Source organism: Stenella coeruleoalba, assembly GCF_951394435.1.
Source record: "Stenella coeruleoalba genome assembly, chromosome: 5".
Taxonomy (NCBI): Eukaryota; Metazoa; Chordata; class Mammalia; order Artiodactyla; family Delphinidae; genus Stenella; species Stenella coeruleoalba.
The window spans coordinates 29,798,378-30,774,872 of NC_137150.1; the positions used below are offsets into that span (position 1 = coordinate 29,798,378).

At 38.8% G+C, this 976,495-nt stretch overlaps 5 protein-coding genes across 15 annotated transcripts; 1 reads left to right on the forward strand and 4 right to left on the reverse strand.

Moving 5' to 3' along the window:
- Window positions 1-189,160: 189,160 nt before the first annotated feature.
- IL20RB (interleukin 20 receptor subunit beta) lies at window positions 189,161-219,469 on the reverse strand. The gene is made up of 7 exons (XM_079922617.1): window positions 219,341-219,469; window positions 207,053-207,179; window positions 205,280-205,470; window positions 200,840-200,964; window positions 198,602-198,752; window positions 194,947-195,089; window positions 189,161-189,476 (listed from the first exon to the last, which is right to left on the reverse strand). The coding sequence occupies exons 1-7, from the start codon at window positions 219,411-219,413 to the stop codon at window positions 189,369-189,371; spliced, it is 918 nt and encodes a 305-aa protein (XP_079778743.1). The 5' UTR covers window positions 219,414-219,469; the 3' UTR covers window positions 189,161-189,368.
- Window positions 219,470-220,106: 637 nt separating this feature from the next.
- NCK1 (NCK adaptor protein 1) lies at window positions 220,107-312,676 on the reverse strand. Of its 3 annotated transcripts, XR_013828309.1 has the most exons (5): window positions 312,584-312,676; window positions 250,026-250,269; window positions 232,230-232,942; window positions 228,948-230,200; window positions 220,107-226,376 (listed from the first exon to the last, which is right to left on the reverse strand). XR_013828309.1 is itself a non-coding variant. In XM_079921272.1 (4 exons), the coding sequence occupies exons 2-4, from the start codon at window positions 250,249-250,251 to the stop codon at window positions 230,006-230,008; spliced, it is 1,134 nt and encodes a 377-aa protein (XP_079777398.1). In that variant the 5' UTR covers window positions 250,252-250,269; window positions 312,584-312,676; the 3' UTR covers window positions 228,041-230,005. The 3 variants fall into 3 exon arrangements, 2 of the variants coding, with proteins under 2 accessions (XP_079777398.1, XP_079777399.1); XM_079921272.1 differs by lacking the exon at window positions 220,107-226,376 and having other exon boundaries at window positions 228,041-230,200; XM_079921273.1 differs by lacking the exons at window positions 220,107-226,376; window positions 312,584-312,676 and having other exon boundaries at window positions 228,041-230,200; window positions 250,026-250,499.
- Window positions 312,677-318,273: 5,597 nt separating this feature from the next.
- SLC35G2 (solute carrier family 35 member G2) lies at window positions 318,274-350,680 on the reverse strand. 3 transcript variants are annotated; one of them, XM_079922859.1, is made up of 2 exons: window positions 350,476-350,680; window positions 318,274-319,645 (listed from the first exon to the last, which is right to left on the reverse strand). In XM_079922859.1, exon 2 carries the CDS (start codon window positions 319,625-319,627, stop codon window positions 318,389-318,391), a length of 1,239 nt encoding a protein of 412 aa, XP_079778985.1. In that variant the 5' UTR covers window positions 319,628-319,645; window positions 350,476-350,680; the 3' UTR covers window positions 318,274-318,388. The 3 variants fall into 3 exon arrangements, with proteins under 3 accessions (XP_079778985.1, XP_079778984.1, XP_079778986.1); XM_079922858.1 differs by having other exon boundaries at window positions 350,187-350,680; XM_079922860.1 differs by lacking the exon at window positions 350,476-350,680 and adding an exon at window positions 346,324-346,374.
- Window positions 350,681-426,120: 75,440 nt separating this feature from the next.
- On the forward strand, window positions 426,121-853,006 carry STAG1 (STAG1 cohesin complex component; the record flags this gene model as incomplete). 6 transcript variants are annotated; one of them, XM_079922185.1, is made up of 35 exons in its annotated part: window positions 556,959-557,059; window positions 571,142-571,341; window positions 572,370-572,534; window positions 588,413-588,591; window positions 590,950-591,132; window positions 601,700-601,796; window positions 654,923-654,999; window positions 687,947-688,151; window positions 703,586-703,737; window positions 705,945-706,018; window positions 728,337-728,460; window positions 752,180-752,278; window positions 752,792-752,871; window positions 758,273-758,380; window positions 761,342-761,456; window positions 776,105-776,222; window positions 785,399-785,502; window positions 801,311-801,403; window positions 801,505-801,594; window positions 801,755-801,958; window positions 802,940-803,010; window positions 804,447-804,534; window positions 813,196-813,276; window positions 827,290-827,382; window positions 829,387-829,561; window positions 831,278-831,417; window positions 834,502-834,603; window positions 837,274-837,422; window positions 838,185-838,313; window positions 842,215-842,420; window positions 846,172-846,346; window positions 848,521-848,631; window positions 849,185-849,299; window positions 850,793-850,873; window positions 850,961-853,006. In XM_079922185.1, exons 7-35 carry the CDS (start codon window positions 654,940-654,942, stop codon window positions 850,982-850,984), a joined length of 3,366 nt encoding a protein of 1,121 aa, XP_079778311.1. In that variant the 5' UTR covers window positions 556,959-557,059; window positions 571,142-571,341; window positions 572,370-572,534; window positions 588,413-588,591; window positions 590,950-591,132; window positions 601,700-601,796; window positions 654,923-654,939. The 6 variants fall into 6 exon arrangements, with proteins under 6 accessions (XP_079778309.1, XP_079778307.1, XP_079778308.1 ...); XM_079922183.1 differs by lacking the exons at window positions 571,142-571,341; window positions 588,413-588,591; window positions 590,950-591,132 and adding exons at window positions 426,121-426,377; window positions 550,246-550,363 and having other exon boundaries at window positions 556,957-557,059; XM_079922181.1 differs by lacking the exons at window positions 571,142-571,341; window positions 588,413-588,591; window positions 590,950-591,132; window positions 850,961-853,006 and adding exons at window positions 426,121-426,377; window positions 550,246-550,363 and having other exon boundaries at window positions 556,957-557,059; window positions 850,793-850,960.
- A 3,770-nt stretch (window positions 853,007-856,776) lies between these two features.
- Window positions 856,777-947,472, reverse strand: PCCB (propionyl-CoA carboxylase subunit beta). Of its 2 annotated transcripts, none has more exons than XM_079922193.1 (15): window positions 947,254-947,472; window positions 944,437-944,556; window positions 943,376-943,444; window positions 940,582-940,638; window positions 938,402-938,515; window positions 923,766-923,876; window positions 908,895-909,003; window positions 907,511-907,631; window positions 905,785-905,866; window positions 885,886-886,009; window positions 859,864-859,971; window positions 859,523-859,623; window positions 859,012-859,110; window positions 858,082-858,181; window positions 856,777-857,061 (listed from the first exon to the last, which is right to left on the reverse strand). In XM_079922193.1, the coding sequence occupies exons 1-15, from the start codon at window positions 947,440-947,442 to the stop codon at window positions 856,940-856,942; spliced, it is 1,626 nt and encodes a 541-aa protein (XP_079778319.1). In that variant the 5' UTR covers window positions 947,443-947,472; the 3' UTR covers window positions 856,777-856,939. The 2 variants fall into 2 exon arrangements, with proteins under 2 accessions (XP_079778319.1, XP_079778320.1); XM_079922194.1 differs by lacking the exon at window positions 947,254-947,472 and adding an exon at window positions 946,928-947,025.
- Between the last annotated feature and the right edge of the window lie 29,023 nt (window positions 947,473-976,495).

Sequence of the window (976,495 nt, forward strand, 5' to 3'; positions counted from 1 at the left end):
CAGTTTGTGCATAAAGTGAAATTGGAGTCTCTATGTTGCACTGTTTCAAATCTGTCACTCAGATGCCCATGAAATGTGTGTGCCCGGAATCACATTGGTCTGATGTAGATGGTGGGAGGCACTGAGGTCACACTCCAGTGATCCGCTCCCCGCGTGGGCAACTCCATCCTCCATTCCTGCAGCTCCTCTTTACCTTCTAGGTGTGCCCTCATCAGACAAGCACCCTTCCTGCCAAAATACAGTAAGTTCCCTACATACGAACCTTCAAGTTGCAAACTTTCAAAGATGCGAACGTGTGTTCTCACGTGCAATCGTGTAAGTTAGTTCATGTGTCTGGCGTACACTGTCATGTGCATGCATCTTCTACAGGTGACTGTGCTTTTGTGTACTTTACTGTACAGTACTGTATAGGGTACAGCAGTACAGTATCTTTATTTCAAGCCCAGGATGTCTGGAAGCAAGTGTAAAAACAGCAGTGATGTAGCTGGTACTGGTATGATAAGAAAAAAAGAGCTACTACCCAGACATCACTGGATCGTTTTTTTCAAGAGGGTAGATGGAATTGAATCCGGCAAGGAACCAGAACCTGTGCCATCCACATCAGGCATGAGTGAAACTGCATCTCGCCCTCCGTCTCCTATTGCTGAGGATCCTTCAGCTCTACCATCTCCCACCTCCTCTCCCTCCTCCAGTCAGTAACTCTTCTTGCCTGTTCACTCGATGCCAGTCCCTGTATGCCAGCTGTTGTATTGTACAATTGTACTTTTCAAGGTACTGTACCGTAAGATTAAAAATGTTTTCTTTATTTTTGTGTTTGTTTGCTGTTTATGTATTACTTGTGTGAAAAGTATTATAAACCTATTACAGTACAGTACTATATAGCCGATTGTGTTAGTTGGGTACCTAGGCTAACTTTGTTGGACTTATGAACAAATTGGGCTTATGAACATGTTCTTGGAATGGAACTCATTCGTATGTAGAGAACTTACTGTAAAAGCAATGATGCCAGGGGATACATTTTGTCATGGGCTTATAGTCTGGGGCCAACATCTAGCTTCTGTGGTTGAGACAGTCCATCCCACAGGAATTCATGGAAATTAAAGAAAAATATGTATCCTTCCAAACACTTCACTGTAATAAAAGTATTGCAAGTAGTTAATCCTTTTCTGGTTTAAATATAGCCAGCTTGACACTTTTAAAAGGAATAGAATCTCTGTGTATGTTTTGAATGTAAATTTAGGATTATGATCCAGAATACTGTCAATTATTTAGTAACTAAAATTAGAATAAATCAGGTAAGACTCTAAAAGTTACATTTTAGGGAAGTTAGCATCTGCCTTCCCACTGATGTTTCATATTTTTCTTTAGTAATGGTATTTCAAATAGAAGGGAAATGCTTTCTAACATTATTTAGTCCCTGCATATTTAAGATGTGGTAAAAAAAAAAAAAATAGAAAGAAAGAAAATTACTTACTAAGAGTCCTGATTGTGAAAATGTACAGTATGGAGCTAACACTGAGTGATTCCTGATGTCCTAGACTTTGGGGGAATATCTGATGTTCAATTAGGGATATTCAACAAGAGTGTGTGGCAGGAAAATTATTGAGCTTTTCATCTGTGATTTGTTCTCATTGTATCTTTCCTCCTCATTCCACAAGAAAAGGCTGTTTCTGTGTTCTCTCGTCTCATGAGTGTTTGTGTTACAGTGCAGAAAGCTGAAGCCAGCTGAAAAGGCCCTGCTCCTGGCTTTTGTTCTGAAAGCTGAAACTCTGAAGAGATTAGGCTCATCTCTCCAGGGGACAAGGGTAAAGAAGCTGCTGCCCCTGGGGGTGGCAAGAACGAACAGTCAGAGCACCCACTAGTGGCAGGGGCAGGGACTGCATGGTGCCAGAACACATTCCCCCAAAGTCACATCTTTCTGAGTATTCTGAGTAATATGTTAACATGATTGTTGTAAGAAAATGATGAAAAGATACTTCACTAAGCGTGTGAAATATGCGATGAAAGTGTTAATGGTCTGATATCACAGCCAGAGAGAAAGCAGTCTCAGGGAAGAGCCTTTCCGGTTTGTAGGATCACCCTCCCCCGCTCACCCGGCTGCAGAGGCCTCCACTGGGCGCTCAGTGCTGCTGAGAGCCTCAGCCCAACGCCTGCCCTCGTGTTAGAACCTGGCCTGGCCGCCAGGCAGAGCTAAAAGAGGTTGGCCAGGGCTGAGGTGTTTCTGTGGAGAGCACCGGCCTGGGAAGCAGCTGAGACTCCTGCCTGTAAGGAGGCACGAGGGCCTGGGCACTAAGCATCTCGTAACAATCAGAGCACAGATGATAAAGTCCCTCCTTGTACATTCTGGACCAGGCAAGATCCCTCGCACTTTTGAACCCTGAGGGCCTGGCAAAAATGCCTACACATTTAACAACTATCTCCTTATGAGGCATCACGTATGACTAACCCTGGCTGTCTTTCTTAGGAGGGATTGCAGTTCTGATTACACAGTCTTAATGCAAATAGAGATTATCATACTAAGTGAAGTAAGTCAGAAAGAGAAAGACATATACCATATGATATCACTTATATGTGGAAGAGAAAACATGACACAAATGAACCTATCTATGAAACAGAAACAGAATCATGGACATAGAGAACAGACTGGTGGTTGCCAAGGGGGAGGAGAAGGGGGGAGGAATAGAGTGAGAGGTTGGGGTTAGCAGATGTAAGCTGTTATATATAGAATGGATAAACAACAGAGTCCTACTTTAAAGCACAGAGAACTATATTCAATATCTCAATATCCTATGATAAACTATAATGGAAAAGAATATAAAAAAGAATGTATATATATGTATGACTGAATCACTTGGCTGTACAGCAGTAACTAACACAACATTGTAAATCAACTATATTTCAATAAAGAAATACTTTGGTTAAAAAAACCTAAGGTTAAATAAAGACATTCTCAGAAAAAAATGGAATCTTAATACATCCAAAGTGGTGAGACTAATTAACCCTAGACAAAAGGCCAAAAGCAAGCACAGTTTATAACTGTGATACATCAGGTACTGGTGATAAACTGTATCCTTAGGAGGATCTAAATTATATTGTTAACTGATTAATCTGAGAACATTTGATGGTTACTCACTCCTCAACAATTTACAGGAACTCACTATGTGCCAAGTACCATGCAAAATGTTACTCCTAAAAGTATGGAAAAAATTTTTGTTCCTGCCCTCAAAAAATTCCCAATCTAGTCCAGGAGTCAGATGAAAATTCAACAGAACCTAGAAAATGCTTTAGAGAGGTATGCATATATTTCCATGGGGAACTTATTAGGAGCCGAAGGGCCAAAGATGGACCAATTCATTGAGTTTGAGGAACTAAAAGTGAATTCCTCGGTTTTATTCTAACCATAATGGAAGCAGTATACTTTTACTTCTTGCTTTAGTTTCACCCTATTTGGAATTTTCTCAGCAAAACTGGTCTTTCTCTAGATTAAGAGTTCATGGGTCTTTGAATGGATTTTAAAGAATTAGTGAAACGGAGAAGAGATTTGTCATATTTGAGCTCCTTCTGAATAGTTTGAAAATTGTCTCTATGGAAAAAACTAATTGTTGTCAAATTTTGTTCTGAAGAAATTGTTTCATACCGCACAAGTATAGAGTGGCATGGATATTACTATACTTCATCAGGTTACAAATAGTCATCTTCATTGAAGTTCCTTCCTGTTGATATATATTTTAGATGTAAGCTTCTATTATGATTATGAGCATCAATCCTTAGTACATGGCCTGGCTTAGGTAGGAAGACATCAAAGAAAATAAAGTGGAAGAAAATGTGTTTCCTTGGGTTTCATCCTAAATGTAATGGACACCAAAACATGGTCCCTCTTGTACAGCGAGTTTCTCGCTCAGTGGAAGCATAAAAACTAGCAAAATCAAAGGAACAATTGGCATCTGTCTATTGTGGGAATGCCTGGTTCAGAATGGATCGCTTTCATGAGAAGGTAGGTCAACTCAAAAAAACTAGAGAAACTTACACCAACTCAATAGCCCAGACTTAGAGCATCCTACAACAATGCTTATCTCATGATAAGCTTTGCAACTGGGCAGACCTTGGGGTGATTTACCCTAAAGCAGTCAAATGGATCTGCAGTCTGAGAAGAGAAAAAACACTGAAGCAGTGCCTTTGTCAAGAAGTGTTGCCCTTACCTAGAGTCACCAGATTTTCTTCTGTTTGAGAAGGTCTCAGGGGACACTGAGCCAGCCAAGTTCCCTTCATCATGCAATTGAATGAATGCATGAACTGTTATCAGTGGAGCCAGTTCCTTGTTTTCCTATTACATACATGCAGATGTTCATTCGGAGAGTCCCTCTTGGAAGCATCAGATGCTTAGGGCAACTTTGAAATAATGAAAAATTTCTTTGCCGAGAAAAATGTTGGGAGAAAATTTTGGTGCCATGGGTAAAGATGGACACATTGCTGTTTCACAAAGCCTCCAGGTTTCCCATGTTGCTGAAAAAGAAACTCCGCACATCAGACTAACCTCTTGTTTTCTACATCCACGTCATGTAGACAATAATTCTAAAATAAGTCATGTCCGCTTCAACTTAAGAGTCAGAACCTTGAATCATGCCTTAACAATAGGATTTGTCAAGAAATTAAATGCTGAAGTTCACTTGCTTTCTAAAGTACAAGTTTTGAAGCAATTGATTAACTTCAGGCAGAAACCTTTACCTTTCTTAAGTGACTAGCAAAGCCCATTGTCAGACTGATTTGACACCGAAGAGCTCATTCATGACTTGAGTGACTTGACTGACATCTGTGGCCATCTGAATGAGCCATAACTCTTGACTCAACATCCAGCAGACACCACTATAAATGCTACTGAAAAAAATTTCAAGTCTCCTGACCAGGCTACCATTGTGGAAGAGGTGTTTGGAGAAAGACAGCTATGTGTTCCTTGCATTGTTGGGGAAAGGACAGCAGGAGGTCAGAGCCAAGAGTGAAAAGGCTTTGCTGACTCTTGTGCAGGTGCAAATGGGCAGACAAAGAAACCCTTGAAGAATATTTCTGTTGGATGACCTTAAAATTGAAATATATCATCCTGATTCTTTTCCTTAATGACAAAGACAAAATTTATGATTCAGACGTTGACAAAGTTGACCTCATTGAATTGAAGGCAAAAAAAATAATCTTGCAAGAATTCAACTCAAAGTGTTTCAGAGAATTCTGTGTTCCTTGACACAAGCCTACCATAATAACCTGTGAAAACTCTCTTTTGCTAGCAAATACCGTTGCAAGTTAGAATTTGCTATCCTTGTTACCACAAAAATGAAAAGTCTAAACTGATGGTTTGTGAAAGATATTTGCATTATCACATAAAGAAAACCCACACTCTAATTTCAATCTCATTCTAACCAAACTTCAGCAATCTTCTTATGAAACTCACTTCGGAACTAAATTACATTTTACTTATATTTGCACATTTTAGCTTACTAAGATTTTTTAGGAAGTGGCTATTAATTTTTGCATGCAAAATGAGATTAAGAGGATCATGTCTTTTTAAAGTATTGTTTTAACATTATAACTATGTGAAAGATATGCTTGCAATGCAGCAAACTAGATTGTAGGAAGAAAATGGATGTAATGTGTTTACATGCATTTTTCTGAAGGAGGCATCTCTAGCTTTCATCAGATTCTTAAAGACTACCCACCCATTCACACATACCCCTTAAAAGGATTAAGAATTACTGACCTAATTAAATGTGTATTTTCTGACGGGCTCTGAGTCAGTAGAAGGAGCAGACCCAAATTCATATTTGGTATCTTGTTTTAATAAAGTTGACATTTTTAAAACCAATGGTCCATGGACCTGGGTTAAAATGAAGTTCTTTTTTTTTTTTAAGTTTAAATAGATTGAATTTTTAAAATGTGGTTCTTATTTGTTTATTTTCCCTCATGGTCCTCAAAGTCCATGTCTGTATCTTTGAGGTACAAGGCAAAACCAGCAGTCCTAATGCTAAAATATTTGGAATATTTATTAGGGATCTTATCACAGCAAAACATACTTAAAATAATTAGCCCTGGAAACAAACATTAAAGCATCATAATATATTGCCCTTCAGTTCTTCAGAATGCTCATAGCTGAATAAGGAAAAAAAAAAGACTTGAAGGAAATAGAGACAATAAAGTCAAACACAGAAAAGACGTCACTCAGGACTTTCCCAAGGGACGAAGTACATGTACACACAGATGAGGGGCATGCCGTGTAGCAGTGTGCGTGTGTGTGTGCGTGTGTGTGTGTGTGTGTGTGTGTGCACGCACACGCGTGTGCGTGTACTTGTATGAGCACGTGAAATGAGCAAACAGCAGTGATTTCTTCCAGCTAAATGCATATCTTTGAAAGTGGAGAGTCAGCCCTGGTGATGCTAATGAAGTGGAACATAAATACTGGCAAGCTGGTTGTCAAATAGAAGCTTTTAAAGGTTGGGATTTTTCAAGGAAAATGTTAACTGCAGTTAAAGGGCCAAAGTGGTCTTAACCTGATCTCAGAATCTAGAATTTCACTTGAAGTTCTAATACGCAGGACACTTATGCTAACGTTAGCTTTCCCAGCTCTGCGACTGGCATTTTGGAACGTTTGGTCCGCAACGATAAATTATCACACTTGCTGAATACAGGGTTAGAAGGGGACTAGCAGACACAACCAATTAATATATCAGCCTCCCAAGCAGCCCAGGAGCAGAGGGGAGTGTGCGGGCTGATAATGAACTCTTTTGCCACGTTTCAAATAACAAGTGTACTCACCCCTGGACAGACCTCCCACCCTCCCCCCGAAACCCACACACACAGCAAGTTTTTACTTCTCACTACTTTTCCAGGTTACACCCATCCCAAGAACCAGCTTAATTTCTACCTTCTTAAGGCTTTCTTTCTCAACTCCCCATAACTACATCAACCTCGACCTTCTCTAAATTCTTCTATATCCTTCACTCTCAATCTCACTCATTTGCTAACCCAGGTTGCTATCTTTTTTATAACAGCTAACATGCACCTGAATTTTTACTATGTACCAGGCACTATGCTAAATGCTTTACAGGAATGACCTCATTTAATCCTCCCAGCAGCCCTATGAGGTAGTTTTTATTATTCAAGAAATGTTTATATGAGGAAACTAAGTCTTTAGGGAGGTAAAGCAACTTTCCCAGGGTCCACAACTAATAAATAGTGGGCCAGGCAATCAACCAGCTTGTCCTGCTCAAATGCCCACCCTCTTAGTGGCAAAATGTACAGCGCTGGGGCTTCCCTGTTGGCGCAGTGGTTCAGAATCCGCCTGCCGATGCAGAAGACACGGGTTCGATCCCTAGTCCTGGGAAGATCCCACATACCATGGAGCAACTAAGCCTGTGTGCCACAACTACTGAGCCTGTGCTCTAGAGCCCACAAGCCACAACTACTGAGCCCACATGCCACAACTTCTGAAGCCCGCGCGCCTAGAGCCTGTGCTCCCCAACAAGCCACCACAATGAGAAGCCTGCACACTGCAACGAAGAGTAGCCCCACTCGCCACAACTAGAGAAAGCCCACGCACAACAGCAGACCCAACGCAGCCAAAAATAAAATAAATTCCAAAGAGTAGATTTTAAAAAAAGAATAAAAAGAAATGTACAGCACTGATGTCTGATGTACATATACCATCTACCCAGCTAGATTTTAAGCTCTTCAGAGCACCTGTATAACCTTTCCTTCATGTGACCCTCAGACACCCATAATCAATCAATACTTATTGAGGGAGTAAATGAATTAATAAGTGAATAAAAATCAATGCACCAGCTGAAAAACCCAAGAAAAATTAATTGATTTGGACCTCCAAATAGCGTGCAGAATCAGGAAAAATGTTCCTGTTACTACATTTGTCAGTAGAAAGCAGATAAATTGCTGACTCGCTGCCCTTGTGCTCAGCACAGAGTTAGAGCTGGGGAATAGGTCTCTGTTAACAACCATGATGGCCCTCAGCTTTGTCCCTGGAAGCCCTCCAACCCCCCAAGTCTATCCTAATCCTCAGAATCCACAAGATTCACTGGGAGAGAGGGGAGCAGCACAGGAGTTTACCAGGGCCAAGGCCAATTCTCCCCTAGACCCAATGCCACACACACACACACACACACACGAAGATGATTCCAGTTAGTTCACTGCAATAAATTGTTTTGAGTATCTAGCCCAGAGATTCACAAACTTGGCTGCACATCACAATCATCTGTGGGATTTAAAAAATTTCCAACATCTGGGCCCAACCCCAAACCAGCTGACTCAGAGCCCAGGCTCTGGGACACATTAACCATTACTCATGGGAATCAAATGTGCACTGGGGGTAAAGAACCACTAAGATCCATGCCAAGCACTGTGTACCAGGAGCTGAGTCACAGAAATGTCGGTATGAAAAGGGAAGTTTGCAGAATAGTAGGAGGGTCACAAAAGTAAATGTAATAAAAGCATCATGAAAAAGTAACTGTAGTTAAAGTGCTCAGACAACAATAACCACAGGGTACCATTGGAGCTTGGAGGAGGGGTACCTACTCTCACTGAAAAATGTTGGGAGGCAGGAGTGAAGGATGTAAATGAATGAGGGAGGTGTGTTTTATATAATGAGGTACAGGATCAGGCAGAGGGGTTGAAACTTTCTGCTTTCCTGGAGGAGAAGGTTAGATCTCCTTAACCTCTGATGACCTCCCTGTGAACATTTGCAAATGCTCCCAATCCGTGGTGGCAGCTGTGACTGCCTCTTAGAGGTCCCTGAATCCCTCCAGACCCCTTTGAGTCTTAAAAACACAATGGAAATAGCAATTATTAAATATTGGTCCGTGGGATTTAACATCAGATTTTAAACTTTTTAGAACTTTTAAACAACAGTCAATGGAGATTGAGAGATTTTGCCCTAAATTTGTTCATCTGTAAAGTAAATACAATAATCTGTACTCTGCCAGTGATTGTGAGGATTAGTGTATTCATTCAAGAAATATTTACTGAGCCCCTACTGTATTCCCGGCATGGTGCTGGGTAGAGAGATACAATGATGAACAATCACAGACCCAGACCCTGTTCTTGTGGACTTCATAGTCTAGTAAGGGAGATGGACATAGAGGAAATAATCACACAATTAGTGTAATTACTTTCAGAGATGAGCCCTCTGAGGGAACCATGTAAACCTAAATGCCATGAGAGCATCTAATAAGGGAACATGGCCTAGTCTACGGGGTCAGGGAAGGTATCCCTGATAAGAAACTCTTAGGCTGAGATCTGAAAGATGTCTAACAGTAAACGAAATAAAGAAAGAAGCAAGAGAATCCAGCAGGGAGAATCCTGGGCAAAAGCCCTGTGACAGAAGCAAACCCCAGGAAGAGATTAACCAAAAGCAAGCCAGTGTGGATAGAGCACAGAGAACAAGGGGGAGAGTGAGCAACACAAACTGCAAAGGGAGTCGGGGTCCTGCCAGCCACATCCTCATCCCAGAAGCAGGGTGAGGCTCCTGGAAAGCTCTCAGCCTGTGACATGATCAGGATGAATTTTAAGAAGCCCCTCTGGCTGCTGTGTAGAGAATGCATTGGAGGAATATGAGTGGATATGTATGGACCAGCTAGTTTGTTATTGTAGTCCAGACCAGAGGTGACCAAGTTTGGTTTTGAACATACAGAATTCAAGATGCCAAGTGTAAAAGAGAATTGAATTTGAGATAGCCTATGGCACATAAATGGTTACTATTTAATCAATGTTACATAGATATTCAGGTATATAGAAACATGGCTACTGTTTGGAAAGGGAAGACTAAATAGATCTCTTTTGACACATAACCTACATCAGCGAGCCAATTCCACTTTCTTCAGACCATCATTTTGAGTGAGGCCATCCATTAGGACAAGAAGGTTGAGCCAAGAGCTCCAGAGGGCCCTTCAAAGTATCCTTCGTAAACAGCAGGTTGACCCTTGAGAAGAAGACAAGGAACTAAGCCACATTTCTCACCCTGGGACAGATGCAGAGATGCTGCCCTCGGGCCCAAGAGGAAGGAATTTGCCTCCATGTAACTGGACTTATAGTTCCAAACCTACTAAGGTATAACAAATTCCAAACCAAAAAGCATTGGTCCTGGCTGAAGGAGATGAGGAAGTTAGAGGCCACCATTTCTGGTCCAGGGGGATTTGGGTTGGAAAGCTAACCAATAATGGTTCCTGAAATCATAATCTAGGTAAACTGCATGTGACCAGAGAGCCATGTCTCAGAAGGGGTAACCAGGAATGCATTTCCTTTACAAACTGGCCCATTTTTCATAACAAACTTTACCTTCTTGAGAAGGTGATTGCATAAGTTTGTGGATGGAGACACCCACATACCACAGGGGGTTCATTGCACAAGAGCTGTCAGCAGAGAAAGATAGAGAGCCCAGAGGCTCCTGATACAGTCACCATGGCAACCAACCCAAATCTGGTCCATTTTATTCAGACAAAAAACCCAGTTCAGTGAACACTGTAGGGAGGTAGGAGCAGCTTAGATTAACCAGGCTATCTTCTGGCCCCAAGCAATCCACAGGATAAGACCTTGCATTAGGCAAAGGTCTTCACTGTGACAAAGCAGAGGATTTGTTAAGTTCTTTGGATCTCACTGGGCCCATTTAACTTCTAGTGTGGGATTAAAAATTACTCTTCTCCAGGCAGGAGGCCTGAAGTTTCACATGAACTCAGTTTGAAGTGGTAATGGTCACACCACAATAAACAATCATCCAGAGCCATTCTCCTCATCATCATCTGAGAGGTCAGGAGACTGTACAATCAGGACATCTCTGGCTTACCAGGTAAGCAAATAGACCATGTTTTATAAATGGAAATATGTCCTGAAATTGCCTTGAGTGTCAACATGTAATTTACATGTATGGTTTTCCCTTTTTTCCCTGGAAATGAGAGCAAACAGTTCCCTGAGAACTGAACTAGGAGAAACAGCAAAAGTCTTTTCAAGGAAACATCATTCACTCATTCATTCATTTAAGTTATGTTTCTTGAAAGCCTACTCTATGTCGTAGGTGACAGAGATGACTAAGCAAGGACTCTGCTTACAGTTCAATGAGGGAGAAGAACTTGATTTAAAATAAAGATTTAAATGTGCTAGAACTGTGTAAAGTAAACTGCAATGGCTCAAACAAAATAGAAGGTAAATCTTGCTCATGAAATAGTCCATGACAGATGGTCCTCCACTATATTGACAAGAGAGTTCACCATCTCCAATTCATGGCCGCCATGACACTCTGGTTGCCATCATGAGAGGGTTTGTGGGCCAGAACCGGAAGTGGCACACATCACTTCCACTCACATCCACTGGAGAGAATTTAATCACATGTCCATACCTACCCACAAAGAATCCGGGAAATGCAGGGCACTGTGCTGTGCTACAGTCCTATTGCCAGGGAAGAGGGAGAAAGCAGAATCTGGAAAAAAGTAGCCATCTCTGACAATAACAAAGACATCTACCAAGCTTTCTAGAAACAGAAAAGAGAAACTAGGAAATACCTACTATACTCAAAACCCTCAAATATCTATGAAAGAAATATTGAACTTTACTCGTAATTCAATAAATGCTAATTATAAAACAATGACGTGTCATTTTCCCCTGTTAAATTGCCAAAAATAAAGAAAAAATAATAATAGTGATTATCGTTGGCAAGGGTCCAAAAGAAACAGGTACTTATAACTCCAGAAAGCACCAATTAGTACAATCTTTCTGGAGGGCAGTTTGGAAGTGTTCATGTAGCAGATATTGTAAAAGTCAAAACAATGAGGGAAGTCAGGTGTGTAATACTGTAACATTCTTCACTTATCTATATTTTAACCTAGCTTCTGAGCCCTCACTCCCCCTTGGTAGGGGGACATTACACCTGTCAACTCAAGGTACCAGTGACCTCCAATTTAAAACTCAACTTTTGGGGGAAAAGTTAATCAAATTCAGGGTTACCTCTACAGGTGACCTCCATAAAGTGGAAATCGATTCTCCTCTAAAGCCTCTAGAAAGAGCACAGCACTACCAATTCCTTGATTTTAGACTTCTGACTTCCAAAATTCTAAGAGAATCAATTTGTGTTATTTTAAACCACCAAGGTATTTGTTACAAAAGCATTAAGAAACTAATGACGCTTTCCTTTGCTCCACACCCAGCACAGCCCTCTCACCCAGTACAATGATCTTATGGGACAGACTGATCTGCTATGGGAATTTGGAGCCAGGAATAGGCAGTGTGGCCCAAGCTGGTTCAGGAGACACTCCCAGGCAGAGCCTGAACCAGACATGTCAGATCTAAATTTGCTGAGCTGGGGACAGACATTCAGACCAGAAAGGTAATTGCATAACCAAGGCAAGAAGGCAGGAGTGAAGAGATTTATGGGTTATGGTAGACCAGAGCAGTGGCTCAGAGGGGTTCAATAAATCTGATGAAAAAACGCTGATGAAGAAAGCTGGCACCTTCAGGGTATTAACCATGCTTTGAGATTAATGTCTGGACAAACAGGACCCTTGCTGCCTTCTGATGGCCAGTGCCAAAGGCAGAATCCTGGGTGGGAAATCCACAGCCTCCTGAGTAACTATGAACACGTGATGTGTGAGCATATCTTCCTTTGGAGAGGACCTTTGGTCCTCCCACGCTTTGCTCTCTCAACCACTCAAGCCACTCAACCTCCTGGATTTCAATCACCTCTGTTTAAAAAAAAAAATTTGGAACCCATAGTTGCCTAAGGACAAACAGCAGGGCCCGGGGAAATCCTGAGGTTCCTTGAAGCTCTTGGAGGCTGGGTTTCTACATCAGAAATAGATGTAATTGGTTTGTACACATACAAGGCCTGACCACAGACTGGAAAGCCCAGCTCCATCTCTTAGGCTGCAAAGTCTGCATAAGCTGAGGTTGATAAGGAGTAATGGTGGTGAGGGTTGATATTTTAGGAAATCTGATCTGTGAGTAAACAAAAGAGGAGAGATTGAAGACATGTAAAACAGGGAGAAAAGCATAGGCTGTGGGGAATGTGGAGTAAGTGGATTGGACAAGAGGTGGAAGCGATGTCAACCATATCCCCAAACATTGGTTGTGTAAGGAATTATTCAAAAGCCTGGATTTGGGGCTCTTAACACCTGCCAGTAGGGTGCCTTGATCACAAGGCTTACTGAGGTGGAGACCTGGACTACAAATTTTCCATCCTTCTCTTTAATTACACATATTAAACAGCTAAATGTAGCACAAATTAATGGCATAATCATTGATTAAGGTATTTAATAAATCAATTCCAATGTCTTCCAATGCATTTCTGGGCCATCTTTGCTACTGACTACAGCAGAGCCTGACCTTTGGCACTGTGATGAGAAGGACTGAAGGTCAGAGCAGGCAGAGATCCAGATGTGCCTGGAAGAGACTGAGGAACAAGCAGGACCCAGAGATCAGAATAGGCAACAAGTCAGAACCGTGGGTGGTCAGACAGATGCAATATAAAGCACAGGCCAACAAGGTCATAAGGAGAATTTCTAACCTAACCTGAGGATTCTTACATACTTCCTATTGAGGGTGGACCAAGTCTAGGGTTTGAGCAGCTCAGGGTCCTCAGGTTAAACCAGGTAAGTGGCCACAGCTGAGGAAGAGGTAGTGAGGCCACAACTGCAAAGGAGATGTTGTCACAGTCCCTTTCTAATCACCTTATATTTTATCATGAAATTAAGTCCCATCAAGACCTGGGAAACATGCCTGAGGATTCAGAACAGCATGACATCAAAAGCCTCTCTGAGCCAGGTCCTACAGCTGCTGTGACTTCTCTGCGTTCCAGGCTTCTTTCTCAGCCATGAGATTGAAACTTCAGAAAGATGGAGAAGTGTTCCCTCTCTAGTTCCCTTCTTCTCTATCTTTCATTTGGCAGAAGCAGAGAAAGAAGAAAAATCATGCCACTTAAGTGTGAAAATTCCATGACCCATACTATTCTTCAATGAAAGTTGCTTTCTTCTTAACTCCTAGAGACATCTGCCCTCCAGTCACGTGTTTCCAGCACTAGCTGCTGGCTAGGTATTATTTGAAATTTACATCCTTTGTCACCCATGCACCCTGCACATTTTAAGCTGTTTCTGACATAAACTGTTCCAGAAGTCTTTTATAAAGCATTTGTATCTCTTGCCATGGAGTATTTTATCCCAACATTTAAACATGGATTTTGCAGCATAAATGAAAAGTGACTTCCTCATGGGGACACATCCTTGGAGTTTGCAAGAAAGAGCGAAGGGCTGCCCCAGGGACTAGAAGGCACAGATCTGGGAGTGTGCATGACAGGGCTCCATCTCTCCCTGAAGGCAGATAGAGAGGTTTTGAAGAAGTTTGGACATGGCTTGAGAAGGGAGCCCTGGAGGAAGCAAATGATGTGGGCGAGACAGCAGCTGCTCTTAGACTCAACCTGGTGAAGCCACCACTTACAGGGCATTGAGGATCTGGAAAAAGGCAAAGCACGGGACCCTGGGCGGGGGGGACTGCAGCACATGAATGTTGACCAGGCCAGACGTTCTCTGCATCTGGACTCACTAAGGGAGCAAAGGAAGATGTGGGCTTGGACAGGTAGGCTTAAGAGGTGGGAAGGGGCTCTCACAGGCTATAAAAGAGGGCCAGCAGCCTTGAAGGAAAATGTCCAGAATCCTCCAAGGAAACCTAGATTAGCCAGAGTGAGGGTCATAGTTTGGGTGAAGACAGGAGGTGAGAAAAAAGGACAAAACTTAGAAGAGAGACAAACCTGGGTCTAAGACCCAAAGCCACCACCAAGTTGCTAACATTGAACGGGTAGCAGCCACAATTACACAGGTTCAAGGCGCTAACCCAGCTAGGGGTAAGAGAAGGCATCCTGGATGATGGGACAGCTGAGAGGCATTTTGAAGAATAAGCAGAGGGAAGAGGAATTTGGGGAAAACACCAGCAGCACGTTAAGAACTTGGCTTGTTCCTGGAGATTAAGGGCTTCACTCAGTACTTCCGGTGTGTAGGACGCAAGAGTCAGGGCAGAGCAGGGTAAACCGGAACTCCTGGGCCAGGCTAAATTTGGTCTTAAGGGAGGAGAAGAAGAAAACCACCAAAGCATTTTGTTCCATTTTCTTAAACCTGATCTGATTTGCAATGCACAGAAACGCACCCCCCCTCCCCCTACCACGGGTTGGGGGATGGGGGAAGCTGAGGAGGCGGGAAAGGAATGGCTCTGGAGCTCTGGTTTCTAAGTTCGCTATTGTTTGCTACCAGCATGGAGGGGATTTGAGGCAGCCTGCAAGGGGTAGGAAGAGGAACGGAGGAACAGAGCTAGGTGTTTACATGCGATTATTAGGACAATTTGCTCAGCTAGGTTGATGTGACCATCACCTCCACTCCCCGTGAAACCTTCTGTGAAAGTTCTGTTATTCCTCAAAGGCTTTCAGAGTAAGATTGTGTTTGGGGAGTGGATGTGATAATGAGCAAAGTTTCACCGCACAGGCAGGGCTTGATCAAGAGTGATTCAGAGGAGTTCAGTTACTTTCAGGTTATAGAAAGCTCTCTCAGGTGAGAGCCTGGACAATGGAGTGGAGTTGAAGGGGATCTGCCTTTGGAAGTGAGAAAACCAGAAAGGAGACTCCTGCAATTGTGCTGTGAAAAGACCCAAGGCAGTGGGCACAGGAGTAGGAAGAAGGCACAGAATGGAATGATATCCAGGAAGTGGTATCAATAGAGGATCATGTCGCTAACTGGATGTGAGGAAGAGGGAGGAACCAAGGAGGCATCCAAGCTGAGGGAGCCCAGAAGACAGAGCTTCACCCACTAAGACAGGGGACATAAAATGGGGCAGTTGGGGGACTGTCTCGCTTGAGATTGGGTGATTTTGAGTTATCTGTGGGACATTCAAGTAAGTATGTACAGGAGGCAGTTGGATGTATGGATGGGACTAGAGATATCCATCTCTCACCTGGATTATTGCTCTAGCCTCCTGATGGATCCGCTGTTTTTGCCTCTGATCTCTTCCTGCCACCTTCATTCTTAGTAGAGCAGCCAGTGTGACCTGGTAAACCACAAGCCAGAAAATGGTACTTCTCTGCTCGAAACCTCCCAACGGCTCCCATCACCCTGAGCTGTGGCCACAGTCCTGCCTGTGACCTATGAGGCCCCGGCCTCCTGACCTCTCCCTTCTCTGCACCATTCCAGCCACTCTGCCACTCTCACTGCTCCTCTCGGGGCCTTTGCAGACCCACGGGAATGAGGGACTTCCCTCCTGGAGGCCCCTGTTTCCCTGAGAGGCAGGAGGCGGGGTCATCTTCTGAGAGTATTTTGGAAGACAGGGGGATTATGGTCACGAGAAAAATGGTGAGGGTCGGGGTGTGGGAGATCTGGGAAGGGTGGGGCTGCTATGGGATCAATCTCAGCTTCTACTGAAAGGTAAACACCGAGAACACAGCAAATAGTCTCCCTTTAGAGAAAATCATGAAGGCGCATAGCATGGGCTGCCTTTAGAGTCTATAAATCAAATTACCCCACAGTGTGAGAAATGACCCATTGCCCACAAGTACTGAGGCCAAAGCCAAGAAAAAGGGCATAAATTTTAGCATCAGAAATTCAAGTTGACTTCAAAATCTTTTGATACACATATTACACATATTCTAGGTAGCGTAAGACTCAAGAAATCAAATTTTGATCCAGGATTAGGCCCACTCCTGCCTTGAAATAATAATAATAATTTACATTTATATCAGTAAATATTACAAATGTTTTATAACATAAAGATTAGAAGTGAGAAAACCAGAATGGAGACTCCTGTGATTGTCCTGTGAAAAAGACAATTAACATTGCCTTTTTATATTAAAATGTATTAATATTACATTTTTCTATTTATATAGTAATTTTACAATTTTAAAGTTTAATTTTTATAACAGCCCTGAAAGAACACTGGAACAGGTATTAATACCCCTCTCTTGGGAGATGGGGAAACTCAGGCCTAAAGCAGTTGAGTTGCCCAAGGTCACCGAGAGGAGGCCAGAACCCAGGCTCCAGCCTGTTCCGCCACCACTTTCCACCGCACCATTGACTGCTCTTTCAGCCTGATCTTGAAGTTGTTCTTTTGTAAATGAGGGGGTGTTCTTTTGCCCAAGAGGATGAGGCCAACTGGCATCAGGAAGGAATTGACTTGGGGCAATACTCTGACACGTGAGACAGGGATGTCCTTGAGGTGATGGTAACTCGGGAGACCATGGCATCTCTGCCCAGCAGGCAGCACAGGGGTGGGGGTGGGGGAGGAGACATGAGAGGTGCCCAGTGACTGCAGTCCAGAGCCCCCTGAAGGTGTCTGATCCCCAACTCAGGCCTGAGGCTTTGCCACACAGGGACTTTCCTAATGTATCTCCGACTTCTCACAAGCCCTTCCAGATGTAGCACTGATGAAATCTCACACATTTGTTCCCCAGCACTGAAATGTGTTTATGCTCTCAAAGTGAAGGTTTGTAATGGGTTTTGCTCACGGGAATGATTATTTTAGTGCTGACTTTTAAAAAGGCAATTGATAACAAGTTTACCCAGCCAAAAGAGCTCTGGCAACTATCTGCAAATTCAGACTCCACGAAGAGCCAAACCAGATCATTTAAGACCCCCTGAATCCATTCTGGGACCAAGATTATCCGAATTGACAAGCTAAAAATGGGATAATTTATGCTAAAATGGTGCTTATGAAATCAAGATGCTACTCTGGACGGCTGCTTCTGGGAGCTGCCACAAGCCCTTCTCTTATTTTTCTCCTTCCTGGGCTTCTTCCCTCCCCTCTTCACTTTCCCAGTTGGGGTGGTAAAGAAGCAGGCGGTGGGGGGCTGTGGTGTTCGGAAGGTTTTAGCCTGAGAACTTCCTGGGATGGTTTTTAAGCTTTTCATGCAAAGCCTTGAACAATTTGTAGAGAATACAAAGGTCTCCAATGTCAGGGTTTGTTGACGTTATTTGTTTGTTTTTAATCACAGCTCTGGGCAGGGCCTGGGTTGTGGAGAAATCCCACCAGTGGAATGGAAGACAAGTCCTGAGATTGCTCATCTCTGCCGAGCTCTTCAGCTCACCTACAAATATTCCGCCAGGTGGTCTTGGCCTTAGACCTAAGCACTGAGGCTCCACAAGTGGGAGAAGATGCTGGTTCACCAGGGGAGCCTGACCTGCTCCAAGGATCTCCTCCTGATGCTCTCAGAGCCCAGAGCATTGGAAGAGTCGCTGAAACGAGACCCACCTAATTCTAACTACCAGGGTCCTCACCCACCAGCCTAGTCAAAAACAAACAGCAGAGATCTAGGAGAGAATGAGCTGACTCTGCTCTGGTCAAACGTGGTAGTAACCACACATCAATCTCCTCCCCTCCCCACACTCTCTAAATGAAAGAAAAGGAATCAAAAAGTACCAACCAACAAAGGCCAGAAGAATGGCAAAGTAGGAGAGAGTGGAAGATCAGTTTCAATAGGTTTGGAAGCCAGATGGATGGGTGGTGACAGCCCTAAAGGAATAGAGGAAGTAAAATCTTTGTGCCTGCAGAGGAGCTACACAGATAGAAAGCAAGCCGCTTTGTCCTGCCCTCGGGTGAAGAGACTTAGGCCTCACTCAGAAGCACCAAGTACTCTGGAAGCCAGGGTGAGATGTGCAGCTGGAAACGATGAAGTTTTTGACAATCTATATAAAGAGCAGTTGGATCTTCCAAACTCCCGCTCCCAACCCACACCCAGGCATCCCAGGCAACTGGCACCATCCGGATCTCTCACCTCTGCAGGAGATGGGAGGTTTATTCCCTGAAGAAGATAAAACAGAGGTTTCAGCTCAGAGGTCAGGCATTAGGTATGAAGCTGAAGACAAGGGATTAGTTGGAGTCCTATATACTGAGCTGTGAGGCCCCTGGACCCTACCTCCCTCTCAAGAGCAGGCAACCAGGAATACATGTGTCCTGGCATGAAATAGAAAGATTATTCTTTAGAGGAGATTAACAAAACTCCCTAAGAGGAGATCCAGTTATTGCTGTTTGGGGGCTCCCCTAAAATGTGGCTGGCTCACCCTCTGATCGCATCACAGTAAAGACAACAAGTGAAGAAGCCCTGCTCCCACCCATACAAGGGTTTCTAATTAGTCTTAATTCTTTGCTCCATTCCTAAACAGAGACACCAAAACGAGGACAGGAAAAAAGAAGAAAAGGAAAAACACTCCTCAAGAACAAAAGCAATGAGATCTGGCCCAAAAGGAAACTTGAAAAGAGTAATTTCAGAGTTAAAAAGTTATAAAGGGACAAAGAACTAGCAAGGTGTTTGGGGGTTTGGGTTTTTTTTTAGAAAAACAAAAGAAAAAAATGACAACCAAAGTTTAAAAATCAGCAGAAGGAATAAATACAAAATTGATAAATTCTCCAAGAAAGTGAATAGAAAACTTAAAATATGAGAGAATTACTGAGAAAACTAGAGAATTAACCCAGGATATGCAGACAGAACAAAATAAAAAGACTAGAAGATATTCCCAGAGAAAGTATATAAGAACTGAAGGGGCTTCCCTGGTGGCGCAGTGGTTGGGGGTCCGCCTGCCGATGCAGGGGACAGGGGTTCATGCCCCGGTCCGGGAAGATCCCACGTGCCGCGGAGCGGCTGGGCCCGTGAGCCATGGCCGCTGAGCCTGCGCGTCCGGAGCCCGCAACGGGAGAGGCCACAACAGTGAGAGGCCCGCGTACCAAAAAAAAAAAAAAAACTAAAGGACTTGAGTTTCCAGATTTAAAAGTCTACTGAGTACTCAGCACAAAGAGAGAATAAAAAGTACACCTGATCATAACATTTTAGAATATTGTGTTAAACAGAACATCCTAAAAACAAACCAAAACAAAACATAGCACATTCAAAGGAATAAAGCTCCGAAGGTCATCCTACTTCCCAAAAACAAAACTGGATGCTAGAGAAGAGAGGGCAGTCCTTTAAAAATTCTAAGAGGAAGAGGTTTTCAATCTAGAGTCTATAAATAACTACCAATGAATCATAAGGTAAAATAAAAACATCAGACACAGAGCTCAAATGTTTTTCATTTAAGTACTCTCTCTTAGGAAGCTACTAAAGGACATGTTTTGGCTAGTTGCAGGTGTAAACCAAAAATGAAGACATGGAGATCCAGAGAAAAGAAGAGCCAGCCCAGAAGTAAGAGGAAAGAAAATCCCAGAACCATCTCCCTCGGCAGCCTTGTGAGCGGTGAGCCCTGATAGAGCTCGAAAGAGGACTGAGAAGTGGAAAGCAACAGTGTCCTACTCTGCTCAGCTGTGAGCTATATCTACATATTTGTCATAATATAAACACTGACTGTTAGAACTATTCTGGAAGAGTGAGGGGTGGTGATATAGCGAGCAAGGGGGCTGAGTCTTCAACTATCAAAACAGGAGTGAGTAGATCTGTGCAAAATGGATCAATGAAGAAAGAGGACAGTGATCACAGATATAGGTTTATGGAGGAAAACATCAGAAGAAGCATCTTCAAGAGTGGGGGAGGGGACTGGGGGATGTGTAGGAGACTTCTGTTTTTCTTAGTTTAGTAATGTGTAAGTACGTGACATAGATCAAAATAAAATTTAAATTAATTTTTTAAAAGTAAATTCAAACGTTAGTCCATTTCCCATATGCATAAGCATGATTAAAAGTCTCCATATAATTCCATTATGATCCCTGAACATCACAAAGCAGGTGGTATCTCTCCTTCTTTTCCCAAATTTACTGATCAGCTGCTCCATAGGAGTCCTTGTCAGTTCCTAGGAAGAATTTTTCTTTTCTTTTTCCTCAGTGGCAAGAGGAAAAGGAATATTAGTTGAAAATATGTGAGGCCTAAGTAAGGCAAAACTGAGATTCCTGGCCCCCTGCACCATCTTCCTACCTGATTGTATAGGACAAAATCAATAGGAACCCAGTCTCCAACTCCATTTCAAGAGGTGCCTAGGCTGCTGGCTGAACAATGTGTCATTGTCTGTGTGTATGAGACTGAACTGGACCCTGGGAGCATCGGAAGAAAGAAGCCACGGAATCAAACTCCTCCCTCTTATCTTTCCCCTCATCAGGAATGGCAACAGGAACATGGCCCTGGAAGACCCATCCTGTCCTGTCTCTGGCGGTGCCCAGGGTTGCTGAGCCCTTGCATTCACAGAGGAAAGTCATTGGACTGAAACTTCTTTGGGTTCCAGAGGACCAGATAGACATGCTGTCACCCAAGAAATCTAGAAAGAAGAACACAAAAGGACCTCTACAATGAATTTTGATGATAAACCCATATAGGGGGCAAAATGACAGCAAATTATGTTGAGGGAAGGATAGGCAGAAGAACATTCTACAGAGCCAGCAAGCAATGCACCTACTAATCTTATCCCCAACAGCCCTGAGTAGACATGAACCACTTAGGGGAACAAAACACCTTCAGAACAAGCAATGAAGTTGGGCTACAAGGGTAGTAAGGAGGCCAGCCAAGGGCTGTGCCCAATCCTGTAGTCACAGAGACAGGGCAGAAGCTCCAGCTCTCTCAGCACTATTCCCTATTAATGAGGCATTAAATTCTGTTTCCTTTTTCTCTTTTCCTCAATCGTGGAACTCCTGACCTCAAGCCTCTGTCCTCTGCTTTCGTGGGAATGGTGGAAATAAATTGGTTCACATAACTAAAGAAACAAACCTAAAGGAAGAAAAACTAAAGGAAATTAAAATAAATTATAAGGAAACTCCAATTAAAGGCCCTTCAAAACGATAAAATGATTTCAATTTTACTCTGTCTCACTCACTTCTCCCCACTTCCTCCCCAGATATACCTGCATATCTACATATTTATACAGATATTTTTTATTATTTAGTTAATATGAATTACAGGCCTCATACTTCCTCCCTTCTAAATCCACAATGAGGAAGCTTTCTCTTTTCTCTCGCTCCCTTTTTTCCTCCTCTCCCCCTCACCAACACGATTTACATTCTCAATGTAATGTATTAAAAAGTTGACAGGGACGAAAGGATTCACACGATGTCTGCTAAGAAACCCAATTTCCATGATGAATTGCCCGAAGCCCCTGAATCACAAACCATTTTTTCCGCTGCTCAGAAGTTGGTTTTTTTTTTTTTTAAATCTTCTTAAAGCCTCCTTCCTAATCTTTGGCTAGAAGAGATGGGTGAAAGGATTTTTTTTTTTTTCTAAACTAAGGAAAGTATTAGCATCTTGGTTGTTGTGCATCAAATTTGAAAATGCAAGGTTAGTAATATTTCAAATCGGCCATGGTCCAAACCTCTTGATAAGTGAGTGTGCTCTTTTGCGTTCTCTCTCTCTCTCTCACCTCCTTCCCCACCCCACCCCCTGGTCTTATAGCCAGTAATAAGAAGGAGCTAAAGGAGAAAAGGAAAATTTAGATTGATTCATCAAATATCTACCCCTTTTTTCGAAGGTTATAGAATTCCAAATAAGAGATATCCACTTTCCTAGAAGTGAATGGATCATCCATATTTAGGTGAAGGTTTCAGCAGCAAAACCCTAACCCAACTCATGCAACACACCCGTCAGCTCAGGAGCAGAGACTGTGATCAGAGCTGAGTGTACATCGCGCTGAATATGTTCTCTTAAGACACTGCATTTGCCCGGAAGAGTTCACCCCGGGCTGCCCATTACCCGAGCAGCGAAGAGGGACACAGAGTCCATCTAAGCTCTTGCTAAGGTTTTTGCACTTTGAAAAAAAAACCCACTTTTTCCCAAATATTCTGAAAATTTGGACCTCTCCTGACTATCTGATTTCAACTTCACATTTTTTCTGTGTTTTAACCAATGTATACAGATCAGTGGTTGCTGAAGAAGAGGAGGTAGGGATGAAGAGGCAGAGCACAGAGGATTTTTAGGACAGTGAAGCTATTCTGTATGATACTATAAATGATACATGACATTATACATTGGTTAAAACCCACAGAGTGTACAACACTAAGACTGTGTCCTAATGTAAACTATGGACCTTGGGTGAAAATGATGTATCAATGTAGATCCATCAAGTGTAACAAGTATACTACTGGTTCAGAATGTTATCAACAATCTGTGGGGGAAACAGTGGGGGCAGAGAGTATATGAGAACTCTCTGTACTTTCTGCTCAATATTGCTGTGAACCTAAAACAGCTCTAAACAATAAAGTCCATTTAAAAGGGAAAAATTAATAAAATAAATGAGTTGTATAAGGCAAGTGGTACTTTCTAATGGCAAAGCCTGTGGAACTGTGAATTGTGTTAAGACCACATAGCAAAGACCTAAAAAAAGGATAAAATTCAGAGGTCACATAATCACCTAGTGACAGGCATAGGAAAAAAGTAAACGGGAGTACAGTTGACATGGATTCATCCTGAGTGAAATAAAATGGAGGAAACAGTCTGACTAGTTTGAAATTATCCTTCCTGCATAATTTAAAAGTAGCTAAAATTGAAAAAGGAAAAAGGTATGAGATAGAAGTAAATAACCGTATTAGAAAAGAGAAAAGGAAGATCTCACCTTATTGGCTGGTAAGTCTGTTCACTGTTCATGGACTAATAAGAAAGAAGATTCCACCATGGCAAAGAAATGGCCACATAGATGGAAGTTCCATGAGAAGAGGAACTGTTTTTCATTCACTGTTATATCACTAGTGCCTAGAATAGTAGCTAGCACCCAATAAATATTTGTTAAATAAATGATTTAATAAATCAAAAGGCTAGAATTGAGTAGATTATTGTGAGATAAAAACAAAGTGGTACAAAGATAATCACCAGTGACCCACAAAAAAGCAGATATATGATTCATGGTTCAATAACTGTTGTAAAAAAAATCCCAAATTTTCAGTAATTTAACCAATGAAGTTTTCTTATTCCCATCATAATCTGATAACAAAGATTGTAGAGACAGTTCTGCTCCACATAGCCATTTGAGGAATCAATATTTTTTCATCTATTGACTCATCACTTTGAGAGCCTCAGAGTCCTCCATTAAGTGCTCTGTATCCAGCTGTCGACAGCAGAAAAGCAAATACATGGAAGATCACATGTAGGTTTTTTAAGGGGTCAGGTTTGGAAGAGACATCTGTCACTTCTACCCACGTTCCATTGACCAGAACTCAGTCAGAGTTCCCACTTAACTGCAAGAGATTCTGGAAAATGTACTCTAGCTGGGAACAACCAGGTAAGTAGCATGCCAGAGCATCAAAGAGGCAATTGCAGATACCTGAAATACTTGTTTTCTTGGTCAATGTCTGTGCCTGTCAAGAAAGAGAGAGAGAGAAGCCAAAGTCGAGCATTCACCCAGAGTAGAGAATCTTGTTTAAGATCTTCCTTGCATTAATTTAGGATCCCAAAGAGATATACCTTCAGGGAAATAAAATCAGATCTAGTTAGACCTGCCTGCTGGGAATGGTGGAAAGAGCTACCTAGATAATCAGATCAGGAGGGGATCAAAGAAGGGGATCTCTGGTAAGTCTTAGCTGTAGACAGGACTTATCTGCATTCAGTTCTTCAAGAAGCAGACCCTGAGCCAAGGATTCAGTGAAGCTGATTTGTTAAGAAAGTACTCTCAGGAAAAACTGGTGACTAAGAGAAGCAGGATAGAGAAAAGAAAAAAGCCAACCTAGGGTGAGAAAATTCAGGTGGGTCCCAGCTTCAGCCTGATCCTCAGGGAGCTCTGAAGTATAAATTACACATCACAGATTTTCTCACCTCCAGGCAAGGGATCTGGGCTTTTGTGCTCCTGCACCAACTTTTCATTGGCTATAAGGCCTTCTTGAGGGGATGTAAACTCCAAGGTATTTCTGTATCAATCAGTTATTGGTCACAGGCAACCCTGAGGACATAAAGTCCCAGAAAATTCTTGCTATCTCAATGGGCAAGGTGATTCCAATAGTCCAAGGGCAGTTTCTGAAGAATGTTTCAGGTACTAGTTATTAGCAGCAAAGCATAACAATTCTGGGGGATTAAACACACAGAACCAGCGATAAGGATTGGGGGGAATTTAAGTGAGGCACCTACAGTGTCCACTATAGGTCCCTATGCACAATTAAACCCCAACTCTTCCATTTTCTGGGTGAGCCAAAAACCCTCAGTCCTTGAACTTATTTTGTGGTGGTCCCAAAGGGCAGAACACATAGGTCCCTGGAAGGAGCTAGCATAAGTTCTCTCTGGAGGAGAGCACATCTATTCTACATACTGGGGAAACCTCACAAATTATGTTTGAAAAGCAATGACCAGCAAGCAATCAGAAATTACCAAGCATATAAGAATACAAGATAATATAAATATATACAAGAACTAAGAAAAAACACAGAGAGCAGAAACACACACAGACTTCAAATATTACAACTAATAGACACAATTTGGTAAGATGCTTACCATAGTTATTTATCATGTTTAAAAATATAAATGGCAAACTTGAAAATATCTGCAGGAAACAGAAGACTATAAAAAGTATCATAGCAGATTTAGAAAAAAATGAAATAGAGCTTCTAGAAATAAAAATATAATAACCAAAATTGTAAACTCAGAAGAGAAGAAGAGAAAGGGACAGAGGTAATTTGTAAAGAGAAAATAGCTAAGAATTTTCAAAACTGATTGAAGAGTTTAATCCATAGATTCAAGAATCTCAAGAAGGTTAAATAAAAAGAAATTCACCACTTAGAAAAATCATAGAAAAATTGAAGAAAACAAAAAAAATCAAAAATCTTAAATGTGGCAGGTGAAAATGAAAAGATTACCTTCAAAGAAGAAGCATTTAGACCAACAACTGACTTCCAAATGCAACAGTGAAAGCTAAAAGATAACTGAATGTCTTTTCAAATTCTTGAAGGAAAAAAAAACTGCAACCTGGAATTCCCTATCCAACAAAAATATCTTTTAAGAGAGAAGATAAAATATATTTCAGAAAATACAGAAAAATTTTATCAGCAGTAGACCCTCATAATCTAAAGGACATGCTGTGAGCAGTAATCCTAGATTAAAGGTCTGAAACACAAGGAGATATGAAATGAAATTGAGTGGAACTATATGGGAATTGTAAGTAAATATTGATGGCATAAAGCAGTAATAATGCCTATAGGGTTAAAAATTAAAAAGGCATTATTACCAGATAGTAATAATGTATAAGGCAAAGGTATGGTCTAGTGGTTAAGATTTGGTGCTTTCACTGCAGAGGCCCAGGTTCAATCCCTGGTCAGGGAACCGAGATCCCACAAGCTGCACAACACAGACAATTAAGTAAAAACAAAAGTATGATAAATGGAATTATAGTGTTCTAAGGTGTCATTTGGAAGATGGAGAAAAGTTATTAACTCTTTTAAAATTTAAATATGCATTTTATAATTTCCAGAAAACCTTCTAAAAGAATGTAAATGGAGTTTAAAATACCCTCCCCCCCAAAAAATTAGGAGGAATGGAATAAAAAACAGTTAAAATTTAGAAAGGAGAAACAAACATGAAATTGATATAGAAAATATATAGCATAAAAATTCCAAATATATCAGTAATTATGATGAATATAAATCAACAATACTTCAATTAAAGAAAAAATGATTAGAAAAGTACAAGATCCAACTATATACTTTTTACAAAAACATAAAATAAAATGATATAGAAAACTTAAAAGTTAGCATGAAAATATTAATAAAGAGAAAGGTGGTATAGCTGTATTAATATCAGACAAAATAGAACTTGAGGCAAAAATCATTCCTAGAGATAAGGACAATCACTTCATAATAATAAAAAGGTTCAATTCATGAAAGAAAAACACAACAATTTTAAGTTTATATGCATTTGTAAAGTGGCCTGCAGTACAGAATGTAAAACTTAGCAGATAGAAAAGTCAATATCCACAAATTGTGAAGATTTCAACACTCCTCTTTCAGTGTTTGGTAGAACATGCTGATAAAAATCAGTGAAGATATTTTAAAATCCTGTTTGAAAAACAGAATTAACAACCTTGACCGAATGGACATACAGAGAAAATTATACCCAACAGAATATACTGTTTTTACAAATTTACACATATATTTACAAAAATAGACCATATAATAGACCAGAAAGCAAGTCTCAACAAATTTCTGAAGACTGAGATCAGTATATCTCAGTGTTATATTCTCTAACCACAATGCAATTAAACCAGAAATAATATTAAAACATTCTGAAATATTTAGAAATTTAAGTATATTGATAACCACAGATAATGGAAGAAATAATAATGGAAATTTGAAAACAGTGCTAAATGACAATGAAAATACTATATACTGAGACCTATAGCAAGTATTAGCCTTAAAATGCATTTATTAGTTAAGAAAAAAATGAATCAGTTAAGCACCATCTCAAAAAGTTAACAAAAGAAGGGGTAACCTAGAAAAGAGAGAACAGCAGAAATCAATGAAACCTAAAGAAAACATAGAAAAGAGAAAGGGAAAACAAAGTCAAAATTGATCCCCTAGAATAAGAGATGACAAAGATAACTAACAGCAGGAATGAAAAAGAAATCAGTTCAGTTGCTGAAGATGTCAAACAATAAGAGAAATTTATGAACAACTTAATGCCTATAAATTTGAAAATGTAAATGAAATGGACATGGTGGCAACCTGGCATGTTTGATACCCAGAGCAAATCCTTTTTAACACCCCCAACTTCTATACAACAAAATTGTTTTTAGGGATAATCATGTAATCAAACAAATAATAATAATGACCAGAAAAAAGAAAAAAAAACACAGACAGTGAAAATTTCTTTTATTGAACTTCGTATGCCAGTAAACACACAGAGATACATACCCCAAAAATTGTTTTAATAAAATAAATATTACAAGAAAAAAGATGAAGAAAGCAATGGAATAATACTTTTGAATTGCCTTAATGTGTTTTTAAAGGGAAAATACTTACACTTACATATTGATCTGTCACAGTAATAAACACAAACATAATAATTTCTATTTTTGAGCCTAACTTCTGAAAGTTTGTCAATGACTTCATCAAAATTGATCTTGTTCACATATTCATGTCTATAGGCAGTCTAGCCAGATTTGTCAATCTCTCTTTACTCAGAATTGAGCAAAAAATACTTTTTATTAATTTTAATTTTGAAACCTATCTTTCATATGAAGAAATAGATACACATGTAGTTAGGAAAAGTCTTAAACACAAAAAGTCTGGCCAAAATTCATTATAATATCACTTCATAATAAAGTCTAGAAATGGCAATACTGTCTATGCCTTTGTCCTTGGGATCCATTCTAGCTGCTTTCAAACATCTCTATGGATGTTTTTAAAATCCAAGTGGTCACATAGAATGACAGAATTTATGTAACTTCAGTTCTGTTTCTTTGACTTTCCAGTTACTGCACTATTGTTGATTTCTAATCTACAATTTAGACAAAGGAACATGTAGTATACCACAGGAGTTGGAGAAAAAACCTGCACTCAAAGCAGGCACACTCTAATAATTCCTAACTGTTACAACCTGATTCTCGAAACAAACATGTGTAGCTGGGTGCAACTGTGTCAAGAGCCAACCCCATAAATGAGAATCCTCCAAATTAACTTTCACATCGAATATAGTGATTTTTAAAGAAAAGGTTTTTTAAAGTGTCAGTTTGAAACTCACATATATATTATTAAAATGCAACAGAAATCTCAGCTTTTTTAAAAAATAACAACCAACAAAAGATTGGAAGGGGGTTTGGAACTGCTGACAGTTTCACTGATTTTATTATGGTTTTAAAATTCTCTACAGAGAATTATAGAGAATGTATGCAATTCTCCCTATTGCATACATCTAGGGTGCCTGCTCCCAACGCCCTGATCTTGGTACTAAATGGACAAATTCCTAGAAAATTGCAACTTATCAAAACTCTCTGTTATCAGAGTACACATATAAGAATATTCATAGCAGCATTTTTCATAATCGCCCAGCGTATGGTTATAATTATACGATAGAATACTATACAGCCAATTCCTCCTCTAACAGTGCCCTGTTTCTTTTCTTTATAGCACCTAACACAATTTGTTACAATATCTGTGTTCATTGCTTACTCTTGTTTATTGCCCATTTCCCCCACTGGTTGGTAAGCTCCTCAAAGGCAAGAATCAAGTCCCAATTTTCATGTAATGCCCAGGCTGGTGCCTGAAACTTGGTCGGCACTCAGAAGTTATTTCATGCATGAATGAATAATGAATAGTTACAGTTGAGCTCTGCTTGCCTAGACACCATTCTGTCACTTTGAGTTGACTTTGTTGTAATCTAGTATGTATTTATCTTTTTGTTTCATCCTCAAAAGCAACCATTTTCCTCAATTCCAAAATCCTAGAGGACCCTCAATGTATGCCCAGATACTGATAACATAGGCAATGGTGGATGTGGAATTGATTAACTCTGAGGACATCAGACATCTAACATAGGTCAGAATATAACAAAAATTATTAACATTTATTGAGTGCTTACTATTTTCAGGCACAACCCTGAGAGTCTCAATATTCACAGCCATCAATATAAAGTAGGTGCTAGTATTATTACCATTCCACAGATGGAGAAACTGAGGCACAAAGTAGCTTTTCAAAACTCATACAGCTGGTTAAGGGGTGGGTCTGGATTCAAACCCAACAGACCACACTGGGCTATGCTATATCAAACACTCAGGGTTGAAACTAAGAGTATTTATTGCAACTCACACCACAAATTGGTTGGCAGGTTGAACTGCATGGCCTGGGTTGTGTGGTGAAGAGAAGACTGAGCTGATGGGCTCCGCATGGAGCCTGTGAAGCCGGGCTTCAGAAAGCCAGTGCCCATATGGGCTTCCAATAAAGAACCTTTCAGATCCCACCTTTTTCCTGTGCTGGGTAATCGCAGGATTTACCTGGAGGAGCCAGGATTGCATCTCTTGTGATCCTGGCTGGGGGTTCAGAGTGCCTGTTGCTACTGGAGTCATCTACAATTAGAGAATTAAACCTGCTCACACTTGGGCTGACTGCAGGCGTCCTTGACAAGCATCAGTCTTGCTGATGGGCACGACTGTCTGTGTGGTCTGTGGCTCCATGGACAGATGGCTAGAACTTCAGAAAAAGAAACTGCAGAAATCTTTCAAGTTTTCATTTCTCCCTGTTCAGATTTTTATTCCCTTTTCTGAACATTTTATGCACCAAAGGTATATGGCCATCCTTCCTTCCTCTGCCGTCCTGCAGACTAGCTGCAGAGCAACATCTGTACAGCTCAACTGCACTGCACTGGGTGACATGCCATCTAGGGACATTGTCATCCACACGCCAAGTTTGTTTGGCACAAGAAAACAATCAGGGATCTCTTCCAAAGCTGCCCTCCCTTTCACTGGCTCCTGAGCTAAGGCTGGCGGTCTGCATTCTGCCCTCAGGCTGTAAGCCACTCTGTTAGGTCCCTGGAAGTACTGCTTCTCAGCTCCCAGTCTCTCTGACCTCCCTGCTGCTAAGCGACTGCAATATTATCAAATTATAACATGTTTATCACCAAAACATCAGACAACATTAAAGTACATTAAGGAGAAAGTAAAAGTCCCCAGTGATTCTACCCACACCCAAGAGATGACCACTGTCATTAGCTTGGTGCCTATATTCACAAAACCCTTCAAAGTGTCTAAAATTGATAGATAGATGATAGATAGATAGATAGATAGATAGATAGATAGATAGATAGATGATAGATGTCAACAAATTATAAGAAATTGTTTCTACTATTTTATAATCTAATTTGCTTAATAACATGTTATGGACATTTGTCTATGTCTGGAAATTTTGAAAGACTGATTTACCTTATCCCTATTAATGGCTGCATAGTAGTTCATAGTCCAAAAGCAAACTCATTTCAGTGAAGAGAATCACCATCCATCTGGATAAAAACTAGCTGTCTTCCCTGACATCTCCCCAGATCCAATCATTTACCAACTCTGGTGAATTTGCTTCTTAAATCCACTCAAATGCAGCCCTCTTCTCATCTCTGTCACCACCACTTGAGTCCAAGTTACCATTTTCTCTCCCCTAAACTTCTGCAGTTGTCTCTCAATAGGTACTTTTGCAAATTATAAATCTGGTCATGTCATCAATCCCAACTTCCAGTCCCGCTTGCTTTAAAAGCATTGTAATAGCTTCCTTTGCTCTTGAGATATGGACAAGATGCCTTAGCATAGCCCACAGGCCCTCATGAGGAGAACCATGCTGAGGCAAAAGTTCATGCACATTTAAAATTTTGATAGTCATCATCAATCTGTACTCCAAAAAGGTAAGGGAGGTTACATCACCACCAATGGTATTTGGAAGTATGAGAAAGGGAAATGTTTTTTTAACACCCCCCCCCCCACCCCACCAGCACCATTCTATACAAAAAAAATACCTCCCTGGGCCTAAATGTTGATTTAGCCAGCATTATGTCTTTACATCCATAAAATAATATGACTTGAGGCAATGTCAAATTACTAGAGAAAATGCTGCAGTAGCTTCAGATCTGCCAGCAATGTTACCACACAAAGGCTCAGTTGGGAGGTAATTACAAACCATGGAATCCCGGGCCTCCTGCAGACGTGAAGGAAGGAAGGTCTACTTGGCTACCGAGCACTTCCAATTTCAGTATCTCTCAGGCAGCCAGCTGGAGGCTGCCATCTGGTTTGTGAAGGGAGGTCCCTAGATGGTTCTTCAATCTGGAAAAATGTTTGCTGTTCATTTCCTCCTTTTAACTGTTCTCTGGATCAGTTTGAGGCCACACCTTCCCCACACATTTTCTCCAGGGTTAATTTTTAACTAATGCTCAGCAAATTGTGAGGTCTCTAACCTAAGAGTAGAGTCACACTTTGAATCCATGTTTATACTGGATTCTGGTTTAACCCCAACGTGGTACTGCGTAATTATTCAGATATTTTTTATGCAAGCCACAGAAAAAAGCAATAGCTTAAAATTTCCCTCCCATATTTCATTCATTCATTCACTCACTCACTCACTTGATAAAGAACTGTGGGATGCATATCATGTACCAGACACTGAGTAAAGTGCCAGGAAAATAGCAATGAAAGAAGACAGAAACAAACTCTTTCTGCTGAGCATTGCAGCCTAGAAAAATAGTGTATGGGGTGAATAGGATTCCAAGACAATGTATTGTCAAACCCAAGTTCATGTGCCTGACACACAGGTAAGGCCAAACAAATGGAAACATCGAAGTCTGGAACAGAGAAAGGTTTATTGCACGGCCAAGCAAGGAGAACAGGTACCTTGGGTTCAAAAACCCTGACTCCCTAATGGTTTTCGGGGAAGAGTTTTTAGAAGCAAAATTTGGGGGGAGGGCTGCAGGTTGTGTGACCTTCCCCTGATTGGTCAATGGTGAGGTAACAGGGTGGTGTTTCAAGCATCTCAATCATCAGCCTTCTGGTTCCAACCAGTCTGGGGTCCAAGGGCTTGTCCTCAGCCTGAAGTTACCATCCTCCACCTGGATGGGGACCTTACTTCCTGTAGAAGGACTCAGAGATATGTATCAGATGGTTATGTATATCCCTTGAGGAGGAACCAGGATCCTGCCCTATAACTGCACTATTGTTTCTTGACTGACTTTCCTTTGTTTCTATGTTCCCTCATTCATCTAGTCAGCAAGTGTTTGAATCTGCCCTTTGGAACTCAAGAAAGGTCTAGGAGGCTGAAACCTTTTTCCTACAAACAAGAAATGGGGGACACGGTAAGTCTTTTTTACCTGTTTTGTACAAACGGGTCATTTCTGACTTTTATTCAAAACCCCATTTCTGTCCTCATCATTTAACTTCAGATCTCACTCTGAGTTACCCCCAGAGCCTGAACTGTGCTTTCCCAGAAATAACCTTCTCAAACAAGGTAGAATCTTCTCAATTTAATACCTTTTGTTTTCAGGGCCTTCAGACTGTTTTTCTTGTCTGCTTTTAAAAAGATATCTTCCTAGTCCCTGTGGTAGATTAAATTATTGACCCAATTCTTCACCCCTCCTTGCATTCATCCCCTTTATCCAGGGGCTTTGTGGTTCCTCCCACTGGAGGACCTTGACCTTGAGCTCAGCCATGTGATTTGCTTTGGCCAATGGATGTTAGTAAACATGACACAAGCAAAAACACATGCACACGTTTGCATGTATGTGCTCTATTGCACTTCTACCATTACCATGAAAAGAACATGATCTAGCCAGCCCACTGATGTGAGGAAAATGAAAGACACCTGGAGGAAACCTGGACCCAACCTGAAACCTGGAGTCAGGCCCAGGAGAGCTCAGCCTAGAATAGCTGAACGTCAGCCTACTCTTAGGTGCATGAGTGAGAATAAATGATTGTTGTTTGAAGACATTGAGCTTGGGGTGGTTTGTTACACAACAACCAGTGATCAATAAAGTCTCCTGCAACTGATGTAAACATCCCTAAGTCCCTCTCCCCTATAACTCTGCTAGGCCTCCTTCTTGAAACCCAAACTAAAAGATGACCATGCTTTAAATTTTTGAGAGAAGTCTGTTTCTTGGGGAACTATCACAAATGGGATATTTTTACCAACAAATTCACCTGTTCCTCTGTCCTCTCTTTGTCTGGTGAAGATGCTGTCTGAGTTCCTTTCTCCACTCCATCCAACCAAATAGCACAGGATTCTTCTAGGGTCATTTTGGAGGAGTACTGGAAGGGAACTTTGGGTTAAGAACATCACAGGCCTGCATTTAAAGCATGGCTCTTCTGTTTATTAGCTGTGTGACCTTGAGCTTTAAGGTGATTTAAAGTCTCCAAATCTCATTGTACTCAACTGAAAAACGAAACTATTTTCTCATCTCAAACTAGATAATATCATCTGTGAAAATCTTGACTTTGCTTTCAATTGTGCAGTTCACTGAAAGGTTGTAGGGTGTTTTTTGCTTTGTTTAATATTGTTTTATAGCTGTAGTTAATTTGTGTTTTTTGTTTTCTATTCTTAGCTTATCACCATTCTTTACTGTATCTGAGGAATTGTCAGAACTAAAGAAGTAAAAAGAGGACTTCCTATACTTTCTAGAACAGAAAAGTACATTGGAAAAATATGCTTTATATTTATAAATCTCAAAGTAAGCAACCAACATATATGACTATATAAAAATAAAGTATGTCATGGCTTCAGGGTAAACATGGCAAAAAGAAGACAAACATTTATCTCATATCTTATGAAATTAGTAAATAATGATAACACAGGCAAAAAAAATCATCAACAATAATCCAAACATCTATAGACTTCAAAAAGGGGTGGCCAAGAAGTGAGTCAAGTTTGCAGTGTGGCTCTGCAAGTTCCTAACATTGGCCTCAGCTCCCAGAAACCAAACTGGGGGTGGGGAGGGGAGATGAATCAACAAAATCTTGAGACTTCCTCCAACAGCCTTGAGTCTGGAGAGAAGACTAGGGTCTGATCCAAGGAAATATCATGGTTAAAACCCTGGAGATAAAAGCCCCCTACTACATACAGTGGAATCTTGGGCTATCAGTAAAATGGCCTTCCAGGGTGCCATGCTGAATTGTGAGGATGATCTGAAACCTGTGGGTATCCTCCCTAGGAAGCAGAGACACCCTAACAAGGAGGTATAAATTCAGAATGGGTCATTTAACAAAATCCCAGAAGATAGCCCAGAGCCCAGGTCATGCAGCAAAGCCAGCTTAAAGCTCCAGAAGACTTCTCCTCCACCACCTCCCCAGCTCCTGCCCTGTGACCTTGAGTAAACTGAAAAGTGAATAAAACTGCAATATCTCAGGCTTTAAGCAGTAGCTGAGGAGAAAAACAGATCTCAGCTACAGAGAGAAGGGAGCCAAGAAGCTTCATCCATGCTCAATCAGAGAAACAGAAAGGCTACCTACATTAACAAGACAAAAAGAAAAGGTATGGCAATTATCAAATTTACCACATCTAAAGGAATATAGCATGCTAATGACAAAATATCCATTTTAGAAGAGCATTTTCTACAACTGGTTTGGAGTATAGGGAAATTTAATAAAAACATGAAATCAATAATCAAGAGTATGAAGGCAAAATTACAAAATTACAGAATGAGACCAAAACAACAGAATGAGACTAACAGAATAGCTAATGAAATAGCTTGAAGACCAAAATCACATCATCAAAGAACTAATAATCAAATTAGAAATGTCAGTGAACAATCTAGGTTTCACTGATTGAGGAATACTATGAGATAATCAAAAATAAATTTGGGGGAAAAAAGATAAGGAGTTTTAAAGCACTTAGAAAATAATAGATATGAAAGACAAAGGCCATCTAACATAGGAACTGTTCCTGAAGAAGAGCCAAAAACCAGAATAGAAATGTAGTTAGAGATATAACACAAGAAAATTCCCTGCTATAAAGGAAGAACTAATACCATGTGTCGGAAAATTCCAGTATGGAATCATCAACAAGGCATCACCTTCTTGCATTATTGAAATTCAAAGACTGTGAAAGAATTATTTAGGCATTCGGAACCCTCCAAAAACACATAGAATCACTTATAAGGAGGCAAATATCAGACACATAAAGGTAACAGACAAGTATTCTTGACATGAAAGAACTTGGAGAATAAAACATCTAAGAATCCTCCCTCAGAAAACTAATAATGAATCCTGCCAATCAAGAATGAATTGAAGAGCAGTGATAAAGGGAACAGTGCAAAATTCAGTACCCAAAGGCAGTGGAACAATGCCTACAGGCTTATGGGAAAGAGATTGGGACATCAAACTTTTATACCCAGCCAGGTCAGTGTGGAGGAAACCAACAGAAATTTTCAAGTATGCAAGAATTCAGAGAGCAAGTACTATGAGCTCATGTTGAAAAACGTTTGATAAGGAAATCCAGCAAACTAAAATTGAATCAGAATTTTTAAAAATAAATAATTCAGGAAAGCAGAAACTGCAGTACAAGGACAGGTAGTGAGCAGCAAATTCATTTAATTATAAATGTAAGAACTAAACCATGATAATTATGGAATTATGGAATTATAAATGTAGAATATAAATGCATTATACTCCAACATTTTTAAAAAATAATGTTGCTAAAAAAACTCGTAAGATGAGGGGAGTGGGAAATGAGGTGAGAGGAAGATTAAAAGTTTTAATTTCCTTATCTTTCATAGCAGAGAGTCAATCAATATGTCTAAAATTAAACATGGACCTTATTTTTAAAAAAAATCTAACTTTCTTAATTTTTTAAATAATCTTTCTTTATAACCTTAGGGAGCACTTTTAGGATCTAATATCTCTGTGGTTTAAAAAAAAATTATCTGAAGTTCCATAATTCCTTTGGTTTTTCTTTGGTTTCTTTTTCATCTGTTAAATTCAAGAAAAATTCAATTTAATGCTTTTTTATTTTTCTGAAAATACATAGTAAGACTCAATTTTTACAAAATTATTCTGCATTTTCATTCCATTTACAAACTTAAAGAGCTACCTGGAATGATATTCACCTGAAGTTATTAGGTTACTTCTTGACAGAATTTGAGGCAATATTTTTATTCTCCTCTTTTACTTTTTGCTTATTTTATATTCAACATATATCACCTACATAAGAACAATAAAGTCATCTGGTATTCAGTACATAAATACCAGATTGCAGAAACTGATCACAAAATCCTCCCATCTCTGTATGGGAGTATCCTCCTTTGCAGTATGACTTTGCAGCTGCACCATCAAAGACTGGATTCAGTTTCCCCATCCCTTGAATCTGAACTGGCCTATGACTTGACTTGTTCTTTCAAGTAGAATGTGGCAGAAATAACACATGGCTTCTGAACATAGGCTTTAAAATGTTTTGCAGCAGCTTCTCTCACCTTATTGAAATATTTCCCTGAAACTGCAATGTGATAAAATCCCGGATGACTTTCTGAAGGAGGTGAGGCCACATAGCAGAGTTGAGCAGTCAAAGCCCCACAGAGTCACCATCTGACAACCAGCACCAACTACCACATGTGTGAATGAGGATGCCTTAGACCATGTAGCTTCAGTAGAGCTGCCAAATGACCAAGGCCACTAAGTGACTGCAGATGAGGCTAGCAGAAAAGCTGCCCAGCTGAGCCCAACTCAAATCACTGCCGCACCGAATTGTGAGCAAATAAAACAGCCGTTGTTTCAAGCTGCTAATTTTGACATGGCTTGTTACATGGCGATAGATATCAGATACACATTAACATAGGCTCCGTGTGTTAAAACATAATCAGGCATTTAAGTTAAATGGAAAACTGAGTACATGGATTTGTCTCCCCAAGTCCACTGAGTTGACATTACAGAAATACAAAAAGAATAAAGTCATAAGAACAAATATCAAAGGCCAAAACTGAGTCATATGTTCATGTCTAAACCACTCCCTGACATTTCATCTAGAGAATGAGACTACAGTGACCAGCTTCATCCCCTGGGTCTGGAAAGGGACAACTTCGCTAAGCAAATGCTAGGGGGTCTCCCAGAAGGGAAAAATGAGGGTCACTCACATCTACCAACCAATATTATAAAAAACATATTCCAGCAAACCTTTTTTTTTTTGAATCCCTCTTATTTTTTTTTTACGTCTTTATTGGAGTATAATTGCTTTACAATGTTGTGTTAGTTTCTGCTTTATAACAAAGTGAATCAGTTATACATATACATATGTTCCCATATCTCTTCCCTCTTGCCCCTCCCACCCTCCCACCCTCCTTATCCCACCCCTCTAGGTGGTCACAAAGCACCGAGCTGACCTCCCTGTGCTATGTGGCTGATTTCCACTAGCTATCTATTTTACATTTGGTAGTGTATATATGTCCATGCCACTCTCTCACTTTGTCACAGCTTACCCTTCCCCCTCCCCATATCCTCAAGTCCATTCTCTAGTAGGTCTGTGTCTTTATTCCTGTCTTACCCCTAGGTTCTTCATGACATTTTTTTTTCTTAAATTCCTTACATATGTGTTAGCATACGGTATTTGTCTTTCTCTTTCTGACTTACTTCACTCTGTATAACAAACTCTAGGCCCATCCACCTCATTACAAATAGCTCAATTTCGTTTCTTTTTATGGCTGAGTAATATTCCATTGTATATATGTGCCACATATTCTTTATCCATTCATCCGATGATGGACACTTAGGTTGTTTCCATCTCTTGGCTATTGTAAACAGAGCTGCAATGAACATTTTGGTACATGACTTTTTTGAATTATGGTTTTCTCAGGGTATATGGCCAGTAGTGGGATTGCGGGGTCATATGGTAGTTCTATTTGTAGTTTTTTAAGGAACTTCCATACTGTTCTCCATAGTGGCTGTACCAATTCACATTTGCACCAGCAGTGCAAGAGTGTTCCCTTTTCTCCACACCCTCTCCAGCATTTATTGTTTCTAGATTTTTTGATGATGGCCGTTCTGACTGGTGTGAGATGACATCTCATTGTAGTTTTGATTTGCATTTCTCTAATGATTAATTATGTTGAGCATTCTTTCATGTGTTTGTTAGCAGTCTGTATATCTTCTTTGGAGAAATGTCTATTTAGACCTTCTGCCCATTTTTGGATTCGGTTGTTCCTTTTTTTGTTATTGAGCTGCATGAGCTGCTTGTATATTTTGGAGATTAATCCTTTCTCAGTTGCTTCATTTGCAAATATCTTCTCCCATTCTGAGGGTTGTCTTTTCATCTTGTTTATGGTTTCATTTCCTGTGCAAAAGCTTTGAAGTTTCATTAGGTCCCATTTGTTTATTTTTGTTTTTATTTCCATTTCTTTAGGAGGTGGGTCAAAAGGGATCTTGCTGTGATTTATGTCATAGTGTTCTGCCTATGTTTTCCTCTAAGAGTTTGATAGTGTCTGGCCTTACATTTAGGTCTTTAATCCATTTTGAGCTTATTTTTGTGTATGGTGTTAGGGAGTGATCTAATCTCATACTTTTACATGTACCTGTCCAGTTTTCCCAGTACCACTTATTGAAGAGGGTGTCCTTTCTCCACTGTACATTCCTGCCTCCTTTATCAAAGATAAGGTGACTGTATGTGCGTGGGTTTATCTCTGGCCTTTCTATCCTGTTCCATTGATCTATATTTCTGTTTTTGTGCCAGTACCATACTGCCTTGATTACTGTAGCTTTCTAGTATAGTCTGAAGTCAGAGAGCTTGATTCCTCCAGCTCCATTTTTCGTTCTCAAGATAGCTTTGGCTTTGGCTATTTTGTGTTTCCATACAAATTGTGAATTTTTTGGTTCTAGTTCTGTGAAAAATGCTAGTGGTGGTTTGAAAGGGATTGCATTGAATCTGTAGATTGCTTTAGGTAGTAGAGTCATTTTCACAATGTTGATTCTTCCAACCCAAGAACATGGTATATCCCTCCATCTATTTGTATCTTCTTTAATTTCTTTCATCAGTGTCTTATAATTTTCTGCATACAGGTCTTTTGTCTCCTTAGGTAGGTTTATTCCTAGATATTTTATTCTTTTTGTTGCAATGGTAAATGGGAGTGTTTTCTTGATTTCACTTTCAGATTTTTCATTATTAGTGTGTAGGAATGCCAGAGATTTCTGTGCATTACTTTTGTATCCTGCTACTTTACCAAATTCATTGATTAGCTCTAGTAGTTTTCTGGTAGCATCTTTAGGGTTTTCTGTGTATAGTGTCATGTCATCTGCAAACACTGACAGCTTTACTTTTTCTTTTCTGATTTGGATTCCTTTTATTTCCTTTTCTTCTCTGATTGCTGTGGCTAAAACTTCCAAAACTATGTTGAATAAGAGTTGTAAGAGTGGGCAACGTTGTCTTGTTCCTGATCTTAGCCTTATGTATTGAGGTGCTTCTATGTTGGGTGCATAAGTATTTACAATTGTTATATCTTCTTCTTGGATTGATCCCTTGATCATTATGTAGTGTCCTTCTTTGTCTCTTCTAATAGTCTTTATTTTAAAGTCTACTTTGTCTGATATGAGAATTGCTACTCCAGCTTTCTTTTGGTTTCCATTTGCATGGAATATCTTTTTCCATCCCCTTACTTTCAGTCTGTATGTGTCCCTAGATCTGAAGTGAGTCTCTTGTAGACAGCCTGTATATGGGTCTTGTTTTTGTATCCATTCAGCCAGTCTGTGTGTTTTGGTGGGAGCATTTAATCCATTTACATTTAAGGTAATTATCGATATGTATGTTCCTATTCCCATTTTCTTAATTGTTTTTGGTTTGTTATTATAGGTCTTTTCCTTCTCTTGTGTTTCTTGCCTAGAGAAGATCCTTTAGCATTTGTTGTAAAGCTGGTTTGGTGGTGCTGAACTCTCAGCTTTTCTTGTCTGTAAAGGTTTTAATTTCTCCATCAAATCTGAATGAGATCCTTGCTGGGTAGAGTAATCTTGGTTGTAAATTTTTCTCCTTCATCACTTTAAATATGTTCTGCCAGTCTCTTCTGGCTTGCAGAGTTTCTGCTGAAAGATCAGCTGTTAACCTTATGGGGATTTCCTTGTGTGTTATTTGTTGTTTTTCCCTTGCTGCTTTTAATATGTTGTCTTTGTATTTAATTTTTGACAGTTTGATTAATATGTGTCTTGGCAAGTTTCTCCTTGGATTTATCCTGTATGGGATTCTCTGTGCTTCCTGGACTTGATTAACTATTTCCTTTCCCATATTAGGGAAGTTTTCAACTATAATTTCTTCAAATATTTTCTCAGGTCCTTTCTTTTTCTCTTCTTCTTCTGGAACCCCTATAATTCGAATGTTGGTGCATTTAATGTCCCAGAGGTCTCTGAGACTGTCCTCAGTTCTTTTCATTCTTTTTTTCTTTATTCTACTCTGCAGTAGTTATTTCCACTGCTTTATTTTCCAGGTCACTTATCCATTCTTCGCCTCAGTTATTCTGCTATTGATCCCTTCTAGAGTATTTTTAATTTCATTTATTGTGTTGTTCATCATTGCTTGTTTCATCTTTAGTTCTCTAGGTCCTTGTTAAATGTTTCTTGCTTTTTCTCTATTCTATTTCCAAGATTTTGGATCATCTTTACTATCATTATTCTGAATTCTTTTTCAGGTAGACTGCCTATTTCCTCTTCATTTGTTAGGTCTGGTGTGTTTTTATATTGCTCCTTCTTCTGCTGTGTGTTTTTCTGTCTTCTCATTTTGCTTATCTTCCTGTGTTTGGGGTCTCCTTTTTGCAGGTTGCAGGTTCGTAGTTCCCATTGTTTTTGGTGTCTGTCCCCAGTGGCTAAAGTTTGTTCAGTGGGTTGTGTAGGCTTCCTGGTGGAGGGGACTAGTGCCTGTGTTCTGGTGGATGAGGCTGGATCTTGTCTTTCTGGTGGGCAGGTCCACGTCTGGTGGTGTGTTTTGGGGTGTCTGTGGACTTATTATGATTTTAGGCAGCCTCTCTGCTAATGGGTGGGGTTGTGTTCCTGTCTTGCTAGTTGTTTGACATAGGGTGTCCAGCACTGTAGCTTGCTGGTCATTGAGTGAAGCTGGGTGTTGGTGTTGAGATGGAGATCCCTGGGAGATTTTCTCCATTTGATATTACATGGAGCTGGGAGGTCTCTTGTGGACCAGTGTCCTGTGTTGGCTCTCCCACCTCAGAGGCACAGCAGTGACTCGTGGCTGCAGCACCAAGAGGCTTTCATCCACTCAGCTCAGAATAAATGGGAGAAAAAATAGAAAGAAAGAGGATAAAAGAAAATAAAATAAAGTAAGGTAAAATAAAATAAAGTTATTAAAATAAAATAATTATTAAGAAAAAGAAATTTTTTAAGTAAAAAAAAAAAAAAAGGATGGATAGAACTCTAGGACAAATGGTGAAAGCAAAGCTATAAAGACAAAATCTCACACAGAAGCATATACATACACACTCACAAAAAGAGGAAAAGGGGAAAAAATAATAAATCTTGCTCTCAAAGTCCACCTCCTCTATTTGGGATGATTCATTGTCTATTCAGGTATTCCACAGATGCAGGGTATCTGTGGGGAGGAAGGTGATCTCTGCATCTTACTCTTCCACCATCTTCCCCCTCTCTCTCCAGCAAACCTTTTTGTAAGAAATAGAGGAACCCTCTAAGTGAGATAAATACCTCACATAGAATCAAATATCAAATCGGTATTTATAGGAGAAAGATGTAGAAATGGAGCCAAGATAAGAGACAGATATGGAATAATCCTGGAAACAGAAGATACTAGCAGTGTATTCATTCCACCACAAATATTTATTGAGTGCCTACTATGTGCTGTACAGTATACCTACACCAGAAACCAAAGGAAAGCACTACAAGAAAGGGGGTAGGAGGTGTCAAGTGCTGTAAAGAAGTCAAAGGGAATGAGTCTGACAAAGGGCCAGTGGCTGCAATGAAGGAAGGGAGTCCTTGACTGCCCTGGAGAGTGCAGTTTTAGTAGAGAGCTAGAGGTAGATGCAGATAGTGAAATTTATAGATGGAACAATGGGGAGAAAGTGAGTACAGGGGTTAGAAGACCACTTATTTAGAAACTTTGGGGGTCATAAGTAGGAAAGGAATAGGACAGCAATCACAGGGAGCAGTTGAATCAAGTAAAGGCTTTATTAAGGTAGCAGGTTTGTTGAAGAGAGTGAACTTGAGTTTGAATAGCAGGAAGACAAGCAGATGTATATAAAGATTTTGATATCCTGAGGTGAAATGGAGAGAAAACAGAGCCATCCCATCAGATGGTCCAGAGGAGGAATGAGCTTATTTCAGAAAATAGATTCCTCTATGTGACCAATTCAGAGAATTTAAAACCTAGAGGGTGGCTCTAGGGTGGTATTCAACCTTCCTCATCCCAGGAGATGGAAATTCTGGCCCAGGCTAACAAGGTTGTGGCCACCTATGTGTTGTGTAGTCAGAAGTACCACTTACCCCACAATCCCAGAGTAGGAGACAACACCTAAATTGTTCCAGTGATCTCCACCTTCTGGTATGCATGTCCTTGCCTAATGTCCTCCTCTTGAGTGCAGTCTGCTAACCTACAGACTCACTTCTTATGAACGAAATATGACAAAAGTGATGGGTTGTCACTTCCAAGATTAGATCACAAAAAGATTTTGGCTTCCTGTTAAGTTTGTCCTCTTGCTTGCTCTGATGAAGCCAGATGTCATATTGTGACCTGCCCTACAGGGAGGTCCACATGGCAAGAAACTAAGGGAAGTTTCCAGCCAACAGCAAGCAAGGAACTGGGGTCCCTCAGTCCAACAACCCATGAGGAACTTAATCCTCCCAAAAGCCTCATGTGTGAGTTTAGAAAGTGAATCCTTCCCCAGTAGAGTCTTGAGATTACTACAGTCCTAGTCAGTGCTTTAATTGCAGCCTTGTAAGAGACACTGAAACTAGGAAAACCACACCTGGATGACCCACATAAACTGTGAGAAAATAAATGTTTGTTGTTTTAAGTTGCTACATTTTGAGGTCATTTGTAACACAGCTATAGACAGCAATTACACCTGGAATCACAGTTCTGACAGGATCTAGCAAAGCATCTGGACAAAGGGTTTCACTGTAGTCCCTGATGACAGCCTCTACTACTAGAGATAATCTCCAGAATACCATTTGTTCCCTCTTAAGAACACGTAATAGAGATAATTACCAAGAATAGAAATATATTTTGTTTTGGCTCTGTCTCTATCATTCTCTATGCTTCTGAAATCTCAGAACCATCTTTTCTTATCCTCCAAAGATGAGCTCCTTCCACAAGGAAACTGCCTCTCATATGAGGACTCCTTCTTTTCTCATGTCCATCGTCCTGCCCCACTGGAATACTGATCACGCTAGTCCCCAAATCCCCCTTTTATCTTTAGTATTCTTCAGTATTAGTCACCTATTGCTGTGTAACAAACAGTCCCAGAGCTTAATGGCTAAAAACATCATGAGTATATTATTTTTCATAATTTTGGGGGTTGGCTGAGCAGTTCTTTGTTGGTCTCACGTGGACTAATTCAGGGGTCTGCAGGGAAAGTTGATGTAGCTGGGACAGTGAGGACAGCCGGGATTTCTGGACCTCTCTCTTCATATATTCTTTCATTCTCAAGGGGACCATACCAAGCTGGGCTTGCACACAAGATGGAAGCTGCATTCCAAGAGGGCAAACCCTAATGCACGAGCACTTATCAAACTTCTGCTTGCTTTATGGATGTTGATGTCCCATTGGCCAAAGCAAGTCACATGACCAAGCCCAGCATGAATGTGGGTGGGAACTACACAAGAGGGTGGGTAGTGGGAGGCTTATTCACTAGGAGTGAATCAGGAGGAGCAATCTACCACACCTCCTCATTCAGTCCTAACCACTATTCCTAGATTAATCTTCCCCAAACACCTGTTCCATTATCCCAGATCCTTGCTCACTCATCTCTTGGATTCAGTGAGATACAGTGAGGCATTTGACAATTTCTCTCATGTCCACTTTTTGGATGAAATGTGGGATAAATATTACATTTAGGGAGGAAGCAATCCTGCTATGCTACATGCTACTGATTGATCACATCTGGGAATTATAACCAACCAGGCAAACAGAGAACAGTTAAGACAGGGAGGGATCTTGAAACCATCTCTCTTGTCTGAGTGCACAAACTGTCTTTCATGCCTTTACCCCTACAATGTGTCTTTATCCCTTTATCCCAGTCTACAATGTTTTAAGTCTATAAATATTTGATGGACGAATGAATGGATGGATGAATGAGTGAATTAAAATGGGAGAGTTGAATGAACAAAGCATTCTTAGCCTTGAGCAGTGGTTCTCAAATTTGAGCCTTCATCAGAATCACTTGGAGGACTGTTGAACCTCAGATTACTGGGACCCATGCCCTACTGTGGGGGAAGAGGAGCTGAGAATTTGCATTTCTAACAAGTTCCCCAGAGATGCTCATGCTCCAGATTGAGGACCACACTTTAAGAACCCCTGGCCCAAAGAAGAGAAGATCAAGGAAAGAAATGCTATCATTCAAATATCTAAAGAACTGAAGTAGCTAGAGAAAGCTGATTTGTTCTGCAGTAGAGGATTTGGAAAGTTACCTGGTGATAGACTCTGATTCAACATTAAAACACGTTTTCTAATAACTAGAGGTGTGTAAAAATGGAATAGGCTCGTCCTCCCCCACCTTCTCCTGCCTCTTTTCCTGCTTTTCTTTAACTTCCCTCCTACCCCCATGCTCCTGTTCCAATAACAAGTTTACAGCCCTGGCTGAGAGTATAGATGTCACATTCCCACAATCAGAAATGTCCCCCTCCTAGGAACCAAATGTCAGCAATTTTCTGAATACAGACTTGGAAGAGAAAGAATCAGGCTCTCAAATGTCCATTTGTCTCATTTTTGTGCTGTAATATTATGATGACTTTTGGCTCAGGTAAGCAAAGCAATCTACATTTGGCCTTTTCTGTATGTTTATCCCAGACCACTAATTTCTAATAAAAAATCAAATCCCATTTTAACATGACACCATCTTGTTTCCCTGTGGAATTATACGAACATTTGTAACAATTTTGCTTTTGAACGTGGTGCCACACAGGAAATGCTGATAACACAATTTCTTAACATACACCAAGTACACAGGTTACACAAAAGCAGATTCTATTTTAGCTTTTTAGAGAGGCTATTTAAAAGTTAAGTTCCCCTTAATGAAATAGCAAGAAAAAGGGATTTGCTTTTCTTCTCTCAGCATCCCAGCTTTCCACTCTTTGTGGGCTTATGATGTTTTCCTTCTTCCTTGTGTTATCTGCATTTCTTGCTCATCTCAACTTGATGGCATGTTGCTGAGACAACTAAGACGCTAACCTTCTTAACTTGGCTTTTGTTGTGTGCTCGCGTGTGCTTAGGCGGGATATTTTTATTTCTATTAGAATGCTCTGTGTCTGCTGTGGGGAGGGCTATTAGACCTGAAGGTGGAGAACAAGGGAGTCTTTTTAAGTGCTTGCCATTCAAATCGTTTTTTTACTTCCTTTAAGCCCATCGTTTGTAATGTGGGAGGGAGCTGATGGAAGCTTCCCCCATCGCCTATGGTCAGGATTAATTTACTTGGTGATGTCGTGGGTGTTCTAGCCCAGACTCCTCTAGCGGAAGGGAAGGTCCAAGCAAAGAAGCACACAAATTCCCCATCACCTCCGTTCCTTTATTTTCTCTTTCATCCCCTTTCCAAAAGTGGGGAGCCAGCTTGACAAAAAAACAATTACTCTGCGCAATCCCTTTATCTGTTTGGTTATCCAATAAAATAAGATTCAAACATAAAACCCACATTGGCCTCGTTCCACACTGAGCTGTCCAGGTACTGAAACAATTCTTTGTCTGTCTGCCTGTGCTCCTCCCTCCCCGCCACCCTGTGTTGAGCTCCCCTTGGACTCTAGCCTCTGTCCTTCTATCTTTGCCCACCTCACAGAGTGACAGCAACAGAGTTCCTCTTGCTGCAGGAGTAATGGATACGAATGCAGATCCTAGAAAGTCACTTCTTAAGGCACAATTAATTAAAAGTAGCTTCCAAAGCTAAATTATACTCTGTCAATAGATACAAACTCACCTAACTAATTGAGATGGAGAAAGAATATTAAATTTAGAAGCAATTTTTAACCCATCTTTGGGTTACACGGCTAAATTTTTAATATCTTTCATGTCTAAATTTTCCACTTTTCAAGGAGATCGTTACTTTGGTTATTCATTTGTTTATTTTACAATTACAACGCAGGTGTCATCTCCATAGGTGTCCCCAGATTTCCAACCTTCTGGGGTTGCCTTTCCCAAATCAGGAGGATGTCCAGCAGTGTCATCTAGATTCCCAGTAATTCCTAAAGACCTTATTCTCATGGCCACCTCTGACTCCAATTTCCTCCCCCGGCCTTCTCTCAATGTCTCCCTCTATCATCTCCTGTGGTGTATCTCTTATCTAAGCTTCCAGTTGATTTAAAGGTGGAACACAGACCCTTTATCTTTACCTCCCCAAGTCAAGCACTAACCAAAACTGACATATACAAGAGACTTATGGGAGTTTGGGCTTGTGGTCTGTTATGTCACAACATGTACAACAAATATTTTTCACTCCTTTGCTTCCCAGGAACAAATACCTGCCCCACAACTGAGCACTGAGGCAGTTCCAGCCCTCCGTGGACACCCAGGGAAGGGCTGAAGAGACAGACAGTTTGTCTTTTGAGCAACTAAAGAAGATCTTGAAGTTCCTAGAAAGAGCTGAACTTTCTGAGAAGGAAAAAGAATTGTGATTTCCGAGATCCAGAGCCTAGAGTGCTTGAACACTATTTGTGAAATAAATTCACATGGGGTAGAATGTAATCATCACATAAGCATTTTCCTGCCTGACAATGAGATTTTTTTTTTTAAATAAAAATAAAAACCTTCCTGGCCCTGGAGAAAAGAGCCTAGAGAAAGAAGGAACCCAGAAAGAAAAAAGAACCAGTACCTCACTTTCCAGAGCAGAGCCTGGGAGAGAATGCCAGACTCAGAGAGAGATCCTGCATCTTAAAGGCCTTTGCACAACCAGGGGAGCCAAGTTAGAAGGTGGAAACATGGCCACAGTGACCCCCTTAAAAGGAGGAGTTCTATATATATATATATATATATATATATATATATATATATATATATATATATATATATATATATATATATATATATATATATATATATATATATATATATATATATTTGATCCTCCTATGGTCCCAGAGAAATTGCGATCTTGGAGACTGGGCATGAAAACACTGAGAGTAATTTTTACTTATCAATACCCACTTGCTCTACTGAAAGCTAATGTACTTTTCAAACACCCCTCTGCAAATATCCAGGATGATAAAGCTTTAGCTTCTCCAATGTCAACATCACACCAGAATACACATCTCTGGCCTGACTAGTCAACCACCCTTCTATTCACTATATCAGTCAGCTTTGCTATATAGTGCTGTGGTAACAAACATCCCCTAAATGCAGCAGTTCCCAACAACAAAGTTTTCTTTTAGCATGTAAGAAATTTCAGTTGATGGTGGTGATAACTGGAACTTAATCAGAAAATATGTGAAAAATGTACTACTATCTACCTGGTCCCTTTATTCTTCCATGTAGGTGAATCTAGATTTCAATACTAGATTTTAAGTTCTTTGAAGGCAGGGAATCAAATGTACCTAATACTCATGTTTCTCTCACTTCACCTGGTGTGTGATTAATTAAATATTTGTTGAATGAACCACTGAATAAATGCATCTATTGAAGAACTGTGAACAGGTATGCGAGTTAATGGCATGAGACTTTACATTAAGCTTTCTTGTTAAATGGCAATTAAATGCACTGACATTCATTATAGGCTGCATATATTGAGAATCTAATTGCTTACACGTTGCTCATGCAATCTCCAGCTATTTCAGTGACAACTTGATGTCTTTCTGACATACTTATTGTACCTGGATCAATGGCTATTTAACTGCTAATTGATCTTTTATTAACATATAATAACTCATTAAATCTAAATTATAGTCTTAATTGAGACACTTTATCTGCAGTGTTTCAACATACAATCCTCATAACATAATGGATAATCGACAGAAAAGCTGGTAACATATTATCTGTCACCTTTCTCATTGACCTGAGAACAGATTTTCAGCAAGATTTTTTTCCCTTCATTAAGAAACCTGAGCATAAACTACACTCAGAAATGCATCCGCACAATTCAGTTTCTCTGTTTTCACACAGAAAACTAGTTCCCCAGCCTCTGCTTTCTTCCTCACACCTCAACTGAGGCCACATGACCACCAACAGCAACCGATGAGCGCTATTACTTTAAACACAAATGTGGCAGCACAGCTACCAAAGAGGCTGTAGTAACTACACCCTCTCCTGCCCCCAGCGATTCTGTCTTGGCTCCCCATCCTCTAGCACTTAACTTTCCTTTCCTTCATCCCAACAACCCCTCCTCATCTGGCCTACTCTTCTTACTGTGTGACTCTGCCCCAGTCAAGGGGATGGTCCTGCCCTGCCTTGCTCTGCCATTTGGGTAACAGCTCCCCTTGCTGGATCAGCCGAATTTCCTCCTCTTATTTCCTTTTTTCTAATCCATGCACTGATGCTCCCAAACTCTACTGGCCCACTCATGCCAGTCCTGTCCTCAGCCAACAATTCACACTTGTGTTGAGCTGGACCCAACCTTGAGTCCCGGTTCTCCTTTCTGGGTTTCTCGCTGATCACCCTGTCCATGGACCATAGTTTAGTATCTTGCCTCATTCCTGTTCCCTCAATAATGCCAGTCGTCATCTGGTGTCTAGGACTTTACTAACTGCTCTCAATCTTCCTCGATGCTCACAATATATCTAAATTTCTGAGGGTCACCTGTTTCTGGATTCCCCATTGTTGTGGATACCAGATAGCCTATGCTGCATCCATTCCCCGCCTCATCCCCTACAAAATACCCTCTCCCACAGAGGCCACCTGCCTCAGGGGAAGCTGACAGCTACCCCAACTCCAATAATAGGCCCAATGAATCCAAAGGAAATCTCTTCTTCCTTGCTGGGTTTGAGAATGAGCCAATGAGGATTATAGGGGCTTCTGGAAGGGACACTCTCACTCTTCTTCTGGACATGATCATATCCAAACACAGTGCGTGAGAATGGCTAGTTGCCCCATCACCCATCTCAGGATGATGCAAGAGTAACAAAATGAAAAAAAAAATACAGAAATTCAGCCAAACCCATTGGATAAAAATCAACCCTGAAGCCAGTCCTGCCTCTGGAGTTCCAGTTATATGACCAAATGAATTTCCTTTTTGTTTACACCTATTGTGTTGGTGTTTTCTACTATTACAGCTGGAAGCATCCTGGCTGATACACATGCCTCTCAGAACTTGGAATCCTTTAGGTGGTCACTTAACCTTCCACTGCTTGACACTGGCCGTATTCTAATCAAGCTAGCATCCCACCACATCTGATATTCTCTGCTGTTCTCTTAGCCAGTGCAGGTGGGCCTACACTCAGCATATGCTCTCCCTTGGGAGGCAGGTCTCACTCTAAGTTCCAGCCCTTCCCAGTTCTCTGAGCCTGGTACAGAATGTTCACATTTCAAGACAGAAGAAAATGAAGAAAACTCATGTAAAAGTACATATTCCAACTGCTGGAAATTCCAAATCAATATGAGGAACTGGGCAAATACTTTTAGAACATAAGGAGTTACAAAAGGTGGAAATTTCTTAAAAACCAAAGTCTTACAAATATAATACTTAAAGTCAGAATAGTGAGCATAACATCAAAACGTAAATGACCGATCTCTCTAACAAGTATGTCATTAAATACATATCTGATGAGATGGCCTCAGATATTACCAAAGAAAATGTCTTCCTTGAAAACAGCTATCAGAACGTAATATCACTGAGATTGTGTATATTTACTTGGTCCTTTTGTAAGTATTTGATTTAATAATATTCATTGACCATTTTTCTCAGAATGATCAAAATGCACCTTACATTTTTGAAACACTATCTATATTGAAAAAGCTATTTTTACTGACATTTTCCAGTTTTCATAAATGGGGTTAAGGGTCTCAAAGAATACTTAACCAGTAAGCAAATGTTTGTGACTCATTGGCTGAGGGCTCTGGCAGAAGCTCTTCCCACTCCCCCTGCCTTTCTGTCTACAGAGGTGTCCAGCTCTGATGAGTACGCATGGATCATCCTTGCCTGGGTCAGCCATGAACTACTTCCAGAAGTGGAATGGGTTTTCACAGTAAAATGAAGTTTGTTTTACAAATTAAAAATAAGCAGCAGTTTTCTGGGGGAAAATTTTTTTATTGTATCCAAAATTCAGGTAATTATAGAGATAAGCTCTATAATTATCTTACTTTGAACACAACTAGCTCATAAGCTCTTTGATGTGAAATAGTGATTTTAAAAACCCAGTCTTTCAAATCCTGACTCCATATTTACCAGGTGAATGACCCCAGGTCAGTGACTTAAGCTCCTAATCTCAGCATCATTATAACCATGAGTGGTACTTTCTCTATGCCAAGCAATCTCCCATCTACTTTGAACAAGTTCTAGTTCACAAGCTCTTTGACAAATCTTTCCCCAGTTTAACCACTCTAGGCTGGGTTGGGTGGCTAGCTCTGGCTCCCACAGTGCCCTGTGTTTACCTACATCACAACCCCTACCACACTAAGTTGTTATTTTCATTTTCATGTCCATCTCTTCTCACTCAACTATGAGCTCCTCAAGAACAGGGGCCATGGGTTGCTTGTTCTGTATGCCCAGAGCCCACCACAGTATCTAGCATGTAAGAGCTCTTAATAAATCTGTATTGAATGAAAGGATGGGTAGTTGGACTTCTATAGAAAAGTAGAATGGTTGGAGTGAAAGCACATGTTTCCTAATTCACTAATTACTATCTTTGTTTGACAAATATGACCCAGATATAGAAGAAAAAAGATTTTTTTTATCATTACATCATTTGTGGTTGAGGTGTAATTTGCACAAATTATAATGCACAGATTTTAAGTTAACAGCCAATGAATATTGACAAATAAATCAATGGAACAGAATACAACATCCAGAAATAGGTCTCGTATGTATGGTCAATTAATTTTTGATGAAGATGCCAAAGTAATTCAACAGGAAATGAAAATCTTTTCAACAAATGATACTGGAAAAATTGAATGTATAGGGGAAAAAAAGAACAATTTCTACTTCACACCAAACATAAAAATTATAGCAGAGACCTTCAAGATGGCTGAGGAGTAAGACGTGGAGATCACCTTCCTCCCCACAAATACATCAGAAATACATCTACATGTGGAACAACTCCTACAGAACACCTACTGAACACTGGCAGAAGACCTCAGACTTCCTAAAAGGCAAGAAATTCCCCACATACCTGGGTAGGGCAAAAGACAAAAGAAAAAACAGAGACAAAAGAATAGGGATGGACCTGCCTCTCTGGGAGGGAGCTGTGAAGAAAGAAAAGTTTCTACACACTAGGAAGTGCCTTCACTGGCAGAGATGGGGGGTGGGCAGGGGGGAAGCTTCGGAGCCACAGAGGAGAGCACAGCAACAGGGGTGCAGAGGGCAAAGAAGAGAGATTCCCACACAGAGGATCGGTGCCAACCAACACTCACCAGCCCAAGAGGTTTGTCTGCTCACCCGCCAGCTGGGATGGGTAGGGGCTGGGACCTGAGGCTCAGGCTTCTTTGGAGGTCAGATCTCAGGGAAAGGACTGGAGTTGGCTGTGTGAACACAGTCTGAAGGGGGCTAGTGTGCCACACCTAGCCAGGAGGGAGTCCGGGAAAGTCTGAACCTGCCTAAGAGGCAAGATACCATTGTTTTGGGGTGCATGAGGAGAGGGGATTCCTTCTCCGTGTGCCCACAGAAGGCAGAACACCATCTAAATAGCTCCAGAGATGGGCACAAGCCATGGCTATCAGCGTGGACAGGAGAGACAGGCATGAAATGCTAAGGCTGATGCTGCAGGCACCAAGAAGCCTGTGTGCAAGCACAGGTCACTCTCCACACCTCCCCTCCTGGGACCCTGTGCAGCCCGCCAATTCCAGGGTCGCTTGATCCATGGACAACTTCCCCGAGAGAACACACTGCACGCCTCAGGCTGTTGCAACATCATGCCGGCCTCTGCCACTGCAGGCTTGCCCTGCATTCCAATTATAACTACCGTACCCCTCCCTACCCGCCCCCCCACCCCCCTTCCCCCACCCCCTGGCATGAGTGATCCAGAGCTCCCTAACCAGCCACTGCTTTAACCCCTTCCTGTCTGGCTGGGAACAGAAGCCTGAGGGAATCTACCTGCAGAGGTGAGGCCAAAACCAAAGCTGAACCCCAGGAGCTGTTCGAACAAAGGAGAGAAAGGGTAATTTCTCTGTGCAGCCTCAGGAACAGCAGATTAAATCCCTACAATCAACTTGATGTACCCTGCATCTGTGGAATACCTGAATAGACAATGAATCATCCCAAAATTGAGGTGGTGGACTTTGGGAGCAACTGTAGACTTGGAGTTTGCTGCCTGCTACTGACTTGTTTCTGATTTTTATGTTTATCTCAGTATAGTTTTTAGTACTTGTTATCATTGGTGGATTTATTGGTTTGGTTGCTCTTTTCTTTTTTAATTACTTTTTAATTTTTTGTATTTCAATAATTTTTTTTAATATTTTTATTTTAATTATTTTTTTCTTCCTTTTTTTCCTCCCTTTTCTTCTGAGATGTGTGACTGACAGGGTCTTGGTGTTCTGGCCTGGTGTCAGGCCTGAGCCTCTGAGGTGGGAGAGCTGAGTACAGGACATTGGACCACCAGAGAACTCCAAGCCCCATGGTAATATCAATTGGCAAGAGCTCCTCCAGAGATCACTGTCTCAACACTAAGACCCATCTCCACCCAACGGCCAGCAAGCTCCAGTGCTGGACACCCAATGCCAAACAACCAGCAAGACAGGAACGCAACCCCACCCATTAGCAGAGAGACTGCCTAAAATCATACTAAGGTCACAGACAACCCAAAACACACCACCGGACACGGCCCTGCCACCTAAAAGACAAGATCCAGCTCCACCCACCAGAACACAGGCACAAGTCCCCTCCACCAGGAAGACTACACAAGCCATTGAACAAACCTTATCCACTGGGGACAGAAAACAAAAACAATGGGAACTACAAATGTGCAGACTGCAAAAAGGAGACCCCAAACACAGTAAGGTAAGTAAACTGGGAAGACAGAGAGACACACAGCAGATGAAGGAGCAAGGTAAAAACCCACCAGACCAAACAAATGAAGAGGAAATAGGCAGTCTACCTGAAAAAGAATTCAGATTAATGATAGTAGAGATAATCCAAAATCTTGGAAATAGAATGGAGAAAATACAAGAAACATTTAACAAGGACCTAGAAGAACTAATGAGCAAACAAACAATGATGAACAACATAATAAATGAAATTAAAATTTCTCTAGAAGGAATCAATAGCAGAATAACTGAGGCAGAAGAACGGATAAATGACCTGGAAGATAAAATAGTGGAAATAACTACTGCAGAGCAGAATAAAGAAAAAAGAATGAAAAGAACTGAGGACAGTCTCAGAGACCTCTGGGACAATGTTAAATACATCAACATTCAAATTATAGGGGTCCCAGAAGAAGAAGAGCAAAAGGGAAAAGGAAACACACTGAGAAAATGTTTGGAGAGATTATAGTTGAAAACTTCCCTAACATGGGAAAGGAAATAGTCAATCAAGTCCAGGAACTGCAGAGAGTCCAATACAGGATAAATCCAAGGAGAAACACACAAAGACACATATTAATCAAACTATAAAAAATTAAATACAAAGAAAAAAGTTTAAAGACAGCCAGGGAAAAGAAACAAATAACATACAAGGGAATCCCCATAAGGTTAATAGCTGATCTTTCAGCAGAAACTGCAAGCCAAGAGGGACTGGCAGAACATATTTAAAGTGATTAAAGGGAAACACCTACAACCAAGATTACTCTACCCAGTAAGGAACACATTCAGATTTGATGGAAAAATAAAAACATTTACAGACAAGCAAAAGCTAAGAGAATTCAACACCAGCAAACCAGCTTTACAACAAATGCTAAAGGAACCTCTCTAGGCAGGAAACACAAGAGAAGGAAAAGACCTACAATAACAAACCCAAAACATTTAAGAAAATGGTAATAGGAACATACATATTGATAATTACCTTAAATGTAAATGGATTAACTGTTCCAACCATAAGACATAGACTGGCTAAGTGAATACAAAAACAAGACCCGTATATATGCTGTCTACAAGAGACCCACTTGAGACTTAAGGACACATACAGACTGAAAGGGAGGGGATGGAAAAACATTCCATGCAAATGGAAATCAAAAGAAAGCTGGAGCAGCAATTCTCATATCTGACAAAATAGACTTTAAAATAAAGACTATTAGAAGAGACAAAGAAGGACACTACATAATGATAAAGGGATCAATCCAAGAAGAAGATATAACAATTATAAATAGTTTGCACCCAACATAGGAACACCTCAATACATAAGGCAAATGCTAACAGCCATAAAGAGGGAAATCGACAGTAATACAATCATAGTAGGGGTAACACCCCACTTTTACCAATGGACAGATCATTCAAAATGAAAATAAATAAGGAAACACAAGCTTTAAATGGTACATTAAACAAGATGAACTTAATTGATATTTATAGGACATTCCATCCAAAAACAACAGAATACACATTCTTCTCAAGTGTTCATGGAACATTCTCCTGGATAGATCATATCTTCGGTCACAAATCAAGCCTTGGTAAATTTATGAAAATTGAAATTGTATCAAATATTTTGTCCAAACACAACACTATGAGACTAGATATCAATTACAGGAAAAAAAAAACTGCAAGAGAAACAAACACATGGAGGCTAAATTATGTGCCACTAAGAAACCAAGAGATCACTGAAAAAATCAAAGAGGAAATCAAAAAAATACCTAGAAACAAATGACAATGAAAACACGATGACCCAAAACCTATGGGATGCAGCAAAAGCAGTTCTAAGAGGGAAGTTTATAGCAATACAATCCTACCTCAAGAAACAAGAAAAATCTCAAATAGACAACCTAACCTTACACCTAAAGCAATTAGAGAAAGAAGAAAAAAAAAAACCCAAAGTTAGGAGAAGGAAAGAAATCATAATGATCAGATCAGAAATAAATGAAAAAGAAATGAAGGAAACAATAGCAAAGATCAAAAAAACTAAAAGCTGTTTCTTTGAGAAGATAAACAAAATTGGTAAATCATTAGCCAGACTCATCAAGAAAAAAAAGGAGGTGCTTCCCTGGTAGCACAGTGGTTGAGAGTCCGCCTGCCAATGCAGGGGACACGGGTTCGTGCCCCGGTCCAGGAAGATCCCACATGCCACGGAGCAGCTAGGCCCGTGAGCCATGGTCCCTGAGCCTGCATGTCCGGAGCCTGTGCTCCACAACAGGAGAGGCCACAAGAGTGAGAGGCACGTGTACCACAAAAAAAAAAAGAAAAAAAGAAAAAAGGGAGAAGACTGAAATCCACAGAATTAAAAATGAAAAAGGAGAAGTAACAACTGATGTTGCAGAAATACAAAGGATCATGAGAGATTACTAAAAGCAACTATATGCCAATAAAATGAACAACCTGGAAGAAATGGACACATTCTTAGAAAAGCACAACCTTCTGAGACTGAACCAGGAAGAAATAGAAAATATAAACAGACCCATCACAAACACTGAAATTGAAACTGTGATTAAAAGTCTTCCAAGAAACAAAAGCCCAGGACCAGATGGCTTCACACGCAAATTCTATCAAACATTTAGAGAAGAGCTAACACCTATCCTTCTCAAACTCTTCCAAATATAGCAGAGGGAGGAACACTCCCAAACTCATTCTATGAGGCCACCATCACTCTGATACCAAATCCAGAAAAAGATATCACAAAAAAAGAAAACTACACACCAAAATCACTGATGAACAGAGATGCAAAAATCCTCAACAAACTACTAGCAAACAGAATCCAACAGCACATTGAAAGGATCATACACCATGACCTAGTGGGGTTTATCCCAGGAATGCAAGGATTCTTCAATATATGCAAATCAATCGATGTGATACACCATATTAACAAATTGAAAGAGAAAAACCATATGATCATCTCAACAGTTTCAGAAAAAGCTTTGACAAAATTCAACACCAATTTATGATAAAACCTCTCCAGAAAGTAGGCATAGAGGGAACTTACCTCAACATAATAAAAGCCATATATGACAAACCCACAGCAAACATCATTCTCAATGGTGAAAAACTGAAACCATTTCATCTAAAATCAGGAAGAAGACAAGGATGCCCACTTTCACCACTGTTATTCAACATAGTTTTGGAAGTTTTAGCCACAGCAATCAGAGAAGAAAAAGAAATAAAAGGAATCCAAATTGCAAAAGAAGAAGTAAAAATGTCACTGTTTGCAGATGACATGGTACTATATATAGAGAACCCTAAAGATGCTACCAGAAAAGTCCTAGAGCTAATCAATAAATCCGGTACAGTAGCAGGATACAAAATTAATACAGAGAAATCTCTTGCATCCCTATACACTAATGATGAAAAATCTGAAAGAGAAATTAAGGAAACACTCCCATTTACCACTGCAACAAAAAGAATAAAATACTGAGGAATAAACCCACCTAAGGAGACAAAAGACCTGTATGCAGAAAACTATAAGACACTGATGAAAAAAATTAAAGATGATACAAACAGAGACAGAGAGATATACCATGTTCTTGGGTTGGAAGAATCTACATTGTGAAAATGACTATACTACCCAAAGCAATCTATAGATTCAATACAATCCCTATTAAACTACCAATTTCATTTTTCGCACAACTAGAACAAAAAAATTCACAACTTGTATGGAAACACAAAAGGTCCCGAATAGCCAAAGCAATCTTGAGAAAGAAAAATGGAGCTGGAGGAGTCAGGCTCCCTGACTTCAGACTATACTACAAAGCTACAGTAATCAAGACAGTATGGTACTGGCACAGAAACAGAAATATAGGTCAGTGGAACAGGATAGAAACCCCAGAGATAAACCCACACACATATGGTCACCTTATCTTTGATAAAGGAGGCAAGAATATACAATGCAGAAAAGACAGCCTCTTCAATAAGTGGTGCTGGGAAAACTGGACAGCTACATGTAAAAGAATGAAATTAGAACACTTCCTAACACCACAGACAAAAATAAACTCAAAATGGATTAAAGACCTGAATATAAGGCCAGACACTATAAAACTCTTAGAGGAATACATAGGCAGAACACTCTATGACATAAATCACAGCAAGATCCTTTTTGACCCACCTCCTAGAGAAATGGAAATAAAAACAAAAATAAACAAGTGGACCTAATGAAACTTAAAAGCTTTTGCACCTCAAAGGAAACTATAAACAAGACAAAAAGATAATCCTCAGAATGGGAGAAAATATTTGCAAATGAAGCAACAGACAAAGGATTAATCTCCAAAATATACAGGCAGCTCAATATCAAAGAAACAAACAACCCAATCCAAAAATGGGCAGAAGACCTAAATAGACATTTCTCCAAAGAAGATATACAGATTGCCAACAAACACAGGAAAGGATGCTCAACATCACTAATCATTAGAGAAATGTCAATCAAAACTACAATGAGGTATCATCTCACACCCATCAGAATGGGCATCATCAAAAAATCTACAAACAATAAATGCTGGAGAGGGTGTGGAGAAGAGGGAACATTCTTGCACTGTTGGTGGGAATGTAAATTGATGCAGCCACTGTGGAGAACAGTATGGAGGTTCCTTAAGAAACTAAAAATAGAACTACCATATGACCCCGCAATCCCACTACTGGGCATATTCCCTGAGAAAACCATAATTCAAAAAGAGTCATGTACCACAATATTCATTGCACCACTACTTACAATATCGAGGACATGGAAGCAACCTAACTGTCCATCAACAGATGAATGGATAAAGAAGATGTGGCACATATATACGATGGAATATTACTCAGCCATAAAAAGAAATGAAATTGAGTTGTTTGTAGTGAGGTGGATGGACCTAGAGACTGTCATACAGAGTGAAGTAAGTCAGAAAGAGAAAAACAAATACCGTATGCTAACACATATATATGGAATCTAAAAAAAAAAGAAAAGAAAAAAAAATGGTTCTGAAGAACCCAGGGGCAGGACAGGAATAAAGACACAGACGTAGAGAACGGACTTGAGGACATGGGGAGGGGGAAGGGTAAGCTGGGATGAAGTGAGAGAGTGGCATGGACATATATACACTACCAAATGTAAAATATATAGCTAGTGAGAAGGAGCTGTGTAGCACAGGGAGAGCAGCTCGGTGCTTTGTGAACACCTAGAGGGTAGGAGGGAGATGCAAGAGGGAGGGGATATGGGGATATATGTATACGTATAGCTGATTCACTTTGTTATAGAGCAGAAACTAACACACCATTGTAAAGTAATTATACTCCAATAAAGATGTTAAAAAAAATTTTGAGATGGATAACAGCTCTAAAAGTAAAATTTTAAACTATAGAAGTTTTAAAAGAAAATGTAGGAAAAAATCTTCACTACCTTGTACAAGATAGAAAAAGCCTTAATCATAAAATAAGAAAAGTTATAAATTACACCTCATAAAAACTTTTTAATTTACTAATCAAATACACTATTAAGAAAATCAAAAGGAGAGATTATTTTTAAAACTTGACAAATGAAGTTTATTTCACAGGTACTTTTCCTCAGTGAATTTCAACTTTCACTCTCAGACCCAATAACTATCACTCTAATTCCCTCTGCAAGTCAGAAATCCAAGCCCCATGTCTCTGGGCTCAACTAAAGACCCTTTTGGTTAAAGAACAACCATTTTTTCCCCTTATTTTGACTTCGGAGAGTTGAAAATGAGAGCAGAGCAAAAAGATAATCTCTGCCATTCTCTCTGACTTCTTAAAACCTATGTTTGTCTCTGTTCCAACCAAGTAACACTTGGCAACTATATTTTCATACTACTGCTTCCTCTAACTCATTTGACTGTTTCACATCCTTTGAAGATTCTGTATGAAAACAAAACGTATGAAAACATAAACAGCTCAAAATCATTTTTAATTAACTGTGCTCCACAAAATCTCTACATCTTAAGGAATGTGCGTACTTCCTTTTGAACACTTAGGTAAAAACATTTTGAGCAGGCTTCCCTGGTGGCACAGTGGTTAAGAGTCCGCCTGTCAATGCAGGAGACGCGGGTACAAGCCCTGGCCCAGGAGGATCCCACATGCCGTGGAGCAACTAAGCCCATGCGCCACAACTACTGAGCCTGCCCTCTAGAACCCGCAAGCCACAACTAGTGAAGCCCTCGCGCCCAGAGCCTGTGCTCCACAACAAGAGAAACCACGACAATGAGAAGCCCGCGCACTGCAACAAAGAGTAGCCCCGCTTGCCACAACTAGAGAAAGCCCACGCACAGCAACAAAGACCCAACACAGCCAAAAATAAATAAATAAATAAACATTTTGAGCATGAAAAAATTGTTTTTACAACCAGAATTTTCCCACACATATCTTTAAATTGAGTTAAAGATATGGACGAAATTGAGTATTTTTATTTTAAAAGTTGTGAGGATCAAAATAGATATTGTATGGGAAAATTCATTGTAAACTGCAAGGCATGAGAGATACATAAGGTTTTTCAGTTTTCAACTTCCAGAAATATGGCAGAATAGATATTCAGATGGGCTCTTATTCTAAAATACAACTCGATCCTGGATAAACTTTAGCAAATACAATTTTAGTTAGTTGCTAGACTCTGCAGAAACTTAGGAAAATCTCCAAGAGTGGGGGAAAAAAAGAGAGCAAGTTGAATCTAGTGTTGGGAACTTGGGCAATAAGTAAATACAAAAGGTTTTCCCTGATCAAAAATGAAGACATTACTAACATCAAATCTGCTACTAGAAAACTGATCCTTGGTCCTCATTGAAGTGTTGAACCTGAAATTTCAGAATTATTCCAGGACATTTGAAGGGAGTTAAAGTGTTGCCAGTTCAGTAATTCTCCCTGGCTCCAAGCAGACACAAAGAAAATTTCTCTATGGGAAAACACTTTCCATACATTGGGCCCTCAGAAATCCCACAGACTAAAGACAATATTTGAGCTCAGACACAAAGAATTACAAGACCCACACAAGGAAACAAGTAAGTCTGAATAAGAATCAGCATAAACACAAAAACCTAGTTAACACACAAGCATCTTAAATATTCTCAAAAGCAGAATTTAAAATAGTTAATATGAATTGTTTAAAGAAAAAAAAAGAATTTTAACAGTGAACAAGCAACTAGAAGGTATTAAAAATACCTAATAGGTTTTTAAAGGGCCAAAAGAGCTTTTAGAAATAGAAATATAATAGTTGAAATTAAAATTTAACAGATGGGTTGAACAAGCAGGTTAGTCACAGCTGAAAAAACAACTACGAACTGAAACATGGAGATGAAGAAATTACCTCAGTTACAGCACAGAAACACGAAAAGACCAAAACATAAAAGGTTAAGAGACGTAGGCAAGAGAGCGACATGCATCCAATCAGAATACCAGAGGAAAGACCAGGGAGAATGGAGGACACATTATGGTAAAATGTGGACCACCAAAGACAATAAGAAGATCTTAAAGGCATTCAAAGAGCAGAAAAACAGATCACCCACAAAGGAACAGCAAATAAACAAAGCTGATTTTCCAACAGCAACCATGGAACCCTGAAGTTAGTGAAAGGATATCTTCAAAATACTGAGAGAAAATGACTACCAACCTGGAAATGTACTCAGCAAAATTTCTTTCTCATCTAAACAAAATTTGACAGTGTTCCACCAGGAGAACTACGGTAAAGAACTTTTAAAAAATGAACTTCAGGTCTCAAATGGTCTTTTATTTTTTTTAATTTAATTTTATTTTTTCTGTGTTGGGTCTTCATTGCTTCACGCGGGCATTCTCTAGCTGCAGCTAGCAGGGGCTACTCGTCGTTGCAGTGTGTGGTCTTCTCATTGTGGTGGCTTCTCTTGTTGAGGAGCACAGGCTCTAGGTGCACAGGCTTCAGTAGTTGCGGCATGCGGGGTCAGTAGTTGTGGCTCACAGGCTCTAGAGGGCAGGCTCAGTAGTTGTGGCACACAGACTTAGCTGCTCAGCGGCATGTGGGACCTTCCCAGTCCAGTCCCAGGGCTCGAACCCGTGTCCCCTGCATTGGCAGGCAGATTCTTAACCAGAAGCCCCTCAAATGGTCTTTCATCTGAGACACGCATCCTTAGTGAGATGACATCTCCCCCTAAGGAGAGAAAATTCATTCTTCATAGGCAAAAAGCTAAAAACAAAAACCTTACTATTTTTGTGTATCTTTTTAAGAAAGCTCCAAATCTTAACAGTCAATTATCTCCAAAATGATCTATGAATTCACTGAAAATTCTAATCAGGATTTTCAAAGGAACCTGGCCAGCCAATTCCAAAATTTATATGTAAAAGCAAAGTGACCCAAGATACTCCTAAACACTGAATTTAAGGAACTTGTCCAATCAAATATCGTGACATTTCATAAACTATAGTACGGAAGACAAAGTAGTATTGGCACAGGGATCAACAAACTGATTGATGGAATAGAGTAAAGAGCTCAGAAACAGCCCTTGCATATGTGTGGGTAGAGAATGCTCTGCCCCAGCATTGCCAGCAAGAGTGCCATTGCTTCTCTTCGGTTCTCCTGAACCAATCACTGGCCTGCAGTATTTGGGGATATGATGGCTTAAGTATCATGGCACCACCCCTAGAGCCAGAAAAGGGACAGCCCTTATTAAACCACAAGGACAGACAATGGGGAAGGAGAGATACCCCCAAAGGAAATAGAGGCACCAAAAAACAAAAAAGGGAAACGGATGCCAAAAGGGAAAAAAATATCCACCGCAGGTGCTGTAGGCCATTTCTCATAAAAGTGATGTCTTTAGTGGTGAGAGGAATGTGGATGTTGGTACAAAGTATTCACAAACATGGCCATGCAGGCACACAGACACACATATGAGTAAGGGGGCTGTTCATTTCACTCTTGCCCTTACTTGATCACCATGTCTTCTGTTTTCAGGTGAGTTCTTTAGTCCCATTCTGGGTCCCTAAGTCAGCATTTTTGAAAGCATCTATTTTCTTCAACCCAGGCTTCTGTCTCATTGACTCCGAACATTTTTCTCAAAACATGTTTTCTTCATACTGTTCTACTGAAACATTTCCCAAAGTACATTCTACAGAATCCAAATGCTTGGGATGTTGCTGGATAATTATATATATTTTTAATCCATTATGAAATAAGTCAGAACAGTTCACTTAAGCACCATGTCTTATGCGCCATACTACTCGACCCTGGAGCCTTTAACATGACAATGGGCATTAGGAATCTTCCAGAATGGAATCCAATGCCTGAACTGCTGCCACTCATACTCCTTACACCCGTGACCCAGGGCACCCTCTCTTCTCCAGGCAGTGACAACCATCAAAAACAGACCTTCTTTAAAGACTCTGTGGATGTTTCCCCTCGGACTGCTCCCCCATGCTGGAGGCGCTCCCAAACATGGGCGCATGAGAATGCAGTCAGCAGCAGGTCACAGATTCTGTCCCGTCCCCTTTTCTGCCCATCCTGCTATTGCTCAAGCCTTGTCTCACCTGCCTAGAGCAACAGACCTGCTGAAGTACAACCAAAGAGCTAGCTTTTCTTCTTCTACTTCTCAATTTTCTCTGATGAGGTTATATTAGTTTTATGATAAAATTTTTTAAGCAATTTTTAAACTTGATCTTAACTTAGTACTGAGTTAAGGGCTGTCACCCACGTAGACCCACATGTAAAATTTCACTAGTAGCCCCCTTAAGGAGTGTTAGTTTAGAATAGAAAGAACACAGGATTAAATTGAAAGATCTGGGTTTCGGTCCTGGCTTCTCCACTCCTATCAGTGTGAGCTTGAGAAGGTTCATTAATTGCCAAACCTCAGTTTTCTCAGCTATAAATGGGGAGAGTGTGATGTGCCTCAGACACTGTTGTAATTATGTTATCTCTATAAACACAGTCAATCCTCACACCAACCCTAGGAAGTTGATATCATCTCCAGGTAATTATTATGACCTTTTTATGGAAGAGCAGCCTGAGGCAAAGAGAGGGTACATAACTTGCCCAAGGACACATACCTAAGTAGGTGACGCAGCCTGGATTTGAACATAGCTACCTGGAGCCTAAATAAGACAACGTATGTCAAGGGTTTGGATTTCCCTGCCCAACTCTCAGACTATAGGTGTCAGGTTGAAAGGGAATCTATGTCACCATCCTGTGTCCTCTTTACCGGGCTTGGTCTCTGACAATACCCAGTTAAAATATGACACTTCTGAAATCCTTCCACATGGTTGGTAACAAGCCACTGCCTCAAGCCTCTTCCCCCAAATTTCCCCTAATCTCCTCATATCCAGCAACTGAAGAGTTAACCCCTGGCACAGCAGGGTGCCCTCCAGGGACACGGGGAAGTAAAAGTAAACATTTGGTGAGTGAGTAAGCACTCAGGAAACCAAACCCAAAGGCATGTCCTCGGTAAATAGTAGAAATGGAATTTGGACCCAAGTCTGCCTGACTCCAAAGCCCATGGTCTGGGCTCCAGAGGACAGAGCACACATGAGCATCAGTGTCTGAGGCACTTAAGGCCTGAAATTCAGAACAGAGCTAGCTGTTTACCACAGACTCTAGAACCTAGATGAAAATCTCTACTGCTTACCTGGTTTGCAATGTCCCCCCCATCATCCTGTCTCCCTGACCTCATGGCTACTTCTCTCCCACACTCCAGCTGCAATGGCTTCTATCTGCTCCTTGGCTGCACTTGGTATCTATGGCTTGGAAAGCTCTTCCAGCAGATTTGCACCTTCAGGTTCCTAATCATTCAGGTCACATCTGAAATGTACCCCCCGCCCTCAGAGAAGACTTCGCAGACCACTAGACGTAAGGCCGCTCTTCTCCCAAACACCACACACTTGTCACAATCATCTAAAGTATTGTCTTTTGCTTTATGTTCTTTGTTTATGCTTCACTCTCACTAGCATGTAAATACCATGAAGCCAGTCTCTCTGTTTCACTCCTGTATCCACAGCTCTTAGTGCATTTCTGAATAAAAGAATGAGGAGCAAGTGTACATACTCAGGAAGTGATACCCAAGCAGGCCAAGGCCTGACAGCATGAAATACAGCCGAAAACACCCAAGGAAACCTGATTCTGGCAGAGATTCATCCTCCTGCCAACAATAAGTGAGCATCTGCTCTATGCCAGGCACCATCCTAGGTACTGGGGGTATACAGGAGAATGTACAAAAATCTCTGCCTTCATGAGGCTTTTCTAGTAGGAGAATTCAGGCAATGCATATATACATGAGTAAAACATATCACATGGCAGATGGTGATAGTGCTAAGGACAAAAATGAAATATGAAACAGCGTTAGGAGGTATAGGGGAAGGGGGAGTGTGCAGGTCTAAGGAGTCATTTAAAGACCTGGTGGCTGGGAGGCAGGGAGCCACATAGAAGGACCTGGAAGCACAAAGGCCCTCGTGCAAACATGCCTAGGAAAAGGCATCTTTCGAGGAAAAGCAAGGATGCTCCAGTGGGAGTGTAGTAGAAGATAAGGACACAAGGGACCCCTGAGCGAGATGGGAGCCGCTGGAGGGATTTGAGGAGAGGACAGACATGCTCTGCTATTGGAGCACAGGCTGGAGGGTACAGCCGAGGGGAAGAAGGCAGACAGTAGCTCAGAGGCTGTCGCATGGCAATCATACAAGCAAGAGATACTGGTGGCATGGACCAAAGTGACAAGGGTGGAGAAGGAGAGAAGCGGTAGAATGCTGTGCTTCTGAAGTCAGAGCAACAGATGTGCAGAGAGAGAAGGAATAAATAATTGGCAGAGACACCTTGGACCGTTGTGCCAATTATGATGCAGCCTGGGAGCAAGGAGAGGTGGGGGAAAGGAGCAGGTAAGCAGGGAGCTGACCTGGAGTTTGGGGCAGGAATGGCAGAGTTCACGGGGGAGACATGGCATCACCAGGCAAGAGAAGAAAAGATAAAGGAGGCGTGGAGAAAGTCTTTCTGGCTGCGGCTGCCTCTGCCTCAGAGAAGCTGTGTCTCTAAAGAAAGCAAACTTTCGAGAAGACAAACCCCCTGACGGTCAAGGCCGGCTTCATGGGCAGGTCAGTGATCTGTGCAGTCGCTCAGAAGGGGTCCTGCACTTGGTTTAATGCTCTGCTGTCACTGTCTTAAAATCCCAGTTTTAACAAGGGTCCTCACGCTTCCATTTTGCACCGGGCCATACATATCATGCAGCCAATGTGGCTGACGGTGCTCTCCACTCACCTGCTACCACATTTATAAAGAAAGTCTCCAGGTGGGACGTTTTGTGGGGAAGGCTGAGACGATGACATTGGAAGAGCCCTTGCACTCTCCTGGGGAAGGAGATGCTGTGTTTATCTGTGCTCTGAACAGCACAGTGGTGACTCTGGGAACATTTAACACACAGCCCTGCAGCAAAGGGACTCGTTGTCCTCTTTTTTTTTTTTTTTAGTCGTTGGCCTCTTTAAAAGAGAAAAGGACAAGAACAACACAAACAATGTCTCTGGTGGAAAAATACAGCATTCCATCTTTCCATAGTTTATCTCTGCCCTCCAAAAACAAATGCATCAAGGAATGGTCCCAGCAACCAAGGTTGTCATTTTGATTGGTGCCAAAAATTGGGACCCAGCCACAGTCTTATGATTGATTCTAAGGCCCAGAACGGAAAACATTAATATTGATTTATCTGTTCATTCTCTTTATTCACTGTTCATCCATTTACCCAGACTAGGCGTAGCAACTAGACACTAGAAAATTAAATTTAAAACAACTCCTCTATCCTAGGTAGACTCATTCTCCTTCTCCTGCTCCTAGGGCTGTGGTTCCAGCAAGCTAAAGCATCCATTATTTTATTTTTTAAATATCATGCAATTCGCTGAGGGGGGAAGGGGAGAGCTCACAGAAATAATGTCGGAATGATGTAAACCAAAAACTGCCAGATTGACAGAATATGTTCCTTTATGACTGTTTTGGTGCCATTGTGGAGCATCTCTGAAAATCAGAAAAAGGGGCAATAGCAGCTTATTAAGCAGGCATTCACATATAGCATCAGAATAATAAGCACCCTTTCGTCCTCACACAGCACAGACACTGCAGCCCAGACACTCCACAGCACAAAAACGTGAGCAGAACCTCTGCCAGCGACCTATACTAAGATACAGAACACTAGAGTGCTTACATTTCTATTGGGCATATTTAATATGGAGCCAATCAACTAATAACCAAATACATCTTGATCATCTACTTCGTACAAGCACTATAATCGTATTATTGAAAAAGGAAAATTACAGCTTGTTCTCAAAGTGTTGAATTGAATTTTGTAGAATTGTTCTGGTTTTACAGCTTCCATGATGGACAAGCCATAGCATGGTCTTCAGCAAACACTGTCTTGCTTAGCTCAGTGCCCCAGCTACCCAGGTCCAAAGCTCCAAATATGAGATCCTTCATCACATCACATCACATCTCTAAACCCTTCCATAAAATAACGCTATGTCCTCCTCTCTCTCCCTCCCTCTCTCTCTCTCTCTCTCTCTCTGTCTCTGTCTCTCTCTCTCTCTCTCTCACACACACACACACACACACACACAATTGAGAAGTAGAAAAGTGAAAAAAAAAAAAAGCCAGACACTGAAAAGAGACTTAAGTAACTGGCAGATTATCAAGACAACTGAGTACTAAACAGTCATCTCTAATGGAAAGGATGCAGAATTATGTGCCTACAGCAGAACATGAAAGCACATGGACACAGACTCCACCAACATGAGCTGGAAAAGCTAACCCTGTCCAAAGGCGGACACGGGAAGCTCTTGCAATGAACTGCAAATATCTCCTTGCTCTCCTTCACTCTGCATGAGATTCGTAGTTACCTCTGAATGAGTCCATCAGGATGGAAATAGCCATTTATCTGAACAGAAGGACATGCATATCATTCTGGAAAAAAGTGCTTTGGTTTGAGGCCACTTAGGCCTACCTAGTATACACTAATGTAGTTCCCCCACTAGACTAGCCTCATGTCCTGGGAATCCATTTTGGGGTTTGGACAAAGCCCAACTAATAGCAAAGTTTCCTTTTTCCTGCTTTGCTGCTGTGCTGAGAATCTCACACAAGGTCAGATTCTTCCATTACTCCTGAAATAAGAGCCAAGAAACACAATCACATCATTTTAAGATTTTTTTAAAAAACTGAGAATTAATTTATTTGCTTGTAAGAATTAGTTCTCTGTGGGTTAAAATGACAAACTAAGCAAAATCCAGCTTTAGTTGGCAATTAACTAATGGGACTTAAAAAGGTGCCCTTCCTCCAGCAGGTGTTTTTGGCATACTGAATTAACAACAGGAGATAAAGTTTGTGTTTTTCTGACCCAATTTTCAGGGCATACCCTTGTTTTGAGATAAGACAATAGATATACTCAAAAAGACTTTCCTTCAGTCAGATCTATACCTATGTTTTTAAAATAAGAGGTTATATTAAAGGAAATTTATTTCCCATTGCCATTCCTTTATAATAAATACATTAAGCACTTTGAAAGTCATTACTTGTTTCTCTTCAAAAGAGAATTGAATTTAAGAAGGAAGCTTATCTAAGTTCCTTAAGATTTGGAAAGTAATTCCCTAGATAGGCCTGTATTCATTTCAAGTGAAAATTTTACTTAAACAGAGGAAGCCACATGATTGAAAATGAAGGTTCTTTAAAATGTTTTCAATTTTACTTTGAAAAAAAAAGATGATCTCAGAAAAATGTGGCTTCTCCTGAGATTATTTCCAAAAGCAACCCTCTTCCCAATACTGCCTTACATAATTGCAGCTCTGAGATCAACTCTGTTTGCAGGACAACAGAGTAATCTTCTCCCAAGATTACAAAGGACATTGGAGAGTGTTCCATTTTTCTTACCTTAAAAGCTGTGAAACTATAGTTATCCAGATCATATACAGTGTTACTTTTTAAAATAATGCACATTTAAGTTAGAGAGCAAACCTAGCATCATTTGGGGTCCATTGTAAGTCATTGATATTTATTAGTATCTTTTTCCTTCCCTTTTTTTACAGTAATACCTATTTTTTAGCATACTTGAAAAAGAAGGTGTACATGACAACCTCCAGGACTGCCCGGGGAAGAGCATCTTCCCTTTGGTACCTGAAGACAGACCTGTTTCTAGTTAGTTTACGCAACTCAGATGGTAAACCAACTTCGGTAAATCACAAAGCAATCCTTTCAGAGTCTTGCCAGAAACTGGAAACGTGAAATGGAATCAGGGGTCAAATTTTTGGCCTACCAGAGCCATCAGGATCCATTTTGTGTTATAAATTATTTTTAACAAAACATCAAGGAAGGAATACTCTTCATCCTACAGAAAATATTTCAAGGAGGAAAGAAAGGAAAGCCACCAACTAATTTTACTAAGTTAGTAACAAATTTAATAACAAAACTAGAGAAGTACAGAGACAGACAATTATAGACCAATCTTAATTATTAACAGATGGAAGAGTCCTAAAATATTAACAAATCAAGCCCAGTAGTATATTTTTTAAACTACATCATAATCTTTTGCGGTTCAGTCCGAGGTGCAAAGAAAATTCAACATCAGGATCTATTAAAGTATAATTCATGTTAATGAAATAAAGTGGGAAAACCTCAGTAGGTGCTGACAAGTCATTTGTTAAAATTAAACACTCATGTGTAGCTTTTAAAATGCTTTTAGTGAGCTCTGAGTAGGAGGGAATTTTCCTAATATGATAAAAAAAATACTATTCATCAAAAACCTACAGCAAACATAACACATAAGGATGAAAATTTAGAAACATCACCATTAAAGTCAGAAATAAAGACAGCTGCTTTCCCTGCATGAACATTGTTGTAGAAGTGCTAGACAACAGTAAGAAAAGGGGGAGAAAAGCAAGAAGTTTGCAAAGAAATACATTAAATTGCTACTATTTGCAATTATTATTTTCCACTTATAAATGCAAGATAATCTACAGACCAACTATTTGAAGCAACAAAAGAGTTTTTGCTAGTTACAAAATCAACATACTAAAGTCAGTAACATTCCTGTAGCAATAACTATTTTAAAATACATTAGCGTATGTATGCACATGTAATTCACAGTAGCAGCAAAACTGTTTTTAAAAACTAGAAATAAATCTAACAAAAAGTTTTAAGAGAGAATTCTAAAATATTATGAAAGGACATAAAAGAAGTTTTGGGAAAATAAGATATACCTTGTTCATGGATGGGAAACTGGATGAAGATATAATTTTTTTTCCAATAAGATCAATGTGATTCTAATCTCAGTTGACAAAGTGGAATTTAGCAGATTGATGCTGCAGCTCATATGAAAGAGTGCAGTTCCAAGAAGAGTCAACATAATTCTGAAAAAGAACAAGGGATAGTAGCTTTGGTACATATTAAGATGTCATAAACTTTATAGTAATTAAAACAGTATGGTATTAGTGAAAAGATGAAGAGATTAATGAAACAGAATAGAAAGGCTGGAAATATGGCATATGATAGAGATTGGCTTACATGGTAGAAGGGAAAGGATAAAGTATTGAATTAATAAAGTTGGAAAATTCGGCTTTCTACCTAGAAAATAAACAATAAGCTTATACTACATATAAAAATACATTCCAAATTAATTAAAGGTGTAAGTGTGAAAATCAAAACTTTAAATTATGGGAAAAAATAAAGCAAAATTCGCTTTCATTTAAAGACAGAAATTCAAAAGCACGTGTTAGTCTTCACTTTCTCTTTAAGTCCCAATAAAATAACAATCAATGGATTTCTAAGACATTAAAATCACAGAAACAAAAGGAATGGAAAAACAAACAGCAGCAGCAAAATTTGCAATCTGACAGGCAGATGGATGAGCAGTAACTTAATTAGCAGACCCCAGAAAGCCAAATTCTAAATTGGCAGTGAAAAAATCAAGAAGCAACCTGAGGCACTTCCCTGGGCGTCCATTGGTAAAGAATCCGTCTTCCAATGCAGGGGACACGGGTTCGATCCCTGGTCAGGTAACTAAGATTCCACATGCCACGGAGCAACTAAACCCGCGCGCCACAACTACTGAGTCCACATGCCGCAAACTAGAGAGCCCATGCGCTCTGGAGCCCTTGCGCCACAACTAGAGAGAGAAAACCAGGATGCCACAACTAGAGAGAAGTCTGCGCACCGCAAGGAAGAGCCCGCGCCACAACAAAAGATTCCCGTGTGCCGTAACTAAGACCTGACGCAGCCAAAAAAAAAACAAACCTGATATACAGAACAGAATCACCAAAAGATTTATCAATTGGCTTTACCAGTACCACTGGACATGAGGGTAAAGGTGAGCTATAAACAAGAAAATTGGTTAAAATATATTTAATAAGCATTTAGACCCCCAAATCCCCATCCTTATTTTGTCCACTAGGGAAGCTACCCCTCCCTGACCCCGTAGTTTATTCTCTGTAGAGGGTAAAATAGAAGGTCTATGGGTTGGGGGACACCAGCCTAGTTGAGGGCAAGGGTACCTTAGGAAAATAGGAAGATTAGAGTAAAAGTTTTAATTCTGGTTGACACTCCCATCTTTTTCTCTCCATTTGGTTCCCAAAATTCTGACAGGCAGGCTTATGTATATTCCAATCAAGGGCATAAAAAGCCTTTTCTGAGGGAAAATCCCAAGAAAAAGATCTAAAGAAAATTACATGGGGAGTTTCTAAACTAAATGGCACAGTCGGATCTACCTACATGAAGCCTCCAGTTAGCTTCATGTCCCAAATAGGTTTAGTTAGCTTCATGTCCCAATTGGGTTTAGTGCCCCGCTCAAATACAACAGGACAACCAAGGATCCCCAGGCATTTGAAGAAATCCTCTGTTTGAAAGATAGGAGCTGTCAAGGCAACTTGAAGGAACAGACTCCATGTGAGATGAACGAAAACTTTAAAAATATTAGTAGTATCATTACAGACATAAGAGAAGATATTATATTTCCATGAACTAATAACAAGAGACCATTTTAAAAAGAAAGAAAGGAAGATTTTTTTAAGACACTTAGAAGTTAAAAAGATAGCAAAAATGAAAAACTGCATTTTGGGGTTAAAAGATAAAGTTGAAAGACTATCCCTTAAAGAAGGACAAAAAACTAAAGAGATGGAAAACTTTTAAAAGAGGAACAATAAAAGTTTAGGATGAAATTATTAGAGAAATAATTCAAGAAATTTCCCAGAACTGAAGAGCATGTGTTTTCAGACTGAATGGGTCCAGTTACTGCCCAGAACATGGGGGGCAATTAATCCCCATCAGGACGTGCCATCTTGAAATTTCAGAACATCAGAAGACCCTTTAAACTTCCAAAGAGGAAAAACAATAGCCAGAGGTGTCAAACAAAGAACAATTACAAGAGTAACCTTCCAGCCCTAAATAATACTATTCTGATGGTAGAAGACAGTGGAGAAATGCCTCTAAAATTTTTCTGAAGGACAGTTATTTTCAACCTAAAATTACACATCCAACAGAAGTATTATAAGTGTGTGGGCAAAATAAGGCATTTTTAGACATTCAAGTTCTCAAAAAGTGTATCTCCTACACATTAGTTTTCAGGAGACTACTGTAACATGTCTTTGCCAAAACAAAGGAGTAAATCAAGAAAGAGGAAAATAGGGAATAGAGGAGAAAGGAAATCCAATACTGGAAATGCAAAAGGAAAAGTCTCAGGATAACAGATGCACTGCCCGTGTAAGAGGCAACAGTTCTTACTGGGGAAGGATAGAGGGTCCCAAGGGACATTTCTTCAAGGGGATGACTGACAGCATATCTGACGTGTTTGACCATATCAAGAGGAAAGTTTTATATATTTATTCAATTAAATACTATACAGAAATTTAATGAGTCAACACACACACACACACACACACGCACATCTCTCAACATGGAAAGATTTGGAAGATAAAATATTGAGTGAAAAAGCAATGAGAGTACTAACATTACAATACCATTAGAATTTTTTTAATTAATGGTACTAGCAATACTGCAGACTTTTCATGGGGAGTTGGGGCAACTAAGGTCATAAAGTTCCCTTTTCTGAGGAAAGAGGAACATGAATGGTACTGGGGAGGGGAAATCAAGGGGACTTCAATTTTATCTGTAAAGTTTCTTTTAAATGATTTTAGAAAACCTAAAGTAAAAATGACTAAGTATAAATATTGGTTAATTCTGGGTGAGTATACAAGTATTAATCTTTCATTGATCTTTCTATTTTTCTGTATTTTTCTTTTCCAGGAAGGAAAGAAGGAAGGGAGAAAAAAAGAAAGACAAAGGCAGCAATCACAGGCTTTCCCAGGGCCCAGGCAGCAGAGCCAGGAAAGCAGGGGCCAGGACAAGGGGGGCCCACTCCAGCTATCCCCTCCTGAACTAAGGCTTCTCTCCATCTTGTTCAGTCCATTGCTCACAATAAAACACAACCATTTCGCAAGGTGCATGTTTCATTTTTCAAATAAAATCGCTTTTGAAATCTCAGTTTTTTGCTCTCTCAACACAGTCCACAGAATTTGTGCTTCAAGAGTCCAAAGTCTCAGAAAACTGAGACTCTGAAACGATGGTTTGGGAGAGGGCTTAGTAATTAAAATATTGTTAACCATTTGTATTATTGCTCAGTATAGCTATTACTTTAATAGAAAACATATAAGCAACAATTGACTCTCTCTCACTCACTCTCATTTACATCTGGCAAAGTGCCGCCAAGCCTAAAGACCTCACCTGGTAGCAGCTACACCAAAGGCAGGTGAGTGCCTAGAATGAAATCAACAGGACTTGGGGCTGCTCTGTCAATATCACCTAAGAAGTGATAGTAAACCTCATAATGATGGAGGGGCTTGGAAGTGGATGATGCTGAGAAGGCATATGTTCTGTTTAACATAGAGATTTGCCCTTGGCCATCAAAGGGCCTGCTAAATACTCAGCTTCAAGTGCACGGTCACAACTTCTACAGAAAAGCCAAAAAGCTGAGCCTACAGATACCAAGGCCTATGGTCTCAGATAGACTCGAAATAGTTCATCATCAGACGCTTTCATTTGATTTGGAACTGGAAGAATTGCAAAAAAGACAAAATGAAAGGTACTGGACAGTTATCCTTTCTCTATTCAAAAAAAATAACTCTGAAGTTTGGTGAGAATGTTGTGTGCTTGGGTTCAGGTCAGTGCTTATATTCTCTGACGCTTGATGGATTTCTGGCTTCAAATGTTTTATCAAGACAATCCACCTTGTAGCCATCTCCAAAGAAGACTGTGTGGCTCTATTAAGTCCACAATTTGCTTTTTAAAAGTGACTAAATACGCTTTTTCACAACAACGACAAGTCATCTCCCTCCTGGAGCCAACAGAGTTTGTCACCCAGCTTCCCCGGCTTTTCAAAGCCAGCCATCAAAAAGCAAAGGAAATGTCATGACTTTGGAGCGGTCAGAAAGCTCTTAAGTCGCAGTGCAGGCTATTTCTCCTTTTGTGGCACAGAAAAGAGTGGACAGACAATGAATAAATAATCCCATTGTACTTACAAATGCGTAACAATCCTTCAAAATGAGGTGAGGAACAAAGATAGGAGATAGCAAAGCAGCCCCGGTCTTAACAGAAAAGCTTGCAATTCCAGGGCCTAAACTGCTTTTGCAAACAAACACACACGCAGCGACCCTGAGAAAATAAAAATTAAAAATGGCATGCGATTCAGAATGGCAAGAGGCTCAGCCTAAATGGCTTTCTGCGTAATTCACTTTGGACACCTTCAGCCTCTGTGGCTAAAAGGCAGCTGGTCTGGGCCAAGGTTAACACCTTAAACCATTCAAAATAACTGACTTTGAAATAATCATCAGGGTCACCAGTTGTTGCTAAAAGCACCTCTTCATCATTTTTACTTCGCCACGGCCCTTCCTTTCCCTTTAAAAAAGCTCGTGGCTTCCGTTTTTCATCTCCGGCGCCTGCAGCCGCCCCTTCCCCACCTTGAACTGCAGAATCCAGGGGCAAACAGCAAACGTGTGATCCCTGGAAGGCCCAGCAGAGAAGGTCTGATGCTGGACAAAGCAACGGGGGCCCAAGACACGAATTTGTAAAGCTCAAGCTAGAGATTCAAGGGTTCACAGAAACACAGAGAACTCCAGGAACTCAGAACTTCAAATGGCCTTAGAGAATTAACAACTAAAAACTTCTGGTTATATTTTTAAAGAAAGTGGGTGAGGGGATGCTGCTTGGCATATCAAAAAAAAAAAAAAAAGCCTCTTCATCAAGACAGAGAGTAGATTTTGCACATATAAAAAAGAGTTTTACTTTCTCTTTACAAGACCAGTGTTTTCTTACTCTGTAGGCAAAGGAAAAGTAGGATTTGAAAACTAGAATTGTTAGGTGTGGGACCATGATTGCAAGTATTCATGTCCATGACAGATGGGGACATTGGACGGCCTCATTACCTCCCTGCACAGCTTAGCGTTCTTCTTCTTTTTTTATTTATTTTTTTTATTTTTTAACATTCTTCTTAAACCATACCTGGGTACCAGATTTGATACCCACATTGATGTAAATGAGTATCTGCCCTAAGAAAACATAACACTACGTTTAACACTTTTCTTCAGTAAAGGAAGTTCAAAAAATTGTATTTTGGACTGGATATGATATATTTTTCTTTCTTCCATTGATTTTTAGATCAATAAATAAGTCCAGGCGCTGTGTTGGGCATAATATAAAACAATACTTAATTTTCGGTGTCATATATTATTGTGAAGAAGACATGGTCTTTGCTTTCTCAGAGTTTACATCTCAGACTGCAGTAGGAGAGAGAGAGAGAGAATAAGAGGCCTCTCAAAATTAGATACACAAATGGCTATTTGTCCCAGTGAAACTCTCTCACTCAGTCCAGGGTTCCTCCTTGGACTATTTTTGGCCTCTTCTTTGTCCAGTTTCATGAAGTTTTCATCCTGAGCTGATGCCAGAGTCCTAATCACTTCAGGGAAAACAGAGAGCCTGAGCTTCATTAAGTCAGTAGGGAAGATCATAAATACATCCTATAGTTGTGTTTCCCAAACTGTGTGCTGGGGCACTCAGGGTGCTACAGTAAACACACATGGATATTTTAAATTTTAAAGGGAAACACAGGGACATATGTCAGACACTGTGAAAACTACTATTACTACGGTGTGTGTATATACAGAGAGAGAGAGAGAGAATTTTTTTTCTATACCCATACAGTTGTGCGTTAACATTTTTCTTCTGAGCTACATTATCATTACAGTTATTATTACACAGTTATTTGAAGCAACATAAATATATTACACATTTTGATATATAATCATTAAACATACTGTATTTCTCTGAATATAATACGTTATTGATTATAAGACACATTCTTCTACTTACCTAGAGGGGGAAAATGTCCTGCCAATTAAACCATGATGCCAGACTTCCTTATCACATTAGGTTTTTTTAGATTTATTAGAAGATCTTTTTTAGACTTTAGACATAGATTGTAATTATACACCATGCTTGAGCATTCATCAAAAGGCTAATATAAGTGAAATAAATTGGCTATGGTACTCCTACATCTTCACATTTTGAGTCCAGCTCTTCTGAATCACTTTTCAACTGAGACATTAACGACCACAGTTTTCTACCCAGTATCCTCCTCTGTGCCTTCGAGAACACTGGAGAAGCAACATTTCTTATGATGTTCCACTGTTGTCTCTGGGATTTCCTTCCAAGCTGTGGACACCATCCTGTAAGTCTTCATTCTGAAGCTTTCTTACTTGAAATTATCAGGCAATAAAACCACTTCATGACTGAGACCTAACTGAAGGAATTATAAGATGCCACTGACTATGAGACACACCTTGACTTCAGACACCATTAATGCTCTCACAGACACAGTAATTATGTCTTTAACGCTATCCTGGTGAAAAGGGAGGCACAAGTCAGGGACAAGGGACACACATCAATTTTGATGAAAGTGAAGAGTCAGAAACCAACCAAGTGACGAGAGGATTTTCGACCGCATCATCAGAGCCAGTTACTTCCTCAAGGCTGCGCCTTTTGTTTGTTGCACCAGGGCGTTTATCTATCATGAGGCAAAGGACCACGGTCAGGAGGGAGGGATCAGAAGGGAGGTATGCCGATGTTTTCTAAAGTGAGAGCAGGAGTGGAGATGAGATAGGAGAATGTGCAGACCTCAGGCATGTTCCCAGGCAGACAAATAGGAAAGAAGACATGTGGAGTGTGGGCATCTAAACTATCCGCGTGCCCTCGGGCCACGTGGAGAGTCTCTGGACATCCTCAGGGCTACGCATTCACCAGGCTGAAGACTACAACACCAGACTAACTTGATGTGGCACATACAGGGCGGTGAAATACTGTAGAGGTCTGGCCCAGAATGGACAGACTGCCTCGCTGCTCCTACACACCCACAACTCCCTCGTGGATGCCGCCATGTCTTAAGAGAGGCCTCAATCCCCATAGATACCATGATCCGCCAAGCTGGATTGATGCCAGCTTCTTCCTCCATCCCATGGGCCAGGCAACCAAAACTGAGACAAGAGGAGAGCTCCTCCTGGTTCGTTAGCAAGACAAATATTGATGTGTTTCCCCCCATGTAGAGCCCCCTTGCTTCTGTCACAGGTTCTGTTCCAAAGACCCGTCACATAAACATCTAGCCAGAGAGCGTGCCTAGATGCTTATGAAAATGCATGATGTTTTAAAAATGTTCTTCTGTGCTTTAATCCCCCTTTAAAATTAATGTTCCTAATTCCTGGGGCTGCTGCGATAGGATCTCAGCCATCTGCCCCTGCTAATTCCTCCCACATCTTCTGATTAAACAAAGGGAGGCAGCTGAAGGCACACGGGTTTTCTTTCAGAGGGGTCCATATATTCTTTATAGATCGTAACTAGGAATATGATTTTCTTCTCAAATTGTTTTCTTTTTTAACTAAATGAACAAATTGTCTTCCTCATCTCTTCTTAATTAGAGAACGGGGAAAGAGTTCTATTATTTCCCCTCCTCACAATTTCAGACTCTACTTCTCCCCAGCAACCCCCTGCCGCTATCAGAATGGTACTTCTGTGTTTGCACAATCCTCTGTCTACTTCCTCATCATTTTTCTGATACATTCTATACACACAGTGCTGACCCTGACCTTTCCACTTCTCTGAGAATTGAAACAATGGCACTGAAAACATGAAATAAATGAGAGCATCCTGTTGAATTCAGAAAGTGAATACTCTATTCCACGGGACACCTCTGATCTAACTACTTGAACAGATTCAATTTTTCACAAACCACAAGTTTACCAAAAGAAATGTAACTTCTTTTTCTATATCTCCACTCAATCTGAGCCCTCATTTCCATTTGACACAGCAGCAAATAATTTAGTCACATTACTGATCACTCAGACATTTTAAGTTTAGCTCAGTCAAATGGTGTTTGTCCCTCGTCCTCCACCCCACCCCCCCATTCTATATCCCCTATTCATTCAGGGTAGCAGCTGAGTTCCAGAGATAGCGCCAGAGTCCAGGATGTGGGAGTGGGCATGGAGGGGGCCTCTGGGTCATAGTCATCCTCACCCCATGAGCTCTTCTCCCTTTATCAGCCATTTATGTACTTCTAGGGACATGGAGACTTTCTGACGCTCTTCCAATGGAAAGCTATTCCCATGCCTTTGTGGCCTGGGGAATGTCAGCAAGGGTTCCACTTCCAAAGTCCCAGAGGATAACAGGTTACAATTCATTACTATTCTTGGAAGCCTACAATACATTTAAAGAGGTTTCTGGGTACCCCCTGGACCCACCCCAAGACAGTTCACGGGGAAGAACCCCACTCCCATTTCTAATCTTCTTGCTTCTTCCCCAGCTCAATCTCCATAACGCTGGATCTTTCACTTAGGACACTAGTTCTCAATAGGAGTGGCACTGCCCCCACGGCAATTCTAAAAATTTGTGAGGGCAGCTCCCCCAAGACATCTTCTTTTCAAAATTTTCAAATCTCTGGAAGAGTTGCAAGGATAGAACAATAATTTTCCAGATGAGCAAGAAATTTAGCATTAATACTATTATCTATTATACAATCTGTTAGTCAAATGTCCCTTAAGTATCCCAATAATGTTCTTTATAGCTGGTTTTTAGTTCCATCCAGGATTCAATTAAGGATCATACATTGAATTTTTTTTTGTATTGAAGTATAGTTGATTTAGAATGTTGTGTTAATTTCTGCTGCACAGCAAATTGACTCAGTTATACATGTATATATTCTTTTTTGTATTCTTTGCCATTATGGTTTGTCACAGGATATTGAATAATATAGTTCCCTGTGCTATAGAGTAGAACCTTGTTGTTTATCCATCCTGTATATAATAGTTTGCCTCTGCTAATCCCAGAATTGAGTTGCCTTTAATCTCCTTTAATCTAAATAGTTGTGGCACTTAGAGGGCAGGAGGCAAGAATAATAGTCATCTCACAATGCATGGGATGGTCCCACCAATAAAGAATTGTTCTATGCCCCATGTGACTCTTGAATATTTCTCTAGACAACCATATCAGTTTAAAAAATTGTTTATATGATGGAAAGAAGCTTTTGGGGGTGGTAGATATGTTTATGGCATAAATTGTGGTGATGGTTTTAGGGGTATCTACTTATCTCCAAACTCATATGTTGTAGACATTAGATATATTCAGCTTTTCATATGTCAATCATACCTCAATAATGTGTTTTTAAAGCAAATGATAATAATAATATATACATTTAAATTTTTTAATAAATAAAATGAAAAATAGTCTATAATTATCCGCACAGAGAGCCTAACTCCATTTTACAACTAAAGTAATTTTTGCACACTTTGAATATACATTGAATTTTCAGGAACAGCAACAATGCTGTAAATTAAGGGACAGTTGTACCCTGTTTTGTCAGAAGTTTTTTCAAGGGTTTATTTCAAAAAGTATGTCACTAATGACAATGCCATTTACAGTCATTGTCCACACATGACACCCCAATATCAGTCTGTGTTCAAAGCTGTCGCTTTCACAGTGATTCAAGTTCAAGCATAGACCTACTTCATTATATCCTCTAGTGCAGGGGTCCCCAACCCCCAGGCCCGCGGACCACGACCAGTCCACAGCCTGCAGCAGAAGGTGAGCGGTGGGCGAGCAAGAGAAGCATCATCTGCCACTCCCCATTGCTCCCCATGGTTCAAATCACTGCCTGAACCATCCCCGCAAACCTCCCAACCCCCCAACCCAGGTCCGTGGAAAAACTGTCTTCCATGAAACCGGTCCCTGGTGCCAAAAATGTTGGGAACCACTGCTCTAGTGTAGTAGTGTCCCAAGTACTTTAACGTTGAAATATATGTTTTATCTTAAGTTTCTTTCATTTTATTTCTCCTTTATATTCAGAGAAAGAATTATATTGGGGGGGTTGTTGGTTTTTGTTTTTATGTAGGTTGGTTGTATGTATTTTTTTTTTAGTAGATCTTTATTGGAGTGTAATTGCTTCACAATACTGTGTTAGTTTCTGTTGTACAACAAAGTGAATCAGCCATATGCATACATATATCCCCATATCCCCTCCCTCTTGAGCCTCCCTCCCACCCTCTCTAGGTCATTGCAAAGCACCGAGCTGATCTCCCTGTGTTATGCTGCTGCTTCCCACTAGCTATCTATTTTACATTCGGTAGTATAATATGTCGATGCTACTCTCACTGGGACCCAGCTTCGCCCTCCCCATGTACTCAAGTCCATTCTCTATGTCTGCATCTTTATTTCTGTCCTGCCACTAGGCTCATCAGTACAATTTTTCTTTCAGATTCCATATATATGCATTAGCATACGGTATTTGTTTTTCTCTGACTTACTTCACTCTGTATGACAGACTCTAAGTCCATCTACCTCACTACAAATAACTCAATTTCGTTTCTTTTTGCGGCTGAGTAATATTCCATTGCATATATGTGCCACATCTTCTGTAGCTTCTTTAATTTCAGGATAATAAGGGGGACTTTGCAAGGTAGCAGTTATAAAGAGGGGTTTCAAACAAGTTGTTAGAAATGTATAAGTTAATCAGGGAAATGTGAACACAGTGATGAGGGAATTATCATTAATAATCTTTAGATGTAATATCGTATTGGGGTTATGTTTTCTAACAAGAGTCTTTTATTTTAAAAGATTGCATGCAGATAAAATGCTATGATTTGCTTTGAAATAATCAGGGTAGTGGAGTGAGTCAGGTAGAGATGAAACAAGACGCTCCATGGATCAATAATTGTTGAGGTTGAGTGATGGGTACATCAGGCTTATTTTAGTATTCTCTCAACTGCTGTAAATGTTTGAAATTTTTGGTAATAGAAAGGTTGAGTAAAGGAAAAGGGAACCTACTGGGTCCAATGAGGTTGAACACCACTGGTTTATACTGAATTGTATATTCAGTTTTCTTTAGGGCTTAGCCTTTTGAAGTTTAAAAAAAAAAAGAATTAACTCTTTTGTCTATGTTCTTTTGTATCTTCCTTCAACGAAAGTGGAAAACTGTGCAGGAAGGGGGAGAAAGGTTACTTGGAGAAGGGTGGGGACAGTGGGGATAGGGGAGACTGGGAAGAGTTTTGGGGGTGGGGAAGGAAACCTTGAAATTTATCCATTGTCCCACTATACCACCTCTCAGCATCTTAAACGCCCTCTCCTGTTGACTGCAGCAACCTCACTGAGTATGAAGTATTTCAGACCAGCAGTTCTGTGGACAGGTGCAGAGGATTGGTCTCTGCCCCACTCCCAGCCAGAACTCCTTCTGGCCCCCAGATTTCTCTTCCTCTCCACTTGTTTCTAATTCTGATTCTCAAAGACGGAACCTACTCTGGGTGCGGGATTCATTAAGGAGCATGTCCTAGGTTCTAGGCTGCAAGCTGGAGGGGACAGGGAACAAGCCAGATGACACCTGCGAACCCCAGGCTGGTAGAGGCCATGTGTGCGCTAAGAAGCTGCTCATGATGGTACAAAAAGAAGAAACACTGTCTCCTCAGGTTCTGAGGCTCCGTAAAATTGTGAATATGATGCAAAATTTTTGTACAGAACAACCCTTGCAAGGAGCTCCTCCAGGTGCCCCACTTCCTCCAGAGCCAAAACTGAATTCAATTTAATTCAGTGACTATTTACCGAATACCTACCCTGTAGGTAAGGCACTTTCTGGCACTGCCTTTTGGAAATATTCTTCCCAAGACCCACCTGTTTTAATTTCCTCCTAGCTCTCATTGCTCTGATCCTTCTCATTTGTGTTATTTGTGTTTCAACATCTCCTATCCCAGTCAGATCAACATTTAGAGCTGTCTCCAGCCTAACAGAGCTGCCTGACTTCCAGACAATGTCTGGTTCATTTCAAAGTAACATATTATAAAATAGATAGCTAGTGGGAAGCAGCTGCATAGCACAGGGAGATCAGCTCGGTGCTTTGTGACCACTTAGAAGGGTGGGCGAGGGAGGGTGGGAGGGAGACGCAAGAAGGAGGGGATATGGGGACATATGTATATGTATAGCTGATTCACTTTGTTATAAAGCAGAAACTAACACACCATTGTAAAGCAATTATACTGCCACAAAGATGTTAAAAAAGTAAAATAAAATCAGTCAAAAAAACAAAAAGTAACATTATGAAAACACTTTCATTAAAACCAGATTTGAGAAACAAACAAACAAAAAAACCAGAGCAATGTACACAGCAGGGAGGAGAGGGTACGTCCCTCACACCCTCTCTGCCCCCTTCTTTGCCCAGAGACTCATCCTCCCGAGGGCTCCGCAATGGCTCCAGAATCTCCATGCCTGGAGGGAAATGTCCTAGCGGACGTCATGATACTGGGGCTTCTTCAGTTGCCCCTCTCAGGATATTTGCATTTCGGAAGAGACCGACAGTACCTTGATCCCTCCGGCTTCTCCAGCTTATAACCCTCTCCTGGCCCCACTTTCTTCCTTCCCCAGGACAGAGTTCAGGGACGGTTATAAGAACCATCTCCTCCTTTGTTTCCTGCCCTTCCATCTCACCTGCCCAGCAAAACCCAGCCCCTAATCAGCCCCACTGTTTGCCTAAAGCCTGACCCGCTCCAAGTCAAGGTCTCCCCATCCTGGTCTGCCCTCCTTCCCCTGCTGCATCAGCAGCTTCCCTCAGCCGCTCCTCTCAGCCAAAAGCCTCACCTTCCTAGTGGAGAAGATGGAGCGAACCAGAAGCCAACGGGCTCAAAGCCTGGCCTCCCCACCGGCACAGCCAGCCAGACGTGAGGTTCCCTTCCTCCTGCACAAGGCCAGCCCCCTCCCAAACCTGGGTCTGAAGCCCTCGCCTCCAGGACCCTTCCCTGGATTCATCCTTCCCATCACCAACTTGCACTGAAGGTTCCAGGCCCTCCGTGCCCTTCCCCGAGCTCCTCTCGTGTCCTCTCTCCTCAGCCTGACCTCCCATTGGCTTTCACTTCTTTGCTTCCATTTACGCTTAAACCTGCCTTCTGCCCCATCACCTCGCAGAACTGCTTGCACAAAGCATGCCGTGGCCTCGACTGCCTCATCCCACAGGCGCCGTCCAGGCCTGATGGATAACAGAGCAGAACTTTTTCCACGTTTCCTGTTGCCCTTCCTGCAGGGCCCCCTCACATCTCCTTACCTGGCCACCTCTGACGCATCCTCCCACACTCGACTAACATTGCCCTCTGGAAGCTTTCCCTGAACCGCAGGTTCGCCTGTGTGCCCCTCCTCTGGCCCTCACAGGACTGGCACTCACCCCCATCTTGACACTTATTATATGTTAAACGTATTTCCTGGAGGGCAAGGACCAGGTCTCCTTCACCTGCCTTCCTCCAGGGCCCAGCCCAGGGTCTGGCACAAGGGGAGCCAGGCATCTGCTGCGCTGAGCCGAATGTCTGAAGGTGACATACCCCCAAATGCCCTGGCTTGTTCTGGACACTTAATGGTGACACAGTCTCAAGTGTCTCAAAGCTGGATATTCACGCTTTGGAACAGGCACATGTGAGGGGTCACCACAGGCTTCAGGAACCACCTCAAATCTGCACTCAGGTGACGTTCCAGACAGCTTGAGTCCCCACCTCCACATACATCTTCACCAAGGGTGTGCATGTGTGTTGAGGCAAGCTCGCTTAGACCTCATTTGAGAGAGCAGCAAAGACCTATCAATTCCCTCTGCTTGTACCTGAACAGTGCGATCGAGAGTTGACAATCGCATGTTCTATTTCCTCTGCCACCGTCAGGGGTCAAGGGGAGTGGGTAGAACCCATTCATGGACGGAAGAGCCTTCTCCTCTTCCTCTCTGAACGCTCTTAGCACCTTGCTTATTAGCCTCTTGCTCAGAAGAGGCATTCAGTAATTAAAATGAAATTTTAAACCAACACTATGAACATTCACACCTCATTTTTTTTCTAGCAGCTGGAATTTTCAGGGAATAAAATCATACATATCTTCTAATTAGTGATTAATGAGAGACAGTTCATGATTCTTTCCTGCATTAAAATTGTACTTTAAAATGCAAAATTAGTCAACTCTCTCACTTGGGGAGCAGAGGGGCTTTCTGGAATCCGATCAAGTCCGCCTTCCTCAGTACATTTCCCTGCTAGCAATGCTCTTAGGAATCAAATGTGGTTTATTTCATTTTAAGTCGCTTCTTTTTTCAATTCAGGAAAATGAATGTTGGAGCCAGATAAGAAACTATAGTCTGCTTTCAAGAAGGTTACAAGAAAACTGCATCTTGCATTACTAATCCTTTATCTTCATGTTAACAAAAAGATTACTGACACATTTTTGAATGAAAGAAAATAAAATAGCAAATGCATCTCAGGAAATGTGTAACTTTCATGCGACACACAAATCAGTTGTTAAATATTTTTTAAATGAGGGAAAATGCATAATAAAATTTTCTTTTAGAAGTAAAGAAACCAACTTTTGAGGATAGGAGAAAAAAAGGAAAGAAAACTAGTATTGGGAATCGTCCTTTCACAGAATGCAGAATATGAATTGAATGATTGGACCTATAACTTCTTAATAGATAACATGTTTCCTAAAAATGATGTCATTGGCCCAAGTAAGTGTTGTTTTGCGAGGGGAAACATTTCAAAGGCTGTCTCTGTGCTTCTCTCCTGCAAAGCCAGACTCCATTTCCCAGAGTCCCTGAAGAAGATTCTGGAAGACTGAAGCCAGCCAGACATATTTACCCAAGACCCTCAAAAATAATATACGAGGGCTTCCCTGGTGGCGCAGTGGTTGAGAGTCCGCCTGCCGATTCAGGGGACGCGGGTTCGTGCCCCGGTCCGGGAAGATCCCACATGCCGCGGAGCGGCTGGGACCGTGAGCCATGGCCACTGAGCCTGCACGTCCGGAGCCTGTGCTCCACAACGGGAGAGGCCGCAGCAGTGGGAGGCCCGCGTACCGCAAAAAAAATTTAAAAAATAAAATAAAAAATAATATACGAGACAGAGAGGCAACTCAAACCAATCAGCAGTGCTGACCGAACTCACCGCACAGCATGGGGTCAGGAGAGGACCACCGTTCTTGGCAGCACGGAGACCTGTCCGCACTCTCAGCCACAGACTGGGAGCCTTCAGCAAGTTTCCTAACCTCTCTGTGCTCCTCATTTGGGTGGGGGGGTGGGGTGGGGCAGCAGGGAAGCCATGCTGCACGGCAAGAGGGATCTTAGTTCCCCGACCAGGGATGGAACCCATGCCCCCTGCATCGGAAGCACAGAGTCTTAACCACTGGACCACCAGGGAAGTCCCATCCTCCTCCTTTATAAAATGGAGATAACAATATACCTACCTCAGAGAATTAAATGGTATTTGATAGATTAAATAAATAAATAAATATTGAAGAAACATAACTGCACATGACAAAAGATCGTTGCTATTTTTGAGCAAGGAAAAGAGAGCCTGAGAGGCACAGGTTACAAGATGGAGGGAGGATGGAGGAGATGATGACACAAAACATGACACATGCCACTGAAAGAATTCAGAAGATCTGGAGGGACATCTGGTTGAGTGTTTTTGTTTTTCTTTGAAAGGGATAAAAGATGCTTAGTTCCACTTTAAATGTCAGTTTTTCAGCAATGGCATGATAATAACCTGGTAATAAGAAGAAACACTCATTGATATCAGAGTTGTTCTAAGTACTTTATACATCATCTCACTGGATCCCATAACAGCTCTAGGAGCTAGGTATTAATATTATCCCCAACCAGGATCTTCCCTGGCTGTCCAGTAGCTAAGACTCCATGTTTCCACTGCAGGAGGCGTGGGTTTGATCCCTGATCGGGGAACTAAGATCCCACATGCCGCAGGGCAAAACAAACAAATATTATCCCCAACCAGAGGGTAGTAAGAATTCCTAAGTTTTGATTCTTATTAGAGATGGGAGAACTTACTTAGGTCTCAACCCCATGCAATATACCCATCCTTTTCCAGAAAACTCTGCATGGAAATATCAACTGTTTGTGCTGTTCTGAGGGATAGAAGGGGGAGGGTTGGTGGGGGGGAGGGGGGCAGTGGAAGTAACTACTCAAGGTCCTCCAGAGAAACAGAACCATCAGGATAACTCAAGCAGGTATGAAGAAAGCAAAAAAAGGGGTGGGGGGGGGTGACTAATCCTTCTTTCCTCTGCCCTTTTGTTCTATTTAGGCCCTCCACGGATTAGATGATGCCCATCCACATTGGGGAGGGCCATCTGCTTTACTGAATCTACTGATTCAAACACTAATCCAAAAATACCCTCACATACACACCCAGAAGTAATGTTTAATCTGGGCACCTTTTGCCCCAGTCAAATTGACACACCAAATTAACCATCACAGCAGGTGACTGACAGAGCAGGATTGGACATATCTAGGTCTCTAGTCATGCTATCAACATATAGCACAAAATCTGAGCCATACCACAAATACGACCAGAGCCTCACTAGGTTTACATTATAGAACAGGATATATATATTATTAGTCCTCTTGCTAGGTTACCAAAGCACAAGCCCATGTTCTTAAAGTCATGGCACTTGTCACAAGCTCCCCAGGAGCAGCAATGCTTATCTCCCTCACTACCTGCGTAAACGCTGAAGCTTTACCCAAAATACTTTTTCAACTCCGGAGAAAATGCTTAGGAAATGAGCAACTAATCATCCTAATACTTCAGATGATGTTATCGTCTTCAATTATTTCCTTACAAAGACGTTCCCAAGGAAACCCCTGAGTGTTCATCATTTGAACTTACATATTGGAGAAAGGTTAAGAGGCCCTTTAATTCTAATTAAATAATTAGTAAACTCCAAGTAGAAAACAACAGTGGAAGAAAATGTATTATGTGTGAGGGAGACACTTAATGAAAGGAGTCCTCTGGAGAAAAAAAATAATAAAACAGGGCAAAGACTTGGGAAACTGAGAAGTTCTGCTTAATAAATCACCTTATTTATTGGTCTTGCCAACCTCTTCCTCCGGAGACAATCCTTCCCTCGTTTAAGTGGACCTGGGGGTGGGAGGAGGGTCTGTCAATCACAAGACACTCCTTCCTCGTCCCCAATCACGTAAGCATGGACTTGAAATCCAGTCTGATCACTCAGACTTTCCACCCATCCCCCAACCCACAACAATGATTGGGCATGCAACACAGATCAGACAATTAGATTCTTGACCAGGACTTTTCTGGTAGAGTCAGTAAGAAAGAATGTTTCTTGCCTTGGTGGTCGTAGTGATAGGAGGAAGTCAGATTGGGGCCTCCAGCACCCATCTCCCTTGCCTGAAAAGAGTAATGGGAAAAACATGTCTATGAAAGAAAAGAAGAAAGCCCAGAGATAAACTTACGCACCTATGGTCACCTAATCTATGACAAAGGAGATCAGAATATACAAGGAGAAAAGACAGCCTCTTCAATAAGCGGTGCTGGGAAAACTGGACAGCCACATGTAAAAGAATGAAATTAGAACACTCCCTAACACCATACACAAAAATAAACTCAAAATGGGTTAAAGACCTAAATGTAAGGCCAGACACTATAAAACTCTTAGAGGAAGACAAAGGCAGAACACTCTTTGACATAAATCACAGCAAGATCTTTTTTGACCCACCTCCTAGAGTAATGAGAATAAAAACAGAAATAAACAAATGGGACCTAATTAAACTTAAAAGCTTTTGCAGAGCAAAGGAAACCATAAACAAGACCAAAAGACAACCCTCAGAATGGGAGAAAATATTTCCAAATGAAGCAACTGACAAAGGATTAATCTCCAAAATATACAAGCAGCTCATGCAGCTCAATAACAAAAAAACAAACAACCCAATCCAAAAATGGGCAGAAGACCTAAATAGACATTTCTTCAAAGAAGATACACAGACTGCCAACAAACACATGAAAGGGTAATCACTAATCATTAGAGAAATGCAAATCAAAACTACAATGAGGTATCACCTCACACTGGTCAGAATGGCCATCATCAAAAAACCTACAAACAATAAATGCTGGAGAGGGTGTGGAGAAAAGGGAACCCTCCTGCACTGTTGGTGGGAAAGTAAATTGATACAGCCACTATGGAGAACAGTATGGAGGTTCCTTAAAAAACTACAAATAGAACTACCATATGACCCAGCAATCCCACTACTGGGCATATACCCTGAGAAAACAATAATTCAAAAAGACACATGCACCCCAATGTTCACTGCAACACTATTTACAATAGCCAGGACATGGAAGCAACCTAAATGTTCATCAACAGAGGAATGGATAAAAAAGATGAGGTACATATGTACAATGGAATATTACTCAGCCATAAAAAGGAACTAAATTGGGTCATTTGTAGAGACATGGATGGACCTAGAGTCTGTCATACAGAGTGAAGTAAGTCAGAAAGAGAAAAACAAATATTGCATATTAATGCATATATGTGGAATCTGAAAAAATTGGTATAGACGATCTTATTTACAAAGCAGAAATAGAGACACAGACGTAGAGATCAAATGAATGGATACCAAGGGGGAAGATAGGGCTAGGATGAATTAGGAGATTGGGATTGACAAATATACCCTATTGATACTATGTATAAAATAGATAACTAATGAGAACATACTGTACAGCACAGGGAACAATACTTAGTGCTCTGTGGTGACCTAAGTGAGAAGGAAATCCAAAAAAGAGAGGACATATGTACACATATAGCTGATTCACTTTGCTATACAGTATATTTGTAAAGCAAATATACTCCAGTAAAAAAATTTTTAATAAAAAAATAAAGAAAAGAATGAGGTCAAGAGAAAAAAGAAGCAAAGCTAAGAAATTGCATCAGAGAAAGTTCTGTTGACAGCTATTCGTCACCTGGATCCAACTGAGCCTGGCTAGATCTATCTCTAGACTTCCCAGTTAAATGGACCAATAACTTCCCCAGTCCCTTAAGCCAATTTGATTACAGTTTCCCTTGCTTATAACTGAAAGACTGCTAACTAATCAAGGATCTTTCTGCTACCATGCAAAGATGAACTTATCAGGACAAGAAAGAACCTACACCCAGGAATTTTCTGAATGTAATGTCCTATTGAAATAGCAATAAACCACCTTTTACAGATCTCCAGTGCTATCCATCTAAGTATCTTTTTTTAAGAGATATAACTGATAGGTAACATTGTATTAGTTTTAGGCATACAACATACTGATTTGATATATATATACTTTGTGATCACCACAGTAAGTTAATATTCATCACCACCATAGTTAGAATTTTTTTTCTTGTGATGAGAACTTTTAAGATCTACTCTCTTACCAACTTTCAAATAAACATACAGTATTGTTAACTATAGTTGCCATGCAGTACATTACATCACCAGGACTTATTTATTTTATAACTGGAAATTTGTACCTTTACCCCAGACTTGCTATTTCTTGTCCTTTGATAATAGTCATGCCTCACAATTGTAAGGTGATAACTCACGCGTTATGGTTTTGACTTGCATTTCCCTGATCATGAGTGATGTTGAGTACCTTTTCATGTACCTATTGGCCATCTGTATGTCTTACATGGAAAATGTCTATTCAGTTCCTCTGCCCATATTTTAATCAGATTCCACCAAAATATCTTATAGTCATATATTACTCCTCACTAATGGGCTCAAGTGTGAGGTTTATGGCTGCTTAAATTTAGAGAAAAAATGAAAAAAAAGATTCTATAGGATCCCAAATATCCTTCTAGAGGGAAATTGCAAGAGCCAGGTGTTCTAGAATGTCTCCTTCACAACCTGTCAGAGACTTTCACTCAACGTCCAATCCTGCTTTCCCAAGTGAATGAGTTAAAGAAGAAAAGGAGCTGGCCCTAACTGGCACCTGTACTGTGCCAGACACTGCTGGGTGTTTGACACGTGTCATCTAATCTCATAGCAAGCCTGTAAACATAATAATGACCCCCATTTTACAAATGAAGAAACCAAGACTCAGAAAGGTTTAGTAACCTTGAAAGATTTAGTAAGCTTGAAAGTGACCCCTATCACTCACACCTCTTTGTCCAGTACTAATCCAAAGCCCCATCCCATCACACGTGGCCCAAGAAATGCAGTTCTAACAGGTTCCCAGAAAGCAGGGAGCCAGTGATATTTATGAACAGCAGCAATGACTACCATACTTGGTATAGATACTTGTGCATGACGGGTCCATGTGAGGCAAAGACGTGAGGAGAAGATAGATATGGAGAGAAAACAGAGTCTAGAAATCAGACCAGCAAACATGCAAACATTGATTGCATGTTAAGCTTTGTGCTAAGCCCTGGGGCTTCAGAAATGAATAATATAGTGTCTCTGGCTTCAAGAAGTTCATGGTCTGATGGCAGTAAATGATGCAAGTTATAAATTTGTATGTTGAAGCCCTAACCCCCAGTGTGGCTGTTTTGGGAGATAGGACCTTTAAGGAAGTAATTAAAGTTAAGTTTAGGTCATAAGGGTGGGGCACCAATTCAAATACCTGGTGTCTTTATAAGAGGAAGAAGAGCTACCTGAGCTCCCTTGCTCTCGGTGCATGCACACAGAGGAAAGGCCATGTGAGGACGCAGCAAGTTGGCAGCCATCTGCAGACCAAGGAGAGACATCTTACCAGAAACTAACCTTGGAACCTTGAACTTGGGCATCCAGCCTCCAGAACTGTGAGAAAATTCATTTCCTTTGTTTAAGCCACCCAGTCTCTGGTATCCTGTTATGGCAGCCAAGCAGGCAATACAGTGCATAAGCAGATAATTATAATGTGATATAATAAGTACAATGATAGATATCTACACATGGGCACACAGGAGAAGAGGCTCCTTCAGTGATTAGAACATAATAGTGTTTTACCATAGCCACAGGTCACCCCCAACTCTGTGTTCTAGTGCATAACCCAGGGGCAGGGCCCTGCCTCTACTTGGAGGAGAAGATTCAGGAGCATTGGGTAGCTTCAAGAATCAGTCATGGTCTAGTAGCTCCTCTCCCATGGCCCAAGGCAGGCCCCATGCAAGAAGGTTCTTAGAAAGATGCTCAAAAGTCTACCTCCTTAAGGATGATTGTGAAAGAGAATGTGCTAAGGCTGATACTACTATCTACTGCCCCACTATCCTCTTTGGTCATCAGCCTCCTCTCACCAAAGCCTTAGGAAGCAATGATTTTCTGAAATACCCAAGAATTCCACTTTATATTGGATAAAAGCTATACACTGAATAATCACAATTCATAGAATGCGATCAAAAAGCATTTCTATTTTGTCTTTCTATATCCCTTTAACATTTATGCAGCAGAGTAAGTATTTCTATTCCTGTATAAAACTCACTGTTCCCATGAATTTTCTAATGACTTATAGGAAAAATCCTACAGACACAGTTTCAAAAAGGCAGTTAGATTGTCCAGTCCCACGTAATAGTCAAATCTTCTAACTTCATTCAAAGTTCAGCTGGTCTTTCTCTCCCCAGCAATGACTTGCTACCTGGGAAGAGGAGGTTGTTGACTTCCATCTTTCTTACTCACCTTCTCTCTCATTCCTTAGCTGCCGTTTCTGACACTGCAAGATTGGGGGCTCATGGAGGGAAGAGTGAGGGGAGCAGGAAAGCTGTTACTTGACTGGCTCTGTCCTGAGCTCCATAGTTACTGCTTGATGGTGCTTGATTCTCTGATCCTACCCTGAATCTCTTGTGAAGCAGTTTCACAAATTATTCAGAGATCCCCACTGATTTCTCACCTAAAGTTTCCTTGACCCAGGCAAACCCATTTTATAGTACAATTGGTCATTTCCTGTGTCCACAGCCCCTGGGAAGTCCACCTCCAGTTTTTGTCAGGTGGGTCCCATTGACCCTCCAGAAGTCCCTACTGGATGGGACTCAGCTCTTTCACACACATGCAGTCATCTAGCCCTTAGGAACACTCATGCCCCTTTGCCCTGACACAGCGTGATCCCCTGGAATCATCCACCAGCAGTTAGCCAGCCCATTTTTCATCCATTCAAGATTTACTCTGTGGGAGTCATAACCAAGCCACTATGTCCTCCATTCTGTGGAGGTCATGGAAACCCTCTGGGTAGTCCCATTAAGTGCCCCTCTCTAGGCTTGAGGCAAAGTCAGGTATGACTCAGCCCTCCCATCGTGAGGAGAAGAGCTAGCTACTCACAAAGCTCTCTCCAAAGAACTTCTCTTCACAAATTCTCTCTAATCTCCAAAAACCCAACTGTTTCCACTCCTGATGTGAATGTATATTTAAGAGAGAGAAAACTAGTATTTTAATATTTTTCTCTGCAAATTAGCATCATGAACTGGCTCCCTGCTATGGTATCTGTCACCCGTTGTCTTTGAGTGTCAGCTAAAATTTCCATTTTAATATTCAGTTAGACTGTGATGGGCAGAATTGCCTGTGTTCCTAAAGAGTCCCACCCAGGTAGCTGGGGATTTTAAACAAGACCCCCCATGGGACCCAAACCCATGCTCACTACTGAATTAACATCACAGAAAGATCCCTCTTCCTCTGTTAGGTTTCATTCAAGGAGTTCATTCTGTCTGTTCTCTTCATTCTCTTTGATCTCATTCTTCCTAATTTCAAAGTGTTTGGATCCAAGAAACAAAGGCTGATGCCTGTGTCATTCAAACCAGCCAACTCAGAGCATGTGTTCTGGCCACAATGTGATAAGATTGGAACTCATAAGAAAAGTATGACCTCACCCAAAAAGACCCATGACTTGGAAATTTATAAAAGACATTTCTAAATAACTCATGAAGCAAAGAAGTCACAACAAAGTATGGAACATTTAACAATAAAATTGAATGATGGAAAAGCTACATATCAAAATTTGTGGGATATACCTAAAGAGGTACTTAAATGAAAGTTTGTAGTCTTGAATGCATATTTTTAAAAAGAAAAAAATTGAAAGGTGACAAAGTGAGCATCCATCACAAGAAGTTGGGAAAAGAAACAAGTAAAATCAAAGAATAGAGGGACAGAAATAATAAATAAAATTAATAGTAATAAATAAAAGAAACATTATAAACAGCAATAAAATAAAGAAATCTCTGGCAAGACTGATCAAGGAAAAAAGAAAAAGAGAAAGCCCCCCACCAAAAAAGTAAAAATTAAAAAAAATTTTAAAGGACCCAACTACAGATTCAATAGATATGTAGACAGCAAAAGGAAATGTTACAGAAAATGTTATGCCAGTCAATTTGAAATTTGAGATGAAATGGAACAGACAAATTGCCAAAATTGTCTAAAGAAGAAACAGAATGCTGGATTAGAACCATAATTAGTAACAGCATCAGACTCTTGACAGTTCTATCATTGTTTTATCAAACTTTCAAGAAGTAGATAACTCCTACCTTATCAAAGATGTCCTAAAAAGTAAAGAAAGAGTAAAGGTGCCCCAACTTATTTTACAAAGTTTGTATAACCTTGATACCAAAACAGGACAAGATTATGAGAAGGAAAAATTGTAGGTCAATCTCATTTACGAGCAAAGATGAAAAATATTAAATAATATATTAGCAAAATGAATAAAGAAAAGTATGAAAAAAATTGGCCATGACTGAGTGGAGTTTATTCCAGTTCAAAAGGTTGTTCTAACAGTTAAAAATCTATTAACTGCTTCACAAAATAAGTTATCCAAATGGCCAATAAGCATATAAAAAAGTGCTTAATATCATTAGTCATCAGAGAAACAAAATGCAAATTAAAACCACAATGAGATATCACTTCATACACATCAGGAAGGCTAAAATTAAAGACTAACAATACCAAGTGTTGACACGGATGTGGAGCAACTGGAATTCTCATACATTGCTGATAAAAATTGATAAAACTACTTTGGAAGGCTGTCTGGCAATTTCTTATAAAATTAAATATAAACCTATATTTTATTGACCAGAATTATGTCCCACGTCACAATTACATAATGAATATAATGAACTATTATTATAAAATAATTAATCTTAATATTAATTTTTTACTCATACTGTATATGAATGTTTGAAGTATATATAACCAACCAATGAGTATTATCAGAATATGTAAAGAAAAATACAAGAATAGTCCAATAGAAATAGATAATCAATTCTCTAGGGAGGAAACTCAAATGACCAATAAACATATGAAATGAAGCCCATGGTCATGATTAGGAAAGTGTAAATTAAAACAACAAAACTCACCAATTCATCAAACTGTCCGTCAAACAAGTGGGGATAAGGCCATTCCAGGTAGAAGGAACAGCATGTGCAAACACATCTAACTCTATGAGAACATATATACCCCCATTTGTGTTTCTGTCTGAAGAGAGCAGCAAAAATTTTCCATGCAAATAAACATCAAATCTGGACACTGAAACACTTTTCTCTGCATCCCCTGGCACAAACCCACATGAAAGTCCAGTGGCTCAGCAAATAAAGGCTCTCCAATCCCAGGTATTCTTAGGATTCTGGTGGCTCTTTCTCCTGGGGTGTGGTTACCTCTTCCTACATTAACAAGTGAGTTCCAAGCCACTCATCCATTTGTCCTGTGGGGTGAAAGCACTCCTTTAGATGTTCCTGAATCAGACAAAACCAGCAGTTGGGATTACTTCCTGCCTTCCTCTTGCAAAGGTCCACCTTCCTACACTAGCTCCAGGAGCATCTGACCTTTGGAGGATCCTTGCACCATGTCCTGCCTGCTGACCTTTTCTGGCATAATAGCATATTGTAGCTGAGGCTATACTACCTCAGAAATCCAAAGCACTGACAAAAATAACTTGTAAAAAAGTAGAAATCATCAAGGGGGAAGTAAAATCATTACACGGCTCAATGTGTGCCCAAACAGCAAAAAAATTCTTCCATTGTCTACTTTTTATATTATTGTCCCTGTTTATTTGATAAATGCAGGTTTTCTACACTTCAGTGAAATTTTCCTAGTTAAAAAAAAGAAGTGCAGGTAAGCATGGAAATGAAAATGTTTGCCTCAAGAAATGGAGACGGGGGGACGATGTGTGATTTGGGGAACCACTTAACGTATAGTGAGATAAGAACAAAAACATTAGAGGCCTAAATAAAATCCTGAGGTGGAAGGAAGGACAGCAGGATTGGTTCTGCCTGGCTGGGGGGAGGGGAAGAACAGACTGCATCACCCCCCAGAGAAGATGACGGACTCCTTTGCCTGCAGAGCCCAGTCCCATGTGGGTTAGGGGCAGAACTAAGATATATGCATCAGTGAGACGCGCTCTCTCTCTCTCTCTCTCTCTCTCTCTCTCTCTCTCTCTCTCTCTCTCTCTCTCTCTCGCTTACTCGCTTGCTCGCTCTTCTTTTAGAAGTAAATAGCAACAGCAGGAAAAATACAAAAGGGATAGGTTTTGAAGGCCAAGTTGAAGAGCAGAAGGAAAATGAGGTAAGGTAGCTATTGTAAGCAAGCGCATTAAGGTAATGTGTGTCAGGAGTATGAAAGCTGCTGGAGGGTTTTCACTTCATGCCCCTCTAAGTAGAAGGTCTGGCTGGGGGGGCGGGGAGGGAGGTGAGCACATTCTAGGGGAATGTACCCCGGGGAAAGCTGAGAGTGACCGTTCAGGCCTCACCAGTCCATCACTTCTCCCAAAATCAGAATTAGTGCAGATGAAGCAAGGCAGTGTTTCTCAGCCTCTTTCCATTACCATCCCCCTACGGAATCATTTTAGGTATTTTTCCCTAATTGTCCCCCATTAGATTTCAATGCCAAAGATATGCTGCATGTAATGCATGCATCTCTGTGCTGTATACGTAAAAAGAGTCAGCCTTTTTTTGCCTCCCAAGAACATTTTTCAACCCCTTGGGGGTGATGTGTTCTTCAAGGAGGCACAGCCAAGGCCCATTAACCCTCTGCCTCCAGCTTGCCTCGGATGGCTTCTTATAACCACAATCAACAGATTAAATTAAATTCTATTTCTATAGAACAAGTAGAACAGGCAAATTTGCCAGGAATAGATTTATTATCCTGAGCTAATGACTGCAGTCCACAATGGCACTGACATACATCCAGTGGCAAGTAACAGAATTGCAGGAATACAGGTGAAGTGGAGAACCAGCCCTAAAGTGGTTTTGTGTGTGTCACAAAAATCTCACACATGCAGGTCTCTCCCCTCCTTGAAAATCACTCCTAGAATCTATATTCCACATAGCCTTACCAGCCAAGACGATTGTGTCATACTTTCTGAGTCACGATTAGTGGTGTGCAATAAAAATACACTTTACTTTTATAAAATTTTCCAAATTCAAACCATCACATAAAATTTAATGTATTTTTTTTCGGGCCGTATTGTCTCAAAATCCTGATATAGCATCCTAGAGGTGGGGGCAAAGTATCCGTTTGAAGATCACTCTTCTGGAAAAAAAATTGACTTAATGATTGTGAGGCAAACCTCTCAGAGTTAGCTTGAAAACACTGGGTAAAGTCACCACACAGCCCATTGGTTCCCAAAGCATCCATCCACTTGCTTGATTCAATGAAATCTTTCCAAATCGGTTTAGAGTATAATAATAGTTGCCATCATAGTTACCATCATTCCAGTAACCTAGAGGTAAGCGTTGCTGTTGTTCCCATTTTCCAGCTGTGCAAAATGAGGTCCATACCTGATCCAAGCCCACAAGGCTAACGAAAGAGGTGGAGTTGCAATTCAAATGCAGCTCTGTCTGACCCCAAAGCCCGCATTTAACCACAGCAGAGTCCCTCCCTTTGTGTAGGCAAAACCTTGGTAGAGAAGATTGTTAAATGTCCAGCAGAAATAATTCTGCTAAAATAGGAGCTGTGTCACTCAACTTGTGGGCTTTTGAAAAATTTAGACCACAACGCCATCCTTCTAAAACCAAGCAGATTGGAAAAGCCACTGTGAAGATTTGTTTTCGAATTTGAGACCCACTCCAAGAGGGTGTGCTCAGAGCTCAGCAGACAATGAAAAATCATCCCTCGCTCTACCCTTTGACAATCGGTGCGCGCAACTCCTGCTCTCTATCAACTTCCCGGCTCCAGCCGGCTCACGGGGCTCTCTACTTTGCATGCGACTGCACAGAGGCAATTTATTTTCTCATTGGAAATGGTGATGCCGAGAGAGCAGAACCGTGTCACACATGGGGGAGCCACCACTGTAGGGAACAGAAGCTCCTTCCAGCTTGGCTTAGCTGCCATCTTTTAGTGCCTTGATAGCAGCGAGAATGGTGCATACCCAATCCCTGTCTCAAGCAGGATTGAGAGTGTCTCAAATCCCTGCCTTCTTAGAGAGAATAATGGCCAGGGTTCGTGGGGGAGAAAGGGAGGGGAACCTCTCTCTTGAAACTCTGACTATTGGGCTCCTTAAAGATGGATTAGCATTTCAGAGATTTATTCAGTTTCTTGGGTAGAGAAGCTGACTCACAGATACTATAAGTTTGGGTGTGATAGCTTAGAGCTAAATCTGTGTCCTTAAGCAGAATCTCAAACCAGTAATTTTGAGAAGGCATAATGGAGTGCTGTGATAACCCAAAACTCCATAAGTAATGAAGTCACACACACCCCTTATCCAACAGTCAAGCATCCAACACCCTCAGCCGTCCAGAGCATCTGAAAACACACAAGTATCCCCTGCAGTTACCCCACACAGGCAGAAATTAAAAAGCCAGGGAGAGCCTAAGAGGGAAGATTACAGGAAGAATTACATGATTGGTGGGTTTGCAATGAAAGGAGCTCCTTCATAGGTAAACACTGGCTCTAAAACTCAAGTGCCATTAAGCGCAAAAGGAAGGAATGGGGAGAAAATGAGAACACACAAAACCCAAATCCTAGAGAATCATACTAATAGTAGCACTGTCCAGTAGAAACACGTGAGCCTCAAATGCAAGCCACATGTGCAATTTTAAATTTCCTAATACCCACACTACAAATAAAAAGGAACAGGTAAAATTAATTTCAATGATTCATTTTACTTAAGCTAATAGATCCAAGATATCCTTTCAACCTATAACCTAGATTTTTTAATTATTGAGATTTTTACATTCTATTTTTTTATACTAAGTCTTCAAAATCCAATGTGTATTTTACACTTACAACACAGCCCAGTTTGGACTAGCCACACTTCAAGTGCTCAACGGCCAAATGTGGTCCCACCCTGCCGTACAGGCCTCTACACACACACACACACACACACACACACACACACACACACACACACACCACACACACACACACACACACCACACACACACACACACACACTACACTTGATTCTCCCTCTTCTCCTCTTTTCTAAGCATGTTTGACTCTCAGCCCAGGGACCATTTGTGCATTTGGTGTCCTACACAAATCTGAAGACTTTTTGCCCTTCGTCCTTTCTGGTCATTTATTACAGATGCATCAAAACACTGAACCCAAGAGGTCCCCACTTTTAGCACTTCTCTATCCACGCGGCGCCCATTTATCCCTAACCTTGTTGATTGTCTCTGTGCCCGGTTCTTCTCTTGGATAAAAACGGCTTCCTCAGTTCCATGGAAACAGCTTTCAATGTTAAACGCTATCAGAGATCTATTGTTTCGTGGGGTTTTTTTTTAAGCTTAAGCGGTTACCTGCATCACATCCACACAACTTTTTTTGACACCCTCACCAAAAAGGAGCAAAAAAGAGAAAAAAAAATATATATATATATATATTTATACGATTAGTGAGACACAAGCTCTCATTCTAGAAACCAGTCTCCCTGTCTGACAAATTATTTTACACTCTCTGGTGAATCTATTTCAAGTTTTCTAGGTGTCCAAGGAACACAGATCAGCCTAAGGTTTTCAGCGTCTTTTGGACTTTCTGATGGACGATTATTTAGAAGCTGAATTCCTCTGCTTTCACTGGGAAATTTTGCACCGCAGACAAAGAGCTCCATTTCCTTAGAGGAACAATTTCCTTAAAGGAACAATTCTTCTGGGTTAAAAAAATTTTCAAGATAAATTCCTGTGTTATTTAATAAAAATTCCAAATAGTCTGTCATGGATCACAGAATTCTTCGAAATTCGTTTATTTTAATGGAGGTTAGCATTTTAGCTGTTCATAAACTATTGGGGAGGGAGAGGCAGAAAGATTGAATTTTTCACCATCCAAACAAGCATTTTTAAATAATTCAAAAGAGTCTTAAAATCACATGACTCTATTAAAGCTCTTTCAACTCATGGATATTATTTATACACGCAGATATGTTAGCATTGCAGAAATAAAAGCAAAGAAGCTCTAGACATGCTTCAGTCGTTTGAAAAACAAAAACCAACTATTATCGTTTAAATGGCTCTTGGACAATTTAAATATATTGAATAGAATTTCATCTTTTCCCTAGAAGCAACCCAGGATGAGACCACAGGAAGAAATGTTCTATTTCAGCCCTTCCTGACATGCGCTCTGAAGAGTAGAAACTGAAGGGATTATCTTCACTTAAAGCCTGGAGAAAGACAAACATTGTCTTCAAAGAGAGGGGCCTCTTCACCCACAAAGCTTTAGGGGTCTGGAGGCAAAACACAACCTGTACTTCAGAGGAAAAATTTTAAGTCCCTTTCTAAAATCTTTTAAAACGGGTCTAGTTCAACAGCGGGTAGATTTTGTTTTGTTCTGTAATTTTCATACTTTGCTACCAAGACTATAAATGAATCTGTAACCCTCTGTCGGTGAGTTCATCCTTTCTTCTTTTCCTCCTTACCCTCTTTAGATCTCCCTCCTTCCCTTTTATGCCCTATTTTCCGGTAGTATTCTGTTGAATTCATGCCTTGGGAAAGTAGCAGCATACTTTTGTCTTTGGCGCCCTCTTATGGTCACTTCATTTTTTTTTTTTTTTTTTTTTTTTGCGGTACGCGGGCCTCTCACTGTTGTGGCCTCTCACTTTGCAGAGCACAGGCTCCGGACGCCCAGGCTCAGCGGCCATGGCTCACGGGCCCAGCCGCTCCACGGCATGTGGGATCTTCCCGGACCGGGGCACGAACCCGCGTCCCCTGCATCGGAAGGCAGACTCTCAACCACTGTGCCACCAGGGAAGCCCGGTCACTTCATTTTTATAACAGCATCTTAGAGCGTTTTGGTGAGGAGTAAAAGAACTTTGCAATTTTAAAACTGAAAAGCCATGAATACATTCCCTTTAATATTTTTCCATGGAATGCCAATAAACCACTCATCCAACCAGTCAAGGACAACACCCCAAACCCAAACAGGCCTAAGGGATACCCCTTCTACCTTAGGTGATGCTCCTGCTGTGCACAGGATGTGAAATTTCCGTGTTGTTAGCTGTTATCCGAGTCCCATAGACTAATCCTAGCTTCTTCACCCTTCCATATTTCTCACTCAGCCCTGTCTCAGAAATTTTCTTCCACAGGGGCCCAAAGCCTTTGCATTCACAGCAGTGATTCTCTTCCTGGTGAAACACACAAATCCTAGGTAATGAGCAAGTGTGCTGGTCCCACTGTGTCCAACACCATCCCTGGAGCACACTTATCCCCGTCTCACACTAATCCACCAGCAGACCGCACACCCCCTTCAAGCTGCAGCTGAAATCCTATCTCCTCTCACCTCCCAAGATGGGCATGGCCGCACCTTATCTCACAGTCCCTCCATCATTCGTACACATCTCCATAATGGTAATTAGCGAGTTACACACTTTCCAAAGTGAGTTCTGGAGAATTCACTTCCCATTCCATGAGCTGCTCCGTGGAAAATAGGGTTCTGTGAAAAAATACATCTGAGCAATGGAGCATACTATATTCCCTTCTTGAATAGTATGCACAGAACTATACTTGGGAAAACATTGCTTTTCTGTCACATTGGCAGAACTGAGTCACCTGTGAGGAGCCATATCTCTGCATCCCAAGGGCAGAACTGGCAGAACTTAGGGGAGTCTTCACTTACCTGCTGTCACCTTTCCTCTCTGGGAGGCCAGCCCTCTGTGGGACATTCCTAGCCTCAACGAGAGCTCAGAGGACCCCGTTGTCAGACTCCTCAAGGCCACCTCATGTCTAGGTGGCCAGGAGCTGACTCTCTTGCCAATTATCTGGCTTCCTGATGCTCTGTCCCCACCCCCTTGCTGTCTATGCAGACATCAGAAACTTGCTGGACCCTGGGTCTTTGCCACAGGATTTCCTGATTCCTCTGTTGGCCGGGGTGGACCCACCCATGGGCCTCAGCTTCCAGGCTTCTGCCTGGTCACTGCCCCACCATCCCTGTCCTACCCTTATCCACGTGCCATAGCCACTCAGCCCCCTGGCAGAAAACACCTCTCTCTTTGGGGAGAACAAAATAGCCTCTTAGTCAGTGTTATCTTCCAGTACCTCCAGAATCTCCCCACTACTTTCTGACCCCACATCACAAGTTTAGGCCACCTCATCTCTCCCCTGGGTGATGAGAGCTTCTCCCTTGCTTCCATCCTTTCCCCCATCCATTCAAAGCATTCTTTTTAAAAGGCAAATCTGATCATGTCACTCCCCTTACAAAAACTTGCAGTGCCTTCTTGCTGTTGTGTGGATAAAGACCAAACCCCTCCACAGCTGATGCTCTGACGAATCCTCCAGCTTTGTCTTCCCAACTCTCGTCCAAACATGGTACAGCCACATGGAAGTTCTTCAGGTTCTTAAAATACCACTTTTCTCCCTGCCCAGAAGACTCTATTCTCCCTGTCTGGAGCTCTCTTCCCTCTGTCCTTCACATAGCTCACCCCATCCATTCTTTCCTCTCATATAAACCTCCCCTCCCCTCGAGGCCTGACTCACATGACCCCTTGGATTAGGGTCTGTACCCCCAGAGGCTCTCATTACCCCTGCACACCGTCTGCTGTAAAACTCATCTCACTTTAAGTAAGTAACTGCTTCATGTATTCTAATTTGTTAACGTCCATCTCCCCCACTCAGGGCAGACATTAGGGCCACAGAGGCCAGGTCTATCTGGCTCACCTCTCCATCCCCAGTACCTAGCACTGGCCCTGGCACATGGCAGTGTTCAATGAACATTTGTTGAATGATGGGAATTCCGTGGCTGTCCAGTGTTTAGACTCCATGCTTCCACTCTAGGGGCCATGGGTTTGATCCCTGGTCAGGGAACTAAGATCCCGCAAGCTGCACAGCGTGACCAAGAAAAGATAATTAAATAAAACTTCAATTAAAACAATTTGTTGAATGAATTTTGGATCATGCAATTTCCATATACTCACAGATTATGCACTTTTCCCCCAACAATAATTTTATGGCCATTTCAGCATGAAGCCTCCTTAGATATCACACCAAATCAGCCATTTCTCTGTGCTTCCTGAAGGTAACTGACTCCTCTGTCCCAAATTTGAATCAAGCCTGAAATGAACTGAATTGTACATCACTGGAAGGATCTTTCTCTTCCACATTATCAAATACCCCTCCAACAGGGGGTAAAATTGTGGTAAGAATCTTTTTCATGTCTAACACTCCAGGGTTTCCTAAGTGCTCTTACATGTATCATTGCACAATGTAAAATCACATTATTCTTGCATTATTTTATATATATATATATATATATAATTGCAAAGTACTGTTTTTAAGTGTAGTTTCCTTGGGATCTCAAAATTACTCCTCACTTGTACCAATACAGGTAATCAGACCATTAAAAAGCTCCTGGGGGGCTTCCCTGGTGGCACAGTGGTTGAGAGCCTGCCTGCCGATGCAGGGGACACGGGTTCGTGCCCCGGTCCGGGAAGATCCTACATGCCGCGGAGCGGCTGGGCCCGTGAGCCATGGCCGCTGAGCCTGGGCGTCCGGAGCCTGTGCTCCGCAAAGTGAGAGGCCCCAACAGTGAGAGGCCCGCATACCGCAAATAAACAAACAAACAAAAAAGCCCCTGGGGACCTGGCACTTTTCCCCCCTCCCGACTTCTCCCTTGTGCACCAGCTATCACTTTTAATAAGAAGCTTTGCTTGCCTAAGGAAAAAAAAGAGAGATAAAGAAACACCCTGGGACTTTCAATACTGGGTGACAGAATATGGCAGACCAATAACTTCAGAGTTCTGAGGGAAGATTTTTTCTCAATCTCGAATTATTTATACTTGACCAAACTATTGATCAGGTGTGAGGGTAAAATAAAGATATTTTCAGATATTTAAGGATTTAAGATTTGACTTCCCATATATTGTTTTTAGAAAATCACTGGGAAGTTTGCTTTGGCAAAAGGAGGGAGTAAACCAAAAAGAGGATAACACAGGATTCAGGAAACAAGTGAAGCAGACAAAGAGAGTGGTGAAAACAAGTCCAAGGATGTCGCCGACGGCCTGGAGAACAAGTCATGCAGATGACAGCAGGAGAACAGCAGGTGGGGCGTTAAGTGTGGTCGTCCAGGCTGTGTCCTGCCCATGGACACGCCACCCAGAAAGTCCATGGGGCTGAAATCCAGCCCATGCGTGGCTTACCAAGTCAGGTATTCTGATGGAGGGCTGAGTGCCCCAAGGTTCCATATTAGTTTGTAGCATCCCTGAAAGAAGGCTGTGGGACGGGAAGGTGGGAGGAGTGGACAGAATGTTTAGAACTCTTGACAGTTTGGGAAATTATCGATAAGACTGTTGGATCATTTGGGAAAAAAAAATTAGTCGATTGTATTAGTTTGCTAGGGCTGTCATAACAAATACCACCGACTAGGTGGTTTAAACAACAGAAATGTATTTTCTCACAGTTCTGGAGGCTAGAAGTCTAAGACCCAGGTGTCAGCAGGGTTGGTTTCTTCTGAGACTTTTCTCTTTGGTTTGCAGACAGCCACCTTCCCACTGTGCCTTCATGTGGTCTTTCCTCTATGTGTCTGTGTCCTCATTTCCTAACTTCCCTTTATATGGGCACCAGTCATACTGGATTAGGGCCCACCATAATGGCCTCATTTAAACTTAATCACCTCTTTAAAGGCCCTGTCTCCAAATACAGTCACATTCTGAGGTACTGAGGGCTAGGACTTAACATACAAATTTGGAGAGGACATAATTTAGCCCATGATGGTCACATAGTAAAGTATACAAAGAAAGAAAGAAAGAGAGAAAGAGAGAAGGAAGGAAGGAAGGAAGGAAGGAAGGAAGGAAGGAAGGAAGGAAGGAAGGAAGGGGAAAAATGGAGGGAAGAAGGAAAGAAAGAAAGAAAAATTATTAACGAAAGGAAAAGTAAAAGTTGTAGCAGAAATGATCACAGTAAACCATCTGGTCAAGGACTTCCCTGGTAGCTCAGTGGTTAAGAATCAGCCTGCCAATGCAGGGGACACAGGTTCGATCCTTGCTCGGGTAAGATCCCACATGCTGCAAAGCAGCTAAGTCCGTGTGCCACAACTACTGAGCCTGTGCTCCAGAGCCCTTGAGGCACAACTACTGAGCCTGCAGGCCACAGCTTGAAGCCGGCATGCCTAGAGCCCGTGCTCCTCAACAAGAGTAGCCACTGCAATGAGAAGCCCGAGTACCGCAATGAAGAGTAGCCCGTGCTCGCCACAAGTAGAGAAAGCCCACGCACAACAACGAAGACCCGACACAACCAAAAGTATAAATAAATAAATTTATTTTTTATAAAAAGCTATTATTTTTTTAAAAAAGCTATCTGGTCAGCAGCAAACAATATTTACATTGTTATTATAATGTAACACTAAGTTTTAACCAAGCTTCGTACTATTGAGAGAGTGAGGGTAGCAATAATGTAGATGAGAGAGAGTGAGGACTAACAGGGTAAAATCCTCAGCCACCATAAAGGAAAGATACGTAATAGACATATTTGAAACATGTTACTCAAGAAACAGCAGAACAAGATTATTTAGAGCTACAGAGGTAAACACTCAGAAAAACAGCCTAAAGTGGTTGAAAGTAGGTGTATTTGGTGAGAAGGAATTGGCGTGGGGAGGGCTGGAGAAAGGAACTACTAAACTTTATTATAAGCTTTCTGTAATTTACTGTTTTAACTGTGAAGATATTACTGTGGTTAAAAAATATTTTTTTAACTTTTAAATAACTCAAATTCTAACATCTAGGAGGCCACTGACTCGCAGACTCATGCTACTGTATTATTTTCTTTGTGTGCAAAATTCAGAATAATCTCCTCTCACCTCCATTTAATTGAGACACATTCCAACTTGCAAAAACTGCTATTTAAAGCTTTTTACCGTTTGCAACTTCTTATTCATGTGGATTGGAATTTTCTCAATATTTGCAGCCCCAACAAAATTCAGAAATGAACTGGATTCTGAGACTGTAAAACCACAGTGGGCATTGGAACCCGATCTCAAATGTATGTGTTCATGAAAACCAACTCATTGTTCTCAATAACTTTATATTAAGTAAATGTTTTATGTTTTCCCTAATAAAAATGTATTCTAATAAAACGCTGCTTTTTCGCTTCCATTAATTTTTTTTTTTCAGATAATGGGAAGGAAGATGTTTGTGAAGGTGGGTCTTACCTGGGAGCCCCCTTGCCCTTTGTCCACTTTGGATTCTCATCACGGATTGAAACTTCCAAGACTTTCATCACTACAACAGGAACACCAGTAAATAGGGGTGGAGGGTAAGGACAGCCCCTGGAGTCCACAGCCTAAGCCTAGGGCATCCTGTAATTGTCCATCTCTCTTCCCAGTTTTGGTAAGTCATACAGCTTTGGAATTACAAGGTTTGGTGTTGATTTTCACATAAGTGATACAATGCATGATCTTTCCATCTCCTTTATGATACATCCAAATGTAAAGATTCTGACCCAGGGTCAGCTGGATAAAAATTCTTGTTCTTTATAGAACTATGCTCAAACAGTTCTTAAAGTCACAGGAGCAAAACCAGGTAATAACTTTATGCTGATGTGAAGAAAAGCATCTCTGAAGAGTTCCTAATCAAAACTCCTGTCCAACTGCAAGTTAATTTTTGAGGTTTCTTAGAGTTCAGGATGGTCACCAAGCTATTTGCTAAGTGTTTCTATAGTCACTTGCTTACGGAGAAAATAGGGTAGAGGATTACACGTATCTTTGATCCCTCTCTTCCCTATAAGATGTGCAGGGACCTCAGCATTAAGTACCTGGAGGGGAGAATTTAATGTTAGACCCAATTTTTTAGAAACAAACAGAGGCTCCACTAATGTGACATTTTGTTTACATTAAAGAGCTAAGTTGGGCTTCCCTGGTGGTGCAGTGGTTGAGAGTCCGCCTGCCTATGCAGGGGACACGGGTTCGTGCCCGGGTCCGGGAAGATCCCACATGCCATGGAGCGGCTGGGTCCGTGAGCCATGGCTGCTGAGCCTGCGCGTCCGGAGCCTGTGCTCCGCAACGGGAGAGGCCACAACAGTGAGAGGCCCGCGTACTGCAAAAAAAAAAAAAAAAAAAGAGCTAAGTTTTCAAGGCTAGAGAGGATTTGTAATATCTTCCAAGAGATCAATATTCACCTCTGGATGTTTCCACCTGATGATTAGGAGTGCCTTCTTCACCATCATCATCATCATCATCATCATCGTCATCAATATTCCTTCTCGCTATGGCACACAAACAGTAGTAAATTGCTTCGGGCACAGATAAACCTCTTTTCTCACATTTTTTATAAACTAAGAAACCTAAAACTTTATAAACTTGTAAACAAAAAATGTAATGGTATATTAAGACTGGCAATGGCAAACTCAAATGCCCACAGAGACCAGGCACATAATATATACAAAGAACATACTGTCTATCTAAATGGGGCAGCCACTATCCTCTTCCAGCTGACTGTTGGACTGAGATTCCAATTTTGCTAAATATTCTGACTTTTCAAGAGAAGCTGGAATCCTTGATTTTTATGTGAAATGCCATAATTTGCACTCAGCAACCAATTTAAAATTTTTTTTATGTGTAAGTTTTGCAAAATAAGGCTGTGGTCTTGACTCATCCCAGGGGCTGCTAGTTTCAACCTCTATTATCAGACAATGATAATAGATTCTTTTTTCATTCATTAAGTCATAAACCATATCATGCAGTGTTGACCAACACTTGTAAGTGAAATGGACATAATTCTTACCAACCTAAACTCTTATCAATCCCTGCTTTGGACTATGACTTGTTTTTTTCTCCCATCTACAGATGGCCTCAGGTCATGGCCCCGATCTGGCTGTAAACTTCGCTGATTATTTGCCTGTTGGCTCTCAGCTGCATGCCCGCCATCTATGTTCTGCTCTGTAATTATCACAGTGGGCTGGACACCTGCTAACTACAATTCCCACACTCATTTCCCGAGTAGATTCCAGTCATGTTCAGCCAATGAGAATCAGTAGAAGAGATTCAGAGCAGGTAGAGGGCAGAAGCTATTGTCCATTCTCTCTCTCTCTCTCTCTGACTCAGGTCTCTTTCTATCTCTGTCCCTTTCTCTCTCTCCCACCCAACCCCTTTCAGCAGTCCACCCCAACCATGGCTAAGCCTCATTCACCTCCTGGTTCCAGATCACTCTATTTCCCCTTTAGTCCCTCCAGTCCTGGGGGGCTAGTGGTTTCCTGAAGTTACTACTCTTTGGACAACCTTGCCTTCCCCTGTTTTGTTTTCCAACCCTTCCAATATCCTTATTACCAATTCCTGGATAAATTTTCTCTCTTGAACTGCCTACGTGTCAAACCTGACTATTTGAACTCATACATGTCTGTGTATGTTCAGCTGTATAAATAACATTTGGTCATGAAAGTTGCTTGCATCTGCAAGGTGTACCTTGCACCCTGCCATTCTTACTAAAACTCCAGAGACCTTCCTTTTCAAACTCAAGTGAGCTGCCACTCCATTGAAAGCTCTTGAAGTAGAGAGTAAGGCAGTGTTTCCCAATTTTGTCTTATGATACAAACTGCTTGGGACACTTGTTTGAAGACAGTTTCCCAACCCCTCCCTAAACCTGATGACTCAAATCTCCTGGGGAGTGGCTTAGAAATCTGTACTTTTGACAAATACCTCAGGTGATTCTAACTCTCAAGCAAGCTTGAGAAACACTTGTGAGCACCACCCGTTCTACAGGCAACTCCTATGCCCATTAATAGCTGAGGTCCAATGTTAACTAAACTTACTGATGTAATCATTTCACAATATATATAAGTCATTATGCTGTGCATCTTAAACTTATACAGTGCTTTATGACAACTATATCTCAAAACTGGAAAAAAAAAGAGAGGCAATAGTTACATTGACTGTTAGAGTGAATGGTGGATAAATAAAATAATTAGCAGAAAGAAAAAAATTTAATAAATGAATAAATAAAAATTAATAGTTGAGATCCTCTGCCCCAGATAGTCATCTTGGCTTAAGTGGGCAATCCAAGCAATCATCTCCCCACTGACACTTTTGTATAGATAAAAAGCTAACGGTCACTGACAGCTTTACTTTTCTAAGACAAAATTAATCTACCAAAGTGGTATAAATAGCAAAATCTGGGACTATTTCATTGAGATGAATGGGTTTGGGAATTGGAAAGACTTGGATTTAAATACCAATGATATCACTTAGTAACTATACGACATGCAACAAGCTGTTTAATCTCTTAGAGATTCAGCCTTCTATAAAATGAGAATAATACCATCTACTTCACAGAGGTGTTCTGAGGATTAAGTGAGAATATGTGTAAATCACCTAGCATGGTCCCTGGCCAAGGTATCCAATAAATATCTGTTCCTTTCTTAATCCATAAGAAGAATGCTGGATTTGTGGTAGATTTGTATTGCATCAACCTAATCGAGCTAGAACTACATTTCCCAAAACTCCCTTCCCTGCATAATCCTGAGTTAGCACAAGACATTTTGCTGGAGATTTGGAAGATGGGAGGGAAGGAGCAGCTATATTGCCTATACACAGTAAACAAGTAAATATAAATAAACAGGCTGTAGTAAGTGAAATGGGGTGATCTGATAGAAAATAAATGGAGAGGAGGGAGCATGAAATTACCATCTTACACAGGATAGTCTAAGAAAGCCCCTCTGAGGAAGTAACATTTGACCCTTCATCCTGATGCCTCAAAGATAAGCTGACAGCCCAGCTAAGAGCTGGGAACAGACAGCCCAGGCAGATACAATAGCAAATGTAAAGGGTGCAAGACAGGTCAGAGCTTGGCTGGCTTGAGAAACAAAAAAGGACCCAGCATGTCCCTGGTATTTGAAGTAAAACAGAAGATGAATGGCACAAGGGGATAGTAAATCTGGGCAGAAGTCAGACCATGTAGGGCTTTACTAGGCCACATTTTTTTATAAATGTGGATTTTATTCTAAATGTAAGGACCCCACTGAAGTGTTGGGCTTAGGGGATGACATGATGTGACAACTCCTTTTCATGTTTTTCTAAAGATCACTTGTTTTATAACTTTTAGATTGCCAAATATTTTTAAAGTCAGCATCAAATGTTGAAGAATAGAGGGAAACAAAAACATTCAGAGTGCTGGTGGCAATGTACTGCCATGTTGAAGAGCAATTTGACAGTTTCAGGTAAAATTGAAAATATATTACCATAGGATCCAGCACTTCCATTTATTCCTGGTATCTGCCAGAGAAATTTTGGAATGTTACATAAGAAGATATGTCCAAGACTGCACAGAGCAACACTCTTGGCAATAATAAGACAGTGAAGTATTGGTGGATGAATAAATAAAATGAGGTCTATCCATCTAATGCAATTCTATTCAGTGAGTAAAATAAATGAGCTTGATCTATATCAACATATAAATATATATATAAATTTTCAAAAATTGCAAAATAATACTAGACAACAATGCTAGACATCAAATATAAATATGGGGAATAAAAGTATAAAATGTATAACAGATTCACTCTGCTGTATACCTGAGACTAACACAACATTGTTAATCAACAATACTCCAAAAAACATTTTTTTAACTATAAAATGTGGACAAGAAAGACATACACCAAGCTCATCATAGTGGTTTCATCAAGGAAAGACAGAAAGGGAGGATGAGTGACATTAGCAAGATGGCCAAATAAGATAACCCTCACTTGTATCCCCTCTTAACAACAATAACTTAACTTGGAAACCATCCACAGACAAAATGCCTTTGTGGGAGACAAAATCAGATAAGAACAAACTTGTCTCTGTTTGCAGATGACATGATATTATATATAGAAGACCCTAAAGACTCTACCAAAAGAATGGTTAGAACTAATCAACAAATTGAGTAAAATTGTCAGATACAAAATTAACATACAGAAATCAGTTACATTGCTATACATGAACAACAAAATATTTGAAAGAGAAATAAAGAAAACAATCCTGTTTCCAATAGCATTTCTGTACACAGAAAACTATAAGACTTTGATGAAATACATTGAAGAAGACACAAATAAATGGAAGATATACTGTTTGTGGATTGATAGACTTAATACTGTTAGAATATCCATACTACCCAAAGCCATCCATAGATTCAGTGTAATCCCTATCAAAATTCCAATGGCATTTTCCACAGAAATAGAAAAAAACAATCCTAAAATTTGTATGCAGCCACAAAAGACCCCAAATAGCCAAAAACAATCTTGAGAGAGAATAAAACTGGAGGTATATGTTCTGATTTTAAACTATACTACAAAGCTATATCAATGAAAACAGTATGTTACTTGCATTAAAAAAGACACATAGACCAATGGAACAATATCAAGAACCCAGAAATGAACCCATGCCTATTTGGTCAATAATATTTGACAAGGGAGCCAAGAATACTCAATGGGGAAAGAATAATCTCTTCCATAAATGAAATTGGGAAAACTGGATAATCACATGCAGAAGAAAGAAGCAGGACCCTTATCTTATATCACTCACAAAAATTTCCTTGAAATGGATTAAATACTTGAAAGAAGACTTGATTGGAAGACTTGAAATCATAAAACCTGTAGAAGAAAACATAGGGGGAAAGCTCCTTGACATTGGTTTTAGCAATGATTTTTTTATATGACACTAAAAAAGTGAAAGCAACAAAAGCAAAAATAATAAGTGGGACTATATCAAATTAAAAAGGTTTTGTAAAGAAAAAGAAACAATCAACAATATAAAAAGGCAATTTATGGAATGGGAGAAAATATTTGCAAACTATATACCAGATAATGGTATTATTTCCAAAATATATAAGGAAGTCACACAACACTATAACAAAAAACTAAATAAATAATATGATTTCGTAAATGGACAGAGGACCTGAATAAATATTTTTCCAAAGAAGACATGCAAATGGCCCATAGGTGATGCCCAACATCACTTATCACCAGGGAAATGGAAATCAAAACCACTTGAGATATCACTTCACACTTGTTGAAATGGTTATTGTCAAAAAGGCAAGAGATAACAAGTGTTGACAAGGATGTGGACAAAAGGGAACACTTGTGTGCTGTTGGTGAGAATGCAGATTGGTGCAGTCACTATGGAAAACAGCACACAGGAAGGAAATCCAAAAAAGAGGGGATATGTGTATATGTATAGCTGATTCACTTTGCTGTACAGTAGAAACTAACACAACATTGTAAAGCACCATACCCCAATAAAAATTAAATAAATAAATAAAATGAAAAATGAAAAGAAAACAGCATGGAATTTCCTCAAAATATTAGCAATAGAACTAACATTTGATCCAGAAATCCCACTCCTGGGTATATATCCAAGGGAAATAAAATGACTTATCTCAAAGAGATATCTGCACTCCCGTGTTTATTATAGCATTATTCACAGTAGCTAAGATATGGAAATAAACTAAGTGGCCATCAATGGATGAATAGATAAAGAAAATATATAAATATATACAATGGAATATTTTTCAGCCATAAGAAAGAAAAAATCTCGCCACTTGTGACATGGATGGACCTTGAGGGCATTATGCTAAATGAAGTCAGATAGAGAATGATAGAGAATAATGTTTAAGCATGTGCTTGTCGACCTTCAGGAATAATCCAGTTGTAAAGGAGAGACTGAAGAGACAGCAGGAGGAAAAGAGTGATTGCAGGAACAGAGTCCTTAGGAAGGTTAGAGGAGGAAGAGATTCTAGTACACATTGAAGGATGCTTCTTCCACTGTAACAAAAGACAAAGAATGTCAGTATAGGGGCAGATAGTCTTGAACATTTGACTGTGGAGAAACAAGAGTGTTCCTGAAGGATGCAATAAGGTCACTAACCAAGAGAGGAGGAAGGAAGATGTTACAGGAGATTTGATAAGAAAAGAAAAGTCATCTTTCTTCTCCTCTGGAATTTTCTAAATTATGATTGATGATTGAAGCAAAAATTATAGAATCACATGGTTTAAATATATGTAGAGGAAATATTTAAGACAATATATTATAAATGGGAGAGAGTAAAGGGAAAAAGGTATGTTTTCTATACTCCACTCAAATTGATAAAATAACAACACCAATAGACTGATAAGTTATGTATATATAACGTAATACCTAGAGCAACCACTAAAAAGGAAACTATACAAAAAGGTACTCTCAAACACACTATACTAAAGTCAAAATGGATTCTAAAAACTGTTCAAGCAACCCACAGGAAAAAGAAAACAGAGGGAACTAAGAGAAGACACAAAATAAAATGGCAGACATAAGCACTAACATATCAATGATTAGGAGTAAATTATTTAAATACACCAACTAAAGACCAAATTGGCAGAGTGGATTTAAAAACTTGACCCAAGTATATGCCATCTAAAAGAAATTGTTTTAAATGTAAAGATATAGACATGTAAAATAATATAAACTTATGTATCATGCAAACAGTAATCAAGGAAAGCAGGAGTAGACTTCAGAGAAAAGAAAATTACCAGAGATGGGGAAGGACATTATATAATGATAAAAGGGCCAATTCACCAAGAAGACATAGCAATCCTAAATGTGTATGCACCAAAAAACAGAGCTGAATAATATGTGAAACAAAAACTGAAAGGAGAAATATACAAATCCACAGTTATGATTGGAGACTATAACACCCCTTGCTCAACAAGTTATAGATAACTAGACAGAAAATAAGCTGTACAAAGAACTCAACCACACATTCAACTAACAAGATCTAATCAATATTTATAGAACATTCCACCCAGTAACAGCAGAATACACATGATTTTCAAGTGCTCATGGAACATATACCAAGATAGACTATGTCTTGGGCTATAAAATAAATTTCAACAAACTTAAAAGAATTGATATCTTAAGAGGGTGTTCTACAACCACAATGGAATCAAACTAAAGTTCAGTAACAGAAAGATAATGTGGAAATCTTCAAACACTTGGAAACTAAACAACACACTTCCAAATAATCCATGGGTCAAATTAGAAGTCTCAAGGGAAATCAACATATAAATTGACCTGAATGGAAATGAGAGCACAACCTATCAAAATGTGTGGGACACAGCTAGAGCAGTGCTTAGAGGAAATTTTATAGCACTAAATGCATACAATGGAAAAGAACAGCCTAAGATCAATAATCTAAGCTCTCCACCGAAGGACCAAAAAAAGAAAAGAAACCCAAAGCTAGCAGAAGGAAAGACTTAATAGAGAACAGAAAACAATGACATTGAAAACAGAAGAACAATAGAGAAAAGTCAATGACACCAACAGCTCATCTTTATAAAAGATCAATAACACTGACAAACTTCTAGCAAGGCTGAGAAGGATAAAAAAGGGAATACACAAGTTACCACTATCAGGAGTTAAATAGGGAATATCACTAAAAATCCTAAGATATCAAAAGAAAAATAAAGGAATACCATGAACAACTCTACACACATACATATGACAACAGATAAAATGGCCCGCTTTCTCAAGAGACAAAAACTACTACAATTCATTCAATATGAAACAAGTAATTTGAATAGCCTTATAGCTATTAAGACAATTGAATTCACAATTTTAAAACTACCAAAAAGAAAACTGCAGGCCCAGATAGTATCACTGGAGAATTTTACCAAATGTTTAATGAAGAATTAACACCAATTGTGCACAATCTCTTCTAGAAAATAGAAGTGGAGGGAACAGATCCCAATTCATTTTATTGATATGAAGCTAATATTACCCTGATGCTAAATCCAGACAAAAAGATACAAAAAAGAAAATTACCAACCTATATCTCTCATGAGTATGTAAAAGCCCTTAACATAATATTAGCAAACAGAACTCAACAGTATATAAAAAAGAATTATACACCATGATTAAGAGAGATTTTTTTCCTAGTGATGCAAGGCTGATCCAATATTCAAAAATCAATCAGTTAACCACCACATTAGCAAGTTAAAGAGGAAAAAGCATATGATTACTCAATGCAGAAAAAGCATTGGACAAAATCCAATACTCATTCATTATTGTTTTTAACTCTCAGAAAAATAGGAATAGAGGAAACCTTCCTCAACTTGATAAAGATTATATACCAAAAAACCTACAGCTAACATCATCATACTTAATAGTGAGAAGCTGAATGATTTTCCTCTAAGATCGGTAACAAGGCAAGGATGTCTGCTCTCACCACTCTTATTCAACATAATGCTGTACATTCTATCCAGTGCAATAAGGCAAGAAAAGGCATACAGAGCAAAAAGGAAGAAATAAAACTGTCCCTATTTGCGGATGACATGATTACCTACATAGAAAATCCCAAGAAATCTAAAAACAGAAAAAAACAAAAAGAAACCTCCAAGAACTAATAAGAAATACAACAAAGTCACAGGATACAAGATAAACATAAAATTTTCTCTTGTATTTCTATACACTAGCCATGAACACATGGACTTTGAATTTAAAAATACAATACCATTTGCAGTCTCTCAAAAAATGAAATACTTAGGTATAAATCTTATAAACATGTACAGGACTTGCTTACTGAAAACTACACAATGCAAAGAAAAACCACACAATGAAAGAAATCAAAGAAGATCTAAATAAATGGAGAGACATACCATATTCATGGATTGGAAGACTTGGCATGACAAACATGTCATGATTAAGATTGCCAATCTCCCCAAACTGATATACAATTAAACACAATTCCTACCAAAATCTCAGAAGATTTTTTGCAGATATAGACAAGAATATTCTAAAACTTATATCAAAAGGCAAGGGAATTAAAATAAATAAAACTATTTTGCAAAAAAGAAGAAATTAGGAAAAATCAGTCTACCCAATTTCAAGACATATAACTACAACAATCAAACTGTATGCTTTTATACAGAGAGAGTAAAAGTGACGTTGTCCTAGATAGGGTGGACCAAAAAAGAAAGATCATACATATAATATTCTACTTGACCTAGGCCAAAAGTTTGAAATGCTCTAAATGCAGAATCCCTGGAAATGTTTCAACAGTGTGGTGTACATTGCACGTCTATATAACATAATACACCTGAATAAAAATCAAAACATCAAGTCTCTCATTTGTCTTCAAATCTGAAAGACAACTGTTTGGAGTTTTCGTTTTACTCTTACTAAAATTGTTCATTAAGTTTGTTTTAAGAAAAAAATAGAAAGAATTATATTCCATAGAAAGGGAAAACCTAGTTGTTCTGCAAAAATCCAGATGGATGAGTGTGCTGATAGAGAAGACAAATACAAATATATGTTGTGGAGAATTAGAAATTTTGATTAGATTTAGTGGATGTAAATTAAATTTCTACCTCTAATAAGATGATAAGGCACATATTAAGGGAGGAACTGAGAAGAAATTATACTATTTATATTTTACAGGGTTTTATTTCCCTGACCGTACTGACAAAGATTTGCAGCCGAAGAAAATGCAAAGGTGTGTTCATGTGAACATCACTGCAAGTCTGAAGGTGAAAAAAAACTGATAGAATGTGTCTTCAAAAATAGCCATCGTCTTCCTAAAAATCAAGTGAGGGTTGAAAAAAGCTGGTGATAGACAGCTCTGGCCTCCCTATTCCAGTGTTATACAAAGACCATAGGCATGGGGAGGGCCAATAAATAGGTCACCTGCATTTGCAGATTGCTGAGGGCACGCTAAACAAGGAAGGCAGTTATCAAGGTAGTCAGTAGCACCTGGCCCCTCTTTAAACACCTAAGCATGACATTTGAATCAGTGGTTCTTAAATTTCAGCATCCATCAGAAACACTTATTGGGCAAGTTAAAGCTCAGACTGCTGGGCCCCAACCCCCAGAGTATCTGATCTGTAGGTCTGAGGTGGAGCCTGAGAATCTGGATTTCTAACAAGTTCCATGATGATGGCCCAGGGACTGCACTCGGAGAGCCACTAATTTAGAGGAACTTAACACACTTTTTCACTTTACTTACACACTTTTTTGGCACTTACTTAGGGAAATTATCACAAGAAAAAGGTTTTCTCCAGATGTGCGTGTATACCTCCCTTTATCAGATACAATGTGTTTCCCTTTCTTCTAGGAAGCTCAAAACTCTTATTTTTATCAATTATATTAAAATGTCAACTGAGGTTTGAGGTGCTTCTATATTCCTGTTCCTCAGCAGCTTCTCCTTTTATTGAAAAATGTTTTGTTTCTTTCAAGAGGAAGACAGGGTGAAATGAACAAATGAATAAATGAATAACTAAACTTTCATTGCACTTTATTTCTTGCCTAAAGCTAGCAGCACTCACTAAGTATAAGCCCTAAAATTTGATATTTTTAACTTTGTAAAATACTAGCTTCCAAATGACTGCCCCACGTGTTACACCATTCCCCTCTGATAAGCTAGAGAAAGGGTCATTGAAAGATGGTGTCCATGTGGGCTTTGATTTGGAGCCGGTTCACCGTGTTGATCCCACACCTGACTGGCAAGGACGAGGCAGGAAGGTGCACTGCTGCACAGATGGCGCAGTGGTAGAGCTCTGGCCCAGCACTTAACTCATGAGCCACAGAGCCAGCTTCCCACTGTCTCTTATGACACTGGCTGCAGCAAGTTTCTATTCAAAACCAGCTTCTGAATTCTCCATTTAGACATTTTCTCTGGGCCTACTCTGCCCTGCAGACAGCCCTAGCAAGAGCAGCCTCAAGTGGGACCCCAGCCCCTCAGTCATTCTCAGGTTCCAGTCATGGGTTTGGCAAGGATCCTATCATCTGCTAGGGCCCTCATCAGTCTCTGTTCCCAAATTCTTGGCCCCTTCAGCAACACCACTGTTCCTCTTGCTCACACAAAACACATGTGCGCACAAATCCCTACACACAATGTGCATGAACACCCTTTTAGGGACTGCTTTACAAACCCCTGGGTATAAGATTTGAGGATACCATTTATAACAGGAGTCTTTCCCAAACAGACCAGCTTGGGAAATAGAGAGATTGAATTCTACCTGACATATGTTTTCTCTCATCATTATCAGGCTATTTTGGACCTGGCTAGTTATTAACTTGCTATCAGCTGAATTCCACTTATAGTTTTCAAAGTGCTCACTGTCAAATGATTTCAACCAGGGTTTTTCTTTACTGGAGATCAGCTGAGTATAGGGTCAGGCAGAGCAGCCCGACAGGATGTCTGAAATGATGCTGTGTGTGTTGCCTGAAGGCGGAAGGATCTTGCAGGGCTGATCTATGTAGCCATGAAACAGGCTCCTGATAACAATAGCTGCCATTAGTCAGCACCTCCCATGTGCCAGACGTCTTATCTTACATTTAACCCTCACCGGCAGCACAAGATGTCTATCACCATCTCCAATTACAGATTCTGACTCAAGCCAGTAGGTGACAGGACCAGATTGCACCCTTTCAACTCAGGACACAGCTTTCTGCTACACAGTGTTGGTTTGCTTCTAGGTTCATAGAGAACCTCATTTTCTCATGATCCTATGGCCCTCTAATCATGGTTTGCCACCATCTATATAAAACTCCAATGTTATCTGGGTAGATGAAAAAAAGTAATGAAAACAGATTAAATGTGTATTGGCTTCTGAACTAATTTAGATTTAAATTAAAGGGTGCATTCATATCCGGACAATGGCTATGTATTTTTTTCTTCCATCTTGTCTAAGCTCCTCACTTCCTGGTGGCTAGAAATAATGAATGCATTTCAAGGCACATGCACACACAAACATGTGAGCACACACTGGTAGACGGCTAAATGTGTTTGTCTAGCATTTTCCCTTAATTTAATTCATGAAGTTGAGCAGGACTGGTCCCACCAATCCACCAAGTTCTAACAGCATGGGGATTTGTTCGGGGACAGGTCTGTAATTCAAGTTGGTCCATCCTCATTCCCAGGATTTTTGCCAGAGCTGCCAGAAGACACTCCATGTCCATAGGATGTAAACCTAGAGAGAGCCTGCCTGAAGACAACACAGAGAAAAGTGGAGCAGAGACATGGGGGAGAAGTCCTGAGGACAGTGTCTGAGGCCCCCAATCCAGCATGCTTGAAGCTAACTACTGGGCTTTTCAGTTTGTGAGGCAATACAATGCTATTTGGTCTTAAACAAAATTGAGTTGGGTTTTCTGTCATTTTCAATAGAACAAGCTCTGATGGGGATCTATAAACTCCAGGTCTTAGCAAGCACCTGGGTCTAGTCCCTGCTTCCCTCAACTAGAGTTCTTTTAGTTGCGAATAACTCAAATAAATTTGAATGGGGGGAGGGGCATTTTTAAGGATATATGTGGAGCAGTGAGGAAGAAGAAAGGACCTGAATTCCAGAACAGGGGACTTTCTGGTCACATCAGTCCCCACCTGCAGAAAAAGAAGACCCTCAGGATGAGTGGATTTCTACTTTTGCCACCCCACACTTGATAGGATTCAGCTGTCCTCAGGTATCCTCTCCCTGGGGCTTTTCTGTTGCAGCCTCCTCACGGTTTATTCTTTCAACCTGCCATTTCTCCTCCTTGAGTCCCTGCTCCGTCATAACTTGGACTCTCCATCACGCCTCTCAGCTCCCACTCTTCCTCGAAGCTCCTCTTCACACAGCCCTTAAGCTCCAGCTCTAGCCCCTCACAGCCTCCTCCTCTTGGCATCTTCTATTTCACGTACCTGAAAGAGAAAGACCTGATTGGCCCACCTCTTCTTTGTGTGCAGGGCAACTTCCTAGGTTGTTGACCAGCCTGCAAGGTGGCTGCCCCTTGTGTCAGTAAGCACTTGTGATCCCATCAGCTGTGGACAGGGGTGGAATCTTTTGCTTTTACTTAGAAGGGACTGTGGGCAAGGCAGGTGGCATGACTGCACACTCTAAGTACACGCCCACTCTCCCCCAGCTCCGCCAATGAGGGCTTTTTCTTCTGCCTACAGTACCGTTTCTTCTTTCTCCCTCAAAAGGCATCTCCAAGGTCTCCTTTCCCAGAAAGAGGCTGTGTTAGATTTCCCCCTTCATAGCATCAACCATCTGCCATTGTGCAGATAATAGAATAATGTTTTACTATTTTAACTGATGTCATTTTCTCCAAGATTTTCTGATGTCTGGGAGTTCTCCTCTCTTTGAGGAGCTAGACTTTGGGAACCTAGGAAAACATAAGTGATGTATTCTTGTTTTTTTGTGCTTTGAAAACCATTTAGGGGACATAAATCTGGAGTTTATTCTGAGAAAGAATAGTGTCAGTCTGGCCTCGGTTTTGGAACTGGTCTGGCACACACAGATAGGCCTGGGTGTTTTGTTAACCATAAATAACTTCACAGAACATCAATATCAGACAAGGCTACTATGAAACCATAATGCATCAAGACAAAAACAAGAGCACTCCGCAATCATGTCTGAACAGGGTCAAAACATGGAAATTCTTCAAGCCACAAAAATACCCAAGATCCCCCTCCCCCAGCTAATATGAATGACTGCTACTTCTTTATGTACTAGAGCTTTAGCCTCTGTCTTCTTTAGTCTTTAATCTTCTCTCCTTCTAGATAAAATGTATTAGATCCCCAGTTGTAGAATTACCCTACTTCCTGGCAGCATCCAATCTAGAGCAAAATCCCATTTCCCTATAAAGTGTTTCAAATCTCTTAACACAAGCCCAATTCTATAATAAGTTCTTTCTAACACCCTCTTACTGACAACACCTCAGTTCTTTATGGCTTGTGCTTTCCCTCACCACACGGAGTAATAAACCAAATATTTTCTACTAAGGTGTGTTCTTGCTGGTCTTGGCTGGAGGGCATTGACATTTTGAACCTTGAAGAAGCCAAGGGGCATAGCTTATACCATAAATTAAAAGATTTGAAAGAATGTGTGTGGTCATTCAAAGTTTTTTCCAATCCACACCCATAGCAGACTGCGTAATATTCCATAATCTGGGTAGCTAAGGCAAAGGGGAGAGAAGATCAAAGGAAACATACTGACATCTGCTGCTGAAAACTAGGGACACTCTATGGGAATATTGGGACAGCAAAAACCAGTATTGCAGTCACTACACGGAAAGGAAGAAACCTGGACCCAGGTGAGTCCCTGAGAGGGGTACCCATGCCATTTACTCTCCCACCTCTCCCCATCTACCCCCACCAACCCACACTCACCAAGCCAAGTCTTTTGGAGACAGTGTGCATAACAGAATTCCCAGATAGATTTGGGGGTCCAAGAGTAAGGAGGATCTGTGCTCAGTTCCCAGGTGGAGCTCAGTACTTGCTAAAAGTCATGGAACTTCCTAAAGCCCAGCATCAGGACTCTCTGAACCCAGCCATTTCGGAATTTTTATGGAGGTTTAATTACGTAGGTATGACTGGCTAAATCATTAGACTTGATGATTGAAATCAATCTCTAGGCTGGAGGTCGGGGTAATAGGTGGGCCTAAAAATTCCAAGCTTCTAATCAAGACTTGGTCTTTCTGGTGACCAGCCCCATCCTAAAACTATCTATGGGCCCACCAAGAGTCACTTCATTAGCTTAAACTCAGGTATGGTTGAGGGGGCTTCTTATGATTAACAAAAGATGCTCCTATCACCTTTATCACTCAGGAAATCCCATAGGTCTTCGGAGCTCTGTGCCAGGGATCAGGGACAAAGACCAAATATGTATTTCTTATTATATCACAGCTGCACAGTGCATGGAACAGCCATCTGTGTGGGGAACCGAGAGGGCTGTGGGAGCAGCTAAGACCCAGACCTGAAGAAGCCTTGTGGTTGGGATAAAGAGACACAACTGTAATCTACATGGACCAGCCCTTATGAACCAGATGGAAATGAGATGCTCAGAAGATGCCAGCGTGGAAGATGACACTAGCATCCCCCCATCTCCCAATGTCTTGGCATTCTAATGCCCCCAGAACTCATTTCAACCCCATGGAAGGGGAGGGGGCAGGAAATCCTGAACAGACCAAGATACTTACATCGGTGGAAATTAAGTGTCCATTTGTTGTCAGAATAAAAGCTCAAAATAGAAATTAAGTTCTGTTCCGAAAAAGTTAAAACAGTTTCATATTGGGAGCACCTGACTTTGTTTAATGAGATCAGTCCACTACTTTTGTTGTCACCTGATCTAGGCTGCAGGTGTTTGGAGTCTGTGGAGGTCATGTTCACAAGCCCTGTCTGTCCCCCTCACTAAGTTCTAAGTTTCTGAAACACTGGAACCCTGTGTTATTTGTCATTGACCCCCCAGTGCCTATCACAGTGCAGGTTTTTCATTTGCCCTGGATCAGCTATTAACCAGCTATAAATCCTTAGGAAAGTTACTTAATTCCTTTGAGATTCCATTTGTCACCTTAAAATTATGTAATCTACTGGCAAAAATAAAGTATGTGTTTTCACCGATTGTAGCAAAGACTAGTATTACATTGGTAATGAGTATGATTGCAGAATATATTAAGGAAATGTGTTTTTCTATTTTATAGCTATATACTAATCAGAACTAGGTTAACTAGATTCAACCACTCCTTTAATCCAAGGGATTCAGAGTAGTCCTTAGGGAACCTAATTTAATGACTAGATAAGACAAATTTGTAATTAGCGTATCAACTGCTTATATGGAATTAAGTCTTTCCAAAGTGCTTGAAGGTACTTGAAACAGTTTATCTTAAGTAGACCAACTGTTCCCAAACCTGGCTCATCATCAGAATCATATGTGGAACTTTTTAATCACAGAGATTCCTCGGCCTGCCACGGAGATTCTGATTCCGTGGGTCCTAGTGGGCTGTGAAAGCCACATGTTTAAAAAGCGTCCCAGAAAATTTCAGTGATCAGCCAGGTATGAGAATCACTGCTTTAGAAAAAATTAACTAGACAATGGAAACTCCAACCGTATCTGAATTATCATAGATTCCAAATTAATTTCTCTTTTACACTTTATATTAGGACATGCTTTTTTCTTTTATGAATCAATACATTACTAGTGAATGCTGTGCTGTCTGGGAGTCGCTTCAAAATAAGCTGGGGAGTTGAGGAATGGGCTGGGGGAATGAGATAAAATGAAACAAGATTGGCCATGACTTGATCATTGTTGAACCTGGGGCAGAGTACAAGTATTCTATTTTGTTTCTATTATTTTATTCTCTCTACTTTCGTATATATTTGAAACTTTCCATGACAAAAAGTGTTTAAAAACAAAACTGAGGTACGTGAATAATGAGTAAAGCCTCCTGCTTCTCCCTTCTCATAATCTCATTCCCCACTATTAACAGTTATTAGAAGTTGGTTGTACATGCTTTCAGATGTTTTTCTGTGTATTCTAAATGAATGTCCACTTTTTTATTCCACTTATGTGCCAACTTTGTGCCAGATCCTGTAATGAAATTGGCTTAGGAGATATGCCTGGAAAATTTTCACAGAGAAATCATTGCAATCCCCTCACCAACCTTCTTCCTGCTTCCTCACTCCCACCATCTCGTGTGTCACTCCCTTAGCAAACAGAAGAGGGCGCCTTAAATGCCAGTCAATCTGCCTGGGAGCCATTACTGCATTTTCCTCACAGCCCAGTTCTCCCCTCCTTGGGACCTTCAAAGGCTTTGAAAGCAGCCTTCAAAGTCAACTCTGAGTTCAAATCCCAGCTCCATCACTTTCTGGTTAATACTTAATCTCCCTGTGCCTCAATATTCCCATCTGTTCAGACACTAACAATAAAACTAACTCTTGAGGGTTATTAGGATGAGTAACACCTGTAAAGTTTAATTTTTTTTAATTTTTAAAAATTTTTCTCCCCCCACCCTAAATCCTCTAATTAATCTGTGCTCTTGTGTCACTGTGAGTTTTTTCCAAATTCATGTCCAAACCCAACTCTAACCTTATACACACACACACATACACACACACACCACAAATATGTTAATATTTCAGGTTTTGTTGCACTGAAATGTAAGATAGTCAAACAAATCAAAAAGTTAATTATTTTCTTCAGCCTCCTTTCAATAAAAAGATGTCTTTCCACTAGGGGGATAAAAGAGGTTGACACACGTTCATATAGATATGTATGTGTCCCAAACATGATCTCTAAAACCCCAAGTACCTAGCTGGCCACCTCTCAGGTTTTGTCTTGGTTTGTTTTTAAATCTCATTTCAGCCCTTTCTTTTCCAACGCAGTGTACAATGGTACAATGATGCAGTATCTCCAACCATAGGTTTCCAAGATGGTCTTATCCCATCAAAACCCTTGCAACACATTTCCCAAAACCTGTTTAGGTTGGTGTTCCTTGACACTAAATTCCATTTTATCTATAGATGTATCTGTACAGAAGAGAGAGAGAGAGTGAGAAAAGGGGGGGGGGGTGAGAAAGAGAGAGACAGAAAAGGATAGAGAGAGAGGGAATGCTTCCAAATACCTGGGTCATCTCCTGAATTTCTTATTTATAATCCAAATATATTTGGGTCCATGTATTCACAGGCGGAAGAACATACACTTCTTGTTCACATCCTACATGAGTGCACACACAAACACATGTATAAATCTTTTCTGACCCTATCATGTACATACTTTGAAAAGTTTGTTAGAAGACCAGACTGGTAATAATTCACTGCACCTCATGTATAATAAGCAGAAATGCACTGGCCTTTATGATGAATTGCTGGGGTAACACAGGGACATCTTGTTTGCATTTCAATGCACCAAGTGTCAGATTCTTATTTCATTACTTGCCGGCACATTAGTGGACAGTTTTTAATTTCTTTTTTTTTTTTTTTTTTCCCTTTAGCAAAGCTCCACAGAGACCTCTTGCTTTTACCACTTGCATCTAGAGCGAGGTTGCATTATTTTTAAATGTTATAGTGTCTGGGTCTCACTCGAAATGTTGCTGAATTCACAAAATAAATGATAGCATACTACCGGCAGTTCTATTTGGCTTTTAAAAAAAAAAAACACACAAAATTTCTCTTGCTTTTATTGAACTCAGTCTCTGAACGGGAGTTTGGAGGATTTGTGTTATCTTCTTCGTATTTTATATTGGAAGGTGCTCTTTGTTTTTAGTTATGTTTTGGAGGTTTTTTAATCCAGATTCATATTGTTCCTTACACACAATGATATGAGAAGCTACAAGAAGCTGTCCTCAAGGAAAATGTAGTTCTGAATTACCTTGTAATCTGCTGGGAGCTGTTGGATGCTCGGACCTACCGTGAAGCTCCCTGGCCTGCCCCACACTTGAGGGATGCAATGTGTATGCCACATGGACTGAGAAGATTTTTTTTTTTTTCAAAATTCTCCAAAATAAAATTTGAAGTAGACTTTCTTCCTAACATTTTCCCAGGTGCATAATCAGATATAATGAAACATTCTTTAGAGCAGTGATTCTCAAACTTAACAGGCATCACTATCACCCAGAAAGCTTGTTAAAGCACAGATGGCTGGCTCCCACCTACCCCCAGAGATTCTGATTTAGTAGGTCTGGGAATTTGCATTTCTAACAAGATCGCAGGTGTTGCTGATGCTACAGATCGAAGAATACACTCTGAGAACCACTCCAGGGTGGATTAGAAGCCCGGCTCTGCCATTTACCTTCCAAGTGGCCTTGGGAAAGCTGTCTCACATCTCTGAGGTTTAGAGTCCTCATCAATAAAATGGAGATAGTAATAGCACTTTCCCCCTAAAGTGATTGTTAGGAAGAATGAACCAATAAATATAAAGCATCAACCATAATGCAGGATACATAGTCAGTGTTCAACAAATATTAGTCCTTTTCCCTTTCTCTTCTTCTCATAGAAGGGAGATGGGAGGTCCAATAGTCCAATACTCCACACAGGGCAGGAATCCCTCATGCATCCTCCTGCTATCGTCCTTCGGCTCCTGTCCAGTCACCTCCAGATGTGGGAAGCTCACTACTTCAGGGAACCCACTGCTTTGTGGCCAGCAATCACTGGTAGAAAATCATGTTGGGCTGAAACCTATCTCCCTGAAATTACATGCCACTGCCCTCCTGAGTCACGAAGACTAAACCTTGCCTCTGAGCCTGAATGTGAGCAGGCTCAGGAAGTCCAGACTAAAAGGTCTAGGCTTTATTCCTGGTTTGTGGGAAGCTTTTGACTAGTTTGGTTTGGTTTGGTTTGGTTTGGTTTGGTTTGAACATCTTTATGGGGGTATAGTTGCTTTACAATGTTGTTTTAGTTTCTGCTGTGTAACAAAGTGAATCAGCTATATGTATACACATATCCCCTCCCTCCTGCATCTCCCTCCCACTCTCCCTATCCCACCCCTCTAGGTGGTCACAGAGCACTGAGCTGATCTCCCTGTGCTATGCGGCTGCTTCCCACTAACTATCTATTTTATATCGGGTCATGTATATATGTGAATGCTACTCTCTCACTTCATCCCAGCTTACCTTTCACCCTCCCCGTGTCCTGAGGTCCATTCTCTACATCTGTGTCTTTATTCCTGTCCTTTTCTTATGTTCATCAGAACTTCATTTTTTTTTTGGATTCCATATATATGTGTTAGCATACAGTATTTGTTTTTCTCTTTCTGACTTACTTCACTCTGTATGACAGACTCTAGGTCCATCCACCTCACTACAAATAACTCAATTTCGTTTCTTTTTATGGCTAATATTCCACTGTATATACGTGCCACATCTTCTTTATCCATTCATCTTTCTATGGACATGTAGGTTGCTTCCATGTCCTAGCAGTTGTAAATAGTGCTGCAATGAACATTGTGATACATGACTCTTTTTGAATTATGGTTTTCTCTGGGTATATGCCCAGTAGTGGGATTGCTGGGTCATATGGTAGTTCTATTTTTAGTTTTTTAAGGACCTCCATACTGTTTTCCATAGTGGCTGTATCAATTTAAATTCCCACCAACAGTGCAAGATGGTTCCCTTTCTTCCACACCCTTTCCAGCATTTATTATTTGTAGATTTTTTGATGATGGTCATTCTGACCAGTGTGAGGTGATACCTCATTGTAGTTTTGATTTGCATCTCTCTAATGGTTAATGATGTTGAGCATCCTTTCATGGGTTTGTTGGCAACCTTTATATCTTCTTTGGAGAAATATCTATTTAGGTCTTCTGCCCATTTTTGGATTGGGTTGTTTGTTTTTTTGATACTGAGCTGCATGAGCTGCTTGTATATTTTGGAGATTAAGCCTTTGTCAGTTGCTTCATTTGCAAATACTTTCTCCCGTTCTGAGGGTTCCGTTTCATCTTGTTTATGGTTTCCTTTGCTGTGCAAAGCTTTTCAGTTTCATTAGGTCCCATTTGTTTATTTTTGTTTTTATTTCCATTTCTCTAGGAGGTGGGTCAAACAGGATCTTGTTGTGATTTTTGTCATAGAGTGTTCTGCATATGTTTTCCTCTAAGAGTTTTATACTGTCTGGTCTTACATTTAGGTCTTTCATCCATTTTGAGTTTATTTTTGTGTATGGTGTTAGGGAGTGTTCTAATTTCATTCTTTTATGTGTAGCTGTACAGTTTTCCTAGCACCACTTATTGAAGAGGCTGTCTTTTCTTCATTGTATATTCTTGCCTCCGTCGTCAAAGATAAGGTGACCATATGTGTGTGGGTTTATCTCTGGGCTTTCTATCCTGTTCCATTGATCTATATTTCTGTTTTTGTGCCAGTACCATACTGTCTGATTACTGTAACTTTGTAGTATAGTCTGAAGCCAGGGAACGTGATTCCTCCAGCTCCGTTTTTCTTTCTCAAGATTGCTTTGGCTATTCAGGGTCTTTTGTGTTTCCATACAAATTGTGAAATTTTTTGTTCTAGTTTTGTGAAAAATGCCAGTGGTAGTTTGAAAGGGATTGCACTGAATCTGTAGATTACTTTGGGTAGCATAGCCATTTTCACAATGTTGATTCTTCCAATCCAAGAACATGGTATATCTCTCCATCTGTTTGTATCATCTTTAGTTTCTTTCATCAGTGTCTTATAGTTTTCTGCATACAGGTCTTTTGTCTCCCTAGGTAGGTTTATTCCTAGGTATTTTTGTTGTTGTTGTTTCATTGGTAAATGTGAGTGTTTCCTTAATTTCTCTTTCAGAATTTTCGTCGTTAGTGTATAGGAATGCAAGAGATTTCTGTGCATTAATTTTGTATCCAGCTACTTTACCAAACTCATTGATTAGCTCTAGTAGATTTCTGGTAGCATCTTTAGGATTCTCTATGTATAGTATCATGTCATCTGCAAACAGTGACAGCTTTACTTCTTCTTTTCCAATTTGGATTCCTTTTATTTCTTTCTCTTCTCTGACTGCTGTGGCTAATACTTCCAAAACTGTGTTGAATAATAGTAGTGGGAGTGGGCAACCTTGTCTTGTTCCTGATCTTAGTGCAAATAGTTTAGTTTCAGTTTTTCACCATTGAGGACGATGTTGACTATGGGTTTGTCATATATGGCCTTTATTATGTTGAGGTAGGTTCCCTCTATGCACACTTTCTGGAACATTTTTATCAAAAATGGGTTTTGAATTTTGTCAAAAGATTTTTCTGCATCTATTGAGATGATCATATGGTTTTTATTCTTCAGTTTGTTAATATGGTGTATCACATTGATTGATTTGCATATATTGAAGAATCCTTGCGTTCCTGGGATAAACCCCACTTGATCATGGTGTATGATCCTTTCAATGTGCTGTTGGATTCTGTTTGCTAGTATTTTGTTGAGGATTTTTGCATTTATGTTCATCAGTGATATTGGCCTATAGTTTTTTATTTTGTGACATCTTTGTCTGGTTTTGGTATCAGGGTGATGGTGGCCTCGTAGAATGAGTTTGGGAGTGTTCCTCCCTCTGCTATATTTTGGAAGAGTATGAGAAGGATAGGTGTTAGCTCTTCTCTAAATGTTTGATAGAATTTGCCTGTGAAGCCATCTGGTCCTGGGCTTTTGTTTATTGGAAGATTTTTAATCACAATCTCAATTTCAGTGCTTGTGATTGGTCTGTTCATATTTTCTATTTCTTCCTGGTTCAGTCTTGAAAGGTTGTACTTTTCTAATAATTTGTCCATTTCTTCCAGGTTGTTCATTTTATTGGCATAGAGTTGCTTGTAATAATCTCTCATGATCCTTTGAATTTCCGCAGTGTCAGTTGTTACCTCTCCTTTTTCATTTCTAATTCTACTGATTTGAGTCTTCTCCCTTTTTTTCTTGATGAGTCTGGCTAATGATTTATCAATTTTATTTATCTCCTCAAAGAACCAGATCTTAGTTTTATTGATCTTTGCTATCATTTCCTTCATTTCTTTTTCATTTATTTCTGCTCAGATCTTTATGATTTCTTTCCTTCTGCTAACTTTGGGCTCTTTGTTCTTCTTTCTCTAATTGCTTTAGGTGTAAGGTTAGGTTGTTTATTTGAGCTTTTTCTTATATCTTGAGGTAGGATTGTATTGTTATAAAGTTCCCTGTTAGATCTGCTTTTGCTGCATCCCATAGGTTTTGGGTTGTCGTGTTTTCATTGTCATTTGTTTCTAGGTATTTTTTCATTTCCTCCTTGTTTTCTTGAGTGATATCTTGGTTATTTAGTAGCATATTGTTTAGCCTCCATTTGTTTATATTTTTTACAGTTTTTTTTTCCTGTAATTGATTTCTAGTCTCATAGCATTGTGGTCAGAAAAGATACTTGATATGATTTCAGTTTTCTTAAATTTACCAAGGCTTGATTTCTGACCCAAAATATGGTTTATCCTGGAGAAAGTTCCATGATCATTTGAGAAGAAAGTGTATTCTGTTGTTTTTGGATGGAAAGTCCTATAAATATCAATTAAGTCCATCTTGTTTAATGTGTCATTTAAAGCTTCTGTTTCTTTATTTATTTTCATTCTGGATAATCTGTCCATTGGTGAATGTGGGGTGTTAAAGTCCCCTACTATTATTGTGTTACTGTCAATTTCTCCTATTATGGCTGTTAGCATTTGCCTTATGTATTGAGGTGTTCCTATGTTGGGTGCATAAATATTTACAATTGTTATATCTTCTTCTTGGATTATTCTCTTGACCATTACGTAGTGTCCTTCTTTGCCTCTTCTAATAGGCTTTATTTTAAAGTCTATTTTGTCTGATATGAGAATTGCTACTCCAGCTTTCTTTTGATTTCCATTTGCATGGAATAACTTTTTCCATCCCCTCACTTTCAGTCTGCATGTGTCCCTAGGTCTGAAGTGGGTCTCTTGTAGACAGCATATATACAGGTCTTGTTTTTGTATCCATTCAGCCAGTCTGTGTCTTTTTGTTGGAGCATTTATTCCAATTACATTTAAAGTTGTTTTTGATATTTATGTTCCTATTGCCATTTTCTTAATTGTTTGGGGTTTGTTATTGTAGGTCTTTTCCTTCTCTTGTGTTTCCTGCCTAGAGAATTTCCTTTAGCACTTGTTGTAAAGCTGGTGTGGTGGTGTTGAATTCTCTTACCTTTTGCTTGTGTGGAAAGGTTTTAATTTCTCCATTGAATCTGAATGAGCTCCTTACTGGGTAGAGTAATCTTGGTTGTACGTTTTTCCCTTTCATCACTTTAAATATGTCCTGCCACTCCCTTCTGGCTTGCAGAGTTTTTGCTGAAAGATATGCTGTTAACCTTATGGGGATTCCCTTCTATGTTATTTGTTGCTTTTCCCTTGCTGCTTTTAATATTTTTTCTTTGTATTTAACTTTTGATAGTTTGATTAATATGTGTCTTGGCATGTTTCTCCTTGGATATATCCTGTATGGGACTCTCTACACTTCCTGGACTTGATTGACTATTTCCTTTCCCATGTTAGGGAAGTTTTCAACTATAATCACTTCAAATATTTTCTCAGACCCTTTCTATTAATCTTCTTCTTCTGGGACCCCTATAATTCGAATGTTGGTAAATTTAATGTTGCCCCAGAGGTCACTGAGACTGTCTTCAATTCTTTTCATTCCTTTATCTTTATTGTACTCTGCAGTAGTTACTTCCACTCTTTTATCTTTCAGGTCTTATCTATTCTTCTGCCTCAGTTATTCTGCTATTGATTTCTTCTAGAGAATTTTTAATTTCATTTATTGTGTTGTTCATCATTTTTTGTTTGTTCTTTAGTTCTTCTAGGTCTTTGTTATATGTTTCTTGTATTTTCTCCATTCTATTTCCAAAATTTTTGATATCTTTACTATCATTACTCTGAATTCTTTGTCAGGTAGACTGCCTATTTCCTCTTCATTTGTTTGGTCCGGTGGGTTTTTACCTTGCTCCTTTATCTGCTGCATATTTGTCTGTCTTCTCATTTTGTTTAACTTATTGCCTTTGGAGTCTCCTTTTCACAGGCTGCAGGTTCGTAGTTCCTGTTGTTTTTGGTGTCTGCCCCCAGTGGGTAAGGTTTGTTCAGTGGGTTGTGTAGGCTTCCTGGTGGAGGGTCTTGTGCCTGTGTTCTGGTGGGTGGGGCTGGATCTTGTCTTTCTGGTGGGCAGGGCCACATCCAGTGGTGTGTTTTGGGGTGTCTGTAAACTTAGTATGATTTTAGGCAGTCTCTCTGCTAATGGAGTGGGCAGGGGGTTTGTGTTCCTGTCTTGCTAGTTGTTTGGAAAAGGTTGTCCAGCACTGGAGCTTGCTGGCCATTGGGTGGAGATGGGTCTTAGCATTGAGACAGAGATCTCTGTGAGAGCTCTCCCCAGTTTATATTACATGGGGCTGGGAGGTCTCTGGTGATCCAATGTCCTGAACTCAGTTCTCCCACCTCAGAGGCTCAGGCCTGACACCAGGCCAAAGCACCAAGACCCTATCAGCCACATGGCTCAGAAGAAAAGGGGGAAAAAAAAAGAAAGAAAAATAAATAAAAATTAAAAAATAATAAATAAAACAATTTTTTTAAATTATTAACATAAAAAAATAATAATTAAAAAAAGAACAACCAAACCAATAAACAAATCCACCAATGATAAGAAGTTCTAAAACTAAAGTAATATAAACATAAATATCAGAAACAAATCAGTTGCAGACAGCAAATTCCAAGTCTACAGTTGCTCCTAAAGTCCACCACCTCAAATTTGGGACGATTCGTTGTCTGTTCAGTTATTCTACACATGCAGGGTATCTCAAGTTGATTGTGGGGATTTAATCTGCTACTCCTGAGGCTGCTGGGAGAGATTTCCCTTTCTCTTCTTTGTTTGCACAGCTCCTGGGGTTCAGCTTTGGATTTGGCCCCATCTCTGCATGTAGGTTGCCCTCAGGAGTCTCTTCCTGACCAGACAGGACGGGGTTAAAGCAGCAGCTGATTAGGGGGCTCTGGCTCCCTCATGCCAGGGGGAGGGAAGGGTATGGTAGTTATAATTGGAATGTGGGGCGAGCCTGCGGTGGCAGTGGCCAGCATGACATTGCAACAGCCTGAGGCACTCTGTGTTCTCCCAGGGAAGTTGTCCCTGGATCACGGGACCCTGGCAGTGGCCGGCTGCACAGGTTCCCAGGAAGGGAGGTGTGGATAGTGATCTGTACTTGCACACAGGATTCTTGGTGGCAGTGGCAACAGCCTTAGCGTTTCATGCCCATCTCTGGGGTGCGAGCTGATAGTCGTGGCTCGTGCCCATCCTTGGAGCTTGCTTAGGCGGTGCTCTGCCTCCTGTGGGCACATGGGGAAGGAATCCCCTCTCCTCACGCACCCCAAAACAATGGTCTCTTGCCTCTTAGGCAGATCCAGACTTTTTCCCGGATGCCCTCCCAACTAGCTGTGGCACACTAGCCCCCTTCAGGCTGTGTTCATGCAGCCAACCCCAGTCCTCTCCCTGGCGTCTGACCTCCAAAGCCCAAGCCTCAGCTCCCAGCCCCCACCCACCCCAGAGGGTGAGCAGACAAGCCTCTCAGGCTGGTGAGTGCTGGTGAGCACCAATCCCCTGAGCAGGAATCTCTCTGCTTTGCCCTCTGCATCCCTGTTGCTGCACTCTCCTCCATGGCTCCAAAGCTTCCCCCCATCCACCCCCCAACCCCGCCAGTGAAGGGGTTTCCTTGTGTGTGGAAATTTTTCCTCCTTCACAGTTCCCTCCCAGCGAGGCAGGTCCCATCTCTATTCTTTTGTCTCTGTTTTTTCTTTTTTCTTTTGCCCTACCCATGTACGTGGGGGGTTTCTTGCCTTTTGTGAAGTCTGAGGTCTTCTGCCAGTGTTCACTAGGTGTTCTGTAAGAGTTGTTCCACTTGGAGAAGTATTTGATGTATCTGTGGGGAGAAAGTTGATCTCCACATCTTACTCCTCTGCCATCTTGAAGGTCCCCCCTGCCTTTGACTAGTTTTAAGCCAGAGAGTGAAATGGTCAGATTTGTATTTCATAAAGATCACAAGGATAAGAGTTTGAAGAATACATTGTATATGGTGAGACTGGAGCCAAGGAGACTAATTAGAAGATTACAGAGAAGAGGAAGTGAATACGAGTGTATCAAGGGGGTAGAAAGAATAGGACTTGGTCATCAGTTGTGTGTGAGGTATGAAGGAGAGGGTATGTCTAGGATGATGTCCAAAGCCCTGGCAGCTGAATAAGTCCTAACATTTACTGATAAAGGTACTACTTGAAGAGTATCAGGTTTTCTAGGAAATAATCAGTCCAACTTGGGGCACGTTAAGTTTGAAGTACTTGTGAGATATCTTGTGGGCAGTTGAATACATAGATCTGAGATCTCAGAGTAAGATCTGAACTGCAGATGTAGATATGGGAGTCAATGACTTACATATTGTAGTTGTTATAGGAGTGATTTATAGGAATTATAATTATAGGATAATAATTCCATAACTATAGGAAGGAAAAGTACAGAGAGAGGAAAGAGGGGGACCAGGACACAACTTGGTGGAAGAGCAACATCTGAGGGGCATAGGAACCAAAAAAGGATGGACCCAGGACAGCCAGAGGGATGGGAGAAGACAATGGAGAAAGCAATAACACAGAAGCCCAAGGAGAACACCAATGTTCACTGCAGCACTGTTTACAATTGCCAAGATGTGGAAGCAACCGAAGTGTCCATCAACAGATGAATGGATAAAGAAGATGTGGTATATATATATATATATATATATATATATATATATATATATATATATATACACACACACACACACACAATGGAATACTACTCAGCCACGAAAAAGAATGAAATTTTGCCATGTGCAGCAACAGGGGTGGATTTGGAGGGCATGACTCTGAGAGTGAGGGTCTCCTTAAATTTTATACCATAGGAGTCTCAGTTACCTCACCCCAGTCCTGGACATAGATTCTCTCAAGGATCTTCTTTGATATCCTAAAACAATACTATTTGAAGACATATAAAATTATCTCATTTCTGGGGTGATGTCACCAACATGACTAAGACATCCCTTGTTCCTCCCCCTATAGACACCTCAACAATGACAATTTGGCATCCATCCACAGATATGGGAGCTGTGGGATCCAACACCATACACCAAGGGACCCAGGAGGGGTCATGCCCACCCATGTGGCAGATAATAGGCATATAGACCTCTGTCCCAGCTCTGGATCCTGCAGTGGTGGCCCATGAACCTGCTCCAGCCCCTCTCAGCCATAGTCTGGGAGCCCCTGGAAAACACTGTCTTAGACAATAACTCATGGACCAGAGAGCCTTTGCAGAAGTTCAGGTTTCCAGTGGAGAACTTCCAGCACACCACTGGAAGAAAAAAATGCAAGTTTGAATGCATTGGAGAGGGTAAGAGGAACAATTTGGTTTTCCCACATTACCCCTTCCCAAACCAGCACAGCTCAGGGCCAAGTGACATCTTCTCTTCTTGGCCTGTGATTACTCACACAGGGGAAAGGGAGTGTTTGAGTGAGCACCTGATTTACCTACTTGTGCCGGATGCTGCCAAGGAGGCCCATTTCTGTCTCACTCCACCCAGAGTACTGAGTCATGAGCTGCATGACTGGGGGGCAGGAAGGAGATGGGAGAGCAGCACATAGGAATCTTGGAGAACATTAAAGGGATGTGAACCCACCAACTGTACCAAGGACCCTATCAAGCCCACCCACACCTGCTAGGGACATGTAGCCCACAGATCCCCCCAACTGGCCCACAGGCAACTGCAGTGTTCCATGTGCTTCAACCACACACACCCCGACCCAGCAGCCCGTTCTCAAGGTGTACTACCAATGGCAGCGAGAGCAAGGTTTGGCAGATGGCTGGTGAGCAAGCACAGAAAGCCAGTCCAAATCTGCAGGCCAGAAAAGACCACAACCTTGAGCTTCAGTACCTCCTCCAGAAAAACAAAAAGGAGGCTGTCAGCACATGATCTGGTGTGTTGCAGGATCAAGAGAAAGCATACAAGCTTAAGAATTCTGCCACAAGAGGAAGAAGTATGGAACCGGTGTGTCCGTAGCGGGTCTGAGAAAGACTCAGAATCCCTAGCTGGGCTAATGGAAGATATTCCTCTCCTGAAGTCAGTAAAGACAGGAGGACGTGACTACTTCAAATGCAAAGATAGCAACTCAAGGTTTCAAGAATGTGAAAAATCAAGGAAAATGACACCACCAAAGAGATACAATAACCTTTCAGTAATTGACCCCAAAGACATGGAGATCTGCAATTTATCCAATTAAAAATTCAAAATAACTGGTTTAAGGAAGTTCAATAAGCTATAAGAAAACACAGAAAGACAATTCAATGAAATCAGGAAGAAAATACTCAGTGGGGAAAGAATAGTAGCTTCCATAAATGGAGTTGGGAAAACTGGATAATCACATGCAGAAGAATGAAATTGGACCTCTGTCTTACACCACAAAAATTAACTCAAAATGAATTCAGAGTTAAACATAAAACCTGAAACCATAAAACTCCTAGAAGAAAATGTAAGGAAAAGGCTCTTTCACATTGGTCTTGGAAACAATTTTTTTAGATATGACACCAAAAACATAAGAAACAAAAGCAAAAGTAAATAAGTGGGACTACCTCTAACTAAAACAATTCTACACAGCAAAGGAGCAGTCAACAAGATAAAAAGGCAACCCAGATATATTTGTAAATCATATATCTGATAAGGGGTTAAGATCAAAAATACATAAGGAATTAATGTAACTCAACAGCAAAATTGATTAATTAATCCACGTAAAATGGGCAGAGGATTTGAAGAGACGTTTTTCCAAGGAAGATGACAAACAGCCAACAGGTACATTAAAAGGTGCTCTACATCACTAATTATCAGGGAAACAGTAATTAAAACCACAGTGAAACATCAACTCACACCTGTTAGAATGGCTGTCATCAAAAAGACAAGAGATATACAAGAGATAAAAAGTGTAGCGAGGATGTGGAGAAAAGGGAACTTTTGTGCACTGTTGGTGAGAACGTAAATTGGTACAGCCACCACAGAAACAGTATGGAGCTTCCTTACAAAATTAAAAATAGAACTAACATATGATCGAGAAATCCAACTTCTGGGTATATATCCAAAAGAAACGATCAATATCACAAAGAGATATCTGCACCCCCATGTTCATTGCAGCATTGTTTCCAATAAGCAAGATATGGAAACAACCTAACTCTACATCTACAGATGAATGGATAAGGAGTTGGTATGTATATATAAATGTGTATGTATATATTAATATATATGAATATTATTTGGCCATGAGAAAGAAGGATATTCTGCCATTTGTTACAAAATGGATGGACCTTGAGGGCACTATGCTAAGGGAAATAAGTCAGAGAGAGAATGACAAATACCACATGATATCACTTATATGTGAAATCTAAAACTGCCAAACTCACAGAAACAGAATAGAATGGTGGTGGCCAGGAACTGGAGGCTGGGGGAAATGGTGAGATTGGTCAATGGCACAAATTTCCAGTTGTAAGATAAATAAGTTCTGGGGATCTAGTGTACAGCATGGTGGCTATAGTTAACAGTACTGTATTACATACATGAAATTTGCTAAGAGAGTAGATCTGAAATATTCTCACCACAAAAAAGAAATAGTGGGCTTCCCTGGTGGCGCAGTGGTTGAGAGTCCGCCTGCCGATGCAGGGGACGCGGGTTCGTGCCCCGGTCCGGGAAGATCCCACATGCCACGGAGTGGCTGGACCCATGAGCCACGGCCACTGAGCCTGCGTGTCCGGAGCCTGTGCTTCGCAACGGGAGAGGCCACAACAGTGAGAGGCCCGCGTACCGGTAAAAAAAAAAAAAATAGTAATTATGGAGGTAGGGGAGGTATTAACTAACACTACTTTGGTAATCATTTCACAGTACACATGCTTATCAAATCATCATGTCATACATCTTAAACTTACACGATGTTATATGTCAACTATACCTCAGTAAAGCTGGAAAAAATTACCTTATTTCTATAAACTTATTTCTTCCTTCTGCTAGTCTTGTGTACGTGCAGAGATATTCTGGAATGGATTTGTATTTAGAATGACTATGTTAGGATTGACTGTTTGAAGGTGTATCTTAGCCTAAGTTCCCAGAGACAAGGGTTGGTACCACCAACCTCTAGTAGCTAAAAGCCAGAGATCTGGGAGTCAGTCCTGAAATGCCTCTTGCTCCCTCCCACATCTAACCTATAACCAAGTCCTCTGCGTCAGTCTACAAAATACATCTCAATCTGTCAGTTTCTCTCTACCTCCATGGCCACCATCTGGCTCAAGCCACCGTAGCTATTGACAGGAACCATATCAACAGCCTGATGACTAGGCTTGGTTCTGATCAGTCACCTCCAGCACTGAAAATGGACTCTGGTGGAAACTTGTAATCACCTAAAACTAGCTCAACAGGGTAGGGGTGGGCAAGAGGTAAGGGTCACGACTCCTGAACCGTCTGGTGCCAACAGTTGAGTGGGCCTCCAGCTTCTGCAGGAGGCCTATTCTCATCTATTTAGGCTTATTCTGACCTCACAGTACAGACTTCAGATCCAGGGCCCTCAAGGCCAGTGAACGCATCAGTTCTTCCTCGCCCATCTACCCACCTGGCTGTCCGCTACTGTCCTACTCCTGCTCAGACCCTCAGCACTTGAAGGTGTCCCACACCCCTGCTGCCAGCCCTTCAGTTCTCCCTCTACCCCCAGATTTTTCCCAGGGCTTCTGGGCCTGAGCTTCATTCCTCGGGCTGCCCCTCAGGCTCAGCCCCTCCATCTATGAAAGTTATGCCCTTATTTTGACAGTTTCCCAACACCTACAGGACAAGGGCCAGTCCCCTTCTTGGCAACATGGTACACAACTGCCCAGGCCCTGCTTACCTCTCCAGCCCTGTTTTATACATTCCCCCTCCTCTCTTGAACACTCTAGCAATCTACTTGTCTCCCAGATAGGCCTCTCGGTTTCACACTTCCACATTTTGTTCATGCTGTTCCCTCTGCCTCAAAGGCTTTTCCCTCACTTTTACTACTGACTACTCCTGTTCATTCTTTGAGACTCAGATGAGATGACCAGCTCCCCCCATAGTCCATCCCTCGTCCTTCCACACCTACCAGTTCTATGTGCCCCTTCTTCCTGCTCCTGAATTTCCTTCTCACTCTGCACTTTACCTATTACATGTTAATTATTTATTTTTCCATCTCTATCACTGAACTATGAGCTCTTTGAAGTCAGAGACCACCTCTTATTGACCTCTGTCCCCTAGGCCTTGCATAATCGCTCACACACAGTAGGTGTCAAATAAGTGCTTGTTGAGCTAGGCTGGCCTGACTCCCAGACCCCCTGCGCCCTGTGTCCCATGTGCCAGCCCCCAGCAGGGTGACACACTTCTCCCTCTCCACAGCAGGGACTCTGACTGCTGCCTTTCCTGAACTGAGTCACATGGCGGCCGCTCTAAATGAAGTGCACAGGTAGTGAGGCCTGGATGGCTTTTTAAAGTTTCTCAAGGAAAAGGAAATTGTGAAATGCCCCACTGGGGCTGCAAAGCAATCTCTCCTAGTCCAGTCTTGCGCCCAAAGCCAGCTGCTTGGGCCCGGAGATAACGGGGCCCCATGCTGAGCTGCCACCAGCAGACTCAGAAAAGTAACAAATTGACAACATTCAGGAAGAAGATTCCTCATTTCCAATAGTATCATCTATACCCTGTGGCATAAAGCACCTCCTGCCTTATTAGCGTCTTTTACATTTTTTAGTGCTGAAGCCAAGGTGAAAGGGAGGAGGGGGAGAGGGTATGTCTGTACCAGAGTCCTTTAGGAACCAGGAAAATGCCGTGGCAGAGATGAATTGTAGACCCAGAAATAGCATTTGGGGGATGAAATGTATAATGTTCACTCTTTTTCAAAAAAAAATGTTTAATACAGCCCAAATGACATCATATCAGGTCAGACAGAGCAGAAGGAAGGAAGAAAAATATTGAGCATTAAAAGAAATTAATCCAGACAGGCGCTTTCTAAAATGGATTCCACACTGCACACACTGAAGACCAGGGAGGAAAATCTTCATCAAAAAAGGTGTCTCCCCTCACTTGCCACGGTTAAATACCAGCTGGACTTACTTAGGTTTTAAACTATCCACTGCACTTCAAAGACCAACACCAAAACTTGAAGGAAAATAATATTTAGCTACTCTAGTCGGGCTCTCTCCAAGGTATGCCTGTGAAGTAGGGGAGTTCCTTATCATATTCACTAAGCCCAGTAAATTTCACTTACACAGAACCCCTGCCAGCCCCCGCCCTGGCTTCCCCACTGCCCAGGACCCACATCCCCATGCTCCCCAACCTTGAAAACATAAGCTGTCCTGTGTATTGCTGAATTATAGAGTTCTAGAAATTAACATGTCGCCACTAGTATTCTCGTGGTGGCAGGTCACTGAAGCCCACTCAATCTAGTTTCAACAAAGAAAGGGGGAGAATTTTGTTTAAGGCCACCAAGCTGTCTTACAGAAAGCAAGAGGAAGAATGCAGCCTTTCTCAGGAAAGAACTAGAACTCGGAATCATTATGATTTCAAGTCCCTCTCTCATTTCTGATTCTCTCTGCACATGTGCTTCACTGCCCTGGCTCTGCAGCCTGGCATTTCCTGATCCTCAGCTCACGGGACAGATTGCATAACCCCACAGCCCCTGAGAAACCCATGGCTCCTGCCATTCCACAAAGAAACAAAATAACTGGCTGTCTGTCCAACTCAAGTCCAAATTCCTGGAGAAGGGAATCTGATTGGATAAAGTATCGTCTCTGACCCAATCAGCCCTGACAAAGTGGATACATCCTATAGTGCATATGGCTGCCTTGGGCTCACCCAGAGCATCTGGGAGCAGTTCCCAAGGTAGATGTGTTTGTGCTCTCTCCAGGGTCCAGAACCAGCACTGGAGAGTGGGCCACTGTGTCTCCCCTGACCCTAGCACAGTCTGAGTCCTGTCCAATATCTCTCAGGAAATCTGGACCAAGTGAGGAAAGGGAAAGCTTTTGGAGAAAGGGATTAGAGAGAGAGATACTAAGTATAGGCATCAAGAGAAGCCAAGGGATGAACAAGCTGTACAAGTGTTTTGCCATGGTTTTCAAATAATCATTTATCAAGAAAGAAACCAGGGAGATGCAACACTGTCATGAAAACACAATTCATACACAGAAATGAAGAATACTAAAAGGGCAGAGACGATATAATTGAAGAGTTATCTCATCCACTGTGTTATACCAAAGTGCTCATAATTTGTTTTCCTTTTTCTATCTTGATGAAAAATTCTTTTTATAGTGCTATAGAATTAATAAATCTTGATACGTATAGCACTGTTTTAATGATTCTTTCACACTTATGTTATAATTTAATTTTTACTAAGTATGACCAGGTGAAACTGCCATTTTCATAGGTCAAAAATGACAAATATCATCAATTTCAAAATAATATATATGCATCCTTTTAAGTAAAACTACAGACTTAAATGAAAACGTCAGTCCTTGGGATGACTCCCACTATGTCCCTGATTCCTGCTGCCCAGAGGTAACCATTTTTAGCTTTTTAGACTATTTTTTCTGATTGCTTATTTCTAAATAATATATTCTTATCTCTTTCTTATCTTTATATTTTATACTTTATATGTCAACTTCCTCCTGTGGAAGATATGCACCATCTCAATGCCATCAAACCTATCGGGTAACTTACAAGCTCCAGGGGATTTCTTGAGAACATTCCTCCTGAGGACTTCCATCCTTGTCCTCAAATCTCAGCTGGTGCTCTCTGGACCTACTAGACTAGCTACAATACTGGAACTTCTCCTCCCATCATCCTGGGAATTCCCTTTGCCTTTGCCACTCTCCTGTGTTGCTTTTCCCCACATTAATTTGATGTTCTCCTCTTTCTTGGTTTGCAGTCTCATTCTGTGGAGCACACACCCAGTAGCTTTCTGAACATCTGAACAAAGGAGATACATTTGTAAGAACTTACATGTCTGCAAATATCATTCTGCCTTCAATCTTGATTGATGGTTTGGCAGAATATGGAATTCTAGATTGAAATGTGTATCTTTCCTAGAATTTTGAAAGCATGACTCATTATCTTCCATCTTCCAAGTTTCCATGATAAATCCTATGCCATTCTGATTCCTGATATGTATGCATAGCCTGCTTATTCTCCTTAGAAGATTTTAGACCTGTGTCTACGTCCCAGGTATTCTGAAATTACATGAAGATGTATTTTGTAGTCAAACTCTGTTCATTCATTTTGATGGGCCTTTAAATCCAGAAGTTCCTGCCCTGGAAATCATCTTGTATTATTTCTATAAATTTCTCCCGCATCATTTCTTGGATAGTTTCCTCTCCTCCACGTTCTCTCTTCTCTCTTTGGGGCTCCTTTTCATCAAATATTGACAGCTTGGCCTAATTCTCCAGCTTTATCTTTTCTTTCCTATTTTCCAGCTCTTTTATTTTGTTATTCTATTTCTGAGGGATTATCTTTCACACTATCTTACTCAATGTTATCTTCCAACTTATTTATTAAATATATCACTTTTATCACATTTTAAATTCCCATGAGCTCTTCCATATTACATCATCTCATTTCTCTAAGGACACTTCATATAATATTATCTCTTATCTCTCTGAGGATATTCAATTATAGGGAGCTTTTTTAAAGATTTTCTTCCTTTCTTATTTGTGGTTCTTCAGAGTTACTTTTTCCTGTTTGCTTGTTTTGGTCACTATCTTTTCTACACGAGACTTGTCACAAATGTCTGATGATCTTTGGTTGCCCGTCTAAAAGTGAAGTCCTGGGACTTCCCTGGCAGTCCGGTGGTTGGGACGTCACCTTCCAGTGCAGGGGTGGTGCCAGCTCGATCCCTGGTCAGGGAGCTGGGATCCCACATGCCTCGCGGCCAAAAAACCAAAACAGAAAACAGAAGCAATATTGTAACAAATTCAATAAAAATTTTTAAAATGGTCCACATCAAAAAAAAAATCTTTAAAAAAAAGAAAAGTGAAAGTGAAGTCCTAAAAAAGCTGACCAGAAGCTCTTTGTGCTTGGGTGCAACAGGAGATCAGGTGGTGACCCAGCCATTTGTGTGGGGATTTCCAAATATTAATGTCTGGAGATTTGTTCTCTCTTGTGTTCTTTGTTCTTGTGGGTTTATTCCTTTTTTATTCCTTCTGTCTTTTCAATGAGATTTGAGCAGGGAAAAGAAGTGATTGTATGGATTCAACCCACCACCTTGAGTTGAGAGTGCTCTATTACATTTCTGACAATTAACGTTTCTTTCTGGGGAACTGGGAGTTCACATGTCTCCTGTGTGTCCCCAACACTGTGTTTCTGTCTGCTGGTGAATCAGCTGTCAGAAGTCAAGAATGTGCCCTTATCTTTTGCTCCTTTGTTTCTGCAGTCCTCTCACAGGATAGAACCCACTCGGAGGTTCTCATTGGTTTCTCTGATCCCTTGAATGCAGAGAACAGTCAGAATACTTGGGGATTTACTTACCCCCTCTTCCTTTTTCCTGCTTTAGCTGAAGCAACAGGGACCTGTTTGTTAGAATCTGCCTATTGCTTGTGCACTTAACGTGGTTCTTACCACCCCACCTAACACAGCCCATCTTCCAGTGATGACTCTTATCTCTGTTGCACCTTAAGACCAACAATTCCTTCTTTCTAAGGCCTTTCTTTGCACCCACTCAGAAACTGGCAAAGAACATGGGCTTCCTCTGGGAAGTAATATGATTGGCACAGTGCGGGGGAGCATCTGCTTTAAGACAGCTCTGGGTTTTGTACCAGCTTGGTCAAATACTGAACCTCTTTGAGACAATTTCCTCATTGTGAAATGGAGATAACATTAGTATAGTGAAATAACGTTTCAAAGAATTAGTTATAATACTGTATAGCCACTGTCCCACTCACACTCTGCAATTAAAGGGAAGGAAGGACATCCACTGAGGTAGCAACAGTTACTTTTGGGAACAAATGTGCTGCATTCTTTATCTTTTATGGTCAAAGGACACTTTTGGGGTATGAAACATGAAGGTTTTTAAATGGAGATGCGAATAGAGAAAGCAGATTTGTGCTGTACTCCACAGCAAATGGAAGAGCTCCAAGATGGAGGAGAAGGAAGAGAGTTCTGAGAGAAAGAAGAAGGAGACACCTTGTAGGAACCCAGCTCCCTGCCTCTCATGCCCGGGGCAGGTTCAGACTGGGCAGAGAGCATCTGAGAGTGGAGAGGGCTGTACCCTGCCCACCAGAGAGCTCTGAGAGTCAGCCAGCAAGCAGCCTTGCAGAGCTGACGTTGGGAGGTGATGGGCCGGCGGCAGAAGCCCCAGGAGTGTCCATGGGCATGAATGGAAAGCAGAAATTCACTGAGAATGAGCACTGTGAGCCGGCCTGGAAGTAAGCACAGCACAAGGCAAGTGGACCCCGTCGCTGAGTCTGGGGAGGACAGCCCAGACAGATCAGAGGAATCTCTCTGCAACTGAGCTCAGGGTGACAGCAGCAATGCAAGGGCAGAAGTGGGGACAAATCAACAGAGGAAGATACCCCTGCTCCTGGCCTAAGCACAAACTGAGGTGGAAAAAGAGACAAAGAGGGGCACCTGCAGCAGATACCTCATCAGTGAGGCAACCACAGGCCATCAGCCCACCAACCCAATGCCACTGGGTCCTGAAGCCTCCCTTGAACAAGATATATGAGTATGGGGGTGCAGGGGCAGGGGAGAGCCACAGACCTTAAAACGGTTACATTTTAAACAGAAGGGACAAAGAAATTAGTACCTTGTGTCGAAAGGGCTTGAAACATTGCTAGGTTACATATCTTCTAGCAGTAGGAATAGGAATTTGCCTCTGAGTTCAATATTAGCGAAATTTTTAAAGTTTCATTTCTTCTCATCTGAGTCTTTGAGGCTATTGTGACTATAAAAGCCATGGTCATTATACTTACTTCATAGAATTTTTATTGTGATTAAATAAAGCTCTATCCATAAAGTCTCTAACACCGGGTAAGAACTCAAAAATGCTAACAACATCCATCTGCCTGTGGGTCTAGAAAAGTAACACAGGGAGCAAACACTCATTGCCTTGGAGCAGTGCTTAACCCTGCTCGCTGTATCCCCCAGGCAGGGAATGTCTCCCCGACACTGGTTCCCCATCCCTGTATCTCTTTTCTGCAGAGCAGGTTAAGCTGGGCTTCTGGCTCTGAGCCCGATGGACTAATGCTTTCCCTTTGCCAATCACACTCTGAGTTCTCACTTTGCCCAAAATACCACCATTTAGGATTACTGAATCATCCTCTCCTTTTCCCCATGTCAACGTGAAGCTGGAGGTACACTCACAGTCACCCTGCTAAGAATGTTAGACAAATAATGCAGTTTGCCCAGACACTGCATGTTCAATTCAGCTGGCTTTAAAGACAGATGATGTGGAAAGCCCCAACCAGGAGATAGAGATCTTTAGATCAACTACAGAAGGACAAATTTAAAACATCCGTGGACTGAATGAGACAGTCCCATGGGGAAGATCCTTCCACCATCAGGAGGGTCCAAATTTCATACCCAGGTAACAGGTTGCTTTTCTCATTTTATAGACCTCCTGCTGGATCTGCAATTTGATGTATCAATTTCTTTCTTCTAGTAAAAGTTGAGCTATGAGGCAGCAGAAGATGAGATGTTCGGGAGAAAGTTAGAGGAATTTTATAGCCTATGTTGTCCATACCATCCAATGGCAGTCGGCCTCTATAGATACTTATTAAAATTAATATTGTTTGAACAAGTCCAGAAAGAAGAAAGCACTTCTGCAAGTCTCTGCATGACATAACTCTCCCTCACAGAGCCTGGGACCACAGCAACTACATGACACGGTAGGTCATAACGCCGTTGTGATGGAAAAAAGAACATTGTGCAGGGAATGAATAAACTCTGCCCAAACGGCATTTTGGAATCACACTCCCAGCTTAGGAATAGCACTGTTGATTCACTCCACCTCTGTCATTTACCAGGAGCATCCACACACCTAATACTACCCTCTGGTTATGGTGACACTGATTAGGTAAAACCTCAAGACAAAGCAGGCCTTGCCCAAGCAAGTCACAGCTACGAGCCTGCGGTCAACATCTGCTCTTACACATCTGCTCTTACACATTAAAGGCTATGGCCCTGTCTCCAGAACGACAAAGAAGTCATGTCAAAATTGAGCATTGCCTACAATCAGAGTGGCCTCTTGTGCAACGATCATGGGAACGTACACGTATATGGTACTTTATAGTTTACAGAGGAGTTTTTACCAACTTTATTCCAATTAACCCTCAGAACATGATAAGAATAGGTATCATTATCCTTATTTTATAGGGGAGGAAACTGAGGTTCATAGAAAATAAGTGACTTGCCCAAGGCCACAAATCGAGTAAGCAGTAGAGCCAGGGTTTGCATCCAGGTCCCTGACGTTGTGTTGCTTTCATTCCTGCAACTCGTGCATGTGGTAGCAGGGCACAGGGATGGGATTCCCCACCATTCACTCTTGCCCATCATTTTTCTGCACTTTTGGGGCAGCAGTTAGGGTACTTTGGGTTTATTACATTGAAAAGGAAAGGCATAAAAAGCAAAGAACAAAGAAGTGAGTTTTCAGCTTTTGAGTTTAAAATAGAATTTTGGAACTTCTGACAGCAAACTGCTTGAGATCTCAAAATCCTGGCTTCTGAGTACACAAAGGCAATATTCTGTAAAAGTAGAATTCCAAAGACACACCTGAGTTGGGTCAGCTCCCCCACCCAAGTCTCCACAGGGCAGAAAGAGACAGAGAGGTAGAAGGGGAGTCAGAGATTAATTCAGGAGTAGGGGGTCCTGCACCCCCCAGGTGGGTGCTCTAGACCCAGGAGCTGGACCCTGCAGGGGGCAGACTCTGAGCTGGGCCCCATGATCCATCTATCTCTACCTCTTGGTACTCGTGCCCTTGCAAATCCCCTCCCCTTGAGTGTGGGCAGAACCTGTGACTTGCTTCCGACCAACAGATATGGCAAAGGTGACAGGATGTCCGCAATCATGGGTACATGATTATACTACATACAGTTTTAGTGCCTGCCTTGCAAGGAGACACCCTCCCTTGCTGACTGTGAGAAGCCAGCTGCCGTACTGGGAGCATCCCCGTGGCAAGGACCACATGCCAAGGAGCTGAGAGCATCCTCCAACCAACAGCAGCGAGAAACTGAGGTCTTCAGCCCATGGCTGAGGAATGAATGCTGCCGACCGCCATGCAAGCCTGGAACACATCTTTCTCCAACTGGGCTTCAGGGAAGAACTCAGCCCTGGCAGCACCTTGACTGTGGCCTTGCAAGGAACCCAGCTAGGCCACGGCCAGACTCCCAACCCACAGAAACCATGAGATAATACACGTGTCTTATTTTAAGTCTCTACACGTGTGGTAATACTATTTTGCAGCAAGAGAAAACTAGTACAGATAAGTTCAGGGATCTGTGGGAGAAGGGATGCGTGTCACTCCCAGGCAAGACCCAGCAGGGTAAGTGAGGTCCTTGAGAGTTTCACAGCCCCAGTACGGTAAAGACACAACATGGTAACAGGGAACTCTACCCAATATTCTGTAATAACCTAAATGGGAAAAGAATTTGAAGAAGAATAGATATATGTATATGTATAACTGAATCACTGTACTGACACCTGAAACTAATACAACATTGTAAATCAACTATACTCCAATATAAAATTAAAATTTAAAAAAAAAAGAAGACACAATGGGGTAAAATGCTGGCAAGGCACATCTGAGCAAATAGGACCTGGCAGAGCCTCTCCTGAGTCTTCCTTATACTGTAGAAGCTCAGGAGTTTCATCCAAGGGGCTCAAGGATATGGCTGAGGAGGGACAGCAGACAAGGAGGGGCCTTGTGGGCAAGACCAGGAAGACACAGACCAATGACACAGACACCTCAGGAGGTGTCAGTGGCTCAGGATGCCAAAAACAAAACCAGAGGGGTAAGTGACACATCCCAGATGCCAGCATGGCCTCTTGCCATGACCAGAGACCAGGAGCTGTCCATGATGCTGAGGTGTCTCCAGCTCCCTGGACTGGGTATCACTCCAGGCAGAAGGTGGGAGCTGGGGCAGGAATCCTGGACAATTGTGTTCAAAGTAGAAATGACCGAGTTTACCTGTAAATGATTAAGAATCCATGTTCTGCCATCAGTGTAGGAGGGCAGCAAGTAAACAACCTGATTCTACAGGCTGATGAGTGCTGGGGTAGCAGGAAAGGCAGAGATCTTGGGGCTGTGGGAAAAGTATCACTCAGTAAAGGGTTCCTGGAGGAGGTGAGAGCTGAGCTGAGTTTTAGAGGATGAACGAAAATGAGATTCTATGAATATAAGATTCCAAAATTTCATGGTTCCATGCATTTAAGTTTCCAAGGTTCTAAGATGCTTTTTTTCCCAAGTCTACAGATCAAAGTCTCCCTGCTGGCACTGTTATCTGTTGAGGCCCTGCTTGGGAATGGGGAGGACACAAACTATCTGAAATGTATCTGAATCAGACTCCTATTTCTCATCATTTCCCACATCTCTGTCATCTCTGCCTGTAGGGATTTACTCCTTTTTTAATTTACTCTTTTATTTTTAAGAAAAGTTTCACATGCACACAGTTTCAAGAATCAAATCATTGTGCAAGACTTGTATGAAAAAATAGCAATTGCACACACTGCCCCATTCCACCCCCACTTCTCGTCACACATTCAACTTTTAGAAGATTGTTCTAGTTGTTTTCCTCCCTCTCTCTAAGTAACTTGCTGATCCTGCTACTTCTTGATTTTTCAGTTGCACTATCCACTGGCTTCCCAGTATGGAAGATGAGACTTTTTTGCCACTGTCTCTAACCCTACCACACACACCTTCTTCTTGTCCCCATTCTCCCAATGGAGTTGATTTATAATTCTAGTTAAATTCAATACATTCAGCGTTTATATTATTATGATCATGTAAATGCTATTCACAACTAAGTCATGAGGCTTATGAACTCTTAATCATTTCTAATAGATTTTGTTTTCCCTGGATTTTATGATTGTTTTGGTATTCCATTTGCTAAGTTTTCTATATTCTTATCATTAATCTAGGTGTGAACTCTTCCTCATATATGTAAATGTCTTCTCAATATGTTCAGACTTATTAAGCATTTTATCACTTGTATCTTTGGGGGGTTTTTTGGGTTTTTTTGTTTTTTTGGCGGTACGCAGGCCTCTCACTGTTGTGGCCTCTCCCGTTGCGGAGCACAGGCTCCGGACGCGCAGGCTCAGCAGCCATGGCTCACGGGCCCAGCCACTCCGTGACATGTGGGATCTTCCCGGACCAGGGCACAAACCCGTGTCCCCTGCATCGGCAGGCGGACTCCCAACCACTGCGCTACCAGGGAAGCCCTTCACTTGTATCTTTTGGAATACTCTCTCCCGGGCTTTGGATCCACTCCAGCAATCTGAATGGCTTACATGTCTGCCATCTTGGGATTTCCCTTGACCATTATCCTGGAGATTCCTTTGTTTCTCTGCTAAGTTGGAGTATGTGTTTCTCATGTCCCTGTTTCACCATTTTTCATGTACAAACACACACACACACACACACACACACACACACACACACACACACACACACATGCTTCCTGGCTTCAGTGTGTTTTTGTTTCCAACAGCTAGTGCTTGCAGCTCTTCTTAGGAGGACAGTCCTTGGGCAACTGAAGGCTATTTGCCCGAAGCTGAAGATCCAAGGGCCTTGGAATTTTCATCCCCCACCTGCCACCCCCCAGAGCAACTCTTAACTAATGGACTACTGTGGGAGCATGCAAGCCAGTTCCTTTGTCTCAGGTTGGGACAACTCTAAAGTAACTTACCCTCCAGCATTTTCCTGGAGGATCAGACTGAACTCTGCCTGGAATCACCCCTTGTTTGGCTTTCTCTATTTCCTTGTCCTGCTTCCTCTACTTCCTTAGAGGTCTCCTTAATAAATCACTTGCACAAGAATCCATGTCTCAGAGTCTTCAAGGGAGCCCAACGTAAGACACATGTCTTCCTTTTGCTTGGTTTAATCCCTTGGTTTGTTGGAGCATATCCTTCAGTAGCTTCATGAGAAAGAATGTATGGAATAATTTTTATAACTTTAAAAAGGTGACTGGAAGTCCCAAGTGTGTGGGAGAGTTCATGAACCATCATCTTCACAAATGAGTGATCTGGCTGAGGACCCTGGTGTCAGTGTCTTTAAGTCTTTCCTCTTAGCCTGCCAAGCTTACGTTCTGAGGTTTGTGTGTCCCTAACACACGCTGTTTTGTAGATACCTTATTTGAGACAGCCCTAATTGAATGCAGAGATTAATGACCTGTGATGCTCTCTCCCTCATATGTTTCTGTAAGAATGCGTTATCCAATCAATGGCAAATCCCGAAGAGGTGACAATGGACGTAGAGGTTCATCTCATCTTTTAAGTCATACCACATGGCAGCATGAGACTAGAGAAAGGGAAGATAGAACCTCCAAGGCAGCTGTGATGAGGAATCAAGCCTGATTTGAGCTCTCGTGCACGCAAGTTCCCCTCCAGAGGCAGAGTGGTGTAGTGGAGAAAATATGGGCTTTGGCCCCACAGACCAAAGATGATTCCTATTTCTAATGCTTCCCAGGTATATTAGGAAGCTAGGAGAAATTACTTAGCTTCTACAAGCATTAACTTTTCCTTTGGAAATCCAGATCAGGAGTCAATCCAATTGTCCCCCAGAACTCTAGATTTCCTCCACCATTAACCTAACCCACACTATGACTGTCTGCTTGCTTGCCTCTCATCTCCTCCCAACCATCAGCTCCTGGATAAGAGGGGTTGGGTCGTTTATCACTGAGCTACATAGGCAACCTGGGGACCTGGAATTCAGTGAATGTTGGATCAATATTCATTCTCTTTCTCCTCATTTCCCCTATGAACTAGGGACCAGAATCTTTTTGGCAGAATGGCTATTTTCAGTTTGCTTATAGATACAGAAGGTCCACAGAGCACAGGGAGAGAAACAAGAAGAAAGAGGGAGAGTTGGTGGTGGATTGAGAGGAAGAAGCAACCAACTGAAAGAAACTTGAGAAGAGAGGGAAAAAAATTATAGAACATATCCAAAACAGGATTATTTTGTAATGAAGGAGGATTGGGGGAAAGGAAGGCCAGAGGATACAGGTAAATTTGGATTCTGGAGAAGAAAAATAGAACTTAATAGAACCATGTGATTAAAAGGCTATAATATCTTAGCCTGGGTGAGAATGAAGCTCCCTTTTATGCTGACTGTTGTATTGGTTTTGACCAAAACCCTTCCCTTCAAGTAACTGCTGCTACCACCCCACCTTCATCCGTGCATTTTCCTCAGTTGCCATCACTTTCTTCCATGAATCTTCCTTCCAACCCCTGCCACACCTGACTGAGCTAGTGGTGGGCATCCAATACTGTCTGGACCAATCAGAGACATTCTTCAGAACTTTCTTCATTTGTGTAGACTTAAAGGAAAAAACACAGGTGCTCTCAGAAGCTGTTTCTCACCATGTGGAGAAAGTCCATCTGCAGAGAGCAGCAGACAAGGAGCACTGACCATGCTCAAGACCATGGATCAGATTGCTGCTGAAGCCCCGCTGTCACCCCTCCCTTTTCACAGCATGATAGTTCATTCTTCATTGATGTCCATTAACCAGTAATTTCCTTCTTTTGCCCAAGTCTGCTCAAGATAAGTTCCTGTTACTTGCAGCCAAAATGGTCCTAGCTAATATGATATATGTGAAGAAAGTCTGTGATAAAAGAATATACTGTTCACATGCTTAGAAACATTTATATATGTGCACATTATCTTTAACCTTGCCAAATCATTAAAGCAGGCCTAGGAAGAGGATCTTACCTGCATTTGTTACCAGTGGCTCTTGAGACATTTAACATAGCAAAATCCTTTCTCTACAAGTCCATGGCTCCAATTTTAGACCACCCTTCCTTCCCATGAATTCCCTCTTTGGTCTCCTGTACTATTAATGCAAACTTTAGAGAGATATTGTTTCTTGCCTCTTCTTTGACATCATGTCCAAAATATCATCATCACTTCTACACTCTATAAATTTTGAAAGACTCTTCCTTCTCATAAACTGGTAACTTCCAAATATTGGAAATTGAAAAAAGATAAATTTCCAATTGCAGTCAAGATAGAGTAAGCACCCTCCAACTTCTCTCTCCCATTGAACACAATTTAAAATCCTGGACAGAATGCATGGAGCAATCCTCTGAGGACTCTGAAAAGTAAATGTTGACAAGTAGATTGGGAAAGGAAACCAGAATTCAAAGAACCACCGAAAGAAATGGTGAGTTTCCAGATTTTATTCTTCAGTATCTCTGAGCCTAGATTCGAAGGCAGTCTGAAGCCTGGAATTGTGCACCAAATGAGGACAGAAAGAACTCCAAGAAAAACCATCTCTCTCTGCTCTGAGGCATTGGAAAGAAAGTCCCTACAGGTCTGAGAGACTGAAAGAATTCCTCTGGGTGGCTTGGTTGGTTGTTTTTCCCATTCTCTCACTGCCCCCAGGCAAGTTCTTGGCAATTCCTGCAGTACCTGGGTAGACTCCTAAAACTCCAAGAGAGGGGAACCCTTCTCTGACCAGAGAAACTGAGGTTTCCATAACGTGGAGATAATCCACGTTGCTATATTTTCTCTGCATTCTCAGTCAACCCATCATGGCTCTGGATGCAGACACAGTTGAAGAAAGTGGATGGCAGAGTGGAGAAACTAAAGACCCAGCTTCCTAGCCAGAGGACCAGGAGGGGAGGACCTTGGAAGCCAGGAAGTGTCAGAGGAAATGAAACCCAATCCCCAGTTAAAGGGACAAGTCCTGCTAGGTCTAACCTTAGCAGATCATTGTGGTTTCATTCCTCTTGACAGCAACTGGTTTAAGCATGACATGGAATGCAATTCTGGCCAACAAGAAATGAAAGAAGTGCTGGAGATGAGAGGGGTGGGGGTAGGGGGCAGATTTTGGTAAAGGTTTCAGAAAGAAAAAGACAGTGCTGATATTAGGTGTTATATTTGTGGACTAGGGCCACTGCAACTGTGCTGGAACCACAAGCAGAGGTGGCAGAGGACAAAGCTGACATTCTGCAACTGGCAAAATGGAAAGATCCTGGAGCTGGGCAATTAACCAGTCTGGAGCTGCCCTACCCCTGGGCTTCTTGTTATAAGGGATACTTTTTTTTCATGTTTTTTGAGTGAACTGAGGCAGGATTTTCTAGAATTTGCAGTCAAGTTACCTAAGAGTCATACCTGATAAGGTACATACAATGCAAAAAGATTGCTAGACCATGGGCGAAGGGTCAGATCCTCACCCACCCAATGCTGCTCTCACTCTATGCTTTAGGTCCTTTCTTTGAACCCTGGAGCAGAGCATTACTTAAATCTTCCTCAAGGTTCAGAGAATGTATTAACTTCAGGGAAAAGTAAGAAGACTGTATCTGGAACAGGGAGGGAAGAGGGACTCCCCTTCCTCCAGGCCGTCCACAGAGACTTGCAGCATCCTCGTAATGGCTTCCTGGGCAGGCAGCAGGCCCCAGGTGATCACCCAACCACAGCAATAGTCATAGTACAGAAATAGAGGTCAGCTCTCCAAAGGAAGCTAGAAACACCCTACATGTGAGAAAAGAACTGACTGCATGGATTACCCATATAATGAAGTTTTAACTACCATCTCATTGTTTTGTCAAATAGTAGATATTTGACAAATATTTAAATAAATAATTTTATAGGAAAAATACCCCAGGAATTGAAAACTTCCAGCTATTTACATCTACCTACATTTTTCCCCAGACTCACCAGAACATAGACACCATTTACGTGAAGCTATAAGAGTGGTTATTCTATTTTGCATTCTGCTTTGCTTGCACTTAGCTTTGTGATGTGTGCACATTTCCACAGCTCACATACTTTTCAGTTTCAGTGGTCACAGGGAATTCTGATACACCGTTAACCACTCACTTAACCATTCCCACTCACTGGGCATTTGGGTCACTTTCTATTTTCCCCTATTATGAACATGCTGCCATAAATATCTTTGTAAAAATGGCTTTTTTCCATTTGGATTATTACCTTAGGGTATTTTCCCAAAAGTGGGATTACCAAGTCAAAGGATATAAATGCTTCATAGTTCTTATTATAAATTGCCAACTTGCACTTGAGAAAAATAGGAACAAATTACAGAGTAGCCAACTGTGTGTGGGTTTTCCATGCAGAACCTAACTTAACAGGTTTTCTCGATCTTATTTATTTTTATTACTTTAATGTTGGCATTCCTTAGCTGTTCAAATCTGTATTTCTTTAGTTATTACTCAGGCTGAACATTTTTTCATGTCAGTTTACTATCTGTAAGAAACAAAAACAAGACATTTTTGTTAGAGAAAATCTATTCCTTATGATGATGTGGCAACATTATAAATTGTAAGGGTGATATTAATTAAAGATGTTACCTGTCATTCTTTATTTGTAAACAATATCTTCATATCTTTTGATAAATCCTCGAGTAGACTGCAGGTCTTAGCCATAAATTTGCATAATTCTGTATCTATTTTGGCCCTTAAGATTTATTCATGATAATTAAAATAATTTTCTAATTTTTTCATTTCATTTAGTATTTTTTCCCTACGAAAAAGTTGAAATTATTTTATAATTGATTCGATTCACCTTGTTTCTGATGATATCTTCTATTGCTTTAAATATCACAAATATTTTTCTCTTCCATTGTAGAAATAAATATTCTATTTCATCCTCTTTTGATTTTTTTATGGTTTGTTTCATGGTCATTTGCAAGGTGCACACCTGAGGTAAATTTCATTACTGCCTGGACTTCTGACATACGTGGCTAAATTCTTCCCTTATAACACTAACAGAGGATAAGAACACACAGTCTTTTAGTTCTGTGTGTGGTGGGTTGGTACAGGCCAACTCAGAGTTCAGGATGCTACTCTACCATACGCCTCACCCTCCTGCAGGATTCCTTACTAACCAGACAGAGCAAGTAGAAGGGTGTTCATAAGCATCACGAGCGGAAGAAAATGCACACACACACAAACAATTTTTTTTTTTTTACGGTACGCGGGCCTCTCACTGTTGTGGCCCCTCCCATTGCGGAGCACAGGCTCCGAACCCGCAGGCTCAGCGGCCATGGTTCACGGGCCCAACCACTCCGCGGCATGTGGGATCTTCCTGGACCGGGGCACGAACCCGTGTCCCCTGCATCGGCAGGCGGACTCTCAACCACTGAGCCACCAGGGAAGCCCGCACAAACACAAATTTTAATGCATGTCTCTGTATTATTTCTTACACCTTCATGTGCATCTATAATAAAATAAAATGTCTAATTATAAAAAAACTTTTAAAATGTATGGAAATTTAATAAGATATTTTCTTTGAAGTATTCACACCCTGACTCTCAGCAGAAGTCCAAAAGCTTAGCACATGGTATCCTTCATCGTCAACTCTGGTACTCAGGGCAGGGGCCGCCGAGAGGTGGAGTCTTCATCCTCAATCTCCCATTTTGAGGAATCAGCTTTCAAACACTGCCATATTAAGGCCAAAGGCAGGTTTAGAAGTCCTGGTTTTTAACCAGATTGCCAAATATTTATTAAGGGCCATAAGCAATCTTGCTTGAAAGTGGGGCACCAGCTGTCAAGTAAACAACTTGTAGCGGAGAAAATATTTTAAAGCTGCCAACAGCCTCTTCCCATTGCTACAGGTGAGGTTTAATTTTTGAAGTTGGAAAACTGTCATTTTGGTACCTGATTGAATTTTGCATTCTAGAATCTAAGCGGGAATTGGTCCTCAGGCTGGCCTTCCTTTTCCTTTGGAAGGGCCTCTAAGGGGACCCTTTTAGTCATGCAGACAGAGATAAACCAATTTCTTACCCCTTTTTCTTCAGACAGCCCGCAACCAGTCAGGGCTTTGGATGTTAAGTATTCTATTCACTAATGAAAATTTGGTTTGTATTTTAGCAGGACTGCACCTTTGCAAATAAATTATTTTAAAATGTGAATTTAAACTGTTCAGTCCCTGAAAAATATTTCTTGTTTATGAGAGATATTTCTATTTTCTCTACCTCCAGTGTTTATTCCCAGGAGATTGCCAGACCAGCTCATGCCAGGAGCAACATCAGGCCTGGTGATCTCCTTTTATACAAGGGACTTGAGCATTCAGCAGATTTTGGTACCTGTGAGGGGGTCCTGGACACAGAACAATGTACCACAGTTTGGGTAGTTTAAACAACAGAAACCTATCTTAGAGTTCTGGAGGCTGGAAGTCTGAAATCAAGGTGTTGGTAAGGCTGGTTCCTTCTGCGGCTTCTCTCCTTGCTTGTAGATGGTCATCTTCTCCCTGTGTGCTCCCTGTTTGTGTATCTGTATGTCCAAATTTTCCCTTTTCATCAAGACACCAGTCATACTGGATTAGTGCCCACCCTACTGATCTCAATTAACTTGATTATCTCCATAAAGACCCTATCTCCTAATAAGGGCACATTCTGAGGTATTGGGGTAGAATTGAAGACACATCCGACCCCTAACACCTTATAGGGTTGTCATGAGAATTCAAATGAGTTAGGTTTTGTAAAGTGCTTAGATCAGTGTCTCACAGACAGTAAGCCCTATACACAGTTTGCAATGATGATGATGATGATTATGATAAAGAAGAAGAAAAATTATATCAGCTTAAGAACTTTTGTACTGTGTAATAGTAAGATGTAAAAGTGGTTGCAAAATGATTTAACACGAAATATAATATGTTTTATAACACACAAAATGGAAGGAAAAGACAAAACCTGTCCAAAAGTGTTTACTCCCTGGTTGCTGTAAGATCAATTTCTAGCAGCATGTGGAGTGTTTGAGCCTAGCTTGTGTGCCACAAAACTGAGTCCACCAGGTGGGCAAAATGAACCCACTGTTAGACAACTCTTAGTTACACTTTCCCACTGCCGCTCACGATAAACAAGCAAAACTCACCTCAGACTGAAAATCAACAGTAAAGGGACAGAAAAAGAGGCCTTGCCTCAAGGAAACTTCTTTTTCTTTTTTTCATTAACTCACCACCCTGAGATCACAGAACCCAGGAAAAAGGTGAGAAAATCTTTGAGTGCATTGTTGAGTTCCAGGCTCAGGGTAGCTTCCAGGATAAATACTATAAATATACATTTATATTGAGTGGGCCAATCAGGAAGCCCTGCATCTTTGCTTGCCCTAAGAAATGGAAATTACTTCCTCCAGGACCCCTGGCAAGTGCGCAGAGGCTGAGCTCCTTGAATGAACCACACAATAGTGGCGACTGGTGGGAGACCCTGGAACTGAATCCCAGTGTTCTTCACCCACAGCTCTGCTTCCATCACTGACTGGCACCTCCAATTTGCCCCTGTGGGCCTGGAGAGGCAACTGCACCCACAGGCCAGGCCTGGAGGTCACTGTGGCCTCAACCAGGCAGCTATTGCTTCAAAGGGCTCATTGAATATAAATGCAGTTATTGCATTTAATGTAATGCAATTATTAACATAGATTATTTTGAATTGGATGAATATTACATCAGATGTATTCAGCTATGAGTAATAGAAAATCTAACAGATTCAAACAAATACAGGCATTCATTACTTGCTAACAAGAAAATGAGAAGAGGGTGATCCTAGGGTTGGTTTGACAGCATAATGTGGCCATCAAGGAACCAAGAGTGTCTATCTTTCCATGCTCCCATCTTTGGCTTGTTGGCTTTTGCTGCCCTGGTACCACTACCTTCTTGCTTCATCTCTCCCATGCAGGGAGGGAGCAGCCCCCTGCTACTGCTGATTTCTGGGTTGTTTTATCCATCCACTGTTTGTCTTCTCAGCAACTCTACCACCTGCTGAAACAATTTCCTACATTAAAATCCTTCTGTCACAATAACTAAAATGACTTTGTTTTCTCAATTAAAACCTGACTGGCCACACAGCTAACACAGTAACGACTCAAATCCTCAGGGAGCAACACTTCAAGAGTGCATACAGGGCTTCCCTGGTGGTGCGGTGGTTGAGAGTCCGCCTGCCGATGCAGAGGACACGGGTTCGTGCCCCGGTCCGGGAAGATCCCACATGCCACAGAGCAGCTAGGCCCGTGAGCCATGGCCGCTGAGCCTGCGCGTCCGGAGCCTCTGCTCCGCAATGGGAGAGGCCACAACAGTGAGAGGCCCGCGTACCGCAAAAAAAAAAAAAAAAAAAAAAAAGAGTGCATACACGCTTAAGGAGAACACGAAGATATTTTTTGGTAGAAATCAACAAAACTCAAAGTAGGCAATAAGAAAACGATACTAAAAATGAAGCATGTGATCACATGATGATGGTAGCACCCTTGACAAGTGAGAAGGTGAAAGAGGCCAGCCCCCTTTCTAGTATGTTCTGTACAGGGCACCTGGACAAGGAGGTGAGTAGGGGCTCAAATTCAGCCTGTGATTCGGTCAGCGCACTATGCACCCTGCGTGGGGCTAGTCTCCCAAGGAAAGGGCACTATTTTATCATTTGCACAAAGGTTTCCCTAATTCTCATTGGCCTTGGCCCTGTCCAGAGTTGCCAAAACTCATGGCAGGCAGAAGAATGAAGAGGAACAGGAAGAAATATCAACAGAGCATAAAATGAAGCCCACCTGAACCCTCAAGAGCTTCGTGTAAGGTTTTTAATGTTCCGAGAACACAAGGGGAAGGGAGTTTTAAGAAGGAGGCTCCCTGTCCAGAGGCAAGGCTGGCGTATAAAATGGAGACAGTCCATCCTCCAGAGGAGCAAAGAGAGGCAGTGCCCACAGCAGCCCTGCTGGAAGATGCCTCGTTAGAAGGAAACCCATACTTGCAGCTATTGGGGCCTGCTCCCAATAGCTGCAGCCTTTTCTTTCCTTTTCTTTTCTTTTCTTTTTTCTTTTCTTTTCTCTTTCATTTGGGAAGGTGGCCCAAATTAGAAATTTAGAACCTAGAAAGTCAACTTTGACCTCGGGTGTGGGCTTAATAGTCCCTCTTACAAAATAGCAGGACTCCCAGACAGACCGTTATTTCTGGAAGTCCTCAAAGGGGAGCCTGCCACGTACTCACAGCTGATCTATGCAGCTGACACCAGACATAGCCCTTCCTTCCTCTGGACCCCACATCTTATTTGTCCATATCCCCCACCCTTAAAGCTGCTTGCAGGAGCCTCAGCTCCACCAGCCCATGGGGGGAATGCCTCCATCTGTGCCACATGTGCTGTGACGGATGCTCCCAAAGCCACCATCCTCAGGTGACCTCACGGTGCTAGACCCTCTGCAGAAGTGGGGAAGTGGTCTCCCCAGCTCTGTGCTTCACCTCATCACCTGGATCCCAAAGCAGCTCTGCCAGCACCCAGAGTCTCACCAAGTGGCCCTATCAACTCCTAGAACACCCCACTTCCGGGCCTGGGCAACCTGAGAAACCTGGGTGCTAGCAGGGACCTCTGTGTCCTCCAGGGACTCAGCCCACAAAGCTGAACCTCCAGCAGACACCATACCACCCACCTCACTTCCTCCTCTTCCTTTTTCCCCTCTCTGGCCACCAAAAAATCCTCTGTGAAGCAAACACTCACACATACTGATGTGTCTGAGAGAAACACAGAGTACCACCTGCATCAGCAGCCAATAAAGGACCCTCTGGTACACTTGGCAGAAGGGATGGAGGTCTCTCCTCGCCGGGGGAAGGCATTAGGTAGGGGCTGTGCAGAGTTCAAAGAAATATGGGCGGAGACATTTTCTGCCTCTGTTTGACCGCCAGGCCTGTAGGTGGCGCAGCAGCAATGCCCTGGAACCGTGGAAGCTCCCTGACAGAATGGGGTTTGGGCGGTGGCCCTCCAGCTCCCTCCCCTCTGCTCCCATCTCTGGACTTCTTCTCCCTCTTCCATTCCTTTCTCTTCATGCTCACCTCCCTCCCTCCCTCCAGTTCCTTAGCCTCCCGTCATTGTTCTTCCTCTACCTCCCTCCTCTACCTCCCTCTGTCCTCCACTTGTGGACAGAACACTTTTCTATAGGCTGTTGGAGGTAAAAAAAGGATTGGGAGACACTGGCCCACCCTTAGGGGTTAGCAAGATATATATATATATATATATATATATATATATATATATATAATATATATATATATATAAAATATATATATATATTATATATATATATATATTATATATATATATATATATATGTATTTGCTTGCAGAGCCAAGCAAAAGGGTAGGGCTGAGTCAAAGATGGTTTGACCCTCTAACCCTTGTGCATTCACCTGTTAAGTCAGCCTTGGGGGAAGACATGGCCGGAAAAGATAACCCAATGGGACCCTACTGTATCAGTTCAGGAGACAAAGGAAGGGTTTGAGAACGCTTGCTGATGTCTGCTCAGTGACACAACTGAATTTTTCTAATGAAAAATGAGAAAGCAAAAATTTTTCTAAGAGAGACTCAACTATTTCTTTTTTAAAAATATAATGTTTTGCTTGAATATGTTTTTACAGTCTTTTTAAAAGCCTCACACACATTGTCAGAAGTCCTGTTAGATATAAGACCCCCAAACAGTAAGGAGAACCATAAATACTGTAAATAGGAGTTTAAAAATTCACTCAACAAACTTGATAAACTCAAGTTTTGTATTCAGATAGGAGGAGCTAGACAGATGAAAATTCCTCCTTTCAAGTTGGGAAAGGTTCATCCTAAGGATTTCTGGGCTTGACATACAGGAATTCTTCCCTTTTGTGCCAGGAAAGACAGACTCAGGCCTACAGAGCATAAAGGCGGGGAACCAGCCTCTTAGGGGAAGCTAACTGCTGGCTGAGAGCGTGAAACTTCCCTAGTTGTCTAAATGCATGTCCCAGACAAGACAAGCAAGAGTCAATATCATCTATTCCAATCTGGGAGGAGAAACCAGGGATGGGTAAACAGCAGCTGATTCTTCCTATGTTTTTACATTTCTTTAAGTCTTACCCCAAACATAGTAGTCTATCTAACAAACATATATTGTATTAATAAGAGTTAATTCTGTAGGTTTTGGTTTTTATAGAGCTTTAGAAAAGGAAGCTATATGGTCTTTCAGTCTCCCAGGGCTATGGGAAGCCCAGATATGGACCCTGATGACCCATAGCAGGTACCCGGACTGAAATCACCCTGATTAGGAGGTTGCCTAGAATCACCCAGCTAACCCAAGAGGTAACAACAAATAGCACAACTCCTACCTAATCGAGGCACGGGGTGAGGGTCCAGAAAACAGCTACCTAATCACACCAGTAACTTAGACAAAGCAAAGGGGAAACAGATAAGAGCACACGTTTTCCTGTTGACGTCCCACAGCTGCTTCCACCCACACCTTTGGATTAAGAATGATGGACAGGAAAACTACCTTCTGCCAATTAATTCCAGAGTGTAATTTGTAGCCTGGGCCCATCCTGGAAGATCCTGGGCTGCTAACAAACCATGACACTGCTTTAATTTCTCCTTTGCCCCCGCACTTTATTAAAACCTGGAGTGGGTTCCATCAAATATCCCTTCAAGGGAAAAACAGAGAGAGGGAGAGAAATGGAGCAACATTTGTCTCAATGCAATATGAAAGATTAGAGTTTGCTGGATAAAGAGGGAGAGGGGAGGGGGTAGAAATTCTTGTGAAACACACGCACGAACAGGGACACACACACAGACACAATTTCTCTTTTGCAATGACCTCCTTATGCCCCATCCATCAGCCTGGGGTTGGCTTATTCTAACTAGCAGATTCCTTTATTCAGTATAACAGGCCCATCAGACACAATCTGCATGCCAATTACTGGCACAGACCCCTTGATACCAAAAAATGTAAATTAGCTGTCAAGGAAAAGCTTCAGCTGGCCAGGTCTCTTTCTTGCTCTCCATTTCCAGCTCATATACACACTCACTCTGCTCAGCACCTAGCTCTCACCAGTGAGTCCCCAGTGGAAAAAGTCATCTAAGAAATACAAACATATTTTATTATTATTAGTATTAGTTGCTGACTTTCTCAGTACAATGTGAAATTCACCAGTGGGCGAAAGCTGCTTAGGGCAGAAATGGGTGAGAGAGGTTGATTTCTGATAATTGCATTTCTCTGGGAGCAGATCAAGGCGTCCCATGAAAGGACATTCAAAGAAATGTGAGGATAAGGGCAAAGAAAACAGACAAGGAATGGGATTCTGTAACCAAGATAACAATGAGAACTGTCACACTTAGGAATGGGCCTAGGCAGAGTTGAGGGGACAGAGGTGAGACAGCCCCAGGAACAAGCCTGCAAGACTGCTTTGCATTCTAATCAGCTATCACAAAGCCAGGCTGCAGCCAACCTAGAGGGCTTCTTATGGACACAGAAACACTCCAGTGTGTTTTCAACCCAACCTAAGCATGCTACCCACAAGGTTTCTGTCCTGCCGCTCCCAGAATCTCCAAAAGAGCGCATTTGATTATACAGTTCCTCTTTTCTTTTTCCCAAAATGAGTCACAGAGGTAGGAGTTTATTTTCTACTGCCAAGGGTCCATGTTGAATTTCATTTGATGGGACAAAGGACACCACGTGGATCACTGTGACTTCAGAGTGATACACTGGGAGATTTAGGGCATCCCCTTCACTCAGGGGCATGTCCAGCCCAATGTCGGGGAGGCCCTTATCCTTAAAATTTTCAGTAAGGAGTATCTCTGTATTAACAATTTTAGTTGCATGGATCAATCCATGCAAACAACAAATTTTTTTTCATTAAATATTTTCAATATCACACAATTCAATACTTACTCAAAATCTGGATTCCTTCCATGGCAAGTGGAAAATATCTTTACTTCTAAACAAACTGTGTTTTCTTCCCATGCATTCTGGCGGCTAAAATTGTCAGCTAGGAAAGTCTGGAGTTTTTTAGATGCACAATTTTCAGAACATGATGTAAAAAGAGCTTAATTTGTCCAACTGAATGCCTACTATGTTCCTGAGACCTAAATGTGTGACAAAGATTGTAGCAAGAATGAACGAATGCCAGGAGCTAAGCCAGGTACTGCAAATAGGTTGGAGGAGCTCCTTGAGGAGTTTGAGGAGCTCAAGGTCAGATCTAGTTGAAATCCTCATCACTCACTTCTTGTCCCTGTATGTATTTTGCAGCTGGCATTAATAAACAACTTGCCCATTTCACGCTTAGGAACTCTTGTATGCATTGCCGGGAAGAAGGCCACTGCATGCAGTACCCTATGAGCAAGTGAAACTAGACTAAGCACAAAGGAAAAAAGTGCCAGGCATGTGTGCTCTCTATTGATTAATTTTAAAAGATAAAAGTGAATACACACATCTTGAGTTGAGTGTCCTGTGAGGAGGTTCAGCGCACATCCCAAGCTGAGGTGTCGGCTCAGCCATTTCACGATGAACTTTGGTCTGAAGGGCCGGGGGCAAGGTCTCTGCACACGGCCCAGTATGAGCAAGTGAAACAGACTAAGCACAAAAGGAAAAAAGGTGGATGAGCTAGGCCTGAAGTGAGATTGCCAGATTTAGGTCCTTTCCAGATGAAATGTTGATCCTCTAGCAACAGGAGTAATGGAAGATTTCCCTAAATCTGCCCTCAAGCATTTCCTTGATTGATCTGTGAGTATGGAACACTTCAAAACTGAATAGTGTGAAGAGAGAGCACCTTCAAGATGGCAGAGGAATAAGACGTGATCACTTCCTCCCCCAAAATACATCAAAAATACATCTACATGCGGAACAACTCCTACACAACAACTGCTGAACACTGGCAGAAGACCTCAGATTTCCAAAAAGCCATGTGGCTGACAGGGTCTTGGTGCTTCAGCCGGCTGTCAGGCCTGAGCCTCTCAGGTGGGAGAGCCGAGTTCAGAACATTGGTCCACCAGAGACCTCTTGGCCCCATGTACTATCAATCAGCAAGAGCTCTGCCAGAGATCTCCATCTCAACACCAAAACCCAGCTCCACTCAACGACCAGCAAGTTCCAGTGCTGGACACCCCATACCAAAAAACTAGCAAGACAAGAATACAACCCCACCCATTAACAGAGAGGCTGCCTAAAATCATACTAAGTTCACAGACACCCCAAAACACAGTAACAGATGTGGTACTGCCCACCAGAAAGACAAGATCCAGCCTCATCCACCAGAACACAGGCACCAGTCCCTTCCACCAGGAAGCCTACACAACCCACTGAAAAATCCTTACCCACTGGGGGCAGACACCAAGAACAACAGGAACTATGAACCTGCAGCCTGTGAAAAGGAGACCCGAAAAACAGTAAGTTAAGCAAAATGGGAAGACAGAGAAATACGCAGCAGATAAAGGAGCAAGGTAAAAACCCACCAGACCAAACAAATGAAGAGGAAATAGGCAGTCTACCTGAAAAGGAATTCAGAGTAATGATAGTAAAGATAATCCAAAATCTTGGAAATAGAATGGAGAAAATACAAGAAAGGATTAATAAGGACCTAGAATAACTAAAGAGCAAACAAAAAATGAATAACACAGTAAATGAAATTAAAACTTCTCTAGAAGGAATCAATAGAAGAATAACTGAGGCAGAAGAACGGATAAGTTACCTGGAAGATAAAAGAGTAGAAATAACTACTGCATATCAGAATAAAGAAAAAAGAATGAAGAGAATTGAGACAGTCTCCCAGACCTCTGGGGCAACAGTAAATGCACCAACATTCGAACTATGTGGGTCTCAGAAGAAGAAGAGAAAAAGAAAGGGACTAAGAAAATATTTGAAGAGACTATAGATGAGAACTTCCCTAATATGGGAAAGGAAATAGTCAATCAAGTCTAGGAAGGGCAGAGAGTCCCATACAGGATAAAGCCAAAGAGAAACACACCAAGACACATATTAATCAAACTATCAAAAATTAAATACAAAGAAAAAATATTGAAAGCAACAATGGAAAAGCAAAAAATAACATACAAGGGAATCCCCATAAGGTTAACAGCTGATCTTTCAGCAGAAACTCTGCAAGCCAGAAGGGTGTGGCAGGACATATTTAAAGTGATGAAAGGGAAACACCTACAACCAAGATTACTCTACCCAGCAAGTATCTCATTCATATTTGATGGAGAAATTAAAACCTTTCCAGACAAGCAAAAGGTAAGAGAATTCAGCACCACCACACCAGCTTTACAACAAATGTTAAAGGAACTTTTCTAAACTGGAAACACAAGAGAAGGAAAATACCTACAATTACAAACCCAAAACAATTAAGAAAATGGCAATAGAAACATACATATCAATAATTACCTTAAGTGTAAATGGATTAAATGTTCCAACCAAAAGACACAGAGTGGCTGAATGGATACAAAAACAAGACCCATATATATGCTGTTTATAAGAGACCCACTTCAGACCTAGGGACACATACAGACTGAAAGTGAGAGGATGGAAAAAGATATTCCATGCAAATGGAAATCAAAAGAAAGCCAGAGCAGCAATTCTCATATCAGACAAAATGGACTTTAAAATAAAGACAATTACAAGAGACAAAGAAGGACACTACATAACGATCAAGGGATCAATCCAAGAAGGATATATAACAATTGTAAATATATATGCACCCAGCATAAGAACACCTCAATACATAAGGCAAATGCTAACAGTCATAAAAGGGGAAATTGACAGTAACACAATAATGGTAGGGGATTTTAACACCCCACTTTCACCAATGGACAGATCATCCAAAATGAAAATAAATACGTAAACACAAGCTTTAAATGACACATTAAACAAGATGGATTTAATTGATATTTATAGGATATTCCATCCAAAAACAACAGAATCCTCTCTCTTCTCAAGTGCTCATGGAACATTCTCCAGGATACATCAAATCTTGGTTCACAAACCAAGCCTTGGTAAATTTAAGAAAATTGAAATCATATCAAGTATCTTTTCCAACAGCAACGCTATGAGACTAGATATCAATTACAGGGAAAAAAACTGTAAAACATACAAAGACATGGAGGCTAAACAATATGTTACTACATAACCAAGAGATCACTGAGGAAATAAAAGAAGAAATCAAAAATGACCTACAAACAAAAGACAATGAAAACACAACAACCCAAAACCTATGGGATGCAGAAAAAACAGATCTAAGAGGGAAGTCTACAGTAATACAATCCTACCTCCAGAAACAAGAAACATCTCAAATAAACAACCTAACCTTATACCTAAAACAATTACAGAAAGAAGAACAAAATAACCCTAAAGTTAGCAGAGGAAAGAAATCATAAAAATCAGATCAGAAATAAATGAAAAAGAAATGAAGGAAATGATAGCAAAGATCAATAAAACTAAGATCTGGTTCTTTGAGAAGATAAACAAAATTGATAAACCATTAGACAGACTCATCAAGAAAAAAAGAGAGAAGACTCAAATCAACAGAATTAGAAATGAAAAAGGAGAAGTAACAACTGACACTGCAGAAATATAAAGGATCATGAGAGATTACTACAAGCAACTCTATGCCAATAAAATGGACAACCTGGAAGAAATGGACAAATTCTTAGAAAAGGACAACCTTCCAAGTCTGAACCAGGAAGAAATAGAAAATATGAACAGACCAATCCAAGCACTGAAATTGAGACTGTGATTAAAAACCTTCCAACAAACAAAAGCCCAGGACCAAATGGCTTCACAGGCAAATTCTATCAAATATTTACAGAAGAGCTAACACTTACCCTTCTCAAATTCTTCCAAAATATAGCAGAGGGAGGAACACTCCCAAACTCATTCTACAAGCCCACCATCACCCTGATACCAAAACCAGACAAAGATGGCACGAGAAAAGAAAACTACACACCAATATCACTGATGAACAGAGATGAAAAATCCTCAACCAAACACTAGTAAACATACTCCAACAGCACATTAAAAGGATCATACACCATGATCAAGTGGGGTTTATCCCAGGGATGCAAGGATTCTTCAATATACGCAAATCAATCAATGTGATACACCATATTAACAAACTGAAGAATAAAAACCATATGATCATCTCAATAGATGCAGAAAAATCTTTTGACAAAATTCAACACCGATTTATGATAAAAACCCTGCAGAAAGTAGGCATAGACTGAAGTGTCCTCAACATAATAAAGGCCATATATGACAAACCCACAGCCAACATCGTCCTCAATAGTGAAAAACTGAAACCATTTCCACTAAGATCTGGAAGAAGACAAGGTTGCCCACTCTCACCATCATTATTCAACATTGTTTTGGAAGTTTTAGCCACAACAATCAGAGACGAAAAAGAAATAAAAGGAATCCAAATCAGAAAAGAAAAAGTAAAACTGTCACTGTTTGCAGATGACATGATACTATACATAGAGAATCCTAAAGATGCTACCAGAAAACTACTAGAGCTAATCAATGAATTCGGTAAAGTAGCAGGATACAATTAATGCACAGAAATTTCTTGCATTCCTATACACTAATGATGAAAAATCTGAAAGTGAAATTAAGGAAACACTTCCATTTACCACTGCAACAAAAAGAATAAAATACCAAGGAATAAACCTACCTCTGGAGACAAAAGACCTGTATGCAGAAAACTATAAGACACTGATGAAAGAAATTAAAGATGATAACAACAGATGGAGAGATATACCATGTTCTTGGATTGGAAGAATCAACACTGTGAAAATGACTTTACTACCCAAAGCAATCTACAGATTCAGTGCAATCCCTATCAAACTACCACTGGCATTTTTCACAGAACTAGAACAAAAAATTTCACAATTTATATGGAAACACAAAAGACCCCGAATAGCAAAAACAATCTTGAGAAAGAAAAATGGAGCTGGAGGAATCAGGTTCCCTGGCTTCAGACTATACTACAAAGCTATAGTAATCAAGACAGTATGGTACTGGCACAAAAACAGAAATATAGCTCAATGGAACAGGATAGAAAGCCCAGAGATAAACCCACGCACATGTGGTCACCTTATCTTTGACGAAGAAGGCAAGAATATACAATGGAGACAAGACAGCCTCTTCAATAACTCATGCTGGGAAAACTGGACAGCTACATGTAAAAGAATGAATTAGAACACTCCCTAACACCATATACAAAAATAAACTCAAAATGGATTAAAGACCTAAATGTAAGGCCAGACACTATAAAACTCTTAGATGGAGCTTCCCTGGTGGCGCAGTGGTTGAGAGTCCACCTGCCGATGCAGGGGACACGGGTTTGTGCCCCGGTCTGGGAAGATCCCACATGCCACGGAGCAGCCAGGCCTGAGCTGCTAAGGCTGCGCATCTGGAGCCGGTCCTCTGCAATGGGAGAGGCCACAACAGTGAGAGGCCAGTATATCAAAAAAAAAAAAAAAACACCAAGTCAGAACACTCTATGACATAAATCACAGCAAGATCCTTTTTGACCCACCTCCTAGAGAAATGGAAATAAAAACAAAAATAAATAAATGGGACCAAATGCACAGCAAAGGAAACCATAAACAAGAGGAAAAGACAACCCTCAGAATGGGAGAAAATATTTGCAAATGAAGTAACTGACAAAGGATTAATCTCCACACTTTACAAGCAGGTCATGCAGCTCAATATCAAAAAAACAAACAACCCAATCCAAAAATGGGCAGAAGACCTAAATAGACATTTCTCCAAAGAAGATATACAGATTGCCAACAAACACATGAAAGAATGCTCAACATCATTAATCATTAGAGAAATGCAAATCAAAACTACAATGAGATATCACCTCACACCAGTCAGAATGGACTTCATCAAAAAATCTACAAACAGGAAATACTGGAGAGGGTGTGGAAAAAAGGGAACCCTCTTGCACTGTTGTTGGGAATGTAAATTGATACAGCCACTATGGAGAACAGTATGGAGGTTCCTTAAAAAACTAAAAATAGAACTACTGTATGACCCAGCAATCCCACTACTGGGCATATACCCTGAGAAAACCATAACTCAGAAATAGTCATGTACCACAATGTTCATTGCAGCACTATTTACAATAGCCAGGACATGGAAGCAACCTAAGTGTCCATCAGCAGATGAATGGATAAAGAAGATGTGGTACATATATACAATGGAATATTACTCATCTGTAAAAAGAAATGAAACTGAGTTATTTGTAGTGAGGTGGATGGACCTAGAGTCTGTCATATAGAGTGAAGTAAGTCAGAAAGAGCAAAAACAAACACTGTATGCTAACACATATATATGGAATCTTAAAAAAAAAATGGTTATGAAGAACCTAGGGACCGGACAGGAATAAAGACGCAGACGTAGAGAATGGACTTGAGGACACAGGGAGGGGGAAGGGTAAGCTGGGACGAAGTGAGAGAGTGGCATGGACATATATACACTACCAAACGTAAAATAGATAGCTAGCGGGAAGCAGCCGCATAGCATAGGGAGATCAGCTCGGTGCTTTGTGACCACTTAGGGGGGTGGGATAGGGAGGGTGGGAGGGCGACTCAAGAGGGAGGGGATATGGGGATATATGTATACATATAGTTGATTCACTTTGCTATACAGCAGCAACGAACACAACAATGTAAAGAAATTATACTCCAATAAAGATGTTAAAAATGATAATAATAAAAAATAAAATTTAAAAATAAATAAACGACTTGCCTTGGCTTCCACTGGAGGATGGCTTATGTGTTCCCTCACCCAAATGCTCTTCCCCCAAATCCCAGTTTTAAGATACTGTATTTCAAAAAAGTTGTTTACTTTTTATCACCCATCAAAACAAAAACAAGTTGATTTAGGATCTGATGACATTTAGTGCTTGTAACCACTCCCTCCATTCACTTCTGGATGTTTCAGGAGGCATTCCTAGTTTTCCTTCCATTTCTCTGACTGTTCCTTCTCCTCCTCCATTGAAGATTCTTCTTTCACTCCTTAAATGTTGGTATTTCTCAGGGTCTGTCCCAGGTTCTCCTCCTTTTCATATATTCAGGCTCCAGGACAACAAAGAAGACAAGGAGAGTCCAAGGTGACCCCCAGGTTTCCTGACTTGAGCAACTGGACAATCATAGATCATTCTAATCAGAGAATCTTTTATTGTAAGGAACAGAGATCCAAACTAGCTCAAGTCAAAAAGGAGTCCTAGCACTTCCCTGGTGGTGCAGTGGCTAAGAATCCACCTGCCAATGCAGGGGACACGGGTTTGAGCCCTCGTCCGGGAAGATCCCACATTCCACGGAGCAGCTAAGACCACACACCACAACTACTGAGCCTGCGTGCCACAACTACTGAAGCCCGCATGCCACGAAGTCTGCTCGCCTAGAGACCGAGCTCCACAGAAAAAGAAGCCACCACGATTAGAAGACAGCGCACCGTAACGAAGAGTAAACCCCCACTCGCCACGACTAGAGACAGCCTGCGTGCAGCAACGAAGACCCAACGCAGCCAAAAATAAATAAATAAATAAATTTACTTTAAAAACTGGAAAAAGATGTATTAAAGCTACTTGAATGTACTCTTCAAAAAAAAAAAAGAATCCTGTGAGGACACAAAGTGTCTCAGAGAAATACGAAAAACTCCCAGGCCATTGGAAAGGCAAAACCAAAGCCACTTCGAGACAGAGACACTCTCTCCTCCCCGTGGAGTGGCTCCTCAGCTTCCCTGACTACCTCCACCCGCTTCCCATCCTCCAATCAGCCACCTCTGAGTTTCCTCCCTTCCTAAACTTCATCTAGCCCTTTATTGCCACCCCAGACACAAATCAGCCAGTCTTTGCGCTCTAGTGCCTACCGTGAACTGAAACTTGGTATCACTTAGATTCCCCAGAGAGGGCATCTGATCAGCCCATCTCTCCTTTTCTGCATCAGGTCAGCTGGCCAGTGAGCTCCCCTTAGATGAGGTGCACACTCTTGTGCCAATCAGCTATAACTGGGGGTTGGTCAGGGGCCTGCTCTCCACCCAGCAGGGGCTGTGGGTGGAGGAAGGTTCTCTAAGAAGGGAGGTATCCCCAGATGTGCCGAATACAGTGGTATTATTAAACAGACTAATTCTACAAATACTCATTGTGAAAATGCTAAATGCACAGCAAGAGAAGAGGACTGAGGCTTAAAACGCTCCCATTTTGGAGAAAACAGGTTGAAAAGCACCAGCAGAAGAAGCAGAAGTTTCCATCACTTTAGATGTGACAATCTAGGGAGAAGAGAATTTTGAGAAGTGTATTCATTTCTTATTGCTGCTGTAACAAATTACCACAAACTTAGTGGCTTAAAGCAATACAAATTTATTCTCTTAAAGTCCTAGAGGGAAGGAAAATGAAATGGACTTTATGAGGCTAAAATTAAGTATTGGCGGAGCTGTGTTACTTTTGAAGGCTCTAAGGGATAATACATTCCTTGCCTTTTCTAGCTACTAGAGGCTGCCAGCATTACTTGGCTCGTGGCCCGGCATCACCCTGCTTCCATCATTACAGCTCCTCCCAGAATTAGACTCTCCTGTCTCCTCCCTCTTTTCCTTATAAAGACCCTTGTGATGACATTGGGTCCACCCAGATAATCCAGAATAATCTCCCCATCTCAAGATCCTTAACTTGGTCACATCAAAGTCCCTTTTGCCATATAAGGTAACATATTCACAGGTTCCAGGAGTTAGAACATGGATATCCTTGGAGGGTCATTATTCTGTCTCCCACAAGAAGGATATGTTGGTCACACCAGACAAACCCCGCCACTAGCCTGAGGAACAGCCACTGAATCTCACGCAGCCTCATCTGAGTCCTTCAAAAATATCATTTTCACAAAATGGAAGAAATGGAAAGCAAATGTCAAAAGATAAGAGGCATGCGGGTGGTGAAAATGAGGAGGGAGAAATGCTGATCATTCCTAGGAAAAGTCCAGCAAAGGAAGACGAGAACTATAATCTGAGAGGAAACTAAGCGACAGAGTCATTGAGATATGAACGTTGGCGGCGGGGGGTGGGGGGGAGATCCCTCGAGACATGGGGAGGCAGAAATAGACCAAGCCTTGAGGGTCCAGGCTTGAAGGCACCTTTGGGGAAATGCCATGGAGGGGCCCCAAGAGGAAGAGAAGTTCAGCACAACTCAGAGTCTCCAGCTGAGGTTGGATGTGGACTCCACCTCCGTGACTTTCCCGAGCAGCCCCAGGGCCTGGATAAAGAACAAAAGACAAACAGAGGAGACAGTTGGATGGGATGGTTTCATGGAGGCTCTGAGAAGTGAGCGATGCTGTGCTGCTGGAGAGAGAGCAACGGTAGAACAGCTGAGAAGGCAGAGAAGCCAGGGAAGGCTGGGGAGTGGAGAACTGAAATGGGAGGGAGAGTCAGACAGCAGCCTAGGGAAGGGCTCTATCAGTACCTGCGGAGTGACAGCACACACGGAAGAATAAACAGCCAATCCCTAGCCACGGTGCTGCTGGTCAGGGGGTGTGATGTAGGATCTGGGGCCGCAGAGGAGGGGCTGCGATTGGATGGGGGGCGGGGCTGCAGATGAACAGCATCACATCCCTAACCAGGCCACACTCAAGGCTAACAGAGCTACACAGATGAGGGTGCCCGGCTTTCTTCCAGTATCCATTTGGTCACCACAGTCGAAGGAGCCCCTGGCCACCCAGAAGGAAGGAATCAAGGTTACCTCACCAGCTTCCACCAAGTGGTCTATCATTATTTAGCCCTATATCTTTTTTGCTGGGGTCGGGCTGGGGGGACAGTTTTATACACTCTTTCCACCTGCCATGAAAATGTTTATCCAGGTTTGTCAGATGGACACTGGCAGAAAGCACATTTCTCCTCCCTGGGAAAAGAAAGATGTCACTGAAATTATCTTGGGTTCCATAGGTGACATTAGTACAGCCAGACTGCAAAACATCAAGTGACAATTTTCATGTTAGTTTCTGTTGCGCTAAATGGAAATCCTACCCTTGTGTCGATTATATTGGTGAGAAAATTCCCCCAGCCGCTGGCCCGGCGCGGGGCTGCACCTGGGCCCAGGGGCCACTTATCTGCCGTGCAGGTGAATTCTGCGCAGCTTGGCTCTAGAGGAAAATGCATCTTACATAATGTTCTGCTCCACAGATAAGTCTGTTGTTAATATGCCTCAGACTGCCTTGGCTTCGGCTATTATCACAGATACATGCAACGTACATCGTTTTTATCAGTGTGCATTGTACTTGGGGTTGACTAAAAATAAAAAAGGAAGAGAGACCACAGGATGTCATTTGTTATTTTTTAAAAAAGAAAAAAAAAATGTTTGCTACAGATTCCACTCATACCACATATTATTCCCAATGAATAAATTGGAACATCGTGCTCGCTTTGGCAGCACATATACCAAAACTGGAGCGACACAGAGAAGATTAGCATGGCCCCTGTGCAAGAATGACATGCAAATTCATGAAGCGTTCCATATCTTTTTAAAAAAAAAAACTGGAGCATCAAACACGCATTAGTCAAATGTGTGGGTTTTTCAGAATGGACTTTTCCATAGTTCCGCGTGATTGAGTAGTACGTGTAGGGCATCATGCCTGAGCAACATGCTGCCTGCCACGACTCTGCCCCATCTTTTAAATGTATGGGGTATTTTTTCCCAAAAATGAAAGAAGAGGATTTGGTAATGAATTCTTTTAGCTGAGGGAATGGAGGAAAAGTGGGGGCCTAGTGTGAATCTGGGCCATTTCTGCTTTCATATCCAGGAATTGATCAATCTGGGGAAACTGAGGTAGCTGAATCAGATGTTTGTTCCAACAGAAGTCAGCTTTGCTGCACAGTGAGTCCCAGCTGCACTGTTGGCAGAACTCCTGTCCCTCCTTGGAAGACCCTCCCCTGCGTGGGGCATTCAAACAGTGTGATGCTGTTTGGGGGGGTTTGGGTAGTGATCGGACAGTAATATATTTCCTCGTTTTCTGGACCCAGGAAGGCAGAAACTTGAATGATGACCAGTGATGAAACCACCAGCACAGCCAGGCCAGGCCCAGGAGCCCATAGGCTGAAGAAGCCCCAGTGAGTTGATTGCATCCATGTCACTAGGTCTCGTGTTCCCATGTGTGAGACGCCCTGGGGGGACTAAATGACCAATGACGTCCTCCGCATCAACCATGTGCACAATGCCTAATGGACAGATTTCACCCTCACTCTAGTCTGGCCTCTCCACATGTTTCTGGGCTTCCTGCTCGTCAGGGGGCAGCTGAGGTGCTGGCTGAGGATCCCACCCGAGCTCTGGCTGAACCCCATCCCCAAGAAAAGCCCAGATCCCAGACTAGAGTTGGTACTGAGAGGAAGGGATCCCAAAAATGTGGATCTGAGCACATGGATGGAGACTGGAGAGTCCAGCTCCCACAAGGAACGAGAATCTTCTGACAAGGCTGACCAAGAGCTTCGCGCATCACCTGCCCCAAGAGGGCACGCTGACAGCTCCAATCACAAACAAGGTGCACAAGGGCTGATGGGGGACGTGTGGAAGGGACCCTCTCAATGCTCCATCCAGATCCTCTTGGGTCCCTTCCACCATTTCTGTGCATCTCCCTCCTGGCTTCACTATGCTTTTCCCTAATGGCCACCATTCCACTTCTGGGATTCAGACCCTTCAAACAGAGATCAGTTTATGAGTCCTGGACAGGACTGAATGCTAGGCCAGAGTCTTAGATGTTTTCCAGAGTTGATCCAGACCACCAGAATTCTCTCCAGCCCATAACTCATGTATTCCCAGCATGCTCTAATCCCCCTCACCTCTTTGCTCATCCCATGTCCCAACTGCCTGCCTGCCAACCACTGGACCATATTTACGGTTGTCTTCTACGTGACTCGGAGCATAACATGGTTAAATCAGGAACCCCAGTACTCCTCTGTCTTACCCTCAGCTGCAGGAGCCTGGAGGCATGTTTAACAGTCACACAGAAAGTGCCACGGTGCCTGTGCTTTGTCCCAAATCCAAGAGGAAGGCTCTTCTGTCCAATGTGGTTTAAAACGCCCCTCCCACTGTAGATCGTAGCAGCGAAGAATGCTGAGCAGGGCAGAAAACACAACATCCAGGCCCCAGAAACAGGCTGAATGCCCAGGTTTAGGGAGGAGAGAGCAAGAGAGTGTGAGAGCCGCCCAGCACTCACAGCGCCCCCATATCCCCATCCTGGCAGTCTGGCAACCAGTCACTCCTCACAGGCCTGAAGCCAGAGCCCAGAGCTTACTCATTCAATAATAGACAGTAATTGCATATGTGCCTGGCCATAGAAATCAGCGAATAAAGAGTCAGTATTTACTGATTTACTTTTCACATCTGTTGGTACAAAGATGAAGAACTTTCTGTCAACAGTAAAAGTAACTCAGCCCAAAGTGAGTCCAGAACTTAACAAATTACACCCTCTGCCTCTTAGTCCATTGGGTAAGGATAGCAAGTCACCGTGGGGCCATTGGGGGTGCCTTCTTAGTTATGCACATTAAGGCCTTACCTGTATTTGGGGAGAGGATGCTAAGGCCCCATGGGGATGTAGGTATATAACTCCCTATTGCTGATGCCCTGGAGGAGTGTAACAGGATTATATGGTGCTGTGAAGCCACGCCCCTGCCTGACATCCCACGATCTGCAGGGCTCAGGAGAAAGGTGGACAGTCTGTAGTAGGATCTGGAATCTTCTGGGAATAAAGCGTCTAAGATCCAGACTTGCGGCTAAGAAAACTGTCGGGGTGGACAGGTCTATGGGAAATCTGGAACGGGGACCCAGGCCCTAACCAGAGGCCTGAGGCCTGGGGTCAGGGCTTGTGAGGCAAAACTAGAGCTGGCAAGGCACCTGGCTGGGGCCTGTGCTGGGCCCTGGGGGTAACAGCCGAGCAGGTGAGCAAAACCTGAGTAAGTAACTTGGAGGCCAAGGTGAGAGTTCACTCTGCAGAAGACAAACATCCATCCATCTAGGACCAGACTTTGGCAGGGATGCCCTGTGGCAGTGACCACAGTTCGGATCCAGGGGTTAAACCATCTGGAGTTCTGGAACAGCATGGAGGTGAGATATGGAGGCCTTGAGAGGTGGTTCTCATCACCCCTAGTTAGAGTCTGTGGGGACTCCCCAGGGTAGGTAGAAACAGTAAAGCAAGAGGATAGAATTTTTGTTTCGAGCTGGTGATGTGGCTCAAACATAAAAATCTTAAAACAGAACAAAACACACACAACACTCCAGTTAAACAGGTGGGCCGTGGAAGAGGCTTGCACAAGCTGGAGGAAGAGAATAGAGACTCTTTTACTGGCAACCCTGTCTAGGGGTCTACCAGCCCTGCTGCCATTCTCACTGGAGGTCAGCTGGGGAAGGACCTCTACTGAGACCTCATTCCAGAGTGCCAGCTCACTCCTCCCTTTACTCCTGTCACCTTCATAAAGGCCTGGATTGAAGAGCTCCCCTGCATAAATTTAATATTGATTGGGTCGACATTCTAGAGTCCAGAGTAGCAACCACTTGGTAGCCTCTCTGGCCATCTCCCCAAGGCAATGCTCTCTGCCTTCCACCACTGGCCCGGGGAGAGATGCTCACCACATCTGGCCTCCCTCGCACCCCAGGGAAGACGCCCAGTCTGTTGCAGCTGAGAACAAACTGAGAGAGTAGTGCCTGGCCCTCCACGGCAGTCCCCATTGCACCCCTCTCCCCCCACCCTGTGAAGCGACCATCTCGGCTGCGCCAGGCCTCACAATTCACAAAGGGGTCCACATGCACAGCCCACCGAACAGCATCACTTGGCCTGCATTACCTCTCCATAATAATCTCATACATCAAAGCGGGGAGAGACCTGGCTCTGCCTGTAAGCGACTCCGTCAGACATTGAATATCATTATCAGAAGCCCCTCGCTCCCTCGGCTTCGTATGCAAACTCCTGAGCTCCCTGGAGTCCTTCCTGAAGAAAGTGCCCTGCACGACGGACATTTGTTATTTTGCAGGAGAGGACGCTGAGGCTCCACGGGGACCGAACCAAATTAACTGCAGCCAAGAATTGGTGCCAATCAAGACCTACATTGACACCTAGTGGCATCTCTCGGAACTGCAGCTGGCTCCGGCAGCTTCCTCTGGAAGCCACTCTCAGAAAAGCAAGAAACAAAGCCACTGATCCAAATATTTACAAATATGCGAGAGGAAGACAGAGTGGGAAACAAATTCACTTTTCAGCACCTCTTTGGTGATAGACAAACCCACACTTCATGTTTAAATATCTTAACTTGGCATGAGAGGGAGAAATTGAAACCATTACTCTTTCATCTCATCTCGGGATAAAATTCATTGAGAAAGAGAAAGGGAGGAATAGAGTCAAAAGCCTAAGTGGAATCCAACTTTACATTGCACATCCCTCTGATCTACGAATCCGACCTACATACAGTCACACAAGTGTGCAAAGATAGTCATTGCAGCAGTGTTGGGAATTTTTTTTAAGTGGACATAACCTTAAAAAAGCCAACTATTATATATAATATTATACATTATTGTATATATTATATATAAATATGTTATATTTATATATTATATATATAAATATAGATATCTAATAAAAGTCATATATGGTGATATATAGATAGATCACCTGGTGTATGTGTCATGACTTTTGTTATTGTTACATAATGCGATTTTACCTTTATTTGGAGTCTCCATTCTTCCTGATGCAGAAAAAGTAGCCATGGTCAATCCTGGCTAAAGTCAGGCATTTTATTTTATTTTTTTTAACATCTTTATTGGAGTAGAATTGCTTTACAATGGTGTATTAGTTTCTGCTTTATAACAAAGTGAATCAGTTGTACATACACATATGTTCCCATATCTCCTCCCTCTTGCGTCTCCCTCCCACCCTCCCTATCCCACCCCCTAGGTGGTCACAAAGCACCGAGCTGACCTCCCTGTGCTATGTGGCTGATTCCCACTAGCTATCTATTTTACGTTTGGTAGTGTATATATGTCCATGCCACTCTCTCACTTTGTCACAGCTTACCCTTCCCCCTTCCCATATCCTCAAGTCCATGCTCTAGTAGGTCTGTGTCTTTATTCCCGTCTTACCCCTAGGTTCTTCATGATGAAGGCATTTGATATTTAAACTTAGTCAATGCAGAAGTTTTCTTTCCTTACCTTGGCCTATAGATTTAGGGGCTTACTTCATATCACATCTTCAGAGGGGGGGTGTCTGCTCCCCAAAGCTCCAAATGGAGGTTTATCACTGACCCCTCAGCTCCTGAGTCCCCAAACTCTATCCTGAGCGTTCTATAACACCCTCATATGTTATGTCTAACCCCCAGGGGAGGGCACAGGAGACGCCCTTTTGACATCCTGACTGTTTTTTCTTACTTCCTCATCGTCCCCCTCCCTCAGCCACAGCTTGATCTAACCTGAGTTTGGGAAGAGGGGGAAAAACTGCCAAAACATAACCTTTTCTGCTCAACCTTTTCTACTTCATAGTTGGGTTGAACATTTTAGCCTAAAATCCAAGAACTGGCATATTTCATCTCTGATTCCACTGTGACAGCTTCCTTGAAGAGATGAGTATCTCCCACTACCTTCCCAAATCGGGAGTGGAGGAGGGCTCCAGAGAAGAGGGAGTGTGGGATGGGAGAACCAGATCTGCTGACACTTCACATATTATCCCATCTCTGAGAAAGAAGGATCTGGAAGGAGGCACAGCAAACAGTCACAGAGCTCACACCTAGGATGAAGGAGAAAGGAAGGAAAGGAGGGGCTTTTTGATTTACGTCCTTCTATGTTGCTCGAACTTTTTACAGTAAGCAGGTATTCCTTTTGGAGATAAATTTAGTTGGCCTAAAGATTAAAAATCAAGAGGCTAGCCAGATCTTAAGTTTGTTCCTTCCTCTTCTTTCCATCCGTTGAAAGCAGCGCCTGTGACAGCTCTACAATAGGACAGCAATTAGAATATGTCACAGGAGACAGGCGCTGCTGTTTCCTCGCTTGCCTGTCCTGTCCCCATCACTGAACCAGCCAGGCCCCAATCACAGAGCCGAGTGTCAACACTGAGGAAAACCCCTGGAATAAGCTCCTACTGTGTGTGTGGTACTCTGTGTCTGAGCCCTAAACGACGAGTGCCTTGAGCTCCTCATAAACTACATGTGGACCAGAAGTAACAGAAAAGTCTTTTTTTTTTTTTAATGGAAAAAAAGCCTGTTAGTCTATGGAGAGAGAAGGGAGTAGTAGAAAGTTGTGGAGACGACAGTCGCACGCCCCCTGTTCTCCCTCCCTGGGCAAAAGAAGGCAGGACACACTTTTGACCCAGATGTTTCCTGTGATGGAAATGTGATCGCACTGATGCCGGCTCTCCTTGCTCTGTTCCCAGTGAGGCATGCCGGTGGTGGTGCTCGGGAGGGATTGTTTGGGTTTTTTAATTACTTTGCCCTCACAATAATCAGTGCACTATTCTGAACTGGAATTTTTTTCAATTACAGAAATTTTTCAGCCATTCCCTCTCCTGTGATCTCACCAGTTTTCTCACTCAGAACGCCTCTTGGATTAGAATTTCTCAGTCTATCTTCCATGACTCTCAACTTCATAGTTTTCATTTCTCCATCTTTTGGTTCTGTATTATATGTAATTTCTTTCTCTCCTTTGATTGACTCGTCTCTCATCAGTTATTCTAGCCTCTTATTTATCCTACTTGTTGGAGTCTTTTTATTTCCAAGAGCAATATTTTTCATAACTGCCTGTTCACATTTAATCATCTCCTGGTCTCCTTGCAAGGATGCTATTCCCTCCTTACCTCTTCAATATGTAACATGATATTAAACTTTAAGGGAATATCCAAATATTGTACCTAACACCCATAGAGAGGACATAAAAAGGATTGAGTTTTTGGACATTTCAAAGGATTTGTGAAGAGGATGTCTTTGGAGAGAGTGTTGGAGTGCTCTGAGTTTCACTGACCCCAGGCTAAGGATGGAATGAGGGGCAGTTTATCTCTTAACCTCAACCTTAGGGTTCCATGCAGAGCCTGATGTGTGTTCCCTGCTGTTAGGGAAAAAGGAGCCTGGGTGCCTGGCTCAGTTGGAGGAGGCCAAAAGGCCTATGAATACAGAGCAGGTGGTAGTGTCTGAGGAAACCAGAGGAAAGCTGCAGCTGTGGACTAGTCTGTGTTCTCCAGGGAAACCCTAAAGGCCTGACTTGTGATCCACTGACAAGGGCCACCGAAGGCTGCAAGCAGCATCCCTACCTGCCATGACAGTCTAAGCCCCATCGGATCTGCTGGATCCTGTGGCCTGAATGGCAGAGCAGCTTGCACCGCAGCCTGGACCGATGCAGAGCCTTCTCTTGTTCTGGGCCCCACTCAAAACTAGCGTCTTGGGCTTCCCTGGTGGCGCAGTGGTTGAGAGTCCGCCTGCCGATGCAGGGGACACGGGTTCATGCCCCGGTCCAGGAAGATCCCACGTACTGCAGAGCGGTTAGGCCCGTGAGCCATGGCCGCTGGGCCTGCGCATCTGGGGCCTGTGCTCCACAACGGGAGAGGCCACAACAGTGAGAGGCCCGCGTACTGCAAAAAAAACAAAAAAAACAAAAAAAAACTAGCGTCTTGGGGCTTCCCTGGTGGTGCAGTGGTTGAGAGTCCGCCTGCCGTTGCAGGGGACACGGGTTCGTGCCCCGGTCTGGGAGGATCCCACATGCCGTGGAGCGGCTGGCCCCGTGAGCCATGGCCGCTGAGCCTGCGCATCCGGAGCCGGTGCTCTGCAACGGGATAAGCCACAACAGTGAGAGGCCCGCGTACTGAAAAAAAAAAAAAAAAGCTAGCGTCTTTTGGGACTTCCCTGGTGGTCCAGTGGTTAAGACTCCGAGCTCCCAACGCAGGAGACCCAGGTTCGATCCCTGGTCAGGGAACTAGATCTCACATGCCACAACTAAGAGCCCACAAGCCCCAACTAAAGATCCCGCACGAGGCAACAAAGATCCTGCATGCCGCAACTAAGACCTGGCGCAGCCAAATAAATAAATATTTAAAAAAAAAAAAAATCTAGTGTCCTTTCAGATCACTCAGTAAATGGGCTGGAGGAACACATCACATGAGGAGTTTGTTGTATCCAAAGTCCAAAGAGGTACAGTGGGTGCTGTGCCACATTTTGGCTGTAGGAGGGTCCAAGCAACAACTTATCCTTTACCTTAGAAGGGCTATCTAAACAGAAGTAAAGGGCTGAGTAAGAAAGAATTCTCTCTCCTTCCCTCTCTCTCTGCCTGTCTTCAAGCTGGGACATCAGTCTTCTCCCCCCTTGAGACTGGGACTCAGACTAGAACTTACACCATTGTCTTTCCTGGGTCTCAAGTTTGCCAACTGCAGATCTTGGGACTTCTTAGTCTCTATAGCCATGTAAACCATAAAGCTTAGAAGGGAGATCTTGACATGCCCCACACCACGGTGCCCCTAGAAGTTTCACTGAGGTAGAAGGCCCCTGAATTTTAGTCAGGTTTACTTCCCATCCTCTAACATGAAAGTGTCTTACCGACAAGTCTAGAGTAGTTGCTACTTCTTGCTCAGTAGAGCCAATCAGCATAATGTCATTAATGTAATGGACCAGTGTGGTATCTTGTAGGAGAGAAAGGTGATCAAGATACCTGTGAACTAAATGATGACATAGAGCTACACAGCTGATATACCCCTGAGGTAGAGCAGGGGTCGTGTATTGCTGGCCTTGCCAACGAAAAGAAAACTGTTTCTGGTGGCCTTTACTAACAGGTAATGAGAAAAAAAGCAATAGCTAGGTCAATAGCTACATACCAGGTACCAGGGGATGTGTTGATTTGCTCAAGCAATGAAACCATATCTGGTGCAGCAGCTGCAATTAAAAACACCACCTGGGGCTTCCCTGGTGGCGAAGTGGTTGAGAGTCCGCCTGCCGATGCAGGGGACACAGGTTCGTGCCCCGGTCCGGGAAGATCCCACATGCCGCGGAGCGGCTGGGTCCGTGAGCCACGGCCGCTGAGCCTGCGCGTCCGGAGCCTGTGCTCTGCGACGGGAGAGGCCACAACAGTGAGAGGCCCGCGTACCGCAAAATAAATAAATAAATAATAAATTAATTTTAAAAAACCCACCACCTGGTTAAGCTTATAATATTCCATGATGCACTGTCATTCTCCAGGATCCATCCTTCTCCTGCAGAGGTCAAATAGGTGAGGTGAATGGGGGTGGGGTGGGAGTCACCACCCCTGCATCTTTCAAGTCCTTGATGGTGGCACTAATCTCTGCAATCCCCCCAGGAATGTAGTATTGCCTTTGAGTTACTAGTTTCCTAGGTAGAGGCAACCTTAGTGGCTTCCACCTGGCCTTTCCCACCTCACTCCACAGGTCAGAGAAGCAGTGTAGGAATTCTGCCACCTAATGAGTATATCTATTCCAATTATGCATTCCAGAACCAGGGAAATAGCCACAGAGTGTGTTCAGGGACCCACTGGGCCCACTCTGACAGGACCTGAATTAAACCCCGTTGATCACCTGACTTCTGTAAGTCACTGCTCTGACTGGTGGACCACAGTGACATGTTGGGTCTCCCAAAATCACTGTCAGTTCAGAATCAGTGTCCAGTAGTCCCCAAAAGGCCTGATTATTTCCTTTTCCCCAATGCAGTTACCCTGATAAAAGGCTATAAGTCCCTTTGGGGAAACCTGGGAGGAAGAATAAATGTTTGGCAATGTTCCAGTGTCCTTTCTAAAGGGCATTAGCACCCCCTTCATTCAAGGGCCTCTGGGTCTATAAACTGGCTCAGGTCTGGGAATTGATTGTGAGGCCACAGTTCTCTGTTTTTTTAAAAAATTTTATTGGCGTATAGCTGATTTACAATGTTGTGTTAGTTTCAGGTGTATAGCATAGTGATTCAGTTATACATATACATATATTCTTTCTTTTTCAGATTATTTTCCCATATAGGTTACTACAGAATATTGAGTAGAGTTTCCTGTGCTACACAGTAGGTCCTTGTTTGTTATCTATTTTATATGATTCAGGTTAGACTTTTGCTCCCTTGACCTAGAACTTTTCTGTTCCTACAGATCAAGTAGGAATGTAGTAGGCTTCCCATCAATTTCACTTCTAGGAACACCATGATGAAGTAGCCAATGCCCTAAGCCTGTATGAGTCACACTTTCCCAATGGCTGCCTTGACTTTGCTGTCTATTACACTAACCGTGTCCACCTTGCCTTTGGCGGTTGATTGCCACCACTTGGCTCCTGCCACCCCGGATCTAATTACTCCCATTGCATTTAGGCCTTGATGACTGCAGCTGCCACTGTGAGACCTGACCTGCAGAGAAAGGTGATCAGAGCTCTCCAAGGATGTCAGGGCTCCCCTCACAAACTTATTTCTCACAGTGATGGTGAAAGGTCTTCTGCAGAGAAAGACAAATACTGCATGTTTTCACTTGTATGTGAAATCTAAAAACTAAAACAAACAAATGAATATAACAAAACAGAAGCAGACTCACAGATACAGAGAACAAACTAGTGGTTCCCAGTGGGGAGAGGGGTGGGAGGAGGGGCAAGACAGGACAGGGGAAGGAGGTTAAGAGGCACAAACTAGTAGGTATAAAATAAATAACATACAAGGATGCAATGTGCAGCACAGGGAATATAGCTAATATTTTATAACAACTTTAAATGGAGTATAACCTATAAAAAATATTGAATTACCATGTTGTACACCTAAAACTAATATATTATAAATCAACTATAATTCAATTTTTAGAATAAAATAAGATAAAAGAAAGGTATGTCTTCTGGACCCTCCCAGTGGGGGAGAGAGAAAGAGAGAGATTTATTATAAGGAATTGGCTCACATGATTTGGGGGCTGACAAGTCCCAAGATCTGCAGTTGGCAAACTGGAGACCCAGGGGAGCCAATGGTATAGTTGCTGTCTGAGTCTGAAGGCCTGAGAACAAAGAAAGCCAATGGTGTAAATTCCAGTCCAAGCTTGAGTCTGAAGACAGAAGTCTGATGTCCCAGCTTGAAAACAGTTGGGCAGAGAGAGAGAATTCTCTCTTACTCAACCTTGTTATTCTACTCAGGCCTTCAAGTGACTTGATGAGACCCAGCCACCATGAGCAGGGCACTCTGCTTTACCCAGTCCACCATTTCAAATGTTACTCTCCTCCAGAAACACCCTCACAGACACACCCAGAATCGTGTTCATCCAAATATCTGGGCACCCCATGGCCCAGCCCAGTTGACACATAAAGTTACCCATCACAAGCTGGAAAAACAAAATTCATTACCTACATGAGAGTTACAGTCTGAGAGTTTCAGCAGGAAAGCTTACGAAGAACTCACAAAAGTATTCATAGGAGAAAGAAGCAGCTTTAAACCTCAGTGGGTCCCAGGAAGCCCAAACCCAGCTTTCCACTGTTCCAATCAAGTAAGACCTTTCCTGATCCCCCTTTTCCCTCTTCCCTTCTTGAACTCCAATCTCAGAGGGGTCCACAATGGCTGCAGGTGAAGGAGGAGGATGTAAAAAAAGAGAGATAGAAGCTGACCACACCCTTCCCTGAAGTCAGGAAGCCACCTGCTAAAGACAAAAGAAACTTTATATCTCATGAGAGTTCAAAGCTTTTATTATTATCTGGGAATAGGCAATTTTAATTATGAATGCAAACTCCTAGTGAAAGTGGCTCTAGAGCTTTCTATTACCCAGAAGTAACCAAAATACTCTCAATTGGTAGGGAAAAAAAGCTGCCACCACTACATTTTAAGGAAGGGTGGGAGACATTCCATGAGTTTTCAGATTTTCAAATTATCTATTATTTCCATCTCTTCTGTTATGAATTCTTCTGTCTGTTGAGCCTGTAAAATGAGCCTCAAGATGAATTTCGTAATGTCCTTTGTCATTTTTGTTCCAAAGCTCATTCTGCCTGGGACTGTTTTCCATGAACAAGTCCTTGCATGGTAAGAACTTTTGCAGCTAACTTAGCCCATTCTTCCTGGTTTGCACACCCAGGGTGGACTCTTAAATTATGGACTTTCAGGTGCTGGCTCTCAGGCAACAAAATTCCTGGTGCTGCACCCCTGGTGCAGGACCAGCCCAGTTCCCATCTTTAGCAAAGATGCCCCTTTTCCTTCCTGCACCATGGGCAAGCAGCACGTTTCTGGAGTGTTTTCAGCCCCCATTTGCTGGATAGGCAAGACAACCAGCCCCAACCCCAGCTTCATGCAGCAAGCACGGGTCCACTCTCCTGCCAAGCACAGGGTACACTCATCTCCATTCCCACATGAGCTTTGAAGCTCAATCTATGTATACCCATTTCCTTCTACCCTTGGGCTACATTTCACCAGCCTACTCTGTAGGTTTATTCTTCATTATTGGTCCACAAAGATTGATTGATTTTTTGATTCATTCATTGGCTCGTGTGTGTGTGTGTGTGTGTGTGTGTGTGTGTGTGTGTGTGTGTGCATGCACATTTCATCAATCACTCCTCTGTGGCTGGAGGAGGTTACAGAGAGGGCTTGATGTGTGCTCACTCCACCATCTTGATCAATGTCTTCCAGGCATGTCTCAGATACTACTGAGCTACACAAGCAAGAAGCATGTCCAGACCCGGTCATCTCAGTCTTCACAGAGTGGACAGGCCCATTTCCAAAGTGGCAACACTCTCCCTTGGTGATGGGAGGAGTTTGCTTATTAGTAGCTAAAGCAGAAATCCTTTCCTCTCCTGTCCTATCCTACCCAGAAGAGTGGTCATGAGAGCTGACACAGGGCAGGCTGGTTGAATATCCTGGAGAGGCACAATTCCAGAGGTTCAGTGATACCAAGTTTCAGTTCACAGTAGGCACTGGAGCGCAAAGACTGGCTGATTTGTGTCTGGGGTGGCAATAAAGGGCTAGATGAAGTTTAGGAAGGGAGGAAACTCAGAGGTGGCTGATTGGAGGATGGGAAGGGGGTGGAAGTAGTCCACCCCCTTGGTTCAGACACAAGCTTCTTATCAGTTCTTCAGCCTGAGGCTTGCCTTTGCCAAGGCCAAATTAAATTTCTCCTTCAGAGTTTAAAACTTTGTTAGAAAAGAAAAGAAAGATAAAAGGAAGGAAGGAAGGGGGAGGGAGGGAGGAAGGAAGGGAGGGAGGGAGGGAGGGAGGAAGCCCTTCAGCGAGGTTAATGTAGGCGGGATGGCATCAGAGGGCCCTAGTTCTGGGGTGTGATCTCCTAACCCCAAATAACATCTGTAGGCTGACACCAAGGCAGTTTGATAGAAGACTTCCTGGCATCTCCAGGAAATTTGGAGATGTGTGGCCACCTCGTAGATGAGTCATTTTAAAGCACAGGAGCAAACGTAGAAGTTACTGAGGTTTACACAGGCACTTATTTTTCCAACAGCCAGGTTTTTTAAAGTCGTTTTTTTTTTAATTTCCCCAGTGGGGTGCAGTAGAGGGACCAGGGACATGTACCTCCTCCCACAGGAGAGTTTGTGCTTTTGCATTGGGGGCTTTTTTGCAGGTACCTGAGAAGGCTCGTCAAATTTTCCTCCAAGGTCCTTAATGGGGTTTTACAACCTCTCCTGGGCTGGCAGCCCACTCCAGTGAAGGAGGCAGAAGGGGCTGTGTCTTCCCTTTGTGAACCTCCTGCTCCCACCTGTGTGGGTTTTCCAGGCTTTTTTGTTAGATGCTTGAGGACCTGAGAATCCCTTGAGCCAGAAAGAGAAAACTGTAATTTGGGGTCAACTCTTGTGTGCCACTTCCAAACGTCACAGTCTGGGCGCCAAAATGGTTTAACATGACTCTCCCGTCGTGGGAACAAGAAAGTCAGTCAAATCCAGGGATAGGCTAGAAATAGAACACATGGGGAAAAATACCAAAAACTCCTTTTTTAAGACGTAGGGAAGGGCAGCACAGAGGAAAGACCGACAGACAGGGGAAGAGGGAGACCCACGTGGGCACAGAGTGGAGCCCTTAATCATGTGCTGGGGACAGACAGAACACGAGCGAGGAGATGGTGGCCTTTGCTAAACTCTAAATCTACTGACGACAGTGGAGGTTTGCTAGGGACCAAGCCCGTGGAAGTTTGCTGTTGAGTTCTCATTCTAGGAAACTTGCCTGAGTTTTCCTTTTCTCTATCCCGGAAGCCCAGGGCGCTTCGAGGCGAGTGGGAACAAAAGAAGGAATTTCCCGTACTCAACACTAGGTGGCGCCAGACAGCTGTGGACGTAATGAGGTTCCCCCCTCCAGGTGGGCTCAAAAGCTGGCGGAAGTTCCCTGAAGGGACCGAGTCAGGCCAGATTACAAGGAAACTGAGAATCCTAAGCACTCACAGGAAGTTAGCCAAAGCATAAAATGGGCACACAGAAAAATAAGTAGAAAAAAAAATCTAAGAGTTGGGGAAATGTAGCACAGAGGCTAGACAGAGTCTACAGTCTGTAAAAGGAACTTAAAAGAACTTTGCCGCGGAAGCCTTGGCAGGAAAGATGTGCAAGTGCAAAAAGATTGGAAGGGGAGGCTTCGCAGGCGTTCATGGTGGGCAGGGTCATGGCCTGGACCAGGTAATGCTGGTGGTGACCACCTTCTGACTGCTGTACCTACATTTACTAGTATGATTCTTTGATACAGCGAGTCAATAAGCCCAACAGGATTCAATAAAAAGAATCAGTAGAAATACATTCTATTCATCTTCTCTGAGCATTTGCTTTTTGTGTGTACAGTTATGGACCCATCACTTTTCAAATTTATTGTGTCCATTGATGTAAGCCAGAACTCTCCCTTTGATGCTCACATTGTCCCAACTTTGGCTTGGGCAAATTTACCCCTTTTAGATTGATTCTTGCATAATTTTGAATGACCCAACTACTGAAAGCTTTGCTTCTGGTCTAACAAAGTGTAGGTGTCCTGGGATTGCCTTGCACCCTTCCACCCCAGACCAGGCATGGAATCAGACATTGTTCCAAGATACCATGGCTCCTTTGGGGAGAAAAATAGCATTAGAAACCAAAATCTGGGGTACATTGCAACTGGGCCATTTCAGTGGCAAAAAGCCATAAAGGAAATATATTTTTCATTTAATGTTTTATAAAGACATGACTTCATATTGCTATATTCAGTTCAGTTCCAGCAGTACACTGCTCCTCCTCAAATGTTTGAGTCTACCATTGGTCTTCCCTTCCACTAATCTTGAAATCTAGGTTCCCGTCAAAATAAACACAATTATTGGGCTTCCCTGGTGGCGCAGTGGTTGAGAGTCCGCCTGCCGATGCAGGGGACGCGGGTTTGTGTCCCGATCCGGGAGGATCCCACGTGCCGCGGAGCGGCTGGGCCGGTACACCATGGCCCCTGAGCCTGCGTGTCCGGAGCATGTGCTCCACAACGGGAGAGGCCACAGCAGTGAGAGGCCCGTGTACTGCAAATAAATAAATAAATAAAAATAAACACAATTATTTACTTGCTCTGACAACTTAAGGGAACAGCTTAAAAAAAAATACACTGTCAATACAAACAGTATAAATACTGAATATAGTTTTTGTTTTAGACCGCACACTCCTGAGGCTTTGTTGCCAAACCATTTTGTTCTAGAGTCATGCTTAATCGCCCACACTGTGTGACTTATTTGACAGTTGTGGTTCTGCTGTTTCCATTTATTTTCATTCAGAGGAGGCTGCAACCTGCCCTTACCCCACCCCTCCATTTTCTGCTCCGCCTTGTCATTTTCCCATAGGACTTACAAACTCCCAATATACTAGATAATTCACTTAATAATGATCATTGCTAGTATTATTTTATTATTATTTCTCCTTTCCCCCCACATTCGAATGTAAGCGTCATGGAGCAGGGGTTTTATTCCTTGGACTCTGGCAGCATCTGAAGGCAGGACTAAGAAAGTTGGGCTTGATTCTGGGGTCATGGGTGTCAACTCAGTTGAGCAGCATGAAGGACTGTGAGAGATCGTCAGTCTCCCTGCCATCCTGTTGTAGTTATTAATCACACCCATTTTCATTCATTAAAGTGTCCCAGCTTAGAGGGCCGGGTGATTGGAGGGGAGGAGGGGAGGCTGGGGAGTTAGAACACAAGTACTCCGGGCCAGAGGGAATGGCCAGCTACAGGGGAGGCAGCCCCCCTACTTTCAGGAACTAGCTCAATGTCTGATGCATGGCTGGGCTTCGATAAGTGATTCTGGGGACATGGGACGACACTAGAATAACTGAGAGAAATTCCTGTATACCTGTAAATGCCTGCAAGGTGGATGGGCAGTGAGACTACCTGTGAGAGGGACGCAAGCAGAGGGAAAGTCAGGGGTCATTTCTGGGTTCTGGGCCTAGACAGGTGACGGGGGAGAGGGAGGAGGGGGTTGGTGACTGGTGAACTAGTATCGTCTTTATTTCTGCAAACTAAAAATATGTTTCCAGGTTAGGCCAAAGGTAAAACGAACACATACTCTTCGTACAAGAGTCAGACAACACAGAGGCATACAAAATGGTACAGATGAAATGATCTTCAGTGATCTCATCTTAAAGAGAGCCCATCCTCTGGCTCCTCGAAACCCCACCAGATGGAGAGAGGGCTGTGGGCCTCTATCCTGTAGGGGAAACACCTGGCTGAAGCAGTTAGACTGTCTCCACCTCTGGGCTGGCTGGAAGGGGCCCAGGAAGTGGGGGTGGAGACAAACCAGTTCAGAGGCTCCAGAACTGGGAGGGCTGGGGTCTAAAAGGGAGGCACAGGCCTTGCCCAGCAATCGTTTCAGCCTTCAAGAAACTTCCCCCTCCATCCCTTCTCTGACCCTGACTCTTCCTCACCTGGTGGGGGAGAGGGTCGGGAAGAGGCTTCAGTCGCGTGCCCCAGATGAACATGCTAGGAGAGTTAAGGACACCCGAGGAGCTGTCTTAAGGAAAAGAGGTCCCCAAGGGATTTCCTGTATCACGAGGCCTCCAGGAAGATGCAGGAGCATCCTGGCCGGATGAGGCTTTGGCCAGCTGCTTCAGTCACATTTCCCATGCAGCCAGACGCTGCCCCTCGCTGGTTCCCTGCCCCATCCCCTACCTGGGGCTACTCCCACATCTCCTGACCAAAGGTGGTCTTCAGGTGACCTGCACTCAAGGTTGATGATATAACTGGAACCCTAAAGACAACTTTTTTGGAAGAAACCACAATGATTACCCAATGTGACACCTTTTTATTTTTCATTCAGTACTATAACAACAGTACAGGAAAAAGGAACACAGCAAACATCGCACTTATGATCAACATCCTTCTGCGGTCTCATCTCATCATGCACATGCATTTTAGCTGCTGTCCTCAGTGTGCACATGCTATCTACCCTGTACAGCATTTCACGTGTCTGCAGCATCTGTGCGCGGCTCATTTTCAGGGGGCTGTGGCCTCCCTCCGGGTCATGGTTTGGAGAGCTGGCTGAGCCATTCAGTCACCTCTGAGCAGGCATTTGGCTTGAAGTGAAATCAACCCCATTGCACCCACTCTTCCTTTCCTCTTCAAGGTTCCTCTAGCAAAGCAGGATCTCCAAGCCAGCAGGTGTATAGAGCTTGGGATTATTCCTGTTACACGTGTATCTACTGCTCTTCAGCAAAGCAGAACCAATCCCAATGCACAGTGTTGTCAATTTCCCTACAGCTCTGCAAGTGGTGGAGAGATGATATGGATATATATACATATGGTTTAATGGTTGGGTACTTAATCCCCTCATTGTATAGTTGAGAAAACTGAGAGACAAAGCACCTTCCACAAGGTCATCCCTCTAGAGGACAGCAGAGAGATCCAGTGCTGGAGGTCGCATCCCCTGACCCCCTCTCAGTGCTCCATAGGCCACACCACTCTACCTCTGACAGTTGCTTCTAACACAGACACAGCAGGCTCTTCTTCTCTTGTCCTTTGTCCTTGGAGGAAAGCCGAAGCACGGCCCTTCCCCTCACCGTCCCGTGTCCTGCAGACCAGGTTTCTAGACTTCATCTGCTAGATCCAGGCCCTGAGGAGCTCCTCAGAAGACAGCCCGGCCACCACACAGGCTTCTACCTCTTCCCTTCTGCAGCTGATTAGCTTCTGGGGTGAACTGGTTATTTTCTGAAAAACAATTTTCATTCATATTCATTAGGTGAAGAGTCATAGTAATAGTAATCGTGGAGAATATCACCAAAAACCTCAACTATCTGATTCATTAACTTTCCAGCAGCAGAAAAGCCCAAAGACAATTCTAACCCCTAGAGCAAGGGCTTCCCACCTTCACTGAGATCGTCTCCCAGGTCACCGACCAGCAGATGTCTTGGGGTCCTGCCTCCTCGGCACTCCTCCCTAGGGGACCCTGCCCCACAGAAGCCCAGAATGTAGTTCTGGTCCAAAAAATCTAACCTTCTTCTGCCAGAGAGCTCTGAAAAGAGTGACCTGGTCTGAGGTGCTCCACGTACAGCACTAGCAGGGTGTCTGGTCCAGGGATGGTGCTCCATAAACAGGAGTCCCTTCCTACTCATACTTCACATCCCTGCTATCTTCTCCCAGCAACCCCAATACATCATCATAACTGGTTGTAAAAATGCAGGTATCAACCTTTCAGGGCGACTTTCCCCAGTGTCGCCCCTAGACCATTCGCCTCCAACAAACTCACTTGGGTCTTGCACAGCGTCTCCCACAGCCCTTCCCATCATCACTTTTCTTTTTTCTTTTTCTTTTTTTTTGGCTACACCATAGGGCATGTGGTATCTTAGTTCCCCGACCAGGGATCAAACCCGTGTCCTCTGCAGTGGAAGCGCAGAGTCTTAACCACTGGACCGCCAGGGAAGTCCCTCCCTGTCATCACTTTAAAGAGTGGCATGTGGGCACAGACAGGTGGGCACAATGGTTTCCTCCACCCCCATCCCCAGAGACATTAGCTTCATCTAGTCGGTTGCCCTTGATCTTGTTTGTAAAGAGGTGGCTACTCCTGGTGTAGGGCTCACTCCTGGTGTCCACAGGCAAATAATGGGAAAGCAAGGCTCACTGAATGGGATGTCAGTGTGGAGCCCACCACCAATTCCCTGATGCTGGTCTGGTCAGATTCCCAGGGCACTGGCTACCTACATCTGCAGTGCTTATACCTGATTGCTTTTTAAACTCTAGCGGAGTGCCTTGCAATGGAAATGTAATGTGAGCTACATAAGCCATTAAAAATTCTCCAGTAGCACATTTTATAAAGTAAAAAGAAATAGGTAAAGTTAATTTTAAAAATATATTTTATTTTAAAAATAAATATTATTTCAACATCTAATCCGCATAAAAATATTAATAAACTATTTTATACTCTTCTTGTACCATCTTCAAAATCTGTCATGTATTTCATAGTTACAGCACATCTCAATTTGGACTAGTCACATTTCAAGTGCTTAATCATCACATATGGCTAGCAGCTACCATACTGGATGGTGTCGTTCTAGAACATTAAAGTGAAACAGCGTAATCTCAGAATTTCAGAAGGTACAAAACTGTTGTCCCATAGTTTAGAACAAACTTCCAAGCAAGGTTCAGCTGATATATTTTTTTTTAATTTGAATTTGTTCTTAACATTTGAAAATCAGGAGATTTATTATAAAGTCTGGATTTCTGGATTCTCATTTCAAATTTAGGAAGCACTGGCTCACATCCCCTCTTGGCAGCAAACTGCATGAACTGAGAAGAAGCTGGTTTCTTTAGCTGGGCCATGTTTGCCATGGTCCTCCTATCTATCTCTCCCTATTAAATCACATTTATTGCACTGTTCACTCTTTTTTTTTTTTTTTAATCTGTCTGGGCCCCAGAGGCATCTGGGCTCACAAACTCCACTTTCTATGAAGCACACAAAGTCAGACTTGGGATGGCCCATTGGAGCACATCTCAATTTAGAGATGACTAACTTGAGGCCATCTTGATGTTTGCTACCCACATTACAGTGGAATGTGACAGCAAGAAGAGAAAGAATAAAGTGAGTCACAGAAAGGAAACAAAGAACCTTTAGCACCAAAGCCTCCATCCCCATGAAGCAATTATGGATAAAAGACAAGGAAAATACATTATATTTTAAAATAGGGAACACACACCGAGCAGTCTTAGTATAATTTTCCTTGCATATATATTTTTGCCATAGACTGTTACTTGGTGATAAAAACTTGAATGGAAAGACATTCTTAATGGTATATTTCAGAGTGCAACCATCACCAACTGTAAAATTATGGATGAAGACATGAAATGTTTAATCCAAACAGACAAATTAAACATTTACAAACTCAACAGGACTTTTTGAAGCCTTGTCGAGGATTTCCACTTGGTAATTTTCCATGGTTTAATTGGAAAGATGCATGGTCTTTGCAAGGTTGGCTGGAAGTTGCTTTTTAATAGTTTGGAGGATTATCTATGACCAGTGCAAATGTTGAAGCGCAGCTAGGCTGTGCTAAAGTAAAGGCTGAGAGGGGGGAGATGGTGGTGGTGATGTGCAGCTCCAGAACTTATTTGGGATTTGATGCACACTAGCTATCTATTTCTCACAAAACACCGTGGGAAATGCATACACTCAGAGAAACTGTCCATGTTAAAATCTGGAGAGAAACAGAATACAAATTAAAAGCCTTATGGAAAAGAATGCATGTAGGAACAGACACTAGAACAAAGTAGGAAGGATGGTAAGGGAAACAGAGAAGAAAAAGGTGGTCAAGGGTCACGGCATTTACCTTCCACGGACAAAAGTGGTCATTCTCTCATAGAATTTCCTTGTCTCGGGACTTCCCTGGTGGTCCAGTGGGTAAGACTCTGTACTCCCAATGCAGGGGGCCCAGGTTTGATCCCTGATCAGGGAACTAGATCCTGCATGCATGCCGCAGCTAAGAGTCCCATGCCGCAACTAAGAAGCCCACATGTCACAACTAAGACCTAGTGCAGCCTAAATAAATGAATAAAAAAAAAAAAAAAAGAATGTCCTTGTCTCTGGTCTCATCTCAGTTGCTTGGTTTTCTCCAAAAGCTATTTTTAGGGTATGGCTCATAATGCATTAGGATTCCTAGGAGCTCTTGCCATTGGAGGGCTTTCCTTGTGCACCTGAAATTCTCCAGGGAACGGACCCTTTACATTGTTCTTTCCCTGGCCCTTTACTCTGTGGCTCCCTAACAACACACTGGGTCCTGGGAGGGAACTCTGCTAGGTCATTGAATGTAGGACCAGAAGAGGGAAATTGAAGGAGGGTATTAGGAATGCAAGAGCTCGTGAGTAGAGGGTAAGCATGGGAACAGAGTTGAGAGGAAAGCCGTAAAGGGTAACTACTCAGTGGAGTCCAGCCGAGGAGGCTGAGCTTTTTACGTGTGTGGAAAAGAAGAGCTAGTGACCTGCTGAGCCAGGAATGCTCCCCTCCCATCATCATCGTTTTGGGTTCATTCAGGGGTTCTTCCTTTACTCCAGGGCTCCGCTTCTACTAACGGCAGAGGAGCACCAAACAGACCAATCTTCCTGCAGATAGCAACTTCAAAAACGGATCAAAATATGAAACCAACTTCCTTAAGTCACAGGAGAGCAACCAAAAGTTGACACTTGGAAGAAGGGAATGTCTCTGGGTGAGTTTCCCATTTTTTACAGTTCCCTGAGGAGCTGAGGGTCTCTCTTGGTGCCATGAACAGAAGAACCAGAAAACAGATATGGGTGCAAACAGAAAAGTTAGGAAGTGAGAGGACTAGAATTAAGTGTTAATGGATTAAACATTGCAATTAAATGGCAGAGATTGTTGGAACAGATTCACTTAAAAAACAAAACAAAACAAAGCAAAAAACCTCTGTGCCGCTTCAAGAGACACCATTTAAATTTGAGAACACTCGTAAGTTTAAGATAAAAATATGGAAGAAGATACACCCTACAAACAGTAAACAAAAAAGGGCTATATTGATATCAGGATAAGAATACTGCCAGAGACAAAGAGGGACATTTCATGATGATAAAACACTCAATTATTCAGGAAGACCTATCAATCATAAATATGTATGCACCTAAAACAGGTTCAAAACACATGAAGGAAAAATTGACATGAAAGGAGAAACAGACACATCTACACTCATAGTTAGAGATTTTGTTGTCTCTCTCTCAATAACTAATAGAACTATTCCAACAAAATCAGTGAGGACAAAGATGATCTGAACAGTATTAAACATTTTGGTCCAATTGATATTTATAAAACACCACCCAACAACAGCAGAATACACATCCTTTTGTGCTTCAGGGAACTCTGAGCCCCTCAAGTTCTTGCTGAAGGGGATGCAGGCCAGCCCTGTCCCCTATGTTTGATACATCCCACTGCCTTTATGTTTAGCAGTAAACCCTTTAGTCATCCAGAGGGGCTGGAGGGGGAACCGATGTAAAGAACACTGGTTGGTAAACATTATGAAAAGGGGCAAATGAAATGAGCAAATATCCGTAAAGCCTTAGAATGGTGCCTGGTGCTTAATTCTGGACCAGTGTCCCCTGGAGTCATGACTCCCTAAACTCCTGGAAAGAAAGAGAGCTGACACTAGGATCATATGGTGGGGCGTGCAGGGTGTCCTGAGGACTGGACTGCAGGGAGGGTTAGTCCTCCTGTGAAGGGGGAGCATGGCCTGTGCTCTCAGGGCCCTGTGATGTCACAAGAGGGACCCTTCCAGGGTAACTCCTGGCTGACAAGGAACTACAGGAATGTATAGCTTGCAGGCAGTTCTGGCTCTAGCTGCTTCTGAGAAGCTGACCGCTAACCCCATCCTCCCAGGACAGAAGGGTGAGATATCCCTGAGGCACAGGGATGGGTTTGCTTTTGTTTGTTATTATTTTGTTGTGTTCTGTTGCACTGCTTGGTGGGTTGAGGTCTGGGGCGGAGGTGGGGGGCTAGGGTGCACAGGAAGCAGACAGATGCAACGTGTGAGGATCTCTGGAGACCTGCTTTTGCTTTTCCCCGACCCTGGCACAGCACACAGGGCCTGTCCCCACTGGAGACACTCAGATCTATGGCCCAGTGACCTCAGGAGTAAGATAAGAACCCTGGCTTGTGAGGAGTTGGGATCCCTCACCTTCGGTAGTCACAGGTCCAGCTAGTCCCCCTGCCCCCAGCCAAAGGCAAAGCAGACTCCACGCGCCCTAATTTCACACACGTGCACTTCACCCTGAGGACCCATGACGCTCTTGGCGTATGAACTGACTATGTTGTGTTGGAACATATTTCTGGATGCAGCTGCTGTTACAATGATGGGAGGGAGGTAAGAAGGCTCGGTAGGCCGGTCCTCAGGGTAAGACTATGCATGACTCCTGGAATGCAGAGCCTCCTGGGCTGGGCTACACACCTGCTGCCTTGGCCGTGCCAGGACCTGGGGGCAAGGAGCAGAGGCCTGATGGGAGCCTGGGGAAGGCCACCACCCCCTGGTGATGGGACGTCTCCCAGCCCCTCTGACTAGGAGGGAATTCCTATAAGTACTCTTCTCCCCTCTTTGTGCAAATGCTTGTAAACCCACGATATGTGTGTCCCTGCCCCACTAAGACCCAGACTACATCGGGTCAGCATCATGCTGAAAGGAAAAAGAACAGTTACCAAGGTGTCGGGGAGCATCACCACGGGGCAACAGGAGTGCTGGAGCAGCCGGCCCATTTTCCAGATGGAGAGCGGCACAACCACGAGGATCAGCATGAAGCCCACAAATGAGAACAGAGCCAGTGCCAGCGGCAGGGTCTCTCCTGGAAACGGAAAGACAGGAACCGGCTTAGGAGACAATCCTGGGCCTCCCTCGCTTTCCTGGATCTGGCTCTGCACACTGGCCAAGAGAGCAGATGCCAACACCCTGACATCTGATGTGTGCCCTAGTGACCGAAATGACCACCATTAAAACCATTTTTCTAGAATCCAGATTGGTTTCCAGAAAGCCAAGGAAGATTACGATCTTTTTCTTGGGAAGGGAAAGGGAGGAGCATCATCTGTTAAGCCACTAGCTGTATTTGCACGTACCTCTGAGCCACTGCCAGGAAGAAGGCAGAGGGCCAGGCCCCGGGCAGGATGAGGGGGAAGCACCAAAAGAGAACAGCCCAGAAGGGAGCTGGGCAGTAACTGAAAACAAAGTGTATTTCACAACTTACTCTTGGCATTGATTCGTGTGATGGAGGAAAATGCTGAATTCAGAACACAGTCACATAATAACTCATATATCAAGCCCCTGCGAGGGTTAAGTGACTTACCCCAGGTCACACAGGTAGGGCTGGCTCCAAATCTACTAAATAATTTATCAGAAAGTGCCAAGTCTGAACGTCTGGAGATGCGGAAGGGGGGGACAGGTTACCTTCCCATCTCTCTGTCCTATTCGTTTAGCCCCTCTGGGCTGGACTGCTCACCCAGGATGTGAAGGGTGCCACAGCCAATGCAGCTGCAGAGAAGCTGGTGGGCTCTTCCAGATGGCTGGGGTCCCCACAGTTTGTATCAATGATTTTGGAAAATATGTTGGCAGTACATATCAAGAGATACACAGATGTTCATACTCTTTCATCCACTCCTGTGAGTGGATTCCAAAGAATAATTCCAAGGAAGGAAGCATATGCAGAAAGCAGTTCACAGCAACATCTTTATTAGAGCAACAGCCTCGCATAACCAGCCCCCCTCTCTGCCCAAAGCAGCACCTCTGCACCTTCCGCCACCCCAGCACACTCTGGTGTGCTTTCTCATAGCACGTACCACCAAGGGACACCATCTCATTTGTTTACTGCCTTGTAGCCTGTCTCCCCAACTAGAAGGTAAGCTCGGTGAGGGCAGGGACTTCCCTGCTGTATCCCAGTGACAGGCCCAGCAGGTGGCACATAGTCAGTGCTCAATAATTATTCACTGAATGAATGAATGAATCAGTGAATGAACATCATCTTCAAAAGCAGATGGCAATGATCTAAATACCCCCAATGGAGGATGATTTAATACATCATGGGATATCATCATGGCAGGTCAGGAGTTCAGCTATTAAAATGAGAATTAGGATATATACAGACTTGTTCGCTGCATCACGGGTTGTAGTGGCAAAAGACTGGAAAGCACAGAATATACCTATTTATGGGGGATGGTTACATATACTTTGGCACACCCATATACTGGCTTGTTATGCATGTTCTTAAACAATGAGGTAGATCTATATGTACTGACATTAACAGGTGCTCACAATAGCAATACCCAGTGAAGGTGAGCGAGGTACAAAGCAGTAAGCACAGTACAGTCCCAGTTGTGCCTCTGAGTACTGGCATCACATGATGACTGGAGGATTAAATGCCAGACTTGCCAAAGGAAACCTCCTGAGTGGTGTGCGGAGAATGGAGAACGTGTACCTCTTACTTTATATACTTCTGTGTTGTTCGAATTTTTTAACAAGCTTGACTTACATGGTTTTAAAACGTAGTATAAAATGAGGGTCTGGGGGACGGATAAATTAGGAGTTTGGGATTAACATATACACACTACTATATATAAAACAGAGAGCTTCCCTTGTGGCACAGCGGTTGAGAGTCTGCCTGCCGATGCAGGGGACACGGGTTCGTGCCCCAGTCCAGGAAGATCCCACATGCCACGGAGCGGCTGGGCCGTGAGCCATGGCCGCTGAGCCTGCGCGTCCGGAGCCTGTGCTCCGCAACAGGAGAGGCCACAACAGTGAGACGCCCGCGTACCGCAAAAAAAAGAAAACAGATAACCAACAAGGACCTACTGTATAGCACAGGGAACTATATTCAGTATCTTGTAATAACCTATAATGGAAAAGAATCTGAAAAAGAATAGATTTATATACATATATATATATGTATAACAATCATTTTGCTGAACACCTGAAACTAACACAACATTGAAAAGCAACTATACTTCAATTAAAAGATAAAGACCCAAAAAAAGTAGTATAAAATGGTAATCAGAAAATCTACATGGAAAATGTTATGGATGTGATATTTGTGAAAAAGCAGACTCAAAGTGTATATATAATTCAACGACAACATGTGTCTACACAAAGGCTAACAGCCCTTTGACCCAGCAACTCTACTTCTAGGAATTTATCCTTCAAATATACCAGCAAATGATCTATGCCCAAGGTAATTAATGAAAGCATTGGCTGTAATAGCAAAATATTGGGAGAAAAAAACTAAATACCCATCAATAGGGAGCTAGTTGAATTAGTTATATATACATACAGTGGAATACTATGTAGCTACAAAGAAGGATGAAAAAGTTCTTTTCAGATACAGAAAAATCTACAAGATATGTAAAATGAAAAAGACAAGATCCAGAACAGTGCATGGAGTGTGCTAACATTTGTGCTAAAAGGAGGGGAAATATATAAAAGTATATTCCCATTTACTTGTAAATGTATTGAGAAGTCTTTAGAAGGATATACAAAAAGCTAATACCTCTGGGGGAGGGATGGGAATTACATGGATGAGGAAGGCAGTTCCACACGTACCTTATCATTTTTTTTTTTTTTTTTTTTTTGCGGTACTCGGGCCTCTCACTGTTGTGGCCTCTCCCGTTGCGGAGCACAGACTCCGGACGCGCATGCTCAGCGGCCATGGCTCACGGGCCCAGCCGCTCCGCGGCATGTGGGATCTTCCCGGACCGGGACACGAACCCGTGTCCCCTGCATCGGCAGGCGGACTCTCATCCACTGCGCCACCAGGGAAGCCCTCAAAATGATAATTTTTAAAAAACTAAAAAGTTAAACACAAATGTCACTCGTGGTGTTTGTGTGGCAAAATCATGGGATATGGGGTTTTGTTTTATTTCTTTTCACTGCAGGCTTTTAAACCATAAAAAATTCAAGGGAAAAAATTAAGTCAAACAAGAGGATTCTACAAACTTTCTATCAGGCCCCTCCCAGCTGGGCGCAGCCATGCTACACAGTGGGCTACGTCCAAACGAGGTCCGACGCTCAGGCCCCGGCTGCCTCACTAGCACCCCCCTCTGATACCCAGGCAGCTGCCACCGGGTCAACCGGCCTTGCAACATCTGGCCTCAGGCCTCGGGAGCTTTCAGGGAAAAGTGTTCTAGACAGCTGCCAAGTGACCCCTGCCCAGCCCCAGGGTGGACTCTCTTCTGGGGGGATTAGAACGCAGAACAATTTCACCACAGGATCTACCCAGCCTGGGGGAGCAGGTCAGGGAAACCGAGGGGATACTCAGAACCAGAGGAAGCAGCAAGCAACAAGCATCGCCCAGGAGGGGCAGACAGGTGGCCTTACCTTGCACCTTGACACATTCTGTCTTGCTGAAGGCACTGTGCCTCCCAATGGCCTTCACGAACGTCCGGACCTTCACGCAGTGTGCAGCCCCTGGCTCCATGGTTTCCAGGTGCACCGGAATGCCCCCGCGCCTCACCATCTTGACGTGTTCCTTTAGGAAAACAGAAAACAGTTACACTCTGGGGGAAGCAGGACACAAAAGAGGGAGAAGGAGGGAAGGGAAGCTGTAAATATTTCCTTTCCAAGATGCATACAGAATGTTCCTCTCATTCATTCATTTATTCATTCATTCATTCTTAAATATTTATTTATTTATTTAGCACCTACGGTGTGCCAGGCACTGGTGTAAGCAGTGAACAAAACAGGGACACAGCATTGAACAAAACAAAGTTCCTGCTCTCGTGGAGCTTATGTGGGGTAAGACAGACCATATATAACACACATCAGGTGGTGATGAGGGTTATGAAGAAAAATGAAGCAGGGCAAAGAGGTAGAGAGTGATGAGGAGGCACCAGAATAGGGATTAGGAAAGACCTCTCTGATAGGGTAATATTTGGACAGACACCTGAAGGTCAGAAATCTGACTGGGGGCTTGGCCGGGCCACTGCTGCCAGGGGGATCAGTGCACAGGAACACTGGAGCCTGTGGGCAGTGCCTCCTCACACTTGCATCCATCCACTGTCTGTCCATCCATCTGCATGCCCCTCCACCCCCACTCACCCCCTGAGGGCTGTGCTCTGCGTCTGAACCTGTGGAGACTCGTCTGGGCCAGGCCCAGGTGGCTCAGGACACGGGCTCCTCTCCCAGCACCGGCTCTGCACCTCCCGAAGAATCCTAGGGATCTGCATGCTCCCAGCCAGCCCAGGCCCTGATCAGTCCCGCACTCGACTCCCTCCGCCTGGCAATGCCACCTCCTACCACTGGGCCCTGACCCAGCAGGAATAAATGCTGGAAACCATGGCTGTTGCCTGTTCCACCTACACATACCACCTTCCAGGGGAAGCTACCCAGCCCACGGTCCCCATTGAGTGGGTGGTAGGGCACATGACCTGTCCCTCAGACACTGGCATTAGGTCAGGGGTACCCTTGGCCTGGAAAGGGTCTATCAGAGGCCAGCCAGCAACCGGCGACCCCTAAGCTTGGCCTGATAAGACAAGCAGTACCAGTCAGATTTCCTCTGCTAGGAACTGATCTTGGGGAACTGATACCTGCAGCTAGAAGCAGGGACCAAGGGGAGAGGACATGGCGAGGAGGAGTCAGGCCTGGTAAGGCACAGCCATAGGCATGTGCAGGAAGGAGTGGTGAGGGATCAGGGCCTGCGAGCAAGCTGGGGAGAGTGCCACGGAAAGAGTGCAATAGAGAGGACCCACTGGAGGGAATCAGAGACTCCACAGACGGGGGCCCCTGGGCAAGTGAGGCTGTGCTGCAGCCTGGCTCTGGGCCTGCTCTGATCATGGAGTCTATGAGAGCCCCTTATAGCACCATATTAATCCCTGTGACAGAGCCTATTTTTCCTTGTGCTGACTCGAGTGGGCCTTGTCACCATTTCAGCTTGGACAGGGCCTCCACAGGTCTGCCCAAGCTCCATCCTTTCTGCTGCTGTGGCTGCAGGATGCTTGGCCACTCCCTCTGGGAGAGCTGACCTCCCACCCAGCCTAGCCCGCAGCATCCATTCCACAGGGTAGGGCAGCGCCCCATCTAGGCATTCCGGGTGCCCATTGGCTCAGAATTAGGGTTGTTTATCAGCCAGCTCCTGACTCTCTGCCCCGACTTCTGCACGCTGCCCAGATACACACCCTCGAGAGCCTTGTGCCAGCCTCATATGCTTTTGAAATCATCCAGTTGATCTGGAACACCCTGGTCTGCCGCCTGTAAACAGCAGGGAGAATGGCTGAGAAGACATGCTGATAAGGGAGAAGAAATGCATTGAAAAGGTATCATGGATCCAACTATGGTAGAGTTTAGGGCAAGGAGGCAGCCCTCATACTTTAGCAAACGTGGCCTGAGACAGCTCCCAGCCACAGTCTGGGTTGGACCAAGGCAGTCCTTTGAGGAAGAGGCTGCCGGGATTGTCAACCTACGCCCATCTCTCCTTTCTCACACTTCACCCAGGCCCGCTCATCCTCAGGCCACCCCAGACAGCAAGCACTGCAGGGGCTGGCTTTCCTCATCCAGCTCTCGGAGGTCTGTGACTGCTTCTCCAAAGTCTAACTCAAAGGCCAAGGGTGGAAGTCTCACCTTGGCACCAGGCTCCCTCTTCCAGTAGGCCACGAAGAACTCAAACTGTGGCCCCAGGTCTTCCAGCTTAATAACCAGGTGGAAGCCATCCTTGGTGATCTCCATCCCAGGTGGGGTGAGGATGGCTGTTGGCAAGACAAGGAAAGAATCAAAGCCAGACCCAGACAAGACTGAGTTCTGTCCAGGGAGACCATGACCAAGCCATCAGTAGAAACATGTCAGGCTCATGGGAGGGGAGGGGTTTGGATATGGCTTCACAGTGTGCAGAGGCGTGTACACTGATCCTCTCCTGTACTCAGCAGGTGCTCAGTAGACACTTTTTGAATGATGAGCAAATGAAAAAAACAAATGACAGGCTTCCCTGGTGGCGCAGTGGTTGAGTGTCCGCCTGCCAATGCAGGGGACACAGGTTCGTGCCCCGGTCCGGGAAGATCCCACATGCCGCGGAGTGGCTGGGCCCGTGAGCCATGGCCACTGAGCCTGTGCGTCTGGAGCCTGTGCTCCGCAACGGGAGAGGCCACAACAGTGAGAGACCAGTGTACCGCAAAACAAACAAACAAACAAAAAAAACAAATGACAACAACTTACTACAATTCGCATAGACCAGTTATATATACCGGCTGCTGCTAACTCTCAAACATCAGCAAATCAGCAGCCTGTGGATGGGTTGGCCTCTCTATTCTCAGTCCAAGGATTCTTCAATCTCATATCCTTAATGGAAGATGTTAGAAAATCAGAGGGTTTTACAAATTCCAATAATCAGCTCTAGAAATTTACAGCATAAGCACAAGCACCATCCTTCATATTACTGGATCCCAAACACAGAGGCCAGCAGCCCCCATGGATACTTTCCTACCAGGAGACCAAGAACAGAAGGGCCCACACAGACAGTCTTTAGTCCCTGGTTACTGATGATGGATCCAGACTTGCCTCTCAGATCCAGATGCTGCAGGACCAGAGGGGCCACCGCAATTGCTGGCCTTGGCTTGGCAAGTTTAGCAGAGTGTGTTCTGGGCTACATCCTCCTGCACTGGGGTCAGTGGACACTCAAAAGAAAGGCAGTTCCTGCAGGGAGTTTTCAGAGAACAAAGTATTTCCTGGCATTTGAAGAGCTGCCTGGAAAAGGAACATGAGGACTTGGAAAGTCAGGGACCAACTGTACAAAACATACCCAGTTCAGAGGCTTCATATGAGCATACAGCACCACTAGAACTGCGTCTGAAACACCTCCAGTAGGGAGAGAGATGTTTTGACTCCTCCAGTTTTAAGTCAAACATGATTAGAATTGGATTCCCTGGTCTCCATCTATGTTGAGATTAGAATTAGACAAAATGACCTAATGTCATTTCAGTTCAGAGAATTTTTTGACAAAGTTGGGACAAGAACTTCTGTCCTATGTACTCTACAAACTTATCTCATTTAATCCATCCAGCAAGCTTAAGAAGGTAAATACTGTTCTTATCGTACAGATAATGTAACAGCCTCAGAGAGGTTGAATGACTTTCCCAGAATCACACAGTTAATGGCCAGAATTTGAGTCCATGTCTTTCCACATTTCTAGACTCTGCTGTGGGGTGTTTTTTAACTCCCAATGAACAGGATGCACATAGATCGCTTAAATCAGACTCTAGGCTTGGGCCCTGGAGATAAGTGGTTCTAAAGCTCCCCTGTGACATGAATTCATATAATTGAGGTTAAGAACCTCTGCTCTCAACAGGCTTCCCTTTAAGAGTAGGAGATCCTTTTCAAGAGAGCCTTAAAATAAGATTTTTCATATGTCTTGGGAGAAGTCAGCGTGGCCTTTTTCAAAGGCCAAAGAACAGACGTAATGCCCTTGAGAGTCTCGATTCCATCCCAGCTCTGCAGCTAACTTCACCTGCATGGGGACCACACAGGAGCAGCTTCTGGGGCAGGTACAGAGACTCCCTTCCTCAGCTCCTTCTGCAGTGGCCCTTTTCCTGTTTATATTGGCCTTCTCAAGCACAAGTTGCTACTGCACACACCCGCCCCCATAGCTTTGTAGGCACTCCCTCAATCTCCAAATGCCCCGTGCCTTCCTTTCCAACAGCTGCCAGCCACCAGCAATGACCTTGGCTGGAGCCCGTGCTTCTAGGAGCCAAAGGGAGGTGGTGCTGGGTGCTGCCCAGGCACAGCAGGCAGAGGCAAAGCTGCACTACCCTCCAGCACCTCTCAGGCTTCCCCAGGGCCTGCAATGGGATCCCACTGCCTCCACCATATCCTCCCAGTGCCTAGAGAAAGAGACTGGGAAGAGGAGCCCACATTCGGCACCAAAATTTCTATTGGTATCCATTCCAATGGTCCCACTGCTGCCCCCAGCTCTTCCCTCCTTCCTCTGCTCTCTGGCTCTCAACTCTGGGCATCCCTTGGGTAATTAATATTAATATTTACCAATAGCTGAGTGCTATGATAAGACAGCACCGCCCTGAGCCTTTGCACTTTTCATCTTGTCCACAACTACCCAGTGAGGCAAACTGTTGCCCTTCTTACAGATGAGGACTCAAGGGGCTGATCTGGGATTTCAACCCCACCTGCCTGACTCTAGAGGGCCAACTTCCCCTTCAAATTCACCTTCCTCAGCCCCTTCTAGCGTGGACTCCCTCACCTTCTAACCGTCCTAATTTCTACCCAATCTCATATAGTCCTCAGTAACCTTTGACTCATTCCATTACTGCCCCAAACCTTCCTTTGTCCTCACTCCCAGCAGAGGGTCACCTGCCACACCAAGAAAACAGGTCACCACAGGCCTTTCCCTTGCCTTTCCTGCATGTCCCAACTGGTCACGTTATCATCCACACCTGCCCTGCCCCTTCCACCTCCATTCAACCCTCCAGCTGGCAGCCTGTCCACCATCACCACGGCTCCATGAAGCCACTTTCTCAAGGACCCATTTAGGGGCCTCCTTCAGGCCCAGCAGCAGCTCATCCGCTCTCCCCTCCATGACCCTCTCCCCACCCAGCACCTACCAGTGACTTTCCCTCTACCCTCTTTTTAAACCTAAGGTTTCCCAGGAGCCTATCCTGGGTTCTTTGTCCTTATGTCTTGTCCCTGGACATCTCACCTGCTCTCAAGCCACTAGCTATTAATTTTGTGTTGTGTGTCTAACCTTGACCTGTCTGAGCCCGAGGGCCTGATTTCCAACTGCCAATCAGACATCCATGGCATGATATCCTATAGGCATCTCAATCTCAAAGAGCCCAAAGCCAGCAGCAACTCTTATTCCTCAGACCAGTTGCTCCTCCTGGGTTCTCTTCCTTGGGTGACACTCCCACTAACACCATCTGGAAGATGGATGCCATCATTATCTCTCCCCATTCTGTCTCCCAGTAACTAGTCCCCAAGCGCTGTCCTTTCTAACTCAGCAATGTCTCTAGAATTTGTCCTCTTCTTCCCATCCCTTCCCCACTTCTGGGATCAGGACCCACCTTGGCTCAGCTGGAGTGTTACAACCCCGTCCTCACCGTTCACCTGCCCTGAAGGCTTGTCCTACTCCAGTTCACTTTTCACACCACAGCCAGAGTGATTGTTCTGTAAGACAGACCTGGCCTAGACCTTCTCTTCTTCTGTGGCCCTCCTCTTCCGACTTGATCAAGCTTTATGTCAAAGCCCTTCACCATGTGACAAGCTGCTTCCTCGCCCCCGGCATCCAGACCCTGCTACTGCGGTTCCCCACACACACCCTTCTACACACTGGCCATTATTTGCACTCTGCCGTATTTGGTCACCAATCTGGATTCTTCCCTTACTTTTTTTTTTTTTTTTTTTCGCGGTACACGGGCCTCTCACTGTTGTCGCATCTCCTGTTGCAGAGCACAGGCTCCAGACGCGCAGGCTCAGCGGCCATGGCTCACGGGCCCAGCTGCTCTGTGGCATGTGGGATCTTCCCGGACCGGGGCACGAACCCACGTCTCCTGCATCAGCAGGCGGACTCTCAACCACTGCGCCACCAGGGAAGCCCTCTTCCCTTACTTCTTTCTCAATTATTTTCCAGGTTCTATTGCTATAGAAAAGTTACTTATTTCCAAAGGACTGTTCCTAATCATGTATAGACCCTATTGCACGAAGAAGATGCTCACAGAGCAACAAAGATGGAGTTAGCGAGGCCCCAGATGGGAGGCAGTGTAAGATTTATGAGGCACTACTAGGGTAGGGAGAGGCCATCCTAGCCCCATCTCCCCACTTCCAGAGCAGTTTTCCTTCCAGAGACAGGACTGACTTCCAAAGTCTCTTTCAAAATGAGAGGGAGGGCCTGTGGGAAGCAGCTGACTTTTTAAAATGGAGCAGTTAGGGCTGTTGATGTTCACAGTACTCTGGCTTTGCAAGACTAATTTGATGCTGAAAAGAATCCCAACAGTCTCAGTGAGCATGGTTCCTGAAGGGGAGGCTGCTGGGGGCGGGGGAGTGAGGAGAGAAGAGCCTTACTTGAGTTTCGATTAAAGGGGTGCTTCAGGGTGCTCCAGGCTGAGGTCAGTGAACCCAGGGTGGCCCTGACCCGGAGGCTGTATGGTACAGTGGCGGTGATGTCATCAGTGATGTCACACTCGGGCTCTTGGGTGGGCGAGCACCAGCTGCTGGGGATCCAGATGTGGCTCATGTACAGGCTCTCATACTCTCTGGCCAAAGAGAGGAGGGGACAGCATCACACCAGCCCCTTCTACCCAGGCTCAATGATGGTTTCAAGTAACTGTTGCATCCACTGACATTTTATGGGTCAGGAAAACAAGCATTTGCTCCATACCCATTTCTCCCCTCTCCTCCCTCACCGACCACCCTTTCTTCCTTACTCCTTCTCACCAGACAAGGGAGACCCAAGCATAAACCCCACTCTGTCCCAGTCTCTCCATCTGCATGCTCACCACCCCAGTCTCAGCCACTGTCATCCCTTGCCTTGCTGTGTGTCTCCTGATTTTCCTGCTTCCTTTCCTGCCAGTCTTCAAACCATGCATCACTCAGCAGAGCATCATATTTGTCTCCTTAGTGGCTTCCAAAGAGTCTAGAATGGAATCCAAACTCTCTCCCATGGCCTACAAGACTCTCTGGCCTTCTCATTACACCCCTAAACGTGATGCTCCCTCCACACAGGCCTCCTTGCCCTCCCTCCGACAGGCTGTCACGTTCGCTGTGTCTCAGATGCTCTGCCCCTGCATTCCCATTGGCTGCCTGCTCCTGTCCTTCAGATATTGGCTTAAATATCACATCCTCAGACAGACCTTCCCCGACCATCTGATAAAAAGCTACCACAGAAGAAACTCTCTGTTGCATCAGCCTTTTAGCTTCCTCCTAGAGCTGATTTCTATCTGAACTTACCTACAGCAATGCTGCCTGATAGAACTTTCTGTGTTGGTGGAAATGTTCTGTATCCCTGTTGTTCTATATGGTAGCTACTAGTCGCATGTGGCTATTAAGAACTTGAAATGTGGCTCATACGACTGGGAAACAGACATTTTAATTTAATTTAATTTAACTTTGATTAATTTTGATTAATTTAAATTTAAATAGCTGTCTGTGTCTAGTGGCTACCACACTGGACAGTGCAGACCTCGTGTACTTATTTCTTTACCTTTTTACTGTCTCCTCTAAATGTAAGCTCCCTCTGTCCAGAAGCTTTGTCAACTGTACCCGTGAGCCTAAGAGAATGTCTGCACGTGTAGTTGTTCAGTTTGTATAAACTGTTAATGAAATATATTGAGCACCTTCTGTGCCCCTGTCACTCCTTGACAGCTCCGAGGGCCTGGACACCTGGAGAAGGGCCAGCTGACCTATACGATCACAATTTGTTTTGGCTTCTAGGGGCAAGCACACAGTCAGGAAAAACTGAGGTCTCCCCCACCCCCAAAGGATCTGAGTCCCCAGTGATTTCTCCACCTCAAGTCAGAGACAAACTTGTTTCTTCTTAAAATTTTCTTCAGCATTAGACAATTGACTCATTGTTGGAAAGAAGCTTCACCAAAAAGTCTTTATACATGTTTGTGCTCCCAGGGAGTTCACTGTCAAATCCATGGGACAATTTCCCTTGTTGCTTCAACTCTCTCAGTGCCCATGCAGACAGAGGATGCAGATCATGGGAAATAACCTCTCCCTGGGCTCACAAAGCCTCCTTGAGCTCTGGAATGAAGGTTGTGATTCCTGGAGAGGAATCAACTAATGTCTAAAAGAGAAAAACGAAAAAAAAAAAACACAAAAAACAAAACTCACCCTTGGTACTCGACAGAATAGTGTACTATTTCTTCAGGCACAATCACTGGGCTCCATGTCAAGACATGCTTCATGTTGGTTGATTGTACAGAGAGGTTCTGAGGGGCAGGCAGAACAGTCGCTCCATCTGAGACCAAGGCAGATAGACAGGCTGACAGGTGAGCTCAGGGGGCTGGCATCAGGGGAAATGCCACAGCTTCAAGTTAGTTTCTAATGAAAAGCCAAACATGCTTAGGAACTAGAAACAACTCTAAAGTCACCATACTTGTGTTCATGCTAAATTTTTGCTATCATCATTGTAATTCTGCCTTTGGTGATTGAATGGCATGTTAATATTAATAATAATAATGGCTAATATTATTGAGCACTTACCATGCTCTATCTAGGCCGTGTGCTTGGTTGTCACATGATTATCTCATTTAATCCTCATGACCATACTGGGAGGTAAGGACCATTAGTTTCTCTGTTGTACAAATGAGGAAACTGAAGCACATTATGTACAACCCTTATGTCACGATCTAGATGCAGGCCTTGACTCTGCCACTTACTATGTGACCTAAAGCAAGCTGCGTAAACCTGAGCCCCCCACCCCTACATGGCAAACCCATACCGGCTCCTGCCAGCTTCTCATCACCACCTTCTCCTGCTACTGCCATCCCCAGGTACCAAAGCAATTCGTTTGTGTCCCCAAGAAGGCCAAACAGGGCGCAGCTGCCATCTGGGAAGTGCAGGCTCAGGTCTGCCGTGGAAGGAGTCCAGTGCAGAAAGGCACCAAGCCAGCTCGGAGACTCCGCCCCAGGCACCCTGCAGCCCTCTGAGCCAGCCGGGATTCAAGCACCTGCTCACATAGCTGTGTGCTCAGAGTGTGCACACAGTGGGTCTACAGTTTGCACACAGAATCAAAGAGGCCTGTGAAGCTGAACCTGCCCTCATAAGGACCTTGCAGCCTCAGGGCTCATCCTTGCGTGTAACCCAGGGTGCAGTCTGGATCTTCCGATATGGTCTTCCCCTCCGACTTTCACACGCTCTTCTTTTAATGCCCAACACCTGCCTCCCTTTGCTGTTACAGTTGCAGTGATAATATCGACAGCATGGTGTGTATGAGGCTGGGACCCTCGCCTGGGACTTTTCATCTGTGTGCCTGTCTCCAGATTGGCACCTGCTGTTCGTTATCCAGCGCTGTAACCACGAGAGGATGGGTGCTGCTGGGGACACCCCACCTGGTGCCCTTGCTTCTTCCCTAATGTAGGACCCTTGTGATGCATCCTGATCTCACTCTCAGCATCCACGGCCTGCCCTGTGAGGAAACACCTAGGGTACCCACAAGGGAGGCATCCTGCCCTCCCCACCTTTAAACCTGTAATCACCCAAGGGATGAAAAGGAAAAGTGCCAGCTGCAGTGAGGTCACCCGGGAGGGTGGAGCCTGGTCCTCTCTGACATCCTTCCTCTGGTAAAGTAGACAAAACATTTCCCTAGTCAGATATGCGAAGATTTTAAAGCTATGTAAATATAAAGCTCTAATTCATAATTCTAAAACTCTCAAAAATGAAATCTCCTGGCCCAGATGGTTACACTGGAGAATACTATGAAATAGTTAAAGAGAAATTAACACCAATTTTATACAATCTCTTCAAAAAAATAGAAGAGGAAAAAGCACTTTCCAACTAATTTATGAGGCCAGTATTACCCTGATACCAAAATCAGGTAAAGGTAGTGTGTATTTAAAAACACAAAAGCCTGCACATCAACATATCTTATGCACTTAAATGCCAAAATCTTCAACAAAATACTAGCAATCCAAATTCAATAATGTATAAAAATGATTATGCACCATGATCAAGTGGAATTTATTCCAGGTATGCAAGGCTGGTTCAATATTTGAAAATCAATTAATGTAATCCACTGCATCAACAAACTAAAGAAGAAAAATCATACAATTAGATCAGTTGACACTGAAAAAGCATTTACAAAATTCAACATCCATTCATGATTTAAAAGCAGAAAACAACAAAAAACCTCTCTTCAAGTCAAGAACATTAGGGAGTTATCTCAATTTGATAATGACCATCTCTAAAAAACCTACAGTTAACATCTTATTCAATGGTGAAAGACTGAATTCTTTCCCCCTAAAATCAAGAAAAAGGCAAGGGTGCTCACCCTCATCACTTTTACTCTACATTGTACTAGAAGTTCTAGCAGCTGTAATAAGGCAAACAAAGGAAGTAAAAGGCATTACAGATTGGAAAAGAAGTAATTAATCTCCCCCTATTTGCACGCTATGTAGGAAATCCCACAGAATCTACAAAAAAAACCTCCTAAAACTAATAGTGAGTTCAGCAAGTTCATAGGATACAAGATAAACATTAAAAATTAGTTGTACTTTTAAATACTAGCAATGAACACTTATACACAGAAATTTAAAATATTATTTACAATCATTCTCTCCCCCTAAAGTTCAGGTGTAAATCTAATGAAACATATCTAGGATTTGTATGGGGAAAACTCCACAATGCTGGTGAAAGATTTCAAAGAAAACATAAATAGATGGAGAGACATACTGTGCTCATGAATCGAACAATCTGACATAGTTAAAATGGTAATTCTCCCCAAATTGATATACAGGTTTAACGTGATTCCTATCAAAATCCCAGCAAGGTTTTTTGTAGATATATACCAGCTTTTTCTAAAATTTATAAGCAAAGGCAAAGGAAGGAGAATAACTGAAACAACTCTGAAAAAGAATAAAGTGAGAGAAATCAATCTACCCAATTATAAGACTTACAGTAATGACGATTGTGTGGTATTGACAAAGAAATAGACATATAGATTGATGAAACTGTATAGACATCCCAGAAATAGACCCACACAAATATGCTCGACTGACTTTTGGCAAAGGTACAAAAGCAATTCAATGAAGGAAGGATAGCCTTTTCAACAAATAATATTAGAGCAATTGGATATTTGCAGGCAAATAAAAAACTTCAACCTAAATCTCATACCTTATGCAAAAAATAACTCAAAGTGGACCATAGACTTAATGCAAAATATGAAACTCTAAACTTTTAGGAAAAAACATAGAAAATCTTCAGACCTAGACAAAGATTTCTTAGACTTGACACCAAAAGCAAGATCCATAAAAGGAAACATTTATAAATGGGCATCATCAAACTTAAAATATCTTGCTCTGCAAAAGACCCTGTTAAGAGGATGAAAATACAAGATACAGACTGGGAGGAAGTATTTGCAAACTATATATCGCACAAAGGATTCATATCTAGAATATATATACAAAGAATACTCAAAACCCTACAGTAGAAAAGCAAACAATTCAATTAGAAAATGGGCAAAAGACATGAAGAGTCATTTCACCAAAAAGTACATACAGATGGCAAATGAGCACATGAAAAGATGTTCAACATCATTAGCTATTAGGGCATTGCAAATTAAAACGTCCCTGAGATAGCACCACACAGCCATCAGAATGACTAAAAATTTTTAAAGTAACAATACCAGACCCTGGTGAGGATGCAGGTAAAGTCACTCATACATCGCTGGTGGGAATATAAAGTGGTACAGCCACTCTGAAAGATAGTTCAGCAGTTTCTTGTGAAACTAAACTGGTAATTACTATACAACCCATCAATTGCACTCTTGGGCATTTATCCCAAAGTAGTAAAAATTTATGTCACACAAGATCTGCACAACAATGTCTATAAACAAACTGGAATCAGCCCAGATGCCCACAGGTGAATGGTCAAACAAATTATGGTACATCCAATAAAAAGGAACAAACTGGGGCTTCCCTGGTGGTGCAGTGGCCAATGCAGGGGACACGGGTTCGTGCCCCGGTCCGGGAAGATCCCACATGCCACGGAGTGGCTGGGCCCGTGAGCCATGGCCGCTGAGCCTGTGCGTCCGGAGCCTGTGCTCCGCAACGGGAGAGGCCACAACAGTGAGAAGCCCGCGTACCCCGCCAAAAAAAAGGAACAAACTATCACTACGTAAAACAATCTGGATGAATCTCTAGGAAATTATGCCAAGTGAAAAAACCCAACCCCCCAAGAGTTACATGCTGTATGATTCTATTTTTATAACATTTTGAAATGGCAAAATTTTAGAAATGGAGAACAGATTAATGGTTGCCAGGGGTTAGGAACAGTGGGGAAAGGCACAGTAGGGGGAGGTTCTAAAAAGGCAACAGGAGTATCATTGTGGTACTGGAACTGTTCAGTATCTTGACTGTGGTGATAAATACACAAACCTATTACACACACACACACAAGCACACGCTCGAACGAATGCAAGTAAAGCTGGGGAAGTCTGAATAAGACGGGTGGATTGTATCAATGATGTCAATATCCTGGTTGTGATATTATACTACTGTTTTGCGAAATACCATTGGGGAAACTGGGCTTTCTGTATTATTTCTTATAATAAATCTAGAATTACCTCAACAAAATTTCAGTTAAAAAATACAAACATAGTGTCATCACACCTAAAAATTTAGCATTAATTCTGATTATCTGCATGACAGGATACATTTTAAAAGACCATGATAGGATAAATTCAAACAGGATGAAATGCACCTAGGAGAAAAGTAAAGTTGTAGAATTAGGTGCAGTCAATTAAATCAGTGAGGGACACCTGTTTAGGGTGGGAGACCTAACAATTAGGTGTCCTAATGACCAGGGCACTCATCAAGGATTTAAGCAACTACTCTGAGGTTGAGTTTCTGGGTATATCTTTCTTCATGAGGGTCACACAGGCAGGACAACAGCAAGAGATGTCCCAAAATTTAGGTGCCTCCATTATGTTATGCAGCAGTTTGCACTTGTGTAACTGTCTTCTCCTACCTGTGAAGTTCCAAATCTAACTCCACTATGGGCAAAATACTCAGTCTCATTCCTGTCTTAAAATGAAAACTACTGCTTCTTTCTGAGCCCTGTAGGCAACATCTTCAATATCTTTATGCCATTTGTACCATATATTCCAAATTCCATCTTTGTTTCGCTGTTGTTTATGTAGCACACATACACATTGGGAATGAGATGGAAAATCAGTAATGCCCATGAACTACTGTGCCAGGGGATGTTTAATTGGGTTACATAGAAAGCATGGTGGCCCTATATGAGGAAAAATCCATTTTATGCTAGGACACTAAATAGGGAAGTCTATTTTCAGCTCAGACTCCAAGCTGAAAGTGACTCCTTTCACCTATGAAGGGTTTCATAGGTGAATCCCCTCCAGTTGTTAGACAAGGCTCACTGTGGTCCTGAGAACACAATTCAGTGGAGAAAAAAAAAACTTTGGGGCTTCCCTGGTGGTGCAGTGGTTGAGAGTCCGCCTGCTGATGCAGGGGACATGGGTTCGTGTCCTGGTCTGGGAAGATCCCACATGCCGCAGAGCAGCTGGGCCCATGAGCCATGGCCGCTGAGCCTGCATGTCCAGAGACTGTGCTCTGCAACGGGAGAGGCCACAACAGTGAGAGGTCCGCATACCGCAAAAATAAATAAATAAATAAATAAAAGAAAAAGAAAACTTTGTTATCCACCCACCATTCTCATTAACAAGAAATGTCATCTACCAGTCAGGAGTAATGTGTATTGAAGTCAAGTAGAAGAAACCAGTTAATAGAGACTCTTCCTGATGTGCATGAGTAAATGCAAAAACAAAGAATGCACTCAAGGCAGGAGGGGAGAGTAAGCTTACAGTGTGAACAAGAAAGACTACTGGCCACAGAGAGAAGGGTGCAAAATTGGGAATAATTATTTCCTCAGCCACACTGGATGAGAACTGTCAATGGAGCTAGACCAAGATATTGGAATATCTTCTGTATAATCGTTTGGTTCCTTGTGAATAGTTATGCTCCTGTCACTGTAGAAAATTGTTCTTGTTCTAGCAGTCTGACTCAGTATCTCAAGAAGGCCCACTGGGTGGAGCCTCTTGGGTGTTTCCGATAGAAACTTGAGCCAGGTGACTGTGACTATTTAAGATTCTGGTGCTCAGTGTGGCAGAAAGTAGCTAAGCAACACTTTTTGCATAGAGCTGCATTCACAAAGCTGATCCCTCTTTCTTGCGGCCTATTAGTATTCTATTGCTGCTGTAACAAATTCCCGCAAATGTAGTATCTGAAAACAACACAGATTTATTATTTTCCAGTTCCATAGATCAGAAATCTTACACAGGTCTAACTGGGCTAAAATCAAGGTGCTGGCAGGACTGCAGGCTCCAGGGGAGACTGTTTTCTTGCCATTCCCAGCTGCTGGTGGCCACCCACCTTCTTGCGCATGGCTCCTCCTTCCTCCATCTTTAAAGCCAACAATGGCTGGTTGAGTCCCTTTCATGCTTCAAATTTCTCCTGCCTCTTTTTCTGTCCTCCCATCTCTCTCTCACTGCATCCAGGAAAGGTTCTCAGCTTTGAAGGACTCATGTGATTAGATTGGGCCCACCCTGATAATCCAGGATAATCTCCTAATCTCAAAATCCCATAACATTAATCACATCTTTAAAATACCTTTTTCCATAAGAGGTAATGTATCCACAGGTTCCAGGAATTAGAACGTGGATGTCTTTGGCGGACCATCATTCTGACTACTCCATGGGGCTTGCACTTCAGGGGATATTGATACCATGAACTGACACGATACCCTAAAATGTCTCCCTCGAATACAGTAAATTATTTCAAGAGAATCCCCTTGTATGTGACCAGAAGAAGAAAAGAGCAAGGCTGAGCTAGGACATGGCTGCTAAGCAGGTTGCTGGCATCACTCGCTGCCTAAGTAACTAGTGCCCCACCCCAGCTTCAGAAGGTATGCAAACCAATTCATGCCTCAGGAAAGTGATCTACTGCTTCAGGATCTTAAAGTATGGTCTTTGGATCAGCAGCATCACAATACCCAGGAGCTTATTAGAAATGCAGACTCTCAGGCTGCAAGCTGTGCCCTACAGAACCAGAAAGTGCATTTTAACAAGATCCCCCAGGTAATTCATAAGCATATTAAAGTTTGAGAAGCACTGGTATATAGAGTTCTAAATGGTTCTCAACCTTGGCTGCCCATGAGAATTACTGGGGAGGTGGCTTTTTGTGGGTGTTTTTTTTAAGTTTTATTTTGAAATAATTTCAGACTTACAGAAGAGCTGCAAAAATAGTACAGAGAGCTCCCATATACCCTTCATTCAGCCTTCCAGATGTACATGACCACAGTACAAATATGAAAAGGAAGATATTAACATTGGCCCAATATCAATAATGAAGCCTCAGTATTTATTCGAATTTCACCAATTTTTTTCCCCTAAAGTCTTCCTTCCTTCCTGCCTGCCTTCCTTCCTTTCTTTCCTTCCTTTTTTTCAGGAACCAATCCAGAATCCCACATTTAGTTGTCATATCTATACTTAGTCTTCTTCAATCTGTCCTCAATCCTTCCTTGACATTTTTGACGGGTACTGGTCAGTTGTTTTCTAGACCATTTCTCAGTTTGGGTTTGTCTGATGTTTTTTCATGATTTGATTAAGGTTGTGCATTTTTGGCACATACAGGGAATACATGATGTTACTATGTCTTATTACCGGTGGTGTTTACCTTGACTACTTGGTTAAGGTGGTGTCTTCACTATAAAATGACCATTTTCCCCTTTATAATTAATAAATAACTTAGGGGAGATACTGTGACACTATGCAAATATTCTTTCTCCCCCAACTTCCATCCATTAAATTTTGTGTTTATTGGTGGATATTACTTGCAACAATCATTGCTGCGATGTGTTGTGATTTTCTATGTGTTAACTGGAATTCTGTAAGAAATAGCTCTTCCTTCTCCACCATTTGTAATAGAAATTTATTTTATTCTATCATTTTTTTTTGTTTTTTGTTTTTTTTTCAGTACACGGGCCTCTCACTGTTGTGGCCTCTCCTGTTGCGGAGCACAGACTCCGGACGCGCAGGCTCAGCGGCCATGGCTCACGGGCCCAGCCGCTCCGCAGCATGTGGGATCTTCCCGGACCGGGGCACGAACCCGTGTCCCCTGCACCGGCAGGCGGACTCTCAACCACTGCGCCACCAGGGAAGCCCTATCGTTATTTGTTACTCAAATCGTTCCAGCTTTGGCCATTGGGAGCTTTTTTGGGTTTTGTGTCCTTTTGAGTTACTCCCATCTCTCACTCTCTTTTTTCATGTTATTTTTATTAATAGACTTTTAATTTTTAGAACAATTTTAGATTTATAGGGAAAAAACACAGACAGTAAGTACACAGAGTTCCTGTACACCCTTCACTCAGCTTCCCCTAATGCTAACATCTTATATAGTCACAATATATTTGTCAAAACTAAGAAACTAACATTGTACATTACTATTAACTAAACTCCAAACTTTATTTGGATTTTGCCAAATCTTCCACTAATGTCCTTTTCTCATTCCAGGATCTAATCCAGGATCCTTGTTGCATTTTGGGCCCCATCCTTTTTTGAGCACTTCCTTCCTTACCACAAGATGTTCCAAACTTCTATTTTCTCTTCCCAGTTATGGAATAAACCACTTCTCTAAGGAGCCCCACCCAGGAAGTTTTGAAAAATCCCAAAGACCAGGCAGCACCCTAGATTAGTTAAATCAGACCTCTGGCTGTGAAATCCTGGCATTTGTACTTTTAAAAGCTCTCCAGTTAATTCCAACATGCACTTGAGATTGAGAACCACTGATCTAGACCTTACTTCAGGTACCTGAAAGACAGTTAAAACTATGAACGATATATGATATCACTTATATGTGGAATCTAAAATATGACACAAATGAACCAATCTATGAAACAGAAATGGAATCATGCACATAGAGAACAGACTGATGGTTGCCAAGGGGGAGGGGGTTGGGAGAAGGGATGGAGTGGGAGGCTGGGGTTAGCAGATGTAAGCTTTTATATATAGAATGGATAAACAGGTCCTACTGTGTAGCACAGAGAACTATATCCAATATCCTGGGATAAACCATAATGGAAAAGAATATAAAAAAGAATATGTATATATATATATATATATATATATATATATGTATGTATAACTGAATCACTCTGCCATACAGCAGTAATTAACACATTATAAATCAACTATACCTCAATAATAATAATAATAATAAACTATGAATGATAAACCCCTAAAGAATTAGGTGTATTTCCCAGCAGGTTCTTATGTTCCCTGCAGACAGAAAACACTGTTTTGTTCATATCTAACCACCCAGAACGTGGCACACAGCAGGCGCTCACAAATACAGAATGAATGAAAACGAAACAGGTGAACCAAGTCTTGGCTCCTTAGTGAAATTAGCCTCAGCCTGATTTTTCCCCCCGAATTCCTATCTCACATTAGACCTTTGTGTCATTCTGAGGTTTATGCCCACCACAAAGCCCCTGGGCACATTTCCCAGGCAGAACCCCTTGCATCTCCTCCCTGGAATCACCATGCTGGCTTCCCCTCACTGTGTCTGCTGTCAGTTCCCCTCGTTTGGGCTCTGTTCTGCCACCTTTACTTCCAACAGCCCTTATGGCAAATGTGTCAGAAAACACAGCAACATCTTCTTTATTCCTTTTGCTTTGTCCTTCCAAACTTTCTCTGGCCTGCTTCAATGTCTCAGCTTCTTCTGCAGAGAAGTACAAAGGGCACAGGCTCTGTAGCCAACAGAACCAGAGTCAAATCCCAGTTCTCCCACTTATTAGATGCATACGCTTGGGCAAATAGCTGAACCTCTCTGAGCCTCTCTTTCCTAGTGTATAAAATGGGGGTTATATCACCTACCTTGCAGGATTGATGTGAGATGTCAAGAGAATATTTTTGCTAATCCAGAGCACAGTGTGCGGTCATAAATGGCAGTTGCGATGGTCACTGTCGCTGTTATTATTGCTGTTATTATTACTATTATTATTATTATTGGTAGTGGGAATCAGTTTCCTGAATTACACACTATTATTTGAAAGGGACAGGGCAAGGCAAATAAATTCTGTAAAAGAGAGCAAGACCTCTACCCATCTGTCCCAAGGATCTAGAGTAAGTAGTAGAAGTTCATTTAGACATTGCAGAAATCATTGCAGGCTCCTACACAGTCCAGAGTAAATGGTCAAAATTGCATAAAGGCAACCTCAGCTAAAGCAAATAACTGCTGACACCACCATCGGTTTGCATAACCAACAGATGAAAAGTAACATCTTCAGAGTGCCTTTGTTTTCATAATCTCGTTTGACACCTCCCAACTGAAAGGTAGCTATTTTGACCAATTTGCAGATAAGGAAACTGAAGTGATAAGAAATATATTCACTGAGCGAGCAAGTGATAAAAGTCAAAACTCACACACAGGTCTTTCTCGCTCTGACATCCTTGTGGCTTCTACCACTGGTGGGTTTTTTTTGGTTGCTTTTTTTTTTTTTTTTTGGGTGGGTGGTGGAGGGGGACAGGGATGGTTGTTGTAGTTTTTTGTTTGTTGTTTTTATTTCTGTGTAAGTTTACAGGTGTCAGAAGAGTACTCACCTCCAGGTCTACTTGAAATAGGAGTCTTCAGGAAAAGGCTTAAAAGACTGGACTACCTCATTGAAGAAAATGTCAAATTAAAAAATGGGTGAAGGGGATCAAAAAGTGTAAATTTCCAGTTATAAAATAAATAAATCATGGGGATGTAATGTATAGCATGGTGACTATAGTTACTATACTGCATATTTGAAAATTGCTAAGAAAGTGGATCTTAAAAGTCTTCATCACAAGAAGAAAAAATTTGTATGGTGACAGCTGTTAACTAGACTTATTACAGTGACCACTTCACAGTACATACAAATATCAAATCATTATGTTGTACACCTGAAACTAATATAATGTCATATGTCAGTTATACCTCAATTAAAAAAAAAAATCAGGAAAAATATGCTGGCCTTTCCCCTTCTCATTTGGCCACCCCGTCTTCTCCCTTTAGCTTAGTGGAGGAGCGTTTTCCTAGCAACTTGTTTGTGCCACCAACTAATCAATGAATCAAGTAACTAACCAATCAGCTAACATGCTGAGCCTATGCTAGGGGCTGTGGGGACGCCAGGAAAGATGCCTAGGCCCTGCCTTCAGGCCAGTGCAGGAAACAGAAACAACCCACTGAAACAGAGTACATGGGGTCAAGGATCAAAGGAGAGAGGTCTGGGAAGGGTCTGCAGGAGCAGGGACCCATCTGGAATGATGATGGGAGGACGGGTTTGGGATGGGGTAAGGACTGGCGAGGGAGCTTCTGAGGGAAAGAACTACAATAAAGACCAGGAGGAGGAAATGGGGGGGGTGGGTGATGCGCCAGCTGTGAAGACAGCAGCCACCTGTGGCCCATACTTGTTTTCAAGGAGTAGTGAGAAATAGGATTGGGGTCTAAATATGATGTGTCATGAAACAAACAGCAAATTTGCTCATCATGTGCTGAGACATACAGTTGTGAAGGGTTTTGAGCTACACAGGCATATATTTGATGTTTAAGTCAGCTCTAAACATTTGCTAATCACCTCGGCACCGATTTGTTACCTGATTTAAACTAAGTAGAATAATTAGTTCTCAGTGTTAAAAAAAAGAAAGTACTCAAGACACCCACAGACACTGCAAAGTGCCTAGGACCTTGGTGTATTCAAATTAGAAATTTCTTTTAAATGTTAGTTGACAGGAAGAAACATCAAAAGTGAAAGCTGCGATTTCAGAACAATAACATGTAGGTGCAAGCAGCCAGAATGGAGCAGAGATAATTATGTAATCTTACTGGCAGGCAAAATGCCCCAAACCAAATACTTTTTAAGATGGTATGGAGTACCTGACTGCTACCTTTTCTGAAGTGACCAGGAGAGAATTCCAATTTTCATAAATCTTGTACCCAATATTAAGGTTGCAAATTATGTCTTTCTATTCACATGTATTTTGTTAGAATCTTTACTTAAACCTGTCCTTACAGTGAACATCTCTGAGGCACACACAGAAAGACTGAGATAATAACTATGTTTTGGCTTTTAAAACTAAATAATAAGATAAATAACAAAATACATGGATCTCTGCTAACCTTTAAACGATTTTTCTGATGCTTTATCTTCCTAGATTGTTCTGTGGACACTGAGAGATTTCTAAACAGAATGCAGGTCTTTTCTCTGTGGGGATGGAGGATTAGGAGGTGAGAAACCTTTTCAAAAACAGACATAAGATGTTCTATGCATATACTGCAACCTCAAACCCTGGGAAAGTATTTTTCACCTTCCTAACCTATATTTGAGTCCCAGACTGTAAGCGGTATTCTGATTCATACTTACCCACGAGCAAACAAGGAATCAAGGCGTAGGAAAACCACATGATAAGACTTGTCTCGATTTCTTCTAGAACCATTGTGAGGGTCTCTGTTTGGCAGGCTCAGTTTGACCTGGAACATTGTTTCCTTCCAGAATGAAGCACTCTTTCCGTATCAGCCATCCTTGCTTCGGAACGCAGAAGTTGGAGCTGAGTCTGAGTCGCTGTAAAGCCTGAATTGTTCTGGAAAGAGGAGCCAGCCCAGACACCTCAGAAGAGGCGGGCTGGGCAGCACCCTCCTTTCTGCCCAAACCCAGATGTTGCATCAGGGGGTGTGGCCTAGGAGAGTTCCAGAGAAAAGATAACTGGGAAGCTTAAGAATCTGCATGGGGGAGATACCTGGATCATAGGCTCTGCTCTGGGGGACCCTGGTGGTCTCCAGAGGCACCCCTGGCAGTAGCAGGCAAGATTATCTGAACTTCTTATCAAATAGCTGTTCTCTTCCAACTCTCTCTCCGGTGAGTTCATGCAAGCTAGGTACTGATTAGCTGTTTTTCTACATCTCCACTTCAAAAAAAGTAGAGAAGTTTAAAAAATTTTTTCTAAATATCTTTTATAGAGTCAGGAGGTGAAGAATATATAGCTTCATATGTGCTTGCATCTGCAAAAAGAAAACCCGGAAGGAGATAGAGAAAACTACCAAGATTGTTTACCTTGGGGCAAAGGGAGTGGGAATCAGGAAGACAGAGGACAAAAATGGGAACGAGACTCTTTCCACTACCTTTTGTTTGTTTGGGGATTTTAAAAAATTGTTTTTATTGTGGTAAAATACACATAAATTTACCATCTTAACCATTTTTAAGTATACAGTTCAGTGGTATCAAATACATCCAAATTGTTGTACAACCATTACCACCATCGGTCCATGTAACTCTTTTCATTTTGTAAAACTGAAACTCTATATCCATTAAACAATAACTCCGCCTTCTCCCCTCTCCTGGAAACCACCATTATACTTCTCTTTATGATTTTGACTACTCTAAGTACCTCATATAAGTAGAATCATGCAGTACTTGTCTTTCTGTGACTTACTTATTTCACTTAGCATAATGTCCTCAAGTTTTGCCCATTTTGTAGTATATGGCAGAATTCCCTTCCTTTTTAAGGCTGAAAAATAGTCCATATACATTTTGCTTATCCATTCATCCATTGATGGACACTTGATTTGCTTCCACGTTTTAGCTATTGTGAGTATAATGCTGCACTGAACACAGATGTACTAATATCTCAAGACCCTGCTTTCAATTATTGTGGGTGCTGTTATCTTTTTATATTGTTTGATTACTGAACCATGTGAAATTATTATTGAAAACTTTATTTAAATTTTTTAAATTGGAAGGAAAATCTTATGGTAGGGTTTGGCCCCTTAAAATGTCAGTTTTTTAGACTCTAAACACTCCACGTGTGCAAACGCCTCAGTGGAAAGAACATGAATTTTAGAGTGCAACACATTTGGTTCCAGTGTCAGAATTTATTTGCAATATAACCTTGGGAAAGTTACTTATTTATTCATTCAACAGACATTCACTAAGGGCTTTTATTATGTACTAGATCCTGGGAATTCGATAGTTCCTGCCCTCAACCAAAACCTAGTGGAGAAAATGGACATGAGAATAGTCACAAATCAATACTGAAAATGAAGTGACAGAAATATTCACAAGGGAATAAAGGAGCATTAAAGAGAAACACCTAACCCAGCCTGGGGGTTCAGAGAAGACTTCTTGGAGGTGACTTTGGGCTGAGTATTAAATGCTGAAAAAAATCAGTCAGCCAGCCATAGCGTGTTTGGGAAACCACGATAAGTTTGATGCAACTGGAGAGCAAGGTTGGAGTGGCAAGAAATGGGGCTCGAAGGTAGACAAAAACAGGATTCAAGAGAGAGCTTTGAATGCCTTGTTGAGGAGCTCAGAGTTTATCCTGAGGCAATGATGGTTAAAAGCTCAAATCTAATCTGTCATTCCCTGTATTTGAGCTTTAAAAAATTTATGACTAGGGTAGAGAAAATCGTGGAAGCGGCCAGACTGGAGGCAGGTGGGCCAGAAGGGAGGGATGTGGGTCAGCCAGTTGAGAGATGCTGGCTTCCACTAGGTTTTCCCATGTCTGTAGAGAGAAGTGACTAAATTCAAATGATGGAGGTAGAATTGACAGCTCCTAGATGTTGAGTGGATTGGCGGAGGAGGAGGCAAACATGATTTTCACGTTCGTTTGAATAACTAGGTGGATGACAGCATCCCAACCTAAATAATGTTAAGGAGGTGGGGTGGGAGCAGGGCAGGCAGGGTTGGGAATGGTACAGAAAAAGGCTGCATGTGTTCAGTTTGATACACTCGACTTTGAGGTGCTCATATGGGCAGGGGCAGTCTCCAATATTCAAATGATCTTTGTCTCAGTTTATGAGTGTCAGGGTATGGCACCACTTCCCCTACATTCAGCATTTCATTGGTAGCTGAGACCAGCAAGTGGGTGAGAACATTCAGGGAGAGTATGTAGATTAAAGAGACGTGTGGATACGCTCCAGGAGAAGACCTGCATTTAAAGGACCAGCACAAGCAAAATGACATAGGAAGATATAGGGGGAATAAATAGGTCAGAGAGGTCGTCCTGGAACAAACTATGGTCCTGGAAATGATGAAGGATGGAGTGATCACCAGGGGGGGTGCAGAAAAGAGTCACTGAGTAAATTATCAAAAAATGTCTCCTGGATTTACATCACCTAGAAGGTCATTTGTAATCTCAGTAAGAGGAGTTTCAGCGGAGAACTTGGATCAGAAGCTAGATAGTTGTAGGCTGAGGATTGGATGGGAAAAGTAGTGCTCTTTTGATGTGAAGGGGAAGAAAGCAACTCTATGAGCGTCATTTTTATAAAACAATGTCTTGCATAATATTTGTGGGAATTAAAGAATGTAGACAAAGCACATTAGCACAGTGCCAAGGACACAGTAGGTCTTCACAAATGCTGTATTAACCATTTGTTATATTAATAATATTAACAATAAATACATTAGGGTTTATTTGCTCTGACTGGCTGGCCCTTTGTGGGCTGCCCATCTTTCACTTTGGCCCCTGGATCAGCAAAAAAAGCTTCCAGTTGGTGACACCTATTAGAGGGTGGTCATTAAAAGCATGGACTCTGGAGCCAGACTGTCTGGGTTGGTATTGGTGCTCTGCCACTTACTGTGTTTTTTTCGCCAAGTCTTTTAAACAATGTTTTAATGTCCTCCTCTGTAAATTGGAGACAACTGTAATAGTACCTAATTCGTAGGGTTGTTGTGAGGATTATATGAAATGGTACACTTAGAACAGAATCTGGCAAAGTAAATATACAATAAGTATTCGCTGTATATCTTTTAACTACATCAAGGTCAAGGACACTTGCTGCATCCTCTCCTTGATCCCTGCACTCTATACACATTTCCATATATTATACGACAGACTTGCAAGGTATTGATAAAATTTGATTCCCAACTTTTCAGATGAGGACACATCTGAAGTTTATTTACTGTAGATCCCAGAGCCAGTCAGGGATGGAGACAGGAATTCCAACAGAGATCTGCCTAACTCCAAGTTCTTTTCACTCACCTTACTACCTCCCAATTAGTATCGAAGGAGGGCTCACAATGTGTCTGAGGGACGTAAGAGTTAGTGATCTAGGAGATCAGCAAAGGCTTTAGAGAACGGACAATCCTCAATATGGAATTCCAAGGATGTACCCGTTTAGATTTGGATAGGAAAGATGTGCTTGCAGTTAAGCATTCCAACTGGGAGAATGGCATGGTAAGGCCCAAGGATGGAAAAGTTGAGGGGAAAACAGACTGAGGATGAAAAGGAAAAGGAAAGTAAACAGAAAATGGGAGAAAGAACAAGACTCATTTAGTTATGTGATGGGGGAGGAAGGAGAGTTGTTCACCAAACCTTGAGGTGTTAAGATAGCTCAACCTGGGCATGGGTCTCTGTCAAGATGCCCCCGCCCAGCACTTGACAAGTGACAAGCCATGTTGTCACTTGTCATGACATGTTGACATGACATGTTGCCATGTTGACAAGGCAGTACTGCCTGCCAATCCTTCACAAGCCACTGCAGAAAGTCTCTGACCTGGGCTCAGCACACCTCTAGGGGCACTGAGGGGTAATGCTACCTGCCTGCCACAAGCTTTTGAATGGCAGTTCCTCTCAGGACTGGTCCATGAATCAACAAGGAACTCAGACGATCCACCTCTGCATGGGCCATGCCACTGGGTGAGAACCTCTGAAGGGCTGTGCCTCACTTGCTAGCCCCTACCCTTGCCTGGATCCCCGACTCTGATCTTGCCTTTCTCTTCTGGCTTTGAGGAACTTCTCTTTCTACACTTTCTCATCAGCTGGTTGTGATATTTTGTCAATGCAACATGCCAAAACCAAACTGTCCTCTAACCTGTTGCTGCACTTCTCAGATTAATTTCCGCTGCACTTCTCAGATTAATTTCCATGGCCTTCCAGAGTTGAAGATGATCAGTCACCTATGCCTGAAGATGAACCGCTGGAAGAACAAAGCTATTTCCTATCATAAAGAAGTACAGTCTAGAAATAGGAATTTTTTTTCCTATTACACTATTTGCAGCTTGAATATTTAATTACAGAAAGAAAAGCAAGGAGTTAAAGGTTTTTGTGGAAAAGTAAAGAGTGGGGAAGGAAAAGGAGATTGATGGTCAAGGAAGGGAATCCCGAGCCCTCTGAGCCCCATAGGGCTGGGACTAGAATGAAGCAAGGGAGGCACCAAGGGTGCAATATTTCAGGCACTCACTCTTAGGGTTGTGCAAATGCAGGGTAGGTCCTGGTGCCCTGGCACAGACCACGTGGTCAGTTAATTGCAATAACCCTTCCTTCCTCTACTTAACACAAAATAGTTCTCTTCCCTTTACCAAGATTCCTAAATATCTGTCCTGTGTTTTAGCACATCTGACATTTAATTGTAACCCACTGTCTAAATTATTACTATTATATTTTTTTTCTGGAAGTAACACAGTGTATTTAAACAGTGGAATTCTCCTTGTCATAGATTTTTCTAACTCCCGCTTCCACTGAGTCTGCTCCAGATGTAACTTTCACACACTTTCAAGCTCTGGTTTTCAGGGTTCTTACAGCCCTTTTTCAACCTCCTCTGAACATTATTTTCTTCTTCAATTTCCTGCCTCGTTTATTGTCTGGCACCAGTGCAGAACATCAGGAATTTAACCTCCCTTAACCTCAATTCTTTCCTTAGGGGGTGATGAATTAAAACCCTTAAGTCTGTCAAACTGCCCTCCTTCCTGTAGTTATAACTGATTCTTTTCTGTGACATTTCCCAACAACTTCTCTTAAGATGTAGAATCAAGCCTTATTCAGAATAGTCCTTTGTAGTTAAAAGTTCCGTGTTTAAATAAAACAAATACCATTTTATTCAATTCTAAAATTTGAAAACCAGAAACAATGCTCTGTAATAGTGAAGATCTTAATAATTTTCAAATGATTTTGATTGCTGTATTTTCAGTCATTCACTGGTTTAATCCTAGTCATCACTGATTCTATTAAGTGAAGCACACAATATGCTCAGTCTGTTTTATGAGGCCTCCAACCATCCTATATAAATTAACACCCCACTCTCACTCTCCGACCTCCTCATCTTGCTCTGTTTTTTCTTCATAGCACTTCTCCATTAGGCATTACATCACTAGAAATGAAAGTTTTAGGACAGTTTTTGGACAAATTTGTCCATTTTCTTCACTATCATTTTGCTACGTTAGAACAGTCTGGCACCTACGCAATCAAACATTTGACATGAGGTGGTTGGATGGTTGGTTGAAGGACAAGTATCTCCAAAAGCAAAACAAAGACACAAAACCATATACATAGATATAACCATTCAAAAAGTATTTTTCTCATCTTGACGCCAAGTGATTAGCATATGCGCTGATGAAATCAGTACTTGTTTTCTTCTACAACATCCCCCTTATCTACAGTCTAGAAACCATATCAAAACAAGTAAATGTTTGGCATTACTTGTTCCAAGAAAAGACATGCTTATTCAGGGATCACTAATTTCTTCTACAAATGCTCAAAAAAAAAAACAAATTTAATAACCATTCCGGTATTTAACCTAAAACAGACAACACTTTAGTCTCATTCTGGACTCCACCTGTCTCCATAATTTCCTGAAAGCTATCTCCAAATGTTCTACATAGCTTCTGAGCCTAGAGATTTAAAGCAACTAAATACCTTAACTACCTTAGATGTCTATTCTTAATTGTCTATTTATGCTTGTCTTCCTGTTCGAGAGTCATTATCATTCCACCGAGGTACAAGAAAACATGGAGAGGAAATTGAGTACTCTTTGTCTTCTTTGTAGTTATAACTACAAATAAAATTTGCAACATTATTTCAAAATACTGAGACCAGCTTTCCCTGAAGCTTTAAAAACAGCTTAAAAAAGTAATTTGAGTGGAAACATTTAGAAAATCAGCCAGTCCGATTGGTAAACTAAAAGTTTGTGTGAATCCTTTGTAGGCATCAGGCCAATTCTGAAGTATTTGAGATAATGAAAGTGCTCCAGCCAAGAAACATACCCTCAAAAAGACACTGTGGTTTAAAACATTTACCTTCGTGAACACCGCCAATAATAACAAAAACTCCTCCTCCTGCTCTTCAAAACCTCACCAAGCCCAGTTTATGTTCTACTCATTAAACAAACAAGTCTCAGCAAACTGTATACTTTCAAATCACAAGAACCCCTCATTAGTAAACAAGAAAAATATATTTCTTTGGTCATTTGGTTTTAGGTCAACAGCAAAAAACTAGGGTGTGGAGTATGCACAGCATGCTTGGTCTGTAAGAGTTTAGAAGATGACAGAGTTGAGTCATATAAACTTGCTAAACCAATAGAACCAGTTTATCAGAAGAGAGGAGCTTCCTACCTTGCCTTGCAGTAGAATAAAATACAGGTTTTCCCCAGAAGCAGTAATATGGCATTTTCAAAAAGTTCACTGGATGCTGTTCAAAACATAAAATGAGGATGTCATCTATCCTGTATCAAATGTACTTTAAGTTAGAAGCAACCTCAGTTGTGAAGCCATTCGAAAACAGTTAAAGGATGTATATAAATACAGGATTACAAAGGATTTCCTTTTCTTCTAGCAAAATATTAAAGTGGAAAAGTTAAAGCATGCTGAAATGCTACATTCCTAATTTATTGATTTGGACATTGCACCTGAAGCATTTCTGCAAAATGGTAAGTTTCCAGATAACTCCAAGTTATAGGAAAAACAGGGAGTAACAGTAACTACATTTGGAGACTTGAACTAAGGGGGAATAAAGGCTGGGAAAGAGCCTTTTTTACACTTTTAATTTTGTTTTTAACCATATGCATTGGTAAAAATAAGGGAAGCATCCATACCATCTGATGCCTTCTGGGAATTCAAATTTAGTATTATCAGCTTCTCATTTTTCAGGGGAAAGCAGAACTCTGGATTTTATGTGAAATCTCCCAATTTTAAAATGTTAACCATTACTTTTTTAAGCATTGTGGGTTGAACTGTATTAGCTGTATCCTGAACAGGGCACCTTGCAAGATGGGAGAAGGGTAGTGGTGGTGAATTTTGGACTTCTCAACAGCAAAAAAAGTGGCCGGGCTTGCCCAGAGAAGAAGGTGCCTTTTCCTAATTCTCACAATGTACCTACACAGACAGTAGTGGCCCTGCTTCTCGCAATCTCTGGATTAGATGATAGAATTAAAGCATTAACACTGGAGATAACTTATGTGCCACTGATCTATCCACATATCTATGAGGATAACATCATTCTAACAATCCAAGTTGCTCATCTGCTAGGCTTTTTATTCTTCCAGCAATGGCAGTTGATTGCACTTAGGCCTTCTGATTTTAAGTGATATGTCTGTGACACACCATCTTTAATAGTGCCAGGTGCCTGTGTTACTGTGTATAGTCAAAGACGTGTAATATATGTTTGTGAATATGTATTCAGCTGAACTTAAGGACTTATGACCAAATAACAGATACAGCAGCAATAGCTTTTTGTTACTGAGTTTATATAAAGTTCTGAAAAACCTTCTTCCAAGATTTTGGAGAAGTTATTTGTAGAAGTGGGTTGGGCAGGGTTATGTGTGTTATGAATATTTAAATTGATAGTTAAGCATCTCCTCACAGGTGGAAGAAAACTACTGTAATACTGCTCTTCCCAGGACTTTCCTCCTTGTCTAAAAACAAGCACAGAGAAGCCAATGTGTCACAATATAGAGTGTATCAGGCTGGGAATAAGGTTTCTAATACAAGTCCTGCTACTAGCTAGCTATGTAGATGTTTTCTAAGATGGTTCTAGTTCTTAAGAAAATTAATTCATGCTTTTAAAAAACAGTCATTGATGTAAAGATTGGTTTTAAGACTTTTAAAAAATTGATAAAATGTTGAAGTAGAAAATTAAGTAGTTCCCAGTGAGGTTTCATCACATAATAGGAGGAGCACACAATAGCTATTATTGGCACACAAGGACTATCTAGGAATTCCCTAGTTATTATAAATCTAATTATGGCACAGAAATATGCATTCTGCTTCCAGTGATACTCCATTCCTAGCTACTTTCTCAAAATCCTTAACATCAGCTCTGCAGGGTTTGCTATAAATAGCTCATGTCTGTGATACAAAGTAGTAATTGAGTTGCTCCTCTCCTTTTTTTTAAACAAATAATCCATTTTTTAAATAAGGAAGACTGGGGGGTGGGGACCACAAAGAGGTGGAAAATAAAAAGAAAGCATCATCAAATGTTTGTTTAAGATTAAGAAGATGTTTGCTACCTAGTCATTTTACAACTACTTTAAAACTATTTTCCTCAATTTATATTCAAGTGATTTTACAGCAAAAAAGGTAAGAATACATGACTTTTGTTTCCATTAAACTTGCCTACTAATAATCATCTTAATAAACAAAGGGGGCTGAGAAAGATAATGAAATATGAACTAAAAGGATTTAAAAGCAGATGTAATGAAGACAGAAAATTGTACAATGTCTATATTTGCTAACTCCTATTGCTTAGTGAGAGAAGTCAGGGCTGCCACCCAGTGGCAATGTAAGTCTTTAAATGATCTGAAGATTTAGAGAATTTAAAAAACATTTAAAATAAAACAAATTTAAAAAAACCAAAGTCAAAAACCTCATGAATTAGACAACTTCAATTTTAGAATCAGTAATTCTGGTGTCTTAAATGTCTGTTCATAACATATTAAAGAATGGAAACATTCATTTGCGTAGGCAGCATTGGGGAAATTTTTTAAAATCTCATGACTTTCTACTATTTACTAAGTTATGTGGTTTTAGTAAGTATTTTCTATTAAAATATTGAAAGTACTTTGCTTAAATTAAATCTCCAGAATTTATAGTGGGGGGAAAAGCTGTGACCATAAAGTATAACTGGTTTTCTTCTGTGATGTATAGAAATAGATTAAATACGCTACAGTAGCCTCTCATCCATACACCCAAACTTCTGCTTGATAAACAAAAACTTAATAGAAGCATCTGAAAATATAAGATTCTAAAAATAATTTTCCCTTACCATTAGCACATCACATCTTTTCCTCAGGTATACATCAATTTTAGTGTCCCAGTCAATAAAATTCAAAGCTGAAAGAAGAAAATGAGAATAGTAGAAATACTATGCCTGATAATTATTGATTTTTTTTTTTGGTGGGGTTGGGGAGAACCAAGTATCTCATTGCCTCTTACTTCTTCAAACTTTGGCCATAGCTTTTTTCATATTGACACAGATATAACATATTCAAAAATAAGATGCTTTGGTAAAATAACACTAGGGGAAAAAAATAACACTAGAGCATCCATTTACAGTTTGAAAAGCTAAATATCTCAGAGACTGTTTTGTTCTCTTGAATAACCAGATGAGAGAGAAGCACCAAAAAAAAACAAAAAAAAACTTAGGAATTTACAGATTTTTGTTTCCAACAGTTGTAAATTTAAATTGTACAAGATATGTTTTCTAACCTATGTCCCGTATGTTTTGCTTTACACTGAAAACAAACGAATTTTGGAAAATAATGACAGACACAACATACTTGATATTTACAATGGCTTGTGACAAATATAATACCTGAAAATAATTTCTAATTTTCCATTTATTATTGCTATTTAGTCACAGAAAAGATTAACAACTCTCCAAGAAATTTATTTTAGCATATGCCATATATTGATATAATTGATATAATAATTTTATATGAAGAGAACCATTGCAGAAGTAACTAAGGTGGTGCCCTTACAAGGAAATAAAGGAAAGGCAATAAAGAAATTCTTCCATATAAAGACTTTCGATTTGCATCATTTTTTCAAAATATAAAACCTTAATATTAGAAGTGAAGAGAAAAAGAGCAAAAAAAAAAAATAAAACAGAAGACCAAGGATAAGGAATTGCTCTATGCAGATGTTTGGCATATGTAGTATATATGTATGAACTGAGTTATAATAAAAATACTTATGTATTATAGTCAATTTTCATATAGAGTTAGAAACAGCAATTTCCAATCAAGCATGACTGGACTGATATTTTCTCAGTCTTCACATGACGAATTACAACTGTATAGCAGTCACTTCTGGTCAGCAGTATCATGATAAATGCTTGATAAGATACAATTTTTCTCCTTGTTCACTTGTAAAAATTGGTGCCTTTTTGTAATGTTCTACAAGTTCTTCCATGGTGCTGAATTTACGCTGCCCAATGCAGTAGACAGTCTCTTTTAGTTGGACTTTAAAATGCTTGTTTTTCCCTTGTGCTTTTAGTGATACTGAAAAATCATTTGGCTAAAAGAGAAAAAAATTTTGAAAGACATCTATTAGCATTTTTATATTAAACTAGTAACAGCTAAAATGTGAGCACTTTAAGTACTAGGCACAATACTAAATTATTTACATGAATTATCTCCTTTATGCCTCAAAACAAACCCATTTTACAGATGAAAAAAAAATCAAGGCTGAAGAGAAGCTGAGTTGCCTAAGATCATCCATCTAGTTAACAAAAGAGCCAGGATTCAAATCGAAGCAGCCAGACTCTTAAGTCTCTTAACTATTATGCTCTACCTAACACCAGGGCAAATCCTTTAGTTTAACATCTGAAGCATAAAAACTATCTTCTCTCCATTCAAACTACTGGAGAAACATAGGAGAAAATCCAAGACATCCACCCCTTTTCAATTAGTAGCTAACAGTAGCTGTCTTACAGAGTAAATACTCTGAAATCTCAAAGATGAAGGACACAAAAATGAGAACTAATTTAAACTCTAATAAGAGATCATAAACTCAAATGCCTATAAGGGGCAAAAAAGAAATGTAAACAATGGCCAGGGTGGCTATATAGGGGGAAACAACAGTACATGGCCAATCTAAAGGAGGTAGCCACTTAACTGCCAATTGTTGCCTTGTAGGAATACGGCTCAACATTGATAGGCCTTCCAATTTTAAAAGGGAAATCTGATGTCTAAATTCTTATACTAAATCTCCCAATATTTAAAAACTGACAATGAATTCAAATGTTTAAAAACACTGTGCAGGTCAAATGAAATATGCCTATTTGAGACCTCTACTTTAAAAATTCGACTACTAAAAGTAATGGTATATTTTGGATAATATCTATGCTTAATTACCCACAAGAAAATACACAGTATTTTGCAATCAAGTTTTAGGTTTTTTTTTTTTAACCTTACACTCTTCTGAATAGTCTATATCAACCTCTTATACAGTTACTGCCAAAGTTTCAAACAGTGGGTTTCTTGGAAACATCTTATGGTTATTTACCACCCACTCCAGGGTCACTCCCTTCTAATCCTTCTGCCCACTGCTTGTCCTAGAAAGTAGGGCCAGGTCAGGCACCTAACAGAAAACAAATCCCACCACTCTTCCCTATCATAAATCACCTTCTCCTTCTGAGGGGTTATGTACAGGCCCCCATTTCCTGAACTTCACATCAGGCAGTTCAATTAATTTCAATCTCGCCCTCTCATCTTTCCCACCCCTCACCCCTTAAACACACACACACACCACTCAAACAGATAGGTCTTCTTTCTTTCTTTCAACCTTCTATACAATCATACATTAACTTTTGTACAAATACATATACACAAAAAAAGCCAATACTACTCATGGAAAAGTAGTGATATCCTTTATCAAGGAAAAATAAAGGCCATTTTTAAGGGAAATGAGTATTGTCAAATTCTAAAATCCTAGATAGTACCCAAAAGAGCCCACAAAACTATTTTCTTATTCAATTTTTATGGTTTTACAGTTTTATTGTTTTACTAGTATTGGAACAGAATTTATCTTTTATTGCAAATGCACTTCAAATACAGAGTGCATGTTCAAATGGGGTTTCTGAGGTATGTAATAGTGTATTCCAACGTCCAAACAAGCAATTTATAAAAAAACCAAATATCAATTTTTTAAATTCAGGGATTTCCTTTATTGTAAGGATGACAGTGTATCCATTATGCAATTTAAGAAATGTTTTCCCAGTTTAGTCTACTGCATTGTTTTACTCTCAGTGAAGAAACCAGTGTTCAATTTTCTCCATTTTTCAGTTTAATGCAAAAGAAAATATTTCAGGAAGGCAAAACCAACAGTACTAGGACAAGGCTTTTAAATAATCCAGGGTAGGGCTATATATTACTAAAATTAAATACACTTGGAAAGAACACTGACTTTCACTAAGAAACTTTACATATTTTAACAAATATACTACCTGGTTAATTTTAGGGAAGCCACTTAACTTCTCTAATCTTCTATTTATTTTTTTAATACTCAGAGTTCTATTTCCATTTACCTTTGAAAACCAACTTACCGAAGATTCACTATCACGAATGAGGAAATCACCTTCATGCCCTCTTTCATTTAATGCCATTTCTGCTTGGTGCCTGGTGACTTTCCCATAATACCATGGATTGCCAGCAAACTTTCCAGTGAGTGAAGGCCTAATGTAATCACACTGTGGAGGCGATGGTTCCAAACCTGAGGTTAATGGATTATTCTGCATAATGGTAACATAGTTTTTCGGCACCAGACCAACCATTCCATTGATCTTCCTGCATTTCCACCACTCAGGGTCATTTTCAGGTTTTTCAATAACATCCATTACATCGCCTTTCTCAAAATTAAGTTCTTCATCATTGGACGAGCTGAATGGGTAAAGAGCCTGTACCACATGTAACACTTGCCCAGTATTTAGGTTACTGACGACTGCTGCTAATTTCTCTGACAAAGAACCCACATGGTCACCCAAAGGACTGTCGCCTTCCTCAGTCACATAGTTTGAAGGGAACCATCCAACATGTCCATTGTAGCTACCCCGCCACCACCCATCACTGCATTTCTCCATGACGATCACCTTTGTCCCTTTTATCAATGACAATTCATCCTCTCTCTCTGCCATGTAGTTAAATTTTACATAAGCAGGCATGTTGAGGTCATACAGACGTTCCCCTGGGTCAACAAAGCTATCATCAGCAGGAGATGCAGAATCTGGCACACTGGGTTTTCTTTTCACTTTTCCAATGCCTGTTTAAATAAAAAAGGGTAATGAGAATATAAAATAATGATAATCAGAAACACCAATTTATTCATTATTAAGAAAGTATCTTCAATTCTGTAATTCCTTCAAGCCTTTTAACTAAGATAACAAATTCCGTCCTTCCTTCCTTTTTCCCTCCCTCTCACTCTTTCTCTTTCTTTCTTTACATCCTCACGACTTATAAAGGCTCCAGCAAACCCATATTCTTCTTGTCTTACTTTATTAACTGAGATTCTATTAACTTGCTGTATAGAAATAAAATAGTAACTTAAATCACAATTTTACATGCAATATAAAATTGTAGTTAAGTCTAGGTAATCCTCCCATTTGCTTTCTTAGTTCCCAAGACCCAGGTTGCTCTATTTATTTTACCTCATGTTTATTTTAAAATAATATATCCACAGCAGCAGAGACTTTTGCTGACTTTGTTCATGGATATAATCCCAAGGATCCCATACAGTGCTTAGTACACAGGAGATGCTTAATATATATTTGTTAAAAGAATGAAAAAAATAACCAAATGGTACTATCATCACAAATGTATGCTACAGCAACTTTAGTCAGGCATTTTCACCGCTGCTCACTTGAAAACTAAGGCATTCCTAGGTAAAATTTCTCAAATACTTTCTCACTATCTCAAAATTCTTTCTCATTACCCTTACTCTTTTTCTTCTCCCAAGTTCCCAACCTCTGATCCTTCTGGGTTCTTAATACCTACCATCTTTCCTGCCTCTTTTTGGGACTCTTGACCATCCTTGTTCCCCTCCCACTCACTCCCTTCTATTGTCTAAAAACACATTTAGATCACTTTTATTCCAAAATAAAGTTACTTCAACTCTGCTATTGTTCTTTAACTACATCATTCTTTATAAAACTGTCTTCCCTTTTTCCTTCAACTTTTTCACCACTCACTCACTCCTAACGCCTTATAATCTGGTTCTCTATCTCCACCAAAACTACTCAATTTGTCATCTCTTCACTGCCAAATTAGTCCCTTTTAGAGCCCTCGGTCTTTTCAAACTCTCTATACAGCAACCAAGATCACAGATAACTCTGTACAACATTTTCTCCTTCTTTAATTTCCCCGAGAGTCTCCTGTTTTCCCTACTGACCTGTTTAAATATTCTTGTGTTCCTCTGTCTGGGTTCCTCTAAACCTTGTTATAAAATTGGATTGTACTTGCTTACTTGTCCATCTAATAAGAGTGAGTTTCCTGGGGGCAGTAAGCTGGATCTTATTACCTTGTATCTCCAGCACTTAGCAGTAACTATACTAGTAGCAGGAACAAAGTGAATGTTTGCTGAAAGAACAAGTGAATGATTCCTTTGTTGAAAGTGTTTCCCAAGATGCCATGCTTGGACTTAGCCTCTGCTTCAAGGAAATCATACACTTTCACTTTCTATAACTTCTGTATAGAAGGTTCCAAGGTCTCTTTGTAGCTCTAAGCTAGAATTCAAGCATTACAATTCCAAATGTCACTAGACATCTACAGAATGAATGTACCATCAGCACCTCAAATACAACCTCCATGTCCAAATAAAAATAACCTCTCCAAGATCCATAAATCAACTAACTCCCTCCCTCCCAATTTCCTTCCTTCTGGTTAATGATGTATCATCATCATGAAAAATTCATACATCAGGGATTTCTGGCACAGCAGGGAACTCTAGGGTTCCATCCCTCCAAAAGAGTAATCAATGAGCTGGCGAATACCGTCAAAATCAACTTTTGCGGAACTCCAGAATCTAGTAAAAAACTTATAAAAACTAGCTAAGCTTAGGGAATAAAGAAGCTGCTGCTTTGTAGTAAGAGAGCACTGTAGCATTTTAAGCTGCCTGCCTAATATCTCTTAAATCCCAAATCAGTGGTGGCTGTGAGGATAGCAAACTGAACTCCTAATGCCAGACAGAACAATACAGATCTTATTCACAAAGAATTGTAATTGTGCGTTTCAACCTATCTGGAAGCTACCTGAAGGACCGGCACAATGACTTGCCTTGGTTTCACCTGACTTGGAGCATTCCCAGGGCTAGGATGTTTTCTGCTGAAATCATTTAATTGATGCAGCAGACTGGTAGAAGAAACAACAACTAGGATAAGAAACAGATAAAAAATCCTAGGAAGGAAAAGTTTGAGTAAGGACACAAATGGGGTAATAAGGGCTTTGAAAAGCCCCTGTGTATACCAGAAAATCAAGAAAGCCATACACATAGCCAGAACCGGCACTTGTTCAGCAAAGGCCTGAGAAGACCCTGAGCTTTCACCTATTGCTGACCTTCAAGCTCTGAAGAAGCAGTAAGTAAAGGCTAAGGAAGAGTTGCAATGGCCTGGCTAAGTGTTGAAAGAGGTTTTTTTTTTCCTTTTCTTTTGGTTTCACGTGTTTAAGAAAACTCTTTCAAAACACTGGCTAACAACTAAGCAAAAGAACACAGATGTGTGTGATCACACAATGACACAGACTTTATAAAAAGAGTTTAGAAAAGTCACTAAACAAGCAAACAAAACAACCACAATAAGGAGCAACAACAAACCCTAAGGACAAGGTAGAATCTGATGCTGAAAGAAAAACGTATCCATCAAGAATTCCATGTCCATATATACACTATCAAACGTAAAATAGACAGCTAGTGGGAAGCAGCCACATAGCAGAGGGAGATCAGTTCGGTGCTTTGTGACCACCTAGAGGGGTGGGATAGGGAGGGTGGGAGGGATGGAGACGCAAGAGGGACGAGATATGGGGACATATGTATATGTATAACTGATTCACTTTGTTATAAAGCAGAAACCAACACACCATTGTAAAGCAATTATACTCTAATAAAGTTAAAAAAAAAAAAGAATTCCATGTCCAGCAAAAGTGTCCTTTAAAACTGAAGAAGTTAAGATACTCCCAAGGTAAACAAAAACTGAAGGAGTTTGTCACACTACACCTGTGCTACAAAAAACGCTAAAGAGAGTCCTCCAGGCTGAGATGAAAGGTCACTAAAGTCATATGAAGAACAGTGGTAAAGGTGGCTACACTGTAAATATAAAAACCAGTTACATTTTTAGCTTGTAAGTCCTCTTTTATTCTTATATGATTTAAGATGCAAATATATAAAACGGTAATTTCAAATCTAGGTTAATGGGCACACAATGTATAAAGACAGAACTATAAAAGAGCAGACTTTTGTATACTATTGAAGCTAAATTTGCATTACTTCAACCTTGATTGTTAAAAAGTTAAGATGCTAATTGTAATCCACAGGGTAATCACTAAGAAAAAAACTAAACACACTGAAAAAGAAATGAGAACAAAACAAAATGTGCATCATAAAAAAATCAATTATATGCAAACAAAGCAACTGAGAAAGGATTAATCCCCAAAATATACAAGCAGCTCATGCAGCTCAATATCAAAAAAACAACCCAATCCAAAAATGGGCAGAAGACCTAAATGGACATTTCTCCGAAGACGACATACAGATGGCCAACAAACACACAAAAAGATGCTCAACATCACTAATCACTAGAGAAATGCAAATCAAAACCACAATGAGGTATCACCTCACACCGGTCAGAACGGCCATCATCAAAAAAATCTGCAAACAATAAATGCTGAAGAGGGTGTGGAGAAAAGGGAATCCTCCTGCACTGTTGGTAGGAGTGTAAATTGATACAGCCACTATGGAAAACAGTATGGAGGTTCCTTAAAAAACTAAAAATAGAACTACCATATGACCCAGCCAGACCACTACTGGGCATATACCCTGAGAAAACCATAACTCAAAAAGATACATGCACCACAATGTTCATTGCAGCACTATTTACCATAGCTAGGACATGGAAGCAACCTAAATGTCCATCAACAGATGAATGGATAAAGATGATATCACTCATATATACAAATGGAATATTACTCAGCCATAAAAAGGAACGAAATTGAGTTATTTGTAATGAGGTGGATGGACTCTGTCATACAGAGTGAAGTAAGTCAGAAAGAGAAAAACAAATACCGTATGCTAATGCACTTACATGGAATCTAAAAAAAGTGGTACTGATGAACCTAGTGGCAGGCAGGGCAGGAATAAAGACGCAGATGTAGAGAATGGACTTGAGGACACAGCAGGGGAAGTGGAAGCTGGGATAAAGTTAGAAAGTAGCACTGACATATATACACGACCAAATGTAAAATGGATGGCTAGTGGGAAGCTGCTGCATAGCAGAGGGAGATCAGCTTGATGCTTTGTGATGACCTAAGGGGTGGGATAGGGAGGGTGGGAGGGAGGCTCAAGACAGAGGGGATATGAGGATATATGTATACATACAGCTGATTCACTTTGTTGTACAGCAGAAACTAACACAACATTGTAAAGCAGTTATACTTCAATTAAGATATGAAAAAAAATCAATTATAAAAGGTAGTAATAAAAGAATTGAGGGGAAAAAAGGTATAAGACATATAGAAAAAACAAACAGCAAAGTATCAGAGGGCCTTTCCTACCAGTAATTTCTTGAAATGTTGGACTAAAAGGTAAAGATTGGCAGAATGAATTAAAAAAATATGATCCAACACTATGCTATCTATAAGACACTAACTTCAGATCCAAAGATGCAAACAGGTTTGAAAGTGAAAGGATCCAAAAAGACATTCCATGAAAATGGTAACAAAAGACTTTAAGACAAAAATCGTTACAGGAGACAAAGGACATTATATGTTGATAACAAGTCAATCCATGAAGAAGATTTAACAATTATAGATATATACACACCTAACAACAGAGCGGCAAGACATATAATAAAGCAAAAACTAACAGAATTAAAGGGATAAATTGACAGTTCTACGATATAGTTGGAGATTTCAATACCTCACTTTCAATAATGGATAGAACAAAAGACCACGAAACTGAAATCATATAAAATATCTTCTCTGACCACAGTGGAATGAAATTCAGAATCAATAACAGAAAGGAAAATGGGAAAATTTACAAATATGTGGAAATTAATCAACACACCCAAACCACTAGTAGGTCAAAGAAAAAATTACAGGTGAGATTAGAAAATACATTGAGATAAATGAAAATGAAAACACAACATACTAAAACCTATAGGCTATGGCAAAAGCAGTGCTCACAGGGAAATTTATAGCTGTACCAGCTTACATTAAAAAAGAAAATCAATCTCAAATCAATAACCTAACTTTACTCCTTAAAGAACTAAAAAAAGATCAAGCAGAAGCTAGCAGAAGGAAGGAAATAATAAAGATTAGAGCAGAGGTAAATACAAAGAGTACAGAAAAACAACAAAGAGGCAATGAAACCTTTGAAAATATCAAAACTGACAAATCTTTAGCGAGACTGACCAAGAAAAAAAAGAGAAAAGACTTAAATTACTAAAATCAGAACTGAAGTGGGGACATTACTAGAAACCTTACAGAAATAAAAGAATACTACAAACTATATGCCAATAAATTAGAAAACCTACATGAAAAGAAAAAATTGCTAGAAACACACAAACTACCAAAAATGACTCAAGAAGAAACAGAAAATGTGGATAGACTGAAGTAAAAGACTGAATCAGTAATCAACACTTCTCAACAAATAAAAGCCCAGAACCAGATAACTTGACTTCTGAATTCTACCAAACATTTTTCTCTCAAACTTCTACCAAAAGAGAAGGAAACATTTCATAACTCATTCCATGAGGCCAGCATTACCTAGATACCAAAGACATAAAGATATCACAAGAAAACTACTGACCAATATCCTTTCCTGTATGAATATAGATATAAATATACTCAACAGTTAATTTTTGTTATTCATGGTGGTTCTGTTCTATAAGGTGACCATGAATACTTAATTAGCATACTGAACCACTGCTCTAGGGGATACTCTGTTCACAACATTTTTGTTATGTGTGTTTCTCTTTAAAGACACTTTATTTAATATAAATTGTTGACTCACTGACACTGAACTCATGGCCAACAACGCTATAAACTCATGCCTGAATGAAGCTTACCTAGCACACATATTTTTTCCATAAAGCAAATCAAAGCTTTCTTACACTTAGGAACACTAGACAATACTTTAGCACTATGCTTGGGCACCATTTTAAACAGTAAAATCACACACACACACACACACACACACACACACACACACACACACACACACACGGCATTAAACTGCAAAAAGGACACTGATTTTCAGTATGAGAGCTGAAATGAGAGGTCACCTTGTTTGACCTCTGCTAGCAACTCAAATTTTTTGCCCTTGGCAAATGTCCACAAAAGTACTGCAAGTAGCAATTTGGGATTTTCATGATAAAAGTGATAAAACACCCTTTCATGATAAAAATGGTCAGCAAACTAGGAACAGAAGGGAATTTCCTCAACAAAATAAAGGGCATTTATGAAAAAACCATGGTTACCATCACACTCAGTAGTGAAAGACGGAAAGCTTTTCCCCTAAGATCAAGAACAAGCCATAAATGCCCTGTTTCACCACTTCTATTCAACACTGTACGAGAGGTGCTAGCCAGAGCAATTAGGCAAGATAAAGAAATAAGAGATAGCCAAACTGGAAAGGAAGAAGTAAAATAATCTTTATTCACAGATGACATGATCTTATATAGAAAATCCTAAAGAATTCACACACAAAAAAGCTAGAACCAATAACTTAGCAAAGTTGAAAGATACAAAAACACAAAAAAATCAGTGTATTTCTATATACTAGCAATGAATAATCTGAAAAGGAAATTTTTTTTTCCTGTGCTCTTAACCCCCCAAACCTTATTGGGCTCCTTCCTCCCTTCCTTCCTTCCATTCATTCATTCATTCAGGCTGGCTGCGTTGGGTCTTCATTGCTGCGCACAGGCTTTCTCTAGTTGTGGCAAGCAGGGCTACTCTTCATTGTGCATGGGCTTCTCATTGTGGTGGCTTCTCTTTGTTGCAGAACACAGGCTCTAGGCACACAGGCTTCAGTAGTCGTGGCTCGTAGGCTCAGGAGTTGTGGCTCGCAGGCTCTTGAGCGTAGGTTCAGTAGCCATGACACACAGGCTTAGTTGCTCCGCAGCATGTGGGATCTTCCCAGACCAGGGCTCGAATTCGTGTCCCCTGCACTGGCAGGTGGATTCTTAACCACTGTGCCACCAGGGAAGTCACAGGAAATTTTTAAAATTCAATTTTTAATAGCATTAAGAATAAAATACACAGAAATAAATTTAATCAAGGAGGTACAAGACTTATACAATAAACACTACAAAATATTGTTGACCTACAAAATATTGTTGCAAGAAATTAAAGAAGACCTAAATAAATGGAAAGACATTGTGGTTTTTTTTTTTTTTTTTTTTTGTGGTACATGGGCCTCTCACTGCTGTGGTCTCTCCCGTTGCGGAGCACAGGCTCTGGAAGCGCAGGCTCAACGGCCATGGCTCACGGGCCCAGCCACTCCACAGCATGTGGGATCCCTCCCAGACCGGGGCACGAACCCGTGTCCCCTGCATCGGCAGGCAGATCTCAACCACTGTGCCACCAGGGAAGCCCCCATTCTGTGTTTATGCATTTGAAAACTTAGTATTTTTAGATGGCAATACAGTTGGCCCTCGGTATCCATGGGTTCCGTATCTGTGGATTCAAGCAACCTCAGATCAAAAATATTTGGGGAAAAAAAACTCCAGAAAATTCCCAAAAGGAAAATGTGAATGTACCATGCACCAGAAACTATTTACATAGAATTTACATTGCATTAGTATTACAAGTAATTGAGAGATGATTTAAAGTATATAGGAGGATGTGTGTAGGTTAATGCAAATACTATGCCATTTTATACAAGAAACTTGAGCAACCTTGAGTTTTGGTTATTTGCAGGGGGTACTGGAACCAAACCCCTGCAGATACCAAGGGATGCCTATACTATCCAAAGTGATCCACAGATTCAATGTAATCCTTATCAAAGTACCAACACCCTATTTTTTGCAGAAATGGAAAAAGCTGATCCTAAAATTCATATGGAATTGCAAGTTATCCCAAATAGCCAAAACAAACTTGAAAATGGAAAACAAAGTTGACGGACTCACACTTCCCAATTTCAAAACTTACTACAAAGCCACAGTACTCAAAACAGTGTAGTACTGGCATAAAAGGAATGAGGAATAGACCAATGGAAAATAATTGAGAGTTCTGAAATAACTCTCAATTCTATTCCAGTTGCTCCATATATTTTGACTTTGACCTTGAGAAGGGTGCCAAAACCATTTAATGGAAGAAAGAATAGTTTCTTCAACAAATGATGCTGGGACAACTGCATATCCACAGGCAAAAGAACGAAGTTGGATTCCTACTTCATACCACATACAAATATTAACTCAAAATGGATAGATGACCCAAATATAAGAGTTAAAACTTTAAAACACTCAGAAGATAACACAGGGAAAAGTCTCATGACCTTGGATATAGCAACAGATTCTTAGATTTGACACCAAAAAAAAAAAAGATAAACTGTACTTCATTAAAATAAAAAACACTTGTGCAAAGGACACTACCAAGAAAGTGAAAAGACAACCTACAGAATTAGAAAAGAATATTTGCAAATCATAATGCTGATAAGGGTCTCTATCCAGAACATATATAAAGAACTCTTAGAACCTAAGAACAAAACGGAAAACAATCTATCTCAAAAATGGACAAAGGACTTGAATAAATAATTCTTCAAGGAAGATGTACAAATAACCAAAAGCACATGAAAAGATGCTCAACATCATGAGTCATTAGGGAAATGCAAGTCAAAACCGTATGAACTTTTTTTTTTTTTTTAAAGAATCAATTTTATTTATTTTTGGTTGCACTGGGTCTTCGTTGCTGCGTGAGGGCTTTCTCTAGTTGCGGCAAGCAGGGGCTACTCTTCATTGTGGTGCGTAGGCTTCTCATGCTGTGGCTTCTCTTGTTGTGGAGCACGGGCTCTAGGTGCGCGGGCTTCAGTAGTTGTGGCACAAAGGCTTAGTTGCTCCGTGGCATGTGGGATCTTCCCGGACCAGAGCTCGAACCCATGTCCCCTGCATTGGCAGGCAGATTCTTAACCACTGCGGCACCAGGGAACTCCGACAATGAAATACTGATACCATTTCACATCCTACTAGGATGGCTATAATAAAACCAAATTAAACCAAACGAAAAAAAAAGGAAAATAAGTGTTGATGAGGAGAACCCCTCTGGTCAAAATGTAAAATGGTGCTACTGCTGTGGGAAACAGCTGATGGTTCCTCAAAATGTTGAACACAGAACTACCATAATTCCATCCCTAGGTATATACGCAAAAGAACTGAAAACAGGTATTCAAATAAATACTTGTAAACAAGTGTTCATAGCTTCACTATTCACAATAACCAAAAGATGTAAATGACCCAAATGTCCATCCACAGATGAATGGATAAACAAAATGTGGTATACCCATATAATTCAATATTATTCAGCCATAAAAGGGATGAAGTGGTGATACATGCTACAACATGAATGAACCTCAAAAACAGTATGCTGAGTGAAAGAAACTAGACATAAAAGGTTACATATTGTATGATTCCATTTATATGACATAGCCAGAATAGGTAAATCCATATGGACAGAAAGCAGATTAGTGGTTGCCAGGAACTAAAGGGAAGGAGTAATGGGAACAACTGTTTAATGGGAATGGGGTTTCCTTTTGGGTGATGAAAATAGTTTGGAATTAGACAGATGTAGTAGTTGCACAACATTGTTAATGTACTAAATACCACTGAACTGTACACTTTAAAACAGTTAACTTCATGAATTTTACATCATAAAAATTATTTTCTTAAAAGATTCAAACATCAAATCCTTAAAGTCACCATATGTCCTTTATGCCAACACTTTTCCATTTCCACTATTCATGTGCTAGTTCAGGCTCATGTTGTTGTGCTTGAGCCTTCACTACCCACTAACTAGTTTTTTTTTTTACTAATCCAATCTATCTCACTTCAACCCATCATCCACATCATCCAGTCTAATCTTATATTACAGCTACAATCACATGACCCTATTGCTCAAAAGCCAACAGTGGCTCTCCTGCCTAACAAATTAAGAGAAATACTCTGCCTGGAATCTACAGCCCTGTCTAGAATGTCCTCAAGCCTTCCTTTCCAGGCTTATGGTATAGACCAGCGGCCCCCAACTTTTTTGGCACCAGGGACCAGTTTCGTGGAAGACAATTTTATTTTTCCAAGGACGGGGCGGTGGTGTGGATGGGATGATGATGGTTCAGGCAACGGGGAGCAGCAGACGAAGCTTCGCTCACTGGCCTGCCACTCATCTCCTGCTGTGCTGCCCAGTTCCTAACAGGCCACGGACAGGTATCAGTCCGCAGCCCAGGGGTTGGGCACCCCTGGTATAGACTATAGAAAACAGTGTAGACCTTTAAACAGCCTTTGAGTTCAAATCCCAGGTATGCTTCTTACTAACTGTCGAAACTTGAGCAAGCTATTTCACTTTTCTGAGCTCAGAAATGGAGGAAACAGCACTTACCATGAGTGTTGTGAGAACTGAATAAAATAAAGTAATAGTACAGTACACAGAGTAAATGTTAAACAAAAGCATCTTTCTATAACGCCCTGCACTAAAACTACCCTAAATTTTAGTAAGAATGGGCCACTTAAATCCCCTGAATTAGATGTTTCTACCTTCATGACTTAGTTTACCTTGTTAGTTTCTTAGCAAAACCTCATTAAAACTTCTGCCTTTCAAAAATGTACCCATTCAAGAAGTGCCATTTCAAATAACAACTTTATTATTTTATTTATCTTTCTGCTTCATGTTTTTCAACATCCTTCATTCCCCATCGTCACCCTCAATGATATTATAAGCTCTCCTTTTTGAAGTACCCCAGCACCTTGTACTTCTGAGGTACTTGTATGCTAGCATTTCCTGTGTCTTTTAAGCCCATCTACTAGAGCATAAGCTTCCAGAGAGAAGCATTTTTAATGTCTCACTGATCTTTTGTACTTCCTATACTACTTAGAACTGTATATATACAGCAGATGATCAATGTGTTTATTAAACTGATTAAACTGAATACTGACATAAGCAAATATAAAATTCTAAACCTGAAAATAAAGGCTAGTTCAAAAATATTTTTCTTTTGATTCTGAAAAAGATAATGTCTAAGACTAATTAACCTTGTCCAAAAAAACTGTGAAGAATTTTTGGACAGACCCAACAATTAAAGCCCTAAGTGGGAAAACACCAGAACAACCTATTTTAATCTTAGAGGCCAGAAATAGTTCAGAGAAAGAATATAAGCTTAGAATATTTGTTTTCTGTACAAAACAAAGTCCTGTTTATCATGTGAATGACTGACAAATGCATGCGTAATCAATAGCTTGCTTTTTCCCCTGCTTACAAATCTTCCAGAAGGGCCTGTTTATTGCCCTTTGTTTCTGCTTAAAAATAGTCCTTCCAATCTCATGCTATCAATGAGAGAGTAGATGCAAAAGTACTTTACAAAATTATACAAATGTAAAGTATCAGTATCTCTTAATTTCTCAAGTACGTTATAATCAGCAACAATTAGATCATTCCACAACAAGCAGGCTCCCTCAGATCAATGTATTATCTTTTCTAAATTTTTCCCAGCTTCACAGTTAGTTCACCACAATCCTCCTAATTTTAATCAGTCCCTTTTGCATCAAATCTTTTCAATCCATTACTTATCTGACTCTAATCTTTTCTCTACTCTATAGTTATAATGTGTGCACTAGGGAAACTCTTAACAAAAGAGACCCTAAATTTAAACTTTAGTGCTGTTACTTACTGGTTAATCTGATCTTGGTCAAGTTATTTAATCTTCTTTAACCTCCAGTTTCCTTGTTTGTGAAATGGTGGTGTGTAGTAAGTACCTATCTCAGAAAAGTTTTGTAAAGAATTTTTTAAAGTTTATATGTAAAGCACTCAGCACAGTGCATAGCACCTAGCAGGCACTCAATCAATGGTGGTTATTACTTTCCTACCTCCTAGTGCTTCTGGCATTTACTTTTTCAGAGTTGGGAGGGAAATAATACTCAGGTATATGCACTGAGGATGTGCATAACTCTGAGGCAGTCATTTTTATCATTAGCTTTGTTTAAAAAACCAAAAGCATTAGTATAGTTTTCCCCTCACTCCAATCCACTAGTTTTACTTCTTTCTTCCTATAGCACTGTTTCTTGACCAAAACAATGTACTATTAACTCCTCAAAAGTTTTTAAGAATCTGGTTAAGCACTGTAAATATTCCATCTTCACACGATAGTTGTCCTCTCCCTAAGGCAAATCTTTGTACCCATAACTATTCTTTATGTAACCTGGTTTCCAAATCCTTTGATATACTTGATGCTAGTATTTGGAAGCATCTGAGTTTCTCAATATCACTGTTAAAGTATATTTATCCAAAGTGAATAGATGATGTCATGTTTTATTTGGCCAGCACACACACTAGGGAACTACTGCATCCCTTCACCTGAGTGCCTCGTAGATTTGAATCAATGCCATCATACAGAGTGTTGAGATATTTTTTTTAGCACCTACATTATCACAGCAGCTCCTACTAAGTCTTTCACTCATGTAAATTGCAGCCAAGACAAATTCTCAGCAACTTTTTCAATTCCTTTTAAAAACTTAATGTAGAATTTTACATTTATGTCTGTTTCTATTCATCTTGTTTCTCAGTTTTTAGCTTTCAAATAAATTTCTGAACTCAATGTACTAGTTATACTTCCATCATTAGGTCTTTACCTTAAGCATGTCATTTCCCTTCCATCTAAATCAGAGTAAACAAGTGTTCAATAGAATGAGGCCTAAGAAAGTATTACTGATTCTTGCGAATTCTTTAGGGAACTATAATTCTGTTATGTTCCTCCTTCTTCAAAACCAGTTTCTCCCTTATGGACTTTCCCCTGATTTCTATACCACATGTAAGACTGATCAGTTGTTTACCAGGACTAAAGACTTTCAGAGTCAGAAGGGACTTTTTCCAGGATCATCTGGTCTTGCCCAACTCTCGCCTTTACACATAAGGAACAGAAGATTAGGAAAGTTATATACCCTTGGCCACATGGCCTATAAGTGATATATCTGGGAGCAGAACAAAGGAATTCTAAATACATATAAATGATGTTCTTTCCAGTACAGGTTTTTATTTAATTTTTTTGTATTTTTATCTGTTCACTTGATTTATATGAAGATAAATTACTGCTTTTTATTATTCTCTGCTTTCTCTAAAACAATGTGCCCTTTTTGTTCTCAAGGGTATTCTGGCTACCACACAAGGAGCACATATATTGTTTCCTCTTACTTTTCAAGGCCATTCAGGGAAAAGGTTGGTGAACAGCTACAGAGCTAAATAAATATAAATTCTGCCTTACTGCAGGCAGTGAGGAAAGGAATATTTTGATTATAAATCTCAAATCCTGACTCTCAGTCTACACATGTATTTAAAAATAACTATCAACTTTCTAAGACTCTATAGATTTTATACTGTATTGATGGTATATATTAAATCACTGTATCAATGATATAACATATTCTTTTTATACCACTTCTAGTTGATTTATGGTCAACATCACTTAGATATCAAACTCAGATACGAAATATTAATAATAAATAACAACCACCAGCTACCTCCTCACCAGAATGTAAGTTCTGTGACAGTTAGTGTAACAACCACCACCTACCTCCTCATCAGAATGTAACTTCTGTGACAGTTAGTGTTAGTTTTTCATTCTATAATTTTTGTGTGGCTTGCAGTGGGTAGGCTCTCAATAAAAATGCTGATAAACGAATGAATAAGTAAGCTCTTTAAAAGGAAAACTAACCCCCCAAAATGGGTCTAAAATTTTAACAACTCCCCAAAAAGTAAACAAAAGAGATATATTCTAAAAGGATTTACTTGGCCACCAAAGTTAATTAAAGAAATGAATGAGTCTTAATATTACAACTTTTTTTTCAACAAAGTGCTTTTACTCCCTTTCCATTTTGCTCTTTGCCCCGAAATCTTTTGACAGGTTACTTTTTGTTTCCTTAGACTCCTTACACATAAGAGACTTCTACAACAATCCTTCTGTTCATTTTCCTAGAACCACCGAGCAATTGTTCAAAGAGACCAAATCAAGTTCACTATCATAAGAGTATAAAAAGGCTATCAGCAGATACACAGATGAGGTTCTTGTTAGTATTAGAATTACTTTATGACCTGAACTCAAAAACAATCTAAGAATTCACTATTTTCTGTCAATGTTTTCATATTCTTTGTATGCAGCTGCTCTCACAATTCATTTCAAAATATCAAGTCTCAAATTAACCAAAATAGCAATTTCTAGCAATCCGACATTAAGTCAAAACATTCTCTTTACTGATGCTTTTATTAAACATTATCTTCTACATCAGTCCTCTGAAATCTAAGCAAAAAGCACCAGAACAATATCATGTTACTTCAAATGTTGAGGATGAAGGAACTTGCTCACTTAAAGCCTTTTTCTCCTCCTGTTTTTAATATGTTTACAATTTATGTAATTCACTTCAAATGTCTATGCTAAGTTCAAAGAACTAACTGCATCAAACTCAAATCATTTATATCCTTTTCCTGTCTGTTATTTAAACATTGATATTAAAAATTTTTTAATTACTTATCAAGTCAAAGCTATTGATATTTGATGTATCACCAATCACTTAGCTTATGTTTCATAAACAATATAAAGCACCAGCCTATATAAACCCACCATGTTCTATCCATAGTTTTCCTTTAAATTCACAAAGTGAAAACTCTATTTCAAAAACTGCAAGAAACTACAGATTTAATAAACAGATTAACTTACTGAAAAAATCTTTAAAGACCTTTAACCAATCCATTCTGAAAAAAAAATCCCGTGTTCTCTTTCGTCAGTTTGTTAACACAGCTCAGGATAATTCTCGGTGAACTTCCTGGTTCTGCAACATTGAAACTCCCCACACCCAATCCATGTGACTTGGCCCACACCCAGGCAATAGAAAGGTTTGCTGAGGCTTCTCTCTTTCCAAAACACTTTTCCCCTGAACTCCAACAGAACCTATAAAACAAGTATATCATGATGGCCACAAATATGACCTTACTATTCATATTTATTTTGGAAGAAGCTTTAAAGCGTGTATTTTTTTTTCAACAGTTGAAAATATATTCATGTATTCATTCTTTCCTTTGTTCTCTCCTTTTCTTTCTTAACCTTCAAACAGTGTCTCCATCAGCACAATCAATCATTGTGAAAAAAATCCATTAGTTATATGGGACATTTAAGTTACCTACCAAAAAGGGATTCAGAAATTCTGAGAAAAGAAAGAAAGCTGTCCGATGCAAAAGCTGGATTTACATCATTATACAGTCTAACTATAGACCACTAGTCCTCTGGAATAGACAGCAATAACTGTAATATACTAATAAAATTTACAGTGATAGCCTAGAACTTAAATAGATATAGTCTTGCTGAAACTGTCTCAATAATATCAGAAAATAATATGGAAGGTTTCCCAGGAATATTAATAATAAAAACTGTATCTAATAAGGCTTTTAAAATTCATATGCAGTCATATCTAAAACTGGGGTGTTTTTCCTCTTTGCTCTATATTAGTTTTTTCACTATCTTTTGTTAATTACTGTCACATCTGCTATACCTCTCAGGATACCACTATCCTTTTTAAAAGGAACATAAAAGTTTATCTAGGTGTGGCCCTAGTCCTTTCTGTGCCTTCATCACTATGAGGCATACTTTCTTGATAGAAGTTACCTTAACTTTCCCTAATACACCTAATCAACATGCTTTAAATAAATGTCCAGTATTTACAAAATCACAAGTATTCCTGGTTGTAACTTTGGTCTCTTCAGCTATTCAAGGACAATCTCTTTCCAAATGTCTTTCATTCATATGAGAATTGTCTTCTATTTAAAAACTACTATTAAAAACTAATAATAATGGCCTTATTTGCAAAACCTTAAAATCTCAAAAAAAGGCAAACCTAGTTAAAGCAGTTAAGTATCATGGTGAAAATTCAGATTAGTAACTCCATTTATTAAATGACCTTTCTAATAGAATAATAGAATAACAATAATGCTGAATAAGAAATAAAAACTAATATAAAGCAGTTAGTCAATAATATTCCATATTCATCAATCATGCCACATTACTCTCAAACTATCTTTTTTCAAGGAGAAATTTTACTTCTTCTCCTACATATATACCAAAAACTATTAAGTAACAGCATGCTTGCCTGAATACCTGAGGGAAATTCTGTCCCTCCCAATTCCTTCCTGTCAGCCAAGGAGAATTAAGAGAGAGAGAGAGAGAGAGAGACAGCCTAGGCCTCATTTGCACGTATTTCCTTCCTATCACAGCTTGGCCAAGCCCAATGTGAAGTAGGTTCCCCTATCCCTGGCCCTAACGGAAGGCCAGTAAAAACAAACAAACTTTACAGTTAGGGGAAGAAAGAAGAGGAAAAAAAAGAAACAAAATAAGAAAGAGATAAGCTTTGTAGATGCTAATATACAGTAATGCACAATTTAAAACTCTTTTATCAAATATAAGAATAAAATGATAGTTTGTTTTTAAAAGCACAGTTCAAAATATAAGCCATTAGATGTAAAATGAAGCAATGAAGCAATCCTGTAAAATATGTTGCCTTGATGACAAGGAGGATATTCTGCATCTCACTCATTTTATCCCTATCTCAATTAGATGTAGAATCTGTCTAAATTCCAACAGGCACTCATGGTTCAAGGAGCCCCTGATAGAAGATCAGAGTTAAGTTCCACTGTCAGCATCACTCTGGCTTGACTCGTGAACTCTGGCCAGATCCACCAGCTAGATTTACAGAAACTGACCTTCACCGGTCTCCTTGAACACACCTGACTTGAATATCCCTGCTATGAGCCAAATTTACCTTGCCTAGCTGAAATCCCAGCCCTGGGATATTCTAGTTGATTCTGCCCACTGCTGCCAAAATTCAGTACAAACAGCCAAGCTCCAGCATTCATTTAAAAGAAAGTACTGTCATTCTTGTTTTAATACAAAAATAACTTACCTAACGTATCCTTTAGGTTTTTTACAATCGATGCTTTCCGAGCACTGTTTTTCCTTTCCACGTAGTTAGAAGGCACAAAACCCGTTTTATTCATGGAATTTCGAACTCGCCACCAGGACTTAGAATCATCCAGAAGCCACAATCTCTCATTCTTCTTGATGTCCAGCTCTTGTTCTTGTTGGGCCACATAATCAAATTTGGCTACTACCACCACTTCTTCTGCCATTTTTCAGCAGCTTCTGCACTGTAACCACACAGAAAATATTTTACATAAGGTTTAACTAGTAGTAGTCTACATGCTTTTCCAAAGAAACACACCTAAGAACCAAAGAGCACTGAATGATTGAAAATAAAAATATGAAAAAAATTAAAATACCAGGCATATGCTAATCAATACAAAACTGATGTAGCTATATTAATAACTTAAGGCAAAACTATTACTAGTGATAAGGAAATTAACTACATCATGATAAAAGGGTTTTTTTTTTTTTTGGCTGTACGTGGCCCTCTCACTGTTGTGGGCTCTCCCGTTGCGGAGTGCAGGCTCAGCCGCCATGGCTCACAGGCCTAGCCACTCCGTGGCATGTGGGATCTTCCAGGACCAGGGCACGAACCTGTGTCCCCTGCATCAGCAGGCGGACTCTCAACCACTGCGCCATCAGGGAAGCCCATGATAAAAGGTTTTATTCAATATATATAACAGCTAAACTTATATGTACCTATTAATATAGCTCCAAAATAGAACCACAGGGAAAAATTGACAAAATCATCATCATAGAGAACTTTTAACATGTTTATCTCAGTAATAAATTAAGGAGACAAAATATTAGTAAGGCTAAAGAAGAACTGACATCATAACCGCTAAGTTTGATGTAATAAACATATACAAATATAACTTCCAAACAGAAGAATATAAACAGAACATATACAAAAATCAATCAAATGCTAGGCCATAAAAAAGTCTCTACATTTTTCATGTACTTGGCACCCTACAACCATATTCTGACAATTATAATAAAAAGACAGCTTTTCAAAAACCTTATATATTAATATTTAGAAACTTCTAAAAACTCATGAGTCAATGAAGAAATCATAATAGAATTTGGAAAATACTTAAAAGTAAAATTAAAGACTATATAGCTAACTTTGTGGGATGCACCAAAAGGAGTATATAAAAAGGAGATTTGTAAATAGTTACATCAGAAAAATAAAAGTTAAAAATAAATTAATGAACTGATCATCTGTCTTCAATTAGAAAAGAAGAACATAAAGAAAAGTAGATAAAAGGAAATAATACAAATAAAAGCAGAATTTAATGAAACAGAAAACAAAATATAGAAGAAAGGCTCAGCAAAACAAAAGGTAGTTCTTTGTCATGACTAAAAAATGGACAGAGTCTGGCAAGACTAATCAATGAAAAAAGGAAAAGAGCGCCCAGAAATAAACCCACATACCTATGGTCAATTAATCTTCAACAAAAGAGCAAGAAAATACAATGGAGAAAAGACAGTCTCTTCAGCAAGTGGTGTTGGGAAAGCTGGACAGCCACATGTAAATCAATGAAGTTAGAACACACCCTCACACCATACACAAAAATAAACTTAAAATGGCTTAAAGACTTAAATATAAGACATGACACCATAAAACTCTGAGAAGAGAATATACGCAAGACATTCTCTGACATAAATCGTACCAAGGCAACAGAAATAAAAGCAAATATAAACAAATAGGACCTAAACAAACTTAAAAGCTTTTGTACAGCAAAGGAAACCACAAACAAAATGAAAAGACAAACTATGGACTGGGAGAAAATATTTGCAAATGATGTGACCGACAAGGGCTTAATTTCCAAAATATACAACCAGCTCAAACAACTCAATAACAAAAAAACAAACAACCCAATCAAAAAATGGGCAGAAGACCTAAATAGACATTTCTCCGAAGAAGACATATAGATGGCCAACAGGCACATGAAAAAATGCTCAACACTGCTAACTATTAAAGGTATGCAAATCAAAGCTACAATGAGGTACCACCTCACACTGGTCAGAATGGCAATCATTAAAAAGTCTACAAATAACAAATGCTGGAAAGCATATGGGGAAAAGGAAACCCTCTTATACTGTTGGTGGGGATGTAAACTGGTGCAGCCACTATGAAAACCAGTATGGAGGTCCCTCAAAAAACTAAAAATAGAGTTGCCATATGATCCTGCAATTCCACTCCTGGGCATATATCCAGACAAAACTATAATTTGAAAAGATACATGTACCCCCACTCTTCATTGAAGCACTATTTACAATTGCCAAGACATGGAACAATCTAAATGTCCATCAACAGAGGAATGGATAAAGAAGATGTGGTATATATATACAATGGAGTACTACTCAGCCATAAAAAAATGAAATAATGCCATTTGCAGCAACATGGATGGACCTAGAGATTATCACAGTAAGTGAATTAAGTCAGAAAGAGAAAGACAAATACAATATATATGACACAAATGAACTTATCTACAAAACAAACTCACAGACACAGAGAACAGACTTTTGGTTGCCAAGGGCAGGGGCTGTGGGAGGGATGGACTGGAGTTTGGCATTAGCAGATGCAAACTATTATATATACCATGGATAAACAAGGTCTTACTGTATAGCACAGGGAACTGTATTCAATATCCTGTGATAAACCATAATGGACAAGAATATGAAAAAGAACATATATATATGTGTAACTGAATTACTTTGCTGTACAGCAGAAATTAACACATTGTAAATCAACTATACTTCAATAAATTTTTTTAAAAATGAAAAAAAGCACACCAAATTACCAGGAATAAAAGGGGAGTCATAATTATAGATGCTACAGACATTCAAAAGACATGGCAATATTAAAAGCTTCATCAATAAATCTGAGAAAAAGTAAAATGTACAAATTTACAGAAAAATTAAAATAACAAAAGTAATAAAATTGAATTAGTCATTAAGAAATCTTTCCATAATGAAAACACCAGGTCCAGATGGTTTCACAGGCAAGTTCTATTAAAATTCAAAGAACAAATAAATCCAACTTATGCAAACTCTTTTAGAACAAAGAAAGGAAATGTTACAAACCTAAGTCACTTCTGAACCTAGAATAGCTCTCTGCTTTCTTCAGAGAGACTATTTTACATAAAGAGCCATCCTGGTTTAGCAAGCAAAAAAAATCAGCTTCTGATTTTGGATATTGACTATCCAAAATACTGATTCTGTTTTCTCAATGATGAAGCAAGTTCTTCAATGTACTCAGGGAAATGCATTTTAATCTAGAATTCAACAAGCCCTCGCATTCAAGTGCAGATACTTTTACATCTACAAGGTAGATACTTTTGGGGGGTTATTGCAAGGTCTCAAAACCTACCATACAGACTTCTAAAATAATGACTCAAGTATATACAGCAGCAAAATTAATAATGTTAAAAAAAAAGAGGACGATGTGGTATTCAAGAAATGACGAACAGGGAGAAACCAGAAAAATTAATTTGTATTCTTGCAATTTTTCTGTTTGAAATTACTTGCAAATAAAAACTTACAACCAGAACTTCCCTGGTGGTCCAGTGGCTAAGACTGCACTCCCAATGCAGGGGGCCCAGGTTCCATGCCTGGTCAGGGAACTAGATTCCACATGCCTCAACTAAAAGTTCACATGCCACAACTAAAGATCACGCATGCCGCAACAAAAAACCGGCGTGCTACATTCAACTAAGACCAGGCGCAGCCAAATTGGAAAAAAAAAAAAAAAAAAGGTACAACCAAGTCTAAATAATAACTGGTGCATGATGTAAAAAATCACAAGTGATAGACTTTTTGAGACACTGAAAAGCAGAGAGATTTTGTCAGGGATACTTGGGCACCAACTGTGATTCCTTCCTGTGGGAACCTGTCTCCCCACCCCCTTACTAATCTAAAAAATTAATCTACAAAATTAATCTTAAAAAAAGAGTATAATGATAAGAGTTGGTTAAAAAAAAAACAACAATAAGAGTTGGTATAATAGTTGGTAGGTTGTATATCCAGCATTCATTTTCTCTTTTCCTAACAATATCCCAATTATCCTTATAGTTGCCACCTCATTATTATTATTTTAGCCATGCAACTTGGGGGAATGACTCTAGCTTCAAAGGTGTATTTGGGTTAATGAAAGCTTTCCCTCCATTTAGAATCACCTATGGAGCTTTTTAAAAAATACAGGAGCTTGGGGCCCCTACTTCAGAGATTCTAATCAGTGTGGATTGTCACTCAGGCATTACTATTTTTAAAAGCCATCCAAGTGATTCTAATGTACATGCAGGACTGAGAACTCATCTAAGCCAATCATGACAATCTCTTCCTTGCTAGTTTTGTCCATATTAACCCACTTAAGGCCAATGGGATGCAAGGAAAACTATGCTAGCAACTTCAGGGTAATGATGACTGGCTCTTGAGAAACGTAGTAAAAGACTGTCTTTGTATTTTGTCATGGACAGATGTGAGGCCTGCAGCCATCTTGTCACCAGCTGGAGAATGAAGCTGACAAACAAATGAAAGGAGAGCTTCTGGGAAATAGAGCCAGATCTGCTAAAGTAAGTACTAAAAACTGCCCCCTAAACCTCCAGTTCCTTGAACTAATGTGTTTCTTTATTACGTTAAGACAGTTTTAGTTGGGTTTTGTTCTTTTCAGCTGAAATTCCCACTATAGGCAAACATACCCTATCAGATATCAAAATGCACTAAAATATTAAAGCAATTTAAAAGAATACGATATTGGTATAGAATATCAAATAGACCAGTAGAATATAGATTAAGGTCCAGAAACAGATACACCTACATACAGGTGGCTTTAGAAGCCCTCTTCTCTAATATACTAGCTATGAGTTCTTCTAATTTAGGTCTTTTTGCAATAGATGGAGTACTTCAAACCACTTAACACAAAATGAATTTTTGTATATATTTTCCCCCTAAACATTTACAGTGGTCTCACCCAGGCCTAATTCACAAGTAAGTAATTTTTTTAAGTGACTTCTTTGTAAGTCTTTCCAAAGCAATCAACTTCGTTTTCACAAAAGCAATTTTCTTTCAGCACTATTTTTGTTAATTTATATAATATACAAGATTATAGTAAGAAGCACACCTGAAAGATACAATACCTCTAATTCTTGGTAAGCAGATTCAACTCAATTGGTGAGAGTAGAAATATGTCAAGGGTATCAGGTTATATGTTTCATAATGGAAATAAAGGGGTTTAGTCAGTTAATTAGGCAAGTCAGCGAACTTCTACTATGTGTCTTTAAATATGCAAAAATATGAGAATTTCATATCTAGCAGGGGTGACATTTCAAATCACTGGAGAAGAATGAGTTATTCAATAACTGATACTAGGACTACTAACTATCTATTTGGGAAAAAAGTGTCCTACCTCACACTATATACAAAAGTAAATTAGACAGACAACCTTGACTTCCAGGAAGACAGAGTAGTTGTACTTTTCTCTATTTCTCCAGCTAAGTAGAACTAAAAACCCTGGATATTACATACGAATCAAACAAAAGAAAACTCTGAAAGGTAAAGAGAAGGAAAATCAGCTGGGAAACTCTGGACCCAAGTAACAACATAGTGGTGAATCCCCTAGGTTTTCTTTTTGCCTGGTATATCCTAGACTTGAAGATTGGCAAGCTAAACACACCAACAGGCAGAGAAAAAAACAACAAAAACAACAAAACCCAGTGCTCTCCAGACAATGGATCAAAAAAGGGACAGCTTAGCAATACAGAAAACTTTTTAGACAATAAAAACTCTACTCCAGTCAAACACTGCAGAAAAAACGGGCCCCACCCATGCCAGCAAAGACCAAGAAGGAAACCTAGATTTTCTACCCTTGAGAGGCTATAATGGGGCACCACAACATCTCTGCCTGGTGGTGTAAGTAAAGACCAACTAAGGTGCCAGGACTTTTATTACCCATCAGCCAGACAATCGGCAAAGATGTAAAAGAAATCAAGGGCTTCCCTGGTGGCGTAGTGGTTGAGAGTCCGCCTGCCGATGCAGGGGACACGGGTTCGTGCCCCGGTCTGGGAAGATCCCACATGCCGCGGAGCGGCTGGGCCCGTGAGCCATGGCCGCTGAGCCTGCGCGTCCGGAGCCTGTGCTCCGCAACGGGAGAGGCCACAACAGTGAGAGGCCCGCGTACCGCAAAAAAAAAAAAAAAAAAAATCAGTAACACATTCAACCAACAGGATCTAACCAACATTTATATAATATTCCAATGAGCGACAGCAAAATATACATGCTTTTCAAGTGCCCCTGAACAAATAACAAGATAGACCATATCCTGGGCCATAAAATAAACCTTGACAAATTTAAAATAACTGAAATTATAAAATGTATTCTCTGACTACAACAGGATCAAACTAGAAATCAACAATAGAAAGATAACAGAAAAACCTCCAAATATTTGGAACATACTTCTAAATAATCCATGGGTCAAAGAAGTCTCAAGGAAAGTTCATTTACACTGAAATGAAAATGAAAATAAAATCCATCCAAATTTGTGACATAAGATCAACCTGCAAAAAGCAACTGTATTTCTATATACTAGAAATGAACACATGGACACCAAAATTAAAAGTAATACCATTTATAATAAAAGGAAAAAAATGAAAGAAGTGCTAATCTAACAAAACATCAAGAGGACTATATGTTGAAAACTACAAATGCAGATGAAAGAAATCAAAGAAGATCTAAATAATAGTGTTTATGGAATGGAAGATTCAACACAGTAAAGGTGTCAATTTTTTCCAAACTGATATACAGGTGATGTAATTCTTATTAAAATCCCAGCAAAAACTTTTGTATATATAGAATTATTATTCTATAATTTTTATGGAAAGGCAAAATAACTAGAATAGCAAAAACAATTTTTAAAAGTTAGAATAAAGTGGGGAAATACTTACTATGTAGCTACAGTAAGCCAAGACTTACTGTATTTGCAAAGGGATACACACATATATCAATGGAACAGAACAGAAAACCCAGAAATAGAGCCACACAAATATGCCCAACTGAATTTTGACAAAGGTGCAAAAAATAATTCAATGGAGGAAAACAGCTTTGTCAACAAATGTTGCAAGAGCTAATGGAGACCAAAATTGGCAAACAAAAAAAATATACATTAACCTAAACTCACACCTTATACAAATACTAACTCAAATTGGATGACAATCTTAAATATAAAACTTGAAACTTTTAGAATAATATATGGAATAAAACCTTCAGACCACAGAGCTAGGCAGAGTTCTTAAACTTGACACTGAAAGTAAGATCCATAAAAGGAAAAACTCAACAGTAGAAAAACAACTCCAATTAGAAAACAAGCAAAAGACATAAAGAGACATTAACTGAAGAAGATGTATAGATGGCAAACATGCACATGAAAAGATGCTCATCATCATTAGCTACTGAGAAAATGCAAATTAAAACCACACTGAGACATCACTACACACCTATCAGAATGGCTAAAACAGAAGAGTAACAATACCAAATATTGACAAGGATATGTTGAAACTGAATCACCCGTACTTTGCTGATGAGAATTTTAAATGGTACAGACCCCTGGAAAACAGTTTGGCAGTTTCTTGTAAAACTAAACATGCAACCACCATACAAGTGAGCAGTTGTATTCTTGGGCTTTTATCCCAGAGACATGAAGATTTATATTCATGCAAAAACTTTTACATGAATGTTTACAGCAACTTCATTTGTGAAGTCAAAAAATGTAAACCACCCAGATGTCCTTCAACAGGCAAATGGTTAAACAAACTGTGGTATACCCATACCATGGAACACTACTTAGCAATAAAAAGAAAAAAATTATCGATACATGCAATAACCTGGATGTATCTCCAGGGAATTATGCTGAATTGGGTGGGGGGAGCCAATCCCAAAGGTTACACACTATATAATTCCATTTATCTGACATTCTTGAAATGATAAAATTATAGAAATGGTGAGCAGATTTAATGCCTTCCTGGGGTTATGGACAGGGTGGGAGTGGGAAGGAAATGCGTGGTTATAAAAGGGCAGCAAGAGGGATTCTTGTGGTAATGGAAATGTTCTGTATCTTGACTATCAATATTAATACCCTGTTATACTGTACTAGACTTCTGCCCTATGTTACCATAGTACTTCATCATTATACAAGTATCACACTTTCCTCAACTATACCTTACTGATGGACAGTGGGTTGTTTCCTGTCTTCTGGTATTAAATAGTGCTGCAATAGTGCTCATATACATGTCACTTTGTTTTCCTGTTTTCTGTGCCTCTGGGTTCAAGTCATAGAAGAATGCTGAGATGAAGCTTAAGGTTTATATAATTTTGTGAATACTGCCAAATTTCCTATCTATTGGCTCTTTATCTTTTTGTATTCTCAACAATATATGAGAGTGATTATTTCCTCACAGCCTTGCCAAGAAACTATGTAGTCAATATTTTGGATTTTTGCCAATTAGATAAATACTACTTCAGAGCAGTTTTTATTTGTGTTTCTCTATTACAGTGAGATTGAGCACCTTTCCCAAAATTTAAAGGACATTTGCATTTGTTTTTCTGTGTGGACTACTTGTTTCTATCTTTTGACCATTTTCCTATGGTGTGGCTTCTTTCAGTTTTTAGAAGCTCTCTGTATAGTAGGAATATATGCCCTTTGTCTTTGGTATAAATTTTTCCATTTTGTCATTATCTTTTTAATTTGGTTATCGTACTTTTTGAGAAGAAAATTTTTGAAGAACAGCTCAAAATTGTAAATGCACATTTCTTTGAACCAGCAATCTACATACTATGGGCAAAAATGATTCAAGTACCCAAAGTCATTTATGTAAAAATGTTTGCTGCAGCACTGCTTATGTGAAAAATCAGGAGTGAAATGTACACCAAGAGTGCCTAATTATAAATACTGGTATGGTAAAATGTCCAAGAAATATTAAGCAAAAAATACAAATTCAAAACAATATGCTTATTATGATTGTATTTTGAAAACATCCTACTACATATGCTTATATATGCATTAAAAAGTTCAGGGAGGATACACATCAAATTGCACGGTGGTAGCCTCACTGAGTGGTAAGACTGGTAAGACTTTCATTCCCTACTCCATAGATATGTGTGGTTTGAATATTTTTCAATAGGTACGTATTACTTGATTTTTTTAAATGTACTATAAAAAGAGAAAAACAACTGAAAGCTAGCTAATAGGAACTGGTATCCAGAACACAAAGTATGGGTGAGGAAACATGGGGCATGTAAGAGAAAAAAAGAAATGTAAGAGTAGTAAGTTGTCATAGAACTAAAAAAGCTTTACAGTAGAATTACACAGAATTTAAACAATTGGAATCTAAAACGAAAACAAAAAACAAACAAAAGAAAACCCACTTATAATTCAGCTTTCCTTTGATGACCATTTTCCTCAGTTAAGTACCAGATAAAAGAGCTAACCTTAGAGTTCAGATAGTAGGGAAAACTATGCATCTTTAAAAACAAGTAACAAAGTAAACTAACATGTTAACACTACAAGAGGGACAACAATTGAGGCCAACTGAGAAAACAAAGTAAATGCTTCCCATCTCATGCTTACCCTGAAACAGATGCTCAGAGTAGAATTACAGGTAGTAACATTTGCACTATTGTAATAGCCATTTCTCTCTTGCTCTCTTTTGGTTAGAGACTAAAAGTTTAGTTCAAAAAACAGAAATTAAATATGAAGTGACTCCATTGCACTTTGATTCAGCCCAGAGGCCTGGCTGTAAAGGTTGTCAATTAATATTCCACATTCTCCTACAAAAGCTTCAGCTCCATGTTTGCAACTACACTAACAATATTTGCACTGGGATGACCTTGGCCCCACTCTTCTTCCAGGAACTGGATTCTTTTCCTTTTGTCTCTCTGTCCTTGTACCTAGCACCTGAACCCAGGAGCCTCATCAACCAGTGTCCATTTCCTCCCTGACATCAAGTGTTGGATTTCCTTTATAAAATCTGAACTACCTATTTTGATCCTCACTGACTACCTGCCCTCCTCTGATACTATGAACATCATGGACCTCGGATTTGACATCAGTCCCACTTTATAGTACTCACATCCTGCTTGCCTTTTTCTCCTGGGCTTATTTCATGATCTCAGTTTGTTTTTCAAATTCACTTCCAATCTCATTCCCAAACTGGACCTAGACACTATCGCTGATCATACTTCTGGCCTTTTCTGATCTGGTTACCACAAGAACAGAACCAAGTTGGAATTAAAGAACTCAATCATTTCAACATGTCACTAAAGACAGACAACATGAAATTTACTGTTCTTGGGATCTTCATAAATTACACCATTCTTTCTTATTGGAAAGGGATCAACAGACTAAGTTGGAGAACACCTACTGGCTTAAGATGAGAGGTTTTTACACCGTCACAAAGGCTGAGAGTTGCTAAAAATATGTAACTCTATACCAAGGAACATTTACTAAATGTCTGTAATTCAGGTATATCCTAGCATTTCCCTCACAACAATCATTTAAAGTATTATCCTCACTTTACAAGTATAATACAGATACTAAGAAGTTAAATGGCTCTTCAACCTTGGAAAATAAGTGGTTGAAGCTGGGAGTCAAATGCATGTTCTTTTCACTCCCCCCAGAGTTCATGTATTTTTGATTACTGCTGACTATTAAGGAACAGAAGAGGAATACACAAGTTATAAATACATGGAAACCAATTACCTAGTAAATCAGCAATTCTCAAAACTATTTGGTTTCAAAACCCCTTTACATACTTAAAAACTGAAGAGCTTTTTTGTTTAGGTTGGGTCTATCTATCAATATTTACCATATTAGGAATTAAAAGTGAGAAAATGTTAGGATATTTTCAATTCAATTAAATATAATCACATTTAATCCAATACACTTTAACATATTTTTATGAAAATTATATTTTCTAAAACAAAACATTAATGAAAAGAATAGAATTATTTTACATTTTTGCAAATCTTTCTAATGTCTGACTTAATAGAAGACAGGTGGATTCGCATATCTGTTTCTGCATTTAATGTATTACAACATCATTTTGGCTGAAAAGAAAACCTGGTCTCACACAAATGTATGGTTGGAAAAGGGGAAGAGTATTTTAAGAGTCTTTTCAGATAACTGTGGATTCTTTTTTGGTACTACACCAAAACTTGACAAGCAGTAGAGTTTCTTAAATACTAGTTTCTAATGTGGAATCTAAAACTTTATCAATGAACTTTTCCATACTGTTTTAAATATTAAAACTCACTGGTCTAAGTATTTTTTTTGTTTATCCACTCACCTTTTGTTTTTATTTTTTATAAATTTATTTATTTACTTATTTATTTTTGGCTACGTTGGGTCTTCGTTGTTGCATGCAGGCTTTCTCTAGTTGCAGTGCGCAGGCTCCTCATTGCAGTGGCCTCTCGTTGCAGAGCACAGGCTCTAGGCAAGCAGGCTTCAGTAGTTGTGGCACGCAGGCTCAGCAGTTGTGGCTCGTGGGCTCTAGCGCGCAGGCTCAGTAATTGTGGCGCACAGGCTAAGTTGCTCCATGGCATGTGGGATCTTCCCAGACCAAGGCTCAAACCCGTATCCCCTGCATTGGCAGGTGGATTCTTAACCACTGCACCACCAGGGAAGTCCTGGCCTAAGTATTTTAAATTTCAGGAATGATGAGTGTAAGCCTGCTGCAAACTTTCTCTCCAACTGTTTACAACTAAAATCTCCAGAAAAAAAATGCAAAGCATCAGCTACCTAAGGACCCTGAAAAGTATACAATAGGTAGATTGGAGAGGGAAATCAGCTTGAAAACAGACGAATACATAAATATCCTGTTGAATACACAAATTTCCTTTGAAATTTGACCAAACAATAAATTTCCTTTTGGTCACCCTACCACACACACACTTTATTTCCTAGCTATGACCCAAAGCCAAGAAGAATGGGAAATTGTGCGGAAGGTGCAGTAAGGAAGAACCTCATTTGGAAGAGAAGTTCATTTGGCCAAAAAACAGGGGGAAAAGCCTCTTGAAAGCCAGAGTGGGTGGGTTAAGTTCCTGAGGTTTTTTCCTTCTTTTTCCCCTCTCCCAGTCTGGTCCCAAGGCCAGCCTCAGTGCAGATCTGCACTGCTGACACAATGATGGAGACAGCATATACATTAAGACCCCAAGAGGGGACTTCCCTGATGGTCCAAGGGTTAAGACTCCATGCTTCCAATGCAGGGGACACGGGTTTGATCCCTGGATGGGGAACTAGGATCCCACATGACGCGCGGTGCGGCCAAAAAATTTTTAAAAATAATTTTAAAAAAAGACCCCAAGAGGACACCTATGCTTTCTCTATAGCCTCTTCACCCTGAAGTCAGGCACAGTCAGGCCCAGAACTGAGCAACAACATGCGAGACTGAAACTCTAATAAGAAAAGCCAATTTTTCTGGCCAAAGGAAGCAAGGGGTCACTGGGAGCTGGAGAATACTGGAGAACTCCCATGAAAGAAGAGCAGAAGAACGTAATCTATGACAAAGACTCTCTCTTTGACCAAACTCTAGCCAGGCTCCTCTGAACCCTCTTCTTAACTAGGCCTCAATCCTGACCTATAAAAACTGCAGACTTGGGGTTTCCCTGGTGGTGCAGTGGTTGAGAGTCTGCCTGCCGATGAAGGGGACACAGGTTTGTGCCCCGGTCCAGGAAGATCCCACATGCCGCAGAGCAGCTGGGCCCGTGAGCCATGGCCCCTGAGCCTGTGCGTCCGGAGCCTGCGCTCCGCAACAGGAGAGGCCACAACAGTGAGAGGCCCGCGTACTGCAAAAACAAACAAACAACAACAAAAAACTGCAGACTCTCAGCATAAATGACTTGTTATAAATGATTACTCACACTAACAGACTTGAACACACTAGGATAGTTTCTAATAGCTTAAGGCTCTATCCCTAAGATGACCCCTCCAGCCCCCTTAAGTTCCTGCCTGAGAAAGCTCAGTGCTGCCAGAATTTACTGTTTGTTCCAGCTAAATCTTGGTGATAGACAGGCCCCTGAACTCCCTCTTAGAGCAGTTACTTTAGAAAGCTTGCAATTATAAATACTTCCTCTGCTCCCTTGAGATATAAATTGTCTACCACCTAAAACTGTCTTCTCAAGGACCCAAGAGCCATCTGTTTAAAATGCAAACATTCAAGGAGATAACTCTCACTCTTGTTCCCAGACCCTGTAGGAAGATAAGGGCCCAACTTTTGGTGGGTGCCTTGCTCTAACTTGCACCACTGCCTCTGTTATAAAGAGAAGTTTATTTCTCCTCTGGATAAGTACCAATTACAAACCTTGTTGCCCTAGCCATATGGATCAATCCCCTTCAACACCGCTCTGTGCCTTTCCCTTAGCACATTCCAACTTCTTAAAAGTCTGCTGCCTTTTGTTTTGGCAAAGTTGAATTCAGTTCATGCTGGACTCTCTTCCCTGTCGTAGTATTTATTGAATAAAATCTATCCTTACCACTTCAATTAGTATCGAGCTTGTGAATCTTTTATATCTATAATTCTAGTTATGAACCAACTTAAGTACTAAACTCCCCTCCCCCAAGTTGGACATGCATGGAATTTCCAAAGAAGCATGACAAAGGCACTGAGAACGGAAATACAAAATAAACACCGCCCAAGCCCAGACCATCCCTGACTGGTGCACATAGCAAACAGACTCAAATACTACAGCAAAGGTTTAGAAAATGAAACTGATATTGGAACTACTGCCCATAAAACCAAGTAAAAACTGGTTTGAATCTAATCAGATTGATGCCTACTAAAACAACAGTAAATTCTCCAAAGGATTTTAACAGGATCCCAATTCTCACAACTTAATACTAGAAATGTCCAGTATATAACTCAAACTTACCCAACATATCAAGAAGTAGGAAAATTTGGGCAAGAATTGGAAGAAAAAACAACCAACAGATAGATGCGAACCAAAAATAACCCAGATATTGGAATTATCAAAAATCTTAAAGTGGCTAATATAACCATGCTCCATGAGGTAAAGGCGAACACTCAAACAAATGGAAAGATAAATCTCATCTGAGAAGGAGAAGCTATTAAATAGGACCAAATGGAAATTTTAGAGCTGAAAATCATAATATTTGAAATAAAAACTTCACTGGAGAGGCTGAATAGCAGAATCAAGACGGCAGATGTATTAATTTTCTATGGCTGCTATAACGAATTACCACAAACTGGGTGGTTTAAAATAACAGAAATTTATTCTGTCAGAGATCTGAAGGTCTCAATCAAGGATACAATCAAAAAGTCTGAAATCAAGGTGTTGACAGGGCTGTACTACCTCTGAAGGCTCTAGGGAACAACCTGTACTTTGCCCCTTCCAGCTTTTGGTAGCTGTCAGCATTCCTTGTGACTGCATCACTCTAACTCTGCCCCTGTGTTTACACTGCCTCCCCCTCTTCTGTCTAGCAAATCTCCCTCTGCCTCACTCTTATAAGGATACTTGGCATTGGAATTAGAGCTTACCAGATAATCTAGGAATTTATCCTCCTCTCAAAATCCTCAAATTAATTAATCACACCTTTTGTCACATAAGGTAATATTCACAAATTGCAGGGATTAGGAAATGGACATATCTTTTTAAAGTGTGCCATTCAACAAACAACAGAGGAAACACTGTATAAACCTGAAGACAGATCAATAAAAATTATCCAATCTGAAGAACAGAGAGGGGAAAATATTTTTGAAAAAGAAAGAACAGGGCTTCAGGGACCAGTGGGACAATATCAAAAGAGCTACTATTCATGTCTTCGGACTCCCTAAAGAAAAGATACCGGTACAAAAAAATACTTGGAAGAAACAGTGGTTGAAACTTTCCGAAAGTTTGCAAAAGGCATAAATGTACAGATTCAAGAAACTAAGCAAACCCCAAATAGGATAAATTCAAATCATGTCCAAGCACATCATAATCTAACCGCTAAAAACCATAAGTAAAAGAAAAATCTTGAAAGCAGCCAGAGAAAAACAACATATTACATACAGGCCAGTGGTTCTCAACTGGGGGTTATTTCACATCCACGGGTATATGTGACAATGTCTGGAGTCATTTTTTGTCACTGCTGGGGAGGAGGGAGGTGCTATTGGGGATACTGCTAAACATCCTATAATGAATAGGATAGGCCTCCACAACAAAAAATTATCCAGTCCAAAGTGCTAAGGTTGAAAAATCCTGATATAGGGGGCAATCTGAACTACAGGACTTTTCATCAGAAACCATGAACCATATCTTTAAAATGTTGGAAGAAAACAACTGACAACCCAGAATTCTATATTCAGTGAAAATATCCTTCAGGAATGAAATGAAATAAAGATATTCTCAGATGAATCAAAACTAAGTCACTATGCTGCCAACAGGCTGGCTCTAATAGAAATGTAAAGGAAGCTTTAAGGCTAAATGAAAAATGGTATCAGAGGGAAACTTGAAACTTCAGGAATGAAGGAGGAGCAACAAAAATGGGAAATATCTAGGTAAGTATAAGATTAATTTTCATCTCTTAAGCTCTTTAAAACACAGCTCTTGAAACGGAATATTATAATATTTTCATGGGGGGGCTTTCAACCCATATGTATAATTCATATGACAATTATCATATAAGTGGGGAGGGCAATGGGACCTATATACAGTTGTTAGGCTTTATGTTCTATTTGAGGTGGTAAAATACAAACTCTAGATATACTAGGAAAATTAAGTATATATAGTATATAGTATATTATAATCTTTAGAGCAATTACTAAAAAGAAGGACAAAGAGATAACAGCCATGAAAACCAATATATACATTAAAATGGATAATAAAAACACACTCAATTGAAAAGAAGGAAAAGGGAAAACAGGAACAAAACCCAAAAGAAACAAAGAGTGGGCTTCTCTGGTGGCGCAGTGGTTAAGAGTGCGCCTGCCGATGCAGGGAACACGGATTCGTGCCCCAGTCCAGGAAGATGCCACGGAGCAGCTAGGCCCGTGAGCCATGGCTGCTGAGCCTGTGCTCCGCAACAGGAGAGGCCACAACAGTGAGAGGCCCACGTAAAAAAAAAAAAGAAACAAAGAGTAACAAATAATAAAACTCAAACATATCAATAATTACACAAAATAAATGACCTAAACATACTAATTAAAAGATATACTATCAAGGGACTTCCCTGGCAGTGCAATGGTTAAGAATTCGCCTGCCAATGCAGGGGACACGGGTTCGGGCCCTGGTCTGAGAAGTTCCCACATGGCGCGGAGCAACTAAGCCTGTGCACCGCAACTACTGAGCCTGCGCTCTAGAGCCCACAAGCCACAACTACTGAGCCCGCATACCGACTACTGAAGCCCGCGCCTAGAGCCCATGCTCCGCAACAAGAGAAGCCACCAAAATGAGAACCCAACGCACAGCAACAAAGAGTAGCCCCTGCTCACCACTAGAGAAAGCGCACGTGTAGTGAAGACCCAACACAGCCTAAAATAAACGAATAAATAATTTTTTAAAAGATAAGACTATCAGAGGGCTCCCCTGGTGGCGCAGTGGTTGAGAGTCCACCTGCCAATGCAGGGGACATGGGTTCGTGCCCCGGTCCGGAAGGATCCCACATGCCGCGGAGCGGCTGGGCCCGTGAGCCATGGCTGCTGAGCCTGTGCGTGCGGAGCCTGTGCTCCGCGACGGGAGAGGCCACAGCAGTGAGAGGCCCGCATACCGCAAAAAAAAAAAAAAAAGATAAGACTATCAGATTAAATTAACAAATAAGACCCAACTGTTATCAAAAACCCATTTTAAGGGCTTCCCTGGTGGCGCAGTGGTCGGGAGTCCACCTGCCAATGCAGGGGACACGGGTTCACGCCCCGGTCCAGGAAGATCCCACATGCCGCAGAGCGGCTGGGCCCGTGAGCCATGGCCGCTGAGCCTGCGCGTCCGGAGCCTGTGCTCCGCAACGGGAGAGGCCACAACAGTGAGAGGCCCGCGTACCGGGAAAAAAAAAAAGAAAAACCCTTTTAAATATAATGCTATATAGATTAAAAGTAAAAGGATCATGCACACAGTGGTCAAAAGAAAGCTGGAATGGCTATATTAGTATCTGAGAAAGTATATTTCAGAACAAGGAAAATTATCAGGTATAAAGACCTGAGTTAATGAGAAAAAGGTAAATTCATCAAGACAACCCAACAATCCTAAATATGTACATAATTAACAATTAAAGTTCCAAAATACATGAAGCAAAAACTACTAGAACTGAAAGAAGTAAAGAAATCCACAATTATTCTGAACTGTAACCACTCTCAGTAATACACAGACCAAGTAGACAGAAAAGCAGGAAAGATACAGAAGATCTAAACATCAGCCAACTGAATCTAACTGAACATTATACTCAACAACAGCAACAAATGTATACATCTTTGCTAGTACACACAGAATATTCACCAAGATAGACCATATTCTGGACCATAAAACCAACCTTAATAAATGTAAAAGAACTGAAATTACACAGCATATGTTCTCTGACCATGAAGAATTAAACTAGATGCCAATAACAGAAAAAAAAACTGGAAAATCTCTAAATATGTGGAAATTAAATAACACACTTCTAAATAATTCATGTGCCAAAGAGTCTTCTCAAGGGAAATTTGAAAATATTTTGAACTGAATGAAAACACAACATATGAAAATTTGCTGGATGAAGCTAAAGCACTGCTTAGAAGGAAATCTGTAGCATTAAAATGCTACTAACAAAATGTTAGAAAAGAAAAAAGATCTCAAATCAATAATGTAAGCATCCACCTTAAGAAACTAGAAAAGGAAGAGCACATTAAACCCAAAGGAAAAAGAAGGACTTAATAAAGATCAGGAATCAATGAGATTGAAACAGAACATAAAAGAAAAATTACTGAAACCAAAAGGATTTTTTTTTCCTAAATATACATATATTTAATATTTATTTACTTATTGGGCTGTGCGGGGCTTAGTTGCAGCATGCCAGATCTTTTAGTTGTGACATGCAGAAACTTCAGCTGCAGCGTGCGAACTCTTAGTTGTGGTATGTGGGATCTAGTTTCCTGACCAGGGATCGAACCCAGGCCCCCCTGCATTGGGAGCATGGAGCCTTAGCCACTGGACCACCAGGGAAGTCCCCAAAAGGATGTTCTTTGAAAAGATCAAGAAAATTGATAACTCTCTAGTAAGAATGACCAAGAAGACAAATTGTTCCTGTCTTAGTGTTCAGTGGAAGGTAAAACTTTTGAGGATGAAATTGGACTATTTGCTTCAAGCTATTTCTAAACAAACTGCAGAAGGTGAAGTTTAGCTTCTCTTGAATGCTTATACTAAAACACAAGTAGAGAAATAAAGATGGAATTGTTAATCAAGAGGGAAGCAGAAATTTAAATATTAAGTTGAAAAATTCTCTGCCTACCCATATTTTTAAAAATGAGAGGAGCTTTAAGATGGCAGAAGAGTAAGACGTGGAGATCACCTTCCTCCCCACAAATACATAAGAAATACATCTACATGTGGAACAACTCCTACAGAACACCTACTGAATGCTGGCAGAAGACCTCAGACCTCCCAAAACGCAAGAAACTCCCCACGTACCTGGGTAGGGTAAAAGAAAAAAAAAAAAACAGACAAAGAATAGGGACGGGACCTGCACCAGTGGGAGGGAGCTGTGAAGGAGGAAAGGTTTCCACACACTAGGAAGCCCCTTCGTGGGCGGAGACTGCGGGGGGCAGAGGTGGGGTAGATTCGGAGCCACGGAGGAGAGCACAGCAACAGGGCAAAGCGTAGAGATTCCTGCACAGAGGATCGGTGCCGACCAGCCCTCACCAGCCTGAGAGGCTTGCCTGCTTACCCGCCAGGACGGGCGGGGGCTGGGAGCTGAGGCTCGGGTTTCGGTCGGATCCCAGACAGAAGACTGGGGTTGGCTACGTGAACACAGCCTGAAGGGGCTAGTGCACCACGGCTAGCCAGGAGGGAGTCCAAGAAAAAGTCTGGAGCTGCTGAAGAGGCAAGAGACTTTTTCTTGCCTCTTTGTTGCCTGGTGCGCGAGGAGAGAGGATTAAGAGTTCCGCTTAAAGGAGCTCCAGAGACAGGCGCAAGCCACGGCTATCAGCGTGGACTCCAGGGACGGGCATGAGACGCTAAGGCTGCTGCTGCCACCACCAATAAGCCTGTGTGCAAGCACAGGTCACTATCCACACACCCCTTCCGGGGAGCCTGTGCAGCCCGCCACTGCCAGGGTCCCGGGATCCAGGGACAACTTCCCCGGGTGAACACACGGCGCGCCTCAGGCTGGTGCAACATCCCGCCGGCCTCTGCCTCCCAGCCTTGCCCCGCATCCGTACCCCTCCCTCCCCCCGGCCTGAGTGAGCCAGAGCCCCCGAATCAGCGGCTCCTTTAACCTCGTCCTGTCTGAGCGAAAAACAGACGCCCTCAGGCGACCTACACGCAGAGGTGGGTCCAAATCCAAAGCTGAACCCCGGGAGCTCTGCGAACAAAGAAGAGAAAGGGAAATCTCTCCCAGCAGCCTCAGGAGCATCAGATTAAATCTCCACAATCAACTTGATGTACCCTACATCTGTGGAATACCTGAAGAGACAACGAATCATCCCAAATTGAGGAGGTGGACTTTGGGAGCAATGATATATATTTTTTTCTCCCTTTTTCTCTTTGTGAGTGTGTATGTGTATGCTTCATGTGCGATATTGTCTGTATAGTTTTGCTTTTACCATTTGTCGTAGGGTTCTGTCTGTCCATTTTTTTTATTACTTAAAAAAACTTTTTTCTTAATAATTATATTTTATTTTAATAACTTTATTTTACTTTATTTATTTAATCTTCTTTTTTTTCTCCCTTTTATTCTGAGCCGTGTGGAGGACAGGTTCTTAGTGCTCCAGCCAGGCATCAGGGCTGTGCCACTGAGGTGGGAGAGCCAAGTGCAGGACACTGGTCCACGAGAGACCTCCCAGCTCCACGTAATATCAAACAGTGAACATCTCGCAGACATCTCCATCTCAACGCCAAGACCCAGCTCCACTCAATGACCACCAGGCTGGAGTGCAGGACACCCTATGCCAAACAACTAGCAAGACAAGAACACAACCCCACCCATTAGCAGATAGGCCGCCTAAAATCAAAATAAGGCCACAGACACCCCAAAACACACCACCAGACGTGGACCTGCCCACCAGAAAGACAGGATCCAGCCTCATCCACCAGAACACAGGTATTAGGCCCCTCCACCAGGAAGCCTACATAACCCACTGAACCAACCTAAGCCACTGGGGACAGACACCAAAAACAACAGAAACTACAAACCTGCAGCCTGCGAAAAGGAGACCCCAAACATAGTAAGCAAAATGAGAAGACAGAAAAACACACAGCACATGTCGAAGCAAGGGAAAAACCCACCAGACCTAACAAATGGAGAGGAAATAGGCAGTCTTTCTGAAAAAGAATTCAGAATAATGATAGTAAAGATGATCTAAAATCTTGGAAATAGAATGGAGAAAATACAAGAAACGTTTTAACAGGGACCTAGAAGAACTAAAGAGCAAACAAACAGAGATGAACACAATAAATGAAATTAAAAATTCTCTAGAAGGGATCAATAGCAGAATAACTGAGGCAGAAGAATGGATAAGTGACCTGGAAGATAAAATAGTGGAAATAACTACTGCAGAGCAGAATAAAGAAAACAGAATGAAAAGAATTGAGGACAGTCTCAGAAACCTCTGGGACAACATTAAATGCACCAACATTCGAATTATAGGGGTCCGAGAAAAAGAAAGTGATTGAGAAAATATCTGAAAAGATTGTAGTTGAAAACGTCCCTAATATGGGAAAGGAAACAGTTAATCAAGTCCAGGAAGCACACGGACTCCCATACAGGATAAATCCAAGGAGAAACACACCAAGAAACATATTAATCAAACTATCAAAAATTAAATCCAAAGAAGAAATATTAAAAGCAGCAAGGGAAAAGCAACAAGTATCACATAAGGGAATCCACATAAGGTTAACAGCTGATCTCTAAGCAGAAACTCTGCAAGCCAGAAGGGAGTGCTGGGACATATTTAAAGTGATGAAAGAGAAAAACCTACAACCAAGATTACTCTACCCAGCGAGGATCTCATTCAGATGTGACGGAGAAATTAAAAGCTTTACAGACAAGCAAAAGGTAAGAGAATTCAGCACCACCAAACCAGGTTTACAACAAATGCTAAAAGAACTTCTCTAGGCAGGAAACACAAGAGAAGAGAAAGAACTACAATAATAAACCCAAAACAATTAAGAAAATGATAATAGTAACACACATATTGATAATTACCTTAAATGGATTAAATGCTCCCACCAAAAGACATAGATTGGCTGAATGGATACAAAAACAAGACCCGTATATATGCTGTCTACAAGACACCCACTTCAGACCTAGGGACACATACAGACTGAAAGTGAGGGGATGGAAAAAGATATTCTATGCAAATGGAAATCAAAAGAAAGCTGGAGTAGCAAAATAGACTTTAAAACAAACACTATTACAAGAGACAAAGAAGGACACTACATAATGGTCAAGGGATCAATCCAAGAAGAAGATGTAACCATTGTAAATATTTATGGACCCAACATAGGAGCACCTCAATACATAAGGCAAATACTAACAGCCATAAAAGGGGAAATGGACAGTAACACAATCATAGTAGGGGACTTTAACACCCCACGTTCACCAATGGACAAATCATCCAAAATTAAAATAAATAAGGAAACAGAAGCTTTAAATGGCCCATTAAACAAGATGGACTAAATTGATATTTATAGGACTTTCCATGCAAAAACAACAGAATACACCTTCTTCTCAAGTGCTCATGGAACATTCTCAAGGATAGATCATATCTTGTGTCACAAATCAAGCCTTGGTAAATTTAAGAAAACTGAAATCGTATCACGTATTGTTTCTGACCACAACGCTATGAGGCTATATATCAATTACAGGAAAAAATCTGTAAGAAATACAAATACATGGAGGCTAAACAACACACTACTTAATAACCAAGAGATCACTGAAGAAATTAAAGAGGAAATCAAAAAATACCTAGAAACAAATAAGAATGAAAACACAACGACCCAAAACCTATGGGATGAGCAAAAGCAGTTCTAAGAGGGAAGTTTATAGCTATACAATCCTACCTTAAAAAACAAGAAACATCTCAAATAAACAACCTAACCTTACACCCTAAAGCAATTAGAAAAAGAAGAACAAAAAACCCCAAAGTTAGCAGAAGGAAAGAAATCATAAAGATCAGATCAGAAATAAATGAAAAATTAATGAAGGAAACGATAGCAAAGATCAATAAAACTAAAAGCTGGTTCTTTGAGAAGATAAACAAAATTGATAAACCATTAGCCAGACTTAACAAGAAAAAAGAGAGAAGACTCAAATCAATAGAACGAGAAATGAAAAAGGAGAAGTAACAACTGACACTGCAGAAATACAAAGGATCATGAGAGATTACTACAAGCAACTCTATGCCAATAAAATGGACAACCTGTAAGAAATGGACAAATTCTTAGAAATGCACAACCTTCCAAGATTGAACCAGGAAAAATAGAAAATATGAACAGACCAATCACAAGCACTGAAATGGAAACTGTGATTAAAAATGTTCCAACAGGGCTTCCCTGGTGGCACAGTGGTTGAGAGTCCACCTGCCGATGCAGGAGACATGGGTTCATGCCCCGGTCCAGGAAGATCCCACATGCTGCAGAGCGGCTGGGCCCGTGAGCCATGGCCACTGAGCCTGTGCGTCCGGAGCCTGTGCTCCGCAATGGGAGAGGCCACAACAGTGAAAGGCCCGCGTATCGCAAAAAAAAAAAAAAAAAAAAAACTTCCAACAAACAAAAACCCAGAACCAGATGGATTCGCAGCCAAATTCTATCAAACATTTAGGGAAGAGGTAACACCTAACCTTCTCAAACTCTTCCAAAATATAGCAGAGGGAGGAACATTCCCAAACTCATTCTACGAGGCCACCATCACTCTTGACACCAAAACCAGATAAAGATGTCACAAAGAAAGAAAACTACAGGCCAATATCACTGATGCACATAGATGCAAAAGTCCTCAACAAAATACTAGCAAACAGAATCCAACAGCACATCAAAAGGATTATACACTATGATCAAGCGGGGTTTATCCCAGGAATGCAAGGATTCTTCAATATACGCAAATCAATCAATGTGATACACCATATTAAACTGAAGGAGAAAAACCATATGATCATCTCAACAGATGCAGAGAAAGCTTTCGACAATATTCAACACCCATTTATGATAAAAATCCTGCAGAAAGTAGGCATAGAGGGAACTTTCCTCAACATAATAAAGGCCATATATGACAAACCCACAGCCAACATCATCCTCAATGGTGAAAAACTGAAAGCATTTCCACTAAGATCAGGAACAAGACAGGGTTGCCCACTCTCACCACTATTATTCAACATAGTTTTGGAAGTTTTAGCCACAGCAGAGAAGAAAGAGAAATGAAAGGAATCCAAATCGGAAAAGAAGAAGTAAAGCTGTCACTGTTTGCAGATAACATGATACTATACATAGAGAACCCTAAATATGCTACCAGAAAACTACTAGAGCTAATCAATGAATTTGGTAAAGTAGCAGGATACAAAATTAATGCACAGAAATCTCTTGCATTCCTATACATTAATGATGAAAAATCTGAAAGTGAAATTAAGAAAACACTCCCATTTACCACTGCAACCAAAAGAATAAAATATCTACGAATAAACCTACCTAAGGAGATAAGAGACCTATATGCAGAAAATTATAAGACACTGATGAAAGAAATTAAAGATGATACAAATAGATGGAGAGATATACCATGTTCTTGGATTGGAAGAATCAACATTGTGAAAATGACTACTACCCAAAGCAATCTACAGATTCAATGCAATCCCTATGAAATTACCACTAGCATTTTTCACAGAACTAGAACAAAAAATTTCACAATTTGTATGGAAACACAAAAGACACTGATTAGCCAAAGCAATCTTGATAAAGAAAAACAGAGCTGGAGGAATCAGGCTCCCGGACTTCAGACTATACTACAAAGCTACAGTAATCAAGACAGTATGGTACTGGCACAAAAACAGAAATATAGATCAATGGAACAGGATAGAAAGCCCAGATAAACCCACACACATATGGTCACCTTATCTTTTCTAAAGGAGGTAAGAATATACAATGGAGAAACGACAGCCTCTTCAATAAGTGGTGCTGGGAAACTGGACAGCTACATGTAAAAGAATGAAATTAGAACATTGCCTAAAACCATACACAAAAATAAACTCAAAATGGATTAAAGACCTAAATGTAAGGCCGGTCACTATAAAACTCTTAGAGGAAAGCATAGGCAGAACACTCTACGATATAAATCACAGCAAGATCCTTTTTGACCCACTCCTATAGAAAGGGAAATAAAAACAAAAATAAACAATGGGACCTAATGAAACTTAAAAGCTTTTGCACAGCAACGGAAACCATAAACAAGACGAAAAGACAACCCTCTGAATGGGAGAAAATATTTGCAAATGAAGCAACTGACAAAGGATTAATCTCCAAAACATACAAGCAACTCATGAAGCTCAATATCAAAAAAACAAACAACCCAATCCAAAAATGGGCAGAAGACCTAAATAGACATTTCTCCAAAGAAGATATACAGATTGCCAACAAACACATGAAAGGATGCTCAACATCATTAATCATTAGAGAATTGCAAATCGATACTACAATGAGATATCATCTCACACCCGTCAGAATGGCCATCTTCAAAAAATCTGCAAACAATAATTGCTGGAGAGGGTGTGGAGAAAAGGGAACCCTCTTGCACTGTTGGTGGGAATGTAAATTGATACAGCCACTATGGAGAACAGTGTGGAGGTTCCTTAAAAACTACAAATAGAACTACCATACGACCCAGCAATCCCACTACTGGGCATATATCCTGAGAAAACCACAATTCAAAGAGTCATGTACCAAAATGTTCATTGCAGCTGCATTTATAATAGCCAGGACATGGAAGCAACCTAAGTGTCCATCAACAGATGAATGGATAAAGAAGATGTGGCACATATATACGATGGAATATTACTCAGCCATAAAAAGGAACAAAACTGAGTTATTTGTAGTGAGGTGGATGGACCTAGAGTCTGTCATACAGAGTGAAGTCAGAGAAAGGAAAATAAATATCGTATGCTAACACATATATATGGAATATAAAAACAAAAACAATAGAAAGAAAAAAATGATCAGAAGAAACTAGGGGCAAGAAGGGAATAAAGATGGCAGACCTACTAGAGAATGGACTTGAGGATACAGGGAGGGGGAAGGGTAAGCTGGGACAAAGTGAGACAGTGGCATGGACATTTATACACTACCAAACAGAAAATAGATAGCTATTGGGAAGCAGCCACATAGTACAGGGAGATCAGCTCAGTGCTTTGTGACCACCTAGAGGGGTGGGATAGGGAGGGTGGGAAGGAGGGAGATGCAAGAGGGAAGAGATACGGGGGTGTATGTTTACGTATAGCTGATTCACTTTGTTATAAAGCAGAAACTAACACACCATTGTAAAGCAATTATACTCCAATAAAGATGTTAAAAAAAAATGAGAAAGCACTATGTTCAGAACAGAACACTAAGGTTGTGGCCAAGGACCCCTTGATAAAGAGATTAGTATGGGTGTGAACATCAGACTTTATCAGCCACTCCAGCAGCAAACAGGCAATCAGAACTGGAAGGAGACAGGACAGAATGAAGGAAGATTGTCAGCCTTCTTAGGTTTTACAGGATGGGACCACAAAGCTATTCAGTTGGGATCTCGGGATATTCTTCATGACAAGAAAAGAAGGACCCCAAAGGCTATTCTGAAATCATGAAGGCTGCCTCCCCAGTGTCCAAAGAGGAGGCTATCACCTGGGTTTCAACAGGCCAAAGACTCCCAGTCCAAAGCCAAGGGGGTCAGGCCAGTATAGCCACTACTATGTGAGATTCCACACACTAAATTATTTAATAATAAATAATAATTTATTATTAATAAATTATTTAATTAAATATTAAAATATTTAATATTTTTAAGTGGACAAAATGTTGGAACAGATACTTCACCAAAGAAGATATATGGATGGCATATAAGCATATGAAAAGACCTTCAATATCCTTAGTCATTACAGAAATGCAAATTAAAACCACAAAATGTTATCACTACACAGCTATTAAATGGATTAAAAAGAGAAGGGAGGTGAAGAAAGAAAGGGAAGGGAGGGGTAAAGAAAGCAACAAGCTAGTGAGTGAAACAGGAAGACAGAAAGAAGGAAACACACAAACAAACTGACAATATTAGGTGTGAATGAGGCTGCAGAGCAGCTGGAATCCATACACTACTTGTTGGAATGCAAAACAGCACAGCCACTATGGAAAACAGTCTGGCAGCTTCTCATAAACATAACTTACCATGCGACCCAGCAATCTCACTGAGCCAGATTCAAAAGGCTACATATGACATTCTGGAAAAGGCAAAATTATAGGGAAAGAGAATAGATCAGTGGTTTTCACAGGTTAATGGTGGGAAGAGAGTGACTACAAAGCAAGAGGAAATTTTTTTTTGAGAGCAAGGTGAAGGAACTGTTCTGTACTTATATTGTGGTAGTGATTACATAACTCCAAGAATGTGTCAAATCCCATTCATACTCCAAAAAGTGTGAATCCTGTTGTATGTAAACTAAAATAAATATATAGCAGAAAACATTCATTGTTCGGCCTTAAATGGAACTATTTTTACTCATATATGGTTTTGTATCATCACCCAATATACAGTCACTGAGTTTTTGCATATCTTCCATATGCTGACATCTTTATATCATTGTGTTTTATGCAGTATCTGGAAACACCAGAGTAGAAATGAAAACTGAACATCCCAGTCTAATGAAAACAGTTTGGGTCTTATAAACTCCCTAAAAGGTCCACTTTAGGAACCTTCAGAGAATTACTAATCTAAATATGGGAATAACATCAGGCCAAACAGCTAAAAACATGTTCTTCCCAACCTACTTGTAAAAATTCATTTAGTGTATCCATATATTAATGACACTAAGTCACTTTATCAATCATCTTATCAAATCATTTTACCATATTGTGTATGATACGTAAACAATGAGGAAGGGCACTGTTTACTAGGTAAATATATAGATCATGATAAATATGACCATTTTGGGGAAGCCAGTTATTATATTCCTAGGAAAAAGTAAAGAACCAGCTAGTGATAGAAAATAATTCTAAAGGGAAATCTCCCATGCTAATACAAATGCAATTTTAGAATCTGCTGTACTTTAACACATAACTTGACAACTTCCTGTTTCTGATAAAAATCAGCAGAGTGTCAATACCTAAGTGAGGAGCTCCGGAAGTCTGGCTGGGCTACAGATCTCTCAGTAAACAATGAAGGGGTGAAAATCCCCCAATAACTAACTTCAATATGCTGTAATGCAAAAAGACAAGGCAATTCATAAGATTATTTTATTCTATTCAATGTTTTAAAACCTACTATCTCATCAAGTAATGTTAACTGCTAGACACTCTTACTAATAAAACAACATGGATAAGAATCCCACCATGAGGAAAACAAAAAGTTACAGGCTAGTCTGAAATAAAGACTACTTACCCGTTTTTTTTAAAAGGACAGGTCAAATAAATTGCCATCTTATCCTATCCACTTTTGAAAATATCACTTTGAAAACATCCCCAATATGAGAAAGCACAAGATAATGACAAGAGCTAAAGTCCTGTGCATATCAAAATTTATTCACTTATTCATTCAACAAACGTTTATAGAGTAGTTATTAGAGTAGGACACTGAGCTAAAGCCTGAGAGTAAAGAAAGGCATATGAAGCAAAAATCCTGCTCTCAAAAAATAGACTATAACTCTATCTCTTCAACAACTTGTTTAATTAATGCCTTTTATATACAAGCCATTATTCCCTATATGATTATTTTGTCAGGTATCACAAAATTTTACTTATTACTCTCTGAATTACAATAAGCTGTACCAAGATCACAATAAGAATGTATTGCCATTTTATAATCTGAAGAATACTGCATTTTATATAAATCAAAGAAGTCATTACATGTTACTGCTAAAGTAAAAGCAATATGATAATCTTGCTAAGATTGCTAAATTATGAGCAATTATGGTATAAACCACCATCTATAACAAAAGTGTAACATAATGAAGAATTTAATGTCATAATTAATACAACAAATGTAAACACATTAACTGATCTAATCCTTATTGTGCTTCACAACTAAACATAAATGGGTAAAAAACTGACTGTAATCATATTTTTATATGTATTTTTAAAGTTGTGGTAAAATACATTGTTTTGGGTTGAATTCTCACCCCTCTTCCAAATTCAGATGCTGAAGTCCTAACCTCTAGTACCTCAGAATGTAACTACATTTGGAGATAGGGTCTTTAACAAAGTAATTAAGGTAAAATGAGGTCATTAGGGTGGGCTCTAATCCAGTATGATTAGTGTCATTTTAAGAGCTGATTAGTACACAAACACACTCAGTGGGAAAACTATATGAAGACAGTGGGAGAAGACAACCATCAACCAAGCCAGAAACCAACCCTGCTGACAACTGATGTCAGATCAGATTCTACCTCCGGAATTTTGAGACAATAAATTTCTGTTGTTTAAGTCACCCAGTTTGTGATACTTTGTATTGGCAGCCCTAGCAAACTAATACAATACACATAAAATTTATCATCTGAACCATTTCTAAGTCTACAGTTCCATGGCATTAAGTACTCACAGTGTTATGCAATCATTACCACCATCCGTCTCCAGAACAATTTTCATCTTGCAAAACTGAAACTCTATACCCATTAAATGATGACTCTCCTATATACAGCCAAACTACCAATTAAGTATGAGAGAAGAATAAAATAATTTTCAGACATGCATTCTCAAAATATTTAATTCCAATGTACCCTTATTCAGGAAACAACTGGAAAATATGCTACAGCAAAACAAAGGAATAAAGCAAGATAAAAGAAGACACTAGACCTAGGAAACAGGGGGACCAATGAAGAAAGGCAAAGAGACTTCCAGAATGCCGAGAAAAGCAAATTAAACTCTGTAACAGGTCTACAATAAATAGTCCAAATTGGAGTAGGATTACAGGAAAAAGAGAAAAAAAACCTGATAGATTATCTGACAGGTATGACTATGAAAAATTAACAAAGTATGAATTTTACAGAACTGTTGTTGGGTGTGGGAAGGTTTAGCTATAAATTCAAAGAAAACAAAGAAAATTTTAAATGAGAATCTTACAAATTTCTTACAGATTTCAAGAAAAAAATATGAAGTTACACAAGAAAAGAAATTTAAACAGAGGAGGTGGGTCAGCTGTAAGCAATACATACATGGTTTATGTGGTCACGATAATGAAAACACTGAATCTGATTATATTTTATCAAGACAATGGGGCCAAGAAAGATAGGTTAAGAAAATGAATATCCTCATTTATCTTAACAGAAAATCAGCAGATGTCTAAAATTTAATGAATAAGAGATAATACAGGCATTATATAGTTTTTACTTATCAAAGTAATATATGAACATGGCTTAAAATGTTATATAGTGCTAAGGCACCTATAACAAAAGTAACAGTTGTTTGCTCTCCTGCTCCTTTCTCCTCCCCCTTGCCTCAAGACGTAATCACTTTCAACTTTTTTAGCTGTTTCTTCTTGCTTCATCTGGTATCATTAGAAACAGCTAGGACAGTTGAAAGTGATTACTTCTTGAGTAAAAGGGGTGGGAAAAGTAAAGGGAGAGCAAAGGACTGCTATTTTTGTTACAGGCCTCTTAGCACTATTTGACATTTTAAACGATGTTCATATACTTTTTTTTTTTAATCTATTTTTGGCTGCATTGGGTCTTCATTGCTGCGCACTGGCTTTCTCTAGTTGCGGCGAGCGGGGGCTACTCTTCATTGCAGTGCGTGGGCTTCTCATTCTGGTGGCTTCTCTTGTCACAGAGCACAGGCTCTAAGCGCGCGGGAATCAGTAGTCGTGGCTCGTGGGCTCAGTGGCTCGCAGACTCTGGAGCACAGGCTCAGTAGTTGTGGCGCACGGGCTTAGTTGCTCTGTGGAATGCGGGATCTTCCCAGACCAGGGCTTAAACCCGTGTCCCCTGCACTGGCAGGCAGATTCTTAACCACTGTGCCACCAAAGAAGCCCTCATATACTATTTTGATAATTAAAAAATTTAGAAAGCCTCACTGATCCCTTAAAAATCAAAAATTAAGTCAATCATAATATTGAATAGCTAACTTTTAAGCTGTACCAGCATCTATTCTCTCTTCTTTTTGTGATACTATCTCAACTTCTTTCTGAGAAACTACCCTCTCCATCCCCACCCCCACCCCCACCCCCACCCCCCAATTCTATTTCACCATTTTTTAGGTGGAGTTCCATCAACTGTGATATAGTATCTGCAATTCTTGCACGGCCAAATCAGAATATTAAATTCCCTTAATTCTTGTGACTAGTTGGAGAATGGGCCTAAAACTCAAGTTCTTCATTCAGAAAGACTTCTGGGGTATCTATGGGGTTACTGGGATGACACCATTTTCCCAACAGACTTAAACCTAAGAACATATACACTCAGAGTAAACATCACTATGTAGAACCTGGCAATGAAGCTGAGAGGCAAATAATGATTAGATTTCATTTTTTGAGCCCTTAAACCTAATCATTCCTCAATCTAGAACCTACCTCTGAATTCTTCATTTCAGAGATAGCAAAAAATTACCTTTCTGTTAAAAATAAACTAATAGGGCCAACATGTGTGTACGATGATAATAGGGAACCAAACTGACTGAAAAAAAAAGAGTATGAAATTTAAAGGAGAAAAGAACAGTCTAAGAAAGAAGACTTCAGATGGAAGAAAAATGAACAAAAACAAGAATATAAAAAGCTAGATGGGGATTAAGGAAACTCTAATACCAGCAAGTACAGATACTTCCAAATTTAATAACTGTGTGTGTGTGCGTGTACATGTACACTTTGGAAAGGGTTTAATGAAAGCTAACACTGAACACTATTGTGGGTCTTATAAACAACCAAATCACTGATTTTACCAAGCTTTCCCTTGTAAACATTTACCAGTTTTTTTTTTGAGGTCCTTCTATGTTCTAGGCACAGTGTGAGTGAACCAGCTTACAAAGCTAAAGCTGTCCTGGAAGAGCTTACAGGTTAGTGGGAAAAGTTCTATTTCTTGTTAATATTATTTTACCTGTAATTCTGACTTATTTTAAACATATTTTGCTCCCAATTAGCATTACAAACTATGCCAGCTGCATCTGTAAATTAGGTCCAGTGTGTTGCTGTTTATACATTTAGCTACCTCTGACTGGACCAATAAAATTACTTGTCTTTCCACTTTATAAACTCTTAGCTGCCAGAACACACCTATTTTAAAATGTAATATAAAAACATATGGCCTGCCTTGAATACCAAAGGCCTAAAGAACAAAAAATATAATGGTCCTAAGAAGGCAAGCTTGGTATCAGGTTAAAACAGGACAGATCCAGAGGAGCAGCATAACAAGTTTATACTCACTAGTTCTAAGACAGAGGCTGTACATTCTGGTTTCATTCTCCTCACAAAGGGTAATGCCAAAAAGGAAACTACTAATAGTTGGAGAAGAGCTTTTCTACTCCATGTGTCATCCATCCTGGAGTTTCTGGGAAATACAAATTATCTTCCTAAGACATGGAAGGAGCGATTTTATTCAGCCTAGACTGCCTCTAACCCCTAAGCGCTGGGGAAAAGGACTCTCATAAAGAAACATGTCCTTTTCCTAAGGAGAATGGAACTAAACTAGGTGACCGCACCCTCAAAAACAAAACAGGAGTCAGAAACTAGAGACCAGTTTTACTGGACTATGACAGTAAAACACCTGGATTATCTCATGCCTTTATTACTGTTATCTCTACATTGCCTCCATATTTGGGTATGTGGCCTGTTAAGGTAGAGGAAATGAGAGGACTGTCTAGATTCTCTATCTTTTCAGCCAAGCTTGAGAGAACCCCCAGGTGGTTGTGTAGGTGAACACAGCTTTAAAAGCACAAAGGAGGGACTTCCCTGGTGGCACAGTGGTTAAGAATCCACCTGTCAATGAATGGGACACGGGTGCAGCCACAAAGACCCAATGCAGCCAAACATAAACAAATAAATAAAATTTTTTAAAAAAAGGCACAAAGGAAAATCTACATTCTCTGAAATCTGATTCAAGGGAAAAAGGAGAATAGGAACCAGTCCAGGCCTGAAGACAATACACCCTACATTGTTCTCACATAAAGTGAAGCCAATGCTCCACAGGTGTTTGCAAACTGTTAGAGAGCACACAGAGGGCTAGGTCTTAGGGGATAATTCTCTTCTACCATCACCCCGTCTAGCTTCCTCAGGCTATCCCTAATCTGTAGGGCTAGGAGGTATCTCTTACCCTGTTTGACATTTAAACCATGTTCATATATTACGCTGATAAATAAGGATCTTGCAAGTGCAGGATCTGCACCTAAGAGTGAGTACCTCCTTCAATTCTGTACCCTAGGCAACTTAGATGCTTGTCTCACCCTAGTCCCAGCCCTGCTTCATTGCCCCTGTGAATAAAATATGCTTATGATGCATTCAATTTCCTTTTTAACCACATCCTTGGGTTCTAGACACTGCTCTATCATTTGCTATGACTCAGAGAACGTCATATCAACCTCCCTGAAACTCCATTTTCTTATAAGGGAACTGAATAAGATAATATCGAAAAATCTTTTTTTGAGCACCAAAACTATAATCTAAGTTTCCCCTTAAATTTTCTGGGCTAAACAAGGCCAGATTTGTATTGTGTTTTTTTGTTTATTTTTTAGAAATTTATTTTATTTTATTTTTGGCTGCTTTGGGTCTTTGTTGCTGCGTGTGGGCTTTCTCTAGTTGCAGCAAGCGGGACTATTCTTCGTTGCAGTGCGCGGGCTTCTTATTGCAGTGGCTTCTCTTGTTGCGGAGCACAGGCTCTAGGCACACGGGCTTCAGTAGTTGTAGCATGCAGGCTCAGTAGTTGTGGCACATGGGCTTAGTTGCTCCACGGCATGTGGGATCTTCCTGGACCAGGGCTCAAACCAATGTCCCCTGCACTGGCAGGTGGATTCCTAACCACTGAGCCACCAGGGAAGTCCCTGTATTGTGTTTTTTAATTTTTTCATTATATTAAGTGCTCACTATTCCACTCCTTACTCTTTAGTACACTCTAATTACTGTATGCCCTAAAAGTGTCACTCCAAGTTGTACATATTCCCAAACGAGTAAACACAGCACAGGGGACAGCGGAACTATCATTTTCCCCATGATGTACAGTATAAATAAGGTTTAGGTTGCATCATCACTTTTTACGAACCATATTTTCCTGACGTACACCAAACTTGTGGTCACCTGAAATCCAAGACTTATTTAACATGCAATTATTCATAACATTTGAGCATCTTTCACGTTAACTGCTGCACTTAATTCTACTTCTCTCTCATGCCCTCCATGTGTAATTTTTATTCAAACATAGATTCAGGACTTTACTCAGAAATCACCTCACAGCTATCAGAATGGCTATTATCAAAAAGACAACAAATAAGTATTGGTGAGGATGTGGAGAAAAGGGAACCTTTATGTACTGTTGGGAGAAATGTAAATTGGTGCAGCCACTATGGAAAACAGTATGGAGGTTCCTCAAAAACCTACAAATAGAACTACTATGACATAGCATTTCGACTTCTGGGTATTTATCCGAAGAAAATCAAAACACTAATTCAAAAAGACATATGGACCCCTATGTTCACTGTAGCATTATTTATTTACAAGAGCCAAGATATGCAAGCAAACTAAGTGACCACCCACAGGTGAATGGACAAAGAAGATGTGGTATATATAAATGTACACACACACACACACACACACACACACGTACACACACACAGGAATACTACTCAGCCATATAAAAGATAAAATCTTGCATTTGCAACAATGTGGATGGACCCAGAGGGTACTATGCTAAGTGAAATAAGTCAGACAGAGAAAAAGAAATACTGTATGACTTCACTTATATGTGGAATCTAAGAAACAAATGAACAAACATAAGTAAACAGAAACAGAGTCATAGATACAGAGGGCAAACAGGTGGTTACCAGAGGGGAGGGGTGGGGGGAAGAGAAGTAGGTGAGGGAGATTAAGAGGTACAAACTCTCAGTGACAAAATAAATGAGTCACAGGTATGAAATATGCAGTGTGGGGTATATGTCAATAATTATGTAATATCTTTGTATGGTGACAGATGACCAGACTTATGATCATTTTGAAATGTACAGAAATATGAATCACTATGCTATATACCAAGAACATAGTGTTATAGGTCAATTATACTTCAAAAACAAACAACAGACAAATTCAGAAAAAAAGAGATCAGATTTGTAGCTACCAGAGGAGTCAGGGGAGGGGGAATTGGATAAAGGTAGTCAAAAGGTACAAACTTCCAGTTGTAAGTACTAGGGTTGTAATGTACAACATGATAAATATTATTAACACTGCTGTATGTTATATATGAATGTTGTTAAGAGAGAAAATCTAAGAATTCTCATCACAAGGAAAAAAATTTTTTTCTATTTCTTTAATGTTGTACCCATATGAGATGACGGATGTTCACTAAACCTACTGTGCTAATCATTTCACGATGTATGTAAGTCAAATCATTATGTTGTATAAGCCTTAAACTTATACAGTGCTGGATGTCAATTATATCTCAATAAAACTGAGGGAACAGTTTAGGATGGTAAATTTTGTATTATATGTATTTTACCACAATTTTAAAAATCAGGGGGAAAAGTTATATACATTTAAACTTTCTAGGTCTAATGTTTCCCTTTTTATCATTTTCTGTTTAATTATTAAATTCTAAACAACCTAGTCTCCACACTACAGCCAGAGTAATCTGAGCTTTTAACTCCCCTACTCAAAATCCCTCAATGGTTCCTACTAGCCCTCAGGATAAAAACACCTTCATACAGTCATATCTTTCCATATTCTCCACCTATGCTCTACCCATACATAAAGATCCATGTTCTGCTCCCTAAATTTGGCATCCTTTAAGGATGTTTACCTCTGTATTGCTCCTTCTTTGGAACCTAAATTCAAGAGTCATTTCTCTTATCATCAGATAAGGCTGACATAGGTGCCTCTCCACTGTGCTCTTACACAACCTTTTATTTATTTTATTAAGGCACTCAGTGTCCTGTCACTGAAACAGGCTGCTTAAATAATGTCTCCCTACACAGCAAGTTCTTAGATGAACTAGACAAAGTCTCATTTCATTTTGTATCCTTGGCACCTTAATACATGCATGTGATAATTAAATTTACAGAATCAACATCATAACTTTCAGCTCCCTTCACATGGTGTTCCAGTCCTCAATATAGCATGCCCTTCCTCACTCAGCAAACTCCGGAATATCCTTTATGATCTCATTCATGTTTGTTATTTTTTTCATGTTTGTTTTCTTTGCATCACTTCCCCAGACATCTCTGAGCAGAGTTAGTCAATCCCTTCTCTACGCATCTACCTCTTGTACAGTTCTTATAATTTCCGTACCTCCATATGGCAGAATCCATTAGTTGTCTACCTCTTTATTTGTCCTCTTCTTCCTAAGTAACAGAACTCCCCAACTGGGCTCACCACATGGCAACCACAATAAAAAATTATATTTTAAGCCTCCTTTGGAGTTAAGATGTGACCATGTAAGTCTTATTCTCAAGTAGTAGTCAGTTGCAGCTTGCCTCCTATAACAAGTAAGGCAACCCACCCCTACATCTGGTTTTTACCCAGTGTCCTTAACTCTGGTCTCCAGTATCACGTGTGACTCTGTCAGCCTCTATGATCTTACAAGACATGAATTAAAGATCACCTCAACTATTTCCATATCTAAACCTGGCATAGCCAAGGCTTCAACCCCACTTTGCAAGCTGTACTCCTAGTCCACTACTTCCACAGATAAATTTATCTCATTTTTTAACAAGGCTTTCTTTTTTTAAAATTCTTTCTATTTTATCTTATCATTGCTTTTATACAACAGGCATATATTACCCATTCTAATATTTTTTAAAATTAGTTCAAAATTTGTTAATTCAACTAATTATTAAAATTATATGGGTCTCTGAAGATACTGGTGAAGAAAGGTTAATATGACAAAGCCAAAAGATTGTATAGGATATATATGTACCTATTTTGCTATTAAAAAGAAACACATGCTTTTTTTCCCCCTGAAAATCACACTTATCATCTCATCAACTTTTTTCTTTTCTTTTCCCTTCCTTCCTTCCTTTCTTCCTCCCTCCCTCCCCCTCCCTCCCTCCCTTCCTTTCTTTCATACTTTTGCAGTGTAAAAGTTTCCAAATCTACTTTCAGAATACCATCACTACCACTAAGATAGAAACAATATTTATCACTGTATCACCAGTTCCTAGCATATTAGGCACACAAGGATCTAGTGACTGAGGCTGATGCCACATAAGGATATGTCACCTGTGGCAATGAGGTCAATAGGTAAGATTCTACATTCCCACTTTGTTACAAACTGAGTTATGAGCAGTACTCAATTATCAATTCATCAAAAGACAGAAAGAGAAGTAAAAAAAAAAAAAGTGGTAAACAAAACAAGGAAAAATAAATCTACTTATAAACTAGATGTAAATGAGTTTAGTTCATTTATAAGAGATTATAATAAGAGGTTATCAGATTTGATATAAAAATAAAATACAAAATCCAACTAAAGCTGCTTATAGGAGAGAAAGGCTGAAAATAAATGAAAAAATATTTTGGCAAACACCAACACAAAAAAGATGATGTAGCGATCTTAATATCAGACAAAACAATATTATGGCAACATTAATAGGTATGGAGAGGTATTTCAAGTACACATGGAACATTTTAAAAAAACAATCGTGGAGTCACAAAGAAAGACAAAAATTTCAAAGAACTTATATCTAAGACCACCTTCTCTGACCACAATATAATGTTGAAATCATCAATAAAACATCTTTGAAATGTTTGGAAACTTAAAAATGGACTCCTAGGCAAAAAATTTTAAAGAAAATCATAATAGAAATGATAAAATAAGAACCAAGCAACAATAAAAGTATTATGCTATCAAAATGTGGATCTCGGTTTATAGCTTTAATGCATTTTTAACAAAAATATAGATGAAATATGCTTAACTAATATTTTTTCAATCAAAAACTGAAAAAAGATGAGAGTAAACAGAAAGAAAGCATAATTGCATTAATCATGTTTTTAAATTTTCTACATTTTGTAATGCTCTGACATGGCAGGGCCTTTCAGACGCAGAGGACTGTCCCTCCCAGGATTACCTAATCCCTAGAGATAGCAAACAGTAAGCCCAAGAGCACATCTTTGATGTACAACCAATGAATCCAGAGCCCATATCCCCAACCATCTCCATCAAAAAACCTCTCACATACGAAGCCAATATTCTCCCTGCCCTAAATCATGCCAGGGCCACTGCCAGAAACAACTAAAGACCACCCCTATCACCCAGAGCTATAAATCATTCAAACTATCCAACCCCAGACTTGCTCAAGCGTGCCTACCCTGACTCATCCTTCTCACAGAAACCACAATAAAGGCTCCATACTTTCCCCTTGACTCCTTTTGCCTCCTTGGTGTGGCGTGGCTTCTGTTTCTAAGGAACTGTGAGTAAAAACTTCCTTCATGACAGTCATTTCCATGTCTGTGTCTTACTCTACCAGATTAAATCAAATCGTGTGTACATTTCAAGACATTAAAGGAAATAAAGAGAAATTAAGAAAATGGAAAATCAGAAAAAAATATCCCAGAGAAGGGAAGAGTTTCTCAAACTTAATCAAAAAGCATAATCCATAAAGGAAAATAAATAAATATGGAAAAGATTGACGAGTGAGTACATTAAATCCTTTGCTTTCCTTAAAATCAGTTGTGAGATAGAATTCACATACAAAATTCACTGATTTTAAGTGTAGAGTTTAATGAGTCTTGACAAATGTATAAAATTGTGAAACCCGCACCACAATCAAGATCTAAAACATTTTCATCACCACTTTCTGGTTCCCTTGTGCCCCTTTACAGTCAATTCTCTCCCCTTTAGCAACTACTAATACTCTGTCACTATAGTTTGCCTTTTCTTAAATTCCTCATAAATGAATCATACAGTTGATTACATAAAACTTAGCTGGCTTCCCTGGTGGCGCAGTGGTTGGGAGTCCGCCTGCCAATGCAGGGGACACGGGTACGTGCCCCAGTCCGGGAAGATCCCACATGTCGCGGAGCAGCTGGGCCCAGTGAGCCATGGCCACTGAGCCTGTGTGTCTGGAGCCTGTGCTCCGCAACGGGAGAGGCCACAACAGTGAGAGGCCCGCGTACCGTGCAAAAAAAAAAAAACTTAGAAGTTCTGTTCATCAGATTCCCTATTATAAAAAAAATCATTAACATACTTTTAGAAAATGTTATTAAAAAGCCTTACTAAAAAAGACGAAATTCTAGCAAGATTAGGATCAACGCAGAATGCAAACAGCAACTTATCAGACATAGAGCTAAACAGGTGGTATAATGGGGTTGGGACCCTTGCATTCTGGGAGGGAGCAGAACTGACACTTACTCTAGAAATGGAATTGCCTTCCCTGCCCAAAGTGTCCCTCAACATTTACAGTATAATATCTCTGCCCAGCACCACCATCCAATGGTTTCAAAATGTTTGCTTTACCAAAATGAGACCCATCTTAACCTCACCTCAAACCAAAGGACCTGTCTAATGGGGAAGGAGAAATAATAATAAGCATCTGACTATGGCATACTCTGGTCCTACCACATATCACATCACCAGGAAACTGCCAGACTAACAAAATAATGGAATGGCATATTAAAGGCTCAGCTGAACAGTCGCCCTGCTGGTCTTCCAGGACAACCCAACAACTATGGTGTTATAACCCTATTATCTAGAATGCATGAGTCCAGAAACCAAGAAGTAAAAGCTGGACTAACTAACTCTTTTCACCATCAATCCAAGTAACTCATTTGTGGAATCTGGATTTCCCACATACCCACAATTTAAAAGCTCTCCTACGGTCCTGAGGGTAACGCTTCTACCAGAAGATACAATAAGGGTTCTACTAAAAGCTACAACCATGTAAGTTTACGGAAGAAAGGGTTCCAGAGGAGGAGGGCATCAAGCACCTCCTTGACGCAGGATGTGTTCTTTGCTGGAATGTTCTTCCCCACTTCTTTATCTGCTTAATTTCAACTCATCCATCCAGTCTAAGTAAGTAGAATTCCCTCAGAGAAACCTTTCCCAATCCCTGAATGCTAGGCCTAGGCTAGTCTCTCTCTCCTTTTACATTTTCTCATGGTCCTGAAAGTTTCCTACATGATGGTTATCACAAATGTGTTGGTTGAAAGGTAACTAATGCAAACCTAATTGTACTAACTGAAATGTAATTAAATGAATGGGCACTAAAAAAAGCTACAACCACTACCTGGGCACTTCGGCCTCCTCATGCTGATAGACCAGCAGGCAAAGAAATAAATATACTAGGAATGATTACTGACTCTCATTATCATTAGGAGTTGTTGTACACAATGTAGGTAGGAAGCAGTCTGTCTCAGACTCAGGTTGTTTTCCAAGCTTGGTACTAATAAAGGAAACAGGAAATTGTAGCAACAACGGCCCAAAAAGGGCAAGACAACTAAGGGCTCAAGTCCCTCCGGTTTGGAAGTCTAGAGGTCACAAGCAACCTAGAGCAGCTGAACTGCCAGCCCAGCATAAGGGAAATCTAGAATGGGTGGTGAAAGAGGAAAATGATGAATATTAATCCCTTCTTCAAGACCAGTTGCAGCAGCAGGTAGCACCAGCTTGCAGCAACAACCCTTTTTAAATTTCGGTTGAGGCTGCAGTGACTCGACAAAGGATTAGCATCAATGCAGGGTCCAAACAGATCTGAGCAGAGCAAGAGGTACATTTGTGGTAACTTGTTACGAAGCAAAAACCTAAAACAGCTAGAATCAAAGGAGAGGCTGGCAGCAAGGCACAGATTCTATCAGAAAAATCTTCATCTTCATGCAATCCAACTCTCCTTTGATTCTAGCTGTATTAGTTGCCTAATGCTATGTAACAAACTGCCATAAATTTAGTGACTTAAAACAATACAAATTTGTTAACTTAAAGTTCTGGAAATAAGTTCAAAACAGGTTATACAGAGCTAAAATCAAAGCCTGCATTCCTTCAGGAGGCTCTAGGGGAAAATCCAGTCCAGCTTTTAGAAGCTGCCCACATTCCCTGGCTCCTAGCCAGGTCATCATGACCTCCGCCTTCCACTGTCACATCTCTTTCTTCCTTTCTTTTCTTAAATGAAACAGAGCCAATTTTATTCAAATTCTCCAAAATTTATACTCAACGTATTGTTTCTAAAATGTTTCACCTTTATATAAGTTTTATTATTTCACCTTTCTTTTATATTTTATAGTTTTTCCATTTTTTCTCTTTCTAAAACTGACCCTCCTGCCTTCCTCTTATAAGGCTCCTTGTGATTACACTGGGCGCACCCAGATAATTCAGAAAAATCAACCTATCTCCAGAGTTCCTTCTGCTATGCAAGGTAACACAGTCACAGGTTTAGAAGATTAGGATGTATATATCTTTGGGAGGCCATTATTCTGCCTACCACACTAGTCATAAGCCAAGGCTAATAGTTACAGGTAGGTTCTGACTTACTTCCCCCATAGTGTTCACTGTGATTCATTTTCTTTCTGCCCTAAAGCTTCTTTAAAGCCATGAAGTGAGACACCACTTGGCAGGCTCTCGTGTGCAGCCCTAAAACGGGGGAGGGAAGGAGAAAGAATTTACCCTGCCCTGAGGCAACCGTCAACTGATGGAGAACAAGAACAGATGATACAGTTTACTCCTGTCCATCCCTGAACAGACAAACTGAGAAGCATCTAGAGCCTCAAAAGTTCCCACTGGGTTTGAGTCCTGATTGCCACAGCACTGAATAACTCAATAACACACTCTTGTATTGGCTTTTCTTCTTTTATTTCATTCACGCTGGCCCCTTACTCTTGTTCCCTAGGATCATCTGCCAAATAAATTACCTGCACTCAACTCCTTGCTTTTAGATTGTTCTTTAGGGGACAGGATGAGGAGGAGACCTGGTTAAGACAGTCAGGTAAAGAGTTTTAGACACAGAAAAAGGAAATATAATTTAATAAAATGAAAGCTATGCACATAGGAGGTTGTCTAGTGTTGACACTATCACTGTATAACTTTGAGTCAAATCTCTTAACTTCTATGTTTCAGCAACTGCAAATGAATGGTTTGACTTCCATGATTCTCTATAGTTCCTTTCAGCTCTAAACTTTTACAATACAACCAACAGCGTTATGGATTGGTGAAAGGGGACAGCAGAAAGGCAGAGTTGTGAAATTATCACCAAAGAGGTCAGCCAAGGAAACTTGAAATCAGCCAGTCAGAAGGTAATACAGTGTGGAGAAATTAAAACCAAAAAGTCATGGAGAAATTAGAACCCTCATACACTGCCGGTGGAAATGTAAAATGGTATAGCCACTTTGGAAAATAGTTTGGCAGTTCCTCAAAAGGCCAAACATAGTTACCATATAACCCAGGAATTCCATTCCTAGCTATACACCCAAAAGAAATATATATATTCACATAAAAATTCATAAAATGAAGCTGAACCCTTACCTTACACCATATACTGAAAGAACTCAAAATGGATCAAAGACATAAATGGAAGAACTAAAACCATAAAATCCTTAGAAGAAAACACGGCAAAAGCTTCACAACATTAGAGTTGGCAATAATTTCTTAGATCTAACACCAAAAGTACAGGCAACAAAAGAAAAAATAAACTGGACTTCATCAAAATTAAACTCTTTCGTGCGTCAAAGGATACTATCACAGAATGGGAGATAATATTTGCAAGTCACATATCTGATAAGGAACTGATATCCAGAATATATAAAGAACTCTTACAACTCAACAACAAAAAATCAACCCAATTAAAAAATGGGCAAAGAATTTGAATAGACATTTCTCCAAAGAAGATATACAAATGCCCAACAAGCACAAGATGCTCAACATCACTAATCATTAGGAAAATGCAAATCAAAGCCATAATGAAATACCACCTCACACTCATTAGGATGGCTAATCCTATCAAAAAACAGAAAATAACAAGTATTGGTGAAGACATGGATAAATTAGAACCCTTGTGTATTACTGGTAGGAATGTGAAAAGGTACAGCCACTGTGGAAAAGTTTGGGGTTCCTCAAAAATTAAAAATATAATCAAGCAATTCGACTTCTGGGTATATACCCAAAAGAAATGAAAGCAGAGTCTTGAATAGATATTTGCACACCCATATTCACTGCAGCATTATTCACAATAATCAAAAAGCAGAAGCAACCAGTGTCCATCAACAGATGAATGGGTAAATAAAATGATATATACAATCAATGGAATATTACCAGCCTTAAAAAGGACGTGCTACAATGTGAAGACATTATGCTAAGTAAAATAAGCCAATCACAAAAGGACAAATATTGTATGATTCTACTTAAATAAGGTTCCTCGAGAGGTCAACTACATAGAGACTGAAAGTATGGTGGTTACCAGGGGCAGAGGGGATGGGAGAATGAGAATTTAGTATTTTATTGATACAGAGTTTCAGTTGAGGAAGATGAAAAAGTTCTGGAAATAGGTGGTGGTGATGGTTACACAACAATGTGAATACACTTAAAAGCCACAGAACTATACACTTAAAAACAGTTAAAATGGCACATTCTGTTATGTATATTTTACCACAATAAAACAATTTATACATGAATGTTCGTAACGGTATTATTCATAATAGTCAAAAGGGAGAAACAACCCAAATGTCCATCAACTGATGAAAGGATAAATTTGGTATGTCCATACAACAGAATATTATTCAGCAATAATAATAAAGTACTAATGAGTCATAAAGTACTAATACATGCAATAATAAGGTACTAATACATGCTATAACATGGATGAACCTTAAAAACATTATGCTAAGTGGAAGAAGCCAGCCACAAAGGACCACATATTATATGATTCCATTTATATGAAGTGCCCAGAACGTTCGAACAAATCTAGAGACAGGAAGTAGATTAATGGTTGTCTAGAAGGACTAGGGGTAGGGGAGGTCAGAGGGTGACAACAGGAGTGGGGTTTCTTTTGAGGGGTGGTGTAAATGTTCTATGTGGTGATGGTTGCAAAACTCTGCAAGTACTAAAAGCTACTGAATTGTATACTTTATTTCAAGGAATTTTTAAATTTCCTCTTTGATTTCATTGTTGACCCACTGGTTTTTCAGTAGCATGTTGTTAAGTCTCCACGTAATCCTTGTTTTCTCGTTTCTCTTTCTGTGGTTGATTTCAGAATTGCATACTTTAAATGGGTGAACTGTATGTATGTGAATTATATCTCAATAAAGCTTTTTTTTTTAAAAGCCAACAGGACCCAGTGACTGAATGGAACTGTAAATGAAGCAAAGAGATGAATAAAAGATTAACTACAAAAAAAAAAAAAGATTAACTACAAGACAGAAACATCATACTTTGAATTCTTGCTCTGACATTTATTATGTGTGTGACCTTGAGCAAGTTACTTAACCTCTCTGTGCTTTGATAACATCTACTTACAGGGTTGTTGTGAAGATTAAACAAAGTCATACATAAAACACTTAGTACAGTGCCCGCTACATAATCCTCTTTCCCTGCCCTATCCTCCCACCTAACGCTAAAACTTCTACGACCAACTGTAAGAAAGTATAAACTTAGTTATATCTGAATTTTAAGAAATTATGTCTGTTCCAGGTAGCAGATAACCCTTAAAGTCACCAATTATATGCTATTGGCAAAGCAATTTTCAACTGCTAATTCACAGCAAGTTGAAACCCCAAGGCAGAGAAAGATAAACTTTAAAAGCTCTATTCACCAATTATCTCTCAGCTACTTTTTCCCTTCCCCTCCATTTTTAAATACTTCTTTCCTTGCCTACCGGCCTTTTTACCTTACCCTTTATTCCAAACTACTACTCTTACTTATAGACTGCTATTGATCATGAAAAGGCAACAATAAGTTACTTTTTTCCATAATAATACATGTTAAGATAGGAGGAAAAAAAAAAAAAAGACTGGTCATGCAAGCTATGGAACAACCAAACAGCCCAGCTAACCTGTCAAAGTTCCCTAAACAAAAAGATAATGACAAGGAATGCAGGAAAGCTCCCACTTCCCCTTGTGTAAATGGCTCTCTTATTTGATTATCTGGAGACAGAATCCTGTGGCAACTGCAAAAAGGAACTGGAATTTCTCCACACTACCTGTGACCAAGTTCCACTACCAAAAGTCAAATACTCTAAGCAGTTAGTACAATTTGACATATAAAACTATATTTCCATTTTAAATATACCTTCATTTCATTTCAATGTTAAATAAGAATTTAGTCTCAACCCATTTTAAAGGACAATGCCTTTCAAAGGAGCACCTGCATTATAAATGCTTCCGGAATAACTTCAGTAAAAGGATGTGGTTAAGAAGCATTAACAGATGAACCGCCATTGTACTGCTATGATTCTGTATATTTTCAGATCAGAAAATTCCTACTAAAAACTTTTCAAAATAAATTCATAAATGTTATCTCTATATAGGCTTTTAGTACAATTCTAACTTACTGGAACATTTAAAAAGAATATATCTCTAAAGAAAAGATGCTACAGCAAGCTCAGACGCCTTTTCTTCCTCAACAAACTCCTTAATGCCTTCTTGATGCTTAACGGTACTGTCTTGTATTATATTTCACTTCAAAACGTTTAATGGACACGTACTAAAAAGAGCAACTACACTAACTGCTTTTAGCATAGTATGTTAATAATCCTCACAGCGACCTTATGAAGCAGATATTAATATCACCATTTTATAACCTTCAGGAAAGGTAACATTTCAGAAGCTTCAAATGCATATCACAAAGAATACCCACACTAGCAGCAGTCAAGCTAAACTTTCTTCTTTCTGAAACTTCCTGGTTTCCTTAGCCCTGTATTAAATTGGTTCTCCTCCCTCTCTACCTACTCCTGGTTTCCATATCTGGCTTCTCTTTTTTTTTCCCCTTGCTCTTATCAATATATACCCTCTCTCTCTGTAGATCATCCATTTTTATGGCTTCATCTTATCACCTGGGCCCAACTGATTCCCAAATCTATAATTTCAATTGTGTGCTCTAATCCAAGCCACTGTTCAATATTTCTACATGAAAGTCTTGCTATCACCACAAACTCAACACACATCAATCCCAACTCATCATTATCTCCAAAACACCAACTCTTCTATCCTCTTTACTGATCTGTTAATTACAAACCACTATCATCCCCTTCACCCAGACTCCCCACTTTAGTCACACAGCAATTTGTGTTGGTTTTTCCTTTGATTCCTCTTCATCCTTTTCTGTTCCATTGACACTGCCACCACTAAAACCCAAGCCCTCAGCAATTCACCTAAATTACCATTAGAAGTCTTGGTTATAATTCCCTCCAGTCTCTCCAGTTCAGTCTGTTCTGTATAACAGTCATTCATTCATACAACACATTTACTAGAGTGTGCTAAGCATTGGCTGGGTGCTGCAGGGATACAACAGTGAGAAAGACATCTCTTTCTAGCAGAGGACACAAGTAAAGCAAACAAAATTTTTTTTCAAATAAAATAGTTATACATTGTGATAAATGCTGTGATAGATGTAAACACAGTTGCTATCAAAACGGACAGAGAATAGGAGAGCTATTTTTGTTTGGGATTTTAGTTAGAGATGGATTTTAAGCTGATACTGAAGATGAGAAGGAGGGAGTCATTTAAATATTTAGAGTGCTCCAAGCAAAGGAAACTACAAAACACACAGGTTCCAGGAGGAAAAAATGTTTGGCATGTTATAGGAAATGACCTAGTCTAATGTAAGTTGAGAATAATAAGGGGGAAATGGTACAAAATAAGGTTGGAACAGACATAGGCTAATTTTAGTCTATGGGTAACAAGAAGTCATTAAAGGGTTTTAAGCAAGGGAGTTCTAATCTAATATACACTGTGACAGAGACCGCTAGTGCTCATTAATATCTGTGTTCTCTCTTTCATTAGTACACTGCTATACTACATTTCCCAGCCGCCTCTGTAGTTAGGTGGAGTCATGGGACTCAGTTCTGACCAATAGAATGTGGGTGAAAGTGATATACGCCACTTTTTAGTGGGCCCTAAAATCTTCCTCCATACTTGCTTCCCTTTTCAAGACAGCCTCAAAAGTCATATTGTGATGATAGTGATAATTTAAAAAGAGAGAGTAGCCTGTGCCCCTGAATTACTGCAAGGAGCAGAGGTATCCCCACTCCTACTCCATCACACATATACACTAGACTGACATGAAAAAGTAATTTAAACTTCCACTGTGTTAAGCCACTAAGATTTGTGCTTATTAAAGCTGTTAGCATATCACGATTAATACAGAAATCTTAACCTTTCTTTGACTGCCATGTAAAGAATTAGTTAAAAGGAAAAAAACCAGTAGAAATACAAAGACTAGTTAAGACTCAACAACAATAACAACAAAAGTTTTAAATACAGGACTTCAATAGACATTTCTCTAAAGATATACAAATGACCAACAAGCATAAGAAAGGATAGCTACTATCAAGAAAGGAGGGAAGGAAGGAAGGGAGGGAGGAAAGGAGGGAAGGAAGGAAGGAAGGAAGGAAGGAAGGAAGGAAGGAGGGAAGGAGGGAAGGAGGGAAGGAGGGAGGGAGGGAGGGAGGGAGGGAGGGATGGTAGTTCCTCAAAAGAAAGTATTGCAGTTCCTCAAAAAATTAAATAGAGAATTACCATATGGTCCAGCAATTTCTGAAAAGAGACTTGAACAGATATTTGTACATTCATGTTCACAGCAGCATTATTCATAATAGCTGAAAGTGGAAGCAAGCTAAATATCCATCAATAGATGAATGGATAAACAAAATGTGGTATATATATTCGATGGAATATTACCAGCCTTAAAAAGGAAGGAAATTTTGCACATGTGACAACATGGATGAACCTTGAAGACATTATGCTAAGTGAAATAAAGCAGTCATAAAAAGACAAATGCCAATGATTCCACTTAAATGAGATAACTAGAGCAAACAAACTCATAGAAACAGAAAGTAGAATGGTGGTTGCCAGGGATTGGGGGAATGGGTAGTTGTTTAATGAATGCAAAGTTTCGTTTTTGCAAGATGAAAAAGTTCTGGAGATTGGTTGCACAACAATGTGAATATACTTAATACTGAACTACATACACTTAAAAATGATTAGAACTGTAAATTTTATGTTATGTGGATTTTACCACAAGTTTTTAGAAGAGCAGTTAATACAAATGTGAATCATTACACTGTATACCTGAAACTAATAAAATGTCAATTATATCTGAAATAAATAACAACAGGAGTCCAAGTAAAAAGATGATGGTACCTTGGTAGCCTGGACTTGAGTGGTATGGTGACTATGTAGACAGAGAACAGAAGAATTCAAGATGTATTTGGAGTTTGAAGAGACAAGATGGATTAGAAGTATGGGAAGTAAGGGAATCAGGTATGACACCTGGGTTTTAGCTACTAGGTGAGCGGCAATACCATTGAATGAAATGAGAAAGATTGAGGAATGAACTAATGGAGGCAGCAGGGAAAGCGTACAGTTTAAGAGTAAGGAAATCAAGAATTTGTTTTGATTGTTTTAAGTTCAAAATACCTATGGGATATATATAGAAGTGGCAAAATCAAGGAAACAGCTTGATGTATCTGGCATATTGTATTTTCCAAAGATGGCTGAGACAATATCTTCAATGCTTCTCTTACTATGTAATTTAGACACCACCTCTTAATGAGGGGAAAATTTCCCTCCCCTTGAATATTGGTAGGCTTATTACTATGCAGAAGTGAAGCTATGCAAATTCCAAGGCTGTCATAAAAGTGTTACAGCTTCTACTGGATACCCTCAAGACGCTTGTTCTTGGAGCCCAGCCATCATGCTATGATGAAGCCCAAGCAGCCTACGTAAAGATCTACATGGACAGGAACCAAGGCCCCTAACCCAGGGGTCACCAACCCCTGGGCCACGGACCAGTACCAGTCCACAGCCTGTTAGGAACCGGGCCACACAGCAGGAGGTGAGTGGCATGAAGCAAAGCTTCATCTGCTGCTCTCCATCACTCGCATTACCGCCTGAACCATCCCCGCCACCCCCACCCCGGTCCATGGAAAAACTGTCTTACATGAAACCAGTCCCTGGTGCCAAAAAGGTTGGGGACCGCTGCCCTAGCCCATAGCCAGCCAAGGAGTTCACAGTCAACTGTTAACAACAATTTGTCAGCAGTATGAGCAAGCAACCCTAGATGATACCACTTGGAACAGAGACAAGCCATCTCCATCCAAGTGCTGCCTAAATGTAGATCTATGAGCAGAAGAAAAATGATTATTGTTTTAAACCACTCAGTTTTGGAGTGGTTTTTACACAGTAGTAGATAATGGATACAATAAATGACTCTGGAGCTCAGAGCAGAGGTCTTGCCTGAGCAAGAGGTCAGCCACATATCAATACTATTTAAAATCACAGGCTTAAACGAGATCACCTAAGGGAGAGTACAAGAGAGAAGAAATTCCAGAATGAAGCTCTAAACTCCAATATAAAAAGCTAAGCAAACAAAAGATATCACTAATTCAACTTCAAACTCTTTGCCAATTGCCTAATTAAGAGATACAGACATAAGGTATTTTATTAGTTTCATTGTCATAAAACTACCAGGGCCTTCTCACCTGTTCAAATCCAGACTTACTGCTCTTTCATCTGATAATCAGTTAGCATTAAGGGAATTCTCTTTATCACCTTAGGAATTCCCTTTGTCCCTCTAGAATTTGATTTCCTGTCTCCTATAATGCTCACCTTCCTCTTTCACTGAAGTTTACACCTTCCTTTTGGTGGGTGGAGCAAATCACACAATAGCTTTCTGAGAAGGAAGTGAGGAAGAGAAATTTTTGGAGACCTTACACATCTTAAAATGTCTACATTCTATACTTGTACTTAATAATTTGGCTGGGTAAAGAAATCTAGCTTGGAAATCATTTTCCCTCAGAATTTGAGGGCCTTGCTCACTGTCTTCTGGCTTGTGAGGTTGCAGTTGAGAATACTCAATCTCTGAAGTTGAGGGACCCATTTCTCCCCCTCCAGAAGCTTATAGATCTTTCTACCCCTCCGGAAGCTTACAGTCCCATGTATTCCAAAATTTCACAATGAAATATCTCAGCGTCTGTGTGTACTGGTTATTAAGCTATTGTCCTAGACTTCAAACCTACTCTTCTCTACTCTGCTTTGTAATGCTGAGGGGCTGGAACCCTGCAAATCACAGTTCTTTGCTAGCTGGCTTCCTGTTAGACTCTGCCTAAAAGGGATACTAGAAAGACACTGGAAGATTGAAGGAGGGAACAGGGAGATACTCCTTCAGCTCAGTATCAACTGTCAACCTTCAATGTGGAAACAGCAATGGTTCCAGTATCAGCAATTGGTTTCAGTTAGCAACTTTTTGCTTTTGTGTTTTTCCTGCCATTCCCAGACCAGCCTTATCAAGTCTCTTAAAATACTTACATTTCCTGAGCAGGCAGCAACTCCTCAGAAGTTTGAGTTCCAGTTCCTCAGGGCCACTCTTCAAGCTTCTGAATTCCAATAATTCCAATCTCTTCTCTTTGTTCTCCCAACCCTAGGGGCTAATTACTTCCTACAGTTAATTATCTTTGTGATACCTGAGAGTTCCCTTATTGCCTTTTCAGTTCTCCAATTACCTAGTCTATTATAGTTTCTGAGGGCTGCTATAACAAAGTAACACAAACTGGGTTGGCTTAGAACAGAAATCCATCTCACAGTTCTAGAGGCCACAACACAAGTCTGAAATCAAAGTATTGGCCATGCTCTGTCTGAAGGTATTAGTTAGGATCTGTTCCAGGCCTCTCTCCTAGCTTCTGGTAGTCTCAGGCATTCCTTGGCTTGTAGATGGCCATCTTCCCTCTGTGCATGCCTGTGTCCAAATTTATGTCTAAGTTTCCCCACTGTTTTTAAAGAACACCAGTCACAATGGCTTAAAGGACACTCTAATGACCTTACTTTAACTTGATTACCTCTGAGAAGACTCTATTTCCAAACAAGGTCACATTCTGAGGTACCGCAGGTTAAGGCTTCAACATATCTTTTTGCAGGGACACAACTCAACCCATAACATATGGCTAAACAATTCTTTATATTATACAATTCTGTTATAAGTAGTATGGCCTCCATTTTCCTGACTAGACCCTAATTCAAAGTACATTTATCTGTTTTCATCCATTTTCCTTGAGAACCCAGAAGGCTTTGCAATATGCAAAATGATATTCCTCAACTTTGGGTATTTTTCTTGAATATTTCACCGTTATTTCTTTTCCACTCTTTGCTCTGTTCTCTCTGACCAACACTTCTGTTGCTTAGAAGTTTATCTCCTGGACTGACCTTTGAATTACATATATTTTTTACCTGTTTTCCATCTTTTCCTCTACTTTATGCAAGGTCTCCTCTACTCTAACTTCCATTCTTTTATTTTCTTCTTACTGTTACCCTCTAATTTTCAAGAGCTCTTTTTTTAGTTCTTATTGCTCCAAATTCTTTTTTTCTATTTGTTTTGGTCTCTTATATTAAAAGCTTTCCTCATGGGCTTCCCTGGTGGCGCAGTGGTTGAGAGTCCGCCTGCCGATGCAGGGGACACGGGTTCGTGCCCCGGTCCGGGAAGATCCCACATGCCACAGAGCAGCTAGGCCCGTGAGCCATGGCCGCTGAGCCTGCGCGTCCGGAGCCTGTGCTCCGCAACGGGAGAGAGGCCACAACAGTGAGAGGCCCGTGTAACGCAAAAAAAAAAAAAAAAGCTTTCCTCATGAATCTGGTGATCCTTAACTGTCTTGTTCATATTTAAAACTAGGGCCCTAAAAACTGATTGTGAATAACTTCAGAGTTTTTCTCCTTGGTTCTACTAAGAGAATCATCCTCTAAGTTCCTACTTGATTGTCAGGATTCTGGGACCCCAAGAGAAGGGACCTCAATAAGGGTTCTAACATTGAGCACATTCACTTAATCCAGGTGTTCACTATAGGATAACTGGTCTTCAATTACATTAGTATCTACCCCTCTCTTAGAGACACTGTATTTTATCCACTGCAGAGGATAAATCTTCAGTCTTCTGCTGCCACAGTAAAGAGGGCAGTCACTTAGCTATACAAATTGACAAAGAGATCTAGGCTCATGCTGCCTTTTTGTTGTTGTTTTTTTGTAATAGCTTACTGAGATATAACTCAAATTCTACACAAGTGATCAATTTAAAGCATATGATTCAATGATTTTTAGTATATTCAGTCGTGCAACCATCATCACAATCAATTTTAGATCATTTTCATCACACCAAAAAAGAAACCCGTACCCTTGAGCAGTCATTTCCCATTTCCCTCTAATCTCCCCTATTCCCAGCCCTAGGCAACCACTAATTTACTCCCTATCTCTATAGATTTGTATTTTCTAGACATTTCATACAAATAAAATCATACAATATGTGGTCTTTTGTGACTGGCTTCTTTCACATAAGCATACTGTCAAGGTTCCTTCACGTTATAACATGTATGAGTACTTCATTGCTGTTTATCGCAATATGCATTTTATTTACCCATTATTAGTTGATGGACATCTGGGCTGTTTCTACTTTTTGGCTATTATGATTAACTGAGCTGGCTTCTTAAACAGACTTTCAAGCAATCCTTCTATTTTTAGCACACTCTCAGCCCTTCTTCCACAAGAATACCTGATGCTGCCAATTCCTGAGCCTGAGGATTCTTTTCTATTTTTCCTACTGCCAGTTTAGGATTGAACATTTTTTTTTTTTTGTGGCACGCAGGCTTCTCACTGCTGTGGCCTCTCCCACTGCAGAACACAGGCTCCGGATGCACAGGCTCAGCGGCCATGGCTCACGGGCCCAGCCGCTCCGCGGCATGTGGGATCTTCCCGGACTGGGGCACGAACCCGTGTCCCCTGCATCGGCAGGCAGACTCTCAACCACTGCGCCACCAGGGAAGCCCCGAACATTTTTAAATCTACTAAAATGTTTCTATCAGGCTGTTGCTTTCCAGCTTCCAAATTTCACTGCTTCTTCCATTCTCTTTACCTATGTAGTTCCAACCTTTAAAAAATATTCTATACGATCAATCATCTTGGTAGGCTTTGGAGGGGAGTAAAAGTAAATGCATCTTTCACTCATCCATCTTTACACAGTAATCTTTTCAATTATTTTTAGCCTTTATTCTAACATACGCATTATAAGGCTATAAACATTCCTTTAAGCATGGATTACCTGTATCCCTTAAGTTATGTCATATTTTCATCATTCAGTTCAGAAGAGTTTAATGTCATTTCTTCTTTAATCCCTGGGTTACTTAGGAGTATACTGTTTAATTTCCAAACAGTTGACATGTCATTTTCTAGTTATTTTTTGTAATTGATTTCTGGCTTAATTCCAACATGTCAGAGCACATATTCTAGAACTGATTATTTCCATCTTTTTTATGGTCCAGGATATGTAAATTTGGGGGTAAATTTCCATAGGCACTAGAAAAAAATCTGTATTCTTCAGGTGCTGGGTAAAATGTTCTATGCATGTAATTAGACTCATTTGTTAATTATGTTGTTCAAATCTTTTGACTTTTTTGTCTTATTGTTGTTCTACTAATTACTCAGAGTTATACTAAAATATCCCAAATTATATTTATGAATTTGTCTAATTCTCCTTTTAGTTCTGCCAGTTTTTTACCTACCAAGTTGTCAAAAATTAGAATAATTATGCCAAGTAAAGGAACACTATTTGTTGGTGAAGATTAAATTCGTATTTTTTTCTGAATAGTAGTTTGGCAACAGTTACCAACATTTACAACATCTACACTTTTGAACCCTGTTATTTTACATCTAAAACTGATTCTAAAGTTCTTAATGTACACCAATCACTGCTTAGCAGTTAAGTGGATACATGAATTCTCATGTAAACCTTATAATAATCCTTTGATTAAGTATAATCCCCATATTACAGATAAGAAGAATGAGGCTTGTAGACGCCTAAGCCCAAACAGTGATGAAGTCTATACTGGAATTCAAGTTGTCTGTCTCTAGAATCTTTAAACTTATATATACTGACTCAAAAGAATGTTTATAAAAGCCAAATTAGAAAACAAAATGTAGCATGTGATCCTATTTTAAGTGAGCATGAGTTTGTACACTCAAAGAAACAAGTCTGGAATATACATATTAAAAAATAACAGAAAGGACTTCCCTGGTGATGCAATGGTTAAGAATCCGCCTGCCAATGCAGGGGACATGGGTTCGAGCCCTGGTCCAGAAAGATCCCACATGCCGCAGACAACTAAGCCTGTGGGCGACAACTACTGAGCCTGCGCTCTAGAGCCCGGGAGCCACAACTACTGAAGCCCGTGCGCCTAGAGGCCGTGCTCCGCAACAGGAGACGCCCCCACTCGCCGCAACTAGACAAAGCCCGTGCGCAGCAACGAAGACCCAATGCAGCCAAAAATAAATTAATTAATTAAATAAATTTGTAAAAAATAATAATAATAACAGAGATAGGGACTTCTCTGGTGGTCCAGTGGTTAAGAGTCTGCACTCCCAATGCAGGGGGCACGGGTTAGATCCCTGGTCAGGGAACTACGATCCCGCATGCCACATCCAACAACAACAACAAAAAAAATCGGAGATAAATACTAAAGATAAGACACCATTTAAAGGAAAGAAAGTATTATACAAGAAACCTGTGATGAGACTGCTCACACAATTAAGACTAAACGTAACAGTTTTTCAGCAGCTAGCACTTAAAGGAAAAGACATTTTACTTTATTTCCTATAACAATGCAACTCCTGTTTCTCCCACCCTGCCACGTGGCTTACATTCTCTCTCTCGTTTCTGATATCAGGTGGACAAATACAACCACACACACACATATATACGTACACTTACACATATATATGTATATGTATATTACTGCCTGGAACAGCTTCTTGTCTGGAGCCAATTTATTCTGCCAGTTATGATTTACCAACTACAGAGGAGTTGATGAAAATTGCTCATTTAAAACATGACTTGGGCCTGTTCTCAATGCCCCTTTCCCCATTCTTCAAAGTATACACACTTATGTTCTGCACTTAGATGACAAGAAAAAGAACAATGCACACGTACACTCATTATGCGTTGTGATTTATTTCTTCAGTATTTTGCTTTTCCTACTTCTTGAGATTTTACATTAAAAAATCTCATATCTCTGATAATAGAGTCTATCCTACCAATTCTTAGTCATAACTTCCATGATATGCACTAAACTAAATTAAAACAAATAGCTTCAGGAAGTCCCAAGATTGTAAACTGAAGCCTGAGTGGGAGTAAAAGTAGTAGTAGTCTAGAAGCTTTATTAAAGGAAATCAGAACCATTACAACCAGAACAAAGTAGGCAAACCTTTTCTGTAAAGGGCCAGATAGTAAATGTTTTAGTCTTTACGGGCCACACGGTCTCTGCCACATATTATTTTTTTACAACCCTTTAAAAATGTAAAATCATTCTGATTGGTTGGTTACTCCACTCTGAACTAGGGCTCACCAGATATAATTAAAGATCTGTATACTCTACCAAAAGTAGGGGAATGAGAAATCCAATCCCTCAAACCAAAAAAATTGGTGGCCAAACTTTCAGACCTCAAGCAGATTTGAGTTTTCCTTCATGAACCTGACCCAAGAGGAAAACACCTCCTGCACATCAATCAGGGTTTTCTCAAAAAATGGCTCACTTGGGCCACCATGAAATGAAATTCAAAGTCTTCAAGTCCCCATCAATTCAGACTTTCACTCACTAGATAACATCTAAGGATTGATTACTGACACCTGAAGTAAGCCTCCAACATAAAAGCTGGAGACCAATTTAGAAGGAACAGAGGCTGCAAAAAAAAAAAAGTTAAAAAAAAAGCTATTTATAGCCTCAGAAATTAGAGAAGACAATGCATCCATGACAGAAGCACAAAATGCTCTCTACAAAAGAGAATCTTTAAGAGAACAAAAAGAACTCTTGGGAAATCAAAATCTTCACAGCAAAAAATGAAAAATTCAACAGAAGGCTTAGGAAATAAAGTTAAGAAAGCCTCCCATATAAAACAGAGCCAAAAGACTAGGAGGTGAAAAGTAAGAGAAAAAGGGAGTATCAGAGGACTAGTCTAAGAGATTCAAACAAAGAACAGAAGTTTCACAGAGAGAGATACAAAAGGGAGGAGACTAAACCACTGTAATGGACTGAACTGTGTCCCCTCAAAATTTGTATGTTGAAGCCCTAGCCCCCAGTGTGACGGTATTTGGAGATACGGCCTTCAGGAGGTAGTTATGGTTAAATGAGGTCATAAGGGTGGGGCCCTAATCCAACAGGATTGGTATCCTCAAAATAAGAGGAGGAAAGATACAGTTCTCTCCATGGAAGGCCTTGTAAGGACACACTGAGAAGGCAGCTGTCTACAAGCCAAGAAGAGAACTCATCAGAAACCAACCCTGACAGTACCTTGATCTTGGACTTCTAGCCTCCAAAACTGTGAGAAAATTAGTATCTGTTCTTTAAACCACACAGTCTACGGTATTTTGTTATGGCAGCCCTAGCAGATTAATCCAACCATCAATGAAAAAAGTCAAGAAAATTTCCCAGAACTGATGAACATAATTTGGCAGATTTGGAGGGCACAATGAATAATATCTAAGGAAACACACAAAAATAGATGTATGCCAAGTCACACCCTCATGAAATTTACAAAATTCCAGAAAGGCAAAAAACAGGATCAGGAATCAGAATGTCTTCAGAATTCTTAAATGGGCCACAAGCTAGAAAACAATGGAGAGATGCCTTCAGAATTCAGAAGGGAAATTATTTCCAACCTATAACTCCTTACCCAACCAACCAAATCAGTGGGAAGACCAAAAATGAATAAAGGGGTTTTTTATTAACACAGATCTCAACTTTTCACAGTAATCTACTGTGGGATATACCCCATCAAAAGAAGGGGTCAAAACAATAAAAAAAAAAAAAAGAATTACATGATTCACAGGAAATAAGAGAGTTAAGGCAAAGGGAATCACTAGCTTTATGGTAAAGGGAGAAATCCCAGGAAACTACTATGGACCAGCCAGAGAACTAGTTCAATCAGGTTCAAAAACTGGTAGAAAGGAACTTCCCTGGTAGTGCAGTGGTTAAGAATCTGCCTGCCAATGCAGGGGACACGGGTTCGAGCCCTGGTCCGGGAAGATCCCATATGCCACAGAGCAACTAAGCCCGTGCACCACAACTACTGAGCCTGCGCTCTAGAGCCCGCGTGCCACAACTACTGAGTCCACATGCTGCAACTACTGAAGCCCACATACCTAGAGCCAGCGCTCCGCAAAGAGAAGCCGCCACAATGAGAAGCCGCGCACCACAATGAAGAGTAGCCTCCACTTGCTACAACTAGAGAAAGCATGCACACAGCAATGAAGACCCAATGCAGCCAAAAAATTGAAAAAATTAAAAAAAAAAAACACTGGTAGACAAAAACAGAGCAATTCTACTCCCATGTATATATACTCAAAAGAAATGAGGGTGTATGTCCACTAAAAGACTTGTAAGTAAATGTTCATAGCTGCTTTATTCACAACAGCTAAAAAAATTGAAGTATATCAAACATCCACTAATGGTGAATTTTTTAAAAATGTATATATTCATCCAACAAAATACTGCCATCAGTGAAAAAGACCAACTACTGCTGTACCCAACATCATGGGTGAGTCTCACAAACACAATGTTAAGTAAAAGCAGCCATTCACAAAAGTATATACTGTATGGTTCCACTTATATTAAGTTCAAGAACAGGCAAAAGTAACCTATGGTGATATAGGTCAAAATGGTGATTACTTTGCGGGGGGGGGGGGCAGGGGAGATACAGATTTGGGAGGACCCATGAGAGACCCTTCTGGAGCACTAGGAATGTTCTATACCTTGATCTGGGTAATGGGCCTATGTCTACAATTGGAAAAATTCATTAGGGATACACTGAAATTTGGCCACTTTGCAATTTAAAAAAAAATGATACTTTCTCTAAACAAGTTTTTAAAGAAATTAATGGAACTTTCAATTGGATTCCACAACAGGAATTAATCAAAAGGGAAATTTTCTAAGGTCTTATACACAAAGATCTTTATTTCAAAGTTATTTATAGGGCGTCCCTGGTGGCGCAGTGGTTGAGCGTCTGCCTGCTGATGCAGGGAACACGGGTTCGTGCCCCGGTCTGGGAAGATCCCACATGCCGCGGAGCGGCTGCGCCTGTAAGCCATGGCCGCTGAGCCTGCGCGTCCGGAGCCTGTGCTTCGCAATGGGAGAGGCCACAACAGTGAGAGGCCCGCATACCGCAAAAAAAAAAAAAGAAGTTATTTATAGGAAAACAACTGGAAATAACACTTAATAAATGAGTGTCATGTAAATTCTGGATTTCTCTGCTGTGGGACAGAAATTATTATTCGGTGTCTGTTACTAGCAGCCAAACTTAATACTTATTAACCCAAAAAAGCCATCTGCCAGAGGGAAGAGCATGTTCATAGGCTCCAAGGCAAAAAAGAGCTTGGCTATTCAAGGCCCAAAGAGCAGCCTAAAGGAAAAAGATAATGCCAAGAAATGCAGCTAGAAGCTGGCAAAAGCCAAATCATGGAAGGCTTTATAGGGCTTTCTAAGAATATGTAAAAAAAAAAATGTAAAAAAAAACATAGAAAAACTAATGTATTTGGGTTGGCCACAAAGTTCATTCGGGTTTTTCCAAACTTTTTGGCCAACCCAAAATCTGACTTCCTAGGGCAGCAAAAATTCGGGGTTGGGGGGCGGGGCGGGGGGGGGGAGGTTGTACAGGAAGTATTCTAAATGTTTCTAAAAATAAAAATGTTGCTTAAAAACATATAGTATCTGGAAGTGATCAAGTATTTCCAAAAACCTTTCCAGTGCCTTGTTTAATTAATAAAATGTTTCTACAATATAGCTGGAATACTCAAAAAATACAAAGAACATTAAATTCTTTGTTATATTTATTATTTGAATTGAGCTAAATGCAACATGATTTTGAAGCATGCATGTACTGAAAGTTTGGGAAGGCTGATTCATTAAAAAAAGAAAAAATAAAACCTTTTCAATGCACCCGTTTTTTAAAAAATCTCTCCAAGCCATACTCTCACTGCTTTATTCAACTGGTCTGTCTGAACAAAAGCAGAAATTATTCATACCATACTTATCCAATTCAGCACTCCTTAGGTACAATTTCAGGAAAAAAGAACAAGAGAAACAGTGTTTCCACAGTTTTTTAGCAGATAATTATTTAAACAAATAAGAATAAGCCATTATAAACAACCAAACAATAGAAGAAAAATAGCTTCTAATTTTTCTAATTTGTTTCAGGCCAAAAAAGTAAAGCATACCCTCCAGAGATATTTCACCTGATAGTTTTCTGTGCTGTCTTATACCATTCAACTCTTGCTACATCAATGTAACAAAAATACCAAGGAAACCCTATGCTGCTGGTATTAACAGAAACTTTAAAGTTAAGAGGGAAAAAAACGTGAAGAACAAATATATAAAAGCTCTCTAACTCCCCAAATGGAACAAATGGTTTACAGAATGTTTTGCTCAATAAGCAGATTGCTCAATAATCTGGTTCTTGACAGATGAACAAAATGAAAAAATAGCAAAATGTAAAAGTGTTACTGTTCTATCAGAAAGAGAAAAAGGGGCTTCCCTGGTGGCACAGTGGTTGAGAGTCTGCCTGCCGATGCAGGGGACACGGGTTCGTGCCCCGGTCCGGGAAGATCCCACATGCGGCAGAGCGGCTGGGCCCGTGAGCCATGGCCGCTGAGCCTGCGCGTCCGGAGCCTGTGCTCCGCAGCGGGAGAGGTCACGGCAGTGAGAGGCCCGCGTACCGCAAAAAAAAAAAAAAAGAGGAAAAGAACATTTAGTTAGGTCAATAAACTTAGTCACCTAATAAGTCATTGTTCACATCTACTTTCAAGGCTCCCAAAGATTCAAGTCTCTTTTATCAAGAGAATCAAACAAACTAAAATCCAACAGTGAAACTTCTAAGAGATTCATTTTTAGTGAGTCAGGACTCAACAGTGGACATGACAGTATTATTTTTGTTAAAGCTGTTAATACATCCAACAAGCTAGAAGTCTCTATGTAGACTTTAAATCACTGTTTCAATGATTCAAACAATGCAAGTCATGAAGGTTCCCCTGCCCTCATACAGAAGTTTTGAATCTATATCAGAAGGCATTAATACACAAAATGCAAAGTAATGTGAAGCAAACAATACAAAATGACATTGCAAGAGATGAAAAGAAGTATAGTTTCATATAGAATACACAATATATTTTTTTTTAATATACACAGCTTGAGTTAGGAAGTCAAGCAGGAAATCAAGGTTTGAGTCTCAGCTCTGCCACCATCACTAGGTGAATTTTAGTGCAGTTAGTCTGTATGGATTACGTTTTCCCTATCTATAAAACAGATGGTTGGATTCCAACGTTCCTACAATATTGTTCCATAGTATTATGATACAAGTCCACATAAGATTAAAAACCAAAGGAATGATAAAACAGTAAGGGCAGTGCGTTCAAAGGAAAGCAACAACACAGAGAACAGAAAGATCTGGAAGGTTGCACTAAAGGACCAAAAATGAAACTTCAACAAAATTTGCCCTCATTTGCCACTTAATTTAAGGAGGAAAATTCCTTTTAAAGAACGCAGGCTATACGTAGGCAAAGTCTCAACAGATACCAAGGTAGAAAAATACAAAGTCTAAATGAGAACAAGAGATTGGGTTGGTTAGGGTGGACAGCTCCTATAGAGAATTAGTGCCATCATTAGAAAAAACAGGCTTTGAGCAGATTGTTAGAAGGCTGGGAATTCTGAACTATACTCTGTAAATAACAGGGAACTATTGCTGGTTTAACAGTGAGGGCGTTGGAAGCATTATTTTAAGAACAGGCAGAAGGCAGAACATACTGAGTAGGGAGAAAAGACAGGCAGAAAACCCAGTTAAAAGCTAGTGGGAAGGAACAGATATCTGAAAGAAATTTCAGAAAATGGTTGACAAAAATTGGTCAGTGTTAAGTTATGTGGATAGAGGAAGTCAAAGATAAAACCAAGGTTTATGTCTGGGTAATTTAAGGCATGATAAAATCACCAAAACAAAGTCAGCATATGGAATCAGTTTTGAAGGGAAGACTATAAATTCTATCTTTCAAATAAAGTGAGCATCCAAATAGAATTGTTGCCTTATTAAATAATCTTTAAATGTCATTTGTGGCCCTGTCAGCTGTCTTCCTAAAACAGCACAGCAAAGTATTCACGGAGAATTTGTTAAATGCTTAGTTATTTCAAGAGTTTCCTCTAATTCTACTTATTGACCAAACAACTAAATAATCATTTAGTCTTCTGGTGCAGGTAGACAACATTTGGTATTTTTCCATATTATAAAAGTGAGTAAATTGTAAAAATTGTTAATTAAACTATAAGAGGGAAAAAATGGACTGCAACTGTATTTATCAATTCTTCCTGACATGTGATTTATAACAATAATCACATCAAATCTACCTTGAGTTCTGGCAGGAAAGTTCTCAAAGATTCAAAAGAAAAATGAACGCAGTGGCATAAAGCATCATTCAATATCTAACAAAATGTTCGAAACTTTATTTACATGGACCTGAAAGCACTGGTAACATCTGGACTAAAGATAATACTTAGAAAAGTAGAGCAAACAATTTAAAATTTAATACATGAACAAGCACAGCTGAGAAATCTTGAACATTCTGCAAACTGTTCACAGATGACAATTTTCCAAAGAAGAAAATCCCAAAGTTTGTGATCAAGATGAAATAAAACTAATATTAATCAACCAATGCATAGTTCTTGAGTTTCTATCAAACTTTGAATGAGATGCCTGTTTAAGAGCCGACCCCATTGACTCTGTGAACTCGCTGAAGGTTGAGACTTTAAGCACAGTGCTTTCCAAGTGCTTAATAAATTGTATAGTTGGTCTTTCATAAATCTACCAAAGTAAGATTTTTAACAATGAATACCTCTTGCAACACTTACCCGTTCTGACCGGACACTGAGTGAGCTTCTTTGCTCACCACCCAAGATGGGGTTAGAAATTTCTCCTTAACCTTATTCTTTCGTAACTCCCATGGTTTATCACCAAATCTAACGGGGTAGAATTATTTTTAGGTGACTAGTTCATTCGTTCGACACTAATTAGGCGTCTATAATGTCAGAGTTCTCAGTCCCGAACAAAATCCAGCTTCCCGAGCTTCTTACGGCAAATTTAACTTTCACGGACACACATAAGAAAGGTTACAAAACAACTATCGAGATACATTTTCTTTTCTTACCGGATATATTACAACTCAAGTCAAAAGCTCACAGCCCAAGCAACTCGCGTACGAATCTACAGCAGGTCCATAAGATTAAAATAACCCAGCTTTCCCGAGGAGGAGGGAAACGGCTGGGGGTGGGAGGAGGGGCGGGAGGCGCATCCCGAAGACGTCCACCCTCCGCACGGGGAACGGCTCCCTCCCCCTCCTCTCGGGCTGGAGGTGAGCGCGCCCCTTTCTCTCCACTACCACGTCCCTACCTTCGCGGCCTCGGACTGCGCCACAACAGCCGACAGGACTTTTGGGGAGAAAAAGAAACGGGGAAGGGCGCGCGCCTCACACTCGATCCCCCAGCTTCGCAGGGGCGGCCGGCCGCGGCGCTCACCCCAACCCGACGTTCCGGGAATGGACCGGGAGGCCGCGGGGCCGCGCCGCCCGGGGCAGTGGCCAGAGGGTCGCGCGGAGCTCCGAGGCAAACGCCCAGGCCCGGCCGAGCGGCCTCCCCGCCCCCTCCGGCTCAGCTCCGGGCCGGCAGACGGCGCCCCGGGGGCTAACTTCACCGGGGAAGAGGAAGCACCGCGGCAAGTAACAGGCTATGTGGATTCCCGGAGCAAGGAAAGGCTGTTCTGTGCGTCTGCCTGCCGGCACAACCGTCTCACCTCCCTTCTGCCGAGCCCGAGTGGCCCCAGCTCACCTGAGGAGGGCACCGGGACGCCGCCGCGGCCGCCGCGATGGCCGTTACGGCACGAGGCCTCCGCTCAGCCGCCGCGTAGCTCTGAAGAGAGGGGCGGGGCGCGCGTGTGGAGAGGGCGGGGCTGCAGCGCCGAATGGTCGCGAGGCCGTGGGCGGATCCGCGCGGGCAGGAAACCCCCTCCCTGCCCAATCCGATAGGCTCAGTCTCCCCTTCCACTGACGCGAAAGCCGTCTGCGCCGCGCTGGGATTGGGCGGGCCCCCTTGTCAATCAAGCGCTGTGCTGGGTGTGGAGCGAGCTGAGGCGGCTCCGCGGAGAGGGAGTGAGAACGCAAGAAGCTCCCTGCTTGACTCTGAGTCTTGTTGCTTTTGTCTCCCCGGCTGTTCTGGTTTATTACTCTGGGCCTTCCTCCTCAGCGGCACAGGAGATTCTACGGCAGAAATGACTGCTTCCCGAGTTCAACCCCGACTGCTCTGGGAGCTTCTTTCTGGTTTCTGCACCAGAAGGTCTTGCCAGCGGAAGGTTCTTAGGGGCGGGGAGCGAAAAAGAAAAAACAAACAAAAAGGCCTGGAAATGGGGACCTGAGAGAAAAATGTAAGACATTTGCTTAATTTGAGCCGCAAACCGAAATAAGCTGAGTCTGAGGGCCTTCAAAGTACCCTGGTTCGTGGGTAGCTTCCCGTCTTGGCTGCGGTAGCTTTGCTGTGAGGGGGACAGTGACCTTGGGTGCCGGGTCTGCCCATTCTTAGCGGCCCAGCCCCAGCCGTCAATAAGTTGGTTCTCTTGAGACCCCCGCTGCAGCCCCCAATCACCTGCCTCGTTTCTTCCCAGACATCTCTGGGGCTCTGCTTAGGTGATGCCCCCTTAGGGAAGCCTGCTGGGGTGCACAGGTATTTTCCCCATCCTGCTGTTGAAAGGGCCTGTCCATACTCCTACCTGATTGTAAACTCAATTAAGTCAGGAACCATGTCAGTATTCAGTTTTTACCCAGTGCCTAGCACATGGTAGATCGTCAGTAAATATTGTTTAAAGCATGAATACATCTTCCATTCCCATTTTAAATCCTGGTCCTGACTGTAAATTCCAAGAGTTTACGCTTTTCTGTATTTAACTTCAAAATTATTCGTTTGGGTCCTGATAGAGGAATGTGGTTCTCTTGCCAGATATAGGATCACAAGGTCAAGCACAAATCACCCATGGTCCCTTCCTGGCCTCAAGTTGACTGGGGCAAATGGACCACGAAATTCTGGGCAAGTACTCTGTCTATATCCCATAATTAGCATCTAAAGTCAATAATATTAAGTGAATTTTGGATTTATTCTGAGGGTCTAAATACCTGTGTATATTTTATCATGGCTGATGTGGACTGAATTGTGTTCCCTCTCAAAATTCGTATGTTGAAGCCCTAACCCCCCAATGTGACTGTATTTGGAGATAGGGCCTTTGAAAGGTAGTTAAGGTTAACTGAGGTGATAAGAGTGGGGCCCTAATCCTGTAGGATTAGTGTCTTTATAAGAAGAGACAGCAGAGAGATTGCTTTCTGTCTTCACAACAAGAAGACACAGTGAGAAGACAGCCATGTGCAAACAAGGAAGAGAGCTCTCACGAGAAACTAACCATACTGGCACCCAGATGTCAGACTTCTAGTCTCCAAAACTGTGAGAAATTAAATTGTTGTTTAAGCCACAGTCTGTGGCATTTTGTTATAGCAGCCCAAGCTGTCTAATACAATAGTTTTATTTGTTGATACATATTATAAAGTTTATGGATTGAGATATTATTACATTCATTTTTGAAACTATATAAACCATTGTCCAGAGGTTGAAACTATTTCTCCAAAATCACATGGCAAACTGTTAGCTACACCTGGCTCAATTCAATTCTAGTTACATGTGATGGGATTAGGGAGTGTGAATACAAATATAACAGGTAAAATATTCCTTGCCATCAGGTAGCTTATATCACTGCCTTAAGTGGGGAAATTAAACCCAGAAAAAATATGCTGAAGTCATAAGTTTAGATTTTATTTTGTATGGGAATATGTATTTTGAATGGGCCAATGATCTGAACAAACCCTTTGTGAGATTTTGATCCAGATCTATTGACTACTGTGTGCCATCTATTTAAGCAGTAGAAGAAGTAAGGGAGAGAGCTTTTTCATAAAAGGATTTTAGTTTGCTGTAAATATGTGTTTTTCTTTTAATCTTCCTTTAAAAGTTCCCTCATCACCCTTTCTTACCAGGAACTCTTAAAAAAAAAAGAAAGAGAAACTAAAAAGATATAAGAAAAAGAGAAGGAATTGAAGAAGAAAAATAAGGAAACAGCAATGAGAGAGGAAAGCATTGGGTGGAAGGGTAGATAGACAGAAAGTCATATATTGCAGTATGGTGTACTTAGAAGAATGGAGTCCATGTTCGTAAGGGGTGGGAGTTGTCCCAGAGACCTCCTTTCACACAGTCTGTCTCCCCAACTTCCAAATGTAAACATGCGCTTGGCTGCTTCTTTCTCTCTTTTAAAAGCACAACTCAAACCAAAAATAGGAATCAACCCTGCTTATCCGTTATGAGTGGACTAGGAACTAGCCAGGATCAGGCAACAACATTTAGGTCAAAACTTATGACCTATGGACTAGAAATGGGGCCTCAGATACGGGTAGCTAATCTGTCTAGGATAAAAACATGTAGACAGTTCACTTCATTCATTCCAAAGGAAAGAATCTGGGAAGAAAAGGAAAGGAAAAATGAGCCTCCATGTCTTAAGACCTTTCCCAGGAAACTATGGAGGGCTTATTGTTGGAAATGCTTAAAACTTCCCTGGTGGCACAGTGGTTAAGAATCTGCCTGCCAATGCAGGGGACACAGGTTCGAGCCCTGGTCCAGGAAGATCCCACGTGCCGCGGAGCAACTAAGCCCATGCACCACAACTACTGAGCTTGCGCTCTAGAGCCCACGAGCCACAACTACTGAAGCCCGCACGCCTAGAGCCTGTGCTCCGCAACAGGAGAAGCCACCGCAATGAGAAGCCCACACACCGCAAGGAAGAGTAGCCCGCACTCGCGGCAACTAGAGAAAGCCTGTGCGCAGCAACGAAGGCCCAACGCAGCCAAAAATAAAATCTTAAAAAAAGAGAGAATGATCTGGTTTAGCATCACTGTAAGGACTATTTAGGACAAAAAAAAACCTATCTACTAATCAGTAAGAAGAAAGTAATCACAGGCTTGACTGTGAAGTATAGAAATTAGTGGACCCTGGTAACTAAATTCAGTTTCTATACTGAGTAATGTTAGTGTTTTATGGTAATTAATTCAACAAAAATTGATTGAGTCCACTCTGTGGTAAGCAGTACAATAGATACCAGAGACCTAAAAATCAGTCCTCAACTTAAAGGAGCTCCATTCAATGTCAGAGAATTAGATTTAAACAGGTACTTATTTGTATAGTAAATACAGCAATAGATATGTACAGGGGGACATTAGTCCACAGGGGAAGGGGTGTGTGTGGTCAAGCTAGTCAGGCAAGTAAGTAGGCAAAGAAGAGAGGATCTTTCCACATAGAGGGGCCTGCGTTAAAAAAAAAAAAAAAGGTATTACACAATAGTAGAATATTGCTAGAGCAGAAGATGACTAAAAGTGTAAACAAGAGTGGGTTATGCAAGTTAAGGGCCTTAGACTTTATCCTATAGGCAATGAGAAGCCATCAAAGGGTTTTCTTACAGCACTTTAAACTGTCATTCTGTTGTTTTTCTGGCCTCTACTCTTTCTGATAAGAAGCCAGCTGTAATTCTTATCATTGTTTTCTTGTGTGTCATATATCTTTTCCTCTGGCTGCTTTTAAGATTTTGTTTCTTTATCTTTGTTTATCAGTAGTTACACTATGTTTCCAGGTGTGATTTTCTTTGTATTTATGATGCTGGGGGTTCACTTATTTCCCTGGATCTGCAGATTGCTGGTTGTTGTATCTTTTTACCCAATTTGGAAGACTTTTGGCCAGTATTTCTTCAAATCTTTTTTTATGCCCCATTCTCTCTCTTCTTCTGTGACTACACTTACACTTATACTAGACTTCTTACCCCTTAGTACAGGTCATTCCAGGCTCTGTTCATTTTTTTTTTTCAAATCTTTTTGTTTCTGTGCTTCAGTTTGGGTAATTTCTATTGAGAGCCAGTAATTCCTGAAAAATCTGAATGTTAACATTTTCCAAAAGCACAAACACCCTAAAAATGACTTTGGGTTCCTTTTGGGGTATCTTTGAAGGCATATTAGGAGAACAGAAATCACAAGATATTACAACAGAGAACATAGTATTGGGTGTTGATGGACTGGAAAAGCAAAAAGGACCAGATATGATAACTATAGAGAGCAGCTAGAACCCCTAGGAGTAGTGAAAAAGAGGAATCAAGGTTGGATCATCAGGTCTCAGGAGCTCAGAGGAATGACTTGCTGACCTGTAGCTTATACCCCTGGGAGGATGCTGTGCAACTGGTCCTGCTGCTACTGAGAGGGAGATGATGAGGCTGGGTAGCGGGTGGAGGAGTGCCAAAAGAAGCTTAAGGCTGAGATCAATTGCTGCTTCTGGACCAAAGGGCTCTTGCTTATTGCGGGGGTAAAAATGACAGAAACTGCAAGCAAACAGAAAGAAGGAAGTCCTTTATCCTCTCTGTTTTACAGTCTCCCTCTAATGCCCTTTATTGGTGGAACCTAGTGAGACCAGCTGGCATAGGAAAAATGTAGTTTGCAGGCTCTGAGTCATAGCATCACAGAGGAGAGTTATAGATGGGTGTATTTGAAGTTAAGATAGCTCAATAACGATAGTTTAATAAGCAATACCATATCAACATTTGTTTGTGCTAAATTAGTAAAAAATTCCCAAATTAGACCCAAATTATTGTTACTCTATGTGGTTTTACAGACTTAAGCTCTTCTGAAAAGAATCTCAGGACACAAAGTTTTCAGTTTTCTGCTGTACTATGATTACTGTTAGTGTCTTTTTCAGGGGTAAGGAGTACCTTTACTGAAGCTCACACATATACTTACTACATAAACAAGGGCAGGTTTGGAAGAGATCTGCATAACTGAGGATGAGTAGACCCTCCCCCCAACATTCTATCTCCCACCATAAGGCACAAAATGGCATAGACTAAGTAGAGCTGGCAGGAATCCAAGCTTTTCCCTACCTCCATTTACTATGCATTGCCTAATGTGGCCTCAGCAAGGGGAAGACCAATTTCTTCTAAGGTAGGACAACCACCACTGCCAGTGAAAAACCAGCTCCTTTCCTTCGTTCCCTCTTTCTTGCCTCAACTCACTCAAGCTACTTTACCAAGCCCAATCACCTCTAGTTTTCTAATGCAAATAGGTGACAAAACAGGGCTTGGTATTCAGCATTTCACCTTATAGATTTTTGAATATCGAAGGATTTTTGTTGAACATTTATAGAACATTGGGCATGAACTTTTTACTAATTTTTGAACTTCAGGACCACAGAATTTCCATCTGAAAGAGGTCATTTCTTCAAGTCTTATGTTCTTTAGCAATAAAAGTTAACATTCTCTACCCTTTTATTATTTATAATAAATAATCATTTTTATAATAAAAATTGCCTTATTATTAACAGCAAAGAGACCAGATTCATGGTATTCCACATAATTTAGTATATGTTTTTAATTTATTAGACTAGAATAAATTTTTCCACGTCTGCATATATTAATTATATAGCACTCTGTCAGTTATACAACATATTTCCAGATGAACATTAAAATGTCTGTGTATCTATTAATAACTGAACATTAACAAGATAATAATCAGGTATTCACTTAATGGGAGAGTCTAGTATTTCCTGATAATCCTGCCTTCTTAAATTCCTCCAGTAAAGTTTATAGCCAGCAAGGACAAAAACACTAATCATAATGATTACCCCTCCAAAGACATCATAGACACTAGGAAATATATGTAACACTAGAAGCTGCAACACCATGGCTACCACAATCTCCAGATGTTGCACAGTACTGACCAAAGCTGGATGGAATTTGTCCAAGGCATAATAAACTCCTAAGAAGGCTGCAGTAGAACAAATGCATATAGCAATGAGATAACTCCAGGTTTCTCCATCTAATGGGATGATGGGTTCTTGAAGAATGAACATAGTAGATACTCCCCAGACTGTCCCAGTCCAACCAAAGGTAAACAGTGCAGTCCACATGCTGATCTTCTCCTTAATGGATCTGTATACTATCATGGAAAGAGCAGTGGTCAGTCCAGCCATCACGGTCATAGTGTACCCAAAGGCTTCTTTCCAGGCATTTAACAAAGAATTATCTTCATCAACAATGTTGGGGATCATGACAAGACAAACACCTAAGATGCTGCAAACAACTGTAGCCGTGTCAACATAAGCCATTTTCTCATCTACAAGTAAAAAAGCCAAAATGGCACTGAAGACTGTGGTTGTGGCTCTCCACATAGTGGTCCCATTGCTGGGAGGAACTATTGAAAATGATGTATAAGCACAGGTGATAGAGATGACATTGCATACACCATAAAAGAAGAGTCGCAATCTGTATCCACTGGGTCCAAAGGGGGCTTCCTGGTAGTAACACACAACTAACACAGATAAGACCTGCAAAACAGAACGGATAAAAATCAGTTCTAGAGATGGAACTTTGGAACGATCAGAAACAAGCCTAGTGATAAGAGCTACACATCCATGAGCCAAAGCAGATCCAAACAGCACTATCCACATTTTTCTGGATTGAAAAATATTTTTTTCTGCAAAACTTTGGAATTGTCCAATCTCATTGGTCATTGGGTCTTCTGTTGGTGGATGTTGAGTATCCATGGTTCCAAAGAAAGTTCTTCCTTTTCTTTTCATTTCACTCAGCAGGCCTTTCTTTGGATTTTCTTCCATAAAATTTCCATAGTCTTCATTGATTTCTTCATATCCATCATCCCCAGGCTGAGGATAATGAGAAGTATATTTCACCATCACCGTGTTTGGGTGTATTTTCACCCGTTTTTTAACTGGATATTTTTTGGAGGGAGAAGTATCCATTTCTTCAGGCAATCAATTCTATTTAAGAGGGAAAAAAAAAGACAAATGTACATATTCATCACTTGAAATATAGTTTTAATTTCTATTATAATCATATGTACCAATTCAATAACAGATAGTAGAGGTTGTAACAGGAGTTTTTTTTAAAAAAGTAATAGGAAGAGATGATCTGGCAATATGCCTTATCAGATGTATGAAGCCCAATGAAATTGTCTACCCTTTTTTCACTCTCATCTTAAGTCTGCCCCTATGTCTCATTCTGATTTTTCTTTGTCTCATTAAGCTGTATTTTCTTTACATCACAAACAACTGATATTTTTCCATTTGTTCATTCCTCCCTCTCTATGCATCCAATAAGATAAACACAGAAAAATAAACGACAACATAGATCAAACCTTTCCTTCTCATTGTGTCCATTTGTCTGTATTATAAATTATAATGATTAAGTCCAAATTATTTTGTATAATCACTTCTGTATGATACCCAAACTAGTCTTATATTACAAATTATAGTGATTTTTTAAAATGTTTATTCTGGCTTCCGATACATTTTCAGATATATGGGATGCACTGAAATTAGAAAATAAATAAAATGGATTTCGTGACATTCATGCATTTTTGCTATATACAGCTTTTCTGATGAGCAACTGGGCAATATGTTTAAGATTTTAACTAAAACTACCCTTTAATTCAGCAATATCACATCTAAGATTTTACCCTAAAGAGATGATCACAAGATGCATTTTACCTTATGTTTTTTTTTTAAAAAAAGGAAAAAATAAGAGTACATATTTATGTTTGTTTATATAATATAAAAAGTATAACAAATGAATTATGGAAAGAGATAAAGGAAGCTAATAATCATTGGGGTGGGACAGGAAACAAGAATAGAAGGAAACATTTTTACTGTATACTTTTTACTGTATTTTTTGAATCATGATAATTGTTTAAAATTAAATTACAAACTAAAAAGAAAAGTTCATCTGTTATTGAGAAAAAGAGAGCATACAAAAAGGTGGGGAAAATGTATGAATAGGAGAGTTCATTGTAGCTTACCAGAATGACCCTCGATACTATGCTATGCAGCCATTAAATGACAATGCGGACCTTTACTGACATAGAAGGATGTCCATGACATATAAAGGATTTGCCATAGTGCTGGCATATAGTAAACTCTCAATGAATATTAATAAATTCAGCTTCCTTTCACCTATAATTAACTCTTTTGAAACACTGGGTGTCTTCTACAATGTTATTCTTTCTTTGAGACCTGTATTTGTTCACTTAGTTCTCTTTAGTTCTTTCCCCTCTCCCCAAGAACAATTTCCTATTTCCTTCCCAATTATTTCTCCCCTCCCCTCTAAAACATAAAAATTTTTAAAAAGGAAACCTTCTTATTTTTTGTCTTCATGACATATTCCCTGTTGCTTGCCAAAAACTCACCAGTTCTAGGATCTTAAACCATGGTCCAGAAATCAAATCCTATTTTGTTCTTTAACACCATCTGGGTAAACCAACTGTTCCTATTTACTCCTTTCTCTTCTAAATGACACCACCTTCAGTTGGAAGAGTCATTTTAAAACACACCACCTGTGCCTCCAAGCCCTTCAGTTCCTAGCATGGACCCCCCCACTTGCAGTCCTTCATGCATATTGCTATCAGGCTAATCTGGATGTTCTCTTTTTTCAACTTTTATTAGGATATTTCCACTTCAAATCATGACTTTAGCTTCAATAATCACAAACTGAATTAACAGTCTTGGTCTCCCAAATAGATTTTCCTTCCCTAAATTCCTCACTTATGTTTGAAATACCACCATCTTTCTAGTTCCCCAAGCTAGAAACCAAGGAATACTCAATTATCCTTTCTGCCATCACACTCCATTTGGTCATCAATCTTATTGTTTTTGTCTTTGAAATATTTCTCAGATTTTTCCTTTCTCCTCCAATTCCATTTTACCTTTGTGATTCTGGATCAGGTTTTTATGAATTCCCATCTAGAATATTGCAACAGCATCCTGACTAGCCCTCTTGGATCCCAGTCCTTCTGCCCTAAAATCCAACTATATTATACCACTGTCACATTAATGCCTTTAACAGATTCAAAACAAAACAAAAAACTTCCCTCAAGCTTTCCATTCAAGAACCTACAAGCTTTCCTACCAACTACGTCATTGGTCTCAACTCCTCTGCCTAACTCTCAAGACCCTGCCTAGTCTAGCCCCTATCGATACTTAGCTCCTTAACAAATATACTTTGCTCTGATCAGTCCAGTGTTCTCCCTGTCCTGACTCCCCACATGTACATGTTTCTCTAAGCTTTTATTCTCCCTAGCTTCCCCTCTGCTCCCACTTTCTAAATACTGCTCATCTTTTAAGGAGGCCCAGTCCAAATCTTGCCTTTTAGAAACAAGCCTTCCCTAACCACTCTAGCCACTTATTTTTTTCTTCTTTGTTTAACATCTGCAGTAGTTCTTCTAATTTTTGTAATCTCATCATTTTGTTATTTAGTTGTCTCAATCAGTGGAATTTTGTCTCCAGTCATTGTACCCAAATTTGCTGTTAAATCTCTTTTCCTTGCTAGTCAGCAAATATCTTAATGATACCTCAGTTAGATCCCATAACTTCCCACTTGCTTAAAATTGTTAAAGTTGTGTCTTATATCCTTTCAAAGCTTTCCCCTTCCCACTGCAGGCCAGATTTGTAGCTCCAGGGGCACAAATAGGGGAAGGACGTATTCTGTTGGTTTACTCCTTCTCCCTTTCCCTCCTTTTGGAGTCCTTGGGAGGGCAGTATGGTCTACCTCTGGGGCACTTCCTCCATCTCTCTAGGCTCCAGCTCCCCTGGTGTATTGGCACAGGGAGGAAGGAAAAGGAAAAGACACATATCTCACACAGTGGCTGCTGTTGTGTGATGGCTTTTTGATATATAAACTTGGCTAGGCTGAACTACATTCTCTAGTTATTTAATCAAACACTAATATAAGTGCTGCTATGAAGGTTTTTGCAGATGTGATAGAAGTCCCTAATCAGTTGACTTTAAGTTAATAAAAGAAAGACTATCCTGGGTGGGCCTGACCTAATCAAGTAAGCCCTTCCAAAAACGGATTAGGCTTTCCATGATTTCACAGATTCCAAACAATTCATGCCATTGGGGTTCTAGCCTGCTCATGACCTTCCTTTCCTTACTACCTGTGGACAAGAAACTTTGGCCTTTGCTCATGGGTTCCAACATGCTCCTGATCTTTTCTTTCTGACTGCCTGCCCTACAGACTACAAACTTCCTTATCCAGCCACCACAGTTACATTAGCCAATTCCTTGTAATAAATCTCCTATTGGTTCTGTGTCTCAGGTTGAACCCTGACTCTAATACATGGTGAAATTCTCTCTTTGATTATTGTCTTTGTTTCTGTGCTAACTCTGATAGGCCATTGATACTCTGTAGGCTGCAGGCATCCAAATGCAGGCTATCTTACGTAAGTTCTGTAGAGCCTCCCCAGTGCACAAATTCCTGATGTGGGGGAGTCTCCTGCCCTGGGGCTATGGCCCACAGGTTTTTGCTTTTTTTAAAAAATTTTATTTATTTATTTATTTATTTTTGGCTGTGTTGGGTCTTTGTTTCTGTGCGAGGGCTTTCTCTAGTTGTGGCAAGCAGGGGCCACTCTTCATCGCAGTGCATGGGCCTCTCACTGTCGCGGCGGCCTCTCTTGTTGTGGAGCACAAGCTCCAGACGCGCAGGCTCAGTAGTTGTGGCTCAGGGGCCTAGTTGCTCCGCGGCATGTGGGATCTTCCCAGACCAGGGCTCGAACCCGTGTCCCCTGCATTGGCAGGCAGATTCTCAACCACTGTGCCACCAGGGAAGCCCAGCCCACAGGTTTTTGCTGTTTGGGTCCTCTTGCCGGGTGGGCAGTTCTCTTGGTTAGGCACCAAAAGTATTCACTTGACCCCAGGAAAGTCACATATCCTTACCACTCCAGTGAGTATATAGGCCACTCACCACTTCCCCCTTCTCTCCAATTTTCTCTTTCCTTGAGCAAGCAAAGAGCAAATTAAAATGTGCTGTCTAAGCAGACTTCCAATTGGAGAACGAGAAAGCACACCCAATCATTGTAAATAATGATCTGGTAACTTTCACCCTCAGTTGGCTCTAAGGAGGAACATCCCTGTCCCCTCCCCATTAGGAAAAAGCACAACATTCTTCTTAGACCAAGGACCCACAATAGATAATATGATCCCTTTGACAGACTGCATTTTCCAAAGAGAGTCACTAGTCTAGTATCTCCCATACTACATGTCTGGTTTTGTAAAATGTGAGTTTGACATTATTAAATAGAGAGGTAGGGTCTATATTCCCTCCCATTAAAAGTAGCCCTGCTTTTGTGACTGTTTCAACGAATAGAGTATGGTAAAAGTGACCTATTATGATTTCTGAGGCTAGGACATAAAAGGAAATATAGCTATTCCTTCCTAGCTGCAATACTTGTGCTTGGAGCTCTGAGCCACCAAGTAAGCAGTCTGACTGCTCTGAAGTCACCATGCTGTAAGGAAGCTCAAACTAGCCCATGTAGAGAAACCACATGGAGAGGTCCTGAGACCACCTGAAGAGAGAGAAATTCCTGGTAAGCCCCCAGCTGCTCCAGCCCCCTGCTGTTCGAACTCCAGCCACCCATCTGTCTTCAAGTATATAAGAGACCCTGAGTCAGGATTGCCCTGCCAAGTCCTTTCCAAATTCCTGATCTATAGAAACCATGACAGATAATAAAATGATTGTTGTCGTTTTAAGCCACTAAGCTTTGGAGTGATTTGTTACCTGCAATAGATAACTGGAACACCCTATTTCCCTCCCTAGTATTTTAAGGAATCGGAAGGAAGAGTGGTCTTAGTGACAGTTAAAGTAAAAGGCCTCTTATATTTGGACCAAAATGATTGGCTTTTGAAACTGGGATATTTTGTCCCCCATTGTGAGATCCTGGATTCTCATTCTGAGGTAAGAGGAAACTTTTTTTTTTCATTAAAGTATAGTTGATTTAGAATGTTCTGTTAGTTTCTGGTGTACAGCAAAGTGGTTCTGTTATATGTATGTGTGTACATATACATACACACACATATATATAACTGAATCACTTTGATTGTTATACATACGTGTGTGTGGTGGTGTGCATACATATATATATATATATATATAATGAAGAGGAAAGTTTTAGTCAACATCCTGTTAGGTATAAATTAATGTATTTAATCCTAGTCCAACTGTATACTTTAAACTGTTATTTGAACTGTGTCATCTTTGTTCATTTCTCTCAGTGGATTAGTCTATAACAGATATATTCCAGGTATTTCTCAACACCATTAATATTATATTGTATAGGGATTCCCTGGCGGCGCAGTGGTTGAGTCTGCCTGCCCATGCAGGGGACACAGGTTCAAGCCCTGGTCCGGGAAGATCCCACATGCCATGGGGCAACTAAGCCCATATGCCACAAGTGCTGAGCCTGTGCTCTAGAGCCTGCAGGCTGCAACTACTGAGCCTGCAGGCTGCAACTACTGAGCCCACGTGCCACATCTATTGAAGCCCGCGCACCTAGAGCCCGTGCTCGGCAACAAGAGAGGCCACTGCAATGAGGAGCCCGCGCACTGCAACGAAGGGTAGTCCCCTCTCACTGCAACTAGAGAAAGCCCACGCGCAACAACAAAGACCCAACACAGCCAAAAATAAAAATAAAATAAATATATTTTAAAAAATATTATATTGTATCCCACTGATGCAAAAGCCATCTTATACTAAAGGGATACATAAAGATTTTTTTTTTTTGGCCACACCATGTGGCATGTGGGATCTTCCCGTGCCCCCTGCATTGGGAGCATGGAGTCTTAACCACTGGCCCCCAGGGAAGTCCCAGGATCTTATTCATTCTCCCTAGTTTTCATTTAATTTCAGCCTTTGAAATATAATTATTGAAGAGAATCTGGAATCCTGACTAGTAATTACATTTTTGCACATTTAAGTCTTTCAACCTGTGAACATTTCAATAAATACTAACTGAGGTACCATGTGCCCAGCACCATTCTAGGCTCTATAAATATGAAGATAAATAAAACAGGCATGGCCCCAGCACTCATAGAGCTTATAGACTAGTGGAAGAGACAACAAGTAATTCAAATTTAATATTTTAATAAGTTAATAATGCAAGTAACTACATGAAGTACAAGAAACTGTTGGAGCACATACAAAGGGCATGTAACCCAAATATGGGGGATCTTTGCAGGTTTCCAGGTGGAAAGGATGCCTGAATTGGGACTCTAAACATATGTAACATATAGACAAGTAAAGAGGAGAAGGAGAAAAACAAAACTTTTTTCCAGAGATTAAAAATTTGAGTCAGAAATGTTGGTTTTGAGTTCTAGCTCTGCCACCAACTAGAGCAATAATTATGTCTATTTTAAGAGAAAGTTTTAGATGATAATTGTTGGGGTCTTTTAACTCAACTCTCAGTTTGTCTGTTTAATGATTTCACACTTTTAGTGTTTTGATATCTCTCCCATGCGAGACCACCATGCAATTCAGTGATCACAAATTTTTACCACCTGCTCAAAGTTGTTCTGACCAATATGCCAACTCAGTTTCTCCTCATTCCTTACAGAGAGGAAGAATCTGAACTAATTTCATGGCTCCAGTTGCTCTGACATTTATGTGGGGCTGTCCCCTCCCAGGCAGAGGTGTCCATTTCAGCTGCATAGAGCAACTCAGCTGAGAAGAGGGAATGTCAAACAATAGGACCAGAAGACTAGCCTATCCAGCTACAAATGTATCAACCTGAAATGTTGGGCAAATGGACTAAAAGGATACATAGTTTGGTGTCTGCTTGAACAATGGGCGCAATTCAGTATTGCAAGCCTGAAAAAGCAGTATTTGTATCTAAAAGAGGTACTGTTTCCTAAGCTACATCCCACAACCTAAGGCCCAAGATCACCTCTCTCCTAAGGCTGAGAAAACGAACAGTGCCATCCCTACTGTCTTGGTGGGAATCCTTAGAAAATCTCCTTATGGTGCCTACAGCAAATGCCACTTGGTAATCAGAGCTTCTTTCTTTAGTTACCAGACTGATCCCTAAAATGGTAAACAGTCTTAGATATAAAGCTGGCTAGTACAACTTGATTATAATACAGTGGTTTAAATGTGGGCATTGATGTGGTATTTGACACTCACTGAATCAGACTGGCTTTGAACTAAATATTTATCACAAACTGATAGGTTACTACATTATACCTGAGCAGCCCAGTCCTAAGATACCTTATTCCCCCAGTGTGCTTGGACAGTCTTGCCGCTGAATGAAAATGAAAAGACCACACCTAACTGGTCACCTGAAAGGGAAGACCCAACAACCACCTTTCCAGGATATTGTAAGACATCAGGACATGCATAGGATCTGTGCTGTTAAACATATCTCCTGAGAACTATTGAGAGAAGCCATTCATCCCTCCAAACTGATGAAAAGGGGCCCATATTCTGCGGCCTCAAGGCTGTGAGCACGAGTCTACCAATCCTTATGATGAACCCAGCTTAGCATAACCTTTAACACCCCTCTTTGAATAGGGATTCACTCTCTTCCCCACTGCAACTCATGAGGATCAGGAGAACTAGAGGCAGCATTTAAGTCTGCTTGTACTTTATTAATACTCTTTGGGACTGTATCTTTGTGTAAAGGCCCACTGCTTTAGAGAGGAAAGAACCTCCTTCTAAGCTCCAACCTCTGGAACTAGAAAATCAGTTCTTAAATAAACTAATAAAGTAGAACTTGAAAGACAAGAATAATGATAATAAGTGAGAAATAACAGAGTAGAAGATAAAGAGCATGCCTTTCTTAAATCAGTCACATTCAGAAAGTGAGGGATTTATCATGAAGAAGTAGATGTTTGCCCTTCTTAGAAGGTTGATAATATTCACATTGTGTGTTAAGTGGCAAATGATCAAAATGAAATAAGTCAAATCATGAAATGGAACAGTTTTATGAAGATGTAAAAGAGGGGCTGCAAGAAAAGTTAATTGTATAATATTTCAAATACTCAGATTATAAAGGAACTACCATAAGCAAATTCAACCAAAGGGGGAAAAAAAGAGGAGACATACAGTCTAGTAGTCTTCTATGGTAAACCAACTGAATCTCTATAAAAATATAAAAGGAAATTTCAGAGCAACCAGGACAGAATCATTCTTACTCAGATGTATTACTTAGGATAGATATACCATATATAATGGCAGAAATTGCAATTAGAATAGCATTCATATTGCATCAGATTATTGCCTGACAAACAACAGTCCATCTACGTCTCTCTTAGAAAAGCAAAAAATAAGGCACATTATCAATTTCTCCTTTGTAACACTTAGATTAAAGCATCCTTGCAATAGCGCTCAGAAAAAGACTAAGAAGACAAGATCTTGATTTAGCCAGAGATCATGAAAACATTTTCAGCTCTAATGGAAACAATTAGAATTAGCATAAAAGCAAGAATGGGAAAACAAACAATAAAGAAAGGCACAACTGATGGCTCTAAAATCCAGTGAAAACAGAAGGAAATATGGAAGAAGTCAATAATAACAATACTATCAATAGCCAGATGTATTGATATTTACATTTGTACAGACAACGTGCTAAATTCTAAACATGGGTTAACTCAGCTTTGAGAGGAAGTGAAATCTTAGGAGGTTTTGGAGTGGGAGAGCATTGGGGAAGGGTGGAAAACAAAATATTTGGAGAAAACTAATGGCCTACCTCACTTTGAACTGCAATAACTTAAAAGGAAGTAAAGGTAAGTACTCACTTTAGGAAACTAACTCGTTACATATTATTGAACACACTCTATGTGAAGGGCACCAGGTAGGCCACGAGGAGCAGGTCAGTAGGTCTTATTGTTGAAGACAATTTGTCCCAAAGTTTTGTCTAGAACTTTGTCACCTAGTGCCCCAAATTAGTCTCTCCTCCCTGCTCTTCTCTCACTCTTTCCTCTCCCCAATCCCCTCCCTCTTTCTCCATCTTACCTTCTCAACGTTACTCCTGTCTCCCACAGACACAGCCCTGTCTGACATCTTAGCCCAGAAGTAACTGCCACTTATTCATGCAAATGATTTCAGGGAAAATGATATTTATTTTATTCCCTTAAAGGACAAAGTATTATCACTGTCAGAGTCACATTCCACTTTCATAACAGAATAAGCTATTTTCATTTTCCTGAAATCATAATTTCTCTGACAGGAAGCAAGAGTGATGATGACAAAACATCTGTGCGGAAAGTAGGAGAAAAGCCTCAATCATGTGAGCACCCCTGCCACTAGAACTCCACCCTAAGAACTAGCCTCCTGTCATCCAAACCAAAATGTATACATGTCACTCCTCTGGGCCTTTTACCAGTGTCATCTGGTACTTAGCCCCTGCCTCCTTTTGTCATTTTTTAAAAATTTATTTTATTTAATTTTTTTTGGCTGCGTTGGGTCTTCGTTTGCTGTGCATTGGCTTTCTCCAGTTGAGGCGAGTGGGAGTTACTCTTCCTTGCGGTGCCCAAGCTTCTCACTGCAGTGGCTTCTCTTGTTGTGGAGCATGGGCTCTAGGCACACAGGCTTCAGTAGTTGTGGCACGCAGGCTCAGTAGTTGTAGCTCACAGGCTCTAGAGTGCAGGCTCAGTAGTTGTGGCACACGGGCTTAGTTGCTCCACGGCATATGGGATCTTCCCAGACCAGGGCTTGAACCCGTGTCCCCTGCATTGGCAGGCAGATTCTTAATCATTGCACCACCAGGGAAGCCCTCCTTCTGTCATTTTATTCTCCTTGTGTGTGACATTGTTAAGTTTTAAAAAGCAATGGTTCCTCAGTTTTAAAAAGCAATGGTTCCTCAGTATGTGTTTTTAGAAAGAGGGACAACCTAGTGCCCCAACCGATGAGTGGATAAAGAAAATATGGTATATCCATACAATTGAATATTACTCATCCATAAAAAGGAATGAAGTTCCAATACACGCTACAACATGGATGAACCTTGAAGACATTATGCTAACTGAAATAAGCCAGACACAAAAGGACAAATACTGTATGATTCCACTTATATGTGGCATTTAGAATAGGCAAATTCATAAAAAGAGAAAATAGATTAGAGATTACCAGGGGCTGGGAGAAAAGGGAATGGGGAGTTACAGCTACAAGGTTTCTGTTTGGGGTAATGAAGAAGTTTTGGAAATAGATAGTGGTGATGGTTGCACAATATTGTGAATGTAATTAATGCTATTGAATTGAACATTTAAAAAATTTGTTAAGGGACTTCCCTTGTCTCCAGTGGTAAAGAATCACGTTCCAATGTAGGGGACGCAGATTCGATCCCTGGTCAGGGAACTAAGATCCCACATGCTGCGGGGCAGCTGAGCCCGAGTGCCGCAAACTACAATGCCCATGCTCTCTGGAGCCCGCACGCCACAACTACAGAGCCCATGCACTCTGGAGCCCGCGTGCCACAGCTAGAGAGAGAAAATCCACATGTCACAACTAGAGAGAAGCCCTCGCACCGCAAGGAAAGATCCCACGTGCTACAACTAAGACTTGATGCAGCCAAAAATAAAAATAAATATTTTTAAAATGTGTTAAAATGGTAAGTTTTGTATTATTTATATTTTACCACAATTTTATTTAAATAGGAAAAAAAAAGAAAAGAGGGGCTTCCCTGGTGGTGCAGTGGTTGAGAGTCCGCCTGCCAATGCAGGGGACACGGATTCGTGCCCCAGTCCGGGAGGATCCCACATGCCACGGAGCGGCTGGGCCCGTGAGCCATGGCCGCTGAGCCTGTGCGTCCGGAGCCTGTGCTCCGCAATGGGAGAGGCCACAACAGTGAGAGGCCCGCATATCGCCAAAAAAAAAAGAAAAGAAAAGAAAGGGGGAAAATGTAGTGCTTCCTCCAGCGTGGGGCAGGGGAGAAAGGAAGGCATTGGTATTTTCAAAAACCTCCCCAATAATCCTAATGTATAATTTTCTTGTGGGAGAACCACTCAACTAGATTATCTAAGGACCTTCTGGCTTTAAGATTTAATGAATCTGTATAGGTATACATATAGCTGATTCACTTCATTGTACAGCAGAAACTAACACAACATTGTAAAGTAATTATACTCCAATTAAAAAAAAAGATTTAATGACTCTGTGGCTGCTACATGATTAAGGAAGACAGAGAGTGGCACAGGGATGGAAATTTAAAAAAGGGGGGGGGGCGGGTGGATACTAAAGCCAGACTGTCTGGATTTGAATCTTAGCTACAGAACTTATTAAATATGTGACCTTGGGCAACTTACTGAACATCTTTACCTATTTCCTCTTCTGTAAAATTTCGATAATAATAGGATAGAATAAAAATATTAAATCAGTTAATACATACAAAACACTAAGTATCTTGCACTTAGCAAGTGTTCAATAACTTTTAAATCTTTTTTCACATGATTCTGTCTGCCTGGAATGACATGGGCCTCCCCCTTTCTGCCCTTGTCTACCTGTAGAGCTCACATTTGTGCTTCAGTGATTTGCTCAAGTGTTACTTCCTCCTTTGCAAAGTCTTCCCTGTTCTCTCCAATTTTTGTGCCCCATTGCCCCTGCATTCATTTGTTTATATCCTGTCTTTCTCACCAGACCATACACTTCGTGATAGCAGACTTTCTCACCATTATATCCTCAGCCCCTAACACAGTGTCTGGCACATACTGGCACTCGATAAATGTTTGTTAGATGGAATGGAATGGATTTGAAAACCAAGAAGAGGAAGACATGGAAAAGAATGGGGAATGATGTTGACTACTGACATCTCTATAGGATTTTTATAGGCCCACATACCCACTTCTGGTGTCTTAGCATCACTGCTCAATCAATGGTAGGCAGCTGAAAACCTGCAGTTTCCCGTGATCATCAAACTGCAGAACTGTTCAGAAGAACTCTCCCTGTCCTCTGCCCTTACCCTCTTTACTAGTCAGAGTTCTCCAGAGAAACAAAATTAATAGGATGTGCATATATACACCTATATAGAGAGAATAATTTTAAGGAATTGGCTCATGCAATTATGCAGGCTGGCAAGTCTAAAAGCTTCAGAGTATGCCAGCAGGCTGTAGACCCAGGGAACAGTTGCAGTTCAAGCCCAAAGGCAGTCTGCTGGCAGAATTCCTTTCTCCTCGGAGGATGTCAGGTTTTTTCTTCAGACCTTCAACTGATTAGATGAGGCCCACCCTCCATTATGGAGAGCAATCTGCTTTACTCAAATCCACTGATTTAAATGTAAATCTCATCCAAAAACACCTTCACAGAAACATGAGCATAATCTTTGACCAGCCAAGTTGACACATAAAATTAACCATCACAGCCTCATCCTTTGCTTGTCCTCCATAAGCACAAAAGTTCTGGCTATTCCAAACTGCAGGAAATTCTCTATGTCATGCTCTTTCATGGCTCTGGGTTTTTACATAAGCTGTTCCTTCTTTATGGAATACTCTTTTCCTGCTTTTTCACCTGATAAATTACTGCTCATTTTTCAAGGCCCAGATTAAATGTTACCATCTCTGGAAAACTTCCCTAGGCCCATTTCCCACCCCAGTCTGAGTTAGATGCCCACCTCAGTTCTTCAATCATAGAATTTATTGAATGCATTGAATTACAACTGTGTTTTTGTCTTTCTCTTATGCTAGATCTGTGAGGGTTTTAACCCCACAGGTATTAAAATTAGGTATTATTAATTTTTATATTTGCAGCATCTAGCTCAATGCTTGGCATGAGATAGGTACTTAATAACTGTTTGTTGAATGAATGGACTATTTTTTAATGAAGCAAATTTTGTTAAGAACAAAATATAAGTAATATAAATAAATGGATTTAAATGGCTAGTAACCCAAATAGGGAGCCTTATCCATTAAAATACTTTAAAGTCCTTAATAACATTTCAAGAATAATAAAACATTAGGGTGAGCAGTTTAGCTATTAAGGGAATGTGTGTGTTTAGCTTCTCTGCCTCTGGCTCTATTTATGCTGCTAGGTCTCCCATATTTTCTTTAATATTAAATTCCTCAGGCATAACTGGAGCTGTTCTTTAAATAAAGTTTATCTACTTTTCTTAATTAAACTATTATCAACCAGTTAAGAAGGGTGTGGAGATACATGTCTTTCAGCATCACCAGGCTGAACTTCAGTTGCTATTTCCCTGCTTCCCAGAGCATGTCTCATAGCTTGGCCCAGTCAAGTGAGTCCCACCAACAAGACCACAGCAGTTCCTCATCAGGATTCCCTGGGCTTGCTCAGGACAAGCTTGACTGAGAAGCTATTTACCACCATCAGCCCTTTAGAAAAAAACACATTTTGTTTATTCCTATTACAAAAGCAATATATGCTTATTGTAGAAAATTGAGAAATGTGAGAAAGCAAAGAAAATAAAAACAACTCATAATCCTACCACCCAGAGATAACTACTGACCCTTCCAGGTCTTTTTCTATTTGTGAACATTGTTTTCCCCAAACATGGTATCAACCACTCTATCCTATTTTATAACTTCCCCTTTACTTATCAGTGCATTGTACACATTTTTCCATGTCATTAAATATTCTACAACACCATTTTTAATGGCTAGTTAATATGGATCCAATATTGGGTTCTGAACACAATAGGTCAATCATTAACTTCAGCTTTCTGAGAGTTTAAAGGTAAATGGGATGACCAGCTGCCACTGATCCTTTACACAGGGGTAGATCCATAACCATCACAGGAAAAGTCACATATGTGAAAAGGTACAGATAACAATGTTGACGTTTTCCCTGAATGTAAATGAGGAAACAGTTTTTGATGGCCAGGGGAAGATTGTGAAAGAATAACTAAGAGATAAGTCAAGAGGATTCATGTTTCCTCTTTGCTCTCTGTTCAGACGTCATCTACAGAGAGAAACGAGCTGAGACCAATAGTGAGATAAAGTGTGTCTTCATTCATTTTTTGTGTTTATTTAGGATCAATACACTGGTTTTGAAAGGACTTGAGGCAACCATTCAACTAGAGTTAAAGGAAAAATGAAACCACAGGAAATATCAAGCACAGATGCCTCGAAGTACCTGGGAAGTACTCTTTTGGATTGTTTCATCCTGAATATGGCTCTAGATTCTCTAATTATAAGGATAGCTATGATTATTTAGCCTCTATTCTGTGACAGGCATATATTAAGAACTTTATTTTATCATTTAAAGGTCAAAACAACTCTATGAAAGTAGGTATTATAATCTCCACTTTAGATATGAGGAAATAGGTTCTGAGAGGTTGCCAGTTAGTGGGTGACATAACTAATTAATGGTAGAGACAAGATTCAGGTCCAGGTCCAAGGTCCAAGCCCTTTCTTCCATACTACTCTGCAAAGTAACCATCCATGGTAGGCAGAATAATGCCCCCCAAGCCCCACCAAGATGTCCACATCCTAATTCCCAGAACTTTACCTTATATGACAAAGGGGAATTAAGATTGCAGATGGAGTTAAGGCTGTTAATCAACTGACCTTAAAATAGGGAGACCATCCTGGATTATCTGGTTGGGCCCAATGTAATCACAAGACCCTTAAAAGTGGAAAACAGAGACAGAGAAGATGTGACAACAGAAGCAAATTCAGAGTGACGCAATGTGAGGACTCAGCCTGCTGTTGCTGGCATTGAAGATAGAAGGGAATCATGAGTCGAGGGGTGTGGGCAGCCTCTAGAAGCTGGAAAAGGCAAGGAAGTGGATCCTTCCCTAGAATGTCCAGAAAGGAATACACCCTGCCGACACATTGGTTTTAGCCCACTGATACCCCGAACTGGACCTCTGACTTACAGAACTGCAAGATAATAAATTCATGTTGTTTTAAGCCACCAAGTTTGTGGTAATTTGTTACAGCATCAAACAGAAAACTCAGACACCATCATTTTGTGAATGTCTAAAGATCAGATTTGTATTCTTAGAGAAAAGATCCAAACACTTAGTATTGGTGTGGAAAATAACTGCCTGCATGTAATCCATGATTTTCCCCAGAAAGAATTGTTGATCTTCTTAAGATCTAGAAAAGTGTTGGATGAGACTACAAAGTTCTGGGTCAAGTGGCATGGACAAGATTATTTTAGCCTGACATAGAAAATATTTGCTGGCTGCTTACCCCTGTGATACTGTTTGAGACATCTGCTTTTAACAACCACATCCTCATGGATCATCTAGAAATAAAGTGAATTATAAAACACCTCTCAAGGGCTGAGTAAACTGCCCTGTTGGATGTAGTCATTAAATACTGAATCAGAACTTTGGTTGGATACCACCAGATAGATTAATTACCAATGCTGGGGGACTTCCCTGGTGGCGCAGTGATTAAGAATCCACCTGCCAACGCAGGGGACATGGGTTCAATCTCTGGTCTGGGAAGATCCCACATGCCGCAGGACAACTAAGCCCACGTGCCACAACTACTAAGCCTGCACTCTAGAGCCCGCGAGCCACAACTACTGAGCCCGTGTGCCACAACTACTGAATCCCACGTACCTAGAGCCCATGCTCCGCAACAAGAGAAGCCCGCGCACTGCAATGAAGAGTAGCCCCCACTCGCTGCGACCAGCGAAAGCCCATGCACAGCAACGAAGACCCAACACAGCCAAAAATAAAATAAATAAATAAATTTATATATATATAAAAATAACCAATGCTGGACAACAGGTCTAACCAATTCTTGAGGCAGCAGATTTGAGCTTGAATTCTACCTCTATCACTTTCTGCCTGGGCATGTATCGTGTAACCTTTCTAAACATCAGTTTCTTCATTTGTAAGATGGGCTGATATTACTAACTTGGAAAGGTTATTACTAAGGACTTAATGAAAAGATGGATCAAAAGCATCTAGAACAATACCTGGCACATAGCAGGTGCTGAATAAGTACTAGCTTGCTTCCTTCATGTTAGCCAAGTACTGTGAAGATTTTGTTACTAGTATAGAAGAAATGGTTATTTTCCTCTCTGATCTGTTTCTATAGCAAGAAGGCTTACTTATAGTTTACAGATTTCTAAATTTGGAACTTTTTTAAAGGATAAAACAATGCACTCTAGGAAATGTGCCTGGAGGCCCAGATTAAAATCTGCTCCTCCAGCCCTTCCAATGATTTGAGAGACTTCTGATTCCTTATATTATATCTCTTCCTGATTGAAAGAGCCAGAGTGATTTTTGTTATCTGTAACTAAACCTTGCCATATACACAGATGCACTGTGTATTACACCATGTGATATGTAAAACTGAATCCCACCAGTCAAGGAACCTCTCCTGCTTATTCTGCTTTTAACAATATTATTTTAATACAGATGCCAATAAAGCATTAATATTTTGAAATTTATGGAAGAGTATTCATTCATACATAATGCCAGTCTAATGAACCAAAGACTGAAGATAATGCTGGTGATCCCTTCCAATAGTCTTAAATTGCTATTAATTCTTTTCTTGACGAGACAGGGTGGTGAACAACAGTAATTCATAGTAGACAATTTGCTTACATTTTGTTCCTCATGTGGTTATTGTTTCAGAAAAATAGCCTAAAATTTATCAAGAAAGTTAGAATCGATTTTTGAAAGAATCAACCAGGATTGGTTGGTAGTCTGGAGTAAGAATAACATTAAGATTTTCATAAAGATGGGTAGACAGCACTTTGAGCTCATACTGAAGAAATACATGTCAATCGTAAATAACTTAGGACTGCTAATTAAGACAGAATCCGAATAATTCCTTCAAGCCATCTTCTGCTAGAAACCTTTTAAATTTTATGTGATTACTTAGATAGTTCTCTGGAAAAACAACTATCAAGGCAAGTTTATTATAACTTCCTTACGCATTCTGTCTACTCAAATCTTCATCTAGGCCCAGCTAGCAAACCAGGCCAAGAGACAAGTATTAGAAGTCACTCAGACCTCTGATTTTTTTAAAGTGCTGTTTCTGAGAAGACTCAGAGCCACAGAGAAGTCAGGAGCCATCACAGTATGACTCCATCTCCTCCCACATCCATGCTGGGCAGGACTTTTCAGCACATCTCAAGTTTTCTGGGTTTTGCAACAGCCCAGGGTAGCTCCTTAAATCTGCCATGCCTACTCTCTCAACAGATCTAGGCACCACCTAAAGGGAGTTTGCCAAGTCACAATCTCCTTTGTGGTCTGTGAGTTCCACGAAGCCAAGAGAGTTCTCATTCATATTTGTATTCTTAGCACACAGAGCACACTTAACAAATATTGAACAAAAATAAAGACTCATTCCTGAACTGCATTCTACAACTGCTCCTTGAACTCTGTCCCATCCTGCTATCAGTTATCACAAGCTCTGCTGTTCATTCTCCCATTTCTGTCCTGGTTTCACCTCTGAGATTGTCCTCACACTGTTATCTTTGCTGCTTGGCTGCAATTCTGAGTCTCTGTGCTAGAGATACTGGTTCCAGAACCCTGAGGAAGCCTTCTCCTGGTTTGGCCTGCCACTGGACTCTATGCTGGCCCCATGCTGGCCCAGGATTGTCACAGCAGCCCAGCCAAGATATATCTGGGAGAGGGGTCAGCATCCCTGCAAACTTCTTGGATTGAGACAACTTTCATCTGAGCTACATTATTGAAGAATTTTCAATCTAAAAATAGGAAAGCCCTTCAACCCCATTCCTCATGCCTCCTTGTCTTGTGAAAGAGATCCTGAACCACCCACCAAGAAAGAAATAAGGAAATGGCAATGAAATCAGACTGAATGAACAGAGGGAGTAAGGGTATTCACTGAAAGGTTGGCATTGAGCATTTGGAATTTAAAAGACCAAAAAAAGTCTTGGTTTTACCTTTTTTTTTTTTCCATTTTCAAAATGTTTCGGTGGCTAAAATAAGTTATACTTCGAATTCACTTAAGAGCAATGAATGTTAATATATTAGAAGTTACTTCATGAAATAAGGACAACGTCTTTACTTCAAAATACTTCAAAGTAGTCATCTGAATATTTGACAGAAATATTATATTTTATTAATCCTGTGTTGAAATGATTGCTTAATTACTTAGTATTTTCATTTACACTATCCAGAAGTGATTACTTTCCACATTTTAAATTTTTCAGAGTAAAAATGATACAATCTTAGACTGGACTTTAAGTTGGCTATAAACTGGGTTTTTTCACACATAATTTGTGAATATAACTGATGGTAGCTGCTCTTAGGTGTTTATCCCCAAAATGTTACATTGGGGGTCCTTGGGGATGAATTCTGATCTTTATATTCACATTGTTGGCCAGTAATAAACTGACATTTGGCCTAAAAATTAGTAGGATATGTAATCCTTCACTCTATCCATGCACTTCTTGCTCTTGAGAAAAAATAATTTACTCTGGGAGTCTGAGGGATAGCTAGCTTCTTGCATCGTGGAATTTGATTTTGGTGCTCTGACCCTGATAGTCCAGCTCTTCACTAGGGCTCACTTTTGTATTACTGTAGCAACAGCTAGCTTTTGTCTCCATAGTCAATAACTGCATCTCCTGACCCTGCCAACCGTCTCTCAAATTCACCTTCTTTTTTTTTTGTTTGTTTTTTGGGGTTTTTTTTGCGATACGTGGGCCTCTCACTGTTGTGGCCTCTCCCGCTGCGGAGCACAGGCTCCAGACGCACAGGCTCAGCGGCCATGGCTCACGGGCCCAGCCGCTCCGTGGCATGTGGGATCTTCCCGGACCGGGGCACGAACCCGTGTCCCCTGCATCGGCAGGCGGACTCTCAACCACTGTGCCACCAGGGAAGCCCTCAAATTCACCTTCTTACTTAGAAGAAACAGGGGAGGAATGTGGATGAACCACTCTAAATCCATCATCATTGCTCTATTTTGCTGGTGACAGGTCTGTGGTGACATCCTGTGTGAGGATCACTCCCTGTGCTAACAGATGCACAACAGCACCGGAACGGTATGACAGCTCACTCACTCCAGGTGAGAAGAGGTTCGGGGCACACTAGGCTGAATGATAAACTCCTCAGCATGCTAGCTAACATTGCTTAGAAGAGGGATACTTAGGTGAGAAAGAATCCTTATTCTGGGCTGAATAGCAGAAGCTGCCCAAGTGGATGTGGGTCAAGGCTCCTTAGATGGAGCTGAGATAGGCTGAAGTTGGGGTCGTGGCTGGCTGAGCTGGGGATGAAGGCTGCTTAGCTGAACTAAGAAGGGCAATAGATCCTGGATTCCAGAGTAGGCCAGGCCGGGAGGAACAAGGTAGAATGTGGTCTAAGGGAGCTAAGAAGAATTGCGCTATGCTGGGCTATGGGAGAATGAGAGCAAGGCCTCAGGATGTTGCTGGGCTGTGTCAGTCTGGGTTATAGGAGAGGAGAGAATTACAGCTAAATGACTTGGAGATGAGGTGAGGTAAGGAGAGAGATCGGATGGGATGGGTATGGGGTCGGGGAGAGGCAGGAAGGAGTAGTGGAGAGATGCACCAAACAGGAGGCCTAGCGCAAGTTTGAGCTGGAGACTCAGCTGACAGTTCTAGGGCAGGAGGTTAGGAAAGGGATAGCCAGGGACTATCAGCTGTGCAGGAGCTGCTAGGAGTCAACAGCTGGCTCTGGGAAGGACAAAGAATGAGAAAAAAGAAATCATTAAATTTGTAGGAGCAGAAGGTGGGAAAGGGGGCTAGGGATGAGAGTTCTCATTCTGGTTAGAGCTGGCCTAAATATTCTATGTTACCATCACCTTGGAAGTTCTGGGCATGCTAGTTGCTGTGTAGGCAAAACTGGAGAAGCCCGTCTCCTCTGTACTCAATCGTGGCTAATGACTTTAGTAGACTCTAATGAACCGTGCATACCAGGAAAGGAAAAGGTTAACTGAGATTGAAAAAAAGCCTTATGTGGCAGTTTTCAGCGGGTTGACTTGGCTTGTGTGAGGGTGATGATGCCTGATTTGGAAAAGAGCAATTTATGTTGTACCGTTTTAAAATCCATTCTGGCACACTGTGATGAATGTGTTGGCTGGCAGCTAAGAACTTGCTGAAATGCAAGAGTCTTTCACCGATTATAATCGACACTTCCCCCTCCAGGAAAGAGCCTTTCTCATCTCTGAAGCAGTGGACTTATCAATTTGCATAAAATATGCCATTCTCATTGAATATATATTTATCATCTACCACTTACTTTCCTACTGTCTTTTTTTTTTTTTTTTTTTCTTTTTGCAGTACGCAGGCCTCTCACTGCTGTGGCCTCTCCCGTTGCGGAGCACAGGCTCCGGACGCGCAGGCTCAGCGGCCATGGCTCACGGGCCCAGCCGCTCCGCGGCACGTGGGATCCTCCTGGACCGGGCCACGAGCCCGCGACCCCTGCATTGGCAGGTGGACTCTCAACCACTGCGCCACCAGGGAAGCCCCCTACTGTCTTTTTTTTTTTTAAAAAAAGCAGAATTAGTTTACAGTGAATCAGCATCTTTAAATTCAGCTGTGCTGGGTGAATCTGTCAAGAGTGGCAGGAAGTCATCGCTAGAAGGGGGAGGGGAAGGAATAAAATGATCCTTTTCTGTTTCCATGATCTTTTCTGTATGTATCTAAGTGGTTAAATCACCAATTAGGTTAGATGCTAATTAAATATAAAACAGATTACAGCGCTGTTCTGATATCTTGTTAAAGTTGTACTTATTGGTTGTTTATTCTTTACCTAATTCTCACTAGAGAGGATCAAATAGCCCAGCTGAGTTCAAAGAAGGCTGCCAACCCCCCAGGTCTTACACCAGTCCCTGAACAAAAAAGGAACACCCAGGATCAACAGCCTACTCTCAAATCCCTCAAATACTACATATACCACCTGCTCACATTCGCCCTGTTCTGGCTGCTGTTTATCCATGAAAAAGCCAAGCCTGAATTTTCTCGAGGCCAAGATTTATGAAAATGCCAAATGAATCAGTTCAAAATTGTACACATTTGGTTTCATTTGATCATAACTGATTCTTCACACTGTAGACACCACTCACATCTCAAATTTTATTAAACTCAAATAACGTAAAGCAATTGAAAAATGGTGAACAGATGGCAACTTGTTTCAAACTGTAAGTCAGATTTTGAATGAAACTTGACAACATCTGGTTGCTTAAGTGGCATACCTACATTTATTAAAGTCGTTCCACTCCTTTAATGCTATTTAGAGAACACACACAAATATATAATGCTACTGCAAAGCTGAAAAGAGACTTTATAAAGTCCCATCACTGGCAGGGACATTGTATAGGAAGGAAAAGCACAGTATAATCCATCCCATCAGGAGTTAATTTTACCAGCAACATGTACCAAAATTTAAAATGTGTGAACTCTTTGACCCAGCAATGCCATTTCCAGGAATATATCCTAAGGAGATCACTAGTAAAGTACATAAAGATGGCAAGTAATGATATTCATCATGGCTTTCTTTACACAATGAAAAACTGGAAATAACCTAATTGTCCTTTAATGAGGGACCTGTTAAATAAAAACATCAATGCAATATTATGCAGTCATCACAAAAGATACTATATATGTATATATAGACATTAAAAAACCTTCATGTCACATTGCTAAGAAAAAGAAGGGTATAAAAGAGTATTCATGGTATGACTTTATATAAAACAATTTATATCTATACTTACAGATGGTGAAATTTCAATTATTCAGCACTTTCTTCTTTTTACTTTTTAGGTTAATTTTCCACATAAGCATGCATTTACTTTAAAATCCAGGAAAAAAATCAAGCTATTTTCATTAGAGGAAAAAAAGTCATTACTCGGTATTTCAGTTAGACAAAATGTCACCCAGGAAGCCAAATGTAGCTCTTATATTTCTGTGCCTTCTGTTGCAAAGAAAATTGTGGATAAACAGACCATATTACAGAGAGAAACTGGATGGATGGTGTGTAGAACCCAAACCAAAACAGAGGTGAAATACTACATAAACTAAGGAGGATGCCTTTATTATACATAGTATTTGAAAGAATTAATTCATTGCGCATGTGTGCGTGCTTTATTATATTTTCAGGGCTAACAAAAAAAAATAGTATGGATCCTAAATGACAGCAAAGAATATAATCATCATTGGTTTTTCTTACATAAGTTACCACTCTATAAATCTCTGTGTTAATGTGGAAAAATCTGACCTGAACAGATGGACCTCATGCTGTTTTCTAAAACATGAACAGATTTCTGATCTTCTGGACCAGGAAATGGAGTCAGCACTAAAACAGCGGACACCATCATCCATCTCCTAGAATTTCAATTTAAGGAGCTGCTAATAAAAGCAATATTTCCTCTTTAAAAATAATAGCACAGTGATATGTTTCTGTCCTAACGGAATGTGCTCTCAATATAGTAAAAACATAGTGGAGATTTGTTGCAGTGGAGGTGCTGGCTGATTACTGAACTGCACCAATTTTGGAGAATCCCCTCACTGTCGTTCTTGGCAGGTAGCATCATTTGGCAGCTTCCATCCTTCACTCTCCAAGTTTCTCATGGAAGGCACAGTCCTGAGGGCTGCCAATCTGCCTGGTTAAATCTTCATCCCATTAGCCCAAGGGCCCCCTTTCCTTGAGCATCTTCACAGGAGCAGTTTCACAATAGATACCCCTGGGCTTGAAGTCCCAATAAAGGGCTCTCAGTCAAGTAATTAGCAACTTTGCATTCCCCCCCCCCCAGCTCCACCACTTTCTAGCTGTGTAACTTAAGGCTGTGAGGAGGCTGGTGGAGGCAGCAAGACTGGGTCTGAGGAGGAAATTGGGGCCAAGGGGATGGCCCACGAGGTCAGGATATTGGTTATATAAAGGGAGAATGAGGAAATAGTTCAATACCCTGAAGATAATGGGAACCAGATTTCTTACCATCAGAGAAGGAAGATACAAACAGAAAAAGGGTGAAGACTAGAATGAGCACTGTGGTGTTGGAGTGCAGTTGAAGATATTAGAATAAACACATTTTAATATAAATAGATGAATAGATATAGAAATAAATATAGATGTGCTTAAGAGTTTCCCAGTTCTGTCTGCTAAGATGGCCCTAAAGTAACAATACTCCAGTAGCAATGACCACACCTAGCACCCAGATCTTGCATTCTCTACTAAAAGGAAGCTGGGCTCTTTGGAAAAATAGCTTTTGAAATGACTGAAATGGTTGGGGCAGGAAAAGTACAAGATGAGCCTGGAACATCTTACACTAGAAAGTACTCTGATAATAGAGATGTCAAAACAACACAAGAAGCAGCTTGAATGGGATTCGAATGGCCAAATCTGTAACAATTTCAGCATCAAAGTCAATAATCATTAATCATAGTAATTGGTTATAATCCACCTAATAGAATAGAAATCCACAAGTCCAAACTAATGTAAATAAATGAATAAACAAACAAATAAATAAATAAAGGAAGAGAAAACTCTCCCTTACAACAGAATACCAACTAGTAAAGGTCAAATGAATGTTGGAATTGGAAAAATTGCCATTTGGCAATCATCATAGTAATAATTTATTTGAGCAAGAACCATCATAAAATAAGTGACCAAAAGTTTGTTGAAGAATAGGATGTTTACATAGTCTCAAAGTGTCTCCCCACAAAATGCTTATAATTACAAAGGGAAAAATAACAACTTTACAGTGGAGAAGTTATCACCTTAACCAAGTCATCAAAGTTAACATCACCAGCAAAAAGACAAATCAATATTGTATCCCTTAATAAGATCCACTGAAAAAAACACAGTATTGCTTCTATCATTTTCCTGACAAAAATGTGTAACTATGCCAAAAATGCATAACGTGCATCAGACAAACCTAAATGAGGAACATTCTACAAAATTAATGGCCTGAACTTTCAAAAATGTCAAGGTCACTAAAGACAAGGAAGAAATGAGGAACTGTCACAAATTAAAGATTAAAGAAACAGGACAACTAAATGCAATTCATAACCCTGGATTTAACTCCAGACGAGAAATAAAAAACATTTTTCTGAAGAGGAAATTATTGGGGGAAATGGCATATATTGAATGAGGTTTGTGGATTCAATGGCAGAATTATATCAGTCTTAAGTTCCTCATTTTGGTGATAATTCTGTGGTTATGCAGGAGGGTGTCTTGTCTTTAAGGAAAACTACTTAAGTGTAGTCTTCCTACTTAAGTACTTAGGGGTAATTAGGCATCACATCTGCAGCTTATTATCAACTGGTTCAGAAAAAAAGAGAAAGTATATGAATGAATGACAAAGCAAGCATCGTAAAATGTTTATAATTGGAGAGCTTGGGATGAAGTATATATAAGAATTACCCTTCACCCCAAGAGTTCATTGGACTATGCATGCAAGTTTTCTGTAAGTTTGAAATTATTTCTAAATAAAATATGAAAAAATATACTGGGGATAACAGAATCTACCTAGATTTTTTGGGAGAAGTACATGAGTTAATATGTGTGAGGTGCTTAAAGCAGAGCTAGGTATACAGTAAATGCTAAATAAATGTTAGCGATGATGGTGATAGTGGTAATGAAATCCTGAACTTTACATCACAACTCATCTGAATCAGGACAAGCTGACTCTGGTTCACTTACTTGTTTTCTCTTTTTAGATTCAATTTAGAAATTGAAAAAAATATTTATTTACATTTGAGATGCTAACAACATTATTAAACTTGTTTACTGTAGTTTAAGCACACAGTGTTCATGTAGAACAATATTTTATAAACTGTTGTCCTCAAGAAAAAAGGATGTTAGTAGTATGTTTTAAATAATCAGGATCAAGTTTTTGAAATTTTCATCCTTCATTAATTTAGGCAATATGATAATAATGAGATTATATGATAAGTACATACATATATATATATTTCTTTATCCAAATACAGTATATACATTAACATGTATATATTTACTATAGGGTAACTATATACAAATTATAATAATATGCATAGAATTAAAGACCATGAGAGTTGAAAAAGGCTGTGGAGTTCATCTACTCCAATTTCTTTGAAACTAACTCTAGCCTCTACAGCAACCCCAACAAATAGTACAGTTTCCATTTGAACTTACAGTCACAGAAAACTTATTCCTTCTCAAGGCAGCCACCTGGGAGTCATTCTGATTGTTAGAAAATTCTTTTTTAACATTGAGTCAAAAATCTCTCTATATGTAATCTCCAGTGTCTGTTCCTACATATTTGCTCTGGGATCACTAATTAATTCCCTCTTTCACATGACATTTCAGTATCAGGAACTACTATTTCCTACCCTCCCCGTCCCAGGTCTCCTATCATGAGTTTTCTCTTCTACAAACTGAAAATCTTCTCTTTCTCAATTATTCCACGTATAATCGTGGTTTTCATCTTACCACCTTAACCATTCTTCTCTGAACATATACCGGTTTCTATGATCTCTCCTAGTCAGGAGATCCTGTTTCTATGAGGGCAGCCTGAGATCACACCAGCTATTCTGACAGCCTCATGCATTTATGTTTATTCCTTCATTTGGTCAATATTTACTAGGTGCCTATGATGTGGAAGGCACTGTGCTAAGATAGTATGAGAGATAAAATTAAGAAAACAGGGACTACCCTGGTGGCGCAGTGGTTAAGAATCCGCCTGCCAATGCAAGGGACACGGGTTCCAGCCCTGGTTCTGGGAAGATCCCACATGCCGTGGAGCAGCTAAGCCCTCTGCGCCACAACTACTGAGCCTGTGCTCTAGAGACTGTGAGCCACAACTACTGAAGCCCGTGCTCCGCAACAAGAGAAGCCACCACAATGAGGAGCCCGCACACTGCAGTGAAAAGTAGCCCCTGATCACCGCAACTAGAGAAAGCCCATGTGCAGCAATGAAGACCCAATGCAGCCAAAAATAATTAATTTTTAAATTTTTTTAAAAACAGACAATGGTAATAAAAGATAACTTTTTAAAAAATCTAGAAAACATACGCTTTCTCTTAAAGAACTTACATGTTCATTTTGGAGAAAAGAAATATGCTAACAAGTACCACAAAACAGACACAACAAGTGCTATGCACATTAAAGGAAGTTATACAATTAAATATGTATTTGCGGGCTTCCCTGGTGGCGCAGTGGTTGGGAGTCCGCCTGCCGATGCAGGGGACACGGGTTCGTGCCCCGGTCCGGGAGGATCCCACATGCTGCGGAGCGGCTGGGCCCGTGAGCCATGGCCGCTGAGCCTGCGTGTCCGGAGCCTGTGCTCCGCAACGGGAGAGGCCACGACAGTGAGAGGCCCGCATACCGCAAAAAAAAAAAAAAAATGTATTTGCTTTAACATCAGAGTACTAGAGAACAAAGCAAAAGTAATGACAATTTCAGACTAGACAATTTCAGACTAGCATGAGAATCAGTAAAAAGCAGCAGCTTGGGATTTAAGCAACATTAAGAGAGAAATTTCCAGATTAGGAGAATTATTCACAGATTCAGAAGACACAAACGGTTCATAGTTTTACCCTTAAGAGCTCTGACAATGGGATCAATAATCACTTGTCCAGAGTGATTTACATGCAACTTTATAGAAAGGCAAGAATATAAATAGACTAGACTACTATGCACCAGGCTTATACCAAGGGCTCAGTGTGTATTATTTTACTTAATCCCACAACAACTCCAACAAGGCAGGCACTAATATCAGTCCCTCTTTAAAAAGAAAAAAAATTAAGTGAAGATCAGCAAGCTTCAGTAACTTGCCCAAGCTTACAAGGAGCTTACTATGGCAGTCAGCCTTCAAATCCAGACTGTCAGCTTCCACTCCAACTTGAGGCCATCAACTACTTACTACCCAACAAAGCAATATCTGGCAAATTCCCACCCACATCCCCACAAACTTCCAGGAGAACTACTTGGAGAAGGCTCTCACTAAACAATCTGTTCCTCCTCTGGACTCAAGAACAGTTTCTACAGGACTCTGTTACAGTCCTTGACACAAGGTATCAATGTGAATTGTGTATGTAACACAAACCCCTGATAAAGTGTTCCTGCTCCAAGAACAGAGATTGTGTCCTTATCTTCTTCTTGGAATCCCCAGGCCCTAGGGCATTGCCAGACTCAACAAATGCTAGGAGAATGGCATAGCTGGTCCCCTTTGAAGAAAGTCACCCTTTTAACCAGAGACCTCTAATTCTGGGTCTAATTAGTTGTGGTGCAGAGCTTTGGTTGCCACAATGCTGCAACCTAACTCTATCTTCTATCTCTTGACTCTAACTAAATTAAAGGAATCTGGGAGTTCTCTGGCAGTCCAGTGGTTAGGACTCCACGTTTCCACTGCAGCGGGCACGGGTTTGATCCCAGGTCAGGGAACTAAGATAATGCAAGCCTCATGGTGCAGCCAATAAAATGATTTTTTTTAATTTTTTTATAAAAGGGAAGGGGCAAGATATATTTGACTACATAAAAACTGAAATTTTCCATACAGCAGAAAATATCATAAAGTTTAAAAATAAAAAAATCAAGAAAAAATTGCAACATGTAACAGAGTCTTCAGTATACAAAGAGTTTTTACATATAAGAAAAAGAATATAAGAAAAATAGAAAAATAAGGATATGAGCTGGAAACTCACAAAACAAAAATAAGTATGACCAATAAATATATAAAAAGATGCTCTTTACTGCCTATCCAATTGGAAGAAAACCCTGATTTTGGTGATAGTGTGGGGATACTGACATTCTAATTCAGTGTTTATGTTGGTATATATTGGTACATCTTTTCTGTAGAACAATCTAGAAATAGTGTTCTTCCAACAAATATGTCTTGAATACACATATATTTCACACTGTGTAGATACTGAGAACATAGTAAAGAATAAAGCACACAAGGGAGGAGACAGGAAATAATTGAACAAATAAATAAACAAATCAATGTATCAAAACATAAAATGTACATATCCATTGAATGATCAATTTCACTTCTAGGATTTTTTTTCTAAGAAAATAAATAAGTGCACAAATGTTTGTTCAAAGATATTATTTGCAGAACTGTCTAATAACAGCAAAAATTGGAAATAAATAAATGTTCATTATTATAAGATTGCTTAAACAAATTATGTTCTGCCCACATAGTGCAATATTATACACCACTTAATGATGATGACCTAGTTTTATATGTATTGGTTTGAAAGACATTAATGATAAATTACATAGTGAAAATGCAACCAACAGAAGGTTGGTCCATTTAAAATGCATGTGTGTTCATCTAAGAGAAAATCTGTTAAAGTATGGAAGTTCCATAAAAAACTAAAAATAGAGTTACCATATGATCCAGCAATCCCACTCCTGGGCATATATCCAGAAAAAATGAAAGCTCTAATTCAAAAAGATACATGCACCCCAGTGTTCATAGAGGCACTATTTACAATAGGCAAGACATTGAAGCAACCAAACTGTCCATCAACAAATGAATGGATAAAGAAGATGTGAGATATAGAGATATAGGTATAGATATAGATAGATAGATACACAAGGGAATATTACTCAGCCATAAAAAAGAATGAAACAATGTAATGTGTAGCAATATGGATGGACCTAGAGATTATCATACTAAGTGAAGTCAGACAAAGACAAATATTATATGATATCATTTACATGTGCAATCTAAAAAAATAATACAAATGAACTTAATTACAAAACAGATGCACAGACCTAGAAAACAAACTTATGGTTACCAAAGGGGAAGGGGGAGATAAATTGGAGTATGGGATTAATGCACACTACCATATGCACACTACCATATATAAAATAGATAAATAACAAGGATTTACTGTAGAGCACAGGGAACTATATTCAATATCTTGTAATAAACTATAATGGAAAAGAATCAGAAAAAAGAATATAATGCATATATGTATAACTGAATCACTCTGCTGCACTCCTGAAACTAACACAATATGGTAAATCAACTATGCTTCAATTTTTTAAAAATCTATTTACAATGGTTTTCTCTGGTTTTATGTATTTCTCTGTCACCTAAATTTCTTACAGTGAGCATACATTTTATGAGAGAAAAACCACAGATATTCAATGTTTTGAAAAGTATATATGTAATCTTTACAGAGTTCACAAACCATATCCCACCAGTATATTTGAAATTGTCAGCATTATGATACATCTTAGTCATATTTTCTTCAGATTATAACTTTCCATAAGATCGTTAGCTAGCTATTGTTCTGTATTAAATTTTTCATTAATTCTTTTTGTTTAAACTTCCTTTAGCAACATCTTTTTTGTATCAATATCAATTTTACATCTTTCTAGACTATCTTTGTTCTGGAATTAAAATATGTGTAAATATTTCGTTGCTCAGCAAAATACCAGACACTTTAATTCACCTGTTCCCAAGGTTCTGTGACTTGGGAACAGATAACCATGGAAGTTAATGGTTCTGCGGAGTTCAGAAACGTGTCAAAAAATGAAGATGGATTACACAAGAAGCTCTGGGGAAAATGTGTGACTTGTAGTGTGTGATGGCACTGAAAACCAATGAGTGTATTTACATGTGTGTAATGTTTGTGTGCATATGCATATACATGCATCCTACATATGCTATGCATATGCATACGTGAGAGTTCATGTTTATGCTCACCCTATGTCCTCCCATGTAGGTAAATCAAACCTGTTATGCATATGCTTTATCTGCACCCCCGGGCGAGCCACATTTGCCTTCATGTTATCTGCAGGAAACCAGCATCAATCCATCCGCAAAGGCTTTCAGTGTCGAGCCCGGGAGCCGGCGCCACTCTGGCCACCTGCCTTGGAGAGCGGCTACTCAAAGGTGCGGAGTAGAACCGCAAGGCAGGCCGCCGCCCGGGAAGTAAGCCGACGAAGGAGCTTGAAGCACTTCAGCACCACGGACACGGGCAACCCCAATCGAGTCCTTTCGAGCCGTAAAGCTGGCGGAGACCGCCCCTTCCCCAGGCGCCCCCAGCCCTCTTCGCCTAGTGCGTCACTATCTCCGGGCCCTCAATCGTCACTGAGACGCCAGCTTTCCATCCCGCTCCTCGCCAAGCCCGGCAAAAGCCTGGCCGGAGATGCGGGTCCGCGCAGCGCTCCCACTCGCCCTTCCTGCTGGCCCGCGCCACCCTGCCATCCTCTTCTCTCTAAAGAGGCCAAACGGGCGCACGAGGCGTAGAAATTCTACAGCCCGGAGCCGGGTCAGGGAGGGTCCTGTTTTCCTCCCCGGAGGTGGGGAAGGCTGAGCGGACTTGCTCTGAGCCTCCACCCGCTACATTCGGCCGCGGCCTGGCCCTTCCTCCTTGCCCTCGCCTTTCGTTGGGGAAAGATTTCTCCAAACCGTTTAATCTCCGCGAAAATCTCAACCCACATAGACTGGCGTCCAAGAGGCAGAGACAGACAACAGAAGAAAGGCAAATACTCATTCTCGGCCCTATTTCTAAAACCATCCAGCATTCTTAAAAGTTTGTATTTGAAATTGATCCCATGGCGCCATAGGGACTCTCCCATGTTTGGGTGGGTTCCTGGGCGAAAGGAAAGCAGTAGCTCCTGGCCTTTATCAGAGAGGCTGGGGAAGGACCCATACATGCGACAGTGGCAGGAAACGGGGGCGCACAGCTGATACTGACCCTACCGAACCGGCGTCCAGGTTTTCCAAGAGAGCAGTGCCGGGAAGTGGCGGCCCGCAGCCGTTCAGGCGTCGAGCAGAGCCTCCGCAAAGGCTTGTAAAGGGGGCGGGGCGCTTCGCCCAGGGCCCGGCCTAACCCCAAAAGAGGGAGTCGGCTTCTTAAGTGCCTCGGCTAAAAGCGAGCGTGTGGGGTTCGGGGTACGCTCCCACTCCTTACGGGTGGGGCGGCCCGGCAGGCAGGGTCAAGGTCCCAGTCCACTGCTGCCGACCGGCTGCCGGGGCCCGGTTACCTGTGCGTCGCGGCGAGGAAGGAGCGCCCGGTGCTCCGGCGGGGCTGCCCGCTGCCGCGCGCCTAGTCCAGCCTCTGAGCCCACTGAGGCCACCGCGCGCTTCGCCAGGAAAACCGCGGCAGGGGCGGCTCAGGCCGCCTGGCTGGGCAGGGAGAGCGGCCCCGCAGGCACGAACCCTGCGCCTGCGCTCTCCGCTGCTCCCCCTCGCTTCCCACCGGCAGGTGCCCAAGTGGAAGACCAAAGGGGAGCGCCGGGGATTTGTGCCCCTTACTCGCGCGGTGGGAGGGCCCAGGCGCCGCGAAAGTGCCTTCCGGGATCGCTTTAGCCTATGCCCTTCGAGAGACCCGGTCTGCCGGAGTGACATGGTTTTGAAGCAATCGCCGGTCTGCCGGAGTGACATGGTTTTCTGGAAGGGGGCAGGGAGGCAGCCTCAATCCATTTCCACCTGTCCCTTTGCGTTTAAAAGTCGCAAGTCGATTCCTTGATATTTAAAATATGTCTAGCATCAGTAAATCATGGTCCGGGAAGGTCTTCGGGCATCCCCCGGCTCCACCTGTTGTTTTACCGATGAGGTCTCTGGGGCAAGGGTCTTGACGCTGCAGATCTGGTTCCTGGACGGAGGTCTATATACCCCAATCCCGTGCTGAATGAATACAGCTTCTTGGAAACAGGGACACGAGGACAGGCAGGAAGGCCATCAGCATAGGCCAGGCAAGAAAGGGTGAGGCCTGAACCAAGGTGCTAGCTGTAGGAAAAGATAGGAAATGACTGCTGGGTTTTCCTCTGTCCTTCCAGATCCACTCACCACCCTGTTCTGTGACTCAGGACTGACTTTTATGGACGACATCAACTGTCCTCTGGCTTTTGTCTGGTTTTGGCCAATGGGAGGCATGTGCAGGAGGTCCACCACAGGGCAGAATGTTGATCACAGGGCAGGATGTTATTCAGGACCTCTCCCCTACATTCTCAGAGGGCCATTCTATTAGCAGTGGCTGCATTCTTTATCTGAACGCCATTACTCCAATCCTGTGGCCCTCTCCTACAGTTCATTCTTAGTCCTGTTTACCACTTGCTGCCCTTGCCCCTGCAGGCCTCGCTCCCAGATGTTTCCTTTAAACCTGTCCACACCTTTTTAAATAGTCTCTTCCTTAAATTCTCAACTATCCCCTGGATGTGCCATGCCATCTTTATCCTACCACCTTTTTCCTACCATTCCAGGACACTATAATACTTCACTGCGGTTGGGAAGATTCATAAGAAAAAAAAATGTGTCAAAGAAAGATGAGACTTTTGGGACTTCCCTGGTGGTCCAGTGGTTAAGACTCCATGCTCCCAGTGCAGGGTGCCCTGGTCAGGGAACTAGATCCTGCATGCTGTAACTAAGAGCCTGCATGGCACAATTAAAATACCCTGCATGCTGCACCTAAAGATCCCGCATGCCCCAACTAAAGATCCTGCATGCTGCTACGAAGATTCCACATGCCACAACCAAGACCTGGTGGAGCCAAATAAATAAATAAATAAATGTTGGAAGGAAGGAAGAAAGAAAGAAAGAAGGGACTTTTAAAAGGTGAGATGTCTCCCAGAGTCATCTTGCCAGGCTCCAGGCAGCCATCATGCTAGGTGATCTCCCCACCAAGTCCTGCAGTCTGAGGGTATCAAAGACAGTTTGAATAGACCCAAGAATGGGATTCAGACTACTCAGAATCAATGTGTTCCGCAAAAGGGCTGGGGGTTATCTAAGTGTCCAGCACAATAGAACTTTTGGGTGCCTCTTGATGGGAAGAGACAATCTAGATCTTTATGGAGCAAGTGCTGGTGCTCTCCCAACTGCAGCTGGGCTGCTTTTGAATGAGTTGATATCCTTAGGACACTTAAAAGAGTCTTGGGCACAGTGTCTGAAAAATGTGTTTATGAAGGAGCTGCTGAGTGATGCAGTTGTTGATGAGAGTCTCCGGCTGTTTCAGTAGAAAACCCAAAGAATGTTCCCAAAGAGGGAGGAAATAAAAGGCAATAGAGTGAGTAACGATTACCCCTAGCACTCCATGTCAGCTGGGTCTGAATCCAAGGCCTGACCATCTCTCTGACTTGTAAAAATGATCAAACTGGTTTAACTAGTTTAATTCTTTCCCCATCCCACCCCTTCAAAAAGCACACAGACAAAAACAAAACAAAACACCGAGGCATTATCTTGGCAAGACTTACCCAAAGGTAACCCCAGGAGTAGCTGCTTGCAAACAGAATTAATATCTCCCCTTTTTGTACTGAATACAAATGAGACCAGAACAGAAAATTAGCAAGTATCTTTGGCCTTTCTTCATTTTGAAGAGGAAGGATCCTTTGTTGTTCAGAAAGCAACCTGGGCATTAACTGTGCTGATCTAGGTAAGGAGTAGAGGAACAGAAGCAAAAGGAGCCTCAGAAGGCTAGACTCATCCACAAAGCTCAGCTAGATTTTATGTTTCTCTTGGAGGAAGTGGGGGAGGAAGAGAGCCAGAAAAGTTTTGAGGATGGGAGTGAGAAAAATGAAGATGTAGAGTGATCTGAGTTTGAGAGGTTTGAGACTAGGAATTTAGCACAACTGCCATTCTGAATGATACTGAGAGACACTGAGAAACAGGAAGAAGGATTTTTAGATGTTTTGTTATGTGTAATAAGTGGAATTCTTCTTTTGTGCTATAATATTGAGGACTTTTTCCGACAATTGTCAAAAACGCAAACTGATTTAACTGAAAAAAATCTATAAATAGATAGCTTCAGGTATGGCTGGATCCAGGGTGCAAACAATGTCATCAAGATATGGTCACTCCTTCTCTCTCTGTGGACTTCAAAGAGTTTATTCTCATGTAGTGATTTTTCCCCACCTCCCCACCTTTCCCCAGTGTTGAAACTATATCATCCTTATAGCTAATCATTCCAGTAGAAACAAAGCACATATTTCCAAGTAGTTCCAATAAAATCTTATTACGTCTCATTAGCAAATTCTGGATCATATACCCAACCGTATGCTTTAGTCTGGGGACAAAGAATGGGGGAGGAGTCATTCTCCAAAGAAAACTCAAGGTTCTATTATCAGAAAAAAAACCATAAAGTGATGGGCAAATTTGGGTGTCACAAACTGTGATAACAATATGAAACAATTTCTAAGAATATACTGTTAAGATAGGAAATACACAAACAAACAACAACAAAAAAAACAAGTAAAGACCAGTGTGGAATGTAAGTTGCTGTTTGTGTGAAAGAGGGGGACTAGAGAGTGAGAAATGGACAAACAGACAGACCAATAGGCAGGTAGAAACATAGAAATGTATAGGGACATACAAATATACATGTCTAGACAGAATATCTCCAAAAGGATACACAAGAAAAAAAAAAGTGATGGGCAGGTGAAAAAAGAACATGTCCATTATAGGTAGCTCTCAAAGAAACTTCAGTTAAGATTTATACTGCTTTTCAATTTTTTAATACTAGACTAGTGTTTCTTTTGAAAATGACATCATGTTGACATGGAGAGCAAGGCAGCTGAAATTCTTTCAACCTAAAAAATAAAGTGAAATATTTTGCTGTTCCTACAGAAAGAGATGTCAGAAAAGATTTTTTAAATATATTTTGTTTTGTTTCCATATACATACAGCCTTTATTCAAGAGGCCTGTTTTCTGATCCTAAAAAAATGATTCAAATTCCTCAAAGCCTGAAGAAGTTACTAGAGTTCCTGATTACCGTTGTGAAAATACGTGTTTCCCCCATCAGCACCACCACCACTTCACTCTTGCAGTTAGACACAAAACTCAGTTCTTGTAGCACTCTGGGCCAAGCAACTAAAAATTGGTTTGTATATCCACACAGGGAGGCACACAGTAACACCCCATTTTAGGAACATTCAGACTTTTATCAACCTCAAATACCTGGCACACCACAAATATTGAAGTAAGTGAGGCAACTTGCTGTCTCAAAATTCAAGCACTTGCCTTAGTCTTCAAATTGTGTACAAAACAAAGGGCACCAACAATAAGCACAGTTATCTATTTTCCCCCAATCATTATCATTATCATTTACTACTCTATTACCACATTTGCTCACTTCACCAATTACTAGTTCTGAGCTTCAGATTCCTCATCAGAAAAGGGGACAATAATAACCTACTATACAGGGCTGTTATGAGGATTAAATTAACTAATACATGTAAAGGGCTTAGGACAGTGTTGGGCACCCAGCAAGAACTAAATTAATGTTTACTATTAAGATTACAGGGGCCCAAAAGTAAATCCCTCTAGATAAGTAAAACGAGTAAAAAGTCTGTATGGAGATCATGTCTGAAGAGAATGCTGTATAAGGAGAGTAGCTGTTCGTTCAGCTTCAGAGACCATAAAGAAATGTGAATCCAGTGTTGAAAGATCTTCTATTTTTAAAATATGGGATAGAAATCTTAATTTTTTTTTTAATTCTTTCTGGGATAGATTTTTTTTTAATATATTTATTTATTTATTTTTGGCTGCATTGGGTCCTTGTTGCTGTGCAGGCTTTCTCTAGTTTCCGCGAGTCGGGGCTACTCTTCGTTGCGGTGTGCAGGCTTTTCATTGCGGTGGCTTCTCTTGTTGTGGAGCACGGGCTCTAGGAGTGCAGGCTTCAGTAGTTGTGGCACACAGGCTCAGTAGTTGTGACTCACGGACTCTAGAGCACAGGCTCAATAGCTGTGGCGCACGGGCTTAGTTGCTCCACAGCATGTGGGATTTTCCCGGACCAGGGCTCAAACCCATGTCCCCTGCATTGGCAGGCAGATTCTTTTTTTTTTTTTTTTTGCGGTACGCGGGCCTCTCACTGTTGTGGCCTCTCCCTTTGCGGAGCACAGGCTCTGGACGTGCGGGCTCAGTGGCCATGGCTCACGGGCCCAGCTGCTCCACGGCATGTGGGATCTTCCCGGACCGGGGCACGAACCCGTGTCTCCTGCATCGGCAGGAGGACTCTCAACCACTGCGCCACCAGGGAAGCCCGGCAGGCAGATTCTTAATCACTGCACCACCAGGGAAACCTTGGCTTGTGGGATCTTAGTTCCCAGACCAAGGATCGAACCTGGGCCCACAGCACTGAAAGCGCCGAGTCCTACCACTGGACTGCCAGGAAATTCCCAGAAATCTTGATTTTTAAATGAAATTTTCTGGTTATTAAAAATGCAAATGCATTCATGATTTTTAAAAACTCAACAAACTAAGAATAGAAGAAACTAACTTACCATAATAAAGGCTATATGTGAAAAACCCACAGTTAACATTACACGCAATGGTAAGAGACTAAAAGCTTTTCCTCAGGAATGAGACAAGGATGCCCACTCTCACCACTTCTATTCAACATAGTACTACAGGTTCTAGCCAGAGCAAATAGGCAAGAAAAAGAAATAAATGACATTGAAATAGGAAAGGAATGATTTCTGTTACAAATGACATGAGTTTATATGTAGAAAACCCTAAGTACTCAATAAAAGACTGTTAATAAATTAATTCAGCAAAATTGGAGGATACAAAACCAATGCTCAAAAATCAGTTGTATTTCTATACGCTAACAATGAACACTCTTAAAAGGGAATTAAGAAAAAAATCCATTTACAATAGCATGCAAACGAATAAAATACTTAGGAATAAACTTAACCAAGGGGATGAAAGACTTGTATAATGAAAACTAAAAAATTGGCTGAAAGAAATTAAGACAAAAATAAACAGAAAGATACCTTGCGTTCATGGACTGTATGACTTTAAATTACTAAGATGTCAGTACAGCCCAAAGTGATCTACAGATTCAATGTAATCCCTGCCAAACCTCCAATGATGTTTTTTGCAGAAATGGAATCCATCCCAAAACTCATACAGAATCTTAAAGCCAAAAAATGTTGAAAACAAAGAACAAGTTTGAGGTTTCACACTTCCTGGTTTCAAAACTTACTGTAAAGCTACAGTAATCAAAATAGTGTGGTATTAGCACAAAGACAGCCACATAGACCAAAAGAATAGAACAGAGAGCCCAGAAACGAACACATATATGGTCAAATGATTTTTGACAAGGGTGCCAAGACCATGCAGTAGGTAAAGGACAGTCTTTTCAACATTTAATGTTGGGAAAACAGAATATCCACATGCAAAAGAATGAAGTTGGATTCTGCCCTTACACCATATACAAAAATTAAGTCAAAATTGATCAAAGACATAAATGTAAGAGATAAAGCTATAAAACTCTTAGAAGAAAACATATGGCAAAACTCCATGACATTGGATCTGGCAATAATTTTTTGGATGTAACACCAGAGGAACAAGCAAAAAGAGAAAAGATAGCTAAGTTGGACTTTATCAAAATTAAGTGTCTTTTGTGTGTCAAAAGACACTATCAACTGAGTAAAAGGCAACCCATAGAATGGGAGAAAATATTTACAAATCATGTATCTGATAAGGGATTGATAACCAGAATATATAAAGAATGCCTACAATGCAACAACAACAACAAAAGCAACTGATTAAAAAGTTATCAAGGACTTCCCCGGCAGTCCAGTGGTTAAGACTCCCCACTTCCACTACAGGGGGCGTGAGTTCGAACCCTAGTCGGGGAACTAAGATCCCACATGTTGTGCAGTGAGGCCAAAAACAAAAAGTTATCAAAAGCCTTGAATAGACATTTCTCCAAGGAAAATGGCCAATAAGCGCATGAAAAGATGTTCAGTGTCACTAACCATTAAGGTAATGCTAATCAAAACCACAATGAGATACCACTTCACACCTATTAGGGAGATTATTATCAAAAACAAAAACAGAAAATAATAAATGTTGGTGAGGATGTGGAGAAACTGGAACACTTGTGCATTCCTGGTAGGAATGTAAAATGGAATACTCACTACAGAAAACAGTATGGCAATTCCTCAAAAAACTAAAAATAGAATTACCATATGATCTAGCAATTCTACTTCAGGGTATTAAATGTAGTGAAAGCAGGGACTTGAACAAACATTTGTAAACTCATGTTTGTAGCAGCCTTATTCACAATAGCCAAAAGGTGGAAGCAACGCAAGTGTTGTCAGATGAATAAACAAAATATAGAATGTACATAAAATGGAATATTTTTCAGCCTTTAAAGAGAAGGAAATTCTGTCATATGATACAGCATGGATGAACACTAAGGACATTAGGCTAAGAGAAGTAAGCCAGTAACAAAATAATTAATGTCGTATGATTTATATGAGGTACCTAGAGTAGTCAAATTCATAGAGACTGAAAGTAGAATAGTTGTACCTGGGACTGGGGGTGGGTGGGGGCTGAGGAAGAGAGGATGGGGACTTAGTGTTTAATAGGTACAGAGTTTCAGTTGGAGAAGATGAAAAAATTCTGGAAATGGATGGTAGTGATGGTTGCACAACAATGTGAATACACTTTAGAACTGTATACTTTAAAATAGTTAAAATGGTAAATGTATGCTATGTATATTTGCCATCATTTTTAAAAAGTTAACTTAAAAAATGCAAATACATAAACACTGTCAAGCACATCCACAAGTCATAGTACTCACAGAGGAAACTATGGGCTTACAAAAAAGAATTAAAAATCACATGAGGAATCACCAATAGAGAGAGTCAAGGAGATGCAGCAGGGAAGATTAACTCTGGTCCTGGTTGCTTTTTACTGGCACTATGGATCCCCCGATGTCTGGCTGTGACTCCCAGAGGATTCCCAGCCCAAGTAATTTGCAAGCGTCTTTTGGCTGCGAAGTCACTTTGCTGCCACCATGGTGACAGACCAACTAGCACCATCAGCTACTTTCTATATCCCTCACAGTGCAGGCAGGAGCCTCTGGATCACTTCCACACTACACAAGAGTATGAGTAGAATGAGGAGAGTCACCTCGACGACTCCTTGTCTATGCCACACTGCACTTTTCCTCTGCTTTAGTCATCCTGTGTTGGTGCAGAGGCACCTTGGGGGGCTTCCTCCTCCCACATTCCAGACAGGGAGTAGAACAGAAGCCCCTTCTACTCTCAGCTTCCTCCACAGTCTATTCAATAGCCTTGGAATTTCTGCCTGGAAAGTTAAAGTCACAATACAAGGGTCTACCTCTTTACTCCCAATCTCTCTCACTTTCTTCTCCTTTCTGCACTCAAATAGCAAAATGAACTTTGACTCTTTTTTTTCCTCATTAAACTCCTTTTTTAGGAGTCCTAATCCTCCCCACCCTCATGGTTAGTAGGTACCTTTGGCTGACTAGAGAGAAAGTCATATACATGGAAATGCAAAAGAGATGAACATGTTGTGTATTATTTTAAATTAAGTAAAATGGACAATGGCAATAAAGGGTTATAATTGCTCGTATAACTGAACAGTCCAGAGTCTTAGGCCAGGCTTTAAGCAAATGCTGAAATGATGGGATTAGGACTCAGTTTCTCTCTGTTTCTCAAATCCACTTCTTCATTGTTGGCTCCATTCTTGGCAGACTTCTCCCCTCGTGGTTTCAAAATGACTATCAGAGGCTCCAGGACCCACATGTTTTCTTGTTCACATAAAAGGAAGAAGAGCACTTTCCCTCTTCCACTTTTTGAACCAAAGTCCTGAGCTTACCCTGGCTGGATTTGTACTTCCCTTATCCAATCATTGTGGTGATTGAGATGATGCCTGTTAGCTTATGTTAAACACCACATCCCATCTGACATATTCCATTCCTAAAGCAGAAGAGGGGTATCAAGTTCCACTGAAGCCCATGGATCTTGAGAATAAACATTAGATACCATTACCAGGAAAAAGGCGAATGTGTGTTGGGTGACCAAAGATAGCGATGTCTACCACCTCCAATGTCTACCAGATCTGATTTGACTTACTGCTCCACAAGACTTTATTAAACTAAGCACTGAAAAACAAATGCAAAACAGAATCAAGTTAATCTTAGCAGCTCTTCCCCACAGTACACGCCATTTCTGACTCCTGATTCCTGTTCTGGGAAATTTCTTTTAAAATAATATCCTAGTGTCTGCACTTGACACACCAAAATTTGCCTATCTCCTGGGTGTCCTGGACCACTTCTCTCATCAGTTTCTGTCCTTGCCCTAGGACATGGTTTGAACCCTAGGGGCTTTACAAGGAACAGGAGCCTGCCCATGTGGGCAGGCTGCCAGTCTATGTGTCCACACCTCCTTAAAGATCATTAAAGTGGTTAATAAACCACCGAACAGCCGAAGTAGAGTTTGCTCTAATTTTTATCACATTCATTATTATTATTTATTTTTATATTAATAATATATGTAATATATGGATCTTTCTGCTTCAATTTGACTGTGAAAATACCCACAAAGTAAAAGAAGGGGGTCTGCTGGGAGGTAGGGGTTCACCGGAACCAGGTCCAACAGAAGTACTAGGGGTAGAGGGGGCTCATCCCGGCTTCCTACCTTTGCGCCTCTGCCATTTCATTTTTTCTCCCCTCTGCACCCTCTCTAAACAGGTGAAGAACAATAACCAGCCTGCCACCAAATTTTCTATATGCAAAATAACCTCTCTCTTCTCGCTCCATTAATCCTCAAAGACTTTTCCACTTTAGAACTTGAGATGTGATTGCTCACACTGGGTATTTAATATCATTTGTAATAATCAGTGTGATAAAAATTAGAGCAAACTCTGCTTCAGCTGTGAGGTGGTTTATGAACCACTTTAGTGATCTTTAAGGAGACATGGTCGCGCAGATGGGCAGACTGCTCGCGCGGCAGATGGCGTTGGGCACGGGCTCCTGACTGCAGGGTGGGGGGGTGGGGGGGAGGCCTGAGTGGGGAGGCCTGAGCTCTATTGTTAGCTCTGCTGCTCTGTAACTGTGTGACCTTGAGCAAATCAATTAACCCCTCTGGACCTACCAGTTCCTCAGCTCTAAATAGCAGAATTAAACTTGATGTTCTCTAAGCTCTTTTCACCTGCAGCATTCTAAAATGTTCAGAGAAATTGATTTTGTTTTGTTTTGGGCTGTGTTGGGTCTTCGTTGCTGTGCGTGGGCTTTCTCTAGCTGCTCCCAGCGAGGGCTACTCTTCATTGCGGTGCGCGGGCTTCCCCTTGCGGTGGCTTCTCTTGTTACGGAGCAGGCCTATAGGTACACAGGCTTCAGTAGTTGTGGCACGCGGGCTCAGTAGTTGCAGCTCGCGGGCTCTATAGAGTGCAGGCTCAGTTGTTGTGGCACACGGGCTTAGTTGCTCCACGGCATGTGGGATTTTCCCAGACCAGGGCTCTAACCCGTGTTCCCTGCACTGGCAGGCGGATTCTTAGCCACTGTGCTGCCAGGGAAGTCCCTGATTTTGTTTTTAACAGTTCACAAATGAGAAGTTACCAGTAAAGAGTTCTTATCTTTTCTAGAACTGGAAAGATCGCCAAGAGACACTCATTCAGCCTGAAAGGAGTTAAGGAAGAGGTGGAGTGTAAACAGTGAACTAAGTGGTGATCGGATGGTGGAGGACAAGCTCCTGTGTGGGTCCTGACCCTCCTCTGAGTCTCCAGTGAGCCTCAGAGAGCACCCGCACAGCCTCGGGGGCTGTGTGCACTTAACCGCAAGAATTCCCCATGCTCTTTGGCCTGGGGAGAGGTTGAATATTCTAGATTCATAGGATTCCCTTCTTCTGAAGCTCCTCCAGGGACCCAGTCCTCTCTCCCACTACCTCTGTTTCCCAGAGGAGGGCCCTAACTAGGGGGAACATCCAAGGTGTGGTCCCATGACACCTAAATTAGGACGACAATTGGAAAGTTTGAAGTAACCTCTGCTCTCGCTCAAAAATCTCACTAAAACAACTAGGAAGGGATTTTTTAAAAAGCCATATATCTACAAGGACCAAGAGAAAAGGAGACAACAACAACGGAATTTTGGAGGTTAGAAAACGCTTGAACAAGCAGTAACTGGCTTAGCAGACTCTAGTAAATGGAATCCACAGTCAGTGATGGTGGAAGGTAAGAAACAGCCCGATTTACACTGCAAAACCCAAAAGGTCATGAATTGGCAGCACCAGATACCACCGGAAGTGAGGTTGAAGTAAGGGATAGAGATAAAAGGGATGAATTGAAGGTTCTTTTAAGAAGCTGTCAGTTCCCCAGATGTCCCTCCCAATCCACACAGCAAGGAAATGACCTCACCCCCACTCTCGAAGGAGACTGGAGGGCTTCCTCTTTGAGAGCAAAGAGGACTGCTCTCTGGAGAAGGAAAATCTGAGGGTCTCTGAACTGGGGGACATCAGGCCCAACTGGGGATAGGGAGATCCACATGGAAAACAAGAGAATGTGAATGTTCACATACTGAATGTTAAAACCACTAGTTCTCTTCTACCTCTTACCTCCCAGAATAATGGCAGCCAGGCATGTACTCTCCAAGAGCCTGGAGGATCCTTCTCTGAGTATTCTAACAAGCTCAAGAGAGAGACTTCAAAATTCTGACATAGGGATTCGCTAACCACTGGCCCTGCTAGACCACTGTACAGTGAAATCCACAACTGACAAGCCCCAACCCAGGCTCTCAGAGCTCCCAATCAGCTTTTTATGCCCTATCTTTAAATATTAGCAGAAGCCAAAAATCACCACACATCTGAGAAAAGCCTCAGAGAGACCAAAACAAACAAAGATAATTTTGAGGAAACAGAGCCTAACCTGGGAGAAAAAAAATTTTTTTTTTTTGTAATAAACAAAATTCTCGGAGAGAGTGATATTACATCATTGAAAGAGGAAAAGTGTATATTTATAAAAAGGAATATTCAGAGAACACAAAGGGAGACTTGAAAATTTAAAACATGATAGTAGAAAGTTTTTTAGAGTTAGTAAAAAGATGGAAAGGGACAGTTTCCCATGATGTGAAACAAAAGGACAAAAAGATGGAACACTGGACAGAAGAAGTAAGACAATTAGAACACCTACTCAGGAAATCCAAATAAAGAGTCCAGAAAGATAGAACAGAGAAAACAGAAGGGAGGAAATAATCCTTGAAATAATTCAGGACAATATCTTAGAGTTTGCAGATCGAAAGGGTCTATAACCCCACATGGTTCTCTAAAACAGGCTCACTTCAAGGCATATCTTAGTGAAATTTCAGAATCCTAGGGACAAGCAGAACATCTTCAAGCTTCTAGAAAGAAAATAAACAAAAACAAAAAAATTTTTTATAGGACATATAAAAAATTAAAGACAACACAAACAGATGGAAAGACACACTGTATTCTTGGATTAGAAGGATTAATATTGTTAAAATGACCATAGTACCCAAGGCAATCTACAGATTCAATGTAATCCCTATCAAAATATGAATGACATTTTTCACAAAAGTAGAACAAACAATTTTAAAATTTGTATGGAAACACGAAAGACCCCGAATAGCCAAAGCAATCTTGAGAAAGAAAAACAGAGCTGGAGGAATCAGGCTCCCTGACTTCAGACTATACTACAAAGCTACAGTAATCGAAACAGTATGGTACTGGTACAAAAACAGAGACAGATCAATAGAACAGAATAGAGAGCCCAGAAATAAACCCATACACTTATGGTCACCTAATCTATGACAGAGGAGGCAAGAATATACAATAGATAAAAGACAGTCTCTTTAATAAGTGGTGCTGGGAAAACTGGACAGCCATATGTAAAAGAATGAAATTAGAACACTAACACCACATACAAAAAGAAACTCAAAGTGGATTAAAGCCCTAAATGTAAGACCAGAAACCATGTTTCCTAGATGAAAACATAGGCAGGACACTTGTTGACATAAATCATAGCAATATTTTTTGGATCCATCTCCTAAAGCAAAGGAAATAAAAGCAAAAATAAATAAAGGGGACCTAATTAAACTTAAAAGCTTTTGCACAGCAAAGGAAGCCATTAACAAAACACAAAGACAACCTACTGAATGGGAGAAACTATTTGCAACTGATATGGCCAGTAGGGGTTAATATCCAACATATATAAATAGCTCATACAATGCAACATCAAAAAACAACCTGATTTTAAAAATAGGTAGAAGAACTGAATAGACATTTTTCCAAAGAGGAAATGCAGATGGCCAACAGGCACATGAAAAGATGCTCAAGATCACTAAACATCAGGGAAATGCAAATCAAACCCACAATGAGATGTCACACCTGTCAGAATGGCTATCATCAAAAAGAACACAAATAACAAATGTTGGCGAGGATGTGGAGAAAAGGGAGCACTATTCTACACTCTTTGTGGGAATGTAAATTGGTGCAGCCACTGTGAAAAACCTTCATACCGTTTTTCACAGTGGCTGCACCTATTTACATTCCCACCAATAGAACTACCGTATGACTCAGCAATTCCACTCCTGGGTATATATCTGAAAAAAACAAAAACACTAATTTGAAGATACATGCACCCCAGTGTTCAGTATTTACAATTGCCAATATATGGAAGAAACCCAAGTGTCATCAACAGATGAATGGATAAAGAAGATATCGTACACACACACACACACACACACACACACACACACACACACACACACACGTATACAATGGAATACTACTTAGCCATAAACAAGAATGAAATTTTGATATTTGCAGCAACATGGATGGACTTGGAGGGAATTATGCTAAGTGAAATAAGTCAGATAGAGAAAGACAAGTGTATGATATCACTTATGTGTGGAATCTAAAAACTACAGCAAACTAGTGAATAAAAAAAGAAGCAGACTCACAGGTATAGAGAACAAACTAGTGGGTACCAGTGGGGAGAGGGAAGGGGGGAGGGGCAATATAGGGGCAGGGGAGTAAGAGGTTCAAACTATTATGTATAAAATAAGCTACACGGATATATTGTACAACATGGGGAATATAAGCCAATATTTTATAATAACTATAAATGGAGTGTAATCTTTAAAAATTGTGAATCACTCTTTTGTACACCTGTAACTTATGTAATACTGCACATGAACTATACTTTAATAATCAATCAATCAGTCAGGAATTAGAATTCTTAGGACTTCTTGACAAAGCCCCTGCCATGTGCTCCAGGCAAATTTTCAGGGCTCTACTTGTCTCTCTCTCTTTTTCTTTTTTCTTTTTTTTTTCTGGCCATGCTGCACAGCTTGTAGGATCTCAGTTCCCTGACCAGGGACTGAACTCAGGCCATGGCTGTGAAAGCCCAGGATCCTAACCATTAGGCCACCAGGGAACTCCCTTCATTGCTCTACTCTTAAATATGAGTCAAAGACAGAGGCCAAAGGAAAAGTATAAATGATGGTAGTAGAAGACTAAGACTTAGAAGATTAAGTCCTGTTTAAAAGTTTAAAACTCCCTCCCCTCTCCACTACTCCCTGAGCAGCCAGTGGGATGGACAGAGCCAGAGCCAAGGACCTGCCTGCAAGCCATCTGTTTACTTTTCCCTCAGACTTCACCTCTGTCACCCAACCCTTCACTATTCACTGCCTCCACCTCTCTCTCTCTCTCTCTCTCTCTCTCACTCTCTCTCACACGCACACACACACATGCATGTGTGCTGGCTTGATTTGAGAACATGCATCATGCTGCTTTTCTTGATAGCAAACATTGTTAATTATGGCTCTGCCTAGGAAATAGGCAAAGATCCCAAGAGCTCAGGCCTTGACAGTAGGGAGCTGCACTTCTTTCTGGACAAAGAGTCAGACTAGATTTAGTGACAAATTCTAAATTGCTATGAGACTTCCCCATTTCCTTGAAGCATAATGCTCCATCGATTGATTGCAAGCTGAGTCATATACTGAGTCTGCTTCTCACACTATCAGCGGGAAGTGTAATTCCTGAATGACTCCCAGCAGACATTTATAGATTTTTCAGTCTGTTGAGTTATAAAAGATACCCAAAGCCTTTTTTTTCTGAAGACCTTTAAATAAATCTTGATCTTAACAGCTAAGTCATTGAACATAATCACATTCAACACACTGGGAGTAATCTGCATAGAAGCAAGAGTTAAGTTAATGAGGATAGAGAAACAATTAAGTAAGTGTGTAAAGAAACAAAGAACAGAGGACTGAAGACTGGAGTTCTGCCTTGCAGTTTGCTCTTGTTTAAGAGGTAGAAGAAAGAAAAATAACTATTTGAGGAGATAGGGCAAAGAAGGGAATAGGGACTTGGTTAGGGTACCAGGACAGAAATCAAAGAAAAAGAATACTTCAAGAAAGTGCTGGGGAATTAGTGCTTCCCCATCCTCACTACAATGCAACAGCCCTTAATCAATGACTGACTGAAGTTGGTGTATAAATATCCCGGATCCCACACTCCTTAGGATAACTCTGAGCCCATGTTCTACACTGACTCCCAGAGTTCCCCAGAAGCATTAAGTTTTAGTCACTCACACTGGTAATTGACTTGATAGGGTACCATTTATTGGTTTTCTTCCTTTTTCTTTCTCACTTTCCTACACCCCTACTGTTGCTTCCTGGCATCATCTCCAAAAGACTGGGATGAGAAAAGGCCACTGATAAGATTCTTGAGAGATCAAGATCTGTAGAATGGAAAAGGCAGAAGCCATACTGCTGGATTCTAAGGGGAGAGTTGGAGATGAGGAATAAGAGACAGGAATGGAAAACTGTTTCCAGAAGTTTAGCATTTAGAGGAAGTAAAGAAATGCGGGGGGGATATTAATGAGGCAATGGGACTGGGCAAAATTTTTTTGTTTACATCTATCTATGAGAGATCCAATGCAGATTTTTAGACATTTGACTCTAGGACCGTTTGTGTCTTTCTGGAAGCTCCCCTCCCTCTTTAGGTTCACCTTCTACCTCTCTCCTGTTTTTATCACCTCTTTGGCTAGCTTCTCTTCTTTGCCCAGATTTGAGTGTTTGTTTTTCTGAGGATTCTGCACTTGGCCCTCTCCTCATCTTTTTCTATACCCTCTTTCTGGGTAATCTAACCCTCTCTCATGACTTGAACTTCCACCTGTACACTACTGATTTCTAAATTTGTATGTTCAACTAAGCCTCCTTTCCTGGACTCTACACCCAACTGCCTACTTTATCTATCCAGCAAGCAGCTCAAAATAATCATGCAAAAATTGAACTTCCCATCTTCTCAAATTCATTTTTTCTTTGTATTTGATTGGTGAATGGTACTAACATTCATCCAGTTACCCATATTGGAAAAGTGGAACTCATCCTGAACCCCACTCTCTCTTTCATCACCTTCATTCAGTCAGTAATTAAGTTGAATAAGTCCTTTCCTTTTCTTTAACATTTCCCAAGTCCACCCATTCCTTCCATCTCCACTGTTCCTGCCTGAGTTCAGGCCATTAGCATCTCTTCCATGATACCATAAAGGTCTCTTAAGTGGTCTCACTGCTTTTAGTCTTAACCCATTCATATATTCTTCACACTCCTGCCAGATAGATTGCCTGCTGTTTAAAACATCTCCAGTCTTTGTCACATGCATGTGTTGGGTGGGTGGGGTGGGGCAGGGGGCATTGTATGAGAGAGAGAGAGAGAGAGAGAGAAAGACTCTACAAGAATGTTCATGGTCAGAGTTGGGGAAAATTGTGTCAAGGACCCCAGAATTCTGGGTCCGTTCCCATCTCCCTTTCTGTAGGTTCAAACCAAGATAACAACTCTACCAAAGGTAATTATTCCACTGGAATCTTTTTCTGGGTTTAGCCCCTGTGAAACAGGATGAAGATAGGAAAGACATCCCTGGTATTTTTTATCTATGGATGATAGCCACCACTGGAGGGCCCAAGGTTAAGAAGCAGAGCTGAAGGAAGGTCATGATACAGAGACAGAAAGCTCAAGGTATAGGAGCCCTTCTAACACAAGCATCTTCAAGGCAAAGGCCAACATGGCAAGACACAAGAAGGGGATTTCTTTTTTCTTACAAAACTCTTGTTTAGCAAGTTGATTGTGGACTGGGGAGGGAGACATTCCCATCCTAGATCCCACATGCATCAGCAACAACATCTCCTAAGACAGTGATCTTCAACCTGAAGCCCGTGCAGCGCTAGAGGCACATGAAGACTTTATTTCTTTTTTTCTAAATGATTGACGTGGGTTTGTATCCTGCAGGTTCTCCTAGCCTACCTACTATTTTACAGTTATCCTTCTCTCTCTTTAGAAAAGAAAGTCAGACCTGAATCTTACTGTGGTGCACCAAACAAGGGTGTGCATGTATTGGGGTAAAGGGGGTACATGTTTGGGTGTTGGTGCTGAGAAAGTAAATCACTGGATAACAAAACTTTTTGTAAGCCAGGTATTTCCTATTCTTTCTTCAATAAAACTGTAGGAGGATCTAAGCAAGTTATCAGCTGACAGCTCAAAGAAAATAAATTTTTATAATATATCATTATGTTATTTTGTGGTGTATAACTTAAGAGGAGTTTGAAGCACTGAATGCATTTGTTTATAACAAAATGATTTCCATCATCTTATTTATATAAATAAGATTTTCAGGGCTCACACATATATAAACAAACAAAAAAGGAATATGATTGGTACTGGATACTGTCTCATTCCAGCAATAAATAATTTTCATCTATGCATTCATGAACCAATTTTTAAAATAGCCCTCTACCTCATTAATAAACTTACTTCAATAAATTTTAGTTTTGATATTTAGTATTACTTATCAAAGTTTGTGATATATTTATATTGTTTTAATCAAATATGTACTTATATTAATTGTAATGATAACTCAATCCAGAAGAAATATTTAAATAAAGTGTAATGGTCATAGCAAATGTTATAAAATTCCATTTCAATTTATATACATGATTTTGTCACAAAGAAGTATGATACTGTGATCAATAAAAGATTTTCAAGCATAAAAATATAATTTTGTGAAGGAAGTGCAATGGAAGTATAAGTTCAAGAAGAAAAAATAGATGCAATGCAATTTTGCAGTGCAAAATTTTCTACTGAAAAAGAGGTTGCTCGTGTATGTTTTAAATGAACATTGGTTGGAGGATGGTATTGCATTGCTTGGATATTTAGATTCCACAGGATTCATTTAAAAGAGTGATATAACAGTTTACTTATTTATTTATTTATTTTTGGCTGTGTTGGGTCTTCACTGCTGCACGTGGGCTTCTTATTGTGGTGACTTCTCTTGTTGCAGAGCACAGGCTCTAGGCATGCAGGCTTCAGTAGTTGTGGCATGTGGGCTCAGTAGTTGTGGCGCACAGGCTTAGTTGCTCCGCGGCATGTGGGATCTTCCCGGACCAGGGCTGGAACCCATGTGCCCTGCACTGGCAGGCGGATTCTTAACCACTGCGCCACCAGGGAAGCCCATAACAGTTTATTTTAAAATGTCAATATTTATGAAGTGCCAGAAATTATATCCTTTGCCATGATTAAACTTATGATAAACATGTTAAACTTAAAAATATGCACAGTATATACAGTTTTCAAATAATTTTAGGGAATTTAAGAGCAAAACTGTTTGAAGCCCACTGAGTTAAGATTCTGTTTTGTTTTAAGTTAACCAAGACCAAAAAGACCACCATCACCATAAAAGTGTTCCTGGTCCTGATAATGCTCCTTACCACTGGGGATAAACTTCTTAGCATTGAGCCAGGGTCATAAAGTTCTGGCCATTTCAGATTCCATCAGCTTCCTATTTGGCTAGCCACCTCTCTTCGCCTCATTTTCCACTCGGCATCCCCTGTCAACTCCAGAGTAGAGCCACATGAGATCCTTACAACTCCCCCCAAGACCACCATCACATTCCATACCTCAGGCCTTTGCTCAAACTGCTCCTTCTGCCTGGGATGCCCCTCACCTCTCTCCTCAGTTCCCCTTCTCCATCCAACAGGGAATTTCTCCCTCAAATTGTCATTCATAACTGGCCCTTAATTTAGCATGACCAACCATGCCAGTTTTCCCAGGACTGAAAGGTTTCCTTGGGGGACTTCCCTGGAAGTCCAGTAGTTAAGACTTCGCCTTCCAGTGCAGGGGGTGTGGGTTTGATCCCTGTTTGGGGAGCTAAGATCTCACATGCCTCGCGGCCAAAAAACCAAAACATAAAACAGAAGCAATATTGTAACAAATTCAATAAAGACTTTAAAAATGGTCCACATCAAAAAAAAATCTTAAAAAAAAAAAGGAAGATTTCCTTGGGATGAGAGACTTGCAGTACTAAAACCAAAATAGTCCCAGGCCAACCAGGATGGCTGGTCACCTCACTGTTCTACGTTCAAGGGACTCACAATTTGGTTTGGGAAAAGTGACCCCAACTTTAGGGTGTTAACTTCTGTCTTCTTCCTACTGACCACCTTTCACCTGTGGAAGACAATCAGTCTTCCATGCTCTGAGAGCACATTCTTAGGATAATACAATTCAAATGCTTTAAGCATTTAAGTCACTGTATTCCCAATTACCAGCTCACACTTCAAAGAGCAGTTACTCCGTGATCTTAAAAGACACACTCTCTTCTAATTAATTAAACTCATTAAGCTTGCATATTCAACTCCTGCCAGTGCATGCCTTAGATTACCACTCCAAAATAATTTATCTACAAAGATTGGGGCTCTTAATCTCCTAAAAATAATTTTGGGAGACGCATTATAAATTTCCTGTGACTGTATGAATCTGTGTTTGGGGACATGGCAGATGGAAGGTTGATTCTAAACCACTGAAGAGTTTCCAGAATTTCCCAAGTTAGAATGTGGTCAGAAGGGAAGAAGCCATAGAGACATGTTACCTGACTGAACCTCAGTATCCAATCCAATGAGCCTAATAACACCTATTTTATTAAATTATTGAAAGGATGAAAAGAGGCAGTGTAGCAACTTAGTTAGGAGCACAGATTCTGGAGTCAGGCAGCCTGGGTTTGAATGTTGTCTCTATAGCTTACTAGCTATGTGACCTTGGGCAAGTCACTTAACATTTCTGTACCTCAATTTCATCATCTGTAAAGTGCAGATAACAATAGAAGATGCCTCGTAAGCTTGTTATGAGAATTAAATGAATTAATATGTGCAAAGTGCTTAAAGCAGTGCGAGGCACATAGTAAGTGATATATGTGTTTGTCAACTAAGTGCATGGAAAGTGCCTGCAACATTAATAGGAGCCCAGGAAATGGAAGCTATTATTGTTTTTATAGACATTCTTTCTTAGTGGCATCTCTAAACTTTCAGAGAATAACTGGATTCAACAGAAGTTCAACAAATTACTGAACCGTGAGAATAGATTTTCTAACTCTGAACTGAGAGTCCTTTGTTCATATTATTTAGGGCTCACTGAGAAAAGACTTTGAGAGAAGAGGTTTTTTTGCATTGATAAGAAAGTCTGACAATTGACAACATAATTATTTTAAATAAATTGTTTTATATTAGCAAGGGTATTGCTGAGGTTTTCATTCCAAGTATTTTATTTCCATCATTGTTCTGCCTGTCTGGGAAGGGAAGCCAGCATTTGCAGCATGGTTCAGAGTCCAGGTCAGCAGGCAGCCTTCCTCAGCAGGGTTCCCCTTGGTACACAGGACTGTGAAACCAATTTTGGGTTACCATGGTGACTAAGGGAGCTTCCGGAAATTTTTCCAAATGAAACATTCATTCAGAACATCAACAGTCATGGCCTGGAGGGAGGAACAAAAATACACTGTCCCTGACCCCACCAAGTTCACAAGTCTATTGGAGAGCAAGAGTATTTTTTCAAAAATCATTATCTTAAAAAGATGATTTTAAAACATTTTAAAGCTTCTGAAATCAGATGTGTCAATGGATGAGTTCTTTTAACGTTATGGGTTCCCGTGACCCAGATATCTATTGCTAAGTTAATAGATTAAAAGATGTCTTACAATCTGTAACTTTTGGGAACTGAAGAAATTTGGTATACTAGTGTGCCCTTTGCTATGACTGAAGCACATACAAAGGACAGAAGGGGCCAAGCATTAGAGGGAGGGGAAGCAGCATGAGTGTAGTTGAGCTCCCCAGGAAGCTTTCTGCAAACTTCTGCCTTGGTTCTTTTTTTTTTTTTTTAATACATTTATTTATTTATTTATTTTTGGCTGCCTTGGGTCTTCATTGCACAGTCTTTCTCTAGTTGCAGCGAGCGGGGGCTACTCTTCGCTGCGGTGTGCGGGCTTCTCACTGCAGTGGCTTCTCTTGTTGTGGAACACGGGCTCTAGGCGCACGGGCTTCAGTAGTTGTGGCATGCAGGCTCAGTAGTTGTGACTCCCAGGCTCTAGAGCACAGGCTCAGTGCTTGTGGTGCACAGGCTTAGTTGCTCCCAGGCAGGTGGGATCTTCCCGGACCAGGGCTCGAACCCGTGTCCCCTGCATTGGCAGGTGGAGTCTTAACCACTGTGCCACCAGGGAAGTCCTACTGCCTTGGTTCTGAATTATTTGGATCCAGAGAAAGATACAAGACTCTACCAGCAGGATGCAAATCAAATTGCCATCTCTCTCTCTCCCTCTCTCTCTCTCCACATGGCATATACCAGTCTTACCTTATGACAGAAAGATGAGAGGAACAGGACTTGGTGGTGGCATGGCTCGTGCCCACAGATGGCCAGCCTGAGAGCACTCATCCCTGGCTCTTGCAGCCCAGGCAGCAAGGAGCAGACCTCCTTGAGGAAACTCTGTAGCATCAGCTTTTAGCGTGCTGATCAAGGACACCTCCAATCACACTAATAAGGAGCTCTACAGTTAAGGCCCTACAGATACCACAAAGTGTCAGCACTGTACTCTTTCTTGTGGACTGGAGGGATAGTACTGTCCAAAACCAAGAATAGCAAACACTTATATAGCCCTTCCTATGTAAACACTCTGACACTGTCCTAAGAGCCTTACACAGCTAATTCATCTAATCTACACAACAACTTTATAGGTAGATACTATTACTATCCCCATTTTACCGATGAGAAGATAAAGGCATAGAGGTGAAATAACCTGTTGGCAGCCCCACATTCTACAGGGTGCTGAGATTTGAACTTGGTCTGACTTAAGAGTCCAAGTTCTCTACCTTCTGCTGCCTCTCAGCCTTGCTGTGAGTTAGACAAGCACACATGGGGAGTCCAGGACCACGCACAGACAACTCTTTACTTTGACTTTCATGGTATATTCCCACCCTTAGAGAGTAGAGAGCAGGGAGAAGGAGTAAAGGTGGGAAAGGCTTCTATTGAACTTCAATGTTTAGTAACTCCCACAAGTGTGGGATGAGGTGGGGTGAGGGTCCCTGACTCTCAGACCACCCCATGTGGCCAACTCCTCATAGCTGAAAAAGGAACTTCTCCCCTTTGCATCCTTTCCAGCCCTCCATCCACAGCCCTTTCATTCATTTACCCAGAGGCCTTCAGGGGCCAGAAATGTTAACATAAATAGAGAACTAAAGAACAAATTCTCAAATTTAAAAACATTAAAATCTATGCCTGACAAAGAAAACACTTCTGGAGATAGAATGTAGACTGGGGAAGTTGCCACGTTGCAATCGCTGGTCTATTTCTTTGTTTCCTACTCATAGCCAGAGCCTCACCCCTTTCTGGTGCTCAGCCTCCAAGGAACTGTCACCTAGTCATCCTGCCCCATCCTAATCCCTTGCAGGATAGGCCAGATGAGTCTTCGTTGATCTGGGTCTTAAAGGATGGGTAGGAGTTTGCCAGGGAGTAGTCTGAGAATGAAGAAAAATGTAGAAAGAAATAGCAAGAGCAAAGGCTGAGAGGTAGAAAACTTAAGAGACTGCTTGAGGGTCTGTGGGTATTTTATGTGACTGGAGACTGTGGGCATCACATGAGGCTGGAGAGGGAGGCAGGGCCAGGTGTCAGCAGGATTCCAGCATCTACTGAAGAAACTTAGCTTTTACCCTGGAGTCGGTGAGAAGCCCTCAGTGATTTTAAGTTGGAAAGTAAGATGCTCTGATTTCCATTTAGAACCTTCACCCTGACAGCTGGGAGCTGCAAGCAGGCCAGGCTGTTTGAACCAAAGCAGAGGCTCTCCGGATAGAGTGCGGAGGTGCCAGAGATATTTAGCTTGTAGGAATGATAGTGCTCAGTGATAGGGGAGGAGAAGGGGAGAGAAAATTGCACTGCGGATAAGGTTAGAGCTGGCTCAGGAAAACAATCTAGAACATGATACTTGAATGTCTTCGTACAATCTGTACCATTTTGACTTAAACTTACCCTTGAATTGTCTCAACCTACTATGAGTAAATCCCTGTAGAACTGCTTAAAAAGCTCATTCTTTTCCAGTCCAGTTGTAATTGAGATGTCTAGTAGAGGAAACAAACACAGAACCGGTTTGTGAGGAAACGTGGAGGTAACACAGGCAGTAACATGGCAGCAGCAGATGGGCACGTAGCCTGTGTGACCTCCATGATTCCTGGTGGCTCCCATGCTCTCTTGGTTTCTCTCTCTCTCTTTCAGAGCTTCCAACTGGCACTGCCCCTCTTCAGTCCTCCAGCCTTTAATTAACTGGATACTCAGGGGCAGGCACCTCTGGACTATTTAGTCAATGCCCTGAAAGGGCGGAACAACACCTAGTCAGAGGGACTCCAATATCTCCAGATTCAGGACAATTATCAGAAGGGTGAAGGGCCAGAGGGTAACAGGGAAAACTGCTCTTTGAATCAAGGTCCCCCTGGGGAGATGAGCTGTGGGTGACTCAAGGCTCAAAGGTTTTGTTCAGAATGAACCATAAGGATTGGGAGGCATGACGGTCAGCTTTAAGCCACTTCACAAGGGACAGTGCCTGGGCACCAGAGAGATGAAATTCAGCAAATAAGAAAAGGCTGTGGCCTTTAGCTGCAGGGGTAGCGAATCCAACTGCCTACAGGGACCATGCAAGAGTGGAATGGGCTAGGGAAGACTGTAGCACCCTGCAGCAGCGGTGCTTCATGTAGAAGGGCCAGCTCCTACTCAGATCCAGCCAAGACCATGTGGGAAGGGAGAGCTGCCAACTTCTCAAGAGGAGGGAGAACTTCAGAGTTTTATGAGCCATCTCCTGATTTGGGGATGCTGGCAATTAATTCAAAGTTTAAAATCATTGAGCAGGCCAAACAAAGCTCACTTGTGGGACAGATTTGGCCCAGCAGCTACCAAGTTGCAACCTCTGCTCAGAAACTTGGACATTAAGCTCTGAATTCCAAAAATCTGGAGCTAGAGCAGGAAAGACGGTGGAGCTATTAGGAAGTTGGAGTGAGGCAAATGGTTCATCAGACCTTAGGAGTCATTAGACCAATTTCTAATTGCATAGATGGGGAAACTGAGGCTTGAGAAGACAAGTACTGAAGGGCACACGGTTTCAGGCAACCTATGGCATTTGCAGCAAGAACAAGGAGACTCAGATCAGGTTCCAGAAAAGCAGCACTGAGCCAGCCTGACTGGCATTTGCTCCTCTCCCCTCAGTCTCCTGTTTGCTTATTTGTTTCTGTTGCCTACTTTGCAGCTGTGACTGATACATACGTCCTCTCCTGAACTCTGCATTCTCCCCATCGGACTCCCGGAGACTGTCTTGAGCTTCATCTGGAGCCCTGCCAAGACCTCTCGGCCTGGAGCTGGTGCTATTTCTGAGTCTGTTGGCACTGTGGGCGCCACCCCCCCCCCACTGTCCCTGGGCTCCTCCCTGGGCCTGTGTGAGGCCCACCTGTGCCGGCTGTGACACACAGCTAGTAAGGGGCAAAAATATGGCTCGATCTCAGTCTGCCTGAGTCCTATGTTCTGTCCACTCAGACACACTGCTTCCCAGGCTTACTATCTCCCTGCAGAATGGAAAGGTAGGTTTGAATATCATTTTTGTGTGTGAACTATAAAGTGAGTTTGAGTACATTTCAGTTTTGCTTTTTCTTGCCCATTTTGCCCTCTCATAGTCAGGGACAACTTCCCCGTTAGGCACGGCAAGCACAGTATCGAGGGTCCATGGTACTCTAAAGGGACCACAAAATGTTTTCATCTTAATTTCTGTAAAACTCATAATAAAAATAAATACAATGAATATATAAAACCGAATCCAGTGTACCTAATGCCAGTGAACTGTACACTTCAAACGGTAAATTTTCTGTTATGTGTATTTTAACACAATAAAAAAAAAAGTGAATGCAGCCTGGATTGTATTCATCTTTATACCAACACAGTCATAAAATACAATTTTTAATATTTTTTATGGAAAAAGGGTCCACAAATTCAAACTTCCAGGGCCCATGAAAGTCATAATTCAGCCCTTGCTAATAGTGAGTATTTGGCTAATTCATATCAAAGATAAGTTTCATACTTATGGACCAAACCATATGGACTGCCACTTGTCCATGGCCTTGAGAGCCTAAGGTTACATGTGTGAAGGTTACACACCATGATCCAGGCTCCTAGCACCTGTCACCTGGTGGCAGCTACAGAGATTGTTCAGGTGAGATGCTGAGGACAGTGGCTATGAGAACTTTGTTAGTTCCAGTCTCCACAGTACACGTTCCCCTTTCACACAGTGAAGCCAGATCCTTGGAGGTGATCAATCTTATTCCAGTTTTTTTTTGTTTTTTTTTTTTTGGCCGCACCGTGCAGCATGTGGGATCTTAGTTCCCAGACCAGGGATCGAGCCCTTGCCCCCTGCAGTGGAAGTACGGAGTCCTAACCACTGGACCGCCAGGGAAGTCCCCCAAACTGCATTTTTGACGCTTTTTAAAATTAGCAAATCTTTCTCTTGGTTTACCAAAACAGCCTTCTGGTGGCTCTCCCTGACTTGACTTTTGCTCCCATCCAACCCAGTATGGCCTTTGTAAACTTTTATCTCCCTAAAATAAGATTATTCAGTGACTCCCAATATTGTCATTATTTCAAAAGCTTGATGGAAACCCCACTTTTACTCATGGCAAGTAAAATGAACTAACTCGAAGTTGCTTGAGTTTGGGCTAGAATTGTACCAGCATACTTGGTATAATTAATAAATTTTGAGAAAACAAATGGATTTTTTTCTTTCACACATGGGCCCTTGGGGAAAAGTTCATGAATGGGTCCTGGGAAGTGCAAAGGCCTGGGGTTCCCTGGAAATGTCTCCGCAGAGCTGGCCTGACCCTTCTGGGAGGGCAGCTGCTACTCCAGCCACAGAGAAATTACTCACTAGCTGACTACAGGAGAGGGGGAGGGGACGATGAGGAAACATCACATTAAAATTCAATGCAAAGTGAAAGCTTGTCTTGAGCAAGAGTGAATGACTCAGCAAGAAACCTTTTTCCAGGATTTGGTTACTGCTCTCTGCAATTCCTATATTAAATAACAAGCACATACTTATTATTTACTTGAAGTAATTTCATTACTCACCAGATGGCAAATAAGCAGCAAACACATTTCCTGGAACGTTTTTTAAATCCTAAAGCGAAAGGACTGCTTAGGGTCACAGATACTTGGTGCATCTGGTCACTGAGGGGAACTTGGCTTTTGGCACCGTGAAAGAGGTTTTGGTTTTTAAGTCTAGTTCTGCTTGTTTGTCTCTATAGTACATAGTTATCATCTCCCCCTCCCAATTTTGGGGGGCAATAATAAATACATACATACTCAGTTCACTGTTTTCTTTATTTAAGTAATACTTATTAGATATCTTCATTGTGCTATTCTGGACCTAGGGGCTGCAGCAGTGAACAAAATCAAGGTCCTTGATGAAACAAATTCAGGAATTCAGGTTTATGCGGTATAGGTGGGCATGTGACCTTGGTTATTCCTTAGCAGAATCTCTCTCCTTAACCATCATTCAGTAACGGACTCAGAAATGTGCATGTGTCTCAGATGAGGTTCCCTGGAAGCAGAGCCTGAGGCAAGGATTCAGATGTAAGGAAGACAGGTGTGCTCTTAAGAGAAACACGTAAGGGAGTGAGGGAAGCAAGATAGAGAAGAGGAAGGAGACGAGAAGAAAGCTGGTGTCAGGTAAAGTCCAGATTTGACCTGATTTTGTTTCTGGAAGGAGAAGCTTGCCTCTGGAACACAAATTGCTCTACAGAGTTGTTTCTGCCTGGAGGCAAGGTGCTGCCCTTTTGTACCTCCTTGTCTGTCAGTCACTGGTCTAGAGATAGAGGCAGTGTAACCTTCCAGGCATCCTTGGGTTAGGAGGCTCTTATTAACCAAGGGCAACTCTCATAAGTCAAGGTCACAGGTTTAAGCTGCTAGCCACAGCCTCAAAACAGCTGTGGGTGGTGGGAAGAGGGATAAGGATGGGAAGAGTGTAACAGCTGATAGAGGGGATCTGGATGGAGCACCAAAAACATCTACTACTCTGTGTGTCTCAACCAGGCTAATCTTAGACTGTGAGATTCACTTCTGCGACTTCTGTGGGAACCACTGGGAAAATAACCACTCCTTTTGCTCATTGTGAAATTAGTAGGGTGTATGCCTGCAGCTGCTTAAGCCCAGGAGGAGTCAACTGAAAGGAAATAAGTATAGAGAAATGTAGAGAGACAGAGTCCTGATGACACTGAGTCTCACAACCAGCTGTACAAACAGGCACGTGGCCTTGGCCACGAGTGATGTCCAGCTGGGCAGAGTGTAAAAACTGAGTCCCAGGGGCACAAATATTTAAAGAGAGAACCAAAGAAGAAGCAGTCATGGAGGATACCGGGGTGTCGGAGAAATGGGAACCTAAACTGAAGAAGACGTTTTGAGCCTGTATCAGTAAGGTTTTGCATAAATTCCTTTAGGGAATTAGTTTAGTAGAATATTTCTGGGTGGCACATTCCCCCTTTTTCTAGATCTCCTGCGACTGCGAAATGAACATGTTCATTTTTGCCTCAAAACCCCCTCTTGGAAATGATCCCTTGCGTAGCTCCTACTCAGCCTGGGATCCTGCCTCCTCTGGCCACATTTTATTAGAACCTATGGAAACCAATCCAAAGGCAACCAAATTCCCTGAAGAAGCTAAGCTGGAAAGCCCAGTGATTGTCTCTGATGGATATTTTAATTAAAAACACATACAGTGTGAGCCTAAATCAGCACAGGGACAAGCCAGCACCACAGCTAGTAGGAAGCTAAAATAATGAGAGAAGAGTCACCTTGGGAAGAAAAAAGAAACTGGTCCTCACAAAGAAACAGATTAAATAAAGCAAATGCAAAAGAAGTGGAAACCAAGAGCCATGCAACTTTGTGAGAACTGGAGGGGTAGCATCACATCCTGACTTTCGGTTTTGAGTCCCATGTCACCAGCACAGTCTCATTTCCTGACCTCAGATGCTTAAGACACTGTCCATTGACCTCTTATAATAATGTACGCTCCACATAAGGTAACTCAAGTGACCTTCTGTTCTGTGACCAGTCCTCCCTGAATTATGAGACAAAATGCCTATCACATCTATGTGGCCCACTTAAACAGATGTGTATTACATTTAGACAGTATGGTGGATGGATTTATTGGCACCAGACCTTCACCTTTGTCTGCATCCACACCCTTTGCCATGTGACTTTACAGTTCCTCTCTTTAGAGGCAGGATATATTTCTCCTTACTGTGTGCAAAGTTTTGTGATTCTCTTTGGTCAGAAGGATATTATCGGACACTGTGCAAGGGAGAGCTTGAAATCTGCTTGTGCAATTGGGCTTGCTCTCTTGCATCTCTGCTATCACCATGAGAAGAACAGTCCCCAGGTAGCTACTGCCCGATCAGCCTGAGCCTTAGAATGAACACATATGGAACATATCTGAGCCGTACTCTTAATGAAGACCCAAACACAGGTGAACCCACAGCTTGAAGCAGAGCCATCCAACCAAATCCAGTCTAGATCAGCCAATTCTCAGATACACAAGCAAGAATAAATGAGTTTGGGATTATTGTTACACAGAATTATTGCAACTATAGCTCACTGACACATATACTAACAATTCCTGGAATATTACAGCCAAGCAATGCTATTACCACCTTTCTACACTTACTGAAATTTCCTTTGCCTTACCCTCAGTTCATAGGGGGATGGTGTGGTGGGCTCAGCTTTGTGCATCAGGCCTCATAGTATCCCAGCTCTCATGAGGCTCCACTGGACACAAGAACTTTCATTCTTTTCAGGGTCCACACTAAAATCATCTTCTTCAAGCTCATGGCTCAATCCTAGCAAGGCTGGTGGATCCTACCTATAGCAGGTTCTGGGTTTTGGAGCCTAACAGCAAAGCAGTGCCGACTATCTTCTTTCTGCCACAACCAGACCATGAGATAGTTAAATAAGAAGGCCACCAGACACTGGTAGGTAATTTACATAAATTCTTTTGTTTAATCCTCATAGTAAATCTTGACGTATTATTATAAAATGTTATGTTATCTCCACTTTCCTTTGGAGATTGAGAGAGTTTGAGTGATGTGCCCAAGGTCACCAGCTGGTTAATGGAAGAGTGAATCAGGTCTCTGATCTCCTAAATCCTAGTTGGTGTTTTTCCCTCTGCTTACCAAGGTGTCCTCCACCCCGATGTGTCCAGTTCCCTTCAGCCCACATCAGCTTAACCCAGCTGGGAGGGGACTCAGTAGTCATGGAGTCAAATTCTCTTACTTCAGAGGAGAGATTAAGTGAGATTAAGGTGGCAGAAGATTGGGGATTAGAATTCAACCTCGCGACTGAAATTGAGGGCATGTTCAGGGCACTAAGCTGTCCCAGTTCTTGGAAGGGACTAAAATTCTTTTGCCAAGGAAAGAGTATTTACTTTACAAGGTCAAACTGTAAGAGAAACACAAGCACAAACTCTGCCTGGTGATTGTCCAGTGTATTCCAGTTTATGGAGCATTTTCACATCTAAGATATCCCTTGAGACTCCCACCAGCCCTGGAGGTCACCAAGTCCTATGCCCTCTGCCATGTCTCCCTGGAAACTCAGAGTGATCGAGTGTTCCACTCAAAACAGAACTGGGACAGGATGAGGGCCAGCTTCTGTTCTGCCTCCTAGCTACATGCAGGCTGAGAGAGGCCCTTCCTGGAGGCTGCAGCTGCACACTGTGAATGCAGGCTGGCTGCACTCACCCTCAGCCTCTGTTGGCTCTGCATTTCTTGCATTGAAAAGTGCCAGCAGGCTGAGGGCCAGAAGAAGATCTCATTAAGGAGTATGAAACATATGCTTCACTGCTCCTTTGTTGCTGTCAGACAAGAAGACTGAAGAATTAAGCATGGATGAATTTCTGGACGTGAACAAGGATAGTGCCAGAATCAAGTGTACAAGAGAAAATAGCAACTTTTTTAAAATTACAAAATCCAAACTTGAAGAGACTGTAAGGTTTCAAGCTGCTGGCTAGTTGTCTACCTTGGAGCGATTCCTCTGCCCTTCTCCATATTCCAAAGCTATGTTATTTCTGAAAAATATCCTCCAAGGATTAGCAATGCTTTTGTGGGACTAGTTAGTGATGCATCAGAAATTAGAATAGAACTTTTAAAACTTGAAGTTAGGATTCTCCAACTGCATTTGTACTTTTCTGAAATACAATGTCAAAGGCTACCTCCTTCCATCTGGACAGCTGGGCCATTCAGCTCTGGTGAATTTCTCCTTGGTGAATGTCATGAACATGGTAATCTGCCACTCAGATCCCCTTCATTGCAGGATTGCTGCCCCAACTACTAGGAGTGCTGTTAGCAGACAACCTTTGGTCATAAGTTCCTTCAGGGGTTGTCTCATCTGTAGAGATTAGCGTCACCTAAGGTTAGTCTTTCAGGGCTGGCCATTCACCCAAGGTCAGTCTCAGGACTGGCCATATCCAATGAAGAAAGATGCAGAAAATAAAGACCTAGCCACCTCAACCCGACTTGGGAAAACTTTGAAGGGCCACTCTCACTCTGAAACTCCATTTGAGGGAGCCAAGCCAACCGTTGGGCTTGCATCACAGTTTGATTTCTCGCTGTCAACTCCTGTTTCTGTCAACTCCTGCTTCTTTCCCCTTCATTCAGCAAGAGTCGATCCCGAGGGTACTTCCCCATGAATATCCAGCTCACTAAACTCCATCTCAGATCTGCTTCCTGGAGAACATAATTTGAGATAAATTGTTTCAATATTTTTTTCAACTTTTAGATGATTTTTAGAACAGGTTTAGGATCACAGCAAAACTGAGCAGAAGGTACAGAGATTTCTCATGTAACTCCTTGCCCACCACACACACAGCCTCCCCCAGTATCAAAATCCCACACCAGAGTGACTCATTTGTTACAGTTGATAAACCTACTCTGACACATCATTATCACCCAAAGTTCATAGTTTATATTAGAGTTTTATAGGTTTTGACAAATGCATTATGATATGTGTCAACTATTATGGTGTCATACAGAGTAGTGTCATTGCTCTAAAAACCCTCTGTGCTCTGCCTGTTCACCCCTCCCTCCTTCCTTTATTCCTGGCAACTGGTGATCTTTTACTGCTTCCATAGTTTTGCCTTTTCTAGACTGTCATATGATTGGAATCATACAGTAGGTAGCCTTTTCAGATTGGCTTCTCTCACTTAGTAATATGCATTTAAGCCTCTTCCATGTCTTTTCATAGCTTGATGGCTCATTTCTTTATAGTGAATAATAATTCATTGCCCAGATGGACCACAGTTTATTTACCCATTCACCTACTGAGGAACATGTTGGTTGCTTCCAAGTTTTGGCAATTATGAATAAAGCTGCTGTAAACATTCCCATGCAGGTCTTTCTGTGGACATAAGTTTTCAGCTCCTTTGGGTAAATACCAAGGAGTGTGATTGCTGGATTATATAGTAAGAGTATTTTTAGTTTTGTAAAACACTGCCAAATTGTCTTCCAAAGTGGCTGTACTCTTGCATTCCCACCAGCAACGTAAGAGAGTTCCTGTTGCTCCACATCCTCATCAGCATTTGGTGTTGTCAGTGTTCCAGATTCTGGCCATCCTAATAGGTGTATAGTGATATCTCGTTGTTGTTTTAACTTGCACTTCTCTGATGGCTTGTGCAGTAGAGCATTTTTTCATATGCATATTTGCCATTGTATATCTTCTTTGGTGAGATGTCTGTTAAGGACCAAAGTCCATTTATTTGGGTTGTTTATTTTCTTATGGTTAAGTTTTAAAAGTTCTTTATATAGTTTGTATAACAGCCCATTATCAGATGTGCCTTTTGCAAATATTTTCTCCCAGTCTGTGGCTTGTCTTCTGATTCTCTTGACATTGTCTTTTGCAGAGCAGAAGATTTTAATCTTACTGAAATCTGGCTTATCAGTTATTTCTTTCATGGATTGTATCTTTGTTGTAGCTAAAAAGGTATCACCTTACCCAAGGGCATCTAGGTTTTCTCCTATATCATCACCTAGGAGTTTTATAATAAGTTTTGCATTTTACATTTAGGTCTATGATCCATTTTGAGTTAATTTTTTGTGAAGAATGTAAGATCTGTGTCTAGATTTTTTTTTCTGCATGTGGATGTCCAGTTGTTCCAGCACCATTTGTTGAAAATATATTTTTTCCATTGTATCATCTTTGCTCCTTTGTCAAAGATTAGTTGATTATATTAGGGTCTATTTCTATGCTCTCAGTTCTGTGCCATTAATCTATTTGCCTATTCTTTTGCCAATATTGCACCATCTTGATTACTGTGGCTTTATAGTAAGTCTTGAATCTGAGTTATGTCAATCTTCTAACTTTGTTCTGCTCCTTCAATATTATATTTATCACTCTGGATTTTTTGCCTTTCTATGTAAACTTTGTTTATTGTTTAAAATTCTTAATTTTATTTTTTCCCAGCTTTATTGTGATATATAAGGTTGTGTAAGTGTAAGGTGTACAGTGACAATTTGATATATGTATACATTGTGAAATGTTTGCCACAATAAGGTTAGTTAACACATCCTTCACCTCACATAATTACCATCTTTGTTGTTCTTCTTCATATGGTGAGAGCATTTAAGATCTACTCTCATAGCAACTTTCAAGTATACAATAAGGTATTGTTATCAATAGTCACCATGCTGTGCATTAGATCCCTGAAACTTATTCACATTGTAATTGAAAGTTTGTAACCTTTGGTCAACATTTTCCCTTTTTCCCTACCCCCTATTCCCTGGTAACCATCAATCTGCTCTCTATTTCTATGACGTTAATGTTTTTAGATTCCACGTATAAGTGAGATCATACGCTATTAGTCTTTCTCTGTCTTATTTTCTTTACCCATTCGTCCATGGATGGACACTTTGTTTTCTTGTCTTGGTTACTGTGAATAATGCTGCAATGAACACAGAAGTGCAGATATCTCTTCAAAATAGTGATATCAGTTCCATTGGATATATACCCAGAAGTGGGAATGCTGCATCATATGTAGTTCTATTTTCAATTTTTTAAGGAACTTCCATACTGTTTTCCATAGTGGCTGTACCAATTTACATGCTCACCAACAGTGCACAAGGGTTCCCTTTTCTCCACATCCTTGCCAGCCTTTGTTATTTATCTCTTTTCTTTTTGATAATAGCCGTTCTAACAGGTGTGAGGTGATATCACGTTGTGGTTTTGATTTTCATTTCCTTGATGGTTAGTGATTTTAAGCACCTTTTCATGTACTTGTTGACCATATGTATGTTTTCTTTGGGAAAATATGTATTCAGGTCCTTTACCCAAAACCAAATTAGATTATTTGGTTTTTTGCTATTGAGTTTCTATGAATTCCTTATATATTTTGGATGTTAACCCTTTATTGGATATATGGTTTGTAAATATTTTCTCCCATTCCTAGGTTACCTTTTCATTTCATTTTGTTGATTGATTCTTTGGATGTGTCTTTTTGTTTAATGTAGTCCAACTTACTTACTTTTGCTTTTTTTTTTTCTTTTCTTTTCTCCTTTAACACCCTTATTGGAGTATAATTGCTTTACAATGTTGTGTTAGTTTCTGCTGTATAACAAAGTGAATCAGCTATATGCATATGCATATCCCCATATCCCCTCCCTCTTGCATCTCCCTCTCACCCTCCTTATCCCACTGCTCTAGGTGGTCGCAAAGCACAGAGCTGATCTCCCTGTGCTATGCAGCTGCTTCCCACTAGCTATCTATTTTACATTTGGTAGTGTATATATGTCAACGTCACTCTCTCAATTCGTCCCAGCTTACCCTTTCCCCTCCCTGTGTCCTCAAGTCCATTCTCTATGTCTGCATCTTTATTCCTGTCCTGCCCCTAGGTTCATCAGAACCATTTTTTTTAGATTCCATATATAAGTGTTAGCATACAGTATTTGTTTTTCTCTTTCTGACTTACTTCACTCTGTATGACCCACTCTAGGTCCATACACCTCACTACAAAGAACTCAATTTTGTTTCTTTTTATGGCTAAGTAATATTCCTTTGTATATATGTGCCACATCTTCTTTATCCATTCACCTGTCAATGGACACTTAGGTTGCTTCCATGTCCTGGCTATTGTAAATAGTGCTGCAATGAACATGTGGTACATGACTCTTTCTGAATTACGGTTTTCTCAGGGTGTATGCCCAGTAGTGGGATTGCTGGGTCATATGGTAGTTCTATTTTTAGTTTTATAAGGAACCTCCATACTGTTCTCCATAGTGGCTGTATCAATTTACATTCCCACCAACAGTGCAAGAAGGTCCCTTTTCTCCCCACAGTCTCCAGCATTTATTGTTTGTAGATTTTTTGATCATGGCCAATCTGACCTCTGCATACAGGTCTTTTGTCTCCTTAAGTAGGTTTATTCCTAGTTATTTTATTCTTTTTGTTGCAGTGGTAAATGGGAGTGTTTCCTTAATTTCTCTTTCAGATTTTTCATCATTAATGTATAGGAATTCAAGAGATTTCTGTGTATTAATTTTGTATCCTGCTACTCTACTAAATTCATTGATTAGCTCTAGTAGTTTTCTGGTAGCATCTTTAGGGTTCTCCATGTATAGTATCATGTCATCTGCAACAGTGACACTTTTACTTCTTCTTTTCCGATTTGTATTCCTTTTATTTCTTTTTCTTCTCTGATTGCCATGGCTAAAACTTCCAAAACTCTGTCAAATAATACTGGTGAGAGTGGGCAACCTTATCTTGTTCCTGATCTTAGAGGAAATGGTTTCAGTTTTTCACCATTGAGAATGATGTTGGCTGTGGGTTTGTCATATATGGCCTTCATTATGTTCAGGTAAGTTCCCTCTATGCCTACTTTCTGGAGAGTTTTTATCATAAATCGGTGTTGAATTTTGTTGAAAGCTTTTTCTGCATCTATTGAGATTATCATATGGTTTTTATCCCTCATTTTGTTAATATGGTGTATCACATTGATTGATTTGCGTATATTGAAGAATCCTTGCATTCCTGGGTAAATCCACTTGATCATGGTGTATGATCCTTTTAATGTGCTGTTGGATTCGGTTTGCTAGTATTTTGTTGAGGGTTTTTACATCTATGTTCATCAGTGATTTTGCCTGTAGTTTTCTTTTTTTGTGACATCTTTGTCTGGTTTTTGTATCAGGGTGATGGTGGCCTCGTAGAAAGAGTTTGGGAGTTTTCCTCCTTCTTTTATATTTTGGAAGAGTTTGAGAAGGATACATATTAACTCTTCTCTAAATGTTTGATAGAATTCCCCTGTGAAGCCATCTGGTCCTGGGTTTTTGTTTGTTGGAAGATTTTTAATCACAGTTTCAATTTCAGTGCTTCTGATTTGTCTCTTTATTTTTTCTATTTCTTCCTGGTTCAGTCCCAGAAGGTTGTGCTTTTCTAAGACTGTGTTCATTTCTTCCAGGTTGTCCATTTTATTGGCATATACTTGCTTGTAGTAATCTCTCATGATCCTTTGTATTTCTGCAACATCAGTTGTTACTTCTCCTTTTTCATTTCTAATTCTGCTGTTTTGAGTCTTCTCCTTTTTTTTTTTTTTTTTTGTTGTTGTTGTATGTGGGCCTCTCACTGTTGTGGCCTCTCCCATTATGGAGCACAGGCTCCAGATGCGCAGGCTCAGCGGCCATGGCTCACGGGCCCAGCTGCTCCACAGCATGTGGGATCTTCCCGGACCGGGACACGAACCCATGTCCCCTGCATCGGCAGGTGGACTCTCAACCACTGCGCCATCAGGGAAGCCCTCTTCTCCCTTTTTTTATTGATGAGTCTGGCTAATGGTTTATCAATTTTGTTTATCGTCTCATAGAACCAGCTTTTAGTTTTATTGATATTTGCTATTGTTTCCTTCATTTCTTTTTCATTTATTTCTGATCTGATCTTTATGATTTGTTTCCTTCTGCTAACTTTGGGGTTTTTTTGTTCTTCTCTCTCTAATTGCTTTAGGTGTAAGGTTAAGTTGTTTATTTGAGATTTTTCTTGTTTTGTGAGGTAGGATTTTATTACTATACACTTCCCTCTTAGAACTGCTTTTGCTGCATCCCATAGTTTTTGTTTGTTATGTTTTCATTGTTTGTTTCTAGGTATGTTTTGATTTCCTCTTTGATTTTTTCAGTGATCTCTTGATTATTTAGTTTTGTTTCTAGGTATGTTTTGATTTCCTCTTTGATTTTTTCAGTGATCTCTTGATTATTTAGTAGCACATTGTTTAGCCTCCATGTGTTTGTATTTTTTACAGTTTTCTTCCTGTAATTGATATCTAGTCTCATAGTGTGTGGTCAGAAAGGATACTTGATATGATTTCAATTTTCATAAATTTACCAGGGCTTGATTTGTAACCCAAAATGTGGTCTATCCTGGAGAATGTTCCATGAGCACTTGAGACGAAAGTGTTTTCTGTTGTTTTTGGATGGAATCTCCTATAAGTATCAATTAAGTCCATCTTGTTTAATGTGTCATTTACAGCTTGTGTTTCCTTATTTATTTTGATTTTGGATGATCTGTCCATTGGTGAAAGTGGGGTGTTTAAGTCCCCTACTATTATTGTGTTACTGTCGATTTCCCCTTTTATGGCTGTTAGCATTTGCCTTATGCATTGAGGTGCTTCTATATTGGGTGAATAAATATTTACAATTGTTATATCTTCTTCTTGGATTGATCCCTTGACCATTATGTAATGTCCTTCTTTGTGTCTTGTAATAGTCTTTATTTTAAAGTCTGTTTTGTCTGATATGAGGATTGCTACTCCAGCTTTCTTTTGATTTCTATTTACATGAAATACCTTTTTCCATCCCCTCACTTTCAGTCTGTATGTGTCCCTATGTCTGAAGTGGGTCTCTTGTAGGCAGCATATATATGGGTCTTGTTTTTGTATCCATTCAGCCAGTCTATATCTTTTGGTGGGAGCATTTATTCCATTTACATTTAAGGTAATTATCGATATGTATGTTCCTATTACCATATTCTTAATTGTTTTGGGTTTGTTACTGTAGGTCTTTTCCTTCTCTTGTGTTTCCTGCCCAGAGAAGTTCCTTTAGCATTTGTTCTACAACTGGTTTCATGGTGCTGAATTCTCTTAACTTTTGCTTATCTGAAAAGGTTTTAATTTCTCCATCAAATCTGAATGAGGTTCTTGCTGGGTAGAGTAATCTTTGTTGGAGGTGTTTCCCTTTCATCTCTTTAAATATGTCCTGCCACTCCCTTTTGGCTTGCAGAGTTTCTGCTGAAAATCAGCTGTTCACCTTATGGCAATTCCCTTGTATGTTATTTGTTGCTTTTCCCTTGCTGCTTTTAATATTTTTTCTCTGTATTTACTGTTTGGTAGTTTCATTAATATATGTCTTGGAGTGTTTCTCTTTGGGTTTATCCTGTATGGGATTCTCCATGCTTCCTGGACTTGATTGACTATTTTCTTTCCCATGTTAGGGAAGTTTTTGACTGCAATCTCTTCAAATATTTTCTCAGTCCCTTTCTATTTCTCTTCTTCTTCTGGGACCCCTATAATTCAAATGTTGGTGTGTTTAATGTTGTCCCAGAGGTCTCTGAGACTGTCCTCAATTTTTTTCATCTTTTTTCTTTATTCTGCTCCTTGGTAGTTATCTCCACCATTATATCTTCCAGCTTACTTATCCATTCTTCTGCCTCAGTTATTCTGCTATTGATTCCTTCTAGAGTATTTTTAATTTCAGTTTTTGTGTTCATTACTGTTTGTTTGCTCTTTAGTTCCTCTAGATCCTTGTTAAATGTTTCTTGTATTTTCTCCATTCTGTTTCCAAGATTTTGGATCATGTTTACTACCATTATTCTGAATTCTTTTTCAGGTAGGTTGCCTATTTCATCTTCGTTTATTTGGTCTTATAGGTTTTTACCTTGTTCCTTCATCTGTAACATAGTTTTTTGTTATTTCATTTTTTTTTTCTCTTTTTGATGGGTGGTGCTGTATTCCTGTCTTACTGGTTGTTTGGCCTGAGATGTCCAGTACTGGAGTGTGCAGGCAGTTGGATAGAGCCGGGTCTTGGTGCTGAGATGAGGACCTCTGGGAGGTCTCACTCTGATTTGTATTCCCTGAGGTCTGAGGTTCTCTGTTAGTCCAGCAGTTTGGACTCGGGGGTCCCACCACAGAGCTCGGGCCCAACCTCCAGCCTGGGAACCAAGATCTCGCAAGCTTAGTGGCATGGTAAAGAAAAGAAAGAAAAGGAATAAAAGGAAACAAATGAGCAGTAGAATATCAAAGAATAAAAAACAAAATAAAATTTAAAAGATACAAAATATATTAGGAAAAATAAAACTATAATTGAAACAACTGCAACAAGGTAAAATAAAACCACAACAGAAAAAACAAAATGGGCAGGGGCTGGGATGGGGAACAAGCCAAAAGGAGAGAACAATAACAAAGTATAAAGGATAAAATAAAATTAGAAAAATAAAAGATTTATTAGGAAAAATCAAAATATAAAGGTATCAACAGGGCTTCCCTGGTGGTGCAGTGGTTGAGAGTCCGCCTGCCGATGCAGGGGACACGGGTTCGTGCCCTGGTTCGGGAAGATCCCACATGCCGCGTAGCGGCTGGGCCCGTGAGCCATGGCCGCTGAGCCTGCACATCCGGAGCCTGTGCTCCGCGTCGGGAGAGGCCACAACAGTGAGCGGCCCGTGTACCGCAAAAAAAAAAAAAAGTATCAACAACAATGAATCAACAGGTAAAACAGAACCCCAGTCTAAAAGAGGAAAAACAAAAGCCTTGGCTATGGGGGTGGAGTTTAGGCAAGGGTGGAACTTAGGCAGGCGCGGGGTTTAGGGTAGGGCGGGGCCTAGGCTGGTGGAGGGGTGAAGTTTGAGCATGGGGCGGGACCTAGGCGGGTAATGTTCAAGCGTGGGGCGGGCCTCTGCTTAGGACCTGCATGCTGAAGGAGAGAGGCAGCACGGGGAAAGGAGGGCCTCTGCAGTGTGGAGTTCCGGAGTTTGGAGTTAGGGCCCTGAGTGAGGGTGTGTGTGCGGGGTTTAGGCCCAGTGCTTTGGAGGGGGTCTCCGAGTGTAGAGGTAGGGCCCTGGGTGGAGTGTAGGGGCAGGACTAGGGTTCTTCGCGGCAGGAGGGAGGCTCCGAGGGCAGAAGGATTAGACCCAGGATCCCAACAGACTCCCCAGTGCCTAAATGGACCGGGAAAGCACTGGCCGCATTCCCTTCCATTCCTTCACGCCCCTCTCCCACCATCTCCCCCAGGGTCTCCCCCATCATCACTGGACCCCTAACCGTGGGTGGGTCCCTCTGGGTGTAAGAACTCCTCCCTTCCCCCAGCCACCCCTCAGAGGTGCCAGTCCTGGTGGTCCAGCCTTTACTTTTGCACCCCCTTCCCTCCCTCCCACTCCCTCAGGACCCACGTGGCTCGAGGGGGCCTCCGTGGGCAGAGGATCAGGCCTGGGATCTCAGCAGGTTCCTGGGGGCCCAAGTGGGCAGGGGAAACCTGGCCATGCTCCCTTTTGATCCTCTGCCCTCCTAATGGTTCCCCAATTTCCCCCTTCTGGCATGGGATCCCTTCCCCTTCCCCAGTCACCTCTCAGGGGTGCCAGTCCTGTCCCGCCTCCACATCTCCTCCCCCTTCACTCCTCCCACACCCCACATCCTACCCAGTTGCTGGGGGTTCCTCCCGTCCCCTTAGGTGTCCGTGGTCCCCCACCGGTGCCTGGTAGGTGCCCTAGTTGTGAGAAGATGCAAATTCCATGTCCTCCTAGTATGCCATCTTGACTCCACCCCCACTTTTGCTTTTGTTGCTTGTGCTTTTAGTGTCATATCTAAAAAATCATTGCCAAGACTGATGGTAAGGTGTTTTTTCCCTGTTTTCTTCTAGAAATTTTATAGTTTGGGGTCTTATTTTTAAGTGTTTAATCCATTGTAGCTTAGTTTTTGTGTCTGGTGTAAGTTAAGGGTCTAAATTCATTCTTTTTAATGTGAATATCCTGTTTTCCAACACTATTTTTTGAAGAGAGTATATTATCCCCATTACGTATTAGTTGACCACATATGTGTGGGTTTATTTCTGTGATCTCAATTCTCTTCCATTGGTCTACGTGTATGTTTCTGTGGCAATACCATGTTGTTTTGATTACTATAGCTTTGTAATAAAAGTGTGAAATCAGGAAGCGTGATGCCTCAAACTCTGTTCTTTCTCAGAATTGCTTTGGCTATTTGGGGTCTTTTGGGGTGATTGCAAATGAATTTTAGGATTATGTTTTCTATTTCTGTGAAAAAATGATATTGGAATTTTAATAGGAACTGCTCTGAATCTATAGATGACTTTGAATAGTGTGGACACTTTAACAATATTAACTCTTCCAATCCATGAACATGAGAGATCTTTCCATTTTTTTGTATCTTTCTCAATTTCTTTCACCAATATCTAACAGTTTTTGGTGTATAGACCTTTTACTTCCTTGGTTAAATTGATTCCTAAGTAGTTTATTGTTTTTGGTGTTATTCTAAGTAGAATTATTTTCTTTATTTCTTTTCCAGATAGTTCATTTTTCATGTAGTTCATCTATATTCATCAGGGATATTGGCTTGTAGTTTTCTTTTCTTGTAGTATCCTTATCTGGCTGTGGTAAAAAGGTAATGTTGGCCTTGTAAAATGAGTTTGAGAGTGTTCCTTCCTCTTCAATCTTTTGGAAAAGTTTAAGAAGGGATGGCATTAGTTCTTTAAAAGTTTTGTTGTATTCACCCATGAAGCCACCTGGACTTTCCCCTGTTAGGAGGATTTGATTACTGATCAATCTCCTTACTTGTTGTTGGTTTGATTTTCTATTTCTTCATGATTCAGTCTTGGTAGGTCGAATGTTTCCAGGGACTTATCCATTTGTTCTAGGTTGTCCATTTTGTTGACATAATTGTTCACAGTAGTCTCTTATGATCCTTTGTATTTCTGTGATATCAGTTATAACATCTCCTCTCCATAGGTCCATATATAACATCTCATCTCCATAGGTCCCACAGGTTTTCTTCTTTTCTTTTCATTCTTTCTGCTCCTCTAACTGAATGTTTTCAAATGATCTGTCTTCATTCACATTCACTGATTCTTTCTTCTGCTTGGTCCAGTCTAGTGTGGAAGCTCTCTATTGTATTCTTCAGTTTAATTCTTTAATTTAATGCTTCAATTTAATTCTTCAACTCCAAAATTTCTGCTTGGTTCTTTTTTGTTATCTATCTCTTTGTTAAACTTCCCGTTTTGTTCTTATATTGTTTGCCTGATCTCATTAAATTGTTTATCTGTCTCCTCTTATAGCTGTTGGGCATCTTTAGACCAATTATTTTGAAAATTCATGTATTTCCACTTCTTTGTGGTCAGTTACTAGAAGTTTACTGTGTTCCTTTAGTGGTGTCATGTTTCCCTGATTCTTTGTCATCTTTGTAGCCTTTCATAGGAGTCTACACATTTGAGAAAGAAGTCACCTCTTCCAGACTTTATGAACCGGCTTTGGTAAAGAAAGACATTCACCTGTGAGTGGGGTACACAGGAGAATGCTCTGACCTGGGGTTTAGAGGTGTAAGGTGTAATGTGCAGGGACATGTGGCAGCTCCAGGTCTATGGTGTGTGTGTTGACAATGGCTCAGGCTGATGGGGCCCACGACGTTGACAAGTGTGTGGTCTTTTGTTGTGGGGAGTCTACAATGGTTGCAGTGGCTTTTGGGTCTAGCAGCTGGAGATCAGGGCAGGCACTGGTGGTGGCTGGAGCCAGTTGTGTGCACACACTTGGCTGTGGGAGCCAGCTGCAGGTGTCTGTTTAGTGGCAGGGGATGTTGCAGACACAATCATAGTGGTGTGTGGGAAAAGCTGCTGGGGTCCCCTGAAAATCTGGTCACTGGAAAATGCAGGGGCTCCCACCATATGGTTGATATTGCGAGCGCCTGTTCCTAGCTGTCTGTATATGTCTTTATGTCTCTATATCTCTATATGTCTACATAGCTCTATATGTCTCAGCTTTGCCAGTCTCTGGGTGGGGTAAAACTGAACCAGGTCCTTTGTGTATTGCCCCCAAAGGCTGGTTGTGCATCCTGCTCTCCCTTTACTGATGAGGAGAATTCTTTCTAGCTGGGGAATTCCCTCTTGGAGCTGAGCAGTGCTGACCTGGGGGATAGGATGATACAGGCAAAATGAAGCTGTTCTTTCTTCCCTTTTTGTGAGTTAGTCTCAGGTTAAAAAACTTTTTTTTTCCTACTGTGTTGCTGAAGTTTCTTAAGTGGAATCCTGAGGTCTCCCAGGCTGTTTTTATTTGTGGATACCCATCTAATTGTTGATTTTTGTGGGAGGACAGAGACTGGGGTCTCCTACACTGCCATCTTGGTGACATCACCCCATATACAATTTAGAATCAGTTTGTAAATATCCACAAAATAACTTGCTGGAATTTTATTGGGATTGTGTTGAACCCATAGATGAAGTTGGGAAGAACTGACATCTTGACAATATTGAGTTTTTATCATGAATGGGTGTGGATTTTGTCAGATGCTTTTCCTCCATCTAAAGCCATCTGCAAACCAAGTTGAGAGGCTTCAGAAGAAAAAAAACTTTGCTGACACCTTGATCTCAGACTCTTAGCCACCAGAACTGTGAGAAAATAAATTTCTGTTGTTTAAGCCACCCACTCTGTGGTACTTTGTTACTGCAATCTTAGCAAACTAACACAAGGACTAATTTTAAACACGTTTTGAACTCATGATGCTCACTCATTGGTATGTTGTTAATGTTCCAGTTGTAGTGGCACATTTTGAGTTTTATATTGTCTTTGTCCATATCAATATGTGGCATCAAATCAGCCAGAAAGTTAAACACAGAAATCCTGACAAGTTCTAGTTCATGGAAATCCCATCAAAAAAAGTTGAAGAATGTATTAAGTATTTATAGTTATAATTGTTTTGTCACTAAGTATATTCCCAAAGGCATGAATAAGAACAGAATTACCTGCTTATAATTGTTCATGTGTAATGGTTGCTAAAATATTCCACAAATTAACATCTGGATCTGTATATTTCAAACCATATTTCCACTCCTCATATACTTCCATTGCCAGGTTCTATGGACAACTTCGTAAGGCAATCCATCCTCTAACTTCGTACTTTCACGTCATGATCCCGGGTAAATCAGTGTATTGGACAATAGGAGTTCTCCTGGAAGGCATTTCTATCCAAAGGACAGCAAGAAATAAATTACTATGTATAGAATTGACTGATGAGTACATAAATACCCTTCACTAAATCCAAACTAAATGTTTCTCCTACTTGAGTTCCCCTTAATCAGATTCCCAAAATGTTCATGGCCATTCCAATGCTACACAACTCACGAGGTGTGACACAGGAGAATTATAAGTGGAAATCAATTTCTTATTTTTGCAAAGTTTACAAAAATATATCAGTATTAGAAAATTCTTCTAGTGTCCTCCCTGAAGCTCTGGAAGAGGTGTGGGCATGTCAGATCCCTGAAGCTTAAGTTCTAATGATTTCACTCTAAATCTGCCTCTGCCACTGTGAGACCCTTCACCCTAACACCAATCGGGAACTCCTACATGGTCCTCAGACCTTCCCACTCCTAGCGCTTACCTAATTTGCTGATCTCATCCCTCTCAGATCAGTGTAAAATTCTGCCATAACAATATCAAAGTCAATGGCTCCTTCAAGAATTTCTGCCCTATGTTCCTGTCCATAGCCCCATCCAGTTTAGGTTTATCATGGTCTTCTTCCTGAGTCTCTCTATTTTGTATTCTAATTATCCCTCAGTATTGTCACAATAGAAAGTGACACCATTGCTTATCACCTCAGACACTTGAATAGACCCTGAAAGAGGGAGGATCAAGGAGGAGGCAGAGTTATGGGTGAGCAAGGATGGGGAACCATGACCAGAAACACAAGGGCTTAAGTCAGGAGGAAGAGCTGTTCATTTTATTTTTAGATTAAACGTGTTCCTTGTGAAAAGTAAAAATAGCATAGACAAGTTTAACATGAAAAGTAAGAATTCCCCCCACTGTGAAGCCCTAGTCCCTTACCCCATAGTTAATCAGTAACTGTGGTTAATGATTTCCTCTGGGTATGTATCTGAAGGATTAATTTTATGAGAGAGATGATAACTCTGGCTTGAGACACGTTAAGTTGAGGATTATGATGTTACATCTTGGTGACAATGTTCCAAGAAACAGCTGGATATTTTAAATAGGCAGCTGGAGAAGTGAGAACTAATGAGGTAGATCTGGAAATTTTTTTTCCGTATTGTTAATGGTATGAGAGTGAAGGAACTATGAGGGAGAGAAATGAGAGGTAGAGGGAAAAAGAGCACAATTCCCAACCCTAGGCAACATCCACATTTCAGAGGTAGCCAAGGAAAGCTAGCCCTTGAAGGAGACAAATGCAATAGTCAGTGAGGTAAGAAAAGTTGAGAAATGCTTCTGTATTTTAATGATATATAAACCCTGCTTCCCCGTGAAAAATGCAATATAAATATACCTGGCAGCCAATATTTCTACTGACAAGAAAACTTATAGCAAACATAAATACATTTTGTGCTATATTCCACTGCAGAATTTTCTGTTGCTTGCTCTTATTCACCAGTCTCCTACTCTGAGTTTCTGTATGCTGGAGTTTGGGCCTCAAGTCCAACATACACATGTGGGGACCACAAGCTCTCCCTGTGCCTCAGCTTTCTTTTCAGTTCTGCCCTCTAGCCATTGTGGAAACCTTCTCCTGTTTCACTGTGGTAAGCAGACTTCTAAGGTGGCCCCTAATGATCCCCCAACTCCTAGTATTCATGCCCTTGCATAATTCCCTCTCCTTGAGTGTGGGCTAGACCTAGTGAGTTGATTCTATGGAATAGGTGATGGGACATCATTTCCATGATTAAGTTATAAAATATTGTAACTTCTACGTTGCTAGCAGATATTCTCTATTGCCTCTGGGTTTGAACATTTTGAGGAGGTAAGCAGTCATGTAGTAGAGGACCATGTGGCAAAGAACCGAGGGCAGCTTCTAGCTCATAGCCAGCAAGGAACTGAAGCCCTCTGTCCAACAGGCAATGAGTTGTTACCTTGGAAGCCAATTCTTCTCCAGTTGAACCTTCAGATGAGATCACAGACCCTGGGCTAAAATCATGATTCCAGCCTTGTGAGAGACTGTAGAGGACCCAGCTCAGCTGTGCCCCGATCCATGACCCACGGAAACTGTAACATGATATATATGTATGGTTTAAAGTGGCTAACTTTTGGAGAAATTTTTACACAACAATAGATAACTAATACACATACCAAACCCCTAATGCTGGTTGTCTCAGAGTGTCTAAAGTCTCAAGTGTTGGGCTCCAGACATGCAGAAGGACCAATCCAGAAGAGTGATGCAGAAGCCTGAACTAGGACAGTGACAAGGGGAATAGAGAGGAGTAGTGCATAGGAAGAGTAGGAAGCAGGACCAGCTAGATTTTATCAACTGGATGGTGGGGGATTCAGAGGAGGAGGCGACCTGGGCTTCCAGGGGGAGGATGGGGCTATTCACTAAGGAGTGGCATACAAAGGATGAGGTGATGGGGAGACAGTTTTGCATATTATGATCTGTTCTCAAACTACAAAAAAAAAAGTTTACTTTCAGACTTCTTTGATCTGCTTAAAAGCAAATCTGTTGGGAAAATGTGTAGGGGTATATACACTGTATTTTTGAAGCTGGGTCATGGATATATGAAGGTATACTCTTCATTTTACAGTTTCCTCAAAATTTGTACATATTTGAAATTTTCCAGAGTAAAAAAAATTTAATGGAAAAGGTTAATAGCTAGATGGATCACCTAAGTCTATCTAAAGGAAAAATGAAGAGAGAGAATGTATATTAAAGATAACAGGCAGAAGAAGAAAAATCAAATAAAGACAAGCAGCCTGGTGGGAATTCCCTGGCAGTTCAGTGGTTAGGACTCCCCACTTTCACTGCTTGGGGAATGGGTTCAATCCCTGATCAGGAAACTAAGATCCCGCAAGGTGCACGGCACAGCCAAATTTAAAAAGATAAAAAAATAAAGCAGCCTGAGAAGTTCACTCAGCTGAAGAGGACAGTAGCTAGAGCTTTTAAGGGGACCTTTTTTTTTTTTTTTTTTGCCGTACGCAGGTCTCTCACTGTTGTGGCCTCTCCCATTGCGGAGCACAGGCTCCGGACGCACAGGCTTAGCAGCCATGGCTCATGGGCCCAGCCGCTCCGCAGCATGTGGAATCTTCCTGACCGGGGCATGAACCCATGTCCCCTGCATCGGCAGGCGGACTCTCAACCACTGCTCCACCAGGGAAGCCCTTAAGCGGACCTTATGACCTTGGCCACTGAAGGCCCTGAGTCAGCCTGACTCTGAGCTGCAAAAACAGTCCCACCCTTGGGCTTCCCTGGTGGCGCAGTGGTTATGAATCCGCCTGCCAATGCAGGGGACATGGATTTGAGCCCCGATCCGGGAAGATCCCACATGCTGTGGAGCAACTAAGCCCATGCCCCACAACTACTGAGCCTGTGCTCTAGAGCCTGCAAGCCACAACTACCGAAGCCCGCGTGCCTAGAGCCCGTGCTCCACAACAAGAGAAGCCACCGCAATGAGAAGCCTGTGCACCACAACGAGGAGTAGCCCCCACTCACCGCAACTAGAGAAAGCCCGCGGGCAGCTACAAAGACCCAACACAGCCAGAAGTAAATAAAATTTAAAAAGTTTTTAAAACGTATATAAAAAAATGAATGTTTCAACAGTAAAAAACTAAAAATAACCTAAATGTCCACATGGTACATTGAAATGCTATTCAGCCATTAGAAAGAAAGTAGATGTATATAGATAAATAATCTCCAAACTCAGTTGTTAGAGAAAAAGGATGATGTAGGAGAATGTTAATGTTGATAGTATGCTCTCATCTGTGTAAAAAATGTAAAAAGTGCAATATGGACACAAAGTATTTCTTATGTCTGGATGCAGACATAAGAGATCTGTGAAAATGTTTCCTCTGGGATCTGGGGGATCTGGAATGCGAGGAAAGTTTAGTTTCCCTTGCATATACCTTTTTGCAATGTAATTTTCTATTTTAATAATCATGTGCATGTATATTACTTTTTTTTTTTTTTTTGCAGTACGTGGGCCTCTCACTTTTTTTTTTTTAACATCTTTATTGGGGTCTAATTGCTTTACAATGGTGTGTTAGTTTCTGCTTTATAACAAAGTGAATCAGTTATACATATACATATGTTCCCATATGTCTTCCCTCTTGCGTCTCCCTCCCTCCCACCCTCCCTATCCCACCCCTCCAGGCTGTCACAAAGCACCGAGCCAATATCCCTGTGCCATGCGGCTGCTTCCCACTAGCTATCTACCTTACGTTTGTTATTGTGTATATGTCCATGACTCTCTCTCACCCTGTCACAGCTCACCCTTCCCCCTCCCCATATCCTCAAGTCCGTTCTCCAGTAGGTCTGCGTCTTTATTCCTGTCTTACCCCTAGGTTCTTCATGACATTTTTTTTTCTTAAATTCCATATATATGTGTTAGCATACGGTATTTGTCTTTTTCTTTCTGACTTACTTCACTCTGTATGACAGACTCTAGGTCTATCCACCTCATTACAAACAGCTCAATTTTGTTTCTTTTTATGGCTGAGTAATATTCCATTGTATATATGTGCCACATCTTCTTTATCCATTCATCCGATGATGGGCACTTAGGTTGTTTCCATCTCCAGGCTATTGTAAATAGAGCTGCAATGAATAATTTGGTACATGACTCTTTTTGAATTTTGGTTTTCTCAGGGTATATGCCCAGTAGTGGGATTGCTGGGTCATATGGTAGTTCTATTTGTAGTTTTTTAAGGAACCTCCATACTGTCCTCCATAGTGGCTGAACCAATTCTCATTCCCACCAGCTGTGCAAGAGGGTTCCCTTTTCTCCACACCCTCTCCAGCATTTATTATTTCTAGATTTTTTTGATGATGGCCATTCTGACTGGTGTGAGATGATATCTCATTGTAGTTTTGATTTGCATTTCTCTAATGATTAATGATGTTGAGCATTCTTTCATGTGTTTGTTGGCAGTCTGTATATCTTCTTTGGAGAAATGTCTATTTAGGTCTTCTGCCCATTTTTGGATTGGGTTGTTTGTTTTTTTGTTATTGAGCTGCATGAGCTGCTTGTAAATTTTGGAGATTAATCCTTTGTCAGTTGCTTCATTTGCAAATATTTTCTACCATTCTGAGGGTTGTCTTTTCATATTGTTTATGGTTTCCTTTGCTGTGGCCTCTCCCGTTGCAGAGCACAGGCTCCGGACGCGCAGGCTCAGCAGCCATGGCTCACAGGCCCAGCCGCTCCGCAGCATGTGGGATCTTCCCGGACCGGGGCATGAACTCGTGTCCCCTGCATCAGCAGGCGGACTCTCAACCACTGAGCCACCAGGGAAGCCATATATTACTTTTTTTAATTAGAAAAGATGAAAGATTTTTAAAAGAACCAGAAATTCCAATATTCAGGAATATTTATTGTTAATATTTTGATATATTTTCTCCCAGTCTTTTCCTTTGTGAGAGCACATGTATGTGTGTGTAGATACATATACATTCATGTGTATATATGCTGATAAGAAACAACCCCCAAGATAATGTCAAAATTATCAAACTGTACATATAATCTTATATATTAATTTCTACCATTTATTAGCATTATATTGCGATATTTTTCATGTCAATAAATATTCTTTGAAAATAAACACTATTTTGAATGGCTATGAAATTTATACACACAAACATATAACATGTACATGTGTGAATCATTTATGTTGTTTATTTTTTTTAACATCTTTATTGGAGTATAATTGCCCTACAATGTTGTGTTAGTTTCTGCTGTATAACAAAGTGAATCAGCTGCATGTATACATATCTCCCCATATCCCCTCCCTCTTGCACCTCTCTCCCACCCTCCCTGTGCCTCCCCTCTAGGTGGTTACAAAGCACCGAGCTGATCTCCCTGTGCAATGCAGCTGTTTCCCACTAGCTACCTATTTTACATTTGGTAGTGTATAGCTGTAAATGCTACTCTTTCACTTCATCCCAGTTTACCTTCCCCCTCCCCATGTCCTGAAGTCCGTTCTCTATGTCTGTGTCTTTATTCCTGTCCTGCCCCTAGGTTCTTCAGAACATCTTCTTTTTCTTTTATTGGATTCCATATATATGTGTTAGCATACGGTATTTTTCCCTTTCTGACTTACTTCACTCTGTGTGACAGTCTCTAGGTTCATGCACCTCACTAAAAATAACTCAATTTCATTTCTTTTTATGGCTAATATTCCACTGTATATATGTGCCACATCTTCTTTATTCATTCATCTGTTGATGGACACTTCGGTTGCTTCCATGTCCTGGCTATTGTAAATACAGCTGCAATGAACATCGTGGTACATGATTCTTTTTGAATTATGGTTTTCACAGGGTATCTGCCCAGTAGTGGGATTGCTGGGTCATGTGGTAGTTCTATTTTTATTTTTTTAAGGAACCTCCATACTGTTCTCCATAGTGGCTGTATCAATTTACATTCCCACCAACAGTGTAAGAGGGTTCCCTTTTCTCCACACCCTCTCCTGCATTTATTATTTGTAGATTTTTTGATGATGGCCATTCTGACAGGTGTGAGGTGATACCTCATTGTGGTTTGAGTTGCATTTCTCTAATGATTAGTGATGCTGAGCATCCTTTCATGTGTTTGTTGGCCATCTGTATATCTTCTTAGGAGAATTGTCTATTTAGGTCTTCTGCCCATTTTTTGGATGGGGTTGTTTGTTTTTTGGATATTGAGCTGCATGAGCTGCTTGTATATTTTGGAGATTAATCCTTTGTCAGTTGCTTCATTTGCAAATATTTTCTCCCATTTTGAGGGTTGTCTTTTCATCTTGTTTATGGTTTCCTTTGCGATTCAAAAGCTTTTAAGTCTCATTAGGTCCCCTTTGTTTATTTTTGTTTTTACTTCCATTTCTCTAGGAAGTGGCTCAAAAAGGATCTTGCTGTGGTTTATGTCCTAGAGTGTTCTGTCTATGTTTTCCTCTAAGAGTTTTATAGTGTCTGGCCTTACATTTAGGTCTTTAATCCATTTTGAGTTTATTTTTCTGTATGGTGTAAAGGAGTGTTCTAGTTTCATTCTTTTACATGTAGCTGTCCAGTTTTCTCAGCACCACTTATTGAAGAGGCTGTCTTTTCTCCATTGAACATTCTTGCCTCCTTTGCCAAAGATAAGGTGACCATATGTGTATAGGTTTATCTCTGGGCTTTCTATCCTGTTCCACTGATCTATATTTCTGTTTTTGTGCCAGTACCATACTGCCTTGACTACTGTAGCTTTGTAGTATAGTCTGAAATCAGGGAGCCTGATTCCCCCAACTCCATTTTTTTCCTCAAGATTGTTTTTCCTATTCAGGGTCTTTTGTGTTTCCATACAAATTGTGAAATTTTTTGTTCTAGTTCTGTGAAGAATGCCATTGATAGTTTGATAGGGATTGCTTTGAATCTGTAGATTGCTCTGAGTAGTATAGACATTTTCACAATATTGATTCTTCCAATCCAGGGACATGGTATATCTTTCCATCTGTCTGTGTCATCTTTGATTTCTTTCATCAGTGTCTTATAGTTTTCTGAGTACAGGTTTTTTACCTCCTTAGGGAGGTTTATTCCTAGGTATTTGATTCTTTTTGTTGCAGTGGTAAATGGGTGTGTTTCCTTAATTTCTCTTTCATATTTTTCATCATTAGTGTATAGGAATGCAAGAGATTTCTGTGCATTAATTTTGTATCCTGCTACTTTACCAAATTCATTGATTAGCTCTAGTAGCTTTCTGGTAGCATCTTTAGGATTCTCCATGTATAGTATCATGCCATCTGCAAATAGTGACTGTTTAATATCTTTTCTGATTTGGATTCCTTTTATTTCTTTTTCTTCTCTGATTGCCATGGCTAAAACTTCCAAAACTATGTTGAATAATAGTGGTGAGAATGGGCAACCTTGTCTTGTTCCTGATCTTAGAGGAAATGATTTTGGTTTTTCACCATTGAGAATGATGTTGGCTGTGGGTTTGTCATATATGTCCTTTATTATGTCGAGGTAGGTTCCCTCTATGCCCACTTTCTGGAGAGTTTTTTTTTTTTTATCATAAATGGGTATTGAATTTTGTCAAAAGTTTTTTCTGCATCTATTGAGATTATCATGTTTTTTATCCCTCAGTTTGTTAATATGGTGTATCACATTGATTGATTTGTGTATATTGAAGAATCCTTGCATTCCTGGGATAAACCTCACTTGATCATGGTGTGTGATCTTTTAATGTGTTGTTGCATTCTATCTGCTAGTATTTTGTTGAGGATTTTTCTATCTATGTTCATCAGTTATTTTGCCTGTAGTTTTCTTTTTTTGTGACATCTTTGTCTGGTTTTTGTATCAGGGTGATGGTGGCCTTGTAGAATGAGTTTGGGAGTGTTCTTCCCTCTGCTACATTTTTGCAAGAGTTTGAGAAGGATAGGTGTTAGCTCTTCTCTAAATGTTTGATAGAATTCACCTGTGAAGCCATCTGGTCCTGGGCTTTTGTTTGTTGGAAGATTTTAAATCACAGTTTCAATTTCAGTGCTTGTGATTGGCCTGTTCATATTTTGTATATCCTACTGGTTCAGTCTTGGAAGGTTGTGATTTTCTAAGAACTTGTCCATTTCTTCCAGGTTGTCCATTTTATTGGAATATAGTTGATTATAGTAGTCTCTCATGATCCTTTGAATTTCCTTTTTTAAAAAAATAAATTTATTTATTTATTTTTGGCTGTGGTGGGTCTTTGTTTTTGTGCGTGAGCTTTCTCAAGTTGCGGCAGGAAGGGGCTGCTCTTTGTTGCAATGCATGAGCTTCTTATTGTGTTGTCTTCTCTTGTTGTGGAGCATGGGCTCTAGGTGCACAGTCTTCAGTAGTTGTGGCATGCGGGCTTAGTAGTTGTGGCTTGTGGGCTCTAGAGCACAGGCTCAGTAGTTGTGGTGCACAGGCTTAGTTGCTCTGCAGCATGTGAGATTTTCCCAGACCAGGGATTGAACCCATATCCCCTGCATTGGCAGGCAGATTCTTAAACACTGCACCACCGGGGAAGTCCCCAATCCTTTGTATCTCTGCAGTGTCAGTTGTTATTTCTCCTTTTCCATTTCTCATTCTGTTGATTTGAGTCTTCTCCCTTTTTTCCTTGATGAGTCTGGCTAAAGGTTTATCAATTTTGTTTATCTTCTCAACGAATCAGCTTTCAGTTTTATTGATGTTTGCTACTGTGTCCTTCATTTCTTTTTCATTTATTTCTGATCTGATTTTTATGATTTCTTACCTTCTGCTAACTTTAAGTTTATTTGTTCTTCTTTCTCTAATTGCTTTAGGAGTAAGGTTAGGTTGTTTATTAGAGATTTTTCTTGTTTCTTGAGGTAGGATTTTATTGCGATAAACTTCCATCCTAGAACTGGTTTTGCTGCATCCCATGGCTTTTGGGTCATCATGTTTTCATTGTCATTTGTTACTAGCTATTTTTTGTTTTTTCTTTGATTTCTTCAGTGATCTCTTGGTTATTTAGTAGCATATTGTTTAGCCTTCCTGTGTTCGTATTTTTTACATTTTTTCCCTGTAATCGATTTCTAGTCTCATAGTGCTGTGGTTGGAAAAGACACTTGATACAATTTCAATTTTCTTAAATTTACCAAGGCTTGATTTGTGACCCAAGATATGATCTATCCTGGTGAATGTTCCATGAGCACTTGAGAAGAAAGTGTATTCTGTTGTTTTTGCATGGAATGTCCTATAAATATCAATTAAGTCCATCTGCTCTAATGTGTCATTTAAAGCTTGTGTTTCCTTATGTATTTTCATTTTGGATGATCTGTCCATTGGTGAACATGGGGGTGTTAAAACCCCCTACTATTATTGTGTTACTGACAATTTCCCCTTTTATAGCTGTTAACATTTGCCTTATGTATTGAGGTGCTCCTATGTTGGGTGCATAAATATTTACAATTGTTATATCTTCTTCTTGGATTGATCCCTTGATCATTATGTAGTGTCCTTCTTTTTCTCTTGTAATAGTCTTTATTTTAAAGTCTATTTTGTCTGATATGAGGATTGCTACTCCAGCTTTCTTTTGATTTCCATTTGCATGGAATATCTTTTTCCATCCCCTCACTTTCAGTCTGCATATGTGCCTAGGACTGAAGGGGGTCTATTTTAGACAGCGTTTATGTGGGTCTTGTTTTTGTATCCATTCAGCCAGTCTATGTCTTTTTATTGGAGCATGTAGTCCATTTACCCTTAAGGTAATTATCGATATGTATGCTCCTATTACCATTTTCTTAATTGTTTTGTGTTTGTTTTTGTAGGTCTTTTCCTTCTCTTATGTTTCCTGCCTAGAGAAGTTCCTTTAGCATTTGTTGTTAAGCTGGTTTGGTGATGCTGAATTCTCTTAACCTTTGCTTGTCTGTAGAGGTTTTAATTTCTGTCAAATCTGAATGAGATCCTTGCTGGGTAAAGTAATCTTGGTTGTAGGTTTTTCCCTTTCATCACTTTAAACATGTCCTGCCAATCCCCTCTGACTTGCAGAGTTTCTGCTGAAAGATCAGCTGTTAAACTTATGGAGCTTCCCTTGTATGTTACTTGTTGCTTTTCCCTGGCTGCTTTTAATATTTTTTCTCTCTATTTACTTTTTGATACTTTCATTAATATGTGTCTTGGCATGTTTCTCCTTGAATTTATCCTGTATGGGACTCTCTGCACTTCCTGGACTTGATTGACTCTTTCCTTTCCCCTGTTAGGGAAGTTTTCGATTATAATCTCTTCAAATATTTTCTCAGACATTTTCTTTTTCTCTTCTTCTTCTGGGACCCCGATAATGTGAATGTTGGTGCATTTAATGTTGTCCCAGCAGCCTCTGAGACTGTTCTCAATTCTTTTTCTTTATTCTGTTCCCTGGCAGTTATTTCCACTATTTTATCTTCCAGGTCACTTAGCCATTCTTCTGCCTCAGTTATTCTGCTATTGATTCCTTCTAGTGTATTTTTAATTTCACTTATTGTGTTGCTCATCATTGTTTGTTTGCTCTTTAGTTCTTCTAGGTCCTTGTTAAACGTTTCTTGTATTTTCTCCATTCTATTTCTGAGATTTTGGATCATCTTTACTATCATTACTTTTAATTCTTTTTCAGGTAGACTGCCTATTTCATCTTCATTTGTTTGGGTGTGGTGTGTTTTTTCCTTGTTCCTTCATCTGCTGCATATTTCTCTATCTTCTCATTTTGTTTAATTTACTGTGTTTGGGGTCTCCTTTTCACAGGCTGAAGGTTCGTAGTTCCCATTATTTTTGTGTCTGCTTCCAGTGAGTGAAGTTTGTTCAGTGGCTTGTGCAGGCTTCATCGTGGAGGGGACTTGTGCCTGTGTTCTGGTGGGTGGAGCTGGATCTTGTCCTTCTGGTTGGCAGGGCCACGTCTGCTGGTGTGTTTTGGGGTGTCTGTGAACTTAGTATGACTTTAGGCAGCCTCTCTGCTAATGCGTGGCATTGTGTTCCTGTCTTGCTAGTTGTTTGGTATGGGGCGTCCAGCACTGGAGCTTGCTGGCCATTGGGTGGAGCTGGGTCTTAGTGTTGAGACAGAGATCTCTGGGAGAGCTCTTGCCTATTGGCGTCACATGGGGCTGGGAGGCCTCTGGTGGTCCAATATCCTGGACTTGGCTCTCCCACCTTGGAGGCTCAGGCCCGATGCCCATCTGGAGCACCAAGACCCTGCCAGACACACAGCTTGGAAGAAAAGCAAGGAAAAAAGAAAAGAACATGAACAGATAGAACCCGAAATCAAATGGTAAAAACAAAACTAAACAGACAAAATCACACAAAGAAACATACACACACACATTCATAAAAAGAAAACAAGAAAAAGAAAAAAAAGGAAACAAACAACAAACAAAAGAAAACAAAACAGGCAGACCAGTAGGACAAATGGTAAAAGCAAACTTAAACAGACAAAATGACACAAAGAAACATACACATACATACTCACAAAAAGAGAAAAAAGGAAAAATATTTAAAAATTAAAATAAATAATAAAAAAAATTAAAAATGGAAGAGAGCAACCAAACCAATAAACAAATCCACCAGTTATAACAAGCACTAAAAACTAAACTAAGATAAACATAAAACCAGAAACAAATCAGATGCAGAAAGCAAACCCCAAGTCTACAGTTGCTCCCGAAGTCCACCGCCTCAATTTTGGGAACATTCTTTGTTTATTCAGGTATTCCACAGTTGCAGGGTTTATCAAGTTGATTGTGGGGATTTAATCTGCTGCTCCTGAAGCTGCACAGAGAAATTTCCCTTTGTCTTCTTTGCTTGCACAGCTTCTGGGATTCAGATTGGGTTTTGGCCTCCCCTCTGTGTATACACCACCCTCAGGAGTCAGTTCCCCACCCAGACAGGAGGGGTATAAGCAACAGCTGATTAGGGCTCTCTTGCTCACTCAGCCCAGGGAGAGAGGAGTATGGTAGTCATAATTGGAATGTGGGGTGAGCCTGTGGTGGTAGAGGCCGGCTTGACATTGCCACAGGCTGGCACACACTGTGTGTTCTCTCAGGGAAGTTGTCCCTGGATCACGGGACCCTGGCAATGGTGGGCTGCTCAGGTTCCTGGTGGTGGTGGGGGTGTGGGTAGTGACCTGCGCTTGCACACAGGATTCTTGGTGGCAGCAGCTGCAGCATTAGCGGTTCATGCCCATATCTGGAGTGCAAGTGGATAGCCGCGGCTTGCACCAGTCTCTGGAGCTCGCTTAGGTAGTGCTCTGCCTTCTGTGGGTACACAGAGCAGGAATCCCCTCTCCTCGCATACCCCAGAACAATGGTCTCTTGCCTCTTAGGTAGGTCCAGACTTTTTCCCAGACTCCCTCCTGGCCAGCTGTGGCACACTAGACCCTTTCAGGCTGTGTTCATACAGCTAACCCCAGTCCTCTCCCTGTGATCTGACCTCTGAAGCCCGAGCCTCAGCTCCCAGGCCCCACTCACCCCTGCGGGTGAGCAGACAAGCCTCTCAGGTTGGTGAGTGCTGGTTGGCACTGATCCTCTGTGCGGCAATCTTTCCGCTTTGCCCTCTGCACCCTATTGCTGCACTCTCCTCTGTGGCTCCGAAGTGTACCCCCTGCCCACCCTGTCCCCCCCAGTGAAGAGGCTTCCTAGTGTGTGGAAACTTTTCCTCCTTCACAGCTCCCTGCCAGAGGTGCAGGTCTCGTCCCTATTCTTTTCTCTCTGTTTTTTATTTTTTCTTTTGCCCTACCCAGGTATGTGGGGATTTTCTTGCATTTTGGGAAGTCTGAGGTCTTCTGCAAGCATTCAGTAGGTGTTCTGTAGGAGCTGTTCCACATGTAGATGTATTTTTGGTATATTTGTGGGGAGGGAGGTGATCTCCATGTCTTACTCCTCTGCCATCTTGAAGGTCCCTCTCTATTTTTTTCTTTTTTGACTAATATAAGTAAAGCTGTAACAAATATCTTTGTATATATTCAATTACATTAATTTATTTAATTCTATTTTAAATTAGTTTCTAAGAATAAATTCCTCAAAGTAGAATTACTGGGACTTAAGGGCCTTTATACATATGGTTAAATTAATTTCCAGAATGTTTACACCAGTTTACTGCCCCAGCTGTGGAAGAGATTGTCTATTTATGACAAAGTTGATTTTCCAAAACGAAAATAGCTTTGTTGCACTTTCTGATTATAAAATCAACATATAATAAATAGAGAAATTCAGAAAATACAGGAAAGTAATAAAAAGGAAAATAAAAACCACTATCCAGAGATACTCACCATTAATACTAAGGCATACATCCAGATTTTTTCCTAGTACATATTAACTTGATTTTGTTTAACTTAATGTTTCTTTCCAAGCTAATTCATCATATGGAGGTACAGTATCTTTTTAATAGGTACACTGTAATCTATTAGGAGGATATACTATAAATGGCTGTGTCAGAATGTGTCCCCTGGGAAGCAGACTCTGAGGTGAATTTTAATAGGCAGGATATTTATTACGAGTGCCCTTGGTATCAAAATCTGTGGAAGGAAGGGGAAAGAAGCAGAATTGAACAGAGGGAAAAGTTAAACTGGGATGCAAACCAATGAGAGCCTCAGCTGACCTCACAAGGAATTCTGGTGCAGAGTTATCCCAGATTAGACTGAGATGACCAGGACCCTGGCACTAACTAGTCATTGGATATGGGCCATCCTGGGAAGGGACATGCCTCTCCACAGTGGAGGCAATCCCCAAAGGAGTTAATAGAATTCCTGGAAGTCGGGGTAACAAATCCTTCACTGAACATAGATCTGGGCAGCATGTCACATTGCCCACTACAGTTGAAACCAAGCAGGACCCTGCAGGGCCTTACTGGAGATGGGGCCCCATATCCCCCACCTCTTATTCATAGAAAAGCCTTAGCCTCCTAGGCCTTCCCCAAATTCCAAAGAGCAAGTTTAATCAGAAAAGGAAGAAAATGCAGAAAGGAAGGAAAAGGTCAAGCAAGACAAAATAATAATAGTTTAGCCATAAAGCGAAGTTAAGGACCTTTGGTTCCTCCTCAGGGGCTATAGATATTATCCTGACCCATATCCTTGAGTTGTTTTGTTGATTGTGGGTATAAATTGGTACTATCCTTTTGAAGGGCAATTAAAATTAATGATACAATTTAAAATCCATATACCCATTGACCCAGCAATTCTACTTATCTTCCAGATGGAAGAAGTTAACTGCATAGTGACTGCTAGCACATAGACCGTAGACCAGTCAGAACCAAACCAGAAGGTTGATGATTGAGATTCCCAAAATACCACCCGGTCACCTCACCAGCAACAATCAAAAGAATGTCCCCTGGCTGATCAGGCATATGGGACTCTCTCCCTCACCTTGCCTTTAAAAAACTTTCCCCCAAAACCATCAGAGAGTTCAAGTCTTTTGAGCATGAGCTGCCCATTTTCCTTGCATGGCCCCATGTTGGGCATCTTGCAATAAATGCTATACTTTCCCTCACTACAACCCAGTGTCCGTAGATTGGCTTTGCTGTGCATTGGGCAACTGAACCTGAGTTTGGTTAGGTAACACAATCTACCTGTTGTTCTATTCAGATATACTTATTCATTTATGTTCTTGGAGCAGAAACACCATAATTAGGATGGGCCTCTTTTTCTGTGGGAAATACTAAAAAAGAAGGTTAATGGCACAAACTAAAACTCCTAACTGAAGCCAGTTAGTCTCTGGCTTCAACTGATACTCATTGTCTCCTTCTTTCTCCATCCATTCTGTGTTCCCCTTACCCTAAACTATCATACCTGCTGGGCTGGTGGCATGACCCAGACCCTCAACCTTGAATGGTATGAACCCTGTCACTATGTCCTTCTTGCTCTGAGATTGCTACACTAGTCCACTTATGGTCAAAATTGGACAAGAGTTCACCAAGAGATGTGCATTTGGATCACCTGAACACCAAACATGTTCCTCTCTACCTCCATGTGTAACCTTCTGATGCCAGAATCGTGACTCCTCTTTTTGCCCAAAGGTCCCTGGAATCAAAGAACACAAAGAAGTTGGGTTAGCAGCCATAGCTTGTAGCTCACTGGGAATCTTGCTGTGTTCCCTGGTGAAACTGTGTTGCCTTTGGAGACCTATACCTCCAATTCTGCAGAAATGGGAGACAATTTTCCATGGATCTCTTGTGTTTCTGCTCATCTTACATGCAGACACCAACAGCTTTTGTTCTGAACTATTTTTTCAAGGATGTTTGTATAGGAACAACCTTATAAGATAGAGATAGTATCTCTCTTCAGAACAAAAGACAACTCTTTTTTTAAGAAAATTGAAATATAGCAGGGACTTCTGTAGCAGTCCAGTTGTTAAGACTCCACACTTCCACTGCAGAGAGTGTGGGTTCGATCCCTAGTCGGGGAACTAAGATCCTGCATACTGCACAGCACAGTGGAAAAAATAATTAAAAATAAAAATAAAATTAAGTAAAAAATTGAAATATAGTTGATTTACAATATTGTTTCTAGTGTACAGCAAAATGATTCAGTTACATATATTTTATTTCAGATTATTTTCCATTATAGGTTATTACAAGATATTGAATATAGTTCCCTGTGCTATAAAGTAGATTCTTGTTGTTTATCATTTTTATATCTAGTAGTGTGTATCTGTTAATCCCAAATTCCTAATTTATCCCTCCCCCGCTTTCCCCTTTGGTAACCATAAGTTTATTTTCTATGTCTGTGAGTCTGATTTTATTTTGTAAATAAGTTCATTGGTGTCATTTTTCTTATTCCACTTATAAGTGATAGCTTATGATTTTGCAAAAGACAGCTTTGTTTGGTGTTTGATATAATAAAGATAATATTTCTGTCTGGGGAAAAGTTTGGGCAGGTTGTTTGATAAAAGTTTCTCTAAACTCAGAGTATCTCAGCCATGAAGCAAACCCACTGCATGTACAGCTCTATCTAGACCGCCTCACATCTTCCTCATGGTTCCTGGGGAACAAGGGAAACTAGTGCAAATGTAAGCTTCACGCTGCTTGTTGTGCTGTGAACAATTAAGTCTACTGACTGACCCAGGAGTCTCATGTCTTCTGCCAGCATCTACAATAGTGGCAGGCTAACTTGTCAGCTTGCAAACTGGGTAAAATCTCAGACCCTTCACAGTTCTTGACAACTATGTTATTACTAAGGGTGGGAAAATTAACAGCCCTGGGGCAGAAATGTTATCCATTACATGTATATGAGAACTGTTTCTGATTCTCTTTTCTGAGATGGATGGAAAAGAACATACTTGTCAGTTTAATAGTCGCATACCATGTACCTGCGTCTATGTTATTCTGCTTTAGCAAAGAATTGTATCTTGTATTTTTCTCCAGAATCGGTCTGGTTTTTGCAGGGACCAGACTGGTGAATAAAATGGAGGTATGGGGAATTCCCTGGCAGTCCAGTGGTTAGGACTCCATGCTGCCACCATCGGGGCCCCGGTTCAATCCCTGGTCAGGGAATGGCAAGCCTTGTGGAGTGGTCTAAATAAATAAGTAAATAAATAAAATTCATCTTTAAAAAATGGAGGTATGATGGGGATCACCAACTTTTCATCCTGTGGATCTTTAGAAGTGGCAATAATTTCCATCATTCTCCCCAGCAATACTTTTTAAAATTTATGTCTACTAAGGGAGGGGGAAGTTTCAGAGGCTTCAGGTTGGTTTTTTTCATTATGATCGCTGTTACTTCATAGAGCAAGGACCCAATGTGGGAGTCGTGCCAACTGTGATGTATATCTATTCTGCTTGTATATGTGACGATGACGACTGAAGAAATGACTAACATGTGAATCTATAGGTCATTTGGGCTCACTGTGAGCTGGACCTTGGATAGGACTTCATTTTACCTGGTCCCTATGTGCACCTACTCTGAAAAGGAGACCATGATGATTCTCTGGATCTCCAAGTGTCAGTGTCAATTCAGACTCTATGATCAACAGGCCTTGAAATGTTTATGTATTCTCATTTTCCCTGTGCACAGTTATCTGAGTAAATGGCCTTAGGTCCAAGGGTTCTGGAACAACCTTTGGCGAAAAACTGAGGAAATCATTACTGAGTACATTTGCATGGTATTACAGGTTTCCTTCCTCCTGGGGACCTGATCTCTTCTTAAGTTAGTGAGCTCCAGGTCTAAACACAGATTCATATTTGGAAACTTGGCAAGGAATCATGATTTTAACTGGGGCGATTACCTCAGTCTCCTGACTATGCAGTTTTGAATACAACTGATGATACAAACTGAGTGGTACCTTTATTGACTGCCCATTTATTTTTCCCCTAGGGACATCATATTCTATTAATTGCGTAATTCTGTGTAGGTCACTTCCCACTGGCTGCTCCTCTGAATTTATATTACAATAATTGTCCAACTTGGCTTCTGACCATTAAACAACATAACCTGACCTCTATCATTTGGGGGTCCTATTATCCCTGTTGCTATCATTAAACCTAGTTCCTTAATGGCTTCCTTTACCATCAGCTCTGGCTTATAGAAAGTCACCATGGAGCTTCTTAATGAGACTGGTGCCCCTCACAACAGTACATTTCTTATGTCCTTACATATGGTGTAGCCTCCTGGCCTTCAGTAATTTGATCATCTTGTGGGTTTTCATCTTTACATAGTATATGGTCTGTAGCATGACCAATTGTCGGATTCTTTGAATTCTTTCTTCCACTGTTTTCATGGTAATTATGGCATTTTAACCCAACTTCCTATGAGCCATCACTTTTTCCATGCTTCTAGAAATCATCCTAGTAGCAAATTCACACTGTCTCCTGGGTTTTTGTAAATATGTTTTTTATTCTTCAATTTGTTAATATGGTGTATCACACTGATTGATTTGCATATATTTAAGAGTCCTTGCATCCTGGGATAAATCCCACTTGATCATGGTGTATGATCCTTTTAATGTGTTGTTGGATTCTGTTTGCTAGTATTTTGTTGAGGATTTTTGCATCTATATTCATCAGTGATATCAGTCTGTAATTTTCTTTTTCTGTAGTATCTTTGTCTGGTTTTGGTATCAGGGAGGTGGTGGCCTTGTAGAATGAGTTTGGGAGTATTCCTTCCTCTGCAATTTTTTGGAAGAGTTTGAAAAGTATGGGTGTTAGCTCTTCTCTAAATGGTAGAATTCACCTGTGAAGCCATCTGGTCCTGGACTTTTGTTTGTTGGAAGAGTTTTAATCACAATTTCAATTTAATTACTTGTTATTCGTTTGTTCATATTTTCTATTTCTTCCTGGTTCAGTCTTGGAAGGTTATACCTTTCTGAGAATTTGTCCATTTCCTCCAGGTTGTCCATTTTATTGGCATAGAGTTGCTTATAGTAGTCTCTTATGATGTTTTGAATTTCTGCGGTGTCCATTGTAACTTCTCCTTTTTCATTTCTAATTTTATTGATTTGAGCCCTCTCCCTCTTTTTCTTGATGAGTCTGGCTAAAGGTTTATCAACTTTGCTTATCTTCTCAAAAAACCAGATTTTAGTTTTATTGATCTTTGTTATTGTTTTCTTTGTTTCTATTTCATTTATTTCTGCTCTGATCTTTATGATTTCTTTCCTTTTACTAACTTTGGGTTTTGTTTGTTCTTCTTTCTCTAGTTCCTTTAGGTGTAAGGTTAGATCGTTTATTTGAGATTTTTCTTGTTTCTTGAGGTAGGATTGTATTGCTATAAACTTCCCTCTTAGAACTGCCTTTGCTGCATCCCATAGGTTTTGGATCATCATGTTTTCATTGTCATTTGTTTCTAAGTATTTTTTCAGTTCCTCTTTGATTTCTTTAGTGATCTCTTGGTTATGTAGCCATGTATTGTTTAGCCTCCATGTGTTTGTGTTTTTTACGTGTTTTTCCCTGTAATTGATTTCTAATCTCATAGCTTTGTGGTTGGAAAAGATGCTTGATATGATTAATTTTCTTAAATTTACTGAGGCTTGATTTGTGACCCAAGTTGTGATCTGTCCTGGAGAATGTTCTGTGTGCCCTTGAGAGCAAAGTGTAATCTGCTGTTTTCAGATGGAATGTCCTATAAATAGCAATTAAATCTATCTGGTCTATTGTGCCATTTAAAGCTTGTGTTTCCCTATTAATTTTCTGTCTGGATGATCTATCTGTCCATTGGTGTCAGTGAGGTGTTAAAGTCCCCCACTATTATTGTGTTACTGTTGATTTCCTCTTTATAGCTGTTAGCAGTTTCCTTATGTATTTAGGTGCTTCTATGTTGGGTGCATATATACTGATAATTGCTATATCTTCTTCTTGGATTGATCCCTTGATCATTATGTAGTGTCCTTCCTTGTCTCTTGTAACATTCTTTATTTTAAAATCTATTTTAGATTGTGGCGCAGTGGTTGAGAGTCCACCTGCCGATGCAGGGGACACGGGTTTGTGCCCTGGTCCAGGGGGATCCCACATGCCGCAGAGCGGCTGGGTCCGTGAGCCATGGTCACTGAGCCTGTGCATCCGGAGCCTGTGCTCTGCAATGGGAGAGGCCACAACAGTGAGAGGCCCACATACCGCAAAAAAAAAAAAAATCTATTTTATGTGATATGAGTATTGCTGCTCCAGTTTACTTTTGATTTCCATTTGCATGGAATATCTTTTTCCATCCCCTCACTTTCAGTCTGTATGTGTCCCTAGGTCTGATGTGGGTCTCTTGTAGACAGCATATATATGGGTCTTGTTTTTATATCCATTCAGCGAGCCTGTGTCTTTTGGTTGGAGCATTTAATCCATTCACACTTAAGGTAGTTATCGATATGTATGTTCCTATGACCATTTTCTTAATTGTTTTGGGTTTGTTTTTGTAGGTCCTTTTCTTCTCTTGTGTTTCCCACTTAGAGAAGTTCCTTTAGCATTTGTTGTAGAGCTGGTTTGGTGGTGCTGAGTTCTCTTAGCTTTGACTTGTCTGTAAAACTTTTGATTCCTCTGCCGAATCTGAATGAGATCCTTGCCAGGTAGAGTAATCTTTGTTGTAGGTTCTTCCCTTTCATCACTTTAAATATATCATGCCACTCCCTTCTGGCTTGTAGAGTTTCTGCTGAGAAATCAGCTGTTAACCTTATGGGAGTTGCTTTTATGTTATTTGTCATTTTTCCCTTGTTGCTTTAAATAATTTGTCTTTAATTTTTGTCAGTTTAATTACTATGTGTCTCAGTGTGTTTCTCCTTGGGTTTATCCTGCCTGGGACTCTCTGCGCTTCCTGGTCTTTGGTGGCTATTTCCTTCTCTACGTTAGGGAAATTTTCGACTATAATTTCTTCAAATATTTTCTCAGGTCATTCTCTCTCATCTCCTTCTGGGACCCCTATAATGCGAATGTTAGTGAGTTTAATGTTGTTCCAGAGGTCTCTGAGGCTGTCTTCATTTCTTTCCATTCTTTTTTCTTTATTCTGTTCCATGGCAGTGAATTCCACCATTCTGTCTTGCAGGTCACTTATCCGTTCTTCTGCCTCAGTCATTCTGCTACTGATTCCTTCTATTGTATTTTTCATTTCAGTTATTGTATTGTTCATCTCTGTTTGTTTGTTCTTTAATTCTTCTAGGTCTTTGTTAAACATTTCTTGCATCTTCTCGCTCTTTGCCTCCATTCTTTTTCCGAGGTCCTGGATTATCTTCACTCTCATTATTCTGAATTCTTTTTCTGGAAGGTTACCTATCTCCCTTCATTTAGTTGTTTTTCTGGGGTTTTATCTTGTTCCTCCAGCTGGTACATAGTCCTCTGCCTTTTCATTTTGTCTATCTTTCTGTGAATGTGGTTTTCGTTCCAGAAGCTGCAGGACTGTAGTTCTTCTTGCTCTGCTGTCTGCCCTTTGGTGGATGAGGCTATGTAAGAAGCTTGTGCAAGCTTTCTGATGGGAGGGACTCTTGGGGTTTTTTTTTTTATGTTGTTAAATCCTTAGTACTAGGAGAGTGCTCCCAATTTCTCCCTTATCCAACTTTATATTCCCTTTCTGTTCATCAAGCACCCTCAAAATTCAATCCTACATATAGTCTCTCAATTTATGATGACTGTATATTAAAGCTCCTTTTGGGTATAATCCCTTTCTTACATTATTATATCCAGCACATTGAGGCTTATCATCAGTTAAGGCCTATAGGATGGGAGGCAACCTGAAAACAAATCTTGAGAGGGAGAGCAGTTGTTGTCTTGATGTGAAGAGGTCTTTTTACCATCTCTGAACAATGGAGGGAAGTGATAGGTCTTAGCAGAGGAGGGCAGGCCTCTTCTGGAAATATCCTCATCTACTGTGTCAAGCCCCATTCTTTTCCAACCAGGGCCCTGACCTTGGCTTAGTATATCTGTCTTGGCTAAAAGTTTAATCTTTGGAGCTTAGCTACCCTGAGTTTATTCTGGTCTCCCACTGCAGGAGATGAGAGCCACTTTATGCACTACAAAAGAGACCCTGTAGTCTTCATTTTAGCTTTCAATTGGTGGTTAATCACTCAGCTTTTCATTATCTTTTTACAGTGCATTAATCTGGCTAAGGAATAGTCACCTGTTTTAGTCAGCTTAGACTGCCATAACAATATACCATAGACTGGGTGACTTAAACACCAGAAATTTATTTTTCAGATTTCTGGGAAGAGATCAAGGTGCCAGCCAATTCAGTTCCTAATAAAAACTCCCCTCCTGGTGTGCAGACAGCAGCCTTCTGGTTATATCTTCACATGACCTTTCCTTCCCTGTGTGTGGTGGGGAGAGAGGGGAAGAGGAGGGGGAGAGGAGAGGAAAAGCAAGGAGAGAGGGAAGGAGAGAGAGAGAGAAAGAGAGGTGTCTTCCTCTTCTTATAAGACCACCAATCCTATCAGATCAGGATCCTACTCATAAGACTTCATTTAACCTTAATTACCTCCTAAAAGTCCTATCTTTAAATGCAATCTTGTAGGGGGTTAGGACTTCAACATATGAATTTGAGGGGAGGGGGACACAATTCACTCTACAGGACCAGTTAATTTCATTGTCCTTATAGTTACTATTTTCCCCATATGTCTCAAGTACCTGATACATCATATCCATTAATACATAGCCTTCCACTAATTACCAACCTGATTTACCATCCATGAAAGTTTTAACAATTGGACTGTAATTGTGTGATGGTGTCCTTATTGTCAGGTGGGCAGCTAATGATCAAACTCCAAGACCCCATCTTAGGGCCTACTTTCTCAGATCTCACTCCTGACACTAAATGTCACAGGTTGGTTCCTGGGAAGCAGAGTATGAGATAGAGTTTAACAGGCAGGATATTTATTAAGGAGTACCCTTGGAACTAACACTTGTGAACCAGAGAAGAAGGAAGCAGGATTGGGCAGAGGGAGAACTGAGCTGTATGCAGGTCCTGTAGTGAGGTCAGGAGATTAGAATTGACCTTCAGAGTTGACCCAAGTTGGCTAAGATGGTCAGGCTCTTATACCCCAACTTTGTTCAGTAATTGAATGTGGGGCAACCTGGGAAGGGGCCTAACATTGAGCGATGTAGCTTTCTGCAAATGTAGCAATCCTGAAGGTTCCAAAGATTCTGCCAACAGCACCCAGTACCTGGGACAAGTCTTTATAGTAGGGGGATCTGGGCAGGGCATCAGAATGCCCACCACAGGGGTGAAGCATTTAAATTTCTCACTCCTTTTGTTTTCATAGAGGGAAGAAAATTTCTACTCCCCAGAAGGAAAAAGAATGAGAAGAATTCAGCATCTTTCTCTTCCCAGAGAAGTAGGAATGACTTCTCTGGTAGATGAGATTAGAAGGAATCAAGCTTAAAAGACTAAACCTTTTCTGGGCTTCCTCTGTTTCTGATTCTGTCTAACTTCCTTTCTGTTTCTCTATCCCCTGGCTTGTCAGTAGGATTCAACAAATTCTCTGCTCCTCAATGTTATAAGCTTATGGGGAAGGCCTGAATCTCACGGGAAAGCCTGAGGTTGTCCAGTTTTGCTTATGACTGGGTGATGGGTGTATTCCGTTGCATGAGGGGACCATTAGCAAGCCCATTTGCCAACCCAAAGGTATTTCTCTAATTAGCTTTATCTAAGCTAATTTTTTTTTTTTTTTTTTTTGCGGTACGCGGGCCTCTCACTGCCGCGGTCTCTCCCGTTGCAGAGCACAGGCTCTGGACGCGCAGGCTCAGCCGCCATGGCTGACGGACCTAGCTGCTCTGCCGCATGTGGGATCTTCCTGGACCGGAAAATGAACCCGTGTCCCCTGCATCGGCAAGCGGACTCTCAACCACTGTGCCAACAGGGAAGCCCCCAAGCTAATTTTTATAAATTGTATTTATTATGAAAATTTCAAACGAACAAAAAAGAGAGAATAATACAATGAATATATTCAGTATCTAATTGAACAAATAGCAGGATTTTTATTCAAATCAATATTTTGATTCCCTCCTGTCTTGATTCCTGACTTTTATTTTTCATTTGTTTCCATATTTAAAAAAAAAATTAAGAAACTTCACATACAATCTGGATTTGTGACTGCCCTTGGGGAAAAGAAAAAGAAAAAAGGAAACCCTGGCAACACTGGACAGCCTGGCAAGAACCAGATGATTCTGAGAAGCTACCTGCTTTAAACTGGGTTCAAGCTCTCCCGTTTGTCATAATCTCCACCCATCCCAACATGGATACCAAATGTCAGTTTGCCACTCACCATAAAGCTTAAACTGTTGCTTTTATTATGTCAAATTTTCCCCTCCTCCCTACTTATTTATATTATCTGTCTGGCTCCTGTAGGCATTTGAATTTTTGGTCCTTGCTCTACAGACGGCCTTTTTAGTCTACCTACAAAAGATCAAATCCAGTAAAACATAATCACAGTGTTTGAGTGTTCATAACAGCTTTACCATAAGAAGAAAAAATTATGTACAAAATGTGCATCAGCATGTAAATGGACATATTGTAGTCTAATCATATGGTGGAATACTACAGCAGCACTAAAAAGGAATGAATGATTGCTATACACAACCATATGGATGAATCTCAAAATAATTGTACTGAGTAAAGAAATAAAACAAAAAAGAAAGTATTATTCCATTTATGTAAAATTCTAGAAAATGCAGTCAACCTTTAGTGACAAAGCAGATCAGTGGTTGCCTGAATGGACGAATAAAGGCAGGAAGGGATGGATTACAAAGGTCTATGAGGCAACTTTTGGAGTTGATGGATATATTTATTATATTGATTATGGTGATGGCTCCATAGGTTTATATAGGTTACAGATCATTAAATCATACACTTTAAATATGTGTAGTTTATTATATGTCAATCACACCTCAATACAACTGTAGCAAAATAAAACTAAACCCTCAAAACAAAACAAACAAACAAAACACCAAGTATCTGCCATGTATACTAGTAAGTGCTCAATGCATGTCTCCCTAAATACCATTGACAGAAGATGCTTATATTCATTAATTGTTTACATGTATTCAGAAAAAAAATTGCAGTTCTGGTCCTAGTAACTTGTTATTAAATTTTGATCCATAGAAATATCATAACACTAAGATTAAAGAGAAAATCCAAAAGCTTCTGGAAATGGATAACAGTGGCTGCTTCTTGAGAGGAGAACTAAGAGGGTAAGGGAAAATGATAGGTAAGTAACTTTTTGAACTGGTCGCATGCATGTAATATTTATACTAAAAAAGTTCTTTTTCTCAGGCTTCCCTGGTGATGCAGTGGTTGGGAGTCCGCCTGCTGATGCAGGGGACACGGGTTTGTGCCCCGGTCTGGGAGGATCCCACATGCCGCGGAGCGGCTGGGCCCGTGAGCCATGACCGCTGGGCCTGTGCGTCCGGAGCCTGTGCTCTGCAGAGGGAGGGGCCGCAGCGGTGGGAGGCCCCTGTACCACCAAAAAAAAAAAAAAAAAGTTCTTTTTCTCAGTGTAATAACAAGGGTTCTTATAAGGGCACATCGGAGAGGAGAGAGGATGTGACCACAGAAGCAGAAGCTGGAGTGATCTGAAGAAGCAGCCATGATGAGCCAAGGAACGCGAGCAGCCTCTAGAAGCTGAAAAAGGCAAGGAAGTGGATTCTCACGTAGAGCCTTCAAAAGAACTCAGTCCTGTGGACACTATTTAGAGCTTCTGACCTCCAGAACTGTAAGATAATAAACTTGTGTTGCTGTAAAGGCACTAAGTTTGTGACAGTGTATTACAACAGCAATAGGAAACTAATATTAGACCCCAGTTCATCTCACAGTCCAGATATCACTTATGTAAGTCTGATTAAATTAGTATGAAACATGCAAAAAAAAGTTCTTTTTAAGAAATAATGATTTTCTTTAGGGCTTCCCTTGTGGCACAGTAGTTAAGAATCCGCCTGCCAATGCAGGGGACATGGGTTCGAGCCCTGGTCCAGGAAGATCCCACATGCCGCAGAGCAGCTAAGCCCGAGCGTCACAACTACTGAAGCCCGCGCGCCTAGAGACCGTGTTCCGCAACGGCTATTTGAAACTCTACAAGAAATAAAGCCAAACAAAGCAGCTTACCGCTCAAGTGTGAAGCACAAATATTTGGGCAGGGGATAATAAGGAAAGAGAATCCGTTTGATCCTGATACTCTGCACATTTTCCTTTGAGTGGCTTTCTAGTGGATGTGACAGATGTCTTGAAGAGAAGAAAATGTAATCCTGGCACTCTCCATAGCCTGGAAGCTGGCTGTTAATTTTGAGTCAACTAATAGACAAAACACAAAAGATATTGACTGTGTTTAAGGGAGGTGAGTAGGTGGGAAGGAAGAATGGTGGTATTAATATCAGAGAGTCGAAATACTATCTAAGGTTGAAATATTGTCTAGAGTTTCACAGTGTACTACTAAAAGTTACAAAGATAACCAACAAAAGAGCTAAAATTAATGTAACTCTTAAATATTGGAAGAATGGATGTTAACATAATCCTTATCTTTTGTACCAAGGAGTTGTTAGATATTGTCTAAAGCTGATATAAGCATATTTAGAAATACTGAAGTAATCACAAACAAAAATATGCAAAAGAGGTTGTCCCTGGGGACTGGTCCTAGAGGTAGAAAGGATTAGCATGAGATTTGTTGCTTTTCATCATAAATTCTTTTGTGCTATCTGATTTGTTACAATTTAATTTGTTTCATTTTATTTGTTGTCATATGTGCATTTCTTTGACTGGAAAAAGAAATTAGAGGCTGGTTGCTCTGTTTATATGGAAACAATATTTCAGACATCTACCTTTATCAAGGTTGACTCCCTAAAATATGTCAGGCATTATTCTAGATCTTTTAAAATGAAATTCCAAGGATACCAAGACACTTGGACTAAGCAAATGGTTGTTCCACTGATACTTTATTCTCTACCCTAAATGATATTTAAGAGCTCTTAACTCTACCTTCATGAGTTCCAGCCCTCTGCTTATGAGATTTCTTTTTTAAAGTGTCTGAGTAGTTCTGTTCCTCCATTTTGGGGGGATAGCATTTTGCCTGAACCCAGGTTACTGATTCTGAAAGGGGAGGTCTTCTGGCTCTGTCTTATTACCCATCTTGGGACAGAATTAATTGCTCATGTTTAGAAGGAATTGAAAACAAATGGTATGGAAAAATCATGGTTTAATCTGATAGGTAGGACACTATGGCACATTACTGCCACCAATTGGCAGCACACCTTAATTGCAAGAGTAGAAAAGAAGGGAAAACCATTTCTGATTTTTGCGAAAGTCTGGCTGATAAACAACAGTAAATATCCTGTAGCCAAGTGAAAAATGCAAAGGAAGAATACTTGATTTTGGGAGAGTAAAATGGGACAGTGGTCATGATCCCCAAAATACTATGTTTTAGATATTCATGTGGTATGTGGAAGTAGTCAAAGTGAAGTGTGAGAAAGCATAATCAGAAGACTTTTCTGTAGTCTAAATATCCAGTAGCTGTGTCTAGAACTCTGTAAAAGTCATGGAAAAGGGAACAATCATGAATCAAATGTTACTTTGAAAAGTTTATCTTACAAGATCTATATGAGGAAAATTACAAAACTCTGATGAATGCAAACAGAAAAGAGCTAAATAAATGAGGAGATGGATAGGAAGACTCAATATCATCGATGTCAGTTCTTCCTAACTTGATCAATAGATTCAATGCAACCCAAATCAAAATCCCAGCAAATTATTTTATGGATATCAACAAACTGATTCTTAAGTTTATATAGAGAGGCAAATGACCCAGAATAGCCCTATAATACTGAAGGAGAAGAACAAAGGTAGAGGACTAATGCTACCCGACTTCAAGACTTATTATTAAGCTACAGTAATCAAAACAGTTGTGATATTGGCAAAAGAATAGACAAATACATCAATGGAAGAGAATAGAGAGCCCAGAAGTAGACCACCATAAATATAATCAATAGATCTTGCAATACAGTGGAGTAAAGATAGTCTTTTCAATAAATGTTGCCGGAAGAACTGGACACACATATCCAAAAAAAAAAAGGAGAATCTAGACATAGATCTTACATCCTTCACAAAAATTAACTCAAAATGGATCATAGACCTAAATGTAAAGTGCAAAACTATGAAACTCCTAGATGATAACTTAGGAGAAAACCTAGATGACCTTGGGTAGGGTGATACCTTTTTAGGTATCACCCAACACCAAAGACATAATCCATGAAAGAAATAATTGATAAGCTGGACTTCAGAAAAATTAAAAACTTCTGCTCAGCAAAAGACAATGTTAAGAGAATCAGAAGACAAGCCACAGACTGGGAGAAAATATTTGTAAAAGACACATCTGATAAAGGACTGTTATCCAAGATAGACAAAGAGCACTTAAAACTCAACCGTAAGAAAACAAACAACCCAATTTAAAAATGGGCCAAAGACATTAACAGACATCTCACCAAAGAAGATATACAATGGCAAATATGCATATAAAAAGATGCTCTACAGCACAAGCCATCAGAGAAGTGCAGATTAAAACAACAATGAGATACCACTATATACATATTAGAATGGCCAGAAACTGGAATACTTTCAACACCAAGGATGTGGAGCAACAGAATCTCTCTTAATTTTCAGTGGGAATGCAAAATGGTACAGCCACTTTGGAAGACAATTTGGCAGTGTCTTAGAAAACTAAAGATATTCTTACCATATGATCCAGCAATCACACTCCTTGGTATTTACTCAAAGGGGTTGAAAACTTATGTCTGCACAAAAACATGTATAGGAATATTTATAGCAGCTTTATTTATAATTGCCAAAACTTGGAAGCAACCAACATGTCCCTCAGTAGGTGAATGGGTAAATAAACTGTGGTACATCTGGACAATGCATTATTATTCACTATAAAGAAATGAGCCATCAAGCCATAAAAAGACATGGAAGAGGCTTAAATGCATATTACTAAGTGAGAGAAGCCAGTCTGAAAAGCCTACCTACCATATGACAAGTAAAAAAATCAGTGGTTGCCAGGGATGAGGGAGGAGGAGGGAAGAATACACAGAGCACAGAGGATTTTTAGGGCAATGAAAAAACTATTATGATATTATAATGATGGATGTATGTCATTATACATTTGTTCAAACCCACAGAATGTACAATACTAAGAGTGAACCCTAAGGAATCACCTATGGACTTTGGGTGATTATGATGTGTTAATATAGGTTCTTCCTCAGTAACAACTGTATCATTTTGGTTGAATGATGCTGATTACAGCGGAGGAGGCTATAATGGGTGTAGGTAGAGGGTATATGGGAAATCTTGGTTCCTTCCTCTCAATTTTGTTGTGAACCTAAAACTGCTCTAAAAAAATTAAGTTATTAAAAAAAAAAAGGTTCTGTGAAAGGAATGCCATCATTATTGTCATGAAACAAGTTGGCTGATCGTCTTTTACTTTAAGCAGGACTCTAAGGTCAATGGAATAACTTTGAAATCTTCTTCATGCTAAAATTATCCAGAAGGGAAAAAGACATAAGTTCAGCCAAATTTTAAAAGGAGTTCTGCCATCTAAATAGTCACAAACTAGCTTTTTATGTTATAAGGCAAAGATCTTCACGTTATTGGTTAATAAATGTTAGCCATTTAGTCTGTAAAGCATTTATATTACATTTACATTAATGTGTAATTCTGTAAATGCAATTTTAAGTTTATAATATTAAATTTAATATTATATTTTTGGACCAGGTTGGCTAAAAGATTGAGTTGAAATAAAAGCTTTCCGGTACACGGGCTTCCCACTGCTGTGGCCTCTCCCGTTGCGGAGCACAGGCTCCGGACGCGCAGGCTCAGCGGCCATGGCTCATGGGCTCAGCTGCTCCGCAGCCTGTAGGACCTTTCCGGATCAGCGGAACGAACCCATGTCCCCTGCATCGGCAGGCGGACTCTCAACCACTGCGCCACCAGGGAGGAAGCCCTCAGCATGTGCTTCTTTAGACATCTAACCTATCAACCTGAATCTTCAAAGTGGGCCCGGTCTCATTTCAGATAATTTGAAACGAACAATGAGGTAGAAATTCCAAAGGGCACCAGAAAACTTGGACTAAGCAAATGTTTGTTCTATTGATACTTTATTCCCTATCCCAAATAATACTTAAGAACCCTTAGCACCTACCTACACTAGGTCCAGGTATTCTTTCTGACATTTTGTTCATACCTCTGACTTGAAGCTGTTAATGAAAACTGTGGTGTTTGAAAATCTTTGCCAAGAACTTTGGAATCTTGATTAAGAATTTCATGAAAGCAGAGGCTCCTGGGAAATGTGTGATTCTGCAATAAAGTTAACTTGTTATAGGACCTATTACTTTATCTTACCAAATAGCTAAAGCTTGAATGTATCTGAAATTACAGTGCTATTAAGAGAAATCAGGAAACTTGAATAAGAAAGATGCATTACCTTAAATGTTGAATTTTGGGCTGGAGCTGAATTTTGGGCAAGAAAGCTGAATATGAGGAATGTTAGTTAAGAGACAATCAGGAACAGATAGTAATATAAAGAGACTTTTGAAGAGAAAGGATAGTAGAGGAGAACAGAGAGCTAGGGGTTGAACTATGGATTGGAAAAAAGAGGAGGCGCTAGCCAAGGAATCAGAAGACCAGGAAACCAGGTAGGTTGTAGATCCCAGGAATTGTCTTAAAAAAGGGGGAAATAGGGTTTCAAGGAGGGTGTAGGATTGGGTGTGCCAAGAAAAAGAGGATGAGAAAACGGTTGTGACCTGAAAGTGTAAATTCAGTTTGTTGTTATCGGTTAGATTGATAAAAGCTAAGGAATAAGGTGGTAATGAATGTGGGAGACTGCTTCTTTTGAGAAATGTGACAGTGAAAAGAAGGTTGATAGTATTGTAACTGGAGGGAGTAGTAGTACTGAAATTTTTAAAATGACCATGGAAACTGCTGAAAAACAGAAGCCAATGGCAAGATGTTGAAGATATAACCACCTAGGAAAGTGGTGGAAGGTGGAAATGGGAAGGGACGGCATACGTAGTCCAGGAAGAAAGACTAGCTTTGGAGAGAAGGGGGGGAATGGGTTAATTTGGTGAGAATTTGAGAGGTCATGAACAGGGTGTGGTTACAGATATTTTAATACGGAGAGAATATCAAACCGGAATTGGAATTCCATAGCTTTTATCCCTGGAAACTAGATGATTTTATCTATTAGTATGGATTGGGACTGGCACCTTAACAAGGAAAGCTTCAATAGTCCTTGGGGAGAATACGATAGGAAGTCAACCAAAGATGAGTGAAAAAAATTGTAAGTGGGAGTGCAGTCACAAATTCATACCAAGCAGGTAGAATTGTGACTTCCTCCAGTGAAAACCCACATACCTGTGACCCTTGGGAGAGAAATCAGAAATACGGGTAATCTACTGGAGACTGGCCGTTAAGACTACTAAAAAAGAGTTGAGCGATTCTAAGGCAAGACAGAAATAGAGCTGGGTATAGTAACAGAGATTTAGTCATAAATGGGGCTGATGACCTGGGAGACTAAGGATTCACTTTTGTATTGAAAGTTGTGAGTGGGTGAAAGGTAGAAGCCACGGCCACAGAGAGGCGGGTGGAGAGTAGGGAAAGGCGACGTTCAGCGGCATATTTTGGTCATGATCTCACGTTAATCAACTTTCCCTTTTGGCAGCTAAAAGGCTAGGATTTTCACGTCCATTTCACAGCTACTGAGAGTAGTCCTAGGCTGTGGAAGGTGAAATCTGATTCCAAAGCAAAGGCTATATTTTCCCAGTCTACCTACATTCTTTACTCACTAACTAGCCAATGCTGCCGCCTTATGCAAAGCCGGCACCACGGAGAGGATCTGCTTTACAGACGCAGGGACGACGCCAATCGGCCTGCGGCGAGCAGTGTTGGGTCTAGATCGGCGGCGAGGGAGGTCCCAAACAGTTCTCGAAACCTTTACACCCGCGCCGGGGGAAGCGGCTCGTCAACAGTCAACAATAAATCGCTAGTACAATGCTAAACTCTGAGGCCCTCATGAAACCCAAGAGAGGCGGGAGCAGAGTTTTGTGTCGCCACCCCCTCGCGTTTCCGCAGAGCTCGTCCCGGGCGGGGGATGGGGGTAGCAGGAGCCGGGCGGGGCTGCGGGGAAGCGCCAGTCCCGCGACCCGGGGAGGGGCCTCGGTGGAGGGGCCGGGGGCGGGTTTCCCTCCCAGGTCTCGGAAAAGCTCCAAAAATGGCGGGCAGCAGCTCAGCTAGCGGGGCGCGCAAGCGCCGCCGCGGCCATCCTTCCGCCCGCCTCGGGCGGCCACGAACAGTCTACAGGGCCCTCACGGAGAGGTATCCGCCGCTCGCGATTGGCTGAGCTGGGCCAGCGCTCCGTGCGGGGGCCGGGCCGCCACGCAGCGGCCACGTTTCCCGCCCCGCTGGCGCGCGTGCGCGTAATCCCCACAGGAAAGCGTTTGCGCGCGTCCCCGCCGCGGCCGCCTGCTCGCGCCTCAGCTCCCTCCCCTTTCCGGGCAGGTCCGTCCCGTCAGCGAGGCAGTAAGCACGGCGGCCAGCAGAGGGCGGTCCGGACCCAAGTCTGCAGCGGCGCCATTGGCGTGTGGAAAATGCCACCAGATGGCGGGTTAGGATTGCAGCTCCGTTGAAGGCGCGGCCCCCGCTCCCGAACCCCCGGCGACCACCCCGTAACAACCCCCCCACATCGGGAATAACACACCGGAGACTTTTGGGGGGAAACTAGGTCGACGGCCGGCTGCGCCCGGATGGGCAGCTGAGGTGAGTGCGGGCGGCGGCGACGGCAGCGGGGGGCGGGAAAGAGGGGGAATGCGGCGGCAGCGGCGCGGGGGCTGGAAGCGCCGATCCAAGATGGAGGCCGGGAGAGAGCGAGAGAGCGCGAGCGGGGAGCGGGCGGGCCGGGCGCGGGCCCCGCGCGGGGGAGGGAGGCCGCGCGGGCCTGTGCGGGGCGCGGCGGTCGCCGGCCGTCCGGGAGCCGGGGGGAACGACTGTGGGCGCGGCGGGCGCCCCGGAGCCCTGGTCGCTCCGCACCCCTCTCGCGGGCCCCGAAAATTGTGCCCCCGCCCGTTCAGGCACTACGGCGACGGGCGCGGAAGCCTTTGTGGCGCGCTCGGGCCCGCCGCCAAGCCCGCCCTCCGCCCCCCCGCCTGGACTCTCGGGACTCGCCCGCGCCCGGCGGGGCCGGGCCGAGGCGGGCTGGTGCGAATGCCGCCCGCCGCCCTGCGTTTCTGCGGTGTTTTAGCGGCGGTGGCGGCGTCACATGACAACAAGCTCGTCTCGGCGGAGGGGCCGGGGGGTCGCTCGGCGTGGCGGCCGGCCCAGGCCTCTTCTCGGTGGGGTGGAGTGGGGGGCTGGCGCTTGGGGCAGAGGGGACGTCGAAGCCGGGCTTTCCCGCTATCTGCCCTCCCCGCCCCCGACGGAGGCCTCCTTGTGAAACGTGTCCAGGCCGGAGCACTGCCCCGCTAGTTTGCCAGCCCCCCAGGAGACGAGGCCAATAAAAGTTGTTTTCCCTCCTTTCTCGGGGTGGTGGTGGTGGTGAAGAGCTGGGAAACTGGAGTGCCTGGATTTGGACCTGGGCCTCGATTGGAGAGTCCAAACGGGGTGCTTCTTGTGTGCTGTAGGGACTAAGAAATTTTCAGGTTTTAGGATTGTCACGTCACCCCTTCCACCAACATTTGAAATTTTATCGATTTTCTTCACATTGCAGAGAATCGTGCCCCGGGCGTATAAATCACGGGATGGTTTTGGACGCTTATAGACTCAAAACGATGCTGTTTGTATGTGACGACAGCGAATTATTTGCTGTTAAAGTCGATGTTAAGATGATGAATATATAGTTTATTCCTTCTCGTGGTTGTGACTAGAAAGGACTTTATTTTGCATCTCTTAGCAAACATAGTGTTTAGGAAAGTATTTGACTAGGCATGAAGAAAGTTGTGTGATTTGTAACTTACGTGGAATTTGACTACACCTTTTAGATTTTCCTGTATCTTTTTAAGAAAATTACAAATTCTGATGGTGAAGCACTTAGGAAAATACATATAACAGTGAAAATAAAAACAGCCTGTGTATTGTATGATATATTGTACCACGTTCTCATATTTATAACGTACGAAATGTTCAGGCTAAACAAATTTGCCCAAGGGGGGAAATAGTGAAAGATTCGGAAAGGTTGTTTACTTGCTTTGGATTTTTGAGAATAGTTATAACACAATTTGTTTGCTATCTAAATAAAGTACTAGAAAACCGACAAGCGTTTTGCTAAAGTTTTCATTACATTTCAAAATGTACATTGTTTTTTCAAATGGTCTACCCATGGTCATTTTTACAACCAAACTACTTTTGATTGGAAATTTTTCAGTATCCACTTTAGTTTTGACATTCTGACAAAGCCAAGGGGTATTTAAGTAGATTTGAAATACGGGAAATTATGTTACTAGGAACGCTTCCCTTGAAGATAGTATGCAGGTACTGTTGATTTGAATGGCTCTTTTAAAGCCTTAAGGGGGCTGTGGTAGGGGAGAAGAGCGCCCTGGACTGAAGTTACTTTAAACATACCCTAGGTTTGTGATCTTTGGGGTGTCACTCTTCCAGCCTTTCTTTCCTCATCACTAAAATGAAGGTAATAAATTATATGGTAGTTGTATAACAGGCTGTGTGTGGAAAAGCCCTTCTTAATCATTAAAACTGTAAAAATTTATGTAATTTTACAGTTTTAATCTTTTTCCTTGATTCTGGATCTGTATATCTTCATAATCAGTGCTGTGAGGAGATACAGTGCACTCTGGAGAAAAAGATGTCTCTTCCCCCTTTTTATCCTTTTCTGCTTTGTCCTATGTTGATGGAGTGTATTAGTTTTCTTTTTATGTATAGCGAAGTACCACAAATGTACTAGCTTAAACAACACCCATTTATTAGCTCACAGTTTCTGTAGGTGAGAAATCTGGGTACTTTGGGCTCGCTTTTCATCATCTCACCAGGCTAAAATCAAGGTGTTAGCTGTGGCTGCAGTTCTCATCTGAGGCTCATGACCTTCTTCCATGCTCACTACTTGTTGGCAGAATTTCCTTGTGGCTGTATGACTGATGTTGCCATCTTCTTTCTAGCTGTTGGCCAAGGACCTTTCTCAGTTCCTTACCACATGTTCACGTAGGCATTTCACATCATGGCTGTTTGCTTTCATCCAGGCAAGCAGAAGTCAGTTGCTCTGGCTTCCTCTGTCTCTGTCCTTTGGACTCCCTTTTAAGACCCCTTTTTAAAGCTGATCTGATTTGGTCAGACCCACTCAGGAAGATCTCCTTTTTGGTGAACTCAACTGATTAGGGAACTTAAATACATATGCAAAAATCTATTTGCCATGTAACAATCCCAGGAATGATGTTCCATTATATTTACAAGTCTCCCCACACTCAAGGGGAGGGTTATATACTAGGGTGTGGGTCATTGTGGGTTGTTAGAATTTTGCTTGCCATGGGGAAAGAAGTATCTTTACAGTTGCTTCTTTAGAATCTGGATGTACAAGAAGAGCACATAGGCAGAGCAGTGTAACCCCACCTGGTGAGTTTACTCATACTGGTTTTGTCTTCATCCTTTTTCCGTTTTGTATTTCATGGTACCTCAGTTGAAGTGCGTCCCTCTATAAAAGCATTTAATTGCATTTAGAGGAAATTAAAAATAAAAGTTAAAAAGTTAAGTAAAAAGAAAAAAGGCAATAGAGATTATATAATTCTCATTACTGCTTGATACCTATTGTTTTCTCATTTTAGGGATGAGATTGAATCTCAGGGAAGTTAAGAAATTTAAATGCCTAAGATCACACTCTTATTAAGTGACAGGTAGATTCATAAACTCATTACACCAGACATTTGCTGTGTGTGATTGGTCCAGCAACTTTTGAAGAAGGGATTATGAAAAAGAATAGTTATTTAAAATAGAGTAGGGATATTATTGGTGGACAAAGAGGGTAGCAGAAATTGGTCATGGTATGCGGGAGGTTTAACAGTCCAAGAAGCAAAACACGTTCAAGAGGAGGCAATTAGGACAGTTTTAGTTAAGAATAACAAGATTTAGAGACTATAACCAGGAGTTAAAATTGTTCGGGAGGTACAGCTTAATTTCTTAATAGAGAGGTGATATAGTAAGCGCTTGGAAAATCTTTGTTAGCTGAATTAAAATATGAATCTCTAGAATTTAGATGATTCTTGGTACTGTGACGCTCTGTAGGGAAAGGTAGGAAGCAGAGACCTAAGAGGATGCTCTTGCATAAGCCCAAGAAAGAGATGATTCTTGAGGTGGGAATTAGGATGTGTCTACAGAGAAGGATGGATCAGTTTTCTGTCATTTTGGTAGTCAAGAGGATGGGATCCCAACTTCCTATGTTTTAGTGCTGAGAGAAACCTTGTCTTATTGACAAATGTGATTCTTTTTAAGTGAGCTTTAAGTAGGTCATAGACCAGTTTGTTTTATAGAATCCTTTTTCTGTTTCACTCCTTATTTCTTCTTTCAGGTTTCTTCTCCCTCTTCTAATTCTTTAAGCCAGTTAGTGCTTAAAGGACATCTCAATCCTGCCTTCTTTATAAGATACATCCTTAGTATTATGGGCCTAAATGATGTACCAGTTAGTTGCCCAAATTTCTCTAAGGAGTTTTGCTGTAATTAAACAGCTCTAGAGGTGGCTTTGAACTTGCTAGAAGCTCAAAGTTACAAAAACATTTTATGTTGTGACCCAGTACAAACACACAAACCATGGAAATAATGTCTAACCTTTATGTGGTACACGCTGATTTTTTAATTTTTTCTTTTTTTTAAATTAAGAATGCTGGTTGCAACTCACCTGTGTGCTATCATGACTTACAGCAACCCACAGCCGAATTATAATCTCATTGGTAATTGGGAGAGTGCAAAGTAGAACCATAAGAAGAAATCATTTCACTTCTACCAGATTGGCAAACATTAAAAATTCTGATAATATCAAGTGTTAATGAGAATGTGGGGAAATCAGACTCCCACTTTTGGAGGGACATAGTCATTTTGCAAAAGAAAATGACTTGTAGTAAGTTGAAGAATACATGTACCATAAACCTAGCAGTTATACTTATGTCTTTATATTTCTGAGAGATATTCTTGTATGTTGGGGTAGGTGAACAAAAATATTTGCAGTAGCCAAATTTAGCAACAAAGTGCTCATCATTCTACCACAGGTTTTCAAACACCAGTGGTGGTTTTCAAATGTTAATCTTGATGCCTAGGATAACCTCACTTGATCACAGTGTATTATCCTTTTTATGTTTAATATTTTGTTAGGGCTTGAGGATATTTCTTCATCAGGGATATTATTTTGTAGTTTTCTTTGGTTGTAATTTTTTTTCAGCTTTCAGTATTAGGATTATGATGGCCTCATAAGATAAGCCGGGGAGGTGTTCCCTCTACTGACTGAAACACTGTGCAATATTCCTTGACTGTTTGATAGAATTCATCAGTGATACCATTTGAACTTACATTTTTTTGTGTGTGTGGGAAGACTTTTGGTAAATTCAAATTCAATTTTTTACTAGACATAGAGTTATTCAGATTTTGTTTCATCTTATGTTAGTTTTGTTGTATTTTTAAAGGAATTTGTTGACATTAGTTGTTTATATAATTCCCTTGTTATCCTTTGACTGCTTGTAGGATTTGTAGTGATATCTCTTTAATTTCTGGTGTTGTTAATGTGTTCTTTCTTTTTTTCTTGGCCAGTCTAATTCTTGGTTTATCTATTTGTATCTCTTTTCAAAAATAACATTGCTAATTTTCTCCATTTGTCTTTTCTCTCTCATTTGTTTCTGTTCTTTATAATTTTCTTTCCCCCATGTGTTTTGCTTTTCTTTTTCTAGCTTCTTAAAGTGGTCATAGATTTCAGACATTTCTTGTTTTCTAATGTAAGCATTCAAAGCTATAGATTTTCCTCCAAGCACTGCAACATCCCACAGATTTTGATATTTTTATTATCTTTTAGTTTGAAATAGCTTCTGATTGCTTTGTGATTTCTTTGTTGACCCATGGATTATTTAAAAGCGTGTTGTTTAATTTTCATGTATTTGGGATTATTTTAGATATCTTGTTATTGATTTCCAACTTAATTTTATTTTGAGGTCTTGAGATATATTCTGTATGAATTTAATCTTTTTAAATGTACTGAACCTTGTTTTATGGTTCATCATATGGTTTATCTTGGTAAATGTACCTTTCACACTTGAAAGAATATTCTGCAGTTGTTGGGTGTACTATTCTGTAAATATCAATTAGATTAAAGTGCTTTGGTAGCATTTTTCAAATCATTTATGTCTTGGGTTTTGTTTTATTTGTTTTGTTTTTTTTTACTCTAGTTCTATTCAGTTGCTGAGAGGGATATTAAAATATCCAACTATGACTGTGGAATTATCTGTTTCTCCCTTAATTCTGTTAATTTTTGCCTCATGTATTTTGAAGCTCTGTTATTAGGCACATACAATTTATGATTATTAGGTCTTTCTGATGAATTGGGCTTTATGAAATGTCCCTCTTTATCCCTGGTAATAGTCTTTGTCTTAAAATCTGCTTTTTCTGATATTAATATAGCCACTCCAACTTTCTTGAGCTTACTGTTTCTGTAATGTATTTTCTTCCATCCATTTACTTAAAACTCTTTTTTCCTTTATATTTACAGTGTGCCTCTTGAAGGCAGCATATAGTTGGGTTTTGCATTTTTTATCCTTCCTGACAGTGTGGAAGTGGAATCTATCAGTTATAATAAACATTGATTATGTGCTAATGCCTGTCAAGCACTGTGAAAGTTCTGAGATTTTACCTTACTTGCAGACTAAGTTAACCTGTTACAGTTTATTGGAGTCATGAGACTCCTTGGTCAGAGATGAAGAACAGTGCATTACAGCAAGAGCAGTAGCCACAGTTATTAGTGTCAGATCTTGGAGCCCCAGTTTGTACACGGTAGGGTGAAGATGTGACACTTGCACATGCATTGGGTTGTGTTAGAGGAGGGGAATCCCAAGCTTAGAGAAACTGGAATCTTTATAATGGGTTGTAAGCATACCTCTCCTTTTCTTGAGGGAGAGATGCTATTTCTTTTTTCCAAGATTCTACAAATATACTTGAAAAGATTGGATCAAAGGCAGTCGGTGCCTCTGTTTTCCAGACAGGCAGAAAAACAAGAGACCCATGGAGAATTGTCTTTCAAAACTGCCCAGTGAATTTTCTCAATTTCCTCTATGTTATTAGCTTAGATTTTTCTTTTATTTCTTACATGGCCCCAACCTAGCTTTCTAGCTCTGTCTCTGTGCTGTACTTCCCTGTAGGTTTTATGCTCTCACCAATTTGATTACATAGTTATATTCCCCGCCCCCCCACCCCATGTCTTTGTTCTGGGGTATAATGTGTGTGTAAGAAACACTCATTGAGTGTTTACTGTATACCAGTAAATATTTTACAGTAACCCTGTGAGGAAATTGTTGTTATTATGTTGCTGCTATCTGTTTTACAGGTTAGATTAAACTTATTTAATCTTAAATTAACTAAATTAAGTTTATTAGATTTGCTTAAACCTCTCAAGTTTGTGATGAGGGAGGGACACATTGTAGAGAAGTTTTTGGAGTATTCTATTTCTTGATGTTAGTAGTAGTTACATGGAGTGTTCACTTGATAATTCTTTAAACTGTTATCTAGATTTTATGTATTATGCTGTATAATTGATATAGCTCACAAAGAAAGGAAAAACAGAAAAAACAAACACTGAGCTGTAGAATCTGTGTAAAATCTTTCCTGATAACTTCAGCCAACAGTTATCACCGTCTTTGTATTTTCATTTACTGCAAATGCATTATTGCATTTATTGTTGGCACCATAAGATTTGGTAAGTGGTGGTGTTCATAAGGCACGGTATTTTGTAGACTAATTGTTGCAAGGCCAGACAACTAATAAATGAGAGAGCCAGGATTTAAATCCAGACTTACTTTCAGAACCCACACTCTAAATCTGTTAAAAGAGCATTTTTATCTCAGCCTTATTTATGCTTTTTGTAATCTTTTGAAGTTTATTTTACAGAGATTTGGTTTTCTTTTTCTATCATATAACAGTCATGAGGTCTTGAGTAGAACACTTAATTTCTAGAGGCCTCAGTTGTCTTATCTCTGTGATGGGAATCCAATTAAAATTTTTTCAGCAAATATTAATATGAGTGCTTAACTCCATGACTAGTAGTGAGTATATAAAGTTGTTAAATACATAGACTTTGCTTTTAAACAACTTCTGTTTTCTGGGGAGAGATTAAAAACTGAAACCAAACCCCAAAGCAACAAAACAAATAGGGATACTACCTGAAATGTTGTGAGGGCTTTAGGTTCAGGATACTTTGGAAGCATAAAGTGCAGAGGTAAGAGGACAAGCCCTTCTCCTTGTCAGGTCCCCCCAAATGATAGATTATTTTTAATGGGTCAGGAAGAGTTGGAAGAGTTTTTCAGGGTAGTCCTTTTATTTTCTAATTGAGATAACAATATTTAAGTATTACCTTTTTAGGCTCTTTGACAAGATTTCTCTGCATAATTGTTGAGTTGGTTTAAAGGTTCAGGTAGAGGTTTGATACACCACTGCTTGTCTCCTCAATCTGAGGCAGAAAAAAAGTTTTATACATAGTCAAGCATGAACATGACCTGATTGTCTCTTTTGAGGTCCCTTATTCCCTCTGTTATTCTAAAGGTCTGTCGATTCTATTATATCATGTTATTATTTTTTCTTATCTCATTTAGAGTACTGAGAGGTAGGCTTTCTCTTTTCTCTAGTAGAGATAGTACAAGGTAGCATACGTGCAGAAATTCTTACGACAGAATGCAAGATACAAAAGCTAAAGAATGTCTTAAGCTGTATTCTGCTTTATTTTTAAAGCCTAAATTAACTTTCAGGAAGAAAATGCGTTACTTACCTTCTACTGTTAGGGATAGTTAAAAAGTTTGTATGTTCACAGATGAAGGAAGCATTATCACATGATTAAGGGCTAAGAAAGCCATTATATATTGTCCAAGAGAGTTCCTGACACCTGAGTTACACAGCCTATGTCAAATTCTAACTCATCTCCTTCCTAGGCATGTAAACTTGGGCAAATTCTTTAACCTCTCTAAATCTCAGTTTTCTCACCTGTATAATTGGAAGTAATAAAAGCATGTCTCGGGCTTCCCTGGTGGCACAGTGGTTGAGAGTCTGCCTGCCGATGGCAGGGCACGCGGGTTCGTGCCCCGGTCCGGGAAGATCCCACATGCCGCGGAGAGGCTGGGCCCGTGAGCCATGGCCGCTGAGCCTGCGCGTCCGGAGCCTGTGCTCCGCAACGGGAGAGGCCACAACGGTGAGAGGCCCGTGTACCGCAAAAAAAAAAAAAAAGAAAGAAAAAAAACCAAGCATGTCTCGTGGATTGCTGTGTCAGTTAAAAAGTTAACTCTTAACTTTTAGACTATGTTGCATTGTATATAAATCCAAAAGACATTCATCTTAAATTTAAAAGGCGAATAAAATTATAATCCAGATAAGTCATAAGATTACTTTCCAGAAGCAAAGAATTTTAATTAATTGGTTCTTATTAGCACATAAAGCTAGTTTAATAAACTATTAATGAGAGAGGTCAGAGGATGAGGTACTCAGGTTAATAGAGAGGTGAGAGTTATAGCCAGTTTTCTGCTTATTGTTAAACGTATTTTAAAAATCAGGCTCTTTCTTTAGAAAGTACTGTATCTTGGAAAGCCATTGTAATGCTTCCTTGGTAATTGAGAAAATTTGAAGACTGTATCAGGATTTTTATTTATGAATATTAGCTTTGCATGTATAATTTTGCAAACAAAGAGACTTAGGAATGAATCTTTACCAAAAGCAAAACATAATCTTGAAAGTTACCTCTTTAAGTTCCTAGACAAAGTAAGATGGTTAGATGGCTGCTTTTCCTCTCATTAAAATGGGGTAGAGAGAACAAAACCTGGGTTAATCTGAGTTTTTAAAAAAGTTTTGGATATTTAATATTTTATTTTATAAATGCAAAGGGAGTGTGATATAGGAGAGAGAAAACTAGTATAGGGCCAGTGACTTGAGTTTTAATTACACCTTTACCACTAACTAGCTGTGTGCCTTTGAGTCACTACTTCTCTGAGCCTCAGTTTCTTTGTTGTAAAATTAGTTTCCAAGATTCCTGTAAATTTTTTAGTCCATGTTGAAATAATCAGGAAATCAGTTCTGAATCAGGTAATGCAAAGTTTTTGATTTTAAAGACTTTAGTTTTGAAAAACCTAAGTGTGTTATCAGCAGGCCCTTTTGTCTCATCTTCCAACAGGTTATTAGAATAATTCATGCTTTCCCCTAGCTGATTCGTGTACAGGCCAAATACGTTAATATTTAGATAGTATTTATGGTTTTTGGTTCCAGCGATGGGTGTGTGTTTGCTTCTTTATTTGGTGAGAAAGAGATAGATTAGCAAGTGTCTTCATATAATTTTAGTCATTGTGAGTCATTCAAACATTTATTGAACATCTACAGTGAGCCATACACTGTGGGTATAAAAACATTAAAGCACAGTTCTTGTCTTCCTGATGTACAGAGAAGGCGATTCAAGACTCAGAACTTAGGTGTGATATAACCTTCTCCAAAAATCCTTTCCTGGCAGCCTTATTGCCCCTTCCTCCCATCGTCTCTCCCTTTCTCGAGTCCAGGATTGATCTAAGGGCTCTTCCTTTGTGTTTTAGTGGTAGGCTGTGCCAGGGCTGCCATGACTGGTTAGGAATTGGTGGTGCTCTGCATAAAGGTGCCACGGCCAAGGGGCTAGGTGGGGGCTGAAATCCAGGTTTCATTCTGCTTGACCAACTGTCCATTTGCTTTTTCAGCATTTAATTCGCCTGCCCAAAGGAGGCCTTTTCCCTCAGTTCTTGCAAAACAGCCTGTATATGGTAGTAGATATTTAACCTGTGCATTAGTATACCATTAAGAATATTCTGTAGTGTGTTTTTTCTGGCAGATAAGTTTTATAGTAGGTAATAAATGCCTTGAGGTGGTTTGTTGAAGTGAGCAAATGCTTCCTGAAGGCAAATTCTTATATAAGTTTTGAAAGAAAAGTGAAAGTTAGCCAAGCAAGAATGGGATGATGGAGATGGGAATGGCATTCCAGGTGAATATACAGGGACAATGTAGTGATGTAGTCTAGAGCCCAGTGGTTCTTAAATTGTGCTCCCTGCGTCAGCAGTATTAACATTACCTGAGAACTTGTTAGAAATACAAGTTCTTGGTCCTCACCCCAGTCCAATTGAATCAGAAATTCTTGAGATAGAGACCAGCAATTTGTGTTTTAACAGTGATTCTAATGCAGGCTGAAGTTTGAGAGCCACTACTATAGCCCACTTCTTGAGGAAGCATTATTTGAGTGTGTGTGAAGAGCTTGGGGTTACCTATAGAGGAGTGATTAAAATTTAGGGCTGTAAGCAGTGACCAGAGTGCCTAGTGTGCCAAACTAGAGTTTGAACTTTGTCCTTAGGCTAGTGGCTGCACATTAGAATCACCTGGGAGCTTTAAAAATGTACCAAAGAATGGGTGTGATCTACCCCAGACCAACTGACATCAAATCCCTGATTTTCTGATGCACAGAGGGTTCTGAAGTACATAACTGTCAGAACTTGGTTACTGATTTTAATAGTACACAGGTTTATTGAGAATGTGGCAAATACTATGTTGAGTAGCATGATAATAAACACAGCTATCTTATATAGGTATTACTCACATTTCACAGAGGAGGTAAAGTACCTTTTCCCAATATTACCTAGCTAGGAAGCGGTGGGTTTGAGTCCAGGTTTTTATAACTCTGAAGTCTAATCTCTTAAGCAACTTTTTTTTAAAACCTGGAGTTCATAAACTTAGATGGGAAAATAATATTTTCATTTTCCCTAACCTCTAAGTAAGATTTAGCATTTTCTTCAACTTTGAATGTAGGCAACAAATCACAGTTGTATGAGCAATGCTGTAACTTTGTTACCAATAGAAATGAGAAATATTTTCATATTAAATTACAGATGTTGCAGATCTGTATCTGCAGATACAGATATCTCAAAATATCTTTTATCCTAATCAGTGCTTTAAAATTGGGCTGTTAGACCCACCTCTAGATCTTTTATTTACTGTGTTAAAGAAGCACATACAATACTGTATCACAAGTTTTTTTTGATATGTTGATAATTATATTTGAATATAATTAATAACAAATTCCTTTTCTAAGTATGGTAGCCTTGGCAGAGAGTGTTTAGTAGGATAAGGTAGACAGGAAATAAAAAATTCATTTGTTTTGTTATCTTGTTGAATAGAGATCCTTAAAAAAGTCTCTCTTTCCTTCACCACTTCTCTTTTATTTGACTTGTTAAATAGATCAAAACCCAAGTTCTTCGTTACCTGTCAAAGTTATTAGATTAAAAACTACTTTGGGTTTAGAGTGCTTTTTTCCTAAGCACTTCTTAAAAAATTAGAGAAGATAAGCATTATCTCATCAGGCATTCTAACTATCCTGTAGTCTGTTACAGTGCTGTTTAATAGAACTTTCTGCAGTGATGGAAATGTTTTGTATATGTGCTATCCAGTGTGGCAGCTGTTAACCATAATGATGCAAAGAAACAAAATAACAATAACATTAATAGTTACAGTATTTCCTATATACTAGGCACTGTTTAAGCATTTTACATACATTAACTTAGGTGATCCTTACAACAACCCCATGAGGTGGGTAGTATTGTTAAGTCTTAGTTTACAGATGAGGAAACTGAGGCATGGAGAAGTTAAGTGATTTTCCAGAGTTCACATAGCTAGTAATTAGCAGAACTGGGATTCAGACCCTGGCAGTCTGGCTGCCTTTATGTTTCCTTTATAATATATTGCTTTACCACTTTCCTCGGGACCCCCCCGCCCCAAATGCATATACAGAATGCTGTCAGAAACAGTATATTAAAAAGGAATTTAAGATAAATCATTTTCTTCTAATTATTAGGTAAAAGTTGTGCAGTTTTCTATAAGTAGACTTGTATTTGTATTAGACGTATAGGTATTTTTAGTAACCAACACTGATATTGTTAAACAGTAATTTATATTTTTCCTGAATTTAATTTAAAGCTGTGTTCAGAAATTGAATATTCATATGGTTATTTTGTTTACTGAAGCTAATTGAAGTATAATTCTGAAGTCATTTTATGATAAATTGGCTTTGGTTAACGGATATTTTGCTTTCCTCAGTCAACATACATATATGAATGACCAGCCTGTGTTACACCTAGTATGGTATGTTATGTTCCTGGAGGCCTGGAAGGGGAGAGGCATCTCCTAGGTACAAAATTACATTCTTACTGTATTCGGGGCGAGCTGGTGGTAGAGTGATATTAAAAGGGGCAAGAGAACTGTCATTTTTCAGTTATCTGTATAGGTGTTGTGCTTGGTGCTTTACATACAAAGCCATCAGTTACTGAATACAGGTTGTTTATCACACCCATCCAAGTGCTTTAGATTCATTACATATGTCATTTAATCTGCACCCAGTGCTTCAGAGAACATGATGATGACAAAGATACTTTATGGATGAGGGCTTTGTTAGTCTCTTCCTTTCCCCTCCACTCTCCTCCCTCCACTTCAAGGGAATGATCATAAATATAGGTGGGAAATGAGAGGGGGGTGGAGTTGAAGTTATTGATACCAACTTATCTAGTACTTAAGGTTCTCGAGTTAAAAATTTGTTCGTTTCATTTTGCCTAGATGCTGGAAATAAGGCAGACAAGGTATTTGTCCTCATGTGAGAGACAGTCAATAATCAGGTAAACAAAATAACTGTACACTATGTTAAAAGCTGTAAAGGGAATAAGTGAGGTACTGTGATGGGTAATAGTGAGATGCATAAACAGAGTCAGGAAAGGCATCTTCGAGGATGTTAAATTTAAGCTGAGCTTGCACATAACCTGGCAAGAATGGTTCAGGCACAAGGAAGAGCAAAGGCAAAATCTCTATAGCAGAAATGGCTGTGGTATTTTAGGAACTGAAAGGTCGTTATGGAGGGAGCATAATGCAGGAAGACTATAGTGGCTTCACCTGAGGTTAGAGGGGTAGGCCAGAATCTGGATTACATAGGATACGTTTGGGTGAGCAAGGCTCTAAGGAGCACAGATTTTATTATAAGTAAAATGAGAAACCATTGGAGAGTTTTAAGCAGAGAAATGTTTAAAAAACATCCCTCTAGCTCGGTGATTCTCCACTGTGGGTTATATTTTGCTTCCAAGGGGACATTTGGCAATCTGCAGACATTTTCATTTGCCACAGCTGGGGGTGATGGTGTATGCTACTGGCATTAGTGGGTAGAGATCAGGGATATGGCTAAATATTCTGCAGTAGTACAGGACAGGCTCCCTCCAGCAAAGTATTTTTGGCCCAAAATGTCAAAGGTGCCAAGGTTGCGACACCTGTAGCTGAGGTGTGAATGTTGGATTGTGCTGGGGGTGGAATGGAAGAGGGGAGGGTTAGGTCGTTGCAGTGTTCAGGTGATGGTGCCTGGGCTATGGTTGCAATAGAGGTAATAATGAGAAGTGTTGTGATCCTTTATGTGTTTTGGAAATGACAAGTCAAGAATGATCTCCAGGTTTCTAACTTTAATAACTGAGTGAATGGTGGTGCCATCCTAAGATGGCAAAGAGCAAGAATGAAGGGTTCTAATTTTTAAAATCTTAATTTCATGGAACCTGAGTTGCCGTTAAGAGACAACACAGCACTATTTTATGTACAATAAGAAGGAACATGCTGTATGCCTGTGCAGTCTATAATTGGTCATACCAGCCACTCATTGTTTTGAAATCTTTTATCCCCAGAGACTTGACAGTTTCTTCTGTCTTCATTTGCATTGCTTGGCATGTGATAGGCTATCCTTTGGCATGTATCTCAGTAACAAAGCATAATACAGCTTCATCTACTTGTGGCTGTTCTCATATCCCATAAATCACTTTATCGTTGCTTTGCGAGAAAACATGGAATTGGGATTATTACTAGCAATAATGAAATTTGATTTGCTGATCTCAATTTTTGTACCTTTGTACACAATAACTTTTCAGTGTCAAGACGTTTTAAAGGTAGTTAAACTCAACATGCATGAAACTAACAATGCAGATAACACAGTTTATGACAAGGTTATGTATGGACAATGACAGCTAAGTTTAATTACTGTCCAGCACAATTATAAAATGCGATAGATTGTGAGATGCATCTTTACCTCAGAAATGGGGGAAACTGTATATATTAGAGTGGGTAAAATACAGTAGATGGTGAGAAGCATCCCATACCAGCCCATTAAACGTATGATATGGGTTGAAATGGATTGATAGCACTACTGATGGTCCTAGTGTTAATAGTATAAATGGTTTCTGTGTATGGAAGCTCACCTTTTAAAGATCACTGGCAGGTGAAAATTTGCATTTGCAACGAGCTGTTTAGACAGTGGTAGAATTTGTTGAAAGAATGGATACAGAGGGTGACAAGTAAGAAATAGTTCTTAGGCAATATTGTAGAAGCTAAGTGATGAAATTAAAGCAATGAAACTCCATGTGTTTGTGTGTTTTGAGGCTGTGTGCCAGTACTAGCAGCACAGTTTTACAGAGTAGAGGTATAGGCAAATACGTCTTAATTTTGGCTAGAGAACCTAGCTGCCGTTCTTTTCACATTGCACTGTAATTTCTAGTTTAACTTACATAAGCTTTGGAAAACAGTTTGCTAAGTTTTGCTGCATCATATTAAGAGAACAGTAACCATCACCTAAAACAGATACTGAAAGTTTATTAACCAAAACAAAGTTCCTGTGTGTATAAATGATGTGTGCATATGTATGTTAGTAATGTTTCTTTGACATGCAAAAACCAAATCTCTTACTACCACCATGAAAACAGCTGTGGATCTTTAGTCCAAACTGTAGCCAGGCATCTCAGAAACATCAGGTATTCCTGTGAGGTGTGATAGTGATTCCCCCCCAACCCCCAGCTAATAACCATATTGGTTAAGTTGCAAATACCCTACTATGACTTTATCTTACTTGTTTGGCACTTAATTAAATACTGTTTGTATTGTGATAAACTGTGATAATTCACATGTGGGTTTCTTTTCTATACTATGAAGTGTCTTCAGGGTAGGAACATGTTCCATAGCAGCAGAGCAAGCACATTGCTGGGCAAAATAATAGACACTCAATAAATGATACTTAAATTCAACCAAATTAAATAATTTAGATTCATATCATATACTAAGCTTTGATTGTTATACTTTAAACCTTTTTATTAGAGATTATTTCATTACAGCTTCAGATGTGCTGAAAACATCATTCTTTGCTGAGATTAATGCCTTTACTATGCTGTTTGTTCCTAAATCTTTCCAGCCACCTTTTTCCTGTTGACTTTGTTACTCCATTCACTCATTACATATTGTTACTGACCAGTTTTACTTTAAGGTCAAGCTAGACAGAGCTTGGAAATAGAAAATAATTCTTTTGTCATATGACCTCACTTTAAACAGATACACACTATTAAAGGGTGGTATACTGATGTATGGGGTGAGCAATTTGCTTACAGTAAGATTTTTGGTAAAGGTTCATTGATTCACTAAGAAATTTGGAAACTTCCTTAGTTAAATCAAAATATCATTGGAAAAAAAATCTTTGGATTTACATAGAAATGTTGAGGAACGTATAAATTTGCAATTATAATACTTTAAGCATTTGACCTTTTCCATTTGGAACCTTTCTAGTTCCTCTAAAAAAGGAAATTTGAATTGTTAGGCAGGAGCATTCCATTTTCTAAACTAATAAGAAAAAATGGTACTTTGCTGTAAAAGACCTATTCATGAATTTCTGCATATGTTCAATTTTTTGATTTCTTTTTGAACATAGACATTGACAGTTTCTTTTCAATCTTATAGAGCCTTCTAGTCCTTTGACACCTCTTTTGTCCCCTTCCTGCCTTAATTTTCTTAAGTAGCTTGGAACCTTATGTAACTTTTGGAATATGCTGAGCTGCTTTGCACTTTTGTCTCTTCATTGCATCTGTCTAACCCATACTTAGCCACAGATCAGTTAATCTTTTTCATTTCTGTGTACCTGGCTCTGACCTGCTGAGCACATCTGGAGAAAACCTTAACTTTGCAGACTGGAGCCACTAAATATCCATGCTCACCAATCTTAATTGGACCCTCAACATTACCCAGTAATTCTTCTTTTTTCCTAGTTAGTTCTTTTTCATTTCTCATAGCAGTTATTTAAAAATTTCTACTCTCTTGTAGCCCCCTTAACCACTTACCCTCTCTTTCTCAGTAGACGACCTTATCTATTCATTGATAAACTTGGATTTAATTACTATTTTATTTTTGGAAGATGTTGAAATGATTGAAACGAGGCTAGGATAGAGATTACTCTGACATTTGCTATGCCCAACCCTTGAAGGCATACAACAAACTAAGAAATTTTAGAACAAAATTTGAAATACATGTTTGTAATAATTTTGGTTGAATCTACTGTGGGCTAATTTTGTATAAAATCACTTTTCCAGTTATACTTACATTCTTGGAGTAGTCTTATGTTTTGAAATTTAAGATTAAAAGACATTCTTCTGTGTTGTGTTAAAGGTTCCAAATAAATATGCCAGCTTTTAAAATTGCCATATAACATGTTAATACATAAAGTACACTGCTTGTAAGTTTGATGAATTTTTACCACGTAACCACCTCCCAGATCAAGATCTAAAACATTTCTAGCACCCCCAAAAGGTTCTCTTCTCAGTTATTTCTCCCTCCCCTCCCCCAACCTATTCCAGCTTTTGTAAGCCATCAGTTACTTGTACTTTGGCTTCTTTTGCTCAACGTGATGTTTGTGGGGTTCATCCGTATTGTGGCATATACCCACAGTTCCTTTTTTATTGCTATGTAGTAGTCTATGAATATACCAAAACGTATATCCTTTTTTTTTTTGTGCATGGACAATTGGGTTCTTTTCAGTTTGGGGCTATTATGATAAAGCTACTGTGAACAATCTTGTACAAGTCTCTTGGTGAACATATGCCCTTATTTCTTTGGATACATATCCTAGAGTGGAATTGCTGGGTCATAGTATACTTCTCAGTACCTCATTTGTAATGGAACCAAATCACTAACTTCACCCCCGTCTATCTATAAGTGATTTCATTTCTTTTGGTAAAGAATACAAAAAGAGGGCTTCCCTGGTGACGCAGTGGTTGAGAGTCTGCCTGCTAGTGCGGGAGACACAGGTTCAAGCCCCGGTCTGGGAGGGTCCCACATGCTGCAGAGCAACTAGGCCCGTGAGCCACAACTACTGAGCCTGTGCGTCTGGAGCCTGTGCTCTGCAACAAAAGAGGCCATGCGCACTGCGGTGAAGAGTGGCCCCCGCTTGCCACAACTGGAGGAAGCCCTCGCACAGAAACGAGGACCCAACACAGCAAAAATAAATAAACTAAATTAATAAACTCCTACCCCCAACATCTTCTAAAAAAAAAAAAAGAATACAAAAAGAGCATTAGGTTTTCTAACAAGATTCTAATAGAAGGCATTTCCTTGTTTTTATTAACATATAAAATTAAAATTCTTCATTTGGATCCAAATGGAACTGTTTCTGTCAGTACTTGCTTCAATATTGTTTATAAGTCTTTAATTTATTTAATTTATTTATTTTTGGCTGCATTGGGTCTTCATTGCTGCACGCGGGCTTTCTCTAGTTGTAGCGAGTGGGGGCTACTTCTCGTTGCGCTATGCGTGCTTCTCATTGCAGTGGCTTCTCTTTCTGCAGAGCATGGGCTCTTGGTGCGCAGGCTTCCGTGGTTGTGGCACATGGGTTCAGTAGTTGTGGCTCGTGGGCTCTAGAGTGCAGGCTCAGTAGTTGTGGCACATGGGCTTAGTTGCTCCACGGCATGTGAGATCTTCCTGGACCAGGGCTCGAACCCATGTCCCCTGCATTGGCAGGCAGATTCTTAACCACTGCACCATCAGGGAAGTCCTTGTTTATAAGCCTTTGTTTATAAATTTCATTCCTTTATTCAAATTTGAGCATTTCTCTCTACTGTAGTTTATCTTGATCTCTGTAAGATTATGTATCTTATTTATTAAAGGATTTCTGACTGTTTTTAAGACTGCAGAAAATAATCATTGATTTTTCTGGTAGAAGCACAGGCTTTCTTGGTTTTATTGGGTTGGCGTTTTAGACACTTGCAGTGTCTAAAGTGGAAGGAACAACTGGATTTGGAGACTGGAGACCTGGATTCTAATCCAGGTTAGTCTGTTTATTAGCAGCATGTTTTTTTGTGAATAACTTTTTAACTCATGGACTTACTAGTATTGGGAATAAGCATGTATGTCCTGGTCATCTCAGAGGATGCTGGATTAGTAAATGGGCTACTGTAATAGTGCTCTATAAACTATGAAATATGAATATAAGCAGTTGTCTTTTGGGGGGGACATTTTGTATGTTTGCAGATTTCTGAGCAGCATTCATCTAGTTTGTAAAACAAACAAAATACAAATTGCAGTTTTCAGAGGCATGCAGCAGGGCAGAAGAGTGTCTCTAGGGAAGGCTGACTGCCTGATGAGTCAGTTCTTAAGTGTGGCAGGAACTGATGAACTATGTAGCAGACTCTGGTTCTCAGAATTGATATGTTTAGAAGTTCAATTTATTATCTAAATGTAGGAGTGATTTAGGTTGCAGGTGAAGTCTGAGGTATGAATCAGGGCGTCAGGTTATTGATACACATTGAGAAATGTAATTTTCAAATGAAATGGACTGTCCATGCTCATCAGTCATTTCATTTTCCTCCTGTCGGAAGACCTATATCAGACACAGATTATAATCTGAAGATTGACCAGTAAACCTGGAATTAACCCAAAGTGAGTTGGATCATCTTAGTTGTCAGTATTATTGAGCTGTGATAGCCTGATATATATGTCTGAACTACAGCAGATCCGGGTCAGAACACTATCCAGAGACAGTGTCAGAGACAAACTGCGAGATTTAATTTGTTTCAACACTCTTCACTCTTCAGTTAATTTGGTTTCAGCTTTCATATAGTTATGGACAAGAGCTAGGTCCAGATTCCCATGCCACCTTGTTTGTATTTTGTGTATTTACTTTTTCATTCTACAGATGATTTATCTCTTGATGTTTGATTCTCTAATTTAATTCTCACAGTGACTTTACCTCAGTTTTAAAGGAGCCTTTTTCTGTGTGTCCCATATACTGCTTCCCTAGTGGATTTAATCTATCCTTGCAAAGTTGAGTAAGGCATACGTTGCTTCTAGTGCCCCCTTACTTCTGGATGTAGGAAGAATAAGGATTTTGTAGTCAAGCCTGGATTTCAGTATTGGCTCTGACATATATTTAGCTAAGATTTTGGTCAGGTTACTTCTTAAAGATCAATCTTTCCATTCATTCATCATCTCAGAGGCACTGTAGTCCCCCTGCTCCTCCTTCCCGTCTTTTCCCTTCTCCTTTACAGTTATATTGAGGTATAATTTACGTAACATAAAATACTCTTGTTTTTAAGTATATAATTCAGTGATTTTTAGTTAAATTACAAAGCTGTGCAACCATCACCACAGTCTAATTTTGAATATTTCCTTTTTTTAAAACATCTTTATTGGAGTATAATTGCTTTACAATGGTGTGTTAGTTTCTGCTTTATAACAAAGTGAATCAGCTATACATATACATATGTCCCCATATCCCCTCCCTCTTGCGTCTCCCTCCTACCCTCCCTATCCCACCCCTCTAAGTGGTCACAAAGCACTGAGCTGATCTCCCTGTGCTATGTGGCTGCTTCCTACTAGCTGTCTATTTTACAGTTGGTAGTGTATATATGTCCATGCCACTCTCTCACTTCGTCCCAGCTTACCCTTCCCCATACCCATGTCCTCAAGTCCATTCTCTACGCCTGCGTCCTTATTCCTGTCCTGCCCCTAGGTTCTTCGGAACCTTCTTTTTTTTTATACATAGATTCCATGTATATGTGTTAGCATATGGTATTTGTTTTTCTCTTTCTGACTGACTTCTCTGTGTATGGCAGACTCTAGGTCCATCCACCTCACTACAAATAACTCAATTTCGTTTCTTTTTATGGCTGAGTAATATTCCATTGTATATGTGCCACATCTTCTTTATCCATTTATCTGTCAATGGACAGTTAGGTTAGATTAGAAGATTTCTGTCACCCCCAAAAGGAACTCCATAACCATTTGTAGTCACTTCCCATTTTCATCCCTAATGAAATTTCAGTCCCTAGTAGGAAACTACTAATTATTTTCTGTATCTATAAATTTGCCCTTTTTGGATAATTCATATAAGTGGAATCTTAAAATATGTGGTCTTCTGTGTTTGGCTTTTTACATTTAAGTGGTTTTGAAGGATGATCCATATTATAGCACATTTCAGTACTTGCCTTCTTATTGTTGAAGAGCATTCTTTTCATTTTGTTTATCCATTCACCAGTTGACAGTCATTTTGGTTGTTTCCACTTTTTGGCTGTTGTGACCAATGCTGTTGTGAAATTTGTGTACAAGTCTTGGTGTAGACATTTTCATTTCTCTTCCACTGATACCTTGGAGTAGAATTGTTGGGTCATATAGTAGATTTATATTTAACATTTAAAGAGATTGGCAAACTGTTTTCCAAAATGGCTATACCATTTTCCATTTCTCCTTATCAGTGTATGAGGGTTTCTGAATATTTTGGATGTCTTTTTGATTAGATTTTTTTTTTTTTTTTTTGGTGGTATGCGGGCATCTCACTGTTGTGGCCTCTCACGTTGCAGAGCACAGGCTCCGGACGCGCAGGCCCAGCGGCCATGGCTCACGGGCCCAGCTGCTCCGTGGCATGTGGGATCCTCCCAGACCAGGGCACGAACCCGTATCCCCTGCATCAGCAGGCAGACTCTCAACCACTGCGCCACCAGGGAAGCCCCTTGGATTAGATTTTAATATCACATATGATATTAACTGCCATCAGCAAACAAGAATCAGAGCATCACAGGATTTTACTACTCTAGCTAGAAAAAAATATTAAAATTACACTTACGTTAAATGCAAAAATATAGTGCCGAATGTTTAAAAACCTAAACTTTTACTAGGTGAATGTAATTATTTGAAAAATTTCAACACAGCAAGACAAAGCATTCTGTAGAACTGTGGCAAAAATTTATTACTTTCTTAAAATAACTTTTAATTGTGGAAAAACCTAAAACATGCAGATGAAGACAGATTAGTTCAGTGAATCCTCATATACTCATCACCCAGCTTCAAAATTGTTTTCTTGTCCAGTCTTTTTTCATCTATACCCATATCTGTTCCCCTCTCCCCCATATTACTTCGTAGCAAACCCTAGACATCTTAAAGATAAGGCCATTGTCATACCCAAAGCCATTAGTAATAACTCTTTACCAAGAATTTATTGCTTTAGAAGAGTGAGATGCAGAAAGAAAAATTTAAATATGTCTACATTTAAAAATGGAAATACTTAAAAATAGATTTCCAACTCAGGAATTGGAGTGAGAGAGAGAGAGTGTGAGAGTGAGTGTGTGTGTGTGTGTGTGTGTGTGTGTGTGTGTTTTAAAGAAATGTCTCCCTTTTTAGGGATTTTTTCAGTCCTATGTTTTCTTCTCCTCCCCCCTAGAAAAAAGTCATAACAAAGTTTTGAGGGTGTAGAGACTGGGGTTATGTTTTCATTTGGTCCATTTACATGAGGATAAGTATCTTTAGAACATAGGGTTAGGTTAGAAGGAATTTGCCGCTTCTCATTGTATTCACTTTATTGCAGCTTTAGGGAAATTGTTTTTGTCATTTACATTCAAAATTGAATTCCTAAGTTTTAACTTTCTGTATTATGATTTCTGACTAGGATTATAGATCCACTGGGTACTCCCAGATTCATAGTCTGTTTTTTGTTTTGTTTTCTGAAAAGACTACAGTTTTTCTTTTCCTGGTACATAGAATTTTTTTTCTTATTAATACTGAAATACCTGTAACATCAAAGTCAGTGGTAACTTTATGATAAATGTGGGCTTTAAGATTGTCTAAGGGATAAAATGAGGTTAAGTAAGTGCATGTGGGTTTTTTGGGGGATGTGGGTGTTGGGTAGGGTTAATAAGACTGTGTGGCATTATACTCCATGCATTTACAAAGGAGAGCAACGAGAAAGGGAAAAACAGAGGGCAACTATTTTATTAAGTGCCTGTTATATACAATTCATTGTGATAATCCATTTATATAAATTCCTGCTTAATCCTTACGACAGTACTGGAAGGGTTGTATGTATTATTATCTTCATTCTGAACCAAGGCTCAGAAATGTGAAGTGTTTGGCAAAAGATATAGATTGTTATCCTTACTTTATAAGTGAGACAACTAAGGCTTGAAAAAGTGTAGTAATTTGCAGAAAGTCTTATAACTAGTTAGTGTTATAATTTGAGTCTAGGGCAGGCAGTCTTGATTTGAAAGTTTATGCTTCTTTCTACTGTGGGCAGTTGTATACCACGGAGAGAATGCACAGACGTTTTTACTCTTTTTTTGTCTTAAGCATTATAATGTTAAGAGCTGCTTTGGCCAATTAGTTAATTAGAATATTGTTGTAATATAGCCACGTTTGTGGATTTGGTTAGTAATTTACTTAGGCTTTACAAAAAAGTAGAGCTTGAGTTATTTTTTTTATCTGCATGGCTAAATTGGGTTTGTGGAATAAGCATCCCAGAAGCACATGGTCAAAGCAATGGGTCATCGAGTTGTTTTCAGAACTTCACTTAATCAGGTACAAATGTCAGCAGTTTTGTCATTTGCCAGTTTTAGATTAAAAACTTTTGTTTAGTGTTGCACCTGGAACTATTTCTTAGCCACTGGTGGTTTGCATAGCACTCATTGGAAAACTCAGATTTGGAAGATTTAATCTAAGGGTTTTATCTTTTTTCAAGATAAAATAAGCGATAGAGAAAGATTGAGCTAAGGAAGGTGCAGGCATTCATACTAAGCAAGAGCAAGACCAGAGCAGAAACCATGAGACCAGGCCCAAAGTGACTTCTTTATCTAAGCGATATGATTCATATCAATTTATGTATACCTTTTTTTTTTTTTTTTTTTGCAGTACACAGGCCTCTCACTGTTGTGGCCTGTCCTGTTGCGGAGCACAGGCTCCGGATGCGCAGGCTCAGCGGCCATGGCTTACGGGCCCAGCTGCTCCGTGGCATGTGGCATCTTCCCGGACTGGGGCACGAACCCGTGTCCCCTGCATTGGCAGGTGGACTCTCAACCACTGCGCCACCAGGGAAGCCCCTATGTGTACCTTCCATACCTTTTTTAGCTACAGTAATTGTCTAAGATGTCTAGTAGATTTTTGCCATGTATTTGCCTTTTGAAAAGAGCTTTCAATTGTGAAATAAAACACATAAAGTGCATCAAACATAAATGTACTGCCTAGTTATTATAAAGTAAACATTGTGAAACTGATTTGGTCAAGACCCAGAACATTGTCCACACTGGAGAAGCTCCTCCACTGCATGCCTGTTTGCATTACAGCTCCATTCCTTTATCCTAAATGAACAATTACCCTGAATTTTTTGGTTATAATTTTCTTGTTTTTAAAAATATTTCTACCTCCTAAGTCTTTATTCCTAAATGTTATAGCTTGGCTTTGTCTATTTTATAGAGGTTCACGTGGACAGAATCACACTATTTTTTTTGTCTTGCTTCTTTCAGTCGATAGTGCATTTGTGAAATTCCTCCAGGTTGTGCGGACCTGTAGTTCATTTTTCTTAAAAATTAATTCTTTTTTGGCTGCTTTGGGTTTTGTTGCTGAACGCAGTCGTTCTCTAGTTACGGTGAGCGGGGGCTACTCTTCATTGCGGTGCACGGGCTTCTCATTGCAGTGGTTTCTCTTGTTGCGGAGCACGGGCTCTAGGCACGCGGGCTTCAGTAGTTGTGGCACGTGGGCTTCAGTGGGCTTTTGTTTTTACTTCCATTTCTTTAGGAAGTGGGTCAAAAAGGATCTTGCTGTGATTTATGTCATAGAGTGTTCTGCCTTTGTTTCACTCTAAGAGTTTGGTAGTGTCTGGCCTTACATTTAAGTTTTTAATCCATTTTGAGTTTATTTTTGTGTATGGTGTTAGGGAGTGTTCTAATTTCATACTTTTATATGTACCTGTCCAGTTTTCCCAGCACCACTTATTGAAGAGGCTGTCTTCTCTCCACTGTATATTCTTGCCTCCTTTATCAAAGATAAGGTGACCATATGTGTTTGGGTTTACCTCTGGGCTTTCTATCCTGTTCCACTGATCTATATTTCTGTTTTTGTGCCAGTACCATACTGTCTTGATTACTGTAGCTTTGTAGTATAGTCTGAAGTCAGGGAGCCTGATTCCTCCAGCTCCGTTTTTCTTTCTCAAGATTGCTTTGGCTGTTCGGGATCTTTTGTGTTTCCATACAAATTGTGAAATTTTTTATTCTAGTTCTGTGAAAAATGCCATTGGTAGTTTGATAGGAATTGCATTGAACCTGTAGATTGCTTTGGGTAGTGGAGTCATTTTCACAATGTTGATTCTTCCAGTCCAAGAATATGGTATATCTCTCCATCTATTTGTGTCATCTTTAATTTCTTTCATCAGTGTCGTATAATTTTCTGCATACAGGTCTTTTGTCTCCTTAGTTTTGTTGCAGTGGTAAATGGGATTGTTTTCTTAATTCCCCTTTCAGATTTTTCATCATTAGTGTATAGGAATGCTAGAGATTTCTGTGCATTAATTTTGTATTCTGCTACTTTACCAGATTAATTGATTAGCTCTAGTAGTTTTTTTGGTAGCATCCTTAGGAGTCTCTGTGTATAGTGTCATGTCATCTGCAAACAGTGACAGCTTTACTTCTTCTTTTCCGATTTGGATTCTTTTTATTTCTTTTTCTTCTCTGATTGTTGTGGCTAAAACTTCCAAAACTATGTTGAATAGTAGTGGTGAGAGTGGGCAACCCTGTCTTGTTCCTGATTTTAGTGGAAATACTTTGTTTTTCACCATTGAGGATGATGTTGGCTGTGGGTTTGTCATGTATGGCCTTTATTATGTTGAGGAAAGTTTCCTCAATGCCTCCTTTCTGGAGGGTTTTAATTATAAATGGGTGTTGAATTTTGTCAAAAGCTCTCTCTGCATCTATTGAGATGATCATATGGTTTTTCTCCTTCAATTTGTTAATATGGTGTATCACATTGATTTGCATATACTGAAGAATCCTTGCATTCCTGGGATAAACCCCACTTGATCATGGTGTATGATCCTTTTAATGTGCTCTTGGATTCTGTTTGCTAGTATTTTGTTGAGGATTTTTGCATCTATGTTCATCAGTGATATTGGCCTGTAGTTTCCTTTCTTTGTGACATCTTTGGTTTTGGTATCAGGGTGATGGTGGCCTTGTAGAATGAGTTTGGGAGTGTTCCTCCCTCTGCTATATTTTGGGAGAGTTTGAGAAGGATAGGTGTTAGCTCTTCTCTAAATGTTTGATAGAATTCGCCTGTGAAGCCCATCTGGTCCTGGGCTTTTGTTTGTTGGACGATTTTTAATCATAGTCTCAATTTCAGTGCTTGTGATTGGTCTGTTCCTATTTTCTGTTTCTTCCTGCTTCAGTCTCAGAAGGTGTGCATTTCTAAGAATTTGTTTTTTCTTCCAGGTTGTCCATTTTATTGGCGTAGAGTTGCTTGTAGTAATTTCTCATGATCCTTTGTATTTCTGCAGTGTCAGTTGCTACTTATCCTTTTTCATTTCTAATTATATTGAAAAGAGTCTTTTCCCTTTTTTTCTTGATAAGGCTGGCTAATGGTTTATCAGTTTTGTTTATGCTTTCAAAGAACTAGCTTTTAGTTTTATTGATCTTTGCTATCGCTTCCTTCTTTTGTTTTTCATGTATTTCTGATCTGATCTTTATGGTTTTTTTCCTTCTGCTAACTTTGGGGTTTTTTTAGTTTTTTTTTGTTCTAATTGCTTTAGGTGTAAGGTTAGGTTGTTTATTTGAGATGTTTTTTGTTTCTTAAGGTAGGAATGTATTGCTATAAACTTCCCTCTTAGAACTGCTTTTGCTGCACCCCATAGGTTTTGGGTCGTATCAGGAGTTTTACAGAAATTTTTTTTTTTATGTGCACTTTTTTTAAAAAAAAATATTTTTTTAGTTTTGGCTGCATTGGGTCTTCATTGCTGTGTGTGGGCTTTCTCTAGTTGTGATGCGCAGGGGCTGCTACTCGTTGTGGTGCGTGAGCTTGTCATTGCAGTGGCTTCTCCTGTTGTGGAGCACGGGCTCTAGGCACGAGGGCTTTAGTAGTTGTGGCTCATGGGCTTAGTTGCTCCATGGCATGTGGGATCTTCCCGGGCCAGGGATTGAACCTGTGTCCCTGCATTGGCTGGTGGATTCTGAACCACTGTGCCACCAGCGAAGTCCATAGTACAGTTTTCTGTGAACAGAATTTCATTTTAGTTTTAAGTCGAAATTTCCAAAGCATCTCCAGCAGTTTTAAAGCCTGAGAGAGTTCCAGATTCTACCCAGAATAATTGCTTCTGATAATGACATTTTCCTTTGTTTTCAAAGAAGCTGGACAAAGTGATTATTGTGTGTTGTGATAAAAATACACTTCATATGATCATTTCACTTAACTCAGTTTGGTTGAGTAGATTGTATTTTTTTTTTGTATTTGGCTTTTAGTTGCATTTACAGTTTCAAGCTACTTGTAAAAATAGTTGCTTAAATAAAATGGTTTATTTAGTTTAAAAAAATACATTTATTTATTTTATGGCTGCGTTGGGTCTTTGTTGCTGTTCGTGGGATTTTTCTAGTTGTGGCGTGCAGGGGCTACACTTCGTTGTGGTGTGCGGGCTTCTCATTGCGGTGGCTTCTCTTGTTGTGGAGCATGGGCTCTAGGCACGAGGGCTTCAGTAGTTGTGGTTCGCGAGCTCTAGAGCGCAGGCTCAGTAGTTGTGGTGCGTTGGCTTAGGTGCTCCATGGCATGTGAGATCTTCCCAGACCAGGGCTCAAACCCATGTCCCTTGCATTGGCAGGCGGTTCTTAAGCACTGCACCACCAGGGAAGCCCTTTACCATTTTTTAGTTTTAGATTTTTCTTCTTGGCAAACTTTACTTTGCATTAAATAGTTTCTTCTAGTCTGTGGTTATAATGGGGTAGGGGCTGTAACCTAAATAAACATTAAAGTGAAGTCATTATGCAAATAACTACCTTGTTGCAATGAATACGAAATATAAAAAGACTTTTTGAAATTTTAGGACTGTGGAAAGGAAACAAAATACAGTGTAGGTTTAATTTTGCATTGTGGTGTGTGTGTGAGAGAGAGAGAAAAAATTAGACAGGAACCCTGGTATTGGAGCACTGGAATAGAGTGTAAGAGAGAAACGTATCAGAGAATAAAAGTGTAAAATAAAATATCTTGCAGAAGGGAATGGTAAAATAATATTTTAACAGCTTAAACGTTTTTGGAAAACCATTATGAATTCAGACTTCAATACTGTGAGAAAACTGATCTTCAGAAATAAACATTTTGATAAAAACTTACGTTTTGGAATTGTGTGTGGTGAACTTTCCTAAACCCAGCATATTTCTAGGGGTAAATAGGCCAAAAAATGTTGTATTACATTTTATGAAAAAATTCTGTGATACTGTGATACTTATATGCAATTCTTAAACTCTTCCTTAATTAGGACAAAGTTCACTTAAGCTCTCAGAAATAACCATAGATCGTTTATGTAAATCATACTGTAATCTGATTTTCCCAGATCATAAATTCTCCATCAGGGTTGGTTATAAAGTAGGTAATTGTAAACATACACATACCTAAAATAATTGTAAGAATTTACGACACATTTAAAAGATTCTGTGACTCTTTACTCCACATTATTTTTTGGAGGGTTGGAGGATTGAACTAGGCACTTAAGAATGGTATAAATACCAATATAGTAAGCAGTGAAACTGTTTATTTCAAATTAGTGTTTCATAGTTCATATTGGTTTCCCATTATTCTTTACCTTTTTTAAAAATTGAAGAGAAATTCATGTAACATACAATTAACTATTTTAAAGTGTGCAATCCAGTGACATTTAGTGCAGTCATACTGTTGTACAGCCACACCTCTCTAGTTTCAAAACAGTTTCATAACACCAGAGCACTCCCCATATCCATTAAGTAATCACTCACCACTCCCCCCAACACCTGTTAAAAATCAGTCCCCCCGGTAAGCCCTTATCTGCTTTCTTTCTCTATGGATTTGTTTATTCATGGTATTTCATATAAATGGAATCATTTAATATATGTCTAGTTTTCACTTAGCATAATGTTTCAAAGTTCATTGAAGTTGTAGCTTGTATCAGTACTTATTCCTTTGTATGGTTGAATGATAACTCCATTTTATGTGTGTCATTTTATATAAGGGACTTTGTGGATTTTGGTATCCGTGGTGGGGTCCTGGAACCAATCCCCTGAGGATACCGAGGGACAGCTGTACCGCAATTTGTTCATCTCATGCACATTTTGGCTAATTTGTCAATAATGCTGCTATAAATATTTGTGTACAAATTTCTGCGTGAACCTATGTTTTCATTTGGGTGTATATCTAGGAGTGAAATTGCTGGATCATATGGTTAATTCTGTGTTTAGCTTTCTGGGGAACTGCCAAACTGTTCTTGATTGTGGCTGCACCATTTTACATTTTCACCAGCAAGGTAGACTTCCTATTAGTCCACATCCTTGCCAATACCTGTTATTTTTATTCTTATTGTTTTGATTTAAAAAATCACTTTTGATTACTGTAGCTTTGTAGAAGTTTTGAAATTGAGGTGTGGGAGCCTTCCTACTTGTTTTTCCTTTTCAATATTGTTTGACTGTTTGGGGCCCCTGCAATTCCATATGAATCAGAGGACTGGCTTTTCCATTTCCATATCCTACTAGGTGTGAAGTAGTATCTCATTGTAGCTTTGGCTTGAATTTTCTTATTGACCAGTGAAGTTTTTTTTTTTTTCCCCAATATGCTTGTTGGCCAGTTGTGTATTATCTTTGGAAAAATGTATTTTTAAGTCCATTGTTGATTTTAAAAAATTAGGTTGTCTTTTTGTTGTTATAAGAATTATTTATATATTCTGAATACTAGACCTTCATCAGATGTATGACTTGCACATATTTTCAGTCTGTGAACTTTTAACTCACTTGATAGTGTCCAGAGTTTTTAAGTTTGATGAGGTACAGTTTATTTTTTCCCTGAAGCACTTGTGCTTTTGGTGTTACCTCTAAGAAACCATTGCCAACTGCAAGGTCATAGGTTACCTCTATGTTTTCTTTTGAGAGTTTTGTAGTTTTAGCCTTTATATTTAGGTTTTTGAACCATATTTAGTTAACTTTTGTATGGTGTTAGTTAAGAGTGTAACTTCATTCTCTTTCATGTGGCTATCAAATTATCTCAACATCTTTTGTTGAAGAGACTGTTTCTCCTTTACTGAATTGTTTTGCATCCTTGTCAAAAATCATTTGACCATAGAAGAAGTATGTTTATTTCTAGATTCTCTTTTTTTTTCCTCTTGGTTTATATATATATCCTGGTAGCAGTACCACACTGTTTTGATTACAGTAGCTTTGTGGGAAGTTTTGAAATTAGGAGGTGTGAGCTGTCCAACTTTTTCTTTTTCAGTATTGTTTTGACTATTCAGGGCCCCTTGCAATTTCATATTAATTTGGGGGTTGACTTCCATTTCTGCAAAAAAGGCCGTGGGAATTTTGAAAGGGATTGCACTGAGTCTGTAGATCACTTTGGGCAGTAGTGCCACTTCAGCAATTTTAAGCAGTCTTTCAGTCTGTGAATATGGGATGCCTTTCCATTTAATTAGGTCTTCTTAATTTCTTTCAGCAGTGTTTTGTAGTTTTTAGTTTACAGGTCTTTAACCCCTTTGGTTAAATTTACTTTGGGATGTTTTATTTTTTGGATGTTATTGTAAATTGAATTGTTTCTTAATTTTCTTTTTGGATTGTTCTTTGTGAGTAGAAACACAGTTGATTTTTGTATGTTGATCTTGCACCCTGCCCTTGGCTCAGTTTGTTTATTAGCTTAGTAATTTTTTTTGTGGATTCTTTGGTATAATCTATCTATTTATATCTGTCTGATGATGTTATGTACAACTAGAGGTGGTTATAATTCTTCCTTTCCAATATGGATGCCTTTAATTCTTTTTCTTGCCTAATTGCTGTAGTTAAGACTTCCAGTACAATGTTGACTAGCAGTGGGCTTCCTTGTCTTGTTTCTGATCTTAAGGGGAAAGCTTTGATGTTAACTGTGGGTTTTTCATAAATTTCTTTTATCATGTTAGGGAAGCTCCCTTCGATTCCTAGTTTTCTGAGTGTTGTTTTTAGCATGAAAGGGTGTTGAACTTTGACAAATGCTTTTTGTCTGTGTCTGTTGAAATGATTGTGTGTTTTTTTCCCTCCTAAGTTCTATTAATATGATTTATTGATGAAATTATGTGAGCCACCCTTGCGCATTCCTGGGATAAGTCTCACGTGGTCATGGTGTACAGTCCTTTTAATGTGCTGTTGCATTTGGTTTGCTGATATTTTGTGATGGTTTTTGCATGTATATTCATAAAGAATATTGGCGTGTAGTTTTTTTTCCTTGTATCTTTTTCTAGCTTTGGTGTTAGGATAATATTGTGCTCATAGAATGTGTTAGGAAGTATTACTTCTTGTAATTTTTGGAAGAGTTTGATAGTATTGGTGTTAATTCTTAAAAAATGTTTGGTAGAATTCACCAGTGAAGCTATCTGGATTAGGCTTTTCTTTGTCTGGAGGTTTTTGGTGATGGATTCTCTTGTTATAAATACATTGATTTTTTTCTTGAGTTAGTTTTGGATTGTTCCATTTACATTATCTGATTTGTTGGTATACAGTTGTTCATAGTGTTCTCTTACAGTCCTTTTATTTTCTGTGACATTAGTAGTACTGTCATTGTAATTTCTGATTTTAGTTATTTGCATTTTGTTTTTTGTTTTTAATCTAGGTAAAGGTTGGCCAGGTTTGTTGATTTTAATTGTTTTTGTATTCTCTGTTTCATTTATCTCTGTTCTAGTCTTTATTATTTCCTTTCTGCTGGCTTTGGGTTTTGTTTTGCTCTTCTTTTTCTAGTTCCTTAAGGTATAAAGTTAGGTTACTGATTTGAAATAGTGCTTTTTAATGTAGGTGTTTCTATGTGCTATAAATTACCTTCTGAGCAGTGCTTTTGCTGTATACAAGGTTTTGGTAACTTGTATTTTCATTTTCATTAGTCTCAAGTTATTTTCTAACTTTCCTTGTGATCTATTCTTTGACTTGTTTCTTGTTTAAGGGTGGGTTTATATTGCTGATTTTCCAGTTTTCCTTCTGTTATGGATTTGTAGTTTCATTCCATTGTGGTCCAAGAAAATACGTTGTAGGTTTCAGTCTTTTTAAATTTACTGAGGATTGTTTGGGTACCTAACGTGTGGCCTATCCCAGAGAATATTCCATGTGTATTTGAGAAGAGCGTATGTTTTTGTTAGGTGGAGTGTTCTGTATATGTCTGTTACATCTAGTTGATTTATAGTGTTACTCAGATCCTCTATTTTCTTATTGATCTTCTGTCTAGATGTTCCAGCCATTGTTGAAAGTAGGAGTTTTAGAGTCTCCAACTATTATTATTCAACTGCCTGTTTCTCCTTTCAGTTCTTAGTGTTTGCATGTGTATTTTGGGGCTTTTTTGCTTGCTTATAATCATTTTCAATTTTTTGACCTAAAATCAGTAACTGAACCTGGATAAATGAAGTGAATTATGAATGAATTGGTAGTTGAATTTATAAGTTATACCTGCTAATTTAATTTAATAATTTAATTTAATGTTGGTCATTATTGGTTGTAAATAATTTTAACAATTAGTGATTTTCATTTAAAAAAATGTAGGGCTTCCCTGGTGGCGCAGTGGTTGAGAGTCCGCCTGCTGATGCAGGGGACACGGGTTTGTGCCCTGGTGTGGGAGGATCCCACATGCCGCGGAGTGACTGGGCCCGTGAGCCATGGCTGCTGGGCCTGCACGTCCAGAGCCTGTGCTCCGCAACGGAAGAGGCCACAACAGTGAGAGGCCCGTGTACTGCAAAAAAAGAAAAAAAAAAAGATGTGAAAGAGTAGTTAAATTAGGTTTGAATCACTAATTAAAATCTAGTTAATTCGTATAGTGAAACTGGGGGCAAAGAAATAGCTCTTCATATATTACAATGTTAATTAGCAGACTTCATTTGAAGTTTCAGTGGGTAGAAAGAATGGATTTGTTAAATGATTCTCACAAAAGTAATAGCTACCTTTTGCTGAGTGATTGCTATATTCCTAGGACACTGAAAGATGCATTATATGATCTATTTTAATCCTCAGAGCATCCCCACAAGATAGGTATTTTCTTTATCTTTTCAGTTGGGAAAATTGATGCTCAGAGAGGCTAGGTATATTTACACAGTGGGGTGGCTAGTACCAGTTATTAAGTGGCAGAGGTAGGAAGCAAGTTCAGGTGCTTCTGGATCTGTTTCACTGAGCTGCTTTTGATTATGGGATACAGTGACTTCTAGGACTTCTCTGAAAAAGTAGAACGAACACTACTTATTCTGGAGAGGTAATTTTCCTATAATGAGGTATTGGGTACTGATGTTTTCATTGAAGAAGAGGTTCTTTTTTAATAAGATTTTTTATAATTGTATACACATGTAGATATTTGAGGATAGAATAGTGGTGGTGGTGTGTCAGCTAGGGGTTAAGTTTTAGTCAGGAACCAAAATATTCAAGGATAAAAGTCAGTTTTTTTAAAGTCCATTTTAATATATTGTAGGCAAATTGGATATTTTAAAAATAAAGTATATTTAAAGGTTTTTGAAGATTCAGTAATTCAAGATAGGGATTGTTAAATCTACTTAAAATAGTTGAGAAAGCACATAAAATGCTTTTTTAAATTGTTCTTGAGAGACCTTGTGTTAATTTTTTTCTAGCAATCCCATTGTAAGTAACAGAATCATTGAATCATACATCCTGTAACTGGAAGGGACTTTTGAAATAATCTACTTCTGTATGTGCATTTAGTAGATGAGAAAACTGAGTTGGAAAGTTTCTAAGGTTAGAAACCCAGTTTAGTGATCCTTTTTCTTCAAGTCCCCTTGGTGCTTAGTTGCTCAGAATTAGGAATGGAGACTAGCATGAGCATCCAGAGATCATTTTCTACAATTACTAGTTCTAGGCAAAGCTTTCTAGACAGGGAGGAAGAAATAATTTGGGAGGTATGGCAAAAAGAGAAGCTGGAAGGACATTGTCAAATTTTAGGAGTGTAGAAGAACGTAGCATATCAAAGGGAAGAGTGAACTCTTCCTTTTCAACAATTGGGCAGTTTTGAATATTCTAAAGTAAATTTATAGGCATTAGCAGGCAAAAGGAAGAATTGGGGGCATGTAACATGGTAACAAGCTTAGAATTCTGAAGGTGGAGTATGTAGACATGATGTGGATACTTTGTAGGGCCCTCCTTATTTCTTAGGATTAATCAAATCTATTGATTAATCTGTTAATTATTAACTTTTTGTTCCTCTGAAAGTATTTTTCTTTTAGAGAAACATGGATGTGAAGACTTAAAGATTATGAATCACAACCTGTAGTATATTTTATATTTTAATTCATTGGTTGTCAGTATAGTGATTGGGATTATATAACATCAGAAGTGTCTAGAGAAGTTTTTTGGAAAGCATATATCTATTTATGACTTCCCCTGACAAATCAGAATGTGCAAATGTAGGGTCAGAGTAGAGAGGAAGATACTATTTATATTTTGGAAAAAACTACCCAAGTGATTATTCTGCATCAGCCTCCTACCTGCTCTCCCAAAAGAGGGTTTGAAAAGTCAAACTAGGGCTTCCCTGGTAGCGCAGTGGTTAAGAATCTGCCTGCCAATGCAGGGGATACAGGTTTGTGACCTGGTCCGGGAAGATCCCAAATGCCATGGAGCAACTAAGCCGGTGCGCCACAACTACTGAGCCTGTGCTCTAGAGCCCGCGAGCCACAACTGCTGAGCCCGTGTGCTACAACTACTGAAGCCTGTGCATGTAGAGCCCGTGCTCTGCAACAAGAGAAGCCACTGCAGTGAGAAGCCAGCTCACCGCAACGAAGAGTAGCCCCCACTTGCTGCAACTGGAGAAAACTCGCGTGCAGCAACAAAGACCCAATGCAACCAAAAATAAATTAAAAAAAAAAAAAGTCAAACTAAAATCTTGTGTCAAAGACAGGAATTTGGAGGAGTATGAATTTGGAGTTGATCAAGAGAATTTTAAAATAAGGATGAGTTTTAAAATATGTTTATTTAACCGAGGATGTTAAAACTGAAACTGAATTGATGTTTTGGATAGGAGATGTGACACAGAATGATGTGTCACAGAGGAGGACTTGTTCAGTTAGCTTTAGAAATAAAGCTAGAAGAGGTCAGAGGTAGATCATAGGTAGACAGAAGTGAAATTTCGGTAGCAAATCAACTACAAATGAGAGCAGAATGAGGAACGGCTTCCTTATTTAAAATTTTTTTAAATTAAAAAATCAGTTTAGCAAATATGTGAGTGTTCACCATGTGACAGGCTGTATTCTAGATAAATCAGTGAACAAAGAAGGCAAAGATCCCTATCCTAATGGAAGTTACATTTCAGTTTGAGGAGGAGGGCACAGTATAAACAATAGCAAAACGTAAGTAAATAAAGTGGTAAGTACTCTTGTAAAAGAAAAAAGTAGAGCAAAGTAAGAGTATTGAGAGTGTTGAGAGGTAGAAAGTTGCAATTTTTATTAGAATGGTAAGAATAAAGCTATTGAGAACCAAAGACCTGAAGAAGTAAATATCTGCTGTAGATATTTGATGGTAGGGAAATTTAGCTTCGCAGATACCTGGCGGTGATGTCAGTGTAGGTAGTCGCATAATACAAACCAAGAGCTTGGGAAAGATGTTTAGACTAAAGATAAAAAATTGAGATTATTAGTTTAGATGATCTTTAAAGTTGTAAGATTACATGTTGTCATCTGTAGGGACTGGGCATAGATAGAGAAGAGCCCATTGGGTTGTTTTGCACTGGGGTATGTACTCAAATCTGAAATGGTTGGGGAGGAGAGGAGGTTCCAGTGAAGTTACCAACAAAGGAGGACAGGTAGAAGAGTAAGGTATTCTGGAAGACAACAAATGTTTTTAATTTTGACTGTGCTGCTGATGGGTCGAGGACTGAGTATTGACCATTGGGTTTACCAAAAGGAGTTAATGGTGACCTTGACTAGCTGTTTTGGTGGCATAGTGGGGAAAAAGTCTTATAGGAGTGAGTTTAAGAAAGAATGGGATGAGAGATGTTGGAAATAGCAAGTATGGACATATAAAATTGGTTCCAGAGAAGATTTTTAAAAGAAATTGAGGGGGACTTCCCTGGTGGCGCAGTGGTTAAGAATCCGCCTGCCAGTGTGGGGGACACGGGTTCAAGCCCTGGTCTGGGAAGGTTCCAGATGCCGTGGAGCAACTAAGCCCGTGAGCTGCAGCTACTGAGCCCGTGTGCCACAACTACTGAAGCCCACGTGCCTAGAGCCCACGCTCCGCAACAAGAGAAGCCACTGCAGTGGGAAGCCTGTACACCGCAAGGAAGAGTAGCCCCCACTTGCCGCAACTACAGAAAGCCCGTGCACAGCATCGACGATCCAATGCAGACAAAGATTAAATAAATACATTTATAATAAAACTTATAAAAAAAGAAATTGAAAATGTTTTTCTCTGCTGAGGTGAATGATCAATTTGTGTGTGAAAAATTGATGTAGGAAAAAAATTGAGGAATTGTGGGAATATAACCTTGACAAGTTCACTGAAGGGAGGTGAAGTATGTGGGTGCAGGTGCTGATGAGTGGGTAAATGTAGGGTTTTTAGTTTGTGGAAGTTTTGTGACAGTTTGTCTTTTCAGTGAAGGGGGAAGCTGAGCAAAGATGGGAAAAGATTTGTTGTAGGATTGAAGAGAGACTTAATGTGGGTGTGTGTGAAATGGTTGTCTAGGGCAGTGGGAAAGTAAAGTGCTCATTATTTAATTTTTTTTCAGAAGTATATAAAGTAGAGTATGAGAATTCCCATTCACTTTATTATCTGCCTCCCCTTCCTGAGAGGTAATTACTGTTAATGGTTTTCTCTGTATCCTTTCGTTACCCCTTTTTTTCTAGCTACTTAAAAATGTATGCTCATACATGTATACAATTAACAAAATGTAACTGGGCTGGATAACGTTGAATAGACCCCCGTAAATGTCCACGTCTTAACCTCTGGAACCTGTGAATGTGACTTTTGGAGAAAGGGTCTTTGCAGATATAATTAAGGATCTTGACGTAAGGTCATCTTGGATTAGGGTGGAATTTAAATCCGATAACAAATCTCCTTAGAAGAGAAGACAAGACACAGAGAAGCAGACCATGTGAAGTCAACAGATATGGGGAGAAGGTGATGTGAAGGTGGAAGCAGAGATTTGAATCCACAAGCCAAGGAACACTTGGAGCCAACAAAAACTGGAAGAGGCAAGGAAGGATTTTTCTCTAGAGCCTTTGTGCAGAGTAGGGCCCTGCCTACACCTTGAGGACTTCTGGCCTCTAGAACTGTGAAGAGTAAATTTCTGTTGTTTTAAGCGGTCAAATTTGTGATAATTTGTTATGGCAGCCCAAGGAAACAAATATTCATATTATACATCTTTTTTTATAGCTTTTAACTTCTTATTGTGAACATCTTTCATATTACTGCATAAGGATAGATTTTGTTCTTTTATAGCAACTGCATTGTATTTCCATAGGATGAATCTACTATGCGTAGCATGTCCATGCATGGTATAGTATGGACATTTAGCTTATTTCTAATTTATAGCCTTTTAATAAACAAATTTGTTTTTAGATCTTTGTTAAGTATATTTCTGTCAAATTCCTACAAGATCTTCCAAATATGCCCTCCTAAAAGATTGTTTTAATTTATATTCTTATCTTCAGTTTGAGTGTTGCTAACACTGAATATGATGAATTTTTAATTTCTCTTATTTGATGGTTAAAAAATAGTATATTGTTTTGTTTTGCTTTCCTCTAATTACTAGTGAAATTGAATATTTTGTCATGCTTGACCATTTGTAAAGCTGCCTAAAAATGATACTCATTGTTTAAAAGAAAATATCAAAGTATAATTAACTTTATATTTTTAAGAGACAAATGTATACTTTACTTTTCTTTGCAGTTGACAGTTATCTTCCTTTATTAGTTTAATCAAATTTAAGAATAAGCCTACCCTAACATAAAATGTTAAAAAAGGAGGGGAGGGTGGGGGGGGCTTTGTAACCTTTGAAGACAAAAATAGAATCTTGTGAATGTAGTTTGATATGTTGAACTTGTATAAAATACAGGTAAGCCTGCATAATATGAAATTGTTCAGCTCACAGAAAACTGGTATTTTGTAACCATTAGAAAACTACTTTTGTTATGAACTTTAACTCTTACCACTTAAAATCATGAGTTCTAGGTATAACTTCTCACACCATTCTAATTTTTTTTTTGGGTATGCGGACCTCTCACTGTTGTGGTCTCTCCCATTGCGGAGCACAGGCTCCGGACGCGCAGGCTCAGTGGCCATGGCTCACGGGCCCAGCCGCTCCGCGGCACATAGGATCTTCCCAGACCGGGGCACAAACCCATGTCCCCTGCATCGGCAGGCAGACTCGCAACCACTGCGCCACCAGGGAAGCCCCTCACACCATTCTTCTTTAAACCCTATGCCTAGATTTCTTTTCTCTTCTCTCCTCCCCTCCCCTCTTCTTTTCTTTTTTTTTCATGTAAACCATGACATAGACCTTTCATAGTAAAAAATTTTGGTATCTTGTGAAAATCAAAGAAATCATCATAATGATCTTAATTACTGAAATTAAATATATTCAGAGCATCTTAGGTTATTTTAAATGAAGATAAATAATCAAAGAAGAAAGATTTATTGCTCCTATTGTCATAAACAGAAAATACAGCTAGTGAATTAAATTGCAACTTGATCCCCAGTCTGAAGTTAAAAAATTACTTAATTAAAAAATTACTTAATCAAGAAACTCCTATATAAACTACCTCTTCCAACACTGAGGATTTGATTCATCCCTTGGCTCTTCCTTTAACTAAGTCTCCTACTGTTATGATAGACTGGTGTCTTTTGATTCATAGGTCTGGGAAAGATGGCCCAGATTCAGTATGCTCTGTCTTAAATTACTGTTATAATATATTCATTTAATTCAGAATACTCTATAAATTTGTGAATTTTGTTCAAATTTTGAAAAAATTTTAATCTTTATTTTTCTTTACTTTTTGCATTTGGCCAGAGATTGTTACTTGTTCTTCTGACAAATTGGCTGTAAATGGAGGTTCCCACGACTTCCTCCTTGGATTCAGTTAATTTGCTAGAGTGGCTCATGGAACTCAGGAAAACAGTTTATTTGCTAGACTATAGGTTTATTATAAAAAGGATACAACTCGGGAACAGTCAGATGGAAGAGAGGCATAGAGCCAGGTGTGGGGGAAGGGGCGTGGCACCCCCGCCTCCACGAGTTCATCAACCCAGAAGCTCTGTGAACTTCCTTTTGGGATTTTATGGAGACTTCATTGCACAGGCATGATTGATTAAATCATTGATCATTGGTGATTAATTCAATCTTCATCCCTTTTCCTCTCCCCTCCCTGGAGGTCAGGGGATGGGGTTGAAAGGTCTGATCCTCTAACTATGTGGTTGGTTCCCTGGCAACCAGCTCCCATCCTTAGAGGCTTTCTAAAAATCATCTCATTAACATAAACTCAGGTGTGTGAAAGGGGCTTGTTACGAATAACAAAAGACATTATCGCTCTGATCCCTTAGGAAATTACATAGGTTTTAGGAGCTCTGTGCCAGGAGGACCAAATATATATTTCTTATAAATTACAATACAACAATGGGTAAACAGTCAAACACAGAATCCTTAAGTGTATGAATAAAGCAGTTATCTCAGCAGAGGCATTGTCTCCCTATAAAATTAAGTAGGCTGGTGGGACCTTAAAGGGAGATATTTTTAGTAGGAGCAAAAAGATGGTTTGATCTCTCCAGTAAGACAGCTGGCTAGCAAATAACACTAGTATCAAAGTATTTTCTAATGTGAGCAAAATAGGGAACTGTTTGGATTCTTGACTGTAAAGCAAGTGTGGTTGAATTGTTACATACAGAAACTCAGGAATGAAGATTTTTGCTTAAGAGTCTCTATGGGAACAGCATTCTGTCCTCATTTATTATTCTCATACCTTCTAAAATGATTTCTCATCACAGGAGATTTTTAGAAAGAGGAACCCCAGTTTTATAGGAAATTCTACGTTTCTGAAGCAGTGATTTCCCATGCTTTTAAATATATAGATTAAAATAATAAGAAAACAAGAAAGTGTGTTCTCCACAAACTTGTTTACTATTTTATGATGTGAAATAGGATTCTAAGAAGAGAAAATGATACATTCAGGAAGTAAGGGATCATCTTAAGGAGAATTACTTTACACCTATTGTTTCAGGAATCAGTGAGTCTTAAGGTGTGGGTCAATCACTGGTCTTTAGCAATTAAAAATAGCATTGAGAAGCAGAAGAATATAGGTTTACGTCTTGGCTTATTTGATTTTTGGGGGTAAGTCATATACCTCCTTTAGTCACAGTTTCCTGTTCTGTAAATTGATAATGATGCCTGTTAATGGGGCTGAGAGAATGTATCTGAAAGTGATTTGTAAACTGTCAGGTGATATATATATATCTATATCTATCTATATATATATGTTTTGTTATATATATTCTGCTTTTAAAGATTGTAAATGGAAAGCCAGGGGAAGATGGGAAAAAAAATGTCAAAAGTGGAGTCTTATAATACTAAAACTCAAATAAAATTTTATCTTAGTTTTTAAGTTTTACAGTGTATTTAATACTAAAGTGAGTTTTTAATAGAAGTAGACAGTTGGCTCACCTATCATTTACTTTTCTTCAACAAATGTTTAAAAGTAATCCAAAACAAACAGAACCTGTGTTAGTGCTAAAGTTTGATAATCATCGGATTTTCTATAGTTGTAATGTGTATTTCAATTAAAAAAAAATGATTGTGGCTATCTCACTTGCACCAAATATACCTCATGTTTATTTATTTAAATATTTGCTGTGTAGTCCAGTTTCTATAAATATATGCTCTAACTTCTCTATTAAACAAGATACAGATCTAGGGAATGCAGTCAGGCTGTGGAAATTTTGGTTTCTTCATTTTCTATTCCTTAGTTGCATAACTCCAGATTTTAAAATGTCTGGGTTGTGTCTAACTTCAAAATGTTCAAGTAGATGAGTTTTACCAGTAATAAAAAAGTACAGTACATTCTGGTAGTAGATTGTAGTCATTATTTGTGATTGCATGATTTTTTTTTTTTTAAATCAGAGATCCTTGGGCTACTGACATTAGAAATGACTGGGATGCTTGTTAAAAATCTGACCTCTGATGCCAACCCAACACTTATTGAATCAAAATAAACCTTGGTTACACATTAGAATTATCTGGGGAATTAAAAAAATACTGATGGCTGGACCCCACCCCAGAAAATCTGATTTAATTCATCTGGAGTTGTGGCTAGGCGTTCTTAAAACGGTGTTAGAATTACCTGTAAGGCTCTTCTGGGATTGTTGGACCCCAAACTGAGAGTTTGTGATTTATTTGGTCATGTTTGGGGCCTGATACTTTGCAGTACTAATAAGTTCCCAGGCAATACTGATGTCAGTCCAGGGCCCACACTTTGAGAACTGTACTCTGATTGAAGTTGTGAACCACCTGTTTTGGAGGATATGTAATATTAAATGAGGAAACTTAGTCCATAAGGAGCATAGGAATTATAATAGATTTCAAAGTAAAAAGTGTTGCGTGGTAAGCTCTAAATTTTAATTTGTAAAGCAGAAAGGTTATTACTACATTCATTATATTCTAAAACCTTTAAAGCTTATTTACAATGAAAAAATCCCAAACATTATAAATAGTAACTTATCAAAAAGAATATCCTTAGAGATGTTGAAGAAAGCAAAGTTTTCTCTCATGTCAGGTTTATTGAGGTGTAGTTTACATATAGTAGAAATTACTCTTTCATGAGTTTTGACAAATGCATCGGTTGTGAAACTATCAACAGAATCAAAATATAGAAGAGTTCTAACAGTTCTCTCATGCCCCTATGTGGTCACCTCTTCCTCCAACCCCATATAGTTCTGCCTCTTTCAGAATGTCATATAAATGAAATCATCTAGCATGCAGCCTTTCGATTCTGGTTTCTTTCACTAAGCAGAATGCATTTGAGATTCATCCATGTTGTTGCATTTATCAATACTTCATTTCTTTCTTTCCTTTTTTTTTTTTCTTGGTAAGAGCATTTTAGGTTTACAGCAAAATTAAGCTGAAAGTGTAGAGAGTTCTTGTATAGCCCTACCCTGCGCCCCGCTCCCCCCACCATTCCCAGCCTCCCTCACTAGCAACAGAGTTGGTTCAGTAGTTATAATTAGTGAACCTGCGTTGACACGTCATTATCACCTAAAGTCAATAGTTTACATTAGGGTTCATTTTATTGTATATTTTTTGAGTTTGACAAAAGTATAATGACATTTATCGGCCATTATAGTATTATACAAAATAGTTTAACTGCCCTAAAAGGAATCTGTGCTTTGCCTGTTTATCCTTCCCATCCTCTTAACCTCTGGCAACCACTTTTTACTCCATAGCTTAGCCTTTTCCAGAATGCCATTTAGTTGAAATCATAGAGTATGTAGTGTTTTCAGATTGGCTACATCACTTAAAAATATGCATTTGCTGTCATTTCCTGACTTGATAGCTCATTTCTTTTTATTGCTGAATAATACCACAGTTCATTCATTTACATGCTGAAGGACATCTTGGTTGCTTCTAAGTTTTAGCAATTATGAATAATGCTGCTATAAACATCTGTGTGTATGTTTTTATGTGAACACAGGTTTTCAGTTCGTTTGGATAACTTTCAAGGAGTGCAGTTGCTGGATTGTATGGTAAGGGTATGTTAGTTTTGTAAGAACCCCCCAGCTGTCTTCCAGGTGGCTATACCATTTTGTATTCCTGCCAGCAATATAAGAGAGTTCTTGATGCTCTACATCCTCATCAGAATTTGATATTGTCAGTGTTCCAGACTTTGGCCATTTCAATAGATGTGTCTTCTTGAGTATCTTTTCATATGCTAATATGCCATCTGAATATCTTCTTTGGTGAGGTGTTCAAATCTTTTGCCCATTTTTAGATTGGATTGTTTGTCTATTTTACTGTTGAGTTTTAAGAGTCCTTTGTATATTTTAGATAACAGTCCTTTATCAGATACATTATTTACATGTATTTTTTCCCAGTCTGTGACTTTGCTTATTCTCTTGAGAGTGTCTTTTGCAGAGGAGAAGTTTTTAATTTATCAAAGTCCAACTTACCAATTTTTTCCTTTTATGAATTGTGCCTTTGGTGTGGTATCTAAAAAGTTCTCTCCAAATGCAAGATCATCTAGATTTTCTCCTATGTTATCTTCCAGGAGTTTTATACTTTGGCATTTTAGATAGGCCTGTGATCTATTTTGAGTTAATTTTGGTGAAGAACGTAAGATCTGTGTCTAGATTTATTTTTTATTTATTTTTAATTTGGCATGTGGAAGTCCATTTGTTCCAGCACCATTTGTTGAAAACATTTACTTTTTTCTCCATTGTGTCACCCTTGCTCCTTTGTCAGAGATCAGTTGTGACTATATTGGTGTGGGTCTATTTTTGGGCTCTCTGTAATATTTTCTTAATCTAGCTGTCTGTTCTTTTGCCAGTATCATACTATCTTGATTACTGTAGATTTAAAGCAGGTCTTAAAGTTGGGTGGTGTCAGTCACCCTGACTTTGTTCTTCTCCTTTAATACTGTGTTGGTTCTTCTGGGTCTTTTGCCTACCTGTTTAAGCTTTAGAATGAGTTTGTGATATACATAGAGTAATTTGTTGATTCTGATTGGGGTTGTGTTGAATCTATAGCTCAAGTTGGGAAGAACTGATATCTTGACAGTATTGAGTCTTCCTATCCATGAACATGGAATAGCTCTCCATTTATTTAGTTCTTGGATTTCTTTCATCAGTTTCATCATGATTAGTTTTCCTCATGTAGATCTTGTGTATAGCTTTTTAGATTTGTGCCTAAGTATTTCATTTTTTGGTGCTGATATAAATGGCATTATGTTTTGAATTTAAAATTCCACTTGTTCAGTGCTGGAATATAGGAAAGCAATTGACTTGTATATTAACCTTGTATCCTGCAACCTTGCTATAATTGCTTATTATACAGGAGTTTTTTGTCTATTCTTTCAGATTTTCTGCATAGACAATCATTTCATCTGTGAATAAAGGCAGTTCTGTTTCTTCTTTCCCAATCCATATACCTTTTATTTCCTTTCCATGTTTTATTGCATTAGCCAGGGTTTCTAGAACAGTGTTTAAAAAGAGTGATGACAGGACATCTTTGCCTTGTTCCTGATCTTAGTGAGAAAGTGTCTGCTTTCTCAACATTAAGTATGAGATTAGCTGTAGGTTTTTTAAAAAAAATTGTGTTAAAGTACACATAATGTAAAATTTACCATCATAATTTTTAAGTGCACATTTCAATAGTATTTGGTACTTCCATATTGTTGTATAATCAATCTCAGAATTCTTTCCATCTTGCAAAACTGAAACTCCATATTGATTAAACAACAACCTTGTATTTCTCACTCTCCACAGCCCTTGGCAGCCACTGTTTTACTGTCTCTATGAATTTGACTACTCTAGGTATCTTATATAAGTGGAATCATATGCTATTTGTCTTTTTGTGACTAGTCTATTTCACTTGGCATAATGTCCTCAGGGTTCATCCATGTTATAACATGTGTCAGAATTTTCTTTCTTTTTAAGGCTGAATAATATTCCATTACATGTATATATTGTATCATTATCTATTCACCCATCAATGGACACTTGGATTGCTTCCAAGTGCTGTTGTGAGTAATGCTGCTCTGAATGTGGGTATACATGTATCTCTTTGATAGCCTGCTTTTGTTTTTGGTGTATACTCAGAAGTAGAATTGCTGGATCGTTCATTTCTTCTTTAATTTCTTTCAACAACTTTTTGTAGTTTTTAGTATATAAGCCTTTTGCTTTCCTTGTTACATTTGTTCTTAAGTATTTTATTTTTTTTTCAGTTTGCCAGTTTTATTTTTTATTTAAAAAAATTTTTTATTGAGGGACTTCCCTGGTGGTGCAGTGGTTAAGAATCCTCCTACCAATGCAGGGGACACGGGTTCGAGCCCTGGTCCAGGAAGATCCCACATGCCATGGAGCACCTAAGCCCGTGTGCCACAACTACTGAGCCTGCACTCTAGAGCCTGCAAGCCACAACTACTAAAGCCCGCATGCCTAGAGCCCATGCTCCGCAACAAGAAAAGCCACTGCAGTGAGAAGCCCACACACTGCAACAAAGAATAGCCCCCACTCACCACAACTAGAGAAAGCCTGCATGCAGCAACGAAGACCCAATGCAGCCAAAAATAAATAAATAAATTAAAAAATTTTTTTTATTGTAATATGGTTGATTTACAATGTTGTGTTAATTTCTGGTGTACAGCAAAGTGATTCAGTTATACATACATAAATATATATATTCATTTTTTACATCCTCTTCCATTATAGGTTATTACAAGATATTGAGTATAGTTCCCTGTGCTATACAGTAGGTCCTTGTTGGTTATCTACTTTATTTATAGAAGTGTGTATATTTTAATCCCAAGCTCCTAATTTATCCCTCCCCCCTTCCCCTTTGGTAACCATAAGTTTGTTTTCTATGTCTGTGAGTCTATTTCTGTTTTGTAAATGAGTTCATTAGTATCATTATTTTTAGATTCCATATGTAAATGATATATAACATTTGCCTTTCTCTGGCTCACTTCACTTAGTTTGATAATCTCTAGGTTCATCCATGTTGCTGCAAATGACATTATTACATTTTTTTTTTTTTCCTGTATGCGGGCCTCTCACTGTTGTGGCCTCTCCCGTTGCGGAGCACGAACCTGCGTCTGCTGCATCGGCAGGCGGACTCTCAACTGCTGCGCCACCAGGGAAGCCCCTATTTCATTCTTTGTTTATGGCTGCGTAATATTCCATTTTGTACACACACGCACACACACACCACATCTTCTTTATGCATTCATATGTCAGTGGACACTTAGGTTGCTTCCTGTCTTGGCTGTTATAAGTAGTGCTGCAGTGGACATTGGGGTACATGTATCTTTTCAAATTATGTTTTTCTCCAGATATATGCCCAGGAGCGGGATTGCAGGTAGCTCTGATATTAGTTTTTTAAGGATTATTTTATTTTTGATGATACTGTAAATGGAATTGTTCATTTTCAAATTGTTCATACTCAGTATATGGAAACACAGCTTATATTTGTGTGTTTATTTTGTATCATGTAAGTTTGCTAGATTTTTATTTATTTTTTTTGCAGTACGCGAGCCTCTCACTGTTGTGGACTCTCCCGTTGCGGAGCACAGGCTCCGGACACGCAGGCTCAGTGGCCGTGGCTCACGGGCCTAGCCGCTCTGCAGCATGTGGGATCTTCCCGGATCGGGTCACAAACCCGTGTCCCCTGCATTGGCAGGCGGACTCTCAACCACTGTGCCATCAGGGAAGCCCTAAGTCTTTAAAATTAGTACTGAAAGCTTTTTTTTTTGTGTGGAATCTTTAGGATTTTCTACATATAATATTATGTGATGTACACACAGTTTTACTTCTTTTCCTATTTGGATGCCATTTATTTGTTTTTCTTGCGTAATTGCTGTGGTTTCTAGTACTGTGTTGAAATGAAGTGGTGAAAGTAGGGATCCTTAACTCCTTCCAGATTTTAGAGAAAAGTTTCCAGCCTTTCACTATTAAGTATGATATTAGCTGTGGGTTTTTCATATATGGCCTTTATCATATTAAGATATTTCCATCTATTCCTAGTTTGTTGAGTTTCTAATTTGAAATGGTGTTGAAGTTTGTCAAGTGCTTTTTCTATATCATTTGAAATCATCATGTAATTTTTCCCTTTCATTTGTTAATGTGGTGTATTACATTGATTGATTTTTTAAAATAAATTTTTAAATTTATTTTTAGCTCCGTTGAGTCTTCGTTGCTGCACATGGGCTTTCTCTAGTTGCATCAAGTGGGGGCTACTCTTCGTTGCAGTGTGTGGGCTTCTCATTGCAGTGGCTTCTCTTGTTGTGGAGCATGGGCTCTAGGCATGCTGGCTGCAGTAGCTGTGGCACGTGAGCTCAGCAATTGTGGCTCACGGGCTCTAGGGCTCAGGCTCAGTAGTTGTGGTGCATGGGATTAGTTGCTCTGTGGCATCTTCCCAGACCAGGGCTTGAACCCATGTCCCCTTGGACATGGCAGGCAGATTCTTAACCACTGTGCTACCAGGGAAGTTCCACATTGATTGATTTTAATATGTTGATCCATTCTTGCTTTCTAGGAATAAATCCCATTTGGTTAAGGTGTATAATTCTTTCAGTACGCCATTGTTTAGCTGAGTCTTAAAACATTTTAAAAGATGAAGTTATCTTTGTTTATATAGTGCCAGTGTTAGTAAATGACAGAGGCTATATTAATTTTATAGAAAGTTTGTATAACCTGGTATTTCAGTTCGTATTTTATGACCTCATGCCTATATACTGCCTTGGTTGGATTATGCCTGATTTAAGGGAGTATGCTGTTCCCCTAAGGCTACAGGCAGATCCATAGTATAACTGAATGGCTTAATTTCACATATGAAAGCTGCATTTAAATCATACAATTAAATATTGGTGAGTTTGATACACTTTTCAGTTCTAGCATAAAAGAGGCATATTTTGCAAGTAGGGCATGGGTAAAGTTGTCATTTTGTAGCATTTTGAACTATAATTCCCAGCTTAATATATTTTTAGTCAGATTACAACTTTAAATGATTTTATTTTCCTCTATATAATTTAATTGATAGTTCTTATTCATATATTTTTACCATGTATTAAATTATTGTGTGTGTTACAACAAGCAATGCTTAGTTTTCTTTATTATATGTAAGTGTAATTCTTTAATTCTTATATTGGATAAAATTTGTATCTTGACATGTCTGCTTAAAATAAAAAATACTTTATAATTTTTACATAAAGACAAATGAGAATTTATCCTCCTGTGCCATTCTTTTTGGCTTAGCTCTAAACTTTCCCTTCTCACTGCATCAGAACTACTTCCATTCTAACTGTGTATATAGCACAGTATAATATATTGCTCCATATTTATGTCTCTTTTCGTATAGCTTATACAGATATTTGTATTCCCAATTACATATATAGGCTTGCTGTGATGATGAGTTTAAAAAGGTGGGATCATTATATATACTTCTCTGCATCTTTCCGTTTTCACTAATAGTACCTTAGAGAAATCCCCCATCTAAGGAATAACTCTGCTGTCTGTCCATAACTTTTATTCATTATTTTCATGACGCCAGAAGACTGCTTCATGGTGTGTTATATAAAATTTATTTAGCCATTCCCACATTTATCCAATATTGTCTTTCTAGTTTTTTGCCACTTTAAACAGTGTTGCATCTTTGAATATATGTCCTTACTTCCAGATGCTTTTATTTGTGTGGGATAGATTTCCAGAAGTAGAATTGCTGGGTTTAAGGGTTTTTATATTTTTTATTTAAGTAGATGTTGCCAAATTGCTTTCTACCAAAATTTTCCACTAGCAGTGTGTGAGAATACTTTTTCCTACTTCATTGCTAGGAATTGGGCTATAGCTTTTTAAACATTTGCCAACCCAATAGGTGTAATGTTTATCTCATTGTTTTTTTTTTTTTTTTTTTTTGCGGTACGCGGGTCTCTCACTGTTGTGGCCTCTCCCGTTGCAGAGCACAGGCTCCGGATGTGCAGGCTCAGCGGCCATGCCTCATGGGCCCAGCCGCTCCGCGGCATGTGGGATCTTCCCGGACTGGGGCACAAACCCGTGTCCCCTGCATTGGCAGGCGGACTCTCAACCACTGCGCCACCAGGGAAGCCCTCATTGTTATTTTTAATTTGAATTTCCCTGAGTACTGATGAGATTGGGCATCTTTTCTTACATGTGTGGACATGTAATTTTCCTCTTTTGTGAATTGTTATTTTGATATCCTTTGCCCAAATTCTATTTGGGTTGTTTGTCTTTTACAGATTGTAAGAGCTCACTGTGTGTTAAAACATTAATACTTCATTACCTCTGTTGCAAATGTTTTTATTTTTCCCAAAAACTTTTTTATGCGAACCCCTTTATACTTTTTAGTTTTGAATTGTGAATGTTTCTCAGCTTTTTTTCCTGCAAGATTTTTTCTTTTACACTTCACATTTGTCTTGAGTTTATTTTTGTGTGTCTTATAACATTAGAGCACCCAGTTTTTCTTCAATATTACCAGCACTTTAAAAATATTTAATTAAGCCATCCATTCCCACTGACTTGAATGATTGCCCTTATTTTATTCAAAATTTTCATTTTTATGGCACTCTTTCTCAGTTTATTATTTTATTGATACTGTTCTGTTTCTATATTAATACTTTATTGAGTTGTTTTCTGTGACAATAATGTTTTCATATTTGAAGCACGTTCCAAGTTACCCTTGTTTTTCATCTTTGTCTGGTTTGCAGCATTAGTTCTTATATATAAATGTGGTAATTTCTTCCTTAAAAATATAATAATATAAAAATTATTTGGATGCTAATTTGAGTTACATGAAATTCATTACTTAATATAGGGGACAACTGACATGCCTATGATAGTGCTTTCTAAATATATGATAGTGCTTATGATTTTGATAAGAATGTATAGTTTCCTTAAATTTATATTTAGTGCCAAATTATTTAATTCATTCAAAAGTATTATATAGGTCTTGCTGCTGTTGTAATGAGAACGTTTTAATCTCATTTCCATTTCTTTCTCCAGCACAAAAACTATTGACTTTTGTATATTGCTTTTGTCTCCAACCATCAGGTGGTAAATGGATAAAGAAAATGTGGTATACAACAAAACATTATTTAGCCATAAAAAGGAATGAAGTAATGATTCATGCTTTAGTTAATATAGATTAACCTTGAAAACATTATGCTAAGTAAAAAGAGCCAAACCCAGTTCACATAGTGTATGATTCCATTTATATGAAAACCAGAATAGGCAAATCCAGAGAGGCAGAAAGTAGATTAATGAATGTCAGGGGCTATGGATAGGAGAAGTTACTGCTAATGGGTGTAGGGTATCTTTTGCAGATGATGAAAATGTTCTGGAATTAGATAGTGGTGATGATTATACAACCTGGTGAATAAACTAAAAACTACTGAATTGTGTATTTAAAGTATACAAGGGTGAATTTTATGATGTGTCAATTATATCTCAGTGTTTAAAAAGAAATGGTGACTGTATTTATTTGTATCAGTTAGCATTGAATTTGGTATTAGGTAACAGAAAACCAGACTACCCTGGCTTGATAAAATAAGGCTTCATTTTTCTTACATAATTGGCTTGTATTGCTTCACTGGTACAGTGATATCAGAACAGGTATCTCCATGATTAATTTTTGGCTTCTTTTTCATGTTTGCATATGGTTGATATGGCTCCAAGCACTGGCAGATAGAGGAAGGGGAAGCAACAGTGATTGTATCAGTAACTCCAAAGTAGTCTTCAGATCTCAAGGTTGGACCTTGTTAAATGGTCACTCTTGGCTGGAAGTTGGTTGGGGAAAAGGAAGTGGTGGGTAGTGAGATTTGGGTCTGAAACTTCCTGGCACATCAGCTTTCCCATCTAGGTCCTTATTTAAACTAATATCATTTAGCGTTTCACAGTTAAAAAAGACATCTGTTGTTGCTTTCGTAGTCTCAATTATATTCAAGTTGTTTTCCCAGTTCACTTAGTTTTTTTCTTTTAAAGTAGTCTACATTTTCAGGGGTTGTTTGTAGCATTTGTTTATTATGGAAAGGGGAAGAGGGAACTAATTATTCAAGACTTCATTTAGCTTTGTTTTTAACAGCTTTATTGAATTAGAATTGACAACAATAACGTGTACGTATTAAATTGTACAGTTTATTAAATTTTGACTTAAGTGTACATCTGTGAAAACATCAATCACCGCAATTAAGAAAGTATTTTTTATTAGTGCTCCCTTTTTTGAGATGTAATTGATGTGTAACATTATATTAGTTTCAGATATACAACATAATGATTTGATATTTGTATATATTGCACAAAATAAGTCTAGTAAACATCAGAAATAGTTACACAATTTTTTTTTTGTGATAAGAACTTTTAAAATTTTCAGTAACTTTCAAATATATAATACGACATTATTAACTGTAGTCACCATGCTGTATATTAAATCCCCTGGACTTACTTATTCTATAACTGGAAGTTTGTACCTTTTGGTGACCTTCATCCATTTGCCCACCCTGACCCCCTGCCTCTGACAACCACCAATCCCCTCTCTGTATTTATGAGTTTGGTGTTCTGTTTTGTTTTTAATTTTTTAGATTCCACATTTAAGAGATCGTGTAGTATTATTTGTCTTTCTCTGTCTGACTTACAATGCCCCCACAGTCCATCCATTTTTCACAAATGACAAGATTTTCTTCTTTTTTATAGGTGAATAATATTTAATTGCATATATATAGATATATATGTGTGTGCACATATATACATGTACAGTCATATCTATCTATATATATCATGTTTTCTTTATGTAACATGCAACCTAAGTTGCTTCCTCCCATATCTTGGCTATTCTAAATAATGCTGCAATGAACATGGGAATGTAGATCTCTTCGAGACAGTGTTTTCGTTTCCTTTGGACAGATACCCAGAAGTGGAAGTGCTGGATCATGTGGTAGTTCCTATTTTTAATTTTTTGAGGAACGTTTATACTGTTTTCCATAGTGGTTGCACCAATTTATATACCTACCAACAGTATACAAGAGTTCCCTTTTCTCTACATTCTCACCAAGACTTATTTTTTCTCTTTTTGATAATAGCCGTTCTAACAGATGTGAAGTGATATCTCATTTTGGTTTGATTTGCATTTCCCTGATGGTTAGTTATGTTGAGTGTCTTTTCATGTACCTGTTGGCCATGTGTATGTCTTTGGAAAAATATCTATTCAGATCTTCTGCCCATTTTTAAATTGGATTTTTTTTTTTTTGCTATTGAGTGGTATGAATTCTTTATATATTTTGGTTATTAACCCCTTATCAAGAATATGGTTTACAAATATTTTCTCCCATACAGTAGGTTGCCTTTTTATTTTGTTGATGGTTTCCTTTGCTGTATAGAAGGTTTTTAGTTTGATATTGTCCCACTTGTTTGTTTTTGCTTTTGTTGCCTTTGCCTGTGGTATCAAATCCAAAAAATCATTGCCAAGACTAATGTCAAGGATCTTACCACCTTTATTTTCTTCTAGGAGTTTTACGGTTGCAGGTCTTACATTCAATTCTTTAATCATTTTGAGCTAATTTTTGTGAATGATGTAGGATGGTGGTCCAGTTTCATTCTTTTGCATGTGGCTGTCCAGTTTTCTCAACACTATTTATTGAGATTGTTCTTTCCTCATTGCATATTTTTGACTCCTTTGTCATAAGTTAATTGACCGTATATTCCTCAGTTTATTTCTGGGCTGTGTATTCTGTTTCGTTGATTTTTGTGTGTGTTTTGATGCCAGTGTCATACTGTTTTGAAATTAGGGAGTGTGATGCCTCCAGCTTTGTTATACTTTCTTAAGATTGCTCTGGTTCTTCATGGTGTCCTGTGGTTCCATACAAATTTTAGGATTGTTCGTTCTATTTCTGTGAAAAATGCCATTGGAATTTTGATAGGGATTGCACTGAATCTGTAGATTGCGTTGAGTAGTATGGACATTTTAACAGTATTAATTCTTTTAATTCATGAGCATGGTATATCTTTCCATTTATTTGTGTCATCTTCCATTTCTCTCATCAGTGTCTTGTAGTTTAAAATGTACAAGTCTTTTTCCTCTGTTAAATTTATTTCTCGGTATTCTTCTTGTTGCAATTGTGAATAGGATTTTTTTTTGTTACTTATTTCTTAAAATCAACTTTATTGTGGATAGTGTTTATAAATCTTTGAATTTTAAGTGCATGGTTGTAGTTTTGACAAATATATAGGTTTTTGTAACCACCACCACCACAATCAAGATGAAAAACGTTTTTAGCCCTCCAGAAAGTTTTGTCATGTTTCCTCCCAGTCATATACGCCACCACTCTTATCTCAGGCATCTACAGTTCAGCTTTCTGTCAGTATATGCGACAGAATTTTTAAATAGAATATATAGAATCATAAGTATATACTTTTGCTTCTGGTTTCTTTTGGTGAGGCATTGTCTTTTAAAAGTCATGCACATTGTTGCATGTATCAGGAGTTCTCTCTTTTTTATTGGTGCGTAGCATTCTGTTGTATGGATATATTCAGTACATCTATTCACCTGTTGTTGGACACTTAGGTTGTTACCGATTTTTGGCTATTAGAAATAAACTTCTTGAAATTTGTCTAGAAGTCTTTGGACATAAGTTTTCATTGCCATAAATATGTCAGTCTACATTGCCTAAAAATGTCATTTCTGTATATGACTACCATTATCATGTCTAAGAAAAATAAGAGTGATATTTTACTATGATACTTAGTTCGTGTTCATATTTACCCAGTTGATTCCAAAAGTCTTTCATAGTGTCTTTTCCTCCCCTTGTATGAGTAATGGACCACGTCAAGGCCCATGGTTGTTATGTCTTTGTTCTCTTGTAATCTAGAATACCTCATGCTCTTTTCCCTCTAAGATATTGACTTCTTTACTAGACAAGGCTGCTTATTTTTAAAACATCCCAACCTGTTTTTTCTTTGTTTCAGAGATGTTCTTTAACTTGATCCTCTCTTTTCTGTATTCCTTGTGAACTGAAAACATTGAATGACTGTGTTTGCTGAAAATCTTGTTATAATTAGTTTATACTGTAAAATCTCTTCATCCTCTGATAATGTCGAGTATATTCTGAGCCCAGGATGAAGAGACATTTCATTTCTTATTTCATTTTTGGGAGGAAAAACGGTGCTAATTATAATACATTATAATTATATAATTATTAGATCATACATTTTATAATACATTAGAACACATGTGGTAAGATCTAAAAGGAGTAGAAGGTTAAACAAAGATGAATTTAGGTCATCAGAAATGACTGCTTGATGTAGGATTTAGAAAATTGTAATGTAATGGGTCCCACAGCCCCTATTATAAGTTGTATGTATATGCTACAGTGTCACTACCTCAATATTTTAATCTTTTTTCATAACTAATATCTAAGGAGAAAGGGGGAAATTTTCCACTTCAAAGCCTGTCCATTAGATGACACAGTTCTTGGTCTCCAGTTTTTTCCCTGTGCATGAAAAAAACCCACTGGGTAAATTTGGAACAATTTTAACATCAAAAAGAATAACTGTAATTGATTATAGAAAATCTGTGGATCCACAGGGCTACTCGGAAAGACAGAAAGAGAGAGAAACTGACTTGCTACTCTAGGAATGTACATAGGAGAAACTCCTTATTCTGAAAAAACGGTTAAGTAAAGGTAAAGAATTAAGCATTTCTGCTGCATTTTTAGGCAGAGCTATAGTTTATCCTTGCTTGTCGGTGGAAGTTTTTTTTTTTTAATAGAAAAATGCCAGTGAATAAATGGGAAAGAAATAAAAAAGAATTAGAAAATTACCATTTTGCAATCACTAATGAAATAACTGATTCAGATAAGGATCATCAATGGATTCTAACACCATTACATGAAAGATACTTTGGGCAACAATATCATTCCACAAATTGTAAAGGGGAAGATCTGGTAAATCTTACCATCTTATTAACTAAATGATCAGATTCATCATCACTAACAGTGGAAAAAAATTGAATTTATGTTTCTACTTTAGTGGGAACATATAAAGTACACAACATTACTTATAAACTATCTGTGCAAAAAATGTTTAACCATAAATTAATGAAGCATTTAAGATAATTTTCATTTCTCAGGACCTGAATACTCCATGTTGGTATGCTCTGCGTAGTCTGTTTTTCCTTTTATCGGAATTACTAGTTTAGGCAGCTTCTTCACTGTGGCCTTTGTCTAACAATGTTCTTGTATTCAAAATCTGAAGTTTATCTCCTTTGTCTAACAGTGCTCTCGTATTCCAAATCTGAAGTTTATCTGCTATACTAATTCTCTTTGTTTCTTCTTTTGCCTAGGCGGGTGTGTATGTATGTTTTGGGGTGGAGTGGAGTGGTTGGTACACTTGCTCAGTGCTTAATTACCTTGTTCCCAGTTCTCCAGTTGTTGATTTTTACATCTTGGTGATAACACTTTGTTAATTTCTGTTTTGTGGTAAAGTTTTAACAGAAGTATGTGGATGTCAAAAATACAAAATAGCAAAATTTTGTCACAATTTTTTTCTCTCTCTAAATTGCAGTGCTTAAAAAAATTACTCCTAATATATACATATATGTCTGTTTAGGCATATAATGCATTTGAAAAGATAACCGACACAATTGGTTACAATTGTGGGTCTAATTGCCTCTAGGATAAGGGGTTGTAGGAGTCTTACTTTTCATTATGTATCCTTATTTACTTTTTAACCCTCACTTCGGAAATTTAAGATATTTTTTGTATTGAAACACACATATCTGTGTGTGCACATACATCCATTAAAAATGCTGTTTCCGTCTTAACTGATACGTTTAGCAGGAGCAATGATTTTCAGTTTGTGGACTTCATTTTTGTGGTCTAATCTGAATTCTCATGACATTTCTATTATTCTGGTTAGGCTCATGTATGTTGGCTAGAATGCCAGCTCCAGGTCAGGGAGATCTTTGCTTTGGTAAGCAGTAACCAAAGAGGGGAGGAAAAAAAAAGTGTTTCTGCATATTTATTTGAGTGAAGTTATAGAAATGTGTTTTATTTGAATGGGTTATGTGAGTCAGCTCTTGTTTCAGCAGCTCAACTTCCTACCACCTCATAAAGCACTGGAGATGAGAATATTAATTTATTCCCTTATCTCGTTTTCTCTGCACTTGACATCATTTGTATTTGTTCACCATTTCAGTATATTACTTTCTCATTAAAATTCTTCTTCAGTAGCCCTTCTGTTTTTCAAGTATTTCTTAGTTTATCTTTACATTTTTCTTAGTTCTGTCTAAGGAGTTATCTAGAGATATGTTGGGTCCAGACATTAGCTTTGTCCTTTACTTCCTATCCATCTGCATCAGTGAAGATAATAGTAGGCTGTATTGAGAACCAAATAGAGTATGAGATAGTACCTGTCATAGATATATGAAGCATCTGGAAGAGAAAAAAACATGAGCTATAAGGTATATACACATTTTTGGTAATTTATTTTAAAGAGAAAAAAATCCCATTAAAAACTTGAGCCTCTTTGTTTTTGTGTTCTTTCTGGCATAGTCTTTATAAATGCAAAACAAAAATAAACAGTTCACCAAGAGCTGGAAAATCCATCCATTATTGAAACTCTTTGTGGTGTCAGCTAACATTTATCCCAACATGTACTGGGATACATGATTTTTCTTCAAAGTACAAGTTGATTAAAAAAAAAAAAAGAAAAAATCTAGAGTTGTAGCTTTTTTCTTTAAAGTGAATGTATTTTTATTTGGGTAAATTAGAGTACGGGAGGAATGCGTGAATTTTGCAAGAGCCTTACCAGTGTAGTCTAAAAATCAATTATGAATCAGTGTTTTCCCCTGGCATTGCCACTTAATTGCTTGGTGACCTTGGCCTCATACACCAAATTCTGCATTTATTAAATGGGAATACTAGAATCTTTTTTGGCTACAGGGGTGGAAAAACCAAGAGAGTTATGTGAAATTATGTGCTTTTTTACTACATACATTGCTGCTAATGTTGAATGAATCTGTAAAATTGAAATGATTAGTGAATAATTTTACTGTAAATTGTTGCTGACACATATATTCAAATCATTGAAAATTTCCTGAAAATTATGTAATATGTTTTAGTTATTTGTGTGCTAGCAATAAGTGCTATGATTTCACTAGTTGAACGTAAAGATATTATTTGGAATAATTAAATGCATGTGTTGTTCCTTAATGGGTAGAGTGTTCTTTGAAGTGAATGTTATAATTTGTAAATATGATTTTTTTGGGAGGATAAGCATATTGCTTTCTTTTTTTTTTAATTGAAGTATAGTTGATTTACAATATTGTGTTAGTTTTAGGTGTACAGAAGAGTGATTCAGTTATACATAGATATATATCTATTTTTTTCAGATTCTTTTCCTGTATTGGTTCAATATTGGGAAATATTTAAAATATCGAGTATAGTTCCCTGTGCTATACAGTAGGTCCTTGTTGGTTATCTATTTTATATATAGTATTGAGTTGCCCAAAAAGTTTGATTTTTTTCTGTAAGATGGCTCTAGTAGAGCTTAGTTGTTTTTAACTTCATTTGAAACAATTTCGTTAGATTGTATGTGACAGCTGTCATATCAGTGTGCATTTAAAAAAAGACTTATCAAAATTGGTGAATTTTTGTGTAGCCATTTTAATATTGAAGATGGAAAAAAAAACATTTGCAGCATATTATGCTGTATTATTTCAAGAAAGGTAAAAAAACACAACTGAAACAAAATAGGTTTGTGCAGTGTATGGAGAAGGTGCTGTGACTGATCGAACGTGTCAGAAGTGGTTTTTGAAGTTTCGTGCTGGAGATTTCTTGCTGGACAATGCTCCAAGGTCGGGTAGACCAGTTGAAGTTGATAGCGATCAAATCAAGACATTAATTGAGAGCAGTCAATGTTATACCACGCGGGAGATAGCCGACATACTCAAAATATCCAAGTCAAACGTTGAAAATCATTTGTACCAGCTTGGTTTTGTGAATCACTTTGATGTTTGGGTTCCACATAAGTTAAGTGAAAAAAATCTTCTTGACCATATTTCCCCATGCAATTCTCTACTGACATGTGAACGTTAACGTTTTTAAAACAAATAGTGATGGGCGATGAAGAGTGGATACTGTGCAATAATGTGGAATGGGAGAGATTGTGGGGCAAGCAAAATGAACCACCACCAGCCACACCAAAGGCTGGTCTTCATCCAAAGAAGGTGATGTTTTGTATATGGTGGGATTGGAAAGGAGTCCTCTATTATGAGCTCCTTCCAGAAAACCAATTAATTCCAACAAGTACTGCTCCCAATTAGACCAGCTGAAAGTAGCACTTGACGAAAAGCATCCAGAATTAGTCAACAGAAAACACATAATCTTCAATGAGGATAATGCAAGACCCTGTGTTTCTTTGATGACCGGGCAAAAACTGTTACAGCTGGGCTGGGAAGTTCTGATTCATGTGCCATATTCACCAGATGTTGCACCTTTGGATTTCCATTTATTTCGGTCTTTACAAAATTCTCTTAATGGCAAAAATTTCAGTTCCCTGGAAGACTGTAAAAGGCACCTGGAACAGTTCTTTGCTCAAAAAGTTAAAAAGTTCTGGGAGAATGGAATTACAAAGTTGCCTGAAAAATGGCAGAAGGTAGTGGAACAAAACCGTGAATATGTTGTTCAATAAAATTCTTGGTGAAAATGAAAAACGTGTCTTTATTTTTACTTAAAAACCGAAGGAACCTTTTGGCCAACCCAATATCGTATATATGTTAATCCCAAACTCCTACTTTATCTACCGCACACGCCCCCCCCCACCCCACCCTTTCTCTTTGGTAACCATAAGTTTGTTTTTTAAGTCTGTGGGTCTATTTCTTTTTTTGTATAGAGGTTCATTTGTTTCTTGTTTGTTTTTTCCCAGATTCCACATATAAGCGCTTTTGTCTTTGTCTGGCCTTGTAAATGTGATTTCTTTTGTTATTAGTAAGAGGCCAAATAATTTTTTTGTAGTAATATAGATCTGAGGTTGTGGGAAGAGACAAGTTTTCAGTTCAGGGCTTTTTTTTAAACAAATTTTTAAGAGAGCTTACTTTTCCTGATTACCAAGATCTTGTAATGGGAATCGTAAAAAGTATAGAAAATACAAGTAAGCAAAAAAGGAAAAAGTTATAATCTCACTATCCAGTAGGTAACTTCTATTATAACATTTTGAAGTTTATCCTTCTAGTCTTTTTTGTTTGTGTTACAGGTTTACACACAAGCACAAGTGTTAATTCTAAACACACATTGGTTATTTTTTTCAATTAAAAGTTACTTTTTGTGACAGATGCTTTTTTTTTGTTTTTTTGGCTGCTTTGGGTCTTTGTTGCTGCGTGCCGGCTTTCTCTAGTTGTGGCTACTCTTCATTGCGGCACACGGGCTTCTCATTGCGGTGGCTTCTTTTGTTGCGGAGCACGGGCTCCAGGCATGTGGGCTTCAGTAGTCGCAGCACGTGGGCTCAGTAGTTGCAGCACACGGGCTCTAGGGTACATGGGCTTCAGTAGTTGTGGCGCACAGGCTCAGTAGTTGGGGCTCGCAGGCTCAGTAGTTGTGGTGCACAGGCTTTGTTTCTCTGCAGCATGTGGGATTTTCCCGGACCAGGTATTGAACCCGTGTCCCCTGCACTGGCAGGCGGATTCTTAACCACTGCGCCACCAGGGAAGTCTCAGAGATGTTTTTTGAATTTTTGGGTTTTTTTGAATTCTTTTTAGCATTGCAGTCATTTGTTCAAACTGATTTTAGGGAGAAATGTAGTAAATAAAGCAGATAAAAGTGGAGCTGCTTTGTTGAATGTGGGATGGAAATACAAAACTTCAGTATTTGGCTTTCTTCACTAGCCTGAAAAATCTGCCTTTGAGATACCTCTGAAGAACTCTAGGGCTTCTTATAGGAAGTGTAATGGAAAATTAGCACTCGCTAACATTTTTAACGGCTGCAAAGTATTCCCTTATATGGCGTCTGTGACAGCCCTATAGGTGTTCTGCTTAGATCTCCCTTGGAGGAAACCTACCTTTAAGGAATGTTGTTAACTGTCAGCCTCCAGGCCACAGAGCCTTTGGGATATGCTGCAGCATTAAGCCATAGCCACATTCTTCCTGGGCAGCTCCCTGCCAGTAACTGAGCACCGCAGGATACTAGGGTCTTGCTGTTTCTTCCCAACGTGGGACTTCTCTAAGGCAGTCTTTGTGCCTAAGCTCCCTGTTGGGCTGGCAGACTGGAGCTGCACTGGTCTGAGGCTCAGGCACTATAGTCAGACCTGCATTGCAGCCTGAAGGCTTTCTCTGCCTATTCAGCTCCTGCTCATTCTCCCCTTAATTCTTTTTCTTTTGACTGCACAGCATGTGGGATCTTACTTCCTGGACCAGGGATCCAACCCGTGCCCCCTGCATTGGAAGTGCAGAGTCTTAACCACTGGACTGCCAGGGAAGTCCCTCCCCTTCATACTTAATAGGCATTTTTGATGATGAATTTCTTCACCTTCTAACTCAGTCTTGGGTCTGATTCCCAGAGAACCTGACCTGACGCACATCCAGGCGTGTTTACTAAATATATTTAAGAGTTACAGATGTAATACATGTCCATGGTTTTAAAAAAAGCAGAGAAACGCACAAAATGAAAAGTAAAATATCTATCCCTTTCCAAAATCCTCAGAAAACCATCTTTACAAGTTAATTTTTATACCAATGTCATTTTCTCACTTATTATTTCTTGATTTATCAACTTTAGGTAGTATCTGTATCTTACTGTTTTCAAAGATCAGGGAATTAGTGTATCTAACATTCCTTTTATCTTTCCTCCTCCATCTTGTAATTTTTGTTAACTTGTGATGTTATTATTTTTACCTTATCAGAGTTTTGTTTATACTTAGTTATATATCTATAATTTAGACTGTTTTGACTATAAATTGATTTTAAAAGTGATTTTAAACAATAGCATCTGCTATATTATAATTATATATATATATATAACTATAACTTAGTTCTGAACCAAGTGATTTGTTGAAACTATAAAGGAGGAATGTTGTTCTGTGTGTTTTAGCTTCTGCCAAAGAAAGTCTTCAAGTTTCATTCTAGATGCTCAGCTGTCTCTGTTCCTTCTTGATCATGTTGTCTTCTTTATGGTTAAGAACACAAGCCACACTACTTGGGGTTGAATCTCAGCATCAGTAGTTACTGGTAATGTGATCTTGAGCAAGTTACTTAAACTCTCTGTGCTTAAGATTTCTGATCTGCAAAATTGGTGTAGCAGTTCTTGTGTTGGCTTTTGATTGCCAATTAAGAAATTACCACGGGTTTAGCATCTTACAGTTTCCATAGGTCAGAAATTCAGTGGGCTAGGCCGAGTCTGTGCAGTCTCACAAGGCCAAAATCTATTGGCAGGGCTGTTCCTTGCTGGAAGCTTTAGGAGAGAAACCATTTCCTTGATTATGCATATTGTTGGCAGAATTGATTTTCAAGTGGTTGTAAGGACTGAGGTCCCTTTTCCTCCTGGCTATTGACTTGGGAGAGGGGAGTCATTCTCAGCTTTTAGAGACCATTCACATTCTTTCGGTTATGGTCCACTTCATATCAGAAACAGCAATGGAAGGTTGAGTCCCTCTCAAGCTTTAAATCTCTCCTGCCTCTTCTGCTGATCCTTGATCTTCTGCCTTCCTCTTTTTTAAGGGCCCATGTGATTTGCATTTGTGCCTACCCATATAATCTATGATAATCTCCCTGTTTTAAAGTTCCTAACTCGTTTCCCATGTAGTGAGATGTGTACAGGAGTAACTGCAGGGAGTAGAGAGGATGGGGACCAAAATCTTGCCTACTATAGTCCTCGCTCTGGCCTCTGTGATCCATATCCATCTCACATGTAAAATACATTAACCCCACCTCAAGGTCCCCAAAGGTCTTATCCTTCTTACAGTATCAATTCAGAGTTCAGAGTCTCATCTAAATCTCATCAGCTCAAAAGTCCCATATTTCATATCTATTGATAAATTATATACATCAAGTATGGATGAAACTCTCTTATTGTGGACCTGTGAAACCAGAAAAATAGTTATCTATTCCAAAAATACAGTGGTGGGACAGCCTTAGGATGACGGTTATTAGTCATTTCTGTTCAAAAGGGAGAAAATAGAAAGAAAAGAAAGCAGTCACAAGTCCCAAGTAACTTTAAAATCCAGCTGGGGAAATACCACTAGATTTTAAGACCTGGGAATAATCCTCTGTGGTTGGGACCTTTACCCTCTGGGCTTGCATCTCTGCCCTCTCTTTGGTTATTTTTGTTGTTTGTTTTTTCATCTTTTGTTTTCCCTTAGATTTGTTGAGTTTTGGCTGTCTATCCATACTCATGAAAGAAAGATTAAGTTGGTCAGTGAGGTTCTCTCCTGTAGGTTTGTTTCATTCATAGGTTCCTTCCTTAGACTGTGGCATGTGGTAGGCTTCTTTATTTACCCTAAGGCATGAATTCTCAAAGGAGTAAAAATTGATTATGGGGGTAAAAAAAAAAGTGGCCCCTTTTAAGTATATATCACAGATATAGTATACAAACAGATAGATACACAGTATATCTGTGGTACTAAAATTTCATAGAGGGGGTGATCGGGGAAAATGTTTAAAAAGCTCCTTAGTGGGTTGATAATGGAAAGAAAGGTGGGAAAAGTCCTTTAAGGTATATATGGTTGAGGAGGAGGCAGACTGTTAGGTAGCCACAATTGCCAAACTCATCATAGCTTATGTGGGGAGTGGAATGCTTTAGTGTTTCAACTGCTTCTCCGCTTTTTTTTTCAGCCTTCAACACCCACCCTAGGAGCCCTCCTCAGACCTGCACACTTAATTTCGAGTAACAGACTTCTGATTTTAAAAACTGTGATTCATAGTATAATTTACATTGAAACTTAGTACACACACACACATTTATAAATATATTTATAAATATATAACTGAGTAAAAGTTCCATGAAATGGTATATACCCTTGCTTTGTATTTTCTGTTCTATTCATTATTGACTGTTAAAAATTGCTAGTTGTAACCCAGCAAAATTATTTCAAATCTATTTGAAGAGCACTTTAGTGCCTGGGCTTAATCCTGAGGCTAACAGCCATTGCTCTCAGCTTTTTCTTTAAGCAGGGAGAGTTGACTAAATCATTTGGAATGCAGTTCTTTAATTACTGATATACTGATTTATATTCTGGATGATAGCCCTTCACCTCCTGCTCTTTGTGTTTTAAGCTTGGAGCCTCTCTTTGACTTGGTTGGAAAGATGCAAACTGCTATCTTGGTTGTGGTTCCCTTTGCTCACTTTTTATTAATCTGATTTTTTTATTTTCCAGGTACACCCCAAATTTCCGATATGATGATGGAATACTTTTTCTTCCATACGTTTGTGATTTGATATATATTCTTAAGGCACATTTGTGTGCTCAGTCTGCCATCTTGAATTGGAAGTCCTTTAGTTTATTTAACAGGCCTCAAATGTTATATTTTGGTGTTTTCTAATTTTTCTAAAAGTTTATGATTGTTAAATCTGCGTGCATAGCCATGATTACTTTTAAGAATGTTTATAACATGTTGACTGCCTGTGTGACAGATCTACTTACCTGTAAAATCTTTAATTCCCCCTTTCACTGATGCTAACTGATTGAGTCATGGATAAGATACGTTGTCACTGGTGAAGCTGCCAGAGGTTTTTGAATTCCAGTTCTGTCACTTATTAGCTCTCTACCTTTGGGCAAGTTACCTCATTTCTCTTTACCTGTTTGCTTATTTTAAAGCAAGGTTAGTAATATGTACCTCTTAGGGTGTTGTGATAATTAAATGTTAGGGCATATTTTTAAAAAACCTTTTAAGACAGTGCTTAGCATGTAGTAAGCATTTAATAATTGTTATTTGTCTATATCATCACATAACCATACTCATCTATACATATGTGTCTTTTTGCATAAGAAGAAATAAATGGCATTTTATTTTATCCTCTTGAACAGTTTTTATCTAGGTTTCATAGATGAACAAGTTCCTCCTTTTTTGGGGGGGTTGTTTTCAACCTACTTGATTTTTATTAAAAAAATCTAATTCTTTTTTGCTTTGCTTGAATTATTAAGCTGGGAAATTGACATAGCTAAGAAGAAATTAACTAAACTAAGGAGAGAAAGGGTGAGAGGTGACTGGAGAAACATCAGTTAGGATGAAGGGTTGGAGATTGTAAACCATATTCAGTTACTTGGGCATTGTGGATAATAGATAAAGGTAGGGGACATAGAGTTGGATTGTCTGGGTAAGAATGTTGATTCCACAACTTACTGGCCATTTGAGTAGGGGTGAGTTACTTAACTTTTCAGTGCCTCAGTTTCATCATCTGTGAAGTGGAGATAATAAGGGATATTGTGAAGATCCTATGAATTAACACATATAAATTGCTTAGAAGAGTTAAGCTGTTAGTAGTTTTAATATGTTGCTGGGATTTTGAATTGTGTTTGGTGTTCAGGGTTTGTGTAAGTTAAGAAATACAGGGTTGAGATAAGGGTGAGATTTTTATACTGAAAGGAGAAATGTACTATGTTTTCTACTCTTTAGAGATGGAATAGCATTTGGAACAAAGGAATTATCTAAGTTAATGAATATTTCATTAATACAATAATACTTCAATCATTGGACCTTCTAGGGTTGTTCTTAGGTGTCTGGGGCCATGCCTGGTCACTGCTAGTTGTCTCATTTAATAGTTACTAAAACATTTCTTTTTCATTTTTGTTATGCCTTATTTTTTGAATTTCTGCTTTAGTAATTAACAGTAATTAGCCCATTTATTTATTTAGATTTTATTGACGTATAGTTGATTTACAATGTTGTGTTAATTTCTTCTGTACAGCAGAGGGGCTCAGTTATACATATATATATTTTATTGGAGTATAATTGCTTTACAACGTTGTGTTAGTTTCTGCTGTACAACGAAGTGAATCAGCTATATGTATACATATATCCCCTCCCTCTTGAGCCTCCCTCCCATCCCCGTTCCCAATCCCACTCATCTAGGTCATCACAGAGCATGGAGCTGAGCTCCCTGTGCTATACCCAGGTTCCCACTAGCTATCTGTTTCACACACGGTCGTGTATTTATGTCAAACATAATCTCCCAATTCATCCTGCCCTTCCCTTCCCACCCTATGTCCATACCTTCGTTCTCTACACCTGCATTTCTATTCCTGACCTGGAAGTAGGTTCATCTGTACTATTTTTCTAGGTTCCACATATATACGTTAATACACGATGTTTGTTTTTCTCTTTCTGACTTAATTCACTCTGTATGACAGACTCTAGGTCCATCCACATCTCTACAAATGACCCAATTTTGTTCCTTTTTATGGCCGAGTAATATTCCATTGTATATGTGTACCACATCTTCTTTGTCCATTCATCTGTCAATGGGCATTTAGGTTGTTTCCATGACCTGGCTATTGTAAATAGTGCTGCAGCGAACATTGGTGCTACATGAACATGGGGTACATAATCCAAAAGATTTTGGATTATGGTTTTCTCTGGGTATATGCCCAGTAGTGGCATTGCTGGGTCATATGGTGGTTCTATTTTCAGTTTTTTAAGGAACTATTCTCCCTAGGGGCTGTATCAATTTACATTCCCACCAACAGCGCAAGAGGGTTCCCTTTTCTCCACACCCTCTCCAGCATTTATTGTTTGTAGATTTTTTTGATGATGGCCATTCTGACTGGTGTGAGGTGATACCTCATTGTAGTTTTGATTTGCATTTCTCAGTAATTAGTGGTATTGAGTATCTTTTCATGTGCCTCTTGGCCATCTGTATGTCTTCGTTGGAGAAATGTCTGTTTAGGTCTTCCACCATTTTTTGATTGGGTTGTTGGTTTTTTTTAATATTGAGCTGCATGAGCTGTTTTTATGTTTTGGAGATTAATCCTTTGTTGCTTTGTTTGCAAATATTTTCTCCCATTCTGAGGGTTGTCTTTCGTCTTGTTCATGGTTTCCTTTGCTGTGCAAAAGCTTTTAAGTTTCTTTAGGTCCCATTTGTTTATCTTTGTTTTTATTTTCGTTACTCTTGGAGGTGGGTCAGAAAAGATCTTGCTGTGATTTATGTCAAAGAGCATTCTTGCTGTGTTTTCCTCTAAGAGTTTTATAGTGTCTGGTCTTACATTTAGGTGTTTAATCCATTTTGAGTTTATTTTTGTGTATGGTGTTAGGTAGTGTTCTAATTTCATTCTTTTACATGTAGCTGTCCAGTTTTCCTAGCACCAGTTATTGAAGAGGCTGTCTTTTCTCCGTTGCATATTCTTTTTCATATTCTCTTCCATTATGGTTTGTCACAGTATATTGAATATAGTTCCCTGTGGTATACAGTAGGACCTTGTTGTTTATCCATCCTATACTTAATAGTTTGCCTCTGCTAACGCCAGACTCCTATTCCTTCCCTCCCCTAGTCCCTAGATTTTTAGTAATTTCAGTATGTTTTACCTAGTTATCCTATTTGTAGCAACTTTTTTCTGATTAAAAACGCTTTGGGTAATACTTTTTATGCATTCTGTTTATTTACGTGAATTAGATGTTTGAGGATAGTTTTAGAAATAGGTTTTTCAAGACTGCTAAGTTTTGTGTCCTATTTTTTCCTTTAGTCATGTACATTCATTAAATATCAATTTTGAAGTTACTTTGAAGATACAAGTTTGTTTTTGAAAGTTTTTTATTGCAGAATTGCACACTATTCCATGACTTTGCTGGTTAACCCTGGCTAGCTGTGCATCTCTTCATGAGAATGAATTTCCCCAGTATAGTCTTTGAAGAAAAGATGTCTATCTCTGATGAATTGCCAAAAGAATGATCTTTCTTAAAAACAGTAGAATGTCTTTTGTATTTACTGTGCCTGCACATCTTTATGTAGTGTGTGTGACACATACACACATGCATGTACCATATGTGCATTGAAAAATGTTTTAATCTACCACATTTAGGGTCAACTTTTTCGTTAGTAAAATTGTGTGAAAATTTGGCAGTTTTTATTATAGCATATTATGTTCATTCATTACCCTTGATGGCCCATTGCTAAATGTAGTTCTGATTATTATTTCCTTTCCTGTATCAGTTTTGTGCATTAATAAACAAGCTGTGCATCTATTTTTTGTATTCTGTGTTATTATTTATAAGCTTGATTTTGACATCTATAGAACACAATAACATTTTGATTAAAGAATATCAGATATTCCTTTAGTTACAGAGTAGTTACCCTGTTAAAGGTAGGTGAGTTTTTCATTTCATTTGGGTAATGTGCTCTGTTGAGCTTAGGTTGTTAATTGATAGATGTGGTATCCTCTCTGTGAGAGCTTTTAAAATGCATAACACGTATTTCGGAAAGCAGCTGTTGCTATGGCAACTCTCGGGTCACTTGCAGCTCAGCTTACATGATTGGCTGTTAATGGAGTCTAATATGCTTGAGAAGAGAATTGAGCAAATGAAAGAGGGTTTTGAAGGAATCCTCTTAAACCTCTTGAAGTTTAACAGACTAGCACACAAAAATTTAACACTTATATTACTGTTAAACAATTTACTGGAAGTAGTTTTACGAATAATGAAAATGAGACAGGAAAAATATTTGAAAAAATAATTTTCCAAACCCTTTTAAAAAGCATCTTGGAAGCTTTTGTTGTCACTTTTCCTAATTTTACTATTGTTTAAAGAAACACTCTCAAAGCTATCAGTTACATTCTGTATTCTACCCTCTGTAGTACCTATCTCAGAGGAGTTAATTAGATTGAGACATGGAAAGGTTGTTAATTGTGCAGGGTCAGAAAGAATGGTAAAACCAGGAATAAAGACTAAATTGACTCTGGTTAGATTAGAGGCTGCTCTCACTTGGATTCTTAAGGTAGTCCCATGAACCTGCCTCTCTTAGGGTTATAGGAATGGTGTGAAAAGGGAGGTGGTGGTGCGTACTTTGGATTTTGAGGTCTGTAAAGTAAGTAAAATCAAGTCTAATTAAGAACTCCATAATAAAAATTAATAGAGCCATGCAAATTGGCACAATAATATCTGTCTTATTACATGATGGAACTTTCATCATTACTTACCACCTCTTTTGTAACTGTGGTGTTAGAATGAGGGCAGTTTTACTAATTTAAGTATCTGCTGTTTCTACTTAGGGTTTTAAAAAATTTTGATTATGGTGGTAGTGCTGAAATTGATACACTAAGTTATAGCTATGTTGGTTTGTATAGTTATATTAGATTTTCTAATTTTGCTAGCAAAAAATAACTCGTGATAAAAATTAATTAGCACTTAATAAATAAAAGGTAATTTAGGGTATTACTGTTTCCTTTATTAAGGAAATACTTTGGGATATTAAAGAAAAACTTTTCATAATAGATTACATAGAAATGTAGGGTACTCCCATTAATTTTTTGACAAAACACTTTGGAAGTTCAATAAATGAGTTCTAAATACTAAAATCTGTATGTCCCTCATAAGTATGACCTTTGGAAATATTTTAAAAAATCATTTGTTTTTAAATGATAGTGACCATGTGACCTGATGACCATAGGTCCTGGTCTGCTTTGGGCTGTTCTGGTAGTACTGAATTATCCTGTTACCTTAATGAAAATATTAATAGCACTTCTATTTTATGTTTAATACAAGGAAATATAAAGAAAAGTACTGGAAATCACATATAAATCCGTAGCTCATAGATAGCCATTATTAACATTTTAGTGCATTTCCTTTTCAGTCTTTTTCTGTGTACATGACTGTATATAAAACATGCATAGTAGAGGTCATCCTTCATATATTGTCCTTCCATATAATATCATTAACATTTCATGTTTAATATTTTATAATCATTGTTTTAGTGGTATATAAAATATTTCATGAGTAACTGCTCTCCATTTATAGGGCATTGTTGTTTCCAGTTTTTTTTTTTTTTTTGCGGTACGTGGGCCTCTCACTGTTGTGGCCTCTCCCGTTGCGGAGCACAGGCTCCGGACGCGCAGGCTCAACGGCCATGGCTCACGGGCCCAGCCGCTCCGCGGCATGTGGGATCCTCCCAGACCAGGACATGAACCCGTGTCCCCTGCATCGGCAGGCGGACTCTCAACCACTGCACCACCAGGGAAGCCCTGTTTCCAGTTTTATGTTTATTTTTTTATATTATAAATGGTTCAGGACAAGTGAACAGCTTTACGTGTAAAAATAGTTACATTTATTTTTATTTTAGGATAGATTCAGAGAATAAGAAATACTAAATCAAAGGTTATTGATATTTTAAAGGTCTGAATATATGTTAGTTGCTTTCTAGAAGAATTTTTAAGTTTTTTGTCTTTTGAAGTTATTTTAAATATACTTGTTGAACCCCAAGTGCAGAGTATTGAATTAATCCTGTCCTCAGTTCATGGCACATGATAATTATTGACTCATTTAGGGTTTTGCTGTCATTTTATTTATTTCCTTTTATCTGCATTATCCATTCTTTTCCCTCTCTTCTCATAGGCATTTATTTAACATGATTGATATATATACGTCTATTTGTGTGCATTCTTTTTTTTTTAAATTAATTTATTTTTGGCTGTGTTGGGTCTTCGTTGCTGCACGTGGGCTTTCTCTAGTTGCGTTGAGCGGGGGCTACTCTTCGTTGTGGTGCACGGGCTTCTCATTGCGGTGGCTTCTCTTGTTGTGGAGCACGGGCTCTAGGCCTGCGGGCTTCAGTAGTTGTGGCACACAGGCTCAGTAGTTCTGGCGCTTGGGCTTAGTTGCCCCGCAGCATGTGGTATCTTCCTAGACCAGGGTTCGAACCTGTGTCCCCTGCATTGGCAGGTGGATTCTTAACCACTGCGCCACCAGGGAAGTCCCTTGTGTGCATTCTTGTGAAACATACATTGCTGTCTTGTGTGGATTTTTTCCAAGTCAGACATGAAGCAGAATTGGCATCATTTTATTCTTCGCTCTTTTTCCCACCACTCAGTTTTTTTGTTTGTTTTACGCGGGCCTCTCACTGTTGTGGCCTCTCCCGTTGCGGAGCACAGGCTCCGGATGCGCAGGCTCAGTGGCCATGGCTCACGGGCCCAGCCGCTCCGCGGCATGTGGGATCTTCCCAGACCAGGGCACGAACCTGCGTCCCCTGCATCGGCAGGCGGACTCTCAACCACTGTGCAACCAGGGAAACTCCCCCACCACTCAGTTTTAAAGATCTATTCATGTTGCTCTATGCCTGTCTTGTCCATTGAATCTAATGGCTTCTTAGTATTCCATAGTGTTCATCTGCCATGTTTCACTTAACCATTACCTCAGTGCAGTGATGGACACTGTAATTCCTCCAGCTCTCTGCTAGCACAAACAGTGCTGAAAAAGAGCATCCTTATACATGTCCACTTATGGATACATATTCAAGACCTGGATTCCTGGGTTATGTGTGCATATACTCAGTTTCACTAAACAGTGCCACATTACTCTTCTGAATAATTGCACCAGCCTGTACTCCCACCAGGAGTACATGAGGATTTCTGTTTTTCCACTGCAGATAAATTCCTGGTGTGGTCAGTTCTATCAAAATTAGTAGGAAAGAGCCAACTACTTCCAGGTTCCAGGAGTGTAATTGATTTCCAGGCACTTCACTTCAGTCTTTCCAGGGTTGTCTTTGCATTGTTTTGCCAGATAAGATAGTGAAGTGGTTAAGAGTGTACATTCTTAACCACTTCAGCTGGGGATGAATCCTGGCTGTGTCACCTAGTATTGTGTGGCCCTGGGCTTGCTTAATCACTGGATGCTTCAGTTTTGTAATTTGTAAAATGAAGTTAAGAGAAATTTCCTGCCCTTGGGAGGATTAAATTTGTGAATATATGTGTAGTGTTAGAATAGTGGCTGGCACAGACTAGATGCTACATTAAGTGGGTTACTGTTAGTTACCAAAGTAAAAATAAATCCAGCTGGAATTTAGAAGGGAATTGCATCAAATTGATACATTTGAGGGAGAAATCGCATGGTAAGTTGCCTCATCCAAGAGCATGGAGTGGCACTCGTTGATTAAAACTTTTAATGTATTTTTAATAACATTAGATTTTCTTTTGTTACTCCATAGTATTCATTCTTTTTTTTTTTGGTGGTACGCGGGCCTCTCACTGTTGTGGCCTCTCCCGTTGCGGAGCACAGACTCCGGACGCGCAGGCTCAGCGGCCATGGCTCACGGACCCAGCCGCTCCGCGGCATATGGGATCTTCCTGGACTGGGGCTCGAATCCGTGTCCCCTGCATTGGCAGGCGGACTCTCAACCACTGCGCCACCAGGGAAGCCCAATATTCATTATTCTTGATGACTAATTTTTAATAAGGGTCATTTTGTGTCCCCCAGGGACCATTTGCATTGTCTGGAGACATTTTTGGTTGTCTTGGAGACAACTTGGGAGTTGCTACTGCATCTCGTGGGTAGAAGGCAGGGATGCTGCTGAACATCGTACAATGCACAGACTAGCCCCCACAACAAAGTATCTAACTCAGTATGTCAGTAAATACTGAGGTTGAGAAACTGTTAAGATATAATGTTTTTTGTTGTTGTTGCCATTGAAAATTGTGTATTTTATTTTCTAATTGGAAATGTTATGAATTTTCTGTTACCTTGTATCTGGCAATACTGCTGGACTCTTTAGTTCTATAGATTCTGGTTATTTGTTGGTGTACGTGATCTGGTCTCTTCCCTTCTCTTTCTCTTTCCCCACTCCTCCCTCTCCCACTTTTCTCCTTTTCTTTTTTCTTGTAGCATTGGCTAGGACCTTTACTATGGTTAAATGGTATCAGTGATAGTGGGCATCTTTGTAGTGTTTCCAACTTTGTAGAATGAGTTGAAAATTTCTTAATCTTAAGTAACACCAGAAATATAAGGGGGTGTCCATGTCATTTTACGATGCCATTATTGAGTAGTACCACTTAAAATATGTTTTTGAGGGGAGAATGCTTAACTTCACTATTGATCAAAGAAATATAATTTAAAGTAATAATGAAATGATGTTTTGTATTTCACTAGTGATGTCAAGAATTTTTCTACAAGTGCATTAGCCAGTTTTCCTCTGTAACTTTGTCCTTTACCAGTTTGCTTGCTTATTACTGGTTTCACTGTTTCTGTAAGTTACCACTTTTTCAGATGTTAATATGAACACTTTGTCTTTTTGTGGTTAGTTTTGTAGCTTGCTTGTTTGTTTTGATGTGCAGAGTTTTCATTTTTCTGAAGTCAAATCTACTTATCTTGCCTTATTAAGATCATTTACTGCTTTGATGCACAAGATGACCCTTAATTTCCTGAAACTTTCTTCTGAGACCTTCCTGTGATCTTTCCACTTACATCTGTGATATTTTCCTGGTTAAACAGGGGTATTCTTATCAATCCTTTCCCTTTTGTTCTGAATCACTCAACTGACTTCAGGTGTTACTTCTCCTGAAGTGCCAGAATTGAAGGTGATCGTAAGTATTCACTGTCCCCCTTACATGCTCTTCCCCCTCCTCATTGGTTTCCATAGAGGTCAGCATTTTATGGAGGTATCTCAGGGGCCATTGGAACTTTGCACTGAGATGTGAGCTTGATAAATGGGCAGGGTTCAAGGCTTCCTACCTTCCTACTTCAGATGTATACATATATGTATATATCTGAAGCACTTTGCTGTACACTTGAAGCTAACACAGCGTTGTAAATAAACTATATTATAATTTAAAAAAATCTTAGAGTTATCTTTTATTGCATGTGTAACAGTTGTTCATAGTAAGTACAGAGAAGCAAAAATGAGGAATAAACATTGTTCGTAACTTCACTATTCAGAGTTATTCATTAGTTACATCTTGTAAAATGAACTTCATAGGAGTCAACTATTTATTTTCATATGTATCCTGTGTATGTTTTGGTAAGTTTATACATAACTTTTAATTTTGGTGTTGTTATTATGAACTTTGGAATCTTTATTTTCTGCTATTTTTATTCAGGTTTTTTTTTTTTTTTATAAAAACACATTCATTTTTCTCTGTTTTATTGGCTTCCTTACTGAAGTCTTTATTAACTCAAACTGGAGTCTTTCAATAATACACGAACAAAATGAATGAATGTTTGAGGGAGAAAATAGCATGAGCAAAGTCATGAAAGTGTAAAACAGAAAGGTGTTTGCAGTGAATGACAAGTAGTTTGGTATTACCAGAGACATAAATTAAAATGTCAGGGAGAGATTGGAAGTGAATCTAGGGAGGAGCCAGATCATTAAGATTTTTGTTTGCTATGCTTAGGAACTTGAGTTTCATCCTAGAAATGATAGGGAGTTATTTGAAACTGATCTGGTGTGATTAAATTAATATTTAAAAAAAAAACAGTCTGGCTCTAGGATGGTGTATTGAATTGAGGGAAACAAGAAGAGTAGGAGACTATTGAGATATTCATGGGGACAGTGGGGGGCCTTTATTAGGGCAGTGTGAGAAGGATTAGAGAGGAAGAGGTGGATTTAAAATACATTTTGCTGGTAAAATGGGCAAGATTTTAAGGAGTCAAGACTGATTTCAGTGTTTCTGATTTTCCAGCTTGGGTGACAAGATGATTCCATTAGATGAGATGAATAATTTGGAGGAAAAACAGAATTTTAAAGTTTAATTTTATTAATAAGTTAATTTCTTTTTTTGAAAGACTGGGAGGTGGGGGTACTCTTGAGAAGAGAAGCTCAGTTTATGGACTGTGGTGACAAAAGTCACAATTTTGCAGCTAAGAAAATGTATACAGGAAGAAGTAGTAAAATCAAATCTGAAATAAGATTTTGGAATCATCAGGTACTTTAAAAATTGGCATAAACAACATTTAAACCTGTCCAACATGTCTAAAGGATGTATCACATCCCATAGGTTATTTTATTTGTTGTTGCATGAGGTCAAGGATTGGGGAATTTTGGGGAGGTTGTGGGAGGGGAATACTCCCCCAACCCAGGTGACTCAGTGACTTCTGTGGTAGTTAAAAATTATGCTCTAGTTGAAAAGGATACTATAATGTAGACCTGTGTTCTTTACTATTATGAACCTTTTATTAAGGAAGATTTCATACAAAAGTAAATGGAATTGTATAGTGAACCCATATGTAACTGTTACCCAGCCTCAGCAGTTATAAACTCATGGCTAATAGTGTTTCATCTGTGTATCTCCAATCCTATATTCATTTGAAGCAAATCCCTGACATATTTCATCTGTAAATATTTTAGGATGTATTTATAAAAAATAATAATAACCTGAAGAAACATTTAAAATATTGATAATTTTGTAATATCCTAGTGATTTTTTTGAAAGAGTAATTCAGCAGAGAATTAGGGCTAAAATAAGATAAAAAAAAAAAAACAAAACAAGAGAGGGGAATGAGAAGCCAGGAGATGGGAGCAGTGGTTATAAGCTGCTTTTCTAGGAAGGAAAATAGAGACTGTGGTACCTACCAAGATAGGGAGCTGCAATCTTTGTTTTAAGTGATAAGGGGACACTTGAATGGTTTGTAGGCTTAGGGAAAGAGATAGTAGAGAATGAAATAATGATATGAAGGGATAGAGCAAGAACAAGAAGAAGGATACCTTATTTTCTGAGATAATATTAAAGAAGAGACAATGAGTAAGGGAGAGGCAAAAAGCTGAGCAGATTGTTCATTACTAATGACTGCATCTTTTTTTTTTTTTTAAATGAACTTCAGGAAGGGTGCAGGTTGGCCATGGGAAAGGGTCTAAAGATTAAAATTTGGAGTAGTTGTTGAAGAGAATAAAAGAGGGAGTCTGTCATGGACAAATAAAAACATTGCTTTAGTGGAATTACAATTCCATCAGAAATTGTAGACCACAGTTTAGAGTGGTATTAATTTTCATGTCTCTGATCCTTTTCCAACATTGCTCAATAGTTTGGATGTTTAAGAGAAGATAGTTTGTGGGATTGTTTTAGGCTTAGATTTTTACATGATAGGTCCTACAGAAGGACCAGTGGTAAAAGGTGTTGGTAAGGAATTGGTCTAGGAGATCATTCACATGTAGGCTTATAAAGGAAAGAAGATGACAAAGGGACCAGGTAGGCAATGGTTGGTACTAGGTTGTGTGTGTGAAGTTGAGGAGCAGATATAAGGAGAGTGTGGGCATGAGAGAGCTGTGAATGTTGGAAGATTGGGTCAGATTAATTAAGTGTTTGGCTGTGGAAATTGGTAGATAAAGTCCGAAGGCTGTGTGTGAAGGTCTTTGGAATTGAAAATGTTCAGGAATCTTGAGACTTGGGTTTTAGATAGATGTTGCCCATGCTGGTAGGACATATAAGGGCAGAATTCTGACCAAGATGCAAACATCTTCAGTGAATGTGAAGAGCAGTGGTAGGTAATCAAGAAGTGAGTAGATGACACTGATGGAGGAAGATTAGAGCCTTTACACACTTGGAGGGCAGGAGTGATAGTGGTTTAGGAGAGACAGTGGGTAACTAAGAGAATTCAGATTGTGGGAGAATATTTGTCCTAGTTTTCAGCTGAGTTCTAGATAGCTAAGATATCTCTATACGAAGATATTCAAGATCTTGGCCTTACCATAAATTTCAAAATAGTCATGTATAAATATAAAACAAGGCAGTTTTATAAATAGGTGCCATGAATAGCATGGGCAATAATATTCTAGGAAACTTTTGAAAAAAAGATTTATCACTTCATTCTGTGAATGCAACATTTGAGATGTTAAGAGATATAGAAATATGGAAAAGGGGGTGGGGTGGTAGTGGTGGTGGTGGTGTAGGTGAAATGGAGGTGGAGAGTGGTATGAGCACAGGCAATGGGGGCTGAACACAACAAAACTTAACATTTTACCTATAATAGATCATGGGGGTAGGGGTAGTTGGAGAGGAAAGGTAGTAGGTTTAGCACCAAAAAAATCCCACCTTCATATGTTTAGCCTTTTCACCAGATTCTCGCAACTAAAACCTAGTTCTTTTGTAAGAATATTCCTTATAGTTCCTTTGGGCATGGGGAGAATAAAAGATACAGTTCTGAGCAGCGATATCAAGGGAGTGTTCAGTATAATTTATGTTTGCCATTCAACATGCTCAGTAATTTTGGGATTTAATGCAAAACATTGTTTGTCCAGATATGTGTCCCAGACATGAAATCATTCATACTGTACAGGTTCTAGTTAGTAGAGATTTTGCTGTAGTCTCTTTAGTACCCAGTGTAATAAGAGCATATGACAGAAATACTGCATGTTTGTGAGAACTGAGACATAAGAAATGAGTCTAGTAAACTGTTAATTAAATGTAACAGTCTGCATTAAACCTGATCATTGTATTAAACTGTATTAAGCTACCACAATGATAATACCTTAGAATTTTGTACTTAGTACAGTAGTTTCTGCCTCTTCACTAATTCCCTGAATCACTACCATTGAAGATAGTGAGCTTGGCAGTGGGGAACACTAGAGAAATAAAGAGGAGAAACCTGATCAGAGGCATTCCTGGAGTATATTTAATCCAGGTGATTGCCTGGGGTAGCTGGCAGGCTTGGTGCTCCAGTGAGCAGTGGTGAAAGGGTATGGTTATGATTATTCTGGGACTTTTATACATATACTTCACCTTACTTTTTGTTCCACCCCTAGTTTCAGTGGAATACCGAGAAGCCTTCTATTGGGGGAGTACTCTAGTCTGTTCTTCAATCTCTGCTGAAGTTTTTTCCTTCTTAAGTTAATTTTCTCCTAATTGTGGAGCGTAGTATTTATTAACAGTAAATATACAACTGTGTAGGACTTCCCTGGTGGTGCAGTGGTTAAGAATCCGCCTGACAGTGCAGGGGACACGGGTTCGAGCCCTGATCCGGGAAGATCCCACATGCTGCCAAGCAACTAAGCCCGTGCGCCACAACTACTGAGCCTGCGCTCTAGAGCCCGTGAGCCCCAACTACTGAGCCTGTGAGCCACAACTACTGAAGCCCGTGCGACTAGAGCCCGGGCTCAAGAGAAGCCACCACAATGAGAAGCCCACGCACCGCAACCAAGAGTACCCCCTCTCACTGCAACTAGAGAAAGCCTGCACATGGCCACGAAGACCCAACGCAGCCAAAAATAATTAATTTAAAAAAATACATCTGTATAACCTATAATTTTGCATTAAAACAGCACGGCATCTTGACTTAACCTACAATTATTAAGTTAAATGTCCTTTGAAACTCACTATTTGTGATCATCAAAGTTTCATGGTATGGTTGCGGGCTACACAAATTTAAATTATCCTAAATTGAAATAGCATAATCTAAAAAATTAAGTGTCTGACATTTTGATGTACAGAATTTGATAGAAGATTCTATTAAAGTAAGGATCATAATTTCAAAGTTGGTATGCCTAATGAATTGTAAACTGTCCGCACCATTGCCATATGGCCATAACACTTAAGTAAAGAAATACCTTCCCTCCGTTGTCAAGAATGGTCACTCTGCTCCAGCCTTTTACATTGGCCATTACACTTGCACATCCTTCAAGTCTTTGCTCAAATGTTATCCCCTCAGAAAGTCTAAAACCATCCTCTTAAAGTACTTTACCACCTCCTATCACTTTGCACAATCTGAAGTTATGTTTATCTCTTATTGTCTGATTCTATGAATTGGAAATACCAGCTTCTTAAAGAAAGGGATTTCGGGCTTCCCTGGCGGTGCAGTGGTTGAGAGTCCGCCTGCCGATGCAGGGGACACGGCTTCGTGCCCCGGTCCGGGAAGATCCCACATGCCGCGGAGTGGCTGGGCCTGTGATCCATGGCCGCTGAGCCTGTGCGTCCGGAGCCTGTGCTCTGCAACAGGATAGGCCACAGCAGTGAGAGGCCCGCGTACCGCAAAAAAAAAAGGGATTTCATCTAATTTATTTACCCCTCTATGTTCAGCACTTATTTGGAGCATAAGGAGTTTGCATAGAATATAGGAGTTGCTCAGTAAACATTTATTAAAACAGTGTTGCATGAGTAACTTCTAAATGATACTTTTATGGAATAGAGGGGTATTGTGGGCTGATTTGTGTCCCCCCCCTCAAAAGACACATTGAGGTCCTAACCCCTACCTGAGAATGTGACCTTAGTATTTAGAAATAGGGTCTTTGCAGATTTAATTCAGTTAACATGATACTCAATTAGGATGAGTCCTATCCAGTTTGACTGATGTCCTTATTAGAAGAGAGAACAGAGACATAGGAAGGAGAATGCCGTATGAAGGCACAAAGACTTATGGACACAGTGAAGAGAACCATGTGAAGATGGAGGCAGAGATTGGAGTTATACTGTAATAAGCCAAGGAACGCCTGGGGCTACCAGAAGCTGGAAGAGGCAAGGAAGGATCCTCACCTAGAGGCTTTGGAAGGGAGCATGGCCCTGTCAACATCTTGATTGTGGACTTCTTGCCTCAAGAACACTGAGAGAATAAATTTCTGTTGCTTGTAGACACCCAGTTTATGGCACTTTGTTATAGCAACCGTAGCTATATTAGGGCTGCTATATTAGGAAACTAATACAAGGGAAGAACCTTGGAAGTGCAAAATATAAGCATAAAAGATAAAAGAACTTACTACCATTGTTGTAACCTCTGGCTTTTAGCATTCTTTGGTTAGTAATTTTCTTAATGGGATTGAACATTTATGGCATTTTGAGGCATGTAAAAATATCATTGGTTTTATCAGAGTTTTTTTCCCCTTTAAGGATTTATTGAAATTCCATTTGTTGCACAGTACAGTCCCATGGAACTCTATGGGATATGCAAATAGTTTAAGTGCAATTTGATTATAGTGAGTTAGAATAGTTACTGTTGTCTCAATCTTCAAGAGACATAGATTATGTTGAGTAGGGGGAGGGGAGGGAGAACCTACATAGCACTCATGCTCAGCTTTTGTAAGTGAATTACTAAGAATGAAGGAATGTTTTGAACCCTTGGCAGAAAGTGGGAAAATTGAGAAAATACCTCACTGGTTTTTTCCTTCATGTTCTTAGATCTTTTAATGAGGTGTATTTTAGTGTACAGTTTGGGAGTTATTTTGGAGTTTTCTCCTTCCCTCCTGAAATAATTTCAGTTAAGTTCCAAAAGTAATACAGAGGTTTATTCTCTGTATCCTTCACCTAGCTTCTCCAAATGCCAATACCTTACATAATCACAGCACAATTATCAGAACTGGAAAATTAACTGATACCATATTTTTAACTAATATGCAGACCTTATTCATATCTCATTAGTTGTCCCGCTAATGTCCATTTTCTGATCTAGGATGCAATCTAGGATCACACGTTGCATTTAGTTGTCATACCTCTTCTCGACTGTGGCAGTTTCTCAACCTTATAAAGTCTTTCGTGACTTTGACACTTTTGAAGAATACTGGCCAGTTATTTTGTAGAATGTTCTTCAGTTTGGGTTCATGTGATTATCCTTATGATTAAATTCAAGTTTTTCTTTTTTGGCAAGAATACGGCGAAACTGAAATTGTACCCTTCTTTGTTCCTCATGTTAGGAGACCTCTGCTGAAATGTCTCATTATTAGCGGTGATAACTATGATCCCCTGGTTAAGGAGGGGCTTGCCTGTTTTCTCCACTATAATATTACTGTTTTCCTCTTTGTAATTAATTTGTATCAATATCTTGTGGGGAGATACTTTGAGACTATACCGAAGTTTCTCACTATACTTTTGCCTACCAGTTTTGGTATCCATTAATGATTCCTGCCTGAAAAAATAATTATGTTTAAGTGGTGATTTTTCTCCTTTTATCATTCCTTATACATTTATTTATTCTGCTGTAAGGAAAAACTTTCCCTTTCCCCTTATTTACTTTTTCATTCAATTTTTATTTATATCATTATGGACTCTTAGATGATTGCCTTATTTTTTGGGTTCTAATCCATTATAGTTCAGGTTTTTCTAATTATATCGGTGTTCAAGTTGTAAAGAATTTTTTAGAATTTAAGATAAAATGTTACTTGTTACTGGTAGAGTAGTAGATTTGAGGAAAACTCACACATAGCTCTCTCTGGATTTAAAGTAACAACACAAAATTAGATACTTTAATTATTGTTCAATAAACAATGTTCAGATTTTCCAGTTATAAAAGAACTTTTCCTAAACCAACCCACAAAGCAGTGAACCATTGCAATTTTATATCTTTTATCTGGTTTGGACCTCATTCTTCTTTTTTTTTAAATTGAAGTATAGTTGATTTAAAATACTGTGTTAGTTTCAGGTGTACAGCATAGTGATTCAGTATTTTTGCAGATTATATTCCATTATAGGTTATTACAAGATGATGGGTATAATTCACTGTGCTATACAGTATATCCTTGATGCTTATCTATTTTATATACATAGTAGTTTGTATCTGTTAACCCTAAACCCCTAATGACTCTCCCCCCTTCCGTCTCCCTTGTGGTAACCACAGGTTTTCTGTATTTGTGAGACTGTTTTGCATATACATTCATTTGTATTCGTTTTTAGATTCCACATATAAGTGATGTATAGTATTTATCTTTCTCTATCTTACTTAATTCACTGAGCATAATACTCTCTAGGTCCATCCGTGTTGCTGCAGATGGCAGTAATTCATTCTTTTTTTTTTTGTGGCTGAGTAATATGCCATTGTACATTTATACCACATCTTCTGAACCCAGTGTCTGTTGATAGGCGCTTGGGTTGCTTCCATGTCTTGGCTATTATAAATAGTGCTGCTATGACCACTGGGGTGCCTGCATCTTTTCAAGTTCAAGTTTTCCTTTTTTTCTAGATATATACCCAGGAGTGGAATTGTTGGATCATATGGTAGTTCCTGTTTTTAGTTTTTTAAGGAACCGCCATGCTGTTTTCATAGTGGTTGCACTGATTTACATTCCCCCCAGCAGTGTACGAGGGTTCCCTTTTCTCTACATCTTCTCCAACTTTTGTTATTTATAGACTTTTTGATGACAGCCATTCTGACAGGTGGAAGGTGATACCACATTGTGGTTTTGATTTGCATTTCTCTAATAATTAGCAGTGTTGAACATCTTTTCATGTGCCTGTTTGCCATCTGCATGTCGTCTTTGGAAAAATTGGACCTCATTCTTTAAAGTTTATTTAGTTATAAGGATTTATTAAGAACCCATTTCTTCCTGATCATGGTCCCATAGAATCTTATTTTTCACTGCTTCATCAAACTTAGTAGGCACATATTCTTCCCTCAAAAAACTAAGAACCTGTCATGGATTCTGTGTATTTTTTTCTGTTTGACTGAATTTTAAGTTCCTTAAGAGAAGGCACCATAATTTAAACATTTTTGGATACCAACATTGTCTCACATTGCCTTGCCTTTAGTAGATTTTAAATACCAGTGAGGGTATGGAATGGGGGCCTCCAGAAGACGATGGTCTTGGCTTTTTAAGTTTGTGGGTTTTTTTCCCCTGTGAAACTAAGCATATAGAAAACTATTCTAGAATGCCTCCTGGAGACTACAGATTCATCCCTAACCCAGAGAACAGAAGTGTGCATGCTGCAGTGAGAAAAGTTTATTATGTTGTTCTTGTTTTGGAAATTAGAATTAGTATTAGAAAGCCAGTTTTGCAAATTAATATTGTATAAGCTGAGTTAGTGAAAGTTGAAGCAGTGATTAATGTGGAAAGAGAGTTGATTAAATAAGACTTTAAACTTGAGCTATAAATTATGTATAAATTAAAAATTTTTGTTTATGGAAAGCTTTAATAATAGTGTAATGCACATATTTTAAGGGGAATTGAAAAAAAGGTTGCCCTTTAGTGATGTTTTCTTAACCAGGTTAAAAAAAAATTACCCTATATGTAGTTGTTAAATTCCATAAATTTTTTCTTAGGATGGTGGTAAGGTGTGGTTGTTGTTTCCACACTTCTGAAATAATTTTTATATGAAAATCATAGGACTATATTCCCATAAGTATTTTTATTTTTTCAGAAACTCTTTTAACAGTAGATGTTTATTTACTTCAGCCAAAGGACATATTTGGAATGTTTTTATTAATCCTCATGTGCAGTTACTAAACTGGTGATCTGTTTTGCTTATTGAAGCTGTTAGTTGCCAGACGATTCTTATTTGTGTGAGTAAGTATATCCATTAGGAAAATATTTAAAAGAATGTAACGTTTAGCTGGGGAGAAGTTAAATGGTGGTGGTATTTGAATTTTGGGAAAATTTTAATTTTTAAAAACCACAATGTATTTTTCATATAAAGCACATGGGAACATAAATTCCTGTAATTTTGATAGACAGGTCAGTTATCTGTTTGTAAGCATATTCTCTATTGTATATTTAGTAGAGGATGGTTCAATGTAAGGAACTTAATTTCCTTGGGGTTCATTTTTACTTGTTGGCTATCTTAAAGGCTGATGGCATTTTTTTTTTAAACTTGATCTATTTTTTAAATTTTATTTTAAAAAATTTATGTATTTTTGGCTGCGTTGGGTCTTCATTGCTGTACACAGGCTTTCTCTAGTTGCGGCGAGCGGGGGCTACTCCTTGTTGTGGTGCGCGGGCTTCTCATTACAGTGGCTTCTCTTGTGGAGCACAGGCTCTAGGCACACGGACTTCAGTAGTTGTGGCATGCGGGCTCAGTAGTTATGGCTCAGGGGCTCTAGAGTGCAGGCTCAGTAGTTGTGGCGCATGGGCTTAGTTGTTCCACAGCATTTGGGATCTTCCCAGACCAGGGATTGAACCCGTGTCCCCTGAGTTGGCAGGCAGATTCTTAACCACTGCCACCAGGGAAGTCCCTGCTGGCATTTTTAATGCTATTTAAATTTAGAGCAGGCCAATCAATAACATATTTGTAGTCATTTAGTTGTATAATTTAATATGGTTTAAGATCATTTTGGAGGGCTTTGTATTTAACTAAATTTATTTGAATTTAATTTTTTCTAAAAATGATAATGGATACTTATCTGTAATGCTTTCTTAAATTTTGATTAAGTTAGACTAATAATAAAGATGAGTGAATGTCTTGATTCTGCCACAAATCCATGTATTATATCCCTGTAGTCTTTGAAGTTTTATTGTTTGTTTCTAATCTGCTTTGGTCTTGATATAGTACTTTATATAAGATTCTTTTCTCTTGGTTCCACTTTGTATGTATAATTTTACTCCTGTTTCTTAGATTTGTTATTTTGCATCTGACTTCGGATTCTGATCCTTTATCAAAGCTCTAGTTTGAATTTGTTCAATTGATGCTTTTAGATTTTTCTACATTTTTCACATAGTACACCTTGCCTGTTGAACTCTTGAAACCTAACTCAGGAGGCCTCATTCTTCTCTAGAGAGGAACCAGTGGTGGAGCTTGCTGTAATCTTCCTTTCATAGCTCCAGTGCTGTACAGATTTCCAGAAATGAGAAGGTAATTTATATGTTAACCAGTTCTATGTAACTGGTTAGAAATTATAATGAGAAAAAGATCCCATGCACAATAGCACTAAAAACAAACTTACTAATGAATTAGGTATTTATTTACCAGTTTATTGTTACATCAGTGTCATGGTATATATTTATTTTTTACACGTGCTATATTTATGTTTTACACCCTTTATGGGTGCCAGGTACAGACGTTTCCTTAGGAACAGAAAGAGAAGACAGTTCTTCCTAAAAGATGATAAAATCTCCTAAAGAACTAGAAATGCAAATGAATCACTTAAATTATTTGGCAAATTCCTGTGAACTTAAAACTGCCCTAAAAAATGAAGTTTATTAATTAAAAAAAAACCAATATAGAGTGGGGTGACAAAAATAAGGAGCTGAAAGAAATTTGTGACACTTACTATTTACAAAATAATACATGAACACACACACACACAATACAAGGCAAAAGGTACTCTCAGCAGTATGTACAAGGTGGTGTGAATCTTATTACATCAGTAAGTGTGAGACCTAACCCTTCCTAGATTTCAAGAAGGTTAGAGCTTTCCAGTTTGCTCCAGGAAGAGTGGGGTATTGGTCATGAGGTAGTATTTGCACATACACAGAAGCAGAAGAGAATTGGTTTTATAAAAGAAATAACAAGCACTTTGGAATTAGGAGTAGAGTAATGGGAGAGGAGCAGCGGAAGTTGCGATTGTAGGAGAGCGTTAAGATTCTTGGTGTTATCTCTTGGTTTTGGAATATAAGAACATAAAGTAATGGGAATACTAAAAGTAAAGGGAAAGTGTGACTAGATGTGAAGAAGATATGGAGGCAGTGTTTTGGGAAATAGTTTGAGGAAGTTTATTATGGAATTGCATTTTCAGAGGTTAACATGTAAAACTTTGGCAGAGATTGGTAAAAACAGAATAAGTTCAAAGTTCTCTGGATGTGACAAGAGTCTTATTTAGGCTTGTCATTTTCCTTTAGTGTAAGGACATTCATCTGTGTTGTATGTGTGTATAAGATCATTTGTGAGGTTTTTTCCAAACTTTCTTCCATCCTCATATACTCTATTCCTCCATCTTATCCCTTAACTCCTTGCTTGGCCTCCCACCTTCCCCCTCCAGCCATCTTAATGCTTAATGTCACTGCTGAATAAGTCACAGTTACTGAGAATGCAGCCCTCAACTATTTTTGTGTTTTCTTTTAAAGAAAAAGCTGCTGATTTTGGTGTGTTAGCTCGGAGAATTCTCCTCATGTTCAGTTTTGCATGATCTGCTTTCAGTTATATTTACATAATGTATATGCATACACACATACATTGTTAATTCAACAAATGTTTATTAGGTTTCAGGCTTTAAGAATATAGCAGTGAGCAAAAAGAACAAATATTTGCCCTCGCAGAGCTGACATTCCTTTATATTTTTATTTGCTCCTTCTTTCCGTAGCTAGGTGTTAATATTTATTAAAGAGTTATAGGCATTCTTCCAGTTACTCTTTTCAGCAACCATATGAAGTATGCTTTTTTTAAATGTTATTCCTGTTTGAGAGGTGGGAATACTGAGGCATAGTAAGCTGCAGAGTTAGAAAGCACATCATTCTAAAGGTCCTGACAGTCTGGCTCCAGAGCCCCAACTCTTAAAGCCCTCTGCTGTATTTCCTTTTGATTTTAAGGCTCTGTTACCTTGCAATAGTAAAAGAAGGGGATAGTTTTTTAGAATACTTTATTAGAAAAGAGGAATAATGAGCCAATTTGCTGTTCCCAATGAACTTTTTATCTCTGTCCCATTGAGCACGTAATTCAGTTTTGGTATAAATTATCTTGTCTCTTTAATATTTGAGATTTTCAGGATTAATGTTTTCTGAAGTTTATTACTTCCCCATTTCTTGTGTCATAACGTTGCCCAATTCCTATTTGGGTCATCTTATAGTAGGAATTGCTATGTAACTTGGAGGCTTGAATTCTATTTGGCATTCTTTTTATTCACTGAAAGAACTAGAAAATCTTTCTCATTTGTAGGCTAAATTTTACTGGGAAGAGAGATTGGTACTTTGTTTTCTTGATTGAAATCTACTTAAATTCTCTATATTATGAAGTATACATTTATGTATGTTGTATTGGACAAAACTTTTTCTCTTAATATCTTTTATTTGCTATTATAAACATAGGTAACAAACACAATTCTGGTAAAAAGAGTAAATGAATGTAATACTTGTATGTAGTTACAGAGTAGTACTTATCAAAATTGTTAAAAAGCACTTTTAGAAATATTATCATTTTAATCATTGTTTTGCTTTGCAAATCATGCTGCACCCCACTACCACCTACCCATGTGTGTATGTGTGTACACATTCACTGCTAAGAGATTCTTTAAGACAACTCAGGTAAAATTTTAGGAATGATAAAAGAGGGGCCTGAATTAATTAGATTGTATTATATAAGTCTTTACCTAGAGAGTGAATTCCTCTGATTAAAGAATAGGACTTCGTACTCCACAGGTGATACCGCATGTAATTGGAAATTATGCATTACATTTTGCTCTTTAACCCTTGTTCTTGTTTCAGTTAACGAGAATTTATAAAACGGTGTTATTTGGGAAAGGTACAGGCTGGGAGTTATATTCTGCATTTTATTTTTCTTCCTCTCATTTGTGGCACAGTGCATGGCAAAAAGATAGGGGTACTGCATGTTTAAGTAGATGGGGCATTGTGCCTCTGTATCTGTTGTGTACACATGCACTCTTGCACAGACGTGCTTAAATCCGTATGGGATCATAAAATTGATCAAGGATATGAATTAACATCTGTGGAAAACTTTAATCTGCCAATAAATTATTTATTGTTTCTTTAAAAATGACTTTACTTTTAAGAGCAATTTTAGGATCACAGCAAAATTGAGCAGAAGATACGGAGACTTCCCGTATATTCCTTGTCTCCATGTACATACATTCTTTCCCACTATCAACATCTTGCACCATAGAGGTACATACATGTGTTTAATTGATGAACCTACATTGACATGTTCTTATCACCCAAAGTCCATAGTTGTATGTTACTGCTCAGTTTTGGTGTTGTATATTCTGTGGGTTTTGATAAATGTATAATGATATGTGTCCATCATTATAGTATCATACAGAAAAGTTTTACTGCCCTAAAGACCCTCTGTGCTCCACCTATTATCTTTCCTGCTCGCTAATCCCTGGCAACCACTGATATTTTTCCTGTCTCATAGTCTTGCCTTTCCGAGAATCCTGTGTAGTTGAAATCATATAGTATGTAGCAGTTTCAGATTGGCTTCTTTCAGTTAGTAATATGCATTTGAGTTTCTTCTATGTCTTTTCATGTTTTTTTTCCATGCTTTTACCTTTTTATTTCTTTTTAATTTTTATTTCTTTTTAAATTTTTATTTTATTTTTCACACACACACACACACACTGTATTTTATTTTTACAAGAGATAAACTGACACCAAGTATTGTAAATGGATGACCACAACAAAAGCAACAATGATTGCAATTACCAAACACGAAACACACTCATACTATGTCATAATATTGACATTCAGTCGAGTAATCCTCCACTGTAACAGCTCCTTTACTTTACAATGAAAATTGATTTGTATATTTTTTGCCTCTGAGTCCTTGTGGGATTTTTTTTTATTCGAACAGAAAGTCACAAAAATTATAATCATCCTCATCAGTTTACTCAGTCCCATGTAATTTTTTGTTTCATCTTGATCTTTTGTTAGCACTTTTATGAACGCATCAGTTTTCCATTAGAGTTCTGAAAAAGTTCTCTAATTCTGAAAATTAGAGTTCTGAAAACTCCATTAGAGTTCAGAAACCTGTACGTGTCAGAGTCTTTTCCATGAATGCCTTGAAGATGAAACCCTTTTATAGGAACATTTTTGCAAAAGCATCAGAGTACACTCAGAACTCTCTGTAAATGACAAAAGACTTAAAGATTGGTTAAAGATTTGATTGGTTAAAGATTTGATGAAAGTTCATAATAATGCAATTTGCAAGGAAAATTAGTTATTTCTGAGATATACATTTTAAAGTAATAACTAGAAGTATGACTTATAACATTATACCAGAACATATAAGATTTTTAGATATTTCATGTAATGTCTGAAACATATTAACATATTTCTGTACAAATAACCCAAAGAAAGTTTAGTATTAGTTGTTTTTTTTGTTTGATGTTTGTTTGTTTTATACTGCAGGTTCTTATTGGTCATCAATTTTATACACATTAGTGTATACATGTCAATCCCAATCGCCCAATTCAGCACACCACCATCCCCACCCCACCGCGGTTTTCCCCCCCTTGGTGTCCATACGTTTGTTCTCTACATCTGTGTCTCAACTTCTGCCGTGCAAACTGGTTCATCTGTACCATTTTTCTAGGTTCCACATACATGCGTTAATATACGATATTTGTTTTCTCTTTTTGACTTAACTCTGTATGACAGTCTCTAGATCCATCCACGTCTCAACAAATGACTCAATTTCATTCCTTTTTATGGCTGAGTAATATTCCATTGTATATATGTACAACAACTTCTTTATTCATTCATTTGTCAGTGGGCATTTAGGTTGCTTCCATGACCTGGCTATTGTAAATACTGCTGCAGTGAACATTGGGGTGCATGTGTCTTATTGAATTATAGTTTTCTCTGGGTGTATGCCCAGTAGTGGGATTGCTAGGTCATATGGTAATTCTATTTTTAGTTTTTTAAGGAACTTCCATACTGTTCTCCATAGTGGCTGTATTAATTTACATTCCCACCAACAGTGCCTGAGGGTTCCCTTTTCTCCATACCCTCTCCAGCATTTGTTGTTTGTATATTTTCTGATGATGCCCATTCTAACTGGTGTGAGGTGATACTTCATTGTAGTTTTGATTTGCATTTCTCTAATAATTAGTGATGTTCAGCAGCTTTTCATGTGCTTCTTGGCCATGTGTATGTCTTCTTTGGAGAAATGTCTATTTAGGTCTTTTGCCCATTTTTGGATTGGGTTGTTCGTTTCTTTAACATTGAGCTGTATGAGCTGTTTATATATTTTGGAGATTAATCCTTTGTCCATTGATTCATGTGCAAATGTTTTCTCCTATTCTGAGGTTTGTCTTTTCGTCTTATTTATGGTTTCCTTTGCTGTGCAAAAGCTTTGAGGTTTCTTTAGGTCCCATTTATTTATTTTTGTTTTTATTTCCATTACTCTAGAAGGTGGACCAAAAAAGATCTTGCTGTGATTTATGTCAAAGAGTGTTCTTCCTATGTTTTCCTCTGAGAGTTTTATAGTGTCCGGTCTTACATTTAGGTCTTGAATCCATTTTGAGTTTATTTTTGTGTATGGTGTTAGAGAGGGTTCTAATTTCATTCTTTTACATGTAGCTGTCCAGTTTTCCCAGCACCATTTATTGAAGAGACTGTCTTTTCTCCATTGTATATCTTTGCCTCCTTTGTCATAGATTAGTTGACCATAGGTGCGTGGGTTTATCTCTGGGCTCTCTATGTTGTTCCATTGATCTATGTTTCTGTTTTTGTGCCAGTACCATATTATCTTGATTACTGTACTTTTGTAGTATAGTCTGAAGTCAGGGAGTCTGATTCTTCCAGCTCCATTTTTTTCCCTCAAGACTGCTTTGGCTATTCGGGGTCTTTTGTGTCTCCATACAAATTTGAAGATGATTTGTTCTAGTTCCATAAAAAATGCCATTGGTAATTTGATAGGGATTGCTTTGAATCTGTAGATTGCTTTGGGTAGTATAGTCATTTTCACAATAGTGATGCTTCCAATCCAAGAACATGGTATATCTCTCCATCTATTGGTGTCATCTTTAATTTCTTTCATCAGTGTCTTATAGTTTTCTGCATACAGGTCTTTTGTCTCCCTAGGTAGGTTTATTCCTAGATATTTTATTCTTTTTGTTGCAGTGGTAAATGGGAGTGTTTCCATAATTTCTTTTTCAGATTTTTCATCATTAGTGTGTAGGAATGCAAGAGATTTCTGTGCATTAATTTTGTATCCTGCAACTTTAGCAAATTCATTGATTAGCTCTAGTAGTTTTCTGGTGGCATTTTTATGATTCTCTATGTATAATATCATGTCATCTGCAAACAGTGACAGTTTTACTTCTTCTTTTCCAATTTGTATTTCTCTTATTTCTTTTTCTTCTCTGATTGCCGTGGTTAGACTTCCCAAACTATGCTGAATAATAGTGGTGAGTAGACATCCTTGTCTCATTCCTGATCTTAGAGGAATGCTTTCAGTTTTTCACCATTGAGAATGATGTTTGCTGTGGGTTTGTCATATATGGCCTTTATTATGTTGAGGTAGGTTCCCTCTCTGCCCACGTTGTGGAGAATTTTTATCATAAATGGGTGTTGAATTTTGTCAAAAGCTTTTTCTGCATCTATTGAGATGTTCATATGGTTTTTATTCTTTAATTTGTTAATATGGTGTATCACATTGATTTGTGTATATTGAAGAATCCTTGCATCTCTGGGCTAAATCCCACTTGATCATGGTGTATGATCCTTTTAATGTGTTGTTGGATTCTGTTTGCTAGTATTTTTGTTGAGGATTTTTGCATCTATATTCATCAGTGATAATGGTCTGTAATTTTCTTTTTTTGTAGTATCTTTGTCTGGTTTTGGTATCAGGGTGATGGTGGCCTCATAGAATGAGTTTGGGAGTGTTCCTTCCTCCACAGTTTTTTGGAAGAGTTTGAGAAGGATGCGTGTTAGCTGTTCTCTAAATGTTTGGTAGAATTCATCTGTGAAGCCATCTGATCCTGGACTTTTGTTTGTTGGAAGATTTTTAATCACAGTTTCAATTTCATTACTTGTGATTGGTTTGTTCATATTTTCTATTTCTTCCTGGTTCAGTCTTGGAAGGTTATACCTTTCTAAGAATTTGTCTATTTCTTCCAGGTTGTCCATTTTATTGGCATAGAGTTGCTTGTAGTAGTCTCTTAAGATGGTTTGTATTTCTGCGGTGTCTGTGGTAACTTCTCCTTTTTCATTTTTAATTTTATTGATTTGAGTTCTCTCCCTCTTTTTCTTGATGAGTCAGGCTAATGGTTTATCAGTTTTGTATTAATCTTTGCTATTGTTTTCTTTGTTTCTATTTCATTTATTTCTACTCTGATCTTTATGATTTCTTTCCTTTTACTAACTTTGGGTTTTGTTTGTTCTTCTGTTTCTAGTTCCTTTAGATGTAAAGTTAGATTGTTTACTTGAGATTTTTCTTGTTTTTTGCGGTAGGCTTGTATAGCTATAAACTTCCCTCTTAGAACTGCTTTTGCTGCATCCCATAGGTTTTGGATCATCGTGTTTTCATTGTCATTTGTCACTAGGTATTTTTTGATTTCTTCACTGATCTCTTGATTATTTAGTAACGTATTGTTTAGCCTCCATGTGTTTGTGTTTTTTATGTTTTTCTCCCTGTAATTCATTTCTAATCTCATAGCGTTGTGGTCAGAAAAGATGCTTGATATGATTTCATTTTCTTAAATTTACTGAGGCTTGATTTATGACCCAAGGTGTGATCTGTCCTGGAGAATGTTCCGCGTGCACTTGAGAAGAAAGTGTAATATGCTGTTTTTGGATGGAATGCCCTATAAGTATTAACTAAAGCTATCTGGTCTATTGTGTCATTTAAAGCTTCTGTTTCCTTATTTATTTTCATTTTGGGTGATCTGTCCATTGGTGTAAGTGAGGTGTTAAAGTCCCCCACTATTATTGTGTTACTGTCGATTTCCTCTTTTATAGCTGTAAGCAGTTGCCTTATGTATTGAGGTGCTCCTGTGTTGGGTGCATATATATTTATAATTGCTATATGTTTTTCTTGGATTGATCCCTTGATCATTATGTAGTGTCCTTCCTTGTCTCTTGTAACATTTTTTATTTTAAAGTCTATTTTATCTGATATGAGTGTAGCTACTCCAGCTTTCTTTTGATTTCCATTTGCATGGAATATCTTTTTCCATCCCCTCACTTTCAGTCTGTATGTGTCCCTAGGTCTGAAGTGGGTATCTTGTAGACAGCATATATATATGGGTCTTGTTTTTGTATCCATTCAGCAATCCTGTGTCTTTTGGTTGGAGCATTTAATCCATTCATGTTTAAGGTAATTATCGATATGTATGTTCCTATGACCATTTTCTTAATTGTTTTGGGTTTGTTTTTGTAGGTGTTTTTTTTCTCTTGGGTTTCCCACTTAGAGAAGTTCCTTTAGCATTTGTTGTAGAGCTGGTTTGGTGGTGCTGAATTCTCTTAGCTTTTGTCTGTAAATCTTTTGATTTCTTCATCGAATCTGAATGAGATCCTTGCTGGGTAGAGTAATCTTGGTTGTAGGTTCTTCCCTTTCATCACTTTAAATATATCATGCCCCACTCTCTTCTGGCTTGTAGAGTTTCTGCTGAGAAATCAGCTGTTAACCTTATGGCAGTTTCCTTGTATGTTATTTGTCGTTTTTCCCTTGCTGCTTTCAGTAATTTTTCCTTGTCTTTAATTTTTGCCAATTTGATTACTATGTGTCTTGGCGTGTTTCTCCTTGGGTTTATCCTGTATGGACTCGCTGTGCTTCCTGGACTTGGGTGGGTATTTCCTTTCCCATGTGAGGGAAATTTTCAACTATAATCTTTTCAAATATTTTCTCTGGTCCTTTCTCTCTCTGTTCTCCTTGTGGGACCCTATAACGCAAATATTGTTGCATTTAATGTTGTCCCAGCGGTCTCTTAGGCTGTCTTCATTTCTTTTCATTCTTTTTTCTTTAGTCTGTTCCGCAGCGGTGAATTCCACCATTTTGTCTTCCAGGTCACTTATCCGTTCTTCTGCCTCAGTCATTCTGCTATTGATTCCTTCTATTGTATTTTTCATTCCAGTTATTGTATTGTTCATCTCTGTTCTTTTATTCTTCTAGGTCTTTGTTAAACATTTCTTGCATCTTCTCGATCTTTGCCCCCATTCTTTTTCCAAGGTTCTGGATCATCTTTACTATCATTATTCTGAATTTTTTTTCTGGAAGGTTGTCTATTTCCGCTTCATTTTGTTGTTTTTCTGGTGTTTTATCTTGTTCCTTCATCTTGTATATAGTCCTGTGCCTTTTCATCTTGTCTATCTTTCTGTGAATGGTTTTTGTTCCAAACGCTGCAAGATTGTAGTTCTTGCTTCTGCTCTCTGCCCTGTGGTGGATGAGGCTATCTAAGAGGCTTGATGGGAGGGACTGGTGGTGGGTAGAGCGGACTTTTGCTCTGTTGGGCAGAGCTCAGTAAAACTTTAATCCACTTGAGTGTTGATGGGTGGGGCTGGGTTCCCTCCCTGTTGGTTGTTTGGCCTGAGGCAACCCAACACTGGAGCCTACCTGGGGTCTTTGGTGGGGCTAATGACAGACTCTGGGAGGGCTCATGCCAAGGAGTACTTTCCAGAACTTCTCCTGCCAGTGTTCTTGTCCCCACGGTGCAACAGAGCCATCTCCTGCCTCTGCAGGAGACCCTGCAACACTAGTAGGTAGGTCTGGTTCCGTCTTGCCCAGGGTCACTGCCCCTTCCCCTGGGTCCCGATGCGCACACTACTTTGTGTTTGCCCTCCAAGGGTGGAGTCTCTGTTTCCCCCAGTCCTGTCAAAGTCCTGCAGTCAATTCCCACTATGCTTCAAAGTCGGATTCTCTAGGAATTCCTCCTCCCCTTGCCGTATCCCCAGATTGGGAAGCCTGACGTGGGGCTCAGAACCTTCACGCTAGTGGGTGGACTTCTGTGGTATAAATGTTCACCAGTCTGTGAGTCACCCACTCAACAGTTATGGGATTTGATTTTACTGTGATTGTGCCCCTCTTACCATCTCATTGTGGCTTCTCCTTTGTTTTTCGGTGTGGGGTATCTTTTTTGGTGAGTTCCAGTGTCTTCCTGTCGATGATTGTCCAGCAGCTAGTTGTGATTCTGGTGTTCTCGCAAGAGGGAGTGAGAGCACGTCCTTCTGCTCCATCTTGGTTCCTCCTCTGTCTTTTCATGTTTTGGTTCCTCCTCTGTCTTTTCATGTTTTGGTAACTCATTCTTTTTAGTTTTGAGTAATATTACATTGTCTGCATGTAACACAGTTTATTTATCCATTCACTTCCTGAAGAACATCTTGGTTCCTTCCAGGTTTTAGCAATTTTTAATAAAGGTACTATAAACATTTATATGCAGGTTTTTGTGTGGAGATGAGTTTTCACCTCCTTTGGTTATATACTTAGGAGCATGATTGCTGGATCATATGGTAAGAGTATGTTGAGTTTGTAGGCAACTGCCAAACTCATCCAAAGTTGCTGTACCATTTTACCTTCCCGCCAGCAGTGAATGAGAGTTCTTGTTGCTCCACATCTTCGTCAGCATTTGGTTTTGTCAGTCTTCTGGATTTTCACCATTCTAGTGGGTGTGTAGAGGTATCTTACTGTTTTTTTAATTTGCAATTCCCTAATGATATATGATGTTAGGTATCTTTTCATATTCTTATATGCCAGCTGTGTATCTTCTTTTGTGAGGTGTTGGTTCAAGTCTTACACCCATATTTTAAGGAGGCTGTTTGTTTTCTTACTGAGTTTTAAGAATTCTTTGTGTATTTTGGATACTTCAAATATTAGAAAGACAAAAATATCTTGAAAATATTAGAAAGACAAAAATGTCTGGAAAGATATTACTTCCCAGTCTGTTACTTGTCTTTTCATTCTCTTGACAGTCTTTTGCTGAGCAGAAATTTTTAATTCTAGTAAGTCCAGTTTATCAATCATTTTTCCCCCATAGCTTGTGCCTTTGAGGTTGTATCTAAAAAGTCATCACCATATGCCAAGGTCATCTAGATTTTCTCCTGTGTTATCTTAAAAGTTTTGCTTCTGAGTGTACTTTTTGGTCTTTGATCCATATTGAGTTAATTTTGTGAAGAGTGGAAGATCTGTGTTTAGATTCTCCTCCTTTTTTTTTTTCCCCACATGGATATCCAGTTTCAGCACTGTATTTTGAAAATACTCTTTCCTCCACTATATCACCTTTGCTCCTTTGTCAAAGATCAGTTGACTGTATTTGTGTGGGTCTACTTCTGGGCTGTGTATTATTTTATTAATCTAGTTGTCTCTTCTTTTGCCACTATCACAGTCTTGTTTACTATAGACTTAAAGCAAGTCTTATATTCTGATAATGTCAGTCATCCAACTTTGTTCTTGTTTATCAATAGTGTTTTGGCTATTCTGGGTTTTTTCTCTTCCATATCAACTTTAGCATCAGTTTTTGATATACAGAAAATAACTTGTTAGGAAACTAATAGGGATTGTGTTGAATCTATAGACCAAGTTGAGAAGGACTGATATCTTGACAAGATTGAGTCTTCCTGTGTACATGAAATAGCTATCCACTTATTTAGTTCTTGGATTTCTTTCATTGGACTTTTGGAGTTTTCTTTGTTTAGATCTTGTCCGTATTTTGTTGGAATTATATCCAGATACTTCTCTTTTCTGTGGTGCTAATATAAATGCTGTTTTATTAATTTCAAGTTTCACTTGTTCATTGTTTGTATATATGAAAGTTCATGACTTTTCTATTCTTTCAGTTTTTTTTATAGAGAATTGTGTAATTTGCATACACAGAAATTTTGATTTCTTCCTTCCCAGTCTGTATACCTTTTATTTCCCTTTTAGCTTGGATTTCTAGTACAGTGTTGAAAAGCAGTGGCAAGAAGAGACATCCTTGCTTTGTTCTTGTTCTTAGAGGGCTAGGTTCTCACCATTATGTATGTTGTTAAGTGTAGGAATTTTGTAGATGTTCTTTATCAAGTTGAGGAAGTTCCCCTTTGTTTTAGTTTGTTGAGAGTTCTTTTAAAAATTATGAATGAGTGTTGGATTTTATAAAATGTTTTTCCTGAATTTATTGATATGACCATGTGGTTTTACTTTGCCTCTTGATGTGATGGGTTCCATTATTTGATTTTCAAGTTTTAAGTAGCCTTGCATACCTGGGATAAATCCCACTTGCTTGTGGTGCATAATTCTTTTAATACATTTAAAAATTTTGATTTGCTAGTATTTTGTTGAGGATTTTTACATCTGGGTTGATGTGAGATATTGGTCTGCAATTTTCTTGCAATGTCTTTATCTAGTTTTAGTGTTAGGGTAATGCTCTTCTCCTAGAATGAGGTAGGAAGTATTCCCTCTACTTCTTTCCATCTTCTGGAAGACATTGTAGAGAATTGGTATAACTTCTTCCTTAAATGTTTGGTATAATTTACTAGTAAACCCATTTGGGTTTGGTGCTTTCTGTCTTGGAAGGTTTTAAAATATTGATTCAATTTATTTTATAGATAATAGGCCTGTTTAGATTGTCTGTTTCTTCTTGTGAGTTTTGGCACATTGTATCTTTCAAAGAATTGGTTCATTTCATCTAGGTTATCGAATTTGTGAGCATATTCATAGTGTTCTTTTATTATCCTTTTAATGTAATGCTATTCTGTACTGATACTCTCTTTTTCATTTCTGATATCAGTAATTTGTGTCCTTTTTTCTTAGTTAGCCTGGCTAGAGGTTTACTGATTTTATTGATCTTTTCAAAAAACCATCTTTTGGTTTTAGTCATTCCAGTCATATTGTTGATTTACTGTTTTTCAGCTTCTCTAGTTTTTTTTTTTTTTTGCAGTACTCAGGCCTCTCACTGTGTGGCCTCTCCCGTTGTGGAGCACAGGTTCCAGTCGCGCAAGCTCAGTGGGCATGGCTCACGGGCCCAGCCACTCCGCAGCATGTGGGGTCTTCCCGGACCGGGACACGAACCTGTGTCCCCTGCATGGCAGGCGGACTCTCAACCACTGTGCCACCAGGGAAGCCCAGCTTCTCTAGTTTTTATTATTTGTTTTCTAATACTTAGTTTTTATTTAATTTGTTCTTTTTTTTCCAGTTTCATAAGATGGAAGCTTAGATGATTGATTTTAGATTTTTTTCTTTTCTAATGTATGCAGTCAATGCTATAAATGTCTCTTTGTTACTTTTGCTGCATCTTATAAAGTCTGATAAGTCGTATTTTCGTATTCACTTAGTTGGAAATGTTTTTAAATTTCTATTGAGATTTCTTCTTTGACTTGTGTTATTTAGAAGTGTGTTGTTTAATCTCCAGGTGTTTTGGGATTTTCCAGCTATCTTTCTATTAATGATTTCTAGTTTAATTCCGTTGTAGTCTGAGAGCTTACACTATATGATTTCTGCTTTTTCAGATTTGTTAAGGAATGTATTGTGGTCCAGAATGTGATCTGTCCTGATGAATGTTCCATGTGAGCTTGAGAGGAATGTGAATTCTGCTATTGTTGGAAGAAGTAGTTTATACATGTCAATTATGTGCAGTTGATTGATGGTGTTATTGAGTTCACCTGTGTCTTTATTGATTTTCGGCTTTTTATTAGTTTTGTTGCCATTTTTTACCCCTCAGAAGTTTGACAAAATGAGAGAAACAGCTCTTTTGCATTTTATTTTGAGTGTGAGAACTGATGGGAGAAGTGGAAGAGTCAGGAACCCTGAGAAGTAATCAGGTCAGCTTAGAAGACAACATTGGTGATGATGAGAGGTGTACCTTAGGTATTAGAAAAACTTTCAGAGTGAGTGAGAGACATATATGTTCTTTTAGGTAGAGTATCTTCAAAACCAACATAACTCAAAGAATGGGGAGTTTTCATTCTTGAAAGTGAAAATTAGCACAATGTCTAGCATGTAGGCAGTACTCGGTAGGTACTTATTTAATGAATATTAGATGTTTTCAATAAAGAAAAAAAAGCAAAAGCAAGTTGGTTACAGAGTGATACCAATTTATGGAAGACTGCCTATAAAAATGGAATAGATGGATGTATGACCAATGATGAATTCCAAGATTGCTAGAACTATATGAACAATGTTTAGGATGGCTTATGAAAAATATACTAAGTACAAACAAGACTTTTAAAGCTATGATTAAGAACAAAAATAAAGGCTAAGGGATGGTAAAATGTTAAGTGAAAGATTGGTACTCATCATTTATTTATACCTTCTCCACCAAGGGAAATATTTTTAAAGCTGTAGAGAGTACCCAGAACAAAATGTACAGGTTTCTAAGACAAAGTTGGATGTGCTTAATAAAATGAGACACAATTAAAAGGAGAAAAAGCAAGTAAGAAGGCACCAGATTATTTTATTTAAGTAAAATATCCATGAACTGAGATTCTCAAAATTTTGCAAGTGTCTTGAAACCATCACTAGACATCTTGGTATATGATCCAAAAACCTGGCAGTGGACTTTATTTTCAAAGCAAGAGGGTTAGGGGCAGGAAGGGTAAGCTGATGTGTTCTGCCTTTTAAAGTTGTACTGGTATGAAACTAAAACTGTACTAGTTTCAATACATAATAAGTATGTTTTTATATTTAATACAACATATATTAGTAAAAGGAGTATAATTAGTACAGTATTTTTAGATGGTAATTTGGCAGTAAAAGATTGCATGAATGTGTTAAAAGTGTTCATTACAAGGAAGCCGTCCTACAAATATGTTTGTGTGATTGAGGAAGAATACATGATGGCATTGTTTACAGCAGTCAAAAATTATAGACAGGCTAAATTTAACCCAAGGAATGGGTTAAATATACTTATGACACAAGTATTAAGAGATGATATAGAATGTCCATAGTGCTTTTCCAAGTGAAAAATGTAAATTGCTTATGAATATGTAAAACATTTCATATTTGTGTTTCTTATTAAGCTTGTGTAAGTTTGTATATAGGAATTAGGTATTATGAGTCTTCTGACTTCTTTCTTTTTCAAAATTGTTTTGGCTATTCCAGTTCCTTTTTGTTTCCATATTTATTTGAGAATTATCTCAATTTCTGAAAAAGATCCTGGTTGGATTTAAAAGAAGAGTTTTAATTTGCATACATAGTTCACCCACCAGATTGTATTATGCTGTCTCTTTGTGGTCAATCCTTTTTTCCCCCAACCTCTAACAGCCACTGATCTGTTCTTTGTCTCTGTGGTTTTCGAGAATTACCTCATAAATGGAATTCTACAGTAAGTACATAGTTTGTGTACTTGAGACTCATCAATATTGTGGCATATATTAACAGTCCATTCCTTTTAATTGTTGAGTAGTATTCCATTTTGTGGATATGCCAATTGTATATCTATACAGTCATTCAATTAAGGACGGTTTTGGGCATGTTTCCAGTTTTTGGCAATTATGAATAAGGCTCCTATGAACATTTGAGTACATATTTTTTGTAAGAACATAAGCTTCTTTGTACCTGGTAAATATCTAGGAGTGGCATTAGTCATATGGTTAGTGTGTGGTTAACTTTTAAAAGGATTGCCAAAATGTTTTTCAAAGGGATTGTGCTATTTTTGTATTCCCTCTAGCTATGTATGAGGTTTCCAGTTGTTCTGACTCCTCACCAACACTTGAAATGGTCTTTTTAATTTTAGTCGTTCTAATAAGTATGTAGCAGTATCTCATTGTGGTTCTAATTTCCATTTCCCTAATGGTAAAGAGCATTCATTGGAATATTTGTCACCCTTTTATCTTCTTTGGTGAAGTGTCTGTTCAAATCTTTTACCCATTTAAAAAAAAGAACTGTTTTCTTTCTTATATTTGAGTTTTGAGAGGTCTTTAAATATTCTTCCTACAAGTTCATTGTCAGATTTGTGATTTGGAAGTATTTTCTCTCAGTGTATGACTTGTTTTTTCAGTCTCTTAACAGTGTTTTTTGCAGAGAAGAAACATGAAGTCCAGTTAATGTTTTTTGTTTGCATTTTTGTGGATAATGCTTTTGGTGTCATATTTAAGAACTCATTACCTAACCCAAGATGACAGAGATTTTCTTAGATTTATCTTCCATTTTGTGATTATAGCCATCCTAATGAGTGCAAAATGGTATCATATTGTGATTTGCATTTGCATTTCTCTAATGATGTTGAGCCTCAACCCTTTTTATGTGCTTCTTGGCCAATAATATATCTTCTTTGGAGAAGTGTCTGAGTCCTTTGACCATTTTTTAAATTGGAATATTTTGTCTTGTTGGATCGTAAGAAAATACATTGACCCTTGAACAACATGGGTTTGAACTGTGTGAGTCCACTTAAACATGGAATTTTTTCAGTAAATACATACTACAGTACTACACAATCTACAGTTGATTGAATCTGTGGCTGCAGAACTGTGGATATGGAAGGCCATCTGTAAAGTTATACGTGGATTTTCAACGGTGTGGGGGGTTGGTGCTCCTAACCCCTGTGTTGTTCAAGGGTCAACTATGTATCCTGAGTACTAGATTCTTGTCATATATATGATATGCAGATTTTATTTTCTCCCATTCCTTGGTTGCCTTTTGACTCCATTGATAATGTTGTTTGATGCAGAAAAGTTTTCAATTTTGATGAAGTCCAACTTATTTTTTCTTTTGTTGCCTGTGCTTTTCGTCTTATATCCAAGAAATCATTGCCAAATCTAGTGTCATGAAACTTTTGCCCTAGTTTTTCTTTAAAGAGTTTTATAGTTTTAGCTCTTACACTTAGGTGTTTGATCCATTTTCAATTGATTTTTGTGTATGGTGTAAGGTCAGGGTTTAACTTCATTCTTTTATATGTGATATCCACTTTTCCCAGAACCATTTTTTTGAAAAGACAGTCTTTCCCCTATTGCATGATCTTGGCTTCTTTGCCAAAATTCATTTGACCAAATATGTGAGGATTTATTTCTGGGCTCTCTATTCTTTTGGTCTGTATATTTGTCTTTATGCTAGTATCACATTGTATCACACTGTTCTGATTACTTTTACTTTGTGATAAATTTTGAACTCAGGAAGTCTGAGACATCCAACTTTGGTTCCTTTTTTCAAGATTGTTCGGGTTTTTAAGGGTTCTTTTCTTGAGATTCCATAAGAATTTCGGATGGAATTTTCTGTTTCTACAAAAAACTAATTGAGATTTTGATGATGATTGTATTGAGTCTGTAGATTGTTTTGGATAGTATTGACATCCTTATAATATTAAGTCTTCCCATCCATGAACAAATCTTTTACCTTGGTTAAGTTTCTTTTTAAGTATTTAGCTTATTTTGATGCAACTGTAAATGTAATTTTTTGCCTTCCTTTTTGGTTTATTGTCACTGTACCAAAATAGCGCCATTTTTTGTGTGTTGATTTTGTATCCTGTTACATTGTAAACTTATTCTAAAAAGGAAACACAATTGATTTTTGTATGTTATGTTGTTATCTTGCACCTGCAACTTTTTTCTACTAGTATTTGGTTGTTGTTGATTCTTTGATATTTTTGAAATATGAAGTATTATGTTGTCTGAATAGTTTTATTTCTTTATCTATTTGGATGCAGTTTATATCTCTTTATTGCCTAATTCTGCTTGAACATTCAGTAATTTGTTGAAAGCTGTGGTGAAAATGGACATTGTTGACTTCTTGATTTTAGGGGGGAAGCTTTTATTTTAGTCATTTAACATTGACTGTAAAGTTACTTACGTGTTTTTCATAAATGCCCTTTATTATACTAAGAAAGTTCCCTTCTATTTGTAGTTTTTTGCATGTTTTATCAGGAAAGAGTGTTTTGGCTCTTTGCTGTCCCTTGAGATTTTGTCAAATGCTATTTGTCATAATTTGAGATGATTATTAGAAAAAAGGAAAAAAGAACCATGTAATATATTTTATTACATTCATTGATTTTCTAATGTTGAACCACTGCCAGGGTATACATATTACGTTTAATATGTAGTTGATTCTGTTTGCTAATATATATACATATATATATATATTATAGGATTTTTGCACTTACAGGGAAAATTGGTTTCTGGTTTGTTTTTTTTCTTTTGATGTGGTGTCTTTGGCTTTTGTATAAAAGAAATGCCTCATAGATTGAGTTACAAAGTTTTCCTTCCTCATCATTTTTAGGAAGACTTTGAGAAGGATCAGTGTTACTTCTTCTTTTAATTGCTTATAGAATTCACTAGTGAAGCCATCTGGTTCTGGACTTTTTTGTTGGGAGATTTTTAATAACTGATTCAATCTCTTTGCATGTTACAGGTTTGTTCTGATTTTTTAATTTTTGTTTGAGCCATTTAATTCAGGTTATGCAATTTATTGGCATGCAATTTTCTGTCCTATTCTTCCACAATATTTTTATTTCTGTAAGGTTGATAGTAATATTCCTGCTTTCATATATGATTGTAGTTATGTGCATTTTCTGTCCGTTTTACTTACTGAGTCTATCTAAAAGTGTGTCAATATTGTTGATACATTAAAAAAAACAGTTTTTGGTCTTACTAATTCTGTTGTTTCTCTAGTCTCTCTTGTTTCTTTTATTTTTATTATTTCTTAAATTTTGCTGCCTTTACATTTAGTTTGCTTTTCTTTTTCCTATTAAGGTATAGAGGTAAGTTACTGAATTCATTTAAAAATTTTTCTTTTAACATCTTTATTGGTGTATAATTGCTTCACAGTGGCGTGTCAGCCTGTGCTCTACAACAAAGTGAATCAGCTATACATATACATACATCCCCATATCTCCTCCCTCTTACGTCTCCCTCCCACCCTCTCCATTCCCGCTCCTCTAGGTGGTCACAAAGCACTAAGCTGATCTCCCTGTGCTATTCGACTGCTTCCCACTAGTTATCTGTTTTACATTTGGTAGTGTATGTAAGTCCACGCCACTCTCTCACTTCGTACCAGTTTACCCTTCCCCGTCCCTGTGTCCTCAACTCCATTCTCTAGGTCTGCGTCTTTATTCCTATCTTACCCCTAGGTTCTTCAGAACCATTTTTTTTTTTAAGATTTCATCTATATGTGTTAGCATATGGTGTTTGTTTTTCTCTTTCTGACTTGATTCACTCTGTATGACAAACCCTAGGTCCATCCGCCTTACTACAATAACTCAATTTCGTTTCTTTATGTGGCTGAGTAATAATCCATTGTATATATGTGTCGTATCTTCTTTATCCATTCATCTGTCAATGGACACTTAGGTTGCTTCCATGTCCTGGCTATTGTAAATAGAGCTGCACTGAACATTGTGGTACAAGATTCTTTTTGAATTATGGTTTTCTCAGGGTATTTGCCCAGTAGTGGGATTGCTGGGTCATGTGGTAGTTCTATTTTTAGTTTTTTAAGGAACCTCCATACTGTTCTCCATAGTGGCTCTATCAATTTAAATTCCCACCAACAGTGCAAGAGGGTTCCCTTTTCTCCACACCCTCTCCAGCATTTATTGTTTCTAGATTTTTTGATGATGGCCATTCTGACTGGTGTGAGGTGTACCTCATTGTAGTTTTGAGTTGCATTTCTCTACTGATTAATGATGTTGAGCATTCTTTCATCTGTTTCTTGGCAATCTGTATATCTTCTTTGGAGAAAGGTCTGTTTAGGTCTTCTGCCCATTTTTGGACTGGGTTGTTTGTTTTTTGATATTGAGCTGCTTGTAAATTTTGGGAATTAATCCTTTGTCAGTTGCTTCATTTGCAAATATTTACTCCCATTCTGAGGGTTTTCTTTTCATCTTGTTTATGGTTTCCTTTGCTATGCAAAAGCTTTTAAGTTTCATTAGGTCCCCGTTGTTTATTTTTGTTTTTATTTCCATTACTCTAGGAGGTGGGTCAAAAAGGATCTCGCTGCGATTTATGTCATAGAGTGTTCTGTCTGTGTTTTCTTCTAAGAGTTTAATAGTGTCTGGCCTTACATTTAGGTCTTTAATCCATTTTGAGTTTATTTTTGTGTATGGTGTTAGGGAGTGTTCTAATTTCATTCTTTTGCCTGTAGCTGTGCAGTTTTCCCAGCACCAATTACTGAAGAGTCTGCCTTTTCTCCAGTGGATATTCTTGCCTCCTTTATCAAAAATACGGTGACCGTATGTGCATGGGTTTATCTCTGGGCTTTCTGTGCTGTTCCATTGATCTATATTTCTGTTTTTGTGCCAGTACCATATTGTCTTGATTGCTGTAGCTTCGTAGTATAGTCTGAAGTCAGGGAGCCTGATTCCTCCAGCTTCATTTTTCTTTCTCAAGGTTGCTTTGGCTGTTCAGGGTCCTTTGTGTTTCCATACAAATTGTGAAATGTTTTGTTCTAGTTCTGTGAAAAATGCCAGTGGTAGTTTGATAGGGATGCATTGAATCTGTAGATTGCTTTGGGTAGTAGAGTCACTTTCACAATGTTGATTCTTCCAATCCAAGAACATGGTATATCTCTCCATCTGTTGCTATCATCTTTAATTTCTTTCATCAGTGTCTTATAGTTTTCTGCATACAGGTCTTTTGTCTCCTTAGGCAGGTTTATTCCTAGGCATTTTATTCTTCTTGTTTCAGTGGTAAATGGGAGTGTTTCCTTAATTTCTCTTTCACATTTTTCATCATTAGTGTATAGGAATGCAAGAGATTTCTGTACACTAATTTTGTATCCTGCTACTTTACCATATTCATTGATTAGCTCTAGTAGTTTTCTGGTAGCATCTTTAGGATTCTCTATGTATAGTATCATGTAATCTGCAAAGAGTGATAGCTTTACTTCTTGTTTTCCAATTTGGATTCCTTTATTTCTTTTTCTTCTCTGATTGCTGTAGCTAAAATTTCCAAAACAGTGTTGAATAATAGTGGTGAGAGTGGGCAATCTTGTCTTGTTCCTGATCTTAGAGGAAATGATTTCAGTTTTTCACCATTGAGAATGATGTTGGCGGTGGGTTTGTCATATATGGCCTTTATAATGTTGAGATAAGTGCCTTCTATGCCTAGTTTTTGGAGAGTTTTTATCATAAATTGGTGTTGAATTTTGTCAAGAACTTTTTCTGTATCTATTGAGAGAATCATATGGTTTTTATTCTTCAGTTTGTTAATATGGTGTATCACATTGATTGATTTGCATACAGTGAAGAATCTTTGCATTCCTGTGATAAACCCCACTTGATCATGATGTATGATCCTTCTAATGTGCTGTTGGATTCTGTTTGCTAGTATTTTGTTGAGGATTTTTGCATCTTTGTTTATCAGTGATATTGGCTTGTAGTTTTTTTGTGTGTGTGTGATATCTTTATCTGGTTTTGATATCAGGGTGAAGGTAGCCTCGTAGAATGAGTTTAGGAGTGTTCCTGCCTCTCCTGTATCTTGGAGGAGTTTGAGAAGGATAGATGCTAGGTTTTCTCTAAATGTTTCATAGAATTTCTTGTGAAGCCATCTGGTCTTGGGCTTTTGTTTGTTGGAAGATTTTAAATCACAGTATCAATTTCTGTGCTTGTGATTGGTCTGTTTATATTTTCTGTTTCTTACTGGTTCTGTCTTGGAAGGCTGTGCTTTTCTTAGAATGTGTTCATTTCTTCCAGGTTGTCCATTGTATAGGCATGTAGTTGCTTATAGTAATCTGTCATGATCCTTTGTATTTCTGCAGTGTCAGTTGTTACTTCTCCTTTTTCATTTCTAATTCTGTTGGTTTTTCTCCCTTTTTTTTCTTGATGAGTCTGGCTAGTGGTTTATCAATTTTGTTTATCTTCTCAAAGAGCCAGCTTTTAGTTTTATTTATCTTTGCTATTGTTTCCTTCTTTTTCATTTATTTCTGATCTGATCTTTAAGATTTCTTTTGCTAACTTTGGGATTTTTTTGTTCTTGTTTTTCTAGTTGCGTTAGGTGTAAGGTTAGGTTGTTTATTTGAGATGTTTCTTGTTTCTTAAGGTATGGTTATATTGCTATAAACTTCTCTCTTAAAATTGCTTTTGTTGCATCCCATAGGTTTTGGGTGGTCGTGTTTTCATTGTCATTTGTTTCTAGGTATGTTTTCATTTCCTCTTTGATTTCTTCAGTGATCTCTTGGTTATTAAGTAGTGTATTGTTTAGCCTCCATTTGTTAGTATTTTTTATTGATTTTTTTCTGTAACTGATAATCTAGTCTGATCACGTTGTGGTCGGAAAAGATACTGGATACGATTTCAATTTTCTTAAATTTACCAAGGCTTGATTTGTGACCCAAGATATGATCTATCCTGGAGAATGTTCCATGCGCAGTTGAGAAGAAAGTGTATTCTGTTGTTTTGGATGTGATGTCCTATAAATATCAATTAAGTCCACCTTGTTTAATGTATCACTTAAAGCTTGTATTTCCGTATTTATTTTCATTTTGGATTATCTGTCCATTGGTGAAAGTGGAGTGTTAAAGTCCCCTACTATGTGTTATTGTCAATTTCCCCTTCTATGGCTGTTAGCATTTGCCTTACCGACTGAGGTGCTCCTGTGTTTGGTGCATAAATATTTACAATTGTTACCTCTTCTTGGATTGATCCCTTCATCATTATGTAGTGTCCTTTTTTGTCTCTTGTATTAGTCTTAATTTAAAGTCCATTTTGTCTGATACTAGAATTGTTACTCCAGCTTTCTTTTGATTTCCATTTGCATGCAATATCTTTTTCCATCCCCCCACTTTCAATCTGTATGTGTTCCTAGGTCTGAAGTGGGTCTCTTGTAGACAGCGTATATACAGGTCTTGTTTTTGTATCCATTCAGCCAGTCTTTGTCTTTTGGTGGGAGCATTTAATCCATTTACATTTAAGGTAATTATCGATATGTATGTTCCTATGACCATTTTGTGAATTGGTTTGGGTTTGTTATTGTAGGTCTTTTCCTTCTCTTGTGTTTCCTGCCTAGAGAAGTTCCTTTAGTATTTGTTGTAAAGCTGGTTTGGTGGTGCTGAATTCTCTTAGCTTTTGCTTGTTTGTAAAGGTTTTAATTTCTCCGTCGAATCTGAATGAGATCCTTGTTGGGTACAGTAACCTTAGTTGTAGTTTTTTCCTTTTCATCAGTTTAAATATGTCCTGTCACTCCCTTCTGGCTTTCAGAGTTTCTGCTGAAAGATCAACTGTTAACCTTATGTGGATTCACTTATATGTTATTTGTTGTTTGGTGCTTTTAATATTTTTTCTTTGCATTTAATTTTTGATCGTTTGATTAATATGTGTCTTGCGTTCTCTTTGGATTTTTCCTGTATGGGTCCTCTGCGCTTCCTGGACTTGACTATTTCTTTTCCCATATTAGGGAAGTTTTCAACTATAATCTCTTCAAATATTTTCTCAGACCCTTTCTTTTTCTCTCCTTCTGGGACCCCTATAATTCGAATGTTGGTGCATTTAAAGTTGTTCTAGAGGTCTCTGAGACTGTCCTCTATTCTTTTCATTCTTTATTCTGCTCTGCAGTAGTTATTTCAACTATTTTATCTTCCAGGTCACTTAGCCGTTTTTCTGCCTCAGTTATTCTGCTATTGATTCCTTCCAGAGAATTTTTAAATTCGTTTATTGTGTTGTTCATCACTGTTTATTAGCTCTTTAGTTCTTCTAGGTCCTTTTTAAATGTTTCTTGTATTTTTCCATTCTCTTTCCAAGATTTTGGTTATCATTACTATCATTACTCTGAATTCTTTTTCAGGTAGACTGCCTATTTCCTCTTCATTTGGTTTGGTGGGTTTTTACCTTGCTCCTTCATCTGCATGTGTTTCTCTGTCTTCTCATTTTGCTTAACTTACTGTGTTTGGGGTCTCCTTTTCACAGGCTGCAGGTTCGTAGTTCCTGTTGTTTTTTGGTGTCTGCCCCCAGTGGCTAAGGTTGGTTCAGTGGGTGTGTATGCTTCCTGGTGGACGGGACTGGTGCCTGTGTTCTGGTGGATGAGGCTGCATCTTTCTCGTGGGCAGGTCTGTGTCTGGTGGTGTGTTTTGGGGTGTCTGTGAACCTTATTATGTTTTTAGGCAGCCTCTCTGCTAATGCATGTGGTTGTGCTCCTGTCTTGCTAGTTGTTTGGCCTAAGGTGTCCAGCACTGTAGATTGCTATTCATTTAGTGGAGCTGGGTCCTAGCTTTGAGAGTGAGATGTCTGCAAGAGCTTTCTCTATTTGATACTATGTGGAGGTGGGAGGTCTCTGGTGGACCAATGTCCTGAACTTGGCTCTCCCATCTCAGAGGCACAGGCCTGACACCCGGCCGGAGCACCAAGACCCTGTGAGCCACACAGCTCAGAAGGAAAGGGAAAAAGAAAGAAAGAAGAAAATAAAAGTTATTTTAAAAAATGAAGAGTAATTATTAAAATTAAAAAAGTGACAAGAAAAATGAGGAAGAGAGCAACCAAACCAAAAGACAAATCCACCAATGATACCAAGCTGTAAAAACTATACAAAAAAACAAAAAAATACGGACAGACAGAACCATAGAACAAATGGTAAAAGCAGAGCTATACAGACAAAATCACGCACAGAAGCATACACATACAAACACAAAAGGAGAAAAAGAAAAAAAAAAATATATTGTTGCTCCCAAAGTCCACTGCCTCAGTTTTGGGATGATTTGTTGTCTATTCAGGTATTCCACAGATGCAGGGTACATCAAGTTTGTTTTGGAGATTTAATCCGCTGCTACTGAAACTGCTAGGGGAGAATTCCCTTTCTCTTCTTTGTCCCCATAGGTCCTGGGATTCAGCTTTGGATTTGTCCCCACCTGTTCGTGTTGGTTGCCTTAGGGCGTTTGTTCTTTGCTCAGACAGAATGGGGTTAAAGTAGCAGCTTGTTAGTGGACTCTGGCTCACTGAGGCTGGGGGAGGGAGGGGTACGGAATGTGGGGCAAGTCTGCAGCGGCAGAGGCCAGCATGAAGGTGCAACACCCTGAGGCGCACCGTGTGTTCCCCCTGGGAAGTTTTCCTTGGATCACGGGACCCTGGCAATGGTGTGCTGCAGAGGTTCCTGGGAGGGGGTGGGTAGTGACCTGCGCTTGCACACAGGATTCTTGGTGGCAGTTGCTGCAACATTAGCAGTTTATGCCCATCTCTGGGGTGCGAGCTGATAGCCTCAGTTCGGGCCCATCTCTGGAGCTTGCTTAGGTGGTGCTCTACCTTCTGTGGGTACATGGAACAGGAATTGCTTCTCCTCGCGTTCCCCCAAACAATGGTCTCTTGCCTCTTCGGCAGGTCTAGACTTTTTCCTGGACTCTCTCCTGGCCAGCTGTGGCGCACTAGCCCACTTCAGGTTGTGGTCTCGCAGCCAACTCCAGTCCTCTCCTTGGGATTTGATCTCCGAAGCCCGAGCTCAGCTCCCAGCCTCCACCCACCCCGGCAGGTGAACAGACAAGCGTCTCAGGCTGATGAGTGCTGGTTGGCACCGATCCTCTGTGCGGGAATCTCTCCACTTTGCCCTTTGTACCCCTATTGCTGCACTCTCCTCAGTGGCTCCGATGCTTCCCGCTGCCCCCTGCCTCTGCCAGTGAAGAGGCTTCCTAGTGTGTGGAAACTTTTCCTCTTTCACAGCTCCCTCCACTGGTGCAGGCTCTGTCCCTATTCCTTTTTCTCTGTTTTTTCTTTTTTCTTTTGCCCTACCCAGGTACGTGAGGAATGTCTTGCCTTTTGGGAGATCTGAGGTCTTCTGCCACCGTTTAGTAGGTGTTCTGTAGGAGTTGTTCCACATGTAGATGTGTTTCTGATGTATTTGTAGGGAGGAAGTTGATGTCCACATCTTACTCTTCCGCCATCTTGAAGGGCTCCCTCAGTTTTTTTTTAATGTAAACATTTACAGCTGTATTTCCCTTTGAGCACTGCTTTTGTTGCATCTCATCAATTTTGGTATGTGGTGTTGTTTTCACTGGTCTCAAAGTATTCTAATTTGTCTTGTAATTTTTTCTGTAACTCATTAGTAATTTAAGAGTGTGTTGTTTAATTTGCACGTATTTGTAAATTTTCCAGGTTTCCCTCCTGTTATTCATTTCCACTTCCTTTCCATTGTGCTCAAAGAAGATAATTTCTATGACTCCAGTCTTTTAAAAAAGTTACTGAGACTTTTTTGTGGCCTAGTCAGCTAACCTGGAGAATTTCATATGTGCACTTGAGAATAATGTGTATACTGTTGTTGGGTTTGGTGTTCCATATATGTCTATTACATCTGTTTAGTTTATGGTATTGTTCAAGTCCTCTGTTTCCATATTGATATTCTGTCTGGATCTTCTATGTTTTTTTGAAAGTGGTATATTGAAATCACCAGCTATTACTATAGTGATTATCTATTTCTGTCTTTGATTCTGTTAGTGTTTGTGTCATATATTTTGGGACTCTGCTGTCTGGTGTATATATCTTTTTGATTGTTATATTTTCCTGATGAATTGATCATTTTTACTCAGTGTTATTATGTCTCACAAAATAAATGTGACAAAATTTTTTTTGTCTGATATTAACATAGCCACTCAAGCTTTCTTTTGGTTACCCTTTGTTTAGAATACCTTTTTGTATCTTCTTGTTTTCAATCTCTTTGTGTATTTAAATTTAAAATGAATTTCTTGTAGACAGCGTGTCATTGGATCATTTTATTTTTTTCAAAATTTATTTATTTTTGGCTGCCTTGAGTCGTCTTTGCTGCACGCGGGCTATCTCCCATTGCAGCGAGAGGTGCAGGGTTGCAGTGCACAGGCCTCTCACTGCAGTGACTTTTCTATTGTTGCGGAGCATGGGCTCTAGGCTCATGGTCTTCAGTAGTTGTGGCACATGGGCTCAGTAGTTGTGACTCGTGGGCTCTAGAGCGCAAGCTCAGTACTTGTGGCGCACAGGCTTAGCTACTCCGTGGCATGTGGGATCTTCCTGGACCAGGCTTGAACCCATGCCCCTGCATTGGCGTGTGAATTCTTAACCACTGCACCACCAGGGAAGTCCCTGGATCATTTTAAAACATTCCATTGTGCCAGTCTGTCTCTTAATGGGTTAGTTTAATACATTTATATTTAAGGAGATTGTTGACAAGGAAGGACTTTTGCCATTTTGCTGTTTTTCTTCTGTCTTTTTTTCTTACAACTTTATTAGAGTATAATTGCTTTACAATGGTGTGTTAGTTTCTGCTTTATAACAAAGTGAATCAGTTAAACATATACATATGTTCCCATATCTCTTCCCTCTTGCATCTCCCTCGCTCAAACCCTCCCTATCCCACCCCTCCAGGTGGTCACAAAGAACCGAGCTGATCTCCCTGTGCTATGCGGCTGCTTCCCATTAGCTATCTATTTTACATTTGGTAGTGTATATATGTCCATGCCACTCTCTCACTTTGTCACAGCTTACCCTTCCCACTCCCCATATCCTCAAGTCCATTCTCTAGTAGGTCTTTTTCTTTATTCCTGTCTTGCCCCTAGGTTCTTCATGACTTTTTTTTCCTTAAATTCCATATATGTGTGTTAGCATACTGTATTTGTCTTTCTCTTTCTGACATACTTCACTCTGTGTGACAGACTCTAGGTCTATCCACCTCATTACAAATAGCTCAATTTCATTTCTTTTTATGGCTGAGTAACATTCCATTGTATATATGTGCCACATTTTCTTTATCCATTCATCCCATGATGGACATTTAAGTTGTGTCCATCTCAGGGCTATTGTAAATAGAGCTGCAATGAACATTTTGGTACATGACTCTTTTTGAATTATGGTTTTCTCAGGGTTTATGCCTAGTAGTGGGATTGCTGGGTCATATGGTAGTTCTATTTATAGTTTTTTAAGGAATCTCCATACTGTTCTCCATAGTGGCTGTACCAATTCACATTCCCACCAGCAGTGCAAGAGTGTTCCCTTTTCTCCACACCCTCTCCAGCATTTATTGTTTGTAGATTTTTTGATGATGGCCATTCTGACACGTGTGAGATGATACCTCATTGTAGTTTTGATTTGCATTTCTCTAATGATTAATGATGTTGAGCATTCTTTCATGTGTTTGTTGGCAGTCTGTACATCTTCACTGGAGAAATGTCTATTTAGGTCTTCTGGCCATTTTTGGATTGGGTTGTTTGTTTTTTTGTTATTAAACTGAACGAGCTGCATATAAATCTTGATCCTTTGTCAGTTGTTTCATTTGCAAATATTTTCTCCCATTCTGAGGGTTGTCTTTTGGTCTTGTTTATGGTTTCCTTTTCTGTGCAAAAGCTTTGTTAGGTCCCATTTGTTTATTTTTTATTTTTATTCCCATTTCTCTAGGAGATAGTAAAAAAGGATCTTGCTGTGATTTATGTCATAGAGTGTTCTGCCTATGTTTTCCTCTAAGAGTTTGATAGTTTCTGGCGTTACATTTAGGCCTTTAATCCATTTTGAGCTTATTTTTGTGTATGGTGTTAGGGAGTGATCTAATCTCATACTTTTACATGTACCTGTCCAATTTTCCCAGCACCACTTATTGAAGAGGCTGTCCTTCCTCCACTGTACATTCCTGCCTCCTTTATCAAAGATAAGGTGAACATATGTGCGTGGGTTTATCTCTGGACTTTCTATCCTGTTCCATTGATCATTATTTCTGTTTTTGTGCCAGTACCATACTGTCTTGATTACTGTAGTTTTGTAGTATAGTCTGAAGTCAGGGAGCCTGATTCCTCCAGCTCCATTTTTCTTTCTCAAGATTGCTTTGGCTCTTCGGGGTCTTTTGTGTTTCCATACAAATTGAGAAATGTTTTGTTCTAGTTCTGTGAAAAATGCCAGTGGTAGTTTGATAGGGATGCATTGAATCTGTAGATTGCTTTGGGTAGTAGAGTCACTTTCACAATGTTGATTCTTCCAATCCAAGAACATGGTATATCTCTCCATTTGTTTGTATCATCTTTAATTTCTTTCATCAGTGTCTTATAATTTTCTGCATACAGGCCTTTTGTCTCCTTAGGTAGGTTTATTCCTAGATATTTTATTCTTTTTGTTGCAGTGGTCAATGGGAGTGTTTTCTTGATTTCACTTTCAGATTTTTCATCATTAGTGTATAGGAATGCAAGAGATTTTCTGTGCATTAATTTTGTATCCTGCTGCTTTACCAATTTCATTGATTAGCTCTAGTAGTTTTCTGGTAGCATCTTTAGGATTCTCTATGTATAAGTATCATGTCATCTGCAAACAGTGACAGCTTTACTTCTTTTCCGATTTGGATTCCTTTTATTTCCTTTTCTTCTCTGATTGCTGTGGCTAAGACTTATAAAACTATGTTGGTTAGGAGTGGTGAGAGTGGGCAACCTTGTCTTGTTCCTGATCTTAGAGGAAATGCTTTCAGTTTTTCACCATTGAGGATGATGTTGGCTGTGGTTTTGTCACATATGGCCTTTATTATGTTGAGGAAAGTTCCCTCTATGCCTACTTTCTGCAGGGTTTTTATCATAAATGGGTGTTGAATTTTGTCAGAAGCTTTCTCTGCATCTATTGAGATGATCATACGGTTTTTCTCCTTCAATTTGTTAATACGGTGTATCACATTGATTGATTTGCATATATTGAAGAATCCTTGCATTCCTGGAGTAAACCCCACTTGATCATGGTGTATGATCCTTTTAATGTGCCGTTGGATTCTGTTTGCTAGTGTTTTGTTGAGGATTTTTGCATCTATGTTCATCAGTGATATTGGCCTGTAGTTTTCTTTCTTTTTGACACCCTTGTCTGGTTTTGATATCAAGGTGATGGTGGCCTCGTAGAAGGAATTTGGGAGTGTTCCTCCCTCTGCTATATTTTGGAAGAGTTTGAGAAGGATAGGTGTTAGGTGTTCTCTAAATGTTTGATAGAATTCGCCTGTGAAGGCATCTGGTCCTGGGCTTTTGTTTGTTGGAAGATTTTTAATCACAGTTTCAATTTCAGTGCTTGTGATTGGTCTGTTCATATTTTCTATTTCTTCCTGATTCAGTCTTGGCAGGTTGTGCATTTCTAAGAATTTGTCCATTTCTTCCAGATTGTCCATTTTATTGGCATATAGTTGCTTGTATTAATCTCTCATGATCTTTTGTATTTCTGCAGTGTCAGTTGTTACTTCTCCTTTTTCATTTCTAATTCTATTGATTTGAGTCTTCTCCCTTTTTTTCCTGATGAGTTTGGCTAATGGTTTATCAATTTTGTTTATCTTCTCAAAGAAGCAGCTTTTAGTTTTATTGATATTTGCTATTGTTTCCTTCATTTCTTTTTCATTTATTTCTGATCTGACTTTTATGATTTCTTCTGCTAACTTTGAGGTTTTTTTGTTCTTTCTCTAATTGTTTGAGGTGCAAGGTTAGGTTGTTTATTCGAGATGTTTCCTGTTTCTTAAGGTAGGATTGTATTGCTGTAAACTTCCCTGTTAGAAGTGCTTTTGCTGCATCCCATAGGTTTTGGGTCGTCGTGTCTCCATTGTCATTTGTTTCTAGGTATTTTTTTATTTCCTCTTTGATTTCTTCAGTGATCACTTCGTTATTAAGTAATGTATTGTTTAGCCTCCATGTGTTTGTATTTCTTATAGATCTTTTCCTGTAATTGATATCTAGTCTCATAGCATTGTGGTCAGAAAAGATACTTGATACAATTTCAATTTTCTTAAATTTACCAAGGCTTGATTTGTGACCTAAGATATGATCTATCCTGGAGAATGTTCCATGAGCACTCGATAAAAATGTGTATTCTGTTGCTTTTGGTTGGAATGTCCTGTAAATATCAATTAAGTCCATCTTGTTTAATATATCATTTAAAGTGTGTGTTTCCTTATTTATTTTCATTTTGGATGATCGGTCCATTGGTGAAAATGGGGTGTTAAAGTCCCCTACTATGAATGTGTTACTGTCGATTTCCCCTTTTATGGCTGTTCGTATTTGCCTTATGTATTGAGGTGCTCCTATGTTGGGTGCATAAAGATTTACAATTTTTATATCTTCTTCTTGGATCGATCCTTTGATCATTATGTAGTGTCCTTCTTTGTCTTTTGTAATAGTCTTTATTTTAAAGTCTATTTTGTGTGATATGTGAATTGCTACTCCAGCTTTCTTTTGGTTTCCATTTGCAATGAATATCTTTTTCCATCCCCTTATTTTCTGTCTGTATGTGTCTCTAGGTCTGAAGTGGGTCTCTTGTAGACAGCATATATATGGGTCTTGTTTTTGTATCCATTCAGCCAATCTGTGTCTTTTGGTGGGAGCATTTAGTCCATTTACATTTAAGGTAATTATCGATATGTTTCTTCCTATTACCATTTTCTTAATTGTTTTGGGTTTGTTACTGTAGGTCTTTTCCTTCTCTTGTGCTTCTTGCCTAGAGAAAGAAGTTCCTTTAGCATTTGTTTTAAAGCTGGTTTGGTGGTGCTGAACTCTTAGCTTTGATTGTAAAGGTTTTAATTTCTCCATCAAATCTGAATGAGATCCTTTCTGGGTAGAGTAATGTTGGTTGCAGGTTGTTCTCATTCATCACTTTAAATATGTGTTGCCAGTCCTTTGTGGCTTGCAGAGTTTTTGCTGAAAGATCAGCTTTTAACCTTATGGGAATTCCCTTGTGTGTTATTTGTTGTTTTTCCCTTACTGCTTTTAATATATTTTCTTTGTATTTAATTTTTGACCGTTTGATTAATATATGTCTTGGCATATTTCTCATTGGACTTATCCTGTATGGGAGTCTCTGTGCTTCCTGGGCTTGATTAACTATTTCATTTCCCATATTAGGGAAGTTTTCAATTATAATCTTTTCAAATATTTTCTCAGTCCCTTTCTTTTTCTCTTCTTCTTCTGGAATCACTATAGTTCGAATGTTGGTGCATTTATTGTTGTCCCAGAGGTCTCTGAGACTGTCCTCGGTTCTTTTCATTTTTTTCTTTATTCTGCTCTGCAGTAGTTATTTCCACTATTTTATCTCCAGGTCACTTATCCGTTCTTCTGCCTCAGTTATTCTGCTATTGATCCCATCTAGAGTATTTTTCATTTCATTTATTGTGTTGTTCATCATTGCTTGTTTCATCTTTAGTTCTTCTAGGTCTTTGTTAAATGTTTCTTGCATTTTGTCTATTCTATTTCCAAGATTTTGGATCATCTTTACTATCATTATTCTGAATTCTTTTTCAGGTAGACTGCCTATTTTCTCTTCATTTGTTAGGTCTGGTGGGTTTTTTCTTGGTCCTTTATCTGCTGTGTGGTTTTCTGTCTTCTCATCTTGCTTATCTTACTGTGTTTGGGGTCTCCTTTTTGCAGGCTGCAGGTTCGTAGTTCCCGTTGTTTTGGGGATGTTTTTGTATGTCCTCAGTGGCTAAGGTTGGTTCAGTGGGTTGTGTAGGCTTCCTAGTGGAGGGGACTAATGCCTATGTTCTGGTGGTTGAGGCTGGATCTTGTCTTTCTGGTGGGCACGTCCACGTCTGGCGGTGTGTTTTTGGGTGTCTGTGGACTTATGATTTTAGGCAGCCTGTCTGGGTGGGGTTGTGTTCCTGTCTTGCTAGTTGTTTGGCTTAGGGTGTGCAGCATTGTAGCTTGCTGGTCGTTGAGTGAAGCTGGGTGCTGGTGTTGAGATGGAGATCTCTGGGAGATTTTGGCCGTTCGATATTATGTGGAGCTGGGAGGTCTCTTGTGGACGAGTGTCCTGAAGTTGGCTCTCCCACCTCAGAGGCACACTCCTGACTCGTGGCTGCAGCACCAAGAGCCTTTCATCCACACGTCTCAGAATAAAAGCGAGAAAAAGTAGAAAGAAATAAGCCAAAATAAAATAAAATAAAGTAAGGTAAAATACAATAACACTTATTCAGAAAAAAAGTTTTTTAAATAGTTTAAAAAAAAAAAGGACGGATAGAACCTTAGGACAAATGGTGAAAGCAAAGCTATACAGACAAAATCTCACACAGAAGCATACACATACACACTCACAAAAAGAGGAAAAGGGGAAAAATAATAAATCTTGCTCTCAAAGTCCACCTCCTCAATTTGGGATGATTCGTTGTCTATTCAGGTATTCCACAGATGCAGGGTACATCAAGTTGATTGTGGTGCTTTGATCCGCTGCTTCTGAGGTTGCTGGTAGAGATTTCCCTTTCTCTTTTTTGTTCTCACAGCTCCTGGGGCTGAGCTTTGGATTTGGCCCCTCCTCTGGGTGTAGGTCACCGGAGGGCGTCTGTTCTTCAGTCAGACAGGACGGGGTTAAAGCAGCAACTGCTTCGGGGACTCTGGCTCACTCAGGCTGGGGATAGGGAGGGGTACGGAGTGCGGGTCGAGCCTGCGGCGGCAGAGGCCAGCGTGACGTTGCACCAGCCTGAGGTGCGCCGTGCGTTCTCCCGGGGAAGTTGTCCCTGGATCCCGGGACCCTGTCAGTGGCAGGCTGCACAGGTTCCCCGGAAGGGGGGTGTGGATAGTGACCTGTGCTCGCACACAGGCTTCTTGGTGGTGGCAGCAACAGCTTTAGCCTCTTATGCCCGTCTCTGGGGTCCGCGCTTTTAGCCACGGCTCGCGCCTGTCTGTGGAGCTCCTTTATGCAGTGCTCTTAATGCCCTCTCCTTGCGCACTAGGAAACAAAGAGGGAAGAAAATGTCTCTTGCCTGTTCGGCAGGTCCAGACTTTCCCCCAAACTCCCTCCCGGCTAGCTGTGGTGCACTAACTCCCTGCAGGCTGTGTTCATGCCGCCAACCCCAGTCCTCTCCCTGCGCTCTGACCAAAGCCCGAGCCTCAGCTCCCAGACCCGCCTGCCCTGGCAGGTGAGCAGAGAAGCCTCTCGGGCTGGTGAGTGCTGGTCAGCACCGATCCCCTGTGCGGGAATCTCCCCGCTTTGCCCTCTGCACCCCTTTTGCTGTGCTGTCCTCCACGGCTCCGAAGCTTTCCCCCTCCGCCACCCGCAGTCTCCACCCGCGAAGGGGCTTCCTAGTGTGTGGAAACCTTTCCTCCTTCACAGCTCCCTCCCACTGGTGCAGGTCCCGTCCCTATCCTTTTGTCTCTGTTTATTCTTTTTTCTTTTGCCCTACTCAGGTACGTGGGTACTTTCTTTCCTTTTGGGATGTCTGAGTTCTTCTGCCAGCGTTCAGTAGGTGTTGTGTAGGAGCAGTTCCACGTGTAGATGTATTTCTGATGTATCTGTGGGGAGGAAGGTGATTTCCGCATCTTACTCTTCCGCCATCTTCCCAGAAGTCCCTAGTTGTCTTATATATTCTTTTTTGCCCAATTCCTCTATCACTGCTTTTGTTTGTGTTTGATTTTTTTCTCGTGTACCATTTTCATGTTTTAAATATTTTAAATTATTTTCTTAGTAATCATCCTGGTGATCAGAATTAATATCTTAACATTTATACCGATTTAGTTTGAAATGATAGTAACTTGGTTTTTATTCATTTATTCAAGCATACCTCAAATGCATTGCGGGTTTGGTTCTAGGCCACTGCAGTAAAGCAAACATCACAGCAAAGTGAGTCACTTGAGTTACTGTAGTCTGTTAAGTATTCATTAGCATTATCTCTTAAAAAACTATGTACATACCTTTATGTACATACATAAAAAACACTTTATTGCTAAAAGGTGCTAACCATCATCTGAGCCTTCGTTGACTTGTAGTCTTTTTGCTGGAGGAGGGTCATGCCTCAGTGTTTATGGCTGCTGAAGGCTGGAGTGACTGTGACAATCTCTTAAAATAAGACAACAGTGAAGTTTGCCATATTGGTGGACTCTTCCATTCATGAATGAATTTCCTGTAGCATACAGTGCTGTTTGAGATCATTTTACCCGTAATAGAACTTTTTTCAAAATTGGAGTCAGTCCTCTTAAACCCTGCCAGTGCTTTATCAATTAGGTTTGCATAATATTCTAAACTGTTTGTTGTCATTTCAGCAGTCTTATCAGCATCTTCACCAGGAGTAGATTTCATCTCAAGAAACTACTCTCTTTGCTCATACCTACGAAGCAATTCTCATTTGTAAAAGTTTTTATCATGAGAATAGTAGTAATGCTGTCACATATTCAGACTGCACTTTTAATTCTAGTTCATTGCTATTTCACTACACCCACAGTTCTTTCCCCCACTGAAAACTTGAACCCCTCAAAGTCATCCATGAGGGTTGGAATCAACTTCTTGCAAACTCCTGTTTATGTTCATGTTTTGATCTCTTTCCATGAATCACAAACGTTACTAATGGCATCTAGAATGCTGAATCTTTTCCATGTTTTCAACTGACCTTGTCCAGGTTCATCAGAGGAATCACTAACTATGACAGCTACAGCCTTATGAAGTGTATTTGTTAACTAATGAAAGTTGAACAGTGAAATGACTCCTGTGGGTTGCAGGTTGGATGCTGTGTCAGGAGGTGTGAAAGCAACATAATTCTCACGGTGCATTGTTAGCAGAGCTCTTGGGTGATCAGGTGCATTGTCAATGAGCAGTAATATTTTGAAAGGAATCTTCTGAGCAGTAGATCTCAAGAGTAGGCTTAAAATATTCACTAAACCATGTTATAAACAGATGTGTTGTCATCCGGGCATTGTTTTTCCATTTCTAGAGCACAGGCAGAATAGATATAGTGTAATTCTTAAGGGCCCTAGGATTTTTGAAATAATAAATGAGCACTGGCTTCAGTTTAAAGTCAGTAGCTACCTTAGACCCTATAAAGAAAGTATGCTTGTTTTTTGAAGCTTTGAAGTCAGGCACTGACTTCTCTCTACCTATGAAAGTCCTAGATGTCATCTTCTTCCAAAGTAATGCTGTTTTTTCTACATTGAAAATCTTTTGTTTAGTGTAGGCACCTTAATTACTTATTTTAGCTAAATCTTCTGCATAATTTACTTCAGTTTCTACATCACCATTTGCTGCTTTACCTTGCACTTTTATGTTATGGAGACAGCTTCTTTCCTTAAGCCTCATGAACTAGCCTCTGCTAGTTTCATACTTTTTTTCTGCAGCTTCCTCACTTGTCTTAGCCTTTGTAGGGTCTTGCTCTGGATTAGACTTGGACTTAAGGGAATGTTGTAACTGATTTGATCTTCTATCTAGATTCCTAAGACTTCCTCATATCAGCAATAAGCTGTTTTGCTTTCTTATCATTCATGTGTTCACTGGAGTAGCATTCTCAATTTTCTTTAAGAACTTTTTCTTTGCAGTTACAACTTGGCGAACTGCTTGGTGCAAGAGGCCTTGCTTTTTATCTGTCTCAGGTTTTGACGTGCCTTCTTCGCTAAGCTTAATCATGTCTAGTTTTTGATTGAAAGTGAGAGACATACAATTCTTCCTTTGACTTGAACACATAGCGGCCATTGTGGGTTTATTAATAGGCCTAATTTCAGTATTGTTATGTATCCAGGAATAGGGAGGGCCATGGAGAGGGAGAGAGACAGAGGAATGGCCAATCAGTGGAGCAGTCATAACACACACAACATTTATCAATTATGTTTGCTGGCTTATGTGGATGTCATTCATGGCATCCTAAAACAATTATGATAGTAACATTGCTGATCACAGATTACCATAGGACACATAATAATAATATGAAAAGTTTGAAATATTGGGAAATTATCAAAATGTGACAAAGAGACATGAAATGAGCAAGTGCTGTTGGAAGAATGACAGTGATAGACTAGCAGGGTTGCCACAAAACCTTAAATTTGTAAAAAATGCAATATCTTTGAAGCTCATAAAGCAAAGTGCAATAAAATGAGGTGTACCTGTAATAACTTGTAAAATTGTGCTCCCATCCCCATCCCTCACTTATATTATTCTTAATAAATTACATCTTTTGATTCAAAGAAATGGAAAGATGGATTGGATTGGAAGAATTAATATTGTTAAAATGCCCATACATTTTGGACAAAGAAATCTACAGATTTAATTCAATTCATATCAAAATATCCATGACATTTTTCATAGAACTAGAACAAATAGTCCTAAAATTTATATGGAACTGCAAAAGACCCAGAATTGCCAAAGCAATCCTGAGGAAAATGAACAAAGCATAACCCTTCCAGACTTCAGACTATACTACAAAGCTACAATATCTTATAATAATGTATAATGGAAAATAATCTGAAAAAATGGTATAACTGAATCACTTTGCTGTACACCTGAAACAAACACAATATTGTAAATCAACTATATTTCAATTAAAAATTAAACTGTATCTTTATACATTGTGTGTTCATTAACATAGGTATATAAATACTGTTTTATTACTTTTAAATCATAAAGGAAACAAATACAGGAATTACAAACGAAAAATAAAATAATACTGGCTTCTATATTTACCTGTGTAGTTAATTTTTCCAGTGTTCTCCTTTTTTTCTGTGGCTTCAAGTTTTGTTTATTCTTTATTTCTGCATGAAGGAGTTCCTTTAGTGTTTCTCGTAGGGCAGGGCAGGTCTAGCAACAAACTTCCTCAGTTTTTATTTTTCTAGGAATGTTTTAATTTCTCTGCCATTTTTGAGTGATAGTCTGCTGGGTATAGAATTCTTATTTGACAGTTTTTTTTTCCAGCATTTTAGATATGTCATCCTACTGTCTCCTGGCTTTCATGATATTTAATGAGAAATTGGCTGTTAGTCTTACTGTGGATTCTGTGCATTACTTGTATATAATGAGGTGGATTGTTTTTGTTCTTCCTTCAAGATTCTTTCATCTCTGGCTTTTACAGTTTAACTATACAGCTGACTTTTGAATCACACAGGTTTGAACTGCACCTTTCCACTCTTACACAGGTGTTTTTCAACAAAAACTAAAATACTACACAGTCTGTGGTTAGTTGAGCACTGATGTGGAACCACGGATACGGAGGGCTGACTATAAAGTTATTTGTGGATTTTTGACTGTGTAGGGAGTCAGTACCCCTAACCCTGGTGTTGTTCAAGGGTAAACTATAGTTTTATCTGTGTGACTCTTTAAAATTTTTTTTAAAAATTTAAAGATTATCTTCCATTTACAGTATTACAAAATGTTAGCTATATTCCTCATGTTGTATGATACATCCTTGAGCCTATCTTACACCCAATAGCTTGTACCTCCCACTCCCCCACCTCTATATTGCCGACCCAAACCCCACCCCTATCCCCACCCCCACCCCCGCCCACTGGTAACCACTAGCTTGTTCTCTATATCTCTGTGTGTGACTCACTTCTGAGTTTCTCCTACTTGGAGTTCATTTACCTTCTTGATTGTGTAGATTTCTGTATTTAACTTTAAATTGGTAAGTTTTTTGCCATTGTGTCTTCAGATATTCTTTCTACCCCTTTCTGTTGATATACTTTTGGAAGTCTGTTTTCTCTGGAAGTCAGACTTCAATATCTGGGCTTACATGGAGATGATTTGTGTGAAATTCTTTTTTGTTGTTGTTAATGGGTCATATTTTCACATTTCTTTGTATGCCTTTTGATTTTTTTTTTGTTGTTTTTTAAAAACTGGACATTTTGAATATTACAGTTTTGTAATACTAGATTCTCCTCTCCTCCTCATGCTTTACTGTTGTCTTTTCAAGGGCTGCAGTCATTTCTTTATTTACTTTTTTCTAAACTGTTTTCTCAAGGACTGTATTCCTTGTCATGTGTGGTTACTGAATTTTGTTGTCTGGGTGTTTAGCAGTGATCTTCCAGATTTCCTTAGTTAATGGGAGTTGGAAAAATGTAATTTCTTGTTTTTTTGCAGATTGTCTGTTAGCTGAGGTACTTCTTCAGAGGTTAGGCAGGCTACCTACAGCTTTGCCTTAGTATTCACCTTGTGCTTGCACAGAGAGCAAAGATCAGCTAGAGTTGCAAGCCTGTGCCCCTCAGGTCTTCTCTAAGAATTCATCCAGCCCTGGGCATTCAAGTAGCAGTCTACATTTCCTAGTATGTGTGATATCCCTTTGAAGTACTTATTCTTCAAATATTTTAACTCCTCTGCCTTTTTATTTTGAGGCTTTTTAGATTGTCTGTTATTTATGTAATCCATTGTCTTGCCCCTGGCAACTACTTTTATTGTCTGTCTTTAAATCTTTTTGAAAGATGATACTCTTTCAAAAAAAAAGGGAAGCTCTTCAAAACACTCTGCCACAGTTTTTGAGATCGGGTCCATGGTGTTCCCTTTGGCACCAGCAAGCCATACTAGTAACTCTGTCTGCTGTCCCTGTGGGCACCATAGAGTTGGGGGAGGGGAGACGGCATACAGGTAAGCAAAAATACTATTGTGCTCTCTTATCAAATAAAAAAGACTGTTAGGCACTTCTCTCTTTGTTATACGTTTTTATTAGATTACAGATGTCCATAAAAGATGTCTTGTCATTTTTTTTTTTTGGCAGGCTAAGAGTTGCTTCATTGGAGGGCCTCATTCTTGAGGTTTCTTACTCCTCCATTTTCCATGACATCATTTCTTTTTTTCATTTTTGAAAGATTGATAATTCAGTGTTCATGGTTTTTTCCTCTCCACTCATCAGTTTTATTCCATTGTCTTTCACCTTACATAGTTTCTACCAAAAAGTCTGATAAAATTTTTTGTTTTTCTGTGTGTGAGGAATTATGTTTTTTTAGCTTCCTTTTGAATTCTCTTTCATTTTTAGCAATATTATATTTTAGATATTATTCTTGGGAATTCTCTGGTCTTCCATCTGTGTTTTAATGTCAAATTATTTTTGGAAAGTTCTCCTGTGCTATCTCTTCAAATATTTATTTTGCTTTGATCTTTCTCTCTCCTTCTGGAATTCTAGTTATACCTATGTTATTCTATTAGGTATTGTGCCATGGCCTGTCTTGGATGCTCTCTTTTGTCCCACTTCCTCCGCTACTTTTTTTTTTTTTGGTAAACTTTATTTTTTAGAGAAGTTTTATGTTCACAGTAGAATTGAACAGAAGGTAGAGAGATTCCCCCTATAACCCCTGTTCCCACATACATATAGCCTCTCCCACTATTAACATCCCACATTACAGTGGTATGTCTGTTACAATCAATGAACCTATGTTGACATTATCACCTAGTGTCTGTAATTTACATTTGGGTTCACTCTTTGTGTTATATATTCTATGGTTTTTGATAAATGTACAGTTAGATGTACCCACCATTCTTGTATCATACAAAATATCTTCTCTGCCCTAAAAATCTTCTGTGCCCACTTAGTCATCTCTCCTACCCCATAACTTCTGGCAGTCACTGATATTTTTACTGTCTCCATAGTTTTGCCTTTTCCAGAATGCCATATTGTTCAAATCATATAGTATGTAGTGGTTTCAGATTGGCTTCTTTCAGTTAGTAATATGCATTTGAGGTTTCTTTGTGTCTTTTCCTGGCTTGATAGCTCATTGCTTTTAAGTGTTAAATAGTATTCCATTGTCTGCATGTACCACAGTTTATTTATCCATTCACCTCTTAAAGGACACCTTTCTTTCCTGTTTTGGCAATTTTGAATAAAACCGCTGTAAACATCTTTGTGCAGGCTTTTATGTAGACATAAATTTTCAGTTCATTTGGGTAAATACTAAGGAGTGTGCTTGTTGGTAGTACTGGTTGATTGTAGTCTGTGTATTCTGGCATATTCATTTTATTCTAAAGTAATTTTCAAAAGACCTGAATAGACATTTTTCTGAAGAAGGTATATAAATGACCAAAAGCTACATGAAAAGGTATTCAACATCACTAGTCTTCAGGGAAATGAAAATCAGAGCCATGATGTATCACTTCACACCTTTGTTAGGATGGCTTTTATCAAAAAGTTAAGAGATATATTCTGGTTGAGGATGTGGGCAGAATGGAACCCCTTCACTGTTCGTGCAAATGTAAACTGGTAAAGCCTATGGAAAACAGTATGGAGGTTCCTCAGATAATTAAAAACTACCATATTACATAGCAATCCCACTTCTGGGTATATATCCAAAAGAAATGAAATCATTATCCCAAAGAGGTAGATGTACTCCCATGCTCATAGCACCATTATTCACCATAACCAAAATATGGAAACAACCTTATGTGTCCATGGATGTATGAGTAAAGAAAACTTGTTGTGTCTATGTGTGTGGAATCACTTATATGTGGAATCTTGAAGCGGGGGTGGGGAATTTGTAGAAAAGTGGTTGCCGGGGCCAAGTGGTAGGGGAAATAGGGAGAGGCTGGTTAAAAGGTACAAACTTTGTTATAAATGAATATTGTCTGAGGATCTAATGTATAATATAGTGACTATAGTTGATAACACTGTTTTGTGTAATTGAAATTTGCTAAGAGAGTAGAACTTACTGAATGTTGGGACCAAAAAAAAAGGAAAAGTAAATAGGTGAGGTGGTGGATTTGTTAATTAACTCAATGGGGGAAGCCCTTCATAATGTATCCATATATCAAATCATCCCGCTGTAAGTAACAGTTTCATTTGTCAACTGTACCTCAGTAAAGCTGGAAAAAATAATTTCTTTCTTCCTTTCTTTCTTTCTTTTTATTTTAGTTAACAGGATTACCTTTGAGGTTATTTTGAAAGTTTTGAGTTGTACAGCACTTGATTCTTTGCTCCATTGTGGAAAGAGCTTTACAGCAATGATTACTTCAGAGTTACCAGTGTTACAGTAAGTATTATAGCTTTCTTTCTATTTTTTTAAAATGCATGTAACACTTTTCTGTATCAAAATGCTCTCATTAATAAGACATCAAATATGTTCTCTGATAGTTGGGTAATATGTTTGAAGTAAAAGAACTATCAGAGGATGTAATTACTATATCCATCTATAGCCCTTGCATCATAATTTCAGCATGTTCTGTGTTACTGAACAAAAAACATGTTACACTGTCTTATATTAGGAGTCAGCAAACTATGAACATGGGCCAATCTGGCATGCTGACTGTTTTTGTAAATAAAGTGTTATTGGAATAGAGTCACACTGATTCCTTTGCAGACTGTTTATGACTATAAGTTGTAATAGAGAATGAATTAATCTGCAGAGCATAAATATTTTGTTTGACGATTTACAGAGAAAGTTTGTAGACCTCTATCCTGTATCACACTGTGTGTCTAACCCTCTCACCCCCATGCCAGAACTTCTTTTCCCTGAGATTGAGATTGTGATTGGTGAGTCCTTGGCATTTCTGGTGGCATCTCATTATTAGATTTTTTTAGGGTTGTAGGACAGATCTAGAATTTGATCTTATTATGAATTCTTTGGGAGATGAGATCAGGGTAATGGCAGATACTTTTCTTTTTATACATGTCATTAAGCTACAAATTAGGAATCTGCATACTGTGATCCTTTATGATAACAGTGCTTTAGATATAATGAAAGTGACCAACAGTATATGTAATTATTTATATGTTTTTATAGTCCCAGATCATTTATATGTGTCTTCTCCAAGAGACTGTAGTCACCTTCCAGTGGTCTCCTGGCCTACTGTTTTTCCTCTGGAGCTCTAAGACAAAAAGCTATCCAAATTACTTTACGTGCTAAAAACCCATCAATACCTACCCTCCTTTGTTTGTCCAAATATAGGAGATACAAGCCCTTTCTATTTACTTAACTTCAAGCCTCTTTATTAGCCTTAACTTGAACATAATACCAAGTGTGGAGGTCTCCATATAGTATTTGTTCTTTGTATTTTTGTTTTTCTTAATTCTGCCTGCAATGCCTATGTGTATCTTTCCTTACCTGGCCATCTTGGTAGTCCTGTGGGTCTTGGCTAAAGTATGCCTCCAGCAAAGCTCCTCTGACTCCTCAAAGTTGGGTAGGTTCCCTCCTGTGCTCCTGTCATACTCTACCCTTTTTTTAATAGTATCATACTTAACATAATGTTTTATAACGCTTTCTTATTGTTTTTGTCTGAACTTTGTACCTTTGTGCTTTATTATTTTTTTTCTTTATTTTTTTTTTGCGGTACGTGGGCCTCTCACTGTTGTGGCCTCTCCCGTTGCGGAGCACAGGCTCCGGACATGCAGGCTCAGCAGCCATGGCTCACGGGCCCAGCTGCTGCGCGGCATGTGGGACCTTCCCGGACTGGGGCACGAACCCCTGTCCCCTGCATCGGCAGGCGGACTGTCAACCACTGTGCCACCAGGGAAGCCCTGTGCTTTATTTTTGTATGGCCAGCTCCTAGCACACTGCTGGGTATTAGGCACACCCTTTGTAAAATATCTCTTTGATTAAATATAAAACATAGGTTGTATTTAAATAGATTATATTTAACAAGCGATTGCATGGGCGTGATAGTATTTAACATGTTTTGTGGATAACTGTATTTTTCATAAAAATGTAAACTTTTAATACGATAATGGATAGTAGTGATCTGCGAGATGGGTAAATGAAATTTGCTTTTAATCTGTCAGCTGGAGATGTACTCTTGGTGAAGTTGAGATCTAAGAAGCATTTATTGAGTACATAAAACAATTTTCTGAGGATATTATCTTCATCGATCCATCTAACTATACCATGTCTACATTGTAGAGGAAAGGAAACATGATATGTCTCTTAGTATTGGTAAACTTCAGTTTCTGTCATTTGTAAAGTGAAGATAACATATTGGCAATTAATTTCTAAAGTCTCTTCAAAAACAGACAAATCTTTTGATCCCATGATTGTTAATGTTGTATTCAGTAGTGATTTTTCTAATTGAGATACTAGAAAGGTCACTCTAGTGAATGACCTTATTATTTCTTGGCTTGCTTAGTCATTATAATGACAAATGAATTTGTTACCTTAGCGTGTTTACTGTTGGGTTGGCCAAAAAGTTCGTTCACGGTTTTCCGTTACATTGTTGGAAAAACCCGAATGAACTTTTTGGCCAGCCCAATATTAAGCATCATCAAATATTGTCAATTACCACATATTATATATTCCACCAAATGTTGTAGTACAAGGAACTGTGTTAAGCTCTGGGGAGAAAGAGCAAGTGGAAAAGACTCAGTCCTTGTTGCCATGAAGCTTATATAGATAGATATTAATCAAATAATCACAAATGTATGGATTTAAACTGCCCTTGGTGCTATGAAGGTAAGATAGAGGATTTTATTAGAACTTTAACACATGCCTTGATTTAGTCTACTTTTCTAAGGAAGAGACATGATTCTTAAACCTGAAGTGGAGGGAATTTGGGGGAAGAAGAAGGGATCAGGGTGTTAATTCCAGACTTAAGGAATGGCATGTGCAAAGACCCTGAGGTAGGAGGAATCATGGTATGTTTGAGGGACTGAAATAAAGCTGTTTGTTATTTTTCTTTTTTCAGGATTGAGGATGGAGAGTGGTGTGAAATAAAGATTGCAAGTAGGGTAGGGCTGTATCATACAGGGACCTGGTAGGTCTTATATTAAGAATTTTGAGGTTTTTATCCCCTAGAAGCAGTAGGAAACCACTGTAGGGTTTTAAGCATGGGATATATATATATATAATAAGATATACACTATGAAAATCACTGTTAGTACAGTATAGCGATTAGATTGGAAGTGGCAACAGAAGAAGCAAGGAGTCCTATTAGGTGAAAGGTGTTGCAGTGTCCAGGCCAGGGATGATAACAACTTGAACTAAAATGATTACAGAGGAAATGGAGAGAGGAAGACAGAATTTAGAGAGTTTTAGGGAGCAAAAAAAATCATTTATAAGGTTCGATCTGATTCTTCCATTCTCTTCTTTTATGTCCGATAGTCTTATAAATGTGCTTTTTGTAGAGCAGTTGGTTGACGTTTGAATTTGCATACTCCAGCATTCTCTGTCTAATCTAGAGAGAGATTTGTTGATGTGTAATAAGAATTAATTAGAATTAATGTGCAAGGACAGTTGTTACATCTCTGTTTGTGATAGCTTAAAAGTAGAGACAATCTAAGTGCTCATAGATAGGGAATGTATTATGGAGTACCATTCAGGAATCCTATGTATTTGTATGGAAAATCCCTATTAATTTAAATTTTAAAAATTAAAATACATTGTTTTGTATTTATGTATATATGTACCAGAACATAAATATTTATGACAGAGTATTGATGAAACTGTAAATAATCTTGTTCTGCAGATTGAGGTTCAGAGTTAGGGTATGGTGAAGTGAAACTCTTCCTTGTATTCTTATATCTTCTCTTGCTTGAAATTAAAAAACAAAAATTTATGTATCAGATTCTAATAAACAAATAAATGTACATATATATACTAATTGGAGTATGTTAGTTATCTGTTGGTAATAGCTGTCACCTTCTAAGCTGGCTGAAGTTTGCGGAATTAGAAGACAATTGTACTTTTTTCTTTTGTCAGTAAACTATATTGCTCAAGGTTAAATTAATTTCACTGATGGGTCACATATTATATGATGGAACCAACCTGCTTTCGTAGTTGCCTGGAGATTTCAGTAAGCATCAAAAGCACTAGGGTATTCTGTCCACGTAAGAGAAATACAAAACATATTATTTGCATTCTAGTATCCTGCTGTGGAGATAGAGAATTCACGTTTACCTTGAGATCTAAGTGGACCCTGCCACTTGCTAGTTGTGTAAATATGGACAAGATGATCAAGTTTCCAGATCTTTTGTTTCCTCATCTGTAAAATTGGGACAGCAGTATGTTTTCTTACAAGGTTTTGTGCATATTTATTCTAGATAATGTATATAAACCAGCACACAGTATATGTTAAACAGTCTATTTGGACTGTAGTGAGGAGAAAAAGCAGAATGATTTATTGTTCTTTAGTAGAAATGAATAAGATCAACTAGATCAGTGATTGAAAAACTTACTGATAGTGGCTCAGAAGCCTGTTTTTTTTTTTGGCGGTACGCGGGCCTCTCACTGTTGTGGCCTCTCCCGTTGAGGAGCACAGGCTCCAGACGCGGAGGCTCAGTGGCCATGGCTCACAGGCCCAGCTGTGGGCTCTTCCCGGACAGGGGCACGAACCCATGTCCCCTGCATCGGCAGGCAGACTCTCAACCACTGCGCCACCAGGGAAGCCCTCAGAAGCCTGTTTTTATAAATATTACTGGACCACAGCAACATCCATTCATTTACGTTTTATCTATGGCTGCATTCATGCTATGGTCCCAGAGTTGAGTAGTAGATACAGAGCCATTAAGACCCCTAAGCCTAAAATATTTATTATATAGCCCTTTAAGAAAATGTTTGCTGACCCTTGGACTAGATCAATATTACTTATAGTTTTAAATACCAGATTACCTTTGAAGATTTGCAAGCAGAGAAGGAACATGATATGAGAATATTAGTGACAGTAGTGTGTAGAGTGTCTTGGACAAGGGGAATAGTAGAAGCAGGGAGATAAGTTGTGATTAATTCAGGAAGTTGTGATTATGGTAATAATCATGAAAAGAATGAGAGACTGAGTTAGTATACAGAGGACAACTCAGGAGGACTTTAACTGATGGCACAAAAGGAAGACTGATGTGATTATAGGAATTTGAGTAAGACAATAACAAATTTATATAACAAAGCACACTTGGGCATTAACTTACTAAATCAGTTAACCAGTGGTATTACCATGAACAGAGAGCTAGAAATAGTCAGAATTGGACTTAATTTTATATGTGTTATTTGGTGAATTTGAGGTGGCATGCAAAGAAGCATGTTACATGTGCAGTTGAAAATCTTGAATTACAGATAGTTAGATCTGTGATAATATACTGAAGTCATTTGCATAAAAGTTACACATCGAGTGGATGAGCTCTCCAAGAGAGGGTAGTTTAAAGGGAGAAGAGCAAACAGTAATGAAATGAGCTTTGAGGAATCAACACAAGGAGGGAATGGAACTAAGAGCCTTCAGTGGTGCAGTTTCAGTAAGTTGTGAGTTGAGCTTACCCTTACTTCTATTTGCTTTGTACCCTTCCTGCTATTTGCAGTTTTATGCAGATCCTTTATACAGTTAGTAATGTAGAACTCAGTGAGGATGTTTTTGTTAATACTATCTATACCTTTTTAGTGCCATGCTGGGGCCAGCCTGTACTGGCCTGGAGAGCTGAATATTAAATTTCCAGGAATTTTGTGACCTCGTTCAGTATAACATAGCCATTATAAAAAGTTAAATTATGCAAACTTAAAATTAATTAAATCATGTTAAAAACAAAAGTAATAAATACTCAAAACTCATCATTTCCTAATTATTTTACATCCTACTATTTTCTGTGTTCTTGAGGTTTTTATTTACACCTATTATTGTATGTATGGTGGAAATACTTTTTAGTAGTGTACTGCTACTGTTAATTACTTCTCAACTCTGTATTTGGTGATGTCACTTTGGTAGTTTGAATTTGGCTGCGGGGGGAGCATTCACATTATGAAAATCAGCAAACGCTACACATCAGGGCTCAGTTTATTGTTTTGTTGTTTGTGGACTCAATAAAGTGATGGAGAAATTGTTAATAACAGATTAAACTTAAAGGTGTATCAAGTCTATAGTCATTACATTATGATACCACAAAAAATTGAGGACGTATCCTTCTAGTGTTCGAGAACTATTATGTATTCCGTTCAGTAAAAATGTTGCTCCCAACATTGACCAATTAGTGAAGTTCCCACAAATGTCTTTGTCATTTCATTTGCATTCTATTCATTAAAGTGAACAAAGATATCAACTGTCTTTCATGTCAAAACCCTATTTGTTCATCAGTTGCAACCATAGGTTAGCTAGGGATACAAGAGTTTGGCAAAATTATCAAAATCATTTTATATGAATCAATTAGCTGGATAGAATTTACAATAAAGAATATTGTGCATTTTATTATTCTTTGTAAGTTGCATGCTATGCATCCTTTATATTGTTAACATTTCTAATAATTTATGCATATATTTTTTGAAGAGCCAGTTGTTAAACATTGACCAGCACACTTTTATTATTTTATAAAATAAATAAAATTTCTCCCAAGCTTTTGTCTTTTTTATATTGAAGAATTAGTCTTTTGCAATTGTTATTTTGCATTTATATGTTGTATAGCAGCTGCCATTTCCACAGTCATTTCCTTGTCTGTATTTCTCTATTTGGGGAATCATTTTATTCAGTGTTATGTGATATTAGCAGGGAGGGTAACATTTTCAATTTGCTAAAGATTTTTTCTGAAAGTGGAAGTATAAACCACTTCTAATCAGCCATATGTGTACATATAGCAGGAGGTAAGGAAACCAGTGGAACAGAGCTGCATTATAAATATGTATATATTATTAATTTGTTCACTAAAATAATATATCATATTTTCTAGGGATTCAACTAATGAAACTACTGCCCATTCTGATGCTGGCAGTGAACTTGAAGAAACAGAGGTCAAAGGAAAAAGAAAAAGGGGTCGACCTGGCCGGCCTCCAGTATGTATATACTTGTCGTCTTTGTTCCTTTAACGGTTACCAAGTAAAGGGGCTTGATATGAGTTGTTAATTCTAGTATTGTTAACACTTTTTCAAATCTCACTGACACATCAGAAATTCTTGGAAACTTTGCTTCATAAATTGGCTTAGTAGTGGTTAGAAAAAGGAAATTAATTATCTTTTCTGCTTTCCATGCTTCTCTTGTAAATAAATGGTGGTCCATGTGAAGGCATTGAGAAGATGATCAACATGGAATGAGGTGTAGTTAGTTATGATTTCTTTGCCTTTTATTTTTAGATGCAACTCAGATTTCCTGTGAGCTGCTAAGTATGCATTTTGGTAGTATTTGGGTCCAGTGTCAGAATATATTCTCATTTATACATGATTGAGAAATTTAGAAAAGCTCTAGGTATCCTTACTTTGAGGTATATCTTTATGTAATCTGAATACACAAGTCGTCATTTAATTGAAGGTGGTATAAACTGTCAGAGACAGTAGTATCAATGTGTCATTGGGTTAAGGCTTGTACTATGTTACACTCACCTTTATGGTGGGATTTGCTATTCATAGTTTTAAAATTTTATTTTATAAAATTTATTATGAAAAATTTTAGCCTCCTTCTCTAGGAGGCATGACAGTATAATAAACCCTCCATATAACTCTTACCTAGCAGTTACCAAGTCATGGCCAGTCTTTCTTTCCCATGTTATTTTGAAGGTCATTCTAGACATAATTCCATCTTTAAATATTTCAGAATATATCCTAAAAGATAAGGGCTTGCTTTCTCTCTTTTTTAAACATCACTCCAATATCATTATCATAATGCAAGATAACAGTATTTTAGTAACATCACTGATTAACACATTTAAAGTTTATAATCATTTCATAAATATTATCTTTTAAAAAATACAGTTTGTAGTTTGAATCATGATCTACTTATTGCAATTGATGGTTATGTTATTTAACCAGTTCTTATATATATATGTCCTTTGTAGTGACTTAAAATTTTTTTTTATGTTATTGCTGTTCTATCAGTATTTATCTGTTTGCCACAGTCTTCAATTAGCTTCAGTGAAACTCCGTGACTTTTACTTTTCCAGGACAATCTAACAACAACAACAAAACGGATAGAAGGATGACTTCTACAGTTTTCTCTACACTTGCTTTTATCCTCCACCTTTATTTAAAGGGAGAAAAATAGTGGAGGAAAAGACATATAGTCACTCTTTATAATCCTTCTTAATTTTTAGAAGTATTTGGTGGTATAGTGTTCCTTAAAAAACATTTTGGGAAAAGTGAAAAAGTCTTGTACTTAGAAGCTGAAGACTATTTTAGTTCCCCTTGCTAGTATGTGATTTTTCTAAGACTATAGGTGAGTTGCATTGCTTTCTCTAGGATTCATAGTTTATAGGTACCAAATTGGAAATAAGACTAAAGTTGCTTGAAGGTTGTAAAATAAACTGCCTACATGATTGCTTACTTGAATTTGTTGCCCTCCAATTAAAATTCTTCACTTGAAGATTCAGATTAAGTGCTGTCTTCTTGAAGAAAACCTTTTTTTTTCCCTTAAAGAGAATTTATCACCCCTTCAGCAGGCTATTGTATTATTTTTTATAACCTATTTAATTTTGACTTGTCTACAGCTGTATCTTTGTAATATTTTGCTTTCCTGATGCAAAGGAGTCTGTGTATCCAAACGCTTAGCTCTTTTCTGGTTAGAAATTAGATTTTATTTTTAGTGAAATTGCTACTACATAATCTAGCAGGTAAATAGTACATGTTCATCCCATGTTTATACAATTGAAAAAATGTCAGCCTGCATAGGATAGTAGCATTCTAGAGACTTGTATTAGACTTTAGTCTATATTTTCACACTCATTAGTTCACATGGCTAGCTATACTTCCAACTGACTCAGACCTATTTCTTGATCTTGGAAACAACAGAACTTCCTGAGTTTCTGCTCTGGGGTTCGTACTGAGCTGAAGCTTTTTATGTCATTTAATCTTCACACCAATACTAGGAAATAGGTCTTATATGCAGTTTACAAAGTAGAAAGCAAAAATAGAAAGTGGTATTTTGCATAAGGTCACAACATTGCATAAGTAGCAAAGCTAGGATTTCAATTGATAACCTACCTCCCAAACTTTCCTCAAGAATGCCAAAATGCCAAGCTGTTAATTAAAATTGAGAGGTATAATTGTCAGAATGATCATATTTGAGTTATTCCACAGTACCTGTTCTGAAGATTGCTTGGACATTTTCTATTAACTGGCTCCATTTTGAACAATTCTAAGTTTTGACTGATACACTCTTTGTTTAGCTATTTTAATATTGTTCATACTTGTTAAGAGGACTTCATGGATCTCTGGTTTTATTAATTTACTCAGTCAAATGAAAACAAATAATATAAGGACCTCTGTTTTGCACAGTATTATTTTCTCTATTTCTAAATTCTTAGGAGACATCTCATCTTTGGTATTTCTTTTCAGTATACTGTTACTTCAGAGAGGTTTGTTTCTTATTAAACCACTCTTATTTTGCAGATGTCCTAATTCATATTTGTTATTATTGTGGCTCTCTATCCAAATGATTATTGATCTCTAAACAAACACTATATAGTATCATGTTTATTCTACCCCTGTGATTGTATTAGCAAATAATGGACATTATTTCTCTGTCTACACAGTACTCCCTTGGTGATGTCCAATCTCATGACTTTAAACACCATCTGTAAGCTTATGTCACCCAGATTTTGTCTCCAGCTTGGACTTTACCCCTGGACTCCAGACTCATATTCACTGCCCATTGAGAATCTTCATTTAGATATTTAATGGGCCCAGGATGTTAAAAATACCCAAACTTTCAAGCTTCCTATCCCCTGCTCACCCCTTTTCCATAATGGCAGCTTCGTGCTTCTGGCTGCTCAGCTATAAATCTTGTAGTCATCTTTGAGTCTTTCTTTCTCAGCCTATATCTAGACTATCAACACATCCTGTCTAATTGATTTGCAAATTGCATCAGTCATTTTTTACTACAACACTGGATTCAGCCACCATCATGTGCCTTTGCTGAAACTTACGAGGTGTGCTCCTTGTCTCAGGGCCCTGTGTCATCTTCTCACTGGGGCCTCCCTGTGGATGGTATCTAGAATTGCGTATCTTCCCTCCTACCCAAAGGGACTTACTGTCCCCTTCCTCCGTGTGTGTGTGTGTGTGTGTGTGTGTGTGTGTGTGTGTGTGTGTTTTCCCCTTTCTCTATAGTACTTATTGCCATCTAACGTAGTATACCTTTACTTGTTTGCTTTTTGTCTGTCTCCCCCTACTAGAAGGTAAGCTGCATGAAGGCAGGGATTTTTATCTGGTTTGTTTACTGCTGTATAGTAGTGTTCAACTTTCAGTAAGCGTTTATTGAATGAATGAATGGTGTTTAATTTTGTTAAATCATCACTCTTTTTACCCTCAAGTGTTTAAAATTCTTTTTATTTTGAAATAATTTCATACACAGAAGAATTCCAAGAATTCTGCAAAGAATTCCTATGCAGATTCTTCATGCAGATTGTCCAAATGTTAGCATGTTACTACATTTGCTTTATCATATTTTTTTCTGTCTATGTATACACAGACACATAAATGTAAATATATATTTATATATAAAAATTTATATTTGATACCAATTATTATTTTTGAAAGTTGCAGACACGAAGCCACTTTACTCTTAATGCTTTAGTATGCATTTTCATAAAATCAAAGATATTCTACACAACAACAGTACATGTTTGAAAATCAGGAAAATAATATTGATATAATACTGACCTTATGTACATATACTTCATTCAGATTTTGCCTGCTGTCCTAATAATGCCCTAAGCAAAAGAAAAAATATTTTTTTCCCTTGGTTTAGAATCCAGTCCAGGATTTCATGTTGCATTTAGTTGCCATGCAAATCAGCACATCTGTAAGCTAACCCATCTTTAGTCTCTCGTTTAATGTTTTATTAAGGGTTTTGTTCTCTTTATTCTATTTAAGTGAGAACCAGCACTTATATTCTTAGCATTATTTAACTTTCATATTTATGTAGGCTGAGTAAGAAGGGTAAATAAAAAGAGGTACAATTTTTACTTTTATGTCTGTGTATTCATACACATAGAAGATGGAGGATAGCATACACAACAAAATATTAACAATGAGTATCAGAAGGAGAGGTTAACAGGTGAATTTATAAAAATTGGATATTCTAAATTACTTGGTACTTTTGTTTATAATCATGATTTTCATGATATCATTTATATATTTTACATAATTTTAATGGCTACATAGTATTCTGTGTGAAATTATTTATTTAAATAGTCTCCATTGTTGAACACTTATGTTAAAAATTCTTCACTGATTTAAACCATGCTGACATAAACTTATATCTCAAAAATAAATTTTGCTCTAGAGCCATAGATACTTTTTATCCTAAATTCTTAAAAGTAGAATTGATTACTCAAAAGATATGCCATATGTTTTGAAAGTTTTTGATGTGTAGCGTTGCCTTTTACGCAGCAAAATATATGGCATTACCTGTTTTATAGTAAGTTGAATTGAGTACACTGATTGTTAAATATTTTCTAATTTTTAAGTACTGTAACATTTCATCAGTATGTTCTGAAATATTGGTCATTTGTGTTCCGAATTGTCTGTTGGTCATTTTCCATACCACTTTTTCTATTTTTATTTTTCTAAGAAATAGAAATCTCTTCTTAAAATAATTTTTGTGGCTTAAACCTACATACTTTTATGATCCCTTTTGGAAATATATTTATCAGTTGGACTTGTATCTCCTCTTCTCTGTCAATTAGCTTGTTTTATTTTGAAAATTTTTCATTTAACTAGAGTTTAGTTCTGACTTCCTTAATTTTGCTAAAAGATACCATAATTTTTCCAGGAATCTAGAATTAAAATGTGAGTCACTATTTAATTTCCTCATCCCAAGTCCCTTCCCCGTCTCTCCTATATGTAATGAGATTCCGAATCTCATGAATTTTTATTTCACAATGTCTTGTACATCAGTCCCTTTTACATTTCCCAAGTTCCTTTCTTTAGGCCTCACTTTATAGGAGTCTGTATTATTGTCTTCCTAAGTTGAGGCACATATTAGGGAAGAGATCCGCTTTCTGTTAGTGGAGGAAAGATTTCCTAGGCAGGTAGTAGTTGGGGTAGATGGAGTAAGCTGATCATGTTCTACCAGGGAGACTATATCTCTAGGATGAGTGAGCATACAAAGATCTGTGCTGAGCTACATCTGGGCTAGAGCTAGTTGTCCCTGAGACGAACTGATAATGGACAGAACTCTAGCTCCAGAGGAACTGGGTTACTGGCTAGGTTACTAAGGCATTAGTAACCTACCAATTAAGACAAAGGCTCAGTTTTTCTGGTTTTTTTTTTTTTTTTGCTATTAATTTATTTAAATTGGAGCATAGTTGATCTACACTATTGTGTTAGTTTCAGGTGTACAGCAAAGAGATTCAGATTATATATTTCAGATTATTTTCCATTATAGGTTATTATAAGATATTAAATATAGTTCCTTGTGCTGTGCAGTAAATCCTTGTTGTTTATCTGTTTTAGTAGTTTGTATCTGTTAATTCCATACTCCTAATTTATCCCTTCTCCCCTCCCTTTCCCCTTTGGTAACCATGTTTGTTTTCTATGTCTGTGAGTCTGTTTCTGTTTTGTATATTGATGCATTTGTATTATTTTTTAGATTCCACATAGAAGTGATATCATATAATATTTTTCTTGTTTGACTTATTTCACTAAATTTAATATTCTTTGGGTCCATCCATGTTGCTGCAAATTTCAGTATTTCATTCTTTGTATGGCTAAGTAATATTCCATTGTATATGTATATTACGTCTTCTTAAGCCAGTCTGACTGTTGATGGATACTTGTGTTGTTTGCATGTCTTGGCTATTGTAAATAGTGCTGCTGTGAACATTGGGGTGCACGTATCTTTTCGAATTGGAGTTTTCATTTTTTCTGGATATATACCCAGGAGTGGGATTGCTGGATCATATGGTAGCTGTATTTTTAATTTTCTTAAGGAACCTCCATACTGTTTTCCATGGTGGCTGTACTGATTTACATTCCCATCAACAGTGTAGGAGCATTCTCTTTTCTCTAGATCCTCTCCAGCATTTACTATTTCTAGACTTTTTGATGATAGCCATTTTGACCAGTGTGAGGTATTGTGTTGCATTTCTTTACACTAAGAATGAAATGTCAGAAAGAGAAAGTGAAAAAACACTCCCATTTAAAATTGTGTCAAAAAATACCTAGGAGTAAACTTAACCAAGGAGTTGAAAGACCTATATGCTGAAAACAATAAGACATTGATGAAAGAAATTGAAGATGATTCAAAGAAATTGAAAGGTATCCATGCTTTTAGATTGGAAGAATTAATACTGTTAAAATGTCCATACTACCCAAAGCAATCTACAGATTTAATGTAATCCGTATCAAAATGCCCATAACATTTTCATAGAACTAGAACAAATAGTCCTGAAATTTATATGGAACCACAAAAGGCCCAGAATCGCCAAAGCAGTCCTGAGGAAAAAGAACAAAGCTGGAGGCATAACCCTTTCAGACTTCAGACTATACTACAAAGCTACAGTAACCAAAACAGTGTGGTATTGGCACAAAAACTGGCATTATAGATCAATGGAACAGAATAGAGAACCCAAAAATAAATCCACATGCTTATGGTCAAGGAATCTATGACAAAGGAGGCAAGAATATACAACGGAAAAAAGATAAACACCACCTCTTCAACAAGTGGTGTTGGGAAAGCTGGACAACTATGTAAATCAATGAAATTAGAATACTCTTACACTGTGTGCAAGAATAAACTAAAAACTGTTTTAAAGACCTAAATATAAGACATGACACCATAAATCTCCTAGAAGAGGACACAGGCAAAACATTCTCAGACATAAATTGTAACAATGTTTTCTTAGATCAGTCCCCCAAGGCAAAAGAAATAAAAGGAAAGATAAACAAATGGGGCCTAATCAAACTTAAAAGCTTTTGCACGGGGAAGGAAACCATCAACAAAATGAAAAGACAACCTAGGAACAGGAGAAAATATTTGCGAATGATGTGACCAACAGGGGGTTAATACCCAAAATATACAAACAGCTCATACAACTCAATATTGTAAAAACAAACAGCTCAATCAAAAAAATGGACAGAAGACTTGAATGGATATTTTTCCAAAGAAGACATACAGATGGCCAACAGGCACATGAAAAGATGTTCAACATTGCTAATTGCTACAGAAATGCAAATCAAAACCACAAATGAGTTAGTATTTCACACTGGTCACTATGACTCAGTTCTTAAGGTGGCACAAACTCAAAACTGGTCCAACAAGCAAGTTTGATACAGAACATCACCCTTTTCTTTCATTTGAGAGCACCATGGTTCCTTTGTCCAGGAAGGAGACTACATCTACAGGTGTCCTGACCTTTGTAGCACAAAAAGTGTAGCGAAGGGAGCCTGGAAAGTCACAAGTAACTAAAGAGTAATGTATATATTTTTACCCTTTGAAATAACTGTCACAGTTCTTAGTTTTCAAATCCCCCTTACAGCACTGCCCCCAATCTCTATACAAATGTGTTATTTTATTTAATGGAATAAGTATACCTGTTTTCTGAGAGAATTATTATTATCAGGACTGAAAAATTGTGTCCCTTGGGTGTAAGCTAAAGATTGCATATATTCTGTTATGCTGTGACCTTTCCTCTTCCTTACTCTTTTTCTTGGGCACAGTTTTTCTGAACATCAGCTTTTTGGTTTATCTTTCGGCATCTTTACTGTATATTACTGTATAGGTCTGTAATAGGAAAAATCATTCTTGGATAATGGGATAAAATACAGTTAGACCCTAGATAAGATCAAGTGGATTTTTTTACCTTCTTATTCACCCTTTATAACCAGTGCTAATAGGCTCCCAGGATTGAGAATTATGGTTTATTTTCTCTTTATTCATGGAGTTTAGTTCTTGCTATATATGTACTAAATATGTGTAATGATGTATGTGTCTATGACACATGCAAACATTCCTACATGTGCACAAGCTTACTTGTTGCAGCATTATTTGTAATAGTAAATGATCCAAAACAAAATAAATGTTTATCAATAGGTTAATGGCTAAATAAGTTAATGTATATTTATGTAATGGAACACTGCAGCTTTCGGAAAAGTCAAGACATTCTGTAGGTCTTCGCTATAGATTAAGTATAAAATATGTTGATAGTGAAAATAGAATGGTGCATAACTGTGCATACATAACATAAAATATAATATATACATGGAAATATATGTGCATTTTTTTTCAAAAAATTTTTTTAATTCGGTGAAATACACGTGTGATTTACCAAGTTACGTTTTTAAGTGTACAGTTCAATGGCATTAAATACATTCATATTCAGTCCTCACCACCACCCATCTCCATAACTTTCTTCATCTTTTAAAACTGAAACTGTACACGCATTAAACAGTAACTACTCATTCTCCACTCCCCACAGCCCCTGGCAATCACCATTCTAGTTTCTGTCCCTTATGATTTTGACTAAGTACTTTATGTAAGTGGAATCATACAGTGTTTGTCTTTTTTGTGACTACCTTATTTCACCTAGCATAATGTTCTTGAGATCCCAGAATTTCCTTCCTTTTTAAGGCTAAATGATATTCCATTGTATCTATATTCCACATTTGCTTATCCATTCATCCACCGATGGACACTTGGGTTACTACCAAGTTTTAGCTATTGTGAACGGTGTTGCTGTGAATAAGGGTGTACAAATATCTTTGAGATCCTGCTTTCAATTCTTTTGGGTACATACCTAGATGTGTTATTGGTGGTCATATGATTAATTCTATTTTTAATTTTTGAGGAACTGCCATACTGTTTTATACAACAGCTGTACCATTTACATTCCTATCAACAGTGCATACGAGTTCCAGTTTCTTCACAACCTTGCCTAGACTTTACTCTTTTTTTTGATAGTAGCCATCCTAATAGGTGTGAGATGGCATCTCGTAGTTTTGATTTGCATTTCTCCTAATTATTAGATGTTTAGCATCTTTTCACATGCTTATTGGCCATTTGCATATCTTCTTGGTAGAAATGTCTATTCAAGTCCTTTGCCCATTTTTTAAAAAAAGTTTATTTTTGGCTGCGTTGGGTCTTCGTTGCTGTGTGCGGGCTTTCTCTAGTTGCGGTGAGTGGGGGCTACTCTCTGTTGTGGTGTGTGGGCTTCTCATTGCGGTGGTTTCTCTTGTTGCAGAGTATGGGCTCTAGGCACGCGGGCTTCAGTAGTTGCAGCGCGTGAGCTCTAGGGTGCATGAGATTCAGTAGTTGTGGTGCATGGTCTCAGTAGATGTGGCACACAGGCTTAGTTGCCCCATGGCATGTAGGATCTTCCCGGGCCTGGGATCAAACCCATGTCCCCTGCGTTGGCAGGCGGATTCTTAACCACTGTGCCACCAGGGAAGTCCTCTTTGACCATTTTTGAATCAGGTTGTTTTGTTGTTGTGTTTTAGTTCTCTTTGTATTCTGGATATTAATATCTTATCAGATATATGATTTACAGATATTTTCTCTCATTCTGTGGGTTTCATTTTTACTCTTTCCCCATTGAATGGTCTTGGTACCCTTGTCAAAAATTATTTAATCATACATGTGAGGGTTTATTTCTGGGCTCTCTATTCTGTTTCATTGGTCTGTGTATCTTTATACCAGTACCACACTGTTTTGATTACTCTAGCTTTGTAGTAAGATTTGGAATCAGAATGTGTGAGTCCTTCAATGTTGTTCTTTTTTCAAGATTATTTTGGCTACTTGGAGTCCTTTGAGATTCCTTATGAATTACAGAATGGATTTTTCTGTTTCTGCAGAAATGGTCGTATGCATTTTGATAGAGACTGCAATGAATCTGTAGAAAGATCACTTTAGGTAGTATTAATATCTTAATGATATTAAGTCTTCCAACCTATGAACATGGGATGGGTTTCACTTTATCTACGTCTTCTTTAATTTTTGTCATGTGTATTTTTTAAATATGTTTAAATGTCTCTGGAATGACACATAGGAATGAATAATTTTGGTTGAAAGAACCAATCTTCTTTCCTAAGGCTTGAGAGTAAGAGTGGGCAAGTTTTCATTGTGTAACTTTAATTACCTTTTGAATTTTTAGCCATGGGAATGTGTTACTCAATAAAGAAAAATAACATTCCCCCTTCCCCTCTTCATATGCACACACAAGTGCTCATGCACATACCTGCCATAGGGAAGACACCTGTTTTTCCAAAGAGTGAGCACAGAAACAAGACTTGTTAGGAAGAGCCAGGATCTATCAGCTAAACAGGATGAATGCATGAAATAATGATATTTTCAAGCAATTTTAAATTGGTCAGTATGGGAAGATAGTAGCCTATAAATAGGGAGCTGGTGTGGTAGATGACCGAACAGGTAATAATTGATAGCATTACTTGCTGTGCTGAGGACTTTGAACTTTAACTTGATGGTTATGAGAGTCATTGGAGATTAGAGATCAAAGAAAGAAGAAAATAAGTGTTGGAGTAAATTTGTAATATAAGGATTACTGTGGTTATAGTATTAGAATAGAATGGCATTGTCTAACAAATGTGACTTGAGCTACATCTGTAATTTAATATTTTCTAGTAGATTATAAGAAGTGGGTGAAATTAACTTTAATAATATAATTTATTTAACCTAGTATACCTAAAATATTATAATTTCATCATGTAATCAATATACGAATGAGATTTTTTTTTTTTTTTGCGGTACGCGGGCCTCTCACTGTTGTGGCCTCTCCCGTTGCGGAGCACAGGCTCCGGACGCGCAGGCTTAGCGGCCATGGCTCATGGGCCCAGCCACTCCGCGGCATGTGGGATGTTCCCGGACTGGGGCACAAACCCGTGTCCCCTGCATCAGCAGGCGGACTGTCAACCACTGCGCCACCAGGGAAGCCCAGAATGAGATATTTTATATGCTGTTTTTCATACTAAATCTTCACAACCTTGTGGATAGTCAAAACATTGCTCATCTAAGTTTTGAGTAGCCATATTTCAAGTGCTCAGTTAGCTATGTGAGGCTAGAGGCCATGATATTGGATAATGCAAGTATGGAGATTTTAATCAGGAGACAAATTCTCACCAGTAATTCAAACAGAAAAATTTACTGTGAAGAATTATTATTTATTGAAAAGTCTTTAATCATTTATCGCTCAGGAATTGCAAATTAATACAACAAGGAGATATCACCATATGCCTGTTAGAGTAGCTGAAATCTAAAAGCCTGACAGTACCAATTTCCTGGCAAGAATGCAAAGCAGCAGAAGCTCTCATTCACTGCTGGTCAGAATGCAAAATGGTGTTGCCACTTTGGAAGACAGTTTGGCAGGTTTGTACAAAGCTAAACGTAGTTTTACCATATGATCCAGTTATCCTAGGTGTTTACACAACTGATTTAGAAGTTTTGTCCACACAAAACCCTGCATGTGAATGCCTATGCAGCTTTATTCCTAATTGCCAAAAATGGTGGCCAAGATGTCCATCGTTAGGTAAATGAATGACAAAACATGGTACATCCATACAATGAAATATTGTTTAGAGATGAAAAGAAATGAGCTGTTCAACCACTAAAAGACACGGATCCATCTTAAATGCATTTTGTTAAAATGAAAGATACCAGTATGAAAACGCTATATGCTGTGCGATTCCAATTACATGACTCTCTGTAAAAGACAAAACTGTAGTGGTGATTAAAAAAAATTTGGTGTTTGCCAAGGCGAAGTGGGAGGGTTGAATGGATGTGAAGCACAAGTATTTTTTAAGGTAGTGAAACTTTTCTCTGTGATACCATAGTTGTGCGTACATGACAGTATACGTTTGTCAAAGCCCACCAAACTTTTCAGAAAAAGAGTGAATTTTATTAATACAGATGTTTAAAAAAAATCATTTATAAGGTAGGGGGAATACCAGGATGGAATGTAGAGTGTAACAATGTAATCTGTTTTGCAGTGAAGGGAGTGGGGAGAGAGTTGCTGACTTAGGTAACTTTGGAAATGAGTCTGTAAGACTAAAGTCAGAGAAATTGTACACAGTGTATATAAGAACTGCAGTCTAGTTCATAAAGTTGTTTCCCATGGGGTAGGGCTTAAAATACTGCTCTACGTGAATACTGAGGAGAGCCAGAGTTCTCATTGTTGGAGTGGGAGTTTGTCGATGAGCAAGGGGAAGAAGCATCCATGTGGTAATGGATTAGAGTTGGAGATACCAGTTCCAGCTTATGTTTAGCTTAATATAGGTAACAGATCATTGCATACAGAAACATCTATAGTTATGTGTATATATATGGAACATACATTTCTTTGTTTTGTCTGCTTAAGGGCCTAGAAGCAAGGACACTTAGTATCAAGGAGCCAAACCTAGTGCCCAGATCTTCATCTCTAGTAAAATTCTCTAATAAAAGGAACCAGGGCTCCTTGGATTCTAAACTCCCTGATTCTAAAACTGGAAAAGAGAATATACAGTATAAGCCTGGAGAATGATGTGCTGCCAGAAAGTAACCAAGTGCTAAAAAAATAAAAAGCAAAACACACAGAATGATGGGAATATGTCAAATGGACACAGGAACCAACTGAAAGATCTCTTAATGGCCAAAGCTGAAGCAAGTTGAACAACAAAATAAAATAGTATTGAATGGGCTTCCCTGGTGGCGCAGTGGTTGAGAATCTGCCTGCTAATGTAGGGGACACGGGTTCGAGCCCTGGTCTGGGAGAATCCCACATGCCGCCGAGCAACTAGGCCCGTGAGCCACAACTACTGAGCCTGCGTGTCTGGAGCCTGTGCTCCGCGACAAGAGAGGCCGCGATAGTGAGGCCGGCACAACGGGATGAAGAGTGGCCCCCGCTTGCCACAACTAGAGAAAGCCCTTGCACAGAAACGAAGACCCAACACAGCAAAAATAAATAAATAAATTACTAAACTCCTACCCTAACATCTTAAAAAAAAATAGTATTGAATTATAATCCAAAAATATAAAATAAATGTCGATGAGTCTGCGTTAGTACAAATGATTGGGTGAATGAGTGAGAATAGACAAATCTCTCATACTGAAAAATTTCAAATGGTATGCGTAAATGCTCCACCTTCAAGGAGGTGGATCAAGGAGGTGGAGCATAACTCCCCACCCCTTAAATGTGGGATGCACACAGTGACTTTCTTCCAAAGGGTACAGTTTGGAAAGGAGAGGAAAAGTAACTTTACAGTGGAGAAACCTGACAAATACCACCTCAGCCAACTGATTAACAGGTCAACATTGAGTGATAAATCACATTGTTAGTATATACACTTGATATGATGTGACAAAAATGATACTTTGTCTCTCACATCTTCCTCTTCAAACCCATAATCCCAGTCTAGTCATTAGAAAAACATCAGACAAACCCCAGTTGAGGAACATTGTATAAAATATCTGTACAGTACAAAATCCCTGTACAAAATTCTTCAAAATTGTCAAGGTCACCAAAACCCAGGAAAGTATAAAACCTTGGAGCCAAGAGGAGCTTAAGGAGACATGATGTGAGTATGTCTAGGTGCCCTGGATGGGCTCCTAGAACAGAAGAGGTCATTAGACAAAAACTAAGAAAATCTGAATTAAGTATGGACTTTTGTTAATGTATCAATTTTGGTTCATTAATTATAACAAATGTACAATACAAATAGTAAGGTGTTAATAATAGGTGTAATTAGACGTGATATATGTGGGAATTCCTTGTACTATCTTCACATTTTTTTGTAAATCTAACACTGTTCTAAAAATAATTTATTTAAAAATAAGCAGTAAATTCATATATTAATCCACACACACAAATGGTTGTCAGGCTGTTAACTATTAAGAGGAGTGAAAGAGTACTGTGAAGAATACAGGAATACAGAATGAAGGGAGCAGGTCCTGTGAGCAGGGAGAAAAGCCCCTCCATGTTATGCTTTGTAATGTTCCTCCAGGGCCCTCTGGTTATAAGCCTACCTGTGCAGCATATGACAAAAGAGAAATGTTTACAGAGTGGGGCAAACTAGAATACATTTGGAGATGAGGAACAGTAAATTGATAACTGAAACAGGCTATTATGAGAGTGAAGTAAATCACTCAAGAGAGACTATAAAGATTGAGAAGATGCTCTGGAGAGACCTAAGGTAACTGACAGGTAAGGAGTATAGGGAGGGAAAAGATATCTGAAAGACAAGGGGGATAACATTGCCTGTTGAGAGAGTTTCAAAAAATGTCTATTGCGTTTAGCAACATTACTTTTACTGGTGGGCTTGGTGAAGCAGCAACCCTGATGAGTTTATATATGAATGAAATTTATGGGAATAATAACAGTGACTGCAAGCAATTCTATCTTGACTCTAAAGGTGAGACACAGATAAGGTGATAACTAGTGTTGACTTTTTAAAAAAAATTGGGGGTGTGGGATGGGTTGTCAATTGAAGAATGTAAACTGTCAAGGCGGAAATGTTTGCTGTATTTCTAGTATCTAGAATGGTTCCAAATATGTTCAATATATATTTGTTGCATGACTGGATAAGAAATATTTGAGCACTTAAGTCAAGGGAGAAGTTGAATATGTAGCTTTTTCCAAGTAATGTTTTATTTTTATATTTTTTTTATTTTTGCGGTACACGGGCCTCTCACTGTTGTGGCCTCTCCCGTTGCGGAGCACAGGCTCCGGACGCGCAGGCTCAGCGGCCATGGCTCACGGGCCCAGCTGCTCTGCGGCATGTGGGATCTTCCTGGACCGGGACACGAACCCATGTCCCCTGCATCGGCAGGTGGACTCACAACCACTGTGCCACCAGGGAAGCCCTAAGTAATGTTTTATTGAACAAGGTTTCTGAGGAAACAGAATATTGAGGAAGAGAGGAAGAAGAAAATGTCAAGAAGGGGGCATGGTTGGGGCATGGTTAAAATGTTCATCATTGGCATTATTGTACAAAATATTAAATCTTTTTCTTTTGACTTTATTTTCATGCCTTGTATAAATTAACTTGTACTTTGCTGTTTGCGCTTTGTTTTTATCAATGAAAACATTGTAAAGCTTCCTTTGGGATTATGTCTCTTATCTATAACAGTGCTAACTTCCCTTTCACAAGATCAAACATAATTTGAGATCATTCTTGCATAAAGCAAAGTATGCCTGCATTTAACTTAACTTTTCCTCATCTTTTTATTCAGTCTACAAATAAGAAACCTCGAAAATCTCCAGGAGAGAAGAGTAGAATTGAAGCTGGAGTTAGAGGAACAGGCCGTGGAAGAGCTAATGGGCATCCTCAACAGAATGGTGAAGGGGAGCCTGTCACATTATTTGAAGTGGTGAAACTGGGGAAAAGTGCAATGCAGGTAAATTTTAAGTGTTTTTTTTTTTAAAGTGTTTTTATCGTATTAGTAAAGCAATACAGTCAATAGCATGGAACCTATTCGTGTATATATTGACATTTTATATACTCTTGTTGATTGTGTAATCAAGAATTTTATTAACTTAAAAGTTTTTCTTTGCTTGTTTTGTAAAAGGTGTCAGGAAAGGCATTTTTTTTAATAGTGAGTTTAAGATTACAAAGTTTAGATTACATTGTGCTGAGTAAAGTAACTTGCATGTAACAGGAGCTGCCTAAGAATTTTTATTGCCTTAATAGTATGTGTTTTTTTAAAAATTTGACTTAATATAAGTAACATGTGTATTGAAGAATATTTGAAAGAAGAAAAGGTATAAAAAACATTCCTAAGAGTGAATTAGGAATAACCACAGTTAATATTTTATGGTTATTTGTGTGTGTGTGTGTGTGTGTGTGTGTGTGTGTGTGTGTGTGTGTGTATGAGAGAGAGAGAGAGAGAGAGATCTTTTATAACCTTCTTACTCTTTTCTCTCTCCTCATTGACTCAACAAATACCATTAAATAGTTTAGAAGAGCATATATTCATTGGCTTCTTACTAATTCATTACAAGGATAAACCATGATTATGTGTTTCTTTACATTTTTTTCCACTATTTTAAAACTTATCATTTGTATTTACTTCCCCACATCATTTTTTCATTTTAAAGTACTAGAGGTAAAATTATTTTATTATAGAATATTTCTTAACTGTGTGGTAATAATACCATTTTTACTCTCCAAAAGTTGTACTAGTTTAGCTTTCACCAGAAGTGTAGCTAGCAGTTGGATACTTTATATTTAAGAATTATTTGACAACATAGGCAAAGATGGTAATTCATTATTTAAATTTGCATTTTTTGATTACTGATGATTATATGTTAAATCTTTTAATTTGATATCTGCTCATTTTTGATACTTCATTTTCAATTTAAGTCTGAAATTTAGGTAATTGATGAAACAGATTTATTTTTAGACCTAAAAGCAGGCAAGTTTTCATTAGAATACCTTCTATTTTTTAACCTGTATTTCCCTTTGAATTCCTTAAGGGAGTTTAGTGTTTACTGCTTTTTATGTATGTTACCAGATTGATGTGTTCAAGAATCCTGGAATTTGTATGGGAAGGGAAGGAGGTGGAGTGGTGGGATGATGCTAAATAGTAAAAGAAATACTGAATTCCCAGTTACCCAGAACAATGGACAACCTTAGATTACATAAGTATAATTTTAAAATATATTAAGTGACGTGTAGCCATTAAGCTTGACAGTTTCTTTATTATACTGTAATAGAAAAATTGTTAACAAGCTACAGAAATACTATTTTTGATTTCTGTTTATTGCCTCCCACCCTTACATGGAAACACAAGCAGAAAGATGAAGGAAATTAAATTTAAAAACTGCATTTCAGTATTTTGCTTTTCATTTTTCATGCAGAACTTTATTTTTCCAACTTTTACTTAATATGAACAAAATCTTCAGTATTTAATATGAACAAAATCTAGTCATCTGTATTTGATACACACTAGTGAGTAGTGTACGTTTTTTCTTTTTTGCCCAGTATCTTCTATATTCTTCATCCGCATTACTCTTCCCTGTTGCTGTTTCCATACTTTACTCTCTGCTTAAATTCTTTTGGATTCATGTTTTATGAAAGGTAAAGATTAGTAGTCAGAGCCTACTGCTACTTGCATAATTTGGTTTTAAGTCACTTTTTCAACTTTTTCTCACTATTCTTCTATTGAAGTTGACCCTAAGCATTTTCTACTTTGCTGTAATTTTTTATTATTCTTTTATGTTTTTCTTTCCTAGCTATATTCAAATTAATCTACAAACTTCTGTAATTTTTTTTTTTACTCAGCGTTCTGTTGTAGGCATTTTTTCCCATGAATTAACCTTATAATTTTAAATAGTTATATACTATTCCCTAATGTGGCTGGGCCGTGATTTATTTAACCAGTTTTCATTTGGGCTGCTTTATTGTTAAAGAAGAATATAAGTATATTTAAGATAACTATTTAAGAGTATTTAAGAGTAGTTATTTAAGAGTAGTTTAAGAGTATTTAAGAGTAGTTATTCTATTAAACATAGTACTTCTTTGAATATCCTTATATATCCCTCTGAAATGTGCACGTGGGAATCCTTTGTAACATAAATTCCTGAAAGAGCAAAAGGAATGCATGTTTAAAATACTCTGTTGCAGGTCTTTTATTGAAGCTGGCACACTAATTTAAGTGTTTATTACCTCTTCACTTCAAACATAAAGTAATGAAAGATAAAATATTAAAAAGAGGGTAGGCATTAATGAATTTAGAAACTAAATGTTTCTGTGGTTTATATAGAAGAAAAACTACCTGGTGATCAGGATTGGGCTTAAGGTAGCAGAAGCAGGCACTTGTAGCCAAGAGTTTGGCTCTTGTGTGTTAAAAAGATGAAAGGTGCTTCATGAAGGGTAGAGGAATAGAGTTAGGCTTAAACTACATGAAGCCAGGGCCTAACACGTGACTCCATACTTGTAAAGGAGACTGAAGAAAGCTGCTGAGAACTGCTGCATAGGCTAAGGCTTATGATTAGGGGGATTGTATATCTCAGGTTACCCTTCAGACTCTAGTTTATGCTTATCATCCATGTAGTTATTAGTAGAGACTCCTTTAATACTCAAGAGGGTCCTAGTTTGGGTAATAACTTATACTAAAACCCCACTTTTAGAAAATCATGGGCTGAAGGAAGGGAGAGGACAGACATAGTCCTTATAACCAGGTCCTGAATTAAAATGGCTACTTTCTTGGTTGGAGACTGGGTCTGTAAAAATCCCCTGTATCATCTTAGACCAGGAAGTTCTTTCTAAGTCCACTATATGATCTAGTTGTGCAGTGGAGTGAGTAGAATGAGCAGAGATAATCACAAAATCATTGGCTAAGGAGGGATGAATAATAAAAGAAATAAGTATATTTAAGATTCTAGAGAGATGAAAGAAGAAATTCTATCTAATACCAAATAGGAAATAAACTTAGTAAATTGGTTTTACTGAGGATAAAAAGCTACATTAGATGCCATCAAAGGGAGAATTGAGGAATTGGCATTCATTAGGAATTCATTTAGAATGTAGCCCAGAGAAATAAAAAAGTAAATATGAAAGAGCAGTTGAGTGACTTTGGTGTGGATTGAAAGGGTTCCAAAATATGCAGGGGAAGAATCCTGAGGGAATAGTAGAGACATAGTTTTTGAAGAGGTAGTTTTGTAGAAATTTACAGTCACATTTCCTTGGATCTAGAGTTCGTTCTCAGGAGTCAACAAGATAAGTGAAAATCATCACACAGCTAGTAATAGTACAGGCATTCCTTGTGTTTTTTGTTTTTTCCTGCACTTCACAGATACTGCATTTTTTACAAATTGAAGGTTTGTGGCAACCCTTCGACAAACAAGTCTATCAGCACCATTTTTCCAACAGCATTATTTTTTAATTAAGGTATGTACAGTGTTTTTTTAGGCATAATGTTATTGCACACTTAAGAGACTATAGTATAGTGTAAACATAACTTTTATATGCACTGGGAAACCAGAAATTCATGTGACTCTCTGTATTGCAATGTTTGCTCTATTGCGGTGGTCTGAAACCAAACCTGCAATATGTCTTAAGGGATGCCTGTATAGTATAACTGTAAAATATTGAGGACTGAAAGAAAGTCTTGAAATATTTCATTAAAGAATGCTTGACCCTTTTCTCTGACTACAGTGCAATAAGGTTGAAACACACAAAATAAATTCCCCTTCTACACTACATTATACTCACAAGTCTGGAAAGGCGCTTTTAAATAATTCATGTGGTAAAGAGGAAATAAACAGAGTTGAAATGTGAATGTTAGTGAAAGTAATGTTAGTGAAAAATTGAGGCCAGCTAAAGCACTACTTGAATAAATATACAGTCTTAAATGTATTACTATTAGCAAAAGTAGTACAAACTTAGAGAAAGAAAAATAGGAAAACTAAAGTAATTAGGAAGAAAGGCATAATAAAAGTAGAAATGGAAATTAAATAGAAAAAGAAATGGTAGAAACGGTCAACTAATTCAAAATATTGGCAATTTCAGTTCAGTACATTTTTAAGACTTAGAGGTTTTATCTTAGGAATGCAAGGGTGGCTCAATGTTAGAAAATATTTTACTGTTACATAGCAGATAATCCTGGGGGGAAATTGATATAGAATGTTTAGAAAAATCATTTGATAAAATATAGCTGATATTCATAATGAACAATAACTCTTCATGAATAAACGAACAAGAGAGAAGCTCCTTAGATAAAGTTATCACACAAAAACCTTATAGCTCACATCACGGCACTTTTTAATTTTTTATTTTTGGCTGCATTGGGTCTTCGTTGCTACGTGTGGGGTTTCTCTAGTTGTGGCAAGCGGGGGCTACTCTTTGTTGTGGTGCACGGGCTTCTCATTGCAGTGGCTTCTCTTTGTTGTAGAGCATGGGCTCTAGGCACATGAACTTCAGTAGTTGTGGCACTTGGGCTCCATAGTTGTGGCTTGCGGGCTCTAGAGCGCAGGCTCAGTAGTTGTGGCGCACAGGCTTAGTTGCTCCGCGGCATGTGGGATCCTCCCAGACCGTCCCCTGCATTGGCAGGTGAATTCTTAACCACTGCGCCACCAGGGAAGTCCCTCACATCGCGGCATTTTAAAAAGGGAAATTTAGATGAATTCCCAGGAAAAAGCACTAGAGTATAACAATTGAAAAGGAAAATACAACATTTTCCGTATTTGCAGAATATACAATTGTCTATGTAGGAATTTCAACATAAACTAGGGTATTAGAACTAATGAGTGATCAGCAGAACTCCTAGAGAGAAAATAAACACTAAAAAAAAAAAAAAAAATCAGCATTCTGAACGTGTTAGAGGAAACAATAGCCCATGTAAGAAAATAGTAAGGAAAAATGAATACAATTTTGAGTGGAATAGAATAAAATTCTGTTTCATACTCTTCATATTGAGTGACATAAAAATGTCTGGAAGATAGTGAGAGTCAATAAGGATGTAGAATAACAACAAGTGGGAGTACAAATCTGTGTAACCCCTTTGGAGAAAAATTTGACAGTATTAAGAAAAGTTGAATGACCTATTTTTCATTCATTTAGCAAATATTTAATGAGTGCCTACACGGTGGGCAACACCTTTTTCTCTTTTTTATGTCTTTCTTTTTTTAACTGAGATACTTTGAAGAAAGGGAATTCAATTCCTAGTTGTAACCTTTAGAGAAATTTTTGTGTATTTTTATAAATGAGGCAAATACAGGAATTTTTATTGCTACTTTGTAATAGCAAAGAGAAGAAAAGGAAGTAAAAAATGTCTATGAACGGGGCAATTGATAAATAAAATGTGGTATATTCAAACACTTCAAATGAGTGAGCTAGAGCTCTAGGTACCATTATAGATAAATTTCAGAAATGGATTTTAAGGGACAAAGCAAGCTACATAATGATACATAGTATATTGTACTGCTTATGTAAACACATATCTAAGTTTATTTAACATCAAGTTTATATTATTGGTTACTTACTGAGGAGATAGGAGAAGGAGAATGGGATCAGATGGGTGTATGTGGGGTACTACAGCAGTTACTGAAAAAGAAGCAGAAAGAAACAAATATGGCTGTAAAGTATTAAATGTTGTTGAAGCTGGATACCTTCTTGTCTATCTTGTTTATTTTATTTTTTGAAATAAAAATGGATAGCATTTCGGAAATGCCCCCCAAAAGGAGGGCTTATAATGTCCATATATTTGGAAAATGACCGTATCCCTTCCCCTTTGGAGAAGTGTGAAATGTGAAGGCTTTGATAACATTTGTGTTAAAGAACCTGGCTGCTTTTATTTCTCCAGCATTCGAGAAACCTTTGATTCCTACAACTATTTATGACCGTTTTCTCTTTTAAGTCTTTTCTCCTTATCAGAATTGTAAAGAATCAGTTTTACTAGCTTAATAGATACTTGTTACATACCTCCTGTAATCAGATGCTGTGCTAGATAGTTCCTCAATGTACAGAAAAACAACCACAGTTTTGCCCTCATGGGAAACAGGTGTTACAGAATACTTTAATAAAACAGATATACTGAGTGGCTTGAAAACTCTGAAAATTCACTTGGGCACGTCTAGAGGACAGGGTTGTGGAAGGTTTGCCTGTATAGCTAAAACTTGACCTGAGACTTGAAAGATGAGTAGGAGTTAGCTAGGCAGTAGCAGAGGGCACATCTTATAGCAGAAACAGGTCATGCAAAAATGAAATCTCTACCCCTACAAAGAGGGCATAGATGTCCAGTAAAAATAGAGCTGAGAGAAGCTAGATTCTGAACATTGAACGTTTTGGCTTTTTTTGAAATTGGTGGCATTTTTGAAAGAAAATAACATCATACTTAGCGTTTTTAGAAATACCTTTCTGGAAGCAGTACAGGTAGTGATTTGGGGTGTGTAGGGCTGGAAGAAAGACCAATTAGGAGACTTTTTTTTTTTTTTTCTCTCCCCTTCCAGTGATCCAGTTGGGAAGTAATGAGTTTGCATTTATAGTGTCAGTGAGGGTGAAAAGGAAGAGGAAGTGACCGATTCTATAAATATTAAGGCTGTAGGATGCTTCTGAAGGATGAGAAAGAGGACAGAATCTAAGATAATTCCTAGTTGTTTGACTTGGGGATATTCACTGAAAGGAAATTTTTAAGAGTATAGGTGTTAGTAGATGGGTATGGGAATAATTTGGTTTGGACATTTTGATTTCTAGGTGCATGACACTGACTATATGTTGAATTTTGGAACATTCAAGCTATTAATCTGGTATTTGTTGCTTTAGTAGTTATGAGTTAGCATTTAAGTGAATTTCTATAATCCATTGGCATTTGCATTTTGTTCCTCCAGACTTCAACTAAAAATGTTGGACTACAGTTGCTTCATTCAACAAAAATTCATTGAGAGCTCTTGTTTCAGGCATTGGGTTAGGTACAAGAGATAGAATATGAACTAAACTTGCCTGACCCTTCCCTTCATAGACTTGCTAATCATCGAAGGGAAAGGAAATTCTCCATACTAATCAAATGATCTGTTAATATACTATTATAAACTGTTGATTAATGCTAAGAAAACTCCGTTTGGTCTTAATGTACTGATAATAATAACTTATGTGAATGAGGGATTGGATTCAGCCTATAAATGAAGTATACTTAATAGCACAGTTTGGTCTCCTGTTTGCTTTTGATAGGTGACTATGTGGGTAAAACTGATTTTGTCCATTGAAGTTATGATTGGGAAAGACATAGGTATCTTAGCGGGATAGTCTGTGATTAGTCATTCTCTCTCTTTTAGGGAGGAAACTGTGTTCTGATGTTAAAGAAAAGTATGAACTTTTATAGGACATTGATTTCTTCTAGTCCCCAACTTACAAATGAGTTAGATGCCAAATCTCAAGGTATCAAATGCAGAGGAGTTCTCCCCTAAGATTTGTGTAGGTGAATTTTTTTTTTTTTTTTTTTTTTGCGTTACACGGGCCTCTCACTGTTGTGGCCTCTCCCGCTGCGGAGCACAGCTCCGGACGCGCAGGCTCAGCGGCCATGGCTCACGGACCCAGCCGCTCCGCGGCGTGTGGGATCTTCCCGGACCGGGGCGCGAACCCATGTCCCCTGCATTGGCAGGCGGACTCTCAACCACTGCGCCACCAGGGAAGCCCCTCTTTAACTCTTGCTTTAACCTAATAACAACCTAATAACATGTGTGATTAACTGTAAGCTAATGTTTTAAAGTGCTTTAGTCCTGATATCTCCCATTTTCCTAGAATGAAAAGTAATATGTAAAATATACAGAATGTTTTAGGGCAGAAGATATAAATTGCTTTTTTCATTTCATAGGTATTTGAAAATTCTCAAATGATAGCTTAATATTAAGAGTGAGTTTTTGATTTTTTGTTTAGTTAGAATGACTCTCTGAAATTTGTGGATGTTTTAACCTGTCCCCAACAATTCTAGCATCTACATAGTTAGAGTAATATACATACTGTAAAAAATAAACCTCAGATATTGGTGACATATCATGATAGACATTAATTTCTCATATATGTAACCATTCTTATATATGTAATATAAGAATTAGTGGTAGGTGTCTTTCCTTCATATGGTGACTTAAGGATCCATGCTCCTTCCATTTTCTGGCTCCTCTTTCCCTTAGAGCCTCAATGTTGTTTGCATTCAGTGGCTGGAAGGGGAGAGAGAATGGAGCACTACCTACTTCTTAGACGCTTTTGGTCCCCCTGTTTACATTCCATTGATGGAAACTTACCAGTACTACAGTGAGCCAGGTAATGGAGTCAGTGGCTGGGTAGTTGTTACCCAATTTGGTATACACTGTGAAAGGGAGAACACGTAATTGTCATACTCTGGTTACTTTTAGATAATTAGAGGGAAGGTATACAGTAAATATTTTGATTTAATTTCTTCAATACAGAGATTATAAAAGCTGCTGATTAGTGCTAAGATAAGAGCATTAACTCCTTATAAGTTATTTAGAACTAAAGTCCTAAGTTGAAGTTAGGGACTCTAGGAATTTCCACAGCCTATATTCAGTTACATCCAAAGATACCTGCTATTTTTCATGTATTTAGCTTCAGTAAACACATTGCTGTTGTTTTTTTTTGTGTTGTTGCTGATGTCAAGCTTGTGGCTTTAACATAGGTGTTTCAGATATTATTAGTCGTCTTCATGATATCCCCTAACCTTCCAAAGATATCATCCACAGGTATATCACATTTTATATAGATGGTCTAGGACATGTCAAGTAAATAGAGAGATGACTGTTGATGTATTTGTGATTATGATAGTGAAATATTTATAAAAGATTATGTATATAATGGGTTTACTTTATGAAGTCATTTTAAGGAAAAATAGCCTTTATTTTACATATTTATTTGTGTTTATGAATTGTTTATAGATATTTGAATATATGGAATATGGTGCTTTCTACTAGCTTTATTTTCACAGAGAGGACCTAACTTATTTTAATGCTTCTGGTCAAAATTCCTTACTTACAGCTTCAGTAAGAATTGAAATACAGAAAATATTATATGAATAAAGACATATTGAACTATGAGACTTTTTTAGAATTTCTTCTTTTGTCCACCTCAGTAAATTTGGATTGAGTGTGCTTGTGCAGTTTCTTACCCTGTACACTAACTTTAATCATGTATAAAGCAGAACCCTTCAGAAATTTTTTTTCATGATTTGTGTCCAAACTGCTGAAGAAAACTATATATATGTTGATATAATTCCTTATCATTTCCTGGGCTTTGGTCCTAAGCCTTTGAGATGAGAAGGCTTTTCCTCCTGGTGAGGACTTTTGATCTAGTACAGGATTTCTTAACCTGGAGTCAATGCTAGAATTTTTGATAAGCATGAACAGAAATGAGGAGAGTGGTAAAAAAATTTGGAATTGATTTAAAAAAAATAAGTGCAGAGAGAAAACTGATCTGGGACATTTAAAAGGATTGTTAATGGCATTGAAGACTAAATTTGTAGCAGTATAACTTCATATAATTGTTTGATTTTCCTCCTGCAGCCCTGTAACCAGATATTAGAAATGTGAATTTACTGTTTACTAGAAGGAACAAAAATGTAGGTTTTGATCTGTGCCAGGAACTCCTTCTCAGTAGTTATAGTCCTTTGAGGGTTTTGAATTGCTTGAAACAAGACAAAGACTAATCTGACATGCACAGTCTTAGAAAGTGTATATAGATGTTGTGTTGTTTGCAGCATCATTGGGCTAGGATATGAATGTTTCCTAACTGGCTGTGGAAATTCTGGACTATGTGAACACACATTTTCAAGAAAGTTAAAAACTACGTATTCTCTGTTAAAACTCCATCTTTCACTCTTCACTTAGAGATACGTGCCTTGGTGTGTTTCTTTCTAGCTTCTCCTTGTGAACTCTGTTGTCTTATGACATTAAACTTGATTGTGCTTAGGTCTTTTCTTCCTGTCCGTTTTAAGTAGGTCTGACAAATATTAATCTGTATTTTTACTAATATCCTGTATTTTAACTGAGAAGAGTGTGATTAACCGGACTAGACAGGGTTATTCTGGGCGATATGATAGGAAATCATTTACCTATAATATCCACAAGCCTAACTTTGTTTATGAAACACCATTATTTCATAATTTAGGTATCTTGATTTTAGAAGACACATTAGAGACAAATATTCTGTACTTTGAAAGAGTTGTTGCCAACTTTATGACAACTCATGCATTAACAGCAAAACAGGTGTATTTTCACTACAGTTATGTCTTAATAATCCATGTCATCGTATCCACCCATGTATCTTTGATTTGTATGCTATGAAATCACTTCCTGGTCATTCAGAACCAGCCATTTCACACCTTTTCCCCACACTGCATACAATAGCAGATTATTCTTCAGTTATATTAAGCACTGGGAAGGTTTTTTTTTAAAAGATGTTATTTTAGAAATCCTTTTAGAACTATTCGGTTTATAAAATGTTTCTGATATTTAGTCATTTCATAAATTACAGAAGGAATTGATGAATCCCAGAGTAAAATGGAAGAGAAAAAATAACTAGGATGACTTTAACTCCACTTTTCTGCTGCTTGTGCAGAAATTCCAGAATAACCTTCTATTAGTAGTTGAAGCCATCGTCAACACAAAGCAGCTCTGAGAGTCCTGGCAAGAGATTGAAAGGATGTATAATAGGATTTAGGACAGACTTTTCTAGCATAATTATTAATAGCACCCTCTTTCACCCTCTAAGTGTTCTAGTTTATATGATAAATTGTAATGACATTGTAAGAATTGGTAAAGAAATGAATGCAAGATAAAGACGTTAGAGGACTGAAGTTCTTGATGAGGCTCAAAAGGCAAAGTGTGAGTGTAAGACGTTCTGTACTAAATGGACAGAGATCATTCCAGGTAGTATGGAAATGATTTCAAAGATGGAATAGTTCTTAGATGTCTAGGATGTGAATGGAGAGTCTGAAGTAAAAACATTGATGGTCTTTTAGACCAACAGAAGTAAAAATTGTGTATCTTAAGATATCAGATATATCTTTATTAACATTGTTGAAATGGCTCTGGATGGCTTGATTGGGGTAGAGGGGAAGACTTTGAACCAAGAAACAAAGTTCAGTGACTGGGGGTGGAGAGAGGGGTGACTGTAGAGGCTACTTAATGTATCACAAAAAGGAAGGTGGTGGTAGGACGGTAAGCCACCTGGCATGGGTCTTAAAGGCTGATGAGTTTCGAATGCTGATAGATATAGTGTGGCTCGGATATGACAGTAGCTAGGAGAGGCAGTTATCATAAAGCACAAAAAAGGAAGTACTGTAGTATTCTGAGGCCATAGGGAAAACATCCAAGTTTCAGATTGGGCCAAGGAGGTAGAGACAGATTTTGTGAATTGGTTTTAATGTGTAGAGTAATTTTACAGTGAACTGCTAGTTCAGGATGTTTTCAGAGGAAATAGTTGGGAAGGAAAATCAGTGGAAGAGTGAATTAAGAGAAAGAAACCAAGAACTGTGTAGTATTTTAGAGCAGGAAAAAAATGGGATAACTGTTTTTTTAATGGTTGTAGATGATACAGATTACATAGTCATTTTAAGAGATTTACTGACTTCAGGGTTCAGAAAAAACTTGCCTTAAAATGGTTTGAAAATTCAGTGTATGCTGTCCAGGTGTTTTTAGCTTTGATTGACCTAAAATGGACCCCTATTATTTAATAGTGGGGAAAATACTGCACTGTTAGAAGACAGAGTTGTCATTATTTAGCTGGGATGGTCTTGGGAAAGTCACCAAACATCTTTCACCTGTAATTTCCTTATCAGTAATTGATGTTCTGCCCATGAGGCTTCTTATGAGAATCAAATGAAGCTGATTTATGTCAGTGTATTGTGATACAAAATATTTTAGTCATGCTTGGTTTATGATAAAATTCAAAGCTCACCTTTCAGTGAGGCTTAATGTGGTTTTGAATCTGTATTTTGTGTTTGTATTTTGTATTTGTAGATATTGTATGGAATTCTAGAATACATCATGTTAAAATTTAGGTTAAGGCTGGAGAAAGTTACAAGGAGAAGGATTCTGAGAGGTCACGTTTTGAGCCAAGAAAGACCTTGCCAGGCATATGTAATGTCCCTTACCACAAATTAATCATGTTCTCTTAAAATGTGTGTTAGAGAACTTACCATAAGAAGATGCTGCTTAGAATAAAGTGCTGAGGTAAATAAAAATAACTCATTTGGACATTTTTAGTTGATTTCTTTTGATACCAGTATCTCTTCTAGCTGGGGAGTGGTATGACCATACAAAGAAGCATAGCAGTTCAGAATATTTCCACATATTCTCTGACACTAATTCACACAAAAGAGAAAAATAAAGGCATGTAATGAGTGTCTCTTTCTCATTTTTTGTTGTTTCTTTTTTTACTATTAAATTGTTGGCAACTCTTTGCGTATCTCTCAAATTATATATTTATATTTGCTGGCTCATGAAATACAAACCTCTTGAATCACTAATTTAACTTAAAATCTGACATCATTAGGAAGTAGCAGACCACATTTGCTCTTCAGTTTTCCATTATCAGCTCCTGCTGATGGCTTACCGAAAAACAGGTGGTCGAAGTTAACTATTATTTGAAAAACATCTGTTCAATGTGAGGTAAACTCCCTTAGCTTTCCTTAAAGTATGTACAGCTTCTTCCAGTCACATTTAATGCAGGAACTCCTCTCATACGAGATACTAGCTAGATACTTAGGATAGGCTTGTGTCCCTCCCTGTCCCGTCCCCCCTTATGATAGGCTTGTGTCCCTCCCTGTCCCGCCCCCCCCACCAAAAAACCCCCCAAGATTAAATGGTTTTGGATATCAGGAACTATGGCAAGCACTTTTTGTATCCACTATACCACCGTCCACAGTAAAATGCATATGTTCAACATTTAGTAAATAGCTGACAAATAATCACCTCACACCAGTCAGAGTAGCTATCCTCAGAAAGTCTACAAATAACAAGTCTTGGAGATGTGGAGAAAAGGAAACCCTGTACACTGTTGGTGGGAATGTAAATTGGTGCAGCCACTGTGAGGAACAGTATGGAGTTCCTTAAAAAACTAAAAATAGGACTACCATATGATCCAGCAATTCCACTTCTGGGTATATATGTGGAAAAAATGGAAACACTAATTTGAAAAGATACATGCCCCCCAGTGTTCTTAGCAGCAGTGTTTACAATAGCCAAGATATGAAAGCAACCCAAATGCCCAATGGACGAATTGGTAAAGAAGATGTGGTGTATATACACAGTGGAATATTACTTGGCCACAAAAAAGTGAAATCCTGCCATTTGCAGTAGCGTGGATGGACCTAGAGAATATTATGCTTAGTGAAATAAGTCAGACAAAGAAAGGCAGTACTGTATGATATCACTTGTAATGTGGAATCTAAACAGTAATACAAATGAATGTATATGCAAAACAGAAACAGACTCACAGATATAGAAAACAAACTAGTGCTTGCCAAGGGGGGAGGGGCAAGGTAGAGCTATGGGATTAAGAGATACAAACTACTATGTCTAAAATAGATAAGCAAGAAGGATATATTGTATAGCACAGGGAATTATAGCCATTATCTTGTAATAACTTTTAATGGAGACTTATCTGTAAAAATACTGAATCACTATGCTGTACACCTGAAACTAATGTAATACTGTAAATCAACTGTATTTCAATAAAAATTTTAGAATAATACAAATGAATCTATATACAAAACAGAAACAGATTCACAGACAGAAAACAAACTTATGGTTACCAAAGGAGAGAAGGAGTGGGGGAGGGACAGATTAGGAGTGTGCGACTAACAGATGCAAACCATTATACTGTCTATAAAATAGATAAGCAACAAGGATTTACTGCATAGCACAAGGAATTATATCAAATATCTTGTAGTAACCTATAATGGAATATAATCTGAAAAAGAAAAACTGAATCACTATGCTGTACACCTGAAACTCATACGATATTGTAAATCAACTATACTTCAGTTAAAAAAAATTTTTTAATGGTGGAATTTTGAATCCTCAGGATTTTGTTTCTTTGATTAGAGGTAAATCAGTATTTTTCTGAAATATTTATTGTTCATTAGTATTTCCTTTAAAAGTCTTAAAATTCATTTATGTATATAATGCAACATCATTCAAAATCTTAGGGATTGATTTTGAAATTGCTGAAGTGATTGAGAAGAACAAATTACACTTAGAAAATTCTGAAAATGAAAAGTAACAAGGGACTCACTCTACCAATTAATAGACTGTACGTAAAGCTACAGAAAATTTTAATGCACGTGATTGGCTCAACTGGCAAATGGATCAGTTGAACACAGACAGACCTACGTATATATGAAAATTTAATTTGTTAAAAAATGTGTCGTGCCTGTTTCTTTCTCTTCATAATTGTCACTTGATTAACAACTTGAAAAAAATGTAGAACTTTAACTCCTATCATGCACCAAAGTCTAAATGTAGTAGAAAATTAAATATAAACAATGATGTCATAGAACTATTAGGAAAAAATTATATGAAAAATTACTGGATTTGAGAATTATAAAAGTTAAAAAGCAAACTTAAAGCAAATATTTCACTTATTTAAAAGCCTTTAGTATTTAGCCTTTTACCCATTATATAATATCTATTTTCTGTTTATTGCTTTTAATCTTAAATGCTAGTTTTATGTTAATATTGCCACTTCAGCATTTCTGCTTTTGTTTATTCACCTAGTATTTCTTGATCCATATCTTTATTTTCTTCTTTTTAGAAGCCAAATTTTATTTAAGTAATATATGTACATGATTTTTTAGAAAAATCAAAGAGTACAGTGACCAAAATTGCAGTCGGTCATGTCTTTCCCTACCCATTCCCAGTCCTGCTCCTCAGAGTAATGTTTTTATTTCTTTTAGCTTTTTCTTCTGATATTTATTCTACATAATTATTTAGTGTTATTTTTGACAGCATTGTGCTAATTGAATATGATGAACAGAAAGTATTAAGTACAAGCAAATCTTAGAAAGACATACAAAATAGAGGGCAGTAACTCTCTAAAAACATTAGGGGCCCCATGGCCACCTCAGTTAAGTATTTGGGCATTCGGTGGTTGGGGCATGTCATCAAAATAGTGAACTAGTGTGATGTTTTATGGATTGTAAAGATGATCAAGATATCTGTGCACTGTTTTGGTGGTCAGACTCAGGTGTTGCCCCTGGTGGCCCCCACCTTCTGCTATTCATGTCCTTGACCCATCCCTTTGAGTGTGTTGAGACCTGTGACTTTCTTCTAACCACCAATTATAGCACAGGTGATGGGAGGGCAATTCTGTGATTACACTGTGTTATGCAAGACACTATCTTGCTAGCAGGTTTGCTCTCAGGATTCTCCTTGTTGGCTTGACAGGTAATTGATCATGTTGGAGAAGCCCATGTAGCAAGGAACTTCTTGGCCCTGAGAGTTGTTTCCAGCCAGTAGCCAGCAGGAGGTCAGGGCCCTCAGTCGACAACCAACGGCAAGGAAAGAAATTCTCCCAGCAACATAAGTGAGCTTAGAAGTAGATTCTTTCCCATTTGAGCCTCCAAATGAGAATGTAGCATAGTGAATATCTTGATTGCAGCCCTGTGAGACCCTAAGCAGAAGATTCAGTTGAGCTGTATCTAGATTCCTGACTCTCACAGATTGTGAGATGTAGATAACCAAGACAACTGTTTATGACAGAAAGCAGGAAAATTAACGTAGTGCTGAAGCAACACTGTGAAAGTTACACTTTTGTCCATTCCAGGTAAAAACAACTTACTTTGAGTGGTCCTTGTTAATTGGAGAAAAAGGCATTAGCCAGGTTAGTAGCTGCTTATCAAGTGCCAGGGTCTGCAACTGCCGTGAAGGTCACCACGTGATTAAGCTTATGATGATTCATAGTTGTTCTCCAGGATCCATCTGACTTCTCTGTTGGACAAACTGGTGAGTTTAATAGGGGTATGATAGGTTTCACTGCCTTTGCCTCTTTGAGGTCTTTGATTAAATTCTGTAATTCCCCTGGGGATGTAGTATTGCTTCTAGTTTATTATCTTGGTAAGGAGAGGAAGTTCCATGAACTTTGCTTTAGACATTCCTACCATAATGCCTCTTATCCCACGGGTCAGAAAGTTAATGTGGGGTCCTTTCAGTTGCCAGGTATCTCTCTTCCAAGTATCTATTCAGCAACCAGGGAAATAACCACAGGGTGAGTCCCTGGACCATTTGGGCTCACTTTCAGTCAGACTGGAGTTAAAACCCCATGTATCACCTGACCCATGTATCATGTATCACCATAAGCCTCTAATTTAACTTGTGGACCTCAGTGCCAGGAAATAAGGGCGATTCAGAGACAGTGTCTATTAATGAGAGTGAGTGTTTCCTTTTTACAGTACGTAGTACCTCTGATTAATGGCTGCAAGTCTCTGGGGAAGAATTAGAGGTGTATGGTGTGACTTGCAATAGCTGTGCAGGCTCCTTTTTCAAGGGACCTGGTTTCCACTTTGTTCAACTGACTCTGGATCTGTGAGCTAACCCAGGTTTAGTAACTGGTGAGAAGGCTATAACTCTCCAATGTGTTGGAGACAAAGTTAGACTTCTGGCTACCAGACCTAGAGTTTTTCCTGTTATATAAATTAAACAGTATTCTACTAGGCTGCCCACCTGTTTTGTTCCCAGGGGCACTGTAATCAGTTAGCTGCTATCAAAAATTTCTGTGGGCCAAATCATTCTGGTGACAAGTACATCCCTGCCTCCCCTTACAGGTAATGAACCCACCTTGTCTTTGACGATTAAGTATAGCCACTTGGGCTGTATTAGCTTGGCTGTCGTCATCTCCATTGATGATCTTCTTAATGACCACATCCCCTACACTCATACCAGGCTCACAAAGGAGAGTAACCACAGACCTTTGTAAGAATGGGAGATGTAGCTCCTCCCTTCACTAATTGCTTTCTGGGCCCTTTTGTATAACATAGTTGAGGAATAGCAGTATGAAATTCTCACGTGATAAATCCAGTCCAATTCCCTAAATCATTAGATTCTTTCCTCCCTCCATCCATATCAGTGCCAGGAAAGCTCTGGCATCTCAGCCTTTAAATCCAACTTTTAGTGCACCAACTAGATAATTAATAATTAGAGCCATTTTCAGGTACATGGACTAATGTAGTAAATCTGTTACCTCTACTGAGTGCACCCATGTCAATTAATTTGCCCTGATGTAGCATTATATTTCATTCTCTTTGGTCAAATACTTCAGGAATCTACTCCACACATGGTTCTCCAATTTCTGTTGGGTATGTAAGCTATTTCCTCTTGGGTCATAGTGTGTACCTGTCCCCCTGGAGCATGCTGAGATTTGACCCTAGTTACGGATCTAATGGCAAAAGGAGTTGATTGTGGTGGGTCTTCAGGAGAATGAGCAACCCCCTTCAAGGCATCTGCCCATGTGAGATCATCAGAAGGTTTTCAAGCCATGGGAGGCTAGTGTTCTTAGATGCTGGAAAGCAAGCTACTTCCACTGGTGTGGAAGGCTCACAATTAGTGGTGAGGGGCTAAGGGAGTGGGAAAGAGGTCAAAATTGTTAGTTTCATCTAAGACCAACTAGATATCTCCATTCTAATTTCAGGATCTCAGTCTTTCCCGATCAAGGTTTTAATTTTCAAATGAGAAACTTGATGAGATTGAATTCAGCTGTTTTTGTAATTCAGCAACCTTCACAATTAAATTTTTAGCTTGACCTTCGGCAATATCAGCCCCATACGTATAAGAAAGAAGAGATTCTTCCAGGGGAATCATGGAAGCTCTCTGGTTCTCACACTGTGACTTAAGCTGAGAGTTAATGGACTTGAGCTTGTCATTTTCTAAGTGCTCAATTGTACACAAAAGTATCTATCTCATACTGCTGTCCTCACAGTTCTCACTACTGCTGTAATAGCAAACATAGCAGCCACTTAAGTTCCCAAGGCATGTGCTTGAGTTGACACTTCATCACAGTGTACCACAGGTGTTAGCTTCACTGTTCTGAAACTACTGTATGCCATAGATTACTAGCATCCCATTTCCTTGGCGAGCAGCTCAGCCCTGTGCTTAATCCCAAGGGCGTGACCAAACCAGTCCCCAAATCTTATCTTTACTGGTTTATCATTTGGAACCACTCCTGGGACTAATTCTGTACCAGTCTGGATTCAGTCAGGAGTCGAAACTACAGAGTAATTTGAATTGGTAAAATGCATTATACATAATTGCTAAACTATGATAGAAGAGTTAACTATAAAGATGTAAAAATAACACTAAATCTTCTAGGGCTGAAGGAGATTTCTCAAGGAAAGACAGCCTTGGAAGAGAGGGGTTCCCTTCCCCAGGCGGGGGTTCAGACCTTGTTGGAGAAAGTGGAGTTACAGCCTGCTGAATGACAGAGAAGTTCACTGGATTGCCTTAACCAGAGCTGGTTCACAGTTTCTGGGCAGCAGGAAACAATATTCTGAGGTACAGTCATGTTCAGCATGGTAGACAGTTGTACAGAGAAAGATGCAGCACTGCTGCCAGCATGAGACCTGAAGCCTGCCAGTGTCTATGTCAGTAGGGCTGCATTAGGAGGGTAATCACTAATCCCAGGCTGGAGTACAAGGTTGCCAAAGGACTGCATACTCTTGGCGTGAGCCTGGGACAAACACCACTGGATTTCCTTTTATGCACTTGCTGCTATTGGACTATGTAGCAAGAGCAAGAAAAGCTAGACTCTGACATACCAAAATCAGGAAGAGAAAACCCCTTTCCTTCTGCAGTGTCCTTCCAGAGCTCTATGCTAATAAAGCTTAAATAGTGCTTACTGTGAAAGAGAAATGCTTATAAAGTCCCATTCATTATTATAGAGCAGATACTGAAGAGTAGCTTTGGAGCCAAGGCACAGTAAATTGATAACTGATGAAGAGGCTTTCCTTAAATGTCTGGTGTTGGCAGCTATTTGCTTTCTTAAGAGAGAGGCATTGAATGCAGATTGGATGCTCTGTATGTAGAGGTGGAGTTTGTATAGATTATCTGACTTTAACTGTTGGTCCTGACATTTATGAGATTTTCTCTTTTTCCTTGGAATTTATGAATTTTATCTTGACTTGCTTATATGTGTCATTTTCCCATTAATTCTGGCAACAACTAGATAAGCTATGTTAATGTACAGATGTAAATCTTTCACTGTTCAGGTGGTTTTTCCTCTTAAAATGATCACTTTAATTGTATTCTCTTTTTTCCCCATCTCAAACACCTGTACTTGTTAGTCTTAGCTATATCTACCAATCTTTTATCCCTTACCTCATGAATTCCATTTCTGTATTTTTATTTTGTGTTGAGATTTTTTTCCCCATTCAACTTCCAGGATGTTAAATTCATTCTCTATAGTGATTATTCTTAGGTTGATCCAATGAATATTTAAATTTGATAGTCTTTTTTTTTTAGACTTCCAGAAAGTCTTTTTATGCTTTAAATCTCCCATCTGTTTCATATATACCCAATTTACTTTTTCTTTTCTCCTTCTTGATTGCTGAGTCTTTTAGGCATATTATTTTGCTTTGACTTCTTAAGGCTCTTTTCAGTTTGGGTGGTCAAATCCAAATTATTAGGATCCCTCCACTGGCACAAATTCATATATAATAGGTGTTGACATGGTCTCCATTCCTGTATCACACTAACCAACAGTTCTGTTAATTGGATAATGTTTTCCCAGGCTTAGGAGTAGGAGGCAACTCAGCTTATTGTAATAGTCCCCTGCAATTCCTCTGAGGCCAAGAATATAAAAACTTTACATTAAGAGAATTGATATTTAAAATGTCATTTTAATTTATCTGTACCAATTTATTTAGACATCACTATTACAGTACTCAGCTTCAGACCTAGTTAGGTTATCAGATTAAACTGAAAAGTATACTTGTTGACAGAAGCTTTCTGTTTCACAGTCTGAATAATACAAAACAAAAGAAAAACAAAACTAAGATTAGCATCAAGTAAAAGTATGAAATGGGAGTTATTTTTCTGAAAATGGCATTTAAATGATATTACAATCTGTGATTCCATTCGTAACTCTGGAATAAAATCTGGCCTGTCATGTGATGTCACACCATTTATCTGAGCTTAAAAACAAATTCTCTAAGTTTAGGCGATAATACAGTTGTGTAAAAGGACAGTGATATGATCAGATTGGCCAGAAACTGCAGTTAGTTAAAACACAAAAATCAACAAGAAGAAAAAGCAGCCTTTAGAGAACTCTGAAAACCAAGAACATTTTAGCTCATATCTGAGGGTAAAATAACAGTCTAGTTTCATGGAGTAATAAAGAACTCTTAGTCTACCTATGTAGTATTTATTTTTTTATTTGCATTCACAGAAAACATGTATATGATATTACTAAGGGCTATGGTGAAAAAAATCATCTAAATATTAATTTATTATATAGTGATTCTTGGTTGGGAAGAGGGAGGGCCCTTTATTCATTTAAGATTCCTAGTTAGGGTCTTTAGTTTATGAAGTAACTATATTGCCATCTGCTTGTATTTCTCCAAAGCAAATGAACCTACTCTTAAGCAACAATATAGAATACTAATTCTCTATGACCTTGTCTGTTTAACCGAGGTCCTATCAAATGGTCTGCCAAAAGAAGTATATTTATCTAATAGAGTTTGAAGAATGTGCACTCAGTGTACTGTGTAGATATCCATATTGAATTGATTATCTTTTTTTTAGGTTTAGTTTATAAGAAGCTTAGAGGCAGATTTAAAACTCATTTTTAACCACGACATTGACTGTTCTTTTTCACATATTTCTATTTCCTCTTCTTATCCTTGACATTTTCTTTTGTTTTCTCTTTAGTTTTTCTTTCTCAGTTTTAAAAATATTATACTTCTAACAACTACAAATTTCTTCTTATACTGTAATATGATAAAATCATATAGCAAATGTCATGATATTTATCATTTGACTGTTATCTGTGATTCAGATGCTGGCTTATGGTTTCCCTTTAAGGATCTGTGGCTAAGTTCTCAGAGATTTTCATTTTAGTAAAGTCTTAGATTTAAACTTCTTGGAATGAATCAAGGGCAAGCCTGTCAGTGTCACAGTTTGAATTTTTGTATATCTGTTTGTATGCTACTATAAATGCATGTGTGTGATACCATTTACTTTAAAAGAATCATATGTTTCTCTTTTTAATTAATATGTCACAAATAACTTACTGTATCATTAGTGCTAACGTATCAGTACAGCTCATTTGTATAGTTACATTTTATTCTAGTTTGGTGAAACCTTCTTTTATAGACATTTAAATTGATAGTATTTTTGCCCCAGTAAACAGTACTTACAGTATCCATGCAGGTGAGTATTATTTCTGTGTAGGAAGAAGGCTGCATATAAATATTTATAGCCACAGGGGCAGATTTTGGCAGAGATGACTGGCCACTTATCAAAAATTTATTTTTCTTTTTTCATCGTGGAGAAAGTTCCAGGAGGGTACTGGCCAAAACAGACTTCATGTTTCTGCTCCCCCACCTTTTTTTTTTTTTTTTTTTGCGGTATGCGGACCTCTCACTGTTGTGGCCTCTCCCGTTGTGGAGCACAGGCTCCGGACGTGCAGGCTCAGCGGCCATGGCTCACGGGCCCAGCCGCTCCGCGGCATGTGGGATCTTCCCAGACCGGAGCACGAACCTGTGTCCCCTGCATTGGCAGGCGGACTCTCAACCACTGCGCCACCAGGGAAGCCCTCTGCTCCCCTTCTATCTAGATGTGGCTAGTTTACAAGTTTTAGCCAATGAAGTATTAGAGAGAGTGATATGTACTACTTCCAAAGCTGAATTACAAAAATCTGCCATGCTTTTCTGTGTTTACTTCTTCATCAGCTGGATATTGACTTTTCAGGATCAACCTTAGAAACCTCTTAGAGAGGATAATAGAGCCTCTGTCAGCTTAGGTCCCAGAATGACTGTGTGACTGTACCTCGTATTTTAGATGTTCTAAGGCTATATGACCTCTTTGAGAGGCTGTGGATATGTTATTAGAAATGTTTCTTCTTGTAATCTTGGAGTAATATCTTTCCCTGCTCCCTAATTGAGGACAACCAACATTTAAATGTAATGTGTGTTTCTTAAGGTGGGAGCTTAAATCATTGATTTAGAACTTCTTTTATTATAAAGTATGTGAAGCTATAAATTTCCCTCTAAGCACTATTTTACCTGCATTCTACAAATTTTGATACGTTGTATTTTCATTATCAGTCACTTCAAAATATTCCCTAATTACCAAAACATTTGGGGATATTTTAGGTAACGTTTTTGTTACTGATGTCTAATTTAAATCTAAAATGGTCCGAGAATGTGCCCTGTGTTTTTTCCATCCTTAAAAACTCATAAAGACTTGCTTTTTGATCTTTTGGTGAATGTTCAGTGTGTACCTAAAATGAATGTGTATTCTCTAATTGTTGGTGTTGTAATTACACATGTTCATTAGGTCATGTTTATTAGCAGTGCTGTTCAAATCTTCTGTATGTTTGCTATTTTTTGTGTGTTTGCTTCTTTTATCAGTTACCAATAGACATGCAGTAAAAATCTCAACTGTGGTTATCGATTTGCATATTTTTACTTTCAGTTCAGTTTTTTGCTTTATGTATTTTGGGACTCTTGTTATTTGGTATGTAAAAAATTATAATTGTTTTATCTTTCTGATGAATGTAGCACTTTATTATTATAAAGTATGTTTTTTTAATAATGTAAACACTGACATTTATTTATTTATTATTTAAATTTATTTATTTATTTATGGCTGCATTGGGTCTTCGTTGGTGTGCGTGGACTTTCTCTAGTTGCAGTGAGCGGGGGCTACTCTTCCTTGTGATGTGTGGGCTTCTCATTGAGGTGGCTTCTCTTGTGGAGCATGGGCTCTAGGTGTGGGCTGGTGCGGGCTTCAGTAGTCATGGCTCGTGAGCCCTAGAGCACAGGCTCAGTAGTTGTGGCACACGGGCTTAGTTGCTCCGTGGCATGTGGGATCTTCCCAGATCGGGCTCAAACCCGTGTCCCCTGCATTGGCAGGCAGATTCTTAACCACTGCGCCACCAGGAAGTCCCATAAAGTATGTTTTTTTTTTATGTTTGTAATTCCTTGTTTTGATTTGTCTGCTGTAAACATAGTCATAACAGCTTTTTTTATAGTTAATGTTTGCATGGTATACATTTTTTCTCCCTTTTAGTGCAACCTATCTGTGCTATTATATTTAAAGTGTGTTTCTTGTAAATATCATGTGATTGATTTTTATTCAGTCTGGGTAGTTTTCTTTCAAGAGGAGTGTTTATTAGTCTATCTGCTTGGTTTTGTTTTAGTTTTCTTTGAAAAGTTTTTATGTTGCTTTTACTTGAAAGATACCTTTTGGCCAGATAACAAAATTCTAGATGGGCAGTTTTTTCTTTTTTATTTCCTCTACCTTTATTGAGATAAAATTGACTATAAGATTGTGTAAGTTTAAGGTGTACAGTGTGTTGATTTGATACATTTGCATGTTGCAAAATAATTACCACCATAGCTTTAACTGACATCTCCATCCCTTCACATTATTACCATTTGTTTTTTCTGGTGAGAACATTTAAGATGTACTCTTTTAGCAACATTCAAGTATATAATACAGTATTATTAGCTATAGTCACTGTTCTGTATGTTGTATCCCCAGAACTTGTTAATCTTTCAACTGGAAGTTTGTACCCTTTGACCAACTTCTCACCATTTCCCTTACCCTCAAGCCCTGGTAAATACTACTCTGTGTCTATTTCTCTGAGTTTGGCTTTTTTTTTAGATTCCACATATAAGTGTTATCATATAGTATTTGTCTTTCTCTGACTTACTTCACCTAGTACAGTGCCTTCAAGGTTCATTCAAGTTGTTGCAAGTGGCAGGATTTCCTTCTTTCTCATGGACGAATTAGTATTCCATTGTGTGTGTGTATATATATATATGTGTGTGTGTGTATATATATATATATATATATATATATATATATATATACACACACACCACATTTTCCTTATCCATTCATCTTTTAACAGACACTGAGGTTGTTTCCATATTTTGGCTATTGTGAATGCAGTGAACATGGAAGTGCAGATATTTTAATAAAATCCTGATTTTAATTCCTCTGCATATATACCCAGAAGTGGGATTTCTGGATCATATGGTAGTTCTATTTTTTAATTTTTTGAGGAACATCTGTACTGTGTTACATAGTGGCTGTACCAGTTGGCATTCCCACCAGCAATGCACACCCTCACCAACACTTGTTATCTCTTATCTTTTTAATAGCTGTTCCAAACAGGTGTGACATTAATATCTCATTGTGGTTTTGATTTACATTTTCCTGATGATTAGTGATGTTGAGCGTCTTTTCACGTATTTCTTGGCCAGTTGTATTCCTTCTTTGGAAAACTATTCAGTTTCTCTGCCAACTTTTAAATTGGATTTTTTGCTATTAAATTTAGTGATTTATTAAATTTGATGTAATATAGAAATGCAATTTTATGTAGTATAGAAATGCAACTGTTTTCTGTATGTTGATTTTGTATCCTGTAACTTAATAAGTTTATTTTTTCTAACAGTTTTTTGATGGAGTCTTTAAGATTTTCTGTATGGAAGGTCATATCATCTGAAAAAAAAAGTTTTACTTCTTCCTTTTCTATTTGGATACCTTTTATTTTTCTTGACTGATTGCTCTGGCTAGGACTTCTAGTATTATGTTGACTAGGAGTGATGAGAGTGTTTGTTCACTCTGGTCTTTCCTGATCTTAGAGAAAATCTTTTCAGCCTTACACTATTGAGTAATGTTGGCTGTGGGCGTTATATATGGCCTTTATTGTGTTGAGGTTTGTTCCTTCTATACCCAGTTTGTTTTAGAGTTTTTGTCATAAATGAATACTGTATTGTGTCAGAAGCTTTTCCTGCACTTATTGATATGATCATGCAGTTTTTATCTTTTATTCTGTTAATGTGTATCACATTTATTTTTGCATCTTGAACCATCCTTGCATCACAGGACTAAATCCTGCTCAGTCATGGTATATGATCCTATTAATGCATCGTTGAATTTGATTTGCTAATATTTGTTGAGGATTTTTGCATCTATGTTTATCAGGAATATTGGCCTTTTCTTGTGGCATTTTTTTTCTGGTTTTGGTATCAGGGTAGTACTGGCCTCATAAAATGTGTTTGGAAGATTTCCACTCTCTTCCTTTTTTTGAAAGAGTTTGAGAAGGACTGGCATTAATTCTTAGAATGTTTGTTAGAAGTCACCAGTGAAGCCTTCTGGTCCTGGACTTTTGTTTGTTGGGAGGTTTTTAATTACTGATTCAAAATCTTTGCTAGTAATTGGGGTCAGTTTAGATTTTCCATTTCATCATGATATAGTATTACTAGGTTGTATGTTTCTAGGAATTTACTCATTTTTTTCCTAGGTTGTCCAATTTGTTGGCATATGATTGTTCATAGTAGTCTCTTATGACCCTTTGCATTTTTATGGAATCAGTTGTAACTTCTCTTTCATTTCTGATTTTATTTTATTTTATTTTATTTATTTTTTTTGCGGTGGACCTCTCACTGCTGCGGCCTCTCTACTGTTGCGGAGCACCGGCTCCGGACGTGCAGGCTCAGCGGCCACGGCTCACAGGCCCAGCGGCTCCGCGGCATGTGGGATCATCCCGGACCGGGGCACCAACCCGCGTCCCCTGCATCGGCAGGCGGACTCTCAACCACTGTGCCAACAGGGAAGCCCTGATTTTATTTTTTTGAGTTCTCTTTTTCTTGATGAGTCTAGGTAAAGGTTTGTCAATTTTGTTTATTTTTTCAAAGAACCAGCTTTTAGTTTCATTGATCTTTTCTGTTGGCTTTTTAGTCTCTGTTTCATTTATTTCTGCTCTAATCGTTATTATTTCCTTCCTGCCACTAACTTTGGGCTTCATTTGTTCTTTTTTTTTTAAGTTCCTTGAGATGTAAAATTAGGTTGTTTATTTGAGATTTTTCTTGTTTCTTGAGGTAGGTATTTATCACAGTGAACTTCTCTCTTAGAACTGCTTTTGCTGCATCCCATAAATTTTGGTATGTTACATTGCCATTTTCATTTGTTGCAAGAGAAGAAGAAAGGAATAGAGAGGAACTACAAAAACAGCTTGAAAACAATTAACAAAATGGCAATAAGCACATACCTATCAGTAGTTACTTTAAATGTAAATTCACTAAGTTCTCTAATCAAAAGATACAGAATGGTTGAATGGGTAAATAAATAATAAATACATTCTGTATTGAATTCTTCACTACGGTATTGTATTAGTTGTTTAGATTCCTTTGCCCCTACACGTCTCTGATAACTTTTAAAAGGTATAACTTTGTTTCCTTCCAGGTGAATAACCAATTATATCAGTATTATTTATTAAATAAACCACCCTTTTCCATCTAAAATTGAAATATCTCCTCTGTTATAGCTTGTTTTAAATATACCTGGATCTGTTTCTATGCTCTACTGTCTTGTATTACTTTTCTAGGCCTACATTGCTTTCAATCTATATTGTTTTCAGTATTTTTGTATTATTTTAATATTTCTAATGCAAGTCCCTCCTCATTAGCCTTATTTATTCAGAATGTTTTGTGCTCTTCATATACAACTGGTGGGATTATAAATTAATATTTGTGCTTTGGGAGCTAAAGAAAAATTTGGTCACCATGTTCAGAGTGTGTTCACAATGCTGGGCCCCATATAGAAGTGGGGAAATGGCTTCCTTCTCTGCTTTGTGCCATACTTCATTACCTGGGTCACAAAGCATTTCTGCTTTGCTCCTGAGTCTCAAAGTCATTGTTAACCTGCTCTATCCATTCTTAGGCCTCACCACCATTTTTAGCCAAGAGGGCCTGAACACATTATGCAACAGAAGTGAACCCTGAACAGATACCATGCTGTTCTTTCTTTTTCTTTTTAGCCTCTCCTACCACCGTTGTATTTTCTTTGTACTTTTAAAACAAAATCTTCCAGACACTAATGTGATGAGACAGAGAAACAGTGTTATATACATCAGCAGTTAATGATAAAGTCCCCCTTTCATATTAGAGAAGGAAATACGATTGCTCCTCAGAAGAGATCATTAAAGAAGGGAAAGGGGTACGCTCCAGCAGAATGGGTTAAAATAAAAGGGCTGACAACACCTGGTATTGGTGAGGATGTGGAGCACCTAATGTCATACATTGCTGGAGGATGTATAATTTAATACATCTGTTTTGGAAAATTGGATGACATTGTGTACTGGCCCTCAATATATATGTATTCTGTTTGTTAATAAGTCTGCTACTAGGTATATATACTGCAGAAAAAATGTTTATGTCAGACAATGTGTACAGGTATGGTCATAACAATTTTATTTGTGATAGCCCTAAAATGGAAACGACGCTCATGTACATCAGTAGTAAAATGGGTTATAAAATATGCTATATTAATACAATGAAATACTATCCAGCAGTACAAACACGGAACTACTGATAACACATACTATAACATGACTGAATCTCACTGATAAAACATTGGCTGGAAGAAATCAAACACAAAGCACAGTATTATATGAATTTTAAAAACATATCTACTGTAAAGGAATAATAGTTAAACTGTTGACATTTGTGATGGTTACTGCCTGGAATGGAACATGAGGTGGCCTGTTTCAGTTCTGGAAATTTTTTTATATTTTCATTTTGGTTATGGTTATACAGGTGTATGTATATGTAAACTTTCATCAAGGAGTAACTTAAGATTTACGCATTTACTGTATATAATTATACCTAAGTACAAAACTAAAAATTTATTTAAAATTGTTTTAAAAATTATTTTTATTGGTCTCCTGTGCTTTCCCACCTCCCACCCCCAGAAAGACCCTCAACAATTCTGCCTGGTAGTATGCTAAGTGGAATCACATTAAATTTATCTAGCAATTTGGAAAGACTTTATTGATACAGCACTAAATCTTTTTTAAAAAATTCAGTATATGAAACTTATTTAGGTCATTTTCCGTATCCTGTAAATTTTTTATAATTTTCATCATTAAAATTTATACAGTCTTTGAGTTTGTTTTTAGATGATTTTCATTGTGAACAGCCTTCTCAATCTATTTATATTTCTTATATATTGCCAATATTAAAATTTTATTTTGTACATTTATCTTTTGTCAGTTGTCTTGTCAAATTTTTTTATTAATCTTTCAAGTCAGTTTGGTAGAGACTCAAATTTTCTTATCAACTATAGGAAAGGAGAATTGTGTTTCCTGATATTTTACTAATTTTTGCACAAACTAAAAACTTTTAAAATCTGTGTTGAATGCTTAGGGATGCATCCTTGCCTCATTCTTTTTTAGAGCTGAAAAGTGTTAAGGATTTCAACAACAAATATATTGTAGTCTTTGTCTTTATGTTGTTTACCAACATATCACATAACACTAGTTTTTCTAGACATTTTTTATTAAGCTTGGCTGCAGGATTTTTATCAGATACCTTTTTGAGATCTAGTATTAAAATCATTTATTTTTCTTCTTTACATTGTTGATAAATTGAATTGAGTTCCTAATATTGAGTCATCCTTGTATACCTGGGAAAAAAATACATTTTATTATATATGGTGTGTATTCTTTTTATTCTCTGCTGGGTTTTCTGATACTCAGAAAGCTTATATCTATGTATAAGTGAAGTTACTTTTTTAGTTATTTTCATAGTATGGTTTGAATATTAGTATCTATAGTTGTTTAATAATTATTGGACTTAATGTGACTGGTAAAGTCAGGCTTATATTGTGCTCTATTTTGCACAAATTTCTGAAACCTAGTAATTTACCTTTGAATTGCCTTTCAATATGAGGGAATCTCTAGTTTTATTTGGCTACAGAGAGATAATTTTAGGTAAGTAGTTTGCTTGTTTAAATAGATACACATGGAAAAACAGGAATTTTTTGAAAATTTATTTGCTATAATATAAATTTTTTAATTTTTAATTTTATGGTTTTTTTCCCCCCACAGTCTGTGGTTGATGACTGGATTGAATCATATAAACAAGACAGGGACATCGCACTTCTGGATTTAATCAACTTTTTTATCCAGTGTTCAGGATGTCGAGGTACAGAATGTTGGAATAAATGATGTACATTAAGACTGTCAGTCCAGCAGTGTCAATTTTACTTTACCTTGTGTTAGTCATTTTATAATTGATCCTGGAATTATGTGCTCATCTTTTTCTGATAAAATTATTTTTATTTAAGTATATTTCTCTTTTTTTTCTGGTTCAGTTTTACTCAACAGACTTCTGAATTTTTTAATATTTTGAAGGAAATCTTAAATTAATGAATTGGCTTTTTAGATCATAAGATTTTGTAATTAATATTTACTGATATTATTTGTATCTGTGCTCCATATTGTAAACTGTGCTAGTTGCTAAAATTCATTGAGTCCTCATGTTATAGATGAAATGCTTGAAGCTTAAATAATTCAAGGTAACATAAGTATGAAAATCAGTTTTTCTTAAGTTTACAGTCATTTGGAATCCATAGACAATTTGTTAAAAGTAAAGTTTTATTTTTATCATATTAATAGATAACTGATACTTTTTTTCTCTAGAATAAATATTAACAGGTTAAATGTGCTACATGGGGAAAATCAGTTGGTAAACACCGTTCTTTACTTACTGATACAGAAAGAATGGTTGTCTTTTATTGAGATCACTGATCAGATTGATTTCTTGAAGGTTTTCTTATTTCTAAGTTATCGCTCACCATATTGACATAAGTTTATCAAATATTTACAGAGTACCTAAGTTATACTAAGCACTGTTCCAAAGTATACAGATATTATCAAGACAGTCTCTGCCCCAGTATTAAGAGTAAGTTTAATTTTTAAAGAAGGCTTTATCGCAAAGAAAAAGAGGGAAATATACCACTAGTTTACTAAAGTTTACTAAAGTGCTCAGTGCCATGAAAGTAATAATAATAAAACTGGTTACAGTTTAATGACTAGTATGTGCCAAGCTGTGTGCTTTACATACATTAGCTCATTTAATATTGGTTTGACACTACTATCAGTCAGATGTGATTTTTATTCTGTAGTTCAGGAAACTGAGAATACAGGGCTTAGGTTCGTTTTTGGACATCATACAGTTTGTAAGTGCCAAATTCACGATTTAGATTCAGGCTTGTCTCAATCTGAAGTCTGTATGTCTAACCAGAAGGTAGTGTTGGAATAACAAGGAGGGGCTTCTGATCCAACCTAGGCTGTGTGTTTCTGTGTATGTGTGAATGTGGGGATATTTGTAAGAAAATGCATCTCAGAGGAAGAAACTCTACCCTGGGACTGAGGTTGAGTAAGAGAAAATTAAGGAGGAGGAGAAAGGCCAAAGTTAACAGACTGTGTAAAAATTCCGGAAGACAAGAAAATACAGCACACTGTAGGACATAAAGAGAGTTTATGGCTGAATCCTAGAGCATAGAGACAGGTGAGGATTGGCAAGAGATTAGTTTATTTGAAGGAAAGTGAGTTTGTTAATTTTACAGTCTTAAAATGGGAAAGGCAAGCACCGAGTGACGTGCTTTACATGTGTTATCTTGTCTAAACTGTAATTGTCCTGTTAGATTGAGTTTTGATTTTAAAACAACTGGTAGTCTTAAAATTTTTTCCTTTTGTAATTCATTCCCATGGTTCAAAAAACCAAAAAAAAAAAAAAAGAGAGATATGTAAAGCAAAAAGCCTTTACCACTTCTTGCCTTCCTATCTATGTCCACAGAGTTAATTGCTCTTAACTACTTTGTTGTATATTCGTCTATCTATATAAATAGGAAATATATGCTCTTTCCGCACCCCCCCCCCAAAAAAGATACTGGTGTATAGAGAGCTTTCTTGGTTTCCTTCCTTCCTTCCCTTCTCCCCTCCCCTCCCCTCCCCTCCCCTCCCTTTTCCAGCATCGTAGCATTCATTTCTTTGTGTGTATGTACAACAATTTATTTAATTAGTCTTCTGTTAACAGACCATTGCATTATCTGTAGTCTTTTTCTGTTACAGTGAGTAGTTTTGTGTGTACCTTACTTGCTCCTGGTGGAAGAATGTCTGTAGGTTAATATATTTGTAATTATATTAGATATTGCCAAATTTCCTGATATGGGAATTGTACCCATTTTTACTCCTATCATTAATATATGAAAATGTCTGTTTCTTCTTGGTCTTTTCAACAAAGAGTTTTTATCAAATTTTTGTATTGCTCTTAGGAATGATTTAAAAATATGTCAGTATGATTTTTTTAAGTTGAGGTGAAATTCACTTAAACATTTAACAACCATTTTAAAGTGGGCAGTTCAGTAGTTTTTAGCACATTAACAGTGTTGTGCAGCCACCTCTCTCTAGTATCAAAACTTCTTTTTATCACCCCAGAAGAATACCTAATATTCATTACGTAGTCATTCCTCATTCCCTTCTTCCCTGCAACCCTTGGCAACCACTGATCTGCTTTCTACTCCTATGGATTTGCCTGTTTTAGTCATTTTATATAAAAGGAATTGTCCAATATGTGACCTTTTGTTTTTGATGTCTTTCATTTAGCATAATGTCTTCAAGGTTTATCCAGGTAGTAGCATGTACTGATAATTTATTTCATTTTATGTATATGTTACAATTTGTTTATCCATTCATCTGTCAATGGACATTGGGTGGTTTTCACTTTTTGGTTGCTGTGAATATTGCTGTGAACATTCGTGGACAGATATCTGCTTGAGTACTTATTTTTTAATTCTTCGGTGTAAATACCTAGGAGTGAAATTGCTGGATCATATGGTAATTCTATTTTAACTTTTTGAGGAACTGCCAAACTGTTTTCACAGCAGCGGCACCATTTTAAATTCCAGAAATGTATGAAGATTCTTATTTCTCCACATCCTCTAAAACACTTTTATTTTCTGATTTTTAAATTTTATTGACCTAGGGGGTATGAAGTGATTTCTTATTATGGTTTTGATTTGCATTTTCTTAATCACCAGTGATCTTGAGCATCTTTTCATGTACTTTTGGCAATTTGTATATCTTTCTTGAACAAATGTGTATTTGATCCTGTGCTTATTTTAAAATTAGATGGATTTTATTTTTATTGTGAGTTATTAGAGTTCTTTATATATTCTGGATATTAAACCCTTATCAGATATACAACATGCAACTGTTAATAACTTGCAGCTATTGGCTTCCCGCTCTGTAGGTTGTCTCTTCACTTTCTTAAAAATATTCTTTGATGAACAAAAGTTTTAAACTTTTATGAAGTCCAACTTACCTATTTTTTCATTTTTTTACTCATGCTTGTGGTGTCAAATCTAAGAATCCATTGCAAATTCTAAGAGCCTGAATATTTATCTCTATGTTTTCTTTAATAGTTTTATCATTTTAGATCTTATATGTAGGTCATTGATCCATGGTTAATTTTTGTATTTGGATGATTTAATTTGTATTTCTCTTACGAGTGTGGCTTAAGAGCCATTTCTGAATTTTCTGTTCTTATCCCTTGCCACTTCCTTTCAGCTGTTTTCATAGTTCCTGAAAAAACATTTGACAAAATGGATTTTAAAACATTCTAATAAAACAGACACAGATGCATATTTTCTTAATATGTTTAAGAGAGAAAACTTACTGTCTCTCACATCAGTGCAGTATAGTAAAAATCTAAAATAGACCCAAGTACCTGTGAAACTGTAGTAAGCAGATATTAAAACATATGAAAGAAGAGAACTACAAAATACCGCTACACCAAGATACCATTTTCGCCTATCAGATTGATAAAAATTAAGTTATAACAACACTCTGTTTTTTAGGCTGTGAGGAAACAGGCACTATTACATTGTTTGTTGGATATCAAATTGATACAATTCTCATGGAAAGAAATTTGACATTATCTACCAAAATTACATATGTTTTTATCTTTTGACCTAGCCATCCTGTTTCTGGAATTTGCCATGAAGATATACCTCCAGTTTTATGAAAACAAATTCATAGGGTTACTAAATACCATATTGTTTGTACTTGTAAAATACTGGGAACAACCTAAATGCTGAGATATACGACAATGATTGAATAAACTGTGGTACAACTTATACAATGGATTTTTTTGTCATTGCAAAAAATTATGAGGAAGATCTCTGTGGACAAATGCAAGGAGATTTTCAGGATACATTTTTTTAAGTGCAAAGTGCAAAAGAGTGTCTAAAAGTATTCGAGGTTTTTTTTAAGAAGAAAGAAAGGGAAATAATAGAATATACACATGTATCTGGTCACTTGACCAAAAAGAAAAAAAAGATAAGATAGAATGATTGGCTACCCGTTGGGTGTGTGTGTATGTAAATGAAGTGGAAAGCTTAGAGGGAATTGAGGTAAAGGGATGTTACTTACTGGAATATACTTTTTGAATAATCTTGACTTTGGAGTTATCTTCATGTTTCACATACTCAGAAAGAAAAAAAAAATCAGTAAAGATGGAGGGAAAATCCTAAAACTGGATGCTGTCAGAACAGATGAACCATGCCATGCCATAGCATAAATAACATAACCACACTGACGAGTGTAAAAAGTATAAACTAAAGTAAATTTTTAACTCAGTGCTCGCACTGTAAAACTAGTGGGGGAAAGTGAAGAACACAGTATTTACCTCCTCAAATTGTCTCCTTACAAGATATCTATTATGGGTAAAATGGTATTGATACTTTACCTGTACAGACTTGGTAGACACTACCATAAACAAATGATGAAAGCGAACACTGCCAGTTATAGAACCAGTTAATAGCATGTACTTTGTGTTATGCACCTAGAAGAAGAACTCAACCTTACTTTTGTAGTATTCTTACCAAAAGTTCAGAGTCTGAACCTACTCATGAGGAAACGTTGGACGAGCTCAAATTGAGATATATTTTTCACAATATACTGTACTCTTTAGAAGTGTCAGTATCATGAAATACAAAGAAATGACTCAGAGAACTGTTCCATATTCGATACTAAAGGAACTGAATGCAATGCATGATCTTAGATTTTTTTTGGTAAAAAGAACATTATTGAGACAAATACTGAAATCCGAAATCAGTTCTGTGGGTTAGAACATAATTGTTAATTTCATCGTTCTGATCATTGTACTGTAGTTGTGTAAGAGTTTTGTTTTTTGGGGGAAGTATACAGAGGAGTATTGATGAATAAAGGGATATGTAAAGAGTGAAAAGTAGAAAATGGAAGGAAAAAAAAGCCTTTTAACCCCAAAGCCAACATAATGCTCAAGGGAAACTAGTAGAGTCATTTTCACTGAAGTCAAACAAGGCAGGGATGTCCACTCTCACAACTCCTCTTTAATATTGGCAATATAAGCTGACACATTTGGATAATAAAATGAAGTATGATTACTATTTGGGAGTGATATTGAAAGTTTAGAAATTTCAAGAGAAACAGTTTGCAAAACTAATAAAGGCAATATAATAATTCTGAAAGAGGGAGATCAAAATGGCAGAATATGAGGATGCTGAGCTCCCTCCCCCCCCCCCCCCCCATGAACACCTCAGAAATACAGTACGTGTGTGCCTACTGTCGTTGAAACAAAGTGTAGGCTGGGAGAAAGGCTTTTCTATAACCAAGACTAAAGAAAGATCCACATGGAGTTGGATAGGAAGGGAGGAGAAATGATCAGGTCTGGACTTGCACCCTAGTGAGGAGAGGATGTCAGAAGCTCGGGGATCCTCCTTGGGGAATGAGAGGTTTGAACCACATACTGGTCTAGAGCTGGCTCTGACCTGGCCTACTTCTGAACAGGGCAAGTGTGGTCCAGGTCTGGATGGCTTCACAGGGGAATTCTACCAAACATATGAAGAATAGCTACTACCTATCCTTCTCAAACTTTTCCAAAAAATTGAAGAGGAGGGAACATCCCCAAATTCATTCTACGAGGCCACTATCACACAGATACCAAAACCAGACAAAGACTACAAAAGAAAAAAGAAAAAAAGAAATTACAGACCAATGTCTCTGATGAGTATAGCTGCAGAAAACCTCAAGAAAATATTAGTAAACCAAATTCAGCAATATATAAAAAGAACCATGCACCATGACCAAGTTGGGTTTAATATAGGGACACAAGGATGGTTCAACATTTGTAAAGCAATCAGTGTGATACGCCACATTCACGAAAAGAATAAAAATCACATAATCATTTCAGTTAACAAAATTCAACATTCAGTCGTGATAAAAACTCTCATTGAAGTTGGTATAGAGGAAACATGGCAACATAATAAAGTCTGTTTATGACAAACTCACAGCTAACATCATACTCAGTAGTGGAAACCTGAAAGCTTTTCTTCTAAAATCAGGAATAAGACAAGTATGCCCACTCTCACCACTTCTATTTAACATAGTATTGGAAGTCTTAGCCACAGCAATCAGAGAAGAAGAAGAAAGAAAGGAATCCAGATTTGAAGGGAAGAAATAAAACTGTCACTATTTGCAGATGGTATGATACTATATATGGAAAACCCTGAAGTCTCCACCAAAATATTGTTAGAACTAATAAATGAATTTAGTAACATTACAGGATACAAGATTAATATACAGAAATTTGATGCTTTTCGAAACATTAGTAATGAACTGTCAGAGAAGACAAGAAAACAATTCCATTTAAAATCTCATTGAAAAGAATAAAATACCTAGGAATAAACTTAACCAAGGAGGTGGAAAATCTATACTCATAAAACATTGTTGAAGGAAACTAAAGATGATACAAAAAACCAGATATCCCATGTTCATAGATTGAAAGAATAAATATTGTTAAAATGTCCGTAATACTCAAAGCTATCTACAGATTTACTAGAATCCATATGAAAATACCCATGACGATTTTTACAGAACAAGAATAATTCTAAAAAGTATATGGAACCACAGAAGACCTTTAACTACCAAAGCAATCTTGATTAAAAAGAGTAAAGCTGGAGGAATCTTGCTCCCTGATTTCAGACTATGCTACAAAGCTATGGTAATCAAAACAGTATGGTACTGGTACAAAAACAGACAGATAGATCACTGGAACAGAATAGAGACCAGAAAGAAACTGACCCACATGTGGTCAATTAATCTACAGCAAAGGAAGCAAGAGTATATAATAGGAAAAAGACAGTCTCTTCAAAAAGTAGTGATGGGAAAACTGGACACATACATGCAAAAGAATCAGACTGGACTGCTTTCTCACACAATGTACAGAAACAAAATCAAAATGGATTAAACACTTAAATGTTAAGACCTGAAACCATAAAACTTCTGGAAGAAGTCACAGTCCTCTCTTTGACATCAGTCTTAGTAATATTTTTTTGGATGTTTCTCTTCAGGCAAGGGAAACAAAAGGAAAAATAAACAAATGGGACTACATCAAATTTAAAAGCTTTTTGCACAGCAAAGAAAACTGTCAACAAAATGAAAAGGATGCCTACTGAATAGGAGAAATATTTGCAAACAATATATTTGACAAGGGGTTAATATCCAAAATACATAAAGAACTCATAAAACTCAACATTGAAGAAACAAACAATCCAATTAAAATTGGACAGAGGACTGAGTAGGCATGTTTGCAAAGAAGACTTACAGATGGCCAACTGCCACATGAAAAGATGCTCAGCATCACTAATCATCATGGAAATGCCAATCAAAAGCACAGTGAGATATCACTGAACACCTGTCAGAATGGCTATCATTAAAAAGACCCACATCCGTGGGAATGTACTTTGGTGTAGCCATTGTGGAAAACTCTATGCAGGTTCTTCAAAAAAGTGAAAATAGAACTACCATATGACTTAGCAATTCTACTCCTGGGTATATATCCAAAGAAAATGAAAACACTATTTTGAAAAGATATATGTACCCCAGTGTTCACAGCAGCATTATTTACAATGGCCAAGATACGGAAGCAACCTAAGTGTCCAATAATAGAGGAATGGATAAAGAAGATGTGGTATATATACACAGTGCAATATTACTGAGTCATAAAAAGGAATGAAATTTTGCCATTTGCAAGGACTTGGATGGAACCAGGATTTATTTTGTTTAGTGAAATCATTCAGGTGGAGACAGAAAACTGTTCTATGTTATCAATGATATATGGACTCTAAAAAATAAATGAATAAATATAACAAAACAACTGACTCATAGAGAACAAACTCAAGTTTACTAGTTGGAAGAGGGGTGGGGGAGGGGCAAAATAGGGGTAGAAGGTTAGATACACAAACTACTATGTATAAAATAGATAAGATGCAACAATATATTATACAGCACAGGGAGTATAGCTAATATTTTATAACTTAAAATCCATAAAAATATTAAACATGATGTTGTACACTTGAAAGGAATATAATATTGTAAACTACTGTACTTTAATAAAAGTGTCACAAAAGAGTAATTTGGTAAGTTATTGAGATGGAGATACTATAGATAAATTAGTATGTTTGTTTTTTATTAGAATAGGCAGTTAGAAGAGAATATAGAATATAGAATAAAAGATCTTCGTTGTAAGGGGCTTCCCTGTGGCGCAGTGGTTAAGAATCTGCCTGCCAGTGCGGGGGACACGGTTTCGAGCCCTGGCCAGGAAGATCCCATATGCCGTGGAGCAACTAAGCCCGTGCACCACAACTGCTGAGCCTGCGCTCTAGAGCCCGTGAGCCACAACTACTGAGCCCACATGCCACAGTGACTCAAGCCCATGTGCCTGGAACCTGTGCTCCACAACAAAGAGCAGCTCCCTCTCACTGTAACTAGAGAAAGCCTGTGCACAGCAATGAAAACCCAACACAGCCAAAAATAAATAAAATTAAATGTTTAAAAAAAAATCTTTTTAAGATAAAAATGTGGAAAATGTTTGAAATTATTTCAGATCTACACCTTACTTGATAATGTGCACCAAGATAAATTCCCAGTGCATCAGGAGTTTAAATATAAAAACAACAATAAATAGCAGAAACAAACTAAATTTTTTTTAAGAAAGAACAAATAAATACCAGATAGAAAGAAATAATAAAAGCACTAGAAGAAAACATGGAATAAATTTTTTATTACCTTGGAGTGGTAATAAAATGTGACTCAAAATTAAGTGTAGGGGCTTCCCTGGTGGCGCAGTGGTTGAGAATCCGCCTGCCAATGCAGGGGACATGGGTTCGTGCCCCGGTCCGGGAAGATCCCACATGCCGTGGAGCGGCTGGGCTGCTGAGCCTGCGCGTCCGGAGCCTGTGCTCTGCAATGGGAGAGGCCACAACAGTGAGAGGCCCGCGTACCGCAAAAAAACAAAAACAAAAACAAAAACAAACAAAAAAATTAAGTGTAAGTCAAAATCTGTAAGTTATAAAAATGATTGATGGGTTAAACTACAGTTCAAACAATATTGGAAACATTTGCATGGTGGCACATTACAGGGAAAGTTCAGAAGGCGAAGGACACATGGGGAAATTTCTTTATGTTATTTATTGAGATAAGATTTGCATTTTATAAGGACTCCTTGTGTTGCAAAGTAATTTCCAATATCCACATTGGTGTTCTTTCATATCAGCCCATTTTCCTCTAACACTACATAAGAATCAAGAACAAAAAGATGTTAAAAAATTTGGCTAAAGCGAGATGAGAACCAAGTAAGGGAGGAAAAAGTTACAAAACTTATTTTCCTACTTTTTGACTAGAAGGGACATCCCTCAAATGACACGACAGATTGGAACACCATGTTGTGAGTAGAGTTTCAGCAGCCCCTCTTCTATTTTGCTCTCTTATTACTATTTTCTCATCTCGATCCTTGAGTCTGGGGTATGGTATTGGTTTCCTGCATTAGCTATTTTAAGTTGCATCAGCAGCCCTGGCTGTTTCCTTAACCTTGCTCATACATCTGTGTTCTCCTCATTAAAATCTCTTTATTTAAACCATCTGGAATGAATTCTTTTTACTTATGGAACCCTTAGTTAAAATATACTACTGACTAAATCAGTGTGTGATAATAGGGTTTTTTCAGTGTCGAGTAGGAAAAGATCACAAAGGAGAAGTTCATTCAAACACTGTTCACTTACAGTTATGCATTTTTAAAGCTATGTAACTTCATAAATTTTCATAGAAATAAATTCTGAGGAAACTAAGAACACAGTGATAATATTTATGATATTATGTATAACAAAATAAAGGTATGTTACCTCTATATTCAAAGTATTATTGTTTAAAACACCACTGGTAAAGGCATACATATTTGGGTATATTCTAGCATCAGTATATAACAGATTTAAGAAATATATATCAGAGGTATTGATAAATAGTTTTCAGTGACAATGTGATTTTTTTAGTTATTAAGGATGTTTCTTAAGCTTATTATGGGTTAGAAATACCTTCTTAGTTGGTTATACTAAGTAATGGTTCTGTGTTGCAGTGCTTGTTCCTAACAGTGGATTTCCAAATGCATGAGGGCTTTCTAGGAGGTTAGGATTGCTAGAGAATTGATCTCACTCAGGAACAGTGACGTCAAGAGTTTCCTGAATGTTGCATCTCATGGGCTGATTACTGTCTCAGTAATTTTTTCATGGTATCAATAGGCCAAAAAAAGCCCCTAAAAGTTTCTTTTCGAAGTAGTTAATTCCAAACAATTTAATTACGTCCTAACAACTTAGAATTATTAGTCAAAATGATAAACATAATTTTGGAAGAAAAATTAAAATTTCTATCCTTAAATAATCACAATTACTTATTAATGGATATAGGTACCTGTTGCCACTGTCCAACCACCCCAACCTTCATTGTTCATATCTGGGTGGGGGCGGGGCAGAAGTTGAGAACCATTGCTGTACATCAGTGGGGGATGAATTTACATCTTTATAAAATCCACTCTTCCAGTTCATGATCACTGTATATATTGCTCCCTTTATTTAGGTCTTTATTTTCATTCAACATTTTAGAGCATAGTTTTGTGTATGAGTGAAAAGGTGTTATATATGTGTTACCAAAATTTTTATTTCTGGACTTTAGGCATTTAAAAAATTCCTTATAAATAGTATCTTTTTTTTTCTTAAGTAGACTTAATTTTTTTTGTAAACCACAAACTCCTATAAAAAATACAGCGAAAATTACAAAGTTCCCATATACCCTTCTTTCCTCCCCACAGTTTCCCCTATTAACACCTTGTACATTTGTTAAAATTGATGAACCAATATTGATACATTATTATTAACTAAAGTTCATAGTTTAAATTAGGGTTTGTCGACTGAAAAAAATGCACAACCTAAAAGTTGAGAATTATGTTTTATTTTGAGGACTTGCTGAGGACTTAAGCTCAGGAGATAGCCTCTCAGATAGCTCTGAGGGACTGATTCGAAGAGGTAAGGGAGGAACCAGGGTATATAGGAGTTTTTGCAACAAAAACCAAGTAGTCAGAACATCAAAATATTACTGTTAAAGAAAAACTAGACATCTTAAGTTAATGAATTTAGCACATTTTATCTATGGGAAGATGCAAGAGTCTAGGCTCCTTGAAATCATTCCTTTGATATGCACCTTAACTGTCTTAGGCCAGTGTCCTGTTTTTTGTATATCTTGATTCCCCTCAGGGTGCACAGTGGGGAGCCATGGCAGCACCTCGTGGCTTGATGGCCATAACATCTATGTTTACTCATATTACAGGAGAATTTCTTAGTCTGCAGGTGCACTGTAAATTTCTGTGGGTTTGGACAAATGCATGAGGTATCTACTACTATGGTATTAATAGTTTCACTGTCCTAAAAATCCCTCCTATGCTCCTATTTATCCCTTGCCAACTCTACACCCCTCATCCCTGGCTACCACTGATCCTTTTAAAAAAAAAAATTTATTTATTTATTTATTTGCACCAGGACTTAGTTGTGCAGGCGGGCTCCTTATTTGCGACTCACGGGCTCCTTAGTTGTGGCAGATGGGCTCCTTAGTTGCAGCTCCAGGGCTCCTTTAGTTGCAGCTCACTGGCTCCTTAGATGCAGCATGTGGGATCCTTAGTTGCGGCAGACGGGCTTCTTAGTTGCAGTTCACCAGCTCCTTAGTTGTGGCACGTGGCCTCCTTAGTTGTTGAATGCGGACTCTTAGTTGTGGCATGCACGTGGGATCTAGTTCCCTGACCAGAGATCGAACCCAGACCCCCTGCATTGGGAGCATGGAGTCTTAGCCACTGCGCCAGTGAAGTCCCTGATCTTTTAATGTTATATCTAATATGCATACTTGAAAGGAATTTAACTTGATCATGGTGTATTATGTATATATTTTTTTACATCTTTATTGGAGTAAAATTGCTTTGCAATGTTGTGTTAGTTTCTGTTGTACAACAAAGTGAATCAGCTATATGTATACATATATCCCTATATCCCCTCCCTCTGGAGCCTCCCTCCCACCCTCCCTATCCCACCCCACTAGGTCATCACAAAGCATCGAACTGATCTTCCTGTGCTATGCACCAGCTTCCCACTAGCCATCTGTTTTATATTTGGTAGTGTATATATGTCAGTGCTACTCTCTCACTTCATCCCAGCTTCCCCTTCCCCATTCGTGTCCTCAAGTCCATTCTCTATGTCTGTCTTTATTCCTGCCCTGCCACTAGGTTCATCAGTACTATTTTTTAAGATTCCATACATATACGTTAGCATATAGTATTTGTTTTTGTCTTTCTGACTTACTTCACTCTGTGTGACAGCCTCTAGATCCATCCACCTCAATACAAAATAACTCAGTTTCGTTCATTTTTATGGCTGAGTAATATTCCATTGTATATATGTGCCACATCTTCTTTATCCATTCATCTATCGTTGGACTTTTAGGTTGCTTCCATGACCTGGTTCTTGTAAATAGTGCTGCAGTGAACATTGGGGTACATGTCTCTTTTTGAATTACAGTTTTCTCAGGGTATCTGCCCAGTAGTGGGATTCCTGGGTCATATTGTAGTTCTATTTTTAGTTTTTTAAGGAACCTCCATACTATTCTCCATAGCGGCTGTATCAGTTTACATTCCCACCAACAGTGCAAAAGGGTTCCCTTTTCTCCACACCCTCTCCAGCATTTACTGTTTGTAGATTTTTTGTTGATGCCCATTCTGACAGGTATGAGGTGATACCTCATTGTGGTTTTGATTTGCATTTCTCTAATGATTAGTGATGCTGAGCATCTTTTCATGTGTTTTTTGGCAATCTGTATGTCTTCTTTGGCAAAATGCCTGTTGAGGTCTTCCACCCATTTTTAGATTGGGTTGTTTGCTTTTTTTTATATTGAGTTCCATGAGCTGCTTGTAAATTTTGGAGACTAATCCTTTGTCAGTTGCTTCGTTTGCAAATTTTTTCTCCCATTCTGAGGGTTGTCTTTTCGTCTTGCTAATGGTTTCCTTTGCTGTGCAAAAGCTTTTAAGTTTCATTAGGTCCCATTTGTTTATTTTTTTTATTTCCATTACTCTAGGAGGTGGGGCGAACAGGATCTATGAGTTATGTCATAGAGTGTTCTATGTTTTCTTCTAAGTGTTTTATAGTGTCTGGCCTTACATTTAAGTCTTTAATATACTTTGAGTTTATTTTTGTGTATGGTGTTAGGTAGTGTTCTAATTTCATTGTTTTACATGTAGCTGTCCAGTTTTCTCAGCACTGCTTATTGAAGGGACTGTCTTTTCTCCATTGTATATTCTTGCATCCTAAGTCAAAGATAAGGTGACCATAGGTACATGGGTTTATTGCCGAGGACCAGCCCCAGCTGAACAGGATTCACCCAAAGGGGAAGACGGAGTCGGCGTGGACAGAACTCAAGACACCTCTTCTTGGGTGCAAGGATCTGACAAATTTATTTTCAAAATTCCAAAAACTTTTATACTATAAAGTGATCTCATTTTCAAATTCAACATTCTCATTCCCACGCCAAAAACTCCCCCACATAGGCCACAAAACAAAGGTAATTTACATCAGCAGATTGATTAAAACAGGTTAGGTAATTTTCCCATCGCCCAGAGTCTCTTTCTTCTCCTGTGGTTAGTCACATGTTGGTCACATCTACGTCAGGAACACAGTCTGCGGTCTCATCGTCTTCCTTAGAAAATTAGATGTTCTTGTACCTATATGTTCTTGTTCAATCAGCCAACTATTCAAAGCACAAACTCAAGCACATTATTCTTTTAACAATTGTAAATATTTATAGACTATTTTCTTCTACCTTTATAATCAAAACAAGGCACTAAATTATACAAAAAACAATTCTACTTATAAAAAGCTACCAAGTAGCCTACTCTATCTAATTTGTTATGTACCCACTGTAGCATAAAACCTTCCCACCACCATACCCAAAAATTTCCTAACCTACCTCTACCTCCCCAGGAAGGCCATAACTCATTCAACTTATTTTCTAAAATAGGCTTTTGCCACATAAATGCTTCTATTGTATTTCCTTAAACCTAACGCCTCAACCTGGGAGTAAAAATTTCAGGCATAATCATTAAGGAAGCCGGAGTAATCACAATCCCGCTTAATTTTACCCTAGGTAGGGGTCTTTCTCTAAACCCTCTATCGAAGCCGGGAATATTTATCACCTTAAACAAAAGCAGGGGGGGAGGCAAGGGGAACCATACAGAGGAGAGTTTTGCTTCTCCATATTTGTACCTGGCAGTACCAGCTTTGCTTGGCACTATGGGTCTCGTCCGTGCTGAGACTCAAAGGCTCGTCCGTGCTGAGACTCAAAGGCACTTCCTATACGGCTCCCGGCATCTCCCCCTTTTTTATTTATTAGAACACCAAACAGAACATAGCCCGTACGAGGGCAGTTTTCTGTTGGCATGTCTGAGGCACCCTCCTGCGTGCAATGCCAACAAAGGCCGCAGGGTGCAAGGGCTGCCTCAGAATAATGGCTGATTCCCTATAGAGGTGCGATGGCGACAAGGCCTCTCTGTGCAAGGGCAATCAGGACAATGGATGATTCCCTATAGAGGTGTAATGGCAACAAGGCCTCTCTGTGCAAGGGCAATCATTTCGAATTATTCAGGGCGGAGAGCCAGGCTGCGGGAGAATCTCCTTCATTAATAGCCAGAAGTGCCTGAGTGAGCAGGACCCTATCTCGATGTGCCCTGATGCGCACACGACAGACCAACCAGAGACACAGCATAATCCCAAATACACAGCAGACTCCAAAGATTCCTACCCCCACCCACTCCCCAAAGAAGGAAAAGGCAGAAGAGAGCCAAGAGGCAAAATCTCCAAAGGCAACGGGCTCTAGCCCGGTAACACTCAGTTGCACAATCTAAATAATCCTTTGTGGAATTCCAACTAATCTCCGAAGTTTTCTTCAACAATTCTCGTCAGTCTTGATGGCACCCAGATCGGATCTTGATCCTGAACGGAAAGTAAGCTAAGCATAGCCACAAAAAAATTAGCAGTCGTCAAAGGCAATTCTTGAGCATTCACAGCATTTTCAGCAGTCAGGCAAAGCTTTTTAATTGCTCCCCAGGTTATTGGAGCCGCTTCAGTGGTGGAGACAGCGTACCTTCTCTTTCGTGAACGAGAAGGCAATGAAGGTTTTTTCTCCAAAAGTTCTGGAGAAACTTGTACTTCTTTATCTTGTACTTCTTCATCACAGAATGATTTAAGTGACAATTGTTTTATCTGGGGAACTAACGTCGTAGCCATAGGGCTATTTGGTTTTACTTCCTGGGGATGTGATTCCGCCATCTCGGCAGTGTAATTTCTTTTCTGAAAAACGCTTCAATAAGTTCCCCACCTCAGGGTGTCTGATTAATCGATCAGGAATCCAAATTGGTGAATCAAAATTCTGGGGAAAAATACAAGCATATCCTCTACCACTAGTTAATAATGTATCTGGCCCATTCCATTTTCCTGTTAAAACATCCTTCCATAATACCTTTGGTTTTATATTTTCTTCATTTATCTCCCAATGTCTCATCATAGGAGTTTTCTCTTTATCATTCATATTTAAATAATTTAATACAAACATAGAATGGTTAAGTAAATGATGAGGAGAAAAATATTTTAAATCTCCATATTGCAATTTATAAATCATATTCTTTAATATTTGATTGGTTCTTTCAATTATAGCTTGTCCTTGTGGGTTATAAGGAATTCCTGTACTATGGGCTATGCCAAACTGTTGGCATAATTGCTGAAAAGATTTTGAAACATAAGCAGGGCCATTGTCAGTTTTTAACTTTCGGGGAATTCCCAAATAACTGAAACAAAACATCAAGTGCTGGCACACATCCTTAAAGGCCTCTCCGGTCCTAGCTGAGGCTACAATTACATGTGAAAAGGTATCCACACAAACATGTACATAGGATAATTTCCCAAAGCTAGAAACATGAGTAACATCCATCTGCCACAAATCATTTGCACGTAATCTACGGGGATTTACTCCCTGTTGTAACACAGTAATATGAGTAGGGCAAGCATTACAATTTTTAACAATTTCTCTTGCAGCTTCTCGAGTCAAGCCAAACTGATACCTTAGAGCGGCTGCATTTTGATGATGTAATTTATGAGAATCTATAGCTTGTTTTAATTTATCTTCTTCTATCACATAAACCTTTGTCAAAGCATCTGCCATTGCATTTCCAATAGATATGGATCCAGGTAGTCCAGAATGAGCTCTTACATGTCCTATAAAATAGGGTTGTTGTCTTAACCAAAGATTTTTTTGCAGTAACTTAAGTAATAATATAATATTACTTTTATTATCAGGAAAAGTTGCTGTTTCTATAGCTGGAAACAATTTAACTATATATAATGAATCCGTATATAAATTAATTTTACAATTTCGTGTTTTCTTCAATACTTCAATTACTGCCATTATTTCAGATTGCTGTGCAGAACATCCTTCTGTTTTTAAACTATATTTTTTTTTTCCAATAATATAAGCTGCCTTACCTGTTGAAGAGCCATCAGTAAACACTAATACAGCCTCCTCCAAAGGTTCTTTTCTATACCATACTGGAAATATAACAGCATTATCTTTAAAAAACTATAATAAATTATTCTTTGGCAAATGATACAATATTTGTCCTGTATAAGCCATTAAAGCAATTCCCAAATAATCTTCAAACATTAACAAGGCTTCTAATTGTTCTTTATTATAGGGAACAATAATATTATCCACATCTTTCCCGAACAATTTTCTACTCCTTTTCTTTCCTTTTATGATAATTAAACTTACCATAAATGGGTATGAAGCAACAATTTTTTTAGGATTAGCTGCTAAGTGTACCCACTCCAAGGGACCATCCTGCCATAATATTCCCGTAGGTATTACAGGGGTGGACAATATTACCAATTCCCATGGCTTTTTATAATCTATTTTTTGTAAAAAGGTATTCTGTAAAGCTTCCTCTACTTTTTGTATAACTAATTTTCCCTCTTCAGTTAATTCTCTGGGAGACAAAGGATCAGAATCCCCTTGTAAAATTTGAAACAAGGGTTTTAATTCCATGGTTGATATTTTTAACAGGGGTCTGATCCAATTAATATCTCCCAAAAATTTTTGAAAATCATTCAAGGTCTTTAAATTATCAATTCTTAACTGGAAAGGTATATAATAAATAGTAAACTCCTGTATTATTTTCCCTAAATAATTATAAGGAGGTTCAGTTTGAATTTTTTCAGGGGCTACCTTTAATCCATATATTTCTAAAGCCTTTATCAATTCTTGTAATATATCATGTAAAACAGCTCTATCCTCTCCAGCTAATAAAATATCATCCATATAATGTATAATATATATCTCTTTATATTTTTGTCTAATTGAACATATAGCTTGGTCAACATATTTCTGACATAAGGTGGGACTATTTTTCATCCCTTGAGGTAAAACCTTCCATTGATAACGTTGGTAATAATAGCAATTATAATATAATTATTATCACAATTATTTTATTATTATATTATATTTAATATATATATATAATTATATAAACATATACATATTTTATATATATATTTTATTTATTTATTTATTTATTTTATTTATTTTATTATTATTTATTTATTATATATATTTTATATATATATATTACATATAAATACATATAATTATAATTATAATAATTATAATTACCACTACAATATAATAATAGCAATAATAATAGCAATAGCTATTCCTTGCATAAAGGAGGGTATTTATAAGGGTTTTTTTGACCCTCAGGCAGGGGAGCAATACTCTCTCTAATAAGGTTCCATAAAGTCAAAGTATCTACTGGAACTTTCTCAGGTCCAAAATGACTGTAATATACTTGCAAAGTCTGCCCCACCTTTTGCCAGGTTTCTATATTAACTGTTCCCTCTTCTGGAAACCAAGGACATTGTTCCTGTACGAACTGAAAAAACTGAGTTAATTGCTTATTAGTTACCTTAATTCCTCTTCCATTTATCATATGTTTAACTATATCAATAAATAAGAGCCTCTCTCTGGACTCAGCGTGTCCCATCTTGACACCGCCTTACTCACCTTCCTAACCAGTTCTCCTTTAACTGGGGGTCTGCAGCACCCTACGGTGAGACTCCTATCCGTCCGAAAATTATACTTACCCCTTCAGGTCCCTGTTCGGGCGCCACTTGCCGAGGACCAGCCCCAGCTGAACAGGATTCACCCAAAGGGGAAGACGGAGTCGGCGTGGACAGAACTCAAGACACCTCTTCTTGGGTGCAAGGATCTGACAAATTTATTTTCAAAATTCCAAAAACTTTTATACTATAAAGTGATCTCATTTTCAAATTCAACATTCTCATTCCCACGCCAAAAACTCCCCCACATAGGCCACAAAACAAAGGTAATTTACATCAGCAGATTGATTAAAACAGGTTAGGTAATTTTCCCATCGCCCAGAGTCTCTTTCTTCTCCTGTGGTTAGTCACATGTTGGTCACATCTACGTCAGGAACACAGTCTGCGGTCTCATCGTCTTCCTTAGAAAATTAGATGTTCTTGTACCTATATGTTCTTGTTCAATCAGCCAACTATTCAAAGCACAAACTCAAGCACATTATTCTTTTAACAATTGTAAATATTTATAGACTATTTTCTTCTACCTTTATAATCAAAACAAGGCACTAAATTATACAAAAAACAATTCTACTTATAAAAAGCTACCAAGTAGCCTACTCTATCTAATTTGTTATGTACCCACTGTAGCATAAAACCTTCCCACCACCATACCCAAAAATTTCCTAACCTACCTCTACCTCCCCAGGAAGGCCATAACTCATTCAACTTATTTTCTAAAATAGGCTTTTGCCACATAAATGCTTCTATTGTATTTCCTTAAACCTAACGCCTCAACCTGGGAGTAAAAATTTCAGGCATAATCATTAAGGAAGCCGGAGTAATCACAATCCCGCTTAATTTTACCCTAGGTAGGGGTCTTTCTCTAAACCCTCTATCGAAGCCGGGAATATTTATCACCTTAAACAAAAGCAGGGGGGGAGGCAAGGGGAACCATACAGAGGAGAGTTTTGCTTCTCCATATTTGTACCTGGCAGTACCAGCTTTGCTTGGCACTATGGGTCTCGTCCGTGCTGAGACTCAAAGGCTCGTCCGTGCTGAGACTCAAAGGCACTTCCTATACGGCTCCCGGCAGTTTATCTCTGGGCTTTCTATCCTGTTCCATTGAGCTGTATTTCTGTTTTTGTGCCAGTACCATGCTGTCTTGATTACTGTAGCTTTGTAGTATAGTCTGAAGTCAAGGAGCATGATTCCTCCAGCTCCTTTTTTGTTTCTCAAGATTGCTTTGGCTCTTCGAGGTCTTTTGTGTTTCCATACAAATTGTAAAGTTTTTTGTTCTAGTTCTGTGAAAAATGCCATTGGCAATTTGATAGGGATTGCATTGAATCAGTAGATTGCTTTGGGTAGTATAGTCATTTTCACAATGTTGATTCTTCCAATCCAAGAACATGGTGTATCTCTCCATCTGTTTGTATTCTTTTTGATTTCTTTTATGAGTGTCTTACAGTTTTCTGTGTACAGGTCTTTTGTCTCCTTAGGTAGTTCTATTTCTAGGTATTTTATTCTTTTTGTTGCAGTGATAAATGGGAGTGTTTCCTTAATTTCTCCTTCTGATTTTTTGTTGTTAGTGTATAGGAATGCAAGAGATTTCTGTGCATTAATTTTGTATCCTGCTACTTTACAAATTCATTGATTAGCTCTAGTAGTTTTCTGGTGGCATTGGTAGGATTTTCTATGTATAGTATCGTGTCATCTGCCATCAGTGACAGTTTTACTTCTTCTTTTCCAATTTATATTCCTTTTATTTCTTTTCTTCCCTGATCGCTGTGGCTAAAACTTCCAGAACTATGTTGAATAATAGTGGTTGAGAGTGAGCACCCTTGTTTTGTTCCTGATCTTAGAGGAAATGCTTTCAGTTTATCACCATTGGGAATGATGTTGCCTGTGGGTTTGTCATATTGGCTTTTATTATGTTGAGGTAGACTTCCTCTGTGCCCACTTTTCTGGAGAGTTTTTATCACAAATGGGTGTTGAATTTTGTTAGAAGCTTTTTCTGCCTCTGTTGGGATGATCATATGGTTTTTATCCTTCAGTTTGCTATTATAGTGTATCACATTGATTCATATGCGTTTATTGAAGAATCCTTGCATTCCTGAGATAAACCCCACTTGATCATGGTGTATGGTCCTTTTAATGTGTTGTTGGATTCTGTTTGCTAGTATTTTGTTGAGGTTTTTTACATCTATGTTCATCAGTGATATTGACCTGTAATTTTCTTTTTTTGTGAGATCTTTTTCTGGTTTTGGTATCAGGGTTATGGTGGCCTCGTAGAATGAGTTTGGGAGTGTTCCTCCCTCTGCTATATTTTGGAAGAGTTTGAGAAGGATGGGTGTTAATTCTTCTCTAAACGTTTGATAGAACTCACCTGTGAAGTCATTCTGGCCCTGGGCTTTTGTTTGTTGGAAGATTTTTAATCACAGTTTCAATTTCATTATTTGTCATGGGTATGTTCATATTTTCTATTTCTTCCTGGGTCAGTCTTCGAAAGTTATACTTTTCTAAGAATTTGTCTGTTTCTTCCAGGTTGCCCATATTACTGGCATATAGTTGCTTGTAGTATTCTCTCATGATCCTTTGTATTTCTGTGGTGTCAGTTGTTACTTCTCCTGTTTCATTTCTAATTATGTTGATTTGAGTCTTCCTTTTTTTCCTGATGAGTCTGGCTAATGGTTTATCAATTCTGTTTACCTTGTCAGAAAACCAGCTTTTAGTTTTATTGATCTTTGCTGTTGTTTCCCTCGTTTCTTTTTCATTTATTTCAGATCTGATCTTTATGACTTCTGCTAACTTTTGGTGTTTTTTGTTCCTCTTTTTCTAATTGCTTTATTTGTACGGTTAGGTTGTTTATTTGAGATTTTTCTTGTTTCTTGAGGTAGGATCGTATTGCTATAAACTTCCCTCTTAGAACTGCTTTTGTGCATCCCGTAGGTTTTGGGTGGTCCTGTTTTCATTGCCATTTGTTATCAGGTAATATTTTGGTTTCCTCTTTGATTTCTTTAGTGATCTCTTGGTTATTTAGTAGCATATTGTTTAGTCTCCAGTCATGGTGTATTATATTTTTGAAGTTATTTCTAGCTTTGCTTTGCTAATATCTTGTTCAGAATCTTTTACATTTGTATTCATCAATTAGATTGGCCTGCTATTTTCCCTTTTTATTCATTCCTTTTCAGGTTATATTATCAAGGCTTTGCTAACTACACAAAGTGAATTATATGGAATATCTTCTTTTTCTGTTTTCTGGAAAACTAAATGAATTGTTTACAGACATTTGATAGAATTCACTATTGAAACTATATGGGCCTGAAATTTTTTTGTTGGAAGACTTTATTGATTCAATTTCTTTAACTGATTTAGCACTCTTCAGGTGTTTTATTATTTTGACAAGTTATATTTTTCTAGAAAATTGCCCATTTCATCTAAATTTTCAAATTTTTTAAATAAAGTTGTTTGTAATATTCCCTTATATATATATATATTTTTAATTTATTTATTTTTGGCTGCATTGGGTCTTCATTGCTGCCCGTGGGCTCTCTCTAGTTGCGGTGAGCGGAGGCCACTCCTCGCCGCGGTGCACAGGCCTCTCACCGCGGTGGCCTCTCCCGCCGCGGAGCACGGGCTCCAGGCTCACGGGCCTCAGCAGTTGTGGCTCACGGGCTTAGCCGCTCCGCAGCACATGGGACCCTCCCGGCCCAGGGCTCAAACCCGTGTCCCCTGCATTGGCAGGCAGACTCCCAACCACTGCGCCACCAGGGAAGCCCCTCCCTTATATTTTTAATGTTTATATCTTCTTGTGATGTTTACTTTCACTAGTTTAATTCCAAATGTATTTTAATTTTCTTTTTCTTTGACTCATAGATTACTTAAAAGCATATTTCTTAATTTTCAAACATGAGATCTTCTGGTTAACGTTTGTTATTGCTTGCTTCTTGGCTTAATTGACTTGAGACCAGAGAAAATGTTCTGTATGATTTCAGTCCTTTCTTATTTGTGTAGTGTTGTTTTAAAGTTTTATGGTCAGTTTTTGCAAATATTCCATGTGTACTTGACATTAATGTGTATTATGTATTTTCTAGGTACAGTTGTGTCCATTAGGTTAAGGTTGTTCAATAATAGTGTTAAAGTATTTTATACTTACTGTTCGCTTTTCTCGAAATCTCTGAGAGAGATATATATAAAATCCCACATCATGATTGTAGATTTATATATTTGTCCTTGAAGGCCTCCCCACTCCCTCACTCTCCCCTCCAGATCCTCTCCTTCACACATCCTCATTATGTTTTTAGGCTCATACAAATATTGAAATAATTCTTATAACTCAAATATTTTATATTTACTTTATGTTCTTGTTTATCTCTGGCAGTGCCTTTTTCTAAAAGTCTATTTATTTAAATTTTAATGAAGCCCACTACCTGTTACGGTTTTCTGGTCCAACCTTTTCTGCCTTTCTGATTTCATTATTTCTGTGTATCTTTACCTCTTAGATACCTTTTGTAAACAACATGAACCTGAATTGTATGTTTTTATTCAGTCTAAAAACTGTTCTTTTTTGGGGTTTTTTTTGCGGTATGCGGGCCTCTCCCGTTGCGGAGCACAGGCTCCAGACGCGCAGGCTCAGCAGTCATGGCTCATGGGCCCAGCCACTCCATGGCATGTGGGATCTTCCCGGATCGGGGCACGAACCCGCGTCCCCTGCATCAGCAGGCAGACTCTCAACCACTGCGCCACCTGGGAAGCCCTGTTTTTTTTTTTTAACGGTATCACTTAATCCTTTTTTTACATTTAATATAATCACTGGATATTTGGTTTATTTCTTTATTTTTCTCTTCTTTGTTGCCTTTAGGTCTTTAGATATAAAAGAATTCCTTTTTTATCCTCTACTACATTGGACAATTTTATGTTCTTCACATTCACTTAAATGGTTACCCTAAAAATTATAGAAGTAATACTTAACATATGCAAATCTAAAGGTAATTACCACCTTTATCCGTTTCCCAGACAGTAGAAGCACCTAGAATATCATAATTCTTTGATAAGAAAGGATTACTTTCTTTCTTGTGTTGTAACTTAAATGTTAGTTTTCCGATTATAATTATTTTTTTTTAAGAATTATTATTTATTTTGCTTTATGCATGTTCATGCGACTTCATATGTTTTTAATTTTTTCTTCATTTCATATGTATCTGGGATCACTTCTGCCTGATGGGCACCATTTAGAAATTCCTTTGAAGTTCTGTTGGAGATTTTGTAGACTCTGTTGAATTTTGTCTGATACGTGTTTAAGTTGTCTTAATTTTTTAAAATACATTTTGATGGGTATATAATTTAATATTAAAAATTATTTCCTTTCAGCACATTGAAGACTTTCACTGTCTTCTGGATTGTATTGTTGTTGAGAACTTGGAATAATCATTTTTCTCTTTTTTAATATTTGTTTTTCCCAAAGTTTAAGATTTCTTTTTGTTTTTGGTATTCTGCAGTTTTAACTATATTATGTTCTAGGTATAGAATGTGTTTCTTTTGTTTGCTGATTTTCATCAGTTATCTCTTTAAATATTGCTTGTTCTCATTTTATTTCACTTCTTCCCTAGTAACTGTTTGAACTTTGCATACTGTCTTCTATTTACATTTCTGTATTTTAAAATTTCTGTGCTGATTTCTGCGTATTTTTTCCCATCTTCCACTTCAGTTTACTCTTTTTCCATCTTTGCCAATCTATTTTAGTTACTCTGTTGCCCGTTTGTAGAAATTATAGCTACTTCGTTCTTTTTAAAGAAAAAGAAGTTCATGGAATTGTTCTCCATGTATATTCAGTCTTGTATTTTCCTTATTTAACAAATAAATTTTTTTATTTTATAATTTGTATCTGATAATTCCAATATTTAAGTATACTTCTAACTTATATCTGTATTTCATAATATTACTGAACCCAGGTTTGGCTGCTCACTGCTCATAAGCAAATAATTTGAGAGACAGGTGTCAATAGAAAGGAAAGGTGCTTTAATCTGAAAAGCTGGCAATCTGAGGTGATGGTGGACTCGTCTCCAGAGACCAACTCCAAAGATTCTGCTCAGCCGTGACAGTCTTTAAAGGGATAAATGGAGGCAGAAGAATCTCAGCGAATCTTTGAGGCAGGAGGTTGGGTTCTGTATCATTCACCATTAAGTGCAGGCTGGCTGACTCTTTCTTCAGATGTTATCTTGCCTGCATCATCTGCCTGCAGTATTCCTTAGGGGGCTATTTGGGATAGAGAGCTAATCATTCTTTAACTATTTAATTCTTTATTCTTACTACTTTTTATCGAGGAAAAGAATCAACAGGTTAGAAAAGGCATAACGTGCATTCAGGAGAGTGTAAGTCAGGAGTTTGTTTCAGTTGCTTAGTGATCTCATTCCTATAATTAGGTTTTTAAGGTTAGAGGGGGCAGAAATGGTTAAACAGGAAAGGGGCAAAACAGCTGCTTTCAATAATTCTAATATTTAAGTCTTAATTCTAATATTTCAGTCTATTTCTGTGGTGTTTTTTTGCTTCTCATTTTGTGTATTGCTCTTCTTCTTGATATGTTTAATTACTTTTAATTTCAAACTCCATATTTTCTCTCAAATTTATTTGAGGCCTAGGGTAAAGGTACAGTCCACTAGTGAGGATTTATCATTTACTTGACAGATGCCCAGGAATACTACCAGTCTAGGACCATTTGCAACTAAGTACACTTTGCAGTTTCCTGATTCAGATTATGTGAATTCAGGATATTTGTGAGAGCACCAGTTTTTGATTACTAACTCCCAGGTACATTTACCTCCTTGTACTTAGTATGAAGAAAACAAACACAAGAAAAATCTTTCTTTGTACTCCCCAGAGTGTTAGATTTACTGCTAATTTAACCTTAATCTAGAGGTGAAATTCTTTGAGCCCCCACTTCATGAAAGAGTTGTTTCTTCTGACCCTTCACCTCAGAATTCCCAGTTTGTGCTTTGTAGGCTCAGTGTTATCACAGAAAGGTGCTTCTTCTGTATTTCAGGTTTCTACTTTTAGTTATTTATCCTAGTAATTTCGTACAACTTCATAAGGTTTCAGATGCTTTTCAGATGTTTTACATATTTTAGTTAGCATTTCACAAAGAGGATTTATATTATTAATTTGTTTACAGTGTCACATAATCAGAACCTTTATATATCAATTTAAAGTGATTTCTTTCTTTGGATAATGATAAGTTCATATGTGTATGTGCGTGTGTATAAATGTAACATGTAATTTTGATACTTTAACACTTGCATTTCACATTTTGCATATTTATCTTTTATATTGTTGTAAAGTAATTTCTACTTTTGTGGACTTTGAAATCTCTAAGGACTAATGAAAAATCTTAATTTTTTATTACTCATGTTTTTGGAAGAGCTTTTGAATATAGATGTATACAGGTACTATTTTGGGTAGAGTGCATTGAAAACCACAGATAATTCTGACAGATTTATCGTTTATGAGAAACTGTTGGATGTCCAGAGCACAGGATAAAAATTATTAAAATATGGAGAGAATGGAAAATGAAATATTTTGGTATATATTTATCTTTCTTTTTCCAGTGGGTTCCTGGAGATAGGTATCAAATTTGTATACCAGAAATTATTCTTTTAAAATATTACAGAAATCACACAAATATAGTCAGCTGATTTCTTTAAAACATATATAACGATGCAAAGGCAATTAAATGAAGAAATATCTTTTCAGCAAATGGTGCTGGAACAATTGGATGTTTATATGGAAAAAAATGAACTTAAACACAGAGTCCTTTACACTAAAAGTGACTCAAAATAAATCCTGTAAAATACAAAACTGTAAACTTCTAAAAGAAAACATAGAAGAAAGTCCACACGATCTTGGGTTTAGTGATGAGGTTTTTAGATATAACCACCAAGAACATGATCCATGAAAGAAAAATTTGGCAGGTTGGACTTTATTAAAAGTAAAATTTTTTTCTGATGCAAAAGATAATGGGAAGAAACTCAAAAGACAAGTCACAGAGTGGGAGGAAATATTTGCAAAACACATATATGATAAATGATTTGTATCCAAAATATACAGAGACCTCTTAAAAAATCAACAGTAACAAAATAAACAGTTCTTTAAAAAAGTGGGTAAAAGATCTGAACAGACATCTCACCAAAGAAAATATACAGATGGCAAATGAACATAAGAAAAGACACTCAACATCAGTTGTCATTAGGGCAGTGCAAATTAAAGTATCACTACACAAGAAAGGCTAAGTTAAAAAAAAACTGATAAAACCAAATACTGCCAAGAATGTGAAGCAACAGGAATTCATTATTGGTGGGAATACAAAATGGTGTAGCCACTTTGGAAGACAGTCTAAGATTTTCTTACAAAACTAAACACAGCCTTCCAGCAATCATGCTCTTAGGTATTTTCCCAACTGATTTGAAACTTATGTCCATACAAACACCTTAATGTCAGTGTTTATAGTAATTATAATTGCTAAAAGACCGGAAACGATGAAGATGTCCTTCAGTAGATGAAATGGATAAACTGTAGTACATCCGTAAAAGGAATACTACTTGATGTACTTGACGATAAGAAGGAAATGAGTTCTCAAGCCATGCAGAAACATAATGAAATCTTAATGGGCATTGCCGAGTGAAAGAAGCCAGTCTGAAAAGGCTACATGCTGTATAATTCCAGTTTATGTGACATTTTGGAAAAGGCAAACTATGGAGATGGTAAACAGATCAGTGCCAGGATTTCGGGGAAGGGTGCGTGTTGAGTAGGGGAATTAGGTTGATGAAACTATTCTGTATTGTACTGTAATGGTGGATACGTGATATTATACATTTTTCAAAACCCGTAGAACTTTAATAGCACAAAGAATAAAAATCAGTGCCTGCAAATTAAAAAAAAAATTACTTATTAGGTCATCCCAGGATGAATGCAGACTATGACAGAAGGATCTAACTGTATTAAAAATACATGAAATAACCTCACTGAAGGGGTTTGGGGAAAAGGTGTTGTCCTAAGTAACTAAAGAAATGAGTGGAGATTCATGACTAATGACAAAAGGAACTGTATATGATAAACAAGAAGGACTTCCTGTATAGCACAGGGAACTATAGTCACTGGCTTGCAATAAACTATAGTGGAAAAGAATTGAGAAAAAAGAATATAGACATATACATACATATGTATAACTGAAATCACTTCAGTGTACACCTGAAAGTATCACAGTATTGTAAATTAATGATACTTCAATTAAAAAAAAAAGTAAGCGTATGTAAGCACTGTACTCTAAATGGCAAAGTTGTTTCCCATGTGGGTATGGGTTACCAATTCTGAGGTCACTATACATGTATACTCAGGTTGGAATATTAAGTAAATAGATGGTTAATGGTGGGAACCGGATTTTTCACTGTTGGAGGAGGAGATTTTATGGATAAGCAAGGGGAGGACGCTAGAATAATCCATTTGGTAATGCTGTTGAAGGCATTAGTATAACTCATATATAGCTAAGTGTATATATGTTCTTTCAGCTAAGAGGGCCTAAGGGAAATGACATCCCACTAGTAATGAGCCGGTACCAACGAATCACCTAGAACCAAATCTCGGTTTTTAATTCCATTCTCCATTAAAATAAACTGGGGCTCCTTAAAGAAATGTTAGATTCTAGGACTGGGACAGGAAATATGTAAGGTAAGCCTGGTACATTTCATAGTGTCAGAAAGTAAACAAGTGCTCAAAGAAAACAAAACTATGATGAGGATATGTCAGAAGGACATATTAGCCAACTGTGAAAAAGCCCTCAACACCAAACCTGGAACAGTTTGAGCAATAAAATAAATATCATAGAATTGGATTATAACTCAAACTATAAAATGTTCATGAGTCCATGCTGATAATGATTGACTAATGAAACAAACAGGTGTGAATAAACAAATATTCTTCATAGAAGAATTTAAAATAATGTAGTTACTTACATAAACCTCAAGGAAATGGAGCATAATTCCCCACCCCCTTAATGTGGGCTGTACATAGTGACTTTCTCCCAAAGAGTATGGTATGAAAAAAGGAAAAATGTGTAACTTTTACAGTAGAAAAACCTGACAGATACTGCCTCAGCTAGATGATCATGATTTGTTAATCAGTATTGTTTGGTCATGTTGATAGCATGTACACTAGTTTTGATGTGATGAGTATGACACATTATCTCTTTGTTCTTCCTCTCAAAAACCCATAAACCAAATCTAACTGTGAGGAAAACATCAGACAAACCCAAAGTAAAAGATACTTCATAAAATATCTGACCATTGCTCCTTAAAAGCATCAAAATCTCAAAAGTCTGAGAAAATGTCACGATGTAGAGGAGCCTAAGTAGATATGACAGCTACCATCTTTTGTGGTATTCTGGAGAAGATCCTGGAACACGAAAGGGATATTAGGTAAAAACTAAAAAAATCTGAATAAAGTATGAGTTTAGTTAATAATAATGTTATCACGGTAGGTGGAGGGGGAATCTGAGGAAGCTGATGAAAAGGAACAAATTTTGAGTTATAAATAAGTGCTAGCAATGTAGTGTACAACATGATCAATATACTTAACGCTGCTGTGTGATACATAGGAAAGTTGTTAAGAGAGTAGATCCTAAGAGTTCTCATCATAAGGAGAATTGTTTTTTCTCTTTTTTGTATCTATATGAGATGATGGATGTTAACTAAACCTATTGTAATCATTTCACAATATATATATGTCAAACCATCACGCTCTATACCTTAAACTTATATACAGTGATGTATGTCAATTATTTCTTAATAAAATAATAATCTTATCATTAATGAGAAAATAATGTTATCAATATTGGCTCATTAGTTGTTTCAGATGTACCATACTAATGTCGGATATTAACAATAGTAGAAACGGGTTGAGGTGTAAAAGGGAACCTCTGTACTATGTTTGTAACTTTACTGTCAGCCTAAAACTATTCTGAAATAAAAAGTATATTTTAAAAAAATACTGGGGAGGGCTTCCCTGGTGGCGCAGTGGTTGAGTCTGCCTGCCGATGCAGGGGACACAGGTTCGTGCCCCGGTCCGGGAAGATCCCGCATGCTGCGGAGCGGCTGGGCCCGTGAGCCATGGCCGCTGAGCCTGCGCGTCCGGAGCCTGTGCTCCGTAACAGGAGAGGCCACAAAAGTGAGAGGCCCGCGTACAGCAAAATAATAATAATAATAAAAAATACTGGGGAATTTAGTTTAAGAAAAATTCTTTGAGACCCTTTTATTAAGACCAGTTAGTTTTTTTTTTCTCTTTGATCACGTACATAAAAGATAAAATAGAAAAAAAGACATTTTAGACAAAGATGGGTTGAGAAAGTCTTAGTGGCACATAAAAAAATTATAAGAGGATTTCACAAAACTAAGCTTGAGATTATTTAGGATCTTCTGTTGACACAGCTTTGCAAAACAGGTTAAAGAAACAGGACTTGGTCATTTACATGCAGTTTGATAAGAAACTGCCAAATAATCCTAAATAATCTCAAATATTTAAATCCTAAATTATCTTACATATATTATGTAACTGGAGTGAAATGTATCATGTTGTCTGTAAACAGGATGCTTGATAAATAAAAATTTTCACCAGGTAATTTATGGGTTCCTGTAACATAATGGGTAAGTTCCCTTGTGCTTTTTTCTTTGCCATTTAGGGATGAAACCTGGTTCTCCTTAAACGATACCATTTCGCTCATGGCCTGATTTATTAGGATGGGAAAGAGTTCAGCCTTTTCTTCTCCCCATTTCCAAGTCCAGTCTTTGCTTTTCCATATCATGCTCTGAAGGATGAATCTTCTCCAGAGCTATAATTTACTGTCGCAATTTTATTTCTCCCTTTATTTCCCTAAGATTAAAAATCTTTGGTTGCTATTTTTCCTATAATGTGTAATTTTTACCTTTTGGGGTTCTCAAATGCCTTTAATAATGTCCTGAAAATGTGGGGCCTTTCTCCACAAAAGTACACAAACCCAAATTTTCATACAGTTTGAGAAAGTTTGTAGATACTTAGGAATCCATGTGCCACAGATTAAGAAACCCTGAATTATATTAACAACAGTAAGAGAGCCTGAAGTAGCAGGCAGGCATTTTAAAAAACAAGTTCATTTTCCTTACTGTCCTTTCCTCTAATTCTTGTCTGTGTTAACAGCTTTAGCACTGAAGATGAGGTTTTTATAATATTGATGAAGATTTGATGAAAATAGTTTGAAAGGTTACAGCTCTAGGACATTGCTTGCTTTGGCCCTGGGCTATTCTAGCATGGCTCAACCAAGCTCCAAAATTTGAAATTCTAGTATTTAGTAAATAAACTCTATGCAGTTTTGAAAGACTTGGTACTCAAAAATCAAATGTGTGATTTTTCTTTTTGAGCATTTAGTTTGATGTTTCATTTACTTTTTATATTTACAGAGGAAGAAGTATATTAGCTTTTTTTTTTTAAAACAAGGAATGTTACAAAGTACAGTCTGCCATCTAGAGACAGACTTGTTACTGGAGATATAATCACAACAATTTTAATTTTAAGGAATTCTAAAGGGTTTATAAGTTTCTGAAACTATATGTTTATAGTAATGAGTGAGGTAAATTTTTTTCCATTTTTGCATGTATTACCTAGACAGAACAAATACATCCCAAGATATTTATAATTAAGCTTGAAATGCTCATCAAAAGGTAAGCAAAGTGTCTGTCTCTCTTTACCTTTTTCCCACTCCCTCTCCTTAAATCTTGAGAAAGACTTTACATATGGTCACTGGAATCCTAGGTAACTGGCAAGTCCTACATTTCTGATATGCAGATGTTTCTTTAGTGAGTCTTTCTTCGTTTTAGTAGCCTCAGCATTACTTCCCCTCTTTTGACTCAGATTTTCTCTACTAATTTATCCATATTTATGTTCAGTCTTTCTCCATTTCATTTTGATTTACAACCTGCTGTCTATTACATACAGCAGAAATGAAACAAAAAATAAAAGACAACCAACACATCCTGTTATGTGCCTGGATTCTTTCTGGTCCATCACCAGATTAGATTTTATTTATTTAGACTCTATATTCACTCTTCAAAAGAAAAGTCTTAAAATTAAAAGTTTTCAATACATGGAACAGTTGCTTAAAAAACATCTACTGTTTGGAAGGCTGTCTGTTAAGTGCTCTCAGGCAGTGTTAGTGTCCTACTCCCAGGAAATCCCAACAATCAGGTTTAATTTTGATTGATCCAGGAAGTTACTATGTCATAAAAGCTATAAATCTTTAGTTATATTTAGGTAAATTTTTTTTTCTTAAGTAAAATTCTTGTCTGCCTTCAGTCTTCTCTTCCACCTGCTTCTGTATCTTGTTGTAAGGATACAAAGAAGGCTAGGGTTCCTGCTGTGGCTGGCATTATAGAAAAGAGGAGGGGTTGAATTGAAAAGGAGTGAAGAATATAAGGTGAGACAGTTCTCTAAGCCATGGCTTCATATATATGAAAATAAGACAGTTTGCTGGTTCCTGCTTGACTTCTCTAAGAATGACTTCTTTATTGCCTTAACTCATCCCTGTCGTGGGTTCTAGGCTTTTGGGGCCCAGATGTCTAGTGCTGTTGTCTCTGATCAGTTCCACTCTGGCGGTGGAGGCTATAAGTCTGGGTGATGGGAAAATTGCTAGAATGACTTTCCTTGGTTCTGGAATGAAAGAGGTAACTGATCTCATTCTCCAAAGAGCATTAACCTGGCAACATGCACAAGTAGGAATCTGGCGTCCATTAGTGCTCAAATAAGGAACTAGAGCTTTTGGCTTGCCTCCAAAATGGGCAGAATAATCTATCCAAAAATGAATGCTAAAAGTAGGAGAACTTAATGTTGGGGTGGCCGAAAAGTTCATTCGGTTTTAAAGTAAAAAGATACATTTTTCATTTTCACCAACAACTCAATTGAACAACGTATTTCTGTCATTTTTCAGGCAACTTCATAATTCCATCTTACCAAAACTTTTTATCTTCATGACCAAAGAACTGTTCCAGGTGCTTTTTACAGTCTTCCAGGGGATTAAAATTTTTTCCATTAAGAGAATTTTGTAAAGACCAAAATAAATGCAAATCCGAAGGTGCAATGTCTGGTGAATACTGCGGGTGAATCAGAACTGCCCAGCTAAGCTGTAACAGTTTTTGCCTGGTCATCAAAGAAATGTGCAGTCTTGTGGAAGATTATGCGTTTTCTGTTGACTGATTCTGGACGCTTTTCATCGAGTGCTGCTTTCAGTTGGTCTCATTGGGAGTAGTACTTGTTGAAATTAATTGTTTGGTTTTCTGGAAGGAGCTCATAATAGAGGACTCCTTTCCAATCCCACCATATACAAAACATCACCTTCTTTGGATGAAGACCAGCCTTTGGCGTGGTTGGTGGTGGTTTATTTCGCTTGCTCCACCATCTCTTCCACTCCACATTGTTGTCCAGTATCCACTTTTCATCGCCTGTCAAAAATAGTTTTGGGCTTCCCTGGTGGCGCGGTGGTTGAGAGTCCGTCTGCCAATGCAGGGGACACGGGTTCGTGCCCCGGTCCGGGAAGATCCCACATGCTGTGGAGCGGCTAGGCCCGTGAGCCATGGCCGCTGAGCCTGCACGTCCGGAGCCTGTGCTCCGCAAGGGGAGAGGCCACAACAGTGAGAGGCCCACGTACGGCAAAAAAAAAAAAAAAAAAAAAAAAAAAGTTTTAAAAACGAAACGTTTTCATTACGTTTTAGTAGAGAAGCGCATGGGGAAATATGGTCAAGAAGGTTTTTTTCTCTTATGTGGAACCCAAACATCAAAGCAATTCACATAACCAATCTGGTGCAAATGATTTTCACCGCTTGATTTGGATATTTTGAGTATGTTGGCGATCTCCCGCATGGTATACCATTGATTGTTCTCATTTAATATCAATTTGATTGCTCTCAACTTCAGTGGTCTACCTGACGATGGAGCATCGTCCAGCGAGAAATCTCCAGCACGAAACTTCACAAACTGTTTTTGACATTTTCAGTCAGTCACAGTACCGTCTCCATACACTGCAGAAATCTTTTTTTGTTTCAGTTGCATTTTTATCTTTCTTGAAATAATGAAGCATAATATGCCAGAAATGTTGCTTTTTCCCTTCCATCTTCAATATTAAAAGGGATACACAAAAATTCACTAGTTCTGATAAGTTTTTTTAAGATGCACACTGATATGACAGCTGTCATCTACAATCTAACAAAATTGTTTCGAATGAAGTTAAAGACATCTAAGCGCTACTAGAACCACCATACGGAAAAAAAGCGAACGAACCTTTTGGCCAACCCAGTACTAACTGAATATCTTATAGGTACTATACTAAGTACTTTGTATTTAATATCTCATATCATCCTTAGTTCTTCGTTCAACATTTTTTGAATTTCTAACAGTTTTTTTGGGTGGGGGGAGTCTTTAAGGTTTTCTGTATATCAGATCATGTCATCTGCAAACAGTGACAGTTTTACTTCTCCCTTTTGAGTTTGGATACATTTTAATTTGTTTATATATTTATTTTTGATTAATTGATCCTGCTAGGACTTTCAGTACTATGTTAAAGTGGCAATAGTAGGCCTTGTTGTCTTTTCCTGATCGTAGAGAAAAGCTTTCAGCTGTGCACTGTTGAGTATAATGGTAGCTGTAGTGTTGTTAAATATGGCCTTTATTATGTTGAGATAAGTTCCCTCTGTGCCTGCTAAGTTGAGAGTTTTTATCATAAATGAATGTTGAATTTCATCAAATGCTTTTTCTGCATCTGTTAAGATCATCATGTGATTTTTATCCTTCATTTCGTTAATGTGGTGTATTACATTGACTGATTTAGCTATGTTGAACCATTCTTGCATCCCTAGAATAATTCCCACTTGATTATGGTGTATGATCCTTTTAATGTATTGTTACATTTGTTTTGCTATTGTTTGACCATTTTTGCATATGTGTTCGTCAGGGATATTGGCCTGTAATTTTCTCTTTTTGTGGCGTCTTTGTCTGCTTTTGGTATGAGAGTAATGTTGGCCTTGTAAAATGTGTTTGGAATAGTTCCCTGCTCTCCTCACCCCAGTTCTGTTTTTTGAAAGAGTTTGAGGAGGTTTGGCATTAATTCTTCTTTGAATGGTTGGTAGAATTCACCAGTGAAGCATTTGGTTCTGGATTTTGTTTGTTGAGAGGTCTTTGATTACTTGTATCTCTTTACTCTAGTAATCTGTCTATTCAGATTTTCTGTTTTGTCATGATTGACTCTAATTAGATACTATGTTTCTAAGAATTTATCCATTTCTTCTAGGTCAGCAGTCCCCTAACATTTTTGGCACAAGGGAACGGTTTCGTGGAAGACAACTTTTCCATTGATGGGGAGCGGGGAGGATGGTTCAGGCAGTAATGTGAGTGATGGGGAGCGATGGCGAGCAGCAGAAGCTTTGCTCTCTTGCCGCTGCTCACCTCCTGCTGTGTGGGCCATTCCTAACAGGCCAAGGATTGGTACCGGTCTGCAACCTGGAGGTTAGGGACCCCTGTTCTAGGCTGTCCAATTTGTTGGCATATCTTTGGCCATAGTAGTTTCTTATGATCCTTTGTATTTTTGTAGAATCAGATATAACATCTCCTCTTTTGTTTCTTTTTTAAAAATTTGAGTTCTGTGTCCTTTTTTTGGTGAGTCTAGCTGAAGGCTTGACAATTTTGTTTATTTTTTCAAAGAATCAGCCCTTAGTTTCATTAATCTTTCCTATTGTCTTTTTAGTATCTGTTTCATTAATTTCTGCCCCAATCTTTATTATTTCCTTCCTGCTACTAACTTTTGGCTTCATTTGTTTCTACTCTTTCTATTTCATTGAGGTGAAAGGTTTTTGAGGTTTGAGGTTTTTCTTGTTTCTTGAGGTAGGCATTTATCACAATGAACTTCCCTCTTAGAACTGCTTTTGCTGTATCCCATAAATTTTGGTATGTTACATTTCCATTTTCACTTGCCTCAGGTATTTTTAATTTCTTCTTTGACCCATTGGTTGTTCAGGAGCATACGTTATTTAATCTCTGCATATTTGTGAATTGTCCAGTTTTCTTCATGTAACTAATTAATACTTTTATACCATTGTGGTCGCAAAATATGCTTAATATGATTTCTGTTCTCTTAAATTTTTTAAAATTTTTATTTTATATTGGAGCATAGTTGTTAACAATGTTGTATTAGTTTCGGTTGTACGGCGAAGTGATTCAATTATGTGTGCATACACACACACATATCTATTCTTTTTCAAATTATTTTCCATTTATATTATTACAGAATATTGAGCAGCGTTCCCTGTGCTATACAGTAGATCCTTGTTAGTTATCTATTTTAAATGTAGCAGTGTGTGCATGTCAGTCTCAAACTCCCGATCTGTCCCTCCCCCAACCCTTCCCCCTTAGAAGCAGAAGTTCGTTCTCTGTGAGTCTGTTCTCTTTTGTAAATAAGTTCATTTGTATCATTTTTTTAAGATTCGAGTTATAAGTGATACTGTATATTTCTGTTTCTCTGCCTGATTTCCTTCACTCATATGGTAATCTCCACGTCTGTCCATGTTGCTGCAAACAGCATTATTTCATTTTTTTTAATGGCTGAGTAATGTTCCATGGTATGTATGTACCACATTTTCTGTATCCATTTCTCTTTCGATGGACATTTAGGTTGCTTCCATGTCTTGGATATTGTAAACAGTGCTGCAGTGAACATTCGGGTACATGTACCCTTTTGAACCATGATTTTCTCCAGATATATGCCCAGGAGTGAGATTGCTGGATCATATGGTAGTTCTACTTTTAGTTCCTTAAAGAACCTCCATACTGTTCTCCATAGTGGCGGTATCAATTTACCTTCCCACCAACAGTGCAGGATGGTTCCCTTTTCTCCACACGCTCTCCAGTATTTATTGTTTGTAGATTTTTTGATGATGGCCATTCTGACTGGTGTGAGGTGATACCTCATTGTAGTTTTGATGTGCATTTCTCTAATAATTAGCGATGTTGAGCATCTTTTCATGTGCTTATTGGCCATCTGTATGTCTTCTTTGGAGAAAGAAATGTCTATTTAGGTCTGCCCAGTTTTTGATTGGGTTTTTTGTTTGTTTGTTCATTTGTTGCTGTTTTTGATGTTGAGCCTCATGAGCTATTTGTGAATTTTGGAGAATAATCTTTTGTCAGTCACATCATTTGTAAATATTTTCTCCCATTCTGTGGGTTGTCTTTTCATTTTGTTTATGGTTCCTTTGCTGTGCAAAAGCTTTTGAGTTTCATTAGGTCCCATTTGTTTATTTTTGTTTTATTTCCATTACTGTAGGAGAAAGCTAGGAAAAGATGTTACTGTGATTTATGTCAGACAGTGTTCTGCCTTTTTTTTTTTCTCTAGGAGTTTTATACTATCTGGTCTTAAATTTAGGTCTCTAGTCCTTTTTTTTTTTTTCCACCATGGCTTGGTATTTTTATTATTTCTTTCTTTATTTTTGTAACTTTAAATACCTAAGCAATTTATTTTTCTTTCTGTGTAGGCAATGACTGTAGCTTTCTAATATAGTCTTAAGTCAGGGGACCTGATTTCTCCAGGTCCATTTTTCTTTCTCAAGATTGCTTTGGCTATTCAGGGTCTTTTGTGTCTCCATACAAATTTTAAGATTTTTTTGTTCTAGTTTATGTGAAAAATGCAATGGGTGATTTGATAGGAATTGCACTGAATCTATAGATTGCCTTGGGTCGTTCAGACAATATTGATTCTTCCAATCCAAGAACATGGTATATCTTTCCATCTGTTTGTGTCATCTTCAGTTCTGTCATCAGCGTCTTATAAGTTTCAGAATACAGGTCTTTTGTGTCCTTATGTAGTTTGATTCCTAGGTATTTTATTCTTTTTGATGCTGTGGTAAATGAGATTGTTTCTTTTATTTCTTTTTGTGGTCTTTCATTGTTAATGTATAGAAATGCAATAGATTTCTGCATATTAATTTTGTATACTATAACTTTACTGATTTCATTGATGACCTCTAATAGATTTCTGGTAGCATATTTAGGATATTCTATGTATAGGATCATGTCATCTGCAGACAGTTACATTGTAAGTCTTCTTTTCCAATATGGATTCGTTTTATTTATTTTTTCTTGTCCGATTGCCATGCCTAGGACTTCCAAAACTGTTGAATAAACGTGACAAGAGTGGACATCCATGTTTTGTTCCTGATCTTAGAGGAAATGCTTCTAGCTTTTCACCATTGAGTATGATGTTAGCTGTACATTTGTCATATGGCCTTTATTATGTTGAGGTATGTTCCCTCTATGCCCCCTTTCTGGAGAGTTGGTGTTGAATTTTGTCAAAAGCTTTTTCTGCATCTATGGAGATGGTCATATGTTGTTTTTTTTTTTTTACATCTTTATTGGAGTATAATTGTTTTACAATGGTGTGTTAGTTTCTGCTTTATAACAAAGTTAATCAGTTATACATATACATATGTTCCAATATCTCTTCCCTCTTGCGTCTCCCTCCCTCCCACCCTCCCTATCCCACCCAGGTGGGCATAAAGCACCAAGCTGATCTCCCTGTGCTATGCGGCTGCTTCCCACTAGCTTTCTATTTTACGTTTGGTAGTGTATGTATGTCCATGCCACTCTCTCACTTTGTCACAGTTTACCCTTCCCCCTCTCCATATCCTCAAGTCCATTCTCTAGTAGGTCTGTGTCTTTATTCCTGTCTTACCCCTAGGTTCTTCATGACATTTTTTTTTCTTAGATTCTATATATGCGTGTTAGCATACAGTATTTGTCCTTCTCTTTCTGACTTACTTCACTCTGTGTGACAGACTCTAGGTCCATCCACCTCACTACAAATAACTCAATTTCATTTCTTTTTATGGCTGAGTAATATTCCATTGTATATATGTGACACATCTTCTTTATCCATTCATCTGATGATGGACACGTACACGGTTTCCATCTCCTGGCTATTGTAAATAGAGCTGCAATGAACATATTGGTACATGACTCTTTTTGAATTTTGGTTTTCTCAGGGTATATGCCCAGTAGTGGGATTGCTGGGTCATATGGTAGTTCTATTTGTAGTTTTTTAAGGAACCTCCATACTGTTCTCCATAGTGGCTGAACCAATTCACATTACCACTAGCAGTACAAGAGTGTTCCCTTTTCTCCACACCGTCTCCAGCATTTATTGTTTTTAGATTTTTTGATGATGGCCATTCTGACCGGTGTGAGATGATATCTCATTGTAGTTTTGATTTGCATTTCTCTAATGATTAATGATGTTGAGCATTCTTTCATGTGTTTGTTGGCAGCCTGTATATCTTCTTTGGAGAAATGTCTATTTAGGTCTTCTGGCCATTTTTGTATTGGGTTGTTCGTTTTTTTGTTATTGAGCTGCCTGTAAATTTTGGAGATTAATCCTTTGTCAGTTGCTTCATTTGCAAATATTTTCTCCATATGATTAATGTCATAGAGTGTTCTGCCTATTTTTTCCTCTAAGAGTTTGATAGTTTCTGGCCTTACATTTAGGTCTTTAATCCATTTTGAGTTTATTTTTGTGTATGGTGTTAGGGAGTGATCTAATCTCATACTTTTACATGTACCTGTGCAGTTTTCCCAGCACCACTTATTGAAGAGGCTGTCCTTTCTCCACTGTACATTCCTGCCACCTTTATCAAAAATAAGGTGTCCATATGTGCGTGGGTTTATCTCTGAGCTTTCTATCCTGTTCCATTGATCTATCTTTCTGTTTTTGTGCCAGTACCATACTGTCTTGATTACTGTAGCTTTGTAGTATAGTCTGAAGTCAGGGAGCCTTATTCCTCCAGCTCCATTTTTCGTTCTCAAGATTGCTTTGGCTATTCGGAGTCTTTTGTGCTTCCATACAAATTGTGAAATTTTTTGTTCTAGTTCTGTGAAAAATGCCAGGGGTAGTTTGATAGGAATTGCATTGAATCTATAGATTGCTTTGGGTAGTAGAGTCATTTTCACAATGTTGATTCTTCCAATCCAAGAACATGGTATATCTCTCCATCTATTTGTATCATCTTTAATTTCTTTCATCAGTGTCTTATAATTTTCTGCATACAGGCCTTTTGTCTCCTTAGGTAGGTTTATTCCTAGATATTTTATTCTTTTTGTTGCAGTGGTCAATGGGAGTGTTTTCTTGATTTCAATTTCAGATTTTTCATCATTAGTATATAGGAATGCCAGAGATTTTCTGTGCATTAATTTTGTATCCTGCTACTTTACCAAATTCATTGATGAGCTCTAGTAGTTTTCTGGTAGCTTCTTTAGGTTTCTCTATGTATAGTATCATGTCATCTGCAAACAGTGACAGCTTTACTTCTTTTCTGATTTGGATTCCTTTCATTTCCTTTTCTTCTCTGATTGCTGTGGCTAAAACTTCCGAAACTATGTTGAATAACAGTGGTGAGAGTGGGCAACCTTGTCTTATTCCTGATCTTAGTGGAAATGCTTTCAGTTTTTCACCATTGAGGATGATGTTGGCTGTGGGCTTGTCATATATGGCCTTTATTATGTTGAGGAAAGTTTCCTCTATGCCTACTTTCTGCAGGGTTTTTAATCATAAATTGGTGTTGAATTTTGTCAAAAGCTTTCTCTGCATCTATTGAGATGATCATGTGGTTTTTCTCCTTCAATTTGTTAATACGGTTTATCACATTGATAGATTTGCGTATATTGAAGAATCTTTGCATGCCTGGAATAAACCCCACTTGATCATGGTGTATGATCCTTTTAATGTGCTGTTGGATTCTGTTTGCTAGTATTTTGTTGAGGATTTTTGCATCTCTGTTCATCAGTGCTATTGGCCTGTAGTTTCTTTCTTTGTGACATCCTTGTCTGGTTTTGGTATCAAGATGATGGTGGCCCGTAGAAGGAATTTAGGAGTGTTCCTCCCTCTGCTATATTTTGGAAGAGTTTGAGAAGAATAGGTGTTAGCTCTTCTCTAAATGTTTGATAGAATTCGCCTGTGAAGCCATCTGGTCCTGGGCTTTTGTTTGTTGGAAGACTTTTAATCACAGTTTCAATTTCAGTGCTTGTGATTGGTCTGTTCATATTTTCTATTTCTTCCTGATTCAGTCTTGGCAGGTTGTGCATTTCTAAGAATTTGTCCATTTCTTTCAGATTGTCCATTTTATTGGCATATAGTTGCTTGTAGTAATCTCTCATGATCTTTTGTATTTCTGCAGTGTCAGTTGTTACTTCTCCTTTTTCATTTCTAATTCTGTTGATTTGAGTCTTCTCCCTTTTTTTCTTGAGGAGTCTGGCTAATGGTTTATCTTATTTATCTTCTCAAAGAAGCAGCTTTTAGTTTTATTGATCTTTGCTGTCGTTTCCTTCATTTCTTTTTCATTTATTTCTCATCTGATCTTTATGATTTCTTTCTTTCTGCTAACTTTGGGGTTTTTTTGTTTTTCATTCTCTAATTGGTTTAAGTGCAAGGTTAGCTTGTTTATTCGAGATGTTTCCTGTTTCCTAAGGTAGGATGTATTGCTATAAACTTCCCTCTTAGAACTGCTTTTGCTGCATCCCATAGGTTTTAGGTCGTTGTGTCTCCATTGTCATTTGTTTCTAGGTATTTTTTTAATTTCCTCTTTGATTTCTTCAGTGATCACTTCATTATTAAGTAGTGTATTGTTTAGCCTCCATATGTTTGTATTTTTTTACAGATCTTTTCCTGTAATTGATATCTAGTCTCATAACATTGTGGTTGGAAAAGATACTTGATACAATTTCAATTTTCTTATATTTACCAAGGCTTGATTTGTGACCCAGGATATGATCTGTCCTGGAGAATGTTCCATGAGCACTTGAGAAAAATGTGTATTCTGTTGTTCTTGGATGGAATGTCCTATAAATATCAATTAAGTCCATCTTGTTTACTGTATCATTTAAAGCTTGTGTTTCCTTATTTATTTTGATTTTGGATGATCTGTCCATTGGTAAAAGTGGGGTGTTAAAGTCCCCTACTATGAATGTGTTACTGTCAATTTCCCCTTTTATGGCTGTTAGTATTTGACTTATTTATTGAGGTGCTCATATGTTGGGTGCATAAATATTTACAGTGTTATATCTTCTTCTTGGATCGATCCCTTGATCATTATGTAGTGTCCTTCTTTTTCTCTCCTAATAGTCTTTATTTTAAAGTCTATTTTGTCTGATATGAGAATTGCTACTCCAGATTTCTTTTGGTTTCCATTTGCATGGAATATCTTTTTCCATCCCCTCACTTTCAGTCTGTATGTGTCCCTAGGTGTGAAGTGGGTGTCTTGTAGACAGCATATATATGGGTCTTGTTTCTGTATCCATTCAGCCAGTTTGTGTCTTTTGGTGGGCACATTTAATCCATTTACATTTAAGGTAATTATCGATATGTATGTTCCTATGACCATTTTGTGAATTGGTTTGGGTTTGTTATTGTAGGTCTTTTCCTTCTCTTGTGTTTTTTGCCTAGAGAAGATCCTTTAGCATTTGTTGTAAAGCTGATTTGGTGGTGCTGAACTCTCTCAGCTTTTGCTTGTCTGTAAAGCTTTTGATTTCTCTGTGGAATCTGAATGAGAGACTTGCAAGGTAGCATATTCTTGGTTGTAGGTTTTCCCCGTTCGTCACTTTAAATATTGGGTTGGCCAAAAGGTTTGTTCAGTTTTTTCTGTAAGATTGCTGTAGTAGTACTTAGTTGGCTTTAACTTCATTCAAAACAGTTTTGGTAGATTGTATTTGACAGCTGTTATATCAGCGTGCATTTTAAAAAAGACATCAAATTTGGTGAATTTTTGTGTCGCATTTTAATATGGAAGATTGAAGATAAAAAGCAACATTTTCTGCATATTATGGTTTATTATTTCAAGAAAGGTAAAAACACAACTGAAACACTCAAAAAAATTGTGCAGTGTATGGAGAAGATGCTGTGTCTGATTGAACGTGTCAAAGGTGGTTTGCGAAGTTTTGTGCTGGAAATTTCAACGGTATACCACACGGGAGGTCGCCGACATAGTCAAAATATCCAAGTCAAGCGTTGAAAATCATTTTCACCAGCTTGGTTATGTGAATCGCTTTGATGTCTGGGTTCCACATAAGTTAAGCGAAAAAAATCTTGACCCTATTTCCCTATGTGATTCTCTACTGCAATTTAATGAAAACGTTTCACTTTTAAAACTAATTTTGACGGGCAATGAAAATTGGTTACTAGATAATAATGTGGAGTGGAAGAGATTGTCGGTTCAAGTGAAATAAACCAACACCAACCACACCAGAGGCTGGTCTTCATGCAAAGAAGGTGATGTGGTGTATGTGGTGGCATTGGAATGGAGTCCTGTATTAAGAGCTCCTTCCAGAAAACCAAACAATTAATTCCAACGAGTACTACTCCCGATTAGACCAACTGAAAGCAGCACTCGATGAAAAGTGTTCAGAATTAGTCAACAGAAAACGCATAATCTTCCATCAGGATAACGCAAGACTGTGCGTGTCTTTGATGACCAGGCAAAAACTATTACAGCTTGGATGGGAAGTTCTGATTAACCCACTGTATTCACCAGACATTGCACCTTTGGATTACTGCAAGATTCTCTTGATGGAAAAAAATTCAATTCCCTGGAAGACTGTAAAAGGCACCTGGAACAGTTCTTTGCTCAAAAAGATATAAAGTTTTGGGAAGATGGAGTTAAGTTGCCTGAAAAATGGCAGAAGGTAGTGGAACAAAGGAATGACTCCGTTGTTCAATAGAGTTGTTGGTGAAAATGAAAAGTGTGTCTTTCATTTTTACTTAAAAACCAAAGGCACTTTTTGGCCAACCCAATATATCGTGCCACTCTCTTCTTGCCTGCAGAGTTTCTGCTGAGAAATCAGCTGATAACCTGATGGGATTTCTTTTGTATGTTGTTTGTTGCTTTTCACATTTTGTTTTTGTCTTTAACTTTTGTCAGTTTGGTTACTGTGTTTCTCGGCTTATTCCTCCTTGGGTTTATCTTGCCTGGCACTCTCTGTGTTTCTTGGACTTGGGTGACTGTTTCCTTTCCCTTGTTAGGGAAGTTTTCAGGTATTATCTCTTCAAATAGTTTCTCATGTCCTTTCTCTCTCCTCCTTCTGGGACTCCTGTAATATAATGCCAATGTTTGTGTGTTTAATGTTGTCCCAGAGGTCTCTGAGACTGTCCTCATTTCTTTTCATTTTATTTTTTATTCTGTTCCACAGCAGTGATTTCCACCATTCTGTCTTTCAGCTCACTTCTGCCTCACTCTCCTATTGATTTTTTTCTATTGTATTTTTCATTTCACTTATTGTATAGTTCATCTGTTTGTTCTGTACTTCTTCTAGGTCTTTGTTAAATATTTCTTGTATCTTCTCAATCTGTGCCTCCATTATTTTTTTGAGCTCTCGGAGTATTTTCAGTCTCATTACTCTGAATTCTTTTTCTGATAGATTGAGTATCTCCACTTCACTTAATTGTTCTTCTGGGGTTTTATCGTGTTCCTTTATCTGGGACATATCCCTCTACCCTCTCATTTTGTCTAACTTTCTGTGATTGCTGTTTCTGTTTTGCATGCTGCAGGATTGTAGTTCTTTTTGCTTCTCCTGTCTGCCCCTGTGGTGGATGAGGCTATGACGCTTGTGTATGCATCCTTGTGGGCCTTCTGCTCACTGGTGGGTGGAGCTGGGTATTGTTCCTCTGGTGGGAAGGGCTGAGCTCAGGAAGACTTTATGCAGACTGTCTGTGGATGGGTGGGGCTGTGTTCCTGCTCTGTTGGTTGTTTGGCCTGAGGCCTCCGAGTAGTGGAGCCTATGGGCTTTTGTGTGGGGCTAGATCATCGGGAGGAAATGGTGTCCTCCAGGAGGGCTGACACCAATGAGTACTCGCCAGAACCACCACTCCCAGTGTCTTTGTCCCAGCAGTGAGCCACAGCCTCACTCTCGACCCCACAGGAGGCCATCTAATACTAACAGGTCTGGCCCAGTCTCTTATGAGGTCACTGCTTTTTTCCCTGGGTCCTGTTGCACACGGGACCTTGTGTGCACCCTCCAAGAGGAGTTTCTGTTTTCCCAGTATTAAGAAATTTCTGCGATCAAACCCTGCTGCCCTTCAAAGCCAGATTCTCTGGGGGCTCCTCCTCTTTTCGCCAGGTACCAATGCTGGGAAGTCTGACATGGGTCAGGACTTTTACTCCTGTGAGAGAACTTCTGTGGTATAATTATTTTCCAGTTTCTGGGTCGCCCACATGGCAGGTATGAGATTTGATTTTATCGTGATTGTGCCCTTCCTACTGTCCCATCACTTCTTCTTTGTCTTTGGATGTAGGGTATCTTTTTTGGCAGCTTCCAGTGTCTGGGTTTGTTTTTTTTTTTTTTCTTTTCTGTTTTTTGGTCAATGGTTATTCAGCATTTAGTTGTTATGTTGGTGTTTTTGTCAGAAGGGGTGAGCTCACGTCCTTCTACTCTGCCATCTTTTCAGCCAAAACTGAGTCCTCTTAAATTAATTAAGACTGTTTTGTGGCCAAACATATGATGTATCTTAGAAAATGTTCCCTGTGCACTAGAGAAAAATATGTATTTTGTTGATTTTGGATGGAATGTTTTATAAATATCTGTTACGTCCATCTGGTCTAATGTCATTTAAGGCAGTTGTTTTCTCATTGATTTTCTGTCTGGATGATCTGTCTGTTGGTTTAAGTAGGGTATGAAAGTCTTCAATAATTGTATTGCTTTCTCTTTCTCCCTTTGGTTCTTTTAATATTTGCTTCATATGTTTGGTTCGTAAATATTTTCAAATGTTGATCCTTTTGTTGGACAACTCCTTTACTATTATTTTTTATTATATCTATACCATTAATTTTCCCTTAAGTCTGTTACGTGTGATGTGTGTATACATATATATATATATATATATCTACTGCAGCTTTCTTTTGGTTTCCGTTTGCATGGAATATCTTTTTTCCATCCTTTACTTCAGTCTGTGTGTGTCCTTACATCTAAAGTGTGCCTCATGTTTGCAGCGTATAGATGGGACTTGTGTTTTTATTCATTTATCCACTCCATGTCTTTTGATTGGAGAATTTAGTCCTTTTACATTTAAAGTAGTTACTGATAGGTTTGTGTTTATTACCATTTTGTTAATTGTTTCCTAGTTGTTTTTATAGTTACTCTTTGTTCCTTTTTTCTTCTCTGCCTCTCCTACTTTGTATTGGGTTGGCTGAAAAGTTCGTTCAGGTTTTTCTGTAACATGTTAACATCTTCTGTAACATTTTTCCATAATGAACTTTTTGGCCAATGGAATAGTTTGATGACTTTCTTTAGCGATATGTATATATTCCTTTCTTTTTATCTTCTGTGTATTTATACTGTAGGTTTTTGCTTTGGGTTGTCATGACACTTACAACCACATTTTAAGTTGGTAACAACTTACGTTTCATCCATCCTGTTTTAAAGCTTAACGTTTTTACTCTCTTTGCACTGTCCACATTTTATATTTTTCATGTTACATTTTAAAAATCTTATGTATCCCTTAACTAATTACTGTCATGCTTATTTTTATTACTTTTGTCTTTTAACCTTCATATTAGCTTCATAAGTCATTAATCCACTACTTCACTATATATTTACTTTTAAGTGGGATTTATTCTTTCATATGTGTTCTGATAACTAAGTAGTGCCCTTTCCTTTCAGCTTAAAGACATCCATTTAACATTTCTTGTAGGCTGGTTTAGTAGTGATGGACTCCTTTAGCTTTTGCATCTCTGAAAAGCTCTCCCTCCTTGAATTCTGAATGAGAGCACTTCCAGGTATAGTATTCTTGGTTGGAAGTTTTATTTCAGCACTTTGAATATATCATGCATTCCCTTCTGGCCTGCAGAGTTTTTGCTAAAAAGTGTGCTGATAGTGTCATGGGAGTTCTTGAATATAGCTAGTTGTTTTTCTCGTTGTTTTAAATATTATCTTCTTGTCTTTAACTTTTGACATTTTATTTATAATGTGCCTTACTGTGAGCCATTTTCGGTTCATCTCTTTTGGAGCTCTCTAGGCTTCCTGGACTTGAATGTCTGTTTTCTGCCCCTTTCTCTCCCTCTTCTTCTTCTGGGAGACCTAAAATGTGAATATTAGTATGTTTGGTATCATCCCATGTGTCACTTAAGCTGTCTTTGACCTTCTTCTTTTTGCTGCTGTGATTGGGTAAGTTCTAGTGCCTTGTCTTCAAGTTGTTTGATTTTTTCTTTTGTTTCATTTTGTCTTGAACCCATCTAGTGTACTTTTCAATTCAGTTATTGTATTCTTCATCTCTGTAAATTGTATTGGTGCTTTTTTATGTTTTCCATCTCTTGGTTGAAGTTCTCACTTATCCATTACTCCCATTACCACCCATTTGGTGGATATCAAATGACCATTACTTTTTCAGGTAAAATATTTATCTCTGTTTCATTAAAGTTTTTTTTTTTTTCCCCTGAAGTTTTGTTGTTCTTTCATTTGGAAAATATTCCTCTGTTTCTTCATTTTGCTTAACTCTCTCTATTGGTTTATACACAGTGGATGAAACAACCACCCCCTCCCAGTCTTGAAGGAGTGGCCTTGTGTAGGAGGTGAACCTTTTTGTTCAGCCTTGCCCCAGCTATTGGTCGTCTCTCAAACCTCTTTGCTTGTCTAAGCATCCTAATATATTTTTAATAGCTCCCAGTAGTTGAGGATGAGCCAAGGCCTGTCACTGTCCCAGAGTGGAAGATTTCAGCACCTAGATTCAGGCTGACTAGAAGCCAAGCCATCAGCTAGCCGTTTTTAAAAGTATGTAGATATAATATATGCAGTCCTGAAAGGCTGCAAACATAAGCCTCACTGGTTACCAGAGCCAGGCAATCTGGAAGTATACCTTGGGCAGCAGTCAGAAAAATCAGAACTTCAGATGAGTGTATAACTTCTTTGTAGGAGATAACAGTGAGCTGGAGCAAGGCAAAAGGAGAGTGCCAAAATGACATCCACAGTCTATGTTCCTTTAGAGCCGCTCCATATGCCACCGCATGTGTGTCAAACCTGAATCCTGTTGACATATATACACTACCAAGTGTAAAATAGATAGCTAGTGGGAAGCAGCCGCATAGCACAGGGAGACCAGCTCGGTGCTTTGTGACCACCTAGAGGGGTGGGATAGGGAGGGTGGGAGGGAGATGCAAGAGGGAGGGGATATATATATATATATATATATATATATATATATATATATGTATGTATAGTTGATTCACTTTGTTATACAGCAGCAACTAACACAACAATGTAAAGCAATTATACTCCAATAAAGATGTTTAAAAAACCCTTGAAGGCTGCTTCTCAATCCAAAGCTGCAGGAGAAGCAAAGTGGCCTCTTTCATAGACTGGGAAATGTGCTTCAGCCAGCTGTCTGTGCAGTGGGCTACGTGTGGTAACCTGCCCAGAACCATCCCTCTAATTGCCACAGTCCCATGGAACCCAGGTACCCAAGCCCCTTTTGCAACCAGATCCCAGTGATCAGGGAGCCCTGGACTCCAGTTGCAAAATGTCCCAGGTATTAGACACAAAAACCAGGGTACCAGATGCATGTAAAGCTTCTCAGCAGGAGACACTGGTGCTCTGGAACACTGCAGAGAGTGAGTGTGAAGATAGTGCCCATCCTCTGAAATCTTTGAAAAGGATTACAGTCAACCCCTAGATGCATGTTTAAAGAGAACCCTGCCCCTCAAGCCACAATCATGTTTAGCTAATAGGTCTCTTTCACAGAAAGACTGAGTTCTTGGATCTGTTGCCTCTTGCTGTGCCCTGGAGGTGGTAGCTGGTTTAGAACTCTGTCTTCATTGGTTACAGTGTTGCAGTACCTACAAATGTCAGCCCCACTGACCACGAAAGCCAGGTGAAGTAAAGGTGATCCCTGGTAGCAGTCACAAAAATCAGGGCCCCAGATGGGTATGAGCTCCATTCTGGGTGACACTGATTATTACAGTTGCATGTGATCAGGAATGCAAGCTCCCCTAGCCTTTAGAGCCAGGCGATCAAGAATCATATCCTGGGTAGCAGCCAGAAAAATTGGGGCACCAGGCGCATGTAGTCTTCTCTCTTTCGGGAAATATTGGTGCTCTGGAGCACAGCAAAGGGAAAGTATGAGATGGTGCCATTCTCCATCCCCAGAGAGTGTTTCAGCAGGCTCCTAGATGTGTGTGTTAAATTGGATGCCTGCCCCTTAGGCCATGGTTTTAATGTAAGCAGGTGATCCGGATTCAGTTCAAGTTGAGTTGCTTTAGGCTGCCTCTGAGCTGGGCCCTGGGTAGATGAGTCCAAGTTATGCAGGCCATTTAAGAGCTTTCTACCAGATTGGTGTTGTCCTGTGGGTCTCAGGATGTGAGGCTTTGTTGGTTTTCAAAATTAGATATTTTGGCTGGTGGCGGGGGTGGGGGGGCGGGTGTTGGCTTATCTCTCAAGTGCATGTCTTTAAAATTTTTGGTGCCTGATGTGGGGTTTGAGCCCTTCAGTCCTCAGGGAGAAGCTCTGATTTGGAGTTCCCTCTCGCTTGTGTTTCCCTGTGCTGTAGGTCGGGTTGATTTTGTGCCATATTTGGTGAAATTTTGTGCCAGCCTCTCTTACCTGCTTTGATGTGGTTTTCTTCTCGTTTGCCTGATGTATAATTGTCATTCAGCCAGCCTTTATGTTTTTTTTTTTTTGAATACGTTTTTTTAAGAGGAAAATTTTCCATATGTATCTAGACTAATTCTGTCCATGGGAGAAGATGAGTTCAGGGTCTTCCTATATCACCATCTTGAACTGGAACCTATCCCTTCTTTTTTCAGGTATAAATGTATCCTACAGGTCTTTTCATATCAGTCATAGATGGCTTTATTGTTTTTTGTCTCCATGGCTTCCATTGACTTTAAGAGCCAATTAAAAGTAGTGGTTTTCATGGACCTATATAGCCAGATTGCCTTCATGCAGGCCATGGATGTGCTGCTGGAAAACCCTTTTTACAAGTTGCTAAATCTCTAGGTGCCTCAATTTTCTCATCTGTAAAATGGGAGAAAAATTGTATTCTGAATAAGGTTGTTTGGAAGTTTAAGCATTACTTAGCACAATACCTGGCAGATGGTGAGCACCCAGATGTAGGCTGCCACCACCATTGTTGTTATTATCACCATTTTTACTTATTTAATCAGATTCTTATTTATGGGCATAGGGGTTTTTTTCCTATTTTACTGTTACAGACAGTGCTTCAGGGAATAACCTTGTATATTCATTATTTTGCACATGTGTGATTTTATGGATACTTTGCAACAAGTACAATATCAAGACAAAAGAGGATGTAAATTAGTTTTGGTAGACATTTGCCCAATTGCATACCACAGGGATTGTATCAATTTCTGCCGTTACCAGCATTTGACATAGTTTAAATGATTAAGAACTTGATGGTAGTTTTCTGATGTTACTTCCATTTCTAAAATTATTCATAGTTTAAAATGACAGTTTTGAAAGTTCTTCCTTTTGCTTTATTAAAAAAGTACAATCTTGTGAGGAGGGCCTGCTCAAGCAAACTTTTACTTTTTAATATAAAATATGTATGTTGGTGGCTTATTCTTTTAGGATTCTCATAGATAACTTGTTAGTATTTAAGAGAGTGGAAGGTGATCTTTTCTCTTTTATTCTTTATTTTCAGATATTTATGTTTCCATGAATCTGAATCATTTCAGATTTTTTATTTACCTTTACTATCCATAATCTTAGGATAATCTTCTTTTAGAAATATGCATCTTTAAGAACCAAGAATCCAGAGATGAACTGAGATTAGCTTTTTAATTTATTTTGAACATTACTGTTGAATTAAGACAAGATTTTTTTCTTTGTCAAAGAAAGCTTAAAAGCGCAGAGGAGCTTAACCTGTCAGGCATTTTTCAAGGTTCATGGGGGAATACAAAGTTCAGTAAGTAGTGGTCTCTGCCATACTTTATTCTAGTGGGTGAGCTAGATAGGTAGGGACCACATCTGGGTTAGAAAATGTAAAAAAAAGGGCAAAAAAGAATGCTTGGATTGAGCTTTAGAAATTACCTGTATGTACTTAGGTTAAATGACTAAAAGTAACTGAAAGAAATAAAAATAAGTCATCAGAGAATATAGTGTAAATATATACTGCTGTGGGAACCAATAAAATAAGCAGATTCTTTAAATACATTAGATAGATTATTACTAAGGAAAAACTGTTTGATGTAGCAGTTCGGAGACAGCTGGTGTGAGGAAGCAGTTTCTGTAGAGTTGTGGTACCCAATTGGAGAAGAATGAACAGTTGGAAAATAAGTAAATAGGCTAATCTTTGGAATAGTCATTGTGGCAGGAGAAGGAATTTCGTCCTTAAAAGAAAAATCAGTAACAAGCTTCTGTTCATTTTCAAAATTATGGCTTTTAAACATCTGATTTTATTTTATTAGTAATTGATATTTGTATATTGTAGTCATCTTTAAAGATGCTAAGCATGAGGTTTTTTTCATATTGCTTTTAATGCTAGTTACTGTTTTGTTGCTCTTCACTTTACCACATGAAATAGATGCAGTGAAATAGTCCTCTCTTTATGAACTAACATAGCTATTTTATTGAAAGTATAGTTAAGACTCCACTGAATATGAAAACTGCCATGTCAATCATGGATATAGAGTAGTTGAACATTATTTACACTGGGAGTATTTTAAGAGTGATATGTGCAACTTATTAATGAAGTAGTAGAATTAATGTTGTCCCTTTTCTTGAATTTTTAAAAAATCAACTTTACCAAGATCTAATTTCCATACATTAAAATTCACACACAGTATACAGATAGGTGGCTTTTGACAAATGCGTACAACCATGTAATGACATTCCATTCAAAATATAAAATATTTCCATCTCCCTAAGAAGAACAGTTAATTCTTCCCATGTTCAAAAATTTTAACATCTAATTTTACTTCTTTTGCTTTTTTATTAGTACTTATGAATGTAATTTTACTTATCAAGAGTACCATGAATTAACCCCTGAAATTACATGCTTTTTATCTATGGGAATGTTATTTCAGATTGACAGAATATTTCATGACCCAAACAAGGTTAAACAGAAACAGTTTTGTTTTGAGTGATTTTAAGAATGTCTAACAGAAAGTTACTTTTATTTGAGATTAGTTACAATTATCAGTTGAGCACATTTCTTGTTTATTTAATTTTTTAAAATCCTCTGAAAATAAAGGCTGTATTGTAGTACATAAACAACCTGTCTTCAACACTGTTGAATACTCTCTACGTTACTGTTTTTCACATAAAAAAATAAAATCAGGATAAAAAGTTTCTCATTTTGTTTCAGAAATTGCATGTTGGGGAAGAACTCTTTAAAAATATTTTTCCTTTTCATCCACATTCCAGCCTAGACTGTCATCTCTAAAGTTGAATATTGGGAATATCTGTTGGTAGTACTTAATTCATCATCCAGAAAATGAATGAGAACTATGTATCAGTAAATAAACTGTGCTTTTAAATGATCCTGATTAAAAGATAGGGCAGATAGGGCTTTTTTCTCATTTTATAGATTTTAATTCAGTTAAATCGAGTTTAATAAGTGCCACATGTTCCATTGTAGTTTTTGTTGGGACTCAGAATTAAGATCATACTTTGACTTTTAGTGGCTATCCTACTGCTTCCATGGTCTTTCCTGTAAGCGTACAGTACATTTCAGAGACTCTTCCCACCTACATTCCTAGTTGTGATTTGAGTTGGAGCTGGTAATCACTGGCAAGGAGCCTGTCAGAGGTTATACAGTAATTATTTTCTTACTGATTCATTGAGTGTTATTTTTGTGATTTTTAACTTGAGTATTTTACACTTATACAGTTGAAACTGAACCTCATTTAATTATTAGGCCGGAATTCTTTGTACCTAAGTTCATTTTGAACCTTATTTCAGTTTCTTTAAATTGAACCTTATTTCAGTTTCTTTAAATGTTATTTTTAACACAGGTTTTCAATATAAACCACTCATTCTCATAAGAGTGATAATATTTATATAACCATATTTGAGATAAAAATAAAGTAAGGTAAAAGTAGTACGAAAGAATGAGATGTTGAAAGAGGTTAACTTTTTCTTTGATTGTCTGATCCTTATGTAGAAGTTATTGAGCAAGTCTTCATGTTCAAAAAAACAGATATAACTGAAATGTGTTGTTAGATTATGGGACATTTAGTTTTAATTTATCGAAGAATATTCTGATGATTAAAAAATATCAAAGGGAGCCTTTAAGGGAGATAACACTTTCTATACTTGGATGTTTTTCAGACAAAGGCAACCAGCTGTATGTCTGGTTAGCACCAGTATATATTTAAGTCAATCTTTAGGGGCTTCCTTACCATATAAATTCATTGTTTTATGTCTTTGTCTTTTCCTTCTTCAACACTTCTCTCAATATTTTTCCTTATACTTATCTAATTCATGGGATATTCAGGGTTTTTTTTTAATGTCTAAAGAACTTTTAAATTCTTAAACAAGGGATTCCTTTAGAATAGATAGAAGTTTGGGGGAAGTAAGAAAAACCCAAACACTTTCATATAAAACTTTTCAAACAGTGCTCAGGTTAAATTTAATTTTTAGCATGGGATAGAAAAAGATTAACTATATAAAATCTGTTGTTCCACAGGTACTGTGAGAATAGAGATGTTTCGAAATATGCAGAATGCAGAAATCATCAGAAAAATGACTGAAGAATTTGATGAGGTATAGCATTTCAATATTTATACAAACTGCCTGCTTACACTTGTAAATGATGAATATGTTATTTTAAGTTTTGTTTTGACTTGGTGTTTAGTATAAGAGAAGATATACTGTTTTCTCATTTATATGATAATCCATGCTGTTAATTCCAAAATTAATCTCATTCATTTGGGAATTTTATTACATTGCATGGAGGTAGTAGCACTGAATAGTGACTGATAGCTGATAAGGATAAGAAAATTCATGGTGTGAAGTAGAAGTTGACTCTTGATAGTCATTCTTGAAGACCATCTAAAATTCCTGAATTTATAAATACATCTCCAGCAATTTCATGTTCTGTGGAATACTAGTCTTGTTAAATGCTTTAAAGAAAAAAGGGTTTGGAGGTCAAGGAAGTGTGAGCAGGCTGCCTATTATACCTACCTTAGAGATTGTGAAAGCATATTAACTTATTTAAGGTTCTTAGAAGTCCTAATGGAGAAAAATCTCCTTAACTTAATTCAATCCAGAATTCCCAAAATTATTTTACATGGATCCCCACCACTGACATACCCACACACACACATCTCCCCCACTCCCACCCCTTTCCCATTTTCTTTGTGTGTGTGTGTGTGTATATGTGTGTGTGTGTGTGTGTGTGTGTGTGTAAAACTTGAACTTCTATTTGGGACATTCTACTTGAGATAATCTGATTTCCATTAAGAATACAAGTTTTCTTTATTGTCTTCACAATTAATCATGCAGAAACCATTTTTTTCTGCATGATTTTCCATTTTCACTAAAATACTCACTCAAGCAGTTTTACACTGTAAATGTTGAGATACTTTTACAGTTTTATTTCTTTATTTTATTTATGGTGAACTCAATTCATGTCATGCTTTAGGCCACCATCAATTCTAGTTTTAACGTTCTGCCTTTTGATTTAATTAAGATTTCTATTTTCTGAATTAGGTGTTCCTTTTTCTTGACTTTCAACACTAACAACAAAGATTGGTTTTCTTCTAGGTCCACTCTTAGTAAGATGGGGTTAGGCTTTTTATTAGTAGTAGCAGTAAGTAGTGTTTATTTTTAATTAAAAAAGTACTACAAACACATGTCAAAGCAGACATTCAAACACAGGCTGTTCAATATGTCTTTCTCATCAGGTGTCACCTTTACTCTAGCAGCAGTATGAAAACATTTTACAGAAACATTCTGTCAGTGGCTTTCAGACTATTTATTCACATTTTATGGGAGGTAGGGGAGACCTTAAATTGTCACCTATGCAGATATACTCCATAATCACTTGTCTTCATTTCTGTAATCCAAAAAGCTCTGAAATTCCAAAACCTGGCCTAAAATAACATGAGACTACTTAAAATTTTTATTTATCACAGTCAGTGTGAATATCTATATGCATTGTTGTTAAACGTTAATGTTCTTGATTACAGGGGGCTGCCCCAGATTCTTTTGGGGTATGATGAAATATAAGGTATATGCACTGTATTAACTTCTAAACTGCAAAAAATCCTAGATTCTGAAACATTTCTGTGGGACTCCTGTTCACTAAAAAATAATTTTTTTGTTGTTACTACAAGTGTTTTTATATGTTGCAAATAGAAGTTAAAGCCAGATAAGATATAAGTTAAGGTGCAAGTAGTAGTTTTACTCACCAGCTACTATACTAACTACTATGCCAGGCTTGCAATACAGGTGATTCAGATTGTAGATTTAAAAGTAGTATATATCTTGGACCTTCACAGCACTAACACGTGATGGAATGATTATTAAAAGTTTAAGACAGTAGTTTCCAAACATTGCTGCACATTAACATCTCATGGGGATACTGACTCCTGGCTCCCTTTCACATCCCACAGACATTTTGATTTACTTTGTAAGGCATGTGACCTGGATATAGAGATTTTTTTAAAGCTCACCAGGTGATATTCTAATGTATAAGAACTATTGAGAACTATTGTTCTAAGGCAAATAAAAAGAGGAAGCCAAGATTTGTTATAAAAACACTTCATATATGAAAACAGAATGAGGGGGAAACAACAATGAATAAAATGTAGCAAATGAAATTATTCAGAAGGCATTCATTTCATATTCCTAAACATTTTGTCTCAATATTTGAGATTATTGACCTAATCAAAGAAGACTTTTAAAATCATCATTCTATTATTTTTTAAACAGTATATCTAATACAGTTTGGATTATTAGAATGTATTAATTTAAAGCAGAATTTAATATCTTCTAAAGCTACTTAGAAATAAATAAATATAATTGTGATGATTAGAAGTTTTAATAAATACTGTCAGTTTCAGTTTTAAATATCTATAATGCTTTTAATTAGGTGGCTTAAAACAGTGTCATAAATAGGATGCTTACTCACTTTGCTTGAGACTTTATTGCATAACCAGTTTGAAAAGTAAAAATTTAAACTCAAAATAAATAAATAAACATACAATCAAATAAAAATTCCAGAGATGATGTTAGTGAGCAGGATGTGCCAGACCTGTTTGACACTGATAATTAAATTGTCTGCAAGTATGACAAGATTCATCGAAGCAAGAACAAATGGAAATTCTATTTGAAAGGTGGTATTACGTATTTTGGAGGGACAGACTCTGTATTTGCAAAAGCCATTGTTGATACGGAGTGGTAAAACTTATGAGCTGAATACATCATAAACATATGCTGGGATTGTGTCACATATTGTTCACTGTATTGAATTTAATGAAATTATAATTCAGATGCAGATACAAAAAAATTTATCTTAAACTCTTTAGCAAGATATTGATCTTTTGCTACTCTGTATACACTCAAGAATGCATTTAGATGCTTTCATATTGTTAAATATACAGTATTTTAAGTTTTTTTTTCTTCAAAATACTGTATAGGTTATTTAATTCCTTGGGAGTGGGAGGAGGTTAGTTTTGGTGAATTATATTTTGTGATAAAATTCTGAAATATCAAAGAACCATTAGATCCCAAGATCCTAGAAAAGTGCCTAGTTAACGGAGTAGCCATTAAAATTCTTTTGAATGAATGAATATATTGTATTATAGCAAACTAAAGTAAAGGTGAGATGAGTTAGAAGTCATTTCAGTTGAAAGTGTTTAAATTGAATAAGGTAGTCCAAGAGTATGTTATTGCCGGAAAAAGTAGTATACTGTAGCTTCTATTCCTTGTTACAAATTGGTTATAACTACAGATCTGCACCTGGCCACATGTCCTTTGTAATTGTAATATCAGCCTAATTTAGAAATATGTTAATTCCCAGAGCAGCCTATAGCTTTTCAAAGTCAATAGATATACTTGGTTCCTGTTGGAGCCAGTTGCCAGGAGGTAAAGCACACTGTAATTGTATTTCTTCCCCAGGTTATTACAATCAGATCTCCATGTATCAATTCTTAGATATGTTTCCCAAAGGTCAATTTGTATAGTTTTCATATATTTCAGTATGACATCTATGTAGGGAAACCTTTGCAACACAGCACATTTAATATTCAGCTGACCCTTGAACAACACGGGTGTTAGGTACTCTCAGCCCTCTGTAGCTGAAAATCCTCATATAATTTTTGACTCCCCCAAAACTTAACTACTAATACCCTACTGTTGACTGGAAGCCTTACCAATAACATTAACAGTCAATTAACACACATTTTGTATTTTATATATATTATATGCTGTGTTCTTACAATAAAGTAAGCTAGAGAAAAAATGTTATTAAGAAAAGCATAAAAAGGGGAGAGTACATTTACAGTACTGTACTGTATCATTACTGTAAGTTTGTCATCTGTTTATAAGCTAAATCATCTGTCTCTTAGTACCTATATCAATATTGTCTTATATGATGCAAAATACCATAGATCTTATATGTATTATTAATACTAGACATAAAAAATGAAAAGATAATGTGAATAATTTATATTTTCTTACAGTTATGATGATTTATGCATTGATAATGAAGAAGCCAGCAATCTGATTGCTTTTTGCTAGCCTAGTGTAACTGATATAATTGTTTCATGGTAGCCTAGCCTTTATACTAGTGAATGAATTGTTATAAAATTTTTATGGCATACAGTATTACTGTCATATTCATAATACAATATTGGAAACACTGTTACTTTTTTTAAGAAAAATCACTTACCTGTGGTGTGATAAGCTGATATGCAGTTTCTCCAACTATGAGAGTGAGTGTGTGTCATACTGTACAGTAATGTAATTCTTTGAAAGCAAAGTTATAGAACAGTATATATTAAATATCACTCACCTTATGCCTATGTATGGGTAGGCTATCCACTTCAATACAAGTCTTGCACACGAAGCTCTACACAATGAATAGTTAGGCAATGATGATGATGACACGAGTGTCTCATACAGTTCTTGCCATACAGTTACTATATTTTCACATGGAGACACACACATATACAACAGATATGTTTATTAAGTGTATGGCATGGTGATTATTTACTGTTCATTAAATGGAAGTGGATCATCACAAAGGTCTTCATCCTCATCGTCTTCACATTGAGTCGGCTGAGGAAGAGGAGGGGTTTGTCTTGCTGTCTCCGGGATGGCAGAGGTGGAGGAGGTGGAAGGGTAAGCAGGAGAGGCAGGCATATTTGGTGTAATTTTATGGAAATACATCATAATTTCTGTTTGAATTTTGCTTTTTCATTTCTCTAACATAGTACCAGTCCTTCTTCCACCATTTGCTACAGTTTCAATGCCCATATCACAGAAGGGTTCATGTTGTAAAAGAAGTTAAAAGCAGTGTTGAGTAAGCAGAACCCTTGTACCAGATTGTCTAATGTCATTTGTTTTCTGGCAATGCTTCTTCTATGTCTTTTTCCTCATTGTACGGCACTGGTTAGGAAGCACTCATCTCCATCAAGTCATCTTCTCTTAATTCCTTTGGTGTAGTGTCTGTTAGCTCTTGAATTTCTTCAAGATTCATATCTTAAAACTCTTCACTACCCGCTCCACTCCACCCCGACCGTTTTTGCCATATCCACAGTTTCTTTCATGATTTCTTTGATCGGCTCTGTCCTTAGTCCTGTGAAGTCATGCACAACATCTGGGCAAAATTTATCTCCAGCAGGAATTGATTATTTTGGGCCTGGTAGCTTTCTCTAACAACAATGGCTTTTTCTCTAACAACAGTGGCATCTTCAGCTTCAGTGGTGTAGTCCTTGCAGACTTTCATGATGTTCTCTCTATGGGGGTCCTCTTCCATAGCCCTGACAATCCTTTCCATAGAGTACTGTGTGTAATGAGCCTTAAAGACCCTTATGACTCCTTGATCTAGAGACTGAATTAGAAATACTGTGTTTGGGAGCAAGTTGATCACTTTGACACTTTTGGTGTTGAACTCATAGGGTTCTGGGTGGCCAGGGGCATTGTTCATTATAAAAAGAATTTTAAAAGTCAGTTCCTTACTTGCAAGGTACTTTCCAACTTCAAGGACAAAGCATCGATGGAACCAATCCAGAAAAGGGTTCTCATTGTCCATGGATTCTTGTTCTACAACCAAAAGACTGGTAGCTGGTGTTATATTTTCCCTTCAAGGCCTGGGAGTTTGTAGCTTTACAGATAAGAGCAGTCCTGATCATAAACCTGACTTGCATGTGCACAAAAAGTAGAGTTAGCCTGTGCCTTCTTACCTAAGTCCTGGTGCTCGCTTATCTTCCTTACTAATAATGTTGTTTGTGATGATTTTTTCCCAAGTAGGGCGCTTTCTTCTGCATTAAAAACCTGTTGAGGCAGACTTACCTATCACTGAGCAACTCCCACGTGCAAGTGTAAATGTCTCTTCTCCAGTAAGTTTGTCAATTGTCAGTTAATTTGTAGGCTGTCTCTGCAGGACCCAAGCTGGAAGAGAAAAAAGTTTTTCTTTTCAGCAGTTTTGTTGACTAGGATAGGATGTTTGGGACTCCCAGCTCACTCCAGAGACTGAGGCTGCAGCTGAGATCACCAGTCCAGCGAAGCTGAGCTCCTCGCCTGCTACCAGGATTTGTATAAAAACACCTGGCTACAGGCAGCGAGGGATCTGCCATGCTCCTGGAGAGCAGCTGCTGGCACTGCTGATGCCAAGCTGGGTTCTGCAGCTCTGCCTAGTCCCAGCCAGCACCCCATTCTGATCAGGCCAGGAGAGAAAACAAGATGGCAGAGTAGAAGACCTTGAGCTCACATCCTCCCATGAGAACACCAAAATCATAACTAATTGCTGTACAACCATCAATAAAAAAACACTGGAGCCTACGAAAAAGATATTCTACATTCAAAGACAGAGAAGACGAGATGGTAGGAAGGGTGCACTCATGATATAGTCAAATCCCATATGCCCTGGGTGGGTGATGCAGAAGCTGGAGAATAATTATATCACAGAAGTTCTCCCACAGGAGTGAGAGTTCTGAGCCCCACATTAGGCTCCCCAGCGGGGGGGGGGGGGGGGGTCTGGCATCAGGAGGAGGAGCTGCCAGAGCATTTGGCTTTAAAGGCCAGCATCTCTTGACCACAGGAGCTCCACAGAACTCGGGAAACCAGACTCCACTCTTGGATGATGCACACGAGGTCTTTTGATCACCAAGACACAGGGAAAAAGCAGTGACTTCAAAGGCATCTGGGCCGGAACTGCCCACTGGTCTTGGAGGGCCTCTTGGGGAGACAGGGGGTGGCTGTGGCTCTCTCTTGGGGCATAAAAGTTGGTGGTGAACATATCCGGGAAAAATCATCTGAAGGCTGACATCTTGCTTGGGACATTAGTGCCAAGACCTGGCCCCACCCAACAGCCTGTAGGCTCCAGTGCTGGGACACGTCAGGCCAGATAACCAACAGGGCTGGAACGTGGTCCCACGCATCAACCGACAGGCTTCCTAAAGACTTCCTGAGCCCATAGCCACCACTAGGCATGCCATTTGACATGGCCCTGCCCACCAGAGGGCCAAGACCCAACTCTACCCACCAGGGGGCAGACACCAGCCCCTCCCACCAGGAAGCCCCCACAAGCCTCTAGACTAGCCTCACCCACCAGGGGGTAGACAATAGAAGCAAGAAATGCACAGTCCCCAAACCTGTGGAACTGAGTCCACAAACACAGGTCAGAACCTACCGTGGGACCAGCTGATAACTGGCCATTGAGTTACGAGAGGAGCTGTACTACTGGGACACATAGGACATCCCCTACAGAGGGCTACTTCTTCAAGGTCAAGACACATAACTAACCTTCCACATACATAAAAATACAAACGGAAGTTTAGACAAAATGAGTCAGCAAAGGAATATGTTCCAGATGAAGGAATAAGGTAAAACCCCAAAACAACGAAATGATATGGAGATAGGCAATCTACCTGAGAAAGAGTTCAGAGTAATGATTGGAAAGATGATCCAGGAATTTGGGAAAAGAATGGAAGCACAGGGTGAGAAGTTACAAGAAAGTTTTTAACAAAGGATTAGAAAAAATAACAACTAAACACAGTTAAAGAATACAATAACTGGGGCTTCCCTGGTGGCGCAGTGGTTAAGAATCCGCCTGCCAGTGCAGGAGACACAGGTTCAGGCCCTGGTCTGGGAAGATCCCACATGCTGCGGAGCAGCTGAGCCCATGCGCCACAGCTGCTGAGCCTGTGCTCTAGAGCCCATGAGCTGCAATTACTGAAGCCTGCGCATCTAGAGCCCGTGCTCCCAACAAGAGAAGTCACCACAATGAGAAGCTTGCACACCACGGCAAAGAGTGGCCCCCGCTTGCTGCAACTAGAGAAAACCCACGCACAGCAACGAAGACCTAACACAGCCAAAAATAAAAATAAATTTAAAAAAATACAATAACTGAAATGAAAAATACACTAGAAGTAATCAGTAGAATAAATGAGGCAAAAGAACAAATAAGTGAACTGGTAGACAGAGTGGTGGAAATCACTGCTGTGAAACAGAATAAAGAAAAAAGATTGAAAGAAAAAAGGATAGTTTAAGAGACCTCTGGGACAATGCCAAATGTACCAACATTCGCCTTATAGGAGTCCCAGAAGGAGAAAAAAGAGAGAAAGGGCCTGAGAAGATATTTGAAGAGATAATAGCTGAAAACTTTCCTAACATGGGAAAGAAAGCAGTAACCCAAGTCTAGGAAGCAGAGAGTACCATACAGGATCAACCCAAAGAGGATCACAACCAAGCTACATTGTATCAAATTGACAAAAATTAAACATAAAGAGAAAATATTAAAAAACAATGAGGGGAAATCAACAAGTAACACACAAGGGAACCCCCCATAATGTTATCAGCTGATTTTCCAGCAGAAACTCTGCAGACCAGAAGGGAGTGGCATAATATATTTAAAGTGATGAACAGGAAAAACCTACAGCCAAGAATATGCTACCCAGAAAGGCTCTTTTTCAGATTCAGTGAAGAAATCAAAAGCTTTACAGACAACCAAAAGCTAAGAGAGTTCAGCACCACCAAACCAGATTTACAACAAGTGCTAACCAACTTCTCTAGGCAGAAAAGAACAGTCCACAAGTAGAAGAAAGAAAATTATGAAATGGGAAAGCTTACCAATAAAGGCATACAGTAAAGGTAGGAAATTATACACACACACATATGATATCTAAACCAATAATTGTGAAAGGAGGAGAGTGTAAATGCAGGATATTTCAAATGCATTAGAAATTAGGAGATCAACAACCTAAAACAATCATTATATGTATAGATTGCTATATCAAACTCTCATGGTAAACCAAAAATCTATAGTAGATATACACAGAAATAAGAAAAAGTAATCAAAACACAACACTAAAGAAAGTCATCAAATCACAAGAAAAGAGAACAAAAGACAAAAGGAGAAAAAAGCCCTACCAAAACAAATCCAAAACAATTAACAAAATGGCAATAAGAACATACATATGGGTATTTGCCTTAAAGGTAAATGGATTAAATGCTCCAACCGAAAGACATAGGCTGGCTGAATGGATACAAAAACAAGACCCATATATATGCTGCCAACAAGACAACCACATCAGATCTATAGGCACATACAGATTGAAAGTGAGGGGATGGAAAAAGGTATTCCATGGAAACAGAAATCAAAAGAAAGCTGGAGTAGCAATACTCATATCAGACAAAATCGACCTTAAAATAAAGACAGTTACAAGAGACAAACAAGGATACCACATAATGATCAGAGGATCAATCCAAGATGATATAACTGTAAATATATGCATACAAAATAAGAGCACCTCAATGTATAAGGCAAATGTTAACAGACATAAAAGGAAAAATTGAGAGTAACACAATAATAGTGGGATCCTCTAATACCCCACTAACGTCAGTGGACAGATTATCCAGACAGAAAATCAATAAAGAAACACAGGCCTTAAATGACACCTTAGACTACATGGATTTGATTGAAATTCATAAAGCATTCCATCCAAAATCAGCAGAATACACATTTTTTTCAAGTGTACAAGGAACATTCACCAGGGGAGGTCACATGCTGGGCCGCAAAGCAAGCCTCAGTAAATTTAAGAAAGTTGTAATTTTATCAGGCATCTTTTCTGACCATAATGCTATGAGGCTAGAAACCAACTACAAGAAAAAGAACTGCAAAAAGCACAAACACTTGGAGGTTAAACATATTGTAGTAAGCAACCAATGGATCACTGAAGAAGTCAAAGAGGAAATCAGAAAATATACTTAAAGACAAATGAAAACAAAAACAGGACAATGCAAAACTTACGGGACACAGCAAAAGCAGTTCTAAGAGGGAAGTTTATAGCTATACAAGCTTACCTCAGGAAACGAGAACAATCTCAAATAAACAACCTGACTTTACACCTAAAGCAACCGGAGGAAGAAGAACAAACAAAACCCAAAGTTAGTAGAAGGAAAGTAAGTATAAAGGTCAGAACAGAAATAAATGAAATAGAGACTATAAAAACAATAGAAAGGATCAACAAAACTAAAAGCTGATTCCTTGAAAATATTTTTTAAAATTGATAAAACTTGGGCTTCCCTGGTGGCACAGTGGTTGAGAGTCCGCCTGCCGATGCAGGGGACACGGGTTCGTGTCCCGGTCTGGGAAGATACCACATGCCGTGGAGCGGCTGGGCCCGTGAGCCATGGCCGCTGAGCCTGCGCATCCGGAGCCTGTGCTCCGCAGCAGGAGAGGCCACAACAGTGAGAGGCCCGCGTACCGCAAAAAAAAAAAAAAAATTGATAAAACTTTAGCCAAACTCATCAAGAAAAAAAGGGAGAGGACCCATATCAATAAAATTAGAAATTAAAAAGGAGAAGTTACAACTGACACCATAGAAATAAAGGACCATAAGAGACTACTACAAGCAACTATATGCCAAAGAACTGGACAACCTAGAAGAAATGGGCAAATCCTTAGAAAGGTACAATCTCCCAAGCCTGAACCAGGAAGAAACAGAAAATAGGAACAGACCAGTTACAAGTACTGAAATTGAATCTGTGATTTAAAAATTCCCAATAAACAAAAGTCTAGGACCAGATAACTTCACAGGCAAATTCTGTCAGATACTTAAAGGAGAGTTAACACCTATCCTTTTGAAACTATCTCAAAAAATTGCAGAGGAAAGAATACTTACAAGCTCATTCTGTGAAGCCACCATCAGCTTGATGCCAGACAAAGATGCCACATAAAAAGAAATTTGCAGGCCTATATCACTGATGAACACAGACACAAAATTCCTCAGGAAAATACAAGCAAACTGAATCCAACAATACATTAAAAAGATCATACACCATGATCAAATGGGATTTATCCCAGAGATGCAAGGATTTTCCTATATCTGCAAGTCAATCAGTGTGGTACACTACATTAACAAATTGAACAATAAAAACTATATGATCATCTCAATAGATGCAGAAAAAGCAGTTGATAAAATTCAACATCCATTTATGATAAAAACTCCAAAAAGTGAGCAGAGAGGGAACATACCTCAACATAATAAACTCCATATATGACAAATGCATAACTACTGTCATATGCAGTGGTGAAAAGCTGAAAGCATTTCCTCTAAGATTAGGAACAGAAGGATGTCCACTCTCACCACTTTTATTCAACATAGTTTTGAAGTCCTAGACAAGGTAATCAGAGAAGAAAAAGAAATAAAAGTAATCCAACTTGGAAAAGAAGATGTAAAACTGTAACTGTTTGCAGATGACATGATACTATACATAGAAAATCCTAAAGACATAACCAGAAATCTATTAGAGCTCATCAATGAACTTGGTAAAGTTGCAGTATACAAAATTAATACACAGAAATCTGTTGTATTTCTGTACATTAACAATGAAAATTTAGAAAGAGAAAGCACAATCCCATTTACCATTGCATCAAAAAAACCCCAAGAAACAAAAAAACAAAAAACCTAGGAATAAACCTAGAAAAGGAGGCAAATGACCTGTACCCCAAAAAGTATAAAACGCTGATGGAAGAAATCGAAGATGACACAAACAGATGGAAAGCTATATCATGTTTTTTGATCGGAGGAATCAACATTGTCAGAATGACTATTTGCCCAAGGCAATCTGCAGATTCAGTGCAATTCCTATTAAGTTACCAATGACATTTTTCACAGAACTAGAATAAAAAAAAATTAATTTATATGGAAGCACAGAAGATCCAAAATAGCCAAAGCAATCTTGAGAAAGAACAATAGAGCCGGAGGAATCAGGTTCCCTGTCTTCATACTATACTACAAAGCTACAGTTATCAAAACAGTATGGTACTCGCACAAAAAGAGACATACAGATCAATGGAACATGATAGAAAGACCAAAAATAAAACCATGCACCTATGGTCAATTAATCTACGACAAAGGATGCAAGAATATACAGTGGAGAAAGGACAGTCTCTTCAGTAAGTGGTGCTGGGAAAACTGGACAACTATATGTAAATAAATAAAATTAGATCATTCTTTAATACCGTACACAAAAATAAACTCAAAGTGGATTAAAGACCAAAATGTAGGACTTAACTGGTGGTTAAGAATCCTTCTGCCAATGCAGGGGACATGGGTTGGAGCCCTGGTCTGGGAAGATCCCACATGTTGTGGAGCAACTAAGCCTGAGCGCCACAACTAGTGAGCCTGCACTTTAGAGCCTGCAAGCCACAACTACTGAAGCCCACGTGCCTACAGCCCATGCTCTGCAACAAGAGGCCACCACAATGAGAAGCCCATGCACTGCAGTGAAGAGTAGCCCCCACTCACCACAACTAGAGAAAGCCCACACGCAGCAATGAAGACCCAATGGAGCCAAAAATAAATAAATAAATTATTTTTAAAAAGACCAAAATGTAACACTGGATACTATAAAACTCCTAGATGAAAACATTGGCGGAACACTCTTTGACATAAATCATAGCAATATCTTTTTGGATCCATCTCCTAGAGTCATGGAAATAAAAATAGAAATTAAAAAATGGGACCTAATTAAACTTAAAAGCTTTTACACAGCAAGGGAAACCATAAACAAAACAAAAAGACAACCTACAGAATGGTAGAAAATTGCAAATGATGCAACTGACAAGGGCTTAATCCTCAAAATATACAAAGATCTCATACAGCTCAAGTTCATAAAAACAAAACAACCAAATCAAAAAATGGGCAGAAGATGTAAAAAGCCATGTCTGCAAAGAAGACATACACATGGCACATGACAAGATGCTCAACATTGCTAATTATTAGAGAAGTGCAAATCAGAACTCTAATAAGGTATCAGCTCATACCAGTCAGAATGGCCAATATCAGGGCTTCCCTGGTGGCACAGTGGTTGAGAGTCCCCCTGCCGATGCAGGGGACACGGGTTCGTGCTCCGGTCCGGGAAGATCCCACGTGCCTCGGAGCGGCTGGGCCCTTGAGCCGTGGCCGCTGAGCCTGCGCGTCCGGAGCCTGTGCTCCACAACGGGAGAGGCCACAACAGTGAGAGGCCCACATACCTCAGAACAAAAACAAAACAAAAAAAAGAATGGTCAATATCAAAAAGTCTATAAATAATAAATGCTGGAGAAGGTATGGAGAAAAGGGAATCCTCCTACACAGTTGGTGGTAATGTAAATTGGTACAGCCACTATGGAGAACAGTATATGGAGGTTCCTTAAAAAACTAAAAATAGAGCTAACGTATGATCCTGCAATCCCACTCCTGGGATTATATCCAGAGGAAAACATAATTTGAAAAGATACATGCACCCCAATGTTCACAGCAGCACTATTTATAATAGTCAAGACATGGAAGCTACATAAGTGTACACTGACAAGTGAATGGATGAAGAAGAGTGGTGTGTGTGTGTGTGTGTGAGAGAGAGAGAGAGAGAGAGAGAGAGAGAGATGGAATATTACTCAGCCATAAAAAAGAATGAAATAATGCCATTTGCAGCAACATGGATGGACCTAGAGATTATCATACTAAGTGAAGTAAACCAAAGACAAATATCATATGATATCACTTATATGTGAAACCTAAAAAATAAGATACAAATGAACTTATGTACAAAACAGAAATAGACTCACAGACATAGAAAACAAACTTATGGTTACCAAAGGGAAAGGGGGGATGAATAAATTAGGGGTTTGGTATTAAAATATACACACTACTAAATATAAAATAGATAACCAAGAAGGACCTTGTGTATAGCAAAGGGAACCATACTTAATATCTTGTAATAACCTGTAATGGAAGAGAATGTAAAGAAAGAAACATATATATAAGTAATAAATGCAGGTATATTTACATATATATAAATATATATATATATATATATATATATATATATATATACTGGAATCATTTTGCTGTATACCTGAAACTAACACAACATTGGAAATAAGTATATTTCAACAAAAAATATAAAAAATAAAAATCTTTTCTGGCAGATATCCTTTCTACTCAATGATTTTCTTAATGGTGACTTGTAAGTTGTCTGCTGCCTCTTGGTCAGCAGAATTTTCTTTGCCCGTTATCTTGACATTTTTTAAAGCAAACCCTTTTTCTAAAATTATCAAACCATCCTTTGCAGGCATTAAATTCTCCAGCTTTAGACCCTTTATCTTGCTTTTGCTTTAAGTTTTCATATAATGACTGCGTTTCCTCCACTCATACAAGAGTCTATAGGTATGCCTTTCTTCAAGCAGTCCAGCACCAACATAAGAACTGGATTTAATATGAAATAAAAAGATACATCAGAAAAGTACAAGGTTTTCATGCCTGCTGGTGTAGCTACAGTGATGACTTCACGAATTTTCTCTTCTTTTTAAAATGGTCGTTATGCTGGATTCATTTATTTTGAAATGGTGGACAGCCACAGCTGCAGACCTCAATCTATGGCACATATCAAGCAACTCGACTTTGTCTTGTAATGTTATGACTTTTCTCTGCTTTGGGGGAGCACTTTCATCATCATTAGTAGCACTTCATGTGGGTCCCATGGTATTATTTAAGGTTTACGGAATTGCACTAAATATGATGTTAAATATGCAAGAACCTCAAGAAATCACTTTTTACTGCAATTATGCAATTTACTGAAGAAATAAACTGCTTACGTGGAGATGATTAGTCTCACATAGCATTGTAAGCCGGTGCTCACTAAAGATAGGAACGGGAAGTGGCTACAAAATTATGACAGCAATACAGTATGTACTGTAGTTAATTTTACACAGTTATGTTTTAATATTGCATTTTTACGTTTGTTTACATTTCTCCCAACTGCAAATGGCGCCATGTGACAGTCTGTAAGTGTTTGTGTGGGTAAGTTTTGATACATTTTAACTTTTTATAATATATGTATATTTTATGGTTGTGATAAAATAAATGGTATTCATGACATTCCTATTTTTATTAATTTTTTTTTATTAGGCAGGCTGTGGTTTGCGAGTTTTTTCAAATCTTCGCAAAGCTACAAAAAATTTCCCAATATATTTATTGAAAAAATTTGTGTGGATTTGCACAGTTCAAACCTGTATTGTTCACGAATCAACTCTATGCACTTAGTGCCTTTCATTCTTGTCTGTTATTTTGTTTTGCTCTGCTCACAATTATAAATAGAAATTTTGTTTATTGTGCTCTTTTATAATGATATGACTTAATCTTGTAGCTTTTTTCTCTTCTCATTTCTAATCATACGTGCTTCTGTGAATTTGTTTATTTAACCTTAAGTATAGAACTTTTCAGTTGCTTATCCATTTGAGCAGTTATTAATCAAAGGATTAAAAATATTATGAAATGTAAAAATGGTTAAATAGTACAAACTGAGAAAATGTAAAGAGATGCCAAAATGTGGTAGAGTAAAGCTGAATTTACTTCTAGTCCCAAATTAAAGTCTCTAAATATTTTTGATTGTACATTCCATCAGTAAAGCATTTTTATCCTAAATTCCTAATAGTGAAAACTTATGAAAAGGCTAAATTATTCTGTCCATGTCTCCCTCTTCTCCATACTTTTTCTCAAAAGACTTGAGTTCTTATCTTGTAAGGAAAGTGCTTAAGAAGTTGCTGCCTGGCGATTGTTGCAGACTTTCTTAGTTCTGAACTAAGTTTATTTCCTAAATACCTAATAAATAAAAATAAATTTTTATTTTCTTTTCATCCTTTTATGAGTAGACTGAGTGTGTAGTCCTTGTTCATTAACGTTTAGTGTTTGTTGAAGCATGTATATATATATATAATTACTTGCACGTATGAGTACACGTATGAGTAAGTCAGTTTCTAATGATGAATGTCATTAGCTCATAATCAGTGGTCTAAGAAGAGCTTGTGCAAGAAGTGTCAGTGTCTCCTCATTTCTGTTATTCACTTGTGATTACATATTCAGATATTTGTTTTTGTGTCTGTTTTCTCTAGAAATCTGCATTTCCATTTTGTGAAGAGTTAAAAATAAATAGTATAAATCATAAATCTATTGCAGTGGTCATAAGTAACTTACAAAATGAACAAACCAGTGAAGAGTTCCATTTCTAATGTCAATCCTTTAGAGCACTGATGTATTCTTATTCTCCTGGGATACCTCAAATACCATCTGTGACAAAAACAATCTGAAATATGAACCTAGCGAGGGCATACCAATCTTATTCTCTATATTTAAATATCTTGTTTCTGATTTTTAGATAAAAATAGAAGTTCTAATATTTTTTGCAGTGCACCTCTCAGTTTGTGTTGTCTGTATCACTTTGGAGACTACTCCAAGTTGAGGAAGGTAAACAGAATATTAAAGAAAGGAAGCAAAGTTGGATATGAAAAATGCCAAGACAAAGGAGCAATCATGTAGAAAACTAATGAAAACTCAAGAAATTGTAACCAATTTGTAATGTGAAAAGGTGTAAGACAGGAAATAGTATTACAGCTGTGAAGCTTGCAGTGTAATGTATTGGAGCCAGCAGGAAATATGTTGAACAGTAATAGTAGCAAATACAGATATCATATTTACTATGTGCCAGGCACCATTGTAAGTACTTTACATATATGTAATTCTCAACATTTTTATGAGGTATGTCTTCTATATTATTGTTACCGCCTTTTCACAGATGAGAAAATTGAGGCAAAAAGGGTTAAGAAACTTGCCTGAGGTCACACAGCTAGTAAATGGCAAAGCCAGGAATTGTACCCAGATCATCTAGCTCCTAAGTTCATACTGATAGCCACTACTGTATTCTGCCTGGTATATAACTCTAAGTGTATAATCTGAAGTAGCTGGGGAAGGGTACTCAAGTAACAGTTGTGCTCTTTCTACTCACACCTTCAGTCATAAAATAAATTTCTGGTGGTTTTTATTACCAGTGTCTTAGGACTGACTGAATGAGTTATGGAATTAAACTAGTATTTTTTAAAGGACCAGTTATATTCTGTTGATTAATATTAAATCTTTTTAGATTGAGTTTTCTGAGGCATCACTCTTATTATGAGAAATGCTTAAATGAGATAGTCATAAACCCAAGTATAACTCAACAATAACATTTGTATCAGTGGGGAGTAGATTAACTCCCCATCTGGATTAGTCATGATCAACTGTATATTGAGGTTATAATTACCTCATGGTAATTTCAAGCATTGGTATCCTTCAGTTTTAAAACATACCTACAAAAACATTATTTTACTGTGACATAAATGATACACATTTATTGCACTTTCTATTTCAACAAGTGTTAAACAAATGAACTGTTTGATCTTTCAAACTTATATGGGATTCATTTTTTTAATTATTTGTTCAGTATACATTTATTGAATACTTAATGTATGTCCAGTTTTTAGTTAGGAACTATATATTTAGAGATCAACAAAGTTATAGCTCTAGACAGTGAGTTCATGTTCTAAATGAGGAAAGAACTTTGTAAACTAATAGCAGTAATACCTTGACAAGTTCAATAGTTAAGAAATATAAGACCCATTGAGAACCCAAAGGATGAGTTCATTATTTGAGGTGTGAGTGCTTCACAGATTATTTAGGTGTGAAATTAGATTTTCAAAAATAAATCGAAGTTCAGCAGTAAAACCAGGAAGGAGCTTATAGAGAAGATGGAGTTTTGGATGTATAGAAGGAACAGCAAGATACAAAGCTGGAGAGAGTGAATAATAGCCCTGTAGACTAGACTAAGGAGATTGGATTTAATACTAATAAATGAGCCATGTCCAAAAACATTGTTTTCCTCCTAAGTACATGAGACAGTGTCCTAGATAAATGCTAGAGATACAGAGATAAGATTATAGTGACATTTTTGTTGAATTGATTTGTAAAATTGTTCTTTCCAAATGTATTTTTATAGTGTTTCTTAATTGGTGTACATATGTCTCTGTGGGCCAAGTGAATTTCCTGATACTTTAAAAAAGTCTGAGGTTTTGCCAAAATTGGAAATTAGTTTGGGCTTAATTCGCAGAGGTCTGATAGTAAAGAACAGTTTTTCTTTAAGTGCATCATGGCAGTCAGCCAAAATAATGTATCTAAATAATTAATCTTTATAGTTATTTTTTGGTTGTTTTTAAATGTACAATAGGACTTATTTTAAAAGTTCAAAGGATATATTTAATGATAAAATTTATATAAGCCACTCAGTTTTGTTGCATAAAAATGTTTTCTACTGGATCTTTCCAAAGATAAGAAGTATATCCTTTTCTTTGTTCCCCTGACACACAGTTATTATGCATTCTGACTTTCTGAGGAAAAATTAAAATGAAAAACTCTACTAATCACTGTGATATGTAAATTAACAGATGTTAAACAAGGACTGTAACATTGTGATAATTCAGATAATTGTACTCCAGAATTTGGGATTTCTTCTGGTGATTTCAGGAACTCGAAGATGTTAATGTGGATAGTTTCAAATACTTTAATGCACCCACTTAAAAAAATTACATGTCATTTGCTACAATAAAAGAATGTGTGTAACATGTAATATATGTAAATCTCCCACCCCCCTGCTTAACAACTGAAATATTACTAAGAATACTAAAATGCTTCACCTCAGAGGTAATCAATGTCTTGAATTTTGTAAACATTTTTTTCTTATAAACCCATTAATCATTTACCACTCTTCATGAAATGTTTGTGAAGATGCATGGTTGAGAGTAGTGGCCTGACATTTGGTAGCACTTCATGTAAATAATTGATGTCAATTATTAGTAGGACATATTTAAAAGGAGTGATATTGGTAGTCCCGTTGCTGGTTTGACTTTACCTATTTTCCTCATTTCTGTCTGTGCCTAAAGAAACACAGATTGTCAAGATTTATGATTAAGGAAAAAAATATCTGTAGGGATCATTTAGATATGCTTTTACCATTATTTTAGACCCATTTTGACAGTATTGTTTTCGTGGTGATTCATTCATTTGACCAAGAAATACTTGACTGTCTGTTAACCATTCCAAGCATGGAGGATATAGCCCTGAATAAACCAAGGGAAAATCCCAGCCCTCCTGGACTTTACATTTTAGTTTGGGGGAAAAGCTAATGAATAACATACATAGGCAAACTATTATAGTATGACAAATAATAAATGCTATGCAGAATAATAAAACAGAGGAGAATGAAGAAATTGGGAAGAGAAGGATTATTTTAAATGGGATGGTCAGGAAAACCCTGTAAGAATGTGACCTTAAATAAAGACTTGAAGGAGGTGATGGAGCATCCATGCATATATCCAGGGGAAGAGAAAACAACAAAGGCAAGTGGCCCCTTGGTAGAAGCATACCTAGGATATTAGAGAGACAACAGAGAAGTAAAGCACACCAATTTACATATTGCATTTTTTAAAATTAATTTATATTTTGGCTGCTTTGGGTTTTCGTTGCTGCACCTGCGCTTTCTCTAGTTGCAGTGAGCAGGGACTGCTCTTCATTGCAGTGCACAGACTTCTCATTGGTGACTTCTCTTGTTGCAGAGCACAGGCTCTAGAGCGCAGGCTCAGTAGTTGTGGCACATGGGCTTAGTTGCTCTGCGGCATGTGGGATCTTCTCAGTCCAGGAATCGAACCTGTTTCCCCTGCATTGGCAGGAGGATCTTTAACCACTGCGCCACCAGGGAAGTCCCTACATATCACATTTGATTGTTGTGTTTTCAGGACTTTTTTGAAATATGAAACAGTTCCCCTGCTTTTTTTTGGTGTTTATTTGTATCACGTTAACGTTTGGTGACAACCTAGTTGTCTTAAAAAATACCTCACATTTTTATTTATCTAATTTTTTTCCCCCTCATGGTATCATTTAACTTATCCCTATATCTCCTGTATTTTGTACCTGAAAGTTAGGTCTAGTGACTTCATTAGGTTACATTTACATTTTTTGGCAAGATAATTTCGTAGGTGATGCTGTGTACTTTACATTTTGTCACAGCTAGCTCATGATGTCAGGTTGTCCACTTATTAGTGATGCTAAGATTGATCAGTTGTTTAAGGTGAAAACTATTGAATTTTTGTAAAACTACTTTTCCCTTTTCAAGTCTCAAGTAATTTGGCATTTTATTAACATTATGCTTATGTCAACTTGCCACTTAACGGTTTTGGTATTTGTTGACGATGTGTTCCTGAAATTTTGTATTTATTTGATGTAGATACCACTGTGGCCTGAGGTGTGGAAATAGGATATTCTGTATCAATCATTTATGAATTAAAGGATGTCAGTCTCTTCTAATGGGACATACTAATTAGGCATTCTTTTTTTTTAAAATTATTTATTTATTTATTTTTGGCTGCATTGGGTCTTCGTTGCTGCGCAGGTTTTCTCGTTGTGGCGAGTGGGGGCTACTCTTCATTGCAGTGAGCGGGCTTCTCATTGTGGCTTCTCATTGTGGAGCACGGGCTCTAGGCACATGGGCTTCAGTAGTTGCAGTGCATTGGCTCAGTAGTTGTGGCTCTCGGGCTCTAGAGCACAGGCTCAGTAGTTGTGGCGCACGGGCTTAGTTGCTCTGCGGCATGTGGGATCTTCCTGGACCAGGCTCGAACCCATGTCCCCTGCATTGGCAGGCGGATTCCTATTCACTGCACCACCAGGGAAGTCCTAATTAGGCATTCTTAAACAAAAGAGTTATGCCTCCTACAGGAGTCAGGGGAAAAGAATTCTTTGCTTCCTGTTGTGAATAAACCCACCGAGATGACCACACCAGAAACAGAAGTCATTTTTGTCCATCAGTCACTTACTTCAGTAGATTTTATTTCTTTAACGTTTGAATATTTATCATGACCCTGCCATTTCGTCTATCATTATTGTTACTATCTTAAACTGTCTCTGCCCTCACCCTTCTGTTTCTGGATTGACTGCAGTGGTAAGTCACCTTTGCTCCATTTCTTTCACCTTTTCTTCTATTTTCCATATTGGAACCAGAAATATTTTTTTTAAAACTCATAGCTGTTGATGCAAATCCTTCAGTGACCATCTACTGTCTCTAGAATAAAGTTTGGCTTCCTAAGCCTTTTTTGATCCAGCCCCATCTTTCTTCTTGGTTACAAAATCTGTTTTAGATTCCAAACTTAAAGTAGCTCTGTGCTCCCTTTTTTGTATCTTTGTTTATAGGCCTTCGCTAATGCTACTGCCTAGAATGCTGTTGACCCTGTTTCCCCTTCCCAGTTGCTTCTGCAGAGAATTGACACTCCTTTCTAAGTACTACGTATGCTTGTCAAGTTCCTATCATTGTATTTAATTCACTTACTATTTTTTTACATGTTCATCTTCTCAATTAAAATAGAGTTTCTTTAGGGGATGGGAGAAATGGGGAGAAGTTGGTCAAAGAGTATAAATTTCCATTTATAAGATGAGTAAGTTCTGGTGATCTAATGTACAGTAGTAGTACGTATTACATACTTGAAACTTGGTAAGAGAGTAGACCTTAAATGTTCTCACCAAAAAAAGAAGAAAAAAAGCAATGTGATGGGATGGAGATATTAGCTAATGCAATGATGGTAATCAGTTTGCAGTACATGTGTATTAAATCGACATGTTGTATACCTTAAGCTTACACAATGTCATCTATCAATTATATCTCAATAAAGCTGGAAAAAAAAATAGAGATTCTTAGAAGAAGACCCTTGTTCTGCTCATCTTTATGTGCCCAAGGACCTGGTGTAGTGCCAGAGCATATTTGTTGCTTAATAAATGTATGAATAGATAAATGGGCGGGTAGATGTTTGGGTGGATGTATAGTTTCTTCAAAGAAGTGTTTGCAAATTACTGTTTTAAGCAATAGTGGTATATATCTTTGGGTAAGTCTATTGAAATTAGGGAACCAAAAGCCATGTTTCACCAAAAATAGGTAACTTTTTTTGTGACATTGCCCATCCGCTGGGTTAAAAATCAAGCCTCTTGGATTTATTCCTAGAGAGTGTTTTATCTCTTTAGATATCTATGGTTTGTGACCACATTGGGTTCCCAAATATCAAATGCTTAGGGATTAGGCAGTTAGCCTTCTACCTCTGTTAGCTGCATGGCTCTACCTTGCAGTGGACCTCTTATAAGATGGTTATTCTAATCCCAGTCAGAGGCTCTCAGTCTTCTAGTTTTTGTTGTTGGCTCTTGTCTCTGAAGCTTGACACCCTTTATCCCACCCCCCATCAGTGTACCCAAAACTTCCAAAATAGACTTCGTTAGTTTCTTGTCTCTAGTTTGGGAGCGGAAACAAAGTGTTCCTCCCATGGAAGAATATTCACTAGACAACCTTTCTGTCCTCCAGGGTTACTGGAGTAAACCAGGTGAAGCCCCATTGTAGAGTAGAGAATATATGGATTTTACAATCCCAGAACCAGAACCCTGTAGCTCTATGATGGAAGACAGGTTCTTTAGAACTTATTTTTCTCATCTTTATACATACTAAGAGTCACCACAGTGTATGGATAGTACAAGATCATATACGTGAAAAGCACATACCATATGAATACTAGCTATATTATGTTATATTTTGCTGTAGATTTCTCCCCTTCTATTCTTCTGAACATACATAGAGGAATTGCTTTCTTACTGGACCTTTTTGGTTTGCTCTATGTTATCCTTCTTGCATGTCTCTGCCTGATATTCTTCCTACTCTAAGTTTCTTTCTGCTTTTCTGTACCTGTTACTTATTTGATATGGTTTACCTTTTCATTAGTTTATCAATAAACTTCTTATGCAAAGCATTATAATGAGACTGTCCTCAAAGAACCTAAATATTAGTGTGGATAAGCCATTTAGGCTACTTGGTTATTGTCTTCATTTTATTATTGTTATTTCATTTTCTTAGCTATATTGAGAAAAGAAATTACTGGTTTGTGAAGTGTGCTAGTTTTCATTACCCTACTGTCCATCATTAACTAGACTAGACTGTTCTTTTCACATGGCATGTATAAGTGTATATAACAGGAAGAAATTTATAACTAGTATCAGAGTAAGGCAAGAAACTGCCTTTTGAAGTAGATATGGGAGATTTTCCTTTTCCCAAAATGTTTTTCCTTTTAATCACAATATTTGCACATGATATAAAAATTAAAAGCAGGCTTCCCTGGTGGCGCAGTGGTTGAGAGTCCGCCTGCCGATGCAGGGGACACGGGTTCGTGCCCTGGTCTGGGAAGATCGCACATGCTGTGGAGCGGCTGGACCCGTGAGCCATGGCTGCTGAGCCTGCGCGTCCGGAGCCTGAGCTCCGCAATGGGAGAGGCCACAGCAGTGAGAGGCCCGCGTACCGCAAAAAAAAAAAAAAAAAAAAAAAAAGGACAAAACAGTATACATTTTCAGTGTGGTTAGGAATTGAGCTAGGTGTTCTATTATTGCTATCATTATCTTTAGTATACCACAGGCTTCAGATTTTTCTAGTTGTAGGCTGCTGTTGCCTTGTGCTTAGGATACCAGAGGTTTTTTTTCTCAGCGTTTATGCTGCACCCTCAGCTTTCAGCTCTCTCTGCACTCCTGTGCCACAGAGTACTCCTGCTCTACACTTCTGAGTGGTGTGGCTTGTTGCTTGGTGCTATGATGAGGGCATGGGGATTCTCTTTTGTCCTAGTCCTGCCTAAATCTTAAGCAAGTCTTCTGTACCTGGAGATACTTAAGGACCTTCTCAGCTTTCCTGACCCTCCTTCCTATGGCAGTTAAACTTTGCCTGTGTCTGTGGTTGGCGTTGGGTGGGAATTTCCTATCCACCTCCCAATGCCAGCAGACCTCTGTTTGGTATTGGTATAGGATTCAGGGTCCAGGACAGTGTTTTGTCTCCCTCTCTCCCATAGTTAAAGGATTTTTTTCTTCTACCCTTCTCCTAGCTGTGGTAGGTCTTTGCTGTGCCATAGTGGTGACTCAGTGTACTGATCCTCCCCCATCAGATTAAGGTTTCTGGCTTTTAGGAGAGAAAGGTCTGGAGAAGTGAGCTGAGTTTTTTACCTGTCCCCCAGCAATTGAGGATCATCCCCTGTAGGCCTGCATTAATAAAGGTTTTGTCTTTTCTTCTGTCTCAGGCTTTAATTACCTAGTTGAAACCTGTGGTCACCTCAAAAAATAGCTTTGGAGCGAGTGCAAATTCCTTGTTATTCTACACTGACACTTGATCTTTGACAGTTTGTTAACATTTTGCCTGATTTCACCTTACCTTTCTCTTCCTTGGTTCTGCCACAGATGACAAAGTTTGTATGTCTCCTCTTTTCTTGCAAGGCTTATCATTCTTTGGAATTCAGGTTACTTCAGTTCAAGATGGGCTTAAGAAAAGCTATGATTTTTTTATGTTGATTCAGCTTATTTTCATTGTTTGTAGCCTTCTATATTCTAACTGGAAGCCAAATCCTGTTGTTACTTCTTTGACTTTGCTTTTAGTGTTGTGTTTTTTTATATAAAAAAATTACTTTTATGTTGATTGAATCTGTTCGTGCTTTATGACTTCTGAGTTTTTTATTATATTTGGAAAAAAGATTTCCCCACTCTGAGACTATTCTTCCTTTTTTTTTTTTTACTTACTTCTGAGATATACATTTTAAAGTAATAAGTAGAATTATGACTTATAACATTATACCACAACATATAAGATTTTTAGAAATTTTATGTAATGTCTGAAACATTTATATTAACATATTTCCGTACAAATAACCCAAAGAAAGTTTAGTATTAGTTGTTTTTTTGTTTGTTTCTTTTTTTATACTACAGATTCTAATTAGTCATCAGTTTTATACACATCAATGTATACATGTCAATCCCAATCACCCAATTCAGCACACTACCATCCCCACCCCACCGCAGTTTCCCCCGCTTGGTGGACATGTTTGTTCTCTACATCTAAGTCTCAACTTCTGCCCTGCAAACCAGTTCATCTGTACCATTTTTCTAGGTTCCACATACATGCGTTAATGTATGATATTTGTTTTTCTCTTTCTGACTTACTTCACTCTGTATCACAGTCTTTAGATCCATCCACGTCTCAACAAATGACTAAATTTCATTCCTTTTTATGGCTGAGTAATACTCCATTGTATATATGTACCACAACTTCTTTATCCATTTGTCTGTCAGTGGGCATTTAGGTTGCTTTCATGACCTGGCTATTGTAAATAGTGCTGCAGTGAAGATTGGGGTGCATATGTCTTTTTGAATTATGGTTTTCTCTGGGTATATGCCCAGTAGTGGGATTGCTGGATCATATGGTAATTCTATTTTTAGTTTATTACGGTACCTCCATACTGTTCTCCATAGTGGCTGTATCAATTTACATTCCCACCAAGAGTGCACGAGGGTTCCCTTTTCACCACACCCTCTCCAGCATTTGTTGTTTGTAGATTTTCTGATGATGCCCATTCTAACTGGTGTGAGGTGATACCTCATTGTAGTTTTGATGTGCATTTCTCTAATAATTGTTGATGTTGAGCAGCTTTTCATGTGCTTCTTGGGCATCTCTATGTCTTCTTTGGAGAAATGTCTATTTAGGTCTTCTGCCCATTTTTGGATTAGGTTGTTTGTTTCTTCAATATTGAGCTGCATGAGCTGTTTATATATTTTGGAGATTAATCCTTTGTCCGTTGACTCATTGGCAAATATTTTCTCCCATTCTGAGTGTTGTCTTTTCATCTTGTTTATGGTTTCCTTTGCTGTGCAAAAGCTTTGAAGTTTCTTTAGGTCCCATTTGTTTATTCTTGTTTTTATTTCCATTACTCTAGGAGGTGGATCAAAAAAGATCTTGCTGTGATTTATGTCAAAGAGTGTTCTTCCTATGTTTTCCTCTAAGAGTTTTATAGTGTCCGGTCTTAACATATAGGTCTTGAATCCATTTTGAGTTTTATTTTTGTGTATGGTGTTAGGGAGTGTTCTGATTTCATTCTTTTACATGTAGCTGTCCGGTTTTCCCAGCACCACTTATTGAAGAGACTGTGTTTTCTCCCTTGTATATGCTTGCCTCCTTTGTCATAGATTAGTTGACCATAGGTGCGTGGGTTTATCTCTGGGCTTTCTGTGTTGTTCCATTGATCTATGTTTCTGTTTTTGTGCCAGTACCATATTGTCTTGATTACTGTAGTTTTGTAGTATAGTCTGAAGCCAGGAAGTCTGATTCCTCCAGCTCTGTTTTTTTCCTTCAAAACTGCTTTGGCTATTTGGGGTCTTTTGTGTCTCCATACAAATTTTAAAATGATTTGATCTAGTTCCATAAAAAATACCATTGGTAATTGGATAGGGATTGTATTGAATCTGTATATTGCTTTCAGTAGTATAGTCATTTTCACAATATTGATTCTTCCAATCCAAGAACATGGATTATGGAGAGAGTATATCTCTCCATCTGTTGGCATCATCTTTAATTTTTTCATCAGTGTCTTATAGTTTTCTGCATACAGGTCTTTTGTCTCCTTAGGTAGGTCTTTTTGTTGCAGTGGTAAATGGGAGTGTTTCCATAATTTCTTTTTCAGATTTTTCATCATAAGTGTATAGGAATGCAAGAGATTTCTGTGCATTAATTTTGTATCCTACAACTTTACCAAATTCATTGATTAGCTCTAATAGTTATCTGGTGGCATTTTTAGGATTCTCTATTTATAGTATCATGTCATCTGCAAACAGTGACAGTTTTACTTCTTTGCAATTTGTATTCCTTTTATTTCTTTTTCTTCTCTGATTGCTGTGGCTAGGGCTTCCAAAACTATGTTGAATAATAGTGGTGAGAGTGGACATCCTTGTCTCATTCCTGATCTTAGAGGAAATGCTTTCAGTTTTTCACCATTGAGAATGATGTTTGCTGTGGGTTTGTCATATATGGCCTTTATTATGTTGAGGTAGGTTCCCTCTGTGCCCACGTTCTGGAGAGTTTTTATCATAAATGGGTGTTGAATTTTGTCAAAAACTTTTTCTGCATTTATTGAGATGATCATATGGTCTTTATTCTTCAGTTTGTCAATATGATGTATCACGTTGATTGATTTGCGTATATTGAAGAACCCTTGCATCCCTGGAATAAATCGCACTTGATCATGGTGTATGATCCTTTTAATGTATTGTTGGATTCCGTTTGCTAGTATTTTTGTTGAGGATTTTTGCATCTATATTCATCAGTGATATTGGTCTGTAATTTTCTTTTTTTGTAGTATCTTTGTCTGGTTTTGGTATCGGGGTGATGGTGGCCTCATAGAATGAGTTTGGGAGTGTTCCGTCCTCTGCAATTTTTTGGAAGAGTTTGAGAAGGATGGGTGTTAGCGCTTTTCTAAGTGTTTGATAGAAGTCACCTGTGAAGCCATCTGGTCCTGGACTTTTGTTTGTTGGAAGATTTTTAATCACAGTTTAAATTTCATTACTCTGATGGGTATGTTCATGTTTTCTCTTTCTTCCTGGTTCGGTCTTAGAAGATTATACTTTTCTAAGATTTGTTCATTTCTTCCAGGTGGTCCATTTTATTGGCATAGAGTTGCTTGTAGTAGTCTCAGAATGCTTCGTATTTCTGCGGTGTCTGTTGTAACTTCTCCTTTTTCATTTTTAATTTTATTGATTTGAGTCCTCTTCCTCTTTTTCTTGATGACTCTGGCAATGGTTTATCAATTTTGTTTATCTTCTCAACCAGCTTTTAGTTTTATTGATCATTGCTATCGTTTTCTTTGTTTTTATTTCATTTATTTCTGCTCTGATCTTTATGATTTCTTCCCTTCTGATAACTTTGGGTTTTGTTTTTTCTTCTTTCTCTAGTTTCTTTAGATGTAAGGTTAGATTGGTTTTTGTGAGATTTTTCTTGTTTCTTTAGCTAGGCTTGTATAGCTATAAACTTACCTCTTAGAACTGCTTTTGCTGCATCCCATAGGTTTTGAATGGTCGTGTTTTCATTGTCATTTGTCTCTAGGTATTTTTTGATTTCCTCTTTGATTTCTTCAGTGATCTCTTGGTTATTTAGTAACGTATTGTTTATCCTCCATGTTTTTATCTTTTTTATGTTTTTTCCCTGTAATTCATTTCTAATCTCATAGCTTTGTGGTCAGAAAAGATGGCATGATATGATTTCAGTTTTCTTAAATTTACTGAGGCTTGATTTGTGACCCAAGTTGTGATCTGTCCTGGAGAATGTTCCGTGCACACTGGAGAAGAAAGTGTAATCTGCTGTGTTTGGATGGAATGTCCTATAAATATCAATTAAATCTATCTGGTCTGTTGTGTCATTTAAAGCGTCTGTTTCCTTATTTAATTTCATTTTGGATGATATGTCCGTTGGTGTAAGTGAGATGTTAAGTCCTCCACTATTATTCTGTTACTGTCAATTTCCTCTTTTATACCTGTTAGCAGTTGCCTTATGTATTGAGGTGCTCCTATGTTGGGTGCATATATATTTATAATTGTTGTATCTTCTTGGATTGATCCCTTGATCATTATGTAGTGTCTTTCCTTGTCTCTTGTACCATTCTTTATTTTAAAGTATTTTATCTGATATGAGTATAGCTACTCCAGCTTTCTTTTGATTTCCATTTGCATGGAATATCTTTTTCCATCCCCTCACTTTCAGTCTGTATGTATCCCTAGGTCTGAAGTGGGTCTCTTGTAGACAGCATATATATGGGTCTTGTTTTTGTATCCATTCAGCAAGCCTGTGTCTTTTGGTTGGAGCATTTAATCCATTCACTTTTAAGGTAATTATCGATATGTATGTTCCTATGACCATTTTCTTAATTGTTTTGCGTTTGTTTTTGTAGGTGCTTTTCTTCTCTTGTGTTTCCCAGTTAGAGAAGTTCCTTTAGCTTTTGTTGTAGAGCTGGTTTGGTGGTGCTGAATTCTCTTAGCTCTTGCTTGTCTGTAAAGCTTTTGATTTCTCCATTGAATCTGAATGAGATTCTTGCCGGGTAGAGTAATCTTGGTTGTAGGTTCTTCCCTTTCATCACTTTAAGTATATCATGCCACTCCCTTCTGGCTTGTACAGTTTCTGCTGAGAAATCAGCTGTTAACCTTATGGCAGTTTCCTTGTATGTTATTTGTCGTTTTTCCCTTGCTGCATTCAGTAATTTTTCCTTGTCTTTAATTTTTGCCAGTTTGATTACTATGTGTCTCGGCATGTTTCTTCTTGTGTTTATCCTATATGGGACTCACTGTGCTTCTTGACTTGGGTGGTTATTTCCTTTTCCATGTTAGGGAAATTTTCGACTATAATCTCTTCAGATATTTTCTCAGGTCCTTTCTCTCTCTCTTCTCCTTCTGGGACCTCTATAATGCGAATGTTGTTGCATTTAATGTCGTCCCAGAGGTCTCTTAGGCTGTCTTCATTTCTTTTCATTCTTTTTTCTTTATTCTGTTCTGTGGCAGTGAATTCCACCATTCTGTCTTCCAGGTCACTTATCCGTTCTTCTGCCTCAGTTATTCTGCTATTGATTCCTTCTAGTGTAGTTTTCATTTCAGTTATTGTATTGTTCATCTCTGTTTGTTTGTTCTTTAATTCTTCTAGGTCTTTGTTAAACATTTCTTGCCTCCTCTCGATCTTTGCCTCCATTCGATCTTTGCCTCCATTCGATCTTTGCCTCCATTCTTTTTCTGAGGTCCTGGATCATCTTCACTATCATTATTCTGAATTCTTTTTCTGGAAGGTTGTCTATCTCAATTTCATTTAGTTGTTTTTATGGGGTTTTATCTTGTTCCTTTATCTGGTACATAGCCGTCTGCCTTTTCATCTGGTCCAGCTCTCTATGAATGTTGTTTTTGTTCCACAGGCTGCATGATTGTAGTTCTTCTTGCTTCTGCTGTCTGCCCTCTGGTGGATGAGGCTATCTAAGAGGCTTGATGGGAGGGACTGTCTTCCATGTTTTCTTTACACACACACACACACACACACACACACACACACACACTGAGAGAGATAAACTGACACCAAGCATTGTAAATGGATGACCACAATGAAAGCAACAATGATTGCAATTACCAACATGAAACACTCATACTATGTCATAATATTGACATTCAGTCCAGTAATCCTCCACTGTAACAGCTCCTTTACTTTGCAGTGAAAATTGATTTGTATATTTTTTGCCTCTGTGTCCTTGTGGGATTTTTTATTTAAAGAGAAAGTCACAAAAATTATAATCATACTCATCAGCTCACTCAGTCCCATGTAATTAATATTTTTTTCATCTTGATCTTTTGTTAGCACTTTAATGAATTCATCAGTTTTCCATTAGAGTTCTGAAAATACTTATTCATTCAGTTCAGCAGTATAGTCAGTTACCAGAAACCTGTACTTGTCAGAGTCTTTTCCATGAATTCCTTGAAGATGAAACCCTTGTATAGGAACATTTTTGCAAATGCATCAGAGTATACCCAGAACTGTCTGTAAATGACAAAAGACTTAAAAATGACCACGGTTAAAGATTCTTCCATGTTTTCTGCTATTTCTTTTTTTGGTTGAGTATTTTTAAGTGTTTTGATTTCATTAGGAATTTATTTTAGTGTATGGTGCAATACATATCTGATATTTTTCTAACGAAAAGCCAGTTGTACTGTACCAAAGTCATTTACTGAATAATTCATCTTTTCCCACTGCTTATAATTCTACTATAACAGGAATGCATTTGTTTGTGAGTAACAGAAAATCTGACCAACAGTGGCTTTAATTCACAGGAGTTTGTCTCACACAAAATAAATTTGGGAGTAGAGAGAACATGGTTGGTATTGATACTACACCTCAACAGAGCAAAGACCTACATTTTTTCCATCTTTCTCTGTACCATTCTTTATCTTCATACTGTCCCCTCATGGTTGCAAAATGGCTGTTGACCATCAGCACCACATATGAGTTCCAAATCAATGAAAAAGGAAAGGACAGAAGGTTTAAAAGGTAATACTAACCTACTTTGTCCATTTTAAAAGGTTTTTTCCACAGGCCTCATCTAGCATTTACATGTTTTTTTTCTCTGATATGTCTTGCACATTATTTTCTAGGCTACTAATGTATCTCCTATCAGTAACCATCCTTTCCTTCAGTTCATCAACTGAATTTTTTAAGAAATAAAGTATTTTAGGTATTTGCAACCTCATGTTAATGGCAGCATTATTTACAATAGCCAAACATGGAAATAACCTAAGTGTCCATCAATGGATGAATGGGTGAAGAAAATGTGGTAAATGCGTGCGCGCACGCGCACACACACACACACACACACACACACACACTCAGAGGAATAGTATTCAGTTGTTAAAAAGAGGAAATTTTGCCATTTGTGACAACATGGACAGACCTTGAGGACATTACACTAAGTGAAATAAGTCAGAGAAAGACAAATACCATATGATCTCACTTATATGTGAAATGAAAATAACAACAACAACAAAACAACACAAAAGAACTCTGAGCGAGCTCATACATACAGAGAACAGAGTAGTTGCCAGGGTTTGGGGGGAATGGGCAAAATGGGTGAAGTGGGACAAAAGGTACAAACTTCCAGTTGTAATATAAATAAGTCCTGGGGATGTAAAGTATGGTGACTATAGTTATTAATACTGTATTGCATATTGAAAAATGGCTAAGAGTGTAGATCTTAATAGTTCTCATCACAAGAAAAGCAAAATAATTTGTAACTGTTTATGGTGACAGATGTCAACTACACTTATTGTGATTATTTTGTAATATATACAAATATTGAATCATTATATTTTATACCTGGAACTAATGTTATATGTGAATTATACCTCAAAAAAAGTGTGTTTTTCAGTTCCCTAGAGTTTTGTTTTGTTTTATGCTGCATTTGAATCTTTGAAGTATACTTATGTTTTATTTAGGTTTTCCTAAATGGTGATTTTTCTGGCTTCCTTTCCTCTTGCTGTTGGGGCTGTTTAGATAGATTCTTTTCTTTGTACTTTCCTTGGGGCCCAGATCTGGTTGTGAGCACTAAATGGCTGAATCTCACAGTTGGTACAAAGCAAAAGAGACTCTACCCTGGTGGGCTTTTGTGAAATGGACGCAGCAGGCAGCCTTCAGAGATACCTTTGAGAAGCGTCTCCCCTCTCCATCCTGCTACCCTCTCCAGTCTGTGCTCCCACACCCCCAGTCTAAAGAGCAGGGAGGATTCAGCTAGCCCTTTCAGTTCCTTTTTGATGTCCTATAGAGCTTAGTAACCCACATAATACTCATGTAGTGCCAAAATTAACTTTCTTTGGGGATATTTGACTGACTGCCAAGCTCTTCCCTATCTCTGCTTTCTGTTCCTTGCTCTTGGGATTTCTTGCTGTTCTAAGTGTCACACTAGTTCTCTTTCCTGGGACACCAACAGAGCTCAAGACCTCATTTATAACCAATTTTCCTAACAGCAGTTTGGCCTAGAAAAGACAAATAGCCACAAATTGAGAGTATACAGATAACTATGTTCACAGAATTTCGCACTCTCTGCCTTGTGAATTTCCATTCCTCCACCAAAATGTTTTAGGCTGGAGTGGGAAACCTCTGCTGGGTTCAACTGTCAGTTTCGTATTTTAAACAAGATAACACAATCTCGTGATACCAAGAGCCCATGCTAGATATTTTTCGTTGAAAAGTTAATAAATTCACTCCATAAAATAGAGTTAATTGAAAGTTCATAGTAAAATTGGAAAAGACAGGTTTGCAGTTTCAGATGTGAAAAGTTGGTTTTGGACTTCTTAATGAAGTGCTTATACTCTTGAAACTGTCAATTCTTTAAAGTGTCTATTTAAAATAATTGAAAGATGCTATATTTCACAGGTATCACCATTAGTTTGATCTGAATTCAGTAGCAAATATCCTTTCTAGTCTAAACTTCAATTCTTTTTTAATTTCCTACTTTAAATTATCTCAACTAGGACCCAAGTACAGCAAAACTGGAACTATTATTTTGAATGAATGGCTTAGAATAATGGATTAAATACTGGTTGTAAATAATAATTTTGAGCACATTAACAATTTAGATGTTGAAGATCAAAACAAGCAAAAAAAGAGAAAGACATCTTGTGCCCCTTGATTTCTGTCCATATCTACTTTGAGAAAAATGTTCCTTTTCCAGTAGGAGGAAAAAATACTGATCAAACTTGATGTCATATTTAATATGTTCTTTTTTTATCCCTTTTAGGACAGTGGTGATTACCCCCTTACCATGCCTGGACCTCAGTGGAAAAAATTTCGTTCAAACTTTTGTGAATTTATTGGAGTCCTGATTCGACAATGTCAGTATAGCATAATTTATGATGAGTATATGATGGACACAGTAATCTCCCTTTTGACTGGTTTGTCAGACTCCCAGGTCAGAGCTTTTAGACATACAAGTACCCTTGCTGGTAAGTAACCAACATTTTATTTCCTTTTCAATTTAGTTTTGTTAAATATGTTCTATTCTAGTTAAGTTTTATTTAGATTAAATATTAAATTCATTACTTTGCTCTTGAAAAATAGTTCTTCTCCAAAATTCACATGAATGGTTTGTATTCTCTAAGTAAAATGTGTGCCTATTTTGATAACTGGCATTTGATAGTCTTGAGAATGAAAATTGAAATTTTCTGGCGAGTGTTACCAAATCTCTTTCTGAACATGTATTTTCCTGCATTTTTATTTTATAACCAAATAAATTTTAAGAGTCCACCAGACCATGTTCTTTGGTAAACCCAAATAATAGTTGAAATTCCAAATTCATAGTAGTTTTTCTACTTAATTACATTGCTTCATAGTTCATTGTTATTATACATAAATGTGTAAATTTTGTTTATATATATGTATTTTTAAACAATTCTATCCAATTGTAATAGGTAAGTGTGACCTAGCTGGCATTTTTTCTATTCCTAGTGCTGTAATAACCTAAATGTAATGTCTCTAAAATCAGTTCAGGTAGGTAGGCTGAGTCCTGAAGAACTGACATTATAATTTTCACTTTTGCTTTTATTTTAGAATTATGTAGACAAATTGAGTCAAGTATGTTCTTTTTCCCCTTGTTTTTCCGTAACAAGGTAATTTTGTTAATTTAGCCATCGTTCTCAATTCCTCAACGATTTTAACTGTGCTTACCTAAAATGACTAAATGATTGTTCTTTTTCTCCTGTAATACAGAGAGAGAGAATGTGTGTGTATGTACATACACATATATTTAAATACTCCCAAATTACATCCTTTTTAATAGCAATAACTCTGGCTATATTCATCTTGCACATTACCATGACAAAAAATGAGATTTAATTTAATTAATTGCATTTCATCTTGAATTTAAATTTCTCATTTATCTAATTTATTGAATGCATTGATTCTTAAACTTTAGCATGCATCAGAATCACCTCCAGGCCTTACTGAAACAGATTGTCTGGCCTTGCCCCCGAGTTTAACAGGTTTCTAGCTGTTGCTGACACTGATACTTTGGGGACTACACATTGCAAACCCTGGATTTAAAATTTTATCATTTTCTGGTTTAACCTGTTGCCTAAAGCCAATGTGATAATTTTATATAGAGTCATCCATATTTTTTTCCACTCCTTTTTCCTTCCTTAATGTGGTTAATACATATTATTAGTGTCCATTATTCCCTTAGTTGCAGTTCTATATGGAGCAAACATGAGACACAGTTATTCTTTTGAGGGTGTCCTTTTTCTCACTGGGAAAAGAGGAAGATCTTTTACTTAATTTTATCTTTTTTAAAAAGGTAAAATCACACAATTTATTGTTGAAAAAATTTTCTATATAGAACAAACATCAAACATATTTTATTCTGTGTTTTGAGAGTATCCTCTTCCTCATTATTAGGAATAAAAAGAGATCTTGTACCCAGTTGTAACTTTTTGAAAAGGTACTGTAAATATACTGTTTATTACTTAAAAGTTATCTGATGCTATACAATTTTTCTTTCTAATTTCATCACTTTTAGAATCTTCTGCCCTTTATGTTTGCTTTTTTTCTTTTCTTTATATTTTCTGTTTACTTTTCATCTTTCTTTTATCTACGTACAGTAATTCTTGTTTAGCTGGTTTTCAGATGCATAGTAAATGCAGTGATTTGAAATAAACAAAACTTAAACATAAGATAGAAGTTACTTCTGAATAGCCAAAATTACTGCCATAAAGAGTTATTATCTAGTTTCCCAATGCCAAGAGAGAAAGAGAAGCAAGTGTTAGATTGGAGGACAAGTGTTAGATTCTGTCCTGCTGACAGAATTGTGAAACGATAATTTATAACAAAAAAGACAAAAAAAATTTGCTTACAGATATCAAGATACAGAGCAATCTGGGGCTCCTCTGTAGCGGCCAGCTACCTCTGTTTAATCCAGAAACCTGTGTGCATTTTATATAAAAGACTAAATATATGCCACATACTCTATTTATAAACACAAGAGAAGGAATAGGATATTATAGAAATAGACAGAATATTTTGAGTTTTAAAACATTTCAGTTTCCTGAAAAATGCAGTTTAATTCATTTGCATTTGTCCTTCACTGCCATGTAAATGAAATATTACTGTATTTTACTGACTTTATGATGGTCCATTTCAGCTCTTCTTTCCATTGGCCCATTTTCAGTGACTTTTATTATTTTCTTGTTTTTCGTATATTTATCCCTTTGGTAATCTATACATTGCTAATTTTGTGTGTGCTTAAACATATTTTAATTATGGCTTTCCTCCTATTTCTTTTGAGTTGAGTTGCTCCCTCCTCCTTCCAGTGCCTTTCTGTCTTTCTTTTCTCACAATTTACCTGTGATCATGATAGCTTTTAAAACTGCCTGATAAATGCCATTTGGTTTTCTCCTCAGCTTTTTTTTATATCATCTAGCCTATTTGTATTTGTTAATTACTTCTCAAAATCAGAAATCAAGAAAAATAGGAGATCAATGTTATGTTTATACTTATTTTTTAAAAGCTAACCTATTCTCAAATTTATTTCAAAATATTACTGTAATTTCTCTGTGTACATTAATGATCATGTCTTCCAAAGCTCAGTTTCATAAAAAGTGAGACATCAGTCACCTACCCAACAACAAAGCACAGAGATCTTGCTGAGAACTTAATTCCAGGCTGGATAATAATTAGCCACCTTTTCAAGGATTATTTTCTTTTCATCTTTGCTCTCTTCTCTGGTACCCCCTCCCTTTTTTTCTTTTATGGTATGTGTATAAGGGGTAGATTAAAAGATAATCATTTTTATTCACTTTGCAGGAGGAGTCTTGGGGACTAGATAAAATGGGCAGGAACATTTAATCCTCTGCTTCAAAGACTATGTGCATGGACAGTTACAAGGCAGTTATGGCCAGATATGATTATCGGCTTTGGAATAAAATGCTCCTTGACATTGCTTATATCTTAGCTGAGAAGAGAGACAATCAGGTTAGTTGTTTTGTAGGGTACAGACAAGATAAGTTTTAGAGCTTCATAAATCATCAGAGTGGTTTTATCAATAGTACTTTTAATCTATTTTCCAAATATCCCATTTTCTTGTTATTAGTTAATAATATGTCCCAATTGTCAGTGTTTATGCATTGCATTTAATTGTATACTTTTGTCACATTTTTACTAAAATTTTCATCATTTTGTAGTTCTTCAGGTTTGTTTATTCTCCAGGTAGAAGTAGTCTCATTTTCCCAGTAAACTGTGCTTTCTCCCTTCTTTTTGGAATTCTTTTTACCATTAAATTGAAACAGACTGTTAGCAATTACATTTTGTATTATATTTTCCTTATTTTTTTCTATTCTTTTAATTGGAATTGTAAAGCATACTCTCCTATATGTCTGACTCAGCTTAATAAAGAAGCTTTACACTGTAATAAAGTTTTCATTACCGATTTATCTTCAGAATTAAGTGCCTTTGTGCTTTTCTAAATAGCTATCTCAGACATATTAGAATAGAACATAGTTTGTGGATTTAATTTATATAAGTAGTATTTTGTCATTATTATTTTGGTGGATTTACAATCTGAGGCTGGACATATTTTCTTTCCCCAATTTCATGGAATCTTCAAGAAAAAATATTTTCCTCCTCCAGCTCAAAAACAAGTAGGTTTCCCTTTGTTTTACCACTGTGTTGTTTGGTATTATAAAGATAATTCTAATCTCAAAGGATCTATTTTTTAGATTTATAGTTATATTATACTTAGGCATTTGTTTTTAAAATGTATGCCAATACGTTAGAAGTTGGTGACTTCAAATTTTTGTTAGATGGCGAGATGAATAATGTTGGTTTACCTTTTTTATCTTTTGATGTTTTCTCACCTGCATAATTTTCTATGTTACAAATAGATTGATACTGGCTACCTCTCACTTCTAAAGTGAAAATGCTGATTTGAACAAAGGGGGATTAAGACTACAAAATTTTATTAATATAGCATGGTGATTGATTCTGTTCTATTTTTTTCTAAAATGAATTCTGAAAAAATTAGAAAATGTGGTTAAGATCATCATATGACAGTCAGGTGGCTCATTATGCTGGGAGGCCAGTCTTTACCACTAGTTAACAATAATAGGTCACTCTCAGATTCTTGTGGAAGTAAACATTTCTTTGTATCTCATTGTTGAACATTATTATATTGGTATATGGTTGATTTTATATTGACATATGATTCGTTGTTGATTAACATTTTTTTACCAAGTCAGCATCTCTGGACTTTTACTCTGAGAAAAGAAAAGCTGTAAGAAATTTCTTTGTTCTCCCATCACAGACTGAAAATAATCTTGTCTCAGTAAATTGATGTCTTTTCTTTGGCTTTTGGTTGCTGAAACCATATAATATAGGGTTCATAGAATGGGTTCTGGACCAGGCTGTCTGAATACATATCCCTTTCTTCCTTTTACTAATTGGGTAATTTGGACAAGTCCTTTTGGCCTCACTTTCTTCATATGCAAAGTGGGAAAGATAATGATAGCTACCTCATTAAAAGAAATTAAGAAAGCTTGAACTAGTGCCTGACATTTAGTAAACTGCGGCTGTTATTCTGTAATGACAGTAAGAGCCAGTAGTGTGTGCAGTGTTTCCCTTCACTTGTGTTTTTTTTCCTCAGAATTTATTGAACACCTACTATTTTCGTAATAGAAGACATTGCAAATGGGGAAATCAGAAACAAGTAAATAAACAGATCTTTCAGAAACTGCTATTAAGAAAACTAACAGCATGCACTTTCATTTTTTACATATCTTTTTGGCTCTCACATGCCAAATTCTATTTATTAAATTCAGTAGGTATTTTATAACTCTTAACCAGACTGAATATTTCTGGTTGCTATGGTTAGAACCTCAAAATTTTAGGTCAATCTGACATCATCAAAGAGCAGACTGTTAGAGTATAAATAAGCTCTCTTCCTTAATTTCTTTATATTTTCCTTTTATTCATTAAAGAAATTTTTACTTTCTCATTGCTTTGTATTTTCACCAGTGCATTTTTTTTAACTTTAATACCTTTGTGTTTCTCGTTGCTCCTCTAGATATAACACTTTTTTTTCACCTTTCTAGAATTTGTATGTAGTAGACTTTTGGTGTTCTCATGAGATTAATGCCCAATAATAGACCAAATTTGCGAGTGCCACTATATCTTATAACTGTACACATAAAATACAGTAAACTTTTTAAATGTAATTACTCTTTCAAATGTAAATATAGGTATCTAGAGTAATGTTTTACGTTTTCTAGTTACAGAAGTATCATTTTCTTAGATTTATCGCCTTTACTTTCTGTCATCGGGTATGAAAATTAGTTTTCTTTTGGGGGCTAGTTTTTGTAAAGAAATTATGATTTTTAAAATCATTTTATAATCATATCTTTTATGTATCAACTTGGTAACCTTGGACAAGTTACTTAACTTTAGGGCCTCACTTTCCTCATCTGTATAGTGTTGCTACTAATAGTCCCATTTTATAGGAGTGTTGTGAGGCTTAAATGAAATAATTCGTGTTAAATGTTTCACATATACAAGTCATTCAGTAAGTGTCTGATATTATAACTGTGATAGAATGACAGAGCTTGCTTGGTTTGGCTCTAAAGAGGATAGAGAAATTGAGAAAATTTCTTGTAGATTTTTCATTAATACTTCCATGTTGTATGTTTAAACATTTTCTGTACATATAAAATTACATATACAACTTACAAAGAATTCAGAATAGGAGAAAAGTACAAAAATAAAAATTAGCCATAATCATACCACTTCTTAATTTTGTCATGACATGTCGGTGTTTCCTTTTATGTGAGGATTTTTTATTTTATTTTTAAACAAATAATAGGATGTTATAATCAATTTTGTGGGGTACATTTTCTGTACTTTTAATTTTTTACAATTATGTTTGATAAGGCTGTGTTGTTTTCTAAAATCTTTATGTCCTTTAAGTTATTTAACTTTTCTGCCATTATTTGGATCCTTTGTCTTTTGTTGAAACCTCTATCTTTGGCCTGCCCTTTTTTTCTTTTTAAATTTATTCTCTCCTTTTTGGGTAGCATGTTTTCTGATAGGTTCTTGAGAAAAAGAGTATTGGAAAAGTATATATTTGAGATTTTACATGCCTGAAAAATTATTCTTACATTTAATTGAACCAATGTGGAACTTATTGAAAATTTTCTTCAGAATTTTTCCTCTTGTTTCCAATATTGCTGTTGAGAAGACCAATCCTGTTTCAAAGTTCTGATTCTGATCCTGTTTCTTGTCTTTGGAAGCTTTATGTTCTTTTTGTTCCTGATTTTCTGAAATATCATGGTGATATACCCTAATGTGTGTATATAATTCCCATTCATTATGCTGGGCACTCTTTATAGAATACATATTACTTGGATGTTAATCTGTTGAATCAATCCTGAGTTTCTTGTTATTTCTCTTTTAGCTTCCATTCCTTAGTCTTTTTGTTCACTTTTCTTGTATTTCTTCAGCTTTATTGAGCTTAATTTTCATTATCATTTTAAATATTCTAAGAGTTCTTTTGCATTATCCAAGTCTTTTTTTTTTAACACTGTTTCATGGATGTAACATTTTCTTTTATCTCTCTTTGACAACGTTAATTATTACTCTGAAGTTTTTTTTTTTTTTACACCCTACTCTGACCTCTTTTCCAATTCTCTGCTTTTATCAGTGTCTTTCATGTTGGAAACGTTCCTTAAGTATCTATTCATTGGCTTTCTAGTCATTGCTGACAATGAGACACTAAAGAGCAGATTGCCAGAGAGGGTGGGGGTTGGGGGTGGCATGGGTGTGTGTGTGTGTTGTGTTTGACAGGGAGGGGCAATGGCTTTGGCCTCTTTGGTGAGCATCACTGTAGGGTGGTCCTGTGGTCACATACCATTTTCACTGTGGACCCTAAACTCTTGATAATTATTTTTCCCTGGGGAAGTTTAGCTTCTTTGCAGAAGGATCTTTCAATCTCCTTAAGTCTGTTTGCTGTCTGCCATTTGGGAGTTAATACAGGGTGAAGGAGCACCCAGGGCACTCTGCACTTCACCTGTATCCCTCCTCTGTGTCTGATGAGTCCAAATCTCTGGTTTATATTCTTCAGGGAATAAACTTTCTGGACTTCCAAGATGAGTGTATGTTGGGGGAATTGCCTGACTGCCTAGGTTCGAGTGGAGATTTAATTACTTACTATACAAACTTTGAAATAATGCTCCTATTTCCAGACCTTATTTCACTTCATCTTCTGTGGACACCAATACTTCTCCAATTCCTTAATGCTTTTGGGTTCTACACACCAAAATTGTTTTTCTTTTTGTATTTCTTTAGATATAGTTGTCAAGCTTTTTCAACCATTTGGTTTGATTTGCATGCTTCATCCGTCTGCTTTCCATATACGTATATTGATACATTGTGGTTTGGGGTTGCAGGTAATTTTCTGGATTTATTGAAGAAGAAAATTGTTTTCTCATTATTTTGGTTGGGTTTTTAAGAGACAGGGATTGATTAAATATTTATTATTTGGAAAGAGGAAGTTTATTGTAAGCCTTTTTGTTTTTTTAAATAAGTTTTTTAAAACTAAAGAAGGAACATAATTGCAATGGAATACTACTCAGCCATAAAAAATAATGAAGTAATGCCATTTGCAGCAACATGGGTAGACCTAGAGATTATCATACTAAGTGAAGTAAGTCAGAAAGACAAAGGCCATATGATATCACTTATATGTGGAATCTAAAATATGATACAAATGAACTTATTTACAAAACAGAAATAGACTCAGACATAGAAAACAAACTTATGGTTACCAAACGGGAAAGGGGGTGGGGGAGATAAATTAAGAGTTTGGGATTTGCAGATACCAACTACCATATATAAAACAGATAACAATGTTGAACTATATAGCACAGGGAACTATATTCAATGTCCTGTAATAAACCATTATGAAAAAAATATGTATATATGTATAACTGAATCACTTTGCTATACACCAGAAACTCACACAACATTGTAAGTCAACTGTACTTCAATTTAAAAAAAAAAAAGAGGGAATATAATCATACCTCTCTTTAAAATTTAGTTTTGTCCCATTATCATATATATTTCCAGGGTTTATAGTAATAGTTTTCAAAAGTATAGTAGGTATCACTAAATATAAAGACAGCTTTTTAGTTTTCATTTTTATGTTGAAGAACACATAAATGCAAATTGTTGAATAGTAAATAAAAGGGCCAGTGTCCATAATCTTAATTTTAACCATCCCAGTTGCCAATAATCTCTTTTGTTCCAGTTTTTGTTTTATATGTTCCCAGCTCCAACATTGTTTTTCTTCTTTTGGGGCTTTAAATTCTTTGATACTCTGTTTTTTAGTGTTCTTGATGTCCTCACTGCCTCCACTTTCCTAGCATAGATTCTGTTTTTCAGGTTTATTTTAATCATGTCCTTCTCATGAAGGATCCTCAACATCCTTGCCCTCCATTATACCCCCTAGGAAAACCTCATATTACTACCTGTTCCATACCTACACAAGTGGAGCTGAAAGTGGCTATAGAACAACACATAGTTATAATGGCTGGGCATTTTACATTTTTCTCTCAAGTGGACCTTTAGTGCTGCCTAGCAATCCTATTACAGTATTCTATGCCATGGATATTCCTACTTTCTTATAAGATTATTTCACACCTTCTCAAACCTGTAGCATCTGCTATCCTCTTTTCTTCACAATTAGCTGATTATCTTGCTAGCTTTATAGAGACAGAAGAGAATCCTTCAGTGATTAAACCTACTTATCTAGGTGTACCAGTACACATATACTCTGCTTTTTCTTTTATTACAGTACTATCTATCTAAGGTTAGTCCTTGCCCTTGTGCAGTGGATCCAATTCCTGTTCAAGAACTTTACTCTTCAGGGTGTTTTTTCTCTCTGTCCTGCTTCAGTTCCCCCATCCCCTTTATCATTATATTAATATGCTATAACAGCGTTTATCTTTTAGAAACACTCTGTATCAGTTAGGGCTCTTCAGAAACACAGACTCATCAGGAGATATACTTAGGTACTTATTTTCTTATTTGCATACACACACACAGATATATATATTGGGGGAGAGGAAGATTTATGTTAGTGAATGGCTCACACAATTTGGGAGCTGGCAATTTTAAAATCTGTAGGGCGGGCCAGCAGGCTAGAAACTTAGGCAGGAGTTGTACAGTCTTGAGGCAGAAATTGTTTTCTAGGAAACCTCGGTTTTTGCTCTTAAGGCATTCAGCTGATTGGATGAGGCCACCACATTATTGAAGGTAGTCTCCTTTACTTACAGATGTTAATCTTATCTATAAAATACCTTCACGGTAACACCTGGATTAGTGCTTGATTAAATAACTGGATACCGTAGCCTAGCCAAGTTGACACATAAGACTGACCATCACACCCTCCCTTGTTTCCACATGCTCCTTAATTATAGTCCTATTTTTCTCCTTTTCTTTATAGCAAATCTTAAAGAATTATTTCTATTTACTGTCTCTACTCACTCTCTTCTTATTCTCTTTAAACCCACTCCAATCAGGTTTCTATCTACCTGTTCACTGCCTTTGCTCTTGTTGAGGTCAGCAGTTACCTTCTTAGTGTCATCTTTCTTGAAAGACATAACTACTTCTTTCTTCTTGAAGCACTGTTTTGGTGGACTGTAGAAAGCTAAACTGTAAATACTGAATTATCTCAGACTCAATCTAAAGACGTTTTTATCTTTATTCACTCCTCAGTGAATAAAGTGAAAACCAATTCCATGTTTTTATTATTTCTATTAAAAAATAATGGTAGTGAAATCACAGCAAGATCTTTTTTGACCCACTTCCTAGAGTAATGGAAATAAAAACAAAAATAAACAAATGAGACCTAATGAAACTTGAAAGCCTTTGCACAGCAAAGGAAACTATAAATAAAATGAAAAGACAGCCCTCAGAATGGGAGGAAATATTTGCAAACGAATCAACAGACAAAGGATTAATCTCCAAAATATATAAACAGCTCATGCAGCTCAGTATTAAAAAACAGACAACCTGGGACTTCCCTGGTGGTGCAGTGTTTAGGAATCCACCTGCCAATGCAGGGAACACAGGTTAAAGCCCTGGTCCGGGAAGATCCCACATGCCTTTGAGCAACTAAGCCCGTGTGCCACAACTACCGAGCCTGCAAGCCACAACTGCTGAGCCTGCGTGCCACAACCACTGAAGCCTGCACGCCTAGAGCCCGTGCTCCACAACAAGAGAAGCCACTGCAATAAGAGGCCCATGCGCCACAACTAGAGAAAGCCCCAGTGCACAAGGAAGACCCAACACTGCCAAAAAAAACCAACCCAATCAAAAAATGGGCTGAAGACCTAAATAGACATCTCTCCAAAGAAGACATACACATGGCCAAGAGGCACATGAAAAGCTGCTCACCATCACTAATTATTAGAGAAATGCACATCAAAACTACAATGAGGTATCACTTCACACCAGTTAGAATGGGCATCATCGGAAAATCTACAAACAACAAATGCTGGAGAGGGTGTGGCGAAAAGGGAACCCTCTTGCACTGTTGGGAGGAATGTAAATTGATACAGCCACTATGGAGAACAGTATGGAGGTTCCTTAAAAAACTAAGAATTACCATATGACCTAGCAATCCCACTACTGGGCATATACCCAGAGAAAACCATAATTCAAAAAGACACATGCACCCCAATGTTCATTGCAGCACTATTTACAATAGCCAGGTCATGGAAGTAACCTAAATGCCCATCAACAGATGAATGGATAAAGAAGATGTGGCACATACATACAATGGAATATTACTCAGTCATAAAAATGAACGAAATTGGGTCATTTGTAGAGACGTGGATGGACCTAGAGACTGTGATACAGAGTGAAGTAAGTCAGAAAGAGCAAAACAAATATCGTATATTAACACATATATGTGGAATCTAGAAAAATGGTACAGATGAACCGGTTTGCAAGGCAGAAATAGAGACACAGATGTAGAGAACAAACAAGTGGACACCAAGGGGGGGAAGTGGGGGTCAGTGGGATGAATTGGGAGATTGGGATTGACATATATACACTAATATGTATAAAATAGATAACTAATAAGAACCTGCTGTATAAAAAATTAATTAATTAAAAAAAATGATGGTGAGAGAGTAATGCTGTCATACGATTTAAAATTCCAGATTTAAAAATGTTATGTGGTGAAATGTCAGTGTTCTACCCATGGCTCTCAGCCATCAAATTCCCTTCTCCGAATACAACCAAAGTTGCCTGTTTCTTTTATATCTTTCCAAAGATTTTATGAATATGATAGCACATACATATTCAGTGAGAGACAGTATGGTGTAGTGGTTAAGAACTTAGACTATGGAGCATGACGGCTGTAATCAAATTCTATCTCTGCCAGTTACTGGCTGTGTAATTGCCAAGTCTCTTAGCCAATCTATACCTCAGTTTTCTCTTATGTATAAAAGAAATAATTATAGTACTTAACTTGATAGAGTTGTGAGGTATAAATGAATAAGTGTGTGTAAAGAGCTTAGAAGAGTGACTGGCACATAATAATAAATAATTCATTCCTTCTTCATGCGTAAATGATATTATAATATACACAGTGACAGGCATCTTGCCTTTTTTTCCACCAAGAAGTTTATTGGCAGACTTTACAGCATATATAAATCATGCCTCATTTTTTTCTAGTGGCTGAATAGTCGTCCATTGAATCGATATGTTATCCAGTTTAATGGCTCTAAAAACCAATATTTTTATGATGTATATCTATTAACCATCTCCACTTAGATAACTAATAAGCACAAGACATTCTAATTACCCTTGCCTTTCCTATTTCTCTCATTTCCTATATTATCATATTCTTTTAGCTCTACCTTGAAAATATATTTCAGATCTAACTTTCTCTCCACCTACTGCTACCACTTCAATCCAAGCTAGCATTGCTTTACTGAGTTGCTCAAGGCCAAAAACTCGAGAATCATTATTGTAAGCTTTTGGCAAAATATGTTCAGTTCTCTTTCGGTGTTCTTCTATTTGGCCTCCCTTCTTCCACTTTTACTCTTCGCTAGTCTGTTCACATAGCATTTAAAAGTATAAATCAGACTATTTCTCACCCACACCAAAATTTCCAGTGGGTCTTATCTCATTTAGATTTTTTTTTTTTTTGGCGGTTCGCAGGCCTCTCACTGTTGTGGCCTCTCCCGTTGTGGAGCACAGGCTCCGGATGCGCAGGCTTAGCAGCCATGGCTCGCAGGCCCAGCCGCTCCGTGGCATGTGGGACCCTCCTGGGCGGGGGCACAAACCCGTATCCCCCACATCAGCAGGCGGACCCCCAACCACTGCGCCACCAGGGAAGCCCTAGATTTAATTCTTGAGTCCTAACTAGTTCCTAGTAAAACTCTTACAACCTGGCCTTTTGATTTCCTCCTCAACCTTGTCTCCTGCTTCTGCCTATTTCTGTGCTTCAGCCACACTAAGTACCTTGCTCTTTTATGAGTCCCCTCTCATAACAATTTACGTCATAACCTTTGCACATTTTATTCCCTCTCCTTGGGACACTTTCTGTCATGTAATCATGCTCATTGCCTCATGCATGCTTAAATATGAGCTCTTCAGAGAGGCCTAGCCACCCCATTTGCTCTCTGTCCTTTTTACCATACTTTACTTTTTTTAACGATATTTTTTTTCTTTAACTGATAGATTTTTTCATTTGTATATTATCTATTGATATATTATTTTCTCCTCACTAGAAGATAAAAATCATGGAAGCAGATACTCTGTCTCATTCACTTTTGTGCTTCTAGTACACAAAACAATGTTCAGTACTTACGGATTGGTAAATGAATGAGGATGCACTAAATAAGTGTTTTTTGAACTCTCTGTGGTGAAAGACTAGTTTTTTAATTATGATCTTAGTGTCATTTTATTCAGTAGACATAAGATTATTCTGTCAGATTGTTATAAAAATTTCTAAAAACTTACTTCCAAATTTATACCTTTAATGAACTGGTAACAAGCCATTTGTGGTCAACACATATCTGCAGAACACATTCTTAGTAGCACAGCGGTAGAACAAGTTTGCCATTCTGTAGCCAACAGTTAAAATATGAAGGCTAAATTAAGTATTCTCCTTGGTAGACAAAGAGAAGGCACTTCAAAGCCCACATCATAGAAACCAGGCTGAATTACTGGATTTATAAAATTCTGTTAATAATACCAGTAAAACTTAAGTAGTGCTCAGTCTATGCAGGAATGAGTCTTTTTTCAGTGGACTCAATAATCCCTATCACAATCCCCATGTTGTATCTATATCGTTAAGTTAGAAGTCTCTCCTCAATAGCTGTTTATTTGCTTATATGTTAGTATGTAAAGTGAAAATTTCAGTGAAGTTTAAATTTTACAGGTCCATAAACATCTCAGTAAATACTGCTCTATCATATCTAATATGTTTCTGAAAATATATTGATCATTTTGCATTTTTTTTTAGTATGTTGATATATTTTGTTGTTTATATATACCTAGGATGGGAGGAGGGTCATTACACAATGACAGCTGGAGTTTGGGTTCTGGGTTCCCAAGGAGATATATAGCTGAAGACAAAAAACAATTAAGTTCAAGAAAATTTGTATTTCAGCTTCTGCTGGTGAATTCCAGCCAGAGTTGGTGTTAATTTTAATGCTTTCCAATTCCTTGATCTTCAAGTCATTTTATTTTAGAGATCTAGAAGTATAAACTGAATTAAGATCCATTTGGTTATGACTTTGTATGCTTAGGACAAGCTCTGTTAAACTGTTATCTGTTATCCCTGACTTGGGCAATTTGAATGCACCAGATCCCTTCTGCCTTTGAGCTATTCTTTTTTATACAGATTAATTTTAAGAGTACTTTTAACCTTCAGAGGTATTCTACTGACAATTTGTAAAATGCTATAAAATCACTAGCCTATATTTTGAAACACAAGAAAATTTTTCAATTTATTATATTTAGATGCCATATCTCAGGAAAAGGGAAACATTTTCATTTAAATGCATTTCTAACTACTCACTAACTTACATTTTGTTTTTAGGATTTTTGTCTTATATTTTGGTTTGAGGGCAGTAGCATTGCTAGTAACATGGATTTGACCAAAATGTAGATAGAGTTTCCGAATAACGAATTGTGTGTGTGTGTGTGTGTGCGTAGATAGATAGATATAGTTACACTATTATGTATACATGTTTATATATGTAATTAAAGGGAAATTTTAGAAGCTTTAAAAGAAATGCATGCTCATCTTTAGTTGTGTATATGTTTGCAGATGTTTAGATTGGTTCTTCCAAAACACTCATTAATAACTGAACATTCGTATTTGCAGATAAATAAACTAAATGAAAAAAAAGGGAGATCATTTTGCCATCACAAACTTTTATTCCTTTACCAGAATTCCCTACACTCTTATCATCTCAATGATGAAAGTAAATTTGAATAGACAAAAGGTTAAGGTTTGTGTCATACCTGTTCCTCAGAGGACTTGAAAGAGAAGTTTGATAATATTTAATTAGATTTACAAATACAAGTGAGTGTTTAAAAATACATTAACACTGTGACTGGGGAAACCGGTCAGAAATTCACAGAATATATTTTTAATGAATTTAATGACTTTGGTAGGTTCAGTCTATTTTTCAGGGATCAGAGGTTATGCCATTCATTGAGGTGAGGAACACAGGGAAAGGACCATCTTTGGGAGTAAAAGTCATGAACTGATTGTAAGCAAATAAGACACTTTGACGCATCTAAGTAAAGGTATTAAGGAAGCAATTATATACACAGGATTGGTGGCCAGAAGAAAGGTCTAAAAGGTTTGGTTAGTATGCTCTTACTTAGGTTGTGTATGTTTGAAGGTGAGGGAAAGGGGTTGTTGAAGAGACTACATAAATCCTTCCTGCTGATAATTAGGATGGGTCCATTTTGGGTGTTTTGGAGTTTTTTTTTTTTTTTGGCCGCACCGAGCAGCTTTTGGGATCTTAGTTCCCCGACCTGGGATTGAACCCAGGGCCACGGAAGTGAAAGCACCAAGTCTTAATCACTGGACCACCAGGGAACTCCCAGGATGAGTCTGTTTTTAAGTGGGAATGTTAATGAGCCAAGCTTATAGAGACACTGAGGCAGAGAAAATTGTCACAAGCTAAAATGGGGAGTTTATTTCTATAAAATAATTTTTCGTCTTTCTTATTTAAATTATGCCTAGATTGTAAAACATAGAAGTTGACTAGTTTCCTTCCATCATCCATTTCTGTTATAAATTTGTAATCTTATGGATGAAATTCTGATTCACAAGTAAATAGTGTAATCTTACTTTATTTCATAGCCATGAAGCTCATGACTGCTCTGGTGAATGTTGCCTTAAACCTCAGTATTCATCAGGATAATACACAGAGACAGTATGAAGCTGAGAGAAATAAAATGATTGGGAAGAGAGCCAACGAAAGGTTGGAGTTACTACTTCAAAAACGCAAAGAGGTAAGGTTCACAGTAACTGTGATTCTTATGTTCTGTAAATGTGTAGTAAATATATCATATGTGTTTTTACTCTCTCTAAAAAGGTTTGTGTGTATTTTTAAAAGTTTTTTTTTAAGTTTGATTATTTGAGCTCAGAGTTTTCAAATGAAACTGGAATTTGCTTCCAGCCAGTGTTTGATTATCTGAGTGCTGTCTGAGGGCAGAAGAGAAACACAGAACAACCATACTTTAGAAAGAAGGTGGTCTGGGAATTAGATAACTCAAAAAGATTATCAAGCTGTGGGCCCAGAAAGCACAGTAAATACTAACATCAGAACTAGGGGCCAGCAAAGATGCATTGCAGGAGAAAGCCGAAGACTATATATTAGTAGATGTATGAGACATTTCTGTTAATAATAAGATTGGTTCCAATTTTACAGTGAAATTTTCTTATAAATGTGTTGAAAGAGATTTTAAACTGGATTTTTAGTAGGCAACATTTTTATTCATCCAATCAGAAATGAAATTTTAGATGTACAGTGTTAGTCTGTATTTTAACTTGAGAAAAGAATAATGTCTCAATGCTATAAATATATTGCTGTCAATAAATAATGGGTTATAACAGGCAGCAGGAAGCAACAAACTTATGATTAAATTATGGTCTGTGCTGTATTGGAGTGCTAGGACTGCTGTAGCATATACCACAAACTGATTTTTCTTTTTTTTTTAATTATTATTTTTTTAAAGTTCTATTTATTTTTGGCTGCATTGGGTCTTCATTGCTGCACGCGGGCTTTATCTAGTTGCGGAGAGCGGGAGCTTCTCATTGCAGTGGCTTTTCTTGTTGCAGAGCATGTGCTGTAGGTGCACCGGCTTTAGTAGTTGTGGCACATGGGCTTAGTTGCTCTGTGGCATGTGGGATCTTCCCAGACCAGGGTTCAAGTCCAACCACTGCACCACCAGGGAAGTCCCTGATTTTTCTTTAGAACAGAAATTTATTGTCTCACAGTTGTATAGGTTAGAACTGGCAGATAACTCTAATCTTCACATGGCCTTCTCACTGTGTGTGTGTCTCTAAATTTCTCCATTATAAAAAGGAGACAGTCATATTTGATTTGGGGCCCATCTTACTCCAGTATGAACCCATCTTAACTAATTACATCTGCTACAATCCTATTTCCAAATAAGGTTTGAGGTTCTGGGAGTTAAGACTTCAGCATATGAAGTTTTGAGGAACACAGTACAACTCATAGCACATTCTATACTAGAAATAATTGTAAGTAAGTTTTGGAACTATACTTTAGTAAGAACTGCTAACCAAACTGTATCTCTTATAAATTATTTAATTTTTTATATAATAAATGCAGCAAAATTAGAACTTATAGTAAGTTTCAGTAATTTGAATGATTTACTATAAAGGTATTCCCAAAGTTATTTCAGTAAAACCCAAAACAAAGCATATAGCAAAAGAGAAAGTCTGAAGGAATTTTATTGTCACATTTGTATAAATGCACTAAAAGCAAATATTTCACTGCAGAACAAATTAAAATAAAAACTATCATCTTGAATGTGATTTTGTATCAGTGCTTTTGTTCCTTTTGAGTAGTAAACTCAAACTTTAACTTTGATGTGTAGTATTGCCTGAAGTTTATTTATATCTTTTCTATAGTATTTTATTTTGTTGCTGCATTTCACCACTAATGGCTAGTGTCCTTGCTATCTTCTGCTGTTCCTCCTATATTGGGAATTTGACCAATGCTCAGTTTGTTGCTAATCAGACACAGAGTAATATTTGGATACTTTAGGTGGAATAGGAACTTTCTTACACAGTGGCAAATATGATAATCGAGGATGATCTGTTACCAAGAAATGTAAAACCAAGCAGGGGACCTGGTTTGGACAGGAGAGGTAAAGAAATTGAGGCCTATTCCGAAAGCAGGTGATATTTTGTGGTAGTAATCTGGTCACACTTAACCACACCACTCCTTTTTAGTCATTGTGTAATACATGTTGAGAGAGACAGAAAGTGGTTTTAAGCCAATGTAGAAAAGCTATAGAAATAATGAAAGAATACTGTTAATTTTAGACATCTGTTGCACAATATATGAGAAAAAAGATTGAAAATTACCCAGATGAGAATAATCAGGAATTAAAAACAATTGGAACTCTTTATTACAAATAAAATGATCAGTATTTTAATTTATATTTTTATTTATTTTTCATTTCAGCTACAAGAAAATCAGGATGAAATCGAAAATATGATGAACTCTATTTTTAAGGGTATATTTGTTCATAGATACCGGTAAGGGATTTTAAAAATCATTTAGAACATTTTTAACTTAAATAATTTATTGCTTCTTTGTAGTCCTAGGCAATAAAAATATAAACTTTCTAATTATTTGTTTTGTTAGCTGGAAAACAGCTTTGGGTATAAAAGCTAAATAAGTGTACTGTTAACTGTGGTCAAAATTGTACCACCACCATCATTGCCACACTCTTCCAGATTCAGAACATATACTGTTAGAGATCCTATGTACTTGCATTTGTACTGATGTAATATTAATAAGATATCATTAAGTTAATGTGACCTTAATAAGATTTGATTGTCTTCATATTTGAAAAAATTAAATTCCCTGCTTGTGGCCCTTTTGTACTCATCTTGTTATATAATCAAATTAACCAACAGTGTTTTAAAAATGTGTTGGTTAAGATGGGAGAAATGAGTACAGTAGAGGGCACCTCTGCAGATAATGCAGCATCTTTATAACATCACTCTTCTTTACCTTCAACTATACACAAGAAAATAGGGTCAAAGTATTTCTGAAGTATTTTTGTCATGCTCCATTGCAAGTTGTCCTTCTGTGAAATGTGTGACCTATTAAAATACTACATGAGCGTATTTCATGGAGAATTAATGAATCATATACATACGCTTGTTGCCTTCTATTAATTAGGCGTGATTTGATATGTTTAGGCAGATAGACACAGATAATAGATGCACTGTTTTTAGACACATTTAAGACTTTAATTGGCCAGTTAGTTTTAAAAGTTAATTAAAACAGGGAGATTATTTTTTTAAAAAAGGAAAAATTTGTAACTTTGATAACTTACCTTAAAACATTTTATTTTAACTGAAAATGTAAAACTCTTTTGAAATAGAACCAAGCCTTTTACTTTGAATATGAATTCTTTGAATGGAATTTCACATCCTCTTTCTTACATAAACCATGCATGTAATGAATTATCAACAAATTTATTTTCAAAACAAAAATTTCCATATACCTGCCATGCAGTGTTTTTTTTAAATTACAGCTTTATAGACGTATAATTAACATAAAATAAACAGTACATTTAAGTGCATGATTTGATGACTTTTCACACACACACAACACACAAACCCCTACCTGTAAAACTACCACAGGCAAGATAATGAATATATCCATTATCCTCAGAAGTTTTCTCCTACCACTTTGTAATTCCTCCTTTGCTGCCACTCTCCCCCTTCCCCATCCTTAAGCAATCAATGATCTCCTTCCTAACTGATTTGTTTACATTTTCTAGAATTTTATAGAAATGGAATTTACACTTTGTACTCCTGATTTTTGTTCGTGTCTTGGTCTGGCTTCTTTCACTAATAAAATTAAGGTCTTTCATCCTTAAGACTTAACTGTAAGTTTTTTGTAGATTAACTTTATCTGGTTGAGGAAGTTTCCTATCCCTAGTTTTCTGATACTTTGTTAGGAATGGATATTGAATTTTGTCAAATACTTCTCTCCATCTTTTGAGATCATTATGTCATTTTTCTTTTTGAAGAGTGTTAATGTGGTGAATTAAATTGGTTGATTTTTTAAACGTTAACTCAACCTGAAATTCTTGGGATAAAACCCACACACATAATCATGATATATTATTTTTCTTCATTTAAATCTTTTTATTGCTATAAAGTCATTTTTTTTGAAATGTAGATGATTTACAATGTCCTGTTAGTTTCGGATATACAGCAAAGTGATTCAGATATATATATAGAGATAGATATATATAGATAGATATAGATGTATGTATAGATATATAGATATATACAGTAAGTCCCCTACATACAAATGAGTTCCATTCCGAGAGTGTGTTCGTAAGTCCAATTTGTTAAGTTCAACAAAGTTAGCCTAGGTACCCAGCTAACACAATTGGTTTTTCAGTACAGTACTGTACTGCAATAGGTTTATAATACTTTTCACGCAAATAATTCATAAAAATCAAACACGCAAACAATAAAACATTTTTCATCTTGCAATACAGTACCTTGAAAAGTACAGTAGTACAGTACAATAGCTGGCTTACAGAGGCTGGCATCAAGTGAACAGGGAAGAAAAGTTACTGACTGGACGAGGGAGAGGAGGTGGGAGATGGTAGAGCTGAAGGATCGTCAGCAACAGGAGATGGAGGGCAAGCTGCAGTTTCACTCATGCCCGACATTGATGGCACAGGTTCTGGTTCCTTGCTGGATTCAGTTCTGTCTACCCTCTTGAAAAAATAATCCAGTGATGTCTGGGTAGTAGCTCTTTTTTTCTCGTCATAAATGACACAGTAGCACTGAATTGCATCCTGAATGGCTGCTATAACCTTTCTGTACTGTCCCACATTCGGCTCCTGTGCCTCAAAAATTAACAGTGCCTCCTCAACTAAAGATAATCCCCTTGCCATTTCCTGCATCGTAAATCTCTTCAGTTCTTCAGTTACTTGTTCTTCCTCTTGTCTCTCTCTTTGTCTTTGCTGTGGACCTCCAATTCTTGGTGCCTCTTAGCAGTACCAGCTACATCACTGCTGCTTTTACATTTGCTTCCAGACATCCTGGGCTTGAAATAAAGATACTCTACTACTATATAAATTACTGTACAGTAAAGTACACAAAAGCACAACCACTTGAAGAGGATGCACACACATCACAGTGTACGCCAGACATGTGAACTAACTTACATGATTAGACATGCGAACACACGTTCGCGTCTTTGAAAGTTGTCAACTTGAAGGTTCGTATGTAGGGGACTTACTGTATATGAATGTATATCAATTTTTTTCAGATTCTTTACCCTTGTAGGTTATTACAAAATATTGAGTATACTTCCCCGTGCTATACATTAGGTCCTTCCTGGTTATCTGTTACATTTTATACACAGTAATGTGTATATGTTAATCCCATCCTCCTAATTTATCTTCTCCCTGCCCATCCCTTTTGGTAACCAAAACTTTGTTTTCTGTGTCGGTCACTCTATTTCTGTTTTGTAAGTGAGTTCATTTATATCTTTCTTTTTTTATTGATTCTTCCAATATTGTTAAAATGACTCTACTACACAAGGCAATCTACAGATTCAAAGCAATCATTATCAAATTACTAATGGCATTTCTCACAGAACTAGAACAAAAAACATTTTAATTTGTATGGAAATACAAAAGACCCCAAATAGGCAAAGCAATTCTGAGAAAGAAAAACGGACCTGGAGGAATAAGGCGCCCTGATTTCAAACTATACTACAAAGCTACAGTTGTCCAAACAGTATGGTATTGCACAAAAATCAATGGAACAGGATAGAAAGCCCAGAAATAAACCCATGTACCTATAGTCAATTAATCTACAACAAACGATGCAAGAATATACAATGAAGAAAAGACAGTCTCTTCAAGAAGTTGTGCCAGGGGCTTCCCTGGTGGTGCAGTGGTTAAGACTCCATGCTCCCAGTGCAGGGGGCCCAGGTTTGATCCCTGGTCAGGGAACTAGATCCCACATGCATGCCACAACTAAGGAACCCGCGAACTGTGACTGAGACCTGGCATAACCAAATGAATAAACAAAATAAATTTATATAAAAAAGTGAATCATTTAAAAAAAAGGAAGTGGTGCTGGATAAACTGGATAGCTACATGTAAAAGAATGAAATTAGAATATTCTCTAACACCATATACAAAGCTAAACTCAAATGGATTAAAGACCTAAATGTGAGACCAGTTACTATAAAACTCCAGGAGGAAAACATAGGCAGAACACTCTTTGACATAATTCGCAGCAAGATTGTTTTAGATCTGTCTCCTAGAATCATGGAAATAAAAACAAATACTTTTTAAATGGGACCTAATTAAATTTAAAAGCTTTTGCACAGCAAAGGAAATAATAAACAAAATGAAAAGACAACTTATGGAATGGGAGAATATATTTACAAACAGTGCACCACCAAGGGATTAAGTTCCAAAATATACAAACAGGTCATACAGCTCAAAAAAAAAAATAAAAAATAAAAAAACTGGGCAGAAGACCTACATAGACGTTTTTCCAGAGAAGACATACAGATGGCAACAGGCACAAGAAAAGATGCTCAACATCATAATTATTAGAGAAATGCAAATCAAAACTACAGTGAGGTATCACCACACTCCAGTCAGAATGGCCATCATCAAAATGTCTACAAATAATAAATGCTGGAGAGGGTGTGGAGAAAAAGGAACCGTCCTACACTGTTGGTGAGAATGTAAATTGGTGCAGCCACTATGGAGAACACCATGGAGGTTCCTTAAAAAACTAAACATAAAGTTACCATATGATCCTGGAATCCCACTCCTGGGCATATATTCAGAGGAAACTATAACTTAAAGAGATACATACACCCCAGTGTTCATAGCAGCACTATTTACAATAGCCAAAATATGGAAGCAGCCTAAATGTCCATCGACAGATAAATGGAAGATACAAGTGAAGTTAATTATAAAACAAATAGACCCACAGACATAGAAAACAAACTTATGGTTACCAAAGGGGAATGGAGGGAGAGAGGAATTAGGAGGTTAGGATTAACATATAAACACTACTATATATAAAGTAGATAACGAATGAGGACCTACTGCATAGCACAGGAACCTATACTCAATATTTTGTAATAACTTACAAGGGTAAAGAATCTGAAAAAAATGTATATATGTGTATGTGTGTGTGTCTGCGTGTATAGCTGAATTATTGTGTACACCTGAAACTAACACAACATTGTAAATAAACTATACTTCAATTTTTAAAAGATAAATTAAAAAAAATATTAATTAAAAAAAATATTCTTCCAATCCAAGAACACGGTATATCTTTCCATCTGTGTTGTCTTCAATTTCTTTTTGCCAGTGTCTTATACTTTTCAGAGTACAGGTCTTTTGCCTCCTTTTGTAGGTTTATTCCTAGGTATTTTATTCTTTTTGAAGCAATAACAAACGGGATTGTTCCTTTAATTTCTCTTTCTGATGTTTTGTTGTTAGGGTATAGAAATGCAACAGATTTCTATATGTTTTGTATCCAGGAACTTTACCAAATTCATCGATGAGGACTAATAGTTTTCTGGTAGCATCTTTAGGATTTTCTATGTATAGCATCATGTCATGTGCAAACAGTTACAGTTTTACATCTTCTTTTCCAATTTGGATTACTTCTATTTCTTTTTCTTCTCTGATTACCTTGGCTAGGACTTCTAAAGCTATGTTGAATAAAAGTGGCGAGAGTGGCATTCTTGTCTTCTTTTTGAACTTTGAGGAAATGCTTTCAGTTTTTCACCATTGAGTATGATGTTAGCTGTCTGTCATATATGTCCTTTATTATGTAGAGGTGTGTTGCCTCTATGCCCACCTTCTAAAGAGTTTTTATCATAAATGGATGTTGAATTTTATCAAAAGCTTTTCTGCATCTATTGAGATTATCATACAGTTTTTATTCTTCAGTTTGTTAATGTGGTGTCTCACATTGATTGATTTGAGGTTATTGAAAAATCCTTGCATCTCTGGGATAAATCCCACTTGATCATGGTGTATGATCCTTTTAATGTATTGTTGGGTTCAGATCACTAGTATTTTGTTGAGGATTTTTGCATCTATGTTCATCAGTGATATTGGCCTGTAATTTTTTTTGTGTGTGATATTTTTGTCTGTTTTTGGTATCAGGGTGATGTAGCCTCATAGAATGAGCTCGGAAGTGTTCCTTCTCTGCAATGTTTTGAAATAGTTTCAGAAGGATAGGTGTTAACTCCTCTCTAAATATTTGATATGAAGCTTTCTGTCCTGGACTTTTGTTTGATGGGAGTTTTTTAATCACAGATTCATTTCAGTGTTTGTAATTGGTCTGTTCCTATTTTCTATTCCTGGTTCAGGCTTGGGAGATTGTACCTTTCTAAGAATTTGTCCCTTTCTTTTAGGTTATCAATTTTTTTGGCATAGAGTTGCTTGTAGTAGTCTCTTACGGTTCTGTGTATTTTTTTGGTGTCAGTTGTCACTTCTCCTTTTTAGTTTCTAATTTTGTTGATTTGGGCCCTCTCTTTTTTTTCTTGATGAGTCTGGCTAAAGGTTTATCAATTTTGTTTATATTTTAAGAGAACCAGCTTTTAGTTTCATTGATCTTGTCTTATTGTTTTCTTCATTTCTATTTCATTTATTTCTACTCTAATCTTTATGATTTCTTTCCTTTTACTAACCTTGGGTTTTGTTTGTTCTTCTTCCTCTAGTTGCTTTAGGTGTAAATTTAGGTTGTCTCTTTGAGATTGTTCTTGTTTCCTGAGGTAAGTTTGTATCACTATAAACTTCCCTCTTAGAACTGCTTTTCCTGTGTCCCATAAGTTTTGGATTGTTGTGTTTTTGTTTTCATTTGTCTCTGGGTCATTTTTGATTTCCTGTTTGATGTCTTCAGTGAACCATTGGTTGTTCAGTAGGATATTGTTCAGCCTCCACATGTTTGTGTTTTTTACAGTTTTTTTCTTGAAGTTGGTTTCTAGCCTCATAGAGTTGTGGTCAGAAATGATGCTTGATCTGATTTCAGTTTTCTTAAATTTACCAAAGCTTGCTTTGTGACCCAGCATGTGATCTGTCCTGGAGTATGTTCCATGTACACTTGAAAAGAATGTGTATTCTGCTGCTTTCAGATGGAATGTGCTCTGAATATCAATTAAGTCCATCTGAGGTGTCATTTAAGGCCTGTGTTTCTTGATTGATTTTCTATCTGGATGATCTGTCCTTTGGTGTAAGTCGGGTGTTAAAGTCCCCAAATGTTATTTTGTTACAGTCAGTTTCTCCTTTTGCATCTGTTATCATTTGCCTTATATATTTAGGTGCTCCAACGTTGGATGCATATATATTTACAATTGTTGTATCTTCTTCTTGGATTGATCCTTTGATCATCATGTAGCGTCCCTCTTCGTATCTTGTTACAGTCTTTATTTTAAAGTCTATTTTGTCTGATATGAGTATTGCTACTCCACCTTCCTTCTGATTTCCATTTGTGTGGAATAACTTTTTCCATCCCCTTACTTTCAGTCTGTATGTGTCTCTAGATCTGAAGGGAGTCTCTTTGAAGGCAGCACACATATGGATCCTGTTTTTTGCATCTATTCAGCCAGTCTGTGTCTTTTGGTTAGAGCATTTAATCCATTTACATTTAAGGTGATTATCAATGTGTATGTTCTTATTGCCATTTTGTTAATTGTTTTGGATTTGTTTTTGTAGGTCTTTTTTTTCTCCTTTCTTTTTTTGTTCTCTTCCCTTGTGACTTGATGACTGTCTTTAGTGTTATGTTTGGATTCCTTTTTCTTTTTTGTGTGTATATCTATTACATGTTTTGGTTCGTGGTTACCATGAGGTTTTTGTATAGCAGTCTATATATATGTTTTTGTTTTAAGTTGTTGATATCTTAATTTCAAATGCATTTTAGATACCCTGCATTTGTACTCCCCTCCCCTCACAATAACTGTTTTTGATCTTATATTTTATATCTAATTTTTTTATGTATCCCTTAACTGTCGTCGTTTTTTTGGATACAAATGATTTTATTACCTTTGTCTTTTAATCTCCCTACCAGCTTTGTATATGGATGATTTCCTACCCCTATTATATGTTTCCCTTTACCAGTGAGCTTTTCAATTTTGTCCTTTTCTTGTTTCTAGTTGTGGCCTTTTTTTTCAGCCTAGTTCCTTTAGCATTTGTTGTGAAGCTAGTCTTTTAGCATTTGCATGTCTGTAAAGCTTTTGATTTGTCCATCAGATCTGAACAAGAGCCTTGCTGGTAGAGTATTCTTGGTTATAGGTTTTTCTCTTTTATGACTTTAAGTAATATTGTGCCCCTCCCTTCTGGCCTGCAGAGTTTCTGCTGGAAAATCAACTGGTAGCCTTATCGTAGTTCCCTTGTATTTAATTTGTTGCTTTTCCCTTGTTGCTTTTAATACTCTCTCTTTATCTTTAACTTTTGTTAATTGAGTACAATGTGTCTAGGTGTGTTCCTCTGTGGGTTAATCCTGTATGGGACTCTCTACTTCCTGGACTTGGGTGACTGTTTTCTTTCCTAGGTTAGGGAACTTTCCAGCTATTATCTCTTCAAATATTTTCTCAGGTTCTTTCTCTCTCTTTTCCTTCTGGGACCCCTATAATGTGAATATTAGTGTGCTTTAGTTCTCAAACTTGCTCATTTCATTCTTTTTTCTTTTTTCTATTCCGTGGCAGTGATTTTCACTACTCTGTTTTCCAGCTCACTGATACATTCTTCTGCCTCATTTAGTCTGCTATTGATTCCTTCTATTGTGTTTTTCATTTCAGTTATTGTATTCTTCAATTCTGTTTGGTTCTTCTTTATATTTTCTAATTCTTTGTTAAAAACTCCTAATTTCTCGCTCCATGCATCCATTCTCGTCCCAGTACCTTTTATCATCTTTACAATCATTACTCTGAACTCTTTCTCAGGTAGATTGCCTGACTCCACGTCACTTAGTTGTTATTCTGTAGTTTTGTCTTGTTCCTTCATCTGAAACATATTCCTCTGTCACCTCATTTTGTCTAAATTGCTATTTGTATTTTTATGTGTGTGGTAAGTTGGTTACATTTCTCTTGAGATTGTTCTTGTTTCCTGAGGTAAGTTTGTATGGCTGTAAACTTCCCTCTTAGAACTGCTTTTCCTGTGTCCCATAAGTTTTGGATTGTTGTGTTTTTGTTTTCATTTGTCTCAGGGTAATTTCTGATTTCCTGTTTGATGTCTTCAGTGATGTCTCGACCTTGTAGAAGTGCCCCTCTGTAGGTTACATCCTATGCTTCCCAGCAGTGCACTCCCGTCTTGTAATCCAAGGACCAAGGCCTAGTTGGTCCCAGGGTAATGTCTGGCCTGCATTTCCAAATTCAGTCTGCAAGCTGAGTGTAGTTTTCTTGTTTCTGGTGTCTGCCTCCTGGTGGGTGAGACTGGTCTAGAGGCTTGTGCAGGCTTCCTAGTGGGAGGGGTAGAGCTGGGTTTTGGCTCTCTGATGGTCAGGGCCTTGTCTAGAGGCCTGTCTTCAGGTGGATGTTGGCTCAGGAAATCTTAGGAATCCTGTCTGGTGATGGATGGGGATGTGTCCCCATCCAGTTAGTTTTTTGGCCTGAGGCATCCCAGCACTGGAGCCTATAGGCTATTGGATGGGGCCAGCTCTTGTGCTGATGCCCGAAGCCAGATGTTAGCCTCCCCAAGCATTCATTCAAATGAATACTCCCTGATATGTCTGTCACCAGTGTCTATGTCCCCAGGGTGAGCCACAGCTGCCCCCCGCCTCCACAGGAGACCCTCCAAGACCAGCAGGTAGGTCTGGCCCAGGCTTCTATCAAATTACTGCTTTTGCCCTTTGACCCAGTGCACGTGAGATTTTGTATGCACCCTTTAAGAGTTAAGTCTTTATTTTCCCCAGTCCTGTGGACCTCCTGTAATCAAGCCCTCCTGGCCTTTAAAGCCAAATGCTCTTGGGGCTTCTCTGCCCAGTGCTGGACCCCCAACCTAGACAGCCTGTTGTGGGGCTCATAACTCTCACTCTTGTGAGAGAACCTTTACAATACAATTATTCTCTAGTATGTGGGTTGCCCACCCAGGTATGGGATTTGATTATATTGCGAGTCTGCCCCTCCTGCTGGTCTTGTTGTGGTTCCTTCTTTATGTCTTTTGTTGTACAAAACCTTTTCTGGTAAGTTACAGTCTTCAGTGATGTAAGTTACATCTTACAACAATTGATGATTGTTCTGAAAATTATTGTGATTTTGGTGTGCTTGTGAGAGGAGGTGAGTTTAGCATCTTTCTACTCCTCCATCTTGGCCACTCCTTTCTCTATTATTCTTTTTTTATCTTGTTGGATGTCATTTGCTGAAATTTCCCTAGGAATTTTTGTATCTGTGTTTAAGGGGGATATATGTCTATAACTCTTTTATTTTACTGAGTGTCTCTGACTGTTTTTGGTACCAATGTGATGCTGGCTTTGTAGAATGAGTTGTGATGTATTCTCTTCTTTTTAATTTTCTGGAACAGTTGAATAAAATTGGTATTATTTCTTCCTCTGATAGGAATTAAACCATTGGGTTCTAGAGTTTTCTTTGTAAGGATGTTTTAAACTACAAATTAAATTTCTTTAGTAGATATAAGACTGTTCAGTTTGTCTTACAAAAAAATGATAGATTCATCTAAGTTGTTGAAGTATATTCAAGAAATATCAGCATAAAGTTGTTCATAGTATTGGTGGTTTCATCTCTCACATATCAGTCTGTCTAGAGCTAATCAATTATATTTATATTTTCTTAGAAAATGAGATTTTGGTTAATTGTACTTCTCTATTTTTCTGTTTTCTGTTTCACTTGATTACTATTCTTTTACTGTTCTTTGGGTTTCCTTCCTCTGCCCTTTAGTTTCTCATGGGGGAAATGGATATCACTGATATAAGGCCTTACTTTTTTCTCTCCTATTAATTTTTACTCCTATAAATTTCTTTCTTAGCCGTGCTATAGCTGTATCCCCTAAATTTGGATATGTTGTGTTTCCATTTTCATTTAGTTCAGAATACGTTCTAATTTCCATCTGGACTTGTTTCTTTGGGTCATGGATTATTTAGAAGTTTGGTATATATTTGCAAATATCTCAGAACTTTCTGTTATTGTCTCCTAACTTAAGTTCATTCTAGTCAGAGAACATACTTTATGTGACTTGAATGCTTTTAAGTTTATTGATATTTGTTTTATGGCCCATAGTATGTTCTATCTTGATAAATTTTTTATTTGCATAGGAAAAGAGTATGTATCATGGTTTTGTTTTTATGTCAATTAGGTCAAACTTGGTTGATGGTTGTTGTTGAAGTCTTTTTTATCCGTACTGATTGTGTGTCTTTTTATTCTAACAATTATCAAGAGGGATTTTGTAGGAGTACTTTTTGTATTCTTGATACAGGTGCATTATCACATAAATGATTTTCATATTTTTCCCCAGCCTTTGGCTTTCCTTTCATTTTCTTAATGATACCTTTTGAAGAACAAAAGTTTTCAATTTGAATGCAGTAATTTATCAATTTTTCTTCTATGGTCATGCTTTTGATGTCATATCTGTGAACATTTTTCCTAACCCAAACTGTTCTTCTGTGTTTTATTCTAGAAGTTTAATCATTTAATCATTTAAGTTAATTTATATGAATGATTTTTTTAAGTTAATTCTTGTTTATGGTGCGATATAAGGACACTTTTTGCATATAGATATTCATTTTTACAAACACTATTGGTGAAAGGCTGTTCTTCAGCTGAGTTGCTTTAGCACTTCTCTTGGGAATCAAATGACCATGAATGCAAAGTTTTATTTCTGGATTTTCTAATTTGTCCTTAAACTCTTACCAGCTGTATTGATTACAGTACTTTTAAGGTATTTCTTAAAAGCTTTGTTGAGATGTAATTGACATATAACATATGTAAGTTTAAGGTGTACAACAAGATTCTTTGAAACACATAATATACTGTGAAATGATTATCACAATAAGGCTAGTTAATACCTCTATCATCTCAAGTAATTACCTTTTACAATTTAGGTGGTGATAACATTTAAGAATTACTCCCTTAGCAACTTTCAACTGTGTACTACAGTATTGTTAACTGTAGTCACCATGGTATGGTGTACATTAGGTCCCTAGAACCTATTTATCTTATAACTAGAAGTTTGTACTCTTTGACCAACATCTCCCCAGTTTCCTCCCACCCCAGCATCTGGTGACCACCTTTCTACTCTCTATTTCTATTAGTTTAGCATTTTTAGAGTCTACATATAAGTGAGAGCATACAGTATTTTTCTTTTAGAGTAAGTTTTTAAAATTAGGTAGTATTATGTCCTTTTACTTTGTTTTTCAAAATTGTTATGACTATTATAGATTCTTTACATTTCTATATAAATTCTATAATCAAATTGTCAATTTTTACACAAAATCTTGCTGGAATTTTGATAGAGAATATAATGAATCAGTACAGCAATTTGGAGAGAATTTCCTTCCTCATTATATTGAATTTTCCATTCTGTGAATATAGGTTGTATCTCCATTTATTTACATATTCTGTAGTTTCTCTTAGCAATTTTTATTATTTTCAGTGTACGTCTTATACTACTTTTGTTAAATTTATTTTTGTTTTCATTTTTATTTTGTTATAATGGGAATCGTGTCCTTAATTTTTGTTCTAGACTCTTCCTTATTAATATGTAAAATATTATTTTATTACTGCAAAATTATAAAATACTTTCATTAGTTCTGTAGTTTGGGGGTTTTGTTTTTGTAGCTTCTTTCATAAAGGATCATGCCATTTGTGAACAAAGGCACTTTTAATTTTTTTATTGGCCTATTGTACTGAATAGAATCTGCAGTACAATATTGAGTAAAAGTGGTGAGAGAGGACAGCTTTACTTTTATTCCTGATCTTAACGGGAAGATAATTAGTCTTTAAAATTAAGTATAATGTCATTAGCTGTAAGTTTTTTATGTCGATACCCGTTAGTAGGATGAGATTCCCTTCTGGTTTTGTTAGGTGTTTTTATTGTGATTGATTGTTTGATTTCATTTTTTCTGCTTCAATTGAGATAAAAATACAGGCTTTTTTATTGATATAAGGTATTATATTCATTCATTTTCAGATATTAGACCAATCTTGCAATCTGGGAAAATTCCACATGGTCATGGGATATAATGTTTTTTCTATGCTACTGGATTTAGTTTGCTAATATTTTGTTAGGGATTTTTGTGTCTACTTTCATAAGGGGTATTAATATGCTTACTAGCCTCAGAGAACTGGAAAATGTTCCCTCCTGCTCTATTTTCTGAAAGAGTTTATGGAAGATTGTTTTTTTTTGGTTTTCTCTTGTTTTATTAATTTGATAGAATTCACCATGGAAGTCCTTTAAGCCTAGGTTTTCCTTTGTGTGAAGATTTTCATTTACTAATTAAACTTATTATAGATCTATCCAAATTTTCTATTCCTTGTTGATTCTTTATGGTAATTTGTCTCTTTCAGACAATACTTTATTTCATGCATATTGCACATTTGTTTGTATGTTATTTATGATATTCTTTATAATCATTTTTATTTCTGTAGGATGTCTCCTTACTCATTCTTGATTTTGTAATTTGTATCTTCTCTCTTTTTTGTGTTGGTCAGTCAGCCTAGCTAAAGGTTTATCAGTTATATTGATCTTTTCAAAGAATAAACTTTTGCTTTCATTGACTTTATTTATGTATTTTTTTATTTCATTGATTTTTGCTTCAACCTTAATATTTCCTTCCATGTGATTGCTTTAGTTTTAATTTACTTGTCTTCTTTTAGTTTCCTATGGTAGATTGTTGATTTGTATAGCCTTCTTCCTTTCTTTTCTGGCATGCTAAGCTATAAATTTCCCTCGAAGTACCACTTTAGTGACATACCATGACTTTTTATACAACAAATATGTTGTATTTTAAATTTTTATTCAGAACTAAGTATTTCCTTATTTTATTTGTGATTTCTTCTTCAACTCATGGGTTGTTAAGTTTTCTTGTTTAATTTCAAAATATTTGGAGGTTTTCCAAATTAATTTCTCTTCTTAATTTCTAGTTTAATTGCATTGTTGTTAGTAAACACACTTTCAGATATTGATAGTTAAATCATTTTATACTTTATGGGCCTTGTTTTTTTCTTAATCAGTTGGATTATCCAAAAAAAAAAAAACTACATGTGCATATAAAAAGGATATATTCTGCTGTTTTGTTACATCTTCCTGTAAACCTTTTTATCATTATGAAATGTTCTTTTTTAGTATGACATTTTTTTTTTTTTGTCTCAAAGACTTCTTTGCCTGATAATAATATATCTCTAGTTCTTTTATGGTTGCTTTTTGTATGATGTATCTTTTATCATCCTTTCACTGTTTGTGTCTTTGAATATGAAATATATCTCTTATAGACAGCCTAGAGTTGGATCTTGTGTTTTTATCCATTGAACAATCTCTGTTATTTTCTTTATGGTTGCTACAGAAACTACATCCCATTAGCATGACTAATTTCACATAAATGTAGCATCTTTGCTCCAGTATAGCCCCATTTTCTTTTTCTTCCTTTGTACTATTATTGTCAAATATCTTTTATCTCTATTTGGTATTATCCCGACATTACCATTTTAACTATTATCAGTATATACAATATTAAGATTTTCAGTGAAATTAAACAAAGAAGTATTCATGCTATCTTCTCTTTTTACCCTGTTGTTAACATTTCCAGCATTCTTCATTTTCTTCTATGAATTTGAGTTATTGTATAGAGTTACTTCCTTTCAGTTTGAAGGACTTTCTTTACAGTTTCTTATAAGGCAAGTGTCCTAGCAGTCTTTGTTTATCTGGAAATGTCATTATTTCATCTTCCATATTTGAAAGATAGTTTGGCTGGATATAGAATTCTTGGTGGACAGTTCTATTTTCCTTTAACACTTTTACTGCCTTTCTACCACCTACTGGACTTCATTGTCTCTGAGTAAAAAATTAGTTGTTAATCTTGCTGTTCCCCTGTACATTTATGAGTCACTTTTTTTGTAGCTTTTATTTTCTTTTCTTCTTTTTTTCCCCATTTTTCTTTGGCTTTCAACAGTTTGCTTATGTGTTTAGATATGGATCTCTTTGTGTTTATCCTACTAATATTTTGTTGACCTTTTTGGATCTGTAGATTCATGTTTTTCATCAAATTTCATAAGCTTTTAGCAGTTGATTCTTCAAGTATTTTTTACCCATTTCTCATGATATTGTTTCCTAGGCTTTTGGAGCTTACGTGCATGTGCGCGCTCTCACACACTCTCTCTCTCTCGTTTTTCCTTCCTCAATGTTTTTCATCTCTATTCTTTGGGTAATTTCTGTTTACCTATCTTCAGGTTCAGTGTTTTTTTTCTGTCAACTCAAGTATGCTGCTGAAACCATATGGTGAGTTTTTTATTTCTGTTATTGTACTTTTCAGTTGGTCCTATTTTTATAGTTGCTGTTTCTTTATCATAATCCACTGTTGGTTGAGGCCTTGTCATGTTCTCATCTAGTTCTTTGAATATAGCATCTTTAAATATAATCTGATTATATTTATTGGATTTCCTTAAAAACGTTGCTAAATTTAACAGCTGGGCCCACTCGGAGCAGTTTCTTTAGACTGTTTCAATTTCCAAGTATAGGTATTACTTCGCTTTTTCTTTGTACATCATATAATCTTTTGTTAAAAACTGTGCATTTTACAAAATATATCTTAGCAAATATGGATTCTGATTTTTTTCCCCTGAAGTTTGTCGTATTGTTGGGGGTTTTGTTTTTGAATAATTTACTTGGACTTAATCTGAGGAATTTATCTCTCCTGGACTGTAGCTTTAGGCTAGCAGAACTCTGCTATTTCCCCATTCATTTCTTACAGAGTTTGCTCTTTTTATTGAAATCTTCCCTGGGTGTTGGTATTTAGCATGTTGCTACCAATCAAGTCAGCTTCCTCATCTTAAAACCATGGTTTTCATGGGCATTCCCAATCCTGCTACCTCCACTACACCTGCTGCTCTGAGTTTTAGGGTGTTTGAAGGGGTTATGTCCATTCAAGAATGCCATAGATTTTTGCTGTTTTGGGCCCAAATTTCATCAGCTTTTTACGAGTAAATGCTTATCAACATTTTGAATCTATTTCCAGAAAACTAAAAAGATTGCTTTTGTATTTTGAGTTATTTGGGGGGACGGGAAGAAAGGTGTTTTCTCTTAATATAGAATCGTAGGTTGACCTTTTTTTTTTTCAGTCTTTTAAAGGAATTGATCCATTATCTGTGGTTTGGCTTGTTTCCAACTAGAACTGCTGTCATTCTTATCTTGTGTCCTTTGTAGTTAATTTATCTTTTGCTCTTGGTTACATTTAAATTTTTTTTTTGTTTTGTAACTAGTTTAACAATTTTGTCATGTTCTTCAGGGTCGTTTTCTTCATTTTTCTTTTATTACCTCCAGGCTCTCCTCAAGCCTCTTGAATATATATATTTTGTTGTAACTTTTAATGTTCTGTTTCACTAGTTTTATCATCTGTGTCATTTCTGATTCTGTTTGTTTTGATTAATTTTCCCCTTATTATGGGTCATTTTCTTTGAATGCCTGGCAATTTTTATTAGGTGCCAACCACTGTGGGTTTTGTTTTGTTGGGTACCAAACAATGTATTCTTAAGATATTCATCCACTTTTCTCTGGGACATAATTAATGTTTGATCTTTTCAAGACTTTATTTAAGGTTTGTTAAGTGGACCAGGGCAGCGTTTAGTCTAAGGTTAACTTTACCCAGATACTAAGATAAAACCATTCTTTGTACTTTTCTTGATGCCCTGTGAATTACAAGGTTTTTCTGCTCTGCCTCACTGGAACACAAAGTATTCCAAGCCCTATGTTTGCTCCAGAGGTTGCCCTCTCTGCTGCTGCCATTCTTTCCCCAGCATTGAGTGGTTTGTTCACATGTACATGCTCTTTATACTCAGCTGAAGAGTTGATAGGGTCTTTCTGCAGATGCCCAGCGCTCACTCTCTCTGTGCATCTCTGGTACTGTGCCTTGTAAAATCTAACCACCTTGTCCTCTAGAGTCCCAGCTTCTTTTCCTCAACTTTGGGAAATACCCAGGCTCTGTATACGTTCCCCTGCCTATACCACTGCCCTGCTCTGCCTGATATCCAACACCTAAAAAATATTATTTTATGTATTTTATGCAGTTTTTTTAGTTTTTTCAAGTGGAAGAAGCATAAATCCTATCTTGGCTCAGCCACACAATTTTGAATGCAGAATCCATATCATTTTTTATGATTTTACCTCAATCTTCAACACCAAAATAACACAGCCTTTATTTCATTTTAGTGACCCACCCTTTCTGAGTCTTGCCAAAATTTTAAACCTATTATTCTCATAAAAGCAACAATTCTTTAATTTCCTACTGTTACCTTATTGATTTTTTAATTTAATCAGACCTTGCATACAAGTATTGAATCTGTCATAGCTCACTTTTGATACACTAAAATTTCAATTCCTCTGGGCTTCCTTGGTGGCGCAGTGGTTAAGAATCTGCCTGCCAGTGCAGGGGACGTGGGTTCGAGCCCTAGGCCAGGAAGATCCCACATGCCGTGGAACAACTAAGCCCTTGTGCCACAACTGCTAAGCCTGTGCTCTAGAGCCCAGGAGGCACAATTACTGAAGCCCACGTGCTTAGAGCCTGTGCTCCACAACAAGAAAAGCCACCACAATGAGAATCCTGCACACTGCAACGAAGAGTAGCCCCTGCTCGCTGCAACTAGAGAAAGCCCATGTGCAGCAACGAAGACCCAACGCAGCCAAAATAAACTAAATAAATAAATTTATTAAAAAAAATTTCAGTTCCTCAAAAGAGGGTTGAAAATATAGGTGAGAGTATGACCTGCCTGCCAAAGTGATCAGCATGTCATGGATACCAATCATTGGTTTTTCCAGAAGTATCACTTAGTCCACTTTATTGATTAAGGGAAAATGTTACTGCATGTACCTACTAGAAATAGAAGTGCTGTGGAGAGATGACACTTTAAGTTAATGCTTTTTCTCTCCTGCCACCCCAACTTCAAAAATTAAATATTAATTAAAATTAAATTAATTGTTAGATTTAAATTGTTAGATTATTGTTAGATATTAAAGTAAAGGCATACTAACTGAGGATCAGTAAATTAGGTAAGTTTTCCATAGAAATGAACATAATTATTCTTTTATGCTTTAAAAAAGAGCTACAGCAGAGGATTAATTGCCCCAGAATTATTCTTTTCTAGTTTTTTTCTTTCTTTGAGTTTGCAAGTAAAGTGTATTCTAACTTCATTTTTAGTTGTTCATTTCAAGGCCCCAGTACTAGAACTATGAAAATTCGTTCATCTTGTGATCTTCTTTATACATTTCCTCTTGTCTTACTAACTTTTTTGCCCCCTACTTAATCTTTGCTTTGGAAACTTCCAAACACCTGCAGCTAAACATTATCTTTCTAAATGGAGTGAGACCTTTGGAAATAGAGACTAAGGTGTTAAAAATAAATGTAATATAAAAATCAAAGACTGAAGATCTCTAAAATATGAGAAAAATATCTGTATATCAAAAAATATATTGTAGGGTCTTCCCTCGTGGCGCAGTGGTTGAGTGTCCGCCTGCCAATTCAGGGGACATGGGTTCGTGTCCCGGTCCGGGAAGATCCCACATGCCGCAGAGCGGCTGGGCCTGTGAGCCATGGCCGCTGGACCTGCGCATCCGGAGCCTGTTGCTCTGCAACGGGAGAGGCCACAGCAGTGAGAAGCCCGTGTACTGAAGGGGGGAAAAATGTGTGTGTGTGTGTATATATATATATATATATATATATATATATATATATATATATATATATATAGTAAGTCAGGGATATTTAGAAATATACTGCATTTTCATTTTGTACTTCATTTACTTAAATAGAATGTTAGTTCCTAGAAGGCAAGAAGAAAGCTATCTATGGTAATAAGAGGATGTGCCATGAATCATGGAAGACCTGAAAGTTTACTAGAGCTTGAAAGAATAATCATTGTAGGTAATCAGAGTGGAATAAGGGCACTGTGAGTGTAGGAGTCACCACAGACATGTAATGTGTGCAGTTGAGCTATTTGGACTAAAGAACTCATTCATAGACCAAACTAAAAGAAGATTGGTTATGGTTCAATTGGTAAAAGGCCTTCAATAACAGTAAAACTAAGACTATTGGTTATCTTTTGCCATATAACAACTTACCCCAAAACTTGGTGCACTATACATTATCTCATTGTTACTGTGGGTCAAGAATTTGGGAGTGGCCTAGCTAAGGGGTTCTGGCTTAAGTTCTCTCATCAGATTGCAGTCAAGACTTTGGTTGAGGCTGCAGTCATTTGAAGGCTTGACTGTGGTTGGAGCATCTGCTTCTCATACGTCTTACTCACATGGCTGGTGGAAGAAGACTTAGTTACTCACCACATTGAGTTCTCTATAAGGCAGCTAGAATGTCCTTAAGACATGGCAGTTGGCTTTCCTGAGAGAGATTGATCCAAGAGAGAGAGCAAAGGAAAAGTCACTATGTCTTTTTTGACCTAGCTTCAGATGCCAAAATTCATCATTTCCACTGAATTATATTTATTAGAAACAAGTTAATAAGTACACCCATATTCAAGAAAAGAAGCATGTGTCTCCACCAAAGGAATAGTAACAGAAAATTTGTGGACATTTTAAGACCACCACAAAGAAATTCTTATTTTACTGTATAGTCTGTAATTACATAATATAGTTACATGTAGAGAATGATTAATAGGGTAGTATCAGCAAGCAAAGTAGATTAGAGCTCCAAAACCCAAATAGGAGAAAAATCACCTAGGGACTTTTAATAGTAGTAGAATGGGCTGTCTTACATACATAGTCAAATTGTAGATCTAAAAAGGATATGAAAAAAATTTTAAGTTAAAGTGGGAGGCATCAGACTAGCATCTGAAGTAGACAAGGACTGGGATTCCAAGAAGATAAGCTGTATCTAAATGTTGGCAGTGCTTACAGAGAAGAGCTGTGTTTCAAGAACATGAGCTTTTGGCAGTCTAATAAGCATGAGAGAAAGGTATTAGAGGTTAGGCTTAGACATAGAAATGGTTATAAAAAAAGATTTTGAGCAATATTTTCCTACTGAAATAAAGCTAAGCCTTTATATTCTCTAGCCTTAGGAATCAGCCACCTATAATCTCAATACCAGAGGTAATGGTAATACCAATGGTAATGAATGGAAGAATGATTGAGCTATGTATTATGAGTTACTGTACTTAGTAGTCACTATAGTTTTAATCAAAATACCATACCTATTCATTGTGTCCTTACCCTACTTCTCTGAGCTTGTGTAATAAAAAACTCAGCCTGGTTTTGTTTGCTTTAATTTTTTTGATTGGTTTGTACAAGCGTATTTTAGCAGAGAATAAGTGTAATTGATCTTTGGGATTTGGGGATTTTGTGGTTATGTTTTGGTTTTGGAGGGGAGCTATTTTATTTTGTTTTATTTTTGCTGCTGTTATTATTTTTTTTAATTTGTACAGCCCAGTAGAAGACAAAGTATATGAACTTGTAGTTCTTAGAAGTGGAAATTTATATAAAATAGTAGAACAATACCAAGTGACAGGTAGGGATGAAAGCACTATATGGAAAAATTTGTTAATATCTAATTCGGGTGAAGATGTGTATTCCTTCTCACCCAGTAAATTTCACTTCTAAGTATAACAACAGTGTCTCACAGACTTGACTGACCATTTCCTACATCAAGTACACAGATGTTCCAAGAAAAAATACTTACTTGCCTTACCCCATGTGAAGCATTTTAGTATTTTCTATCCCAAATACTTTTTTTTTCCCCACTCACTAAATTTATTTCATAATGTGCTGGTAGGTAGTAATGCACTGTTTTAAAAACACTGCCCTAGGGGAAACACTTACACAAGCAGACATGTACGAGAATGCTTATGCCATTCATTGTTAATAAAATCAAAAACTTGGAAACAACCTAAATATCTGCCACTGAGAGAATGTATAAGTAATTTGTAATTTATTTATAGAAAGGAACACTGAACATCAGTTAAAGTTAATATATTGGACTTGGAGCTATATGAATCAGTGTGTATAAATTGCAAAACTGGTTTGTGAAAAAATCTAATTGGAGAGGAAGCCTATAAGATATAATGTATGTAAAGTTTCAAAATATGTAAAACAATATATATGAAGTTAAAGCATAATAACTTTGTAATGTCTGAAATTTTTCATATTTAGAAAAAAAGAAATACCCTTGAACCATTCACATTCATTATTTTAAAGGTCAAGGAACATTCTTTCACAGTTTTTAAGCTACTTTTTATATTGTATCATCTATGAATGTCTAGATTGATGACAATTAAAAGATTATAATAATGAACATTGATGGAAAGTTTTAGTAGGTACCAGGCACAGTTCTAAGTATTTTATTGATACTTTTATTAAGTGAGTTCATCCTCACAGTCACTGTGAGGTCTAGGTTCAGTTATTATCCCTGTTTTACAGGTGAGGAAATCTAAGAAAGAGGGAAATAACTTGCAGCTAGTAAATAGCAGAGTCAGGATTTGAACTCAGGATGTCTTACTCCAAAGTCTGTATCATTAGCCTCTGTGCTATAGAATCTCTCCATGAGAAAAAGGTATAAACAACAGCAAAAGTGTAGGAAAACTAAAGACTGTAATTGGTAGTATGGTTTTGAAAGAGAAAGTTTCTCACATTTTTATTCTTTAAGCAATGACATGGACTTAGAAGGAACTAAGATTTATTAGAGCAGAGAATTAAATATTAGAATACTAGCACTCATTTTATCACAAAAGAGAAACTAAGGAAAGCTCCTTGACAGATGATTGCCTTGTGTAAATTGGAGAATTAAAAATTATTCATGTATGGTAACTCAGAAACCTTTAAGATTGATCTACAAAAGAAAGGATTTATCTTAATTGTATAATACGGGGTGTTTTTAGCCAGAGTTATTATCCTGTTGAAAGATAAGGTAAAAATATTAACACTGTATTTGTTCATGGTTCACAGATTTTAGAGTAGAAGTAATTCCAGGAGGGTTGTAGTAGATGCTTATGGTGAGGTGAAAAGCTGTCTGGGCACAGAGCCAGAGACCTGACTTTTGGGGTTCGTTCTGCTACCACTTCATAGTGTGGTCACCAGGATTGTTCTGTTGTGACTAAATGTGAATTATTCTTCTTCCCTGTGCAGTTACTTCAAGGACTTGGTTTTGTAAACTACTGTACATTTTCAAATAATACAGGCTGCTACAATTTTGCCTCATAGATACTAATTTTTTGTTCATGAAAATTATTTTTTAATTCTTTAGATGTGTACTAGCTTAGAAAGAGTCACAGTTATTTAGAGAAACACGTTTTGAGTTCTCCATTATCCTGTATTTGGATGTTGATACTCTGGTTCCTCAGAAGTTTTAACATGTGTATTGATCCCATAATAATTGTGAGGCTTTCAGAAAGCTCCAAATGTCATTTCCTAGTCCATTGAAAATAGAGCAGTTGAGTCAAAATAAGATGATTTCCAGAAGCTTTTTTTTTTGTTTGGTATTGGTGGTTTTTATTTCATAGAAGCCATGTAAAAAATAGAAGATATTCAAGTTGGAGACCTTTGCGAGGGCAGATATAAAAATGGTATTTGGATAATATTATATCTATTGCTTGCTGAAAATGAGTATGAAGTACTTTCTAGCTTTGGATATTAATCAGAGGTTTGACTCTTTTTTTTTCCTTCTCTAGTGATGCTATTGCTGAGATTAGAGCCATTTGTATTGAAGAAATTGGAGTATGGATGAAAATGTATAGTGATGCCTTCCTAAATGACAGTTACCTAAAATATGTTGGCTGGACTCTTCATGACAGGGTAAGTTACTCTGTTCTCAGCTTTCATAGAAGATGTACTTGTCCTAAGATTAATTCTAGAAAGCTAGGAATTAAGATGGCATTGGGGGTGTCCCTGGTGGCGCAGTGGTTGAGAGTCCGCCTGCTGATGCAGGGGACATGGGTTCGTGCCCCGGTCCGGGAAGATCCCACATGCCGCGGAGCGGCTGGGCCCATGAGCCATGGCCGCTGAGCCTGCGTGTCCGGAGCCTGTGCTCTGCACCGGGAAAGGCCACAACAGTGAGAGGCCCTCATACCGCAAAAGAAAAAGAAAAAAAAAAGATGGCATTGGTTGGTTTTTCTCAAGCTTTATAATAATATGGAAATTTAAGATGATACAGCTGAATACTATTTACTTGTGGCCATGATGAAACTTGAGACATCAGCATATGTGTGAAAACCGTGTCTTACTTAGTTGTAATGCCGTCTTAAAGCAAGGTTGGCAAGCTGGTACATCTAAATTTTAAGAGAATGTAGTATCTCAATAAGCTAATTATAATTTTTTTCTAGTTTGGAATCAAAAGAGATTCCTGTTTCTCTTAATATATAGGAACTAAATAAGCTTTCTTATTTGAATTCTCTAAGGTCATATCATAGTAGAATGTTTTAGCAGAGTTGAATAGATTTGTTGGATTCTAGAATATCTGGTCTTAAAATCTGTCTCTACTTCCACTCTCTTAGAAAAGGCTCTGACTTAAAAGGAATCTCACATTATTAAGTCCTGAGTATGTAATCCTTAAATAACCAAGGATAGGAATGATAAATTGCTGGAATTTTTATATTGAATGACCTGACATTCTATAACTTGAATTGCCAGATTTTCACACACAAAAAAGAAATCTTAATAATGATTTCTTTTAAAAGATGTTATATTCCATTATTCGAATTGTTAAAAGTATCATAACTATTAGAAGATATTTTATCTTTTTTTTTCATTTTATCTTTTTAAATGCAATTATATTCTTAGACTTTTACAGTAATTTTGGTAATAGTCTAAGACTTATTTTCTATATATTACCATTATTAGCCTGTGGAGCATTTTTTACTTATTGATTGATTGATTGATTGATTGATTTTTTTAGACAGCTCAGAGCAATTTATTTTTTTTATAGGTTTGGCATTTTTTTTTAAATTTTTTTTTTGAAGTATTGTTGGTTTATAGTGCTGTGCCAATCTCTGCTGTACAGTAAAGTGACTAAGTTATACACATATGTACATTCTTTTTTATATTTTATATTATGGTTTATCACAGGATATTCAATATAGTTCCCTGTGTTATACATTAGAACCTTGTTGTTTATCCATTCTAAATGTAATAGTTTGCATCTACCAATCCCAAACTCCCAGTCCATCCTTCTCCCTGCCCAACTTGAGTCTGTTTCTGTTTTGTAGATAGGTTCATTTGTGCCATATTTTAAATTCCACATATAAGTGGTATCATATATTTGTCTTTCTATTTCTGACTTCACTTAGTATGACAATCTCTAGTTGCATCCATGTTGCTGCAAATGGTATTATTTTGTTCTTTTTGTGGCTGAATAGTATTCCATTGTATATATTTACTACATCCTCTTTATCCATTCCTCTGTCGATGGACATTTAAGTTGTTTCTATGTTTTGGCTATTGTGAACAGTGCTGCTATGAACATAGGGGTGCATGTATCTTTTGAATTATAGTTTTGTTCAGGTATATTCCCAGGAGGGGGATTGCTGGATTATGTGGTAATTCTGTTTTTAGTTTTCTGAGTAGCCTGCATACTGTTCTCCATAGTGGTTGTACCAGCTTACAGTTCCCCCCAACAGTGTAGGAGTTCCCTTTTCTCCACATCCTCTCCAGCATTTGTTATTTGTAGACTTTTTAATGATGGCCATTCTGACTGGTGTGAGGTGGTACCTCAGTGTAGTTTTGATTTGCATTTGTCTAATAATTAGTGATGTTGAGCATCTTTTCATGTGCCTATTGGCGATCTGTATGTCTTCTTTGGAGAAATGTCTATTAAGGTCTTCTGCCCATTTTTCAATTGGGTTATTTGTTTTTTTGTTGATGAGTTGCATGAGTTTTTTGTATATTTTGTAGATTAAGCCTCGTCTGTTGCATCATTTGCAAATATTTTCTCCCATTTGGTAGGTTGTCTTTCTTTTTTTTTTATGGTTTTCTTTGCTGTGCAAAAGCTTGCAAGTTTGATTAGGCCCCATTTGTTTATTTTTGTTTTTATTTGTATTGCCTTGGGAGTCTGACCTAAGAAAACATTGGTACAATTTATGTCAGAGGATATTTTGCCTATGCTCTCTTCTAGGAGTTTTATGGTATGTTGTCTTATGTTTAAGTCTTTAAGCCATTTTGAGTTTATTTTTGTGCATGGTGTAAGGGTGTGTTCTAACTTCATTGATTTACATGCAGCTGTCCAACTTTCCCAGCACCATTTGCTGAAGAAACTTCCTTTTTCCCCTTGTATATTCTTACCTCCTTTGTCAAAGATTAATTGACAATAGGTGTGTGGTTTATTTCTGGGCTCTCTATTCTGTTCCATTGATCCATATGCCCGTTTTTGTACCAGTACCACACTGTTTTGATTACTGTAGCTTTGTAGCATTGTCTGAAGTCTGGGGAGTTATGCCTTTGTTTTTTTCCTCAGGATGGCTCTAGCACTTCTGGGTCTTTTATGGTTCCATATAAATTTTTGGATTATTTGTTCTAGTTTTGTGAAAAATGTCATGGATAATTTTATAGGGATCGCATTAAGTCTGTAGAATGCTTTGGGTAGTATTGCCATTTTAACAATGTTAATTCTTCCAGTTCAAGAGCATGGGATATCTTTCTATTTCTTTGAATCCTCTTTCATTTCCTTTATTAATGTTTTATAGTTCTCAGCATATAAGTCTTTCACCTCCTTGGTCAGGTTTATTCCTCGATTTTTGGGGGGGGGGTGCAATTTTAAAAGGTGTTTACATTCCCTTTCTGATATTTCGTTGTTAGTGTAAAGGAATGCAACCGATTTCTGAATGTTAATCTTCTATCCTGCTACTTTGCTGAATTTATTTGTTAGATCTAGTAGTTTTTGTGTGGAGTTCTTAGGATTTTCTGCATATAGTGACAATTTTACCTCTTCCCTTTCAATTTGAATACCTTTTATTTCTTTTTCTTGTCTGATTGCTGTGGCTAAGAATTCCAATACTATGTTGAAAAGAAATGGTGAGAGTGGTCATTCTTGTCTTGTTCCAGATTTTAGTGGGAAGGCTTTCAGCTTTTCATCGTTGATTATTATATTGACTGTGGGTTTCTCATAAATGGCTTTAATTATATTGAGATATGTTCCCTCTATTCCCACTTTGGTAATAGTTTTTATCATGAATGAATGTTGAATTCTGTCAAATGCTTTTTCTGCATCTTTTGAGATAATCATGTGGTTTTTGACTTTTCTTTTGTTAATGTGCTGTATTGCACTGATTGATTTGCATATGTTGAACCATCCTTGTGAACCTGGGATGAATCTCACTTGGTCATAGTGTATGATCTTTTTTATGTGTTGTTGGATTCTTTTTGCTAATATTTTGCTGAGGATTTTTGCATCTATATTTATCAAAGATATTGGCCTATAATTTTCTTTTTTGGTGGTGTCTTTGTCTACTTTTGGTATCAGGGTGATGGTGGCTTCATAGAATGTCTTTGGGAGTGTTCCCTCCTCTTCAGTCTTTTGGAAGAGTTTGAGAAGAATCAGTGTAAGTTCTTTGTATGCTTGGTAGAATTCACCTGTGAAGCCATCTGGTCCTGGACTTCCGTTTGTAGGAAGTATTTTTATTACAGATTCTATTTCACTTCTAGTGATTGATCTGTTCAAATTATCTATTATTGATTCAATTTTGGTGGTCTATATGTTTCTAGAAAGTTATCCATTTCTTCTAAGTTGTGAAATTTGTTAGCATATAATGGTTTATAGTATTTTCTTATGTTCTTGTATTTCTGCGGTATCAGTTGATATTTCTTCTTTTTCATTTCTCATTTTGTTTATTTGGGTTCTCTCTCTTTTCTTCTTGGTGAGCCTGGCTAGAGGTTTGTCAATTTTGTTTACCCTTTCAAAGAACCAGCTCTTGGTTTTGTTATTTTTTCCTTTTTTTTTTAATCTCTATTTTATTTATTTCCTCCCCGATCTTTATTATTTCCTTCCTTCTGCTGACTTTAGGTTTTGTTTGTTCTTCTTTTTCTAATTCTTTTAAGTGATAGTTTAGGTTGTTTACTTGAGATTTGTCTTGTTTTTTGATGAAGGCCTGTATCACTATAAACTTCCCTCTAAGAACTGCTTTTGCTGTGTCCCATAGATTTTGTATGGTTGTGTTTTCATTGTTGTTTGTCTCAAGGTATATTTTAATTTCCTTTTTGATTTCCTCATTGACCCATTGGTTTTTTAGTAGCATGTTATTCAGTCTCCAACTAATTGTTCTTTTCTCATTTCTTTTCCTGTGGTTGATTTCTAATTTCATGCCATTGTGGTCAGAGAAAATGCCTAAAATAATTTCTGTACTCTTAAATTTGTTGAGGTTAGTTTTGTGACCTAGGATGTGGTCAGCCCTAGAGAATGTTCTGTGTGCACTCAAAAAGAATGTGTATTCTGTTTTTTGTGGGGTGGTGGTGGTGTTTGTTTTTTTTTTGGATGTAATATCCTGAAACTATCAATTAAGTCTAACTATTGTATCATTTAGGACCTCTGTTACCTTGTTGATTCTCTGTCTGGAAATTTGTCCATTGATGTGAGTGGGGTGTTAAAGTCTCCTACTGTTGTATTCCCATCAATTTCTCCCTTTATATCTGTTAGTATTTGTTTTATGTATCAGAGGTGCTCCTATATTAGGTGCATATATGTTGATAAGTACAAAATCGTCTTCTTGTATTGATTCTTTTATCATTATGTAGTGTACTTCTTTATCTTTCTTTATAACCTTTGCTTTAAAGTCTATTTTGTCTGATATGAGTATTGCAACTCCTGCTTTCTTGTCATTTCCGTTTGCATGAAATATCTTTTACCATTCCCTCTTTCTCAATCTATGTGTATCCTTTGCCCTAAGGTGGGTCTCTTATAGGCAGCATATTGTAGACTCTTGTTTTTTCTATCCAGTCTGCCACTCTTTGTCTTTTGATTGGAGCATTCAGTCCATTGACACTTAAGGTAATTATTGATATATATATGTATTTATTGCCATTTAAAACCTTGTTTTCCAGTTGATTCTTTGTTTCTTCTTTGTTCCTTTTTCTGTTTTTCTTTTTGTGGTTTCATGATTTCCTTTTATTTTATGCTTGTGTTCTTTTTTCAGTTTTTGTGAATCTATTGTATGTTTTTCATTTGTGGTTGCCCTGTTTTCAAGTATGTTAACCCCTTCCCATATATGCTTGCTTTAGACTGGTAGTCATATAGGCTCAAACACATTTAAAAAAAACAAAAAGAATCTGCATTTTCTTACTCTCCTTCTCCACATTTTATGATTTTGATGTCCCTTTTTACATCTTCATGTTTATCCCTTTGCTGCTCCTTGTGTTTATCATTGCTTTCACAATAGGGTTTTTTTTTTTCTTTTTGATCTCTATACTGGCTAATTTAAGTGATTTACTTTCCAATTGTGATTTCCTCCTTCCTATTTCTTCTTGCTGCTTCTTTTCTATTTAGAGATGACCTTTCCATATTTCTTTCAGGATAGGTTTAGTATTGCTGTTTTCTTTCAATTTTTGCTTCTCTGAGAAATTATTTATTTCTCCTCCTATTCTACATGATAATCTTGCTGAGTAGAGTATTCTAGGTTGCAGATTTTTCTCTTTTAAGACTTTGAATATATTTTGTATGACCTTCTGGCCTGCAGTGTTTCTGTAGAGAAATCAGCTGATAGTCTTATGGGGGTTCCCTTGTAAAGAACTCTTGGTTTTTCTCTTGCTGCCTTTAGAATCCTCTCTTTATCTTTAACTTCTGCCATTTTTATTATAATATGTCTTGATGTAGGTCTGTTTGGCTTCATCTTCTTTGGGACCCTCTGTGCTTCCTGTATCTGGATATCTGTTTCCTTCTTTTAGTTTGGGAAATTTTCAGCCATAATTTTTTCAAATACATCTCCAATCCTCTTTTCTCTTTCTTCTCCTTCTGGAATCCCTGTTATGCATAGATTGGCCTGCTTTATATTATCCCGTAGGTCTCCTATGTTGCTTTCATTTTTTTTTTTTTTTTTCATTTGGCTTTCTCGCTTCTGTTTTGATTGGGTAATTTCCATTAGTCTGTCTTCCAGGTCACTTATTCTTTCTTCTGCATTATTCATTCTGCTGTTCATTGCCTTGAGCTCAGCTTTTGTCTCAGCAAATGAATTTTCTAATTTTTATTGTCTCCTCCTTGTAGTTTCAAGTTCCTTTTTACAGTAATCTGCCTTTCTGTTGATAGCCTTTCTTAATTCCTTCAGTATTTTCATTACCTCCTTTTTTAACTCGGTGTCTATTAGACTGAGGAGGTCTTTTTCGTTGTTCCTGCAGGCAAATTTTTTTGGTCTTTTAACTGAGAGTGGTTCCTCTGCTTTTTCATTTTGCTTATATTTCTCTTACTCTGTGAGTTCAGGAGAAAAAATTATCTACTGTGGTCTTGGAGGGCTATTTATAAGCAGGAGAATCCCTGTGTAGCTTGTGTGGGTTCAGTATTTTTTTGACATGAGTGCTGTTTTTGGTTTGGATGCTTGCTGTCTGTTTCTTAGCATGTGCTGGCTGTTATCCCCTTGATCGGGGTGTGCAGGTGCACGCTCCCAGGGAGGCGGGAGCAAGAGTTGGCTCCCGGTCGCAGGTTTCTCTGCAATGGCGGCAGCAGGTCATGTGTCCCTGGGGAAGACACATGTGTGTCATGTGTCCCTGGGGAAGTTGGCCCTAGATCTTGGGACCCTAGGCGGCAGTGGTGTGTTGCGCACCCCTTGGAGGTGGGGGCAGTGATTGGCACCGGGTTGCAGGACCCTTGTCAGCGGTGGTTGGCTGTGCGCACTCCCGGGGAAGTTGGTCCCACTTCATGGGACCCTCTGCAGTGGCGGGCCATGCCAGCTCCTGGAAAGGTGAGGGCAGTGATCTGCACCCCCGCTCACAGGACCCTTGGCAGTGGCAGCAGCAATGGCAGCGTTCTGTACCTGCCTCTGGAGTCCAAGATGTCAGCCATGGCTCACGCCTGCCCCTGGAGCTCATATAGGCAGTGCCCTGCTGCCTGTGAGCATGCAGAGAAAGAAGCTCCTATGGCGGGCCCACCCTTCTCCTCTCATGCCCCCCAACAATGGTCCCTTGCCTCTGGTGGGCCCAGGCTTCTTCCCAGACTCCCTCAGTTTTGGCACCCTGCACCCTACCCCCCTCAGGCTTTGTTCACACAGCCAACCCCAGTCCTCTCCCCGGGGTCTGACCTCCAAAGCCCGAGCCTCAGTACCCAGCCCCCACCTGCCCCAGCAGGCAAGCGGACAAGCGTCTCGGGCTGGGGAGTGCCGGTCAGCATCGACCTGTGCAGATCTGTCTCTGCTTTGCCCTCCACACATCTGTTGCTGTGCTCTCCTCCAAGGCTCTGAAGCTACCCCTCTGTCCCCGCCAGTGGACAGAGGGACTGAGGGGACTTCCCAGTGTGCGGAAACCTTTCCTTTTTCACAGCTCCCTCCCAGAGGTTCAGGTCCATTCCCGATTCCTTTCTCTCTCTTTTTCTTTTGCCCTGCCCAGTTACATGGAGATTCTCTTGCTCTTTTGGAAGTCTGAATTCTTCTGCCAGCATTCAGTAGATGTTCTGTGAGAGTCATTCCACACATAGATGTATTTTTGATGTATCTGTGGGGAGAAGGTGAGCTCCACGTCCTACTCCTCCGCCATGTTGATCCGGTTCCCTGAGCATTTATTTTTTAAATAGTAGTGTGCTAAGTATTATCAAAGAAAACCACAAAATCACATAAATTATAATGAAAGTTCCCAAGGGAATTTTATAGGCCATTTTTGCTATAAAAGAGCATTCAGAGTGTAGGGAGATCATCATAAGTTGGTTGGTCAGTTTCAGTGACTAATTTTTAATTGAGGATTAAAAGGGATTCTTATTTCCCACCTCATTTGAAGGAAAATCCAGTTAGTGTGTACATAGTGAATTTTTTCCTGAATATATTTATTTCCCCTATCAATTCAGATTCTTTTGTCTATAGTAATAAATCCCAAACTCGATTTTGTTTTCTTTTTCCAGTCCTCGTGTGGTACTGGGGACCTTTACATCTAAGCCTCATCTCAGATGCATCCAATTAAATTTTACTGGTGTGAGAGATATTAGAATTACACCTTGTGCCCTCATGCAGGCATATCCATACTACTAAATCCAAGCAGACAAGCTTTTTAGTAGAAATAAGTTTAAAGTCTTTCATTTTTATTCCCTACTACTACCATACCAGTTTTCCTCCTCTCCTCACCTCCCTAATAGAGTATTCTACTGAATTTCAATAACAGTAACAATTACCAGTTTTAACAGAACTTATGTATGTCCACAAATTCTGGGGAAAACACCAATTTGATGTGGCCTATCAAAAAATAAACAAACATCAATTTAAAACAAATCACTAAACTGTGTCTGTCTGTAGAAATCCTCTGTCCAGATAAAGGAAGAGGTAGGTTTCTCCTGTACATTGTTGGTAAAATGATTTAAGGAGTAAGTAGTGTTTTCAATAGGATGATGTTATAAACCTCTCCTGTGATCTCCAATTGCTTTACTTAGAAAAGAGTGTAAGTATTAAATATTTATTTCTAAACTTTCCTTTTTGTCATTCCCTTTCTGATCACCTTGTACTTTTTTTCTCTGAAGATTGAAGTAATTTCCTTTCTCTCCTTTTAATCATCTGGTTGAAAGTGTTCATTGTATAGGCTGTAACCTCTGTCTTCAGACTCATCCTGTGCATTTTCAAATGAGCTGATAAAATTTCTTCTCATTTTTAAAAAAATTACATTTTAATTATCAATTGCATTTTTCCATTTTTGTTGAGATATAATCGACATTTAACATTGTGTTAGTTTAAGGTATGCAACATAATGATTTGATATTCTTTCTGTCTTGATTTTAGAATTTTAGAGGTTATAACCTAGTCTACCCTCCTATAAATAAGACAAACTTTTTTCATACTGCCAATTTGTATAAGTTCTGCAGTATTAAATTTTGGTCATTAGAAAGACGGACAATCTCTAACAGCTAAAGGAGTTATTAGAAATTCAGTTCATCTTTCTGTTGACCAAAACTTATTTCTAAATTCCTACCCATTGGTTTTAGTTCTGACATTGAGGGTGACACAGAATAGGTCTAATTTAGATACAGCTTTAGTAATCTCTGTGCTCTGCACTACGTATCTTACTCTCTTTTTGTATTTATGCTCATGACACTAGATTACCTTTCTTTGTCCTTTCCAGTTTGTAAATATGACTGTACTGTTTTTTGCTTTTAGCTTATGTGTACAATTCTTCTACTTTCTTGCAAATGCTTGATTACTTATATCAAAATCTCAGTGCTTGGGTGGGATTTATTTTCAGTTAGTCCATTTCATTTCCTCATCTTTGTGTTCACTCATCCCATATTCTGTTTCTCAAGTTTACCAAAAACCTTTTAGCTCTGTATATGTCAAGCAAATGACATCTGTTGCCGATCACTAGAAGTAGAAGTTCAAATTCTTTGCCCACTGCATACTGATCACCAAGGAAAACACAACACAGTCAAGCATTGGATGGAACAATGCTTTACTCATATGGAGAAGGGACAGAGCAAGATTAGCTTCAGTAGTGTCAGTCCCCCATGGTCCAGCAGTTGCCCTTCATGCACCCCTCTTGTGCCACAGAACTAAGGACCCTATTCTGTCCTCACAGGGGACAGATTTAATAGTGGGGTTGGCCAGGTGCCATATGATGCACACACTTAAGCAGAACAAAAGAACGCACATTGGGTCTAAAACGGGAGTGATATTCCCACACAAGGTGATAAACCCAGCACAGTCCATGAAGACTCTTATTACTTGATAAGGAAGTATTCCAGACCCAAGGCCTCTTCCTGTGAAGCCAAGTGTGGGTCAAAACACTGTACAGGAGACTGCCTTTCCCAACAGTCTACCCCTCACCCCTGCTCGACCACTGACATGGCAGATAAAGCATGTCAATCACCCACCCCAAACTTGAAGGCAGAATTGGGTTCACCAGGGTCCCAGAACAATCTGTTTGGATGTGGAGTGTTCATAGAGCCTTCCTGTCATTAGGAAACAGCACTTTACCAGGCCCGTTAGGAGAGCCAGACCCAGGAAGACAGTCAAGCCACCCTAGAGGGTGGTCTTCAACGTGCATTAAGCCAGCTAAAGAGGTCAAATTGTGAGTTTGGGGAGACTGTGTGTGTACAGCTGATAACCATCCCTCCTGAGCATGGATGTTCATCAGCTCAGTTTTCAGCTTCCCCAAATTGTTGACGTATACACAGTAAGAAATGCTGACAATAACACAAACACCACCTTGTTCTGCCAGCAGGTAATTGAGGGCTATTTAGTTATCCATCACCACCTTGACTAGTGAGTTCAGTGAGTCTCATTGGCTTGGATGGCTTGGGCATAGTGTTAGCTATTTCTGCTATGGTTGAGGACAGGTTGTACACCCATTTTTTTCTAGGGCCTGCATACCTGTTCCCAGTATTAGAATTTGGATAGCAGAATGAAACCAGTGGTTAGTTTGTCTTCCCAGGAGGATACTGTGAGCCACTTTGTAATACATCAGCAGAAGGGGTCCTTTTCAGCCCTCTCTGCAGTTGCTGACATGGACAGTCAGCCTTAGAACTCTGAGGCAGCAATCCTTCCCCTGGAGGCAGACATTCTATTGCCCATTGGGGTCCACAGAGAAATACATAACCCTGAGGGGTGCAGGGGACACATGTCAGGGATTTTGTTCGGATAATGCTGACTAGTCCAGTTATATACAGCCTTGGCTTGCTTTTACCATGTGGCTGCAGGGAGAGAAAAGTTACATACTGGGCATCCAAGTCCAAAATGTCGGTATAGATCAGTAATAAGCATTCTTGTACAGGGTTTTTTTTCTGTCACATCATAGGAAATATTAAAGTAAGGGACTCCGGAGCATGCCTGCTTCTGGGCCTGTATCAAATGAGTGACCCAGCTATTTGACCCATTGACAACTTGAGGAAGTTCTGAGGAGTTTTGTGTCAGCCAGGCCATTACAGTGGGAATGCGGAACAAGAAGGAATTCATTCTGTGATGACAAATCCCAGCATTGTTTAAGTTTTCCTCCTCTGACTGTGGCTGTTGTTGTAACAGACACAGCAGATGATTCTGTAGGAGTGAGAAGAGGAAAGATTAATGTTTCTACTCCTCTCCCACTTCATGAATCTTCTCAGGCCAGAGCTACTCTGGTCTACTGGTTGTGATACTAGCTGCCCTGGTATTGCAACCCAAGCCAGATGTTACCTCCTCTGTGGGCACCCAGTGCCTTTGTGGCTTGACACAAACTTTTTGGCCTCAGTTGACCAGTCTAGGGAAGGACTGCACAAACTTGACATGTCTGTTAACGTCACCCACCTGATTGAAAGGGTCAGTGTGCCCAGTACTACTAGAAGGACCCTCGCTAGCACCCTGATACTCCTTGATTTCATCTCCCGCCTTTGTGGTATCCCATAGGAGGGAGGTTCCCCAAGGTAAGTATCATATCCAGACTAGAATCAAGGGGCCCTGTCTGGGGTACAATCGTAGGCAGAACTGCAGATCACCCCAAAGACGTACACTCCAACAGGAAAAAAGAAGAATGAATGACATGTTGAGATTGTGATTTTGCAGGCACAGCCTAAGCACATGGCTGCCTAGTCCACTTCCACCACAACCAAACTCAGTATTTCCCAACGTGTGTTGCAGTGCCTGTTTTCCTTGCACTGGAGTGTTTAGTAGCCATAGTCCCTGAGAGTGTGCCCATTGTCTTGCTTGGGCAGTGAAGGATGTTCCTTGGTCAGAGTGAAGTCCCATGGGGTATCCAAAAATATGACATAAATTTTATTCAAGGACAGCTATGTTTCAGCATCCACATGCCAGACTGGAGTAGCTATACAATAGCCTGACTAGGTGTTATGGCAGTGAGGCATCATCTTTGCCTGTGGCTGGTGGTCAGGGGTTTGATGTGAACAATCTGCCAGATCCAGGTGAGTCCCAGTCCTTGGTTAATGTGTCCCAGTTCTTCTCTCTGGATGATTTGAGTATATTGACAAGAATCACAAGATTGTACTACATCCTTAGACTTCTGGGTTATCTCTTGGGCTCTGGCCCATTTTTGCATCTGAAGTAGACTCCTTTTTCCATCGATGTACCCACCAGGCAATTGTTGCAGCCCACTGGGCACAAACTTGATTGACACGAGTCCATTTATGTTTTTATTTTAAAAGTTCCTTTGCAAACACAAGCATGTGGTCCTTCACAAAAACATGCTACTAAAAAAAGAACAAAAAAAGTCAATGAAGAAATTAAAGAGGAAATCAGAAAACACCTCAAGACAAATGAAAATAAAAATACAGCTTGCCAAAATCTATGGGATGCAGAAATGCAGCTCTCAGAGGGAAGTTTATAGTGATACAGGCCTACAAGAAACAAGAAAAATCTCAAATAAACAACCTAACCTACCATCTGAAAGAGTTAGAACAAAGCCCGAAGTCATCAGGAGGAAGGAAATAATAAAGATCAGAGAGGAAATATAAAAATAGAGACCCCCCCAAAAAAGACAGCAGAAAAGATAAATGAAATCAAGAGCTAGTCTTTTGCAAGCATAAACAAAATTGATAAGCCTTTAGCTAGGCTCGTTAAGAAAAAAAGAGAACCCAAATAAACAAAATAAGAAAAGAAAGAGGAGAAATTACAACTGATACTCAGATATACAAAAAACTCATAAGAGAATATTATGCACGGTTATATGCCAACAAATTGGAAACCTAGAAAAAAATGGGTAAATTTCTAGAAACGTACACTTTTCCAAGACTGAATCTGGAAGAAATAATCTGAGCAGACGAGTCACTAGTAGTGAAATTGAATTAGTAATCAAAAAGCTCCCAGCAAATAAAAGTCCAAGACCCAATGGCTTCACAGGGGAATTCTACCAAACATGTAAAGAAGAGCTACTATCTATCCTCAAACTATTACAAAAAATTGAGGAACACTTCTGAATTCATTCCATGAGGCCACCATTACCCTGATACCAAAACCAGACGAAGATATTACCAAAAAAAAGAAAATTACAGACCAATACCTGATGAATATGCAGAAATTCTCAACAAAATATTAGCAAACCTAATTCAACAATATATAAACAGGATCATACACCATGATCAACTGGGATTTACTAGAAGGATGCAAGGATGGTTTAATATCCACAGATCAGTCAATGTAATACACCACATTAACAAAATGGAGACTACAACCACATCATCATTTCAATAGACATAGAAAAGGCATTCGACAGATTTCAACACCTATTCATGATAAACACTCTAATCAAAGTTGATATCAAGGAAACATATGTAAACATAATAAAGGCCATTTATGACAAACCCACAGTTGACATCATACTCAACAGTGAAAAGCTGAACGCTTTTCCTTTAAAATCAGAAACAAGAATGCTCACTCTTGCCACTTCCATTTAACATAGTATTGGAAGTCCTAGCCATGGCAATCAGAGAAGAAAAAGAAATAAAAGACATCTAAATTGGAAAGGAAGAAGTAAAACTGTCACTGTTTGCAGATAACGTGATACTATATATAGAAAACCCTAAAATGACCACCAGTATACTATTAGAAGTAATAAATGAATTAAGTAAAGTTGCAGGACACAAGATTAATATACAGGAATCTGTTGCTTTTCTATATACTAGTAATGAACTATCAGAAAGAGAAAGCAAGAAAACAACCCCATTTAAAATTGCATCAAATGGAACAGAATAGAAAGTCCAGAGATAAACCCATGCACGTGTGGTCACCTAATCTATGACAAAGGGGGCAAGAATATAAAATGGAGAAAAGACAATCTCTTTGATAAGTGGTGCTGGGAAAACTGGACAGCTACATGTAAACGAATGAAATTAGATACTATAAATCTCTTAGACAAAAACATAGGCAGAACACTCTTCGACATAAATCACAACAACATCTTTTTCAATCCACCTCCTAAACAAATGGGACCTAATTAAACTTAAAAGCTTTTGCACAGCAAAGACTGTGCAAAACGATAAACAAGACGAAAAGACAACCCTCAGAATGGGAGAAAATATTTGCAAACAAAACAACCGACAAGGGATTAATCTCCAAAATACAAAAACAGCTCATGCAGCTCAATATCCAAAAAACAACCAACCCAGTCACAAAATGGGTAGAGGATGTAAATAGACATTTCTCCAAAGAAAACATACAAATGGCTAAAAAGCACATGAAAAGATGCTCAAAATCACTAATAGAGAAATGCAAATCAAAACTACAGTGAGGTATCACCTCACACTGGTCAGAATGGCCATCATCAAAAAATCTACAAACAATAAATGCTGGAGAGGGAGAAAAGGGAACCCTCCTACACTGTTGGTGGGAATGTAAACTGGTACCTCCACTGTGGAGAACAGTATGGAGGTTCCTTAAAAAACTAAAAATAGAGCTACCATATGACCCAGCAATCCCACTCCTGGGCATATATCCAGAGAAAACCATAATTTGAAAAGATACATTCACCACAGTGTTCATTGCAGCACTATTTACAGTAACCAGGACATAGAAGCAACCTAAATGTCCATCAACAGAGGAATGGATAAAGAAGATGTGGTATATATATATATATATATATATATGTGTGTGTGTGTGTGTGTGTGTGTATGTGTGTGTGTGTGTGTGTGTATACACACACACAATGGAATATTACTCAGCCATAAAAAAGAACAAAATAATGCCATTTGCAGCAACATGGATGGACCTAGAGATTGCCATACTGAATGAAGTAAGTCAGACAGAGAAAGACAAGTATCATATGATATCATTTATATGTGGACTCTAAAAAAGGGTACAAACAAACTTATCTACAAAACAGAAATAAAGTTACAGATGTAGAAAATAAGTTTATGATTACTGGGGGTAAGTGGGGGAGGGATAAATTGGAAGACTGGGATTGATATATACACACTACTATATATAAAATAGATAACTAATAATGACCTACTGTATAGCACAGGGAACTATACTCAATACTCTATAACAGACTATATGGGAAAAGAATCTAAAAAAAGAGTGGATATATGTTTATGTATAACTGATTCACTTTGTTCTACACCTAAAACTAACACAACACTGTAAATCAACTGTACTCAAATAAAAACTTTTTTAAATTGCATCAAAAAGAATAAGATACCTAGGAATAAGCTTAAGCAAGATGGAAGACCTGTACTCTGAAAACTATAAAACATTGATGACAATAACTGAAGATGATACAAAAAAATGAAAAGATATCCCTTGTTCTTGGATTGGAAGAATTAATATTGTTTAAATGGCTATACTACCCAAAACAGTCTTCAGATTGCAGTCCCTATCAAAATACCCATGACATTTATCACATAACTAGAACAAATAATCCTAAAACATATATGGAATCACAGAAGACCCTGAATAGCCAAAGCAATCTTTAGAAAAAAGAACAAAGCTGGAGGTATCATGCTTCATGACTTCAGACTACACTACAAAGCTACAGTAATCAATACAGTATAGTACTAGTACAAAACCAGACACATAGTTCAATGGAACAGAATAGAGAGCCCAAAAATAAGCCCATGCACATATAGTCAGTCTTCAACAAAGGAGGCAAGACTGTACAGTGGAGAAGATACACTCTCTTCAATAAGTGGTTTGGGAAAACTGGACAGCTACATGTAAAAGAATGAAATTAGAACATTTTTTCACACCATATACAAAAATAAACTCAAAATGGATTAAAGACCCAAGTGTAAGACCTGAAACCATAAAACTCCTAGATGAAAACACAGGCAGGACACTCTTTGACATAAATTGTAGCAGTATTTTTTTGGATCTGTCTCCTAAGGCAAAGGAAACAAAAGCAAAAATAAACAAATGGGACCTAATTAAACTTAAAATCTTTTGCAAATCTTTTAAGCAAAGGAAACCATCAACAAAATGAAAAGACAACCTACTGAATGGGAGAAAATATTTGCAAATGATATGGCAGATAAGGGGTTAATATCCAAAATATATAAACAGCTCATACAGCTCAATATCAAAAAACCAAGCAGCCTGATTTTAAAATGGGCAGAAGACCTGAATATACATTTTTCCAAAGAAAGCATACAGATGGCAAACAAGCACATGAAAGGATGCTCAACATTGCTAATCACCATAGAAATGCAAATCAAAACCACAGTGAGATATCACTTCATGCCTGTCAAAATGAATGTCATCAAAAATACCACAAGTAACAAATGTTGTCCAGGATGTGGAGAAAATGAAACCCTTATACACTGTTGGTGGGAATGTAAATTGGTACAGCCACTATGAAAAACGGTATGGAGGTTTCTCAAAAAACTAAAAATAGAACTACCATGTGATGTAGCAATTCTACTCCTAGTTTTATGTCCAAAGAAAACGAAAACACTAATTTGAAAAGATATGTGCATTCCAGTGTTTGTAACAGCATTATCTGCAGTAGCCAAGATATGGAAGAAACCTAAGTGTTCATCAACAGATGAATGGATAAAGAAGATTTGGTATATATACATTGTATGTGTGTGTGTGTGTGTGTGTGTGTGTATACACACACACACACACACACACACATACATACATACAATGGAAGATTACTCAACCATATAATAGAATGAAATTTTGCCATTTGCAACAACATGGATGGACTTGGAGGGTATTATGCTTAGTGAAATAAGTCAGACAGAGAAAGACAAATTCTGCATTTTCACCTTATATGTTATATCTAAAAAATGAAATGAATGAATATAACAAAACAAACAGACTTACAGATATAGGGAACAAACTAGTGGTTACCTGTGGGGAGGGCCAGGATAGGGGTAGGGATTAAGAGGTACAAACTACTATGTATAAAATAAGTAAGCTATAAGGATGTACTGTACAACATAGGAAATATAGCCAATATTTTATAACTTTAAATGGTGGGTAAATCTATAAAATACTGAGTATGTTGTACACCTGAAAGTAATAATTATAAACCAACTTAACGTCAATAAAAATTTAAAAATAAAAAAAAGGTCCTTTGCCATGAGTATCTACATAAGTGACATATGTTTTTTTCTTCCCAGGGAGCAAGCTGCTGCCATAGTTCTTTTCCCTATATGGGGGATCCATTAATAGTCCAGTCTTTTAGTTGCCATTTGCCTGACCAGATGGCTAAGTCATTGGCAACAGCCCATTTGTTGGTGAAAAATGTATCAAGGAATGGTAGTAGAGGTGGCCTGCACTGCCATTACCACAGTGCAGAGCTTGACCTATTAGAATGCCCACACCTGATAGTCAAAAGATGGCCATTTACTGGTTCAGATGGTAGCTGCAACCCAGCAGACCTCATCTGCCTTTAGTTTCACAGAGCTGTCAGTAAACCATGCCATAATGTCACCTTTGAATCTTGGGCCTTAGGAATTGCACCTGCTGTGCCTAGGGCCTGGACTTTATCTGGATTTATAGTCAAATTGGTACTAATCATTCTGTCAGTGACTAAGTGCAGCACTGTAGCCACCATGAAATTAGCATTGTAGCCATGTCGTTAATATAAGGGATGAATAAAACTTCTGTAGTACTTGAGCTTATTGAAGATCAAGCCCTGCCCTCTGGTAGCATATTACAGAAGAATTTAGGTATCCCTGCAGGAGTATAGTAAAAGTATATTGTAGGCTGTTCAGTGAGAACAAAAATTGGTCATGACCTCATTCTTCAGAGGGATCGAGTAGAAGGCATTAGCCAGATCAGTCAACAGCATACTTGTTTTCCATATGGATTGCACTGTCTCAGTGATGGTGATAATATCAGAAACTGCTAGGGCAAAAGCTGAAACTTCTACATTTATCCTTTGGTAATCTGTCAACCTCCAAACTCTGGAGGCCTTCCTTACTGGCCTGATTGGGCTGCTTGTATTGTCTCGAATTAACAGAGCGATGTCCTTTTCCCCACCGTAGATACAGTATTTTTGTTGAACAACGCACCATGATTTGGCCAGCTCTGGAGCAGGCTAGGAATGCAGCTGGCCCATTAAGCTTGAATTTGTCCTTGTTGTGGTACGTACCGCTTGAGGCAATGGTGGTTTTCAGTACCGTACACAGCCAAAATGTTAATGCCTATTACGTATTCAATAGTAGGAACCAGGATCATCAGTACCTGAAATGGTCCAAAGAATCTCATCCACAAATACATGTGGACTTGTCTTCCATGGGTAACTACATTCTTCCCAGACCTACTATTTTAATTCTGCCTCTATGGGGACCTGTCATTTGGGCACCAGTATCCAAAGGCCCCATAAAAGTTTAGCTCCCCTCTCCCCTTTTCCCTTCTATCTTGACAGGGGCATAGGGCCTCTGGTCCCCAACGGGGATCCAGAGATCTTGGCCCCATCCCTAACTGTGTTATTCAGCCCTAGATAGTTAAAGTCTGCAGTGCCCCTTCATCAAACAGATGCACCAACCAGGCTGTATGAGACTCCCCTGGCTCCTGTTCATATCCGTCCTTCAGTTTCCATATTTCACTTTCGAAGAAGGACTTCATTTCAACCCTTTTGTTTTCAGCAGTGCCATAGGTGGTTTTGCATTGAGTGAAACAGGTTTTATCTGAGGCCTGTAAGCCACCTGGATCAGGTAAAATTTCCTGCATGGGACCCCTTTACTTCTCTCAGACATCATTTGTGACCCTTAAGACACCTTGAGAGTTGGGGGGCGTGAAATGGGAGCGCAAATGTGACCAAGAGCCCAGATTATTGTTTCCCTACACTTTTTAGGACCCATTTCACATTTCCACCCTCATGCATTGCACCAGCTTTTCCCTGTTAACAGAGAGATTATCAATATCCCTATTTATCCCCATATGGCCAGAGGGAGGCCAGCACATCAGTCAGTTCATCACTACCACCCCACCCCCAGAGCCAGCTGCCTAGCCCTTTCATTCTACGATGCCATGGTGTTTTTTGTTGGCTACTGTATCTCTTGGTAAGGGAGTGTTCCAAGGCTAAGGCCTATTCTTATGGAGCCAAGTGGAGGTCTAAAGACTACATGAACAAGACTCTCTTTCCTAATAGTACATAACAATGTCCCTCTCAAGACTTCTCTTTTTACCAAATGAAAAAGGGGGGGGAGGTGTTAAAAGGAAACTTTTGAAGGTGATGAGTGTTTATTGCCTTGATTATAATAGTACCATGCATGTATGAATATGTCCAAATGCATCAAACAAACGTGAAGTTTTTTGCATGTCAAATATGTCTCAATTAAATTGTCAAAACATAACAACAAAGACTATCTTCTCTGTACTCCCTTCACCCCACCACATAAAAAAAAAAATCTGCTCCTTGACAGGCCACCTGAATTTGGTTCATTTATTCCCATTGTGGTGTTAACATTATACATAGGCATTTTAATAACAATCAGCATTTTCTCCTAGAAGCATGAAAATTGTCCCTTTAAAATACAACTCATTATGAAATGATGCCATTATGCTACACAATACTTTTTATAGCTCTTAACATTTTTTTCAAAAATAATTTTGCAAAAATGCTGATAGATTAGTGTCTCTGACAAATATGCCCAGCTCCCTCCCTCAACAAATTATTTTATTTTTCTGTGTTTCTTTTTTGTTTTCTTATTTTTATATTATATAGTTATTCATTCAAAAAATATTTATTGAGCAGCAGCTATGGGTTAGGCACTGTTAAATAGCATTCAGATCTGAATAAGATTTTGTGTAATAGCAAAACAACAAAACATTTATGTTTTGTAGTAGAAATACCTTCAGAGTATAGTAGAGCCCCCAAATAGAGAAATTAACAAAAATACAAGTGATTTTTCATCTAAGTTATTGCTAGACATTATTATTAAGTTATTTAATTAAGTCCCTGTAATGTACCAAGATTTGGTACATTAAAGAACCAAGATTTGGGAGGAGAAATAGTTGATTGGGAGGCATCGTTGGACAAGGTGTAGATAAAACTCGACTGATGTCTTTGTTCTACCTATAATTTGCTGTGTGAACTTGAATGGATAGAGTAATTTCATCTTTTCTGGCCTTGTTTTTAAATTTAGAGTTACAAGTAAGGAAACTTCTTACATGCTGTCTTACATCTGGGGTTATGATTTTACTTTGGGTCAGCTGTCTTTAGTCTTTTGCTTATCTGTTGTTGATCTCTTGTGATTATAGATACATATTACATAATACTTTTGTTGGCTTTCCACATCTTGCCTCCAGGAAGACCATATCTTGTGAGTCATCTCCATAGATCCCCATGGGCTGCTCTTCAACATTGCTGCCCATTATAATTATTATGCCCACCTTGCATCTACTAGTTAGTTGATGCTACTTTCTTTCTGCTGTTCTGTGATCTCATCATCTTCATTGTACTGGAAGCCGAATTCTGTTTGAGTATCTCCTAGTGCCAGCTCTAGCCTACAGAATACAGCTGTTATGGAGTTTCTCAGCAATGCCTGTGCCCCCATCACCAGTCTTTTCTTTATTGCCTTGGTAAACAATATTCTCTGGGCCCTCCTGAGGAACATACTCAACTAGTAGGTCTTCTGAGTTTATACAACAGATCCTTTATGGCATACTTTACTGTGTTTTAAATGCCTTTCTTCACAGTCTGCCACAACGATTCTCGGATCTCTTATTTCATTAATATGCAACGTTGCTTTTTCCAGGAGTCATCCAGCAATGCGTTAGGCCATTTCCATGGGCCTTAAATCCTGAGACAAGGGAGAGTGCCCTATATCCAAAAACTCTCTCGTATCCTGTTTGATATTCCCATTTCCAGTCCAGTACCTTCAGCAGACACTCTCTTGGTTCTTACTGGTTCAAGTTGGCCCATTCCTGCAGCACCTATAGCATATAATCCTTCTCCTCCTTTAGCAGACCCAGTACTTCCCCATTTGGGCTATGCTGAAATTTGACCTTAGCTTGGAGCTACAAGGGAAGGTTAGTATAGAGCATGAGGAGGGCTACTAGCATTGTCCTTAAGGTACTTGCTTCGCTTGAGGTTTCCATATATTCGAGGGGAGGGGTGGGTGGAGGAGGCATGCTACCCTCTAACATGAAACTTATTTGCAGACCCACAAGTTCATGGGAAACTTGGAGTTGAAGGTTATCAGCTGCATCCACCAGTTATTCTTTGAAATTGCACTTCTTTCCTATATGGCCCTGATTTTGGCGTAGACTTGCCTGGGATGCAAAGTCCCTTAAATTCTGCCACCCTTAAAATTGAGTTCTGGGTCTGGTCTTCAATATGTTCAGCTCTTTATCTGCAGGAGATAAGGATCTCATTAAATGTTGCCAGTTGTTGATTTAAACTGGTGATTAATTAGCCTGTCATTTTCTCTGTTTAGCATCTCAGTGACAGCCATAGTCCTTAGTCCATAGTCCTTATAGTTATTAATTACCCTCATCCCTCAAATGCTTGGCATGTTGTACAAGCTAAGTGCACATCTCCATTCACCCGCAAGTGAATTAGCAAATGGCTGCTATTCTGTGTCAGAGACTATCGTTAACTTCACTTACAACCAGAAATTGAGTCCTTCCTCATAGTAGTCCTTCCTTCAAGTGATCCAACCTCAGAATCCCATCATTGAGGTCTGCTTCTTAGGACTACTCTTGGTACCAACTGTTCAGGTCACATTCCTTAGAAGCCCAGCCTTAGTCAGAGATTTTTGTGCTAGTGATACATTGAAGTTTGTATTCTCCTGAGAAGCCTCTAAGAAAGTGAGGAATATAGGATTAAGCAGGAGACACACTAATAGAAATGTGGTTTCAGAAGAAATTTTGTCTGAGCATCGTCTCAGAAGGAATTTTGAAAAATAAATTGCACCTCAGAGGTTGTACTGTCCTGAGGCAAGGAGGGTGGGCTCTTTTACCCTCCTATATCATTCCCCACTGGCTATGAGCCTCATCCTGAAGGAGGGAAAGGGTGTGGACAGGAGAGGCAAGGTAGAGCATAGGAATCTTTGTACCAGGTGGTTCTTTTCAGCCATGGTCAATTCTCCAGAGAAAGATGCAGGTAAGCGCCATTAGCTGTCAATACAGGAAGAAGCAGGAAGATTAGCCTTGTATATTAGGATTTGGACATCTGGGCGGGGCCTCAACAGCATCTACCAGAGGTACCTCCTATGTGCTAGAGACTTTACCAGCAAGCATTATCTCATTCAGTGGTGTGCTCGAGCTACCTTGAATCAGCTTTCAAGAGAGTGATTATGCACATCCATTCACTTATATGAGTTCAGTATCATTGGTAGCTTGAAATTGGCCATGGAGGGAGTAATCACATCACAGAAATCTGCAAGTGCAACAATTCAGGGCCCTGTCCCCCAGAGCTAGTTGTTAAAACTTTTACCAGCATTCAAATTTTATAACAACCTTATGAAGTCAGTATCATATTTTATAAATGAGAAAACTGAGTATCAGAGTGATTAATATACTTGTCATCTCTCATGTAGCTACTAAGCTATAGAATTGGAAATCTAGCTTTGTCTGGTTCCAAAACTTGGACTCCTACTGTTACAACATGTTGCTTTTTTTTTTTTTTTTTTTTGGCTGCCCCGGGTCTTCATTGGGGCATGCGGGAATCTTTAGTTGGGGCATGTGGACTCTTAGTTGCGGCATGCGGACTCCTAGTTGCAGCATGGAGCCTTCTTAGTTGCAGCACGTGGACTCAGTCCCAGCATGCGAACTCTTAGTTGTGGCATGTGGGATATAGTTCCCTGACCAAGGATCGAACCCAGGCCCCCTGCATTGGGAACGTGGAGTCTTACCCACTGGACCACAGAGAAGTCCCCAGCATGTTGCTTTTTGAACACAGAAACTTCGTTCTCTTTTTAATCATTTGAGAGTTGGCTAAATTTCTAGATGACCCGGAATGCACTTTGATCACCAACACCTTCTACTCCAAGTTAATGATTTTATTATATTTCCCTAGTAAATAGCAGCCCCAGGACACATCACTCTATCATTTTGCCTCTGTTTTTAAACATTCTTCCCTTTATCATGTTTTCTTAACTGCTCTTTCTGGAAAGTAAAAGGTATCCAGTAAATATTTGTGAAATGAATAAATGATGACCCTTTAATATGAAATTAGATTTTTCTACAGGAAGGACAAATTAACATACCCTTCTTTAATTAAAATCATAGGTCAGAAATTCTCTCGAGGTGCCACAGTATAATGTGGGAGGTATTTCATGTTGAACCAGAGTTGATACACATTTGAAAAAGGTGTAGCTTACTCTCAAGTAACTAAGGAATTTTTAATGCATTTTTAATTAAATGTAAGTGCAAATAGAATTGCTTGGTTCCACCTTATGTTGAATTACAATATGAAGTAAATTGAATGATTAAGCTGAAAATGACTTTAGTCTTCATATCGACTTGAAAATCTTTTCAACTTTCATGGCATAGAATTGACTGCTTCTGTTGTGTTTTTGTTTGTATTTCTGAAGCAAGGAGAAGTCAGGCTGAAGTGTTTGAAAGCTCTACAAAGTCTGTATACCAATAGAGAATTATTCCCCAAATTGGAGCTATTCACTAACCGATTCAAGGTAAGATGCTTAGCGTGTTTTCTTTTTCACTTTAAAAATGCTCGTTTTAGCTAGTTTAGCAAATGGCATTACCATAACAAGTGTTTAGGTCATATTCTTTACTGCATATTCTTTAAATGAACCTGTATTAAATAGATGAATCTCTGCTTTACAGAAGATATTACCAACATGAGTTCTTATTCATTACCTTCAATAGAAGGCTCCTGCTTAAAATAAGATTTTTTTCATAGACAGCTTTTTTATAGTTATATTAATTTTGCAAGGTAAGGTTTGTCTCTGTTAGAGAATGCCAGTTGATGAAAAAAATTTTATATTATAAACATTTATGACACCTCCTGGTGTGTGCATAGGACTATGATAATATGGTTTCAATAGTAAAGCTTTCCATTTAACCTAATCATCATTAGACTAATCTATCATTAGTCTTCCATGAACTCCCCCAAAGACATTACCTCAGATCTGTCTCCATTTACTTTCTGTTCATGGTTGGTTTGATGTATAACTTTTCTTCAGGATCGCATTGTATCAATGACACTTGATAAGGAATATGATGTTGCTGTGGAAGCTATTCGATTGGTTACTCTGATACTTCAGTAAGTATAATATTTTAATTTAATCTGCTAATATATTAATGTTTTTTCCCAGCATTATTGATGTACTTCGCATATATAACCCTAATATATATTCTTACCACTTTAGGTTTTACTTTCACATTTTAAGGTTAGGTTTGAAACAAAATGTTTTGTTTTCTCTTTGTTTTTTATTTTGAATATTGTCTATTTTCTTTACATAAAAGTTCTTTTATGCAGTATCAGAGAAGTAACATACTTCTGTTTAAAGAGAGAGAAGGCTTCAAAGGGATAGGTTTTTCAAATAGGCTTCTTTGGAATGGTATAGAAGTAGGAGAAAGGAAATAAGGCATTTAAATTGTGTCATTAATATGATAGAGATTTTAAAATAGGAATAGTTAGTTTCATCTATAGAGCTTTGACTAAAAACTAGGAAGAATCTATGTGAGAGAATGCAAGTGCCGGCAAAGTCATTACAAATCCTCCCCTCCCCGCTTTGTGAGGCTATATCTGTCATACACCAAACACCATGTGTGCCAGGGTCTGTTGTTGTTTTGATCTCTTTTTACCTCTTTCTGCTCTATTACCATATTCTTTGTTGTTGTGGCTTTATACTCTAGTATATGTTGTATGTTATAAATATGGCCTCTTAGTGGTTTGTTCCTTCTTCTTTGCCTTTCTTTTAAAAATCCACTTAGCTACTTGTGTATTTGTTTTTTCTTCTTTATGAATTTTTAAAGTACTTTTGTCTAATTCCTCAGAAACTTTGGTTGGGAGTTTAAATATTAGAACTCCATTTAGGGACTTCCCTGGCGGTCCAGTGGTTAAGACTCCATGCTTCCATTGCAGGGGACACGGGTTCGATCCCTGGTTGGGGCCCCTAAGATCCCATAGGCTGCATAGCATGGCCAAAACAAAGAACTGCATTTAATTTTATGAAAAATTTAGGAGAGAATGGAATTTTTTACAATTATGTATTGTTTATACATAAAAATGATGTATTGCTTTATTTAGATCTCATTAGGTCTTTTATATAAGGTTTAAATTTTTTCCTAGAGGTATTGTACATTATTTACTAGGTTAATTCTTAAATACTGTATGTTTTTATTGTTTTATTGTTATTTGATTAGTATTTAGTGTTAAAAATATTTTCTACTTAGTTATTCCTAAGGCAAGGAAACATTTAATTTTTATGTTGGTCTTTTGTGTGCAGCTTATTAGAACTTTTATCCATGTTGATGGTTTGATTGTATTGAATTTACTACGTAGATTATTATATGACCTGCAAACAATTTCAGTTCTGTCTTCTCCTTTTCTAACCTTAAAACTTTTGTTTCATTCTCTTGTCTACTTCCATTAGCCAGGACTTTGAACACTATGGAAGTATCACTGATAGTGGATTTTTTTGTTCTTGTTCTAGGAAGGCATCTAAAGTTATTTCTGAGATAGGTTTTTGATATGATAGAAGTTCTTTTGTATTCTCAGTTTTCTGGGATTTTCCTTTCATACATTGTTGAGCCTGAATAAAATTGGTAGATTTGTCTAATGGTGATTTACACCCATGCATTTCTAGAATAAATCCTGTTTGAACATGACATATTTGTTTTCATTGTATTTTGTTTAACTGCAATGTTACATTTAATATCCTATTTAGGATTTTCACATCTGTGTTGTGTGTAAATTTGACATAATTTTTTTGTTCCTTACCCAACTTTGAAATCAAGATATATACTGTTTGTAAAATATCTTCAGTAGTTTCTCACCCTTTTTCTGTTCTGAAATAAATTTGCTATGACAGATTAATTCCTCCTTGAAATTCTGAGAGAATTCTTTTGTTAAAGCCATGTCAGTTTTAAGTTTCTTTTGAGAGAAAGGTCTTTGATTACCATTTCTACTTCTTCAGTGGTTATCTATCTAAGTTAACCTTTACTTCCTCTTGTAATAATTTTGGCTTTTCATATGATTTTTATAGTATATCAGTTTTATCACAGTTTTCAACTTTATTATTTGATAGCTTATGATATTTTTATTCATAAAACTATTATTTCTTTTGTTATTTACATCGTTCATTTTATTTGTATCCTCTTGATCAGTCATGGCAGAGGTTTGTCCATCCTACTGTTCTTTTCAAAGAACTAGCTTCTTTTAGCTATTTCTTTCTTGTTTTTGAACAATCGTATTTAAAGTAACAAATATACCTTTAAGTACTACTTTACTAGTCTCCTAAAAATTTGGACATAGAATATTTTCATAGACAATCAATGATAAGTATTTTGATTACCTTTATGATTTTCAGTTTAAATCAAAATTATTCAGTAGTAATTTTTGTTCTCCCTAGATCGGATTGTTTAAAGCTGATCTTTCTATTTTATTGTATTATTTGAGAATGTGTTCTGAGTACTTTGGTCAATTTTCTGAATTTTCGAAGTATGTTTAGAAACAATACATATCTGTGTTGTGTATATAGTTATTTATATTCATTACTTTGAATTTATTTAGAGTCATTCAAATTATCTATACCTTTGCTTATTTTTGTCTACTTTTTCAGAAGGATGTGTTAAAGTCTTGAACTACTATTGTTCACTTGTCTTTCCTTTTCGGTTGTTGCTTGGTATACTTCAGAGTATATAGATCAGTACCTCTCTATTCATGATTTGTACATCTTCTGATAATATTCACTTTATCCTTACATCTCATTCTTCCTTGTCATTTATGAAGAATTTTTTCCTTTTCAAATTCTATTTTAAATTATTATGCCCCCTAGTTATAGTTTACTTGTAAATTTCACAAGCTTATCAATGTCTTTCCCTTGAACAAAAAATACCCACATTGCAACCACTTGTATTTTTCATCGGAATTGTCTAGAGTTTAAAATCTATTGTTAAGGATTACTTTTTTACCCTTTTTTGGGTTTTTTTGCTTCCTTTTTTTTATTTAGTTTCAGTAATTGCTCATTTAGACAGGAGTAAACTTTGCTTTGATAGTACTTCTTCCCTTACTTCCAAGGAAGAGTAATTCTCTCATAGACTCCTCCAGTATTGTCTTTTCAGGCTAGTTTACTTCCTTAAAGAGTATTTTCAAACCATCTAAGACCTTGTTTGGCTAAAAAAAATCATACTTCCATCATGAATTTAGAAAATGGTTTGGCTAGTTTCAAAAGTCTATTTTTAAGGTTTTTTTCTATGTTTTCATTGGAGGAAATAAGGGCAAAACGTGTCTTATATAAAAGTATAGTTATGGCCCTCCAGCTGTGTCAGATGACCTAATAATTCATTAGGTACATTGGTCCTTTTATGGATTCCTCAGAGAGCTCTCCCTTTTGCAGAAGAGGGAGATGTCATCCTGGAACCCACAGAAGTCCTTAGGATGGACCTCCAAGTGAGGGTCCTTGGCTTCCCACAGGAAGGAATTCCAGAGCGAACCATAGTAAAGGGAAAGCAAGTTTATTTAGAGAGATACACATTCCATAGGCAGAATGAGGCCTGTCTCAGAAGGCAAGAGCGGCTCCAGGGCACAGGGTCTTCTGGGAAGGTGAGCTCTGCCCAGGGGCATGGGGTCATAGGTTTTTATGGGTTAAGTAATTTCATAGGCTGAGTGGGAGGAATATTCTTGCTATTTTGGTGAAGGGTGGGGATTTCCCAAGAATTGGACCACTGCCTACTTTTTGACCTTTTATGGTCCTCCTCGGAACTGTCATGGTGTAAGAGGGAGTGATTTTTAGTATTTCAATGAAGGTATAATTAGCTAAAGGTCAGTGATCCAACTGTTCTCAAAGCCACCTTGGTTTGAGCTGGTTCTAGCCTATCTTAGCATCCCAACAGCTGCTCCCCTTCTTCATTATCTAGCATTTTGTGTCCTGTCCCTTTCCCTCCTGTCTCATCCCCACTCTAGGTATTTATGACAATGGGAAGTTCCCCAGAGTGGACAGTGCCTCCTCTGGCTATTTACTGTGTGACTCAGCGCCTGACTTTCAGGTTTCCTCTGTTTGAGTTGCTTGCCCTTTAGGTGGTCTTGTTGGGCAAAATGTCTTTTAAAACTATCCAGGCTGGCTCCCTTTAAGTATTCCATATCTGGCCTAAAGGAAACATGGAAGAAGTATGGATTTCTACTCATTATATTGCTCAATCTCCTAATGTCTACTTATATATTATTTTGGTGAGAAATGAGCTAAGGTTCCCAAAACTAACTCTCCAGTCTCTTATAGCATTGCATGAAATGATCTGGCCTTATTTTTCTTGGCTTGTGGACTCTCTACCAGAACTTCCCCAAAACAACAAGTTAAGTCACCTTTAACATCCTGTTATACCATCTTTAAATTCTTTTTCTCTGCATCTGTTAATTCTTCTTTTGGTATAGATTACTTTCCTTTCACTTATGAGCTTAGATTACTGAGATATCTTGTTAAATTTTTTTTCCTATGAGTTTAACTTTATCCTGAGGGTATTAGCTAATTGAGTTGATGATATACATGTAATTAAGTGAAGAGGTTAAAACTTAGGCCTTGTTGAGAGGGGGGAAAAAGTGTACTTTAAAAAATGCTTCTGTCTGTCTCCCATCCTTGATATTCAGCTCTTTTTCTTTCAGAACTAAAGTTTCTCCCTTATACTATGATGCAGCTACCTTATTCTGCTGCAAAGGTCATTCTAATTTATATTTGTCAGATCCCTCGATCTCCTCCTAACCTCTAGGCATCTCCAGAGAATGAATTTATACCCCTACATCTTGTCAAGAACCTGTATAGCCCAAGAATTCTGTAGTCATCTAGTCATTAATCTATAACCCTGTCAGACATTTTTAATCTCATGTTAATAATCAGGAAATAGATGTTCCCTCTTTAGGAAAAAAATACTTAGAGATACATTCCAGCAAACCAAGAAAAGTTTCAAACTTTAAGAATGCATGAATAGAAAGGTGGGAAATTTGTGTTAATAGAGGAGTGGTTATGACTAGTGAATCCATTTTACATAGAAAGAAGACTAAATAGTATTGTAAATATTGTGATAAACTATAATTTAAAATAGACAGTTCTGGAAAGAGTTACATAGTACAATAATAATTTAACTCTGTAAAACAGGGGCAAATATATGACCAGTGCCTATTAACAAAAATCTTATGCACATTTAAAGAAACTGAGCTAAACTGGGCTAATATATATCCCAAGGTACTAATACTCATTGTCCATAGGTGTGTATGGGAAGAAATGTGGACATTTTATTTTCTTGTGTTATCTGTATTTTCTGAATTTTATATAACAATTAAGTGTCTTTTATAGTTAAAGAGAAATATTATTTTCAAAGTCAGACTAAAAAGAGACGAAAATAAAGTCAGCATGCTTGAGCTTTTATAAAGAACCTTACAAAATGTTAATCAAGGTAGAACTGACAGTAACTATTTTTGGCTCAGTGTTACTTTCTGAATTTTTCAGTGGAAGTGAAGAAGCTCTTTCCAATGAAGACTGTGAAAATGTTTACCACTTGGTATACTCAGCACATCGCCCTGTTGCTGTGGCAGCTGGAGAATTCCTTCACAAAAAGTGAGTTAATTCTCTTTGAAACCAGGTTCCACTTTCATATGTTGTTTTGTCGTTGTTTTACAGTTAATGAAAGAAAGTAATAGTGACTGAAAACAGTGCTAGAAGTGGCCATTGCCCCAAGTTCTGGGGGTTATAATATTCTCACACCTACGTGCACATCATGAATCACATCCCTGAGAATGATGTCCCTTGTGATATATTCCTTTGGCCTGAAATCTAAAAGGATGGTTCTCAGCTAGTCAGCTTAGGCGTGTGAGTGGAGAAAGGAGAAGTGCTTGAAGTTTATAAAGACTCCCCTAAGTAACTGATATTTTATTTCACCAAATTTTTTTCCCTTTTAAAATTCTGAGTTCTCATCTTCTCAACATTGGTAATTTAAATATCCTCAAAACGCCTCCCAAATTTTCATTTTTCTCCATTCTGTCAGGATGAGGATTATTTTAATCAGTAATCCATAATGATGCTAAAAATTATATATGCAGTTACAGTTTAAAAGCAAAATCTCATCTATTTTTTTGACAAAGCATAGCGCTAGTGAGAGTTTATGAATATAATTAAACATTCTTATGAAATATATTTTTGATCATGGTCTACTGTATATGTTACATAATTTATTAGTAGATTAATTCATTCTTAAAATGTAAACATATTCTTGGGCAAGGGGATGTTTTGCTTTGTTTTTGTTTTTGTTCATAGATTTAACTTAGTGACTTTGACAGGTGAACCCAGAAGTCCATTACATGTTGTGATTTGTAATTATGCTAAGCACAGATGTAAATCATGCACTGGGCAACTGTTGTACATGGATGATTAACTTTGATAATGAGCAGGCCTGGCCCTCCATCCAGCATCAGCAGCTCAGTGCTGCAGCCACAAACTGCTCTTTACTTAGTGGTACCTCTCAAAGTGAGAAAAAGTTGTTTCTATGTGAAAAATCTTTAAGAAGGAAGCTGGCTAGTAGGGCATGCTGGTAATGAAAGTGAGGAAGAAAGTCAGAATTTTTAGGCGTGACTTTTAAAATAAGATATTGACTTTGACAGTGACTCTGACATCATTGGCTAATAAAGAATAATGCTATTTCCATATTTATCTTGAGGTGTTGTCTATCACAAATATCAAGGGTATACTGTAGTCTTCACTTCCCTTCCTTTTTTATTGTATTCTAGTAATAAATTCTAATCTGTTCTCTACTTAATTTTTCAAAAAGCTTTGTGTTTTTTTAGAAAGAATTATTGCTTCTATAGTTTCAAAGAAAAGATAGACTAAAAAGGCTGGTCAGCTACAGAATAGAGGCCATAAACTGGCAGCACTGTAATCAGAAAGAACCTTTGGATATATTTAATTTTATTTGTATTGTGTTTTTGTAAGTTTGAAACACTTGCTAAAGAATTTTAAATTATAATATTTTACGTAAAAATTGACAAATGTAAGCTGCCATTATTTTTTATTTCTTTGTGCAAAGGAAGTCAACTCCTATGCAAATGAAAGCTTCACTTCATAAGCTTGTTTTATGCCCCTGCCCTGAAAATATTCAGTTTGAGAACTTCTGATTCTTAATGATCTCTTTCAGCATTTTCCCACCATTTAATATTGTGATCTGTTAAAATCTTAACAAGTAAACTGTAGACTAGCCCCAGAATTCCACGATAAAGTTTAAAAAAAAAAAAATGTGTGCATGCACATAGACTTAGTCTGTTTTTTAGTCTAGTGTATTAAGCTATACCAAGCATCCAAAAAACGGTAAAATGTATCTGAAATGAATGTTTTAATGTCATTGAAAATTCTACATTTTAATATTAGAAAAATTAAGCTAATTACTCAGTGCCTTATATACAGTGAATGCAGTTATTTAAATTTGTACGTTTTAGTGTAAAGGACCCTCATATTTTCCATTTGCCCCCCACCTCTGAAAGCCACCCAAATAAGCTTTCTCTTAAACCAGTCTGATAGCTGTGAAGATATAGCTTCAAGATAATACTCTAGTCTTCTATACCCCTGCCATATACTTTCCCCTTCCCTCCAAAAATAGTTTCTCAATACTCATTTTCTGCTTGAAATTGGTTTATATTTTATGTCACATGAAGTTTTTCTTATTTTATTCAATTATTTAGCCTCTCATCTGAGAGGCCTACTATGACTTCCATGTCTAAACTAGCACTCTATATTCCTATTCCTAGACGGTTGTATTTCCTTGTAACACCTGAGGTGGTATATATTGATCTACTGTTTATCTCCAACCACTAGAGTGAGAGCTCAATGAGAATAGGGATTTTTTTCTTTGTTCAGTATTATATCCCTTTTACCTGGAGCAATACCTGGGAGTAAGGCACCTTGAGTAGTCCTTAAGTTTTGTTAGAAAAGTCTTCTTAGCAAATTAAAATTTTCAAGTCATTTCTTTGCCATATTCTAGAAGTTTTGCCACTAAGTAGTATTTTTATAAATTTAATGTTTCTTTCATTTTACTCAATACTGTTGGGTTGTTGAATACTGTTTCTAGGTAATAGGTTAGTAAACAGAAGATAGTGGAAGAAATAAATCATGATTAAAAGTCTGAATTTTTACCATTATTGCTGGAGCCTTTGGTTAAATTCTATAATTACATGACTGTAAAATGGATATTTAAGGAAATAGAACTCTATTTAAAATTACATACTTTAGTATCTATCATAGAGAATAAAAAGTTTATGTTTTTCATAAAGATTTGAACATTGATTAGTCGTCAGTAAAAAAAGCTTTCTTTTACACTTTATGTATAGTTGAACTGTATGAAATTGTTTAGATCTAACCACTTTTTGACCTATAAAAACATCAGTTACATACTTGTGTTGAAACAAATCAGTAACCTGATCTCTAATACTGTTTTCTTCTTTGAACACTGAAATAATTTATACATTGAAGGAAAAGACTAAAATTCATATCCATGTAAATTTGTAAAGTTCTTGTTTTGTTACTTATTTCCAGGCTATTTAGCAGACATGACCCACAAGCAGAAGAAGCATTAGCAAAGAGGAGGGGGAGGAACAGTCCAAATGGGAACCTTATTAGGATGCTGGTTCTTTTCTTTCTTGAAAGTGAGGTAAATTTTTAACATAATTCTTTATTTTGTTTTTGTTTTAACATTAGATTACATTTTAAATAAAATTGTTGTTTAATTCATTGTAATTAACGATATTTTTTAATCAAATGAAGACAAGCCTGTTTCTTACAAATCTGACTCCATGGATATTTTCTTTGTTTGTTTTTTTTTTTCTGGTTTTTTTTTGGCTGTGCCACGTGACTTGTGGGACCTTAGTTCCCCAACCAGGGATTGAACCAGGGTCCACAGCAGTGAAAGCCTGCATCCTAACCACTGGGACCACCAGGGAATTCCCTGCCTCCATGGATTTGATTTTATGATTATGGAATCAGTACTCTACCTTTTGTGGGAATATGTATGCAGGTGTGGATTAACACTGAATATAGGCTACCAATTTTTAAAATTTTATAGTATTGCATTGTAATACTACATACTTTTTATTGTTGCTTTTTTTTTCTTGAATTTTTGCCCATGCCTTTTAAATTATATTATTTAGGGAATTCCCTGGCAGTTCTGTGGTTAGGACTCCGTGGTTTCACTGCCGAAGGCCCAGGTTCAATCCCTGGTCAGGGAACTAAGATCCTGCAAGCTGTGTGGCATGGCCAAAAAAAAAAAAACCACATTATATTATTTAAACAGTTCATGAACATTGTCAAGCTATTAAAACCATTAGTTTTATCTTGTTTGAAAATTATGTTATTTAAGGAGAAAGAAAAATATGAATTTAGATGTAAATTAGTAGTTGTACAAATCCATAGTAGTAATTCCATGTGACATTTCCATGTCAGTTTATCAATTAAACAGTTAACATCCATAACATATTATCTATCTAAGTCTGTTTGCGCAAGTGAACTTTGTTTTGCCCACTTAAATGTTCTTTGATATTAGAACTGTATTTCCTACTGCTGGTATGACATTGGGGGAATGGCAAACTAAACCTAAAGACCCCCTGAATGAACAAACTTGTTGGCTTATAAGTGAGTGGGAACAGAGTTGCAAAAAAGGTGGCAAAAATCTGGAAATCTAGGACCCTGAACTTTACTTGGGGAAAGAGTATTTTTGGTTTGTATTGGCATGTCCAGGAAGAAGAAAAACTTGAGACTGTATGCTCAAGTTTGAAAGTGCTGGAGAAACCCTGTAGGAATGAGGAATAGAGAGACAAACAGGCAGTCTATAAGAAAATTAAAATCAGAGAGAGATGTAAGAACTTACTCAGTGGAAAGAGTGGCATTCGGGCAAAGCAAAGCCAGAAAAGTGGTAAAGTGGTGAAGGAATTCCCGGTATCTTTTAAGTGAGTTGGGAACAGATAGAGAAAGAATAAAGTCAGAAACAAAACCAGTTGGAGAGTTGCGTTTGAGTAAAGGACGTGTTTAAGAATTTAAGAACACTGTTCTAAATGTGTATACAAATTACGTGGGATCTTGTTAAAATGCCAGTTCTGATTCAGTAGCTCTGGGTTGGGGTCTGAGATGCTACCTTTCTAACAAGCTCCTAGGTGATGTTTATGCTTCTGGACCAGAAGTCCAGGGACCACACTTTCCATAGTAAGGGTTTAAAGCATTATTTTCTTAACAAAGCAAGTGTGGGTATATTATGGAGTAAAATACAGATGTTTGTGAATGTTTAAGGTAAAACACTAAGTACTTAATAAATATCACACTTGTGGTAGATGATTCAAATTAAATCTTTAGCCCTTTAGGCTTTAAAGAAATGGGATTAAAAGTATTTTGCAACAATCAAGTCATATTTAAAAATTTGACTTTAACAACAACAGTAATTTCAAAATTTGATAGGGATGAGACACATATATACTATTTAAACTGCTGAAAAGTTTAGGGAATATGATGATCAGGCTATTTTAACTTGATTATTAATTGAAAGAAAATGTTTTAGATCTCTGAAAGCCCAAGGACTTTACTTTTTGATATATTAAAATCCATAAGTAGTTAGTTTTACACAGTTTCATCTTCTATATAAAGCAATAATTTGTGATGTGTATTACTGCTCTATATTTCAAATGGTACTGCTGTTTCGTGTGTTTGCTGCTGTTAACTAAAGTGTTACAAGAACATTAAAATATATTTCCCAGTTCTCCTCTGTGGCATTCTTGTCAGCTGCAAAAACAACTGCAAATCATACTTAAGGGTTTCTTGTGTACACCTGGAGCTGAATGCTTATTAAAGTCATATTCTTACAATACGGTGGGATTCTGATTGTCTTATTCTGAATTCCTCTTGTTTTACTCTAATGTGTGTTTCAGTAATATTTTAGACTCATAAAAAGTTGAATAGAAAGAGACCTTAGAAATCATAAAGTAAAATAAGTCCAGCTTATAGATGATTACTGATCAGTTAACTAGAATTAACTGAATTGAAAATCATTCCTATTCCTTTGTTTTACTAGGATGTTAAATAGTAACATTTTAGTAATAGAATTCTAAAATGTTGAATTGAGAGAGGTTTGTAGTCCATGGAGTAGTAGTCCTCTTTTATATGGGAATTATAGGTGAAATGATGGAGATTAAGAGATCTGCCTAAACTAGTTTTTCTTTCCTTTTTAGTAGTCATTGGTTTCAAGTGAAAAAATACATTGTGTATTTGAGATACATGCCATATAGTAGGATAAATGGTACTTGCATGTGATGAGTCCATATTTCCCTATATGCAGTGTGACCATAATATTTCCTGTACAAACTGTGATGCTTTTCAGAGTGACAAGGATACTATTGATAATTATTCCAAAGCACTAATCATAACCCAGAACATTTCTGGACAATCTAGAAGTATGGTAGCTGTCCTTTTAGGCATATGAAATGATGAGGTGCATTATGACAGTAATTTAAGACAGAAAGTTAACAGACATATTATTGATATAACCAGGAAATCTCCCCAGAGTATTAACTTTTGGGGGTTCTTTTTTAATATGTTCTTCAAGCTTCACCAATAACTGGCTCTGCTTCTGCAGAGAATAAAAGCCAATATAACAGTATTTAGAAATTTTAGGCTTAATAATTTGGAATGGTTATTTGCACTGTAAATGATTTTCCATAAAAGGAATAAATATAAGATTCCATTATACAGTGAACTCCTTTAGTGTATTTAACTATTCGACAGAGAAGTGAGCAGGGCAGAAAAAACATGAGGTAAAATATTTATGAGCAACCTTGAAGCCAATTAGAGATAAATGGTAACACACCCAGAAAATTGTAAATAAAGTCAGGAAAATGAGATTAGTTTGTTATATACGGGATTAGAGGACACCCTATAAAATAAATTATACTTAGATATAGCAAGGTAAAGTTCACCTAGACAATAAATATAATTTTAATTTATGTTATATAATTTATACATAAATTTTAATATAATTCTGATTATCTATTTGCTGTACAATGACTCTTTCTCCATTAATGAGCTACCTTTTTTGTTCATCAATTCCCAAGGAGTACAAAGAATGCTTGCAAATGCCTGATTTTCATGCTGCTTTTATGAAATTATGTTACGAAAAACTGCGTTTAGAAAGTAAACTTTCCTGTTGTTGTTAGGGTTCCAGATCCTTTTTTTTTAAAATAAATTTATTTTATTTATTTGTTTCTTTATGGCTGCATTGTGTCTTCGTTGCTGCCGCAGGCTTTCTCTAGTTGCATTGAGCAGGGGCTTCTCTTGTCGCAGAGCACGGGCTCCAGGCACAAGGTCTTCAGTAGTTGTGGCGCACGGGCTTAGTTGCGCCGTGGCATGTGGGAGCTTCCCAAACCAGGTCTCGAACCCGTGTCGCCTGCATGGGAAGGCGGATTCTTTTTTTTTTTAGCATCTTTGTTGGGGTATAATTGCTTTACAATGTTGTGTTCGTTTCTGCTGTATAACAAAGTGAATCAGCTATAAATATACATATATCCCCATATCCCCTCCCTCTTGCATCTCCCTCCCACCTTCCCTATCACACACCTCTAGGTGGTCACAAAGCATGGAGCTGATCTCCCTGTGCTATGCAGCTGCTTCCCACTAACTATCTGTTTTACATTTGGTATTGTATATATGTCCATGCCACTCTCTCACTTCGTCCCAGCTTACTGTTTCCCCACCCCGTGTCCTCAAGTCCATTCTCTGCGTCTCCGTCTTTATTCCTGTCCTGCCCCTAGGTTCTTCAGACCCTTTTTTTTTTTAATTCCATATGTGTGTGTGTGTGTGTGTGTGTGTGTGTGTGTGTGTGTGTGTGTTAGCATATGGTATTTGTTTTTCTCTTTCTGACTTATTTTACTCTGTATGACAGACTCTGAGTCCATCCACCTCACTACAAATAACGCAATTTCATTTCCTTTTTATGGCTGAGTAATATTTGATTGTATATATGGGCAACATCTTCTTTATACATTCATCTGTCAATGGACACTTAGGTTGCTTCCATGTCCTGGCTATGGTAAATAGTGCTGCAGTGAACAATGTGGTACATGACTCTTTTCAAGTTATGGTTTTCTCAGGGTATATGCCCAGTAGTGGAATTGCTGGGTCATATGGTAGTTCTATTTGTAGTTTTTTAAGGAACCTCCATACTGTTCTCCATAGTGGCTGTACCAATTCACATACCCACCAGCAGTGCAAGAGTGTTCCCTTTTCTCCACACCCTCTCCAGCATTTATTGTTTCTAGATTTTTTGATGATGGCCATTCTGACTGGTGTGAGATGATATCTCACTGTAGTTTTGATTTTCATTTCTCTAATGATTAATGATGTTGAGCATTCTTTCATGTGTTTGTTGGCAGTCTGTATATCTTCTTTAGAGAAATGTCTATTTAGGTCTTCTGCCCATTTTTGGATTGGGTTGTTTGTTTTTTTGTTATTGAGCTGCATGAGCTGCTTGTAAATTTTGGAGATTAATCCTTTGTCAGTTGCTTCATTTGCAAATATTTTCTCCCATTCTGAGGGTTGTCTTTTGCTCTTGTTTATAGTTTCCTTTTCTGTGCAAAAGCTTTGAAGTTTCATTAGGTGCCATTTGCTTATTTTTGTTTTTATTTCCATTTTTCTAGGAGGTGGGTCAAAAAGGATCTTGCTGTGATTTATGCCATAGAGTGTTCTGCCTATGTTTTCCTCTAAGAGTTTTATAGTTTCTGGACTTACATTTAGGTCTTTAATCCATTTTGAGTTTATTTTTGTGTATGGTGTTAGGGAGTATTCTAATTTCATTCTTTTACATGTAGCTGTCCAGTTTCCCAGCACCACTTATTGAACAGGCTGTCTTTTCTCCATTGTATATTGTTGCCTCCTTTATCAAAGAGAAGATGACCATATGTGCATGGGTTTATCTCTGGGCTTTCTATCCTGTCCCATTGATCTATATTTCTGTTTTTGTGCCAATACCATACTGTCTTGATTACTGTAGCTTTGTAGTATAGTCTGAAGTCAGGGAGGCTGATTCCTCTAGCTCCATTTTTCTTTCTGAAGATTGCTTTGGCTATTTGGGGTCTTTTGTGTTTCCATATAAATTGTGAAATTTTTTATCCAGTCCTGTTCAAAAATGCCATTGATAGTTTGATTAGGAATTGCATTGAATCTGTAGATTGCTTTCGGTAGTATAGTCATTTGCACCGTGTTGATTCTTCCAATCCAAGACCATGGTGTATCTCTCCATCTATTTGTATCATCTTTAATTTCTTCCATCAGTGTCTTACAGTTTTCTACAAACAGGTCTTTTGTCTCCTTAGCTAGGTTTATTCCTAAGTATTTTATTCTTTTTGAGCAGTTCCTTAATTTCTCTTTCAGATTTTTCATCATTATTGTATAGGAATGGAAGAGACTTCTGTGCATTAATTTTGTATCCCGCTACTTTACCAAATTCATTGATTAGCTCTAGTAGTTTTCTGGTAGCATCTTTAGGATTCTCTATGTGTAGTATCATGTTATCTGCAAACAGTGACAGTTTTACTTTTCTTTTCTGATTTGGGTTCCTTTTATATCTTTTTCTTCTCTGATTGCTGTGGTTAAAACTTCCAAAACTATGTTGAATAATAGTGGTGAGAGTGTGCAGCCTTGTCTTGTTCCCGATCTTAGTGGAAATGGTTTCAGTTTTTCACCATTGAGAACAATGTTGGCTGTGGGTTTGTCATATATGGCCTTTATTATGTGGAGATAAGTTCCCTCTCTGCCTTACTTTCTAGAGAGTTTTTATCATAAATGGCTGTTGAATTTTATCGAAAGCTTTTTCTGCATCTATTGAGATTATCATATGGTTTTTATCCTTCACTTTGTTAATACGGTGTATCACATTGATTGATTTGCCTATATTGAAGAATCCTTGCATTCCTGGAATAAACCCCACTTGATCATGGTGTATGATCCTTTTAATGTGCTGTTGGAATATGTTTACTAGTATTTTGTTGAGGCTTTTTGCATCTGTGTTCATCAGTGATATTGGTCTGTAGTTTTCTTTTTTTGTGCCATCTTTGTCTGGTTTTGGTATCAGGGTGATGGTGGCTTCATAGAATAAGTTTGGGAGTGTTCCTCCCTCTGCTATATTTTGGAAGAGTTTGAGAAGGATAGGTGTTAGCTCTTCTCTAAATGTTTGATAGAATTCGCCTGTGAAGCCATCTGGTCCTGGGCTTTCGTTTGTTGGAATATTTTTAATCAGAGTTTCAATTTCAGTGCTTGTGATTGGTCTGTTTATATTTTCTATTTCTTCCTGGTTCAGTCTCAGAAGGTTGTACTTTTCTAAGAATTTGTCCATTTCTTCCAGGTTGTCCATTGTATTGGCATATAGTTGCTTGTAGTATCCTCTCATGAACCTGTGTACTTCTGCAGTGTCGTTTGTTACTTCTCCTTTTACATTTCTAATTCTGTGGATTTAGGTCTTCTCCAATTTTTTCTTGATGAGTCTGGCTAATGGTTTATCTATTTTGTTTACCTTCTCAAAGAACCAGGTTTTAGTTTTATTTATCTTTGCTATTGTTTCCTTCATTTCTTTTTCATTTATTTCTGATGTGATCTTTATTTCTTTCCTTCTGCAAACTTTGGGGGTTTTTTTGTTCTTCTTTCTCTAATTGTTTTAGGTTTAAAGTTAGGTTGTTTACTTGAGATTCTTCTTGTTTCCTGAGGTGAGATTGTATTGCTATAAACCTCCTTTTATACTGCTTTTGCTGCATTTGTTTATAGGTGTATTTTGATTTCCTCTTTGATTTCTTCAGTGATCTCTTGGTTATTTAGTAGCATATTGTTTAGCCTTCTTGTGTTTGTACTTTTTACTGTTTTTTTCCTGTAATTGATATCTGGTCTCATAGCAAAGCGGTTGGCAAAGATACTTGATACGATTTCAATTTTCTTAAATTTACCAAGGCTTGATTTGTGATCCCAAATATGGTATATCCTGGAGAATGTTCCATGAGCACTTGAGAAGAAAGTGTATTAGGTTGTTTTTGGATGGAATGTCCTGTAAATAACAAATCCATCTTGTTTAATGTGTTATTTATAGCTTGTATTTCCTTATTTATTTTCATTTTGGGTGATCTGTCCATTGGTGAAAGTGGGGTGTTAAACTCCCCTATTATTATTGTGTTACTGTCGATTTCCCCTTTTATGGCTGTTAGCATTTGCCTTATGTATTGAGGTACTCCTATGTTGGGTGCATAAATATTTATAATTGTTATATCTTTATCTTGGATTGATCCCTTGATCATTATGTACTGTCCTTTGTCTCTTGTAATAGTCTTTATTTTAAAGTCTTATTTTGTCTCATATGAGAATTGCTACTCCAGCTTTCTTTTGATTTCCATTTGCATGGAATATCTTTTTCCATGCCCTCACTTTTAGTTTGTATGTGTCCCTAGGTCTGAAGTGGGTCTCTTGTAGACAGCATATATACCGGTCTTGTTTTTATATCCATTCAGCCAGTCTGTGTCCTTTTTTTTTTTTTTTTTTTTTTTGCGGTACACTGGCCTCTCACTGTTGTGGCCCCTCCCGTTGTGGAGCACAGGCTCCGAATGCACAGACTCAGCGGCCATGGCTCTCAGGCCCAGTCGCTCTGCGGCATGTGGGATCCTCCCGGACCAGGGCACGAACCCGTGTCCCCTGCCTCGGCAGGCGGACTCTCAACCACTGCGCCACCAGGGAAGCCCCAGTCTGTGTCTTTTGATGGGAGCGTTTAATCCATTTACATTTAAGGTCATTATTGATATGTGTGTTCCTATTACCATTTTTTAAATTATTTTGGGTTGTTATTGTAGGTCTTTTCCCTCTCTTGTGTTTCCTGCCTAGAGAAGTTCCTTTAGCATTTGTTGTAAAGCTGGTTTTGTGGTTCTGAATTCTCATAGCGTTTGCTTGTCTGTAAAGGTGTTAATTTCTCAGTCGAATGTGAATGAGATCCTTGCTGGGTAGAATAATCTCAGTTGTAGGTTTTTCCCTTTCATCATTTTAAATATGTCCTCCCACTCCCTTCTGGCTTGCAGAGTTTCTGCTGAAAGATCAGCTGTTAACCTTATGGGGATTCCCTTGTATGTTATGTGTTGCTTTTCCCTTGCTGCTTTTAATATTTTTTCTTTGTATTTAATTTTTGACAGTTTGATATATATGTCTTGGCGTGTTCCTCCTTAAATTTATCCTGTATGGGACTCTCTGTGCTTCCTGGACTTGATTAACTATTTCCATTCCCATCTTAGGGAATTTTTCCAGTATAATCTCTTCAAATATTTTCTCAGTCCCTTTGTTTTTCTCTTCTTCTTCTGGGACCCGTGTAATTCGAATATTGGTGCGTTTAATGTTGTCCCAAAGGTCTCTGAGACTGTCTTCAATTCTTTTCATTCTTTTTTCTTTATTCTGCTCTGCATTAGTTATTTCCACTATTTTATCTTCCAGGTCACTTATCCGTTCTTCTACCTCAGTTATTCTGCTGTTGATTCCTTCTTGAGAATTTTTAATTTCATTTATTTTGTTACTCATCATTGTTTGTTTGCTCTTTAGTTCTTCTAGGTCCTTGTTAAACGTTTCTTGTATTTTCTCCATTCTATTTCCAAGATTTTGGATAATCTTTACTATCATTACTCTGAATTCTTTTTCAGGTAGGCTGCCTGTTTCCTCTTCATTTTTTTGGACTGGTTGGTTTTTACTTTGCTCCTTCATCTGCTGCGTATTTCTTTCTCATTTTACTTAACTTACTGTGTTTGGGGTCTCCTTTTCACAGGCTGCATGTTGATAATTCCTGTTGTTTTTGGTGTCTGCCCCCAGTGGGTAAGGTTGGTTCAGTGGGTTGTGTAGGTTTCCTGGTGGAGGGGAGTAGTGCCTGTGTTCTAGTGAATGAGGCTGGATCTTGTCTTTCTGGTGGGCAAGACCACGTCCCTTGGTGTGTTTTTGGGTATCTGAACTTATTATGACTTTAGGCAGCTTCTCTGCTAATGGATGGTGTTGTGTTCCTTTCTTGCTAGTTGTTTGGCATGGGGTGTCCAGCACTGGAGCTTGCTGGTCCTTGAGTGGAGTTGGGTCTTCACATTGAGACGGAAATCTCTTGGAGAGCTCTTGCCGATTGATATTACAAGGGGCCGGGAGGTCTCTGGTGGTCCAGTGTCCTGAACTTGGCTCTTCCACCTCAGAGACTCAGGCCTGACACCCGGCCGGAGCACCAAGGCCCCGTCAGCCACATGTACCTGGCATGTACCTGTGGCAGGTACATGTACCTGTGGCAGGATGGTTGTCCTGATTTCCACTACACACACCTAGACTGATGGTGAGCCCACCTCCTTCAGAGCAAAGTGCTGACCAATGGCACAGACCCCCAGGGGGATGTGCCAGGAGGTCAGGCTGAGTCAGTCCATTGATCTGCATATATCTGGAAACTGGGTGGCTAGTGTTGGAACATCTCCTGCAGAGGCAGGGGGCAGCTGTGGCTCACCATGTGGACAAAGAACCGGCAGCAGAAATTCTGAGAAGTACTCTTTGGCGTGAGCCCTCCCAAGGTCCACCATTAGCCCCACCAAAGAGCTTGGCAGGTGGATTCTTAGCCACTGTGCCACCAAGGAAGCCCTCCAGATCCTTTTGAATCCCAGGTTTTTTTTTATAGCCATCAAGAATGCTTCAAGGCCTTCCTTCTTATAGCTTCACCTTTTGCTACCAATAGAAGGTCCTTGGTATGAAATGTCTGAAAGGCGATTGTAACCTTTTACCCTATTGGCCACGTTAAAAATTTTTTTTCTCAGACATCGATCTTTTCTTGTAGAGATTTGAGAGTAGCAAGTTATGTGGCCATCACACATGCCCCAAGACAGGAAGACTGTCTCATAAATATTATATCAAGCCAGTTCCTGACAGAGCGTGTTATACTGATTGTTGTCACTCATACTGGTGAATTTGAAACTCTTAATCAGAAAATAGGCCAACACATTATCATGTCCTGCTGGTATACACATTGAGTTTGAAGCAAGTGGTTATTAGTGTTAACAGAAAGCATTCTATTAAGCCACCGCCTTACAGTCAGGAAGAGGTAATGCTCAAAGAAGTTAGCATCTATATTGAGAATATAAACAAAAAAAATTTCTAGAACAATGAAAACATTCTTGAGTTAAATTTTAATATGCCTTGATTTAAGGCATAGAAAAGTCATTCTTAAAAATGCCAATGCTAGTGAAATTATACAACTTAAAGCCTTGAATTGTGCCAGCAACTCATACAACTGAAAACCTCATGATAAAAAAGTCAAAATGAATGAGATATCACCAGTTGACCAGGACAGTGAAGAATTTGTGGAAACTGTAAAGTAAATGACTGTGAATTCCAGTTAAGTAACCCATACCCCCACAGGAGACGAAAAGAGGGAAAATTTTTTCGAGATTTTCTGGTAGAAATCTGAAATACATTAAAGATCAGAGCAACAGAGGCTGGTGAAAGGAGTAAGCTGTCAGTAGTAATTAAGTGTCTGCCCTTTAGAGGAGCTTATTCCTCTTTTCAGAAATGCTGGTCCAGGCATTTGGGATGTGGACACTGGTCTGAGAAGCAAAGTAGTGCATAACTACCCCAGATATGTATGGCCATCAGTAGGGAGAGGGAACTTCTGCATTCAAAATGCAAAGTGCATACCTACAATTAGAGGAAAAGCCTACCTGATTATAGATCCCCTTTTTCCACTTTCCTACACAACCAAGGAAGCCAGGACATTGCAACCAGATTCAAGAAAAGGATTCTAGCTACCAGTATTCTTGAGTCTGGACTCATTAATATATATGTACTGGCAACCAAGAAACACTGAAACTTGAAAAAAATCAATATCATGAAAAAGAAGCGCAAGGCCAACATACTGATGAATTTTTTTTTTTTTAATTTTAGGTATTTTAGGTATCTGTTTTTTATTTATTTACTATTTTTGGCTGAGTTGGGTGTTCGTTGCTGCGTGCAGGCTTTCTCTAGTTGCAGCGAGCAGGGCCTACTCTTCATTGCGGTGCATGAGCTTCTCGTTGTGGAGCACAGGCTCTAGGCGCACAGGCTTGAGTAGTTGTGTCACGCAGACTAAGTAGTTGTGGCTCGCTGCTCTAGAGCGTAGACTCAGTAGTTGTGGTGCGTGGGCTTAGTTGCTCTGCGGCATGTGGGATCTTCCCAGACCAGGGCTTGAACCCGTGTCCCCTGCATTGGCAGGCAGATTCTTAACTACTGCGCCACCAGGGAAGCCCCTGATGAAAAATTTTGATTAATGCCCCCAAATATAAGAAGAAGCAATTATGAAAGAGGAAGAGACTTCTTAGAAATTAAAAACATGAATTCCAAAATGTAGGTGAGAGGTGGATTATTAAATGACATGAATAGACATAACCAAAGATTGGGAATTTTGCAGGAAGTAGTGCAAAAGAGGAAAGAAATGAAAAGTATGAGAGAGAGGGCTTCCCTGGTGGTGCAGTGGTTGGGAGTCCACCTGCCGATGCAGGGGACAGAGGTTTGTGCCCCGGTCCGGGAGGATCTCGCATGCCCTGCATGCCACAGAGTGGCTGGGCCCGTGGGCCATGGCCGCTGAGCCTGCGCGTCCGGAGCCTGTGCTCTGCGACGGGAGGGGCCCCAGCAGTGAGAGGCCCGCGTACCGCAAAAAAAAAAAAAAAAAAGGTATGAGAGAGAAATTAAGAGACATGGAGTACAGATTAAGAAAGTTAATTATATTATCTAGTAGAAACTCTGTAAAGAAAACAGAGAGAATGGAGGAGAGGAACTAATCAAAGGAAAGGCAATTAAAATGTTTACTACCTATGTACCCTATATGCAGGGTATTACTTGAGGGTGTTTTCTAGCAAAATGAAAACTGCATGCAATAAAAGGAAAATAAGGAATATAAGAAATATTGGTGAGCAAATAAATCTGAAAAAAATTAGAACTAAGCCTAAATAATATGGCTGAAAGCTTAAGGCAGATGTCTGAAAATTATTTTTGGTGATCTTGGTGATGGAGAAAATATAAGTTAGAAAATAAAACTCTGCAGGAAGCCCAGCTTAAAAAAAAAAGAAAATGTCATCAGGAAAGCACAGGGAAGCAGATGCCAACATCTGTAATCTCAATAAATGTAAAGAGACTAACATGCTTTATTAAAAAAGCAGATTGTCATTTAGGGTTGAAATAAAGAAATTAAAATGTTTACAAACACACCTTAATCAAAAATTTAACACAGGAAGTAAACAAACTGGATAAATGCTGGATGTAGTTAACAAAGGCTTACAAAAAGCTGAAAGGACAATATCATATAAGATAAACCAGAATTGAGGACCAAAAGCATTAAGAGGGACAGAGAGGATATGTATAGAAGGTATAATCCACCAAAAATATTATTGTGAACTTTTTTATACCTATTCTACAGACATATTTAAGTATATCAGGCATAAAAGCAAGTTTATTCAGTATAGTTTTTTTTTAATTTTTGGTGAAATAACAGAATTTACCATTTTAACTATTATTAAGTGTACTCTTCATTGGCATTAAGTACATTCACATGGATGTGCAGCTGTCACTGCCATTGATCTCCAGAACTTTTTCAAAGTTTTCCTACATTGAAACTCTGTACCCACTAAATAATAACTCCATTTCAGCATAGACTTAATAGCCTATTTTTTTGAAACTATTGGTTTTTCTGTTTTCTGCTGTTAATTTTCATTTTTGACACCAGGTTGTGCACTACTTGTGCCTGTCACTGTTGGAATGATGTTACTTATGGTCTAGGGATATTTTCCTAGGATGTGTGGTTTAGAAAGTTTGAATAGACCTGGCTGCAAACGTTTGTCCATCTTCTTCCTTAAGCAGAGATGCTAATCAATATTATCTACTCTGGCTTTGACAAAAAACATTGGGAAACGGTGGGGTGTTGTGTGTGTACGCGTGTGTACGTAGTTTTCCTGAGGCATTTCAGAAGCCAGAATGTGAGATTTGAAATGCAGTGGAAATGAAGTATAGAATTCAAGAGGTCAAATGAGGCAGAGCTTTAAATAGATCATCAAAATTTTCATAGAAGTTAAGAATAATGGTAGAATTAGGAATGAGGAAGAAAAGCAACTCACGTGCCAAATGTGCTAAGATATCAGTAGATAATCAGTAGGTCTACCAAGGTGACTTTCACACATTTTCAGGCCACTCCTCATGATACAAAAACCATTTTCTCTCACAAATACAAGAACATATAACTGAAATATGAAATAGTACTTAACATTCTGTGTGCTATACACTCATTTTTAGAATAGGTATAAAAAAGTTCACAATTATATTTTTGGTGGATTATATCTTCTATACATATCCTCTCCGTTTCATTTCTTTGAAACTTTGGTCTCAATACATTAAATTATTTTAACAGCCAGTGAACGGGTTGCAATGTAAAGTTTGAAAGTGGTTTAGCTGGTTGTCATGAGACTCAGAGGTGGTAGAACTTTTATGCAAGGGTAGAGAAGTTAATTGTAAGTAGCAGAAACCAGAACATGGCCAACACTTCTACTTACCTTTTCTAAAGAACTTTACTAAAGTAATTAATATTCTTCACAGTTCAATGACTGACAGATGGTAAAGCGTTCCATCTGAAATGTTTGTTGAGGAACTTGAGAGTGTTGTTTATTGTGGGAACATGGGTTCCAAAGAAAATTGTCAAGAGTAATGAGCAGCAAAAAGTGGAGGTGAGGTGAGATGGGGAATTTGTTAAGTGGAAATGAGAGTGGAAAAACAGAGAGATGGAGTAACGTACATTTTGACCTTAACCAAATAACAGAGATAAAAAGTAAGTAAGGCTGGTACCAAAGTGTCAAATGGAATTCTGAGAGAAAGTAATTCATTTTCTTAAAAAAAAAAAATCGTTGTAGAGAAAGACAAATAAAGAATAATGAAAAGTACCCTAAATCCAGCTTATAACTTCAGGAAAATTGTTAACTAGTTGTACTCTCAGTTCCTTCATCAATATATGATTTCATTGAACTAGGAGATTCTTAACCTTACTACTGTTTTTAAATGATTAAGTCTATATATTGCATCCCCATTATCAACAGTGGAATGCAAATGTGTTTGTATGTATGTATGTATGTATATATATATATACATAGTTCTCTGAGTGGCTCTTGGAAACATTGTGACCAAGCAGTTTTAATTATGAAGAAAATGGCTTAACAACTCAATATATTATTACTAGTTTCTTCATTAAATGTTCTTCAATCACATTTGATTTGTTATTTTTAGTTACACGAACATGCTGCCTACTTGGTGGACAGTTTGTGGGAGAGCTCTCAAGAACTATTGAAAGACTGGGAATGTATGACAGAATTGTTATTAGAAGAACCTGTTCAAGGAGAGGAAGGTATAGTATTTCGATAAGTTGATTTACATATTGTTTTGGGTTTGCATTAATTATCATACCACCCTGTATAGATCACTTCTTACAAATGAGTATATGCAAGCGTACTGTGTGTCTTTTTTTGCAAAGAGAACAGTTTGTTTCCTATAACAAGCAAGGATGTCTCAATAGTGTATAACATCTTTCTGTATTAGGACTACTACCATTCATGCCACACAAGTTTTTAAAATCCTGTAAATGTTATGTAGCATTCAAAAAAGTTTTCTTTATGCTGATTTGAGACACAAAGTACTGACACACTTAATGTAAAAAAAAAAAAAGGCACATGCAGAATCTTTTTGCTATGTATGTGTACTTAACCTTTCACATACAATGATTTAATTAGACCATAATCATCCCCTCTTTTGTTATATCTTTTTAAAAATTAAAATAAAGAAATCAAAAATAAAGTCACTTACCTAGCTATTCAAGAAATAGGGAGAAATAATTACTATATTGATAATTTCTGAAGTATGCATCTTACATTACACTTTGTGTAATAACATGAACAGCAAAATGGATACTTAATAAAGCATTTATATTCTAAAAGATTATATGAATATTAGCTCCTTAAAACTAGCAATGCTTTTTCCTCTGTATAGCTTGTTTTTCAATCTAGCCCACAACAGTAGTTTAAAGAACTACTATTTAATCCATACAGAGTCCTAAAATGTAGATGATACCTTGATGTAAGTGAGGCTTGTAATGAACTAAACATGGACTTTAGAATCAAAAGAAACAGATTCAGATTTCTAACTCTGTCCTTTGTGACTTATGTCCTCATTTTTTCTGCTCCTTAGCTTCCTTTTCTTTATAATATAAGGATTCTTTTTCTTATTTACCTTATATAGTTGTTGTGAGGATTAAATAAAATAGTATACTATTGATTCCCTATTCTGTTTCCCCTGCTTTTCTATGTAGTTCAACCCTCTGGGATATAAGAGCGGAATGAGCCATCACCTGCAGTAGATTACCTAAACAGTTTAATGACCATCCCCCAGTGTTCTTTCCAAGCAGTGATGCTAATTGGTATTATCTGCTCTGGCTTTGACCAAATTCAGTGAGAGAAACAATAGCTATGCATCGTACCCAAATACACTCCAGTAAACTGGCTGAAATTGCTGCTTTTAAATTCAAGATATTTGCCTCACAACCTCATTCTTTTTTTTTTTCCCCCTCATTCTTAATCTGTAACACAAATCCTTCCCCAAAATTTCCCAGACCTTCTTTCAAGGTAGAATTTATTATAGTATATTTGACCCCACCTCTGATTATTATCTACTATATTTGCATGTGTTTTTTTCCCTCCATATCTTTGGTAAGAAGACAGGTCTATTATTAAGTTGACAGGACCTTCTGCTCACTAGGTCAAACTCTCACCTGTACTCCGGATTCCTTTCACTTTTGAAGTGATCAGAGGAACATGAACATACATTCTACATTGTCTTTATTTTGCTCATACATGTTCCTGCTAAGTTCCCTGACCTCATAAATCTATTTCTAACTAATCTTAATATTTTATCTAGTAAAATCAATTTCCTTTCTAATCACTACAGCCCAGTCAACACTTGAGCAAAACGCTTGGCATAGTATTTAATAGTACATTTCATCCATTTTCCTTCCTTGCTTGTGGCCATAGAATCAGCAAATTATCAGAGTAGGCTAGAGCTTCTTATTTATGATCCCAGGCCATTTTTCTTTTTGTCAAGTATGCTCTATAAGGTTATATCCAAGGAGAAGGGAAGCAGGGGACATAATAAATTACGGGAAGAAGAGCCAAGGTGCTATGATTTGGTATTGTTAACTTTTTACTCTCATTTAAATAAGATGTGTCAGTCAGAAAATAGTAATTACTCTGTCAGTCATCAAGGTGTTCTAGATGGATCTACCTTCCTTCTTTTTTTTTTTTTGCCGTACGCGAGCCTCTCACTGTTGTGGCCTTGCCCATTGCGGAGCACAGGCTCCGGACGCGCAGGCTCAGCAGCCATGGCTCACGGGCCCAGCCACTCCGTGGCATGTGGGATCTTCCCGGACCAGGGCACGAACCCGTGTCCCCTGCATTGGCAGGCGGACTCTCAACCACTGCGCCACCAGGGAAGCCCTGGATCTACCTTCTTAAAATAACTATGTATTATTAGGTTTTCTTTGTGATTTAAGTTTAGTTGACATTGGGTTTAACTTTCAGTCAAGAGATTGGTTTAGGTTTGGTTTCGTTTGGTTTGGCTTGGTTTGGTTGGTTTGATTTTAGCTAGAAAAGTGAGTTGTAAAATGGGGAAAAAATTTTAAGTCAACCACAGTTTTAGGGTATGATTGAATCTGGGAAGGCAAGGCTGGAGAATTTATGTGTAACAAGTCCAGGACCGTTTTGAAATCATGATTCAACTTTTTTTCATACATTTGTCCATATGTTTGCTGTGCCACATATAAGCTCTGGTATGGAATGGTATCCAAATCAATATTCTGAGCTACTATTTTGCTATATTTTATGATAACAAAATGCCATTAGTGATTTACTTATTTCCTTAAGACTAATTAGAAATTTAGTTATACTTTACATAAGTGAAGTGTGATAGATATTCCAGTGGATGAAAGTCTAGTTAGCAGTTGCAAATATAGGACTAAAATTTGGGAAAACAGACACATTGTCAAAGACTACCAATAGCAATTTAAATTACAACTGCTATGTATCAGAACAAAACTATCACTCGAAAAGATACATGCACCCCTGTGTTCACAGCAGCACTATTTACAGTAGCCAAGGCATGGAAACAACCTAAATGTCCATCAACAGATGAATGGATAAAAAAGATGTGGTACATATATACAGTGTACCACTCAGCCATAAAAAAGAATGACTTAATTCCATTCGCAGCTACATGGATGGACCTAAAGATTATTATACTAAGTGAAGTAAGTCAGAAAGAGAAAAACAAATACCATATGATATTATATGTGGAATCTAAAATATGACACACATGAACTTATCTACAAAACAGAAGTGGAGTCACAGACACAGAGAATAGACTTGTGGTTGCTGGTCGGGGGAGGGGGTTGGATTGGGAGTTTGGGACTAGCAGATGCAAACTATTATATATTAGAATGGATAAACAACAAGGTCCCATTGTGTAGCACAGGGAACTATATTCAATATCCTGTAATAAACCATGATGGAAAAGAAAAATAATAATAAATCACAGCTGCTGTAAGACTGCCTTGCAGTGTTTTTAAGGGACAGGGTTTTTTGGGGGTGTATGTGTATTCTGCAGCAAAATCAAATTGCTGGATAAATTTTTAGTGTAATCTGAAGGTCTGGGTAACAAATAATCAGGCAAAAACAGGGCCGTAACTGAGTCATTTAACTTCTCTGGGTCTTAGCTTCTTCATTTATAAAGAAGGCTCTTTGATTAGATAAACTTATGTGATCATTTCTTTTTTTTTTTAAACAGTTTTTGAAACATTTGATAGCTTGCAATGAAAGCTAATGATTTCTTTTTTGTTAAATATATTTATTTTTATTTATTTATCTTTGGCTGTGTTGGGTTTTCGTTTCTGCGCATGGGCTTTCTCTAGTTGTGGCGAGCGGGGGCTACTCATCATTGCAGTGCACAGGCTTCTCATTGCGGTGGCTTCTCTTTGTTGCGAAGCACGGGCTCTAGGCACGTGGGCTTCGGTAGTTGTGGCACGCGGGCTCTAGAATGCAGACTCAGTAGTTGTGGCACATGGGCTTAGTTGCTGTGCGGCGTGTGGGATCTTCCTGGACCAGGGTTCGAACCCGTGTCCCCTGCATTGGCAGGCAGATTCTTAACCACTGTGCCACCAGGGAAGCCCTGTGATCATTTCTAATGCTAGAATTCTGTGATCCAGTTGATGGGTGAAGTAATGTATATAAGTGGAATTCTTCAAGTAGGGAATCATTAATTCACTCATAATTTTAAAATATTTATTGACCACCTTCTATGTGCTGTTATACTAAGCACTGAGGGTGCAGTCTTAAACAAGGTCAGCTCACTGCCCATATGGAACTTACATTCAAGTGACGAAGGCAGACCAAAACTAAGTGGTCAGAATAATTTCAAAAGTTAATAAGTATCTGTGATGGATAATAACAGTAAGAAGGGGTCCATCTTTAGATTGAATCCCAAAAGGAAGATCTCTCTAAGGAGGCCACCTGTGAGCCAAGAATCTAAAGGATATGGGGGCTAGCCAGGGGAAGTGTCAAAAAAAGAGCTGCCTAGATAGAGGAAATAGCAATTGCAGAGTATCTGAAGCATGAATGATATTGTTATATTCCAGGAGCTGCAGTAGCTTGAGCACAGTGGGCCAGTGGCACTAGATGAGATAGAGGCAGAGGCCTGATGATGTAGAACATTTAAGTCCATAATCATAAGTGGATTTATTTAGTTCATTCTAAGTGTAATAGGGGGCCACTGAAGGATTTTAAACAGGGGAGGGATGTGATCGAATTCGTATTAAAAAAAATGCTTTTTGTCAACATGGTTTGGAGTGGTTTCTATGGGATATGATAAAAATGTAAAAGATAAAAATAGATTATAGAAAGAAAAAGCCCATGGTGAGTTTTAAAGATTGTGGATAGGAAGGGGACAAAAGCAGGAAGAGCAAGAAAGAGTGAGAGCAAGCTATATAAAAAGGATAGTAAGAGTTCATTGTACACTATAGAAGGCCCAGTAAAGAGGGTGTTCAAGAGAGCTATGGTTAATAATATCACGTATTGCAGAGGAGAAAAAGGACTATGCAAAGACCATCAGCTTTAAGTGAAGATTTAGGTTGTTGGTGACTTTTTAGTGTTTCTTTTCAGTGATATTAAGGAGAAAATCCAGAGTTCAGGGTGATAAGACTGAAATCAATAATGAGAAAATGGGGATGATGTGTAAAGAGGTTTCTGCAGACTTAGAAAGTTGTGTAGGTATTTGGTAATTCATAGTGCGAACAGCCACCCTTTCCTTTCTATCATTGTGGCTGTTTGGCTCTTGTGTGTGGCTTAAAGCTTGCTTTGTTTTCAATTTTATTATTTGATTTTGCTGTTTTATCCCCAAAGAGATTTCAGTTAAATTTCAAATGTTTTGAGTTTACCATATCTGAATGGATGGTTTCAAATTATAAACTAATAAAATTGATGGCATTGGACACTGTATAAGGTTGAGTTTTTCTTCAACACTAATGTATGGATTTTAGTATATAATAGTGGAATGTTTCTATACTAGGTAAGTTTTTCTCTCCTCACTTTCCATAGAACTAGATTTTTTTCATAAATAATAGAAAATGCATTTAGTTCATAGACAATCTTGTCATTCCTCTATCCCCAGCCAAATTGAAAAAAATATGAAATTCTAGAATCATAAAATAGAAACTTGATTGTTTTATTGGATCAGGGAGTATAAATGGAAAGCTGAAGCTGTTTCTTGTGGTTTTCCTAAGACAAGCTAAAGTTCATGTGCTTTTTCTATCACAATTAAAATGTGAAACAAAAAATGATTGAATTAAGATGTACATATATATTCCTGCTTAGGATGATTTTGGTACAGAATAAGGGATAAGATGTTATGCCTTTGTTTGCCTTTTCATTGCTGTTGTCGCAGTTTATTTTGAAATAATCAGTACAAACTTCTCAATTTCTAAAGCTTAATATTTTTTTCTTTTAATTTATGCCTAGTTCTATAATCCCCACATCTATTGGTCTTTTTTTTTAAATTGGTCTTTAACATAAATAAGTATACAGAGAAAACAGAGAGGAAGGAGAGAGGGAGACAGAAAGATAAAATTAAACTATTCAAATTAGTCTCAAAAATGTATCTTTAAAAATACATAGGAATGAATTCAACAAGAAAAGTACAGAATCAGTGTGAATAAAATCATAATGTTTCATTAAATAATGTCAAATAAGATATCATAAATGAAGAGCTATATCATGTTCCTGGCTGAAAAGATTATTAAAATGTCAGTTCTTCCCAGTGTAATGTATAATTTTCTTAAAAATACCAGTTCAAATTCCAGTAGGTTTGAGAGAGTTCTGGGAGGTGAGAGAAGGAACTAAGCAAAATGATTTTAAAGTTTATATAGACTGGGACTTCCCTGGTGGCACAGTGGTTAAGAATCCGCCTGCCAATGCAGGTGACACGGATTTGAGCCCCGGTCCAGGAAGATCCCACATGCTGTGGAGCAGCTAAGTCCGTGCACCACAACTACTAAGCCTGCTCTCTAGAGCCCGTGAGCCACAACTACTGAGCCTGCGTGCCACAGCTACTGAAGCCTGTGTGCCCAGAGCCCATGCTCTGCAACGAGAAGCCCACACACCTCAACTAAGAGTAGCCCCCGCTTGCTGCAACTAGAGAAAGCCTGTGTGCAGCAACGAAGACCTAACGCAGCCAAAAAGAAAATAAATAAATTTATTTTTAAAAAAAAGGGTATTAAATAGACTGAGTGAAGTAAGTCAGACAGAGAAAGACAAATATCATATGATATTGCTTATATGTGGAATCTAAAAAAAAGGGTACAAATGAACTTATCTACAAAACAGAAAAAGAGTCACAGACATAGAAAACAAACTTATGGTTACCAGTGGGGTGGGTGGGGGAGGGATAAATTGGAAGATTGGGATTGACATATACACTCTACTATATATAAAATAGATAACTAACAAGGACCTACTATATAGCACAGGGAACTCTACTCAGTACTCTGTAATGGCCTATATGGGAAAAGAATCTGAAAAAGAGTGCATATATGTATATGTATAACAGATTCACTTTGCTGTACACCTGAAACTAACACAACATTGCAAATCAACTATACTCTAATAAAATTAAACAATAAAAGTTAATGTAGAATTTCAAGCTTATTTTAAAAAGGTGGTATAGCATAGTGCTTAAGAGCATAGACCTTGGAGTCAGACTACCTGGGTTCATATCTTGGCTCTACTACTGAGTGCTTTGAAAAGTTATTTAACCTTTCCGTGGCTCATTTTCCCAATCTTCAAAGTGTGAAGATATTAATTCCTAGCTCTTGGAATTGTTTTGAGGATAAAACAAATAAATACATATAAATCACTTATAACCGTGCCTTACACATAGAAAATATTTAATTGTTTGCTACTAGCTTTATAGAAATTTTTTAGGAAAAGGACTAGATAAGGGAAATTTGTTCAACTAAATATTCAAATTAGTTGAATTAAGTTACACATTAAGGTATATTATAACATTATAAAGCTGTTATAATCAAAACAGTGTGTCCTTGCAATAGAAAAATAGATTAGTGAAACTAAATAAAAAATCCAGAAATAGATCTAAGTATATATAAGCACCTAAAACATGTTTAAAGGTGACATTTCAAATAAACCAGGGAAAGCTGGTTTTATTTAATAATGGTAGAGGCATAATTGACTGCTCATCTGGTGGGAATAAACAGACCCATACTTGATACTATCAGCAGAAATAAATTTCAGACAGATTAAAGATGTAAAAGCAAGCAACAGATGGAGACAGAGAGAGAAGAAAATATATTTCTATAATCTCTAGGAGAAAGGAGATCTTTGAAAGCAATACAAGAAACCCAGAAGCCTTTTTTTTTAATCAGTATGAGATGATAGATGTTAACTAAGCTTACTGGGATAATCATGTCACGATATATATAAGTTAAATCATTATGCTGTACAACTTAAACCTATATTGTATTGTATGTCAGTTATCTCTCAAAAAAACTGGAAAGAAAAGAGAAATCTGAAAGCCATAAAAAAATAAATACAGATATGACTTTGTAGAAGTTAAGAATTTCTGACAAAAGATACCATGAAGAGTCTAAAAACAAAAGAACAAACTGGGAGAAAATATTTGCATCATTTAAGACAAAGTTAGGGACTTCCCTGGTGATGCAGTGGTTAAGAATCCACCTGCCAGTGCAGGAGACATTAGTTCAATCCCTGGTCCGTTAAGATCCCACATGCCACGGAGCAACTAAGCCCATGCACCACAACTACTGAGCCTGCGCTCTAGAGCCCATGCACCACAACTACTGAGCGTGCGCTCTAGAGCCCATGAGCCACAGCTACTGAGCCTGCATGCCACAACTATTGAGGCCCGTGCGCCTAGAGCCCGTGCTCCGCAACAAGAGAAGCCACTGCAACGAGAAGCCTGTGCACTGCAACGAAGAGTAGCCCCCACTTGCCGCAACTAGAGAAAGCCCACGCACAGCAACAAAGACCCAACGCAGTCAAAAATAAATAAATAAATAAATGTAAAAAAAGAAGAATCCAAGAAAGGTGAATAACAATAGAAAAATTAGCAGAGAATAAACATTAAAAATCTCCAAAAAATTTTAAACTAATAAACAAGAAAATACACTCCACTACTTAGTAGTTAGGCAGGAGCAAAATAACATACCATTTTCAATCATTGGATTGGCAAACATTAAAGGGACTTGTAACATCAAGTGCTGGCAGGGATATGAGGAACCAAACATTCTCATCATTGCAGTTGGAGGTGTGGATTGCAGTAAGTAACCTTTTTGATTTGTCAGTACCAAGATTTTAACTTTTGAGTCATTGCTCCCTCTCTTGAAATTTATTCTATAGAAATAAAAGTATCAGTTACATAAATACATGTGTACTTATGATATTTATTACTGCATTGTTTGTAAATGTGACAAAAATTTGGGGGAAATTTGCATGTTAATAGGAGAAGGCTGAATAAATTGTGGAACACAAATTATGTAATAACTTGTAATTATTTAACATAATTATTTGTACATGTCATGTGACTTGAAAGATATTCAAAATCTGTTAATTTTTTGAAAAGATATAGCATGTTCTTTTTTTGCTAAAAGTAAAAGAAAGATATATGAGCTTTGAAGTGATACAGAAGGAAAATTTTGGCATTGCCTAATTCAGAAGTATATTACAAGAGACCAAGTATTAGAAGAAACCAGAGTTTATTGTCTTTTTTACTTTGTATATCTCTTTCTTGTTTGACTTACGACAAGCACATATTATTCTTAAAACAAGGAAAGGACAAAGAATAGAACTTTAGTCTTGAAGTAATAGACTACAGTTTTTTATAATTGTGCTCAGTTTTGATACATGGCTATTGTAAAACTACCTACTCATACTAATGTGTTTTGTTTCACTTTAGCAATGTCTGACCGTCAGGAGAGTGCTCTTATAGAGCTAATGGTTTGTACGATTCGTCAAGCTGCTGAGGCACATCCTCCAGTGGGAAGGGGTACCGGCAAGAGAGTAAGTTATATTAGAAATCTACCAAAAAAAGAAAGCTTTTAATGTAATTAACTGTCTTAAATATTTGAATATTTTTTGTAAATGATATATGCTGTGGTAGTTCATCTTATATTCTGTCTACTCAGGTACCAAAATAGATTCTTTGCATCCATGCTTCTATAGCACCTGTGCCTGCTTCTAGTCTAGTATCTTACGAATTTTCACATTCATACTTGTTAAAGGTACAGAAAGGCTCTGAAGGCAAACTGCCTAGTTTTGGAGGCTCTTCCACTTAACATCTATGTAATCTTTGGACAGTTGACTATTTTCTTTGCTAATTTCCTTACCTGTAGTATGGGGCTAATAATGCAGGTGTTATTGCTATTTAAGATGAATTGAGATAATCGTGATGGAAAGACTGGCTCTGGTAGTGTGAAAAGGTAGGCAATTCCTCTCTGCCAAAAAAAAAAAAAGTGTAAAACTGGAAAAACTATCAAAACCCATATCAGGGCTCTGGAAATTAGCCAGAGATAAAACAACAAATTGAGAAGCATTTATGGGCATATCTTGGAGATATTGTAGGTTCCGTTCCAGACCATTATAATAAAGCAAATATTGCAATAAAGCTAGTCACATGAATTTTTTGGTTTCTTGATGCATAAAAAGTTGTGTTTACACTGTACAGTAGTCTATTAAGTGCTCAATGCCTTATGCCTAGAAAAACAATGTGCATACCTTAATTTAAAACTAGTTTATTGCTAAAAAAAAATGCTGTCATCCGAGCCTTCAGCGAGTTGCAATCTTTTTGCTGGTAGCAGTTTCTTAAAATAAGGCAAAAATGAGGTTTGCCTCATTGATGGACTTTTCCTTTCACAAACAATTTCTATGTAGCATGCAATGCTGTTTGATAGCATTTGACCCACAGTAGAACTTCTTTCAAAATTGGAGTCAGACCTTTCAAACTCTGCCACTTCTTTATCAACTAAGTTCATGTAATATTCTAAATCCTTTGTTGTCATTTCAACAGTCATCACGGCATTTTCACCATGAGTAGATTACATCTCTAGAAACCACTTTCTTTGCTCCTCCATAAGAAGCAACTCCTCATCTGTTAAAGTTTTTGTCATGAGATTTATCACATATTCAGTCTCTGCATTGAATTCTAATTCTCTTTCTATTTTCACCACATCTGCAGTTCCTTCCTCCGCTGAAATCTTGAACCCCTCAAAGTCATTCATGAGGATTGGAATCAACTTCTGCCAAATTCCTGTTAATGTCGATATTTTTACCTTTTCTCCTTGAATCATGAATATTCTTAGTGTCATCTAGGACGCTGAATCCTTTCCAGAAAGTTTTCAGTGGACTTTGCACAGATCCATCAGAGGAATCACTATCCATGGCAGCTATAGCCTTACAAAATCTCTTTCTTTACTAATGAAACTTGAAAGTCAGAATTACTCCTTGATCAATGGGCTGCAAAATGGATATTGTGTTAGGAGGCATGAAAACATTATTCTCATAGTGCACCTCCATCAGAGCTCTTGGGTGACCAGATGCTTTGTCAGTGAGCAGTCATATTTTGAAGGGAATCTTTTCTTTGAGCAGTAGGTCTCAGCAGTGGGCTTAAAATATTCACTAAACCATGTTGTAAACAGATGTGCTGTCACCCAGACTTTGTTGTGCCACTGATAGAGAACAGGCAGAGTAGATTGAGCATATTTCTAAGGGCCCTAGGGCTTTCAGAATAGCGAATGAGCATTGGCTTCAACTTAAAGTCACCAAATGTATAGCTATGAAAATCCTACGTGGCATCTTCTTTTAATATAATGCTGTTTTGTCTATACTGCAAATCTTTTGTTTAGTGTAGGCACCTTCATTAATTAACTTAGCTAGATCTTCTGGTTAACTTGCTGCAACTTCTACATCAGCAGTTGCTGCCTCACCTTGAACTCATGTTATAGAGATGGCTTCTTTTCTTAAATCTCATGAACTAGATTCAGCCTTTTCTTCTGCAGCTTCCTCACTTCTCTCAGCTTTCATAGAATTTAAGAGAGTGAGGGCCTTGCTGTGGATTAGGCTTTGGCTTAATGGAATGTTGTGGTTGGTTCGATCTTCTATCCAGATCACTAAAACTTCTTCCATATCAGCAATAAGGCTGTTTCACTTTCTTATCATTCATGTATTCACTGGAGTAGCACTTTTTATTTCTTTCATGAACTTTTCCTTTGCATTCACAAGTTGGCTAACTGTTTGACTCAAGAGGCCTAGCTTTTGGCCTTTCAACATGCCTTCCCCACTGAGCTTAATCATGTCTAGCTTTTGATTTAAAACAAGAGATGTGTGGCTCTTCTTTTCACCTGAACACTTAGAGGCTTATTAGGGGTTAGTAAGGTTGTTAGTTGGCCTGATTTCAATACTGTTGAGTCTCAGGAAGGGGGAAAAGATGGGGGAACAGCTAGTTGGTGGAGCAGTGGGACACAACATTTATCAAGTAAGTTCCCCATTTTATATGGGTGCAGTTTCTGGCACCCCAAAGCAATTAAATGGTAACATCAAAGATCATTGATCACAGATCACCGTAACAGGTATAATAATAATGATGAAAAAGTTTGAAATATTGCAAGAATTACCAAATGTGGCACAGAAACAGACACACAAACACAAAATGAGCAAATGCTGTTGGGAAAATGGTACCAATAGACTCGCTCAACACAGGGCTGTCACAAAGTTCCAATTTGTTTTCTTCAAAAAAGCAATATCTGCAAAACATAAGAATGAGGTGTGCTTGTATTCTTGGAAAACTGCTGAAGCTTCAGGTTAAAGCTGTAGGATTGAGTCTACAGCCTTCCTGCCTAGGGTTACAGTATACACAGAACCCACAGGCTTGATTGGTGACATCTGTAATTTTACCAGAGTGGCACTGTATGTAAAAACCAGCAACTTTGCTGTCAAGGGAGCAGACTCAATATGGGACAAATGGGAAAAAATCCACAGCTTTGTCAACTAGAAATGGCAGAAACAAGGAAATCCTGTACCTGTGATATTCAGAGATTGTGTCTGCAAGTTGGTAAGAATAGTGAACCAGCCAAGAATCTAACAAAAAATGCTAGAAATGAGAAAGCCATAAAAGGATTAATAAACTCTTCATACATCCCTGGCTGACTGGGAAACCTGAGAGAGAGAACCCAATGGAAAATAAAAGTCAAGCAAACTTACACAGTGGCTGAAGTTTGAATATGCTCTCTATCCCACAACAGATCAGGTCTCAGAGGCGAGGAGCCTTATAAATTTGGATCATTTGAGCACCACCTCTACCCAAATCATTGGCTGACTAGTGATCTATTGAAACACAGAGGAGACTCCCAGGAAGACACGCTAAAAAATAAAAATTCCCAACAGAAGCCACACATCATGGGAGAGACAAATTACACAGTTTAAGTTTAATTTATTAAAATGACACTTAGAAAAATATTTTTTAAATACATAATTATTACAGAATATTATCAAAAAATGTCCACTTTTCCAGAAAAATTGGAACCATGCAAAAAAAAACACAGTAAAATGTGGCCATACTCAGGGGAAAAAAGTAGACAGTAGAAATGTTTTCTCAGTAGGTGCAATTGTTGGGTTTAGCACATACTTCCGAGCCCTTTTTTATAAATATGTTCAAAGAATTATAGGAAAATATGTTCAGAGAATTACAGGAAAAGATAACAATAAATAAGGAATCTCAGTAATTCCAATTTATCAAATGAAAGTTCATGAGTTGAAAAGTACAGTAACAGAAATTTAAAATTTATTAGATAAGCTCAACAGATTTGAGATGACAGAAGAAACAGTGGACAAGAAAGATTAATAGAAATTATTCATTCTGGAAAAAGAACAGGAAAAAAGGTGAAGAGAAATGAACAGAGCCTAAGAAATGTGTGAAACAACATCAAGTCACCAAATTTGTGTAATGGAGTCCTACAAAAAGGAGTGAGAGAAGGAAAAGGAAGGAAAAACATTTTAAGAATTGCCAAACACTTCCCAAATTTGATGGCAAATGTTAATCCACAGGTCCAAGAAATTTAAGAAAATCCGAATAGTATAAACACAAAATATCTACCTCTAGACACAGGGTAGTCACACTGTTAAAAGCTAAAGACAAAAAATATTGAAAGCTGTAAGAAAAAAAATAACTCATGTGGAGGACAACAGCAATAGGATTAGCAGTTGACTTATCAGAAGTAGTTAAGCCCAGAAGACAGTAGAATGACAATCACCAAAAGAAAACAAAATTGCCAACCAGGAATTCTAAATCCAGTAAAATTATCTTTCACGTATGAAAGTGAAAATAAAAACATTCCCATATAAACAAAGATTGAGAGACATGTTAGAAGACCTGCCTTAGAAGAAATACTAAAAGAAGTCCTTCCAGCTATAAAGAATGGAAACTCTAATCCACAGGAGGAAATAGAGAGTACCAGAAATGGTAAATATGTGGGTGGATATAAAAGGCTGTGTAGGGCTTCCCTGGTGGCGCAGTGGTTGAGGATCCACCTGCCGATGCAGGGGACACAGGTTCGTGCCCCAGTCCGGGAAGATCCCACATGCCGCGGAGCGGCTGTGCCCATGAGCCATGGCCGCTGAGCCTTCACGTCCGCAGCCTGTGCTCCACAATGAGAGAGACCACAACGAGAGGCCCGCATACTGCAAAAAAAAAAAAAAAAAAAAAAAAGGCTTTGTATAGTATTTTTTTTTAATTTTTAAAGAGACATGAGATTATTTAAAGCAACAATTATAGCACTGTAGTATTAAGATTATAATATATATAGATATGTGAGATAGCACAAATAAGGGTAAAGGAAATAGAACTCTCTTGGAGTAAAATTGCTGTATTTTGCTATAATTAATTCATTATTAATCTGAAGTTAGTTGTAATAAGTTGAAGAAGTATATTGTAATCCCTAGAGTAACTACTCATACCTAAAAAAGGGAAATGAAACCAACAGAGAAATTGTAATAGCACACTAAAAAATGTTTAACTGCAAAGAAGGCAGTAAAGGATGAAGAGAGGGGAGAAAAAAAGACATAAGATATAGAGATAACAAATAGCCCAATGGCTGACATAAATTTAACCATATTAAACATTACATTAAATACGAATATAGGGAAGACTCCAAAAAGTAGAGACTGAGAAAACAAAGGACTGGGTATGAAATGATAATAAGGAATTATTGTTTAATTTTGTTGGAGATGCAAAGCTTAATTATTCTTGCATCTTCATCTGTTAGAGACATAATTAAATATTAGGAGTGAAATGATATAAAAAGAACTTGCCTTAAAATGCTACAGAAGACCATTGTTTCGGGGTGCTCAAGGAGAGGGGATTCACAGCACCTCCTAAACTAGCTCCAGAGACAGCTGCAAGCCGCGGCTATCAGTGCGGACACCAGACACACATGAAACGCTAAGGCTGCTGCTGCAGCCACCAAGAAGCCTGTGTGCAAGCACAGGTCACTATCCACACCTCCCCTCCCAGGAGCCTGTGCAGCCCTCCACTGCCAGGGTCCTGTGATCCAGGGACAACTTCCCCAGGAGAGCACAGGCGCACCTCAGGCTGTTGCAACATCATGCTGGCCTCTGCTGCCGCAGGCTCACCCCACATTCCGTACCCCTCCCTCCAACTGGCCTAAGTGAACCAGAGCCCCCTATCAGCTACTACTTTAACCCCACCCTGTCTGAGCGAAGAACAGACGCCCTCAGGAGACCTACACGCAGAGTCAGGGCCAAATCCAAAGCTAAACCCCAGGAGCTGTGCAAACAAAGAAGAGAAAGGGAAATCTCTCCCAGCAGCCTCAGGAGCAGCGGATTAAATCTCCACAGTCAACTTGATGTACCCTGCATCTGTGGAATACCTGAATAGACAACGGATCAGCCCAAAATTCAGGCGGTGGACTTTGGGAGCAATGATACATATATTTTTTTCCTTTTTCTCTTTTTCCATGTGGCTCACAGGGTCTTGGAGCTCCAGCCAGGTGTCAGGCCTGTGCCTTTAAGGTTGGAGAGCCGAGTACAGGACACTGGTCCACAAGAGACCTCCCAGCTCCACGTATCAAATGGTGAAAGCTCTCCCAGAGATGTACATCTCAACGCTAAGACCCAGCTCCACTCAATGACCAGCAAGCTACAATGCTGGATACCCTAGCAAAACAACTAGCAAGACAGGAACACAACCCCCACCCATTAGCAGAGAGGCTGCCTAAAATCATAATAAGGTCACAGACACCCCAAAACACACCACCGGACGCGATCCTGCCCACCACAAAGACAAGATCCAGCCTCATCCACCAGAACACAGGCACTAGTCCCCTCCACCAGGAAGCTGACACAACCCACTGAACCAACTTTAGACACTGGGGACAGACACCAAAACAACAGGAACTACGAACATGCAGCCTGCGAAAAGGAGACCCCAAACACAGTAAGTTAAGCAAGATGAGAAGACAGAGAAACACAGCAGATGAAGGAGCAAGGTAAAAACCTACAGACCAAACAAATGAAGAGGAAATAGGCAGTTTACCTGAAAAAGAATTCAGAGAAATGATAGTAAAGATGATCTAAAATCTTGGAAATAGAATGGAAAAATACAACATATGTTTAACAAGGACCTAGAAGAACTAAAGGGCAAACAAACAGTGATGAACAACATGATAAATGAAATTAAAAATTCTCTAGAAAGGATCAATAGCAGAATAACTGAAGCAGAAGAACGGATACGTGACCTGGAAGATAAAACAGTGGAAATAACTACTGCAGAGCAGAATAAAGAAAAAAGAATGAAAAGAATTGAGGACAGTCTCAGAGACCTGTGGGGCAACATTAAATGTACCAACATTCAAACTACAGGGGTCCCAGAAGAAGAAGAGAAAAAGAAAGGGACAGAGAAAATATTTGAAGAGATTATAGTTGAACATTTCCCTAAGATGGGAAAGGAAATAGTTAATCAAGTCCAGGAAGCACAGAGTGTTCCATACAGGATAAATCCAAGGAGAAACATGCCAAGACACATATTAATCAAACTCTCAAAAATTAAACACAAAGACAAAATATTAAAAGCAGCAAGGAAAAAGCAACAAATAACACACAAGGGAATCCCCATAAGGTTAACAGCTGATCTTTCAGCAGAAACTCTGCAAGGCAGAAGGGAGTGGCAGGACATATTTAAAGTGATGAAAGGGAAGAACTTACAACCAAAATTACTCTACCCAGCAAGGATCTTACTCAGATTCGACAGAGAAATTAACACCTTTTCAGACAAGCAAAAGCTAAGAGAATTCTGCACCACCAAAGTAGCTTTACAACAAATGCTAAAGGCACTCCTCTAGGCAGGAAACACAAGAGAAGGAAAAGACCTACAATAACAAACCCAAAACAATTAAGAAAATGGTAATAGGAACATACATATCCATAATTACCTTAAATGTAAATGGATTAAATGCTCCAAACAAAAAACATAGCCTGGTTGAATGGATACAAACACAAGACCTGTATATATGCTGTCTACTAGAGACCCACTTCAGACCTAGGGACACATACAGACTGAAAGTGAGAGCATGGAAAAAGATATTCCATGCAAATGGAAAACAGAAGAGCTGGAGTAGCAATTCTCATATCAGACAAAATAGACTTAAAGACTATTACAAGAGACAGAGAAGGACACTACATAGTGATCAAGGGATCAGTCCACGAAGAAGATACAACAATTTGTAAATATTTATGCACCCCACATAGGAGCACCTCAATACATAAGGCAAATGCTAACAGTCATAAAAGGGGAAATCGACAGTAACACAGTCATAGTAGGGGACTTTAACACCCTACTTTCACCAATGGACAGATCATCCAAGATGAAACTAAGGAAACAAAAGCTTTAAATGATACATTAAAGAAGATAGACTTAATATTTATAGGACATTCCATCCAAAAACAACAGAATACACTTTCTGCTCAAGTGCTCATGGAACATTCTCCAGGATAGATTATATCTTGGGTCACAAATCAAGCCTTGGTAAATTTAAGAAAGTTGAAATCATATCAAGTATCTTTTCCAACCACAACGCTATGAGACTAGATATCAATTACAGGAAAAATTCTGTAAAAAATACAAATACATGGAGGCTACACAATACACTAAATAATGAAGAGATCACTGAAGAAATCAAAAAGGAAATCAAAAATACCTAGAAACAAATGACAATGAAAACACGACAACCCAAAACCTATGGGTTGCAGCAAAAGGAGTTCTAAGAGGGAAGTGTATAGCAATACGATCCTACCTCAGGAAACAGGGAACATCTCAAATAAACAACCTAACCTTACCCCTAAAGCAATTAGAGGAAGAAGAACAAAAAAACCCCAAAGTTAGCGGAAGGAAGGAAATCATAAAAATCAGATCAGAAATAAATGAAAAAGAAATGAAGGAAGCAATAGCAAAGATCAATAAAATGAAAAACTGGTTCTTTGAGAACATAAACAAAATTGATGAACCATTAGCCAGACTCATCAAGAAAAAAAGGGAGAAGGCTCAAATCAATAAAATTAGAAATGAAAAAGGAGAAGTAACAACTGACACTGCAGAAATACAAAGGTTCATGAGAGATTACTACAAGCAACTATATGCCAATAAATGGACAATCTGGAAGAAATGGACAAAGTCTTAGAAAAGCACAACCTTCTGAGACTGAACCAGGAAGAAATAGAAAATATAAACAGAAAAATCACAAGCACTGAAATTGAAACTCTGATTAAAAATCTTCCAACAAACAAAAGCCCAGGATCAGATGGCTTCACAGGCAAATTCTGTCAAACATTTAGAGAAGAGCTAACACCTATCCTTCTCAAATTCTTCCAAAATATAGCAGAGGGAGGAACACTCCCAAACTCATTCTACGAAGCCACCATCACCCTGATACCAAAACCAGACGAAGATGTCACAAAGTAAGAAAACTACAGGCCAATATCACTGATGAACATAGATGCAAAAATCCTCAACAAAATACTAGCAAAGAGAATCCAACAGCACATTAAAAGGATCATACACCATGATCAAGTGGGGTTTTTCCCAGGAATGCAAGGATTCTTCAATATAGGCAAATCAATCAATGTGATACACTATATTAACAAAGTGAAGGATAAAAACCATATGATCATCTCAGTAGAGGCAGAAAAAGCTTTCAACAAAATTCAACACCCATTTAGGATAAAAAAAATCCCCAGAAAGTAAGCATAGAGGGAACTTTCCTCAACACAGTAAAGGCCATATATGACAAAACCACAGCCAACATCGTTCTCAATGGTGAAACACTGAAACCATTTCTAGTAAGATCAGGAAGAAGACAAGGTTGCCCCTCTCACCACTATTATTCAACATAGTTTTGGAAGTTTTAACCACAGCAATCAGAGAAGAAAAAGAAATAAAATAAATCCAAACTGGAAAAGAAGAAATAAAGCTGTCACTGTTTGCAGATGACATGATACTATACATAGAGAATCCTAAAGATGCTACCAGAAAACTACTAGAGCTAAGCAGTGAATTTGGTAAAGTAGCAGGATACAAAATTAATGCACAGAAATCCCTTGCATTCCTATACAGCAATGATGAAAAATCTGAAAGAGAAATTAAGGAAACACTCCCATTTACCATTGCAACAAAAAGAATAAAATACCTAGGTATAAGCATACCTAAGGAGACAAAAGACCTGTATGCAGAAAATTATAGGACACTGATGATAGAAATTTAAGATGATACAAACAGATGGAGAGGTATACCATGTTCTTGGATTGGAAGAATCAACATTGTGAAAATGGCTATACTACCCAAAGCAATCTACAGATTCAGTGCAATTCCTATCAAACTACCAATGGCATTTTTCACAGAACTAGAACCAAAAATTTCACAATTTGTATGGAAACACAGAAGACCCCGAATAGCCAAAGCAATCTTCAGAAAGAAAAACGGAGCTGGATGAATCAGGCTCCCTGACTTCAGACTATACTACAAAGTTACAGTAATCAAGGCAGTATGGTGCTGGAGCAAAAACAGAAATATAGATCAATGGAACAGGATAGAAAGCCCAGAGATAAACCCACGCACATATGGTCACCTTATTTTTGGTAAAGGAGGCAAGAATGTACAATGGAGAAAAGACAGCCTCTTCAATAAGTGGTGCTGAGAAAACTGGACAGCTACATGTAAAAGAATGAAACTAGAACACTTCCTAACACCATACACAAAAATAAACTCAAAATGGATTAAAGACCTAAGTGTAACACCAGACACTATCAAACTCTTAGAGGAGAACATAGGCAGAACATTCTATGACATAAATCACAGCAAGATCCTTTTTGCCCTACCTCCTAGAGAAATGGAAATAAAAATAAAGCAATGGGACCTAAAGAAACTTAAAAGCTTTTGCACAGCAAAGGAAACCATAAACAGTACGAAAAGACAACCCTCAAATGGGAGAAAATATTTGCAAACGAAGCAACTGACAAAGGATTAATCTTCAAAATATACAAGCAGCTCATGCAGCTCAATATCAAAAAAACAACCCAATCCAGAAATGGGCAGAAGACCTAAATAGACATTTCTCCAAAGAAGATATACAGATTGCCAACAAACCTATGAAAGGATGCTCAACATCACTAATCATTAGAGAAATGCAACTCAGAACCACAATGCGGTATCACCTCGCACCTATCAGAATGGCCATCATCAAAAAAATCTACAAGCAATAAATGCTGGAGAGGTTGTGCAGAAACGAGAACCCTCTTGCACTGTTGGTGAGAATGTAAATTGATAGAGCCACTATGGAGAACAATATGGAGTTTCCTTAAAAAACTAAAAATAGAACTACCATACGACCCCGCAGTCCCACTACGTGGCATATACCCTGAGAAAGCCATAATTCAAAAAAGGGTCATGTACCACAGTGTTCATTGCAGCTCTGTTTACAATAGCCAGGACATGGAAGCAACCTAAGTGTCCATCGACAGATGAATGGTAAAGAAGATGTGGCACATATATACAATGGAACATTACTCAGCCATAAAAAGAAACGAAGTTGAGTTATTTGTAGTGAGGTGGATGGACCTAGAGTCTGTCATACAGAGTGAAGTAAGTCAGAAAGAGAAAAACAAATACCGTATGCTGACACATATATATGGAATCTAAAAAAAAAAAAATTATGAAGAACCTAGGGGCAGGATGGGAATAAAGATACAGACATAGCCAGTGGACTTGAGGACTCGGGGAGGGGGAATGGTAAGCTGGGAGGAAGTGAGAGGGTGGCATTGACATATATACACTACCAAGTATAAAATAGCTAGTGGGAAGCAGCCGCATAGCACAGGGAGATCAGCTCGGTGCTTTGTGACCACGTAGAGGGGTGAGATAGGGAGGGTGAGAGGGAGGAGATACGGGGATATAGGTATATGTATAGCTGACTCACTTTGTTATAAAGCAGAAACTAACACACCATTGTAAAGCAATTATACTCCAATAAAGACATTTAAAATTTTAAAATGCTATGGAAGAAAAAAACCTTTAGGAAAATTGATGAAACAATAATGACAAAATGAGTGTTTTTGAAATTTTCCAAAATAAAAGTTTTAAGAATATGTTATGTCCCAATTTTGAATGACAGCCCCTTCAGGCTAATTTCTTATTATTTTGACATGTCATCATCTTTTGAATGCTTTCTTTCAGAGCAAAATGTCCCAGTCTCACTTTCTACCTTTATTGCTTATGTTAGTTATCTATTCCTGAGTAAAAGAAATTACAGTAGTGGTCCCTTACCCATGGTTTCTCTTCGCACAGTTTCAGTTACCAGTCAGCTATGATCCAAAAATATTAAATGGAAAATTCCGAAAGTAATCTGTTGATAAGTTTGAAGTTGCTTGTTGTTATGAGAAGCATGATGAAATCTCATGCCATCCAGCTTTGTCCCTCTCCATCCTGCCTGGGACGTTGAATCATACCATTGTCCAGTGTATCCCACCAGTTAGTCACTTAGTGGTTGTTGTAGGTCATCAGATTGACTGTCACAGTATTGCAGTGTTTGTGTTCAAGTAACCCTTATTTTACTTAATATCGCCTGAATGCCCAAGAGTAGTGATGCTGGCAATTCGGATATATCAAAGAGAAGCCGTAAGTGCCTCCTTTAAGTGAATAGGTGAAAGTTCTAGACTTAACAAGGAAAGAAAAAAATCATATGCTGAGTTTGCTAAGATCTTCGTTAAGAATAGATTTCTATCTGAAGTTGTGAGGAAGGAAAAAGAAATTCCTATTAGTTTTGCTGTCACACCTCAAACTGCAAAAGTGATAGCCACAGTGCTTGATGAGTTCTTAGTTAAGATGGAAAAGGTGTTAAATTTATACAGGATATTTTGAGAGAGAGAGAGAGACCACATTCACATAACTTTTATTACAGTATATTGTTATAATTGTCCTATTTTATTAGTTGTTTTTGTTAATCTCTTACTATGCCTAATTTATCAATTAACTTTATCATAGGCATGGTTTTTTTTTTACATCTTTATTGGAGTATAATTGCTTTACAATGGTGTGTTAGTTTCTGCTTTATAACAAAGTGAATCAGTTATACATATACATATGTTCCCATATCTCTTCCCTCTTGCATCTCCCTCCCTCCCACCCTCCCTATCCCACCCCTCTAGGTGGTCACAAAGCACCGAGCTGATCTCCCTGTGCTATGCGGCTGCTTCCCACTAGCTCTCTACCTTACGTTTGGTAGTGTATATATGTCCATGCCACTCTCTCGCTTTGTCACAGCTTACCCTTCCCCCTCCCCGTATCCTCAAGTTCATTCTCTAGTAGGTCTGTGTCTTTATTCCTGTCTTACCCCTAGGTTCTTCATGATATTTTTTTTCCTTAAATTCCATATATATGTGTTAGCATACGGTATTTGTCTTTCTCTTTCTGACTTACTTCACTCTGTATGACAGACTCTAGGTCCATCCACCTCATTTCAAATAGCTCAATTTTGTTTCTTTCTATGGCTGAGTAATATTCCATTGTATATATGTGCCACATCTTCTTTATCCATTCATCCGATGATGGGCACTTAGGTTGTTTCCATATCCGGGCTATTGTAAATAGTGCTGCAATGAACATTGTGGTACATGACTCTTTTTGAATTATGGTTTTCTCAGGGTATATGCCCAGTAGTGGGATTGCTGGGTCATATGGTAGTTCTATTTGTAGTTTTTTAAGGAACCTCCATACTGTTCTCCATAGTGGCTGTACCAATTCACAGTATATATAGGGTTCGGAATGATCTGCAGTTTCAGACATCTGCTGGGAGTCTTGGAATGTATCCCACATGGATAGAGGGGGACTACCATACTTCAAAACTTAGAGGCTTAAAATATTCATGGTCTCATATAGTTTCTGTGGGTCAGAAATTTGTGAGTGGCTTAGCTGTCAGTTTGGTTTAGATTCTCTCATAGGGTTGCACTTAAGATGTTAGGCAGAGCTTTAACCTCTGAAGTCTTGATAGTAAATTTGCTTCTTCCATAACAGTTCTTTCACATGGTTGGCAAGTTAGTGTTGATTGTTGGTAGGAGGCCTTAGATCCTTACCATGTTGACCTCTCAGTAGGACTGTTTCAAGTCTGCCAGCCTCCCCCAGAAGGAATGGTCCAAAAGAGAGTAAGGTGGACACTTGTGTGTGTTTTATGACCTCAAGAGTCATACAATATAATTCCCACAATATTCCTTAGATTACACGTCAGCCTTATTCATTTTCAGAAGAGATTATATTAAGGGCATGAATACCAGGAGACAATGGTCAATTTGGAGTCACCTTGTAGGCTGATACTACATTACCCTAGCACAGGAATCTCCCACGAGCCCTTGTTCCTTTTGATATAGAGTAATGTGTAAAGATCAAAATCTTGTTACTAGGGTTACTCATTGTCAATTGGTTATCATTTCTGCTAGGCACCATTCGTACACAGAGCTAAGAAATATATATATTTCTATATATATACACATATGTTTAAATCACGCATTCATATTGATATTTCTGACTTAAATTTAGCATAAGAGGGTTTTCACCTCTTTACTTTTATGTTTTCTATTTTTTTTTTTTTTGGAAATATGTAAAAAATTTACATAGTTAAAAAGTCAAAACCATGTTAAAAAATATATATATATTTAGAGATGTCTTTCTTATATGCCTCCCTCTACACCCCTTTGCTACCTACCAGTAACCATTTTTATTTGTTTTTGGTCTATCCTTCCAGTGTTTCATTCTGCAAATATAGATGAATGCATGCACACGTACAAATATGTGTATTCTTATTCTCCATTCTCCTCCGTTTCAATCTCCTGTCTCCTACAAAGAATAGCATACTTTATATGGTGTTCTGTGCCTTACGTTTTAATTTAACAGTATATCCTGGGTATTACTCCATAACTTTATTTGGAGAGCTTCATTTTCTTATGGCTATATATGATCTATTATGTGGATATAATATTGAGAGTCTTTTGGGTCAGTCTTTTGCTGGAAATAATGTGCAGCAAATAATAGTGTGTCATTTCGTACTTGTACCAGGTGTGTTGGTGGGGTAGATTGCTAAAGTGGGACTGCTTGGGGCAAAGGAAAAATATGTATACAATTTTGTTGGATATTGGCAAATTCCCCTTCATAGGTATTATGCCATTTTTGCTGTCCCATCGGAGATATTGTGAGGATTAAATGAGTTCATGTGTGTAGAGTGCCTGACACAATGACCGTTTAATCAAAATAGCTGTTACCCTAAAGTCCACATCCTTAGACCTTTCCTACATTGTCAAATGAATTTCAAGACTTCTCAATATCCTGCATACATTTCTAGATACATATTTCACTTTACATGTAGCCCCTTTAATTGCTTTGTGCAGAACTAAACATGGCACTTGGTGGTAGATCATTCCAAAATGTTTACTTTATATGTTTAAGAGGTTGAAAAGCAACCTGAAAGAAGAATCAGATAGGAGGCCCTATTCTTTCATACATTCTCAAACATTGGGGTTTACATTTATAAAGTGGCAATTTACATTGGAATGTTTCTGTCCCATAAAACCATTCAACATTATGATGGTAAATTCCTTCAAGATAATAAACTGCAGAATACTTTGGGAAAATAATTATCCTAACTGAGCCTGCATTTTAGTATTTTATTTTTGGAACCACCTATAGTTTAGCTAGTTGAATACAGGCTAAGGTGAAGGGCTCTAATCTGTTCAGTGATCACAGGCTGTACCCCTCTGTCTTGATTATTGCCTAACAGATTTATGGCTTAATTACAAGAACAATCAAATATAAATGAGTCCAGAGACATCGTTAGTATATGCTTTAAAAATAAGTGAAAATTTACTAGCTGCTGATGGTATTAAAAAAGGATTACTTGCTAAAGTACTTTTAGAATAGTTTATTTAACCTAGGGGAGATAACTGTTAACATATTGAGATTAAAACTCTAGAAAAATTATTTCTCCATTGGTTCCAGTATTTTTATATTCATAACTGGTTTTTTAGAAATGTTTTTGTTTTTACTTAAACAAGTAGTAACTTATCTAAAATAAGTAGCTATTTAATAAAGTAATAGTAATAAAGTAATTTGAATAAAACTAGATACATTTATTTTAGTAGTTTGTTAATAAGCTTTTCTGAAAATTCTCTGTTATATTATCTGCCAGTGCTTCATCATCTTTGTAACATTCTAGATTTATAAATTAGTACATGACACTCTTCTTTGCCCATTTAAATTTATTTCTAGGTGCTAACTGCCAAAGAAAGGAAAACTCAGATTGATGATAGAAACAAATTGACTGAGCATTTTATCATCACACTGCCTATGTTGCTATCAAAGGTACAGTTTCATTTACAGTTTTGTGATAATATGCCACTGAGTTTGCTTATTACGCTGTACTATTAAAGTAGTTACTTTGTTTTCTTTGCTTCTCCTTCTAGTATTCTGCAGATGCAGAGAAGGTAGCAAACTTGCTACAAATCCCACAGTATTTTGATCTAGAAATTTATAGCACAGGTAGAATGGAAAAGGTAAGACACTATAAAATTGAAATTCTGCTATTATAGTCAGTTTTATTAACTGAATTATTTTATTTTCATGTAATATATAGGCTTACTTGTTATATGACAGATGCTTTTTTTAAATTTTTGTTAATCTAAATATCATAGTTTTTCTTTTTTTCCTCCTCAGCATCTAGATGCTTTACTAAAACAGATTAAATTTGTTGTGGAGAAACACATAGAATCAGATGTTCTAGAAGCCTGCAGTAAAACCTATAGCATCTTATGCAGTGAAGAGTATACCATCCAGAACAGAGTTGACATAGCTCGAAGCCAACTGATTGATGAATTTGTAGATCGATTCAATCATTCTGTGGAAGATCTATTGCAAGAGGTCTGTTTTAAAGTTAATGTGTACATATAATGATTTTGGCTAATAATTTTTCAAGGTAGCTGAGTTTTAAATTGTTTCCATTTTAAAATAAAATCTAGTAGAATTCTCTACTTTCAAAACATAGCAGCATTATTGCAGTTGTTCATTTTATGAAGATCAACCTCAGTTACACTTCATTTTTATTTTAAAAATCTGTTTCATAAAAGACAGACTTTTTTTTTCTCTTTTAAAAAAGGTCTGACTTTTCTTAAGTCATTTTTTCATTTTCTATTCCTGGGGCCTAATTTGCATTTTAATATTATTGAACTATTACGTGCTAATGAATAGAACATAAAAATTGTGTGCTTATAAAGGATAGCTGCTTACCAGTGGTGTGCCTAAGATAGCAGCAAGCATCTCCAACTGGTTATTTTTATAATTATTTCTGTGATTCCTGTCTCTTGCCCTCTCCTTTCAATCTATGTAAGGCAATCTGGAATTCCCACAGCTTTGTATGTCCTGACGGCCAGGCTGATAGGATTTACTTTTAATCCATGTAATCAGTTTTCCCCTACTTTAATTTTTAATTTTAATTTTTTTCAACCATTTTTTGATTTTCATTGTGATTTTGAAGTTGCAGATGTAACTGACAATCAGTAAAATCTTTGAAATAACCAATAAAATCTTTAAACTACCTATCCTTTCACTCAGCAGTTTCAAGGAATTTATCCAAAGGTATTAATCAGAAAATTGTACGAAGTCACATTTATGACATTGTTTAAAATGCAAAAGTGGTTATTTCTGGGTGTTGGGCTTATGGGTGTTTTTTACTTTTTGTTTTTTTGCTTATTTGTATTTTCTCATTTATCAACAGTGAATATATACTATTTATATAATAAAAAAGAATTTTTCTTTAGGCAGTAAGTATTAATAGACTTCCATGTGAATTTGAGGATGAGTAAATTTATGGTATTAAGGTACTGTCTGCTGTTTTTTTTATAGGGAGAAGAAGCTGATGATGATGATATTTACAATGTTCTTTCTACATTAAAGCGGTTAACCTCTTTCCACAAGTATGTCATTTTATTTAAAGTAGATTTAATGAATAACCTATATTAGTCAACATAAAACAAACTGATTTTAATGTTTAACATCCATGTAACACTGGGAAATTTTAGAGAAATATTGAGATGTTGTGATGTTTTTATTATTCAGATTTCCTACAGATAAATTATGAGTTTTTATTATAATTTGATTACTTAAGGAGTAAGATTTATCATTCAGTGTAGTGAATGTACACTGTACACTGTAAAAGTTTAAGATAATCAGTATAATTAACAAATTAGATGGGCTTATTCTGCAAGCTAGAGTTTTTAAAGGTATAATTTTCAGTTGATAGCTCTTAGAAATCTTACTAAATAAAAATCACAGCTTTGGAGAAAGCCACAAAATTATTTCTATAAGCTTTTTTTCCTGAATTGTCCTTGTTTGTCTAGTTTGTTTATTATTGTGTTCTTACTATGTAGACAGAACTGTTGGATTTGAATAAGGAAAAAAAGGCTCAGATCAATGAAATAGGTGTCATTTTCAAATTGTAATTTGCATATCCCTTGTAATGAAACATGCTTATCTTCTCCATAAAGCAAGGAAAATAAAGAACTTTGTTGTGAAAAAGCATGTTTAGGCGTAGCCCTTACTTTGATGAATACTTCAGATTTCAAAAGCAGTGTCTAAAATCTAAGCCTTTTCTGTATACACAAGTACATTTTTGGAATTCCATGGAGAAACAAACTCTTATTTGAAAAAATATTTTGACATCTGAAAATAAAAGTTGACAACCAGTGTCAAAACTCCTATTTAAGAAAATATTTTGACGTTTGAAAATAAAAATTGACAGTGAGTAATTGTGCTATTTTTAGTAGCAGAGCTCATGAGAATTTACACTGTCAGTGTTATCTCATTCAGAAGTCCTCAGCACATGTAAATAGCTACACTAAAGTTTTGGAACTGTGCCATATTTCCTTTACCCTGACTTTGTCTTTATTTATCTCCATCTCGTGAATACAAATCTCTTTTTCAAAAATATGCATGTATTTATACTTTGAAATTCTGAATGAATTTGTTTAAATGTGCTTTAAAACATACTAGAAAGAAAGAAATGGTAACCTTCACTTTAACATATGAAGTTTTATTGTTTTTGATTTCTTTTAATGAATTCCTAATATCAGCTTCCACTCCGTCTTTCTCTACCCGTCTCCCTCTTCTCTTCTCCCCCTCTCATTCCCCCCTTCCTTCTTTTTTTCTTTCTTTCTTTGTTTTTTTCTCCCTCTCCTTCTCCCTCTTTCTCTTTTTCTTTCTAAGTTTGAGGACTTGAACATTTCCTTATGGAACTTTTACAGTTCTACTAGAAAATGAAGTTACTTTATTCTTCCCCCATTGAAACTGAGCTCAACAAATTTAAACCTTCCTCCACTCTAGAATAAAGTTAATGCATTTTTGTTTATTTTAGTGCTCATGATCTCACAAAATGGGATCTGTTTGGTAATTGCTACAGATTATTGAAGACTGGAATTGAACATGGAGCTATGCCAGAACAGGTAAGAGTTTATTGATATTCTTTCTGTGTCATTTTAGAAAGCTTTTCTGATATCGTGTAGGATTATCAAAAGCCTTTCATGGAACATAGTTGATAATTCTTAAACGCAGCCACTTCCTTTGAGAATTATTGCCATAGTGATTCAGTGTTACAGATAGATATATTATATCTTCAGATTTGAACAGAAAAGAATAGAAAAAGTTTGCTATAATGTAGCAAAAGTTTAATATTAATATTTAATTTTGACATAAACATTATGACTATTTTAGGGAAAATACCATTACTATAGTAGCAATTTCAAAACTTCATCAATTTAATATAATGAAAATTTCTGATCATGGCTGTATTTCGGGCACTGTTCTAGGTAATGATAATAGTAAGCCTTAGATATGGCTTAGTTTTTGTGGTGAATCATACTTACATAAGTTTGGAGGCCTTTAGCAGATTTTAGACTTTTTTACATTCATATAAGTTGGAGTGAAAAGGGCAGGAATTCAACAAACTCTCTCCAGTCTGGAAGAGACTTGGAATAGTCAACTTAATTATCATACAGAGAATTAAGAATTTAATACTTCTGTATGAGAACTAACTTGTTACTTACTAATTAACAATTATAATTATTGCTAATTAAAAGTAACAATCTGTTATTAAGAATTAGGAGTTATTTCATACATTGCAGACACTCATTCATGTAGACCAAAACACCAACCCCATAAGTTAGGTATAAGGTGGTGTTTAGGTGTGAGCTCATCCATTCCTGTTTTGGTAATATGGGATGCTTAGATGACACTTCATTATACTAAAGTAATCAATAGATATAACAAAATTATAATTTCATGTTAAAAGTCCATCATAGAAACAATGCTTTATTATTGCTATGATTAACTCTTAAATTGCCTTAATTCATGTCTTTGATCTCTCCTTTGTAGCCGCTCTTAATAACAAATATCCCTGATTGTGTTAGGTGTTTTATTATAGTTTGTGGAAAAATGCTGAAAATTTGACCCCTTGTTTTTCTTCATTTATTGTTGACTCTTCAGCTTTGATCCTCTTTTCGTCTCAAACTTTTCAGTAGCCTAAATGCAATTCACTGATATTCTAAGCTGTGCTTCAGAGTTGAAAGGGAATGATAGAGTTAAGATAATCTTTTTTTTGATTTTCACATTTTCCTCAAGAAGAGAATAAGAATAGCACTTCTCTGTTTTATCTGGAGATTATAACTATATCTAAATTTATTTTTAATTCTCCATACCATCATTTATTGTCTTAGACCTGACTTGTTACAGTCTCACAATGTTGTTCTGTGATTATGTTGGTTTTCTATTATTTATTTTTACTGCATATGCATTATCTACCCAATTTTATTTTAATTTCTTTGAGTAAGAGAGCATTTATGTGAGATTTGCTTTAACTTTGTTAACTTCTTAGACACACATTCTTTATTACTTTAAACATGTGTATGAAGTTTGAATACCTCACTACTAGATTGTACTCTTATTCATTTTAGCAATCAGAAATGATTTAGCATTTAGCACCTCTCAGAAACATCTTTAGATACCCAGTACTGAGACTCCAAAACCCGTATTCAGCCATTTCTTCATAGGACCATGCAAGCTTACTTTTTTAGATTCCAACTCTGTTCCTTTTAATTAGAATCCAAGAAAATACTCTTTTAGAGCAAGGATATCAAAGAACTGCCAAAATGTTTGCTGTTTGTTAACCCTCAGTTATGCTTAACATTTTGAAGATACCTTAAAACTTTCTAGCTATTTAGGGGGAACTGTATTGTCCTTATATGCTTGACTGTTTGTTTTCCATGGTAACCATTTCAACTAGAAGTTTCACAGTCCCACTCTTCAGGATTAACTGAATTCTTTTTTCCTTCCTCTTTCTGTGATCTACCTTTTCTCATGTCAGTGCTATTTTAACGATTATAGTAGAATAGGTAAAACCAAAGTTTAAAAAATTTAGCTATTCTTAAAATACTTTTTTTAAAGTTGAATTATAGAAAAGTTTTAATCGAAAAATCAACTCTTATTTCCTTCAATTCATCAATTGTCAATAATTTTTCCCAGTTGTACTCTTACATGCTTGCGCGCCTCTCGCTCTCTCTCCCTTTCACTCTTCCTCCCCATATAATATTAATATGCATGTGTACAATAAGTATTAATAATATTTTTATAGCAATTTTTCTCCAGCCCAGGATCCAAGCCATAATAGCACATTGTATTTCTTTTTTTTTAGAAAATTTTTTAAAATAAATTTATTTATTTATTTTTGGCTGTGTTTGGTCTTCGTTGCTGCACATGGGCTTTCTCAAGTTGGTGGCGAGTGGGGCCTGCTCTTCATTGAGGTGCACGGGCTTCTCACTGCAGTAACTAATCTTGTTGCAGAGCACAGGCTCTAGGCATGTGGTCTTCAGTAGTTGTGGCGCATGGGCTCCAGTAGTTGTGGTGCATGGGCTCAGTAGTTGTGGCTCATGGGCTCTAGAGCACAGGCTCAGCAATTGTGGCACACGGGCTTAGTTGCTCCATGGCATGTGGAATCTTCCCAACCAGGGCTCGAACCCATGTCCCCTGCACTGGCAGGTGGATTCTTAACCACTGCACCACCAGGGAAGTCCCACATGCATTTTTGTAATGTCTTTTTTTTGTTCTCCTTTAATCTGAATGGTTTTTCAGACTTTGCCTTTCATGACATTGACATTTTGAAGAGTACAGACCAGTTATTTTATAGAATGTTCTCCATTTACTTTTGTCTGATCTACACGTTTAGATTGAGATTATGCATTCGTGGCAGGAATGCTACATAAATGATATTCTGCTTTCAGTGAATCACATCAGAAAGCACATGACGGCAGTTTGTTCAGTATTGTTGATAATTAATTTTGATCACTTTAGTAAGTAAGGTCTGCTGAGTATATCCCATGTAGAGTTACCATTTTCTTTTTTAATGAATAAGTAATCTGTGGGAATATTCTTTTAAGACTGTGTAAATAATCCTGTTTCTTATCAAACTTTGACATAATAATTTGAGCATTCTTTTGTGATTTTGCCTGACTCGTTTATTATTATGATAGTCACAAAATGGTAACTGAAGTGGCGATTTCCTAACTCTGTCATTTATTTTATATTTATTTGTTGGCCCTCTGCTCTAAGGAAGAACTTTCCCTTCTCCCTTTGGTTATTTATGTATTTATTAATTTGTTTACCTTTTTAAATTTCAAATTTATTTTTTAAAATTTAGTATCAGTGTGGACTCATGGGTTTCTGTTTTATTCCTGTTCTGTTCATCTGGTTAAAACAGTACTATTGTTATTCATTTTGGTGCTGAAATTGTTGCAGATTTAGCCAGGGGGAATTTCTTTCCAGCCTGTTCCTATGTGCTTTAAGTATTTTTTTGAGCACTTGCATACTTTCTGGCACAAGAATATGTTCCAGAGTCTGTTTATGCCTACCCCTATGCTAATGAATTCTTAACCTATGGAAAATATAAAACTTACTGCAGTTCCCTAACACAATAGTCATTCGTTTGTAAAGAACCCACATTTCAGAATTTATTGTAGTATTTCTTCATACATTTTTTTGTAAAATGAAAACAAAAAAATATTAAAATTCTCCTTATCCTGTTTTGTGGCCTTTGTGCCAATTTCCTGTTGGTATATCTGTATATCTGTAAGTTTAAACCTTCTCTTAGGCAACATCTAAGAAAAATTAAATATTAAAATTCTGCTTCAATACATAGTTCCAAGAATATCTTTCCAGATTCTAAAAATTGAAAGCCAATAAAGAACAATTCATAAATTATTTTGGTAAATATATGCTGTATAACAAAATAGTGTGATTAAACCCATAAAGAAGGAAATGTAATCATATCAGTAACTTATCAAGCCATCAATAATAGAAAATTTAAGTTTTGTACTTATTATGTACCAGGTACTATTTTAAGTCTTTATGTGCATACATTTCTTGAAGCCTCATGACAACCCTATAGAATATACATTGTTATTCTCATTTTATTGATTATGAAACTGAAACATAGAGATATTAAATAACTTGCCTAAAGTCTCATAGCTGTTGGCGTACCCACTTTAACCAAGCTTTTAAATTATTTTCATTGTCTCTTCAAATTTTCTACTGCTAATTTGCTACTGCTCTTTATAGTATCCCATGCCTTCTGATGTTTGCCCCATGTCAAACTCTTATTATTTTGTATTTTTTCCAAACTTCTTTTGCACTGTATTGTTTCATTGGGAATTGTGGGGAGAGATTAGATGCTGGTACTTAACCTATCATTGTGAACTGGAAATCAACACATTTCTTTAGACAGAACATAATACAGGAGTTGTTTAATTTTAGTCCAGTTTTTGCTTATGATTATATTAAGGCTTATTTGTTACTAGCTTCAGTGTTTGTGCTTTTCTTCACATTTACTCAAAATTATTACTGCAAACTCTGCTCTTTGCCACACTGATTCTTATTTTTTTAATTATTATACAGTAAAACTGACTTGTCTTCCTTCCTGTGTAAAGTTATGAATTTTAACATATGTATAGATTTACGTAGTCACCACCACAATCAGGATACAAAACAGTTTCATCATCCCCGAAACTTCTTCATATTATCCCTTTATAGTCATATGATTGAGCTACTTACAACTCCTGAAAACCACCCATCTGTTTTCCATCACTATAATTTTGTCTTTCTGAGATTTCCAAATAAATGGAATTGTACAGTATGTAAACCCTGAGCATAATGCCTTTGAGATTAATCCACGTTGTTGTGTGAGTCAGTAGTTGGTTTGTTTTTACTGCTTAGTTGTATTCCATCGTGTAGATACACCACAGTTTGTTTTATTCATTCAACTGTTGAAAGATATTTGGGTTGTTTCCAGCTTTTGGCTATCACAATAAAAAGTGCTATGAATATTAGTATACAGTCTTTCGTTTGAACATAAATTTTCATTTCTCTAAAGTAAATGCCCAGGAGTATAATTGCTGGGTCTTATGATAAGTGTATGTTTAACTTCATTAGAAACTGCCAAACCATTTTCCAGAGTGGCTGTACCATTCTGCATTTCTTCCAGCAACGTATGAGAGTTCCAGTTGTTCTGCATCCTCATCAGCACTTGATATTGTCAATACTTTTTACTCTAGCCATCCAAGTAGATATGTAGTGGTGTTTCACTGTGCTTTTTAATATATATTTTCTTAACGCTAATGATGTTGAACATCTTTTCACGCACTTATTTACCAGGCTTATGCCTTTTTTGGTGAAACCATGTTGATTATTAATTTGTACCTAAAGGCTCTTTTTAAAAGGGAATATTAATGTCACTCATGTTAACCAAGTCTAAATATGATAAAAAGACCAGTTTTGGATATTAGAAGCAGACTAGTATTAAGTTTAGTTCACTCTTTTTTTTTTTTTTTTTTTTTGCGGTACGTGGGCCTCTCACTGTTGGTGGCCTCTCCGGTTGCGGAGCACAGGCTCCGGACGCTCAGGCTCAGCGGCCATGGCTCACGGACCCAGCCGCTCCGCGGCACGTGGGATCCTCCCGGACCGGGGCACGAACCCGTGTCCCCTGCATCGGCAGGCGGACTGTCAACCACTGCGCCACCACGGAAGCCCTAGTTCACTCTTTTGTCATGTACTTGTGCACTAAAAAATTTGAGCCTCCTTCCCCTTAAAGTCTCTTGCAAACAGAAAAGTAAAAGAGCCTAAATTTATCCCAGTCATTATGTGGATTTTCAGAATTTTAAACATGTCCTATATGTGTAGATAACATATATCTGCACATGCATTTATTAGTTTCCTGTCAGGTTTTATTTTCAGGCAAATTCAGTTTTTCTAAACTTTAAACATTCTAAGAGTTTATCCCTTGGTCTTAACTTAGATGTAATAATACAGTTCATCTTCATTTTCAAGATATATCATTAGCTGTATGTTGAATGATTCTCATTGATTCAGTCTGCTAATCAAAGGTAGAGCTAACTCCTTTAAATAGATAAAAGTAATTATTAAGAAAAAAGGCTAATAAAAAATAATTTTTATGTTGGTTAAAGTAATGCTAACTGCTATAATAGATTAATCTCAATATCTCAGAGGCTTAACACAATAGAAATTTATTTCTCACTTACATAACATTAAGGCACAATTAAAGAAAGCAGCGTGTCACTGCACTGCCAAGTCATTCAGGGACCCATGGTCTCTTGGGTTATTGGTATCCTGCTGGCGGATAGGGAAGGAGAAGATGGAGAAGGCAGTCCTGCTTCTTAACTAATTTTTGCCCAGAAGTATGCAATATACATTACTGTGTCCTTCCAGGTACATCATTACCTTGTGGAAAAATGAGGTCAGAAGAGTAGGGTTGGAAGAAATTCTTAGTCATCAGACTAATAATTGGAATTATTTGAAGATCCTTTCCAGGGTCAGAGCAGTGTTAGTCAAGAAAAGGCAGAAGGACTGTGGTGCTAATAGGTTAGAATAATCTCTTTTGGCTTTTTTGTTGTTTTATTGCTTGTCCTTCTTGTTTTACATGTACTACAGAAAGATGAAGTTGCTAAATAAACGACTTTTGACGAGTTAGGATAACATTGCTAGTATAGGGGATAAAATCAATATGACTGATGTAAAGCCTGGAAGGAAGAGTTTTGAATTTTCTTTTGAAGTTTGATCAACTGTATTGTTATATAATTATACCTGTGAGAAAGCAAAATATTTCCCAGTCAATGAGAGTGAGGTTTTTATTTTAAAATAATACAGTGGAGCCCTTTTAAAGTAAATGTATGATGAATACCAGTATATTGAAAATTAAAATGGAGATGCTGTATTGGAAATAGGTATTGAAGTGACCAATCTCTCTCTTCTCTTATAACCACATCTGAGAAACTTGTGTGCACAACTTTGGAACACACTTTGAATAATTCCTAGTATATAGGTCATAGAAATGTAGAAGGAAAGGAAATGATATTTGTAATGATTAGGATAGATATAACCAAAATTAGGCAGTTCTTCAACATTACTTTTTTCCATATCTTAATTTCCCGTTGGTTAATGTTCATTTGTATATCACTCTTCTAGTAATTTAACAATGCAGATTGTTTCAAATTCAAGAAAAAGTTTTAAATCACACAAACCACTTTAGTACTTCTTAGTATAAAGTAAAGGTTATCACAAGGTGTCTCAGAACCAGAGGTGTACCATATTGAGTATCCCCTAAGTATAGTAAGATGATTTCTTTAACATTAATGTTCATAAGTTGACAGTGTTTCAGTAGTCTTGTTTCTGGCATTCTGACATGAATCAATCATTTAATTATCATGTTTAATAAAACCCTGACATCTCATTAGTTTTGTATGAAAAGCAGCACCATTCATCCCTCTAATTCTGATGAGTTATTTTCAGTGCTGAGTAGGTGCATTGGAGATACCTTTTACTTACGTGATCTGAAACCTGAAATTTTTAAAGTAAAACCAGCCAAAATTGTACTTCCTGAAGCATTCCACTTACTGATTTCTCTTTTGATTTATTCTCTACATTCTCTTGGGGTTTTTAGTTTATCAAGAGGAGAAAATAATAGAGACACTATAATAATGGAATATCATATTATCAGACATGCTTTATTGCAATAAAGATGTACCATGTATTCAAACAAAAATGTAGTAAAAGACCTATCCAAAATGAACTTTTCTTTTTTATTATGATTCTTAACCAGTGTTTATTTTCCTAAATTCTTCTATTTGTCTCTCTGAAAAATATGGATAAACATTTCACAGAACAGGAATTCAGGCCCAATAAAACATGAAAAGGTGCTCATCTCCATTGGTAATTAGAAAAATGTAAATTAATACCACATTAAGATACTACTCATACATAATAAAATCACCAGATTTAAAACATCTGATGATATCAAATGTTGGTAAAAACATGGAGCCGCAGGAACTGTCAGACTATTAGATACAGCCACTGTGGACAAAAATTTGGTACTATTTACTGTAAAGTTAAATATACACATACTATATGACCCAGCAATCCTGTTCCCAGAGCAGTGATTCTCAAAGTGTGTCCAGGGAGCTTGGGGGAATTTCCAGGGCAGGCTCATAAGGTCAAACTATTTTCATAATAAGAGGAAGATGTCTTTTGCTTTCTCTCACAAACGTAAATTGGAGTATTGGTGTCATATCAAAGAATAGCCACATTTTTCTACAAAGACTAATCTGTGACACAGTATTTTCTTCATATACTTCAATCATTGTTTTGTATATGTTTTATGCACATTTCTGTATGTGTTGTATTTTATATTAAAAATTCTTTAAAGCAAAATAAGTAATCATTTAGGTATAAAATTTGGATAAAAACAATTTCTTCAGTCTCCCCTTAAAAATCTGACTGAGCAAAGTATTCTGACAGTGCAGTTTTGTTTAAAGTGTAGTATCATTTGGGTCCATATTTATCGAGATACATTGTATCTTTATTCTCTAGACTGATATGTTGGTTTTGTCTTTTTTTAACTAAATATTATTTTATACATTCTCATTAATTCTACAAATATTTGAACTTGAAACCTTATTGTAAGATAAAAACTATGATAAATATTGTTCTCTTAATATTGTACAAACGTAAATTATGTCTCATTTGTTTGAATTTTTTATTTGATACAGATAGTCGTACAGGCACTGCAGTGTTCCCATTACTCGATTCTTTGGCAGTTGGTGAAAATTACTGATGGTTCTCCTTCCAAAGTAAGTAAGAGTTTCTGTAGGCAGAAGGGGTACTATTAAAGCAAAATAACTTTGCTTAACTCATTATTTAATAATTTATTTTTATCAGTTATTGTAATAAATTATAATTTTAATAAAATACATAATAATGTTATCAATTATTGCTTTATCCTGTATATATATTTTACCTCTTTGGAAGACAAACAGTTTTTCGAGCAATAGACACAGAGTTATATGTGTATACAAAGTTTAAATTCTTATAAGAGGTAACTGTTGTTGAAACCACAAGAGCTCTGATAGGCGACATGCTATAAAAAAGAGAATAATATTGAAAGACAAAAGTATGTAGCTTTCAGTTCTGGCATTATGGCACCTTGGGGCCCAAACTAAAGAATACTTTTTTTTTTTTAAGTTTACATTGTTGGATAAAATTTTTTTTTTTAATTTTTAATCTACACGTGACCATGCAAAACAAAAGGGAAAATACAAACCAGAAGTTAAGTGAAACTAGGATCCAAGAGAGTTAAGCATAGTACTAAAGCCTACTTAACCTTGAGGATATTTTCTAATCTAGGCGAATCCCAAGGCCCTCTCGAGGAGGAAAGTCTAATAGGTAGCATGTCTCCTTGATAAATTTGGGATCCTAAAGAGCTACACCAGCATGAGGGTAAATTAGCAATAAATCCATACCAGTTCCATTCATGGGGGAATATAAGGGAAACAGCCTGTCTTAAAATTTGTCATTAATTAAAGGGGGGAAAATAGGTCACCCATGAAAGTTTATAACCATGAGCTAACTGTCACATAGGTTTGCACCCTAAATCCATACTATTTCTGTGGTCCATTAGAAAAAAAAAAAACAAACAGAAAAACAAAATAAGATTTTGATTTAAAATGTTCTGTAGTGGTAGTATTCCCAAGCAACCTAAGACAATCAAATATAAATCCTTTCTGAAGGAACTTGCCTCAAAGAGTTTTCCACAAAGTTTTAAGAAAAATGAGCTCACGGCAAAAACAAAAAAAAACAAAGAAAACACTACTAAAAAGAAAATTAGAAACCATGAAGAGAATCAGACTAAAAAAGTATTTTATACATTGGAATTATCTGACTTAAATATAAAACAAATATGTTTCAATTGTTTTATGAAATCAAAGAGTCTTGAACATATGAGTAAAGAGCAAACACTTGATAAAGAACCAAATAAAAATACTGTGATGTTTACATATCCTCAGCTTAACAAAACACAAGCTATTCAACCAGTAAAGAACGTAAATAATACATTTTCATGTATAAACAACTGCTTGATATGGAGCGTTCTTTTCTCGGAGAACGAATTTCTTTTTGTCCTTTCCTATGAATAATTTGAGGATTTCTTTGCCTTTGGAAGTAATTGGGGTTTTTTTTCTATTTTATTAACAGTTTCAGTCTTGAAAAACAAAACCACTTTAAAACTATATTACAGTTTCATATTTTTTTAAATGTTATTTTATATGGTAAGATTAAAGGAGATTGAATATATGTAAGTTCAAATTTGAAAGCAAGAGTTTATATATTATACACAATTACTTTTATTCTGATTTTTTCACCTGGTTGACTTTTATATTGGTTTTCTCCACTGATATCATTTTGGTTATCTGAGTTATTTGTATTTTAACTGAATGTTGATGACTACATTTTACTAAATTTGGAATATACACTAGCCTAAAACTTTAGCATAATTAGTGGTTATTTCCTCCATTTAATTTAAATTTTGTCCTTTTACAACTATGTTCCATAATTAGAGTGAGAATCTCTATTCTTGGACCTACTTCTTGGAATATTTTCTATTTTTTTAATCCTGTTACAGCAGAATTATTTTGAGATTCCTTGCCTTTCTGTTTAATTTTCATCTGATACATTCTCCTAATAAAAATAACTTCCTTTTTGTCATTAATCATTCTACAGATTTTGTTGTTGTCATTGCCACAGTGGCAATGCAGATTTTGCAGGCAACACTGATTTTCTTCATTCCAGAAAGAATGCCATAGCATCTTTTAGGTGCTTTATTGTTCAGTTGATTTCCATTTGTAGTTTTGTGTGCATTTATATCACATGTGAACTTCTCCTTACTTAGGTGTCTCTCAAGTTGTTTCTTCTCACTTTGAAGTTGTTGATAATTTTTGTAAACCAAAGTATATTTAGAATCGTGTATCAGTTGCATCTATAGTTTAAAAGTGGTTGTCTCAGAGATAATCTTGAAAAACATGAATCTTCAGGATACATGCAAACTTGAAAAATTAATCTTTCGTTGCTAATATTCCTCCTTTTAAAATAATTATTTTAATGATTCTTACTTATAATAATCACAAGATCAGGAATTGCCAAACTTTCTAATCCCCTATATGATATAGGATATCTCTGAAAATGTAAGAGCCACATACATCAGCTTTGTACACATGTAATCTATATTATTAACATCCCACTTGATAAGATATCAACTTCCTAAGTATCGTCTCAGCCACATCATTAACTTGTGTAAATAACCTTTAGGGAAGTCACTTAAATAATTTTAAAATAGATAATTTATATCAAAGCATTTTATCAGTTGTAAAGGGCTTTCCAGGTACTAATAACAAGTGAAAAATCACTTATCTGTGTCTCAGGTTACATTTTATGAAATTTAAAGTTGTATTGGGCCAATTCTTTCTAGCTCTAGAATTCTGCAGTCTATGCTAAGGTTAATAATAACTGCTATACTGAAGGTGTCTGGATAAATATACAAGAATCTTAACAGTGGTTACCTCTGGGAAATAGAAATTCTTTGGGGGCAAGCATACGAAGGAAAGAAATTTACTTTTCCCTTTATACCTTTTGATACTTTTTGAGGGATTGTTTTTGTTGTTGATATTTAAAGTGAATATTAATATCACAAAAATTAATTTTTAAAAACTACTACTACGAAAACTTCTTGATTCTCCATCTTCTAATCATAGGTTTTGGTTTATCACATATAACTCATTGAGTTGTTGGGCCTGAATGAATACTAGAAAAGTGCTTAGTATGTTCTGTATCTTATTTGGTGTAGCAGCATTCTTCTGTTGTTTGTAAATGTATTATTAGAGCTATAAAGGAATTTGGAAATAACTTGATGAAACCTGTTTGTTTTAGGTAAGGCCTAAAAGGGGACGTTGTTATTTTTACCTTGTTGATATTTTACATTTTGTTAATCACTTTAAATGCTCTAATTTAATTAAATCTGCTTAATAATCCTATAAAGTGGATGTTATAATCCCATTTTACAGATAAGGGACCTTATACTTAACAAAAATTGAGACATCTAAAATCACAGACTTACAGCACAAGTCTTTTGAATCTCAATCCTAGTGTCTTTGTTAGTACTCTTTAAAATCTTGTATTGTGAAGCTTTTAATACAACTACGTTTAGAGTTTTGTTGGTGGTGTTTTTTTAAAAACAGATTTTCTAAGGACACTGGTTGACTCCTCACTGAACACAAACTAGCAATATCAGTTATCAGTTAGTTGGGTATCGAAAAATTATGTCACATGGCAGTTTTCTTTCATCATTCTGTATCCCTAAAGGTATTTAAATGAGAAGTTACTGTGATTTTAAATGGCTGAGTTTGTAATGTCAGTGGCTTAGTTAAAGTATATGGAAGACTTTGCTAATGATGCACCTGAAATTCTCTATCCTTTTTTTCCCTTTGTTTCCTGAAATTTAAATGTAATACAGCAGACCCTTGGGGTCTATATATTTAACATTTGTAATATTGATTTTGTAGAGACAACTTGAAAGTCTTATCACATGAATTAATTTTGTTTTTTTGTTGTGGAATAATTATGTTGATATAGAATGAGCCATTTATCTAGTGAGGGAGCTGGCCACCTGACTGCTCTGTTTTTCTCTACTCATTGTTACATTTACAGAAATTCATTTAAATCTCTGAAGAGGTCACTTACATTTTTAATTAATAAATTATGCTTATTTGTTTTTGGTGTAAAATATAAGGTAGAATGGTTTTCTTAAATTTGAGCTTTCTTACTTGAGTATGTGTTCATTGTAAAGACTATATACATAAAATAAAATTTCCAAATCTTACCACCTGTGGATAACCACTGTTAATATTTTGGTGTATTTTCTTTTAGTACTTTTTCTTACATATTTTTCAGTCTTACTGAGATCATGATGTATTTATAATTTTGTCTCCTCTTCAATTAACATAACATTTTCTTCATTTATTAAATGTTTATAGATAATATTTTTAATGTATGCATGGTAGTCCCTAGTGTAGCTATACCATAATTTATTTTACCACTCTCCTCTCTTGGATATTTAGGTTGTTTAAACATTTTAACTAATAAAATTAATTTTGTGGTGGACATTCTGGTGCAAAAGCTTGTTCTGTGTTTTGCATTGTTACATCTTATATTCTTAGAAATGGGATTGCTTGATCAAAGACTGTACATACTTTTAAGGCTTAATACATATTGCTAAATTGCTCTTTAGAGAATACTTTCTAAAATTTATTTTTCTTCCCTATTGTCATGAACACTGTCATTCAGGGGATTATGAATGGTAGTTATATTTGAAGTTTAAATTCAAATTATAATTTAACTCAACAGTAAGCAGTATTCTATAAATTGAGTATATGAGATGACTGTATCAAGAACAGGATTAGATCTTTATTTGAAATGGAAGTGCACTGGGTTTCACCAATGGGTATTTCCTCTGTTCCCCTAATTTCCAGAGTTGAAGCTCTTTGGCAGTCTCACAGGTCATGCTCAGTATACTTTGCTCCGGTGCCCCCTAGTGCTGGTCCTGTAGAAGCAGCCTTCCGTTTCTCTTCTCTGTAGCAGAAAACATCCTTCTTCCTTCAGCTCCTTCTGGACATATACAAAGACATTTAAAGAGCCAGGTAAATAAGAGTTAGGGCTAAACTAATGCCCCTATTGCCTTTTTTGGCCTGGGGATCTAGAATGTATCCTCAATTTTTTTTCCTCCTGGGAGGAGCTGTCCTACTCTCTGTAGTCCTAAATTTGTAGTGCTCTCTACCTTACCCTGCATGTTTCTATTCTAGACAGCAGTGGGAATGGCCTGGGGCAAACATCTCTGCATTCTGAACCCAGGCCTTATCCCTAAGTCTTTAAATTAAAGAAAGTCTACATCCCCCAGAGAGCTACAAGTGAAATTATTATTGAGGAGTATAGCATGTTTACTGTGAAATTTGGTCCTCCGTTACCCTCTTGACTAAAGGTTCTCCTCTGCAAATTTCAACTTGTTTACCTCCAAACAAACTGGGGAAAGGAGAAGTTTAGGGTGAACATGGGACTGGTGGTGGCCAAGCCCCATGAAGAGACATATTTAACCTTGCTGTGTATAAAAATCTACAGGCTGCTTTCTAGACCTCTTCCTCTCCCCTTCCCAGTCCTTTAGAATAGCAATGAATAAGAAAAGAGATAGCTCACTCAGGTCCTTCCCCCAAATTCCTATAGTAACAAAATGTAGATAGTACCTCTCCATCTGCAGAGTTAACTGCTTTGAAGGGGAAGGGAATGGGGCCAAGAGTTGGAAATAATAGCTATCCCTCTAGGAATGAATTTTTAGTAGTTTATAACCATTTTACTTCATTCTTTTCTAGATCTTTTCCCCCTACCTTTTATTTCTTGAGAAGACTATCCTCACTAACTATCGAGTTAATTTTAAGCATTTCTTTTTGATTGGTCCATGACTTCAGAGTCATTCTTTGATAGCTTTGTTTCTATTAATATATCCTATCTCAAGTGCCTGATTGACTGGTCTAGGAAAGTTAGGAGAGAAAGATCCAGGACTTGTTTTCTATTCATTTCTTGTTCAGCTCTCAGAATGTTCTTTTTTTAAAATCTGGAATACATAAGTAGATGGCTGTTTATACTGAACTCTGAACTTGTCCAAAGTTTTATCCAACTCTTAACATTCTAAAAACCTGTGGAAGTCAGAAGTAAATATATTCAACTTAAAAGAGAACTTACAAGTCACGATTCCAACATTCTATTAAGAATTCTATGCTGTGTTTGCAACCCTATTCCTGGGCCTCTACTTTTGGAGCTTTCTATCTGGTAAGGAATACCTTCCCACCCCTTGAAGGACAGCATAAGGCTTCCTCAGCTTCCCTAACCTGTCCAGTTGGATGCTGTTTTTACTTACACAGGGACGGTGATCTTTAAAGTACCACTTTATAAATATTCTTAACTCCTAAGATATTTAATACCTCAGAATCTAAGTAATGAGCCAGGACTGAGACGATCTTTTCTAAATAACAATTATTATAATGTAAAAATGTGTTTTAACTGAGTTTATTAGAGGCCTAAAGCAACATTAAGAATATTTAAATGAAACATTAACACTTCCCACTTTTCAGTACAGAGATTGGAAATCTTTCTCCACCAAAATTAATGATAAAAGTTTATTTTCCTGTCAGGCCTTTTATTTGAGTAAAAGGAAATAAGTGTTTTAACCTATTTAATATTCCCTGATAAAGTAATGCCTTTTCCTTTCCACAGTAGGTTTTTAATTTTGAAATTTTTTTTTCCAGTGGTCATTCCGTAATTACTAGGTATTTGTTTAAACGACTTATTGTTGCTCACCTAATTTATATATATAAGAAGCTCCCAGTTTATAAACAGGATATATTTCCAGCAATTTTGTGTTGGAGCATGGTCTTTGGAGTTAAATCCGAGTTTGAATTTTGACTCCATTTCTTACCACCTATGACAAAGGTATGCAAGTTACTTCACATTTGAACTTCAGTTTCCTAATATGTGATATTCACTGCTGGATAGGGTTATTGGGAAGATGAAAAGAAATGTTTCAGTCAACAATAATTGTTGTTTTGATGGCATTAAATTGCAGTCCTAGTTCTGTGCTTTCCTAATCTTCTCCCCTGCCAAAACCAAAAATTAATACTAAATGAACTATTATATAAGGTTACGGGAGCATGTAAACATGCTCAGTATCTACTGTAGGTTTGGAATATAGCATGGTAGATTTTGTCCTCCATCTGTGTTTTGAAAATCTGGGAATTCAAATCTCTCGCTTTGGTCCTAACAGTCACTACTTTTCCCCTGTTCCTCTGACTCCTCCTTTAGCTTCTTCATCTTTGTACACCACAGAAAAGAGAAATCAGAAGATGTTTTGGAACTACAGTAGGCAGCTTAAGGGTTCCTGGATCATAAGTGGATTAGCCTTTGAGGCAATGGCAGGAGTCAAGCAGGTGGGGATTCAGATCGCCAAGAACAGCAACAACATTGAAAACTAGGTATTACATTTGGGGTTTAAAAATCCAGTAGTTATTTTACTGTGTATTAACAAGAGTGGCACACTCACTCCTTAGCCTCAAAAGAGAAGCTAGTAGCAGTTATTCATATAAGAAAGCAATTTCAAAGATATTCCATAAGGTTTACCCTACCACAATGGTGACACCGATGCATCCCAAGTGAATGAATTTAGTTACATGTGTTTCTATCATATTTACTATGATAGAATGACTTAGTTGAGCTGAAAAATAATTAAATGAGCCTCGTTATATGTTAGTAATGATGCTAAGTACAGATAAGCATAACACAGTTTATACCTCCAAAGAGCTTTATAGCCCAATACAGACTGGACAAACTGTATAGCCCATGGGCCAAATCTGGCCAGACACCTGTTTTTGTAAATAAAGTTCTAATGGAACACAGTAATGCTCATTCATTTATGTACTGACTAGGGCTGCTTTCTTGCTCCAGTGGCAGAGTTAAGTAGTTCGAACAGAGACATTATGGCCCACAAAGCCTAAAATATTTACTATCTGACCCTTTATACAAAAAGTTTGCCAGTCCCTGGCCTAGTAAGGTAACCCCTTGGTCTTGTTTGTAACTAGTTTAGTTTTGTGCCCCATTTTTATCATGAAAAACTGATCACTAAATTCTTAACAGGCTTTATTTTCATAATCGAAGATCTTTGGCGTGATCTAGGTCCTTATTTCACACCTTTATCCTGTTTTATTTCTGCCCATTCTAAAAATGTGTATTTGTCAGATAATGTTGAACTAGTTTTATGTGTTTACTGCTGGTTTTTCCATGGCTTCAGTTTCTGGCTATGATTATCTTAATGGTATTTCATAGTTGTGGATAAAAGGACAGCTAAATTTAGTCTTCCTCTAGACACATAAAATTGTGATACAAAATGAAAAGAAATCACCCATTTAAAATCTGCATGTTCTGTGTGTTTTGGAATTAAATCCTTATCTTTCCTCACTGACTATAATCATATGGAGTACTTAGCTCTTAAGGGGCAATCTACATTTAAGATCTTTTTTTTTCTTCCCAAGATGTTAGGGTATTTTGAGCCTTTGTACCTTTGAGAAAACTTCTAATATAGCTTATATGGTAAATTCGCCATCTTAATTGTGCCAGCCTTATTTGGGAGTCTTCATTGTTGAGATATTTCTGGTCGGGGTGTATTTTTAAAACATCATCTTAACTCACTAAGAGATATTTCTCTTATTTTTGTCAGTAGATCACTGAAAAACTGAAACTATTTTAGCCCTTTCACATTAGAGCGTACTGGGTTTCAGTCGTCTAATTCTTGGTTTCACTAGATCTATGGGGAAGCAAAAAAAATTTTAGCCAGGCTAGTGAAGCAACTTGCAAAAGGCATACAAAAGAATATAGCCAAGATGTTAATAATTTAAATTTCAGTGTAATCTTCTCACCTGACCCATTTGAATTCCTTTCCATAGCTACTTTAGGAAAAAGTGCTCTTAACGCCGAGCTGCTTTCTGAAAATAAGAGAAAATATTGGTTTCATCTAGGAAAACACATTTGAAAGGAACATTTAAGCAACATTCTAGTTGCTTAAAATTGCAGTCTAGATAATTAGCACACCTTGTTCTTGGGTTGTTCTTTTTCAGTGTCTTTTGGATTGACTGGCATTTTTGTTTATATATAAATATATTTGACTGGAGTTTCAAATTTCTTACCTCCATAATGCTGCCGGTTTCTTCAATATGTTAATTTTCCCGCATTATAAAAAGAGTCATTATAGCAAAATGGTTAAGAGCACAGACTCTGGAAGCAGACTGCTCTGGTTAATTTACTACTCCACTTACTAACTGTGTCTTTGGGCCTGCATTTAACATTTCTGTGCCCGTTTCTTCATATGTAGAATGGGAGTGATAATAGCAATACCCATCACAGTTGAGAGGATTAGTTGAGTTAATATGTCAAAAGCTTAGATTAGTGCCTGGTACACGGTTAAGTGCCAAGTAAACGTTAACTTTATGTAGTGTAAGATGCCAGCATAATGAAGTTTGTAGGAAAATTGTGTTCTGAAATCCAAAAAACCTAAATTCCATTCCCAGCTGTTCAAAGGAATCTACTATATGAGATTAGCTAACTCTGTTAAATATATAGTATCTGTGCCTATTTACCTAAACCTATTGATTGGTACTTATATTTCTCTCAATGAATTCTAACTGATTACAATTAAGTTAACTTTCTTGAGCATTCAATATTTAGGTTGCATCCAAATCTATGCTAAACTTATTGCTAAAGAAGGCCTTTAGCTTCTCTCAGTATTTCCTTGGTTACTTCCCATTTCCACTTTCTTCTTAAAATGCTACAATCAGTAGGTTGCTTACTTAGTTGTGATGTTAAATTTACAACTCCTCAGATGAATTGGCAAGTAATCATTTTACATAAGACACATTTGCTTTATGATTGACCTTTAAAGGAATCTTTTGCCTCCAACTCCAAAGATAGCTGATTCCCTAGACTGCGTCAAACTGCACACTAACCATGAAATTTAAGGGAATAAAGGAGCATTAATACCTCCTAGCATCATTTTTTAATTATATTTATTGTGTGATAAAATGAACACATTACATATTTCTCCCTAGGATTGTGGTATCATCTGTATTATGTGTACTTGGATTTCATTCAGCAAATATTTACTAAACATCTGCCCATGTGCCAAGCACTAGTCTAGGTACTAGCAGGAACTGAACATTCATCCTTTGCATACTAGGTTTACCAGTTAGCACCTGTGTGTTCTCGTTTGAGTGCCTAAATTAGTTCAGCAGAATCACAGAATGCAATAGAACCTCAGAGAATACATAGTTCAACCCTCTTGTTTATAGATTTTTAAAATCTGTAATTCTGGGATATAAGATAATTTCTCTAAGGTCACATAGCTAGTTAGTAGCATGGCCTGCATTTTGTTTTTCTTTCAGTTATTTATTCAACAAATATTCTCAAATCTTTTATGTTGAAAAGGTCAAAAAGGATGCCAAAAGACCTCTAGCAGCTGTCCTATTTTTCTCACTCTTTATTGTTTTTGGTTTTTGTTATTGTTGGTTTTAATAGATCTTTATTGGAGTATAATTGCTTCACAATACTGTGTTAGTTTCTGTTGTACACCAGAGGGAATCAGCCATATGCATACATATATCCCCATATCTCCTCCCTCTTGCGTCTCCCTCCTACCCTCCCTATCCCACCCCTCTAGGTCATCGCAAAGCACCGAGCTGATCTCCCTGTGCTATGCTGCTGCTTCCCACTAGCTAATTATTTTACATTCGGTAGCGTATATATGTCGATGCTACTCTCACTTCGCCCCAGCTTCCCCCTCCCACCCTGTGTCCTCAAGTCCATTCTCTATGTCTACATCTTTATTCCTGCCCTGCAACTAGGTTCATCGGTACCATTTTTAAAATTTTTTTTTAGATTCCATATATATGTGTTCACATACAGTATTTGTTTTTCTCTTTCTGACTTACTTCACTCTGTATGACAGACTCTAGGTCCATCCACCTCACTACAAATAGCTCAGTTTCGTTTCTTTTTATGGCTAAGTAATATTCCATTGTATATATGTGCCACATCTTCTTTATCCATTCATCTGTCAGTGGACATATAGGTTGGTTCCATGTCCTGGCTATTGTAAAGAGTGCTGCAATGAACATTGGGGTGCATGTATCTTTTTGAATTATGGTTTTCTCAGGGTATATGCCCAGTAGTGGGGTTGCTGGGTCATATGGTAGTTCTGTTTTTAATTTTTACAGTCAAACTTTTTTGAAAGAGTTGCCTTCTTTCTTATCTCCTTTCTATCCATTGTGGTTTGACTTTAGCCCTTTTAATTACTTTGAGAGTGTTCGACCCAAGGTTACTCACAACCTTGAGTTGCTTTATCCTTGCAATGCTTTCTAATCCTTATCTTGTCTTTTGGTAACATTTGTCATCGTTAAACTATTCCATTCTTTTTTCTTTTTGGCTGTGTTGGGTCTTCATTGCTACACGCAGGCTTTCTCTAGTTGCGGCGAGTGGGGGCTACTCTTAGTTGCAGTGCGCAGGCTTCTCATTGCGGTGGCTTCTCTTGCTGCAGAGCATGGGCTCTAGGCACGCAGGCTTCAGTAGTGGTGGCTCACAGGCTTAGTTGCTCCACGGCATGTGGGATCTTCCCAGACCAGGGCTTGAACCTGTGTCCCCTGATTTGGCAGGTGGATTCTTAACCACTGCACCACCAGGGAAGTCCTTCCATTCATTTTTACCTTACCTCTGGGATGCCACATTCTGGTTTTGTTCTTACTTCTCAGACCATTTCTTAGATTTCTTCATATGCTCTTCTTTCTCATCCATCTGTTAAATATCGGTGTTCCCCAGGATACTTTTGTCAGCCCTCTTTATTTACATATTCTCCTTTAACAGTCTCATCTACTTCCATTGCTTCTGCTGCCAGCTAAATACAGAGGACCCCCAAGTCTCTACTCTTGCTCAGATTCTTTACCATGGACTTTGAATTCATCCAGCTGCCTACTAGACATCTCTAGTAGCATATCTTTCAGAGATCGCAGATCATCATCTCTAAAGCCCAACTTGTTACCTTAGCATTTGTTCCTGTGTTAACTATCTTGGTGCCTTATACCGTAAGCCATTAATAGGCAACTACCTAGAAATTTAGGCGTAACATCAACATCCCCTGTTCTGATTAGTTCCTAAATTCTATCAATCCTGCTACTTTAATTTCTCTTCAATCTATTTACATCTTTTCTGCCAACATTTCATTTTCAGGCCCTCATTTTAGATTATTCCCACGGCCTTTGTTAATATGTGATGAAATGTAGAATAATGATTAGAAGCATGGGCTTTAGAGTCAGATAACCCTAGGTATGGATCCTTACTCTATCGCTTAGAATCTATATGTGCTCCGAACTTCAGTTTCCTCATCTGTAAAATAGGCGTATTAACCACTTACTTCATAGAGTGATTGTGAGACTTAAATTTATTCCCCTTAGAACACAGTATTTGGCACATAATAAGCCCTCAACAGAAGATTGTATTTACTGTTAACTAGCTTCCCTATTTTATATCATTCTCCCTTCTGCTTAGAATATGATTCTTTAACATAAATTATTAGCAACTTCATGATAAAAATCCTATTCATTAGTTCCTTTATTGCCGACGGGATAATAGCCAAATAATTTAGCATGGCATTTTAAGTACTTTCCATTTAAATGGAAAATGGGTCCTCTTTTTCTCTTCAGTTTTCTCTCACCACTCTCCTCCCTGTTTGTGCCTCAACTGCAATAAATTAGCAGTCTCTCAAAAGCACCTCTGGGCTTTTGAACATTCTGTGCCCTCTGGAACACCTTTCCATATAGGTAGATAATTTTTAGTTGTTCAGAACTCAGCTTACATGTAGTCTTGTTTGGGAACCCTTCTGTGACTACTTTTGACTCTGGGTTAGGCTTTCCAACATAGCACTCCTTACATTCTGTTGCAGTTGCGTGTTCTCTTGTCTATTTCCCCTACTGCTTTGTGAGTCTTTGAAATTAAAGGTCAAGGAATGTTGAGGTTTGGTTGTTGGATGTTCATCTGCAGGAACATTAAAGGTCCTGGAGGCAGTGTCCTTTCTATTACTCTGCACAAGATGATCTTATTTCCTTCTTCTGAATATTGCACTCATTTTAGCAAAAGGAAATATGTATAATTTTTAAAGTATCATTATTTGGGATGTGAAGATCCCAAAAAGGAATAAGTATGCTCATCTGTACAAAATAGAGTAGTTTAAAGAATTTTAGTTTCACAGAGTACTTTTTAAAAGTGATTCCTACATCAGCCTATGCTCATTTAATTACTCTTCATTACTATTTTAAATATTGATATCATACTGAGTCATCTGCATGCGTCTTGCTCATTAGTCAGTGAAAAGAACGTGAACTCTCATATCAGACAGTCCTGGTTTCAAACACTTGCTAGTAATAACTACTTCTTCTAATCAATATAAATATGAAATTATGTAACAGCCCTCATACCAGTGCCTGGCACATTATAGGTACTTGATAAATTTAAATTTCCTTTTATACTTTTCAGATGTTTCATTTTGAATATTATATGGCCATCTGATTAAATCCTATTCACCCATCCAATCTTAGATTAAAGGCCATCTTTCTATGAAGCTGCCTCCAACTCAGCTCTTGCTGCTACAGTTAGAGTTAACACCAAAAAATTAAACACTTAATTACTCTCTAATTGGTCTAACTCCCTGCTAAGATGTTAACTCTTTGAGAACATGGACACTATCTTAAAGTTATCTTTTCCCCTTGACATTTTGCAGAGTCCTGAGAATATGGGAGTACATGTTTATTGCTTAATTGATTTTTTTCAGTATGCTGCTGCACTCTCTCACTTTACTACCAGCTAGTATTTGCTATAGGAATGACTAAAAATTTTAATATCAGCCTGAGTAAACCATATTGATAAAGGCAAATATGTTGGAGGAAATCATACTGAGCATTTCAAAGCTAAATAGAACTGAGTATTCAGGATTATCAGTTTCGCTGACCCTTCCATTAAGATAACTAGGAAATAACTATATGATTTGGTTCCCAACAATATATTTGGTTTTATGAATTTCCTTAACAATAAACTAGTTTGGCTATTTTCCATTTATTATTTCTTCTGGATCAGTTTTCTAGGATATTGTAATTCATGCTTGTAAATTTGAATATGTCTTACAGGAGGATTTGTTGGTATTGAGGAAAACAGTGAAATCCTTTTTGGCTGTTTGCCAACAGTGCCTATCTAATGTTAATACTCCAGTGAAGGAACAGGTAAGAAATTGTCAGTTAAGAGCTCTCAATAACAATAACTCAAATGAGTTACTGAAGAACAGTAAGATGTAAATTTTTTTAAGAAGATGTAATTTTTTATGACAGTTCTTAGCATGCAGGTTTATCCCTAACATTTGTGGCACCTGGGACAAGAATATAGATGTCTGAATATTTAAGTTATAAAGTAAGCTAACCTGTTACACATCTTTGTACCTTAACAAGTATACTGTCATAATGGCTGGAAGGCAGGTTCAGGTTTAGAATTTTTGATTCCTTACCAGAACTTGGAGGGTTGGGGAGCTGGCATAGGGTCCACCTTCTCTTCTCACCTTCAGCTCTTTCCCACACTAGGTAGAACTCCTCACACATGCATATGAACAATTCAGCCCACATATCCAAACTATCAACATCACTTCTTCAGACAGCTGCTCCTTGATTACCCTGGGGCCTAGGAGTACACACTGGGGATGCAGTGTGTCTAGGAAAGATGCCTGTGCACCCCCTGGTAGCAGAATCAGGTCTGTGAGGGCAAGGAATTCCTGAATCCCTGTACCTGGGCAGTGATGTAAAGTAGAGGTGCAAGTGGGCATATACCATTGGTCCAACAGACTCCTCACCCCTTGGGAAAGGTCGTAGACCAAAGAGGGTCAAAGTGGAACCCAAGGCAATACCATTTTCACAAAGTGATTTTGTAATCTATTTAATTATACTGTTCTATTAGGAAATACTTTTATATAAAACAGATATACCTTTTCCATGTCGGTTTTTTTTATGATGTTGGGCTAGAAAACGAGTCTATATCTAAAAAGAGTACAGCAGTACTTACCCTTTGCTATCTTTTCCTACAAATAGGTTATCCAGGTCTCTTCTTTATTGAGTTATCAGCATCTAACGTAAATGGGAACAGAAATGGTCTTTCCTAAACCTTATTCTCTAAACCTTCTGAACTCAACCAGTGCTGTCTAAAAAGTACCTAGCTCAGGACATTTAAGCCAAAAATTCAGTGTTTCTGCATCCTCACTGTTTGGTGACATGCAAAAGTATGGCCTTAGTTAAAAATATATGTTTTCCTGGATTTCATTCATGTTCTCCTGTTTTCAAGTGACTCAAATAATGTATTTCATGGTTGTGTACTTAGAGCATGAACTGCCATGAGTCTTGCTGGAGGTAAACAACCAAGTATACAGCCATCTCCAGATACATTCCAAAATTATGGTTTCCCATAGAAGTCAATTTTTAGAAGGGGGTGAGTGGATTGTTTTGAGGCATCAGAGCCCTCAGTTATTCCATAACAAAATCTTTCAGTTTCAATAAACTGGTGATACAAGTTTATTTTGTACCATCCATTAAATAGGATAAATTTGGCAACATAACTATAATACTTTCTCTATGGGGAAATATACTGAAAGTTTCTTTATGTGATTACATTTGTTGGGAAGCTTTCAGACACTGTTTTTTATGTGAATGACCTTGAATTCAATTTAACCTACTGTTAAAAATTTCATTTTACAATAGATTTTTTAAAGAAGAATCCAAAATAGGAGCTTACAGACTTAAAGTACTACATTGTAATTTGTTGAATTATACAGTTTGTCTTAAGATTTATGCTTATTATTTGATTATGCAGTATAAGATTGATTTGTAACATCTGTCATTAATTTATTATATCAATTTTGTATTTCCAGAGTTGAGTTTAACTCATTTTTTATAATTTCAAGTCAAAAATCTCTTAATCAACTGTTTTGAGTTAATACAGCCAAGTAAAAGAAGCAGGTTATATTTAGGGGGGTGGAGAGTCTTAAGTATGACTAGTTTGTAATGAGACAAAATAATTTTATTCAGTTTGGAAATTAAAATTAAGTAGCTGCAATTTGAATACTCAGAATTTCTATTACGGTACTGTTATTGAGCTGTATTTAATTTAGTATAGTTTCATTAACATTGATTTGTAGTTATAGCTACATTTGTACAATATTTTACTGATGAATTTCCTTTGCATTCCAGGCTTTCATGTTACTCTGTGATCTATTGATGATTTTCAGCCACCAATTAATGACAGGTGGCAGGGAGGGCCTTCAGCCTTTGGTGTTTAATCCAGATACTGGACTTCAGTCTGAACTCCTCAGTTTTGTGATGGATCATGTTTTCATTGACCAAGATGAGGAGAACCAGAGCATGGGTATTTGTAGCTATCATTTTGTCAATATTGATCTTGTTTTACCAACCCCAAAAGATATGAGAAAAAATTTCAAATTCAATCCTAAAAAATACTATAGTTTTTCTCTTAAAAAAAAAAAGTTAATACATTCATGTAGTTAAGAAACCAACAAGAATAAAAATATACACAGTGAGGTGTCCCTGCTTTAACTTTAACATAGTACCTTAAAGATCTTTCCCCATCACTACATACAGAGCTTCCTTATTCTAATAGCTACATAGTATTTTATTATTTAAATAGAGCATAATTTATATTATTCATCTCATATTGATATTTGGCTAGTTTCCAATCTTCTGCTATTATAATCTATGCTATAATAAATAATTGTGTACATTTGTCATTTCCCACATATGTAAAATGTATATTTAGGATAGATGGTTTTTTTCTAATTGAACTGCTTCCAGGTTCACAATTTTTCTAAAGGAAAGCATCTGAGTTCCTTTCTCCTTCTGAGTAGTGATCATATATTACTTAAATTAACAAAATGTGACTCGAAGATACTAAGTGCTAAAAGAATGTTATCAAACCTCACCAGTCAAAATTGTGCTGAGCCTGCAGAATGAAAACTTAGTAAAATTAGACTGAATATAAATAATTATAAATAAATATTATATAGGTTATTTGTGAAATAGATAATCTCTAAGATCTGTGGCTATCAGATCCACAAATCTACTTGGTGCTATTAGAATATTCTTTATTTAATAGAACATTTTAGAAAATACTGGGCTGTGAACAAAGGATCTTTATTTTGAGCTCATATTAATCTCAGGAGATAAAATTTACCTTCTACTTATCTTAAGCAAAAAGATTTCCAACTTCTCAAAGCATTGATGCTTCACAGCAGGACCAGTTAATAGAAAGGGAAGAGAGAAGTTGAGAGTAAGTTTTTTTATGAATATATACACGCAAAGAAGGGAAGGAAGAACACTGTCCCTAAATAAGGGCACGCCAAAACATGAGAGAGTCAGTACAGAGCCTGAAACAAATGTGTTAACTTTTATTGTCTATGGCCTTGTGGAGAAATTTTTCTTGGGATTAGAAATAGATAAGCCAATAGGGCCTGAGAATCTAAAACTTGAGGAATAAAGACTACTTGTTTGAAAGCATTTGGTAAGGTTTTGTTTAAAAAAATGCATATGTACATTAACATAGTTTGCAAAATATACTTTCTCAGCTTACAGTGTAACCATGTTTAGGACAAGAACTGAAAACTAACTCCTCCATATAATTTCCATTACTCCCCATATATTTTTCTAAAAGAAAACTTTTTCCCTGTGTCTTAAAAATTTCTAGAAATTTCTTCTCTGTAGAAATACATTAGCACATAAGGAATATTCAGATAAGAGAAGACAGCATTTTAAAGGTAAACAGAACAACAGTATTATTATGACAAAAGTATCAGAAAAAAAATCTATATGGTTTGTTTACCTTACTCAATCTTTGCTATGACAGTCTCCTAGAAGACAGAAACCTTAGTGCCTACTAAGTGTTTAATAAATGTTTAACTAAATATAGCACCCTAAAATAATCAGTATAACTCACAGTTTTTAGCCCATCTAAAACTGAATTGTACCTATTTGTAAAGTTATAGGCTGGTTTTTATTATGCAGATTGTCTACATTGTTTTACCTTGGATAAAGGGCCAAAGTTCATAAGTAATTTATTTTCTGTGGTTAGAGGGTGATGAAGAAGACGAAGCTAATAAAATTGAGGCCTTACATAAGAGAAGGAATCTACTTGCTGCCTTCAGCAAACTTATCATCTACGATATTGTTGACATGCATGCAGCTGCAGACATCTTTAAACACTACATGAAGGTATAGTTTTACAGTCTTTTTTTAAATGGGATATTTATTTATTAAGATAGTAGTTTCATATTCTTATTTTTCTCCCTCCACTTTAGTAGCAGAGAAGTTTGCAATTAAAAATGAAAGAATGATGAATAAGCTAAAATTGACAGCTCCTACCTAAATATTATTGATGATTTTCTGACATATTTAAAATTCCTCTCTTTTATATATGAGCTTTTTATCACTCTATACTATTATATCAGTTCCATAAAGTAGGAGTTGCTTACATTTATATGAAAGAATGCCTTTTTATTTGCATGAGGCCATGGACTCTTACGGAAGAAAGCTAACTCTCTTCCCTATGAAATCTCTTCAGATATATTTATAAGTATGCCTACTACTGTGTTGCCAGGCACTCAAGTTACAAAGATTTTTAAATTCCTGCTCCAAAGTGGTCTAAAGCTGGAAATAGTCAAGTAATTAGACAATTGCATTTATACAGTATAACAGAGGTACGTATAGGGGTTCCTGGAAATATATAAAACAGATACCCCACTCTTAAGAAATATGAGGGTTAATGAAAACTGCTTAGAAGTGCCTTCTGAACTAAGTCTGAGACGATAAGCATAAATTAGCCAGTCAAGCAAAAAAGTAGTAGGAGGACTTTTAGGCAGATCGGACTTCGTGTACAAAGCAATGAATTGTTTGGGGGAAATGCAAGTAATTTGATATAGTAACATAGATTGCTTATGAGAATGGAGCCAGAGGTAAGATTTAAAGAAACTGACAGGGTAGACCTTATATGCTGTGTGAGAACTTGGGATTTTTTTCCTGAGGGAGGTAAAGAGATGTTGAAAGGTTTTATACCTTTCTTTATATGACAGGATTTTGATAGGTAGTTGCCTTCCTGGCTGCTCTCCTTTCCAGAAGCTACATTTTGTTTCTGAACCACAAAAAAAGCAGTGCTCAAAAATCTTTGATATAGCCTAAGAGGCACACTTCTCAGTTTATGTATTTTGGCCTTGTTCTTGTGTCAGACACAGTATTTTATTTTGCTCATGTTCAGAATATTGTGTATTCCATTGATTCACATGTTTATGTCCAATTCTAGTTATGACATAGTAACTAAGTCATCATATTTTGCTAAACAACTGCAGTGTGATGAGCACTGCGTTAGTAGCCAGGGATTTAAATAAGACATGATTTCTGCACTAAGGAGGTTACAGATTAACAGAGAAACTGAAATGTAAACATAATATGACATGCTAATAATGAATAGCTGCCTGTGTTCTATGCCATTTATATTTGAGACACTGTTCTAAAGCTTTTATATTATCTTTGTTGATTACAGTAACTCTGTGAGTTAGGAAATAATATCATCATTTACAGATAAGGGAATTAAGGCTCAGAGAGGTTAACTTTTGAAGATCCACACAACCTTTTTTTATTATTTATTTACTTACTTACTTGCTTACAGACTGCATCGGGTCTTAGTTGCAGCATGCAGCATCTTTCGTTGCAGCGCGTGGGTTCTTCATTGCAGTGTGCAGGCTTCTCTCTAGTTGTGGCATGCGGGCTCCAGAGTGCACTGGCTCAGTGGTTGCGGTGCAAGGGCTCCAGAGTGCATGGGCTCTGCAGTTGCGGCACACAGGCTCTCTAGTTGTGGCGCTCGGGCTCAGTAGTTGCAGTGCGCGGGCTTAGTTGTCCCGCGGCATGTGGGATCTTAGTTCCCTGACCAGGGATCGAACTGGTGTCCCTTGCATTGCAAGACCAATTTTAACCACTGGACCACCAGGGAAGTCCCCACACAACTATTAAAGTAGCAAAAACTGGCACTCGATTTTAGGTTTGCCTAGCTTCAAAGCTTAGCTCTTTCCACTAAACCATAAAGCCTCATCATGATTACTGTAGAGATAGATGTATAAATTACAAAGCAAGCACAAATAGAGACTTAAGTGAGCAACCAGACAAGGCTTCCAAAAGTAATGTCGAAACGGGGTTTGGTTAGATGAATATGAGCTTAATATGGTTTTTCCTTGTCATCCCTTAGCAATACTGTCTTGGTTTCAAGAAATAAGCTTTATCATCCTTAGCAATTTTTACACTCCTCTGTTCTTTCTAGGCTTTAATCTTTTTGTGAATATTTTAATAGTTGTTTGCTATTCTTTATTATACATCCTTGTCTATTTGGCTTTCTGCCTCATTTCTCTATGTGATCATTAAAAATCTGAATTTATTGTTGATCTACCTGTCGAACCACTTTAGTGTTCTCATATATCTTTCTCTTTTTATCTGCATTGAGAAAATTTTTAATTGCACTGAAAGGATGATTCTTTCGAGACATTTACCCTTTTTTTTTGCACTTCACATCATGGAAGTATACCCATCTTCTTAAAGATTATAAAAATCCAGTTGTCAAGCCAATATACTCACTTCTTTACATAGGTTATAGGTTTTATGCTCTAGCTTGGAAGTAACATCCAGATTTAATGGTCTCAAAGTTTTTCCTAATTATTTACTCACAAGGAAAACTCTTTAAATCCTGTATCCAAAAGTTGAATTATAAAGAAATTAGTTGAATTTTTCTTAATCACTGTTGAAGAAATCAGTGTTTTTATTTTTTATAATGGTAAAATATAGACATGTTATGGGGGATAATGAGTGCACAAAAGTATTCAGTGAAAACTTAAATCTGTTACTGTAATCTGCCCGTCCCCTTATTTAGGCCTACTCCCCAGAAGTAAGCAAGCAATTTTAACTGTTTTGATTTTAGCTCTTTAAGATGTTTCTGTCAGAGTTCTGTTTCTTGATTTGTCACCTTTTAAATCTATTGAATCCATGTTGTAAAGAATGAGGAATTTTGCTCACCTATATCACTTCTTCTCCTCTTGGAATTACCAATTTTTTAGTTTAATTATTATTAGTTATTTCATAATTTTAAATATCAAATGTGTATTCCTTTAACTTTAGACAATATATTTTAACTCTCATTAGGTTTTTAAGATGAAAAATTAAACACCTCTGTACTCACCTTTCCATTTCTTTCATCAGCCTATTTATCTCATTAAATAGCAACAGTTTTAAAACTATATTTTTTTCTTTTTCTCACAGTATTACAATGACTATGGTGATATTATTAAGGAAACACTGAGTAAAACCAGGCAGATTGATAAAATTCAGTGTGCCAAGACCCTCATTCTCAGTTTACAGCAGGTAAGAAATTTGAAGGGAAAGAGATGAAGAGTAAAATTAATATTATTGAGCACTTCCATGTGCTTATTATTATGGGCTAGGTATCTTACCTCATTTAAATTAGGTCATTGCATTAATACATTACTATGGATACTTTCTGGTACAAAGATGTGTTATGTGTATTTTCTTTAGGAAGACAGTCCCATAGTTCACATTTCAAATAGATGAAATCCTAAGGTGATCTATTCTTAGACCAGATGAAATGCCAAATTGGATATTTTAAAAGTAATCATTTTTAAAGAAAAAATTTAAAAATACATTTTTAAAGTATTTAATAAGGGAAGGGGCAACAATAGTATCCAAAGAAGAAAATACGTCACATGTATTGCCTAAATAAGATTTCTAGTAAATGCCTAGGATTAACGTAGGGATGGGAGAGTTGGGGATGGCTGTAGGTACGTATGTATATATTTAGCCTATGATAAAGGTCAGTGGGGAAAGGATCGGGCCTATACAATAGGTGATAGCCCTACATAACATGCACCCAAAATAACTACTAGGTGGATTACATATAAATGTTAAAAATTAAAAGTTTATAAGAAAATAAAAGGATATTTTTATGTCCTGGAGTAGGGAAGTCCTCAAGGAAATAAGCCACAATGTAAAAAATTGATTATATATATATACTTACACAGATTTATACATCAGCCAGCACTCTGAACAAAATTTAAAAAACAGTGACAGATTGTGGGAAAATATTTTTAATGATACATAGCAAATCCTACAAATCAGTAACAAAGGTAAATAAATCCCGTAGAAAAGTGAGCAAATGAAAAGCCACTTTTCAGAAGAGGAAAATTTAAAAAGCAGTAAACACATGAAAAGAGGCATAACTTAATTAATAATTAATATAATACAGATTGAAACAAGGAGACATTTATCACTGCCAAATAGACTGGCATGAATTAAAATGATAGATAATACCAGTGATTGCTAAAGATGTGGCAAGAAAAGGTCCCTTGTGAAAGCAATTGCTCTTACCTTCTTGGAATATAATTTTGCAGTATATTTCAAAATTTAAGGTATACATTCCTTTTAAACCAGTACTTTTGCTACTTAGGTATCTACATAGATACATGCAGGTGTGCACAAAAACGTATATGTGAAAAATGTTGTACTGCAACAGTCTGTGTAATATTGCAAAATTGGAAATAGTCTAAATGTCCATCAACAGAGGAATGGTTAAAATAAACTGATACTCTGAAGTAGCTAAACGATTTTTAAGACAAAATATTAAGTGACAAATAGCAAGTTTCAGGATAAAATATATCGTACAGTACCATTTATGTAAAAGTTAAAACTTTATATATGTAATATATTAATGTGTCTAAATTAGTCACTTTATATATTAATGTGTCTAAATTAGTCACATTTCAGACTTTAACCTTGATTATCTTTGGAGAGAAGAATGATATATAATGGGAAAGAGAAAAGAGAACTTTTACTTTGATATTCGTACAGTGAAATATATTCTTTGTAATTTATTTTAAATGTAAATTTTAAAGTTTAAGGCTATTGTGTACAATTATCTGTGAAAACATTTTAAAGTTTAAGAATTTATTAACAATTATTTATGTATAAATTTGAAAATCTCTGGAAGAACTGCTGTTTCTAGTCATGGCAGAGTAAGTAGTTTAAGCTGGTCTATTGCTAAAGAAACCTAAAATGGTAGACAACATAATTAATAGAAGATAAGAGCTATTTCAGTGAAATGGTGTGATTAAAGTGTATTGAGAGATTGGGAGATGAGGAAGAAAACAAATGTAAACAATACTCAGGATCTTTGTGTAAAGAGAATGAGAAAAACGTGTTGGTAACTGGCAGAGGAGATGGAATTAAGAAGTTAGGGTTGTTTGCTTGATTTTTAAGGTGCATGCATCTAACAGAGAGGGAATAGATAATGGATTCAGGAGAAAGCAGTAGCTCAGGACCAAACCACTAAGTAGGTAAAGGACAGGGAGATTCAGTACATAAGCAGGGAGTGGCTTTAGATGAAAGCTTGGGTTATCCGTCTTTCATAATAGAAGGGAAGGCAGATAATCTAAGTGTCTGACTTTGATGACAGAATGATGATTGCTTTTATATTCTTTAGTACTCCAGAGTTTTGTTTCTGTTATTTTGATACAATATATGTAATGTCTATGTAATTATAAAACCTCTTCACTCAGTTTAAGAACTTTTTTGTATATTTTGTTTTATTGGGTGGGAAAAATCACCCCCTGTATCTTAATGGTCTTCTTTTACATAATGTTCTTGTCAAAAAACAAAGTTCTGAACCCTGTATTTCATATATTACCATTCCTGTGAAAACAACAATAAGAATACATAGATGTTTATGAATACGTAGTATATTTTTGTAAACATATTTCCTTTTCCCAACCCAAAATGTGTTCCTTTTTGGTAAAAAAGAAATTCGGTTTGCATTTAATCACACAACTAGCATGAAAATGAGCTCAAGAAATAGTAGATGACTTGGAGAACGGGAACAGTGTGGCTACTGTTAGTACAAGGAGGGAAATATGTGTTTTACCATATGGCTTTTAAATATTTTTAAATTATATTACTTATTCTAACAATAAATAAATATTTCTTAACTATAGGTTTTTTCCTCTTTTTTTTTCTTTCTACCAGTTGTTTAATGAACTTGTTCAAGAGCAAGGTCCCAACCTAGATAGGACATCTGCCCATGTAAGTGGCATTAAAGAATTGGCACGTCGCTTTGCCCTTACATTCGGATTGGACCAGATCAAGACACGAGAAGCAGTTGCCACGCTTCACAAGTGAGTGAGCTAAATAAACACTCTGTTATATACAGTCTGGTTTACTGGAATTTACCAGAAACAACTATTATATGACCAATTTTTAAAGTGACAAATTTTAGAATTTTCAAGTTATGAGAACTTTAGAGGTTGTCTAATCTAGTGATTCTCAACCAGGAGGGTATTTTTAATTTGAAAAATAGTTACTTACTTCACACATTTTTTCATCTTATAAAGTATAGAAAGGAAAGTTTAACAGGATGTTCTTATCTGGTCTATTGGTGAGAAAGTGTTGTGGGAGACATCTGTTTAAAAGCACTGTGCAACTTCATTTCATAATGGAAACCTCATTTCATAATGGAAAACTGAATGACAGAAAATTTTAAGTATCTTACAAAAACTCAGACACCTGCTTGGTACCATGACCAGCTCTAAGAACCAAATTTTCTAACAATCTCATTATCTTTCCAGGGTATTCTGTTATCTCTAAAAGCTACACAGGAATTTAGCTTTGTGGGTGTTTAGCTATTTCTTATTATTTTTCCCAATATAAGTTGTGAAATACATGTTCACAATATAAGTTGTTTTCCACTGTAAATAATAAAATTAAATATTATGCAACTATGTCATACAAATTAACATTATTTTACCATTTGAATTTGTCAGATTTTACTACCTTCAGTGATGATTTTGCTGCCTTCCCAACTATTTTTGAAATTCTAGCCCATTGAAGAACTATACTAGCTATTTGGAAGAATAAGACAATATTTTCTTTTATTTCAGGGATGGCATAGAATTTGCCTTTAAATACCAAAATCAGAAAGGACAAGAATATCCGCCTCCTAATCTGGCTTTCCTAGAAGTACTAAGTGAATTTTCATCTAAACTTCTTCGACAAGACAAAAAGACTGTGTAAGTTGCATGTTGCAGGACAAGTGGCTTTTATCATGACACCATTATAATTTTAAATGTTTAATTTTTGAGAAAAATCATCTAGATATAATTACTCTTGGTAACTTAGGCTCTGATTGGTTGTTTTAGGGCAGCGGTCCCCAACCTTTTTGGCACCAGGGACCAGTTTCGTGGAAGACAGTTTTTCTATGGATGGGGGGTGGGGGTGGGGAATGGTTCAGGTGGTAATGTGAGCTGTGGGGAGCGGCAGATGAAGCTTTGCTTGCTCACCCGCCGCGCACCTCCTGCTGTGCGGCCTGGTTCCTAACAGACTCTGGGGGTTGGGGACCCCTATTTTAGGGGACTATAATTTTCTTTCAAACTTTTGTATAGTTTTTCTTTGATTGTTTACCTTTCAGTACCCTAGAATTTGCAAGTGGAAATGATTTCTTATTCTCTAATTCAAAGATCTATGAACACTGGCTTAACTATTGTGGAACACTTTCTTCTTTCCTTTTATATTAATTATATTTTAGTTTTATTTTGTTTTTGACTGGTTTCAAGAAGATTGAAGGTCCATTTCGCTTATAGTTTTCTTTAGGATGCTGTTCAAGTCTTCTATTTTCTTTTGTTCATTTGTTCTATCCATTACTGTAAGTGGGGTATTAAAGTCTCTAACTATTTTTACTGAATTGTTATTTCTCCTTTCAGTTCTCAGTTTTCACTTCATGTGTATTTTGGGGCTCTGTTGTTAGTTGTATATATGTTTATGATTGTTATGTCTTCCTGGTGGATTGAGTCTTACTTATCACTATAAAATGTTCTCCTCTGTCCCTAGTAATTTTTCTCTTAAAGTCTATTTTGTCTGATACTAGTGTAACCACTCCAGCTCTATTTTAGTTACTATTTGCATGGTATAGCTTTCTTTCCATCCTTTCACTTTCTGTCTTTTTGCCTTTGAATCTAAAGTGTGTTTCTTGTAGACAGCATATACAGGCATACCTCAGAGATATTGCAGGTTCATTTCCAGACCACCACAAGAAAGTAAATATTGTAATAGGTAAAGCAAGTCACCGAATTTTTTGGTGTCTCAGTGCATAGAAAAGTTATATTTACACTCCACTGTAGTCTGTTAAGTGTGCAATGGCATGATGTCTTAGAAACAGTGTCCATACCTTAATTAAAAAATACTTTATTGCTTAAAAATGCTAACCATCATCTTGACAATGCAGAGTTACTGCAAACCTTCAATTTGTATAAAATGTAGTATCTGCAAAGCACAGTAAAGCAAAGCACAATAAAATGAGGCATGCCTGTAGTTAGATCATGTTTTTTCTTTTGAAACAATCTCTGCCATAATAATTTCTATTTTTTATATGTCTGTACCTTTGTTTTTCCCTTTTTATTGCCTTCTTTTATATTAAATGGCTATTTTCTAGTGTAACATTTTAATTCCTTCAGAGATCTTTAATTATATTTTTTAGTTATTTTCATAGTTGTGGGTATGAAATACCATCTGCTATCATTTCCTTACTCTAATACATCTTTGCTGTCACACACTTTTTTTGTGTACATTGTCAAATACACATTTCTATGTTATTGTTCCAGTGACAGAGCAATGCATAGTTTTATACAATTGCTTTTTAAAATCAGTGAAAAGGACAAAAGATAAGTATATATGCAATTATATTGTCCTTTATGACTACCTGGTAATTACCTTCAGCACTCTGTTTTTTCCTGTAAATTCAGATTACTCTCTGATTTGTTTTTAGCCTGAAGAAATTCCTTTAGTATTTCTTGTAAAGCAAGTAAGCCAGCAACAAATTCTCTAAGCTTTTGTTCACCTGAGAGTGTTTTTGTTTCATCTTTAGCTTTGAAATACAGTTTTCTAGATACAAGATTTTGGGTTGATAGCGTTTTACTTTCAGCACATTGACTATGTTATCCTGCTTCCTTCTGGCCTTTACTGTGTCTGATGAGAAGTCAGCTTTTAAACTTATTGGGAGTTCCCTTGTGTGTAATGAGTTACTTTTCTCTTACTTTTGATACTTTTCAAGATTTTTTAATCTTTGGCATTCATCATTTTCACTGCGATACATCTGGTCGTGGGTCTCTTTGCAGCTATCCTGCTTGGACTTTGTTGAGCTTTGAAAATGTGTAGATTCGTGTTTTTCATCAAATTTGGAAGTGATTAGCCATATTTCTTCACATTTATTTCTACACGTTTCTTCTCCTGGTACTCCCATTATACATGTCAGTGTACTTAATGAATCCCACATTTCTCTCAGGCACTGTTCATTTTTCTTCATTTTTTTTTTTCTCTCTGCTCTTCAGATTACATAATCTTTATTGATATGTGTTCAAGATAACTGATTTCTCTTCTGCCAGCTCAGATCTGTTGAGCACCTTTAGTGACTTTTTAATTTCCATTGTTGTACTGCAGAATTTCCATTTGATTCTTTTTTTTATATTTCTATCTTCATATTCATGTTCTCTATTTAATGAGAGATAGTGTTATTATACTTTTAATTCTTTAGACATGGTTTTCTTTAGTTCTTTGAACATATGTATAATAATTGCTTTGCAGTTGTGGGCCAAGTTTCTATTGCTTGGGGTTTTTTTCCTACATATGGATTACATTTCCCTGTTTCTTTGTCTCATAATTTTTTGTTGCAAACTGACCATTTTAGATAATATATTGCATATGTGATACATTGTAAAATAATAATTTAGCTACTCTTGATATTCATTCTTTATCCTCCTAGAGATAGTTGTTGTTGATTGCTTGGTCATTTATTTGGAATAACAAACTCTGTGAGGTCTGTTCTCTTGCAGTATGCAGCCTCTGCTGTCCCTACTCAGATCTTTTTTTCCCTTGTTTTTTTATTATTTAGCCTGTGTCAGCCCCTTATTAATCAAAGGTTGTGCTTAAACCTCCTTAGCAAGTTAGATTTTTACTGTTGGATGTGGGTGTGGCTTTTGAAAGCTGCTATCACAGTTCAGGTTGTTTACTTTGCCCCATGGTCAGCAAGGGGACCGGCAGCTTAGAAGGTCCCTCACTGATTGCTCCTGAGAAGGGCAGTCTTGGGCCATGTACAGTCTTCCAGACTAACAGGAAAACATGTGATTTAATTTATCTATGTTATTTATTTTAACTTTAATTTTTTAGAGCAGTTTTAGGTTCATAGCAAACATGAGGAGAAGGTACAGAGAGTTGCCATCCCATAGACCCCCTGCCTCTACATGTGCATAGCCTCCCCCACTATCAACAACCAACACCAAACAGGTTGTTTTGCTGGGGAGAGGGTATGCCAAGCTCCTCACGCCACCATTCTAGAAATCCTGCCCTGGTTTGAACACTTTAAAAGAAAATTCAATAACCTTTTTGAGCCAGACTTCTGATTTTTTTTTTAAACATTGGTATTTAAAAACAAAGAAAGGAGTAAAGGAAGAAATACACATACACCCTTAGTAATACATTTGCTTGTTTAAAAGTATTCCTGAGGGGCTTCCCTGGTGGCGCAGTGGTTGGGAGTCCGCCTGCCGATGCAGAGGACACGGGTTCGTGCCCCGGTCCGGGAGGATCCCACATGCCGCGGAGCGGCTGGGCCCGTGAGCCATGGCCACTGAGCCTGCGCGTCTGGAGCCTGTGCTCCGCAGCGGGAGAGGCCACAACAGTAAGCGGCCCGTGTACCGCAAAAAAAAAAAAAAAAAAAAAGTATTCCAGGAATTTGTGAAGCAAAACCTTAAATTCTCAATCCCTCTCTTTCTAAAGGTAACCACTGTTAATAGTTTAATGTGTGTCCTTAAGGATTCTTCAGAACCTTCAGAGAGAGAGAGAGCCTCAGGTTATGAAAAAAAAATTAAATAAGTGATGCATGAACTGCTTCCATAAAAATGACTGCTTCTTTTGTGTTTCTAGTCACTCATACCTAGAAAAATTCCTAACGGAACAGATGATGGAAAGGAGGGAGGATGTATGGCTTCCACTCATCTCCTATAGAAATTCATTAGTCACTGGAGGTGAAGATGATAGAATGTCCGTGAACAGTGGAAGTAGCAGCAGCAAAACCTCCTCAGTAAGGAATAAGAAAGGACGACCTCCACTTCACAAAAAACGAGTAGAAGGTAAGTGTGCCTTTATACTATGAGGCAAATAGTGTGCCTGATAGTATCAAGAAAAATAAAGTGGTGAATAATCCGTTGAAGCAAGATAATACTGTTAAGCACATTATTTCCTTGTATGTTTCATATACACTGAGAGGTTCAGCCACAAAGGTTGTAATAGACAAAACTGGACAGAAGCGGGTCAAGGAAAAAGAGCTTGAAAAAGCATTGAACACAGAGGAAGATAGGCACAGAGAAAAAGAGGAGACAGGAAGGTTTATAAAACTGATCCCCTTACCATAGATCTCTAATACGTTAAAATTTAAAATAAGACAGTCATAATGTTATTCTATCAAAATGCATCCTAATATAGGAGAGATTTTGGTAAATTGAGGATGGAACTCTGCAGCACAATGAATATACCAGAACAACTTTCCATTTCCACCACTTGGTTGGATAATTTATTTTTGTATATTAAATTAGTGATGGCCAGATCTGGTTTTTTAACCCTCATAGGCTATGGGGAACAGGGAGTTGAACTGTCATGAAAATGCGATCAATAATAGATATTCCTATATCCAAAAAGACTAAAGATTGCTTTATTAAACAAAGCATTAGTCTTAAACTAAGAAAACTCAAAGTAAAAATGCTTATTTCCCCAAATAATCTTGCTCCATCTCCATGCTTCTCCTAATAGAATCTCTCCAAAGCAAGAGAGGACAGTGATCTGCATCACGCTCTGTTGCCCCTGTTCACAACCTTCTGTTTACCTCTGCTGCTAAAAAATAGTGACTCATCAAAGACTTTGCTGAGATCTGCAGCAAAATTAATTAGAATTTAAGTCTAATGTTTCTTTCATCATTGGGAAGGCAGTATTAACTATTGATGAAGAGCACAAACTCTTAAATTCAGAGTTCTAGAATTCAGACCTGGCTTTCTCGTTTTTCAGCTGTGTAACCTTTGAGCATGTTACTGAACCTCTCTAAGCCTCAATCACTGATCAGATGAAGGATGATCTGAGTATCTGTCCTGTTAGCTATTGTGAATATTAAATTAGACACTTCCCCAAAAAAACTTAGCGCACACACAGTGATTACTTAGCACAGTGCTTGGCACATAGGCAGCATTTGATAAATGTTAGCTGCTGTTGTCATCATATAGTAATGCCCCTTTTCTTGCATCAGTCAGTAGATTAGGCTGAATGTATATTTTGAAGAGAATAAAAGATTTGAAAATATTTACAGACTTGATAGTAAAGTTTAAGATTACCTTTCAAGTTTCAGTTTTGGGGCTTAAAATCTTTTTGGCCCAGAAAATGAAAATACAGAACCCTGTCGTTATAGTATAAGATCCTGAACTGTTCTCTAAAGAATGATGCCAGTCATTTCCTTTCGGAAATGTCTTCTAGAGCAGGGTGCCCTTTTTATCAGGGCACCCCACATCTATTCCTCTATCTGTATTTTTTTTCTGCTCACAGCTTTTCTTAGATGTAATGGTCATCTTAGCCAGAGTTCATCAAATCCTTGCTATACCAAGAATGTGTTTTACGTGCATTACATCACTTAATCATTTATTTGACTAATATTTGTAAAGCACTTAGGTCAGTCCCTGGCACATAATAAATGCTGTATAGATGTTTTATAAATCAATTCTGAGTTCAACAGTATTATCCAGGTTTTACACAGAAGAAACCAAAGGCTTAGAGAATTTAGGTAACCATTTATCTATACATTAATGGAGCAGTTAGTATTATCGTCCTCAGGACGGAGAAGCATATATGGACCAGATAACCTAATTTGGTAATCATTAAATTGCAAAAAAGAAAACTTGCTCCATATCAGTTTCAAATTTACCAAGTAACTAAGGTAAGTTACATGTCCAGAACCCTTAAGCAACAGAGTTTCATCTGTTTGGAATGAAGATGAGAGAGCTTTGCAAGAAGTGTTTTCATTGAGGAATCTTGAGGGTTAGGAGGATCTCTTCAAGAAGAGTGAGTTCTTCCTGAAGTTACTCTTTTACTAAGCACCTTCCTAAGAACTGTACTAGATGCTGGAGATTGGGTATTAATTCCCAGTGAAGAAAGGGAGACAGAGAAGCAGGCAATTTCAGTTCAGCGTGGTGAGTGCTCTGATGGGCCAAAAACGTTCTTTGGAAACATACAGGGAGTGACCAAACTCGTAATGAATCAGGGAAAATTTTTCTGGAAAGGATGACATGTAGTAGAAAGCTGAAAGATGGTTTACCAGGTTAAGAACCTAAATAAGATCATTCCTATGATCATAAAATTTTAAGTGCAGCAGAGAATAAAAGTTTTGAATTAAATGTTGAATGAAAAGTGGTATGAAGAAAAGATGTAACATATCTTTGCTGAAGAGATTCAGTAGTGAGCTTCAGATCAGTGGAATGACCTTAACCAGACAATAGGTAGGTATTTCCAGGAACAGAAAAGCCTATCCAGAACATACATGTGTCTGACAAAATTTTAGAAACTGGAGAATACACTGAGAGAGAATGCTTGATGGCAAAGGAGGAGCCTCACATGCACATGTCTCTGAGACTTATTGGGGGAGGAAAAACAATGGGATTCATACTACATTTTGTGATTAAAATTCTTCAGAAGGAAACACATAGCAGTAATACTATTTTTTAAGTCTTCCCACATCAAGAAAATGCAGTTGACCTAGAACAGTGGGGTGAGGGGAAGCATTAGGGGCACCAGCCACCTATGGAGTTGAAAATCCGTATCTAACTTTACAGTCCATGTACTTGATTCTGTATCCGTGGATTCAGCCAACTGTGGATCGTGTAGTACTGGAGTACATACTTATTTTTAAAAATCTGCGTTTAAGTGGACCCATGCTGTTCAAACCGTATTGTTCAAAGGTCAACTGTAATTTAGAATTTTGTAGGTAGAACTTCATGTAGCATTTTATCAGGATTTAGATATGCAAATAATGCTATAAATAGTAATATAATCTGTTCAAATCTTTATAAATGATCTTTAGAAGAAGGAAAAAATAGTGCCTGGTCTCTTGAAGAAACTTAAATCTAATTACAGAGATAACATATACACATGACAGATCACCTGCCAATGCAGGACAGTGTATAATTGAGCCCTAAGTGAGCGAGAATGATTTTGTTTCCTCTGGAAGCTAAAAAAGAATGGTAAGTTGGGGGCTGAGTGGGGTGATCAGAGAAGACTTCTCTAAAGAGGTAGAAGTTAGAGGCATGAAATCAGTGAGTCCCTCAATCCAGCCCCGCAAGTATAACCTGGCCAAAGAGTTACTTCTCTGGTGACCAGTGCCTAATTGTGTAACAGGATTTGCTGATTTCTCAGTAAAGGCCAGCCAGATTTTAAGTGCTGTTGCCTGGCGCCCCTCTAAGACTCAGTAAATAGGCCTTTTATTGCTTGAGCAAAAGGAAGGTTAGAGGGGTCTCTCTGGCTGGCCACATTCTTCCCCTTCTGTAGGGATGGAGGGACTTGGAAGAGATGATAATGTAGGATAGCTAACATTTGATGTTTACATACATTACCTTATTTAAGCCTTACAACTCAATGAGGTCAGTTACCAACATCCCCTTTTGTATATGAGCAGACTGAATTTTGGAAATTTAATAGCTTATACAAAGTCACACAAGTGAGTGGTGTAACTGGAATTCAAACCTAGGCAGTCTACTCCAGAGCCATGCTCTTTAAATCTATGCTATAACTTCTACCAGAGTTCATTCCACCCATGACACTCTGTGACACTCATTAACTGGAATTTTACAGATGAAAGTCTGGATAATACGTGGCTGAACAGGACTGACACCATGATTCAGACTCCTGGCCCCCTGCCGGCACCACAGCTCACTTCCACTGTTCTGCGAGAGAATAGCCGGCCCATGGGAGAGCAGATTCAGGAGCCTGAGTCTGAACATGGTTCTGAACCTGACTTTTTACACAAGTAAGTAGTAAAAAAATTGTTTTCTTGGCATAAAACCTGCAACTGTTAAAGTAAGAAAAATTATTTCATCTGAGCGTATTGTTTTCTCAGTTAATGAGAAAACAAAACCAGAGTTTAAATAACTTATATTAGAAGATGTATAATAAGTCTGCAAACACTTGTGGATCTCAGTTCCTCAAAGTCTAGAGACCTATAGATGCATGGTGTCTTACTAAGTGCTGATTTCATTTGGAGTTTGCAGATTCATTGGGCAGGTCTGTTTCTTCTCAGAGATTTGCCAAGAACACATGCAGGTTTACTTCCTTGGCGAGAGAGCCTAGAAGAGTCTCTGCTAAGGTTGTTCCTAGTCTGAACACCAAATAGACTATTACTTTTATCAGCCATTTAATTAATAGTACTTTGTCTTGGTTTATATTTTAAACTTGAACTGTTCATAGATTAAGAATTGTTAAAGCAGTGATAAATTCTGAGAATAGCGGTCCTTTCTGTAGGATAATCAAGCTCTTACCTTTTTTTTACTGCACTAGCGATTAAACTGTTTTCTAGTACCACGGCTCTGAAAATCTTGGAAAAGGCAGGGTGATGGCATGACTTTTGCTTTGAAAACCTTAACTTTTTCTTTGTTATTTTCCATTCAACTTTGAAAGTCTGTAAGCTCCTCACTTGTGTTTCTGTTCATATTAGAGTAATGCTGTGAATTACTCTGATGGATAAGAGAGAATTCTCACTAGAACTCAACAAATTTAGCAGGTTGAAAATAGAAAGGGGCAGTGTTACAAGAATTCAGATCCTGGGTTTTCATAAGGAATCTTTGCTCTGAGGATCTGCCTTCTTCAAAGCTGAAAGGATCATCTTTGTCAGCCACTGCATAACTGGGCCATCTTAGAGGGTAGTTTGCCTTATGACCAGCACTCCCACTCCATTTCCTACTGGGGGAGGGGGGGTATCCTCCATATTGGAGCCTTGCTTCCCTGACCTTACCATGTCAGTCCCTCCTGGCTGTGGTCTGTCGTCTTTTTCCTGCTACAGATTTATAGGTTGAATCAAGGTGGCAGCCTAACATGATATAAAGACAGCTGCTTCGAGAGAACTTTATGCGGCAGATTTTAGCTACCTAAAATCGTTCAAGTTTCCATCCCAAGAGTCATGTTGATTTTATGCAAGTGTCCACGTGCCAGTAAGGATAGAGTACAGGTGATTTGGCTCAGCATGTACCTGAGTCCAAACTTCCTCAGAAGGACTGAGAAAAAATGTGATCTACCCTCCCTTGTTCAGCTCTGGAGAGCTCTGAGCAACGAAGCCAGCATCATTCCTGTCCCTTCGGGGACTGAGTGTGCAGCTAGGAACACTTGTAAGTAGGGCAGCAGCTGGATACAGAAGTGTGAGAAGCGCTCTTGTTTAGCAGGGATTTGGGGAAAGAAGCTGATAATTTAAGCACCTGTTGGGGAGGAAAAGGTTTTCCTCAACCTTCTTAGGGCCCCTGGCTGGGTCTAAAGATTTAACTGACAAAGACAGATTAACAGGAGAAAAGCATACAAATTTTATTAAATTTTTACATGTACATGGGAGCCTTCACAAGAGAATGAAGACCTAAAGAAGTGACCAGAGCAGGAAGCTTTTAAGCCCTTTAGACAAAATTGTGAAGAAATGACAAGACAAACGAGTTTGGACTGGGGTAGTCCAACTAGGGCTAGGTAGTCCTCATCTTAACTAGGAAGATAAGCATTCGTTTAACAGGATTTGTTTGCACATTCCTCTGCTGCCATCTCTGGGCTGATAAGAGTCTGTCTCCAGTAAAAGGAGAATTTATTTCCTGCCTTTAGGCAGAAAAGGGGGAACTTTTTCTGTGTTTTACTACTTCTTAATTGCCTTCAGCTCAAAACAGTTTTTATCTCAAAGAAGCATATTTTGGGGTGACATATTCTGATTGCCTTCACACCTAACAACTAGCCTCCACAGCCAGCTTCTCTTGGAGACTTAGGGATCTCCAGTTTACTGCCATTTCTGCAAAGACAGGTCCTTTGATAATGATCTCAACCTTGACCCTGGAATAAATCCAGCTAACTCCCCTTACATGGGGATTAGGCCAACCAACTATGGCTGTTTTAGCATGGGACTGATGACCTAAATTCCTCATCTGCTGCCACAAAATGAATAATAGTACCCTCTCTTAGTCCTCAGATGCAGATCTCTTGGTTAGGCCAGCCGAAATTAGAAGACTTAAATCGGAAGGACAGAACAGGAATGAACTACATGAAAGTGAGAACTGGAGTAAGGCATGCCGTGTAAGTGTTACATCAGGTGTCACAAGAACATGATCACTGTGTGATGGTCATTTTGTGTAACGACTTGGGTTTCTCTGATGTTTGGTCTTAGAAGAGGAGTTAAAATCATAATTTAGGATATGCTATGCAGCGTAGGATAGGAATGGAGGACATGGGTGCTTGAGGCTTTCAGCATTTAAATCCTAGTGTGCAACTTGCCAGCCGTGTGGCCTTGGATAAGCTCTAAAACCTCTGTGCCTCTGGTTCCTCATTTGTAAATTTGGGATAATAATGGCACCAATCACTTAAGAGTTCTGTGGGAATTGATACATAGCTAGCTAGTAATATTGTTACTGCATTTAAATTATACTTCCTTCTGATGAGTTGAGATGAAATCTTGAGTTAACCAAATGAATGATTCTTAATTCCCTTAGAGTTCAATATCATAATTTGTGCAGTCTACTGGTTGTAATTGGAAGGTGTGCTTTCATTGGTTAAAAGACGCAGTGTAAGAGCCAGAACTCCAGGTTCTATCAGTCTGAACAGCTTTCTGACTATGCTTTTTCTGTATCAGTCGGGGTCTAATGGAGGAAGATGCTGAGCCCATCTTTGAAGATGTAATGATGTCGTCCCGGAGTCAGTTAGAAGATATGAATGAAGAATTTGAAGATACTATGGTTATTGACCTGGTAAGGAAGTTCAATACATTTTTCTTCTGTTAAAATATGTGAAGGTGTTGGTGTAAGATGATGCTCTTGTTTTCAGAACCCCGTGAGAGGAAGAGGAGGAGGAGGTAACATTGACCAACAGTGGGCAGGGCCCGTGTAGCGCTTGTAGCACTTGTGGGCATTTGGATGAGCTTATGTTTTTCAAGCCTGTTTTCAAAGCAGTCAGATTTTCAATTCTGGCAATAACAGGAACTGGCTCCTTATTACCTTCATGAAAAACAGCTTACACTAGATCTTTCAGTATAGCATGTTCATCTGGCCTCTTGCACTTTAAATTGGAGTCTGTGTACACTGCATTCCAACATAGCAACCAAATGCAGAATATGGACCTTATTTGTTCAATGTGAAGAGACATGTTTAAAATAAGGAAATCTGAATATGGACTAAGTGTAGGTGATATTAAGAAATTTTCTTTGTCAGAAATAGTAATACATGGTAGTTATGTTTTTTAAAAGTTTTTATCTGTTAAGAGATACATACTGAAGTAGTCATACGTGAAATGACATGGAGAAGAAAAAAACAGGAATTCAATGGAACAAGATTGGCCAAATGTTTGAAAATTGTTTAAGCTGGGTGATGGGTGTATGGGAGTTCATCATACTGCTTTCTCTATGTACTAATTTGCTAGACTTCCATAACAAATACCATTGACTGGGTGGCTTCAACAGAAATGTATTTTCTCACAGTTCTGGAGGCTAGACGTCAAATAGCAAGGTGTCAGCAAGTTTGATTTCATTCTGAGGCCTCTCTCCTTGACTTGTAGGTGGCCATCTTCTCCCTTTGTCTTCACCTGATCTTTCCTCTGTGCGTGTCTCCTCTTCTTATAAGAACATGGATCACATTGGATTAGAACCCACCCATACGATCTCCTTTTACTTACCTCTTTAAATGCCCTGTCTCCACATATGGTCACATTCTGTGGTCTAGGGGTTAGGAGTTCAACATATTAATTTGGGGGGACATAATTTACCCCATAGCGTTCTGCTTTGTATGTTCTGAATTTTCCATAATGAAAAGGTTTGGTAAGAAATGTAAATGAGACCATATCCAATCTGTAACCCTCCCTCAACCCACCCATCAGTAGCTGTCCATCTACCTGCTCTGGGGAATTTAATGAAGTTTTGTCACCTAGTGTTTGATCAATCTTATAATTATTCCATGATTGAGAGGTATGTTCTTTGTTTATAGGCCCAAAAATTATTTATATGCATTTACACATTTATTGAAATTTATTTTTATCTAATTTATAATTTATCTAAGTGATAATTAAAAGCCAAATACTGTTACATTTTTCTTTAATGTATGCTCCTGTAAAAGCCAGATTCTTTTCCTTTCAAATTGACCCTTAACAGTTCTTTATATTTATGATACTATTAGAAATATTAGCTGATTATCACAGTTCATTGTCTTAATGTATCTCAGGAAAAAATTAAGTATCTGGCTTCTCTTTCCAGCCCCCATCAAGAAATCGGCGAGAGAGAGCTGAGCTGAGGCCAGATTTCTTTGATTCTGCAGCTATCATAGAAGACGATTCAGTAAATGTTAAATTATTACTGTTCTTTATTATGGTTTCTGGGTCTTGTTTATGCATGAATTTAATAATTGTGTTTCACTTTTTCTAGGGATTTGGAATGCCTATGTTCTGAAGTCTGAAGAAAATTTACAAATCTGGAACTCTATTATTTAGAGCTAGAGGCCTATATACTGTGATAGCTTGTATGGGGAAAAAAACACTTTTGATGTGATCTGATTTGTTTTTTAATCAAATGATTGAGGTCAATCCCTTTTTGCAGTGACAGAAGAGGAGCATGTAAATTACCCAAGAGAATGTTGGTGAATGTCACCTCAGAAAGACTGACCTGAAAAATCATTTGTGTCCTATTATTGGACTTATCCCAATACAGATGTGTGTGTTTTTCTGGAGGGAGGAAGAAATTTTAAATTTTTAAAACAGCTGTCAAGATAAACACTGTAATACACCTGTTTTATGAAAGCTCAGCATTGAGTAAAAAAAAATATTTTTAACTTTATTTTCCTGTTGTACAATTTAAAAACCGTTTTAACATTTTGCCTTTTTATGTTTTAAAAGCTAACCATTTTTATTAAACCTATGAGTAAAGCAGCTCATCCTAATTGCCGAAGAGTGTTTTGGAGCTCACTGGATTTGGTTGGACCTTGTGGAACACAGAAATATGGAGGAGCAGAATACTGACAAGCTAAGATGAAACTCTGACAGTGCATCTCTGCCAAAAACCATATACCCTCTGTGGACATGGATATGAATTCCCCGATTTTATATACTCTTGAATAAAAAGGTTTATTTTTATTTATAAGGGGGCATAAAATAAGACATGTCCAAGCAGCCATTTTTCCAACAGATGCTGTACACCATTCATTTTATATAGAGTAGGGAGATTCAAATACAGTACATTTTCTATTGGTATTTGTTCTGTGCATTTTTAGCAACTTCTACCAGCAAATAAAGTATTCTCAGTAAAACAAAAACGGTTCTCAAGTTATCAGTTTGCTGTTTTTACCACTTAGTTCATGCCCTGCCAAATTCAAGTTACATGGACTTCCATTTTCTTAAAAAGATAATCATGAAGAACTCCTTCGCCATTCAAACGTAATTTTAAGTGTAACATAACCGTGTCTACTTCCCATGCACTTAATACCCTTATGCACTAATTTTGTGAATTAATTAAGTTTACCGATTATAGACGTATGTGCTGCATAGAAGTCTGTGCTTAGAGGGTGAAGGTCTTACGCTTACCTTGAAATACAGCAACATTTCAGTGTTAAATGTGCATATTAAGGATAATTCTTTGGGGGAAAGAAATTATGAATCTTCAGGACAGCCTTTAATGGTTTAGAGTTACATTCTGCTTAGACTTTTATGACTTGCTGCTACTGTTATTTTAAAAAGCCCACTTTCTTCCTTTCTGATTTTTAAAGTAAGCCTCAGAACTTCCAAACCAATCCATTTACAGCTGTTTCTGGGCTGGTTTTTAAAGTAAAGTAGCTGCAACAGAGTGATGAGGCTTTCCCTTTTTACCAAAAAACAAAAGCATTTAAAAAAAAAAAAATCTGTGCACCCAGTGACTATGTGGGAAAGCAAAATGGATTATTTTATTCATCCTTTTAGTAAACAGACAAAACAAACTTTTCTCAACATTTGTACAGTTCTGAAAAAAACTTGGTCACCAAAAATGTTTTATCTGCTAATTGAGCAATTCCTGGGCTCCAGTTGGGGCTGGGGTCTCGCTTTCCTCCAGAAATGTGGGTTTCACTGGAAGTGAAGGGGCGGGGATGATTGGACTGTCCACCACGCCAGCCCTGCCCGCCTGTGGTTCTGGCCAGGGAGCAGGCTGGGAAGTGCCCTGGCACCTGCACAGATTGATCCTTGGCTTGACAGTTTCACGTGGAAAACAAACAAACAGATGCTGACTTAGAATTGTGGACTACCGTGCAACAGAAAAGGCGTAATATCGACTCCAATGGGTTTCCAGTTCAGTTTGAAGTCAATCGAATTTTTGTATTTTCAGTGTCTCCTTGATTGGTTTTGCTAGTAATTCTGTAAATTGTACATTTGCAATATGAGGTTTTTTTCCTTTTGTACAATTTGAAACTGATGCTTCACCTTTCCTTTAATAAACTATTCAAAATCAGGCTTGTGGTAGTCATCCTATTGTTCCTACTAGGTAAAGCTTTAAAGGGGTGATTTCTTGTCCTGTCGACAGAATGATGAAGCTTTCCCTTTTTACCAAAAACTGAGAGTTTGCTCTTTCAGATCATTTGTTAAATGATGGCAAAATTCCTGTATCAAATGAGGCTTTACTTTTTTAAGCAAGCAGAATCTTAGGACTAGCTCATCAGTTTTCTTTCATTCTTTGTATTTCCTTGGAGAGAGTGAGAGACTAGCTAGGCCAAGTGGTCTGTGATTCAAGAGGAAGCCTCTCGTGGGCTGCGTTTTGGAAGAGGCATTCAGGGATTATCAACTGGTCTGAAGCCTGGGTCCTTCCCCCACCCAAGATCCAGACCCAGCACTTCTGCACGGTTGCCCCCATAGCAGTGCCCTGTAAAGATCACTTGTGTTCTACATGGCTGCTGAAGTGAGGGTTTCTCTTGACACTGCTGCCAGGTGTCACTCTGAACAAAACTGTATCCTATACTTTATGGGCCTGACTGTGTTCTTTGGGCCGTGTTCATTAGATGGCCTAAGATGGCTGTGCAGAAGAGGCAGGAATGCAGGGGATAAATCGGCAGGTGAGCTCTCCAGGCAGCCCAGGAGGGAATGTGATGAGCACGGATCTCTGTAGCAGCTCATCTTGAAGGTTATGTGTTTATGAGATTAGACCAGGGTTTTACCCATGTGTGACTCTACCTTCGGACAAGCTTGCAAACCTCCCAGATGTGACTTGACTGTGACTCTCCATTGGCCCTGCTCTCAGAAAAGAATCTATCAAACAAGGCGCAGTGTCTTCATGGGAAACAAAGGCTTAGTGCCTGCTCAGGCTCCACATATCAGACCAAACTCAGGTAAGGTTCCATCCATGCCCTCCTAAGTGCCTTGCTCTGTAGGGGTCTACACTGGGCATCACGTCTTGAAGGATAGCTTTCTGCTCCCAAGGACACATAAATGAGGCATTTCTCATCTCCAGGACAGTAGGGACATGGTCAGTACCTACCTACTAAGGCTGCCACATCTGCCCAAATGTGCTGGCTGGATTCCACACAGGCCCCAGACTGAGGCTCCGCCCACTGAGTAGCCACAGCTTCTGCTTGGAATGGTGGAGATCCCATGCTGACAGGGAAGCAAGAGCATGAGGACCTGTAGTTTCACTAAAATATATATAATAAAGCCACAGCTCGCCAGAAATCCTTTGAAACCAGAAGGACTTAAAGTTCACATCTGTCAAACAGGTGGAGTCTGTGTTGATTCAACAACTCCATCAAGGGTGTTAAGTCAGTGTACTGGGTGAGTGTCTTTCACAGGCTTCTCTTACTCTGGGCAAACCACATCTCACGTGCCAGCAAAAAGCATCAGTGCATCCAGAAGCAGAGGATTGGGCTGGGGAGACCAAGACATGGTCAGGAGAGAAGCTGGAAAGACTTTACACAAACAAGCACTGGAAGGCTGCTCGTGGATGTGCGTGCTCCCATTATTCCAGCAACTCAAAAGGATGCCATCATGCATAAGGTAGGAAAGTTTTCCAAATTTAGTAGCTCTTTGGGTTGATACAATCCCAAGTGGAGCAGGCCACCACCTTTCTCACTCCAACCCTTTGGGATCAGACAGTACTGCCTGGGTTCAAATCCCAGCTTCACCACTCATTAGCTGTGTGGTTCAGGACAAATCGGTTTACATACTTAGGGCAGGGACAGTTACAGCAGGACACTCATAGAGCCTCCTACCTCCACTACAACTCGCTGTATTATCTGCTCTCGGTCTAAACACATTTGCCAGCGCTCCACTCAGTACACCCAAGTCCTCTCTGGTTACAAGATTCATCATTTTTCTCTGTCCCTTTAAGATGAGACCACAGTTGGGAAAGGCATTCCTAAGAGCAGCTGATGAGAAAACTGACTGCTGCTCTGCAATACACTGAGGCTGGTCTACTTGACAGAGCTTCCAAGATCTTGCAGCTCCGTGTCTCCGCCACCAGCTTGGTTTTCAGATGGGCCAAATCCTAGCTTGACAGACCCCGGAAATTGGATTGGCCAGGCAACTTTAAGCTATTGAGCCACATGCTAACCAACCCGTATGGTTCTTCATTAGCCAGGAGGCCTCTAAAAGACCAGGAGTCTGCCACCACTCCTTTCCCAGCTCCAGTGGCTTACAGTCTTACTGCTGGTGCCAAAGAGAAGTACAAGGAGCCTCTGGCCAAACATCTCTGCCCCCTAGGAACTAACCACCTAGTTAGGAAGACAAAAATATGTTTCAGGCCATATGTTTGCTTCTAAATTTCATCTACTAAAAGAAACCAGGGCCCTTAGAGAAATCACTGAATCTGCAGCTGGGTGAGGAAAATATAAGATGAACCTGGTACATTACCCTGTGTCAAAAAATAAGGAAGTGCACAAAAAATTATTGTGACATATCAAAAGGACTGAGGAACCAGCTTGAAAGAGCGCCCCTCTGGCTGTATCACGAAATTCTGAGCATCAAAATAAGTAACAAATTTTTAAAGAACTCATCAGTCTCTGTTTTTTCTTGATTGAATGACTGAATATATTCATTCACTAAAACATTTATGAAACACCTACTGTGTACTAAGCCCAGATTTCAGTTATGAATAATAATATATGATTCTCAATAAACTAGTATAATGTGCGTTTGAAAATTTGATAGGGTGATAGCATAGTAAGAAAAATATATTATTTCAGGAAAAAATGTTTAAAAATGAAAAAATAATTTATGCATCTAAATTGATACTAAAAACTTAAAGAAGAGAAAGCTCTTTCTTCTTTCCTTGTGGATATAATGATAGGGTTAGAAATACAGTATTTTACCACCAACATAGAACAGCTGATTGAAGCAAGAATCATAATGGATACTAAAAAGTAGTGCATGAAAGTGTGCTGACAGGCTTAAAGAATGCCTATCAGACTCAATTTCATCAATAATGGAAAAACCTAACGTGTTTCCTAATGTAATACAAGGAAAGAACACTCCTGTGTATTACTCCTACCTGGATCTAAATGTCTGTAAACAATCAGACAAACCCAAATTGAGGGACATTCTACAAAATAATTGGCGAACATGCTTCAACAATGTCAGTGTCATTAAAGACTATGTAAGACAATGAGCCTTGTTTCATATGAAATAAGCATTGACATTTGGGGGGACAAAAGGTCATGATTCTGCAACTTTCAAATAGGTCAGTAAAAATAGTAATTATATATTTATATAAAAGATGAAGCAAATGTAGAAAATGTTAAGAACTGGGTAATCTAGGTGAAGGGTATACACCTCTTGCAACATTTCCACAGGTTAGAAATTTTCCAAAATAAGTTTTTTAAAATGTGAGAACACGTTTCTGGAAAGAAGTTAATATAGGGTAAGAAATTAATATAGGGTGTATGCCTTACTGAGCATCTATTCTGGTAGACACACACACACACACACACAATTACAAACATCTTCTTTAATCCTCAACAATTCCTGAAGGAATTGAAAGAATAGGACATATCATTTAACTGTTATATTATTTAAAAGTAAGAAAACCAAAAGCCTAAGCAGACAAGTACTTCACCCTAAAAGCTTATTATGTCACCTTTAGAGAAAAAAAATTAATTCTTGGGAAAAGAAAGGAAAGCAATACACAGAGGTGTTAAATAAGGGTCAGCGCTAAGTGAATACTATAGTGTTTTCTTTAGTTTTCTTGATTTTTCAGATTTTTACCACAAAAAAATAAGATTTATGCTCAAAAACTGCTGGGATTTTTAATAAAACAATTTTATAGGAAGGCACAAATGAAATCTTTCTAGAATTTAATAAACTTAGCCAAGTTATTACTGGTATTTAGATTCCCAGGTTTCATGACTGAAAAAGGCAGAGATGGGTGCAAATGGCCAGGTAGTAATTACCCTTGGTACATTTACAATGGAATATTTGCATGTTTCCTCCATGGGCGCTGTACCTTCTTGCTGGCCAAGACATCCAGGTCACAGCAGATTCGGGCACGTGTAGAGGAAGGCTGGATGATGTCATCCACAAACCCTGGGGAAGCACAGAAAAGGAAGCAAATCATCTGCAGCCCCAGATGCTGCCACCCACCCAACACCACATGGTGCTCAGCCAGGGCACTATCTTCTGCGGCCAACAGTGTGAGCAGGGCCCAACCTGACACAAGAGGAGCTGGGTCCTGTGAACCTTCCCCTGATCCCAGGAGCCCCCTGTTCCTCTGGCAGGTCCCAAACTTCTGGCCTAGGAACACTCGGCAAGAAAAGGAAAATGTGACCCTCTCCCTACCAAGATGAATTCAACAGGGAATCCAATTAAGAAAGTGCACTTTTCTTTTTTTAAAATCACTACAACAATTCCTCCCATCCTGTACATAAACCCCTCTGCAATGTTACTATGCCACTCCTCCCATCAGGAAATAGATTGTATTTCTTCACCTGGCCTTGTAACTTGCCTTGGCCAACAGAATGTGGCAAAAGTAACACTGCAACTTCCAAACCTAGGCCTCAAGGCACCTTGCAGCTACCCCACTCTCCCTCTTGCCCTCAGGACACAATGTAAAGCAGTGTGGACTAGCCTCCCTAAGAATAAGAAACCACGTGGAGAGAGAGTCTGACAGCCAGCACCAGCCATGTGAGTGAGGCCATCGTGGACTAGCCCCAGTCAGACCGCCAGATGACACAGCTGCATGACTGATCCCAGGCCCAGCCAGCAGAAGAGCCACCCAGCTCAGCCCAGACCAAACCGCTGACCCTCAGAACTATGAGGGAAAACAAAACAAAACAAAAGGTGGTGGTTTTAAGTCACTTTGTTTTGGGTAGATTTTTCACAGCACTAGGGTGACTGGAACAACGCTAAGAGATTCAGCCATTTCAGCAATGTTGTTTTGATTCTGGTGACAAAGCAGCATCTTTAAGTGATGACTGCTCAGGGACAAACCAGCCCTCACTGGTCTCCAGATTAAACTGGAAGGACAAAGGCAGACTTTCTGGAGTGAAATAAGAAGCAAGTGACCCAACAAACGAACGAAGCTGCCCTCCCCACCACAGGCCCTACCTCTCACGGCTGCAGGAAAAGGGTTGGCAAACTTCTCGATGTACTCTGCCTGAGCAGCCTCCACATTCTCGTGCCCTTTGAAGATGATCTCCACAGCGCCCTGTCACGAGAGGAGTTAGTGAACGCCCCTGGAGGCCCCTGGAGACCTGGGCAGGCCTCCCTCAGCTCATCATCATGGGCATGGTTGCCAGTGTCCTGGTAAATCAAAGTGTACCAGAGACGAGTGCCAGGTCCAGGTGCCTGGAGTTGACCTCCGTGACTCCGGGAGCTGGGATGGATGCTCAGCTGTGGCCCCAATGACGAGCAGCCCAGGCTAAGCCAGGTGTTTGCCTCCCCAGATTCTGTCCTGCTCTCTCCAACTGCATTTATCCTTCTCTGAGGCCAAGATATTTGGCCCAGTTTCCACTGTTAAATCCACAGTTCCCTCATTGAGGGACGCAGACTGCTGTTTCCCTTTTTCATGATTCTGAGCCCTGAGCACACAATTCAATGGCCAGAGGTGGAAAGACTGAAATGCAAATGTAGAAAAATGAGGACTGAAAGATGAGCCTTCACGTCAGAACCCTTGAAAGTCAGCTTGGAGAGGCGGGGGCATGGGAGTTACCTGGTTTAGCCACAACAGCTGTTCTGAAGCAGAAAAGGAGTGGGGAGCAGGCTCGGCAACAGGAAGCACCTGCCCTAAGTCAGCAGCTTGGGGCCGGGGGAAACGTCCAGTCCTCCGAAGGCCAGCTCAGCTGACTCAGCCCTCTCCCCTTTACTGACGTCTCAAAACCCACTCTAGGCTCCTCCCACCCAGGCACGGAGACGGCGGCACACGCCTGAAGTGAGGGCAGGAGGCAGGCTTGCCAGGGCCTAGACCCCAACTCCCTGGAGCCCTGGCCCCTCTCCAACATTTCCCAGACGCAGAAGGGAAAGCCAGGGGGGCCTCACCTTTGCTCCCATGACTGCAATCTCTGCTGTGGGCCAGGCATAGTTGGTGTCACCACAAAGGTGCTTGGAGCTCATGACATCGTAAGCGCCACCATAGGCCTAGAACAGACCCAAATGCTGAATGTTAGTGCCTGAGTCACCCATGTCACATCCCTGCAAGACCCCAGGAAGCCAAGCAAAATGAGGACAGAAAGCAAGAAGAGCCCTCCTGGGCTGCTAAAGGCCCAGTGTCTGTGAGGCCAGGGAGCCGGAGCACAAGGGCGCAGCCCACAGGCCTTTCACAGTTCATGGTCACGGTCTTTCCCGGCTGCTTTTTTCCACTGCTGCTTTCAGTTCCCAGATGACCAGGGACACCCCTGCAGGGCATGTCTGCTGTGCTGTCCTCCAGAGCTTTTTAAGGGGAGAGAAGCGTAGTCTCCCTCCAGCACTGCTGAACCTCTCGGCCAGACTTCCAGCCACGGCCCTGCCGTGGGAGTGAGTGAGCTCACAGCCTCCAGCGTGAGTTCCTCACCTTCCTGGTGATGACTGTCACTTTGGGCACAGTTGCCTCGGCAAACGCGTAGAGAAGCTTGGCGCCGTGCCGGATGATGCCTCCGTACTCCTGCGCAGTGCCTGGGTCACGAGGAAGAGTTACTGGATACCCACAGAATCCTCAGGAGGTTGGCCTCTGCTCTCAGCTGGGAGGTCTTCCCCCTCCCCAAAGGGCCACCCCTCACACAGCCGCACCATCCAGACACCCAGAATATGGAGACGTCACAAATCCTGAGGGAATTTTGCAAGATCTCCAAATAAAGTGGGTGCCTCGCTGGGCAAAACCGCCTCTCCTGGCCCCCACCTCTGTCAATGACTCACCGGGGAGAAAGCCAGGGACATCCACAAACGTGATGAGTGGAATATTGAACGCGTCACAGAATCGGACAAAACGAGCCCCTTTCACGGATGAATTAATGTCCAAGCATCCTAGAAAAAGATCATCCAGGCTGAGCTTCTGGGCAATTCCCAGTCCCACCCACACTGGGAATGTGCCCCCAGCAACCATGCAGAGCTGGTTACTAAGGAGGCACCAAAGTTACCTCCTCAGAAAACGGCTAAGGGGATCCTCACACTCCAGGAAAAACTGGGAAGACAGGAGAACCCACCTGGCACTGGTCAGAGGGCCAAGGAGTGGCGCCGCCCCTGAGGGACCGGCAGCAAAGCCCAGGGCAGGCAGCCAGTCTCAGCCTCGTAACCTGAAGGGCTGCTTGCTGCCACCTGATGCACAGCCTGCCTCGCCCCTGCAGCCAGTCGTGGGAGGTGACATCCAGGGGCTGGTCTTAGAGAGTCCCTGTACTGGCTTCACCAGCTATAGCCACGTGTCAGGTTAATTACTTCACTTTCTGAGCCTGAGATTTGCCACCTGAAAGGCAGGGGTGTTATCCCCCTCCTACCACAGCTGTAAGGATTACAGGAGATGGTATCTGTGAAAGGGCACAGAATGAGAGCTCAGTTACTAGTAAACCCTCTCCTACCACACTTTGCAAAGTATTTTATGAAGCCAGCATTAAATACCAAAACAAGAAAAGGACATTACAAGAAAATGCAGACCAAAATCCCTCATGAACATAGATACAAACAGTCCTAAGATATTACCAAATCAATTCCAGCATTAAATAAAAACACTGGTGCATCATGACCAAGTGCAGTTATATCCAGGAATTCGGACTTGATTTAATGTGTGAAAAGCAATGAAATTATTAAAGGAGAACAACCATATGGTCACTTCAGTAGATATAAACATCTGAGAAAATCCAACATTCACAATTAAAAACTAGCAGTAAACTAGGAGTACAATTGAACTTCCATTAGCTGATAAAGAATATCTACAAAAAAACTTATATACTCATGGATTAGAAGAATAAATCAATCCCCAAACTGATCTATACCAGTGCTGCCTGAAAGAGCTTTCTATGATGATGAAAATGTTCTCTGGCTCTGCTATTTGTCGACATAGTAGCCACTAGCCACATGTGGCTACCGAATACTTGAAACATGACTAGTAAAAGTGAGAGGCTAAGTTCCTAATTGTATTTAATTTTAATTACTTATACTATTTTAATTATTTTAGATTTAAAGTTTAATAGCAAGTATAGTGGAGAAATCTGTATTTTTCAAGCAATTCCTATCAAAATCATAGGAATTTCTGATAAGCAGATTCTAAGATTCACATGGTTAATACAAAAGAGACAGAATGGTCAAAACGGTATTTTCTTTTTTAAAATATCAGTATAGGAAGACTTATACTAACTGACTTGAAGACTCACAAAAGCAGGGTTTCTCCGTCTTGGTATTATCAACAATTTGGACAGGATAATTCTTTGCTGTGGGTGTTTGACCTCTGCACGTAGGATGTAGAGCAGCATCTCTGGCCTGCACCCACTAGATGCCAGTAGCACACCCCTCCAACCCTCATCCCCACTGTGACAACCAAAAGTGTTTCCAATACTGCCACATGTTCCCAGGATATTGAAACTGTCCCTGGTGAGAACCACCAAGAACTACAAAGCTACAGTAATCAAGACAGTATGGCAGAGGCATAGAGGTAGGCAAAAACAGCAATGAAACAGGATAGATCGTGAAGAAACAGGCCCACACAACTGATTTTAGACCAGGCACCAAAACAATTCAGTGTGGAAAGTAAGTCTTGTTAACTAATGGTGATGGAACAATTAAATATCTGTATGGAAAAAAACGGAAGTAGACTCCTGTTTCACTCTATACTCTATACACAAAAGTTAGCCCAAAATGGATTGTAGATCTTAACATAACCCACAACTACAAAGCTCCTAGAAGATGATGTGGACCATCTTTGAAACTTTGTAGTAGGCAAAGATTTCCTGGACAGGACACAAAAAGTTCTAATCAGAAGTAAAAACACTGATAAATGGGACTTTACCAAGTTTTTAAAATAATGTGAATCAAAAGACACCATTAATTAAATGAATAAACAAGTCACAGACCAGGAAAAAAATATTTAAAATACACATATCTGGCAAAGGATTCACATCCAGAATATATAAAGAACCCTACAAATCAATAATAAAAAGACAACTCAAAAAATAATAGCAATAGGCAAAACTTCCCTCTTGCCTAATGCATTTTCTGAGATGATAGAAATGTTCCATATCTTATTTTGAATGGTGAATACAAAGTTGTATTAACTGCCAAAACCCATCCCAATGAACATGTAATTTACTGTGCCTCAATTGTAACTCAATAGAAGAAAAATCTATGTTAATGACTTGAAATAAAGAATGTGAGTGATGAGTCCTGGGATGAAGACAATTCTAAATTAAGAAACCACAAGAAGTACAAAGAGGCCAGAATAAAAATCAAAATGAAGAAAAATACAAGCAATGACAACCAAAACAAGATAAAATCGTTGGGGAAATGAACACAGTCAGAAATGGAAAACCTGTGGCCCTGAGCTGCCAAGAGTGGGCCCCAGGTCTACTCAGATGATGGCCTCATCATCTTAGGCCCTAGTCCAGGCCTGACAGAGCACCTGGCACCCAGAGAGCCCAATGAGCCCTGGCTAATTCCTACAAGGAAGAAATGAGAACCAGTGTCAAGGGGGAGGAGGAGTGGGTGAGGGAAGGATCGGGAGTTTGGGATTAGCAGGTGCAAGCTAGTATATACAGGCTGGATAAACAACAAGGTCCTAGGGTACAGCACAGGGAATATATACGTATATGTATTCTTTTCCATTATGGTTTATCACAGGATACTGAATACAGTTCCCTGAATACAGGGAACTGTATTCAGTATCCTGTGATAAACCATAATGGAAAAGAATACATATACGTATAACTGAGTCACTTTGCTGTACAGCAGAAATTAACACAACACTGTAAATCAACTATACTTCAATAAAAAAGAAAAAGAAATGAGAACCAGAAAAGAGGCCTCCTCTGTGAGCCTCTAAAGCTGCCTTTTTTGACACCCCATAAACATCACAAAGAATTACTGAGTCAAGAAGAAGGGAAGCTGAGGAACCACAATGGAACCAGGTATTCAGACTCCAGCCAGGGCTAGGGCAGGCTCCTGGGATAGACATTCTAAGTATTTGTAGATAAAGTTTCCACAATGAGCCAAGCAGTTTCTTAACAAGTGAGCTTGTCAAAGTGCACCTGTACTGGAGGGCGCCAGAACCTGCAGACATAGTCACGGGACAAGAAGTATCTCTGAGCAGACACAGAAGATCATGTGAAGTCCACACCAGGGACAGACACAGCAAAGAGGAGGAACTAAAGAGATACGTGAACAGCCGAGAACTTACTGTAGGAACAAAATGCATTTTCAGTATGTGTAAATTCCTAAATTTAAACACTATTTCTAGACAACAAAATGGTGGAATAGGCAGCTCCAAGCTCCTGTCTGCAAACAGAAACATCAAAACACATGCAGAAACTGTCAGAACCAACTTTGTCAAAACTCTGGAACAGGCAAAATGTACAACTAAGTAAAAGCTGAATCAGGAAAAAAGCAACTTAGAAACTGTAGGAAAGCTCTGTGGCGTTTTGAATTACACGTGCCCCACACTCTTCCCTGGTTCTAGAAGAAGCAAAGAAGACCTGAGGCACAAATCACCATGTAGGTCTGTTCTGCCTTGTCTGGGGGCTACCTGAAAGATGGATGCAAGCCTTTCATCACTTCACCTAACTCAGAACTCACTCAGGCCAGAAAAGTGGCAGGCATTGCTCACTGTAAGGCAAAAGAACCACCTATAGACATCTGGGGTGAAAGATTACGGTTGACATTTCCTAAGGCCTGGGAGGAATAAAAGAGGGAGAGAGGGGGTTTGGGGGGGGAATTAGGGCATTCAAGATCACCTGTGTATACAAGGGACTTCAGAAAGACGCAGACGTGCCTAGAGCCAGATGCATGTTCAGAAAAGACCTGAGAAGGGAAATTAGAAAATACTTTGAACGGATCAGTGGAACGGAATAGAGAGCCCAGAAACAAACCCACATACCTAGGGACAATTAATCTTCGACAAAGAAGGCAAGAATATACAATGGGAAAAGACAGTCCTTCAGCAAGTGGCGTTAAGAAAGTTGTACAGCCACATATAAATCAATGAAGTTAGAACACACCCTCACACCATACATAAAAATAAACTCAAAATGGCTTAAAGACATAAATATACGACAAGACACCATAAATGTCCAAGAAGAGAACATAGGCAAAACATTCTCTGACATAAATTGTACCAATGTTTTCTTAGGTCAGTCTCCCAGGGCAACAGAAACAAAAGCAAAAATAAAAAATGGGACCTAATCAAGCTTATAAGCTTTCACACAGCAAAGGAACCATAAACAAAATGAAAAGACAACCTACAGACTGGGAGAAAATATCTGCGAATGATGCAACCAACAAGGGCTTAATTTCCAAAACATACAAAGAGCTACAATTCACTAACAACAACAACAAAAAAAACCCAATTGAAAAATGGGCAGAAGACCTAAATAGACATTTCTCCAAAGAAGACATACAGATGGCCAATAGGCACATGAATAGATGCTCATCATTGCTAATTATTAGAGAAATGCAAATCAAAACTATAATGAGGCACCACCTCACATGAGTCAGAATGGCCATCATTAAAAAGTCTACAAGTAATAAATGCTGGAGAGGGTTTGGAGAAAAGGGAATCCTGCTACACAGGTGGTTGCCATATGACGCAGCAATCCTACTCCTGGGCATATACCCAGACAAAACTATAATTCAAAAAGATGCATGCACCCCTATGTTCACAGAAGCACTATGTACAATAGTCAAGACATGGAAACAACCTAAATGTCCATCGACAGATGAATGGATAAAGATGATGTGGTATATATATAATGGAATATTATTCAGTCACTAAAAAGAATGAAATAATGCCATGTGCAGCAACATGGATGGACCCAGAGATGATCATACTAAGTGAATTAAGTCAGGCAGAGAAAGACAAATACCATATGATATCACTTACATGTGGAATCTAAAATATGACACAAATGAACTTGTCTACAAAACAGAAACAGACTCACAGATATAGAAAACACACTTGTGGTTGCCAAGCGTGGGTGGGGGAGGATTGGGAGTTTGGGATTCACAAACTATTATATAGAGAATGCATAAACAACAAGGTCCTGCCATACAGCACAGGGAACTAACAATATATTCAATATCCTGTGATAAACCAGAATGGAAAAGAAGATGAAAAAGAATATATATGTGTATAACTGAGTCACTTTGCTGTACAGCAGAAATTAACACAACATTGTAAATCAACTATACTTCAATAAAAAAATTTTAAAAAAGAAAATACCTTGAGATGAATTAAAAGGAAAACATAACATTACAAAAGACCTGAGAAGACCTTAGGCTTTAACCTTGGGCTGATACCTAAACTCAGTTTAAGTCTGGCTACATGTTGAAGGACAGCCTCAGTACAAAGCCAATTTGCAAAGACTAGGAGAGATGTTTTCTTATTTGTCTGTTTTGGCACCTGGTGTTCAAGGTAATCTCTGTTAAAACAATAGCTGGACACAAGCTTAGGAAAACAACAAGGAATATAGCCTCTGCAAAAACAGTTGGGAAAAGTCACTAGAAAAATGGACTACTACAGCACTGAACAATCAAAAAAACCTCAAACTCTGGAAAAAGGGGAGAATATGATTTTCAGAGTTATCGCATTATAATGTTCAAATGTTCAGTTTCCAACAAATAGCAAAGCATACAAAGCAACAGGAATGTACAGCCATTCAAATGAGCAAAATAAATTAAAAGAATCCACCCCACAGAAGCCCAGACAATAAACTTACTAAACAAAGATTTTAAATCAACTGTCTTAAATATGCTCAAGGAAGTAAAGGAAAACATGAAGAACTAAAAAACTCAGGAAAAAAAAAGTATGAACAAAATGAGAATATCAATAAAGAGAAATTATAAAGAGGAACCAAACAGAAATTCCATGGCTGAAAAGTACAATAACTGAAATGAAAAGTTCACTACAGGGGTTCAACAACAGACCTGAGTAGACAAGAAGGATAAGGAAACTTGAAGATAAGAAAACTTAAACAATCCAGTCTGAGGAACAGAAAGAAAAGAAAAAATGAAGTGAATAGAGACTAAGGGACCTATGGAATATCATCAAGAGAACTGACATACACCGCATGGCAGTACCAGAGGAAGAGAGACAGAGAAAGGGGCAGAGAGATTATTTGAAGAAAGAATGTCCAAAAACTTCTCAATTTTGGCACAAGATGTGAAGCTACAAATTCAAGAAACTCTAAGTAGGATAAACTCATGCACACCCATACCGAGACACATTATAGTCAAATTATTGAAAGACAAAGACAGAATCTTGAAAGTAGCAAGAGAGAAGTGACTCATCATACACAAAGAATCTTCAGGGCTTCCCCGGTGGCGCAGTGGTTGAGAATCCGCCTGCCAATGCAGGGGACACGGGTTCGATCCCTGACCCGGGAAGATCCCACATGCCACAGAGCAACTAAGCTCGTGTGCCACAACTACTGAGCCTGTGCTCTAGAGCCCGTGAGCCACAACTACTGAGCCTGCGTGCTGCAACTACTGAAGCCCGTGAGCCTAGAGCCCGTGCTCCACAATGAGGGAAGCCTCTGCAATGAGAAGCCCATGCACCACAAAGAAGAGTAGCCCCCGCTCACCGCAACTAGAAAAAGCCCGCGTGCAGCAACAAAGACCCAACACAGCCAAAAATAAATAAATAAATAAATAAAAATTTTTTTTAAAAAAGAATCTTCAATAAGATTACCAAATGGGATACATATTTAAAGTGCTGAAAGTTCTATTTTTTATGGTAGTTCTATTTTTAGTGTTTTGAGAAACCTCCACACCATTTTGAAGAGTGGCTGCACCAATCTACATTCCCACCAACAGTGTACAGGGTTCCCTTTTCTCCACATCCTTGCCAACATTTGTTATTTGTGTTCTTTTTGATGATAGTCATTCTGACAGGTGTGATGTGATATCTCATTGTGGTTTTGATTTGCATTTCCCTGATGATTAGCAAGATTGAACATCTTTTCATGTGCCTATTGGTTATATGCATTTCCTCTTTGGAAAAATGTCTATTCAGTTCTTCTGCCACAGTAATTCCACTCCTAGGAATATATTCAAAACACCCAAAAACATTAATTTGAAAAAATACATGCACCCCAATGTTCATAGCAGCATTATTTATAATTGCCAAGATATGTAAGCAACCTAAGTGTCCATCAACAGATGAACGGATACAGAAGTGGTGTATATATACAATGGAATACCACTCAGACATAAGAACAAAATTTCGCCATTTGCAGCAATATGGATGGACTTGGAAGGCATTATGCTAACTGAAATACAGTAAGTCCCCTACATACAGACGAGTTCCGTTCAAGTGCGGTCGTAAGTCCAATTTGTTCGTTAAGTCCAGAAAAGTTAGCCTAGGTACCCAACTAACACTAAGAGCTATATAGTAATTGTGGTAATAGGTTTATAATACTTTTCACACAAATAATACATAAAAAACAACAAACACAAAAACTAAAGAAAACATCTTTAATCTTACGGTACAGTACCTTGAAAAGCACAGTAGTACAGTACAACAGCTGGCATACAGGGGCTGGCATCGAGTGAACAGGCAAGAAGAGTTGCTGACTGGAGGAGGGAGAGGAGGTGGGAGATGGTAGAGCTGAAGGATCGTCAGCAATAGGAGACGGAGGGCAAGCTGCAATTTCACTCACGTCTGACATTGATGGCACAGGTTCTGGTTCCTCGCTGGATTCAATTCTATCTACCTTCTTGAAAAAACGATCCAGTGATGTCTGGGTAGTAGCTCTTTTTTTCTCGTGATAGATGACACAGTAGCACTGGATTGCATTCTGCACGGCTGCTGCAACCTTTGTGTACCATTCTACGTTTGGGTCCTGTGCCTCAAAAACTAACAGTGCCTCCTCAAATAAAGAATATCCCCTTGCCATTTCCTACCTCGTGAATCTCTTAGGTTCTTCAGTTACTTGTTCTTCTTGTCTCTCTTCATCATTTCTCTGGGCCTCCAATTCCATCAGGTCTTCATTAGTAAGCTCCCATGTTGCATAGCAAGAAGTCAGTGAAGTCATCCTCTTGCAGATCTAGCTCCAGCTTCTCGCTGAGGGTCACCAAGTTGCTGAAGACCTCTTTAGACTCCTCATCCACCTTCTCAAATCCATGAAAATTGTGAACAAACTGCGGACAAACGTTCTTCCAAACCCCATTCACAGTGATGGCCGTAACCTCATGCCAAGCAAAGTCAATGTTTTTTATGGCCTGTAGATGTTATAGTCTTTCCAAAACTGTCGCAAGTTTGTTCCTGATTCGTCACTCGCCTTTACTGCCTGATGAAAAGTGTGACATAAATAATATTTCTTGAAAGTCGCTATAACCCCTGGTCCATAGGTTGGATGAGTGACATAGTATTCGGTGGCAGATGCACTACAGGACATTGGAATGAAAGTTGTCTATGAATGGGGGATGGCCCAAAGCACTGTCGAGCAGCAAAAGAATGTTGAATGGGACACCCTTCTCCAAACAATATTTCTCCACGTCCGGGATAAAGTGGTGGAAAAACCAGTCCTGGAAAATGGCCTGTGTAACCAGGCTTTGGGGTTACTCTTCCACACAACAGGAAGCGAGCCTCTGGCTATGCTTTTAAGGGCTCCTGGATTCTCTAAATGATAAACTAAGAGAGGCTTCAGCTTCATATCACTGGAAGCATTGCCATCAAACAGCAGAGTTAGCTTATCCTTTGCTGCTTTGTAGGCTGGCATCAACTTTTCCTCCTTACTGATGTAACTTCGGTCTGGCATCCTCTTCCAGTACAATCCTGTCTCATCCACATTAAAAACCTGCTTGGGTGAATACATGCCTTCATCAATAATTTCCTGAAGCATTTCAGGAAATTCCTGGGCAGCTACCATATTGTGAAGGTTGGCTCTAGTCTTGAAGCAATGAAACCAGCCATGGCTGGCATTAAAAGATGCACCCTCTGATTCTTCACCGTGTTTCTTCGTCAAGTCTTCATAAAGGCTTTTAGCTTTCTCTTGAATCAGCATTAAGCTGAACAGGACTCGACACTGGTGCTGATCCTGCATCCACACACTGAGTTTCTCATCTCCTCCATCACTTTTCCACGCTTCTTCGATAGGATTGTTGACATCATCAGCACAGCAGACTTCATGTTTCATGATCCTGTCCTTGTTCTTTAGAATTGTGCCGATGGTTGAACAATTCATGTTATAAGAATGAGTGATGTCTACCATCTTTTTGCCTTGCTCCACTCTCTCAATTATTTTCATTTTTCTTTCCACTGTTATCGCTTGGCACTTCTTAGCAGTACCCACTACAACACCACTGCTTTTATGCTCACTTCCGGACATACTGGGCTTGAAATAAAGATACTGTACTACTGTACTCTATACCGTACCGTACAGTAAAGTACACAAAAGCACAACCACTTGTAGAGAATGCAAGCACGTGACAATGTACGCCACGCACGTGAACTAACTTACGTGATTAGACAGGCGAACACACGTTTGCATCTTTGAAAGTTCACAAATTGAAGATTCATATGTAAGGGACTTACTGTAAGTCAGAGAAAGACAAATACTGTATGGTATTACTTATATATGGAATTTAAAAAATACCACAAACTAGTGTATATAACAAAAAAGAAGTGGACTCACAGACATAGAGAACAAACTACAGGTTACCGGTGAGGAGCAATAAGGCGGGGGAGGGGCCATATAGGGGTAGGGGAGTAAAGGACACAAACTACTAGGCATAAAATAAGATACAAAGATATATGTATAACATGGGGAATATAGCCAATATTTTATAATAACTATAAATAGAGTATAACCTTTAAAAATTCTGAATCATTATACTGTATACCTGTAACATATAATATTATACAGCAAGTATACTTCAATTAAAAAATTAAAAAACAAGATGCTGAAAGAATAAAACTCAACCAACAACTCTACACTTGGCAAACTGTCCTTCAAAAATGAGGGACAAATAAAGACATTCCTAGACAAACAAAAGCTGAGGAGTTCGTTACCACTAGGCCTGCCCTACAAGAAATGGTAAAGGGAGCCCATCATGTTGAAATAAAAAGGTAGTAGATAGTATCACAGAACTGTATGATGAAGTAAAAATCTCCAGTAAAGATAACTACATGGGGAAATATAAAAAGCCAGTATTATTGTTTTTTGGTTTGTAACACCACTTTTTTTTCTTTTTTTTTAACATCTTTATTGGAGTATAATTGCTTTACAATGGTGTGCTAGTTTCTGCTTTATAACAAAGTGAATCAGTTATACATATACATATGTTCCCATATCACTTCCCTCTTGCGTCTCCCTCCCTCCCACACTCCCTATCACACCCCCACTAGCTAGTCACAAACCACCTAGCTGATTTACGTAAGCTACGCGGCTACTTCCCACTGGCTATCCATTTTACGTTTGGTAGTGTATATGGGTCGATGTCACTTTGTCGCAGCTTACCCTTCCCCCTCCCCATATCCTCAAGTCCATTCTCTAGTAGGTCTGTGTCTTTATTCCCATCTTACCCCTAGGTTCTTCATGAACTTTTTTTTTCCTTAGATTCCAAATTTATGTGTTAGCAACGGTATTTGTTGTTCTCTTTCTGATTTACTTCACCCTGTATGACACACTCTATAGGTCCATCCACCTCACTACAAATAACTCAATTGCATTTCTTTTTATGGCTGAGTAATATTCCATTGTATATATGTGCCTCATCTTCTTTATCCATTCATCTGTTGATGGACACTGAGGTTGCTTCCATGTCCTGGCTATTGTAAATAGAGCTGCAATGAATATTTTGGTACATGACTCTTTTTGAATTATGGTTTTCTCAGGGTATATGCCCAATAGTGGGATTGCAGGGTCATATGGTAGTTCTATTTTTAGTTTTTTAAGGAACCTCCATACTGTTCTCCATAGTGGCTGATTCAATTTACATTCCCACCAACAGTGCAAAAGTGTTCCCTTTTATCCACATCCTCTCCAGCATTTACTGTTTCTAGATTTTTTGATGATGGCCATTCTGACCGGTGTGAGATGATATCTCATTGTAGTTTTGATTTGCATTTCTCTAATGATTTAATGATGTTGAGCACTCATTCACGTGTTTGTTGGCAATCTGTATATCTTCTTTGGAGAAATGTCTATTTAGGTCTTCTGCCCATTTTTGGATTGGGTTGTTTGTTTTCTTGTTATTGAGCTGCATGAGCTGCTTGTAAATTTTGGAGATTAATCCTTTGTCAGTTGCTTCGTTTGCAAATATTTTCTCCCATTCTGAGGGTTGTCTTTAGGTCTTGTTTATGGTTTCCTTTGCTGTGCAAAAGCTTTGAAGTTTCATTGGGTCCCATTTGTTTATTCCCGTTTTTATTTCCAATTCTCTAGGAGGTGGGTCAAAAAGGATCTTGCTGTGATTTATGTCATAGAGTGTTCTGCCTATGTTCTCTTCTAAGAGTTTGATAGTGTCTGGCCTTACATTTAGGTCTCTAATCCATTTTGAGTTTATTTTTGTGTATGGTATTAGGGACTGTTCTAATTTCATACTTTTACATGTACCTGCCCAGTTTTCCCAGCACCACTTATTGAAGAGGCTATCTTTTCTTCACTGTATATTCCTGCCTCCTTTATCAAAGATAAGGTGACGATGTGTGCATCGGTTTATCCCTGGACTTTCTATCCTGTTCCATTGATCTATATTTCTGTTTTTGTGCCAGGACCATACTGTTTTGATTACTGTAGCTTTGTAGTATAGTCTGAAGTCAGGGAGCCTGATTCCTCCAGCTCCATTTTTCGTTCTCAAGATTGCTTTGGCTATTCAGGGTCTTTTGTGTTTCCATACAAATTGTGAAATTTTTTATTCTACTTCTGTGAAAAATGCCATTGGTAGTTTGATAGGGATTGCATTGAACCTGTAGATTGCTTTGGGTAGTAGAGTCATTTTCACAATGTTGATTCTTCCAATCCAAGAACATGGTATATCTCTCCATCTATTTGTATCATCTATAATTTCTTTCATCAGTGTCTTATAATTTTCTGCATACAGCTCTTTTGTCACCTTAGGTAGGTTTATTCCTACATATTTTATTCTTTTTGTTGCAATGGTAAATGCGAGTGTTTTCTTAATTTCACTTTCGAATTTTTCATCACTAGTGTATAAGAATGCCAGAGATTTCTGTGCATTAATATTGTATCCTGCTACTTTACCAAATTCACTGATTAGCTCTAATAATTTTCTGGTAGCATCTTTAGGATTCTCTATGTAGAGTATCATGTCATCTGCAAACAGTAACAGCTTTACTTCTTCTTTTCCGATTTGGATTCCTTTTATTTCTTTTTCTTGTCTGATTGCTGTGGCTAAAACTTCCAAAACTATGTTGAATAAAAGTGGTGAGAGTGGGCAACCTTGTCTTCTTCCTAATCTTAATAGGAATGGTTTCTGCTTTTCACCACTGAGGACAATGTTGGCTCTGGGTTTGTCATATATGGCCTTTATTATGTTGAGGAAAGTTCCCTCTATGGCTACTTTCTGCAGAGTTTTTATCATAAATGGGTGTTGAATTTTGTCAAAAGCTTTCTCTGCTACTATTGAGATGATCATATGGTTTTTCTCCTTAAATTTGTTAATATGGTGTATCACGTTGATTAATTTGCATATATTGAAGAATCCTTGCATTCCTGGAATAAACCCCACTTGATCATTGTGTATGATCCTTTTAATGTGCTGTTGGATTCTGTTTGCTAGTATTTTGTTGAGGATTTTTGCATCTATGTTCATCAGTGATATTGGCCTGTAGTTTTCTTTCTTTGTGACATCTTTGTCTGGTTTTGGTATCAGGGTGATGGTGGCCTCGTAGAATGAGTTTGGGAGTGTTCCTCCCTCTGCTATATTTTGGAAGAGTTTGAGAAGGATAGGTGTTAGCTCTTCTCTAAATGTTTGATAGAATTCGCCTGTGAAGCCATCTGGTCCTGGGCTTTTGTTTGTTGGAAGATTTTTAATCACAGTTTCAATTTCAGTGCTTGTGATAGGCCTGTTCATATTTTCTATTTCTTCCTGGTTCAGTCTACGCAGGTTGTGCATTTCTAAGAATTTGTCCATTTCTTCCAGGTTGTCCATTTTATTGGCATAGTGTTGTTTGTAGTAATCTCTCATGATCTTTTGTATTTCTGCAGTGTCAGTTGTTACTTCTCTTTTTTCATTTCTAATTCTATTGATTTGAGTCTTCTCCCTTTTTTTCTTGAGGAGTCTGGCTAATGGTTTATCAATTTTGTTTATCTTCTCAAAGAATCAGCTTTTAGTTTTACTGATCTTTGCTATCGTTTCCTTCATTTCTTTTTCATTTATTTCTCATCTGATCTTTATGATTTCTTTCCTTCTGCTAACCATGGGGTTATTTTTGTTATTCTTTCTCTAATGGCTTTAGGTGCAAGGTTAGGTTGTTTATTTGAGATGTTTTTTGTTTCTTAAGGTAGGATTGTGTTGCTATAAACTTCCCTCTTAGAACTGCTTTTGCTGCATCCCAAGGTTCTGGGTCATCGTCTCTCCACTGTCATTTGTTTCCACGTATTTTTTGATTTCCTCCTTGTTTTCTTCAGTGATCACTTCGTTATTAAGTAGTGTATTGCTTAGCCTCCATGTGTTTGTATCTTTTACAGATCTTTTCCTGTAATTGATATCTAGTCTCATAGCGTTGTGGTCGGAAAAGATACTTGATATGATTTCAATTTTCTTAAATTTGCCAAGGCTAGTTTTGTGACCCAAGATATGATCTATCCTGGAGAATGCTCAATGAGCACTTGAGAAAAATGTGTATTCTGTTGTTTTTGGATGGAATGTCCTATAAATATCAATTAAGTCCATCTTGTTTAATGTATCATTTAAAGCTTGTGTTTCCTTATTTATTTTCATTTTGGATGATCTGTTCATTGCTGAAAGTGCGGTGTTAAAGTCCCCTACTATGACTGTGTTACTGTCGATTTCCCCTTTTATGACTGTTAGCATTTGCCTTATGTATTGTGGTGTTCTTATGCTGGCTTCATATATATTTACAATTGTCATATCTTCTTCTTGGATTGATCCCTTGATCATTATGTAGTGTCCTTCTTTGTCTCTTGTAATAGTCTTTATTTTAAAGTCTATTTTGTCTGATATGAGAATTGCTACTCCAGCTTTCTTCTGATTTCCACTTGCATGGAATATCTTTTTCCATCCCCTCACTTTCAGTCTGTATGTGTCCCTAGGTCTGAATTGGGTCTCTTGTATACAGCATATATACGGGTTTTGTTTTGTATCCATTCAGCCAGTCTGAGTCTTTTGGTGGGAGCATTAAACCATTTACATTTAAGGTAATTATCAATATGTATGTTCCTATTCTCATTTTCTTAATTGTTTTGGGTTTATTATTGTAGGTCTTTTCCTTCTCTTGTGTTTCTTGCCTACAGAAGTTCCTTTAGTATTTGTTGTAAAATTGGTTTGGTGGCGCTGAACTCTCTCAGCTTTTCCTTGTCGGTAAAGGTTTTAATTTCTCCATCAAATCTGAATGAGATCCTTGCTGGGTAGAGTTATCTTGGTTGTAGGTTTTTCTCCTTCATCACTTTAAATATGTCCTGCCACTCCTTTATGGCTTGCAGAGTTTCTGCTGAAAGATCAGCTGTTAACCTTATGGGGATTTCCTTGTGTGTTATTTGCTGCTTTTCCCTTGCTGCTTTTAATGTTTTTTTTCTATTTAATTTTTGATAGTTGATTAATATGTGTCTTGGCGTGTTTTTCCTTGGATTTATCCTGTATGGGACTCTCTGTGCTTCCTGGACTTGATTAACTATTTCCTTTCCCATATTAGGGAAGTTTTCAACTATAATCTTGTCAAATATTTTCTCAGTCCCTTTCTTTTGCTCTTCTTCTTCTGGAAGCCCTATAATTCGAATGTTGGTGCGTTTAATGTCCCAGAGGTCTCTGAGACTGTCCTCAGTTCTTTTCATTCTTTTTTCTTTATTCTGCTCTGCAGTAGTTACTTCCACTATTTATCTTCCAGGTCACCTATCCGTTCTTCTGCCTCAGTTATCCTGCTACTGATCCCTTCTAGAATATTTTTAATTTCATTTATTGTGTTGTTCATCATTGGTTGTTTCCACTTTAGTTCTTCTAGGTCCTTGTTAAATGTTTCTTGCATTTTCTCTATTCTATTTCCAAGATTTTGGATCATCTTCATCATTATTCTGAATTCTTTTTCAGGTAGATTGCCTATTTCCTCTTCATTTGTTAGGTCTGGTGGGTTTTTATCTTCCTCCTTCATCTGCTGTGTGTTTTTCTGTGTTTTCATTTTGCTTATCTTACTGTGTTTGGGGTCTCCTTTTCGCAGGCTGCAGGTTCGTAGTTCCTATTGTTTTTGGTGTCTGTCCCCAGTGGCTAAGGTTGGTTCAGTGGGTTGTGTAGGTTTCCTGGTGGAGGGGACTGCTGCCTGTGTTCTGATGGATGAGGCTGGATCTTGTCTTTCTGGTGGGCAGGTCCACGTCTGGTGGTGTGTTTTGGGGTGTCTGTGGACTTACTATGATTTTAGGCAGCCTCTCTGCTAATGGATGGGACTGTGTTCCTGTCTTGCTAGTTGTTTGGCATAGGGTGTCCAGCACTGTAGCTTGCTGGTCGTTGAGTGAAGCTGGGTGTTGTTGTTGAGATGGAGATCTCTGGGAGATTTTCACCATTTGGCATTATGTGGAGCTGGGAGGTCTCTTGTGGACCAGTGTCCTGAAGTTGGCTCTCCCACCTCAGTGGCACAACCCTGACGCCTGGCTGGAGCACCAAGAGACTCTCCTCCACACGGCTCAGAATAAAAGGGAGAAAAAAAAGAAAGAAAGGAAGGAGGGAGGGAGGGAGGGAGGGAGGGAGGGAGGGAGGGAGGGAGGGAAGAAAGAAAGAAAGAAAGAAAGAAAGAAAGAAAGAAAGAAAGAAAGAAAGAAAGAAAGAAAGAAAGAAAGAAAGAAAGAAGAGAAAGAAGATAAAATAAAGTAAGATAAAATAAAGTTATTAAAATAATAAATAATTAAGAAAAAAATTTTTAAAAGTAAAAAAAGAAAAACAGATGGACAGAACCCTTGGACAAATGGTGAAAGCAAAGCTATACAGACAAAATCTCACACAGAAGCATACACATACACACTCACAAAAAGAGGAAAAGGGGAAAAAATAATAAATCTAGCTCCCAAAGTTCACCTCCTCAATTTGGGATGATTTGTTGTCTATTCAGGTATTCACAGATGCAGGGTACATCAAGTTGATTGTCGAGCTTTAATCCGCTGCTTCTGAGGCTGCTGGGAGAGATTTCCCTTTCTCTTCTTTGTTCGCACAGCTCCCAGGGCTCAGCTTTGGATTTGGCCCCGCCTCTGCATGTAGGTCGCCTGAGGGCGTCTGTTCTTCACTCAGACAGGACAGGGTTAAAGAAGCCGCTGATTCGACGGCTCTGGCTCACTTAGGCTGGGGGGAGGGAGGGGTACGGAGTGCGGACCAAGCCTGCGGCGGCAGAGGCCTGCGTGACGTTGCACCAGCCTGAGGCGCGCCATGCTTTCTCCCGGGGAAGTTGTCCCTGGATCACGGGACCCTGGCAGTGGCGGGCTGCACAGGCTCCGGGAAAGGGAGGTGGGGATAGTGACCTGTGCTTGCACACAGGCTTCTTGGTGGCTGCAGCAGCAGCCTTAGCATCTCATGCCCGTCTCTGGTGTATGCACTGATAGCTGCGGCACGCGCCCATCTCTGGAGCTCCTTTAAGCAGCGCTCTTAATCCCCTCTCCTCGTGCACCAGGAAACAAAGAGACAAGAAAAAGTCTCTTGTTTCTTTGGCAGCTCAAGACTTTTCCCAGACTCCCTCCTGACTAGCCGTGGCACTAACCCCTTCAGATCTAAGCTCTGAAGCCTGAGCCTCAGCTCCCAGCCCCAGCCCATCCCGGCGGGTGAGCAGACAAGCCTCTTGGGTTGGTGAGTGCTGGTCAGCACCGATCCTCTGTGCGGGAATCTCTCCACTTTGCCCTCCGCACCCCTGTTGCTGTGCTCTTCTCCGTGGCTCTGAAGCTTCCCCCCTCCGCCACCCACAGTCTCTGCCCGCAAAGGGGCTTCTACTGTGTGGAAACCTTTCCTCCTTCACAGCTCCCTCCCACTGGTGCAGGTCCCATCCCTATTCTTTTGTCTCTGTTTTTTCTTTTTTCTTTTGCCCTACCCAGGTACGTGGGCAGTTTCTTGCCTTTTGGGAGGTCTGAGGTCTTCTGCCAGCATTCAGTGGGTGTTCTATAGGAGCAGTTCCACGTGTAGATGTATTTCTGATGCATCTGTGGGGAGGAAGGTGATCTCCGCGTCCTATTCTTCCACCATCTTCTCCTATCTCCTGTAACACCACTTTTTATTTCTTACGTGATTTAAAAAACAAATGCAGGGAATTCCCTGGTGGTCCAGTGGTTAGGACTCCATGCTGTCACTTGTCACTGACAGGGCCTGGGTTCAGTCCCTGGTTGGGAAACTAAGATCCTGCAAGCTGTGTGGCATGGCCACATATCAATAGATCTAGAAAAGCATTCACAAAATCCAACACCTACTCATGATAAAAACTCTCAGCAAACTAGAAATACAGGGGAACTTTCTCAGCTTCATAAAGAACATCTACAAAAACCTATAGCTAACATCATACGTAATGGTGAAAAACCAGAAGCTTTCCCACTAAGATCAGGTATAATGCAAGAATGTGCCCTCTCACCACTCCTTTTCAAAACCATACTGGAAGTCCTCGCTAATACAATGGAACAAGGAAAGGAAATATATAAAAGGCATACAGATTGGGAAGGAAGAAATCAAACTTTCTTTGTTTACAGATGACATGACTGTCTATGTAGAAAATCCTAAAGAACAAAAGTACTGCTGAAGCTAATAATTATAGCAAAGCTGCAGGACACAAAGTGAATTTATTAAAGTCAATCACTTTCCTGTATACCAGCAATGAATTTGAAACTAACAATAGAATACCGTTTACATTAGTGCACCCCCACCCCCCCAAAAAAATACATAGGCATAAATCTAACAAAACAAGATCTATATGAGAAAAATTACAAAACTCTGATGAACAAAATAAAAAAGCTAAGTAAGTAGAGATATTCCATGTTCATGGATAGAAATACTCAATATCATCCAGGGGTATGGTATTGGTGAAACAAATCAATGGAACAGAATAAAGAGCCCAGATAGACCTACATAATATAAATAGACCTACATAAATAGACCTACATAAATATAATCAACTGATCTTTGACAAAGGACCAAAAGTAATACAATGGAAGAAAAACAGTCTTTTTAACAAATGATGCTGGAACTACTAGACATCCACATCCAAAAAAACTGATGTAGACAAACCTTATACCTTTAACAAAAATTAACTCAAAATGGATCCAGAGACCTAAATGTAAAACACAAAACTATAAAACTCATAGAAGATAACATGGGAGAATACCTAGGTGACCTTGGAAATAGCAGCAACGTTTTAGATACACTACTTTCAAAGGCATGATCTATGAAAGAAATAATTGGTAAGCTGGTCTTCACTAAAATTAAAAACTTCTCCTCTGTGAAAGACACTGTCTAGAGAATGAGAAGACAACCACTGACTGGGAGAAAGTATCTGCAAAACACACAATCTGATAAAGGATTGCTATCTAACATATATAAAGAACTCTCAAAACTTGTGAAAGAATTTCAATCTAAAAGAGAACTGGAGGATGTAATTGGAAAATCTCACACAGTGCCCTCAGGAAGACAAAAACTTAAGGACTAAGAAACTGATTTCCTTTAAAGGCCTGATTTACAGAACACTGATAGTGCCAAAATTTTCTCAGATGACAGGGGGTTGATCAGGGGTTATCTCATATCAACCTTGGGAAGTTTCATGAATGGGAGATGACCCAGGTCAGGATGGACTCACCAAGTGGGCTGAATTGAGTTTTGTTTCTGTGACTGGACTGATTTTATCTGCTCAGGAAGTTTTCAAGGCTGGTCTCCATTTGTTGTCTATTTTAACTGACTCTAACTGGACTCTCCCCTCTTTACATTTCCTATCCATAAATACAACCTGCCCCAAACCCTCAATGGACTCACCTGTAGCTTGCTACGGTTTGCTTGTCCTAAATTACAGTTCCTCTGCTATTCCTGAATAAACTCATCTTTTTGAGTTTACCTCTGTTTAGGTCAAACAAATGCAACAATAAGAAAACGACCCAATTAAAAAACTGGCCAAAGACCTGAATAGATACCTCACCAAAGAAAACACAGACAGGGCAAATAAGCATATGAAAAGACGCTCCACATCATACGTCATCAGGGAAATGCAAATTAAAGTGAGATACCACTACACACATCACAATAGCCAAAATGCAGAACACTGAGAACACCAAAAGCTGACAAGGATGTGGAGCAATAGGAAGTCTCCTTCACTGCTGGTGGGGATGCAAATTAGTACAGCCACTCTGGAAGACAGTTTGGCAGTTTCTTACAAACTAAACACACTCTTACCATTTGAGCCAGCAATCATGCTCCTCGGTATTTACCCAAATGAGTTGAAAACTTACATCCACATAAAAACCTGCACACAAATGTTTTTAGCAGCTTTATTAATAACTGCCAAAACTTAAAAGTAGCCAGGATGTCTTTCAGTAGGTGAATGGATAAATGAACTGTGATATATCCAGACAATGTAATATTAACACTAAAAAGAAATCAGCTATCAAGCCGTGAAAAGACACAGAGGAAACGTGAATCATAGAGTATGTGGTCTTCTCAGACCAGCTTCCTCCATATAACTAACTGGAAGAGGCTAATCTGAAAAAGCTACATACTGTATGATTCCAACTATATGACATTTTGGAAAAGGAAAACTATGGAAACAGTAGAAGGATGAGTGGTTGCCAGGGGTTTATCAGGCTATCAGGGTTAGGGGGAAGGGAGTGATGAATAGGTGGAGCACAGAGGATTTTTAGGGCAAGTGAAACTATTTTATATGATGCTGCAAGTGGTGGATACATATCATTACACATTTATCCAAACCTACAGAATATCCAACACCAAGAGTCAACCCTATAGTAAACCAGGGACTTGTAATGATGTGTCAATGTACATTCCATAATTGTAACAGACACAGTGCTCTGGTTCAGCATACTGATAGTGGGGTAGGCTGTACATGTGTGAAAACAGAGTATATATGGGAATGCTCTGTTGTTCCCACTCAATTTTACTGTGAAGCTAAAAGAAGCTCTAAAAAATAAAGTTTATTTTAAAAAAAAAAGATTAGACACCATAACCAAATGGGATATATCCCAGGAATGCAAAAATGGTTCAATATACAAAAAAATCAATCAGTATAATACAACACATTAATAGAACAAAGGACAAAAGCTACATGATCAACTCAATCGACATAGAAAAGGCATTTGGCAAAATCTATCACCTTTCATGATAAAACACTCAGAAAACTACAAATAGAAGGAAATTTCCCCAACATGACATAGACCATATATGAAAAACCCACAGCTTACATCATATTCTATAGTGAAACACAAAGTTCTCTCCCTAAGATCAGGAACAAGACAAGGATGCCCAATGGCACTATTGCTATTCAACACTGTGTTGGAAGTTCCAGCCAGAGCAATTAGACAAGAAAAAATAATAATAAAAGGCATCTAAATTGGAGAAGAAGAAGTAAAACTATCTTTATATGCATTAAATATGATCCTATATGTAGAAAATTCCAGAGAATCTACAAGAAAGCTACTAAAGCTAATAAATTCAGCAAAGTTGCGGGTTACAAGATCAGCAAACAAAAAGCAGTTGCAGAGTTGTCTTTCTATAAACCGATAATGAACAATCCAAAAAAGAAATTGAGAAAGGAATTCCATTTACAATAGCAACTAAAAGAATAAAACAGGAGTAAATTTAACCAAGACGTTAAAGACCTGTGCAGTGAAAATTACAAAACACTGCTGAAGAAATAAATGAAGACCAAAATAAATGGAAAGGGGACATCACTTTTGGCGCAGTGGTTAAGAATCTGCCTAACAATGCAGAGGACGTGAGTTTGATCCCTGGGCTGGGAAGATCCCACATGCCACGGAGCAACTAAGCCTGTGCACCATGACTACTGAGTCTGCGCTCTAAAGCCTGCAAGCCACAACTACTGAGCCCACGAACCGCAACTACTGAAGCCCGCACACTCTGGGACCTGCATGTCGTAACTACTGAGCCCACATGTTGCAACTACTGAAGCCCACGCACCTACAGCCCATGCTCAGCAACAAGAGAAGCCACTGCAATAAGAAGACTATGCACCGCAACAGAGAGTAGCCCCTGCTCATCACAACTAGAGAAAGCCCACGTGTAGCAATGAAGACCCAACACAGCCAAAAATTTAAAATAAATAAATAATAAATGGAAAGACATCCTGTGTTCGTGAGTTAGAAAACTTTACATTGTTAAAATGTCAATACTTCATAAAGTGATCAGCAGATTCAATGCAATCACTACAAAATTCCAACAACCTTTTCTGCAGAAATGGAAAGGCCAAAAGTCAAATCCATATGGAATTGCAAGGGTCCCAAAAAAGCCAAAATAATCTGAAAAGGAAGAACATGAGAAGACTCACACTTCCCAATATTAAAACTTACTACAAACCTACAGTAATCAAAACAGTGTGATACTAGAACATGGATAGACTTGCAGACCAAAGGAACAGTATTGAGACCCCAGAAATAAACTCATATATCTACAGCCCACTGATGTCTGACAAAAATGCCAAGTCCATTCAAAAGGGAAAGAATAGTCTATTCAACAAATGGTGCTGGGATAACTGAATTTCCGCATGCAAAAGAATGAAGCTCTCTACAAATGCTAATGCATATATATGGAATATTTTTAAAAATGGTACTGATGAACCTAATTGCAGGGCAGGAATAAAGATACAGAGAATGGACTTGAAGACACAGGGCGGGAGGGGGAAGCTGGGGTGAAGTGAGAGTATCATCAACATATATACACTACCAAATGTAAAATAATTAGCTAGTGGGAAGCAGCAGCATAGCACAGGGAGATCAACTCGGTGCTTTGCGATGACCTAGAGGGGTGGGATAGCAAGGGTGGGAGGGAAGGTATATGGGGACATATGTATGCATATGGCTGATTCACTTTGGTGTACAACAGAAACTAACATGGTATCGTGAACCAATTATACTCCAATAAAGATCTATTAAAAAAAAAAAGAATGGGGCTTCCCTGGTGGCGCAGTGGTTGAGAGTTCGCCTGCCGATGCAGGGACGCGGGTTCATGCCCCGGTCCGGGAGGATCCCACATGCTGCAGAGCGGCTGGGCCCATGGGCCATGGCCGCTGGGCCTGAGTGTCTGGAGCCTGTGCTCCGCAACGGGAGAGACCACAGCGGTGAGAGGTCTGCATACTGCCAAAAAAAAAAAAAAAAAAGAAGAAGAATGAAGCTGAACCCCTAACTTACGCTATATGTAAAAATTAACTCAAAACTGATCAAACCTAAATGTGAAAACTAAAAGCATAAAACTCCTAAAAGAAAACATATGGGAAAAGCTCTATGACATTGGATTTGCAAAAAAGTTCTTATATATGACTCCAAAAGCACAAGCAACCAAAAACAAAGAGAGAGAGAAAGAGAATTAGACTTCATCAAATTTTATAACTTTTGTATATCAAATGACGTTATCTAGAAAGCGTAAAGAAAACCTAAAGAATGGAAGAAAATATTTGCAAATCATTTATCTGATAAGGGTTTAATATCCAGAGTATACAAAGAACGCTTGTAACTCAACAACAACAAAAAAACTCTAAGTAATCAAAAAATGGGCAAAGGACTTGAATAGACATTTCTCCAAAGATATGCAAATAGCCAATAAGCCTAAGAAAAGATGCTCAACATCCCTAATCATTAGGGAAATATAAATGAAAACCACAATGGGATAATACATCACACCCATGAGGACTGGCTGTTATCAAAATATACCAGAAAATAACAAGTGTTGATGAGTATGAAGAAATTGGAACCCTGTCCATTGCTAAGGAGAATGTAAAACAGTGCAGCCACTGTGGAAAACAGTGTGATGTTCCCCCAAAAAAGTAATCCTAAAATTACCATATTACTCAGTAATTCCACAACTAGGTGTATACCCAAAAGAATTGAAAACAGGGTTTCAAACAAATACTTGTACACCAATGTTCACTGTGACATTATCCACAATAGCAAAAAGGTGGAAACAACCCAAGTGTCCATCAACAGATAAATGATTAAACAAAATGCAGTTATACACATGCAATGGAATATTATATAGACATGAAAAATTAAAATGAAGTTCTGATACATGCTACAATATGAATGGATCTTGAAAACATTATGCTAAGTAAAACAAGCCAGACACAAAGGAACGAATATTGTATGATTCTACTTATATGGCATATCTAGAATAGGTAAATTCACAGAAAGTAGATTAAGATTACCAAGGGTGGGAGGTAGGATGGAAATGAATTGTCTGTTTGGGATGATTTGAAATTTGGGGGGGAAAGTTAGTGGTAATGGGTTCACACATTGTGAATGTAATTGACGCCACTGCACTGTACCCTTAAAAATGGTTAAAATAATATCAAAAAAACAAACAACCCAATCAAAAAATGGGCAGAAGACCTAAACAGACATTTCTCCAAAGAAGACATACAGATGGCCAACAGGAACATGAAAAGATGCGCAACATCACTAATTATTAGAGAAATGCAAATCAAAACTACAATGAGGCAACATTTCACACCAGTCAGAATGGCCATCATCAAAAAGTCTACAAATAATAAATGCTGAAGAGGGTGTGGAGAAAAGGGAACCCTCTTGCACTGTTGGTGGGAATGTAAGTTGGTGCAGCCACTGTGGAAAACACTATGGAGGCTCCTAAGAAAACTAAAAATACAGCTACCATATGATCCAGCAACCCCACTCTTGGGTACATATACAGAAAATACAAAAACTCTAATTCAAAAAGATACGTGCACACCAATGTTCATAACAGCACCATTTACAATAGCCAAGATACGGAAGCAACCTAAGTGTCCATCGACGGATGGATAAAGAAGATATGGTGTATACACACACACACACACACACACACACAATGGAATATTACTCACCCATAAAAAAGAATGAAATATTGCCATCTGAAGCAATGTGGATGGACCTAGAGATTATCATACTGAGTGAAGTAAGTCAGACAGAGAAAGACTAATATTATATGTTATCACTTATATGTGGAATCTAAAAAATAATACAAATGAACTTATTTACGAAATAAAAACAGATTCACAGACATAAAAAACAAACTTATGGTTACCAAAGAGGAAAGGCGAGGGGGTGAGGGATAAATTAGGAGTATGGGAATAACAGATACACACCACTATATACAAAATAAAGGATTTATTGTACAGCACAGGGAACTATATTCAATATCTTGTAATACTCTATAATGGAAAAGAATCTGAAGAAGTTATATATGTACATATATATATATACACACACACATATGGCTGAATCACTTTGCTATACACCTGAAACTAACACTATATTGCAAATCAACCATAGTTTAGTAACAAAAAAAAAAAGGTCAAAATGGCAAATTTTATGTTATATATATTTTACCACAATAAAAAACACTTTTACAAACCTTTTTCTAAAGACAAGGAGAAACTGTCACAGCAGAAATAAAAGATGAGGCTAGGTCAAAAAGGGAGGGTGTATGCGTCCCACATAGGGATTCAAAGGAAACCTAAGAAGGAAAATAGTAAGGAGGGAAGCACTATCCAGAGACCCCAACCCCACCCAGAGCACAACCATGGAAGAGTCCCCACACCCTGGCTGTTACTCAAGTCTGACCATCTCACCAGAAAGCTGTGGGGTACAGACATAGCAAGATGCTGTTAACTTGTCATGGATCAGGGACTTCCCTGGTGGTGCAGTGGTTAAGAATCTGCCTGCCAATGCAGGTGACACGGGTTCGAGCCCTGGTCCGGGAAAATCCCACATGCCACAGAGCAACTAGCACTTGCACCACAACTACTGAGCCCGCATGCCACAACTACTGAAGCCCACACGCCTAGAGCCCATGCTCCACAACAAGAGAAGCCACCAAAATGAGAAGCCCACGCACCATAACAAAGAGTAGCCCCTGCTCGCTGCAATTAGAGAAAGCCTGTGTGCAGCAACGAAGATCCAACGCAGCCAAATTAATTAATTAATTATTTTTAAAAGCGTATATAACTTGTCACGGACCAACTGTTCTCCTGGCACCATCAAAAGCACAAAAGAGAAAACTGTGAATAAGACACTAACACCCCTGGCCTCATGGGGCTCACAGTTTAGTGGGTGAGACATAATGTAACTAGGGGGACAGAAAGCAGGCCTCTGAAAAAGTAAAGACCTTAAAAGTTGAGGAGGAAAGTTATCTATAAACCCTTAAAAAATTAGAGAAGCATGAAAGAAGCATTTTCAGATGCTTATGTTAATTTTGAGAAATTAAGAGACAAAGGAGCTTTCGCAACTTCAGCTATTGATATTTGAGTTTCTTTCTCTAGCCACTGAAGGCTGTGTCTGAGGAAAAGGCAGAAGATGGGCACCTTGGGCCCAGGCAGCCCTGGCTCCCAACCACCCCCCAAGGTCTATGAGAGTGTCTCCCTCCTACCTGAAGCCACTTTAGGTTGGTTGCCAACAATTCCAACAGTCCTCCCATTCATTCTTGCAAAACCAACGATGATGTTCTTGGCATAACTGGGCATGATCTCAAAAAATTCTCGCTCATCAACAACCTGCAGGGATAAATTTACTCTTGAGCTCAAAATGATAAACAAGATCCAACTCCATTATAGAATGACAGACATTTACAGAATTACAGGCTGGATAGCTACTCCCTACCACAGGTTCTCCCAGGAAGCAGGACAACAGGCAGAGGCAGTACCTCCTCCCTGCTGGAAGGGAAAACACTCTCATACACAAATGGAAGAGGATAAACCAGTACAGTCTTTTTTAAAGGTTCTATTTGAACTTGGCATATTTAATACATTTTTTTTTACCTTACTTTGAAATCATTTCAAACTTTCATAAAAATTTCCAGAATACAAAAAAATTTAAATATCCTTCACCCAGATTCCCCACTTATTAACGTTTTACCATGTAAGCTTCATAGTTCCCTCTCCCAACCTGCCTTCCCTGCTTTTCTGTCTGTCTCTTAAGTATGTGTCTGTATATATATTCTCTAACTATATATATGTCCATACACACAACTTTTTTTCCTGAACTGTTTTGAGAATAAGTTACAGACACGACGCCTCTTTACCTCTAAGTACCTAAGTGTCTACCTCCTAAGAACAGTACATTCTCTTCTATAACTTCACTGATATTATCAAAATCAGGAAATTAACATTAATATATTATTATCTATTATAAAACCTTATTCAAATTTCACCAGTTATTCCAATAACATCCCTTATAGCAACAGAAATCTGGTTCTAGAACCTGACCCAAGATCACTTGGTACTCTGAGTGGTCATGTGGTCTCTTTAGCCTGCCTTGATTCTTTCCCCTCAATCTTTGTCTTTTATGTTCATAACATCTTTGAAGACTACAGGTCAGTTACTTGGTTATTTGGGTTTCATGTTTGTTCATGTTTAATTTCAGGTAAAGCATTTTTGGCAGAATATCACAGAAGTGACCCTCTCAAGTGCATCACATCAAAAGGCACATGATGTCAATTTGTCCATTAATGGTGGTGATATATGTCAGGTTTCTCCCCTGTAAAGTTACTATTTTTCCACTTGTAATTAATAAGTATTTTGTAGGGAAATATTCTGAAACTATGTAAAAATCCTATGCTTCATCAAGCTTTTACCTAGTAGGTTTAGTTAGCCTTCATAGATGATCCTTGATTATTAACCCAATTTCTGCCATGATAACTGCCAAACAATTTTTCTAACTCCATTTTTCCTTCTCCATTTATTACTTGGTATTCTATTGTCAAAAATGTCTTTGCCCTTCCCATTTACTTATGGGAAATCCACAGTATGAAGGTATAGATTTTTGTTTTATTATGTGGATTGTAATCTTTACCACCAACATTTATTTTATGTTCAAAGTGTCCCACATTTGACAGTGAGAGCTCATTCAAGGTGGATCCTATGCCCTTTTGATGCTTCTCCATCATTCTTTGAGCATTACCTTACATTCTGGAATTACCTTACTTTCAGGTTCATCTTGTATTTTTTTCCTGCCCCAAGCCCTAGAATCAGCCATTTCTCCAAGGGACCCAGGTCCCCAAGGGTGGGGGTTAGAATAAATGGCTGCTTCTAAGAAGCTAGCCCAGAGCACAGAGCTAGGAGATCTACATACACACACACACACACACACACACACACACACACACACACACACACACATTTCTGTAAGTAATATGAAAACCAGGAGTTCATACTGATAACTCCAATTCCAACTTCCAATTCAACTACAGGGTTCATTCTAGTATCCCCCTTTCCATACTATAACTCCTTTCTCCTATAGTGGACATCTAACTCCCATTATCCTCAAAATGTAGTTATTATTCAATCCTCAAATGTAAATGAAATGGTTTCAGAATTGCTAACCCATATGACAGCAAAAAAACAAAAACCTAATATTCAGTATTTCTTTATGACTATTTCTGTCATTAGACTATTGCGTTCAAAAGTTATTCATTTGAAACAGTTTCATTTGTTTTTATTTCAAAGGTTTACCCCCACCCTGTCTTGATTTTATTTTTAGTATGTAAACATTAATATAGGTTAATAGTGTCACTCCCCATACCTTCCACTCACGATGTTTTTATTTTGGGGTTTTTTTTGCAGTGCTGCACAGCCTTCGGGATCTTATTTCCCTAACCAGGGATCAAACCCGGGCCCACAGCAGTGAAAGTGCTGAGTCCTAACCACTGGACCACCAGGGAACTCCCTCACCCTGTTATTAATGTCATCACTTTCTGATTTATCCTTTGTGTGTGCACTGCAAAAATGAGTAGATACATTTATAGATTTTTAATTCCCCTTCCACCTTAGATGGAAAGTAACAAATTATAGATACTCTCTCACACTCTGAGTTTCTCTCTTGCACTCTGAGTTTTTTCACTTAACAATATATCCTGGAAATCACTCCATATCAGTTCATAGAGCTTTTCCTCACTTTTTCACTCCTGCATAGTACTCCATTGTGTGGACGTACCAAAGTTTATTCAACCAATCTCCTATGTGTTGTGTACACTATTTTGACACTTACATTCAGGTTGTTTAGAATACTTTGCAATTATAAATAACACTGTAACAGTAGGAACCTTGTGCATCTATAATTGTGTAAAGTGGGAAGTGTATCTTCAGGGTAAATTCCTAGAAGTGGGACTGCCGGGGCAAACTCTCAGATAGCTCTTACCATCAACACATGACAGTGTCTGCTTCCCCACAGACTTGCCATGGAAAGTATTTTCAAGTTTTGAATCACTGGCCAATCTGACAAAAGAGAAATAACTCAGTATAATTTTAAGTTGCATTTCTAGCTTTATGAGTAAAGCTGAACATCTTTCAAATATGTTTAAGGTCCATTTTGTATCTTCTTTTGTGAGCTATATATTCATGATTTTTGCCTGCTTTTCTATCAGTTTTAGTCTTTATTCCTTCAATTTTTAAAAAAGCTCTTTATGTATTAGGGATATTGGTCCTTTATTTGTGATATATGTTGCAAATATTTTCTCCCAGTTTGCTGGTTGTCTTTTTTGTTGTTGTTGTTGTTGTTGTTGTTGTTTTGGGGGGAGGCCACACCACGAGGCATGCAGAATCTTAGTTCCCCAACCAGGGATTGAACCTGTGCCCCCTGCAGTAGAAGTATGGAGTCCTAACCACTGGACCACCAGGGAATTCCTGGTTGTCATTCATTCATTCATTCATTCATTCATTCATGGCTGCGCTGGGTCTTCGCTGCTGTGTGCGGGCTTTCTCTAGTTGCGGCGAGCAGGGGCTACTCTTTGTTGCTGTGCGTGGGCTTCTCACTGTGGTGGCTTCTCTTTGTTGCAGAGCACGGGCTCTAGGTGCTCAGGCTTCAATAATTGTGGCACGCGGGCTTCAGCAGTTGTGGCACGCAGACTCAGTAGTTGTGGCTCACAGGCTCTAGAGTGCAGGCTCAGTAGTCATGATGCACGGGCTTAGCTGCTCCGTGGCATGTGGGATCTTCCTGGACCAGGGCTCAAACCTGTGTCCCTTGCGATGGCAGGTGGATTCTTAACCACAGTGCCACCAGGGAAGTCCCCCTGGGTGTCTTTTAACTTCATGTATTTTTTTGCTATGCAGAGTGGAATTTTTAAATGTTTATATAGTCATATTTATCAATTTTTTAACTGAAACTGAATTTTAAATCATAGTTCAAAATCCTTTACCTTCTCCTAAAGTTAGAGAAATTCATCTATGCGTTCTTTAAATATTTCACTTATTATATTTAGTTCTCTGATCTATTATTAGTTTATTTTTGCATATGGTATAAACTACAAATAAAATTTTATATTTTCCTAACCAGCTATCCAGGTGTCTAGCACCATTTCTTTCTTTATTTATTTTGCAGGGCGGGGAGCCACACTGCACAGCTTGTGGGATCTTAGTTCCCTAACCAGGGATTGAACCCGGGCCCTCAGCAGTGAGAGAGCAGAGTCCTAACCACTGGACTGCCAGGCAATTCCTTAGCACCATTTATTGAAGAGCTAATCTTTGCCCATGGAATTTGACATAATACCTTTATCATATGTACCAGAATTCTATATGTACTTGAATCAACTTCTAGCTTTTCTATTCTATTCCACTGATCTATTTATGTGCCAGGACTACACTGTTTTAACTACAGCATGCTTTAATAAAGGATATGGCCATAGCTTTTCTTCTGATGGTCTTATATTAACTCAATATCCAGGAACAAGGGATGTCTCTGCATCTGTTCAAGTCTGTTTTCATGTTTTTCAGAAGTTTTAAAATTTGCCCCATAAGTTTATTACTAAATATTTTATCTTTATTGCTATGCAAAATGAGTTTTTACATTACCACAATATAATTGGTTACTGTTTGTGTATATGAAGACTATTCCTAGGTTAATTTTATATCCTGTTCCCTATTTATTGTTTCAGTTTTATCACGCATTCCCTAGGATTTTTAGCATATTATGTCATACAAAAGCATAGGTCAACTTTTGCAAAGCTTTTTGCCTCTAACTGATCTTCTTCTTTATCTAATTGTATTGGCTAATACCTCCAGTACAATGTTAAATAATAGTGGAGATAGAGAGCATCCTTGCCTTGTCCCAGATCTTAGTGTAAGTATTTCCATATTAAGATGCTTGGTTTTGAAAAAGTGTATATTAAACTATCATGTTAAGTATTCATCAATTCCTACTTTCTTGAGTGTTCCTATTAGAAATGGGTGTTGAACTTTCTTAAAGCCTTTTCTCAGCATTGTATGAAAACAACCATATAATCTTTCTCTGGTCTATCTATTAATGCAGTACATTATAGATTTTCTAGAACCAACCTTGCATTCCTATAATAAATCCCACTTGCTTATGGTATATAATTTTAACATGGTGTTGGAGTCTGTTAGCTAACATTTATTTGGTATTGTTGCATCAATATTGGTAAATGATGCCAATCTGAAATCTTTTTCAGTTCTATATCAGGTTCAGGTATATCAATGTCATACTTGTTTCATAAAAAGAATTTGTACAGGGTGTGTGTGTGTGTGTTTACTGTCTATGATCTGAAATAATTTATGTAGCACTGTGATTCTTTGGTCTTGGAAGGTTTCATAGAATTCCCACATGAAACTATCTGGGTCTAGTGCTATTTTTGTGAAATAACCACTATGTAATTTGGTCCACTTAGGCTTTCTACCTCTAATGGGGTCAATTTTGGGTAAAATGTATTTTCCAAATAAAATGTCCAGTTCATCTAACCTCTTATGATTTTTAAATTTCTTCTATCTCTATCATTTCTCCTTTCCACTTTTTACTTGTGCCTTTTTTTTAAGTTAGCTAGTAGTTACTCTATTCCATTAGTTACAGCTATTTTTCTATTTCCCAAGTCATAAAATTTCTGCTTTTATCCTTATTAAATCCTGTCTTGTTATTCTTTAGAATATTTTTTCCCCATCTTTTTGAATGGAGAATTTAGTTTCTTTTCCTTCTTTCATTTTTCACTAAGCAATTAAGGCTATAAATTTTCCTCCTCTCATAGACAGTATTCCATAGATTTTGATATGTAGTGTTTTCATTATCTTTATTCTCTTAGAATTCTGTCATTTGGCTTATATTTTCTCCTTTTATTCAAGAATTAACAGATTTATTTTAAATGAGACAGTGCTTTTATTGTTGTAGCTATAAATTTCTAGTCTTAATCATTGTGTTTTGTAATATTTTTGCTTTATGGACTGCTAGGATGCTTTCTTTCTGACCAAATATGTGATCAACTTTTGTGAATGTTCCATGTGCACTTGAGAATAAGATTCATTGCCTATTACCAGGCTGTAAAGTCTGAAATAGATCTTTAATATCTATCTGTGACATTATTGAGGTCTTCTATATCTTACTTATTTTCGTCCATTTGACCTACTTTGTACTAATTATGGTACATTTAAATCTATTATTATTTGTTTCTACCTATGTCTCCTTGGACATCCTATAGTTTCTCCTTTTTAAAGATGGTAGTTTTATCATTTAGAGCATAGATCTTTTACATCATCACTGTGAATTATGGCTTTTAGCATTTAAAAATGTCTTTCCTTGTCACAGTAAATACTTGAATTTCACATCACCCAATATTAGGCTCACACACACGGCATTGTTTCTGTTCTCCTGACATACCTTTCCCCATCCCTTACGTTTAACTTTTCAGAATCACTTTGTCTCTTGTACACCACATATAGTTGGTCTTGCTTTATGAGGGAAATTGAACATCCTTTTCTTTTAATAAATGAGATAAACAAGTTTAATAAATAAGTTTGGCCATTCATATTTATTGGTATTTCAGATGTTTTTTATTCTTGTAATTATTCTGTGTACCATGTTATATTTACTGTTTAAGTAATATGTTTTATGTTGCTGTTTATAAAGATTTATATTTTTGGTCTAGTGGTTACCTTTGTAATTATACCTTTTTAATGCCCTTAGTCTGTTTCCTCATCTAATGTCTTATTAACTGGGTTGTCTACTATTAATATCTGTTGAGTCACAACAATCAGTATACTTATTCTGCTATACTCTTTCACTCTTCCTTCTCTTCCATCTTTCAGTGGCATTTTTTCCTGCAACTGAAACATAGCATTTATACATTGTTCTCTACCCTCATTCCCAACCTTATTCTAGTCTTATAATTAAATAAGCACCATCAATCCTTTTCCTAAAATTTGTCCAGTAATCTCTTGGTTGGATGAAACTCATCCTCTAGAAGCTTCCTCAAGAAGAGCCTGGGAACACAGAATTCCCTCAGTTTTAGCTGGTTTTCTTTAGTCTTAATACATGAACATCAGCTTGGCCAGATATAAAATCTTTAGTCTTTCCTGGAGTCTCCAGGAAGTGCTTCTCTATTGTTGCCTTGTTTTGTTGTTGCTTTTGAAAAGTCTGATGCTACTCTAATTCTCCCATCTTTGTAAGTTATTTAATCTTTTTGCCCCAAAGTCTTGAGGATTTTTCTTTTCAAAATCTAGTAGTGGGACTTCCCTGGTGGTCCAGTGGGTAAGACTCCACGCTACCAATGCAGGGGGCCTGGGTTCGATCCCTGGTTGGAGAACAAGATCCTGCATGCATGCTGCAACTAAGAGTCCACATGCCACAACTAAGAAGCCCACAAGCCGCAACTAGGAGTCCACATGCCACAACTAAGAAGTCTGCATGCCGCAACTAAAGGTCTCACATGCCACAACAAAGATCCCACATGCCACAACTAAGACCCAGTGCAGCCAAAAAAAAAAAAAAAAAAATCTAGTAGTTATATGTGGATATTTACTCGAGTTTGATCATTCTTGGTTAATTTTCCCATACACTCAGTGAGCTCTTTCATTATGTAGCTCTGGGTCTTTTTCTGGGATGTCTTCTTGGATTACAGTTTTAAACATTAATTCTCTTCCTGTTTGTCCTTCATCAGACACTCCAGTTATATGTATGTTCAGTCTTCTTTGCCTATCTTCCATTTTAGTCACTTTTTTCTGATTTTTTTACCTTTTTCTTTATGCTTTTGGTTATTTTCCCACTTTTCTTCAACATTCCTTATTAAATTTCATTCAAATACAATCTCCCTAGAGCACTTTATAATTCTGTCTTCACTTCTCATATATGATTTTGTCCCCCACCATTTTAATTCAGTCACCTCTAACTTTACTTCTTCCTATTTTATGTCCATTCTGTCATTAGTTTCTGAATTTGATTTTCATAACTCAGGTGATGATTTGAGGCTACTGAACTCTACTGCAGTGTGATCATCTGCTGAATGACTAACTTTTACAATGAAGGGCATTTTGTCAATTGAAGTTTTTTGTTCTCATTTTTGGTTTTCTTATCTTAGTAGCTCTGTATAGATAAACTACTTGTATTTGCATTTTGTGGACAGGGTTGACAGTCTGGGATGGTGAACAAGATTCCCAGTTCAAGAGCGCCCTCTTCTGTCAGTATAACAAAGTGCCACTTAGTTAATGGGTGTCTTGATATTAGAAGAGGGTGGTAGGGAAAGGGGTAGTATGACCTTCAGTGTTGTGTTTTTTTTTTTATCTTGTAGACACATAAATTTACCTTTCTTCATTTTTCCTTCACTTCACAATTTCCAAAGGTGCTTCTCTCTTCTTTTTTAATCTTTCTTCCCTAGAAGGAATGCCCTTCCATGCTTTCTTGATTCTTGTGTATGTTTAAGTCCCTCCTCTTAAGTAACTCTTCTGACCTAACAGGACTCTTTTCCAGTATTTTCACTCTTATAGTGAACTTTCTCTCCCTGAGTGGTTTCTTCTAAATTCCCTTCTCTTTCTTCTGAGCAGTGTCTCAACACTTCTTCCAGCTCTCCACAGAGACTTGTTGCCAAAATTCAAGAAACAGTCCTACTAGAAAGTGGTGCTTAGGGACTTCCATGGTGGTCCAGTGGTTAAGACTCTGAGCTTCCAATGCAGGGGGCCTGGGCTCGATCCCTGGTCAGGGAACTAGATCCCTCATGCATGCCACAACTAATAAGTCTGCATGCTGCAACTAAGAGCCCACATGCCATGACTAAAGATCCCGCGTGCCACAACTAACACCCAGCACAGCCAAAAATAAATAATTTTTTTTAAAAAGTGGTATTTATTGTTCTACTTATTGTTATATGAAGTTTGTAGTTTCCTGTCTTACAATTATGATAAAGGAATGGAAATGGTAGTTTTATTTTTTCTTCTTATTGGCCTACATATAGTTTTTCAAGTATGTGTAGAGTTTTGTATTCAGGAGACTTTGACTACCCAGAAATACCACCTTCCCCCTCTTTTTTTCTTTTAAACAATTTTAAGAATTCATGCCACTGACAAAATTCCATTACTAAGTTCTGATCCAATGGATATAGTCACAAAAACATACTAATACACACAGATGTTTACTGCAGCACTGCTATAACAACAAAAACTGTAAACGATCTAAATGTCCATCAGCACGGTACTGTTTAAATAATGTTCCATCCATACAATGGAGTACTATACAGTCATTATAATGAATAAGGTAGACCTGTATGCCATGACAGGGAAAGAAAGTGAAAAAAGAGTAAGATGTGGAAGTGTCTATAATACAATATTTTTTCAGTTAAAAGTAAATATATTGATATATACTTGACATATAAATTTTTTTCTGGAAAGATACACAAGAAACTTAATAGTGCTTACCTCTGGGAAAGACTGATAAGAAGGAGAGAGAAAATATTTGCATTTCATTTTACATGTTTCTATACTTAAGTTTTTTCGTTTGTACATATTATTTGTTTTTATTTAAAAAAGATTTAGAGAGTGTAGCAGAGACTCCTAAGTATCCACCAAAAATCCAGCTTCTGTTTCTACCACTGTAGAAGAAACGATGGGCAAACGGCTATCATATTTCCTAACCTCCCCTACAGTTAGATGTGGCTATTTGACTATGTTTTCTACAATGGACTTAAATACAGTATTAAAAATGAAACAGAATATATTTATTAAACTTCTAGCTCAAAAGTTCGAGAAGGAAAAAAGATGATTAACTGAAAGAAAGCACAAAAGGAATTAATCAATAAAAAAGCAGAAAATACATAGCTTTAAAAAGAAAGAAACATTAAACAAAAAGTTGATTCTCTGAAACACATCAATAAAATATTTCAACTACTAGGTAACTATCAAGAAAATATAAAACAAGAAATGTCAGAGAAAACCACTGAAACAGATTTTGCTAATCTTCTAAGACTATATACCCTGCATAATCCTATGCAGGTAAAATTAAAAATCTGGAATAGGTAATTCATAGAAAAAATATATATAGTCTACCAAAACCAGCTCAGTAGTTGTGGCACACAGGCTTAGCTGCTCCATGGCACGTGGGATCTTCCTGGACCAGGGATCGAACCCATGTCGCCTGCCCTGGCAGGCAGACCCTTAACCACAGCGCCACCAGGAAAATCCCACCAGATCTTTAAAGAGCAGATAATCCCAATGCTATTTCAACTGTTCCAAAGCATAGAAAACTTGCAAATTCTCATTATGGCACTTCATGAACTGAACTATGTATCCCCACCGCCAAAATTCATACATTGAAGCCTAACCCCCAATGTGATTATGTTTGGAGACAGGGCCTTTAAGGAGATAAAGTAAATGAGGTCATAAAGGTTGGGGCCCTAATTTGAAAGGACTGGTGTCCTTTTAAGAGGAAAAGACATCAGAGATCTCTCTTTCTTGTGCACAGAGAAGAAAGGCCACATCGGGACACAGTGAGCAGGCAGCCATCTGCAAACCAGAAGAGAGGGCTCAACAGAAACCAACTCTGCTGGCACCTCAATCCTGGACTTCTAGCCTCCAGAACCGTGAGAAAATTAATTTTTGTTTAAGCAATTCAGTCTGTGGTATTTTGTTATGGCAGCCCTAGCAAACTAATAAATGATGCAAGAGCACTGACACCAAAATCTGATTTTAAAATACACCACCTCCCTAAAGAAGGGATAGTCAGAGAGTTTAGGATAGACATGTAAATACTGCTATACTTAAAATGGATAACCAACAAGGCCCTACTGTATAGCACAGGGAACTCTGCTCAATGTTATGTGGCAGCCTGGATGGGAGGGGAGTTTGGGGGAGAATGGATACATGCATATGTATGGCTGAGTCCCTTTGCCGTGCACCTGAAACTATCAAAACATTGTTAATCGGCTATACACCAATATAAAATAAAAAGTTTAAAATAAATAAAATACCCCCAAAATCAGCTAACATTCCATGATATTGAGGTAAACATTCAAAATAAAACATTTATAAAATATAACAAGTATTACGATATATTTACAAATAGAATTAAGAAAAATCAATGTGATTACCTCTATAAATGCTTAAAGGGCACTTAAAAATATTCAATACCCACCCCTGATTTACAAAGAAAACAAGTAGGCAACAACAAAAATTAAAATAGAAACCAGTGTGGGATAGGGAGGGTGGAAGGGAGATGCAAGAGGGAGGAGATATGGGGATATCTGTATACATATAGCTGATTCACTTTGTTATACAGCAGAAACCAACACAACATTGTAAAGCAATTATACTCCAGTAAAGATGTTAAAAAAAAACAGGAAGCAGTGGTAGCTTTCTTAACATGAGAAAAAGATATAAAATTAGGAAACACTAATGACAGTCTCTCTAAAGTCAGGAACAAAACAAAGATGCCCACTATGACAACCACTGCTTATCACTGCATTTGATAAAATATGGAGGTACATCAATGCAACTGAACAAGAGAAAGAAATGATATAACATAACTGGAAAGGAAAAGACAAAACTATTTGTATGTAGGCAATATACTAATATACTTGAAAAAGCCAAAAGAATTAACAGTGAAAAACTATAACAAATAATAAGAGAACTTAATAGGTAATTGGATATAAAATTGATAAACAGAATCAAAAGCTTTCATATATACTTAAAAAACAACAGAAGATAGAAAAGACCCCATCTACAATAAAAAGATACTTAGGAATAAACAAGGAAATCTTTAAAACAGTCAAGGAGAAAAAAGTACACTTTAACAAATAAAAATGCAAACTGTGTTTTTAGATTGTTTCAGATTCATAAGGATGTCAATTTTCCCTAGTTAGTGCATAAATTTAATGGGATCCCAATAAAAACAACAAAAGGATGCCCTACTTCCACCACCCCCCCGCTTTCACCCTAAAACAAGACAAACTGATTTCTAAATTTCATATGGAAAAATAAACAAGACTAGGCAAGAAAACTCCAAGAAAAGAATAATCAAGAGGAACTATCTCTACCAGATGTGAAAGCGTACTATCAACTGAATAATTAAGGCAGTATGGTATTGGTCAAGTGTTGGTGACAGTGTTAAGGCACCAGAACTCTCAAATGCTGCTGGTGGGAGTGCAAACTGACACAGCCTTTGAAGAATCCTTGGGCAGGGTCCACTAAGGCTCCATGTATGCCTGGCTGTGAGGCGGTACTTCCACTCCTCACTACAGATTCAACAGAAACGTGGAAGTTTGTTTGTTTATTTACCAAAATCACATAACAGAATGATATCAGAACTATCTGTAATAATTCCAAACTAGAAACTACCCAAATGCCCACCAACAGTAGATAAACTGTGGTTTGTTCATACAAAAGATTACGGAGAGCAGAGGGCAGACAGCAGAAGCAAGAAGAACTACAATCCTGCAGCCTGTGGAACAAAAACCACATTCACAGAAAGACACACAAAATTAAAAGGCAGAGGGCTATGTACCAGATGAAGGAACAAGATAAAACCCCAGAAAAACAACTAAATGAAGTGGAGATAGGCAACCTTCCAGAAAACGAATTCAGAATAACGATAGTGAAGATGATCCAAGACCTCGGAAAAAGAATGGCGGCAAAGATCGAGAAAATGCAAGAAATGTTTAACAAAGATCTAGAAGAATTAAAGAACAGACACCTAGAAGAATTAAAGAACAAACAAACAGAGATGAACAACACAATAACTGAAATGAAAAATACACTAGAAGGAATCAATACAAGAATAATTAAGGAAGAAGAATGGATAAGACACCTGGAAGGCAGAATAGTGGAATTCACTGCCACGGAACAGAATAAAGAAAAAAGAATGAAACGATATGAAGACAGCCTAAGAGACCTCTGGGAAAACAATAAACACAACAACATTCGCATTATAGGGGTCCCAGAAGGAGAAGACAGAGAGAAAGTACCCAAGAAAATATTTGAAGAGATTATAGTCGAAAACTTCCCTAACATGGAAAAGGAAATAGCCACCCAAGTCAATGAAGCACAGAGAGTCCCAGGCAGGATAAACCCAAGGAGAATCACGCCGAGACACACAGTAATCAAATTGACAAAAATTGAAGACAAAGAAAAATTATTGAAAGCAACAAGGGGAAAACGACAAATAACATACAAGGGACTCCCATAACATTAACAGCTGATTTCTCAGCAGAAGCTCTACAAGCCAGAAAGGAGTGGCATGATATATTTAAAGTGATGAAAGGGAAGAACCTACAACCAAGATTACTCTACCCAGCAAGGATCTCATTCAGATTCGATGGAGAAATCAAAAGCTTTACAGACAAGCAAAAGCTAAGAGAATTCAGCACCATCAAACCTGATCTACAACAAATGCCGAAGGAACTTCTTTCAGTGTGAAACACAAGAGAAGAAATGGACCTACGAAAACAAACTCATAGGTCTTCCCTGATGGCGGAGTGAAGATACCACATGCCATGGAGCAACTAGGTCCATGTCCCACAACTACTGAGTCTGCGCTCTAGAGCCCGCAAGTCACAACTACTGAGCCCACGTGCCACAACTACTGAAGCCCACGTGCCTAGAGCCCCTGCTCCACAACAAGAGAAGCCACAACAATGAGAAGCCCATGCACCGCAACAAAGAGTAGCCCCCGCTCACAACTAGAGAAAGCCTGCACACAGCAACGAAGACCTACCACAGCCAAAAATAAATAAATTTATTTTAAAAGAAAAAATAAACTCATAACAATTAAGAAAATGGGAATAGGAACATACATATTGATAATTACCTTAAACGTGAATGGATTAAATACTCCAACCAAAAGACACAGGCTTGCTGAATGGATACAAAAACAAGACCCATAAATATGCTGTCTACAAGAGACCCACTTCAGACCTAGGGACACATACCAACTGAAAGTGAGGGCATGGAAAAAGATATTCCATGCAAATGGAAATCAAAAGAAACCTGGAGTAGCAATACTCATATCAGATAAAATGGACTTTAAAATAATGTTACAAGAGACAAAGAAGGACACTACATAATGATCAAGGGATCCATCCAAGAAGAAGATATAACAATTATAAATATATATGCACCCAACATACAAGCATCTCAATACATAAAACAACTGCTAACAGCTATAAAAGAGGAAATCGGCAGTAACACAATAATAGTGTAGAACTTTAACACCTCACTTAAACCAACGGACAGATCATCCAAACAGAAAATTAGGAAACACAACCTTTAAATGACACAGAAGACCAGATAGATTTAATTGATATTTATAAGACATTCCAACCAAAAAGAGCAGATTACACTTTCTTCTCAAGTGCACATGGAACATTCTCCAGGATAGATCACATCTTGGGGCACAAATCAAGTCTCAGTAAATTTAAGAAAATTGAAATCATATCAAGCATCTTTTCTGACCACAATGCTATGAGATTAGAAATGAATTACAGGGAAAAAAACGTAAAAACACAAATACATGGAGTGCTAAACAATACGTTACTGAATAACCAAGAGATCACTGCAGAAATCAAAGAGGAAATCAGAAAATATCTAGAGACAAATGACAATGAAAATACGACAATCCAAAACCTATGGGATGTAGCAAAAGCAGTTCTAAGAGGGAGGTTTATAGCAATAAAGTCTACCTGAAGAAACAAGAAAAATCTCAAATAAACAATCTAACCTTACACCTAAAGGAACTAGAGAAAGAAGAACAAAACAAAACCCAAAGTTAGTAGAAGGAAAGAAATCATAAAGATCAGAGCAAAAATAAATGAAATAGAAACAAAGAAAACAATAGCAAAGATCAATGAAACTAAAAGCTGGTTCTTTGAGAAGATAAACAAAATTGATAAACCATTAGCCAGACTCATCAAGAGAGAGAGGACTCAAATCAAGAAAATGAGAAATGAAAACCAAGAAGTTACAACAGATACCAGAGATATACAAAGCATCCTAAGGGATTACTACAAGAAACTCTATGCCAATAAAGTGGACAACCTGGAAAAAATGGACAAATTCTTAGAAAGGTATAACCTTCCAAGACTGAATCAGGAAGAAATAGAAAATATGAACAGACCAATCACAAGTAATGATATTGAAACTGGGATTAAAAATCTTCCAACAAACAAAAGTCCAGGACCAGATGGCTTCACAGGTGAATTCTATCAAACACTTAGAGAAGAGCTAACACCCATCCTTCTCAAGCTCATCGAAAACATTGCAGAGGAAGGAACACTCCCAAACTCATTCTATGAGGCCACCATCACCCTGATACCAAAACCAGACAAAGATACTACAAAAAAGAAAACTACAGACCAATATCACTGATGACTATAGATGCAAAAATCCTCAACAAAATATTAGCAAACAGAATCCAACAACTCATTAAATGGATCATACACCATGATCAAGCGGGATTTATCCCAGGGATGCAAGGATTCTTCAATATACGCAAAATCAATGTGATACACCATATTAACAAACTGAAGAAAAACAGTAAGTCCATCTCAATAGACGCAGAAAAAGCTTTTGACAAAATTCAACACCTATTTACGATAAAAACTCTCCAGAATGTGGGCACACAGGACACCTACCTCAACATAATAAAGGCCATATACGACAAACCCACAGCAAATATCATTCTCAATGGTGAAAAACTGAAAGCATTTCCTCTAAAATCAGGAACAAGACAAGGATGTCCACTCTCACCACTACTATTCAACATAGTTTTCGAAGTCCTAGCCACGGCAATCAGAGAAGTAAAAGAAATAAAAGGAATACAAATTGGGAAAGAAGAAGTAAAACTGTCACTGTTTGCAGATGACATGATACTATACATAGAGAATCCTAAAGATGCTACCAGAAAACTACTAGAGCTAATCAATGAATTTGGTAAAGTAGCAGGATACAAAATTAATGCACAGAAATCTCTTGCACTCCTATACACGAATGATGAAAAATCTGAAAGAGAAATTAAGGAAACACTCCCATGTACCATTGCAACAAAAGAATAAAATACCTAGGAATAAACCTACCTAGGGAGACAAAAGACCTGTATAAGACACTGTTGAAAGAAATTAAAGATGATAAAAACAGATGGAGAGACATACCATGTTCCTGGGTTGGAAGAATCAATATTGTGAAAATGACTCTACTACCCAAAGCAATCTACAGATTCAATGCAATCCCTATCAAATTACCAATGGCATTTTTTTACAGAACTAGTACAAAAAATCTTAAAATTTGTATGGAGACACAAAAGACCCCAAAAGCCAAAGCAGTCTTGAGGAAAAAAAACGGAGCTGGAGGACTTCGGACTATACTACAAAGCTACAGTAATCAAGACAGTATGGTACTGGCACAAAAACAGAAATATAGATCAATGGAACAGGATAGAAATCCCAGAGACAAACCCACATGGCTATGGTCAACTAATCTATGACAAAGGAGGCAAGGATATACTATGGAGAAAAGACAGTCTCTTCAATAAGTGGTGCTGTGAAAACTGGACAGCTACATGTAAAAGAATGAAATTAGAACACTCTCTAACACCATACACAAAAATAAACTCAAAATGGATTAGAGACCTAAATGTAAGACTGGACACTATAAAACTCTTAGAGGAAAACATAGGAGGAACACTCTTTGACATAAATCACAGCAAGATCTATTTTGATCCACCTCCTAGAGTAACGGAAATAAAAACAAAAATAAACAATTGGGACCTAGTGAAACTTAAAAGCTTTGCAAAGCAAAGGAAACTACAAACAAGTCGAAAAGACAACCCTCAGAATAGGAGAAAATATTTGCAAACCAATCAACAGACAAAGGATAAATCTCCAAAATACATAAACAGCTCATGCAGGTCAATATTTTAAAAACAAACAACCCAATCCAAAAATGGTCAGAAGATCTAAATAGACATTTCTCCAAAGAAGACATACAGATGGCCAAGAAGCACATGAAAAGCTGCTCAACATCACTAGTTATTAGAGAAATGCAAATCAAAACTACAATGAGGTATCACCTCACACCGGTCACAATGGGCATCATCAGAAAATCTACAAACAACAAATGCTAGAGAGGGTGTGGAGAAAAGGGAACCCTCTTGCACTATTGGTGGGAATGTAAATTGATACAGCCACTATGAAGAACAGTATGGAGATTCCTTAAAAAACTAAAAACAGAATTACCATATGATCCAGCAATCCCACTACTGGGCATATACCCAGAGAAAACCATAATTCAAAAAGACACATGCACCCCAGTGTTCACTGAAGCCCTATTTACAATAGTCAGGTCATGGAAGCAACCTAAATGCCCATCGACAGGCGAATGGATAAAGAAGTTGAGGTACATATATACAATGGAATATTACTCAGCCATAAAAAGGAACGAAATTGGGTCATTTATAGAGACGTGGATGGATCTGGAGACTGTCATACAGAGTGAAGTAAGTCAGAAAGAGAAAAACAAATATCATATATTAACGCATATATGTGGAACCTAGAAAAATGGTACAGATGAACCGGTTTGCAGGGCAGAAACAGAGACACAGATGTAGAGAACAAACATATGGACACCAAGGGGGGAAAGTGGTGGAGGGAAGTGTTGCTGGTGGGATGAACTGGGAGATTGGGATTGACATGTATACACCAGTATGTATAAAGTGGATCACTAATAAGAACCTGCTGTATAAAAAATAAAATTCAAAAGTTCAAAAAAAAAAAAGCCTAAGGAGAACCACGAGAATAACACACATTGCAACAATATGGACGAATTTCAGTCATCTCATTGAATGAAAGCAGCTAGACAGAAAAGACCGCACACTATATGATTCCATTTATATAGTACACAAAACCAAGAACAACTAATTTATGCTGTTAAAGGTCAAGATGGTGGTTTCCCTCAGGGACTTGGTGGGAAAACAGTGCCTGGAAGAGAGCACTGGGGAGGCTTGTCTGTTTCTCTATGTGATGCATTGATTTGATCTATTCTATATAAATGTTTCTGTTATTTAGGAGGATTTATATTTATTTTAATAATGGTTACTTCTGTAACTATACCTCTTTAATGCCCTTAGTTCCCTAGTTTAGCAATTTGGAGAGGTCATTAGGAGAGCTGTCATTCAACAGAATGAAAGCAGAAGCCAGATTCCAGAGAGGAATAAAGGAAGAAGAGACAAGAGGAGTTTAAGGAAAAAGGTAGAAAAGACTGTGGATGTCAGTTAAACAGAAATTCAGGTTAAGAAGGGTTTGGTTTAGCAGACAAGAAGTTCATACATGTTCAAACACATTTATTGCCCAGAGGAAGGAGTTAAGAGAGGGAGAAGAAGTTAAACCAGTCAAGAAAGCAAGATGCCAGACAGGAAGCAATGGAGTGAGGAGCCCAGGTGAGGCACCTCATTCTTTCAGCCTGGGGAGACACGGAGGGACGGTGGGGAGGGAGAAACAGGCACCTATGGAAAGTGATGAACCTGATGCTCTCAATTTTCTCCACGAAGGAAATGCTGATGTCATCTGATCAGAGTGGGGAATAGAGAAGGAAGTTAGGGTTTCGATCAGGGAAAGTGAAGAAGATAAAAACAGGAGCTGAGGGGAGGTTCACGGCACATATTCAAGCCGGAGACCAGAGAGGTGAACCGAGGACCCAGCTCAGGCTGGAGCAAGGCTCCGGGGCTTTCCCTTGGCAGGCTCAGGCCCCACTGGCAACATGGGTGGGTGGATGAATAAGTGACTGGATGGATGAGTGGATGAATGGATGGATGGGTGTGTGGATGGATGGATGGATGGATGGATGGATGGATGGATGGATGGATGGCTGGCTGGCTGGCTGGCTGGCTGGCTGGCTGGCTGGCTGCAGCCTTGAACCAGGGATGGGACTCCACAGGGCAAAAGGAGAATTGGAGCATGGATGACACAGACCCCATTTTACCTTCTTCACACTACTTTTGGACCTAAAACTACCCACGCCACGTATGCTTTTGTTCTCTGAATCTCTCACCCAAATGTGAGGTCGCTGAGGCAGGGTTTTTGTCCATCACAGTGTCATACAGCACCAACACTGAGAACAGTGCCTCGCTGTTAACATCTGGCGTAATGGCAGAGTCCAAGCTGGGCCAGGAAGGCAGAGGCCAGGAGGGGCAGAGGGCTCCACAGAACGGGATGATTGAGGGCTGGGGAGTCCAGGAGCAGAGGTGGTGAGAGATGGACAGGACAACTGTGAGGGTGTAGAGAGTACTGAAGGCTAAGGTCAGAGGAGGGCATGCTGGTAGAAGCGGGCTCAAATGGTGCTCAGTAGGCTAAGAATCCAGCAATGAGGAGAGGCAGAGCCCGGCCATGGCTGCTGACTCACGCTGACTCCCCACAGTACAGGGAGGAGGAACAGGTCACTGGGAGAGCCAGGGCCCCGGAGAGGCTGCGCCCACAGAGCCGTCTGGGTTCAGTTAATCGAGAAGAGCTAAGAGCACAGTGCGCGTAGGAAAGTGTGAGGGAGACAATGGCCATCGACAGATGCCCCCAGTTCTCCCCAACACTGTCCTCTTCACTTAATGACCCAGGAACCTGCTACACCAAGAAAAAGGTACAAATGACTCGCGTCCTCCTCCGACCTACACACACACCCCTCAACCCTGTCACAGGACACCTTATGTACTCACTCTCCTTTCTCTAGAGAAAAAAAAAAATGCCCTCTGAGCATGAGGCTCCAAACAGAGGTACATGAAGAGGCATCCTGCCTCAACTCCAGGCTCTGGAGACACGGCCCTTTCTCTACGGGCCTTAGAGTGCCAGCTCAAGAGCCCTGAGCTCTGCGGACCCAACTGCCATGCCCCCAAGCCTGTCCAAGCCAGTAGGGTGGCCACAGCCACTAGCTCTTCCCATAGCACACTACTCAGTGCCCTTATTCTGTGCCACCCCGTGCCCTGCCTCTGTTGCCCAATGGTAAGGCCTGTGGGTAAAGCACTTCCTCACTGAGCCAAAGCACAATGACATGCACGTGGCTGAGCCAGCACAGACAAGACAGACAGATGTGGCACTTACAGAGTGTATGATGTCCACCATGTCGTAGGCTTTGGTTGATTCCAAAGGGACAATTGTATCAAGCTCAGGAACTAGACGGTCACTTTGGATAGAAAAAGAAGCAGATATAATCAACATGGAAGAGCCCGTTGCCTTCTGTGGGTGGGGAATGGGAGAGGAAATGGGGGAGACACAGCATGGGGGCTGGACTGATTCTGTCCCTGCTGGGCTAGCAAAGCAGTCCCCAAAGATACATTCCTTTGTTATCACCATATTAAACTGAACCTGAGCTTGATATTAACCCAGAAGATCTTTCTGTTTTCATTTAGAGGAAAAAAAAATGAGCTTATTCCCCTGAATGTGGAAATTCCTTCATTTATCCTCTCTGAACACCTCCTACATTCTAGGTATTGTATGGAGTACCAAAGGACATTATAGTGAACAAGCCACTGTACCATCAAGCCCAGCTTCCCAGAAAGCTCAGCACCAGCGTCTTGGGTACAGCCCCACCCAGTAACAAAGTCCTCCCTTACTTTTCATGTGCTATTTACACATATGCATACAGCTTCCCTGGGACTGAATGAGGAGGAGGTATGGCTGGGCCAAAGCAGGCTGTTCAGACATGTCTGGGCCCTCGGACCGTAACACCTTCAAATGATGTCCTAAACCTTTCAAGAACCCCAAACAGTACAGCAGCTCGGAAAAGGAGGCTGTGCCCATCGCTTCTGGGCCTTGTGACCACCCTCCCTCTCATGACTACACACAGTGGGCCGCTGATTGTATCCCCTGAGGAGTGAGGCAGAGGCAGACAAGGAGTGGCCCTGGGGACATGACTCTTCAGAGCATCCCTGGCCCAGACATGGCCCCATAGGTAGAAGCCCAGGGCAGTGTCTGCAAACGGCTTCTTCCCGAGGGACGGCTTCTTCCTGAGGGACACAATTTCAAGTCCTTCTGCAGAAGTATTGCAGGCCAAGTGAGTGCTTCAAAATCAGAGAGGAAACAAAATGGAGAAGACAGCAGCCAGTGGTCTGGAGCTATAGTTCCCCAGCTGGGCTTCTGGCTTATTCTGCGGTGCTCCCCACATCAGGCAGTGGCCGGAAGAGCAAGAAGGAAAGAAGGTCTTCACTAGGTGGTCAGCAACACACCCTTCCCCAGGAATGTCCCAGCTTCTGGCCACAAGCAGGTATGCATAAGCACATTTCCTAAAGGGCATGCTGTCTGAATCATTTCATATTGATTTATTTCATCTTAAGACAAAATATACATATATATATATATATATATATACACACACATATATATATATCTCAATTCTAGACAAAGACTCAGAAATAATATTTTTTTTGGCCACTTTTTACTCCCAAGCTACTTGTCAGATATTAGAGAGAGGAAAAACGTGAATAAAAATAAAATATCTTGGGATTTCCCTGGCAGTCCAGTGGTTAAGACTCTGTCTAAGCTTCCACTGCAGGGGGCACAGATTTGAGCCCTGGTGGGGGAACTAAGATCCTGCATGCCACACAGCGTGGCCAGAAAATTTTTTTTTAATTTCTTTTTAAATAAGTAAATAAAATCCTTTGTGGCTCCTATACCCACACACGCCACCACCATGCCTACACCTGACTCCACTGCACAATCTACTCCAAGCTGCCTACCAGGGCAGACCCTGGAGGTCCCGCCAGGGCACACGGGCCAGAGAAGGACAAGCCAACCTGCAAAACGAGAGGAGCTCCGGCCTGCAACTCACCTGGGATCATGGCACTCACGGACAGGGGCCGGGTCCTGATTGCTGAGAGGCAAGTAGTTGAAGAACTCCCGGAGATTACACAAGGCGTCCACGTCATTTTCAAAAGCTCTGTGGGCCACGCCTGAGAAAACAGGGAGTATATAATGGGCCAGGGCGCCTGTCAGCCCAGAGATGCAGCTTCATGCCCACCTGCCCCCTCTAGGGCAGGTCTGCAGCAGACTGTGCCAACAGCCCTGTCGCCGCCCCCTCCACTGAGGATGGTACCACACCACACACCTTCAGGCTGACCCTCAGTCCATGCAGCCTGTTCTCTCTGCAAGGGTCACTCCTTTCATTATCCAGGTCTTTGACCTAGTGTCGCCTATTTGCCGAGGCTTTCCCTGCCCCTCTCCAGAGCACAACTTTCCCCACACCCCTCACTCTCCATCCCTGGACCATGGGAATTCTCGTCACACTTTTCCCTGCAGCACCTATTTCCCTGTTTACTGCCTGACATCTCCCCGAGAGTATCAGCTCCAACGGGGTAGAGGCTAGGCCTGTCTTATCACTGCAGCCCAGCAACTGGAATAATGCCTGGTTATATGTCCATTAACACTCAAGAAAGCTGGACAATAAAAAATAAAAGGAAAACGGCTGGCACATGTCATGGTACTCAGCAATGGCAGAACAAAGGAGGAAAGAAGGGGAACCACGTGGTAAGGAATCAAGCCATCATTCCTCAAGAACACTCTGAAATCACAGAAGAGCCAAACAGGGCCATAGACATGATAGAGAAAGTGGGGCAGGAAACTCCCTCTCAGGTTCACCCCACCGGACTCCCTGCTTCTACCGCTGCCCCCAGAGTCTCTTCTCTACCAGGCAGCCCAACTGAGCTTTTAAAGTCAAATAATGTCATGTCCCTAATCCAACCACCCTCCTCGCCACTCACCGAGCACACCAGCCCCTCTCCTTCCTCAGAAGCCTCTGCCTGCGATGCTTCTCCCCTAGGTATGCATTCAGTCCACTCCTTCAAATCTGCTCAATTATTGCCCAGTGAGGCCTGTCCTTACCACCCTCATTAAAACTGCAACAATCCCAACCCCCTTTACCCTGTGCTACTTTTTCCACAGCACACATACTTTTATGAATCATAATTCTTGTAACCATCATTCTAATTTGCTCAAAAATTTCAAAGACTATGAAAGCATTAGTAGTAGCCTGTAATTTAATTTAACGAGTTTGAGATATAAATCCACCTTTATTACTATATCTGTAGACAATACATGACACTACAGTCTATTCAAAGAAATTCTGTCGATGAAGTGATATCTGTACAGACTGTCACTTCTAGCAATTCCTCTTCTCAGTGTCTGACAACAGTAAGGTAAGCTTCGAGGCCTCTAACCTGACATGGTGGTGTGGGTCCTGGCGCCCCCGAGCTCCTCCTGGGTAACGTCCTCATTGGTGACAGACTTCACAACATCAGGGCCAGTGATGAACAAGTAGGAGGTGTCCTGAAACCAGAGAATTTCAGAAAGTTCAATCTCAGAGCACCAGAACTCGCAAAACCAGGTTAGGACACAGCTCACAGATGCATACCCAAACGAAAGACCCACGTTTTCCCTGCCTCACTCTCTATCAAAAAATCTTCGTTGCCTGGTTCTCTCTCAGCAAAATGGCCTGCAGTGTGGCTACCAGTCATTCATCTGTAGAACACCCTAACAGGTGACCCTTATTCAGAGCTTGCTGCACACCAAGAATTTTTCTAAGCATTTCATTAATTGTGTCATTAAAGCCTAGGTACTATTATCACCCCATTTACAGATCAGGAAACTGAGGCACTGTGATAGTGTGCAGCTTGCCTAAAATTAATCAGTCACTTTAAGTGAAGCCATCTGGAGACAATGAAAATCAATGTTTGGTGTTCTGAGAGAGTGACAGGCTTTAATTTTTAGTTTCTAACTTAAAGATAATAAAGACATATTGTAAAAAATTTAATCAGAATAGGAGATACAGTAGAAAGTAAGTCTACATGCAAGCCCTTATTTCCAGCCCTCTAATTTCCATCCCCAAAGGCGACCACTGTCAGTTTCTCTGACATCCATGCATATGAGCATTTATATACTTTTCCCTCTTATTTTCTCTCTAGCACATTGTCCTACACACACTGTTCTCAAACTTCTTGAAGATTATTCCGTATCAGTATAGTAGGATATGTATCGCAACTTACTTAACTGCCACCTACTGATGGTCCTTTAGACCGTTGCCAGTGTTTTACTTATAACAAGCAATGCTGCAATAAGTATCTTACTACAATCATCTCTGTCAGCTCATTTTTCATGTTCTTTGTCCATTCTCCTACTAGATAGTTGTTTTTAAATACTAAGGACATTAGTCCTTAGGCTATTATCTGTGTTGTATCAGTCTTTATTTTATGGCTCCTTGGTTTGGAATCTTGCTAGAATGGCCTAGCTAGAGAGGTCTATCTTCCCCACTCCACACAAAGACTCAAACAAATGTTCATAAGAGCATTACTTGTAACAATCAAAAACTAGAAACAGACACTTCCCTGGTGGCGCAGTGGTTAAGAATCTGCCTGCCAGTGCAGGGGACACGGGTTCAACCACTGGTCCGTGGAGATTCCACATGCCTGAGCAACTAAGCCCGTGCACCACAACTACTGAGCCTATGATCTAGAGCCTGCATGCCACAACTACTGAGCCTGAGTGCTGCAACTACTGAAGCCCACGTGCCTGGAGCCTGTGCTCTGCAGCAAGAGAAGCCACCACAATGAGAAGACCACGTGCTACAACAAAGAGTAGCCCCCGCTCACTGCAACTAGAGAACGCGTGCGTGCATCAACAAAGACCTAACACAGCCAAAAACAAAAAAACTAGAAACAGCCCAATTCCATCAACAAGTGAATCTCAAAATAATTATCCTAAATGAAAGCAACCAGCCCCGTAAAAAAAAAAAAAAAAAGAGTACATACTTTTTGTATATATTTTGTACATACAAAATGTCATTTTTGTATGGTTCTGTTTATATAACATTCTAGAAAATGCAAATTAATCCTGTGTGATAAAAAGTAGATGAGGGCTTCCCTGGTGGCACAGTGGTTAAGAATCCGCCTGCCAATGCAGGGGACATGGGTTCGATCCCTGGTCCAGGAAGATCCCACATGCCACAGAGCAACTAAGCCCATGCACCACAACTACTGAGCCCATATGCTGCAACTACCGAAGCCCGTGCACCTAGAGCCCGTGCTCCGCAGCAAGAGAAGCCACTGCAATGAGAAGCCCGTGCACCGCAACAAAGAGTAGCCCCCACTAGCCGCCAACTACAGAAGCCCCCGCTCGCCACAGCAAGAGAAAGCCCGCATGCAGCAACAAAGACCCAACACAGCCAAAAATAAAATTAAAAAAATTTTTTTTAATTTAAAAAAAAAAAGCAGATGAACAGTTACCTAAAGACAGGGCTGGGAGGTAGGAAAGAATGAGTTACAACAACACATGAGGAAACTTTGGGAAGTGATGGTTATGTTCATTATCTTAATTGTGGTCATGGCTTCATGGTTGTATACATGCATCAAAGCTCTAATTGCACAACTTAAAGTGTGTGCAGTTCACCATACATCAATTATATCTCAAAGTTGTAAAAAAAAAAAATTGTGGAAATGCAAAGGGTCAAGAATATCCCATATCCATACCACTTAAAGAAACTACGGAAGGACAACTTGCTGTACCAGGTATCAGCATTTGTCATAAAGCCATTGTAATTGATAGTATGGTACTGACTGGCACAGAGATAAGCAAACAGACCAAGAAAGCTCAGTGAAACACTCGATATATGGACGCTTGATTCACAATATAAATGACATCACAGAGCAGGAAAGATTGTTCTTTTCAATAAAAGGCTCTAGGTCAACTAGGTGTCTATACTGGAAAAAAAATTTTTAAAGCATTAAACTAGCCTCTATTGCATACTATGTGTAAAAATCAACCCCAACTTTAGATGCAAACATAAAAGGCAAAATAATAAAACATTTAGAAAATAGAAAGTATCTTCCTGACTTCAGGGTAGGAAAAAGTTCAAGAACTAAAACACACTACCCATAAAGTATACATTTGACATTCGTTCTCCTATCAAAAGAGCACAGAAGCCAGCTTACAGGGACACCCATTGGCTAAAAGAAGGACAATTTGAGCATCAAAATAATGATAGTACTGTAATGGAATATAAACCATTGAGTAAAATAGGGAATCCATGAACCCATGTTAAGTCAATGAAATAAACAAATGCCCAAGAAAAGCAGGGCTCTTCCTTAGAGTAGATCACCAACTGATATGAAGCAAGTGGTGGAGCTGGAAAATAACCATCTTGTAAAGATTGGTTTGGACAAGAATCATCAATAGATACTAAATCAAGGCAAAAAGTATAATGTGGAACAGCATACTTGTATGGTCTCAAAGCAACTCCCCAGTGAGTATCAGTTACAAAGAAAAAATGGTAACTACATAGTGGAGAAACCAGACAACACTTCAACAATGATCAAATTAATGTCACCAGTGAAGGGCAGATGGCCATCACTTGTCTCCAGATGTGATCATTTGAGCAGGATACAACATCACTAATGTAGTAGAGAGGCTGGGCTACCTAATCTGATTCTGATCGTGAGGAAATACCAGATAAACCCAAATTGAGCAACAATCTATGAAATAATTCATTCTGTAGCCTTCAAAATGTCATGACAAAGCATCTGAGGAATTGTCACAGAGTAAAGGAAATTAATGCAACATGACAACTAAATGCAATATGTGATCCTGAAATGGATCCTGTACTGGAGAAAGAAAATGCCATTAAGGACATTTTTGGGACAAGTGACCAAACTGTAATCTAGATGGTAGAGTAGACAACAGTATTATATCAGATAGACTACATGTTAGGCATATGTGAAACAAGCCTTAATAAATTTAAAAAGATTGAAATCATACAAACTATCTTGTTTGATCGCAATGGAATGAAACTAGAAACAAAAAAACTGGAAACTTACAAATATGTGGAAATTAAACATCACACTTTTTTTTTCATAAATTTATTTATTTTTGGCTGTGTTGGGTCTTCCTTGCTGCGCATGGACTTTCTCTACCTGCGGTGAGTGGGGGCTACTCTTCGCTGTGGTGTGCAGGCTCCTCATTGCAGTGACTTCTCTTATTGCAGAGCACAGGCTCTAGGCACGTGGGCTTCAGTTGCTGTGGCGCACAGGCTCAGTAGTTGTAGCTTGCAGGCTCTAGAGCCCAAGCTCAGTAGTTGTGGCGCACGGGCTTAGTTGCTCCGCGGCATGTGGGATCTTCCAGGACCAGGGCTCGAACCCGTGTCACCTGCACTGGCAGGTGGATTCTTAACCACTGCACCACCAGGGAAGTCTCAAACATCACACTCTTAAAACAGCCAATGGACCAAAGATGAAATCAAGGGAAATTAGAAAATATTGAGAAATGAAAACGTACAAAAACTTACTAGATGCAGCAAAAACAGTGCTAAGAGGGGAATTTAAAGCTGTTAAACACACTAAGAAAGTAAGTTCTCAGGGCTTACGTCATGGCTCAGTGGTTAAGAATCTGCCTGCCAATGCAGGGCACACAGGTTGGAGCCCTGGTCCGGGAAGATCCCACATGCCCCCGAGCAACGAAGCCTGTGCACCACAACTACTGAGCCTGCGCTCTAGAGCCTGTGAGCCACAACTACTGAGCCTATGTGCCACAACCTCTGAACCCTGTGCACTGAAAGTCCATGTTCTACAACAAGAGAAGCCACCAAAATGAGAAGCCCACGCACCACAACAAAGAGTAGCCCGCACTCACCACAACTAGAGAAAGCCTGTGCGTAGCAATGAAGACCCAATGCAGCCAAAAAAATCAATAAGCATAAAAAAAAAAAAAAAGAAAGTTCTCAACCTAACTTTATACCTTAAGGAACTAAACAAAAAAGAAAAGAAAAGAAAAAGAACTAAACCCAAAGTTAGCAAAAGAAAGAAAATAAAGATTAGAGCCGAGATAATGAAAAATAGAAAAATAAGAGGGAGACAAAAAAATCAGTAAAACCAGAACTTGGCTCCTCAAAAAGATCAATAAAATTGACAAATATTTAGCTAGATGGATTAAGAAAAAATAGACTCAAATTACTAAGATCAGAAATGAAAGTGGGGACATCACTACCAATTCCACAGAAATAAAAAGATTATAGGAATACTATGAACAATTCTATATAACAAATTGGATAACCTGGATGATATGGACAAATTCCTAGAAACACACAACCTACCACCAAGACTGAATCATGAAAAAATAGAAAATCTGAATAGACCTGTAACTAGTAAGGAGGCTGAATCAGTAATCAAAAACCTCCCAAAGAAAAGCCCAAGACCAAATGGCTTCACCAGTGAATTCTACCAAATATTTTAAGAAAGATTAAACACCAATCCTTCTCAAGCTCTTCCCAAAAAATTAAATAGAAGGAAATACCTCCTAATTCATTCTGAGACCCAGCATTACCTTAATACCAAAGCCAGACAAAGCCACTACAAGAAAAGTACACATCAATATCCCATATAAATATTGATGCAAAAATGCTCAACAAAATACTAGCAGATCTAATTCAACATTTTATAAGGAATTATACACCAAGACCAAGAGGAATTCTTTCCTGAAATGCCAGGATGGTTGAGCACACCAATATCAATACACCACATTAAAAGAACAAAAGGAAAAAATTACATGATCATCGCAATGCAGAAAAAGCATGACAAAATTCAATACTCTTTCATGGTAAACGTACTCAGAAAACTAGAAAGAAACTACTTCAACATGGTTAAGGCCACATATGAAAAACCCACAGCTAACATTATACTCAATGGTTAAAGACTGGAAGCTTTTCCTCTAAGATCAGGGACAAGGCAAGGATGCCCGCTTTCTCCACTTCCATTCAACACAGTATTGGAAATCCTAGCCAGAGCAATTAGTCAAGAAAAAGAAAAAGGCACCGGAATCAGAAAGGAAGAAGTAAAATTATCTGTTTGCAGATGACATGAATTTTATATGTAGATAACCCCAAAGATTCCACACACGCACAAAGTTAGAATAAACAAATTAAGTTGCAGGATACAAAATTAACACACCAAAATCAGTTGCATTTCTGTACGCTAACAATGACCAATCTGAAAAGGAAGTTACAAAAACAATTTCATTTACAATAGTTTCTAAAAGGATAAAGTACTTAGGTATAACTTAGCCAAAAAGGCAAAAAAAACTTGTACAGTGAAAATTATAAAACATTTCTGAAAGAAATTAAATAAGACATAATGGAAAAGATATCTTCCATTTATGGATTCAAAGACTCAATACTGTTAAGATGTAAAAACTACCAAAAGCAATGTACAGATTCAACATCATCCCTAACAAAATCTCAATGACATTTTTGCAGAAATAGAAAAATCCATCCTAAAGTTGATGTGGAATCTCAGGGGACTCTGTGTACAGCCAAAACAATTCTGAAACAGAACAAGGTTGGAGGTCTTCCTGACTTCAAAACCTACTAAAAAGCTACAGAAATCAAAACAGTGTGGTACTGGCATAAAGACAGACATATAGACCAATGGAACAGAATAGAGAGCCCAGAAATAAACCCTTCCATACCTGGTCAAATGGTTTTCAACAATGATACTTAGACCATTCAATGAAGAAAGAACAGTCTTTTCAACAAATGGTGCCGGATCCCACTCCTGGGCATATATCCAGAGAAAACTCTAATTCAAAAAAGATAGGTGCACCTCAGTATTCATATTTATAGCACTATTTACAATAGCCAAGACATGGAACCAACCTAAATGTCCATCAACAGATGAATGGATAAAGATGGGTATATATATACAATGGAATACTACTCAGCCATAAAAAAGAATGAAATAATGCCATGCAGCAACATGCATGGACCTAGAGATTATCATATTAACTGAACCAAGTCAGAAAGAAAAAGACAAATATCATATGATATCACTTATATATGGAATCTAAAATACGATACAAATGAACTTATTTACAAAACAAAAACAGACTCCCAGACATAGAAAACAAACTTATGGTTATAATAAATTAGGAGTTTGGGATTGACAGATACACGCTACTATATATAAAATAGGACAACAAGGACCTACTGTATAGCACAGGGAACTATATTCAATATCCTGTAATAAACTATAATGGAAAAGAAAAAAAACAGTGCTAGGAAAACTGGATATCCACATGCAAAAACATGAAGTTGGACCTATGTTACATCATATACAAAAATTAACTCAAAATGGATCAAAAGACTAAACATAAGAGCTAAAACTACAAAACTTAGAAGGAAACATACAGGGAAAGTATGTGACACTGGATTTGGCAAGATTTCTTGGGTATGATAACAATAGCAGAGATTACAAAAGTAGACAAACTGGACTTCATCAAAATTAAAATCTTCTGTGCAAAGAACACTAACAGAATGAAAAGGCAGCCCACAGAATGGGAGAAAATATTTTCAAATCATGATCTGATAAGGGGTTAATATCAGAATATATGAAGAACTCCTACAACTCAACAACAACAATAAAATGATTCAATCAAAAAATGAACAGAAGACTTGCATAGACATGTCTCCAAAAAAGATACACCAATGGCAAATAATATGAAAAGAGGCTCAACATCACTAATCATTTGGGAAATATAAATGAAAACCACAGTGAGATACCACTTCACACACATTAGGATAGCTATTATCAAAACAGAAAACAAACGCTGGCAAGGATGTACAGAAATTGGAACCCTTTGTGCATTGCTGGTGGGAATGTAAAATGGTACAGCCACTGTGGAAAACAGTATGATGTTTCTTCAAAATATTAAACAGAATTACCAAAATACCCAGTAACTCCACTCCTACGTGTATGCCTAAAAGAACTGAAAACAGGGATTCAAACAGATACATGTACACCAACGTTTATTACAGCATAATCAGTCTCAAAACGGAAGGCAGTTCTGACACATGGTACCGTATGGATGAACCTTGAAGACATTATGCTAAGTGAAATAAGCCAGTCACAAATGGACAAATACTGTATGAGTCCACAAATTCCGCAAGAGAAAGGGGCTGGGAGTAGGGAATGGAGAACTAATGTTTAATGAGTACAGAGCTTCAACTGGGGTAGATGAAAAAGTTCTGGAGATGACTGGTGACGATGGTTGCACAAAAAATGTAAAGGTACCTAAGGCCACAGAACTGTAACTTAAATCTTACCACTTAACCATTTCTTATGTATATTCTACAATTTTTTTAAAAACTTACTGTATCAGTGTTAAACTTCTGGAGTTTAACAACTGGTTATGTAAGAAAACATCCTTATATACTGGGGACTTCCCTAGCGGCCCAGTGGCTAACACTCCACACTCACAATGCAGGGGGCCCAGGTTCGATCCCTGGTCAGGGAACTAGATTCCACATGCTGCAACTTAGAGTTCGCATGCCACAAGTAAGAGTTTGCATGCCACAACTAAAGATCCAGCATGCCACAGCAAAGATCCCACAAGCGGCAATGAAGATCCTGCATGCCGCAACTAAGACCCAGCACAGTCTAATTAATTAATTAATTAATTTTTAAAAAAGAATTATATACTGAAGCATTAAAAAGGTAAAGGGACATGATATATATAACCCACTCTCAAACAGTTAAGAATTCTGTAAATTTGAAATTTCAAGATAAAAAGATTTTCTAAAAATTCTGCTCAAAGGATAGCATTGAGAAGAAAAAACTGAAGTCACAGAGTGGGAGAAGACAGGTGCAATATATATAACTGATAAAGAACTTACATCCAGTATATACAAAGAACTGCTAAAAATCAGTAAGAAGAAAACAAAAACCTCAATTTTTAAAAATGGGTAAAATAGATGAGCAGCCATGCCATGAAAGAAACATGAGGGTATTCCCTGGCGATCCAATGGTTAGAACTCAGCGCTTTCACTGCTGAGGCCCAGGTTCAATCCCTAGTCAGGGAGCTAAGATCCCGCAAGCTGCGCAGCACAACCAAAAAAAAAAAAGAAAAAAGAAACATATGAAAAGGTGTTTAACCTCATTAGTCATGGAAATGCAGATTAAAACAATGAGAGGGCTTCCCTGGTGGTGCAGTGGTTAAGAATCTGCCTGCCAATGCAGGAGACACGGGTTCGAGCCCTGGTCCGGGAAGATCCCACATGCCGCGGAGCAACTAAGCCAGTGTGTCACAACGACTGAGCCTGCGCACAACAACTACTGAGCCCACAAGCTACAACTACTGAAGCCTGCGTGCTTAGAGCCCATGCTCCACAACGAGAGAAGCTACTGAAGTGAGAAGCCCGTGCACTGCAACGAAGAGTAGCCCCTGCTCACTGCAACTAGAGAAAGCCCGCGTGCAGCAACAAAGACCCAATGCAGACAAAAATAAATAAAATTAAAATTAAAAACAAAACAGAAAAAAAAAGAGAGATCACACCACATGCAAACTAGCATAATTAAATTATGTCAATAAAAGTGCTGGCACAGATGTAGAACAAGTGAAATTCTCACACACTGCTAGTAGAAGTGTAAATTGCTGCAACTTCTTCAGCAAACAGGCATTACATAGAAAAGCTGAAGACATGTATATCCTATGACCTAACATTGCCCCATCTTGAGAAACTGAAATATGTATGCACCAACATACATGTATAAGAATGCTTATATCAGAATCATTTACAATGACAAAAATCTTGAAACACAAATATCCATCAACAGTAGAAAGGATGAGGATCTTAAGATAATATACTACACAGCTACTAAAATGAACTACATTTACAAAGAACATGGATAAATCTTACAAACATGCGTCACAGTCACGCACAAAAGAATGCATATTATGTTTCACTTTACATTAAAGGTAAAATAGGCAGCATTAACCCCATTGTTTAGTGAGGCATAATTAAAATTTTAAACTGTAGCGCAAAGCAAATTTTAAAATTACCATAAAAGTTGAGACAAATACTTCTAGGCAGGATGGATGGAGACAATACTCATTATGAGGGTAATGGGGGCAGGCTCCTGGAGGGCCATTTCTTGATCTGGGTGTCATTTACATGGATCTGTACTTTATAATAATTGCTAAACTTTACGTATTTTATGTACTTCCCTGAGTATGTATTACATTCGAAATTTTAAATTGTTTAAAATTTTTTAATTAACTGGGAGAGGAGGCAGAGACAGAAGCAGGAAGACCAGTTAGAAGGATTATGCAATAATCCAGGTGAGGTGCTTGAATCAAAGTAATAGCAGTGTAAGTAATAAGAAGTACATAGGAATTTTATATTTTAGATTATATCCTAAAATAGAGCAAATATGATTTTAGACTGATTGAACTCGGAATGTAACAGAAAAATGAGTCAGTGTTTTCGACCTCAGCCACTGGAAGGCTGGTCTTGCCGTTTATTGAGATGGGGAAGGCTATAAGAGAGCACTTTGAGAGGGCCTCATTAGAGATGAGAAACCCATTAAAGCCCAAATGGAAATGTTGATAGGCAACTGAAGGTTTAATCCTGGAGTTCAGAAGACCGTTCCATCCTGAAGAAATAGGTTTGAGAGTTGTCAGCACATACATAGATGGATATTTAAAGTCTTGAGGTAGGATAAGATCACCAAGGGAATGAGAGAATTGCTAGAAGAAAACCAAGAGAGTATAGTGCCCTGATGTTTCAAAGAGGAAGAAGTGATGACATAGGTCAAAGGCTGCTGGAAGGTCAAGTAAGATAGGACTGAGAAATGTCAACTGGATTTAATGATATAGAAATCGTTGGTGTCTTCTGATACAAGAAACTGCCATTACCAGTGACTCTGAATAGAATAATATCCTTTCCATCATAAATTAAATGTCTAAATATATTTAGATCTATCTTTCAGTTCTGTCCTGTTACTCAATTCTGTTCTGTTCCCTGGTCTATTTATTTACAAACTGAACAAATAGTTTTAGTTATTTTAGCTTTAAAACATATTTTCTCACCTGGCAGGACTAGCCTTTCATTGCACTTCCTTCATGGAATGTCTACTCTTACATTGTAGTTTTCTTGTTAATATGAACTTGTCTAGATCTTTAAGAAAGAATCTGTTAGCATTTTTATTGTACTCTCATTAAACGCATGGAATAGTTAAGATGTAGAATGGTTAAGGCTTAATGATTAGTTGCGGAGGACAAGAAAGAGGAGGTGGTGCCAATATGCAGATATTAATTAAAGTTCTGCAAGTGGAGGATGGGATAGCTTAGGATGAAAACACAGGATTAAAAGATACAGCGTACACAAAGTCAATATACAGAAATCAGTTGTATTTCTATACACTATGTACAAAATATACACTATATAGAAAATATCTGAAAAAGAAATAAAACCTGTCCATTCACGACAGCATCAAACATTACAAAATACCTATGTATAAATTTAACCAAGGACGTGAAAGATCTAAACACTGAAAATTATAGAACTTTGATGAAAAACACCAAAGATGACACAAGTGGGAAAAAAATCCCATGTTTATAAAAATATTGTTAAAATGTCTGTACTACCCAAAGCCATCTATAGATTCAATGCAACTCCTATCAAAGTTCCAATGTCATTTTTCTACAGAAGTATGGCGTCACATAAAAAGAAACACAGACCAATGGAACAGAATCAAGAGCCCAGAAACAAACTCTCACGTATACTATCAACGAATACTTGACCAGGGAGCCAAGAACACTAAATGGGGAAAAGATAGTCTCTTCAATAAATGATGGTGGGAAAACTGGATAACCACATGCAGAAGATGAAACTGGACACATATCCTACACCACTCACAAAAATTAACTCAAAATAGGTTAAAGACTTAAAGATCCGACTCTGTAAAACTCCTAGAAAAAAACATAGGAGAAACACTCCCTGACACTGCTCCTGGCAATAATTTTATGGATGATACCAAAAGCAAACGCAATAGAAACAAAAATTAATAAGTGGGACTACTGCAAACTAAAAAGTTTCTACACAGCAAAAGCAACAATCAACAAAATGAAAAGGCAACCTACCGAATAGGAGAAAATATTTGCAAATCATATATCTGATAAGGGATTAATATCCAAAATATATAGAGAACTCGTAAAACTTAACAGCAAAAAAAATTTTTGATTAAAAAATGGGTAGAGGATCTGAATAGACATTTTTCCAAAGAAAACATACAAATGGCTAATGAAAAGATGCTCAACATCACTCATCATCAGTGAAATGCAAATCAAAACCACAACGAGGTTTTAGCCTCACACCTCTTAGAATGGCTATTATCAAAAAGACAAGAAATAACAAGTGCTAGTAAAGTTCTGGAGAAAAGGGAACACTGTGCACTCTTGGTAGGAAAATAAATTGATACAGCCACTATAGAAAACAGTATGGAGGTTCCTCAAAAAACTAAAAATAGAACTACCAAATGATCCAGCAATCCCATTCTGGGTATATATCCAAAGGAAATAAAATCAGGACCTCAAACAGAGGACTGCATTCCCATTTCACTGCAGCATTATTCACAGTAGCCAAGATATGGAAACAACCTAAGTGTCCATCAATGGATGAATGGATTAAAAAAAATGTGACATACATACAAATACACATATACACACAGAATTATCCACTGGATATCCATATCAATAAAAAAAACATGACACATACGTACACAGACAAACACAGAGAAATATTATTCAGCCATGAGAAAGAAGGAAATCCTGCCATTCGTGACGTGAATGGATCCTTAGGGCATTTCACTTAGCGTATGCTAAGTAAAATAAGTCAGACAGAGGAAGAGAAATACTGTATGATCTCACTTATTCGTGGAACCTAAAACAGCTGAACTCACAGAAAAAGAATAGTGGTTACTAAGAGCAGGGGTGGTGTTGGAGTGAGGGGAGATGTTGGTCAAAAGATACAAACTTCCAGTTATAAGGTGAAGAAGTTCTGGGGATCTAATGTATAACATGGAGATTATAGTTAACAGTACTGTATCACATACTTGAAAACTGCTAAGAGAGTAGATCTTAAACGTTAATCACCACAAGAAAGAAATGGTAATTATGAGAGCACTATGGGGGTAGTCATTTTACAATACGTAAGTATCAAATCAACAGGTACACCTTAAGGGGGCTTCCCTGGTGGCACAGTGGTTAAGAATCCGCCTGCCAATGAAGGAGGCATGGGTTCGAGCCCTGGTCCGGGAAGATCCCACATGCAGCAGAGCAACTAATACTGTGTGCCACAACTACTGAGCCTGCGCTCTAGAGCCTTCGAGCCACAGCTACTGAAGCCTGCGCGCCTCGAGCCTGTGCTCCGCAATAAGAGAAGCCACCACAATGAGAAGCCCGTGCACCACAACAAAGAGTAGCCCCCACTCACTGCAACTAGAGAAAGCCTGCGCACAGCAATGAAGACCCAACACAGCCAAAAATAAATAAATTAATTTATTTTTTTAAAAATGTACACCTTAAACTTAAACAATGTTATATGTCAATTATATCTCAATAAAACTGGGAAAAAATGTTTTAAAAGTAAGACAAAGCAGGGCTTCCCTAGTGGTGCAGTGGTTAAGAATCCACCTGGCCAATGCAGGGAACACGGGTTCGAGCCCTGGTCCGGGTAGATCCCACATGCTGCGGAGCAACTAAGTCCGTGCACCACAACTACTGAGACTGTGCTCTAGAGTCTGCAAGCCACAACTACTGAGCCCACATGCCACAACTACTGAAGCCCACGCGCCTAGAGCCCGTGCTCTGCAACGAGAAGTCACCGCAGTGAGAAGCCAGCGCACTGCAATAAAGAGTAGCCCCCACTCACCTCAACTAGAGAATGCCCATGTGCAGCAATGAAGACCCAACACAGCCAAAAAAAAGAATAAATTAATTTTAAAAAAATAAGAGAAAGCAGTTTAGAATTTTCCAGCATGTGTGTAGGGAGAGGAGGAAAGAATGGCCAGAGGAATTGATCCCACACCTCCATTCCTGCCAGGTAGGAAGACAACTGGGGTAGCACCATGTAGGTATGGCATATATAGATTTAGTGGGCAAAGTTCAAGGAATCCTGCTTTGCTCAGGAAATAAGAGATGTGTTCATCTTAATTTTTAAAGTTCACCCTAAACTGAACATTGAACATTTAAGTTGCTTTTAATCTGTCACCAAGAATGAACAGTTGAGTCAAGGGGTAAGCACTTTGTTAAACTTTAATTCCTACTGCCAAAGAGAAAAGTATTTCCTATTCTATTTACGCTCCTCTATTGACACTGTTTTCATACTGGATGAATCTCTTTCCTTTTTGCCCCGTAATTTGTCTTGACATTTTTTGTTTGTTTGTTTGCGGTACACGGGCCTCTCACTGTTGTGGCCTCTTCCGTTGCGGAGCACAGGCTCCAGACGCACAGGCTCAGCGGCCACGGCTCACGGGCCTAGCCGCTCCGCGGCATGTGGGATCTTCCCGGACCGGGGCACGAACCCATGTCCCCTGCAACGGCAGGCAGACTCTCAACCACTGCGCCACCAGGAAAGCCCTGTCTTGACATTTATTGCTCATTATGGTTAAAAATATTTAAGAGGAAAAGACTGATTTCTTTTTTAAGTATCAGGTTAAAAGTAATTACCCATGTATGATTTCAAATAGGCTTCTTTTAAAAATCATTTTAAAATATCATTTCATATAAATCATTTAATAAAGATATGGACCTCTTTACAATGAAGTTGGAGATCAGATTTACCATTACTATCATAGACAAAATGTAATAAAATGGCAAACAGCTGAAGAAATAAAGGTGGGACATAAGAAACAACCTCCTAGTGAAGCAGTTTACAGAAAAGCTTTCCATGAGAAACTTTCTGAATAGGATTCAGTAAACGATCATCTGTCTGGGCAGAGGATAGGACCTTTGATTACCTGAAAATCATTTGCAATTCAGATCAACAAGTAAAATCACCCACCAATGAAGTAGACAAGCACATTCTGCCACTGAACCCACACAAGCTACAGTCTTCATGCCAAAACCTTCTCTCCACCAAGACCTTATCAGCACTGCACTGAAATCCAATAAGCGTGCAGATAACAACCCAGATCTGGGTCAGGAATTATTGTTATTGCAGGTGAGGTACTGCACAACTCTCAAAGGGCAGGAGAACCAGGTCCTTTTCTTACCTTTACCATGAACGTGAAGTCTGTTAGGGCCGGGGAGTAGACAGCCCCACCGGCACATGGGCCCATGATCAGAGAAATCTGAGGGATGACTCCGGATGCCGTGACATTCCTCTGCCAAAAGAGAAAGGCAAAGGCATCTGGTTACAGAGGTGTTCAAGGCATTACCTGCAGAAAGACAGAGGCAACAATAAAAGTACATTTGGCTTTTATTCACAGAAATTCTATCCTAGAGACAAGAGGCCTAATCTGTACAGTTTCTTCCAGAATATTGTATATGCAACTTTTCCCATAGCTGGTGGGATGGTTGGCATATTACTTTCTGGGGCAAGTAAAACCTCTTCTCTCCTTGGCAGGGCAGTAGTTCCCCAAAAGCTCCACCAGGACATGAGCTCAGAGAGAATCCTACCACTCTCACCCCAGCTCTAAACACACCTCAGGCAAGGACCCCTGTCTGTACAAAACTGGCTGGAATAATGAATGAAAACCTTAGGTGGAATATACAGGGCCAACACTTACCCTGGATCCATGACCTCTACTTGGAGCCCCTTCACACCCTCCACAGAGGATGCCCAACAGTTACAAGGCAAGGCTAAGAGGCAGGTGCTACTTTACTCAGTCTTCAATGTCTGCCCACCCCTACACAGGGCAGATGGGCAATAGGGAGGTGGCAGAAGGCAAAAAGGTTCCATAGGGACAAAGCTGTTGTGAAGAGCCAAGCCTCAGGCCACCTTCTAGGAAAAACAAGATTTCCCAGGGGGCTGGAAGACCCAGGAAAGATAAGAGCCCAATGACTCCTTGCCCATCCCCCAGCTTCTATCCTTCCCTGAGCCCCATCAGCTTAAGAGAAGTATGTCCACTTTTAGCCTTGACCTGGGTCTGAGACCAATTTCTATAATTCACAGGACATAGCTCAGGACAGCACAAAAAGGCATCCACAGAGAGGATTCTGAGAAGATGGTAGAATGGGAAGCATCAGGAATCTGTCTCCCCACCTGGACAAAAATTACACTGGCAGAATCTGTCTGATGTAACTTTCTGGAGCTCTGTTAAGCCTACTGAAGGCTTAACATCCATAGGAAGATTTGGAGGGCAAATCGCGGTTAATTTCAGTCAATTTCAACTGGTAGCACTGTAGCAGCTTCCCCTACCCACCCTCTACCCAGCCATGAGGCATGCAGCTGTGCATGTGTTCCTGGAGTGGCTTACACAGAGGCAGACAAAAAGGACCCTGCCCTCCAAATATCGCAAATCTATGCTCCGACAGCTGGTTGTTGATTCTGATCAGAGGTGAAGTTAGGAAGTTAGGCGGCCATTGTTGTTACACCTCACACCATTGTTGCAAGCTCCTCCCCCTCCAGCTCAAAATCATCCGCATTAGGGAAATGCAAATCAAAACCAGAATGAGACACCATATCACACACATTAAGATGACTACTATCAAAAAAACAGAAAACAAGTGGTGTTGGTGAGGATGTGGAGAAAGTGGAACCCTTGTGCACTATTGGTAAGAATGTAAAATGGTACAGCTGCTGTGAAAAACAGCAGGGTGGTTCCTCAAAAAATTTTAAATAGAATTACCAAATGATCCAGAAATTCTGCTTCTGGGGATATACCAAAAAGAATGGAAAACAGGGTCTCAAGGAGATAACTTGTACACCCACATTCATAGCAGCATTACTCACAACAGGTGAAACATGGAATCAACCCAAATGCCCATCAACAGATAAATGGATAAACAAAATGTGGTATATCTATACAACGGAATATTATTCATCCTTGAAAAGGAAGGAAATCCTGTCACATGTTACAACATAGATGAAACTTGAGGACACTGTGCTAAGTGAAATAATAAGCCAGTCACAAAAAGACTAACACTGTACAATTTTACTTAAGTTATTTAGTCAAAATAATAGAGACAAAGTAGAAGGGTGGTTACCAGGGGCTGGCAGAGGGGATAATGGGGGGGTGACTGTTTAATGGGTATAGAGTTTCAGTTCTGCAAGACAAAAAGTTATGGAGATGGCCCCTGTCCACCTCCCTACGGCTGCTCCGCTAGCTGAAAAGTTTCTCCAGGTGCGGAATTCCAGGCTACCACCAGCACAGAGAATGCACACCAGTCAGGAACCAGCACACCCGATGGCCCGGGGGCAACGGATATGTCAGAAACTGAAGCAAGAAAGTACTCGGCAGAAGGGGGAGTCAAGATGGCAGACTAGGAGGACGCAGAATTCGTGTCTCTGCACAACTAGGGCACCTACTAGGCACCGGTGGGGGACCACAGACACCTAAGGGGATGGGAGGAACCCCCAGTGACACGGTCCTAAGCAAAGGCCCTGCCTCATGCTCAGACATCCCCACCCCACCGGCCTAGGTTCCACCTCACCCTAAACCCTGCCCCTGCCTAAGTTCCACCCCTCCTAAACTCTGCCCCAAGAGCCAAGTCTTTTTTTTTCTTTTTCTTTTTTCCTCTTTTAGATTGGGGTACTGTTTTACCTTGTTGATTCACTATTGTTGATTCATTTATATTTTTATATTTCCTAATAAATTTTTTATTTTCCAATTTTATTTTATTCTTCATACTTTGTTACTTTGTTACTCTCCTTTTGGCTTGTTCCCCCCATGCCCCCACTTTTTTTCTATTTTTTCTGTTGTGGTTTTATTTTACCTTGTTGTAGTTGTTTCAATTATATTTTTATGTTTCCTAATATATTTTTTACATTTCTAATTTTATTTTATTTTCTTAATTTTTTTTATTTTTTTTGCGTTACACGGGTGTCTCACTGTTGTGGCCTCTCCCGTTGCGGAGCACAGGCTCCGGATGCACAGGCTCAGCAGCCATGGCTCACGGGCCCAGCCGCTCCACGGCATGTGGGATCTTCCCAGACTGCGGCACGAACCCGTGTCCCCTGCATCGGCAGGCGGACTCTCAACAACTGCGCCACCAGGGAAGCCCTTATTTTGTTTTTTATTCTTTGATATTCTTTGCTCCTTTTCTTTTTTTTTTTTTCTTTTTTTTTTTGCCACACCACATAGCTTGCGGGATCTTGGTTCCCCGGCCAGAGGCTGGGACCGAGCTCCTGTGGTGGGAGCTCTGAGTTCAAACTGCTGGACTAACAGAGAACCTCAGACCCCAGCAAATATTAATCGGAGTGAGGTCTCCTGGAGGTATTAATCTCAGCACTAAGACCCGGATCTATCCAACTGCCTGCAAACTCCAATGCTGGATGCCTCAAGCCAAACAACCAGTAAGACAGGAATACCGCCCCACCTATCCAAAAACAAAAAAATAAAAAAGAAACAACAAAAAAATATGTTACAGATGAAGGAGCAAGGTAAAAACCTAAAAAACCAGATAAATGAAGATGAAATAGGCAACCTACCTGAAAAAGAATTGAAAATAATGACAGTAGGGCTTGCTGGTGGTGCAGAGGTTGAGAGTCTGCCTGCCGATCCAGGGGACACAGGTTCATGCCCTGGTCCAGGAGGATCCCACATGCCGTGGAGCGGCTAGGCCCGTGAGCCATGGCCGCTGAGCCTGTGCGTCCAGAGCCTGTGCTCCGCAACGAGAGAGGCCACAACAGTGAGAGGCCCGCGTACCGCAAAAAATTTTTAAAAATAAAATAAAATAAAATAATAATGACAGTAAAGATGTTCAAAAATCTCAGGAACAGAATGAAGAAAATACAAGAGACTTTTAACAAGAATCTAGAAGAACTAAAGAGCAAACAAACAGTGATGAAAACAATAACTGAAATTAATAATACTCTAGAAGGAATCAATAGCAAAATAACTGAGGCAGAAGAATGGATAAGTGACCTGCAAGATACAATAGTGGAAAGAACTGCCAAGGAGCAGAATACAAAAAAATAATGAAAAGAATTGAGGACAGTCTCAGAGACCTCTGGGACAACATTAAACACACCAACATTCGAATTATAACGGTCCCGGAAGAAGAATAGAAAAAGAAAGGGTCTGAGAAAATATTTGAAGAGATTATAGTCAAAAACGTCCCTAACATGGGAAAGGAAACAGTCAATCAAGTCCAGGAAGCAGAGAGTCCCATACAGGATAAACCCAAAGAGAAACACACCGAGACACATATCAATGAAACTATCAAAAACTGAATACAAAGAAAAAATATTAAAAGCAGCAATGGCAAAGCAACAAGTAACATACAAGGGAATACCCATAAGGTTAACAGCTGATCTTTCAGCAGAAACTCCACAACAAAGAAGGGAGTGGCAGGACATATTTAAAGCGATGGAAGGGAAAAACCTACAAGCAAGATTACTCTACCCAGCAATGATCTCATTCAGATTTGACAGAGAAGTTAAAACCTTTACAGACAAGCAAAAGGTAAGAGAATTCAGCACCACCAAACCAGCTTTACAACAAATGCTAAAGGATCTTCTCTAGGCAGTAAACACAAGAGAAGGAAAAGACCTACAATAACAAACCCAAAAGAATTAAGAAAATGGTAACAGGAACATACATATTGATAGCTACCTTAAATATAAATGGATTAAATGCTGCAACCAAAAGACATTGACTGGCTGAATGGATACAAAAACAAGACCCATATATATGCTGCCTACAAGAGACCCACTTCAGACACAGGGACACATACAGACTGAAAGTGAGGGCACGGAAAAACACATCCCATGCAAATGGAAATCAAAAGAAAGCTGGAACAGCAATTCTCATATCAGAAAAAATAGACTTTAAAATAAACACTATTACAAGAGACAAACAAGGACACTACATAATGATCAACGGATCAATACAAGAAGATATAACAATTGTAAATATTTATGCACCCAACATAGGAGCACCTCAATACATAGGGCAAATGCTAACAGCCATAAAAGGGGAAGTTGACAGTAACACAGTCATAGTAGGGGACGTTAACACCACACTTTCACCAATGGACAGATCATCCAAAATGAAAGTAAATAAGGAAACACAAGCTTTAAGTGACACATTAAACAAGATAGACTTAATTGATATTTATAGGACATTCCATCCAAAAACAACAGAATACACTTTCTTCCCAAGTGCTCATGGAATATTCTCCAGGATAGACCTCTCTTGGGTCACAAATCAAGCCTTGGTAAATTTAAGAAAACTGAAATCGTATCAAGTATCTTTTCCAACCACAACACTATGAGACTAGATATCAATTACAGGAAAAAAACCTAGAACCAAAAAATACCTAGAAACAAATGACAGTGGAAACACGATGGACCAAAATCTATGGGATGCAGCAAAAGCAATTCTAAGAGGGAAGTTTATAGCAATACAATCCTACCTCAAGAAACAAGAAACATCTCAAATAAACAACCTAACCTTATATCTAAAGCAATTAGAGAAACAAAAACAAAAAAACCCCAAACTTAGCAGAAGGAAAGAAATCTTAAAGATCAGATCAGAAATAAATGAAAAAGAAATGAAGGAAACAATAGTAAAGATCAATAAAACTGAAAGCAGGTTCTTTGAGAAGATAAACAAAATTGATAAACCATTAGCCAGAATCATCAAGAAAAAAAGAGAGAAGACTCAAATCAACAGAATTAGAAATGAAAAAGGTAAAGTTGGGCTTCCCTGGTGGCGCAGTGGTTGAAAGTCTGCCTGCCGAAGCAGGGGACACAGGTTTGTGCCCCAGTCTGGGAAGATCCCATATGCCGTGGAGCGGCTGGCCCCGTGAGCCATGGCCGCTGAGCCTGCGCGTCCGGAGCCTGTGCTCCACAACGGGAGAGGCCACAGCAGTGAGAGGCCCGCGTACCACACACACACACAAAAAAAAGTAAAGTAACAAATGACACTGCAGAAATACAAAGGAACATAAGAGATTACTACAAGCAACTATATGCCAATGAAATGGACAACCTGGAAGAAATGGACAGTTTCTTAGAAAAGTACAACCTTCTGAGACTGAATCAGGAAGAAACAGAAAATATAAACAGATCAATCACAGGCACTGAAATTGAAACTGTGATTAAAAATCTTCCAACAAACAAAAGCCCAGGACCAGATGGCTTCACACATGAATTGTGTCAAACATTTAGAGAAGAGCTAACACCTATACTTCTCAAACTCCTCCAAAATATAGTAGAGGAAGGAACACTCCCAAACTCATTCTACTCATTCATTACCCTGATACTAAAACCAGACAAAGATGTCACAAGAAAAGAAAACTACAAGCCAATATCACTGATAAACATAGATGCAAAAATACTCAACAAAATACTAGCAAATAGAATCCAACAGCACATTAAGAAGGTCATACACCATGATCAAGTGGGGTTTATCCCAGGAATGCAAGGATTCTTCAATATATGCAAATCAATCAATGTGATACACCATATTAACAAATTGAAGGATAAAAACCATATGATAATCTCAATAAATTCAGAAAAAGTCTTCAACAAAATTCAACACGCACTTATGATAAAAACGCTCCAGAAGTAAGCATAGAGGGAACGTACCTCACCATAATAATGGCCATTTAAGACAAACCCACAGCCAACATTGTCCTCAACGGTGAAAAACTGAAACCATTTCCTCTAAGATCAGGAACAAGACAAGGGTGCCCACTCTCACCACTATTATTCAACAGTTTTAGAAGTTTTAGCCACAGCAATCAGAGAAGACAAAGAAATAAAAGGAATCCAAATCAGAAAAGAAGAAGTAAAACTGTCACTGTTTGCAGATGACATGATACTATACATAGAGAATCCTAAAGATGCTACTAGAAAACTACTAGAGCTGATCAATGAATTTGGTAAAGTAGCAAGATACAAAATTAATGCACAGAAATCTCTTGCATTGCTATACACTAATGATGAAAAATCTGAAAGAGTAATTAAGGAAACAATCCCATTTACCATTGCAACAAAAAGAATAAAATACCCAGGAATAAACCTACCTAAGGGGACAAAAAATCTGTATGCAGAAAACTATAAGACACTGATCAAACAAATTCAAGATGATACAAACAGATGGAGAGATATACCATGTTCCTGGATTGGAAGAATCAACATTGTGAAAGTGACTATACTACCCAAAGCAATCTACAGATTCAATGCAATCCCTATCAAACTACCAATGGCATATTTCACAGAACTAGAACAAAAAATTTCACAATTTGTATGGAAACACAAAAGGCCCCGAATAACCAAAGCTATCTTGAGAAAGAAAAATGGAGATGGAGCAATCAGGCTCCCTGACTTCAGACTATACTACAATGCTACAGTAATCAAGACAGTATGGTACTGGCACAAAAACAGAAATATAGATCAATGGAACAGGATAGAAAGCCCAGAGATAAACCCATGCACATATGGTCACCTTATCTTTGATAAAGGAGGCAAGAGTATAAAATGGAGAAAAGACAGCCTCTTCAATAAGTGGTGCTAGGAAAACTGGACAGCTACATGTAAAAGAATGAAATTAGAACACTTCCTAACACCATACACAAAAATAAACTCAAAATGGATTAAAAACCTAAATTTAAGGCCAGACACTATAAAACTCTTAGAGGAAAACATAGGCAGAACACTCTATGACATAAATCACAGTAAGATCCTTTTTGACCCACCTCCTAGACAAATAGAAATAAAAACAAAAATAAACAAATGTGACCTAATGAAACGTCAAAGCTTTTGCCCAGAAAAGGAAACCATAAACAAGATGAAAAGACAACCCTCAGAATGGGAGAAAATATTTGCAAATGAAGCAACTGACAAAGGACTAATCTCCAAAACATACAAGCAGCTCATGCAGCTCAATATCAAAAAAAACAAAAAACCCAATCCAAAAATGCACAGAAGACCTAAATAGACATTTCTCCAAAGAAGATTGCCAACAAACACATGAAAGGATGCTCAACATCACTAATCATTAGAGAAATGCAAATCAAAACTACAATAAGGTATCACCTCACACCAGTCAGAATGGCCATCATCAAAAAATCTAGAAACAGTAAATGCTGGAGAGGGTGTGCAGAAATGGGAACCCTCCTGCACTGTTGGTGGGAATGTAAATTGATACAGCCACCATGGAGAACAGTATGGAGGTTCCTTAAAAAACTACAAATAGAACTACCATACGACCCAGCAATCCCACTACTGGGCATATACCCTGAGAAAACCATAACTCAAAAAGAGTCATGTACCACAATGTTCATTGCAGCTCTGTTTACAATAGCCAGGACATGGACACGACCTAAGTGTCCATCAATGGATGAATGGATAAAGAAGATGTGGCACATATATACAATGGAATATTACTCAGCCATAAAAAGAAACGAAACTGTGTTATTTGTAGTGAGGTGGATGGACCTGTAGTCTGTCATACAGAGTGAAGTAAGTCAGAAAGAGAAAAACAAATACCATATGCTAACACATATATATGGAATCTAAAAAAAATGGTTCTGAAGAACCTAGGGGCAGGACAGGAATAAAGATGCAGACGTAGAGAACGGACTTGAGGACACGGGGAGGGTAAGCTGGGATGAAGTGAGAGAATACCACTGACATATACACTACCAAATGTAAAATAGCTAGCTAGTGGGAAGAAGCTGCATAGTATAGGCAGATCACCTCGGCGCTTTGTGACCACCTAGAGGGATGAGATAGGGAGGGTGGGAGGGAATGCAAGAGGGAGGGGATATGGGGATATATGTATGCATATGGCTAATTCACTTTGTTGTGCAGCACAAATTAGCACAGCATCATGAAGTAATTATACTCCAATAAAGATGTTAAAAAACATAAAAACAAAAAAAAAAGAATTGACACTTAAAAAGTTATGGAGATGGGCTTCCCTGGTGGCGCAGTGGTTGAGAGTCCGCCTGCCGATGCAGGGGACACAGGTTATTGCCCTGGTCCGGGAAGATCCCACATGCCGCGGAGCGGCTGGGCCCGTGAGCCATGGCCCCTGAGCCTGCGTGTCCGGAGCCTGTGCTCCTCAGTGGTAGAGGCCACAACAGTGAGAGGCCCGCGTACCGCAAAAAAAAAAAAAAAAAAAAAAAAGAATGTTACAGAGATGGACAATGGTGATAGGTGCATAAAATTATGAACGTATTCAATACAACTGAACTGTACATTTAGAATGTCTAAGTTTAGGGACTTCCCTGATGGCACGTGGATAAGACTCTGTGCTCCCAATGCAGGGGGCCTGGGTTCGATCCCTGGTCAGGGAACTAGGTCCCACATGCCTGCCGCAACTAATAGTTCGCAAGCCACGACTAAGGAGCCCAGCGAGCCGCAACTAAGGAGCCTGCCTGCCACCACTAAGACCTGGTGCAACCAAATAAATAAACAAATTTTTTTTTTAAATGTCAACTACAATTGGCACTTGCCATCTACCTCTACAAGGATTAAGTCTTGTGCATTTGCAGCTGCTGACTTTCAACACCCCACCGAAAGGAGTTCAGGGTAGAAAGCTGAAATTAGGAACTCTGTGCTATGGGAAAAACAGGCAGAACAGGTCTTCAGAAAGTTAGATATTTTCAGGAGCCAATTTTATGAGCCCAATTCTTGTATCTCCTCATATCTAGAAAAACACTAAAATCCTTCATGGTGACATCTGCTCCTTGTGACTAGCAGTAACTTTCCTGAGACTAGCAGAAAACTTCTACAAGAAATATGTGCTTGATTGCATGTATTCCCCCTTCACCAAAATCACATATATTCAGACCTTCCCTCCTACCTCTTTGGAGCAGTTTCTCAGAGCTATCTGGGATGCTGTCTCCTGAGCTGCAGTCTTCATTTTGCCCCAAGTAAAACTTAACTCACAACTCTCACATTGTGCATTTATTTTTAAGTTGACACAACTTTTAGTTTGCGAACAGTTTTTAAGTCCACAACTCTGAGGAACAGCAAAAAAAAGGAAAAAAGAACAGAGGCTGAGGGACCTGTGGGAAATTAAATGTACCAACATACACATCATAAGACTATCAGAAGAGAAAGTGTGCTTCTGATGTAAGGATAAGCGTATACATCAATGGAAAAAAACTGAGTCAAGAAATAAACCCTTATATTTATGGTCAATTGATTTTCTTTCCACCAAAGTGCCAGGACCATTCAGTAGGGAAAGAACAGTCATGTCAATTAATGGTGGTGGGACAAGGATGAATTTGGACCCTGACCTCAGACCATACTCAAAAATTAACTCAGAAGGGATCACAGACCTAATATGAAGGCCAAAAACCTATAAAACCTCATGAAAAAAAACTGAGACAGGCTGGGAGCTGGGACCCTTTGTCGCAGTGCTGCAGTGCTGCAGTGCTGCAGTGCTTGCACCTGGACACACCTCTCCTCGAGCAACAAAATACAAGAAAACTACATGGGACTAAAAGTAACTGCATGCAGGTGCAATCAGGGCAAATTCTGGACAAGAGATACAAAGAGACCAAAAAACGCAACTGCCACTTTTGAAGAGCCCGGAGCTAAAGCAGGGCACTGCACATGCCCCCTGCACACCACACCACCTAAGGGGTGGGCAGACCACCTAAGCCACCCCTCCAGCCCGACTCCCAGACACACCCCTATCCTCACCCCATGTAATGAAAAAGCTCGCCTGCACCCTCCTCAGTGAGCAAGCAAGCAAGGGAACCTGTTGTTTGTTCTCGCTCCCTCCTGCTGCAGCAGGGGCCCCAGTAAAGCCTTGCCTGAATTTCTTGTCTGGCCTCTGACCAATTTCTATTGATTAAGGAGGCCAAGAACCCTGGTTGGTAACAAAACCACTAGACAAAATCTTCATGACTTTGTATTGAGCACAGTTCTTATATGAGAATAAAAGCATGATCTACAAAAGAAAAAAACTGATAAACTGGACTTTAAGATTTAAAACTTTTGCACTTAAAACGCCACCATTAAGAAATAAAAAGCCACAGGGACTCCCCTGGTGGCAGTGGTTAAGAATCCGCCTGCCAGTGCAGGGGACACAGGTTTGAGCACTGCTCCGGGAAGATCCCACATGCCGTGGAGCAACTAAGCCCGTGTGCCACAACTACTAAGCCTGTGCTCTAGAGCCCGCGAGCTACAACTACTGAGCATACATGCCACAACTACTGAAGCCCGCGTGCCTAGAGTCCATGCTCCGCAACAAGGGAAGCCACCGCAATGAGAAGCCTGCGCACTGCAATGGAGAGTAGCCCCCGCTCCCTGAAACTAGAGAAAGCCCACACGCAGCAATGAAGACCCAACATAGACAAATATAAATGATAAATTAATTAATTTACCAAAAAAAAGAAAAGAAATAAAAAGCCACAGACTAGTAAAAAAAATTTGAAAATCATATATCTGATAGAGGACTTGTATCCTGAATATATAAAGAACTCTTACTCAAAATCCAATTACAAAATGAGCAAAAGATCTGAACAAACATTCAGCAAAGAAGATACACAAATGACTACCATGTACGTAAAAAGATACTCAACAGGATTAGTGAGATGGGAAATGCAAATTAAAACCACGGAGAGGGCTTCCCTGGTGGCGCAGTGGTTGGGAGTCCGCCTGCTGATGCAGGGGACACGGGTTCGTGCCCTGGTCCGGGAAGATCCCACATGCCGCGGAGCGGCTGGGCCCGTGAGCCATGGCCGCTGAGCCTGCGCGTCTGGATCCTGTGCTCGGCAGTGGGAGAGGCCACAGCAGTGAGAGGCCCGCGTACCGCGCAAAAAAAAAAAAAAAAAAAAAAAAAACCACGGAGAGATACCACTACTTACCACTGAAATGACTATAATGGAAAAGACTGACGATGCTACGTGTCAACAAGAATGGGGAGAACCTGAAACCCCCAATTACACTGCTTGTGGTAATATAAAAGGGAACAGTCACCTTGGGAAAAAATTTGGCAGTTTCTTAAAAAGTTATACATAAACTTATAATGAAGCCGAGAAGGACCCTGTGAGGCCCTCCCAAGTACAAAAGCCTTTCTGTGTCCCCCATTTCTTGTTTGTAGGAAAAAGGTTTTAGCCTCCTAGACCTTCCCTAAGTTCCAAAGGGCAGACTCAAATAGTTATTAATTAGGGGATTGAGGGAATGCAGAAAGAAATAATAGTGCGGCATGGGGCCTGGGCCTGGTTCCTCCTAAGAGGATGTGCATAACAATTCGATACATATCTCTGAGTTCTTCTACAGGAACTCAGGCCCCCTGAGCACAGGCATGTGGACCCCAGACTGGTTGGAACCAGAAGGCTGATGACTGAGATTCCTGAAACACCACCCTGCTACCTCACCACCAACCAATCAGACACACACACCCTCCTACTACCCTCCCTCACCTTCCCCTTAAAAACTCTTCCCTGAAACTCATGGAGGAGTTCAGGTCTTTGCTTGGCCCTACAATAAACTTTTCTCCGCTCCAATCTCCGACATTCCCGTTTGTTTGGCTTCACTGTGCATTGGGCACAAGAACTTGGGTTCGATAACTTGATCCAACAATTTCACTCTTAAGAATCTACTCAAGGGTTATGAAAACATATGTCCACACGATGAGCTATATACAAATGTCCATAGCAGGATTATTTATGATATTCAAAATGTAAAAACTACCCAAATGTCCATCAACTAGTGGATGGATAAACAAAATATGGTATATCTATATACTATTATTCAGCAATAAAAACAAATCACTGATACACAGTACAATATGAATGAACCTCAAAAACATTATTTTAAGTGAAGAGAGATGAAAAAACTGTAGAGGCAGAAAGCTGATCAGTGGCTACCTAAGGCTGGGTAGGAATTGACTGAAAACAGGCAGGAAGGATCTTTTCGGAGGGAAAGATTCTAAATTGTAGACTGTGGTGATGGCTGCACAAGTTTCTTAAAAATCGTTGAAATGTATGCTTATAATGGATGGATTTTATGCTTCGTAAATTATACCGCAATAAAGCTGTTTTAAAAAAAATCAAAAGTCATAAAAGACAAAGAGAAATTGAGGAAATGTTCCAGATTGAAGGAGATTAAAGTTATATGACAACTAAAGGCAGTACTTAATCCTGGATTGGGGGGGGGGGATAACTATAAAGGCCGTTATTAGGATCATTTGATGAAATATGAATAAGAATAATACTGATCAATCAATATTAAGTTTCCCAATTACTGTACTCTGTTTATATAAAAACGTCCTTGTTCTTAGAAAATATACAATGAAGGATTTAAGAGATAAAGGAGGCATAATCTCCAATTTACTCTAAAATGTTTCAGAAAAATATAACGTGCAAATATGTGCATACGGAGAGAAAATGATAGAGCAAACAGGCAAAATGTAAACAGCTGGTGAATGTGGGTAAAAGACATAAAGGAGTGCCTTTACTCCCCAGTGTGCTACCCCTAGAGCTCAAGTTTAAAGATTAAAAAGTAGGTTTAAGATCTACAAAGTGGCTCCTCAACGTACACAAGTGCTCCCACAACTACCAGAGTATCGTACACAAAGTAAACACACATTTTTCTGACTGAACACAAAGGGCAGTGGCAGGGAATAAAAACCTTCATAAGCCTGCAGGCCAGGGGATGACAAGAACAGCTGGCCTGATTAGAAACAATGTCTGCCTGTCTCTGTCCTTTCTTTCCTCCCCTCCCTGGAAATGCTGATCTGTCCCTTCTCTCAAGTTTACATCTGGCAGTATCTCTCCCTCACCCCAACCTCCCTTACTATACTCTCACAATGCACTTCCTACTTCAAATAATGTATTTAATTTTTGTGTTTCTTTTCATTTCTTTCTCTTTTAGTCTGTAAGAAAGCAGATATCTGAAATGATGTTCACCAAATGCTTCTAACTGGTGGGATCTTGGGTGATGGTGGGATTTCTTTCTTCTTTGTACTACAGCTTGAACTTTGTATAATGATCTTGTAATGTCTTAACCAAAAAAAAAAAAAACCACAGGGGCTTCCCTGGCAGTGCAGTGGTTGAGAGTCCACCTGCCAATGCAGGGGACACGGGTTCGTGCCCCAGTCCGGGAAGATCCCACATGCCGCAAAGCGGCTGGGCCCGTGAGCCATGGCCACTGAGCCTGCGCGTCCGGAGCCTGTGCTCCGCAACTGGAGAGGCCACAACAGTGAGAGGCCCGCGTACCGCAAAAAAAAAAAAACAAAAAAAACACTGCTTTTTTTAAAAACTGTTAATTCTACAGATACATGTATATTTATAACTGAATCACTTTGCTGTGCATCTGAAACTAACATAACGTTGTTCAACTATACTCTGATATAAAATAAAGTTAAAATAATAAAATTCCTAATTTTTAGCAAGTCAGTTCATTTTAACCTTTTATATTCCCTACTCCTTGCTTTTGAAAAAAAATTATTTAAGTGACATTCCCTTCTGAATAATCTTTAATTTTGTTTTCCCCTATAAGTATCAGTGGCCTCTATGAAAGAAAAAGAAAGATAACCCTCCCCACCTTATCAGTTCCCCCGACCAGGGATTGAACTGGGGCCACAGCAGAGTCCTAACCACTAGGCCACCAGGAACCCCCACCTCTCTTGCTTTTCATCCACCCTTCATGCCACCCCAATGACACAAGAAGGAGCTACGGGACACAATGAGGTAAGATAGGGAAGCTCTGACCAGGACACAGCTTAGAGAACTCCCTGTACTCTTCCATTCTCTATTAACGGTTTCTCACCAGAAAGATGTCTGCGTAGCCAGCCAAAGACTCTACTCCCTCTTGGATCCGTGCTCCCCCAGAGTCATTCAGTCCAATCACCGGAGCCCCCACTGTCATGGCTTGGTCCATGATCTGAGATAGCAGAAAAATCTTTTGTGAGACAACTGACCCTGTTATGAAAAACAGCATTTACAAAGCACCATGGTGGTTTTCTGGAAAATGTTCTGAGTGTACTTTTCAAAACAGGAGTCCATAACACTGGCTCCATTCCACATGATGATTGGGTACCTCGTGGAAGACAGAAAATCAGATATTTAAACCGCTAATTAAAGTCCCCCAAGCAGCCAAGAGCCAAAGCACTTCCCATTTGCAGAGGCGAAGACTGTTCATGGCAACCACTTCTAGAGCCTCAGGCCCAGGCTGTAGTATTTTTTCAGCCTGGGACTGAACAAAATAATATTTTGAACTGATAGAATGGCAAAGCAGTATTTTTGTGAAAGTAAATGTGGACCCATCTATTAACTGGAGGCCAGGCCCAGCCCTCTTACTTCTAATAAGACAGATTTTCCTCATGGGTCAGTAGTTGACAGCCTAATGAGCAACATTTCTAACAGTCCTTGAGAATTTACAAAGCACTTTCACTTCCATTATCTCATTTAGTAATCACAACAGAGGCAATAAATTGTGGAGGAAATTAGGAAGGTTTAAAAGTTTAGGGATTGGCCCAAGGTCTCAGGAGTAACACATGACAGGACCACACGGAGAAGCTAGGTATTCCATTACACAGGGAAGCCCTGCCCAGCTACTAAAGATCAACTCTACCTTTATTCCAAAACTCCCCAAATATGATCTACACTTTTATTCACCACCAGAGCATCTCATCTGTAGCAGCATTTTTTAAATGCCATCATTTGCACTGCTTTTTTAGTACCTGGATTCTCTACCTAGACCATGGGTTCTTTACTTGGGATCCTCAGAACCGTAAGAAGCCTGTGAGTAGATTTCAAGGAGTCCATGAACTTGGAAAATTTTACATTTTATTAACCACAGCTGTATTAGAAATACCTGTGACTTTGTCATTAATAGAAGCCACAAATTTTTTATGCCACATTAAAGTTGCTGCAAATATCTTTTTTTTTTTTTTTTTTTTTTTGGCCACACCGCATAGCATGTGGGATCTTAGTTCCCCAACCAGGGATCGAACCCGTGCCCCCTGCAATGGAAGTGTGGAGTCTTAACCTCTGGACCACCAGGGAAGTCCCACTTTCTGGTGGGTCCCACTTTCTGGCAGATATCTTGAAATATCATTTTCAACTCATGCCAACTTTGAAATTATAGCAGTTTATCCACTGCTAAATCTCGATTTAATTCATTAATAAGGAAGCATATATATTACAAATGTGATTTTTTAATTTTCAACCTCTTGTAATCCTACATTTTACTTTATGCATGTGTAAAAAATGCGGGTCCAGGGACTTCCCCAGCAGTCCAGTGGTTAAGACTTCACCTTCCAATGCAAGGGGTGCAGGTTCAATCCCTGGTCGGGGAGCTGATATCCCACATGTCTCGTGCCAAAAAACCAAAACATAAAACAGAAGCAATATTGTAACAAATTCAATAAAGACTTTAAATTTTAAATATATATAAAAAATGCAGGTCCGGCTTCACCAGCCTGCCAAAGGGATCCATGCTACAAAAAATGTTAAGACCTCCTGCCCTTTACTGAAGGCACCTTCAGGTCAGCACCACATCCTGCACACCTCTGCCCCACCCCATGTGACTGATGAAAGTATTGAGTTTGTTTTCAATATTAAATACTTACTTTGGGGGCTTCCCTGGTGGTGCAGTGGTTAAGAATCCGCCTGCCAATGCAGGGGACACAGGTTTGAGCCCTGGTCCGGGAAGATCCCACATGCCACGGAGCAACTAAGCCCGTGTGCCACAGCTACTGAGCCTGTGCTCTAGAGACCGTGAGCCACAACTACTGAGCCCGTGTGCCACAACTACTGAAGCCCATGCGCCTAGAGCCCACACTCCGCAACGAGAAGCCACCACAATGAGAAGCCTGCACACCACAAGGAAGAGTAGTCCCTGCTCACCGCAATTAGAGAAAGCCCGCACACAGCAACGGAGACCCAACGCAGCCAAAAATAAAAATTTTTTTAAAAAAAGAAAATTTATAAAAAATAAATACTTACTTTGCAGATCTTTTGGGCATGTGCTCCCGACAGGCTGCCTCCAAAAACTGTAAAATCCTAAAAAGAAAACAAATCAAAAAATAATATGGAGTGACTAGCCAGAGATGAAGACCCAATAGGAGGAGGAAATGGAAAATTCATAGATAAAAGTTTTTAAAGGATTTTCAGAAGTTTAAAAGATTAGGGGGAAAGTGTGACATAAAGTATTCCATAGAATGAATAGTGAATAAAATGTCTTAAAAGGAGTGCATGTAATGTGAAGAGCAAAAGACCTAGTCTTTGTATACAAAAATGACTTGTAGCTCTGAGGGAAGGAAAACTTTTCAGGCAGAATTAACCCAAAAAAATCAGATTCTATGGATGTCAAACAGAATTTCTATTACTAGGAAATATCTGCTGTTTTGATAAAGGAGGTGAAAGAAGTGAATGAGTCCTCACTGCTTCTTCTTGCTTCTGGATTTTCATTACCTTCTGATATAAAAAGCTTCTTGTAGGAATGACCTCCTTCCTAAATCCCCATCAAAAAGATAGTACGGAATTAAAAACACATTCAGCCCATGAGGACAAAAAAGAGGAAACAACAGCAGAAGAGAGAGTGAACAAATGAGGGAAGTGAAAGCACAAGAATATCTGACTTGGAGCAAATGGAAGCCTTTACACCTGCCGAGGGAGTAACCACAGGAGGGGACAGCCCAGGAACCACAGAAAGTGCGGTGGAAAGCAGACTGACAGGAAGTCTGTGTTGGGAGCAGTTAGACCCCACAGGGCCTCTTCTTCACCTGGAGAGGAGAAAGGAGGTTTACTCTCTCAAGAAACTTAACGAGAGGGCTTCTGGAGTCACAATCCCCAGGCACAAAAGGCAGCAAAGGCAAGGCTGAAAACAGGTGAGATGCCTAATCTGTACAGTGAATGATGAGCCACTGCTGGCCCCTCCTTCCCCCCACCCCCTTCCCCCAGAACACATCTAAAGCCAATTATCACACAAAAGACTGCGACTGCTTCTCTGGAAAAACAGAAGCTCCCCGCAGAAAACAATGTCTGCAGATATTAACATTTGGGGGATCACTACAAAAAATCTGACCCATCACTCCTCCCCCTCAGTATCCTTCAGGGCCTACTTCACATGCCCCATTTTCCCTAAAGCTTTCCTGGATCCGGATGTGACCTTCCCTTGTCCTGAGCCCATGGCACTTGCCCAGAACCTCTCACCGACGATCGGTAACTGTAGCCACCCCTGTTCTGTCCCATTCTACCTACAAAACGATTAGCTTCTCCAGGGCAAGAACTGTCTCGGTCATCTCCACCTCCCTCTCACCCCCACCCAAACCCACGGGCATAAGGGGTGCTCCGAAGCATCAATTCAATGAATTTTTGTTATCTCCTTAATAGTTAAGGGAACATTGTGCCCAGAAAGCACAATAGCCTTCTTTGTTCTAGCTATCTTACTAATGGTTGCTTCTATACAATTCTTTGCCTAGCTCTCATAAATTACGAAAAAGAGAGATGATCCCTTCTAGTTAGGCATTTGGCAGACACATTTATAACACAGTTTTAAAATATTTTAAAAGTAATTCTATTAGCAAATGAGTACTGTCTAAATAACTCTTAAAATAATCAAGTATAATTATTTTACTCTCAAACCTGGAAAACATTCTAGGTTCCTAAATAAGCTCTATACCTTTAAGATCTGTAAAAAGAAACTAAATATTTAGAATTATATACATATTTCTGTCTCTTAGTGGAGAAAAAAAAAAAAAACAAAAAATAGGATACAACATGTTCTTTGTGTTAGTTTTCTACTGCTGCTATAACAAATTACCACAAATTCAGCAGCTTGAAACAACACACATTCATTATCTTACAGTTCTGTAATTTAGAAGTCCTACATGGGTCTCAGTGAGCTAAAATCAAGGTTAGCAGGGCTATGCTCCTTTCTGGAGGCTCCAGAGGAGAATCTGTTGTCTTATCTTTTCCAGCTTCTAGAGACCATCTATTTACATTCCTCACCTCATGACCCCCTTCCTCCCTCTTCTAAGCCAGAAACAGGCAGACCAAGTCCTTCTCACATAGCATTACTCTGACCTCCCCTTCTGCCTCTCTCTCACTTTTAAGGGCCCTTGTGATTACACTGGGCCCACCTGGATAACCCAAGCTGTTCTATTTTAAGGTCAACTGATTAGTAACATTAATTCCATCTGCAAGCTTAATTCCCCTTTGTCAGGTAAAATTACATATTCACGGGTTTCAGGGATTAGGATTTGGATATATTTGCAGGCCATTATTCTGCCTACTACATTCTCCTATGGTGTCCGTGTGAAGAAACTGTATGTCTTGATGCAGCCTAACAAAAACTGTTTGAACTCTTTCACGAAAGCCTAAAACTCAAGGGGCCTGTGGCTCTGAGAGTCAAATCCCCTCTGCCCAAGCTGCATCCGTTGCACTCCCTCAGGTCCACACAATCTGCCCAGGACACAGCTGCCCTCCCAGCACGCACCCAACCTGCCAAGAGGACTCTCACTCACTTGGATAAAGTCCTGGTTCCTGGGACTTCTTAGATGACTACTGCCCTGTGATCCTCCCCCACACCGACTAGGGAGTCTTTCTCCCTAATTAAAAACACTCTATTACATTATAATAGTGTAATACTCTGGACATATGCACTAAGAAACAAAGTAATTCCCTCACCTGCCCCAACTACAGGCAAGTTTTCATTCCCCAGGACTGTTTTCTTCTCACATATTTTGTTCCTGGCTCTGCCCTCAAGGAAACCTCAGCCAATTAGAGTATGAAATACCTGACTGAAGACATAAACCAATCTTCCATTGATTCGGCCCCGTCCAGTGACCACACTGTCTCCAGGAAACTACCAGAAAAATAGAAAAATGAAAGTTAAAAAAACCAAATACTTCTCTTAATTAATTTCGTAGTTATGCCCCAAGGAAAGACTCCTCCTAAAAAAACCACACCCCAAATTCCTTAAAATTCAATATGAATAAAGAACATGAAGGAATCCCCGCTTCCCCCCTCAGCTCTGCAACAGCAAGCACTGGGCTACTGCTTCATCAACAGAACACTGTAGTCTTGGGCCTCAGTGGGCCTCAGCAGAATAATCAGGGGACCCCCTAGGGAAGCCACTACTGAACCCTCACAGGAGGAAGGAGAATATATAACAAAACATGGCAACTTCTACAGAGCCACACATCCCACCTCCAAACCTTAAAAAGGCAAACCTATCATTTTGCTTGGAATTCTGACAGTCACTGTGTGGCCCATAATGGCTCAAATGGAGCCAGCAAGTTTAGTGCCAAGGTTATAAATCTTTGATCATATTCTTGAAAATAAATGGACCAAAAGAGAGTCCAAAGAACTCTGTGCACCATGGAGAACACCCAACTGAAGGAACAAGTGTTGGTAACTCTGACCTCCAAAACTCCAAGGCATAAACTTAAAGTATGTCAAAAGAGGTGACTGGTTAGCCTTTAGGTGTTCCTGGTGCCTAGGCAGACCAGAACACAATCCAAAAAAATTCCCAACTCTCCTTCTAAGTCTGTCATTCTATACCAGTAAGACCTGTGAACCCACACCAGAGCCCTAGGAGCTGGGCCAGAGTCACTCTGCACAAGGTATGAGTAGTGCACCCACATTCCTTCATCTGTAGACAAAGGTGAGTGGGGAACCTGGAGGCCCCAGCAGTGCTTCTCAAGAGGCACTTCTGCAATTCCAGGGCCCCACACTTGAAAATGTTTCAATGCATCCTGAATCCTGAAAGGACTTCATTAATCTAGTGTGTCGAACAGCAGGGCCGCAGCTGGTAAGTGAAACCTGGAGGCCTGCACCACCACTGTGAACAGATACCTTATTCTTATCAGCAGCCATTCCAAAATCTGCACATCTGTGTTCCACAAACATGTCGCTCTCAACAAAACTGCCAGGGTCCAGCAAGAGACTGATCCGCTCTCTGGCCGTTAGCTTTCCCTAAAATGCAACAAAAATCGCTCAGTGATGTCATCATAGACAAAAGTCAGTAAGCAAGGAGTGCTCATGGGAGGGCCAGGAGGGCTAGTTTTTGCCTTCACCCTATGTGAAAGCCTCTATTCCATAAACCTGCCCAAGAGAAAGGTGTTATCAGTAGAATTCAGCCAGTAAGGAAATCAGGGCAGACCAGCTGTTCCAGGAGCCACTAACTGTGGAAGCAAATTAAGGGAGTAGGAGGGAAAGGCAGAGAGGAGAAGTGGGGGTAAGGAGAGCCTGACCCTGGAACAAGATAACGAGTTCTACAAACATTTACTGGAGACCCAAGGAGCAGTAAAAAGGAGAACGGAGAAGCAGGAGATAGAAAACTAAAGCAGGCTTCACGAAGGGTCTGAGGCTACACTCCTAGGTTCACAAGCTTCTTCTAAGGAGCCCCACAGAAGCTCACCTCACTAAGGTCCAGCCCCAAGGACACTTCTCCTGCCTCCTCCAGGGTCCTCTCCTACATTGGGGGCCCTGCTTAGGGACCCTACCCCTGACAGTGACTGTGATACACAGACAACCCCACAGCAGAGAGTGGCTTAGTAGAAAAAGAGTGGGACAGAGTAAAGAGCTCACTTGAGAGGAGTTAAAAAAATGGTTCTTGGAGAGGGTGACGTTGGAGACCTCAACCTGTCAAGAGCCTCCATTGTTTGGGCTCCCAAGCCCTTAGACCAAGACCAATAACGGGGCCCATTGTCTATCCCCGACCCCTGTTAAAAAAAAAAAAAAAAAAAAAAAAAAAAACCTCTAACTAGCTATATTTTCCCCTTAAGAAGGAAGCCAAAGCCAGTGAGGTGGTATTAAAACAAAAAGGTAATCCTCTACACTACTGTGTAAAATAAAATAAGTTTCCAAGAAAGCAATTTGGCGGGCTTGCCTAGTGGCGCAGTGGTTGAGAGTCTGCCTGCCGATGCAAGAGATGCGGGTTCGTGCCCCGGTTTGGGAAGATCCCACATGCCGCGGAGCGGCTGGGCCCGTGAGCCATGGCCGCTGAGCCTGCGCGTCCGGAGCCTGTGCTCCGCAACAGGAGAGGCCACAACAGTGAGAGGCCCGCGTACCGCAAAAAAAAAAAAAAAAAGAAGAAGAAGGCGGCAATTTGGCAATATATATCAGTGTTAAAAATGTTTGTATCTTTTGACCCAGTAATTCCATTTCTGGGAATCTATCCTGTGGAAGTAGTCCAAATATTGTGTAAAAGGGTATGGGGTAGGAGATTTAAACCAAGTAAGCCTCCTGACTAAGTCAGCCTTGGCAAAAGAAAAACAGTTTCTGGAGGCTGCATCTAAATCCAGTAAGATCCGCCTGGAAATGGGTGGGATGATCTTCCAGGGAGGGATTGAGCCATGGGCCCCAACAGAAAGAGTGCAGGGAGCACTGACAGGCCTTTCCGGAGGATAATCTAAAGTTTCCTCACAGAACTTCCCTGAAGGTCTAGTGGTTAAGAATCCCCGCTTCCACTGCAGGGGGCACCCGTTCGATTCCTGGTTGGGAAACTAAGATCCCGCATGCCGCTCAATGCAGCCAAAAAATAATAATAATAAAGCTCCCTCAACACAGACACTGCCACCCCAGGGACCTCAGGGGAGGGAGGAAAAGCACTCTGGGCACCACACACTCTCAACCAAATTTACATCTCACTCCCAAATGGCAAAAAGGAACTGTCACACTCAGGCTCTTGTCAAATGGGCATTTACAACATCTAAATTAACACTCAAATTAGAGTTAATAAAGGGCCAGTGCGAATGTCCTCACTAAAGACCCCACTACCCCCACGTCTGTAAATTTATGCCTCAGTATCCTTCACCTCTAAAAATTTCACTTTTGCATCTTCCAGGTTGGTTATTTAACCCATCCAGCACATCAGGCCAGACTCACACGTGTCCGGGACGCACTGAGCGAGCCTCGTTTCAAGTCCCAAGTCACCGATCTGGGCCTCGCAGTACCCCGGGCAGTGGGTGGCAGGGCCTCAGCTGCTCACTCCAGCCAAACTCTCAGAGTAACCTGAGCAACCCCAGGAAAAAACACCTGCTTCCGAAGGTGACTTTCCTACCCAGCAAGCACGCTGATATCCTAAAGGAGCTTCGGCTGGCATTCGGGGGGCAGAGTTTCCACAAGTTCCCTGCGCACACCACACAGCCACCCCAGGTGAATGTGAGTTTGCCCATGTAACTTCCCCTGCCAAACGCCTTGATTTTCCTGCTTCCATAATGGAGCAAGAACCTACCACCACTCTTTCATGGGGCATGAGAAGAACAAGGTTTTTTTTTTAATTAAGTGCCTATCATTGCTTCACTATCTTATTCCAGTAACATTACAAGGGGAGAATTATTACCATCTTCTATTTAGAATAAATTGACTCCAAAGGGGTAACTTGTCCAAAAGTTCATAGCTATTAACTGGTAAGCCGCTGGAGCCCAGCCAGACCCGTCTAAAATTCCAAAGGGAAAGCAGACAGTGACAAAGCACAACGGTGCTTGTCCTGATTTTACCTGCCCCAGAGAAAGACAACAGGTTCACAAGGTGAACATCCTCGGCTCCGCCCCGCCCCTCGCGGCATCGCGCGGATTGGCTAGGAGGCCCCGTACGCCGCGAGCCGCTCACGCTGTGATAGGTCGCGACCGCCGGAAGCGGGCTGGCCGGGGCCCCTTTAGGACTCACTCGCTTATGCTGCGCGTCGATGCGGTGCTGCCCTCCTCCCAGTAGTGCGGCTTGACGCTTGTTCTCGATGCGCTCACTAACAGAGACAGGCTGGGTGCACACGCTGCGCACCGCGGCCCGGAGACTTCTCACTACAGCACTGAGCCTGATTCCGGGTGCCGCCACGCGCATAGCCGCCGCCGCCGCCATTTTTGCTTTACCAGCGCATCTGAGTGCGCATGTGCGTCGTGTGCACACCGCGGGGTCTGCGCCTGCGCAGCGTCGGCGGCATGTAGGAAGCCTGTGGGCTGGAATGCGGAGCGCGTTTAGCAGAAAGGCAGGAGAGCTCGAGACTCGAGGCTGTGCTAGGGCGTCACCCTGAGTCGTGTGGGCAACCGATGTTGTGCCCGCCAGGCTGCACAGAAGAGCGACTTAGCCCTTGCTTTTCTCTGGCTATCTAGACCCCTGGTTTTGTCCTCTCACTTTCTTTAGAAAATAAAGTTAACCAGCGTTTGTTGAACACTGTACCAAGTGTTGCTTTAAGCATTTACCTGCATTAGCTTACTATCCTGATTTCACAGATGTAGCAAATGAAGCACAGAGAGGTAGAGTGATTTGATCAGCCAGGACTAGAGATGTAGTGGAACCAGGATTCAAACACAGACGTATTATGTACCACTTGCTGAGCACCAGGCTTCAGCATCACCTGAAAGCGAGCTGGAAATGCAAACTTTAAAATTCTCAGGCTCCATCCAAGACCTACTGAATCAGAAATTCTGGGGATGCTGCCAGCAATCTGTTTCAACAGATGGCCTGTAGGTGATTTTGATGCTTGCTTGAGTTTGAGAACCACTGCTCTAGGGATTTAGAACTGAACTGTTGGGAGCTTGTCCATCTGTTTCCCCAGCTAATAGTCAGCTCTTCAAAGCAAAGAACAAGGTGTATATTTCACATTCTTAGCCACAGAAAACTGCTAAAGTTGATCATTAACCCCGCTGAGCTCCAGCTCACAGCCAGGGCCTTCATAAAGTCCAAACTCTGGCCTGAGACTTCAACGTTAATAGAACTCAATTTAGCAAACATTTTTGAGCAGCTGCTATGTGCCAAGAAGTAACCACTAGTACTTATTACTTTCCTGGAGTAGGAATTGTTCACCTACATATGCAGTGAAGCTGAGGGTCTAAGGCTTGAAGGCATGTGGCTGGACAAAGCCCACCTGCGTCTCTCTGACTCCGTAGTAGATGCTCTTGGCCCTGCACCTGGGTCCCTGCGTTAAGGACCTTTCCAATCTAGAGAGGTAGACAAAGGACCAGCCTGGTAGCACAGTGGAGAATTTAGGCAAGGCTGGGTGTGTAAAGGAGAGTTATCTCTGAGAAGGTAGCTGCATGCCAGGAATAATGGCCTGTTCAGATTCACACACATGGTTGAGTCCCCAGCTTTTGGGATAATGGTGGTACATGAGCCTGAAAAGCAGGGATGTAGTTACAGTGTGAAGAATTTTGCCATATTCAGCATTGGGGCTTGATTCGGGTTGGGGCATTGGAACTCCTTTGTCCTAAGATGCTTTGCAGATCCCTCTCCTGTGGCACATCTCACATGGTGTTAACATTATTTAGAACTCTTCCCAACTAAATTCCCAAGCCAGAGGGCAGGGACTGTGGCAGCTTGCTCACCACTGTGGCCCTTGCACCCGGAACAAGGCTCAACACACAGGAGGCCTTCAGAATGTATTTGTGGAATTGAACTGAGCTAGCAAATAGACAATAGCATGTTTTCTCCTATGCCTATTCATCCTTCCAGGCTCTACTCAGGTATTTCCTCAAGGCAGTCTACATTGATCCTCCCTCTACCTGGGTTAGGGAAACTATCGGTCCCTCGGGAAGCAAGGAAGATTTTGTTCGTATTTAACTTTGAGTAACCAGCATTTAGCAGAAAGCCCAGCACAGAAGGGATCCAGAGACAACTGTTAGACTGAACCTAAGTGCTCCCTCCAGGTAGTTCTCTTTCCCTCCCCTTCTTTCTCCTCCCAGTCTTCTTTTTTGCTGTACTAGTGCCCGACCCATGGGTGCTCAATACAGAATTCTAAAGATCTATCATGTTATTTCTCCTACTTCAGATGCAAGACCCAGCCTAGGGTGGGTGGGAGGAGGAATAAAAAGGGAGAATGTATTTACCCAACAATTGCCCTTTGGAATCCTTGCATGCTCTGGCCTATTTTCCTGTCCCTAGTGCCCCTTCATTGAATTCCTGTGTCTGAGTTATTTCTACACTTCAAGACAGGAGTCACCCTCATCTGGCCATCCTATTCTTGTCAATGACCACTGTCAGCAAAAATGGGTGAAATAGAAGGAAGGAGTAAATTTGGAAGAGGTGCCATATTTGGGAGAATGTGTTAGTCTGAATCTTCAGAGAAGCAGCTGCCTAGAGGGGAATTAAACACGTAAGAAATCAGTTAGGGGACCACCTGTGAGAGAAAATGGAGCAAAATCTGGGAGAGGCTGGAAGAACTATCAGGTTGCAATCCAACTCTGAACCCCCGTCAAGGAGAAAGAGAAGGAAGAAGGGTGACTAGGAGCTTTTTAGACTACTATGCAGTTTTAAGGAAAGTTCAGCAAGGCTGTTAAGTCCTGGAGCCAAAATATTTCTGCCCCTGATTGGATGGCAGCAGCCTGGGAGAGGCGTGGCCTCAGTGCAAATTCAGCAGTTAATTTCAGAATAAGGGCCAGAGCTCTCCGTCAATTAGGTGTAGTGCAGTACCGGTGTCTTCTCACCTTAGTGAGGTTTGCGTGGTAGGAGTAAAGGGTGTTGGAGGAAATTTTGGAGAGCAGCTACCCTCCACGTGGGGAGAGAGGATTTTTTAAATGTTTCTTGTGCATTATGAATGCACTTCGCCCTTAGTGTTTTATTTTAAAAATTGAAGGAAAAAAAAGAAGTATTTTAAATTCACATTATTTCCCCTGAACTGTGTTTCTTTGGCTACTAAGATTGGGTTACAAGAGACCTGGCTTAAATTCCAGTTAAAATTGTTATCAAGATGTGGAACCTGGTTTTCCCCAGACCACACACATTTTTCACACCATCTTGGAAAATCTTTGTCTTTTCTGGCTCCTTGGGCTCTGTGAGAAATGAACAGAACTGCCCTATCCTTTTTTCCAGAGGCAATTCCAGACATCGCTTCCACCCTTGCTGAGCTGCTCTTGCTTTGAATTTTTTTTTTTTTTTTTTTTGGCTGCATTGGGTCCTAGTTGCGGCATGCAGGCTTCTCTCTAGTTGTGGCACATGGGCTCTGTAGTTGCAGCACGCGGGTTCTCTAGTTGTGTGTGGGCTCAGTAGTTGTGGTGCGTGGGCTTAGTTGCCCTGTGGCATGTGGGATCTTTGTTCCCTGACCAGGGATTGAACCCACGTCCCCTGCATTGGAAGGTGGATTCTTAACCACTGGACCACCAGGGAAGTCCCCCTTTGAAGTTTTTGCCATCTGTTGGTACCACATTTCAGCATCCCCTGACCTCCACAACACACCCTCCTCTCCCTTCTGTCATGATGTCTGTGTCGGGCTCACTTTTTCCCTCTTTCCTGCTGTATTAGTCAGGGTTAGTGTTCTCCAAAGAAACAGACCTTTTAGGTGATAAATGATAGATAGATAGAGAGGTTTATTATAAGAATGGCTCAAAACAACAATGAGGTACCACCTCACACCAGTCAGAATGGCCATCACTAAAAGTCTACAAATAACAAATGCTGGAAAGGGTGTGGAGAAAAAGGAACCCTCTTACACTGTTGATGGGAATGTGAGTTAGTGCAGCCACTATGGAGAACAGTTTGGAGGTTCCTCAAAAAACTAAAAATAGAGTTGCCATGTGATCCAACAATCCCACTCCTGGGCATATACCCAGACAAAACTATAATATGAAAAGATACATGCACCCCTATGTTCATAGCAGCACTATTCACAATAGCCAAGACATGGAAACAACCTAAATGTTTCGTGACAGATGAATGGATAAAGAAGATGTGGTGTATATATACACAATGGAATATTACTCAGCCATTAAAAAGAATGAAATAATGTAATTTGCAGCAACAAGGATGGACCTAGAGATTATCATACTAAGTGATGTTAAGTCAGAAAGAGAAAGACAAATACCATATGATATCACTTATATGTGGAATCTAGAATATGACACAAATGAACATATCTATGAAACAAAAACAGACTCACAAATATAGAGAACAGACTTGTGTTTGCCAAGGGTATGGGTGGTGGAGGGAAGGATTGGGAGTTTGAGATTAGCAAATGCAAACTATTATATATAGAATGGATAAACAACAAGGTCCTGCTGTATAGCACAGGGAACTATCAATATATTCAATATCCTGTGATAAACCATAATGGAAAAGAATATGAAAAACAATACATATATGCATAACTGAGTCACTTTAGTGTACAGCAGAAATTAAACATGAGATTGTAAATCTACTATACTTCAATAAAATTCATTTAAAAAAAAGAGAATTGGCTCATGTGGTTATGGAAGAGAAGTCCCACTACCTACTGTCTGCAAGATGGACCAGAGCAATTAGGCAAGAAAAAAAAAAAAAAGGCATCCAAATTAGAAAGGAAGTAAAGCTGTCACTATTTGCAAATAAAATATTATATATGGAAAACACTAAAGACTCAACCAGGAAAACATTAGAGCTAATAAATGAATTCAGCAAAGTTGCAAGGTACAAAATCAATGTGCAAAAATGTGTTGCATTTCTTTAAACTAATAACAAGTTATCAGAAAGAAAAATTAAGATAACAACCCATTCACAATTGCATTAAAAAGAATAAAATACCTGGAAATAGGATTTCCCTGGTGGTCCAGTGTTTAAGATTCTACACTTCTGCTGCAGGGGGCATGAGTTCGATCCCAGGTCAGGGAAGATCCCACATGCTGCGTGCTGCAGCCAATAAATAAATACGTACATACATACGTACATACATATATAGATACCTGGGAATAAATTTAACCAAGGAGGTAAAAGACCTGTACATTGAAAACGATAAGATATTAATGAAAGAAACTGAAGAACACATAAATTAATGGAAAGATATTCCATACTCATAGATTGAAAGAATTAATTTTGTTAAAATATTCATACTACCCAAAGCAGTCTATAGATTCAACACAATCCCTATCAAAATTCCAATGACATTTTTCACAGAAATAGAACAAACAATCCTAAAATTTGCATGGAACCACAAAAGACCCCAGTAGCCAAAGCAATATTGAGAAAAAAGAGCAAAGCTGGAGTCATTGTGCTCCTGATTTCGAACTTTATTAAAAACCTATAGTAATCAAAACAGTATAGTATTGACATAAAAACAAACGTGTAGATCAATGGAACAGAATCAAGAGCCAACAAATAAACCCCACATATGTGATCAATTAATTTATAATAAAGGAACCAAGCATATGCAATGGGGAAAGAACAGTCTCGTCAATAAACAGTGTTGGGAAAACTGTATATCCACATGCAAAAGAATGAAACTAGACCACTACCTTACACCACACACAAAACTTAACTCAAAAAGGATTAAAGACTTCACTGTAAGAACTGAAACCACAATACCTCTAAAAGAAAACATAGGCAGTAAGCTCCTTGACTTTGGTCTTAGCAATGATTTTTTGGATTTGACACCAAATACAAAGGCAACTAAAGCAAAATAAAGAGGTGGGGCTACATCAGACTAAAAAGCTTCTGCACAGAAAAAGAAACAATCAACAAAATGAAAAGGCAACCAACCAAATGAGAGAAAATATTTGCAAATCATATCTGATAAGGGGTTAACATCCAAAGTATATAGAGAGGGACTTCCCTGGTGGCACAGTGGTTAAGAATCCACCTGCCAATACAGGGGACACGGGTTTGATCCCTGTTCTGGGAAGATCTCACATGCTGCAGAGCAACTAAGCCCCTGAGCCAAAATTACTGAGCCTGCGCTCTAGAGCCTGTGAGCCACAACTGCTGAAGCCCACGCACCTAGAGCCTGTGCTTCGCAACAAGAGAAGCCACTGCAATGAGAAGCTCACGCACCGCAACAAAGAGTAGCTCCTGCTCGCCACAGCTAGAGAAAGCCCGTACACAACAACAAAGACCCAATGCATCCAAAAATAAATAAATAATTTTTTTTTAAAATGGAGGAGTCAGCATTTGCAATGAATATTAAAGGTGGATGGAATTTTTAAACAATAAAATAACATGAATATTAAAAAAATAGAGAGCGAGAACTCATAACTCAACAGCAAAATAATAATAATAATCTGATTAAAAAATGGACAGAGGATCTGAATAGACATTTTTCCAAAGAAAACATACAGATGATTAATGGGTACATGGAAAAATGCTCAACGTCACTAATCATCAGGGAAATGCAAATCAAAACCACAATGAGGTTTTAGCCTCACACCTGTTAGAATGGCTATTACCAAATAGTTAAGAAATAACAAGTGTTAGTGAGGATGTGGAGAAAAGGGAACACTTGTGCACTCTTGGTAGGAATGTAAATTGATACAGCCACTATGGAGAACAGTATGGAGGTTCCTCAAAAAACTAAAAATAGAACTGCCACTTGATCTAGCAATTCCACTTCTGGGTATTTATCCAAAGAAAATGAAAACACTAATTTGAAAAGGTTTATGTACCACCATGTTCAATGAAGCATTATTTACAATAGCCAAACTAGCTTAGGCAGATGGAAACTGCCTAAGTGTCCACCAATCGATAAATGGATAAATAAAATATTATATTATATATGTATATTATATATATATATACAAATATTATTCAGGCATGAGGAAGAATGAAATCTTGCAATGGGTGGACCTTAAGGGTTTTATGCTAAGTGAAATAAGTCAGTCAGAGAAAGACAAATACTGTATGATCTCATTTATATGTGGAATCTTAAAAATAAAAAAGAGCTCAGATTGGTGACAGAGACAGAGAGAGAAGTGGGGGCAAAATTGGTGAAGGGGGTCAAAAGGTACAAATTTCCAGGAATAAAATAAATTAGTCATGGGGATGTAATGTACAGTATGGTGACTATAGTTAATAATACTGTATTTCATATTTGAAAGTTGCTAAGAGAGTAGATCTTAAAAGTTTTCATCACAAGAAAAAAAATTTGTAACTATGTATGGTGACGTATGTTAACTAGATTTGTTGTGGTGACCATTCCACAATATATACAAATATAGAATCATTATGTTGTATATCTGAAACTAATATAATGTTATATGTCAATTATATCTCAATTAAAAAAGAAAACACTCTATAATATTCATAGTTTATTGCATGTTTACACATGTATCAATGAATATTAAAGATTATATGGTCTTATTAAAAAAAAAAGAAAGAAAGATGGAGAAACATGAAAGCCTGTTGTGCAATTCAGTTTGAGTTCAAAAGTCTGAGAAAAGGAGGCTGGAGAGTGAATGATGTAAGTCTCCATCTGAGTCCAAAAGCCCTAGAATCAGGAATGCAGATGTCATAGGGCAGGAGAAAATGGATGTCTCAGCTCAAGCAGAGACAGGGAATTTGGCCTTCCTCTGCCCTTTTGACCTACTCAGGCCCCCAATGGATTGGACGATGCTCACCCACATTGGTGAAGATGATCCTTTTTTTTTCTTTTGGTATGCGGGCCTCTCACTGTTGTGGCCTCTCCCGTTGCGGAGCATAGGCTCCGGACACGCAGGTTCAGCGGCCATGGCTCAGGAGTCCAGCCGCTCCGCGGCATGTGGGATCTTCCCAGACCGGGGCACGAACCTGTGTCCCCTGCATCGGCAGGCGGACTCTCAACCACTGTGCCACCAGGGAAGCCCCAAGATGATCCTTTTTTACCTAGTATACTCAAACTAATACAAACCTCTTCTAGAGACACCCTCACAGACAACCCAGGAATAATGTTTACCAGCTATCTGGGCATCCCTTAGCCTAAACATAATTAGGCTCACACATCAAATTAACCATCACACCTGCCTTCCACCGCTATTCTCAGAGAGTTTATTCAGCCTTTATACCAATATCTTCTGGCTAGCTGTCCTGAGAATGCCTCAGCTTCCTCAACAAGAAGGGCCTTCAGCTCTGTTCCACTTCAGCCACCCACAAGCTGGGCCTTGTAATCACCAAGAATTGCTCCACTTCCAGAACCTGGAACCCGGAGGTTCTCTCTACCACCCCTTTCCTCCTACCTTCCCCCAAAACCCATTCTTCATACTGAATCTGGTCCATTCTCTCAATAGAACCTTTTAATTCCCACAGTATAACTATTTAAACTCTACCTACTCTAGCACTCTAGCCTCCCTCAACTCCCTTCTATCACAGTCACCATGCCAGGACCTCCCTTTTGGTCCAGTGGCTAAGACTCTGCACTACCAATGCAGGGGACCAGGGTTCCATCCCTGATCAGGGAATTAGATCCCACATGCTGCAACTAAAGATCCTGCATGCCGCAATGAAGATCCCACGTGCTGCAACTAAGACTCGGCACAGCAAAATAAATAAATATTTATTTTAAAACTTAAAAAAAGATCACCATGCCAAGGCCCAACCCTGGGTCACCACTTCCTTTGGACCACTCTGATTCTGCTATCAGACTGCCCACAGTTGCTGGAAGAAGTCAGAAAAATCATACCAGGTTCATTAGTTTCCTAGAGCTGCTGCAACCAATTATCACAAAATTGGTGCCTTAAAACAACAGAAACTTATTTTCTCACAGTTCTGGAGGACAAGAGACCAAAATTATGGTGTCAGCAGGGACAATCTGCCTTCAAAGGCTCTAGAGGAGAATCTTTTCTTGTCTCTCCCAGCTTCCAGTGGTTCCTGGTTGTTCCACTTCCGGGACCTGGAACCCGGAGGCTCTCTCTACCACCCCTTTCCTCCTACATTTCCCATACCCTTTCTTCATACTGAATCTGGTCCATGCCCTGGTGTTCCTAAGGTTGTGGTAGCATCACTCCAATCTCCATCTTCACATGGGCTTCTTCCCTGTGTCTCCTTGTCTATGATCTCCCTCCTCCTTTTCTTGTTAGGGTACCAGTCATTGGATTTAGGGCCCACCCTAAATCCAGGATGACTTCATCTCAAGATCAATAACAAGATTACATATGAAAAGATCTATTTCCAAATAAGGCCACATTCACAGAGGTGCCAGGGGTTAGGGCTTGGACATACCTTTTGGGAGGACATCATTCCCAACACTACACTAGGTCACTGAAGATTCTTGCCTTGCTGTTCTCTTCAATACTATCTCTGCATGTCCAAATCTGATGCCTCCAGTTTCAAACACCATTTCTTCTGCAAAACATTTCCACAATTTCCCATTATAAGCAACCTCTTCTTTCTCTAAACTCCCAACTGCTTTTTGTTCCTAATTTATAGCTTATATCAATTTCTACATTTTATTGGTGATATCTTTGTAAGAGAGTCTTATACTTTCTCTGGTTACCTGGGTTGCAGAAAGTGTCTCATTAGCAGACTTCAGTTTGGAATCTTAGCTCTGGCTTGAATCATTTATGTTGTTCCTGCCGCCATTGAACATGCTGCCCTGGCCCCTCTATCCTAAAGGTCCTTGTCTTTCTCAACAAAAAGAGGCTTATGATTCTTAGTGATTCTAATTCTCTAGCCAGTTCTCTGTCTTCCTACCTCTTTGCTTCTGCTTTCCCTCAGTGCTCCGCTCAGCAACCTGTCCCTTTTCTACTTCCACCTCTCAATCGCCCACCTTGTTCGGCCCTATGAAGCAAAAATCTGACACTTAGGCCGCTGATGGCTTTCCCTTTTCTCTCCTCTACCAGTTCAGTCCTTTGCTTGGGGCTTTCTCTTACCCCCTCCACCTGGCCCACTAGATAGCCTTAACTTTCTCTAAGAGCACTCCCTTCCCCTTCTTGCTTTTCCTGATGGCCTTAGTTCCCTTCCTTCTAGTATCCAACATGATTTCCATCCCACAAAATTACTACATTTTTCTTTTGTGTTCCCATGGTTTGTCCCTACTTCTATGCCAGTACCTTCTTGATCAGTTGCATTAAAATTACTTGTTCAGGTTTTGCTAACTTCGCCCTTCCCACCCACACTACACTCCAATTCTATCTGTATTTATACCTGGCAATGGGTTTGGGATGTATGTGTTCAGAACTATGGTATACTGGGTACAGACATCCAACTGGGATGGTAGAAGATAAGAAAAACAAGGTGGATTCGAAGAAAGAGTCCTTGAGCTCACAAGAACAGTTCCAGTATTGCCTTCTGAGTATACTGATTCTACTACCCTTGAGGATGGCCTTTTCTATTTCAAACAAAAGAGTTTTTATGATTCTCCCCATTTCTGGATACTGGGTTGCATTTAAATTAAAATGCAGCCATGATACAAGAAATATTCTTTCATTTCCCCTCATCCTCCTCTTTTCTAGCCCTCTTTCAACTGTTCAGAAAATTCTAAGACAAGAGTCATGGTACTGGATTAAGAAATGTTTCTTTTAATCAGTGGCTTCTCCTCACTTCTTTTTCTTTTATAATTCCTGCTATAATTCTAACAGGTTATATGATCTATGCTAATTTCACAATTATTTCTATTATAATGGATGGTTTAAAGCATTTGGTATGAATTATGCTGTTCTAAAGCAATTAAAGTTAACATCTAGAAACTGGAAAAGATAACTATTAATGTATGACTCTTCACTGGACTATAGGGTTGTTTAGGGTAAGGATTCTATAATTTTTATTTCTATGTTTCTAGGACCAATGGTCCCTAATACAGGAGAGGTATTCAATCACTGAAAGACTTTGTCTCTCCCTACTCCAGTTTCTCTGGGAAAATGGAACTATCTGACCCTCAGCTCCATCATTAGAGGCAGCTTCTTTCTCGTGGAGCACAGGAAACCTATACAGTTTCCCAAGGGTGTTGTTGATATTTGAGACATACTTAGTGAGGAATATCAAAAGTAATAAAGATAATCACTTTCCATTAGGGTATGGTGCACCCAACCTTATGGTTGATGCTAGCGTGAGTGACCCTAAGTGAATGAGAGAAACAAGGAAGGAAGTTTGGGAAGAAGCATCTTAGATTGCCTTGCATTCTAAGGAAAGTCAGCTCCCCTGGAGCTGACTGAAGTGATGCCACCATGTACTATCTGCTATACCACATGATTTGTTGTTTTGTCAAGGAAGAAGGAAAGAAGGAAGGAAGGAAGGAAGGGAGGGAGGGAGGGAGGGATGGAGGGAGAAAGGAAAGGAGGGAGGGTAAGAGAGAAAGAGAAAATAAGGAAGGATGAAAGGGAAGGGAAGGAAAAGGAAGAAAAGAGAAGGGAAGGACAAGAAAGGAAAAGAAGAACACATACTCTTTGAAGCCTTAGAAAACAACTGCAACAAGAAAATTTTCTTTACAACCACTTCTATGTATAGGAAAGGATTAAGTAAATATTGATATTATTCCGTACTTCCAGAATCAGATGATCGTAGGCTATAAGAGGCCCTAGAAAGAAGCACTGCAGTAATTAGGAGTTGGTGAAGGGTTTCTGGTGCAATGGAAAAACATGCTTTGATGCCATCCAAATTGAATTCCAAGTAACACTCACAAGCACTGAAAAAATCAGTTAATCTCTTTGAGCTGCAATTTTCCCATTTATTAACAGCAATAATAATACTGACCCTATAGAAGAAATGGAAGGATTAAATTGTCAGACAGCATATTTAGAGCGCCTTTCACAGTGCTGGGTGCTTAATAAATGGTCATCCTGTTGACTCTAGCTTGGGAGGAGAGGCCGGTGTAGATAGGAGATAGTGTAGATGAAACAAATTCTGGAGCTTTGAAGAAGATAATTAATTATTGCAAGGAAGGAATTGTCAGGAAGAATGAAGAAAAGTGAAAAAGCGAGTGAATCTAGAAGCAGGAAAACACAGAAAAGGTCATGCCACAAGAACAGTCTTGTTAGGACTTTGACCTAAAAAACACTGTTGCCAGGCCTTGCTGCCACTGCCCCTGGATTCTCAAGGCCATACCACCACTGTGAACGGTTTCTATATTGTCATGTATCTTTGCATTACTCCCACATTCAGAGTCTTGAGTGGGAATGTGTCAGATTGTCAGAGACTAAGTAACATGCCCACACCCTAGCATGAGAAGGATCTAATCCGTTTGTCCTCAAGAGTCCCATAAAAGGACACTCCCTCTAAATAAAAGGCAGTTAAGATGGTGAGTGGTGAGTGGTAAGATGGTGAGTGTCCAAGAAAAGGACAAATGATTTCTGTATTATTTAGAATAATGCTAGCAACTGTAAAAAACCAACCCCCAAATTTCAGTAACCTAACATAATAGAAGCTTATTGTTCACTCATCCAACATTCCAGTGTAGGTGTTCCTCCACATGGTGGGCAGCTTTCCTCCACATGGTGATTCAGGGACCCAGGCCTCTTCCGACTTGTGGCCTCACCATCCCTACCCGTATTCAACTGGAGAATACGGAAGGAGACAAGTGGAAGAGGAGTCCTGCCTCTTAAAGATCCCAGCTACCCCTGGATACAGGATCAAGCCTGGCAGTGTGGTCCCCGCCTGGCCAGCCTCTTTTTAGCAACAACTCCACACTACAGAAAGGGGGTCACAAAAATTTGGTTGCCAGGTAGCTGTCTATGCCACATCCTCTACTGAGTCAATGTATGTGGTAAAATGTATGGGGTTTGGGGACAGGAAACTAAAGATGAAACCACCCTGTAAAGATGGGGAACTCTTTGAGTAGGAGGTTTGGAGAGTGGAGAAAGATATAGTACACCAGGAACTTGAAGTAAGTGTGGAACATCAATCCTGGGGTGCAAGATAGTCTGAACAACTCAGCACCCCTGACAACCTCTTTCCTACGACTGTTGCACTGAGTTCTTTCTAGGTATAGGGCACTTGGTGAAGTGCAGAGGTTGACAAGTGTGACATAATGGTAGCTATCTCCAAGAGACTAGGTAGCATTTGGGAAGTGTCAGGTGAGCAGTGGGGGCAAGTGCTATAAAAGTTCAAATAGGGAGGGGCTTCCCTGGTGGCGCAGTGTTTGAGAGTCCGCCTGCCGATGCAGGGGACACGGGTTCGTGCCCCAGTTCGGGAAGATCCCACATGCCGCGGAGCGGCTGGGCCCGTGAGCCATGGCCGCTGAGCCTGCGTGTCCGGAGCCTGTGCTCTGCAATGGAAGAGGCCACAACAGTGAGAGGCCCGCGTACCGCCAAAAAAAAAAAGTTCAAATAGGAAGTTATCACTGACTGCTGAGGGCTTAGGGCAAGGGTTTAGTCCAGGTCCTCCAAGAAATTTACACCAGACAGGATTGAATATGTAAGAAATGTATTAATGTGATGCCTGTGAGAGAAAATGGGGAGGGAGCCAGGGGAGTCTGGGAGAGACTCTAGACTGTGAGCATAAGGTAAATCTGACCCTGAGTGAAGGAGAGAGGAAAGGACCAGAGCAAGACCATCAGGGAGTCCTTAAGCAAAGTCACCCTCCAGATGAGTCCCACATCTCCCAGGAACTTCAGTTTCTCTGCCACACTCAGTCATTGGCTGGGAGCAGCCTGCAAGATGTGTGGCCTCAGAGTAAATCCAGCCATGGATTTCAGAGAGCAGTAGCTGGGGCCCTTGGTCAATTATACTCCTTGCAGTTGGAGATCTGAAAGGTACATTCTCACAGCCACCACAGTCTACCCTTAGCCTCACACAGATCTGCCTCTTCCCACAGGTTTGAGAAGCAGTTCCTCTCTGTTTCTGTGGGCTTTTCTTCCTGAGAGGAAACTCAGAAGAGGGCATTTAGTAGCACAAGCTATAGTCTCTGTCGCTAGAGTTGATCTCAGAGCCACAACTGGTATTCATCCTCTCCCTCCTTGACCATCCATTCACAAATCCCCTCATCCTCAGCAATCACTTTGGCTGGTCTTGTTGACTTACCTGGTGATGTGACCCAAACTTTCATTCTGGAAGGGGCTGAACCATTGGTAATCATACGTTTCCCAGGCCGGGTTGCATTGTATGTCCATTCATGGCTACAACAGAGAGCGCCAGGAGGCACCCAGGTGGATCGCTGGCTTCCACATGTGTTCCCCTTTGTCCCTATTGTGTAAAAGTGGCCCCCTGCTGATCAAGGTCAACTACTCTTGATGGATAGTGATTCTTCTCACTTGCTGGTGCCTGGACACACCCAACTCAAAGCACCCTGGCAGCAGCTGCAGCTTGTAATTCAATGCGGTCCTTGTTATATCCTCCAGCACAAGTGTGCCCTCTTTGGGGACTTGGATGTCTAACCTGCAGAATCAAGAGTTGTGGGTACAGGAAGCACAAAATTCCTCGGTGGGGCATTGGGTGTCATTGTAAGTGGGGTCACTTCTGCTTGGTTCCCAGACCCATGTATTCTTCCTAATGAGAACACAGTGCCATATAGAGGTCTCTGATTTAATACATACACCGTGTCTTGAAGGCAGGCACCCCATCCACCCAAACACTATACTGTACTTGCTGCCTCTATCCAGTACTTCAGTGCCCTTGGAAGGCTATTGCAGACCTGCCTTAGCTGAGCATTTTAATGTCTCTGGAGCTCTGCTACTCTAACAATTAGGTCTTCATCCTGCCATTCAGCTGTGTATTCCCTTCCCCTGATGGAGATAAAGGTCTCTTTGTAACCTATCCCACAGGCCTATGGCTCTCTCACTTAACCAAAAATTGCTTGTTGTTAATGGCCTTCAGTCTCTCATGATTTCTCTGCAGGCATCAATACAACTTGGTAGTAACTACCCAATTTTACTATCTTTGTAGGCATTGTTCCTTCCCATGTTTTTCAAATGCCTGTGTCATCACATCTGCCACAGCATTCCCCTCCACTGGGCCATTTTCCCAGGTTAACATTGGTGGAATCTTTAGCAACTGAGCTACCATCTTGTGCCAGCAACTACCTATGCCCCACCTACAAACCAGGTTGGCATTCTCTTTGGATGGCAGTAGATGAGTCAGTCCAAGTTTCTATCTTACCACCTGTTTTCTTGGACCACTTCTGATACCACTTGTGTAAGTCCAGGTCCCTGAGAAATGATGCAAAACAAGATTAATCATGCAAGAAATGTGCTAGAGGTAAAGACTATTGGAGAAAATGGGGCGGCAAAAAAGGGAGACTGGGAGAGCCATCAGATTACAATGCAAGTCTGATTCTGAGTGAAAGAATGAGGGAAGGAAGATTGGATGTAAGCATCTTACACCCCAGTGCAGTTCTAAGGACAGCTTGGACGGTTGTTTTAGTATTTCTCAGAGTCATCTGTCAGAGGAGTCTGGCATCTCCCAGGAATGGGCCTACCTTAGTATCTGTGCCATGCTCAGTCATTGTCTGGGAGCAGTCCATGGGAAGCAAAACCTTGGTGCAAACAGTGATGAATTGCAGAGGGCAATAGCTGGTGCCCTCATTCAATTATGCTCACCGCAATCAGAGATCTGAGAGGTACATTCTAGTGGCCTCCACGGCAATCTTCATAGAGGAGGTGAAATAGGGTCAGGGTCTAGAAAATAGGTAGTAATTAGATAAGTAGCAGTGGGCAGAAGATACATCCAATGGTGATTGGTAGGCAGAGTGTTCTAGATAAAATAAATGGGGCACTTTATCTGAAGAGCACCATGTCTAAAAGGCTCATTTTAGCGATGTCATGGGAAAAATGATGGAAGTGTACGTAAAAATAAAATTGTTGTGGGCCTTGAATACCAAGGTAAGAAATTCAGACTCTAACTTGGCTTTTTTTTTTTTGGAGTACGCGGGCCTCTCACTGCTGTGGCCTCTCCCGTTGTGGAGCACAGGCTCCGGACGCGCAGGCTCAGCGGCCATGGCTCACGGGCCCAGCCACTCCGCAGCATGCGGGATCCTCCCGGACCGGGGCACAAACCCACGTCCCCTGCATCAGCAGGCGGACTCCCAACCACTGCGTCACCAGGGAAGCCCTCTCTTGGCTTCTTTGACATCACATACTCCTAGTTTTTCTCCTGTATCATTGGCCACTCATTCTCAGTATCCCTTGTGATGTTACTCATGACTTGAAGTTGGGTGGTTTGCCCAGAGGAGAATATAAATGGGGAAGAGCAAAAGTCTAAGGGTAGAATTAGCTAGTTAGTTAGTTAGTTAATTCATCTAAGCAACTATTTCATGATTATGCCATTCTCAAACCTAAACTCTTCAATGGATTCTCAATGTTCATATGATAAGACAAACATTCTTTTTAAAAATATTTATTTATTTATTTATTTATGACTGCATTAGGTCTTAGTTGTGGCATGCGGGCTTCTCTCTAGCTGTGGCACGTGGGCTCCAGAGCACATGGGCTCTGTAGTTGCGACACATGGGCTCTCTAGTTGCGGTGTGTGGGCTCAGCAGTTGTGGCACACGGGCTTAGTTGCCCCACAGCATGTGGGATCTTAGTTCCCCGACCAGGGATCGAACCCGTGTCCCCTGCATTAGAAGGCAGATTCTTAACCATTGGACTACCAGGGAAGTCCCGACAAACATTCTTAACATTGTCTCTAAGACCCTGCATGGCCTAGATCCTACCAGTCTCTATGACTCATCTAGTACCATCCCCCCATCTCTCTGCTCCAGCCAAACCGGTCTTCTGTCAACTCCTCAAAATCACCATGCTTCTCTTCTGCAGGGTCTTTGCCTTCACTGGGTAGAAGGTTCATCTCTTCCCTTTTCAGTACTTAAGGTCTACTCATCCTTAAATTTCAGTTTGACACTTCCTTAGAGAAGCCTTCCCTGACTTCTTTAAATCAAATGCTTCTGTTATATGTCTCTTATATCCTCTCCTTTTATTTGTAATTATCAAAGTTGTCATTTTATATTTATTTGTGTGAATATTTGATTAATATCCATTTTGTCAAAGTCTCCAATGATACTATAAAGGTACATGAGGGTAAGGACTGTGTCCATGTTATTTTTCTAATATCACTTTGGACAGTGTACCTTAAATAATGAATGCATGAATGAATAAACAGTAGTAGTTCTTGAGCAGAGGAGGGTGGTGAGATTTGTGCAAATTAGAGACTTAAATAGCTTAATAAGTCAATACTGATTAAGATAAATTATAGGTCTAGGAGGCTAACATTAGAGGGTCTGGCTAGAAGTCAACTGTAAGTTTGAGGTAAAGAAGGTACACTAGGGCAAAGGCTAAGATGCTGTATAAAAGGACCCCTAGATACAATGGCCTAAATAAAATAGCGGTTTATTTCCCTCTCAGGGATGTCTTCAAAGTTTACTTGCAGCAACATTCACTGAGTGTTATTTAAATAGTGAAAAATTAATAACCTCAATGTCCAACAATAGCAGGATACTTAAGTAGATTGCAGTATTACTATTCAATGGAATATCATGAGCTGTTAAAAAGTCATATTGTAGAACAGTGGCTCTCACTTTCTGTGTACATTAGAATTACCTGGAGGGCTTGTCAAAATACAGCCTGCTGGGCTCACCCCCAGAGTTACTGATTCAGTAAGCATGGGGTAGTGTGTGAGAATTTGCATCTACAAGTCCTTAGGTGATGCTGATGCTGCCAGGGACCATAATTTGAGAAACACTGTGGTAGAAGAAAATTTCACAAAATGGGGAAAAGCTTATGGCATATTGTCAAGTGAAAAAAATAGGTTCCAAAAACAGTTTCCAAATAGAATTGCATTCATGATCTCATTTTGGTGGAAAATATATATGTATTTGTGTACATATAGAGGCTGTAAAGACATGCAAATTATTAACACATGGATTTACAGGTGGTCTTTTTTGTTTGCATTTATAAATTGTTTGCAAGACTTCCCTGGTGGTGCAGTGGTTAAGAATCTGTCTGCCAATGCAGGGGACATGGTTTGATCCCTGATTGGGGAAGATTCCACATGCCGCGGAGCAACTAAGCCCATGCGCCACCACTACTGAGCCTGCACTCTAGAGCCTGTGAGCCACAACTACTGAGTCCACATGCTGCAACTATTGAAGCCCGCGTGCCTAGAGCCCATGTACCACAAAAACTGAGCCCGCATGCTGCAACTACTGAAGCCGGCACGCCTAGAGCCTGTGTTCCACAACAAGAGAAGCCACCACAATGAGAAGCCCACGCACCGCAACAAAGAGTAGCCCTCACTCACTGCAACTAGAGAAACCCCGCACACAGCAATGAAGACCCAACACAGCCAAATAAAATAAAATTTAAAAAAATTTTTAAAAATAATAAATTGTTTGCAGATGTATAACATCTGTAATAAGGGAGTTTGTTATCGTTGCTTTTAATTTTTTTATCGTGGTAAAACACACATAACATTTACCAGCTTAACCATTTTTAAGTGTACAGTTCAGTGGTATTAAATATATTCACATTGTTGCACAACCACCATCCATCTTCATAACTCTTTTCATCTTGTAAAACTGAAACTCTATGCCCATTAAATATAATTAAATATAATAATGCTCCATTATCCCCTCTCTCAGGCAACCACCATTATATTTTTGGTTTTTATGAATTTGGCTATTCTAAGTACCCCATAAAAATAGAATCATAATAATCGTAGTAAGCTGGTTTGTTATTGTTTTGAAGAAAAAGGGTTGATAACACTTGTTGGGGGAAGTGGTAACCCCAAGGTTATAAGCTTTAGAGAAAGAGAGAACAACGGCATAATGAAATAATAGCGAAGAGCAATGCGAGACCTGAATATTGGGGAAATGATGTATTCAGTTTTGGATATATACATTTTAAGGTGACTACAGCACATCTAGGTGAAGAAGAAAGCAAGAAGCTAGAGATGTGAATCTGAAGCTTGAAGAGATGTCAAAGTAGAGATACAGATACAACAATTATTCAAGAAGAAGGGGTCGCTTAATCCATTAGAGAGGATGAGTTGCCAGAGCGGGGATATGAAATAAGAAGAGCTAACAACTGTGGCCTGAATTCATTCATTCAACCACTCATGTGTCCATTCAAAAATAAATGAACTGATACTTCAGGCCCTCAAAAAACTTATGGTCTGATAAGTGAGAGATGTAAATAGCTGATTTCAATTTAAGGTTATCTTAAATGTCAAACTGAAATAGGAGGAAATAATCCACTAGTGAAAAAGAGAATACACAGACATAGGAACACTCAGTGCAAAATCGCGGAACAATGGAGAAAGAGTGTTTTCAGAAGAAAGATGTAATGAATGATAAAAAAATTTTTTTCAGAGCGGTCAAGGAAAAGAAGGGTTAAGATTTATTAAAGTAGGTTGATATTGTTGAATTGTACCTTTCCTTTGTTCCAGAAGTGGGACTGAGGGCCCATAGCTGAGGATAATGAAGCACAGGACCTCAAATGTTGCAGCCATCTTACTCAGGACTGAGGCAACAAAACCAGTCCTGCTACTACCAGACACCACCCCAACCTTCTCTCTCTTCCCAGTTCATAGGAAAAGAGAGAAGAAATAGGAGATCAGAGTCTAGTCTTGTGGTTGTGTGTTTATGGCAAGAGGCTTTTTGTTCCCCTCCCAGGGAAACATGCTTTTCCTCTATTCTCACCACCAGGTGAGATTGGAGTCACGGTGTGTGGGAAAGGGAAGCTGATTTCCTGGTTGAATGTATTCTTGAGTAGGAGACGATGTAAGCAAAGGGAAAGGAACAGAAGAGAGATGTCAAATGGGCAATGGAGGTAGGCTATGGAGTAGTCTAAACTCCCACTATTTTTCATAGCAAGAATGAGTAATTCCTGTTAGATGGGCCCTGAGGAAAGTAGCCACGATTGAACCATTTTGGCTGTACCCCACTTCAGGAAGCTATCACCAGGCCAGGGGGTGCTGGCAGTAGGAGACTATGGGATAGAGCGCTGGGAGTGTGAACCAAAGAGGTCCTGGAAGTGGCAAACCCAGAGATATACTCCCATGAATATCTGGGCGCATGTGAGTGGACACCCAGAAGTAGTCCTAGAGAAATACAAACACATACCCAAGAGAGACCTTGAACTTGAATGCCTGCCACTCAGAACATCAGTTGCCAGTTAATGTTAGCCAGAGAAGCGGTGGCAACCGTCAGGGTAAGAACTTCGATCCTTCCCAGTTGGGCAGACCCTTAGCACCGCAACCATTAGCAGGGCCCAGGACAAGAGTATAAATGGCAGCTTACATACCATATATCTAAATATTTATAAGTTATAAATCAAACGAACAAAAAACTTTTAAATAATATGTTTCATTTTCCTACTTTGACAAATATATTTTCAAAACAGCATGGAAGGCCAGGTTACAATTTAGAAGTTTTGAAGTCCTTGGCATTTCACACCAGAATGTGGCAGCACAGGTAGGGTTGGTCTCCCAAATATGGCTCCTGGCCCACCTCCCTTCTCTTTTTACCTTGGATTTTCCTCATTCTTCAAGGTTCCTAACATGCTCACCTCAATCTAAACATCAAATCTCTATTACCAACTGCTGTCCCTTGGCCATTTCTTAGACTCTTGGGCAAATCTCCTTGGCTCTGTGGACCCCTCTACCTGACAGGAGGAGAGGTTTCCCCAGAGTTGCCCTTGCTAGTCTGGGTTTAAGGGTGCTACTGCCCTGTCGCTCTTTCTCTCCTATTTGTACCTACACACCAAGAGGAGCTAGATCTTGAAGAGTGAAGGGAGAGGAAGAGATAAGATTTTAAAACATTTTGAGATTATAGTTTGTGGCAGAAACTGCTAGTTGCCATCCAAAGTCTATTCTCTCCTTCTTCCCTGATAGTAGAACTTCCATTTTACTTGGCAAGTTCATGCACCTACTAAAAGGCTATTTCCAGACTCCCTTCCAACTGGGCATGGCAAAGTGACTAAGTTATGGCCAAAGAAACATAAGAGAAATGTTATGCAGGCTGCTTAAAATTGGAGACTGCTTAAAAGGCTCTGATTCAGATGGGAAGTGGGCCCTTTTGTTTTCCCTTCCTCCTTACTGTTTTCTGAAATGCTGAAGCTTCAGTAGCCATCTTGGACTATAAGATAATCTTGAAGGTAGATGTATTTGCATGGTAGGGTATAATGACAGAGCCTGAGTCTCGGATGACAGTGGAACTCCCATGTCAACTGTGCGTGGCCTACCTCTGGACTGTTTTTAAACATGAAAGAAATAAATTTCTATGTTGTTTAACCATAGTTATTTTAGGTTTTCTGTGATTTCAGTCAAACCTACTCTTGATTCAAAGTTTTAAACTAGACTGGGCTTTATTAACCAGAAAATTATGGGCTCTACTTAAGATGCAATACAAGAACAAGAAAGGACAATTTAATATAACATTGTTGAAAGTAGTGATTGGACAATACATAAGTCAAACAGTAGGGGCCCTCTGTGAATATAGCTTCATTAGAATGGTGGGGGCATAAATCTGATTTCAAGAGATGAAAAAATTAATGGCTAATGAAAAAATTGAAATAAGTTTGAATTCTACCAAAAGTTTGACAGATTAAAGGAAGAGAGAGAAGATGAGGTCTGAAAGAAGCATATGGCATAGCTAGATAGAACTGAGAAATATAGCTATGATGGATGGAGGGCTGAAGAAGTAAAACTTGGAAAAACCATGGAGCAAAGTCCTGGAGGAAGCCAGAAAGAGAAGGGAAGAATGAATGATGGGGAATTATGGAATATTTTGATGTAGAGAAGAAGGAGATCTTGATTTTCTCCTTAAAGTAGACGTAAGGTCCGCTGCTAAGAATTGGAAGGCAAGGAAGGATGGGAGTTCAAAGACATGAGAATGTGGAAAAGGTTTGGAACAGCCCCATACTGTGGCTAAGAAAGAGCTAGAACTTTCAAATAAGACTTCAATAGTAAAAGGAGCTACCATTTGTGATGCCTACTGTATGCTGGTTGTTATGCTAGTACTTACATACACCACCAGACTAAAGATGAAAAATCTTTCCAGTTTGCTGCTTATCTCTATAACTACTCCTTCTCAGTCTTTTTTTGTGGGATGCTCTTCTCTACTCTTTGTTTAAATATTGGTGGTCCTCAGGGTTTCATTCTTAGCCCTTTTCTCTTCTTATTTCCCCTGGGTAATCTTTATCTCTCCCATGATTGCTCTTGCCATCTGACTCCCAAGTCTATATCTACAACCCAGATCCTTCCCTCCTACACCCAGAGCACCAGATTCATTTATCCAACTGCCTATAGGACATTTAATTTGGAAGTTCCACAGCCACTTTAAACTGCATATGTCTAAAACCTGCATTCATCATTTCCTCCAAACCCATTTTTCCTGCTGAGTTCCCTATTCTGAACTTATAGAATAATCTTAAGAGTAGAGACTGGGGAACCAGACAGCCTGGATTCAATTCTCACCTCACATTAACTGTGTGACCTTGAACAAATTACTGGACCTCTGTGCCTCAGCTTCCTCATATGTGAAATGGGGATGATAAAAATAATACTTCACAGGGTTGTTGAACAGATTAATGAGTTAATATACTTAAACGACTTGGATCAGTGCCCGGCACATGGTAAGGCCATGTAAGTGTTTGTTATTATGGTTGGCAAAATAAGAGAACTTGGACATCATCTGTGACTGTTTCTCATTCTCACATTCCACCATTCACCAACTCCTATTGATTCAGTCTCCTAATATCTCTTATCCCTCACTGACACCACCTTAGCTTAATGCCCAAGATCAAGGGTCAGTAAATTTTTAAAGTAAGAGGCCAGCTAGGAACTTCCCTTGTGGCCCAGTGGGTAAGACTCCACGCTCCCAATGCAGGGGGCCCGGGTTCAATCCCTGGTCGGGAAACTAGATCCCACATGCATGCTGCAACTAAGAGTTCACATGCCGCAACTAAGTCCGCATGCTGCAACTAAAAGATCCTGTATGCTGCAATTAAGACCCAGTGCAGCCCCCCCTCCCCCCCAAAAAAGAGGCCAGCTAGTAAATATTTCAGGCTTTGCAGGTCACAACTACTCAAATCTCCTGTAGCAGTGCAAAAGATACTGTAGACAATTCATAAATGATTGAGTGTGGCTGTGTTCCAACAAGACTGTATTTATGGACACTGAAATTTGAATTTCATATAAATTTCATGTGTCATAAAATATTATTATTATTTTAAAAAATTTAAAAGAGTAAAAAAATTCTTAACTTGTAGGCCATACAAAAATAGGCCTTTGGCCTTCAGACTGTAATTGACGACCCCTGGGCAAGATCATCTTTTGGTGAAATACTGCAGTGGCTTCTTAATTGGTCTCTCAGCTTCTAATCTTGCACCTGCATCCAAAATCTATTTTCTATGATGTCCCATTACTCTTAGGATGACTCTTATAATGTCCATAAAATCCTTCATATCTCATAACTTTTCCTCTTATAATATATATGTTTTAGCCCTACTCAACTACATGAAATTTCCCAAATAGGAAAGCTTCTTCCTCTAAGCCTTACTACATTCTCTTCCTTCTGCCTAGAGACTCTTCCTGCCCTTCCCCTGCTTCTCCTACTTGTCCTTCAGGTCACATTTTATATATCACTTCCTCTATATTTTCCTGAGTTTTGATGTCTGGTTAGGTGTCCCTTCTCATGTTTTTACAGCACCATATTGAAATACTTGTCTCATTGTGTTATAACTGTATGTCCATTTCTGTCTTAGCTGGTAGACTGGAACTCCTTGAGACTGTTTTTTCACCTGTGTACCCATAGTGCCTGTGTTAGAAACACATTTGATGAATATATGACTCTCCATGGTAACCCTTCAAGGAAAGTATTTTTATCCCCATTCTACAGTTGAGAAAACTAAGTCTCAGAAAGCTTGAATATTTTCCCCAAATCTACATAGTAAGTATTGGAATAAAGATTTGTTCACACTAATTCCACTACTCCATGCTACCTCCCAAAGCTCAGGAATAACAAGAAGGACAACATGGTCCACAAAGTCTATTTTGTTCAACTTCAGGTTAGAAATATTTTTTTAAACCATTTTTTAAAGTTGAAATATAGTTAATTTACAACGTTGTGTTAGTTTCAGGTGTACAGCAAATATATATATATATATATATCAGGTTAGAAATCTTCATTCTTAGCTTGTAGTCTGTCTCTGAGTTGCAAATACCATGCTTTTCTAGTTTTATAGAGAAATAATTGACCCATATGACTGTATAAGTTTAAAGCATACAGCATGATGGTTTGATATACATGTATTACAAAATGATTACAATAGGTTCAGCTATCATTCATCTTCTCATATGGATACAATGAGAAGAAAATAACAAAAAGAAAAAAGGAAATATTTTCTCCCTGTGATGAAAAATCTTGGGGTTTACTCTCTTAGTAACTTTCCTGTTTATCACATATCAGCGTTATAGTCATCATGTTGTACATTACATCCCTAGTACTTATTTATCTTATATCTGAAAGTTTGTACATTTTTTTTCTTTTTTGGCTGTATGCAGGCCTCTCACTGCTGTGGCCTCTCCCGTTGCAGAGCACAGGCTCCGGAAGCGCAGGCTCAGCGGCCATGGCTCATGGGCCCAGCCACTCCGCGGCATGTGGGATCTTCCCAGACCAGGGCACGAACCCGTGTCCGCTGCATTGGCAGGCGGACTCTCAACCACTGCGCCACCAGGGAAGCCCTGAAAGTTTGTACCTTTTGACCACCTTTCTCCAATACTTCCTTCCATCACCCATCGCCTCTAGTACCACAAGTCTGATCTCTTTTTCTATGAGTTCGTTTGTTTTTATTTTCAGAAATTCCACATATAAATGAGATCATATAGTATTTGTCTCTCTCTGACTTATTTCACTTAGCACAATGCCTTCAGGGTTTAACCATGTTGTCACAAATGGTAGGATTTCCTTGTTTTTTTTTTAATGGCTGAATAATATTGCATCGTATACATAGGCCACAACTTCTTTATCCATTTATCCATGGATGGACACTTAGGTTGTTTCCACGTCTTGGCTATTGTAATTAAAGCTGCAGTGAACATGTAGGTGCAGTTATCTTTTTGAGCTAGTGTTTTCATTTCCTTTGGATATATTCCCAGAAGTGGGATTGCTGGATCATATGGTAGTTCTAATTTTAATTTTTTGAGGATCCTCCATATTGTTTTCCACAGTGTCTGTACAAATTTAGAATTCTACCACCAGTGCATCAGGGTTTCCTTTTTTCCCCACATCCACACCAGCATTTGTTATCTCTCATCTTTTTGTTGATGGTCATTCTAACAGATGTGAGGTGATATCTCATTGTGGTTTCAATTTGCATTTCTCTGACTAGTGATGTTGAGCATCTTTTCATGTACCTCTTGGCTTTCTGTATATCTTCTTTGGAGAAATATCTATTCAGGTTCTTTGACCATTTTTGAATTGGATTTTTTTCTATTGTGCTATATGAGTTCTTTTTATATTTTGGATATTAACCCCTTATCAGATATATGGTTTGCAAATACTTTTTCCCATTCCACAGGTTGTCTTTTCACTTTATGATGGTTTTTTCTTCTGTGCAGAGCTTTTTAGTTTGATATAGTCCCACTTGTTTATTTATTTTTATTATTTTTAATATTTATTTATTTATTTATTTTTGGCTTAGTCGGGTCTTAGTTGTGTTAGGCGGAATCTTTCATTGCGGCACGCAGGCTCTTTGTTGCAGCGTGCAGGCTTCTCTCTAGTTGTGGCACGTGGGCTCCAGAGCGCATGGGCTCCAGAGGGCATGGTCTCTGTAGCTGTGGCCCATGGGCTTAGTTGCCCTGTGGCATGTGGGATCTTAGTTCTCTGACCAGGGATCGAACCTGCGTCTCCTGCATTGGAGGATGGATTCTTAACCACTGGATCACCAAGGAAGTCCTCCCACTTGTTTATTTTTGATTTTGTTGCATGTGACTTAAATGTTATATCCAAAAAATCATTGCTAAGACTCATGTCAAGGAGCTTTCTTCCTATGTTTTCTTCTAGGAGCTTCATGAGTTCTGGTCTTACATTTAAGTGTTTAATCCATTTTGAGTTAATTTTTTTTTTAAAGGTTTACTTCCAGTGAGGATTTTACTTTTATTTTATTTTTTTAGATGTTGGGAGTAGGAGTTTATTAATTTATTTATTTTTGCTGTGTTGGGTCTTCGTTTCTGTGCAAGGGCTTTCTCTAGTTGTGGCAAGCGGGGGCCACTCTTCATTGCGGTACGCAGGCCTCTCACTATCGCAGCCTCTCTTGTTACGGAGCACAGGCTCCAGATGCGCGGGCTCAGTAGCTGTGGCTCACGGGTCCAGTTGCTCTGCGGCATGTGGGATCTTCCCAGACCAGGACTCAAACCCGTGTCCCCTGCATTAGCAGGCAGACTCTCAACCACTGCGCCACCAGGGAAGGCCCATTTTGAGTTAATTTTTGTTAAGTGTTGTAAGATATGGGTTCAGTTTCATTCTTTCACATGTGAATATCCAGTTATCTCAGCACCATTTGTTGAAGAGACTTGTCTTTTCTCTACTGAGTATTCTTGGCTCCCTTGTCAAATATTAGTTGGCCATATATGCTTAGGTTTATTTCTTGGCTCTCAATTCTGTTCCATTCGTCTATTTGTCTGTTTTTATGCCAGTGCCATAGTGTTTTGATGACTATAGCTTTATAGTACAGCTTGAAATCAGGAAGTGTGATGCCTTCTGCTTTGTTCTTCTTCCTCAAGAGTTCTTTGGCTCATTGGGGTCTTTCGTGGTTCAAAGACCATTTTTTAAGCCTTTATTGTCCAGGAGTGTCTACTAAGATATCTTTACAGATCCTATTTTATCCAAGAGGTATACCCTTTTGGAAACCATTTTTGCAATCCCTTTTTCTGTCCCTAAGCAGTTCCTGCTCTCATTTCACATAGCAGTGATTCCAAACTCTCATCACTCTCTTGATGAACTTTTCTCACTACCTTCCCTAACAGTAAAATTTTGAACAGTCAAATTTAGGACTGAGACTCCTTTAGTCCTACCTTCTTGACTCAACTTGCTTGAGCAGAGAACTCTCTCAGTCATGTAGTGCTGAACCCTGTAGAGTAAGTTGGTGGCCCTGAGACTAGCAACCTTCAGGTAGTACCATAGGCCATATGGAACAGGTGGGAATTGTAAAGAGATACAAATTGTCCTAAGACAAATAGGGATCTTAGATAATGGCCACATAGACAGCCCCCAGGGACAAACAGGCTGTATTCCAAAAATTCAATTTTAAATTGACTGTTTGGAATGCAGAACACATTTTCTCTTAGAAACAATGCTGTGAATAATTGCAGTTATTTTCCCAGGAAAGTCTACACAAGCTTGTTTAACCCATAGTGTAACAGAAATATCTACTAAGATACTTTAGATTTGCATCAAGTGCATCCCTAAATCCTTACCACTCTGAATTATAAATTAGCTGTTTACATAGCTGCCACTGCAACTGGACTGTGAACTCTTTGAGGGCTGGAAACTGTTGAATTATTCATTTTTGTATTCTGAATGCCTGGCATATAACTGGCAATAAATGTTGGTTGCATAAATGAATGGACAAATTTAATAGGCATTTGAATAGTGTTGAAAGTGTCTTAAGGAATAAAAACAGTAACATTTAGTAGGTACCTTAGTATGTGTCTGGCACTCTGCTAGGCGGATGAACAACAAAGCAGCTGCTTTATCTGGGCTGGAGTTAGGGATGAAAAAGCTGAAGGCAATTTTAATATTTGAGATATAAAATAAATAGGTGCTAGACTTGCTAAATAAATGTTTTGGATGAAATGAATGGATATATGTATGGATTTAGAAAAGAATTCATTGAAAAAATATCAACAGGAATTGATAGGCAAAGGGATATGGTTCTTTTGAGGGGCACCTTTTGAGGAGGAGGTCGGAAAGAAGAGGATTGGTTTGGATTAGGTCCTCGTTTAAGTTCATCTGGTTTGCTGTTCCCCATAAAGAGGTATTTGCTCTGGCCAGTCTTCAAAGATTTGTTGGAAGTTAGATTAAGCTATTATCACTCTCCATAGATTGAGGTTAATTGGATTGATTTCTTTCCAGATGACAATAGATTAAGCACTTGTTAAAATTTGGTAGGGATGATGTCTTAGTGAGCCTGGGCAGCTATAACACAATACCATAAACTGAAACTGAGCCGCTTAGACAATAAATATTTATTTCTGCAATTCTGGATGCTGAAAGTGTGAGTCAAGGTGCCAGCATGATCACCTGGTGAGGGCCCTCTTTTGGGCTGAAGATGATTGACTTCTTGTTGTATCCTTAGATGGCAGAGAGAGTGAGAGCTCTCTTGGGGTCCTTTTTATAACGGCACTAATCCCATTCTTAAGGGTTCTACCCACATGACCTAATTATCTCCCAAAGCCCCACCTTGTAATACTATCATATTGGAGGTTAAGATTTCTATATACATATAGGGACTTCCCTGGCGGTCCAGTGGTTAAGACTGTACTTCCACTGCAGGGGCACAGGTTCGATCCCTGGTCAGGGAACTAAGATCCCGTATGCCAAGGGACGCGGACAAAAAAAAAAAGATTTCTACATATAAATTTGGGTTGGTGGGGACACAGACAACAGATGGTTATAATGGCAAAGGCACTGGAGTGGAGACCCTAGGTAGTGAGGGAGAATGCAACCAGGGAAGAGGGAACATTATTTCTAGGTAGATTTTGGTGTAGAAAGAAGAAGGAGGGGGCAGAGGAAGGAGAGTGAAAGAGGAAGAGAAAAGAAGGTAAACAACTATTTCACAATTTTGTAAAGGGCTTAACCCCTCAGAAAATCCCTTTGAGTTGCTGCCAGCCTGATCTTTGTTCTTTGAAAGTATAACTACAACTACTTCGGCATTTATTTTATTATCCCCAAAGTGCTAGAGTACAATCAATAAATACTTGTTGATTGATTATTCTGAGTGTTTCAAATCAATCCACACTTCTTGTTTTATTAAGGATCTTAGAATTGATGTTGATCTAGCTGATGTAAGAACCGTCTTTAAATTTGTAAGACATTTTATGTCTTTCCCCAAGGAGAAGCCAACATGTGTCCATGCCTATTATTCACCACACACTGTACTGGGGTGTTTACTTACATTATCGCGTTTCTAGTAATTCACCATTACTTTATTTTTTTAAATTTTTACTATTTTTTTAATCTTTTGGCCACGCTGTGGCATGTGGGATCTTAGTTCCCTGACCAGGGATCGAACCCGTGCCCCCTGCATTGGAAGCGTAGAGTCTTAACCACTGGACTGCCAGGGAAGTCCCTGTCATTATTTTAACAATTACCGAGTACCTGTTATATGTCAAACCCTGTGCTA

Excerpts from the sequence above, each read along its gene's own strand:
- IL20RB (XM_079922617.1), bottom strand. The coding sequence starts at position 219,413 with ATGGTTCTAGAAGAAATCGAGACAAGTCTTATCATGTGGTTTTCCTAC. Across the intron at positions 207,180-219,340 it reads GATTCCTTGTTTGCTCGTGG|ATGGAGCGACTGTTCTGCCT; the intron begins GTAAGTATGAAT and ends CCTTGGTCTCAG. Across the intron at positions 189,477-194,946 it reads TGATGCTCCCCGACACCTTG|AAAATAACCAGTTCACCCCA; the intron begins GTAACTGTTCTT and ends ATTGTTTTTCAG.
- NCK1 (XM_079921272.1), bottom strand. The coding sequence starts at position 250,251 with ATGGCAGAAGAAGTGGTGGTAGTAGCCAAATTTGATTATGTGGCCCAA. Across the intron at positions 232,943-250,025 it reads AAACCTAAAGGATACGTTAG|GCATTGGAAAAGTGAAAAGA; the intron begins GTAAGTTATTTT and ends TTATTTAAACAG. Across the intron at positions 230,201-232,229 it reads TTCGTGATAGTGAATCTTCG|CCAAATGATTTTTCAGTATC; the intron begins GTAAGTTGGTTT and ends TTTCTCTTTTAG.
- SLC35G2 (XM_079922859.1), bottom strand. The coding sequence starts at position 319,627 with ATGGATACTTCTCCCTCCAAAAAATATCCAGTTAAAAAACGGGTGAAA.
- PCCB (XM_079922193.1), bottom strand. The coding sequence starts at position 947,442 with ATGGCGGCGGCGGCGGCTATGCGCGTGGCGGCACCCGGAATCAGGCTC. Across the intron at positions 907,632-908,894 it reads GACCCACACCACCATGTCAG|GCGTGGCCCACAGAGCTTTT; the intron begins GTTAGAGGCCTC and ends CTGTTTTCTCAG. Across the intron at positions 905,867-907,510 it reads CGTGAGTGCCATGATCCCAG|TGACCGTCTAGTTCCTGAGC; the intron begins GTGAGTTGCAGG and ends TTCTATCCAAAG.